The 1,153,433-nt window shown below is 53.1% G+C and overlaps 8 protein-coding genes, 1 long non-coding RNA gene and 1 other non-coding gene across 48 annotated transcripts; 3 read left to right on the top strand and 7 right to left on the bottom strand.

Annotated features, from left to right (window-relative positions):
* Positions 1-76,785: 76,785 nt before the first annotated feature.
* KCNK9 (potassium two pore domain channel subfamily K member 9) lies at positions 76,786-152,876 on the bottom strand. The gene is made up of 2 exons (XM_047723568.1): positions 152,513-152,876; positions 76,786-79,629 (listed from the first exon to the last, which is right to left on the bottom strand). The coding sequence occupies exons 1-2, from the start codon at positions 152,793-152,795 to the stop codon at positions 78,788-78,790; spliced, it is 1,125 nt and encodes a 374-aa protein (XP_047579524.1). The 5' UTR covers positions 152,796-152,876; the 3' UTR covers positions 76,786-78,787.
* A 29,491-nt stretch (positions 152,877-182,367) lies between these two features.
* TRAPPC9 (trafficking protein particle complex subunit 9) lies at positions 182,368-714,616 on the bottom strand. 12 transcript variants are annotated; one of them, XM_047725278.1, is made up of 26 exons: positions 714,382-714,616; positions 703,823-704,416; positions 701,377-701,397; positions 696,254-696,399; positions 692,957-693,085; positions 685,660-685,686; positions 685,432-685,452; positions 670,391-670,512; positions 662,925-663,050; positions 647,666-647,882; positions 644,953-645,096; positions 617,935-618,061; positions 608,761-608,906; positions 603,012-603,097; positions 599,722-599,848; positions 597,012-597,144; positions 594,228-594,391; positions 576,782-576,934; positions 545,793-545,917; positions 370,648-370,790; positions 352,512-352,622; positions 305,294-305,447; positions 287,936-288,026; positions 212,842-212,973; positions 183,749-183,969; positions 182,368-183,142 (listed from the first exon to the last, which is right to left on the bottom strand). In XM_047725278.1, exons 2-26 carry the CDS (start codon positions 704,404-704,406, stop codon positions 182,975-182,977), a joined length of 3,618 nt encoding a protein of 1,205 aa, XP_047581234.1. In that variant the 5' UTR covers positions 704,407-704,416; positions 714,382-714,616; the 3' UTR covers positions 182,368-182,974. The 12 variants fall into 12 exon arrangements, with proteins under 12 accessions (XP_047581234.1, XP_047581233.1, XP_047581236.1 ...); XM_047725277.1 differs by lacking the exon at positions 714,382-714,616 and adding an exon at positions 711,595-711,730; XM_047725280.1 differs by lacking the exons at positions 212,842-212,973; positions 714,382-714,616.
* LOC125097556 (uncharacterized) lies at positions 297,638-305,280 on the bottom strand. The gene is made up of 3 exons (XR_007126554.1): positions 302,411-305,280; positions 298,445-301,931; positions 297,638-298,303 (listed from the first exon to the last, which is right to left on the bottom strand). It is a non-coding gene; the product is annotated as an uncharacterized LOC125097556 (long non-coding RNA).
* Positions 711,077-712,466, top strand: LOC125096771 (collagen alpha-1(I) chain-like). Its single transcript, XM_047723674.1, has 2 exons — positions 711,077-711,461; positions 711,896-712,466. The coding sequence occupies exons 1-2, from the start codon at positions 711,077-711,079 to the stop codon at positions 712,228-712,230; spliced, it is 720 nt and encodes a 239-aa protein (XP_047579630.1). The 3' UTR covers positions 712,231-712,466.
* A 16,596-nt stretch (positions 714,617-731,212) lies between the features above and the next one.
* LOC125097554 (glucose-6-phosphate isomerase-like) lies at positions 731,213-733,231 on the bottom strand. Its single transcript, XM_047725285.1, is given in 1 exon segment — positions 731,213-733,231. A coding segment is annotated over 1 exon segment (1,677 nt). The 5' UTR covers positions 733,178-733,231; the 3' UTR covers positions 731,213-731,500.
* Positions 733,232-745,775: 12,544 nt separating this feature from the next.
* On the top strand, positions 745,776-749,113 carry CHRAC1 (chromatin accessibility complex subunit 1). The gene is made up of 3 exons (XM_047725286.1): positions 745,776-746,012; positions 747,532-747,658; positions 748,334-749,113. The coding sequence occupies exons 1-3, from the start codon at positions 745,866-745,868 to the stop codon at positions 748,453-748,455; spliced, it is 396 nt and encodes a 131-aa protein (XP_047581242.1). The 5' UTR covers positions 745,776-745,865; the 3' UTR covers positions 748,456-749,113.
* A 2,183-nt stretch (positions 749,114-751,296) lies between these two features.
* Positions 751,297-751,398, bottom strand: LOC125099578 (small nucleolar RNA U13). The gene has a single exon (XR_007127286.1). It is a non-coding gene; the product is annotated as a small nucleolar RNA U13 (small nucleolar RNA).
* A 5,649-nt stretch (positions 751,399-757,047) lies between these two features.
* AGO2 (argonaute RISC catalytic component 2) lies at positions 757,048-860,246 on the bottom strand. 4 transcript variants are annotated; one of them, XM_047728577.1, is made up of 19 exons: positions 860,058-860,218; positions 811,963-812,158; positions 796,417-796,537; positions 789,376-789,557; positions 787,192-787,328; positions 786,357-786,491; positions 785,496-785,583; positions 784,666-784,813; positions 783,911-784,030; positions 783,661-783,783; positions 780,764-780,897; positions 779,189-779,373; positions 777,981-778,140; positions 774,390-774,480; positions 772,423-772,617; positions 770,364-770,498; positions 766,403-766,504; positions 765,552-765,751; positions 757,048-765,281 (listed from the first exon to the last, which is right to left on the bottom strand). In XM_047728577.1, the coding sequence occupies exons 1-19, from the start codon at positions 860,077-860,079 to the stop codon at positions 765,173-765,175; spliced, it is 2,583 nt and encodes an 860-aa protein (XP_047584533.1). In that variant the 5' UTR covers positions 860,080-860,218; the 3' UTR covers positions 757,048-765,172. The 4 variants fall into 4 exon arrangements, with proteins under 4 accessions (XP_047584533.1, XP_047584534.1, XP_047584535.1 ...); XM_047728578.1 differs by having other exon boundaries at positions 765,552-765,682; XM_047728579.1 differs by lacking the exon at positions 860,058-860,218 and adding an exon at positions 816,489-816,629.
* A 20,067-nt stretch (positions 860,247-880,313) lies between these two features.
* PTK2 (protein tyrosine kinase 2) lies at positions 880,314-1,131,680 on the bottom strand. 25 transcript variants are annotated; one of them, XM_047725233.1, is made up of 38 exons: positions 1,131,543-1,131,680; positions 1,112,017-1,112,183; positions 1,105,991-1,106,088; positions 1,073,980-1,074,297; positions 1,046,904-1,047,130; positions 1,036,905-1,037,071; positions 1,024,460-1,024,547; positions 1,010,731-1,010,810; positions 1,008,669-1,008,731; positions 994,667-994,721; positions 985,126-985,266; positions 984,560-984,637; positions 977,900-978,007; positions 976,386-976,503; positions 970,372-970,402; positions 967,834-967,886; positions 958,946-959,029; positions 958,033-958,050; positions 951,974-952,030; positions 950,479-950,499; positions 949,293-949,390; positions 941,396-941,480; positions 940,105-940,205; positions 938,399-938,514; positions 937,402-937,502; positions 934,153-934,242; positions 931,149-931,353; positions 917,805-917,916; positions 911,452-911,538; positions 908,322-908,459; positions 907,228-907,359; positions 896,302-896,364; positions 892,628-892,667; positions 892,193-892,299; positions 887,616-887,624; positions 886,343-886,498; positions 884,600-884,680; positions 880,314-881,591 (listed from the first exon to the last, which is right to left on the bottom strand). In XM_047725233.1, the coding sequence occupies exons 4-38, from the start codon at positions 1,074,077-1,074,079 to the stop codon at positions 881,379-881,381; spliced, it is 3,423 nt and encodes a 1,140-aa protein (XP_047581189.1). In that variant the 5' UTR covers positions 1,074,080-1,074,297; positions 1,105,991-1,106,088; positions 1,112,017-1,112,183; positions 1,131,543-1,131,680; the 3' UTR covers positions 880,314-881,378. The 25 variants fall into 25 exon arrangements, with proteins under 25 accessions (XP_047581189.1, XP_047581188.1, XP_047581208.1 ...); XM_047725232.1 differs by having other exon boundaries at positions 1,112,081-1,112,183; XM_047725252.1 differs by lacking the exon at positions 1,073,980-1,074,297.
* Positions 1,111,910-1,132,342, top strand: LOC125096770 (translation initiation factor IF-2-like). Its single transcript, XM_047723672.1, has 3 exons — positions 1,111,910-1,111,922; positions 1,112,045-1,112,183; positions 1,131,543-1,132,342. Exons 1-3 carry the CDS (start codon positions 1,111,910-1,111,912, stop codon positions 1,132,189-1,132,191), a joined length of 801 nt encoding a protein of 266 aa, XP_047579628.1. The 3' UTR covers positions 1,132,192-1,132,342.
* Positions 1,132,343-1,153,433: the final 21,091 nt, after the last annotated feature.

Here is a 1,153,433-nt window from a genome sequence, read left to right as displayed (position 1 = left end):
TCTTCATGTTAGTGCAAAGGCAGCGACTTGTTCTCATCTCCTACAAGTTCCAAATCACTGAACACAGTATTGACCCTGAGCCACACCTCTCCCTAGAGCAACTTCATTGCATGTACTTGAAGCACACCCAGATTCTTAGCACCACCACACCCATCCTGAGAAACGGTGTTCCCCTGGCTTCTCAACATGGGCCAAGCAGAGCTCTGACCTCTCACTAGTCAGAGGTGTCAACTCCATGAACTAGGTCAGCTTGGGAAGGCCTTTGACTAGAGATGGGCTAGTGATCAAGGCTGCCTCTTGGGGCTCCCTCCCTGGCTATTCTGCCTGGCACTGTTCTGAGGCACTTTCTGAGGAGGGGACAGTGCTATACTACATCCATCTACTTTTCTTTGGGGCTGCAACCAAGATCAGGACACAGATGCCAGAGCTCAGGGCAAATGTTATTCCCAATGACCCTGCTCTTACTAGAGTGCCCTTGGGACAGTCAGTCTACACTCTCCCGAAGGAAATTTCCTAGCCAGCCTGTTGTACAAATATTCCTTGGAAATGAAGTTTTCTGTAGAATCAGAATTAGTAGTGAGAATAGAATCTGAAGCTCAAGGCTGACCCAATTTCCTGCATGTTGTTGGAGTAGGGGCACCTCAACAATGCCAAGGCGGGCCTGGTTCCACTGACCATGCTGTTCTGTTGACCCAGTCTGAACAGAGAATAAATTATTTCTACTGATCTACCTCAAGTTCATGGAGTCTATCCTCTGTCTTCTCCATTCTGTTAGAGTCCATCCAGTGAGTTATAACTTGGTAAAATCAAATAGAAGTTCTCCAACTGAAATGCACATCTTCTATTTCGAGATTTTCTATTTTTTCCACTTGTTTCAAGTGTTCATAACTGTTCACTGGAGCATCTGACAATCCTTCTCTGATCATTCTAATCTGTTCTCAGTGTTCATCTCTTGTCTGTCTTTCCCTTCAAGCTGAAATTTTCCTGGCTCTCGATAGGAGTAATTTTGGGCTGTATTCTGAAAAACCAAGCTTATAAAACAAAAGCCTATACTCCAATTTGAGCAGGTAGTCTGTCTGTTCAGGATGTACATCACTTTCATGAGCTGTGGATCCAACATCAATTCCATTAATGAACCACCTGCAGAACTATTCTGGTTGATCCCATGTGTGTTCCTCAAACGACGAGACTCTTCCGGGCATTCCCTTTGTGTAAGCTGGGGAGGGAGGTGTGCTGTTGCCTACAGGCTCTGGGAGAGGGTTCCCACCTCATCAGAGAAGAGAAGTTTTGTCCTGTGAATTCTGCTGCAGTAGTGCCATTGATGTCAGGTAGAAGTTTATTGTTTGGGTTTGTGTTTGTTTTTTTATCACCCTAAGAATGGGCAGGTGCCAGGAAAGCATTCTTGTCCCTTTGGGTGTCCTTTTCCCAGGCTTCTGGCTGGAGAGAACTATTTCTTGGGGGCTATTTCTTGTCTGTGCCTTTTTGTACTTCCTGGCTGCAGAACTCCCCAGTGTCCAGGCAAGGGCATCTAGAAGCTTAGATAACAACCTAGGAACTCTCTGCTGGGTTGTTGCTCATATCCCAAGGTCCCTAGCCAGTATGCTGCCTTCTGTTATTTCCAGAATCTTCTAAAGGGTGATGTATTCAGGGAGGAGACCATTTCCAGCCACAACCATGAAATTAACCTGCTGACTACAGGGAATAGACTCCTCTCAAGACCATGAAAGAACACTGGTTTATGGACGTCCCCAGCCCCTCACCTTACTCCCAGCTATTGTACTTTGGTAACACCTAGAAGCAAACTAAACTCTTCTGTTTGCTTGTCTTCATCCTTCTGACTCCTATGCCCCTATTCTGACACTTAAGCAAAAACAAAGCAGTCTTGGATGTGTTTTCTCAGACCACGACCACTACTGTGAATAGAATTGTTTTAATTACCTCCTATTCACCTATGGATGAGCAAGTGAGCAATTACTACTCTACAGGGATATAACTAGACAGAGGAGATCAGAAGCTTATCCTATATGCAGCCTAGGTGAGGACACATGCCACATGGGGCCACATGGGGGGACAGTGAACAACCAGGAGTTGCAGAAGGCAGGCTCTGTAGTGACGGGGGGGGGGGGGAGTTGTCCCCTAGTTCCCATGGAGGAGGTCATTGTCTTGTCCAAATAATGCCATGGGCTGGTTGGGAACTGAAACCTGCCCCTCAAGGATAAGCAGAAGCTGTATCTGGTCCCTTAACAAGGAGAGTTGTTTGGCTGCGGGGTGAGGGTCCTCCACTGGAGCAGAGTCTGGTGAGGAATTTGTGGTATGGCCCTCCTGACACGCTCCTCTCTAGAGGTCCAAAAATCTAGGTTAAATTCACTAGCCGTGGTTGTGATGAATAATTACCTCATATTTGGTTTATCTCTTAGTTAGGCAAGGAGGATTTGGGGCCAGCACAAACATTTCTTGCTGGAACTACATAAATATGATCAAGAACAAGTCCATAGGTCAAAATGAAACTATCTTGCTCTCCAAAACAGGCCCAGCTGGATTTCTGGATCTGTTTTCCACATGCACGACTAAGAGTAAACTAGGTCCCTAACTACTAGGTCTGTTCATAAGAACTAACAAGCCTTCTGTTTTCAGTAACTTCCTATTAGAGTTGGATGATGCTTTAAAGACTCTGGTTAGAATTCAACTGTACATCTGTTAAGTCAGATGTTTCTACATCTTAAGCAATTAAAGGAGTAGGAGTAACTTTAGTCTGACTATAGACTACATTCCCAGGAAAACTCTCTAATTGGAACTGCTACAATGGTTAAGATCTGGATGGTCTTATTTCTTCTGCATTGACCAAAAGAGGACAACAAAAGCGAAAGGGATAGAAAGAATCCTGACACATGTGGTCCTGCTACTTGTTGATATTCTATAAAGCAGCTAGCTTTCAATATTAAATGTGTCACTTTACAACAATGATAGAATGAAGCATTAACAAGATCCCTGTGTAGTTGCCTACACAAAAACAGGTACAAAATGCCAATGACCAAGTATGTGTAACAAGCATGGTTTTTCTCTGAATCTCTTATTTCTGTCCTCTTTCACAGTTTGTTTCTCAACATCTTAAAACGCATCTCACAGCACAGATGTTTGTTAGACACAGGACAGGGCAAAAGAAACATTGAACTTGAATCCAAGTCCAACAAAACCTTTAGATCAAAACAGCCAGGACTTCTATACCCCGACCTGTTGGTCACTGAGTGTTGAACACTAAGAAGGGGATGATCATGGGGAAAGTGACTCAGATGAGGCAGACCCGGAAGGAGCTGGCAGCTGAAATGGCTTGTTACCTCACGGGCCACAGGTAGGCAGCAAGATCCTATTTAATGTGACCCCTCTATATCCATGATGATGCTTGAGCTCATGGATGGAGCTGACCAGTCTGCATCGGCTAGAGAAGAGCTTCTTAGGAGTTACCAGTCTGAGAAACTCCAGGATGATTATGCATATCAACTCTGTTGTCCTCAAAGATCAACCAATCCACATGCCCAGCTTTATGAAGAGGTTTCCATTTTGTGTTGTCTTAGTTCAGGGTCTCAAGATAATCCCTACAAGAAGACTTCGCTGAGCTAGTAAGACACATTAGGGCTGTAGCAGTGTGCCAAGACCAGGGACGCTCCAGGGTGCCGGTCTTCCCTGAGACCCAGACTTCCTCAGGAACAGCCAAGCCTTGGAGTAATAACTCCCATTAGATTTTTAAGATTAAAGGGCTAGAAGTATTGGTGAATGACTATGAAGCCATTGGTGGAATGGTCTTAACAAAGAGGAGAGTGAAGGCAAGAGAAGCTGTGTGAGATGATAAATGATCCAGGAAGAATGTAAATTCTACTCTTGGTCTTCAGTGTCCTGAGCTGTATGGGGGACAGAAAGTGGAGGAGAGCAGACTTAAAGGAAGATTTCCGGGGTATGAGGATTTTGTGATCAGGGTTTGGATTACCGGTGCAAGGGTTTACCAAAATGGCTTGAGTGGTGCACTTAAGATCCATGCGTCTTATCACAAGTGTTTCTTCTATTTCCAAGGGAAGAATCTGTTAACCAATATTGAACTAGAGCATGCATATTAACTAATCTGATGTATTTAGGGCAAAGGCATCTGATGACTGTAACAAATGCATCAAAAATTAGATTTTTTTTTTTTTTTTTTTTTTGCTGTTTGTAAGATGAACACTTATTTTCAATTAGCCAATGTACGGTAAAATAAAAAAAAGATGCAACAAAACAAACATCAATGTTCGTTGTAGTAACTAAGTGGTGGAACACTATAAAATTTCAACTTTTCCATAAATTTAAAATTTTTTAAAAGATTTTATTTATTTATTTGACAGACAGAGATCACAAGTAGGCAGAGAGGCAGGCAGAGAGAGAGGAGGAAGCAGGCTCCCTGCCGACCAGAGAGCCCAATGCGGGACTCGATCCCAGGACCCCGGGATCATGACCTGAGCTGAAGGCAGAGGCTTTAACCCACTGAGCCACCCAGGCGCCCCCCATAAATTTAAATTTTTTCACAATAGTAAGGGGGTAAAGACAAACCTGGAAGTTAAAGTACAAAGCTGATAGCTTAAGTCCTTAGGCATTAGTATTCACTTATAGTGGGGGGGAAAAAGACCTTGCAGGCCATCCCATAGTTTTTTTCCAACTGACTGTATTAAGCCATACTTCACTATTCTATTGCTGGAAATAGGGAATTAGTTTGTGCAAGAAAATCAGAATCCTCAATCACCATAGGACCTTACAGATAAAACAAACAGAAGCCACACAACTGGCAAGGACTGTAAGTCCTTGTGTCTTAATTCTCACAGACCTATAGGCAGCTTCTCCTAAACAGCGCCTTACTTGTGTGGACATTTAGGTTAAGCCTTTAATTAAGTCTAAACTAAGACACTAATGACTCCAGCTAAAAATCAGTCTGTAGGATTTACTCAGTAAACCTGGAGTTAGGTGCAACTTTGTCTTGGTAACAGATTTTCCCCTGACTTACAAAGTGTTTGCTCAGAGCCACTCAATTGATCACAATACTCTTTGTAAATACAAATAAAATTTCAGATTGGTATAACTTCATGAAATAGAGAACTACTATAGGTTCATTATGGCCAGGATGTAGTAAGTTCCTGTAATTCTATGCAGTTCATTTTTTAATTATTAAATTCTATTAGCCGAGGTATAGTACATCATTGGTTTTTGATATAATGTTCAGTGATTCATTGGTTCAGTATAACACCCATGCTTATCAAATCATGTGCCCTCCTTAAAGCTCATCACCCAGTTACCCCCTCCTCCCCTACCTCCCTCTCTGTCATCATCTGTTTGTTTCCCAGAGTCAAGTGTCTCATGGCTTGTCTGCCTCTGATTTCTTCCCATTTAGGTTTCCCTCCCTTCCCTTATTGTCCTCTGCCCTGCTTCTTCTATTTCACATATGAGTGAAAACATAATTGTCTTTCTCTGCTTGACTTAATTCACTTAGGTTAATACCCTCCAGTTCCATCCACGTCGATGTAAGTTGTAGGTATTCATCCTTTCTAGTGGATGAGTAATATTCTGTTGTATATATGAACCATATCTTTATCCATTCGTCTGTTAAAGGACATCTTGGTTCCTTCCACAGTTTGACTATTGTGGACATTGCTGCTATGAACATTGGGGTACAGGTGCCTCTTTTTTTCCATTTTATCTGTTATCTTTGGGGTAAATACCCCATAGTGCAAATGCTGGGCCATAGGGTAGCTCTATTTTTTAACTTCTTGAGGACCCTCCGTACTGTTATCCAGAGAGGCTGTACCAGCTTGCGTTCCCGCCAGGAGTGTGAGAGTATACTATGTTTCTGTAAACATCTCGGATGTGATTATGCTATGTAGCAAAAAGGAAAACTTGGTATATTGCTAAACAAAATAACTGGCATGTATACATTCCAGTAGAAACTGGTATTGCATAACAGTGAACTGAAACTCTAAACTGCCAAAGGAGAAAAACTGGGGAACACTGAGGACAGACTGAAAGTGAAAGCCAGGGGTGAGTGGTCTAGTGGGGGTGGTGGTGACCAGACAGGGTCTTGCACAAGGACCCAAGGTAAGGGCTCTACCAGCCTGGCTGAAGTTTTCTTCCTGCCACCATGATGCTCCTACCTAACTTCCTAAACTTAAATGGGACTCCTGTGTCTGTGGGCTGACCTCCAGTGTTCTGATTAGTGTTGAAAGGAGCCCGTTCACTATAAAAGTAGAGCCTCTGTGTGTAGCTTTGGCTGAACCTCTAGGGACTAGTGTCTTCATAGCTGAGAAACTTCCAAGATGTCTCAAGTATCTGAGAAAACCAGAGCTGGTGGAGGAGACCTGTCCAAGTGGTCATCTCCATAATTCATGTTCATCCTAATGAAATGATCCTAAGGCTTCTGAAATGCCTGCACATTCTCCATATTCCGCCTAGGTTTGGGTCTGAGAAAACCAATCTATAGGCATTCTTTGGTTCTGTGAAATGTGCAGGGGCTACATACTCAACCCTCCCAGAAGCCTGGCTCTTGCCTTCCAGCGAGAGTCTAAGGCCCCGACATAGCCAGGGTTAGACTGAGCCTGAATCTTACTCCCACAGATGAGATGAGACAGGGTCAGTCCCTGGACCAGGGAGGGAGAGGGAACATGTGAATGGTCAGTCTGGCTGCAGGAACTCTATTCCTGAGGTTCCTCTATGCCCGCATGACACTAGCTGGACACCTCTTCCTATGGTTACCAAAGACCAAGATCCGTGTTCTGGTAAGAAAGTCAGCCATGTGGTCACAGCACTGAGCTTTGAAAACTGGGATCTTCCCAAGAGTTTGTGTCCTTCTTGGTGGAGCAGGCCATAGGATCTTTAACCCCTTCTGCCCTTGATGTGCAGCTGAGTCCAGAAGCCAGAATCTCCTGGAGAAGTTGTAGCAGGTTTTCCTGGAACACAGTGCTGAATCTCATGTGCCTCGCCTCCTCAGGTGGGACTGTGTTGGCTTCCTTGGTAGTGTCTTCACAGACAAGAAACCAAGCATCCCATTCTTCTGATGGGAATGATCCAGTTTCTACAGTGTGGGTCCAGGAGAAGGTGAGGCAGGGGAACCAGAGCTGATCTCTGCAAAAATTAGCTAATGTGTGCCTATAGGAATGAGAGCAGTGTGTTTAGGACCAGATGGTAAAGATGCTTGATCACAGGGGCTTGAATTAATGTGGAATGAGGGAGTTTTTCAACTTGGAGTCAGTTTCTTGGAATATACTCCAGGACTTCATGGGACAGTGGAAACTCACTGGGTAGAAACATGTTCAACATAGACTTCCTGAACTTCCAAGTGAAATGCTGAAGTTACCTTGGCAGCAGGGAAAGGAGCAAAGGGGTCCAATGGAGTGGACATGCTGGGGAGCATGTATTATAGGAGTCCAGAAGTTGAGTGGAAGATCCCACCCACGTAAATGCCACCAGGAACCCACTGGTGAGATGGACACAGCAACCCTAAGTACAACAATGGCCTCCTGCAGGACAGGGCTAAAGACAGTAGAGGTGTTCATGGATCCTAACTCACTGATTAACAAGGGAATTATTTCACACCTCTATACTTACCCAGGTGATAGTGGTCAGAGAACAACACTGGACTATCATGGTCAAGGAACCATGACTTTCAAAGAATAGTGGAAATGATTAAGAGCAGGTCAGCCAAGTGTACTTCTGAGTATTAAATATATTGCTCCAGATTGAGGTATACTATTCTAACCCATTTACTGGATGACATGAAAGAGGCTGCCAGCTCTGTATGCAGTTGAGAACAGGAAAGGGCTCTAAACAGATCCAGGTTATGGACCAAATGGCCTTAACATGACACTTGGGCCACATAATCAGGCAAACCCCAGGGTGATGGGGAGATGACAGTGGTAGGGAAAGGGCACATGCAGTTCACAACAAACTGCAGAGTAAATCACATTGCAGGTCCCCAGGGTTCTAAAGGTATGCCATCCGTGTGTAGCCCCACAGAGAAAGGTCCTAGTGAAGCAAAGTATTGGTTACTGTTTGTGCAGTTGAAGCACCGCCTTAGCAATGATCCGTGAGGGTGGGTGCCATCCTTCAGGATTTGGAATACACACTAAACAGAACTCTTCTTTGGTGTTCTACCCCAACAGAAAGAACACAAATCCAGGAACCGAGTAGGTGTGACCCTCTTACCGTCATTCCCAGTGACCAATGGAGCACTTTGTATTTCAAACTCAGCTCTGCAGAATTGGAGGTCTAGTCCCAAGAGAAGGGTTTGGGAGAAAGGGTGGGAGGGAGTATTCACTCTTGACTGGGAACAGAACAAGGGTCCCATTGAAACATAGGATGTGACTACAGCCCAGGCAATTTGGATTCCTTGTGTCTAGGACCCACTGACAAGAAAAGTCATGATTGCAACAGGAGTGGCTGATCCTGGCTGGTCAGATAAAGGTATGGAGCTGCCAGTATATAGGAGTGCAGTGGGCAAAGTGTGTGGTACTCAAGTGATCCACTTGGACACTGGTATTCCCTTTCCCAGTTATGACTATGAATGGACAAGTGTAGCACCCCCTGAGGACAGTTTGTCTACTGGAGGCTCAGATCCTCAGGAATGAGGTTCAGTTTTCCCCTCTAAGCCAGTGAAGGCAGCAAACAAAGGTGGTAGCTGAGAGTCAGGGACCTCTTTGACTAGAGATGGGTGGAGATAAAATCCTGGGACCAAATGCAGTGACACTGGCTGTGTATCCTCCTGCTAGCCCTTTCCTGAGCTCAGGAAGGAGAAGGGGCCCTCCAGGGCCCAGAAAGAGCTGCTCCCCAAAATTCAGACCAAAGAGGTGTTACTCTGCCTTCTGCTTGATCTGCTTCAGGCAGATCAATGGCCAATATGACTCATTTCTAGAACTCCCACCTAACAGTCCACAAGTTCTCCAGAAATGATGCTCATTTCTGCCTTGGAAGGGTTTTGAGCCAGTCTAGGGAATCTGGGAGCTCCTGGCTCCCCCTCAGCAAAATGTCTATCCCTTACCTGATTCACAGAAAGGCTGCCAATCCAGAGTCTTAACACAGCATTTAGCAGAATGTATGTCAGTGTTTCTTGGAGAGGATTGGAAGAGGTGCTTCCATTGAATGATGACTCATTGGCCCTACCAATGAAGTGGATTGATGGAATTCTGAAGGGCGGGGTTCTGGAGGAAATGTCAAATAGGTCAACTTCCCAGATTTAGAGTTGCTTTTCTCAGACATCCTAGAATTTAAAGAGCTGCTTTCCTGTGGCATCTGTGCATCTAAGCATCTGATCGGAGACTGAGCTATAATAGGAATCAAATATGGAAGCTACCAATGAGTAGATCTGAATTGTTCATTCTCATGAGAACAGTAATCCAAGGAAACAAGTCCCCTAAACTACAGTGTCTCCCCTGAATTTTACCATTACTAAACATAAAGAGCCCATAGAGAAGAGCACAAGCCTCAGAATGTGGGTAGCCTTACAGTGGGAGGGGAAGGTCCCCTGTGATTGTTAGAAGACCCTTTGTGGGAGTAGGTATTCAATGACTCCCCTGCCACCAGTGGAGGGTGGGGTTTCCTGACCCTTGCATTGCCAGATCTCCTTGTCCTGGAACAATATATAGCGCAGGTTACCTGGGCATAGACAAAAGAGCCCCAAGGTCAGTACAAAGGATTCTCAGGGTCCAAGCCCTCCAGACAGAAAAGGACCAGTGGAAGTTGGTACTATGACATTGGCATAGTACCATAGTACATAGACTGCTCAGAGGAAATTAAAATGGGAAACTTGACATTGTATCCTAGGTGTCTGACAGAAGTTCAATGACTGCACTTAATATAGCATGATAGGGTGTTTTCACTACCTTTAGAAATGCTCTGTGCTCCACCAAAAGTGGACCCCCTGAAGTAAACTATGAACTCTTAATGAACTTACAACATCACTGGATATTAGAAGTATACAACCGTTTTGGAGGATGTTCATAATGGAGGTGTCTTTGCACACTTGGGCAGGAGTTATATGGAAAATCTGTGTACCCGTTTCTCAGTTTTGCTGTGTACTACATCTTGAAAGCCCATGTTCCCCTTTGTATCAGGGCCCTGCCCCCGTTCCACTACTCATTACCTCTGACTGGAGCAGCTCAGAGTTAAGTCTCCACATGGCATGTCTTATGACCACCCCATAAGCTGTCCAGAATCCCATGCTAGGGGGTGTCAACACTTCCAGAGTTATATCCATGGCTACCACTGTAAGCACATCAGCTAGTCCCTGTGGCAAGCAGGGTTAACTCTCTTCTGAAGGGAAAGCTACTTCATGGGCGATTATTCCCAATGGGAACCCATTCTACTTGACTCTAACAGAAAGGCTTATTCTAGGGATGCAGTGTGTGTTGGTGAAAATCTTGTACACACTCCAGGATTTTTTTGACCCTCTCCTTATTACTTTGACAAGCTGGACTGTTGAAAGTTGACCTACTTTCACCACTAGTTGAAACCTCATGACATGGGGTATAGTATTTGGGTTCCTAGGAAGATACTAGGGGTGCCTGAAGTATGGGACCCAGCTCCACAGGGGACAAAGTCTGACCTACAAGAAAGACGAGACAGCAGTCTGCCAAACTCTCCTTTATCTCTGTTCCATGGGCAATTCAAAGTATAATCTCTTTCTGACCTTTCTGGGCCCAGTGAACAAACCGGCTAAGTAACACTATGTTAGCTTACAAGGTAGCCAGAGGGGGAGTGCATGATCTCCCATCACTTCACATCATTTCCTCCTCCACTTCCTCCCCCTTGCAGGGCTCAGCCACATACAGATTTGGTCACTTCTACCAAATGGGGGAACTCTAGGGCACTGCCAATAGAGGTCTAGTGTGGGGTAGAGCTGCAGAGTCACTTGAAGGGGCTGTCTAGGAAGAATACATGGTCCAATTGAATGCTGGGATGACTTCTGAAATCCCTGACCCCTGGAGCCTGTCAAACAAGGATTCCCCTTGGAGGTGAACACCTTCTTTCTTAAACACCCAAGACATATACTTCATGGCTGTCCTAGCCCTCACCTGTGCACATAAGCCTACCTGACCTGGGTAGAAGAACAGCTTTCCAGCCCCTGGTGGGTAAACTGAAAAGGGAGAGGTTAGAAAAGTGAACTAGTGCCCATCCCTGCAGGCAGTCTCAGGGCATAACTGGCACCCAGGCTTTTATTCCTCCACTATTCATCTTAAATTCTCTTCTCTGCCCACACCTCCCCTGGTCTCAGTGACTGACTTGACTCAAACTCTCATTCCTAAGGGGTCTGAGCCACGGATACTCCTCTCTTCTCTGGCTAGTGTTGCTGGACTAGTCACACTTGATTGAGTGAATGGATAATGTGTCCAAGAGGAGTACGCAATGACCTAGATCCTCTACTCTTCTTCCTGGTGTCATAGAAACCCTATTACATTTTGATCATCAGGGCAATGCCCCTACCAGGATGGTGGTCCTTCTTGCTGGTTCTGGACCAGCAGTAACAAGGAACCCAAAATACCCAGTAACAGTTGTGACTGGAAGGTCAACAGGACCCTTTGGCAGGAGTGTAGGGTCCTTAAATAGAACCTAGTCTAACCCTGCAGAGGCAAGAGTTGCAGGGACAGGAAGCACAGAGCCCCCCAGTGAATCATTGTGAGTTATGGCAAGGGGTGGGGGGACTCTGCTGTTTCTACCTCTTGGTTTCCAAACCCATATGTCCCTTCCTTTTGTGACATAGCACCCTAGAGACCCATTCCTGTGCATCCAGGAGTATGGTGCCTGTCCTTGCAGAGGACTGCCTCTGAGTTGGTGCTTTAGCTGTGCTTTCAGGAGGCTGTCCCAATGCTCTATCAGGCCAGCACCCTCCGAAAGGCATAGTACTAAGATACAGCCACTGGATCCCAGGATTGTCTGCCCAGCACTGTCCACCACAGAAGAAGCCTTAAAGCCAAGCCCCCAAGGTAGCTCACAACATTTCAATATTGTGCACAAGAGAGCAGCTCTTCATCTGGAGAAGAAACCATGGGCTTGCAGAGAATGGTTCTCTCTGCTTCATGTAACTTGCGTCCAGTATCTGAGGCTTGAGTTGTAAATGGATCCCAGAAAGGTCATGGTAGAACTGCTGGACTGAAGAATCTGAAAGCTGCTAGAGAGTGGTAGAGCTCTCTTCTCTATCACTGGCAGTCCTACCTCCCACAGTCTCTCCTGGTCTTAGCAGGGGCTCCTTGACCCATATCACCATGCTGCCACCAGAATTCTTTGTTCAGCCTCTGATGTTAGCATAAAACTGAGGTTTTGCCACATACACCCCACCTCTGCCCCTCCAAATGCTTCATTTCTGTGGTTGATGGTGGCTTTTAAGCAAGAAGTGCTTTTTTCCCCATGTCCCATAACTAAAGCACAAGAACTAGCTCCTTTCTCAGCTGTGAACCTTTCCCCGAAATATATCCAACTGAGTCTATGACCTTGGCCAACTTTGGGTATCCTTCAAGGACAAAATATCACCATGACAGAACCTTGATTTGTTACTCAAAACACTGACCCATCTTCCCATTGCCAATTGATGTCCAGGGATGGAAAGCACAAGTTTTTGGAACTTCCAATGAAAGGCCTTTGTTATACCACGGGCCAGAAGAACAGGTCTTAGATCGCAAAAAGCACTAAGTGTCCCCAGGAAGGTTCTGTATTTTTACATGGTGTCCCCAATAGATTCTGACTCAGAGGTTCTGATTGTTGATGAGCGTCTGATTTGGGAACAGTAAGAAAGAGGCCTGATGGTGTCATCAGTTCTGAAATCCTGCTCTTGCAGTCACAAGATGGTTCTAGGAGGCCAGGAGCAGCTCCTCTAGTTCCAATTAAGACCGAACCAGAGGTTTTTTCTTAGGATACAGAAATATTGACCTGTTGATGGTAAAGAGACCATGACAAAAAGGCTGCCAGGCCACAATGGGTGACTGAGGCTGCCGTGGATGGGGGCAAGTTCATGTGTACTAAGAATAAAGCCCAGGAGGACTGGTTCCGGGATGACGACTCTATCCCTGGGAATGCTTCTACTGGCTTCCCAAACCGATGATTTCTCTACCAGTGCACCTTGGCCATAGTCTTTAACTACTGCTTGAACTTCTAGACAATATCTTCATCCAAATCAAATGGTACAAGGGATCCTGTCTCCAAATGCAGTAAACCATCTGATGGAGCAGAGACGCTCTGAGAGTCAGGCCTTAAGAATCAATGAAACCACTGCCATGGATAAAACCTGATAGGGCTCTTTTGAGAACTGTCCTCTGCACAAGGGTAGTGTCTTTAATTGACGTTCCTCTGCAGTTCTCACTAACACTAGAGCTCTAAAACTGCTTGCTTGAAATCCTTGAATCTGACCACTGATGTTAAGGTGAAGTAGAAGGGAAGCCCACTTGGAGGGAAGGTCCCCCTTGCCTTGGAATTGGATACTTAGGATATTCTGAGCTCCTGAGATGCAGGCTGATCCAGCTGTGCTGTGAGGCCCCCTCCCCTTTCTCTGCCTCACATGACCACTATGGAGGGCCCCGGGATACTTCTGACCCTTTGTGAGACTGGTCATCTATTCCTAGATGGCTCTAATTTGGTGACACTAACCATATTCTCTAATAGAAATTGAAGAAAATGACTGTCAGTCTCTTTGTGACTAACTCATGGTCTTTCTTCAATCCATCCCACCTGCTTTCAGTTTCTGACGGGTCCCTTTGTGCTGATGTAGGTGTAGAAGAGGAATGTATCCTTTGAAACACAAAAGATTAAGTGATATCTCATTTATTCAAAATTAATGTTTTCTTGAAACACGTTTGAAGTTATAATTCCCTTTGCCACTGTGTTATAGGCTATAATAACTCCTATTTCAAATATACAATAATGCTATTAATAAAAACAGAACCTGAATCTATTAAAATGTTCCCAGTATTCACTATTCCATGAGCTACCAGAAGAATGTGGGCCAGTCTAGAAGAATGGAATCCCCAACCACAGAGGATAGATCCTGCTCCCTACTGCATTGTTGCTCCTTGTCACATTCCTGGTCCCCAACAAAGCTTGAGGGGCAGGAAAGAATCTCCTACCTCAAAACCCTCTCAGTTCAAGTTACTTCCCTCCTAGGAAGAAGAAAGCAGGTCCTGGGAGGGGAGTGACTCTTCCCAGGGAACATGGGGAAAATCTTTCTCAGACTTCATTGGACCCTAGAGAGGCAGAACAGTATGTTTGAGGTCCTCTGTAGGAAGTTAAGCTGGGGCATCTTTATATCGGAAATGCCAGATTCTTTCCCAGTCATGAAGACAAAAAGGCATAAGACTCTAAGGTTGGGCTGTGGACGATGAGGTGGTCCAGCTTCCAATATAACTGGGGGGAGCCACAGTGATAGCTGGATGACCTCCCACTCCACAGCCCAGTTGGCCGTTGGGTCCAGCTATGGTTTCTATCTAGTTAGTGGTGCTTCAGAAAGTGGGAAGACCTAGAAGAGCTCCAAACTTGTTCTTAGGACTCTGCTGAGAGTGTTACAGAAACAATTGGTTTCTTGATTGCTTGCTGAGGAACCTAGTTCAAAACCCAACTGCAGATCAAGCCCACATTGAGTTCCTCGGCTGATGTAGGTCAGGTACACAGCTGAAATCTCATGCGGCGCCAGGCAGGTCTCTTGACAGCTGTCACCTGTAGGAAGACAGAACCCAGGTGGGCTTGCTTGTTAATAACCAGAAGGCATGCTGAATTCTGTGTAGAGCACACCATTCCAGAGAAGCCCTCCAGGAGACTATCTTGCCAGCATTTCTAAATATTTTTAGAATAGACTATCTCTTGGTCTTTCATTTTATTTTTGATGTTTTTCCTTGTCTGTTTTCTTACCCTGGGTTGGAGCTTCTCCCTTCTCGACACCTGGGTCTTTCGACTTTTCTCAAACCAGGAGGCTAGAGCACCACAGGATTTCAAGGAGAACCTTCTGAGGATTGTAGAATGTCCACGTTCCTCTGTGTCATCATGGGCTTCTCCACCAAGGGCTGAGACACCATGTCTGCTTGTCATTCTCCTACACTTGGAGTGATCCTTGTACTTCTTCCTCACCCCAGGCTCCGCTCACTCTCCCCCTGACTATTCCCCACCCCCACCCCTCTGCCGCTGCTTCATCTCCTTGCTGTCTCCTTTTTTCTACCGTGTTCTCTTTAATAGTTCTGTTCCATGGGCTTCTAGGCTGTGCAGCCTGAGAATTTTCTCCCTGGGTGACAGAAATGGAAACCCCAGTGTGATGAGCCCTACAGACGTCTTCACCTTTCAGAATTCCAGCCTGAATGTAAGCAGAGCTGCAGACCCATGTATTCAACCACTTGTCTGATTGTCTCTCCCAGCTCCACTCACAAAAATGGATCTTGTGTTCATTCTCACCAAACCAGCCTCTTTTCCTCCCTTTCTGCTAGCACTCTGTACCCAGATGGCCATGTCAGAGCCACTCTGCCTGATTCCTCTTTCTACTTTGCCATGAACACAAACCTAATCCAAGTCTAGATTCTAATCCTCTCCTGACTTTGGATTTAAGGAGCAGGTGAAAGTTTGGTTTGAACTGGTCTCCATTATATTTTCTCCCTGCTCACTCCAGTAGCATCCTAACTTCATCTTCCCTTCTAGGCTTACCTCCTTCCAACACTGGATTCTACATAGTCATAGCTATGTTCCACTTAATTGCCTTGTATTTGTCCTATATCTAACTTTGAGTGACAATATAGGGCAGAGCACAAAAGCAATGTTTGTTTTTCCTCTGAAAACCTGTCTTCCAACCTCTCTGTCTGCCTTCCCTCCCTAATCAGCTCTTCTATCCATCAAAGGGATGACAGGGCTACAGGAATGCTGGTCCCTAAGGGGATCCAGAGGAGACTGGAAGAGGGTCCTGCTAGAACCATGCCCCTTCTAGGAGTCTTCTTTTCTGTTGAAAGCTTTTCATTTCCTTCAGAAAGGGATCTTGGAAGAAGTTATCTCCAGCTCAGGAAGCCAGGGGGAGGGTTGGGTTACCAATTCAAAAGGATAGGACAAGGAAGAGCAGCAGCAGAGGGATGGAGGTGATTTGACATCATCACCATGGAAACTAGTACTTGGTGAGGAGCTTGGTGGGGAAGCAGTGGAGAGCTGCTAAATCCTGGAGGAGTGGAGGCTTGTGCACATGTAGGAGAGCCAAGCAGTGAAACTCTTCATGCTCTTTGTTGAACTCCTCATTAATTTCCACTTTAACCTGGCAGTTGTTAGACAGCCAAGCCCTGTGTCTTTCTCCATTGATTATAAGCAGTCACGTCGATCCCTAAATGGGGAGATACAGAATGGTCTTTAATTAGTGATTCTATTCAATTAGTGATTCAAAGTGAGGAAAAAATAGTTTCCCTCACAGTGCCGATGGAGAGCCAAGCTCTGTCCTAGGATGTTAGTAATTCAATAGTTCTTGCGGTCTCTGAGAATTAAATGGTAATGGGTATAGACCCTCCGTTATCAATCAGTAGAGCTCTATGTAAAGCTTCAGTGTATCACTTGCTTGATTCAAATAAACCTATATTGTGATAGTTGCTCCCTGGGATTGAGAAAGGCAGGATGCTTCCAGTAAAACAAGGTCTGAAATTCTTGACACTGGTTCTTAGCAGTGACTGAATAAACATGAAGTCTTTGTCTCCAAATCCCTCTAGAGTAACACAACTGCATGAACTATGCCTGGGATATAAGAGGTGGATGGAGCCTCAGCAAAACCTAGGAACCCATTAGTACTCCCTGCTGATCCCAGGAAACCCGCAACTAACCTTAATAAATATGTTCAAGTACTAAACAGGTATCAGACTTCAGTGCTATTATAAGATAAATTCTTAACTATAGACTTCGAGTATTTGCTCATGTAACCTAAGTAAGTTATTAGTCCATTAAGATTCAATTTGACAAACTGAATTCTGGTTAGTCCATCTCTTCTCTTTATGCAGAATGTTTCCATGTGATTCATGGTGAGGAGTACTATGATTCTAGACAACTTGCCAGGGGGCGGGGGTGCAGGGCGGGGCAGCAAGGATAATGTAGAATGTGTCCCTCTCTACTCTGAAGTATACAGAAGCCATCCTCCCACTTTAGGAAGGGGAAGTGGGTGTGGTGCTTGACTTGATCAAAATAACACAACTAGTTACTGGTGGAGAAGGAACGGAGTCTATGGCCTTCCAATTAGGCTGAAGGCCTTTATTACCTGATGCTGGGGATAAGGGGAGTTGAGCTATAGCCCTAGAATTACCACAGAACTGGTACCCTTGTGCTAATCTCCCAAATGATGTGATACTAGGTTTTCTGCCCCTGTACACAAGGATGATCTCCTGGGGTTTTATCAGGACTCATCCATGGACAATAGAGTAGATGTTGAGGATACTAAGTAACTGAGAGCTGATGATGTGATAGGTATCCTGCTGGAAAGCTAACTGGACTGAAGGGAAATGCCACTGATCAGACATGCTGTGTTAGTCCGGGTGGTCTCGAGGGTGAGGAGAGGGAAGGATAGATCAGAAAAGAAGTTGGGTCATGCAGTTATGGAGATGGGCAAGTCCCAAGATCTGCAGAGTGACTCAGCAGGCTCTAGACCCAGGACAGCCAACTGCGTGGTTCCTATCCAAGGGCCATCAGGCTTGAGATCCAAGGAGAGCCAGTGTTCCGCTTCCCAAAGCAGGAAAACGGATGTCCCTGTGTGAAGGCAGGCAGGCAGTAAGAATTCTGTCCTGGGAGAAGGTCAGTCTGTTCTACTCAGCCCTTTAGCTGCCTTCTGCAGTGTGGGTGGCCCCTATCCACTCTGATTTACTCAGTCTACTCATCTGTGTTAATCTCATCCAAAAATGTTCCCACAGGCACACCCAGAATAATGCTTGACCAAATATCTAGGCACCCAGTGATCCAGTTAAGGGGACACATAAAACTAACCATCACACGTGCCAACTGTCTTTAAATATTCTAAATGAGGTTCTGTGTTCTTAGTTGAAAACTTGAACTAAAAAGCAATAGAAAATGGCCTGTAAGTACAAATCTTAGAGATGAGTTAATGTAGTGTTCCTCTTACATAACAGATTGTACACTTATTTACTATACACTAAAGCCCTCTCATGGAGCAGAAAACACTATGGTCTAAAACCTTGTCTGTAGCTTAACTGGTCTAAAACCTTGTCTGTAGCTTAACTGGAGGACATTTCTAAAACTCCTTTTATGATGGTCACAGCCTGGATCCTGTTCTAGTTTTATCATCTTTGCAGCTAGTGCTTTAGAATTGTCAGTGTCCACAAGGGTGACATCAGGAGATGTTTGCCAAAATGGTGGTTCTCAGACAACAGTATACAACTCTCTGCCAGCATGCTACAGTCTCCCTGCTACTCTGCAAAATGGAAAATATGGCTATTGTGACTCTTGAATAGAACAATACCATATTTAATGGTTTTGGCATTCTTATTCTGAAGTGTTGAATAAGTGGTATTTTAGTCTTATCCAAAAGTCTATAACCCAGCGTCATCTCAAATTAAAAACACTTTTGGCTTTAAAAATCTAGGTTTCAGGCCACTTAAGAGCATGTACATCTCTGAGAATTAAAATTTTAGTAACATCTAGGCTTCTGAGGTCTGAGTCCAGTATGCTGTGTTGTTTTATAGGGTTGATGGTGTTAATGGACTCCTAAGATTGTTTCTAGGACAGTGAATGAATGCAGACCAATACCATTTTGGGGAGCAGCCAAGCTTGGCCCTACAGGTGGGTTCTGCCACTATGATAGGGAACACTGCATATGTTCACTTAAAGTACAGCATTGGGAGGAACAAATAAAAGTGGAATACTGGGGTCAGTGCCAGGAACACTCATAAGATTTTTGCATAGGATCCTTGATCTGATTGCCACATGAGCTTTAAGAACGAGCACATGACTCTAAGACCATGACAACAGACTTCCTGGTCACTTAAGCATCTAATCCAAGAATGAGCCATTTTACTTGAATATGATGCAGTGTTCTAGAGTTTATTTCCTGTGGGGAATAGTTTATATGGATCTCACGTAGGTGAGTGGGAACAGGCATGTATGTGCTAAGAGGGAGGCAAAGGTGATGTTGAAGTCTTCAGCTGAGGGCATCCGGCGTGTTAACTTCCCTAACCATCAGCTAAGCACTGAGGCTGTTACCGAAAGCAACACTGTCGATGGACCTGTTTTATATTAGTGCTCTTCTCCTTTCAGGGAACAAGGGGAGCCTCTGAAGGCAGAGTGTTTGTCATGGGCTTGTGAAAAGATATCATATCCCTCTTTACCTTCATGCTGATTCCAGCGTTCCCCTGCACCCAGAAAGTTCTCCTATCTTGTGGTTATCTACACAATTGACTTCTAGATTCATTAACCCTTTAGTCAATTGACCCGATCTACCAGGCATTAGGTATAAGGGATGCATCAGTGAACAAGATGGACAAGGCTTCAGCTGTTAAGAGGCTTCTAGTGTGAAGGGACTTGAGAGGTGTGTGTGAGGGGGAACCTATGAGAGCAACATGACTTAACAGGGTTGGGATTGATGGGCTTTGGTTAGCTGTAACATCTTTGTCCTCAAAAACTTCCTGTTCCCTTTGTCTCTGTACAAGTTGGACACTCAGTAAATCTTAGCTGAGGTTGTCCTGTCCCTCACTGTTTCAAGTTGGCTTCTTCCACAGCTAGTGACCAATACCATTCTAATTCACTTACAATCAAACCTGCGCTCTGATAATGCTCTATAGCAGAAGCAATTTTCCTTTGGATTCTCCTACTACTACTAGTTCTCCCTCCACATGTGACATTTGAAGAAGGAACTAACATCTGATCTTAAAGCAAAGTACATCAATAGCCAGGATCAAATCTTTTGCTGAGTTTCAGCAGAATTAGGCTTATACCATTTTCTTTGCTGGATTCCCCAAAATCAGGCCCTAAGATTTATGTAAGACCCTGAAACAAGGGTTTACTTTAAGTGTGAAGAAGTGCTGATGAAGGACTTAGGAAGGTGATACAGGGAAAGGAAGGACTCACCAGTAAGAGGGGCGGGGGGGGGGGGGTCCTAATAAACCAGCTGCTACAGGGATAGACTAGAGATTAACCCTTCAGAAAAGCTCTAGTAATTGCTATAAAACAAATACTTCAGAATTATCCTGGACTGAGAAATATGAGTTATATATACTCATGACATTTACTAGTCATTTATTAAACAGTACCTCTGGTGAGATGTTAATTCTAAGCTTACCATGTTATAAAAGTGGGTTCTTCAGCCCATGGGTTGTCTCCAAAGAATATGCAGCCTCCAGAATGTCATCCCAGGGTGCATAGAACTAGTGGCATGGTGATTCAAGGGGCATGGTAGAAGACTGACCATGTATTCCACTAAGGGTTGGAGTAGCAGGTATAAAGATGAAGACTTCTTCAAATATTGCCCATAATGCAGAGTGGGAGCTGGTAATAGTGGATGGTAGAGCAAGAAGTGGATTTTCCATCTTCTTTTGCATTAAAATGGTATCTTAGAGGGGGAAAAATAAAAACTCAAGTGTTAAAATTTTCCTAAGATGGAGAGAGGGGAGTAGAAGAATTGGCCTTGTTTTCTCTTGAATCAAGCAAGCCCTTCATGGAAATCTCTTGAAAGCCTAAATTCAGTCTCAGATATGTAGAAACCAAAATAAACATCTGGCCAACCTGCAGGCCTGCTCATTGTCTTTGTTCAAGCATACCAAGATACATATAGGAGAGTGAGCAAGGAGTACAAATTTCAAGAAATAGGGACAAAATATCCCCAAATGTGATGAAAAGACATGAATCTATTACCCAAAAATTTCAATGAACTCCAAGGAGTTCTATATCAAGATGCATTATCAAACTGTCAAAAGGCAAAGGACAAAAATGTAATCAACTCCTCATGTACGAGGGTATCTTCCAGTTAGATTAACAACTGATTTCTCAGCAGATCATGGAAGCCAAAAGGCTGTGGGATGATAGACTTAAAGTACCAAAAGGGGAAGAAAAAAACCCATCAAAGAATTCTATATCTGGTGAAACTATCCTCCAAAACCAAAAAGAAATTAAGATATTTCCAGATAAACAAAAACTGAGGGAGTCTGTCATTACTAGATCTACCACATGAGAAATGATAAACCAAGTCCTTCAGACTTAAAGGACACTAGATTTTAACTCAAATCCATGTGATGAAATAATTGGTTTGGGTTCCTTATTGGGGTGATCTAAACATTATGGTAGCAGTGATAGCTGCGCAATATTGTGGATATACTAAATGCCACTGAATTGTATACTTTTAAATGGCTAAATTAGTGAATTTTATGTCATATAAATTTTACATCAATTTTAAAGTGTTTTCTGGGAGACCATCAACTGGTAACTATTTAGGATCAACATAACTATTTAGAATCCATCTGATTAAACTATGGTACTCCCAAAGGATGTCATGTCAGTAAACCAAGATGTGAGAAGCACATAATCTTAATTCTAGAATAGCTGAGGATATTGGAAGAGGTGTTTGGCAAGACCATGCATGCATATTAGGTTACCTTGGTGGAACAGGCTTCAACCCTCAACTTTAATGAGCTGATAGTAAAGTTTTGGTTCAATAACCGTATCAGATAGATGCAGTTATTACCCATGCTGAGGTTGCCTCTGAAATCCCTGGACATTGAAAAATATGTCAGATGCTGTCAATGTTTTCAGATCTGATTAATCTCAGGGTTCAGGATGAAGGATCCACTTTCAGTAAGCAGTTGTTCCCTCTTTGAGTTGTAGGGGGCTGGAGTTGTTTTGACAGGAAGAGCCATCTATTCCTTAACAGTAGTCCTCTCCTCCTCCACACCTGAATCTCTGAAGACAAGGTCCCTTTTCCCTCTTAGGCCAGGTCGTCCAGGATGAAACCTCTTTGGCCATCACTATGGCTTCTCTGTCATGGATCATCCCTGAAGAGGAGACCTGCACTTATACAATGTTTAGGACTACACAAATTTTCCACCCGGGTGAAAATTATTACAGCCTGAACTTGCGAGTTTGGATGAGCCTGTCCCTAGTCTTCAAGGGCAAATGCTGTTGTAGACTGAGCTTTCCAGGAAGTCAGTTTCTGAGACAAAGATGAACACACAGGAAGTGTACCATGGAGTGCTATTGGAAGCAACATCTGGAGAAGGATTGATCCAACAGGACTGGGCAGAGGAGAAGCTGACTTATCACTTAAGAGTATACAGGTCTGTCCCTCTCACCCCATGTTAAGATAACTCTGAATCATAATCCCAGCTTCAAATTCCCTGTAGGGTCAGTGGTACTCTCCACTGGAATGTATCACTGGGAATGGTGCTCAACCCTAAGCAAAGATCTCTTTAGCTGAGACAGTTCCGTAAGTGGTAACATTTTCTTCCTGTAGCACTTCAAGTAGCTGTGGGGGAGAAGTTCTTTGTTTCTAGGGAGGAATGTGGACAAAATATGACCATATCCACCATTGCCTTTGCACCACCCAGAGCCACTTCTTGGAGTAAGTTCTCAGGAAAATTCCTGTAAAGTTCCAATAGGACTTTTCCAGAGGAAAATATAGAAGAAAAAATAGAAAGTTAGAGACAAATTAAATCCTGTGAAAGAGCTACTTTTGGGGGGCGCCTGGGTGGCTCAGTGGGTTAAAGCCACTGCCTTCGGCTCAGGTCATGATCTCAGGGTCCTGGGATCGAGTCCCGCATAGGGCTCTCTGCTCAGCAGGGAGCCTGCTTCCCTCTCTCTCTCTCTCTCTGCCTGCCTCTCCATCTACTTGTGATCTCTCTCTGTCAAATAAATAAATAAAAATCTTAAAAAAAAAAAAAGCTACTTTTGGGGCTTCAACTGATAAGTAGTGTCACCCTCCTCTACATTCCAGATTTCTCTTACCCTTCTATACCTCTGCTGGTCTTGGTGGCTTTCTTGGTGGCATGAATGAGGTCCTCACCTCCCATGGACCTGGGCTGAAATCCCATTTTTCTGAGGCCATGGATGCTTTGCACTTACCCCCTTTGTAATCAAAACAGATGAAGGGATTGCCATGAAATGTACAAGTAGGTTGCCTAGGCACCAAACATATTCTTTCCTGTCCCACTGTAGAAGAGCAGCCCTGCTCCCTCCAGATTAAAACCAATTACCCCTGCCAAGATGGTGTCTCTTGTCTGCTGGCCCCTTAACTCAAGGAGCCTTGAGTGCTCAGGCAGTAATCACTGCTCATTTTTAAATAGGGTATTGCTGTGTCCCTTGACACAAACATACCCCTTTTGAGAGCCAGTGCCCCTACATCTAGAAGTACTTAGACTTCTAGAATCGAGAAGAAAGACAAAACCACAAGTAGGTCACTGAGAGTGATAGCAAATGGGAGACATGCCTATTTGAAGCCTTTTGAGTGACCACCTCCTGATGCAGTCTACTTTGAACCTGAGACCTTCCTGTAATGGAGTACCAAACAAGTGGGTTTTAAATGTAAAACGGATGGACTGTGATTGATACTGCCATGAACCCAGGAGTCAAAGTATTGCCTACAAACTGGTGCTTCAACTTTGAAGGAAGAATTGTGCATATGTACTAAAGGACTAACCCAGTACTTCTGAGTTGTCTACACCCTACATATTCTAAAGAGGGGTTTGGCCCCAGCCTGGCTTCTGTGAGACAATCTCTAACACCTTGGGATGTCCTGCCTGATGCATGTGTTTTTGTTTACTTAGGGGCCATGAGTCACACTAATAATCTATGCTAACAATGAGTTTTGTGGTGGGGGACTTGGACCATAAATAACAGCTTGACCTCTGGAAAGTCTGAGTACTGAGGTCCCACACATGTGTGGCCATCCCATGCCTACCTCCAATAAAAACCCTGGCTAAGGCTCACATGAGCTTCCCTGGTTCCATGTGAGAGATCACACATCATTGCTGGGAGAGCTAAGTATCTGACCCTAATGGGAGAGGACAGCTGAGAACTGTGCTTGATCTCTCCTGGACTCTGCCCTTCATGCACAGCGAGGGGCAGCATGAGTAGCATTTACCACAATGGGTTTTTTTTTAAGATTTTATTTATTTATTTAACAGAGAGAGAGATCACAAGTAGGCAGAGCAGCAGACAGAGAGGGGGGAAGCAGCCTCTCCACTAAGCAGAGAGCCTAATGAAGGGCTCAATCCCAGGACTCTGAGATCATGACCTGAGCTGAAGGCAGAGGCTTAACCCACTGAGCCACCCACAGGTGCCCCCACAATGGGGTTTTATGTGAAATTTTATCCTTGCTTGGCTTCCCCTTCCTTATGCTGCTCATCTCCACTCCCTTGCTAATTCCTTCTGGAAGCATTTCCCTTCCTAAGCCACTTGCATGCATCTTCCTTCCATGTTTCTGGAATATTCTATGCAAGACCGTGGTTACCAGAAGTCCTCCTGGGAAGCAGAGTTTCAGAATGGGATCTTTGAGGGTGGATCACTTACCAGCCAGACAAGGATCCCATTGCTGGAGATAAGTGGATTATTGGTAGTAATGGTAAAGCTAGACTGGTGATTCTCCAAGGGTGGTTGCCAGACCAGCAGCATCAATATCTTCTGGGAATGTTCTAGAGATGCAAACTCATGGGCCCTATCCCAGACCTATCGAATCAAACTCTGGGGGTGGGGCTTAGTCGGTTGTAATAAGCCTTGTAGAAGGCTGACTTCCACCTCTGAACTTGGATGGTGGAAGGAGATGCACTGTTTTGTATAACACCTAGCATGTGAGAAAGAATGGGGAAAATGGCTTGAGTGAATTAGGACTGGAACTGGTTGAGTATGACTGGGGCAGTCATCTATATTAAGGCCCAGTATAAACATTGAAAGGGCCCCGCAGCGATAGTTTTAAAAATCCACTTCTCCTACAGCCCTGGTTTCATGCAGTGAGCCCAGGTTATAGGATTTTATTGCAGAGTTTAAGGCCAATTATCTACAGACTTCAGAATCCTGGCTACCACTTGCTATTTCCAAACTTAACACTCAGCAGGACACAACTTTATCCCCAGCTTTTTACATGTGGCTATATCACTTGTACAGAGTGTACTAACCATACCATGTCGACTGTTTGGAATTTGTTTAAAAAATAAATAACAGAAAGCTGGATATCTGGCCTGAGAGTGACTCCAAGCCCAACTTAAAAGCTAGAAAGAGACTAATAGGGTGAAAAAGCCCTTTCTAAGTGGAGATTTCTGATTGACAGGATATAATTGGTCACCAAATCCTATGTTATACCTTACTGGAGATATTACGTTTTCTTCCTATTCATTTCAGTTTGAAGTTTGGTCCACATTAATGAACTCTCCAGTCTACTTAGTTGGTGCTAAATAAATAGGAGGGTCCAATTTAGCATAGCCCTTTGGACTCAGAGAGGGTAATAGGAGTTTTTGCATGTTTTGCTCCAAGGACGCTGTTGTTCTGAAATAAAACCTTCCACCTTACATATTTACTTATTTTATAGCCTTCCCCTTTCAAGAGGATTGCCAGATAAAACATAGGGTACCCAGTTAAATTTACATTACAGAAAAACCTGTTTTAGTAGAAGTATATCCCAAATATTACATGGAAGATAATCATGTTAATAAGTTACTTCTCACTTAAACTTTGCATCCAGTATTTTTATAGATCTTCACACAGTGCTTTCCTCAAGCCAATATCCTAATATTTTAGTATCTTCTACCAAACACAAAGCCAGATAGATTTATGGCTCTAGGTGTGAACAAGATCCTGGGGTCAGAGGCTTTGGTAACAGATGGGGCCTCCATGGCTGGCTTCTATGTTCCAGCACAGGGGAGGGATTCAGATAAGTCTACACCCCAGGAACTGTAATCCTCTGCCAAATTGGCACTGGTCCCATGGATGGCCAAGACCACCCTGGACTACGAAGTCCTGGCTCATGACTCCAGCTGTAAACACCTACAGCAATGTAGAGATTCAGGCCCTGGGATGCATCCTAGGACCAGAGAAATCAGCTGGTGGCCTCTTACTTTTCAATAACTGGAGCATCTTAAATTTCCCTAAGCCTTCATTCAGCATATACAACACGTTGCCCTTTCCATTGGTCTCCTAGACAACTGAAACTTTGCCCCTACGTGATGGTTGGTTCCCGCATACTTTGGTAACTTCCCCGCACCCCAGGACTACATGTTTATTTTCCTCAAACTCCTTCAGCTTTCCTCCGTGCTTTATTTCATCACATTCCAACATCCCGGTCATGACCAAATATACCATGAGATGTAGGGTCCATGCCATTCTTACCTATCCTCACCACTCCTTGGTCTTGTATAACCTGGTGGCCAGGAATCCGAGAAGTCTGCCTCCCACAACTCACTGTCCATTTACTTAACTGCTCACTTCTAGTACATGTATAGCACTGTTAGGATTGTTACATATACCCACATGGGAAACCACTTCCTTGACTACAGTGTGTTCTTATGCTGTTCCTTTTACCTTGATCTGTAAAGCCTCCATTCATGTTATTTGGATCATGACCTTTCCCCTTGTCCTCTCCAGAAAGGATTTCATACACATACACTATTGTGAGATTGTTGTCAGTTTGCCTTCTTGCCTAGGCTTTCCTAACCTACTAAGTGACTTTCTAGTTTGTGTACATTAAGATTTATTCTGTATGTTTTAAAGTTTTACAGGTCTTGACAAATCCATTCTATAGGTTTCTCAGCGCTCATCATAATAAATGTACTGTTAATCCCCTTTTTTTCACCCACCCACCCACCCCTCCTCTAGCAACCACCAGTTTATTCTCTGTATTTAAAAATCCTGATCGTTATTTTTTTTTTGGTCTTTTGTTTCATAAATTCCACACATGAATAAAATCATGTAGTATTTCTTTCCCTGACTTATTTCAGTTAGCATAATACCCTCTAGTTCCACCCTTGTTGTAAATAGCAAGATTGCATTCTTTTTATGGATGAGTAACATTTTCGTTGTGTGAGTATATATACCACATCTTTACCCATTTAGCTACCCATTTAGCCAAATGGACATTTGGACTGCTTCTGTATCTTGGCTATTGTAAATAATGCTGCAATGAACATAGGGGTGCCTATCTTTTTGAACTAATGTTCTCATTTTCTTTGGGTAAATAGTAGAATTACTGGATCATATGATAATTCTATTAATTTCTTGAGGAACCTTCACATGTGCAGAATTTTGTGTGAAATAAAAAAATGGGGGTAGAAATATCTAGGAGCACAATTGCTGGATTCTGCGTTAGGACACGTTAACATTTGTAAGAAGCTATCAAATTGTCTTTCAAAGTGGTCACACCATTTTCATCCCCTGGAGCCCCTTGCCGCAGCAATGATACATTCAAGGTTCTGCTCTGCATCCTTGCTGAAATCTTATTTTTCAGTTTTCTTTTTAACCTAATATGTATGTAGCAGTATCTCACTGTTTTAGTTTGCAATTCCCCAATGACAAGTAATGCTGAACATACTTTCATATACTTAATTGTCATTTGTAGATCTTCCTTGCTGAGATACCTGTTCAGTTCTTTTAACCATTTTTTTTTAATTTGGTTGCCTTTTTTATTTACAAAAACACATCTGGTAAAGGACTTGTATCCAAAATATAAAAATCTTCTTAAAACTCAACATCTTCCAAGACTGTGATAACTGTTAAGAAAATGAAAGACAGCCACATAATTTTCATCTTAACGAAGTCCAATTTACTGAATTTTTTACATATTACATCAAAAGCACAATCCATGAAAAACTTATCACCAAGCTGCAAATCACCTTGATAGTTCTTCTGTGTTATCCTCTAAAAATCTTATAGTCCTGTATTTTATAGTTAGGTCTGTGACCCATATTGAATTTGTGGAAGGTGTAGGGTCTGTGTCTAGATTCATATACACAAATACTTTTTTAATGTGTGGACATCCGATTGTTCAGCACCATCAGTTGAAAAGACCTTTCACAACAAAACAAAGAAAAAGGAGAAAGGGTAAGCTATATTTGTGTATATCTCTTTCTGGGCTTTCTGTTTACTGCCCTCAATCTGTCTACTTTTTCACAAATACCACACCGTCTTGATCACAGTAACTATGTTGTCTTGAAAGTGGGTAATGTTAGATCTCCAACTTCTGTTCATTCTTCAGTATTGTATTGACTATTCTGAATTTTTGTCTGTGTTTGCCTTTAGAACCCATTTGTTCATATCCTCAAAGGACTTACTGAGATTTGGGCAGCTCACGCGCAGCCTTTGGGAACAAAAAGTACTCTGTCCTCCAAGTATCAAGGATCTATGCTCTTGGTATCTGACCAGAAGCAACAGATCCCTGGTATTTGCATAGAGGGGTGAACAGAGGCAAATAGCCATTGTTGTACCTCACTCTATTATTTAAGCTCCTCCTCTTCCTGTTGGGAAAAAAAAGTATATGCAAAATAGAAATATCAATAAGGAAATATAAAACCTAAAAAGAAACCAACATTTTCTGGAGCTGGAAAGTATAGTAACAGAAGTAAACTCACTAGAGAGATCCAAATACATATTTGAGCAGGCAGAATAATCTGAACTTAAAGATAGGACTATGAAAATTTACTTTTATTCTTTTTTTGTCAGACTTGGAGCCTAAGGGAATCTCTGGAACACCACCAAGTGGGCCAACATGTGTACTGAGAATTCCAGTAGGACAAGAGTAATAAAGGGGCACAGAGAATATTTGAAAAAATGCCTAAAGTCTTCCCAAATTTGATATGCTTAGAGTTTATGAAGCTTCCTGGATGTTCCCATGTGTCTTAGTGTGGGCCTCTTTGAATTCATCATACATTATAAATTTTCATAAGAAAGGATCTTGGGACACCAGGGTGGCTCAGCTGGATAAGCATCCAACTCTTGGTTTCAGTTCAGATCATGATCTCAGGGTCATGAGATCAAGCCCCACATCAAGTCTGCTTGGGATTCTCTTCCTCTCCCTCTGTCCCTTCTTCCACTCTCTAAAGTAAATAAAATCTGTAAAAGAACTAGAGAATCTTAAGTGACAAGAGAAATGACTTACCACATAAAAGGAGGCCTTAATAAGATTAACAGCAGATTTTTCATTGGAAACTTTGGAAGATAAAAGTGGTAGGCTGATTAGTTTTTTGTTTTTTTTTCCCCCTTCTCTTAGCTCTCTGGATAAGTCAACTAAGAATTCTATATCTGACAAAACTATCCTCTAAAAATAAGGCATAAATTAAGACATTCTCAGAAAAACAAAAGCTGGGGAGTTAACAACCAAGAAATGTCCTCTAAGAAATGTTCAAGGAAGTCCTGCAAGATTAAATGAAAGGGCACTAGACAGTAACTAGAGCCCATATAAAGAAACAAAGATCTCTATAAAGTTAAATGGGCAATTATGAAAGCCAGCATTATAAACATGTTGACTCCACTTTTTCTACATAAAGGTATAAATGAATTAATCTTTTAAATTACTAATCTGTTTGTGGGCACACACTGTTAAGGTCATAAAATTACATCTTCAGTAAAATCAAAAGGAGTAGGGATAGCCCAAAGAAGCAGTTTTTATATACTATTGAAGTTAAACTGGCATAAATTCAAATTAGAATGTCATAGCACCAGCATGCTAAATGCAATTCCAATGGTAAATCAAAAAGAATATTATAGAATATTACATAAATTTGAATAAAATTCAAATGCTTTACTATAAAATCAACTAAAACAAAAGCACTAATGCAGGAAACAGGTAGCACAAAAGATAAAAGGGAAATGACAGAAATCTCTTAATAATTACTTTAAATGTAAATGGGTTAAACTCTCCAATGAGGGGTACCTGGATGCTCAACAGACTGAGCCTCCCAACTCTTGATTTTGGTTGAGGTCATGATCTCATGGGTCCTGGAATGGACTCCCGTGGTGGTGTCCACACTCCTTAGGGAGTCTGCTTAAGGATTCTCTCCCTCTGCCCCTCCCCCTGCTCACATACTCATGCACACTTTCAAATCTTAAACTTCCCAATGAAATGATGGATTGGCAGAATAAATCTTTTTTTTAGGTCCAACTATATGGTGTCCACAAAGAGTCACCTTAAATCCAAAGACCTAAATAGACTGCATGAAATCAGTTTCCATCCTTTCACTTTCAAATAGTAACCAAAATAGAGCAAGAATGGCTATACTAATAGAAGATAAAATAGGTTTAAATCAAAGGTTATAAAAGACAAGGACACAATATGTTAATTAAAAGTTCATTGTGAAAATATAAACATTTAGGCATCTAAGGACAAAATATATTAAACTGATGGAATTCAGGGAAGAAATAGACATCTTGACAGTAGCAGTTGGAGACCTTAGAGTCCCACTGAGTGAATTAAACTGGATAATTTCAAATTCTGTGTTTTTCAAGTTTGCTGATGTTTCTGCCACTTTACAAGAACTCAGCAGCAGGTAATCTTTTTCAGTTATTTTTCCACTCCATAATTTGGTTTTCCTATAACTTTTATCTCTTAATATTTGGCAAGGCATTGTTCTCTTCTAGTTTTTAGACAGGTCTTTTGTTCTTCTAATACATTTACAACAGCTGGTTTAAAGCCTACACCTAATGTGTCCAACCTCTTTGCTTCCTCTGGGACAGTTAATCAGCTACCTTCTTTTTGGGGGATTGGGTGGCTTTGGTTCATGCTACTTATTTGTGAGTTCTGTAATTTGTTATATTGGACATGTTAACTGGAAGGCAGATCTTCCTCTCCCCCGATCTTTGTTGTTGCTTTTTGTTGCTGTTCCTGCTGTTTTTGCTTTCTTGGATTAAACTTGTAAAAGAAGTACTATTTGAACAGAGGCTTCACTAAGCTGTCATGTACAACCATGAATCCGTTAATAATTGGACAGATTTCTTTAAATGCCTGAGCCTATAAGTCTCTAGCTTTTTCTAAGTGAATCTTCATGTGGTGGATCAAGCTATCAGTGCCCTGGAAGACAGAATATTACTTTCCTTCAGCCTTTACTTCCTGTTAGCACAGGGCCAAGATCAGCTAGAGGTGAGAGATTAGGACCTTCTCAGGTCTTCCCTGGTACGCCATGGCTCTCATCTCTGTGTGACCATCTACATTCCCAGGAATATGTTGGAGCCTTTTGAATCCTTGTATAGACCTCTCATTCCCCATTTCTTCTCTTAATAAAGCCTAAAGCAAAAAAACTTATCTCCAACTGGTAATGATGCCTCAGACATCACTGATGACCATAATTGCTGCTGATTATTTTCAACAAATACCCTGGCATAGGACTGGTCACAATTAATCCTGAGAATGGAGCTTTCTGGTGGTGTTTCAGGCCAAATAGTGAAAATTCTCTGTGGATGGGGTTATGAGGACACTTCAAACTCCAAATCATTCTATTTCTTCCAGTGGCTTCTGGGTTGCTAGTTCTCACAGCCACCATAGTTGCAAAGCTGTTGTAGTGTTTGGGAGAAGGGGATGGGAAAATGCACTGACGCTCACTGCTATAACAGAGATTGAGGCTTTTTTTTTTTTTTTTTCATGAAGAAATGCTCCTCAGATTCTTGGAAGCATTTGACTAATCTCAAGAGTTCTTAAAAGGGAGAGGGCAAGATTTCTGATAGATTTTTCCCAGTGCTCTCCCTGTTCTTCTAGAAGAGTAAATTTTCAGAGGTTGTTCCTCAAACTAAAGAGAGAAGCTCCTGCAATGGCTGTTTTTGGTCTCAAAAGTCTCCTTCATTTTTTAAAAATGACACTGGTTAGAATGGCCAAAACTTAACAAGGCAGTAAAGAAAAGTGTTGGAAGAAGAATACTGTTACGCTGAAAAATAAAAAAATTTAAAAAAAAAAAAAAACATAAAGAGGCATCCAGAGGTGGAGCTCGGGGACAGGGCACCAGGTAGTGCTTTATTTGTAATACTTTAATTACTTAAATAAAAACTTAAATACTGAATAATCAGAAAAAAAAGTGTTGGATAGGATACGGAGAAAGGGGAACCCTCTCACACTGTCGGTGAGACTGAAAGTTGGTGCAGCCACTTTGGAAAACAGTGTGGAGATTCCTTAAGAAATTAAAAATAGAGCTTCCCCGGGGCGCCTGGGTGGCTCAGTGGGTTAAGCCGCTGCCTTTGGCTCAGGTCATGATCTCAGGGTCCTGGGATCGAGTCCCGTGTCGGGCTCTCTGCTCAGCAGGGAGCCTGCTCCCTCCTCTCTCTCCACCTGCTCCCTCCTCTCTCTCCGCCTGCCTCTCTCTCTACTTGTGATCTCTCTCTGTCAAATAAATAAATAAAATCTTAAAAAAAAAAATAGAGCTTCCCTATGACCGTGCAATTGCACTACTGGGTATTTACCCCAAAGATACAGATGTAGTGAAAAGAAGGGCCATCTGTAGCCCAGTGCTCATAGCAGCAATGGCCACAGTTGCCAAACTGTGGAAAGAACCAAGATGCCCTTCAAGGGACGAATGGATAAGGAAAATATGGTCCATTTTTGCAATGGAGTATTTATGCCTCCATCAGAAAGGATGAATACCCAACTTTTGTAGCAACATGGACGGGACTGGAGGAGATTATGCTGAGTGAAATAAGTCAAGCAGAGAGAGTCAATTATCATATGGTTTCACTTATTTGTGGAGCATAATGAATAATATGGAGGACATTAGGAGAAGGAAAGAAAAAATGAATTGGGGGAATTTGGGGGGAGAGAGGAAGCATGAGAGACTATGAACTCTGAGAAACAAACTGAGGGTTTTGGAAGGGAAGGGAGTGGGGTGGGGGGTTGGGTGAGCCTGGCAGTGGGTATTAAGGTGGACACGTATTGCATGGAGCACTGGATGTGGTGCATAAACAATGAGTCTTGGAACACTGAAAAAATAAAATAAAATTTAAAAAAAACTACATATGAACCTGAATTTTTTTTTAAATGACATTGGTGTTTCTGAAGTGTCTGGACCAGTTATCTAAAGATTATCCCGTATTGTGGACAAAAATCCATCCACTATCTCAATTGTTTTTTCACAGGAAATGCTGGTGTTAAACCACAATTTCTTAGTGTCCTGGAGGAGGGAATATGGAGAGATGGAGAATCAAGGAATTTAATTACTAGCAAAAGCATTTAGGGGAAAAGTGACAAATGTTGCCACTTAAAAAAAAAAAACTCAAAGTTCATATGAACTAGACTTGTTTACTATTTATAATAAAGTCCACAAAAATACTATAATCCAATAGCCTTTTCTGGTATGACCATGTACAAAAGGTGTATTAACATATTCTTATAACAAACGAAGTAATGTCCTATAAACTTGGGTTTCTATAGAAATCCACAAAAATTCTGAAATCTACATCATAGGCAGTTATTTCAACTTTACTGCAAATATCTAAAATTTACTTCTAGTGCACATATTAGTTATACCTATAATTCACTTTTGCATTAATAGCACTTTCGTAGGAATTAGAGAAGAAACCAGAATCACCATTCAATTTTTTTTTAAAGATTTTTTTTTATTTATTTGACAGAGATCACAAGTAGGCAGAGAAGCAGGCAGAGAGAGAGAGAGGAGGAAGCAGGCTCTCCACTGAGCAGAGAGCCTGACGTGGGGCTCGATCCCAGGACTCTGGGATCATGACCTGAGCTGAAAGCAGAGGCTTAACCCACCGAGCCACCCAGGTGCCCCTCACCATTCAATTTTTAAAGCCTGTTAGTGCTTTACTAGAAAAATTTTCCCCAATGCAGTTAGCAACATCTACCACACTTGACAACTGTCAAAGTGAAATTTTAAATTTCCTACTTGTATTACACTACATATTTTCACTTTCCAATTAATTAGAGAAATACTAAACAGTACAAATCTACTTTAATATGGGACTTCTGAAAGGTAAAGAGAACCGAGCTAACCAATTGGCCTCCACCTCCTTTGTACTGCGAGACGATAGCCTCAAGCAAGTTTAAACCTTAGAAATATTTTTAGTTGTTTTTGTTGCTTCTACTGAGTTCCAAAAGCTTTTCTTTCTAAGCCCAAGTCTGATTGTTCTAGGGAAGAATTCCTAAAAGAAATAAAAATTTAAGCTAAAGCCTATACCTTTATATTTAATAGTGGATTATCATTGTATTCATGCTAGGGTACTTGGAAGCCATGAATCACTGATCTAAGTAAATAGTGAAGAAACTCTGAGGTTTCTCCAACATCCAACTTGGCCAAGTCACAAAAGTATCAAACGTATCATAAATAAAGGATTCTAAAATAAGTGTCTGACAAATTTAGCAATGGAAATTTCGTGTCTCCAATTAAGTATTGTAATTGATTGTTGAGAAGGCATCTTTCCAAACAATTACTTTCGAAACTTCACAATTGCTGAGCACTAATTTTAACCCAATTATCTCTACATACATTTTGCACAAATCAAAGTTCAAGATCAAAGTTCTTTGGTAAAAACAGTTCTTTTCCTATCCTATTCCCTTGCTAAAATTGGGACATCTGCCTCCTCCCTCACACCCACCACTATACAACTTCCACATTTTAAAGCCAACAAAGGCAGGAACATATTCATTGGTTTGTCTTTCCCCAAAACAAAAAAACGACATTTGTGCTGGTGGTTATTTATTTTGCTCTCCCCTGTGTCTTGGGGGCTATATATCTAGTAACTATTTCTTGTTAATAGAATATAAATCTAGAACCCTAAGGGCAAGGGACTCTGACAAATCTGTTCCTGCAAGCCTGGAAAAGTAGAACAGAAACAGAACCCATCTCTTTACCTCTAACGCATGTGCTTGCCAAATACAAGCCTGAGCAGCATCCTCCTGATCCCCCATTACCCTGTGGAAGGGCTGTGACGTTTGGGTGATATTTGTGGGGACCTGAATTCTGGGGAGAAGCACCTGTCAACTCTGTAGCAGATAGCCTGAAAGTTAGATTTTTGTCCTTCTAACTCTTATTTCTTAAAAGCATCACTGTAGGCATTTCAAGAAATGCATATTGGATTCAGACTCATATACTTAGAAAATCACCAGAATGATGTTTTTCCATACCTTTAATTATGTGGTATTTGATGCCGAAAAAATGAGGTGGCTGCTTCCATTTGTCCTGATAGAGCTTACAGAACAAAAGTGGCAGGTTCAGACATTTTTCAGTGCAAGGCATCATCAGAAAATCAGAGAGCTTCCAAGACTTCCCTAAAAAAGTGTATCCGCTCTTACAGCTATAGGGTCAGTATATAAGAAAAGCCCAAATTTTAGTCCTTCAAGTGGCAAAATAACGACAAAACTTAGCTTCATAAGCACATCAGGGCTCTTATGGTGAAAGTCCAATGCACTCAATAACTCCCTTTCCGATTTCCAGGATCCTGTTCTCAATCACAAACTTCCAAATCCCATGGAGTCCCACTTCTACCAAAGTAGCTCCTCCTCTCCTGTCTGAGGACCCAGAACTCCCCTTGGCTAGAGCTGCTGTACTGACCTGACCTGGGGAAGCTACCTTTATGGGGGCTCTGCGTCCCCATCAATCTTCACTCCCTCCAGACCAGACCATTACATTCCAACATACCCGGTAGACAGAAGTTGACATAAGCAATAGCTTATACAGGGTCAGAATTGCAACTTTGGTTTGTTAGACCAGCTGAAACCTAGGTATGTGTGTGGGAATAGATCATAAGGTTGCTCGACTAGGGAAGAAGAAATGAACTGTATTGGTTCAAAATCATCAGTGATAGAGCTCTTGTCACAAGGGTCCAGGTGGAGTGTGTAGTCTCAAGCAAGTAGGAGTAAATCAGTTGTTGGTCCAGACAAGAATTCAATGTTGGCCTATATTTAGTGAAGTCAAGATGCCAGACTCTCTCTAATGGAGAAAGAACCCAAAGACTTTGAAAGATGTATGTGTCAGGGTGTGGAGTTTGTAGTCTCTGTCCCACCTCAGAAGCTCCTTGCTGCCCTTCTCCACGGTTGCCACAGCGGCTATCTACGTGTAGTCCGACAACTGCACACCCCCGCTGCACATCTGCCTCGCTTTCTACCCCAGGATGGCTCTATTGCTGCCCCGTGAGTACTGTTGGGGCCCACCACTCCACTTTGGCTCAGACACTGATCTAGACTTGCAAGGTAGCTACCATCTGGCCAAAGCATGATGGAATATTGTAGAATTATACTCCCCTATGCTTTGTATGGCACCTTCTACATAGTTCCTCAGAGGTTTCCAGAAAGGTTAGTTAGCCCCAGTTTCCAGCAGGGATGAGGACCCCAGATTTCACCACAGCAGATGCCAGCAGTTCCCCTAGGGGTCCTTCCCATGGTGGTGCACACAGTGGCGGCCACCACACTCCTGTCTTCATCTGATGGCTTTTTCAGCCACTGGAAGCCACTCCGCTTGTACACATGCCTGATGTGCCTGAGAATTCACACCCTAAGCTGCCCTGGCCTGGAACTGACAAAATTGTGCACATATACCCCACTGCCCTGGCTACTTGGGCGGGATAATCCTAAGCCCATGTTCTTTATTGGCTCCCAGAGTTGTCCAATGGGTTACCCAAAGGGTTCATGTGCTTGATTGATAAGTTGTACCATTTATTTGGAAGATGATCCCAGGAAACGCTGGCAAAGGAATGGGGAAGTGAGGGAGGAAAAAGCAGCAGGATCTCCAGGTTTACCTCTGAGAGGACATTAAGATGCTTGTTACTGCAAATGGCCTCAGAAAGCAGATGCTCAGAATGGAAATCCAGTGTCAGATAAACTGAGGCACACTAAAATGAAGACTTCGTAGGAACAAAAATCTTCTTGAATGATACAACACCAACCCAGAAGTAGCTGAGTGCTCTGCAGACAGGAGCCGGGGGAAAGACACTTCTGGGGGAAGGCATGGAAGCAAAGAAGGCAAGTTATCTGGCTCTAGCTTAAATCCCAGTCGGCTGCTTGCGAGTGCTTCTAAGTGGATTGTTACAACGTCTGGCTCACTGGAGGTCCCATTACTAAGACTCTTCCTGTGGTTAATTGGGATGGAAAATAGGTGGGAGAGGTATCTCTAACACAGGACATTTGCCTGTCTGGAGACAGTCCTGTTTGTCATGTACAAGGTTGGGGGAGAAGATCACTACTGGCCTCTTGTGGGTAGAGGCCAGGGATGCTGCTGATGAACCTGTCCTGCACAGGACAGCCCCATTACAAAGACTTCTCTGGCCCAGTGCCACCCTGTGGGGATGAGAACCCTGGTTCCTATGGACTCTTCAGTTATGCTGACCTCTGTGGTTTACAATCACACCAACGAAATGGTTAGAATAGCAACTCCCAAGCACCCCCAGGCAAGGGCACCCAGCCGAGCCCAGTCAGCCCATGAGAGAGAATGCCTTCTTATTTTAAGCCACTGAGCATTGGGATGGCTGGTTACACAGCAACAGATAAGCAGTAAGCAAACATGGATCTTTTTGCTCCCAACCGAAAAGACTTCACAAATGTCTTTTAAGTTTTCCCTATGAGGGCTTAGAATATTTGCTTTGTCTCTTCAGGTGAATTCTCTTTGCTAACCTCCTAAGTCCTTCAAATGTCTGGAGCATCTCCATCCATAAGGGTGAGAAGGGAAAGTCCCTTTCAACACAGATTCTGCAGTGATTACAGCTGCAACCATGGGACTTCCCAAGAGGACGCTAGCACTAGAGAATTTTCACTATGGAATCAGACTTACTTCAGCAGAATTCGGGAAAGGCAGTCACAAATTCAGAGCTCTAAGAATGCCTAACTATGCTCCTATATATTTTTATTGTGGATCTAGGTATACCGAACACATTAATTAGCATGATCTGTTTTCTCTCCGTTAAGTTGGATCATTTATCAATATAAAATAGCCCTTCGTTTCATTTTATTCCATGCCTGGAATCAATCTCCATGCCACCTTTCTGTTTGTTTGTACTGCCCTGAAATAAAAACAGAAGGTTAAAAACAAAAGGATATAAACCACTTGAAGTGCGTTCCTTATAGAGGAACATGTAGCTAAAGTGGTTTTTTAACCCAATCTGAGAGTCACGCATTTGTTTTGTTTTCAATGGGTTTAAGGCCCTGAAATAAAAACAGAAGGTTAAAGACAGAAGGATATAATGGGTTTAAGTCCTTTATCCTTTGTCTTTGCTCATATTGTCTTTCACAGTAGTGTGTGGTACTCTCAATTCTGGCTGTTCATAGATGGGGACGAGACCAGTGCAGTCATGTATGGCTTAGAAATGGTCTCCTGGAAAGCTTTCTTCCAAACAAGGAACTAGCATTATTTAAAATGACCATACTTAGGTGGCTCAGTGGGTTAAGCCTCTGTCTTCGGCTCAGGTCATGATCCCAGGGTCCTGGAGTGGAGCCCCGCATCGGGCTCTCTGGTCAGCGGGGAGCCCGCTTCCCCCTCTGTCTGCCTGCCTCTCTGCCTACTTGTGATCTGTCTGTCAAATAAATAAAATCTTTTTAAAAAATGACCATACTTAAGCCAATTATGTTGCTACTAATGGGTTAATTATAGCACGTAAATCATAGTATTGTTGCAAGTAGTAAATCTGATCATGCACGTAATCTATATCTATATCTATATCTATATATCTATATATCATAGTTTTAATACTGGGATATTGTTTAAAAACTAATTCACTGTCCAGACCAAGAGAACGTCAGGTATGCTAGATCCCAGATTACTAAACTAAAAAATCTGAGTCAACTGCCGCAAAAGCTTGAAGTATGATTTTCACAGTAAGAGTAGAAAAAGCAAACTTGATCTGTAGGGAGCCTTCTGATGGAATACCTGATAATAAATATCCCATCCTGGTTGCCTACCCCTTTAAGATGTTTCCAGCACAGAAGATGGCTGTTCAGCAAACCCTTCTGGCTCTCATAAGAAGTTACAACCTCTAGCTTTGTCTTAGTCACTGACAAAGCTACTACTTCACAGCTCCCAGTTAATTAAACACACGCACTCCATCCTGAAAGTGCAGAGAAGATGAGGAGACCGGTGTTCTCTCCCTGGCAGGGTGGCCCCCAGAGGAGCAAAGGAAGGGGCCAGCTGAGCATGCCCATGTTATTCTTCCCAAGTTTACCATTTAGTCAAGTTACTCTCACTGATACAAAATGCATGACCTGGGACAAAACCAGGAGTAAACACTCATTAAACTCTCTGCCTAGAAGGAGACATCTGGACTGGGGAAGAAAATTCCCCCACAAATTTCCCCATGCTCCTCTCACATGGGGAAAATCAAATGATCACGATGGTGGCACATCTGGAACTCCACACCCCTCTCCTGGCTTCCTCCTCCCTCCCCACCTCTTCACTCTATCCTCTCCCTTTGCCCACCCTTCACATGTTAATCGGAAGCTCTGCTCCTTGGTCTTTATTTACATGCAGCCCCTAGGTGAGCTCTCTTAGGACCTCAAATACCAGAAGCAGACTTGGATAGTAAGGTTCCATGAGATACAGAAAATTAAATGAGAAATTTTCAGTCTAATTAAAATAGAGCCATAAGTATAGATTGTATTAGGACTACAAATGTAAATGATGGAACCTGGTAGCATATCAAAACACCATTTGCAATAGTGACATAATCTCCATGCAGCCCTTACCCACTCCTTGCATTGATGGATTGAGCCAGCTGATGGGAGGTTTGGTGGAGAATCGCTCTCAGCTGTGTTCCTCTCTGCATCGACCTTGGATGAAGAGTGCCACCTCACCAAGGTCCAAGGTTATACCCCTTCCCTGGGGATGTAGGGGTGCAAGCCAGCCCCCTTGCCTCAAACCAAGGCAATTCTGATGGAGTCAAGACCAAGGATAAAACTGAAAGACAGGTTGGCCTGCTGGCCCTATGGGAAACTCTGGACCTAGATGGATCAGAGTTCTTGCTACACGTAAATCTCCATCTTGGAGCCCATTTCCATGGAAACCAAGCTGCAACATCCCAGGCATGACCAAGTCTGTTTTAGACCAAGAATGCAAAAATTCAACACCAGGAATTCTAACCTATTAGTGTAATGAATTATATGGCAAAGGAGGTAAAGCATTATATTAATAGCTATCAAATTGGCATTTCATACAAACCAGCAATAATTCTTAATAAAAACTATATAAACCAGGATTAAAACTACTTCTGGTCCTGGGTTTTAATGAAACTACTCTTAATATCTGAAAATAGGAGAAGTTCTGGCAGATGGCGCTTGCCTTACACATTATAAGGACTATGGGAAATATTAACAAGCATAAGGTACAAAAGGTAAATACTTAGGGGGCGCCTGGGTGGCTCAGTGGGTTAAGCCTCTGCCTTCGGCTCAGGTCATGATCTCGGGGTCCTGGGATCGAGCCCCGCATCGGGCTCTCTGCTCAGTGGGGAGCCTGCTTCCTCCTCGCTCTCTGCCTGCCTCTCTGCCTGCTTGTGATCTCTCTCTCTCTCTCTGTCAAATATATAAATAAAATCTTAAAAAAATACAATTCACCAATTTTATAGAAAAAAAAGTAAATACTTAAAACAAATATTTGAAAAAGAAACAATCTTTATAGATGCTGTAGCTGCATAACTATAAATCCAAAAACCCTGGAGACTTCACTGAAAATTTTGGGGTTTTTGTTTCGTTTTGTTTCTGGATTTTTTACCTAACTTAATGTCTCATGGTGAGGGACATCCATCACATTTGTATCCAAAAGTAAAAGCTTTCTCTATATTAACAAAAAGCTATCCAAAAGTAAATAGCTTTCTCTATATTAACAAAAAGCTAGAAATGAAAATGAAATAAAATCCCATTCACAGTTGCAATAAATCTGTAAGATATCTAGAAATTTGTCTGAAATTGTCCAGGATTCGTATGGAACATATTACTAAAATCATTGGATTTTAGACATATTCATGTCTAAAACTAGACATGAACAAATGAAAAACCTATTATGTCCCTAGATGGAAATACGTAGAATTTTATAACTTATGTATAGCAATTACAAATTATAATTTTTTAAAATTATCAAACTCTAATTGCTATAAATGCAATATAATGTAAACATAGAAACATAATGTGTTTTCAACCAGCACTCCAAGGATAATTATTTAAATTCAATTAACCAACATATAGTACATCATTAGTTTTAATGTAGTATTCAATTATTCATTGATTCATATAACACCCAGTGCTCATCAATCACGTGCCCTCCTTCATGCCCATCCCCCATTGACCCCATTCCCTCATACACCTCCCCTCCCACAACCCCCAGTTTGTTTCCCAGAGTCGAATCTCTCCAGGTTTGTCTCCGTCTCTGACTTCTTCCTATTCAGTCCTCCCTCCATGATCCTCTGTGCTGTTGCTTATATACTATATAAGTGAAACCATATGACAATTGTCACTCTCTAACTGATTAATTTCACTTAGCCTAATACCCTCCAGTTCCATCCACATCGATCTAAATGGTAGGTATTCATCCTTTCTGATGGTTGAGTAATATTCTATTGTAAAAAGCATTTGACAAAATACAGCATCCTTTCTGGATTAAAACTCTTCAAAGTGTAGAGATAGAGGAAACATACTTCAATATCATAAAAGCCATCTATGAAAAGCCCACAGTGAATATCATTCTCAATAGAGGAAAACTGAGAGCTTATCCCTTAAAGTCAGGAACACAACAGGGATGCCCACTCTCACCACTACTGTTCTACATAGTACTAGAAGTCTTAGCCTCAGCAATCAGACAATGAAAAGAAATAAAAGACCTTCAAATGGGCAAAGAAGTCAAACTCTCACTCTTCACAGATGACCTGATACTTTATATGGCAAACCCAAAGGACTCCACCCCAAAGTTATTAGAACTTATATAGGAATTCAGTAACGTGGCAGGATACAAAAATCAATGCACAGAAATCTGTTGCATTTCTATACACTAACAGTGTGACTGTAGAAAGAGAAATTAAGGAACGATCCCATTTGCAATTGCACCAAAAACCATAAGATACCTAAGAATAAACCTAACCAAAGAGGTAAAAGATCTGTACTCTAGAAACTACAGAACACTTACGAAAGAATGTGAGGAAGACACAAAGAGATGGAAAAGCATTCCATGCTCGTGGATTGGAAGGACAAACATTGCTCTGGGCAGCATAGACATTTTAACAATATATACATTCAGTGCAATCCTTATCAAAATACCATCAACATTTTCCATAGAGCTGAAACAAACAACCCTCAAATTCGTATGGAACCAGAAAGGACCCCAAATCAGCAAGGGAATGTTGAAAAACAAAACCAAAGCTGGAGGCATCACAATACCTGACTTCGAGCTCTATTACAAAGCTGTGATCAACAAGAAAGTGTGGTATTGACACAAAAATACCCATAGATTAATGGAACAAAATAGCCTAAGGACGATTCTTAAATTTAATCAAAATACTGAAATTTTTATGAGGAAATGCTCAAACGAACGTTCAAATTCAAAGTGTGTGTTCAAAAACAGACTCCTGGAGAATTCGCCCTGCCAGATGTTAAGACTTACCACAAAGCTACTATAAGAAAGCAGCACCGTGTTGTCGAAAGAACACACATGAGCACTCTCCAGCACATGCTTTGTCTGCTGCTGAGTCTAGGGGAGATACTTTATGGCGCAGTGAGTTATAAATAACTAATGGCTCTGCGAGAAAGGACTCAACTGCCCTCTGTCGCCAGCCTCCAGGCTTGGGCAAGACCTTTGTCTCCATTTATACAATTGTTTTAATATCCTGATCTGCAAGTAGGTCTGGGGTTTTCTTTTTTCCTTTGGCTTCTCTTTTGAACAGGTTGTAATGCCTCACCCGCTTCCCATCAATTAGACGAAAATCATACTGTGTGGTTTTGTGAGAATCATGATTCAGATTAAAAACTTAAGCAATTTTGAAGGTCTTGCCCTGGGATACCCAGTGGTTGCACCACACAGTGTCAACTAAACTTCCTCACCAGAGAAGTGCCCCTCATAGGCCATTTTAGCCCATCTGCGTCTGTCTCGGGTCACATGGTTAAATCCAAAGCAGTAATAAAACATTGCTGACTCTGTTTGCTAATTTTAATTTTCCTCTCTACTAATTCTGTGTTTTTGCTTTTTTGGTTTACTGGTGACCTTTAAGTAATGTCTTACTAGTGACAACGATGATTAGAAATTTGGTTTTACAATCTCACCATCGAGTGATCTCTTTAAATTGACAAATGCTTTCTTAGGGATTATTCTCTATTGAGTGAGAGAAGACCAAGAAACTGATATATTCATCTTTGTCTATTTTGACCTCAATTAGTAGCTGCGTGCCCACCAGGGAGGAGAACATCTCTTTAATATCTGGGCTAGTGAGTTTTGTGGATCCGTGTTTACCCTTGACCCATGACCTAGATTCCAGCAATGAAGCCATAAACTCTCTGTATGTCTGTGTCTGAATTTCAGAAAGCCTTTTACCTCGAGGTAGTAATGTTTTTCCTATGTCCAAATGATTAGGTTATAACATCTATTAAAGGAAATGAGCTCTTTTCTGATAATCTCCTAGAGCTAAATAAGCATTCATGAATAGAATATTCCTAATTCTGAGAAACAAGGAAATTGCAATGTAATACTTCAAATATACTAAATGGAAAAAAAATTCCTTAAACCATTCCTTACAAAACTAACTCAGTGAAAAGATAATCCATAGATTAGGAAAAAATGATTGCAAACCATCTGTCTGGGAAGGGACCTGTACCCAGAATATATAAAGAACTTGCAATTCAACAACAAAAAGAAGACCCAGTTAAAAATGTACAATGGACTTAGACATTTCTCCAAAGCATATGTTCATGTGGCCAATAAGCACATGAATAGATATTCAATCATCAGTCACTAGAGAAATGCAAAACAAAGCCACAGAGATACCACTTCACTCACCAGAGCAGCTGTAATTCAAAAAGTCAGATGATAATGGGGAGACCCTGGAACTCTCCTACATTGCTGGGGAAGTAAAATGGCAGACCACATTGGCAGTGTTCTCTATCTTCAACACAAACTCTTTTCCAGAGTTACCTGTGACTCAGCAATTCTACTCCTAGGTGTCTACTACCTAAAAGACATGAACACCTCTACCCACACAAGAACTTTTACATGAATGTTCATAGATATTCATAATATAATAGCCCTAAAGCAGAAACAAACCAGGTGTCATCACCCAATGAATACGTAATACACTCCGCGGTTATCCGTACAATGGAATGCCATAAGCAATAAAGAGGAATAATATATTGATCCATTCCATGACTTGGTGAACCTAAGAAAACATTGTGCTCAGTGAAGGAAGCCAAACCCAAAGACAACATACTTAAATGCTTCTATTAATATGAACTGTCCATTATGGGCAAAGCAATGGAAACAAAGTAGATTAGTGGTTGCTTAGGCCTGATGGAAGTGATTGCTTTTAGGGGTGATGGAAATTTTCCAAAATTTGTGGTGATTTTTGCATAGCTATAAATACACCAAAAACATTGCATTATACATGTAACACTGAATTTTATTATATGTATATCTCAAAGTTACTTTTTAAAAGCCAACTCAAATACTTTAAGAATTCAATTTCACATAATTTAAGTAAATCTTTGGCAAACAAGACTAATATTTTTAATTCAACAAAAAGCTAGATCTTTGATTTATTAGTGTCAAGTGTAATACATGTTACATTTTTCATAGTCTTAATCATATAGGAATAATGTTGGCTCTTTTGAGCAGTAAACCTGTATCAGTTTAAGAACATACTCAAGTAGAATAAAAATATATACTTTTAACTAACCTAAATCATGGTGATGAAGAACTTGTATTTATTTTAACATTATATTTTGTCATTTGTCAACTTGAAGATGATTTCAAGATCTTCAGATAACGTAAAATCTTGGACTGCTATTGAGTTTATGAGCTCCCTGAGTGCCTAGATGCTTTCTAAGTAAAATAGAATCCTGACACAGAAATTACGAAGCTTATTTTTATATGCTACAGAGAGGCTATATCTTCGGATCTATTAAAAATACTTCCATTTTTGACACTGAGAAGTTGTATAAGGAATATGGCAAAAGCTGTGTTATGTGTATTCATGAGCTTTGATAGATAAAATGCTGGCATATGCCCGACAGTTTTCAGTTACTCTCTGTCTAGCTGTCTCTGAATGCGCTAACTACTTTGCTCTAAAGTTACTAGTCTTTGAGACTGCACTTGGGAGCGATGGTCTCAGAGAAACACAGCTATGTGTGTGCCTCTGTTTGGTGAATTAGAGTAGTTTTGTCCCAGAGCACAACTTCCAGGGTATTTTCTTTGTCCTTCAAACCCCTATTTGCCCTTCAAAGTTCTGGAGGACTCGTTCGTTAAATGTCCAACCTGAGACTTCTCTTGTGAACTTGGTAGGAAAGCAAACACCAGGCCTCTGGGGTAGATGAACTCCGTCTGGGCACCCATGTGTGTCATCGGGCCGGAACTGAGACCAGCCTTACTGTGTAATCAAGAATCCTTTGTTAAGGGACGCCTGGGTGGCTCAGTTGGTTAAGCGGCTGCCTTCGGCTCAGGTCATGATCCCAGCGTGTTGGGATCGAGTCCCGCATCGGGCTCCTTGTTCTGCAAGGATCCTGCTTCTCCCTCTGACACTCTGTCTGCCTGTGCTCTCTCTCTCTCTGACAAATAAATAAATAAAATCTTTAAAAAAAAAAAGAATCCTTTGTTAAGATTCACTTTGAGTAAAAGTGGGGAGACTCTAAGGAAAAATGTTTGCCTTGGTGGAAAATGGAAGGCTGTAGCTACAGCACTCCCTGAGTTGGATTCTGACTTCATGGGATCTGTTTGACAACTCTAAGTGGCCAACTGATAAAATCACAAAGTAATTCCTGCTGTGAAATGCAAACGAACCCCCGCCCTCCCCTAAAAAATGCCACTCCCACAACCTGTGCCCGTTCATTGTAATATTTCTGATCTATAAATGTGTGTGTTCTTTGAATTCTTCTGGAACTGGTCATACCCCCCCATTTTTCTCATTAAAATATTTAATGTTTCATCCTTACATCTGTATGAGTGTCAGGACCTCCGTTTTCCTGAAATTCTACTGATACCGTTTTCATGTCCTGACTTGTGTACTTGGGAAGTTTCCCCTAGGATGAAGGCTGCATTTCAGTTCGGGGGGGAAAAGGACTACCTGGTCTGGGACTGTTGCTGGTGTAATGGGCTTCCATCTGGAAGAGCACACTTGAGGCTTCCTAGAGCACACCATATACGAAAACGAGCTCTGTGTGGGTTAAAGATTTAAATGCACAAATGTGAAAATGCAAAGATTTAAGCATAATAGTAATTATGAATAATGAACCTGCTAGGAAAACATTTAGGAAAAGTTCTAATAAGTGTGGTGTGCTGGAGATCTTCCAAAGCAGGACAGGAAAGTGAGCCATCTGCCTATTAAGGATGCTAACTTTTAACTTTCCTATGGGTTACAGAAGACTCTTGCTCATTGGTATTAAAAGGACGAACATTCCCCCAGGCTATTACTTGTGTTTTAACTTTAAAATGCTTATTGTTACTCAAAATTTTTAACTCTTGAGTCAAATTGTTCTTACCATACAGGTTCTGGGTTTCCTGACTTGCTAGGGAAGGTCTCTACCATACTAAATGATTATTTTCCCTATCCATACAGAGACTGAGCTCTCTCTATATCTAATGAATAGAAAGACCAAAGCACGCATGGAGACTTTTTCTGGGGCTTATGGGCAAGTTAATTCTCTCTTGGGTTCTGTTTATCCTCATTAAGCAAGCACTATGTGTTCATTGTAGAAAAACTACAAAAGAAATCTAAGAATTTTAAATGCCTTATTTCTAGAAGGTTGCATAAGAAACTGGATGAACTGACTGCCTGTGTGGCTGGAGCCTGGGTTGGTGGGGGGACAGGCATGGAAGGGAAACTTCTCCCTGAATTCTCTTTTGTACCTTTTTGAATGTTGGATCATGTGAATGAATTGTTCATGGAAGGAATTACATGTGATTCGTCCTGTCCCAAGAGCAGGCCCCTCCCCCCACTCAGTGTGTTAGGCACCCAAGTTGCCTGCTCCTGTCTCCCCCAGCAGCAGCTCCATACTACCAGGTCCCTAACACAGCCCACCCCACAGCTTTGCAAGCAAGTCTGTGTGGCTCGTGTGCCCAGGAATGTGGGCGTCAAAGGCTTATATGCAAGCAATGATTCATGGAACACTACATCAAAAAATAATGACATACTGTATGATGACTAGTATAATAAAAAAATAAAAATATATTTAATTTAACAAGTAAAAATAAAGAGCGGGGTGTGGGCTTTGGCATCAGCCTGACCTCACTCTGAATCTGTGCCCTAGGTCCTTAGCAGAAGGCACCATGAGAGATTGTGGACTCTGAGAAACAATCTGAGGGTTTTGGAGGGAAGGGGGGGATGGGTTAGCCTGGTGGTGGGTATTACGGAAGGCACGGATTGCATGGAGCACTGGGTGTGGTGCATAAACAATGAATTCTGGAACACTGAAAAGAAATTTAAAAAATAAATAAAAACTAAAAAAAAAAAAAAGAAGAAGAAGAAGAAGTAAATAGCTTACCCTCTTTGCATGGTTTTCTCCTCTCCAGAGTGCAGGCAGTTCCAGACTCAGAAGCTTGTTGAGGTTGAGATGTATGTAGATGCTCAATAAATTGTAGCTGTACGTAGACCCATTGCTCAGGAATCTTCCAGACATGGTGTCACGGTTTCGTAGTATTGACATTGTAGAACATTATGAGGGGGAGGGGTAGAAGAGACTGTGCTGTGCATTGTAGGAGGCACAGCGGCATCCCTGATCTCTTCCCACTATATGCCAGTTAGCAGCTCCCCATCTTCTACCCTGGGAGCTACGCCCACCAAAAATGGTCAAATATCTCAAATGGGGCTTCTCCATCTCCCTTTGCTCCTCTCGCCTGCTTTTCTCCCTCTCTCAATCCCTCTCTCTCTCAAATCTTTTTTTTTTTTAAATCCCCCAAGGGATGGCTGGGGCACTCATGGAAAATCCATCCCAGAAAGAGCCAGAGCAGACACTCCACCCCAGGAAGACTGAGCTCCCTGGGGATAGGGAGCATTGAGCATCCAAGTACCCTTAAGGCCTCCTACAGTGAGTGGAAGAGACTACTGGGGTCAGTGACTGGCCAAGCATGGTCTGTGCTCAGTGGGCATAAGACCTGCTACCATGTCTCAACTCAAGAGAAGCTGTGGGTGATACCATGTAGACCATACATTCAAGTACAACCTGTCAGAGCAGAAGAAAGTCCCATGTCTCTCCAGGGGCTGTCTTCTGACTTTGGAATTTTCCAGGAGCACTGGACAGGGCAGGGGTGGAGGGAGGCTTACTCTGGCAAGGGGTCTAGCAGAAAGGGAGCTGGAGGATGCGTTCCATCCATGTGTGGGCCTTCATAGCTCCTGCCTCAGCATCTCACTGAAAATCCATCCCAGCTTTGTCTTTCTGATGCCCAGGTTGGTCTGGGCTTCTGCCAAACCACGTGGGAGTAAGGGTGATATTTATTATTGTGGAGACAGTGCATGGTAAGACACAGAAAAAGTTCCTTGCACACGGGATATTTGCCATTGGAGATGAATACAGGGACCATGGATCCCTTGAGGCCTTCTCCATCCCAGGCCCTGCCTCATTTCCTTTGCAGGCTTATAAAAATACCTTTTCTCAGCTATTATTTCCAGGACCTCCATGAATGCTCTCTTGAACTTGGGATTGGTTTGCCTGAGAGGAAAGACCACCAGCATAAACGAGGATCGTCAGTTGGGCAGTACCCCTAACCCCCCGCTAACCTTGCCCTCCTTGAATGGTCCTTAAGCCTTTGCACTGTGCTGTCCCAGTCCTGACAGAGTGAACATGCAGGGCTTTGGGAAGACTTACCCACACCCCCCAACCCTCCCCTGAGGCGTAGTCAGGGAAGGAGGATTAAGGCTCTCTTCTGAGCCATGGAGATGCAGCCCTAGCTCCCCTTCAAGCAAGAACTTGACAGCCAGCTACAAATAGTGTTGTTCCCCAGCAGCCCCCAGGTGTTAGTGCTTTTAGGATCCATTTCTCTTTTGTTCTGAGGCTACACTCTTCCCAGGCAGCCAGCAGCCAATGACTAAGCAAGGGAGGTACTATGGCCTGGCTGTGTCTGTCTAACACTGATTCTCCAACCAGCCATCTTTATCCCAAATCTCCTTCCTGAGTGAACCAAAACTTGATCAGATCTACTCATGATCTTAAGGTTTTCTTTATCCAAACCTGCTTCCTTGTCCCCAAAATAAACCTCCTGAAATCCTATTTTTGTCTCATGGTCCGTTTCCTGCAGGTCTCCGCCATACCGTCCCTCAGCCAATGGCATCTTGGATTCATCTGAGGAAGATGCTGTGCCTGTAGGCCCAGTGCCCCAGCCTGGACATAGAGGGGCTGGTCTTGCTGAGCTCTAGGCTTTGAGTTTGGCCATCCCTGGGCCTGGCCCCACCAGGAGACCTTACTCAGAAAGCTTTACTCACCATGTGCTGACAAAATACCACTGACTTCCATACTCCAAGATGACTTTGGCCCTCAGCACAAACCACGTCTGCTGTTTTCTCTTTCTGCCACATTTTTAAGGTCCCTTGCATGGCTTAGCCCTTCCTCCACACATCTCTGTGGTCTTGATTCCCATCAGCTTTTATCAGCATGGATTTGTGAGAGACTCAGAGTGCCCCAATGTCCATCTCCCCACGTGGACAAAGAAGGAGTAAAAATAAGATCTTCTGAGGCCTAGAGAAGGGACGGGACAAGGACAAGTCACACAGCTGGCTGTGGGAGGAAAACAGGGCAATAAATGTGGGTTCTGAGGATCTTTCACCTGAGACCTTCTGTCCCTCCTAAAGATGGTGTATTACACAGAAAATCTGATTTCTTTCTTCCATAATTCTCCAGTAATACTGCAAAAAAAGGTACTTTTTTAAGTTCTAAATTCAGACAAACAGGAGGAGGAGTGGACAGCCACGAGTCTCCAGAAGCAGCCAGGATGGTAGTACTTCCTTCTGTGAGGATGCTGGATGCTCACTGGACAGTGGGCAAAGCCAGGAACCAGCTAGATGCACACCACAGAATCCACAGAAGACTCTGAGATCAGTGGCACCGGGTACATCTGGAGGTGGAGGTGGAAATAGGGGCTCAAATATGGAGGATTCAGTGACTGCTATTTAGAAGCAGCACTGGAAAACCTCTCTGGCCCCTTATGGCCTCCCTCTCCTCTCCCGGGCAGAAGACAGGAGGTTTATTTGCTGGAGCGAGTGAGTCTAACAGAATCTCTAGCCTAGAGGACACCTGAACACGTAGGGACAGAAGTACTGTTAGAAAACCAGGGCACAAGTGGTCTTGTGCACATGGAATGCAAGCTGTTTCTGCCCATTTCCCTTCTCTGCTCCCAAGTACCAGCAGCCTAACCTTCAACCCCAGACAGGAGCTGGGAGAGTACACTCTAGGAGTTCTGACCAGCCTCAGGGATCCCTCAATAAAGGGGCCCTGCTAGATCTGCCCACACTGAAGGTCACAGTCAACATCCCACCCTGTGCTTAGAGACCCCAGCAGCTCATCATTCTCAACTCTTAAATATTAGCAGACAACCAGAGGTTACCAGAAATCTGAGGGCAACTCTAACAAAAAGCAGAGGCCAAAACAAATAAGCCAGAAAAAGACAACATTGAAATCACAGAGCCAAAGGAGGAAGAAATATGGGGAAAATTAATATCTTCAAAGACACTGTATTCATGACATGAAACAAGTTGCTATTTTTTAGGGGAAAATGTTAGAAAGCAAACATAAACTTTTGGAATTTGAAAAAATTCAGACATGGACGATCTCAAGAGGAGGGCTTTAAGATGGTTCTCAAGGAAATTTCCAGGAAATAAGCAAAGAACAAAAGAGATGCATAATAGATGAGTTACTCAAACAGTAAAAGACCATCCCAGAAAATAGAAAATGTGAACAATAAGAGTCCCAGAAAGGGAAGCCAGGAAAAAAAAATTTTAAATAACTTTTTAAAAATGTTTTCCCAGAAATGAAGGACATGCTTTCTAGATGTACAGGGTTTTCCAAGTCCCCTGCACACACCTATCCCTACACGTCATCATGAGACTATAAAACAACAGATAAAGCAAAAATTGTACATTTCCAGAGGAAAACAAACCCACATACACAGAATTCAATGCTAGAATTTCTTTAGATTTCCTAACAGCAACATTGAAGAGAGCAACAACTTTAGGAATTCCAGGAAAATAATTTCCAAATCAAAATTCTATTTCTATTCAACATATGAATCAAAATATGGTAAAGTCAAGACTGTTTTATACAGAGAATGAGGTCTCCAAAAACTTACCTCCCATGGAACAATTTTGCAGAAAGCTTCCACAGGATCTGTTCCAACAAAGCAATGGAGCACATAGTAGAAGTGGGATCAAGGACACCAGACGTGACACATGTTAAACAAAGCTGAAGATCCAGAATGACTATTGTGTACCAAGCAGTCTGGATTGGATAAGGATGAATCAGACAAAATCTTGAGCACAGTCCTTACAAGAGACCTACTTCCACTGTTAGGAAGGTCCTGGGCTTATTCTGTCTGAAAGTATTTTTATTCTATATTGTCCCATAAGATTGTTAGTCTTGCTGGGTATAACTTTCTAAGTTGTATATAATTTTCCTTCAAAATCTTATAAAATACAAAGCAAGATAGTTTAAATGTTATGGACACTCTTATGCAAATATTTGCAGACTCCTTCTTTCTAAACTAAAGCTGTGGATGGGCTAACCCAGTGCTCTTTATTCTCAAAGTATTTGTGTCAACAGCTTTATTATAAAAGCTTTATTGAAGGTTTTCTCATTAACTGAGGCGAATATTGTGGTCTCTAATTTCAATGCTGTCTTAATTAAGATACAATCAAAGAAACCTAGGGCTTATGATGATCTATTTCTACCACAAGCAAACGCATAAGCTCTACAACAATTATTTTTTTGTCTGGTTTTTTGCAAACAAACACATTAACAAATTGGTGTCTATAAAGACATCTGAACTTCTGAAGATGTCAGGTACCCGAACAAAGCTCGATGGATTCCTGACTGTCTACAGACTCAAAGTTTCTCTCCATTATTATATAGTCCCTGAACTGAAGATCTAAAGCTCCCTACTGTCTTTCTGCCTCTCGACTGTCTCTGCAGCCTTCTGTTATTGAGGATTATTTAAGCTTCCTGTGCTCCAGATTGGGGATGATTAAGAGTTCCCGCTTAGTCGAGTGGTGACAATTAAAGCAGATAATGTATATAAAGCACTTGGAACAGACCCGACACCTAGTTAGTGCCACAGACATTTTTGCTGTGCAAGTTCAGGGATGGATGACAGAAGAGCGAGAGAAACTGGTTTTCCATAAAGGATGATTCCCCAAATACCTATTTTCTCTTCCAAAAGGAAGTCTGACTTTGTTCATTTATTTATCCATTTAAATCCACAAACATTTGCTCAGTGCCCACTGTGTTTTGGGCACTGTAAGGCTAAGCACAGAGACTTAGAGATGACAAGTCCTGGATTCTGCTCTCGGAGGGTAGGGCATGTTGACCACTTATTTGGCTAATATCTTCTTACAAACATTCATAAGTGCTATGAAAGAGAAGTTCAGAGCATAATAGTACAAGAGAAAAACAGAATTTACACTGAGCGAGTGGGAGGGTGCACTTGAGGAAGCCTTGTGAGACCTGAAGGATGGGTAAGGATTGACCAGAAGGGTGAATTCCATGTGGATCAAAGAGCAGGGTCCAGGTCCCATATCAGGAGCACACCAGGTGTCTAGAAGATGCCAAGAGAAGATAGTGGCTGGAGAGCAGAGAATCAGGAGGAGCATACTGGAAGCTGGGCCAGACCTCACAGGGTTCACAGCAAAGGATTTGGGTAATGGACTTCCTCTGCCCAAAACCTATTCACAGCTTCTCATTGGCTGAGGATAACAGTATCTTGGCAGTAGGGCATTGTCATCAGCCAGAGAAGGTATGCCCTCCATCTGATTCAAGAAGCTTTGATTTCATTCAGAGCAGACCATGATCACTCCTCTCACAAATTCAGGAGAGCCGGTGATAGGTGAGACCAGAGTTTGACAGTCACCTCGAAGTGCACTTTTGGCCCCAGGGCCCCTAGGAGAAGTTTACCCATGTGACCTTGCTCTGATAGCTGTGCTTCTACTAGAGGCGAGGGGAGGGGGACAGACACAGGGTGGGCCCTGGCCCTACTCTGTGCTGCTGATTCGGTTCCCTGCCATCTGCCCAGCTTGTGAAGGACGCCTAGTACAGAGTGATACTCAAGGGGTTGTCTGTTGAGCCAGTGAAAGCAGGCACCAGATTTATTGTCAGGGAGGTGAAGGACGTCTAGGCAAAGGGAACAGTGTGTGCAAAGGCAGGACCATAGCCCCAATCCCTGCCTGGCATCACTGATTAAATATAGGCTTCTGCTCACTCTTTCCTGCCAGGACTTGAAGAGGAGATGGCTTGTGAGTTGACATTGTCATTATTAACAATTAAGCATGCCTGGGGAAATACAGACCCTACTGGGAGGTACAGAGGAGGAACGTTTATCTATTTTAATTATTATTAAACACTCAGTAATTGTGCTGGGCCCTGAGGGTGCAATCTGTCAGGCAATTAGACCCAGCCAGGCCTTCTGAAGGAGTCACTGGGGGAAGTGAAGTTTCCGGGCTGCGAGCTCCCCAAAGTGAGGCAGGGGAGAGGGCCTGCCTCACTCCCTGCAGGGACAAGAGGCCCCCAGGCAAAAGGGCAGAGTTGCCCTCTCCTCATCTGTGGAGTCTGGACCTGGTGACATGTTTGGGCATCGTCTAGGGTGGTGAGGCCACTGAGGACCCCACCTGGCAAACCTAGGTGACATCACTCTGAGGTACCCCAGGTGCACAACTGCTGAGGACTGGGGAGTGCCTGGAGGAGGGACAGCCAGTGTAAAAACTAGGAAAGTGGCAGTCAAACTGGGATGACTGTGGCACTCCACTGTCTCACACAACCTCAAGCGGGGCCAGACCTGACAATCCTCTCAAAGGCTCACAGCCTTCTGCAGAGGCTGGAGAGGTCTCTGGTTTCCCCCCGCCTGCTCTCTGTCCCCTGATCCCACATATTTTGTCTTTCTAGGTGGGCTCCTGCTCACTTGGCCCCAACTCCTTCTATCCATGGGGGCTCCAGCAGGAAACAGACTGAACAGTTGAATGGTTTCCCTGGACAGAGTCCAATGAAGGAAACGTTAATGGAGCTAAGAGACCAGGAAGGGATGGTGAGGCATGCACGGTCTGACTATGGGGCATCTTTTCCATTCTGGGGCCTAGGAGGGCGAGAAGAGGGGGAAGGGTGCTGCTGGAGACCAGACACAGATGGACCACCACCATTCCATGGCCAGGCAGAACGTGGTCAAGGGTCAGCATATATCCTGTTCTCTTTCCAACTTCCACGTCCTGCCAGTGTCTGCCACTGACCATTCCACATAGGAGCCAGAGGCCCAGGCAATACAGTCCACGCAGTCTACCTCCTGACACAGGATGGGGAAGGGTGCACAGAGAACAGACCTGAAGAATGGCCAGCATGCGCCTCCACAAGGAAGTTGTCCCAGAATCCAGCCTCAGAGCTTGAAGGCAAGACCCCAAAGCCCAACAGGTGTCCTTCCAAAGACACAAAGTATCCAAGAGTGCATGGGCCTCACAGCCACACAGACCTGGATCTGACTCCTTGACTTCCCTACAGCTCAGTCTCCATGTCCTCGGCAATCAACAAGGCTAATGCCACCTGCTATAAGGGGGGCACGGAGGGCTGGGGTGAAGGGACCAGGCCTGCAACCTGTCTGCAGAATGAATGAATGAATGAATGAATGGTATGTGTGAACACATCAATGAGAGCACTTCTTCCCTCTCATTTCCCTGGAACTCCCTCCTCTCCCACCTGTCCCACTGTCCTCTACGTAAATCCTCCAGCCAAGCACCTGGTTATAAAATAACATTTCCCCTGGCTTCTGGACCCTGCTGGTTCCTGGAAGGGATGGAGTTTGGGAAATAGACATGCTCTGGTCCTTGGCAGGTGGCTTCTGATCATCATGTGCCGGACGGGGTCATGGTGGGGATCACAGGGGCTGAGCAGGGCCTGGTACCTAGTGAGCCTTCCACAAGGACTGAGGCGGTTGCAGACCTGTCGTTCTTGTTGGTATGGAGAGGAAATGAAAGCCTCCCATACACCACGTAGCAAGCTCCAAAAACCCCACTAGCCCCTTTCTATGGAGGAGCCACCTGCAGTGGTGTGTGTGTGTGTGTGTGTGTGTGTGTGTGTGTGTGTGTGTGAACCTATTTACAGTCCCCAGTTACTCAGATAAACCCTAATCCAGGTACTGCTGGGAAGGGATTTTGCAGGTGTGATGAAAGGCCATAATCAGGTGACTTCCCCAAGGAGGAAGTGGTACCACCCATGGGGCCGTGGATGGTGGCTTCCGCCTGTGATGGAGAGTTTCAGGCTGCCTTTCCTGGAGGTTTGCCCTTTGGATTCTAGACTTGCTGAGCCGCAGCTGTGATCCCACAACTGTGTAAACCAACTCCTTGAAATGCATTTCTTCATGCCAAATCCTCCTGGTTCTGCTCTGGTTGAGCATCAGAGCCTTTGAGAGGTCGAAGGACTCAGCTGGGGCTCTCTGGGCAGGAGGTAGAGACCCTGGATTGAGACCCAGGACCACCTGCCCCCAGGCCCTATGCTTCCTATTTAACCGGGAAAGGTTGCAAGGCCAGGGATGAATGAGCCCTGGTTATGGCCCCTGTGTGCCCCAGGGACTTCATACTTAGCTCCCCCGTCACACCCAGCACTGCAACTGACACTGTGCAGGCAGTGAACATTCATGTCAAGGATGAGAGGAGGAGCCGCTCTGGCAAGACGGGGTTGGAAGGGAGAGCCCTGCAACCCGGGGGGAGAAGCCCAGGCCCTGTGCCCACTCAGAGAATCCCTCTGGGAAAATGCCCTCCCCCCACCTGCTCACACATTTTACAAGATGCCACCCACTCCCCCTCAGAAGCCATCTATTCCTGGTGCTGCACTGGGGCATTGCCATGGCAACAGGACAACGCGGGAGGCCCGGCAAGCAGGCTTGTTTCTCTGATGGTTCTTCGGGGACCTCATGGTAGGCAGAGCGGCTGTGCCAGTCAGTGCCATCTGCTCTGAGCTGGGACTCCAAGGCTTCCCTCTCCTCTCTCCCCTCCCTCCTCGCTGGGCTCTACCTCAACCCAGGCCTGGGACCCTCGGACCCCAAGACCCTGGCAGAGGGGGGTAGAAGCCCAGCCAGCAGAGAAGGGCTCTTCTCCACCAGCTGAGAAGAGCAGAAGACACAAGTCCACCCCAGCTCTGAAGCCAGGAGTGGAACGGCCCCACGGGTGCTGGGTGCAAAATTCCCCCTGGTGCCCCCAAGCCACCTGCTGGGCGGGCAGTGCTTCCTCGGGGAGAGGTCAGAGGCAAGGCTGACCTCGCAGTTAGCAGACAGACAGCTAGACCTCTGGGGAGGGAGTGCAGGGCCCTTGTGCCTCTTCAGGGTAATGTGTGTCCCCTGTGTCTGCCATCCTCTCCCCCTCCCTCGGGACTCTTTGGCTGGCCGGGCTGGCTCCTGTCCTCCCTGAAGTCTTCATTCAAGTTCGCCCTTTCAGTGAGATCAGCCCTGAGTGCCGCTTGCACAGGGTACCGCCTCCTGCTGGGCTCCAGGTCCCCTCACTCTGGCCCTCCCCTCCTCCGTTCCATGACCACACCTTCCAATGCCAGCATCATGACTCTACGGATCATTATTTTTTGTCCAGAGGCAGACAGAAGCTCCTTGAAGGCATTTTTGCAGCTAAGACACACTTCCGGCTCCCAGGCACTTGGAGTACCTGCCTGGCATTACAATAGGCTCCAGGTCGCTATTTCTTGAACGAATTAAATGAAAAAAAAATATATATATGGCTCAAAACTGAGCTCACCTTACTACTCAATAAATACATAGTTTCATGTGTGAGGGACTGCGCCTGTACTAAGCATACCTGCAGAATAGAATCTACCTTTAACTACTAATGTGATGTATCTGGGATTGAACACTTAGTTTGCACTACAGTCTCTGATGTAGCCCTCCTCTGCGTGACTCTTGGCATGATCTATTTTAACTTATCTGGTATACAAAACCATGAAGGCTTCCATATATGGTTGTACCTGTTGAGCACTGCACAGCAAGCTGGACCAAAGTGGTGCATGGGAATGGGAAGAAGGCTGACCCTCACCCAGCTGGGCTTCTAGGGCCAGAGACTGTATCCATGCAAAAGGAAGGGTGACTTTGTCTTTAATGAAGGGGCCATCTGCTCATCAGATCCTCTGCCCACAGGGCCGCATCTCGGTTTAACAGACATGCTACACCAGCCAGGGAAACGTTATTTCCATTTACAGGTGAATATTGATGTGACCATTGGGAACCCCCAAGTCCTCCCCACCCGCTCTGCTGCCCTCTCCCCCACTCCCAGTCTCCGCCTCTTCGCCTCCCTCACACCAGAGGCTGGATGTCACTTTTGCAGGAGACACGTCCCAAGACCTGGACAGATGGCCACACGTTAGGAACGAAATCTTGGAGGAGAAAAGAAGGGCGCAGGAAGGAGACAGGCCCCAAGAGGAAAACCAGAGGACGGTGTGAACATGATTATTAACAGGAATAAGGGGACCCTGGAAATGAAGGGTAAATAGCGCACAGAGGAGGGAGGGCGAGTGTGGTAATCCCTGCAAATCTGGAACGTTTTTCCTGGAGCAGAAATGTTCTCTGCCAGAGGCCACTCTGGTGACCCCTGCGGGCACCACAGTGCCAGCCACTGATGGGCAAACACAAACCAAGTGTGGCCCGTCAGATTCTCTCTCCCAGAAGTGGAATGGAGATCCAGAGACTGGGAATAATTACAGGAAGCCGGAGTGAGGGACCAGGTAACTGGGGTAGCTTGCCGGGGCGGGGGTCACACTCATGGCACAGGACAGACCCAAGGGCTGTGAGTTCGATTTGCGTTGTACTTCTGTTATGTGTATGACATAAGACGGGTGCGTTTTTCGGTAACGCCGGCCATACTTCAAGAACACTTAAATCAAAAAAAAGAATCTTAGCTGTGTTTCTAGCAGAGGTTGAGTTGCTGTTGGGTAGCCCGTGTCAGTTTGTCAGGTGTTTGTCACAAGACACCAAAGCCTGGGGGGATTACCAGCCATACAAGTTTATTTTCATGCTTCCAGAGGCTGGAAGTCCAAGATCAAGAGCCCAATCCCCGGTTCACGGACAGCTGTCTTCTCACTAGTCCTCACACGACAGAACGGGCAAGACCTTTACAAGGTGACCTCAAGTTCATGCATGAGGGCTCCTCCCGCATGGCCTAATCACCTCCCAACGGCCTCGCCTCCCGATACCATCGCACAAGGGCTAGGTTTGAACATACAAATTTGGGGGAGACACACTGCACCCAGAGCGAACCATTAAAGATGCGTGAACACAAGAGTTCTGCCTAGAGGTAGGGCCGTCCTCGCTTGTGAAGGGTGCCAGTTCCCGGGAAGTTTCCAGTGGGAAACCCGGCATCAGAAGTACCCACCACCGTGCATGGCAACAGGACCAATGAGGGCTCCCGTCCTAAGCGATTGCTTTCCTTTCCTAGAAAACCCAAGTTAGCTCTCCCAAGACCCTTGCTGGGGCAGAGCTGTGTGTCCAGTTCGCACAATGAGATGATCTGCTGATACTCTGGCCACTGAGGCTGAGTTGTCGGAGTGTCCTGATCCTGTCGTGTGTGCAGCAGTTAGGGTCTACTGCGAGAGAGACCACATACTCTCACCAGATGATTTGAGAGTAATTTAATGCAGGGACCATTTTCAAACACTAGCAGAGTATGAGGAAACCAAAAAGGATAGTGTGGGGGTCAAGGGCACGGGACCATTAACCCCCTGTGCCCACTATCTTGGGTAGCTCAGAATCTGAAAACCAGAGACGATGTAGAAGGCCATCTGGCAGAGGCTGGGACCCTTGTTTCAGAAATCCTCCAGACCCCAGAGTCTCCCCAGGGCAACAGGGAGTAAATGCTCTCAGCTCCCTTTCCCCAAAATCCAGGCTTCACGCCGGGACTCTTTACTGGCCAAATCCAAATGGAAGCCACAGGTTTGTTTCCATGGACACAGAACAGCGTGGATAGAGGTGGAGAGAGCTCTGGAGAGACAACCTGAAGCCCCCCGGCTCAGCGTCTGACTTGCGATGCTAGCGCCTGCGTCACAGTGTCCTGCTGTCACGGCTTATTGAAAACCGATGACCTCATCAGCCAGGAGAAAGGGCAGGGGTGCAGCTGGCCTCAGGCATGACTCGATTCAGGACTTAGACGCTCAGGCTTTGCAAGCTGAGCCCGAATGCTGGCTTCGTCCTCTCAGCCTCCCTGCCTCCAGAGGCCCCGCACCACAGCTGGGCAGATCCCACTCTTCCCCACTAGTTCCTGTTTAGTGAGGGGAAAGGAGGGCTCTGACTGGCTGCTCTGGGTCACGTGTTTGTTCCTGAAGCAAGGACCCTGGTGGGCAGGGGACATGGTGCTCTCTAACGGGCACAGCCTGGGTGATGAGCCAGACCTTGGCTAGGGGACAAGGTCTGTTTCCAGGATGGGGATTCTGCCTGTTGCTGAGCACGACTGTCCCACCCGTGGATTCTGGAACTTGAGAAGCCCACTGTGAGACTGACCTGAGCCAAACCGTGTTGACCACCTGACCCTCCACAAGCCCTACTCGGTGGCAGACCCTGTGACATTTTGCGTCCTCTAGAATTAGTGTCAGCTTGGAGCCAAGGGCCAGGAATCCCCCCAAAGTCTGATTTTCCCCGTTCCCACAGTCACCCTGGTAAATGGCCCTACGTCCCTTCAGGGAAGGCTGGGAGGAAGATTAATAGTATCAGCTTTTGGCAGTGTGGCTCGATCTTTCCTCAAGGGGATCTGGCCTCCCTTTCCTTCAGCGGTTCTGCGTCACTAACCTGGCTCACATCCGGACTGTTACCGAAATAAGGGGCCAAAAGGGGCACCTGGCCAGTGAACGCTCCAAAAGCCACTCTGCACGGCAGACAGACAGCACCCAGCAGACAGACGGCCCAGGGAACGTGTCTAGAATGCGCACAGCCGAGCCAAGCTCAGACACAGAGAGCGGTGTCTCAGGACGTCCCCGGCACATGGCTAGCGCTTCTCACGAGCATTCCATACATTATCTCAGTGGGCATCTCGGTTCACAGGGAGATGTTAAGAATTCCTCAAAAGAGCCCAGGTTTACACACTAGAAACCTGCAGCGTGGTGGGGGTAAGCAGCCTTTCCACCCAACACTGGGCATGGCGTAGGGAGGCCGACCCTGTCCCACTGGGGGGTATCCCTGCAGGTGGGCAGGGGAGGGAAGGAGGGAACCCTGCCCTTGGGGTTCTTTGGGTTTATCCATGCCTTTCTGGGTCTGGCCAGGGCTGAGTGGCCAGGGGCTGCCAGGACATGGACTTGAGCTCCTTGGGCAGCACAACCACCAAGCTGACAGACCTTGAACTTGACAGTGGAACTTTCCAGGCGTCCTCGAACCCGGGCCCCTGGGGCTGCCTTCTCTCCTCCGATGAATGACTCAGGTTCTCACGAGAGCTTCGCAGGCCCAGGATCACGGTCATGGCTCCGCTTCTCCACCAACACGGTCTGGATTTTCATCCAGAGCCAGGGTACCCTAGTAGCCTTCTGCTCCTGCTGGTGGTGGAAGGAAGTGGCTTCTGGACTTCCTCCTTTTCGGAGAGTCGCCAGCCCCTGAGGTAGCCCCTCCCAGCTGGGAGGCGGTGCTGGACGTGCCCAGCGGAACACGTATAAAAAAGAAATGAGTCTCTGGGATGGGGATGGGCCTGGAGCGGGCAGCGCCTGACCCAGACCTGTAGAACCCAGAGTGGGAGTTTATTGCCTGCACCTATACCACCCCACCAAGGAACTGTGGGCCAGTCACTAATTCAACGAATTTTTCTTCCAAACACAACCACATGGAACCAGTGTCCCGAAAGACGTGGACCCGTGGGGAGAGTTGTGGGACCAGCTGTGACTAAAACCCAGCTTCTTCATGATGAAAGTATATTTTTCCCCAGATCATGTCTCCCATTGGCCACCTGGGAACTCTGTGTCCCACCTCCTCACCTCAGGAACCACACTCTTGAGACCTCTCTTGAGAACTGTCAGCAGGGCAGAAGGAAAGAAAGTTCTGGAAGTTCTCACACTGACAGTTAATGGTCCAGCCCTGAAGTGATCTGTGTCACTTCACAGTGCATTGGCTAGAGCTAGTTCCAGGAATCCCCTCACCCAGGGGCCCTGGAGGAGCGCCCACCCCCATTGTGAGCCTGGAGGGTAGAGGTCTGGAAGGAGTGTGTACATGTACGTGTGGGGCTGGGATGCCCGTGAGCAGGTGTGCTGGGGGCAGGGTGTTCCTCAGACAGATGTGCTCAGGAGTTGCTGGGGCAACGAGGCTCAAAAGTTCCTCCAGGACCACAAAGTGGAAGAAGTTGGGGCATGCTGGGCTGCAAATCTGAGAAAGGGACATAAAACCTAGCAAGGCGCATAACCTTTTTGGGGGGACGGATGGGGGAGCAATGCTACAGAGCGAACATTCTGTGCAACACTTTGAGAAATGCTATTACATGAAAAGCACTTAACAGATGATGAGGTGGAGCCAGCGGGTTTTAGGGCAGGACATGGGTGTGACACTCTAACGACGGATACATGTCATCACATTTGTCCAAACCCATAGAGTGTCCACCAACGAGAGTGAGCCTGCCATGAACTGTGGGCTCTGGGCATTAATTGATGTTTCCAGGTAAGCTCATTCACTGCCATGAATGGACCCCTCGGGTGGGGGGCGCTTGTGGATACGGGATAGGCTTGGGGACGGGGTGCAAGCACATGCAGGACCTCTCCCTAACTTCCTCTCCATTTTGCTGAGAACCTCAAGCTTTTCTTAAAAAAAAAAAAATTTTTTTTAAAGATGACACATGAAAAAATGTTCATCATCACTAGCCATCAGGGAGATTCAAATCCAAACCACATTGAGATACCATCTGACACCAGTTAGAATGGCCAAAATTAACAAGACAGTAAAAAACATGTGTTGGAGGGGATGTGGAGAAAGGGAAACCCTCTTCCACTGTTGGTGGGAATGCAAGTTGGTGCAGCCACTTTGGAGAACAGTGTGGAGATTCCTCAAGAAATTAAAAATAGAGCTTCCCTATGACCCTGCAATTGCACTGCTGGGTATTTACCCCAAAGATGCAGATGTAGTGAAAAGAAGGGCCATCTGTACCCCAATGTCCATAGCAGCAATGGCCATAGTCGCCAAACTGTGGAAAGAGCCAAAATGCCCTTCAACGGATGAATGGATAAAGAAGATGTGGTCCATATACACTATGGAGTATGATGCCTCCATCAGAAAGGATGAATCCCCAACTTTTGTATCAACATGGACGGGACTGGAGGAGATGATGCTGAGTGAAATAAGTCAAGCAGAGAGAGTCAATTATCACATGGTTTCTCTTACTTGAGTAGCATAAGGAATAACACGGAGGACATGGGGAGATGGAGAGGAGAAGGGAGTTGGGGGAAATCAGGAGGAGGAGATGAACCATGAGAGACTGTGGACTCTGAGAAACAAACTGAGGGTTTTGGAGGGGAGTGGTGTGGGAGGATGGGTGAGCCTGGTGGTGGGTATTAAGGAGGGCACGTATTGCATGGAGCACTGGGTATGGTGCATAAACAATGAATCTTGGATCACTGAAAAAATAAAATTAAAATTTTTTTAAAAAATGACAAATACTAAGAAGGGAAGGATACAAGTGAGAAAGTATCGGAGCCCCCCCAAATTGAAAAATCCCTTAGCACACAAGAGTTGTTGCTCGAGTTTATTAAGTGGTGACTACTATGTTCTTAGTTAATAGTGTCTCCCCGTCCACGTGCAGGTAAGGAAAGTGTCCAAGGACATGGAGAGATTAAATGATAGAGCTGACTTATCCAAGCTGCTTGAAAGAATTATTAATCATCATAAAATAAAGTTCCTGTTTCTACTCAATCTTGAGGACACAGAGGCGTCCACAGAGGCTGCTCGACCTGAAACCCAGCCCCTCCACGTGGGAACATCCACCCTGTGGCTTTTGATTATGGGATTTTTCATTTGTGGCAAGGGAGAAAAACCTTCAGAATCTCCTGTTCTTTATGCTGTGGACGCCGCCCCAGTCAGGAGTCACGGGACCTCTTTGTCACCTTGGTCTCCAGCCCCCCTGGAGTATAACTGCTTTTCCTTCAGGGTCCTCTTCAGGGACCCCCAAAGTGAATATTCTGTATATCTATATTTAACATCAGGTGATCATAAACATGCCCTATAACTTGGTGAAAATCTAACAATGTGACACAGTAATGAACAGAAAACTATGTGAACTTAAGTATCATTTAAGTGGTCGTTATTTTTATTAACAAATGCACCATGATAATTATAATGAGTGTTGATGAACGGAGTCCCTGAGTAGGCTCCGAGGTCCCTGGCACCTGTGAGAGATACACCTGGATTCCAGTGAAGCCAGCGGCATAATACCCTAATCCTCAGCGGCTGGGACCAAAGCAGGGGACCCCTGAAGTGGAAGCTGGAACCCCAGTGTTGTCACTGCACCTCAAGTCCAAGCAGGGGTGTAAAGGAATCCTCCACTTCTTAACCACGACTCAAGAAACCTTCCTCAGCTGCCACTGCCCTGGGCATCCCTCTGAGCTGTGCAGGGATTGGCTGAAAGAATAAAGATAGGAAAGGGGCCCTGACCCTATTACAAGCTGTCTTCAGGACTCTGGCACGCACATGCATGCACACGCACACACACACACAGCATGCATGCACACACACACACGCACACACACCGATCTCAGGAAGCATTAACCACCTCATTCACTGAGGGTAGAAAATGCCTCCCAGAGAGCTTTGCCTTGGGCCATGGGCTAAGAGGCCTGCCCTGGGTCCCCAGTCCATGCACTTAGAGGCACATGGTCCCCACTATGAAGTCCTCCGATGGTTCCTTCCCTAGGCTGCCCCTCTGTGCACAGGCTCCCTGTCTCGTGACCTACGATGGTCCCCATACCTGAGCCTCTGTTTGGATGTCTAAGCCACTCCAGGCCATCCCTGGCCATGAGCTTGTCCTTCAGGAGGACTGGAAGGAGAGAGGAAGGATGCGGGGTATGGGGGGGTTCACCTGGCCCTGCGGAACATGGGTGGGGGCTCAGGTTCTGACCTTATTCATCAGCTAGGCATTCTGCAAGTACTTAAGAGTGGACCCAGACGCTGTCCTAGGTGCTGAAGCACATCAGCGACTATCCCTGCCTGGACATTTATCCCTGCCTGGAGGGTACAGGGAGGGGATATACAGCAATCGTGCAAAATATATACTGGAAAATGTCAGGTGGTGATATGGCTGTGGGAAGAAAGTAAGCTGGAGCACGGGGCCAGAAGAGGCATAACAGAGCAGAGATAGGGGAGGTGAAGGGCGGGGGACGGGAGGATGACATGGTAATCCAGGTGCCACCTAGCACTGTGGACCAGGACTTTGGTGGGGGTAAGAAGGAGCCAGCTTCTGGACCAATGCTGAAGGAAGAGCCAGCAGGATTTTCTAGGGGATTGGACTTAGAGGGGAAAAGAGGAGTGAGGAATAAGTGCAGAGTTCTTTGGCCTGAAGAGCCAGAAGGATGCAGTTGACCTACAGGAACATCGCCAGAGAAGCAGGGATCTGAGTGGTTGGGAGGGGGTGGTCAGGAGCTCCTCATTGCACACCTCATGTCTGAGATGCTTCCTGAAGTCCGCATGGCCACTGGAATGGGCGAGCAGGAATGCAGGCTCGAGCGTTTTACGACCGCTGTTGGATGGGAGGGAAGTAGGGACAAAGGAAGCAGGAAGAAGCCCCAGCAAACCATTTTCCTGTCCGAAACCACCAGTGTGCCAGAGCTGCTTGGGTCCGCACTCAGTGGAGGCTTCAAACTGAGCCTCCGTGGGGGAGGGTGAGCTCCCCATCTCTAAAATGTCGGTGACACGTACAGCAGAACCATCTGACAGGGGCTGCATCCCATCTGCTCAGGAGCCCTGTGAAGGCAGGACGTGGAGACCAGACGTGAGCAAGTTGTCTGTGTGGGTACAGGATTTGGGACAATTGCCCCCTGCCCCCTGCCCCCACCTCCAGGGTGAATGTTGCTGCATCTGGCCTTTACCTCTAACTGTTGGGTTCTGGCATTTCTTGGCCCTTGTTGGGGTAGAAGTTGTGGGTGGTGCAGAGAGAGGGAAAGAAAGCACCAGGTGAGGGTCAGGGAAGGCTAGTCTGGATTGGGCGGGACTAGCAATCTCTCTAAACCCTCCCAAGAAGGATAAAATTCCTCCAAGCCATGAATACCTTCATCCCCTGCACTATTAGGAGAAGCTTGTACCTGACTGACCACTGTCCCACCCTGGCTCCCCCACCCCGACTTTTTACACAGGAGATCCCTGAGGGTTTATCAACAGGGGTCTTTGCTGGCCCCCCAGCTCAGTGATTTTCATTATTAAACGGGTGGGGTACCAAGAGGAGAACAATGTTTTGTTGCCATGAAAATGCCCTGAAATTCAAATTTCAGTCTCCATAAATGAAGTTTGATTGGACATGGTCCCATTTGCTCTCGTGTGCACCACCTCAGACTGCTTCCCTGCCAGCCGGCGAAGTCGGGTTCTTGCATTAAGTGTAAACTACACACTAGTTGGCTCTTTGCAGAGAGTCTGCCGACCCCAGCTCTGAAGACCCAGCTCCTGAAACAAGGTGTTTAGGGGACAGACCGTAGTGGTGTAAGCCACCGACAACTCAGGTACTCACTGGGGTCTGTTTCCTGGATGTACCTCCAGCAAGCCCCGGAGGAAGCAAAACAGCTGGGAGGGTAGCTGGGGTCCCAAGGACGAGTCCCTTTCCTACTAGACTGGCAGGAGGAAGCCTGGGTCTAAAGGATTCCCAGGATGTGCTCGCCCCCGGAATCTTCCCTATAATCTCAGAGTTGAGACAGAATGGAGACCATGGTCTGGGGTCAAGGTGGGGTCCCCATCCCAGGGGCAGCAACACCCCCTGAGGCCATGCTAGAAGCACAATCTCTCAGGGCCCCATCCCAGACCCACACAGAGGGTGGGACCTGACAATCTGTTTTTGGGGGTCCCACGGTGAGTGTGATGCTCAAATCTGAGAGCCAAGCCCTCCATCCCCAGGAAGCTCTGACCCTGGCATTCCCGGGTCAAGTTCCACGATGCCCATGACACTGGAACACGTGTGAAGTCAGGAAGCCCCTCACACCCGGCAGCTGCCGCAGGTTGCCAGAAGCAAGTTTTGCCTCCGCTCTAGAGCGAATCCTGGGTACCTGTTACCCAACCGTAACCACGCTCACCCAGCAGGTGAAAAGGGCAAAGGGGTCGTCTTGTGTTTTGAACTCATGTTCCTCCACCGAAAAAGATAGATAAAAAAGATAAAAAAGATAGAAAGATAAACAAAAGCAGGCAAATCAGGTCTCTGTTCCATCGAGGTCTTTGTCAGGGTTTTAGGGAAAAGGCTTCTGAGTGGGGAGGACCCCGTGCAGACGGGCTGCTGCATTCAAGCCCCGTCCACCTCGGTCCAGAAAGCCATCAGAAGGTGGCTGATGGGGGGCGGGGGGAGCTGTGTCAGGGTGCTCTGAACCTTTCTTAGTGAAGGAAGACCAAGACACATTTGCAAACGTGCCATAGAGATTTTAATGAAAAAATTAGAAAAGTGCATTATTTTACAACACTACAGTAAATGATTCTTTTTTTTTTCTGTAAAGACATTGTAAAATATATACAGGGTTGCCTTAGTGCATTCGTTACAAAAGAAAGATGCAATCCCTTGCATAAATTACATATTTTACACGGGCTGGATGTCTACTTGGACTTGTAAACATTGGTGATACAGTTTTGTTTGTCATTCTTCAGTAAGCTGTGATAATAAATACCTCTGATTTCATCTGATGGTTGTCTCATTCTGTTAAACTTCAGAACGGCATGCTAAGGCCATTTGTGAAGGTGCCCTCCCCACAGGCGGAGAGGGCCAGAGAAGATCAACAAAAGGGAAACACAAGAAAAGGAAACAGTAGGCTGCTTTGAATTTGGTACACTGTGGTCCGGTTGGAATCACTGGCTTTTGCCGAATCTGGTATGGCTTCCCAGCACAGGTCCGATGCCTGGACCGCAGAGAGACTTGGGGTCCAATCCCAAATACCCACCAGGGTGGGAAGGGAGGTCCCAGTTGAGGGGATTGGGGCCAACCATCCCATCTGCCCGCAATATGGCCAAGCTTCTGGTAGAAACATCCCGATTTCCAACACCCTCCCCTGGGAGCGCTCTGGAGGGCCTCCAACCACATCCGCGCCATCGGAACCAGACCCATGTCCTCTTACCACACAGACATGAAAATGTCCAGCAGTGCCCCCCCCAAAATAACCCAGATACCCAGTCAGCGCGCGCGCACACACACACACACACACACACCCCAAACGAATACACGAGGATCCACATCTCCGTGCCCCCCCATGGAGTGCCCCCCAGGGGGATACGCCCATCGTTTCAATGCACGTGAGTGTGGAACTAATTCAAGCTTAACTATTCCGTGTGTGGGGTCACAAGTGATGCTTTTTTTCTTGTTAAAGTTTTGAGGTACAAGGGCGCACAATTGGCTGACATTAAAAATGGTACATCTTAGAGGGAGCATCTGCCATCTCCTGGCCTGCTGGGAACAGACTAGAAATTCTTCCTCCTCGTTAACCAGATCAGTGGTTTAAAACCTGCTCCTCCCCCTTGAAGTCTCTGTCTGTTTAGTTGCAAACCACGCTCCCCGCTCTCCCCACCCTCACCCCCGCCATCGACATTCATGGGCACAGGAGACAGCCTTGACCCTTCCGGTGGGGGTAAGCCAGTTTTCCTCCTCCAAGTTTCCTCAGTTTCCCCTAAGCCAGTGCATTATCTGCATTTCATGGAGATTTCTGATAAAGCAGAGAGTGGACCGAGATGACCTCTGGAGGTCGTTCCAGCCCCAAACGTCCATCACAGTGCTGTGAGTAGGCTGCATAAGCAAATGCATAATGAGCCTTTGTTGAGAGCGTTATTCTCCGAGGAGCCACCAAATTCTAGAGAAATCTTGGTACCTGGGGTTCTGCCTCCCTGGGTTCCCAATATCACGTTTCCCCTTTCATTGGATTTTTATCTTTTTCTACCCTAGGCCTAAAATTCCGCTCAAGAAACAAGTGATCGCTGAGGTATGTTCGGATCCCCATACCTGCTCCCTTGGCTTGGCTTCTGGACCTCGCGCACTTGGAGGCACGTGGTAGGTTGGAGGTTAGCCTTCTGAGGCTGGAGACCATGACGGTCGCGTTCAGCACAGGCCCCCTGGCCGGGGCTGGCTCCCAGCAGATGCCCCACGTGCTCTGCAAAGAGCAGCAGATCGCACCCCATGGGGGGCCCCAAGGAGCCCCCGGGCCCAGCATGGCTGCAGCTCACACCTAGGAACTGTTCCGTCCTCTCAGGTTAAGGAACGGCAAGCCTTTCCACAAGGTTTGTCGGTGGGCTTTGGGTTCCCGGGAGATGTCCCACCCAGACCATCACCAAGCACCTGGTCCACTGGGAGCTGAGAGGGGGGCCGCCAGGGAGAACCCGTCAACAGAGGGACTGGAGCGAGGGGGTGGAGGCAGGATTCATCGGGGTGAGGAGGTCTGCAGAGCTGCACCTGGAAAGTGTGCTGGTCCGCACGAGAGGGGAGATGGCCCAGGTCAGGGACCCCTTGTTGGGAGCACGTGGCCCTGCCTTTCTTCCAAACTTGACCCCACCGAAATGTCAGCCAAGAGCCCCCCCCCGCCCTCCCCCCCCCACACACGCCCTTCATGTCCCCCTGCACCTCTCTGGGGGATGCCTACTTCTCACCTGGCCATCTCGTCCTTCACAGAAGAGGGTAAGTGACTTGCCCGAGGCCATGTGGCCTGATCCCAAAGGGGAAGGCAGGGCCCCAGGGCCACGTGCTGACCAAGGCCCCTGAGGCCGCCCCCCTTCCCGGAGCTGAAGAGCTGGAAAAGGTGAAGCTGGGGCTCGGTTTCTCCAGCCGAGGCCAATGGCTCAAGTTCACAAAACCAAGACACGTTCTCTGGAGGCTCAAGGCTTCCGCAGACCTGATCTGTGACCTCTGAAGGGGCTGCCATTGGGGTACAGAAGTGACAGGAAAACATGAAGAATGGAAGCCTCCCCAAGTAGAGTTCCCTCACCCTTGGGCACATCTTCCTCGCCTTCCTCCCGCCCCGACTCCTCTCGTGCTGGAACCCACAGTCAGTAGGCTAGGAGGCACCGGTGACAGGAAGGCCATATCCATGTGTCCCATGAAGCTTCAGAAAGAACCTAGGCTGCATCTACAACACTGGGGTTGCACCTCCAGGTCTTCTGGAACAATCCCACCCTTCCAGACCCTTCCTTCGCAGATGGGGAAACAAAGGCCCAGAGAGACGGGACATGTCCACCAGGAGGACCTCCTGCAAACCACTCAGGCCTACCTCCCAGAGAGGGTCATCCCCCCAGGGGACACAGAGCAGACTACGGAAGGGGTTCAACTGGAGTTCCGCCGTCCCCCATGGCCAGGCCCTCTGCCGTGTGCCGGGGACCCTGTGGTTGTTCTGGGAGTCACACCGGGATTCAAACTACATCCTGCCTGGGTCCGCCAGCCCGCCCTCCTCGGCAGAGAACTCACACTGCTGGCCTGGGCCCTTCCCTCTGGGGCCGCTGCTGCTAAGAACAGACACCAGGGGCCAAGGTTCTGCATGACTGATAAGAACAATCAAAGACTTGGTCAGAGCCCAGCTCTCCTCTCAGGCTTTCGTCCCTGGTGACCGGCACAGAGCCGGGCTTCTAAAGGAACTGGGAGAGTCAGCAAATGCTCTTCCCGAGGGCCTGGAACTTTCTCCTGTCCCATGAAGCCTTCACATTCACCTGGAACTGACCCCCTTCTGCCTCGTCCTGGGGCAGTCCCCCGCGTCCCTTTCTTAGGGTGAGCAGGGGGACCCAGCCCTCCCCGTGAGCCTGAGCGCTGAGCCTGGGGAAGAAGAGCCAGAAGTGTGCACGCGGGGCTGGATCACCTTCCAGCGATGTCCCCTATGTCTGGTAGCTCCACCCCTGCCCAGCAGGAGCACGCGAAGTCAGTGCCGTGAGCCCTCATGGCTCAGTCCCAGCGGAGCAAGTACAGTGGACCTGAGTCAGGTGGGGCCTGCCACAAGGCCTCGTGCTGAGCCAGTGGCTTCCGTGGGCGGGGCGCAGCCTCCCGGGAAGCAAAGAGAGCCATGACGTAAGGGTCGGCTGAGCCTGCAGCAGGTTAAGAGCAGAGGTAGACGGGGGAGGGCCGGGATTCCAGGGTGGACAGGAAGGCCGATCCTGGCGGGCCTCCCCATCTCCTCGTAAGTGCGGTGAGCACGGGGACACAGGAGCCCAAAGTCCCCTGGGCTCGGGCTCGCTCTCATTAGAACGCGCACCTTGTGCAACCAGGGAGCCTTGCACAGTCGAGGAAACAGAGCCGAGACGCACCTGCGAGGAGCTGTTGGTTAATTAAAGATCCATGTCCTGGTAGAACAACGACGACAACACTGACTGGGAGAGCGTCACCTGCAACAGAGGGTGTTTGGTAAAACAGATGCCAGCTGACGGGAGCCCCGCCCGTCCTCCGCAGGCTGGAGCTGGTGGCAAACCGAATAAGGCAGACATGGCGGTGGCGGGGGGCGGATATTTAGGACCTTAGCAAACCCCTTAGTCTAGAAAAAGAAGAAACTCAGGCCCAGAGAAGTGACGTGACTTGCCCTGGGTCACACAGCAAATCCCAAAGGCAAGGTCTGAATCCTGGCTCAGCCCACATTTTCTAGGCCAGACTTCCTTCTCCCCAGCCGGTGCCCCTCAGCCTCCATTACCCAGGTGGCTCAAGTCAAAGCCAAAGTCCACACTGCATTGCCGGGGGAAGGGGGACTCCATACCAGGATGCCACTTGCCCGCACGTCCCGGTGTATACCCTAGACACACCAGTAGGAAGAAAGGTCCAAAGAACAGACCTGAGCTGCCAGAGCTCACCACGACAGCCGACACCCCTGCCCCTTCTGACACCCCTACTTGAAGGACCCTGCCCTCGGCACCACAGCCACAAGCGGCTCTGACTCCAGAGGAGAAACAGGGACAAAGAGCCGTTTGGCGAGTCCCCTCAAAGGCTTAAGTGAAAGACCAAGCAGACCGTCTCCAGAAGTGTTCCCCAAGCAAGCTACAGCAGATGTCCACGAGACGCAGAAAAACAAAACACAGCCATCAACTCCGCCTAAACAACAGGGCTCCGAGGCTCTGTCACAAGAGGATGCCCAAGCATGGACATTAGCAGGGACAGGTCCCTCGTGGACGCCAGGTGTGAGAGGAAAGGGCCTTGAAATAAAACTCTGTGGGCGCCGGGGAGCCAGGGAAGGTTCCTGAGCATGAGAAAGGCTTGAACGACTTAGGATGTGACCAGCTCCAAAGGGCCTGGGCAGTGAGGCTGCCTCCTGCCCATCCGCTGCGGCTCTGTGGCAGGGTTCCACAGAACACTGGGTGTCATCTGTGCTCCCAGCATGTCGACACTCCATGCCTTGGCCCAGGCTCTGCCTCTGCCTAAATCAGCACCCACTTGCTTCTTCAAGGTTCCGCTCAGAGATTTCCAAAATCTCCTTCCTCTGCAAAGCCCTACCTGAGCTCCCCGGCCGGGCTCCATCTCTGCCTTTCCATTTTCAAGTCCAACGCCAGGAGTAACCCATAGGAGCCCAGGAGCTGGCCTGCGAGAGAACCCCCGAATGGCGCCTGGCACAGACCAGGTGCCCAGTCAAGGTCACTCCGGCAGCTCCCACAGCTGCTCTGTGTCATTTATGTCTAATCTCCAACTTAAAGCTAGGGAAACTGAGGCTCAGATGGGCAAAGTACCACCACCTGTGAGTACCGGACCTGAGCAGCTTCCGCCCCGAGGCTGCTCCCTGAGGCAGAAAGGGTCTGCCCTGGCCTCTGCCCCAGGTTCCCAGAGCCACGCCAGGCAGGTGCGGGGCCAAGGCCCGAGGTCCCTGTCACTCACTGCATGCGTCCCCACGCTGCTCACTCTCTACTAGCGGTTCTCCCGTGGCGCTGACCCAGCTCTTGACATTCTCATAACAGGGCCCCATCCCCACTGTAAGGTGAGACGTCCCAAGCGTGCTTCTGGAGACTGAAGGTGTACCGACCACCTGCTTCCGGGAAATAGCCAGCTGCAGGCAGCTCGTGGCACCTGCCACTCGGGCCGGCAGGTGCCACTGAATGGCCAAGGGCAGGTGACAGATTTTCAGCATGTGGCTGGGGATCGATTTCCAGGGATGGAGCCATTGTCTGCACGGAAGTTAAGATCTGCCTTGATAACGGGGATGAACGGCCACTTAGGCAAGCGGCAGGAAATCTGATCGTCTTTACTCCCCTCTGTGGGCGCTGCTCAGCCCTGAGAGCTTTCAAGGCCAAGGCCGTCAGAGTTGACTCCCAAGATGTTCTTGCGTGGCAGACAGAATGAGGAGGCCCACAGGAGGGGATCCTTGAGTGCAACAGGGGCCTCTGAAGGATGCGTGGGAGGCTCCCCTCTTCACCGCCATGTTGGAGCACAGCAGGGAGGCCTCCCAGGTAGCAGGAACAGCCTAGGCAAAGGCTCAGAGAACCTGCGTGGCCGTATGTTCTTGATCAAACGAAAGGTTACTTAGCCACAGCAGGTGGACCGCTTTATGTTATCAGCCCTGAAAAATCCAGGCTACAGAGCTTGCCAGTGCAAAGATCTCCAAGACAGAGGTCCCGATTACAGTCCTTAAAGAAACCGAGAGCTCCACAGCAGCCCGTCCGGCTTTGTGATCATTTGTGCTAGGACAGGCTCGGTGATCGTTACTACCCACCTGAGTGGCTTCTGGGTGCCCAGGGATCCTTACAAGGATCCCACTGGGTTACACCTGCTAGCCGGCTTTGTAGCGGATGGAAGCCCATCTCTGGGCTATTTCTAGTTGGATATCCCCCACAGGTGTTTAGGGTAAAGGCCGATGGCGCTTGTACTGCAGAGAGACCCGTGTCAGGGGTCAGAAGGTGCAAAGTCGTGTTCGGTTTGGGAATGAGACCCTGCATCCAGGACTCGTGGACACCTCTCTAGAAGCTTCCACTGATTTCTCCAACAGAGGAGAGCAACATTCAATGTGATTTGTTTATCTCCAATGAGAGAGGTAATCACAGAGGTCTCGAGAGAGCCGAACATATCAAAGGCATTCATCATGGCGCCACGACACAGCAATGTCATCGTCTCCAAAATTTCCTAAATAAGGAAAGCAGGAGACAGCAGCAGGTCATGGGGAATCCCCCCAAGACAACAGGCCCAGGCTCCTCAGAAGGGCAACATCATGGAAGACAAAAATGGGGAGGAGAAACGCCCTGGATTGGGATAATCTGGGGCAACCAGACAGGCAATGTGGGATGTGACCTTCTCTCTCGGATTCATGAGAAAGCTCTGGGGGATGTTTTGGGGACAGCTGGGAAAATGTGAATGTGGGCTGTATTTTAGATAATATTGCACGAAGGTTAAGTATCCTAGGATACTAGGGGCACTGTCTCCAGGAAAACACACTTGTTCCCACATCTTTTTTGGGGGGTGGTGAGCCACCTAAACGTTGCAGACCCCACTTCCTCCTCCACATACGTCGGGGTGGGGGTAGAAGAGGGTCAAGCAACTGTCCTAAGACACTGCAGGCTGGCGGGTCTGGGCGATGTGCATACCGCGGCCGCGCACACTCTTTCAACTCTTCTTTAATCTGGAATTTTCCAAACAAAGTCGGTGGGAGAATCACATGGAAATAGATTTTCCTCCAAAACAGCACCATCTACCAAGGTGTGGTCAAGAAAGAGCCCATCAAACGGCCTTATGCCCAGGGTTTGGGGGACCTGGAATTCATGGGGCCTGGCTCGTGTGAGGGCATTCTGTTCTCGGAGAGGGGACAAGCGGTGGCACCGTCTCCCCAGCACCCTGACGAACAACATGGTCTCTCGTATTCTTTTTGGTGTCCCAACCTTCCAATGTGCCCACTGACAGGAACATCCAGGCCAAATGTCTTCATGGGTCAGATTCATTCTGTGGGAGGTGGTCCGGGTTTAGGACCCACCGGCCCCATCCCATTGTGTTGCCGGACAGCAGCAGAGGCCCAGGGAGGTGACATGACTTCTGGGGGCCCAGTGAAGCAGGAAGCGTGGGCTCCGCCCCACCACCCCTTCCACACCCAGGATGTATCCAGGGTCCCAGACAAGCCATGACGCTGGAAGAAACCGACGTTGGAGCCCCAGCAGCAGGTCCACACAGGACAGGCCCCCAGTCTGACCCCCTCCCCGTTCAGAAGCAAACCCACACACACAAGGGCGCTTGAGGGAATGGCATCGTATCACACAACCTGAAGGGACACATTCCAGCACAGGCCTCAGGCCTTAAACCTCCGTGGATGCTAATTAGGCCCAATTGTTTTTAAAAACCACAGAAAGAGACAGGGCCACAGACCTCAGTGGCGGGTGGCTCTCTCCTCTGATTGTCCTTTGCTCTCCTACCTCCCTCTCCGGCTCCACGCAGAGACCACACACGCCTCTACCCCGTTCCCTCCAGCTTCCAGATGATGCCAATCCCTGCCAGGAATCAGAAATCCACAAGGCTTTCAGATCGAGGTGAGGCAGAGAAAAGTGACCTCCTGGGTTTCTCTGCGGGCCTCTGAGTTACTGTCCAGACGTTCCCCCACTTAAGGCCCCGTGTGCAGGGAAGAAGCAGTAAGCCAAATCCTGCAGTCACTCTCCCCTTCTTAGAGACGGGGTTGGAGCCCCTGCAAAGGCGGGCCTCTCGAGCAGCAGGGTGGGCCCAGGTACCTCCTCTCTGGATTTCTGGACCGCAAATGACCTGCTGAGGTCGTGCCCGAGGGCGGATCGGTGACGTAGAGCAGGGGCATGAGAGATGCTCAGGGAGCCCCAGGCAGCCATCGTGCGTCAGGGTCTGCTGCCTGGGTTTCAAGACCAGAGTGTTGTGGCTGGAAAGAAGAGATCTGATCCCAGCCCTGGCGCTAAGCAGGCATCTCAAAACCTGGACCAGGGGTTCACCTAGGTAAATAAGAGTCTAACGGTCTTGCGGCACGACAGCATCTTCCACCCGGCGTGGGTGTGGTCAAGGGCAAAATGGGGAGATCTCTTGGAGGAGCCCAGACCTGCACCGCGCACGACCCGCCTTCTTCCTATCTTTGGTGGAGCGGACAGACTGAGACTGCTCAGCTGGAGAGGCATTCAAGTAAGTCCAAAGCTCTTTAAGGACCCACGAGGCACATTTCCTAGACCCCCACCTCTAGAACTGGGTGGCCAGCCAGCGCTCTGCGATTCTGGGGGAACGTGGCCCTGCCTCAGCTCGTCCTGGAGGAAGCGGAAACCTGTCTCCAAACAGCCTCGTGTGTCTTCTCCTCCTGGCTGAGCGGGCACTGCCGCCTGGAAGGATGGGCCGAGAAGCCAGACGTAGGAAAGTCACCCGTGGCAGGAGGGAGGAACAGACTCGGCCCGAGGCGCAGAGGGACCTTTGAGGTATAAGCAACAGCAGTGCCCCAGCAGCCGCGAAGACAGCAAGAGGAGAGACGCCTGGGGAGACCAAGGGGCTGGCCAGCTGATCTGAGCTGCTGGCTCCCCCTTCCGGGTCCTCGGTTTCCTCCTCTGAAGATGAGGGAGCTCGGTGAGGTGCCCCAGACCAAGCAGCCTGTTGGCTTTTGAAGATCCTCCTGCTGACTGGGCCATCTCAGGCGGCCAAGCTCTCTGGATGGAGATGCTCCAGCCCCATTTTATCAGGAGGGAAGGTCCCTGGAGGCCCCTGACTCAGTCCCCTGTAAAAGCACCTCATTGGTGTACATGGAGGGCTCCTCAGCCAGAGCCCACCCCAGGCCATCTTAGAAAAAGATGCACATCGAAAAGGAAGCAAACCAAGCTGCCCCACTGTGCCCTGAGTATTCCAAGCATGAACAAAGATATTTAACTTTGGAAGAGGAGACTCCCTGATGGCCCTTCAGAGGGCTGAGCCATAGCCCAGGACCGAGAACTAGGAGGGGGGTGGAGGCCAGACCGAGTCCACCTTCCTTCCAATGCTTAAGTTGTTGGTCACCACTGAACAGAAAAAAACTTCATCCTGCATCTCTTAAAGCTACACAGAACAGTCCGGTCTGTGGAAATAAAGAATATGGAATGTTTTCTCCATTTCCCCAGGAAAGGAGGATCTCCCTGCCACTGGAAGCATTTAAACAGGACAAGACCACTTTAAACAGATATTTTTGTCAAGGAATCGGCCCTGAATGAAGGGTTGACCCCAGAGGCCTGGGGCTTCTGCCCGTGGACAGAGAGAAGCAGGTGCCCGCATCAGGGGGAGGCTTAGACCAGGACCAGCTCCAAGCAAACCTCTCAGCCTCTTGTACCTCACTTGCCCTTACAAATCAAAGGTGATCATACACCCCATTTGAGGACAAACCTTGCAAAGGTTTTCACGAGCAACCCCACACGGCTTCCCAGCACTCTCCTCCAAAGCATGAGACACTCTGCAAAGATCCACTGGTTTCGTACCTACAACACCCCCGCAAAAAAAAAAAAAAAAAAAGAAAGAAAAGAAAAATTTCTTCCAAGGGAGAAAAAATGTCTTCTCTGGACAGATTTTAGAGCCTTAAAATGAAAAATATATATACTTAAAAATCAGTGACTCAAGACAACCTTGAAGGTTGAGAATGGCGGTTCGCAGACCCCCGTCCCCACTTCCACAGGCCCGGGGCCCACACACCTTACAGGGCCCTCCACTTTGGAGGAGTCTGGATGGCTGCGTTTCAGTCCAATGGCCCAAACGCTCAGGGCCTGTGGCGTTGGTGCCTTTTTCTTTCAGAAATCTTGACGGTCCCTTTCTAGGGAGCAGACCCTCCATTCTGGGAGATTCCCATGGGGGCTCCCACTGCTCCTTCTGGGCCAAAGCCAAAGCCTGTTTCTATCCAAGAGCCATGGATGTTCAGTTTATGAAAAAGGCATGGGAAGACGGGTGGCTTCTAGAAATAGCGGGGGGGACGCGTGTCAAGGGAAGTGAAAGTCACCTCTGTGAATTTAGTTTCCAGATCTTTCTTTATTCCTGTTATCAATGAGGCCCCCAGTGTACCCTATTCTATAGCCTAGCGCTCCCCTAGGAGATTAACAGGCCTTCCCTTGGGGTTGTCCAAGGGGACGATGAGAAGGAATTTCTCCACTACTCAGGAAAACTGTCCCCTGAGACTGACAAGTTCCCAGCAGGCCAAGACACCGCTCCTTTGCCTCTAAACACTTCCTGAGACCAACACAGACTTGTTGCCCTTATTTACAAATCAAATGCAATTAGAGACTGTCTTTCTCGAAATACATATATATTTTTTTAAAAAAATAAGGAATGCCCTGTCAGTTTGTTTTTATTTTATTAAGAAAATAAGCCACATCCACCTGATACCCATTGTCATCCAAGCATCCCAAACCAGAATTCTCACTTACGCAGGTAGATGTCAAACCCCCACCATGGCCGCCACCTTCCTATAAATAAGAGAGAAGTAACAGAACATTCTGTGGCTCCAACAATTTTCCAGTTTCCCCTGACACTCCCAGTTGCATGGCAAATCGTTGGGGCTGCAGGTGACAGAAATGCCTTTAATAAATTAATATTATTACTGGCTTTGGACTGCTCATTGCTAGTTTTGTTGTCTTGCGTGGATAATGCGTACCGGTCGAACAAAGTGCATGCTTCTAAAAAATTTTTGAACTGGCAAGCGAAGAGGAGCCACGTCTTCTTTCCCGCCCGTCCCCTTAAAAGAAGTTTAATATAATTTAGAACGTAGCATTTAAAAAATATGGTCATGACCCGTCTGGGAGAAAGACCGCTCACGGAACATGCTTGATTTGGCAGAATGATAAATCAAAACCCCATGGGTTTGGTTTCCCCGTTTTGTTTGGAAGCCGCTGAAAGCAGGTTAGTAACAGAACTGAGTCACGGAGAAAGAAATCTGTGAATACCTAAAACTTTCCGTTTTGTCACACAGAGCGCACACACACACGCACACACAGAAGCACACGGGCGTGTGCACGCCCTCACTCACTCGTAGTCCGCACACGCACACACCCACAACCACCCACCGCTGGGGAGGAGGACGCAGAGGACTTAGGTCAGACGGCACGTGGGTGGACACTCACGGGCTGGCAGCCTGGTGTGCAACTTTGGGTTGGGTATCCTCTCGGCTCTGCCTGGTGGTCTTGGTGTCACCCCTGTCCTGGGAAAGCCACCCCCGAGATGGGGCAGGCTGCGGAGAAGTGTAAGGCATACTTCGCTGGGAAGGAAGGAAGGAATCCATGCTTCATGCTCAGATGCGAGTTTCAGAGGAGGATGGGCCTTTCTCTTCCCTTGGGCCAGCTCTGTCTCTCGCGGGGAGGTGGGGGAGCAGGTGGGGAGCAGACGGGGAGGGGGGAGTCCTGGGTGAGCGGGGGCGGGACCACGGAAAAGGGAAGGAGAGAAAGTAACACAGAGAATGAGGACAACGGTAAAGGATACTGATAATAAACACGAGGGAACGGACGAGGTGGGCCGGTGGAGCTCGAGGTCAAGTCGGACGAGCGACCGCTTCTGCCTGCGCCGCCCGCCCCGCACCCTAAACGGACTTCCGCCGCCGCATCAGCCTGTGGTTGTCGGTAAAGCTATGTAACCCGGGGGAGATGGAGCTGATGGGGGAGGGGAAGAGGCTGTTTCTCAGTGTGCTTGGCGAGATCTCCTCGATCTTGTAGGAGATGGAGTGGAAGTAGTGGGGCGCGAGCTTGGCGCTGAAGGAGTTGTGCTGCGCGGCCGCGCGGCCGCCGTGGTCCTGCGGCCGGTAGCAGGTGCAGGAGCACACGGACGGCAGGTCCGGCACGTCGGCCTTGCAGCGGGGCCGGCCGGGCCGCGCGTCCTCGGGGATGTGGATGACCATGCTGTTGCGCGTCCCGGCCAGCGACGCCCTCTCCTCGGCGTCCCGCCGCTCGTCCTCGCTGTTCATGGTCAAGAACCTGAGGACCACCAGGTTGAGGAAGGCCCCGATGACCGTCAGCCCCACCAGGATGTACATAAAGCTAAAGGCCACGTAGAGCGGCTTCTTCTGCAGGGCGCCCTTGGTCTGCAGGGCCACGTAGTCCCCGAACCCGATGGTAGTCAGCGTGATGAAGCAGTAGTAGTAGGCGTGGAAGAAGCTCCACTCCTCGCACTGGGAGAAGGCGGCCGCCCCGATGCACAGCGTCCCCATGCAGGAGAAGAAGCCCACGGTCACCATGTTCTCCATGGACACCTCGGTGCTGCGCATGCCGCAGCACCGCTTGATGCGCTTCAGCAGGTAGCGCACAAAGGTGTTCATCCGCTCGCCCAGGCTCTGGAACATGACCAGCGTCAGCGGGATGCCCAGCACGGCGTAGAACATGCAGAAGGCCTTGCCCGCGTCGGTGCCGGGGGCCGCGTGCCCGTAACCTGAGGGGGGTGGAGAGAAACGGAGAAGGAGTGAGGAGCGCTCTGGGAGGCGCGCGCTGCGGCTGGACTTCGCATTTCCACAGGGAGGGCGCTTGGGCATGCCGGTGAGCTGGGAGGGAGAGATAGGGGAGGACAAGGGAGGGAGGCTGGGGTGGGAAAGGCGCCGGGGCGCTTCCATGGGGATGGCGTCAGGGACTGCCCATATCCTGGAGGAGGGGGAAGAGAAGAACAAAGCAGTTTAGGGGTGGGAGGGGTGCTCTGGGGCATTTCATTTGGGGGCAGTTCAGATCAGAGGAGCAGCACATTCTTCTCAGAGCAAAACAAAGATTTTAAAAGGAAAAGCAGCATACTCACTAATAAGCCGCAAAAGTAGTGAGTCCAAGGGAGAAAATTAAATATGTCCACCGTGGATGGACATTACTGTTGCATACCAGGCTCTGTGTGGGGTCCTGGTCCTACAGGGCCTTATTCTGACCTCCTAACAATCCTAACAACCCTACAAAGGAGGCATAATGGGTCTGACACCAACAACAAGAAAACTGAGTTAGTTACTTAATAGTAGGATAACTTGAGTCCTTCAGGACTGGGATTTGAAACCAGAGTTTTCAAGTACCAAGAATGAGGCTTAGAAGCAGAGATTTTGAATCAAGAGGAGTAACTACAGAGTATGTAATATAAACACCATGAGGGCAAAGACTTGTATCTGTTTTGTTCACTGCTGGATCCCCCACGCCTGGAGTAACACATAGCATGTAGAGTATTTCTTTAATAAATGAAGGAATATAGTTGCACCACTGTGCTTCTTAGGAAAGAGGGAGCAAGTAATCCTCTAAGAACCACACAGATGTAAGTGCTTTTGAAATTCTTCATGAAACCTGGAAGCACATCACTTCATTAATCCCCTATGTCAATTGTGCAAAGTTGAGTCCATATTCCCACCCATTCAGAATGAGGACGGGGTGCTAGAAAGGTGCAGTTACCCCCCAGGAATCCTTCAGCTACTTAGTAATAATATCAGAGCCAGGATAGGGTCTGTACAACATGGCTGGAAGAACATGAGACTCAGTAAGCTCTAGATCAAGTTCTGGGACTAATACTGCCGAGAAAGAAAGGAAGGAAGGAAGGGAGGGAGGGAAGGAGGGAGGGAGGGAGGAAGGAAGGAACCGGACCTCAAATCACAGGCAGTATTTGGACCAAGAGCTTGGAGGATGAACATGGCCTTCCAACATCTTAAATCCTGCCCCATCAAGAAAGGCTTCCCTGGTGTTACCCTAGGCCATATGCTCACAGGCTCCTAGTCCTTTAACCAGCTGCATTATCTTGGATACCAGTCAACCTCTTCCAACCCTAGTTTCTGTTACATGGGATAATAATTCCCAGGTGGGTAGGGGCGCCTGGGTGGCTCAGTGGGTTAAGCCGCTGCCTTCGGCTCAGGTCATGATCTCAGGGTCTTGGGATCGAGCCCCGCGTCGGGCTCTCTGCTCGAAGCAGGGAGTCTGCTTCCTCCTCTCTCTCTGCCTGCCTCTCTGCCTGCTTGTGATCTCTCTCTGTCAAATAAATAAATAAAATCTTTAAAAAAAAAAAATAAAAAAAAAAAAAAATAATTCCCAGGTGGGGTTGTGCAGATCTGCTGAGTCAGACAGCACCTAGTCCAGGGCCTGGTACTCAGTGGGCAGGGGGTTGGAGGTCTTGGGGTCTGGTTGGTCCCTACAGTCTCCCACAGGAAACTTCATCTGACTGCCCAAGGCCACACCTCTCTACCAAGTCTCTATCACTTATGGTCTGTCTGTCCCTCCCCTGGCAGGAATTTGTGCCATGTCCTACCTGCCCCAGGGTCCATATTCTTACTAGATAGATGACATCATTTGTTTGCCTCCAAGATGCCTTTTCTTCATCTTCTCTGGTCCTCAATCACCCTGAGCCATCACTGACCTCCAGCCTCTCAAAAACCCCATAGTCCTTGCAAAAAAGGAAAAATGAAGTTGGAGTCAGGCCAGAAAGGATAGAAGAGGGAAACAGAAAGGTAATGGGGAGAGTGACTAATGTAGCAATAGAGGTCCATGCTGAAGAACAGAGAGCAATACAAATTATCATAAATTCTGAGAGCCTCAGACACCTTCAGGAGAGCATCAAAAGGCATCCCAGAAGGAAAAGAGAAAAGACCAAAGAAATTTGAATAGCCAAAATTAACCAAATTTGGTGAAAGATACAGATTTACAGATTCAAGAAGCCCAGTGAACTCCAAGTAGGATAAACACAAAACCACACATCAGAGTCAAACTGCTGAAAACCAACGAGAGATCCTAAAGGCAGCCAGAGAGAAACAAGGTATCACCTGGAGAACAATTTGAATACCTCTTCCTTCTAATCATAAACAATGGGGGCCAGGAAATGGTAGAATAACATCTTCAAGGAGCTTTAAAAAAAAAAAAAAAGACCGTTAACCTGGAATTGTCCACCCACAGGAAATATCCTTTAAGAATGAAGTCAAAATACTTTTTTACATTCAAGAAAACTCGTTACCGGTAGATCTGCACAGAATAATAACCAAAAGAAGTTCTTCTTCCTAGAGGGAAATGATACCAGATGGAGGCTTAGGTCTTCAGGAAAGAAAGAAGCACATCTTGGTAAACAAGAGGGTTTATATTTATACAAAATGCAGGGGTGGGAATCCCACTGTATCTCCAGAGAGCTCACCTGCATAGCTCATACAAAAGCCAGATGGAGGGTGGAAAACGGCAGGTGGTTGGAAACTGACTAAGGTGGTAATATTAGCTAGCGGATCCAGATGTGATATATTTTCTAGAGGAAACCAACACAGCATTGACCAGGTCAAAAACTGCACGTGGGTTGCCCAGACCGCACCCATTCCTGACAGTAGTGATGTTCAGAAGCAGTTTCCTTCCCATGGCTGGACAGTGGTATGTCCGTAAACCCCGTGTCCAGTCACCTGCCATCTGTCCTTCTGCAGAATGAACGGACTCCATCATTCTGACGTCCCGTGGTATATCTCACTGCTCCATTACAGTGGTGTCATGCCTTAGTGAGGTGTGTGCATGACAGAGTGTGGGAGGTGAACACCCCAGAGTTCCAGGCCTTCCACATGAATACATCTACGGCCCTGTGGTTTGGGCCCAGGAGCATTCTCACCACAATGGCAGACCAGTTGCTAAGTGTGCGATGCTTCCCAGAAAGAGACAGCCAGGCAGGACGTCTTCAATTTCCCCATCCAGATGCACCCACCTCCTCCCTGCTCTCTGGTTTCCAGTTAGTTGGTCAGGAGGTCAGAGGAAGGGAGGTAGGTGAGGACCTTGGTGACAAGTCACCCCTGCCAGCAGGCTCACAGCTGCAGTCCACAGTTGCAGTGACTGTTCCCGGACACACAGACATCTCTGTGTCATCGCTCATCCAGAATGCCACACCCTCCCGGGTTGCTTTCCCTCCACCAGACCCACACTTTCCAGAAGAGTCTATAAATAGTCTGCTGATTTCTCAGATTGAGAGTGCTACTTCCTGCAAAGGCCCTAATGGATACACTCCGTGTTATTGTGCGCTGGATCTGCTCACCGTCTCTGCTTGGACACAATGCAGCAGGCACTGTGTGTGGACGGGTCTACACCTATCACATGTACGCAAAGTATGCCTAAATTGTGCAATACACAGACGTCGCATCTATGGGTACTTTCTACAGAATATATACACATGCCTTTGGAACTTAATAGTATATGAGCGGGTAGAGGGACACAGGCACCGGGAACATACAGGGCACACACACCATGTACATTACACCAGTACCTAAACCGCATACACAGTACAGCCACAGCACACCAACCTTTGTGGACGGACGGCATGCATGTAGTACATGTGTGTATGCGCACCGACGACACTCGAGGCACAGGGTGTGCACACTGACGTGTGAGCTGCGGGGAATGCTGGTACATACTTATCATCCATGAGCGTACATCCTGCCTACAAGGTACCGGGATCAGAGGAGAGCTGCAAAATGTACCCACCCCAGACAGGGGGAGGACTGCCTCTCCTTCCCCAGAGGACAGCAGGGTACAGATCTCTAGTGGTTCTCACAGAACCTGTGTGACAACTCAGGTCCTGAAAAGATGAGGCTTTTCATCTGCGAATGGCTGGGTGGATGCACTCTGACCTCCCTGGGTTGGGAGCCGTATTCATCTGTTCCAAGGTTTTCCATTCAGACGTGTCTAGACCACTGACGGTGTCCCAGGCCCTGTGCTTGTCACAGGGGATCCACAAGGACTCCTTTCCCCCCAAATCCTCTCAAGGGCCTCCATCCAGCCAGCCCATGATGAGGGCCCTCCCAGTGCCCAGGACGAGGGGGCCTTAGATGGAGGTTGAGGGCATGGGTGTCAAGGCCACGGAGGACCCCCAGGCGGACCTGCCTGTTCTTGATCATCTCTATCCCCACACCCCGCTTAGGACCAGTCCTGGGAGCCCAGGAGCTATAGCTACATCCCCATTCCGGTCTTCCCACTAAGTCTCCAGGCCCCCCAGGCACCAGAGCAAGTTCTTCCTCCACCTCTGAGCCCTACAGGGGCAACGTAACCTCAGGAATCCCACCTAGGATAAGACTGTTGGTCCTTCCACCACTGCAAATGAGTAATTCATCCTTTTGGCAAAGCAATGTCTAACCATGATTTACACAGCATTCAGAAGGCATGCACCGGGCACAGAAGAGCTACAGAAACCACATCATCCCAGATGGAGGCCTCTGGACCAATGCCATGTGACCTCGGCAGTGTCCCTCAATTCACAGGCTGGATGTCGGGGATGAGGCTGAGAAAGGGAGAGGAGAGCAGCTTGTAGTCGCCCTGCAGGGCCTGGGGCCGTCCTTCCCCAGCCCTGGGCCTGGTAGCCCTGCAGGCGACCAGCACTGACCAGCACGAGCATCACCCCCAAGCCCCACCAGCTGGGCCACCGTGTGCAAAGCTCCCTGCACCCAGGGGATGCAGCAGCTCGCAGCGTCCATCCACACCAAGCTGTGTCCCCTCCCCCGCTTCCTGCTGATTTTTCTGCGTGGGCAGGGTCACAGACAGACTTGCTCATGGCCCCCAGTGCTGGCCCTGATAGGCTGCTTGGGTGGCCACAAGGGGCCAGGTCCCCAGGGATGGGGACCGCTGACCAGGATGGTGACTGCACGGACAGTCTGAAAAGCAGTCCTCAGTGCTGTACCCCAATACCATGCTCCCCAACATCCAGGACACGGGAGCTCAGATGAAGCACCCAGGAGTCTGTCTGAGGGACTGCCCCATCATCCCACCTTCCCCAGCCTGCCTCCCACACCCCTGAGCGCCGGGTGTCACCCCAGCCTCCCAAGCCCTGGCAGGCTCTGGCCCCCATCCTTCCCCCAAGCAATGTTTGCGCAGGGCCGTGGGGCTGGCCAGGAGGGACTGGAGTGGCACTGGGTCAAGTGAAGGCCCCGCCCTAGAGATGCTCACAGGTTCCTGGCCCCACACCGCAGCTGATAAGGACGCAGATCTGAATCAAATTCAAGGGCCCATGGTGCCCTGAGGCAGCAGAGTCCTTGTTGGAGGGACCCCAGCTCCTGAGACCCGGCTTAGCTCCCCTGAGTGGTACGGCCAGAGCTTGGAGCCCAGAAGTGTGCAAGGTGGGGCCAGGGCTTGAATGCCACCTACAGCCCTCCCCAGGCCAGGCCCTGTGTGGGTTGCTGGAGAATCAGGAAGAGACCTGACCACCAGCTCCCAGGGAGGCGAAGCAGAGTGTCTGAATCCTTTGCTTTGCCTGGTACATGTCAGAGACCAGGGAAGAACCGAGGAGCACCCAGCTCGGCCTGGGACATCAGCTTGGGGTTACTGCCTCTAAGGAGCCTTTGGGGTTTTGATGGATGAACAGGAGTTTGCTCAGGCTGCCCACCCCAGCTGGAATGCAGACATTTGGACATCGCTCCGTGCGTCAGGCCACGTCTTGCTCTTACCAATCAGCCCCTCTCCCTGGGCCTGGACCCTCTCTGTCAGCAGGGGGCAGGGCCCAGAACAAGTCCTGAGCCCCAGGATCCTGGCCCCCCCACCAGGAGCGCTAAGGGCAGGGCAGGCAGAGCGGGAAGGTGGAGCTGGTGCAGGTGCTCATGGGGAAGAAGCTTTAGGAGAATGGAAAGAAGGCCCTGGGCCCTGTACCCCAGGTTCCAGCACATGAACCCCCACTTCAGGACGGTGCCCCTGAGCTAAGCCCAGGAGGGGCTGGGGCATTCTAAGAGCTGCAAGGTTATTCGTCATGAGGAGGCATGAAGTTGGTGCTGGAGAAGGCTGGTCTCCCCATACTCACAGGGGCAAAGCGAGGCCCCGAGGCAGCCACGCCACCCCAATGCCACACAGCAGGCCAGCTTTCAAAGCTTCACATCTGAAAAGGGCCAACGGACTATAAAAACAATAAACCCCGCTTTGAAAAGCTGTCTGTGGGCTCTGCTCTGCCCCTGCCCCATCCCAGGATCCCTCAGTTTCCCCATCTGTGAAGCAGAGCAGAGAGATGAAGCTGCAATGAGAAGAAGGCTCTCGTCAGATCCCCAGGTCCTGCGACCTGCTGTGTCCCCAAATTCCTGGGGGGACCCCTCAACCCAGGTGATGATACCTAGAGGTGGGCACTGAGCGGGGCCAGGGGCCGGGGTGGGGTCTGGGGCCCTCGAGGGCAGCCCCACCCCCAGACCACACTGCTCTGACCCACAGACACTAAGCAACCTTGCTTGAGGATCCCAGATGAGGCCACCATGGGCCAGGCCGTTGGCAGGGGGTCCTCCCCTTCCTTCCTCCCACTGCATTCTGGCCAGATCGTGAGCTCTGAGGGCAGTACTGCCCACGCCCAATGCACCTCTGAGATCCTGGAGTACTGCACGGGGGAGGCATGCGGTACTGAGACGGATGCATCACCAGGCCAATGGTTTCTGCCTCCCGGGCTCTGCCTGGAAAGTACCGCCGGTTCCGAGCCCACCACTGAACCCAGGGTGCCTGGGGCAGGGGGGCAGCTCTGTCCAAGACATTGTCTCATCCAGCTGATTTCATGGCCCCATCAGTATACTTGGCCGGCCTCCCTGACCTGTCCTGGGGGAGGCTTGCTGAGACAGCCCACGTCTCCTCACGGCAGCTGGGTGACAGATAAAATGAAGAGGCCCCAGCTTTCCAGAGGGGAGCGATACAGGGACGGAGGGTCAGAAAACTAATCATTTCTATTGGGTCTGGGGCTCCCCGAAGAACCAGCCATGCTAGAAGGCAGCCCTCCCTTGCAAGACGCCCTGTGGTCCTGGCTGGCTCCTACTAGACTTTCCCGGAGTTGACAGCCACCAGGTAGGTACGAGAAGTTACCCAGACCTTGCTCCTGTTCTGGGCAGTGTTTCATTAAAGATGCCGTGAGTGTCCAGCAGGTGCTCTGCACTGGGAAAAGTAAATAAGGCAGCTGGGCTCTGTGGGTCACGGACCAGCCTCGCTCCTGACACGCTGGTGCTCAAGAACGGTCTGTGGCTCCCTAGAGCTCCCTGGGGACCTGGGCCCATCAACAGCGAGCCTGAATGACTTCCCCAAGCTTAGCACGACACAGCTGGCCAAGCTTCCCTGATATGGACCACCCCTCCCCGAAGCCCTGATTCCCCGGCCAGAAGAGATCAACCTACCTTTGAATTCCCACTCCAGGACACCGCACTGGAGGGGACAAGACTGGCCCCCAGCATGAGGCCAGCTTAGGTTGGAGACCTGATTCTGCCCTTCAGAGGCCCTGGGTGGTCACCTCTCTCCTCAGGCACCCTCATTCTTTGTCAAGTTCAGGGGTCGCTGGGCTGCTCCCTGAGTGACAGCAGCCATCCCAGCCAGGGCCGAGTGGGGGTGGTCGTGGCCGTCAGCTCCGGCCCAGACTCACCTGGGGCGGGGACAGATCGTCCCGCGGAGGGAAGGAGGTGGCTGTACTCACTGCTCACAACTCACTGCTGGCAGAGAATGAAATATTTATAAAGGACACACAAGGTTTTTGTGCTGATAGGAATTAAAATAGGCGCATTTTCCATTAAAGAGTGACTCAGGGTGGCTGTGAGAAGGGAGGGGAGCTGCCCTCAGCCCCTGTGCTTCCTGGCCGGCCCCCCACTTCAGAATGCAACCATCAGCCCACTCATCCTCCTTCCCACGGCCCTGGTCTTGCTCAAGCCCCCGAACGAGCGCCACATGATTATTAAGACCCAGGTGTCTGCAAACACCAAAAAGGAAAATGACTCATGGGGCCCATGGGGACGGAGAGGTGGAGAGCGGGCAGGAAGGGTTCTCGGGAGGTTCCTGGGTAGGGTCTGTAACTCCCAAGTTCTGTATCAGGCACCATCTGCCACTTACTGACCATGACCTTGGGAAAGCCACCTCGACCCTCTAAGCCAGGGCTTTCTCTCTGGACTATGGAGTAAAGCAGTCCCTCCCAGATACTACAAAGCTTGTCCACGTTCATCAGAGAGGGATGCCCCTTGGTGCAGCTGCCCCACGTGGGGTCACCCTTCTTGCAATGTAACAGAACCGGGTACCACCACATGACCTTGGACTTATGTGCAGGTCTCCCTTTCAACCCAAGAGGGGCGATGCTTCTTGTGGGCTCTGACTGGGTTGCCAGCTGAGCCCTGAACCCGTAAGCCTTTTTGCTCTTTCCTGGCAGAGTAGGAGGGTGCTAGAGTGTGATGTCCGCCACTGAAGTCATTTCAGCACCATGAGGACGAGTACAACCACAGAGGAGAATTCCCTAACCTGAGGGACGGGATGTATCATTCCGCCCGTGTCTGCGCCCAGCCTAGAGTCAGCCCCTCTTACAGTCGTTCTGTTCCCCAATAAGTCTTCGGGCCTCAGCCAGTGTTTTGATCACGACTGGTGAACTCTCACCTGCTCTACACCTTAGCACGACTGCAAACAATGAAGAGGGGTTTTCTAGGGACAACACAGCCCTCTGCCGTCCACACGCCCTGCACCTGAAGGGGCTTCTCTTACAAGCGCCTTGGGTCATCTGCAGGGAGACGGTGGGGAGGGGGTAAGCAAACCAGTGGGAGGGTGCACGGCCCAGAGGACAGCTCGGGCCTCTGAGAAAGCAGCTGCGGTCCAACCTGTCCACAGGGCAGAGGCCAGGGCGACCCAACTTCCTGACTTTTAAGGAGAAGCTGGAAATACCAATTTTTTTTTTGAATGTGGAATCTAATTGGAATCTAATTAGACATTTTAAAATGTGGCACAGGCCAAACAAAATTAAACAAAATAAAACAGACCATCTGTCTGTCTAAAACCGAGGTCGTGATGCTCCAGAAATGGGGGAAAAGGAGACAAGAACCAGAGGAGAGAAGGCAGGAAAGGGGAGGCAGGAGAGCAAGTGAAGGTCAGTGAGCCCCATCACATGTCACTGCCCCCCACCCTCCCTCCGTGGCCAGGAGCCCACTGGGGCAGTGACCACCAGTCAGTCCCCTTCACAGATGCACAGACCGAGGCAGCATGAGGTGCCGTTGCCCGGGGCAGCACCTCCCCACGTGGGCTGGGGCCAGCCCTGCCCCCACACATGGGAGAGCCACACCGAGGCGGCACAGACCGCAGCCCCTCCTCTAATGCCCTGTGGGGAGCTCCACTCCCGAACGCGGGGTCCCATTCCCCAGACAAGAACAGAGAGGCTCTTCACCCAGGCCCTCGCTCTCCAAGTGCCAAGCCCTCAGCCCTTGGAGCCACGAGGCAGCCTCAGAAACTTGCTTATTCACAGGTCTGGCACCCTGTGTTCTCTGGAGGAAAACCTGGCAGATTGGGGGTTTTCTTTAATGAAAGAACAGTTCCCTCGTATGCTTTTAAAATTATTATTGATTTTCCAAATAGTTCCCTTTTGGTCTCCCTTCATTTTATGTCTTAAAGGGGGAAGGGAACCTAAAAATTTATTTTTGAAAAACAGACAAGCTTATAAGGCGTGGATTTCTGACGGGAGCTCACGACAGGCCTTCCTCCTCCTCTGCCCTGTGCGAGGGCTGGGCGGACGGGACGCGGGGCGCCCGGGGAGGACACAGCCCGAGCTGGCCACGGGGAGCCTGCCACTCAGCACCGCTCCCTGGCGCCCACTCCCACAGCTCCGCGGACACTGCGTCATCTCGCTGGTCTGTGGTCACCCCAGGAGCACCTCTCAGACCGCGGACGCCCAGAAACCCCAGCCTAGGCTCTTCCTTCATGATATGAGGATCCAGTCCAATGAAGTGTTATTATCCCAATTTATGAATGAGGAAGCAGCCTGGGCAGCCCTGTGTGTCTCCCTAAAACGTCCCTGCAAGGGGGGAATCGAGCAGCCTGGGGGCGGTGGGGACAGGTGTATGCAGGGGACGCTGCTCCAGACCAGAGGCGCCCACCTGGACGTCAGTAGGACGGGAAGCTGGGCTTCACGGTGGCTCAGCGGCCTTCCCTGCTCTCAGCGCAGAGAAATACATTCTTTAACAATTATTGTTAGCAGTTCTGAGGTCTAGAGCCCAAAGAGTTGAAAGCAAGTCTTCAAATACTTGTACCGCGCGTTCACAGCGACGCTCTTCACAACAGCCCAGAGGGAGAGGCGACCCACATGTCCACCCATGGATGAATGGGTGAGAAAATGCCGTCCCTCCCTACGACGGAATATTGCTCAGCCCTGAGGAGGAAGGCTGTTCGGACCAGGGAAGGACGTGCATGAGCCCGGAAATACTGTGCTAAGTGGAAGGCCCCAGACACGAAGGACGCATACAGCGGGACTCCATTCCCGGCAGGGCCCAGAACAGGCAAATCCACAGAGGCAGGAAGTAGACGAGTGGGAGCCCGAGGCTGGGGGCGGGAGGAGGATGGGGTATGGAGTGGACGCCTGCGGGGCCCGGCGTTTTCTCTGGGGATGAGGAAATCGTCTGAGAACTAGACGGAGGAGGTGGTTGCACACTTCCACGAATGTACGAAACGCCCCTGGACTGAAGGTGCTAACAAGTGAGTTTTGTTGTATGAATTTACTTCAATGAAAAGAGTAAAGAAGTAAAGAGTAATAAAGAGTAAAGAAGCCACTGTTTTTAAAGCAAAGCTCTTCCTTCTTTCTACCTGGGGATGAGGGAAGGGGGCAGTGGCGGAGGTCTGGGGTCTGTGGGATTCTGGGAGGAGGCGCTGAGATGGCCACAGGCTGGGCACAGGGGCTCGGGGGTGGCGGGTACTGAGGCCACTCTGGAGAAGCCGAGGTTCTCGGTGGCATCGCCCTCCCTGTGGGTGTGCTCGGGAGGGCGGGGTCGGAGGCATGCAGACTTAACACTGGCCCTCCATCTGAGGACCACTCCCCTGTTGGCACCCACAGTCTCTGGGCTCTCTTAACCAACCCCTGCTCGGGCCTCCGGACACGGGTGACAGACATCAGCCCTGAAGCAGCCACGGGAGACCTCGGCCAACAGAAGGCCCCTGGCATGCAGCTCTGGCCTGCAGGGGCAGAGTCGGTGCGCAATGGCACCCTCCGACCCAGTGGTGAGGACCAGGCTGGGGGCAGCAGGTGGTGGCCCAGCCAGCTCCCTCCAGCCACGAGACAGGAACACACCCATCTCTCAGGGTGTGGGGCTCTGATGAGGCACCACCGGAGTCCCAGCTCTCACCGGGCCACAAGGGACACCCACGGCACCATGAGGTCAAGGTCAGCCCCGGCCACTGGAAAACCCTGGGCCTAAACCCCAGAAGCATGGACCCTGCTCCTGGGAGAGGCGGGGGCCCTCCACCCTCCAGACCACTTTGCTTCTGCAGAGACACCTCTGCCACAGGACAGGGAAGCGTGTGAGGGGCTGAGACTGGCTGGAAGCCTCCGTCTCTCCCTCCATCCATCCCTCCGGCCATCCTCCCGTGTCCGCACAGTCAGCCTCTGGTGCCTGCTCCGCGGACAGCTGGCAGCGACCAAAGAGGCACGGGCGCCCTCTGGCGGGCGCTCTCGGGCCACAGGGACGAGGTCCTGCCGCAGCTGGGGTCTCCCTGGGCCCGTCCAGAGCCAGAGCAGCAGAGGGAAGAGCCATTAATCCTTCCCCTGAAGGGACACGGGTCCTGGGCTGAGTCTCTCATCAGAAGTCCCCACCCATCAATGGCAGAGCTAACGACAGAGAGTGACAGTCCTAATGAGGAGCCGCTGACCACAACCACCACGGCGGTGGACAGGCACTGGCTCGGCCAGGAACTGAGCTAAGTGCCTTAAAAACTCCCTCACTCTGGGGGAGGGGCTGCCCTCCGCAGGTGACCCCTGTTACCCCCCACCCTACCCAGCTTAGGTGTGGAGATGCAGCTGTTACGCCCCAGCTGAGGTGGGGAGAGGTCCCTATCTCCCCCAACCTGAGCTCCTGCCACAGGCCCCTGAAACCACGACACAACCCCAGTCCCACTGCGGGGACGGTGGCACCGGCCCCTTCCAGAACACACTGGAAGCCTGCCTTTTCCCTCCTGCCTCTTGTGACCCTTCCCAGCGAAAGCTCCCCCGCTCTTCTTTTCCTCTTTCCTTTCCTCCCCACCCAGTACAAACCACCCCCCCAAAAAAAGAAACTAGAAGAAAATGTGGTAAAACAAACCCACATTAAAAATGAATTCATGGGGAAAAGTATACAAAACGTAGCTGACTTCTGAAAGTGGCCGAATGAGAACACGTGAGATCAAGCAAGGCCTCACGCCCCTTCGCTAAGTAACAACTGATACGTCTTCTGTTTGACAGAGACGGTCTCCCAGGGCTAATTCACGCTGGATTGCACGAGAGGGCGGGAATGAGCGGAGTTCACACCGTTCACACCAGAAAGAACAATGGGGAGGAACACGCAAAGCCTGGAATGCCAAATTGCCCTTGGCTCTAGGTGCAGGGGATCAAAGCTGGTGGCCACAGCCCTGTGCTGGCAGGTCCACCACTCTGCTCAGACACTCCCTGCCCTGCACCGGATGGAGACCCGCCCTCTCAAGGGCCCTTCATGCAAAGGCCACCTTCTCCAGGAAGGGTCTCTCCTCCTCACCTCGAATCCCCAAAGGACCTCGGGACACACAGGGCTCCAAGTGACATGGAATTATAGAGCCTGATGCCAAGACCCTCATCCCTCATCTGTGAAATGGGCATGATTCAAGCCGCTGGAGACAACAGGGCCTGGAGCAAAGACAAGGGTGCACATCTAGAGCTGAACACGGTCGATGACAAACATCTGTGCCCCTCGGACACCTCCTGAGCTGACTGAAGGTAAGCGGTGTTACATTTGCGTCTTTTCAAATGAGGATTCTTGAGCGCTGGTGTTCACGGGGACTGGACGGCCTGGGATCTCAGGACCGTGTGGGTCCTGAGCCAGGAGGGCTGAGGGCCTGGGACTCTGCCTCTCTAACTGGGTCCTTGGCACAGGGCTGCTCCGTGGAGCTCCTGCCGTGCAGGAAGGGCCTGCAGAGACCAGGGCATAGCAGAGCCGGAAGAACCGAACTCGTTCCCTGCTCAGCACCCGCGGGAGCCTGACGGCAGCAAACCCACTTCCAGGGCCTCGAGTGTGGAGAGATGCTCATTTTGTCAAGAAGCAACAGACGCGGGTGGGTTCCAGCCCCGACGGCGGGCACCCACCCACATTCGTGACCTCTTCCTGCTCCTGCACACACAGCGGCCCACACTGTCCCCTGCACACAGACACGGCCGTATGACTCAGTGCTAGCGGCGGGGTTCCGGCCTGGCCCATCAGCAGCGGCCTCACGATTCTCTCTACCCCCCTTTCCTGTGTCTCTCCCCTTTCCTCTCTGTCCACCCCCTCTCCCTCTCCCCGCCCCTCCTAAAGATGCAGAGGACTCGAGATCTCGGGAGGACAGAGCCTCTGGCTGGCAGGAGCCAAGGCTCCTGAATGAGCACAGGGAACAGCGCCCTGCTGCCCGCAGCAACTGCATGGAGAAGAAACGTCCCTTGTACCATGTTGAGCCCCTGAGACGTGGGGACGCACCACAGCACGTCTCACAGTAAGAACTTCATAGATGTTCCCTTTCACCAGCTTAGAGGCTGAACCCCAAAAGCAGATCGGTGCAGACTGACGTCGCCCACCAGACCCGAGGAGAACCCGGCCTTCGGTGCGGACACAGACAGCCCCCGGACAAGCCCTTGTACATCCTGGCCTCCCATCGGCCAGGTGGCCAGCACTGGGACGCTCCCGTCTATCTCACAGGGGAGAAAACTGGATCTCAGACCCTGTGCGTGCATAGACATGCACATGCAAAGACGTGCCCACCTGCAAGCACACGCACACACCCATGCAGACAGGCATGCACAGATGGACACACACACACACACACACACACACACACACACACACCCCTCTGTGTTCCTGGGCACTCTGTTGAGAGTAACAAAAAAAGGAGCAAGATAAAAACTGAAGAACGTTATATGCCCTGCTCCCCTGCGTGCCTCATTCTTAATAGTAAACACGCGCTAGATGTGAGGGCACATGAAAAGCCTAGAACAATGCTTGGCGCATAGCCTTTCTGTCTCAGTTTCCGTGTTGGCAAATCAGGAATAATAATAGTACCAACCCCTTGAAGTTGCGAGGATTAACTATTTCAGCCGAGTCGCCTGCCCAAGGACATACGACCCCAAGGTGGACAAGCCTCCATCTCCACAAAACCACCCCATGCCGAGCTCATCCGGAAAGTCTGCCTCCGGCACCTGCAAGAAACCTACGTGCACACGCACAGGCACACGCAGCCTGGACCTCCCTTACATAAGAGGAACCCAAGGTGTCCCCCAGTCTCAAGTCAGAGTGGAAAAACCCGGGCTCCGAGGCAGACCTGCTCGGCCCAACTCCTGTTCATCTGCCCGACTTCAGGACCAGGCTTCTGCTGCTCTGTCCTAGAGACCAAGCGCACAGCGTGCCTTCCCCCGAGGCTTCCTGGAAGTGGCTGACATACAGACACTAGTACCAGACATGGGCTTCCCTAAGGTCAAGGTCCTCTCCCAGGACCCCCTGGTACTTTGATTTTGCCTTTCAGTTCTCAAGATGCCTTGTAAATGTTGTCCATGGGCTTGTCCCAGGTGCACACTTTTCTTATTTCTTTTGCCTTATGCCTCAGGACCTTTGCACATGCTGTGCTGCTGGCCTTGAACACCCCTCCTCTGCTCCACACCCTGCCTACAGGCTCACCCCTTTCCCCCTCAGCCTTGGGCTGGAATGGCTCAGAGGGGACCCATGGTGCTGAGTCAAAGCACTCCTGCTTCTCGGCTCCCTTTGGCTGGTGGTCTCAAGCTCAAATGGCTTTTGGGACCAAGAAAATGCTATTCACAAGGAAGCAGGACTTGTCTGAGAGGTCAGACGGAGGTAGAGAGCCACCAGGGAGCTCCAGCAGGGTGGCATGGGGAAAAGGCGTGAGGGCGTCTGACCTTCCCTTTCTCCGAAAGGCCAGCATCCAGGTGCATCTGAGCAGGGGAACAGACTGTGTCCGCAAAGCCCCTCCCATACAGGTAAGTCCTCATCATCTCAGAAAGAGGCACTTGTGTCTGTGGGCCAGTGGCCTGCCCTTGCCCTCTCTGGAGCCCCTATTCCCTACGGGGCCTGCCAGTCTCAGGAACTACGAGTCCACTGTCACCAGCCATCTCTCGAGAACTCCCACACCCTTCTGTCCCCTCTAAAGGGCCCTTTATAAAAGCTGCCTGGTTATCTGCACGGGGGGGCCTGTCTGTCCCCTTCAAGCCAGGAAGGGCACCTCAGGAGCCGGCTCCAACCCCAGCTTCTTTCTGGAGCCTGGGGCCACGCCTGGCACACAGGGGGCGGCAGCTTGTCAAAGGGCCGGACCAGGAAGGTCCCTGTGCGGTCTGCCTCCCTGGCACCATTTCACACGGGACGGAAAGTCTGAGTAAACAGCATCCTTGAGCGGGGGTAGCAGTAGGTAGTTTATAAATAAATAGGTTCACTAGGCAGGCCAGGCCCACTTGGGACTCCTCAGTGAGGGGCCTCTCTCCCAGTGTGCGTAAGACCTGTGTTTTGCCAGAAACTTCCAAGGACTTTGTCCAAGGGGCACTGCCCAGGACATAGGCGTGATCTGCCTATCCAGACCCAGTGGCCAGGGGCTGCCCTGCTGGTCCCCAGGTCAGTCACCGCCTGCATCATTCCTCTGCTGCACGCAGACCCCGGAAGCAGGGGTGGGCAGAGTCGCGCACGCGGGCCCCGCACGGAGCACTCTAGACCCGGTACTGCCCACAGCCATATGTGTCCCCAGCATCCCGTACAGCGTGGAGATGCAGTGTAAATTCGTGCAAAGAGAGACTCAGTGAAAACAAAACCACCAGAAGCGCACCGACGTCAGCCCGGTGCAGGGCGCCCCAAACCCCAAAGTGCGCACAGTGGGTACGATCACTACACCTGCGTGTTAAACCAGGAAACTGAGGCTTGGGGGTTCAACCAAGGTCACTCGCTGACCAGCTGGCAACGTGGAGACTCAAATCCAAACCCCTGCCTGCCCCAAACTCTTGTCCCTTGAGCGACCTGCTGCCTGAGCAAGGTCAGGTTGTCCACATAGGAAAGAGCAATGCTCTGTGTCCCAGGGGAGGAGGGAAGCTGGCTGAGGGGCGCGGGGGCTGGCAGGGAAGGAGGCTGGGCAGGAAGAGTGGGAGGCAGCAGAGGCAGGTGGGAGGTGCCGAAGTGGGTGAGAGGTGGGCTGACGTCAGAGTGTCCGCCTGCTCTATAGGAACAGACCGTCCCAATCCGGGACGGGGCCTCTCCTTCCATCCCATCTCAGAGGATGAAAGCATTGTGTCATTTCTCCCTTCCCCGCGCCTGGCACAGGGGGCACCTTGTTTCATTCCTTCCTTCCTTCAACAACTGACTACCAAACACCTAGCGTGTGTCAGGCACCATGCCAGCCGCCCGGGAGCCTGTGACCGCAGTGGCCATGGGGACGGGGACCACGGGAATGACCACGGCGTAAGGACGAGCACGAGGACAACACTCTATGTGGAGCCCCATTCTGAAACCTCTAAGTCAGCTGCTGGGCTCACAGAGGCACAGTCATCACGAGGGTGCGAGGAGAGAATTCTGGGGCGCGCCGCTGAGATCCCCAGTTCCCAGAGAAGCTGTACTGATTCCCGGTGACACCTGCCGAGCCCCGCCCCACCCCCAGCCCCAGCCTGAGAAAGGGACCCGGCCCCGCACAGAAGGGCCTGCCCAGACACCTCTGTGCACGCTGCGGGAAGCATTTACAGACAGAAGCTGGCTTCGATTCATCTCCCCAGAGCCATGGAGCCCTTTTAACTAAAGCAGCTTCCCAGCTGTCTGCGGATGAGGGATGGCCCTGGACCGTGAGAGCGGCCGGCATCTGCCTCGTTAGCGGCCCGGTGTCCTGGAGCTGCCTGTGCAGGGCAGGGGGACAGCGTCAGCCCAGGAGGCCACACAGAGAAGGCCGCCCCAGCCTGGGGGGCAGGCTGTCCCCGCTAAACCCTGGGGATAACGAGGACCTGGCTCAGATTCTGTGGCTGCAGCCAGTGGGGAGCCCCACGGAGCCTCTGGAGCGCCCAGATGCTGGCCACCCAGAGGCTCTGCTGGGGAAGGTGGCCTTGAAGGGACGGACTTGGGGAGAGCACTGGGCTCAGGTGACAGATGTCGCCTCTGGGTCTCCACGTCCCCTCTGTCACTTGGGAGTAAGATGGATTGGGCCACCCAGGGTGACCATAAGGGCTACAAGGAGGAACCTGGCCAAGCCTCTGAACTGTGACAAAGGAGCCCCAGGTACACGACCACAGTCACGCTGACACCGGAAGTGGTACTAGATGCGCATCGGCTCTGAGCTTCCTCCCCAGAGCACCACGAGTGGCCAGAAAGGACATCACAGACCTGTAGCACACAGTAGGTCCTCAACAAATGTTAGCAGAAACTTAATCCCCTCTGCCACCCTCCTCGCCCCCCCCAAACCTGTCCCCAGAGCACGGTCCCCCCAGGACAATCTGCTGTAAGATCCAGGTCCGTGTGGGAGTGGGAGGCCATCCTCACCGACCAGATGGGGCAGACGTCAGGGAGCCCTGCCCCAATGGCCTCGAGCTGGACTTGCCATTCTCATCCCGGTTGCCTGGTTGAGCCCGGGTCTCCTCCAGTGTCACAGGGAAAGCCGCCCCCACATCCTCAATAGCCCAGCAAGATGGGTATCGTGTATGATGCACGTAGCCGGCCCCAGGCATACGCATGTCCCAACAGTGGTCACCTTTCCTTCCAAGCCAGACCCAGGCCACCCCCACATCTCTCTGCAAATCCCAAATCTCTTCCTTTAGAGGAGCTCATCACACCGCACTCCCTGGCTCACTTCTCGAAGCATAGCCACAAACTATTCACAGGAACCCACAGCGTGCTGATCAAAATGCAGATTCCTGGCCCAGACCCCCAGAACGGGGACCCAGGGAGCGAGTTCTGGCATCAGCATTATGGAACCACCCAGACCGTGGTCTGGGAGCCACAGCCCGGACACGAGCAGGCCCCTGGGCCTGATGGTCCTTTCTGGGCTTGGTGTGAGACAGAAGAGTGGACGGGCCTCCAGGGCCCAGGCAGGATGTACGGGAGTCCACGGGGTCCCCTGAGCAAAAGCCCACCAAAGAAAGTTTCCTTCTACCAGCCCCACAGGGAGAAAATCATTCCTGACCAGAGCATCGCCCTTGATACCCTTCCTGAAAAAAGCCAAGGGGGACAATTGCTTGGGTGGACTCTCTCCTGAATCTGTCACCACCAATATCCATCACTGTCCAGTGTCCATCACTGTCCGGCACTGACCACCACCAGCGGGGGATGCAGGCTGGCAGCTCCAAGGGGGACACTTTGTGTTCACAGTGACCCTGTCATAACTATTAGAGAAGACCCAGGTCCCAGTGCCACCTCCTCCGTATGTTGGCTGCGTGACCTTGAGCCGGTCACCTAACCTTGCAGAGATCAAAAACAGAAACGCCAAACCAGAAATGGAAAAATCCCCAGAGATCTAATCCTTCTTAACTTCTTTCCTAGGCTTACAACTACCCTTTACTTTATTTCCTACTTCTTAGCTTCTCCCATTTTGTAACTGGCTAATCGTGGGAATAATACTTGCTCACTGTGGCCAATCACCAAGTTTTCTAAAAATGGTACGGACACAGGAACAAATTACCCACAATCCCACCACTTCAAAAGGCAGCCCTGTGAGCATCTGGTCATGTTTCCTCCAAGTCCTTCCGCTGAACACACCTTCCAGGGCTGAGAGAAAACAACACAAAAGCAGTTGTGTTGCCTTCTTTTCTCTACTTACAAGAAAACAGGAGGGGCGCCTGCGTGGCTCAGTCCAGTAAGCATCTGCTTTCGGCTCAGGTCACGATCTCTGGGTCCTGGGATAAAGCCCCACATTAGGCTCCCTGCTCAGCACGCTCTCTTCTGCTTCTCCCTCTCCTTGCCCCCTTGAGCTCTTTCTCACTCTCTCTTAAATAAATTCTTAAAAAAAAAAAAAAGGTAAAGAAAATATGTGGGCCATTATATCACCAGCAAAAATTCTTCATCAACATCGTATTTAATTCCTCATAAGCTTCAAGTAGACGTGCCATAATTTCTTCACCTAAATATTCTAAATAGGGACTCCAGCGGTCTCCAGTTTGTGTCTGTTGCTAATAACCATCTGTGTTTTAGCCAAAAGCACACCACTTCTGGCCCTGGGGATTTTATTCGTACCACATAAGACCAGAAACCAATGAAATGCCAGCCTTGGGCTGAGCACTGTGAAAAATTAAAAAATAGAGGTCATTCATCGTCCCCTTTCCTGAGGGAAGGGCCTAAAAAGAACCTTTTTCCCCCAGCTGCTAGAGACGATTGTTCCCATTCTCCTGGATGAAGAAACATGCTTCAGAGGTCATGTGGGTCCCAGCTACTGCTGCTGAACCCAAGCCTTAATGGGCTTTCTGACGTCACAGAACCTCACTGCTGGGCAGACAACTTCCAGAATGGCAGAGTAAGGACCCCAGAAAATCTGCTCCTCCAAACAATGAGAACGCTCCCAGAAGTGTCAAAATCAGCTGTTTTGAAATCTGGAAATTAACTGCAGACTTGCAATAATCCAAGAACTGTTTATTCAAAAAAAAAAAAAAAAAAAAAAAGACTAAATTTCAGTAAGAAAGGAAAGCTTCATGGTGTTTTAACTTAGGTTATTCCCTTCTCCCTGTCCCCAGCCCCGTGGAAGCATTAACCAACAGCCCAGCAATCGTGATAGCTCTGGAAAACAGCATCCACCAGCTGCAGGAGAGGGCAGATAAGTTTGGAGCTTTCCCCTCCCCCAAACGGCCATTATTTGGCCTGTCTGGCAGCTCCCCGAAGAGTTCTATTCCTGTGGCTTGTCTTCATTTGATCTGACTCACAGCTTCCTCAGTGACAAACCATAACCTCAGGGCATTTGTCGAAAACAATCACAGGCCATTTTTTTAATGTTGCAGTTGCCCAATGGGCACTAGCAGGTGGAGCTAACAAGAAGATGACCATAAAACTAGAGAGGAAAAAACTGAGAAATAGGAGACTGTGAAACACTTGGATACACCCCTGGGAATCTAAAAGGCCCCACATGTGCACAGGACTGTGTACAGTCCCAGGAAACACTTGGGATGGCCCCAATCTCACTTCTGGGTGACCTTGAGAGTGTACCAGCGGAAAGCAGAGGCTAAGATGGGACTCTATACTTCCTGCCAGAGCACTGTGTACCCCATAACACACATAGATTCCCTTGGCAAAGACCGGGAGAATTATTGGCTCAAGACATTTAAGGAAATCTCTATCCAGTGATTAGCTGAGTGCAAAGCGACCCAAGCAGAGACATCACGGCCATGTGCGATAAAAAATACAGACTCTACAGAAGTCATCCAAGAACGTCACAAGGCAAGCAGACATAGGCAGCAGCAATAAGAACATTCAACCCTGGAGGGGAGGGAGAATTTCATTTCCGGAGCCGCCATACAACATCATTCTAAATACCTAGTTTTGAACAGGAAATTCTAAGATGCACAAAGACACAGGAAAGTATGGTCCATCCACAGCCAGTAGAAACTCCCCCTGAGGAATCCAGAGATGAGTAAAGATACGACATCAGCTGTTGCAAATATGTTCAAAGAAACCACATCTACTGACTTATAGGCGAGTATGAGAATGATGTCTCGCTAAATGGTAACAAGTGAATACAGCCATAATAATAAAGCAGTGTTGAAAGGCTTATAACATATAGAGATGTAATTTGTAGGATAATAATAGTACAGAAGAGAGGGGAAGCAGAACTCACAGGGCATTCAGCACAGCACTGGAATTAAGTTGGTATCAATCCAAACTATACTTTTTAAAGCTAAGATGTTAAATTATAAGCCCCAGGGCAACTACTAAGAAAACAATTCCCAAAAACCCCATATAATAGTAAAAGAAACAACAAAGGAATCAAGATTCTACACTTGAAAATAGCTACTTAAAAACAAAATCCAAGAATGGAGGAATCAAGGCACCAAAAAAAAAAAAAAAAAAGACAGAGAACAAGCAGCAAGATGGCAGAGCTAAATCCTACCTTATTGGTAATTGAATAGAAACTGATGACATACTAGGATGCAGCAGGCAGGATTGGCAGAAGCACAAAAACGACCGACGACACGCCGTCTATGAAAGACGCGCTTCAGATGGAAAGACACGCCAGGTTTAAAGCAAAAAAGACGGACGGAAAAGAAATATCAGGCAAACCATCCAAAAGAGCTTGGGGAGCTATTCTGCTATCAGACAGAACAGAGTCAGACAAAAATTTCTACCAGAGCCCAAGAAGGAGGTTTTGTAATGGTCAAAGCGTCAGTCTATCAGCAAGGCATCAGGATAGTAACGCACCTAACAGCAGAGCCCAGAAGCCGTGACCTGAACTTCACCGCTGTAATGACTGGTTAGATTCCACCCCCCACCCCACCTCACCCCGTCACTGCCTTCGGTTCTGCTCTGTGAGTCCCGCCTGTCCCCTCGGCCGTTCAGGTCATCCAGAGAAGAGCCCATAACCCCCGCCACCCTTTCAGTCATTCAAACCTCAGCGAAGTCCAAGCGTCCTCTCAAACTCAGTTTGAGTCTTGTCTCCTCCTCTACCCCCAGGACGGAATGGGGCTAGGGTATGAATGGGGACAGTGAGGGATGTGAGGGGACCCCAGTCGGGCTGGGGTACCTCCTGCCCATTCCCCCACAGGCCTGCCTCATATGGGATCAGGGACAGACCCCAAAAAGGGTCAGAGTCCTCTCCTTGTCCGCCCGATGCTCCCTCTTTGCCAATTCTGCCCTGGAGCGGCCAAGGGTGGGCGCTGCTGTGGACACATGCCTGGGTTCTCAGGTGGCTTTCAGAGGAGGTGGCCCCCAAAGCACCCCCCTCCTGGCCCTGGGGTTCCCTCAGCCCAGGCAGCAGCCACTCCCCCTCCGCAGGGTCAGCTGGATCCAAGAGAGCTTCGTGCTCCCTAGGACAGGGACCCCCAGCCGTAACTCCTGGGCATCTGCTGCCAGGTTAACTGTACCGAATGGAAGCAGCGCTGTCCACACGGAGCCCTGCGGCTCGCAGGCCCAGTCCAGTGCGATGTGAATTCAATAAATGGGAGGGGCACAGAGAGGGGAGCACAGAGAGGACGCGATCTGAGCTTTGGAGCCTGGAAGCCAGCTATGCCCCCTTAGGCAAGTTCCTTCACCTCTCTGAGCTCTGCTTTCCTCCATATAAAACATAGGCTGCTGACATTCGCTGAGCGCTTACTCTCTGCCAAGTGATGCCAAGTAGCTAGACCCAGTAACTCTCACCACAGTCCCCTCAGTGACTGCTGGCTTGAGCCCACTTTGCAGAAGCGTAAGTGGAGGCACAGAGAAGGTGAAGGGCCCAGGCCGTGTGACCACACGCACGTGACCATTTTGCACATGTGTCCAACACAGCGCCTGGCGTCTCGTAGGTGACCAAGAAATGCTAGTGCTCTCTCTTCTCTGCCCACAAGTGCCAGCGGACCCCGAGGACCACCCGCTGAATCGATGCCTCGTGCCAAGCAAGCAGGCGGAGGAGGACAAATCACAAGACCATTTGCCCGGCGCCGCCAGGGGCTCCTTCTGCACCACTCTGCGGGTCTGGAACCTGGGCCTCGCTGTGTGGCTTGTTTTAGCCGAAGGGACCGTAGCAGACATGAGGAAGGGAAGGCGGGAAGGCCCTTTTGGTTCGGGGCTCAGCCCCGCTGCCCGCCTTCCAGGCCTGGCCTCTCCGCGCAACGAGACCCCAGCCCCACGGAGGTAGACTCCATGGAGCAGAGAGTGGCCGGTCCAGCTGAGACCCCAAACCTACCAGCCCCCAGCTGGCTGGCTGCCACCACACACATCAGCAGGACTGCCCAGCTGGGCCCCGGACATTGGCTCCTGAGAATAGCGTCCACACCTGAGAGAGAAGGTGAGGACCCCAGATCTGCCCCATCAGCACACAGAGACCATCAGGGGCAACCAGACCTGGGCCGGGTCCAAGCCGCCGTCCGGTGTCGCCTGGTCAGTCTGCTCACCTCCAGTGAACCCGCGAACACACACCTCCCACCACCCGATCCCCACCTCCCCCCTGGGCTTCCAGGCAAGGCTCAGATCACGGGGCTCCTAGGCTCAGGGCTCCTTCCAGCCCCGGAATAGTCATACTCTTCCAGAAGAGTCCACGGGCACTGCGGCACTGTGCCCATGTTGCGGTGGACCTAAATGATAGTGTGGTCCACTCAGCTGCAGAGTACCCTCCCCCAGTGTGCCAGCGGTCAAGCTGGTGACTAGAACCCTAGTCTGTCACCTGACCCACCTCCTTAACTGTCCTCAGCCCACCACACTGCACGGGTTCATTCACAGAACAAGCCACATTGCCAATGGCCGCCAGGACGGCGGGTGCACTCGTCCCTCCTCAGCCCGTGACTCCACGCTCCCTTCCCTGAGACAGTGGCCGGCTCGTCCCCCTGAGCTCCTGCAGACCCCGTACCGGCCGGCGTCGCAACCCTTTGCCCAGAGCTCTGCGGGGAGGACGGAGGCGCCCCAGGAACTCGGAGCGGGGACGAAAGCCCTAGCTGACACTGAGCAGCTCCTTCCATCACGCACGGGAACAGCAAACTGCGGAGGGTGTCAGCGGCCGCCGTCACAGCAGCAGCAACAGAAACCAGACGTATCTCTGTGCCGTGTTCACGTCTGGGGACCCTGGGACACGTGACGGACTCCCAGTCACTGGAGCGCACAGCAGATCCTCTGACTGAACGCATGGGTCAGGAAGCACACGTCGCACTGGGTCGCCGTTTGTAAAAATGACCTTCCTACCTGGGGCCAGTGCAACCCGTCTCTGGCAGGGGATTGAGTGAGAGCGGGGGAGTCAGCCTGCCCAAGGCCCCGCACCAGGCAGGGGCTCCGTCCCTCCCGCTGGGTCAGGTGACCCTGTGACTACCGTAGGCTTCAAGGTGGCAGTGGACAATGTCCAGGCCGCCCCACAGGAACAGTCCCATCTGAGCCCTGCGGCTGCCCGCTGGGCCCACCCCAGGGTCCCCTGGATGCACAGGGCCCTCAGGGAACTTCCCTCCCCACCCTTGCCCTCCTGTCGGCCAGCCAGCCTGCCCACCCCGTCAGCGCACGGCGCAGATCGCAGAGCTGCAGCTCCTTACGGGGCGGGGGTCAGGGGGAGTAAAGGGGGCCGGGGGACGCCAGGCCTGGCTCTGGGATCCTCTGTTCCCCTCAGCTGTGTCGTGCATTAACTGGGGTCTCTCCACACCTGTCCCCGCCAAACCGCTATGTGCCCAGAGCACAGACGATTCTCCACAAGTCGTCCCCAAGAAGGGGCCGCCAGCCACGAGCGAGCTCGGGGGGGACTAGGGCCCTTGGGAGAGAAACTCCTTTCTCTTGGCAGCAACACCCTCCCCTCCAGAACTTTCTAGAATGGGGGTGGGATTGGGGGGTGAGCACGGCTGTGCTGGCCCACTGCCCCTCCTCGTTCCTGGGGGGCAGAGAGAAGGATTTGTCTTCAAATGAGGAGCCTGGCCAGGGCACCCTGCTGCGAAGTGGGTAGGTGGGTGGGCAGGAGGTAGGGAGCTCCGAGCTGGAGCCCACGACGGAGGGACATTGCAAGGATGGGGCGCTGGGGTGAGAACCAAGAAGATTCTAGAACCCCAGCCATGGTTTGGTTTCCAAATTGGTTGATGCCAAGCCCACTTTTCAATCACTCTCTCCATCAACGAGGACAGCTCCCCGGCCTCCTCCCTGCCATACCATTCCCCCAAAGGAAAAAACATGCCACTCCAAACGCCACCCCGTGCATGTGGGGGCCTCCAGATGGCTGGTTCCTGGCCCTGGGGGAGGGTTTAATCCATCCCGGACACCAAGACACATCTGTCTGGCAGGGGAGCAGGTTTAGGGGTTAGACAGCCCAAGTACATGACCTGTGCCCTGGGGTCAGAAAGGGGACAGCTGTGCTGTATCCTCCTGCTCAAACACACCCAAGGACCACCCCCTCCCAGGACTGCCAAAGAGGTCCAGACCCTGGGTCTGATCATCGAGACCTCTCCTCACCTGCCCTAAACCCAGCTGGGCCCCCATGCCCCCTGCCATCCCCATGCCCTCGGCCCCATCCTCCTGCCTCCCACGTGTACTGTGAACCAACCAGCCAAGGCCACAGGTTTTCTCAATTGTCGTGTGGGGGATTCTAATGCCCACTCGTTCTATCCTGTCTTTCCATACGGCTCCCCCTTACAGGAAGCCTTCCTCCTCTTCTAATGGGAAGCACTCGAGAAGGTGAGAAAGAAGCATCCATCTCTCACCCATTCATATCCTTGCTGAAAACACTATGTGCAGGTGCCCTGGGAGCCCCAAGAGCCCACGGCAAAGAGTTTGGGGCTGGTCAGTGGGAAGCCAGTGCCCCCCACCAGAAGCCAGATTTGAGGCGGCCCTGCTCAGTCCCTAGGCTGTAGGAGCGGACATGGAGGAGAGGCAGGGAGCCAGCAGAGGTGTCCGTTGCCCAGAGCCCCGGACCATCCAGAGAGGGCTCCCTGGAGGAGACGGCAAACCCATCTCCCATCAGGACTTGGCTGCAGCTAGACAAAGTCCCAGGCACGGCGGCCCACATAGGACTATACAGGCTTCTAAGGCAAGCCCTGGAAAGGCCAGGGCGGGAAGCAGGGGCACTCATGAGGGCTCCCCGACGCCAACCCTGGCCTCCTCTGGTAACTATTACTGACATAAAGGAATCCAGCCTTAACACTCTTACTCTGTGGGGCCAGGGTCCGTGCAAAGCCTTCTGCAGATGAGGATTATCGGCACTGAGCCATGGGCGCTGGTGCTGCCCCTGTCCCCTTGAGACCAGGGGATGGGGAAGGCCTGACCCCCACCCCCAGCTCTCAGGTGTCACAGCCGACGGTCAGGCCCAGGCAGCCAGAGGGCTGACTGGAGCCCAGGATCGACTGGGTCCCACAGGGCATCCCAGCCGCTGGCGCCTGGAGCCTGTCTGAGGACAGATCTCCCCTTCCAGCGCTACCCCCCTCTTGCTGTTCTGTTATTCCATTCCATTCCATTATTCTATTTCATTTTTTAATATTCTAGCTGTGACCCACTAACTCGATTTCATGACCCACTAATGGATCATAGCCCACGGTTTAGACAATATTTCTGGGCAGGATCAGCAGCCAGAGGCGGATTGGGGAGGGCCTGGGAGTGAGTGGGCTTGGACCATACACGTGGGTCCTGAGGCTTCAACGCGACATTCCTGTAAGGTGGGCATCGCTGCCCCCCATGCAGGGCTGAGGAAAGCAAAGCTCGAGAGGCCTGCTCTGCAGCCCCAGTGGCACGGGGGGTTTGTAGCCGAACCCACCTGAGTCCACCTGAGGAGGAAGGAAGGCTGGCATCGGGTCCAAACACCAGGACGCTTCCCTCCCTGCACTGCACACACTTCAGTCACCTCAGAATTAAGATTGGAACCACGGACCACTGCCCCCTTGGCAAGGACTCCCACCAGAGCATCCCTGGAGAGTGCCTGTGAGGCCCTGGGCACGGGTGTTGGGGGTAAGACTCATGCCATGCGGCTTTGGCGACCTCACACACCGTCTCTGGGCCCCCGTGGCACCACCTACAAGAAGAGGTTGGATTCTTCCGCCTTCCAGAGGCCGGCGCTCACCCAGCTCAAGGATTCAGTTCAAAAAGCCAGAAGTGCCTACCCCCAGCATGGACAGGGCAGGGACCTTCAAGGTGCAGGCTGGGAGGCAACCAGGCCAAGCAGGAGAAGAGCTGGGACCCTCCACAGCCCTGGATTTCCGGCTGCTGATCTAGGCCTGAACCCCCTCCTGACTCAGAGTATGGGAGGCTCACCACCTCCGGAAGCACGGGGCTTGACGTGAGGCCCGGAGTCCGTGTTTGGTAGAAGCCCTTGCGCTGCGTCCCTGCCCATCCCCCACACTCCCAGCACCTGGGACCCCCCGCCAGCCCAGCACACCTGTGTCTCAGGGTCAGCCGTAGCCAGAAGGTCCCTCACATCATGTGGGGCCCATGAGTCAGGCTTCTTGGGCACCTACCTGCTGAAGTCCCCCCAGAGGTAGACGGGAGGGGTCCATCATCAGTGCCCGGGGCCTCCCAGCTGCTCCCACCTGCTCTCCAGCCCCCACCCCCAAGGCAGCCAGAGGGGTCCCCTGAACCTCAGACCTGCCACTGTGGAGACCCCTAACACTCCCCTCCTCAGGTTGGAACCATCCCTGGGGTTCGAGGCCTGGGCCTAGGGAACAGAGGGAGCCCCAGGGGCAGCACCCCTCAGGAAAAGCCGTGAGCAGGCTGCTCCTGCCTCTGACAGCTCCGCGTGGGGCATCTGCGTCCCGCTGACACACCGCGCCCCGACACACGGGCTCCACGCGCCCCCGCCAGCCCTGCGCCAGCCCCTGCAGATGGACGGCCCTGGTTCAGCGCACAACGCCCAAGACCAGCAACAACTGACATTTTGCCAAATTCGTCAGTTTCTGAATCTCTTCCGGCCTCCTGTGGAGAAGACAGGGGGACGCAGGCGGACGGGCAGACGACAGGTCAATGGCTGCTGAACTTCTGTTAATAAGAACCACAGGGATTCCAGTGCCAGGTCAATGGGGAGGGAGGTCTCTAGCGGCCAGCCAGGGGGCTCTGTATCGGCCTGAGCGGTATTTTTCATTAATGACCCAGATTTGGATCCAGAAGAAGCCTCCCACAGAACAGTGAGGGGCGGCCCAGCCGTAAACGCCGGTGTCCTCAAAGACAGAGCTGTGTCTGCGTCCAGGCGGGTCCTACACGTGAGAGTAACAGGTACTCCAGGTTCATTTGCTCACAGATCGGCTGAACGACCAGTCGAATGAATGGTATTGCGCCTGGCCACTCTGGCCATCTTTCCAGCCTTTTAAAATCTTAAACAAGATAAGACTGATCACAATACACACAAATTCCTAGAAAAGGTGTAAGTTTACACCTGAACACTAACTGGTACGTCTTAGTTCACACGGTAACGGATGCGGTTGCCCCAAAAGAGATGATGTCCTGCGTCTCTCACGGCTCTAATAGGGGCCGCTGGCCAATGGGCCGACCCTGGGCAGCAGCCCCGCACGCCCACACCACAGCCTCACCCCCTCTCCCTGAGTGTGCGAGGTTCAAGGGCACGAGCAGAGGGCTGTGAGCACCACACAGCGGAACGGCCCCGGGACGGGGCCTAGGAAGGTCCAGTCCTCCCCATACCATTGGCCTCCGAGAAGCTGTGGGAGGCTTGAGGGAGAAGCTGATCTGGGCCCTTCATCTGCATTCAGACATTTAATACGCATTTAAAGAGCACGTTTAGACGCTTTGGGGAAGGCAAAGGGAAGGAGAAAACGAACACCAAACCCAGTAAGAAAGTGCACTATACGGTGGGATAGAGAGTGTGCTTAGTTCATTTTCTGCTGCAACCCCCACCCCCATGATTAAGGGGCAGCCATGCAAAGGCCCTGAGACAGGGGCACACCAACCCGTAGGAGGACAGCAAGGGACAGGGTGACTAGGGCCACTGGTGAGGGGGAGGAGGCAACATCATCACAGGGATGGGCGGGGCCTGCACATCACCAGAAGGACACTGGCTCTTATTCTGAGAGAGACAGGGAGCTTCTGGAGGAAGCCTCTAGAGCGTCCTACAATGACCTGCCCTGACTCTCCCTTGAAAGGACACGCGCAGGTCTCCAGTGTTGCCTGCCCCCTCCGCAGGGAGGAGAGGACACACGCTTGTGCGGCCCTGCGGGAAACAGGCTGTCCCTCAGCTCGTCAAACACGGAGCTTCCGCAGGAGCCAGGAGTCCCTCTCCTCCGTACACACCCAGAGGGCCCGGAAAGAGGACGCAAACACATCCCCGTGTACCTATGTTCGCGGCAGCAACAGGTGGCTCCAGCCCCCGTGTCCGTGGACAGAGGGGAGTGGAAGCAGAGCGCGGCCATCCCCGGCGGGGTATGGTTCAGCCCCAGACAGGAAGGAAGGTCTGAGACGGGCTACGGCACACGGGGACCATGAACACATGACTCTGAGTGAGGAAACCGCACGGTGTCTGGTTCCGTTTCTGTGCGATGTCCAGGAGAGCCGGATCCCCGGAGGCAGAGAGCAGTGACGCGTGGCAGCCGGGTCTGGAGGGAGGGGGCGGGGCACGAGGGTTTGTGGGTGCAGGGTCTCCGTGGAGGGTGATGAAACCCGAAGGAGACAGGACATGGCCGCGTAACACGGAACGCACAAAAGGCCGAGTGACTGCACGCTTTCAAGTTACTCATTTTCGGATATGCATCTGACCTCCAGGGAGGCCTACCCCAGTAATCCACACTCAAGGCCGTGCTGGCTGCCCATGGGAGAGGTGCCTGCCTCCCACCCCTGACGCAGGGGGCGGCCGCTAGCTCAGCACACAAATTCGGGAGCTGGTTGTCGCCAACGGCTGACCGCTGCCAACGCTGACCGCAAACCCCGGCTGGCCCAGCCCGGCCCCGAGCAAATGTGTCTCAGCCTTGAGCCCAGAGGCACAAACCAGGGTAAGGATCCTCCCAGCCTGCAGACTGGGAGGGACTGGAGCGTGCCTGCCAGGAGGCCACCACCAGCCTGCGGTGCCCTTGGAGGGTCTCTGACTGCAGGGCTGGCCACAACGCATACGCACGGACACGTGGGACTGCCTGCCACTCTAGCTTGGGAGCTGGCCCAGGAGGTCACTGTCCTTCCAGATTTCAGTCTCCACCTCCCACGTGCCCTGTGGCAGGAGGTCACGACCAAGAAGGGGAAAGAAGCACCTGGAAGCCAAAAGAATTCGGTCCACTGATTTTCATCATCCCTCCTGTGAATGTCCTCCCAAAAATAGCCAAAGGAAGCAGAGCTAACATTCCCCTCCAAGAAGTGTTCTCTGCCCTCCCCAACACCGCAGCCCCTCCCACACCTTCAGCCCAAGCTGGGGCCACGCGGCTCATGTCCACTAAAGATCGATGCACTCCCCTTAAATGATCCTTTCTCACTCCAACTCAGCTGGTGCAAATGGCAGGATTTTCAAGTAGACATGATCTGGAAAGTTGGCCCTGGTAGCACGTTAGAAGTGTGTATTTACACAGACACTGAAGCCCGGGGCACTGGTGGCAGCTCGGGGAGCTTTGGCCCTTTGATTTGGGGGTTGGCAGCAAGTGGACATTGTGGGTGGACAGCAAGGGGGGACTTTACAGAAACAAAGAGTGGCTAGGTTGGGCCACAGTCACTCCCAAGTGAGTCCCACGTGCCTCCCATCCCTCACTGGACTCCCCACTGTCCCACCCAGGACAGCCCCAGCCCGGCAGGTGGCCTTTCCGTGGCCTGGCCCGTGACACCGATCCTTCTGCACTATGCGGGCAGGGGCATGCCCCTGCTCCAGCGCCTTCCATGGCTCCCCAGCAGCTGCAAGATAAATGGGGTCTGGTTCTAGGGCTTCCAATCCCAGCCCTACCACCTCTTACCTGTATAACTTGGGGGAAATTACTTAATCTCTCATCTCAATCCTTCATTAAGAGAATACTTAACCGAGCACCTAGCATGCTCTAAGTCTGGAGACAGAGCAGAGAACAATGTAGCTCCACCCAGCTAGTGGTTAAGAACACTCCCCCACCGGAATGGAGACTCCCTGGGAACTGAGTGGGAACTCTGTGTCCACCAAGGAAAGAGGAAGAGGTAAGGAGCGGTTGCCAGAAAAGGGTCCTCTTTTCTCATCTCCCAAAAGGCAGGGAGAGGGTAAGCCAGGTAGACACCTGGGGAAGAGCGTTCCAGGCTGAGGGAGTAGCATGTGCAAAGGTCCAGTGGCAGGAGCAGCCTACCCACAGTAGTTAGGATCAAATGGGGCCTGTGTCCAGGGCAAGAACCTGGCTCCAAACTCCTGAGCAGCTTCTCATTTCAGCCAGAATAATCACCAAAGGAGCGAATCGGTTTGATTTTCGATGTGTCATTCTGGTCGCTGTCTGTGTAGACCGTGGAGCGGACATGGGACATCTTCACACTAGTAAGCCTGAGTGCACGCACCTCACCAACCCTGTGGGATTACTAGTATGACTAGTAATTTCCCCACCCAGCCAAGCCTACATCACATCTCCTGCTGAACACAGACAGCCTGGCCCACACAACAGTTTAATAGGCATTCATGATTAGGGACAGAGCACTCAAAAGCTGGAGGGTAGGCCCACAGGGGCAGGGGTTCACTTAGGATAGAGGAAGGGACTGAGCAGAGCTAGCTCTGTGTGGCTGGTCCTCCTCTTCCCTGTCCATCCTCCTCCCTGTCCTCACCCCCGAGGGCATGCCGACACTCCACGGTCAGAGACACAGGGGTCTGGTCCACCTCTAAGAATGGCAGCAGCCCCCTACACACCCCCAACCCTTGGTCCTAGAGGGGACTGCCAACCACAAGCCCACCCAGCCCCTCGCTGGGATCTTTCCCTGGCATTGTGCACAAGGACGCCGGCTCTTTGCTCTGGAGTCACTGGTTGGGGCCAATGCTCTGGCCTGGGCCCAGGAAGGAGCCCACCTGTCCACCATGTCCTCCTGCTCTAAGCCCTCTGTGTTCAGTGTGGGGGCTTCCTCTGACACTCGGAGGACAGGGGTTGCTGCCCGCACTGGCACCCTCCCGGGGCAGGATTCTGGAGCCGGGAGCTAGAGGTTGATTAAATGGTTATTTGTTTTGCCTTCCAAGTCAGAGGGGGGAATATGGACCCTAGAGAGCATTCAGGAGAAAAGTGCTACGTGATGATTAGTTAATATTTTATGGGCCCATAAATACACTAAGTGCCGTGTGGCCAAACACGGTCAGTCCCTGCTGCTAGGAGCCCAGCTGGCAGGTGGCACACTCGGGCCACTCCTGATATCCAGGTTCCTCACTGGCAGCTGCTGAGGGTCCCTCTGAGACACAGGGTCCAGCTAGGGGCTCCTGGGCCTGGCCACTTCTCACCTCCGCTCTGCAGTCGGAACTCAGCGCCTGGGGAGCCGGGAATGATAATGCTGCCCACAGCCCAGTAACTCAGCCGTTGTGCCCTGGGGGCCACCAGGAGCCCCCTCTCTGTCCCACCCACCTCAGTCTCTGCACAGATAGTTCTCCGTGCGGACCCGACGGGGCCTGGCAAAGCCCAGCTGCCCAGTGTTCACAGTAATCACGAAAGCCACCAGCCCCCTGGGCCTCTGATTCCATCCCAGGTTTTCAAGGGACAGAGACCACTCTTTTGAGAAGTATTTTATTCTAAGAGTTTGGTAATACATGACCGAGAATGAAAGATGCAATGAACTGCGTTTTACACACGTTTGGCTTTCTCATAATAAAAAGAACACCTGAATTGTTCTAAGTCTTTGTGCCGTACTTACTTCGGATCGAACGCAGGTCCCCCACCAGAGCTTCTGCCCACTCCAGCCACCTGCCTGCCCCTACAGGCGACCCTCCTCCCAATGTCAGGACTCATCACTCCAGTGGCCCACATTCAGAACACGCCGCAGAGAACCCCTTCTTCCTCTTCTCTCCAGACATTTCTGGGATGTCACTATATTTAAACACTTGTTTAACAGATATTCAAAAACTCAAATCAGACGACACAGGGGAAGTGCTTTCAAAACCCGTAAATCGCTCTACAAACACAAGGTGGTATTACCAGCTCAAGAAGCGCCTGTCCTCCATGCCCTCCGGAGGCCCCCGGGCTCTCTCCCCCAGCCAGCTCCCCTCAGCTCTTGGGTGGCACCCTTCCAAAAGCTTCTGCTCCACGGTACCAGGGACCTCACCTCTCTCGTCCCCAGGAGCAGAAGGGGTCAGGTCTAATCCCCATGTTCCTTTCACCCCGGGGGCGGGGGGTAGCAGAGGCCCAGAGTGGGCGAGCTACTGTGGGGAGGCCACACAGCAAGTCAGTGCCCAGGCCAGGATGCTGAGCCTTAAAGCCTTGTCCACTCAATTCCCTCAAGAACAGAGCTTTCCAGCTTAATACTCTTGGGGAGGAAAAGGGTAAGTCTTTGTTGAAGAAAAAGAAAACTCCAGATAAAACCAAGCATCGCTGAAGAATAACAAAGCTTTATCTCAATTTTCTGCTCGCATAGCCAGGAAGGCTCTGGGGAGTATTTCTAACGCTCACTCGTAAAACACAAGCCATCAGGCCCCTTGGGTGCTATGTCCTGCTGCCCCGACCCCCTTCACCTGGGGACAGCACTGCCTGGTCAGCGAGAGCGAGCTTTGGAACAGGAAGCCGGTCTCAGAGCACCGCCCACACGGCCAGAGCCTGCCAGGCTTCCCGTGGATTCTACCCAGTGAGCAGGCGGCCGGACAGGCCCTCTCCAGCACTCAGGGCCGAGCGCTATCTGACCCCCCGACCCCCACCCCTCTTCAGGGCCTCCTCCCCCACCCCCACACCCTTAGGCTCTTCCCTCCGCTAAGGCAACGGCCCTGGAGACGTGGGCTGGACAGACACCTGGACTCTCCTTTGTCCCAGCTGAGCTATCACATCCTCCAGGAGTCTCTCATTTTGGTCCCCGTGTGGTTCCCTCACACTGCACCTCATTCAGCTCTTTCCAAAGCCCTGGGGATACTGGAAGGTCTGGGAAGATAAGCATTAAATGCCGCATTCCTTGTTGAATCATGGCCTCGAAAGGGAAGGTGGGCATCTTGTTTTCCATTCTATCCTGGGGCCTCGTATAGCACCAAGCACAGATCTATGGAGCACCTATGGGGCCACCTGCAAAAGAATAGATGGACAGATGGATGGATAGATGGGTGGATGGGTGGACGGATGGGAGTGGATGGCTGGCTGGATGGGTGGATGGACAGATGGGTGGACGGATGGGTGGACAGATGGATGGACGGATGGGTGGACGGATGGGTGGATGGATGGGTGGACGGATGGGCGGACGGATGGGTGGGTAGATGGGTGGGTGGATGGATGGATGGATGGATGGATGGATGGATGGATGGGTGGATGGGTGGGTGGATGGGTGGATGGATGGGTGGATGGATGGGTGGGTGGATGGATAGATAGATGGTGGGTGGATGGATGGGTGGATGGATGGATGGATGGGTGGATGGATGGATAGATGGTGGATGGATGGGTGGATGGATGGGTGGATGGATGGCTGGATGGGTGGATAGAAAATTGTGTAGATGAATACGAATACATGAGAGGATGGGTGGGTGGATGATGGACGGATGATGGCTCGGGGAATAGATGGTCCAAATGGACAAATGGACGATGGGTGGCTGGGGCACAGAGGGGTGGGTGGATGAACAAGCACGAGGATGGCCAGTTGGACATGGACAGGTCGGTGGGTGGATGGGTGGACACACGGGCAGATGGCAGGGCTGGAAATAAATGTCTGGTGTGTCAGGATCCGAGTTCCCTGCCTTCCCAACCCTCCCCCCCACTCCCCTTCTCCCAGACATGGCTCAGCTACAAGCTGACAGTGACATGTGACGGGGCTGCAGACCCAGGTGGCCTCCGTTCGTCAGGAAGTCTGACAGTCCGTCTCACAGAGAACCGCATCCCTCCTTGTCTTCCCCGAGCCCCGCTTGGCTCCCTCGGTGTCCAGGAGAGGAGAGGGGAGGCAGGCCTCTACCACCGCTTGTAATCACGAGGAGCAAACACAACAAAACACTCCTTCCCCGGCTCGTTCCCAAAATAGCCTCTCTCGCCACCCAGACACGCTGGCTGGCTGGCTCTCCCTCATTCAGACCTGACTAGGCAGATTTTCTAGAGCCCTGAGCTGGGGGGAGGGAGGGAGGTTGGGAGAGGCTGAGACTTCCACGGGGTCCGGAGCAAGAATGACCAGGGCAGCACCACCAGGTGGGGCAGCTAGGAGCAGAGCAAGGCCGAGCCCCGTGCCAGGGGCTTGGTGATCCTCAACAACCCAGTGCACCCTACAGGGAAGGCATTGTTGCCCCCATTTCATGTACGAGTAAACCAAGGCCCAGAGATGGGGAGTGATGACTTCAAGCCACATAAGCAGCTCTTCCCACAACCCTGGACCTCTTCATCCTGGGCTCTGCCAACCAGAGTCAGGGGGAGAAAGCTGGTCCCCAGCAGTCAGGGAGGCTTCCTGGGGGAGAAGGCAGGGTTCAAGAGAGCCGCCCTGCCTAGAGCCAACGGTCATTGCCGGAGGGCCGTGAGCTTCTGCTCCCTCACCTGCGCAGAGGGAGCCGGGCCCGGGAGGCTGGGTGAGGGGCTGGAACCCAAGAGGAAAGGTCCCTCTAACGGGTACTGAGCCAAAACACTTGGGGGCACTCAGGAGGCACAGGGCCTGACCCTTCTCATGGGCAGAGCCAGGGAGGTTGGGCTGAGCCAGGATGGGTGCTGGCTAAGTCCCCCGGTGCCAGGGAACCAGACCTGAGCTGAGAGGAGCACAGGAAGAAGGCAAGAACCAGCGGCCTGAGGGGGGAGCCCGAGGCAGCTCAGCCCAGGACACGACAGCTCTGCCCCCCCGCCCCCCCCCCCCCAGGTCCAGATAGCACAGCACCTGATTCCCTGCGGACCTTGGCCCATGCGCTTTCCCCCTGCTGCCCAGGCCCTGCCCATCCTCCCAGTGCCCTCCCCTCTCCCCCAGAATGCCAGGGGGAACCCTCCAGACAGATGAGCCCGCTCAGATGGCCACTCCTCCAAGACCCTGTCCACAGCCCCTCACCAGTTCCCAGCAAACGGCTGACCACTTTCTCTTCTAGCTCTCATTTTGGCAGGGCTCAAGTGCACACGATACTGGTATTCTGCCACAAACACCTGCTGAACGACCGTGGTCATCTCCAGGACCCGTCACCGATACAAGCCCCCAGCACCTGTCCCCCGACACAGGCCACACCCCCCTCACATCCTCCCTTCCCCACCCCCAAGGGCCAGACCAGACTGTGGCCACAGCAGCTTCCCCACAGATCACACGGCGCCCAGCCCCCATCCTCCCTGCATGCCCCCCACCCCACCCCAGCACAGCCTGAGCTCCCAGCCATGTCTTCCCGCAGACCCCGGCCCCCAGGGTCCCCCCACACCCACCACAGCGTGCTCTGTCTTCCACCTACCTCCTGCATGGCCCTCCCAGCTAGGTCCTGCCTGTCCCCTGGGGCTCAGCTCCCATCTGGCGGCCCCCAGGGTGCCTGTCTTGTCTCCCCAGGGAAGCCAGGCCACAGAGTGGTGGGAAGGCAGGTGCTGGCTTGAGCCGGGGCTGAACTCAGGCATCCTGAGGCCCCTAACTGGCCATGTGACCTTGCGAGTGTTGCTAGACCTCTCTGAGCCTCACCTCTCAGGGTTCTGCCAGGAAAGGAGGGGCCACCTAAAGACTTTGGAACAGAGAGAATTCTGCCCAGAGCCCTGGTCACAGAGGTGACAGGAGAACCAAGGCAGTCCCGAGCGGGGCACACAGAAGCTGCCCCCTCACTGGGCCAGTTGGAGGTGTCAGGACAAGGTCAGGTCCCTTGACCGGATCGGGAGCCCTGGGACTGTCCCCCGGGAGCTGGAGCCCCAGAGGCCCCCAGCAGCTGGCAGGGAGGGTGGGTGTGGTGCGCGTGCGCGGATTGTCCGGTCCATCAACCGGGACAGGAGCGAGCCGCTTCAGGGAACCGTCTGTGTTTTGTCTTCGTACCTGGGCTACGTGAGCGCTCGGTCCGCTCTATCAGCAGCCGTCAGCGCTGTCCGGTTCGCCTGCTTGGACGTGGCCCGGGGCCAGGATCCCCTCTGCAGAAGTCTTCTGCGCAGTGAATCTGGGCCTCAGCCTATCTGGAACGTCAGGGTACCGATGAAGCGGGGGAAGCTCTACGAAGCACAGACCACCACACGCAGGCCACACACACAGCGATGACGGTTCACGGGAAGCCGGGGGCCCCACGCCTCCTCCGCCACACAAATCAGAAACGCCGGTAAAACCTGCGTACCGGATCCACCCTTCCTCCGGTCAACGAACACTCACTGATGTTCAAAACCACGCACTGCCTCGTCCTCAAGGGGCTCACTTAGCCCACGGAACAGCCACCCCACACGGGCTGTTTTGAGAACTCAGACCCGCCTATGACTGTTCCCATAGTCAGGTGGGAAACTGAGGCACAGAGACATCATCTGCCCAGGGAGGGCTCAGCGACTGTCGGTAGAGGAGCCCAGCTTCAGAGTCCTCACAGCTGCCTCCTCCCCACTCCCAGGGAGCACCGTCAAGCCCCGCTCCCAACTCCAGCTCCTGACGGGCACCTGCTCCTGTCCTGCAACTTTGGTAAAACAAAACGAAAATGCGCAATTCTGGACACTTTCCCGGAGCAGAGCGAGGACGCAAACCAGTCATGGTGGGTTTGGAGCTCCAGCTCCCCGACCATCTCCAGGCCTCGAGCGGCACAGTCGGGCCCCACGCGTGCAGGCCACAAACACGGAATGAGCGCCTACTGTTTGCCAGCCCCGTTTTAGCCACCAAAGAGGACCCTGAATGGGGGGCACGTATCTCCCCTACTTCATTTGTGAGACGGAATAAGGCAGGCTGGGGCACAGGTACATAACACAGGAGGGGACAAGGGCTAGGACTGCATGGCCAGGTTGGCCTGGAGCCGACGGTGGTGGGAAGTGAAGACCGATCTTAGAAAAGAGCATGTCAGTGAGAGGAAGACCCTGTCCCGGGCGGCGTTCATGGAACGGCAGGCAGGCAGGCGCTCCCTTCCTGCTTCCTGGGCTGGACGTGAAGGGGAGACAAATAACCCAGGCCTACAGGGGTGCTCTAAAGGTTTTCATACTACCTCTTATTTTGTGGGGAAACTGAGGCTCAGAGTGGAAATCTGGCCCAGCTCCCGCTCCCAAGGAAGAATGAGGCCTGGACCCCACAACCCCTAGGAGAGAGCCACGGCCCAAGAACACCAAGCCCACCCACTCCTGCCCTCCAGAGCATCCCCCATTGCCATAGCAACTGCCTTTAAGCAACTGCCCAACCCGAGCTGGTGAGGTGCACAGTGTTGGGAGTGTCTGGGCTGTGGCTCAAAGCTGCTCAGGGCCTGAGAGTGTGGTGCCGGGCAGACGCTGTGCCTGTCCCTCCAGCACCCACCCAGGGCCTGGCACATGCTCAAAGGCCCACCTCAAGAGCCACAGCTTCGGTTCAGGACCTCGGAGCTGTCCATGCCCAGGGCGCCTGTCTCATGGCCACCTCAGCCCCTGCCACTGTCTCCTCCACCCCCCGCCCTCCTCCTCCTCCTCCTCCTCCTCCAGCCAGCCCTGGCCTCCCTGAGTCCCTTTGCTCCTGAGGTCCCACATGCCCGGCCAGCCTCCAGGCCTGGCCTCCTGCCCACAGGCCCACTCTTCTGGGCACGGAGACCCAGGAGGACAGCATGGAGCCAGAGGCAAGTGGGGAGGCCAGTGGTCCTACCCTCCCTGCGGGGGGCTCAGGAAGTGAAGCTATGGGAGGGCTGGGGGGCAGGGGCTGTCTTGCAGGAGGCACAGGTGTGGCAGCAGGACAGGACATGGGCAGGGATGGCAGGAGGGAGAGGGGCTGACTAAGCTCCTCGCACTGAGCTTCGGGGCAGCGGACCCTGCTCTCCGCCAGCTGTTATGGCTCCTAAGACAGGTGAGTGCAAATAGATGATAGTTCTGGCCATCAGCCTCTGCGGACATCCCCCACAGGGCAGGTCTCCAACCAGCCTCTGGCCCTCCAGGAGTGTGGTGGGAGTGGAGAAGCCTGGGGACAAACCTCAGGCCAGGAGTAGCACCAGCATGGGTGGGGTGACCCCTTCCATGTGTAGGAGTTCACAAGGGAGCTCCCCTGCTCCTGCCTGTCACCAGGGCAGCACCCCACCCCCACAAAGGACCCCCCCGAGGTCTTTGGTAGTCCTACCTGAAAGGTTTGGGGGGACGCTTGCTTCCCAAAACGAGGATGGACAGATATCCTTGACATGAGGCAATGAGGCTGACATCTACTGACTGCACTGGTTTCTTGGAGCTTCTCTAACAAAGGGCCGTGAACTTGTAGCTGAAGAAAACGCAGCTTTATTCTCTTATACTTCCAGAGTGCAGAAGCCCAACGGGGTCTCACCCAGCTAAGGTCGGCGTTTCGGGGGAACTCCTTTCGGGAGCTCCTGCACTCTGCTGCCCCGTCCCCCCCCACCTTCAGAGCCAGAGGGAAGCATCTCCACATCCCCCAGCCCCTCCCATCTCTGACTCTGGCCCTCAGCCCTGCTCTTTCAAGGACCCCGTGACTACACCTGGCCCCAGAATAACCCAGCACACTCTCCCCGTCTTCAGGTCAGCTGATTAGCAACCTTAATCCCATCTGCCCCTTCATTTTCACTTGTTGGGCAAGAGCACATACTCCCAGGGCTGTGGGCTTCCTGGATGAGGGGGCATTACTCCGCTTATCAGGTGAGCGACTGCCAGGTTCCCACCTGCCTGGAGTACTGCACAGGGGGTCCTCATGGAGCTTAGCTCCCTGCCCCGACAAAGGGGGGTGTCATTACCCCCAAGATCTGCCTCAAAACAGCCGGGCCAGGGTGACCTACAGCCTGGGGGCCTTGTCAGGTCTGGATGACACCAAGTCTCCACCTGTCTACCCAGAGGCCAGGGGAGGCCCCAGGCTGCACCTGGCACGGTCGCATGGGAGACGCTCAGCTTAAACCATTCCATGGGGGCTCAGATCATCAACGCCCCCGTTCTACTCCCCCAGCACCATACCTGGGACGCAGAAAGTGCTCATTCACTTACCAAGTGCCCCAGGGGGCACTGATAAAAGCTCGGGCTTTCAAGGGAGAACTCAGGACCCAGCTGGGATCCAAGCCTGGCTGCCAGGAGTCATCCCGTGGCAACCAAGCACCCCAATTGTCAGATGGGGGAAGCTAGGAGGGAATCAGAGTAACCACCTGACGGATAAAGGTGCAAACCTGCTTTTACCCTGCTCTGGCAGGGCGACCAGAGGCCAGTTCCTGAGATTCCTGAGCCTCAGTTTCCCTCCCTGCACTGCTGCCTGGCACAGGTGAAATCACGCACGATGCTTCTGCTGGGGGCTAAGCCCCACTGTACTCAGTGCTGTGCTGGGCCTTTCCATCCACCAACTGCTAAAGCAATAGGCACACGTGAGCACCCACCTTTCGGCTGGTAGCCTGTTTAACTGGGTCAGGCTCTCTGCACGAGCTCTACGGACAGCACGTTCATCCCATTTCACAGATGCGGAAACTGACGCCAGAGAGGGCCCAGTCGTTAGTCACCCAGCTCTTGAGGCTAGTGGGGCATAGCCAGGACTCGCACCCGGCCGCCACCAAGTCTGTACTCCCAGCCACCGCAGCCTCGCACACCGCGGGTGCCCATGTACCTGCCACGTGGAGAGCCGGTACCTGGGAAAATCCCAGATCCCCATCTGTAAGTGGCAGCTCAGCACCTCTTCAGAGACCTGTGACCTATGGCCTTGTCCTGGCCCCGGAGGGCTGGGTCTCGTCCTAGAGCAAAGGCGCCACCCTGTCCTCTGCAGCCCTGTCCTCTGGAACAACGTGGTCACACCTGAGGCCACACCGGTCAGGGGCACCACCACCCCCCGGGCGGCACCGGCGTGCCCCACGGCGGAGGGGCCCCGCGTGCCCGGGTCACAGTGTGGCCAAGGCCACACGGCCTCCAAGCTGCCCAAGTGGGGACGGGAGTCGGGCTGCCGTCCCGGCATTTGTGAAACGAGGCAGCACGCGAATCTGTGTACAAGCAACTCTGTGCTGCGAGAGAACACAAGCGCGGGGCTCAGCACACAGATGGCTCCAGCACGTCAGGCGCAGTGAGAGCGGGGACGTGCGGGCACGACGAGCTTACGCTCGAGAGAGAAGCGCCCGTGTACTCAGCGGCAACCAGCCACACCCTGAAACATCTCCGCGTGGCTTGTCCACACACAGTCGCCGCTCACGGCTGATTAAAATATTCCCTCGGGCCAGGTAACTCCATGCCTCCGCCCACAGGGAGAAACCCTCACGCCTGTCACCATCACAGGCCAGGGGGCTCAGCTGGGGTTCCGCCACGTAGCCCCAGGCTGGCTCCTCTCCCCGGGGCCCCAGCCCTCCACCCAGCAGATGTGGGGTCTGAGACCAGAAGGCAGGGGAGGAGCCGAGGTCGAGGACGACAGCTCCTGGAACTGAGGTGCACTGGCCGGTGCCCCACACAGGATGTCCCTCATCCCTGAATCCTGGTAAGAACCCGTGAGCCCAGGGCCCCGGAGCACACCCCCAGATGGAGGAAAGCTGCGGCCTCACGAGGCTAAAGGAGTCATCCAAGGCCCTGTGATAAGTATGAGCTCATCTGGGGTTCAAAGTGGCCTGAGTGCAAGGTCAAGGCAGGACCTCCGGGAGAGCCTGTCCCTCGGGACCAGCCCCTTGACCGTGTCGGCTGACTCAGATAATACACACACACATGCCCCACTCTTAGGGGTCTCTTCCCAGTTCTGCTGCTGTTTCCCGGGGCATGGGGAAGGTGCGAGAGGCGGCTGGGGCCAGAACGCTTGGTGCGGCAGGGTCCCTGCAGCCCTCAGGCCCGCTCGGCCCACCAGCCCGCGCCTAGGCCCAAGCCTGAGCATCAGAGACCCACAGGCCCCAGCAGCGGGTAGAGAATCGATTTCACAAAAATGGGATTCTCACCTTTTTCTGATGGTGGGGAGCAGAGCAGAGGGGAGCGGAGGGGAGGGGAGGGAGGGGTGAGGAGGAACAGAAGCAGCCTCAGGAGGAGCCGGGCACAGCTCCTGCTCCGTGAACTCTTACAGTTTCACACGCACAAACGGGCCGGCAGACCAGCCCTGGCCCAAAGGCCCCGACAGCCGCCCTCCAGCTGGGCCTTCCCAGAAGCAGCAGAGGACGCACAGCCCAGGGGAGCTGGAACCTGGCCAACTCCCCGACCCCGGCATCTGCCGGCACCCTCCCCATGCTGCCCTGCTCCTGTGGGGGAAACGAGGGGCCCACGGGAGCAGGCAGTTTCCTAGCACCCACGGGGCCACACCTCCACAGCGCAATGAACACAGACCCCAGCGTCCAGCCGCCCCACCCCTCCAGAGGGGCCAGAGAGGGCAGTGGCATCCCAGGACCCCGAGGGGAGCTGGGTGGGCAGAAGTGTGGGCTCAGGCCTCGAGGGCCCAGGCGCCCTGAGCAGGACCTCACACAACTTCCGGGGCCCCGGTGCCACAGCGCCCAGAGGGGCAGCGTGCTTCTACTCCCTTCTCTTTGGGAATCGCTGGGCTAACCATGCCTTTGCCAGCCCAACTCCCCACAGCCCACCTTCCCCTCCTCAGGGGGGCCGCCCAGAAACCCCGGACCTGCCAAGTCCCTTAGACTCCTGGGGCCTCGGACCCCCCACCCCAGCAACACCAATCACTCGAGCGGGTGCCTGTTTTCTCTCCTCCCCGAATGCTGTGCAGGAGCCCCAGGCAGCCCCCAGCCGACAGAGGAGGGCACTGCCTCTCCCCCTTGTCCACACCCTCCCCCATCTGTCACCCCTGCAGACCACTTCCCTCGATCAAACAACACAGGTCATGGAGTGAAACGGTCCACTCCCAGGTGGGTTCTGCTGCCATGGGCCAGGGTCCCCGGCAGGCTGTGGAGTGGAAGGGACAAACACCCAGCTTCCACCCTCGAGGCCTGCCTGGGATGCCACCCACCTAGCAGCCCCATTGTGCCCTTCCTTAGAAAGGCCAGCGCCTGACACCACGGCCTGGCCCCCGGACGTGGCCCTTGCAAGGCAGACACACAGTTACCCCCTTGTACAGATGAGAACACTGAGGCTCAGCATCACATTAACCCGTGGCCCTTGGTGTCTGGCACAAATGCCTGGAAGCAAAGGAGCCTCGGCAGCGGCCAGGAGGAGGGAAGCCCAGCCCCCTCCGTCAGCTGCTCCCCATGCCCGCCATGCTGGGGGACCCCCAGCACAGGCGCCCCCCGCACAGCCCAGGCAGATCCTCCGGCCCCAAAACCCTTTGGACGAAGACGGAACACGGGATGGAACGGGGTCGCACACGTGACACCGATCTGCCCATCTTGGGGCGCGCCGAGGGGTTGTGGACAGGTGTGCAAGGTCGTCACAGCAGACCTCAGGGCGACCAAACCTGACGTCCTCCAGGCCTCCAGCTCATAAGGGTTCCTCATGGCCTGTGAAGGTCCATGGCACACACAGACCGTTCCGACGGCCCTGCAGAGCCGTGGCGCTCTATTTATGTCGTGAAAGCGGTTCTGGAGACACGGGAGGGAAAACACCAACGTTACAGGGACGGCAGGGGTAGAAAGAGCCGTTTTTGTCGGACAAACAAGCCCGAGAAGCAGGCGGCAGCTGTATGCGTGTCTGGCAAGTGTGGACGGGCCACATCTGGAGTCTGAACCACAGCTGTGTGGGGAGGGGAGCAGGTCTTCCTCTAAACGCTTCTTACTGGTCTGACAAGGACCATGTAGGATCAGTGCCACTGAGAGGTTTTGGTTTTTAAGGTGAAAACCATTCCGGTGGGGGCCAGTGCGGGCAGCCTGACCTCCCCACCTCCAACCTTCCCGGAGACGTCCCCACCCTGGGGCCGCAGCGGGGCCCAGAGCCCGCCCATGACGACCACCTGTGGCAGCGTCACTCTCACCCCCACCGCCACGGAGCCACAGGGAGCGGGAGTCTTAGGGTCCCTGCTCAGCTCAGCCTCTAGATCTCACTCATCCCCTGGGCCCCTTCACGCAGCCACGTCCGTTCGGAGGACACCCTCGGTAAGGAGAAGGAAGCACACAGTGAAAGCCAGCGCACAGGGGCGCACGCACAGGCCCTGCCATTCTGCTTCTGGAGCAGAGGAGGCAAAGCTAGCCCCTTCGCAGAGGGTGCCCAGGCCCTAGCCCCTTCGCAGAGGGTGCCCAGGCCCTAGCCCCTTCGCAGAGGGTGCCCAGGCCCCAGTGGCCTGACCCCAGAGATGGACGCCCCATGTTCAGCGCCTCTGTCCCTCCCTTTCCTGGCTCATGCCTCCTAGGTGATGCTGTCCCAGGCCCCCAGGGGCACCACACTCACTTCTTTGCTCTGTGGCCCCAGCAGCAGGACCCTGGATCCTGCCAGGGGGAGGTGAGAGATGGCCCCAGAAGCTCTGACAGGCAGGAGGCTTGTGGCTCTGTCCCTGCACAGCGGCACTGAGCCCACCCCTAGGGCCACTTGCTTACATTCCTTCTCTGTTCCCAAGTGTGTGATTAGTCACGGCTCCCTTGTGCCAGGCCCACAGTGGGCATGGCAGGAACCACACTGGCCCGGACCCTATGGGGTCCATGGTCCGGTGGGACAGGCAGACGTCAAGTGTATGAGCACACTCCATTCACGCTCTGATGAATGCCATGAAGGGGACACTGGGGGCCACGGGAGCCAAGAGCAGGGAGACCTGCATCAGGCCGGGTGGGAGTGGGAGCCAATGCCAACAGCCGCCACTCGTCGTGGGACCTGCCAAGGCTCAGTGGCCAGTCCCCTATCCCCAAGCATTCATTTAATTCCCAGGAGCCCAGGAGGTGCTCCCCGGGTTCCTCTGTCGCAGCGGGCACACGCCCCGCCCACTGACGTCAGCAGCTGATCAGAGGCAGAAGCTGGGGGCAGGACACTGTGTCAGCCCCTCCACACCCGGCAGTGGCCGGACGGGGAGCCCAGGCTTTCAAGGGGGTCACTGCAAGGCCCCTGTCACCTCCTACTTTTTGCTCAGTGTTCTGGGCAGTGCCACATCCAGGAACTACAATGGCCAAACCTCAGTGGCTAGTCGAAATCCACTCACTTGGGCAAACGTAGAAAAACCAACAGCCAACACCAGGCAGTATTAAAAATCACACTACAAAACGGTCTCAAAATAGATCCCAATACACAATTCCCATGGCAACGGCCCCACGCCTGAGGACCGTCTCCGGGGAGCGTGGAGCAGAGGGGACATGGGGCAGGGTGGGCCCCGGTTCTCCAGGACATGGCCTGGAGCAGGACGGAGAGGGCCCAGCCCCCCTTCAGGGCCCATGCCTTCTCCAAGGGACCGTGTGGGGAAGGACTCGAGGTCTAGCAACATCCTAGAATGTATGGGCCGGGGGTCCGTGGGGAGAAGCAGAGGGAGAAGCAGACCCTCTCGGACTCCTCACCAGGCCTGTCTTCCCAGAGTCACGGGGCAGGAGGCTAGGTGCCAGGCCTGCCAGAGCGGGGGAGCTGGGGAGTAGCCAGCCCGGGCAGCTGGGGGGTCCAGGAGCATGACGAGACAAGGGCAGGGATGTCAACAGGTTCAAGCTGCGCACCACGGACAGCGCCCCCCCCCCCCCGCCCCACTTTAGAACGGGGTGTGGGGACAGAGAATGACAGGGAGGACGCTCTGGGGCCTTGGGTCCAAGGACCTGATTCCCCTCTGAGAGGCCAAACCAACACCCAGAAAATTGGCTCCAAACGTGCCCGACAGAGATGGGAGGAGACTGGCGGCTGCTTCAAGCCGGGGGAACAGGAGGCGCAGGGGGGCAGGATGGAGGCCTGAAGAGCCCGGGGCCTCTCCTGGGGGTGACGCGCAGGTGCTAAAGCCGGCCTGGGCGGGGGGCGTTTGCGCGATCTATGAAAATGCTAACACCCATGGGATCGCACACTTGGGAAGAAGGAACTGGAGGACACACGAACTACTTCTCAACGAAGCCGAGACAAAGAGGAAGGCCTGGCTGGGCCTATGCCTGCAGTCACGATGGGACACCCCACCCTAGCAGCACCAGGCAGGGGACAGGGGAGCAGTGGGGACCCCATCCATTCCACCTATCCCCTCTGCAGTCAGTGCGTCCATTAATGGCCCTGACGGGCTGACCTGGTAAGTACCATCAGCCCATTTCACAGATGGGGACAATCAGGTTCAGAAAGCTTCAAGAGCTCGCCAGGGTTGCACAAGTGGCAAACACCAGCCTGGAAGGAGGACACACATACATGTACGTGAGCAAAATGTCAGTTATGTGTACTTCGGAGAACCGGTTAGGGGCCTTGGCAGGTTGCAAAAATGCCACCCAAGACATGGCCAGGCCTCCCTTTGCTTCTGCTGCAGCAGGCATGGGGGGGGCGGTGGGGGGGGGGAGGTTCAGTGTCCAACAGAGAGGAAAGATCTCACCCCAGCATGTGAACTGGGCACACGCCCACCCCCTCGGCCAGCCCCCCCATCAAGGCTAGGTTCGGGGCCCCTTCCTCCCAGAGACAGACCCAGCTGCTCCCACCCACGGAGCTCTGCCACCCAGCAGCTCTGGGCTTGCCCCCTCTCTGGGCTCGTTGGGCTCAGACCACTGCAGCAGGCCAGAGAGACAGAAGCCCCCCAGCCCAAATCCCACAGCTGGCCCTTCTAGGGGGCTGCTCTGGACTGAATGTTTGTGTCCCCCCAAAATTCATACTGAATCTGGAAATCTAACCCCAATGGGATGGCATTTGGAGGTGATTGTGGTGTAGATTCAATCACGAAGGCAGGGCCCCGTAACAGGAATAGTGAGTGTCCTTAGGGGAAGGAAGCAGAGCTCTCTCTGACAGCAGAAGGTGGCCGCCTACAAGCCAAGAACGGGGCCCCCACCCAGCCATGGCCCTGGTAGCAAACGTCCCAGCCTCCAGAGCTGTGAGAAATAAATCTGTGTTCTCTAAGCCACTGATCGGTGGCATTTTATTACGGCCACCTGAACTGACCAAGACAGGGCACGGGCCAGACTGATGGCGGGGTCCCCAGTACCATCTGTCTATGAGGCAGGGGCCTAGCATGCCCAGTTCACAGAGAGGAACCTGAGGTTCTTTCTCATACCTGGGGACATAGCAACAGAGCGGGGGGGGGAGCCAGGACTAGGAGCCCCAGACCACACAAGCCTGGCTCTGCCCAGATCACCCGGGCCATCCCCACCTGGCCAGACAGCCCCCACCTTCTGCCCGGGCTCTGCCTCAGGCCCTCCTCCTCTGCTGACGTCTCTATGGGAACGAACAGCACCAATGCTGCTGGGGTCACTCGAGCTCAAACTCCCGTTGGCCCTGAGGCCAGGCGGCAAACCAGGGCTCCAGCCCCAGGCAGAGCCTGCAGAGGCCGGCATGTACAGCCCGTGCTTCTCGGAAAGCCGCTCCCGAGGGCCATGTCCCCTGGCAGGGCAGCCCAGGGACACGGCAGTTCCTCTCCCTAGAGCTTCCCCCACACTGGGTCCCCGCCCCCGACGTCCTCACAGCCTTGCTGAAATAAAGCAGTGTGGGTTCTAGAAATAGCACTGGCCGTCGAGTCAGACACACCAGGATTCAAATCCGGGCCCCACGCTATTTGGCTGTGTGAGCTGCAGGAAAATTACTTCATCTCCCAGAGCCCGGCTGTCCACCAGCCCCGAAAGAGCAGAGGTGGAAGGACTGAGTGAGGTAAGCTTGCTCCTGGGAAGGCCCTGCCTGGGGGCATAGGCGATCCCTGAACTGGAAACAAAGGCCACTCAGGGTCTCAAGGATGGGGGGGCCAGGGAGGATAGTAAGGAGACATCGTAAAGCCTCCCGCACTCTCTTCCACACCTCCCACCCCCCGGGCATCTTGTGCCCCCAAAATGATCTGGGCCCGCTCAGCCCTTGCCCAGGCTGACCGCTCCCCGCTTCCGGCCACCTTCCACGGCCTGAGCCAAACTAAGCTTCTCCCAGAAGCCTCTGCAGCAGACCCCGCTGGGCTCACCAAACCTTGCAAACCTCGGCTCCCTCCTGGGCTTGCAGCTAGCCTACGTGTGCCAGACTCCTTTGCAGTGAGGCAGCACCACGTGACTGTGTGCCAAGCCCTGGGACGGGAGGGGCGAGACAGCGATTCCAGATCCGTCCCATGAGCAAGCCCTGCCCATGCCTCCAGACTCTTTGCCCATGGGTTAGCTGAACAGAAAGGCCACGGAGGACCTGAGGGCAGCAGAGCCACAAGCTGGACGGAGCCTGGGGCCCTGCAGGACCTAGTGGAGCCAAGCCTCTAGCCCGCATTCTCGAGAGCAAAATAAATTTGGACTGTGCCAAGGCACTGACCTCTGGGGCTGTTTGTTACAGCAGTGAGACCACGCTGGCAAGTCCACGTCCCTGACCGCTCTCCCACCTCCTAGCCTTGGTCTCCTGACCAACATCAGCCAGGTCTCGTCTCTCTCTGCCCTGTCCTGTGAGCCGTCTGAGAACCGAGACCTACGACTTTCTCCTTTCTGTTCCTAGCTGGGGTTGTGCACAGCGGGCACCCATAAATCGTGCCTGACGAATGCGCTGGGATTCCTCAGAGCTGGGCCACCAGAGCTGGGAGGTGTGTCCCCAGCGGGCCTCCCAGCCTTCGCTCGCCCCAATTCTATGACAGCGAGTGATGAGTACATATCAGCCACGTGCCAGGTGCCGTGCTCAGCTCCTCCCAAGGATGGGTTCACTTTTCCCTTCACCAAAGGAGGCATGCATCTCCACAGCCCAAGGGGGGCAGGCCATGAAGCAGGAGAAGGCCCAGACTGTGGGGCTCAGGGACACACACCCTTCCCTGAAAAGCCGTCCAGCGTGGGCTTGTCCCCGGGCAGCCCCGCTTCCTGCTGAGGACACACATTCAGGCCATCATGGTCCGGCCCAGCTGTCGACTGTCTGCAGACTCATCTTTTTTTTTTTTTTCTAAGATTTTTTATTTATTTATTTGACAGACAGAGATCACAAGGAGGCAGAGAGACAGGCAAAGAGAGGGGGGAAACAGGTTCCCTGCCGGGCAGAGAGCCAATGTGGGGCTCGATCCCAGGACCCCGAGATCATGACCTGAGCCGAAGGCAGAGGCTTAACCCACTGAGCCACACAGGTGCCCCCGCAGAGCCGTCTTCACGAGCTGCTCTGCCCCAGCTCAGTTGAGAGCCAGTCCCGGGAACTCAGGGCAAGGAAAGGAAGTGGGAACTGGTGCTGCCCCCCAAACCAATCAGGTGTGAGTCCCACCGAGGAGTGAATGGTGGACGCTCAGGACTGGGTCTCCCCATCCAGGAGGTCCAGCGGGGATTGAGGGTACGGACCCCAGTCTGGGGGCTTGGAGACCAAACCAGACTTCCAGGGCCTGTCCTCTGCACACAAGATGCCTCATGGACACCGTGGTCACCAGCAAGACGGGCACCCCTGTCATCCGTGGTGCTTGCCAACATCCGAACACCGTGTTACTAGAACGCCAAAGCTCTCTGTGGCGGCAGGTAAACACTTGTCACCACCTGGCTGCCCGGCCCTCACATCTGCCAGCCAGGTGGATGGTGGCACCCGCGTCCTGCCGCAGCTGTGCCTTGCCCCACGTCACATGATTTCGAGGTCACCTCTGGGTGCACAAAGCTTCCTGCAACTGATGGGAAAACTGAGGCCAAGACACGAAGTCACACCAAGGAGAAGGGGGCCTGCCTGACCCCAAGGCCTGTGGCTCTTTCCACAAACTTGTCCTGTGGGCTGGGCTGACCCCGAATGTCAAGACGTGCTCTTCACCGGGCCGCCGCGGCTGCTGTTCTGTGCAAACCCCAAAAAGCAGCTCAAGGCCAAGTGAGAGAATAATTTCTCAAAAGACCAAGTACTCTGGAAGGTGACAGTGGGCTGGACCCCTTCACAAGGGAGAACACCAGGGGCTCCCAAGCCTCTGTGGTGGGGGCAGGACCAGCAGCCCAGCCCCCCAGGACCCACGCCGATCACCCCACGCCTCCCGCGCCTGCACACCGCTGGCCTCCGAAGCACCACCTGCCTTCCCCAACACCTCGGGGTTAGGGGAAGCCCAGGAAGCTCTGGAATCAAGATCCCACCCATGGCATGGGTCACCCCCCCCCCCTTCAGGGTAAAAGGCTCCAGGATGACTCAGAGAGGTCTTTCCTGGTACTACGGCCCTTCACCCTCAGGTTCAGGCATTGAACCAACCCCGCTCTGTGGGCCAAGAGCACCAAGGTCACTGTCCCTCGGGGACCACTGCCCTGTGTTTACCCGCGCTCTCACAACACCCTTCTCCAGGTCACTTCAAAGGGCATCCAGACCTCCGCTCGGGGCCACCCTCTCTGTTCTTGCTGCCAGGTCTGCAGCCAGACGCAGGGACGTCCCGGCTCTGCTGGGGCGAGGCTCCTGGGAACTGGGTCCTCATGCACCTGGGCCGTCCTCAGGGCTGAGGTTCTGAGGCAAGGTCCCTGGTTCTGCTGTGTGGCCAGGTCTGACATCTGCAGACTCCACTCCCTTTGAGGGCCTGAGGCTGGGGGCTGCTGGCCAGGGCCTGACAAGCTGGCCCCTGGCCCCACATGGCCAGGCTGGGCCATCGCCAGGCCCTTGCCGACATACAGGCTCCCACTTTCAGACCAAGGGCCTTGCTCTCAGACATGACAATGAGTGGCCTCTCTCCCCAGACTTCACGTGGGCTGAAAAGCTGCACCGTCCATCCCCAGGCCAGCGACACCCAGTGCTGACATCCACGTTGTGGCCAAGACCAGGCAACCACTACCGAGGGCCCAGAAGAGCACCCTGCTGGGTTTGCAGGTTTGGTCTTAAAGCACATTTCAGAGTAATAAGTATCTGATTCAGGGGCTGCATGTAGATCGTCCCCCAGATACCGCACCCCTCTTCCTCACTACAGGAACCCTAGTTTTGTTTGAATGGCCACTGGTCCACCTAGAAATATCAGGGGTGGTCACGGAAGCCTGATCTGGCCAGTGACCGTGGCCATCCCCTGGCGGCAGGGTGAGGGACGGCCAAAAAGAGCCGCTCACTAAAGATGGGGGCAGAGAAGGCAGAGGGGCTGGGACCCTGATGACAGCCCAAGAACCTGTCCTAGCTAGGCCTGCTGACACCCTAAGTTACCCTTCTGGGAAAAATCCCAAACTGTTGGACCCACCGGGGTCAGATTTTTCTTACATCAACATCATCTTTACTGACACAGGTAGTGAACCGTCAATCCGGAACATTGGGTCTGGGTGTGGACATCCCGGGGGACCCTGAGGGGCGAGCTCAGACCAGCAGCTGTCCCTGAGACCCTACCGCATGCCACCCTGGGGGTCCCACTTTCCAGAGGACATGCTGCTCAGAGAGGTCAATGAGCTCACTGAAGGCCACACAGCCTGTGAGAACAAAGGCATGGAAGGGGAGCAGCGGCACGACGGGGGACAGAGCAGGACAGCATGTGGATCCGCTCATGAATAAACAGGCACTTAAGAAGCCCTATTCCTGGGGCACCTGGGTGGCTCAGTGGGTTGAGCCTCTGCCTTCAGCTCAGGTCATGATCTCAGGGTCCTAGGATGGAGCCCCGCATCGGGCTCTCTGCTCAGCGGGGAGCCTGCTTCCCCCTCTCTCTTTGCCTGCCTCTCTGCCTACTTGTGATCTCTCTCTCTGTCAAATAAATAAAAAATAAATAAATTAAAAATCTTTAAAAAAAAAAAAAAGAAGAAGAAGAAGCCCTATTCCGTGTCATGGGCACTGAGTGAGGGCATAGGGACGAGAAGGAAGCCAGGACCAGGACGACAGCCCACAACCGGGGCCCCACCTCTGTTCTGACCCTGTAGCCTGCCCTTAGCCGGGGGCTCTTTCTCAACTTGTACCCCGCCCCGTGTCCCAGGTGCAGTGAGCAAGGCCCGTGGGCCAGGCTGCATGCCATCATCACGCCATGGTGGTCTGGGAGCCCAACGTTCCCGGGTCCCCTCCCCTGAACCACCTGGCCCCACCCTGTGCCTGTGGGGACTTGTGGAGTTGTCCCTGCGGCCAGCCGGTGCTGGCACCTTCTCTTCCTGCTGGCACAGCCTCCACCCAGAGCGAGCCAAGTGTGGGCTCCTGGCTCGGCCTTGGCCGGCAACAGCAGCAGAAGTGGAGAGACCGGAAGTTCCAGACCTGGTCCTTGGGGCGGGGTGGGGGGGTGCACAGGGGGCAGGGAAGGACCCAGCTCCAGGAAGGAGCCTTCACCGGGGCCACAGAGGCAGGCTCCCCTACCCCAATCCTCCATCTCACTCCCCCTGAGGCATCACAGTGAGAGCCACTCCCCGGAAGGAGCAGGGGGCCGCTCCTGAGGCCAGCTGGGTCCTGCACACCTCCAGAGGGGCCGAGGCTGGCCAGCACCCACCTGGGGCCACTTCAGGGACAGCCCAGGGCGGGAGGTGGGGTGGGAGGTGAGCGGGACGAGGCCCAGGCCCACCTTCCTCCCTCTCCACAGCCACCACCCTGCAAAGCCTTCATCTGCGCTCCCTGGAAGGAGGGCTGAAGGATGTGGTCCCTGCCACTGTCCCCACCTCCCTACCGGGCCCCACACCACCTCTCCCCTGCAGCCAGGGCTCCCCCTCAAGGACAAGCTGCCCCCACATCCCAGCCGCTGTGGGTTACGGAGGGAGGACATGTCCTAGGCGAAGGGAGCGCCACCGTGTGCCAGCCCCGCCACCTGTGCTCCCTCTAGGCACCCCCGCCAGCCCTCTGAGGCTGCGACTCCGGCGAGCTCCAGGCCACAGCAGACACAGCGAGGACACGGGTTCCCTGCCGCATCTGTGGCCACCCTGTGGAGGATGGCAGAGCCCGCTGGTCTCACTCTCTGGCTCCAGAACTGAGGTCCAGCCCAGGGCTCCCCCAGCCTCACCCCTGCCTTCACTAGGACTCAGGGCACACCCGAGCCCAATCAGAACTCAGCCCCATCGCCGGCTCCCCCTTCCTCCGCCCATCCCACACCTGCAGACCCTCCAACAAGTGCGTCCCCGGACACACGCCTCACACCTGCACGTCGCACGGCATCCTCGTGTCCTCACGCACCTTCGTTCACCACACGCTGGGTGCCAGGCCCCGAACCCTCGCCGAGTCTGCTGTACCCAGCCCACCAGCGGACACCGTGCTGTGCAGACTGGGCGAGGTCTCCCAGCTGGAGAGAGATGGGCCGGGCCGGACGTATCCCCAGCAGAATGTGTGCCCGCAGCGGCTCAGACCCCGGGACACGCTCCCCCTCGAACGGGCCGCTCCACATGGGTGCACCGAGCAGAAGGACCGGCGCAGTGGCCTGCAAAGATGCCAGGCAGAGGGACCAACCCGTGCAGAGGTGGGAGGCAGGAGCACAGATCTGCCTGAAGGACCCAGCTCAGGGTGAAGGCGAGAGGTGGACAGCACAGAGGGAGTCTGCACATCTCAGAAGACCGCTCTTGACCATGCAGACTGCACGGAGCCCCTGGGGGGTGTTGGGAGCTGGAACAGGGGCTGCGTGCTAGAGGAGGCTGGCCGTGGCCCCAGGGCTGGGGACGGCACAGCAGTGCGAAGGCTGGGTGCTCCCTCTGTCAGAAAGGGGGAGAGTCCAGGATCTTACCCAGAGAGGCTGGCAGGGGCTCAGCCCCAGCTCACGGGGTGGGGACTGACCACCCAGAGTGGAGAGGTCGCCGGCCTGGAGTCGGGAGTGAGGACCTGTGCCGGGAGCATCCCTGGGGAGCACTACTGAGCTCACTAGCAGATGGCCCGGCCCAGAGGTCGGCGAGCGGGGTGTGCACCAACTGGAAAAGTGGCCCTGCCCCCGGTGGGAAGAGGGCTCCCTTCCCAAGCTCCTGGCAGCCCCACGGACACCATGCCAGGCCCTGCAGGTCCCCGGGGATTTGGCGGAAAGGCAGCAAAGTCAGAGGCACCTCCAAGTGAGCAGAGAGGCCAAGGGGTACAGGGAGAACCCTGATCCCACAGAAAGCAAGACTGCCCCCCCAACAACCCACCACGCCATGCGAACACCTGCCACTCAGCTGTTGTTTTTCAAGAATTTGCTTTTCTGAAAGGCGTGGAGAATATTCTAGAACAATTAAATATAGCTTCTGTGGAAGCTGTTCCATTTACATGCCTATGTGCATTCGACAAACATCCTCTGAGGGCCTGCTCGGGGCCAGAGGCTGGCGGACAAGTTCCTCGGCCACAGTGGGGTGAAGACAGCCCTTCCAGGCTCGGGACAGGCTGAGCTGCACACAGGGTGACAGGTGTCAAGCAGGCAGGGGGACTTGGGGCTGCAGGACACATAGGAAGGGCACCTAACTAGCCAGAGAGGGCTTCATGGAGGAAGGGGTGTTAGTGCTTGGTAACTCGGTCTGCAGGGCACAGGGGTCACGCAGCACAGGGCTGAGTAGCAGGCAAGAGCTCAGACTTCGAGGGCCCTGAGAAGACATACCACCTGCTGTAGGCTGCTGGGAGCCATCACTGGCTTTTCAGCAAGGGAGTGACTCGATCTGATTTGATGGCCGGTGGCCAGGGCAATGCACATCAGCACAGGCCTTGAGCCGCCTCAGAAACGCATGCCCGGGGAGAAGGCCAGCGGGGAACATGCTCTCAGTGCCGTGTTGCGTAACGCCCGGGGGCCCCCGCCAGCCAGCCCTTTAACAACAAATGCTTAGGTCATCCCCAGAGGAAGCCAAAAATTAGAGGGTTCCTCTCCATGCCCAGAAAGGACCCAGGCTGGGCTGGAAAACAAAACCCTAAGGAAAAAACCCAGAACACCTCGAATGGCCAGGTCTCCCGGGTGTGGTGGGGGAGGGGGGGTTTCAGCCAGGGGCATTGGGGGCTGGGGCAGGGGTCCCCGACTGGGCTCTTCTAAAACACATGACGGCAAGGTCCTGGCTGGTGGCCAACAGCCCCCTGACAGGAAGGAAGGAGAGAAAACGGTCCCGGTATCCTGAACACCCCCTCCTTGCAAGGTTGCCCCTGGGCCTGGGAAGAAATGCTTCTGACACGGAGAACGATGTCCCGCCAGTGACCGAGTCCCCCGGCAGAGGGCGGAGAGCCGGTGTCTGGAAACCAGGCAGCTCCCTCCTGCTCACCCCTACAGCCCTGCCCTTCTCACTCGGGGTGGGGGGTCCCTGTGAAAAGCGTTTCCCATTTCAGCCCCATCTTCTCTGCTGATTCCTCCAACAAGGGATTCTTGAGGAACCCCATGATGCCAGATAAAGCCCCTGAGACCCATGTCTGCAGCAGCAGGAGACCCAACGGAACCAACCCAGACGGCAGGCTCCCTTCCCACACCAGGGAAGAAAGCGCACAGGGGGCCAGCAGATCGCCCTGCGGGCTTGCCGCTGACCAGGAGGCACCAGGTCACCTATCCCTATCAGGACATGCAGCCGCCAGCCGTGGCTGAGGGCGCAGAGGGTTGGCCCCGCCACGGTGCGCGTGGGTGAAGAATCTGCAGAGCCACTGAACAGGAGGCCAGGAGGTCCCTTCCACCCAGGGATCCAGGCTGCACTTCCCCCGGGACCTGGCGGTAGGTGTGAGATGGGGCACGAGGCCTCACCCCGCTCACAGTCCATGTGTGGCCCCGAGACCCACACTGGCCGATGAGTAGAAGCAGAAGTTGCTGGGGTCCTCCAGGATAACGTGCTCAGAGAGCAACCTCGGCGGTCACAGGCCCTCTGCCCGTTGTCCCATCCTTCTTCAAACCGCTTGGAGCAGAGACGATGCCACCAGCATGACCACAAATGACAGAAGGAAGACGGAGGGGGAAATCAAAGGAGCCTGGGCACCCACGGCCGCGGAAAGCGGACCCCGGGGACCAGCACAGCAGCTCGCTGGACAGTCCATCCAGACACCCCTGGGCACTCCACACCCTCCGGGGGCCTCCAGCCCGGCCGCACCTCAGCAGGGCCCCTCAGGATGCTCCCGACCCCAGCGCCTCACTGGGCCAGCCCTCAGGGAAGGCATGAGAACACGCTCTTCTGCAACTTTGTGTCCAGCGTCTAACAGGCTCTCCTTCTGTCCTTCTCCTCTGAAGCCCCAAACACATACGAGCTTCTCTGAGAGCCATGGTGAGGGTTACTGTGCACGAATCTCACGCACACACACCAGATTTCTGACCTTGCTTTATACCTTATTGTTACACCTTTTGTTATAAACCATGCCTCAATCTTCCTGAAAAGATAGTATCAAGTAGAAGCTAAAAACACGGACATCTATGTCACAAATGTTAATAAAAGCCATCAGGCACGGACATAAGCTCAGGATAAGGAAGAACGTACAGTAAGAAGTATCAAAAATGATAAAGAAAGCTTGCTTTGTAAAGCTTCTCCACCAAGAAGAAACAGCAAACACGAACCTTCCTACGTCTAAGCTTCAAAATCCACGAAACTAAAATTCCAGAAACACAAGGGGATGTGGGCAAACCCCAAAGGCCAAGTGCTGAAGGAGACACTGGCAGACATCCCTCCAAAATTACGGAGCCCTCCATAATGATGGTAATCAAGTAACCATAAACCTGGGCACAGGGGCTGCCTGGGTGGCTCAGTGGGTTAAGCCTCTGCCTTCAGCTCAGGTCCTGATCTCAGGGTTCTGGGATCGAGTCCCACATCAGGCTCTCTGCTAGGCAGGGAGCCTGCTTCCTCCTCTCTCTCTCTCTCTCTCTCTGCTTGTGATCTCTCTCTCTGTCAAATAAATTAAAAAAAAAAAAAACCTGGGCACAGGGTGGACGCCAGTGGGGCCTGGCCATGGAAGTGAGGGTTCAAGGGGACTGTGTGGAACCATGATGGGGGTGGGGCCATGGGGACCAGCCTGGAGCACAGGTGCCAGTCCGGGCATGAAGGGCCACAAAATAGTGATCGTTTAAAACCCTCTGTGTGCATCACCCAACCTGCACATAGGCTGACTTAGCCAGCATTCGCTCGTTTTCTACCCCTGAAAAGGATCTGAATAATATAATAAGCAAGTCTGATTTTTTTTTTGGTTTAGGGAGAACTGTATGCATACTGGGGAGTTAGATGTTCTTTTCCAAAACCCATGGAACTTTACCAAAAGTAATCTTTTATTCCAAGGAAGAAATCCAATAAATTTTAAAATGTAGAAGCTGTACATCAGAAATGCGTCCCCAGATAGTAGATGTCCGAAGACCGTGAGCTCTTTTAAATGTGTGACCACAACAGCTCACTTCGACATCCTGACTACCTTGACGGCTGCAGCTATGGTCACTGCCACTACTATGCCCATTTTACAGGTGGCAAAAGCCAAGGCACAGAGAGGTTTCATTTCACACCCAAGGTCACACAGCTAGTAAATGGCCACGGCAGGTATAACAGTTAGGCAGTCTGGCCACAAAGCTCACGTCTGTAATAGCTATGCTGACAAAAATGTGCATCCATCAAAGTGCACAATATTAAAACAGCACACTTCAACTAATTCTTGGATTAAAGAAAAAAATACGCTCTCTGGTGAGTTCTTTACAAATGAGTGCCCATAACAAATCGATGGGAGACAGCCATGGCAGCACAAAGAGGAACATGTGTAGCCTTTAATGCATTTACTTAAAAAAAAAAAAAAACAGCTTAGTAATACTCGGTGCTTGAAGATGAGGAAAGAGAATCCTACCTCAAGAAGCTAAAGTAGGTATTTCACAATGCAGCCACAACAATGAGGAAGACAGACAACTTAAGTAACAACTAAAGACAACAGCTGGCTCTTTTAAAAGATCAATACACGTCGGCAACTAATTCCAAATATTTTCAGGCAATGTATGGGCCAAAGAAAGTTTGTGGGCAGGCCAGGGCTGGAGTGGGAGCCAAGGACGTGCTGCATCCTCTTCTGCACAGCAAGCTGCTGGCAGCCGCCACCTCCCGGGAGCGGGGCCGAGGGGCTGGACCTGACCGGGCATCGCCACTCTTACCCTGTGTTCTGTTCAAGTGTTTGTAGTTTTCACTGTGCATATTTTCAAATATATACTAAAGCAAGAAAACAGTGTAACAGACTCCCAGGCACAAAAAGCTGAGATTCCGTAATTAGCTCATGGCCAATCCTGTTCAACCCAAACCCAGGCACCCCAACTTCTCCTGCAATTCAGATTTTTTTGAAGCCAATCCCAGACCCTGAATTCCATCTCTAAGTGTTTCAGTGTTTATCTCCAAAAGATAAGGACTTGTTTCTGATAGAGAACCATCATAAGACGATCACACCAAAAACGTACCACAACCATGCGTGTGTGTGGGTTACAGAAGTACCGCACGCTACCTGCTTAAAAATCCAATCACAATCTAGTTTAAGAGAAGCACGAGAGGCTTCACGTATCCCAGCCCCAGACATGCTGAAGGGGGCAGGAGCACCCTGAGTCTGCACATGGGGACACTGAGGCTGGGACCAGGCACAGGGCTTGCATCAGGTCTCCTGATGACACAGCCTGCCCTGGCTCCACACTACTTTTGAGAGTAACAACAGACTAATTAACATGTTGAGGCCACACAAATCCATGACCATAATGAGACAGGCTCCTACTCCTACACGTGACACAGCACAGACCAACCTCTGCTGAGCCACTGCTCCGGGGCAGGCCCTGGATGAGGTGTTTCCATCTCCATTTTTATCACTTAATGTTCAGCCCAGAAGTGGGTGATGGGCTGGGCTACATCCCCCCAAATTCCTATGCTGAAGTCCTACTGCCCAGGATGTCAGAATGTGACTGTATTTGGAGATGGCTCTTTACAGAAGGCGTCAAGGTAAACTGAGGTCATACGTGGGGCCTCCCTCCAAAGTGACTGATGTCCTTGTAAGAGGAGGAGGGGAGGACACAGACACACACAGAGGGATGACCACAGGAGGACACGGGGAGAACACGCCATCTACATGCCAGGGAGAATGGCCTCAGAAGGAACCAACACTGCAGACACCTTGACCTCTGCACTCCAGAGCTGGGAGACATCAAGTTTCTGTTGCGTCAGCCCCCAGTGCATGGTGCTTTGTCACAACAGCCGGTATGCCATCTACTTGACAGATGAGAAAAGAGCACGTCAGCTTAGAGCTGTGGCCTGGGCACCATTCGAACCCAGATTAGAGCCCTAAGCCATGCTCTCTCCACCATACCAGGAAGCTGATTACAGACAGCAGGGAGGGGTTGGCCGGGGGTGTGGTGGGCTCACGGTCAGCTGGCAGGATAAGCAGACGGTCCCTCCAACCCTGCCTCCTCGGGGACAGGTGCACCAGCTGCCCTGGGACTCCCGTGACTTGCTGTAGCCAAAGGCATGTGGGTGAAATGACCGTCACGGCGGGGGCGTGGCAGGAAGGACGCACCTGCTTTCCCTGCCCCAGTGTGCCTCTGCCGTCTGCAAGAGGAAAACGCACAGCGGCGGTGAACGGAGCTGTCCCAGTCAGCCTGCAGGCCAGCAGTGACAAAGAGCACCCAGTGAGCCAGACTGTGAGCAGCAACGAATGGCTGTTGTTTCAAGCTGCCGCAGTGGGGGGTGATTTGTTACACGTCACTAGCTAACTGATACAGAAGGTCGCCAGCAGCAGCATAAAACAATACTGTTACAAGCACAGACTCTGAGGTCAGACTGCCTGGGTCTCAGCCCTGCCCCCACCACCGTGGAGCCGTGTGACCTCGGGCACGTTGCTTAACCTCCCTGATCTTCCACATCAGCTTAAAATGGGAATGCGTGCAAGTGTCTATCTGATAAGGATGCTGGGAGGACGGGACTCATTGAGATGGTGTCTGTAAGGAACCAGAACCCTCTAGACACCCCACAACTGATCACAATTGTTGAGGCAAGAGAAGAGAGGTTAAACTTGCCCTGGGAAGCTCTGGTCGGCACAACCAGAACAAGCAGATGGGAGATCTTGGGCCTCTTGATTGTTTGAACGTTGACGTCACATCTGCCTCTCCCTACTAATTTAGGGAAGTGGTGAGCTCCCTGTCACTAGAAGGTTCAGCCACGGCCTCATCCCAGCTGAAAAGGGCGGGACCAGATGGCCTCTGAGTCCTTGTGTCAGACGACAATCATCGAGGCTGACTTTCCCGCCCGCAACCCGCGATCTGGGAGCAGAGGGAAGGCAGGGGTGAGACAGCAAGAATGCAGGGTTTCAGGGCCCACAACATGAGTTCAAGTCCCAACTCCACTGTGTCACCTTGGGTGAGTCCCTGGATCTCTGTGACCCTCATCAGCACAACGGGGTTAATACTCAACCCCACCTATGTCACAGGGTCGTTATGTGGATGGAAGATGGCAGAGGATGGGAACCTGCCTTGTAAAGCAGACGTCCCAGTGACAAGCAACATCCACAGAGCCAGCCACAGTGATGGACGGCACTCTGGGCACAGCAGTGGGAAAGCCTTCCATCTCTGAACTCCTCCCTTTCACTGGGCCAGGACGGGCCAGGATGTACCAAGCATGCTACTGTGGTCCATTCTATCCCCACAGCAGGCATGAGTAATCAATCACAGAAGGCACTCCTCCCCACTGGGGCTGATCCTCTGCTCAGGGTTCCAGTGACCACACCAACAGGCCAGACCAGCCTGACCATGCAGAACTTCCTGTCCCCAGGCCAGACCACAGTCCAGGGACGCGTCTGCTCCTGCCTTGTTCCATGGTGCTCACAAGGTTGTAGGTTCCAGATCTATGAATGCACCCATGGATGCCCTGGGGCCTGCCATGTCTGGGACGAGGGCAGATTTTCCCAGCAGTGGACACCAGCCTTCCAACCCTGTACAACCTGGTCCAGGCTACACAGAGACTACTAAGAAAACCTTCTAAAACAGTAAGAACATAAGTGCCCCCTGACCTGGGGATCCCACCACCGCCAAACCCTCAAGTAAGAACCCAGCAGAATCTACACACACACACAAACACGCACAGATGCTCAGGAAAGCACTACCTATAACCAGCAAAAAATGAAAATAAAAAAGGTACATTCCATTGCTATAAACAGGGGAGTAAAGAGACAACAGTATATTCCTTCAGAGAATGCAGAACTGTAAAAATAAATCTCCCTTAAGACGGCAGAAACACGAGGCAAAGCTGGACATAAACTTAGGAAGGAAAGGGCTCGGAACTATGAGGCATCCCTGACAGAGACCGTGGGTGCCCACCAGCACCTCCCTCCACTCCTTCCTCACCATCAGAACCCTAGTGAGGTTTGAGAACAACATGCCCCATTTTCCAGACTCCCCTGTAGCTAAGATTGGTCATGAGACACAGTCTTGGCCAATGAGGTGTGAGCAGAAACCTTGGGTGGGCCATCCAGGAAAGCTCTTTAGATAGGAGAAGGTCCACATGGTACACGCCTTTCTCATTTGTTCTTTGGCTTCTCGCTCCCAGGAGGATGCTGGAGGTGATGCTGGTGGTGACGCAGCCATCTTGGAACCATGAGGCACTGGCCTGAGCACAAAAGCCAAGTTGAGGTGGCTGAGCAGAACGTCAGTAGGAGGTGGAGTCTCTGAGGACACCACGGAGACACCTACCAGCCCATCTACCTGGCCCAGACACCTCAACTGAGGAAGATGAGACTGTTGTCCGGTCAAGTCACCATGAATTGGGTTTTCTGCTGCAAGAAGCTGAACACAATATCTAACACGTTCATTCTGATAAAGTGAACAAAACAGTGGGCACGTGTGGGCAACAACGAGCATGTGAACATGAAACACTAAAGCCATTTTGTACATGACCACAGACCCACAGGGGAGTTCTGGGGCCTTCCTTCACTCTTTATAAAATATGTTCTGCCATTGCTTACTAGTGTTCAGTGACGTGGGAGCTTTTCTGTGAATCAACCTACACCAGCATCCACTCTGCCACAGTCTGTGTCCCTCTGGCCTACACACTGTCCCTAATCCATGAGAGACCTGTTCTGACCACTGCCGGGGCTCCTCAGTACTCAGGGCACACAGTCTGTAAGCTTCCAGAAACGGCACCCTCACTGGGAGCCCCGTCATAACAACCAGACCCTGCAGGAACATCTCCCCAGCCCCCCGCAGCATCCTGGAGCCCGGTCCTCTCCTGGGCCCCACACAAGACATGTGGCCCAAAGCCCAGGACGGCCCACGTCAGCAGCACAATTTTTACACCGACTCTAGGAGACATAAAGTCCCAAGACCACCCGGCAAGCCACGGAGTCCAGAGCTGTCTCCAGACAGACCCAAGGCCATATACCCCAGTTGCAATGAGGGCCATGGTCCCCCACCACAATGCTGCCTTCAGCTTCCGCTTGAGGGGTGGGAGCCAGGGGTCCACCAGGGGTGCTCCCGACACCTGCGTGACTCCCCCCAATTCCATCTGAGTGACTCACCCCCTACCCCCAAATGACTCACCCCATCCCACCTGAGTAACTTCCCCAAACTTTACCTAAGTGACTCCCCCCAATCCCCCTGAGTGACTGACTCACCCCAGTACCACTTGAGTGACTCACCCCTACCCGAGTGACACTCACCACAGTCCCCGAGTGGCTCCCCCCACCCCACATGAGCCAGCTCACCTCAGCCCCACCGGAGCTCTCCCTGCCAGTCACGTTCCCTTAAGAAACCCCACAACTGGACTGGCCTCTCCTGCGTGTCCTCCTCTGAGCCGAGGGAAGGAGCTCCCTTTCCGGCGCACACGTGTGAATGAGACACACAGTTCACGTGATCGTACACGCACACACACGCACGCACACATGCACACACGGACACGCAGACACACACACACGCCCCTCGGCCCCCACCCTCCACGATCGGCGGGAGGCAGCTTCTCCTCCAATCCCACAGAAGCGGCTCAGTGAAGAGAAGTCCCCAGGCGGGGGGCCATGCGGCCATGTCGGAGACAACGCTGTCTGTCACAGCTGGCTGAGGGTGTCACCGGGAGCGAGTCAGCAGAGGCAGGGATGCGGCCGAACATCTGACAGTCCACGGGAGCCCCGACTGCCAAGAAGTACCCAGCCCCAAAGTGGGCAGTGGACGGGGTGAAGGCCGCCTTCGCCCAAAGTCACCTGGGGGGTGGGGGTCAGAACCCAGTGCATGACTGGCCGGAGCTGGGCCCTCCGCACAGCTCCGTGCCCTCTGCTGCGCTCACGCCAGCATCCTCGTTGTGGGCCCCAAGAAGACACAGTCTCTGGCCCACAGAGGGAGGGACACAGCCAGAACAGTGCCTGACGGGAGCTCCGAGAGTGACCAGCAGAGTCACCTCACCCGGCTCCTCCTGGGCTCGAAGATGTGGCCGGGCAGCAGGAGGGACAGGTGCCCCCAGAGGAGGGCCCAGGGCACGACGACGGCAGGGCTGCAGCCACCGCCTCCATGTGGACGGCTCCCCTGCTGGCTGCTGGCCCCCAGGCTCTGCCCCTCCTCCCCGGCAGGCCTCACCCACCGTTGGAACTCACAGCACCCCAGATACATGCCTACACTCCACACCTCTGACAAATGGTCAACAGGATCCAAAGACCCCACCACCACTGGTTCCACATGCTCATTCCAGGGCCCTGACACGACGTCTTGTTCCCGACATTCCATCGGACAGTCCACCAACCAACCCTTTTGAGGATCAAGTGGCTTTCCAGCGCACAGAGCCAGCACAGCCCAAGCACTCACTGTCACCTTCTGACCGGTGTGCAGGGGACAGACACGAGGACAGTCTCAGCGCCTTGAGAGCACCGTGCCAGGCTGCGTGGAGGGGAGAGCCCAGGCAGGGTCCCAGGGACAGCCAAAGGCCGTTTCGCAGACTGTCGTCTCTTCCAACCGGGCGCCCAGTTTTCTCACGTGGGTCTGTCACTAGTGGTGGTGCTGGGGACTGACATCACACATCGAAGCCTGAGGAGTGGGACACTCCCATGTGGCAAGACAGGCCCCTAACATGCTGTCTTCCATTAAAACCAAGAGCTCGAGTTCGAAAGGCTAAGGCCGCCTCCAGGGGCCCCCAGGCACATAACCGAGTGGGAAGATGGCGCCCTGAGCCACTCAGCCCTAAGTCGTCCTGCCGTCAGGGGCCAGGGGTATGGCTCAGGGTCTAGCAGGCCTGCCCCAAACACCTTCTGGGGACCCCGAGCCCAGTCCCACCCTGGGGGCTCAGGAGTCTACCCGGAATGCTTTGGCACAGACACAAAACTAGGGCACCGTGAGTGAGGTGTCCCGGGACGGCGAAGTGTCCCAGGACGGCAGTGGGCTGGGGGCAGAGCGACAAGTCCTCTGTCCAAGCCGGGCAAGGACAGCCGGGGGAGGGCAAAGCACAGCTGGCGAGCGGGAAGCCAGCGAGAGCTCTGGCCTGGGCAGACACGGCAGGAACTGGAGGACTGGAAGGGGCTCTGGCCTGAGGACCGGGCTCAGACCTGAGAGGGGACAGGCTACCCACAGGGGAAGACGGGAGCCATGGGCTTTCCCAAAGGCGGTCATGGCGGGAGACACCCCAGGAAGCCACATTTTCTCAACAGGGTCAGGCTGGGGATTGAACCACTGGGCTTACACACTGTGGCCCCGAAAGCCCACAAGCCTGGCCCCCCACGCTGAGAGCCTCCTTCCGCAGCTGGCAAGACCCCTCGTGAGGGCCAGCGTCACGGGCCATGCCGGAGATGGATGTCCCCAGGGGCGTGGTGGGCCGCACCTGACAACTTCCCCACTTCGAGCACACGACAGCTTGGCATCCACCTAAATGTCATCCTAAGGACCCAAAGCCCCAGGTGCGGGTCAGGAGGCCTTTCCCAGGTGTGTGCTTGGTATTCACAGCAACACACGCCAAGTTCTGTGGTTCTGCTTCACAGAGGAGGGAGCTGAGGCCTAATGGACATGAGCAGGACTGGGGCCACAGGACCCCAGGATCTGCCTGTTCCCCGAGCCCCTCTGGGCTCAGTCCCAGGAGGCACACGGAGTCACCTGGACGGGGAGACCGCAACCACAGGTGCGGCACAGACCTGCCTCCCCCAGCCTCAGAATGCCAGGCCCAGCATCCCTCCTGCCACACCAAAGGTGTCCCCACCTCCACCACTGCCCCTGGTCACACTGCCCCCTCCTCTAGTCTGACCCCACCCTTCACCAGGGCCCCCGCTGGCTCCTCACAGGGCCGGGCACACGAGGAGGGCGAGGACAGTTCAGGGCTGGGCCGTGCAAGTGGCTATCCCCCGGGGCAGGTCTCCTGGAGACCGGTCTGCTGGAGGTCCGGCTGACCCCCGAAAACCCAGGCAAGAACAGGGGTGGGGCAGTGGCCCCCAGCCTGGAAAGACTGTCCAGGGAACGCTCGGCGCCAACAGCTGCTCACGATGTGCTGCCCGGCGGGGCCAACACTCTCGGGCTCACTCCAGAATTTTCTTCTCTCTCCCCACCACCGCCCACTCTCCTACCAACCATCCCCTCTTCTCTGGGTCCGCAGCGCAGGATTCTACTTTTTTGTTCAGAGATCAACATCAGAGACTGTACCTGGGTTCATACCCGCGCAAGGACAGAAAACCTGCCGCTGAGGAGGACAGAGAAAAAGTCTGCACGAACTAGAAGCTCCGGCCCTGTCAGCCCAGGGAGGGGCTGCCCAGGAAGGCGACCGTGAGCACGCCTAGCGGGGGCATGAAAAGAAGTACCTCGACCTTGACAATGGCAGGGGGGATGGTCTGCTCTCCCTGGCGGTCCGACCAGACCTGGAGAGCACACACACAGACCCAAACGGCTCAGAGGAGAAGGACCAGGCTTATGGAGGGGTGACTGGGAGAAACTCAGGGGCTTAGGACGACCTCCGAGTCCCTGAAGTCGGTTAGGGACAGAAGGCAGACCAAGCTTTGATCACCCCTTCCTTTGGAGACCTGTAAGCTTACGGGTTGGGTGCTCTTAGCTGGAAAGGGAGAACCTTCTACAGGCAGAGATCCCAGGGTTGGGACAGGCAGGAAAAGGGGTCTTCGAGCAAAATCCCTTGATGAAATGAACACCAAGCCCCCGGCCCCCAAAGCTGGCATGGAGGAGGATGTCCCCTGGGTAGAGGGGACCCTCATCTGAACACTCATGTCCCAAAATTCCGCTGCCCATGCGACTCTCTCAACGGTGCGGACCGCCCCTCCGTTATCAGCCCAGCCCACCCGGTGCCCTCGCCCCCAAATTCCTGGGGCTCTGGCAAGGCTGGTGGAAACAGAGGGCAGGGCCGCGCGTGCTCTAGCTCAGAGGAGCAGGTCCCTGGGGGCGGGTGGCCTGTCTCTCCAGGCTCCCTGTGCCGGTCCTACCCTGGACTACCCCAACACACCCTCCCGCACTCACCTGCACCTCCACATGCATGGGCTAAGTTCCCTCTCCTCTTTTGGGCCTGGCCTCCCAACTTCCAGTATCTGAATGCAGATTTTCTCATCCCTCTTCACGTGACCATCATAGAAACTGGTCACCCCTTTGAAAGAACATGCCCCTGACAGACACACACCCCTTCCCCACAGGGTGCCCCACCACATCAGAACCGCACACAATAACCTCGTCATTCATCTACACACACACCACTGCCTTACATGCAAGGTAATGAGCTCCTTGTCACTAGAGACATTCAAAAAGAAGCTGACTGGCAAGGGAGGTTCTGGGCTGTTAGTAATCCTATGTCTTGACCTGAGTGCTGGTGACAAGGACATGGTTTGTCTGTAAGAATTACTGAGCATCGTCACTCGGCATCAGGTTAACACAGATCAGAACCACAGTGAGACCCCACCTCACACCAGTCAGGTCGGCTGAAACGAACAAATCAGGAACGACAGATGCCGGCGAGGATGCGGAGAAAGGGGAACCTCCGGCACTGCTGGTGGGAATGCCAGCTGGTGCGGCCCCTCTGGAAAACAGTATGGAGTTAAATGGAGTTACCCTACAACCAAGGTATTTATCCAAAGGATACGAAAATACTGATTCAAAGAGTCACTTGTGTCCCAATATTTAGAGCAGCAATGTCCACAACAGCCAAACTGTGCACAGAGCCCAGATGTCCATCAACAGAGGAATAGAGGAAAAGATCGCCATATATGTCCCCATACATGTACAAGGGAATATTACTCAGCCAGCAAAAAGCATGAAACCTTGTCATTGGCACCCACGTGGATGGGACTAGAGGGTAGGACGTTAAGCGAAATAAGTCAATCAGAAAAAGGCACACAGCACATGATTTCACTCATATGTGAAATTTAAGAAAACAGATGAACATGGGGAAGGGAGGGAATAAAAACAAAAACAGGGAGGCAAACCGTAAGAGACGCTAGAGTTGGGGAACAAACGAGGGTTGCTGGACGGGACGGAGGATGGGGAGACAGGGAGACCTGGGGATGGGTGAGAAGGAGGGCACGTGATGAAATGAGCTCTGGGCCTTATATGCATCTGATGAATCATTAGATTCTACCCTGAAATTAAAAAAAAAAAAAATTAAAAAAGAATTACTGAGCAATACACTTGTCATTTAAGTGTACTTTTCTGTGCAAACATTATAATTTAATAAATATTTTTTAAAGGTTTTCATTTATTTGTTTGAAAGGGAGGGAGTGCGTGTGCAGGGGCCAAGGTAGAGGGCAAGGGAGGGTCCCAAGCAGACTCCCCCCTGAGCACAGAGCCCGACCTGGGGCTCACCTTGATGACCCCGAGATCATAACCTGAGCCGAAATCAAGAGTCGCACGCTTAACCCACTGAGCCACCCAGATGCCCCTCGATAAACATTTTTAAAAATCGAAAGTGCCTGGGATTGTCTGAGAGCTTCTGAGGAGGGACATGGGGCCGGCAGGCCCTGGAGATCCCAGCATCAAGGCTCTCACAGTGATGGAGATGCCGGTGGGGGCCCTGTGCACACTCACGGCCACATGCCTCCTCCCCCCGCCCAGACCGGAGAGGGAGAGGGGCAAACCCGCGTGATGCAGGAGTGAGCAGGCCGGGAACGGAGGACGCAGGGAGGCTCGGAGCAGTAAATGAGGGAATGAGTGAGCGGGTGAGTGTCCGGAAGGACGGCGGTACGCACGCGAGGGTGCACAGAGCATGGACAAGCAGGTGCCTGGAGGACCCAGGGAGTGAGAGATGGCGGGAGGTGTGAGCACAGGGGCCTGGGGAGGAGAGCTGCACCTTGAGGCCTGCTTCCCCTCCTGCTGCTGCTCTGACCCCCTGGACGAGCTGGGGAACGACCCCGGGAAGAGCAGGTACTGGCAGCAAGAGCTGGAGCCCTGGGTCTCCTCTGACACCTTCCCTGCTCAGAGCACTCCCTAGGAGCCTGCATCCACTTCCGCCGTCTCTTTCATGTCCCCCGGAGTCAGAAGGGACCTCAGGTCTCTGCCTCCGCCACGACTATAAATAGGCAGTGTTTACTGGAGGGCCAGTGCCACCTCGAGCGAGGCAGGGTCCAGGCAGGGCCTGGGGGAGGAGGAGGAGGAGCCACAGCCTCGCAGGGCTCCTGCCCACGGATGGTGGCCACACAGGAAAGGACAAGGGAGAGCCACCCCTCGGGTCCAGGCGCCCCGTGTGCCAGAGCAGGCCCCTCACCGGGGTCTCGCCCCGCAGATCTCCTGAGCGGTGCAGTGACAGGGAGAGGCAGAAAGGTGAAGATGGAATGTTCCACAGGCCCATCCTGGGCTCCTGGGACAGTGCCACGGTGGGAGCCCAAAGGGCATCACGGAGTTCACGGCCCTCTGCCTCCCTGTGCTGCTGAATCTGCACCTCAGTTTTCTCATCCAGCAAGTGGGGCAAATGATCCCGGCATGCTGGTAGGGGAGGCGAGCGCATGCGTGTGTACGCTGCTCCCTACGGCACCGGCCTGCTCTGGCCCTCAGGGCCTGCGTCTACTTTGCATTCCCTCGCTGGATGCCCTCCTTGGGCCGGGCCTGCAGGCGCGGAGGGCATGGGGGACCAGACACAGTTCTCCTGGGGTCTCCCTCCCCGTGCTGACAGAGGGGGAGGCGCAGGAGCAGGGGCGCAGCTCAGGGAGGCAGCAGGTGGCAGAGGGGAAGGGCAAGCTTCCCTGGAGGGTGAGGACCTGCCAGGAGGACGCAAAGGGCCCTCCCCAGGGGGAGCACTCCCGCTGGGCATCCCGCACCCAGGGCGCAGACGGGTTAACTGGGTTCCGCTGTCCCTACTCCTCACTCTGGAGCACAACCAGCAGTCTGGGTTTCCAGCTCCCCTCCTGCTTCAAGGCCAGGCCTTATCTTGTCATCTAGCCTGTCCCCAGAGTCTCAGAGGCAACGCAGACAAGGCAGGGGCAGGCGCACAGCGAGAGCATAAACTCTGCATTGGAAACTACACCCAGGAGTGCCAGAAAACACCGGAACCTGCTCCCCACCACGGGGAAGCCCTGTTCAGGTTCCACGTGCCAGTGAGAATCTGGAGATGCCCCTCTGGGCTCCCACTTCCTGCAGGCAGGGGACCTTAAGCAAGGAACTTACTGGAGCCCCAGAACTGATTCCCAGAGTCTGCCCCACCCCCAGCCAGCAGACCCTGCCTCCTGAGCCGGTCACCCCGGCTCCCCAGGGCACCGGCCCAGCTTTGGATGCTCCCCAAGGGCCCGGAGAGACACTGCTCCTCCAAACTGTAGCCAAAACCAAAAACCCCCATCTCCTTCCCCACCTCCATCCCCCCACTACTCAGACCAGTGTCCTTGGTCCTCCGGGCCCTGCAGATGGGATGTGAATTTAAGTGGGGCTTCTCCATCTTTCATGGTCCTAAAGGGGCTGACAACCGAGGTCACAGATGTTAGAGTCAACACAGACGCATCACCGAGATCCTTTCTGCAGTCAGAGGAGTGCCGGCCTTGGGGCAGCTGGGGCCCAGGGCACCTCCTCTAGGAAGGTTACTGGTTTGCCCCTGGGGCAGAGCGGTCCTTTAGGACTTTGCCCTGGGCAGAGGAATTCCAGCCAGGCCCTGCGCCTAGGGGCAGGCTTCCATCCCTCTAAGCAGATTAAGGTATGACTTTGGGGGGGGGGGTGCTCCCATCTTCAACAGGGGCCACAGCCCCGCAGGTGGCTTCAAATGCCACAATTGTCAGAAGACAGGTTCAGAGGAACAGCGCCTGGAAGCCACGGCCGGCTGTGCTGAGTGCGCCCTTTCTGGGCCCGCTGGACCTGTGTCCCCCTCCCTCCGCCCACGGTGCCTGACAGCCTGCCAGGGGGGCTGGCGTGCTCTCCCTTCCCAGCCTCGAGGGGAGGTGTGGCCACGGATCCAGTGCAAAGTGCTAATTATATCGTTTTAAAAATCCATTTCCAAGAGTGAGCTAATAACTGCACCGGAGAAGCAGAGTTCACTTACGGACCACGAGTGCCACCAGAGCCCGCCTGCCCCGCTGACGGGGCTCAAAGTTGCAGCGTGCTCGAGAAATCGCTCAAGGTTAGATTAAAAACAAGAACACCCGTGAAGATTCACCTGACTCATTCATATCGCCGTCCAACAGGAGACAGCTCCTCGAGGGCCTGGCTTGGGGCTGGTTTTTGTTCTAGGCCTAGGAGGACCTTAATTTGCATTTATATTAAAAAAGAAGAAAACAAACAGAATTAGCTAGAAAGGTGCTTTGTTTCCTGTAAATCTGAGCTCTCCCGCTAAACATTTTCCTAAGGCAGCCAGCATGCACTTGGCCTCTGCAGGGGAGCGTGGATTCACACCTACTGTGCGCAGGGCGTCCTGCAGGCAGTGGCAAGCGCCCAGGGGCCCACCAGCCCTCAGCTTCAGCCTGGCAGGCGAGCACTGTCCCCAGCTCCTTCCACAGGTGCGGACACCGCACTGGGAAAAGAGAAATGACCTGTCTGGGTCCTCCAGGGTGACCAGACTTGGGCTGCAAGCCAGCTCCCTGGGCTCCAAGCTCAGGTCGGGGAAGCTAAGTAAAGGGAGTGTTCTCTTCCTTGTCCTTACATATGTATTCCAAGTTTTCTTTCCAGAAACTCGGGTGGAAACTCAAGGAAGGGAGGGAGAAGTATCCACAGCCATCAGGTGCCCCTCTGGTCCTGGACGACAGAAGTCCCACCCGTGCGCCCCCGCTGAACTAACGGCCTCCATCTGGCCACACGTTCCTTGACTTTTCTCTTTGGAGCCTTGAGTGTTGGAAGCACGTGCCAGGAACTACCAATAACGATTAATAAACACCCCCTGATGGGAACCTTTTTCAGGTAAATGGGAGCATCTTGAGGTTTGGTTTTCCCTCCAATCCTCTCCTCGGTGTTGTAGCTCAGCACGTGAGACCAGCCACGGATCTCCAGGGCTCATGTCAGTCCTGGGGCTGGTGTGCCCACAGATGTCACCTGCTTTGGGGCTAGATCACTAAAGGCATGTTTAGAGAAGGATGGGTCTCTCCCCCGGGGCCATCAGTGCTGGAGGCATATTTCTCACCCTCGGGCTCACAGCCAGTGGGACCCTGTACCCCCAGGATCACCACCACGTGCACCCGGACACTGCGACCGCAGCTCAGGCTGCAAGTTGGAAGACAAGCATGACGGCGACGACTGCCTGGCCCTTTCAGAGGCTGGAAGCACAGGTGGGGGAGGAAGGACTTTTCTGCGTTTTGGCGGTGGGGTGTGGGGGGGTGCCAAGCGCGTGGGGCCGGCGGGCCCAGAGCTGGTTACGTAGACAACAGAAGAGCGGTTTCCTTCCAAAAACATAAAAACCTGCACCAATGAATTAAACATTTCAGACAAGATGACTCCCTACAAAGTCTTCTCCACCAAGAAGCCGAGACAGGCCGTCCTGTGTTGGCGCTTCCTGTTGCATATGGTACTGAGCAATCCTGCTTTTTCAGCAGGCAGAGCTTTCCAGACAAAGAAAAATAGCAAGGGGAAGATTAGAGAAGGAGGTCCAGAGGACTCAGGGCGGAGGGAGGAGAGAAGTGTGAGCAGGAGGAGGCCTCATCTCACAGCGAGGGGGCACAGGGAACTGGACTGGCCCAGAAAAGAGGCCACGGGAGCCAACACAGTGGCCCTGACAGGTCCACGGAGATGTCCGTGCAGAAGGATGGTGCCACGGGGGGGGGGGGGGGAGGACAAGTTGCAAACCACAGAAACCACAGAGATGCCACCCTCCCTACTGCCACATCCACTGGGGCGAAGTGACCTGATCCAGTTCCCAAGGGTCTCAAAGTGTCACACCTGCAGGCTCTCCAAACCCCCTGACCTCAGTGGGGGCACTGCCCTAGGCACCTCTCAGAGGCTTTGCTCCCTGGAAGCGCCCTGGGGAGAGGGAGCCACAGGAGTCCCCAGGATGCACCAACCGGACTCCCTCCCCAGACCAGGGCTGAACCTCCCCAGTTTCCAGGCAGCAGGCACACTTGCCTTCCCCACCAGCACGGCCTGGGGGTGGACAGGTTCTGCCCTCCTCCGGCCCTCCATTGCCCTCTCAGAGCGGTTCACCGGGCTGCCACCCCCACCCCAATCACCAGAGAACAAACTCTCCTCCCCACCCCCCACTCCCGGGGTCCTGGCACGACCAGGCTCCAGAATTCCAAGAGGAGCCAGGAGGAAGGAAAGCTGAAATCTGGGCTCAGACAAGACGAGCCTTGCGAGGGTCCCCCTCCGCCCGAGTCCCTCTCCGTGCCGCGGAGCCAGGCCGGCCCTCTCCAAGTCCCGGAGAGGTAGTAAGTGTAAGGCTTGGAACCCCGCGCAGCCCAGCCCGCGCTGGGGCGGGGGGTGGGTGGGTGTCTGCTCTGGGATTATTCTTAGCGCTCCACTCTCTTCGCAAAAGTGGCGCCTCCGCCCTCCAGGCTCCGGCACGCTCGCTCGGGGCTCGCACGCCCGGCCCAGACACCGGCGCGGAGCGCAGCTCCGGGTGGGGTCCGCGAGGGGAGAGGTTCCGAGGCGCAGGAGAGGCGGGGGCTCCGGAGAGAGGAGGGGGCGCGGCGGGAGGGGCCCCCAGGCGACAGGCTGCGTTTAACCCTCGGCGCCCCGCACCCAGCCCTGCGCCGCGCGCTCAGCCGCCTCCCCGGACTCCTCCCGGGGCGCGGGGAGCCCGGCGGCGGCGCGCCCATCCCTTACCTATAGTGGTGATGACCGTGATGGCAAAGTAGAAGGAGCCGGCGAATTTCCACTGGACGCCGGCGCGGTGCGGCTCCGACTGCAGGATCACCAGCTCCAGCTGCCGGTAGTCCTCGGCGCTGATGTTGTACTTCCCCTTGATCCGGATCTCCTCGGCTTTGAGTTTCTCCTCCTCGCGCATCTCGTGGTCCGACTCGAGGGCGTCGAAGACGGCGGCGCCCACCAGCAGGTAGGTGAAGGTGCAGACGATGAGGGACAGAGTCCGCACGTTCTGCCTCTTCATGGCCGCCAGCAAGGAGCCGGCGCGGGGGGCATGTCCCGCAGGCTCGCAGCCGCGCGCGTCCCACTGCAGCGCCCGGCGGCCGCCGCCGCCTCCTCCGCCGCCGCCGCCGCCTCCAAGTTGTAAGCGGCGGCGGCAGCAGCAGCAGCAGCAGCAGCAGCAGCAGCGGGGAGGCGGGGGGCGGGGAGGCTGGGGGGGCCCCCCTCCGCCGGGGCCGCCACAGCCGCCGCCACCGCGAGGCGGCTGGCGGGGCAGGGGCGGCGCGGGCCCGGGCTCGGGGGAGAAGGCGGACAGGCACAGGAGGCTGCTCGAGCGCCGGGGCCAGGCGTCCGGGAGCCCCGACACCCTGCGCCAGACCCGGCCGAAGCAGCCCGCCCCACTGCGCAGGGCCATGCACGGCGGCCCCGCTGGGCACCGCGCGGGCCGCGCTGCCCTCCGCACCCCGCCCCCCGCTCCCGCCGGAAAAGCAGGGGCGGGAGCGGGAGCCGGAGCGCGGCCGGAGGGCGGCCGCCTGGGCCCGCGCCCCTCCGGGTCCCGCTCCCGGGTGGCGGCGCCCAGCTAGGAGCCCGCAGGTCTGCGCGCGCCTCGCGGGACCTCCTTCCCCTTCAGCCCTCCTCGCCCCCCCCCTCGAGGGGGGGTGGAAAAGTTTGCGAAGTGGCGGCGTCTCCGGAGTCCCCAGCAGGCGGGGAGGGGGCCGAGCAGGTGCAGCGGGCGGGGCAGCCCGATGCCCGAAGGTCCGAGAGCCCCGCGCCCACCCGGCCGCGCAGGGGCGCGGCGGGGTCCCCGCCGGGCGTCGGCCGGTCCGCGAAGTTTGCTCCGCTCAGCCCCCGAGGCGCGGGAGCGGGGCGCGGCCCCAGGGCGGCAGGGCCCGCGGCAGAGCGGCCTCGGGGGCGGCCGGGGGACGGCGCGGCGGCGGTCGGCCAGCCCGCTCCTCCGGGGGCGGCGGGCGAGGCGGCGGCGGCGGCGGTGGCGGGAGGGGTCCCGCGGGCCTCGCGGAGCTGCGGGATGGGCGCGGGCGCATGAGCCGCGCCGGGGTCGGGGCCCTCCGGCGTCCGGGCGTCCGGGGAGGCGGCCGCTGCGCTGGTCTGTCAGGGGCGCTGCGTGCGTGCGCGCCGGAGGGAGCCGAGTGTGTGTGCGTGTGTCTGTGCGTATGTGTGCCCGTGTGTGTGCCCGTGTGTGTGCGCGTGTGTGTGCGTGTGCGTGTGTGTGTGTGTGTGTGTGTGAGCGCGAGCGCGCGCCCGGGCGCGCGCGTGGCACCTCGCTCCGGCGGGAGGGCCGCGGGGGGCGGGGGCCGGGCTACGCGGAGGCCAGGCCTCCCTCCCTCCCTTCCTCCCTCCCTCCCGCAGCCTCCCGGGCGCGCCACCTCCCGCCTGGTCCCCAGCCAGCTGGCGAGGCGGCCGCGGCGGCTCCGCTGCAGACCGAGCGCGGCGCGCGGCGCACGCGGAGGGAGCCAGGGAGGGGCTGCCGGTGCCGCTGGGGAGGGGGCGGAGGCGGGCCGAGGCCTGGGTGTTGCCAGAGTGGGGGTGGGAGGCGGAGCCACCAGCAGGTTTTGGCGGGGGATGGGAGGATAAATGAGGCTGCTCCGGTCCTTGTCGCCCAGCTCCCCGAGAGCGCCTGCTGCCACGCGAGGCGGACAGTTTGGGAGAACCGTGCCTGGGGGAGGAAACGGGATTCAGCCGGAGAAGGCCGACCAGCAGCTTAAGGGAGAGAAGAGATCGGGGCGGGCGGGGGGCGGGGGTTGTGGCGAGAGCCCGAGGGGAGGGCGTTCCCCGGGGCCAGACACCTGGCGCGGCCGCGTGTCCCTGCCGGGGCGCACCTCCTCATCGCGCGCTGGGGTCCCGAGGGCCGCCTCAGCCCCCGCGAGCGTCGCTGGACAGGTGGCCCAGCACCTGCTCATCCAGAGCTCTTATCCGGAGAGTGCTGAGCATGGCACCGGCCGCCACTCTTGGGGTCCCGGCCTCAGGGAAGGATGCCGCATTCTCCCTTCCTTGCCCCTCCCCGATGCTTTTCCCAGAAACATTCCTCGGTTCCCCGAGGCTGGGCGCCGGGTGTACCCAGAACATGATCCTGGCCCCTCCTCCTGCACACGGCGCCTCGCGATGGCCCCACTCCCGACCAGCCCAGGGAGGGAACCCCAGGCTCCCGCAGGGGCGCAGCTCTTCTTTGAATCGGAAGAGCGGCTTTATCCTCTTCCCACATCAGCCACCTTTGCCCGCTTCCCTCAGTCCCCCTCAGGTCGTCGAGGAGTTTCCCTCGATCACCGACCCCCTTAACCCTCACTTGAGCGGTGGAGCTCCCAATGGGTAGGCTGAAGGCGCCGAGACCCAGGGCTCCCCTTCCCTGGGTCTGGCGACCTTCCTTGGACCCCAGCCAAGGAAGAGGTGGAGACTTGGGGAAAGGGACGCCCCCCGGCGGCGGTCCAAGACAGCGGGCAGGAGTGGCCGAGGGCACCGCGGAGTAGGCCAGGGAATGGACCCAGCCTTGCGCAGCTGGCTGGCTCCGGAGCGCTGACCCCTCTGGGTCGCCCCCTCGGGCGCTGCTCCGGGCTCCCCATCCGCAGGCACTGGGGGCCAGGCGAGTCTGGGAACCCTATTCCTCACGGAGGCTCCCCTGCTGGGGCGCTCTCCACCCTGTTTCTGGGACTCGTGGGTGCTTGCGCCCCCGGCCCTACGGACAAGTGGGCCCGAGCTGGGGGCCACATCCGCGCTGTCGGGTCGACGTTGGGTCCTCCGGCGCCGTTAGGCACAGGGAACCGGAGTTCCCCCCGATGCAGGTGCTCCCCTGGAATTCACGTTGGAAACCGAGGCCCCTGCGCTAGGCGAATGCGCCTGGCCGCCCGGTGAGTCACCGTGAGCGGGCGACAAGGATTCCCGCAGCTGGTAATTAATCGCGCCGTGGCTCGGCCCACGAAGGAACCCCAGTTGGGCCTCCTGCGGCCCTGCAGCAGCGCCACCCCTGAGTCACAGCCGTCGGGCCTGGGCCGTCCGGAAGCCGCCCGCCCGCCCCGGCGCCGCCAGGGGGCACTGGACTCCGACCCACAGGTGTCCCCGCTCGGAGCCGACAACGCAGCGGAGTCCGGGCTGTCCTGCCCGCAGGGGCGGGGGCGGGGGCGGGGCGCGCCGGGAGGCTCTCCAGAGACAGACCCCAAGCTCTGTGGAGAGCCACTCTCGGTTTCCACACAGCCTTGCTGGAAAACGGCACCGTTTGTGAGCGCCTGGAAGGGACTTGGGAGAGTAACTCGTCCCAACTGCTTGTCTTGCAGATGGGAACACGGCCGACGGAGAGAGTCACGGGCCCGGGGCTTCCGTCCAGCACCTCCTTCAACAGCTCCAGCTGCCGTCTGACCCCAAAGTCACAGCGCCTTGGATAGCCACAGCCCAACCTCTCCAAAAACAAAACAAAACAAAAACCTTGGTTCTTCCTTTTCTTCCAAAATATGGCCTTTGGACTCAAAAGAAGCCCAGAAAGCCAGACTTCAGGGAGCGATCTTGAGGGCTGGAGGAGGACACACACGCTCCCACACAGCCCTCTCTGCACCCCACATCCCTCCCATGGTCTTGACCTACAGGTGGACGCGAGCTCCGTGAAGCAGAACCTGGCTCTTGCGAGTCTTCCCAGCACTGTGTCCCCAGTGCTCTCCACCTCACTCGCTCAACTAGCATGTGGGCTGGTACCACTTGACAGGCCACAAAGAGGTTAGAGCAGTGACCATGCCTCTGGGGAGCCCAAGCCCCTCTCTACTTCCACGGTTCTGGGAGCACCAGCTCCAGCCCAGATAGGAGTGGATCTGGAGCTCCGCTGTGGCCAATGAGAGCCCAGGATTCCCCCTGGCCCCACAGATTGGCTGGGCGGGGCTCAGCTCCCAACCAATGAGGAGCTCCCTGGGAAAGCATCTCTAAGAGGAGCTAGGGCGAAGTAGGGGGCGGGAGGCAGGAAAGCACCTCCTCACCCAAGAAAGAGATGCCTGATTTGGGGCAGCAATGCATTCTCTGTGCAACTTAGGCCACTCAGGGCTGACCAGTGCCACTGGCGTCCTGTCTGTGCTCCTTCAGTGGTCTGTCACTGGGCCTCCCTGGACCTCAGTGTCATCTTTAGTAAAAACAGATGCCTTTGATCAGATACTAAAGAACATCATGGTTCATAACTCTCTCTCCTGCCTACTCGTTGGCTAGGTTCTCTACATGCGTTGGGCATGTTCTTAGCCTCTAGGGGCTAAGGAGTATGATCCCATCTTATCCAGAGAAGCCAAGCAGTGTTTTCTGGCCCCACTTGGTGAGTTGGAGTGGAATCGACTCCCAGCCCGGCCCTTCCGCAGCAGCATTCCGTGAAACCCATCCTGCTGCTGGCCGAAGGCTGGGAGCTACAGTGTGCTGGCCGGGCTCCCGGGCTGGTGCCCGTGTGCCTCTGGGCACACTCATCAGTGCTGGCCCAGGACTGATGGCCGAGGCTTCCAGATCATCACATCTCCGTGGTGCTGCTCACGCCTTGATGTGTTAACGCCCCCATCTTTGAAAAGAGGCAGAGGAGGCAGAATCGTTGCCCCCATTTTGCAGATGAGAAAGGTGAGGCAGTAAGCCCCGTGGGCCCCAGTCACAAATAGAGAGAAGAGAAAGCTGTGATGGGATCCTCCCCTTTCCCTGGGGGCCCATGCCAGCACTCTGGGTTCCTCCCTGCACCCCTAGCTTTACCAGCCCTCACTGATGGCTCATGGGCCATGACGCCTGCTGTAGGCAGCATGTCTGCACGTGAAGCCACCAGCAGGGGCAAATGCCAGAGGGAAGCACTCTGTAACCAGCAGCCAGGTCCATCAGGAACTTGCCAGACTCTTTGGGATATGAATAAGCATGTCCCCGGGGAAGTGTCTCTGGCCACACTGGGGATGCTGGTTCAACGGGACAATTCAGGATTTCTCAGAGCCCTCAGTCTGCCAGCAGGCACCATGGGCCCAGACAGGAGTGCTGTGAACAGCACTTCCCAGATTCGTTGGATCACGGAATCTGCCTCTGGGTACAGAGCTGGCCTCAGAGCCAGGTCCCAAACCACTCTTTGGGAACCACAGCCCCAGCCCGGGTTGCTGGGCATAGAGGGGCAAGGAAGCCTGGATCCCACTTCTGGACCCACACAGGCAACCCCTCCTCCAGCTCGGGTCCTGGCGGCCTCCAGCCAGGCCATCCCCCTCTCTCCTCTGCCTGCAACTACCTCTGAGCACGCTGGCTCCTGCACTCCCCCGCTGAAAGCCCTCTAGGCGCTCCTGGCCAAACCTCGACCCACCCTCGGTGTCGGCACCCTGGGCTCCTGCCTCCTTCTTCCCGTCCTGCGGGGCAGCCATTCAGCACGATGGTCTTCGCAGCACCCAACACCACTGTGCCCTTGTTCATGCTGTTCCCTCTGCCTGCGTACCTTTCCCTGTCTTCTTCGGGCTCGCATCTCCTCATCTTTCAAGATTCAGTTCCAGCAGCACGTCCTCCAGGAGCTTTCCCGGTCCCCAGGCTGGCCGAGGCTCCTATGTCCCTGCACATACTCCTGTCACATCTCCCCTGCCGGACTCAGCTCCTCGAGGGAGGGCCGTGCCTGCCTCATCTTGGCCGTGCAGGACCTGCCACTTGGCGGGTAACCGGCGGGTAACCGGCAGGTGCACTGCTTGATGGCAATGAAAGGGCAGGGTCAGGTTCACTCACCAGCAGGTCTGAGGTCGCAACCCCACACGAGGTCTCTCTTAGGAAAGCAGGAAGAAGTCGATGCGCACAACAGAGAGGGAAACATGCTGTGCAGATGACAGATGTGGCTGCCTGCCAGGATCCTGTAGGTCCCCACACTTTAGGCCGTGACTCTGATGTCACTGGGGGTCCGGTGCAGTGAAGGAAGAGGAGAAAGAACAAGAAAGACAGAGAGGAAGAGGGAGAAGATGCCAAGGGAGAGGCCCAGGCAGAGGAAGGAGTGGCGACTGGGTCTGCAGAGGGTGGGGTCAAGGGCCCCAAGGACTGGAACTAGTAGATGGGTGACCTTCCCTTGGCCTCAGCCCATGGCAGACATTGCTAATCGATCCCAGCCCTGTCTTTGGCCGGGAGGATCTTGAACACAGGCATATACACAGGGTCATCCTGGGCCCAGCACTGACCTGTTTCCTTTCAAGGCCATCACCAATCTGGCCTCAGCTGAGATGGCAAAGAAGAGCCTGCACACAACGTGAGAGGACATAGGGAACCATGATAGGTTCTTGAGCAGGAGAGTGGTGCAGCGATAGTGGTGTATGGCCCTCTGCTATGCTGATCCTGGGTACATGTTTCTTGAACACCTGCTGGATGCCAGTGGGCCCGAGTTGGGTGTTGTGTCCTGATAACTCTGTGAGACTGTCGTCGTCCTCGCCGGCAGGGGACGAAGCTGAGGCTCCATAAGCTTAGGACAGTAGCCAGGGAGCCACTGCCCTTGTGGGGGTGGGGTTGGGGTTGGGGTGGGAGTTAGGGCGCTGTGCCCTGGTCTCGCCAGGCACAGGCAACAAGGGGCCGGACCAGTAAGGTGGCAGTAAGGACAAGAAGGACGAGGGAGAGAGCCCAGTCCCTGGTACACAGCAGGTGTTAGAAATTATTTTGTGGATTCCATGATTTAATCCAGAAGATGCCGAGATAAGTCCCAGGGTTTGGTGACACGTAGTGAGGGTCAGACTGGAGGCAGACGGGCTCCTAAGATAGCAGAGGCAGAGCCACTGATGGAGAAGGGAAACTGCCTTGGTCTGCCCACAGGGGTCCAGAAAGTTATGTCAGGGGGCAGGGAAAGTGGTTCTGAGAGTGGACAGTCAGAGCCTGTGGCCCTTGGGTTGTCAGACCTCCAGCTTCCCCAGATACCCGTTGACAAGTGACCTGGGTACATGCGCTGCCAACTGGCTGGGGCTCCTCCCAGGGCGTCAAACCCAGGTGGGCCCTTCCCGGCATTTCTTGGGTCTCAGAGACTTCAGCATGGTGTCCCACTGTGGCAGGAGGGCACAGTCACCCGGGGAGTTCACACACGACACTGCTGCGGGGACGGAGGGTGTGGGGAGTCAGGGCTCAGGAGGGCTCTGATCCGCTCCCGGAGCTAGGGGACTTTTAAGAGCAGGAACTTTATTTCAGACGGCAAACCAGCCAGTCCTCCCAGACTCAGGGGCACGCAGCGGACGAAGGAAGCACTGGGAGACAAAGCCAGGCTAAGGTGCCCCGACCTTCAAGCCGAGGACATCTCCAAAGCTCCAGGCGCACCCGTGAGCAAGCGCGTGCACACACACACACACACACACACACACGCTTTATTAGAGGATAGGTGGTTAGTGGACTCCAGGTGTCTTTATGGGGCCCGTCCCCACGTGGGCCTGGCCCATGAAGAGCTCCACCGCCTTTCCCGAGGAGCCAGGCGCTGCCAGGGTCAATGCCGGAATCCCGGAGTCTTCCGGCCTGCAGCTGCCGCGAGGGGCCCCCGGAGCCGCCAGAACCTGGGACCCCGGGGAGGGTCTCCCGAACCGGGGCCTCGGGGGCAGGGTGCCCCAGGCAGCTGGCTGTTCTAAACCCGGCCTCAGCCGGGCCCCCAGGGCAGCAGGAGGGCCCAGCGCCCCGCCTCCGCTCCCTGGTCCCTGGGACTTGGCAGGACAGAGGCTCCGGGTGTTTGCTGACTGGATTAATGAAATGGATTCGGGAACAACAACCCCACATGGCCCGGAAATGGCCCTGGCGACCTTTCCCTTGGGCGCTTTCCCACTACCCAGTGCCTGGAATGATGTGATATTCACAGGGAGGAGCCGTGGGTGGAGCCCAGTCCCCTGCCTCCTTAAAATAAATAATACAATAATAATAATAAATAAAACAAAAGGAAAAATCAAAACCCTCTGCTCTTGAAAATAAATGAGAACAACGCTTGGCTGTGGCGCGGGACCCACAGGACTTGGGGCAGCAGCTCGCTCCGCGCCGGGGATCCAGATGGGAACCTGAGCACCATGATGGGACGTTGCCTGCGCTTGAGGGGGGGGGGGAGCACCTGGAGGAGGGGCAGAGCCAGAGCCAGAGGCAGGTGGGGGACTCGGTCCACACCCAGTGGGACCAGGCTGCCCGCCCTCTGTCCCGGGGGCGCCTCTGGGGGTCGGGGGCCTGGGTCGGACTCAGGCTGTGGGATGTGTACGTGGGAGTCGGGCCACCACGGTCCAAACCTGCAGGTGTTACCTTCTGGGGGGGGGTGACCTGGGCAAGTGAGGCGTCCTCCTGGGGGAAGGGGTGAGCAAGAGAAGGGCCGGCGCAACGGATGAAGGGACCCGGGGAGCGGTGGCTCCTGGCGGAAGCCGGCGCCCACCCAGTGGCCCCGTCCGTGCGGCACTGCTGCCTGCAGCGTCCCGCCCGCCCGGAACCCGAGTTCCAGCCCCGGGGTCCTGCCACGCCGCCAGGCCCTCCCGGCGGGAGCGGACTCGAGCCCCTCACCCGGGGTGTGCGGTGCCTGCGCGGACAGTTTACCGATCCCCGTGGAAAGCGTCTCCGTGTTTTCCCTTCTCAGAAGCCTGGCGCTCGCCTCTGCTGTTTTCACCTTTGTGTGGCAGAAGGTATTTTTGCAAACACAGCCGCGGTGGCTGCGGCTTCACAGAGCGATGCGGGTCCCCGTGCACACGGCCGCTATTTTGGGGCCTGGCAGGTGCACCGTTTGGATCATTCCAGGCCTACTTTCAGGGAGGAGGAAGCGGGCGGGGCCCTTCCTGTTCAGCCGGCCCCGCTCCAGGAAGGCTTCCTGGCCCCCGGCTAGGTCTGGGCATGACCCGGACTCAGCTCTCTGCTCTGTCCCCTGCTCTAGGCCTGGAGCTTCCTAAGGACAGGAACCCCTCTGCGTCCCCTGCACAGAGAGGGCTGACTAAACTTTCACTGGGTTGAACTAGTGCCAGGGGCTCCGGGTACAAGCTCCTGGGCACCTCTGAGAAACTTTCTCTGCCTCTGACCTGCTCTCTACCCCCAACGCCACCTGCCAGCCTGGGCTGTCTATACCGGAGGGTGCAGGGCTCTGCCAGGTGGATGGGAGACAGCAGGGTCTGGAGTCAGAGCCCCAGCGGTATCATGGGGTCCGTGAGAGTCAAGGTCAGCCTAGACTGGGGGACCCCAGAGGGCTTCCCAGCAGGGGAACTTGGCCTTCTAATCCCCAGGCCACGGAACAGGCTACTCCCCAGCTCTCACAGCTGAACATGGAGAAGGCTTTGTTGTATCTTGATGAGCACATAGTAGGCCCCAGTCTATGACTTAAGTCTGTCCCCCCATCACCCAGGGCTGAAAGGAGCACTGGCAATTAGACCTCCTTCCTCCTTTGACAGATGACACGTCCATGACCCATCGTCGACAGAGCTCGGACACCATCTACTTCCTGGGTCCCCTGAGCCTAGGGCAGTCTACACAGCTCAGCGATCCAGCTCTTGTCTCCAGAGCCCTCTAGGAGGTGGGGGAGCCAACAGCAAGGCCCCTGCTGTCCTGGAGCATGTCCTGCAGGGAGAGTGAATCACAAACCTGGGGAAGCAGCAGGGTGAAGCTGGAGGACGATGAGAAAACATGTGACAGCACCATGTGGGGTGGGCATAGAGATGCTTGGGTGTGGTGGTCAGGGATGTCTTCCCTGAGCAGACACCATTTGAACTGAGACATGGAATGACGTGTTCCTATTCAGGGGAGGGCATCCTGGCAGAGGAAACAGCTGATGCAAAGGCCCTGGGGTCAGTGGAAGGGGTTTGGCTTGTTTGGGGAAGAGCAAGAAAATGAACACAACTAGAATGTGGACCCAGGGGAAGGTGGCCCAGATGAGATCAGAGATGATGGCTCCGAGGCCCCCAGCAGGATGGGAGACAGGCCAGACCATGAGGATTCTCTCAGGCTGTGGAAGCGACTCAGAAACCTCACATGCACCGTGTGGACAAGACGGAGCCATGTTAACTCCCCACTGGATGGGTGGGGGGCATCGTCAGCACAGGGTCGCCGGGCCTGGGGAGCTCTCTGACCTGGAGGGAGAAAGGACCTCAGGAAATGGATGGCCAATTAACACAATCATGAGTCCAGCTCTGATGACTCTGAAGGCGGCAGACTGGGGCTGCAGGGAGCCCAGGCTGCGTCCCCCGCCTGTCAGAGGCCACTGCCGAGCCTCTCTTGCTCACAGGCACTGGGAGTGTCTGGGGGTAAGCGGAGGGAGGGAGGGCAGTCACTGCCAGGTCTGATGCTGTCGGGCCTCCGGCGCCTTAGGGGAGACACAAGATGATTCCTGCAGCACCGGGAAGCGTCCCAGTTCTCAACATCCCTGCCCCTGCCCCTGTGCTGATGCCAGTCATCTCCTCAACGGTGCAGGTTGAATCACTGACTATATTTTCAAAATCATTCTGTCCCTTTTATTATTTATTTATTATTATTTTTAAAGATTTTATTTATTTATTTGACAGAGAGAGACACGAGAGAGAAGGAACACGGCAGAAGGAGTGGGAGAGGAAGAAGCAGGTTCCCCGCAGAGCAGGGAGCCCGATGCAGGGCCCGATCCCAGGACCCTGGGACCATGATCCAAGCCAAAGACGGATGCTTAACGACTGAGCCACCCAGGAGCCCCTATTTATTCTTTTTTTTTTTTTTTGAAGATTTTATTTATTCATTTGTCATTGGCAGAGAGAGAGAGCACGAGCAGGGGGAGGGGGCAGAGGTAGAAACAGGGTCCCCCTCTGAGCAGGGATCCCAATGGGGGACTCAATCCCAGGACCCTGGGATCAGGACCTGGGCAGACCCTGAACTGACGGAGCCACCCAGGCGCCCCTTTATTTATTTACTTATTCTTGATCACAAATAATACTTGTTGCATAAAATCTAAAAAGTAGAAATAGAAAATAGAATAAAACCAAAGAAGACCAAATCCCCAAATCCTAAGGATTTCCCCTGCAGGGAAGTCAGCAACATCTGGGCACTGAGGACCATCTCTGGAAAACATGGACAGCTGCCCCCCGAGGCTGGTGCCAGTTGAAGGGAGTGGGTGGGGGGCGGAGGCAGTGGTATGACCAGCGTTGCGTGCGCTCTGAGCCCTGGGACCTTCCCTTGACGAATGGGCAGAGCAGAGGCTCCTGGCCGGTCCGTGCAAGGGGGATGGGCGCGGTCTCTGGACTTACGCAGAGCTAGTGCAAAACAGGCGAGCTTTGTAGTCTGATGACCCTGAATTGGAATCGTGGCTTCACCATCTACTGGCTGTCTGCCCTCAGATCTGTCCCTTCTCGTGAGTCTGTTGCCCTGTCCGTGAGACGGCGATGCGGCACAAGCTGAGGTCTTCTTTGCAGGGTGCCTGGCCCAGGTGAGCACTGGAGGACGTGGGGCTGGTTGTGTCTCTGTCTCTCCTCTTGAACGTCCCTCTCTCATAAGCTATTGCTTCTTCTTCAAGCACAAGGGCACTATGACTCCCACACTACTGTCCTGGGAGCTTCGGAACTGTGCAGGGGGCAGGCAGCAGCAGGAGACCTGGGCAGCGAAGAGAAGGAGAGGGAGGAAGAGAAGGCCATACAGAAAGAGAGCACGGGGGAGGTCAGCTAGAAGGGGGGAGGGGTGATGACCAGGTGGGTCCAGTGGACCCCTCCTTGGTTTCCACCCCAGAGTCTCGTCTCTCCCAGCCTCGATCTTAGAATTTGAGATTATCAGGAAGAGAACAGAGCTATATTTGTTCATTCTTTCTGGACACAAAGTTCCACTGAGCATTTGCTGGGCCAGTTCCTGGTCCGGGCCCTAGAGGTTGCCAAGGTGAGGTCAGGGCCTTCCCATGTCACAGACCAAGGCACTGTGCTCCTGTTGGCATCCCAGGGTCATCATCAGCAACACTGTGGCCAGCTCAGCCCCGAACGCATCCACTGTCTTCCGCTCTCGTGCGGCCCACGCTCAGCCACCCTGACCTGCAGCATGTCCAGCGTGTGCATCTCTCAGCTGTCATGGGGAGCATCCGGGAAAGGGTCAGGGCCAGGGCCTGGGGGTCAGGCCTCTCTTCACCTCCAGTCTGTTGCCTCTTCTGGGAAGGATGCTGGATCTTCGGCCTCCTGTCCCTCCTTCCCTCCCTCTTTCTTCTTTCCCTCGGGGTCAGCTCGCCTGGTGCTGACTCTCTCGGATCTCTCCCCATTTCTGCTCATAGGAGTCCTGCCCAGCGACATTCTTTCCTGGGTGTTCAAGTGAATCTCAGCATCTGCTTCTTGGGGGGGCTTCAGACAAGCACAGGGGCATTCAGCAATCATATCTGAGCCCCCAAAGAGCTGACAAAGGAAAATGAGGGCATCTAAGGGGGCTCAGAGCCAGACAGGAAGGAAAGGGTTATACCCCAGGAGAGAGCGTGCCCCTGTCCTGGCCGTCTCTGGATCGATCTGGATGGGACGGATTACACAGCATGGAATGGACTGGATGTTTCTGTCTCCCCCCAATTCCATGTTGAAGCCCTAAGCAGCCCCTGCCAGGTGTGATGATGGTAGTGGGAGGTGGGACCTTTGGGAACTAATCAGATTTAGACGAGCCCAGGAGGGCAAGGCCCCACAATGGGGTGTTAGACACCTCGTGAAGAGACGAAGGGACCAGAGTCACTCTCTCCCTGACATGTGAGGACATGACTGCTGGGGACAGAGCCCTCCAGGAGCTGAATCTGCGGGCGTCTGGATCACGGACTTCCAGCCTCCCCAGCTGTGAGAGTGAATGTCTGCGGCTTCAGTGCCCCAGTCTGGGGAATTTTGCACCAGCCTGAGTTGACTAAAACAGCCGTACCAAGAAATTTTTTTTTTTAATTAAAAAAAATCAGTGGCTTATTTCTGGCTCAGGTGAGTCAACAGGTAACTCTGCTCACTGAGGTCCCTCTGAGACCCCGGCCAACAGACCTTCTCCCCTGCCAGGGGCCTCCAAGATCCCCAACGGGGATGGGATTCCGACAGACCTTGCGGTGGTCCCAAAAGCTTCTGCCCAGAAATGCCCCCACATCATTTCTGAACATGTTTTGTTGACCGAGGCATGCCACATGGCCAAGCCTGGGAGTTCAGGCCAACCTCACGCCCAGAAAAGATCTTTGCCCAAGAATCCTGCCCCCAGACCGGTTGTTCACTCACACATGCAAAAGGAAGGCGTCTGAGAGCGCTTCCTGAGTCCGTGTTCATCCCTCATGCAAGGAAAAGACTCAAAGAAGACTGGAACCCAAAAGAAAGTGAGAAAGTGCAGAGCCCACAAAATGAAGAAACAGGAAAAGGGAAAGACACGGTGGTGAGCAGTGGACCTTGATATGTGGGTACGTTAGATCAACATGAATAAGGGTAGACCTGTCTTGGACTGTGTCGTCCAAGTGCTTAATAAGGTTCCTGGAATAGAAGGTCCCTACTGGGAGCAAAAACCCTAACGGCAGTCTATTTATAAAAGTCCCAGCTCAGCAACCTCTGCAAGTTATGGGCGGGGGAGAGAATAAACTTTCCGAATATCTCATCTTTGATGAGGACAGGAGAGGAAGAAAATAAAAGAATTCTAGAAATGTCATCTTATTGGACCGAGGACAAGTAATTAGGGGGAAAATAGAACATCTTATTGTGTGAAATAGATGTCATCTTATATTTAGCTACTGGTAGAGAAATCTGTGTCTGGTTGTACAAACAGGGAAAAGAAGGTGGCCACCGGGGCAAGGGAAGGGTCTCAGTGTCTGCTCAGGCCACCATGACAAGATACCACAGACTGGGGGGTGTGAACAACAGACAGTTCTGGAGGCTGGAAGTTCATGATCAAGGGGCCGGCGAGGTAGAGCTCACACGTACTTGGGTTTTGTCTCTTGGCTTGCAGATGGCCGCCATCTTGCTGTGTGCTCATGGACCTCTTCTTTGCGCAGGCGCTGAGGGGAGGAGAGGGAGAGAGAGAGAGCTCTGCGTCTCTTCTTAGCAGGAAACTAATCCTGTCTGATCTGGGCCCCACCCTTAAGACTTCAGTTAAACTTAGTTATGCTCTCAGGGGCCCCCTCTCCAAATGCAGCCACAGTAAGTGTTGGGCTTCTGCGCAGGAGTTTCGAGGGGCACAGAAGTTCAGTGCAGAACAGAACAGGAGGGCATACGTAGGGACTTGCAAATTAATAAGGGGAAAAACGGGAGGAACAGGAGCTTGATCAAACCATCAAAAATGAGAAACGGTGTTGCAGAAGAAATAGCCAACAACAGACTACCGTAAAACTACATTAAGTACAAGAGTTATTGTCTTGACTGGAAAGGACTGAAGGCTCCCAGTAAAAGAAAGGCACTGTCACACCGGGCTCAACAAAGGAACAGAAGGAAGGAACAAAGTCAGTTACGCATTGTTTATTAGACATACAGCTGAAACGAAAGCATATGTTAAATGGTTTAAATGAATTGTTGGGAAGATATTTGCAAGGATAAAGCAAATTAAAATAAAGTAGGACTGGCAGATGTTAATCTCAAAAAAGTTAAAAAATAGTTACATGTGATACAGTAGAATATTATACAATAATGTGATATATATAGCCATGGGCCTATATCAGAAAAAAAGGTATAAAGCTGAGTATACATAGCAAAGGCCATTAGAACAGGCTCATGGAGTGAGAGACACTGGCACATCTCTATTAGGAATGGACAGAAGTGTTGGAAATTAAGGAGAAGTCTAACGTATTGCACGGCCCCTGATTGGATCCTAGTCTGAACAAATTAGATTTTAAAAAGTCATTTGAGGAACAATTAGGGAAATATGAGTGTAGATGGAATTTTAGAAGGTCAGAGAACATCACTATAATTTTCTCATGTGCAGTAATGGTGCCATGATTATGTGGAGAAGCCTCGGTCTTTATTAAGGAGGCAAATTCAGCTATCTAGGGGTGAAATGCCATTAAACCCATACTTTAAACACCCCAGTGCAAATATGGCAAATAAAACAAATATGGTAGAATGCACAGTTATTGAATAGTGATGGGTATATAGTATATATTTGTCTCTCTGTTTTCCTGTACACGTGGAATTTAAAAAGGACAAACTAATGACACCAGATAAATGCAAATATATACAATATAGAATTATATATGTATAATATTGCATAATTATATAATTATTATATATTCTATAATTAATATATGCTGTGTTAAAATTATGTATAATGTTAATGTGATATAAATCATATATATGGACATATGTTCTCAAATAGTGAATGCATTTTCATACATTGCCAAAGGCCACTAATAAAAATCAGTATAATATTTAAAAAAAAAAAAAACAGTATATAATAGGCCACCAAGAAAACCTTACCCAATTCAAGAACACAAGAACAGTTTTTCACCTCATGCTCTGGTTATATCCAATACAAGTAGAAGTAAGTGATAAAAAGGGACTGGAAAACACTTTACTTGCAGATTTAAAACGTTCCTATAGAACTCTTGGATCAAAGAGAAAATTGAAGGAAAAATCACACACTATATGGAAAGCAAAGACAAAGACACTTCACACTAAAGCAGACGAGTGGCAGAAACCACGCTTAGACGCACACAGCCCGAGATGTCTTCACTAGAACCGAAAGTCTGAATACAGGAACATGTTTAGAAATCAGGAAAAGAAACAACAAAATAAACAACAAAGAGGGAATTCATAAGGATAAGAACCGAAATTGATGAAATAGGAAACATTTTTATTTTTTTTTAAGATTTTTTTTATTTATTTGTCAGAGAGAGAGAGAGAGAGAGAGCAAGCACAGGCGGACAGAATGGCAGACAGAGGCAGAGGGAGAAGCAGGCTCCCTGCCAAGCAAGGAGCCTGATGTGGGACTCGATCCCAGGACGCTGGGATCATGACCTGAGCCGAAGGCAGCTGCTTAACCAACTGAGCCACCCAGGCGTCCCGGAAACATTTTTAAATAGTGGAAAGAATGTGTAAATGCAAAAGCTTGTTCTTTGAAATAGCTAATGAAACTTTTCTGAAAGCACTCGTGAGTCCAATTATGGAGAATAAAGAAAGTGAAGTTAGGCCAGATTAGGAATGAGCAGGCAGACATACCAGTATGACTACGGATACAGGGGAGATAAAAATAATTATGAGAGAATATTTTATGCAACTCTGTGATAACAAATTGAAAACCTTCGGGAAATGGGTGATTTCCTGATAAAAGTAAGTTACTAAAATCAGTCCAAGAAAAAAATGGGAAATTCTAATAGACCAATTACCATATAAGAGATTAGAAGGTGATTGGCGGTCTATCAGTAAAAACGCACCACAAGCAGATGGGCTCACAGCTGAGTGTTATCTAATTTCTGAAGAACTAATAATTTCAATGAGTTTAAACTATTTCAGGCCATATAAAAAGATAGAAGGGAAAATCCCTTATCCATTCCATGCATCTAGAATAACTTCAAATCAAATAATACCATAAGGGGAACTAGAGGCCAATGGCCTTTTAAGAGTACAGGTAAAAATTTCTAAATAAAACACTAGCAGATAGAATCTAGCGATTAGTAGGAAGTAGAGTATGTTACCCTTCAGGTTTCTTTTGGAAATAAGATGTGTGGTTGAGGACCCTTAGCACGAGTGACACGTTGTAGGCATCTGGTTGCCCTCTTCTCCGAGCACCTCTTGGTGTGACCGAGTAAAATAAATAGGACTGGACAAAACTAAAAGAAGAAAGACATTGTTAGCAGATGCCAAGATTTTATATGGAAATTTATGGGGCTTATTTCCAAAACAGACTCTAAAGAGTAGCGTTGTTTCACCATAAAATCAGTTCCTTTCTGATTTGAAATCCACCGAGGGGGAAAGTCTAAGGGAATTTTCTTGTGTTTAATTGAGCACCGGTGCACAAGAGACTGTATGACTGAGTGTGTGATACGTCTAATATAGTTGAATGCTCCTAGCAGTGCTGTGGGGAGGGGATTGACGGACATGGAAGCCTGGACGGCTGCAGTGACTTGCAGAGCACTCAGAGGGCATCTGGACCGAACTCCTGCTGGACTGACTGCTAAGCCCAAGGTTTCAGTGGCATACATGGAAGTCACATGTGGTTGTCCCCCCAGTGACTTTCTGGTTCGTGGAGGAGTCCTTTTCCCCAGTCCTTTTCTCCAAAGCCGGGGGCAGCGGAGCAAACACTGGATTAGGCACCAGGAGGCCTGGGTTGTATTTAAGGCGTGGCCACCAGCTTGGTGGTGGGCTGAGTCTTGACTTTGAAGACCTTCGCCCTTCTGCACCTCTGCGCAGGGCCCGCTGTTGGTTGCTGTCCACAGTGCTGAAGGCACTCCTGTCCTGGGGCTCCGGCTTCACCCGTTTTCAGGGAGCTGGCCTGGGCGGTTGCCAGGAACATACTGCGATTAATCAGCAGGTTTGAAATGGGAAACGAAATTCTAAAGGTGGAAGAAGGGAAGAATTCTTTATTGGTTTGCTGAATCAGTGCCAAAGGATCTTCCTTTTTTTTAACCGAAAGCCATGTCTTTGACAATTCTCGTCACGCAGGCCTGAATTGAACATCTCAATTTTTGGAGAGAGGCATATAATTAAGTGTCCACTGCCCAGGTGAAGAAATGGAACATACCTGATTCCCAAACCCCCCTGTTTGCCCCTCTCAAACCTCATCCTTCTTCTTTATCCAGAAAGAATCTATCCTAAATTTTGTGTCAATTATTCACTTGTTTGTCTTTTTTTTTTTTTAATAATTTGTGTATGTTTCCTCAATAAATACAGGGTTTTACTTGCTTCGGGGACGTCGTGTAATTAGAATAAGAATGCACGTGTTCTTCGGTTGCTTTCTTCCTTCCACCAACACGTTTCTGAAGTGTGTCTACGCTGCTGCGTACTCACCATTGCACATATCCTGCCGTCCAAATAGGCCACAACATCCTGACACATTCCATTCTTAATGGGGCATATGGACCTATGTCCCTCTTTCTTATTACAAACAAATCCGCTATAAACATTCTGGCACATGGCTCACGTTGAACAAGCCACTGAACATTCATTAATATGGGTACCTGCTAGTGGCATCATTGGGTCACCTGGTATGACCAGTCCAGCTTTACTGGGGGTGGTAGAGACTTCTGGTGCCCACTCTATCCCATTCTGCCCTCCTCCCTAGGGAAGACGTGCCCCAGTTGCCATCAGGTGGGGCCGTATAACTTGTTCTTCTCAATGGGTTGTGAGCATAAGTGACTTATATTATGTCCCGGTTGAATAATCTCATTACAGTGTCAGACCCTCCTCATAGTTCTCCCAGTTTGTGACCTGTCTTTCCACTTTATGAACAAAAGTTCTTAATGTTAATATAGTAACATCTATCACTTTTATGGCTTGTACTGTTCGTGTCTTATTTAGGATATCCATCTCTACCCTAACATCATAAAGATATCTGTAATGTCTTCTAAATGTTTTATCCCTTGCCTTTCACATTTAGGTCTTAACCTACAACAGATTCTTGTATATGGTTTGTAGTAGGGTCTGATGTCTCTCACTGTGGCTACTCAGTTCTCCCAGCACAATTAAAGGAAAAGTCTGTCTCTTTCTACTGGTATGTGGTAGCAACATTTCACACATCATGTGTCCATATGTGCATAGGTCTGTTTCTGGGCTTTCCATTCATCCATTTTTCTTTTCTGCAGTCTCTATTTATTTTGTATCATAATACATTTTGTCTTATTCTTCAAAAGTATATGGGCTATTACTGGACCTCTGCATTTCTAAATAAATTTCAAAATCAACTTTCTAATTTTCACCAAAAAATGTTGTGAAGATTTTTATTGGGTTTATGTTGGTTCTATAAATCAATTTAATGAGAATTTATATCTTTATGAGCCAGAGGGTTCCACATTTATTTAGATTTTCTAGTAAACTTTTTTTCCCCCTAATGGTCTTGCACATAAAAGAAAAGATTTACTCTTTTTATTTTTATCTCTTTTCTTTTTATCTTTTTATTTTTTTAATTATTTTCCTGTTGCTCCTGTAGCAAGTTACTACAAACGTAGTGCTTTAAACAATACAAATTTATTATCTTGTAGTCTGGAGGTCAGAATTCACAACTGAGTCTCAATGGGCAAAAGGCAAGCTGTTGGAGGACTTCGTGTTCTTTGTGAAGGCTCTAGGGCAGGATCTGTTTCCTTGCTTCTAAGATGGAGGTATCTCTTGGCTCATGGCTCCTTCCTCCATCTTCAACGCCGGGAACATCAGGCTGATTTCTTCTCAAGACGCCAGCTCTCTGGGTGTCTTTCGTGTCCCTCTTCCCCTTTTAAGGATCCTTCTGAATACATTGGGCCCACCTGGATATTTCAGGATAATCTCCCTGTTTTCAAGTTGTGTGATTAGAGACTTTAATTTGATCTGTATCCGTGACTCCTCTTTGTCATATAACCCAATATATTCACATAATTCTGGGAACTAGGACATGGACATCTATGGAATGCCACTATCCTGCCTGCCACAGATTCTTTATATATTGTAGTTCTACCAATGGTAAATTTTATCACTTCATTTTCTAGCTGTTTGTTGCTATGGTACAAAAATGCTGTGGATTTTTCTATACTGACTTCGTATCTGACATCTTTGCTAAGCACTTATTAATTCTAATAAATCTGAATATCCTTTAGGACTTCTTGTGTGATTGATGATACAATGTACCGATGGTGGCAGTTTTGTTTCCTTTCTAGCCTTTATGCCCTTTAATTCGTTCTTTTCTTCACATTTCTGTGCTGACATGGACCACTTATACAGTGTTGAACAGAAGTGGCAATAATGAGCATCCTTGTTTTGTTTCTGACCACAGAGTGCTTACAATACTTCAACATTAGGAGTAAGGCTTGCTGTATGTATAGCTTTTTTAGATATCCTTTTATCAGGTTAGGGAAACTCTCCTCTAGACCTAAATTGCTAAGAGGTTTTGGAAGGGCTTGGGGTTTGTTTTTTTTTTCGAAAGTCATGAAAGAATGTTGACGTTTATTAAAGATTTTTCCCACATCTATACAAATGATCGTCTGATTTTCCTTCTTTCATTTAATGCGGTGAATTCATAATATCTTTACCAAAGCAAAACCAACCTTGCATTCTCTGAGTAGATGCAACTTGGTCATGATATGCTTATCTTCTTCATATTATGACTAATCTGCTTGCCAACATTTAGATTTGAATTTTTGCATCTGCGTTGATGTGTGATTTAGGCTGAAATTTTCTTTCCTCATGCTGTCTTTGTCAGATTTGGGTATCAAGGTTATACAAGCCTCATAAAAAATATATGAGTGTTTTTCCTCTTTCCCCACATTCAGAAATATTTTGTGTATCTTTGGAATGTTTTGTTCCTTGAACTAGAATTTATTGGTAAAAACCATCTGGGCCTGGATTTTCATTTTGAGACAGTTTTTTTTACCTACGAATTTGCTTTCTTAATGGCTTTAGGATTATTCAGCCTAATTATTATTATCATAAATTTCAATTCTTATTACATTTCTCTACAAAATGTATATTTCATTTATGTTTTCAAGTTCATTGGTATGAAGTTTTTCATAATTTCCTTTTGTAATATCCTATTATTGTCTGCAGTAACTGATGTCCCCTCTTATTTGTAAGGTGGTTATTTGTGCCTTTTTTTTTTAATTAATCTAGCCAGGGATTTCTCAATTTTATTAGCCTTTTCAAGAAACATTTGGGAGGCACCTGGGTGGCTCAGTGGGTTAAGGTCTCTGCCTTTGGCCCAGGGTCCTGGGATTGAATCCCGCATCGGGCTCTCTGCTCAGCAGGGAGCCTGCTTCCCTTCCTCTCTCTCTACCTGTCTCTCTGCCTACTTGTGATCTCTGTCTGTCAAATAAATAAATAAAATCTTAAAAAAAAAAAAAGAAACAACATTTGGCTTTTTGTTATTATGTGTTTCTTTTATTAATTTATGATCTTATCTTTTTTATAGTGTTTTATCTTCTTTGATCTCTTCTACCATCGTTTTCAGCTCCTAGGAATGGTGCTTAGTTCATTAAGTTTTACACTTCCCTCTTTTGAATACAAGCACTTAAGTTTATAAAACATCCCTAGTTTATCTGTATCACAGAACTTTTGGTATATACTTTCATTATTGTTCAACTTAATATTTCTTACTTTTCCGTGTAATTCCTTCTTTCAGCTCTGAGATAACTGTAAGTATCCTAATTTCCAAATACATGGACTTTTATGATCATCTTTTGGTAATTGATTTCTAAGTATATTGGGTTCAGAGAATGTCTTAATGTGATAACAGTCCTTCAACTATATACTGGGCCATAAAGCAAATTTTGACACACATGCTTGATAAAAAATGTTTCTCTGTATCTGTTGAGTGAAGTGTTCTACATAAATCTATTAAATAAAATCTATTGACCGAATTTTTCAAATTTTCTACATTTAACACTTTTTGTTTTCTTGACCGTTCAGTTACACACAGATGTATTACTTCTTGTAGTTCTATCACAGTTTGCTTTGTGTATCTGAGGCTATATTATCGGTTGCATTTAGAGTTATTATAGCTTCCTGGTCAGTTATCACTTTTATCATCATGATGTCATTGTCTTTATCTCTATAAGTAATTTATTCTTGGCTTTAAATTTTCTTTTATTGGTATTTTTCTAGTACATATTTTTCTTTTCCTTTTTGTGTAGTCTTTTATCTGGGGTATAGTTGTACTTTATTTCTGTAACTTACTTTACAATCACTTCTGTTACTTAACTGCTGTGTGTCTCATTTTTCCCAACTATAATATGAGGATACCATTTTTGTTGTGGTTTTGTTGTGCACTTTCATTTATTTCTGGGGCCCCTTTTCTTTCCCTTTTTGCCTCCTTTTGGACTGAATAGTTGTGCTTTCTAAATTCCTTTTAGAGTGTCCTGCTTAGAAATTGCTCATAGTATTTCTCGTTTTCCCAATGGTTACCCCAGAATTGAAATTTCCGTGTTTAAAACACCAAAGCTTCGATCTAGGTTAAGCAGTATATATACCCTCATCTAAACCCTTGAAATTGAAATTCAAACACCATAGAACACTTTGATTGTGATCATCCTCTTACCAACATTTATGTATTATTTGGCGGTATATGTTAATCCTATTATGATTGAACTCCACACCCGTGATTATTATTCACACAGTAGGTGCTTACTTAGATACACTCATGTTTGTGCCACTTCATCTATTGTTTCTTTATGGCGTTTCTGACTTCGTTCTGGTGTCAATTTCTGCTTGGAGTTCATTCTTCAGAACTCCCTTTAATGAGGTTTTGGTGCTGGAAAGCCCTATTTTTTTTAATATGAAAATATTATTTCACCCATTGAAATGTATTTGTGCTACTTAGCACATTCTCAGATATTATTCCACTGACTTCTGAACTTTGATTTTGCTGATGAGAAGTCAGCTATCAGGCAAATTGTTTCTTTTTTTTTTTTTTAAGGTAATTTGTCTTGTCTTTTTGGCTCCTGTTAAATTATCCCTTTGCATCTGGTCTTTGAAATTGTATTATGATGTGCCTATTGTGTATTTTAAATGTTATGCTACTTGGATTTTGTTGAGATTCTTAAATATGTGGAATGTTTGTCTTTCTCATTTTGAGAGGTTCTCAGTCATTATCTCTTTGAATACTGCCTTTTCTCTACTCTCTTTACTGCCTTCTCCGGAAACTCTGATTAGATATATGTGAGAGCTTCTCTCTCTGTTTTCTTAGGTCTCCGTGTTTTCTTCGGTCTCTTTCATGCTTTCTGGTCCTTGTGGCTGCATGTTTTTTTTTTTTTTTAAGATTTTATTTATGTATTTGACAGAGATCACAAGTAGGCAGAGAGGCAGGCAGAGAGAGAGAAGAGGACGCAGGCTCCCTGCTGAGCAGAGAGCCCGATGCGGGGCCCGATCCCAAGATCCTGGGATCATGACCTGAGCCAAAGGCAGAGGCTTAACCCACTGAGCCACCCAGGCGTCCCCGTGGCTGCATGTTTTATAATGTGTTCAGCTCTGTCTTTCATTCACCTGTTCTCCTCTGAGCTGGGTTTAATCTGCTCTTCAACCTATTCATCAAGCATTTCATTTTAATTCTATTTTTCAGTTATAGGAGCTCCATTTGATTATTTTATGATGCTCTCGATCTTTATTCATTTTAATTTTTTTTTACTTTTCATAACATATTAAACATACTTATTTTATAGTCTCTGTGTGATAAAACCAATCGTTGATTTCTTTCATCGAGTCTTTTATTTCTTCTGGCTCTCATACCTGATGCAATGATTCCTTTTGTACATGATAACTTTAACGCTGACTTATTCTTTTTCCTTGTAGGAACCCTTGGGAATTTGTGGGACAAACATGAATTCCTTCAGAAAGGATGTGTTTACTTGTGTAAGGTGCCGGGTATGGGGTAGCAGGGGTGCTAGATATGTAGGACAACTTTCAAACTTAGCAATGACTTGAGGTTTGAGGAAGGCATTTAGGGAGTGAGACTTGGAACTGCCGATTCATGGGAGGGCCAGTCTGGGTGGGAGTTGATGGGTAACATAGCTCCACGACTGGAATGACTCGGCCACGTGAAGGCCAGCAAGCCGCACCCCTGCCTCCCAGGGCTCCTTGGCTCCCACTGACCCCAGGACAAAGCTCTGACTTCTTACAGTGGGGGGCATTCTAACAGTGGGAGGGGCAGGGGGCATGGGAGCACAGGCTCTGGCTGGGCCACTTTTCAGGGTGCCTGGTTTTTTTCTGACATCCCCTCCTCCAAAAAAACAACATCATCTCCCTCCCTTCAAGGTTTCTCTCTGCAGCATCTTCTCCGGCTACTGCTGTGAAGTTTTTGTTTGTTTATGGACACTGAAAACGCAGAGAAAGTCAAAGAAGAATGACAATCGCCAATATGCCCTCCAGTGGGACTCAAGCACTGTCCCACTGGACATGAGCTTTCCTAGACTTCAGTCTCGTCTCATCTCCGTCTTCATATCTCCACCGTCTCTCCCCGTCCCACTCTCTTTCATCTTGTCCCTTTAACACCATCATCTCTGGCTCTGTCACACCTCTGTCTCCCCCCCATATCCTTGTGAAGCGTGTGCAAGGGGACTAAAATGCCCCAACCTGCACCCCATTCCGAAAGTCTCTTCTGACCCCAAAGGAGGCCATGATTCTAACGGAGGCACGTATCCCTTCCACCTCTGAAACATGTTTTTCTAGAGCGTTTTCGATGCACAGAAGTCAGAGTTCATGGGTGGGGGGTGGACTGTCTGCCTGGCGGAGTGGTGGGGGGGGTGGCCGCAGGCGTCGGCCACAGCCACCAGGGTCACGCTGCCTGCGCAGGGACCTCCTGGCGCGACTGGCCTCGTCCCAGCAGGTGCACGTGACCCATGCAGTCCCACTAATGGTCGTTTAGGTTGTTGCGAATTTCTGTTCGACAAGGGCTGCTGCAGGGAGGCACGCCTCGCCTGCTGTGGGCCCGAGTGAGCACCTTGTCCTAGTTCCTCTCTCCCGACTTCCAGTCCGCCCCGCTCCATTCAGGCACGTGGGTCCTTGGGAGCCTGCAGCCCACTCCACTCAGGATACTAGAGAGAGCGGATCCATGGCCTGGGGTCCTCTTGTCTTGAGGGCCCCGATGACCCAGGCCCAGCATCGTGCCCAAACTTCTTCCCCTTCCCCCTCCTGTGGCCTCTTTACTGACTCTGTGTGTGTGTGTTGGGGGAGAGAGTTAGATAAATACAGACCAAAGAGCATCCCATCTGACTTTGCTCGACATTCTTCATGCGGGGGCCATGTGGGGTCCCGCCGGCTGCAGAGGGCCCCCTCTGGACGACACAGAGCATCTAGGAGGCCGGGAGATCCTTGGAAGAGCCCCACGTCTCCTGTGCCTGTGGGTGATGGATTAGGAGGCTGAAATGGGGTAGATCCCACTTTGCAGAGCAGGACACTGGGGCCAAGGGAGGTGACGGGGCATGGTCAAGGCGACACATGTCACAGGGGGCAGGGCTGAGAGGGCTGGTGAGTGGCTGTGCTCATTCTTCCATTCAACAAATGTCTGCTGGGCACCCAGCCATGCCCCCACTGTTCCAGCATCTTTAGATACAACCTTCAACCTCCCACTGAAGGAGGCATTGTCACCGCCACGTTACAGGAGAGAGAGCCAGGCTCCGAGAAGTGGAGTGGCCAGCCCATGGTCACACAGCAAGGAACGCTGGAGCTTTGTTTGAGCTCCGGGCTTCATGCTTGGCCCACTCCGCACCGCATGGCCCCCAGGCTGGGGCTGGCTCACAGCCGATTCCCACCCAGGGCCCCCCACCTGCCAGCCACTCCCCAGGGGCTCACATTCCTGCAGAGGACAGAGCACACGACAGATGAGTGAGCAGAGTTCACTCCAGACCGGGCCACTTCCTCCACGGAGAGGAGGTTGCCGGGAAAGGCCCCTCATGGGAGACGATGTGGGGCTGAGAGCGAGGGGCAAGGGGCCACAGGAGGCCCGTGGGCAGAGCGCCCATCTCAGCCCCAGAGAGGACAGTTGAAGCCCCAAGGCAGAACAGGCATGGAGACTGAGAAGAAAATGCCGGGGCGGCTGGAGCACAGGTTGTGCACTGCGGGGCGGGCTGTGGGGTGGGCTGTGAGGCCACGAGGAGAAGCGGGCAGTGGCCGATACCCCCGTCCCCCGGGCCCACCAGGCCCCAGCCCTAAACACCCCCAGCCACAGCCCCCCTGCTCTCCCTCCTGGGCCATCTGGTTCCAGACTCTTGTCTCCTGGCCTGGCCTCTCTGCTGGGCTCCGGGGCTCCTCTCCAGGAGCACCTCACCTGCCCCGGAGCCCCCACGGGCGTCCTGGGCAGTCCTGTCCCCCTCAGGCCCTGAGGCCATGCACTTTCTGTCACACTAAGTGTGCACACACATCTGCCCACTGCTCTGGGCCAGGCCTCCTGGGACACGCTGTTCCTTCTGCTCACTCTTCCTCCATCTTCTCCCCTGGTGAACCGAGGCAAGGTCAGGGTCATGTCCCCCGTCTGACCCCAAGCAGAGCCCAACCCCTTCCTCCATGCCCCCGACCCCAGGTCATCCATCACCTTTTCCTGGGTCCTGGCCCAGCAGAGCAGAGGCCCCGTGAGTCCCCAGTAGCTGAGAGGAGTGGTTTGGTCCCTCTGTGTTCCAGTGCTCAGCCCTCCCACACCGCTAGAGATCCCTTCCTCCTGCCCCCACATACCCAGGCCACCTCCTCTAGGAAGTCATTCTTGAACCTCCTGCCCCACAGACCCAGCCAACCAGACCTTTAGTTTCCCCAGGGGCCTCCACCGCAACCATGGGCTCCGCGGCCTGGCTCCCACTGATGGGCCCATGCACCGGCCCACAGGCCCACCTACAGGCCCCACGGCACTCACAGCAGGCCGGCTGGTGCAGGTGCCACTCTCCTGGCTGGCAACACGGCATCCAGTGTAACCCAGTCAAGCCCAGCAGGCTCCTGGGCTCCTTCCTCGGACTGGGCCAGAGAAGGACCAGGCCCTACTTTACCTCCTGTTTGCCTGGCCCAGGGCAAGCGGCCCCCAGCATCAGCAGTGGCAGCCAGGGCATTGTTTTGTGTCCTTCTGGAAACACCTCTGGACACGAGCTGAGGATGAACAGCCTCACGTGGTCCCTACCTGTCAGGGTGACTCAGCTGGAACAGATGCAGGGAACGGACACCACAGATGGGACCTCCTGCTGCCCGGGGACAAGGCACAGACCATGGCCGACGGGCCAACTGGCCATTGAGTGAGCACCTGCCCCGCTCAGGGCTGTGCGGGACCTCAGCTCCCGACACCCAGACGCCCCAGGTGATGAGCCGAGGAAGTGGCCGGGCCAGAACTTGTCCCAGGACACGGCCTCCTGCAGCGGGCTTGCCCACCCGGTCTCCATGGATGGGCGTCCAGGAAGGGGGATGGGGCAGACCTGGCCCTGTCCTGGAGGAGCCTCGGACAGATGGTCACACGGCCCTGGCAGCAGTCTCCTGTGCCTGAGCAAAGGGCTCTGCCATCCCTGCTGCAGACACTCCTGCTCTGAGTCCCAGCCCCGGCCACGGTGGACCCCCGGGCTCGCTTTCCCTATGGAGCTGCGAGCTTCGGGCGGCTGACAAAGGGCACCAGGGCACCACACACCACCCCCGGCATGCCCACCCTGACCGCACCAGGGGAGGCCACGGGCGGCGGCCCGGACAGCAGGTCCTGGGGTCAGAGGCCTGTTCCCTTCCTGGCTTAGTGAGGGAACCTGTCCTTTGCTCACAATGCCTTCGGATGCCATGTGTGGGGTCCCCACCCCAGCCGGCTCCCTACCTGGATCCTGGCTGGTGTCCTACAGGTCAGCTCAGTTCTGACGAGAACTACCTGGAGTTAGGTGAAGGGTTCAGTCCCACAAAACCGCCCCTGCAGAAGACACGCTTCGAAAGTCCCGGACACCTGTACCTCTAGCCCACCAGCTGTAACTGGGGTTCCCGTTCTCAGGTTTGATGGTTTGTGAGGACGGGGCTTGCCGAACTCAGGAAAATGCTATGTGCGTTTACCAGCTGATTACAAAGTTGTTACAAAGGATGCAGGTGAATGGCCCAGGGAAGAGGTGCACAGGGGAGTTCTGGAAGGGTCTGTCCCCCACACCTGGGGTGACCACCCTCTAGGCCGTGGGTGTGTTCAGCTACCAGGACGCTCTCTGAACCCCGCGGTTCAGGAATTTTGCAGAGACGTCCATCACAGCAGTACGACTAACTAGTCACTAACTCAACCTCCGGCCCCTTTCTCCCCAACCATCCCTTGATGATGGGGGTAGAGCTGAGAGTTCCAAGCATCTGGTCATTCTGGGTCTTCCTGGCGACCACCTCTCATTAGAACACGACACTGCTATCGCCCAGGAAATCCCAGCGACGCAGGGGCTCAGTGTCAGGAAGTGGGTGCGCAGATCGAATGTCTATTTTTACTACAGGACACTCAGCCTGTCTCAGAAATGGCTCTGGGCAAGCCTCCACACCCCATCCGCCCCGGCAAGAACCCCTTAGAACGCCCCATGGCCCCCGGGACCACCGAGGCCGGCATCTGCTCCCTCCCAGGAAGCTAGGGCCCCGGCTGGCAGGCAGGAGTGAACACGTGCTCCCACCTCCGGACTGGGGGGCCGAGGCGGCTGTTCCCTCGCTATAATGCTCCCTTGCTTGCTCGTTCCCTTGCCTCTGGCCCCCCACTCCCCTGTGGGGTCCCCCCTCCTCCCAGACATGCTGCTTGGGCTCAGAATTGCATCTCCGGGTTCGCGAGGGGGCACTGAGACCAAGACCCTCCCAGGCTGCCCTCTGCCAAGACGCTCCATGCCGTCCTCCTTCCTCCTTCCTCCTGGCCCGGGCCGGGGGAGGCTGCTCAGGGCGGGGCACTGGGAGGAGCACAGCCTGTGAGCCCAGTCTGAGGGAGCCGGGGGCGCCGGGCCACCACAGCCCCCACAGAAGATCGGTGCCACCCGAATATGGTGCCTCTCCCTGGGGCGGCCCAGCCCTGCCAGGCGAGGCTAGACTCCCGCCCTGCTCACCCTCCCAGCCAGAGCCCCTGCAAAACCCCAGGAGGCAGCATGACCCTGGGGCCTGGACACGCATCCTCGGAAGAGGGACGTGTGGGAGCAGGCAGCCCCTCCCGACGTCCCCTGGGGGACACAGGCTGGAGCAGCAGGGTGGATCCCTGCGGGATTCTGATCCTGCTCCACTGTCCCCTACTATGTACTCCAGGCACTTGGAGACCCTGTTTCCCTCCCCGCTTGGAGGGAGGCAGTGCCCCTGGGCCCAGAGCAGTTGGGGAACGCAGGGGAGGGGCCGAGTGTCCCAGCCACGCCCGGCACTGGGAGGTGCTGCCCTCCGTGGACACCTGCGGCCACTTGCGAGGTGGAGTCGAGAAAGTTCTCCCCTGCCTGGAGCCCACAGGTCTCATGGAGATCACCCAGGCCCCACGACAGCCAGATGACAGACCCTGAGAGCAAGTCACTGCCATCCCTGCTGCCCGGGCAGCCTTGTGGAAACGGGGAGTCCCCAAGTCCTGACCCAGGAGTGACGTGTGCCAGACACACTGATGCTGTGGGGACAGAGGCGGCACTGCCTGCCCACGGGAAGGGCAGTGGCTGCTGCAGGGACCAGCGGGCGGGTGGCCCCCAAGGGAGCAGGGAGGAGGGGAAGCCCGGGGTGGGGGGGACCAGCCTCATGGGTTGAGGGCTGTGGCTGCAACAGGGACTGTCCCATCAGGTCAGGGCTGCCCAGCCCAACCTATGCCCGCGGTCATGCCCAAAGGTGTCCCCGAGGGTTTGAGCGGGATGGAAGGTCTCCCCACGTTTGGTGGGGATGGAAAAGAGCAGCAGATGTTTCGTGGACCTCATGAGAGAAACCAGGAGCCCAAGATGGCCAGAGCCGTCATGATGGGCTGAGGCCCACAGTGGGGCTCGAGTCAGGGCTCCGACCAGAGCCGGGGAGCCAGGCCTGAAAAGCGCAGGCACGGGGTCGGGGGCTGTGGGGTCAAAGGGATGGATAGACACAGGCCCGACCCTGCAGGCCGCCAGCCGTGTGTGTCCCGGGGGTTTCTGTGTCGTCCTGCTGCATGGGAAGCCCTGCCTGAGCCGGGGCTGATGGGCCGGGTGGGCTGGCCCCGGGCCATGCTGGCAAACAGATGCACGGACGCGGGCGGACCGCAGAGAAGCAAGGCGGGCCCTTTATTGGAGAACTTGTCACAGACACACGGACACATGCAGCCCACGGCAACCCAGCCTGGCCCGGAAACATCCCCGGGCCTGAGCAGCTGGTGCGGGCCCAGAGGTCTGCCTGCCGGGGAAATGGGTGGACCTGCCTGGCATCGACCAGCACCATCCCTCCTGCGGGGCTGCCTCGGCCCTCGGGAGAAGAGCCAGCCCGGGGGGGCGGGGGGACGGTGCGTGGGGGAGTTCAAGGTCTGAGGGGGCTCAGGGGAGGCTCCCAGGCCCCACCAGGCCATGGCCCTCCTTCATGCTTGCCTTTCCTTTCTCCTGGCTGGGCTGCGATCCCCAGGTCACAGGGACAGGTCCAGGGACTGGGTGGGGGGCGGGGCTGGGGAGGCCTGGGCTGGGTGGGTGCTGCCCTGTGGGGTCCGGTTAGTACCAAGCAGCAGCAGAGGGCCCTGCTGGCGAGTCCGGGGAGGGGTGAGGCTGCCGTGTCTGGGGTGCTCACACGAGAAAGGGGAGGAAGCATGGGTTCGAGGGCTGGGGCGGGATGGCGGGAAGCTGGGGACCAGGCCGGGCCCCTGTGGCTGCCCTGGGGCTCAGGCTGGTGCTTCCAGGGCACGCACGTGCACACTGGGCAGGCAGAACCAGGAAGGCGGCAGCTCCTTGCTCGCGTTGTCCTGGTGGAAACGGATGTGGAGGAAGAAGTCACCTGTGTAGAGGAAGAGGAGGGCTCCCAGGCAGGCTGACTGGCCTGCGGGCTGCACCTGTAGGAGGAGGGACAGATGTCAGCCCGGAGCAGACCAACCCCAAAGCCCCCAGGAGACCCGTGGACCTGCCTGGACACAGGGGCAACAGGGGAGGGGAGGCCCCTCCAGGGCTTCCCTGCTGTGCCTCCCCAAGCAGGTGGCTGCCCTCTCTGAGCCGTAGCTTCCAGCATCAGAAGGAGCACAGCACGTCCCTCCCCGGGCCATGTCAGGGTTGAAGCAGGCCGGGGCATGGCTGGGATGAGATGTCGTTTCTGCGGGTGATCGGGGCTTGGCTGAGGGTTGTGCTGTGCGGATATCACCGCGGGCAGCCACGGTAGGCCAGGAACACGGACTGAGGGGCGCCAGGGGCGGGGATGGCAGCAGGTCTGACACCATCCTTGGCCACCTGCAGCCGCTTTGTCTCCTTAGCAAGCTTCTAGGCTGGTCCCACCGTCCTGGGTCCCAGCCAGGACTTGTGATGTCCTGCGGCAACTTGGGTGGATGAGGGTCAGCACAGACAAGGCTGGGCTCACCCACCGCTGAGCCCTCCATCTGGGGGGGGGACCAGAGGACAAAGGGACAGGGACCACAGGGGCTGCACGGGTCTCACAGACTGCCACGTACCGCATCCAGGTGGAGGGTGCCGGAGCCCACGAAGGAGACGGCGCTGTGCAGGTCGTAATTGCGTGCCCCATTCTGGTGGTCCTGGAAGGGCGCCACAGTGAGCGCGAAGGGCCCCACGCTGCGCGGGCTCCGGTTGGTCAGCCGCACCTCCAGACACACGGGGTCGCCCACCCGGCAGGCCGCGGCCTCACAGTCACAGGGCTGTCCGTCCACCAGCACATCTGCAAGGGACACGGACACGAAACTGTCAAGGGCACTGCCCCGCTGGCCTTGCGTACCTGTCTCCTGTTCATTCTCCCGTTCACTCCCCTCCTCCTTCCCACACCAAGGCAGCTGCCCTGTCTGTGCAGGCTGGGTGCTGGGCACAGACGCGTGGCCCAGTCCCTGCTGTCCTGCTGTGCAGGCTGGAGAAGACAGGTGTGGACACCAGAGCTGTCCCCCGGAGGGTCTGTGCCATGCTGGAGGGGCCCGGGGTCAGCTGGGGTCTCCCATGCTCCTGTCCGAGAGGGCTGGCTGTGGCCATGGCCCACGGCGGAGAGAAAAGCCAGGAAAGAGAATCAGAACCAGAAGGCAAGAATGTGGCAGGGGCTGTCGTGGTGTGCCTGGGACCTGGCTGGGCCTCTGCCACACACACTTGCACAGTGGCCCCCCCAGAGCCCCCCAGGGAAGGCTGGGCCCTCCCTGGGGCACCAGAGAGGTGACAGGACGCTAGCTGGGGAGAGGTCTGGAACTTGAGGAGCAGAGCGGGGATGGGGGGCGGAGGGGTGGGGGAGACGGGGGTGGGGGTCGGTAGACTGGAAGGTGCTGTGCTAGGACCCCCACTCCCCTCAAACTCCCAGGACGTCCCTGCAGGATGATGGGAGGGGAGGTCTGGGGGACCCACTTGGAGGCCCGGGTGGGATTTGAGAATGAGACGCATCCTTGGGAGAGGCAGACAAGGGGAAGCTGACTTGGAGGAGAGGCCACATGAGGTCAGAGGCAGAGACTGGAGGCCCAGAGCTGAAAGAGCAGGAAGCAGCCCCCCCGCCCCCCTCCCCGAGACTCTGTAGGGTGCAAAGCCCAGCCAACACCTGGCCTGCAGACAGGGGAGGGGGCCAGCGCCTGTCGGGTGATGCTCACATTCCGCGGTCCCTTCTTATGGCGGCTCTGCCACCGACATGGCCAGGCAGGAGGCCTCCAGCTCATGGACCCGACCGTGGAGGTCAGGGAGGGGGGCCCACGGCCATGTTGTGACTTTGTGTCACCTGCTGCTAGCTGTGCGGCTGCAAGGGGCCGACCCGAGCCCCGCCAGCCTGCCTCGGCTGACCTCTAGCTGTTGTGTCCACAGGCGGACCAGGAGACACCTCCTCCTGCCTGGCAGCCGCTTCCACCAGGTGACCGCAGGGAAGACCCTCCCGCCCGGCCACTGGGGGCGCCCTGGAGCCCGTGGGAGGGGGCTGATTCCTCACTCGGGTCCTGGAGGCACAGGATTGGAGGAAAGTTGGGGGTGGCCTGCCTTGCGGGGGCAAGGAAAACCCTCCCTGCAGGGACGTGCTCTCCTGGGGGGGGCGGGGCTTGCTCTCTCCAGCTGATCTCACGCAGCCAGGCCAGGGACAGGAGTGAGAGAGTGTGTGTGCGTGCGCGCAAGAGAAAGGGAGTGAGAGTGCGTACATGGGCGATGCATGTGTGTGCGCGCATGACTGCATGAGACTGAGTCTGTGTGTGTATGAGAGTGTGTGGATGTGCACGTGTGAGAACACGTGTGTGAGTGATTGAGAGCATGTGTAGGGGTACACGTGTGTGGGAGTGGGAGCGTGCATGCGTGTGGACGGGGGGCACACCGGGAACTGGGGGCAGGCAGAGGCCCGAGGCAGCACATGGGGACGGCTCTGGATGCCGCTAGGCTGGGGTGCGGAGGGGCTGCGGGTCCAGAACCACCCAGCACGTGTGCCACCAAGTCCATTTTTCCAGGAAAGCCTGAGATCAAGTCTCCCCCCACCATATTTCGTTTCTTTAAAATCACAAGCTTTTATAACACATTATAGAAAGTTTGGAAAGTTCATTGAAATAAAACTAATTTTCTAAGTGCCCCCTGCTGCCAGCCCTTCCCCCAGCCACCGCTCTCCCTTCGCTTCCCCCCCACCCCCACCCCATGTGTTCACCCCCGTGGCCTGGCGGCTGGCGCTCTGGGACCTCGAGAACAGCAGCACGGTCCGTCCACACACGGACATTTTAGCGAGAATGTTTTCAAAGGCGGCAGGGGATTCCGTTAAAGGAATGAACCGTGATTTACCCACCTGAGCCCCGGGAGGTATTTAAATTATAATTAAATTTAATTTAAATTATAATTAATATAAATTATAATTTAAATTTAAATTATAATTTTTCCGTATTTAAATAACCCCAGTGTGCGAGGTTTTACACCGAGCTCCGTCTGAATCCCTCCCTTGCGTTCCGCGGGTACGGTGTCACGAACGGAACCCCTGCCACAGGAGTAAGAGCGTTTCTAAGAGGGTCTGCTTCCTGCCTGCCCCTCCCCGCATCCCCACCTTCCCAGGAGGGAAACCTCCCCCCTCCCCCCCACGACCCCGCATCACCTCCCCTGGGCTCCTACCCCGGGGGCAGAGCCTCCGCCGGGCGGGCTGTGTGGGCGCTGGGCCACCACGGGGTAAGACCCCTTCCATTCCAGCATCCTCCGCCGACCCTCACCCCCCTCCCAGCGCCTGCAGCCGGGGTCACAGGACCCCGGAAACGCATCTCCGTCCCGCGCTACAGCCAGGCTGCGGCCCCAGGGGCGGGACGGGGTGCTTCCCTCCTGGCCCGGACGGGGCCCTCCACCAAGCGCAGGCACGGGCTGGCGGGCACCGCGGGCCTCCGTCACGTCTGCTGAACAGTGAACACGACCAGGCACCGCCTAAGCCTCTTGAATCAGACGGGAGAATGGAGGGAGCAGGAGTCGGGTGCCTCGGTTGCTGGTTCCATTAAGGGAAAGATACGATTATGTGCAAATCAGCGAAGGGTGGCTGGTTCATTACGTCTCTGCTCTGTTTTTTTCCTTGCAGAGAACTGTGCGCATTACTCACTTGCTAGGGTAGCTGAGCACTGGCCTCTGGCTCGCAGCAGAGCGGCTCCCAGCCCGCCTGTTGGTGAACCCTTCCCTGGCCCCCAGCTCCCGGGCAAGGGGGAGGGGAGACAGTGCTGTGTGCGCAGCTACTGGCAGTCCTCTTCCCTTGGCACTCTCTTGAAGGAGCAGGGATCTGTGGCCTTGAGGCCAGGCCAGGGCGGAAGGGGTGGTGGACGTGCCCCCAGCTAAGCAGGGGGGATCCCATGATCCTACCTCAGAGGCCTGGGGTAGGGCTAGAGAACCAGAGAGAGGGCAGAGGACCCAGCCAGGCCTTCCCTGCCCTGGTCTGAGGGGAGCACTCCCCCTGGGACCCCAGATCGCTGGCTCCTCCTCGGAGCTATGACAACTTGCCCCCCCCGAGAAAGAAGAGGGGCGGCTCTCTAGAGTGGCAGAACCCACCCCACCTGCCACCTGCCGTGTCTTCACGCACAGGGTGACAACTGTCCCAGCTCAGCCTGGCACGAGTGCTGGAAGTCCTGCATCCAGGAAGCCCTGGGTCCCAGGCAAACGGGGACAGCCGGGCATGCCACCCCAGGATCTGGCGCCCAGAATGACTGCCCCCCACACTGGAGCATTTCTGTGCTCAGAAAGCAGCCGTTTCCTCCCTTTCTGCAGGCCAACATCTCAGATCAGGTCCAAAGGCCCAGAACGCCCCACATCACGCCACTCACAGCCGAGTGGAGCACGGGTCTGCTGTTCCCTGAGCGAGCGACGGCGGGCTCCCTGAATCGAGGAGGATGCCGCGGGTGGTCTCTCCTGGGACCCGTAGGGTGCTGGTTCAGAAATCTGGGGAAGACATGCCTAAGAGTGCCAGGGTTGCTGGAGATGCTAGCTGTGCTCGGGGGGGGGGGGCGCTGGGCACCCCATCGGCACTGCCTCTCCAGCGCACCCCCTGCTGGAACCAATTCCCTTGTCTGGTTCTGAACCGGACCAGCCGTGTCCCATGCTGGGCAGAGGGCCACTCGGAGGGGCGGGGAGCAGCAGCTGAGATCAGAGAACAGGCCTGAGCGGGCCACCAGCGGCTCAGGAAACCCACTAGGAAGGAGCTGGGAATGAATACACTCTTCTCAGAGGCGAGCTGTTTGGGAGTCATTCCTGCTTTGCCTGAGGGAGGAGAGCCTCCCCTTAACTGCTTCCCGGTGGGAGTCCTGTCCGAGGTGGCCCCCTGCCCTCTAGATGGGGAAGGTGGGTGCCTTGTCCACGTGCCCACAGCAAGACCGGGACCCCAAGAGTGGTGGTGGATGAGGTCCCACAGCTTCGAGGGAGCCGTGCACAGGGGACCTCCTCCTGGGGCTGCTCAGGAGCAGAGAGCAGGACACACAGAGCTCAGACTCTGGAGGGTCAAACCTTTCCCCTGGAACCTTCCAGAACCCTGAGTCTGCTTTCCTGCCACAGAAGACAGTGAGGTAGACAGACTAATGCCCCCTAAAGGATGTCTGCGTCCTCACCCCTGGAACCTGTGGGACATGTCCCCTCCCTTGACAAAAGGGACTCAGCAGCTATGATGAGGGGAGGGTGTCCTGGAGTAGCCGGGTCGGGGGAGGAGGTGATGGCATCTCAGGGGCCCAGCCTCACACATGAAGGTCACACCGAAATCACTCCTGCTTGGCACCCATGCCCAGTCCATCGGCACCCCGGAGTCAGCAGTCAGCATTCCCGCCTCCAGCTGAGCTGGGGCCAGCTTCCTAGCAGACCTCCCTATGTCCACACTTGCTGTTCTCCCCCTGCCATCCAACAGTCACAGGGATGGTGTAAAAATGCCACCCAACTGTATTACTTCCTTGCTTGCTACTCACCTGGCCTACGGCTTCTCTTTACACTCAGAACAAAAGGGAGGTTTGATCAGATTTTGGCCACTGACCCTGGCTTCCAGGGCCCTGTGCAGCTCCAGTCGGGCTCCCCCCGATCACACAGGCTGCTGTATCCCCCCACTTCTTGCTCTAACCACGTGATCTCCCTCCTGTTCCTCTAGCCTGCACCTGCCCAGCACATACCTGTCCCAGGGCCTTTGCCCCTGCTATCCTTGCCTCCTTGCCCCCTCCTCTGAGAGGCCATTTCTGACCACCCAGTGAAGAGCCCGCCCACCCGTTACTCTTCCATACCCTCTGTTTTCTCACGGTTCTCGGTTCTCGACACCTTATCTCGTTTATCCAACTGCTTAACTATTAGCTGTGGTCCTTCTTCCCTGGATGCTCCAGGAGAACTGGCACTTGCCTGGGTCCCCAACACCAGGCCAGGTAGGCACTTGCTCCATTTGGTACCCGTTAGATGACCAAGCAGCTGAACAAGGGCGTGGGTGTGCTCTGGGCTGCACTCGAACCCCACCCCCGTTCACTGGCTGTGCCCGGCCCCCCTTCTGGCCCCAGGTCACTTATCTTTAACCTGTGTGTCCGAGGGACCGGGCCAAGCCTGACGTGCCCCATGCAGGGAGGATATTAGGACCAACCTGCCACTGCCCAGCTCTGGGTCCCCGACCCGCAGGCCAGCCTTCCGTGGAAGATGTTATTTATGCGAAGAATCTCATGTCGTGAGAATTCTCCCGGGAGCAGATTAGTCTCTTCCCTCAGAGCATTAAATCGGGTCGGTCCACCTTCTCCCTCCACCCCCAGGCCTGCCTCTCCTTCACTTTTAATACCAGCCAGAGTCACGGACTTAATTTTGTCTGGCTCAGAATTCCTCCTGAAGCCGCTGCCCCGTTTATGCTACAGCACGTCCCTGGGCTCTGGCAGAAGCACCTGCTATAAATAGAAGCGGAGAGGAGGGAAGGGCCCTGGGGGGTGGCACTGGAGAGGCTCGAGGAGAGCGGAAGCTACCCGTGCCGGCCTGCATTTTGGCCAAAGGCAGCCACTGTTGGGTGGGGGCTCGGGTGGGGAGCCAGCCATGAGGATGGGGGACAGGGATACGCCCTGGGCGGGGAGGGGTCTTGTGCTGAACCCTCCTGCCGGTGTCTTACTCATCAGACAAGCCGACGGGCAGCCTCATGTCCCTCCTGGAGGGCGCACACGACAGGTGGGGCTGTGGTGTAGGGACACTGAGATGTGGGGAGCCGATGGAGCTGCCGGGGCCCAGGCCCAGGGCCTGCCCCCGCTACCCAGCTCTGTGGGAGCCTAACCCTAGAGAGCTTGCTGCGGGCCAGTGAGGTAAGCATGGGCTGCTCCCGTGTCCCCAGCGGGGGCTTCCCGGAGGAGGGTGCCTGGATCCATAGCTGTGAGAACCTTCTGGAATCCCAAGCCCTTAGCTTCCGCTCCTTCTGGAGCTCAGGACCAGATGGCTGGGGCTTAGTGTGGGATCCTCTTCTCCCACGCATAGCACAGAGTAGGGGCCTGGCAAGTCTGAGGCCACCAGTGATCACGGGGCTAGACTCTGGGACAACCAAGGGCCGGGAGCATGGCCGCAGGGGAGAGGCAGGTCCGAGGCAGGGTTTACGGAGCCGGTGTTGGGGGATGGCACATGAGGAGCCGATCCTGAAGACAAGTAGGTCAGAGGCGGCAGGCGGTCCGGCTGGGCCTCTGGGGCCCACAGGGGTCTGCCCAGCCTGCTCTGTGCAGAGAGGGTGGGCGAGGGGGCAGGGGCAGGAGCGAGCTCCCGGCAATCAGGACACGCTGCTAACCAGCTGGGAACAGCCGGGAGGTTCTGACCTCAGGGAGACTTCCCCCAGCAGAACTTCCCAGCCTGGCTGTACCCTGAGCGTCTGCTTTTCTGGGCCCGGGGCGGGCTGAGCATCCAGTGTGGACCTCACGAGACACACGCATTTTTCTGGCCAACATAAATGTGGGGCGGGGCCTAAACTTGAGAGTCACATCGGATTCAGGTGAGGCTTGGGGATTACTAGAGAAGCTCTGTCACTTTTTAAGCAAAGCAAAGAAATTCAAGCGGAAAAACAAGCAAAACCTAGGACGTGAGGAGAGTGGTACGGCGAGGGGACCCAGGGGCCCTGTCCTCCCTGGTGACGGCACCAGCTGGCAGGCCGTCCCTTGGAAGAAGTCACAGGCAGATCCGGTATGAGCCCCTGGAATGTCCAAGCATCCGGTAAAAAGTGGAGAACTTTCTCGAATGCCAACATGATAGTAGCCGACGTGTCTTCCTTCTTTACCAATGAGAGCCGTGACTGATCTTTTCTCTTGGGCTGACAGGAAGCCCAGCACCGACGGTGTAGCAAACCACTCTGGCCCTCAGCAAGCCGCCCTGCAGTCTCCACGCACGTGCACACACACACACTCACACTCACACTCACACACACACACTCACACACACACACTCACACACACACACACACACACACTCACACACACACACACACTCACACTCACACTCACACACACACACACACACACACACACACCCTCTTCTGCAGGTCTTGACCGATTATGCCAAATGCAGTTTCCCCTAGTCTGGACATTTAAATTTTAATTTGGCTACTTTATTGCATATTGAGGGAATTTGGGGAAGAGACCAGAAGCCTAAGCATGCCCAGGAGGTAGGGTGACGGTGTTCTGGGCAAGGCCTCGCAGGCAGAAAGGCAGTGGACATCGGGGGGAGGGGGCAGCAGAACGCACAGCCCCCCTCACTCTTCCCCACCCCCCACCCCCCTCCCCTGCTCACAAGGCCACACCCTCGGGGGAGCAGGCTCAGAGACGGATGGGCAGGAGGGGGGCTGGCTCTGTGGGTCCCAGGACCACCGTGAGGTTTCTGGGGAGCCCAGCGCAGCCACCAGGCACCCCCGGGTCGCGGGGCCAGAACGCGGGCTCTATCTGCCCGGTCGGTGATCGTCCAGGGTGTGCACCGTGTGAGGCCGGAGCTTGCTCTCACCTCACCAAATGGCACGCGTTTTTAGCAGTTACGGAGGTAGCTAATTCATAAAGCAGAATCCCTCCTCCCCGGCACCCAGGGAGGGAGCCCGTCTGAGGCCCACACGCGTAATCACCCGCGGGTGGAGGGCAGCTCCCGAGGAGTCGTGTGGCTCTCTTGGGTAAGTAATTTACTTTTACAACTTTTCATTAAAGATTAAAGGGAATTAAATCAAAATTAAGGCGAGCTGGAATTGCTGAATTGCAGGGGAGGCCAGCGCGGCTTGGAGCACTCGTGGAGAGACTCTCAGGCCCCGGAGCACCACTGCCAGCCTGGCACAGGGTGTCACTAGCATAGGAAGGGCACGGAGGGCACCCACTCGCCCAGAAGACTGCCTTGGTCTATATCCTGGCGTGGCTCGGCCTGTCTGTGCACCGTGGTGAACATGGGCAGAGACGCTTGGGTCTGGGGTCCCATCCCACGGACACCCTCCACAGCTTTGGGGCTGGGCTTCTCGGCTGAGCTCAGACGCCAAGTGGAGGGCTGGGGTGAGCCCTTCAGACCCCAGAGCGTCTGCTCTCTCATCGGAAGGCGGGCACCATGCCCCGCACCCAGCCAGAGGTTTGGTGCGTGGAGTAAAGGAGACGCGCCCAGCAGGGCTGAGCTGGGAGCCTGCCAAGCAGGGGGGCTGGGATGAGGGGCCCCAGGCAGCAGCTCCGAGCGTACTGCCACAGCCCCTTCAGTCCCAGAGATTTGAACCCAGGTCTCCCCACCACCAAAGCCGGCACAGGCCCCTTCCCTGAGGGCTCCGTGCTGACGGTGGCGTTTACAGCCGTCTGTGTCCCCCCTGCCTTCTGTGCTGGGCTCCTGGGGCCCTCTCCTGGGCACACAACCCCCGCCCCTGCATCACAAGGCCCTGCTCACACATCCCCTTCACCAAGGGAGCCTTCCAGGGGACTTGCCAGACTGTTCCCTTCCTGCCAGGCACACTGCCAGACCGCAGCCTCCCGGGTGGCGAGTGTGAACAGGGGACGGAGTCCTGGCTGGGGCACAGGAGGGGAAACGATGTCCCCCAAACTCGGCCCACAAACATGCGCCTCCTACATCACCTTCTTCCCATCAAGATGGAGAAGTGGGGCACGGAGCCTCGGGAGAGGCCATGGGGAAGGTGGGGCCCCAGAATGGGCAGAACTGGGATCCCCCATGAGTTCCAGAAAGGCCCCCCCACCCTACCAAAAACAGCACAAAACCTAAATACAGGAAGGCTGGTGTTCGGTCCCTGAAATCCGGGCTCTTTCTCACCATGCCGAGTGGTGACAAGTACAGGCCTCGAGTGCCCCCGGGACCAGCTCCCAGCACTTGGAAGGAAACGCAGGAGCACGGCTTGGAGCTGACGGGCCCCGGGTCCCCGTTCCTGCCTGTTGGGACAGGGAACACCCTGGCTCACCAGGGACAAACCTCTGGTAGAGCCACCCCCTTCCGAAGCCTCGACTAAGACACGCACGTCAGCCCGCAGGAGATGTACCGGGAGGAAAGCAGGAGAGAGAAATGGGGAATCTGCCTGCTGGCTGGTCGCGTTAGGCAGAGCCCTCGCTCTGAGCACAGCAGAGAATTTAAACTGACTCCTCCGACGCCGGCAACGTCTGCACCTTTTCGAACGCTCAGTTTTCATCTCGTTGCAAGCCTTTTACATAAAGCAGGTCCCCGCCACCCAGGGAGCCCCCACACTGCCTCCGTGGCGCGGCACCAAGCCCAGGACCTGCTCCCCTGCAGGCCGGGTCACACACCAGCGACCCGCAGGCCCTCCTCTCTGGTGACCAGGGACAAGGGGGTCAGTCCACACGGGCCGTGTGCTCTTCTGCCTGGGAGCCCACCCGGCTCGTCTGTCCAGTTCGGCCTCCCTCCCCAGGGAAGCTGCCCACCCAGTCCAGTGCCAGGGTCCCTGCACCTGGCACTGTGCACTGACCTGGGGGATGCAGCTCCTGAGGCCTGGGGCTGGGCGCCTCCACCGTTCCCCAGGGCCCAGCATGGCCTGTGTACGTGGGGCCTCCCACCGTGATTTGCAGGCCTGCCCCGGGCCGTGCCAAGGAGACAGGACTCTGGACTCGACGTCCAGTGGGGGAGACGGCAAAGCAGAAAAAGAAGGGTTTCGAGAGCGAAGCCCTAAAATGATGTTCGGTGCAGCGATGATTCCAGAGTATTCCAGACCGAGCTGAAGACCGCCTGCCTCTCCTGGTTCGTGTCGCCCTCCCCTGGTGCCCTGTGACCCCACCCTGCCCGTGGCAGCCTCCGCAGCCATGCGCAATGCCCCTCAAACCCTGCTCCTTGCCGACTCCTACTGGCCTCTTTAAAACTCAGCTCAAGCAGCACCTCCTCCAGGAAGACCACCTGTTCTACACCCAGGCCAAACCAGCTCCTTGTCACGCGGTGCACGGACCCGCCTCAGGAGTCTTCTGTGACAAGCTGCCTCCGGTCAAGACTTGCTCTTTGAGGGGATGGGCTCAGGACTCACTCACAGTGCCAACTGAATAATGAACTCAGCTATCTACTGCTTGCTGTGTGACCTGAGGTAACTCACTTAACCTCTCTGAGCCTCTGCTTCCCTGCCTGCTCCACGAGAGGGAAGAGCCAGATGCTCTCAGAACAGGCTGTCACTTCCCGGCACTCGTGCCCGGGCTCAGCCCCTCATCGTGACTGTAGGAAGCTGGGCACAGACCCCTCGTTCCGCTGAGCCACAGCCCTATGTGTGCTGCCTGCTGTGCTCGCTGGACACGGTGCCTGGAGCTGTCCCCCCCTCCGCACGCAGCCTGGGCCTGACACCTGGCTGGTTCTTGGCCCATGTTCATGGGTCAAACAGACTCTAGAACGACAACAGCCAGAGTTTCCCCTAGAACCACGGCGTCCTGGAGCACACTGTCCGTCAGGGACGACTGGGGCCCCAGAAGAGCCTTCTGAGCGGCCCAAGTGACCAAACCACGGGGTGGTGGTGAGCTTGCTGCTCTGCGTGTAACCGGGAACAGGGTCGGAGCTGCCCCTGCCACAAGAAAGCTGCCCCTTTGAGCCACCGGCAAGCACCACCCCACCACGTTCGCACCACCTTTGGAAGGGCGCTGAGGGGTTCACAGGGATACAGACAGACGGGGTGCCTCACTTTCTGCTTCCCCCAGGGCCTGGGGGAGCTGCCAGCATTGGGGGAGACTGAGGCCTGCACACACCCAAGGTGAGGGGCCCACCCCACCCCACCCAGGGTGAAGGGGCCGGACAGTGTAGGAGGACATAGCAGGGGGACGTCGGAGCAGAGAGTCTCAGGGTGAGGTGCCCCAGATGTCCCGGTGTGGTAAGGGCGGCATGCTGGTCCCAAAGGCCCTCATTGGAGCTACTCCTACCGACCGAGGCCTGGAGCGGTGTTCCCAGTTCCCAGGCTGAGCTTCTCTAATGAGCGCTGGAGCATCCCAGAGGCTTCCGAGAGCAGGAAGTGTGCGAGATTCCGAGTCTCGCTGATGAAAGCCTGTGCCACACGAAGTAGGGTGGACGTACCAAGTCCCAGAGGGACGTCTCCCTGGGGCCCTGGCCAGCTACGGTCTGCCATTCCCCCTCGGCCCCTCCAACCCAGCAGACGCCAGCACAGACAAGACATGCCCTTGGGCTGCAGCCCCATGCTACTGGCTGGGTCCACCCAGGTATGCAGAGGAGCATGGGGCGAGGGGCACCCCTGCACTGCTCAGCCCCCAGGGCTGGGCAGCCCAGAGCCAGAGAAGAAGGAACCTGACAGGGTCCATAGCAAGCTTGTAGCCTTCCGCTCTCTCAGGGACAGCCCTCGTGCCCCCCTCCAGGGCTGCGTGGCTTCTGAAAGGCCAGGATCTAGGGGTCCCGGGATCACCCCAAGGGCCTGAGGGATGTGTCCTGGGGGGGTCACTGGGACTGCAGCTGTCCACAGGGTTGCCAGCCCCAGCACAAGCAGGTGGTGTGCCCTGGAAGGTGCCATTCTAAGCGTCGGTGGCTGCCCTATGTCACATAAGCACCTGCTCCTCCCCCGTCCTCAGGCCAACAACGCAAGAGAGCTCTGCCCCTTCAGCAAGACCAAGACCAGCAGGACCAGCGCTTCCCGGGTGAGTGCTGTGCAGAGATGTCAAGACTGTCCTGGCGGAGACGGCTCCCTGGTCCGGTGACCACAGACAACACACCTGAGCAGGGCCGTGACTGGAGCTGGTGTGCGCCAGGGCTGCCCTGGGGGCGGGGCCAACAAGCCCTGCTGGGCGGCCGTCACCCCACCTCCGTCTCCCCGTCTGTGGGATGGGATGAGGGGCCTGCCAGGAGGGATGCTGGACAACAAAGGGCCCCAGAGCTGGGTGCGGCGGCTCAGCTGGGTGAGCATCCGACGGTCATTTCGGCTCAGGACACGATCTCGGGGTTGTGAGATCGAGCCCTGCTTGGGCTCTGTGCTGGGCGTGGATCCCACTTAAGATTCTCTCTGGCTCTGCCCCTCCCCACCCTCTAGATAAAGAAAAGGGCTACGGAGCATCAGGATGCTGTGTGCGAGCGCGCCGTCCACTCCCAGGGCTGGGTCCCTCCCCGGAAAGCCTTCCCCACTGCAGCCTGGCCACCCTGGCTGTCACTGCCTGTCCCTGCTGTGTCCCCACACACTGGGAGCCCCAGAGACAGGGCCCGAGGCTTACTCCTCTCTTGGCCAGCAAACGCCTGTGAATGAGGGCGTGTGTGAGAGGGAAGGGGCCAGTTCCTTCCGGAGCCGCTGTCCGCCTCCCCGCTCCCCGTCTCCCTGCAGCCGCTGCCTCCGCTACCACAACAGGATATGAACACCCACTCTTTCGAGGCTCCCTGTGCACTTGGCACTGTTCTCGTTGCCGTGGACGGATTACCCCATGAAGCCTCACAAGGGCCTTCTGAGGCTTCCTGGGACAACCCACCCACGGCACCGTCAGTCTTGCTGCTGCCGTTTTCCGGATGAGGCACACAGAGGTCAGGTCACCTGCCCGAGCTGAGATTCAGCCACCAAGCTCTCACGCCTTGCTTCCGTGTGAGTTCACCTGAGCCCCGCAGCAGCGGCTGGGAACACAGACTGGACAGATTGCCCCGTGGACACAGAGGAAATGAGTGCACCTCCCGCACCAGAGCCTAGAGCCCCTCTGCCGGGCGGCCCGGCTGGGGCTCTGCCCGCTCAGAGGCTTGCAGGGAGCCAGACTGGGTGGGGGGGGGGCTTGTCAAGAGCAGGGCCTGGACCAGGCCTGCGGGGCTGCAGGGGCCTCCCTGAAGAACGACCGCCCTGCTCCCCCAGAGCTGACGGATACACCGATGGAAATGAGTCCAGCCCGTCCATCCCCACGAACGGTTACAGGCTACCCACCCACTCCACATGCCTGGCCTTGCATTTGAGACGTCTGGCCCGGTTCTGTCACATGTCAGTCTGCAAACCACAGCGCTTCTCAGCTGCGAATGACCAGTAGCCCAAACTAAACAGAACGCACCTCTGTAGGGGTCCAGAGGCCCTGGATGCCCCGGGGTCAAGACCACAGCCCCTGGCTCTGACCACAGTGTGGCTCTCAGACAAGCCCGGCCCTTCCAGAAGCCGGGTCACCTGGAAGCATCCTTGCTCCGGGTATCAGGGCCTCCACCGGCTCTTATTCATCTCTCGGTCTCATTTCTCTAGCTCACTTCTGCGCACTGCCCACCTGCTTCCAACAACAGTGTGTAACCCCCGGCCATAGGCCTGGGCTTCTGCTTCTTTGCTTTCCGAAGCTGCTGACCATGGCTTTGTGGCACCCTCAGCTAACGTGATCCTCACAGCTTCTCTAACCTGCCTAGCTTTGGGGCTCCTGGGTCCACAGGCTGGATACTTCATCTTCTATCTTCACAAACTCAACCAACACTAGACTACATGTCGTCCGTCTATCCCTATCCACCCACCCACTTACCCACCCATCCAGGTACCCACACATTCATCCTCATCACCTACCTACTCATCTTTCCATCCCCCACCCTCCCAGCCCCCACCCGTCTATTGGTCCACCACCCATCCACCACCCGCCATCTATCCATCTATCTACCATCTACCATCCCTCTACCATCCCATCTACCATCCGTCCATCCACCCACCATCTACCATCCATCCGTCCGTCCATCCCTTTCTCCTTCCCTCTCTCATTCACTTTCCACCGTATTTCTCTATTTCATTTTTCTCCTTTACTAATTTATTCTGTTCTTCCTTCAGGGTGGGATACCCCCAGTGCCTGCTGAACTCTCATTAACTCTTTAGGGCCTAAACCCACAAATGTCTCCAACACAAGCCTTTCCTATTCCTTCCAGACTTTTCCACGCTTCCCTGGGGCCTTGATCGTGCGTTTACTGGGTGGTCTGAATCAAATAGGCCACACTGACTTACCTCTGACATCTGTTTGTCCTTGGCCCTGTGGCAAGCCACTCGTTTTAGGAGTTCCAGAATCCTCACTTGGAATACAGACTGAAAGCGGTCCTAGGGATGACGGAACGTGCCTGTGGCTGGCACGCCACCGAGCTGGACCACGTTAGCCCCCTTCCCTTACGCTGTGTCATAGTGGCTCACAGGATGGCTGGTTGTCTGTTGGTCCATCACCGCGGCTGGAACACAGTCGCACTGTTTGCACCGCCCAACCCCATTTCTTGGCACTTAATAGGTGGTCAACAAATGTTTGCTGCACTGAACTGACTTCCTCACGCCAGGTATGAACCCTCGAGCTGAGACCTGCAGATAGAGTCGCTCTGGAGCACTCTGGTTCATCTGGCTCAGGGGGACCCATGCGGGCAGCAATCCCGCGGGCAGCAGAGCCAAGCCTTCCCTGGCTCTCTGGGCCTCAGGGTCTTGCTGTGAGATGAGGTGGTCACCAGCGACCCCCAGAGCCCTTTCTGACTGCCTGGTCTCAGCCACCTGCTCACCAGCACATGCCACCACAGACTCACGGATGGCCTCAACCCCAGATGCCTACAGCAACCCCCAAGAGAGACAGCACTGATACCCCCAGGAGCACAGTGTGTGGTGGCTGCTGACACCCCCACAGGCGCTGCTCTAGGGTGCGGCCTTCGTCCCCCAGGGGCTGGCAGTGCTACCTGCACACAGCCCCCACCAGAGGCAGCCTTGACTTAGGGGCGTTGTTCCACCCCCTCTCCAGGTGGCCCACATCCAGTGTCTGGCTGACATGGGGTACTGAGACCCAGACCCTTCACCACAAGGAGCCACCCCTTCTCCAGAGCTCTCGTGGGATCGGCGGAAACTTCGTGGGGGCAGCATCTCAGCCCAGCTTCTCCCTGCACCAGAAGTGCTCCCTCCGTGTCCCGCAGGACCCCACGAGCCAGTCTCCACCCTGGTGCGGGACACAAGCTGAAGGTACAACTCTCTTCCCTCCTGCTCTCATAAAACCAGCCTTCTGTTTTGGCTCAGAGACTTAAACCCTGGCTGGACATCTTTCCAAGCCTCTGTTACCCCATCTGTAAAATGGGCCATAGCACTAAGTGCACAGAGCACCCGTGACGATCACACGAGGCGAACCACAGGAGCTCCACCTTGCATGGCACGGTCACTGCCTGGGGTCCCGGAAAGGGCCGGCAGGGTCATCTGCTTTGGCTTTCGGGGGCCAGCAGAGCAGGGGGTGATGGGATGGCCCTCTCCTGGAGGAGATTCCAGAGGCGCGGCTGGGAGGGGCCGACAAACAGGCCTCGGGAGCAAGCCTCTGTCGGCTCTGCGCCCTCCAGGCTGCTGCCGCTGAGTCAGTTAGGGGAACCCCGCCCCCATCTGATCACAGGGCCTGCCCGCAGGAAGAACTCCCTCCTGTCTCCTCCCCCTTCTCCGCTCCTGGTGTCTAAACCCCGCTGTCAGCTGACAGGCCGGGGCCTGATCGCCCCCCCCTCCACGTCTTGACCCCTGCAGGAACCATTCAGAATACCTTTCCTTTCATTTCAACACGTGTCGGCTGTTTTCTCCTTAACAACACAGCTTCCCCATACCCACCACAAGCCCCGGGTTGGAGGGTTGACATGCACTCGACCCCAGGCCTGGGGAGGATAGGCAGCCGCTCGACTACGGTGGGCAGGGTGTGGAGGGGCAGCTCCCAGGCCTGGCTTCCACCCCCAGCCCTGCCTCTGGGAGCCCCGGCCACCTGGACCCACACACTGCAGGTGTCTGACCTCCGGGCTTCATCTAAACAGAAGGCCTGGCCACGTGTGGATGCATGTCCGGAGGCTCTAGGTCCCCATGGAAGCCTGCCATCGGTGGGGAGGGTGGGGCGGGGGTTGGGGTTCGTGGCGGGTGAATACATGTCCTTCACTCTCTGTCCTTATAATCCCGGATTCGGAGAGCAAAGGGCAAGGAAGAGATCGTGGTAGCAGGAAGATGGGCTGGGAAGGGCCCAGCCTGGTGGAGTGCCAGGGTTCTGGGGGCCCCTTGCCTATCCCTTCCCTCTCTGGGACAGGCAGAGAGTGGCCCTGTGTTCAGAAGCCTTCCATAGAGCAGCAGACCAAAGGACGCTGGGTCCTCGGCAAAGCTGCTGACAGACCCTCAGAGGTCCCAGCAGCCAAGAGGGTCTCCTCTTCACTCCTCCCACACCCCCAGCCCCTGCTCCCTCTTCTGTGAAGCCCCTTGGACCTGCCCAAGTAGAGCAAGAGGCTCCTGTCGGTCCCCCATGCCAGGATGTGCCTTGCTCTGAGCACAGGCTCAGAGCCCTGACAGCTGGTCTCCTGGTCCGTCATGTTAGCACCAGATCTGCGGGGGCTGTGAGCTGTTCCAGGGTCTGCCTGGGCCACACGGGGCCCCACTAGCCCCAGCAGGGAGACTCCTGACCATCAACCCCTGCTCTGACCTCTGGGGGGACTTGGACAGTGCGTGCCGATAGGATGGAGAAGCGCAGACAAACCCCTTCGGGGTCGGCGCACTTCCCGCTGTGCTGTTGGGGAATTTCGGCAGGTCTGTCCCCATGACATGAAGTAGCACACCTCTTTCCCTAGCCTCGGGCCCTGCGTTAAGTTTAGGGTGAGGGCAGGCTCAGCGGCTTTCTTCTCAGGCTAGGGAATCCGAGGAGAAGCAGTCTTGGCCCAGTTGTAAGATCCAAGCCCCACCCCAGCAGACAGGGTTGACCCTCCTATAAAATGATGCAGATCTCGTCAGCGGCCTGCCGACGGGCTTCTCGTTAACAGAAAATAAAAAATTAGAGACAAAGAGTCCCCCGGGATGCAGGTTGGGAGGGTGGAGGCAGGGACCAGGCACTTGCCGATCCCCCAGGGCCCGGCATAACCATTGGTGAGAGAGTCACTTTCTGCACCAGAGATGGGGTACAACACCATGCCGACGCCATGCCTAGGTCTCGAGGCTGGGGTGTGGCAAGGCCAGAAGATCTGTCTGTGTGACCCCTGATGGGGCCTACCCGATCCTCTCCCCCTGGGCTGTCTCCCCTCAACCTTCACTGTCCACAGCAAAGGCCCAGGGACAGCTGGGAGGGGGTCACTCCCTCTAAGGGCCTGGCCTGCAGATGCTCAGGGAACGCCGGGTGATGAGCAGAGACCCCGGCCCTCCCGGCTCTGGAGCAGTGGGTGACGTTGCCCCAACTGAGCGGGGCCCCTGGGGGCTGCCATCTGCCCAGGGCCACTTAGCCCTCCCTAACCATGCTTGGGAGACAGGTGGCTGTTTGCAGACACAGTCTGTTCCTTGGGGAGCTGGGACTGGGGGTGGGGGGCTCTTAACCTGACAAACAGGAGATTTCATTAGGGCTCCAAACTCCTGTTGGTCTCCTCGGGCAGTACCCCCTCCCACCCTTGGGGGCTGCCTGTTGCTCCCAGTCTCCCTGGGTCATCTCTGGTCGAGGTGCCAGTGGGGGACCCTCAGTGGACTCTGGTTGAGCCCCAGCAGCAGTCCCCACCCCCATGCATGCCTGAAGTCTACCCAGCATGCCTGGGAGCTGTCTCCCTGCCGAGCACAGACTATGTTCTCACGCCCTGGCACAAGGAGGCTGACCCACTGCAAAGGCAGATGGGGGAGGGACAGAGCCTGCACCTGCCTGGCCAGGGGTCAGCCCAGCTGTCATCCCATGGAACCTGCCTGCCTGAGTGTCTGATGGCCAATAGGCTGCTCCTGAAGACACTCCTTTGCGGGGTTCTAGGTGCCCACCTGAGGGCCCCTGCAAGCTCTGAGATGCCCACTGCAAATAGGGCAAAAGCGGCCATGGCTCCCCTTACTCCTGAAAGCTGGGGGGCCCCTGCAGTGGGCTGATCCCACACCCTGCACACCACAGCCCGGGACAAGGAGGCCCTTGTGCTCTTCATCTACCATGTGAGACACCCCAGCAGGACACCAGGTGTTGGGGACATGGAGCCCCTCGGCCCGGGTGCTTTACACAGCGTGGGCGCCCAGCAGCGTGACAACTGCCCTGGGGAGCTCGGCGGGGCTCGGAGGTCCCGGGGTGACTTCATGGACCATACGGGCTAGTTCTGGTACTCTCTTGTCCTGAACGGTAGTGCAGGGCTTCTGCTGTTGGCCCGTGCGGGCCTGGGCATGGGGCAAGAGCCCCCCACATGCACCCCCAGTCCTGCAGCAGCTGCGGAGGGCCGGGAAGGCCGTTGGCTGGGGGCCCAACAGCAGGGGCCCAGGGTATTCAGGGACGTTGTCTTCACCTGGCTCACAGCCCACGCCTGGGACACCTTTGTAGCCTCTGACAGTCCCGCTTTGCCTGCCGTCCCCCAAACGCAGCACAGGCTCCTCCTCTGGGTGGTGGGACCTGGCCTGTAGTCCCCTCCCACGGGCTCGGAGGGTGACAGGGTGGCCATGCCCACGGAGAACCCCCTCCCGCGGGCTGCGAGCTGCCACAGCCCCTCACCTCCCAGGCCTGGCCCCGACCCCAAGTGTCTTCCAGGACCATCCGCACTCTGCCCACACAGCCAGCCATCTCCCCAGCACCCCACGTGGGGGCCCAACGGACCCTGCCTTTCACTCCCGCCTCCACCGCAGCTCAAGAAAGGCCCAGTGACACCTCCACGCCCCCCGCTTCCGCGTCCCCTCCATCCACTCTACCAGCCCCACCAGCTCCTCCTACCTGGCCTCCTGGCTGCTCTTCTCATTCTCCACAGAGCGGCACAAATCATGTTGCATAACTCCCCTGCTGAAAAACCACCAGTGGCTCTCTAGTTCACTTAGAATAAAAACCCACACACTGTAGCAGCCGCCCCAGGACCCTCTGGAGCCTGGCTCCTGCCCACCCCCATCATCCCCACAGCCCACAGGGCCTCCTTCTGTTCCTCAAAGACACCACGCTTGCCGCCACCTCAGGGCCTTTGCACGTGCTGCTGCGCCTGGAACACTGCCCCAGATCTGCACGTGATTGCACCTGGCCCATCATTCGGCTCCCAACTCAAGGTCTGCCCCCGGAGAGGTCCTTCCCAGACCCCACTGGCCCTCAGTTACAGTCCCTGTTTCGTATCTTAGCAGCGCAGCACCGAGTGAACAGTCTTCGTGTGTGGGTCTCTGTGGACCATCTGTCTCCCAGCAGAAGTCAGGAGAGGACGGAACAGACTCTCCCTCACAGCCGCAGAAAGAACCAGCCCTGCCAACACCTTGGTCTCGGGCTTCTGGCCACCAGGCCTGGGAGACCAGAGAGTTCTGTTGTCTGGGCCGCTCAGCTTGGACCTTGTTAGGGTGGCCTCGGGGGAGGAGCAAGGTGGCCCCCACCCGCTGTGGAAAGGGCTTACAAGGGGAGTACGGGGAGCAAGGGGTGCTGGTTACCATAGGGCATGGCAAATGCCCAGAAACACAGTGGCTCAAACAGCCACTGGGTTTGGCTCCTGGTTCTGAGCTGAGGTCAGGGGTTGAGGGAGGGCTCGGCAGGGCCGTCCATCTGCTCTGACCCATGTGATGTCCACAGGGCCCTTGCTCCTTCCTGACGCATCCCGGAGGCCTGCATGGCCCCCCATGGCACTGTGGTCTCGGTGTGGTCACACAGCGTACGTGCTGCTGACGTCTGAGGGGCGGTGAGGGAGCCGTCAGGCCAGTGGAAGCCATCAGGACCCTCTGCCATAATCTGGGGGGTCAAAGCAGCCACAGGGCCTCTCCTGATCCAACCAGGTGCAGAAAGAGGCCCGTCCTATGGACGGGGGCACGCAAGGACGCACCCGGAAACCACTGTAGTCGCGTCCAAAGAAAACACCATCTGCCCCAGGGGGACAGTTCTGCAGGCAGAACTGCGGGCTCCTGGCGCCCACCCGTAGTAAGGACTTACTCCGACACAACGAACACCATGGCTGGGACCCTGGTGGGCCGGGGGAGCAGTCTGGGGCACGGGCGGTGGGACACACGGACGTGGGCCGAGGAGGCCATTTCCGGCTCCGGGAAGCCTGCGGAGGAGCAGACGCCGGTAGCCTACAGGCGGGTCGTGGGAGGTTAGAATCAGCCTTTCTGCTCCCTCCTGCTCTGGCTGATCGGCCCCCCTGGCCACTGCTGACGAGCAGCACGTACCTCTCTGGGCCAAGGACATGGCCTCAGTGAGACTGCAACCACTGCTTTCTGGGCCTGCGTTTAGCAGGAAAGTGACTGCAGTCCCAGAGGGGCCTCCCGGGCAGGGCACCAGGCTCCTGGCCCGGGGGGTTGGCAGCCCCGGCCTTTGCTGGTAAAGGCGGGGGAGAGATGCAGGCCAGCCGGGCCCACCCACACCGTCTGTGGGGCTCGGGCAGGAGCACCAGTGGAGACCCGCCTACGCGGTATCCACACATTCACAAGCTGGACGTGGAGCTAACAAACCCGACGTCAGGTTTGTTTTATCCCTCCTCCTAAGCTGACAATGACACCTTCCAAAGGATAGGGAGGGCCGAGTTCAAATCACTCTAGAATCTTTGGGCCCCCAGGGCTCAGGGCAGGAGAGAGAGGACTCAGAGAGCTCCGGCCCTGGCCGGCTCTCCAAAATTCCTCCCCTCTCACACTTCGGTCTGCCGCACTTTCGATGATCTCGAGGCTGGAGACATCCCCTCTGATGGCAGGACACATGACAGACCCTGCACGTGCCAGCCCTCCAGCACGTGGCATCGAGCAGGCAAGCACTCCCATCCCTCTCTGCTCGCCGGGCTGGGTGGCCCCCACAGAAACGGCCCCTGATTGTCAGCCTGAACTCAGGGCCACAGGCCCACACACTCTCCAAAGCCGGTGCCCTCACCCCTTTCTGGAGCTCCAGTGCCCTCCTGCTCTCCTCTCCCCCGGCTACCCACGGTGCACGTTCACCTCCTGTGCTCTTCTCCCCTTCACACCTCCCTCCTCTGCACTCTCCACACTGGGACAGCGGCCCTCTACAGGGCAGGGACACTCCCTCTTGGCCCCCTGAGGAAGGGCCCTGCTACACCTGGGCAGAAGACAGGGAGCCCTGGCTCCCAACAGACGGACTCACAAGCAAGAAGCCTGTGTGGGGCTCCCCCCGCACCCAGGGCACCAAGCAGAGGGCTTGTTAAGGGCTGTGGCATCAGGGGCCCAGAGGAGTGGTGTGTCGTGAGCATCTGAGAAGCCAGCATGCGAATCAGACTGCTGGAAACAGTTTGTTCTCCTAAATCGTTCGGTCCTCTCCACCATCTTCTGAGCAGCCTGTGCTTGCTCAGCAAGGGGGTGCAGGCCTGGGAACGGGGGCCCCCAGGTCACCACTCTCAGCGATAAGATTTAGGCCTCCATCATAGCCCTGAGATGCACTCTGTCCCCCAGAGAGCGGGGATCAGAACCCTAGCTCTGAGGCTCCTGGGGTTATGGGGTGAGGCAAGGCAGCAGCCAGGGCCCTGTGGGCACAGCAGGCCCGAGCTGGAGAGAGACGGAGGCTCCAGCACGGCCCGGCCCGGCTCGCACCTCCCCTCTGAGCCCCGAGTCCATGCGGGCCGTCCCGGCTCACGGCTTCCCGAAAGCAGAGATGGGTCTCTCTGACGGGACCGGCTGACAGCTTGGTTCGTGCTACGAGGGAGCAGGGGAAAGACCCGTATTGACTGAGGACCTTAACAGCCACGAGCTACTGCGTGCAGCAGGCGTGTTTCAAGCAACTCGGTTTTGTCTTCTTAGTAACCCTGTAAGCTAGGCTTTCGGGAGAAGACGACCCGCTCAGGTGGGTTCGGTGACTTGATCAAAGCCCTGCAGGGAGCCGGGGTGGGACACGCCCGGTCTGACCACAGAGCTTGCGACCGTTTGCCACGGCCACGCTACGGCAGGTCTCTGGAGAGAGTGGGCCGTAAACCTGTGGATTTATCTGGGAGAACAGTTCCTTACTGAAATGCCTTTCCTGAGTCACGGGAACTCCAAAACTCCAAAAATCCGACGGAACCTTTGGCTTGTCCTCCCTGCCAGCCGGCCCTCTCATCTGTCCGTCCATCCATCTGTCCGTCCCTCTCCCAGCAAACCCTTTCACGGGCATCCACCAGGTACTGCCACTGGCTCCCCGCTGGGAACCCAGTGAGGTCCCTGACTTCCGGGCTCACCCCTGGGAGAGGTAGGAGAGGAAACCAGCAAGCAGCCTCCCCCCTGCACACACACCCGCATGCACGCACGCACGCACGTCTCTACGTTCATCAGTGACAGAGAGATGCGAGGCTGTCCGTGACGGTCTCTGTAAGGAGGTGACATTGACGCTGAGCCTGGAAGGAGCTGGACGCACAGATACCTGTGGGAACGTGCGTCAGGCCGAGGCCGAGCGGGTGGAAAGGCCTGAGCACACAGCGATCCTGGGCAGAGACGAGCCCAGGGCATGGGGGGCTGAGTTGGGGAGGGCCTCGAGAGTATGAGATGCGCACAGCTTTCCATCAGGTGAAGCGGAAGCCCCCAGGGGGCTTGTGGCAGAGGAGACGTGGGAGCTGGCGGGCTCCCTCGGCCTGCCACCAGCAGGGCAGAGTGACGGGGGCAGTGGGGGGGTGCTCAGCCCAGGTGAATGGGGGGTATGGTAAGAAGTGGTCAGGGGGTGAGTGAGGGGCCTGGAGGGGGAACGGCCAACAACGGGGATTTGGGAGCTCGGGGGACTACAGAGTCTGTCTTGCCTCGTGGCGCTGAGGTGCCCGTCAGCTGTCCGAGCAGGCAGGGGTTGTGTGGGGGAGCGACAGGCAGACACACGCCGCAGCACTGAGAAATCCGACAGTACCACCTAAGCGAGCGCCAGACACAAGGCCACCCATGGTGTGACCCCCTCCTGTGGACGCAAGATGTCCAGACTGATTGTGGAGACAGGAAGAGGGTGTGGGGCGGCCAGGGCTACGGGGAGGACCAGGGAGCGATGGCCCATCGTCTACAGCTGCTGCTTGGGTCTACAAAAATGCTCTCAAATGAGATGGTGCCGACAGGGGCAGTTTCATGCAGATTCTGAAGCTGCCGAATTACACGCGTTCCAGGGCAAACTGCGCGGCGCAGGACTTCTAGGCCGGGTGGGGACGGGGGGAGCTGTGGCACAGGCAAGAAGCCCTGGGGCTCGGTGAGCGGGCGGAGATGTGGGCATCCGCGCACCCATGCGCTGAGAGCAAGGGCAGGCCCACAGGGCGATGCGTCCCCGGGGCCCGTGAGGGAGGCTCTTTGAAGGAAGGGAGATCAGCAGGACCGCACCGGAGACACCGAGAAGAAGGCGCTGGAGCCGACCAGACAAAGGGCTGTAAAGGGGGCAGGAACTGGGGGGTGCCCAGAGGAGGGCGGGTCACAGGAGGCCCCAGCAGCTCTGCGGAGGGGCACGAGCCGCTGATGGAGGGGGCCCAGGAGGACTGCGGAGCTGGACGTGGGAGCAGAGCCACACCACAGCCCAGGACACCATGCAGAGGTGGGTCCCGGACAGTGGCCAGAGCATCGGCTGGTTTCATCTGCTCCCTCCCCGCCCCGGTCAGTTCATCTTCTCCGTCCCGTGGCTCCTTGCTCACAGACCTTGCTCAGAAGAGGCCCTACCATAAGGACCTGGGCAAGTGTGGCCCCGTTTGGGAGCAGGAAGAAGGGGAGCCCAAGCTTCAAGCCCGCCTCCACAGGGTCCCGCCCAGAGGGCGCGCAGCCCTGTGCTCCTGCCCCAGTCTGCGCTCCCCCGAGCAGATGGCCACTTCCGTCTGAGCTTTGGGACGTGCTGATGCCCCAGAAGGTGAAGAGCCAGGATTTCAAAGGAGGTGCTGGGCCCGGGCAGGAGAAGAGTCAGTCTAAGAACGGAAAACGAGGGAGCACTCATGATCTGCTCACGGGTCCAGACCGCGCCAGGTGCGGAATGCAGCGGACTGGGATGGCCCTGAGCAGGCAGAGAGCTGGGATCCTGGCAAGCCCCAGTGGTGGCCGGAGTGGGTACGAGAGACACATGGTCTGGGAATGCAATGCCCACACCAATCTGCATCTGGGTCACAGGGACGGACGCTTCTCCCGCAGCTGAACTCCACACACGGAAATGAACACCAGCCCAGCCGGCCACACCGACCACTCCGTGTCCCTGTGCTGCTCCCTGCTGGGGACCTTTGCTGGGGCCAGGGGGTGGGACAGCTGCTTCACTGGGCTCCTCCACACTGGACCCGGAGCTCAGAAACTGCCTGTGGCCCCTTTTAAGGACACAGATCCAGTCTGGAGAGCTTTATCCCCAGAAGGGTTACAGGCACAAAAATAATCACCGAGCAATTTTCATAGACAAAACATCTAACACAAAAAGCAATTCAACAGCTTTCTCACTAGTCCTCAGGGAACCTGTCAAATCCCTTTGGCCCCAACACAGACAAACAGAGATGGAAAGTAAGTTTCAAAGACTGGGCACTGCCTCGGGCTCTGGCAGCCCTCGCAGGACGTGTGTCTTCGGTGGAAACCTGCTCAGACGCGGCCCCAACCTGGTCATCCTGAGGTTCCCCGCTCCAGCTTACTGGGTGGCCCACAGCCCCCATGGCCCCAGGCTGGGCCAGGCCTCCTCCCCAGCCTGTGCTCTGTATCCCACCCCAGTGTGAGTTCCTGCAGAGGCTCACACGCATTCTCCAAACGCAAGTTGTAATCCATTGATAAACCTTCCTTCTGCAAACACGTATTGATCTCTGCACCAGGGTCTCTAGAACCTGATAATCGTTCAAATCAGGGCTCTGACGCTTACCACCAATGGGACCTTGGACAGGACACACCACTTTGGGACATTTCCATTTCCTTATCTGTGACGTTCCTAACCAGCAACAGGTAGGGACACAACAGGCCACCAGTGGGGTTTGTTTTTAGGGTCCCAATCCCAGGGCTATACCCACAGAAGGGAGGACACGAGTGGGTCACAGGCTTGAGGCTCTGCATTCAACAGCCCCACTCTGGCCTGGCTTCTCCTTAAAGACCCTTTTTCAGAGGCAAAGCTAAGCAGATGTCACATCTCTGGGGAGCATCCTGTTCTCCAGAGGGAACTGCCTCCTGCTTCCACACTTCTGCTGTAACTGTATCCATCACACATTCTGTGCATCTGTGAGCCCCGGCCCAGCCTCTCACAGCCCTGGTCGAGAGCTGCTGCACCACACCCACCGCCATCCGTTCCCTTGGCGATGACCACAGCCATGGCTGCCAGCCTCTGCTGGCCCCAGGGCCTTTGTATGCGCCACCTGACTTAATTCCCATGATAGCCAATGAGACAGGAATGGCTACTCGTCACACTACAGACATGAAGACAGCCCCCAAGAAGCCAAGGGACCACATGGCTGGGCCAGCTCTGATGCTCAAGTCCTGCTCCCCCAGCTCTGGCCAACTGTTCTGGTTTGGGGCTGAGTTGAGCACGACACAAGGAGAAAATGCAAAGTGCTGTGAGAGGAGAGTCAAATTTTCCTACCCACACAGCAAGGTCACTGCTGGGCTGGCCAGGAAGGGCCCTGTCCTCACTGGGGGCCCTTCAAGGCTGGGTGACACAGGTCCCCATAGGGAACCCAGGCAGGTGTGGGCAGGGAGGGGAGAAGCATCCAGATGGAGGACACCGGTGGGCCCAGTGCAGAGGACGGAAGGTGGGTGTGAGCCACAGCAGGTAGCTTTCCCAGCTGGGTCCAGATCTGCTGGGGCTAGAGGGACAGCAGATGTGATGGGCCCATGGTCCCAAGAGAAATCCCAACGGCCCAATGCCACTCCTGGCCAGGAATCCACAATGCAATGACTACTGGCCAGTCCTGCCAGTCTCCAAGGCCTAGGTGTAGCCCACAGCCCACTTACAAACCCACTCGGGATCCAAATGGGAAGTGATCATTCATCAAGCCAAAGGGCCCAGGTGTGTGCATAGGTGAGCCCAGTCACACATGGGTCCACGCACACGGGTCTGCACACGTGGGTCCTCGCACGTGGGTCCGTGCACACAGGTGGGGAGGAAGAGGACTGGATGGAGCGCCCTCTTCTCCCCACCACGGGGGCCCCACCAAGACAAGAGTATCCCCTCGTTCTGGAATGAGGAAACAGAAGCCGCCTGCCCATGGGCACCCACAGTGGCAAGGGGCTGAGTCAGAGCGGACGGCTCCTTGCTGGCGAGGCCCAACCACTCCTTGCTTTAGGAGCAGCCCGGGGCCCACAGGAGCCGCAGTGTCCTTGCTGGTGGGGTGAAGGACAAGGACTAGGCACCCATGTGGGCCCCTTGCTCCCAGGGGCTGCTGACTCACTTGGGGAAGGTGAACATCGGGAAAGACGACGCAGCAGCCCGGGCCAGAGCCTTGGGAGGGCGCCTTCCACAGGCCCTGTACCCCCTCATCCCAGCTGTCTCCAAGGCCACCCTGTCTCAGCCCCACACCCCACGGCCCCAGGGTCACCAAGAAATCCCACACTCTGCCCATCAGCTCCCTGCTCCAATGTACCCCAGCTGACCCCCTGCCCCCTGCCTGGAGTCCTGCTCATCTCCTGGTGACACAGGGAGTCCCCAGTGCAGCCCCAGCGCGTCTCTGCAGGGCTGGGCATGGAGGCGGTGGGGCCTGGCTGGGCTGCCACATCCCCTTCCAGCCTAAAGCCTGCTCTCCCCACTGTGACCCCTCTCAGGGGCCCCACAGGGCAGGGGCTTCACGCCCAGGCCGCTTCTCAGCGGGGAGCCTTGCTCCCAAGGGAGTGCTCGCCTTCCCAGAAGCACCGCGTGGCAGGGCCCGACCAGCAGAATGCCAGGCGCACCGAGGTCTCTCCCTCTGTCTTTCCTCGCCCTGGACATTTTAATAGGTTTTAACTAAAATCCAAAGGAAAAGTGAGACGGTACTTAGTGCTAACTGGGATCATTAAAACGACAGTAAGGGAAGATAAAGCGCCCCGTGGCTACCAGAAGAGGTGCCTGCTCTGGGGTCATTCCTGAGGCTAAAATCACCCCCGCCCCCCCGCCCGATATCCAGCAAAGCAGCAGATCAGTCTGAAAGGCAGACTGCCTCTCGGGTGACCAAGGTGGTGACGGGAGGGCCCTCTCCAAAGGACAGGACTCGGGTCAGAGGGGCAGCCACTCCCTCTGTGCCCACACCACAGCCCCCACGGCTTCGTGGCCCCCAAGGCTTTGTGGCCCCCATAGCTTTGTGGCTCCCGTTCCATCGCCACCAGGGCCTCCCAGGCACCTGCTGCTTTGCGCTGGAGTCCGTCGCCCCGGCGCACCCTGGCCAGCTGCTAATGCAAGCCGCACCATCTCCACGGGCCTCTGCGAGGCAGCCCCGGTGCCTAAAACCAGTCGCAAAGTGAGTCAATGCATCTTTCACCCCGTGACCCTTCGTTCAATCCCTCCTGTGTGCCAGGCACTCTTCCAGAAAAGACAAAGTTTCTAGAAAGAAATGGAACCTCAAAGAACTACCTGCTTTCAAGAAGCTCATATTCTGGTGGGGAAAGCAGAAAACCGGCCAAGAGGACGTGCCTTGTTGGCGGGGATGGGTCCTGAGAAAGGGCCCCACTGGGGGGGGGCAGGTGCAGGATGAGCAAACAGCAAAGCGGGCACCTGGGAGGGGAGGGGAGGGGAGGGGAGGGGAGGGGAGCTCTCTGGGCTGGGTGGGTGGGCAAGGGAAGACCTTCCGCTCCTGCCGACCGCTCAGCAAGGGCAGATGCTCCCCGTGCTCCCGGGTCCTCCCTCGCCCCGGGGCAGGCACCGTGCTCCCCAGGCCAGAAGCAACGGCCGGCAGGGAAGAGGCACTTGCTAACATTTACCGAGGGAATGCGGGTGTCTCCCTGCCAACCCGAGAGCGCCTCGCTGCCGTTCACTATGGAGACGATCACGTCCCGATAAGGACAGGAAGGCTGGGTGAGGGGAAGGCACGCATCTGGCTGACAAGTGAGGGCAGAGCTAGAACTGGCCTCAGCTGCCTGGGCCCAGCCCCAACCCCAGCACACACTCTGGAAGTCCCGGAGCGGCAGAGCACACAGTGGGCCAGTCGCAGACAGACATGTGCCAGTGCCGTTTACCTTGCAGTGACACGCGACAAAGCGGCTCATGAAGAGCCGTGACTCCAGGGCTCCCCAACACAGCCAGAGCGGGCCCAGCAGGCTTCTCAGCAGCTGCGGAGCCTGGGGCTGGACCCCCGGGGGAGCACGGGTCTCTCCCACCTGACCCTCATGCCCCGTGTGTGTCCTGCGTGTGGCCTCCTGTCGACACAGGGAGGGACCCCACAGGAGGCCCTCAGGGGGCCCCCAGTTCTCCAGATGAGCTCTCTTTGGCTCCTTTTCCTAACAAATGCAAGAGACTAGAGCACTGGTCTCTGGAGACCGAGAACCAGGCTGTGATCAGTCATTCGTTTTGTGTCTTCCTTTCCTGTAAACGTTTCCCCTTTCCACAAGCTGATAAATTCGCTTTTCCCAGAAACTGAGAAGAGGGCCTTTGGCCCAGGCCAGGCACAGAGCGTGTCTTTCAGGGCGAAAAATCACCAGCTGCTCTCGGGGAGCACCAGCAAGTTGAGGGGCGGAGGCCAGGTCCGGGAGGGAGGGCTGTGGGCTGGCGCGAGGCACGGGGTCACCCCCAGCACAGACACGGCCTCAGCCGGGTGTGAGCACCGAGTCTGGGTCACCGCTGCCCTCTGCCCTGTGGGCTACAGGGCCCTGGGAGAGCACGCTTCTCTCTTTCCCCAGGGCCCCACGACAAAGCCTGTCTGACCCCAGCCAGGACCAAGTGCCCCGTCCTGACCACCATGACCATCTGTCCTTCCAGCTCAGGGCCCAGGCCTCAATGTAGCTGTGCCCACAGGGAGCACCCCTCTCTCCACTTCTGCTGCTGAAATCCAACTCTACCTTTGGGGCCTATCCAAAGGCAGGTCCCCTCCCGACCCCTGACTGCTATGATACCTTGAGGACATGTGCTGGGCACAGGGGCAGCCCGGCCTGGTGGCTCACGGTGCCCCTGCAGCTGGGGTGTCTCTCTCCTCTCCCTGGGCACTCCCGGAATCATGGGTGGTCGCCTCCAGCCCTGCTCCGACCCTAGAAAAGACAAGAGCACCGGGCTGGGCAGACTTAACCGGCCCACACGAGTCAGGGGGAGTCAGGACCCAGACACAGTACCCTACGAGGACACTGGCCCGCACACCAATGCCAGGCCCAGCCCAGTCAGATGACTGGGAGCCCAGAGTCCCCCAGTGGCTCAAGCAGAGCCTGGTCCTCGAGGCCAGCGCACTAACCGGGGACGTGAGTGGCCATGGGAGTCCTTCCGTTGTTCGTGGCTCAGCACTGACCATCTGTCCTCTGGGCTCCAGAGAGAAGCGGGCCTCCTCAGAAAGGCTGGATGGCACAGGGGTGGGACTGAGACCACGGGTTAGCACGGCTTCTCCGCAGAAAGGAGATGCTCGCAACGCACTCAAGAAGTGTGATTCTGAATCGATGGCCCGATTCCCCGCAGCGCCAGGCCCTGAACGCAGCCTCCGGAGTGCTGCCTGTGAGCGGGCCCCGAGCATGCCGGGAGCTTTGTCTCCATCCATCTGCCTGTGAGCACGCGTGTGTGTGCGTGCACATGCGTGTACACATGGAAGGGAACACAGCTGTGTCACGGCAAGACACACCCGTGTGCAGCTTCAAGAGCTCCTAAGCCAACAAATACATTTCACTTGAGAAATGACAATAAAGTTCCTTTGGGAAAACAGAAAGGATTTTGAGACCATAAAAGCAAAAGTCCTCCATGCCTCTGAATTCATATAAAATGACCATATCATCATTTGTTCCTAAAATTTGTGCCTTAAACCCTCTGTGGCTTCCTCACTCTTTGACTCCTGTGTGACCACGCCTGGAGCCTCCCACCAGCCACCCCAGGGCTCTCCCACCGCTGGCCTCATCGCAGACTGAGCCCCGAGCACTTGGGTCCCAGCCACCCCAGAGCTCTCCCACTTCTCCCAACACACCTTGATCCTTCGCCTTCCGTGACCCTGTGCCTTGACCATCTTTGAAAACTCAGTTCCATTGGTACCTTCTCCGGTACTTTCTACCTCACGGTCAAAATGAAACACACTCGTCTCTTCTATGGATTTGTTCTAGCATTCAGGAGATAGTCTTCTGGATTCCCTGTCCCTGTGCTGCTCCCAGGCCGTGTCCTCCTCGGGGCAGTGCCGAGAGGGGCCTGGCAGGCGCCAGGTGCTTAGTAAATGTCTGCCGCATGAAGGACGGAGGGCTTTATTTTACTGAAGTTTTCCCAGGCGAGCTCTTAAAATTCCTTGGATCTAGTTCCAAATTAGCCACATAGGAAACAGAGTGTGCCTGTTTTATTCCTAGCGTTCTCCTCCTGGCCTTGTAGGGGCTAGGAAAACATTTCCTGAATGAGCAAATAAATGAATAAATGGCTTTCTTCTTGACAATAATGCATAAGTTACTCCTCCTGGCCGTGAGACTTCTTACATAATAATGGGCACTTTGGTGGAACAAAATCATGTCACAACATCTACAGTGGAAGACTTTCACTTCCAATCAAGAAGGAGTAGAAGGACAGATTTACCCTCCTTCTGGCATAAGACAAACGGAGACAAAATGCAGAGAACAATGGCTTTCAAGAGATTGGTCATCAGGCGACAAGGTACAGTGACCCACGAGATGAGAAAGAAACGAGGTGAGCCCTGGAACACCTCAGCTCGCTTCCTTGAGAGCTTTGGGGTCGTAACGCAGGAAGAAGGGCCCCCACATGTCTGTGGGTTGAGCAGACAGAGAGTCGAAGAGATGAACACGGCTACAGCTCATAGGATAGAAAACCCAAAAGACAAGAGCAAGAGGGGACTACAGAAGATCCCCCTCATGTACTCAGCGGAGTACTAGAAAGATTCAAGGCCAGGGCAGGCAAGGGCTGCCTCAAAGGACCAGAGGGAAATGTGTCTGGGGGCACCCACAGACCCAGAACAGTGCCTGCTCCCAGCAGCAGACAATCAAACATCAGCGTCTGCAAGGTGCTAGCCTACTTAGAAAGCTCTCTCCTTCCTAGTGGGGCATAATTAGCACTAGACTAAACACTGCTCTGGTCCTGCCCCAAAAATCCTGAAAGCAAAAACCAAAATGATATAACTTTTCCTAAGTAATAAAACCGTGTCCTAGAATCTCAAGGATATTTATATCCAGCACTCAACAAGATCAAATTGATAATGTCTGGCATCTAGCGAAAGATCACCAGGCAAGCAAAGGTACAGAAAAACATGACTCACAATGAGGAGGGAAGAAACGACCAATCAAAACAGGCCCAGAACTGACACAAATGTCAGAATTAGCAAATGAGAACATTAAAGCAATTACATCTCTCCCAGATGTTCCAGAAGTGAAGCAATGACACAGAAGGCACAATGAAGACCCAATTCAAACTTCTATCCATGAAATGTACAATATCTGAGATGAAAACACACTGGGTGGGTTAACAGCAGATTTTACACTGTGGAAGAAAAAGGAGTATATTTGAAGACACAGCAGTAAAAACTATCCAAAGTGAAATGCACAGATAAAATATTTTTTAAAAAAGAACATTAGTAAGCTCTTTAAACATTTTAAGTGGCCAAACGTATCTGCAATTGGAGTCCCCTGAAACAGAGGAGAATGGAGGGAGAAAGAAGAAAATGACTGAGAAATAATGGCCAACATTTTTCTGAAATTGATAGAAACTATAAATTTCTGGATCCCCAAAGCCAATCTAATCCTAAGTGCAAGAAATACTAAGTAAACTAAACCAAGGCACACTCTAATCACATGGCTCAAACCTAGTGGTATTAAAAGCAGCTAGGAAGGGGGGCTGGTGAGGGGAATATGCGTGACATACAGGGAAACAAAGAGAAGAATGATAGCAGCTTCTTATCAGAAACAAGGTTAGATGGGAGACAGTGGAGACCATCTAAACTACTTGGTGGGGCAGGGGGTAGAGGACAGCTAGCCTAGAAATTGAAACCAGGCAAAAAAGAACTCCTTCAAAAACTAGGTGACATAAAGATTTTTTTTCAGAAATATAAAAAGCAGAAAGAATTTAGCAGAAAGAGACCTGAACATTCAGAAATGTTAAAATCTTTTAGGCACAAAGAAAATGACACCAAGTGAAGACACAGATCAAGAAGAAGCAATGTGGGCACAGGAATGGTAACTAGATGGGTAAATACAGAAGATTTTTTTTTTCTTATTTAAACCCCTGTACAATAACAATGTTTTGTGGGATTTGCCATGCGTATAGAAATAAACTGTGTGACAATAATATTAATGTTCAGAAAGAAGAATTGGAACTATACTACTAGAGGTCCTTAAAGTATACATAAAGTTGTTCATTGTCACTTCTACAGAGATTGTGATAAGATTAAGATGTATACTATAAACCCTAAAAAAGCCCCTAAAATAATAAAATGAAAGAGTTAGAGTTAAAACCCAACAAAGGAGATAAACTGTCTTTGTTCGCGGATGACATGATCATCTATGTAGAAAATTTTAAAGAACTGAGAAAAAAAAAGTCTCAGAACTAAATGATTACAGCTACATTGCCAGACATAAGGTAAATATACAAAAAAGTCAACCAGCATCCTGCCCCCAAATGAAATACTTAGATATAAATATAACCAGCTATGTGTAAGATCTACATGACGGAATCAACAAAACTCTGATGTAAGTAATCAGAGCAGTACCAAATACAGAGAGAGATAGTCCATGTTCATGAACAGGAGGGCTGGGTATTGGCAAGATGTCAATTCTTCCTAATTTCATTTACAGAGTCAATGCGATCAAAGTAAAATTCCCAGCAGGTAATTTTTTGGACATTGACAAACTAGTTCTAAGTTTTACAGGGAGCAGAAAAAGAAAAATAAACAAACAGAACAAAAAAAAAAAAAAAAAAAGAAGAAGAAGAAAAGAAAAAAGACCCAAAACAGCTAACACAATATTAAAGGAAAAGAACAAAGTCAAAGAACTGACACTATCTGACCTCAAGACTTCCTATAAAGCTACTGTAATCAAGACAGTGTGATATTGGGAGAGAACACATAGATCAATGGAAGAGAGAATAAAGGGGCCATAAATGGATACAGATAAAGAGAGCCAACCAACCTCTGACAGAGGAATAGAGGTGATACAGGGGAGAAAAGACAGCCTCTCCAACAAATGATATTGGAACAACCACTTGTAGACAGAGACGTTAAAACCCTTCACAAAAATTAGCTCAAAATGTATCACAGACCTAAATGTAAAATGTAAAACTACAAAAGTCCTAGAAGATACCATAAGAACAATCTAGATAACCTGGGGTATGGTAATGACTTTCAAAATATGACATCAAAGGCACTACCCATAAAAGATTTGGTAAGCTGGAATTCATTAAAATAAAAAACTTCTACTCTGCAAAAGACATTGTCAAGGGAATGAGAGAGAGAGTTTGGGAGAAAATATTTGCAAAACACATATTTGGTAAAAGACTGTTACCTAAAATGTACACAGAACCCTCAAAACTCAATGATAAGAGACAACCCAACTAAAAATGGGCAAAAGACCTGAACAGACACCTCACCAAGGCAGACAAACAGATGGCAAATAAGTAAAAAGATGCCCATATGTCATCAGGGGATTGCAATTTAAAACAATGGGATAGCACTGTGGACCCATTACAAAGTAACCAAATTCCAAACTTACTTACAACAGTAAATGCTGGTGAGTATATGAAGCAACAGGAACTCTCATTCATTGCTGGTGGGAGTGCAAAATGGTACATTTTAGAAGACAGTTTGGTGGTTTCTTATAAAACCTAACAGACTCGTACCATAGAATCCAGCAGTCATGCTCTTTGCTGTCGATCCAAGTGATCTGAAAACTTATGACCACACAAAACCTGCACAAGAACTAGCAGCTTCTTCACAACTGCTGAAACTTAGAAGCAACCAAAACATTCTTCAGTCGATGAATGGATAAATCAACAGTGGTCCAGACAGACAATGAAATATTAGGCTAAAAAGAAATGAACTACCAGCCATGAAAAGACATGGCGGAACCTTAAATGCATACTGCAAAGTGAGAGAAGCCAGTCTGAAAGGCTGCTCACTGTATAGTTCAACTCTATGATGTTCTGGAAAAGGCAACACTATGGAGACAGTAAAAAGATCAATGTTTGTCAAGGATTGGGGGAAAGGAGGATGAGAAGGCAGAGCACAGGGGATTTATGGAACACAGTGGAACTCCTCTGTGTGATACTGTAATATGGAAATATGTCATTATACATTTACCCAAAGCCACAGCATTTACAACACCAAAAATGAACCCTAATGTAAACTATGGACTTTGGGTGATACTGATGTGTACATGTAGGTTCAGTGATTGTGACAAATGTGCCACTCTGGGAATGGGGGGAAGTCCTGACAGTGGGGGAGGCTGTGAGAAGATGGGGATAGAGGGTGTGTAGGAACTTTCTGTACTTTCCATTCAATTTTGCTATAAACCTAAAACCGCTGTAAAAAATAGTCTATTTTGTAAAAATGGAATCACAAAAGTACTTAAATCCCCAAGAAGGCAGTAAAAGAAGAAAACGGAACAAGAACAGTTGGGACAGAGAAAAAAATCAAAGCTCACAGACTCAAACCCGAGCATGTTAATAATTATGTTAAAAGTTAATGGACTACGCGTAAATAGGCCCAAATAAAAGGCAGAGATCGTCAGGTTAAAAACAAAATAACATTTTAAAAGACCCACAAACAGTGTGTTGCTTACAAGAAATGCACTTTAAATATAAAGAAACAAAGAGGTTAAAATTGAAAGTAAGAGAAAAGGTACATCACGCAAATACTAGGGCAAAGAAGGCTGGAGTGGACGTATTAACATCAGAGCAACCGGTAACCGGAAATTACGGACGTGCTCTCATAATTATAAAGGAGCCGATTCATCAAAGGACATAATTCTAAACACTTATGTACCTGATAACAGAGCTTTAAGATTCGTAAAGCAGAGTCTGATAGAGCTGCCAATAAAAACAGAGATAGCCACAATTACAGGTGCATATTTCAATGAGCCTCCCTCAACAATGACACAAGTGAATAGGAAACCGACCAGGGCATAAAAGACGAACAACACATTCAAATAAGTTGATCTACTTAACATTTACAGAATGTGTTACTCAAACAACAGAACAGACATTATTTTCAAGTACACATGAAATATTTACCAATACAGACCATATTGTCGACTATAATTTTAAGAGAGTCTGTGACAATAGAAAGTATATTCTCTGACAACAAGGGCATTATATTAGCAATCACTCTTCAGGAAGAGATCTGGAAAATCTCCAAATATTTAGAAATTGAACAACACGCTTCCCAATAACCCTCGGGTCAAAGAAGAAACTAAATGGGAAATTAGAAATGATTTTGAACTGAGCGAAAATGAAAACCACATATCAAAATTCGTGAGATGCCAATAAAGCGATGCTTACTGGGAAATTTATAACACCAAACACCTACTAGAAAAAAAGAAAAATCTCAAATTTATGATTTTAGCTCCTACGTTAAGAAATCAGGAATAGAGGAACAAATTACAAAATACAAAAGTACAAAAAGAAAAAAAAAAGGAAGTGGTAAACAGTCTAGCAGAAGCTGCTGCACTAGAAAAGAGAAAAGCAGTAGAGAAGAACGGTGACACCAGAACGGGCTCTTTGAGCAGCTCGCAGAGTTGGTGCACCTCTAGCCACACTGATGGGGAGGGAAGAGGGGAGACACAACCCATCCACAGTGGGAGGTGATGGGCAGAAGACATCCTGTCCTGCAGCCCAGAGATCCCAGTCCTGGGCGATGACTACAAACGAATGAAAGCCCAGGTCACACAGAGACTTTTTTTTTTTTTTTAAAGATTTTATTTATTTATTTGACACAGAGAGAGATCACAAATAGGGAGAGAGGCAGGCAGAGAGAAAGAGAGGGAAGAAAGCTCCCCGCTGAGCAGGGAGCCCGATGCGGGACTCAATCCCAGGACCCTGAGATCATGACCCGAGCCGAAGGCAGCGGCTTAATCCACTGAGCTCCCCAGGGGCCCCTCACATAGAAACTTTTACAGAAATGGCTGTCGCTGCTTTGTTTCTAAATGGAAGCCAGCCACACGTCGACCGACACGTGAATAGGTAAGGGACACGTGGCGCGTGCATACGATGGACGCTACTCAGCCCCAGGAAGGAACAGGCTACCGACACAGGCCACGACGTGACTAAGTCTCTAGTTATTCCGGATGAAAGAAGTGGGTCCAAGAAAGGGTACATAGTGTAAGTGTCACGGATCTAAAACTCCAGGAAGCGTGGCGTGACCTGCAGTCTGGGAGGCAGACTGGGGACTGGAGGGGAGGCCCCGGCAGGGGTTAGACACTGCCAAGGAGGAGGCCCAGGGACAGTGGCTTTGCCAAGGACAGGTGCCCCTGCTTTTCAAGGTTCATGAGGCTTTTATGGAAGACCTACATCGATACTTGAACTTTTGCTAACGAAAGGACATCTGAAGAGGATTTCTCTTTTATAAAAATAACAAAGGCGTAAAGCAAAAATAGAGCTCGGTGTTCATTTTGCAGTGAGCTGTCACTGAGGCAGCATGTGCCCCCGGCGGGGACAGTGGTGCCATGAACCCCTTCCGGGGACCACACTCTTTGTGTCACGCTGCCCGAGCTTGAGGGGCCGTCTAGGAGCATCCTCCATCCTTTTTTTTTTTTTTTAATTAATATTCAATTAGCCAACATCTAGTACATCATGAGTTCCAGACGCAGAGTTCAATAACCCATCAGTTGTCCAGAACCCTCCATCCTCCTCACAGCCCGGAAGCAGGGCCGTCGTGCCCACCCGGAACGGGTGAGAACCTCCTCCCGGGGGGTGCCTTCTTCCCTGGGGTCTCCTTTCCAACATGAGAAAAGGGCCTCAACAGAGCTTCAGTATGAATGGGTCAAGTCAAAGACCTGGATGTATGTTTAAATTCTTTCCACGTCTTTAATAGGTTAATCATTAAAAACTGGTGACAATTTAACTTGGACTTTACTTTTGTTTTTCAGATCGACGTCCCTGTCTTTCAAGCTGTGAATCTAATGTGTCCCGCCCTTGGCCGGGTGCTAGCTACCCGTCTGCACAGGGCAGGTTTCTGCCTGGCAGCGGCCGGAGACACCACATACCGCGCCTCCGAGCAGTGGCCTGGAGCGATGTGATTCGTGGAGGCTTAAGGCCTCCAGGTTGGGTGGTGACAACCGTGATGCTGCCTTGCTCCCAAGGGATGTCAGCGGGAAACCAGCCTGGGCACAGACGAGCTCCGGAAGGCACAGAGGGCTGCTTGCAGATGACAGGACCACCTGTGCACTGGAGGGATGCACCCTCGCTCCAAGGGGCCTCCTTGTCCCCAGCCCATTCCCACGCATGGCAGAGGGCACGTGGTGGACAGGTGCTGGCCCTCCTGGCCGTGCGGCCGTGACCAACCCCTTCTCCCTGAACCTGTTCCTGCTGAGTGCAATGGTGCTGACTGCGGCACGGGACAGGGCAGCTGCCCAGATCATGGACAGAGCCCCCCCACCCTCCCCCAGGCCCCCCAGAGCCTGGCCAGAGGCAGACCCTCCCTTCCCAGCCCCTCCCACAAGACTTCGCACCCAGAGTGGCCACTGTGTGTGCTGGTGTGTGCGGGAGGAGGAAGGGTGGTGGGTTAATTTAAAATTTAACTTGCTCTCCTTTTCCCACAGGGGAAAAGGAGTGGGAACAGGTTTCTAAAAATAGCCTGGCCTGTCAAAACTGGTAACCGTCAGGCAGGGCAAAGACAGGGCTGCTCGGGGAGGGAGCGCGGCCGGGAGCAGGGAGGACTCCCAGCTCTGGAGCTCCTGCGGCCGACACGCGCCAGGCTCCATGGCCAGCGGGCAGTCCACATCCTGGGGCCACGACTGCCTCCCAGGCAACACCATCAGAACCGGGCACAGGTACCTCCCGACAGTTGCCACCACAGGATTAACATTGGTGACCACTGGGGTCACACTTCCCATCTCCGTCCCTCGCACACCTGCAGTGGCCCTGTCTTCATCAGAGCAGACTGAGGGTCAGAGACGGTGGGAACCTCTCCCAGGCTACCCCGATGGTCTGAGGCCGAAGGCCCGAAAACCCATAGCGTGTGTCCACGGGGCCTGAGGTCACCGGTGAGGATGCCTCCCGTGCAGCAGGGCCCCTGGAGCTACTGGGAATGGATTCTGGCTCCTCTCCCATGGGTCCCGGAGTGGCCACCCAGGGGCAGTGGCAGCGGCTATGTGCACACAGGGTCTGTGCCTGGCCTGGGCTCCATCTGCCACCTCCCCACTCCAGGGAAAAAACAGACCCAGCAGAGAAGTGTACACGAGGAGAGGGAAGGAACCCTGAGACGGTTTCAAACCACCGACCCCGAGGGAACAGAACTCGTGGCCCACAGCCCACAGCCCTCACCCAACACAAGGTCAACCCACCACATGTCTAAGCAGCTTAACCCACACACCGCACCGAGGCTGCCTGGCTTCGGGGGGATTCCAGGTGCACTGGCCTCAGTGAGTGCCACAGACAAAATCACATCTGGGGACTGGGCCGGAGGCCCTGTCAACACTCTTTAGGTCAGACCAGAGGCATTTGGAAGAAAAGTCCACATGAAAAGCACTCTATTTTAAAAGAGCCAAAACACAGCACACTTGGGTCTCTCCGATAGGAGAAATTTCTATACACTAAAATGCAAATTGTGGGAGTTAAGAACCCAGTGCAGCTAAAATCAGCATGAATGTTAATCTAAACATCGTAAAATTATAAAACTGCACCAGAAATACTAAGTCTGGAGCTTTCGTCTGGGGAAATGCAGCTTCCACTCGAGCACCGCTCCCCCCCACCACGCACGGTCTCCCCTTACCGGTCGCAGGGGCCCGCGCAGCGCCGGGCAGGGCCTCAGGTGCGCGCTGGAACCCCAAGGAGATGGCCGGGTGTGTGTGCTGCCTTGTCTGCTCCGCTATGCTCCTGACCGCAGCCTCACCTGACCTGCCTTCATGTGCTTGTTTACACCGGCCTTATCGTCCCCCAGGCGATTTCAATTTTAGCCCTGCTGAGCCACACTTTAAAATCAGGGAGGGCTACCTGCCTGGAGCAGAGCTTCCTAGAGGCTCCGAGCTTCGTGGCCATCACCTCACGGAACCTGGAAACACACGTGCGTGGTCACAGTCCCGGTGCCCCTCTGCGGTGGCCAGAGCTGGGGGCACCTGGAGCCTGCGGCGCCCAGACCTCCCTCTTCTGACACCCATGTGGCCTCCCGCCCTGAGATGCAGCACCTGCTCCCACATATTTGCTCCTGAGTCTCTAGGGCTGGGACCAAGGGTAAGCACCCCGATCCTGCCCCAGAGGGAGGCAGGGGATTGGCGGGAGGGGGGGGACCTCGGCAAGACTGAGGCAAGCGCGTTACTGGGGAGGACAAAAAGGCAGCCTTACTGAGCGAGAGCTCCACACAGGGCTGAGCACATCCATTTCATTAACAGCCTCGATGGGAACAGGCGAAATCGGTAATGTGATTAAGAAGGGCTTCGCGGGCTGCCGTCTCCTGCCGCCGCCCGGCCGCCGCCCCTCCCCGCCGCGGGCAGGACATGTGGTGAGGCTCATCTCCCTCGGTAATGGGGTTATCTGGGGCCTGGCTGGGCTGGGGAACATGACGACGTGTGACTGCGGAGCTGGGACAGCAGGTGTCTGCCCGTGCATCTGCGGAACACGCTCTCGGCACAATCCCGGCATCAGGACACACACGCGGGCAAGGACACCGGGAAATTGAATCTTATTACTAATTAATGGCTTTAATGCCTATGATTAGGCCTCAAACACAGTCTATTTTCCCAAAGATAAGTTTAGCTCTGTTTGAACCGGGAGCCCAAGTGCTCTGCTAACACTGGCGCCAAAGAGCTCAGCTCAGCTAATCGAATTCACGAGTTCGGAATCGACCGCCCAGATTCTCAACAACTGTCATCTGAGAATAAATGACCCCAGGAGGGCAGCTTTGTTCCCAGCAAGTGCCACGCTGGGGATGGGGTGCGGGGCTGAAGGTATAGGGTGCAAAGGCCCAGGGGTCCCTGCTCACTGGGCACAACCTGCGTGCCGGGCCCTCTGGCCAGAGACCCAGCGCCAGGACTCAGGGTGCTGGCAGCACGGCAAAGGGTGGGGCTGCAGAGCTGGCATTCCAAGCGGGGGCGATTCTGCCTCTTCCCATGCCAGGACACTTGCTCACGTCTGCAGACAACTTTGGTTGTCACATCTGGGTAAGGGTGCCCTTGGCATCTAGCGGGCAGAGGCCAGGGTGCTTCTGGACATCCCACAGGCACCGGATGGTCCCAACAAAGAAGCAAGCAGCCCCGTGTGTCCACGGGGCTGCAGGGGGCGCGCCTGAGGCAGGAGGGGGACACGGGGCTTACGGGGACCACACACACCTCCTGGTCAGACAGGCAGCTCGTTGTTCAGGTGACTGGCCACGGGCAGCCTCTGCAGCCTCGGGGCGTGTGCACACATGCACACGCGGGTGCCCCCTCTCCGTGTGCGGGACAGCGAGGCGTCACTGCTCCTCCTGAGCGGAGCCCCAGCCTGCTGGCAGGAGCCTGAGCACACCTGGGGCCAGGCCTCAGGGGCCCCACTTCTTTCTGTGAGGACAAGCCCCTGGCAGCCCCCAAAGAGGGCAAGGCTTCTGCCCATCTGCACCCACCGAGGAGGCAGCAGCAGCTCAGGGGAAGCAGGCCTGTGCACGGCAGAGCGGGCATCCCCGGGCCAACGATGGGGTTCCCGGGCGGCACCGTCTCCGGGGCAGAGAGCCCCTACCTAGCTGCATTTTCAATCCTTTCCTGCAGAGACGCTGCCCAACAGCAGCTGAGAACCAGCATTGTTCAGAGGACAGCGGAGTGACTGAGGGCTCCCGGGGCAGTCACCCGTCTGCAGGACAGGAGTTGGGGCCGGCAGGGCAGCTGCACAGCAGAGCTCCCGGCAGTCTCAGAGCCACAGGATTTGCTTGTTGCCTGAGACGGGGGACTCACTGGTCTGGCACGTTCCACCGGGAGGCCAAAGGGACCCAGCTCTCCGGGGCAGGGGAGCCTGTGCCACTTGTGGGGCTGCGTGTCCTAGGGGGGATGCTCAACCTCTCTGAGCCTCACTTTCTCCCTCTGTACAATGGGACAGAACTACTACCTCCCAGGGCTGCTGTGAAGACGAAGCCGTGAGAGGGGTGCAGGGGCCCATTCCCTTCTTCCCTGCTCCCGACTCCGCCCAGGGCGCGCAGACTCCCCCTTGCGGGACAGCCTCTTGCATCTGTAGCTGCACGGCCCCCACACCCCTGCCCTCTCCCTTCCTGCAGGTGTCCTGTGAGAGGCCTTCCCTGACGACTGTCCTTACCTCTCCACCTCCTAGACCCTCTTCACTTGGCTCCTCCTCATTGCACTTGGTGCCCATGGACGGACTTCCCACATGTCCTGGTGCCCCCGGCCCTCCGTCCTGGCTCTGCCCGGGAGCTCAGAACCCACGGGCACATTCACAAGAACGCCCTCTAGCGTTGGCCAAACTACTGTATGCCTCGAAGACGTTGTCCAAAGTTGCTGTCAACAGACCAGTGCATTCTCATCACGCGGGGGGCTTCCGGGAGCCTCGACTGGGCCAGAGGCAGTGGTCCCCGCAAGGGGGTCGGGGAGGCACTCGGGGGACCCAGGTAGGAACACGCACGCCCCAGGAGCAGGACAAGTGACCTGGCTGTCCTTTCTGGTCCCGTTCCTGGCACGGGGCCGGCCACAGAGCCCCCATTCCGTGCACACCGAGCCTTCCCCTCCGTTCTCTGTCAGGTCCAGGGCCGGCACCAGCAGAGGCTGTCCTCGTGCACATGGTGGCTTGGACACCGTGTCTGCCCGGGAGTTCTCGGAGGCTGGCAGGGACAGGTGTCGGAGGAAGTCACACAAGCAGACTGTGCAACCTCGTGTTCCGAACAATCGGTACAGGGTTGCTGAGAGTCCCCAGACCTCTAAGGCTGTTCTTCTGACGGAGGCTGTGTGTGTCCTGAAGGGGACCTGGCGACAGACCCATGGCCTGAGAAGGCCCATCTACTCCTCCTCTCCTAAGCCTGGGGGAAGACGGCGAGGGAAGAGAAAGGCAGGGCAGGATTTACGTGGCGCCGACTGAGTGTGGGGCACTCCTCATGCCTCAGTCGCTTAGTCCTCTCCCCTCCCTGGGGAGACGGGCCATGGCGGGTTCCCGTGTGCAAACTGAGGACAGAAGTTGGTTCTTTGTGCCGAGGTGGGCTCTTTACACCCGAGGCTCAGGGGCTGAAGCGGGCTGGCCCAGGTCCCCTCAGGCCATGGCAGGTCAGGGTGGGGACCCAGCGTCCCCACTGCTGCGCACACAGGTTTGTACCCCGCCCATGACCCCATCTACCAACGACCGCAGCACAAGCAAGGTCCCTGCCAACGAGTGGGGGGAGGCAGGCTGCCGCTGGGCATCTCCGCTGACCTCTCTGTGGGCCCCTCAGCAAGACCCCATGCTTCTCCTGGACACAGAGCTCTCAAACACTGCCCAGGGGTCGGGGACATGGTCCGATAATCCCCAGAGACCTTCCAGCCACAGAAGTAGGTGCTTCTGTGACTCAGAATCAGCTCTCCCCGGGCCCTGCATGGCTTAATTGACAGGCAATGCGGCTGATGTGGTCTGTAATCAAGCCGGGCGGTGGGGGCAGCGGAGGAGGGACGTCATGAGTAAGTGGATACTTTGATGAGCACTTACGACCATCACTCAGCATCTGAGACATCCTCTCCAACTATCTGAACGATAACCTCCACACTAACCTGAAACCCAGAGCATGTGGTTCGCGTGCGGGAAGCGACCAGAGATCACAGCGTTCGCCCAGGCCCCTTGTGAGGCTCCAGAGGAGGGAGGCAGAACTTTGGAATTGAAAACCAGCCAAGCATGAGCCAATTACCACCCTGAGATCAATCCTCGAAATGGCACGGGAGGGAACAGGGACCCCAGTGCGGGAACGCTCGGGGTCATCAGCCCGTGGTGAACAGTCCCTGAGCAAACCCAGCGTGGGAGGTTGTGGTCAGGCTCAGACTGCTGTAAGAAAACCTGACCTCTTTAGTACAGCGCGAGCCGGGCTTGGGCTCAGCGGTGGTGGTGATGGGAGCGTGGGGAGGGCGCGTGCTTGAGATGCTTCCTTTTTCCTTTCGGTGCTGCTCACAGCGGTGCCCACAAGTCAGACCCTGAGCACTGTCCTGGGCTCTTCCGGGTGCTGAGAGCCCAGCTGTGCACTGTGGGGGGGCCCTGAAGGTCACTGCACAATGCTGGGACTCAGAGGTGTGCATCCCCATCCCCGAGTGGGTCTGTTCCCGCCCACCCTATCCCCCACCCCTCCCAGCCTGGCAACCACTAGTCTCGTTTCCATCTCTCCACATTTGCTTCTTGTGGCCATTTCATATAAATGGAATCCAACAATAGGTGAGTCCGTGTTGGGCTTCCTTCAGCCGGCGTCATGTTTTCAAGACTCATCCACGTGGCATGAACAGGTCTGCATTTCTTTCCACGGGCGGGTAATGCCTGCGACACAGACGATCCACGCCGTGTCCATCTGTCCGTCGGAGGCAGATGCCAGTGCTGTCTCTCCTGGTCGGCTCTGATGAGCAACGCCGCTGTCATATATGTACTTTTGTGCGGGTACATTTACCTGGGAGTGGAATGGCCCACCCAGCCGCACGGTAACTTTATGTGTAACTTTGTGAGGAACCGCCAGACTGGCTTCCAGACCAGCTGTACTCGCTCACGTTCCCACCAGCCACATATGAGGTTCCCATTTCTCCACATCGTCGCCAACACCAGCCATCCTCATGGGGAGAAGTGGAGTTGACTGTGTTTCCGATTTGTATTCCCCGAAGGACTAATAATGTTGAACATCCATTCATGTGCTTGTTGGCCACTGGCTTTCTCCTTGAAGAAACATCCAGTCGAGTCCTTTGCTGGTTCTTACATGGGATTATATGTCTTCATTGCTTAGTTGAAAGAGTCTTTTATATATTCTGGACACCAGCCCCTTATCAGACACATGGCTTACGAATATTTTCTTCTATTCTGTGGGTTGCCTTTTCAGTTTCTTGATGGTGTCCCAAATTAGGAGCACCAGGGTTTCTAATTGTGATGAAAACCAGATTATCTTTTGTTTTTGTTGTTGTACTTTGGTGTCCAATCTGGGAAAATACTGCCCAAGCCAAAGTCATGAAGATTTACTCCCATGTTTTCTTCTAAGTGTTTGATAATTTCAGCTTTTACAACTTAGGTATTTGATTCATTTAGAGATAACCTTTACATATGGTGTGAGGTAGGGGTCCAATTTTATTCTTTTGCACATGGATATCCAGTCGTCCCAGCGCCATTTGTTGAAAAGACTCTTCTTTCTCTATTGAACTGTCTTGCCACCTTGTTGAAAATCGATTCATTAATGTGAAGGCTTATTTCTGGACACTCAATTTTATTCCATTGACCTACATGTCTTGCGCCAGAACCACACTGTCTTGATTATTATAATAGCGTTTTCTTTAACATAGGCTCCATGCCCAGTGTGGAGCCCAGTGTGGGGCTTGAACTCATGACCCCGAGATCAAGACCTGAGCTGAGATCAAGAGTTGGATGGAGCTGACTGCCACCCAGGCAGCTCAGGATTATTATAGCTTTATGGTAAGTTTGAAACTGGGAGGAGTAAAATTTCCAGCTTTGTTCTTCTTTTCCCCCTCAATATATTTTGGCTATTCTGGGTCACTTGTATTTTCCTAAGAATCTAGGATCAGCTTGTTATTTTCTGCTGAGAAGCTAGCTTTTGAATTTGATCAGAATTGTGTTGAATCTACAGACCAGTTTGGGGACTAGTGATACCTCAGCAAAATTAGCAGCCCAATCCATGAACAAAGGACGTCTTTCTATTTACTTAGGTTTTTAAACATTTTCATCAGTTTCCTGCAAGGACATTTTATAATTTTCAGCGTACATATACACCATATACTTCTTAGGTTAGGTTTATTCCTAAGTATTTTATTCTCTTTCCTGCTATTGTAGGCAGAATTGTGTTCTTAATTCATTTTCGGATTGTTTCTTGCTAGCATGTACAAACACTAGGTATACCAACTTGTGTGGGAACAAAGACTTTTCATCAGAGCTGGGCTTTAGAAATACTACCTTACTTAGAAATACTACCTTAAAGATAAGCTTCTGGAGATCCTGGAGATATTGAGCTTTGTGGGTTAAAACAATGGAAATTTATTCTTTTACAGTTCTAGATCCTGAAGTCTGAAATTAGTATCACTAGACCAAAATCAAGGTGTTGGCAGGGCAGCACTCCCTCTGGTGGCGGCCCTGGAGAGATTCCGTTCCTCGTTTTCTCCAGCTCTTGGCAGTGGCCAGCACTCCATGGCTTGTGGTCCCATCACTGACCTCTGCCTCCAGGGTCACAGGGCCACAGCCTCCCCCATCATGACAGATGTGATTGCATTTAGGGCCCCTGCAGAGAGATAATCTAGGATGATCTCATCTCAAGCTCCTTCTCTTAATCACATCTGCAAATACCACCTTTTTGGCCATCTATGCTCACATTCCCAAGGTCCCGGGGACAAAGGCTTGGACATCTTTTGGAGGGCCATTGCTTGCCTACCTTACTGCCCTTCGTGCAGGTGGGGAGAACTCTGCAGACAAGTGGAATCCTCATACCCCACTGTCAAATGCTGACGCTCAACCTACCCAAACCGTCCCTCCTTACTGGCTTCCAAAAGGGCCCACTTCCCACAACTACGTTTTCTGTCTGACTGCAGAGGGCTCTGGTGGAAGCTGTACTCTGAGCCAGATCATCACTGCGGAAACTCGATGCCCGGTCTCCACTGTCCACGCTGGGCCCCTGGGCAAGCACACACGGGGCTCCTGTGAGTTCGTCTGTAGAGGAGCAGCGAGAACGCCCTCTAGGACTGCCAGGGCAGGGAGCTGGGGCCAGGAAGCCTCCTGGCAGTCCCGCGTTAAACGCTGACCAAGCCTGGCTCAGTGCTGGGCGCAGGGACCCGGAGGCCATCGCAGCTGCCCTCGAGATGCAACCCTGCCTGTCCCGCACCCGCTGCCACCTGTGTGGTCTGCACTGTGGGGGCCCAAGTGTGTCACCGCTGCCTGCATGCCTCTGTCCCCTCGTAACCTCTTGCTCTGCCATCTGTGGACTGCGTGGCCAGTGCCCCACAGACACAGCCTCAGGCATGTGCTCACCCTCACCCAGGCAGGGGCTCTGGGCAGGGATCACAGCTCAGCTGTGAACTTGAGGTAAGCCCTCCCCCCAGTCCCCCTGGTCTGGGCCTCTGTTCCCTCATGTGCGTCAAGGGTCGGGCCAGAGGGTCTGGGAAGAGGGATAACTCACTTTCCTTCCATGCGGAGCCAGATGGGCTTCCCTGTAAAGAGGCTGGGGTCCCTCTGGGGACTCCTCATCTCCTGGGGCAAGGTGGGGGGCGCAGGCTTGTCCCCACACCCTGTGGGGTTCCTCCCCGAGGGAGGCTTCCACAGCAGGCTCGTCTGTGGCACTGCAGGTGTCCCAGACTCCACGGGAACAACACGGAGGCTATCAGGACACGCTCGGTGGCACTGCGGGCCGCAGGGCCCTGGGGTGGGGGGAATGACAAGTATCGTCCTGGCACACTGTGGGGTTTTGGCAGTTTTACGGAGAAACAGTTTCTTCAGAAGCAAGCTATCCATCAGTTTCTTTAGTAAATGTGCCGAACGATATTACAAGACGCACTATCTATTATTAACAAGCATTCATTTATCTTCCAAGCACTTGCCAAAGGGCCTCGGGGAGACCCGGGCCAGACGCTGGCCTGGCCAGAGGCAGCGACAGGTGCAGGCAGCCGATGGTGGTGCCCGGAGGCAGGACCTGAGTGCTCGCTTCACCCTGGATGGGCAGGATCCGCCGTGTGGGAAGCTCCCCACGCACGGGAAGGGTATTCGCAAGATGGGGCAGGCACAGACGTGACAAGTGTCCCTGTAGCTGTGTCACAGTCTCGTTTCGCACAAGAGGAGGCCAAGACCCCAGAAGTCTCGGGAGCTCGGCCACAGCGGACCCAGCGGCGGCAGAGGCAGGGCCAGGTCCCGCCGGACGTCACGGAACACACAGCTCATGCCTTTAAGACACATGATTCAACAGGTTTAGCACATTAACTGCCATGTAACCACCGCCACCCCGATTCTGGGACAGTTCCATCCCTCTTGCCTGGATCCCTGTGACGGTCCACTGTCACTCTCCCCCGCCGCCCCATAGCCATGCGTCTGCTTTCTGTCTCTGTCAGTTTACCTGCTCTGGACGTTTCCCATGAACAGAATTGCATGACACGCACCATCACACATCTGGCTTCTCTACCTCAGCACGACCCTTGTCACGTTCGTCATTCGTGTCCAGCGTCTCTCCGCGCTTCCTTCCTGAGCACAACTGAGCAGTACCACACTGTGCGGACAGACACATCTGTGCGTCCATCCATCACCGGACGGGCATCTAGGTCGGCTGCTGCCCCTCGGGGCTATGCCTGCGGTTTGGCTGTGGGCACCCACGTGCGGGCTTCTGCGGGTCGTGGGCGGGTTCCTGTGTCTCCCGTCTGAGCAGAGGATGTGCTGACTGGAAGCCCCTGTGTTCCAGCACCTGACCGAGGTCCGCGGCCAGGACGGCTCTCTATGGACTGGAGCGTCTCGGCACTAAGAGCACCTCACACGGTAACCCTTCTAAGGATAGGGCAGCAAATGCCAAGGGCAGGTCATCCGCTCACCTTGTCCTACTCAGCCTTTACCACACAAGGAAAAAGTGTGCCCTGGACCTGCTCAGAAGCCATTTCATCCGCGGAGATGCCAGCGACACTGACTCCAGCACCGTGACATGCAGCGAAATGTCCTCTTTGAGGATGCCCACGGGCTGGCCAACTGGGAGCCGAGAGCGGCAGGAAGCCTCCCGAGGCCGCTGGGCGACGGCCTGCTCCAGGAGGGGTGGCAGGGTAAGTGCTCCGTGTGGACGGCACCGGCGGACAGGGGTCTCCCCAAGGAACCCGTCCTGGGCCCTTGTTCCTCTGCGCGGTCTCCCGACCCCACACCGTCCCTCCCCCCACCGCAGCCTCCACTGTCTCTCGGCTCTGCCCCAGTCAGCAACGTCACACCCCGACCCACACCAGCCATGGACACGTGCCCCCCAGCCAGGTCACCACAAGACAACCCCCGACAAGGATGGGCCAGCTCCGAGGTCAGCCATGCTTCCCCAGCGCACCGAAACCCACAGTTCCTCCTCCGTCCCTGCAGCCACGCCCCCACCTTGCTCCCCGAGGGCTCCCGGAGCAGGTGTTGCTGTGGGTGCACCTGCCTGGGGACAGGATCACCGGGGACCTGGAAGGACTCCGGTAGGGGGGGATTCGGGGAGACAGGCGGACGGCACGCACGTAACCATCTCCACGGCCTCCTGACACCCGCCAACAGGATAGTGATGGGATAAGTGAGGCCTAAAGCCAGGAGGAGGGAGAGGCGACAGCCGCTGTCGAAGGAGGGCAGCGAACTCTGGGAAGAAGCGAGGAGGTGAGCGGCAGGTGCCAGGAGCAGGGAGCGGGGCAGGAGGTGAGGGGCAGGACATCGGCACAGCAACACAGTTCGGACCTTTCGAGGTGGTTGACATCGTGCTGGTCGCTTGAGATCAGCCACTGTAGGACTACTGGCGTCTTGGAACCCAGTAGACGCTATAGAGCGGGGCTGCCCCCACGCCTCCCCCAGAGAGCTGGCTGTTGAACACTTACTGGCACAGCACTACTCAAATTCCTCCCCCCGAGACAGCCGGGGCTTCGGTGGACCTCATTCAGACAGGACAGAGGGAGTGACCTCGACAGAACTTGACCCAGGGAGCCTGTGGACCCAAGACCCCATGGGGTCCAGACACCAAGTGTTGAGACGAGCAGCCCCTTCCCTGACCTGATGCCCCCACCAGCAGACCCAGGAGGTCAGTCCAGAGTAAAAACCAAAACCTTCGGGTCACTGGAGGGGCCTCTGCTCCTCTCCACCAGCTTGGGGGTCCCTCTTCGACAGGAATGATGGCTGCGGGGCACAGTCACTGGGGGGACACCTCCACGGCGAAGGCGTCTCGGAGAAATAACGGAGAACAAGAGAAGGAGAAGCCGGGCAGGAGCAGAGACCCCTTCACGGGAAGCTGGGCTTGACACTCTGAGACCAGAGGCGGCGGTCTGTCCACGAGGAAGAAAGGGGGCAGAGGCAGAGCAACGACGAGCCCCAGGGGACTAACAATGTCACTGGAACAGTCATAGAAATCCCGTACGTGGACGGGAGATAAACCCGGGGACATCTCCCGGGGAGCAGAGTGAAAATTCTGAGATGCAAGATGGGAAAAAAGGAAATTAAAGGACCAGCTCTGGAGGCCCGACCTCTAGCTAGCGAGCGTCCTGGAAGAGAGGACTGAGAGAGCAGAAGGGCAAGAATTATAGCAATCACAGAAGAAACTGTCCTGGTGGTTTTATTCCACAATGACACAGCCCACTAAGGGTATCGTACAGAGGACTTCCACAAGAACCACACCAGATTATGTGAGATGACAGAATGCTGGAGGAGGAAGAGAGGACCCCAGAGGTTCCCAACAGAGGGACGCTGCTGATTCACGAAAGTCGGGAATTCGGAATTCCCAGAGCAGAGACAACAGGACCTTGGAGGGTCACGTCTTAGACATGCACGTTTCTGGAAGCTGGAAGACAGAAGAAATGCCTTCAAAATGCCAAATTCTAAAGGAATCCAAATTCTAAATCCACACGAAGCATCAATTAGGTTTTCGGGGAGAATGAAGAGAATTTTCGGCTGTGCGATATTTCAGAGCATTTTCCCTCCAGTCTTTCCTGGGACAGTACTAGAGGACGTGCTCCAGCCGGCTGCAGGGGAAGGCCCAGCAAGAGAAAGGCAGGGGGAGGAGAGGCGGGCGCAGCCGGGCAGCCTGCGGGGCACGGACCTGACGGGCAGAGACGGGAGGCCGCCAGGAACAAGGCAAACCGTGCGGGTTAGCTGACGGGGCTAGTGGTAGAGAGGCTTCAGCACCCTGGCGGAGAGTTCGAGAACACTAAGTAGGGTCACAGAAAAATTAAGAAAGAAAAAGGGGCAATCACTAACTGCAAGAGAAGCAAAAAATTCTACAAAGAAGGAAGTGCGGCCCGTAGCAGAGAAGCGGCTGGACTGTGAGAGCGCTCACCTCGCCGTACCACGCCCAGAAGAAACTCAGTGGGGATCTAAGCTAAAGCCGCGACCCGCCTGCAGCCAGAGGGTCGAGGCAGGAAGCCGCCACATGTCTGGCCCGGGGAGTCCGGGGATGGAGACCGGTGGGCGCTGCTGGCCTGACCTCGGTCACTTCCTTCCAGGTGGGCTCCGAGCACTGGGCACCAGCGGGGTGCTCGGGGTCAGGGCTCAGCCACACGGGGAGACTGGACTGTGGGCTTCATCGCGTGTCTCCTACAACTAGCCAGCCTTTTTGGCCCTGTGTGTGTATTAACGTAAATAAAAAATATTCTTACAGAAGACTAATCATCAAAGAGCAGTGTTAATGAATGAGCTGGCGCTCTGGAGTCCCGTGCACATCGGTGTCGGGGAGCACACGAACTGCAGTCCAGAGTCTGGGTCCTGCCCAGAGCGGGCCTGCGCCTCGGTCCCCTTGGCTGGGAAGTGGGCCCAGTGCCCACCCTGCTCGGCGGTGGGAGGACAAAAGCAACTCGCACGTCAGACGTGGCTGTAATGGACACTGTACAAACATGGGTTGTGTGGTCCCATGGAAAGCGAGCTCCACGCGCGACCCCTGGCAGGTCCCGGGGAAGGCAGTCCCTTCCCTCTTCTGCCCCGTCCTCCAGGCTGTCTTCCAGGCTCTCCCAAGACTCTTGGGGAAGGGGTTGAGAGCAGAGAGGCCCAGCCAGCTCGGAAAGGGTAAGAAAGCAGGAGGACTTGCGACCCACACGGAGGGGACTTCGAGTTTGCCTGATCTTGAGGAAGCCACGTAAGCTCTGAGCCTCCGTGTCCTCTACAAGGTCCATCTCAAGGATGCACCCTCTGCAGGGCTGGTGGGGTGACGGGGTGAGCAGTGTGAGAGCCAAGCCAGGCCTCCCGCTGCCCCAAGGTCTAAGTCAAGACCTCTCTTTCCTGCAGAGCTCCAGGGAGGGCTGCATCCAGGCCTCCCCTTAGGAGGATGGCTGATGCCAGTCCACAGTGCAGCACGTGCCAGTAAGGGTGCTGAGCCAAACAGGCCCAGGCTTGGAGGAGAGTGAGCGCCGGGCACTGGAGCGGCCTGGAGGTGGAGACGCCAACAGTCCACGCGGGGTCCTAGGGGCCTCCTGGGCCCAGTGCCTGCTCAGAGCAGGCGGGGGCCTCGGCTCCTGGGGGCCTGCTCCGGTGACAGAGAGTGAAGCTGATGTCACAGGCCTCCAGGAGCCCACAGTGACCGTGCGGAAAGGGGGCTGCGGTGGGAACTGCAGCCCAGAGGAGGGACAGCTCAACCCAGCTGGGAAGGGGTCAGAAGGTTCCTGGGGGAGATGACACCAGAATGAGCCCATGACAACCTGGCCCCGAAGCTCTCTCCTCCCTCCCTCTTCCTCCACCCTGCACACGTGGAGGCCGGGAAAGAACCACGATGCTCCAGCACCTGCCACGGCCGGGCAGTCCCACTTGACATCTCTGTTCTGGGGGCCTGGGCCCAACGGGGATGTCAGAGGGGAGGATCGGCCACCGGGCGACGTGGTGGTAGAACGAAGTCTGGCAGCTGACCTGTGTCCAGGCCCGTGGGTTTCGAATAGAGAATAGAGGACAAGAAACCAAGAAGGTTCTAGAACCTCTTGGCTGTCAGGACGTGGGCAACCAGAGTTGCCTGCGGTCAGCAGGAGGAAAAGACCCACAGGTGAGAGGTGGGGCCAGTGGCCAACAGGAAGACACCAAGAGGGACCCATGACCTGGGGCTCATCAGGGGAGACAAGCTTCACGTTCCTGGGCTCAGTTCTCAGGGAGACGTGAAACTGATCCCCGAACACACCTTCTCCAGAGTTACCGGCTAACAAGCAGCAGGGCCAGACTCCGAATCCAGGCCTGCCTGCAGAGCGTCCCCCAGACGCCGCTAGCCAGCCTAGAAGCAAAAGGACGGCTGTGTCCCGATGCTGGAAAATGCTGGCAAGAATGCCAAGGACAGACAGAGGCGGAGCCGCATCAGGACCCCATGCCTGCGGAGCTCGCGAGGACAGACATAGCAGGGCCACCCCAGCTCCCAGAAACCCACGTGCCCTCTGCTGCCACCAGCGCCGTGCACGGCCAAGCAACAGGCACCCAGCCGGGGACCCAGCAGCTCCCCGCTTCTCCACCTGGGCCAGCGGCACTCCGGGGCCAGGCTGGTGAGAGGCGCTGCGGACCAGCACTTCGGCCTCCCGCTCGAAACAGCTGGGGAGGAAAAGGAGCAGAACAGCTCCGGGGCTGCTGGGCCTCAGGCCCCCTGCATCTCAGGACTCCCCTCCTCCAGCGGCAGCAGGCCGACATCAGCAGCCCGGGTCAGACCCTGGGGTGCGCCGATAGTAGGTGACCAGCTCAAGGTCACACAGCTGCCCTGAGATTCAAATTCTTGCCGTTTCTAAGTCCCCGGGACTCCCCGGAGCTCGCTCACACCCCGCGTTCCCTCATTCACCTGCTGTCCGTCCCTCTGCTGTTTACCGGGGGCCGGGCACCGTGCTGCCCGCAGGGGCTCGCAGTGGAGGCGGCCGGCCTGGGCCGTGAGCGCATGGAAGACACGTCTAACCACTACTCCCGTTCACACCTTGAACCACCATTGCCACCTTCCCGACAAGACGGACAGGCCGAGGCCCCGGGAGGCTGAGGACCCCGCACGAGGCATCCCCGGGAACAGGTGTCGGAGCCCGGTGGTGAGCCCGGCGGCCTGACCCCCGAGCCCGCGTTCTCTACCACGGGCCAACACCCACAAGAACCATCATGGCCGGCGAACACCCAGAGGACAACTACAGAGCACTCGGGGCGGACTGGCCAACCACGGAAACTTCTGGAAGGCCAGACCTGAAGATGAAAGGAGTCACTCAGGCAAAGCAGGGTGCAGGGAGAGCTGGTTGTTCAGAGAGTGGGAGTGAGTACCAGGAGCCCCTTCTAGACCCAAAGCAGCTCGGCCCACCCGGGGTTTGGGAAGATCTGGGAGGCAGGGAAAGGATGTAAGGTGACCCCAGGAGATGTCCCGTTCTGCCCAGCAAGCACACTTCGGACAGTGAGGGACACATCCCAGCTGCAAGGGGCCGGCCTGGACCTGGAACGATGGGCCCACCCCGCCCTGGATCTGTTGTCGGGGGTGCGGGGGAAGGACGGAGCAGTCTGCTTCCTTCTGGTCCTGATGCTGCCTCCACGAGTGTCCCAAGGTCACCAAGAGTTCCCTCGGATCTGACTGCTGTCCTTGGACTTACCTTCGATGGTGCCTCCAAGCGGGAAGGAAGGGCCCTCTCAGAGGATCACTTCCTCTGTAGGTAATAGTCATATTGCAGAGAAGGGAGCACGGTCATCGCCAGGCTAAGATTCTGGATGAGGCTGCTGTTGTGGGCCCTTGCCCTGCTGGCAACGGGGGTGCCCCTGGGGCCTCCCCTCCCACCCCGCCTGCAGCTCAGAGGCCACCCCCCACACATGCTCTGGCTTTCCCTTCACCCCAGTTTAAATGTCTGTTCTCTTGTTCTTATATGAATCTTTATAAACCATCTTTGGTCATAAACCATGTCTTTGGTCAGACTGGATGTGAACGGGTGTGCATGCCAACCACTGTTGGGCTCCGAACCCACACCTGGGCCTTCCACATATCCCACCTCCGAGCGGACACCGTGTGCCCAGCCGGGCACCCCGTCAGGGAGGCTCCGAGAGGCGTCCTCCCATCCAGTGTGTGCAGCTGCTGACGTTCAAAGTCTCCAGCATCTCCACCGCGACGCCAGGGCCAGGACGGCTCTGGCTCCTCTGAAGATGGGGTCTTATGGCTGCGGCATCTGAGAAGCTCCCTTTCCCTCGCCAGCGGAGCGGCTAGTGAGCCACTGAGATGATCAGTGAGTGGGAAAGGACGCGCAGGAAGAACCGTGGCACGTGCTGTCCCCCCGCCCCTCCTCCCGCGTGCTGCCCCAAGAGCAGCCAAAGAGAGTGGGAAAGGCCCCCTAGGCCCTCCCGGCCTCCCGCTGCCAGGCTTGGTGGGACCTCGTTTTTTGTTCCCGACCTGTCCCCCAGGGCTGCCCTTTGTCCGCTGTGGCCACGAGGCTGAGGGCAGAGCGACGGGCAGCCTTCACTTTAGAAGGCTTTTCCTTTGTGAGGGTTCAAGTTATTTTCACGTCTGCCGCTGCTGGAGGGCACGGACGCGAGGCCCCGCGCCTCCACAGTGCAACGGACTGGCCGTAGCTCAGGGAAGGAATTTCAGGGATGACCTCGTGCTGTGTGAACAGCACAGAGCCGGGAGACATTAGGAACTGGGTCCTGGAGGGAGGGGGCCTTCCCCGTGTCCTACAGAGCCGTGTCAGAGTTCCCAGTACAAACAGGGAGATCCCAACAACATGAGGAATTAGCGCAGAAGTTCACGACTGTGTTCTTAGGCTGCTACGGCACCAATGCACACTCGGACACTAACACGTTGATCACACACGTGTGTGGGGCTCATCAGCCTCATTTCCCAGGTGAGGACACAGGCAACCTGCCCTCAGCCCCGGTTCCCATGCCTCCACCGTTCGCCGCGCTCCCCCTTCCAGGCACCAGGCCCTCACTGTCGCCCTGGCCAGGAGCTCAGGATAAGGTAAGAAGACAGACGGTGGCAAAATGTTCAACAGCCCGCTGCTTGGAAAACAGCAACAACAGCAGACACCGGGCTCGTCATAGCTGCCCATTTCCATGCATAAACACTTCCCACCCAGCTGATGCCCAGCTTCCAGTGTGCTGTTAACTAAAGTCACACAAGTCCTGCAAACGTGAGCCAGCCCATGTGCACTCCGGCACACGCCTGGACGAGATGTCCTCCTGTGCTGTCTCCCTCATTCCGGAAGGATCCGTCCAAGTGTCAGCACCTTGAGAAAGCCTTCCGTGAACCCCCAGCACGAACCACACCATGTCCCCGACGCCTCAGCCCCTCGTGCACTTGGTGGTCACAACAGCTCCTCCCCGGGACATCATGTGTGGGGAAGCCCCAGATGGGGACCACCTTCGCAGTCCCAGAGGGGGCACAGGGAGACAGTGCTTCAGGCGTAATTAGGGTTAAACTCCACTTATGAGCACACAGGCAAAAAAAATCTAAATAAAATATGAGCAAACCAGATGCAGCAGAGCGCACCAACGGAACAGAAGCCACCACGACTGAGGGCGGCTTCGGCCCAGAAATCGATCAGCTGGAATCACCACATGTAAAATGAGAAAGACGTTACGGCTGTATTAATAAACACCAGAAGTCGTTTGATGAAAATAAAAATTCAGAAGACTTCTGAGAAAACAGGAACAGAAGAAGACAAAATTACACGAGACATTTTTATTTAAAAAAGCACAACTCTTATCCACACAGCTGACCCTTGAATAGCACAGTGGGGGTCGACTCCCCCACCCCGTGCAGTCAAAAATCTGTGTATAATTTTTTCCTTCCCCAAACTTAACTACTAACAGCCTGCTGTCGACCGGACGCCTCACTGATAGTCTGACAGTCGGTTAACACGTATTCTGTACGTTACACGGTCCGTGTACAGTATTTTCACAAAAACAAAAGGAACTGCCAGGAAGATCATAAGGAGAAACACGTTTACAGGAAAGTGCTGTATACACTGGAAACAATCTGTAGGTTGACCTATGCAGGGCAAACCCGTGTTCAAGGCTCGACTGACATATACATGTGTTTCCGATTTCTAACTAGAATATGAATTTTCAACTGAACAACAATGCTCTTAAAGTTCCCACGGACGTGTGACTAAGGAAAGTATAAGGACTAGAACGGCAAGGAGGGACCCTCTTCGCAGATACCAACACAACCACAGGCCGCCACAGTAACAGGGAGCGTCTCTGCGCAGAAACAGGCAGTTCTCTTCGATACGGCAGAGAGGAGGCTCCAGAGGCAGATCCACCTTCATAAAGAATGAAACGTACCACCCAGGTGCCATGTTAATGAGGAGGAGAAGGAGTGGCTTTTTACGATGAATTAGTCCTGGGGCGCCTCGGTGGCTCAGTCGGTTAAGTTTCCGACTCTTGATTTCGGCCGAGGTCATGATCTCAGGGTCTGAGATGAAGCCCTTGCGCTGGGCTCCACGCTGGGCGGGGGTCGGGTCGAGATTCTCTGTCTCACTCGGCTCCTCCCCTCGCGGGTGCCGGAGCAAGAAAGAGAGAAGTGACTCCACTGAGCACAGAGCCCGACGCGGGGCTCCGTCTCACGACCCTGAGACCACGGCCTGAGCCGAAATCAAGATTCGGATGGTCAACAGCCCGAGCCACCCGCCTGCTCCTGTAAATGGGTAACTCTTCTAAAAAATAAAACAAACCAGTCCTGGCACAACAGACTAAACCTCTCGGAACACACAAGTCAGGGTCCCCCTCATCGTCTACACACAAGTTCCAGACAGACGGACGCTTGGAATCAGAACAGAGAAGAAATGAAGAGAAAGTTGGCCGCAGAAGCGTGGGAGGCGATCCGAAGCGCACGAACCCGGCCACCGAAAGCAAAAGCCACCAAGACCAAACCAGAAGAAACACCTGAGCAGGAAAAGTCACCCGCGCTCCACCTGACCGTCGGTTCCCATGCCCGGGCCGCGGCGTCCTACAAACGGCTGAGAGAAAGCAAGCGTCGTGCCGAGGGGATGCGCGGGGGACCGAAGGAGCAGAATCCCCAGGACTCACGGACAGGAGCTCCCCCAGCTCGCCGGCGGCCAGGGCAAGGGAAGTCCGAGCAGAAATGGCACCGGTCATCCAGCAGCGTGTGAATACGAGGATGGGGGCCAGCGACACGGGGACCATCCCTGCGGCACCTGCCTGGGCAGCAGGCTCGGGCTGCCCTGAACGTCAGGTCCATGGGCCTTAGAGGACCCCACACAGAGCTGGGCCCACATGTGAAAACCAAGTACATCTCGTACGCTTGTAACTAGACTCACATGCGGCGGCCTGGGCCTGGAGTATGTGGGGGGAGATAGAAGCCCCCATGTGTAACCGGGTTTCTCCTCGGAAGGACGGGAACGGTAAGGAGAGCAGTGCATTTCAAACCCCTGTGCATTACTTCACTGGGTAAGAGAAACAGGGATTACTTTATCATTTAAAAAAATGTAATAAACGGTTTTTAAGCGCTTTCCAGATCGCAAACCCAGGCCAGCGGCAAGGCCTGGTAATTGGCCTAAACCTCGTGGTTGCTTACGGGCTCCGTGAGCTTGTTAGGGCTTTGGAGGAGAGCGACCACGGACCCTCCGCCCCGCAACCGCCGGGTAAGCAGGAATCAGAGAGGAAGCAGCGGGAGCTCTCCCCACGGAGCTCGGTGAGAGAAAATGAATCACAGCGCCCGGCTTGCTATTGGCTGGGCCTAAATTGTCCCCACTCTGAGAATTAGTTAAGTGGCTGAGCAATAAAGCGGAGAGATTTGAGAGTTCTTTCTCAGCACAATGGCTGTGGCTTCTGCCCTTCCAGTCCGCACGGCTTCATCAGGGGCTCAAGCCCGCTACAAAGAGTCCCAGGCGGGGACTCGGGAGCCCACGCGTCAGCCCCTCCCCCGGCTGCCCCAGCAGCTCTGCGGCCTTGAGACATCTGCAAGCCAGCCCCTCCGACTCGGGCTGAGCCGGGCCGGACTTGGGCCAGGCATCGGGTTCATGGGTGCCTTCCTCCATCTCCGCCTCAGTCCAGGCCACGTGCCGGGCACCAAGGGATCAGACACGGCCTGAGATGCTCGCAGGTCACGACCGCAATGGCCTTCTCAGGGCAACCCTCCCAGCTGCGAGTGGAAGGGGCTGAACCCACATACGGCCCGAGGACGCCTGGGCCAGACCCTCGGGGACAGACAGACCCAGGCTCAGGACCTCGGTGACAAGAGGGGCGCAGGTTCACAGACTGCCGTTGCTAGAAGAGAGCACACGGGACAGGGGACAGCACCTGGGGCCGCAGGCCTGGGCAGGTGCGTGTTAAGAAGCCCCCGCAGAAGAGCCCGTAGAGCCAAAAGCAGCAGCTGGGGCCTTTCCAGGAAGGAGGCAGGGGGCTGGCACCTGGAGGAACACTGGGGGGGAGGGGGCGCGCACACTCGTGTCCCCTCCCACCAGCGCAGGCTGGTCAGGGGCTGGGACCACATGCAGACGGAGGCTCTGCTGACACGAAGGCGGACGGAGCCCGGCTCCTCATGGTCTTGGTCGGCTCGGGCTGCCGCGGCGACAAGCCACAGGCCGGGGGCTCAGAGTGCTCTGCTTTCCTGCAGCTCTGGAAGACGAAGGCCGAGACAAACACGCGGGGAAGCTGGGGGCCTGGCGAGGGCTTGCCCTTAGCCTGCTGATGGCCGCCCCTCCGTGTGAGAGTCTGGGGGCCCGTGAGCGCCGTCTGACCTCTCTTCTTACAGGGACACTGGTCCCGTGAGGCCAGGACCCCGCCCTTATGACCTGCTTTGACCTTCTCTCCGTAGAGACTCTATCTCCAAACAGGAGTCTGGGGACACACAAACCTTCACTCCATACACTCCCCTCCCCAGGGCCTGGTCGCCTGAAAGGCCTAAAGAGGGGAGGGGCCCCAGTTGTCACCGACAACGCGGAACTTGAGCTGGGACTCAGGGGAAATGGTGAGAGGAGAACGGTGCAGATGACGTGATGGGGTGGGGGTCGGAGTGGGGTGGGCGCCAAGTGGGCGTCAGGCTAAGGGGTCCGAGTGAGCACAGTCCTGGTGCCTGCCGCGGCAGAGGGTGTTGGGAGAAAAGCCCAAGGTACAGGGGTGTTGGGGCGTGCGGTGGAACCTGGACGCCAGGCCAAGAATGTCATTCCACAGCCCCCCAAAACCAGAGACCCAAGCAGGGGGGCCAGGCAGCCCAGTGAGATCAGGGAATATGACGATTTCTCCAACGCTGCTTGCACATCTGGGCTTCTGGCCCTACGCCAGGTACTGCCACATGTGGGGAAGGGACGCGCCTAGCTCCTGGCCTCCGCGGATCTCCCCTGCGGGTAAGGGGGACAGGGACAACACAGCACAGCCCGGGGGTCAGCGGGTGTTGGAGGGGGCCATGTGCCGGAGTAGCCCGAGGAGGAAGGCCAACCTGGAGGGATGCGAGGAGGCCAGAGGCTGCTGGGAAGAGCTGTGCCCAAGCTCGATGAAACGTTTTCCTGGGGTTTGGAACGAGCACAGCCTTTAGAGGTCAGAAGAAGCCGGGCAGCGTAGACAGATTATGCAGCAATCCCCCCTCCCCCACCACTGCCACCTTAATGGCAGGAGGCGACCATGTCAACAGGGACCCGGTTTGTGAAATGCTGCGGGGTGTGTTGTGGCCGCAGACGCGACCGCCGAGGCGGGAGTGCAGAGGAAACCGTGAGGGGCCCTCACTGCCGGTGGGCGCTGGCCTCCACAAGTACGCTCACGGACAGGGGCCTGAAGGGAGCTGAGGGCTTTTTCCTTTCCCAAGTGTCCTGTGACCTAAGTTTAGGGCTGGCCGGGCTCGCTGTCATTCAGACGTCTGTACTCTGGGTCGTCTTAGAGCCTCTCCAACAGGGATGTCGGCGTGCTGAGGGCAGACTTCCTTCCCTTACACAGAGCATCACAAGGAACCAGGGCTCCCGGCGAGGGCTCGCGTGGGTGCCAGATGGGGAGCACGGTCAACCCGGAGTGGAGGCAGACCGAGCAGGGTGTGGGGGTGCAGGGAGACACCACTGTGGTCAGAGAGGGAGAGCCCGGGGCAGGTGGGCACAGGGAGTGAGTCTGCTGTCCTCCAGGTCCCATCAGCTTTGGGGGAGGGGGGTCGGCAGGCCCAGTCCTGGTTCTGCTAGCAAGAAGATGTGAGCTGAGGCCACTCTTCTCCCCCAATAACCCCAAAACAAAGGGTCACAGCAAAGATCGAAGGCTATGCCAGAAATCTGTGGCCGGTGACGTGCTCTCCAGACCTCAGGGGCTAGCTGTTCCGTCACGTGGGGGACTCAGGAAGGCAGATGTGCACCCACAGCACAGCTCCCCCCCCCAGGGGTACTTGGAGCACTGTGGTGTTGGATTGTCTTCCTTTGTTTCTAAGCAAAACTTGGCCATTAAGCTCCAAGTAAGGACAAGTGGGTGATGCAGTAGCTACGGGCAGGACCTGTCCCGGATCACTGGGCCAGTTGGGGTGGTCCCCGGGACAAGACAGCGGAGTGCTGGAGGAACATCGGCCCAAACAGGAGGGGACTAGGACGATCTTACAGTGGGCAGGAGCCTAGGTGCAGAATCGGGTGTTGGGACCTGGGAAGGACCTTGAGTCACGACCCACAAGGCGGCAGCCCGGGCGGGACCAGCGGGAGGGGCAGCTCCAGCACTCCAGCAGCCTCCCCTGTGGGGCCCATGGCTGCACTGGGTCGCGAATGGGCTGGTGTGGGATTCCCTCAAGGCTGGGTCCGGCCCACCCCATCACTCAGCACAGCACTCAGAGCTATGCCCAGGGGTTACAGCTGGCCACGCTGACTGGCTGGACGAAGGCCACGAGGGGCAGGACGGAGGGGAGGGCTGCAGGGGCAACAAACGCGGCCTCAGGGCTCCCGAGCTGACACTCTGACCCACGAGTCTCTGCCTTCATCCCCGTGGGATCAATTAATGTTCCCGATAAAAATGAAAATTTAATTTCCATAATCAGTTCCAAGGAAAAGGTCACTTCCAGCCCCGGGAAATTGCATTCCTTGGTTGGCTGGTTTTCCGTCCGGTGCTCGGCGGGGTGGGGCCGGTGCTGCACCCACCACGGGGGACCGAGGAGCAGCTCACCCAGACGGAGAAGCCGGTGCTCTCAGAGCAGCTGCACCTGCCAGACGACAGGCAGAACTGCGTTTTGGCGCTGAACCACTTCCAGCGGCGCCCCCCCCCACTTTCATAAACCTCAATATTCATCGTGCAAGGGCAGGGCCAGGCTGTGGGGTTGAAGCGAGGATGAGACCATGGTGACGGGAGCTGGCTGGGGCAGGGGAGGGGCGGGAGGGCAGCAGGGGAAGGTTCTCCCGGCTGTTCCTACTCCTTGCTGTGGTGGGCAGGCTCGAGAGCTGTGGGGCCAGAGGCAGCCAGAAACCCAGTCTTGGGGTTGGAAACAAATTCGGGGGCCACCAGAGACCCCTCAGATCTGGGATCTGCTCCAGCAATGTGGACATGGGGTTGAAAGGATGGGATGAGGGCTGGACCAGCAGACACGGGGCCTGGGCATGATGCTGTGGTCCCCATCCTCCGGGGCCAGCAGTCGCGGGAGAGCGGTCAGCCACGGGTAAGGCGCACCTGAACCCAGGTGGTTAGCGAGGGAGTGGTTGGGGTGGAGGGTGGGGAGGTGGCGAGGGAGGAGGAGCCTTGGAAGGGACCCTGCCGGAGTCCTGGGCGGGACCAGGAGACACGACACAAGAGGACAAGGCCAGCGACTCAGGGACTGCAGGAGAGACGGCACGCTGGGAGAAAAGGCTGGAGGAGCCCGAGCCAGGTGCTCGCGAGGGACACACCGAATGGCGCAAGGACGGTCCATCAGGAGGGAATCTGTCCATGACAGGCCAAGGCAGGCCATCCTGGGGGACGTTCCTGGGCACATGGCAATAGGAGTCAAGGGACAGACCTCAGGGAAGGAGAAACAATTATGAAACGTTCGGGGGCCGGAGCAAAGGAGAGATGGCACACAGGCCTCGGTGTGCCAGGCACGTTGTACCTGCTGCTCGCTTCAATGCCAGGACTTCCTCAGAGCGAGAGGGCCACCCGCTCTGTAGCTCAAGCAGCAGTGCCCTGAGGAGCACACTCCCGGGCCCTGACCCCACTGTAAGAGGCAGAGCCGCAGCGGCCCTGCATGCCAACCGGGCCAAGGTGAGCTGGCTGAGGGACCCCTGCCAGTGTCTGAAGCCTGTGTATGCACTCCTGTCATCACCAAGTGGAACCCTGGGGTTGAGAGCCATCAGGGAACCTGTAGGGCCGAGGGCCCCTTTCTGCCCCACTTCTTGGGTTTCCCACCACCCCCAGACCTCACCCCCCCAGACTGGAGGCGGCACAGGGACGTAGCTTTGCAGCACCTGGGTTATTAAACCGCGTCCGCTGTGACTCGTGGTGCAGCAAGAGTGTGGGTAGCACATCAACCCTGGGGCCCGCAGCCAGGTGCCCAGGGTCCCAGGGCAAAGGGAAGAATAGGGAGAAAGGGACAAAGGACCGGCATTCCTGAGCACCAGCCATCTGCTGGGCAACCCTCGCACCTCATCACACTGTCACCATCCCTAGCCAGCGGAGCAGAGCGACACGTGTGCCTGTGCTGCAGGCGATCAACGGCAGGGCCTCAGGTAACACAGAGCCAGGGCTGTAGCCCCCCATCTCTTCGCCATTTACAAACAGGTGCTGAGTGTCCCCTCTGTACAGAGCTGTGGATCCTGGGTCACTGAGTGGCCCAAACTAAGGAGTCCAGGATGGGGAAGCCACTGAGAGAGGTCACACGCAGGCTGATGTGCTGTGTTTAGAAAGATCATTCTGGAGTGAGTACAGGGGATGGGTTGGAGGTGTGCATCCATTCGTGGACATGCAGGCTGTGGAGTGCCAGGCACGTGCCAGGCGCTGGCTCCCCAGGAAGCCTGGTGGCCGCAGACGAGTAAGAGAGTGCTGTGTGGCGAGAAGACACGGTGGGAAGTCCGGGCACCAGGACCTCTGCGTAGGGCCCCTGCACCACGTGGGGAGAGGGGCTGATGATGGCAGTGGTCCTGGCACAATGGGGGGAGGGTCTGCACCAAAGCCACAGCACAGGCAGGGGAAAACATGGCAGATTCAAGACATTCCAGAAATAAAACCAATATGAAGTTATCACAGAAGGATGGGGACATAGGTCGGAAGAATCCCTCAGGGACTCCCAACGACTGAGTTTCCCCGGTAGCTGGTTCTACCGGACAGGGGCCAGAGAAAGAAGACTGCCCCCACCCACACGCACTCACACTAATATAGGCACACATACACGTGTGCACACGCTACACACCCAGATGCACCTGCACACACTAGTATATACACGTGCACACATGTACATACAAATCGCTCATACACATGCACGCACGTGCTATTGTATCTATAAACACACGTGTGTGTGGACGCACACAGATCACTCACACGTGCACCCACCTACATACACAATGTGTGCACACGGGCCCACACAAAGATGCACACTCAGGCAAATATGCACATAGATACACACGTGCAGGCACACACAGATCACTCAGATGCACACGCATACTTACACACGGGCACACACGTGTGCACAAATGCATTCCCAGATGCACATGCATGCATTAATATACACACATGCATGCACTTGTGTACACACGAACACGCCATTGCACTCACAAATGTAACTGCACACACACACTAATGCACACAGGCATGCACTACCATACACAGGCACACACATGCACGCGTGCATGTGAACACAAGCACACACACGTATGTGCACACACGAGCACACATGTGCGTTGGCACATGCTTGCACACTAATATGCACAAATATGTACGTGATAACATGCCCGCACGTGTGTGTGCACCCGTGCACTGATACACTCATGCAGATGTCTGTGTACACACTAACACCCACATACACTGATAGGTACACCACTGCGTGTACCAGGTCACACACGCACACGCACAGTAATACAGACATATGTACACTCACACGCATGTGCAAATACCCCAATACACACAAAAAAACCTCATATTCAGGGCGCCTGGGTGGCTCAGTGGGTTAAGCCGCTGCCTTCGGCTCAGGTCATGATCTCAGGGTCCTGGGATCAAGTCCCGCATCGGGTTCTCTGCTCGGCAGAGATCCTGCTTCCCTCTCTCTCTCTCTCTGCCTGCCTCTCCATCTACTTGTGATCTCTCTCTGTCAAATAAATAAATAAAATCTTTAAAAAAAAACCTCATATTCAAATCATCTCAATTCTAACATGTGCTCTCTTATAAGGAACTGGGATATAGCCTTGGGTTTCCAGCAAACTCAAGCACCCCAGAGCCTCCCAGCTGTAGGCGCACCCCCACGGCATCCTCACGTAGACAGCCCACCCACCACCACCCCCTGCACCAGCAGGGACTCTCACACTAACACGCGCACACACACACCACACCCCTCCATTCACAACCACTGGAGTAGGAGACAGGGAACACAGTCTCATTGTCATGCAAAGCAAGTCTGTGGCGGCAAGGTCAATGCTGTCCTCACTTTAGTGTGGGAATCAGAGGTTCTGAAGGTTTAAACCACTTGCTGGGGTGTCTGGGCCGAGTGGTGGGAGAGCCGGCACGCGCCCACACAGCAGGAGCCCACCACCCCAACCTGGATGGCCTTGTCCCGGCTTCGTGTCCACACTCAGCGGCCCCTTTTTCTCTGTGTCCCCAGGTCCTGCCTCCTCTCTCACGGTGTCCGTGCTGGGATCCTGCCTTCCCTCAGAAGGGGTGAGGGCAGGGGTCACCCAGAGGGGCCTCATTCTGGGGCTCCTGAGTTTCATCAGGAAGGTGTCCTCTGCCCTGCCGGACTCACTGGCCTCCTCAGATGGAATATGAGGCTCCGGGAGGACATTTCTCATCAAAGGGCAAAACAGCCCTTTCCTCCCTGGCCCTCCTGTAAAGAGGGCAGCCCTTGCACGAGGACCAGGATCGTGCAACATGGACACGAGGTGGCCAGGACATCTGGCACTACAGCTTGTGAGATGTGCCATCCGGGCCAGAGTCCTGCTTCTAGTCATTTCTTGTGGGGGGTGGGAGGGGGTGGGTAGGGGTGAAGGGTTCGATCGCGCCCTTTCCCCAGCCTGCTCTGCTGTCCTGGGCCTTAGTGTCACCATCCTGAGCACAGTGAGCTCTAGCTACGGGCACGTGTCATATTCCGGGGAGAAGTACATAAACGAGCTCCATCAGAGTGAGCAAAGGGGTGCCCCCTCTGCTTGGAGCACTGTACCTTCTGACCTCTACTCAGTGTTCACCATTCTGCCCAGAACAGCCTCCTCCAGGAAGCAGTTTTGGCCTCTCAGCTAGACCAGCTGTCCCTCCCTCCAGGGAGAATTCTAAGATGACCCCAGTGACCCTCACCCTTGGGTCATCTCCTTGAGCCTGGGTAGAACCTGCAACTCGGATATCTCACTGCAGTGAGAACGTGACCTTATGTGGCAAAGGAGACATTATCTCACCTAATCCGGCAAGTCCTTTAAAAGCAGAGGATTTTCTCCACTGCTCTCAGAAGAGGAAGCCGGAGATGCAGAGCAGGAACAGGATTTGATGGGCCCTAGCTGGTCTGTGATGGGCTACATGTCTAGAGGCTGACAATGGCTTCCAGCTGACAGCAAGGAAACAGATCTCTGTCCTAAAGCCACAGTCCTAAATTCTGCCCACAACAAGAATGAGCTTGGGAGCCAATTCCTCCCCAGAACTTGCAGGCGAGAATTCTGCCCAAAAAAACACGTTGATGTCGGCGCCATAGTACCCTGAGCGGAGAACCTTCCTGAAGCCTGCAGCCCCCTTACCCTGGCTGACTTCTCTGTAATCTTCAAGATCCTGCCAGCAGTAGGGGCCATCTGCTTGGGTTTCCCCAGAGAACTCTCCTACTGCCTGCTGGGTAAGGAGTGCTTCTGGGTAGGCTGCTGACCCTTCCCCTGCCCAGCCCAGACCCTCTCCCCTCAGGACCATCCAACCTCCTCCACGCTGGCTTGGGGGGAACTGGTCACAAAAATCTGGCCACTGGCACCAGTCGACTGTAGAGGGTAGCTAGGCCGCAGACCCAAGTCCCCTCCTCACACGAAGCCTGCGGCTCGCCGGCAGGTTCCGTCCTCCCCTCAGAATAGGTGAAAAAGTGGGGTCCTTCCAGAAGAAACTGGTACCAAACAGGAGAGACCCATTTAAAGGACACCACTGACTCATGAGGTGTTCCCTGTCCCTGGAACGACTGATTTTAGCTTCCTGCTGTCTTCACAGGTGGGAGGGAGAGAAGGAACTTGAACGTGGGGGAGGGGAGCGGGGCCACACAGCGGGTTATCTGTAGGCAGAGGTGCCCTAATTCAACAGGGATCAGAAATGTGAGTGACGTCCGTAACGAGGTGTCCGGCACTGCAGACCGTTCAGGTTCTCATTTGGAGTGACCTGGCTTTACATCCCTGCCCCGACACCGGCCAGGCTCGTGACCTCGGGCAGCCCACGAGACCCTGTGGGCCTGTGACGTACACTGGGGATAAAACACCCACCTCAGGGTTGGGAATGGAGCCCAGACCCTAATGAGCCTGGCAAGCGTAGGTGCTCAATAACTCCAAACCACTCTGCCCTCTCAGTGGTTGCTGGGGCCGTGGTTCACACGATTCTCGAGGTTCTGCTGGGCAATACCCTCGGCTAAGGTCAGGGGGCTCTAGTCATGGTGCACCTGCGCTCACCACCAGCGGAAGTGCTGGGCGACTCCGTGGCTACAAAAGGCCAATCTAGGGAAAGCTCCAAGGACAGCAGAGAGCTAGACTGGGCATAATGAGGCGAGGATTCTTCTAACCTGGGCCAATTATGCGTTCGTTATATGATGTACAAATTGAAAGTAGCTTTTTTATGAAGATGGAGAGCGAGAGCCACAGCATGTGCGGGGAACTCCCCGCCAATGAGACAGAGTGGGGCCGTGTGGCGGGTGCCAGGGAAGCTGTCCTCCAGGACGGAGCCCTTGGGGGCCGTATGGAGCAGCAGGTACGCGTACCACGGTCAACCGAGCCTCCAGCTGACGCAGCTGAAGCCCAGAGACATTCACCGGTCCAGCCGCCCTGAGCGGGCAGAAGAGCCCGAACTTGAACTCCACTCCAGGAGGCTACAGAGTTCCTGTGTCCACACCAGTCCTAGGTTATAAACAGCCCTACAGGCTGACATCTCATCCCTCCGTCAGTGCAGAAGTGCGAGGGGGTCACACCTGAGAGACGCGGGCTCCATCAGCAGCACCCTGATGTCACGACGTGGTGCCACACGAGGACAGCTCAATTCACATGTCCCAGGGGCGGCCCCGCGGCATGGGGCCAGCTGTGCCTACTCCCGGGCAGGGGACAGCCGCCACCCCTAGTCGTCCAGCTCGGACCCTTCCGTTCCATGTACTGTGGCTTCTTGGACTTCAGCTTGGACAAAGTGGCTGACCCGCTGGGGCCACGGGGTCAGAGAGAAAGGTGGCCCCGCGAAGGGGCATGGGGCTGGCTGGAGGGTCCCCAGTGTACGGTCTAGCGTTAGGTGACCCTCCTGCGGGGGCTGCTGCTAACGAGAGGACTGTGAGCACTGGCTTCTAAACTAGAGGCCGTGGGGATGAGCCCACCCCAAGCCTCCACCCGCCCGAACAGCCCATCTGGCCTCCTTGCCCCCTATGACCACCGCAGAACTTCCTGTTATCTGCTGGTTGTGGATCCGCCGCATCGGATTACTTCTGAAGACCACGGAGCCCGAGGGTCCACGGGGCCTTCCTAGCTCTGCTGCTCCACCACTCTGACTCGTGCCCTCAGCACCCCTTGTGTGCCCTCCGCTGACCCGCATGCGTGAGTGTGCCCGTGTGCGCGTGTGCGCACACCCTCTCTGTACCTAGCCTCCTGTCTGTGTGGGCACCTGTTCTACATCCACGAACAGCCAAACTAATAACCCTGGGGAGATGGCGGGAGGCCGTGAGGAAGGCCGGTCACCACTGCCGCTGTGAGCTGACCAAGCCCGGCCAGCCGCAGGTAAAGGACCCCGTCCCCAAATCCGCTTGCTTTAATTAAGGGGGAGACTGCTAAGAGCTGTCAGTGCGAAATGAAGAGACTGTAAGCCCCGCTGGTTTGCTACGATGTGAAAGGCACCACTGAAGATGCGAACGTTTCCCCGGAAAGCCCCCAGAAGCAGGGACAGCAAGAAGAGTGTAGTGGTCCCGGAGGACGGACCCCAGCCTCCAGCAGAGCCTGTGTATAAGGCCGGATCTTGCCAGTTGCTTGGACAAACTGTATCTTTTTTATATATATAAATAGTGTTTTTCATCAAAGGAAGCTGGAACCGCACAGAGGAAAGTGCTCCCAGAGAAAGAATGTGTCCTCGCTTCTCAGGCATCAAAGGACAGCCGCCCGGTTCTGACCCGCGGCTGGGCCTGTGTCCGCCTCCTGGGATCCTCCCCGCGCCCGAGGCCCCGGAGGCCACTGGGCTCTTTCAGAGATGGACTGGCAGGACGGAGCTTAGCAGCGTCAGGCCCCAGGACTCGGCCCCAGGCCGTCTGACGCCCGCAGTCACAGCCCTCAGGATGGACACTTCTGCATCTGGAAGCCGGGAGAGCGCGGAAGAGAAACAGGCTTGGCTTCCCGAAAGTCACCCGGATGCTCTGCTAATTCCCACGAGCAGACACCAAGGCTCTAGAAATCTCGGCACACGTGTACTCTGTTCTTCAGGAGGATGCTTCCGGCTGGAGGCGGGCTATCGTGTAAGCTACGGAGGACGATCTTGCACACTCCAGCATTTTCTACTCCAGCGCCAGCAGTAAGATGCGGCTCCCTTCCGGGCGGCCGAGGCTTGACGGGAAGCCTGCTGCTGCTTCGCACTTTCTTTTCTTTCTCTCAAAAACAGAGAGGAGGACTTGAAGCCTGGAGAGTCGGGTTCAAGTCCAGCCTTGGTTCTGAAACCTTGAGCAAGAAGCGAAGAGCTTCACAGCGGGGTCCAGAGAGTCGACCCTGCTGTGAGCTGAGGGCACAGAACCAATACGAAAATGGACAGAAAAATCCTTTGTAAACTTGAAGGCTCAAGAGAACCCATCTGTATAAAAAGGTCTGTTCGAGGTCACTGGCGAGATCATAGTCCTTCTCGTCACCATGCTGTAAGTGCGGGAACCCCCGCTGGCCACAGGGACGGCGTAGAAGGGCTGCTCCCCCGCTCCCGCGCTCGTGGAGCCCGAAGGTGGAGGGCAGAAAGGGGCGCCGTCCCCAGCCACGGACAAGGACCCCTTGTCCGGCACAGCCGGCTCCTGCCTTCGCCTGCTCTCCCGTGCAGCCCTCACGACGCTTCGTTGATGCTTTATGTCCAGAACTGCTTTTCTTCCCCGTGGACCACAAGCTCTGTGACCGCGGGGACCGTATCTATCCTGCTTCCTGCTGTAGCCCGAGCGCTGGCGAAGTGGACACAAGCATGCGAGTATGTGAAGCCCTGGGCCTTGGGGGCCTGCGGACGGCGCTGTGGGCCATGGAAGGGATCTATTGGGTCTGCGCCTTCTCCGTCAGGGCTCGAAGCCACCCAAGGAAACCTCCTTCTTTCCCCGCTGCCACTGAGCAGGGTGCTCCGTGCACCCCTGGGTGCTGGCGTCATGGCTGGACTAGGTCGGCCCCTCCCCTTTGGTGGCCAGGTTCCCCAGGGCCAGACGGCAGGCTGTGAGGACGGGACGTGCCGGCACCACCCAGGCGGCCATGGCTGTCTCCACCTGCTGGCTGCCACCCAGCTGGGGCCCACCAGCTGCTCTCGGCCCATCAAAGGCATCTTTATGGCTGCCTCTGACAGATGGTCCCTGTGAACCATGTCCAGGGGTTGCCTGGAAACTTGATCATCAGTGTCCTCTCTCTAGCCACCCTCTCCAGCCCCTTCTATGGGGAATCCAAGGCCTTCATATAGTCTGGGGCTGGGCACCCTAGGACCCATGGCTGGTAAAAATATGCCCTGCCACGTTGTCCACCGGCAATTTCTCCCATTCGACAGCGGGAGGCCTCTCTGCTTGAAACCTCTACCAAATAATCCCGAATGCATCTCGAGATAGGTAAGCGGCAGCGACCGGTCCCTCCCTGGGCTTTGGTTGGGTTGCTCCCTTGGCTCCAGATGCTCTGCCATCTTTGCCTGCCTGGCTGCCTGTCCCCGCCTGCGGGGAATGTGACATGGGCAAGGCCTTGGGCACCTGCTCCTTGGTGCGTTCAGCAGAGCGCTATTTACCAGACTAGGTGCCTGGCACTGTGCTCGGGGCTGTGGATGTTATCGGGGACGTTGGCGTCATGGCCCTTCCCTCCTGGACATGCAGCCAGGCAAGGCGTACAGTGAGAGCAGGGCCTGGGGGAGGCGTGACTTGGGTGCCCCTGGAGGCTGAGGGAGGGACCAGCCAGGCCACAGGGGGCTGACACTGGGGACGGGGCAGGTCCGTAACATGCCCAGGGCTGGTGTCAAAGGGATTCCGTCTTTGTCCATTTAGACAGGACTCGTGAGAGGCGAGTCTACGCCCCTCCTAGCGGCTACTGCCCCACGCCCACCACCAGTGGCAGCCCCACCGGGCGCCATGTGCCTTCCTTTTTCCCACTCCTTGGGACCAGGCTGGGGGTGGAGGGGGCTGTCACCCTTCCCTCGGGTCACTGCTGAAATGCCACTTCCCCAGGATGACTCCAACTCTGCTGGGTGTCTCCCCTGTTTAATTAACAAAATGAGGGAAGGCAGGAATGTTCCAAGGGCAGCAAACGGCCAGTGTATTGGAGAAGTGAGCACCGTAGTTTCCAGAAAGGGAAAGGGCCAGCCCCGTGCCAGCCCTGGGACCAGGGGTGAGAGTAAATGTCTCTCCCTTCTAGGACCCAAAGCTTCCATGGTGGCATCTGTGCTGTCATCTCCAGCAGACGTCGTTTTCTCAGGAGCTCTGTGCCAGAGGACACGTGGCTACCGCAGTCATGTCACTGTGGTGGCTGCCACACAGGGCTGCTCTTCTATTGGGACTCACAGACGTGGAACTGGCAGCCGTTCTAGACCACCTGTGCCCAGAGAGAGCATGACACACGCTCACGGCAGCCCTCACCTGGGGGACCTCAGGCTGTGGGCCAAGGAAAGGTCACAGGACCTGTGCACCATCACAAGCCTGGGGTGTGCCAAACAGCACCAGACAAGTATTTGCTGAATGAGCGCTATTTACCAGACGTTCTGCTGACACACAGCATGGCAGTCCCGGCCCCAGAGCAATCCTGAATGCGATTCCTAGTGACTGACGGGCAGCCCCGCACAATGCCCTGGAAAGGCCTGGGGGCCCAGTCAGGCCGAGCAGGGAGCCGAAGGCATGCTCACTACAGCGCCGGCTCTAACACACACAGCGAGGCTGCGGACAGACCCGTCATGACTTATTTGCCCCTGGTCTCAGGCCACCTTCCCTGGGGCAGGAGGTCACAGCACCTGTTCCGGCCTAACCTTGGCCCAGCCATGTGGGGTTCCTGGATGCGACCCCCGGGTCACCTGCTGCCATTCACCGCTGTCCCTCCGGAGAGCAGCAGGACCCACCCGGATCCGCTCAGGGATGCGCGGTCATCACGAGGGCCCCGCCGCATAGGCCCGCGTGCAGGAGTGCCGTGAGGACTGCACCTGCTCAAGGGGCCGGGGGCTGTCCTCTGGGAGCCGAGGTGCATCTGACAGAGCTGGGGGCTGCGTTTCTTCAGCCGGTGCTGGTCCCTGGAAACCGTCCGGGATCTGGAGAAACCTGAGCCTGGGGGCCATCGTCTGCTGGCTCACAGCTTTGCCACAGACAAAGCGGGTGACCCGGGTGAGTCATTTTATTTCTCTAAGCCTGAAGGTGGGGGTTAACCCCCAGTGACGGTGAAAGACCATCGCGCCCATGAAGCCCCAGCGCCCTGCACAGGACTCCTCTGCCTCCACCTGGGCCTCCGGAGCCCTCGTTCCCATGGCCTAGGCCCACAAGCACAGCTGCCGTGCCAGGACCCTCCCACGGGGTGGGCGCCAGGGCCTTGGGAGCAGGGGGTGCAGGAGACCCAGACTTGATCCAGATCCCCAGGACCCCACAGGTGAACGCAGACTCTGTGAGCACCGACCGGTGTCCTCTAAGTCCAGGCTCCGCCTGTCACACTCACTCACCGTGTCCTCTCTTGCGGGTCCCCACACCAAGCCTGTGACTTAAATGTAACTGATGCAACCAGCGGCGGAGGGCCACGCGGTCCACAAGCAGCTGAACCCGGCTGGCATCGGAGCTACCGAGCACTGGGGCCTCGTGGATGACGGCATGCCAGGGAGGCCTGCCCTGAAGAGAAGCAGTGACTCTGCTGTGGAAAGGGGACGAAACTGGGGGATGAGCGGAAGAGTGTCCCCCAGCTTTATATCTACCCGGAACCTCACACGGTGACATCCTTGGGCACAAGGTCACAGATACATTTAGGGAACTTGGGGTAAGGTCATCGTGGGTGCAGGGCGGACCTAAATCCAACAGGTGGTCTCCATCAGGAGGAGAACCACAGAGACACCAAGACGGCGGCCACAGGGCCACACTGCAGAGACCAGGGATGCAGCTCCCAGCCACGGCACGCCAGCACTGCTGGGAGAGGCAAGGAAAGCCCCCTCCTAGCGACGTCAGGGAGCACAGCCCTGCTGACAGCTGGACTCCGGATTCTGAGCCTCCAGAAGGAATTTCTGTTGTCTAAGCCCCCTGGGCCAGTCTGCGATGTCTCGTTATAGCAGCCGTGAGAAATTCCCACCCACGGTCGCGGAGCTGTCTGAGCAGCAGCGCGAGCCACTCCTGGCATGGAGCAGAACCCAGCGGACGCAGACCACACACGCAGGTCCTACTGCCCTGTCCTCACCGACGGGCTGACGCCTTGGCATCGTGGGCCCTCTGGCCTGTGCACGCAGCTCACCCGTGCAGAGGCGGCTCGCCACAGGCCCTCCTCCCAGAGGCTGCGGCAGGAGGACACAAGTGCACATCCACCCCGCTCACTCACTCTTGCGACAGCCCAGGAGCCGGGGCTCGGCATCTGCTCTGTAACAGATGTGACCCTGGGCGCTGCACATGCAAAGCTGCCTTAAATACAGTGTGTACTGTCAGTCTGGACACAAGTGACTGGGCCTCCCCAGCTGACACTCGAGCAGGGCCCGGAAGAGTGCAAGGGAGCCGTGGCTGGCACAGGTGAAGCAGCAGCGGGCCTGGGAGCGGGGAGGTGGGAAGGGCAGGACAGACAGTAAAGGCAGGGGGTGCTCAGTCTGCCAGGGTCTGCCCTCCCCGACGTTCCGGCTGGGGAACCACTCCCGGTCTCTGCAGAAGCATCCCTGGCAAGGGGACGATGTGGGCCGACAAGGCTCCAGGGACCCCCACAGCGGGGCCCTGGGATGCAGCAGGGAGGCGGCACAGGGGAGCCTGCCCTGCCCTCCCCACGGACACTCCTGAAGCGGCTGCTCTTCTCTGCCTGCCTTCCCTCGTGCCAGCGCACAGAGCTTCCGGCCGCTTCTGCTGCTGTCCTCAGACGCTGAGGCTCCTACTTGACCCCAGCAGAGGCGGCGGTGCTTGCGGCTGGAAGGTACGGGACGGCGGGGCGGGGGGGTCTCACTTTCCTGCCACTATCCTTAAAGCAACACAAACGTACATTCCTAGAGTCCTGGAGTGCAGAAGCAGAAGAGAGTCTCATTGGGCTAAGGTCAAGGTGCCGGCAGGGCTGTGCTCCTTCCGGGGCCCTGGGGCAGTATCCCTTCCCGGCCTTTTCCAGCTTCTGGGGACCTCTCACATTCCGCAGCTCCAGGCTCCAAAGTCCGCAACACGGGTCAAACCCTTCTTATCTGTCTTTCTGCCCTCCTCATGGGCCTCCCTCATCTGCCTTCAAGGGTCCTTGTGCTCGTTTTGGGTCCACCCGGATCTTCCAGACTACTCCCTGTACTTGAACGTCAGTGGATCGGCAGTTCTGTCTGCAACCTTGATTTCCCCTGTCACGTACGGTGACCCAGCCACAGGTTCTGGGGACCAGGCTATGAACGTGGGGCAGCTTCTGCCAACCACATGGGCTGGCATGACTGCCCTGGTCTCCTGCCCTTGCTGGGCCCCGTTTCTGCTCCCTTCCTCCCCAAGATGCCTGCTGGTCTGCAGGGGAGGCTTACCCATGAAGTCAGCACCCAAGTGACTGCACGAAGAATCGCTGTGTGCTGAGGGTGGGCTGTAATCCAGTCTCCTCTACCTCATGCATCCCAGAGTGCTGTGCACAGGCCTCACCTGCCCTGCCACGCCACGGGCACCTCATGGGTGCAGGCAGAAGCCCCAGAATTCACCTCGCTCACAGCAGGGAGTTGAGGGAAGGAATCCCCGTGCAGCCCCGGGGGACGCACACAGTAGGCCGGGCCAGCCCACCAGGAGCTCACTGGCTACCGGGGGACCCAGGCCCTGTACTACGGCAAGGAAACGGGCCAAGTTCTAGAACAGAATCAGGCACAGAGGAGGGGTCTGCTGGCACAGAGAAGCCTGCTGGGGTCACCAGGGAAGGCTTCCTAGAACTGGGGACCCTAGAGCCTGGACAGCAAGAGCCAGGAGATGCTGCGGTGGTGAGAGCAGACAAGCAGAGGCACCAGGGAAGGGGAGCCTGGCACCGGTTCACGGAGGCGGGTCCATTTGAGGCCTTGTACTGGAAACGAGAAGTCTGGACGGGATCCTTCTGGCCTCTGGGTCCATGCTTTGAGAAGCCTGTTGTGGCACTGACCTGGCCAGGCTGCAGCCTCTCCGGGCAGCTGCGGGAGCACTTGTTTTATGGCTCTTAGAACAGGGCCCCTGCTTGGCCTCAGAGCTCTTCCTCCTCCTCCCGGGGGAGGAGGAGCCCGGGCTGGGGCCATCTGGTCTGCAGTGACTTGCTCTGAACCTCTGTACCGCCCGGCTCTGCGCGGAGAGAACCCTCTGGCTGGACCGCGTACAGAGTGAGCAGCACAAGTCCGAGGGAGGAAACAAACCGCTTCTCCCGCCTGTCGGAGCCGAGAATGGCTTCGATCGCACAGACACCCCCCACGGACACCGGCTTCACGGCAGCCCTGAGGAATAAACATGACCGCAGGCGCGCCATCACGTGGGTAAAGGGAAGTGACACCTCTTGCCTTCTTGCCGGGCCATGATCGCAGCTCCCCTAGCACCAGCAGGCAGGCGGCCGGCGGGGGAGCAAGGGGGCAGTCGGAGCTGGGCCCGGTTGCCGTGCAGGGTCCTCCCAGGGCACAGCACAGAGGCCACACTGCCGCCAGCCTAGAGTTCACGGCCCCGCCCATCAGCTTGTCAAAGTCGCTGCATCCGGGAGACGCGTGAGCCTGCGGGCTGATACCCTGTACTAGCCCACTGAGCCTCCCCCGTGCAGCGCCTGCGAGGGACTGGCCCTGGGACAGGTCCCAACAAGCCAATGTCCTGTCGCCCAGCAGGTGGGCGTCAGCATTTTCATTTTATGGCCGAGGACGCCCAGCTGGCCAGGCCCGCCCTGGCCCAGGGCTGGACTGCAGCAGCTGGAGACGGGTTGGGGTCTGTCGCCTCCTGGGGTCGTGCCCGGTGCCCAGAACCGCATGGATACCGAGTCAGGGAAGGAGGAAGCAGCACACTGCAGGGACTCCCATGTCTGTGCAGGCAACAGCCCATGGGGCAAAGAGGGCAGAGACGGGTGTCCTCAGGCCAGAAATGAGAGCCCGAGGCTCAGAGAAGTGAACCAGTGGGACCGGGTGGTGGCAGGGCCGGGACTCAAACTGGCTGTCTGGCCTTCCGGTTTTTGGCTCTCTGACTCCTAAGCACTTGCGGCATCAGGTGGAAAGGGCCAGAAAGGTCCACGGTGCACTGGGTTCAGTCAAACTCCTGAGAATTTCTGGAATTGTTAGCAGGTGTGGGGGGCAGAGGAAGCCCAGCCCCCAGAGCCCGGGAACATGACAGGTCGAGGGGCAGAGGGAAGTTCAGGCTGTGGATGGAATTACGGTTGTGACTCAGCTGACTTCAAGATGGGGAGATTGAGCTGCATTGTCCGGTGAGTCCCGCGTAATCACCGGGGTCCGCAAATGAGAAAAGAGGGGCAGAAAGGTCAGAGGCACAGAGATGGCCCAAGGACAGAGGTCCAGCCTCCATCACTGGCTCTGGAGGCAAGTTGGCCTTGGGCCCAGGAACGCGGGCGGCCCCTCTCACGCAGGCACTGGAGGAAGTTTTTCTTAGGGCCTCCGGAAAGAACACAGTGCAGTCGACACCTTGACCTGAGCCCGGTGAGACCCATTGCTGACTTCTGATCTCCAGAACTGTGAGACGACAAATCCGTGCTGCCCTGAACTGGCGGGTTCGCGTCCGTTTGTGACCGCCGCCCCGGGACCCTGGCACAGCGTGGACGCCAGACCTCGGCGCTGGCTACTTACTCTGCACACGGCCTGAGGATGGGACGTTCCGCCCCGCCCCTCACCCCCGAGCCCAGCCTCTGTAAGGCACGGCCTGGTCATGGGGTTCTCCAGACTTCAACAGCGTCCCCCCATCCTCCGGCACAGAACGTGCTTGTATTTATAAACACCTGCTCCCAGTCCTCCCGCCTCAGGACGCGCACACACGGTGCTCCATCAAAGTCGCAGAACTGAAGCACATCCCCGCAGCAGGGGCTGCTCGTTGCCTCCCAACATGCTTTCCCTCCACAGTGAGGCGTCCCAACACTGAGCTGGGCATTTGGCCACCGTTAAGAAAGCCAACTTCCCGGCTGCCCTGCCATCAAGGGTGGCCCCGGGCGGTACAAAGGCCAGCGAGTGGCCCTCAGCTGAGGGAACACCTCTGTCCCCTTCCTTCCTCCGGCTGGCTGTGTGTCCCGCACGCTGCCTGGCCCAGGAGCCACCCACTGAGACCCCCAGGGCCTGGCACTCCGCATGTCCTACCAGCACCGGCCTGCCTGCCGCCAGGATTTCCTGGGACTACGACGTTTGATCACTTGAGCCACTGATATTCTGAGGTTTCTGCTACCGCAACCAAACCTCACCTAAGGGATGCCACCCCAGACACCCTCCTGCATCACAGGCACGTCCCCATTCTCCAAGCACCCACCGCCAGTATGGGAGCCAATGAGTCAGCCCCGGACCACAGTTGGGGGAAGGAGTGCTGGGGCCAGGAAGCGTCGAGGGCCAGGAGATGCAGGAGGGCTCACCACGGCAGGGGGGAACGTGCCGTTTGAAGGGCGAGCGGGGGATGTGGGGAAAGGCATGGGTGGAGACAGGCATCCGCGAGCGGCGGCCCGGCTGAGGCGGGCACGGAGGGTGGCTGGAGGGGTTCGGGACGTCTGGGAAGGAGGCAGAGGACACGCGGTAGGACCTGCGTGTCAGAGGGACGGCTCTGGCTGGGAGAGAAGCAGCAGGGGCTGCTGAAACAGCCGTGGCTGGAAGCGATGAAGGCGCCCCCCATCAGAGCCCACCACCAGCCCCAGGGTAACCTGGCAGCCGGCAGCGTGGGAGGCTGGGACCGGGATCAGTGGCGCAGTTCCAGCCCCCCACATTCTCCCAGCCCACAAACCTCGGGCTCTGCCTGGTCCAGGCTGAACGACCCTGGCACAGGAGACCCAATGAACCCAACATTTTAGGAAGAAACTGAATGATGAGGATATTCCCAAATGACTCGAAACAAATGAGCTCTCACACTCCCGTTCTGATACCAGTCTTTGAAAGAAACTGTGAACCGTCTCACGGAGTTCTGGTTCATCTGGCAGAGAAACACAGATCTTCACACTGGGAGCTCGCTGACGGCTTCAGAAGTCTGACCGATGCGAGGCTGCAGGGTCCCACAGCCTCCTGGGCAGGCACAGACCGTACAGGATGAGAGGCTTCCGTCCCCTTCCCTTGGGCACTTGCTGCCGCCCGGACGGTGCCCAGCACACCGTCCTGGGGACCCCCCACCCCCGAGCACAACACACTACTAGAGTCGTGGCAGTAACACCAATCTGTGAGCTCAACACCACAGCACACCAGCACGGTCTCCATCCCACTGAGGACCCAAATTCATTAAGAGGCTAAAACCATCCGATCAAGCCCATCAACACTCCTTCCTTCCATCGCCGCTCAGAGATCGCTTTATTAAGCAAGAGCTGTGCCAGGATCTGGGCTTGCAACTGCCCTGCCCACCAGGGTCCCCATATGCCAGCCACCTGCGGGCACGCAGGAGCCTGAGGTTCCACGCACCGGGGAGGGGAGAAGCTGTGAGACCCTTCAGAACAGAGGGTCCTTGGGGAACAAACACACCTGTTTTCCAAAGCCAAGGGCTTCTGCCAAGAAAGCGGAATGCTGGCGCATGAGGTTTCCAAGAAGGGGAAACACAACACACACACACACACACACACACACACACTCACGCACACTACAAACACTGACCTACACACACCCAGAAGTGGTAAAGCGAGGAAAAACTGGGACCAGTATTTATCCTGGATGAAGAATGGAATTGATCCGGGTAATTCTGTCAGAGGGACACACGCACATACACACACGGGGGTTTTGGGGGCCAAGCTGATCGTGTTTGCTCAGCTCCATGTAATGCTTCGAGACAGACGTGGAAAATGAGAAACGGAAGCCTGCGACCGGCCCAGGAGGCCCCAGCAGTCCCGCTCCCACTGGAGGGGCGGGGAGAGGAGCCCATGTCAAGACCCCTCCGAGACACGACCACCAGCACCAACAAAGCAATCGGCCCCTCAGCCCATTAGCATGCATCCCGCGCCACCACAGGCCTGCAGTTTGGTCTCCAGGAACCGGAGAATTAGGAGTCCCCAGACAGGACTGCGCTGGGAACCCCCACAGCCGCCTCCCGCGGGCAGATCGCTCCATTTCATGGCTTTCCCAAGAGGCCTTAGAGGGAGAAGGGAAGGTAACCGGAGCAGGGGACGGAGGACTGCTGGGGATGACAGCCGCGCTCTAGACGGCGGGCCTGTGGGGCAGCAGCCAGACCTCCGTCACACGGGGAGCTGCTGTCCCCAAGCTGGGCGCACATCGCCCAGGCTGCCCCGCCACCTTGCCGAGGAGACACTGGCAGCTGCGCTCCCTGAGCCCGGCACCCACAGGGTATGTGAGACACATGTGTGCGCACGCACTTGGGGGGTGTCACACGATGGCAGATCACCCAGAGGCAACCTCCAGTGTTTACGAGAGCACCAGGGTGGGCCGTAGGGAATACACGTACGTGAGTGTGTGTGTATGCAAAACCCATGTGTGCGTGTGTCTCAAGTTGGAACCTGCTCTATATATAGATGGAAGCGTGCACAGATACAGCCCTCCGTATAAATATGGATGTGTGCATATATATCTCCCAGCCCTCGAAATAGAGATCTACATACTTAGACGCGTCTGAGCACTGTAAAAGGAAGACGCCAGAGCCAAGTGCCTATGTTCCCAACCAAACGTGCCTGAGCTGTTTTCTTCTCAGGCAGCCTTGCCCTGGCACAGCGTGTGCGTCTGACTCTGGGCGAGGGGGCTCGGGCCCGCTATGGGCTGGTGGTCCACACTGACCGGCAGGCTGGCCCGGGGGCGGGCCTGCTCAGCATGGAAGTCTCTGCAGACATCAAACATTGAATGGCAACATCCTGAAAAGTCGGGCACACCTGCCCAGTCCCTACATCAAGCTCTAGGTGCCCGCCAGTCCCCACAGTCTGCTTTCTCGGACAACATGTCTCCCACAGGTCTCAGGCGAGGCCACACCTGGACCCTGCTCTTTCCTCCTGCCTTTGCCTAAGACACCTGAGGGCAAGGCAGATCTTCTGGGACCTCCAAGAACATATGCAAGGGGCCACAGTGCAGACCACGGGACGAATGGGCAACATACGGCCTGGTGTGGGCCGTCAGGACGTGGCTCCACTCGCCGGGAAGACGTTGTGACTGCCAGCCCCTGCCTGCCTCCCTGCCTCAGGCGTCCACAGCACCCAAGCTACCACCACGGAAAGGGTGCCCGGGTCTAGGAAGAAACAGAAACCAGGGGCTATCTCTCCTCACTCCCCCCTTCTCTGGTTCTGCATCTTCGTTATGTTCCTCATTAGGAATTTCTTAATAATCACAAGGGTACTACATAATAATTATTATGATTTTATGATACAAAGGCACCTACTTCCCATGTTAAGTAGACAACATATCCCGGGCTGTGTACTGCAGCATACGGCATGACATTCGATGATATGACCTCTGACGGCACGACCTCCGATGGCGAGCATGGCCATGGTGCTACCGCCACCAGAATGAACAGCACATCTGTGCTGGGAACCATGCAGACTGCTCCCCGCCTCCGCTTCACAGAGCCCTCCCGCCGCCCCGTGAGGTGGTCTCACCTGCTGGCTTCACCGGGGAGTAGGGGGGAGAAGGAGCTTCCCCCAGGTCACCCGAGCAGGACTCCTCTCCGAGTCCGCCTGAGTCAAGGGCCAGCACTCCCGGAGCGCCTCACTGAGCGTGAACCCTGGCTCAGCACCAGTGACCCCTGACCTCAGGGGAGAGGGTCTGGAAAGGTCTTCCACCTGTGGTCTGAGGGCCTGGGCTCTCACTCCCCCTGCCCACACCTGCCCCGGCCTCTGACAGTTTCTGGCTCTGCTTCCCGGCTCCCGTATCATCGTCCCAGCTAGACCTGAGCCGAGCCCTGCACCCCTGCCCAGCTGTCTGGGGCCCGGAACCCCCAGGGGCTGGACTGTTGTCAAAGTGCCCCAGCATCCGTGATCTCCCCGGACACATTACACACGGGGAAGACTTCTGAATGTCACTATGGGTCAGTCACAGGGTAACATTCTACCCGCGTGACCCCCATCAATGCGCAGATCTGCAGAGCGGGCCGGCCTCACGGGGACAGCCCCCGCTCTCCACCCCAGCTCAGAGCTCTGCCCCCGGAGCCCAGAGCAGCGGTGCCCTCCGGCCGTAGGAGCTCCCAGAGGTTATCTTGCCACCACCATCCCTGCAAGGTGCCTTGTGACAACACCTCAATCACAAGTCACCGAACTGTCAAAGCAGCTAGGGGACTCAGATACACGTCCCAAACCTCTGCAAACGCCGAGCCTGTGACCTGCCGTTCGGAGGACTTCAAGGCCTGCGAAGAACACTGTTCTGTGTGTCCGTGAGCTGGACAATCAAACCACCCATCCATCCGTTTGGAGGACTTCAAGGCCTGCGAAGAACACTGTTCTGTGCGTCCGTGAGCTGGGCAATCAAACCATCCATCCGTCTGCCAATGCGCACGGCCATCTGCCCGCTCCCTGGGCATGCACTCACGCACCCTCCCCAACGTCCTCACCGTCCACACCACCAACAACGCCTCTCCAAGCCCTGTCGCATGCCAAGGACCATTCCAGACACTGGAGCACCAAAACGAAGATGACATCCGCCTGCTTGAAAGGAAACCGTGGTCTGGACGGGGCACCATGACAGTGAGGACGAAGAACAGAGGCTCCTCTGTCCACAGACTCTCACTCCGCGCCTCTCGTGAGGCACTGGCCCCATCGGGCCAGTGAGGCTGTTGGTCACGGAGATGGCGTTCCTTCTGGACATTCAGACAGAAAGGTGAGCAAACAGACTTGCAGAGCCCAGCCTGTCGGGCAGTAGAGGAACTTCCACACAGTAATACACAGGGTTCTAACGAGAGGCACAGAAAAGGGACCACGGGGGCAGGAGGAATGCCATACCAGAGCCAGAGAACACTGTGCGTTACCTGAGCTTGACCTGATTCAAACCCAAGTCAGTGTGATTCGAAAGCTCACCCCCTTCCCGGTGTTTGCAGTAAGTGGTCAGCAGCTCAGGCCTAGGGCCACGCGGAAGGCAGAAAGCCTGAGCCCCGCGTGCTACCAGCTGCTCCCCACTCCTGACCGCGGGAGCAGCGTGAGGGCGGCTGACCAATGCCGGGTCTCCTGAACATGCAGCTTTGGAACCCAGAGGCTCTGTCGCGCACCACGACTGGTCCCCCAGAGGAAGCAGAGCGAGAGCGGCCTCACAGACATAGGGATGCAGCCTGGGAAGCCTGGAGGGTGCCAGAAACCAGAGACCTTCAATAGGAAACAAACTGGTAAGGGACCAGGGTCCCACGGACTTACTGGGAGTGTCTATTTAACAACTTTGGGGCGTATGTCGGGGCTGCATAAAGGAGTAGCTTGGAGGGCACCAGATCTCCAACATCTTGAGGCTGCAAACAGTCCAGCCACCCCGAGGGGCCTGAGTGGGCTCACGTCAGTGCACAGCGCAGCAGAGAAAGGACAGTGGTTTAGGTCACCAAGCACGCACTCTGCAGATGTTCTGGAACATGGACGGTCTGGGGGGCAGAGAGAGACCATCCCTGTGGTCCTTGACACGCCCACCTCACTGCTGGGCCCCGGATCACAAAGGAACCCGCTCGCACCAGGCCCCTGCTGGGGCGGGAGCCCCTCACCCAGTGCCGGGCGTGTGGTGGGCGCTCACCCAGCGTCAGTTCCCGGCCCTGGCCCCCCACCCGACACCCGCGGGCGCCTCCCAAACGTGGAAGATGACACAGGGGTCCGCCCTCGCTCCCGCCTGAGCTCCTGGGGGTGCGGATGGTTTTATGGCACAGATTTTTCAATATTTCAAGCAGTCTGTATCTGCTCCGTCAGGCAGCACAAACCAAGGACAACGTCACACGCGCCCTCCACCGGGGGCGAGCCGTGCGTGCTCCGTGAGGTGACACTAGTTACCACGGGCTGGCCCAGACGTGGTCTCGACCAGTGAGACAAGGAAATGGATGCATCACCCTCCACTGAACAGGCTGGGGCACAGTCGTAAAACACAGGTGGACGGAGGGGCAGGAGGCTGAGAACAAAGGCCGCCCCGCCCGCCCCCCCCCGAACCAGAGCGGAAACGTCACGCGATGTTCCTCGTGCAAGACCGTTCTCTGCAGCTTCCGTCCCGGTCCCGGAGGAGTCCAGCCGCCTATGAAATATTCTTTCTTAGGTGACAAGGCCTGGCGGTACAGTGTCCCTCTCCCATCAGCACATGGAAGCGCCTCCCTCAATTCTGGGATGGCCCCGGGCACAGAGACCTGCCGGTCACACCCTGACCCGGCCAGGGGGCCCCAAAGCTGGCACCTGGCAGTCACGCCACCGCGGGCAAGAGCACGGACCATGGACGGCAGGCTGCCTTCTTCCTGGCAACCCGAACAACCTGCTTTCCATTTGCAGCCTGGGTCCCCGTGGGGCGAGTGGCAGGGGCCGTCCAGAGGACAGCACACGGTCACTCAGGAGCACCTTCCAAACCTCTCCTGTTTTGGAAAGTGCTAGAGAATGTACCCCTGTGCTTCCCTCCATCGGACTCATGGCGTGGCACTGAGTCTGTGACTCAGAGGCTGTCTGTCCTACCGCTAGCAGAGGCTGGGAAGGAAGGGCAGAACTCAGCTCAGGTTGTTACCAGAATGACGAACACAAGGCAGCTACTCACTGAATGAACAGACGGAGGAGTGAGGGAATGAACGAGGTCTCTAACCTCTGACCTCCCCAAGGGCATGATTTACTCCCACGCTCCAGGACGCGGGAGCCAGGTGGCCCCACAAGACTGTGACTGTGTCCTTCGGGGTCTGCAGTGGGTGGGAACTGGGAGCTGGGGTCAGGAGCACACCCAGTGAGAAGTGGAGAACAGGGGCTGGGTCAGGGCAGGGTGCGCTCACTCTGGGGACCTGAGCAGAGCCTCGGCCACAGGTGGCTCTCCGTGGCTGGGGTGCGTGACGGCGGAGCGGGGGACCAGCATGGGGCAATGTTAAAGAGGAGGCAAAGAGTTCTTCTGATTTTGCTTATTTTCATTTGTAAATGAATCTATAAATATTTAATACTTTTATGCTGCAGATTTCATGTGATTATTGCAATCATGTCCAATTATTATATACACATACACACATGCACACTAGATGTAATATGTAACAAATATGCAAACACGCAATCTTTGCTCTGCTGGGACTCTCAGGGCAAGCGGTCTCGCCATGAGGGTCATCTGGATGAAGCCCAGCTCCAGGAAAAGGAGCGGGTCTGCCCCTGCTCCACCGGTGAGCGTCCTGGTGTGGACCACTCGTCCCTGTACAGCAGCTCGTCCGAGCCTGGGGGTGCTTAGAGGGCTCCCTGCGCTCAGGAACCTCCACGGGCTGAGCTCTTCTGATGCCTGGAGATTTTCTGTGCTCCTGCATGACTCTGGGACATCAGGACCTAAAATCAGCTCCTTCTGAGTCAGGATCGACAGGGTCAGCTTGGTTTCCGGGGCTTCAGACCACGGATGCCACCACGGACAACGTTTGCAGCTCAGCTCGGAGCCAGGTCCAGGCCGGGGTCCCATTCCACCGGGGCAAGGATCCTGCCCCCGGCAGCCTCGTCTGCACTCGGTGGGGGTAAGGGATGGGGTGTGGGGCACGGGGCACAGTGGCCTCAGTAAAAGGTAGCCTGTCCAGGCGCCCAGACTCAAACCTGGCCCCCCTGCTCCCTGGCTCTGTGGCTGGGGGAAGGGCATTCAGCCTCTGGGGGACTCAGGGGATGGCAGGAGTCACAAAGATCAGAGTAGCTACCTTCTGCGGAGCGCCCAGCATAATGCCAGGCACAGGGGAAAGCGTTACCAAGCACGACCCTGAGGAACTCCCAGACTTTCCCCCGTCTGGTCGAATCTCCCGGAGACTTGCCGGCAGTGGGGGGTTCTTACAGGAGCTAAGCAAAGGGGGTGCCAAGCGGGCCCCGAGACCGGCGTTAGGAAGCATGCTGGCCTCCACTTCCCCTCTGCAAATGACACCAGCCTGGCCACCGCCCTTGCCGGCTTGAAGCCAGGCCTCGGCACGGGCTCCCGGCTCAGTCCTCCCCGTCTGCGGCTGGCGTGGGGCTCCCGAGGGAGACGTGGCAATCATTAAACCAGTATTTGCTCACGTCTCAGAGACACCTGCCTCCGCTGCAAACATGCCACCAAGACAATCAGGTCCACCCGGTCGCCGCAGAACCGGAGCCAGCCGCAGACCGGAAGAGAAACACTTGAAACAGGCCCGAAGATTCAGACCCTGGGACCGGCAGCCTCGGGTTCCACAGCTTCAGAGGACAACGGTGTCACCAGGTCCTGGTCCCCCGGGGACCCCAGACGATGAACAGCAGGAATTCCCAACCTGGCTGTGGGGGTGCTCGCTGACCGTGCAGATTCTGAGCCCCTGAGCCACCGAACTGAGTAAGAACCCTTACGAGGCGCGGGGCCGAGAATCCGTCTACCCTTCCTGTGCCCGGGACGTGGCCGGCCCAGCCCCTGTGCCCCCCACGGGGTGCAGGGCCCCCCAGAGCTGCAGGAGAAGGAGCGTTCCCTTCTGCTGGGAAGGAGCTTGGCCCTGGGACCTGGGGGCCATCTGGTGACGGGAGCCATGCACCACGTGGCTTATACAGCAGAGAAAACCCACAACTCCTGAGACGACCCCCAGGCCCCTCTGCCCATCAGCAGACACGACCAGCCCGGGCCTCCTACAGAATCAGGCCCTGCAGGCGGGCTGCTCCATGGAAACACAGGGAACTTCTAGGTAAAACCGACAGTGTTCTTCGCCTCCCCGGGCTGCATCAGGGATGAGAGGAGGGGAGTGGACAAGCAGGAAGGGCTCAGTACACACTCGGTGAACACAGCAGCTCCTTCCCAACCTCAGAGCTGACCTTCTCCGTCCTCGCTCCGGCGTGGAAGTCTCTCCCACCCCATCCTGGGCACCTCAGGGATCTGGGAATTTGGGGAGGTCTGTGGGAAGGAGGGGCACAGACACCGGGCAGGGCTGCAGATCCAGGACGGAGCTGGGGGAGCGCAACCTGGGGGCAGAAACACCTAACTTCAACGTGCCTGTTCTGGCCGTTACCGCCCTGAGCTGGAACGTTCTCAGGACCAGAGCCGACCCTCGGAGCTGTGTGCCAGAGTCGCAGGCAGACCCCGGAGAGCCCTCGGTGCTCCTCCCTCTCAGTCCCCAGCCTCTGAGAGCAGGACACAGGGAAGTGAGCGCCCCCACTCCCGACCATAGCCCGAGACCCTGCTCTCCCCTAGACACACCTGGAACACAGCAAGGTGGGCAGACAGGGGAGGAGGGGCTGGCCAAGAGACCGATGACTTCCTCTCCCTGGGAGCAGCTGCAGTGACCACATCCGAGTGCAGGGTCTCCGCTTGTAAATGTGACCGCCTTGTTACAAGCAGCAGGCAGCGCCAGGCGAGGGGAGAGCGTGCACTCGCCTTCTCACCGGGGTTCACTCACGCACTCACCTCCCAGCGGGAGGCTGCGTGCGCAAGGGGACTCTGGTGCTGCACTCAGCATGGGGACAGAGGAGCCACACAGCCACACCTGTGCCCTCCAGGAGGCTCCCAGTCTTCTCTGCGTCTGCCATCTGCGGCACCAGGGCAACAGAGTATGGGAGAAGGTCAGCGGAGAGGCCCACGGAGCACAGGGCAGGGGTGCCGGGTGGCTGACTTGGACAGACGTGGGGGCACCCGTGCCGTATTCTGAAAGGCAAGCGGGAAGGTGCGTGGGACAGTCCAGGCAGAAGGGAGAGCAGGTACCAAGGCACAGGCGTGTGAGACACTGCGCGTGGCATCTCCCTACGTCGGGAAGGCAGGATGAGAGGCCAGAGGCCAGCAGGGGGTGACCAGGCCTGGCCGGAGGCCCCACCAGCACACTTGTACTCCGAGGACAACGGGCACCCATGGGGATCTGAAGTGGGCAGGTCCTCAGCAACCCAAGCAGGGGGTATAACCCTAATGCCCTGTGTTCACACGGAACAAGGCAGACGCTTCACAGGGCAGCCGGACAGGAGCTCTGAGAGGTGGTCCCCATTTCACTTCCGCTCCACGGCCCAGGAGATGGAAAAGCTCGTGGGGAGCGGGGGGACAGCAGGAACCCTAGCCTGCCCGCTAATGCCAATCCAGGGCCCTGGGGTCTCACGGCCACTGACGGCCACGTGCAGGCACACACCAGCTAGGGAGTGTCCCCCAGGAGTCAGGAGCAGGGCACAGGGTCCCTCTGGCCATCTGCCACCTCCCAGCTAGAGGTGAAGGCCCTGTCCTGTCAGGAAAATGATATGGGTGCTGTGGGCTGCCCGTGAACCACTCCCACACAGCCTGTGGTTGGGGGGGAGCACCACCAGCCCCTGCCACGGCGCAAGGGGCCCGAGTGACCTGCCCCGTGGCCCCTCTGCCTCTCAGTGTCCTCAACTGGCCACCAAACACACAGCTATCCCAAGGGAAGGAGGCCTGGCCACCTCAGAACTGCTCCCAAAAGGCTACATTCGAGTAAACCCACACACAACGGCACCGAACCATCACGGCTCGTGGGGGAGATGCGCTGTGACTGGGTCTCACCGTGAAAATGAAATGGAAGAAATGGTGAAAACAAGCTTCCTGGAGGTGAGGTAATGAAATCCAGTTTGACTCACCACAAGGCGCTGTTCTCTAAAGAGCAGAGAGTCGGGCTGTGAGGGCTTTCTGGGCCCTCCCCAGCCTCCGTGTGTGAGACCGCCGGGGGGCAGCAGCCACAGCACGGGGAAGGGGGCCGTGCCCCCACAGCCCTGCAGCCCGCCCTGAGGTCTCAGCTGTCCCCCGGAGCCCGGAGCCTTCTCAGGCCCCTGCAAGCTCTGCCCCCACGGGCCCTCCTTTGCCCAGGGCTGGGGGCGGGGGTCCGACGGCAGCTCTCGCGCTCCCGCGTGGTTTTCACCCGCTTCAAGAACCACGGCTTCGCCAAGATTCGTAATGAGCTTCGCAACTGATTTGCATCCTCCCTGCGCTCTGTCGCCAGATGTTTGTAAGCAGTGGACGGCTGGGAAGGCCCTGGAAGGAACGGGGCTGCATGGGGAGGAGGTGGGGAGGGACGTGCGTGGGAGGCCATGCTGCTGTGATCATCACCTGTCACACGACCCGCCCTGGGAGGGGCCTGAATGCCGAAGGATGATGCATGGAACCTTCTGGAAGCACCAGTTCTGCCCAGCAGAGCCAGTGAGCAGAGCCGCAATCCAGGTCTGCTCACGTGGGCACACAGACCACTACACCGCGCCGCCCTCTCACCCCTCCAGCACGCTGCCCACAGCCCCCCTCGCAGCACCGGCTCAGCCTGCTGTCTCCCTAGGACCCTCCCCTGTTCCTGTGGAACTTCTAGCCTGAATCTGAGCCCTCGCTCACACACTGCTTCCTCCATGAGTTCTCTCTGCTCAGCCCCACACGAGGCACCGAGGGCGTCCCCCCTCCCCAACGCCACACCAGGGATGCTCAGGCCAAGCCAATGGTCCTGGAGTGTCTCTAGGGCTGGAACCCTGTCATCTCCCCCTGCCCCGTCCCCCAATGCCTGGCTCCCGTGAAGTTCAGGAAGTGACCCTGACTTGAACGGAGATGCCCCAGGTGGAGCTGGAAGTCTTCCTTGAGGGTTGGCTCTTGGTACACGGGAGCGTCCGCACGTCCTGCCTTCTTCGATCATCAAGTCCATCCTGTTTCCAGTTTTACAAGCAGCAGGCGACACTGCTCACTGTCCTAACGACCCACAGAGACAGGTAGCGAAAGCAGGGCTCTCCAGTGCTTACGGAGCAAAGCTGCATTTCTGCACAACACAGCTCACACTCCCAGGGGTGGAAAGGGCGTGTGGGTGCTGGCAAATGTGTGCGACGGGCTCCAGAAAGGAGGGAGATGAGCACTTCCTCGTAAGGACAGCATGGCAGGTCCGGTGTCTGAAACGGGGAACGACCAAGCAGAGACCGCTCTGCCTGCAGCTCTCGTCCTTTTGCCTGGAGAGCGGGTACTGACGCCAGCTCTGTCCCCACACAGCCAGCAGGTGCCCTGAGCTGCTGAGGACACAGCCTTCCCCTCTGGACTTAGCCCAGTGCCTGGGACCGACGGCAGTGGTGAACACGTGCTCGCGGCGTGAATGACGCTCCTAAGCTGCCCACGGCTGCGTTAACCAAGTTCATCCGGTTTTCTAGAGAAAAACCCACATCTTCTTCCCACTGAGAACAAGCTCGTGAAAACCACCTGTGCAGCGTCAGCCTGGACCGCGGTCCTCCTAAGACGTTGCCGCTTCCCGGGGGCGGAGGAAGGCAGCGTGCGCTGAACGTCACTCCCGAGCGGGCACACGGGAGGCTCTGACTCCCACACACACCTCTGCACCCAGTGCGACGGGCACCCAGTGAGATGGGCTGCCCGAGGCGCGTCCCCACGAGACCCATGTGCGGTGGGGGACACAAGTTCACGACAAAACAGGACAGAAGAGCCTCACTGTGGTTTCTCAAAAGCTCAAAGGGATTTTCTAACACAACTTGACCCAACACATCTAAGCCAATCTGTTCCACACCGAACACTGGGTCTAGAACGGAAGGTCCAACCAGAGCCCTTCCTGCCCCCCCCACCCTGCTGCGTTCTCTCACGTCGATACTATGGCGGCCTGCGGGCGCCGACTGTCTGCCATGCCCCCATGGTCCCAGACTATGACAGCCAGAAGCACCGGACCCCATGTCGGACCCTGGGCCCTGACTCTGCTCCAGAAATTATGCACCATGTCAGCGCGTGTCCAGAGCCTCATGCAAAACGCCCTTCCCAGGGGCTGGGAAGCCAGATAACGGATGGATTCGGGGCCCAGGAAGATCACAGAGCACGAAACCCGCAGTTGAGCAAGTGCCACCAGAGTGGGAAGAGACTTGGGGAGGGCAAAGGGGAGGGCCTGTGCATGGGAGCTCGGGAACCCCGGCTGCGAGGGGCCTGGGGCACAGGAACACTGGCTGAGCGGGCGGGGAGGGGCGAGCCCCGGGCGTCCCGGCGGGCAGCGCTGGCTTGCGGCTTCACGTCTCCGCAGCGGGTGGTGACCGAGATGCCTCTGCCCACAGCCCTCTACTTCCTCCTGCTGTTGTCACCACCTGCCACCTTCCCAGCCCCCGCCCCCCTCTGACCTCCACTGCGGAGCGGCCTGTTCTCGGGGGGACCCACCCACTCCGGTGCCGGGATGGTCTTGTGCCCCCGCATGCGGCCGACCTCTGTCCTGCGCCGCGGAACCACAGTCCCCCCGCCTGCCAGATGCCAGCTGCGTGCAGGTCTGCCCCCAACGCCGGGACAGGCCTGTGCTGACTAGTCTGTTCTCCCGCCATCCGTTTAGGTGGGGAGGGAAGTAAACCGGCAAAGGAAGACAAATGCGTCCAAAGCCTGCAAACACAATCCGGGGCAGAGCCCCCTGTGGCTGGGGGACGAGCCTTCCTTCTACCGCAGGCGACCCGCCTCCGCCCTGCCCCTGACCCTGTCCTGCCCACACGGGGCCCTTCAGTAATTCCCTCAGGGGTACGCCCTGAGAACCTTCCATCCGATGGGCACGGCACTTTACCACCTCTGCTCATGCTGGGACCTCCCCTCACCACAGAGCTCTCCTTGGAACGGAATCTGCCCCTATCTTGACCATATTCCTCCCTCCCTTCCTCCTCCCAGTGAATTCTGACCGAGGCCAAGCTCGTTCTGTGCTCGGTGCCGTGCGGAAGTCTCCATATCCCCAGATGTCCCAGATCCGCGGACATTGCCCCATTCCCCGACGTGATCTCACTTCCTGCTTCACAGAGAAAGCACAGGCCACCATGAGACCCCTGCATCTGCCTGCTACAAAGTCCATGCCCCGACGGTAACCAGACTCCTCTAGAGCCTTCATCGCCCACCAAAGCAGGGGCACAGCCTCCTCCTCACACCAGGGCCTCCTGGAAAAGGCGGTCGGCTCCCTGGGGACCCAGGCTCTGAGCTCTCCTGCATGTTGCTGTATCCCCAGCCCCAAACACAGGGAGGTTTTGACAATCCTGGTGACACGCTCATGGCCGTCCAATTAAGTCAGGACTGGCGCTAAGGGCTGAGCCCAAACCCAGCTCCTTCCATCACACCAGGCGACGCTGCCTTCGGCATTCCTACCAGCCACCTCCTTGTCCCCGTTTCTGGCCCAGAGCTCCAGAATCAACTGCTGAAGGCACGGAGGGCAGGAGACCCACAGGCTCTTGCTGACGGGCCTGCAGCCCATCCTGGCCACCCACTGGACGAGGCCGCCACAAACCAGCCTAACAGCCCGCAGGTCCCGGGAACCACGTAGTTCACGACAGCGCAGGCCTTGTGCGGCGGGCAGGGCCAGGCTTGCGGCACCTTCCGTGGCTGCCCCTCTGTTCCTGCTGTCAAGCTACACGTACAGAGAGAAGGGTGGGTCCCTGTGAGCACCCCTCCTAGACTGGAGAGGCGTGGGGGGGGGGCCTGGAGTCCGATGTCGCGTAGACGCCTCACGGCTCCGAGCCCTGGGTTCCCCACATGACAGAGTGGACAGGCTCTCGCCAACCTCGCCATCCAGCCCACGGCCACCGCGTCACGACGGCGCTCTGCTCTCACCCTCTTGCACGGCACGTTCTTCATCGAGAACCAGTGATGAACCCTGGACACACCAGGGTGAAACATCGGTAGGAAGCGGTCAACCCTCTAGAAAAGGGAATGCCGAACCTCACTGGCACGCAGCTTTACCGCTAGCCCCTGAGAGGCGTCCCCAGCCCAAGACAGCGATCCCCACCGCTGTGTCCGAGCACATCGCCCTCCGTGGAGCACAATGGCACGGAGGCCACGCGTGCTTGGCCAGTTCAGGCCCCCCTGCGGAGACCGGGACCAGGTTCTGCAGGCGAAACCACAAACCCACACTCACGATGGGCGGGGAGGGAAGGTTCAGTGGGGAGGAGACACCAGGCGCTTGACCGCCAGGGCTGAGCTCCCGTGGTCTGCTGTGATTTTGGAAATGTGCATTTTTCGGCCCTACCCGGAGTGACCCGTGCTACAGGAGCCCGTCCTCGGGTGTAGCTGCCGTCTGTGAGAGCCGAGGCTCCGCCGCTGTTTCTCTCCAGCAGCGGGATCAACAGACCAGGGTCGACTCGCCAGCGAAGGGCCTTGGGGAGAAGGAAGGGTGTTGTCGGGAGCTGCCCGAGGAAGGTCAGGAGGCTGCGTCTTTGAAGTTGGCTTTGCTGTTCGAGGTCTGGCTTCAAAGTGGCCCGGAGGCCAGCGCCTTGTTAAGGATCGCTTCCTTCTCGGGTCTGCAAACGGGAAGGAGCTATTTTCCTCCCAAACCTCAGTACTGCAGCCGAAGCTGACCCACATTCGCTTCCAGACATTCTTTCCTTCCCATGAAATGAAACAGCTTAATTTCAAACACTTTCCTTTGAGCATGTGCTCTGTGTTTCTTTAGCACACACAGAATAACACGGTTAAGACAAACACTGAGGGTAAAGCACGGCAAGGACGGTGCCCTACCCCTGCGAGGCGGGGGCCTAGGAAGAGGGGCAGGCCAGGGGAAGCAGCTGGGGGTCCAGTCCACCAGCACGGGAACCCGGCGTGCCATGCAGGAGGCAAGTCAACCTTGAGGCCGCTCACACTGGGATCCCATGAGAGCTCTCAGCCCGGAGTATCTCCCTGCAAAGAACGCCTCTGGCAAGACTGTCATTGGAGGCACAAGAGAATGAGCCCCAGAACAGGAGGACTGACCCAAGGTCACTCAGATCTGGAAGCCACAGCTTCTCCATCCAGACCTGGGTCCTTCCTGCTACTGGTGGCTCTCAGCTGGGGTGGGGACAGCTCAGACACAAGCGCCTGTGAGTGACACCACCTGGAGCGAGACTGTCAGGCCACCTGGCCTGCCTGGCCCCCCACCTGTCAGCTGTGCGGAGGCCAGAGGATGGCACAGAGGTGATGGCTGCCCCACCTCGAGCAAGCACAGCCCATTCTCCTCCCCCAGCTGGTGGGCAGCCCCGTGTGCAGCAGTTCCGGGAAATTGGCCCAGATCCAGCCGACTTAATGATGTTTGATGTGGGGCAAGTTGTCAAATGTGAGCTTCTCCGCAGGCCAAAGGGGAAATGGCTCTGCCTCTGGAGGGTTCCCAAATGCTAGCTCCAGAGGCTACAGGGAGGGCTAGGGGCTGCCCCCTAACACCCGTCTCCAGACCATCCAACACCCCCAGGGCCCCACTGAGATGCGGCCACATGAGGATGGCCCTTCCTGCTGGCCTGTCCTCCTCCCACAACCCGGTTTGCTGGCCTGACTTGGTCTCGTCTGGGCCAGGACATCCCCACAGTAGGGACAAGGGACCTCCCCAACCTCCCGGCAGGTGCCGGGAGCAAGGACACCCCCTCCGCTGACCAGGAAGCTCCCGACACCCCGCCTGAGTCCAGGAGCCCGGAGGCCAAGCCCTGCTCCCGTCTCTGGCAAAGCGCCCCGTGGCTCATCTTCTCCATGAGAAAGAGCCGCAGTTGAGCTTAACAGGAAACTGTGGAGCCAACAAGGGACACGGCTTCCAAGTCCCCTTCAGCTCTGAGTGCCTGGCCTGGCTGTGCCCAGCACTGACCCTCCTGATGCTCCTCCCTGCGATAAAGGAACCGGTGTGCATGAGGAGAGCTGTTGCCCGCGGCCTCGCCTCCACAGAAAGGGTGTACAGGGCGCCCCAGGAGAAGCACCTCCCACAGCGATAGGCTCCCCGTCCTCTGCAGGGGAAGCCCCGGGCGGCTCCTGAGCCTTGAGCGTGGCCTGAGGGCAGTGACGCGCCAGGCCCGAGTGGGACTCTGCCTCCGTGTGGGACTCTGCCTCCGTGTGGGGTGGAGCCAACGGCAGGAGCCGGAGAGCAGGGCAGGCACGGCACCTGCTCCCCATTCCGGCATCCCGGTCAGGCCTGTTCTGAACGCGCCCGCAACTTCCACGCCTGCAGAAGATGCTTCCACCTTTGCAAAAGGCTGAGGGGGCAAACTCGTCAATGCAGGGGAGGGAGGGCCACCCCAACCACCACTGCACATACCCCAGGCTCCCCGTCACCTCGGCAGCCTTGGTTTGAAAGCTGCCGCTAAAAATATGCACACGACCAAGGAGCCTGGCGAGGGGCCTGTTGGAGCTCGGCCATAGGCCGGGTGCTCCCACAGATCCAGACGAGGGGCCACAGCCACCTTGCTTTGCCCAGGATTGCCAGAAAGCCCTGTGCTTCCCAGCAGGGACTCAATCATCAGAGGCCTGAGGACAGTGTCACCTGCCAGTGGGACCCTACATGCCATGCCTACCCGTGCCATCAGTCCAGGCTCAGCCCCTCTGCACAGGGCACATGGGGCCTGCATTTGAGCTACTGAAGGACAGGTCTTCTTCCCCTAAAAATGCCTTGCAGGGCCCCCGGAGAAAAGCAGGTCGTACATACACACATTTCTCCCCGGCTGGCTGCTATCCTCACAGCCGTCTCCGGGGCTTACACCAAGATAGTTCCTAAGATCGCAGAGTCCACGGGGAGGTGGAGGTGGGGGAGCTAGGGCCACAGTCTGGGAGGAGCTGGCGCTGCTGGTCTCCCGCCCCAAGGCTGAGCACGGGGATGGCCCTGGCGTCCTGCCATCCCCTACGCTTCTCCATGCGACTGGGCACCACCTCGAGTCAGATCTCGGCAGGTGTCCTTGCTCCCTTCCCCGTGGATGCCACGCTGTGCTCACTCGAGCTCAGCAGGCCCAAGGCCCGGGTGTGAGGTCTCAGGGAGTAGCCGCAGGAGCCCGGCTTCGCGACAGGGACTTGGAGGCCTGGAGCAGATCTCCTGGCCAGGAGACCTTGGGTGACTCACCTCACCTGGCTGGCCGCCCCAGGGTTGTCATTTGTAAAACAGGGACTGATGTCCCCCAGCAGGGCCCTTGCAAGGCTCTGATGCAACACGGACACGGAAGGCCTTCACCAGCTGCACACAGGGGTGCACGGGCCCTCACCCCCAGGGACTGAGGACGTGGGTGCTGGTGTTGGGCACGTGCTCCCATAAAGCGGGAAGCTAGAGAGGCAGACCGAAACGCCCCCTCCTGGCTTTAGCATGTCCCGGATCCTGAAATTCACCATCTTATTTAAGGTGCAGCAGACACCTAGGGCAATGCGGCAGAGTCCACGCCCCGTGGCTGGCCCTACACAGTGAGCCAAATGCCAGCTCTGTGACTCCTCGGCCAGTGATTGCACAGCCCCTGGCCCCACCTCTGTTGGGGGGGGGCACTCTGTCCACAGGCCCAGCAGGTGTGGGCAGGGCGGGAGGCAGAGGGTGACCCAGTGAGCCCTGGGGGGCTGAGCACCAGCACCACCATCTCCCCAACCCCCACCCACCAGGAGCTTTCTCACCACAGCACTGGAAAGATCCCCGCTGCCAGGGTTCTGGTACTGGAGGAAAAATTCTAGGCGGATGGCAAGAGCTTTGGATGCCAAGTCCAGTATAACTAACACTCGTGGCTTCCAACCTGGATGGGGGTGGGTCATCTACCCCGTCCCCCAAGGGCCTGCCCCATGTACTGGTGACAAGGGTGACGGTAGTTGTTCCCCTCAGTGAAGCACTCTTGGTGTCCACGAGCCAGGGGGAGTGGCAGACACCAGCAGTGTGGGATGCTGAAAACAGTATCAACAGGTCCAAGACATGGTCACACCACAGAACCCTTGTCTGTAGGAAATGCACATCAGTGAATCTGGGGATGACGACGCATTGGGCCACTTACTCTAAAAAGATGCAGGAAAAAGACTCTCACTACCGTCTTTGCAACTGTTCTGCAAGTCTGGGTACAATTACAAAATTACCTCTTTCTTTTTCTTTCAACAGGGGTGTGGTGCTGTGGAATGTCTGGTTAGAAGTCATCACAGCCAGGCCTAAAATCTAGCTGTGGGCCACTAGCTCGTTGTGGGATCCTGGGAAGTGTGATGTGATGGGAAAGATGGGACTGCGTCCCAGTCTTCACTTTGCCACTCACAGGCTGAATGGTTTGCACATGCTTTCCATTTCCTCTGACCTGAAACACAGGAATAACACTACCCACTTCAGAGACGCCATGAGGACTACCTCATCTGTGCCTTTGGCGATGTTTATTCAGGAGGCACTAAATGTTCTGGTGACCGATCTGGAAATACAGTGAAGAACAGATCCTTCCTCCATGGGGCTGATAGCCCGGTAGCGATGGAGAGATGCACAAGGACAAAAAGCTGCGTATATAATGAACTCTCAGAGAATGGTAAGGACCGCGAGCAAGAATACAGCAAGTAAGGCCTTAGAAGGTGGTGGGGGGGGGTGGTCAGACAAGAGAAGTAGGAGATTTTAGGAAGAAAGTGGCAGAAGAATAAAATCATCACAGAAAACAAAACAAGAAAACACAGACCACAGAAGTCAAGATAAAAGGCTGTAAAAACAAAATGCGTAACAGAATGTAAAGCGGAGAAAAGACCAACATACGTGCCATGTCAAGGAAGGCAAATGGCCTGCACTCACCTACTAATGAAAACCACTTGACAGTTGGATCACAACCCAAATTCAACGCCAGGCTTCATCTAAGAGAACCACATGGGGAAATAAGGAAATACGAAATGTCTGAGATAAAATGATAGGCAGAGGCACACCAGTCAAACAAGACACGAGCAGGGTCGAGAGTTGCCGTATCAGACGAGGCAGCAAACACAGAAGAAGACAGAGAAGGGTACTTCAGAACGAGAGCAAGGGGGACATCTACGCACCAAGGATGACCCATACCCATGCTGCACGAACTACAGGACACAGGGCCACCAAGTAAATGGACAGAAGTCCCTTCAGGCTGAAGAGGACCTGCAGACCAGTGGGGGTAATTCACCTCTCAAAGTCCATGGCGGGTCAAATAAGTGAGGTCCTAAAGACCTCAGCAATGTAATCAATGAGGGAGGTTAACAGATACGTTTTGTAACTCAATATATTTAAAACAAGACATGCCGTCCTTTTAAATGTCTGTGAAGTGGTCACAAAAAATGACAAAGAAACCTCGGTAAACTCTCAGAGGTGAAAATATCACTAAACTGATATTTTCAGGAAACAAAACAAAACATGTAGATTTTAAACAACTCTTGGGACAAAAATGAAACCAACTAAAATTGCAAAATTCCTAAAAAAAATCATCCATGAAAGTGTTAAATATCAGAACACAGGAACACAGATAATGTGGTAATTGCAGGAAAATTCATAGTCTTAAATAATTATAGAAATAGTAGGAAATTTTAAGTAAATAGATTAAATATCCAGCTCATTCAGCGAGGACAAACTAACAAGGTGAGCCCCCATAAAGCAGAAAGAAGATGGGGACAGAATTAGAGAGAAGAGAAGAGATGAGATGAGAACTGACCAACGGAGTCAACCATATACTAGCCAGCTGAATCAAGAAAAAGAAGAGGAAGCAAAATTATATAAAAGAAACAGAACTGGGGAAATGACCCCAGGAGAAGAGGCAATTAGATATCATTGGAAATTTAATTTTTAGAAAATTTACTCTTTCTGAAGTTCTATAAAAATATGAAAGCTGGGATGCCTGGGTGGCTCAGCCCATTGAGTATCTGCCTTTGGCTCAGGTCATGATCCCAGGGTCCTGGGATCAAGCCCTACATCAGGCTCCCTCCTCAGCGGTGAGCCTGCTTCTCCCTCCAGCTTCCACTTCCCCTTGTGCTCTCTCTCTCTCTCTAGACTTCTCTAACAAATAAATAAGCAAAATTTCTTTAAAATAAATTAATTTAAAAATAAATAAAAATCGGAAAGCTATTCCACAGGCACAGAGTTCTGATTTTGCAAGACAGAAAAGGTAGAGATCAGCTGTGCAACAAAATGAATACAGTTAGCATGGCTGGGCTGTATGGTCAGGATGGCTCACTTATGTGTTTTTACCACAATTTTAAATAAAGAAACAAGAGAGAAAGACAGGGAAGAAAATGACACTGAAGCAAATATCCAAGCAAATATTAAAATACACTATCAGTCCGCAACGGTGATGAGGGCAGTACCGGCTCATGGGTGGACACAACAGTCAGACAGAAGGGAGCTCAGAAATCTTCCTGAACAGAGGGAAAAATGACTTTGCTTGTTCGTGGAGAAAGATGATTATTAAGTGACTTAGAGACAATTAAATAGTTTTCTGGAAAAAGGGTGGATTCACGCCTCTTTCCTCACACCTTAATAAACTCCAGATAAATAAAGATCCTAAATGTTAAAATGGAGGAGCCCCTGGAAGTATGAGAATTTAATATATCAGTATAATCTAGAAGAGAGAAGTCATTCTAGGCGTGACACAGAAACACAGGTATTTGTGGAGAGATCGCTGAATTTAAAGTCAGTGTCTTCCAGGCTTCCTGGTTCCAAGAGTGCTCACGACAGCCAGCGGTCGGAAGCCGCCCGACGGTCGGTGAGGAGACGGGGTCAGAGAGGGACAAGGCAGCTTACGCAGTGGCTGGGGGCAAGGTGGGGGCTCCGCGTGCTGTGAGGGAGTGACCCTGACACCCATCCCTAAGCTGGAGAGAGGAGCGGCAGGAAGCTCCCACGTGCTTCCACTGAGGACAAAACCGTAGCGGGCGCCTGTGGAGTGCGGGCGGTGGGATGGGGTGCTCTGGGGGAGGACGGCGGGAGGAAGAGACTTCACACACAGCTCTCTTCACCTCCTGAACTCCAAAGCTCACTTGTGCACGATTTTATCTTTGCAAAGGAAACAGACCACACGCTCAGTGTACGGCCTCACTGAGGTTACATTTGGGGGTTGGGGTGGGCCGCCTACTTCTGATCGGGGTCTTGCCCTTTGAGGCAGGGGTTCAGACAGAGGGAGTCTTGCTGGGTGAGGCCTGGAATCCCTCCTCACTCTGCCACCCACACCCCGGTGACGGGGACACGATCTCTCTGATTTTCAAGCTCCATAAAAGAAGGGAGGTTTTTCCAGCCTTTGGGGTTGTCGTGGGGACTGCGACACGGGACACGTCAACACCAGCCGAGACCCATCCCGGGGTTTGCCACAAAGGGAGTTAGGTTGATCGTGGGTAGGAGTCCGAGAGCCAGGAGATCTCCGGGCTCAGTGGCTGGGGTCTGTCATAAAAAGGGTCCCTGGCCCACATCTAGTGGGCAGGGGCCTCTCAAGAACCTTTTGCCCACCTGGGACTGGAAACCTGGCCCCACCACCCTGCAGATCTCAGACTCTTTCCTTCGTGTCTTCTGTACCCGCACCCACTCTCTTAGCACCGGTGGGGGGGTGTTGTTCAAGGGTGGACGCTGCATCTCTCGTCTCCTGCTGGATGGTCCGTCCCAGCCAAAGGAGCCAGAGGGCACCAGGGGATACCAGCTCATGACACACCACGCTGCAGAGACATGAACTTTGTCCCAGACTCAGAGTCAAGAGATGCAAGGCGTGGCCCCGTGTCCCATTCTCTCCTCCCACAGGCAAACCCTACTGCAGAAATCCCCTTCCTAAAAGAAGGTGTCTCTCAAAGAAGGCAGCAGGCAGTTGAAGGCGAGGAGGACCGAGAGCCGGGCACGCAGGGGCAGTGCCCCCGAGCACAGCCCAGACAGGCACCTGGAAGGCGCTCGGAAGTCATCTACCGGGCGGGGGGCCGGGGGGAGCAGCACAGGGTCACACGGAAGAACCGGGGGTCGGCCAGCATGAGGACCCTTCTTCTCAGGAGCAGATCAGACATGGAAATAGCAATTTCAGGGACAAATTGTATCATCTTCTCACTTGCCGTTTCTTCCATAAGATACATAATAATGCTGACTTCGGGGCGATGAAGGAAGGGAAGAAGTGGCGTGGAAAGGGACCCAACGGCTCCTGACACACTGCAGGGAGCACCCCACAAATACGGTTTTTCTTTTGGGGAAACTTATCGCAATTCAGCACTCCCAAACATTCTTTAAGAACTAGGATGCTTGGGACCAACGAGAAGATTAGGGCGGAGGGGTGCGGTGGGGAGGGGGAGACGGGGTCTCACAGAAGCATGGGAACGGCTGCAGAGCCCGGCACGGGACAGCCCCGCACGCTGCGTGGAGCGAAGGCTCCCTGGGTTTAGGCCCCTGCACGGATGCACACGCTGTGCCTCCCCCGCCGGCCGGGAGCACAGAGCGCATGGGGCTGCGGGCACACAGCCGGCCCTGCTGCCAGGGGCGGTGAAAGGACAGGAGGGGACACATGAAGCCTGCCGTGTCATACCCAAGGAGGGGACCAAGAGTGGCCTGGGGCTTTTTCTTCATATACGGGATTTTTTTAAATCACTTTTTTCTTCAAAAAGAATATAACTACTTTTATATCCTTTACAATTATTTTTTCTATTTTTCTGTTATCAATTTACATACTTGTTTTGGCAAAGGTGCCAAGGGGACGGTGAGGTAGCTCCTTGGGTCGCCTGCACCCACGGCCTGGCTAGCCGGATCTCAGCACAGCCAGCGGCCATCACTGGACGCAGGGGCAGGGGCATTCGGCCCAGGCTGACCAGCCCTTCTGGCTTACCAAGCCCACCTGATCAGCCCAGCTCAGCAAAGCCGGCCTTGGCAGTGGGCCCACAGGCCAGTCCCCTCCCCCAGGAACAGAGGTCTGGAGAAACCCACAGCCCTGTGCTGTTGCTAAGTTACCTGGGGAAGAGGCAGGGGTCAGGGGCAGGCTCAGCCCCCAGGGAGGCCTGCCTAATTGTCCTGCCGGACGGCTGGCCGGAGCCTGGCTCTCCACTTTCTCTCCCAAGGCGTCGGAGACACGACTGCACTTGGTGACTCACTGCAGCCGTCCCGCCCGAATCTCGGGTCAGAAACAGAACCCCACAAGGCCTGCACGTGACACAATCTGACAGAAGGACACCTTGCACGGTGGTCCCCGGAACGCAGCCCACCGTCACGGCGAAGACAGTCTGGTTTCCCAGCTGCTGCCCGCCCCAGATCCAGACTCCAGAATGGAGCCTCTGAACGCCACAGGCGTCATAAGACAGAAGGGGCCACGTCAGGTGGGACGGGCCCGCAAGTGGTTCTGTGCCTTGTCCCCAAGGGCACAGCCTGCTCCTTTGTAACCAGCTGGCTGCACGAGTCAGGTTCCGGGGCTGCCTCTTGCCTCTGCTTCTGGGTCACCCGCACGAGCTCCCACCTGGCACACACAAGGCTGTGTCCTCGCGGTCTGCTAAGGGACCCGAGTCCACCACTGCATCAGACCAGGCGTGTCTGGAAGGCAGGGCTGGAGTTTAACTCACATGTGGGTCCCCAGCACCTGGGACAGTGTCTGCCACGGAGCAGAGTCAGGAGACACATATCTACTGAATGAATGGACAAAACCCTCAGTCCAAAAATGCACACTTTCCATGTAACCTTAGGGAACAGACACTCCTGAATATTTCCTACTTTATAAACAGGGAATAGCGGCAACGACCTCCCAGACTTGCATGGGCAGGGCACTGTGTCCTGCTCCCCACATGTGAGGGCGTGCTGCTCCCGAGGGAGGGCAGCGGGTGCCCCCACAGCCGTCTCATGTGTCTGCTTCTTCCTCAACCTACCACTCTCACGTGCGCACGTGGCCTGCTCACCACAGCTCAGGGCCAGAGCTTACAGCAGGGCTCGCGGGATGCTGATTGGCGGGTGTGCACGGAAAAATGCCCCCACGTAACGTAGCCAACACTTAATCTGCCTTTGCCGGCAGTCCAGGAAAGCACAGCCCATTACTGATGTACCTAGGAAGCCACGAAAGCGTCGCCACCCAACAGTGGTAGAAGGACGTACGGTAAGGGGATGCTGGAATCAGTTCAGCCTCATTAGTCATCACGACCGGTACCGATGGAAAGGACTGGAAACAGCCGCTAGGCAGATGGTCGAGGAGCATGCTGGGCTCCGCAACCTGCCCTGTCCCCCTGACCAGAGGGGCAGCCCGCACCCCACCAGTTCACAGGACAGTTCCCAGCTGGAGACGAGAGGCACATGGGAAGCCGCAGCCCTGACCACACTGACCTGGGGTCCCATCCCAGGCCTTCAGGCCTCGCCCCAGCCCTGCCCCTGTCCCCTCATGCCCTTGGATGCCCCCAGAATCTCCACTTCTCCTCTCCACACTGACTGGCACACAGCGACCCTCGCAGTCCCCTGGGCCACTAGGATGGACGGAGGAACTCGCTCTCGCCAGGCCCACGCATCTCTTCACACCTTCACTGATGACCCCAGCATCCCCGGTTCACAAGTGAGAGCCTGAGGTTCAGAGAGCTCGTCCACTTGCCCAAGGACACCCCAGCATGAGGAAGCAGCAGAGCCAGGACCGAGACCCACGGCAGCTTGGTGCCAGTGGCGTGGCCGTCCAGCGGGTGACGCCATCGCCATCACACAGCCAACACGGACATGTCTGCGCTCTACCAACACCCCAGAAAATGGGAACAACTTCAGAGAGTCCTTGTAGAGAGAGAATGACCCCAAAACGCACAAAAGCTCTCTGTGCAAGCCAGTGCGTGTGATTTACGCAACAATGAACATCTCAGAACAACCAAGACCTCCAAGAGCAGCACAAGGGCTAAGCTACCTTGCACCCACCAGATGAAATTATTGCACGGCCTCTAACAGCACGCACAAGACATGCCCACAACATGAGGAATCCTTGTGTTTTGTCAGGTAAGGGGGGAGAAAAGGCACCAAATATGAGCCTGGCAGGAACATCTCTATGAACAAAATTTAAATTTGGAAGGCGGCCAAAAGGCTTAGAAATACACAAAAATTCAGTGAAATAGAGGTTCTCTTGGGCGGGATGGGAAAAGGGTGATTCTTCTCTCTCCACCTTTTCTGATTTTCCACGGCGAGAATATATTACTTTGATCAAGTGACCTGGTCGAAAGGTCTAGATTCCAGTGTGAGGGCATCTGCCGTTGAACCTGGACGGGTCACCTCCCGGTGGGGCAGGTGCTGGACAGAACCCCAGACCCAGCTGGGCCGTGGCGTCCTCCTCTGGAGAAGGACAGGCACAGCGTGCAAGGGCATTAGAAGTGATGACACGAGGCAGCTCACGTCCTCCCAGTAAGGTCTCTGGGCACAAATGCCTTGTGGATCCTAGGATTATTTTTTTTAAAGCCACACACCCCCTCCAGGAAAATGTTACTAATCCCTGTGTCATCAACCAATATACCAACGTGCCCACGACGCATGTAGGACAGCAGACCCAAACGCTCTTAACAAACAGAAGGGCTAAACGCCCATAAAGACTCCAGTGCAAATGCAGGGCCTCCCGCTGGGCTCTGCAGGGAGTCTGGACCCTCCTGGGCCCACCCCAGGGGGTGGCTGCCGCCTGACTGTCTGGGCCTCAGGGAAGTTCTTCTGAGCGACAGAATGCGGGAACACACTGTTTATTTCATTTTGTTGCACAGGACTTGGGCCTGTGCCAGCCATGGAGGCGGGAGGATCTGGGCGTCTGACCCTGCTCAGCTGTCCACATCTGGGGGACCTAGCTGGCTGTAACCGAGAGCTAGGACATTCCAACCCAGGCAAGTGTCTGGGGGCCCAGAGAAGCCCCCAGAGGCGCAAACACTGACCACAGAGACGGCCCCCCTTCCTTCCAGCCCAAGTGTGGTCTCCTCAGTGCTGCCGCGTTGGCTGCTCACGGGACTCCTGCCGGCCTTCATGCGAAAGAGCAGGGAGACCGGCGGGGAGTGCGGTCTCCCGTGCGGCAAGGGGGTCCCACAAACTGACGGAAAGCAGGGGAAGGCCTGCAGAAGGGCCCATGGCCCCGGGACGATTCCCCCGTGTTTGTCACACACAGAAGGGAGAGGATACACTAAGTAACCAGAGGAAAGACTTGACACTGATTTAGTGATACCTGGGGTAAAACACAGCTGACTGCCGGCATCGGACCCAAAGCAGAGATACTGAAATGACTTCCAGAAAGTAACACAGCCTCTCCCTTCAACGACCGCAGGCTTGCTTTGTTGCTCAACGAGATACTTCCGCAGAGCGGGGCCCATGCTGCCGGGCGACGGGCAGCAGACACCGGGCTGCACTGGTCTGGCCGCTCGCCGCAGGGAGTGCTCCTGGCTGAGGACCGAGGTCAGGCGCTTACCAAGCACGTGCTCCTCCGTGCCAACCCCGTGAGAGGCTGTCGGAGCTCCTCCAGCGAGGAGGCCGCTCCCTGGGCTTCCGCCCCGCCACCCACTCCAGGTCCAGACACACAGGCAGAAGGCACACCACAGGGACCAGGGCACGGGCCACCACGGGCCATGTCAGACTCTGCAGCGGCTGGAAGGTGAGGGCGTCTCGGCGCCCATCACCACGTGTGCATCTGAGGCTGCTGATGGGGTGCGCCTGAAGGGCCGTGATCAGGGCAGACGTGGACCGGCCACGGCCAGCCAGCCATCCCGGCCACCCCCGCCGCCCCCACCGCCCCAGCCACCCACGGGAGAAGGCGGGTGCCTGGCCCGAGGCGACGGGTGCATACTTACCCCACTGCAACGGGGCCAGCTGCAGGTGCTCCAGGACCAGCTGGTTCAAGAGGCCTTCCACGCTCGCCTCCCCTGTGCGCTTGAGAGAGGGGTGAGGGCTGGTCAAGGAAAACTCGGCTCCTGCTGAGCCCCGGGGGCAGGGGGAGGTCTTCTGGAAGCTTCTACAGATGCCCGGACAGCAAACCTCCCACAGCAGGTCTATGACCCCTCCCCTCAAATGAAGTCTAACCCACCACTGAGACCTGAGCTGGGCATGGAAAACAGGCACGTGAACATGCCCGGCGCCCCCCCTCCCTCAACCCCAATCAGGTAAACCCAGCTACTGTCACTGCCGCATAAAGAAAGGGAAGCCGTCGGGATAATTTTAATCCAACAGGAATTCTTGGGCGGGGGGAGGCAGGGGGAAATATAGGAAATGGAAGTTGGCTTTTCCTTAATAAAATACGGCTCATTGTTCCATGTAACCAAATACATTTCTGGACATGTGTTGGCTCCGTGCTGGCTTCACGTCTGTCGTGTTACACATCTTGATGTAATTACACATATTATTACGAATGGGCTCACTTAGGCGGGTTCATAATGGAGGAAGTCACAGTCTCTTAGCAAGTATCAGCGGATGAAGAAACTGGGTTTAGAAATGCAGAAAACAGATGTCTCCTGGGCACTAATATTAAACAGTCAATGTGGCTCTCAGAAACAGATCTGCGAGCCTCTTTCCCTTTCCCTACATAAATTAAAGCCGCAGAATTTAAGTTGTCATCAAAAGGGAAGAATTTAGTCCCTGACATTCTTCCCTGATTAGGGAAGTGAGGAGGAAACCTTGTTTCTGCCTTTAGCAAGTTAACTGCATTCAACAAGCACACGGCGTGTCTGAACCAGACAGGGATGGAGACGCGAGAAGGACACTGAACGGCTCACACACAAACGTGAACCCGAGGGGCCTCCTCCTGGTGAGGATGACAGCCGGGAATGGGGGCCCGCACTCACCAAGCCCGAGGACAGCTATGTGGGGAGGAAGCCATGCGGGCAGAGTAGCTCAGGGCTAAGGCTGGGGGCACAGGGCCCCAGGGGAAGGGGGACGAGAGCCTAGTCTCTCCAGCACGGGGGGTGGGGGTACAGGATCACGGCGGGGTCTGTGGAGTGTGGACACGGACCCCAAACATCCAGGCAAGCTAGTGAGGGCAGGGCCAGCTGCAGAGCACAGTGACCTGCTAGAATCCCTGCCCTGCTCTGCACCCCAAAGTCCTTCTTGGCTCTTTTGGATTCTCTCAATCCTCCCAAACGCCGTGCGCTCTCTCTGGACTCTGAACCGCCCACATCTGTGCTCTCTGCCTCGGAATGCTTTTCCCTGCCCTATTCCCTCCCATCTCTGTTCATCCTTTGGCTGTCCAGCCTTCCCTGAGCCCCGTCCCTGCCCCGAAGGCCCCCAGGTGTCCCCCCTCCTGCAGTTCTCAGCCTGGCCGCCAGCCTGACGTCTCACGAGGGCCCAGCCCTGGCCTAGGGCCCGCACCAGCGCCTGCTTCACAGAGCTGCTCGGCGCACTCTGTGTGATGAATAAACAGACTCAGGAGGGATAAACATCCTGGACAAGTGGTAGAGGAGTCCTGCTTCCATCCCCTCTGGAGCCCATGGCCCTCAACACGCAGCTCAGATGCTGGGATCCGGAATCTTCTCTCCCCCGAGCCCAGGGCCTGCTTCTTGCTGATGACCCCTGCAGATGCTGGGGCCTCCTCTGCCCCAAGCTCCCGGGCACTCGTGCTGCTTGCTCTAGTCCACACCAACCTGACAGCAGTGGGGCAGAAGGGGGAGCAGGCTCATTCTGGCCACACTGAGCTCTCCGATGGACCGGGGACCACACGGCAGGCCTGCAGCCCCGAGCTAAGGGTGGCTGCCCCTGTCACTAGAACAGCGGGGTCCAGATGCTCTCTGCGGAGCTCTGGGTCCAGGCACGGCCGCTGAGGAGCGCCGGGCAGTCTGCCTACGTTCTCTGGGCCTGGTCCACCATCTGTTAATGTCCACGAGCTCCAGAGCAACATGAACTTCACACGAACGTCACAGGACTGTCCCGAGAATAAACAAACCAGCAGTCCTGGCCACCGGAAGCACAGCGCAAAGGGCCCCTATTGTGAGTGCTTGCCCCACTCTCCTACTCTCATTCCCCTCGTCTCAGGGACTCAGCCGCCCCTGCTGGCACCTCAGGCTCCTTTGGGGAGCCTACCCCACCACAAGCAACTTACCAAAGGGCTTCCAGGGTAATTCGCTCCCTGAGGAAAATTCCCAAATGCAATCTTCACCATCCCGCTACGCAGTCTGCGGGTGCCGGAGTGAGAGCAGGATTGCTAGAGACTCTGCATGGCCCCTGCAATGATCACGTGTGGTCCCGGGCCAACCAGGGCATTAGGACGCATGCGTTTACCTCCTTCATTCACTGGGTCAACGAGGAGCTGCTGGCGCGGACCCTGAGTGTAAGGCCCTATGTGTCTGGGGATCCCGGCGAGGACTGATCTGAGACTCAAGAAGCTCAGAGGCTTGGGGGAAGACAGGCCCGCCAACAGACAATGCTGGCCTCTGGCAATCCCCTCCTGGGGGGGGGCACCCAAAACAAGTGACAGCAAGGACTCAAACAGATACTTGCAGTGTGTGTGTGTGGCGACATGTGTCACAGGAGCCAAAAAGTGGAAGGAACCCCAGTGTCTGAGGTCGCAGGGACAGACAAGCAACAAGCCATCTGGACACACAATGGAGTTTTACTCAGCATCGGAAGGAAGGAAATGCCAGCCCACACCACAGAGTGGAGGAGCCCTGAAGATATGACCCTGAGATGTCGCTCGCCGGACACTGTGGCCACGGGCTCCCACTTCTCCCAGGACCCTGCCGTCCACTCGCTCATGGACACAGAAAGGAGGACGGTGAAGGTGGCGTAGGCACTTGTTCCTCTACTCTGGGGAAACTGAGGCTGCAAAGCAAGGGAGCCACAGCACCCACAGTTGACCCCAAGGCCCCACTGGCCTTGCCCCCCGAGAGGGGCCACGGGGTAGCTTTCCCGCCCAACCCCACAGACACCCCATCACCCGGGTACGTCACCACAGCTCGGTGAGGGGTGCCCACTCCTCGGCATGGGGGGTAGGACGTAGTAACTGGCAGGGGAGGGACCTGCCAGTTTCTGTCCTCCCAATGGCAGCCACGGCCCCTTGGGGAGACGGTGCCCCTCAGCTCCATCACCTTGACAAACCGAATCCGGTGTTCCTCATGCAGAACCTGCACAGTAGTAACCGGCATCCGGGATGTGCTAGACCCCAGGGGTGCTTGCACGGCCCTGTCCAACCCAGGTCGGGACCGGGGCAGTCACCCCCTACAGGCACGCCCCACGTCATGAGTAGGACTGGGCAGGCACCCAGGCCTCGGGACCCGCCCCCACTGCTGGGAGCCGGGGGGCTGACACGGGGAGGGAGGAGGGGTGCAAAGGCAGGCCCGGGCCTCACGCGGAGACTAATTCTGGTCAAGTCTCTGCCCACATCTTCCTGCCCGCTCCTGCCCACTCGGCCCTGATCGGACTCACAGGTTGAGCCGGGTGCCTGGGTGGGTGGGTGGGGGGCCCGAAGTCACCTGTGCCTATTGGCTCTACTTTAAGACAATGGGGAGATCTTGTCTTCGATACGACTCTGAGCTCCTAGAAGGTGATTCTCCCCAGAACCGGACATTAGGGCCCACAGTGGGGTTCAGAGACACCCGCAGGCTGCTTGGCTCCCTGGGAGGAACAGGGGCTCAGCCCGCCAGCCGGGCCTCCTGTGTTCACAGCAGCTGAAGACAACGGGCTTTCTCAACCCCAGCACCCAGGTAACATTACCTGTGCAAACAGCCACTCTCCCGAGTAAATGGCAACCTACCCTCGGTTCCCAGAAATTTAATTTTCTCAAGAGGAATTGCTTCATATTAAGAATTTATTGGCTGGGAAGGTCTCTGTCTTTTATGAACACAACCCTGTACAGTGTTTAATTTCCGTGGATAATGACTGAATGATTGTTTTTCTTCCTTTCCTCCCACAGATCTGAATATCCTAATTTTAACATACGACACTCCATATTAAGTGGCTTCTCAAGGTGAGGAGCAGGACAGGAAGAGAAACTCCTCAGGGAAGAGCGCACGGCTTTCCTGGAGGGAGAGGGGAGCGCAGTGTCCCACACACATATGTGCGCAGAGACCCACCCCAGGAGGGACAGGCACCTCACTGCACCCGAACCTCATTCCCCTTCTGCGCGGCAGACTCCTACCCTGGCTTTCGGACCATGCGCCCGTGCCCCTACGTGGAACACCCCACATACACATGCACACACAACATCTCAAGAGGGCTCTTCGTGGCTCTGCTCCAAGGATTACACCCATCGGTGCCTTGATGTCCATCTCCTTGGCTGCCTCCGGAGCACCTTTCCTCATCTTTCAAGCGCCAGCATCCGGCACAATGCCCGGGACCCAGGGGCGGCTTGCTGAGTGCTGAAATCACTTCACGAATGAAAGCCTGTGTGTGTATTTGCATGACAGCGGGCGTGTGGAAATGGGTGCTGATCGTCAGAGATGGACCTCCACTGGTACGGATGGCCCAGCACACTCGCTGCTAAAGCGAGGAGAGTAGGACCCTCTGATGGGATGAGTCCAGCATCACCAAGGGACAGCTTCTGGAGCCCTCAGCACAGGGCCAGGCACGTGTGGCTATTACTGTCCAACACGTGAGGACAGAGTCTCAGAAAGGTTGGTGGGTTGCCCGCTGCGAGTGACCAATGGCCACGAGGGCTGACCCATTGCCCAGCAGCACAGGGTACTACCAGGGAGTGTGGCTGGGGTTCTTGGCCAACATGAGCCCACCTGGTAGCAGACACACTCCCAGGCAACACTGGTCCAGTTCTGTGGACTCCTCTGTGGCCATCGCTCAGCACTGCAAGCCTGCCGCGGCCACCATGAGGCTGGTCGGCTTTCATCCTTGTTGCTCAATCGGCTGCAACAGCACAACCCACCACTGCGGGGGAACACAGGCGGCATCCGCTCCAGGAGGACTCAGAAGCCTCTCACTTGGGGTGAGTCTCTGAGAGGGGATGTCTCCTGTCAGTCCCAGGCTGGGACTCCACTCTTCCAGTCTCTGAGCCAACAAGATCCACGGGGAGCAGGGTAAGGAAGGGATCTTCTCCCTCCTGAGGGGAGTGACCCAGGAATGGGCCACTGCCAGCCCCAGTGAGAGCACAGACACTGTGATTGGGAGAAGTGGTGCCCTTCCTGGGAGCCACCGCCTGTGCTGAGTCAGTCCCAAGCCCTCAGCTCACCACCCACTCAGGCCAGCATCCCCCTGATGCCATGACCCCAGCAACACCCAGAGGGAACCCCTGCTGGGAAAACACATCCCCTAGGGAGTCTGATGAAGGCCCAGAGCCCGGGGACTGGCTGGGCAGTGGAGACAAGCAGTTGTGTTTCCTTTCTCTCCCTTTGCGGCCACCATGTGAAGAGGCACTTTCTCTTTCAAAAAAAAAAAGGTACCAAGCCCCCTTCCTTAGCTCATAGCCGGGTCCTGGCAAAGTTCTCCGTGATTCATTGGCATCAAAGAGCTGGAGGGAAGTGGGATTGCGTACACGGTGCCAGCAAAAGGAGGCAGCTTTCCTTTCTTCGGTTTGGGTTTCATCCAGGATCTGATGGGCCACATGACTCACAGGCACACAGAAATTCACTGGCAGAGTGGTGACCAATTCCCAGTACAGGAAATGCTCCCAGGTAAATTCCAAGTCTCAGACTAAAGGACACACAACTGAGTCCTGGAGAGGGGGACACAGAAGGGTACAAATGTCGGGGACGCTCCTGTTGGGCGGGCTCTGTGGCAAGCACTGTCCATGCCCCTTCACCTGGTGGGAGGCAACAGTTGTGCCATGTAGACAGAGGACCCGAAGCTGGGAGGATGGAGTGGGGATCCTCCCACGGCTCCCCCCAACTCTGGCATGCTAGTGCTTCCCCACAGCATGGCTCCAGAAGGGAAAGATGACGTGCTCAATGATACTGGGACCAGATCAGCAAAAGTCCCGAAGCTTGAAACCCCCCATAATGGCAAAGCCATGTGAATACAAGCACAAGGCCACACTCCACTACTGGAAAGGGAGAAAGTTAGTTATAAGTATGCAAAGTTTTCCGAGGCATACAGTTCGGTGAAAAAACCATGATGCGAAACAGCACATACTTTTGTGTAAAAACAAACAAAAAAAGTCTTTATGTTACTTAGAGTTTCTGAGAGAAATTCTGAAATACGTGGAAGGGATGAAGAAAAATGGGCGTTTGGGGAGGACAGGCAAGAAGGGAACACTCTTTTTAAAAAAAAATTTGAACCATGTGCATATTTTACATATTTAAAATAAAAATTTTAGAAAAAATAAACAGTGCAGTTCTGCTGGAAGCAGTTGCAGACCTGATACAGTGTGGGCATGATGACGGAGCTCCGAGGTCGGGGCTGAGAAAAGTCAACATGCCTCATCCCACCCAGAAGGAAGAGCTCAGCACACAGGTGGCTGGCAGATTTGGGCTTAATATGCACATTTTCATGTTTCCTTCTTTCCTGAGTCTTTCCAGGGGTGTAAAATGAAGACCTCAGAATATGGCATATTACTGCCTCTTACAAAAAAAAAAATATATATGCCAGACTTTCAAAGCAGATCGCACCACGGTGCTTGCAAAATAGAAATAGCGCCTAATGAACGTGGCCAGGATGAGAAGCTTTGCGATGATTAGTTAGAGCGGCAAGTTAGCGTGTGAGTAATTACAAAGTTGCCAAATGGCACTGGGGCTTTGGAAACCATTCCAGTAGCATATTTCTGTATTAATTTGCTTTCGGATGTGAGCCATAAAATTATACAGCTGAGCTAATAAAGCTAATTACCTGCAGGCACCACCCCTCCCTTTCAGCCCCATAAGCCACCAAAGAACAGCCTGGTGTCTGAGCCTGGACACACAAATGCAAAGCCAGCCAACCAGTCAGTCATGTAGCTGCCTTTCTCGCTCACTATTACAGGCAAGACCACAAACATCCCACAATGAAGGCCGAGGTGGCAGCCGCTACTGTTTCTTAAATACACAGAGCCTGGCATCCGGGCAAGAGATCGATAAATGGTGAAGGGGAGCATAATCCCACTGCTTCTATTAGAACATTTCCAAAGTGCCTCCTATGAGAGAGGCTCTTTGTTAAGTGTATAATATGTATCTTTTCATTTTCATATTATCTTTAAATTAAGACTTTAGCCCCTGACAGCTACAAGGCAGGGACTGCTAGTTCTGTTCAAAGTTTTGGTTGGTTTGTTTGATTTTTTTTTTTTAACTCAGGCGCAAGGTGAGAGTAAGAAAGCCGACAGAGCTATGAAGTGGCAGGTTCAAGCAGACTGACCCTGGAGCCCATGTTCCGCAGCCACTTTCTGACAGTTCCCTCCAAACGCCGCGCCCTTTCTCAGGAAACCTGGGCGTGGAGCCGGGCAGACAAGCGGTGGGAACTGTCCGTGGTGCTGAAAAGGCTCTCTCCCTTTAAAGCCCTTTCCTGTCACCCAGGACACAGCAGTCACATCTCCGAGTAGTCAGTGAGAGTCACTATTCTGAGATTCTGCCCTTACGAGGGCAGGGCTGGTAACTCTGCAACAGGACTGTGGAAACTCTGCTGGTGTGCACCCAGGCTTTGCAGGTGTCCTAGGCCACATCCACAGGTAATCATGAATAACCCATGTGCCTGAGCCAAAAGAGAACACAAGCTCCCAGCTCAGGTCAGCACAACTCTCATTCTGCTTCTGGGGCCTTCCACAGATAGCATCTAACTCCCCAGCAAGGAATAGCAAATTCCATGTTTGGTGCCCTCCATGCTTGCTACTTCTGCCTCAAAGACACAATTGAGTTCCCTGAAGTCACTGCCCTTCATGCACTCCTCCTACAGGTCACAAATCCTTGGAGGTCGTGAGCCATGAGGCCCAGGGTCTGGGACTGGATCTTGCTCAGTGTGAACCTCTTCTGCCCTCCCCTCCCCAAACCAGCAAGGTCAAAGAGCAGGCAGCCATGCCTTCCCAACTGCTTAGCTGAATTCAGAGGACTGCTTGTGGAGGTGAGCCACAGGAGAGTGATGTCCTTGATCACCAGCACGGTGCCTGGCACACAGCAGGTGCTCAATAAATGTCTGCTGTGCATGTGTTTTTCCTGAGCATGTGTTATGTGTCAGTTACCTACAGATCATCTCATACAGCCCTTATAACAATGTCAGGTCAATAAAACCTCTTTAGGGATGGCAAGAAACCTTTCCAAAGTCACACAGCCAAGAAGGGGGAGTGTAAGGTTCACATTCGGTTCTTCAACTCCAAGTGCACGGTTCATTCCCTGTCAGACTTTCTCCATACGTGCCACATGTTTCCATGGAGATGCCTCTTAATGCCACAGTGTTAACCCAGCAGACAGACTGGGTCAGGACCTCACCTTTAAGATGCCTTTAAAGGAACAGACTCAGAACAGGTACCTCAGAAGGCACTTCACTGAGGCCAAAAGTCTCTTGGACACCAAAAGGTTCATTCTTCCTTGTGTGAGGTGACCATGAACACAGATGTGTTCGGAAATTTGGCTCGAGTCCATACAGGGCACTGGTGTGACCTACAGCTAAGATAATGGCATTCAGCTCCAGCAGGACCTGGCATATGTAAGTGAGGTCCTCTCCCGTTAAGTTGGGAGGCAGGAAGACGATGCTTCCCGCGCGGCAAGCATAGCCCCCGTCTGGCCAATACTGACACCAACCCAACACCCGGCAGGCTGTCCCTCAGCTCTGGGCTCCCTCCCAATTCCCACATAGCACTGGTTATGAGCTGCAAACATCTATTGTCATAAGTGACTCCCCAACACAGCCACAGTGAGCACCCTGGGGGCAAAGACCAGGTTTCCTACCTCCAAGCCCCTAACTCCAGATCTACGGAGCTGGGAGGCAGAAAAAGCCAACTGAGGGAGTGAGTTTTTCCAGGAATAATGCAGAAGGAGCTTTAAGTTATAACCCGTAAGGGCCACAATTTGTTGACAAGTCACTGCCCACACAAGCTTGAGGGAGTGGACATTTACTGAGCACCTACTACCGGAGGCCAATGCTTACAGAAGATGCACAACCGAACATGACAGGTAACCCCCTCACTCGGAGAGACCTTGTGCTATATTCCTTTCCCACAGACAAGGCACAGAGCGGCACTGTTACTCTGCTTTTCCACTGTAACCCTTGAGAGCAGAAATGGGTGTCAAATACCTAGAGCCCAAAAGGAACCCCAATCCTGGCAGTGAGCCTCCATTTCAACTCAACACCCTGTAAGGGGCTCACCAAGAGAAAGAAAGAGATGGCAGAGACAGCCCAGCACTACCCCGCACAGCTCTGCAGACTCTCGTGCTGAATTCCCAAAAGGCAGCGCAATCCCACAACCAGACACAAATCCATCACGGTGACAGCAGGCCCCCAGGGAGTGAGGGGGGAGGAGCCCCACCAGAGTCTGAGGACACAGCTCCCTGCTCAGAATCCTGCAGTGGCTGGCCGCAACTCTTGGAATAAAACCCAAGAACTCCCCAGAACCTCATACAAGTGCCCATGATTTCCTCTGCTTGCTGACCTCTTCCTTTGCACACCCTGCACCCAAGAATGTGTACCAGCCATGTTGAACTACGGGTACTTCTTACGACAGGTGGGTGATGTCCTGCCCTGGTGCCCTTACTCCTGTGTTCTCCCCAACCCGGAACCTTCTCAGCCATTCTGTTGACTGGAGCCTCAACCTCACCTTAATGGGGATGTCCCCTCTGACCCAGCACCAGCCCAGAAGTCACCCCTTCCTTCTTCCCTGGCTGTGACGGCTGCACCCTGTAGTGTGTCTATGCTGTCCCTGCGGCCTGCCTCTGTCCCCATGCACCTCCCCGTTCCAGTGACTCACAGCAAGTATCTGTCAACACCCACTCTGTGCACTGAGGTAGGGGCTAGGCATGAAAGGCCTAGATGAGAGCCTTCCTACTCTTCAGGAGCCCAGTCTGTTATGTGAGCCTTACATATGATTGCGGGTCATTCATCGTTGTTAAGGAAACTTAGTATTTGTACACAGCCTTTTGATTTACAGCATTCTCATGATACACAGTTAATCTTCCACGTGTCTTGAGAACCATGGATGCTTAATTCCAGATCTCTGAAAAACAGTTAGATGCAAGGAAAATGCAGAAAGCCAATAACGCACCTTCCCGCTCATCTTCAGCTAGACCGTTAGCACTGATGTATCTGGTGCCGTACTGCGATTTGAAAACACTGAGCAGTTTCTGAGACCTTGTCTTTATTCATAGAACTGAAGCTTATCATGAACTCGTCTTCTATTTCAGAGAAAATAAATAAATAATTGCTCAACCAACTCTCCCTGGATGATACAGCTGCCCAGGGCTCAGCCAGACCCTGCTGAGCCCAGGGACCTGAGTCCTCCCGGCCCCGCCCCTCGATCTGAACTCCTAGTTTACCCGCAGCCTACAGAGCAAATCTGGAAGCCCATCACCAGGGAGCAGCCGACAGTCACTTCCAAGCCGGCTTCCAGGTGCGGGAGCCGGAGGGGGCAGCCTGCACCTCAGGCGTCTCCGAGGAAGATGGACTGTCTGCACCCACGTGCCAGACCTGAAGAAACGACAGGTGCAGGGACTTAGCCCAGCCCCACTTCAGCTCAAATAAATTAGCAGATTGCCATAAATAGAAATTACACTAATGGAAAGGCTGCTTTACATGATTAATGAGCCTCTTTCCCATGACTGTTTTCCAACCTGCACTGCGAACTTTGGGGATGCTGATGTGAGTTGTTCTCCCCCCAGCAGGGGTGGCCTATACCTCGGCTCAGCTCCCTGCGGTCAGAGACCCAACTGGACGGGAAATGCCACATGGCCCAGTGAGCTCCCCAGGGACAGTGTGCAATAGTTCAGCCCCGCCCGCCCTGCCGGGCTGAGGGTAGGGCCGGCAACGTGGGGAGAACCCAGGGCGGGGGCAGCACTGACCAGCAGGGTATCCGAGGGACGCTGCAACCTCATTTGGCTTTCTCTGCAAAACGGGGCTACACAGAGGCCTTGGCAGAGACCGGATGCCCAGCACGGAGCCAAGAGCCACAACCTGAAGCCAGGCAGCTGGGCGCAAATCCCAGCTCCACGCCTCACTGGCTGGTGACCTGGGACGAGAGCGGGAGAATCTCACGGGGTCTCGGTTTCCCCATCTGTGGAATGTGCCTAAAACCACGTCCTAGGGCTCTCTGTGAAAATTAAGCGAGCCCATCCAAATAAATCACTCAGAACAGTACAGCCCTTAGCACGTGCCCGACAGGCGTGAGCGGTCGCTCCGTGAGTCTGTTAGACACACGCACACAGTAACTGTCAAACCGAAAGGACACAGAAGGTGTTCCAATGGGACATGCACCTAATGACACACGGTGCATATCGATCTGTGTGATGTTTACACGCACACTATACCACACACGCGTGCACACGCACTGCACTCACGTGTGCACACACACGCAGACCACACACTCACGTTAATATCTCCGCCGGCTCGGGAAGCCCTTCCCGACTCCCCACGCCAACTCTGAAATCGATGCTGTGTGCCAAACCCTGACTCCTCTCAGAGGGATTCTAAGGTGTGCTTGGCCACCATGTCTGGATTTGGGGGAGACAGCCCTCAAGTCTAGGTCCACGGGCCCAGGAGCCGGGTCAACGGTACGGGATCAGAGGTCAGAGGTCAGGCACTGTGCTCCTCTCTGGCCGGGAGCACTGCTCCACCGGGAGCTCAGAGGCCTCGGAGTCGAGGGACTGGCAGCAGCTGGAGAAACTGAACTCCCTCGAGGCAGACACAAAACGAACCCTGAATTTTGCTTAAGGTGATCCAGAAATCTGCCGTACTGACGACAGGAGGTGTTTGCATGAAATTCATTTAGATTAAACCCTTTCTCCTGACATGGCTACTGGAAAAGCCCACTGCACTGTGTTTTAGAGGGATCTCATTGCAAGAAACTCATTGGTTTGTTTTCTCAGGGGATGGGAAGCCATGGCTCCATTAGGCATCTCAGAAAATAAACGACAAGCCAGCTAGGAAGGGTCAAGGGTGACCTGGGGCAGGCCCCTGCCCACACTTTAATCTCCGGCCCTGCCTTAAAGGGGAGGTGGGGTCGGCTGGAGGCACATTCTCCTTACTGCGAAGAATGTGGTCTGGAAAACTGAGAAGCCAGGCGTGGCCGTGTCCCAGGCCGACTGTCCTGTCAGGACCAACCAAACTGAGGACACTGGGCTGACGGTCTTGCAGGCATATGCTTGAGAAACTCCAGCAAAACCCGACACAAATGTCAGAGCCCGTGAAGCCTCCCAGGTTCACTAGGTCGACTGGTGTTGGCAAGGCCAGACACTCCTCGGTAATGCACAGCCTGGTCCAGACGCATGGCCCCGTGCTCGGAGCAGCTGTCCTGCTCCGTGTCCCTCCACGTGCCGGCTACCTGCATGTAAGTGACCTCTGCGTGCTACAAAGATATTCCAGCTCCCCCTCTGGGCCGGCAGTCCTCTGGCATCTAAAACCCAGGCTACGGCTGGGCTCCTTGAGTCTCTACCTGGCGCCCGAAGCAGCCAAATGGTTCCAAAGGGTCTCCAGACAGAACCCAGGAGACAAATGCTTATCAGACCACCTGGCAGAAACGCTGTCCAGATGGTCCGGGTCGCTGGCTTTTATGGGGATCAGCTGAACTGTGCACCCAGCTCTTGCCATGAAACCTACACAGGGATGGATTCTGATATGTCAGCAAGTATCCTGCCAACCCCTAAGATGCTCTTGGAGGGAGATTTGCAACAGAAACAAGGAAAACGAGAGCGGGACATGACACCGAGCTTGCTCCGTGCTCATCCTCCGTCTGTTTCCAGCACAGATCGTCTGTGCACAGCTGCCCTCTGGAAGCGGAGCCCGGCTTCCAATAAGACTAATCTTGCTCATTAAAACTCCCTTCACATGTCCACCACAGCCCTCGGCATAGTGCAGCTGAGCCGGGAACCTTTCCGTCTGCGCCATCAAAGAGAAGCAAGCCATGCATTCACCAAATGGCTTTATTCTTTTTTAAACTTTTTTATTTTACCAAATGATTTTAATACCTACATGCTGGCGACTACACGCAGCACAGAGGCCAGGAAAGGAGCACGCACCAGCAGGGCAGGGACCATATCCCATTCTGCCCATTGCAGAAGTCCCCGGTGCCTAGCACAAGCCCAGCACAGCGCCAGTGAGCGGGAAGTAGCTGCTAAAGGAACAGGATACCGCACAGACCCAGGAACGGCACAGCAAACCTGGGAACAAAGTGAAACTTCCTGTACTCGGTAAAGACGGTAACAAAAAGAGCTAGGCACTGAGTGTTGTAGGAGTCCGAGGGGAGTGGCGGCTCCGGCCGGGCGAGACGAGAGCGGTACAGGCCAACAACAGAGCGAGCCCCGGGAAACAGGACGCGTGAGCTCGACTGTCAAGCATGAGGAAGACTTGGTCAGACCCTGGTGGGCCCACCTCTCCCGAATTATGCATGGAAAGTGGAAACAGATCTGGCCAATCTCCAACCACCCCAGAACCAGCTACGCTGAGGTTTTCTCAGAACTACAGTCCCAAACCCCGGCGACAGGTCTGATCAGAGGTGGAAGTGGGGGCGCGGCTGAGGCCTGGCCCACTGCCTCCTGTGCGGGACAAGCCCATCCAAGGCCAGGTCATGGGAGCAGCTCTGGTTCTGCTGGCGGGAAAGGGGGTGCCCCTTGCAGACACCCTCCGGGGTTGGGTGCCAGGCTTACACAAGAGCCGCGGGACCTCACTTCAAGCAGGCAGTAGGAAAAGGACGCGAGTTTTGGGGTCCTGGCTGTCACCTCCAGTGAGTCAGTTCACTTCCAAAACGCACTTAGTGCTCAAACCGGAGCACTGTCAGTTTTGCCAGTTTGGGGTCAGAAAAACGCGATTATCCTGGTGGAGATCAAAAGAGAAGAGATGGTGAGACCTAACCCTACAGCAAACCTGAGCGGGTAATCTCACCTTGACTGAATAGACGGGGACACGTGTCCCTCGGGCCACAGCCTCCCCACGGGGAGGCCGGAAGCAGCAGAGCTGGGCCTTCGGTCCCGGGCTCAGGCCCCAACCGTGCAGCATCCTTGGTCCCATCCTAAAGCCGAACATGGGTGCTTCCTGCCTTTACACGTGGATGGCTATTACCTGCTGACCACAAAGTCGGCTCTATCAAGGCTTCCCAAGTTCAGCAAAGACTACCCAACCATGGAAGCTGGCAGGGAAGGCGGCGGGAAGGAGACTGCGCCGAGCAGCAGGAAGCAAGCATGTGTTCACCCAGACAGCATCAGTGTTGGTCACATGAGCCTGGCTCGTGGGCCTGATGGCGCCTGTGCAGGCCCAGACCCCCACCCCCAGGAGACCGCACAGACGCTACGTACCAGCCGGTTCCTCTTGCCAAAGAGGAGAAGTCCCTTTAAAAATGACCAGGCTCAGACTGGCGATAAGGAGGAGTTACACAGGAGAGGGAGTTTCATACAGATTTTGGAGGCAGGGAGGGAAAGAGGGAGATGAGAGGAAGGAAGGCGGGGTGGGGGAAGGGAGGCCCCTGGATCCCACTGCCCTCTGGTCTGCATGCTCTGTTACCAGTCACGGGGAATGACATAGGTCGCTGCTGCTCTCAGCCTCCGGAACGCGCCAGCCCTCACTCGGGAAGGCTCCTGCCTCAGCCCTTCCGGGGTGCGCTGTAAGTCCCCATTTCCGTGTCTGCTCCTCCCTCGGACTGGGGGCATCGCCAGGACCCAGCACACGAGGGTAAATGAATGTCCAGCTCCTCAACGGCTGAACAGTGGGGCTGGAGTTCCTGGCCTCCCCTGGCTGCTCGTCCGGTCACGGCGGACACAGCGGAGACAGGCATGTCCCCATCTGCTGCAAGAGCCACGATTCCCACCAACGGGTCTAGGCAGCCTCTCATGCTACATACGGACTATTTTTATTACTGTAGATGAGTGTCAAATAAGGCTCAAATTTTTGTATAAAGTCTAAATATTGAGAAAATATTACTAAAATGCATAATAGAATTATTAGCCAATTCGGTCTTTGGTCTTTCCATCTGCTTGGATCCAGGTTTGCAATAGCAAAAGTCTGCTATGCACCCACGCCAGATGTCACTGCCAGATGAGAGAGAGAGATCCTTAGTACTCTTCCTCTCTAATCGGATCCGCCTATAGGGACAGTCTCCCCAAACTTCCAATCGCCACATCCAGGAGACAGATGTGTCTGCACACGTACATAGTTGCTGTATAAGTTATTAAGCCAACACAGAAAACGGGGACGCCGACCTCCTGAAGGAGGCAGAGCTGAAAGAAGAGAAACCCCAAAACATCTCTGGCTTGTTTTGGTCATTGTTTTCAGAGAACACAAATATTTTGAGGGTCAGCACCACCCCATCAGACGGAGCACATCCCAGCACAGGGCTTCCGTTACGTGCCCGCACCCCGCATCCTAAGGCTGACCTGGGCGGGCAGTTGTCACCTCTGAGACAGGGTGGCAGAGCCCTCCGCTGTGGTGAACGACCTGGGCCCGCCCAGTGGTGGCACCACAGAGTGGCAGGCGTGTCTTGCTGGCACCAGGGAGGCAGGGGCGCAAACCCCCCATTTCAAGGCTTCCTGCTCCTATCTGGACCCACAGTGAGACGACTCAAAAGGATGATGCCTTCCTGCCGGGCCTGCCAAACACACTGCCTCTGCCTCCAGGGGGCTGTGGTGGACTCATCCACAGCCAGGCCTCCTGGCTCTGCACTGAGCTCCGGGCGTGAAGCAAAGGCCCTGAGGCCCGGGAGCGAGCATCTCAGAGTTTGCAGAACCTCTCCAGCTCCCTGAGCTTCAGCATCATGACCACAGACACCAGGACAGGAGAGCCATGGCCTTCTGCTGTCCCCCGACCTTCCCTGACAGCAGGGCTGGGAACAGGGCTTTGCCCTCAACACCACTGGGCAGTCGGCCCTACCACTTCCTGGCTGGGCTCACGGGGACTCAGCTCACCTCTCCCCAGGGGAGCGAGAGCACCAGTCAGAGGCAGGAGGAATATAGGAGCCAGCAGGGCTGGTGTGCAGGGCAAACACCACTGCCTCTGGGGCTCTGTTACTCTGTCTTTCCACCAGCAGGCACTGGTTGGGGGGAGTGAGAGAGGGAGGCTCCAGTCACCCCTCCTTTTCACATCCCATTGGACGAAGGCAAACACCTGAACTCCGTGATGGGCTGCTGTGCTCCAGAGGCCCCAGGCACTCGGTTTTCAGTGTCTGGTCCCGTCCTCCGAAGTGACACGGGACGTGCTTATTTTGTCCCAGCAACTTGGGGACGCAGGTCCACCAGCCCCAGATTTTCTGAAGTGTACACAAAGGAACGTGCCTCAACTCCTGGAAACCACCAGCCGCAGACTGAGGACCTTTCCAGAATCCCGGGAGATGGTCTAGGACGATCTGACACTACAGAGCACAGGACCCAGGCACGAACAAGGAGACTGAGGCAGGCACATCGGAGTGGCCTCTTCCCGGGGGACGTTTGTGCAAACCATCCTCTAACACCCCAGACCTCTAGGACGTTGCCTAGCCTGCAGAAACCCCTCTAATGTCACCCCTTCTGTGAAGCCTTCCTGACTGCCCTGTGCCCGCCGCTTCCTCCCCTGAACCTCACAGACTCGACACGATGCTCGGCCCAGCCCCTGAGGTGCAGCGAACCCCCAGCCTGCATAGCCATGCCCAGCAAGGTCAGGAAGCCTCGTGGGGGCCTCCTCCCTCCCCCTCGGCCTCTCGGGTGCCTCGAGGAACACTGCCCCAAAGCAGATGTTCTGCGGGACGGCCGAGCGCAAACGCGAGTGCACCCGGGACTCCGGCGTGATGGCAGGTCACGTGGGGCTGCTCTCCTGCCTGGGACCTGTGCCACGCCCCCCAGCTGCCCAGACAACTGCGTCCGTCCTGTGTCGAGTTGTCACTCTGTGACGCTTCCCAAGCCCAGCATTGGGAGGCCGGGGAGGCTGGGGTGAGAACGTGTCGCTAACACAATCGATGCTGGCAAGAAACATGTGACCCACGACATTTCAGGGAGGCGGCCCTCCCTCGCCCTGAATCCACACCTTCTCGGTGGGGGCCTGGGACAGGGAAGGGGCTAAGGAAGGACACGCATGGTCCGCGTCTCCTTGGCACGCCCTTTCTGAGCTCTGCGTGCTGAGCACCCGGTGGTGAAGCCCCCTGGGGTAATTCTTGGGGAGCACAAGCCCCAAGCAGGGGGTACCACGCGCCAAGGTGGCCGCCATGAAAAGGATATGATTCTCCAGTGGACGTCCAGCTTGCTGTCGATCTCCAGGCCACGGGCTTCCTGCCTCTCTTCCTCCAGTGGCTTCGGATTTGCAAGCTGTCCCTTCGCACCAGGGGATTCTGGGAAACTCTCAAAGTTGAACTTGTCCACTTGAATGGCCATTCTAAGAGAAGGGGGGACAGCAGAGAGTGAATGAGCAGGAAGGGTCGGCTGCCGGCTGTTGGAGTGTCAGCACAGGCCTGCCGGAGACCGTAGGACTCATCGTTGTCAGTAGTTCAGAATGGGTTCGTTCCAAGGAAAGGGACTAGCAACTCCCAGAGCAGCACCGGCCCCGGAGGTGATTCAATGCACAGCCTAGACCTGGAGACACGGTCAGAGACCCTAACCTCAGAGGAGACTCACACTCCCCCGGAGAAAACATCATTTCTGGACCAGGGTGAGGCAGGCAGGATGTGGTGTGCGCACTTAGAGGGGACGGGAATCATTTAATGCTGGGGGCCCCAAGAGCCGCCTCAGCAGCAGCCCCTCATCTCTCAGTTGCACCCCACCAGCCGTGCCCTGCCCGTCCCCATCTGCCCCGCACCCAGGACCCTCTGTTGTGGCACCCTCCCCGCCGGGTTTCTGCTTCACTACCATGTCCTCTCCAAAGCCCCCCCGCTTGCTGGTGTGTCCAGCCCTCTCTACCTTCTGGCAGTTTCTCGACACACTGGGCTCTTCCTGCCTCAGCCTTGGTGCTCACTGCTCCCCAGGCTGGGACCTTCTCCTCCTGAAGTCCCGTTCTCAAGGCTGGAGCTTGAGGAAGGTGTTCGGGGCACCCCCTCGCCCCACCTCCATGACGCCATTAATCTCCGCCGTGGCATTTATCAGGAGCTGTAAAAACACTCACTTGTGGGCTTCAGGGTCTATGGGGTCTACTGGGATTTAGGTCCCCGAGGGCAGAGGTCTGCAAGGCCACGCCATGGTCTCCAGGCCTGGGTAACGCCCGCACGCTGAGGCCAACTACTCCCAAACAAACAGGGCGAAAACCAAGCCTTCCTGCCACGCCGGGCCAATGCTCACCTCTCCCCCTCGCAGCTGCCTGACCTTGTACCTTGCCCTTGTTCCGCTCCGGCCCGGGCGCTCTGCCGCCCGCCTCCACTCCCCACCCGCAGCTTGGAAGAAGCTACCGAGCTGCCGTAAATACACAGCCTTCAGCCAGGAGGTGTCCGGAGCTCAGCTGCCCCAGAGAACGAGAGACTCGTGTGTCAGCAGAGAACGTGGGGGCTTTCGGAGCCAGAACTCCGTCTGAAAGCTACACGGACTCCTTTCTGACGGTGGAAGTAGACAGGCTTACCGAAAAAGGTAGGAAAATAGCAAAGAGCATAAAAAAGAAAAAAGGACTCAAGCCTATTCCCTAACTGTAATACCTTCATGCTAGTCTTTCTCCTATGTATTTGCACATCAGTGCAGTTCGAATGACTCTATGTGTACAAGTTATTACACATCTTGTCTTACTCACATGCACGCACATAAATATATACATAGACTACGTTACTCCTGCTTTTTTCCAGATTTATTTGAGAGAGAGACAGAGAGACAGAGAGAGCGCAGGGCAGGGGCAGAGGGGGAGGGAGATCAGCAGACGCTCCGCTGAGCAGGGAGCCTGATTAGGAGCGCGATCCTAGGATGGAGATCACGACTTGAGCCAGAAGTCAAGAGTCGGTTGCCTCACTGGCTGAGCCCCCGGGTGCCCTCTGCACCATTTCACTTTCAGTGCACTACGAACACTTCCAAATCACCACAAACCAGTCTGCAGGACATCCCCTCATGCGGCCATACCATCGCTCACCCAACGATCGCCCTGCTTTCAGACTCAGAGATCTCTCAATTTTTAAAAAATTACTGTTGAAAAAATCCTAAACATCTTGGCGCTTCAATTTCTGGTCTGCATTTATGCTGCGTGAGGAGCCCGTCTCGAAGCAGAGACTGGATCCAGAGGGCAGAAAAGGTCAAGGCTGAGAGCGCTGAGCTCATTCTCAGACAAGCTCCCCCTGAGGCACACGGGCAGCGAGATGGTGCCCCCCACACCGTGCCCCTGCAATCCTGGCCAGGACGGAGTTTCGGTCTTCACTAGGAAGAAGCGAAACGTTGCCTCGCTGATGCTGGAATGGGCAGGTCTGAATCGCTCCGGAGACCGAACATTGTTCCGGAAGCTTATTAGCTCTTTCGTACGTACTTTTCTTCCCCCGTGAGGTGTCTACCCGTGCGGCAAGAGCACCCCTAATTTCCTGCTCAGCAAGGGCTCTCCCCAGGCCCCCACCTCGAAAGTGGACCGAGGCAAACGAGTGTTCTCTTCAAGCAAAAGGTCAGGATATTTCCTAGCTTTCACTAAAAAAGGCCAATTTCCATTCACCTCCGGGGAACCCAAAAGCAACTAATAACTTTCACCTTGAAATGTGTTTGGCAACATTCTGGATCCCAGGCTCTCGCTGCTGAACACAGAGGGGCAGCGCCCGGCCAGCACCCCACATCCTCTGGGGTGGGACATACGCCCAACGCTGTGCCAGTGCGGTTACATGTGGGTGCTTCTCTGGACAACTTTTTGAACAATTTCTGGAGAAGGAAGCACCAAACCGCATCACCTCCCTCCACCCTGGATGAGAGCATAAGCTGGCTGTGCCGTAACACGGACGGCGGAAGGAGGTAGAAATTCACAGACACCTGCCCCGCGCCGAGCCCCGGACTAAGCGCTGTGCACGGACATTCACCCGAGTGATCGCAGCCGGAGGAGGAACGTGATCTCCTTCCTCATCGGCCACTGCCCCACGCCAGGAGCCGGCCGCCCACATTGAGGCCGTCGCCCAGACTTGGCCCTACTGCTCCGCTTTCAGCTTCTCCCAGCTGGCGTGCAGAGCACTGAACGGGGAGTCGGCTTTTGGTCGTGCTGTGTGCAGAGCTGGCATGGGACACAGTGCCAGGGACGGCGAAGCCTGCTGCCTCATCTACACACCAGCACTCCCTGAATCTACAAGAGCCCCCACCCCCACCGCCTGCGACAGGCAGGGCCGGCGAGCGTCCCAAGGGCGGTATCCCTCCTTTCCCACAGACGAGAATGCTGGGGGACCAAGAAGCTAACTCACTAGGGTCACCCAGCTCAAAATCCCAGAGCCAGAATGCCATGTCCAAAGCCAAGGATTGCTTCCCCAAACCACCATAAGCCCGCTGGCCTTGACCTCTCCACGTGGTCTCAGAGCACAGCCCCTAGGCGTCACCACCCTCCTCCATCCTCCCTTCCAGGGCAACGTATGGCCAGTAACCTGTTTTCCTGGAGCAGAGTCTGGACGCGTGAGCTCTCTGCCTGCTGAAAGCTTCTGTGTTCCATGAAGCAGCAGAGGGACCCTTCGCCCTGGTGCCTCGGAGCTGCCCCGGTCTGAGTCCAGCCACACAACGGGCTTCAGCCATCATGGCTTGAGGGGTTTGCTTTTGTCAGGAAGCCACCGGACTGGGGACGGCAGCGCACTGGGGACGGGAACAACTGTGGGGGTGTGCATGGGGGCACCAACGTGAGGCACACCCCGCTCCTCCCCCACGGGCGCACGGCTTGGAGTGCGGTCTGCAATTTTGCAAAGGGCGGCCGCAGGCTCACGAGTTCTCATCTGGGCACATGGGCCACCACCTGCCTGTGGGCAGGGATGGGCTTCACACCCCAGACGACGTCACGTCCATATTCTTAGTGGGCAAGCCTTCTTCCGAACGACAAGGGAACACCAAGCCGTAAGGAGGCATGGGAGCCGCGGGACTGGCCACACGCACGTGGAGGACAGCTTCCCGGCACGGCCCTCCTCGCTCGGGCTCACATCCATGTCACCTCTGGTACATGGGGCGAGGCCGCACATGTCGGAGGGTATCTGGGCAACCCCCCACAGGTGTCCCAAGAGTAATTCAAAACCAAGGCTGATCCATGAGCAAATCACAGAAAAATCAGAAAACACAACGTTCAGAAATGATAAAGGGAGGAGAGAGCAGGCGGGACGAGGACCCCCGGGGAGCACACATGCCCTCCACACGGCCGCAGGAGCTCAGCGCGTGGCGGTGACGGCCCTCACCGGGGACTGGGGCCGGCACGGAAATCACCCTCCACACGAGACCTTGTGTTCGGGACGCCTCTGCCGTTCTTGTTTCTACTCGTTTTTACTTTCTTATTTTTAATCGAAGTGTAACTGGCACATGAGATTCAGGGGTTCAACACAGTGACTCAACCCTCCCATACACACCCTGAGCGCTCACCAGTGAGGGACCTACAGTGTTACTGTGTTCTCTGCGCTCTGCTGCTCGTCCCCGTGACTTACTCTCCTGGAGCTGGAGGTCGGCACCCCGTCATCCCCATCCCCCACCGCCGCCATCCCCCACGGCCGCCGTCCCCCACAGCCACCGCCGTCCCCCGCCACCGCCGTCCCCCACCGGTTTGTCCTCTGTGCCTGTCAGTGTTTGTTTCCTTGTTTGTTCGTTTCTGTGTGTGTCTAGGTTCCGCGTGTAAGTGGAATCATGTGGTGTTTGTCCCTCTCTGTCTGGCTTGCTTCATTTAGCACGATCCCCCCTAGATCCGTCTGCGCTGTCCAGAACGGCACGACCTGTATTTGCCATCGAGTGAAGACATGCTGGTGGGCAGAGTGAATGATCAGTAGTTAGTGGCTGACCTGGGCCAAGAATCTGGTCTCTGGTCTCCCCGTCCACCGCGGTCTCAGAGCGGGAGGACATCTACAAGGGACCCCAGGAGGCAACGGGTCCCCAGTAGATGGGCAGAGGGTCGAAGAACCTGGCTCTCGTCACAGCCACTGGCTGGCGCGGGGGCGAGCTCCAGGGCTAGGCTGCCAGCTCCCCTTGAGGGCATTCTTAGTCGTCTTAGTGTCTCCCCCACACCCCTGGCCTTCTTTAAAGCCAACCTGGTTCTCTAAAGTAGGGGAACACCCGCTGGTGCATGTGTGAGAAGTCTGAGCATGTGTGTAAGTGTGCTGCCACTTTGCCAGGGGTCATCTGGATTAGTCGCAGGGACCAGACTTGAATCCTGGATCGGGGGAGAAGCCCAGGCCGCACACGCATGTGCCGGGACAGCCTCCTTCAGATCTCCGGCAACGGCACCCAAACTTCAGCCCTGCGCAAGGCTGGCCCAGCCGCACAGACCCTCCCAGCACAGCTCCTCCCGGAACAGTGGTACCCGTCACCGGGTCCCTCCTGGCATGCAGAACCGGGCAGCCCAAGCTCCTCACCTCAGACGGGCTAAACCCCTCTTGTGAAGGTTGTGTGTGGATCAAATAAAACAGCAGACACAAAATGGTCAGCCCAGTGCCGCGACACCAGCAGCCCAGTATAAGCAGCGTCTGTTGTCATGGGGGTTAGCCCCACGTCCAAGGTGCTCACAGACACAGAAATCACCTCGGGCCGCTCGTGGACCCGCAGAGGCTCTCGATTCAAATGCACGAGTGAGTCTCCAGGAGGCATCCTGGCGCGCAGCCCTGCCAGACGGTCCCCACCACGGTTCCTTTCCGATCATCCTCGATGGGCCAGAGTTCAAGAAAATTAATACCACGACTGAATGCCAATTTCCCACGTTTAATTTTACGGCCAAATGTGACCGTCATCGTCAAGAGTTTGCACTGGAGAAAGGTGCTGTGGTTTCTGAAGTCTATATAAAAGTGGTGGTTTTTAAAATATCGTGTGATTCAGTCTTTGAGCAGCAGATAACCTCACCAGGGAAGTCATGACGATGACATTTAAATACAAATCAGAGACTCGAGTTTAGGAGTGCTAGCCACATATAATTAAATCGAACTTTCACTAGGAGATAATTGACCATTACAGCACCAGGGCTCTAAATTCAGGTGCTGTATCTCATGGGCGTCTGCTTGACGAGACCGGCCTCTTGGGTCTTCTAACGAAGTACAACCCAAGCGAAAGGACAGTCAACCCTGAGGAGACACCCATCCTGATGGAGGAGGGCTCAAAGCAGAAATGGCAGGAGCCCTGACATCTGGATCAAACCCAAAGAAGATCATTTTCCCCTTAAGCCACAGAGATCAATTACAATAAAGAAAAACCCTTCCTTATCATTGGTATTATTTTTTTAAAGATGTATTTATTTATTTTAGAGACGGGGGCAGGGCAGAGGGAGAGAGGAGAAAGGGAGATGATCTCCAGCAGATTCCTCACTGAGCACGGGCCTGGCCTGGGGCTCGATCCCACGACCCTAAGATTACCACCTGAGCCAAAACCGAGAGTCAGATACTCAACAGACCAAGCCACCCGGGCACCCGCTTTCTTTATTATTTTTAAGTGAAAAGAAAAGACACTGCAGATTCTAAAAATCAAAGCCCAGCACAATCCAATCAGGGCATCAACAGGGAGTGCGCCAAGCACAGGCCGCCTGGGGGCCATCAGCTCCGTGTTCGCAGCAGCCCCGAAAGGGACTAAATCTGTATGTAACAAAACCAAATAACTTGCCTGAGGCCACAGAGATGGCAAACGAGAGGAGGGGATCTCCTCACCAGCACCAGGCGTGGAGAGCCTAGAGTCAGAAGCAGGTGGGGACAGGAGGCAACCAGAGGACGCTGGGGACACACCTGACGGGCAGTCAGAAATGAACAGTGTGCACATGCAAACAGGGGCCTGACCCACCGGCCACCACTGTGGTCTGAGTGGCCACAGGGCTCAAGGGCTGGACTGGGGGGTCCACTCAGCTTGTAACCAAACCTGGGGCTGGGGGGGCCATGGTCTGAGGCCTACTGCCCGCCCCCCACCCAGTCTGCTCCGTGCATAGGTGGTGGCAAATCGTGGCCCTGCCCACGTCGGGCAGATAGAGGCCCGGGCTCTTCCAGGGGTAAAGGCCACTGAGGAGTTTGTTTTGTCTGAAACTCAAGTTCCTCATGAGTTTAAATAGCAGGTGTCTGGAACCCCCCCCCCAACTCCTGGGTCTGGACGCCATGAGTTCACGGAGGCAGATGGGGATTCGGGGGGCTGTCAGGTGACAGTAGCCTCCCACTGCCGGGACAGATTCTCAGAAGAGTGAGGGTCTGATCTGAACACCCTGGTCCCTTCATCAACGTCTAGCTGCTTCCACCGGAGGCTGGGGTCATGCCACCCCCACGCGGCACCCATGAAATCTGGACACGTGCTCTTTCTTGACTCAACACACCCACTTTACAGAAGGACAAACTGAGCTCCCAAGAGGCACGGAGCCCACCAGAAGCCCACGGAAGGCTCATTCCAAGCCCGTGCTCCTGCCCCCACGGAGGACTTGTACTCAGGGCACCCATCGCCTTACAGCGCTGCCTTTGCCCCCCTCCCGCCCCCCGCCCAGTCCACCCACCCAGGAAGACTCGGCAGGACACGGCCTCCCTGCGAGGTCTCCCTGCCTGCCCAGCCCGCTTTCCTCCGAGGCACCTGTGTCACGCCCGGGGCTCCAGGACAGCGGCGGGTCCAGCTGCTGGGTCTCCACGCCCGCAGACTCCGTGACGCTGGTCAGGGGCTGGGCCTCAGAAATGCCCCCACGTGTGCAGACACCGCCTTTATAAACGCTACCCAGATTTCCTCTGTGGGAGCGAAGGGGTGCGTCCCCGCTGCGGAGAAGCCTGACCTGCCAGCTCGCGCGGACCGAGCAGCTCCTTCCCCCGAGGCCGGCGCCGCCACGGAGGCACAAGCCCCTTCCCTGCATTTCTGTACAGCGGCGTTAGTTTTCGGACCCGCGAGGACCTTCCTAGGCACACAGCAGGGCTCGGGCAAATGAGATTCCCAATTCGTGCCCTCGGCTGCCGGCCCCTCCCGCTCTGGATCGCAGGAAGCAGAGTGAGGGCCTGCTTCACTTTTAGTTGGGTTCCCACTGCCCAGCCTCCCACCGGGCAGCTTTCCCTGTTTAACGGGGCCGGCTGGCCGGGCTGCATCCACGTGGCCCCGAGCCCGGGAAAGGCAGGAAGAAGCCAGGCCCCGGCCTCCCTGCCCGTGACCTCAGCAGCACCCCGTGAAGGGGCAGGAGTCCGGCTCAGCAGCTGGGAGTTCCCGCTCCGACATCAGTCCTGACGGAGCGTGGGATCCAGGATGGGTCCCCTCACCGTGAGGGCCCTGTGGGACGGGGAACAGTGTGGACAAAGGAGCAGCTGGTCCTAACCCATCCCTTGTCACCTGGGAGCCCTGCGGCTAGAGGCGAGTTACCCGAGTGTCTCCAGGCCTCAGTTTGTGCATCTGTAAAATGGATACCCTCCCTGATATGTTAGTCAGGACTGTGGAGAATTAATCTGAACCCCCTGCATGGAACTGGTGCTAAAAATGTGGAACTATTCCTTTTGGGGCAAGGAAGAGGCCCTAAGGGGGATGTGCCGGCGGCTGCACAATTCTGTGACGGTGCGAGAAACCCACCCGGGTGGACACTTTCGATGGGTGAATCTCATGCTATAGGAATCCTATCTCCATAAAGCTGTTTGCAAAGATTAAAGCGTTAAGGTAGTTATCATGAGAAAGACAAAATGGGAGAGCATTTATGAAGCCTTTTGGTGAAGCACGAAATGCCCGCGAAGCACTAGGCATTTATGCTGCTCACCCATTGCCCCGAGTTCACAAACCACATTTCACCGAGACCACCGTGAAAGCCTGAGCCTCCTGCCAGACCCTCGCCCCACGCGGGCTCAGCCGTCCCCGCCCACCGGTCTCCTCCGTGCCTTCCAGCACCCCGGCCCAGACCGGGAGCGGGAAACCTCACGCTAGACAGAAACACCGCTCAAAAGCTCCAGCCTGACTCTCAGGTCTGTGCTCCCCACTGCTTTCCATGAGGCCGCTGGGGAGCCCCATGGGCAGCAGCGTGTGCGGGCCTGTCCTCTCCGAAGCATCAGAAATCATCCCCTGATCAGATCGCCTCTAAGGACAGGCTTTGGGTCTTCCTCCAACACTGTCCACAGGCTAGTCTGGGGAAAGCTGTTCTAAGATTAAAGTATCAATCAGATTCCTTGCTGGTTTTGTGCTAGTCTTCTCGAGTCTGAGACAGCTGGCTTCTGCCTGGGTCTGCAGCTGCTCAGCTGCGCCTTTGGGCCGGGCCCTGAGCTCCACCCCGGCCTGGGCAGGACGGAAGGCTGTCCCATGGGGGGCTGCATGCACTGCCTGAGGGCATCAAGGGCAGGGCCCGGGCCACGGCACACAGCTGGTGCCTCATCAGTGCAGGCTCCCTCTGCCTTTGTGAATCATAACAGAAACGAAGCCATGTTGGTGATTCTCAGCCTTTTGTGGCTGAGAGCTGGGGGGCTCTGCTTTTCCCTAAAGTCATGCTGCGCTCAGGGAAGGCTGTAAGAGGCCGCCCGGTACAGGACCTCAGGTTCGGACTGGCCGCCACGCTCGGGCTTCCGTGTGCTCTCAGATGAAGAAGTGGGACGAGGATGACACCTGTTCCAGCTGCTTCTCAATTCTCGAGGGGGCTCCGCGAGATTCCCGGAGGGAGGTCAGCAGCAAGGGTGGGATGGTCACGGAGCCTACATGCCCTCCGTCGCTCTGGCAGAAGACGTGGTCGGTCCCGGAGCAGCCTGTGTCTACAAGTGAGGACACCCCAGCCAGGGACAGCTCCTGTCAGGCTGGCCAGGCACAGGGCTCACGCTGCAGCTGTGGGACTCGGCCGGCTCCCGAGGAACATGAGTGCTCCCTGGGGCTCCACCGGCTAACGTGTGAGGGCCAGACAGGACGCTAGTCACACTGTGGCTCCAGCGGGGACGCCAGCTAGGGCCACACTAAGGGGCAGGAACCCGGGACGAGCCACCATGGGGTGAGCTCAACCGTATTCAGGGGGCAGCTGACATGCGGGGGGCCCCAAACTCAGCACACGGGGACAGAAGGGGGCTTGGGAGCAGGTCCTCCTCCTCTGGGAGCCACTGACAAGCTGTCAGGTTTGTGGTGGGGATGGAGAGCGCTAGGACACAGGGAAGCTCAGGATGTTGCAGGAATGTGGGAAAGGGACAGCTAACCCCGCCCCAGCCATGTCGGGGACGGGAGGGAAGGAGGGCGGCTAGCCGGACAGCAGGGCAGGGCGGCGAGGAGCCGAGCGCCAGAGGGATGCAGGCGTGCAGAAAGCTGGACAGGACAGAGGGAGAGAGCGAGCAAGAGGCGACGTCAACACGACTGGACACAGGGAGCTGGGAGGGACAGAGGCAGAGAGACCAGTGGGGCCGTATGATGAGGCTGTCACGGCCTCACTAGGGAACGAGTGCGCCTCCTCTGTGCCGCTGCCCGCCAGGCGGGGGACCCACGCCAAGAGGACTGTGGACAGCTAGTCCTCAGAAGAGAGGAAAAACAGGGAGCAGAGAAGCACAGCCGCGGGAGGAGCAAAGGACACTTCTGAGCCTCGGCGACGATCTCCCACATAATCCTAGGAATGGGTTTTACTATATTCCCGGAGCTGGTGAGGAAACTGAGGCCCGAGCAGGTAGTAGCCCCAAGCATCCCTCTGCAGGGCCCAGGTGTGCACAGCGGCCAGGAGGGCCGGGGGGTACCCAGGAGTATCCACAGCACAGCACCGGCTCCTCCCTCCAGCCCAGGGGACAGCTGGGACATTCGCCCCCAGAAGTGAGAGCCCAGAGCCCGGGTGGAAGGTTCTGGAGTGAGGAGGCAAGCCGTGCATCCCGAAGGATCACATAGCACGAGGTGGGCGAGCACGAGCAGGGGCAGGGCTCGGGGAGCCGCGGCTGTGCCGGGACGCTCTAACCCTGAAACAGCTTCTGTACAGCGCAGACAGACAGACTGGCCGGGGAAACCGACCGCGACGCGGGGTGAGCATCCCGCTCTGCAGCCAGCCCCAGCGCTAACCAGAAACGTACTGAACGTGCGGGCTGGCCGCGCTCCCGTCGTCCTCGCTGGAAGCAGATCCCTGTATAGTCACGTCCCCATGCCATGGGGCTGAGCGCGCACAACACCAGGCGGTTTCCAGGCCCTCCCGCAGCCTGTCTGCCTGAGCACGCACACTGCTCCGCCGTGCACGGGGTGTGTGCCTGCTTCTCCTGTCCCGGCGCCCGGCTCTCGGGAGGGGCCCGCGGGCATCCCACAGCCTCCGCAGCTGGGCGGTGGTCCCCTCACCGAGGACTTCCCCACGGGCCAGCTTCCCTGCCAGGATGTCAGCATCTCACTACGTGACAAGTGCTGTCACAGCAGAGTCTGGATCCTACACAAGAGAAAGCTGGGACTCGGGCCCCAGAGTAGCACGTGTGGGTATCAACATGCCTGTCCCAGGGGGCAGGGGACCCGGGGCACCACCTGGGTCCAGGGACGCCAAGTCTCCTCACATCACAGTGATCCAGACAAGACCACAGGTGGCCTGGCAGACACCAACCAGTCCCCAGGGCAGAGCCCTGGAGTGCATGAGTCACCCCTGCGGACTCTGTTCTCTTGCCAGGAGACAGTGTCCTTTCCACTAGGAGCGCTCGCACTGTGCCCAGGAGCATCCTGAACACTGACCACAAGTTTGTCACCTGTAAAACGAGCACACGGCCGGTCTAAAGAGAGGCCATCTGTGGATTAACAAGGACAGCACATGCTTAATACAGAGGCTCTGAGAAGTTCTAGCTCCTTCGTTGCTATCGTCATCGTAGCTGTACCTTTCCGCTGGTGCCCAGAGGCAACATACCCCAAACCACACACCCGCTCCGCCCGAGCCTGTTCTCCTCCCGGGCCCCTGCACGCCGCACTGCCTCCCACACGGCCGCATTCCTCCTCCCCCTTTGCCCCGGGGTCTGGGGAGATGCCAGGTCATGCGGCCTGCCTCCTCTCCACATCCCTGTCCAGGCCGTCGGCCTCCTTCCACGTGGGCTGCGCCAGCCCCGCCCCCACTTTCCCAGTGCCCTGGACCTTGCGCCCAGGAGACAGATCACAACGTGCACATGCCATCCGGATCTACAGGCGCTCCCGCTCACCTGGCTGGGGGATGGTGCTGCATAAGACGAGCACCTGCGGACCCCAGAGGACCTCCGTGCCCTCTCAGTGCTTTCCTAGAGCTTCCAGGGCTTTCTTTAGACAAAGGGGACCAAGAAGGTTCAGCAGAAGGGAAGCAGCAGTCATCCCCGTGCTTACTGAGAGAGCCGGGTGGAAGGCTGGAGACAGGGGCAGTCTCAGGTGATGAGGCCAGTGTGGAGACTAGTGCAGGGCCCAGATGAGAACTGCCACCGGAGACGTGAACTTCCCAAGGTGTGGAATCCCCAAAGTGACAGGCGAGCCACCAACTGCTGATTACCATCAGTGTGCAAAGTCGCATTTGCACGGCCAGCGACAAAGAGCAGGAATGCAGAACATCTTACAGAGCACAGATGCAGAGTTAAAGGAGAGTCCTTAGCAAATGAAAATTAGAACACATTTCCTAATGCCCAAAAGTGCTAGGGAGAAACGAGATTTTAAAACCAGGAACACCTAACACGTACGTGGCCCTCGTGTGGGCCAGGCCCTACCACGTCTGAGAGCAGAAGTCAGCAGGGTGCTGCTGGAGTCAGGCGGCTGAGCCCAGCCCGAACTAGGAGCGCGTGCCCGGGGAACTACGGATGGGCCGGGCAGCTCCATGGACACCCCAGAATGACGTCCGGCATAAAATGTGGCCCTGGGAGCAGCACACAGCCCCAGAAGGGCCTAGGCAGGGGGTGGCACCCTCAGAGCCACAGGGCTGCATGCACGGAGTGGGGGTCAGAGAGCCCAGAGGGGCAGGCACTCGGGGAGGCGGGGGCGGCGATCCTGAGAAAGACGCTGGCCCTGAACCCAGGTGGGAGGGAAGACAAGAAGTGGGGGGCTTCATCAGTCCTACTTCCAAGAGCAGCTCTTCTGAAAAAGTCCCCGGTGGACCTGTCACTAAGACGGCAGCAACACACACAGGGGGGGTACGTCCCAGTAAACCTATCCCAAGTCAAAACTATCTTAAAGTCAAAATGCACGACGCACACCCAACCTACCGTCCACACAGCAGAGCCGTGCCTGCCGCAGCGTGCTCGTGGCACCCCGGCGAGCCTGCAGAGGGGCACCCCCCCACAAAGCCCATCAGAACAAAGTGCTGACTGCCGCACGGAGCACGTGGAGTCCTGCTTACAGAGTGGCCGGAGGGCCTGGTGGGCCCAGGATGGCCCTCGTGGCCACTGGGGGTCTGGGAGCCGCGGCCCCTGCCACCATCCTGCACATCGTGAGCCGGGAAAAGCTCCGTATCCCAGTGAGTTGCGCTGCACGTGCGTCCCTTCTGCACGGCTGCGAAGTGGAAAGCTCCAAGGCGAATCACGGTCAGACCGGGAAGGGTCTGTGCCAGCCTCCACCTGCTGCCTGGCACCGGTGCGACAGCCGTGCGGGCCTTCCCCACCGCCCGAGCGAGCCGCAGAGCTGCACGGCGTCCCTCTGCCTCCTCCCGGATCGCGGCACGCTGCCACCGTCCTGGTGCCCCACGGTGTCCCGCGCTTACACCCTGCTTGCCCGCCCCTCACGCCACGCTCACACTCACACCGCACCCTACTTATCCGCCCACCCTCACCACACTCACTCCACACTCACACCACTCCCTGCTTGCCCGCCCACCCTCACTGGCAGAGTCACCTTCTAACCACCTCCTTTCTCACCCTCTGTGCTTCTAGTAGTTTCTCTCAAAAGCGTCTGCTGGAAAGACCAACATTAAGAGTGTACTTCTCCCCATGCGACGAGCAGAGACCTACCTGTCCTCACCTTCCCAGCGCAAGGCACAGTGCCTGACACGTGGGTGCCGACAAAAATGTTGGCTCTAGGAAGATCAGCCCTAAAGTCTTCTTATTGGCTGGAGCATTACTCCCCACCCACAGAGCTTATTGGTATGAAGGCCAGGAAATGCCCCCATTTTGTTAACAAAATGCCTCAATCATACTAAATCCACTGCCATTAGTTAACAACAAAATGCTACCGCATATAATTATACATTTCATTGATTCTCAGTTAAAGCTCTTATTTCCTAAATTAGATGAGGAGAACACACAGGAACACGAGACAGATTTCCCCACACACACTTGGAAGGTGTGTGCCAGGCCTGCCGACAGGGCCACAGTCGGGGTGTGGCCTGTCCTCCCATCCTGAGCCTGGAGCTCCGTGCGGGGTGACGAGCGGAGCTCTCAGGATGGCGGGGACCCAGGCCCGTCGCAATGTCTGTGTCACCCTCGGTAAATCACTTGGCCTTCTGAAGCATTCTCTTGCTGTAAAAATATGGATAATGAGGCCAACCCCAGAGCACAGTAGTGAGTTATGAAAAAGCTGCCAGCCGTGTGCTAAGCACTAGGTACACTCAGGAGACGGGAGCAGCTGGCATCAGCTCCCACCCCCACCACGCCCGCCCCGGCCCACAATCCCACCCCAGGGAGCAGAAGGGAAGCTGCGGCACACTCAAGAGCTCCTCAGGAAGGCGTCCAAGACCCCCACTGCTGGGGCCTATGCACCTTCGGTCCTCAACTGTTGTGACAATCACACATGTGCACACGTGTGCGTACACACACACACATACACACACACACACTAGTCCCGGGGACCTCCGGCAGAGGCACAGGGCTGGGCCTTGGCTCCTTCCTCAGGGACCTGCTTTGCAAAGCCTGCTCTGCCCGGTGCCCGACGCCCACCCCATGAGAACCACGTTCTTGCTACACGGAACACCAGCTGGTGGTTCGTGCCCGCCGTGTTAACATGGCAGCCTCCCGACACACCCCTCCATCCACAGGACCACGAGTTCCACAGAGCGAGAGAACGACGTCTTCCTCATCTTCCACAAACCTGGCACTGACGCATTCAACAGCTGTTTGCTGACTGAATCACTGACAACCGCCTTCGATTACCTGCGTGATCTTCGTGAGCAGAAGGGGCGCAGCCTTGCACTGTGTGCCGCGGAGGGCAGAGCCCGGGGACTAAAGCCACCCTGACCCTCCAAGCCCGAGCACAGGTGAACCCGACACGGCCCCCCACCACCCCCACTGACGAAAAAGCATAGTCCAGACAAATACAAAACAGCCCCTGAGCTCTGGGGGGAGAACGCAAGCAGGAGAGCGTAGAGAAGAGTTGCACGCAACGAACCTCCCACACGGGGGCGGCCTCCCACGGTCCCTCGCCCTTTCCCCAGGACTGCAGCTCTGATGGAAAACCAGGAAAGGGGGACCCAGAAGCGTCAGCACATGTATACGTGGAGGGGATCCAAGAGGGGAGAGAGCCAGAGCCTTATAAAGAGTAACACTCGGAGTCTACAAAGATGACATTCACAGTGTCCCAATACAATTTTTAAAAACTGCCAGGCAAAAAAAAAAATTTGAAAAGACCCAGGAGAGTGCAACCCACTCGGAGGAACCAGTGATGTGAACCCCAAGCTCGTCCGAATGCTGGGACGGTGAAAGGCTCCGCGGTGGCTGCGATTGCCACGCTCCCCGGGGCGAAGGGCGGCACTTGGAAGGAAGGAAAATAAATTGACAGTAAAGCAGCAGAAGATCTTTTTGAAAAGAGGCAAAAGGAAATTCTCCATCTTAAAAATACAATAAAATTTTTGAGAAACCTTGCAGAATGAGTTCAGTAGAACAGACACGACAGAGGAGACTGAGTGAACTTGAAGACCGAGCACAGACGTGAGGTACCCACAAACCGGGCCTCGCCAGAACCTGAACGTTTAGGACTCCTCACGCCACGTGCACGCACAGGGGACTTGGGCCCCGCCTCCGTACTGGGCGCATCCAGGGACAGCCTGATCAGCGCGGGCGAGGGCCTGAAACAGACACTGGGGACGCAAGGTCTACGAAGGGGTGACAGGTGCGCGGGACGTCTCAGGGGAGCCGGCGGCACCCGCGGTCCCCGGCGAGTGTGTGTCCAGACCAGACGTGCGGGGCAGCCGGGCACATAGGAGGCTCCCGGGGGGATCAGTCCCTGGAAAAAGCTGGGGGGGTCCCGGAGCGTCACACGCAGACCTGCCCCGCGAGCCCCTGAGCCGCTCCGCTGTTTCCAGGAGGGCAGCAAACAGGCGTCTGTCACAGACACGCACGTGAACGGTCCCAGCGGCTTTCTCTGCAACAGCCCAAGAGGGGAACAGCCCACCAGTGAGCGAATAAACCAGCGGGAGCTCATCCTCATCAGGGCGTACGGGCGGGCGGTGAGAGCGCCACGGGATGTGCGGGCAGGGGGGACACGGCTGAGTGGCAGGCACACGCGACCCTGAAGGACACCGGGTCTAGACAAAGTCGCGTGCGGGGAAGACACGCAGCCAGCGGCGAGCTCCTTCTGAGAGACGCGCGAGGCCGTCTCCGCCCAGAACCACAGTCCTGCACGACACGGGCTCTCGGCCATCTGATGGACGTGTGGCTTCCAGAACCGGCGGTGCCCGGGCTTGAACCCTGGCCTGGCTAGTGACTGCCCGCCCGGAAGTCGGTTTCCTCATGTGGCGCGTGGAAGCAGCCAGGCGTCTGCCTCCCCCCAGGCCGTTGAGTTGAGGGAGCTGGTGGCCAGGACATGCTGGCCAGAGGCCGCGTGCACCGCGGCCACACCCCAGGCTCGGCCACGCTCATGACTCCACACGTGCAAGGCCCCTGCCCTCCTCCCAGCACAGACGCCGCGCTTCTCGTCAACCAGCAAGGACCCGCCCCCCTGGGGGCCCCCAAATCCTTATGCAGCCTGTTTGGGGGGGGCTCGTCTGCTTTCCTCTGGCACTTGTGCTGGAATGCTGCGCAGCTCTGGGGAATGGAGCCTCGCTGGGAGGAGGAACGCACGGTCTTCTGTGCTCCTGTCATCCTAGTGTAAACAGCAAGTGCTTAAACCCCCTGAGGAAGAGGGTGTGCAGGGGTGGGGCTGTGCAGACCCGGTTGCGCACTCTGAGGGCGACTGTATTTTGTGCGCATCCGTGACCAGTGAGGACATGATGAAACTGACAATTATCCTTTGTTCTGCTCGTCCAAAACTTAAAGCAATTCTCTTTAAAAATACAACAATGAATAAGCAACATCCTCAGCTTTAGGTTTTAGGTGCCTTTTTGTGGTTTTCCCCCAACAGAAATCACACAGGCGGAGACTGTGTCTGTCATGTTTTAGACACAAATGTCCCCGAGGCTGCGCACCGTGTAGCACAGAGGACACGAACGACAAGTGAAGATACCTAAAACCTAGAGCCAACAAAAGAAAACGAAGTCTGGTAAATTTTGGTTACGACAGACACCTTTAAGTCACCGTACGACACAGCCGTTCTCAACCATGGTGCTGGCTGGTGATTTGCCAAAAAGGACAGACCTGCAGCTCAGCCATGTCCGTGTTCAGGCAGCCCCTCGCCGTGGCCGTGCCTGCCTCTCTGTCCCCACGCGCGGGGTTCCTGTGCTCTCGGGAGGATAACCCTGTGCCTCTGCGAGGACCATGCTTCTGCGCGTGTCCTGGCACCTTGGGACACGAAGCCGCCGCCTCACTCGCAGGTGTATGCGGAAGGTGCCCCAGTGAGGCCTCATGGGGTTCACTGAGGAGCTTCGAGAACAGGTTCACCCGGGGAGGCACCTGCCTTTCCAGCGTCACTTCCCACCCACAGTTCTCCGCCTCACACACGGCGATCTCATATGCCATACCGCCAAACGGGAGGGGACAGCACCTCGCAGGGAAGGGAGAGCATCTGGGCCTGGGAGCAGCACAGAAGGCCGCAGAAGTCACCGACGGTTCCTGCGACCGAACGCCACTGCTTGTCTAAACCTTCCTATTGCATACGGGTGCCAGAGCGGAAACATTCAGCCGCACGGACGGACGTGACAGGTGCTGGCCAAGCAAGGCAGCCCGTCGTTGACACAACAGGGGAGCAAAAGCAAGGCAGCGAATGCTCCCTCGGCAGTTCTCCGTGGCAACGCTCAACCCTGCAGGTCGGGTGGACGGCTGGCTCAGGAAAACAAGGGGGTCAGTGACTGATCAAAGCTCTGAGTGCAGCTTCTGTTTGTGCTCAGGACAGTGAGCGTTACTCAGGCCTTTAGGAAAACAGACTAGAGCGATTTATAGTCTCCTTTCCAGCTAAGACGTTAAAAGGACAAAAAGGTAATAGTGACAAGGTTAATATTCAAAGACAATTTCCATACTTCCAGACCCGTCAAATACAGTAAGAGGCATTCCACATCCGACCCCACAGAAAAAGAAATCTGTACAAAGACACTTCATTTTCAAGTAACCGTAGTGACTGGCGGTGTCTTGGAAGTCCCAACTTCCCCAGGAGAGGCTCAGAAGAGGAAGGTGGAGGGAAGGAGGCCACCCAGGGTTATCGCCATGGGGAAATCACAACAGGGACATCGTGAGCGCTCACCACACAGAGACACATGCATGAGGTCACAGACTCTTCCTGACCCTGAAGCGTCCCCATCTCACCGGAGCAGAAACTGAGGCCGGGCAGGCTAAGCCCCTGCTGGAACCAGCCCTCGGGCACCAAAGTCTCCTCCCTCCCAGTCCTGCTGTCCGGCACAGGAACCAAGTCCAAGGCCGCGGTTCCTCATGCTCCCACCTCCCCGCTGCTCCAGCAAGGGCATGGACGGGAACACACGCCACTCCAACCCACCTCGACCACGAGGAGCGTAAGGTCCCAGGTGGGGCTTGGCATTTTGAGCTGAACACCAGGAAAGTGAGGGCAATACTGCCAGGTACCGTCACCTGTGCCCTGGGACCCCTTCCCCTCCAACCTTCACAAGCACATCCGCGTCAGGAGCCGGGGGAGAACACCCCAATTCACAGAGGAGGAAACGGGAGACAGGGGTGCTTCCCCATGAGGCCAACACAGGTACCAGCAGTTTTCCAACATGACACCTTACTGGCGCAGTCCCAGGGAGAAGGAACAGCCTAGACTCTCACACGCGCTCTTGTACGCTTGGCAAAAGCAGACACTCACTAAAACCCAGTCGTTGGTGCCGGAAAGTCCACAGAGACAGGGGACACAGGGTCGACAACCGGAGCCCAGCCTCCACCTGCGGCCGCAGAGCTCAGGCCCAGGCCTCCGGCTGGTGTGTGTGAATAGCCCCTGCCCTGCGCGTGGTCATTGGCGTGGGGGGGCCCGGTCTGTGCAGGGCGCAGCTCTCCGACCTCTGTCGGCCCGTCGGGGTAACATGGAGACTCTGACCACCACCTCTGATCAGAGAGTCACTAAGGATGACAATCACATGCACCACGCAAGCCAAAGCCCATTTCAGCCTAGCGACGTGGCAGCGACGTATCCTGCTGGGGCAGACGAGGGTGGCCTGGGGGAGCAGCTCTGCTGACACTGAAGGACAGAAGCCGCCCGGAGCTGCCGTGCCACACAGCCAACTAGAAAACGCTCCTCTCCGGTATTCATGCTTTCATCTTCCCTTCTTCACAGTCCGTTGGGCATGGCAGAGCCCCTCACGGCAGCAGTCGGACTCAGACTGGAGACGAGGCAGGGATGTTCACCAGGTACGCCGACGTCTGCGGCGACTCTGGAGTCCGTGGTTTGGAGCTGGGCAGCACTGGCCTCAGGCATGAGGACATGGAAACCAGAGGGGACAGGCAGCCCCCTAAGGCAGCCCCAGAGCCTTCGTCCGGGGGCCTGCCCGCCACCTGGGAGGTGGGAGGGGTGCACGCCTGGCCCGGCGGAGTCAGGCTTGGCCCTGGCCCGTGACGGTGACAGACCCACTCAGGCTCCACAGCCTCGAGGGACACGGTGTAGCTGGGCCATGTCTCCTTCCCTGCCACAAGTACGGGTTAAGGTTGGCGGATGGGACTTCCGGAACAGGCCAGGAGTGCGAGGCAGAGGTGTAACGTGAGCACAGGGTCAAGCTCTGCTTGACGTGGCCGACGATCAGGAGCAGCACAACCCGGCCTCGAGCCACCCGCACCTGTCCCAGGATGCCCTCGCGCCTGGCACGTTGAGGCTGAGCTCGATGGCCGGCTCTTCTGGAAGCTTCCCTGACTCCTCGGCCCAGAGCCCTCTTTGTTCCCTCAAGACCTCCAGCCCTTTACCCATCGACCTGTGGACGGCTCTGAGGACCCACTTCTCCTTCTCCAGTCACGGGATAATGTCCCTGAAGACAGGCCGCAGGCAATACCACCCTGACTCTTGTTCTAAACAGGTAAGTCCATGGCCAAGGTCCCTTCCGAATCTCAGACCTGGGACCCAGGATCGTGAATAAATGCGGCATTACAGCTAAGTCATCTGTACTGTGAGTGGGACTACACACGGGGGAGCTAGCGTCCCCTGCAGGGGGTGATTCCTACCTTCTGTTAACCCGTGGGGGTGAGTATAAAACGTAGAGCAATTAGCTACAAACCCTTGGATGCCAGGGCGAAGCAGGACCCCGGTGCCCACAGAGGCCACATGGGAACAACAGGGCCAGAGTCCCAAACCCCCCAGACGGGCTCCCCCCCGGCACGTTGGCCACAGCAGGACACCTTGGCACCTGTGTCTGGGGGTCTCTCCTGAGGACCACAGGTGGCCAGATCTCAGACTCAGACTCTGCCACCCACACTTACCCATTTGCTCAATCCCAGGCCCCGTCCTGGTTTCTGCTCCAGAGGTAGGAAGCTGTGGGATCGACTCATACACACGTGACGTCTCAGCCCGCAGTTTCCCGTGTGTGCCTGTTGCAACATTAATTTCCCCCAAGAGGCCTGAGACCAAGGTAATGAATTCCACGTCTGCCTCACTTGCTGTGTGGGCACAGGTGGGTGACCTAACCTCTCTGAATCCTAACGCCTTCACCTGCAGAACAGCAGTAATGGTGCCTTGAAGGTAAGGTAAAGAGGAGAAGTAATGTGCTCTCGTCTGTGGCCGCTAGCAGGTGCCGCCTGCGTCCTGGAACCCTACCCGAAGCGAGAGCATCCTGTCTGTACTTCTCCATCCTCAGCTGACGCCAGATTACAGAAGTGGAGGGAGTTACGCTCCGCAGAATTCAAGTTCAAGAACAAACCCGTGTAACAAGACGGAGCCCCGCCACGGGCTCTCACTCACTCCACACTACATTCTCTGCGTGGACACTGTGCTGCCGCTCTTCTGGGCAAGTGCAGCCAAGTCCCTGGCTTTAAGGATAAGAACAGAGTGACCGCAACATGGACTGAGCCCAGAGAGGCAGCTTGGTCAGTGCTCAGTGGTGACAGTTTGCACAGACTGTGTGGGTGTTGTGGACGTCACTCTCCCAGCCTCTCAGGCCGTTCACCATGGGCCGGTGTCCTGGCCCCATGCCAGCGGTGCCCATGCACAGACGGGGTCCTCCACTTCATGGTTGGTGACCCAAGTTGCTACTTCTCAAATGCTAAGTGATCATCCTTTCCTTCTCCTCCATGCACAGGAAACAGACACTCGTCCTGGGCTCAGCACAAGGTCGCAGACCCGTCCCTGACAAGGAGGACGTACGCTGCCGTCGCTGCATCTGCTGGGCACTATCAGGGAAGGAGACGGTCTGGCCCCTTAAACTGCCACATTTTGAGGACTCGCTCATCAGGCTCCCCAGAAACTCTATTCGAATAAAGGAACATTTTCTCCTCTGATTTCCTCCTTTCTGAGGCGTTAGAAGCAAGAAATGAACAGGTCTCCAGCCTGAAAATCTGAGGATATATTTTGCTTTCCCTCTACTCCACAACTTAATCTCTTACTAAATTGTCTCACAATGGTTGCTGCTGCTTCCTTTTTTTTTTTTTTAAGATTTTATTTATTTATTTGACAGAGAGAGAGACAGGGAGAAAGGGAACACAAGCATGGGGAGTGGGAGAGGGAGAAGCAGGCTCTGCACTGAGCAGGGAGCCCAACGTGGGACTCGATCCCAAGACCCTGGGATCATGACCTGAGCCGAAGGCAGAGGCTTAACGACTGAGCCCCCCAGGCGCCCCTATTGCTGTGTTTCGTCTTTCTGCACGGCCCAGTTCGCGTTACTTCCGGAAACGGCTGAACGGTAAGTATGTGCAACGGGCTTTTGTACGTAGCATCCCGTCCAACCTTCACCACAGGCCCAGAAGGCATTCTTCTAATTTCCAAGGAATAATTGGCTTCGGGAGTTTAAATGACTTTGCCAAGTCCCACAGTTAAATAAGTACCAAATTGGGAAGGCTAGGGTAGAATGAGCTGGACTGGGCCCGAAATGCTGACAGGTTACAGGTGCCCAGCAGCTAGGCTGGTCAGAGGGCGCCCCCAGGAACAATGAACAGAGAGTGAGCCAGGAAGGGGGACCAGAGGGGACACTGTGCCAAGAAAATGGAATAGACAGAAAGTCAGCTGTGAACGTTCAGGGTTGCCTGCATTTGAGAACAAGTTATTATAAGACCAACCGGGACACCCGAGGATAGGTGAGGGGCCGGTAAGGCAGGGGTGTTCATCACACAGGGTGACAGTGGCAGTGAAGACACCAGCGTCACCCTGAACCGAGCCCTTCCCATGCACCAGACCCCATGCTAAGTGCATCAAATACATCATCTGAAGTGTCAGAAATTATCTTGTCAGGAAGAGTAGGAAGCTTTCGCGTCAACTCCATCAAGTACTCTCTGCCATTAACCGCACTTCGGTGAGCAGATTGGAGGTTAAGAGGCCACAGTCAATTTCCCAAGGTCCTGCTGCTGGTAAGTGCAATCGGAACCCAGTGGGCTGGCACCGGGGCCCTACGCCACGCTGCAGACCACAGGCAGCAAGGGGACAGCAATCAGAGTGCTGGGACAGTTGCTTATCTCCGGGAAGAAAAATAAACTGATCTACACTTTGCACTACATACAACGACGAACTCAAAAGGGATCCCAGATCTAAGTGTAAAACTAAAACGACAAAACTTCTAGAAATAAACATAAGAGAAAATCTTTGTGGCCTCGGGATAAACAAAGATTTCCTGGGTAGGACACAAAGGACGTGATTCATAAACAAACTGATCTGCTTGGCTTCATCAGAGGGAGAAACTGCTCTTTGACGCTTGAGCAGATACAGTGGGCTGGAATTAAACACTCGCAAGTCATTTACCAGATTACGTTATTCTTACGGATATACGCTGGAGATCACAAAACTCAACGCGAGGGCAATCAACAACTTCAAAAATAAAGAACCAGGACATACGCTTCACCAAGATAAGTGACAGACGGCGAAAACGTCCGCGAGCAGATACGGATCATCAGGGAGATTCAGTGTCAACGGCACCGACAAGCCTCCGCACCCGTTACAATGGCGAAGCTGAATGAGACCGTGCATCCAGTATCAGGGAGACACACAGAAACACTGGTGTGCCCAGCGTCACGGACGGATCTCACAATAATTACGCTGCGTCAGAGGAGCCAGACGAGGAAGGAGTGTGTTCTACAGGCTCACTGGAAGAACACTTGAGAAAGCGCCAACGCTCCAGCTAGAGAAAACCAGGTCAGGATTCGCCTGGGCAGCAGCCTGGGGTCAGGGGAGAGAAGGGGCTCGGGGAAACCTCTGGGCGTGAGGATACGCTCATTCTCGTGACTATGGGGATGGCTCCCTGGGGGTAAACATAGGCCACAACTTCTCCAACTGTGCGACGTACATCTGTGGGGTGTGTGTGTGTCAGCTACATCTTCATGAAGCCGGCGTCACAATCTGGATGTCTGTCCCCCAGAATGCCTGTGTCAAAGCCCTGTACCCTGACATGACGGTACCTGGAGACGAGGCTTCTGGGAGGGGCTTCGGGTCAGGTGATGTTGGGGGAGGCCCTGGGATGGGACCAGCGCCCACAAGAGGAGAAACAGCAGAGAGCTCACCCTCTCCCCGCACCCCTGCACGCATACACAGAGGCCGGGCCCCGTGTGCATACAGGTGGAAGGCAGCTGTCAGCAAACCAGGGACAGTCCTCCCCGGGAAGGGAATCGGCTGGCACCTGGCCACCAGCTGCAGCCCCAGCACTGTGAGAAACCAGAGCCTGGTGCGGAAGCCCTCAGCCTGGGTGCTCTGCAACAGGGGCCCGAGTGGACAGAAACAGCAGTCACCAGTCCGTGGAAGCAGAGGCCAGACTGTCTCCATGACCCTCTCAGGAGGGGAGCCCACCCTGTCCCCTCGGGTCCAAAATGCTGAGCATGGGGAGTGGAAGAGGGAGAATCCGGCACTTGTGTCTGTGGCCGCGTCACTCGAGTGGGGACGGTGGCCGACACTGGCTGATGCTGAAGGAACAATGACAGACGAAATCACAGCACCTGACACTCCACCACCACCACGCCTGTCCATGCTGGTCTGCCCCGCCCTGAGTGAGGACGGATGTTGGGCATACAGACCCGTCCATGCCATCCGCCAGGTCCAGGCCACTGGCATGCGTGCCGCCACTGGAGGAGCTGTGGCAGCTGTCACACCGGCCCCCATTCCCACCAGCTCTTCACTGTAACCTAGACACCTCGTCCGGTTCATCTTCTCGCTGTAGCCGCGCGAGAACCAGCCCCTGGGAACTGGGCAGAGGGTGCCACGCTGCCCAGGAGGGCACGTCTCCGGGTCCCCTGCTGCCCAGGAGGCCACAGGACAGTCAGAGCAGAAAGCAGAGAGGACTCGGAACCATCAGCCATCCAACTAGACCGCATTTTGGAAATCATTCGAGGTCGGCCCTTCTGCGTCCGGCTAACCCATGACAGTGAGTCACAGCACCGGGACCAACGTCTGGGGTACCGTGGTGGCCCCAACCTTCATAAATGCGAGGCTGCAGGCCAGCGGGTCCACTCACAGCCCTCCTTCTGAGGCACCTGCTCTGCCCTGACCAGGCCTGGTTCTCCTGGGCTGGGAGAGCACGGCTAAAGGGGGAGCCGAGGGGCCCCGGGCTTGATGGAGTGCACGTTGCTCTCAGGCCCGTTCTTAGCGGGCTTAGCGCTGGGCACAAGGAGTCACACGCAATCATTTCCAGCTGGCAAAGAACCACCACATCTCCTAATTAGCCCCAAAAAGCTCTGTGGGTTTCAGCTAAAAGCGTAAGAAAAGGGGAATCAGGGGAGACGAAGGGTGCTCATGGCACTCACCCAAGTCCGAGGGAAAACGGCCACAGAAGGCCACTCTCTGAGCAATGGCGCACTCACAGCCACGCGGGGTGTGTGCTCCAGAAGCAGGTTTCATCCCGCAGCATTTCTAGGTCAAAAGGTGTTCCTCGCGGGAACACAAAATAGCCAAACGACCCAAATCAGCCCCAGCAGCAACAGCCACCTTTGCCCGCAGACACTCGCAGCAGCCCGGGCCGAGCGAGGTGCCACAGAAACAGTGCGTACAGCAAGGGGCTGTGGGCAAGAGGGGTCCCCGCCGCCTGCAAGGCGTCCCGGGACTGGGTGACCGCGAGGGCACAGCACTGCGGGGTGACCGAGGCCACCTGGCAGGGCTGCTCTCTCCAAACGCCAGTCTGGGGCAGAAAGCGCAGACACGTTAACACTTTGGCGTGAGCTAGGCCTATCCTGCACGGTAAGCGAGGAGAGAACGAGGGGCACCGTGGAGCCCAATGGAGCGGGGCTCACGGGGACGGTCCCACACTAGCTGCTTGGACCACAGCACAAGAGGGGCCAGCAACGAGTGCCCCATGGGGAGTCATGTGACAGCAGGAGGCGTCCTCCTGGCACCGGGCGCTCAGGTGCTCGCTGAAGGGGCTGCTCTGTCCACCGCCAGCTGCATCTGGTCAGAAAGAAGATCGGGAGCGGAGGGCCAGATGCCCTGGCAAGGAGTGGCTGGCGTCGGGCCCTCTCAGAGGGGAAACTCGGTCATCGCCTGGAAGCACACGCACATACGGTTAAAGCCACGTGGAGAAGCCAAGGGCCGAGCGGGACATTCACAGCAAGTCCCTCAAACCGCCTGCAGGACAACGTCAGCGTGACATGCGAGGGGCTGCCGCTGTCCCAGCCTGCGCGGCCACTGTCTTCCTCCTCCCTCCTAAGCCCGTGTTGATGTTTTTTTAAAAAGATTTTATTTATTTATTTGACAGAGATCACAAGTAGGCGGAGAGGCAGGCAGAGGTGGGCAGGGGGGGGAAGCAGGCTCCCCACCTAGCAGAGAGCCTGATGCGGGGCCCAATCCCAGGACTCTGAGATCATGACCTGAGCCGAAGGCAGAGACTCAACCCACTGAGCTGCCCAGGCCCCCACCAAACCCCCGTGCTCTAAACAAATCGACCTGTTACCCTCTGTTTCCAAACACACCTGACCTTTCGGCCAATTACCGAGCCCCTCCCACAGCCCTCCAGGAGCAGCTCCGTGAGTGGAAAGATCCAGACTGTCAGATGGCAGTGGGGGCTCACGCAGGGTCAGGCCACTGTGGGGGGTGGGGGGAGGAAAGACAAGGCAGTTTGACATGAAAGCGGCGACCGACACCAGATGCCTGAGGCAGGCGGACAGGAAGAGTGGCCGCCCCAGGCCCTCAGTCGTCCAAGCCCCAGAACCCTGCCCACGACGCCTTTCCCCGGTAGAAACCCTCACACTTCTCCAGCCGGCCGGAGTGTCTTTATTCCTCCAACTAAATACTCCCATTTCTTTTAAACGTTCATGCCTTTGCTTAGTTTCTGCCCGCCAGCTCAGCCTGTCGAAGCCCCGCTGTCCCGCGAGTCCAGGCCCTGGGACATCCGAGGCCCCCACTAGCTCCTCACCCACAGGGGTCCGTGGCTCTCCTGTCAGGACCCAGGAGTCTGGGCCTGCCCCGTTTCAAGGCGGCAGCCCTCACTACTGTCCGCCCGCACGACTTATGTTGTCTCCTCTCCTGGACTAATGCCCAAGTCACTTCCACACCCAGTGACACCCAGCTCAGTAAATTCCCTCCGCCTGGGGACAGAGACCCACACTCTGCTCTCAGAGGGCTGCTCCCTTTGATAAGGAGAACCACGGGTCCTGAAGGCCACAAGCCCAGGGCAAGGGGCAGTCAACTCTCCGTGGGGCTGGGAGCAGGAGAGGGGACCGCACACACACGGGCAGTGCCCAGCAGACACCTGTCCACAGCAGCGCGCATGCTCGTCACAAGAAGCTGATGTCAGATGCGGAAACCATGAGGTCAGGGGTTAAGGATCTCACCCAGCAGGGGCTGGAAGCCAAGTATAACTGCCTGGCCCCGGTGGCCTGGTGAGCCTCCTCTGGGCCCTGCCCTACGGCCAGCCACTGTGGCCAAGCCCTGTCCCATCCGTGAGGACCGTCTTCCAACCACACGGAACTGCCAAGGACCTGGACACCTGAGTGGGTAACACACGAGGTTAGACTCCTATTGGGAAGGACGTGGCCCTGTGAAGCCACCCGACAGAGGGACCCGGCCCCCACGCCCACTCTTGACCTGCACGGGTTCCATACCTACCTCCCATCCCGATTCCCATCAAGGCTGTTTATGCCTTTAGGCGGTGGGACCCTTGACCAGGCTGTGGGACCCCTGACCAGGCCGTGGGGCCCTGACCAGGCCGGCTCCACACACCACGTATGTCTATAGCCTGGGCAAAGGCCCACACTTTGGGGCCACCGTCCGCTGCACCAGAAAACCCAGCCTCCACCTGGTGCCAGCCTGCACCGCCGGGGCCTGGGCAGAGCCTGGCAGGCACAGGGCCACAGCTCCCACTCCTCCTACATGACTGTGCTCCTGGGGGCTCCCAGCAGTGCCCTGAGGAGGGCAGACCAAGCCCAGGGCACCTGGAGGCCTAACCCCAGCGTCTGGAGATCTGCCTTCCGCGGCCAGCTGTGTCAGCACCAAGTTTATAAAACAAGCCAGCGACAACACAACACGTCCTGTGAGGCAGAGCCAAGCCAGAGAAAAGAAAGCTCAGCAAGCCGGATGAGGGGACGTTAGAGTCCAGTCAGAACGGCTGCCTTCCTCTGTGCACACATCTGAGGCCACATTTCAACAGCAGGAACAGCGGGACACACAAAATCCTACCGCACGCATGCGTGTGCAGTCACGGCCCACAGACATGCACTGTCCACCTGCCCCGCGGCACCGGGAGCACGAGTCTGCCACAGTGCCTGTTCTCGCCCCGAGCTGGGGGCACTGAGGGGATACGGGGCACTGAGGGGATACAGGTTACAGGTGCTCCTGGAGCAGGAGAGCGGAGGCAAGGGCACGGACAGATGAAAACACGCATCATACATTCTCTTTTGATCCTTCACTTAGCAGACATTGACTGAGGTCCCGGTCCAAGCCGAATGGGCTTCAGGTAGACAGAGACTGTGACAACGTGGTGACTATCCTACTGTCGAGAAGCTGAGGGCGTGCTACTAGTGACGTGTGCGGTCAGATGAACGGAGAGCAACGGTCAGTGCGAACAACAATGTGTGCAAGTTACGGAAGAGCGGTGTCGTGCTGCGCCGCGCCTGGGGTGGCCAGGCAGGCCCCCTCGGAGGGAGGCCATCGCATCCAACGTGGGGAAGAGGAGGACACAGTCAGTGGGGGGAGAACACGTGCTCCAGGAGAAGGAACAACAAGTGTAGAACAGCACGGTGTGCCCAGAGGACTTTGCTTAAAACCAAGCGTGCACGGGGAGGGGGCAAGCACATGGGGAGGGGGGCAGGCCCACACATGCGAATGAGCAAACGCAGACGAGTGTAGTAAGAGGATGGGAGATGAAGCTGCATCCCCGCAGTCTGGCCTCTGTCTGCCTCTCCACTGCAGAGACCTTTCATGAGCAGAGGGGAGATCTTCTGGACGGAACCCTCCACAGCACGGACAGGAGGGCCAGAGCCGGAGAAGAGGGGTGGGCCTCCCTGCCCAGCGAGCCGGAAGCTCACAGAATATCGACACGATCACCCAAAAACAGGAGGACAGACCGGATGGCAGGGACCCCAAGGAGGCCAGCAGATAAAGGGAACCCAAAACCAAGAGGAAGGTCCCCGCAGAGCTGGAACCGATGCCCAGGAGGCCGGCATGTAGCCACGAGATGCACAGAGCACAGCACCCAGGGGGCCGGCCACTGCCAGCTGGAGGGTCCTTGGGAGCCACCCGCGGGTAGGCACCCTCTCCCTCCACAGACGACACACAGGAAAGCAAAGCAGCCATCCGCGCTCAGGCGGTGCTGGAGGCCAAGCGAACCCAGGTGAGGGAAGACCCCATCCTGCCGAGGGAGAAGTGAAAGCGCAAGGCGGCCCGCTGTCCGGCTGCGATCACTTCAGAGTTTTCGAAACCCCCAAAGCTGCTTTTCTAAGCAAGCCGGATTTTCTTTCGGGGTCAGGAACGGCAGTCTGGCTCTCCAAAGCCTCCCACACTCCCCCGCAGGGCGGCCCGCGGCACGACGGTGACCCCAGGAAGTGCCGGGCCGGCAGCAAGAGGGCCAGTGCTGAGTTCAGATCCATCCCGAACAAACATGAAGCTTCTGTCCCTGGAGACACCGGGGATTTCTGGTAGACAGAAGGCACGCAAACCCATGCAGACACACAACAATAAACACGGAACGAGGGCCAGTGCGGCACGCGGAAACCCACAAAGCACTTGGTAACGCCCAGTGCTGAAGGTGTAAAAAACGTCTGTATGTCAAGTAACAGGGCAGGCGCACCAGAGAAGCTGAAGGACACAGAAGGAGAAAGTCCGGAGGGTTCCACGCTGTGAATATCCAGCCGCACTCCCTCCGGGCATGGGAGCGTACACATGTGTCATTTACGCTCCTGGACTAGGTATCGCGTATCGTGTCATAAACACCAGCTGGCCTCCTGCCTTTTCCACGTATGAAGCAGAGGACACATCTCCAGGACGCAGGAACAAATGCCAGGTCTGCCTGAAGTCTAAGCCCGGGCGGTGGGGCTGTGTCCGGTGATCCCGAGGGTCGAGCTCTTCATTTGCCGCATTATGGAAGCATCGGTGCCATCAGCAGATGGTGGACAGGGAGACAGCCGAGCTCTCACAGGGGCAGAGCTCCCGCCCCGTCAGGGGTCCAGCAGCAGCCCCGGCACGGCCTGCCCTTTGCAGACCAAGGCATCGGGGCCTCTAAGGGGACAGCTTTGGGCCTCCAGCTCTCTGTGGAACCCGCCATCACACGCCCAGGGGCGTTTTCCTCCCTGCCATGTAAGTGGCAAGTCTCCCCACCCGTGTCTGTGCCATCGCTGTCTCCCCACGACTGCTGAGTGCGGCATTACACATTCTGTTAAAAACAATTTCTGATAGCTGCAGAACCGTCCATTATCTAAACGTACACAACTTACTACTTGTGCCTTGTTGTCAGACATTCCGGTGTCCATGAATAACAGAAAAGCGATCCTGGCTTCGACGCTTGGCCTAAGGACCTTTATCACCAGGAGAGCTTTCCAGGAGGGAATCATTCACTTGTTTGAAAGCTTTCCAGACTGTGTTAGAGATTATCAAATGGCTTTGGGGCAAGACTGCAGCATGACAGTGCGTCTACTCTCACGAAAACCTCATCATTTCATGGCGGGACATCCAAACGCGGAAGGCAGAGGGACCGCCTCGCAGCACGCTCGGTCTGTTCCTCGGCACGTCCTGAGCACCTGTGCACCACACGAGCTGTGCCCGCCCCGGGTGAGGGGGAAATGGGGGAAAGGCGACCCTGGCTAATGCCCCAGAGCCCACTTCACGAGGCCCCAGTCGCAGCCCTGCAAAGACATCAGAAGCAGGACTGATGCTCCGGAGGCTCCAGGGGAGAACCGGTTTCCCTGCCTCTTTCCAGCTGCCAGAGGCCCCTCCATGCCTTGGCTCCCTCCAGCCTCTGCTTCAGTTGTCACAGCGGCCCTGCCTCAGACCCGAGGACCTCCCTCCTACCCTGGTAAGGAGCCTCGGGATGACACTGGGCTCCCCTCGACATCCCAGGGGCAGCGGACCACATGTTTGTGTCCCTCCAAAATTCCAGAGCTGAGTCTCCAATCCCAGTACGATGGCACCTGGAGGTGGGGCCTCTGGGAGGAGAGCTGATCATGAGGGAGGGGCCCTCACAAATGGGGTCAGTGCCCTTAGAAGAAGAGGCCAGAGAGCATCTACCCTCTTCCTACCGCGTGAGGATGCAGCGAACAGGCAGCTGTTCTCCCCCCAGAAGGGAGCCCTCACTAGAGCCTGCCCGTGCCGGCCCCGATCCTGGGCCTCTAGCCTCCCGGACTGAGGAAAACAAGTTTCTGTTTTTACAAGCCATCTTGTTAAGGAATCCGAGCAGACTAAGGCGCCAGGATCATCTCCCTATCTCAAGGCGTTTAACTTAATCACACCTGCAAAGTTCCTTTCGCCATGTAAGGAAACACAGCACAGGTTCCGGAACTCAGGATGCGAATGTGGGGGCGGCCATGATTCTGCCCACCGCACGGGTTGAGCCCTTACTGCTCCCCGGACCCCAGGAACAGAGGAAATAGCTAAGCACGGTCCCTGTCCTGATGCCCCCCCCCGCTGCTTGGGGGACGCACCTCAGTAACGGCGGAGCACAGCAAACCACAGGGGCGGGCAGGTGGCGGGCGCCATAGGACATGGAGAGGAAAGTGTCCCAGGGGGTCAGGGAAGGCCTCTGGCATGGGTGATGCCCGGCCCGGGTGGAGGAGAGGAGCAGGGAATGCAGGCTGAGAGAAGGGAGAAACCAGCCTACATGGGTCCCGGACAGTACAGCCTGTCTCCCTGCCTGGCCCAACCCCCCACCAAGATCCACAGCCAGTGGGAGCAGCCCCGCACCAGCAAACCAAATTCCCAGTCTAGCCTGGGTCCATTCGCCAACTGGCTCCAACATCGTGGAAAAGCCACTTTGCCTTCTCTGAACTTGAGGACCCAATTCAGGGATGTGGGGTGTGGGCTTGGGGGACCCCGAAGACCCCATGCGACTGTCAGAGCGAGGGTCAGGTGTTTTTCAGAGCAAGCATTACAAGTATCCAGAGCGGCTGCAAACGATACTAGAACAGCTCAGAAAACACTAAGAGGTTGAAGAGGGAAATCAAACATTGCAAGACTGGTTTTCCCCCACATTTTCTGAGTGCTTGAAGGAAGGCAGTGTTTGAAAGAGGCTAGATTTTTAAATTTCCTAAAGCAGTAAACATTTCTACCAAAGAACTATGACCCCTGTGCTACCGACATGTGCGCTGGAGAAGAGGATCCCGTGAGAACCGCAGAGGGCTGCTGTCCTCAAGACCGGCCCAACGGCAGCCGCCCTCCCCTGTGGGAACCTTCACCCCACGGACCCCATGAAGGCCGAGGGCAGGCCGAGGGCCCTCCTCGCCGTCTGTCCTGAGCCTGCCCGGCCAGCAGCAACTGTCACCTGGTCCATCTTCATCCCCCAGAGCGGGTGCCCCCGGGGGAGGCCCTGCCCCTCCCACGCCTCCTGTGACTACTCCTGCCTGCGCCTCTCAGACCCGACACCTGGCCCACTGCCTCGCACATCCAGGCACCCAGAAAGGGCTATTAATGGAGAAGGTTACTGAGAAGATTCCTGCGATCCTGGGCCTTGCTGGGCTCTCGGAGGTTGTCCTCACGTGACAGTCCTCGAGAAATCACCTTTTCTCCAGGCTAAACGCCTGGGAGAGGCAGCAGCAGCTCCTCGGGGGGCCCCGGCCTCCCCAGAACAAACTGGGGTCGGCATGAGCCCTGCTGGGAGGGGGCGCCCGGGGCGCACGCACGGAGCTGTGGGAGGCGAGGGCACAAGGTGTTCGTGAGGTCCTGTGTAAGCAGAAAACGATGCCTCTGCGAATTTCTACTAGAAATACTTCTCCAGAACAAAGGTTCCCAAAGCACAGAAGCATCCCTTCCTAGCCTTTGGGAGCCCCCAGCGGCCACGGGCTAACTGAGATCTTCCTGTCAAGGTGTCCATTAGCATTCATCAACCATGCCCTCTGCTTCCTTGTTCTAGAAACATCCCCAAACACAAGGAGCAAACACAAATAATGCAATTACTTTTTTAAAAATAGAGAAGAATCCCAGAGGGGAGAGAGGAAGCTCCGTGTTAAGCAGAGAGGCTGCTGTGTGCGGAATGCAGAACAGGTTCGGGAGGGACGATTAACTGGAAATAACAGAAGTTCCTTTGACCTAATCACCAGGAAGCAGTGCAGAAGGAAGCGGGCAGGCAGGTATCTGGGAGGGCAGTGCGGCCTCCGGGACCACAGGCTGCGTGCTCACTGACAGACGGGGCTTAGCGGAGAAGGCGTCCTTGGTAGATACCAAGTCTGAAAAGAAAAAACCTTCCAGACGGGATGGGTGTACACAGTCAGGGGCCGAGGCGAGGGGGCGGCCCCCTCCGTGGCTCTCCCATGGGGCCAGGGCGGCCAGTCCGTCTCTCCCGTTATCAGCAGGTTCAGGCCTGACTGTTCTTCGGTTGCTGAGAGGCCAAGAGGCATACGAGCCAGGAGCTCAGTGCCGGGCACTCGCTGGATGTCCGAGTACCACAGCCCTTTCCAGTCCCGCTACCACAAAACCCAAGTGCGGAGAGCAGGTCTGTTTCTGGAAGAGGCAGTGTAGCTGGAGGCTGACGGGTGCTCAGTAAACCCCAGCAGACCCAGGTGCCACCATGCACATGTGTGTCACCCAGACCACACAGGCGCTTCCGTGTGCCCTCCTCAGCCCCATGGCACCAGGAACGCGGTCCGAATGAGCGCTGGAAGGAGGGAAAGAGCGTAGAGCAAGGACAGAGCAAGCCTCCTTCCCAGATGGTGAAGATGAGGGCAGGAGGCCTCAGGCTGGAGGAGGAGAAAGGGGGACAGAGATCACAGCGACATCCACACACTCGGTGTCCCTCCCTAGGGGACTGTCGGCCCGCACCTCCCGATCCCAGGCTGCCTGTGACTTGCTGGGCCAACAGAACATGCAGAAGGGACGTACTCCCGGAGTGTTGTGTGGCCCGTCCCCTTCCCTTTTCCCTCCACCACGAACCCAGCACATCTCAGCGCGTGAGTCGTGAATGACAACAGGAGCAGTGAGAGCCACCACTCCAGGGTGCCCAGAAACTCGCCGTGCTAAGGCATGAAGGTTCTGGGTCTCCTGTTACTGCAAGAACCTTGGCCGAAGGGGATTTGGATCTGCTTCTCCGTGGCCGGGAGACTACACAGTGGACGAGCACGGGAGCCGGGCCCAGAGGCTCCCAGGGCGGAGACAGCCGTAAGCAGACGCTGACGTCACGCGGGGGTGGAGGGCGTGTGGACACAGTCTCAGAGGACGCAGAGATGCCCAGGCAGGCCGCGGGGCACAGGGCACTCCCGAGAAAAGTCCACAGCCACCAAGAACCGCTCTGTCACGCAGCTCAGACGTGACACCTGTCGTATTCACCTCCTTCTGCAACGGAACGGTGACTGGCAACAGCGTGGGGGAAAGGCCAATGAAGCAAGCGGTTGCTTTTGGCTTTTAGAAGTGTTCAATGATTCTTCCAAAACTAAACAGACTCTGCCCACGTGACCCAGAAACCACACACCTTGGTGCTTACACGAAGGAGCTGCAAAGGTCTGTCCACGGGCGTTTACAGCATCTCCGCTCCTCCTCGCCAGGATCTGGACACAACCAGCGCGAGCTGTGGAGGGGCCACTCAGCCCACAGGGGCCACTCAGCGCTGAAGGGACATGAACGTGGACGGCTAACGCAAGCCAGTCGGAAAGGCTATGCCCTGGATGATTCCAGCTCTACAACGTTCTGGGAAAGGGAATGCTAAGGAGATAGTAAAAGGATTACCAGCTGCAGGGCTGGGAGCACGAAGGCTTTACAACGGGGCATGCGGGTCATGACACATCTGTCCAAACAGTAAGAGCAGGGGTAAGAAACTGTCGCCAGTCAACTGGTCTCCCTGTTGTGGGGGGTGGGGGCTGGGGGGGAGGTTCAGGGACGTGGGCACATGTTCGGTTTTTTTATAAGAAACCTGCAGTCTTTGCCCTGGAGGCCTAGGACCTCCGCGCTCCTCGGAGCCAGCTTATTATCTGTGTCCTCGGGTCCCCATCAAGCCCTGGAAACAGGCTCCCCCCTCAGGAGTCACCAGCTCTTTCCCAGCCTGCGAAGCCCACCTTGTGCCCTGTCTTGAGTCTCGGGAGGCTCCAGGACGACCGTGAAGCCAGGAGGGAGGACATGGCTGCAGAGGGAGGAGGATGCGGCGGACCTGCAGGGCCCTGGAACGCGGCTGGTCCGCACCAGGTCACACGCTCACAAAAGAAGACATTGTCCACCCCTCAGAGCCCCATCATCAAGGGCCTCTGTCCCTTCCCCTCTTCAGAATGACGTACTACTGACACAGGAGAGCACTCGAAGTTTCTCTAAGGAAGCAGAGGTAGCCTCCCATTTACAGAGCCATTACTAGATGCTGGACAGGCTTGACGCCAGGGACCCGAGCCCACACCCTCCTCGCCAGGCAGGCGTCCTCACGGTCCCGCTCTGCAGATGTCAGCACCGACGCTGGAGTGAGCACTTTACCTGGCGTGAAACAGTGAGCGGAGTAATGTGGGACGACTCTGGCCCAGGTCTCCATGGCCCCAGGGCTCCTTCCTACCATTTCTGGAGAGAGTGTCAGCCCCGAGCGGACTTTGGACAAAGACCATGAGCCGTGACAATATTCCACAGGTGTCACAAATGACAATCACAGGTCACCACGTGTCGCAGGTATGTCTGAACTCTGAACACATGCACGCACACAGAACATATGTCATGCGTGTATCCCACACATGCGTGTACCCCAGGCATCCCCGGACAGATTCGGGAAGGCAGCCAGCAAGGCAGAGGACTGTTCCCACTCTGGAAGGCTCAGCACCCGCGCTCCAGGGGTGATGGCACGCTGGGCCTCCTGCTGGCCTGGCCTGCGTTCTGCTCGGCTCGCCATGGGCCCTCCCGGCGCGCCATGAGCCCTCGGAGCTGTAGGCCTTTGCCGTGGGTGTCGCAGGGCCTGGCAGGCGGCCTGGTTCCTGGTGGGAGCTCTTGACTCGGTCAGGATGAACGGGCGGACGGAGCTCAGTGCCATGAGCGCCTTAGGACCCGGCTCAAAGCCTGGCTCGGACATGAGCCCAGTGTCGCCTGGAACGAGTCACGAGATCTCACCGAGCCTCAGTCTCCTTAGTTGGCAAGCGGGGTTCTGTGGGGCAGGAGAGGAGGCCAGAGAGGATCCCAAGGTGTCTGCCTGCGGACCGGGTGCTCCCACGGGACCACGCAGAGTGCAGGTCGGGGCGGAGGGCCTTGGACGCCCGTTCTCCACCGCGGCCACGGGCGTCCAGGCTGGCATTCTGGAAGCCCAGGAAAGCCCCTGACGGGGCTGGTCGCACTGTGCCCACCTCGAGCAGGTTCCAGGGGCTAATGGTCCTCAAGTTACTGTCACTTCGCAGAGACTTTCTGAACTAAAACGAACAACTGTTATGTCCGCCCCATTTCACTTGGGCTCTGCGGCCGACGGCCCCAGGCGAGTGCTCAGCTCCAAGACCCTGCCTTGTGACCCACGTCCCGAGCCAGTGCTCCCCTCTGGAGTATCTCCCTCGTATGTGAAAAATGTCACGGAAGCCACAGTCCGAGGAAGGCGGCCGCGATTTTCCTGGGCTGGGTGCCTCCCATGAGACCCTCACCCCAGAGTGGAGCCCCTGGGCTGGCTTCAGGCCAGTCAATCCAGGGGCCAGTGCCCGGGGCAGACTGGATGAGCCTCTTAAACCTCTTCCTACTCAAGCCCAGGGGCATTCGCACCTCATCCTGGGCCGGAAAGCTCTGTATGGGGCCGAGCAGGAAGGCTTCTGAGGAAGCTAAGGGCCGGCGATGCCCAGGGGAGCGAGCAGGTGCCCGGAGCCCCGCAGGGGGGTCCACGCCCCTGCCCCGGGCCCCCGAAGGCTCTCTGGGCCGTTCTGGAGAGCAAGCCCCATCAGGGTCGGGACAGCCAGCAGGCCTCAGCCTCAGATCCCCCACGGGCTCTACAGAATCCTAGGGCACGGGAGAGAGCCTGGACCTCCCAGCCTCTCACAAGAAGATCTATTCCCTCACTCACAGCAGAGAACAGACTAAAAATGGTCCAATTCCCCACAGGCCGCGCAGGTCACACCACTATCACTTCTGTCTTCTTGGGATGCAATCAGAAGCTGGACCGTCGACTCCCAATCGGGGCTCCTCAGCCAAGGTTGCAGCGGGCCTTGCTGGCCTGTAGGAAGGCAGCCTTGGGGCTGTGGCCTCTGCATGCTGTGGAACCTGCCCCAGCCCACTCCAAACCCTGCACTCCCAGGGGCAGTGAAGGGCAATGCCATCCACCCAGCTGCCCAAACTAGAAACTTCCCTTCCTTCTCACCCCCACACCCCAAATCCTGCCAACTCTTCCTCCCTGCCAAGAGTCTCTGGCATCTGGCCTCTCCTCTTGGCACCAAAGGCAGCCCCAGAGGCCAGCACGATGACCTCCCCTGACCAGCACCCAGGCTCTCACCAGCTGTCACCCCTTTCCGGACATTCCCTAGAGACCAGTCCGACACTCTCCTACCTAAAACGCTCTCATGACCATCCCTTTCCCCCAGAAAGAAACCCAGCATCGGCTCACAGGCCTGGTGCCTTCCTGCCTCACACTGGCCTCTCTTCTCCGGCCTGCAGCTCCAACTCAGAATGGCGTCCAGCCTGGGGACCCTGTGTGCTCTCCCTGACCCCGACCCCCTGGCTGTCATAGGCTATTCCCTCTGCCTAAGCAACCCCCACCCAGTTCGTCCTTGCCTCGCCAGCTCCTTCTTGGCCCAAGGCTCCCATGAAGGTCTTGCATAGAGAAGCTGTCCTCAGCCACCCCACACCGGCTGGCTAGGAGATGAGCCCCTTGTCCTCACATTCCCACCATGAACCCTACACTGGGGTGGGAAGTCTGTCCTGAGCCTGGGCTCCAGGCCAAAAGCACTAGTTCTGGTTCTCAGCTCTTGTGACAGCACCAGCCGGAGAACGAATGGAAATGTGCATGAAAGCCAGAGGTTATCTGTTAGAGATCTTAAAACCTTGGGCATAAAAGAACACGTCCCGGGGCATGCACATCCTACCGCCACCCACCCCCATGCCCAGACACTTGCAGAGACTCTAATGAAACATTATAGCGACACCATCTCTACCTACTTTTAAAATACCCAGGGCACAGCTCAGATGTGAGGGTGAGCCCCCAACTTCGAGGACCCACAAGGGATCTGTAGGGAAGCTCAAGTTTCCCCACAGGAACAGGTCTGCCATCAGATTAGCGCAATGAGAAGGGTCACACCTTAGGGGACACAGCCGGAGCTACGAGGAGCACGGGGTGCCCTTCTGTACGTTACAAACACACCTCCCCTCAGGTGGATGCGTGGCAAAACCCACTCCCCCTGGGTAGAGCAGTGAGAAAAAGGCATGCTTTCCTCTCAGTGAACCCCAGCCAGCACAGCTCCCAAGTAGAATGTGGGGGGACTATCAACCCCCACCCCAGGCCCAGGACAGCGTACGCAAGGTTCACCCGTGCAACCACAGGCCACGGCCCCTTATGACTCCACTGAAAGCAAGAGATCAAGGCATTGCCTACCCTGACCTCAGCATCTGAGGCTGCATCCTGGAGCCAGCCACCCAGAGAATGAAAACCTCAGACACCCCAAGAGCAGAGCCTCGAGCAACGACCCTGCAGCCTGCCCACTGCTGACCCACCCACAACCAAGCGTCCCCTGAGCACCTACGAACTGCTGGACACTGGGCCAAGGATGGGGGATATTTGAGAACAACCAAGACACAAACTGCTAGAAATGTTTCACTGTCTGGTCCCATGGTTCCTGAACTTGGCCGCATGTTAGAGTCACGGATCCTGGTGTCCTGGAGGCAGCCAACCCATCAGACCGAGACATGGGGTTAGGCGGGGAGAGGACAGACAAGCCCCCATAATTACAATATGCAACAGCACAGCCTGGGGCCCTCTAGTCTGGCAGGAGTGAAGATGTGCCGTAGAAAATTAACACCATGTGAGAATCTTGCAGAAGAGCAAGACAGCTGTAGCTGGAGATCGGGGGCAAAGGCAAGCTGTGTGAGTCCTGCAGGCGTCCGCCCTGCTCTCCAAGCCTCGGAGGGGAGGAAGCAGGATGTGGGACACGGGGGGAGGAGGGACGGGATGTCCTTCCACCCCGGGTTCCAACCAGGGCAGCGGAGCAACATGCTTCTCCCCCCGAGACCCTAGAGCTCGGGTGTCCCTTAGAGCACGGAGTGTCAGTTCCACGCCCACAGTGCCTGCTTCTAACTAACATTCCAACCAGCTGCCTGGGACGCCAGCCCTGGGGATTTTGACGCCTCCTGTGGCCGCTACACCAGAATGTCCCCCGTGCACGCTGCAAGCACAACTGCCCAGCTACGACCTTTTGCCTCGGGAGCACCTCCTCACGCGGAAGCGTCTCTGTGGCTTTAGGCTCCGGACAGACGAGAACTCGCTCCACCTCCACTTCAGACAACACCGGGAAGCCGGGAAAGGAAGGTCCAAAGAACAACTAAGTGCCTGAGCAAACCCTGGGCTGGTCGCCTCCCCAGAAAGGAAGCGTGCACCCTTCACGTGGCTGAGACGGGCTCCAGCCATGGCGGCAAGGCAGGGTGACCGTTCCCAGGGTCTGACAAAGCGTACTGAAAGGTACAACTTGCCACCTGGGGCATGCCCACCGTGGGTCGCAGGGGGCACCATGTACTAGACACGACTCAACGTCAATATTTGTAACAACCCATAACAGGCGTTGCTGTCCCCATTTTAAAGAAAAGTGCTTGGATCTAAAACTAAAAATGCTAGAGAAAAGCACGGGCAGTGACCTCTTTGACCTTGGCTGCAGCAACTTCTTACCAGACACGTCGCCAGAGGCAAGGGAAAAAACAGCAAAAATCAACTATCGGGACTTCATCCAGATAAAAAGCTTCTGCACAGCAAAAGGTAACAATCAACAAAACTAAAAAGCAGCCCAGGAAAAGGGAGAAGATATTTGCAAATGGCATGTCAGATTAAGGGCTGGTAACCAAAACCTATGACGATCTTATAAAACCAACAGCCAAAAAAAATGAATAATCCAACATAAAAATGGAGTTTTTGAACGGACACTTCTGCAAAGAAGAAATCCAGATAGCTAACAGACCCATGAAAAGATGTGCACCACCACCCATCGTCAGGGAAATACAAACCAAAACCACAATGAGATCCCCCTCACATGGGGTAGAAAGGCTGAAATCAACAAAGTAAGAAACGACAGGTGTTGGCGAGGATGTGGGAAGGGGGAGCCCTCCTCCTGTCGGGGGGAACGCAAGCTGGCCCAGCCACTCTGGAAAACAGTGGGGAGGGTCCCTCAAGAAGTTAAAAATAGAGCCACCCTACGACCCAGCAATCACACTACTGGGTATTTACCCAAAGAATGCAAAAATACTAATCCCGAGGGATATACGCCCCACCCCCCAGATGTTTACAGCAGCGTTACCTATAGCAGCCAAATATGGAAGCGTTCCAGGTGTCCATCGACTGATGAATGGATAAAGACGTGGCGTGTGTGTGTGTACAGGTGTACACCACAGATGCTGTGTGTGCATAACGGGACATTGTTCAGCTATAAAAAAGAAGGAAATCCTGCCGTTTGCAAGACCATGGACGGAGCTAGAAGGCTTTATGCTAAGCGAAATAAGTCAGAAAGGCAAATTCTCTATGATTTCACTCCTACGTGGCTTTAAAGAAAAAAAAACAAATGATCAAAGAGAAGAGAGAGAGAGAAGTCAGGAAACAGACTCTTATTTATAGAGAACAAACACGGTTACCAGAGGGAGGTGGGTGCAGTATGGCAGACCGGGTGACGGCGATGAAGGTGGCCCCATGCGGACCAGGGCGACGTTGGCAGTGCTCAATCACTGCGTTACCTCCTGACGCCAGCCTTACACGGTCCACTCCCTGCACTGGAATCGAAGCACAAGTGAAACAAAAAATGAAAAGCGCTTGGAAGTTCGCTAAGGCCAAGCCCTTTGCCCAGGACAGCTGAGTCAGCCAGTGGCTGGGCCCGGGCACGGACTGGGGTGGCCCCATGTCTGGGCCCACTGTGCCTCGGGACAGAGCTGCTCCAGAGCTCCGCGGCTCGGGCGGGGCGTGCGGGAGGAGACGGCCTTCCGCACAGGAGGGAGAGTCTGGAGAGGAACACAGAACAGAAGCCCACAAGAGGCCCCACGTCGGAGGGTTCTGAGGAAAACAAAGCTACGTGGGGTATGGATCCAATGCCGTCATCCTCTCCCTTTCTCACAGAAAGGCTCTCTGCACCGTCTGAGTCAGCACACAGCTGCTGGTCTCAGGCGCTGACTCTGCGGCCCGACGGCTCCTCCAGGCTGCCCTCCAGGCTTTGTTCCTGCCGCCCACCGACCACCAGGGGCTCCCAGCGATTCAAGCGCCAAATGCGTGTCCGTTAGGAAACTTGAGAACCGCTCCTTACAAGGCAGGCAGAGTGTGGTGCCAGAGGCCACTCTGGACAGTGGACTGAACACTCCAGGCTCCACCATCACTGCCCAGCACCTGCTAAACAGACCTGAGCCTCAGTTTCCCCATCAGTCAACTGGAAGGACGAGAACATGTCAGGATGCTTTCTCCTTGCTTCTGGAAGCTGCTTCTGAAGGACTCTCCCATATTCCTTCCAGATTGGAAAAGAAAATCCCCAAAGCCTTCCAACTCGGAATTACGGTGGGAGGGACCGCCCAGGTCAAGGGCACAGGCTCGCACGTGCCAGGAGCGGGCTCTGGCACCCTGGGCGGAGGACGGACTGTAAGTATAAATATGGAGGGGTAGCCAGCACGAGCTCGGGGCTGCCAACAACGAGGGGCTCTCTGGACGCCTCACGTAGCTCTTCAGAGCATGCGAAGCAGCTCAACGGGACAGATGAGGGTCCGGGCAGCTGAGGGGGACCAGGTGTCCGAGTCTGGGCTGTTCTAGGCATGGGGCCGCAGGAACGTGCAATGCAGTGGGCAACAGGGCGCAAGGAGATCACCGTCCCCTGCTCCCGGGGTGAAGTGCTCAGCGGCCACGGGCACCCAGGCGGGGCCTCACCGTGCCATCGCCATCCCAGCCTCCATGTGCCTATGAAGACTTCCGTGCGACCCCAGCGGAAAGCACTGGAGGAGGAGGGCGCCCTGGCCAGCTCCCCACTGGTCAGCTCTCTGAGCCTATTCCCTCATCTGCTAAGAAGGAATGATGACAGCGATCAGGTAGGCGGCAGCCCCACCACAGAGGAGAGAGAGATGGGCGGCTCCGGAGGGCCCCCCGCCCGGCCAGCGGGACAGCGTCAGAGCCAAGCCCCAGAGCCTCCGAGGTGCGGCGTGCTCGGGCGCGAAGGCCACGCTCGGGGGCGCACAACCAGGAGGCCGGGCTCGCAGACCACCAGCGATCGACCTCCCAGGTGAGGGGGCGCGGACGCGTGGCTGCCAGGCCCGCTGCACAGGCCGTGCACCCGTGTGATGGACGGAACAAAATGGGGCAGCTCGAGGCACAGGATAACGTCTATCACCAGAGATTAAAAAGATGCATATGTAAATGAGGGTGGTCATGAAATTTGATTTTAGTGGTTTGACAATGAAGCAAAAACAAAACAAAACAAAAAAAACCATAATAATTATCATTTTAATTTACCAGTAAATCTGCCACAGGCAACACTGGATTTTCTTAAGAAAATTGATGCTGTTTTCCTCAGAAAAGCTTTCTACCGTTTCTGGTCATCCTTTGAAACTGGACTCCGCGGCACACAGCTCCTGCAGAGAGGCCCAGGGGTCGGCAGGTGGCCCTGGGTTCCCGCGGCGAGCACTGCATGACCCTGGGCAAGTTCCGACCTCTTGACTCAGAGGCCAAAAGGGCACAAAGTTGACACCTGAGCGGCCAAGCGAGGAACACGGGTGCTCCGTCGAGACCCTTTCACGCCACTCCTGAGGGCACGCTGCCCCGCACCCTGCAGCTGCCCCTTGTACACCAGCCCCAGATCACTCCTACTCAGTCCTGCTCAACATCAGCACCCCTTCCTCCAGGAAGCCTTCCCGGCTGCCTCCACCCCGCCTGGGCCAGGTGTCCTCCCGCGTGCTTTCCATTGCCCTCACTGTGCACACCCGCTGCCCATCTGTGCGCCTTTACCCCACACCAGCACAGAAGGCCCAACTCCGCTCACCGCCTACCCTCCTGGCAGGGCCCGGCGCCAGCCCGACACTCCGGGAATGAATTCATCAACACCATGGACACCAAGAGCCCAGTAGGCTTCTCCGCCTGTCCTTCTGCCGGCCTCCACACTTGACAGTGGACATCACAGTGCTGGTCACGGCTCGCCGAAGGCTGCACGCAGTGCCGGGGGAGAGGAATGGAGCTGGTTCTTAACCTTCAGTCACCATTCCCAGCAGAGCTGAGGAGCCAGACTGATGTGGAGCCTAGCATGGGACTCTGCTGACCGTACTCGGGGGCTTACCCATAAAATGCAGATAAAACCTCCCGCAAAAGCACCACGAGGACTCAAGGGCCCTCACTTCCAAACACACGGGCTCGGTAACTCCGCCTTCCCTGTTTCTCCACCTGGGAAGCACACGCTCCTGTCCCGGGCGAAATGAGGTCGCCCCTTCCGACCAGGAGGGGAAGAGCCGTGCAGGCTTCCCAATAATCTAAGAGGATTTGAGCTGGTCCCTCTCCTGGAGTCGGGACCATCCTTGAAAGGAAATCAAATGCCTCCAGGCACAGGGGTGCCAGGATGCTGGGAAGAGCCGGAACAAAGCCACATGAGTCCCAGGAGCACGGCCTTTCATCAGAGCGAACCGTGCCTTCGCCAGCAGCAAGTGTTGTCCGTCCGCCTGTTTCCCAGCAGCAGTGGGAACAGCACACGCAGGTGAGGGGATTGAACCGGAGTCACCGAGGGGCACAGCCCTACCCACTTCAGAGCAGCCAGAGACGTCTTCAGCAGTGGGTGCCGCCTGAGGCAGCACAAGGCAAAGGGCAGGAGAATGGCTGAACTCAGGACTCTGGAAAGGCCTTGGGCCCAGAGCAGACGGCCTGGGTCCACAGCAAGGCCATCCGTGGCCGGGGTCTGTAGGACACCTCCTGGGGCTTCCAGGTAAGGTTCAGCCACCTCTGCTTCCTCCAGCAGCACGGTCTGTGAGCACTGGACGCCCTCCCCAGGGGCAGAGCATGTGTCTGTCCTGATCCAGGCAAGCCCAGGGACATTTGGAAAGGGGAAGGGCCTATAAACACTGGGTTCCCCGGCACTCAGCACCGGTTAGCGGGGACAGCAGATCAGAGGCAGAGATGACTGCCAACCTCTGATTTACCAGTCCCACTGCAGGCCAGCAAGGTGTCCCAACAGACTGACACCCAGCCGTGGGAGACACTCATCACCCTCATCACACCCAGCTCCTGGGTTGGGGGTGGTCCCCTGTTCACCCTGGCACTCCTGGAGCCCTGCACAGCCACTGCAGAGCAAGTTCTCCAAGGATCAGTATTTACTGGGTGAATGTGTTATGAAGGAATAAAGAACGGGTGAGTTGGGAGCACGGAGAAAGGAGAATTTAAGAAAAAAGGTCGATAATGAGGATGCTTGAAGCACGAGATGAATTTGTGATCACTTGCGTGTGAGTCGGATTGCCAACGCCGTTCAGCCTTCCACCGACGCCAATGATCTGCTGAGAACAAGTTTGATGATTGATAATCTGTAACAACTGGTTTCACGTCAGTGTCATCAGACGACCAGACTTATGTCCACTGGGATCTCCAACCACATCAGAACATCCAGACAAAGACAGGCAGAGAGCTTCTGCTCTCAGCTGCCTTCACGATTTGGAGAACAGCACGGGGCCTGGAGAGCTGCCAGCAGTGGAGACCCCAGGGGCTACACAGGCACCCTAAAAAGGAACCAGTCCTGCACCAGGTGCCGGACCCTGAGCCTCGGCCTCCACGGCCCGTGTGCAGGAGCACAGGTGCCTCCACACAGCAAGTCCTCTGCAGGGGCCCAGACAGCAAAATCTCCGGGGGGGAAGGCCCCCAAGGAGCAGGGCCTCAAGCTTCCAACTCTCTGCCCCAGCGGTCCTGCACCAGGGGCCACGGGGCCCGATCCCGCATTCGCAGGAGTCGTTAACAATAATCACATTAAATGGCAACACTGTGAAGCCATCTCGGAGCGGACCAGCACGGAAACAGATGAAGTAGTGTATTCGTGCAACAAAACAGAAACAGCGATCGGAAGGAGAGAACCAGACGTGTATTTATCTCCAAAGCATAATGCTGATTTAAAGTTATAAAAAGACACATTTTTAAAAAGACATATGTGATATAGAACCGCCTGTCATAAAAAAACTCTGAAAATAATGTTTGGTTGTAGATATAAAGACAAAGAAGTAGCAAACCACGGTATGAACGATTCCATCGCCTCTACAACCGCAATCCCCCTGAGAAGGGAGGGGAAGGGGAGGAAGCCAGGGAGACGGGGAGGAGGGCTCAGCTCTCCTCCCACTTATTTTTTCCCAACACCATGTTCCCCCGGCGCTTTCTTATGAAAAATGTCAAACCCAACGTTGAAAGAATTCCGTGAACACGCTCTCTGGCCCTCCAAGGGTCCGCGCCACTAACACTACAGCCCATGTGCCTTCTCCGCGAGTCCCTCCACTTTCCGTCCCTAGTCCGTCACTCGTCTTAGTTGTCCAGCCTTCCAGAGACCACTGCTGGGGTCAGGCCGTCCTCCAAGGCCTCCAGGGGCAAAGACGCACCTAGGGCTCAGTCCTCATGCACAGTTCGTCTTTGGATGTAAAACTGACTTGGAACGAAATGCACAAACCAAGCACACACGTGTTGAATTCTCAACGGAAACACACGTGCAGCCCGCATGCACACACCTGGTTGTACCCTGAGACCTTACCTAGAAAACCCCCGTGCCACGGCCTGTTAGAAGCCCACCCGAACTCTCCAGAGGCAAGCAATGCTCTGCTCCTTCCACGGCAGATGAGTTCGCTCCTCTTGGGACTTGGGTGAATGGCGTCCCATGGTACCAGCTTTTTTTGGGGAGGCTCCCCTCACTCGGGGCTCCGTTCCTAGAGTCCCCTTCTGAGGCTTTAGGGATATGCTACCTTTGGTCACTGAGTATCATTCCAATTGCAGAAAAAATGCCACCTTTGCTTGCCCGCTCTCCTGTCATGGACATCTGGGCTCTATTTTCTGGCCATGAGCATTCTTGTGTAGGTCTTCTTGTGAACAAACATTTAAACTTTTTCTGAATAAATTACCAGAGCTGGAACTGCTGGGCACCGAGTAGGTGTATGTTTGGTTTTGTAAGAAACCACAGACCCTCCTCAAAGTGGCTGCACACACTCACCTACCTGCCAAGACGCGCAGGTTCCCGAACCTTCCCCTCCACACCCGTGCTTGCAACAGCGGATCTCTGACCTCAATCCTTCTGGTGAGTGTGGAGTGAAATTACATTTCCCCCACTGACTCTGTTAACGTTAGCTATTTTTTTTAAACGTTTTATTTCCTTAAAATAAGAGAAAGACACAGACAAGGCAGAGGAGGGAAGGAGAAAGGCAGGAAGAGACAGAGAGATCCGGGGCAAATAAAAGTGAACAAAGGGCTTACGTTTGGGACACGTGTGTGGTGCTTTCTGAAGTATTTTCCCCACGTGAGAAGTATTTTTCAATTAAAAATAGAAATTGTTTTGCACCTACATCTCATCCCAACGCTAATTCTGTCTTTTTTTTTTTTAAAGATTATTTATTTATTTGTCAGAGAGAGAGAGAGAGAGAGAGTGAGCACAAGCAGCTAGAGTGGCAGGCAGAGGCAGAGGGAGAAGCAGGCTCCCTGCCGAGCAAGGAGCCCGATGTGGGACTCGATCCCAGGACTCTGGGATCATGACCTGAGCTGAAGGCAGCCGCTTAACCAACTGAGCCACCCAGGCGTCCCGCTAATTCTGTCTTGAAGGACATGCCCCAATATCCAAGCGGGACATGGAGACACGGCGGTGGGTCTGAGGAGAGACCCGGCCGACGGGGGCAGGGGCCTGGGGAAGGGGCCCCCAGAGCGGAACTCCGGCAGCCTTCGGGGCACACGGTGTGGCCTGGCCTTACTCCTGAACGGCTCTCACTTCCACCTCAGCTCCTGTGAGGCGTGGCCCAGGACCTGACTCCATGCCAGGGCCCGGTGGAACCCCCTCTGTGCCCTCTGGGGACTGGGCTTAGGTGGCGCCACCCCTCTCCCCGAGGCCTAAGCCTTGCCTGCCCGACTGTGGAATTCCTCGGGGCACTTCCTACTGATATTGATAGAGGCCCCACAGTCAAGGCCAATGCTTCCCAGGTGCAGCTTTAAGAAATGAAAGTGACATCTTGCCCAGGTGCCTCAGGGCCTGAGGCAGGGGGGCCCGGAGCAGGCTCCGCCCTGACCTCACACCTGTCTCCAAGCTGAGGCCACTTTAGAATCTTTCCGGGACCCCTGATCGTGGCCAGGATTCCCCTGAGAGGGAGACAAGCCTGACTTCCCTCTGGGGTCTTGGAGGGAGGGTCGCCGTGGCACCCCAGGTGGGACGGTGGGCACACTCACCGCTGGCACTCGCCGGCATGCAGGACGAGCTCCTCGTTGCCGCGGGCGCTGACCGTCAGCTCGTGCTCCGTGGAGTTGAAGACGTCCAGGAGCAGGTGGCACTTCCGGGAGCTGCACAGAAGACAGGAGAGGGTTGAGGATCTTCTGGAAGCCAAACGAGAACAATGGAGACATTTTCTCCTCCCAAAAGACCTGCTACCACTCGAGGACGTCAGAGGTGCAACTGACGACATGGCAAGAAAGCATCCCAGACGCTTACTCTGAACTAACAGAAGTCTGCAATATGGGTTTGGGCATCAGAGCCTCCCTGGTCCTGGGGACACATGTGTGCAGCCTGGCGTGCCTTGACAAACCAAGTGGCCCTGGGAAGGTGACCAAGGCTGTCCAAGCCTCGTGGTTGTGAGGACTCGAACTCGGACCTGGAAGTAGGACCGCCGGGGAAAGCATGCAGCACACAGAGCTGACTGACCAACCGAGCATCTGAGTCATGACCGAGTTAGGTGTGTGCCACTGTCCGCAGGTACACCCTTCCGCAGGTGCAGAGCAAGGTGCCGGGTGCGGGCACGCGCAGAACCAGATCCAGCTGTGCGTGTGCGCATCTGCCACGAGCCTTCCCTTCGGAGCTGTGAAGATGCTGCAGGTTTATTGGCTCCCGCCTCCTGACACCTCCCCTCCTTCGACTTCTCTGGTCCAGAAAGTAAACTAACACACTCAAGCTCCGTCCGGGGCCCCCGCCACAGGAGAGGTCCCTGAAACAAAGGTCTAGCTGGTAAGGATAGGCCAAGAAAGAAGACCTGTCCCCAAGAGAAGGTGTCACCCCTCAGGGTCCCTAGTCCCTCCCTGCCCCGAGATGACCAGGAGGCCAAGCAGCTCAGCACCCACTTGGGGGCACGGAGGCTGTGGACCCGAGTGGGGCCAGGAGGGTTCTGGGACACTGTGGCACCTTTGGTGGCTGAAGCGGCCACCCAGAGCCTCTGCCCCTCTGGACTCATCAGCTACACGTGAGGAACAAAACCCAACAACACACGTGTCATCTGCCTTAGTCCCCATTGTGAGACTCCCGTCACAGGTGTGGTGAATGCCGTGTATCCCAGCGGGCGCATGGCAAGGAGTCATGTGTGTGTGATCTGGATGGGACAGCCGTACCCACGCCGGAGCAGACGCGGAAGTCAGCCACAGACCCAGCGGTCATTCTGGAGCGAGGGAGGACCACCTCGCAGGGAAGAAAAAGACTCCAGAAAGGATCTGTGCCCTGGTTCTCCCTCAGCTTACTGTGTCTTTAGAACACGACCCTCCCAAGGGCATCTCAATTCTCAAATTTACTTCTCAAGGCTTTGCTGGTAGCAAAGGAAGGGCAGAGCACCAACAGCACCATTTGCTGGGGCGTCTGGCTCTTCATTTCATCTTGACACCCTCGAGGCCTTCGTCCCCAGATCCCCTCGTAGGTGGGGAGAGTGAGGGTCCGCACGTGGCCGCAACGCCAGTAAGGTGACCGACACTGCAGACTTAGAACTCAACATCCTGTGCTTCCCATGTAGTTGGCAACAAATATTCCAAACCTGTCTGTCCTTTCCAGAGAAGGGAACTGAGGTGGGGAAGTGCGCAGTGCCCCAGCCAGGGACATGGGCACACACACCCATGCCCACGCACACGCACCCATCACCCCATCAGAGGCCTCGGGGCACCTGTAAACACCGACCGTTGGAGGGGTGCACGCAGCCCTCGCACGCGGCGGGGGTGGGGAAGAGAGCGGCTCTCCTGTCCCCGCGGAGTGCCGCTGGGAGGGGTCGCGTCATGTGTCCTCAGAAAAGCAGGCTCACACTGGTTGATTCGAGGTTCTCTGGATGGGAGTGTTTCCCCCAGAGGTTCAGCACTTGGAAAATACTCATTAGCTCTGACAGCTGCGTGCAAGAGGCCTCCTCACTCGGCTCACAGAAAAATGAGCTTTCAAGAATGAAGATCTATTCTGCCTTTGTCATAACTTCATGAAATCTTTAATCACAGCAAAATCTTTCATCAGGAATGGGAATTCGTAAGACATTTATCAGAGGAGGAAAACTGAAGTGATTTTTAAAAGCAGGGAAGAAAAGACTCAGATATATACTGTTTGCACTCACAGAATGGAGCAGCTAGAAAACTGCACGGGCATGAACAACAGAACATCACACTTCTGTGTCCTCTGTTTCTTCTGACTCACTGAGTGTGGGGGGCCTCCTGATCCAGTGTTTCCGCTCCTCCTAATTGTTGGCCTCATGATGTACCGGCAGGTCTCTGCTTTCTGTCCATCGCTCACAAATTAATTCCCTTTCCTGACCTCCAAAAGGAGCATTTTGTACCCACCACAATGTCCTTACTCTGTGTATCTCTCTGCGTCACTCTGGATGGTCTTAAGTTTTAGGCTCCATCTGAGCATAGTTACTTTTAATTCCAGCTTTTTTCTGTATTGTCTTATTTTGTTCTGGTTCTGCCCTTCTGAAGTATAGGGAAACCCAGGAAAGCTTCCCAGAGGAACTAGACGGGAGCAAGTCTTAGAAGGACAGGTCCAGCTGCCAGGGAAGGGGATGATGGTGTCCAGGCAAAGAAAGCAGGGCACATGAACCCGCGTCAATTGAGCGTGGGCACTGTTTCGTCTGTTGAGCATTAGCAACTGTGTTACTTCCTCTGACAAATACAACATCTGCTGAGTCCCCACTGTGTGCCAGGCACTGGTCCAGGCTCTGGGAATATGGACGGCAACAAGAAAAAGTGACCCTCACTTTCACGGAAATCACACCGTTGTGACAAGAGAGGGCTGGGAAGGAGGAGGTGAATTTACAAAATAAAACATTTAGTCATTCTGTAAAGTGAGGAAAAATACATTCAAAAGGCTGCTGAACAGCAGGTAAAGACATATCCACAGAACGAACAACATTCTTCTATATCGACTGAAACAGTTACAAAATAATTTTTAGGAAGGAATATTTATAATAGCAGTGCATTTCGGAATAAATCTTTTTAAAAATGCCTGCAGAATGTTTATGGAGAATAGTTTTGAAGTTTTATAGAATGGTATTAAAGACAAAGAATAAACACAGTAATGCGTTATGCTCCAGGTGGGAAGACAATATTTCTAAATAAGTCACCCCTTTTGAAATGTCTATAAATTCAATGAAACTCAATATAAAATCCCAACAGAGTTTCAGTTTTGATCAAAGTTGACACACTGATTCTAAAATTTATATGTAAGACCAAAGGGTCAGGAACATAGAGAACAATGGTCAGGAAGATGTTTGGGAGGGACCTGGCCAACCAGGCATCAAGAGCTGTCATAAAACTGTAACAATGAAGGCACTGCTGGGGGCAGTGATTTATAAATACATCAATGGAAAAAACAGCCCCGAAACAGACCCATGAATATAAGGCAACTAGATATAGGACTGAAGTAGCAGCACTGATTAACGAGAAGATTCAATAAATACTGCTATTCTGCATGCGTAGGCAGACACGCAGAGAAATGATATCCCTACCTCACACCATAAACAAAAATAAATTTCAAATAGATTGAAGAGCTGATAAAAAATTTCAAATAGAGCATATAACTGTCTAAATCCTTTAGAAGAAAAAAACAGATAAATCTAAATCCAAACATATGAAGAATTACATTAAATATAAATGGCCTAAACACTAGAATTAATAGAGACTGTCAGGATAGACTAAGAGACTAAGACTAAGAACCATATGTTATCTAAAATAAATCCACTTTAAATATGATGAACAGGCTAAAAGCAGGAAAATAAGCAAAGATAAAAAGGAAGGTCATATAATGACAAAAGCATTAATTCACCAAGAATATGTAATAATTCTTAACATAAATCCACCAAGCTACAGAAGCTCCAAATACATTAAGAAAAAACTGAGAGAGCTGAAAGGAGAAACTCACAAAATCAGAGCTGAAGACTTCACTCCTCTCTTAGCAATTTGACATAGCAAGCAGACACAAAATCAGCAAGGATACGGAAGAAGCAACCCATCAGCCCTCTGCATCTGACTGACACTGAGAGAACACTCCATCCAACAGCAACAGAACACACACTTCTCAAGCATTCGGCAACACTGACCAGGAGACAGACCACACAGACCACAGGCCATAAAAAAATTCCTAATGAGAACTATGTTCACAAAAGCACAATTCAAAGGTATTTATAGCAGCTCTATTCATAATCACAAAGAGCTAGGAACAATCCAGAATGTCCTTCAGCTGGTGAGAGAATTCACAAACTACGGTACACCTATCCAGTGGAAAAGTCCTCAGCAATTAAAAAAAAAAAATCCAACTATGGATACATTCAACCATATGGGATAGATCTCAAGACCAATGTGGTCAGTGAAAAACCTCACTTTCAAAAGGTTACATACAGCATAATTACATTTACATAACATTCTGGGAAAGTCAAGACCCCGATGGAGAACAGATCAATGGTCACTGTTGAGGGGTGGGGCAGGGTAAGTAAAGGGTAGCACGATGAAGAAACTTCGGGGTGGGGGGTGATAGAACTGTTTTTTATCCTGATTATGGTGAATACATGAATGTACAAGTGACTTAGAACTCATAAAACTGTACACCAGAAAGTCAACTTTATTGTATGCCAATTTAAATTTTTCTAATTGATGCAATTTAAAAATTAACATCATAAGTCTGATGAGCTTTCGTGCATAAAATTTGTTATGAATATCAGTTTTGTAGCTTGATGGTTGTAACATCTTAAGCGAGTCATTGAATTTCTCTGAGCCTCAGTTTCCCCGGGGGAGACAAGAATGTCTTTATCATCAAATTATTAGGAGGTGTGAATGGAAAAATAGGTGAAGGTGCCTTCTTAAGTTCCAAGGAGGACGAAGGACTGGAGCGGGATGTCACAGACACGAGAGGTGGCGCTTGCTATCAGCTCAGCGGTGTCAGCAAAGGGAAGGCACACAGCCCTGCCAACAACACAATCCCAGCTAATTATTCCATGTTGCTCAGCTAAAAGCAAGCACAAGAATTTCCCACACCAAGGTCTGAGTCTATCTAAAACCTGTCGTGCCTCAACCAGAAAGTAAGTGGGGCTCTTTCTCTCCTCGACCCCCAGAATCCAGTCAGTGTCTGTGGGGCCGCCCAGTCTCCCAGCATCAATGTTCAGTCATCCCAGGGAGTGCAGTCAAGTGAGCAAACACAAAACCAAAACATGCAGTCATGGCCACACACACCGCTGGCCAGATTCATGTGGTCCTTCCTCAAAATCCTGTAAGACTTCTTATTTTCCCAGTCTGTCTTCTTTCCCAAAAAAAAAAAAAAAAAAATCCGTACCCAGTTTGAGGATGGCAGGAAGTATCTCTGTTTCTAACTTTCCAGTCAGTAAGTTCTTAAATACTATTTTTAAAAACTTCCCTATAAGAGAAGCGACCTGGGATGGCTGTAATTACAAAGACACCAAACAACAAACATCATCAGGAAGGTGCGGAAATCGGAGCCTCCAGCGCAAGCACAAAATGGCGCAGCCCCTTGGCCCTCCAGCCCGGCAGTGCCTTAATGAGGAAATACGGTTACCGTGTGGTCCAATGACTCCACCCTAGGCATTCCCAGGAGAGATGAAAACAGTGTCCACACACCAACTGGTACATAAAATATCAAAACAGTGTTATTCATATTGGCTCCCAAATGGAATTACCCAATGTCCATCAGCTAATGAACGGATGGACAAAATGGAGTGTATCCCCATAATGGAAAACTATTTAGCCGTAAAAACGAATGGCAGGACAGTACTTCACTATGGGTGACCCTTGAAAACATCACGCTAAGAGGAAGAAGACAGTCACAGACTGTATGATTCCACTTACATGGAACACTGAGAACAGATAAGCAGAGACAGAGGAGAGATTTGCAGTTGCCTGGGATGGAGAATGGGAGCCACTGGTAACGGGGATGGGGCTTCTTCTGGGAGGATGAAAAGTTCTAGATTTAGGCTGCAGTGATGACTGAACAACTCTACTCTCCAAAAAACACTAACGTACAGTGTGAGTGCAGGTTCTGTATGGGACATAAATGACGTTTCAGTAAAGATGCTCAAATACAAAGCACCCACGTGAGAGGCTGAGGGGCCAGGACGCCCACACCCAGGAGCCACTGCCATTCAGAGAAATGTGCTCAGGGCTCGGTCACAGCACTGGCTCCTCTCCAACAGACCAGCACTGCACCAAGGGGCTGCGAAAACGCCTCCACTCAGTGTCCGTTCCATCACCTAGCCTGTACGCAGAAGACACCGTGGGTAAGAGCCAGGAGCCAGGGAGAGTGTGACTGAGCCTCAGGTGACTGTCACCAGGTTTGTGAGCTGGGCACGTCAAGACACCTGTGCTTCACGAAGACAATGCATAATGATGAGCACGTCCAATGTGGCTTTTCATTTTCTGGGAATGACGACAAGCCAAATGTGAACAGGACTGCTTATAGAGAAGTACTCGCAAATAACTACCTGAAGTCACCTCGTGCGTCACCGTGGAGATTCACTTTACAATGACTGAACAAACCAGGAAAACTTCAAAAATGCAAAATGCAAGAATTCTAAACATAAGGTTGCAAAGAAAGTTTGGCCAACTGTTGCTTTTATGGAATCTACCTTGACGCATGTGTTCAATCCCTAAATCAAACATGACAGGCACTTTTTTAAAAAGATTTTTTTTTTAATTCATTTGAGAGAGAGCTCACGAGCAGGGGGAGAGAGAGAGAAGCAGACTCCCTGCCGAGCAGAAAGCCTGACACCAAGCTCCATCCCAGGACCCCAAGATCACAACCTGAGCCGAAGGCAGACACGTAAGCGACTGAGCCACCCATGCCCCATGACATAGGCACTTTTAATTGAAGTTTATACATGAGACCTTTAAAATATATTCGTGTACATTTTTTGTTAAATAGGAAACCTTTAACTGTCTTTAGCAGGTGTACTGATACAAAACGAACATCAGCTTGCACCATTTAATGAAAGAACCCTCTCTGATAAAACATGGGTCACTTAAAACTATCGATTTTACTAGTAGTTTAATACTACGTATCAGTAAGATATGAACGTCCCCTGAAGGCACACCTATAAGCAGAAACACAACACTGGGAGGTAGTCCCTTGGAGGTGGCGCACCCGGACCCAGAGAGCGCGAACACCATGGAGCTGGCACCAGTCTAGATGGAAGGAACGTCCAGCTGCTCCGGCCCGTGATGGGCTCGGCCCCACCTGCTGGCCTCTACAGGTGCACAGCATGTTAGAAGTTGGAAAGACAACGAAAGGTGTGCTCATCACTTCAGACGACGCAAGCCTCGGTGTGGGGGTGGGCTAGACGATGTGCTGACTGCTGACGGCCATGCACCTGGAGGCTGGGGGCTGTGTGTGGCCGGCAATCCCAGCCAGACAGGTTCTCCAAGAAGCGAGGCAGCCTTCCTCCTGTCCCCCGGGCACGCCTCACAGTCCGAGCTTGGGGGGACTGCCGAGGAGGTGTCACCGAGGCAGTGGTGGGCCACCCTGTCTCATGGCCCACCGGCATAGGTTCACTGGCTGGACCGCCCCCTGCACCTCCCACGGGGCAAGAAGGCGAGTCCCCCTCCCTGGGCTTGGCCATCCTCCTGGAGGGTGTGAGATGGGAAGCAACGACCGAGAGCAGCATCTGAAGGACAGGAGCTCCCCAGAGGGAGCACCAGAGGGAGCAGGGCCGTCCCTGCTGAAGACGAAGCAGACTCCCCAGGTGCAGACACCGGCGCCAAGCCCTGGACACACACTCTCCGGGAGCCCTTTATCTGGGGACCAGTCCTCTCACGCCTACTACATCTCGTTGACATCAAATACCTTGCTATTGCCTGAATGTTGGAAAAAACTTGGAACGTTCACTAAATATTACAAAGGGTCTTAATTTGGCACTTAAAGTCCTTCTTTTCAGTATTTATTTTCTACATTTCCCAACCACAGACACACTTTATGTACTCCTGGGAAAGGGGATGTGGGCTGCACTGGATCGCCCTGCACATTTTTTGCAACTTCCTGTGAATCTATAACTATTTCAAAATAAATTGAAAAAAAAACAAAAACCTGACATGGGTCTGAATCAGACCAACAGAACTGCAAACACCGTTTCACCTTCTGTTGTCTCAGGAGAGGAGGAGGGAGAGCCTTCTGCTCCCTCGGTGTAACTGGTCACAACGACGCGTGCGTGAAAGACGCAGCCGCTCTCTGGGGCATGCTGGGTGGGTGGGGCCAAGCCAGGCTAAGACACACCCCCATCAGCAGTGGCTGTGGCCCACCCCACCTCTCCCTGTGCGCCCCCCACCCATCACTCCCTGTCACAGGGGAGGTCGGGCACTGTCCTGCCCGCACCGCCCCCAGAGAACTAGTGTCATGTCTCCTGTAACCACCGAAGCCAAGTCAACTGTTTTCCTCCGGTTTCCACCGCGCACTGTTCCCTTCCGCACAGTGCCATTTACTGAACAGTCCACTGAGTACAGACGGCTCAGTGTGCTGGAGAGATGCTGCAAGACAGCGGCACGTCCACAAGTGCTCGCCCTCAGGGAGCTGGCCGTAAGGTGGGGGACAGGCAGACGGACCTGCCACTCAGACATGCTGAGAGGAGGGACACCCCGAGGAAGCCCGTGGGGCCCGTCGCAGCAAGGCTGTGTGCGTTCACAGGCCCGACGCATCCCTTCACCCCTAGAGCCTGGCACAGGGCTGGAACCCGCAGGAGCACACAAGAAAGAACAATGCCAACCACGCTTTGCAGCGCTGCCTTCGGACAGGCACTACGTTAGCACTTGATGGACACGTTTAAAACCTCACCACAACGCTGCGAGATCGGTGTCCTCTCAGTTCCAAGCCGCAGCAACAGAAACGATTGCTCAAGACCACAGTGCAAATAAGCAACTGCATCAAAATCTGAAATCAGACACGGGTGCGCTTCCTTCTGAATCCCGGGGCTTCTTAAAATTCTAAAGTCTTGTTAAACGTAAAACCAACTTAATAAATAAATGTAGCAACGTGAGAAAGACCTACCATGATACAACCCAACGTTAAGATTGCCTTTATCATGGGTCTGTGAGCACATGTTCCCCACAGAGTTGAGCTGTCTTACTCCATGGGGGGAAATGGAATTTTCCTAAATGGCCATGGATAAGTGCTGTGCTGTGTCAAGTGGCATGACTTCTATTAATAATGTAATAATGATTACACCCCACGCCCCGCTCAGAGGATGGTATTTTTCACACAGCTCCGAGGAGCAATGTAGGAGATCGGATCATCTATTTAACAGGCTAGAAAGAAATTGCTCCTCGGGCAAGAGGAAGGCTGGGCACGGAGACAGGAGCGGCGCTGCCCGATTGATTTCAGTCCGGTCCCGGCAACAAACCAGCCAACTCTGTGAATCTCGACGTAACTGATCTCCTAATGGAAGTCTGCTGAGACCTACGTAAATCCTTGGTGGGGTGCGGGGAAGAGCCACGAAACCCCACCTGCCATCCGGTGCTTTGCTGTCAAGAAGGCATCTGCGTCCTCTAGGACATAACGCACTTGTACCCTCAGCCTGGTGAGGTGAGCAGGGCCGCGCTGAGCACTCGTCGGGGCAGGAGGCGGACCTGGGAGAGCTGGCCACCTCCAAAGACACGGTGGGGTAAGGGGCCGAATGAAGACCCCAGCACTCCCAGTTCAGAGACCGGCTGGCAGAGACCCCACTGCACCCCACATTTCCTCCCTGTGGACACTCGGCTCAGACTATGGCCACGCTCCCTGACACCAATGCCCACCACAAAGGGTTCTCTGGGATTTATGGGGCACCGAGCCCCAGACCCAGGACACTCCCTAGAATACAGCAGACCCTGAGTAAATAGGATATCCCTCCCTCTCTCTCCCAAAATACTAACATTTGAAAACCACCAGTGAGAAAACCTGCACAAGTCATCAATGTTCATGACAGGAGCAGACACTAAAACCATCCCAGGGAGCACAACGACTTCCCGTCCCTGTGTATTTCGGCTGTAGAGTAGCGTAGGCTCGGTCTGTGCCAGAGACGGTTCTCTTCTGATGTCTACTCGGCTTCCCTTTGTGCCAAGAGCAGCTGGAGTCTCCGCCCAGGCTCCAGGTACCGGGGGTCATGCAGCTGTGTGTGCTGCAGAGGCCCCGAAGCCATGTCACACGCTGGGAGGACCCGGGTGAACCGCATGCCCTCTCTGGACCTCATTTATAATGCAAGTGTGTTGGAATAAGCCATCTCTGGGGACGCTTGACTCAAAAACGACAGGACGCTAACAGTAAAATCTTCATCTGGGAGCAAGATGAAAAATAAGGAGTTCACAACACACCGTGTCACATCAAATTCTATGAAGGGCAAAAACTGAATAACTGAGTGCCCACATTAAACACATGATAATTCTGCTACTAGATTCCAGGCCGTGCAATTATATGGGTCTCTAAGGAAAAGAGAACTTAGATCATTTTTTTAAAGTCATGACACCTGAGTAAGTGTAGTCTTGCTATTTTGCATCTTCAGATCTGCAGTTACGAAGCGGTTACACCCTGATAAGCCCATCCCAGACTGAAAATATCGTGAGCCGAAACGCATTCGGTACACCAACCTACCGAGCATCACAGCTGAGCCTGGCCCACCTTATATGTGTTCAGAACACTGACATTAGTCCACAGTTGGGCAGAAACATCTCACAGTGCCCATTTGATAACGTCTCACGCAATTTACTGAATACTGCACTGGAAGTCACAAACAGAAGGGCCGTGTGTGTGCAGAACAGCTCTCAGTCTGCCAGGTGCTGACCCTCGTATCACTGGCTCTCTGGGAGCCCCGGCTCCCCACCACTGCCCAGCATAACAAGCAAGTACCTGCATATCACTGGGCTGGGAAAACCAAATTCCAGCTTCCAAGAATGGTTTCTACTGAGTTCGGACCACTTTCACACCATTTCAGGGTTGAAAAATCATAAGTCAAACCATTAAGTCAAGGACTCCCTATGCTCGTTCAGTCGTTCCTCAAGTTTCCTGTGGCCCTACCACAGCCACAGGCGCCAGGCTTTGAGGCACCAGGACTGGTAATCAGACTGTGGGCTGCACAGACCTCAAAATCTGGCCAAGGAAACACAAACAACAGTTAGCAACCCTCCTCCATCCTTCCCAGGGAATGGCTGATAAAACCCTACTCACTATTCAACCATTAGGACACTTTCATCTCCTAGGCTGTCTTCCCAGCCTTCTCCAGATAAAAACAAAAACAAAACAAAAGAGGTGTTCTCTCCAGGTACATACACATGTACACATCTGCTACAATCCTGCAACCTTCCCCTCCCTCAAGATATGTAAGCTTTCATCAGCTCCAGAGACGTTCTTCCTTCTCGGGCGACCACCTGCTTGGGTTTGCCCAGCACTGAGGGCTCTCCCAGGGCAAGGGCATTTCTGAGCTAAAACCTGGGAAGTCCCAGGCACAGCGGGACAGTGAGTGACCCGATCTCTGCGAGTCTGTTCCTGCCCTGCTCCCCCTTAGCCTGCAGCCCACCGCGGTCCAGACTTCTGCTCTCCTGCTCTACTAGAAACTGGCATAAATGAGGTCACACAGCGATCAGCATCACGATTTTGAGCTTATTCCGTGTTGCTGCGTGTCCCAGCGGCTCACTTTGTTGGAGGAATGTCCGCCCGCACGGAGGCACCGCGGCGTTTACATGTCCCCTGCTGACCGGCAACTGGAGCGGCTTCCAGTTTGGGGTTACTACAAAGAAAGCGGTTACGGAAATTCTTACAGGAGTCTTTCCATGAAGACAAATGTTTATGTTTCTTGAGCAAGGCCCTTGCGAGGTCACTGGGTAGGCAGCCGTCACACTTGGCGAGAAACTGCCAGACGACACGTGTGCCGTGCTACACTCCTGTGATTTACGAAGGCTCCTGCCGCTCCACGTTCTTAATGGCACCGGACGTGGTCAGTCTTAAGTTTGGCAGCGCTACTGGGTAGACAGTGGCATCTAATTGTGGTTTTACCGTGCACTTCCCTGACGATGAATGATGCGGAGTACTTTCAGGTGAGCGTGGGCTGTCTGAAAACCTTCCTTTGTGAGTCTCTGTTCAAATCTTCGGCCCATTGTCTCTTAGGGTTTATTTTTAAGACTTCATTATGTACGTCAGATAGAAGACTTCTGTTGCACACGCGTGTAACACACATTTTCTCCCAGCATGGAGCCTGCCTTTTGATGAGGTGAAGTTTTTAAAATTTCGATAAAATGCATTTTATCAGCTTTCTGTTTTATGGTTAGTAGGTTCTGATCCCATCTGAGAAATCTTTGCACCAAAGTTACCAAGATACTTTGTTACTTTTTCTTTGAAAAGGTTTATAAAGTTTTTTTTATTTAGATCTAGAATCTATCTCAAATGAGTTTTTGTGTGTGACATGCTCCCCATGTGTGTACCCAGTTCTTCCAGCACCATTTCTTGAAAGACGTTTTCATTCCACAAGAAGTTCTACTCATAACTTCTAAAAGTCAGCTGGTCAGGGGTACGTGGCAGTCACAGTTGGTTAAGTGCCTGAATCTTGCTTTTGGGCTCAGGTCCTGATCTCAGGGTCATGAGATCGAGGCCCATGATGGGCCCCATGCTCAGCACGGAGTCTGCTTAGGACTCTCCCTCTGCCCCTCCTCTCTGTGCTCTCTCAAATAAATAAGTCTTTAAACAGAAGCATTTGATCGTATATGAGAAAGTCTATTTCTAGACTACCTAGTATGATCTATCAATCCCTTTGGCTATCTAATAGCACTCTCTTAATTACTCTAACTTTATATTAAGTAGTAAAATCATACCCTACACCTTCCAACTTTTTTTTTTTGTCAAGACACGTGTCTAGTCCATTGGCAGTAGCCTGTTCCATTTTGAAATAATTTCTAAAACAACTTGTCAATTGCACTAAAAAAAAAAAAAATCCTGCTGGGGGGCACCTGGGTGGCTCAGTGGGTTAAGCTTCTGCCTTCGGCTCAGGTCATGGTCTCAGGGTCCTGGGATCAAGCCCTGCATCGGGTTCTCTGCTCAGCGGGGAGCCTGCTTCCCCCTCCTCTCTCTCTGCCTGCCTCTCTGCCAGCTTGTGATCTCTCTCTCTGTGTCAAATAAATAAATAAAATCTTTAAAAAAAAAAAAAAAGCCTGCTGGGATTTTGATTGGAATTGCACTGAATTTATAATCAATTTGGGAAAACTGGTATCTTAGCAAAAATTGATTCTTCCAATCAACAAGCATGGTATACCTCTCCGATTTTTTAAGTGCTAATTTCCCTGACCTGTGCTTTGTCATTTTCAAGGTAGAGATCATAATGATGTACAAAGATTTTGCCTTACATGTTATATGCTACCGCAATATAAATATTTTCAAAATTTCATGTTCGAATTAATTGCTAATATATAAATCTATAATTGGTTTCTGAATATAACATGGCATCATCCTACAATCTGACTAACCTGACTTATTAGTTCTGGTAATCTCTTTGGCATGGTAGATCTCCTGGTAGCTCTTTATGTAAATGATCACATGTATCACGCAGACAAATAATAATTACTCATCATTTCCAATGTTTACAGCATTCATTCCTTTCTCATCTCGTTGCTCTGATTAGATAGAACTGGCAGAAAAGTAATGACTATACCGGCAAGAGCAAACATACTCACCTTGACTGACGCTGAGCCTAGAGGGAAAGTGGCAGCCTTCATAATTAAGTACAATATCAACTATGTAATTTATGGGTTTGTAGACACTCTAGCCTAGGTTGCAGAAGTCCTCCAAGCCTTGTTTAGAGACAGTTTCTATCAGAAGTGTTGAATTTTGTCAGAGGGTTCTTTTCCCATCAGTTGACATCTTATTTCTGGCCTTTATTCTGTTGGTAGAGTAACATCATGCACTGATTTTCCATGGTCAAAGGACCTTGTGTTGCTGGATGAAACCTGAATTGTCCACCCTGTGTTCTCTCTTCTACTGCTGGAGCTGGTTTACTAGCATCTGGTTCTGGGTTTCTCATCTATGCACACTGGTCATAGCACTTACTTTCTCACAATGTCTCTCCCTGGATTTGGTTGGCATCAGGGTGAAGAGAGCATCATAAAATGAGAACTGGAAGTATTCCCTCCCTTCCTACTTCTGGAAGAATTTTTGTAGAAGTGGTATTACTTATTTCTTAAAAGCTTGATGTATTTCATAGTGAAATCACCTGAGCCTCAAGTTAACTTCAATTAAGACTTTAAACTCTAACTGATATGTGACTACCTCAGGGACTCTATTTCATCTCATGTCAAGTTTAGTAATTTTTGTCATTCAACACATTTTCCATTGGTAAATTTATTGGAATATGATTTATCATAAAATACTTTTTATTATTCTTTAAATGTGTACAGGATCTATAGGATTCATCCACAGTATTAGCAATAGTGCTTTCTTTTTTAATTCTGATTGTCCTGACTATGGGTTATTAATTTTATTAATCTTCCCAAAGAATCACTTTTTGGTTGCACTGACTTTACTTTTTTTTTTTTTTTTTCATTTTCTATTTCAATGATAACTACTCTGTAGTATGTTTTGAACCATTCAACTTTTCTAACATAAGCATTTAGCATCCTATAAATACCGGTTAGCTGGAATTATTTACCAGAACTGTGCATGTTTCCTATATTTGTGCTAGTTTCCTGTCTGCTTGTTCTATCGAATACTGAGATACAGGGGTCAAAATATTCAGCTGTAATTGTGGCATTTTCCATTTCTCCCTGAGATGTCAGTTTTTTTTTTAATTTTTTAAGATTTTATTTATTTATTCGACAGACGGAGATCACAAGTAGGCAGAGAGGTAGGCGGGGCGGGGGTGGGGAGCAGGCTCCCCACCAAGCAGAGAGCCCAATGTGGGGCTTGATTCCAGGACCCTGGGACCATGTCCTGAGCCGAAGGCAGAGGCCCCAACCCACTGAGCCACCCAGGTGCCCGAGATGTCAGTTTTATTTTGAAGTTATAAGTACATTTGCATTTAGGCTTGCGTACTCGTGATGACTTGATCCTTCTATCAATATACATTACCCTATCCCTTTTTCTCTTCAAAATCTACTTGTTTGCCCACGCCAACTTTCTCATGATTACTGTCTGCGTGGCATATCTTCCCCCCTACCTTTGTGCTTTTCAACTGTACATAATTGTGAGTTTCTGGTAGGAAACATGTAATTGACTCTAGTCCTTTTTTTAATACAATCTGACAACTTCCACTTTTAAAAACAGTCTTCAGTCCATTTACATTTAATATAATTCTTGGTACATTGGATTTAAGTCAACCACATTGCTATCTGTTTCCTATTTGTACGTTCCTAGTTCTTTACTCCTTTCTTGCCACCTCTTCCCTGGTTTTCTGATTAAGCATTTTTTAGTAACCCATCTTCTGTCTTCTGGCTGACCATTCACACTTTATGTGGTTGCTGAAGGGTGTGCAATACGTGCCTTTAACTTATGATACAGTTGAAGCTAGAATGTGGTAATACATAGCATGTAAGAACTACCATTTCTCCCCTACTCCATTTCCCCTCCATTTCTCTATGCTATTTCCTGTTGAGTGTTTTACTTCTATATATGATATGCACTACAAAATTAAATGCTCCTATTTTTTCTTTAAATAGTCAACAGTCTCTTAAAGAAATTAAGGAAAGGGAAGAATCTTTGATATTTATTCACTTGCTATTTCTATTTCTGGGATTCAACATTCCTTAATATAGACCCGTGTTTCCATTTGGTATCATTCCTGCCTGATGAGCTTTTATCAGGCTGATGAAACACAAGGGCTAAGCTCTATCCATCTCTTACCCCGCTGAGTCCTTTATACAGCAAGTCAAACATTGGAGGTATTGATAGTAAGAATAAATGAGACATTGAAGGTGCTGGTTTAAAGGTGCACAGCCTGGTAAGTACTTTATTAGAAGCACAGAGACCCAGAGAAGGACCAACGCACTCTATATAGTCATATTCAGGAAAATTTAACAAAAAATGATGACATAGATCATCAATGGCCAACAAACATTTTCCAGAAGGTTAAGTAAAAGAATGATAGTTTAAGAAGAGTTTTAGAAAAAGATGTATGTAAAGTCACATTGCAGGAAACTGTCCTGACATACCCTGGGAGAGTCTCCACTTGCTGTGTGGAGAACTGGGGGATAAACAGAACTGGGGCTCAAGAGGAAGGTCTGGGTCAAATTTTTCAGTACCCTCAATATCACAGTAGTGACCTCAAACTTGATCGCCTAAGCACTGGGCAAGTCTTTAAGCCAGACAGTGAGGTGGAAACATCTGTAATTGCAGGTTGATGTGGGAGCAAAACCAGAGTAGGGTTTTAGAGAAAGATGTGCAGTGGAAGGCAGGGGGTGATCCAGAGACATTTCAGAGGCTCAGCGCACAGGATCTGGGGAGGACTAGGCTTGGCAGGGATGGAAAGGAAGGATTAGGAGAAATCCAGTCTCCATCCCAAGAGCAGGAAGATGACCACGCAAGCCAAGAGGAAAGGGTCGGCTCAGCGGGTGCGGATTCGGGAGCCAAGCAGCCCTGTGCTAACCACCGGCTCTTGCAAGTGTGTGTTCGCTCCACTCCACGTGGGGCCATTGTTCTCATCTTAAATTGTCACTTAGAGCAACAGGGGCCATGACGTGCAAGCTGGACATCCAGAGTGGGGAACAAACCCAACTCGGTGACAACCTGTACTGCTTCCAAGAACTATTTATATGAGCAATGGCAGCAGGCGGCGCGGGGATGAGAGGGAAACGTGGCAGGTACATCACAGAGCGGCCCTAACGCGCAGGAAGGGCCTGAGACACGGGAGCAGGAATGGCGTCTGGCAGCGGTCCTGGCCACGGCTCCCCCCAGGCCAAGCGCTTTGATGCTTTATACAACAAATTCAAAACAGAGGCGAGCCTCGGCAAGAAAGGCTATTACTCCACGGACTGAGAAAGTGACAAATGATGAAATGTGATGCTAAAAAGCCCGAGCTAAGCCATTAATTCTCGTGAAGCCAATGGCTGGGAAGAAAAATAGTCTTTCCTATAAACTAAAACTACACTTCTTATTTGGGGCTGTATCACTTTAAAGGGAGTTTTCTATCAACATTAACAGGGGCAGCGACACCCGTCTGTCTTACCCTGGGGAGGACAGGAACCACTGGAGAGGAGGGGGCTGCCGCCAGTGATGCTCCTTCCCCAGCTGGAGACCAGAGGGGCTGGTCACCGCTGCCACCTCAACTCTGCTAGGAATAAACAGCACTATCCCACTGCGTCCTGAGCCCGTAGGAAAGGCGCCCCTGGACATGAAGACAGGCGAGTTCCTCGTGCTAACCAGCACCTGCTGTCCACAGACCACTGGCCGTGGGGGCGAGCATCTGAGCGGCAGGAACACCATCCACCGTGTTCGGACCCCACCACTCCCAGCTCAGCCTAAGTTGAAGCTGGAGACGGGAAATTGGCCTTTTCCAACCTTCCAGAAAAACGCCTCTAGGCCCTCTGGCCACTTCGGGGTTTGAAGTATACACGCTGTCTGATTTCTCTTCCGTGAAGGAAGACTAGGCCTAGAGAAGTAACTAGGAGAGAAAACTTCAGTGTAAAAAGGGCTCCCTGGGCAGAAAGAGGCCAGTGCTCCAGATGGCGGGGAGCTCCACGAACGGAGATGCCGAGATGCTGGACAGCCTGGAGGGGCACAGTTTTACTGGGATGCCAGCAGTGACACAGAAAAAGACGTAGGACTCCCCCAGGAGTGCCCGGAACATGGGGCTAGCTGCCGAACCCCTACCAACAGGAGACTGAACCGGAAAGAAGCCAGGACCAGGCTCAGGGCAACGCGTGGGGACGCGCCCCGCACGACGATGACCTCAGGTAGCACGTTGCGACGTTACCGTCACCGTGAGGCCATCCGAGACGGTGGAGAGCCCATCCGCTCGCACGCACTCCTGTGTGGTGCCTGCTTTCCTCGTGCAGAGCCCGGCTGCCCGGAAGGCTAAGCAACCGGACGCGGTGGTCTGGATTTGACTAGCGCCGGCACCAAGACCAGCAGAGGCCAGGATTCCAGAGGCCGCGCTGCCAGAGGCTACGGAAAGGCGGGGGTGGAGCGAGCTCCGCTTACCTGGTTGCCGGCAGAGTGCTGACGCGGGTGAAGAAAACAGACGGCTCGGCCTCCACGCGCAGCCCCAGGGAGAGGCTCCTATAATATCCTTCCACGTGGCCCGGCCCTCCAGAGTACTTGAAATTCAGGATAGCTTCCAGGGTCTAAAATGATGGAAAAAAGACGATACGTTAACAATCGGATCAGCGTTCTCCCAGGAGGCAGGCTTCACTTCAGTAAGGCTGGAGAGAACCCGCTGGGCAACTCTGCTAGCGCGCGCCGTCCTTCCGATGGCGCCCTGTGTCTGCGCTAACATGTCCCAGGCACACAAACAGAAAGGGCTCCCCAATTCTTCTGTGGTTCATAGAGCATCTGAGGGAGAAAAACACCCGCCCGTCAGCGTCCCTTAAACATACAGATGGGGGGGTGGGGGAGGGGGCGCTTGTCTCTGAGCAGTAGAGTACGGCTCCCAGGCCAACAGTCAGTAAAGCCGACAAGCTACAAACCTGTGAAACTGCCTTGAACCCAGCAAGAGATGAGGTCATGGGGCAACCACAGAGCCAAAAGACCAAGGAGGTACAAGGCCCTTCTAGAAGGGAAGGGCAGGGACACCTGGTGAGCAAGCGTAGAGCCAGCCACCACACGGGCCGGCAGGAAGGAATTGGCTCAAGGGTAATGAATTGCTCGAGGCTGAGTGAAGGCTCTACTAATGGCTCAGACCTCCTGGGAGCCCAGACAAGAACAAGTTCCCACCCCCGCAGGCTCTTCACCGTGGACCTCCCTGGGCATAGACACGAAGGACTGGCCAGGGTGCGGGAGAACAGAGGGAACCCCACAGTAGCACAGGCACAGAGGAAGGGGGTGAGCGGCCACTAAAGGAAGATTAAGAAACCAAAACCCCAGCCCCAACACCACACTCCCCTCTCATCCCCAAGCAGACCCTTCTTTCTCCTCTGAAGCAAAACCCTAAAATTCTGGAGGAGGGGCCGCCAATGCCAAGGGCACAAAGGCAGGGATAAATACCCATTCTAGTGGGGCGAAGGGCAGAAGCTCGTCGAGAGCCAGAATCCCACCCCAACGCTGTTGGCGGTCTCCCACCACTGAGCCGGGCTGGAAAACCCATTCATCCACAGTGCCAGCCAGATATTAGGTGGAGCTGGGCCACTATGCGCGGGAGGAGCAGGGATGCCAACGGAGCCCAACACGGAAGACCCAGACGCCCAGTGTGGGACGAGGACAGCAGGGAGGGCACCAGCGAGGAAGGAGCAAAGGTTTGGAAAGAGCCCACTGGTGGTGCTGGCATGCAGGGAGGGCAGAGGATGGAGGAGAACCGTTCTGGGAAAATGCCTGGAACTCGGCAGTCCCTACTTTGCTCCCCCACTCCCCCATACAAGACGACACCCGAGGAATTCTAGAGCCTGTGGTGCACCCACGTAACTATAGCAACAAGAAATCTCAAACCCAGCTCAACTGCAAGCCGAGTGACTCTGCCTTCCACAGCGAGTCCCCAACACAGGCATCAGGAAAGTCTGCCCGGGAGCCGGGAGCCGAATGTGGCCCACAGCCGGTCTTGCGGGCCTGAAAGCACTTTCTAGAGCTTGCAAAGGCTGCAAAGCAACAGCAATGACAAACAAACAGACGACGTGGACCATTTGTGGCCGGCAAAACTGAGTATTCCCCATCTGGTTTTCTGTAAAAAGCTTCCTGATAAACTGTAAGAAGAAAACAAGTAGACCTTCATGACCGCGGATTAGGGAGCACCGGCAGCAAGAGACGAGAGGCCAGAGAGGCCAGAGTGGCGGCAATCCAGGGCAGGCCGACCTCCCGGAAGACAAGGGGAACGCCCACTGCCGCGGCAGAGCCGTGGGAAAGGGCATGAGAGAGTAGCGCGTCTGGCCGTCAGTTGAGCACGGACGACGCTCGTGGAAGTCAGAGCACACGGAGCCCGGAGAAACGGGGGCGGCACGGACGATGGCCAGCCAAGGCTTCAAAGCCACGTGCTTCCTGTAAGGCGTAAGTATCCCATCACCTGGTAAGAGCAAAGGGAAGCCAAGCTTCCAGAAGGACAGGAGGAGCTACCTGCCTTCCGCTGCAGGTTCAAGAACCTATTCCCATAAACCTTCCTGGCAAGACGATGTTTGGCCTTTGGTCTGTGCTTTCATTGACCTATTTCTTCCTGCCAGTGGAGAAGCAGCCCCAGCTACAGACTTTTTTAAAATGAAGAACACACCCTTTACGGGCCTGCCATCAGCGACGGGGCACCCCAAGGAGGACAGCAACCCTCCTGAGAGAACTCGAGAGACATGCGGAGCAGCACGGAGCGGGTGCGGGGAGCGGCTGTGGGGGCTAGGCTCAGGGCAGCCCTCTGGCCCCCTGAGATCCTGGCCATGCCTTCCCTCCACTCCCAGCCCACTTCCCCACTGTGACACGGGGACAATAAGGAACACCCAGCTCAGCGCAGATCTGATGAGAAAATGTAGCAGCGGAGCAAGGAGACACTCATCTCAAAGACATCCTTTCTCCCGCTGCAGCCTTGCCGTCTCATACCCGGACACAACATGGCTTAAAATGGGAAGAAACCAGAGTGGATTTTAGGGCTATCTCTCCCCCTCTCCCCATTTTCTATCACCGTAATATATATATAATAAAAGGGGCCCTTTCGACCATTGCTAAGCGTACAGCTGTGTGGCATGGCGTACACCCACACGGCTAGGCAACCATCACTGCTCTCCATCTGCAGCCAGAACTTTTCCTTATTTCCCCAAACCCAAACTCCATCCCCAAGAAACGCTAACCTGCCCCCACCTTCATCCTCCCCCAGGCCTGGATACCGCCATGCTCTGTGCCTATGAATGAGAGGACTCTCGGAACCTCATGTAAAAAGTGTCCTAGCTTTTGTCCTTTGGGGACTGGTTTGTTTCCATCAGTTTCACGTCTTCAAGGGTCTCACGTGGTCTAACGGGTGTCAGAAGGTCTGTTTTAAAGCTGGAGAACACGCCCCTGCTCATACAGGCCAAATCGTGTTTACGGACCTGCTGAGGGACACCTGGGTTTCTCTGACCTTTCAGCTGCCATGGACGACACTGCCACGAACATGGGGAGACAGCGGTCCTGAGATGCGCTCTCGGCCCTTTGCGTCCTCACTTATGTACATATATTTAATTGTTGTGGGGATCACTGTGCCGTTTTCCACGGTTGCTACATCTCCTGTCCCCACCGACAGTGCCTACGGGTTCTAGTTTCCCCGATCCTTGTCAACATCTGTTATTTTCTTTCTCTTAGGTTTGTTTTTTGTAAGACCCCTCCTAAGGGGTGTGAAGTGGGATCTCTTTTTGGTTTTGAGGCGCATTTTCCTAATGACTAGTGATACCGAGCATCTTCTCACGCGCTGACAGGCCCTTTGTTATTGGCTTTGGAGAAATGTCTGCTCAAGGCTTGTGGTGTCATTTTATTTTTTTTTTTAAAGATTTTTATTTATTTATTTGACAGAGAGAGATCACAAGTAGACGGAGAGGCAGGCAGAGAGAGAGAGAGAGGGAAGCAGGCTTCTTGCTGAGCAGAGAGCCCGATGTGGGACTCGATCCCAGGACCCTGAGATCATGACCTGAGCCGAAGGCAGCGGCTTAACCCACTGAGCCACCCAGGCGCCCCTGTGGTGTCATTTTAAAAGCACACTTCCCACCCCTCTTCTTCAAGGTGTCTTTCCCACCTAGAGGTTTACAGGTGCCCTTCAACTTCTGTACCACCAGGAAGGCCTCCACTGATTCTCACCACCTACATAAACGTGATAGAAACCCATGTCTTCTACAAGAGGATGCCTACACTTCCTCACTTAAAAGGGCTCAAGAAAATACAAAATATTTTTTAATACCCAAAGATCATATTTTAGATTCACCCAAATCCCAAATCCTTTCTCTGTAGCAGAAAGTACTGCTCTATCAACCCAAAGGGATTGCTGGTTTCTTGTGAATGTTTCTTATGCTTTTTGAAAAATCCCTCATCAGCAGCAAATGACAAGACCCGCATATACACACATCCCAATAAGCCTTTCTTTTTAATTTTTATTTGTTTACTTATTTGAAAGAGAGCGAGAGCAAGAGAGAGAGCACGCTCAAGTCAGGGGAGAGGGAGCGGGAGAAGTAGACTCCCCCACCCTGAGTAGGGAGCCCGACGCTGGGCTGGATCCTAAAACCCCAGGACCCTGACATGAAGGCAGGTCAGGTGCCCCCAGGAACCCCCAAGAAGCTCTCCTGTAACAACTTCCTGAATACAACTGACTTCTATTTGTTTGGTTTATGTTTTCATTCATCCTTTCAGATACTTCCGGGTACTTTCTGAGCGCTAGGCTCTGTGCTTAAAACGAGACGAGTCGGGTGTGGGCCCGGGTCTCAGAAAGCTCAGAAAACACTGAGAGAGCTAACAAATGCCTGAACCAAGTCACTAATCCACAAAGCCCACCCAACAAACAATATATACAAGGTAGTTTTTGCAGATTGCAGGCATGTGGTCAGGGAAACAAACATTCTGAGTAACGGCCTCGAAATGCCCAACTCTGTGAAGTCCGCAAATGTCACACTTTGTTTTTTTTTAAGGTAAACTGAAGAGTCGCATCCAGCGAGTGACGTAGTAGAAATCACCTAGGAAGGCAGCAAAAATTCATGGGGATACATAACGATCAAGCATTATAAAACAAAGAAGAAATAGTCTGTGTTTCTATTTTCTTTCTAGGTCTTTTGCTCTGTAAAGAACCAAGAAAAAGACAGGATTACAGGGAAGATAATTTATAAAAATCAAGCAAATTAAAGATTTTGTGTAATTATTGAGTATTATTGCCTTTCTTCCTTCCTTAAAAAAAAAAACACTCCTTGGCAATATAAAATTAGAATATTTTAATAAAACCAGAAAGTGGGTTGGTGAGGTAAAAGACATAGGATGATCCAACTTTTTTTTTTCAATCACAAAATAATGAGAAGCAATGTGTTACTGTACCCTAAGACTTTCCCTTCTCAGAGTATGCTGTGGTCCTTACCTGGAAAAAATACTATTAGAGAAATCAGTAACAGGCAAGAAGCTAAAGAAAAAAATTTTCTGGGCATACAACTTATTATGTGAGCTAAAATAAAAAGTCTTTCAGTGGCTACCTTTTATTGAGCACCTACTAGGTGCCAAATACCATGATAAGTCTTCTATACACACTGACGCCAACGTACTTGAGTCCTACAAGGAAAGTCCTGTTTGCATAAGCAAGTCTCGGGGCTTTTAGGAGAACGGCTGGGGCTGCATGCCCAGGAAGCAGCATATCGGGGATTTAAATGCAGAGCCACGTGGCTACGCAGCCTGCTCTCTGGCCATTTTTGCAAACTGCTCTGAAGAGCATTCATTCATCCATCTATCCGCTCACCCCATGACCCTAAGCAAACGTCTACTCTGTGTAAAGGAAGATGGCAGAAGGCACGACACCACCTATGGGAACTCAAGTTGAGCTAAAGACACAAGCCCGGGGACATCTTTAGATAAACTGCCATATGGTATAGAGCAGTATCCTAGGGAATATGGAGATACCGAAGACTATTACATCTGGAAGGCCAGGAGTTGGATAAGAAGGAAGGACATTTCAGAAGAAAGGCAATATTAGGAATTATTAAATTGAAAGTGGATTGAGAAAAACAAAGTCTAATTCTTGAAAATATCAATAAATGTGACCAACTTCTAAGTTAGTCTGATCAAAAAAAAAAGAAGAAACTAATTACTAATTTGAAAATGAATGTCAGCTGTGATCCTACACACATTAAAAGGATAATAAAATAGTGCAAACAATTTAGGGCCAATAGAGTCAACTTAAATAAACACATTACCAAATGGAACCAGGACAAAATAGAAAACCTGAGCACCTCATGTCCATGGCTGACAATGGACTCACAACTGAAAACAGCCCTCTTCTAAAGGAAGCCCAAGGCTGGGTGGTTTCCCCGCTGAATTGTACAAAACCCTGGGTTAGAGACAATGCCAGTTTTATACAAGCACCTTCAGAAGATAGAGGAAATGTCCCCCTTCTCTTGATGAGGGAAGTCTTACCCAAATACTAAAATAACACAGAGTTTTCATGGAAAGAAAACCACAGATCTATATTCATCATGAATTTAGACGTAAAAATCCTAAGTTCAGTAACAGATACGATGAAAAACACATCATGATCCCATAAGTTTATCTCAACAATGCAAGGTTGGTATAACACCAGAAAATCTGTTCATGTCATTCATCTTATTAAGAGACTATTACCAGACAAGAAAGGAAAGCCATATGATCACCTCAATAGCATCAGAAAACACAGCTGACAAAATTGAAAACCCACTTCAGATTTTTTTTTAAATCTCCACAAACTAGGCATAGAAAGATCCTCAACCTACAAAGTGCGCCATGAAAAACTTCTGCAGTTTAAAACCACATCTCATGGTAAACTGGATTAAGGCAAGGACATAGCTGTCATTATTCTTCTCAACATTGTACTTGAGATCCTAGCAAGTTCAATAAAGTAAGAAAAGGAAATTAAAGACATACATGTCAGGAAGGAAGTAAAAACTATCTGCTCACAGACAACACCATCATGTACCAAAACAAAACAAAAACAAACAAACAAACAAAAACAACAATAACAACAACAAAAATCTTATAAGGAATCTACTAGAACTCCCAGAAATTGCTGGTGGGAAGAGAAGATAGCACAGTCACTTTAGAAAACAACTAGTCAGAATTCCTTACAGACTTAAAGAACTAACATATTATTCAGCAGTAAAACTCTTACCAAGAAAAATAAAAACACATACCCACATGAAGGCATGTATGTATGTAAATATCCATGGAAATTTTATTCATAATAATCTCAAACTGGAAGTATCCTCAATGTCCAAGAAGAGGCAGGTGACCAGATTAATCGTAGTGCATCCGTAAAATGGAATGCAACTCCGCAAGAAAATGGAACAAAGTCCCGACACTCACACCATTCTAGAGTCTCAGAGATGTTCGTTACCCTGAGTGAGAGAGTGTCTGCTGTGCCATATGCTGGCACGCGCAGGAGATGCTGGAAAAGGTTAGTCTTCAGGGACAAAAAGCAGATCAGCAGATGCCTGGGGTTGGGGGCAAGAAAGGATCAGCTATGACAGGGTCAGGGAAACTTCCGGGGGGAACGGGAGTATTTTACGTCATGAAGGTGTTGGTGGCGATGGTTACAGGGGATATGCCTCTGTCAAAACTCGTCAAGCCGCACAGTGAGTGTGGCTGCATTTTGCAGAAAGCGATTTGCACTCGAAGCTGATCTCTGACCACTCGTAAGCACACAGGCACTTGCAAACAGTAAAAGACTGCAAGTGAGAGCATGCGCCACACAGATGTGGGACTGCTCACGTCTCCATACAAATGTGCTGCACCAGGATTCCCGGGTTCTACAGTAAAAATCGTTGAGTGAAGTTATGGTTTACCATAATTAAAACATCACAAGATCCTGGAAAAGTCATATGCCTCCTCCAGGTCCCCATATCCTCGTCTGTACAATCAGAGTTGTACCGCATACTTCGTAAGGTTCTCACCAGTTCATAAATGAACTATTATTGTGTCTCTGTATTACTAATGTTTCATGATTCTAACCTAAATAAGGCTCTTGCCAGAGAGAAAGCATCACCCTCATACACTATCCTAATTTATATGTCTAAGATACAGATCTCTAATTTTTAAAGACCTTAATTGGACCTGTCACCACAGATTTCCTTCTGCTCTGTTTCTGAGATAGGACGTAAGATTAATAGCTGTGATATGATCCACTTAATAAGTCAAACACTCAGGACCAGAGGTCCCAGCTGGGGCTCACTCCCAAGAGACCAGCCCTGTGGTTTACTTAAGGTCAATGAAACATACAAATGAAAGCCATACCATTACTTTCCAGTTAATTAGCACTTTCAGCCAAAGTCTTTCTTCAGTGTTAATTATGCCTTAAAGATGCCAAGTGACTACAAATTAAACGGTACGTCCACGATAATGCGGGAATGGGTTAGAGCAAAACCAGCCATGGAAGTGGTGGTACTCAAGGGCCACAGGAGCCCCTCCGTGGCTGAGAAGGGCTGGGACACCAGGTTCGCGTGGAGCGGGCCGTTAAAAGACCAAGTCAGAAATCTGATTTTGGGTAAGGAAAAGCACCATTTTCACATCTTTTTTTTTTGTGAAGTGTTAGTTGGTAGCACTTGACTTTTTTTAAATTGTCCTATCAGTCCTTTTTCTTCCAGACTTATAGGTTTTATATTTTATTTATATATTAAGGGAATCACTCGTTGCCTGGGATATAAATTGTAAATATTTTTCACAGTTGCACACTGTCTCCGGTGCTGTTTTTTATCCCACTGTTTTAGAATTCTGTCAGCCTCTTTCGTATAAATATACAGACAAATATAAGATAATGGCCGCAAGGGTCCTCCCCTGTTTAGCTCCTCTTCTTCCCCTACTAACAGTAGTTTGTGTGGAGATGCACTAGAGAAGTGGTCAGTACCTCACTCCTCACTAAATTCACACGCACGAGCACGGTGCCCACCCATCATCTTCTAACGTCATCATTCATTTTACATTTATTAGATGCCAATCTACTGTAATAGATTTTTCTTCCCCACTTACATGGTTAATGTCCGCATGGATGGATGGCTTCGTGTTGCATCCAGTGGGCTACGATCTGTCACTGTCGTGACTCGGCTAACGCGTAGACTATACCAGGCCTGGTATCCATTCGGGACGGCTGCTGTGCCCTGCGACACGCCCTCCCAGATCTCTAAGCAACCCCTTACTTTACAGAACAACAGGATGTCCCGGAATCATCTTCTATTTTCCCTGCCCTGGAAACTAGGCATTTCTTTGGAGAAGATCAGATCATTTGGGGGGGGGAATGATAACAAGAAACAGGTCCTCGATGGGCTCATTGCTACTAAGACGCTCTTGCTCTGAGGCTTTCTCAGTGGACAAGCATGAGGTGCGTGCATATGCCTGTCCCTAGGTGCACACATGCACGCACATGGACGCCTAGCTCCGGATCTATTTTTATACAGACACCGGTATATATATATATATATATATATATGGACGATGATAATGAAAGTTCCACAAACTGGGAGTTTATGGTGAAATCTCAAGTTCCAAACTTAGGCCAGATTCATCTGAACTCCCCCCCATGCACATGCGTAACATCCCTCCCTGGCCGTGAGACCTGGGGGCCCACCATCTTCAGTGTGTGTGCTCAACGGCTCACCCTTATGCTGTCCTAACTGCTCACACACACTAGGGCCAAGAGCACATCCTCCAGCTCGGGTCCCATGCTTGCCAGACTTCCTTACTGAGGTGAGGTGCACCTGATGTACACGGAAAGTGCACAGCTGAGTTTTGATAAACATCCTCCTCTTGTAACGACCAGCCTGAGAAAGATACAGAACACTTCCGCCAACCAGGGCAACTCCCTCGTGCCCCTTCTAATCCAAGACAGACACTCTCATGGGCAACCACTTTCCTGAAAATTGTTTACCATGGGTTAGATTTGCTTTCCCTTGGATTTCACATAAATAGAGTCACATAGTGTGTTCTCTTTTATAGTGGCTTCCCTCGTGCGACGTGTCTTCCAGCCTCATCTGGGTCGGTGTACAAATGGAGACAGACGATGGCAGCAGCAAACATGTATTTTTCATTGCTCAGCAGCATTCCATTGTATAAATACCCCACAATCTGCTTATCCACTCCCCAGTTCGTAGGCATTTGAGTTGTTCTCAATTTGAGGACAACAAAAATCAAGCTACTATTAAAAAAAATTCTTGTACAAGTTTTTTGTGGTATGTATTTTCATTTCTCTTGGATCAACACTTAGGAGTAAAACTGTTGGGTCATTAGGACAGATGTATATTGTGTTTAATAAAATCTGCAGTTTTCCAAATTAGGTTTACCATTCTACACTCCAGCTAACAACATAAGAGAGTTCCAGTTGCTCTATATCCTTGCCAACATTAGGTGTTGTCAGTTTTTCTAAATTATGATTATTCTGGTGCATCTCATTCGGATATGACTTTGTTTCCAACTGGCTAGGTCTCATTCATGTCTCGGTTGACAATGGTGTGTGTGCAAAACACCTCCAGCGAGTGATCTACCCGGGATGCGAGTAAACGGACATGTGACCCTGGCTTATGTCCACTGCTGGGTGACCAGGCTGCAAAAGGAGGAGGAGGAGGAGAAGGAGAAAAGAAGGAGAAGGAGAAAATAAGAGGAAGAGGAAGAGGAAAAGGAAGAAGAAGAAGAAGGGGAAGAAGAGGAAGAAGGAGGAGGAGGAGAAGAAGAAGGGGAAGGAAAAGAAGAAGGAGGAGGAGGAGGAGGAAGAAGGGGAGGAAGAAGGAGAAGACGAACACACAGCAACTGATTCAAGAGAGAGGTGGCCATGCTTATTCAAAAACACCCAGCATTGGGCACGCCAGTGGCCTTGGGGAGGGTGAAGTGGAAACACTAAGAAAGGAGAGAGGGAGCTCCACAAAGCAGTGTTGGTCGGAAACCAAATATACCAGTATCTGCTCACTCTGTCAGATCCACGTCACCAGCTGCCACCGTCAGAGTCGGGAAAGGCACCCTTCTCAAGCAGTGTCCCGTGCCCCCCACCCCAGCGCACAGTGCACGCTTCGGAGCGGGCCTGCTCCCACCTCAACTGGGGTCCGCAGAGCCGGAGCTCACAGCACTCCAATGCCGGGCTCTGGCATCTGGTACTCACGGGAAGCGGAGGACTTCCGTGTGGAAGAGACAGAGCGCTCAAATCCCCATCTGGGAATCCTGGCCCCAGACCAAACGTGCTATGAGGTCTCATGAACACTGTATCTGTGACAAGTGTCTCTCTGATCGCAGGAGCCCTGGCACCCTCCCTCACACCGCCGCACCTTCATGAAGTCCCTAGCAGCCTTCTAGCCTTAGAGAATGGGATGGCAATCCCTCCGCTTCCACCGTATGCTACTGCTCGAACAGGCACGAGGCCGTGTGGTCTGTTAGCCGAGGCTGACAACGTGGAGTGCATTTACTCAGACAGCTGGAATGCGATTGTGGCTTCACTCTAGAGAGGTTCAAGAATCAGGAAGGCTCAATTCAGAGAGAAGGAAGGATCCTTTTTTGTTAATGAGGACTAAGTAGCCAGCTTCTTTTAAACTTATTTAAGTTTACCAGATAAACAGTGGGAGCGTCTCCCAGTACACTATGTACTTCCCTGAATGAGGTTTAAAAAAAATGTAAACATTATCCACTTTTTTATAGGTAAGGAACGTAAACAGAATTATTTAATGTGCACAATAGTTAAATAGCTAAAATGCCAGCTATATTTTTTTTGTTTTGTTTTTAATTTCTTTATTTTTTAAGATTTTATTCATTTATTTGAGAGAGAGAGAGAGAGAACATAATCAGGAGGCGCTGCAGAGGAAGAGGGAGAAGCAGGCTCTCCACTGAGCAGGGAGCCCGATGCGGGACTCGATCCCGGAACCCTGGGATCATGACCTGAGTTGAAGGCAGGTGCTTACCCGACTGAGGCCCCCAGACGCCCCGAGACTCAGAAGAACTAAGTCGCCTGCTTAGTTAACAGTCTGGGATTCAGAGGTAGGCAGCACCCACTCAAAGGTCTGTGCTCTTCATCATTGCGCTCCTCTGGCCACCGGGTCCAATGGCCCCATTCCACAGAGAGGGAGACTGATCCCCAGTGACACAGCCGCACACAAGCATGTCCACAAAAGAGCTGGAATGAAGACTCTGGCACCTCAGTGTCTGTTCTCTCTCTCTTTCTGGTGGGTTTTCCTGATTCTCACGTGCTTCCCCTCCCTTCTTGTCTCGGTTTTCTTTTTTTCCCCTTCAGTGCATTTCTCGCCTGCCATGCCTACATTTATTTGATTCCCAGCATGCTCACTTTCATGAGCCGAGGGTGTAAGTTGTTCAATTTTACAGCAACTTGTACCCCAGGATGAGGATGTGGGCTTGGTAAGCCACTGGTTATACTCATATCTCAACGGTATGGTCTCCCCAGTGGTACCAAAATAACCAAATCCTCCCTAAAATTCTCCCCCTGGCCACACTCCCTAATTCCATGGGTCAGGAATTGGTGGCACCGCCTGCATTTGCACTTGTATGGGCTTCCTCTGCCCCGGGGGGGCGGGGGCTGACCAGCCACTTTCATACCCATATGTTCCTGACGGGTTACAGGCTTTGTGTCTCCCCTTGCCTCTTTGCAATATTTGCTTCAGTGATTATGTGTTCATAATTAAATTCGTCACCAAAAGTCCATCTCACTTCCTTTCTCCAGGTTTTTAGGGGACTGGCTCATCGTGGCTCCCAAACAAGAGCTGTAGTGCAAGCTACAGGCTATGTGCCCCATATTCACGCTTCCCTTTTTATTACCAATAGAATCCTGATTTTTTCAGGGTGGCGATATTCCCAGGTTTTTTGTTTTTTGTTTTTTTTTTATAAACATATATTTTTATCACCAAGGGTACAGGTCTGCGAATCGCCAGGTTTACACACTTCACAGCACTCACCATAGCACATACCCTCCCCAATATCCATAACCGCACCCCCCCTCCAAGCCCCCCTCCCCCCATCAACCCTCAGTTTGTTTTGTGAGATTAAGAGTCACTTATGGTTTCTCTCCCTCCCAATCCCATCTTGTTTCATTTATTCCTCTCCTACCCCCTCAACCCCCCATGTTGCATCTCCTCTCCCTCATATCAGGGAGATCATATAATAGTTGTCTTTCTCCGATTGACTTATTTCACTAAGCATGATACCCTCTAGTTCCATCCACGTCGTCGCAAATGGCAAGATTTCATTTCTTTTGATGGCTGCATAGTATTCCATTGTGTATATATACAACATCTTCTTTATCCATTTGTTGGTGGACATCTAGGTTCTTTCCATAGTTTGGCTATTGTAGACATTGCTGCTATAAACATTCGGGTGCACGTGCCCCTTCGGATCACCATGTTTGTATCTTTAGGGTAAATACCCAGCAGTGCAATTGTTGGGTCATAGGATAGTTCTATTTTCAACATTTTGAGGAACCCCCATGCTGTTTTCCAGAGTGGTTGCACCAGCTTGCATTCCCACCAACAGTGTAGGAGGGTTCCCCTTTCTCCGCATCCTCGCCAGCATCTGTCATTTCCTGACTTGTTAATTTTAGCCATTCTGACGGGTGTGAGGTGATATCTCATGGTGGTTTTGATTTGTATTTCCCTGATGCCGAGTGATATGGAGCACTTTTTCATGTGTCTGTTGGCCATCTGGATGTCTTCTTTGCAGAAATGTCTGTTCATGTCCTCTGCCCATTTCTTGATTGGATTATTTGTTCTTTGGGTGTTGAGTTTGCTAAAAGTTCTTTATAGATTTTGGACACTAGCCCTTTATCTGATATGTCATTTGCAAATATCTTCTCCCATTCTGTCAGTTGTCTTTTGGTTTTGTTCACTGTTTCCTTTGCTGTGCAAAAGCTTTTGATCTTGATAAAATCCCAATAGTTCATTTTTGCCCTTGCTTCCCTTGCCTTTGGTGATGTTCCTAGGAAGATGTTGCTGCGGATGAGGTCGAAGAGGTTGCTGCCTGTGTTCTCCTCGAGGATTTTGATGGATTCCTTTCTCACATTGAGATCCTTCATCCATTTTGAGTCTATTTTCGTGTGTGGTGTAAGGAAATGATCCAATTTCATTTTTCTGCATGTGGCTGTCCAATTTTCCCAACACCATTTATTGAAGAGGCTGTCTTTTTTCCATTGGACATTCTTTCCTGCTTTGTCGAAGATGAGTTGACCATAGAGTTGAGGGTCCATTTCTGGGCTCTCTATTCTGTTCCATTGATCTATGTGTCTGTTTTTGTGCCAGTACCATGCTGTCTTGATGATGACAACTTTGTAATAGAGCTTGAAGTCCGGAATTGTGATGCCACCAACTTTGGCTTTCTTTTTCAATATTCCTTTGGCTATTCGAGGTCTTTTCTGGTTCCATATAAATTTTAGGATTATTTGTTCCATTTCTTTGAAAAAAATGGATGGTACTTTGATAGGAATTGCATTGAATGTGTAGATTGCTTTAGGTAGCATAGACATTTTCACAATATTTATTCTTCCAATCCAGGAGCATGGAACATTTTTCCATTTCTTTGTGTCTTCCTCAATTTCGTTCATGAGTAATTTATAGTTTTCTGTGTATAGATTCTTAGTCTCTTTGGTTAGGTTTATTCCTAGGTATCTTATAGTTTTGGGTGCAATTGTAAATGGGATGGACTCCTTAATTTCTCTTTCTTCTGTCTTGTTGTTGGTGTAGAGAAATGCAACTAATTTCTGTGCATTGTTTTTATATCCTGACACTTTACTGAATTCTTGTACAAGTTCAAGCAGTTTTGGAGTGGAGTCTTTTGGGTTTTCCACATATAGTATCATATCATCTGCGAAGAGTGATAGTTTGACTTCTTCTTTGCCGATTTGGATGCCTTTAATTTCCTTCTGTTGTCTGATTGCTGAGGCTAGGACTTCTAGTACTATGTTGAATAGCAGTGGTGATAACGGACATCTCTGTCGTGTTCCTGACCTTAGCGGAAAAGCTTTCAGTTTTTCTCCATTGAGAATGATATTTGCCGTGGGTTTTTCATAGATGGCTTTGATAATATTGAGGTATGTGCCGTCTATCCCTACACTTTGAAGAGTTTTGATCAGGAAGGGATGCTGTACTTTGTCAAATGCTTTTTCAGCATCTATGGAGAGTATCATATGGTTCTTGTTCTTTCTTTTATTAATGTGTGGTATCACATTGATTGATTTGCGGATGTTGAACCAACCTTGCAGCCCTGGAATAAATCCCACTTGGTCGTGGTGAATAATCCTTTTAATGTACTGTTGAATCCTATTGGCTAGTATTTTGGCGAGAATTTTTGCATCTGTGTTCATCAAGGATATTGGTCTGTAGTTCTCTTTTTTGTTGGGATCCTTGTCTGGTTTTGGGATCAAGGTGATGCTGGCCTCATAAGATGAGTTTGGAAGTTTTCCTTCTATTTCTATTTTTTGGAACAGTTTCAGGAGAATAGGAATTAGTTCTTCTTTAAATGTTCGGTAGAATTCCCCCGGGAAGCCGTCTGGCCCTGGGCTTTTGTTTGTTTGGAGATTTTTGATGACTGTTTCAATCTCCTTACTGGTTATGGTCTGTTCAGGCTTTCTATTTCTTCCTGGTTCAGTTGTGGTAGTTTATATGTCTCTAGGAATGCATCCATTTCTTCCAGATTGTCAAATTTGTTGGCGTAGAGTTGCTCATAGTATGTTCTTATAATTGTCTGTATTTCTTTGGTGTTCGTTGTGATCTCTCCTCTTTCATTCATGATTTTATTTATTTGGGTCCTCTCTCTTTTCTTTTTGATAAGTCTGGACAGGGGTTTATCAATCTTATTAATTCTTTCAAAGAACCAGCTCCTAGTTTCGTTGATTTGTTCTATTGTTTTTTTGGTTTCTATTTCATTGATTTCTGCTCTGATCTTTATGATTTCTCTTCTCCTGCTGGGTTTAGGGTTTCTTTCTTGTTCTTTCTCCAGCTCCTTTAGGTGTAGGGTTAGGTTGTGTATCTGAGACCTTTCTTGTCTCTTGAGAAAGGCTTGTACCGCTATATATTTTCCTCTCAGGACTGCCTTTGTTGTGTCCCACAGATTCTGAACCGTTGTGTTTTCATTATCATTTGTTTCCATGAATTTTTTCAATTCTTCTTTGATTTCCTGGTTGACCCATTCATTCTTTAGAAGGATGCTGTTTAGTCTCCATGTATTTGGGTTCTTTCCAAATTTCCTCTTGTTATTGAGTTCTAGCTTTAGAGCATTGTGGTCTGAAAATATGCAGGGAATGATCCCAATCTTTTGATACCGGTTGAGACTTGATTTAGGACCAAGAATGTGATCTATTCTGGAGAACGTTCCATGTGCACTAGAGAAGAATGTGTATTCTGTTGCTTTGGGATGAAATGTTCTGAATATATCTGTGATGTCCATCTGGTCCAGTGTGTCATTTAAGGCCTTGATTTCCTTGTTGATCTTTTGCTTGGATGATCTGTCCATTTCAGTGAGGGGAGTGTTAAAATCCCCTACTATTATTGTATTCTTGTCGATGTGTTTCTTTGATTTTGTTATTAATTGGTTTATATAGTTGGCTGCTCCCACGTTAGGGGCATAGATATTTAAAATTGTTAGATCTTCTTGTTGGACAGTTCCTTTGAGTATGATATAGTGTCCTTCCTCATCTCTTATTATAATCTTTGGCTTAAAATCTAATTGATCTGATATAAGGATTGCCACTCCTGCTTTCTTCTGATGTCCATTAGCATGGTAAATTCTTTTCCACCCCCTCACTTTAAACCTGGAGGTGTCTTCGGGTGTAAGATGAGTTTCTTGTAGGCAACATATAGATGGTTTTTGTTTTTTTATCCATTCTGATACCCTGTGTCTTTTGATTGGGGCATTTAGCCCATTAACATTCAGGGTAAGTATTGAGAGATATGAATTTAGTGCCATTGTATTGCCTGTAAGGTGACTGTTATTGTATATTGTCTCTGTTTCTTTCTGATCTACTACTTTGAGGGTCTCTCTTTGCTTAGAGGACCCCTTTCAATATTTCCTGTAGAGCTGGTTTGGTATTTGCAAATTCTTTCAGTTTTTGTTTGTCCTGGAAGCTTTTAATCTCTCCGTCTATTTTCAATGATAGCCTAGCTGGATATAGTATTCTTGGCTGCATGTTTTTCTCATTTAGTACTCTGAATATATCATGCCAGCTCTTTCTGGCCTGCCAGGTCTCTGTGGATAAGTCTGCTGCCAATCTAATATTTTTACCATTGTACGTTACAGACTTCTTTTCCCGGGCTGCTTTCAGGATCTTTTCTTTGTCACTAAGACTTGTCAATTTTACTATTAGGTGACGGGGTGTAGACCTATTCTTATTGATTTTGAGGGGGGTTCTCTGAATCTCCTGGATTTTGATGCTTGTTCCCTTTGCCATATTGGGGAAATTCTCTCCAATAATTCTCTCCAATATACCTTCTGCTCCCCTCTCTGTTTCCTCTTCTTCTGGAATCCCAATGATTCTAATGTTGTTTCGTCTTATGGTGTCACTTATCTCTCGAATTCTCCCCTCGTGGTCCAGTAGCTGTTTGTCCCTCTTTTGCTCAGCTTCTTTATTCTCTGTCATTTGGTCTTCTATATCGCTAATTCTTTCTTCTGCCTCATTTATCCTAGCAGTGAGAGCCTCCATTTTTGATTGCACCTCATTAATAGCTTTTTTGATTTCAACTTGGTTAGATTTTAGTTCTTTTATTTCTCCAGAAAGGGCTTTTATATCTCCCGAGAGGGTTGCTTTAATATCTTCCATGCCTTTTTCAAGCCCGGCTAGAACCTTGAGAATCATCATTCTGAACTCTATATCTGACATATTACCAATGTCTGTATTGATTAGGTCCCTAGCCTTTGGTACTGCCTCTTGTTCTTTTTTTGGTTGTGAATTTTTCCGCCTTGTCATTTTGTCCAGATAAGAGTTTATGAAGGAGCAAGTAAAATACTAAAAGGGTGGCAACAACCCCAGGAAAATATGCTTTAGCCAAATCAGAAGAGATCCTGAATTGTGAGGGGGGAGAAAGGGGATAAAAAGGGGCTCAGAAAGAAAGAAAAAAAAAAACTATTAAAAAAAAGAAAGCCGATAAAGAAATAAATATAAAAAGAGGAAAAAATATATATATATTAGATAAACTATTTAAAAAACGTTAAAAAAAAGAAAATGGTAAAAGTTAAAAAAAATTTAGCAGAAGAAGAGAAAAAGAAAAAAAAATTGAAAAAGAAAAAAAAAATTAAATTAACTGCAAGGCTAAAAAATCATGGGGCGAAAGCCATGAGTTCCGTGCTTTGCTTTCTTCTCCTCTGGAATTCCGCTCTCCTTGGTAGGTGAACTTGGTCCTGGCTGGGTTTCCAGTAGATCTTCTGGGGGAGGGGCCCGTTGTAGTGATTCTCAAGCGTCTTTGCCCCAGGCGGAGTTGCACCGCCCTTACCCGGCGCCGCGCTGAGTCATCCGCTCGGGTTCGCTTTCCGGAGCTTTTGTTCCCTGAGCGCTTTCCGTAGAGTCCGGAGGGCGGGAATGAAGATGGCGGCCTCCCGGTGTCCGGCCCGGAGGAGCCGAGAGCCCGGGGCCCCACTCCTCAGTGCGCCCTCAGAGAACAGTGCCAAATGACTCTCGTCACCCTGGCCTCCGGCCGCGCTCCGAGCTGACCGCGCCTGCTACCGGCTCAAGGCAACCCCGAGCTGAGAGTCACTCCTCGGCTCTGTCTCTGCAGCCGGCTTCCCCGTTCTAATACCGGTAAGCTCTGCGACACTCAGACACCCCTGATCCTTCTGCGACCCTGCGGGACCTGAGGCCGCGGTGACCCCGCCTGGGCTTCACCCCAGTGAAGCCTCTGGAGCGATGTCCCTCAGCGGAACAGACTTTTAAAAGTCCTGATTTTGCTCCGTTGCTCCGCCGCTCGCCGGGAGCCGGCCCCTCCCCCCGCGGTCTATCTTCCCGTCGCTTTGGATTCACTTCTCCGCCAGTCCTACCTTGCAGAAAGTGGTTGATTTTCTGTTTCTGGAATTGCTGTTCTTCTTCTCTTCAATCTCCCGTTGGATTTGTAGGTGTTTGCAATCTTTAGATAAGCTATTTAGCTGATCTCCCGCTACCCGAAGTAGTCTCAGCTGCTACTTCTCCGCCATCTTGATTCCTCCCCCTGCCAGCTATATTTAAATTCAAAACTTGTATTCCAGTCATTAAACCACAGAGTGCATTCAACTTTTCCTTCCCTAATCTTCGCTTCCGTGTTTTGACAAAAGACTTAAGGAAGTCTGTGCATGTGGAAGGTTCATAGTGGAAGCTCCCTGGTCCACTCTGCTTAGTGGAAAGCTACACTTTTTCTTGCTATCATGCCAGCCACATGCCTAGGACCTGATGACAAAGGCCAGAGTGCACGGACTGGGATGTGTCAGAGAGCTGCTCTCACCAGGGCTGCTTTGAACTTGGAAAAGTGGATGCAGGGTCCATCATTGGTCTCTGCATTGACCTTTTCATTTAACAACTGCATGGTCTGCCCATTGAATAGAATTCTGCCCCCCACAAATCTAAAAGGTCCATCTAGGCTGCAAACAGAACATTTGCAATCAACAGATAACCATGTACCCCCCTTCCCGGCGCAGGAACCCACTAGCGTGAACGTCAGATGGACTGATGCCAACACCAAGTCCGCTGCAGAGCCCACAGCTGCCTCGAAAAGCGTGAGACTCACCTCCAGAGAGGTGAGTGGAACCAAAGGAGCTGCCATCTCTTATTTCCTCTATCAAGAAGGAGTCACAAAAAGCATGCAGCCCCCTCAAGATCATCAGCAGTGCCGAAGCTACCACCAACAGCCAACAGCCCGCCACCCAAGCCCCCCAGCCACGATCACCCACGACAGGCAGGCATGGTGGAGAGACTTGGGACCTCAGCGCAGACCCCAACAGCACGTCCCAGAGGACGGGGTGACCGCCTTGACAAAGTGTAGCCTGATGACCTTGCTCAGGGCATCATGCCTGTATCCACTGACACTACGAGGGCCAGTGGTCAAGGGGCAAGGTCATCCCTAGCTGAATGGGTGCACACTGGCAAGGCCTTCTTTGCCCCCACACCAAACACGGTCTGTGGTACACGGCCTACCATCTAGAGGTGCCAACTGGATGAGGTCCAGAAGGCGGTGATGCAGGTACTGAAGGTGACCTTGGAAGGCATCCTGGCTATGAGGAAGTGCAGGAACCCTGAAACGGTAGCAGAGATACCCACTCAAAGGCAGAAACCTCTGATGCTAGGGCTGGATTACCTTTAGCGGATAGCCTGTCGAGCCGATATCCAGGTATGAATTTGGCTACAACCGCGTGGCGGACCTCACAGTCCGCACACTCACCAAGGATGAGCAGCCCCACAGCAGAAGGAAATGCGCCCTCCGGAGCCAGGGAGCACAGAGGGGACCAGGCTGATCCTGGCGGGGGTGATGTCTGACCGCAGCTGAGCACGGGCAGGTGCCAGGGAGGCAGATGGGAAACGGAGCAGTGGGGGCCAACGGGACAGCTCGGCTGACCAGCCAGCCGGCCCCACCGCCCCCACTCTCAGGGCCAGGGCGGAGGGCTGTGCCCCAAGCCGCTGAGCCCCAGTAGCAGCAACACGACAACAAGGTCACGCCGGCTGGGATGTGTGGCCTTGTCCTTGGACACCAACTCCCAAAACACCACCTTCCCCGTGGCCCTGGAGAGCCATGCCAACAAGGGAGACGTGCCTTGCATGGACGGCCACTGGCGCGACACGTCCCAAAGCCCGGGGCAGGATTCAGTCCCTCATCTATCCAGCACCGAGGTCCTCAATAGGGCAGATCCTGGCACCACTGTAAAAACAGGCACGGTGACCCATATAAATGTCAGGTCCCTCCCCTGGGAGAACCCCAAGCAAGGCAGTGTCCCCAGTGCCAGCTCGCAGCCGGGCACATGCCCTGGGAAGGCACGGGGCACCGCACACCGCGTCGGCGAGTGAATGGAGCACCTCCCGAGTTGGTGTGAAGGGCTTTCAGAGGATTATGGCTTCCTGGCCTCTGGGAGAACGGTCTCTATTATAATCGGAAAACTTATGGTCCTGCAGATGCTATTTTTAGCGCACAGCTGTGTAAGAACATTATGGCTTGTGCGAGAAACACGCATCCCTAATTACACTCACCTGAGGTATAGTCACTGAAGACTGAGAAGAGCTAAATAATAAAAACTAGAAGAGCAGCATTCTCTGTCCGCTGAGAACGGTAGAGCCCCAGGTAAGCTAGGAGGAGCGACCAGTAAGTCATCACAAAAAGTCATTCGTATTAAACACAAAATATGCAGAAAGTGGACAGAGCCTTCGCCCACCGCACCAGAGCCAAGTCTTCACCAAGGCACCTGACCCCGTGCTTCACTTGAGTCCGAGCCCCTGGTCACCCCCACCAGCGCGGATGCCAAGAAAAAGCAACGGGGAGACGACGAAGCCTCTGAAGGGGGAAGCTTGTCAGACGCCCGTCCTGCAGTTCACGGGCTCGGTGACCCAGGCAGATGGCATCACTGTCGGGGCCTCGGGCCCGGTGTGTGCGATGATGCGTCGACAGTCTCCCTGCCTGCGGGGCAGGCGTGAGTGTTAAATGGGAAAACGAGGACACCGGGTTGAACAGTCACCGCCCCCAGCACTTCCACCTCACGGCCTAAAAGGGCAGGTGCTCACGGACTTCTGGGAGACAAAACCCACAGTGTCCCAGGAGGCCCCGACACGGGGAGGAGCCCCAGAGCAGTTATGTCCCTTACCTCATGCCTCCCACCGAACAGTCACTTGGAGTCAATACTGGTCTATTTAAGCACGAAAAACGAAAAGCAGTTATCCCCAAGACACAATCTGAACTAAGGTAACATTCTAACAGTGTTGACTATCCACAGATGGGCTGTTCTTCTTAAAAGAACAGTGGAATTTTAACCAGAAGGGAAAGAAATGTAGGCCTGGTTCTGGACAGGGTCCGTGGGGCTCACGTGATAGGACAGGCCCACATTCTCCCTGGGGCACCAGCACAAGACGTTCCAGGTGCTGGAAGATGAGCCTAGAAACACGGGGGGACGGCCTGAGAGGACCCCCCAACTCCTCACAGCCACTGGGCCCCTGTTCTCCCTGCTGCCAGCCCTAGCCTTCCAGCCAAGCCCACAGGGGCTTCTGTTACACCGGCTGCAAGGCCGGGGGTCCCAGCGGGAGCTCCTGCTGTCCGCAGCCTGGGAGGCCTTTCCAACGTGCCTCCTTCAGGAAACGGCTGGCAGAGGGCTTTCAGACGGGGCGCGCTGCACATCTGCCGAAGGCCACAGGCCTGAGAGACGCTCAGAGAATGACACTTGGCCATTTTTTACTTTCTAAAGAATTGAGGAATGAAGAAAAGAACAGAAAGGTTTATTGTTCAATGCCCGCCTAGCCGTTTCTAAGTTATAACTGCTGGTATAATAGTTCTAAGTGATAAGTGGTTTTTGAAATCTTCGATCTGAGCTGCGGGTGAAAGTCTGGGTTCAGGTCCGAGACCCACCAGCAACAAGCCTGGCCAGAGTGCCCCATGCTGCTCCCTAGGCTCCAGCTTCTGCATCTGTAAACCTGGGGAAATGTCCCCCATTCTGGAGGCTAACCCTGAAGGACAGAAACGTGTACAGAAAAAGCCTGGGAAGGTGCCCGCTGCATCTCAGGGCTCTGCTCTGCGCCCTTGCAGAGCAGGCTGTGAAGCAGGGCCCGCTCTGCTGTGACTGGCTCAGCCGGTGGCCTGGAGAGGAGGCCTGCAGCTCCCCCCACCACTGCGACACACACACACACACACACACATAGCCCCGGGGACAGGGCACACGGAGGCAGCCGCTGCAGCCAGCTGCGGCACTCGAGGCCGCAGAGTCCCACAGCCCAAGCGGGTGCACACACGCTTCCCAGTGGAGATGTGGCTCAGAAGCCACAGGTGATCCATAAACCCAGGTCGAGCCACAGGGCCGGTGTCAGGCTGGAAGGCCCGGCCAAGAACCTGGGCTGGAAGAAGAGTGAGGAGGAGATGGGTACGTAAGCCCCCTCCCGAGGCCTGGCTGCAGAGCTGGGGCGTGGCGGTCAGAGGTGACGGGCGGGTGGCATCCTGTTCATACGCAGGAGAAAACCAGCACTACTGGGGGCTAAAAGGAATGAGAAAACACCCCGTTCCTGACGGAAGAGGCAAGGGTGGCTGGATGGGCTCCAACACCACGGCTTACTTCCCCCTGTCTGCAAGGAGGCAGCGCCACAGTCTCCGCAGGAGAAAAATGGAGAGAACAACAGGGGTGATGCTGACGGCCGCGCTGTCCCAGCACTTGGCGGGAGGCATGTTTACACGCGCTCGTGTTGGCCGGAGATCTGGGCCTCACACTCCAACCAGACCTCAGCAGGACCAGCAGGACACAGCCCATGATGGTGCACCCCACCACGGACACCAGGGGGGAAGAGGTCAGGAACTCCGTTTCCTGTGTGCTAACTGCCCAGATGACCAAGAGAGGAAAAGACCAGCAGAAGAGTCCTAAGCTGAGCTCCCATGGAGGTCAGGGGGTCACCCCAGGAATCAAAGGGCCATCAAGGGCCAGAGGCATATGACCAGCTATGGGACACCCAGCCAAAGCCACAGGCCCCCACCCAGAATGCAGAACAAGGCCATGGACAGAGAGCCCTGGCCACACAAGCCAACTGCATCTTCTCGAATGATCCAGCAGGAGCTGAGCTTGAAGGCCCTCCCACCAAGAAGCCCCTTGTGACCCTCCTGGAGACGCCACAGCAGTTTTCGGTGAGCTCGGCTTGAACACGTGTGCCCCTGTCTGGCAAAGGTGGCCAAGCACCCCAATGTCACATGGTGGCACACAGAACGTGTTCAGTGAGCTGTCATGACACAGGAGAGGACAGGGTCACGGGCGAGTCCACTGCCAAACAGGAGGGCTTACACCCGTAGACACAGTCTCACTGGGAAGAAATGCACTGTGACGCTGTGGGCCCATCTCTGCGCCTCCCTCAGGGGGCCCGGCGGGAAGACCAGGAAACCAGCACCACTGACCATGGGCACTGGGCCCAGAGCCTGGTCTCCCGTGCCCATCAGACCCAGGTGGCAGCTCATCAAATTCTCACTGCCCAGGAACTGGGGACCAGGGGCTCCAGCCGACAGAAGAGAAAGCCAAGGTTCAGAAAGGTCACTGCGTACAGCTCACACGTGAAGGGACAGTTTTCACGGATCTGTGACCCAGGAGGAACGCTTCACCTACCTCCTGAGTTGGGCTCTCCCCACTGAACCACACTGCCTTAGCACCCAGCACCCAGCACCGGGTGCCGCCAGCACAGGCCAGGGAAGCTGGCCCCACCGCCTGCAAAGCGACTCCTTAGCTGTCCCTCACACAGCCCTGTCCCTCACACAGCCCTCCCTAGCTGTCCCTCACACAGGAAGCGGCCTGTGTACGGAGCAGGCGACCGAGGCTTGTGCGCTGCGGGGACTCAGCCAAAGCCGAAAAGCCAGCAGAGCGGCAGAACCGCGCGCGGGGGGATCCCGGGGCCCCCAGTGCCGCCCGAGCGGCGCTTCTGCTGGGTCCTCAGCGTCTGAGGGATCGCACTCCTCTCACTCGTCTCCCGTCAGCGAGTCTGCTCCACTGAGGGCCTAGAACACAGTAGGAATTCCAGAAGATTTGCAGAAAGGGAGAAACAAAGAGTGTGAGGTAGACGGCCCGCACACATCCCATCTGCTCGCAAAGCCGCCCAGGCCCCGCGACACTCGGGCTCCCGCACCCAGACCCCGACTCCCACCACCACAGAACGGCTCCCACGGCTTCCCATTCACGCAAGGAGGCTGCTCGCAGGACAGACCCCCGACTCACTCATTCCAAACACGGAAACTGAGGCTCCAGGAGGTAACGTAAGTTCCCCCAAAGTCACACAACCTACGGAAGGCAGCACCACGACCCAGGCACGGGACGCGGGGCTGCTGGCGCAGTGTCTGTCCCGGCACCGAGGCTCCTAAAACTTTTGGCGAGAAGAGTCAGGTCGTCTGACTTTAAAAGTACGTGTTCCTTCCTGAGCTAAATGGAAGAATCTGTGAGCTCCCAATCAGCCTTGCTATTTGCCCGAGGAAGTGGCGCTTTCAAAGGACCCTTGTCCTGCAAGCGGGCTCCTGTTCTCTTAACAGGGCCCTGCGGGACGGCTCCCACGTGGGAAGAGACGGCCACCGGTGAGAGCTGACACTGGCAGTCCGGCCTGCCGTTGAGCAGGAAGATGAACGTGGCAGTGCCTCCCTCAGAGACCACGGGGTTCGCTCCCCAGCAGCCAAGGTTGCAGGCAGAGGCCCCCTCGTCCTGCTTTCTTCCCTGCGCTCATCCATCTCTGGAAACATTGGCGGCGGCGGGAAGAGGAGGGTAAGGGTTACTCCTCCCCGACCCCCACCCCAGGGGTTTGACCGGAGGCTGGACGTGACAAAGGGACATTATCCGTGAGCTAGCCAGCGTCCGTCTGCCCAGAGCATGCCTGCGTGTGTCCCTCGCAGAACCCTGAAGCTAACTCTGAGAAGGTAGCTTTCTCCTTCCTTGCACGGATGGGAAAACTAGCCCAAGGTCAAGGGGCCGTGGCTCCTACCCCCACTCCGGGGCAACCTGGCCCCAGCGCCAGACAGATGCTGAGCCGACAGTGCCAGCTCCCTGCTTAACCCGGCACGTGCAACCCTGGGGACGGCAGCAGGCTGTGGGACCGCGTGCGGAGCAGAGCTGGGGCGAGCGGCCTGGTGGCCGAGTGTACGAGGACACACGAAGACCCGAGGCAACAGCCAGGCCCCTGCACCCCAGGCCTGCACGGCATCAGCCGGGGCACCGGCATCACCCAGCAGCGACCTCCGGTTTGCACACGGGGCGCTCAGGGCTGGGCCAGCTGCGGCGTCCCTCCCTGAGGTGCCCGAAGGTCAGCGAAGGGCTCCTTCCCCGAGTGATAATGGGACATTCCCTTCGACACTGCGGGGGACATGGCACAAATCAGGGGCAGCAGGGGCTCCGGGTGCAGAGCAGGGCGTCAGGGAGGAAGGGGAGGAGCGTCTGGGGAAAGCCCACCAGCTGCTCCACAAACACGGTGTCCCAGGATCCCCGCACCATCTCCATCCGTGATGAAGACTCTGGCCCCCACTGGAGCCGGCTGCATCTGGACACAAGCCTGGGCTCCGCACGCTCTGCTCCCAGGAGGGCCTGCCAGCCCCAGCCCTCACCCCTGTACTTGTGCTCACCCCGCCAGCCAGCCAGCCCCACCGTCCTCTGTCCCGTGTAAAGGGGAGTTGCCTCTGTCACTGTGTGACCCCCTCCCCCTGCGCCACTCTGAGGCTCGTGGTCCCTCACTGGCTCTCTCAGGGACTCACGCCCCCTGCCCCCGTCCCCAGCACATTCCATCTGGGGCACCCTGAATGCTCTAGAAATACATGTGGGGGGAGGAGAGAGGAAAGGAGGGTCGGGGACAAAGGAAGTGATGAGTCACGAGCCTGGGGTCTTACCAGGACACACTGGACTAGAGGACACTACCAGTAGCCCCAGGAAGGAAGAAAGCCTGTCCACCGCAAGCCCCCTCCTGCTGTGGGGGAGGTGCCTGCCTGCACCCCGTCTCTCACAGACGGACTGGAAACCACTAGAGCAGCCCCTGGTTGCTCTCTTCAGCCCTCCAGTGGGACGGTGCGCGCCGCCTCATACAGGCACCCGGGGCCACTAACAACAAAGCCGAGCTCTGGTTCTCGACCGTTTCCTGAAGTGCGTGAGGTATGGGGACCAGCAGAGGCCAGCGAGAGGGGACCGGGACAGTTATTGCACAGCCTTCCCTCCCTGCTCTCCCCACAAGGGCTGAAGGAGCAGGAGGCCTTAAAATGGAGCTACGGAGCAGAGCGAGAGGCCCCCAACCAGCGCGTGGCCCGCCAAGATGGATGGAGCCACCGCTCACGGCCTGGCGTCCGGGGCTGGGGTCCCCAGAGGCCCCCTGCGGCCAGCAGTCAGTCTCCACGTGGTCCGGCCAGCCTCCCTCCCCCCCGGTATTCAGGCTCCCCTGCCAGAGCAGGGTCAGCTCCTAACGCAGGGGACGAGGAGGCACGGAGGCCAAAGCAGCCGAGGCCTGCCCGAGGCAGAGGCTCGCCGGCTCCCACCCACCTGCACCTGAACGGTAAAGTCTGGCTTTTGAGAGTTTTTTGGTTTGCGGTTTTTTGGGGTTTTGGGTTTTTTTTTTTTTTTTTTTTTGCCTTTAAGAACATAAAACTGCATATTCTGAGGAAAAGGGAAGTTGTATTCACCAGAGATTTATACCAAACAGCACAGAAAGGCCACGTATAATTATTTAAAGTTGATTAATTAGGACGTCTGCTCCCCCGATAAGACAGAATCTCTCGTGGTTCTGAGTTATCTGGCGAAGCAGCTGCAGACACAAGTTTAAAGAAGAGCACACGTTTAAACTCATTATTAGCAACCAAACGCTCCTACTTCTCACGTACGACCACAGCATGAGCGGAATGGTGTTTCCAGCCCAAAGGTATCAGCCGCGGTCTTTCCAGTGTAACAAGAGCGTGAGAACCAGAGGAGCGGGGGGAGGTGGGCCAGGGTGCTGAGAGACACCCTTCTTCCCTGGCAGCTCTTCTCAACACAAGGGACGGAGGAGGCCCAGCGGCAGGCAAGGAAGCAAGGGGTCCCCAGAAGGACAGGACAGGGTCCGCGATGCTGGGAGCGCGTACACGCCAGGGGAACAGCGCCGCACTCCAGCCCGGGGTTCCAGGACACTGACCAGGATCGTCACAGCGAAGACAGGCACCTAGAGGTATCAGCTGCGGCACTGCTGGGGTGGGGGAGAAGAAGGAAATGTAGGAAAACGTCTTCAAATGTGCGGAAAGTACCACGGAGAAGCCTGAGCGCATCTGCCCAGGGAGTAACGGCACCAGCGGAGTCTAGCCCACAGAACGAAACCGAGGTCCCCGACCTCCCTCCGACGGCGAGCAGATGGAGGACAAGGGACGTCCTATTCCTACAGAAGAATCCTCCCCCCACACACACCCGATGAAAGCAGGAGGGAGGGGGACACAAAAAAAACCATTTGGCAAATCCTCTGTCACAACCACGGAAGGCAGAGGACTCTCCACTGGGGATACACGCCGGAGAAGAGACAGAAGCGCGACCCACACGGGATCCGCGCACCCCCTCCGCAGTGACTCCTTACAGAACGAACCCAGTAACTTCTGAGCCATCCAACAGACCTCTCCTTAACCACACGATCAAGGTCGCCACCACCGGGAATGAGCCAGAAGGACACCACAGGCCTCGTGGCACACATCCCTGGGAGCTACTGCCGGAAATGCCGAGCCTCCCTTTCATCCCCAGCAAGGATCAGACCATCCCAAACTGCAGGGCATTGTGAAAATAACCAGCCAGTCCTCTGCTACTGTCACAACCGTGAAAGACAAAGACAGACGGCCTGTCCCAGACCGAAGGGGATGAGGGAGGCCTGGCCTGGCACCTGACCCAGACAGTGACCCCCAGCAAAGGAAATCCCGGGCCAACTGGAGGAAAGCCCACAGTCCTGCGTCGGTGCTCCTGCCCTGTTAGTCCTTCCACTGTGGGTACAGAAGACACTCGTTTGGAGGAGCCGGTGGGAAGCCGGGAGGAGATCCTCTCAACTATTTTTGCCTCCTTTTTGTCAATCTGAAACTATTTCAAAATAGTTAAACAGTTAAGATTAAAGTCATTTAAAAGTAAACAATTTCTCACGGCCAGCAAAGGGACAGCCACAGCAGCAGGTAACGATTACTGAGCACTTGGTGGTCGACACACGAAAACCGCGGCTCCCAGACATGCTCATCCACGCCCACCCATGGTCAGGGCCAGTATTCCCACGTCACAGACTAGAAGCTGAGGCAGATGGTGGCTCAAGCCCTGCAGGTATTAAGTGGCAGGTCATGGTGCAGAGGAGGGGGGAGGAGGTCACTCCCCCAGTTAGCACGGCTGGTGCACACCAGCACCTCCCCTCCCAGCTAACAGGGTTGGTGCGCACCAGCACCTGCCCCCTCCCCAGCTCGCACAGCTGGTGCACACCAGTGCCTCGACCCTCCCCAGCTCGCACAGCTGGCGCACACCAGCGCCTCCCCCCCTCCCCAGCTGGCACAGCTGGTGCACACCAGCATGCCCACTAAGGAACTGTGAGCTCTGGCCGCTACAGGTGCTCCATCCGAGGCACAGGACAGCCATATATGAATCCGTCGTGAAGCCCAAATGGCGACAGCTCAGCCCTCGGGAAGGAAGTTCTGGGATCACCAAGCCCCAAGCCCCAAGGAAGGAAGCAGAGACAACAGAGGCCTCTGGAAACATAGACACAGGCCTCCAAGCAGAAGGCCCGAGCACCTGATGTCCCTCCTGGGACCTGTATGTGCCATCTGCGCCATCTAAGGACCCCTGGCCTCTAGGTTGTCACCCCAACCAGGAATCGTGGAGGCCTCTTCTCCCCTGCTGGGAGCACTGACACCGCCTCACGTGTAGTGAGGACGGGGACTAAAGAGGGGCATTCACAATACAGGGACATGGGACTCCCTTACACCCCAAACTCTGGAAACTGAGGGCCCCAGGACCACGGAAAACAACAAGGCTGGTGTGGGGCAAGGCAGAGCTGATAGGACACCATCATTTGAGTGTCTGGTGACATGACATCCTGCTAGAAGTTTCCAGACACAAAGCCTCACACGGTGGTCATTATTTTTGTATTCCACAGACGAGAATAGAGACTTGGAAAGGTCAGGGACCAAAGTCCCTGCCCCTGCGACCGGAAACCACCTCTGCCTGACGGAAGCCAGTTCTGTCCCCATTTCACCCCACTTCTTCTGAAGACATGCGTTGAACCTAGGCTCCTGGCATCCACATCTCCATCCCACCCTTGAGCCTCGGAGAACTCTCTCACAAAAAAAGCTTATCTTCCAAGCAGTTCCTTGAAATGCTCTCAGATGATTTCCTTGAAATCATCTCAAGCGGGAAGTCGGGTCAGAAAAGGCAACGAAGAGCAAGCAGCACTGCTGCTCAGAGGCGAGGAGAAGACCAGCCCAGGTGGTGAGCAGGACCCTGGGGACTCCACCACCTACCCAGGACGGTAGTGCAGCAGGAGGCAAGCTTCTCCACCTTTCTGGCCTCAGTTTCCCCCTTGGGGAGAGGGGGGTATAGTGCTGGTCTGGCCGTGCCCCATCAGAGGGGAGGGCAGACGTGTGGGCGCGGTGGTGCTGGCCGGGCTCCCGGGAGAGCTTAGCAAACCACAGGCCGAGGGGTGCAGAGCAGCGCTCCGGGTGGAAGCGCGCCTCCCACAGCGGCCACATCCACGAGACCGTGGCCAGCCCCCCAAGCAAGCTCTTGCCTTTCCAAGCACATCGCACACAGGAAGCTTCCGGCAAATGTGACAGCTCCTGGGGCGTGACTGCTCCTCATTTCAGGGATACTACGCCCGGCTTGGCTGTAGAAGACTCTTGGGTCAGCCCTTAAATGAGCCGAGATCAAAATCAGTCAGTGAGGACGGAAAATTAATTTCCTTTCTCCCGCCACCTCTGCAGATCTTTAATATAGAAGGTGCAGGGGTGGGATGTGGTGTCGCTTGGGCAGCTGGATCCGAAATGCCCTCCCTGCTGGAGGTAGCAGGGCGTGGGGTCAACCCAAGAGCCTGTGAGTGGGAATCTGAGTCCACGGAGGCCCACATCACGGAGGTCCTTCCTCTCCACCTGTGCCGGACGCCGCCCTCACCCCTTCAAGCCCCGTCATGGACGTCCTCCACGACACCTTCCCACGCAGCCTCTCAGGGAAGCCTCGGGAGGGCAAGGAGATCCGGGTCTGGCCCCACCCATCCCCCTGCTGCAGGAGAGGCCACAGAGACGAGGCAGGAGGGGCCCTTTTGGCAACAGCCAGGACGGCAGTGGGTCACCATGAAGGCGTGGGAGAGGGAACTGCACGAAGGCCTTGCAGGCTCTGGCCAGGGCATGAAGAGTGACGGGTGGACAAGGAGTTTGGAGCTGAGATGCAAGGGGGTTCGGAAAGGCCTCGCGGGCAGGAGCTCTCCAACTCTGCTGCAGACCAAAAGTCCTGGACAGGTGGTTGCTGTCACGGTCATTTTTTTTAAAAATCCATGACAGTGAAATAATTTCTTTTTTTTTTTTTAATTTTTTTATTTTTTTCAGCATAACAGTATTCATTATTTTTGCACCACACCCAGTGCTCCATGCAATCCGTGCCCTCTACAATACCCACCACCTGGTGCCCCCAACCTCCCACCCCCCACCCCTTCAAAATTCTCAGATCGTTTTTCAGAGTCCAGACAGTGAAATAATTTCTATACAAGAGATTGAATTTGACACCTCAATAGGGACTGTGAGTTTTGACCAAACCAAAGCTTCCCCATCACCCCCCGAAATCCTTCCTGACCCTGTGCTGACAGCTCATAGCCCCGCACCCCCCGCAAAGCAGAACCACAGTCTTTCAGACGGGTCTGCTTATTCTAGATTCTAGAATTCACACACGTAAGCACACAGCACGTACTTTCTGGGTCTGGCTTCATTCATTCAGGATAACAACCTGTAAATGCCCCCTCCCAAGCTTCCGAGCACGAAGTGGTCCGGTCCTTGTTACCAGCTGGGCTGGTGCTCGCTCCCCCCACGGCTCCCCTAGCCCTTCCTCGGCACAGGCTTATTCCCAGTGCCCGGCCACTCTGAATGAAGGTGCAATGAGCGTTCGTCTCTAAGCCTCGTGTAGACCCAAGTTTCTGCTTCTTTTGGGTACTGAGACTGAGTACAAGGACGGAGACGGCCTCGCCGTGCAGGAGCTCTGCTTCCTGTGCGGACGCTGCCCGCAGCTCTCCAAAGTGGCCGCTGCCCCTCTCTGTGTGGTCACCGGCCACACGCGTGTCCCCGCTGCTCTGCTCCCAGCAGGCCTCCCGGTGTGCCCCGCGTGGGCAGCAGTGTCTGCTCTGGGTTTGGAGTTTTCCTCCCTGACTCTTTGCGACCTGGGCCGTTCTCGCAAACGTGTACTGGGCTTTCACACACCTGCTTTCATGTGGCCCCATTTTCGCACATTTGCGTTTGGGCGTCTTATTGTTACAGAATCCCCTTGTGTATTCCACGAACAACGCCAGTTATATTTTCGGTAAAAGTTCCATTTTGTTCTTTTCCCTCCACTTCCTTATGTTTACCTTTTTCATTAAATCCTTGAGCACAAATCTATTAACTGCCTCAGAGTCTGCGCACGCCAACGTCAGGCCCCCCATATCGTTTCCGAGTCTGTGCTGATGAGCCGACCCCCCACGACGGGCCCCGTGTCCCTGCTGTCCTGCAACAGCCTGTGTGGCTCAGGCCTGACGCGGCTCTGCCTGCCTGTTAAGGTCCCGGTGCATCAGCATTCAGCGTGCTCATTCCAAGGCTTGTTTTTCAGGTCTTTAAGGGTAAGGCCAGAGCAGCCTGGCCCCTAGAGTGGGCTGGCCCTACTACTGAGGGGGCCCCCGTGGTTCCCACCACAGAAGGCCACAGGTGCTCATCGAGGCCTCTGGACTGAGGCTGGAGAGAGCGTGACTGTTTCCCGGCCGTGCGCGAGCCAGCCCTTGGAGCTGACCAGCTCGCACTCACCCCGTAGCTCTTTTCCTGACTTTCCTGGCTTTCTTTTCTCTCTCCACGCACGAGCCTTACGACTCAGCAACGAGCTCACAGTGACCGCTATGCAGCTGCTGGAGCCCACGCTCTGCTAGGCCCTCCTCTGGGCCCCCGCCCCATGGTTTCAGCCACCTGAGCCTTCCCCAGCACGGCGGGACTCCGGGCTTCGCTCGAGCTTCTGCTCCCCACACTGCCTGGCGATCGCAGGGCTCACCGCATCCGCCTCTCCTCTCGGGGGCCACGGGGCTGCGCTGGGTTCCTGTTTCTGTTTCTGTTACCTGCCAAACACCATTTAAGTTTTTTTTCCCTGTTTTCTCGCAGTCCACGGCACAAGGGCAAGCCTGTCAACAACGGCTCGGCCCGGACACTCTCCGGGTGTGTTTTCACCGCTCTCCACACACAGGCCCCTCTCCGGGTCAGCTGAAGCCCTACTTCTGGGAGGGGCCCCGCAGGCCAGCCAGGCGATGCCAGTCCCCAACCAGGCCAAGGAATGGGGCTTTCCTTGGGGTGGCGGGGAGGTACTCTCAGTCCCACCGAAACTGCCCAGGGAGACCATACAGAACCCTCCCTCACACAGGTCTGGATTCAATGGGTCTCACATGGGATCCTGGCTTTTCAAGATATACCCCCAGATAATTCAAATCCAGTGTGAGGCTAGAAGTGAAAAAGTGACCTGCGGACACGGGGGCGGGGGGTGTTGCTGAGAGATTTCTGTAACAACAAGCCCACCATGTGCTTTCACACTGCCCTTGGTGTAATTCTCATTTCCAAGGACTCCCTTGCTCAGAAAAGGGCAAGCTCCCCACGGGAAGACGGCCACATCCCAAGGCCACCCAGGAGCCTGTGTCCTCCTCCTCTGTGGCTGGCCCGGCCCCCTCCTCAGCTCTGACCACAGTTCCAACATCTCGTGTGCCGGTGCTGATGTGGGTGCTGCTGGCAGGGGCAGGAGGAGGGCTGGTCCCTGCTCTTGGGGAGCCCACACTCACGGAGGAAAGGAAGCGGCAGCAGCACCATGAGCACCATGCTGTGCACAAGCACGAAGTGGAGGCCGGCCCCAGCGGTCTGCGAAGCTGTCCCAAAGACAGGCGTCTCAGCCCGGTTCTCAAGGAGGGGAAGTGAGAGGAGCAAAGCAAGTGGGAGCCACTGGGCAGGCCCTACGCCTATAGCAAGAGAAATGTGAAGCCTCACAGAACAGAAGCGTGGATGGGAGGGCAGGGAGAGCCGGGAGGGCCGGGAGAGCTGGGCAGGGCTGGGAGGAGGGCGGCAGTCCAGCAGGCGACAGAGACCTTTGGGTACCTCTCTGTCCAAAGACAGCAACAGACTCGGTAAGCCCTGAGGGTCCAGGCCAGTCTCCGCACCAGCGGCTGAAGATGAGACCCACTTCTATCATGCGGAATCCCAGCAGAGTGCGTGTCCCATGCGTCTAAACGTTCACGAACCATAAAGGAAGCTAAACCCAGTGCCTACGACCTGCCTCCATCCGCAACCACGTCCCCTCCTCCCCGGGGTTCCCCCTTCTCCCCTGAGGACAAAGCCAACGCTCCGGCCAGCCTGAGCCTGCGAGTCCGAGCGCAGTGTGGATCTGCTGGGCAGAGCGGCAGGAGGCTGGGCTGGGCCAACAATGCCCGAGCGCTGACGGGGCCTGCGTGAAGCCAGCAGAGGGACCCTGTCTTCCCGGCACACGGCATGTCCCAGTCAGAGGGCTGCGTACGTCCCCAATCTCTCTAGATGGCCGGACGCTCCATGCTATCCAGCAAGGTGAGTTGGCAGCATCGTCTCCAACTTGGAACAAACCCAGAACACCAATGTGTCTGGCGGCCTCCCGGCAGGACAGGCCCATCTGGCCCCTGCCGCCTTCCCTGTCATACCTCCTCTCGCTCTGCCCATTCCCTGTGACCCAGCCCAGCCCTCTCTGCCCTGAGGCCTGTGCCTCCCGGCTCTGCCTCTGCGGTGTCCTCTGGCCTTCCGTGGCGTCTGTACTCTCGAGGACGCAGCTGTGACGGCACTGCCTGGCATGTCCCTGGCCCCGTGACCCCACTCATCACCGGCAGAGTGCCCCGTGTACCCGGCCGCAGCGCTTTCCCTGCTCACTTGCTTCCCGCCAACTCTCCCACTAGAAGACTTGCCTCCTGGGGTCACGGGCCTCGCCTGCTCATGGTCTTGTCCTCCACACACACCCCCGTGGAGCCCGGCGCGCCACAGGACCCGGCAAGGGCACCCACAGGGCCTGGCACACGCAGATGCTCGGTGAACATTGGAGGCAGAAGGACCTGCAGGCTCCTTCCCGTCTGCGCCCCAACACGGAGGCCTCTCCTCCCGTGCTCACCTCCTATGCGCATCGAGGAAGCACTTAGGTAGCTCCAGGGACGCCCCCCAGGACGTCACCCCACGGCTGCTTGCCCCACGCCTCCCTTTGGCACTCGGCCACTCCAGATCTACCTCTGTCGGCCAAGAGGCCCACGAGACACACGTGCTGCACGTCTGGCTGATTGAACAAGCAAGTGCAGACAGGGACACCGAAGGACAGTGAGGCCACAGTCGCAGCCAGACCGCTGAGCACACGTGTGCTCCGCCGGCGCTTTCTCCTGGCAGGTGTCCGGCTAGCGGTAACTGGAAGGTTTCCGCCCTTGCAGGAGAACCTGACTTCGCAGGAGTGGGACACACCACCGGAGGGCTGGGTGCAAGCCGGATTCTCCCTGTACATCCCGAGCGGCCGCCATGCAGGGCAGCCCGCTGGGCTCGTGCGCCTACTGTCCTACAGCCTGAGCCCAGGGCGCGTCCTGCACCCCCAGGTACACCCCACAGCCCCAGAACGCTGCCGCGCCCCTCTTCTCTACCAGCCAAGCTCGGGCTCTCTCTGGAGAGCAATGGCAGTGGAGCAGCAGGCACTTGGGGAAGCCTTTCCTGGGCAAATTGATTCGTTTTTCTCCGCGTAGTCATTACATTTCAGTTAGCCATTTATCTCGTGTGGTTTTCGCAACTCTATGCATCCACACAGCACACCTCTCTACAGTGACATATTCAAATAATTAACTTTCCCAACTCAACGGATATATTTGGCAGCAATAACAAATTCCTGTGCCAATTATACACTAACCTACATGACCCTTTCCTAAAAAATATGAAGAATGTCATTGTGTTCTCACAATAATGGATTATGTGAAATGTCGGCTTTTCTTTTTACCTTTTCTTGTTCTACAAAGTGACACTTTCTGATATATACCTAGAATTCTGTGCAACATGACTTGGAGATTTCAATTCTAATGATAAAAAAGGAGGACAGAAAAACACAGGAGGAACAAGGAAGCATTTGTCACCTGATGAAAGGTAAAGGCTTGCAGGAACGAGGATGAACGACAGCCACATAAGCCCAGCTAGCAGCGGCCCTGGAATGTGAAAACCCACGTTGTACCTGCGTGTCGCCCCGAGCTCGGCACAGGGTCCCAGCAGAAATGGGGAGCGGACAGATCAGGGGGCGGCCGTGCACACACCACAGCCCTAAATCAAGGAGTGCAAGGACAATGGGTGGGAAGCTGTGACAGACCAGAGGCCTTCAGGGACCAGCCCTGGGGTTTTGCAAACCGTGGTCAAAGCATTTGGGGACCAAGCTGATTTCGTTGCAAGAGGGTCCATGGAAGGGGTTTCTCTGGGACTGGTCTGGACATCAGGCTATAGAAGAGGGACACAGTAGCATGTTCTGGAAGTGCCCACAGCTACACTCCAGGGCTGGAAAGGCTTCTGCCCATGCAAATCCGACGGCATGACGTTTGCCCTGGGAACAGCAAGTGACAGTACATCCTATCCACGACAGGAAGGAACAATCCTGTCATTTTACGCAACTGTCATCTCTCCTCCTAATGAGCACAGACTCGGTGCAACAGAAACGGCTGGTGATTTTAGCAGTAAGCAGTCGTCCCCCGTGACAAAAAGGAAGACGCCACATACGTATGTTAACACATCATGTATTACTATTCCTCGCCACCTGTTCACGTGCCTTGCCTTTTCTAAGTGAACTCATGGCTCCTCTTCAAATCAAATGTGCCTGTGAAAAGCGGCCATTAAGGGATCTTCCGACACAGGCAGCAACTCAGAGATGTGGGATACGGGGATCCTGGGAGGGCAGAATCCTTCAAAGTTCTGCCTTCTGGGGTTGGGGAGGGTGAGACACACTGTCTGTCCCCATCTTGGTTCCCTTGGTTCCCTGTTCTCTAAAATGACAGCAGGTGACGACTGCAGAAACCGCCAGCTCACACGTCCATCCCCTCCGCCTCGCACCTGCCCATCCTCCACACACCCGCTTTCGCTGGCCCCGCTGCTGCCACACTTGGAACACGGCATGCACTGGTGTGTGTGGTGTCTGCCATCAGTCAAAACCACCGTGGACTTGTGCTCTGTCCGCCGGGAGTCCAGGACTCCTCCCAACCCAAAATACTTGCTTTAGGAAAGCAGTCAACCCAGGTCTCACGCTTGGGGAGGAGTCCAGCACGGACAACGGGGGGGAGAGACGGGAGCAGCAAGTGGGGCGGACAGTTCACAAAACCACCATCGTGTTATTTTTTTAAAAGCCTTAAAAAGAGATCCAAACTCCCTGGCCCCCACGTGCTCGAACACGGAGGGTGAGGGAGCGGTGATGGGGCTCGCGGCTGCTGTCGAGGAGCAGCAGGCGCCGGTGTGCCTGGTGGCAGGCGCTCCAGCTTTTCCGTGCGGCGCCTGTGGGAGAAGAAGCAAGGCACCTGCTCCTGAAACCCAACCCGCCTGGTGACCGGCTCCCTTCCTGGGCTCCAGGTGTGTGTTTGGGGCAGCACATCTGGAAGGACAGGAGAGAGGGTCTTTTTTTTTTTTTTAAGATTTTATTTATTTATTGGACAGAGAGAGAGAGATCACAAGTAGGCAGAGAGGCAGGCAGAGAGAGCGGGGGAAGCAGGCTCCCTGCTGAGCAGAGAGCCCGACGCAGGGCTCAATCCCAGGACCCTAAGATCATGACCTGAGCAGAAGGCAAAGGCTTAACCCACTGAGCCACCCAGGCGCCCCAGGAGAGAGGGTCCTGAGTGTACAACAAACCTCTTCTCCTTGACACACCCAGTCACACTCCCTTTCAACAGAAGGTAGGAGTCCTTCGCATAAACACCAATGGTAAGGAATGACACTTTCCTTCCTAGTCAATCTTCTGAGCATGGAAATGGTCAAGTTTGGGTCTTGGCAATTCAGCCTCTGACGTCACTGGAACCCCGGGGAGAACTGCTGCCCACTGTCCGCTGACGTGAGGATGGGGCTGCGCCTTTGGTCAAACCCAAGCAAGGGAAGGACTGAAAGCAGATATGGAGGGCATCTTCCCTGGTTTCTCCATTCCGAAGATGAAAATCCAAAGAAGAAAGTGTCTTCACCAAGTCACAGGACAGATAAGCGCACCACATGTGTACACGGAAGGAGGAGGGATAAAACGCCCAAGTTCTGGTCCCTCTCATCCGCGGGCGCTTTCATGCACCAGTCAGATCCCACGCGGAGGAAGGACAGGATCGGCGAGAGGCTGGAGCCCACACGATCCCACACGATGACAGAAAAGGCTGAGCAAAGGAAGGGAGGAATTCCAGAAAGCGTGAGTGCCAACTCCCCAGCTTTGAAGGAAGAGAGAGACGCGCCTCATACCCACCACCAGGGAGAACCGGGCCCCACGCGGTGTCGAGGTGGCGTGTTTGTACACACACAGGGAAGAGCTAACCGGGGAAATAAAACGTGTTTACGAGTTCCACCACTCATTTTTGGGGTCGCCTGAGCTTAGCACTTCCCTATGTGAGGTCTGCACAGCTCTGGGTGTGCCCATCTCCGGGGTGGGAACTGTCTGCCTCCTCCTACAGGCAAGGACTCAGACAGGTCCCTCTGTACATCTCCGGTGCTGTGCGGGGTGCTCAGTGACAGACTGGGGCCGCCGGGGATCGTCAGACAGGCTTCCTGGAAAAGGGACATTCGAGCCACATACGGAACACTGGTGGCCCAGGCGCTGGGGAGAGGACAGGCCCCATTCCCAGCAAGGGAGACAGCATGTGTGACAGTGTGCGTCCTGTGTCATGCTTTCTGGGGGCGGTGGGCAGTCCTCAAGTCACAGACACCGAGCACGAGCAGAAGACCCAAGTCCCAGCAAGACTAAAGACACCCAACTGCCACCTCTATCCAATCGAGGCTCCGGAGCAGGCACCCAGAAGTTGTATATTCAGGAGAGATTTTCACGGAGGAATTTTGAATTTTGAATTATGAATTACAAAATTTCCATTTCCAAAGCCTTTCCATCGCCAAGATTCCACACCCAAGAAAGCAATTCAGACTCAGCCAACCTCCTAATGAAACCAGGCCAAGGGACAAAGCGAGAATCGGCGATCGCCTGCATTAGGAAATTCTTCAATCAAGAAAGCTTCATTAGTCCGTTTGTATTTTGCAAGCAGCAATCAAAGCCTAATTAGTTTACCAGAAACAACACCGCTCCGGCCACTCGCTCGGTCCTCACTGGAACGAGGCTTCATTTGGCACAGCAATACCGTTTTGCCTAATAAATCACGGCAGTAGTAACGACCTGAATCATGCATGAACCTTCCACTGTTGATGCGAATAGGATTATTTAATCTGCGTTACTAGATTAAGTAATTTGCCCTTGAATTTCCCTTGTATCCACAATAAAGAAAGGATAAAACGCACCTAGAAAGGAAAACAAGAGTTTAAAATAATGCTGAAGGAATGACTTTCCGAAACGCACAAGCTGAGGGGCTGCGGCCGACTCTGGTCCCAGCACAGACATGGCCTGCCCACCAGCTCCGAGCTCTGAACACACTTACGCCAACAGAGAACGAGCCCCCGGCCCCCGCCTGAAGTCACTGCCCGTGAAACTTGTGGGTAATGTAAACACAACAGAATTTCATTGTCAAGAGAAGAAGATGCAGCCAGGTCTGCTATTTTACCCCCTCCCGCCCCCGCCCAGTGCAGCCCTGGTGCACAAAAGCCAGGATTCTAAGTCAGACGCCAGGGTCAAGGGTCACTGCCCACCTAACACGGGCAAATTAGCAACTTAAGGCCTCCATCTGTTCCTTTGAAAAGTTAAAGTTAATGTTATTCCTCAGAAGGGCTGGGCGGGGGTTCCGGGTGGACGCAGATATAGCACCAGACTCAGCAAGGGGGTGTGCAGTGACCTGCCGTCGCTCTCCTGCGCGGAGTCCCCGGTGGGCTGTGTCCACACGCGCACAGTTTAGAAATGGCTGGAGCGTCAGCGCACGTGGGTCACTTACACACACAGACCTTCCAACGACCGCATCCTACGTCACCACCTAAACAAACCACAAGCCACCGAAGATGTCCCGTGCTGATGGGCCTGGAAGTTGTTCTCATACTTGCTCAGGCAAATACGGCTTGGAAGGACACCTTCGTGCATACTTTCTCCTACATCTGAATTATTTTAACAAGTAAAAGACAGCACTATCATTAGAGCACAGTTTCTATGTATTGACATGTAGCCTTCTTAAGAGATCACAGCCACTTATATCGGCAACAGAGACATTGGCACGCCAGGCTCCACACACTTGTGAGTCTGGTGCCGGCAAGAAAGCACATGCACACACACACGCACACACACGTGTGCACAATGGTGACCCAAAGACATGTGAATATGAGTTTTTCTGTGAATAATCAACAGTTAGTAACTGTAATGGGGGAAAAAGTAGTAGAGAGCAGACTGCCCTTGCTCCATCATTACACAAGGAGCTCCGGGAGGGCAGGAGAAGTGGGGTCTTACTGTGCAATTCGCTACGGTGGTCGGAAGACTAGAGCAGGTTCTCAAAGCACGCCAGCCAGGGACACAGAGAGACCAGGCTGCTCACCACTCACTGTCCCAGCAGCAAGGCTGTCCCCCGAAGCCAGACCCAGGCGCTGACTCTCCGGGGAGTCACGGTGATGCAAGCCGTCCATGGACTAGCACACACACTTGCACAGGGGCCTTGAGACACACTAGCAGGTCCCTGTTCATCTCCTACCTCCGGTCTTTTTGTGAAGCCAAGGGAACATGAGGCACAGGCTTGCGTTAGTGGCAGACATGCTGTAAGAGACAGCGACAAGGTCCCTGACCCCGAGTGGCCCCTCACCAAGAGTCCACACCTCGTCACCCAAGTGCATGGGGCTTCTCCGTGCCGGCTTCCGTTCCTGTTGCTTGATCTACACCGCCTGCACCCGAAAGGATCCAGAGCTCTTCGACAACCGACACACGAGGAAACGAGGCTGGGGTGGAGGGTGCCGCTTTCCCACCGCACCGCCACCGCGCGAGTGATGGAGCCGGATGTGAACTCGGGACTGTTGAAGGCAGCAAAGCCATTTGATGGCAAAGGAGAAGGCTTCACACCGATGGGGTGGGGAAAACTGGGTATCCCAGATGAGCAAAAATAAATGTAAACTCCTAACCCACAAGCTACACAAAGTCATTCAAGACAGGTCCTGGGTCTACATGTAGTCAAAGCTACAGCACTGCTGGATGAAGCACAGGAAGTAGACATGAGAAGGAGTGACGCAGGAAAAGAAATCATTGATAAAACAGATACATCAAAGTTAAAACTTCCCACCAAAAAAGACCACTAGAAAGTGAAGAATCCATCTTCTACTCAGAATATGAAAAGCTGGGGAGAGCCTCACACTCTTCTAACAACCAGAAAAAACACGTAGTCTACAAAACGTGGCCCTTCTCCTTGGAGAGCCGAGGCTACAGGACAACACATCAGCCACTTCCTGGCCTATTTTATGATGCGAGGTTCCCTTAGACCAAGGCCAGGAAAGGCCCCACAGGAAAAGAAAGTTACGGGCCACGGTTACTCATGTACTTAGATGCAAAACAAAACAAACAAACAAAAACCCTCAACAAAATATAATCCGATTGAGTCCAGCAGTACACACTTACAAACCCTCCCGACAGGTGCCAGATAAATACTGACAGGGTTGGGATCTGGTGAACAGGTCATGACCAAGTGGGGCTAATCCCAGGAATGCAAGACTGGTTTGAAGTTTTTTAATTAATCCCAATAATTCACCATTTGAATAGAAAATGAAGAAACACTACATGATCATCTCCATCAATACAGAATACGCATTTATTAAAGTTCAAGATCCATTCATTAAAGAAAGAAAAAAAAGATTCTCAGCCAACTAGAAGCAGAAGGGAACTTTCTCAACCTGAAGAAGGACATTTGTGAAAAACCAATGGTTAACACCTCACTTAGCAGTAAAGGACGAAGGGCTTCCCTGATATCTAGAGCAAGGCAAGGACACACACTCCCACCATTGTCCTTGAACACCATCCTGAAGATGTACCAGGTGCAGGAAGGCAAGAACACAAAAGACAAACATTAGAAAGAAAGAAAATCATGTCCACGCACAGAGGACAACAGCACCAAACCAAGAAGAATGTAGATACAGGCCAGGTGTGGTGCTGAGAACCCGGAACACCAATGAGGTAACCAAACACCTGAATAAACAGACAAGTGCATTCTGGGTCCGTTGAAAGACTCACTATAGTCAAGACATCAGTTTGCTCCAAATTTGTCTGTAGATTCATGTAATCTCAATCACAATCCAAACATGCTATCTGGTAGGGATCGGTGAGTTGATTCTAAAATTAATATGGAGGGACCCCTGGGGAGCTCAGTCCGTTAAGCGTCTGCCTTCAGCTCAGGTCAAGATCTGAAGGTCCTGGGAGCAAGTCCCACATCGGGCTCCCTGCTCAGTGCAGAGCCTGCTTCCCCCCTGCCCCTGCTCCTTCCTAGGAACAGAAGCACAAACATGTAGCAGGTGCTTTTCAACAAAGGTGCACAGGCAGTTCCTCAGGGACAAGAAAGTCTTTTAAGCCAATTACACCAAAAATAAGTAAATTCTCAACTCAAAGTTTTCACCATGAAAAAAAAAAAAAAGAGAGAGATTAAATCAAAATGAATCATGGTCCTAACCTAGGAATGTGAAGTTTCCTAAGAAAACAAAGGAGAAAATATTTATTGCCCTGGGTCAGGCAAACGTTTGTTCAATGTAACCACAAAAGAAAAATACTGATTAATTATACTTCGCCCAAATTTTTTAAAACTTCTATTCTTTAAAAGACGCTGTTAAGAAAACAATCAGAGGGGAGATGAACCACGAGTACGGACTCCAGGAATCAGACTGAGGGTTCTGGAGGGGAGGGGGTGGGGGATGGGTGAGCCCACTGACAGGTGCTCAGGAGGGCAGGGACTGTGCGGAGCACTGGGTGTTACAAACAAACAACGAATCATGGAACACGACATCCACAACTAAGGATGTACTGTATGGTGACTCACACAACATAACAAAAAAGGAAATAAAAAGACAAGTGACAAGGAAAGATAATTTTTTAAAGCACCTATCTGATAAAGATTGCATGTCCCAGGTGTATCAAAAACGCTCAAAACACAGTCATAAAGCCAACACCCTACCTTTCACCGACGATGTCTTACCGGTGGTGAAGAAGCAAATGAAAGATGCTCTAACATCCTCCGTCATCAGGGAAATGCCAATTAAAACCACGCACCTACTCGACTCACTGGGAAGCAAACCAGGGTGAGTGCAGGCAAGGACGCGGAGCGGCTGGGGCTCTCGCACTGCTGGGGAGACGCAAAGTGGGGCCGCCCTGGAGGCCAGGTCGGCGGCTCCTCACAAACACGCACTCGCCCCACAACCCAGCACAACCGCGCCCAGACACTTCCCCCAGAGAAAAACATGGAAAACATTATAGCAGCTTCACACATGACCACCAAGAACTGGTGGTCCTCGACAGGAGGACGGCCCCACGAGCGACGGCACCTCCACACAGAGGAGTCCCATTCGTCCAGCAAAAGGAACGAATTCTGTTAAGCGGAAGAAGCCGGACGCAGCGGGCGACCTGCTTCATGACCCCACGTATTCGGAAAGACTCAGGAAAGACAAAACCACAGAACACAGAGCAGATCGGGGGCTGCCAAGAGCTTGGCCAGAGAAGCTGAGCTGCCTGCACAGGGACACGAGGGAACCTTCTAGGGTGAAGGAACTATTCTGTATCCTGATTTGGTGGCAGTGGTTACATGGATGACTTTGCCAAAATTCATAAACCTATACACAAAAGGGTGCATTTTATTGCATGTAAATTATACATCAGTAAGTCTATTTTTTTTAAAAAACGAAGAGGCAAGAGAACATATTCACAATATATGTACCTGACAAATGACTTGTACCCAGCATATATAAAGGACTCCAACAACTCAACAATCAACAGACAATCATAAAATGGACAGAAGTTTGGAAGAGACATTTCAGAAAGGAAAAGTATCAGTGATCATTAAGCACGTGAAATGGTGCCCAATGTCATTAGAATTAGGGGAATACAATTACAACACGTGGGAAGATAATCACGAGAATGACTAAAACGTTAAGGTTCGCAAACACTATTTCGGTGAAGATGTACAGAACCAGAGCTTCCACACGTTTGCAGTGGGAATGTCTCTTGCCAAGTTAAACGTACACTTAACATCCCATCGACCAATCCGACTCCTCCCTGCACCCCGGTATTTCCACACTAGCACTATTTCCAGGAGAAGGAAAAGCCAGTGTCCATAAAGTCACTTCTGTAATAACGTTCATGACACCTTTACTCGTAACAGCCAGAAACCGAACGCGACTCCCGCACCGGCCGGGAGGACACGGGTGAACGCCGCGCAGCAGGTGCGCGCCTGGAGAACTCACCCGGCGGCAAACAGCACCGCCGACGTGCGACGACTCGAGTGAGTCCCGTGAGCGCTTAGACTAAGCCACAGACACCAAGCATAGGAGCATCCGCGACGCAACCCCTGTCCTGTGCCGTTCTCACGACAAAACAAAGCAGAACGGAAGCGGCCCCCTGAGGGGGAGTCTGAGAGAGCTTTCTGCGGAGCCTGAAGCTCCTCCACCACGAGAAGGAAAAGATGAGCAGGAGGTATCGCTCTGCCAAGACGGCAGAGTTAGGATTTGGGCATCAAACGTGCATCCGTCCATCCTTGACAAGTAACTGACAACCACCGCCATCGCCGTCCCCGCTCAGCGACGGCGAGGACACGGCCCGGCGGAGGGAGGGCCGACAATTACAGAAGCTGGTTAGTGGATAGGTGGGGATTCAATATGCTGCTGTTTACTTTCTATACGTTTGAAATTTTCCGTAATAAACATTTCTGTAAATTTAATCACCTACTGCGCCCCAGATATGTGCCCGCGGAGCACTTCTACATCTGTCAGCTCATTAAACGCTCGCAGCGATCCTGCGGGGCAAGCTGATGGCACAGATGAAGAAACAGACTGGGGAGCCAGACAGAGTTGACAGCTGAGCTCGGCGGGGGCACCTCCAGCGCCACCCCCCCCCCCCCGCCCGTGAGCAGCCGGCGTCCTCACCAGCGCTGTCCCTGTCAATCACACGTGGAGTGAGCACCTTCAGCACCCACGAGCCCAGGAGCTGACCCAGAACCTCCCCCACCCGCCGTGTCTGTGATCTTCCTGACGCACAAGGTTTCACCAAAACTATGCAACAGCCACGGGCACACGCCCTTCTGAAGCGAGCCAGAACATCCCGAAGCCCTTCCCCTTAGCTGCCTTTTCTAGCTGCAGATTCTGAGCAGTGGGGGAGGCAAGCCCTTCTGCTCACCCTCCCCAACGTGACAGTGGGGCGAGAACAAGAGCGCTACCAGGATACGCCGGGGTGCGCTGCCCCCCGCAGACTTGCCGTGAGCAGTTCTGGTCAGCCACGCCGTCCTGGAGGGAGGTTTTACCTTGGTCCCCATTCTGCGGGTGAGCAGGCCGTCCGTGGTCCAACCACCTCCATGCACCACGTGCACACGCCACACCACCCTGAACACTTGACATCCAGAAGACAGTAACGTGCATCAGTGAGAACAGTCTGCAACCGTTCCCTTGATAACATCGTGGGGAGGAGGGGGGAAGCTGCTTCCCAAGAGCCTCTGGAAAGATCCAGCACTTTTCCTTGCTGCTCTGTGCATGGGTCCAGCTAATCAGGGGGCCCAGATAACGGGCTCTCTCTAGTCACACTAATTCATGGGTCTTGTCCTTACCCATCTGAGTTTACAGAGTAGAAACGTCCCCAAACGTCCCGTTCTCTCTCTGAAAAAGCCAGGACTTAACCGTGATGACTCGTCAAAAACGTAACAACAAACGAAGAGCACAGGAGAGGCGCCAGGCTGCCCGGGTCTGGGTGCGGGTCCATCCACACTGGCTCCTTCCTTCTGGGAGCCTCGCTGCCCATCAGAAACTCAGGGACAGCACCACCTAGCTCCTGGGCACCACGAATGCATCAGGACGCCAATCATAATTTATAATTGTCACACATGCGTGTGACCATGTATATAACATAAAATGCAAAATACAACAATAAAATAGATTCTAATCTAATAGGTCGTCCTTTTTTTCTTGAATGAACACCCCCCCCCCCCCCGTTAGCCTGAGAACTCCGTGAGGACAGGGACCTTGGCTCACTTGCTCAACACTGGGTACTCAGTAAACACCTGCACAGCTGAACAGATGGATGGATGGACCGACGGAGAGATGGACAGACTTAACCCTGCTTTTAGGGATCATGAAGCGTAATGGGAGAACCTAAAAATTAAGCAGATAATCCAACGGCTTTCTGTTCCTCTCCTTCGCAGAAAAAATGTACAAAGGGAGGTGTGACAGGATCCCTATTCAGAACTGACCCCACAAGTCAGAGACTGAGAGCCCCAAGGCCAAAGTGGCCCCCAGAGAAAGTGCTTTTAGTTGTCTTCCATTTACCTGCCGTTGAGCAGAGCGAGTGCTGTCCCAGAGGGGACATAGCGTGGTAAAGAAAGGAAGCCAGGACACGGGACCTGGGAGAGGGCTCTTTCTGCTGGACATCCAGAGCCTTCCTGAATGACGCAGTAGCTGGGCCAGACCTTGGGTTGGAAGAACTAGAAATGTTGAGATGTGGGGCAAACGCAACCAAGGCCAAGGAATTATGTGGGAAAATGAGAGGGAGAAAAGCCAGAGGAAGACATAAGAGTCCAGACAGTGCTGGATGGAGAACGAAATTTGCGTAACCAGTATAAGCATACTGGTCCTTACAGAAAAATACCTTTTTCTCCTCCAAAAAGCAAGCACTTTATCCTGCATTTGTCATGGAGTTAAAATAATTAGAAACAATGCAGGTAAAACCCAGAAAGACTAGCAGAACCATCAGGAGACAAAATGTCTCAAAGCACGAGGTTCATCTCAGTTGGAAAGCTCTCGAGGAAGAAAACCTGCCCCTCCTTCAGCTTATACACGAGAAGAATCTTGTCCAGAGGATTTCTTTGTTGCTTTTTCACTTTTAAATATCTCTATGTGGTCACCTGCAAAAGTACAAAGTTTTCTGGAATTTTGAAAGTTGTTTTGTTTTTTTAATTTCTACCAAAAGGCCAGAAGGAAACTACATGAGTGTTGGATTTGGTGGCAGCGGCTCCCGCAGCACTGGGAGGAAAAGGCTGCCTCCACACTCTGAGCCAAAGCCCCCATCTCAGCCTCCCCGGGGGCCGGAGGGAGGGGGGACAGCAGCACTGGAGGTGAGGTCCTGGGCCTCAGCGGTGGGCATGGACAGAGGGCTGGGCTGGGGACGAGTGACGGAAAGAATGTCGTAGGTAGGGAAAGGAACCAAGGCCACCTGGACAAAAGCCCCAACCGTAGGACAAAGAAGGGTCTGACGCAGGATCCGAGCACATGTTAGGAAGCAGCAGCTCAGAGTCCAATGTGCCATCTTCCAAGGAGTCCATCCGGGCACGGAGAGGATGTCCCACCCAGGCACGAGGGGACAGAGCCCCAAACTCAGAGGCCCGTGCCCTAAACCCAGATGAGCCCCTCCCTGTCTACTCTCGTGGCCACCAGTCGACAGGGGGCCTGGCCAACAGCAGCTTGGCCTGCAGCTCTGACACCCGCAGGGCTCGATGCTGTTCGATGGTCCCCCCGCAAGTCTCCAGCTCCTCAGCCTGAGACAACCAAAAGCCAGAAGCAACAGAAACAAACAGAAAAGAGTTTACGCTTGGAATGGCCGATCCTCGCGCAAATCCTGGGTCTGATCCGCACCAGGCAGGGAGTCTGGGGAGTTCCTTAAGCTCAAGAAGCCCCAGAGAAGAGAAGGAGCGCCCACCCGTGAGGGGCTGTCGGGCCCAGAGCAGCACAGGGAGAGCCCCACGGACGGCAGTCCGGCCTGCTGGCACCAAGCACGGATCCTGAGCAAGCACCCAGGACTGCCCTCCTTCTCTGCCTTACAATGACCAGGGTGCACACCTCACGACGCAGCCGACACAAGGGCCAACCGAGGGAAACGGAAAGGCATCAATTCTGTCTGGTCAGATGGCGCCGCATCTCTAACTTATGCTTTAGGAAATCTCAACGTGTATAAATCACTTGTATTTCATGCAAAGGCCCAGATTCCCGGAGGAAGCGGTGCTGGAAGATCCGTGGAAACCACAGACAGGAAGGGTCAGAAATAAGGCCTTTGACGATGAGCACGTGGCATCGAGCAAAGGTCTTCAGCAGTCCTTGTCACTTAGCGCTCGCCATCGTGGAGATGTAAAAGCTTCCCCTGCAATTCCGGACAGCTGGGAATACACCCCCGACCCCGGGGATGGGATTCCCGGGGCTGAGCCAGTTGCTGCACGAGCCACATGCGTGCAGCTACAGACCCAAGCGCCAGAGAAAGAGTCCAACAAGAAAGCCCCCGTCCGACGTGTGGAGTTCAAGTTGCTGTACGACCATTATCTCCGGGGTCCTCCTGCCGGCACTGTGGGAGGTGTTAGGCTGGACCTATTGTGTCCACGGTCACAAAACCTAGACCCCTCTCGGGCCGCTGGTCAGAAACACTGCTTCCTCCAGAAAGGCACCCTGCTGGGTCTGTGGCTGTGACTGGACTTTCCCGGAGAAGGCACCGACCTACCACCTGCAAGGTCATTCTCACGACGGAACTGCCTCATGCCACCTGTTTCCGAATGCCCCTCCAGCTGACAGATCTGCAGGCCCTCCCCCACAACACACACACGCTCCACCTGCCCCTCTCCCCTCACCATCCAGCCCACACCACTAGCTACTAAGCTCCTCATCTGTCAGATTACAGCTCAGTGCCCTCCTCTGACAAGACTGTACCCCCCCATCTGCCCTCCTTCATTCTCCGTGTTTACTCCATCACAGTCGAGGTAAAGAATAAACCTGACACAGTCAACAACACACAACTGATTCCTCTACAAGACGGCGCACATGAGGACACCCGCAAACCACAGAACTCCTTTGTGGAGTTCTTCTGGCGGAAGAAGGGTGCTAGGGAAGACGGTCATACACGGCCATTCAGTTTGCTGTTCTAGTACCTTAAAAAATTATAAATGTAAAACTGTCCGCTAAAACCACCCAAAATGGACAGGGTCATCCAGCTGAGCTGGAGGCACCCCATGCCTCTCTCTGTCCTCGACCCGGAGGCCGACAGGAGGAGCTCAATGAACATCTATTTACTTGCATTCACTGCATTTAGCAAGGATCAGACACCAGCACGGCCTCCCCGAGGGACGACGGGTTCTGCTGTTCACCCTGGACCACTCAGGGCCCAGCCTTCTCAGAACAAGCCTGGGGAACCTAAAGGAAACCGAAGAATGTTGAACAAGTGGAAGATGTTGCCTGTGAGAAGAAAAGCGTTAGAATCCTGGGACCCACCTCCGCCTTATCTGAAAGTTGAGTTTCTATCAGCCCACATGAAAGCCACGTGTTCTGTTACCAGACCCGACAGCCACGTGAAAGCCACGTTTTTATGACCGGGGCCCAGCGGTGAGCTTTTTCCAACCATCTGAAGGAAGGAAGAATCTGGAACAACATTGGGCGGCAGTGTGTGTCTCGGGCTGGAACTGTGCTGCCCACGCTGGTCGGTGCACCATTGTCCCCCGGCCCGGAGACAGCCGAGCGACACCTGAGCAAGTGGCGCCTGAGCCGGGTCTGGCTGGCGGCAAAAGGACTCAGAAAGCACTGGCCGAGAACACAATCTGACTTGCCAAATAAAGCCAGCTGAGAGGGGACAAGTGTCACTGCGTCTTGGTATTTTAATGCATTTTAACGACCTAATTAACATTAAGGTGGTGACAGAGACGCGAAAGGGGGTAGAAGTTAAGGATTATAAACTACTCACCCTGACATACGTCTCCAGAGAGCCCCGCCCTCCACATACTGTTAGGAACTTCCTATTTTTCCAGTCTGATGCTTAAATTAATTTTTCTGCTAGAAATAAAGCTTCTGCAAAAGACTGTTTAACATGTTCTCTCCTCTTTTCGTTCGACGAAAGAAACCCAACTAGTCTGACTTTCATTCAAGATCATGTGCCTGCAGCCCAAAATTATTTATGTCTCCATGAGGCTTACGTTTGTTTGAGGTTCTAACAACCAGAGCGTCCACTGCGAGAGTCTGGGCTCAGATAAACGTCCTCAAACACAGCTGGGGATGCTGAATCAGGACAGCTTCTCTGGAAAGCAATGTGATAGCAAATGACACGTGACTTTAAAATGTTCACACCTTTTGGCTAAGTAATGATCCTTCTGGGACTGTGAGCTAAGAATATGATCTGGAATTCAGACAGAATCCCTCCACGGCGATAAACAACGCTCATCACAGAACTGTTTATGAAATTTATAGTAGAAAGAGTAGTACCTTAGTGCCCAACACTGGGGGAAAATATTTAGAATATCCCGGTTGCATGATACAGGGGACTATCATACGGCCGTTAGCTACCCTGACAGCAGTGGGAACTGAACAGGAAATGCCCCTGCACGGACGCTGTAGGAAGAAGGCGGGACACAAAGACGTAGACAAAACTTGGGAAAATAGAAACAGAATGGCTAGAGCTCCCGTCCTGCCTCCACCCTTCAGCAGCCGTGTGGCCCTATGCCAGCCGTCTGACTGGCCTGATGCTCAGGTCCCACGTGTGTCAAGCAGAAAAGAGAACACCCACCAGGGGCGTTGTTTGGACACATGGCTCAGGATGGCATCTGTCACATAGTAGCTGCTCAGTAAATGGGGTCTGTTATCACAGTGGTGCATAGAAAACAGAATTAAAGACAGGGATTGAGTCTGGGCAGTAGAACACGGTTGATTTTTTTTTCCTCCAACATTTTTATATTTGTAACATCTTCTGCAGTGAACACATTACACTATGATAATGAAAATGAATCTCTATAAATGTAAAAACGTCCACTAAAATATCCTAAACGGGGTACTAAAATTATTAGGAGTGTTCTTGCTTTCGCTTCATCTCTAATGTAGATGAGAGCCCAGCAGCTCTCAGTCCAGATGTAATGCTTACTCTGTGGTGGACATGAGCACAGTCTTTAATTAGTGGCCTGCAGGACAACAGCTAAGCTTATCACGTGACACACAAGGTCCTGCGTACCTGGCCCAGCCTACCTTTCCAAAGGCCACCATGAAAATCAACACGCATCACGTCCCCAGGGCCACTTCCGCCTTCTGAGCTCTAGGGAGAGCCGCCCAGGGACGGGGCTGCTCTGACCAGCAGGCGGGACCGGGGCCACGTGAGGCTCCTGGCGGCGACCAGCATCCAGGCAAGTCCTGCCTGGTTCTTGGCCAGAGGAAAGGTCCAGGGGACGGCCCTGAGTCTGGAGCTGACACTTCACATGACACCTGAAGACACAAGGTCCCTCCCTGGGGACGCTCTACCAAGTACGACTCGGTCCAGAAGCAGAGCCCAGTGCTGTCCTGGAATCTTCTCTTTCAGTTTGTGACCACCGTAAACCCCAGGAGCAGGAGCACCACCATTCTGATCCCACAGACGGCAGCTGACAGCCGGGGAGGCTCCGCGATGTGCCCAAGCTGACGGGCTGGGAACGGGGCTCAGCTGGACTCTGCAGGCGAAGCCCTCTGCCTCCTCCTGGGGTCCGCGCCGCGTCCACATCCGGGACCTGATGCTAAGTCGTTTACAGAACCTCGGTCCTGGGGACAGATACACGCCCAGGCCAGTAGGTCCCCAAACGTCTGCAGAGACCCCCCAGCAAGCACACGGCTTGCTCAAGACCAGGGTTCCCCCATGTCCCAGGGCCAGCGCACACCCTCTCGGGACCGACACGGACCACGTGACAAAGGCTCCTCCGAGAGCCCAGGGCCCGCTCCGCCGTTTCAGGCTTAGGCGTCCCTCTGTGTGATGTGGTCGCAGAACAGATGCTGCTGCTCAAAGTGGGGCGAGGGGGTTAAAACTCTCAACCAGACTAGACGAAAAAATATACATTTCCACTTCTATCTTCAGCATCCTGATGAACATTTCTCGCTTTAAGTACAAACCATCCTTTGTCTTCCAGGAAGAAGGTCTTCGTGCCATACCCTGAGAGTCGCCAGGAAGGCTCCTGAAGCAAAACACCAGGACAGCATAGTCAGCTCACCCGGCCCAGCACGGCGCACGTCCATCTCCGGAAGCAGACACACCAGACAGGCGCGGAGCTGTGGATTTTCAGCAGATGCCAACTCTGCTCTGTTTCAAAGCAGCCATCTCTCCTTCGTTCCGCCCACCCACTTGGAAGGGACAGGGACAAGTCATTTCCTGCAAGGCCTGCGCAGAGCAGCCCCCACGCAGCCCTGGGAAGTGGACAGGAGCAAACGCTTTGGTGCGCAATGCCCGGATTCGGCGCTCTCCGTGGGGGGCCGCAGCCTGCCTCTGGCAATGAACCGCCTTTTAGTTCTGATTCATTGTTAAAAATAAACATTTCTTCCTCAAAGTGCGGCCAAAACTGTCTCCCAAGGCTGCGCATGATGCCTCCCCCTACCTGCTCTGGAAGGGCGGGGCTCCCTCCAAGGGCGAACAGGCAGAAGGACATGGAAACGAGGAGTCCGGCCTCGCACACACAACTTAAGAAGTGTCAGTGTTCTAGGCCTGACGCTTCCTGCCAGACACACAGGGCAGCCCAGCCAGTTGCCTGACTGTCCCTCCTCTTTATGACTGAAAGACCATGGCCAAACCCCAGTGTGACCTATGCACAGCCCCGGCAGGTCTCAGAGGGGGCACGGCTCCAGGGGAAAGAGGCCAGTTTTCTGGAGTGTTGTCATCAAGACAGGCAGCCAGAGCCTCCTCTCCCCTACCCCCCTTCCCCTCCCCTAAGGGACTCTCTCTAGCCCCAAAGCCAATACAGTTTTCTGGCCTTGTCCCCCGCAATGCCCTCAGCAGCTTTGACTCAGTCTCCCTGTGTGCTAGTCTGAAGACCCTCCTTCCCAGGCTCCACAGGGCCTTCCTTGCCACATGGCGCTGGGTCCCCCTTCCCCAACTCGCACTCCTCTACTCCATCCCCCTGCAGGTGCTGACGTGGCCCCAAGGCGCTCTGTGTCTTAGCTACCCCCTCAATGGATTCATCCAGGCCTAGGGTTGCGGGCCGTGGGTACTCTCCCCTCTGCCTCCAGCCCAGACCTCTCCCAGGCACCAGCCCAGTGCCAACCCCTCAGCACCCCCGGGGGGGGGGGGGGGGGCACACAGAGGGAGCTGCCTAGGAGAGAATCCCTGAGTTGTCCCCAAGATCCAGTCCCCACCTCGGTGAGGAACATCCCAGCCCACAAGCCAGCCGCTCGGGCCACCCGCTGACAGGATGGCTGTCAGCTCCTCCTGGGCATGACTCCTGTCTAAACGACCGTCACCGGGAGCCACTGCCTCCCATGGCGCGCCCTGCCCACCCCAGGCCCCAGCCCGGGTCCAACCCGCAGGCCCAGCGACCCTTGTCAAGCACGGGGAGAGGGCCTCGTCCTCCCCGGCCGCTCCTACAGCTGCCCACACCCCCATCGCCACGGATCTTGGTGCGGCCGACAGAAGCGCCCGCGAGCAGGCTCCCGCCCCAGCTCCCACGCTCATCAGGCCTCGCGGATTCTCGCAAGCGCCGCGGTCTCGGGCTGCTACTGCGCATGCGCCGTCACGTCCGCCCGGAAACCCGTGCCTGCTCGGACCTTCGCGCGTCTCTGCTCACTCCGACCTCGGAACAAGGGTCACGTCGGCAGACGATACTCCCTAGTCCTGCCGTGACAAGTTCCTTCCTGGAGCGGCCACTCTCGGAAATTATGGATCCATCCTGCCCCTCCGCACCAGAATATAAGCCCTCGGAGGACGAGACCCTGTCTCGTTCACGGCCACATTCCCGGCACCTCCAGACTGGCCTGACGGCGGCGAGTCAGGAGCTATAAACGGGGGCAGACAATGAAGATCGTCCAAGGGCAGCCGTGCTCGGGATCTCCCTGATGAGACCCGACCAACCGCAGGGTGAGGAGGAAGGCGGCGCTCGGCGGGGCGGCGGGGCGCGGGGTGGGCGGTGGGCTCGGCCTCGGGCCCCTGCCCCACGGGCGCGGAGCACCTTCTGAAATCGTGACGGGGCAAGAGACGGTGGCGGCCACGGACCAGAGAGATGAAACAGCCAGTGTTGGGGGTCGGGGCGCAGAAGAAACAGCAAAGTGTAAATCTCCTCCGTTTTCGGGCGTCTAGGGGGCTCCGTTGGTGAAACAACGGCCTTCAGCTCGGGTCAGGATCGCGGAGTCCTGGGATCGAGTCCCGCATCGGGCTCCCAGCTCTGCGGGGTCTGCTTCTCTCTATGACCTTCTGTCTCACATTCTCTCTCACTCTCTATCTCAAATAGATAAATTTAAAAAAAAAATCCTTAAATCTCCTCATTCTTCATAACAAGAAACCGAGAATATGAGTGTGCAATTTCAGGTTTTTCACAGTCTCTTTTCTTCATGTTAAAGAGAGATTCTAGGGAATCTGCTCTCCGGTCATGACTACACACACCAGAGGCTCAGCGGCTTCTTCAGTTTCCTTCCTTTGTTTCTTCCTCTGTTACACTGAAGTATAGAAACACTGCGCAATTTTATTACAAGTGTACCCCACAGCGCTGTCAGGGACAGCGAGGTCCCCCGGTTCCTGAGGAAATGCAGAGGCCGTGCCTCCTGCGGGGGGGCTCACCCCCTGTCAACAGCATTTCTGGAAGGTAGGAAATGGAATGTTCTCTTCTAAATAAACCTCTCCTTGTGCTTCCATTTTTCAAACCAAAAGTCCTATTTATATGAAAACAAACTGCATTTAAAAACCAACCCAGAAACAAGAACATCAGCCCCTCTGCCGGTATTTCCCAGACCCAGGTCCGGCTGTGGCTCCGCATATGTTCCCGGGGCCCCCACCTGGCTGATGTCCTGGCAAAGCCTTCTCTTCTCCCCTCTCCACCCAGAAAACTCTCTTCTGCCCGCCCCGTCTCCAGGGCCACCTGACCCCAGCACCTCCCTGAGGTACCCACTCAAGTCAGCTCCACCCGCTCCCGGCCACCCTGCCTCCCCATTTCAGAAGTCAGGACACGGGTCCGGAGCCCGTGAGGCCGAGATGTTCTGTAACAGAGACTTGTTCAGATGCTAGACTGGGGATGGGTTCCACGCAGCACCCTCTACTCAGATACATTAGGTCTGCAGGAAAACACACAAGGAGTCCTACTAAGTGAAATAAAGAGCTTGAATGGCCTGGTACAAACTCAGGTCAGGCTTCACCACCAAGTAGGTTGGATCCATCTTCATAAAAAGAAAAGCCTTCTTCGGGGAGCTTTTTGGATTTCTGAATGGGGCGTGAGGGGCCGCAGATCTACAGAAGCCGCTCGGAGACCAGAGCCCGGCCTCCGCCCTCACCAGTCCTCCGAGCCTCGCGGGCACTCAGCGAGCAGCTGGAAGGTTCCCAGCGGATGAGTGTGTGCTAAAAAACCCAAGGGCGGGCGAGGTTCAATGACACGGAGCCATATGCTCCAGCGGTCTGGGCCTTCTCCTGGCTGGTACAACACACGCAGGTCAACCTAGTTCTGGAGTCTACCGGACGAGAACCTGGGCTCCACCTGGAATGCGGAGATCTTACACCAACACGTAACGTGTGTAAACACACCGACCGCCTTGCCCGGAATACTGCCTCCATCACCCGTCAGACCTCCCGCCGTGGCTGCAGCTGCTCGGAACCAAGACTGAGACTGTCAGCTCCTCCCGGCCCTGTTCAGAGCAAACCCTAACCCAAGGGCAAGTTCTGCTTTCTCACCTGACGTTAAACAGCTGACACTTCAAAAACACTCTCGTTGTGCTTATCTCCATGGGCTGTTACCAGGCGCACTGTGACTCATTCCCAGTTGCCTGGGAGGCCAGGGGATTGAAACGAATCCAAATAATTTTCTATTTATTGGACACTCAGGCCAGCTCAGGCCACGTTCTACACTAGGCCTTTTACACACTTTGTCACTAATCCTGGAAAATGTCGCCCTTGGAGAGCTGAGGATGCCACAGGGAGGGGTGGCGAGAGCCCTACAGAGGGAGAACATGGCAGAGGACTACGGCAAGGACGGGGTTGCTGGATAGACTGAAAGAGGGAGCCGGTCACCACACCCCTGCCGCCCTCACAGGGCCACGCTCAGCTGCGTACCTGCAGGGGTGCGGTTCAGTATACACAGCTGGGGACCTGCCAGTTGGCCAGGCCACGGACCTCCCTATCCATGTGGATGGTCTACTTCTCGGGCAGACTCAGCCTTCTCCTCCCATGAGGTCCCTCTGCAGGACCGCCGTGGGCCAGACCAGGCTGACGCCACCACATTCCCAGCGTCCCCGTGATGGATTACATGCAGACAAACCTGACACCATCTCTGACAAGCAGGAAGACCAAGTCCAGAGAAACACACTCTGCTTCCCAGGGGACAGACGATCCAGGAAGGGGGCAGGTGAGACATGAAAGCCCTGAACTCAGGTCAATGTGTTTATTTCTTTAAATTAATACAGTGATCACAGTGGGATTGGCCACCCACTGAAATAAGGACCAGTCACGCAGCGTCCCACCCAGCCCTGCCCCAGGTCAAGCATCTGGCCACGGGGGAGAGGAGCCCAGCCAACCGATGGAAAGATCAGGTGGACATGGAACCCCAGTTCTGGAGCACAATATGGGACTTCTGGGTTATCTGCCCACCCTAGGAGCTGGACCGGCGTGGCCCCTCCCGGAATGCACGTAAGCTCAGTGTGGAGAGGATCATGGCTCGGAGCCTAAAAAGCTGAAGATTAGCCCCCGAGGACTCATAGGAGACATAGCCCAGAGGCCGGAAGAGAGTCAACCATGAACACAGAGAAAGAAGTCCTAAGAAGAGACAAGGGCAGGTAAGAGAGGCTGTTATCTCAAGGAAGACAGAGGCACAGGTGAGGAGAAATCCCTTCCCCAGAAGCAGAGTCCTTCTGGTGCTCAGCCGCCCTCAGCCACACCTGCCTGTGGGGTCCACCCATCAGCACCCCTCGCGTGCACCAACGGCTCCGCTGGCTCTGGAATCTGAGTGCCATGGACAGAGCCTGGGCAGAAGGAGGGACAGGTGAGGCCAAGTCCCCAAAGGGGCTCTCCCAGCTCGAGCTCTGCGGAGAGGCAGGTGGAGGCTCCTGGTGCCCCAGCAGGCCGGGAGTTTGCCCAAGGGAGGGATCCTGTAGTAGCACCGCATGTGGGTAGACTCGCTGCCTCTATTTTGGGCACCGAAATATCACCACCGAGGGGGTTTCCTGCAGAAACCAGCAGGTTCTCTTTCGAAGATGATGGAAAATCTCATCACAAAGTCATGGACAGAGTTAATATTTGGAGAGATAATTAACTACCAAGATCCAGATGAGAGCCGAGATGAAAGACGGCAGAAAGTCAGCGGCGAAGCAGGAGCACGAGGGGCCTCTGAAGTCGGCTTCAAAGCGTTCTGATCTACTGTCCCGCCCGCTGCGGCGAAGTCACAAAAATAACAGAATTAAAAACTGTTCTCAGTCCAGGACTGCTCTCCCCAGCCATCTCTCTTCAGAGTGCCCCCCCCCCCGCAGCTTTGGGACAGGAGCTGACCCCCCCAGCATGGCTTTCAACGTCCTCCAGGGTCTGGCCCATCCTGCCCCTGCAGCCCCATCTCCCACACTCAGCCTCAGAGCCCTGACGGCGCCTCCGCCCAGACCCTGCCCTCCACTCCCCTGCCACCTGTGCCACTCGCCCCCCTCCAGGCATCCTCAAAGGCCCTGTTTACAGAATGACAGGAGCCACCCCTAAGGCCGTACCTGGTCTGTACCAGTCCCCTGCCGGCAACACTGCATTTCACCCTCTGCCCCCGGACGCCCCGAGTGCCTCACGCGTTCCTTGTCCTTCTTTCACAGATGAGAAAGCGCCAGCAAAGACACTGGGGGACCTTGGCGGCTCCACACAGCGATTGAGTCCAGCATTTGAAAGGGCTGTCGACCCCCACTCATCCCTTTTCCAGCACCCTGCCCTCCCACCGACAAGGAGAGCTGAGGAAGACTTTGCTCAAGCCACGACCTCCTCTCCCTCCGGGGCCGGGAATGACGGCATCCACCGCCGCATCGTCCTCATTTTTTTGACGAACGTGAAGGGTGAGGGTTAAGCAAAGGGGATTTAGAGTCCGAAAACTCAAGGCCACTGGCTCTGCCACATAGTTGGGAGAACCTGGGCAACCTGCACTCCAGACCATGTGGTCCTGCTTGTCGCTGGGAAGTCCCATATCGCCCACAGTCCAAGGTCCAGCACAAGCGTCGTTCCACAGCTGGTACCACTTTCGCCGTAAATGTCCTCCTGTTATTCTTTCTCTGTCATCGGCCCAAACGTGAACCACCCCCAGAGCCCCACGTGCCTTCGCCATCTGAGAACCTCCAAGGACTGCGATGAGGACCTTACGCCCAGGTCCCAAGCCCGTGCCCACCACGCCCTCCAAACGGGGACCCTGTGTCTTTCACATTCCCAAGGAGATTACGACAGGAGGTGACCCTGGGTCCCTGACCGGTGGAACAGAGCCTGTTTCCCTCGCCCAGCCTTGGGAGGGCAAAGGATGCCTGGCATATGACTATTAGCTGAAGAACTAGCCCTTACAATAACCAGTAACGAGGCTCCAGACAAAATCTGAGTCATTCTTGCTGGACAGACCTTGGAGGTCAAACTCAACCCCTCGGTGGGCAGAGGTGGTCACTGAGCCCTCAGACACAAAGGAACCTGTCTGATGTTGCCTGGACGAGACTTGTAGGGCTAGACTCTGAAGCCCAACTCTGGCCGTGGATCTACTCTCCCTGCCCCTTTGTCCCCTCACTCTTGCTTTCCTCCCACCAGCCCCTCTGGACTGCACCTCTGCACAGACTGAAGTCTGGGGAAGCTGCCACTCTGACTCTCTCTGTGACACGACCTCCTCATGGACAGGGGCACAGGGCTCGCCCCACTCTCACTGCTGGGCACGTCCACCCACTCACCCCGGGTCACGTCGTCTCCAGGTGACCGCATATGAGCGCTCTGGTGGCCCCACCACTCTGAACTTAGAACTGCCCGCTCTGCTGCGGGAAGAGATCACGTGACTGCCCAAGAGCCAGGAACGGCAGTGTTTGCTTGGGGCACCAGGGTGCAGGCCGCTGGGACCCCGCACCATCATGCCTCTGGCTGGGGCACAAGGGGGTGGTTACCTGCCACTCTGCTCAGACGGTAAGTCCAGGCTTGGCTTCCACCAGCATCGGTGATGCAGACCCCGGCAGGCTGGCCCCAGAGGCTGCCGGCTTCCGCTCCAGACCCAGAGCACAGGCCCCCTTACCCCTCCTGGAGCAGCCAAAGGAAGGGCTGTGAGGAAGGAAGGCCCTGCCTGCAGCCAGCCAGCTAGCGGGACACGGGGACACCGGGAGGCAGGGCCGCTCTCCCTCAGCTCTGCATCCTCGGTACCCACACGCCTGGTGTCCGCTGCCAGCACTCAGGGAGGAAAGGGGCCTCCCCTTAGGCACACCCGGCTGTTATAACGCTGAGCCCAGCGCCTCGCAGAGGCACCAGTGACGCAGCAAAACAGAGACCTGCTCCCTGCGTCCGAGTCCCGGTTCCGATGCTTCCCAGCGCGCGATGTGGGGTAATGGCTTTGCTTTCAGAGCTTGGTCTCCTTGGCCCTATAGCAGGTTAATGGTATCACCTAGTTGGCTCTTTATCAAGATCCTCTCGTAGGAAGACATAATACGGCATCTAGTGCTTTCCTGACCTGGTAAGAGGTACTCAAAACACTGATCGATGGGGACCACGCATTCGTGCGTGCGCAAACCAAGTCTCCTGGAACTGGAGTCCAGAAGCCAGATCGAGGGCTCAGGCCACAAGGGGTCTCGCCCCTGAAATGCCAAACCACGGGACCAGCTGTAGTCGCCCATGTCATACCCCACAAGTACTAAGACACCCTGAGACGCGAACAGAGACACGACGTACCCACAGAACCCGAGCGTGTCTTCGTCTCTACGGCCCACGGTTTCTACCAGCTAAGGCAGGTGGTGAAGGAGCGGATCACAGTGACAGTCTCCCAACCCCCCGACCGACGCTCACGTGAGGGTGAGGCCCCTCTCTGGGCCAAGAAGCGCGCGGCGCCCATCCCCCAACAGCTGCACAGGGCACGGGCGAGAAGTCTGATGCCCGGCTGTAATCCTGGAGCCTCCATCAGCGGGAAGATACGTTCTTATCGAGCAACAGCTTCCAAGAGAAAAAGGGGGTGAGACGGAAGAGAGGTAGAGGGGTAGGGGGAAGGGAGCTCAGCGTCCCTTAAAGCCTCCAGACAGACCCCAGAAAGCTTGCTGACTTCCATGTGCCGCGGAAAATAAATAAACACGACAAACTCCTGTCACCCATCGCGGGGAAAACTCACTGAAAGGTCTGATGCGCCCAACGAGGACCACCAACCACAGAAGCTCACTCTCGGGCAGCAGGGGGAGCCGCCGGCAGCAAACGCGGTCAATGGCCAGCCCGTGGCGCGGCGTCTGAGCCCAGAAGCGGCGGGGCTGGAGAGGGAGCTGGGGGCGGACAGCGGGCCAGCGCGACATGCACCAGGCCCTGCTTGCGGAGAAGCCCCCACATGCCACGCTCCTCCTGTATGCACACGGAGAGCGAAGGTTCATCCAGAACCAGGCACAGTGAAGGAGGAACAACAACTGGTAACAGACTTACAGCGGAGCAACAAAAGCTCCGAGCGTGGGGTCTGTCCACCCGCCTCACGGTGCTGGGCCCGCCCGCCTTCCCAGGACGACTCGGGATGACACATGCCCACAGGAGGAGACCGGGCGTGGTTCCCACTGACCCGGCGACCAGCTGCTTCCAGCCTGCGGCTGCCATGCACAGGAGCACAGCTGCAAAGCTGGAAATCAGGAGTGCCCAGGGAGAGGGACCCCGAAGGGACACGGGCTCTTCTCTCCCGTCTCACAGAAGAGAAGCGGGGACGGCCGCAGCTGAGAGGGTGAAGCGTCAGGGCCCCAAACGCCCAGCCCCACGACACCCTCTGCTCTCCCAGAACCTCGAGGCGGACTGTTAGGAACTTGCCTTTTTCTAGAAGCATCGTCAACACAGCAATACTGGGGCAGTCACTTCACCTCCCTGAGCCTCAGTGTGCTCACCTGTGGGCCAGGCCCTGGAGCAGACTCACGTCAGCAAACCGTGAGCACGAAGGAGAGAGCACAGGGGAGGCACGGGCTCTCCAAGTAGCCACCAGCCCCCACCCCCACCAGAATGTCACGCCGGGCATATTTGTAGGCACTCGTGGTTGTCACAATCGATTCAGGCCGTCTACTACTGGCAACTTGTGGAAGTCAGGGATTCTGCTAAACGTCCTCTAGCCAGGCCTCCAGCCACCCCCCCGCACCCCCCCCACACACACAGCGAAGAATCGTCAGGTAGAAAATGTCAGCGGTGCTGCTGTTGAGAGACTCTGGTGGGAAGCATCACAGCCCCTTGATCTAGTGAGTAGGGACAAGTAGCTGCTGGAGTGTAATTAATGATGCCATCACAGGGACCGAGCACACACAGGGGCCGGCTCAGCTGGGAACCCCAAGGACCCTCTGGGACACGCTCATGTTCTTCTACAGATGAAGGTCCGGAGGTTCCACAAGACAACACAGCCTGCTGGGGTCACCAGGGAGTAAGTGACAGACCTTGGTCTCTAACCCGGGCAGGCTGACTATACTCAGTGCACTCCCCACCCCTCCACCCAGGAGCCGGAGGCCTCCCACAACCTCCTCGTTCCCCCCCCTAGACATGTGCACTTTTGAAAACAGGTAAAGGAAGCTATTTACTAACTATCATTTATTAACGAGCACCTCTAAATTCAGACTCAGACCCTGACATCCCTCTGCGTCATATGCTCGGTCTTTCACTCTGCGCTGACTCAGCACTTACGCTGTGTACCACACCCCCCACCGAATGCAGATGCAGGGGCGACGAGGTCCACAGGGAAGTGGCCTCATGGGCTAACACGAGTGCAGAGTCCGAAGGACAGGTGCCTGAGAGGCCTGGACCTCCAGTGCCTGTGTCAGCCCACTCGCAGCAGGGGACCATGTGGCTGGGCAGGGAACCCACACCCAGGGAGGATGCCACCTGTGTGGGATCCAGGCATGGGCTCCCTTTCCTCTTCCTCGCGCACTTCTACCTCTGCCACCAGCACCTCCCTCTTCCCGATGCAAGATGACGAAGACTTTGACTCCTGTTGTCCTTATGACATCCCACGATGCTCAGGAGCCCCGCACAGAGGACTTGTCTCGGAGGGGCGTGGCCAGGCTGCATGGGGGCCTCATGCAGTCCACGCTCCACAAACACTCAGCTAATCGACAAATGAATTTACTCATTTATCCTCAACAGCGATCCTTCTGAGACCTGCCTGACCCTGCGGAACTGCCCCCCACCTGGCTCCTGGCTAGGATCCCTGGCTGACCAGACCAGTCCTTCCTTGGCACCATCCGGCCTCTGCACCGCACAGACAGACAGGGAGACTTTAGAGAGCTATGTGCTTCATAGAGAAAACAGCTCACGCACGAGCACTGCTCACACGTCCTCCCTTCCCACCAGCTCCTCATCCACCTCCTGAAACACACTCCCTCCACCTCTCCTGTGTCCATCATCTTCCTTCAGAATCAAGGGGGACAGTACCCCCTGGGGGGAGCCCTTCCTCATCTCGAGCTTCTCTGTCCTTCAACTGACCTCAACGACACAACACCCCACGAGGGAGAAGCTCCACAGAAGAGCCAGACCACCTGGAGGCTCTTTGCTGGGTGACAGGAGCCCGCAGGTGGCCTGCCGTACAGCCGGGCCGCTCCATCCCACCAGACCTGCCGCAGCAGAAGCGTACGGCCCTTGCCTTTCCTTGGGAGCAGGAACGAAGGCAAAGAGCCACAAAAGGTCTAAGCCCGGTGAAATCACCACGTGGAATGTAGATTTTGTAACGATGAATTTTTCAGGGTCTACTACTTGGATCAAAAAGAAACACCAATGACAAAGCACCAGGAGATGAATCCCACAGGGCTCGGCTCAGCCTTCGGAACAGAGGCGAGGCTAGCACCACCCTCGGCAAGAGCCCCTTGGCTCCTGCGCTCGGCTCCAGCACAAAGGCCACGCGCCAGCCCGGCCAAGGCTCCGGGTCCCCCAAACCGAACGCCAGGTCTGCAGAGGAGGGTCGGGTGGCAGCTCACAGAATAAGCTCTTCTCCTGAGCCACACGGGGCCTGAGACTGGGCCCCTGCGTGCCTTCTTCTGGGGAAAGGACGCTTCATGCCCATTCCATGGCCTTCCGCATGTCCTAGAGGAATCCCTGCCGGCCCGCGTTAGCCATCATCACACGACCTCAGAACCGCACAGGGCACCACAGTCGCTGGCTCACCCATCAAGCCCTCTGCTTGGTGCCTACGAGCGGCGGACAGGGCGCTCTGTGCTGGGACAGGAGAGGCAGGTAAAGCAGACAGTCCCTGACCTCAAGGTGACTGCAGGGACAACACTGCAGAAGATGAAAATGCACCTCCGGGAGGGAACCATGCGGGACAGACTCGGGGTGACCGGTTTGGTGGGAGGAGCGCCCCGTTCAGGGAAGGCCTCCCAGGAGCAGCGACAACTCAGCTGGCCCTGGAGGACCAAAAAGGAAGTGACTGAGTGCAAAGCGTGGCGGCAGGGGGAGGAGGGGCATCCCTGGCAATGGGCATGCACGTGCCAGAGTCCCCAGGCAAGGGAAACGGGGGAAACTTCACCCCAGCACGAGGCCGCACAAGCACCCTGAGCAGGGCCACGCCTGGCCGGTGAGAAGCGCCCAGACTGCCGGAGCGCCAGGACTTTCAGCGGGACGGGGACGCTGCAGGGTCCGAGATGGGCCGTGCACACAGCGGGGGCTCACCGAGGCAGCGCCGCACACAGCTCATGTTGGGACGGACGGGCAGGGCCTGGAAAGGCCCATGGCCCGGGCCAGGAAGGGCAAGCGTGGGGCTCCGGGTCTTCGAGTGTGAAGAAATGCACGTGCAAGTGTATAAACGTGACACGTCATCTGGGAAAATCACAGATTCATCCATCTCTGAGCGTAACGCAGCGAGGGTGCGGGTCAAGAGTGTACCCGGTCCAATCCTCTACTTCCGGGAAGAGAGGATAAATTACGACACAATTACCGAAGAGGTTGCATGATCATGAGCAAAACCAGAATTAGACACCAAAGCGGGTATTTCCAGCCTGAGCCCTTCATGTGTCCGGGGCACAGCCCTGTGTTCATCTCAGAGGCTGGAGGGCGCCCGGCGCTCCCTCATCCTAACGGGCAGTTCCGTCTTTCGTCCCCTGCACAACAGACACAAACACCCGGCGTCTGGCGCCGAGAGGGCGCTGAAGAGGGTGCGCTCTTCTGACTTGGGAGCACGTCTCCTAAGGGAAAGGCTGCGGGTGCCGGCACCCGCCCTCGGCCTAGAACACACCTCGGCCCATCCTCCCAGCCTCCACGCTTCCTGCGTCTGAGGGACCAGGACTGGTAAGTTGAAGGCGCCAAGTCCCTTGGAACTTGAGGGGGGCGGGGTTCAGGCTCCCCCACCTCAGAGCTTATCTTCCTGGCAGTGTTACTGCTTTGTTCTCTCCTGTGTTCCCAGTGCCTGGACCAGTGCCGGGCACGTAGCATAGGTGCAAAGGAATAATTACTAGCGCCCAGAATTAATCGGGTGAACGTTCCCGAGTCCCGGACACTCACAGAAGAAGGGAGCCCCCCAGTCGCTTCAGAGACAGCAGGTCCACATTTACCTTTCGGTATTCAAGGATCCTACGGAGACTTCATCTGACACAACACAGTACAGCTAAGAATAAATCTAAAACTACTACCCAGAGGGCAGCGTGTTGTTGTCTCTTACCTTTTCCTTGTTTTAAGAAAACTTTTTAACTTACTGAAAAAGAACATGAACGGAATTTCCTAAAACCAAAACAGAGGTGATTTATAACTACCCAAAATACTTTCTTTTCTGATTCTGAAGCAAATAGGATTCCAATGTGCCTCCAGGCACATCATGCTCAAATCTGATGAAAATTATACACCGAAAGTTCTAAGACACAAGCAAAGGGGAAATGACGTCAGCAAGAGTCTCTCATGGGGCCAGGTGCCCGCACCTGCAGGAACAGGGCTGAGGCCTCTCCCTGCTGAGCGCTGGGCAGAGGCACTGGGAGCAACGCTGGGCCAGCGCTGAGAAAGGAAGGAGGCGTTCCCGGACAACGGGTGTGAACAGGCCCTGTCTCGGACCAGCGGGGTGCACAGTCACCCCAGGAACAAGCATACGGAGCTCGTTCGACGTAAGGTCATCGCCCACCCAAACGGAGGAGGGAGATCGTCTGCTCAGGGACAAGGTCAGGTCCTAGGGAAATGGGGTTGCCACTCGAAAAGTGCTGAAGACAAGATAGACCAACGAAACCAACACAGTGGCTCTGAACTCCAGACCTGCTGCTCACGAGCCGTGTGACCTGGAGCAGAATGCCATACTACTTCCCTCCGGGGCCGAAGAGTGAATAAGAAAGGTAGTGGGATTTACTCCAACTTCGGGCCGTGTGCACTTAGGGTAGTGAGGACAGGCTGAAGCCACGCACAGTTCCGGGGGGCGTCCAACTCCACCCTCCATGAGCAAGGCCATGCAGGGCATGTTACTAAAACTAAAAAAATCCATTTCTTCTCCACCTGACAGCATCAAAACAGACAACAGACACAGACCAATGTCCTCCCCAGGGCCCCAGGGACCACCTGCCAATTTCCTGGTCTCACAAATGCTGAGGAACGTCACCAGAGTCTGGGGAGAGTAGGTGTGCAAGCCTGGAGTTCAGGATCACACTCAAGTCCTCGGTGCCAAGCACGCGCCCGGCCCTCCTCCAGACCTGCTTCCCCCCACGCAAGGTACTCCAAAGGGCTGACCCACGTGACGGCGGTGAGGGCCCGTGGGAGGCACCGGCAGGGGATGGGTGAGCAGAGAGCGAGGCCGGGCTCCCCACCAGCTGCCTCACACAGCTCTGTGCCCAAGGGAGGCTCCCGAACCGCCCTGTCCTGGCCCCTCCTAGGGTTGGTAAAAGGCTCTCCACAGAGGCTCGCCCTGGCTGCTTCTTCCCACACCCACCGAAACTCCCTTTACGCCGCTCTCCCCACTTACCACTAGCCCCCTAGGGACACACCCATGGAAAGCCCCCTTCTCCAAGAAGAATCACAAGGAGGCCTGGCACGGGCTTGGGCAGATGAAGCCACAGGACCGCCCTTGGTACCTGCGCGGGGGGGACTGAGCCTCAGAAAGGTCACCCCCTCAAAAGTCCCTCGTGACCTCTCCACCTGCATCAGCCTGGCTCCCTCTGGAACGTGGGGATGGGGACCAAACGCCACACACGAGAAACGAGACACAAACCCAACTGTGCATGCCTGTGTTCCCGTAGGATGACAGTGACCCCTTCGGGAGTCCCACGCGTTTGGGGAGAACAGGAAAGACACCAGGAAGCGTTACTTCACACTGGAAAGGGCGGACGCGGACTGACAGCAGTAGGCATGGCTCCCTGATAGGAACCCAGACAAGGCCCTCTGGCCTGAAAGTGATCCATTTGATAGATTCAGATACAGAAACAGTCAGCATAAAAAATTCCCTAAAACATTCCTGACTTCAAAGTGGTTCTGAACAGAAGGCAGCTTCCCTGCACGGGCCAGCACACTCCATCAAAGGGGACACTTTCATAAGGTGACCCTGAGCTGGGACTCTGGTATGTTCCACAAAACACTCCGAGCTCTCCCTGGAGAAGAACGTGTCTGCGCAGCCCTCTCCTGTCTCATGCTGGCCATTTTATAAACAGAGAAGCAATCGGCACACTGCCGCGTCCTGGGGAGTTCGGGCCTGTCCTGCTCCAAGGCAGGGGGTCAGCTACCAGCAACAGCAGCCACCACACCCGGCGTCCACTTCACGGGCAGGCAGCCTGCGCCAGCTTAGACATGAGCTTTGTGCCCTGCCCTCTGCGGGCCCAGCAGGTGCCCCATCTTCATCTGGGCGGCAACCAGGCTCAGGTGGGGGACACTGCCATCGTCCCCAGTCCCCACACCCTGTTACCAAGTAGCTGCGTCCACCAGCAAGGCATTCTGCTTCGGGGTCCCACTGTGGGGAGGCAGCCGGTGGGGTTCAACCCGGGGTGCATGCACCCCTAAGGCCTCCGTCTTTCCTACCCTGCCCCACACCTCCTCTTCCGCTGACATTGAAAAAATAAAGACTACTCTCCCCATAACTTCTCATTTACTAGTCATTTACCCTGCATTTACTGAGCGCTCAGCGAATATCAGACAGGAGGCTGTTTCAGGCCGGGGAGGAAAGTCCCACATGCTCTGGGGAGCAGAGAGAAGGCTCGGGAAAGAGACCACCACAGGCCCGGCGTGGAGATCCGCACAGTGGAGACTCCCCCACAAAGAGGGCCTCTGCTTCAGGGAGGCCACAAAAGCACCACCAGGCAGTGTGGGCCTCATCAGGTACAGGCCGATGCCCACCCTCAGAGGGCACAGCACACAGGGGACACTTCCAGCGAGAACACAGGGAAAACATCAGGAAGCGAGAGGCATGGAAGGTGGGCGCTGAGAACACACGGGGCGGCAGCGGTCGCGTCCTGGGGCGAGCTGGCAGGAAGGCCTGTGAGCGGAGGGATGCAGGGTGGGAAGGCAGGACCCACATCAGGGACTTCTCCGTAGGCCCCGCTGGCTGGAGGGTGCCGGTGCATGACTGGACGCACCTGCCCGGAACACGAACTTGCATGAGGCTCACTAGCGCGTAGGGGAGGACGACCGCGGCTAAGACTGCAGCAACGCTGGGAAGTCATTTCTACGGTGACGATAAGAAAAGAGACCCCCTCCTCCCCGGCTTCAGGTTTTCAGAGGCAGAACCATGGGAGGGACACCCAGGTCACATGCAGGGTCCTCGTTTGCCTAGAGCATTCCGGGAGCAGCAGAGAGGACAGGAGGAAAAGCTCGGCCTGCTTAGCACAGGCCCTCACCACTGACCCCGGAGCAGCCTGTCTGCAGGGGACACACGCTGTCTGTGCTTCAGGTCCCGAACAGGCAGGTCCTTGGAGGGAGCCTGCCTTCCCGGGTATAAGTTCAACTCAGGAGTTCTCCCAAGTCCATGAGGCTGCAGAACCAGGACAGAGCTCCCTGGGGCACTACTGGTAATGTGGGGGTTGTTTTCACCTTCTGGTCCCCCACACCAGAGCCCCTCACAGGCAAAGTCCACTGCACCTGCCGGGCAGGCCTCTAACCTGCCCGGCTCCTGATTCGTTTGCCAACGGGCTGACGCTGGCACCCAGACCACCCTCTGTGAGCGTCACTTTACCATCTCTCATTAGCTGTTCTCACTTCCAAAACCCTCCTGCAACCTCCCCTCGGAGCGCACAGGCCTCCCCTGTTCCTCCGCAGCGCTCCGTGGCCCTTTGTTCCCGCGCTCCAGGACCCCGCGCTCCCGCCAGACCCGTTCTCCTCTGCGTTTCTGCTGGTAAGGCCCCAGCCCGGCCGCCACGGTGGAAGGACAGGCTGCTCCGGGTGGGGGATAAACAGAGGGCTCTCCAGGCCACACGTCCAGCAAGCCAGTCCACACAGCGTGTCCACAAGGTGCCTCACATGGGGCTAATAAGGGTAAAAAGATACTTTAAAAAATAAAAACTCTCTCCAAAACGGAGATATTCCGAAGAGCAGCAGCTGACGTTGCAGGAAACACACCGTACATTAGGGTCACATAGCGTGAGGCGGGAATCTCTCATCACAGCATCATTCACTGGACTAGGCTCGTTGACCAAACCCGAGTTCCGCCGAATCAAAAGATGGCACCGACGTGCTCTCCTCGGCCCTGCGCCGCAAGGTCTTCAATCCCAGCACAGGACGTGATGGTGATGGGACCACCCGTCACTGAGGCAACCACCTCCTGGCGGCTTTTAGGTGCTGGGTCGTTACATTTGAGACTTAACGACAAAGGGGGAGAGAACGAGAGAGGGGACATGATTAGGAGGTCAAGTGAGTGACAGACAACAGAAGCACATGGGAGGAGATGGAAGAACCGTGGTCCCTCCAGCAGTTCCCACAATGACAGGAGACATAGAAAAAGCTTCCAGGACACGAGGCAAGTAAAAGCCAAGACTGGTGATGGGACTGGTGACCCAGAAGCAAGGCTGTCTCCCGGGGTGTGTGACTGGTACCATCAGACTCAAGGAAACGGATCGGTATCCCGGCTTAGCACACTCCACCCCGTCCAGCTGAGGCTTTCGGACAGCCCCTCAGAGCCAGACCCACAGCCGGCCAAGGACAGGAGGAACGGGAGGAAGCCCTGGGAGGCAGGAAGCTCGCCCTCTCACGGAGCGCACCCCTCCAAAAGGGCTGAACGACAGGCGGACCGCTCACTGCAGCGGGAGCGAGCCCAGCGGCACATGGTGCAGCCACTGGCACTCATCCCAAGGAGGCGCTGGGGGGCCCGGGGTCAGAGGAGAAGGCGGGTGACACCGACGAGACCACCTAGCGCACGGTGGTGTCGACGAGCCTGGGAGACCAGGAACGTTGCTGGAGGGAAGGCACGACTGCCCAGAGGCAGTGCGGGCAAGGACGTGAGAGAGCTGGCAGGGCACACGAGGGGAGGGCCACCCACACGGAGTGGGCAGCAGGCACCCGGTGAGGAGGCGTGACAAACACAGGGGCTCTGGGGGCTCCACGCTGCTCCGGATGGTGGTAACGGGCGGGGTGGAGAGACAGCGGCAGAGCACATGCCCACCAGGCAAAGGGGTGGGCTCAGAGTCGGAAGGCCGCGAGGAAAAACGAAGGTGCTTCAAGCCGGGGCGAGGTGCGATCGTGTCTGAATTTTAGAGATCATGCCGGCAACTCTGTGAAAGATGGAGAGGGTTTATGCTGCACCTGCTGGAAGGAACTCCGGCCAACTTTCAGAGGCAGGAAATTCACACCCAGAAGCAAGGATCGTCCCTCCCCTGGAGGCGGGCTATTTCTAGATATGACACGTTCAGAACAATCCAGCTAAGCCGTCAACGAAACTCTCATTCTTTCTCCTGAGGGCAGGTAAGAACCCCGGAAAGCCTGAGGGAGAGGAGTCACCCGGCCGGCACCGTCATTACGACTGATGCGGATGCCCATGGTTTACAAATCGGCAGGGACATTACACTGAGTCGCATCTCCCTCTCAAACACGAGCATTGGCTCGTGCCACTATTGCTCCTTAAAGACCACCAGTGCCTGCTGTGACTGTAAGGCTAAGCCACCCAGGCTGGGCTCTGATCTGGGGCCGCGCTCTTGGCAGGACTGGACAATGGAGATGGCTCCCAGGGGCAGGCCCGGCTGCTGGGGACCCTGTCTGCTAGTGCAGGAAGCGTGTAGGTTGCTGTGTGGGCAAGGAAAGACATCCACGGCTTCTGAGTGTGCTCACGGGCTCCCGAGGGCTCCCCGGAGGTGAGGCAGAGACCGGGAGCGCTGAGCCCACAGAGTTCAGGCTCTCCCAGACGCTCAGATGCTCCCGGGGCAACTGCTCCACGCAGGATCGATGAAAGCAAAAGGCGAGAGGTCGTCCCGCCCGAAGCTCTCTGTCCTTGCTCTCGACTGGGAGGCGGTGTGGAATCTGGAGGAGAAGCCCGTCCTTGGGTCTGAGTCTTACTAACCTGGACAAGTCACGCTGACTTGCTGAGACTCAGTTTCTCCGTCGGTAAGGCGGAGAGACTGTGTTCTCTGTAGGTTGGCGTAAAGATAAAAATGAAATGATGAGCATGAAATGCTTGGCACAGAGCAGGTATATGATGGCAGCTTCGACGGAGCGCTAAGCGGTGAAAAAAATAAATCATAGGCAGTGAACAGCCGCCAGCATGTTTCCTCACACAACGCGGTGGGGGGAGGTAAGCTTGGTGTCCTCTCTTGAAAGGAATCTGGAAAACGGATTCTGACTCAGCACTATGCTCATGTTAAGAGACACAGTATCAAATGTACACTGCCTAGAAAGTAAAAAATAGATTCCTCCAAAATTTTTTTTAAGATTTTTATTTATTTATTTGAGAGAGAGAAAGAGAGAATGAACAGGGAGAGGGAGAAGCAGGCTCCCTGTGGAGCAGGGAGCCAGACACAGGACCCCGGGATCATGACCTGAGTCGAAGGCAGATGCTTAACCGACAGAATTAAGACCTGTGAAGACGAGCAAGACATTGCCTACGATGGCTAGTAATTTGCAATCACATCTGCCTAACAATTTCAGAGCTTACAAAAAACCTATTTTCTCACAACAATTCCATGAGATGCTTAGTATTAATCTCATTTTACAAATTAGGAACCAGGATGTGCTTGGGGTAAAGCCCTGCACACCAGGCTTAGGTGCCTCCCGCTCCCAGAGAGCAGGACGCTGGCGGCTAGAATGCCCACAGAAAGCGTGAGAGCCGGACTGAGCGCTCGACGGGAAGGGCATCCAGCCCAGCCGAGACAAAGCCTCGGACAGGTCAAGTCCGATCCCACCAGACTTCTGGGGAGTAACCGAAGAAACAGGCAGACATTACCCTCAGAATCCAGCCAGCACCAGCCATAAAGAAGACTAATGAATGCTGGATGGAGGAACAGCCGTCCCTACAACTGTGACAGCCTCCAAAGGGGTCCCCGGGGCTCCAGATTGTTTGGCAAAGGATTTGCTTACCTCACGGACCTTCATGGAGAATGTGTGAAGTCTCCGCCCAGCCCACAGTCAGCCCGTCTTGGGCATCTGTGTTCTCTTCCACAGGCAAGGACACCAGTGGCCGTATGTGTCCCTAAGGGGCTCAAGCCTCAGGGGACCAGGCGAGGACACATAACAGAAGCTTGGCCAAGAAGATGCCTCTTCCTGGAAGCCCGGAGTCGGGGCTGCTGGCCTCAGCTGCCGAGGTGTGAACCCCCGGTTGAGGCCGCCATGGTCGGGGGCTGTGGGGTTGAAGCAGCGGCAGGGGAGTGGGGGGAGACAGGCGTGGGGCGTGGAGTGAGCAGCCGGAGACCAGAGAGGGAAAAGCAACCACTGAGCACATGAGAAAGAGCACGAGCTGGGACACGCCGGGGCCTGAGAGCTCCCTAGCCTGGGGCCCAGCTGTGGCCCGGCCCTGCCTGTGCCCCCACAGCCCACCCCATGCCCAAGCTTCTCCCCACTACATCCCCTCCTCTTCTGCTTAAGAGTGTTTGAAAGCCATTTTGCTAACCCCAGCCTTAATCCAGACCAGCCCCTCCCAAGCACAGCCTCATGTCCCACCAAAGCCGTAGGAAGGGCAGGGCTCTCCAGGACACCCAGGGGGTGCGGCCATTTTTAAGCTTTGGGCAAGGACAAGGAGGAGCAGAGATCCAGAACACACAGCAGGGGGCTGGGCCGACGATGCCGGGCAGGGTCAGCGGCAGCCAGCAAGCACGTGGCAGGAGGGCTGTCATCTGCACTGAGTTCAGGAAACTTGGGCTAATTTTGTCCGCAGCCCAGGAAACCTGATCGGGGTGATGGATCGGCTCACAAAAGTGCCACGCACGGTAAGGCTGACCAGGAGTCCTACGGGAGCGCCCAGAATAACTCCTCTATACCTCCTGTCTGCTCAGGGCCCCCACCGTGCAGCCAACTCCATCAGAGGTGGGGCGGGTGCTCTCGGGCCCCACCCCAGGCTCCTGGAGCCCCACCCCCACTCCCCCCACCCCCAGAGACCCTTGTTTCTCACACACTGCCCCTACCGGGCCTCTGAGGTCCAACATAAACAAAATAATTTAAATGAATTCAATCCCTTAAGCTATGCTTACATTGTCCAAGCATCTAACGGTCACCAGGACACCTCTCAGGGGACAGTACTGCCATCTCAGAGGTCACTCACGAATGAGGCAGGAAATCTAGCCAGTTCTGACTTCAAATCCTTCCACCTCCTCATGGCATGAGGTCTCCCAAATGTCTCCTCCATTAAAACCTTCCAAGTTCATTTAAGCCAGGAAGGGCTCCCGCAGCCCCGCCTGAGGGCCTCCTGACGCTCCTCCCCGTGTGGCTCCAGGTGTGCTCTTCCTACACCCGTCTCCACGCCCCACAGACCCGTTCCTCGCCCCAAGTCGTCCTCACACTCCCAGGTGCCGCATTTCACCCAGTAAGTGCTCGGTGAACGCTCAGGCGGCAAGTGAAGGCAGATCTGCCAACGAGACGTCGTCAGGATTCTGAAGGATTCTGCTGCTTTGAGTCCCCTGTGGGTTTTCAGTACGTGTACATCTGGCCTGTTTAGGCACGAGGGTCGGCGCCCAGAGACGTGGCACCATGGCCCAACGCTGAGCTACATGGTGTCTGTGTGCACCCACGAAACAGGAATTAAGGCCAATGTGGCCTCTAGAAGAAACTCCCTTCAGCTCAAAATATGGTCTCATTTCTTTTCCTTATTTACCAGAAAAACAAGCCGAGCCAGACCAGAGCTGAAGATGATGAATGAACCAGGGACTCCGCCAGCTCCTCTCCTCAGTAACTGGAAAAAGAGATCGTTAGCATTTCCCTGATTTGCAAGCTTCTGATTTAATTAATACAATATAGCACACTTCTTCCAGAAAGGAATTTTGAAGAGATTTTGCTTTTTTAAGATGTTCAGTTCCACCCAGCATCCCTGAGACACAATTCCCTCACTCATCTGTTCATGCGTCCTGTTAATCCAATCAAAACTGACAGCGCACGTTCCAGCGACAAAGTCTGTGCAAGATTCTGAGAGCACAAATGTGTATTTGTTTTAAAAGTCAAAGAACAAAATCAGATTATTTTGTGACTCATGTGGTTCTATAAGGGGATCGACACGGCCCTGCGGGGCACAGAGAGGAGGACAAGCTGCTCCCGAGGACGTCGGAGAGGCCTGGCGGGGGAGGAAGCTTTGCACCACATCCCGAAGAACCCGAGTTTGCCAAGCCACATCCAGATGGGGAGGCTGGAGCAGGTAAAGGAGTGAAAGGACCGTTTAAGGAGAGAACACAGGTGCGGTCACCTGAGGCATCCCAGGCCTCCGGTGTCGTGGGACCTGGAGACACAGAGGGAGACCACCAAGAGGCAGGGCTGCGGAAGGGAGAACGGGAAAGGCCAAGGAGGACTGGGGTCTCCAGGGAGCTTGGGCTTCCCTCCAGAGGCCCTGGGAAAGTCACAGACTTCACTCAAGAAGGATCTTCCAGAGGCAGGAAGGGAGAGGAAGGGCTGGCTGAGCCTGACCAAAGGCAGGAACAGAGCGTCCCAGGGGTGCGGGAAGAATGGCAAGGCCAGGGCGGCAGCAGCGACAGCAGCACCGCGGACGACAGCCGTGTTCAAGGGAGGAGCTGGTTTTCTCGCCAAGGTATAAATATAGGCACACTGTGAAGTTGTCACCAGAGAAGAAAATCGTGTGCCTATCCTTCTGCAGATTCCACTGTGAGTTCTTTGATAGGAAATTGGTGGCCTAAATTTCATCAACATTTACTAAAGGCCTCCTCTCCCAAGCTCTGTTCTCCCTCCAGCAGGGACCGAAGTGATCAGTACGACCACTGCCTCCACAACACGGGGTCCTGCGGAGGCTCCCATGATCCCATGATGACTTTCTGCTGTCCACACCCTGCTGGGACGGGCCCCACCTGCGTGGGGGTGGGGCGCCAGGCCTGCTTCCAGCCTAGAGAGCACGGCAGGGAGAGGGGACACACGCCATCACACAGACGTGACGACGTCACCGCAACTACAGGCTCGCCCTCCTCCGCGCCAACTTCGGAGAAGCAAGGACGTTCCTGGAAACACCCGAGTGGCAGAGACCCTCAGGCAGCAGCCTCAGGAAGCGGACAGCAGCCCCCGCGGGACAGCCAGCTCAAAGCTGAAGGAACCGGGTCAGGCCGACAAGCTGAGTGAGCTCAGAACCATCCCTCCCCAGTGCGGCCCCAGGTGACGGCCACCCTGGGCCTCACATCGCCTCCAGCCCAGAGACCCATCTGAGCCGGGCCCCGGGGTCCTGCCCCCGAAACCATGTGATAAGCCTGTGCCGGTGTGACGCAGTGAGCTCAAGGTGTGTGGTTACAAAGCCACAGGCTACTAGTACGTGTCGTATGACAAAACCAAAACGTTAGCCTTTGCAAGACCTGATTCCGTTCCCAGATTTGCTCCTTTTCAGCCACGTACTTGGGACAAGTCTCCCTTTTCCCGGAGAAAGAAGGCCAACATGCAGCGCTTCTAGGAGAATCTTTCACAAGGCGTGTGGCCGGATCTGGCACGAGCAGGAACTCATCTTCTGAGTCTCCAACACTTAGGACCCGGGGTGGGGTGGGGAGGACAAGAACAAGCCCCTCGAGGATCTGAGGAGGGACGCGCCCCCTCGCAGGAAAGTGCCCAGCGCCAGACGCGTAGGCGGGAGCGGTCACAGCCGCCGCCAGCGCAGCTGTGAGGAAGGGGCCCCTGGGCTGGCCTGGAAGGACAGGGGCGACTCCGTGAGGCCGGGGGGACAGCTGAGCTGCGCACACTGTCCTGTACGGTAGTTTGTGCGCAGTTAGTACACACTTTCGGTTTGCCGCGGGCGCGTCCTGTAAAGCCGCGCTGAGCCCTCGGGGTTCCGACGTCTCTTTCCCACGCTGGGCGAGACTCGTCTGCACGACCGCCAGCCTGACCTCCCCCGGCCGGTCCCGCAGGGGGCCACAGGCGAGCGCCCCCACCCCCGAACTCCTTACTGCCGCCTCCACACCTGACCCCCTCCCAGGCTCCCTCGTCTCCGGGACGGCCCTGACGGCCCCTCAGCAGCAAGTCCGGACGTGGGTCCCAAAACACATGCAAGGCCCTCCCTTCCCCGGGGCCGCTGTCGCGGCGTGAAGACACCCCGCTCCGCCCGCACTCGGGGCCGCCCTCCCCCAGTCAGCTCCGCACCGCAGCCAAAGCGGCTGTTCCTTGCGAACTTGCCCACTTCACTTCCTGCTTAACGATCCCTCCCCGGCGCGCACGGCCCTTAACCAAGTCCAGCCCCTGACCTCGCGGTCCACCAGGCCTGTCCTGCCTCCGGAAGCTCAGCCGCGCCCCCGCTCCGACTGGGCAGGCACAGCCCCCCACACCTGTGCATGGCCGGACTGCCCCCCCCGGTTTCCACTCAGGGGCGCCTCCCATGAGGCCCTCCCCAGCACCCCCAAACCCTGCTGCTCTCGTCGCACCCATGTGTTCCCACCACATCACCTGTCACCCTCACGTGTCACTCACGTTCTGCCTCCTCCGGAGGAATGAGAACGTCGCATGGCGTCTGTGACACACAGGAGGCTAAGGCGCCGTCTGGCCACCGAGGGACACCGGGAAGTATCTGCGGACGCGAGCAGAAGGCCTCGCTCTGAGGAGTGCAGGGCTGGAACTCGCCCTGGGAGGGGGGTCGGGGAGGCTGGGCCATGCAGCGGCCCCGAACCTCAGGGACTTACCCTGGACAGGCTCCAGGCCTGCATGGAAGCAGCAGTCCCGTCGGGTACATGGCCAGCCCCACCTTGGGGAGAGAAGGAAGAGTCACCCCGCGACGGATCATAATGAGCGGCTCGGGTGGCCCAGGACTAATTCCTGTGCTGCTGTGACACATCAGTACACACCTACTATCCCCAAGTGAGTTCTGGAGGCAGGAACTCCTCCGACCACGGCCTTCACAGGCCCGCATTCCTCCTGCAGCCCAAGGACCCGTCTCCTCGCCTCTCTCAATTTCCACAGGCTGCCCACACCCCTGGGCTTGCTGCCCCTTCCTGGCCCCCTCCCGCCCCGCGACTCTTCCTGAGTCTGCTGCCCCCCGGCCCACACACACACACACACACACAAGGTCCCTGCCGCTATGCCGGGCCCACCTGGACCATCCAGGATGATCTCCACATCTCAAGCTCCTTGCCCGGCTCACACCTGCCAAGCCCCCTCCGCTATGTCAGAGGACAGTCACAGGGTCTGGGATTAGGACACGGACAGCTTTGGGGTCACCATTCCATCTCCCACCTGGTGCTTCCATTCACTGGGGCCAAAGCAAATCCCAAGAGCAAGCCTGGCATCCCCAGGTCTGGGAGCGGAAACCCCGCCAGGGAGGAGGCCGTCAGCACGCGCCTGGGCTCCTGTCGTGGGGCAGGGCGGGGCAGTGACTGTGTGGAATGCCCATGCCACCTAGCACCCCGAGGTGATCTCTTGGACAAAACAGGATTATTTGGCTGCAGGGAATGCACAGATTTGCAGAGCTGGAAGACATTCAGATTCTTCCGGTTTAAATCCTTCTATTTTTAGAGCAAAAGCCCATGTACTCTGAAGGCATGCGCTTCACAAAAGGAGTCAGGGCTCGCTGTTTCCCAGTGAGGTGGACTCAGAGGGACCCCGATGCCGTGTTCTCATCTGTACAAGAGGAGAGGAGGGGAGGGAGTCCCGCAGCCGCTCCCTGTGCGGGGTGCCGGGTGCAATGCAGGGTGCTGGGAGCGGGGCCGGGGCGGGCGCTGGGAGCGGGCACCCAGGGCAGGACGCCGTGCTACCCGAGAGCGGCAAGAGCGCCAAGCACAGGGCAAGAGGACTTGGCTTGTTGGCTTGTATCTGCAGTGGCTCTCTCCGTGCCGTGGGGGACACACAGCAGAGTGGGCGGCCTGGGGACGGGAAGTCCGCACAGGAGACAGTAGCAATAACCCAGGAAACCACAACCAGAACCTGCTGTCCCACAAGGGAGCCGGGACCCGACACCACAATCGAACGAGATCGTTTATTTACATGGAGCTCTGGAAAGAACGACGCAGCCGCAATTACAGGAGGCCCAGGAATGAGTGCAGGGGGAGCAGGAGGGGAGCCAGAACCCGGGGCCCCTGCAGGTGCTCTGGGCCTTGCCTGCACCCGGGGTACGTACCTTCGTACCTTCGTCAAAACTCTCCTCCCCTCTGCTACAACAGCAGTGCTCCACTGTGCCGAAGTTACACGCAGAGAAGTGGCTTTCCAAGACGTGGCAGAGGGGACAGGGGCAGTGGCAGGAAGCTAGAGTGCCCTCGACTCCTGGGTGAGTGCCATCCACCGGGAAGGGTGTCTGGGAGGAGCAGCTCATAGACGGGAAGCAGCAGGTCCGTTTGGGGCACTGACAACGGGAGACCCCGTCTGGGGCCACCAGACAAAAGGCAGCTCACGGGTCTGTTTCAGACCTGGACTCCCAAGGCTCCAGGTTCCAAACAGGTGAACTCAGTCATCTACCCCGTCCCCCATGCCAAAGAGCGTCAGCGGCAGGGAGCTCAAACACGCCGTCAAGCCAAGTCAATCAGCCATTCGTGAAAATGTAGTACTTCGTGGCGCACAAAAGCTTCAACAGAGGGTCCAATTGCCCTGCGGTTGAATACACGACACACAATGATCCTAAAATTAAATGACATCCTCTGCCAAAATAGCAGCTTTCTCACTTGAATTACAGCACTGCAGAGTCTTAAACAAAAATGCAACCTTCGATTAGGACAGTGTGTTTCACCAGAGTGTGAGCAGTGAGAAGCAGCTTGGTCCGGCTAACTTCACCAAACCTCGTCCCTGAGCCTGCCGGCCGCAGCGCGCTATGGGAAAACCCTGCAGAGCCCGGGGGCCCGCGCAGCAGGCCACAGCACAGCGAGACTAAGTCCCAACCTCACACAGTCCCTGCACAGGCAGGCCAGGCCAGGAACCTAGCAGGGGCTCGCGAGGCCAGGGCAGAGCCGGTCTAGACCTGAGCTGTGCATGTCCCACAGGCCCAGGCCTCTGGGGCCGGCAGTTCTCCGTCTGGAAGCAGAGACAGAAATGCTCCGTCTGAGAGGCCAACAGAACGAAGTGGTCCAGTGACAAACAAGGTGTAGGGGGCACTTTTCTCAAGGCGGAGGTTTACTAGTTGTTGAAGAGTGTGCAGGTTTAGAACGAACCTCTGTCCCCCTGGTTCCCCTGGTCCGTAGAACCAGGGGGTGGCCCCCAGCTTGACACGCATGTGCTTACTGACTTGTAATGAACAAACAAGAAACATACGGAGAATCCTGAGCCCACAGGCACACAACCGAACGTAACACGAACTAAAGAAACAATCAGAATAATTTTCGAGGAGGGAAAACTACATTCTGTAATTCTATACCATCCCTTAGAAAAGCACTGTCACACTGCTCTCTCCCATCAGATCAAGCCTCTGGAGGGCAACGGCCATGGTCCATGCACGACCCTCTCCCCAGCAGTCACGTTAGTATCTGGTATACAGCAGGCACTCAAACCCCCAGTGAGTTAAACAAGGATCTCTTGGCCTCCTTAATTTAAAGAGTCATTTTAAGAACGTGTTCTTTTTTAAGACACAGATTTCACTGATGATTTAAAAAAAAAAAAATGTGTTCCAGAGATCATTTCATTTTATCAATGAAAATTTAAAGGAGATCTGTTTTTGGTTGCAAAGTCAGTCCCGTCACGGGAATCACCTCCCACCCCCACAAGTGCTGCTCCTGTTTGTGCACTAGTAAGAGCCACGCCAGGGTAGTCAACAAAGGCTAACTTTATAGGTATTTCCGTTGTTGTTCTGCCAAATCCTTGCCACAAACGAGAGTCCCAAAGTATAAGAGATACGATGACTTCACTAGATTAGTCTAAAGTCACAAACTGCAGAGTCCGAATTCACTCTATGTCAGTGTAGGTAACACTGCATCTTTTGCTGGGCGAGTCATAAACCAACAAGACAACATCCATTTGCCTAACTAAAATGATTCACAGTGAAGATCGAAATTGGCCTTAGCCAAAAAGAAAAATGGGACAATGACATACAAAAAAGTTTGAGTTTTCCATTTCTTTGACTCATTTTTACCAACACCAAAGGTCGGAAGCACTCCTCTGACCTGCCCACAGCACTCAGGTCACTAACTCAGACTGTTGTCACACAGTCCATCGAGACAGCCTGTGGTACCCACCACCCTGAGAATGGCTTCCTTGACTTTGGAGCATAAAAAAAGAGTCTTCATGGAAACGCGTCACAGTCCCAGCTTTGACGGGCTAGTGACAAGCCACCGACAAGGGCATACTCGGAAGACTGGGTAAAGCAAATTCGTGTCCTTTCAAAGCTGTGAAGGACAGGAACCGGCACGACCTGAAGCCAGCGATGGCCCACGAGCCGTAAATTCCCTAGACAATCCCGTGAGGCGTGGCTCATCAGCGACCCACGTCACACAAGGTTCGGAACCGCGGAAGGGGCCAACGTGGTTTAGCTGACAAAGGGCAGAGCTCAGATTTGGAAAGAGTCTGTCCAGGTGCAGATACCCTGCACCTCCCCCCATGGATGCTGCTTCCACGCTGTCCTTGTGGCGATGAGTGGACACCACCCCAGAGCGGGGAGTGGGCTCGTTTCCGGAGCAGGCAACTCCACAGCCCCCGGAGCCCCCTAAGAGGGCTCTCCATCTGTGCATCTGTCGCTCTGCTGATGAGGACGACCCGTGTGGGGATCTTCAGTTAGAAGGTCAAGTCCTTTTTTCTAAGCCTCAAGTCACCTCCACATCTTATCCCAATTCCCTACTTCAATCTGCTTAGAAAAAACTGAATCCCATCCACTTTCTGAACAAGTCGGTCCTGACGTACATGGAGGAGGGGAGCAGGGGAGACCCCCACAAGGAGGGGAGGCGGGGTGGGGGGCCAAGTGAAGGAGGGCTAGTAAGGAGTCAAAGCCCAGCACCAAGGGGGACACTATGGGTGGGGTGCGGCACTGAGGGGAAGGGCGGTCTGTCACGCATGGCGGAGCCTCAACAGCTAATGGGAAGGGCCAGGTTGGGACAGGAGGGAATCCTAGTGGAGGGGCACTCTGGCACGGGTCACCTGAGTCAGAGAGGGGGACACAGGGCCTCCACACTGGGTGTGAGCCAGCACCGGGGATGAAGCCTCTGCAGGCGAGAAGGATGTCCACACCAGGACCAGAGGAGAGCCTGGCACAGGGCAGGAGAGCCCCAATGGGAGGGGGAGGTCGTGGGCACGGAGCTGCTGGGCTCCGGGGAGACTGTGACACACGGGGGACTGAGCAGTGAGTCCGTGTGTTCAAGACAATGAGAGCCAGGCTTCTCCCCGAGAGAAAGGAAGTTAGAAACACGGAGAGAGAAATGAGGACAAAGCCAGTGACATCAGACTGGAATTAGAGGGACCGCTGAGAAAAGTGGTGCTTCTCACCGTATGTAAACCGATAGAGACAGAGAGGTAAGAGTGTGTGTGAGAGCACGCACACACATGCACAGAACCTGTCTGCTGAGAGGCCCTGAGAGCAGGGACACATCCACAGCTACGGAAACAGTCTGCTCCCAGATCTGGGCTTCTCAGGAGTGCGGGCCCCTGAAGAAATGGTCAACTGTCGGGCTGGGGCAGGGGAAGTCCCATGTCCAACTGGGACATCTTATTCCAGAAACTGAGAAAACACTGGAAAAAATGATGCGCGTATGTCAGAAAGACAAGGCAGCTTGAAGGGATTCCTTTGGTCAGACGTGAGAGAAAGCAGCGTCAAAATGAACCACCACCAGGTCTTACAGCCCAGGCTGGAGAAAGACACCCGCGGCCTGTGCTGCGACGACCGAATGAGAACAGACTGAAAGGTAAGAAACAGGATCCTTGCCCAGAGTCACAGCTCCCGCCCGTAGGAGGAGCGTCACCCACCCACCTCAGAGGAGCGTCACGGCGGCGAAGTGTGGCACACACCATGAACCAGGTGGCCGCGGCGAACGTTGTCAGGAGGGGGACAGACAGAACGCACACTCCACTGACAGACGCACTGAGCACGGCGGCGCTTCTGTGGTGCTTCTGCCGGAGACCGGGAGCCTGAATCTGACCATGGGGAAGCATCACCCCACATGGAGAAACACACCACAAGGTCACGGAACCATAGTCATACTCCCTCCATCTGCGGATGGACACCGGGGAGGCTTCCAGATCTTGGCTATTGTAAACAACAGGGAGGATGCGTGTGTCCTCTGGAATTAGTGCCCTCATTTTCTTTGAGTAAATAGTGAGTCTGAAATTACTTGTAACTCTATTTTTAAATTTTTGAAAAACCTCCGTACGGTTTCCCACAGTGGTTGCACCAGTCCTGTTTCTCCACATCCTCGCCAACACGAGGTACTTGTGGCTTTGACTCTAGCCACTCTGATAGCTGGGAGAGGACGTCTCGTTGTGGTTTTGATTTGCATTTCCCTGATGAGCGATGTTGGCCATCCTTTCATTTCATTTCATTTCATTTCATTTCAGTGTCTGCTGGCCATTTGTATGTCTTCTTTGGAAAAACGTCTGTTCAGTCCTCTGGTTCCTTTTTAATCAGATTATGTGGGTATCTTGGTGTTGAGCTGATTGAAGTTCTTTATATATTTTGGATAGTAACCCCTTACTGAGTATGTCATTTAAAAATGCCTCCTTCCATTCCGTAGTTTGCCTTGTCACTTTGTTGACGGTCTCCTTTAATGTGCAAAAGCTTTTTATTTTAGTGTCATCCCAATAGTTTAATTTTGCTTCTGTTTCCCTGGGTTGAGGAGACATATCTACAAAAATGTGTCTATGGCTGATGTCGAAGAAATCACAGTCAATGATTTCTTCAAGTTTTATGGTTTCAGGTCTCACATCTAGGTCTTTAATCCATTTTGAGTTTACTTCTGTGTAGATACACACACACACACACACACACACACACACACACACACGGCTATCACAGCCATAAAAAAGAATGAAATCTTGCCATTTGCAACAACATGGATGGATCTAGAGCATATAATGCTTAAGTGAATTAAGGAAAGACATATGATTTCACTCATATGTAGAATTCAAGAAACCAAAAAAAAAAAAAGAAAAGGAAAAAAGAGACAAAATGAGGAGAATACAGAGAAAAAAATGGTATGTGCCAGAGGGGAGGTGGGCGCCTGGGGAAGACAAAGGGGAAGGGCACTGAGAAATGCACAGAATTGCAGAGTACACCACACACCCGAAACTAACATAGCGCTGTGTCGCTCGCGCTTCCGTGAGACACATCTCTGTCAAGGTCATGGAACTTGAGAGGGTCTAAGGAGTGGCCTGGACGGCAGGAGTCCAGGGGACGGGACTCTGAAGAAACCAACGATTCAGAGTGGGACCCTTTTGTCACAAAGGCCACTATTGGGACACACGGCCCAAAGCGAATGGAGGGCGAGGACCAAGTGGCAGCCTCCTCACGTGGGCGATCACACCAGTGGCACACAGAGACGGCCTCTGCTTGCAGGGACACAGGGTCAGGCGTCAGAGGCGGGCGGCTTACTCTCAAGTGACTGAGGGCAAGGATGTCCTTGTGCCGCCCTGAAACCTACGTCTGCAACTTCAACTCTCTTTACAATATACACAAAAAATGCCAAGCGTAGTAAATTTTCATCATCAAAAAATTATAAGATAGGATGGAAAATTCAAATAACCCATCACTCCCTCCTTTAGCTATCAGTCATTAATTCCACACGCAGCCTTCCACGCTTCCCTCCATGCAGATTTCTTTTATACGCTGGAATCTCTGTAAAAATGTCTTATAATGGACTTCCTAGACCTTCTCAGTGGTCGCATATAAAAATGGCTGAATTACAAATGTCTCTGGTATTCAACGAACCAATCACGTTATTTCACACAGACTGTTTCCAACTTTTTCTTGGTTATAAATAACACTACAATAACCCTCTTTGCAGGCAAATCCTTTTGCCCGTCAGATTGTCCTTCCTCAGGGTTATTCGTAGAAGCGGTGGTAGGGTGCAGACTTTTACAAAGTTCTTGATGCACAGAGGCCTGCCAAATTGCCCCCCAGAGACATTGTACCAACTATATTACACACGCTGCTAAAAACTGCTTTGGATTTGAACACAACAGCCATGTGCCCAGCACTCAGCTACTTCGAAGGCTTTGCATAGACAGACAGCTCCTCTGGCCTCCGCAGCAATGTCCTAAGGAAGAAAAGACATTAATAGGATCCTCTAACTACATCCTGAGTAAGTCAAGCTCGGTGGGTTACGTGACCTGCTCCTGGCCAGGAAGGTCACAGGGCAGGAGCTGGGCCAGACTTGGGGGTCCTCACGCTGGAGATCACACGTCCTTTGTCCTGGCCAAACCTGCCTCTTGTAAACAGAGCACTTACTTTTCCTTCTCCCAGAGATAGCCCTCAAAACCTGTTTCCTTACAGAAACTTGAGGTTGGGTCCCCTATGTGGCCCTCTCCCTCCAGACACTCCAAGGGTCCCAGACAAGCGTGCACCCGCACCCACGTTCAGGAACTTCTCACCAGCTTCAGGCTTCAGCAAAAAGGCCACCGTAGCTCTGCCTAATCTGGACCAAAGCTTCTCTGCAGATCTCTGTCTGCAAGAGGGGACCATGTGTCCTGGATAACACCGCTGGGTCTTCTCACACTCAGTCCCCACCCACAGAGTCCTACTTGGCCCCACAGGGCCACACACTCTCTACTCCCCAGTCCTGGCCACACATGACACTGGGACCAGAAAGGTACTCTTCCTGCTGCCTAGGAGCTATGGGAGGCTGTGACCGACAAGGACACTCTCATCTGTGCATCCAGTGTCCCAGAGCAGTACGCCCACAGCCACGGAGACCATGCCCTCCAGCACAGTCTCCTTCTTTGGGGTCTCTTAAAGCAGCACTCTGTCTCAGAAGAAAAGGGCCACTAAAAAGGGGCTGAGTCCAAGTAAGACTTTGTTTCTGATTTTGAAACCCAAAGATGTTTTTATTCACTGGAGGTGGTTTTTTTTTTCCTTAAGATTTTATTTATTTGACAGGGAGATCACAAGTTGGCAGAGAGGCAGGCAGAGAGAGAGGAAGAAGCAGGCTCCCCACAGGGCAGAGAGCCCGATGTGGGGCTTGATCCCAGGACCCTGGGATCATGACCTGAGCCGAAGGCAGAGGCCCAACCCACTGAGCCACCCAGGCGCCCCTGGAGGTGTTTTTAAAACAGTAAAACTTTCTCTATTATTTGGTCTCAGTAGCATCCTGTGTTATGCAGTGAGTCACGGAGAAATGGTATCAGGGCTTTACTTTTTCTGTTGGGCTTGACTTCATCAAGCTCACTGCTATGGAACAGGACACAAAGCAGACAAACGCCACCCTCACCCCCACAGGGAGTCCCGTCCTCCTCCACAAGCCCCGGGGGAGTACCCATGAGCCTGCAGTGGCATCCGCGAAGACGAACAGTAAAGACCTTCCAGGGAGCCCGTGGTCTGGTGGGCAAGAGAGATGGGTCACGAGATAATGACTGGGCGCCGATGGTGACAGAGGAAATGTGGAAAGCTTTAGATACCCACAGGAGGGGCACCCTCAGAAATGGGGATGACTGGATAGAATAAACACCAAGAAGAGCAGGAGGAGGGACCCCAGGTGAGAATCCAAGCCTGTGCTGGGCCTGCAGGCAGGCGGGTGAGAGCGAGAGCGCTTCCAGCTCTCAGCGGAGGCCCTGAAACCCCAGCCGCAAAAAGGCGACAGCAGGCAGCCGTGCTTGCGAGTTCTACCAAGTATTTAAGGAATGAGGACCAATCCTTCTCAAACTCTTCCAAAAACTTTAAGAGGTAAAAACACTTCTTAAATCCTTCTGCGATGCCTACTCTGACACCAAAGCCAGACAAAGCCATCACAAGAAAAGAAAGCTATAGGCCCATATTACTGACAAATATAAATGCAAAATCCTAGTGAAATACTAGGAAACCAAACTAAACAGCACGCTGAAAGGACCATACACCATGACAGACTTGGATGGACTCCTAGAATGTAAGGAAGGTTCAACAGATGAAAAACAAAAAAAAATCAGTGTTTTATACACAGTAAAACACATCATCTCAACGCACACAGAAAAAGCACTTGACAAAATTCAACACTCTACCATAATAAAGACACTCAGCAAACTAGAAACAGATGTGATTTTCCTTAAGACGATAGAGGATATTTATGAAAACTCCACAGCCAACATCATACCTCTCCCGTAAGATCAGGAAGAAGAACAGTTGCCTATTTCCACCACCTCTATTTATTTCACTAAAAGTTCTAAGCAGAGCAATTAGACAAGAAAAATAAAAAGCATCCCAATTGGAAAGGAGGCAGTAAAACTATCTCTATTCACAGACAACATAATATCGTGTCTAGGAAACCCCAATCACAGAATACACAGGTGGAACCCTTGGGTGATCAGGTCATGATCTCAGGGTCCTGGGATGGAGCCTACATCGGGGTCCCAGCTCAGCGAGGAGCCTGCTTTCCCCTCTCTCTCTGTCCCCACCCCATGCCCCGTTCCTACTCTCTCTGCAGCCCCTCCCTCAAATAAATAAATAAAATCTTTTAAAAAGTACGTCAGAAAGCCGGCAGCTAACAAAAGAATGCAGCCAAGCTGCAGGGCACACGAGAATCAGCTGTGTCTCACACGCCAGCAATGAACAATCCTGAGAAAATTAAAAACGCAATTCCACTTCCGGTAGCACATAAAAGGGTAAGATACCTTGAAAAGTCGAACCCAAGTGGTGGAGTACTCGAACACCAACAGTTACGAAACATCGCTAACATAAATCAAACACCCTAAAGAATGGAACCTCCTCCCAAGTTCTGGAACTCAAAGATTCGTCGTTGTTAGGACAGTAGTGCCACCCAACGCGAAATACAGAACGATTGCAAACCCCAGCAGAACACCAATGACCTTTTTTGTCAGAGATGAAGAAGCTGGTCCCCAATGTCTTATGAAATATCAAGGCTCTCGAAGAGGGAAAACGTACATAAAAGAAGAGCAAAGTTGGAAGAGTCACATCTCCGAATTTCAAGACTTACTACAAAGCCGCGGCAATCAAATCAGGGCGATACCTGCAGAGGACGGACATACGGACACCACGGAACAGAACGTAGAACCCAGGAACGAACGCACACACCTGTTCCTGAGGGGTTTTCTGTAGCGGCGAGCGAACTCCCTTCAATGGGAAAAGGATGGTTTCTCCCGTAAGTGATCCCGGGACAGCTGGTTACACGTGAAGAACAGGGCCGACCCCCACTGCATGTGACACACAGAAACTTACTCCGAGTAGACCAGTCTTCTAACTTTAAGAACTAAAAACATAAAACCTCAAAAAACCAAAAATAAGTAAAAACATAAAATCTCTCAGAAGACAACACTGGAGTGAAACTTCAAGACACGGGATTTGGCAATGGATTCTTCGGGAGGACACCAAACGTGTGAGCAAAAAAAAGAAAAAAAAGGCCATGATTTGGACTCCCCACAAATTAAAAAAATTTATGCAAATGACATTACTAAGAGGGTGAAAAGACAACCTGTAGAATGTAAGAAAATACTAGAAAATCACACCTGACAAGGTTTAACATGAAGAATATAAAGAACTCCTACAAGAACAGAAAGACAGACGACCCAATTCAAACATGGACAAACGACGAAAGGAGGTACTTTTCCAAAAAAGATATGCAAACAGCCAATAAGCACATGACAAGATAACGGACACGTTAGTCGTTCAGGGAACACAAACCACCGGGAGCCGCCGCTCCGGCCTGCTAGGCCGGCGGGCAGAAAAGCAGCAGAGCTGGCGAGGGGCTGAGGAGGGAGGCCCCGGAACCTGGCTGGGGAAGTACAAGATGCTGTCACCGGTGTGGGGAAGGGTCCGCTGGTTCTCCCGCGGCCAACGCAGAATTCCTGACTGTCACAGCAGTGACAGGTGCACTCCCAGGTGCGCTCTGCCCTCACCTCAAAACAAAGACACCGAAAAGAGGGACTCTGATACTCGTACACCGGTGCTCACCACAGCACTGCTTGCGACAGCTGAGACGGGGAAACAACGCCCTGTCCATCCACAGAAGCGCGGCGAAGCGAACCGCGCTGTCGGACACGGGCACGCGACTCCTCCAGAGAAAGGAGGACAGTTCCGATATGTGCTGCAACACACCTAACCCTTAGAGACACTGATGCGATGTGAACTAAATCAAAAACGAAAGGACAAATATGGTGTGATTCTATATTTGTGAAAAATCTAGAATAGGCAAATCCACAGAGGCAGAGTACCAGCGGCCGGGAGCATGGGGGGAATGAGTTACTTCTTAGTGGGGTGATGGAAATGTCTGGAAATAACAGTGGTAGCTGCACACCACTGTGGCTATAATTAATGCCCCCTGAAGTGCACATCTAAAAACGGTTAAAATGACATAGATTCATATCACAGTAAAACTTCTAAAGGGAGAATTCTAAGTCGTTGCTGCACACATAGCGGAGGAGGAGACGGGAGGGACCCACGGGGAGAGGAGGTGGGGGTTCTGATAGCGCAGGGGAGGAGTCTGGCTTTCATTCTGCAAGCAAGGGTTTTAAGGAGCAAAGTGACAGAATCCGTTGTCTCAGAAAGATAAATCATGACAACAAAAGTGACAAATTACTAAGCCGCAATCAGGAAAATTATAAATTACTGCACTGGGGGGACGGGGAGAAGAGAAGCAAGTGGATCTCCTCCTCCCCTTTCCTTTTGTTTTTGTTTTTAAGATTTTATGTATTTATTTGACAGACAGAGATCACAAGCAGGCAGAGAGGCAGGCAGAGAGAGAGAGAGGGAGAAGCAGGCTCCCCGCTGAGCAGAGAGCCCGACGCGGGGCTCGATCCCAGGACCCCGAGATCATGACCTGAGCCGAAGGCAGAGGCTTAAACCACTGAGCCCCCCAGGTGCCCCTCCTTCTCCCCTTTGCTGTCTGAGATGTTTCTGGCAATCTGGAAAAGGCAGGTGCATTCAACAAGCCATGGCACAAAGGGGTGGGGGGCGCACGCGGGCAGGGCAGGAGAGAAAGGGAGAGAAAACATAAGGCCCTGCTCTGGATCCATCAGGCTCCCCAGAAAAGGCAAGGCTGCACAAAGGGCTGTAGGCTGGTGGGCAGGAGGGGTTCCAGGCTCCGGCTCCTGCTCAACTCCCAGCCGTCCTCAGAATTCTGTTGTCTTGGCTCCTCACAGCGCACACACACACACACACTCAGTGCTCGTTATTTATGGGCAAGGAACTGTGAGACACCTTGGGAAGCACTGAGATGAATCAGACTCTAATCGGTCCTCCAGGAACTTAAAACCTAGGGCCCAGGCCATTAACAGCAGCAGCCAGAAAGGAGAGAAGGAACTCAGGGGAGGAGGGGAGGGGAGTAGGCGAGGCTCCGATTGAGCAGGGTCAAGAAGCGTGCGCAGGTCCCAGGGAGGGAAGACAGAGGGGTGCAGGCTGCGCGTGGACGGGTGCAGGCGGCGCACACACAGGGAGGTGGCCGGGCTCGGAATCTACCCCAGATCCCAGCTTCAGCGGGGCAGACGCTGGGAGCAACATACACAACCAAGGGCGCCACAGGGTGAAGCGTGTGGTCCACACTCGGACCCAGGATACGGAGCACAGAGTCCACACTCGGACCTGGGGAGCAGCTGTGCAGAGTGCCGGGACCTCACTGGGATGCGGGACACAGTGGTGTGGAGCACGGGGTCCACACTCGGACCTAGGAGAGCAGGGTTCACACTGTGGAGAGCAGGCGGTCTACAGTCTCGCAGGGTTGAGTCAACATTCACACCCAGGGTGTGACTGTGCAAGGGCGGGGTCTGCCCTTGGCCCTGGAACACAGTAGGTGCGGAGCATGGAGTCCACACCCCAACCCAGGACCTAGGGGACAGAGCGTGGGGTCGCACTCGGACAAGAGCAAGGGGTCAGAGCAAGGGGTCCGCACGCAGATCTCAGGACACAGCAGCGCCAAGTGTGGGGTTCCATACTAAGCAGCAGGGGTGCAGAGGCATGGAGCATGGGGTCCACACTCAGACCCGAGGGGGTACAGTGGGACAGAGCTGGCTGACAGAGCCTGCCTTGACACAGGCTGTGGGAGTGAGGACACAGGGTCCACACTAGGGCCTGGGGAACAACTTCTCAGAGCAAAAGCAGGTGCAGAGCACAGGTCTACACTCGGAGAGAGGATGCAGCAGCACAGAGGTCTACACCCGGACCCAAGGTGCGGCCGAGCATCTCCAGGGTGCCCACACCAATCTGCCTGCCAAGCTCTTCACCTCGAACCCCTCAACGCACTGTCTGCAGGCCGAAGCAGCAGTCTCCGGGGAGCCCGTCGGAAAAGCAGGCTCTGCCACCCGGGCTCCGGCCCGGACCTGCTGAATGACCGCCAGCCTCAGACGATCCGCAGGCTCTTCAGAATCAGAGGAGAAACCTGCTTCACGCTTCAGTATTTGGTTTACAATCCTATGAAGTAAACATCAGCATCTCTACTCTCTGCGCGCAAACCTGAGGCACTTTTTGTCTAAGACTGTAACCAAGTTGGCATTCAAATCCAGGTCTGTCTGACCCTGAAATCTGGACTCTTCGGCATCTGGTGCGGCGTCACCAGCACTCCACGCACTACACGGGACGTCCACGGCAATGTTACTGTCACGTGATTAAGGCAATAATTAAACTTGCAAGTCCTTGGGGAGCACTCAGACTGCCTCAGGCACTGGGTCCTGTTGGACACGCACTCCCTCTGCTCTGAGCGCTGGTAAGGCCCCTTTCCCAATCAGCGTCGTGGCCAGCTCCGCATCTGCGTATGTTCTCCGCGGGCAGCTCTGGGTTCCACTCCGTGCTTGGTGGAATTAACAGTAACGTTCGGTTCAGGCCTGACTGGTCCCACAGGGCCGGGGAGACCGCCTCTCCCGCCCAGCTGACACTGCCCTGTCTGGGAACAGCAGCTCAGGACAATGACACGCCGGAGCCTGTGCGCTCGGAGTCCCAGCGAGCAGGAACAAATCCAGCGTGCTCTGCCATAATGAGAGAGAGAGGCGGGTGCTTATGGAGCACCACAAACAAAAGGGAAGGAAGGAGAGGGGGCTCACTGGCCTTCACTGGGTGGCGGAGTGGACCTGGATCCACATCCCGCGCGGTGACGCTGTCCACAGCCTATGGCCAGAGCCAGCTGCGCCTCGGCAGGCAGGAAAGCACACGCACCACGCAGGTCTTGCTGGACCGGCACAGCCCTCGGCTAGACCCCCGCCGTGTTCACTCAAGGACAGCAAGTGGCCGTAGGCTCTGTGGGGACTCTCGAGTCGGGCACAGAAGCCACAGCGTGGCCATCCTAGAAAGGGCAGCCGAAGCAAAGGTTTCAGAAACAGAGAAGGGCTTGGCTAAAGCCTCCTTAACTCGGGAGTTCGGGGGGATGGGAGGGGATGGCAAGTCAAGGTGCAATGGCCGCCTGGGACTCCTGTCCCCTGTGCTGGGACGCTGGTCCCACCCCCACCGTGTGGCCCATTCGGATTCCGGGAGCTCTTTCCGCCAGGGCCGGGGCCTCTCTGCTCTTTGCACGGTTCACCCTCACTGCACTGTGCTCCTAAGAATTCTCTCGTGAAAATAGCTACAGAGCTGACGCCCCGGTGCTTCCGCTCTTGGGTTTCTGACGGAACCATGCACGTGTGCAGCAAACAACACATGAGGGGCACCATGGTAGCTCAGCACGTTAAGTGTCGCCTCTTGATTCTGCCTCAAGTCATGGTCTCAGGGCTGTAAGATCCAGTCCCATGTCAGGCTCTGGGCTGAGCATGGGATGGGGCCTGCTTAAGATTCTCTCTCTCCCTCTCCCGCTGCCCCTACCCACTCTTAATAAAATAAAATAAAATAAATTTTAAAGGGTATATACAGCACTATCACCCAGCATTCTTATAGAACAGCCTGAAACAGAAAATAACCCAAAGGGCCACCACCCATAGAGTAAGCTGCGGTGTATTCTAGAACTCCGTACTCCAACGGCACATCCATAGACCTCTCACATACCACAGAGATGAACAGGTTGTCACCAACATGAGGTCCATGAAAAGCCAGACACAAAAAAGTACAAGTGGTATAAAATCATTTACATCAAGTTCAAATTGGGCAATGTAATCAATGGTATCAGACTCTGGGGAAGAAGGAGGGACAGAGAACGAGCAGGAACAGCACAGCTTGCTCCCGGGGCACTGCTATTGTTCTGTCCCTGATCCGAGAACTGTGACATGAGAGGATTCCAAACTTCACAGATACACAAGGGTAGTCAGTATCTCATTAAACTGCATTACGATTTATGCATAATTCAATAGAAAAAGTTCATAAAAGTAGCCACCATTAACTGAGCAAATATTAGGGGACAGTGCCAGGTGGGGCCAAGTGCACACAGCATGATCTCACTGAACTCTCCCCGCCAACCCTGCTGGGTGGGCACCATCTTCATTTTCCAGAAGGGCTGGAGCTTGGAGCCCCTGTGACATGTGGCCTACGTCACTCTGTAACCAGGATTTAAACCAAGGGCTCCTCCACAATAAAGCCTTCATGATATGTTCACTCTGCTGTGGACATCAGTAATCCTCTGTCCACCCGTGACTTAGCTGGCCATGAGCTCTCTGAAAGTGGACCTTGTGTTCTGCTCGGCATGCCCAGTGCCTGGCAAGGCTAGATGGAAGAATGAGCATGTGACAGGAGCCCTAAACTAGGGACAGACACCGTGCTGCACACTTTTCCTCGAGCTTCTCCCTTAGTCCCTCATCAGGACTCTATCATTACTTCTGCTTTATGGGTGATGACATGGAGCCACGAATCTGTGGACGTGGGAACCAAAGAAGGAAGGAAACGTGCACGAGGACATCCTCCCAAGTTCGTACCCGCCCCACCTGGGGGTCCCTGCTTGCTGTGGGAAGTCCCTTCTCGTGACAGCGGCTCCCCGGTGAGATTGTTCTCAAATAGTGTAAACACGGATTCCACCTTCTCCCCCACCGAAGCCTGAAATCCCAGGGAAGCCCCATCAGCCACGAGGGAGCTGCCAGACATGCCCTTGGCAAAGCAGAGGCGTCTTCAAACCCCAGGCGATCGCGCCAGCTCCTCCCACCGATTCAGCACTTCCGCAGCGGATGAACGGGTTAGTCCCAAAACCACCCTGAAAGGGAGGCACGCATGACCTTGGTTTTAAATCTACCCTGAAGTGGGTGATCGCTGATACAACAAAAGCCCAGAACTTCAACTGTGGATTGACAGTCTCCTTACCAACTACATGGCATTTTTTAAATGGCATCTTCTAATGTTTATATACCATAAGAAGGGGCTAGAATGTTCTTGAAATTTCATCCTGGTTTCATTCACTTGCCAATTTGGTTACTTTTTTCCTGGGCAACTGATACCAAATAATTTTGGCAACCCTTTAAAAGAGAGAATGGAAATCCATCTCATGCCGCATCTTTTTTTTTTTTTTCTAAATAAAACATTTTTGAGAAAACGCTCTATTTCTCTCTTTTCTAGAAGATTCTCTAGGGTTTGTAACTCATACTTGGTGTCTGATCTGCAGCAATCCACTGTCATATTCCATGAGGAGAAAAACTTACCTGGACCACATGCTCATTCTTTTCTTATGGTTAAAAAAAAAGATTACAAAGTCTTACCTACTTTTTTTTGTTTTTTAAACAAATAAACATTAATAAGTGGAACTCACAGCATTAGGTTTCAAAGTTGATGCCCATGGAAAACCCAGAATTTCCTCAGTTTCTTGGGAATCCCTGGTTTTCTGGAATGTTCTCAAGTGTCGTTGATGAATCCCTGCATTATTATACTCCCAACTTTATTTCCTCTTTTACGGAATTCGGACAGCATTGGCCGTGCCAATTTCTCAAATACAGACAACAGGAAAACATAAATGTCAAAGTGCTCATAAACCACAGGGCCCATAGGCAAGGTGGGGAGCCCCCATCATTTGAATCACAGGGACGTGTGTGACCTCTCCCCTGGTTCTGGATGTCCACCCTGGGTTATGGTCCCTTCCCAGACTCATCCCTTCCCACCTACTGTAAGTTCCAAGACTCGAGCTGTCTCTCCGAATAAGCATCTGTCACTGTCCTGGAAGCTAGTGTCTATAGTCCACTCCGATACACATGTGCAATTTATACAAAGGTTAAAGTAGGGGAATCAATACTAGTTACTACTGAGTATTGGTGCTTTTCCCACAAGTATAGAGAAACACACAGGACTGGTAACATCCAAGTGGGGACTGCGGCTTCCGTCTGTGGAGGGTGAGGCTCTGATGGAGTCTTCATACACCATACACAGGGGCAGCAAAGGAACCCAGCCCTTAGACTGCGCAGTAGATATATGACTAACCATTATATTATTCTTTATAGCTTTCTGTTACATCCCAAATAGTTCTTAATAATCTTTTGAAAACCCACTCTACCAAAAAGCCATTAATCATTTCTTAGCTTTATTTTCATTTGTTCATTCGACACTCACTGGTACCTATTTTAAGTCAAGCTCTGTTCACTGTGGGAACAGGGAATACATAAAAAATTAAGATTAATTCCTGCCCTTAAGGAGCTTACAGCCCGATGTGGGGGGTAGGGGGTGGGGAAGAGAGGGTAGGGGAGAGGAAGAAGGAGGAGGAGAGGAGATGGAGAAGGAGAGAGTGTGAGAGGGAGAGGGAGAAAGGGAAGAGAGACAGAGGGGGAGAGGAAGGGAACAGAGGTGGAGAGGGGAAGGGGACAGAGGGAGACTAGGGGAGAAAGGAAGGGAGAGGAGGGACATAGTATAATCAGACCACACCTGTAAGGGCAGGTGCCAGGGCTGAGCTGGGCAGAGGCGTGGGCACAGAGGGACAATCTGGGGAAGAGGAACCATGTTCTCAGAAGGATCACTCCATGAACCCAGCAATGTCCCCTCCGCCCTCTTCATTTTACACACGAGGAAATGGGAGCCAAGGAGCAGGACTGGGATTCACATATCCTGGCTCCCAGCAACAATCCTTGCACGGTGTCCTCAAACCGTTAACGCCACACGATACATTTTTATGTTTACCTCATTCGGACAGCCTATCCGCTGCAGAGTCTTCCAACTAAGTCCTGTGTTCTACATAGCCAGGATCATCTCCATTTCCAGCGGGGGTGGGGCCGGGGGGCAACACATTTAGTGCCTTATTTTCCCCAGTATGCCTGGCGCTTCATCCGGCATTCAACAAGAGCACAAAACAGTCTCCTGCATAAGTATCAATGAATGAAAGCTAATTCAATTCAACAAGCAATGCTCTTCTATCCCAATTAAGAAAAAATCTGTGCATTTCAAAATTCCACCCAGAGATTCCTCACGTCCTACGGCCTCGCTGCCTGCGACACCCGTGATCCGCAGAGCTGTCTTCATGAAACAGAAGGCGGACCAAGACCACGTCCCTCAGATCCTCAGGTGGCTCCTGCAACAGCAGTGACCCTCCCTTGGGGCGGCCCCGTGGCACCTTTCCAGTCTCAAAGCCCACCAGATCCCACCAACGTTTCTCACGCAACGCTCACTGCCCAACAGGCCAGCCGTGGCCGGGCTCGCCTTGGCCAGCAAGGGCTCTCCACTGACGCCTCCCCAAGTTAACCCTGACCAGCCACCCAAACGCAGCCCTCGCGTGTCTCCGGGGAACACTTCTGCTCTCTTTCTGCAACGCTGGTTCTGTTCTTCGTGCTATAATAATGGTTTAATTCCTCTTCCAACCATAAACTACTTATGGGCAGGAGAACCAAGCCCCTTTTTTCCTTTATTATGTTATGTTAGTCCCCATACAGTGCACCACCAGTTTCGGATGTTGTGCTCCATGATTCATTTTTTGCATCACACCCACTGCTCCACGCAGTCCCTGCCCTCCTTGATACCCGTCACCGGGCTCACCCATCCCCCCACCTCCACAGCACGCCTCACAATATGGTTCGTTAGAAATGAGCGGATTACGTCTACGTGTTGGACTATGTCTGTCTTCTGCTTATCTTGAGCCCATGGCCTGGTAAGTCCACACAGGTAGGCCAGGACGGACCTGTTAGGGCGAGCCGTGTTAGGGCTCTGTGCAGCAGTGCTCCACGTAAGGGAAGATGAAAGAGATGCTTGGATTTTCTTTTAAGCCAGTAAGCTGCAAAGTCGGAGAAATCCTAGCTAGTGAAGCCGGAACAATGTATCTTAAGAGACGAAGTCCTCTCTCTCACATGTGAGTCTATATTCAAATTTAAAGGATGGTTTTAGCTCAGCAGTGGCGACGAAGCTAACTTGATTGTTCTATTTTTAAGGGCAAGGGAGGAACTTCTGCTTATATTACTTGCACTGCCCATTCATTTATCGAATTTATTCACTGTTTAAGCATTAAATGCACTCAACTTTTGTTTCCATTTCAGAGTACATGTATGCATTCAAATGCTACCGGGCGCCCTAGGGGAACAAAGCATCCCGACAGATAAACTCTTCCAAGGCAAAGGGTTAATGGTAACCATGGCAACCGCCTCCAGGAATAGCATCATCGGCAGCATCCATGCTGGGGCCCTCGACAGAACGGTTATAAATATACCTATTAGCAGCCTGAGCTGAATCTTTAAACAGCACTGTTGGGAGAAAGGATGCCTAAAATAGATCCACACGCTTGCACTTGGAGACGTGTCCTCAGAAACACTGCATCTCGTGCACACATTCACACACGCACAGAACGCTTTTTAATTTTCTTTTTTCCAAGTGCCAAGGAATGGATGCTGGAAGCACACAACAGGCTCTGGGACATTTTACGACCTTCCTCCTTCCTGGAACATTGCAAAACCCAGCCCCCAGCACAGAAAGGGCAGCCTCTTGGGGGTGCTGCTTCCAAGGGCTCAAGTCGCCACCCGGGCACCCCAACACAGCCGGGCAGTCCCCCGGCGGGCTCCGCGGGCTGCACTCACTGGGAAGGCGGCCCCTGCAATGACCACAAGGGGAGGCCAGTGGGTGAGGCTAGAGAGCAGCTCCGAGAACGGGGAGCGCTCGCCCTGCCCTTGCTGAGCCTGGAGCCCCCTAGAGTGGCCGCTCCCGCCTACAGACGCACCTGCAGCCATGCCAATCCTGGGGCGGAGGTGATTTTCTGCACAGGAACAGGCCAGAGCCAGAGAGCTGCGGTCCTGAATCCCGGCTCGGCCAAGACGTTACTCAACCCGCACAAATATGTGCACCTCTCCAAGCCTTCCTCTCCTCACTTGTACAAGGAGGGGTGATGAAACGCCCAGATCCAAGGGCCGCTGAGAGAGCACAGACAGACGCCTGGCCAGGCTCAGCTTCTGAGCTTTCCTCCTGCACCTCCCTGTTCCCACAGAGTAGAACCCTCTGGAAGGCAGGGCCCGCACCCCCCAAGCTACACATCCAAGGAGCAGGTATTCACGCAGTGAGCGGCTGAGTGGCTGCAGCTCCGTCTGGGGCCCAAAGACACAAACAGAGAGCAGAACCGCTGCCCAGGCCCAGCTGTGGGGCCTCCAGCTATGGTCTCACTGGTCCCAATCCTCCATCGTTCCATCAGTCAGAGACAAGAGATGAAGCAGTACTGAGTCTAGTTATCTGCCCCCCCCACCCCGCTCTGGGCCACAGCACAGTGGGGCTGGATCCCCCGCCCCATGCCCAAGGCCTGTCCAGCCACGCCTCCACGGCACTCAGAAGCTTGGCAGATACGGTGAGCTCAGGTCATGTTCCTTTTAATGATGGGGAGAGGTGAACCATGAAAGCAGAAGTCTTGTAAAACCCCAAAACCAAACTCGCTCACTAGAGGAATTCAGACACAAGTGTAGGATTTGCAGAGCTCACCCTGACGCCATAGATGAATCCGACCGGGACGTGGGTGCCACTGAGCAGTGGCTGCTGGTGAGTAGACCCCGATCACGCACAATGTGCCCGTGTACGTGCTACACACACATACACACACACACACACCACACACACTTCTAGACAGGCCCCTCCCAGCACCCTATACCCCCAGAACCAACTAACCCCACAGCCAACCTGACAGGCTTCAGAATGACAAACACCACAGTCAAGACAGGGACCAGTGTGCTCCGGAGTGGGAAGGCAGGACAAGACTGCACTGAGTCAACTGTATCTTTCGTGTCGGATTTCCTCAGGAGGAAGGCAGGCAAAAGGACAGGATGTTAAGAATCCATGAGCTGACGGGTGTGGTATGAAACACGTAACCATGATTCACGGACCCAAACCCGCAGGGCCGGAAAAACCTCACATGTTCGCCTACGTACTGACCCGCATAGAGCCCCTACATGCCCCTGCCTTCCCGCTCAGAGGCAACAACCGTCCTGAAATTGATGTGTTAGTCACATATATTTTCAGAGGTTTATTACATGTATGTAAACGTTCTGCATGTTTGTAAACACGGTGGAAATGTAGTCATACAAATCCCTTTATTCTGAAACTTACTGTCAAGCATGAACCACCGAACAGACTTCTATGTACTTCCATCGCACTAACGCCCGTGTGGCACCGCAGCGCGGATGTGCCACATCCTATTAAAGGGTCCCCGTCCGCACACACGCGGGCTCTCGTCAGCGGTCGCCTCCCCAACGGCGCTGCGAAGAGGTCAGAAAATACTCCCGCCTCAACTTCACTCCAAGTGCCTAACGGCTGCACAGATTTATACTTCGGCCGAAGGAGGCAAGAGCGGTGGTCCTGCCACAGCCGTGCCAGCACTACAGCGTTTGCGGTTTCCATCTTCCCGTTCTAGAGTCCAGGTTTTATGAATGTGGCCCTGTCCCTGTCGCCTCCGTCCATCCACCCACTGACTCAGCAGGCGTCCTGTGCCGGTCACCGTGCTAAACCCGCTGAAGACACGAGCGCGCAAGCAGACAAAGCAGCACCTCCCGGAGAGCAGGCAACGGACCGGAACGAAGCGCACGATGAGTGTGATGTCAGGAGGGCACGGAGGCCTGCGCGGAGCCATGAAGCCGGGCGCACAGCGGGGGTGCGGGGGGGCTGCGACTCCACGAATGTGTGCGTTTCCTCCAGAGGTACTGACGAGAGCGTGACTACCTGTTCGATCACGGGGCGGGGCACAGGCACCTGTGAGGCAAAGAGGGACCCAGCAGGAGCGTTTGCACGGCTAAGCGGGCTCAGGCTTCTCCCCGACCCAGGCCTGCTCGGCTCCACTGCCCACGTGCCTAACTGCTGCTTCCGGAACCAAGCATCCGTGATAACCCCCCGTACGGTCTAGTCCTTTGTTGGTTAAGGCTGCTGACCACATCTCCCCCTCTCAGGATTCCCTCTCCCTCTGTCTCCTTAACTTGTCCGTCACTTGGGATCTATCGTACAGACCGAATAACGCATAACATGTCATAAGATACGTGGGACTCGGCTTGAACTCTCGCTCACACTCCTCTCTGCAGGATGTTGTAAGACCGGGCTGTAATCCAGCTGGCCAGCCTCCGCCTTTCCAGTGTGTGCCCCGGGGGGACTGGCTGAAGGACCCCGGCCCCGCCCCAGGGTCGCCCCTGACGTGATCTTCTAGAACCGCAAACATGCTGCTTTCTCCTCCGTTCCGAGACTGATCTCACTCACGGTGTCCCCGGGCTCTCCCGTATATATGACCGAACGTGTCAGCACCCTTTATGAAAAGGGTGTTCCTTTCTCCCACCGCTTTACGACGTCTCCCTGATACTCTGCGTTCCATCAGTTCTGAAATTCTCCTCAGAAGGTTCTTAAAAAACCATGTTAGGTCTGCCATCTGGCTGACAACAATTATAAAACATCATAAATAAGAGGAAATTGTAGTTCAGCCATAAAACAGAGGTATTTCGTAGAATTAATGAAGTAAGGCATGTCCAATTTCCCTATACCTACCAACTTGACCGGGGGCTTTCTATTTTCCTCCATTGGGCTATCCCTGCCTGTACATTTATCAGACGCTCCATTACTCTAGCGTCACAAGCCTTATTGTCTCCTAGGGTAAAAGACTCCACTCTTGGTCACTCTCTTCCTGGCTCCTCTTGGCATATCCTTCTCCGTGAATTCTAAAGTCAGCATGTCAAGTCGATTCTGAACCTCCTGTTGGAACTCTGCCGGGAATCACAGGTACTCCACAGGCCAGGGGCCAGCCAACACCTTCAGCGTATCGAGCCTTCCTCCCGCACAGTGTGTCACTTGCTCTCTCATCGGGTCTACTTGCGTGTTTTGGGACACTCTTCATAGAGGTCTTGCACACACTGTTGGATTTTACTGTGAATGTGAACATTCTAAGTCGTATCTTCTGATTGGGCTTTTATTGCTACAGAGAGAGGCTATTTTTTTTTTTTACTGTAATTCAAGAAAACTTGATCTCCCTGATTCTAACAGTCTATCCACAGTCTCCTGAATTTTCCACAGAGACAATCCCCCATCCGGAGTTTTGTTTCTCCCATATAATTCCATACCTCTCCTGTGTTTAATCTTGTCTTACTGCATCTCAAGATGTGTCTAAAGTTTCACCTTTATATTTCTTATAGATTTTTCACAAACGCCCTTAATTAAGCTAACACTCTGTCACAGTCTTGGCTTATTAAGAGTTATTATGAATATATGTTGAGTTTTATCTTTTCTTTAACTATTAAATTTTTGTATTTTCCCTTCCATTGATTTGCTAGTATGATAGAGGTCACACGACTTCCTGGCTTAGAACCATCCTTGCATTTCTGAGACCAATCTACTTGGCCGTAACATATTACTCCTTTTATACCCATCACAGTCCACTTTGCTACTGTTCTATTTAGGTTTTTTGCATTGTGCTAAAATCGTAGCCACCAGGGAAGCTTTTGGACCTAGAACCCAGCTAACTGCTTCATTTTTTTTTCTATTTAATGGAATGTTTATCTAATTTTTTAACTCTCAGAGGCATTTCTGGCTTTCTCCTTGTACACCTTTGCTGGTCCTGCCCACGCGGAAAGACAAAGCAGGGCTTCTCTGGACCATCGCAGCTAGAATTCCGTCTGCACCATCTCTCCCTTAAGGAAAATACCACCGAAGCTCACTAGTTCTGATCTAAAATGAGACCATGTGTGTGGAAGTTCGTACGACACCCGGCATGTCACAGAGTGGGTTCAACCCGAATAACGAGGGGCTGGCTGTTCAACGCGGTAGGCGAATTTTCACCAAAACTACCTTTTTTTGAGAAAGTATCCGGAAATACCGTATCTCTGCAGAATTCACAAGGCTGTATTTCATCAATTCACCAGCAGCCCCGTTCTTCTACGTGCTGGACTCCTGCACCCCTTCTCCGCCCCGTGGACGGCAGCCTGCACGGCCAGAAGCAGCTGCGGCCACGAGGTGCGTGTGGCGGCCGCCGCACCAGGCACCTGTCTGTGCGCTCCTATCACGGCGCGCTCCAGGTGGGCTTCAGCGAAGAACCAAATGCTGCGCTCAGGCTCCGGCAGCGGCGTCCACAGTACCAGGTGCGCATGCAGGCGGGGCAGAGCCGGCACATGGACGGGACCGTGTACATATCCACACACGTTTCAACTCAACTTCTTTTTTTTTTTTTAAAGATTTTATTTATTTATTTGACAGAGAGAGATCACAAGCAGGCAGAGAGGCAGGCAGAGAGAGAGGAAGGGAAGCAGGCTTCATGCTGAGCAGCGAGCCCGATGCGGGGCTCGATCCCAGGACCCTGAGATCATGACCCGAGCCGAAGGCAGTGGCTTAACCCACTGAGCCACCCAGGCGCCCCTCAACTCGACTTCTACTCAAGCCAATGGGTCTCCACTACAGAAGGCTCCTAGCAACAGCTACTTAAAACTATTTTTAAAGAACAGCACTGTGATATTTTGTAATTAATTTGAGCTTTTAAATTCCTACAAAAATGTTATTTCCATCTTAATGGTACGGTGCTTACCTATCACTATGCTTCTTGTACTTTATAACGAGTAACACCTAATAGGCTTCTTAGAGTTCCCCCACGCCACGCTCTGAAATCCCTTCCCTGTCATTTACAAACTGTAACCTTGGACAGCTTAGTGTCTACAAGCCTCGGCTTTGAAAACCCCGGGGATGGGCACACTCACCTTGCGGTATGATTGTGGTAACTAACTCAATGAGGTCCCGAGCTGACCCATCACGTAACACAGGGACTCAGTAGACAAGTTTCCTTCTGTTTCTATTCAGGTATCAAGTTACTCTTTCTGTACTGATGCTTCTTGGTCTCGGTTCCATGTTTTGCTCTACCGTGCAATACTGCACAGCAAAGTCTCCACGTTAGTATGAACTCGAGCAGAAAACCCCAAGAACCCTAAGTGCTTGCTGGGACAAGAACAAAGGGAGCCCTCCCCTGCGCCAACCACGACGCCGCACCCCTCTTACTCACGCACACTTGAATTATTCTCTTTAGCGGGGGCAGCTCGTCTGCTCTTAGCATACCCAGAGAAGCTCACATCTCATAAACAACTCCCTTTCTCAGCTGAGACCCTATTCTGGGCGGGAGACAGCAAAGCATAATCAATAATTCAAGGAGACAGCGAGTCGCACAGGCTAACACTGTAACGATAACGGCTGTGTCAGGGAAGAAGCACTGTTTTAATTCCTTTGTCGTAAGAGTAACAATATTCATTTATAGCCTGATAACTTCGTGGCAGGAAGATGGGGAATCAAAGAATAAATGCGAACTTTCAAACATTATCGGAGTTATTTTCATCTTAAGCACAAACATCACTCTGGCCTAAACGAGCATAATTACACCGACTGAAGGTAGACGCGCGCACGCACTCACACGGCTCGATCGCCAGCAACAGTGCACGGTTGTAGAAGCATCTTCTATGTATTATTTCATTTGATTCTCAAAACCAGCCATGGAGAAGGCATTTAGGAACGCACACACCTCTCCTGAGGGGTTCTCAATCAGCAGGGAAAGCAGCCACGCATCCATGCATTCATTCACTTATGCGGGACTGTTCATTGGGACCCTACCATGTGCCGGGTGCTGGTTCCGGGGTGTGGCAATGAACAAGACAACCGAGGCCTGCTCTCGGGAGCTCATCCCCACGTGGGCATAGGAACGGGCCACACCACCATCAGCGGCACAAGGGGAGTGTAGGCAGGGAGGGACCGCTCGAGGGGGTCAGGGATCCCCCAACACGTAGTATTTATGGCTCCAGACCATGGTAATGAAACAGTTCCCTCACTCGGGACTCCGTACTTCCACAGTTAACTTCCACTCACCAATCAGGAAATTATCCACTTTCACCGGACGTCCATACCCGGCTTCTGGACTCAGCCGTATTACCCTGCAGTGGTTTCTATGCCACGTTTTCTGTTGTCAGGGCAACAGTTACCCCAATGTGCTTACTGGCTCAGGACCTAAGAAGAAGCTTGAGGACTTTATCACCTTGTTCTTTCTGCCTGGAGACGTTTAATGCCATGCTACGCCATCAGCCGTGCGCACCGAGCCTCGGCACAGTGAGAATCCCGCCGCCCGACAGCCACGGCCACGGGCTCTCACCGAGAGCCTCACGTCTGCTCCGACCCTCACCCCAGCCCCAGGAGGACCCTCCAAAAAAGCCTTCCCTTCGGGGGCCTGCCTGGGCTCCAGCTCTCTTGCTGAAGCTCGGAGAAAACTTGAGACAACTTGTGTAGAGACGCGTACCCAGCAACACTCCTCGTGACAGAAGGCACGAGGGGTTCCTGGAACAGGTACTTCGGAGTCCTGAGCCCACGACGAATGACACAATGAACCGCACAGACAGAGCTACTCTCATTCTGTGCTCAATTCTTCCATTTACTGTTGCAATCTGTGCACATCTTGTCGGAACTGCAAACTGCTAATCTGCAGATGCTATCTCCAGCCCTGTCCTCCCGATGAGGTTTCTGGAAGCAGTTAGCCCATTTGGGAGTGGCTCTCTTGCTAAGTCCCTGCATCTAGAACAGACACAGGACAGAGGAAAACCTCTTACACTTTCAGTCTGTACTTCGCTGTGCTAAACCAGGGTGATGGTGGAGCTAAGAACGTTAACACATGAAGGCACCTTCCGGGGGCAGGTCCAGTCGTGCTCACAGTCCTGAGAGCAACAGCGTGGTCAGCCCCGGGCCCCTCCCCTATGCTCCGGTCTCCACGCAGACTGCAAGCACTGGGGTCATGGGCATGGTCAGCAGGGCTCTCGGTGACAAGCCAATTCTGACAGCCCAGGGAGTTCTAAGTAACTCCGGGTTCCGTGGGACTCAAGAAGGAGTAAGACCGTGGCTCTCTTGGACCTGCGACTGGGCTTCCCAGTGTTCAGCTGGGACGTGGGGAGCGAATGCCCACCACGAGAGCTGTGGGGGCGGTTAAATGTAAATAAATCACCATCTTCAAGGCGGCTGGCAAATACTGGTTAATCACCTGCTCATCTCATCCAAGTGTTTGCGCGACTTCACCGAGGACGCGAAGCACAAACGTGAGCCCCGAGGAACCAGTACGAGGGCGCTCTGGCACATGGGCCGCGCACATGCGCACACGAGCACACAGGCACACAGGTGCACGTACAGCACCTGAGGAACCCAGGTGAGAAGAGGCAATGGGAGAGCTGCCCGGCGGGAGTTTAACCCTTGCAGCCCGCCGTGCAGTGGTGAGGCACCGTGAGACACACGGGCAGGTGGACTCCAGTGACACTCAGTGCCGGTGAGGGAGGTGCGCAGTGGTCGTAATAACAGGAATGTGTGCGGAGGGCTTTGGGTGTGCCAGGCACTACTGCCAATACATTCTCGACTGGTACGACCTCGTTCGATCATCTCCACAATCTCGTGTCCGCATTAGCATTATTGCCGCCCTCCTTTTATAGGACGCGGAAGCCCAGAGATGGCGGGGTACACGCGAGCCGGCGCAAGGCCGTCAGCCGGAAGACCTGCTGAGAGACGCAGCAGGAACGGGAACCAGGAGAGGAAGGGGAGCACCAAGACACAGACCAAGAGGCGGAGGGGCCGGCTGGGGACGCAGAGGCAGGGGGCAGGGCAGAGGAGGCGCCTCCAGAGCAATCAAGAGGCCGGGAGTAAGGGCTGTTGGGGACGGTCCTGCCCCAGAACCAAGAGAAGCTGGCCTTCCCACAGGACCCCAGGCGCAGGGGCGCTGCCCTCTGCACCGCCCCCTTTGCTACTGTCTCCTGCAGGTTGCTTTTCAGTCCCTTAGATAAGCACAAAATAAGCAAATTCCTTTCCATTCTGGGGATACCACAGGTCTCCAGGGAAAGTTTACCCGGAGGACAGGAGAGCTGGACCTGTAAGCGACTTACACTGGCAGGTGTGGGGAATCAAAACCAGCAAAAGGACATTAATGAGGCCTCATCCAACTCCCGCATCTGGTCTGCAAACACTCAACTGCACGGGGACAGCTTAGGAGAGGTTGAGACTGACAGCCAGTGATGGGATCGAGGGGGATCGAGGGGTCCCTGATGCTCCCACTCCTACTCTGGAGGGGCCAGAGTGTGACTCAGCAGGGGATGTCACCTCGGGTCACGACAGTGACAAAGCAGGCCTGCAGGGAGACACCAGGATCTCAGGTACTGGGAGCCGGCTCAGACCAGGTAGGCAGGTCTGGGTTCTGTCCTCGATGCACTTGACACTGTGGATAATCCCTCCCACCGGATGTTCTTCCTTCCTTCCTGCACTAGCCCTCGGGTGCTGCCGGAGCAAAGCACCCAAACCAGGTGGCTGAGACAACAGAAACTTCTCATCTCCTAATCCTGGGCCTGGAAGTCTGAGATGGAAGCATCTGCAGGGGTGGCTCCTCCCAAGGACTCTCCTTGGCTTGAAGACAGCTGTCCATGCACTTGCACACACACTCCGTGTAAGCACGTCCATCTCCAAGCTCCCCTTCCAATAAGGACACCAGTCACACGGGATTGGGGCCCATCTTCCGGACCTCACTTTCCCTGGACTGTCTCTATCAAAACTATGTCCAAATAAAGTCACAGTCTGAGGTCCTGGTGTTAGGACTTCCGCATACGAATTTTGTTAAGAGGCCAGTTGGACCCTGACCTTTAGTCTCTCAGTTCCTGTGACATGAGTCTGACGTCAGCCACCTGCTCTTCTCACTACCTTCTCCCAACCACAATGACAACACTGTCCTTGTGGTGATGGTCCTGATCAAAGCCAAGCCTTCCCCCCCAGCTTCCAGATGTGAGGACAATCGCCTGCTGAGCACTGCCACCTACACACCCAGGAGCCTCTAGCTCAGAATGTCCCACGTGCCAGAATGTCCCCCATGCTCTCGTATCCTCTATCTCGCTGGGGAAAGCAGCAGCATTCAGTCAGGGTCAAGACCATGGGTTGCAGGACCAGAACGATGGGATTGGAACCCTGACTCTCCTGCTTCCAGCCTTGTGACATTAACAAGGGCTACTTCCTTCCCACTGCCTCACCCACCAGTCTGGACTTGCAGGCTTACAAAGATCACTCTTGAATATAGGTCAGAGACTTAGAATAAGGCCTGAGACACTGTCAGGCCTCACACCTGTCAACCACTTATTAAGTTAGCTATGTCTGAGTGAAGCCATTCCCCCAGGAACTCGTGCTAGAAAAACACGCATTTTAGGCTCAGCCCGATTTTTTGCAAAGAACCCAGCGGGGGTTTTGATGGGATTGCAAGGGATCTGTGCACCAGGCTGGGCAGTGCTGCCGTCCCGGCAGCACGAAGACTTCCAACCTGTAGACACGGGATGTCTTTCTATTACTTGGTCCTTCCGGAACTTCCGTGATGTTTTGTAGTGTTCAGCACACAAGCCTTGTACTTTTTTGCTTATTTTATTCCTAATTAACTTTTAATATTATGAAAAGAATTATATTCTCAATTTCCTCTTGTTCATTTTAATTATTTACTAATACGACTGATTTTGTATACAGATCTTATATCCTGCAACCTTACTGCATGTACTAGTTCTAAGAGTGTTTGGTGAATTTACTTCTACATCATGTTCTCTGCAAACAGAGGTACGTTTTTACTTCCTTTCTATCATGGATGATTTTGATTTCGCCTCCTGGCGCAATTAACTAGCTAGAACTACTTGCACAATATTCGATAAGAATGGCAAGCGTGGGCATCCACACTTCATTCTGGATCTCAGGGGGAGAGCCTTTAGCCTTTCACCACTGGGCGTGATGTCAGCAGCGGGTTTTGTAACCAATGGTCTTTATCCACTTAAGGGAGTTCCATTCCACTCCTAATGAGGTTTTGGGGCTGGGGAGCGTGGGTCCTTTTGTTTTTTTTTATCATGAAGGGGCCCTCACAGGCCCTTTCTGCAAATCCGTTCTCCCCACAGCTGTGGAATGATCGTTCCAACAGGCAAAGTTGATCATGTCACAGCTTTCTTAGTCGAGCAGACACTGAAGTCCATGCCATCCTTACCTCCCACCACTTTCCCTTTGCTCTTTGCCTTCTGGCAAAAAAAAAAAAAAAAAAAAAAGGTCTCCTAACATACTCTGCCACTTCTTCCTTGATTCTATACTTTCTATCCCGTACTTGGAATGCAATTTCTATGACCATTTATGTCCCCTACAATTTGTTTAAAACTTTGCCTAATTTCATCTTAGAAACTTCCTCTGACATGTCTAGGTGAGCTCCCCTTGTTCTATGCTAATACTCTACACACAGGGGTATCCTCACAATTATCATACTGAATATAATTTTATGCTTCTGGGTCTCTCTTCCCCCACAGACATCGAACTCATTAAAGTAGGTCTCTGCCTTGACCTTAGTCTCTAACACGTGCTCCACACAGAGCGTGCAACAGACACGCGGGGAAACAAAGGAGTGAACGAATGACTCACCAAATCAATCTTTCACCTGACTGCCACTGATTTTTCTGAAGTATAAACTTGATTATAACGATTGCTAAAAGCCCTCTACTAGCTGCTAATGGCCTTTAGGATGAAGTTCCAATTTCCTAACATGGCATAGAAGGTTCCCACGACCCGCCTAGCCCCAAATCTCTCCTTTCCCATCTCTGCTGCACACCCGGTTCTCAACCCCACAACCAGGCACAGCTTCCCTAACACCACCACTCTTTCCAGTCTCCCCACGTTCCCTTACACCACACTGTCCACACTGGACTGCCCTGCCTGTCCTTCCCTACTGTTCACTTGGAAACCATGCAATCTTTTTTTCAAGAGTCAGCTCAAACATCACCTTTGAGCTCCGTGTAAATCTGTTTATACAGCTGTCAAAGGCACCCCCGCTCCCTGAATCTAGGACTGAACTCACAACAGTCTACCCTGCTGCTGCTGCAAGAGAAAGAGAACATCGCTCTCCCCCCATTCCCCTGCTCAACAGTAACCCCGCTATCATCCCAAACACCTGAATGAGAACCCGTCTCCTCTCTTCACATGCTCCATCACCAGGGGGACCCATCCGTTTCTCTCTGGCTCTTTGCTCCCCTCACCCCAAGCCACCACTGATGTCCCCGGTCTAATGCAATAGCCTCCAGACGGATCCCCGTGTCAACACTGGCCCCTCCAAACACCACACCCCACACAGGAGCTGGGGAGCCGGTCTCTCCCTCCCCCACCTGCAACCCTGTAGAGGCTCCCCGTTACCCTGATGACCAGCACCAAAGTTCAAGCGGCCTCCGGGGCGGCACGTCCCTGGCTCCCCAACCGCCTCTCCAGCTTCCCAGCCCATCCTAGCTCGGCCCTCAGTGCGTGGCCCGGATCGCTTTCTCCAGCTCGCACTCCTTCTGGACCTCGGCGCCTCCCGAAAGCACCTTGTCTGATGCCCCATCCATGGCCTCACACAATCACAGTCTTTTTCTTTGTGGTTTTTGTCTCAGTTTAAGAGGACACCCTCACATGAATGGGAGCACGATGTCTGTGGGCCACCAGCCCTGAGAGAATGCACAGTGTCCTCCGCTGCCAGCTGTCCAGTGCGTGGCCGGCATGGGAAAGGCACTCAGTACCTATTTAAGTGACGGACACACCCAAAGTCTCCACTCGTTGCAACGGTCACAGAGAAAGGGCTCTCCCTTCTCGGGCCCCACTCTCCACATCCAAGGTCTGAGCAGAGTCCTTAGACCGCTGACAGATGGCCCCCACTGGACTGCGGGTCCCACACGGATGGGAGGCCTCCTCTGCTCACGTCGGGAGCACGTGGCAGTTACCTCGTTATGGGGGCGCTATGTGGGTTCTAGGGGCCACAATTTACAGGGGCCAACATTCTCACTGGTAAACACGCGGTAAGACCAGGATGGCTTTCTAAACGGGGACTACTTAGCTTAAGGACAGAAAGGCTGAGACAAGGGGGACACCTGCTCTGAGTTAGGGTCTCTACTGCACACCTAGGGAGGCCCAGAAGGAGGGACCGGGTGGCAGAAGCTGCGGATGTCCGTGTACGGAGGAACCTGAGCTCCCATCACTGGCCAGGACCAAGCAGCAATCCCCCCTCCGCCCATTCATCGTCTGGATGCTCGACAGAAAAGCCCTGCGCATGGTAGACACTGCACGAAATTCTTCTAACTCGGTATTTCTTGAGCACCTATTGCTTGAATGCCAGGAACAAAGGAAACAGATAGAAGAGAAGATCCACAGAGACCCTGGGGACCTTGGAGATGACAGTTTTAAACACTTCCAAGCCTTAGATAAGCAACCCTTTGGCCAAAAAGATACATTTCTCTGGGTCTTTTGACATGTGGCCCGGACCATCAATTGATGTCCTAGAGAAACCAACCGAGGGTACAACTGGGTTCCTGCCGCAGTGGCCAGATGCACCGGCAACGCCGGACAGGGACAGGGGCTATGAACTATTAACGAACAAGACATCTCGCCTTTTTGGAGACGCTTGCAACCTTAGAGTGACTCATCTCAGGGCCGCCACTTTGCAAGGGCTGCCCCAGGGCATACTCTGTGAACCACAGAAGTCAGTGCTGCGGCCCACAAGGGATGCAGGGACAGGAGGAAAGCACTGGGTTTTGAATCAAGGAGCCCAGGCCTCCAACCCACCAGCTGTGTGATGGACGACAGTCTCCCTCCCTCTCTGAGCTTTGGCTCATCGTTTGCCAAAGGCTAAGAATAAAACTCGACACCAACAGGATGATTGTGAGGGTCTGCTGGGTGTCCCGGGAGCCGGCCTGGCGACACGAGGCCCTCAACGCTGGCCATCGCCTGTCTCCCATAGCCAAGCCTCCGGCAGCGCTGCCCCCAGAGCAAGGAGCCCTGGGCCGCAGTCCAACCTGGCCACTCACCAGCTGTGCAACTCCCACACGATCGCCTAACGGCCTAAGCTTCAACGTCTGCCCCTGAGAAATGGACACGGCGTGGCTTCCCGCACGGGCCTACCAGAGGCTCGAGCGAAAGGCGGACCCCAGAGGGCTGCATGAAACTTCTGTTTGCACCACAAGCAAACATACTGTCAAATTATTTTGTAATTACAGACTTATTTTCTTTCTTCTAGCATACAAGGGAAACACACACACACACAATTTCTTGAAAGAAATCTGCAAACAGCCTATCCCCACAGCAGGAGCCTAGCGGAAGGTCAACGAAGAATGGGGCTCCACTCGTTCGTGCCCTCCTCAAGTCACAGGGGGTGCGGCCGCACCCTCAGAAGGATGGACAGGCAGAGGCCATCCTCACGTCGTACTTCCAAGAACAGAGTACAGCCCCTGCTACAATGTGGGGGCTGTCGCAGACCTCTGGAACACAGACATGGCTGAGAAAACATGTCAAGATTTTTTTTTTAAATGTGAGGGGTGCCCGGGTGGCTCAGTCAGTTAAGTGTCCGCCTTTCGCTCAGGTCATGACCCCAGAGCCCTAGGATCGAGCCCCGCATCGGGCTCCCTGCTCGGCGCGAAGCCTGCTTCCCCCTCTCCCACTGCTTATGTTCCCTCTCTCGCTGTGCCTCTCTGTCAAATAAATAAATAAAATCTTTTTAAAAAATAAAATGTGAAAAGCAGAAAGGACTGACAAAAATGTTAATATGGAAGGAAAGCACCTCCAATAAAAGGACCATAAAACCATTATCCCGTGGCCCAGGTGGAAAGGCCCTCCTTTTCTCTTCAAAAGCCTTCCTGCTCCTCTCTGCGCAGATGAGGGACGGGCTGAGCTGCCACTGTCCGTGGAGGACAGGATGAGCGCGTGGCTAAGGAAAGATTCAGGAGAAGAGCTAGACCCCATGGGACACGTGGGAGCGCAAGGGAGACGGCCGCCAGCCAACTTGGGTGTAAAGACTCAATTCAAACAAAAATCCAGTTCAAAGTCAGACTTCAGATGCCAAACCTGCATTAGATCATAAAATTCTTTTTTGCTCAATTCAGTAATTTTTCTTAAAAAACAAACAAAAACCCAATGGGTTCTTTTTATAACATTTCACTGTCAAAACATGAGTAAACACGGAGAAGCAAAAAAAAAAAAATCACCTGTAATCTCCAAACACAGAAATAAGCCTTGTTCACATCTTGGCGTATATTCTTCTGGTCTTTTTTCTATGCACACATACGCACGAAGGTGGGGGATCTTTGCGAATGGGATCCTATCGTTCATACGGTTTGGTAACACCTTTGATCACTTAATCATGGGTATCTTTCCATGTTAATACAGGTCCTTCTAGATCTTCTTTTTTAATGTCCTCTATCATACAGATATCCTAATTTTGTTAACTAATTGCCTATTACTGGATGTCCATATTGCTCATGATAAGTCTGGTGTTACAAATAATGCTAGGACAAATGACCTAATATACACATCTTTGTGCACTAGGCCATTTCTGTTTTTTAAAGTAAATACGGTATTTTGGGGTCAAAACATTTGCACATTGTGGTAGGGCAGATAATGCCCACTGCTCGTCCCCAGAACCTACCAATGCGGTCCCTTACAGGTAAAAAGCCCTTTGCAGATGGGATCCAGTTAAGGGTCCCGGCATAAGGAGATCACCCAGAGGGATCACAAGGGACCTTCTGAAGGGAAGGAGGGAGGCAGGTGAGCCAGAGATGGCTGAAGAGACACCAGCACAGACATCCCAGGGGGAGGAGGCAGCTGGGAGCCATGGAAAGTTACCGGGTATAGAAGCTGGAACCGGCAGGCAAGCAGACCTTTCCTGGAAGCCTCCAGAAGGAAGGCAGGCCTTTACTTTCATTTGGTGAGTCTTCTGGCCCCAAGAAATGTAATACAATAAGTGTGTGCCACTCTGGAAAACAGTGTGGAGATTCCTTAAGAAATTAAAAATAGAGCTTCCCTATAACACTGCAATTGCACTACTGGGTATTTACCCCAAAGACACAGATGGAGTGAAAAGAAGGGCCATCTGTACCCCAATGTTCAGAGCAGCAATGGCCACGGTCGCCAAACTGTGGAGAGAACCAAGATGCCCTTCGACGGACAAATGGATAAGGAAGATGTGGTCCATATACACTATGTAGTATGATGCCTCCATCCAGAAAGGATGAATACCCAACTTTTGTGTCAACATGCACGGGACTGGAGGAGATGATGCTGAGTGAAATAAGTCAAGCAGAGAGAGTCAATTATCATATGGTTTCACTTATTTGTGGAGCATAAGGAATAACACGGAGGACATGGGGAGATGGAGAGGAGAAGTGAGGTGGGGGGAATTAGGGGGGGAGACAAACCATGAGAGACTGTGGACTCTGAGAAAAAAAACTGAGGGTTTTGGAGGGGGAGGAGGGATGGGTGAGCCTGGTACTAGGTATTAAGGAGGGCACGGATTGCATGGAGCACTGAGCGTGGTGCATAAACAACGAATCTCGGAACACTGAAAAAATAAAATTAAAAATTTTTTAAAAATTTCAAAAAATTAAAAAATAAGAAAAGAAGTGTGTGTTGTTTTAAGTCACAGAGTTTATGGGTTTTGGTGCAGTAGAAATAAGAAATAAGCAATAAGAAATAAGAGACATACACATTTTTACTAAATGCAGTATTTCTTTGATAAACACGTTGCTTCTAAGGGAAACTACAGCTGATAACTCAGTACCCCCCGCTCCGGTCTTGCCAGCTGATCTGCTCTGCAGCGGCCATAGGCAAACTGTCCCAAGAAAACTGCAGTCACAGTGTGGGCATCTAGCACATGCCAAGTACTGTACTGAGCTGTTCTCCTACATTTCTTCCCCTAAACCTGTATGCAAGGACCAACTTCTGACTTTATATGATTTTACAACTTAACAAACTACCCCTCGTGGAAGTCAGGCAACTTGCCCCAAACTCACTGATTTCTTCAACACGCATCGCAAAAGCACCTACAGTTGCACAGGCATGAAGTCCCGGGCACTCGAGAGGCCACAGTGACCACGCCCCAGTCCCTGTCCCCATTGAAGCCTGATGCCCAGCGGACCCCAGAACCAGGAAGTGGGAAGCCAGGCTGGGCGGGAACCCCCCGGCCCCATTCACCACAGAACTCTCCAGCCTCTCTTCCCTGTCCTTCTCCTTCTTCCCCATAAATCTCAAGACACTTAGGTCACTTCGGATCTAAAATGCCTGCATGTACTCATCACCGCCGCTCCCCCGGGCCTGCTAGACCGTATGCAGGTCCCCGAGGGCGGGACCTCGGCCTCCTCTGTGCGCTGGTGCCGCTGGCACGGTGCCGCGCTTGAGCGGCGCATCTCTCAGTGTTCACCCAGTTCTCGTCCAAGACGACCTCTCCCCTACACAACACGGTGGCCAGCAGCCCGGAGACCGCAGGGTGTCTTCCCTGCAAAGGCTGGCTTGCCTCCCGCCTGCCTGCCTCCCAGTCACGTCTGCGGGAAGGGGTATTAGGCAAGGAAGAGGAGGGCCTGCGCTTTAAATAAAGCAGAACTTCACCGGTGAACCCAGAACTCCTGCGTCTCACCCAAGCCATTCAGCTAAAGGAGGGAAGGAAACAGGTCTCTGGCTCTGCAAATCCAAAGAAACTCCAGCGTTACCTGTAAATGCGGAAGGGGGAGCGCACCTCTTGCTATTTCCAAACCCGCCTTCCTGCTGGAGCCCAGGGACGGCGGCGAGAAGCGTCCGCTGAGAACGGGCACCCCCGTGTGCTCACACGCGGAACTGCAACGCGGGCGTGGCCTGCCCGACGGGCCGCTTCTTCCTCAAGCCCCGGCGAACCGGCCAGCGACCGGGAGCAGACCCCAGAGAAACGGGCTGTCCCGAGCTGTGAGAGGACATCGGGGGCTGCTGCCAACACAGTGCGAGCACCCAGTGCCGGCACGCCCAGGTGCGCCGCCGCAGTGTCAGTGCCCGTTCGCCGTCCCACTGAGTCACACGGGGCCATTCCGTCCCTGCTTGACAATGGACGACGTAAACGTGTCACTGCCCACACCTGAGAAGCCCGCGGGAGCCCAGCTGGACTTCCTCTAAGACCAGCCGCCTCAGCCCTCCCGGACTCTTCCGTTCAGCAAGTCCTCTGTGGCTCAGGGCCATCTGAGGCACACGGGGCTGCGGGCTGTGCCCCAGGCACCTGCAGAAGTGTGCCCCGCCCACGTGACCCTCGACGTCAGTCTCAGCCCTGCTCGCCAAGCAGAGGCCGCTGCTCAGAGACACAAGCAAGGAGCAGAGGGTACCTGATCCTCCTGCCTCAGAGGTAACTGTTCACTCAGCCATGCCACCGGGCCACCACTGGGCCACCAAGAGGCCACAACAGGCTCCAGATCCACACCTGAGCAGCACGAGGTCGGAGGTTACAGACAAGCATCGGCTCAAACGGGGGGCCAGGACACAAGACATGGTCCAGAGCAGGCACACACACCGAGACACGAACCAAGAAAGCCTGGTTCCTGACCCCCAGCAGCCCCCCCGGGCCAAGTGGAGGAGATCCAGCAGCGAGGACCTGACAGCTCTCTCCACACCCCCAGCTTACCTGTTCTGGACAGAGGCAGCCCTCCAGCCCTTCCCAGATGGCCGTACCTCATGATACCAGTCCCACTACGTGACACATTGCGCCTGTCAGTCCGTAATGCCAGCACTTAGCACGCTGCACCTGCAGACCCCACTGCGCCTGCGGACCCCAAGTACTGCACTGCACCTGCAGACCTGAGTGCACCTGCGGACCCAAGTGCACCTGTGGACCCCACTGTGCCTGCGGACCCCAAGTACTGCACTGCACCTGCAGACCCGAGTGCGCCTGCAGACCACACTGCACCTGCATACCCAAGTACTACACTGCACCTGCAAACCCAAGTGCACCTGCGGACCCCAAGTACTGCACTGCACCTGCGGACCCGACTGCACCTGTGGACCCAAGTGCGCCTGCGGGCCCCACTGCACCTTCAGGCCCCACTGCACCTGAGGACCCGAATACACCTGCGGACCTGAGTGCACCTGAGGGCCCCACTGCACCTGCAGACCCCAAGTACACCTGGAGACCCCACGTATAATCAAGAAGGACTGAAATGCTCAGTTTGCTACTGGAGGAAAACCTGAATAAAGGCTATAGGGCCAGCCTCTCTTGCCATCTTCTTTCCAGCCACAACCCCTGCCTCTCCCACCCCGGGCTGCTGCCACGCTCAGCCCATCTTTCCCCAGCTACCCTGCCGCTTCCCCTGCATAGAAGACTCTTCCACACTCTGTCACCTCGGCCAGTCCTGGTCCCCCTTATTAATCTGACTTCTGTAGAGACTGGACCTGTCTTCTCTGATCTGTACTCCCAAGTCCAGGCATCACGCACAGGCATCCCAGAACAGTTAAGGAATAAGAGTGACCCATAAACTCCACGTAGCCTGGCCATCGCTGCCGGATCACTCAGCTGTGGGAGGACAGGAGCATCAGAAGCACGAAGGTCTTGGGACAGGTGGCGGAAGTGGATGCATGACACTGTGAACGACCTCAATGCCACTGAATTGCACACTGAAAAGTGATTAAAATGGTGAATTTGAGGTCATGTAAACTGTTAAACAGGGTTGGAACTATGTAGACGAGGACGGTGTGCTGATGGCAGGCACGGGTGCAGCCTGCCCTGACTGAGACGCTCACCATACCCAGCCCCCCACCCGTACACCACGCCCACCCACTTGACCATGACTCCCTGAGTCAAACCGTCAGGTTCTAACTTAGGGGGTAAGCTCCTTGGAGACAGACTGACCTCTTCCAAGGCCAGAACCCAGGCTGGAGTCCTGAACCCAGGGCGTACTCAGACAAGGACAGCAGCCGCTGGTCAGCGGGTAGACCGAGCCTCCAGTTTCCTACAGCCTGTTCTGGCCACTTACTGACAGGGACACTGGGGTCTGATGCCATCTCGGGACCAGATGAGCCAACACGTGAATGAATGAAACACCAAATGAGTAACGTCACTCGTGATGGCAAGGGTGGCAGGCAGCGGGACCAACGGGTTCAGAAAACTACGCTGTGTGTCTCACACAGAAGCTGACATTTTAGGGGCCATTTAAGTCCTAAAATCACATCAATCTGACTATACTTAGAAACACACCAAAATTTCCATTCAACGTCATACTCTTTGTTTCAATAAACTGCATCTTAAAGGGAAAATCAAGGGTGGGGGGAGAGACAGAGAGAGAGATGAGACTATAATTAGCAGTTCCAAGCTCAAGGAGCAACGTCAAGCAAAAGCCCATTAGCTCCAGGCCCAAAAAAAGGACTGTAAAATGGGAATGGACTTAGAAATCCTATTAGAAACTTTAGGTTTAATTAACAAAGAGACATTTTTGGAGAAACTCAAACTACCTCACCTAATAAAATCACCTCAGGTGAAGAGCTGCTACCTTTAACCTCCAGTGAGAACGAGGTTACTTTAAGTAACGAGGTTACTTACTCACAAAAGTGAGAAAGAGGGAAATGGCTGGGTCTCCCCTCAGAGTGTGGGACACACAAGTGCCGCGCAGCTCCCGCAGCCGGGCTGGCTCTGGGCAGCGGGGACACGAACCTGCACAAGACCCGCTTCCCGCTTCTGCCTCATTTCTCCAATGTCGGATCGCCGGACCCCGCGACAGAGCAACAAGTGTCCGCTCGCTGCTGGTCTCCCCATGGCTCTGAAGCACCTCACGATCCGGCTTCTGCCCACCCGTACATGCTGCGAAAACCTCCCATACCAGACTTCCCAGGGCTGCCAACAGTGGCCGGATTTGGGGGACACTTGCCCCATTTTTCCTCCCAGAACTCCCTGCCATTAACAGTTTTGTCGGCTCTGATGACCCTCGGTTTCCATACGCCGCCCTGCCATGTCCAGTCCTTGCTGAGCTGCTCCCCACGCCCCCCCACTGCAGACACTGCGGACCCAGACCCACGGCGGACCCAGACCCGTGGCACCCCTCCAGCAGCACGGCTCCCCGAATGCCCAGTGCTCTCCCCCACCTGCTGCCCACGGTCGTGTCTCCTGCTCTGGCTCAGACTTGTCCCGAGCCCTGGACTTGTCTAACAAGCAGCTACTGAAGGCCCAGGGACATGACTTGGTATCTGGGGGAACCCAGGATGGACCTGCCACGTCCCTCTCCTCCCCCACCACACCCTGCCAGACCCGAGACATGCCTGTTTTCTCCTTCGGATGCCTCCTTTCCCATCCCTGCCTGACACCTGGTTCACGACCATCTCCCTGCACAGCCACTGGCAGTCCCGGCTCCTCTCCCTAGTCTCCTGGGAGCTCCCGGAACAGCGAGCCCACACCGCATACCTGACCTGCCACACCTTGCCGCAGGTGAGCCAAGTGCAGGTGAGCCGGCCCTGCAGGGAGGGAGGCCGCACCTCCGGACGACATCAGCAGGTGCTTACGGTGGAGCACGAGCCATGCCAGGATGGGCAGACCCGGTCCTGACATCCACTCTGGGGCACGGGTCCTGCAGTCCCTGAGGCACAAACGAGGACACCAAGCTCCTGGAGCTGAAGCGACCCCCCTCCAAGGTCACAGCAGGCGGGCAGCAGAGCCCAGCGTGCGGAGTCCGGAACAGAACGTGCACGGGGTGACACCTGCAGAATCGCGGAGTCCTTGCCTTCTGGGCCCAGGGTTCACGGGAGGGAGGGCAGGACTGCGGACACACAAGGAAGGGCCCATGAACACGCACAGTCGCAGCATAGACGAGACCAGAGCGGTAAGGCTGCAGTTCCCAGGGCAGGACTCCGCCGCCTGGTGACCTGGGTGACAAGCCACTCCAATGAGGGACGTCAGCTAAGGCCCCGAAGGCCACTGCAGCGAGGAGGAGGGCAGGCTCAGCAGGGCAGCAGGGCCAGCTTGAGGCCTGCCCCGAGGACTTCGCCCACCAGCCTGCCTTCCCCCACATGTGCCTACCACCTCCTGCCCAGGGAAGGAATGGTGGCTTTCATTTACGGAGCCCGGGACGGAGCCTGAGCTGGACAGTCACCCAAAACCTCTCCCAGCTCAGCCAGGAGCAGGTGTCTCCTCCTCTCTACAGCTAGAGCGCAGCGACGTGTCCCCAGTCTCCCGTTAAGGATAACTGCTATTTGGCTCACCTAGACCCCAGGCCACCGTGTCACCATCACACCACCGAGGACAGTACAGGCAGAAGACTCAATCAGACCACGTGTTTGCTCCCAGCCGCCTTTACTTTCACAGCGATACAAGGTTACCCAAGGCCACCATCTGAGGGACGAATCTGGGACTTAGAACTCAAGTCAGGTTCAAGGTGGGGCACGGGCCAAGGCCAACAGCAATGTCCCGCAGGTGCGAGCAGAAAGCTAAGCCTCTGGGGGCCCGACAGTGACATACACGATGACGTGAAGGACACACGGTTGTATCAAAGGTTTTCTTGAAGATTTCACAGACCACGGGGAGTGGTTTAGTAAGGGGTTAGGCAAGAAACCAGGAGCTACCTTGCACTTATGCCCCCCGCCCACCAAAACCCAGCATGCACTCTGCCCGCACCAGCTCCCTGACCCTCGGAGCCCCCCCAGGACGGGCCTCGTGGCTGTCACTCTGTGTGGCTGGAAACCACAGTGCTGAGCCGTGGACAGTGGTCCCACTCCGCAGAGCCTCTTGTGGGCCTCAAACCTAGGCCTGCCTGTGTCAAGGCAGCTTCCATTTTGGGCTCGCTGAATCTACAGAATCACAAAGGTATGGGAACAGAACCACCTCAAAGAAAAGTGGAAATTCAGGAGTGAAGCCAGGCATGAAAGGCAATATTCCAGAAGCCACGGATACACATTTCTCTTTCTTTCCAAAGTGAAAGGCCACACACAGGCTGACCCAGTACTTCTGCTGGGAAGCTGTAACACAAAGGGACGTCTTCCGTCCCTCGGTGACTTGCTGAGAGGCCAAGTTTCCCTTTCCCAGCAGCGCTCTGCTCCGGGTAGACCCGCGGCAGCAGGAAGGCTGAGTGGAGGGGGCGGGTTTGCACAAGCGCACGCAGCAGGTGCAGGAGAGGAGGCCGCCGGCTGCAGGGTGGCTGGAAGGAGGCGAGAAGAGCGCGGGCCTCACTCCTGCTCCTGAAGGGGCGCGTCTCCGCTCCTGCTAGCAGATCAGCCACCGGCCTAACCTACAAAGGCAGCGGCCACCCGGGGAAGGAGGCTGCCCGCTCGCTCATGGACTTCAGCATTCAGACCAGCCCTTCCAAGTGATCGTGGGGACTTAAACCATTTCAGTAACTTTTTTTATGGAGGTGAATTTGACTTGACACAAAAGGAACCATTTTAAAATGAGTACGTCAGTTGCATTTAGTGCATTCACGATACACTGCACAACCGACACTCCATCCAACTTTTCATCACCCCAAAACAAAACCTCCCACCCGCCCACTAAGCAGCTGCTCCTCATACCAGCGGCCCCGCCCCTCACAACTGCCCATGTGCACCCCATCTTCATGGATTTAGCTGTTCTGGGGAGATCGTGTAAATGCAGTCCTGTTCCTTCATGCAGCGTGTTTTCAAGGGTCATCTGTGTTGCAGCACGTGTCAACGGTCCCCTGTGCGGACAGCCCACCAGTTTCATCTACTCGCCCACTTGGTTTTGGCCGCTGTGACCACGCATGCCCAGGTATCTGCTAGGATGCCTCTTCCCGGTTCTCAGGTGAACCCAGGAGTGGAGCTGCGGGTGACCAGGTAACTAACTCTATGAGGAACGGTCGGACTGTCCTCTAGAGCAGTCCGCACTGCGGGCACTCCCACGAGCCAGGTAAGGAGGGCCCAACATCACATCCTCACCCAACACTCACTTTCCACCTTCCTGGTAATAGCAGTCCTAGTGGGTGTGAGGCGGCACCAACTGTGGTTTTGATTTGCGTTCAACAATTACTTTTGATTACAAGTATAATCAATGTCCACTCTTAAAAATAAATGAACTTTCCCAGACTCCTTCTGGGCTCGTGTTTCACCCTGTACTGACCTCACGCACTGCTGGTCTGTCTGCCCACTCCCTCGAGGACTGTGACCCCTGGCGACAGTTCACAGCAGTAAGAAGGCAATAAGAAAGAAGTAAAACTTCCACTATCTGCAGATGACACAATACTATACATACAAAACCCTAAGAGCTCCACCAAAAAAAATTAGAACTGATAAATGAATTCAGTAAGGTTGTATGATACAAAATTAATACACAGAAATCTGTTGCATTTCTATCCTTACAATGAAGCAGCAGAAAGAGAAATTAAGAAAAACAATCCTACTCACAACTACACCAAAAATAAAATACCTAGAAGTAAACTTAACCACAGAGGTAAAAGGCCTCCCCCGCAAACTGTAAGACTTTGAGGAAAGAAACTGAACATGACAAGCAAATGGAAAGACATTTCATGCTCATGAATTAGAACCAATATTGTTGAAATGCCCGTGCCATCCGGAGCAATCTAGAGATTTAATGCACTCTCTATTAAAATACCAACAACCTATTTCACAGAACTAGAGCAAGTCTTCCTCAAATTTGTATGGAACACGAAAGACCTTAAATAGCCAAAGCAATCTTGAAAAAGAAACTTGCTAGAGACACCACAGTCTCAGATTTCAAGATACACTACAAAGCTATAGTAATCAAAACATTATGGTACTGGCACAAATACACATAAATAAATGGAACAGAACAGAGAGCCCAGAAATAAATCCACAACTATACAGTTAATTAATTTTCAACAAAGCAAGAAAGAACATCCAATGGGGGAAAGACAGTCTCCTCAAGAAGTACACTGGGAAAGTTGGACAGCTGCATGTGCAAGAATTAAACTAGACCACTTTCTCACACCATACACAAAAATAAATTCAAAATGGATCAAAGACCTAACTATGAGGCTTGAAATTATAAAACATAGGCAAAAAACAGCTGGAAGAAAACATTAATTTTTTTTTTTTTTACATGAGCCATAGGAACATTTTTCTAGATGTGTCTCCTGAGGCAAGGGAAACAAAAGCAAAATTAAATTTATTGGGCCTACATCAAAATAAAAAGGCTTCATGAAGGAAACCATGACAAAAGGGTAACCTACTGAATGGGAGAAGATATTTGCAAATTATGTATCTAGTAAGGGGTCAATATCCAAAACATACAAAAGACTTATGTAAATTAACCCCCCCCCCAAAAAAAACAAACAACCCAATTAAAATGGGCAAAAGACATGAACAGACATTTTTCCAAGAAGACATCCAGATGGCCAACAGACATATGAAAAGATACCCAACAGCATTAATCATCAGAGAAATACAATTCAGAACCACAACGAGATACCACCTCACACCTGTCAGCATGGCTAAAATCAGAAACACAAGAACCAACAAGTGTTGGCAAGGATGTGGCGAGCAAGGAACCCTCAGGTGCTGTGGATGGGAATGCAAACCGGCGCAGCGACTCTGCGAAACAGGATGGGGTACTGAGGCTCCGCAAAAAATCATCAAGAGAAATACCACCATATGATCCAATAATTCCATTGCTGGATATTTACCCAAAGAAAACAAAAGCACCCCTGTGTTTACTGCAGCATTATTCACAATAGCCAAGACATGGAAGCAACCCAAGGGTCCATCCACAGATGAACAGATGAAGAAGATGTAGTGTGTATACAGTGGAACATCAGCCGTCAGAAAGAATAAAATCTTACCATTTGCAACAACATGGATGGACCAGAGGATCTTATGTTAAGTGAAATAAGACAGAAAAAGACAAATACCATCTGATTTCACTCATAAGTGGAATTTAAGAAACAAGAGAAAACCAGACTCTTAAATTCAGAGAACATACTGGTGCTGGCCAGAGGGTTGGCGGGTGGGGAGATGGGGCAAGTGGGTGATGGGGAGGAAGAGCATACCTGTCTTGATAAGCGCTGAGAGACAGAATCATTGCATCCTTATATTGTACGTGACATTTGTATTAATTATATTTGAATAAAAAGACACTCGGGGCACAGCACAGCAGCGAAGAAAACCTCATCCTTACCTGACAGAAGGTGCACATCACTGCCAGCGAAGGAGACACACGGCGAACCGGGCAATGCACCGCAGGTCGTCAAGGGCTCCGAAGAAAAGGCAGGGCAGGAGAGTGAATGCACCTGGCCCCAGGCCTGTTCCTCTGGAGACCGGCCCCTCAGTCCGTCTGTCCCAGCTTTACAGGGAGGACCAGACAGAGGGCCAAGAAATGCCCCAGAAAGGAATACGCACTCAACCTGGAAGACAGTGCGGAGTCGGCCACGAGCCCCCTAACTCGCACCAGCAGCTCTTACTGCAGGCTTCCCGAGGACCCAGGTCAGAGGCCAAGGGCACCGCCCCTCACCCCACCTGGGCACATGCACGTCTGTGTGAGCTTCTCGGAAGTCGCTAGGACCAGCACGTGGCAAGTCTCTTCAGCGGAGGAACTGACGCAGCAGCATAGAGCGAGATTCTGCAGAGGCTAGAACCAAGCAGTAACGGAACCAAACAGATTCAAAAACAAAAAAATGAGCCAAAGGTGAATTTTATATCACTTTTTAAAAGCAGTTTATTAGAAACAAATTACTGTATGAATTCTCTTTGGTTACTGTTTTAATAAGTTGAACCCTATCAGGACACTCAGTTTGCGATGGAGGTGGGCGGGGGGGGCGCGGGGGGGGGACACAGCTGAAGCTGCAATGGGACTGTCCCCTACTTCACGCATGTCAGAGCCATCAGCTTTTATTCTTCTCAGATACCATGCTAGGCACCCAAAGAATCCTCACATCACCCTACAAAAGGACACGTCGTTATACCTGTTCTCTGGGTAAGGAAACGTAGTTCACAGAAGGAAAATCCACCTACGGCCACTTACCACTCGGTGACTCAGCAGCACAGCCCCAGCTAGAAGCCAGGTGTGTTGGACGTGGAGCCCGGGCTCCCTGCTTGCCGCCCTCCCAAGTCTCTGTTCAGCATCTGTCACTTGCCAGCATTGTGGGGGAAAAAGGTGACAGTCTTTACCCTTCAGGAACTCAACTTCCAGTTGTGAGATAAATAAGTCACAGGGATGTCATGTGTGCACAGGGAACACGGTAACATTGCCCTAACTGTGATGACAGATGGTAACTAGACCCATCATGGGGATCACCTGCTAGTGTATATTTTTTAAAAAATCAACTCCCTCTGATGTACACCTGAAACTAATAGGCTATTATATCAATTACACTTCAACTTAAAAATCCAATTAGGAGAGGAGGGAGTTAAGACGTCAGAGTAACGGGGGGACCCTGGGCTTGCCTCATCCCTCTCATATAGCTAGACCGCCAGCAAATCATCCTGAACGCCCAGGAAATCGATCCGAGGATTAAGAGAACAACCTGCACAATTAGAGGGAGAGGACACGGCAGGTACGAGGTGTGGACATGAATTGGGGGAGAGAAAAGCCGCGGTGCTGCAGAGAGAAGAGACCACTTTTCATGGAGAGAGAGAGAGAGAGAGCATCGGGTTAGTGCAAAAACACCACCCCATAACCACTGATCGGGGAATCACGAGGAACTATGGCGGGTTTTTACAAAGAGAGGAGCTCAAATTCCGAGGTTTTAGAGTCCACGCCATTCCTCAGAGTTGAACCAGGCAGGCAGCGGTGCTCCTGGGGAGAGTGGAGGCCCAGGAGCAGGCAGCGTGGTACAGGGACAGAACATTCCCCTCTTGGAGTCCATTTGGAAGAGGCTGTATTGCCTCTCCCAAGGACAAAAAGGCCCACCAGGCGGCATCGGCAAGGGACAAAAGCACACACAAAGGGCATACAACCTGGTCGCAGCTTCTCACTTTGCTTCACATAGACTCGAAGCACCTGCACAGCCCAGCAATGGCTTTTCTGGGACAAAATGGCACCAGACACATTGCTGCAAGGCTCTCCTCCAGAGTGAGGGAGTGGGTCCCCACCTTGCCAGGTCCTTTAGGATTTGGAGTTTTGAATCCCAGCCATGAGCCAGAGACAAAACACAGAACTGCGGCAGCAGGGAGCCAACAGCCAGGCATAGACAGGCTAAGGGCAGGGATCTCATCAAAGCCCAAAACACAGGAGAGGAGATTATTCCCTTCCCTGCCAGGGCCTCCTGAAGAGCAGCAGGCTTGAGCTCCCCTCCCCAGGGAACAGAGAGCAGAGTGATGCTGTCTTCCACACCCACCCACCCTCCCGCATGCTGGGGCTGCAGAGAGAAGCACAGCATCTCCAGTGGAGGCGAGAGCCGCTTACCCCAAACCCCGTCCCCCTGTGCCCAGGGTAGGCGTGACTGAGCCAGCACAGCAGGCCTCTCTCCCGGAGGACCAGCACGGACCCCCCCACACACCAAGTCTACGGATCATACGGTGCTCCAAAGCGTCAGCTTCACATCTGGCAGAAAAAAGGACCAGGCCTACCCCACTTCGGGAATCAGGCTTGTAATTTTTTGCTTATTTTCTTTTTTCATTTCCTTTTCTCTTTTTTTGGATCAGGCGATTCTTTTCCTTTCTTTTTCTTTGGAATCAGGCTTACAGCTTTTTGTTTGTCGGTTTGGGGTTTTCATTCCTTTTCTCTTTTTTGAATCAGGATTTCTTTTTGTTTTTAACCAGACTTATTTTAATAAATAAATCAAAGCACACCTACTTAAAGATCCAAACATTCCCCACGGCAAGCAAGGAGGAACTCTGTAGAGGGCTGACCTGCGGGAAAGAGCAGAGAGCACACAGCACACATGATAAACACCTCCTAACATGCCAGGGCCTGGTCAGTGTGTGACCTCTTCTTAATACAGCATGACTCCCAGGAGCAGGAAACACAGCAAGCCTTCATAATATGCAAAAGATAAACACTAGACAAAATGACAAGATGGAGGAATTCGCCCCAAAAGAAAGATCAAGAAGAAATAATAGGGATTTGCTCAAAACAGATATAAGCAATAGACCTGAACAAAAATGTAGAACAACAGTCATAATACCAGCTGGGCTTGAAAAAGGCATAAAAGACACTGGAGAAACACTTGCTGCAGAGATAGAAGATCTAAAGAATAAACAGTGTAACTGAGAGGCAAAACTGACTGGATGTAATCACAATGAGGATGGAAGAAACAGAGGAACATATAAGTGATACGGGAGAGAAAATTATGGAGAATATTGATGCTGAACAGGGAAAGGAAACTATTAGATCAGGAAAGTAGTCTTTGGGAACTCAGTGATTCCACAAAGCACAGTTATATCTGTATCAAAAAAGTCACAGAACAGGAGAGAGGGAATGGTGGCAGAAGGTTTATTTGAACAAATTACAGCTGAGAACTTCCCTAATCTGGGAAGGGAAAAAGGCATTCAAGTCCAACAGGCACAGAGAACTCCCCTCAAAATCAGCAAAAACAGGTCAAAACCACAACACATCATAGTGAAACTTGCAAATACAGAGATAAAGAGAGATTTCTGAGCAGCTCAAGACAAAAGGTCCTTAACCTTCAGATCTGTCCATAGAGACCTGGCAGGCCTGACATGATATATTCAACGTGCTAAAAGGGAAAAATATGCAGCCAAGAATACCTTATCGGGCAAGGCTATCATCCAAAATAAAAGAAAAGATAAAGAGTTTCCAAGACAAGCAAAACTAATGGAGTTCATGAACACTAAACTAGTCCTGTAAGAAATATTAAAGGGGACCCTTTCAGTGGGAAAGAACCCAAAGGTAACAAAGACCAGAAAGGAACAGAGACAATCTGCAGGAACAGTGACTTTATGGGTAATACGATGGCACTAATTCATATCTCCCAATACTTACTCTGAATGACCCAAATGTTCCCATCGAAAGGCATAGGGTATCAGAATGGATTAAGAAAAAAAGACCCATAGATATGCAGCTTACAAGAGACTCATTTTGACCCAAAGATGCCTCCAGATTGAAAATGAGGGGCTGGAAAACCATCCCTCGTGCTAATGGACATCAAAAGAAAGCTGGAGTAGCTATCCTTTTATCAGACAAACTCGTTTTAAACCAAAGACTGTAATAAGAGATGAAGAAGGACACAATATCACAATAAAGAGGTCTATCCAACAAGAAGGTCTAACAATTATAAATATTTATGCCCCCAACTTGGGAGCACCCAAATATATAAATGAATTAATAATAAACTTAAACTCACTGATAACAATACAATAGTAGTAGGAGAATTTTTTAACACCCTACTCACAGCAATGGACAGATCATCTAAGCAGGAGATCAACAACCTCTTTGAATGACACACTGGACCAGGTAGACTTAATAGATATATTCCGAGCATTTCATCCTAAAGCAGAATACACATTCTTCTCAAGTGAACATGGGATGTTCTCCAGAACAGATCACATACTGGGTCACAAATCAGGACTCAACTCATACAAAAAGACTAAGATCATCCCATGCACACTTTTAGACCACACAATGAAGCATGAAGTCGACCACAAGAAAAAATTTGGGAAGACCACAAATGTGTGGAAGTTAAAGAACATCCTACTAAAGAATAAATGAGTTAACCAGGAATTAAAGAAGAATTTTTTAAAATACATGAAAGCAAGTAAAAATGAAAACATGACAGTCCAAAACCTTTGGGGTGCAGCAAAGGCTGTCTTAAGAGGGAAGTATATAGCAATATAGGCCTTCCTCAAGAAGCAAGAAAAGTGGGGCACCTGGGTGGCTCAGTCGTTAAGCATCTGCCTTCGGCTCAGATCCCAGGGAAACTGGGATCGAGCCCACATCAGGCTGCCTGCTCAGGAAGTCTGCTTCTTCCTCTCCCTCTCCTCCTGCTTGTGTTCCCTCTCTCACTGTCTCTCTGTCAAATCAATAAAATCTTTAAAGAAAAAAAAAAAAACGCAGCAAGAAAAGTCTCCAATACGCAACCAAACCTTACACCTAAAGGAAGTGGGGAAAAGAACATCATATAAAGCCTAAAACCAGCAAAAGGGAAATAAGATTAGAGCAAAAATAAATGAAACAGAAATTTAAAAAAACAACAATTTCTTGATTGGATTATTTGTTCTTTGGGTGTTGAGTTTGCTAAGTTCTTTATAGATTTTGGACACTAGCCCTTTATCTGATATGTCGTTTGCAAATACATAAGTGACTCTTAATCTCACAAAACAAACTGAGGGTTGCTGGGGGGAGGGGGGTCGGGAGAGGTGGTGGGGTTATGGACATTGGGGAGGGTATGTGCTATGGTGAGTGCTGTGAAGTGTGTAAACCTGGCGATTCACAGACCTGTACCCCTGGGGATAAAAATATATGTTTATAAAAAATAAAATAAAATAAAAATTGACTTGTAAAAAAAACAACAACAACAACAACAGAACAGGTCGATGAAACTAGGAGCTGGTTCTTTGAAAGAACTAAGAAAATTGATAAACCCCTAGCCAGACTTATAATAAGCAAAGACAAAGGACTCAAAAAATAAATAAATAAATAAAACCACAAATGAGAGAGGACAGATTGCAACCAACACTGATGAAATACAATTATATGAGAATATAATAAGCAATTATCTGCCAACAAATTAGGTAATCTGGAAGAAGTGGATAAATTCCTAAAAACATATGAACTACCAAAACAGAAACAGGAAGAGAAAATGTGAACAGACCCATAACCATTCAAGAAATTGAGTCAGTTGTCAAAAATCTCCCAACAAACAAGAGCCCAGGGCCGGATGGCTTCCCAGGAGAATTCTACTAAACATTTGAAGAAGAGTGAATACCTACTTTTCTGAAACTGTTCCCCAAAAACACAGAAATGGAAGGAAAACTTCCAAACTCATTCCATGAGGTCAGCATTCCCTTGATCCCAAAATCAGACAGAGACCCCACTAAAAAGGAGAATTACAGACCAATATCCCTGATTAATATGGATGCAAAAATTCTCACCAAGATACTAGCTAATTGAATCAAGCAGTAGATTAAAAATTCAATTAGGGAGCGCCTGGGTGGCTCAGTGGGTTAAGCCTCTGCCTTCGGCTCAGGTCATGATCCCAGGGTCCTGGGATCGAGCCCCGCATCGGGCTCTCTGCTCAGCAGGGACTCTGCTTCCTCCTCTCTCTCTGCCTGCTTCTCTGCCTACTTGTGATCTCTCTCTGTGTCAAATAAATAAATAAAATCTTAAAAAAAAAAAAAAGTTCAATTAGAAGGGGCTTCTGGGTGGCTCAGTGGGTTAAGCCTCTGCCTTCGGCTCAGGTCATGAACCCAGGGTCCTGAGATCGAGCCCTGCATCGGGCTGTCTACTCGGTGGGGAGCCTGCTTCCCCCCCTTCTCTGCCTGCCTCTCTACCTACTTGTGATCTCTCCCTGTCAAATAAATAAATAAAATATTTTATAAAAAATTCAATTAGGAAAGCAGATCTCAAACTATGAGGCACAGCGGAGTGACTCCCAGGGGACCCCAGCAACACGGTGGGGCAGGAAAAAGGAGCATAGGGAGAATCTGGCGACAATCAGAAGGAGTCCTTGCGAGCAGACTGGGAAGGGTTCTCTGAAGGGGCACACAGAGGACATGGGTCATTCATAGTCCAACAGCCATTTATGCCACTTCCGATAACCACATCCCCACGGTCCTCACCAGAACCCCACACTGCAGCATTGGGGGCACGTGCTCCAGCTCCAGACTCAAGGTGGGCCTGAGGCTCAGGACTAGACAATGCCACCCTCCGCCTGTCCTGGGCAGGTGGCTGGGGATGGGGAGGTGGGACCAAGATTTCCAGTCAAAAAGAGAATTGTGCGCCCTTTTCCCTCTTCTTAAACCTAGGGGAACAGAGAGGCCTGCTGATTCTGGCTGGCCATATTTCCACCACAGAGAAGCTATCAATTTGCAGGAAACCGAGGAGAGAGTTAAGAGAAGAAGTCTGAATCCGAAAATAAATCTACACCTATACTTTCCCACTAAATGGGCCAGTCAGCTACAGTCAGCCACTTACGGCTGCAGTTTCTACCACAAGCAGCATCAAGAATCCTGCGAGAGAGGGAGAGTCAAGATGGCGGAGAAGTAGCAGCTGAGACTACTTCGGGTAGCGGGAGATCAGCTAAATAGCTTATCTAAAGATTGCAAACACCTACAAATCCAACGGGAGATTGAAGAGAAGAAGAACAGCAATTCCAGAAACAGAAAATCAACCACTTTCTGCAAGGTAGGACTGGCGGAGAAGTGAATCCAAAGCGACGGGAAGATAGACCGCGGGGGGAGGGGCCGGCTCCCGGCGAGCGGCGGAGCAACGGAGCAAAATCAGGACTTTTAAAAGTCTGTTCCGCTGAGGGACATCGCTCCAGAGGCTTAACTGGGGTGAAGCCCAGGCGGGGTCAGCGCGGCCTCAGGTCCCGCAGGGTCGCAGAAGGATCGGGGGTGTCTGAGTGTCGCAGAGCTTACCGGTATTAGAACGGGGAAGCCGGCTGCAGAGACAGAGCCGAGGAGTGACTCTCAGCTCGGGGTTGCCTTGAGCCGGTCGCAGGCTCGGTCAGCTCGGAGCGCGGCCGGAGGCCAGGGTGGCGGGAGTCATTCGGCGCTGTTCTCTGAGGGCGCACTGAGGAGTGGGGCCCCGGGCTCTCGGCTCCTCCGGGCCGGACACCGGGAGGCCGCCATCTTCATTCCCGCCCTCCGGACTCTACGGAAAGCGCTCAGGGAACAAAAGCTCCGGAAAGCGAACCCGAGCGGATGACTCAGCGCGGCGCCGGGTAAGGGCGGTGCAACTCCGCCTGGGGCAAAGACGCTTGAGAATCACTACAACGGGCCCCTCCCCCAGAAGATCTACTGGAAACCCAGCCAGGACCAAGTTCACCTACCAAGGAGAACGGCGGAATTCCAGAGGAGAAGAAAGCAAAGCACGGAACTCATGGCTTTCGCCCCATGATTTTTTAGCCTTGCAGTTAATTTAATTTTTTTTTTCTTTTTCAATTTTTTTTTCTTTTTCTCTTCTTCTGCTAAATTTTTTTTAACTTTTACCATTTTCTTTTTTTTAACGTTTTTTAAATAGTTTATCTAATATATATATATTTTTTCCTCTTTTTATATTTATTTCTTTATCGGCTTTCTTTTTTTTAATAGTTTTTTTTTTTCTTTCTTTCTGAGCCCCTTTTTATCCCCTTTCTCCCCCCTCACAATTCAGGATCTCTTCTGATTTGGCTAAAGCATATTTTCCTGGGGTTGTTGCCACCCTTTTAGTATTTTACTTGCTCCTTCATAAACTCTTATCTGGACAAAATGACAAGGCGGAAAAATTCACAACCAAAAAAAGAACAAGAGGCAGTACCAAAGGCTAGGGACCTAATCAATACAGACATTGGTAATATGTCAGATATAGAGTTCAGAATGATGATTCTCAAGGTTCTAGCCGGGCTTGAAAAAGGCATGGAAGATATTAAAGCAACCCTCTCGGGAGATATAAAAGCCCTTTCTGGAGAAATAAAAGAACTAAAATCTAACCAAGTTGAAATCAAAAAAGCTATTAATGAGGTGCAATCAAAAATGGAGGCTCTCACTGCTAGGATAAATGAGGCAGAAGAAAGAATTAGCGATATAGAAGACCAAATGACAGAGAATAAAGAAGCTGAGCAAAAGAGGGACAAACAGCTACTGGACCACGAGGGGAGAATTCGAGAGATAAGTGACACCATAAGACGAAACAACATTAGAATCATTGGGATTCCAGAAGAAGAGGAAACAGAGAGGGGAGCAGAAGGTATATTGGAGAGAATTATTGGAGAGAATTTCCCCAATATGGCAAAGGGAACAAGCATCAAAATCCAGGAGATTCAGAGAACCCCCCTCAAAATCAATAAGAATAGGTCTACACCCCGTCACCTAATAGTAAAATTGACAAGTCTTAGTGACAAAGAAAAGATCCTGAAAGCAGCCCGGGAAAAGAAGTCTGTAACGTACAATGGTAAAAATATTAGATTGGCAGCAGACTTATCCACAGAGACCTGGCAGGCCAGAAAGAGCTGGCATGATATATTCAGAGTACTAAATGAGAAAAACATGCAGCCAAGAATACTATATCCAGCTAGGCTATCATTGAAAATAGACGGAGAGATTAAAAGCTTCCAGGACAAACAAAAACTGAAAGAATTTGCAAATACCAAACCAGCTCTACAGGAAATATTGAAAGGGGTCCTCTAAGCAAAGAGAGACCCTCAAAGTAGTAGATCAGAAAGAAACAGAGACAATATACAATAACAGTCACCTTACAGGCAATACAATGGCACTAAATTCATATCTCTCAATACTTACCCTGAATGTTAATGGGCTAAATGCCCCAATCAAAAGACACAGGGTATCAGAATGGATAAAAAAACAAAAACCATCTATATGTTGCCTACAAGAAACTCATCTTACACCCGAAGACACCTCCAGGTTTAAAGTGAGGGGGTGGAAAAGAATTTACCATGCTAATGGACATCAGAAGAAAGCAGGAGTGGCAATCCTTATATCAGATCAATTAGATTTTAAGCCAAAGATTATAATAAGAGATGAGGAAGGACACTATATCATACTCAAAGGAACTGTCCAACAAGAAGATCTAACAATTTTAAATATCTATGCCCCTAACGTGGGAGCAGCCAACTATATAAACCAATTAATAACAAAATCAAAGAAACACATCGACAAGAATACAATAATAGTAGGGGATTTTAACACTCCCCTCACTGAAATGGACAGATCATCCAAGCAAAAGATCAACAAGGAAATCAAGGCCTTAAATGACACACTGGACCAGATGGACATCACAGATATATTCAGAACATTTCATCCCAAAGCAACAGAATACACATTCTTCTCTAGTGCACATGGAACGTTCTCCAGAATAGATCACATTCTTGGTCCTAAATCAAGTCTCAACCGGTATCAAAAGATTGGGATCATTCCCTGCATATTTTCAGACCACAATGCTCTAAAGCTAGAACTCAATAACAAGAGGAAATTTGGAAAGAACCCAAATACATGGAGACTAAACAGCATCCTTCTAAAGAATGAATGGGTCAACCAGGAAATCAAAGAAGAATTGAAAAAAATTATGGAAACAAATGATAATGAAAACACAACAGTTCAGAATCTGTGGGACACAACAAAGGCAGTCCTGAGAGGAAAATATATAGCGGTACAAGCCTTTCTCAAGAAACAAGAAAGGTCTCAGGTACACAACCTAACCCTACACCTAAAGGAGCTGGAGAAAGAACAAGAAAGAAACCCTAAACCCAGCAGGAGAAGAGAAATCATAAAGATCAGAGCAGAAATCAATGAAATAGAAACCAAAAAAACAATAGAACAAATCAACGAAACTAGGAGCTGGTTCTTTGAAAGAATTAATAAGATTGATAAACCCCTGGCCAGACTTATCAAAAAGAAAAGAGAGAGGACCCAAATCAATAAAATCATGAATGAAAGAGGAGAGATCACAACAAACACCAAAGAAATACAGACAATTATAAGAACATACTATGAGCAACTCTACGCCAACAAATTTGACAATCTGGAAGAAATGGATGCATTCCTAGAGACATATAAACTACCACAACTGAACCAGGAAGAAATAGAAAGCCTGAACAGACCCATAACCAGTAAGGAGATTGAAACAGTCATCAAAAATCTCCAAACAAACAAAAGCCCAGGGCCAGACGGCTTCCCGGGGGAATTCTACCAAACATTTAAAGAAGAACTAATTCCTATTCTCCTGAAACTGTTCCAAAAAATAGCAATAGAAGGAAAACTTCCAAACTCATTTTATGAGGCCAGCATCACCTTGATCCCAAAACCAGACAAGGATCCCAACAAAAAAGAGAACTACAGACCAATATCCTTGATGAACACAGATGCAAAAATTCTCACCAAAATACTAGCCAATAGGATTCAACAGTACGTTAAAAGGATTATTCACCACGACCAAGTGGGATTTATTCCAGGGCTGCAAGGCTGGTTCAACATCCGCAAATCAATCAATGTGATACAACACATTAATAAAAGAAAGAACAAGAACGATATGATACTCTCCATAGATGCTGAAAAAGCATTTGACAAAGTACAGCATCCCTTCCTGATCAAAACTCTTCAAAGTGTAGGGATAGACGGCACATACCTCAATATTATCAAAGCCATCTATGAAAAACCCACCGCAAATATCATTCTCAATGGAGAAAAACTGAAAGCTTTTCCGCTAAGGTCAGGAACACGGCAGGGATGTCCGTTATCACCACTGCTATTCAACATAGTACTAGAAGTCCTAGCCTCAGCAATCAGACAACAAAAGGAAATTAAAGGCATCCAAATCGGCAAAGAAGAAGTCAAACTATCACTCTTCGCAGATGATATGATACTCTATGTGGAAAACCCAAAAGACTCCACTCCAAAATTGCTAGAACTTGTACAGGAATTCAGTAAAGTGTCAGGATATAAAATCAATGCACAGAAATCAGTTGCATTTCTCTACACCAACAACAAGACAGAAGAAAGAGAAATTAAGGAGTCCATCCCATTTACAATTGCACCCAAAACTATAAGATACCTAGGAATAAACCTAACCAAAGAGACTAAGAATCTATACTCAGAAAACTATAAAGTACTCATGAAAGAAATTGAGGAAGACACAAAGAAATGGAAAAATGTTCCATGCTCCTGGATTGGAAGAATAAATATTGTGAAAATGTCTATGCTACCTAAAGCAATCTACACATTTAATGCAATTCCTATCAAAATACCATCCATTTTTTTCAAAGAAATGGAACAAATAATCCTAAAATTTATATGGAACCAGAAAAGACCCCGAATAGCCAAAGGAATATTGAAAAAGAAAGCCAAAGTTGGTGGCATCACAATTCCGGACTTCAAGCTCTATTACAAAGCTGTCATCATCAAGACAGCATGGTACTGGCACAAAAACAGACACATAGATCAATGGAACAGAATAGAGAGCCCAGAAATGGACCCTCAACTCTATGGTCAACTCATCTTCGACAAAGCAGGAAAGAATGTCCAATGGAACAAAGACAGCCTCTTCAATAAATGGTGTTGGGAAAATTGGACAGCCACATGCAGAAAAATGAAATTGGATCATTTCCTTACACCACACACGAAAATAGACTCAAAATGGATGAAGGATCTCAATGTGAGAAAGGAATCCATCAAAATTCTCGAGGAAAACACAGGCAGCAACCTCTTCGACGTCAGCCGCAGCAACATCTTCCTAGGAACATCACCAAAGGCAAGGGAAGCAAGGGCAAAAATGAACTTTTGGGATTTTATCAAGATCAAAAGCTTTTGCACAGCAAAGGAAACAGTGAACAAAACCAAAAGACAACTGACAGAATGGGAGAAGATATTTGCAAATGACATATCAGATAAAGGGCTAGTGTCCAAAATCTATAAAGAACTTAGCAAACTCAACACCCAAAGAACAAATAATCCAATCAAGAAATGGGCAGAGGACATGAACAGACATTTCTGCAAAGAAGACATCCAGATGGCCAACAGACACATGAAAAAGTGCTCCACATCACTCGGCATCAGGGAAATACAAATCAAAACCACCATGAGATATCACCTCACACCAGTCAGAATGGCTAAAATTAACAAGTCAGGAAATGACAGATGCTGGCGAGGATGTGGAGAAAGGGGAACCCTCCTACACTGTTGGTGGGAATGCAAGCTGGTGCAACCACTCTGGAAAACAGCATGGAGGTTCCTCAAAATGTTGAAAATAGAACTACCCTATGACCCAGCAATTGCACTGCTGGGTATTTACCCTAAAGATACAAACGTAGTGATCCGAAGGGGCACATGCACCCGAATGTTTATAGCAGCAATGTCTACAATAGCCAAACTATGGAAAGAACCTAGATGTCCATCTACAGACGAATGGATAAAGAAGATGTGGTATATATACACAATGGAATACTATGCAGCCATCAAAAGAAATGAAATCTTGCCATTTGCGACGACATGGATGGAACTAGAGGGTATCATGCTTAGCGAAATAAGTCAATCGGAGAAAGACAACTATCATATGATCTCCCTGATATGAGGGAGAGGAGATGCAACATGGGGGGTCGAGGGGGTAGGAGAAGAGTAAATGAAACAAGATGGGATTGGGAGGGAGACAAACCATAAGTGACTCTTAATCTCACAAAACAAACTGAGGGTTGATGGGGGGAGGGGGTTGGGAGAGGGGGTGGGGTTATGGATATCGGGGAGGGTATGTGCTATGGTGAGTGTTGTGAAGTGTGTAAACCTGGCGATTCGCAGACCTGTACCCCTGGGGATAAAAATATATGTTTATAAAGCTGTAAAAAAAAAAAAAAAAAAAAAAAAAAAGAAAGGATGAATCCCCAAGTTTTGTAGCAACATGGACGGGACTGGAAGAGATTATGCTGAGTGAAATAAGTCAAGCAGAGAGAGTCAATTATCATATGGTTTCACTTATTTGTGGAGCATAACAAATAGCATGGAGGACAAGGGGAGATGGAGAGGAGAAGGGAGTTGAGGGAAATTGGAAGGGGAGGTGAACCATGAGAGACTATGGACTCTGAAAAACGATCTGAGAATTTTGAAGGGGTGGGGGGTGGGAGGTTGGGGGCACCAGGTGGTGGGTATTGTAGAGGGCACGGATTGCATGGAGCACTGGGTGTGGTGCAAAAATAATGAATACTGTTATGCTGAAAAAAAAATAAAAAAATTAAAAAAAAATTAAGAATCCTGCGAGAGAAATCCAGACGCGCGACGGGTGCGTGGCTATGCGGAAGCGGACGGACAGCCTGGCTCCAGGGAGTCAAGTCTTTAGGCACACGGCTGTCCACGGCAGGCCACACATGACACGCAGGGGCACACGCACGGCCACAGTTCCACCCCCGAAGGAGAGGCTGTGCCCCGACTGGTGAGCACGGGAGGCCTGGATGGGATAGCGCGGCTGGCATGCGCTGGCGGGCAGAACTGCACTGCATCCTTCCGTGGTGTTTTCCTGTCCCCACCAGGAATCAGCACCGCACCCGCAGACCCAGCCCTTTGTTTCTACAGAACTGCGACCAGAGAGGGCAGTAAGACCCAGAGCTGGGAGAGGGGGCGGGAGGGAAGGAGGCTGCCCCCACTGGGCCCTCCAGACTCAGCCTTCTGCTGCAAGCCTGTGTTCCCCAAAGTTCTACCCCATAGCTTACAGGACTTCACGCAGCCACCACTAACCCTAACCTTCTTTCTTAGGCAGCTTCTTCTTACCGTCCTTACACATAAATATGAGGGACAAAACTGTATCACTAAAAACAGAAATAGGTGGTAGTGTATACAACTGAGGGAAATAATCTTTTAAAAGAACACAGAAAAAACTACTAACTAAATGCTCAAACATTACTCGTTGCCGGCACGACTGACTTTCTACTGTATGTACAGAGCAAGTCAACTCGGCAACTGAAGATTAATTCCCCTGGAAGAACAGAACTAAAACCTTTACTTAGAAGGCACGGGGGGGGTTGATTTGAATCCCCCTGGTGGCTAATGACGTTGAACATTCTTTCCTGTGTCTGTGAGCCATTTGTAGGTCTTCTTTGGAGAAGGGTCTTCTCATGTCTTCTGCCCATTGGGTATTGAGTTTGAGAAGTTTTTTATAGGTCTTGGATGCCAGCCCTGAATCTGCAGTGTCATTTGCAGTGTCTTCTCCCATTCCGCGGGCTGCCTCTCTGTTTTCTTGACCGTTTCCTTTGCTGTGCAGAAGCCTTTCATGTTGAGGAAGTCCTAAAAGTTCATTTTCGCTTTTGTTTCTCTTTGCCTTTGGAGCCGTGTTTTGAAAGAAGTTGCCGTGGCCGATGTCGAAGAGGTCACTGCCTATGTTCTCCTCTAGGATTCGGATGGATTCCTGTCTCACGTTGAGGTCTTTCAGTTCGAGTTTATGGCGTAAGAGAATGGTCGAGTTTCATTCTCCTACACATAGCTGTCCAACTTTCCCAGAACCATTTATTGAAGAGACTGTCTTTTTCCCCCACTGGATATTTTCTCTTTCCACTCTGTTCCACTGGCCTGTGTGTGTGTTTTTGTGCCAGTACCATGTTGTCTTGGTGATCACTGCTTCGTAGTAAAGCTTGAAATCAGGCAACGTGATGCTCCCAGCTTTGTTCTTCTTTTTCAACATTTCCTTGGCTATTTGGGGTCTTTTCTGGTTCCATACAAATTTTAGGATTGTTTGTTCCAGCACCTTGAAAAATGCCATTGGTATTTTTTTTTTTCATTTTACTTCTTTTCAGAGTTCCAGAATTCATTGTTTATGCACCACACCCAGTGCTCCATGCAATACGTGCCCTCCTTAATACCCACCACCAGGCTCACTCCCACCCCCCTCCCCTCCAAAACCCTGAGTCTTTTTCTCCGAGTCCACAGTCTCTCATGGTTTGTCTCCCCCTCCCACGCCATTGGAATTTTGATCGGGATGGCGTTGAAAGTATAGATTGTTCTGGGCAGTACAGACATTTTAACAATGTTTACTCTTCCAATCCATGAGCATGGAATGTTTTTCCATCTTTTTGTGTCTTCTTCAATTTCCTTCATGAGTATTCTGTAGTTTCTAGAGTACAGATCCTTTACCTCTTTGATTAGGTTTATTCCAAGGTATCTTAAGGTTTTTGGTGCTATTGTAAATGGCTAACAGACACATGAAAAAATGTTCATCATCACTAGCCATCAGGGAGATTCAAATCAAAACCACATTGAGATACCACCCTACACCAGTTAGAATGGCCAAAATTGGCAAGACAAGAAACGTGCTGGAGAGGATGTAGAGAAAGGGGAACCCTCTCATACTGTTGGTGGGAACACAAGTTGGTGCAGCCACTTTGGAAAACCGTGTGGAGCCTCCTCAGAAAGTTGAAAATAGAGCTACCCTATGACCCAGAAATTACAATGAGTATTTACCCCAAAGATACAGACATAGTGAAAAGAAGGGCCATCTATACCCCAATGTTCAGAGCAGTAATGGCCACAGTCGCCAAACTATGGAAAGAGCCAAGATGCCCTTCAACAGACGAATGGATAAGGAAGATGTGGTGATGTGGTCCATATACACTATGTAGTATGATGCCTCCATCCAGAAAAGATGAATACCCAACTTTTGTGTCAACATGGACGGGACTAGAGGAGATTATGCTGAGTGAAATAAGTCAAGCAGAGAGAGTCAATTATCATATGGTTTCACTTACTTGTGGAGCATAAGGAATAACACAGAGGACATGGGGAGATGGAGAGGAGAAGGGAGTTGGGGGAACGTGGAGGGGGAGACAAACCATGAGAGACTGTGGACTCTGAGAAACGAACTGAGGGTTTTGGAGGGGAGGGGGGTGCGGAATGGTTGAGCCTGGTGGTGGGTATTAAGGAGGACACGTATTGCATGGAGCACTGGGTGTTGTTATCCACAAACAGTGAATCACGGAACACTACGTCCAAAACTATTAATGTACATATGGTGACTAATGCAACATAATAAAAAAATTATAATAATAAAAAAAGAAGACACTGAGGGTCTTTGTGATTACACTTACAGCTGTGTCCTGCGTAATCTTTCAGGAGCTATTAACAGCAGGAAGTACAAAGAGCAATGCGTAGCAGTAGTCTCCACGTCAGAGCACACGGAGGAGCTGAGGTCCTGACCACGAAGGCTCCCCCATCCCTGACGACACCACACACACGAACCCTGACACCACCGCTGAGGGGGAGAGAGGGATCCCTGGGAGCTACAGGAGCGAGCCGGGGACCCAGTGCCCATGCCTCACCTCCCCGTGCGGCATCCTGGTGCGGGAAGGAAGGAATGTTAGGACCTCTTAATGCCTTAAGAGTCATGTGCTGCGGTAGGGGACCATGCCATGCCACGGCCCTGCAGGAATCACCCGCCCGAGGTGCTAAGGAGCAGATGCAGGACACAAGGGCTCTGCCTTCAGGGAGAGCGCGGGATAGCAGGAGAGGACAGAAGAGCCTCCAGAACGACAACTGCTTGAAGCCAGAGTGAGAGAAAGGCTGAGGTGGCGTCTGAAGGATTAGCCAGCGGTCTCGGGAGCCCGGTGCAGTGCCCGCTACCCCTGAGCACGCAGAGCAGCACAGAGAGCAAGAGAGCCCCGGCTGCCATGCTCAGGAACAGAAGGACGGGGTGGGGAAGTGCCCCCAGCTAGACCTGAAGGCAGGAGCACACGGGACACACAGCAGAACGTGGCCGGGTGCTCTGGGCTGCAGAGGAGGGCTCCTTGAACGAGAGGAAAAGCCAGAACCGTGTCAGGTTGAAAAAGAGCTTTCCTGCCAGCTTAAACCATCTCTAGCAGACAGTGGGAAGGGATGTAAGAAAGGGATCTCCTAATTAAATTGGACTTTTATAAGAGATATGATAATAACAGCAGTTGACATTTCCTGGGCGTTTGGCTAAATCCTTAGCACTATGCTAAGTGCTTTCTGTGAGGCCTAGAAGTCTCCGGCAGGCAGCAGGCACGGCGCAGCGGGAGCTGGTGCGGTTACTAACGCGCACGTCCCTGACAAACCTGCAGGGGAGGTACGGACATTCCCAGTTCTACCGACAGCTAGACTGAGGTCTGGGGAGATTAACATTCATCTGATCAAGGTCAACAGCTACGGAGAGATTGGTAGTCTGCCAAAACGGTCTCTGAGCCACTACACTTCGGCAGTTGAGCAGAGAATGGACGGGAGGACAAGAATCAGTAGTGGGGGCGGGGGGGGGGGGCAGTTAAAATGTTCACAATGGTCAGAGCCAAAAATCACGGAGCCTTCAATCAGGAGACAGCGGCTATGGAGACAAAGCTACTGAAGAGTCATGTCCTGCCCCGAAGGGCAAAGATGATGCTACCATTCTGTGGATCCGCAGTTGTGAGTGGGTTTATGCCGACCTACACGCAACCTATGAACTGAGGAGCCTTCCAGTTCATACTTGACAATTTCAAGAAGAGACGGGGGCGTCAGGGAAATCACAGACCAGAGTCCTCGGGTTACAGACCTGTTCTGTTCAGCCCTTCGACATCTTACAAAAACCAGTGACTGACTCGTCTTCCACACAACTCCAGCAGGTGACCCGCTTGCCTCCTGCAAACACTTGCCAGCGCTGGTCAGGAGAGGTCTGTAGATCGGGGGTGATCGTAGCTATCCACTCACTGATTCTTGATGAGGAAAGGACACTCACATGAGGTAGAGACTATGAGGGAAGGGGGTGCTCTAGAAGTCACACATGTTTCCAGTTCCGGCTCTGGTCCTGGCTCAGGGACTCGACTCTCTTACCCTCTGAGCCTCTGGTGACACCAGCATCTGTAAAATGAGTTATTGGGAGCACCTGGCCTGGCGCAGCAGATGACACGTGGCAAAAGCCTAGTGAACGGCAGCACATCATTATACTTATTAACCGGAGGACATGAGTGGGGTGGGGTGGAGTGAAGGACAAGAAGAGAATTGGAGAAGAAAAAAGGAGGCTTCGCTTTATGATTTCCTTTTGGAAATGGAGGTGTAACTTACACACCACACGATTCACTCTTTTAAGGTACACAATTCAGCGGCTTTTAGTATATTCACAGAATTGTACAACCATCACCACTATCTAATTTCAGAATATTTTCATCATCCCAAAAAGAAATCCATTTACAGTCACTCTGAACTCCCTTCGCCTTCCCCCCCGAAACTCCCTGGCAACCAACAATCTGTTCTGTTTCTATAGACTTGCCCACTCTGGACATTTCCTATGAATGAAATCACGCAACACGTGACCCTTTGAAACTGATTTTTTCACTTAGTCTGGTATTTTCAAGATTCTTCATGTTGTAACAGGGATCGGCACTCCTCTCATGGCTGAACGATATTCCACGGCACAGACACACGACAGTTCGGGTCCCCGTGCGTCAGCGGACAGACACCTAGATGGTGTCCACTGTTAGGTATGACCTCGTGCATACAGCTGCAGGAAACACTGCTGTCCACATCTGTGTGCACAAACATGTCTCCAACTCTCAGGGGTACATACCTTGGGGTGGAATTGCTGGGTCACAAGGTAATGGTTTAGTTGTGGGGTGTTTTTGTTGTTGTGTTTGTTTTTGAGGAACTGCCAAAGGGTTTTCCAATGCAGAGGCATTATTTCTGACTGTGACCTGAAGTCGAGGACATTTAAAAATCTCTTCAGAGTTTCACAGAAGAGAAAAATGTGGTAGTGGTGGTTTTGGTGTTGCCTGGTTTCAGAATCCATCCAATACCCTGTGAATTCCAATGACACCCCCCCCCCATTTCTACAGAGAAACAGCACACACAGCATACAGGACACCAGCCAACCAAAGGATGCCAAAGAAAAAAGTCATACCATCATTTCCAAAATAGCTGGTTTGAATCATGAATGTCGATTATGCTGAGACTAATGAGATTTTTTTTCCCTTGAGAGAAAGAGAACAAGAAGAAACTGGCGAAGCTGTCGCGTGAGGCTTTTAGGCTCAGGTAGCAGAGTGCCTTTGTTCATTCTGCAGCCAAAGGAAGCGAGAGCTCTGCTGCTTATACGCCTGGCCAGGGTCTGGTAGGCAGGGTGGTTCGCCCAAACAGGGGGAAAAAAATTGATGTCAAAGAGATCAAAGGCTCACATCCCCAAAGTAAACTCTGCTCACTGCTAAGACGAACCTACAAACCAGAAGCAAGCCGACTCTTAAACAGTCGCAGAAGACAGCCGGAGACCTGTACCCAAAACAAGACTCCAAATGACTTCCGGGTTTTAACCCTGACGCTGCCACGAAACAGCTGAATAACCCTAAGCCAACACTCACCTCACCTAACCTTCAGCCCTGTGGCAGATACACTTTGTGATGGGGAAACCCGTGCTACCGTGGCTTCTGAAATGGAGTGAGGATGCTTTGTCTGCCCAGCAGTCATCTACAAGACCAGAAGATTGCACACGGGAGGCAGTGAATAAACTGAAACTTACAATAAATACACAGTTAAATTAAGGAACGAATATCCGTGCCCAATGGTGTGCTGTGCTCAGGGGACACACATATAAGAGACATTGCTCGCTCTTGAGAAGCTGAAGGTCTGATGGGGGAGCAGGGAGGGAATAAATCACAACTCGCCGTGATGAGTATGTGATAAAAATACGGGTGCAGGGGTGCCTGGGTGGCTCAGTGGGTTAAGCCGCTGCCTTCGGCTCAGGTCATGATCTCAGGGTCCTGGGATCGAGCCCCGTGTCGGGCTCTCTGCTCAGCAGGGAGCCTGCTTCCTCCTCTCTCTCTGCCTGCCTCTCTGCCTGCTTGTGATCTCTCTCTGTCAAATAAATAAATAAAATCTTTAAAAAAAAAAAAAAATACGGGTGCAGTAAACACACCAGTGGGCCAAAAGGTGAGGAGAGACAGTCAAAGACTGCTCCGAACTCAGGGAGTTTCTTTCAATCGATTTTATTAATAAGCAATATGCATCAAAGTGCTACCATATTAAGTTATAGAACCACCACCTGTAACACGTGGATTTACAGCCGTAAGCGCCAGCGCAATTAACATACAGATGGTGCCTTTCCATGATCCCTGAACGTTCCTTCTTGTCTCCTCCCCATGGACGTTAGTGTCGGCCTCACCCACAGCCCCCAGAAACCAATGACCTGCTTCCTGTCCCTACAGTTTGGTTTTACACATTCCAGAACTCGTAAATCAAGTCATACGGTATGTATTCTTTTGAGTCCACTTCTTTGCCAGACCATGATATTTTTGGATGCATCTGTGTCGTCGGGTACAGGAGCTCGTGTCTTCTCATTGCCAGGTGGAAGCCCGTTACATGGGTATACCACACTTCATGCCTTACCTACCTGTTCTTGGACTTTTGTGATTTTCCAGTTTGGGCTACTATGAATACAACCGCTATGAACACAGCCGAATCCCCACGTGGACCTAGGCTTCCCCTTTTCTAGGGCAAATATCCAACATAGAACTGCTGAGCCTTGGGTAACTCTGTGAGAAGTGGTAAGCAGTCCTCCCAGTCACCGGACGACTTCACATTCTCACCGACGATGGAATTCTGGCTTCTCAACATCCTTACCATCACTCCGGGCCATCGCTTTTTAAATTTCCCTCATTCTAACAGGTGTGTAAAGGCTCTCCCTAGGGCTCCAGTTTGCATTGTCCTACTGACAACTGGCACTGAGTCTCACGGGCTCATTTGTCATCCAGGTATCTTCCTTGGTGGATTACACAGTCAATCCTTTGCCTACGATAAAAAATCAGGTTCTGTGTCTTACCAAACTAGAGGTGTCATATGTGTATACTCTGCATCCAAGTCCTTCAACAGATGGGTTCTGCACTCCCTCACTCCAAGGCTGAGGTGTGTGTTCTCATTTCCTTAAGAGTGGCTTTCGACAAGCAGAAGGTTTTTATTTTGATCAAGTCTAATTTCCTATTTTGTCCTTTATGCTTCATAACTTTTGTGACTTAAGAAATCTCCACCTTTCCCAGGACCAAATGTTTTCTTCTAGACACTTTACATCTAGAGGTCTATGATCCATTCTGTATTAATTTTCTGTGTGAGGTAGAAGTTCATTTTTCATATACTGATAATTAACTGTTCCAAGATCGTTTATTGCAAAAGTTCATCCTTTCCCCCCTTTGAATTACCTTGGCACATTTGCCCAAAAGCAACTGATTGCACATGGATGGGTCTACAGCTAGATTCCCTTTTTTGTCCCCACTAATCACATATTCATCCTTATGCCAACACTGCACTGTCCTGATGACCAGAGCTTTGTCTGGGATAGGTCAGGTCCTGTGCACTTCCACACGAATTTCAGAGCCAAGCCATGAGCTCTTTAGAAAATATGCCTGTTGGAATTTGATTCAAACTACACTGAGTCTAAGAATCAACTTGGCAGGAATTATCATCTTAATATTAGATATTACAATCCACGAACGTGTATCTTTCAGCCTCCTTCTATTTATTTGGGTCTTTATTTTCTCAAGGAAAATAAATTTGTATTTTTTGATTTACAGTTCTTACAAATCTTTTCTTAAACACGCTCCTAGTATACGTAGGATTTTTTTCTTTTTTGGGTCTTTTAACTGGCATGATATTTTAATTTCATTTTCTAAATGTCCATTAATAGTACATAGAAATAATACTATACTGATTTGTGGGGGAACCTGGGTGGCTTAGTCAGTGGAGGCTTTACCTCTTGATTTCAGCTCAGGTCATGATCTCAGGGTTGTGAGATCGAGTCTCACATCAGGCCCTGTGCTGGGTGTGGAGCCTGCTTAGGATTCTCTCTCTCCCTCTGCCCCTCCCCTCGCTGTTCTCTCTCTCTCAAAGAGAACAAAAGAAATAATACTGATTTTTGTATGTTGACTTTGTATCCTGCTGTATTACCTTCATTACTCTACTACACTGTAAATTTCTGAAGATTTTCTATGTGCATGATAATATTTTCTGTGAATAAGGTTTTACTTTTCTCTTTCCAATCTGTGGTCTTTATCTCTTGTTCACTCCTGATGGCACTAGCTCGACTTTCTGGTACAAGGTTAAACACAGGTAGTAAGAGTCAGCGCCCTTGCTTCTCACCGGCCCTAGGAGGAAAGTATCTACCACTTAGTGCCACATTAACTATAGACCTTCCGGTAAATGCCCGTCAGCCAGCTGAGCCAGTTTCCTTCCGTGTCTAGCATACTGGGTACTCTCCTATCATTAATGTTTGCTGTGTTTTACCCAGGCTTTTATATATATAAAACTGATATGATCATGGTTTTTACTCTCCTTTGTTCTTTTAGTATGGTAAATTATACTAATTAAATTTTGAATGGTTAACCAACCTTGCATTCTCAGAATAAATCCCACTGGATCATGATGAATTACTCATTTAACATATTAAAAGAAAACAAATCCAGCACTAAGTGTATCACAACAGTCAACCTGATAATATTTTAAGGGTTCCACATACGTGTTCATGAAGGGTCTTGGTCTCTAGTTTTCTTGTAACACCTTTGATTTTGTTATCAAGATAACACTGTCCTCGAAATAAATTGTGAAATGTACCCTCCTCTATTTTTCTGAGAGAATCTTTTTTAAAGATTTTTATTTATTAACTTGACAGAGATCACGAGCAGGCAGAGAGGCAGGCAGAGGTGGGGGGCGGGGGCGGGGAGCAGCCTCTTGCCGAGCCAGGGAGCCCAGTTCAGGGCTCGATCCCAGGACCCTGAGATCATGACCTGAGCTGAAGGCAGAGGCTTTAACCCACTGAGCCCCCCAGGCGCCCCTGAGAGAATTTTTGTAATGGTATTTCTTCATCATAGTGTGATAAAATTCACCAGTAAAGCTGCTAAGCTAACATGTTCTTTAGCGTACTATTTTAAAACAAGGAGTTAACCTAACTAAGTAGAGCTATTTAGGCCTTCTGAGTTACCCTGAATCAACTTTGGTAATGTCTTTCCAGAAATGTGTCCATTTCTTCTAAACTATCAAATTTACTCACCTAAAGATATCTATTAAAATCCTGTATTATCCTTTTCATGTGTATAGGGAAGACTGGTGTCATTCTTTCCTTCTGTTATTGATAATTTAGGTCTTTTGATCAGTTTGGGCTGGAGAATTATGCATTTGATTGATCTTTTCAAAGAACAAGGTCTCAGTTTCATTGATTTTTCTCTAGTATTTGTCTTTGACTTCACCAATTTCTAGTCTTTATTTTCTCCTTTCTGGTGACTTTGGCTTTAATTCATTCTTTTCTCCTTTTTTAGTTTCTTAAGGTAGAGTATAAACTTCATTAACAAAACTATTTTCCTTTCCTAATGTGAGTGACAAATTTGAGCTGCAAATTTCCCTCAAGGCAATAGCTGCACCCAGGAATTATATGTTCTTTTTACTCAGTTCACAAAGTTTTCCAATTGCCCTTGTGATTTCTTCTTTTAACCTGTGGGTTATTTAGAAATGTGTTAATTTCCAAATATTGGGGCTAGTCAAGACATTGTTATTCATTACTAATTTGTTTCTGTTGTGGTCAGAGAACACACTCTATGATTTAAATGTTTTTAAATTAATTGAGGCTGGATTTATGGTCTGCACATGGTATATCTTGCTAAATGTTCAGTATGTACTTGACAGGAACGTTTATTATTTTATTCTTGGGTGTTCTATAAACATCAATTAGATTAGGTTGGTTATGCTATTGAAGTCTTCTGTATCTTGAGCAATATTCTATTTGATGTATCTTGTTACCAAGAAAGGAGCAGAGGAATTTCCAACTATAATTATGGATTTGTCCACTTCTCATTTCAGTTTTCTCAGTCCTTGCTTCAGATACTTAGAAGCTCTGCTATTATATGTGTACACATTCAAGAATGTTACATCTTCTTTTTATCCTTTCCTCATTATGAAATATCCCTCTTTCTACCAAATAATATTCTTAATCTACTCTGTTTTATGCTGACGTAGCTATTCCTGCTTTAAGTGTCTGCACAGTAGGTCTTTTCCAACCCTCTTCTGTTTACTGTTTTTATATTTAAAATACATAATTTATGAAATATAATTTAACTATATATTTAAAACGCATATCCTTAAACAGCATATAGTTGGTCCTGATAACTTCTGTCCAACAGCGTCTCCACCATTAAATTGAAATGTTTAGACCATTTACCCATTTAATGTAATTAAAGATGTGGTTGGCTTTATTCTGCTCTCTTGCTACTTGTCCTGTGTCTTTGTTCCTTTCTCTTCTTTTCCTGCTTCAGGGTTCTACTTTGTCTTCCTTATTGACTTCACTCTCTTTGTACCATTTATTTTTGCAGCTTTTCTATGGTTGCGATGTGCACGCTGAGTTCATCACAACCTTCAAGTATTACATAACTACAGACAGAGCATGAGAACATACACTGCACAGGTCCCTTTCTTCCTCCCACCCTATTTTTGCCATATATTTTCCATATACATGTTTTTTTAAAAAAATAAATGAATTGGTGCTTTTACTTTAAAATGTAGTTAACTTTCTTTTAAGAAATTTTTAAATTCCAAGGAGTAATGATATTATATTTACCCTATTTCTACCATTTCCAGCACATTTCAGGATCTCAGGTACCACCTTCTCCTGATTTGTGAATGTCCAATAAAGACTCTCGCATAGCAAGTCCAACAGAGATTCATTCTCTCAGCATGTGCTTGTCTCTTAGTCTTTATTTCATCTTCACTTTTCTTTTTTTTTTTTTTTAGGATATCTTTGCTGGGTATAGAATCCCAGTTTAACAATGGTTTCCTTTGGCCAAGTGAAAGATAAAATTCCATTGTCTTCTGGCAGCATTCTTAATGACAAAATGTCAACAATCATTATCTTTGTTCCCATATAACATGCCTTTTCTCTGGTTGCTTTAAAGATTTTTCTCAATAGAACCAGTTTTCAGCTATTAGATTACGTGATTTTCTTTATGTTTCTCCTAACTAGGGTTTAAGCTTTTTGGATCTAAGGATTTATCATTCTCCCCCAAAGTGAAAACTCAAACTTGATGTACTAGTTTAATTGAAGGGCCCGTGGGTTTTCTGAAGCTGTCACTCATTATCTCTGAACATCTCCTCTCTGGGATCCTCCCCTGATCTCGATTCCTGAAATTCCTAGTAGACATACGGGGGGGCCTCGCATCCTACCCTCATAACAGCTCTTTCACATTTTCCACTCGTCCTGCTGTGATACATGGGGCTCCTCGGGACCCTTCAATTCCCTCGCTCTCCCCCCAGTCTTCAGATGCATCTAGTCTCCTCTTCACCCACCCACGGCATGGAGTATTTTTTGTTACTTATGTATATTTACTGTGTGTGTGTGTGTGTGTGTGTGTGTGTGTGTGTATAAAATGTGTGTGTATATATATGTATAGACACATACTATATTTATAGACAGCATATAGATTTATATAAATAAAGCAAATATTATATTTTTACATATACCATATACAAATATATATAAATATATATATATATATATATACATATATATATATTTTTTAACTTTAGAGTTTTCATACTTTCCACCTGGTTCCCTCACCAATCCGGCTGGTTCTATTTCTTGTGATGTCCCTTCTTCCAATGCCACTTGACTACTCTAAACGGGACCACCTATAAGTCCCTTCACTTTATCCTCCTATTTCTAGATCTCAAGATGCAAATCCTTCCTGTGTTGTATCCGTGCATTCCCAGTCATGCAATCTCCCCAGGAAGTCTGTAATCTCTGTGTGTCCACCCCTCCTCTGAGAAATTATCTCACGCACCAAGTTTGTGGGTCTGCGGGAGGAAGAAGTATCTCTACAGCAGTCTCGGATCTGAACTGGTTGCTCCCTGCCGGCTTCAGGGAAGGGATTTCCTACAGCTAGCTCTTTGCATACCCAAAGTCCTCGGCCCTGGCACGCTTCCTAACCAGTCCCCAGCTCTGGGGGGCAGGCTTTCCTGGTCCCATTTCTGGGAAGCCCTCCCAGTTCAGCACCAGAGGCCTGCAGCCTGGGAGGCCTTCTCCACATCAGTGGCCCAGGGCTGGTTCGTTAACGTTATCATGAGAAGGCCCTTCAGCTGCAGTCAGATTTTGAATCTCCTCTTTGTTATGGATACCCGGAAATCATACTTTCCCGGTTTCCAGGGTAACACAGATCAAAAAATTCATTCATTTACAGTCTCTGGGTCGAAGCAAGAGAGTTTCAGAAGACTGTCCTTCCCTAAGAACTTGGTCTATTAATCTCTTTTCTACGTAGTTTAGCTAAGTCAAAAGAAATATGGCTTAGGAAGACTGGCTTCCAAAAAGAACTACCCACTACTTTAAACTCAATGTCACAAGTATTCCTGACAATGGCTGCTTCCCCAAGCTCTTACTCAATACCCAGAAAACAGCTTCATTGATCCACTGGTATCTGCTAATTCTTCAGCCACACACTTTCTACCTTCACACTCGTTTTTAAGAGATTTAGCGCACATGGGTCCATTGGAAAGTGACATTTCGTTAAGTGTATCTTCAACTTCCTGCTCAGAGCCCTTCCATTTTACTCTCCAACAATGAATACCAAGAGCAGAATAAACCCACAGACCGTGTCACTATTAAATCCTAAGAGCTGACTTCAAGAAATTTCAAGTTCTAAAAATATACAGACATTCGAGAGCTACTTGACCCGGCTCTGCTCTCGCTCCTCAGCCACACCCTCTGTCATTTGCACACCCTGACTCCGGGCACCTGCACCAGGTGTCACACGGTCACCCTCCGCTCTGTCTGGTGGCAGCGTGGCTCAGCTCCCAGCCTCCCAGCATAGCCTCGCTCATGGAAAGGGCCCAACAGCCGCTCCCTCTCAGAGTGCTTGGTCTCCGTCACTGTAACTGCCTTCCTGTTACCTGCTAGTATCAGCCGGAGCTTCCACACACAGCCCCTCACTCGTTCTCATACAGAACTGTCACGGGGACAGAAGACATACTTGGCCACATTTTTCCCAGTTCCAGCTCCCCCCACCATTCAAGCCATAGTTCCTTTCCGAGAGAGGATCATGTCTCCTCTCATTCTTTAGTCCAAAGAGCACTTGCTGGGCCCACGATGTGCCAGGCACTGAGCTGGGCCCCAGGAGAGAAGAAAATCAAAGAAATAGTCCCTGCCTAGGCGTGCTCACAACACAGTTGAGGAGCAGGGAGGTTTGTGGCAGACACACATGCAGACAAAGCATAATAATATGCCCTCTTTTTTGTGTCCACATCCCCAGAAGCAGACAGTTTCCACCTCAGTGTGGGGGGCCTACCAACTCCGGTGACATAAGCAAAGGAATCAGCTTGGGAGAGGGTGAGAAGTATTTAAAACAGCGGCCACGGGCGCCTGGGTGGCTCAGTGGGTTAAGCCACTGCCTTCGGCTCAGGTCATGATCTCAGGGTCCTGGGATCGAGTCCCACATCGGGCTCTCTGCTCGGCAGGGAGCCTGCTTCCCTTCCTCTCTCTCTGCCTGCCTTTCTGCCTATTTGTGATCTCTCTCTGTCAAATAAATAAATAAAACCTTTAAAAAATAAATAAAAAATAAAAAAAATAAATAAAACAGCGGCCACACAGCTCCCCGCACACTTAGCACCATGTGCAGCAGCTCTGTGTTCAAGTCTGAGCTGAGAAGGATCCAAAAACATTAGCTGGTGACCAGCCGGAAGCTCTCGACAGTAAGAAACAGGGCGGCTGTGTCTGAGCACCAGCCTTCCCCACCGGAGGACAAGGTCTCACCCTGGGCTCCCAGCCAGGTCTGGAGAACTGGCCCCCAGGATGGCGGCCCAACAGCAGCAGGCTGGGCGTGGTGACGTGGCCACAGCAGGAAGGAAGCAGGACGGAGGGAAACGGTACCCGTGGTGGACGGGCGTATTTGATGACAGGTCCTGTAAGAGAATCCCTCATCCGTAAGCACGTCGTAGTTTTATTTAAACGTGACATGGTGTGGGGCTATATTGTACTTTAAAAGACAACATACAGCAGAGAAAGGCCTGGAAGAAAATTCCCGAAAGTAGACCCTGATTGTGTAACTGGCAGAGGCAGTGTTTTTAAGCTATTTTTATATTTAGAAACAATTAAAGTTAGCTACCTCTTAAATACCATGCTTAATCAGAAGTAAAACAGACCTATACATTCATCCTAAACCTCGCACAGTAGACCCCACATGGACAAAACTGTCTTGAGAAAGAACCACCAAGCTGGAAACCTCACACTTCCTCACTTGACACTATGTTACAAAGCTATACTCACCACAACGGTATGGAATGACCATGAAAAGACACAGATCAACAGAACGGAACAGTCCAGAAACAAACCCAGGCACACACAGCCAACGTGCGACGGAGGAACCAAGAACATACACAATGAGGAGGACGGTCTCTTCAACAAATACTGATGGGAAAACGGACAGCCACGGGCCAGAGAATGAAAGTAAACCTCTATCTCACACCACATACCAAATATCAACCCAAATTGGATTAAAGACTTGAACTTAAATCCTGAAACAGCAAAACTTCTAGAAGAAAACATAGGGGTCAGCTCCTGACACAGTCATAGCAAAGCTCTTTTGGATTTAACACCAAAAAAAAAAAAAAAAAAAAAGCAAAGGCAGTGAAAGCCAGAATAAACGAGACAACAGCAAACTAAAAACCTTCCACAAGGCAAAAAGAAGCAAAAGAAAAGGGCAACCTGCAGAAGGGGGGAAGATATCCACAAATTGTCTAATGAAGGGCTAATATCCAAACCACGAAGAACTCCTACAACTCGAGAGTGCAAAAGAAAAAACCCAAATAAAGAGCAGGCAGAAGTACTGAATAGAGCATATTTCCAAAGGAGACACGCAAATGGACAAAACTGTCTTGAAAAAGAGCTGGAAAGCCGCTCGGCCTCACTCACCGTCAGGGAGACGAGAATCAACACAACGAGAGCGCACCTCGCGCCTGTTACAACGCGGTCATCAAGGAAGAGGCCAGAGTTGGCGAGGACGTGGAGAAAGGGAAACCCTGGTGCGCGCTTGGTGGGAACACAAACCGGGGCAGCTCCGGTGGAAAACAGTGTGGATGAGCCTCAAAAAATTAAAACAGAACCACCATGTGACCCAGCAAGCGCACTGCTGTGCACGTCCCAGAGAAGATGAAAACGGGGCCTCAAAGAGCTCCCGGCACCCCACGCTCCCTGCAGCATTACTTCTAGTAGCCAAGATACAGCAACCACCCGAGCGCCCATCGACAGATGAGCACATGAGGGAAACTGGTGTGAGCTCAATGGAGCGTTATTCGGCTGTGACAACGGCGACCCTGCAGCCAAGGCAGCACGGAGGGACCTAGAGGGCACCGCGCTCAGTCAGTCGGATGGAGGAAAACACTGCGTGAGCTCGCTTGTATGTGGAATGTTGAAGAACTGACCTGAGAGAGAGTCTAGTGACCACTGGAGGTGGGGGAGCAGAGGTGGGTGAAGGGGGCCAGAAGGTACAGACAAAACACTCGGCCCCTGGGAGAGCGGATCTTAAAAGTTCTCATCACAAGAAATGAAGACTGCTTAGTGACGGGAGATGGACAGTAACTAACCTGTGATCATTTCACAACACGTACACACGTCGTTAAGGGGTACACCTCAAACCGATGCCAGTTATTTCAGCAAAAGTGACAACAACATACAGAGAAGTCACAAAATTAAAGATAAGCTTGAGGGTGCCTGGGGGCTCTGTCGGTGAAGCGTCTGCCTTTGCTTAGGTCAAGGTCCCAGGGTCCCGGGATCAAGTCCCTCGTTGGGCTCCCCGCTCACTGGGGAGTCTGTTCTCCCCCTCCATCTGCCCCTGCTTGTGTGCTCTCTCGCTCTCTCTCTCGCTCTCTCTCAAATAAATAAATAAACTCTTTAAAAAAAAAAAAACAAAAAAAGGATGATCTTGAATTATCCCAAAGGAAGCACCTCTAAGATCTCTAAGATCCAGGGCTCAGCTCGAAAATGAGAACACAGTCCACACTCCGGTTGCCTCGCCCTTCCTTCTCCCAAAGCAACCTCCGTCCTGACTTTGAACACCTAATTTTAGATTAGCACTGAGTGAAAGGAGGGACGGTCACTCCTAAGCTCACCACCCCACTCCCGGACAGGAAAGTGCACTCTTGACACGCTGTTTGACAGTTCGCAGCGACGTAATAGCTGCAATCCCGGTAGAGTCAGACTCGGGGGTGACGCGGCTTCCCACGAGCAGAGGCCCACACCTGCTGGGACGCGGCCTGCGCACCAGGCCCCACGGGGCACAGCTCGCACACACTCAGATCCTTGTCAGCTGACAACACAGCAAGGCCGAGGTGGCCTCCCGGCCTCCATGCATGGAGTCACCAAGCCATGCAGGAACATGTCCCCGGCCCGGGACAGAAGCGGCGGGGCAAGGCCTCTAGGTCCCGGCAGACGCAAGCGTGGGGCATTCACGGAGTCACAGGAGCCGGGCAGGCACCCTGGGCCGCTCACAGGTCTGGGGGCCACACCACCGCCACGACCGTGCCAGGGCCTTCGGGACAACGGACTGGATTCCTTGCTCCCTCGACAGCCCAGCCACACAGGTCAGAGCTAACTCAGCAGCTCCCGGGGGGCCGAGGACACAGGTGCCCGCCTCGTTGCTCCACCGTCCCCCAGTGTGGCCCCCCCATAGGACAGCAAGAGTGGTCGCGGCCCGGTGCCCTTCCAGCCAGAGGGAGGAGGCAGAGTTCCAGTTGCACGGCTGGGATTCCAGACCTTTCACTGTCCAGAACGCAGCCCACGCCCTCACTCTGCAGCAACTGAGGCATGGGCCACAGTCTCCGGCAGCCCATGGCCAGCCAGAGGCAGTGAGTGGAGGAAGAAGGGGAGTGGGCAGTGAGGGCCAGGAGCAGCCTCCGCCCGAGGACAAGCTAGGACAAGCAGTGGAGGCCGTGCTGCAGAGCACGGTACGTGCTGGGCTACGGCATTTCGCGTGAGCTCGTATCCGTCAGGGGAGACCGCAAGCAAGGCGACTAGTTGGAGTCCGGGAGGGAGAGATCCGAGGCCTGACCCACAGTAAGAAGCCCCGTCAGACAAAAAGGAAACCAAGGTGCAGAGCCTGGCAAAGGTGAGAGCCCCACATGCCCCAGGCGCGCTGTCCGTAAAGTGGGGGCGCTGACCCCCCGGGGCTGGCCGCATCAGGCCACTGCGAAGGCCAAAGATTACAAAGGATGCGAGGACCGGTGCAAAGTGAAGGAAAACACTGCCTCAAATGACACTGGGCGGTGCCCGTCGAAGAACGTCTGTGCACAACTCGTCCAACTGTCGTCCTGTTACCGGACTCATCAATCGCCTAAGAACTCCCCACAAGCCTACAGAACTTACATTTAACATATTATTACAGCTAATAACTGCTAACAATCCAGCAATCATCTTTCTCTTCTTGACCATATGCTTCATCATAAGACTTTCTGTGTCCCTTCAAAAGGAAATTCTCAAGTGATGGAATGTGAGCCATTTGCTCAAAGCCACACAATTCTAAGACTTTTTTTTAAAAAAGATTTTATTTATTTATTTGATACAGAGAGAGAGAGATCACAAGTAGGCAGAGCAGCAGGCAGAGAGAGAGGGGGAAGCAAGCTCCCTGCCGAGCAGAGAGCCCGATGCGGGACTCGATCCTAGGACCCTGAGATCACGACCTGAGCCAAAGGCAGAGGCTTAACCCACTGAGCCACCCAGGCGCCCCACAATCTTAAGTCTTAATAATTAATTGCAACACTAAACATTAAACCAGTATTTGAAAATTTCCCCTTGCTTCCTGAATCAGGCAAATCCATCGTATGTGAAGGTCAACGGGAAAAGAGCACACCAGAGATAAACGCTGGTCATTTCTCTGGTGGAAGTCATCCCCGTGTTTACCAAGAATGTTCGTCGGTGCTTCTCTGCAGGGCGTCCACGAAGCCGCAGCTTGAACAGGTCCAGGGGTCCTGTGTGGCTCAGACTCAGCTCAGGGATATACTTCCCGATGCTCGGGCCAACCACCACATGTCACCGGAAACAACCCAATGCTCACCCGTCCCCAGAGGCATGTTGATGACCAGTCCCCATATGACCTAAATCCCTCTGCCTACATCCCCATCTTCCTTCTCTGCCATGAGAGCCCTGGAGTCACAGCCAGACCTTAGTGCCTGTCCCCTCCCTCTGCCACTGTTCCCCCACGCCCCGCGGTCCCTGGGCTGCTTTTGCTCCTCTCACTCCTCCCATTCGCTCCCTCAAAGACCCAGAAGCAGCCAAGAGAAACAGGGCCTCCTCGAGTCACGGGGGAGGGGAGACATAACGGAGGGGAGGAGCGAGCTGCAGGAAGATGCTGCAGCGGATTGGCGGCGGGGGGGCGGGGGGGGGAGACCCTAGGCATTCTCCCGGCATAAATGAATGATAGCATCATTGCCTTAAAATTTCTAAAAATCACTGGTATCAGCAAGGATACAAAACTACACAGGTAACACAGTCGATAAATTCTAACAAACACAGATTTTTAACAAATACATAAAAACATGAAGTGAAACCCATGAATGAATGCATCTTTCCTGACCCTCCAGATGCCGCCCCGGACTGCAAGTAACCTCTCCCGCCTGTGAGCTCCAGAACACAGCACTTCTCTGTGCTGCTCCTGGAAACCCCGGGTTCTACACTCTGCCACATGGTCTCCGATGCACACCTTCCACCTGGACCTCTAACCGGGTCCCTACCCCTACAAGAGCTCCAGCCCAGCCCCGGTTCCACTGGTCCCCAAAGACACAGCACCCCAGGCCGGGCATGGTGGCTCGGACTGAACACGCACTCCCCCGTGACGCCCCTGCCCTGCCCGGGCAGCCTCCCTGCCAGCAACGCCGTTCCCCTCTTATAATCCTGGCAGAGTGCTACCCCTCGAGTCTCCATCGTTCCGACTGCCCCTTAAATGGGGAGACTCCCCAGGGAGCCCCCTTTGCTCCTCTTTACCTCTCTCTTCATTCCGGGCCATCACACAACTCAGCCACTCCCCTGGCCAGCACCCCTAGCTGGAATCAGCAGCCTCAACCTCCCTCCAGAATTGCCGCTAAGATTTCCTGAAGAGACACATCCACCTGGGTGTCCAAGAGGCGGCCCTGGAGCTAATGCCCAAAGGCCCTTTGCCACCTGTCTGCTCCCATTGTCCCTGTCCCTAGTAATGCTCTGCATGCTTCTGGAACAGCCCCCTCCCTACACAACACTGCTTTTCAACCAAACCCTTCTCACACCGATCCCCTCTCTCGCCGCCCTCCCAAAACTGCCGTACACAGATGGGAATCCTCTGGGCCTTGGCCTGTGCAGCGGCCTCCATTCGGCCTGACGCGCGCCTGGCACGCTTGCTGAACGCAAGCTGGGATGAGTCACATCTCCTGCTGCCCCCAACACCTGCTCCACCAGCATCATGGCCACAGCACCACAGGTGAAAGACCGGACACGTAACCGCCCGTCACAATGTCCCGCAGGCTCCCTGTTCCGTGGGGTCGGCCCCTGTTGCCAAGGGGTCACGACGAGGAACTGGCGATCCACGCATCAGACGAGTGGACCCGCCACCGATCTGACGGGCGGGGATGGCACGTGTGCTTGCCAAGGTCATGCACGCGGCGCGGAGGAGCCGAGGATGGGGCTGGACGGGACCGGAGAGGCCAGAACACGCGGGAGGCAGGATCTCATCTGTACGGGAAGACATGCAGAGAAAACCCGCAGGAAGTACACGGAAACGATGGAACGCTCGGTTCCGGGCGGCAAGATCACCGGGAATGCTGTGCTCTCCTCCTGCGCGTTTTCTCAACGTTCCCAGTTCTCCTTAGGAGGAGCGCTCACGACTTCTGCGGTGAGAAGGGTCGCGCACAAATAAAAGCCCCGACTCCAGAGTCTGTGGTTTTGCGTCTGCAGCCCCCGCAGATGCCCAGGCTTCCTCTCAGCACAGAACTTTCTCGGTTCTGCCGCCCAGACGTCACCAAGGAAGAAAGTCGAACGGGTAAGAACACAGATTAGCTGAAGGTCAAGTGGTAGGTTCAGAGCCCCGCAGGGGGACTTCCAGCAGGCGAGCGGGACCCCATACCGCAGTGAGGGGCTCTCCAACACCTGGGCTCACCAGTCCCGGAGCCATGTCCCCAAAAGCCCCTGCTCGCCAGTAAGCGGAAGTCTCCTCGTGAGGCCCAATTGGCTGGCAGAGAAGGGGGGGGTCCTACAGTCCAGCACCTGCTGCACCCGGCACACCAGTGCAGCAGTCACCGCGAGCACTGGGAGGCGAGGAGAGCGCCTTAGGGAAGGCCTGCGAGCCAGGTGCTTTCCCGGGCACTTTCTCTGTCCTCATAAAAATTCTGAGGCCCGGGAAGCCTGGGTGGTTCAGTTGGTTGGACGACTGTCTTCGGCTCAGGTCATGATCCCGGGGTTTCAGGATCGAGTCCCACATCGGGCTCCCAGCTCCATGGGGAGTCTGCTTCTCCTTCTGACCTCCTCCTCGCTCATGCTCTCTCTCACTGTCTCTCTCTCAAATAAATAAATAAAATCTTAAAAAAAAAAAAATTCTGAGGCCCTCCACCGCTGAAACTAATAATATACTCTATGTTAATTAACTGAATTTAAATTAATTTTAAAATTAAATTTTGAGGTCCCATTTCTGTCCCACAAATGAACTGAGGCTCGCAGAAGTTCAGTAACTGGCCCATGGGTGACAGACGGTGGCAGACCCCTCGGTGTGAAGTCTGGACTTCAAGCGAACACGCTTTCCTAGTCCCACATCCCCTCCAGGGGTGCTACTCTGCCCAGGAAGAGGCAGACGTGGAAAGGCCACAGGCTGAGAGCGAGGAGCTCTGGGCTGAGCCTCCTCTCCTGCACTTCCCCCCACACGACACGAAGACATGGCTTCCCTCCCTGCAGGTAGCCGCGTGTCGAACACTCAGGACTGACACACAGATTCATGAGACCAGAGAAATACACTATCCCTTCTCTTCCCTGGAAATGTTGGAGCTGTGGTTAGTCCAAAGACTAAATCAACTGTGTTCATTTGCAAGGCCAGCGTTCAACCCAGGCTCCCTGTGTGGGCTGTAATTTGCAAATCGGATCCAAGCAGTGGCGGCCAGCAGGCCAGGAGAACTGCCAAGCCCCAGGACGCCGTTCCAGGAAGTTAAAGCAACTTTATGGGAAACTCAGCATCAAAACCTAAAAACCCTAAGGCAAAGAGGTTCACTTTCAGTACCAGAAACAACGTGCTGTGTGCTTGTCACATAGGTGGTCGTCACTAACCGCTTCAGTAACGACAACCAGTTGCCACTATTTATCAGGTATTTTTCCCGAATGCCCCAGAACAGCCGTTTCAGTAAACCCAGGTTCCTGCTGGGGAAAGACGGGTCTCAAATGCCACCCAGACCTGTATTCTCAAATTGCTTGGAGGGAAGCTTCCAAGTAAACACGTTTCAAATCCCCAGCTCAGCAATCTGAAACGTAAGATGGATTCCAATGTGACTTCCTCACGGAGATCTTGGTTATCCCGCCCCCAGAAAACTTCGATTACACTCTCAGAGCTAAGGCACGATTCTTACAGATCTCAGCTTAAAAACCACTAACACAAATTTTAACCCCAAAGGAGTGACCTACCTTCAGGATAGGGTGCAGCTTTGCGCTGGAGACACCACGAAGTCGACCGGAGTCAGTTAAATATAAATCTGCAAAGTGGACTTAAAACATCTAGGCCAGGACTATTTTTCAGATCACTGCCAAGTTTAGGGAGTTCAGATTTGAGCCAGAAAAAGAGAAGATGGGACTTTTCCACAAAGCTCCAGAAGAGCAGAATCTTTATACCTGCAGAAAACAAGCAAACAAACGATGACGACAACACTGCTTGTTTGAGATGTGCGGTGTCCACCAGCGCACCCAGCTGGAAGGTGTGCAGCCGAGCCAGGGCAGACAGCAAGAGCTCTGCGGTCAGGTGACTGGGCCACCGCCACGCCGCAGGACCATGGCGCACCACCGCAGTAGTGAAGACGGCACACGCAGCCCTCGCTCGGGATTCGGGGAGCCTGTGCAAAGCCACCAGCAGAGACGAAGCTGGCTCCCCACCCACGAGAGCTGGCTGGTTCTGTCATCTTGCAAAAGGAAGACACGGAGTCCAGTCCTGCCTGCAGCGCTCACCTGGGAAAAGCAGGCCCGAGTTCTACTCCTGGGTTAACGCAACCCTCCTCACCCTGCGGCTGCGGCAGCAAACCCTCCCCACAGGCCTGGGAAGGCAGCGGCAGCACCTGCATTACCCTCCCGCTTTGCAGATGAGAAACGAGAGGCCGAGTGGAACAGTGACCACCCCCACGACAAAGGATTCTGGGGACAGGACTTGGCCTGGAGTCAGGTTTTCCTCTATGAGCTGCATGAGGCACTCGGCCACCCTGGTGTCAAGGACTCGGCCAGTGAAACAGTGATGTGGGTTTCAATCTCCTTTCTCCTTACTAGACAGGTCAGGACAGCATTTGGGCCACAACCAAACCCTCAGGGAGATTTCATCTGATGCGTTTCTCAGTGCTGTTTAAGACAGCTGTATCTCTTCAAGAGCACAGAACATAAAAGAACACAGAAGAGGAAGAAAATCAGTATTCGTCGTGGGGGCCGCAGCGAAAGACAGCCTGAAGACAAGGAGGGGAGGCACCATCGGGGCTCAAGAGAGCCATTCCCTGGAACCTTCCAGACGCGCGAGGTGAACTGGCCGGTTCCAACTAGTGCACCCGAGATCGATGCTCAAGAGACAAGGACAGCATTTTCCTCGGGACGCAGCAAGAGGGGAGATGGTCGCGTCTGTCGGCCGGCTGGTCCCCTCCAGGGAAGGCGGCTCATCACCCTCCTGGCGCATCGCGGCATCAAGCACCTGACCCCGTGGCACCACCATCCACACCAGGCGACAGCTCCCGCATGGCAAGGCCCATTTCTCTCCTCTGGTGTTCGCAGAAGTTGGCAGAGAACCAAGAACATTCTTGTAGTCAGCAAATGTTTATTGAGCACATTCGATGCACCAGACACGGCTAGAAACGGAGGACATGACAGTGAGGACAGAAGGCCCAGCGGCTAAACGCTGCACCAGAAAGCCCAGGGCCGAGGTGCTCGCAGGCTTCCTGGAGGCAAGGCCGTCACTGCTGAGGCTGGAAACACTGAACTGGTGTGATCACAGCTTCTCAGAGCTCAGTACAGACAGGGTTCTGCGAGCATCTGAGTCCCCTGGGGATGCTGGTAAAATGTAGATTTCCAAACTCAAGACACCTGGGGTTGGGGCCAGACTGTCTTTATTTCCAAAGGGCTCCCAAGGGACACGGACGCTGTCGGCTGGTTACCAAGAACTCGGAGCATTCCAGATACGCATTCCAACCAGCAATCCTGTGAGATGTGTATGAACTTCTGAGGAATTCGTCCCACCTGGAACTTTGGGTTAGCTCATCTGATGTCACACGGTAGGTGTCCGAGAAATATGAATCCAGCACACTCTATCCCCCGGAACCCTCATCATTCCATCTCGGTCAGGCTGCTTCCAGTAAACGTCTGCTCCAAGCAATCAGTTAAGAAGGCAAAGCCATACAAATAAATAGAATTCAACCCAAAGTCAAAGGTATCATTTGCACCATTTGCAATGCTGCCCACATCCGTAAATCTTAATTTTGTTCCATGCCTCAGTTAAACTTTTCAGAGTGCAACCTAACATACATTTAAAATATTCACATGTACACTTCAAAATACACACAAAAATATTCAAAAAGATGAGACAGTAACTTTGGAAGATAATGTTCGGCTGGAAACTGCGAGCGGGTGGGGTGGTAAGGATGGAAGGAACAGCACAGAAACTCTCTGCTCTACTTGGTAACGCTTCTCGTGGGGACAACCACAGCCGGACCCCTAGACTGGGACGGGGAACAGGCGGGAAACGGATGGTGGGGCAGGCTCCTCTCTGTTGGCGAGCACCATTACAGGCACACAAGTCAGGAGCGAGCGCTGCAGCAAGCCCAGGGGGCCTGGACCAAGTCAGACGTCCGTGGGAGCTCATGGTTAGGCTAATGGGTGTGACCTCAAGCAGATGGATAAATCCATGAGTAATTACGTGTAGATACACGGATTAGAACGCACACACGCACTTCCTAGCTCTGAGGGGGCCTAGAAGCCATGCCACGCCGGGGCAAATTCTTACAGAATTCCAGCAACTTTCCAGAGCTCCCTGCCAGCAGACGTGGAGCCTGCCTCCCACTCCCCCTTCCGCATCCCGAGAGCTGAGGCAGCATGCATAGTGACTTGCTCCCCGAGGATCCAGTATGGAGACTCTGTTCTGGCAAACATGACTCCGGCCAGGTGACCAAGGTCAACGGCATCCGTGACATGTGATGAGAAGGGCACGTCACCGCTTTCTCTTAAAAAAACCAGCAAGGACTCCGAATCCAAGAACAGCTGACAAAGTACCTCATCGCTACTCCTCAAAACCCTCAAGGTCACCAAACGACAGAAACTGTCGCAAACCAGAGGAGACCCGAGGACTGGACTTCACCTGCTGTCCTACGGTGCATGCGGCCCCAGGACAGAGAAAGGACAGCAGGGGGTGAACTAGTGAAAGCAAACGAGGAGCAGAGTTCGTTCCCAGCAGTGATGCTGGGACCTTGCTGCAGCTGGATGTGACCAGCAGCAGAAACTGGCCAGAGAGACACAGGGAACGCGTGCCTACTGCTGCAGCTTTTCTGCAACTTCCAATCCCTTCTAAAAGAAATAGGTGCTTTTTAAAAAGGAGATGAAAATGCAAACCCTTCCATCCCAGTGGCCTCCCTGGGGACCACTGTCAGGACACCGCAGAAGGGATCTCAAGTTCTCGTCCCTCCAGAGGCCAGGAAGAACGCGTGCGGCAGGCAGGAGGGGAGCACCGGGGGAAGGGGCCGCTACGGCCTGGAAAGCACACGCCTGGTATGAACACCCGACATGAAACACTGGGGGAGCATGGCCGGGGCCCACAGAAACCCGCAGGCAGCGTTTTCCAGCCCGCCAAGTGCCAGTTCGCCCCTCCGAACGGAGGCTCGGCTGCCGGAGACCGCAGGGCCCTGTTACGATGGAAACGCTGCACATTCCTGCGGTCTCCGCATGCATCTTCTGAGATTTTTCATTCATATTCTTGAGGAAGTTTCCTGTCTGTTTCCTGGCCGAACGCTGCTGCCCTACGGTCTGGCCAGACATGACACAGAACTCCCAGATTCGTCTACGGGTGCCTCCACCGCTGTGTTTCTTACCACTCGACTGCTAGCTGACAGATGTTGTATTCTTCCGGAAAACACCGCTCCAGTGAGCCCCTCACGTGTTCGATACCCTCTGTGTCTGCTGCTTCAGAACAGCTCGGACTCCCCAGGAGAGCCCTGATTTCACACATCAGGTCTCATTGTCATTTATACCTTCCAGCAGATGACAGGCCCTGACACTGAATGTGAAAACACAGTCATACTTTAGCGGAGTCATTTTGACGCAGGTGACACATTACGTCGGACTCCCCCTCCGGGGGAAGGATGGCAGCAGGGACGAGGCGCAGGGAGGGGACGAGGACCCATCCCGGGGAGGACAGCAGCGTGCAGTTAGAGATCAAGCTATGTCCCCAGCAGCGCTGTGAGCCTCTGCGAGGGATAGCATGCGCCCGACGAACATGACGGAACACAGTCAGAGCTGCGGTGGAGCGGGAGGGCCCAGAGGACAGAACACGGAAGCTTCCAGCACTGGGGGCAGGACTCTGGACTCAGGCAGCCTGGGTTTGGATCCCAGCAAGACCACGGACAGCTGCACTGTTAGGAAGGGTATGTGCTAAGCCTCCTTCCACGGGGAGAGAGCCAGGGGTCCCATGCTGCTGGCCGCTCGGAAACAGCACGTTGGCGGCTAACCGTCGCCCACGTTCCTCCGCTGCGGCCATCTTCTGCGGCTGCATAACAAGTTACCACAACCTTCACAGCTAATAGCTTCCCAGGGAAAGGCAGCCTGGACAAGCTTCAGAGGGTCCTTTCTCCGCTGCTCTTCCCAAGTGTCTGTGAACGGCAGGGAGCTGGGTGGTCACTGCTCCCAGCGCACCGCAACACGGACGGGTCTCGGCTCTCAACCTCCTGAGCCATTTCCCAGACAAACCCCACATCGCCGCGACCTTCCCACTCCAAGCTCTCCCCTGGGGACAGGAGAGCTGGTGTCCTGGGCTGCGCAGCTGGGAGAGATGCGGCGCATCTGCAGTCCCCTCCCCACCCTCTCCAGACCCAGGGCTCAGTCACCAGGGTCTCCTCCCACACAGCTGTGAGCAGGAAAACAATTACTGAGAGCGCTGAGGCGGGCGTGTGCATGAGGTCTCGGGTGTGCGTGAGCCGGGCTGCCGCTCAGTCGCAGACGGAGAGTGACACCGGGCATTCCCCCATGCCGGGGCGGTCTCGATGGGCCACATCAGCGCTTAACTCTCGGCAACCCCCCGAGACCAGTAGGAGTGTCCGCCCCGTGCCAGAGAGGAGACAGAGGCACAGAGAGCTTAAGTAACCCGCCTAAGGGGGCACAGCTGGTAAGTTATGACGCCGAAGTCCGTCCTCCTAAGCACTGCTTCTCTGTAGACCACTGAGATCTGTAATGCTGGTAAGTAAGACAGTTGTATTCGGAAGGACTTTGTAAGTTCCCTCCTGTCACTGCAGTCTCAAAACTGCCCTTGGGGGATAAAGATACCGCCACCCAGCAGGGTGCAGGCCGCTCAGCCCCTGACGCGTCTGAACCTTGATTTCAGCTCAAGTCATGACCTCGGTGTCATGAGATCAAGCCCTGCATCAGGCTCCACGCTCAGCACGGAATCTGCCCAAGACGCTTCCTCCCTCCCTCCGCTCCTCTACCAACTCGCCCTTTCTAAATAAACTAAATAAAATCCTTTAAAAAAATTTTTTTAAAACCCTCCTTTCTCACCATTTGAAGAAGTCTGTAAACAATTCCGTCACGTGAAATTAACAATTATAAAGAAAACAGGAACCTCTTGTTTGTCCCCATAGGCGCGCCCCACGGTGGAGCTACCAACGCTATGTCACAAGAGAAGGTCACGTGATCAAAGCAGAGACATAATACGAAAAACATTTCATAAAATCTTAATGACATTAAGTCAGGCGAGGATGATGAACTGATTCTAAAACCACCAGATGCATGACTGCTGCATCGTATCACTGCTCGAGGACCGACAATATTCTCTAGCGGCAAGAGGAGAAACGGGGTGGACTCAGACCACCGTCACCCACTCCAGGTCTCAAACCCAACCTCACTGAGGTCCTGAAAGCCAGTTATGGGGCATCTCTGATGTGAGACAATCTGAAGTAGCCACGCCACCCATGGAGCCGTCTAGCCAGAAAGGTTTCCTCTGCATCCACTATGCCGTTACTCACGACCAGCAGTTTTCAGGAAATCGGGAGAGAAAGAACGAGTAATGCTGTGCGGCAGCAAGTAGACAAGTCTGGGAGGTGGGACGAATGGCCTGGTCATTTCAACAAGCATTTAAAAGAAAAAAGGAAGTGCTAGATTAAGACAACAAGTGACATCACACAACACAGACCAGATACTGTGAGTGATCCCGGACTATGTTCTGGCTTGGACTAATTATTCATAAAACAGAACTTGGAGATCAAATGGGACAAATTTTAATATCTCCTGCATATTAGAGGCAATGAACATTTACGGAAATATAAAGTGGAATGGCACTGATAGAACAAAGTTATAAAACACAGTGCCCCCAGTTCTGATCCCGGGAACAAACATGCCAGGTGCTCACATACACGTGCTCGTGAGAACACCTGTGCATGCATCTTCATGAAAACACGCCCCACGTACCCACACACGAACGTGAGAGCAGCCCAGGATACACACTCTGGTCCCCACTGGGGATTCTCGGAGTCCTTCATTTGTGCTGGTCTTAACGGCATGACTGAATTACCTTCTGCTGGCACCGTTTCTGTAATGACAAAAAAAGTCTATCTGGGCCCATTTCAGTGTGCCCATGCTGCACTGATGTCCCGGTGTTGGTCAGTGAGATCGGGGTGGCAACAGCACCAACCGCATATGCCTCTGTGAGGGCCTGTCAAAAATGACAACAGTCACTTGGGGCTTCATGTGATTAAACTAAGTTCTCTCGCAGAAAGAGATTAAGAAAAAAAATCAGGGGCACCTGGGTGGCTCAGTGGGTTAAGCCTCTGCCTTCGGCTCAGGTCATGGTCTCAGGGTCCTGGGATCGAGCCCCACATCGGGCTCTCTGCTCAGCAGAGAGCCTGCTTCCCTTCCTCTCTCTCTCTGCCTGCCTCTCTGCCTACTTGTGATCTCTGTCTGTCAAATAAATAAATAAAAATCTTAAAAAAAAAAAAAAAGAAAGAAAAAAAATCAGTGCTTGGGGGAAGGGGTAGTGCGAGGTGGAAAACAGACGAGGCCAGCTGAGAAAGACAAAGGACAGCAGCCTCCGCTGATGTCAGCCTCCGCGGTGGGTGTGCATGGCCGTGGGAGAGCACGCTGGGCCGCGAGCCATCGGTGCAGGGGCATCTGTGGGACACTGCCTGGCTGACCGGGGCCTGGCAGGGACAGGAGCATCATGTGGGAGGCCAGGAGTGGAAAGAAACACGAGAAGACCTCTATCAAAGGAGGAGAGAGAAGAGGCACCTGGGGTAAGGTATGGTGCCCGCTCATGTTCAGTCTGGTGACAAGGTGGAAGCGGGAGGAGGACGGTGAAGACTCGAGCTCATCAGCAGAGTCTCAGATAAACCCACAGAAAGTCATCATCGATATGCGGAGAATTTAAGCCAGATGCTAGGGGTTTAGAAGTGCATGAACAAACCTAATGGAAAGAGCTTATTAGAGAAATTCCAAATCATCTATGGAGGAAAGGAAAAGGTGTACCAACACTCGACCTCAACGCAGAAGTGATCGCACTGAGCAGCAATCGTGAAGAGTGTCACTATGACCAATGCCAAAATTTCGTGGACTAGAAAATTCTTTGCATCACCAGGGCTTAAACAAGGTATCACCCGTATTCAGAAGACACAAAGACTATCAGAAACAATGGGAAGTTACTGGATAGCCACAAGTGCTCAAAGGAAGTAGCTTCTATCACACAATCCATGAAGTCACAGCCTGAAGGCCACAGTCGATGCAAGAAAACGAACCCCAAACTACACCAGTTACAAAGATCAGAAACACACATTGCTAAGAGCATCTATAAAAAGAAGGTTATGTCAATCTCATTAATACAGAATACCATTTAAGTGCTATGATCCAGAGGTGATCCTAAGATTAGGAACTTAAATTCTAAGACTGTCACTTCATGGCCTATTTGGAAATCAGAGTTTAAAGCCCTGAGGGCACAACATGGCCTAACTTAAACCTCAGAGCAAATAGGGCTAATGGACGGACAGAACACGGCTGTGTAAGAGGAATCTGCCCAGGCGCCCTGACCCACCTGGAGCATGGCCCTCCCGACAGAAAGCTCTGGCCAGTCACCGTCAGAACGTGGCTCCTGCTGCCCACTCCTCCTAGGTCCTGCACCCCAGGCCAAACCTCACAACCAGACTTGGGACTTCCCCTTGCCCTCTCAACACTGATGCGTGTCACAGAGAAGCATAGACAGGACCCAGAAGCAGCGCCCGAAATGCAAGCCCCTTTCTCCACGCTCCCCACTTCTCCCAACGTCCCCCCGCCTTCTCACCGTTTCAGGGCAGCTGCGTAAGTTCCTTCTGCAGCATTCCGCCTGTTCTGAGGCTCACGGGACTGGAGGGTAAGAAAAGCCACTACTCTGAGCTGCTGTCTCTACATCCCACAGAAGGACGACCTGCTCACGCCCAGGTCTGCGCACTCGGATTTGGTCCCGAGCTACGGGTTCCAGCCCCAAGTTCCCGCCTTGCTTCTCCCCGGGCAGCTTTTCAAATAACCAACGAGAGCCGAGCGCCTGAAAAGTTAGTGACCTCCGTCCCGACCACCTGACGAAGGACAGGGGCTCAGACCCTGCTGTCTCCTGTCCAGCTGGGACCTGGGCCAGAGGCTGCTCCTCCGGGTCCCCCGCCGTGCCACCGTCAGTCTCAACCTGCGGGAAGGTCCGGCCTGGAGTCAGGCAGGCATATGGATTTCCTAGACGGGGGTCTCCGCAGTTTCCCCAAAATTAGCTTTTTAGTGTGTCCATCTAATTTCAGTTATATGCTGTATGCTTCTGTTCAGATTTTATCAGAAATGTTTACGATAATGTCTTCCCAGGAATCCAGGTACTACAGTCAGTCCGGGGAGGGGGGGATCGTCAGACCGTGCTGAGAGCTCACCACGAGCTAATCTAGGAGTCCCTTGAGGAACGTCACATCTTTTCCTAAGGATACGTACAGTCTAGCCCTTTAGACCATTAACAAAAAAAGAAAAAGCAATTAAAAAACAAAACAAAACAAAAAAACAACGTCCCATACCCTAAGGCAGCGGTGCTCCAAGCACGACCCCCACACTAGCAGCAGCATCACCTGTGGCCTCGTGAGAAAGGCGAGCTCCCAGCCGCCCGCCGGACCCACCGGCTTACACGCTCCGTGCCTAGGGGGCTGGCAGCTGTTACCAAGCCCCTGGGTGGTTGGGATACGTGCTCTGTTGACCAACCAGCGCAGCATATAATTACCAGCAGGACAAACCGAGAAAACAGAGCAACTTCTTAGCAACTGTTTCATTGCCTTCCTTGCTCATTCACTCAACATTCATCGAGAGCTGGTCCCCTGAACCAGGAACTGAAAACACAAGGTAAATAAAAGATCATCCGCAGCTCTGACTAACCATCTATAGGGGAAATGGCTTCTATCCCAAACAGCAACCCGCGCAGGACAACGAACCGTCCCTGGCGCAGATTACGGAAATGTCTCCAACAGCACCCACGGCCGCACTGCGGAAAGGCCCTCGCTGACGGTCCTACCCAAACTGGCAGGCAGTCCTCAGCCCATGGCCACCGTCACTTTCCAGATGCAATGTCCATAACGTGACATGTCTGCATGCTGTCTGTCCCTTCCCTCAGAAGGGAAGCTCCAGGAGTTCATCCCATGTACATGCATGCACACACATGTACGTGTACATGCGCACACACGTACATGTACGTGCACACACACATGTACATGTACACACACACACCCTCTGCCATCCAGAGCTGGGCATGTAACAGTCGTCCAGTGAACAGGACAGAGAAACAGTTATGGGGGTTCAGGTGAACTGTGTCACCACAGCAGGCAGAAGTCCCGCAGGTGTTACAGAACCTCAAAGAACATTCTTCTGACTTCTCCTTGACCTGTTTCAGAATTCCACAAGCGGGACTCTTCCCCTTCTCTTACTGCAGACTTTCTTATAAAGTTTTAGAGAAGTTGAGCAGATTAAAGGATTCCTTAAAGCTTTTATGCTTCACTTTGTAGAATGAAATTCCTTCTGACTATTACTGGGACAGATCAGGAATAATTTGGAACTGAATTGGATTGGCCATTTTGTAAGCGTTTATCTCCCCAGGCTAACAGCAGACACTTTCCTCCTTACAGCAGCCCAGGAGGAAGTCTGATTATCCACACTTTACAGACTGAAATGGAAGGTCAGATAGGCAAAGAGCTTATACTCACTGCTCTATAAATACGGCTTAAATCAACAGAGAACGTTTTGTGCTTCACAGTAAGTTCAGAGATTTAGAAATTATACAAGGAGGCAGCACGATATTGTAGAAATAGCCCAAGCTTTGGATTCAGACACAACAGGCTTTGCATTTCAACTTCTGTGTAACCGCTTGCCCCTGGGCTCGTTAATGTCCCAGAACTGTTCGGGCATTTCCACGTGCACACGGCGAGGCTGGGAGCAGGACAGAAGTCATCCGTGAGTCCCGCTTCGAGTGCTCACCTTCCCGGCTCCACGTCCCGAGACGCTCCAGCCAGTACACTCCACGCCTTTGAGCAAGTACCTGACCATGAACCAGTAGCCTGACACGTTTTCTCCTCCCACATGAAGGGAACCTGAATTCTGCTGCCCCGGTCCCCATAAGCCTCATGGAACATTTTCTCACATGTAACACTGCCCAAGAAAACACACTCTTCATGTTCACATATTCAAGTTAAAAAAAAAAAAACACTAAGTTTCCTAAGCAGGTTCCTCCAATCAATCCATTTATAAACATAATTACCAGAATGTAAGAGCACATGAGAACTTTATGAACATCTACAGTTCTTCATTATAAAAGCTAACGCAATAGGAAACATTCAACATGCTGTAAGATATCACCTGAATGGGCTGGGATTCTGAAGAATCCCAGAGTTAAACCGTATGATGATTGAGAAGAAATGAATTTTACAGGCCTGCTTTGCCACATGACGAAAATCTCTTCAGAGGAAACAGAATTCCCGTGGAGAGGGCATAGCTGGACGGCAGCCCGGACGACCTGGGTCAAGAGAAATCTACGGAAGGCTGAGCACGGTGCCAGGCAGTGGGAAGACCCCGCAGCCAGGAGGAGCTTCCAGTTACAGGAACTGGGGACCCAAGCAAGAGCGACAGGAGGCAGGGACAGGAGGCATCACCGGCTCTGCTTGTGTGAAGGCTGCACAGACAAGTGAACAGCAGAGCGTGGCCCAAGAGGGGACGGGAACATGCCCGGCATCAAGGGCACAGAGAGGGAACCTCCAATCTAAGGGGACAGACAGCGCCAGCAAGGACCAGTGCGAGCAGGCACAGCTGTGGAGCCCGGGCAGGTGCGTGGCTGCCGTGGGGGAGAGACCCTCAGCGGCCACCCGAAGCACAGCAGGAGGTGAAGGGGGGGTCCGTAAGCATGTATTGGGCTGAGGAAGGGCCCTTCTAGCTCCAGTTTGCTGAGAGTTCTGTAAGGAAGGGACGTGGGACCTTGTCAGATGCTACTTCGCTAGTAAGATGCTCACACGCTTTCCTCTTTTTGGGTTGTTGACATCAAGAACCGCATTTGTCAGCTCTCCACCGTCAAACCAACCTCGCAGTCCTCAGCTGAACCCTACTGCTCGGTGTTTCACCCAGGGTGGAATCCAGTATGCTAACATGGTACCCAGAACCGTGCTCAGGAGTCTGCGTCGCTGTTTTCCACTCTGTCTGCCTTTGCTAACGGGGCAGTGCGGCCCTCACAGAGGGGTCAGCGGTACTCCCACGTCCAAGAAGTGGTTCAAAGAAGAGTTCAGGTAAAACTCCTATTAATCCTCCTTTAACGTCCGTGAGATGCAGGAGAGAAGCCACCTGGGCCCGGATATGCTCTATGGTGAAGGTCTTAGCCAAAAATTCTACTTCCGTAACGGACACAGAAACAGCCCCTGAGCACAGCCCTGTCCGTAAGCTCTGCAGTGTCGGGCCTTCCAAAGATTTGGTCCAGCGTTCATCTCAGCGTTCAGATTCACGGGCATCGCGCGCTAACAACTCTGTCCCCTCTCCCCTTCTCTCTGGAATCTGCAGTGACCTCTCCTGCTCCCCTCATGTCTTCCTCCCCCATCCAGCTCGCTGCAAGTCGCTAAATTTCATTCACTTTTCTCAACGAACAAGCTTTTGGTTTTCGTTTCTGATTTCATTGCTTTGTGTTCTGATCTTTATTTCCTTGTTTACAGCAGATTTGATTTCCATTTTTCCTATTTTCTTGAAGTTGAAGTGGGGGTCTCCTAACTTGAGACCACCTCCCCCTCTGGCACAGGCCTCCGGTGTGACACGCGCCCCAGAAAACAGCTCTGGCGGTAGCCCACAGGCACGGCGCGATGCTCTCATGTTCGCTTGTGTCAAATACTCTCTATTTTTATTTTTTCTCCCTTCTTTGGCCCATGGTTTCATCAGAAGTGTGTCATTTTGTTTCCAAACATTTGAAAAATCCACCAAGATTTGGTTGCCGGGCTCCAAGTTCATTACTGTCAGAGAATATACTTCTGCAAACCGAGAACCCTTTGAAATTGACTGAGATTCATTTTGTGGTCCTCTTTGTCAGTCCCAGGTCCCCGGGGAAACAGAACGAAAAGACGAAAAATAAAACCACTCCGAGTGAGAGCAGCAACAGATCACGCTGGCCATGGGCCGCCAGGACGTCGGGGCCCCAGGCCCAGGGAACCCGGGGTCTGGACATGCAACTGTCTAAGTGCTGCACGGACAGCCTCCGCCAGCTCCCCGGGCTCACTTCCACGCCAGAGTGGCCCCATGGAGCCGGGGACACCTACCAGCAGCCGGCCTCCTCCGACTCAGCACACCTCTTGTCCAGCAAGTGCCTGCCCCAACTGTCGGAACGCACATCTGTGCATTAGTTCATGCCACAACTACTTCTAGAATGCTTGCTGTGTGCCAGGCGCTCTCGTAGGCCTGCAGACCGGACAGCAGCGGGAGGAAAGCCCCCACTCCGGCAGGGCTGACGTGTTGGTGGGATCCCTTGGAGCACGAAGGCAGCAGGAGAGCAAGTGCATGTCCAACCCAGCTGGGCCAAGTCCCTGCAGAGGCTCTGGGACAAGGTGGCAGCCTGCAGCCCGTGCACAGGAGGGAGCAGGGAAGCCAGGAGGTAGGGTCAAGCCTGGCAAGGCTACATGACAGAACACTGGCCCATGTGGAAGAGGCGGGCGGGGTCCAGGCTGGGGGGCTCGGCTGCTCCCTAACCAGAAGGCTCTGGACAAGGCTTCGGTACACCTTCCACTGCCCAGCTCAGGCAGCCCCCAGTGTAGTTCTCCTCCCCACCAAGGCACCCAGGCAGTCCTTCAATGGCTCTTCACGAACCGCTGAGCAGAATAGACTGTTTTACCCAAACTGCAGGTCAGGAAAGCAAGGCCTGGGTGCTGTGAATGGGTGACTGGGGTAGGGGATGGGCTGTGCAGGGTGTCAGGGCCGCGGACGGAACAGAGGAGTGAGGGTGCATGAGCACCAGCTTCCAGCTCAAACGCAAGCTTACAGGAAAAGGACACTGCACCACACCTGGCCCCCAGCAGAGGGGCCCCTTGTGGGAGCGGCCGCGAGGGTGGCTGCGGCTTAGGCCTGTTCACGGGGATTCGTAAAGACAAGATGTTGTCGACCAGAAGGGCCACGCACCAACCAGCTCCCAGGAGCCAGATATGCACAGAGCCCAAAAGCAGGCCCGCTCGCCCACCTTCTCGCATGTTCCCGCAGGCCGTCAGCGGGCATGGGGCGCGAACGGAGTGCTGTCAGTGGGGGGACGGGCATGTTGCCAGGAACAGTGGCAGTGTCTGTGTGCTCGCTCCAGGGCTCAGCCAGCTCCCGCGTTTTCCGTGTAGTCCAGCCCTGGAGGCCGAAGCTGGAGGCTCCTGACAGGCAAGGCTACGGGGACCCAGACCCACACATGCAGCATCGGCCCACTTGGTAGGAAGCCTCCAACTCACTTCCCCAGCCCACAGCGGGCCAGCCCAGGTTCTGGCGCCTCGGGAGGGCTTCGATGGAGCTCTGGCCGCCCCAGGCCTCTGCCACACCGTGTGCACACAGGCCTTAACACCGTGTGCACACAGGCCCTGACTCGGGGGTCAGCGCCAGCCTCACCAGCCCTGGGGAAGCCGGGCTGAGCAGAGTAACTGCCCACAACTTGCTCCAGTCCATGATCCCGAGCCCCGCTGCTCCCTTTGAAACAGCAGGCAGGACTCGGTCAAATCTTACTTTTAATACAAGAATAAAGTCTGTTTGTTATTACTTCTTGATCTGTTCCAGCCTTTCCCCCTGCCAAGCTCTTACATTAAACCTCCCAAAAACCCTACAGAGGAAGGTTGCTCCATTTTACAGATGGGGAAATTGAGGGTCGAGAGCAGCCACAGTAGAGTCTGGCTTGTAGGAATATTACTTCTAATCTGAAGCCATTTCACACACCTCTTGTCTCAACCCTAGAAATCATTCACGTGGGTCTGTGGCAGTTGGCCAAAAACCAGTCAGCAGCACAGACAGACACGGTCAGCGCTGGTGGAACAGGGGAAGCGACGTTTCTGGGAAACCTCAAGAACCACATGGCATCATCTCCCACGTCTGGAAGGGCTCCCTGAATGACTGGTTTCCATGGCTACACCATTCTTTTGCGGTAACTTTACAGGTTTAGCATGTTTCCAATCAGGTGACGTTATTCCTGCTTCTGGGAGCACAACCGGGGAACAAGCCCAGAAGAACCAAAAAGCCCCAGCAACGGCGCCCACAGCAGCCCTCCCACGCGGCTCCCTCAGAGTACGACCGAACCACAGAAGACTCGCCTCCACAGCCAGGAAACACTGCCCCATCCTTCAGGTTCCCAGCACCACGAGGCCTCCGAAGACAGAGCTGCTCCCAAGTGCCCGCGTCAAGGGTCTGTCACCTCAGTGCCCTCCTCGGACTCCACACACAGGAGCCCATCCTACTCAGGGTCCAACCCCAGGGTAGGGTGAGTAGAAGCAACATGGCTTCAGATCCTTCATCCCCCACCTGCTATGACCTTGGGCGAGTGACATAAGCCCCGTAAACCTGTTTCCCTACCTACCTACTAGAAGGCTGTTTGCCCAGACGGCGCACACGTGGGGCCGTTCTGTACCCAACACCGCTCCTGGCCTGCAGAACACACTGCCCAAACTCCAGTTTTCTTGATAAGAAACTAGTTGAGGAGGGTCCCCAGGCTCACTGAAGAAAGTGGACAGAAGTTTCCACGTGGGTGACGGGTAATGGAACATGCCGAGACCGAACACCAGAGCTGGCCGGATGCACAAAGTGGGATTCCCAAGATACACGAAGAACTTCTGTAACTCCACACCCCCAAATCCACAGTCCAATGTAGGAGACATGAACAGACGTTCCTCCAAAGACGGTATCCAAACGGTCAACAGACACATGAAAAGATGCTCAAAATCACTCATGATCAGAGAAATGTGAATCAAAACTGCAATGAGACACCACCTCACGCCAGTCAGGACGGCGACAATCAGCAACACAAGGAACAACATCCTGTTGGAGAGGTTGCGGAGAAAGGGGAGCCCTCGTGCACTGTTGTGGGAACGCAAGCTGGTGCAGCCACTCTAGAAAACAGTGTGGAGGTTCCTCAAAAAGTTAAAAATAGAGCCACCCTACGACCCAGCATCTTGCACTGGGTATTGACCCCAAAACTATAAAAACACGAATTCAAAGGGACACATGTCCCCGGATGCTCACTGCAGCAGCAGCCACAGCCGCGGAACCATGGAAGCAGCCGCGTGTCCCTCAGAAGACGGACGGATAAAGAAGATGCAGTGTGCGTGTATGTACACACGTGCGTGCACGCGCGCACACGCGCACACAGAGGAATATTACTCACCATAAAACGGAACGAAATCGTGCCATCTGCAACCACGTGGACGGAGCTGGAGAGTGTAGTGCTGAGTGAAGTAAGTCAGAAAAAGAAATACCTTGTGATTTCACTCACGTGCGGAATTTAAGAAACAAAAGAGCAAAGGAAAAAAAAAAGAGGCAAACCGAGAAACAGACTCTTGGGCACAGAGAACACACTGGTTGTTAGCAGAGGGCGGTGGGGGCGGGGACCGAGAGTGCACTTATCGGGAGGGGCACGGAGCGATTCCCGAGCAGCAGAGCCGCCGCGCTGTGCCCCTGAAAGTCACGCAATGCCGTATGTTAACCACACTGGAATGACAGTTCTACGAAGAGGCACAGACACTGTTCACAGTGCAGCAGTGCGCCCACGGAAAGAAGGTGTCACAGTGCAATGGAGAGCGACTGGGTGGGGGACAAACTGACTCACATGACCTGAGAGTCACAGTCCTCTCCTCAGAGGAGACCACCTAGAAGGACACGTCGTATGCGAGTGCCTGACACACCGGGTGTCCCCAGCAGACGGCGCCGCCACTACAGGGAGGGCATTTCAGGACAGCTACGCTCACCTGCGTCCAAGAAATACAACGCACACAGCCTACAACGCTCACCAAGAAAACTCGAGTGACGCCCCAGCCACCACCACCCAGTGACTGTGAGTAATGACCTCAATGATGATTTACCTAATAAATGACCTCCTGGATTTCAAAGTTCTGCCTCCAATTCCAGGACTGCCCAGTGGGGAAAGCCACAGGGAGGCAGAGCCGAACGGCAGAGGGAAGCTGGAGTGCGGAGGGGCCTGGGCGGGAGCAGCGCTGACCGTCCGGGTCAGCTGTCAGGAGGGTCCGGAGATGGCACACCTAGGGCCCAGGAGGACACCAGCGTCTCTCCACTCCGTGCCTCAAACCTGGGGCTTTGCAGTTCCACACTCGAGTGCTGCTTCTCACCTTCCTGCCTTCCTTCCTCCAGGGGGATGCGTCTTCCCACCTCCCAGTCCCGTCGGCTCACAGGGGCGCCCTGACACCCAGCCATCAAGTGTGACCACTCCTACTGCGAACAGCTCCCAGCTACACCCGCCTCCTCTCCCCTGCAGGGCCCTCAGGGGACAAGACTCTCCCCTAAAACCTACCTCCTCGTCACTGCCATCCGCAGATAGGACCTCAACCAAGGAAAAGCAGCTGGTTTCCCTCCCGCCCCGACCTTCCCGCAGCATCCGTGCTCCACCATCCCTGCACCAGACTCCCAGCCAACGTGGCCGAGCTCTCCTGACAGGTCCACCAGTCAAGGCCCCTCCTACATGTCGGCACAGACCTCGCAAGGCTGGGCCTGAACACGTGTTTACTTGACAAGCCATCCCAGGGACCCTGCTACCCACACCCCTACCATAGCTGTGAAGAGTTCTGGGCCTCTCGCTACGCCCTGTCCCTGGGCAGCTGCAGGCAAGCAGAGCTTCCCAGAAGCTGAAGTTGCCCCCAGAGCTTCAAGTCCGGTTCAGACCTCTCCTAGGGCTGGAAACAGCAGCCCCTACGGCCCCAGAAGCCCGAGGCGTCTCTGCACGGATGTCGTATCCTCATTTGTCTTCCTCAGGGCTGAGAAAACAGTTAGTGGGAGGAGCTCCGAAAGGCTTAAGTTTATGGGATGAAACCTGAACAGAGAATGATTAGACCATAAACACATTTTTCAGGGAACAGGGAAAAGATAGGAAATTTTCCACTTTAATCTTTGCACTCCTTGACTCAGCCCCCAAACCCCCAGTATTTCACGGACTAGAGAGCTGGCAACATACAAGCTTCAGTGTAACTGCTTCCAGAACATTCCACAGAACGGAAAATACTGAGAAAACCGCTCTCCACAAATACGATTCTGATATCAAACACGTCTCCTTTCCTTCCCGAAAACACCTAGCACTTCGCCTCTGGAGGCATGGCAGGAACCAAGAACACCACGCCGCCAAGCGGACGGACTCACCTTCACGTGGCTCGGGTCCCCCGGCTTGCTGCCTTCGGGCGGGTTCACGGACTTGCTCTCCACTCGAGGCCTAACGACCTGTCGGAAGGGACTGCACAGCGGAAAGCCACTCACGCTGATTCCATCTAAAGAGAGTCAAATTTGAAGATGTTAGCACAGGTATAGCAGAGGGTATTTTAAAATCTGTATTCCTGAACTTGCATTCCAGCATTGGTTTTGAACAAAAGGAGAGCAGACAATTGCACATGCGGGTCTTTAACTAGTTTGGTCCCAAAAAAGACAGAAACAATGACCAACACAGTTTAATGAACACCCCGGACGTCCAGACCATGGTCCGGAGTGACCACTAGCTCTTTTGGCGAGAAGAAACCAGGGAAACTGAGGGTGCCAAGTCAGCGGCCGGAAACAGATGAGCGTGGAACGTCTCCTTACACCGGAGGGCAAGGAAACCAAGACCATGGGGTTGGCGTCAAAAGCCACCGCACCCAACTCGAGAGGCTCCCACTGGCTGAGGAGGGGACAGGTCGGGCCTGAAGAGTGATGGTAACGAACTGATAGACATTCTTCAAGCAGGTTTAAATCCACAGCCAACAGATCCAGTATAAACCCCTTTAATCCACGGGTTCATAGTAACGTCTTCGAGAAGTAAAGTAAACGGCTCCCTGTGGAGGACAGGAATCTGCTCATTCTCCTGGAGACTGGTAAATAAAAGAATCAAGCATTTAAACCGCATTTCGTATGTGAACTGCACAGCTCGATGACCAGATAAGGCAGCACACACGTTCATAAAAGGATTTGAAGGAAACCCCAGCCCAGGGTTTTCAACCTCACGCTGCGGAGACGCGGGGCTGGACATTCCTTGTGCGGGGGGCCGTGCTGTGCACAAGGAGGGTTAACAGCGTCTCTGCTCGAGCCCCAGGACGCCAGGAGCAGCCTCCCCCAGGCTGTAATCGCCACGAACCGCCAAGTGTCGTGGAAGGGTCGGAGCAAACTGGCCCGGCCAAGAACACGGACCTCACAGCAAGCACGAGCAGGCCTAACGTCGCAGGAGAGAAAGAGCCGGACGCTCCCGGTCTCCTGACGCAAACAAGGCCAGGCCTTGAGGACCAAGCCAGGAGGACCAGAGATGAGGCGGGTCAAGCTGCTGGATGTAGCTGCCCGTTTTCGGGGGGGGGGTGCGCGGGGAGGACACAGAAGACCAGGTTAAGCCCCACCCACAAGTGTGCGAGCCACGAGGCCCACGCTGCGGAAAGCTCCTTGGGTCAGAAATCCCAGGTTCTTCAACAGACAACTTACAAGGGAAAGGAAAGAATGGGGATACGTGCACGTTAAGAGAAACTTAAATTTCAATAAATGGGCATGAATGAACTGTTCTACCTAGTGATTCCTAAACACCAGAACAGTGTTCTCTTTGGGGGTAAAGGTGGGCACAGGCTCCAGCTCTGATTCAGGTGACATGTTGAAGAGGGCTCCCTTATAACAATTCAGACTGTGTGTTTGCTTCAGTTTGTTTTCAAAATCACTTTAACTGGGCGTCTGGGAGGCTCCATTGAGTGTCTGCCTTCAGCTCAGGTCAGGATCCTGGAGTCCCGGGATCGAGTCCCGCGTCGGGCTCCCTGCTCAGCGGGGATCTGCTTCTCCCTCTGACCTTCCCCCTCTCATGCTCACTGTCTCTCATTCTTACTCTCTCAAATAAATAAATAAAATCTTCTTTTAAAAATAAATCACCCTAACTTTTTACTTCTTATTTTAACTCCAGGATAGTTAACATACAGTGTCATTGTTCCCAGTGCACAGTATGGGGGTCAGCAATCCTCTCCGTTCCTCGGGGCCCAAGATACATGGACCCTGGACCCCTTTCACCTAGTTCACCCATCCCCCACCCACCTCCAGAATCTGTTTCCAATTTCAGTAAAAAGGTTTAAAAACACAATTCTTTTTTTTTTTTTTTCCAAAAAGATTTTAACTGATTTTTCAAATAAGGAACAATGTCAGGTTTCACATTCAAGTGCATCTGACCATCTACTTTCTGGAACACTGTTCCATTTCCAAACAAGTCTTTAAATGAACAGGTCTGAGGTGTCTACGATGGAAATGAGTTCCCAATTAGTTTAAAAAAAAAATCTGGACTGGTGAGTTATTTAACAATAGTTTTATTATCTTGTGTCCTGCCAAAATAGACCTCTTGTCAACCCCTGTACTGCTCTGTGTTTCTTCATCTTTGTGTGTTTCCACTTCTCTTCCCCTGACAACCATCTCTGTGATGATGTCCCAGATTGTCAGTGCAGCTGCTGCCTCTTCCGCGGGGCACCCCCCCAGTCACTGCGGCTGGAAGCGAGAACTCTTCCTTGGCGCCCGGCACCTCGTCTAGCCTACGGCCCGTGCTCGCCACATGGAGTCCTCTATCCAAGAGGACAGGGGCATGGCGGGGCCATGGGTGGACATCAGACGGGCCAGGAGTTTCTATACCACCTGGCAGAGTAATCCTTACCAAGTTACTTAGCCTCTCTAAGCTTTCAATTCCTCATCCCTAAAATGGGAACGACCAGAACACATAAGCGGCACGATTACCTCGGAGAATGAGTTCCTACATAGAAGTGTTTGTTCCAATGCGTGGGCCCCGGCACCTGTTCAACAGACACAGTTCTCAGTATTAGAGCAACCTGCACGCAGGTCTTGGACTCCCTACTGGAGTATCAACTCCTTGAAGACAGAATTCTCCTCTCACTACTATATCCCCCACTGTGGCTCCCACAGGCTCCAGCAAGTCATAAACTCTCAGCAAATATTAAGGCAATGAGGTAACAAATCACAGAGCCCAATATGACATTCAGTTTACACACCATGATTGCCAAAAACTCAATCATGCCAAAGTCACATGCGACCACCAACCCCTGGTTCGTTGAAACCCTGTCATGCAAAGTCCCCACTCACGGCTGTTACAGCAGAGGGAGCTTCCCCTCCCTGCTGTCCACTCCCCCAGCACCATGGGTATCATCTAGCAAAGCTCCCCACCACACTATAGGGCTTGCAGGTCTGCAAGGGGGATGGCATTATGAACACAGACACCGCAAAGCTAAAACCCACACTTGCCAGCAACCTGTGCTAGACACTAGGTCAGACAGGGCCTATGAGTGAGCACAGTGCTCAAGGCCACGGTCACTCAGTCCCTGGGTCAGCCTCTGCTGGGCAAAGGCCAGGTGCCCAGAAGTGTCACTCTGACTCGCGCATTTACGCACTGCCTGGGACACAGCATACCGTATCTTCCCTAGCGAAAGCTCCCGTTGTCAGCAAATTACACAAATGCCACAGGCTCCCAAAGGACAGGAGTTATTTTTTTGCCTTGGAAATACCAGTCCTTGTTCACACTAACACGATGCTAACGTCTTCATTCATGCAAGTGTCCAGAGCCCTGGCCTGCAAGGGGAGGGTGTCCTAAAGCCAAGATCTCCCCTCCTCCTTGTACCTTCCCCACTGAATTGGTTCTGACTAGATCAGGGGTAGCTGTAATCCAGGCACGGCCAGAAATGGAAACATCCCACCAGTCATAGCTGATCCAGACAGAAGCCACCAGAAGGGTGACACACAATCTTTGAGATTTCTTCTACGAATTCTAGGGGGAGAAGTTGTGGTGGGAGGTATCTTCCTTTGAATGATATGCTATGAGGACATACGTAAGGGGCCTTCATGGAGCCACCTTCCCACCACGTTGAGAGAATCTGAGCACCTCACACAACCCTTTGAACCTCTATTTTCTTGGCTCAAAACTGGGAACCACTTCAAGGGAATCCAGGAAAATACAAATCTGCAATGTCTTCGGGCTGGGCAGATCTAGGATGTACATGTAGCCCAAAAAAGGCTGAAAATTACATCTGAAATTTGCCTCCTTTTTGGATACAAACCTCAAAACTTCAAAGAAACCTCAGAAACCTATAATCTTCAAGCTCAGAAAAAGACGGCAAAAGTCTCTCTACAACTTCTTTATAGACTAACCTGGCCCCAACCAACCGAGAATGAGAAAGATAACGGGTAAATATGAGTGGAGACAGACGGGAGCTTCCGGAAGGTCGGAAGACAGGCCGTCAGCCCAGACGAGGGTGGGGCCGAGAGGAGAAGCCGCACGAGGTGACGGCTGGAGCGGAGCAAGCCCGGGGCGCCCGGAGCAGATCCCGCCACGGGCCCGCGGACGAGCGGCGCTCCGGCTGGGCGGGGCCGCGGGAGAGGAAGTGATGCTCCGTCACTCGTGTAACTTCTCTGCCAACACAGCCATCGCAAGTAGAACAGAGAACAGACTGTATGACAATTAATGGGAGACAAGACCGAGAATGTCACGGACAGATAAAGGCGGCCCGGTGGGGAGACCCGAGCGGGGCGCATTTCTTGGGGTATTTAAGACTGGGACAAGGCTGTGAGGTCACGCGGAGCAGCGGAGCTGCAGGGAGCGGCGCGGTTTCTGCTTCTCGTGTGCGCTTTTTCCATTAAGAGCATCGCTGTGGGCAATTCAGAAATACAGTTTTGTATGCTAAAATAACGGGCTCCGAATGCAGCTGTGTCACAACCATTTACGGTGACAACTTGAGAGGTTGACAGCTCAGAGCAGGACCGTGCAGCAGAAAGAAATGGGAGTCACAACAGACAGCTGCAGGAGCGGGGAGGGGAGGGTGTCCAGTGGCAGCGTTTACGTGTGCTGGGCACGGCCCTGGGCCCAGCACACGCCATCAAACAGTCCCCCACTCCCTGCCGGGAGCACGGTTTTTCTCGACTCTGGAGACGAAGCTGAAGCAGCTGAGGTCACTCAGTAACACCGCACAGCTCCCCGGAAGTGGATGCAGGACTGTCGCATCAGGGACTCCCCAGCCAAACTTCGACACCACCTTTCCACCCCCACGTGAGCGTCTGTGACCCGTCACCAGCCAGGCTGCTGTGTGGCCCACCATGGACCATCCCCTAAGTCACGTGGCCCTAAACCCATCACAAGGAGCCTCATGACAGCTTAGTGTCCCTCTCCACTGGTGGACCTACTCAAGCCATGCGCTCGTTTCCGCACACTCTCAAAAGAACCCGGTATTCGAGGCCAGCATAAATTCTCCCGTGATGAGTTACATGAATTGGAATGAGAAGTAACTAGAACAGAATACGTTTTCAAAAGCAAAAAAAGACAATGATCTCCTAGTAGGGGTCAGTCAGTATGCTATTCCAGGTAGAATATATTTTGAAGATGCATTTTCATTTATTCTTAAAATCCATGGGTGCCAAAGGGAAAAAAAACAAGCCCATCTGGTATCTGGTTACCATAAAATATCCTGAAAAAAACTGAATGAGTAGAAGCATTTGGCTCAGAAATTAGTCTTCCATTTCCACAGGGAAAGCAGGGGGTTCATTCACTCAGAAACCCTAGGACAGGCTTAGGAAAGAAAATTCATGCGGTAACAGGGGCCTTCATCTCCTGTCCAGACAAAGCAGTCCTCGCTCCCACAGCAGCCCTGCTCTGACGGGGGTCTCGTCTCCCTCTGTTGGAGGCCCCACTCCAGGCCTGTGCCTTCAAGGACCCAAATGGCATGTGCGTGGATGGCTAGTAACTCCCCACTGAGCGTGGAGGTGGTCCCCCTTGTTTCCCTAGGCCCACGGACGTGAGCTCCTCGGCAGAAACTACGCTCTGCACTTTCCATGCACCAAGTGATGTTCACTTGTCCCTTGACCGCCACCACAAAGCCTGTTCCAACCTCAGAAAACTCCCATCTGCTCCCTGCACTTTACCTCCACCCGCCAGCCCCCCAGGTCCCGCTCTTCCTTCTCTAGCCTTCGATTCCACAGTCAAAGCAAAGGTCATGAAACGTCTTCTCGAAAGGATCGGATGTCAATATTTTCCGCTCTGTGAGCCGCAAGTCTCTGCTGGGGCATCGGCAGTGGCTGACACCCTTGAACGCACAGGGCAAGGGGTGGGGGGGAGAGTGGTTGGCTGCGCTCCCAAGACAGGCAGCAGGCCAGAGTCTGCTGGTTGGGCCACAGCTGGTGACCCCTCATGTGCGCTCCCACCCCTCGCTGGAAAGCACCTACCATTCCCCTGCCGGTTCTGCCCTTGAACTCACCCGGCCAGACCCCACTCCAGACTAACCCCATCTCCCTGTCCAAAGCGGCACCTGAAGCCCAAGGTCAACGGGGGAAAACCGTGCACGGTGCCAAGCAGGCTGTCTTCAGACACGCAACCACACCCCGGGCCTATCCTCACCGCCGCTAAGCATCCTACCGTATCCGGAGTAAGTCCCCGTCTCCTCACAATTCACTACCACCCACTCCCCTGCCCCCTCCCCGCTGAGAGGCCAACCCAGGGGGAGCAGAGAGGCAACCAGAGGAGATGCAGGAACCAACCCATCTCACTGCCCCCTCCACCCACCTGCATCCAGGACCACACTCGTGTTCCTGCAAAGGGACGGCCTGGCTCCTCCCACAGCCCGGGTGCTCCCTGTGAACGCCCTCGCTGGGCGGTGTGCGGCTCTGCCCCTCTCCTTTTCCTCTTACCATCCTTATGGAGAGGTCATCGGCACAGAACACCCTGCAGAAGCTGAAAGTGTGCAAGACCTTCCCCAGACAGTCAGTATGATGGAGACAGTGAACAGTACCCGCCACTGGCAAGCTTCCCCATTAGTCCTTGTGTCCCCGCCCACTGCCTTCCTCCCCAAGCCTCCTCCCAGCCCAGGTTAGCACTGCTGTTACCAAAGAGGAGTTTGCATCTTCTGGGCGTTGATTCTGATGGCATTGGAGCCCTCACACACTCATCTCTGTCAGGCTTCTACCGCTCGGCTGCCCATCTGGGGCTAACTCTAACATACCACGTGTATCCGTGCGGCACAGCTTTTTTTTTTTTTTTAAAGATTTTATTTATTTATTTGACAGAGAGAGATCACAAGTAGACGGAGAGGCAGGCAGAGAGAGAGAGAGAGGGAAGCAGGCTCCCTGCTGAGCTGAGAGCCCGATGCGGGACTCGATCCCAGGACACTGAGATCATGACCTGAGCCGAAGGCAGCGGCTTAACCCACTGAGCCACCCAGGCGCCCTGCGGCACAGCTTTTAACTGAACACAATTCCAGTGATGGCTCTGACAGCGTGTCTATAAACAGGTGAATGGATAAACACTGAGACTGCTTCAGACTTTTGATTATTGCAAATAAAGACACTCTGAACCCCTCTGTACGAGTCACAGGACGGACATGCGCGTTCACTTCTCTGGGTTAATATCCAGGAGTAAAGCGGCTGGGTCATTTGGTAAGTGCGTGTTTGTGTTCCAAGGAGGCTGCCAATGATCTGTTAACTTTGTGACTAATGAGAAGGACCCAGAAGAACAAGGAATTAGGGACCATCAGAAATGAGCAGACAATGGGACAAAGAGCAGGCATGACCGCTCAGACCAGGTGACAGGGCCACGCAGCGCTCATCCCAGAGCACGTGCGAGAGCCGGGAACCACAGACAACCAAGGGGCCCACAGTGTGGCTCCGTCCGGTGGCACACGAGGCACAGTCCTCACTGGACGGCGTCCATCTGTCCCTCCAGACGCAAGTGTGAAGTCCATGCCGCAGCACGGCCTCACGACACCCAAACGGGACCACGGGCCGGAAGAGCCGTCTAGACCTACTGGAGCAGACTTCAAAACCAGGTCACAGGTCTGTTGGCATCAGGATATTACGGAGTCATGTCCTCTAAAGACGGTTAGTGGGGGGGCGCCTGGGTGGCTCAGTGGGTTAAGCCGCTGCCTTTGGCTCAGGTCATGATCCCAGGTCCTGGGTTCGAGCCCCACATCAGGCTTTCTGCTCAGCAGGGAGCCTGCTTCCTCCTCTCTCTCTGCCTGCCTCTCTGCCTACTTGTGATTTCTCTCTGTCAAATAAATAAATAAAATCTTTAAAAAAAAAAAAAAAAAAAAAGACGGTTAGTGGGGGAGACTGAAGCAGGGGACGCTCAGCCCATGAGGACACTCGTGGCTGCTGGAGATGAGGCCCGGACGTGTGTGGCCGTGAGTGCAGACTTCTCTTCTCTGGACACCCTCTAGAGAAGTCAACGCTTCCCAGCTGTCAGCTGCCCCCGCACCCCATGGACGAAGACGGGCAGCTCCCTGGTCAGCACGCACGGGCCCTGGCACGGGCAACAGTGCCCTGCATGGACCACTCTCCCGGCCGGAAGCACGGGAGGCAGCAACCGTGCCTCTTTCGTCGGTACCTGAACTGTCGGTCACGGCACCCGGCGCGCGGCCGATAGGCAGAAGACCTGCTGGGTGAGCACACGCACCCGTCATCTCCTCGGTTCTGAGCCCTCCGCCCACTGCCCGGCACACGGGGGTTCAGGGCCAACCGCCAGGGCCGTCACTCAGATGGACGGGGAGACGCAGGCCCCCTAAAGCTGCATGACGTGACGGCCCAAGCTGCGATCCAACAACACGAGCAGAACCCGTGAAGGATTCTGTGGATGAAGGACATCAGGAAGGAACAATCATCCAAGGACAAATTTCAGGAAAAGAATAAAATAAAATAGAGTAAAAAACAACAGGAAGAAAAAGAAAAAAAGAAGAAAAATGCCAGGATGGGTTGAAGAGCAGCGACTCCTGGTCGCCCCACTGGGCCAGGCTGGAAATAGGAGACTTCTTGGCCAGGACCTTGGGGACGACTGAACAGAGTGTGGTGGCCCGGCCCCCACCCGAGATGGCAGAAGTTGCTGTCACCCTTCTCTCTCCTCGAAGCAGCAGTGGCGTCACCCACAGCCCCCGGGTCCCGTTGGCCCAGGCCTTCTTCTAGTGCTCGCAGAGGAAGGTAGTCCCAAAGGAGCAAGCGATGGGAGGACCTGGATGCGATTCACAGGGTATTCCCCGGGGCTGCCCGGAGCCGATGGCTGAAAGGGGTCTGGGCATGGAACGAAGCCATGGCGCTCCCAATCCCTGCCCCCAGCCCTGGGCAAGACCTCCGGCATCGCTTGTCAACGGGACGAAGAGCTCTTCTCGGCCGGGTCTGTCTGAGAGCTTGTACGTTTTGTCTACACGTGCTGTTCCGTTTCTGCTTTAAGACAAACACAAACGAACATCCTTTCTCCAAAGGTCGCTCAATGAGCATGTGTTATTTTAGGATAAAAATCAGGGAAAGAAAAGCAGAGCACTGCCCATTCGAGACTGGACGCAGAACGCCTTCTCACGCGGTGGTAAAGGGAGAGCGGTGCTGTCCCAAGGCAAATCATGACATGTGCCTGTTCTCCTTGGAAACGAGAAATTCAAAGTAGCACCTGGATGTTTGTGTGGTCTTCACGGCCGCCCTCAAGCACAGAGCCTCCCTATGAGAGCGGGTGTCCTTACTTCTCCACTTGTCAAGCCAGCCAAAGCACAGAAATTACAGCTCCGACGGTTTCCAGTCGGAACATTAATTTACGAAGCTATCCGAAGAAAACGTACACCCAAAGCATCCCACAAAACCCTTCTTCCCCAGCAAATTAGTGTTAACACCTGTGGGCAAGGTCCCTCAAGGACTAGCCGTGCTTGTGTCCCTCACTCACACACACACACACTCACACACTCACACACTCATGCTGTTCAAAATGTAAGTTCCCGGAACCTGCTTGGCTCTTTCTGCCACAGGGTTTTCACCCAAGTGTGAAAAACTGTTTTCCGCATCCCACCCTCTTTTACCTGCTATAGTGCTGCCCTTTGTCTAAACCTTCCCTCCATCATCACTCTCAAAGCAAAACCTTCCCTGACCCCTTAAACTGGGTCCTCCCCGAAGACACAGGCAGAGCACCATCACCTTTCCTAGTTAGTTCCTAGTTAGCAAAGTTGCAGTTTTTCATTCATGTGTGAACCTGCTGGTTTCTCTTACTAGACTTGTGCTATGAGTAGCCACTAGACAACAGGCCTTTCAGTATTTGAAATCCAACAACACTTCAGGTCTTCAGACGTACCGTCCACGTCACAAAGGATCAAAGCCACGTGTGGCTCGTGGCTACTCCGCAGGACAGCTCAGAACAGGACACGGTCCCATTACAGAGCATTCGTTCGGACGGCGCCGCCCGGGACTCCGAGCTCCGTGGGGGCGGGGACTGAGCATCAGTTTACCCCTCAGGACAACCCGCAGAGCAGGGTGGTACAGGGAGGAAATGGGTGCCCCACGAATACGCCTAAGGGGAGACGTGCACAGTGATGGCTCAACCCCTCCGTGCTTCCTGGAAACCAAGGACAAGATCGTGTCGTCCTCTCACCTGGTTAGGACGGAGCACCAGTTACTGCCATACTGGAACCGGGACATGCTTCAGATACGCTGTCACGCCCACCCCCTCATTCAGTATTTATGAACATCTAGTGCGTGTCACAACACTACACTCAGAAATCAGTGCGTGTCACAACACTACACACAGAAATCAGTGCGTGTCACAACACTACACTCAGAAATCAGTGCGTGTCACAACACTACACTCAGAAATCAGTGCGTGTCACAACACTACACTCAGAAATCAGTGCGTGTCACAACACTACACACAGAAATCAGTGCGTGTCACAACACTACACTCAGAAATCAGTGCGTGTCACAACACTACACACAGAAATCAGTGCGTGTCACGCTACACACAGAAATCAGCTCATGGGCGCTGGGTGGCTTAGGCACTTAAGCATCCAAGCCTTGATTTCGGCTCTGGTCATGATCTCAGGTTCATGAGATCAAGCCCTGTGTCAGGCTCCATGCTCGTGTGGACTTGGCTTGAGCTTCTCTCCCTCCCTCTCCTCCTGCCCCTCCCCATGCTCCTGCGCAAGCAGAGAGAGTCAATTATCATAGGGTTTCACCTACTTGGGGAGCATAAGGAATAACACGGAGGACATGGGGAGATGGAGAGGAGAAGGGAGTTGGGGGCAATCAGAGGGGGAGATGAACCATGACGGACTATGGACTCTGAGAAACAAACTGAGGGTTTTGGAGGGGAGGAGAGTGAGGGTTGGGGGAGCATGATGGTGGGTATTAAGGAGGGCACGGATTGCATGGAGCACTGGGTGTGGTGCATAAACAAGGAATCTTGGAACACTGAAAAAAAATTAAATTAAAAAAATAAATACCAGCAAACAAAAATAAATTAATTAACAAACAAATAAAATCCTTTTTAAAAACTAGCTCAAAACTAGGTTGAAATGGGTAACTAAAATTGTTTTACTGGTGAATTCCACCAAATATTTAAAGAATTAATGCCAATTCTTCTCAAACTCTCCCAAAAAACTGAAGAGAACACTCCCAAGCTCATTTTGCAAGGCCGGCACTGTTGCCCGGACACCAAAGTCAGGGAAAGACACTATCTAAGTCTTCAGATCAATATCCCTGCGGCATATAGATGCAAAAGTCCTCAGTAAAACATCAGCAAACCAAACCCAACAGCACATTAACAGGATTACACACCAGATCAAGGCGGATCTCTCCCTGGGACGCAAGACAGTTCAACATACACAGTGAATACGTGCGATTTGCCACACTACACAGAATGAGGTCTAACATTCGTATCCTCCCAGGAGATGCAGAACAAGCATTTGCCAAAATCAAAAATAATAAAACACGCGGGGATAAACTTAACCAAGAAAGTGAAAGATCTAAACACTGAAAACCATTAAGACCGTGAAGAATCCGCGAAGGCTGAAACGCAGGAACGTCAACAACGAAACACCGGGAGAAAACGCGGGGAACCCCGTGGGCAGGGATCTTGGCAGCAACTTTTTGCCTGGACGCCAGAAGCACAAGCAGCCGAAGCAAGATCAGCACGTGGGACTACAAGCTGAGCTCCCGCACGGCCAAAGGAACAATCAACAAAACGAAATGGCCACCTACAGGGCCGATCTATCTGGTCAGGGCTTAGGATCAGAATACAGGAAGAGCACGCGCGGCTCGGTGACAAACCAGCACCGGGAAAGTGAGAAGGTCGGGGTCTCCAAAGGAGCAGCTACAACGGCGGCAGGTGCAAGTCAAACCCAACGAGCCGTCGCCTCGCACCACTTACAGCAGGCATCGAAAAAGATGTCCCGGTTGGCGAGGACGTGCAGAAAAGGAAGCCCCGGGGCGCTGCTGGTGGGAGCACACACTGGTGCGGCCGCTGTGCAAACCAGTGTGCAGACGCCTCAGAAACGCGGGCTGCCTTGTGGCCCAGCAGCCCACTCCCGAGTACATGCCCCAAGGAAATGAACATCAGGTCTCAGGGAGGTATCGGACTCCCGGGCTTACGGTGACATCACAGCCAAGGCACCAAAGCTGCTTAAATATCCATCGACAGAGGAAAGGGGTAAAGAAGATGTGGTCTATACACAACCCAACGTTATCCCACAAGAAAGAAGGAGCACTTGCCATCTCCAACGATACGGAGGGACCCTGAGAGCATTATGCCAAGAGAAATAAGTCCAAGAAAGAAATACCGAACATCGCTCATATGCATATCCAAAAGAGCCAAATTCATAGGAATAGAGACGGATGGTTATCAGGGGCTGAGACGTGGGGAAACGTTGGTCGAAGGATACAAATTTTCAATTAGAAGATGAGTACATTCTGGGGATCCAGTGCACGGCACTACATTATGTTTATTACACTACTGCATATTACATAAAATGACTACAAGAGTACATCTTCAATGTTCTCACCAGGTGGGAATGCAGGCTGGTGCGGCCACTCTGGAAAACAGAATGGAGGTTCCTCAAAAAGCTAAAAATAGAGCTACCCTATGACCCAGCATTTATACTCCTAAGAATTTACTGAAAGCATACAAAAATGCTGATTCAAAGGATACCTGCACCGCAGTGTCCACAGCAGCATTGTGAGCAAGAGCCACATTAGGGAAAGAGCCCAAGTGTCCACCAACTGACGAACACACTGAGATGTGGCAAGTACACCAGGATATGACTCCGCCATTAAAAAGAATAAAACCTTGTCATGTGAAATGATGTGGCTTGAACTAGAGGGTATGACGCTGAGTGAATCAGTCCATCGGAGGAAGACAAATTCCATACGATTTCACTCATACGCGGCAGTTAAGAAACAAATGAGCCCATTGCAGGGAGGGGGAACAGAGTGGCAAACCAAGAAACAGACTCCTGACAATACAGAGCAGACTGATGGTCACCAGAGCGGTGGTGGGGGGTGGGGACAATGGGTCACGGGGCTTCAGGAGGGCACTTGTGATGAGCACTGTTATATGGGAGTGCTGAATCACTGCATTGTACACCTGAAACAAATTACACTGTGTGTTAACTGGCATTTAAATAAAAACTTAGGAAAATGTTCTCACCACAAAAAAGAAACTATGGGTGTGACAGAGAGGTCAGCTAAAGCTACAGGTGGTCATCATTTTGGAGTGAATCAAATCAGCACACGGCGACTCAAAGTGTCACGCGTCAATTTTATCTCAATAAAGCTGCAAAAGATTAAAACCGGTAACTGTACACCTTTCATGTGCTTATTTATCATTTGGACGTACAATCGTGGGAACTGTCTGTTAAAACATAGTCTTGTTCTTACTGGGCAGCATCAGTAGTTATCGGGGAAAGGCAAATTAAAACCAGAATGAAATGCCACCACCCATGGACCAGAAGAGCTAAAATTTAAAAGACTGACGATACCAAGTGGTGGGTAAGGGTCTGGAGCAGCAGAACTCCACGCAGATGGTGTGTGTGAATCCAAACAAGCACCCGGAGAATCCGAACGGGAAACCATCTATTCACACCAAACATACATATTCACACCAAACATCGTGTGAGCCACGATCCAGCAGAACCACTCAAAGGCGTATGTGGGTTCATGTCCACCAAATGCCTGTGCCAGAAAAATTCCAGCGATTCAAAATGGCCAAAAGCTGGGAAGAACTCCCAACACCCAGCACGAGCGGGTGGGCTGTGGTATTTCAACACCATGAAACAGCACCCAGCAATCAAGAGGAGCAGACAAACGCACAACAGCACGTGTGACTCTCGGACATAACGTCGAGTAGGAACACGAAAGTTCTGGCCTCCGGGACTGGATGACTGTGCTGTGCACGGAAGAAAGAAGGGGACACACAGGACTGTACACCAGCTGTACCTCTTCCCTGAGTCAAGAGCAGGCAAAGCTACTGTCCGATGACAGAAGCCACAGTTCAGGTCATCTCTGTATGGAGTCCTCACTGGTGACAAGACTCAAGGAAATCAGAGAGGTGCAAGTCACCCACCCAGTTCTGGGCACTGGTTGCAAGGATAAAGGAGCCTAAAAATAGCAATTCACCCAGGGCCACCTGGGCACCTCAGTCAGGAAAGGGTCTGACTCCTGATTCGGGCTTAGGTCATGATCTCAGGGTTGTGAGATCAAGTCCCGTCACGCTCTGCGCTCAGCATGGAGTCTGCTTGGGGGTTCCCTCTCCCTCACCTCCTTCCCCCTTCCCAACTCTCTCTCTCTCAAATAAATAAAGCCTTTAAAATAACTTAAAAAATACAAACTCGGGGAAGGAGTCAAGATGGCGGAGAAGTAGCGGCTGAGACTACTTCAGGTAGCGGGAGATCAGCTAAATAGCTTATCTAAAGATTGCAAACACCTACAAATCCAACGGGAGATCGAAGAGAAGAAGAACAGCAACTCTAGAAACAGAAAATCAACCACTTTCTGAAAGGTAGGACTGGCGGAGAAGTGAATCCAAAGCGACGGGAAGATAGACCGCGGGGGGGAGAGGCCGAATCCCGGCGAGCGGCGGAGCACCAGAACACAAAATCGGGACTTTTAAAAGTCTGTTCCACTGAGGGATATCGCTCCAAGGCTTAACCGGGGTGAAGCCCACGCGGGGTCCAAGAAGGATCGGGGTGTCTGAGTGTCGCAGAGCTTACCGGTATTCGAACGGGGAAGCCGGCTACAGAGACAGAGCCGAGGAGTGACTCCCAGCTCGGGGTTGCCTTGAACCGGTCGCAGGCTCGGTCAGCTCGGAGCGCGGCCGGAGGCCAGGGTGACGGGAGTCATTGGGCGCTGTTCTCTGGGGGCGCACTGAGGAGTGGGGCCCCGGGCTCTCGGCTCCTCCGGGCCGGACACTGGGAGGCCGCCATCTTCATTCCCGTCCTCCTGAACTCTAGGGAAAGCGCTCAGGGAACAAAAGCTCCCGAAAGCAAACGTGAGCAGATTACTCAGCCCAGCCCCTGGTAAGGGCAGTGCAATTCCGCCTGGGGCAAAGACACTTGAGAATCACTACAACAGGCCCCTCCCCCAGAAGATCAACAAGAAACCCAGCGAGGACCAAGTTCACCTACCAAGGAGTGCAGTTTCAATACCAAGGACAGCAGCGGAATTCCAGAGGAGGAGAAAGCAAAGCACGGAACTCATGGCTTTCTCCCCATGATTCTTTAGCCTTGCAGTTAAATTAATTCTTTTTTTTTCTTTTTCAATTTTTTTTCTTCTTCTGCTAAATTTTTTTTAACTTTTACCCTTTTCTTTTTTAACATTTTTTAACTAGTTTATCTAATATATATATATTTTTTTCCTTTTTATACTTTTTCTTTATTGGATTTCTTTTTTTAATTTTTTTCTTTCTTTCTAAACCTCTTTTTATCCCCATTCTCCCCCCCCCCCCACGATTTGGGATCTCTTCTGATTTGGCTAAAGCATATTTTCCTGGGGTTGTTGGAAGTAAAATACTTGCTCCTTCATATACTCTTATCTGGACAAAATGACAAGGCGGAAAAATTCACCACAAAAAAAAGAACAAGAGTCAGTACCAAAGGCTAGGGACCTAATCAATACAGACATTGGTAATATGTCAGATCCAGAGTTCAGAATGACGATTCTCAAGCTTCTAGCCGGGCACGAAAAAGGCATGGAAGATATTAGAGAAACCCTCTCGGGAGATATAAAAGCCCTTTCTGGAGAAATAAAAGAACTAAAATCTAACCAAGTTGAAATCAAAAAAGCTATTAATGAGGTGCAAACAAAAATGGAGGCTCTGACGGCTAGGATAAATGAGGCAGAAGAAAGAATTAGCGATATAGAAGACCAAATGACAGAGAATAAAGAAGCTGAGCAAAAGAGGGACAAACAGCTACTGGATCACGAGGGGAGAATTCGAGAGATAAGTGACACCATAAGATGAAACAACATTAGAATAATTGGGATTCCAGAAGAAAAGGAAACAGAGAGGGGAGCAGAAGGTATATTGGAGAGAATTATTGGAGAGAATTTCCCCAATATGGCAAAGGGAACAAGCATCAAAATCCAGGAGGTTCAGAGAACCCCCCTCAAGATCAATAAGAATAGGTCCACACCCCGTCACCTAATAGTAAAATTGACAAGTCTTAGTGACAAAGAGAAGATCCTGAAAGCAGCCCAGGAAAAGAAGTCTGTAACGTACAATGGTAAAAATATTAGATTGGCAGCAGACTTATCCACAGAGACCTGGCAGGCCAGAAAGAGCTGGCATGATATATTCAGAGTACTAAACGAGAAAAACATGCAGCCAAGAATACTATATCCAGCTAGGCTATCATTGAAAATAGAAGGAGAGATTAAAAGCTTCCAGGACAGGGGCGCCTGGGTGGCTCAGCGGGTTGAGCCGCTGCCTTCGGCTCAGGTCATGATCTCAGGGTCGTGGGATCGAGCCCCGCATCGGGCTCTCTGCTCAGTGGGGAGCCTGCTTCTTCCTCTCTCTCTGCCTGCCTCTCTGCCTACTTGTGATCTCTCTCTGTCAAATGAATAAATAAAATCTTTAAAAAAAAAAAAAAAAAAAAAAAAGCTTCCAGGACAAACAAAAACTGAAAGAATTTGCAAATACCAAACCAGCTCTTCAGGAAATATTGAAAGGGGTCCGTCCTCTAAGCAAAGAGAGACCCTAAAAGAAGTAGATCAGAAAGAAACAGAGACAATATACAATAACAGTCACCTTACAGGCAATACAATGGCACTAAATTCATATCTCTCAATACTTACCCTGAATGTTAATGGGCTAAATGCCCCAATCAAAAGACACCGGGTATCAGAATGGATAAAAAAACAAAACTCATCTATATGTTGCCTACAAGAAACTCATCTTAAACCTGAAGACACCTCCAGGTTTAAAGTGAGGGGGTGGAAAAGAATTTACCATGCTAATGGACATCAGAAGAAAGCAGGAGTGGTAATCCTTATATCAGATCAATTAGATTTTAAGCCAAAGACTACAATAAGAGATGAGGAAGGACACTATATCATACTCAAAGGAACTGTCCAACAAGAAGATCTAACAATTTTAAATATCTATGCCCTAACGTGGGAGCAGCCAACTATATAAACCAATTAATAACAAAATCAAAGAAACATATAGACAATAATACAATAATAGTAGGGGACTTTAACACTCCCCTCACTGAAATGGACAGATCATCCAAGCAAAAGATCAACAAGGAAATAAAGGCCTTAAATGACACACTGGACCAGATGGACATCACAGATATATTCAGAACTTTTCATCCCAAAGCAACAGAATACACATTCTTCTCTAGTGCACATGGAACATTCTCCAGAATAGATCACATTCTTGGTCCTAAATCAGGTCTCAACCGTTATCAAAAGATTGGAATCATTCCCTGCATATTTTCAGACCACAATGCTCTGAAGCTAGAACTCAATCACAAGAGGAAATTTGGAAAGAACCCAAATACATGGAGACTAAACAGCATCCTTCTAAAGAATGAATGGGTCAACCAGGAAATTAAAGAAGAATTGAAAAAATTCATGGAAACAAATGATAATGAAAACACAACGGTTCAAAATCTGTGGGACACAACAAAGGCAGTCCTGAGAGGAAAATATATAGCGGTACAAGCCTTTCTCAAGAAGCAAGAAAGGTCTCAGGTACACAACCTAACACTACACCTAAAGGAGCTGGAGAAAGAACAAGAAAGAAACCCTAAACCCAGCAGGAGAAGAGAAATCATAAAGATCAGAGCAGAAATCAATAAAATAGAAACAAAAAAAAACAACAGAACAAATCAACGAAACTAGGAGCTGGTTCTTTGAAAGAATTAATAAGATTGATAAACCCCTGGCCAGACTTACCAAAAAGAAAAGAGAGAGGACCCAAATAAATAAAATCATGAATGAAAGAGGAGAGATCACAACGAACACCAAAGAAATACAGGCAATTATAAGAACATACTATGAGCAACTCTACGCCAACAAATTTGACAATCTGGAAGAAATGGATGCATTCCTAGAGACATATAAACTACCACAACTGAACCAGGAAGAAATAGAAAGCCTCAACAGACCCATAAGCAGTAAGGAGATTGAAACAGTCATCAAAAATCTCCAAACAAACAAAAGCCCAGGGCCAGATGGCTTCCCGGGGAAATTCTACCAAACATTTAAAGAAGAACTAATTCCTATTCTCCTGAAACTGTTCCAAAAAATAGAAATGGAAGGAAAACTTCCAAACTCATTTTATGAGGCCAGCATCACCTTGATCCCAAAACCAGACAAGGATCCCATCAAAAAAGAGAACTACAGACCAATATCCTTGATGAACACAGATGCAAAAATTCTCGCCAAAATACTAGCCAATAGGATTCAACAGTACATTAAAAGGATTATTCACCACGAACAAGTGGGATTTATTCCAGGGCTGCAAGGCTGGTTCAACATCCGTAAATCAATCAATGTGATACAACACATTAATAAAAGAAAGAACAAGAACCATATGATACTCTCCATAGATGCTGAAAAAGCATTTGACAAAGTACAGCATCCCTTCCTGATCAAAACTCTTCAAAGTGTAGGGATAGACGGCACATACCTCAATATTATCAAAGCCATCTATGAAAAACCCACCGCAAATATCATTCTCAATGGAGAAAAACTAAAAGCTTTTCCGCTAAGGTCAGGAACACGGCAGGGATGTCCGTTATCACCACTGCTATTCAACATAGTCCTAGAAGTCCTAGCCTCAGCAATCAGACAACAAAAGGAAATTAAAGGCATCCAAATCGGCAAAGAAGAAGTCAAACTATCACTCTTCGCAGATGATATGATACTCTATGTGGAAAACCCAAAAGACTCCACTCCAAAATTGCTAGAACTTGTACAGGAATTCAGTAAAGTGTCAGGATATAAAATCAATGCACAGAAATCAGTTGCATTTCTCTACACCAACAACAAGACAGAAGAAAGAGAAATTAAGGAGTCCATCCCATTTACAATTGCACCCAAAACTATAAGATACCTAGGAATAAACCTAACCAAAGAGACTAAGAATCTATACACAGAAAACTATAAAGTACTCATGAAAGAAATTGAGGAAGACACAAAGAAATGGAAAAATGTTCCATGCTCCTGGATTGGAAGAATAAATATTGTGAAAATGTCTATGCTACCTAAAGCAATCTACACATTTAATGCAATTCCTATCAAAGTACCATCCATTTTTTTCAAAGAAATGGAACAAATAATCCTAAAATTTATATGGAACCAGAAAAGACCTCGAATAGCCAAAGGAATATTGAAAAAGAAAGCCAACGTTGGTGGCATCACAATTCCGGACTTCAAGCTCTATTACAAAGCTGTCATCATCAAGACAGCATGGTACTGGCACAAAAACAGACACATAGATCAATGGAACAGAATAGAGAGCCCAGAAATGGACCCTCAACTCTATGGTCAACTCATCTTCGACAAAGCAGGAAAGAATGTCCAATGGAAAAAAGACAGCCTCTTCAATAAATGGTGTTGGGAAAATTGGACAGCCACATGCAGAAAAATGAAATTGGATCATTTCCTTACATCACACACGAAAATAGACTCAAAATGGATGAAGGATCTCAATGTGAACAAGGTATCCATCAAAATCCTTGAGGAGAACACAGGCAACAACCTCTTCGACCTCAGCTGCAGCAACATCTTCCTTGGAACATCGCCAAAAGCAAGGGAAGCAAGGGCAAAAATGAACTATTGGGATTTTATCAAGATCAAAAGCTTTTGCACAGCAAAGGAAACAGTGAACAAAACCAAAAGACAACTGACAGAATGGGAGAAGATATTTGCAAATGACATATCAGATAAAGAGCTAGTGTCCAAAATCTATAAAGAACTTAGCAAACTCAACACCCAAAGAACAAATAATCCAATCAAGAAATGGGCAGAGGACATGAACAGACATTTCTGCAAAGAAGACATCCAGATGGCCAACAGACACATGAAAAAGTGCTCCACATCACTCGGCATGAGGGAAATACAAATCAAAACCACAATGAGATATCACCTCACACCAGTCAGAATGGCTAAAATTAACAAGTCAGGAAATGACAGATGCTGGCGAGGATGCGGAGAAAGGCGAACCCTCCTACACTGTTGGTGGGAATGCAAGCTGGTGCAACCACTCTGGAAAACAGCATGGAGGTTCCTCAAAATGTTGAAAATAGAACTACCCTATGACCCAGCATTTGCACTACTGGGTATTTACCCTAAAGATACAAACGTAGTGATCCGAAGGGGCACGTGCACCCGAATGTTTATAGCAGCAATGTCTACAATAGCCAAACTATGGAAAGATCCTAGATGTCCATCAACAGACGAATGGATAAAGAAGATGTGGTATATATACACAATGGAATACTATGCAGCCATCAAAAGAAATGAAATCTTGCCATTTGCGACGACGTGGATGGAACTAGAGGGTATCATGCTTAGCAAAATAAGTCAATTGGAGAAAGACAACTATCATATGATCTCCCTGATATGAGGGAGAGGAGATGCAACATGGGGGGTTAAGGGGGTAGGAGAAGAGTAAATGAAACAAGATGGGATTGGGAGGGAGACAAACCATAAGTGACTCTTAATCTCACAAAACAAACTGAGGGTTGATGTGGGGGAGGGGGGTTGGGAGGGGGGTGGGATTATGGACACTGGGGAGGGTATGTGCTATGGTGAGTGCTGTGAAGTGTGTAAACCTGGCGATTCACAGACCTGTACCCCTGGGGATAAAAATATATTATATGTTTATAAAAAATAAAATTAATTAAAAAAAAAACTCATCCAGCTGTGTATGTAACATCTGTGCCCATTACTTCACGTAAGTTGCATTTCTGTAAAGAGACTCAAATACTGGGCGCCTGGGTGGCTCAGTGGGTTAAGCCTCTGCCTTCGGCTCAGGTCATGATCTCAGGGTCCTGGGATCGAGTCCCGCATTAGGCTCTCTGCTCAGCAGGAGCCTGTTTCGTCCTCTCTCTGTCTCTGCCTGCCTCTCTGCCTACTTGTGATCCCTGTCTGTCAAATAAATAAATATAATCTTAAAAAAAAAAAAAAGACTCAAATACCTTTACAACAAAAGTAAGGTACCTGGGAATAAGTCCAGTAAAACACCTTAAGACTTTTAGACAGAAAATTAAAGTATGGTATGAGAGACTATCACGATGACAAGTGGACAATACTGATAGATATGAAGACTCCCACAAAAATGCCAATTTTTCCCCAAATTGATGGGCAGGTCAACACGGACCCTGCAGCATTCCCACAGACGACTCTGAGGTTCGGACAAACTGAATCTAAAATACATGCGGGAGATGAAAGGACAGGTGGAACAGGTGGAGAAGCCTCAACGCTGGTCTAGGGAGGAGGCTTTCCCGAGCTTATCCCGAGCATGGATAGTGAGGTCCAGCTCTGTCCGCCGGCAGCGGCCCCAATTCCAAATCCGGAACCACTGGCCTGAGACAAGGACGGAGCTTTCCAGCAGGACGGAAGACAGTCCCTTCTCGGGGGCTGCCCCGAGTGGCCGCAGGCAGGAATCATCAGGTCCACTTTAAAAACCCCAGGGGCCCAGGTCACACCATGCCCATGAAACCACCGTGGGGGGGGTGTTGGGGGCCAGGAAGAGGTTGTAAAGAATCCCCCGCAATTCCACAGCACGGCCAAGTCTGAGAGCCGCCGGCCGCCCCCAGACCGTAAGCCTGAGAGAGCTCGGCAGGTCAGACAGACACTCGTGATTTCGTGTTTCTGAAACACGAGCTCAGCGAGAGAAGAGGCTCTGCGGAGGGTGAACCGGCCACGACGGCCAGACCATGTGAGCCGCACCAGGGACTTGATCCAGAGTCTGTGCTGAGCCCTGGGAAGTCGTCCAACAGGAGACACAGTCAGGTTCTGCTCTAGGAAGGACCAGGGAGCACGGTGAGCGGCCAGGAGACCGACCAAAACCCTACAGCGGTGGGAAGGGCTAACGAGAAGGGCTGGCAATCCGTAAGAGACGAGCTCACAGCAAACCGGCCTGCGGGGATCCATGAAAATCATCCCTTTCTCCTCGGAGAAAGAAAACCTCCTGAATCCCTCTACTGAACACCTACCTAATCTGCTTGCCCGCGAATCCCCACCAGCGTGGCTGGAGAGGCAGGAATGAGAGCAGGGAGATCAATGGCTGCGGCTCCAGGGACAGCAAAGGATCACCTGCTGCGGAGGAATGACAGCCCGCTGGTTAGGGTTCTATCCCGGTGGTTTAGGAAGTGATCTTCCCGCCTGGATTCACATCCAAGAACTGAGTCAGCCGTCCCACCTGCAGGGTGAACAGTGGCCCGGGGATACAGGCCCCCCCACAGGTCCCTAGACAGAAATCTGGGGCAAGAACTCAGCTTCGGGGTGTTGTGAAGCTTTTTCTCATTCACAGATGTGGTCCTGAGAGCCCTGTGGAAGCCGAGCAAGCTGACCTTTCCCAGGCTGAGCCGCCGAGCTGTGAAGTTATGGCCTGCGAGTCAGAAGGCGGGCGGGCAATACGGCTCAGCACCTCGGGCAGGCTGTTGAGTGCGACCACAACCTTGCCCTTCAGACAGAAAGCAGATAACCCACCGAACACAAACGAAAGCAGCGTGTGATCTGCCCAGCAGCCAACACGGTCTGGAAACGACCGCAGGCCTGATTACCCCCCAGGAGGTGGGCCTCTGAGCTCAGCTCGGAGACACACAGAACTGAGAAAGGCACAGTCCCCACCCGGAAAAGAAAAGCTGGAGAAACTCCAGACCAACTTCTCCCAAACTGATCAGAGAACGGATGTCACAGGGGAAACGAACCTGAAATCTGTTGACAGGAAGCTACAGGGGAGAAGAGGAGGCTGCCGTAGGATCTCGAAATCGTGTCTCCTTGGAGCTGGCCAGGAGGGGAATGCCAGCCCCTGCACTCGTCCCAGCCTCTCCCCTCTCCCTGTGAGATCAAAGCTCTAACCTCCAAGTGGGGAGCAGCGAAGACTGTCTGAGTGCACGGATGGAAACGCACCACTGCTGGGGACGGGGAGCAGCCAGCAGCCAAACCTCCACCCACATTCACCTGCCCCAGAGGGAAGAGCCTCACCGGACACGCCGTCAGATACACGGACCAAGAGTGCAGAGAGGACGTCGGGCCTGGGTGACACGGTTCCTGAAGCCATGTGAGCAGAGGAGAGAGTCTTAAAGAGGGAACTCAGAAAACACAAGAGCACCTTGGGTGGAGCCATGAGGAACTCCGTGTGCCAGGCTGAAGGGGACAAGGGCGACTGGGCAGAGGAAACGGAGAGTTCCAGGCATGGCGCTGGGAACTGGAGTTAAGAGACACAGAGGACACTGGCCCCACTTTTAAGCCCCGAACGGCAAGGAAGACTAAACATGCGGACATAGCTGCAGCAGCGGGGACCCGTGCCAGGACAGACACCAGAGATCAAGGGCGCCAGACCAAACGCCACCTCCGAGGACAGCAGCGCCACTCTCGGGTATGGCACAGAGCTGCGAGAACCAACAGGCAGTGCCTTAATAACATGCCCTCGGTGTGCGGAGCTCTCCCCACCCGCGGTCCTCTCCAGCTCGGCAAAGCCACGATTCAGTAAAATCCTTGGCCATCCTCAAAACACACATCTGCAAAAGCCTCGGGCCTCTAGAACTGTAAAGAGAAAAGAGACGTGGCGTAAGACTCCACTACCTCTGATTTCTGAATAATTCAGGATGAGTCATTTCTCTGTAAAAAATAAGACTGAGACTTCCAAGAATCCGTATTCTTCTCGAGGAGAGCAGCAGAGCAGGACACAGCCCGGACGGGCGCACCTTCGGAGCGGGCGCCGGGGTGTGGCGCCAGCGGGAAAGCGGGAGCCTACGGCACAGCAGCAGCTCTCCGCCCCGGCGGCCACCCCGAGCTGCGGGGTCTGTTATCCTGAAACTGTGAAGGAGCAAAGTACAGGGAAATGCCAGATGGAAACACAGGCCTGGGGCTTTGCTCTTGTTCACGTGGGCTGTGTGCAGGGCTTGAACTCACAACCCTAAGATCGAGACCTGAGCTAAAAACAAGAATCTGAAGCTTCACGGACGGAGCCATGCAGGCGCCCTGGAAATACGGGTTGTTTCATTTACGTCTCCAACTGCGGACCAAGAACTGAACGTGCCCACCTTCCCGTGGGCAGAACCTGTCTTACGCATAATACGCATGAGGCATTTCAGGCAAGAAAATACGGATTTTTCCAGAGCGAACGGAATAAATCCTGACAGAGCTTACCAAACTGCCCGGCCGGCTGCTACTCTCCAGGCCGCAAACACAGGACGTCTTTCAGGAAGGCCGCCCAGTGGGGAAAGGACCCCGGCCCAGGCCGTTGGAGTCTCCTTCCTGCACGAGGCCCTCCTCCCCAGCCACCCAGGCTCTCTCCTGCTTGAGACCTACGTGCCTCCCCCTTGAACTGTTACCCCTGTCACCCGCCACAGCCAGGTGCATCCCCCACAATCTCCATCACATCAACCTCCTGAAAAGCTCTCCGCGGCTCGCCAGGACTTTCCAGTAAAGCCCACAGTTCTTCTCTGGAGTATCAGGCCTCCCACAGCCCCCCTGCCCCACCGTCCTACCCAGATCCTCTCTCTCCGCCCAGTCCTCTACCCCATCGCCTCCGTCCCTCCTGTCTGGTGTCGAGCTCCCTCTTCCACGAGGCACCATTCGAGGGCCCTGCACCCAGGAGTCTGACCATCCCGACCCCGACGGCTCCCCCTTCCCTGACCTCAGGGTCAGGAACACTGCACGTGGCTTCGCAACATGTCTGACATCCCTCCTTCAGTATTTGCTGGCGTCCCCGGTGAGCCAGGCCCTGTGCGGGGGCAGGAGCAGTGTGGGGGAAAATGACCAGCACTCGGAGGTGCCAGAGTAAGCCAGGCCAGCGGAGGCCTTCAAAGAGGACGTGAGCGAAGCTGGGCCAGCTGGCGAAGGCTGACAGCCGCTGCAGGTGGAGGAAACGGCAGCCACTCGACACAGTATTTCAGAGCAGCCCGAGCAGGAAATGCCAGGGAGCCCCAGCAGGAAGGAGGCCGGGAGGGCAGGGGGCTGGCTGGGACCAGATTATGTAGGACGTCACACTCCAAAGTCAGAAGCACATTTGTTTTCAAGAAAAAGCAAAGACATAACAGGATGAACTCAAGAAGGCAAGGCCCGTGGCGGGAGATCAGTACATTCTTGCAGTGGTCCCCGGGCAGAGGCGGGGGGACACAGGGACGTTTAGCAGAGCACAGATGGCACGGTAGGGAGCAGACGGAGCTTCAGCGGTCACAGAACAGTCCACTTCCGAGTGCTCAGTGGCCACTCTCGTCCACGAGGAAGGAAAGGGAGAGAAGCAGTTCTGCAGGGGGGCTGTGGCATATCGGGGTCCCCATGGGGTGCACGTGAGCTGCTGTGGGGACTGCCAGGTGACAATGTCAGGAAGCCAGCTGAAAACAGAGCTATGGACTTCACGAGCAGAAATAAAGACTCCAGGCTCAGCACAGAGTTGGAATCGCGGGTGGGGAGCGGTTACAATCATCTCAAGAAGCAGGCAAGGATGGACAGCCAGAGCCAGGAATGTCGCTAGTCTGGAACACAGACAAAAGACAGAACCAGGACGGGCGAGTGCGGAGGGCGGAAGGGGCACCCACACCGGACGGGGCCTGTGAGTGGGATCCCGACCCGGAGAGGCACACGCAGCGGCCTGGCATGACCTTCGAGCCGGTGCCTTGATGAGAAACTTCGTGGATAAAAACAATTTTTCAGTCTGGTCCGATGAAAAAGCAATCATGCAAAAGCAGTATCATGAAAACATGTCTGATGTTTTTGTTCTCCTAAAAGCATTTCAGGGTGAAACAGAACACTGACCAAGCCGCACAAAGTGTATCGCTGGATGAAGATTCACTGGACCCACCACTCGGCTCAGGCCTCGGGGGCCTGCTGCTGGCCTCGCGCCCATCACAGCGTCCGCCCTCCCCTGAAGCTCACCCTGCCCTGACCTCACGGCAGGCAGTTCCAGGCTTTTCTCTTTTTTTTTAAGAGTGTATTTATTTATTTGACAGAGAGAGAAAGAACGCAGGCGGGGGAGGAGCAGGCGGAGGGAGAGGCAGGCTCCCCACTGAGCAGGGAGCCCGACACGGGGCTCCATCCCAAAACCCGGGATCATGACCTGAAATGAGTCACCCAAGACGCCCCATGATTTCATTTTTTTAATTAATTAACTTTTTCTTGAGAGACAGAGAGCCTGCAAGCAGGGGACAGACTCCCTGCTGAGCACAGAGCCCAACACGGGGCTCGAACTCGGGACCCCAAGCGAAATCAAGATTTGGCTGCTCAGCCAACTGAGCTGCCCAGGCGCCCCAACACCTCATAATTTCATGCTGTGATTTTTTTTCAAGGCCCAGACTATAAGGTTTTTACCCAATCCCTCTTCTCTTACAACTGTTACCTCTTTTCTTCCACACAAGAAGCCTAGTTCAAGACCGGATGCGAGAATCAGATTGTCACAAAATCAATGACTCGCTCTTTTCCACATCAGTAATAGCTTCCAGATACCAATATTAACTCTATCAAAGGAATTACTGAAAGGAGTTTACAACTACTCTGGCAGACAGTGGCATCGTCATCAAGGAGGAGTAAGTTTTCTACCATCTCCCCCCAGCACGCTGACTTAGACAATCACCCACCACCGAGAGGGCCTCTGCAGAGGTCCGGGAGTCCAGGGGAGAAGAGGCCGCACCTACACCACGGAAGCCAAAAACTCCGCAGCTGGGCATGCAGAAGAGGCCCACGTCAGCCCTCCCGCCCTGCGGCACCGCCCAACGGGGAACGGCCAGCCCTCAGCCCGGGACTTCTCCCTCAGGGACGCGAAGAGCGTGGGAGCCCGCCCCTCGCTTCCTCAGCGGTGCAGGGTGGCGGCCAGTTAGGGCCATTGCTCCCGTGCTCCATCCAGGAACGCTGAGGTCCCAAAAATCTCCTTCGAGTGTTTTTACTGAACGCAGAATAGGATGAGGATTGCACACAGCATTTCACTGTTGGATCTCTCTCTGGTCTCCTTTCATCTACATCCATCCTCCCATCATCTACTCTCCAGAGCGGTTGGGAAGGTTAAGCAGAAAGAACCCAAGTCAAGCGGCCGGTCCGGGCTTATATGCGACACCTGACACCACTCCATACACATTACCTCCCTGCCACATGCCTGCAGCCCACCCAGAACCCAGGGTCCCGTCTGCAAGACGGCTATACTGACTGTCCTAAATTCTTAACGTGGCATCCGACTTCGGTAATCTGAGTCCATGCTGGGAAGGCAAACCGGGTCCGTGAGTGCTTGCCAGATGAAGGCTTCTGACCGTGTCACACTGAGAGCCACACGCGGGTCACCTCCCGGGCCCCAGAGGCCACCGGCACTGCAGTTACGGCGGTCTCCCGGCACGCCCACACAACGGCCTGTCTGGCGTTAGGCCAGCGTAGTCAGCACATGGTGTAACGTCAGCTCTGCCATGCGACACGGTGACTCAACACCTCCACCCGCCACCCGGTGCCCGTCCACATCAGCGCACTTGGTGCCCTCTGCCCACCTCACCCGCTCAGGTGGCCACCAGTGTGTTCTCTGTATTTGAGAGTCTAGAGGAGTTTCTGTTTTCTTTTTTGTTTGTTTGTTTTGTTTCTTAAATTTTTGAATCCTTAGCCCAAACTACACAGACACGGCATCATCCACTCACCAGACTCTGGAAGGTCCTTGTGGGCCTCAGTGCCCACCTCCTCTCCTCTGTGAGACTCGCCCTGGTTGTGGACATGAAGACCCTGGGCCTCCAGTTCTACAGCTGGCCGTGGAAACAAGCATCGCCAGGAGAGAGGGCATCCAGCGAGTGACCCCACGTTCCGCATCACACTTGTGCTGTAGCTAACTGACGGGAAATCAGACCAGCCTTGCGTTTACAAAACACTTAGCTATGGTGCTCCTAGCCCCCTCTGATGTGGTTTTATTTTACAGGACAGAAGAAGGTACTCTCAGACTACAAGTCCCGGACTACAACTCTGCTTTCATCTTGGAAGGGCAGAGCTCTGTAGCAAAAGGCAGAACACACAACCACGACAAACACATGAACTCACAGAGCCACCGCAAGGCGGACAGGTACGGTTTGTCCCTGGAGCCCTCCTGTCGTGTCTCTCAGGGAGAGCAGCCACCGTTGGCGGCAGCCACGTCAGTGTCCCGTCCACATTCCCCACAGCCAGGTGGCTCGGCTGGACGTCTGCTTGCCCAGACATGGCCCTGGGACGAGAGCTAATCAAGCCCCCCCTCGGCAGGTGTCAAGCACCATTTATTCTGCCAAACTCCTCTCTTGGGAAAAAGAAGTCAGAACCTCTGTCTGCAACCCTCCGTCTCCTTGCAGAAAAATGCAGTCTGGTGGTATCGGGCAGTTTATAAACAGCAAAAAATCCACCCAATCCAATACTCTTTAAGCCCTGGTATAATGTTAAATCCACCTGACATTTTCACAGTTTCTTATGTGTCCAACAGTAAATTTGCTCTTCTGCCTTTGTTAATAATACACACACAAAAAAAATGTTAATCAAATATTAGTATTATACAAAGAAGCTCGTTACGGTTAAACACTAGAGAAAGCACAGGGGAGCAAACTTCATGCCGAGTGTTATGGACTGAATGTCTGTGTCCTCCCCAAATTCCCACGCTGAGGCCCTAACACCCAGGGTGCCAGTGCTCCAGGGCGGGAGGGGGAGGAGGGGCTCGCTCAGGCCTCCAGACCCGCAGTGCACACCAACTCTTCCTCCGCGGCGCCCCGGACGGTGTGAATGGAGGCTGAAGAGGACAGGTGGGGTCCCGGTTGCCTGCAACTTCTCCTCTAGCGGAAGGAGGCAGATGGGCAGGAAAAACCAACGCGACACTTGGAGGAACAAGTGCAGAGTTAGTAATGCTGGTGCCACAGAAGCGACGAGGGCCGGGGTGCTGGTCCGGCTGATGCGGTCGGGGCGGCCACCTGAACAGTCGGGGGTGGGGGTGCAGACTGTGGGGGAGAGAGATTGAGGTGAGGGCAGAGCCGGTACAGAGGCCCTCAGCCAGGACCACTGGGCACGCTCCAGGGACCAGGTGGCCCGCGTGGCTGAAGACACCTCAGGGACGCAAGAGGGAAGACGACCGTCCCCGTCACGGGAACACGGAACCGTAACTAAGCTTTGCCTCTTGAGTTCAATGGGACAGCCTCATCCCTGAGCATCCACATACATGTAAGACCCTGACTGGAGAGAGAGGCCCATTCCCATAGAGAGACAGACAGACAGACATCTCGTCCCTGGAGATAACACCCACTTCATAACTGCCAGGCCTCTGGGCCTTGGTACCAGCTGATTCCTTGCAGGCCAAGGCCTGAGGGGCCCGTGCTTTTTCTTCATCCAGGAAGCTTTCTAGCTCAGGCCCAGGAACTGGTTCAGTCGCACAGGAATGCTGGGAGCCCCTATAGGACCTCACCAGGCAAAGGGAGCTGCATCTCGTCATGTCCCAGAGTCTTGGAGCACTCTAATCCCAGACTTATTATCCCCGCTGACCCTCTGGGCCACAGGAAGGTTGCAAGGACGGACTCTAGAGTCAGGCTGCCTGGATGCATAACCCAGTTCTGCCACTTCCTAGCTGTGTGACCTCTGAAAAGTTACTCAACCTCTTTAGGCCTTAATTCCTCATTTGTAAGGTGGAGACATTAATAGCACCTACTTCCTAGGGTTGCTGTGAGGGTTAAGTGAGCTGATTTACGTAGTCTCTGAAATACCAGCTGCTACCATCACTGTCCTGCTGGAGACAGACCCTTCCTCATTATGCATCCTGGGCCCAAGAGCCCAGGCCAGTCCCTGCTTCATAGCACGAGGCAGTGAAATGTCATGTCATGCTACAGATAAGGGATGGGGGACACACCATAACTAACATCTGTTGACCCCGTACCAGGCTGCAGGTGGCATAGAAGTCCTTGTGACATCCTGGAGATGTTCACAAGTATTTCATAAACTAGGAGACTAAGAGAAGTCAAGGTCACTCGCCCACAGTTACACAGTAAGTTCTAACGGCAGAATCTGCTATCTCAAACCACAGCCTTCAACTGAATGCTTGTGGCCCCCAAAATTCCCGTGCTGAAGCCCGAAACCCGAACGCGCCTATATTTGGAGACTGGACCTGTGAGGAGGTGATAAAGGTTAAGTTAGGTCATGCGGGTGGGGCCCTAATCCAGCAGGGCTGCTGTCCTCACAAGAACAGGAGGCACCACAGGCATGGATCTTGCTCCGGCCGCCTGAGCTAATACACCCCATGATGCCTCTGACCGAACGTACGAACGCATACGTCCACTCGCAATCTGACACAATTAATCCAGTAGATCTTACTCCTAATCGGCTAGTCCTAATGCTACAAGGAGTATAAATGCCCGTTTTCTCCAGACGCCACCTCCCTACAGAAACCACCAGCCTCGGAAGAACTTTACCATCACGGCCAATTAGATCACAGCAGTTACACCTGAAGAAAAATGCAGTAATTCCACCAACTTAAGATGACCTCCTGGCACATGAGCACAGGATGGTAAAAAGTGTGAATTAAGAAATGATTTAGCTAGCAAGTACCTTTATTGCTTTCAGATCTACAGGAACTCAGTGGGCGGACTAAGTGCCTGGGAGAAGGCTCAGGCAGCTCGAGTTAACGAATGGCAAGCAAGTTAGGAGGAGCGAGCCACAGGCACGGAGGGGCCATGACCTGCTGATTAAGGCTGGGGGGCGCGGGGCGGGGGGCTTACCGTCACTGAGGTCTTGGAGGAGATTCTCCTGGCACGAGAAATCCAGCTTCACCTTGATGTTGACCACGAAGGTGGCCACCTTCCCCGGCTGCAGAGGAAACTGGGCAAGGGTTTCTTCCAGGCTCCAGCTCAAGAAGTCGCCGTACAATTTTTCTACAATGACGAGGACAGTGGTGGTCAGGATGGTGCGACTGAGGCAGGATGTGACTTACCAGTCCCCCTGGGAAATCCTCACACATCCCCAAAGCAAAGGAAAAGGCAAACCATTTACAAGGTGAGAAATCCAAGTACCAAGAAAATTCCAGACTCGTGGGTGGTACAAGGCAGTGGCTGCTGCCTGTGAACGAGGCGCGAGGGGCAGACCACCGAGCCTGGGGCCGGCTCGTCCCCACTCCTGCTGCGGGCTTCCTCTCACCAAAAAATCAACGCACCCTTTGCTCACATAAACGGAATAAACGGATTCAGAGGTAACAAGAATTTCCCCACAAGGACTGCCTCGGTTGTCCCCTTGAGGAGAAACAGATCCACGTCGAGTGGGAGAAGCACAGAGAGTAGAGGACGCTCTTCAGGAAAAGGATTCAAAGCCAGAGCCGCGGGACTGGGAGCCACGCCCAGGACCCGCAGAGCTTGTAGGGGGGCTCCGAGCTGCCCCGCAAATCCACCCCCGTCTCGGAGAGATCCGCACAGTGGAGTCAGCCCTGAGTCTGCTGCCTTTTCGTCTCTGACTGACTAGACAGACAGAGGGTGATGACTCCTTTACGCCAAGGGGTCTCCGTGTGGAAAGGGGGTGACAGCTCCTGAGTCATAGGGCTGTGGCACAGATTAAGCGAAGCCGAGTGTGTGAAGCGCTGGAAAGCTAAGGGCACTCATGCACTGCAGGACGGGAGGGAGACGGCAAGGAGGCAGCTCGGGGGTGGGGACCCCATTTGTGCCGTGTGGAAGCCGCTGTGTCACCTTCGAGCTCCCACGCCTGCCAGACGAGCCCGGCTTTGGGCCAGAAATCAAGGCCTGACACCAAGTGTCAGCACCAAGTGCAGATGCATCAAGTGCATCTGGTGGAACCAGGGGGCCCTGCACCGGCCTCACCACAGGTCCGGCCCCACCCTGCGCCCATGACTGGGTCCCCATCCCCCCCACCCTGTGCCCATGACTGAGTCCCCCATCTCCCTCACCCCTCCAGTCCCTGCTGACCCTCAAACTGGCAGTTTCAGTTCCCACCAGCCACAGACTGACCAAAACAAGCAAACGACATCCTCCCGCAGGAACCAGGGGCACCCACCCCCTTGCGACTACACAGCCTGCCTCCCACAGCCCCTGGCCTCCCTCTGTTCCCGAGTGTAACCCCTACTTGGCCCTAGGTGCACGTGGTGTTCTCCTCCCTGGGCTGTATGTGTGATGAGTAAATTGCATTATCGCTGTCAGGGGTCAGGGTCACGTGCTGGGCCCTTCCCAACACGCTGAGGTGAGGCCCTTTGCTCGCCGACCAGGTGCGAAGAGATCGTTCACCCAGGCCCCTCGGTCCACGAGAAGGCCCTCATCCACTGAGGCCCATCACCCTGAGTGGAGTGGTCATCCACTCAGGGCCCAGCTCCGAGGCTCTGTACTTCCCCTCCTCCCGTAGACCCAGCAGGGCCGGAGGCGGGAGCACCTCGCTGCTGCCCACCCACCCCCGCCCGGCTTCCCTTTTCTATGGACCAGTTCTCGGTGCTACATGTCCTCTGTTGGAATAAGGCAGCCAAGGCTTCGAGAGATTAAGCCACTCGTCGTCGAGAACTAGAGCACACTGACGGTTCCGGACCCACTACACTCATCCCGCACGGAGGTAGCTCAAGGCAGACGCACACACGAAGTCCTGCTCCTGGGACCCAGAAGTCACCACGGAAGAAGCCAGCGGGAGACGGAGCACATGAGCACGCCCGCGCTGAAGAACACAGTGCCGAGCCGTGCTGCAAACACAGTCCACACACTGCGCTGGTCCTGGCACAGTCCCTCCGGAACCGGCCGCACACCCACCAGGCCGCAGGGCTTCTCTGGGGCCCTCGGAGAGCAGTGCTCCATGCAGGAGCAGACGGGGTGGTGTCCACGCAAGGTACTCAGAAGCCACATCATGCCCCCCTGCTCACGAGGGGCTCACAGCACACCCGGAATATGCCAGACCCTCTGCACACGCAGGTGTCTGGCCCGACTGCTGCCACAGCCTAGCAGAGTAGCGGCTATGATCCCCACAGGAAACCGAGAGGGCAGAGGTATGCGACCGCACTCCCGCAGCCGCGAGTACAAGACCCAGCCCACGACGGGTGCTCGGGAAGTACCGGTGATACCACAGCATCCCCGACACCGCTAGCACACAAGGTGTCCAGAGGCCCCATACAGGCAGGTTACCACCTAAATCAGAATGACCCAGGGAAAGATGGGGAGTCGGGAAAGGGATGATGACTGTAGGGCACGCGGGCTCCTGGGACGTAGACTGACGACCACATGGGGCAGTGAGTCCCGACAGACCGGGACAGTGGGGGCCCTGCCCACAGCCACAGATGCGACACGCCAGAGAGACTGCCTTTCGGACGCAGCTGGGAAGGCAGGGAGAAGTCAGGCAGGTTAGAAAGAGGGAGGGGCACTGGGGGGCTCAGTTGGTTAAGTGTGGACTCTGGGTTTCAGCTCAGGTTCATGATCTCAGGGTCATGGGATGGAGACCCACCTCAGGCTCTGCGCTCAGCACGGAGTCTGCTTGTGCCCCTCCCTCTGCCCCCTCTCCATCTGCATATGTGCAGATGCGCACTCACTCCCTCTCTAAAATAAATCAATAAATAAAATCTTTTTGTTAAAAGATTATTTGACAGACAGAGATCACAAGGAGGCAGAGAGACAGGCAGAGAGAGAGGAGGAGGCAGGCTTCCTGCTGAGCAGGGAGCCCAATGCGGGGCTCGATCCCAGGACCCTGGGATCATGACCTGAGCCGAAGGCAGAGGCTTCACCCACTGAACCACCCAGGCACCACAATAAATAAAATCTTTAAAAGTCGGGGGGAACCTATGCAGGTGACCCCCGACCTGTCCCATCCATGCGTAGGTGCACGTGTGTGGGTGCACAGCCCCCCGCCGGCCCTGCCCTCCCGCTCCTGCCTTCGTCTTCACGGACTCTCCAGGTCTGCTGGGAAACACAGACTCAGCTTCACAAGCCGACCTGACCCCTGGTCTTTACGGCAGCCTCGAAAGTGACACCACCCGCCGCCTGCGTTCTGGGGCTGACACAGAACCGAAGCTAGTGCCTTGGCTCCAAACCACTGAGAGGACCAAACCGTCTCAAGAAACCCGTAAGTAACATTCTGTAAACATGCGCTAACCCAATTACTGTATTCTTTGCCTCTATTTTCCAATCCAGTAAATTATTGCAGAATGGAAGGGATTTGAGATGCCAGGCTATAGGACACCAGGACAGAACGTCATTTGGGCCCTACCTGCTAGAAGGCCGGCCCCGAGGTCCCCGGTCCTGAAGCGCACGCTAACTTCTTTAAACAGCCTAGACATCCTCTCCGGCAGGACTGGCCGGAGCGCCCACACCGACTAGGACCCAGAGGCAGATCCCAGCAGGTCTGTGTTTCAGAAACAGGTCTCCCCTGCATGGGCAGGAACCAGGCGAGAGCTCTGGGGTACATTCCCTGAGCCAGAGGACGGGGCCCAGACAGGACTGGAGTGCCTGGAGCCGTCTGGCCTCACCCTCCGAGCCCCAGGTAACCCCCGACACATGCTGCTCCCCCGCCGAGGTCTCCTGGAGCACCTTCCTACGTGGCCAATTCTGACTCATCCTTCAGAGCCCGACCCTGAGGCTCCTTTGCTGGGATGCCCTTCCCATCCCACGCGCTGCCCTGGGCTCTGAAGCGCCCACCTCCGTTAGAACATCACCGCCTGCATCGAATAGCTCATTCCTCCACCGACTGCAAGGCGGGGGCCAGACCCCTTGAAGCTCACCACTCCCGGGAGGGGCAGGGGACCAACCCGGCTACAAATGCCCAGTTTAGGAGAAAACTGCGTGGGTTCGACTCCTGGCTCTAGCTGGCCATCCCTAGGTAAGCCACCGAACTTGCACGTGCCTCAGTGTGCTCATCTATAAAATGGGTTGTCATGGAGAAGAAACGAGCTAACCAAAGTAAAGCAACCAGAACAAGGTCTCTCTTAGACCGGCCCCCACGCCGTGTCAGCTGATCCTGCTGGGCCAGCCTCGCTCCCCTCCACGGAGCTGCGCACGGAGCAGGTAAGTCGCAGGGAGGCTGCAGGCCTGCACTTGGCACTCAGTAAGTCCACAGCAGTGCCCGCGGTCATCAGCATCCTTCCTGCACAAGGAGTGGCACCGGGCACGTGGGGGGGTGCTCAGGAAGCATTCGACGTGGAACGGACGAATGTATTCCAAGATGTTTCAGATTTAGACTTAGAACAGATGGGGGGAAAGTGACGTGAGGAAAGCAGGTTACCAGAGTGAATGTACACTAGGATTTCGTGGCACAAAAATGTTCACATGGAAAAATACATAGGTATAGCCCACCTTACAGCTAACGTGGGTCCCCTCCGAGTACAGGGATCACAGTCGTTTCAAATTGCTTTCATTTTCTGAATTTTCTACAATGAGGTAGTGTATTACACTTCCCTAAACATATACACACACACACACACGCTTACCTCTCAGTGTTGTGTCTAAATCCTCCGGGGACCCCCAATGCCCCGGTGGAACATGGGGAGAAGCCCCGTGAACCCGGGGTCTGCAAGCGCACACACGGGGCTGAGCATGCTGACCGCCCCCCAGGACAGCGAGGCCGGGTTCTAAGCCAAGGCAGCTGCTTCTCCCAGGACCGCCTGTCAGGGCCCAGCGATAATGTGGATTGATGGCAAGGACAGCGATCGCCTGGGGCACGGGTGTGCCTGAGCCCCCAGACTCGATCCCCAGCCCATCAACGTCTTGGAAGCATCAGCGCTGCTGCTCCGTGTGAACCACACGGTGCCCAGGAAGAACGGACCGGGCTTAGGAGAAGCCGGTCCGAGCTCCTGAGAGAAGCTCTGCCCCTGCTTTTCACTCGCTGTGCTGCTGGGCTCTGTGGGCAGCGATGGGGGAGTCCAGGGAACAAGACACATCTCTCCCTGGAGTCCCTTTATAAAAACAAGTGCCACCATCATCTCCTACGTGCTGTCTGCTAACCTCAGACTGCAGCTCTGTTACTGCCATTTACGAAAGAGCCAACTAAAGCTCAGAGAGTTGCAACAACGTCCCCTACTCAAACAGCTAGAGGTAAAAGAGCCAAGGTCAGGGCCAGGGCCTTTCCACTCCATGTTCTGCCTCTCACTGCTCACCCAGAACAGGAACCAGCTTCACAAGCAGCGTGCAGGCTGCTCGCAACGGACCCATCACTAAGGCGATGGAGAGAGGACTCTGAAAGGAGATGGTGGGAAATAAAACAGTCAAATGGTGAGCTTCGGGATCAGACCAATGGGAATCTGAGTCCCAGCACTGCCCCGGCGGCCCTCCTCTGTCGTCCCAAGATGCCTCGTCAGCAGGTAGAGACGACCCTGGGGTCGGCACCAACATACACTGAGGCAGGCTGGCCTCGGCACAGCGGCCTGGCACACAAGGGCGGCCTGGGGAAACGACAGGGCGCCATGCTGCTGGCCTTCCCCTTCCATTCACCCGGGAACACTCGCCACACAGCCCCTGAACGTCCCCAGGGCACCCATCGTGCTCCGCTCTGGGGGAAAGAGGTAAATCGGAAGGGCTCCCTGTGGCGCCCGGGGGGCTCAGCGGCTTATGCAGCCACCTTCGGCTCAGGTCATGATCCCACAGTCCTGGGATTGGGCCCCGCATGCGGCTCCCTGCTCAGCGGGGAGTCTGCTTCCCCCTCTGCCCCTCCCCTTGCTCATTCTCTCTCTCTCACTCGCTCTCTCTCAAATGAATGAATAAAATCTTCAGAAGAAGGAGGAGGAGGAGAAGGAGAAGGAGGACAAGGGGAAGGAGAAGAGGAGGAGCTCCCTGCCTGTAAAGGACACATGCCTGGGTGAGATCTCTGATTCCAGGAAGGAACAAGGTGGGGGGCAGAGGAGAAGCCCCCAGAAGCTCAGAGCAGGTGACAGACGATGTTCTTCGCAATCTGAAAATTTCGTAAAGGCCTATAATCCCATCACATACAGAACAAGTTCAAAACTGCCTTAATGCCCTGCCCAAGTCAGGGCGGCATCCAACTAAGCCGGGGCTCGCTGGCCTAGGAGGTGGAGGCGGGACGCACAGGTGCTGAGGCCCCAGATCTGCAGGAAGGAACGGAGGCTCGCGGCCAGCAGCAGGCCAGTGTGGCAGGACTTCATCACCGGGCGGGGGGCAGAACGGAAACTAAAACCTCCAATTGCAGCACTCTTCTCGGCTGTTTGATGACTTTCCATTTCTCAAAAGTGTTGCCGCTGAGACATCAACTGTGCTCAAATGAGCTGTGAGATGTGCTCAGGGCTCCCCGCGGTCCCGGCTGCAGAGCACGGAAGGCTGGCTGTGTCACAGGCGTCCGGAGGCAGCGGTGTGTAAGAGAGACGTGGAAGACACCATCAGCCGGGCTCTCAGCTGGGCTGCGGGGGGCACCCACAGACGCACCCCCGAAGGAGGGTGGGGCAGGAAACGCACACCTGGTGTGAGCTCTCCACCATCCCACACACAGCACCCACAGGGCGGCTGACGGGGAACGAGCACGTCCACGAGGCAGGTACATGCATGTGTCCCTGAGCCCACAAAGTGACGCTCGCAACACGTCCTGCTATCGTCCCCTCGGGCCAGCTGCCCAAGGGCACCCGGGAGGGGGTGGAGCCAGGAGTCCACCTACCCCAAGACGCTGCCCTGTCTAGCCCCGACAACAAGCCCGTGAGACACGGCCGCAGGTCAATTTCCAGAAATGCACCTTCGATATCTTTATTTGAGAGAGAAAGAGGGGGGGGCAAGCAGGGACAGGGACAGAGGGAGAGACAGAATCGTGAGCGGCTCCGTGCACAGTGCGAGCCCAATGCAAGGCTCGATCCCACGACCCTGAGATCACGACCTGAGCCAAAATCAAGAATCAGACGCTCGACCCAGCGAGCCACCCAGGCGCCCCTCTTCCTCGTTTTCACTGCTGCATCAGCACTCTGGGTGTCTGGACGTCCTGGGGAAGCCCGGGCCCCACAGAAGAGGACATCGCAGCAGCTGGCAGCTACGTGCTCTCACAGGGCAACACTGCTGGCCCCAAACAACCAACTGGGAATTTGATGTTCAAAAGTTCCCAAACTGGGGCGCCCAGGGGGCTTAGTCGGTTAAGCCTCTGCCTTCGGCTCAGGTCACGATCTCAGGATCCTGGGTTCAAGGCCTGGGTCAGGCTCCCTGCTCAGCACGGAGTCTGCTTCTCCCTCTGCCTCTGTCCCTCCCCCAGCCCTGCTCATGCACTCTCTCTACCTCTCAAATAAATAAAATCTTTAAAAAAAAAAAAAAAAAAAGTTCCTAAACTGCAGGGCCAGACGCCCTAACTTCCTCTGCGCTCCCCACCGTGCTGGCTCACTTCTCACCGGCACTCCCAGGGAGCTGAACATTTCAGGTCTTGTAATAGTGGCTACAAGGCACTCCACTTGGTCTTCCAATGAATGGGGCCTGTAAACTTCTCCACAACCGTGTGAATCCACAACCATGCCACAGGCTGAGCTGTTGGAGAAGGCCACTGCAGTCACGTCCACCAGGGACACAGAGCTGGAGGAGTTCCTGCCACTCACGACTTCCAGTGTCTTCCTAGGAGTACAGCAGCCGGTCCCCGCGCTGTGGTTCCTCGCTGCGGCAGAAAGGTGCTAAGTGCCCGCAACACTTGGTCCCACTCGGCGAACGTGCCTGACGCCCACATTGAACCACGAGCCCTTCAGGACAGGATTCATGGGTCATTCATGGGCCCGGCAGGATGCGTGTGTAGCGACGTGATGTGAACGCCTGCTTGTTGGGGGACACAAAGCCAAGTGAAGTGAGTGTTGCTGTGACAGAGTGTAAGCAGGGCAGCGTACGAGAGGAGTGGCATGACTCCGTCTGGGGGTCGGCAAAGCTTCCAGGAGGTGGTGTGAGGACTGGCATGTGAATGACGGAGGGGAGGCTCCCAGGATACCTGACAGTTGGCAAAGCTGTGACTACATCCAACTGTGGCCAAAGGGAGCCAGGCGACAAAGACCACAGAAGCACCCTCCCACACCCAGAGGACAGGCACTCGGAGCTGATTCCTGGGTGTCCCAGGGCCCCACACAATGGCCACCACATAGGCGTGCTCAGAAAAGGCTTGTTGAAGACCTGAGCAAACGGACAGACAACTGGGAGGCGGAGGGAACAAACGAGCACAGAGGATCAATGGTAGGAAGAAAACTGAGAGCAGACCTTCCCGCTGCCTCGCGGCCCACAGCACACGGGCTACCCTCTGCATCCACCCACACCAGACCTGTGAAGACAGGGGTCACTGCTGTCCTGCTGCTCAGGGAGCACAGCGGTGGAAAGAAAGAAGGTAAGCGGCAAGTCAGACGGGAGTTTCTCCAAATGCTGGGCTAAGAAACTGAGTACAAGAAAGCTACGTGGGGCGCCTGGTGGCTCAGTCATTAAGCATCTGCCTTCGGCTCAGGTCATGATGCCAGGGTCCTGGGATTGAGCCCCATGTCGGGCTCCCTGCCTGGTGGGAAGCCTGCCTTTCCCTCTCCCACTCCCCCTGCTTGTGTTCCCTCTCTCGCTGTGTCTCTGTCAAATAAATAAAATCTTTAAAAAATAAAATAAAACTCTGAGAGGAGGGTAACTCTGACTGTAACTTTGGGTGGCACCTCAGCCAACTTGTCACAGAACCCTGGGGGCTGAGAACTGCACAGCTCACGGGTCCCCCTTTGAGATTAGGGGCAGAGGAGCCAATGACCCCTCAGTGTCCAAGCCCCACGTCCCAACCCACGTCTCCCCACCTCACCCTCCTGGCTTCATTCCCCGCATCGCAGTGGGGCTGACGCGTGCGGACTCTGCTGTCTGCTTTCCCGCTCTAAGTTGCTAGAGTTTTCACACGAGAACACGTTTGTTCATCCGTACTGCTCAATCTCACCATTCCAGGGAAATCTGAGAACAAGGAGAAAGCTACAACAGTTTCTGAAAGCCAAGAGGCCAGCCCGGGAAACTGAAACAGGGGGGCCAGTCTTCCTCACGTGGGGCGTGCGTCTGCTTATCTGCAGTGGGATTTAACAAATCCGACGCGCTGGCTTCCCGGGGCCTGGCAGACAGACGCGGACAACGGGGAGCAGAAGCCCCAGGTCATTCCCCCACGTAACGGGAAGGGAGCTGAGCGGTTTCTCAGCAGCAGCCACACGCCAGGCACCGTGCTGGGTGCGCCAGGGGCTTCCCTGCTTGTTCCCGAACGACCACCGGAGAGAGGGACGGGGTCCTGGGGAGAGCTGGCACCGGAACACTTGTCCTCAAGTGGTCACACGGCTTGCTCGGAGCAGGGGCTGGAAGCCAAGGCTGTCAGCCTGTCATTGGCTGAAGAGGGCCTGCGCGGGACACTCTGCTCCGACAGAGCAAGGGAGCAAGAACAGGAAGGAAGGGGAGGAAAACGACTCGGGAACCAGAGGACCCCGGGCTGGTTCCAAACACACAGGCCAAGGGCAGCACAGCTCAAGACACACTTGAACCCTGCCCCAGTCCATGCCCCACCCACAGCAGAGGGGTCCGTAAACAGGTTCCAAGTCCTGCGTCCAGAAGCCGACAATCCCACGCTGTGAGCACTTAGAAACAGTTCTCGCGCTGCCTCCTTCTCTCACGCCGGGGCCTGAGAGTGACACGTGCGAACAACGGCGAAACCCACGCACCGAGCAGCACCCACCCTCAGCGCACGTGACCGCAGCGTTTAAGTCTGGGTAACGACACAGGGACACGCACGGCGACCAGAAGCTGCTGAGCCACTGCAGCGGGACTGAAAGCAGAGTAGCTTCCCTGACAGGTTTTGCCCATTTTTACGCCTTAAAAGTGCACCTTTCAGTTTCCCCCTTTCGTTACCGTGGTGCAACACGGACTATCCAGGGACATTTTTCAAAATCCTGTGCTCGAAAAATTAAAAACAGAATGACCGTAGGACCTAGCGATTCCACTTCTGCGTATTTATGGGAAGAAAACGAAAACACTAACTCAAAAACACGCAGGCCCGGCTGCGTTCGTGGCGGCATTAGCACAGCAGCCAAGCCGCGGAGGCAGCCCGAGCGTCCCCGGCCGAGGCGCGGGGCCGGACGGCAGCTGAGCGCCCGCGGCGGGAGACGGCGCGGCCGCCGGCAGAACGGAGTCCGCCGTTCGCAGCCCAGTGCGCGGAGCCAGAGGGAGCTGTGCTCAGTGAAATTAGCCCGAGCAGAACTCAAACCGCCCGAACCCACGTGCACGTGGGCTGTGAAAACTGAGGCGAATGGACAGAGCCCAGCAGAAATGCGTCACAAATACACAGAACTGCCAGGGGGGGCCGGGGGACGGGCCGAGTACACCAAGGGCACGGAGAGGGCAAACTCCCAGTGATAAAATACATACGTCACAGGGATGTCACGGACAGCATTGGGGATACAGCCGGTAACGCTGTCCCAGCTCTGCATGGTGACAAGTGGTAACCAGACCTGCCCTGATCATCGCATGATGCGCAAAAATATCGAAGCTCCACCATATACCTGAAACAAAGATACTAGGCCAGTCGTTCCTAAGCCAATGTAAGAAATTCTCGGGCTTGAACTCAAAAAAAAAAAAAAAAAAACGACAACACTGTGCCTCAATATGCCGCAAAGAACGAAGAGATAAACGTGAATCAACCATGTGGCCGGCACAGCCTCTCACTGTCCCCGGGGTTGAGTTTCAGGAACAACAGTCATCCCTTTAATGCCGCAGTTGAGCTTCACACAGTTGAGTGAAACTGGTCATTTGGCGTCGACCGTGATCCAGGAAGTGGCCCCGCTGCCCGCTGACCTCCGACGTCGGAGAACCGTTCCGACCTGCGTCTAACCACGGAGACGCCGCACAACACGCGTGGGAAAGGCAGGCAGTAGAGAATCCACCTCAGTGCGGACGCGCACGAGCTTCTAGTTACACCAACGTGGAGTCACTGCTTTTGTCAAAAAAATTACAGTAGCAGAATGAAGATATTAAGGGGCATTTTTATGAACATAAGTATGTGAATATTGGGGTTTGCACACTCACACGTACCCTAGAAGATGGCTAAAAGCAGATACAATCAATTCCCTTCACTCGGGCTTCATCATGATGAAACCTATGCTTATTTCAGTGAAGGCAGAAGTTTTCATCTTTAACGACCTACAAGTAAACACCTGCTCACAGATGGGCTGTAGTTAAAATTTTCACGACGCTGACAGCCCTTGTCTGGCTGAATCCCAAATGCTTGTGTCCACGTCAGGTCTTATGATCACAGGGACACGCGCCCGCCATCAGGGCCAACGTAGACTTTGGACTCCTGAGGTCAGGACCCACATAGGTCTGTTTCACTATTAGTATCACTGATCTTACTTACAAAAGGATTTTTAAAATGAGTTTGTAGGATTAAAACAAGACAGGAAAGCAAGGAAGATGAAGGAAGAGAAAAAACAGGAATGTTTCTTTATCTGAAGAAAAGGGTATTTATTCGAGGGGAGTCAGGACCTCTCCAAGACTCACAAGAGCCCCTGACAAGACTCTGGGTGCTTCTGGGGCATTAGGAGCAGGAGAAAAGAGAGCATGAGGCCTGCAGGGAGCCCCTGCACAGCCAAGGCCTGAAGCCCGCAGCCTCCGCAGATGGGACACGTCCGGAGTGGTCTGTCTCCTTATAGCAAGCATGAGCTACATACTCTCCTGCTCGGAATTGTCCCAAGAGCTTCCCACATCCTGCATTCACCTTTCACTCTCGTGACAGTCCCGCACAGTGGGCGCACGCAGTCCTTCCTGACCTCCTACCATGTGACAAGCTGTGCTGAACTCCCAGGCACCGGGGACACAACAGTAAAGTAACAGACCAGCTCTTACATGACAAGTACCTCAAGTGCCACCCGCCACCCACCTGGTGCGTGGTAAGCGCCATAAGGTAGAGACCAGCATTATTGCTGAGGTGCAAAGTAGCTAACAGCAGCTCAAAGAAAGGAAGACTGAGCCCAGAGGAGGCGTTTGTTCCATGTGGGAGACGCCCGTGGGCAGACGCGTAAGATGCCCGCCCACAGATGAATGGGTACAGGAGATCGGGTCCATATACACAATGGAACACTATGCAGCCATCAAAAAACCTGAAATCTTGCCATTTGCAATGACACGGATGGAACTGGAGGGCATTACGCTGAGTGAAATAAGTCAATCAGAGAAAGACAATTATCATATGGTCTCCCGAGAGGCAGGGTGGAGGTCATGGGGGCAAGGGAGGGAAAAAATGAAACAAAATGGTATCAGGAGGGAGACAAACCATAAGAGACTCTAAATCTCATAAAACAAACCAAGGGCTGCTGGAGGTGAGGGCGGTGGGAGGGCCGGGGTGGCCGGTGATGGACATTGGGGAAGGTATGTGCTATGGTACGTGCTGTGAAGTGTGTAAGACTGATTCACAGACCTGTACCCCTGAGGCAAATATTCCATTATGTGTTATTAAAAAAAGAAGAAGAAGAAGAAGCTAAACTCATCGGGCTCATAAAGATTGTGTTCACATGGAAACAGATGTCGCCCATTTTCCCCACCACAAACGGGGAGAGCTCACCAAGCCTCTGCTGCCTTACCCCACTCAAACGCCTCACTCCTGCACCTGTTCCCGTTTTAAGACATCGTTCCCTCTTCCCCTAGATAGGAGAACATTGATTAATGCCCACAGCTTTTTGGTACTGTAGAAGGTAAGTGACCAGAGTTAATCCCTTCGTATATGCTGGAAGCAGATTGTTTTTACTAACTTAATTCCACATGTAAACGTATGCAGCTTGCAGTGAGAACTTTTGAAGACTGGCAGCTTTCCTTTCTCGCTTGTAAACGCGCTGTTTGGAAGTGGACCTCCCACGCTCACCACTGTGCATTTGAGGCTCCCGATCTTGTGATTGGGGTAAAGGTCCCAGAGCAGAGAGTGTGAGGCCCACAGTCCTCCAGAACCTGTTGTGCGGCCTCACACAAGTCTAACTGCGGAGGCATTCGCTGCCCCTACCCACACGGAGAGGGTACTAACACCGCCCATCCGCCCTAGAGCCGCCTAGAGGGGAAGATCTGCGAGGAAAGCGCCACCGCAAGGCAGACGGTGAGATGTGGACAAGGCAGTCTGGGAACCGGGGTGAGGAGGTGGCTGACAGTGCGTGCGACGTACCCACTGAGGAAGGCTTCACCCTGGTGTTCTGCCCAGTCCTCACGAGCGGTTCCAGTGGTCTACACCACGACCAGTCCACACTGACTGAAAGCCAACCCGATAAATACAGCCCTTCCGGCCACAAGCAGGGACTGGCTGGCAAGGGAGCCAGGGGACACACGTGCTTGTCAAAACTCATCAAATGATAATTTAAGATTTGTACATTTCACTGCAAATATATTTTATCCAAAAAAAGCAAACCAACTTTGAACTCTAATTAGTGATGTGCACCAGAAGTCTTAGCAGGTAAAATGCACTGAAACCCGCACCCGACACTGAACTACCCTAACAAATACAACGGGTCAGTGAACAGAGAGGAGGCTGGACAGAGAGGGGATAAGTCCAATGCAGGGAAATGTTAATTACAGAGCCGAGACGGTGGCACACGGTGTCCACTGCGCAACTCCCCAGCTCCTCTGTGTGTCTCAACACTCTCCCAATAAAAGGCCAGAGAGGGACGGGACGGGTGATACAAAGAGTAAGTACCATGAGGGTTCAAAACACACCACCACCAAAGCCCAGGGAAGCCCAGACAGGAAGGCAAAAGCAAGACTGGAGACAGACAGCACTCACCCAACGCAGAACAGCTCAAGGTCTTTGTAGGAAGGAGGGGGTCCCAACAGAGCAGCAGAGGCAGAAGCTCACAGGGCCCAAAGCTGGGCATCTAAGAGGACCCAGGCAACTCATTAGAAATATCAAAGTGATATCCACGCATCAAGTTTTCACCCCACTCACTCAGCAGGAGAACCGGGCAGACTCTTACAGGCCTGTTCTATCACTGAGAAAGCCCCTTCCCATTACCACCATCGGCAAGGGCCAAGGGCCACCATGCTGGCCTCTGGGAGACTCACAGCTGCTCAGGGACAGAGAGCCTTCCCGGGACAACCACCACACATCGGGCACCTGGAGGCCCTCTGAGACAACAGAGGAGGGGACAGAGGAGGCCAGGGGACGAAGGGTTCTCAGGGTGACCACTAAGCAGGAAGGCAGCAGAGAAGTTCCCTGGGAATGAGCAGGTAAAGGGAAGTCCACGGAAGTCCACGGAAGTCCACGAGCTGAGCTATAGAGAGAGAAGACGGTTTATCCTCAAGTGTAAAAGACAGCGCCCTAATGTCCAGGCACCTGAAATGAGATCCGAATGACCTCTGCGCTGGGAGCTGAAGGGGAGAGATGGGCAAAGGGGAGGCTAAAGCATGGGGCAGAGGCCAGTCGCACAGGCCCCTGCAACCAGGGTCCAGGCCCACAGGAAGTTGTTCGAGGACTTCCAAAAGGGACAAACAGGAGGATTCCTGCTTCAGAAAGGAGCAGCAAGTTCCTAACCAACAGTGGACACACGATCACCGCTCAGGTTTATCTGAGAAAACGAAAAGACTGTTTCCAGCTGCTAAGCGGTGACGGTGAGGGAAGGTATGGGACATGCTTCCCCGTTACAGGCTCTGGGATTATCTGTCATTCACCCGGAATCCCCGGGTTCCAACACCGACCACACCCTCAAAACAAGGATTAAATTCCAAATACCAGATGAAGGTATTTCGTGTCAGGGAGGCATTTCTTACCTAATCCCTATGTACCCGCTCCCAAAAATAGGGGAAAGACAGGATGAGCCTAAGGCAGGATCCAAAGCTTCCCACAGGCCGAGAGTAGACAAAGTTTCTTTAAATGAGACACAAAGGGCAAGGACCACAGAAGAAAACAGTGATTAATTAGGTGAACTGTATTACGATGAGTAACTTCCACTCACCCAAAGCACCACTAAGAGACCACAGAGGCAACCGCGCAGGACACATTCACACTTCTTCCCAGCAAAGAGCTCATACTCAGAACACACACATCTTACGAGTCAGGAGTGATGGGGAGACACAGGGAGGCAACAGAGTGAGACAGAGAAGAACACCCAGTGGGAAAAAGGGACCAAAGCACTTGGATAAAACAGGATCTGAGTGTCCAAAACCATATGAAAGGTACTCAACTTCCCTGGTCATCAAACAAATGCAAACTAAAACCCCAGTGTTACACCGTGACACCCACCCGCCCCACCAGAATGACTACAAAGGCCAAGAATCAGTGCAGACCTAAGCAACCGGAGCTCACACGATGACGGAGTGTACGAGTGCAGCCCCTGTGGGAAAGTGTTCTGCTCTAAAGCTGAGTATACGTACACCGCCCCCCCACCCAGCATTCCACTCCTGGAGATACGCGCAGTAGAAACATCTGCAGACACCCCCAAAAGCACGCACCAAAATACTCAAGAGCAGCACTACTCTTAATAGTCCCAAGATGGAAACCCCCCAAATGTGCTGAGTCATACAGTGTGGGGCCTTCACACAGTAGAGCCTCCCATTTGTTGCAACGTGAACAAATGGCGATGGCAGCAGGGGTGACAATGGTGGCAGCAATAAGGGTGACAGTGGTGCTGGTGACAACGTTGCTGGTGGTAGCAACAATGGTGACGGTGATGATGGCAGTGGTGGTGGTGGTAGAGGTGGTGGAGGTAATGGTGGAGATAGTGGAGGTAGTGATGGAGGTGATGGTGATAGTGGCAATGGTGGTGATGGTGGTGGTGGTGGAGGTAACTGTGGAGATAGTGGAGGTAGTGGTGGTGAAGGTGGAGGCGATGGAGGTAATGGTGGAGATAATGGGAGGTGATGGTGGTGATGCTGGTGATGGTGATGACGGGGGTGAAGGCAGTGGAGGTAATGGTAGAGGGGAAGTGATGGAGGTGGCGGTGGTGGAGGTAGAGGTGGTGACAGCAGTGACAGTAACAGCTAACAAATCTGAGTGTAATAATGCAGCAAGCGCTGTTCCAAGCACTTTGCATACATCATCTTACCGAATTCTCATAATAACCCTGTGATGTAGATGCTATTATTAGTGCTATTTTACAGAAGAAAAGTCCAGGAGAATTTAAATGACTTGCCCAAGGTAACACACAGCAAGGAAGTGACAGCCAGAACCTGAACTTAGGTAGCATCTCCCTAGGAGGAGAGGCACAGATGGGGACAGTGTGCAAGCCAGGACAGGTCCCTCCTGCACACCTCATCAGAATCAGGGGAGAAACAAGGGAATGCGAGATGCTCTGGCGTTCTCCCCAGCGGGATGGGCTCAGAGCCACCCTTTTTTACACAATCCAAATTCCTTCCTTCACGGTATAATGATCTGCAGGACAAATTCTCCCAAACTCTCCCCTTGCCCTTCCCTCCAACGAGATGGCGGGGGCTCCACCTCTGATGAACTCACTCCACTTGGTTTTTCCCACGTGATGACATTAGCCTGAGGAGGGAGCCCTGTGCCGGGGAGTAGGAGGCGGCCAGTGCGCCCTTCCCGAGGAACTCAGCTACAGCCAGTCAAGCTCTCATGGAGGCCTGGCTCGCCTCGCCCCACATCGAGAGCACAGAAACACCCCAAGTTCTGCGAGCTTGCCTCCCCTCGTCTGTCTTTGGCCTCACTGGCCCATGTACGTTCTCGGACGTCATTACATGACCTGACGGTACTTGCACTTACTCCTCCCGACCCCTGTCCCTCCTCCGTATCATACACTCCCCTCGACTGGTATCACTCACTGACCTTGCAGCCTTGGGAATCCGCCGCACCTATTTTACTTCACGTGCTAAGTGCTACCCCCCCGTTTGCCCAGGAAGGGACCGACATGCAAAAGACCAACGGCTGGTAAATGGTGAAGCCAAAATCTGAACACAGGTCTCACGGCGCCCAGCTCCCGCGTCCCAGCAGCAGGAAACAAAGCATCTGTGTTGAAGCGGGAGCACACGGCGCTATGACCAAACCCGCAGAAAGACCCAGGGCTGGACAAACGGGCCCTAAGCTGCGACAGGTCTGCGCCCCTAACGTCTCTCCACACCTTCCAGAGTATCCCTCCTGAGGGTCTGGGAAACGTGACCAGCACCAGGGACAGAAGTGTCCTTCGCTGCTCTGCCCTCCTCCGTGTGCTCCTGACTCGTCAGTCTCAGGAGAGCAGCAAACCAGAAGAGGAAGAAGCTTTTACGCTTTCTGAGCACCGGCCATCGACGCGTCTCTTCCGCAGACGAAAACGACAACCACTTCTGGGTTCAGACCCACCTTTGGTGGTGAGGATTTTGGAGGTGACTTCCAGTTTCTCCAGCGGCTCCATCCCGATGTTCTCCAGTTGGATGACGAGCTGCTGGGTCTCCCCGTTGTAAAGCTGGACCGACACGTTGGTGGACGTCTCGTCGCCAGAAGAAGGCTGCAGGGAGTGTGCAGACCTAAAATAGCAGCAACAGAGTAAACTTCGAAAAGAAAGAATCAAAGAAAACAGTGGCATTTCAGAACTAGTCACATCACCAGACTGAATGCATTCCAGAAACAGGGACCGGGGAGCGTGAAGCCCAGCTCTCAGGAGTGTGGGCCAAGAGCCGCATGCGGACAACTCTCCACGTGCGGCCATGCCCTGTGCTCCCACTCCGCTGTGGCCTACTGTGCGCACACATGTGTGTAAAAATCCTTAACTACTGGATTATGGCAGGGCCTAAGATGAAACAGTGAATTAGGTCAAATGATCCATGAACCATTGCTCTCTAAAAAAATTTTGCAAATCTCATGCTCAGAATTGTCTTGTGAAAACCTGTAGATTAAAGAAGAAACCTTAGATGAACCATTCCGATGGACACCACGGGAACTGGAGGGACAGATCGATGGAAAGTATGTAAAACGGACTCCACGTCATAGGTGAAAATGACCAGCAGAGGCTGCAAGCCCCCTGGGGTCCTGTGGCATCTGTGTGGTCAGCTGGGGCCCAGGCCAGTGAGCGTGCAGCCCCGTGTGCAGACGGGAAGCCTGCCGCCTCTCCCCAGAGGCTCCTAGGCCATAGCCCTCAGGTTCAAATACACACACTATGCTCTGGGAGGTTTGGCCCCAAGAGAGGGGGTGGCCACTGGAGGAAAGGGTCAACATTCTCTCTTGGGTAAGGGTCCTCCTAACACCCCAATCTCTTCCCCCTTGAACCTGAGGGATATTCCACAGAAAGCGCCATGAGTCTATGCCATATACTTAACCGAGCCAGAAATGGACAGATTCCGGGTCACCCCACCCAGCAAGGGCCCAACAGCCTCCCTGCCAGTCAGTGCTTTCTAGCTCTGCTCCTGGCCACAGACCAAAGGACAGGGGTCAGACCCAAGACCTGTTCCATGTGCCGCAAGAGAGCTTCATAGCCCCACACTGGTCCGAAAGACAGAAGAGAATGTTCCAGACAGTGCTGCTCTCACACCTCTGGCATCCAAGAGATGATGTTTAAACAAATCAGGCTTACTGAGCCAACCATGCGCCTCCTGGGGCCTCCCATTGCTGGCTCTGAGAGAGAAGCTTTATATCCAAACCACATTTTCAGAAAATAATATCATAAGGAATCAAGGTGAACGCATTCCTTTACATTTTACACCTTCACAGTTGCTCATGAGTCAGGAATAAACTTTCTCTGTCAAGGAAGGAAGCATGACTTCCCGTATTTTAACATCCCGTCCTTCCAGAGCAAAAGCTGTTTGCAATTAACTTGAAATTGCAGAGGAGGTATTCAGAAAAACTGAAGCACAGCGAGACTAATTACTTTGCATTTGAAACAAACAGGGTGTCGGCCCCCCAGCACCACAGGGAAAGAAGGCAGGAGACAGCACAGCCACCGTGCGGCCCAGGGCCTGGCCGACACAGATGCCAACCAGCCCCAAGTCCAGTGTCCCTCGCGACAGAGCCAGAACCAGAAAGGGGCTTAGTCGTGGGTGAGCAGTGACAGTAAGGAGATGGCAGTCAGACATGTCTCCTTTTCTGGCCATATTTTTCCTTGCCTGATCATCTAGCCAACTTTGGTGAATCCTGTAAGGCCCGATTTAAACATCACACTTGTGAAGACTTCCTGAGCCGTGAACGGGAGAGTGGCCTCCCTCTACTTCTTGTTTTCAGGAGCACTTAGCAAACTGGACTATGGTGAGTCTACGTACTCTCCGGACAGGAGCTCCTACAACAGGCAAAGCCTGTGTCGAGGGCATTTCTGGTTAGTGTCTCCTCCTATAGACCAAGCCTAGATCGTGTGGCAGGGGTCAGAAAACGCATGGGAGTGAATGTGATAGCTCAAGTCACAGCAATATTTACTTTAATCAGAAGCAACACTCAAGGAACGGTCACCTGAAATCAGACACTCCACACTAAAGCCGCCAAAATTCATTTTTTAAATCGAGGTATTATTTCCATACCATGAAATTCACTCGTCTTCCTATGCAATTCGATCATTTTTAGTAAATTTACAACAGCCACTGCTACCCACCCTGTTTTAAAATACTTTCATCATCCAAACTGAGTATCTTTACAACATACTTTTGGAAGCAATTAAAATGGAAACTCTTGGCTTATGTCACATGGTTATCCAAACGTAACCTGGGGCACGAGCTATAATATTGCAGCGTCTCAATGCGCAAACATACGTCTCGAGAAAGAAGGTGGGTGAACACTGGGAAGAAAAACCACAAAGTGTTAACAGCAATGGTTTCTGGGACTCCTGAGATGTATTTCCCTCCCTTCTTCATGCCTTCCTATAATGCTCCTTAAAAAAAGAAAATCTACTTTTTAAAAGATAGTAGTTAACTGTTTTTCACAAAAAATAGGATTCCAAAGGCTAATCTCCTGTTTTGTTCTGTTCGTGGTAAGAAACACATCAACTCTGTTCCGTCTCACGTTACGCAAAGCACATTGCCCACTGGTCATCCTGAAGAAACGCTTCACCCATATTTTGGTCCTAAGCATCAGGGATGAACTCAGACTTTGGTGCCACTGAAAATGAATGCTCAGGACGATAGTGAAGGGCCCTCTCTTGGGGGACAAGAGATGCCCGCATCCCACCTGGGCAGGGAGGTGCTGATCTGCAGCCTGGGCAGGGCCGGGATGACTTCCACCGTGGAGCCACCAGTCTTCACCCCCGGGAGGTTATCCAGCAGGCAGTCGCTGAAGACGCCAAAGACCGTGGTGTGGTAACCTAAGAAGTGAAACAAAGAGCTTCACAGCCCTGGAAAGGCCTCCAGCCTCAGGCCCTTGTCTGGAGGCCGGCCCCAGCAGGGTGGAGCACGCAGCCCTCGCCCCAGACCCGAGTTCAGTCTGATGTCACCCCTTGGTCCCACCCACAGCTCAGCCCGAAGCCCTGGCTGCCTCACAGAGACGAAGGGGTGACAGTCCCCACATCCCTACCTCACGGGACTGCCTGGGTCCAAGTGAAAGCGTGTGTGGGTCTTCGTCAACGAGAAATCTCTAGGCAACTTAATACTAGTTCTCAGGACTTGGACAATTTGCTTTACAAATTTCAAAATTTTCAAAATTTCTAAGAGAGCAGGAGCTAGTGCTCCTTTGCAGGACGTAATGGGACGGAGTAAGTATCTGAAAAATGATTCAGACTCCTCCGTGGAGAGATGAAAGTTCAAGAGCCAATTACTATTGTAATCGCTACGTGATCCGGCAAATCTGCCATTTGTGTCCAAGCGCTGTGATCAAAGATTAGCGGATTCTCCGTGCAAAAAGAAAAAAAAAAAAAAAAAAAACTCCACTGGTTAGATAAGCACTTAAAATTATTTAAGCAGAGCTTTAAAATGGCTTTTGAAATTTCGAGAGATAATTATTATAAACAGTGTTCGCTGTGTAAGAAAATTAAACAACATGCATGGCTATGTGCCTCAGGAAAAGACCTCTGTGTGGCACCAGGAACCAGAGGAGAAAGTGGTTAGCTCGGGGGAGTCAGGCCCCAACGGCCCCCCAGTGGCTCCTTCACCGTCTGCCAGTGGCAAACTGCTCTCCCAACCTAAAATCACCAATTCACAGCACCCACGCTGCCTTCCTCTCGAAATAGGTTTCCTAAAAGACCTAATTTAACTTGCAAACGTGTTCCTCCGCGGAAGTCCACATCTGGCAATATGCCCCCTCCTCTTTTTCTTTCCAGAAAACCTGACAGAATGTGATTTGGCCTAAGTTACTTCTCCATTTCTTAATTAAAATCAGTCATTCTCCTTTCCTTACGTGCCGCTGAAGAGGACTGCAAAGAAATGCAAAACCTGATGACAAGTCCTGTTATGTCTAATGATACTTCCCGTAACACGAGGTCAGGCCCTCTCCTTCCCACAGAAGGTGCGCCAAAGATGAACGTGACTGGTCTGTACCAACTCGGAGCTCGGTTACTAAGGCTCTGACTCCTTATCCAGTGGGTATCGGTTAGTAATTAGGGGTCAAGTCCATCAGTCCTAAGTATTTCCCCTCTCATCTGTCTTTACTCCACTCCCAGCCACTGCTGTGACCCTACCTTGGTCCTTTCATCCCGGGGCTACACCAACAGCTTCCTAGTTGGTCTCCCTGCACCCAGCCTAGCCCACTGCCAGCCCGTACTCCAGAGAGCGGCCTGGAGGTCCCTTTGCACGGCTTCTCTGACCGGATCTCTCCTCTCATGAAATGCGGCCCCACAGAGAAAGCCAGCACCCCTTAGCCCTTCTGGGTCTGGCCTCTGTCTACCTTCCCAGCCCCGTCACTACCACCCCTCTGCCTGGGACCAGATCCTCGGAGCCACCGCCAAGTCCCCAGCACTCCATGGGTCTCTGGACCAGCTGTTCTCTGTGTTTGGAATGCCCCCTACTCCCCACCCCATTCATTCGGATAATTCCTAGTTGGCCTTCAAGCCTCAGGGTCCCTTAGCAGGAGGAAGTCCTTCTCGACCCACTCCCCTTCTGGGTCACCTCTCCCCACATTCCCGGCAGTCGTGTGCAGGGCCCCTCAGTGCTTGCTGCAACACGTCCTAACCCAGCGTGACACCCCCCCCCTCACCCACCACAGACACCACGTCACCAAGTGACTGGAGGTCCTGGAGACCCACTGTACACCAGGGAGTGGCACGGCGGACAAGGCCAGTGAGCAGCTGCCTTCGGGGGCAGAGCACTGCCTGAGTGCCCAGCAGAGGACCCGACCCAGCACGGAGGAGGACGGGAGGAGGACGGTCTCCGAGAGGAAAGGCAGTCTGAGCTAAGAGCTGGAGGGAGCCGGGAGCAGCCAAGTCTGGAAGCGCGCCAGCAGAAGGAAAAGCACAGGTGAGCTCAAGAAAGGGCGTGCTTCCAGAACCGCAAGGAGCCCAGGAGAGGGACGGGTGCCTCAGGAGGAGGGAGGGGCATGCGGCAGCTCAGACACAGAGGGTCAGACACCAGTAGGAATGGGGACGGCAGATCCCGCACACATGCAAGGACCTCTGAACGGGGGTGGCTGAGGGGAGAGAAGGTCAGACCAAGCGAGGGGAAGCCAGGGGGTCCAGCGGGGCCTGACAGCAGGGGGAGCCTGTGGGCATGTCAGCAGCCCCAGCAGGACAGGAACCAGAGGCCTGACAGAGCAGGACCCCTCGCACTGTAGGGAACGCTGTGGGCCCACTGCAGCCCGTGCACGCCAAGCCTCTCCTTGCCACGGCACGGCCCCAGTATCTCTGAAGCACGCAGTCAGAACCAGCCCTGGGGGACCAGGGACAGGCCTCAGTGGGGCAGACAGGGCTTCGGGAGTCCCGTTTGACCTGCAATCAGAAAGCTGGTCTCCTTACCGTTGACAGTAATCGTTCCGGTCGTCTGCGGGACCCCAACAAGAGTCACCGGGTAAAGACCGGACTCAGCGGGCAGGGAGAGCGCCGCAGGCAGAGACTCGAACTCCACTCCGCTGGTCAGGAGCCCCTAGAGCAAGCAACAGCGGCGTGAGGGACACAGCTCACACGCCGCCGCGTCACCGCGTTCTAGAGGCCGAGGGCATCGGCTGACGGGCAACCCCAGGCTGTGGGGGTGGGGACAGCGATGCGCGGCCGTCATAAAGCCCCGCAGACAGCCGCGGGGACGGCCACAAGCATGCTTCCCATGCACGACTTTGAAAGGGAAAGCATGTGGCTGTTTGAACAGCCCCATCTCGACGTCAGCCCTGCTGGCTGTGCTTTTCCTCTGTGGTTTTGTTGCTTTACCAAGCTGGAATGTAAATGTAAAGAAAAACAAAATACGTAAACATAAAGAGAAAAAGGAAGTGCGGAGCTGCGCCATCAACTACATCCCTCAGCACGTCTATGGCTTATCAGCTCGCCTTGCTGCGCGCCAGGCTACGCGCGGCAGGAACAAGACAGCGTCCCGGCTTCGAGGAGCTGCCCCAGGTTGCGGATGTGCAGGGCTGCCCACACTCAGCCCTTCTCAACACTGTACAGAGGCCCTGCCCAGCACAATAGGCAAGAAACAGAAACTAAAGGGAGGCAAACAGTTACTCACAAAACACAAAACTGTAAATGTAAAAACCCGACGGAACTGACAGTGGGACTTGAACTGGCAAGTGCTTCTGCAAAGTCACAAAGTCAGCATAAAGAGAAGCAAAGGTATTTCTATCATCTGGCAATAAACAAAAAAAATTCAAAAATAAAATACAGAAACACCATTCCCTAAGAGATCGAAAATGTCCACCGCGAGGGAACAGAGCGATGAGTGCTGTGTAATCGTGTGAAATCTGCAGCCGGCCGGGGAGACGCAGAGCCCAGACCTGCACGTAGGAGAGGCCCCGGCTCCTTCCGGGGTTTGTCTTCTGTATGGGCAGCAGCCTATGCAGCCCTGACCCCACTCCACACGCTACAGGATGGGGTGAGGAAGCCAGCGCCATGGTGCTGGGACCTCAGTCCTCCACTGGGCGAAGGCGAGAGAGGGTCCTGCACGGACAGGCTAGGGCTGGCAGCACCGTGGCAAAGTCTGGCTGGTCCAGTTCTGCATGCGCATCGTGCACATGCATGTGTGCGGGCACGGGTGCATGTAGGTTTATATGTAACTGCACGTCTACGTGTCCACGCACACCTCTCCTCCATCTACAGGAAGCACCCAGAAGCAGGTGCTCTGGCGGCAAGGAGCACGCCTGTGCCACACTTAGAGCCAAAGCACAAAACGATCTGCGTGGGGGACGGGGGCTGTGGGCAGGAGTGGGGGCACAGAAAGCACGTGGACGGCTACTATCTTCAGGCAAAATGTACCGCATTTTATCTCTTCTTAAAATAGTGAGGCTAATATGACTGTCTGTTAACAGTCGTCAAATCTGGAAGGTGGGTATTGGGGGTGCTCATTATTCCCCGTTACCACCTCACATGCTTGACATAGTTCATAATTTCATTTGTTAATGCTTGAACTCTTTCATAATTTCATTCTTTAAATTCTGACCATGATTTGTGGCCTACCTTCTAGTGGCAATTTTTATTTTATTCTTTGTTCTTAAGCACATGTTACTTTTAAACCAGATAAAAATAAAAGCTATCTTTTTTGAGAGAGAGAGTGCAGGGGGCAGGACAGCGGGGGTGGGGGGGCGGCAGAGGAAGAGGGAGAATCTTAACCAGGCTCCACACCCAGCACAGGGCCCAAGGTGGGGTTCAGTGTCACAACTCTGAGATCACGACCTGAGCCGAAATGAAGAGTTGGCGCTTAACCAACTGAGCCGCCCAGGTGCCCCTGAAAGCTACTTAAAAAAAAAAAAAAAGTGTTAGACCAACAGACCATCTGACACTTGAGGCACTTTGGGGAAAATCCTCTGAGCAATTATTCCCTGCTCAAGCCAAGAGACAGAAAGTCATTAAAAGGCCTAACCCGAGAGCCAAACCCTAAAGCCAGCAGTTTCTTGCACGACAAGAGGGGGACAACACTCATCCCCACTGGCTTGCTCTCTGAGTGACCTCAGGGCTGGAGGCCTCACATGCAGCCAAGTTTCTCAGAGCTCTAATGAATTCTAGAAACCTCTGCCTCACGTCGAGAGCTAGTCATCATCTTCAATAACCACCAGTCGGCCTCGTAACCTCCTACTCATCCTTGATTTCTCAGCTGAGTCCTTCTCTCTCCCAGAAAGTCCTCCTCAGCTCTCCACGTGGGCCCTGGAGCACCTCGTGCACCCACAGCACTGACCACAACAAGGACTAGGTCCTTCAAGTGCCTTGCCCACGGCCAAATACATGGCATGAGCCGTCACCAAGACAGCTTCACAAAAAGCCCCACCTCTTCCCCTGAACGCAAGTCATAAAACTCTAATGGAAAACATGAACCATCTCACAACCATCCTTCGCAAGAGTCTGAAAAAGTCACGAAGCAGGACCACCTGCTAATCCGTAGTATGAGGTAACAACCCAGAGCACCGAGCCGCACTGCACAGCAACGCACAGCACTAGGTGATGAGCCACAGTACCCAGCAGCACTACATAACAAGCAGCACAGAGAAGACTTGGGACACGGGACCCGCACGGCAGGCGGGTGGCTCTGGTCCGGGACCTTCAGAATGAGCCTGGAGAGCCCATACACTTCTCCTTCCCACTGACCACAGAATCAGGTGAGCGGCTCGAGCAGACAGCACTACAGAACGAGCCTTTAATGCCGGGCGCCAAACACGGAAACAGAACACTGGATTTCAGCGTTGCGAGAACGCTCCCACTGGCGGTGCGATAATTTATTCTCCTACTGTCCAGACCGTGCTCTTCCCTCCAGCCCTGACCATCTCATCCTCTTGCAGCAGTAAGGTAAGGCCCACACGGAGCAGCTGACAGAACACACACTTTGTAACCTCCGCCAATCTCATGTGCATTTCAACACGATCATTCCAGGGCTCACAGCCAGTCACCCACATGTGACGCGACGCGTGTCCCCAGCAGGGGTCTGTTCACTGATCCAAACACTGAGCGCCGAGCACTAAAGACACGGGAATGACACGACGTGGTCTTCCTTCACAGAAACCTCGTAATCTTTGGCAAAACAAATAAAAGAACAGATCTATACCACGGGATCGGTGCCGCAGATATTAAGTAAGAAACAGCCCCGTGGCAAGGTGGTGGCGGCCGATACGTACCATGTTTTCGACTCGGAGCTCAAACGGCATCGGGTTGTACACCATCAGCTGGACTTCACACACGTCTCCTTGAACCCACTGGAAATCTACAAATGCACACACAGAAGAACCTAGGTATTAGTTGGGATTTCTGCGTATTTCACATGGTTTCAGATTCCTCCTCTGGCGATTTATTTTTCCAGTGAAACAGCGGGCGTTACGTTCATCTTTAGACGAAGTCACGGCTAGCGCAACCGCGGCCGTCTCTAAACGTGGGTCAGCACTGCCCCTTGGATGCTCTGTCACGGGAGTTTCTCGCCGTCTTCGGCGCGCTGAATTCAGGCCGGGGTGTCAAACCCAACTTTACAAAGCAGCCCAGACAGCGCCATTCCTGGTACCGGCCTGTACGTCACACAGACCTTCACTGGCCCAGAGGCTGGTACTTCGGAAAACGGTGCTGCAGGCACCTTAAGTGACGTACAGAACGACTCCTCTGTCCCCTCCGTAAGAGGTCCCACTGCACTGAAGGTAAATCGAGGATAAATCCCTGCTCACGTGATTACTGATGTCAGAAAGAAGACAATCTACTCTCCAAGCCTTAGTGTATCAGATCCCATGGGGGAGGCCCCTCCTTGAGGATCTGTCCCAGAAACCACAGATTCAATCCACCCGACAGCCGCCCAGCACCCAGGCCCTCTGCACTCGGAGCCACGCCACAGTCTTTCCACATCGGAGGGACCCGCCCGGTAGGAAGCAGCCCGGATTTCTCAATGCTTGCCCAGCACCTAGGACAGTGCACACAATGGCTGTTTGGAACCTTCTCTCCACAGCGCCAGGTCCTTTAGGAATGTCACCTCACCTGACCGTCAGAAGAAGCCTCTGAGTCAGTGTCTCTTGTCCTCTACTGCACCTAGGCAAACGGGATCTGGTCTGAGGGGGTGAGGGGAAGACTGCAGGGCCAGGCTGCAGCCCACAACCTGTGCAGGCCAACTTGACCTTTACACTGACCTTGACCTCAGCACTGAGCTTGGCCATGTCCCAAAGTCCCAGCACAAATGACAGAAAACCCTTCACCCCTGTGCTTGAGCTCAGGACCTGAGCCACAACACATCTGCACAGAGCTGAACTGGGACGGTGGCAACACTAGCAACCAGGAGACAGAGAGATGGGTAAATTATTCCAAGGTACCATGCAGACGGTCTCAACAACTGTGCCCAGGGCTTTCTTCTCCTCAAACACTCCACGCCCCCTGCTGTGATGATAACTCCCCCAATTATACACAAAGATTCATTTATAGAGATTGGGATTTTAGGTTAAAGATACGTGATTCTTCAAAGCTCTAGGCAGGTCTTTGCTGATGAGAATACTGCGGAAAACATATTAGAAGCCACAGAATATAAATTACATTTTCCTACCCATGGGTATTCAACAAATAGCATGCATGTTGGCCAAGGTGTCTATTACATTTCAGAAAAAAATCTTGCATCATCTGCTGAATTTATCCTCAGCCCAGATGAGCAGGGCTCCTGACTGTGATGAGGAAACCATTTTACAGAGAAAGAAATCCCTGGGCTTTGAGTCATAAACCCTGGCTGGAGACTGAGCTGGACACTCACTAGCTGTCTGACCCACGGCAGGTCATTTACATTCGGCTCAGTCTTCATTTTCTCACTTGCCAAGGGGTGTAACGCCTGGCGGATCGCAGGGTGATGCTGATCACGGGACAATGTCTGTTGAAGCCCTCACAACAGGGAAGGCATCACTTTCAAAAAAAGAAGGCTCCACAATTTGAGAATGGACAATACAGAGGCAGGACTGGGCCCAGGGGGGTGAGGGGGTTGGAGCTGCAGCCGCATGGGCCCAGGCAGAGGGGGCAGGGGTGGGGGAAGGGACTAATGCTGTGCTATCACAGGCTCTGAAGTCTTCATAATTTCTGAAAAGGGGCCCCACAAGTCAAGTAGCTGGTCCTGAGAAGGACTCTCACACCTCCAGTCTCCCAAGTAACCTCCGGAAGTTTTTCTAAACAGAATGAGTGAAAGCTTCCTAAAAACACTCTTTAGGGGAGAAAGCATGTGGCCAACCCTGGGGAGGCCAGAAACTCCCAGATGGCCCAAGGGGGAGAAGCTTTGACTTGACGTTGGGTCTAGGTCTGCCCGGAGAGTGATTTGCCCACCTTGAAAGCCAAGAAGACAGAGGCGGAGCAGGCTCCGAGTCTTCCTCTCCCAAGAGGCAAAGGAGGGTTCCCATGGGCAGAGAGGCCCCACCTGGGGGAACGCCCATTGCAGTGGGTCCAGGAGTCCCCGGCCGTCCCCGGCCTACCACAGTGCCCACCCAGCTTCCCTGCTTCCAGTGCTCTCAAGCTTGTCCTCTGGAGCAAGGGCCCCCGGGCTGGAGGGGCCGTCTCAAAACCACCAGTCTGAAGCCAGAAGGTCAAAGACAAACTTTGCCACAAGCGCCTGCTTGGCCGGCCTGCGTCCCCGGACAACCAGGAGACACCTGCGGCTCACTGTGTCACTCCTCCAGGTTAACAAACACTTATGGCCAGTACTGGCCCCTCATCCGATGCCGGGCGCTGCTGGACCACAGAGCCGGAGCCGCCGCCACGCCCACCCCAGCCAAGGCTGCCGCAGCTGCCACCACAAGCACAAGCGGAGCCACGTCACCCGGAACCGCCGCCACCACCACCGGGAGGGCCTCCAGGAGCGGAACAGCCTCCGCCTTTGTGCACCTTCTGCCCACGTGAGGGTCTCCGTGGCCGACCCAACAGCATGCGGCTGGCAGGGAGCAGGGGAAACCTTGTTTTCAGGCTTTCAGCCCAAGCAGCACAGTGACAATGGCAGGCGGGGGTCAGAGGACCGAGCGTCCATACCTGGCCACCAGCAGACGTCTGTGTGGCCTGGGTTTATACCCCTTACAACGCCTGACCCTCAGCGGGGGGAGTTCATGCCTGCGTGACGGATGCAAGAGCGCGCGGGCAACATCATCACCCAGAACGCAAATGGAAAACACTCCCACACTGTTAGAGAAAGCTCAAGGTCTCCTCATTTAAACAGATGAAAAATATTTAAAGTTCAAGAAAGGCAAGGGTTCCACACCGCAGAAAAGGAGATTTTTCTCCACTTCGGCCCATCTCTGTTTATTCAGTGGCACTAATCAGAACTAGCCGTTGTCTTATCTGTGGTCGGCTTGCTCGTACTTACTACTGCTCGAAAGTACTACTGAACGCTTCCAACTTCTACCCACACCTCGTGACAACAGGGACGTGACTGCTTGTCACCACAAGAACCACGGGGCCACGGCCGCCACATGCCTGGCAAACAGGAGAAACTCCAGAGTAGTCTACTGCTGGATAAAAGACTGAACCAACAAGACATGCACATGTGCACACATGCACAGATACACAGATACACGTGCATGTGGGCACATGCAGATACAAACACAGATACACGCACACGCACAGATACACGTACACATGCACACAGCACATGTGTGCACACATGGACACATGCACACACGCTCACAGAGACTAGTACAGTTTGCTTACACACTAGGGGCTCCAAATTTCAGAAATTTATCAGAATTTACAATTCGATGCTATTTTTCAAGGACATGTCCCCAAATTCCTTCCTCTATTGTCTTCTTGTTTTAAATAATCAACAACAGAGCCCCCGAGCCCCACCTTGCTCTTCGAGAGGCAACCTCACCATCAAGGGAGCCTCCAGGGCGCCTTCCAAAGTTGGAGGTGGGCCCACTCCTGCCGGGCCGGCGCTGACTGCCTGTCCAAGCTCAGCAGGGAAGCCAGCAGGTCCTGCTGGTGACAGTTCTACGGTTTGAGACCACTTGACCTACATCTCATCTTGACCTCCCACTCGTGTCTCTGGCCTGCCTGCTGCCTCCATTGACCTGGAACACCTGTGCAGGGCAGGGACGGTGCACCATGTTCCACACAGGCCCTGCCGTGTGTGCTCTGCACAAGGGAGAAAACCACACTTGCTCCAAGAACAATGAGCTGAGCTACAACACCCTTAGATAAAGCACTGTGTGAATAAAGAAGGGTTTGTCCTAACACGAGAGCAGCGGGTCTGTTTCGTGCCCCAGCCCACTCATGCCCTCTGTCTCAGGAACAACCTGCTCTCTTAGGAAACACTTTGTTTTTAAGGTGTTCAAATAACTAATTGTGAATAAGGTTTATTATGAGATGCTTGCAGCTGCGAAGGAATTCTAGAAACTCTTCCCTGAGACCATGGGAAGTGCCTAACTCTCAAACTATCCCTCTGGCCTTCAGCCCCACGGTGCCAGCCAACAAGCACGGAGGAAGCACAAGCCAAGGCCTGCTCTGGGTTCTTGAGCAAGTCATCTAAACTCCCTGAATCTCAGTTTCCTTATCTGTAAAATGGGGTTCATGATATCTTTTATTTTATTTTATTTTATTTTAATTTTTTCAATGTTCCAAGATCATTGTTTATGCACCACACCCCGTGCTCCATGCAGTACGTGCCCTCCTGAATACCCACCACCAGGGGTTCATAGTATCTACCCACTCCTTCCTGCATCTGTGCAACACTCTTCTAACAGCCGTCAGAATGGCAGTGAGCAAACGGAGGGAGGGACAGAAACAGACGAACGGGGACAGAACTGTGACGAGAACCAGGCCTCGAAGGCACGGAGCGCTGGGAGGGGCATCCCGTCTGGGACAGCCCGGGGATGAGCCTTGGCAGAGGGCACAGCCAGGACCAAGACTGTTCTGTTCCAAGAACAGACCCGTGTGGCTGGGTCTGAGGAGTGGGGGTAGGTGAGAGGAGCAGGAGGAGAACAGAGGCAGGCAGAGTGCCGCAGCCACCACGGGGGTGGGTGGAACCGCCGGTGCGTGAGGGCACCTGCACCCCGGGAAGAAGGCCCTCCTGAAGTCAGCCTGCCTTTCTGCTGTATCCAGGGCGCGGGGTTCTGAGTAGAAATAAAAGAGGAGAAGAAAGCACTGCACTTCAAAAGCAGAGAGCAAAAGCTTCTCGGGTCTTGCGCTGAAACTCCTCAGAGAGCGGGCAAGTACCCACCAGAAACAGGCCTCTCAACCCTTTCGCTTTGACACGGCGACACACAGGCTCACGTCTGGCAGTGAACAGCACCATCACCCAAAATGTCAGAGGAGGAAGCGGGAGGAAGCGGGAGCTGGCAAAGAACGAGGCCTGCGGCCAGGCCAGGCCTCGGGAAGGACAGAGTGGGTGCCACAAGCCCTGGGTCTGCTGGGAGGGAGGAGGGGGGCAGGGCTGGGACCCAGTGGGGAGCTTGGCACACAGAAAAGCACATTAGAGTCTCAAGAATGCATGCGGGCTCCTGCTCTACCCCAAAACGTGGCTCCACCTATCCCCAATGCACCACCAGACCCCTCAGAATCGACATTGTCAGCTCCCAGGCAAACAAGGCCTAGGCCACAAGGGCCAACAGAGAATGTCACACCGTTCCTGTCCCCCAGGCTGGTCTGAGGGCAAGTCACCCTCTGATCTCGGATGATCCTGAAGCCACTCTGGGCTCCGATGATCCCTCTCCTGTTGTCCTGCTAACAGAGGTCTTCCACTTTCTAGAACTTCCGCAGACTCACCCTGGACGGAATCGGTTTTAAAAAATCACATCTAGCCCAGAGTTCTGACAATGGCAGCAACTGCGTAAACCAAGATGAGCTTATCCAGACACACGGGAACGGACCGGAATCTAGAAAAGCTGCTGGAGGCCAGGCGGCACGGCACAGCCAGAAAGCCAGGAGGAAGGCACCTACCTATCTTCTTGTTCCGCTCTTCCCCGCGGTTGTGCGCGATAATTGGTGAGTAGATGAACGGGCTCTTAGTCGACACGTTCTGACCCAGCAGGCTTTTCATCTTCTGTGGCCGGAGGCTGGCAGGAAGGTTCAACAGCTTCACACGCCTAGGGTTTTCAAACACAACACAAATACTTCAGCAGCCTTGTTAGCATGGTTTCGACACAAATACTATCAAATACCATGTGTCAGAAAAACAGTCCGTGGCACGGCAGAGGGAAAGGCACTCTGGCTCGACAGGACAGAGCAGAGCATCGCTGCACGTGGTCGCTCGGGACCAGCCCAGGCAGCAGCCACTCTCCCGACCGGCTCCGGCGTCCTCGAGGACCAGGCCAAAGTCCACACCACAAGGCCCGCCAGCTGTATGACCGTGCACGAGCGCCTTGCCTCCTTCCACCCTGGGGCTCCTCGTCCACAGAACGCACCCAGGGGCCTCCCTCGCATGCTACCGCAAGGGTTCGCATCAGGGCTCGGGAGGGACTGCTCAGCAAGGCCGGTTCTCTCCTCCAGCCGCCTGCCTCCCTCCTGGAGGCCGCGCCCCCAGCACACAGGAGAGCAGCCCCGACTGGAAGGGCCAAGGACTCCCCGTGCAGAGGTAAAGAGCGCCGTCTGCGACACGGAGAGCGAGGGTGACCCCCCATCAGCAAAGCCTGTGTTTACACTGCCCTCCCAGCCACAGAGGTGAGCTCTTCACCACTCACACTCCCATCAGTTGGCGGTTTACTTGGGACTCACGGATGTGGGCCTCCGGAGCACATGCGGGCCCCCACTCACCACCTCGTACACATAGTGTCAACGAGACATCCCAGCCACCCTCCTCGCCTGGCTTCTATGACCGACCCTCCACGTCATCCATCAGGACACGGACACCACAGAGACAATAAACTGCCCAAATCACACGGCTGGGAGCTGGTGACAGCTGAAACCTGGGAGGCAAACGGGGTTAGGTTCTGGAATGTTCCGAGGCAGGGACACAGGGTGGCCCAGCGGGGACCCTGCCCACACTCCTGCCCTGTGTGTGTGTAGCCTCCTTGCAGGCAGGTAAGGCCAGGGGGTGGTAAGGGAGTCACGCATGTCCCCCGGGAATTTTCATTTTATTTTCCTTTCAGCTCCTTCAGGATCCCTTTTTTCACATTTTTTCTTTAATTTTTTTTTTCTTAAGTCCTCTCTACACCCAACATGGGGCTCAAACTCACAGCCCCGAGATCAAGAGCCACATGTCCCACCAACAGAGCAGCCGAGTGCTCCTTTTTCATATAGATTGTTATCCATTCATCTGTTGACGGGCACACTTGGCCATCACATGAACGACGCTGGGACAAACACGGGGTACACACATCTCCTGAGACCCTGTTTTCATTCCCTTTGGACACATACCCAAGAAGCAGGATTGCTGGGTCACAGGGTAGGGTTCCTGTTAATGTGCTGAGGAACCTCACAGTGGTCAGACTGATTTGACACCCCCAGCACTGCTCGAGGTCCCCTGCCCCTTCCCCCCAACTTCTAGATGACCGCCGCCACAACAGGTGCGACGGGTAGTTCTTCGAGGTTTCTATGTGCCTCTCTGTGATGGCGAGCAATGTCAGCATCCGTGCAGTGCCTACACCCGACGGGACGTCACACAACCAGGAGACAATGCTCTGAAGCAGCACCCCGTCCTCCAGCTCTCCTCCCTCCACCACAGTGATCCTGGAGGTCAGATGTGGGCAAGGCGGGGCAGAAAGGGATGCAGAGTCTCACACACTGAGGAGCCCCAAGGGTCAGCCCTGGGGTCAGCCGGAAAACTGTCCGGCTTACACTGAATTTCATGTGAGTGAGACATAAGCCCTTGTTGTAAGGGTTAATCTTTCTCTGATTTCAGGGTCAATATTCTGGCCATGGCACAGGCTAACCTATATTGACTTTAAAAGACCCCGTTTCAGAGTCCACAAAGCACTGCGCTCTCAGCCGGAGGGATCTCCAATACCTGGGGCAGTCCTGCCCTGAGCACACACACCTCGCCGGCCCTCAGCAGTCGCTCACAACTCCCCACGCCCCCTCCTTGGACCATCACTGATGGCCACACACGTGGCTCCCGTCCATCTCCCACAAAAATCCACAGGAGCAGACGGTACTTACAAACCAAAGTCCTCGAAGCCAAGGACTGTGTCTCGTTCACCTGCTCTGACTCCCTTGTCTTCACACACACCCCTCCGCTAAGCTCTCTTCATACAGGATCTGAATCACTTACAATTTCTTGCCTGCATCCCTTCAGCTGTGAGCTCTCCAAGGCAGGGGCACCTGGGCACCCAGCGCCTGGTACGATACTTTGATAGCTCAGTAAAAACTGAATGAATAAATGCCCAAGAGTTGAGTTGGGTTTTTTTTAAGATTTTATTTACTTATTTGTTTGTTTATTTATCTGAGAGAGAGCACGAGCAGGGGGACGGGTGGGAGGAGGAAGCAGCAGACCCCCCACCGAGCAGGGAGCCCGACTCAGGGCTCGATCCCAGACCTGAGCTAAAGGTAGACACTGACTGAGCCGCCCGGGCAGCCCTGGCATTTTTTTTTTAGGATTTCTTCCTTTACTTGAGAGCAAGAGAGTGTGAGCACTCAAGCGTGACACAGGGCCGGATCTCGAAACCCTGAGATCACGACCCAAACCAAAATCAAGAGCCGGGTGCTTGACTGACTGAGCCACGCAGGCGCCTCCAAAAGTTGAATTTCTAACACAGCTCCCAAATCGTTCAAAACGTCGAACTCGAGCCTGAGCAGCTCGTATTAAGAGTTGCGACCCCAGCCGTTTGCAAGTGTGCCAAAAACACCCGTGCGCTGCGTCGGGACCAAGACGAGCACACCGTGAAGCCGGCCGAGCCGGCAGGCCTGGTGTGGGTCTGCGGCCGCACACGCCCAACCCAGAGGCACTCTCCGGCAGGCAGTTCAGTCGGCCCGAGTAGTAGATTTAGGGAGTGCGCAGACGCTGACCACCATCTACAGGACCCGCCCAGTATGGGGCTGGCACAGACCGCTTCACCCCTGCACCTCAATCCTTCCACCTATAAAACAGGGACTAGCCTGGCTACCTGAGGACAGCTCCGTTCCCTGGTTCCATGCTGCCACATTCTCAGAGGGACAGTCCTGACCTCACGGTGCCCCTCCCTCACTCCTCCTAAGGGAGGGGGCCGTGTGGCAGGAGTACAGGGGTGTGCAACCCCTTCTCTTGGGGCCGCCTGCCCGCAGGGGGCACTTTCTGTCATACTGTCCCTGCAGAATGAAAGCCACGTCAGCCAAAAAAGTAACCCAACAGTGGCCACAGGGTTCACGCATAACTCGAAACTTAGCATCGAATACCTTCTTATGAAATGTATCCTATGAGAAAAATAATCACACAAGGCACGTGACCTACAGGACACAGCTCCTTCAGCATGGATCCCCCAGAACCAGTAACACCACATTCAGTCTGCGAATCCGCTACGGGAAAGCGGAGTTCCAGGGATCAAGTGTCCAAAGCAGGACTTGCCTGGAGAGATCTGGTTTGGACACGGCCGCAGGTCAGAGGCCAGCTGTGCTCGGCGGGCTGCGGCTGACGGGACCATGCGGGGCCCTGCGGGGCACTGGCCAGGGGACTGATCTAACACCCAGAGGCGACGGGAGGGTCGGGGAGAACGGCTTAACTCCTCTCCCTTGGTTTTGAATCCACCTACCTTCCTCACAGCAGAAACATACGTAAGAACCCGCGGGGTATCTCTGCGCAGATGGGCCGGGCCTCACATGGCCACACCTGGCCGGGCACGATGGACGTGGCTGGCAAGCGCACACGCCACCAGGTCAGTGACGTGTGAGCGCCCGCTCTCACTCCTAACCGGACCACACGCCTCTCACGATCCCCACAAAGCCTAGTGTGAGCTCTGTCGGGGAGGTCACGGGCATGGAGGGAAGATTCTGGACACACTGAACCCGAGGAGGTCCTGGGAGCCCCACCCGGACTGGGATCTGGGAGCCTGACCGTCCTGTTTCATCAACCAAGGAAACCGCCCCGACTCTCACGGCCTTCTAAACCCTTTTCTGAATAAATACCTGTCATCCTGACTCAGATAACAGAATCAACTTAAAAGTTTGACTTCGGGGCTCAGGGGGTAGAGCGTGTGACGCTCGATCGTGCAGCTGTGAGTGGGAGCCCCCCGCTGTGTGCGGACATGACTTGAGAATTAACTCTTTGGGGCATCTGGGAGGCTCCGTTGGTCGAGCATCCAGCTCCCGGTCTCAGCACCGGTTGTGATCTCAGGGTCCTGCTTCAGCTCTGTGCTCAGCAGTGTGACCACCCGAAGACTGTCCCTCTCCCTCTGCCCCTCCCCCTGCTCGTGCACATGGGCGCTCGCTCGCTAAGAATAAACAAACGAGAGCACCAAAGCCACTCGAAAGCTACTCAGAGGTCATTCTGACCGAAGGGTTTGGTCCTTGCCCATTAAAATACCCGCATTAACTCTAGAGCTCTCTGCCAGACTGAAGGAGCTCCATGTTAGCTCATCAGAACCAACCAGCTAAGCCCCTTCAGCCCGCCTCCAGTGCCCCCTCCGGAAAGCCCCACGGGTTCACTGGAAATGGCGTCTAAGTTTCACACCATTTCTTCCTTAATAATTCACAACTTGCGATGTATGAACAGCCTACATGACCTTTACTTGCTTCTGTGTACGTTACCACTTTATGGAGAGTTCTAGAAGGAATAAAATAAGACAGCTTCTCGTCTTAACAGGACGTCCTATGTGCTGGCGCTGGCCAGCGGGAACTGGATATACGAGTCTGGAGGCCTCCTGCTTGACCGGCTAGTGTGAGCTTGGCTCTTGCTCGAAGAGGACTGAAGCCCCAGCATTCCCCACGGGGCCAAGCCCATCTCAGGCGCACAATAAATATCTGATTCATTGAATTTCAGAACAGAATCATAGCAGAAGCGGACTGTGGCCCCTTCTTTTGGTTAACTTGCACCAGGGTGACTTTACACTGTTTCAGGGTGAGCGCGGGTCATGCCCCCAAGCCTACAGGCGGGTAGGTGTCTCCTGTAAGCTGTCGAGATGGTTTTACTGCCCAAAACTAGGAAAGTCCTCAACAGGAGCAACAGCTCCAGCCATTTCTTCTAAAACCACAGCCGCAGCCAGGAGGCACCACCACCATCAAGGCAGCTTGTGTCTGACGATTCCACACAGCAGGTCTGGTCACTGACACTTGGCCGTGGGCATTCTTCCACCGACTCGTCCTGTGACGAGTTATCACAGTCACCAGAAGCTTGGTCTTCAAACAGACACATTGCCGAGCGCTTCCTCGCAATGCCTGGCCGGGGTTCTTTCAATCAAACCGATTAAAAGATCAATCTTTCAATTGATCAACCGATCAATCAAACAGTCCATGTCTCGAGGCCTGAGTCTTTGGAACGCCGTCCTAGGCCACAGTGCAGCACGGCCCTCCGCAGAGAGAAATGAGTTAGGCTGATCTGGGAGAAGGGCGACAATCCCATAGGCAGCATGGGCCTCTGGGCACAGCGCGCAGACTCCGAGCGCCTGCCCGCCTCCGCGTGCCCCCAGCAGCCGTGTGGGTCCGGCAGCCTCGGTGGGCATTCCAGAACACCCGCCCTCTCTGTTTGCTGCTGCACACGACAGCGCAGCTCTGGGTTCTCTGCTGCCCGACTCCGTAAGGGCTTGCTCCTGAGGAATCACACTCATGGCTGATGCACGCCCAGACCACCCACAACGTGAGACACCGCCCACTGCACAGCTGGGACAAGCCAGGCCATTCGAGCACTCGTCTGCATCAGCCCGGGCTGCTGTGACTGATTACCAAAGAGGGGGGCCCCTGAACAGCAAACATTTCCTTCTCGCAACTCCAGAGGCTGGAAGTCCAAGATGGGGGCACCAGCGCACTTGCGTCCTTAGTGAGGGCCATCCTCCCTCCTGGTCCCCCAGCAGCGCCTTCTCACTAGGGCCGCACAGGGGGATGGAAAGAGCTTAAGCCCCTTCATCCAGAGCCAAACAGCAGCTGAGTTACCGTGCAAAGCACGCAAGAGCTACACCTATCCCTGTCTGGTGGCTTAGGAACAGGCCTCACGGAGGAGCCAGTCCTTCAACCAATCTCGAAGTAACAGTGGGCAGAGGCAGGGCAGCAGAGACACCTCAAGCAGAAGAGGACACAGAACAAAGGAATAAAACTCTGTCCCACACTCTGGGACCCTCGTGCTTCTGCAAGGTGTGCGGGGCTGGTGGCACCAGAGGAACGGGAGCTCACATGAACTCTGGAGACAGAGCAGGCCACAGGTGGCCTCATGAGCCACGCAGGGCAAGCACGTGGGGTTCTGTTCTGTGAGACACACGGACTTTCCAAAGCTTCCACAGGCATTTCCTTACCCTTTACCAGCAGCGCTAATTCTGCCATGCGGTAAAGAGCCCGTCCACTTGGCTTCCTACACGTGATCACATGCAGTGACAGTTCTAGTTTGTAATGAGATCAGGCAGGATGGATTCAATCGCAAGCCACAGGGACAGAGAGAGCTTATTTTCGTAGCTGAAAGTCTCCAAGAACCATTAAGAACATGTCTACACATGGTGGGAAGTACATAAAACCAGTTTTTCTTAAATGGTCCGTGACCACGCCAGGCTTGGGAAACACCAGGACTCTGGCCAGGCTCAGCTAGTCGTTCAGAGGCGGCTCTCGGTACGGGCCGTGCAGACCCAGACAGCGAAAGAGGTACGTTGCCAAAACACTGGTCACCACAAATTTAATACTATTTGCCAAAATGTCGGACTATTATGTTTCTGCCCATCTGTTGTAATTTGTAGGCAGCTAAGGGATTAAAGTGTCACCATCACAGTATCTTTACCAATCAGTGCGCTGTTGGAAAACTCAGATGTGCTGAGGCGCCTGGGTGGCTCAGTACGTTAAGCCTCTGACTCTTGCTTTCGGCTCAGGTCATGAACTCCAAGTGGGATCGACCCCACATGGGGCTCTGGGCTGGATGTGGAATCTGCTTGGGCTTCTCTGACTCCCTCTGTCCTTCCCCACTCCACTCAGGTGCTCTCACTCTCTCTTAAAAAAAAAAAAAAAATTGATAATAGTAACAATGAAAATGTAGGCGTAAATGGTCTCCAAGGTGAGAACTGAGATCTACTGCGGGCTCAGTCTGCACTGCCACCACGTGTCACGCTTTCGTGTGTATCATCTCAGCTAAAACAAAAGTAATGGTCCCATGAGGAGCAATTTCAAGCCCATTTGAAAGATTACAAAACTGAGGCTCACAGAACCAAGGCCACACAGTAGTCAAGAATTAAACCCAAAGTTTCTAACTTCCATCTAGGGCTGCGTCTGGTGTCTCCCTGTGGAGAAAAGGCACTTTTCCTCCTCAGTCCTATGCATAACCCGCCAGGACCAACCCACCCAGCTCCACTGACAAAAGTCCTGACGGCTTTGGGATCTAGACGCAGCATCAAAATCCTAGAATGTTCTCTTAGGTTCAGGATTTCCTATTGTGCAAGGCTGCCTAAATTTCACAACGATCCAGGTCATGATGAAGATGAAAAATAATTAAGGCTTTGCTAGTCGTCAATTTTTAAAAATATGTACCATGCCCTTAATCCCAAATCAAATACATCCTATGTGAAGTCTTACACACAGAAAGGCCCAGCCAGGACCCTGACTTCCTCAGTTTGTATCGGCCACAGGCAAGCACAAGGCAAAACAAAAGCAGCGCATACTTGCTAGGGCGTCCGTACCACGGCTACGGGTCTGCTCTGAGAAATTCCAAGTCAAGCAAGAGTCCCTCTTCAGGCCTCGGCCTGGGCTCTGGGATGGGGCAGCTCGCCAACCGTGCCCGACGAACTCCATGCACGCCCACTGGAACATCTTAAAATTCAAGGGTAGCCTGCTGGGGACTTCTGTGCACAGCGATGTTCTGTCCCACCTCTCAGGGGCACACGATCCTCACCTTGACAACAAAACCATGTCATGTGGCAGCGCCGCACGTGCCTCTAGCGAAACGCAAGGAGAAAGCACACCCACAGCTATCAAGCACCACACCACAGACTTTTCCATGTTCTTTTCCTAATAACCTAATGCCATGGTTTTAAAACTTCTTAAGCAAACAGATGCGACGTATCTCTGCAGGCCCTCCCAGCTGTACTGCAAAGCTGAGCGAAACACGGGAGAGACGGCCAAGCCGGGAGTGTCTCCGAGGTGGTCACGTCTTCAGTCACAGCATGTCTGTGAACAGCAAAACGTCCAATTCCACGGCTTCCTTTCAGTCTTCAAATAAATCTTTCAGAAATTCTGAAATCATCATAAAATTAGCTCCTAAACCCTTTTAAGTGCCCACTTGGCATGTGCCAGAGGGCCCTCACTCCCTCCAACCCTGTGAGCTGTGCGGAGGGACGGGACACAGTGGCAGACACTGGAAGAAGCAGCACGTGCTCCGGAAATCCCAGGACTCTTCTAACCAAGGGCAGGTGGAGGGCAGCAGGAGGAAGGAGCAGGAAAAGCTCCCTAAAAATGGGGCCTGGGTTGAGTCTGAAAGCAGGAGCATGCACGGAAAGGACAAAGCCTTGGCAAAGGCCCCACGGAAAAGAGGAGCAGCAACACCCACTCTGGTGCTGCCTGGGCCTACAGTCTGAGAACTTGGGGAACTACTGGAAGCTTGTAAGTGGAAGAGGCAAGGTCAGGCTCACGTCATCGCCGCAGAGGTCACGACACGGGGTCTGAAACCAGGCACTGGCACACCAGGGTCCGCACCCAGCTCTGCCTCTTGACAAGCAGGTGACCACAGGCGAATCGTCTCACGGACACAATACCTACACGGCCTAGTGCTACTGTGGAGAAGTAACGAGATAACGAACCAGACACCTGCCCAATCCATAACGGAAGCTCTTGGGGCGCGTGGAAGGGCTCAGTCCGTTAAGCACCCAACTCTTGGTTTCGGCTCAGGTCATGGTCTCAGGGTTATGAGATGGAGCCCCACGTCGGGCTCTGCATCCGCACTTAAGATTCTCTCCCTCCGCCCCACTCCCCGACTCTAAATAAATGCACAAATAAAGAAAGAACATTTTTTTTTTTTTTTATGGCAAAGGTCTATAGCACACAGCAGCAGTGAAGGTCCCGGTCTGCGCTGGTCGCCCGCCATACCTGACGATGGGGAGTTTGGTGAGGGGCACCGGAGGCAGGGTGGGGCCACCGGGCAGCGTGAGGACCTCCATTGTCCCGGGGCACTTGCACGTGTAGTTCTCCAGGCTCTGAGTCACATCTTTCTTCTCTGAAGAGAAATTTAAAAAAAAAAAAGTTAATTAACAAAACTTAGGGGGCTTTGGGGGCCTGGGGGGCCGGGCCGGTTGAGCAAAATAAAATCCTTAACACAATCCAGGACAGTCCTTTGGGCCCAATCTTCTGACAGAAATAAAGGGGCGCTGATCACAAGAGACAAAAAGCAGAAGTTTTAGTCACTTTATTTAAATAATCACTAGCAACTGCTCCATTTTAGGGGTACACAGGAAAAAAGGAAGTTACTGTCTTGTAGAAGACTTCATTTCCCAAGAGAATAAATTCTTACCAAATTCCAAGAAAGCCAGCGGGCCGGCAGGACTGGAGAATCAGGATATTTTATCACCAGACAAATACTTTTCCACAAGTTACTCGGAACGAAGCAAAATGCCAGGCCCTGTCCCCAAGGAGTTAACAGTCCATCTATATAACAGACATTGAAGGGAATAACTCCACAGCAACATTTTTGGTACAAAAACAGAGCCTCGTGAGGTCAAACCGTTTTGCTCTGCCTCTGCCGTACCCCCGTCCCTTCACGAGGAGGGAGAGAGGACCTGAGAATGCTCGCCTACCGTCCCCAACATGCTCTCAACACGTGCTCATGGACTTCGTAACACTCGGAGCTCAAGAGCACGTTCCACACCCCAAAACGAGTAATTACTCCAGAAGACGAGCATTACGATGCCCTGTCTGCAAACGGGGAGGCTGAGACCAAGCCGGTAAAGGGCTTCTGCAAGACCACGCGTGTGGTCTTCTCACTGACCCTTCAGAAGAATGAAGGGAAGCAGGGACTGGGGGCCAGGTGGGAAAGGGAGCTCACTCCATCTATTTTCTCCAACGCGTCCTGCGGGGAAAGGCGGGGTGCTCGGGGACCGTGGTCATAGAGGGACACAGCACTCCCACCCGGCGAGGCCTGGGGTAAGTGGAGTCAGACTCGGGTTCAGAGGAATGGCTCAGCTGCTCCACTGGGACGTTTGAGTGCCTTAGGGGACGTCACCTCTAAGGAAACTACCAGAGATGGAAAGAGACGAAGCAAGAAAGAGCAGGGGCCACAAGCGTGCGCGCGGCGTGTAGTGAGACGGCGGGAACTGGGAGACGCGCGGCAGCGCCGCCAGAGAACAGCGAGGCCAGCTCTCCTCGAAGACGGGGACCAGAAATGGCAGATATGTGGCAAGGACACACATTTGAACTGATCAGAGGCTGCCCAGGCATTTCCTGTGCCTGAGCACCACTCTCCGGGGAGTGTGAGGCCAGGAGGGCACTCACAGTTAGCTCCGGACACGACACAGTCAGGCTCCTCGGCCAGATGAACAAAACCCCTTAAGTAATGACGTGGCCTTCGCCGTACGGACGGTCAGTCTCCTGAAGGGCTCCAGCCCGCAGCGTGCCAACGACCTAACCTGCCTAAGCTACGGGCAGTGCTCCCAGGCCAGCCGTCCCGCTCAGCTGAAGGACGCCCTCTTGGTAAAGACAGGGAAGGAGCAATGAACCTGCCTGTGGAGCCCAGAGCCGCCCGCGAGGCCAGTGCGTTCCTCGGCTGAGCGGCAGACTGGCTTCTCCGCAGAAAAGACGAGCGACGCCGGGAGGGCCGGCAGGAAGGTGCAGCCGCGGCGGGCTCCTCCCGCTGGGCCCGCTCACCAGGGAAGCCCCGGCCTCCCTGCTCCTGCCCCTCCTCTGGGTCTGCTCATTCTCCACGTGGGGATGAGCCCGCTGCGGGTACGGTCAGGACTCTGCGAAACCGGGCGAGCAGGCGCACATCTCAGTACCTCCCCGTCCTCTGCGCCAGGGGGCTCCAGCCGGACCACCCCTTCTGATTCTCTGGCCGGTGCAGTGCGGTCCTCTGCTGCCGCAGGAGCCGGGGAGGAGACGCCAGGACGGACACAGCTCCTGGGACGGTTATCAGCACATTCTCCTGCCCCTGCCCTTCTCATCACACTCCCACCCAGAGCGCCTAACCCTTCTGGAGCTTCTGCCGGGCACAGGACCCACACTGATGCTCAGGTCCGGGTCGGTTCAGTGAGGTTTCCGGAGTAAAATGCTCGGGGGCCACTGCTGGTATGGCCTACCCACGGGAAAGGTCTCATGGACTTCCCTCCTCATGGATTGGAGCATGTTATACATTGTTGCCCAGATTCGTTATTTTATCAACAATTACAAAATGGTGATTTTGTAATTCTTTAATTTCTCTGTACCTAAAACCCAGAATGCGTCTTTAAGGAAGGATTTTTCCCTCATCCACCAATTGGTTACCCTGAACCACAAATGATCCGGTCGGGAGAGTCAGCGAACAGGCTTTCCCGGTACTTACTGCAGTAGAGAACCACCCCAGAGGTGACCGGGTGTTATGCATGCGTCAGTATCACTACAAACTGGTGGGTTTATGTATCTGGCATTGCCATTGATGGCTATCACACTCTTTCTGATGTTCAACTGCCCTGTCTTTGTCCAGTGGGAGCCCCTTCACGTTCATTCCTGTGTCCTTAGATAAGACCCCAAAATTCATCAACGGTTTCCTCCTCCTAGCTCATTTTCAGCCCCAGACTAGAATCAAACCATTTCTCCAAGCAGCCCTGGATTGTTCTAGAGTGAAACCGCATTTAGATCAGAATGTTGAGGCCGGGTTGCTCACCGCTACGAGATTCTCACTGTCTCTCTGGACCTGGACAAAAGGGGCAACTTATAAAAGTTTTTAAAGTGGTGATATAGTAACTGATCTTGCCTTTAAATTCTGGTTAAGGCTTAGCAGCTAAAAATACAGTTTACTGGAGTACAAGTTCCTTAAAGAGAGAGAGTCTTGTCATCTTTTCTGTCCCCCACGAACTTATCAAGAGTGCTCAGGAGACAGAAGGTGTCAACGGTTCCATGTGTCTGCTGCTCGGCTGACCTTATTTCTTCTTCAGAAAGGGAGCAAGAATCATTCTTTGTTCAAGAGTAAAATAAAGAGGGGTGTCTGGGGGGCCCAGTGGGTTGAGTGTCCAACTTTCAATTTCAGCTCAGGTCACAATCTCGGGGTCATGAGATCGAGCTTCGAGTTAGGCTTCACACGGAGCATGGAGCCTGCTTAAGATGCTCCTTCTCTCCTCCACTCCCCCACTCCTCCCTGTCCCCCACCCCAGAAATAGAGTAAAATAGAAGAACAAAATGAACACACATTCTCTGTCCACACGGTACAGACTAGCAGCCACAGAGCCAGCAATCAGAGCCGTCAGGACAGCGGCACTGAGCTCCTCTCACGCAGAAGCACCATGGGCTCGATGTTTCGAGCGTCCCAAGTGGAAAGAGGACACGGTGTCAAATAGAACGTGACTTCACAGAAGCAGGGTCAGAGTCTGGGAGAAGAGCACGCAGGAAACCTGATTTCGCCAAGAAGGCTTCCAAAGGAAGAAGCTGCACTGTTCCCTGTCACGGGCCGCAGGACCCCGGGGGCAGACACATGAGTACAGTACTTGGAGGTTTTGCTGTTACAGGAAAGAATGACAAGAACAAGGACATATGGCTACTGAGGCCCACAGTGGGGGGCAGGGGGAGAAAAGGGAAAGGACACAGAAGGAACGCTCATCTCTGATCATGAGCTGTACGGATGAGAAAACCCAACAGAGAAGCCGCCTAAGGCACGTGTGAGAGGGAACGGGCTAAGAGAGAAAACGTCAGGGATGGGACGCCTGGGTGGCTCAGTTGGTTAAGCAGCTGCCTTCGGCTCAGGTCATGATCCCAGCATCCTGGGATCGAGTCCCACATCGGGCTCCTTGCTCATCAGGGAGCCTGCTTCTCCCTCTGCCTCTGCCTGCCATTCTGTCTGCCTGTGCTTCCTCTCTGACAAATAAATAAATAAAATCTTTAAAAAAAAAAAAATGTCAGGGGTGACGGATGCGGGCAGCACAGGGGCTCCAGAGGTAAACGGCGAGTAGTAAACAGCTCTGGCTGCAGGGGGGACAGTGGAGAGGGGGACCCTGGCTTTGCAGGGCAGTGACTGCCAAACAGACGCCTCCCACGTGTGTCCCCTGTCTGGGAGACAGAACACCTCGGAGACTGTGACGTTTGCCGCAGGGACCTCGCTGCTGGCAACGGAGGATGGACCCAGGTCTTCCCGGCAGACAAGGAAGCCCTCCTGTCTGGAGAAGGAAGGTAGAGGTGCTCAGAGCTGAAAAGGCGGCGGGGGCGGGGGGTGCCGGGGGGGGTGCATCATTTTCCCCCTTTAAAAGGTGACAAACATTAGGTCAGTGCCAATCCGGGAAATGGGATTGTGGATTGATATGAACTGCTACCAAATAATTATTAATTTTTTAAATTAATTTTTAACTGTAATATTAATGTTGTGATCATAAAAGACAATATCCTTTCTTTCAGCAATGCATACTAAGGAACGAAGGCATGAAAGGAATTGATGCCTTGGGGTTTTCTTTAAAATAACTCAGCCAATAAAGTAAGTGAGAGACGATGTGAATGTACAGAAATCTTGTCACCCATGGACCCAGGGACTGACGTACGGGAATTCACTTTATTACTCTGTGTAACTTCATGTTAGAAAATGTCTCATAGCAAAAACACTGAATGAGTTTGGGGAGGTGAAACGATTTTGCTCAAGAGAGGAACAGGGTTGGAGTTCCGATCCGAGCCGACCGAGTCCTCCTGTCCCCGCATATCGGGCCGGACCATAGAAACCCAGTGTGAGGACAACACAAACAGAAGAACTCAAGGCCACAGTGGTGCTAATCCGTGTTCCATGCGCCAAGTTGGAATGAAGCTTGTGAAAGACCTAAACATTCCCATTAGCATACGATTTGGTCAGAGGGAAGTGATGACTCCTTAATTTGTTCACTACAACTCAATTGCCGTGGTCTGCTCCGGCTGCCACAAGAAAATACCATAGACGGGGTGACCGACACCTTAAGCACACACTTCTCATTGTTCTGGAGGCTGGGAGGCCCTGTTGAAAGCCCACATCCTGGGCTGCAGCATATGACCTTCCCACAGTGCCCTCGCAAGGCCTTCCTCAGCACACGTGTGCGTAGACAGAAAGAGCTCTCGGGGCTCTTCTTCTTCTGCTAGGGCGTTCATCCTACCATCAGAGTCCCACCCTCAAGAGCAAATGAGCACCTGATTACCTCCCAAAGCCCCTACCTCCAAATCACCTTGTGGGTAGTGAGAGCTTTGACATGGGACTTAGGAGGGGAACACAAACGTTCAGCCCATAACATCGCCATAAACCTTGTCTGATCTTGATCAAAACACCCAGTGATTCTTTGAGTCAAACTAGAGCACCTAATGCCCTTGAGAGTTACTTTCCATCCCAGAAATTAAAGAAATCATGCAAAGAGAACGTTTGTAAAGAAAGTTGCCACCTAACTATATTGCTTCTTATAGGAGCAGAGAATACAACCGCCCAAACTTTTGACCATAAAAAAAAAGCCACAGGCCAGTTGGCATTTCGAGAGTGACACTGGCATGAAAACCAGCACATCATGATCTCACAGTTTAGCTCTTCATGTTAAGTAATGTTAAGTAATAATCTGAACAACCATGTCTGCATTAAGTCAGTCATGATATCCTAAATAGGTAGAGAATAAAAGAAGAGAAAGAAGCAAAAAAAAAGGGAGGCACCCTCTTGGGTCCCCTCCTTCTTTGGGAGCTTTATACTATCACTCAATAAACGTTGCTTTGCTGGCAAAAGGAATAAAAAAAAGAAAAAGAAGAGAAAGAAGCACATCTTTTCTTCCAAATATGAAAGAAAAAACTAAGGAAGAAGAAAATAAAAGAATACAGAGGGGCAAAGTAGAGGTGTGGCGCCCTACAACCTGAAATCACACTTTTAGAATTAATTCTGATGCTTCCACTTACAGAAGTAAGAACCACAGTTCGTCTTGGAATTGCTTTCCTAAGAATAATATTATCGATCTTTGAGATCTCTTGGGGGTTCCCAAGAAACAGGCCCCTTTTGTGCACCTCGTTTCTAAATCAACTGAAGAGGGTGACATGTCTTTATCAGCGAGACAGCCATGCCGAAAGACATGACGTGGCTTCTTAGAAAGTACAAGTCCTCTCAGAAACCAGGAACTGGGCAAGTAGACCTCCCACCCCCGGGAAGACTGTGCGGACTGGGCAGGCCCCCAGCGCTCACTCAGGGGAGGCCCCAGGCCACCTGCCAGCCTGGAGCCACAGAGGGACCTGCCGGGGCTCTGCAGCCAAACTCATTGTGAACGACTTTGCAATATACGGTACCTACTTTCTCTTTTTGTCATACAAGGAAATGTCAGAGTGACACAAAAGACAACCACACGACCGTCCCACGAGGTTGATGGGAGCGTGTGAAACGGGAGAGCCCGAGGATCGCAGCACAGCTGGTCCTCAGACTCACACAGGAGCCACCGATCCCCTTCCTGGCAGACACCCACGAGAGGTGAGAGCAGGGGCTCAAACAGACACCGTGTGCGGCCACATGAATCATGGTGGCCGAGAGGTGGGAGCAACCCCCGCGTCCATCCATGAACAGATAAACAAAGTGTGGTCTGTCCATAAACGGTAACAGCATTCGGCCTTAATAAAGGAAGGCTGTCCTGTCCCTGCGACAGCACCAATGAGCCTAAGGCACGTGCTCAGTGCAGTGAGCCCGTCACCAGGGGACAACTGCCCCCTGAGCCCACTCCTCCTGGACAGCCCTGGAGCTGTCCCGTTCATGCAGACAGAGCAGAGCAGAGGCTCCCAGCGTCTCGGATGCAGGGTGGGAGCCAGTGTTTGGTGGCGGCGGAGCTGCTGTTTGAGAAGAGAAAGGGCCCGGGAAACGCGTGGTGGCACCACGTGCTCGCTGTCGCCGAATCCTACGCTTAAAATAGTTAAGATGGGAAACTTTACATCCTGTGCACCTTACCACGACCAAAACAAATCAACGAAAACCGTAACAATGACAACAGCGCATGCTGTTCAGGAGTGTAGGGACTCCACCAAGTGAGGGGACGTGGGCGCTGGCGGGGTGACCAGCACGCAGCGCAGGGGCGCGGGGCTGGGTGTGCTCCGCAGGGCGCTGAGCAGAAGGGAAATGCAGGAGCACAGAGGCCAGCGCCCACGGCTCCCGGCACAGAGACCGGCGCCCACTGTTCCCGGCACAGAGGCCGGCGCCCACTGTTCCCGGCACAGAGGCCGGCGCCCACCGCTCCCAGCACAGCGCTTCCGATGCGCCGAGTCTACAGCATGGAGGAGCTGCCCAGAAGGACGAAGAGACATGAGACGCTGGATGGTGACAAGGCAAGGGCACTGCATGAAGGCGGGGAGGAGTCCTGAGCGCCGTGAAAATCACCCAAGAGGAGAACGTGCAGACAGCAGAACACTGGAGGGCCCGAGGACAACGTTCTGGGCAACACTGAGGTCAAGGGCAGAGAGAAAAGGAAGAAGCAGAAGATGAGTTAGGAAAAAAAAAAATACAATGCCAGACGTCCAGGCTGAGACTCCAGAAGCCAAAAGATGAGTGTTTGTGCAAGAAGAGAAATGGTGACAACATGACAAAGAGGCCGATGAGGACATGGATCTCTGGGGGTTCAGTGGCATATGTCCCCATCAAAGGGGGCTCTGGCGGGCGCAGGAGCCCAATGACAACCACTTCCAAACTGGTGGGAACTGAGTGTGCAAAGTGTACCCAGGCGGTCAGCAGAAGACCCAGGCCCCCTGACGGGGGCTGTTGCGCACACTGTCACCCTGCTAGATATCAACACGTCCCCCCGATGAAACGCTATCACCACCTAACTGCAGGATCCAAGATGGGATACACGGCTCACGAGCAAGACTAGGATTTTATTTTAAATTAACATACAGTGCACGATTTGTCCCAGGGGTACAGGTCTGTGATTCATCAGTCTTACACAATTCACAGCGCTCACCATGGCATATACCCTCCCCAGTGTCCCAGCCACCCAAGCCCTCCCACACCCCCTCCAATCCAGCAACCCTCGGTTTGTTTCCTGAGGTTAAGGGTCTCTTACGGTCTGTCTCGCTCTCTGGTTTCATCTTATTTCATGTTTTCCTCACTTCCCCTATGATCCTTTGCATTGTTTCTCAAATTCTGCACATCAGTGAGATCAGATGAAATAATTGTCTTTCTCTGACTTATTTCATTTAGCGTAATTCCCTCTAGTTCCATGCACGTCGTTGCAAATGGCAATATTTTTGATGGCTGCATAGTATTCCATTGTATATATACACCATGTCTTCTTTATCCATTCATCTGTCGATGGACCTCTCAGGTCCTTCCATAGTTTGGCTATCGTGGCCATTGCTGCTATAAACATTCGGGTGCACGTGCCCCTTCAGATCACTGCATTTGTATCTTTAGGGTGAATACCCAGTAGTGCGATTGCTGGGTCATAGAGTAGGCTCTATTTTCAACTTTTTAAGGGACCTCCATGCTTTTTCCAGAGTGGCTGCACCAGCTTGCATTCCCACCAACAGTGTAGGAGGTTCTCCTTTTTCTGTATCCTCGCCAACACCTGTCATCTCCTGACTGGTTAATTTTTGCCATTCTGACTCGTGTGAGGGGGTATCTCACTGGGGTTTTGATTTGTATTTCCCTGATGCCGAGTGATGTGGAGCATTTTCTCATGTGTCTGTTGGCCATCTGGATGTCTTCTTTGCAGAAACGTCTGTTTATGGCAAGACTGGGATTTTATGCTCAGGCTTCTCAAACCCAGCACTCTTTCCACCATACGGAGTGACTTTCCTTGGACATCACTGTGCCCATTTTACAGAGAGGGAATCCAAGGCTTCATTTAGGTCACGTGACTTTCCTGGGGTCGTTCAGACAACAAGTCGCTAGATTACATTCAGACTCAGCTACGACTTCAAACTCTTTTTTCCATTTTGTCACACTGCCCACCCAAACTGCCCAGTACATGAAAATACAGAGGAAAACACAGATATCCTGAAACAGACACTCCAACATGTCCAGCAAGGTGAGCACCTTCCTTGGCCAGAAAAACCAACTCAGCTTCTCTTCATCCTGCATATACATCCAGACAGAATAATGGTCCCACCGCAAAGGTCAAGACGGTCTCAGGTGTCACCACTGTAAAGATCAGTGATCTGCCAAAGCAGATAGTGACTAAGCCACGTCACCCACCAAGACAAGCCCTTCCTTAACGCGCTGCTGATGGACTTGGATAAGCGCGCCTCGAGCCCCTTCAGCTGCCTCCCACCCGTCCAACCCCGTTCCTGTTCCTCACTCAGTTTACACAGTGGCAGGTCGGAGTCTCTAATAAGCAATCACTCAAGGACACCGGGAGATTAAATATTTTCCTTGTTCTCTCCAAGTACGTAAACGTGTTCTACCAGAACGAGAGGCAAATAAGTCAAGCCGTGAGCTCATTTTATCATCATCTATTTAAAGCACAAGGAAATACTGAGTATCTCTAGAGATCTCAATAAAACACCCAGAAGGGGAAGGCATCTTAATAAAGACATCATAAATAATCAGAAAGAATCATATCTCTATAGCCAATTATGAGGTGATAAGCTACAGTACAGTCACAGGGCAAACTTACACAAGCATCAGCATTTGCAAAGAGTCTGCAATAATATGGAAAACCTCTGTTACATGAAAAATCAGGATCCAAAACTATATTTATAAAATAAATATAATTTTTTTAAGATTTTGTGTATTTATTTGACAGAGAGAATGCAAGTAGGCAGAGAGACAGGCAGAGAGAGAGGAGGGAGCAGGCTCCCTGCTGAGCAGAGAGCCCGATGCGGGACTCGATCCCAGGACCCTGAGATCATGACCTGAGCCTAAGACAGAGGCTCAACCCACTGGGCCACCCAGGCGCCCCAGTAAATCCAAGTTAAAAAGAATCGAAAACAATACCAAAAACTACACTGAAATGTTAAGCGCTTGCCCATGCAGGATTATACATCATTTTTTCTTCTCTGTTTATGTTTTCCAAGATTTCTAAAATGAGTATACACTGTTTGTACAATAAAAATGATTTCAAAAACATACAGACGTGAGTTTTCAAAGCAGCGTTCCAAGGTCGGGGTTTGTTGACACCTGCTGCTCGCGCCCGAAGAAGACGGCATCCTGGGCCGCCTGCGGGGTGCAGGAGGCTGAGCATCTGACTCGGTTTCAGATCTCAGGATCGTGGGATCGGGCCCCGCATCAGGCTCCACACTCCGTGCAGAGTCTGCTGGAGATTCTTCTCCCTCCTTCTACATATCCCCACCCCTGCTCCCGCCCTCTCTCTCTCTAAAATAATATATAAGTGAAATCTTAAAAAGGAGAAGGCGGCACCCGGAAATGTCCATGGAGCGAGCAGCTGAGCCCCCCTCGTCCCCACAGAGGCAGAGTTCACCGTAAGGACGCGGGCAGCCTTTCCCAGCCAGACACGCTGTTCTCGGCAGTGCTCAGAAGTAAGGCCCACAGCGACGACTGACATTTAATGAGGACTGACTTACTATGTGCCCGACTGTGCCCAACACCTTACATATGCTATCTCGTTAAACTGTCCCCAAAAGCTGAGGTGAGGGGTACCGCTGTCATCCGGATTTTATAGATGAAGCTCGGAAAGCTCTTGCCCCTAGCTCAGGGTGCCTCTCCCTTCTCCACCAGGCTCTCACTCGTAACAACGGGCTAACTCTTTCATATTTCACTCAACATCCCTGTAGCCAACAAATAGTGGGTATCTGCCCTGTGTAAGGAAAATCCCCACCTTAGACAGTCAACCCGAATGCCACTTCCTTGAGGACAAGATCCCCTACGTCCTCAGTCTCCTTCTATGCCTGGGGGGATCTCCACTAATACGTACTCACCAGTAATTCGTTAGCTGGTAGTACGGTATTTGCTAGCAATACAGGGTAGCGAAACCTAATTCAGGCCGGCACGTACTGACTACTTTCTGCGTAAAAGCACCAGCCGGAATGATGAAAGATCGAAGATGAATCAGGCATGGCCCCGTCCCCAAGGAGTCTGTGATCCGGTAAAGGAGCCAGAGCAAATCATTCTCCGGACGTAATGAAATGACGCCAAACTGAGGGCTATGTAAGGTAAGGAGGAGGTAAGGAGGGACAGCGTGGGAACGGGGACAGCAGGACAGAGCACATACGATAGGCACAGCGTGGAAAACCACGCGGCAAGCTCAAGGAACAACAAAAATGTCTGATACATAGGAAATACAGATTGTGTAGATGGAAGCAGACGGTTTGGATCAGATTGTGGATGTCCTTGAGATGGGGCGGACACTTTATTAAGACAGGAAGGGGCAGTCACCGCAGCTTCCCGAGGATGGAAAGACGTGACTCTGCTGGCATCTCAAGGAGAGGCCTCGGGCTTCAGCATGAAGCACGGATCAGAAGCAGCAATGCCAGGAAGCAGCACACGATGGCGAGAGCCCAAGAAACAGGTGTGAAAGTCTGAGTGATGGCTGTGACAGTGGAAGGGGGAGGTGGGATCCCACATAAAAAAAACTCGGGCACCGGACTGGGCACAGAGCCCATGCAAGCAACTGAGAGGACGCAGGATGGCAGGACACCTTGGGGGTAACTCCAAAATTTTAAGTTTCCAACATGAAAATGGTGACACCGTCAAGGAGAGGATAATTAATTCCACTGGGGATACAGTGGACTGAGGACCCTGACATTCAGGGGACACTCCAGCTTTAAGGTGAAATTCCAGCTCAGAGGTCAGGACCAGAAGTGTAACTGTAGGACACGCGGCTGCAGCTCCGTGTGGGGGAGGCGGGAAGGGGAGCGCGAGCAGGGCCAGGTAGCACCATGGCGGGGTCATCACCAACGAAGCGGTGAAATGCAAGACCCCCATTGCAGCAGCAAGCCCATGGCACAGAGGAGGGAGCTGGGCACCTCAGGGGGAAGCGGAGGGGCAAGGCGGGCCGGGAGCAGGTGAGGCTGAGACCCCTCCATCCTGACCACAGAACGCAGCCAGCAGAAGAGGAGCGGGACGGAGCCCCGGGGCACCCGACCAGGGCACTCATGCAGCCAGAGGGAGCGGAGAAAGCCGCTGATGGGAGGGAGAGGTGCAGAGCTCACTGAGCACCGAGCCTCAGAGACGAAGAAAGCTGGACCTCCAGCAAACCCAAGTCAGAGAAGCCGAGCACACGGCAGAAGCAGCAGACGGGAGCTAGGACGGGGTGGCTCGGAGGCTGGTGCTGACCAAGGGGGACTGGGACACACGGCGGGGTGAGCTGAGCTGGTAGGGTCCCGTTGCCGGGAGATGGAGGAGTGGACCAGACCCAGCCCTGTCCAGTGCTGCTGGCAGAGCACTCAAACGGGAGACAAGCACAAGGAAAAGATAAAAATTCTCGTGGATAAACTCCAGGAGGCGGAGACCCGCGCTGAGTTTGCCTAGAGACGGGGAGCTGAGCGGCAGCAGACTGTTGATGATTTGGAAGACAAGCCGAAACGCACCCAGGACGGGTCCTCTGTGCAGCAGGGGTGCCGGGCGAGCCTCTGGCCGACTGAGCAAGGTGCAGAGCATCCCAGTGCTCCCCACCTGCTGCTGCTCCTCCCTCAGATCCCGGCGCCGCCGGAGGCCAGCCTGCCCGAAGCAGGCCTGGACACTCGGGGCCAATCTTCCCCTGGGAGGCCGCCTTCTCCTCTCGCCGCCTCTCGCACCCCCACCGCTGTGTCTCTGTCCCCACATGGGCTGTGCCCGTCCCCGAGACTCCAGCTGGCCTTCAGCCTGAGGACCTTTGGGAACAACACTTAAGGGAAAGTGAGCGCAACGCCAAGTGTCTAAAAGCACGCTGTGGTGTCCACAGTTTGTTGGCGGTGGTGTAGCGACCATCTATAAAACAGTCCAAATAACCCCACAGCTGTGAAGCAGCAGGCTAACCCCTGTCTCACATGTGGAAAGTAACTTGTCAGCCTACCGCACGCGGCTGTCCCCACGGAGGGACAACGGCCTGTGGCTGCGCTATCGAGAGCCTGGGAGCCTGCCCGGCCTCTGGGTACCCGGCTACTGGCTCTGGCAGACACAGAGGTAACGCCAAAGTGAGGACCATGGAAGCATCTGGAAAACACACATCTTTTCTCCCTTCCTGCCCTCCCTCAGCCCCGTGACACAGTCAAATGCGAGACTGAGAGTCTGTCTCCCCAAGAGGGAGGCCAAGGCGCATCCGCCCCAGGCCCAGTTCGGACCCACTGTGACACTGATGAACGGCAAACTTGAACGTGTTCTCTCTGGGCTGAACAGCAAAGCAATGAGCTGGTGATCAAAGGAAGAAGCTGAATAAATTCAACCTGACATTTTCCATCTCCTCCAACCCTTGTCTTTCAAACCAATGACAGCTGCATCCCCGCTGACAGACAACCATGGTACAGGACAAACTAAGGCGTGGCATCTGCCGCTGATGACACAGCGTGGGGGCCTGGTGCCTCGTCAGAGCAGGGCAAGGACATTCGGCATTAGATGAAGACATGTCAACACGCAGGATCCTCAAACTCAAGGCTAGTGGGTAAAGGCACGGACCCCAGAGCCAGACGGCCAGGGTCCAGATCCCACTGCCTCCCAGGAGTACACCTGAGGCCTCCCACACGTGAGCTCCTCTCACACCTCGTTCCCTCCCGGTAAACTATGCCCAAGGCCGCTGCCCTCGTGGGGGACTGTGTGGATCCCACACGTGCGGGCACACATGGGAACATATCCAGGGCCCAGCACAGAGAAGGTGCACATGGACTGCGGTCAGGACCCTCCTGGGACCCAGAGACCCTGGGGCGGACAAGGCCTGGTCCCTGTCTCCCTGTCCCTGAAGGTGCTGCCCTTGAGAACAGATACGGAAGGGCACTTGGAGAAGACCAATCCGGCTGGGTGAACGAGGAAATGAATTAGGCTTCAAACTGAAGCACCGGGACACAGAGCGCAGGTGATCGGAAAGCAGAGACAGAGCACTCACCCGGAGAAGGGGGCCACCAGAAGGGTGGGAACAGACCTGAGAGCAGAGCATGCTGCCACACGCCCCAGGTGTGGGCACAGGGGGACCCTGCCAGGGCCTGCCTCCCCACTGGCAGGTGGACCACTTGGGGTCCCATGAGAGGCTGGAAACGCTAGGCATGTGGTCAGTGTCCCACACGCAGGGTGCTGCTGGTGATGCTGTTAACTTGTCTCACTGAACCACACGTCAGAACAAAGGGAACCAGAGGTAAGGCAGGAAAAAGGACGCTTGCTGCTGGCCTGCGACGTGCCGGGGCTGTGCTGGGCACGGAGCGTGGGGTGCCCGTCACCCCAGTGCAGAGACGAACGAAGGTCTCTGAGAGGCTGGGAGTGCACTCCTGTCGCCTGCAGCCTCTGCCATGTCACACGAGGCCCCGCCGCAGGTCCCCGCTGCCCCTGCAGGGTCCCTGAGATGTCATGGCCTCCAACTGCTCCAAAGCCCCAGCCAGAAGAGAGCGGCCCCTCCTGCCACTTCCTCCAGCACCTGGAGCTTTTAAATCATTGTTTTGTCCTCCAAATCCATCCACAGCCTCGCAGACACCGCCCTTTCCCCCACTCTGGAACACTCTCATCCCACCGTGAGGTTAGCCCCCCCGCAGTAGAGCCTTGAGGTTCAGGAGAAATAAGTCCCTGGGACTCTGCATTCTCGTCCCACTAAAATTATCCCTGGAAGTGCATAAAACTTGACGGATACATTGGAAGAGCCCACAGGCACTTGGCGAGAACGCTCATCATCACGACGACAGAGAGTAACAAAGACTCGCTGTGGTCAGCCAGGCTCGGTCAGCGGCCACGTCCCAGTTTCTTACACTGTCGTCAGAGCGGGCCCGGTCCCAAAGCCCTGCCTCTGCAGAGTTCCAGCTGACCACGTGACACCGACGCTCACCACGGTCTTTCCGCACCCCGGTTTCAGGATTCCATGACTGGCACACAGGATCCCCTCCCTGCAAAGGTGGGGTCATCTGTACAGATACTCACCCAGAGAACACGTGAAAGGTCCCTGTACTTTATCCTACTGAGGGATGTGCCATTGCTTTCCCCCAATTAGATCCCTGCCACTTAGAAGTTGTTTAGTCGATAAGAATTTGAATTTAACTCAATGTCTTTTAAAAAAAAAAAAAAGACATATAGAAAAGCCTGCACCAGTGCCTCCTTCTTCTCTCTTAAATCAATGAAGCAGGACACCAGGGAGATATGACGGAGGCCTGGGACAATTAACTTTATTCTGTCCGCATGCTACACGCAGAAAAGAAGAGAACGAATCTGGACCATGAGAGACCCTGGAAAGTACGCAGCGCGCTCATTCCAGACCAGTCCGCCCTGCTCAGCTGCGCTGCCCACTCTAAAAGGCACGTGTTGTAAATTACTACGAGCCACTCTGAGCTCTTTGTGGGCCATAAAGATCAAGTTAATGGGCGGTGACAGGGCAGATCATAGTTCGTGTTCTGGGCTGAATTATTCCCCTGCAAGTTCGTATGTTGAAGGCCTTGTGCCCAGTAGGGTCCTGGGAATACGACTGGATTTGGAGACAAAGTCTTGGAAGAGGTAATTTCGGCAAAGTGAGATCACACGGGGCCCTAATCCAATCTGGCTAGTGTCCTCCCGGGAAGGGTTAGAAAGACTTGCACAGAGGGTGACTGCATGAGGGCAAAGGGAAATGACGTGTCCACAAGTCAAGGAGAAAAGCCTCCAATGGAACCGACCCTGCCGGCACCTCGATCTTGGACTCCCAGCATCCCAGCTGTGAGAGAATCCGTTCCTATTTCAAACCACCCACTGTAGCACTTTGTTAGGGCAGCAGAGCCAGCGGATACGGGACATCATGCACGGTAGAAAGAAAGGGTGTCTCTTCAACAAACATTGGGTTTACGCGGAAGATGACGACTCTGGCTCCTGGTCAATGCTGTTTGAAGACAGCTGTTGCAACGATGGCAGGTGAGCCCACGAGTCCTTGCCTCCATTCTCTGCTCTAGGAGCTGCATGTGTTCAAACACTTTTTTTTTTTAGGATTTTATTTATTTGACAGAGAGAGAGAGATCACAAGCAGGCAGAGAGGCAGGCAGAGAGAGAGGGGGAAGTAGGCTCCCCGCTGAGCAGAGAGCCCGATGCGGGGCTCGATCCCAGAACCCTGGGATCATGACCTGCGCCGAAGGCAGAGGCTTTAACCCACTGAGCCACCCAGGCGCCCCTGTTCAAACACTTCTGCACGTCAGAAGCAAACCAACAGTGACCACGATGGCTTTCTGAACACATTCTACATTTCAGACTCTCCAGAGACTTGTCTCCAGTCCTTACACCAGCACAGCAAGGGAAGCAGAATCCTCACTTTACCTACCCAGGAGGAAATAAGGCGTTCAGTTTATCGAGCACTGAGTCCCACTTTGCGCCAGGCTGGGGCTTCGGGGAAAAGAAGCCCTGATCCTGGCTGTCCAGCTTCACATGTGCAGTCCGCAGACACGAAAGCTCGCGACTAACACTGCACCGCGCTGAGCACCATTACGTAAGTGTGGGGGAGAACCGAGAAGAAAGGCTTTTTCTGCTACCAGAGGGTGTTGAGGAAAGCTCTCAGAGGTGGGGAAGAACAGTGCTCCGTTCTGGGGAGTAGCAGACATGTGAACACAGAGGCTTTGTTCCGGGAACAGCAGCTAAGCCCAGTGACTCCACAAAGCAGATGGCCAGAGCCAGACCGAAAGGCACACGGCAAACGGTGCTAGGGCCTTGAACTCTAGTTCCGGAGCAGTGGGCAGCCTCACGTGCTCTCCGAGCAGAAGGTTGGTAGGGATTACACCTGCTGTGGAAACAACCCTTGACACCCCAGGTGGCCGGCTGGCAAGGAACGGGTCTCGGGAGATAAGAATATCCCTTGGGATGTGCTGCCTAGTCTAGACCAGAAATGGCCACGGCTGGCCTGGGCAAGGGTCCACTGGCACTTCGTGCAGCCGCTGGTGGGCAAGTGAACCAGACAGCGAGACACCACTCGACCGCGACAGCTCACGCCGTCTGGCCCCCGGTGTCCAACAAGAGGCCACATGCAAGGGGCCCTTCTTGGAACCACCCCAGGATGTTCTATTTTGGTTCATCTGAAACTTGGCAAATTAGTATTTTCCCGTAACTACTAAATCCACTAATGTATTTGGGATTTTGACGCGCTGATAGTTTCTCTTCACCTCATTACTTTACGTGTGGTTTCTCGACGGAGAATGCACCCAGCCGACAGGTACTCATTACCCCGCACTACACGGTATTTATCTCTTCAAACAGAACCAAAAGGAAGTCAAAAGCTTCCCTTCATTTCTACTGGGTTTTGGTTCAACCCCTTCTGTCTATTTCTGAACAAACAAAAGGGACTGTATAAACTCAAGTGGAAACAGATTATACCCCTTTGTTGAGCAGTTCCCACACAACAGCTCACAAGCTTAATCGCCCTCCTCCCCACCCAGGTGAAAAATGAAACCCGTTCAATCAAAACTCCCCAAGAAACCATACATGCCACTGGAAAAAATTACAAGGGGTAAACACATGTCAGGAATGGAAAACAAGAAGCAAAATAATACATACTTCCTTTCTAATTTAAAAATTACGGTCTTCGGGGCACCTGGGTGGCTCAGTGGGTTAAGCCTCTGCCTTCGGCTTGGGTCATGGTCTCAGGGTCCTGGGATCAGCTTCTGCATCGGGCTCTCTGCTCAGTGGGGAGCCTGCTTCCTCCTCTCTCTCTGCCTGCCTCTCTGCCTACTGGTGATCTCTCTCTGTGAAAAATAAATAAAATCTTTAAAAAAATAAAAATAAAAACTATGGTCTTCATTATTGGCCAGAGTTCATATTGTAGTTCTTTGCACCTTGCTATGCAAAACGAAAGAGTAAAAACTCAAATCCACAGATTGTCTGCGCTTCTTAATGGGAATAAGATACAACATGTAGAGCTTAGAGCCCAAACCCTGTGTTTTCATCTGCTAGCTCATATTCTAGGAGACTCTCAGGTGTTCAGGTCATGCCATTTTACCCACCATCTCCAATTCTAAAATATAGTAAAACAATGCATTCTTATTTTCATATCATTTACAATTTACTCAGATTCAAACAACGTAAAGAAGACATAGTAACATACCCATGAGTATAAAAAAGGACGAGGAAAACAGAATTCACAAAAAGCCGAGGACTGCGGTGAGTGAGAGCGCATGGGGCTGGGGGACACGGAGGTGGGTGTGGCTGCGTGCCTCATCCAGTCCCGACACTTCGAGGTGCCCGTGGACACCACCCCCTCGGCCCTGGGCTGTGGTTCACTTCTGAAGCAAACAAATAAGGACTACAGAGGGGAAAAGGTATTTATATTAAAGGTATTTATGTTACATTTATGTTATGTTATGTTCTGGTTTTCAGAAATGGGTGAAGACACATAAGTTAAAAATATCCCACTAATAATTTCTATTCTACTTACCAGAGGCCACTTCTCAGCCCACAGAGCGCACCTGCTGTGCCGGCCTCCCCGGGTCCTGGTGAAAGGCTCCCCCCTGGGTCTTAAGTCCAGGTGGGACCCTGGAACTGGCCCTGCACCCTGCACTTTCTGGGCTAGCTGCTGGCTCACGAAGATTTTCCTTCAACACGTGAGTATTTCCCCTGAGTGCTAAGTGTCATTTGGACCAAATTCCCAAAGCCACCATCGGGGAGTGCTGCACGTAAGAGGAGGGACTCAGGAGCTTCCGGCTACAAGACAAAGGGAAGGATGGTCGGCACTAAGGGCCTCTGACCCTCATGGTGGGCTCATGTACCCATTTCACAAGTGGAAAAGAGGCAGTGGAGGGAGGTTGGATGACCTTCCTCACCGGACAGTGACCAAACAAGTGCTGAGTGGGGACCCACCGCACACGGTCCGGGGTGTAGGCAGGAGTCCGTGCAGGACAGACAGAGTCCGCCCCCAGGAGTTCGTGTTCTAGCAAGGAGGACGGCTAGCCGCAAAACGGCGAGGAGACACACGGTGCCACGAGGCAGACCGAGACGGAGTGTCTGAACTCAGGCCTGAGGAACACAGAGAGAGCGGTCACACTTCTGGGAGAGATGGGAGCAAGAGGAAGTGCGGCGGGAGCTAAGTCAGTGCACAAGAGGCCGGAGGGTGACCGGTCTGGGGAACAACGGGGGGGGGGGGGGCGATGGGACGCCGTGGACGGTCTGAAGCAGAAAAGCAACAAGACAGGACATGAAGTAGAGGGCTGTAGGCCCAGGAGACCCCTGAGGGTTGGATGGGGGTCCAGAGCTGAGGCCTCACAGTGGTTTCCATTGTGCTGTGAGGACACACGGGTGGGGACAAGTGGCCACCTCTGGGATCTGTTGAGGAGGTAAGACCCTGGGACTCATTGACAGGACTCAGATGCGGGTCTGGCAGGGAAGAAAACGAGTCAAGCCTGCCTTTGGGGTTTCTGGGCTCAGCAGCTGGCCGGGTGATGGTGGCCCCGGCTGGGACGGGCGTGTGCAGGAGGGGACGGCGGTGTCTGGAGCGCCATGTAAGGAGACATAGAGAGCCACGCGTCCAGAGTCCTGCGGAGCCCCACCTGGAGAAGAGAAGACACTGAACGACCCTCCCCGCGGACATGCAAGTCACCAAGAGCAGAGGCAGCGTGAGCTGCGAGGCAGAGCGGGCCAGGAGCTGACACCATGAATGCGTGAGGACGACCCCAGCGAGAGGGACAGCAAGCGGCGAGGAGTCCGACCACGCGCCCATACAAGGGCTGCGGGTTCCTGAAGGAGGAATGCCAGGAAAGGCCGCACCCTGTGTCCAGGCCCGAGGCACGGGGGCCAGGGGAGAAGCGCGGCCACGCGACAGGATGGCAGCCCCCCGGGGTTGTGCTTCGCTGTGCGGGACTGGCTCACCCAGGCGTGCGGCTCTTGTTCCCTCGGACGACACGCAGGGCCTCAGACCGCAAACTGCCCGCACCTCCCAGCTCGCACACTCGAGAGCCGCTAGCTTGACGCGGGAAAGCTAAGGGGCCGGTCGGGAGAAACGAGGCTGAGGTGAAACAGGGAGTTTCCCACAGCCGACCCGAAGCGCCCGCGGCCGCGGGGGAAGGGCCACGAGAGCAAGAGGGTGGGGACACGGGGCCTGCTCTGGGGGACACAGACTGTATCTCTGTTTCCAACGCCGGGGTCCACTGAGGAGATCGCCCTCAAGCGTTTATAACATTCCCCTGCTGCCTTCCGCTCCAGTCGGGGGAAGCCCCTGTGGGAGGCGCGCTGACCCCTTGAGCCTGCAGGACACCAGCCCGGTGACGACGGCACCGGACACATTTGATAGCTAGCTGGGCCTACGTCCGCCGACGAGGCCTAAAGCTGGGTTCTCCGCTTGGCTTTCCCTCACCAACTGGGAGACTCGGGCAAGCCCCTGAGCATCTCAGAGCAGCGGAGACCTCGCCAGCCAAGCAGCCAGGACCCTAACGCCTCCTCACCCCAAGAGATGAGAACCAGCTGCGCCGAGGGTCGAGCGAGAGGCGTGCAGTGAGTGTACAAACACACGGGAAAGTACTCAGCCCTCCGAGCTACCAGGACAACACAAATTAAACCAAGAGGGGGGCCTTCCGTGCACACCGACTCACCAGCACTGCCGCCCGCGGTGAATCAGAGAGGTGCTGGCGGAGGCCATCTGGCGACGGGCTCCAGGAACAATAAGGACGCTCACGACGATGGCTCCAGTGAGCCTCCCCGGATAAAACCTTCCTCCTGCTCAAACAGCCCAAGAGCTGAAGGTGTTCACCACGGCACTGCCAACGCCAGGAACAGCGGAGCAGCTGAGAAAGCCAGCGAACGAAACCCAAGAACTCATCGTTAGTGCATTCCACGCGACGTGCGCGCCCAGGGCTGCGAGCCAGTAGGGCACCAGGCTCTCTTGGAGGTGCTAAACCTGCTTCCAGGTGCCCGTAACCGGAACACACGAAACCTTGAAGTGTACATTCTGAGGGGGTGAGTCATGTGCTCCATGAATTAAGTCTCAATGAAGTTGTTTTTCAAGAAAGGAAAACAGCAGCACCTGGGTGGCCTGGGCGGCTGGGTAGCTGTGTCTTGATTTCAGCTCAGGTCATGATCTCCGGGGCCAGGGATCCAGGCCTGTGCCGGGCGCTGCGCTCAGCAGGACGCTGCTTGAGGGCTCTCTCTCCCTCTCCCCTGCCCCGCCCCCCTATGTGCGCGCACACACACATGCGCACACTCTCTCTCTAAAACATAAATCTTTAAGAAGAAGAGAACATGCATTATTGATGTGTCCAACGACACACGCACGCCAATCTGTGCCACGAGGTGCCGGGGGTGAGAAATGGCCAGTCGCAGACCCTGCAGCCCTGCCGGGGAGTCTGTTCATGACGTAAGCAACGGGCACACGGCGGGCCAGAAGGGCTCCGCAGGCAAGTCCCACCCACCGGAGGGAGCACTGCAAAGGACAAACTGCTGGCCTTGAAGGACTGAGAAAGGCTTCACAGGTGAGTGCAAACATGGTGTCCACAGAGACGTGAGGAACGAGCAAACGGTAGCTACGGAAGTGGGAAAAGGAGAAGCAGGGCTGAGGAAGGCAGTCGCCCAGGTAGGAAGCACCACGTCTACATCCATCCACCCGCGTACACAAGATGGGGCGTCCTCGAGTGGCCACCACACTGAGCACCGCTGCTCGCCCAGAGACGGTGCCTCGCGGCCCCACGTGGCCCTCCCCTCGGCCTCCTTCCCACCTGCCACCCGCAGCCCTCCGCACTCCCGCCAGACTAGAGGAGCAGCACTGCTGTTCATCACCCACAGGACAAGAGGAGGACACCGCACGGCTGCTGGCCCTCTGGGCTCACTGCACTGTTTCCTCGACAAGACCTTCCATTGCTCTTGGGTCCTCTTAAGGTCCTCGGGCGACAGAACCAGCAACCCCTGCCCGAGCAGCTGGAGTCCGGGCCCCAGGAGGTAAGGACACAAATGTCTCTGGACATCTGTTAAGAACCTCCTTGCACCTGACACACAGTTGTACACGGCAGGTCCTCGCTCCACAGAGTCCTGCCACGAGAGGAGACACCGGAGCTCTGACGGGCTCCACCCAGAGCCCTCCGGCGAATGCTGAACACAGTGAAACACACGCATCATCCTGCAACCCCGGCAGGGACAGCCCGAGCAACTGTGTGAAGTTTCCGTTTCACTAAGAGGATCTGACCCTAGAGCAAGACCATAGCGCCCTCCGCTACAACACAGTGAGACTAGTCTGATGGAGGAGGCTCCTTCGCCGGTCGTCCCCGGCTTCAGTGGCACCCCGTCCTCACCCGCGGGTTGTTCACTGGGGCATCAACAGGAGGGATAGAACGCAGCTGATTTTCCGCACCTCACCGTAGCTCAATGACTCTCTGACTAATCTTCGTCCTCTCTTCCAGGACTTTCCAGCAAAATCCGTAAGACTCCGTCCCCAGCTAATTTTTCCGATTGGCCCTCTTTGAGTACTCTGATGGGAAAGCAGCAAGAATTTTCCTTTCCACAGGAGCGGGCGTCCGCGACGACCACGCAGGCTCCAACAGCCAAGGATCCAACCAGGAGCCGGGGCCGGACCCAGACCCAGGCAGCAGTTTCCCTAACCGCGCTGCACAAGACCGAGAGCCAGAGGGATTTTTATTTTATTTTTTAAAGATTATATTTATTTAGTTGACAGAGAGCACGCACGCACAAGCAGGGGAATTAGGAGACGCAGGCTCCCCGCTGAGCAAGGGCCCAACACGGGACTCCATCCCAGGACCCTGAGATCATGACCCGAGCCGAAGGCGGCCACTTGAGTGACTGAGCCCCCCAGTACCCGAGGGGTTTCTGAAGCAGACAACTGGAAGAAACGTCGGTTGGGCAGACTCACAGACACAGAAGCCCCAGGGGATCACTCAGCAGCATTCCGGGGCCGCGCGGGTGTCAGGTGCTGCTCCAGGTGCGGGTGACACGTCCTGAGCATGAGGAGCGCCCAGGCCGGGGGAGCCACGGCCCCAGCAGGCACGGGCACAGTAGGCCCATGAAGCGGGGACCACAGTGAGGGACGAGTGCCCGGACCAGGTGGGCAGAAGCAAGAGGGCAGGCAGGGCAGCAGAACAGAAATGCTGCAGCCTCCAGAGAGCGGCCTGGCCAGGGCACCACAGGTCAGAGAGCAGGGAGAGACGGGCTGGACGGTGTGGATGCGCGCCAGCCTGAGCCCTCACGGACTCGGGGGCCCCACGCCTTCTCAGTGGACTCGTGCACAGCACACAGGACCAGGTCGCAGGTTTGCAGCCGCGACCCCCAGAGCTCACTGGTCCACAGCCATGCTGCCACAGAAAGTGCCCCTGCATGGCCAGGGACCCCGTATCGAAGGGGGGGAGTTCGGGCCCCAGGAAGGGACCCCGTATCAGCAATCATAATCGGTAACACAGTCACACTCCCCAACAGTCCACAGATTCTCAAGTTAGTCCTTCCATCTTAAAAAAAAAAAAAAAAAAAAAAAATGACAGGAGTCCTCGGGGAATTAATGCCTTCTGTGTTAACAACGGTCCTGATATCTTACACGTTCACTCCTATGACATATGAGAGCACGCATCGCAGAGCAATGAAGAGCAAGAAGCCCCCAGCTCGCAGCGTCTCCACCTGCAAATACCCAGACAGGCTGACACACACAAGAAGGCCAGGAAGCCCTTCCCCCGAGCCCGGGATCAGTGATTCCCTTCTTGGCTGCTCCTCTAGTCCACACTTCATTTCCGCGCAGCAGTATTTAGAAACGTTGATTACCCACTCTATAAATGATATCATGAGCTCTCTGGGGGAAAGGTCATCCAATACATTAAAATACCTATCACTAGAGGCGCCTGGAAGGCTCGGTCGGTTAAATGACCGACTCTTCATCTCAGCTCAGGTCTCAAGCAGGGTCCTGAGTTCAAGCCCTGAACTTAAATAAATACATAAATAAATAAAATTTTAAAATTTACAGTAAAATATCTATCATTAAAATGAAAACAAACTACCGCACAATTGTGCTCTCCTAGTTCTACAAATAAGAAAATGGAGGCCCAGAAAGAACGCCATCAGGCATCTGAGGTCACGGCCATCAGAGGGAAGACTCCTGAGTCCTCCCGACGTTTGACCTTTCCCCGAAGACTCCGAATAACCCAACACCGTTACACACAGACCTTTAAGGAGATGGCTTTTTGTTCAGCAGTCTGATGCCCCAAGATCCTCTCCTTTTAAACTCCATGTCTTTAGATCACCAGCTGAACATGACCGCCAGCAACCAGCAAGCTCCTTCCCTCCAGAGCTTCCGGAGGGAAGACAAGGCACTGACCAGCTGGAGACACAGGCCTCCCCCACTGCGGTCAGGAGCAGCGTGCGAAGAGAATAGAGCGGGAGCAGGTCGCGCTGGGACTCATCAAAGCTGCCAGGAGGGAATCCCGGCCTAGAGGACTCACACGGTGACCAGGAACAGGGGGTGGGGAAGGAGCGAGTACGCCCCGCCGCAGGACGGGGGGTGTGTATTTACGAGAAAGAGTCCAAATCAGCTGGGTGAAGGTGTGAGTAGTTCAAGGCAGGCTGTGGGCCTGTCTTCAAGACTCACAGTCACACGAGCCCACACATGGTTAAACGTGAGCCGCGTGGGGAAAGTGGTACCGAGAGAGAGAGCAGACCCGTGACAAAAGGGGAGAAGGCCTCGTGCTGTGGGTCAGGAGGTACTCAGCACTCGACGGCCCAGCAGGCAGAGAACACTCGGGCTGGACATTGTGCCCGGCACACTGCGTTGTCACAGCTGCTGGGTCGTGGGGAGGGTCAAACGCCCTCAGGGGAGTTAAAGAGAGCTGGTTACCCATCCAAAAGCTTCGGAGAAACTCAAGGCGCGAACTGTCCATCTAGCCGCTGCCACGCTGGTCCTGCCACTCTGCAGCCGAACTCTGCAGGTGGCATGAAGATGGACGCGATTCAAAAGTAGCAGCAAAGAGAAACTAAGTCAGCACAGAGGAGTGGTGGTCCCGCCGTCCACGGGGGCCTTGGTCCAAGCACTGATGAGCCGGGGCCACCTGGACTGCAAGGTCTTTAGCAGCAAGGAGCTACAGGAGCCACTCACTCGGAGACAGCTGTGGAAGTCTCCTGGGGAAAACAGACGTCCCCGAGTCCCAGCAGGCGACATGGGGACAGGCCTCCTGAGAGAAGAGAAAGCACTTGGCGGGCACTCATGGTACACATGACGCAAAGTCCATGCAGCCCGCCTAGAGGAAGGTCAAGGACACAGGGTGTGAGGACACCACACAAGAGGAATCTCACCCAATCCTGGACGCACCCTCAGACTTCATCAGGAATGAGGGTCCCCCACAGACTCTGCCTAACACACGATGTATGCCAGCCCCGTCCCGTCTGGGAAAGCCCGGGAGTCAGACCGACCGTTTCCCTGGTTGTGTAAAGGCAATCACACACCAACTTCGGTCCCTTGTTTGGAAGCTGACCGTTACTGAGTTTTCTCGTTATTAGAACTCACGTGTCTACACTGCACCCCCATGCAAGGAGACGCAGGCCGCGCTTCCAACCTGCAGCCTAGGAGACCGCCGCACGGAGGAGTCGAGGACCAGCCCCAGGCAGAGGGAGAGCAGGACACACTGATTTCGAAACTGAGAGGACACCTGGCTGATGCCAAGGGAGGGCAGGAGGGTTACAGTGGCTGAGCTGGGGCAGGTCCCCGCTGGGACAGCTGGAGGGACGGAGGGCTCTGGAGCAGACAGTGGCGGCCCCGCAGGCACAAAAGGATGGAGCTCCTGGTGACAGGAGCACCGCCCTCCACGCAGTCTGTTCTCAGCTAAGAGAGTGCCTCCCCCACGACCAGGCCCCCTCCCTGGGTGCCCCGCACACACAGCAGCGGGGGCGGCAGTATCAGGCCTCGGCCTCACCACACAGCAGGTTGGCTTCAGGGTCCCCCTGGGGCAACTGTGGCCTCTCCAGAAACTGCCTCCCCAGGCCCTGCATGACCGGTCACCGAGCCTGGCTTGGCGACAGCACCCGCCAGTTCTGCGGGGCTGGTGGGGCCTCGGCCAACACCGCACTGAGGCCCAACGTTCCTTTGCCCAATCTGGCCTCCTCCTTATCCCTTTGGTCAGACTAATCCCAGGAGCACGTCCTAATAAACTCCCGACGCATGCATCTCCAGGCAGAGAGCGCATCCCCCGGAACCCAACGGGCAGCACGCACTGGCCGGCCCAGCAGCGCAGGCAGAAAGGGAGGCGGGATGGGGAAGCGGCAAGTTCCACTGTGCACGAGCTCACTTTCTAGTGCCCGCGGGACAGGCGGAGGGAGACGTCCTGTAGGCACAAAATAAACACGCCTGGGGCCCGGCGGGGCATCTGGCCTGGAAACAAACAGATCACGCCTGAACCCAAACAGCAGACGCCGTCCCGTTACAGTAAGAGCGGGTGACGGGCAGGGGACCGCAGGGGACAGTGGCCCAGCACGCGGGCAGAATACCACACGATGGCCCCAGCGCAGACACAGGCCAGCTGCATTCCTGGTGGGGCCAGTAAGCAGCTGTTCCCATGGGGAGTGTAACTGGGGGGCGCGCCGGGGTCCTCATGGCTCTGGGTGTACTTCCCGCCTGGCTGCCGCTTACAGGAGGAGGCACTGGGTGAAAACTCGCTGGGCAACACGCTTACGAATTGTGCAGGTCTCTGTATAAGTGTTGTGCGGGGACGTTTCTACTGTGCACCACGTAGGCAAGGGGAAGGCGAGCCCACGCAGGAGGCCGACAGACAGAGAGAAGCAGCAACACGGGGAGGGGGCCCAGGGAGGAGAGGGGAGAAAGCATGGCACACAGCGGCATCAGGCCCCCGGACGACAGCAAGGGCAGCACGGGGAGCGGAGGACACGGCAGAGCACGGAGTCTCCTCACCAGCAGAGGACCAGAGAACACCAACCACCAGAACCCAAGGCCGGGTCTGTGTGGGCCAGCACGAGGGCTGCCCTCGTTCACCGAATCCACTCACCTTGATCCGACAGAAAGTCCAACATGGTCTGCAACAGGAAGGACAAGTGCCTGACAGAAAGAGCGGGATTCCCCATTCTTCGGGACGCGTAGACCAACTCGTGAAGCAGACGCATCTGGACGGCGGCCCAGCCTCGGTGCGTGCCTGTGAGGGAAGCCACAAAGCGTCCTCCAAGGGCTCCGCGAGGGCGAGCTGGCGCCAGAGCCAGAAGGCCTCCCTCGGAAACACGTTAACGTTGTGTGTAAAACTCCTGATTTAAAGACAAATGCTTCAACAACCAAACCCAAAGGGCAAGAGAAAACACTTCCTGTGTTTAACATTCCCCAGACAGAGCTCGTAAGTGATATGTTCTTTCATACCGTAAAAAGACACGTGCTGGGACGCCTGGGGGGCTCAGTTGGTTAAGCAGCTGCCTTAGGCTCAGGTCATGATCCCAGCGTCCTGGGATCGAGTCCCGCATCGGGCTCCTTGCTCATCAGGGAGCCTGCTTCTCCCTCTGCCTCTGCCTGCCATTCTGTCTGCCTGTGCTCGCTCTCTCTCCCTCTCTCTCTCTGACAAATAAATAAATAAAATCTTAAAAAAAAAAAAAAGACGTGCTATGGAATACTTTTTCTCTACAGCAAAGACAATTTAAAAATGACCACTTTGAGATCATTAGAGCAAGGTTATAACAAAAGATTATGTTTCCAACAGCGTGTATTTGAATAATAGATACACAATTTTTTTTCAATAAAATACTGGTATGTGATGGGACTTCATTAGCAACAAACAGGGACACTAGAAAAATGTGCTCTTTTAATTGAATGTATAAGGAAAGCTCATAAAAGCAGATAGCTAAATTAGAAAAAGGTTACCAGTGGACCTTTGCGGCTGCTCCCTCCAAAAGAAATTAACATGGTTGAAATGTAAGGTGGGGGGTCAGGTGCACAGCCAGCGAAAGGTACCTCTTTAAGACCACAGAATCTGGGGCACCTGGGAGGCCCAGTTGGTTAAGCATCTGCCTTCGGCTCAGGTCATGATCCCATGGTCCTGGGATCGAGCCCCACATCGGGTTCTCTGCTCAGAGGGGAGCCTGCTTCCCCCTCTCTCTCTGCCTGCCTCTCAGCCTACTTGTCATCTCTGTCAAATAAATAAATAAAATCTTTTTAAAAAATATGGCCAGTCAACATTTATCCTTTGTATTTTATTTGATCTCTCTTCCTAACCTTCTCTCAACCTCTTTCATAAAACAATGGCAAAACAGAAGGCTAAGTGAAAAGTACCAAATCACTTGAAGATGTGCTTGTTCTACTTTCCAAAAGAAACACTTTGTTCATCTGTTTTAAAAATTAAAACCAAGAAATTCCATTCAACAAGTGGCAACCCATACATGTGGCTACAGCTGCTCATTAGGGTTCAGTCCTACGTGACATGTGTCCCCTAGGACACCTGCCATACACCCCCCGGGGCCACGGGGAGAGTCAGGGGCTCTGCTCTCACAGGCACACAGGCTGATGTGGGAGGCCAGTGTTACATCATCGCCCCAAATGATTAGTTTTAAGCAGGCTCCACACCCAGCGCAGAGCCCAACATGGGGCTCGATCTCACGACCCGAGATCATGACCTGAGCCAAAGTCAAGAGCCGGATGCTCAACCCACTGAGCCACCCAGGTGCCCCAACCCCAGGTGATTTTTAAATGCACTTGCAGAGTATGGGAGTGCCCTAAGGAAGAACAGCAGGATTCAATGAAGGAGAAAAAATAAGGGGTGCTTGGGTGGCTCAGACTCTTGGTTTTGGCTCAGGTCATGATCTCAGGGTCATGGAATCGAGCCCCATATCGGGTTCCATGCTGGGTATGGGGCCTGCTTGGGATTCTCTCTCTTGCTCTCCCTCTGCCCCTTCCCCCACTCACACGCTCCCTCCCTCTTCCTCTCTCTCTCAAATAAATAAAATCTCTAAAAAAGAAAGGAAGGAAGGGAGGGATGGAGAGAGGGGAAGAATAAAGGGGGTCTGCATAGGCTGAGGGGCGACGGAGGACGGCTCTACAGAAGCGACATATAGCCAAGACCTGAAGGACAGCTGGCAGTGACACATGGAGGGGCGGGGAAGAGCGGCCGAGAAGCAGGCCTGGACTCTGGACTCTCAGGTGCGCCGGCTTTGCCTCCAGAGCCAGCTCAGAGTTACATTCACAGGACACTGAAAGAAGGACCTGGAGAGCAAGTGGGGCCTTGGCTCCAGTCTCCCTGAGGCCCAGTAAATGGAGATTCCATTTCCCGTGCAATGGAAACTTTCAAAACACCCTTTACCCTCTCTCCACAGAGCGACTGTGTGATTGCTCCAAAAACTCTGCCCTCTTCCCGAACACCACCTCCTCCCAGAAACCTCTGGAAGGCGGCCGAAGGGAGCTCATGCCCACCTCCACAGCACCAATGTCTCTTCCACCAACAACGCTGAGCCTTCTGAATGTAAATCCCACAGGTGTGTACGGCTTGTCCTACTCCTGCGCGTAACTCCAACTGCCAGCAGCAGGGACAGCAAAGGGACCAGCAAAAGGATGCCAGCCCCCAAGCAAAGCACCGCTCCTTTTTGGTGTGACTGTACCCTAAGTACCCAGGGGCAGGATGGGCTCCGTCATCCTCGAACCCCAGTGCTGACCACAGCATCTGCTGGGAGAGCTAGGGCTCAAACTGTGCGAGAGCAACCCCTCAGTCCTCGCCAGGAGGCCGTCGGTACCTTTGCTGAAGTGTCTGGGGTCCAGCGACAGGCTGTAGCCGGGAAGCGCCTCCAGGAGGAGCTCGTAGCAGGCCCTCCAGCCCGGCTCCGAGATGCTCGGGGCCACGCACTGCATAGCGGCCACGCGCTTGAAGAACGCAGACTTCCGATGGAAGCCGATCAGCTCGTAGAGCTCGGACAGGATGCTGTACCGCTGGATTTTCTCTTCCTCAGAAAGCTGAAGCACAGACAGGAAGATAAAAGTTCTTGAGAAAGGACACACATAAAAAAAAAAACAAAACTTTTTTCATCCAACAGAGACATGATGAGACACAGGAGAGCACAGGCCTGGACCGTGCACCGTGCGACTCTCCCAGGAAAAGCATGGAAGCCGCACAACACGCAACTCCCAAAGTCGCGTGTTCCTCCCTAGGAAGGCCTGTCTTCTCGGGAACAAAGGCCCTTGCTACATACCACGTGACATCTGCCTTAAGCTGCTTCATAAAAGAGAACGAACGGCGCTCACCTAGACGCTGGGGTTCGGGCAGGGACTTCCATCGAGGACAAAAGTGCTTGAAACAGAGACAGGACGGAGCCACGTGATCCGTCAACAATCACAGCACCTAACTTGGACTTGAGCCTTCATGCTCACAGTCTTCCCTTGTCCCTGACCTGACTGAGTTCCCTCCACAACCCGTGACATAGTGATAACGCTTCTGTGTCTTCAGGGCCGCCGACGTGACCACCCTACTCCATCATCGCAACAGGGCCACCAACTAACATCAGCCCGGCTCACAGACGAGGAAGCTCAGAGAGGAAGCAACGTCTATGCAAAACCACACAGCGCCGAGTTAGAGAACAGCCCAGAGCTGGGGGTGGGGGGTATCCCGCTGACCCCCTTACTGCACGCACCCCCACCGCGCCACAGCTCCCTGGTGAGGGGGTGCCGCCCAGCCCCCACTGGGCTCCCTCCCAGCTGCTGGCCCAGGCAGGGACGGCAGCCCAGAGACCTCTGTGGGCACAGGCCCGCAGCCTGGAAGCCCCGCCAGCCCGCGCTCAACGCCCCTTCTCCATGCCCACTGCCACGGCCTCTCATGGGCCCTCTCCCCCAAAAGGTGACTCTAAATGGCCTTCATACCCACTTTCTAGACCTTCTGTAATCCACATGCTGGCAGCCAGTGGGCTGGTGTCCCTGGAGCACAGCTCAGAGCCCGTCACAACGGGCAAACCCTACACCCAGTAGCCCAGAACCTTCCCTGGCCCAGCCATCTGCCCTTGCAACTCCAGGCCCGCTGCCCCATGAGCCAGCCGAATGGGACAACGCGGGCACGTGTTTCCTGTTCTGTCACCACCTGTTCATGGGGGCCTCCTCGCAGTGAAACCGACGCGGGCGGACGCTCCTCGAGACGGCGATGACGGGGTCAGCCAGGCAAGGGCATTCCAGGCAGAACCAGAAGACAAGCAGGCAGGCTCCCGTGTCTCCCCTCCGCCACACCCTGCTCTCCCCCGCTCCCTCCGCCGCTCCCCACCACCGCTCTTCCTGCTCGCTGTGAGCTGCCTCTCCCCTCCCTCTCTGTCCATTTGTCGTCCCTGTTCATGTTCAATCCCTGCCCCCACCCGGCCGTAGGACCACCAGACATTTCCTGAAGTGGGAGCATCATCTTTGTTATTTTTTTTTTAATTGAAGTGTAGTTGACACATAACACCAGTCTGTGTACAACATCGTGGTTTGACAACTCTAGACATTCTCAAATGCTCACCGTGGTAAGCACAGTTGCCCTCCACCACCTCACAGTGACACAGCATCGTGGATGACATCTCCTACACGGTCCTGGTCACCCCTGTGACGTACTCACTCTGTGACTGGAATTCTGCACCTCTCCATCCCCTTCACGTGTCTCGCGCACCCCGCGCCCGCAACCACTAACTTATTCTCCGAAGTTATGAATCTGTCTCTATCGTTACTGTTTGCTCATTTGCTTTGCTTCTGAGACTCCACGATGAGCGAGATCACACGGTATTTGTCTCTGACTTACCTCACTGAGCATTACACCCTCTCGGTCCACCCCCGTCGTTGCAAACGGCAAGATCTCATCCTTTTTGTGGCTGAGTAAGAGTCCAGTGTGTATGTGTCTGTGGACAGACACTAGGGCCTCTTCCATAAGGTGGCTTCGTAAATAATGTTGCAGTAAACACAGCGGTGCACATATCTTTTCAAATTAACGTCTTCGCTTTCTTCATTTAAATATCCAGAGGTAGAATTCCTGCGTCGTATGTTAGCTACAGTTTTCGTTTTTGGAGGAACCTCCCTGCTGTTTCCCACAGTGGCTGTACCAGTCTGCATTCCTGCCAGCCGTGCATGAGGTTCCTTTCTCTCCACGTCCTTGCCAACACTTCTCTTCTTGATAACAGCCATTCTGACAGGTGTGAGGGGCATCTCCTTGGGCGATGTGGGTGGGGCATCTCCTCGTGTTGGTGATTTGTATCTCCCTGATGACCGGTGATGCTGAGCACCCGTCCATGCATCTGCTGGCCGTCTGGACATCTCTGGAAAAATGTCTATCTAGGTCCTCTGCCCCTTTTTTAATAATATTGTTTGGGGTTTTTGGGTTTTAAGTTATATGAATTCTTTATATGTTTTGCATATTACCCCTTTGTTGGATATATCTTTAACAAATAGCTCCTCCCATTCACTGGGTTGCCTCTGTGTTTTCTTCATGGTTTCCTTTGCTGTGCAAAACCTTTTACTTCGGGGTAGTCACAACGGTTTATGTGTTTTTGCTTCCCTTGCCTGGGGAGACAGATCCAGAAAGGCGTTGCTAAGGCTGATGTCCAGGACATAACTACCCATGCTCTCATCTAGGAGTTTCACAGCTTCCTGTCTCACATCTGGGTCTTTAAACCATTTTTAATTTATTCATGTGTATGGTGTATGAGAATGTGGTTCCGTTTCATTCGTTTGCATGTAGCTAGCTGTCCACTTTCCCCATACCATTTATGGAAGATACTGTCTTTCCTCCATTGTATATTGTAGCCTCCTTTGTCACAGATTAATTGATCATGTAATTGTTGACCGTACAATGGGTTTATTTCTGGGCTCTCTATCCCATCCCATTGATTTATGTGTCAGTTTTCGTGCCAGTACCATACTGTTCTGATTCCTATAGCTTCATAGGATAGTCTGAATTCAGCGTTGTGATGCCTCCAGCTTAGTTCTTTTCTCTTGGGATGCCTTCGGCTATGCTTTAGTGGTTCCATACAAATTTTAGGATTTTTTTGTTCTACTTCTCAGAAAAGTACTATTAATATTTTGACAGGAATGGCTTTGAATCTGTTCATCATTCGGGCAGTACAGACATTTTAGCAATATTAATTCTTCCAACCCATGAGCATGGAATCTCTCTCTGTTCATTTGTGTCGTCTTTAGTTTCGTTCACCAGTGTCTTACAGTTTCCAGAGTACGGTCTTTCACTTCTCAGTTAAGTTTATTCCTAGGTATTTTATTCTTCTGATGCAACTGTAAATGGGATTGTTTTCTTCATCTTCCTTTCTGTTATTTCATTATTAATGCATAGATACACAAGAGATTGCTCTATATTGACTTTACATCCCACAACCTCACTGAATTTGGCTATTGGTTCTACTAGTCTCTGCGGGCAGCTTTATGGTCTTCTCTGTAGTGTCATGTCATCTGCAAACAGTGACAGCCTTACTTCTTCCTTACAAATGTGGATGCCTTTTATTTCTTTTTCCTGTGTGATTGCTGCGGCTAGCATTTCTAATGCTATGCTGAATGAAAGTGGTAAACAGTGGACATCTTTGTCTTGCTCCTGATCTTACTGGAAAAGCTTTCAGCTTTCCAATGACTATGATAATCATTGTGGATGTGTCACACATGGCCTTAATTGTGCTGGGGCATGTGCCCTCTATCTTCTAAAGTGGAAGCCTCACTTCACACTCACACCAGTAATGTTCGAGAATTCCTGTTGCTCCACATGCTCATCAACATTCGATATTATCAGTCTTTTCTATTTTAGCCATTCTGGGGTCTTTAATTTGCATTTACCCGATAACTAATGACATTAGACATTTTTTCATATGATTCTGGCCACCTCTGTATCTTCCATTATAAAGGATTTGTTCAAATTTTCTGGTCATTTCTTAAATTAGGTCATTTGTCTTATTACTGAGTCATAGGAGTCCTTGAAATATTCTTAACGTCATATTTTCCCAGTCTGCTGTCCATTTATTTTCCAAAAGAAGTCTTTTGGTAGGCAGAAATTGTGAAGGAGCTCAATTTATCAACTGTAAAGTAGCTCAATTTATTTTTCTTTTAAGTTAATGTTTTCTGTGCCCTTGCCTAAGGGACTTCTGTTTACTCCAAAGTCCCGAACATATTCTCCTATGTTTTCTTATAGAAGGTTTATTATTAGGTCTAGGATCTGTACATAGCAAATCTGAAAAGGACACAGTCTTTGCTCTTTTTGCATAGTGCCAGCTGCAGAGAGATTCCAGTGCCGTGAGACACTGTCATGAGCAGAGGGCTGAGGAGGTCTATACGGGAAAGGCAGGAGTACTTGATGCTTTTATCACATACTTGGAAACTCCCAAAACTTCAACTGTATGCTTTGGTTTTAAATATGGGAAAAGATACTGGGGAAGGCAAAAATATTAGTGGTCATAGCCAGTACCCTCAATAAGGTCACCATCTAAAATAAAGATCACAAGCCTTGGCCTCCAACCCATCAGAGTTCCCACTGATACTTTCGTGGACACTATTAAAGATGAAAGACTGGGATACTCTGATCAGTCATATACTCTTTCATTCTTCCGTCATTTGAACATAAGGAGAAACCAAACGATAAAAAACTACATTATAAGTAGAACTGCTAATGCTCCAACCCCCAGGCAAGATCCTTAAAGGAAAAATCTTGGGCACCACTGCTTCAGAGCCCCAGGAGAACATTTAACTGAAAAGCTCCTCATTGACCATGGGCCCTGTGAGCCTCAGGACAGAGCCCCGTTGGGTCAGCATAGACATCCACAGCACAGGAATTTGGGAATACAAAAGAGTCCCAGGCAAAATTTTAGGCCAAGATCTTCACAAAATCTTGAAATGAAATCGAATCCCCAAACTCATTTCCGATCCGCTGCCCTTCTAGGGAGTATTAATCAACACATCTTTGTTCTAATGTTTCAACAGGCTGTACAGCCATGAAGGCGGAGCCCACGAGGGCCCAGACAACTACATGAAGCTCCTGTGGAAAGTAACTCACAGACTACGCAAGACAGGTAGCTTTACTCATAATCTAGACTCTGAGGAACTCAAATGTTAACTCACTATTCCTTTTCCAACTGGAAAGTTAAGTTCAAATGTACTTTTTTCCTTTAGAAACAAAGCAGTAATATTATCAGGAAACTCAGACTAGAGAGTCTCCTGGCTTTCTGGAAGGACGGTATAGACACAGCAATCAGAAAGACCCAAGTGCCAGTCCCAGACCTGCACATTATTAGCTTTGGCACTTTCCTTATTTACGGGGATAATAAAATCTAATCATGATTGTTGAAAAGCCTAAACGAAATAATATGTCCGGTTAGCATAGCTTAAAGCCCCCGATGAGTATTCAACAAATGGGAAATACCACTGTTAATTAATGGCTTTGATGTCACCAGTGTTAACCCAAAACTAGCCAGCCAGAGATGCTCCCAAAAATGCCTCCCTGGCCTTTAGGCTTCTCAAACACGGGCACTGGCAGTGACCTGAAGAGCATGGCCATGGCAGTCACCGTGGATGGCCTGGTGACGGCAATTGGCAATTACCGCGAAATAGCAGGGCAGAGAACTGCGGAGACTGTGCATTCCCAAGTGTGCTCAACACATTCTGTTTTTACCCACAGGTATTTCTAGCCATAATTATATAGTGAGAAAATATATATTCAAAATTACATAAATTTCCATATACGTGTGTCTGAACAGTTTGAAAAGGAAAGAACGTAATTCTCTTCCCTACTTCCCAAAGCAGGGCTACCAGGTTTGTACCAAGGACCTTTCTCTAAAAAGCATCTACTAACGTAGCTGTATCCACTTTGGGTTTTAATCATTCAGAAGGAGAGGATTAAAAACAAAACAAGAAGTTACATAAGACCTGGTCCCTCAATGGCTGACAAGGTCACGGAGAGAGACAAGCCAACAAGGAGTCACTCTGCTGAGTTCCCAGCGCCCGAGAAGATGGACGGTGGGATGGATGATGGAGGGGCAGTTGTGCCCGCAGGCTCAGTCGGGTACCCAGGGGCTCCTAGAGCCAGTGTACACACCATGCGCTCGACACCCTGACAATCACTCACGAGAGACGGAACTTGACCAACAATCAGCACCCTGGTCAGCACACCACCTGCCGGCGTCAGAGCACAGTTGAAGCCGGACCTCCTGGCCCCGTCGGGTTCCTTCTTCGATGACCACGAGACCAACGCCTCTGGCCTCACAAAGTCCTGCCTGCTTTTACCATCTTCGGGTTTAGTAAGTAAGCAAGCTTGGGTGTACTGTGAAGGCTGCACAACCTTGACTACATCTTTCTTAGCAAGAAGAGCCCCAAGTTTTTTGAGTATATTCTCCATAAAATCTATTCCCTCCAATGACAACCCATGGAGCCTGCAACTGAGAGTCAACGCAGTCAGACCACGCCTACTGAAGGGGGAGTTGGGGGGTGACCCATGGAGACGCCGGACTCCAGGAAACAATCAGGGTTTTGGGGGTGGGGGGAACAGGGCAGCTGGGTGATGGGTATTAAGGAGGGTATTTGATGGGGCGCCGGGGTGGCTCAGAGGGTTAAAGCCTCTGCCTTCGGCTCGGGTCATGATCCCAGAGTCCTGGGATCGAGCCCCTCATCAGGCTCTCTGCACAGCGGGGAGCCTGCCTCCCCCCTCTCTGTGCCTGCCTCTCTGCCTACTTGTGATCTCCGTCTCAAATAAATAAATAAAATCTTAAAAAAAAAAAAAAAGGAGTTTCAACGACAGAAAAGATAATCCCGTTCACTTTATGTCTTCACTTTCAGGGATCGGTACTGCAGGGTCCTCAGGGTCCTCAGGGTCCTCAGGGATCAAGCATTTTACGAAAATGCTCAGCTCGGGGACACACCTCCTTGGTGAGCACCACAGCTGTACAATCCTGCTCACCTGTGACACTCGACTGAGATGCTCCGAAGGCACGTCACCCGCCACCTGCACACAGCCGACCCGTGGCCACCCTCGTCCAGGATCAGTGGCCAAGCCCCATCAGGTCCGCCTCCCTGAGAGCTGCTCGGGAGCACAGGCACTGAGCCGGGTACCCTGCTGCCCGCCGCAGAGCTGTCCTCGCACTAGAACTTCACCGCAATCCTGGGAAGTCAGGGCATGAGCGATCCAGCTGGAGAAATCTCCTTACATGACCGTGCGAGCCCCACAGCAACTCAGTGGCACAGCTAGGACGACGGCCCACTGACGCCAAACTGCAGAGCCGCCGCCTCTGCGCTGTCCCATCACCACCCGCCCAGCCTTCCGCAGGCTGCCAGAACACTGGTTCTTTACTGCCCTGGACGCCCAGTACCAGTGACCGCCCTTAGGAAAAAGCCTGAGAGAGACCGCGTGCGGCCTGCCACCTCCCGACCCCATGGGCCTCAGCCTCTGCGCAGCCACGTTCCCTCCCTCTATGGGACTCCCTGCTCACCATCCCCCTGGACGGGAAGCTGAATTCTGTACAGCCCTGGGCTCCCAGGCAGGGCTGCCGTGTCCCGTAACTCTCAAGCAAATGGGACCCCACCGCCACACCCCTGCCATTCGGAGCCCACACCGACTCTCGGAAACGGCTTCCAGAGGACGAGCCTCAGTCTTGCTCTGTAAGACGTGCCTTCACTGAAGCTCCGCCAGTGCTCGTGGCTCTGTTTCAACAGACGACTGGGGCAGTGCTCGCTGAGCTCCCTGGAGCGGGGCGTGCCGCACAGGCTAGACCACACCGGTGGCTCCGGTCACAAGCGCAGCGACACCAGCATGAGGGACAGCGCCTCATTCTCCCCAGTGCTGCTCCATCTCTACAGCCCCGGTTACGTAACAGACACAAGGGCTGAGTAGCCAAGCTCCCTAAACATGAGCCTCTGCCCAAGAGTCACCCGAATTAGGCTTCGAGCACGGCGCTCCCGAGAAGTATGTTGTGAAGCAGACAGCCCAGCTGCTCTGCACACCTGACTTAGAGCGTCTGACAGACTACACCCAAAGGGACGGCTTTAACGAAATTAAGATGAATCCATCCTGAATAAGCTCCCAGTATCACCCCTCTGTGCCCTACCCAGGGTCTAATTTCTCCCTCTCACGGAGTGTCCGGGTAGCACAACCTGAATCTGGGTTTCTCGTTAACCAAATGGGGAGAGAGAGAGAGAGAGACTGCCGCGAACAGATTCACCTAACGACTCTGGGTCTGGCACCCACTGTGACTCCCACTAGGAATACACACGTCAGTGCTACACGGTCCTGCCCTCGAGAAGCTCGGCCTTTTCATTTACAACAGCATTAAAAAGAATGTGATAATGGGATACATTTAACAAAAATGTATGAGACTTGTACGCTGAAAGCAGTAAGAGATCGCTGAAAGAAACTGTGAAGGGAAGACGCCTCAGGTTCCTGGGATGGAAGACAGTATTGAGACATCAGAACTCCCCGAAGTGACCTACAAATTCGTCCCAATCCCGATCAAAATCCCAGCTGGCTTCCTTGGAGGAACTGACATGTGGATCCCAAAATTCACAGAGAAGCTCAAGGGACCCGGAATAGGTAACACAATCTTGAAAAAGAAGAGCAACGTTTGAGGACTCACACTTCCCGACTTCACAGCTTACCATGAAGCTGCCGTAAGCAAGTCAGTACGGTCCTTGCATGAGAACGGATATAAATCAATGGAACAGAATTAAAAACCAAACCTTATGCATACAGTCAGTTACTTTGCCACAGGGATGCCAAGACTAATCGGTGGGAGGAGAGTGTGCACAGTGAGCAGTGCTGGGACAGCGGGGTCTCTGCCTTCGACCGAGGAACTTGAACCCATCTGCACACGATGAAAATCAACTCAAAATGGATCAAAGACCTAAAGGTACAAACTAATTCTAGAAACTTCCTACAAGGAAACAGTAAAACTTTCTGACATTGGCTTCTGCTATGTTTTCCATGACGCAATAGTAAAACCATGAGTGATCAAAGAAACAATGGATAAACGGACTTCATTAAAATTAAAAACCTCTGTGCTGCAAAGGACATCATCAAGAAAGGGAGACGACCGCCCAGCAGAAAGGGAGAACATTTTTGCAAAGCGTGTATCTGATAAGAGACTAGTATCCAGGATATATAAAAAACTTTTACAACAGAACAATAAAAAGAAAACAAAACCCGATTTAAAAATTGGCAAAGAATTTACATGCGTGGCCAATAAGCACGTCATCATCAGCCATCAGGGATGAAGACTGATACCGGCATGAGGCAGTTCACACCCAGCAGGATGGTCATGATGAAAGCATGGACAGCAGAAGGCATCCAAGGGGATGGGAAGATGTGGGGACGCGCACACGCTGCTGTCCATGTGACAGTGCGGCTGCTCGGGAGAAGAGTCTGCTGATTCCGCAGAAGGTCAGACACGGAGCCACGGGATGACCCAGCAAGTCCCCCCCTAGGTGTGCACACCCAACAGAACTGGAAACGTGTGTCCTCACAAACACGTACATGTCGGTGTTCACAGCAGCTTTATTCAGAAACACCCAAAGGTAAAAACGACCCAGCTGCCGTCAACTGACGATGGAACAGCAAATGTGGCCTAGACACGTCCAGTGGGACCCGCTCTCCCACAAGCGTGCTTGGCCGGCGACTACGGAGACGCGGCCCCGGCTCTGGCCTCCAGCTGTGTTACCAAACCGTGCGACTGAAGACACGTCACTTTAACATCCAGTCCCAGTTTTCAGGAGCTCCTGGGGTAAGCAGCTTAGAATTCCCAAAGGCAGTAAGCGTCTGTGATTCTGTTTATGTATTTAGTTACGTTCTGCCCCATTCCAAAAAACCATCTAAATCAACTTTTTAAACCCAACTGAGCAACAGTAACAACAGGAAGACGAAAACAAGGATGGGGAGAAACTGGGGATGGAACAGGTGCGGCGCGGGGCGGGCGTCGGGAAACGCGAACGGCGGAGGAGGCGCGCTTCCGTCAGGGTGACCGTCCCTCCGACAGCTGAGGCAGGACGACCAGACCACGAGCTCCGGGGGCCCCGGGGCCCCCGAGATGCAGAGATGCCCCCGCAGCAGCGTCGGCCCGCACGTCCCCACGCGGCGAGTCCTGAACAGCCCCCCCACCCCGGAGCGCCTGCGCCAACCGCACGCATGGGGCTGCGTGGGGCGCCTGCTCTCAGCGTCCCCTCCCCTCGCTGTACCAGGTCCAACGCCAGGGCTGGGCCAGACCCCGCAGCGGGGGGGGCAGCTCCTCACCAGAAGCCCAGCTGGTGGCACAGCAGCCCCGTCGGTCCCGCTGCCCCTGCCCCGCCTGCTGGCTTCTCTACAGCCCTGACTTCCCGCCTGGAGATTTCCGTCTGTCCCTGCATACAAGCACGCCCTACCTTGCTCGACCAGACATTTCTCCGTCCCCTCTCTCCCTTCCCTTCTCAGTAAGGAACCCGACTTCCCCCTCCCCACACAACCACTTCTTTCTTTGCCAGGACCGTGACCTCCCCACAGCCGCCCTGACAGCCGGGACTGACACGTCTCGGCCTCACCTACGCTGTATCTTTACACGTGTCCCCTCTACTGTAAAGGGCCTTTCCTGGGTCTCCCCATCGCTCCGGTTTGGAGCGGCACTTGACACACAGTCCGAGGTCACAGTTACCGTGCGCGTATCTACCGGCTTTTGCTGGGCTTCCCTAGCAACCGCTTCATCAAGGAACTGCGTCAAGAAGTCTGGAGACCACTCGGAACCGCACAGAGCAGCCCGCACACAGTCTGAATGGCTCTGAAGAGAAAATGAACCAGAGACAACGAGGTCACAGCTTCTAGTCGAGAGAATCATGAGCGACAATGTTCTTAGACGGCCCGACTCGCTCGTGAACCTTGGGGCTGCGGCAGCGCCGGGGCTGGGAAGCACGTGCTCGGCCTGCGCTCTCGAGGGCTGCGCAGGGGCAGGATTCGCCGAGCCTTTCAGAGTTTCTTACTACCACTTGCCCTAATTGTCACCTACCATTTCCTGCAAAAGTCGTTTTTCTGTAAAAGATTACGATACTTCAAAAATCAACTCAAAATGAATAAAAGACTTAAATGTGAGGCAGGAAACCATCAACATCCTAGAGGAGAACACGGGCGGCGACCTCTGTGACCTCGGCCGCAGCAACTTCTTGCCAGACGCATCGCCAGAGGCAAGGAAACAAAAGCAAAAATGAACTATTGGGACTTCATCAAGATAAAAGTGCTCTGCACAGCAAAGGAAACAGTCAACACCACTAAAAGGGAACCTTCGGAATGGGAAAGATCTTTGCAAATGTCTTATCGGATAAAGAGCTAGTATCCAAAATCTATGGAGAACTTATCAAACTCCGTAGCCAAAAAACAAAAAGTCCAGTTAAGAAATGGGCAGAGAACATGAAGAGACATTTCTGCAAAGAAGACATCCAGATGGCCAACAGACACGTGAGAAAGTGCCCCCCATCCCTCGGCATCGGGAAACACAAGTCAAAACCACAGTGAGATCCCACCTCACACCAGTCAGAATGGCTGAAGTTAACCAGTCAGGAAATGCCACTTGCTGGCGAGGATGCGGAGAAAGGGGAGCCTCCTGCACTGCTGGCGGGAACGCAAGCTGGTGCAGCCACTCTGGAAAACAGCACGGAGGGTCCTCAACAAGGTAAACAGAGCTACCCTACGGCCCAGCCATCGCATTATCAGGTCTTCATCCAAAGGATACAAACACAGTGATCCAAACGGGCACCTGCACCGCAGTGTCCACAGCAGCCCGACTGCGGAAAGAGCCCAGACGTCCGTCGAGCAGTGAACGCATACAGAAGGTGCGGTGTGCGCCTACAATGCAGCATCACGCAGCCGTCAGAAAGAATGCAATCCTGCCATTTGCAGTGAGGTGGACGGAGCTAGAGAGTATCATGCTGAGTGAAGGAAGCCAGTCAGAGGAAGACAAACGCCGCAGGGTTTCACTCACATGTGCGGTTTGAGAAAGAAAACAGATGAGCATAAGGGAAGGGAGAAAATAAAGAGCGAAGCAAATCCTAAGAAACTCTTAAAGACAGGGCGCCAGGGGGGCTCAGTCAGAGAAGCGTCTGCCTCTGGCTCAGGTCATGGTCCCGGGGTCCTGGGCTCGAGCCCGCATCAGGCTCCCTGCTCCTTGGGGAGCCTGCTTCTCCCTCTGCTGCTGCTCCCCTACTTGTGCGCTCACTCCCTCTCTCTCTCTCTGTCAAATAAATAAATAAAACCTTACAAAAGAAACTCTTAAATACGGAGAACAAACTGAGGGCTGATGGAGGGATGGGCTAGACAGGGGACGGCACTGAGGCGAGCACTTGCTGTGACCTGGAGTGACAAGCCAGTGATAAATCACAACATTCGACTCCAGCAACCAATACTGCACTGTATGTTAACGAACAAAATTTAAATTAAAACTCAAAAACAATTTCTTAATAAAAAAATAAAAAACGAGGGGGCACCTGGGTGGCTCAGTCGGTTAGCACCTGCCTTTAGCTCAGGTCATGATCGAACCCCACATCGGGCCCTCCGCTCAGCAGGGAGTCGCTGCTCCTTCTCACTCTCCCTCTGTGCTCACTCTCTCACTATCTCTCTCTTAAATACATAAATACAAACATTTAAAAAATAATAAAAAATGAAAGACGTGCATCCCGGCCCCCGGGAGTGTTAGGGCCTCGGGTCCTCACAGGCCCTCCCCTGCCCCAAGCACACGCCTGCCGTCCCATGGCTTCGGGCCTTCTCGGTGCCCCCGCCCCCCACCTGACAGTGACCCGGGCAGAGCTGCCACAGGGCAGACACCACGACAGTCCCCGACAAGCGCAGCTCATCTAAACCAATCCTCCCGGCGGCCGGGGGCTCGCTATTCTACCAGTTCTCACACTGAGACGTAGCGAGAGGGGCGCAGTGATTGTGCTGCTGGTCCCGCAGCCACTAAGGGGCAGGGCAGGCTGTGGGCCCAAGCCGGGCTGGCCACCCTCCAGGCCTGCAGGGCCCCGCAGCATTAACGCCCACAAGGACCCCCCCCCCCCACCCATCGAGCCCCTGGTCTCCGCGCTCACGAGGTCTGGCCCCAGCCTGCCTACGAAGTGGCTTTGCCTCAGGAACAAACCGCCCAGGGCCCCGAGTGACCTCCAGGCCACACTCTGAGTTTGTGCGGGGCTGTTTCCCTCACACTGAATGGCCCAAACGCTGCATGATTTTCCTCTTTGTGGTTTATTTGCCTGTACTGGGTTCACCAGCTCTCCTCTGTTTTTGTCTCTCCCTTCAATGTCTTACCCGCGCAGCAGCACCCCTTCCTGTCTGAGCTGGGGACTCCCTGTGACAAGGGACCTGATGGGCAGTGAGGTGCTTCCTGGGGAGGGAAGGAGGCACAGAGCAGCCACATCACCTGCCCAAGGGAGTGACGCCACAGCCCCTGTGCTAAAGCATCATGCTAAAATATTGACTGTAGCATAGATACCGTTATAACATGTGTGAGAAGGACACACACCAACCCAAAGACATTCATTAGCTCCAATTTTGTTTCTCTTTATTTTATTCCTATTTTGAAAACTAAGAATCTCTAGTCAATATGGCAAAATATTCATGTGTCAAATCTGGATGGAGAGGCCCGAGTGTCTCACTCATGTTTTTTATGTGTCCACAATACGAAATGACTCTAATCTCTCTCTCTCCCAATCACGACCCTCCCTCTCGCCTGAGCCCCAGGCCCACATATCCAACAGGCTTTTCCCTATAGCCACAACTGAACCCATCACCTTTCCCCCCAAAGCATCCTCTGTAGCTTTCCCTCTTAGAGCACAGCACCAGCAAAATCAAGCCAGAGCCTGGGCGGTGGTCCCGCTGACCCTCCCCACAGTCCTCCACTGTTCCCTCTGTATGACCCACACGTGTGCATGGTCCGCTCCCTCTCCCTGCTCAGCAATCCCCAGGTGGAGCGTCCGTACTGCCCCCCTGACCTCCTTAATCAAGACAAATGTGATCAGATTGTCCCGTGCCTGGAAGTCCTTTCCTCTAAAACCTACCATGCTTAGTGTTCGCTGCAAACCCTTGCCCTGGCCAACAAGCCCTCCAGCCCTGACTCGGCCCTCTCTCAAGCTCCCTTCCAGCTTGTCTCCACAAGTTCCGGTTCCGCCCAGGGAACTCGCTCTCTCTGATTTCAGACCCACTCCTGCTGAGCCATCTTCCTGGAATGCTCGGGTCCCACATCCTCCTCTCCTGGCTATCTCCTACCCAACCTTCCCATCCCAGCTTGAACCTCACTGCCTCAGACAGCCCCGGACCCGACACCCTCCCCCACCACCAAACTAGCTTCATTTGCCATTTGCCACGTGTTCCCTATCCCCTTTTTCTCACGCACTCCAGCACCAAAGGTCTATCTTGGCTACGAAACCGTCAGCTCGTGGAAAGCAGCTGCACCCCTCCTTCCCAGCCCCAGAGCAGCCTGTGCCCAGCAAACAGCTGTGCTGTTACAGTCACCTATCCCGCTCCCTGCCACGGGTCCGTAAGCAAGCTGCTGGACGTTGGAGACTTGGTTCCCCTGTCCGTAAAAACCCAAGTGATGTTAGCCAACATCTCAAATCTTTCTCGACCAGCAGCTTCATGATTTTGCATTAGCAACCTATAGCTAAGAGCTCTAACGATTCCGCTGTAACAAAATCCTATCCGGACGCAGACTCAGAAGCATCTGTTGACTGCCCGCTGTGTGACATCAGCGACCCGCACAGGGTGACAGATGGCAGTCACATCCCAAGTGACAAGACTGAGGCAAGAGGCCCAGAGCTGCTTCAAGGTCACAAAGCTGGCAAGTGGTTTCTCCGATCAAGAAAAAATTTTAAGGGGAAAAAATGTGGGATTTTGAAAAGGAAAGGCTCATCATGTGACGAAGGAGACGAAGGAGCTGTGTTAGTAGGACAGCGGGTGCTGGCTGCGGAGCTGCCACCAGCCACACCGAACCCCGGCGCCGCCGTCGGGTGGGCTCGTGACAACAGGCTCCGGAGAGCCGCACGAAGGCTTCCGCGAGCAGGACGCACACCCACCTGCCGGAGGTTAATGTAGACGGCGTTCTGCAGAAACTCGGAGGCTTCCATGCTCCTCTTCTGAATGGCGAGGACGCGCACAGCCTTGACACACGCCTCTAACTCAACCACTCCAGCATTCTTGTACTGTAGGGCACAAAGGAGGAGACTCGTCAAACAGAAGAGACAATAAAGATTCTCTGTCGTGTCATGACACGACACGGACTCCAGGACCCCGCAGGGCACTTCCCCAAGCTTGGGGACCGAGAGCAACCCCCTACCGTGGGAAGAGGGGGATGGAGGTTCTGTCAGAGAAAGTCCATCTGTTATGGGGTCAGAGGAGGTTGGCGGACTGAACCTACAAATGCACAACAGCGGGTATTTTCATCAAATTTCACAATGCTGTTGGTGGGTACTTGTCTCCATTTCCACTTACATCTCCTCCTTGCAACCCTCTCACACCTGCTGAAGTTGTGAACGTATCTGACTTTGTGGCAAACACCCTGCACCCCTGTGTGCCTGCACATAGTGCTCCAAGCCTCTGTGATCTTCTCTCCGAGTTACTTGGCCCTGTTTCTCAGCTCCGAGAGACAGAGGAGACAGAAAAGGCACCCAGCCCTTCATTCGCTACTCGACGGTGACCCTGGCTAAGTGCTCTCAGGCCTCACCTCCAGGGCTCTTGGCTCTGCTCAAGGTAGCTCCCACCCGGGAGGGCTGCAGGAGGGCTGTGTGCGTGTGGCTGGGACCCCGGACCAAGGTCCAGAGTGCCCCCTGTCCCCCCTCCAGCCCCCACCCCCCGCCCGATGCTACCCTGCAAAACTGTATGCTGGCCGTTCTGCCTGTTTTCTTTTCCACTCCAAACCTGTTTTGTCTTTTGTCCCAAGTACCCTGAGCTGGAGTGATCTTCCATTGAGGAATCTGAAAAACTTGCAGTTGAAGAAAAGGTTTACAGAGGGGAGTCCCGTAGACGAGCACCCACGGGTGAGGACGTCCCCCACCAATATTGTCAGTGGGCATCACACACTGGGAGTCACCCCATCCCACCAACCGCTGTGTGCCCAGCAGCCCAGAGGCCTGGCAGCCCCACCTGCCCGTTTACCAATTACGAAGAAGCAAAGGTAGAATCGCTCGTGCTTCTTACTCAAGATATTTCTATAAAGTAGACAAAGAAATCACTGTGCTGGGAAGGGCAGGCCTCTATGCTCCCCTCTTTTCAAATATGTGAAATGTCCATAATTTGTGATATATTACAATTACCCGACACAGTCATAAAAAGAAACTGTACTTCCCCAACTACCAACTCTGAAGTCAAAAATCTACCCGTTTTTTTTGTTTGTTTGTTTTTTATGATTTTATCTGCTTACTTGACAGAGAGACAGAGCAAGAAAGAGAACAGAAAGAGGGAACACAAGCAGGGGGACTAGGAGAGGGAAAGCAGACCCGATGCCAGGGAGCCCGACGCAGGACTCGATCCCAGAACCCTGGGGTCATGACCTGAGCGGAAGGCAGACACTTAACAACTGAGCCACCCTGGAGCCCCAGAAATCTACCAAGTTTTATAGACCATTTAACAACAACAACAAACATAAGGACTTTATTTCACTGAAATTAAATAACTTATTTTCCTTCAAAACCCTTAAAACTTCCATTTAGGTGAAAATAAAAGTCAACTCCATGTTTTCACATATTTTATGCGACATTTATATATTTTTAATTATACTACACAGAGATTTAAACTGCAATCATAAAAAAGTTGTTCATCCATTAGTAGAAAGGTATCCACAATCAGCGGGGATTAGGAAAAGAAAAGACAATTCCTAAGGACCTATATACCTAGTCTTCCACCATTTTCCTGGAACATAAGCTCTAGGACGCAGGAACCAAACCACATTTCACTACTGGGTCCTTAGTGACCAGCTACTAGCAAAGGCCCCGCATAGAACTACACAAGCACTTGGAACTAAAAAAATAAAATTAAAAAAAAAAAAAAGAATTATACAAGCAATACTTTAAGAATAAATGAGGGAGGGGCGCCTGGGTGGCTCAGTGGGTTAAGCTGCTGCCTTCGGCTCAGGTCATGATCTCAGGGTCCTGGGATCGAGCTCCGTGTTGGGCTCTCTGCTCAGCGGGGAGCCTGCTTCCTCCTCTCTCTCTGCCTGCCTCTCTGCCTGCTTATGATCTCTCTGTCAAATAAACAAATAAAAAAAAAATCTTTAAAAAAAAATTAAAAAAAAAGAATAAATGAGGGAATTAGCTCATTCAATTCTAAAACAAAAATCCTAAAACAAATTCTACCATTATTTTAGGGCCCAAAATGAGACCTAAAAAAAGTAAAGTTTCGGGTGCCTGGGTGGCTCAGCGGGTTAAGCCCGCTTCAGCTCAGGTCATGATTCCAGGGTCCTGGGATCGAGCTCCGTGTTGGGCTCTCTGCTCAGCAGGGAGCCTGCTTCCCTCTCACTCTCTCTCCCTGCCTCTTCGCCTACTTGTGATCTCTATCAAATAAATAAGTAAAATCTTTTAAAAAAAAAAAAAAGTAAAGTTTCTTGCCCAAGATTACAAAGCTAGTAACTGGTGAAGGCAGGATTTGAACTCAGGTATGATGCCAAAACTAAGGCGGAAATATCACTCCATTAGGAATAAAGTGACCTTCACTAGAGAGGCCACACGAACGCAGCTAAAGGCAGGTGAACACTGAGAACTCTCTCCAGACACGAACTCTCGCAAGGAGGGTCCTCTGCCTCCCAGCCCAGCTATCTTTCCATCTGCGCACAAGAAGACACAGGACCTGGCTTCTGGTTCCAATAACGCCACTGTGTGACTCGGACAGTCACTTAACCTCCCTGGGCTTTAGTATCTCTGCTACGGGAAGGTAGGGGCATTCCTGCACCTTCCAACACCTGTATCTAAGCAGAAGGTCTATGTCTCTAGTCATCTGTTCCGATATGAAAGAATCTCCTCGGCCACAAATCAGAATCTAATAAAAAATTATTCATGAAGCCACCAAGAGTCTGCTGAAGAGATTTTGCAATCCCTCGCAGGGAATGAAAACCAAAGGTGCTGCTTCTCCCCAGTAAGTGGGAGGTAGCCCGATGAGTGTGTGTGTGTGTGTGCGCGCGTGCGTGCGAGGGTGTGTTACAAATCAAATACACTCAGATCCGGGAAGTGCACCAACATCCCTGGACCACTCTCACTTCATGGTGGTGGAGGACATAGAAGAGAAAAGAACAGGAGCAAAGAGGTAATGACGCAAACGAGGAAAAGTACAGCCAGACAGACAGGCAAGACATGCATCTGCCCCGTACATGAGGAGAGGAACCGGTTTCTTCTAGACGTCTTGCTGGACACGTACTCAACCAGGGCAGGAGACGGTGACCAAGTAGAACGAGCCCGCCACTGCAGTAGGCATTGACACACACAGATCATTGACCCTGATTAAAAACTCCACGCAGCAGGCCTTCATGTCAGCATTCGAGAGAAAAGAAACCTGGGCTGATCTCCCGCAGCTGGACTGAACTCTGACAGCCTGAGACATGGGAGGGGAGACTCAAACCCAGCTCTGCCCGACTCCAGAGTCTGCTCTTTCCACTCTTGGAACTGGAAACATCATCTCCCACAGCCACCTGACTCCCCGGCCGCGCCCCTGGCAGACAAGTCTCGCATCCTACTGACACGGAGCTGCAGGTAGCCACTAACTCTTAGTGAGCCCTGGCTGGCGAGCCGGGGTCCACCTGCCGTGCCCACCGGGCTTCGCCCCAGAGGCAGGAGAGCCTGGTCCCTGTGCACATCCGGAGCCTCCTTCCCTGACCTTACCCAGGTTCCTTCTGCCTCTCTAGCCCAAAGACAGTCACTAAACTGCTAGAATTAGTTCTACAAGCACATGACCTCTCCATTTGTCCACCCACTGACAAAACTTAGCTATGATCACTTGGATAATGTTGGAAACAATTGAAAAGAGAAAAGAAAGGATTCTGGAAAAAGTGCTTATTACTTATAATTTTTAACTAGCCAGTTACAAAATGAATATTAAAACATCAATCTGGGCGCTCGCTTCGGCAGCACATATAATAAAACATCAGTCTGGGGCCCCTGGGTGGCTCAGTCCCTAAGCATCTGCCTTCGGCTCAAGTCATGATTCCAGGGTCCTGGGATCAAGCCCCACATCGGGCTCCCTGCTCAGTGGGAAGCCTGCTTCTCCCTCTCCCACTCTCCCCCTGCTTCTGTTCCCTCTCTCGCTGTGTCTCTCTCTGTCAAATAAATAAATAAAAACTTTAAAAAGAAAAAAAATCAATCTGCCTTCCTACATATCAGCTCATAGCAGTTCAAAAATATAATGGGAAAAATCTCATCCACAAAATTAACAGAAACACGTACAATAACTAGGAATAAACTTAAAAACAACGCTCACGTTCTCAGTGAAGACAACTGCAACTGTACTGCGGAACTTAAAATAAGACGTGTAAATGCAGAGATGTTAACACAGTCTACAGAGAAAAGCAGTTTTGTGAAGATATGTTCTCCTAAAAATAATTCAAAATTTATTGCAAACCCCATGAAAATTCCAATGTGGTTTTTCTTTTACCTTCTTTCTTTTTTTTGTAACTTGAACAAAATATTTCATAATTCTTTATGAATAATAAAGTCAAAATACTAGCCAAGAAAATCTGGAATCAGAGGAAGGAATTTTAAAGAAGACACATTATCATATATTAAATAAATTACAGGAAATAAAATATCATGATGCTAGACTAAGGAAAGAAAATTGTAGAAAGGAATGAAAAAAAAGTCAGGATTAGACTCTAATATATGGGTAAGCGGGATTTCAAATCAAAGAGAAAAGTTATGAATTCAGTAAGTCGTGGTAGAATAATCAGATAGTACCTGGAAAAAAAATAAGTGATATTGCTGTGTCATTATGTACACAAAATAAGTTATAGGTAAGGAGGTAAATAACTTAAAACGCTAACAAGAGGGGCGCCTGGGTGGCTCAGTCGATGAAGCACCCGACTCTTGCTTTCAGCTCAAGTCATGATCTCAGGGTCAAGGAAAAAAGCCCAGAATCAGGCTCCACGCTCAGCACAGAGTCTGCTTGGGATTCTCTCCCTCCTGCTCTGTCCCTGACCCTGCTCAAGGGTGCCTGGGCACATGGCCTCTCTCTCTCTCTCTCACTAATTCTTTTTAAAAATATTAATAAAAAAATAATTGCAGGGGCACCTGGGTGGGTCGGTCGTTAAGTGTCTGCCTTTGGCTCAGGTCATGAACCCAGGGTCCTGGGATCCAGCCCCACATCAGGGTCCTTGCTCAGTGGGGAGTCTGCTTCCCCCTCTCCCCTTGTGTTCTCCCCCTCTCTATCAAATAAAATCTTTTCTTAAATAAATAAATAAAATTCTAACAACAGCTAATATGATACTTTCCAGTACTTCACTCTGACTATCCTCACTATATCCCTTTGAGAGAGGTACTATCATCATCCCTATTTTAGAGTTTTAAAAAAACTAAGGAAAGGAATTTTATTCTATTGTCAGGCATTTCTAAGCATAATACTGAAGGTAAAACCCATAAGGAAAAGACTTACCATATTAAAAACATGTTTTGACCACAAACAAAAAGAAAACCTCATGAACAAAATTAAAGGCAAGCAACATTAGGAAACAGATTTGTAACAGACATTGATGAAAGGTAAGAAGCTAATATCCATAATATACAAAGAGCTATAACAAATCAACAAGAAAAACACCCCCCTTAAATGTATGTAGAGGACACATATGGGTAATTCATATAAGAAATGTAAATGGTAACAAGTCAAAAATGCTCAGTATCTCACTGATAATTAAATGTAAACAATGAAAAGTTACTTTTGCCCATCATAGTGGCAAACACCCTAAAAGGTGACAAATATCCTAATAGCTAGTGTTTGTGAGAGAGCAGATTGTTAACCTTCTTGAAGGACAATATGGCAGTGTATAAGTAAGCCCCCAAAATACCACGCATTATCTGACTCAAGTCCACTTCTAGGGACTATGTCCTTAAAAAAAAACTGTTTTCCTTCCCACGATGGCAAACAGTGCTCCGTTCCTGCGTATTAGGTCGTTTCAGTTTTCCTAATATGCAGGAATGGAGAACTGGTTAAATAAATAATTCTACTCCTTTTCATTCCCTGTTGAAGAAGGAATTTGAGGAGTAACCTGAAAGCGAATTATGATCAATGTAGAACATCATGTCCAGTGATTCCCAGAAATCTTAACTAAGGAAGGATCATACAGGCACACGAGAATAAGGGCACCTGGGGGACTCAGTCCGTTGAGCGTCCAGTCTGGGTTTCAGCTCAGGTCATGATCTCAGGGTCGTGAGATGGAGCTGACTTGAGGATTCTCTTTCCCCCTCTGCGCTTCTCCCCACTGTCTCTCTCTCTTTCTCTTCCTCCCCCTCTGCTCCTGTGCCTTTGTGCTCACTCTCTTTATTGGACAGGGCTCAAATAAAGAAAATCTTAAAAAACAAAAAACAAAAAAGCGCACAAGCATGCATGTCCAAAGACGCTCACTGAAGCCAGTTTTCCCAGAAGGGGGATGCGAGAAAGCCCGCACAGCCCCCAGGATGGGGAGGAAGCAAAGCGCAGCAAAGCTGTGGGCTCTGCAGGAACAGGCAGGCCACGGGGCTCGAGGTGCTGCCTGCTCCCCGCGCGGGGCTCTCAGCAGTCTTGCATGCGCACGAGTAGAGGACCTCCTCCACCTGGGAGGGGACCATCCACCCTATCTGCAGAGGGCAGCGGCCTGCAGCACGAGGACATTGCTGTGTACCTCTCAGGGAATGGGGAGCGGCGGCAGGACACGCATGGGATGGCCTCATCTCCCTAAAGAAGAGCCACCCACCTGCACACGTGCGTCACGGGCCTGCCGCCCGCGAGACATCTACCGGACCCTGCACACTCGCCAGTCCGAGAGGTGAGGGCCGGGGAGGAGGCCGCTCCCACCAGCTGCTGCTGCCTCACCCCTGCACAGCTGCAGCTATAGTTCTCCGGATGGCAGAAAGTGTATGTGAAATTTAAATTTTTTTTACATCCGGTAACAGGAATGGTGCATCCAGAAGACGGCACACTGGGCACATCATTAGAAAGCAGGCCACGCAAGACTGAACTACAGAGGAACACACGCTGCGCCAAATCAGAGACGTGAGTCTCTGCACGGTGAACACAGAACGCGCACCAAGAAGACCAGAAAATAGAAGCTAAAGGCTTAAAGCGACTATCTCTGAGCAGCGGCGCTATGATAGCCTTTCTTCCCGTTTCCCCAAATACTGAATGACATACACATTGTTCTGAATCTGAAATAAAACACGTTTTCAAGCATGTAGTATCCTGTGTTAGGGAACAATACACGAATACTTACGGAACCAAACAACTGGGAGACACTGTGGTGCTTCCCAGTGTAAACCAGGAGCTCCCGGTTCGAACGACACAATTAGGAAAGGGGCTTATGAAGCAGTGACATCACCTTGCTGTAATAGGAAATGGCCTCCTTATACTTGTCAATTATGTCCTCGGGACTAAGACAGTTCTTAGCACGTCCGATCTCGGAACTGGTGTCAGGATTTATGCCGTTGGTCGTGAGGGCACCTGCGAACCAAAAGGAAGAAAACAAAGAATCTTTTGCTTTTTCTGTCTTCTTTGTTCTTTTGAAAGCGGGGCACAAACAGGATAAAGCTTAAAGACACCCCCCTCTGCAGTTTAAGTAACGAAGCCATTTTTAAATTCCTCCTAGCTTCTATGGCCCCTGTAAGTCTTACCATCGGAGCTTGTGTTAAACGATAATTAGCTCAGAGCGCGCTCCCCTTCCTGAAACCGTCTAGTGGAGACCGTGGGATGCACTGCAGGAAAGTCACCTGTCCACCACGTCGCCATCCTGGAAGACGACGCAGCCGACGCGCATCACCTCGCGGCTCTACGCTGAGCGCTCGCAGGAGGCCCCGCGCGCGTCCTCAAACAAAAATAAACTACCTGAAAGCGCTTCCCGGATCAGCCAGAACTGAAGGAATCCAACCAACAAAGGCTGGTGTCCTGTCTGCGGTTCCCATTTTCCAGCTCCGGCCAACCTCTGTCACTAGGCAGAACGGCCAAATTCCTCAGCCGTCAGACTCACGGGAGGGGAGAGATCTGGAGAAATCTCCATTTACAGAACATACCAGCTACACATGGAACTCAAACAGGGAAAAAGGAAAACGTGATTTTTATTTCACAGAACACAAAAACACTCTGCTACGCCCCAGCAACAGAAAAAGCCAGGGTCCCGCTAAGCCACTTCTTTCTGTCTATGCCAAACCCCATCTTCCTGGCACCTGCCGGGGGCTCAGGCATGAGGCTGCGGCCGAGCCTTACAATCCCCGGGGCCCAGGCGGGCATCTCACTGCCCAGGACACACATGCCAGTCCGTGCCCCACCCTCGTTTCTGATATGGCTCTGTTATTCTGTAAGCTGCCTTAAACGCTTTTGGGAACAAGACAGAAGAATGAATGGACACACAGACAGACAGGTGGCAGATGGGCAAACAGACAGAGGGACTCACGCAAAGGGGAAGAGAGACAATCTCCTATACAAAATCCTCCTCTAGCCGGGCAGGACAGAACACCACAGAGAGCCACGAAGAGGCACGGGGCTTGGGATCTTGTTTCCTTCGGATTTCGTGAAAATCACAGCAAGGCATGAGAGGACAGAACTACAAATGATAAGCGAAAAGGGTATGCTTGAAAAAACCTAAAATGTATACCTTTTTAAAGAACAGGTTTAAATCATCAAGGCCTAATGACACAATCCTTACAGAGAGCTAAGAATTCCATGTCCAGGCCACAAGGCCTCCCTTCAGAGCAGGGAGAGTGGACACGGAGCGTACAACACCAGCAGAGCCAAAGAAACATGGTTTTGCACGCAGAAGGACTCAGCACGTGTGCTAAGGAGCCCCCAACCATGCTCTGAGGGAGGTCCCTAGTGTACCCAAGTCCTGCGGTGAGGAAAGAAGTCTTGGGGAGACAGGTGTCCTTGCTGGTTTTCAGAATTCCAGAGCGAGTGACTCCAGGGCAGGACTCAAACTCGGGCCTATGTTTTACACCAATGCACTGCTATGCCTCGTGTGCTTCTCGTGTGCACAATACATTCGTTTCCGGCTAAAAGAACACTGAGTGTATAGGCCGTCGTGATTTATCTAATAGCTCTAATAATTTATCTTTGTATCACTGACTTCTACTCTTTTCCCTTGAAGAAAGGAAGGGAAACATAACGGGGGCCAAGAGTGAGGTGGGTCTTTCATTCTTCATGGTACCTCCTGTCCTCTAAACAGTTTCTGATCGAGGAGTCCCCACCCAGGGAGAAAGAGCAAATGCCCGCTCCACTTTGAAAGAAATGGCGCCAGCGATGACGAGGGTTCGTTTAAGGATTAAACACCAGTACTGATGCTGGGGGACAAGCCGGCACCGCACAATGTGTTGGCAACGCGCAACAGCAGAGCTCAGGAGAGAGAGCTTAGTGGGTCACAGTGATTTCATTTCATTCAGTACAAGAATAACAAGCTCGAAAACACAAGTATGCAATAGATTCCATCTTTCTTGACATCTACAAAGCGCTGACAGTCTGCGTGGAATGCTAGTGTGAACCAGCAAAACAAGGAGTCATCAGGATCACAGCCTTGAGTCTACAAGCAGGAAAAATCAATGAAACAGGCAGGTTGACGGCCAGGCAGGAGGCAAGGAAAAGACTGGACATAGTAAAGAAGAGGCAGGGAGAACGTTAGGAAAACAGCATCATCACAACGGATGTCAGGTGTCCATTCAACCATCATTCATGCTCTCAAAAGACAGGTAGAGACTTACAGAGCCCTTTTACAGGCAAGATGGCATACAAGGCACAAAACTGGAAAGGCAACACACACAGAGATAAAACAAAGCAGAAATCAGAGGGCATAAAGCAGAGACAGACGAGGCAGGAGAGAGACAAAACTGCGAGAGAGAAGAGCAGCAACAGGGCTCAGAGAAGGCAGGCACCGCTGGTGTGGTGGTGAGCCCAGCAGCGGCAGGCAGTCCAGCACTGCCCCGGCTCACTCATATCCTGTCCTACTGAAAAACCAAGCCCCTGCCACAGGGCCCACCGTCTGCAGAGGGCCAGCAAGGAGACAGGGCTGCTGACAGGTCGGGAATGAGACTGCACCTCCAACTCTGAGGCACAGATGGAATTTCTGATGAACGGTACAGGGACACCTGGAAGGCCATTTGGAAAAAGATCAAAACAGACCCGTTCCTCACACCAAACACAAGAATCAACTCCAAATGATCTAGGATCTACACGTAGAGCAGAAAACCATTAGAGAAGTTCCAGTAATTCAGGTGAGCTCCTCTAAAACTGGATACATGGAAAGGCTCTCTATGATGCAAATCCAAATGCGGTTTCAAAAACTGATAAATTCAGTTATGTAAAAATACCACAAAGCCAAAATATAAATGAAGATCTGAAAGTATTTACAACGTATTTCATAAAGGCTATAACTCTAATATAGAGAGTCATAAAAACTGAGAAAAAGCTAAAATCCAATAGGAAAAAAAACGAGAAGATATAAGCAGATAATTCACAAAAGAAAAATATAAAGATGTCCCTCACCAATTAAAAGGCTGTCGAATGTCACCTACAGCCTATCTAGTTGGTTAAATGTTAAACGAGCAAGGAGCAGTTAACACACTTGGAGAGAAAAGGCGTCCTTGTGCGTGGCTCCTGTGAACGCAAAGTGCTAATGACCTCTACGGACAGAAACGCGGTAAAATCTAATAAAAGTGTGTCTACATGTTTTTTTCACCTTTCAACCCAGGAACACCATTTCTAGGAATTTATGCTGAAGACCCAATGCCAATAACACAGAAACACACGTGTACGGGGTTATTCACCGGAGCAGCGTAATTCAAACAACTGGAAACCACAATGCCCACAAGGAGACCAGTGAACAGAACACGGCACGTCCACGCACACAGCGTGCCTCACACCTGAGAACGGCTGGGGCACGTCCCCATGACCTGCCCAGGATCAATTTCCAGGATATGCTGGCAAACATGACAGCAAAAAAAGCCAAACATAAAAGCACATGTGGAATATGCTATCTTTTGCCCAAGAACTAGAAGTAAGAACATCTGTCTGATTTTTTCAACAATAAACAAGCAAACAAACATCCCCAGCAGAGTGCAAAACCAGGAACGGATGGGATTAGTCATGTGCAAAGGTAGAGGGGAAGGAGGGAAGAGGGGTAACAGAGGCAGTGACCCTTCTCTGGGTATAACTTTTTGTACAATTTTGACTTTGGGAAGCATTTTCATGTTCTGTATAGTAAAAAAAAAAAAAATCAATCAATCAATAAAGATGGGGGAACCTTATAATGACATGCAAACAGAAACAAATGAGCCTACCTATATTTCAGATAAATAACATAATTACCTTGACAGGGAGGATTAAAGGACAAACCCAACCAGCCTCTGATCATGTACCTTGTATACTGACCCTCGGTGTAAAGACAAAAAGAGCATAAACAACTCCTAAATTCTACTTAAAGGTTTGTTTATATGGTGACATTGCTCAGTAATGCTGAAACTACTTTCTGTATACTATAGGACTGAGAAAATGAGTAAATATATTGATAACATAGGGAGGCAGATTTCTCACTGATAGAGAAGGAAGATAAAAGTATAACACAGGGAAAGAGTGGAAAGACTCCTCAGGTTTGGGACTGGAATTAGAGTTAGCAGAGTATGAACTCTAGATAACACTATCAGCTTCTCAAAGGGCCTATAAGTAATAGCATATTTAGTGCCAGATTTTGGTTTCTAAATACCATTTGCCAACAAAGGGAACTAGAACACTGGAGAGGGATGTCTGATGTCAAAGCTGGCTCACGTATCTCCACTTTACTCCAGACAGTGAGGAAATGCTGCGCACAAAGGATACAAGCACCAGCTAGAAGGGCTCCCACTGGCCAAATCTAGCCAATGGCAGTGGGGGGGGGATAAAGAATGAAAGCAACGGATTAGAACCCACTGAATAAAATAAAGATCTGTAAGTCCACAGTAAAGCCAGATGGATGGCCGGCCGGATGGATGGCTGGGCAGACGGGAGGGAGGGAGGGAGGAACTGAGAAAAGGATGGGAAAGCTCTTCCTTGTACAAGAAGGCTAACCAGTAGATGGGTAAGTAATGATGAAGTTAGACCATCAACTTCTGGCAACCATTAACTGACTCAGGTAAAAATCTTCAGTGAATGCCAAATAGGTAGGTAAAAGTTTGATGAGAAACAGGATATTTACATGGTCTCAAAGTATTTTCCCACAAATTACTTATTAATTACAAAAAGGAATACAGTTAACTTTACACTGGAGAAACCTGGCCAACAATCAAAGTGATCGCCGATAATGGGACAAACTGGCCTCATGTACTTCCTGATATAATGCAATAAAGACACAAAATCGTCTACCCTAGCAAAATGCATCATGTCATCATCAGGAAGCAACCTCAGGCAAACCCAAACTGAGGAACTTTCTTTCTATAAAAGAAATGGTTGGTATTCTTCAAAAACACCAGTATCAAAAAGACACAGAAAATCGGAGGAACTGTACCAGATCAAATATTATCAAATGATGGGGACAATGTATGATCCTAAGCTGGATCCTGGCTCTAAAAATAGAGTCGCTAAACTGGGGCAGTTAGTAGAACTGGGTAGACGAAGGTGTCCTATCAGTCCTAAATGTCCTCATTTTCACCACCATACCGTGCTTTGTACGTCAGTGATCTTGTCCTTGGGAAATACACACTACGGGAGTCCGGGCAGGGGCATCGGGTCTGCAATTTACTTTCGAATGGCCCTAAAGGATGAAGGTAAACATGCAGACTTCAAATAATAAAGCAAATGATAATCAAGGGAAATCTGGAAGAAGAGTATACCAGAGTTCTTCGTGCCGTTCTTGAAACTTGAAATTTTTTTGGACATTTTGAGTTATTTAAAATCAAAAGTTAAAAAAAAATTAGAATCCTGGTAAACCCAATCACAGAACAAGTCTATTGAAAACAGAATGTGGGGGCACCTGGCTGACTCAGTGAGTACAGCATGAAACCCTGGATCTCAGGGCTGTGAGTTCAAGCCCCACACTGGGCACAGAGATTACTTGGAAATACATACATACATACATACATGCATACATAAATCCTAAAACCATCTTAATTTTTTAAAGAAAAGTAGGTGCTTTTACAAATATAAAAGCACAGAAACATATACATTTGGGAATAGAAATGAAATTGGAAAAGACAAATTACAGACCAAGATCATAAGCCACAAGCAGAATGGTCATTCTTCCACTCATAACACTCACTGTGTTCCTCCAACAAGCCAGACACGGGGCTGGGCCCTGAGATTGGGGTATCACAGCGGTACACAGTGCTCTGAAAAAGTCACCACACGGGCTCTATGATAAAAGTGACACCAGGGGCGCCTGGGTGGCTCAGTGGATTAAGTCTCTGCCTTTGGCTCGGGTCATGGTCTCAGGGTCCTGGGATCAAGCCCCGCATCAGGCTCTCTGCTCGGCGGGGAGCCTGCTTCCCCCCACTCTCTCTCTCTTCCTGCCTCTCTGCCTACTTGTGATCTCTGTCAAATAAATAAATAAATCCTAAAAAAAAAAAAAAAAAAAAAAAGTGACACCATGACAACGACCACACCCTGCACAATGAACCAAGTCTTGCACGGGGTCTGATTTCTTTTCCCTGAAAAAATTAAAACCCTGGAATAAGACGGGAGATATGTTTTCAAAAGAATGAGAGAGAAATTGACTCAGGAGGAAATACTGAAGGAGTTGTGGTTGTTAAGCAAGCTAAAGGAAGTTGGAGGAAGCACGGTAAAAATCCTACAGCAGAGCTAAAATAGGAAGAGGAAACTTCAACAAGCAGAGCTAGAAGACATCTAGAGGACTCCCCCAATGAGAGTGGAATACACGTGCTTCTCAAGCATACATGGAACGTTCTCCAGGAGAGACAACACACCAGATCACAAAACATATCTTAGTAAATTTAAATGAAAGAAAATCACACAAAGTATGATCTCTAACTGCCACAGATTTATGATAGAACCAACAGATGGAAATGTGGGGAATTTATAAATATTTGCAAATTAAATAGCACACATCTAAACAGTCAATGTGTCAGAGAGGAAATCACAAGGAAGATAAGAAAATAATTTGAGCTGAATGAAAACAAAAGCACAGACACCAAAAATGAGATGCAGCAAAAGCAGTGTTTGGAGGGAAATTCATAGCTAAAATGCCTACTTTAAAAAAAAAAAAGATCTCAGGGGCGCCTGGGTGGCTCAGTGGTTAAAGCCTCTGCCTTCGGCTCAGGTCATGATCCCAGGGTCCTGGGATCAAGCCCCACATCGGGCTCTCTGCTCAGCGGGGAGCCTGCTTCCTCCTCTCTCTCTCTCTGCCTGCCTCTCCGCCTACTTATGATTTCTGTCTGTCAAATAAATAAATAAAATCTTTAAAAAAAAAAAAAAAGATCTCAAGTCAACAACCTAAGAAACTAGGAAAATAACAGCAAACTAAAATCAAAGCAAAGGAAGAAAATAAAGATTATTATCAAAAATAAATAAAATAGATAATTTTAAAAACAGAAAAAAACCTACAAAACTAAAAGCTGGTTCCTTAAAAAAGAAAAATAAAATTGACAAAATGTCCAAAAAAAAAAAAAAAAAAGACAGAAGAGTCACATTACTAAAATCAGGGCTGAAAGGGGGTATCTGGCTGGCTTAGTCAGAAAAGCGTATGACTCTTGATCTCGGGGCTATGAGTTCAAGCCCCATGATGGATGTAGAGATTACTTAAATAAATAAATAAACAAGTAAATAAATAAACAAACTTTAAAAAATAAAAAATAAAATCAGGGCTGAAAGAACGGACATTACTACCAACATTAAAAATTAAATTAGGGCGCCTGGGTGGCTCAGTGGGTTAAGCCGCTGCCTTCAGCTCAGGTCATGATCCCAGGGTCCTGGGATCGAGCCCCTCGTTGGGCTCTCTGCTCGGCAGGAAGCCTGCTTCCCTTTCTCTCTCTCTGCCTGCCTCTCTGCCTACTTGTGATCTCTGTCTGTCAAATAAATAAAATCTTTTAAAATTTTTAAATTAATTATAAGGGAATGCTATGAACCACTGCAGGCCAATAAATTACATAACCTGAAAATTCCTAGAAAGACACAAAATACCAAAACAAACTAAAGAACAAACAGGAAAACTGAATAGACCATAACAAATAAAGAAATTAAATCCAGAGGCAAAGTTTCTTGGCGGAAAAAAAACAAAAAAGCCCAGATACAGATGTCTTCACTGGTGAATTCTATCAAATGTTTAAAGAAGTAACTCCAATTCCTAATTCTTCAGAAAAATATAAGAGGAAGGAACACTGGCCAAATCATCTTAGAAGGCCAATATGGCCCTAATACCAAAAACCAGGAAGATATCAAAACAAAACTATAGACCAATACCTTTTATAAATACAGATGTGAAAATCTTCAAAAAAATACTGGCACGCTACGTCCAGCAATATGTAAGAGGATTATACAACATGACCAAGTGGCATTCATCTGAAAATTGGTTTAATACACAAGAATCAATTAATTAGGAGCACCTGGATGGCTCAGTCATTAGACGTCTGCTTTCAGCTCAGGTCATGATCCCAGGGTCCTGGGATTGAGCCCCACTTCAGGCAGGAAGCCTGCTTCTCTCTCTCCCACTGCCCCTGCTTGTGTTCCCTCTCTCGCTGTGTCTCTCTCTGTCAGATAAATAAAATCTTTAAAAAAAAAAAAAAAAGAATCAATAACACTGTATCTGTAGAATAAAGGACACAAAGTACATGATCACCTCAAAAGATGCAGAAAAAGCATTTGACAAAATAACATCCTCTCATGATAAAAATACTCAACTAGGAATAAAAGGGAATAAACTTAATAAAGAGCATCTATGAAAAATCTACAGCTAATATCATACTTAATGATGAACGACTAAATGCTTTCCCCCTAAGATCAGAAATAAGGTAAAGATGTCCTCTCTCAATGTGGGGAAAGGGGAATCCTGTTACACCGTTGGTGGGAATGCAAGCTGGTGAAGCCACTTTGGAAAACAGTGTGTAGATTGCTTAAGAAATTAAAAACAGAGCTACATTATGACCCTGCAATTGCACTACTAGGTATTTACCCCAAAGATACAGATGCAGTGAAAAGAAGGGCCATCTGTACCCGAATGTCCATAGCAGCAATGGCCACAGTTGCCAAACTGTGGAAAGAGCCAAGATGCCCTTCAACAGAAAAATGGGTAAGGAAGCTGTGGTCCATATACACCATGGAGTATTATGCCTCCAATCAGAAAGGATGAATACCGGGCGCCTGGGTGGCTCGGTGGGTTGGGCCTCTGCCTTAGACTCAGGTCATGATCTCGGTGTCCTGGGATTGAGCCCCACATTGGGCTCTCTGCTCGGCAGGGATCCTGCTTCCCTCTGTCTCTCTGCCTGGCCCTCTGCCTATGTGTGCTCTCTCTCTCTCTCTCTGTCAAATAAATAAACAAAATCTTTAAAAAAAAAAAATGTCCTCTCTCACTGCTTGTATTCAACAAGGCACTGGAAGTTACAGCCATAACAATTAGACTAGAAAAATAAATAAAAGGCATCCAGACTGAAAAGGTAAATGTAAAGCTATCTCTATTTTCAGGTGACATGATCTTGTATATAGAAAATCCTAAAAAAAGGGTGGGAGGTTGGGGGATCCAGGTGGTGGGTATTGCAGAGGGCACGGATTGCATAAAGCACTGGGTGTGGTACAAAAATAATGAATACTGTTACGCTGAAAAATTAAAAAATTTAAAAAAAAAAAAAGAAAATCCTAAAAAAAAAATCCACTAACAAAGTATTACATCTAATAAAAAAGTTCAGCAAGCCTGCAAAATGTAAGACCAATATGCAAAAATTAGTCGTATTTCTATACACTCGCAATGAACAATCTGAAAATGAAATTTAGAAAACCTTTTCAATCACAACAGCATTGAAAAGAATAATAAATTTAGGAATAAATTTAACCTCCCCCAAAAAAGCATAAAATGATACTCTGGAAACTCAAAACATTGTTGACAAACATTAAAGAAGACCTAAATAAATGGAAAGATCCCATGTTCATGGGTCACAAGATTTAATATTCTTAAAATGGCAATGCTCCCCAGGCGGACCCATAGATTCTATGTAAACCCTGTCAATACCCCAGCTGGAGTCATTGCAGAAACTGACTAGCTGAATCCTAAAATTCATAGGGAAACTCAAGGGCTCCATAACAGTCAAGACTAACTTGAAAAATAAGAACGAAGTTGGAGGATTTATACTTCCCAATTTCAAAATGTATTACAGCTTATGGGGAAATTATCACTAATTGTTAAATTTATCTGCTTATCTTAATTTTCTAAATTCTCCACAATGAACGTGACTTCTATAGTAAAGAAATACAAGGTATTTTTTAAAACACACACACCCACTCATCAAAAGAATGCATCAGTTATAAAGAAGTGAACAAACACCCAGGGAAAAATCGCCACCAACAACAAGAGAACATTTAAGCTCTCATAAACTGGAAACTTAAAAGTACAAGGACATGAAGTTTTTAGGGAGATTTACAACATATTAAAACAAATTAATTTTCAAAAATTCTAACTGAATAATGAAGACTGAAGAAATGAAAGAAAATCATATTTCATAGCCAACTGCAAATATATGGAGAGGAAAGGCCTAGAAATCAGAATTCCTTTAACTCTGACACTAAGTCAGTATAATGAGAGGAAAATCTTTACCTAGGAAACAGTGAAATTCTGAGCCTAAGACAGGTTAAACTCAGCACAAACTGCACTAGACAAAATGATGATTTTTTTAAATAGAATTCTAAACTTAGAACACTGCTGAAAAGCTAAAAAATGTTCCCAAAACACAGATAGAAATAGAGAGGAAGTCTATCCCACGTCGCATGCAAATGCAAGTTTATTTTTGTTTACTCTCGGCGCTAATTGCTTTCACCGAAGCAGAATATTTTAATTAAGATAAATTATCAATATTACACTTCTCTTGGCAAGTCTACTTAATGAGTTCACTCTGCTAGGTAACCATAAGATATCTAGGATGGATCTAAAATTAGTGAAAATAGCTATGTATGGCTTCTGGAACTCTTCTCAAAGTTCCAAGCTTTTAAAATAGAGCTGAGAAGTATTTCCAAATTATCTTTTCCCTCGTGAAACAAACAACAGATACTGTTTTCAAAATTCCGTTACTACAGATGATGATTCACGATCACCCTGTTCTAACTCATCTGCTGGACAAAGAGGCCCTATCTGGACACTACGAGCAAACAAAATGGGTATAAGGAAGATAATGACCCTATTCTGGGAGACTTAGACTCTATCTCAAAACTGGAGTTTTTTATTTCATTGGTTAGCAAAATGAAATCAACCAAATGCTTTCTTTGAATGTTCTGTAGTCATGACTCTAGTTTTAGTGTGATAAACAGAAGAGGCTGAAGCTTGACTTTCTCGGGTCAGTCAGCAACAATCATCACCGGAAGGTGAGTAATGCAGAAATTCATTGACAGCAATGCTTCCCCCTACATTAGACCTAAATAAACCTGCACTGAATTCTGCACAGTAAAGAAAGAGATGAGGCCCCACTGAGGAAAAAAAAATAGTAAGAAATCAAATAACCAAAGAGTTTTTAATAAATGATTCCTATAGAAAGGAACAAAATATGGTGGTTATGAGGACAGATGCTGGAGACAAACTCATGCATCTGAATTCCCACATCACCATTTACTAGCTGTGACCTTGAGTAGGTCGGTGAACGTTTCTGCATCTCAATTTCCTCATCTACAAAAGAGGCATAACAACAACACCTATTTCCTAAAACTTCTGTAAGGATTAAATCGCCTCATATGGAAAGTTTATATGCAACACCTTGTATCTTAGATATAACAGTAAAATCACAAGCAAGAAAGAAAACACAGATAAACTGGACTTCAACGAAATTTAAAACATCTCTGCTTCAAAGGTCACCATCAAGAAAGTGAAAAGACAACACACACACCGGGAGGAAATTTTTAAAAATCATTTTATCAGATAAGGACCTGTGTCCAGAATACAAAAAAGATCTGTTACAACTCAGTAACAAAAAGACAAATAACTCAAGTAAAAAATGTCCTGTAAAGGATCTGAATGGACATTTTTCCCAAGAAAATATGCAAATGGCCAATAAGCACGATGAAAAGATGCTCGGTGTCATTAGCTCGAAGGGAAGGCAGAACCCAGCTACAGTGAGATACCACCACGTCACACTCCCTGAAGCGACTGTGCTCCACAGGGTAATAATGGGTGTTGGCGAGCACAGAGAAACCGGAAGTCTCGTACACCACCAATGAAGACATCAAGTGGCACAGCCACTTTGGAAAACAATCTGGCAGCTCCTCAAAAAGTCAAACACTGAGTCACCATATGATCCAGCAATTCTATTTACTAGGCTTAAAAATAAGAGAACTGAAAACATGTCCACACAAAAACTTGTTTGTTGAATGTTCACAGTACCATGACCGATGACAGCCATAAAGTGGAAACAAACCAGGTGCCCATCAACTGATGAACGGGTGAACAAAAAGTGGTCTACTCATATGGAACAATATTACCAGCAGTAAAAAGAAAGGAAGTATGGATTCATGCTACAACACGGACAAACCTTGAAGACATTATGTTAAGTGAGAACAGTTACAAAAGACCACACTGTTGTATGACTCCATTTCCATGAAAAGTCTAGAACAGGCAAACCCACAGAGACAGATGAGTGACTGCCTGGGACTGAGTGGGGGAGTGACCGCTAAGGGGCATGGGACTTCCTGCTGGGGTAATAAATGCCCTAAGACTGACTGTGGTCATGTATGTACAACTCTGGGAATGTAGCAAAAAGCATACAATCGTGTACTTTAAAGGTGTAGACTGTATTAAAGCTGTTTAAGAAGAAAAAGCACTTAGAACAGTGCCTTCGCACAGTAAGCACAAATTGTTTATTTTTATTACAGGCAGAAGAAAATCCCCTCAATGTGAAAATGGGAAAGCAGATTTGAATTAACTGAAATTGGCCAAAAAAATCATTTCCCTTAAAACAGTTGCTGAATGGACAGGGCATATTCAGAAGTGACAAGAAATAAAACAATCTGACACCATGAAGCATTCTGTTTCAAATGCAGATCAAGTCTCGGAAGCTTAGCTGCCAGAAATGACGAGCGGAGAAGATTGGTTCTTTTTTTTTTTTTTTTTTTTTTTTTTTTAGAAGACTGGTTCTTAAAACAAACTTTGGAGCAAGCACCCAAAGACTGTCAAACTCTTTCCCTTCTGGTCTTTGAAAAAGTTGTAGGAAAAGCAGGCAGGGAAAAAAAAATTCTAAACAGGTCGTTTTGAATAGTATATCCATTTAAGTTTCTAAAAACAAAATGGAATGATGCAATTCTGTCAAAACTTCATATGGATGGGTTTTCTAAGGGACGGAACAATTTTATAACCCTGACGAGAACGTTCAGTGTTCAGGTTTAGAGACTAAGGAGAATCGTACCACATTGCTCCTAGCAGTTATGAAGTGATTCCCTACCAACCCATTTGCCAGGGTTTGAACAGCAGAAAAGAAACTGTTGCAGAGGAAAACTTTCCCTCTACCCTTCAAAGGTTCTTCTGATTGGTCTAAGAATTAAACTGACATGAGACAAATTAACAGAAAATCAAATTTAATTTATTTGGGAACCTCACATACATGAGGGCACAAAGACAGGTAAAATGAGGGCATCTATGCCATCCTGAGCTAAGGAATGGGATAAGCTTGGGGTTTTGAAAGGGAGGAGCACAATTCACAGGACAATAAGAGGGAAAGTACAATTTGGTCAGTAGAGATACACCCTGCCAGACAGATGGGTCATTCAAATAAAATTTATCTCCAGTAATAACTCTTATTCTGGGAAAGACACCAAACTGAGGTTCTTCTGGGTAGTTAAGGGAAGGACAAATGTTTCTCTTGATCCCATGGAGTTTCAATTACCTTCACCTCAAAAGATTCCACATGCCAAAGTGGCACAGTTTGGGGAGACCTGCTCTGAACTCCCTCAAGTCTGATGCCTGAAAGATCAGACCTTAGTACGTGAGGAAGAGGCTGTGGCCAGCGCTGGTACAAAAGCCCCCATGAGCAGAGGCCAGAAGGCATAAGTGTCGTGAACTGGAAGGTAGGGGGAGAGACGAACTTCAATATTGCACTTGCTCTCCTTGGGAACAAAGATCAAGTCCATGTTTCTCTAATTTGGGAAGGCTGCAGGAGAGGCCCTCAGACACCCAATGCTGGTTTCCCAGTTCCTTCCTGCCAGCTCCAGCCTCTACAGCAGGATCCCCACACATTCCCATATAACAAAGCCTGCAGATGCCTCCCCCTTCTGCCCCCAATACTCTAAAATCAGTTTCATCTCCATTCAACCTTATTTTGAAAAGTTTCAGATATAAAAAAGATATATATTTTTTTAATCTCAATACATGACTGGTTTTCTGATAGCTAACAGCCACTTTTACTTGGTGTAAACATCTAATTCTCCTGCAAGTAGTGGTCAACACAGTAAAATTCAGTACTTTCCATCAGGCATAACTGGCCAGATTGGACTCAGCAACCTCTATTGGCCAAATACCAATGCAGCCAACATTGATCTAACTGTTCATCTCTTTCAGCTGGCGGGGAGGGGGTGTCATTCAATTCTTCAGCCCAACCCCAAATTATTTTCTCACCACCAACTAGGTCTCCTGAAAACAAAACAAAGCCATCTGTTTTCCTTTCTCTATACCTTCCATAAACCCTAATAGGAAACTAGTACCACTGTATGTCAATTTTATCCCAATAAACTAAGGAGGGGGAAATTTTTTAAATTAAAAAAGAGAGAAAGAAAACATCAGTCTAGAGGGAGGATTCAACACAGATGTTAAAACAAAAATCTACAAACCTGAAGCTATTTCATTTCAGAATGGAGATACACGATGAGATGAACATAAACGCACTGGTCACAAAACATTTATTAACATGACTATCTGATTTCTGTTCTTCAAAAGAAAGAAGTTTTTCATTTCTTTTTATTTACCTTTGTCATTGATTCTAATTAACCCAGAAAATAATAGATCTCATTATGAAATAATTAGGCACTGCAGTAAAAGAGATTTTGCTATATTAATTACAGAATTAAGAAAAGAAAACCCACCTCTGTAAAAAACACAAAATTTCTTTCTCTGTTAAGAATACATATACAAAGAAGCAATCGGGAATTGAAATTCACATTGAAAGGGCACAAACCACAAAATCAGAGCAGAGTCATTACTATGAATAAATTTGAAATTAACTGGACAAGCATGCTCAATGCATTCAAAGAATTTTAAATCATTGCAAATCATTCACTTACCCATGCTGAGGAAGAATTCCCCTGTTCGACAGACAGCATAAATCAACCGGGTGGCCCATCAGACAAGGACCAAACAATAATCAGGTTTTTGACAGTTCTGATTTAAAGTTACTTAAATCAGAATGTTCCAAAGATCACAATCCAGAAATTTCAACCATCCATTCACACCACCATGAAACAAGCACTTAAAAAAAGAACCAAAAGAAACTAAGCACATAGATCATGTACCTGGGTCAATGAGAACTTCCTGTGCCCCTGGAAGAAAGAACAGATTACGGTCTTTTATTTGGAAAACAAAACTACTTTCAAAGACAACTACTAATCACATTTCATGATTCACATCGCCTTGTAAAATCTGAGGCACTTCTATCCGATCAGGAGAGCAATTCTGAGGACGAGCGTACCACCGGTTAGTGCCGTTTTACTTTGGAGGAAAGAAAAAACAGGGGCCATTCCTCCCACGCTGCGCTGTGGAGGGCCTCTTGCCTCCCGCCCTCCCACCCCTCGAACGCGCACTCCCCCAACCTCCTTAATCAAGTAGGAGAGTTTCTCGTCCCCACAGATAAGCCAAATGACAAAGGAGTAATAATTTGTCCGTGCAAATACATGCCCACAGCGTGGAATGGAGGGCAAAGTTATCGCAAGGAACTTGGCGCCATCACCCTGAAATCTCACACTCACACTCGCTCACACACGCACTCACTGAATTCCTGGATGCTTCACAAGCTGAGGATTCCCAGCCCTGAGAAGGTACAACACAAAAGACTTCCCTCCATTATTATCAAGAAGCTCGATCGTCTGCCCAACCACCCAAGTGTCCACGCGATCTAATTAGCCTTCTCTGCAGAATGCAATTTCCCATGATGGCAAAACATACCCTGAGAAGTACTGGTTCCAAGAGTTGTGTTTATCATTACCTACGATCATTTTTAAACATGTTAGCAAGATTCAAGAAGGTATGTCCCAGCGATACAAATTCTTACTGCACTAGCGCAGTTACTCAATCCTTTACATCAAGAATGGGTCCCACAGTCCTATCTAAGAGCTACTTTGCGTGCTGCGATGTCTATATTTAAAAGCAGATAAGAACTCACTGTAATCTAGAAGGCACGATTATAATAAACAAACAGGTGCTTTCTGCTGAACACCAACCACACGCCAAGCAACATGCTTGACAGCCAGCGCGTGTGACTCTCCGAGCAGCCCTGCAAGGGAGACAGTGATGACTAAGGCCGCAGGGCTACGGAGGGGAGAGCGGTCAGAGGAGCCAGCCCCACATCACTCTGCCCCCACCTCCACACTGCGGGACCGCGCAGACAGACCTGCCCTGTGGGGACACTCAGCTGCGTGGACCGTTGGGGCATGCGTGGTTTCCAGATAACGCTAGAAACTCTTTGTTCGGTGTCAAACCGGTCAGACACCTTACACGGCCCCATACCCGTGAAGTAGGGGGTGTGGCTGGGACTCCTCCCTGCTCTGCTCATTCTCCCCATCATGGATTATTCGACCTCTCAGCTCATCCAGTGATGAACTCGGCCCCATACTAAGGGCACCCCGAAGGCAGAGCTTTAAAGTTCTCTTGTTCAACATGTAAAAATCTTCGTCTTGTGGCTCACACAGGCGGCCGACTCTCGCTTCTCACTGGTGTGGATGGGCCGCCTGAAACCGCCCTCTCCTGCCTTTTAAGTCCCCGTCGTGGAGTCTAACAGCGGTCGGTAAGCCACATGGCGCAGACCGTTTTCTCAAACAGCAGAGGAAAAGCTCAGCTGCGAACAAAATGGACAGCATTTCCCAAATGGACTTTAACTTCTAAGTGGACTTCCTGGAAGCCCTTCATTAGCTCCCTTTTAGGCACTGAGAGTTTTCTGATTGGGAGGAGAAGCCCGTGGACTTCGCTATTATCTGGCCTAGTCAGAAGGGCCCTTGTCTTATGCGGGTGGGGGCGGGGGACCAGTGCCGTCTGAAGAAATCACGCGGTGAGAGACAGGGTGACTTCCAGCCAGGTCTGCATGGGCAGAAGTACCTCGAGGTGCTCAGGGATGGGATTATCAGCATCATCAGGCTCCAACAGACTGATTCCACATTAACCAAACTTCTAAAAAACTCACATACGAAAAGTGGAGGCTGGACTTACTAATGCAATAGAAGACATAATCATCAATCAGACCAAAATATCACAGTTCAACAATCAGCACTTTTCTCCTCAACGGCCCAATCACAGGCATGAGGTGATGTGGTGAGCATGGACAGAAGCCGAACAGGAAGGGGTTTTCCTAGATTAACTGGGACTCCCTTTCTGTTACAGGAATAGACCTGCGGCCTAGACGAGTGATCAAGGCTGATCACGGTGACAGTCACGGTCTCTCACGGTCAACACTCATGGAACTCTCCCTCTGCCACTCTTTCTAGACTGGCCGAGCCCTGACTCATGGATAGCTGCCCCTGCTGATCTACAGACAGGCTGATGCCCTGAAGCCAGCCTCTGGGAGCCAAGACCCCTGCACTGACACTTGCTAGCTCCGTGAGCCTGGTCAGGTTACTTACCCTGTCTGTACCTTGATTTCCACATCTGTAAGATGGGAACAACTGTGAGGGTGGAAGGATTACATTGGTACAACCTGCCCATTCTCCTGCATCCCTAAAGCTCGTGGAGAATGGGGCTTTATCAGTATTAAAGGTGCCCATTGTCTCCACTTCCTCCTCTTCCATCTTGTCTCCCAGCTGGCTGGTGGGGAAAACAGGAGTGCAATGATTGGGCCCCCTGAAGCCCCAAGAGGTACTAATTAACACAAAGTTCTGTGACTTCTGGGTTCAGAATGACCACACACTGGGCCCATCTCCGGTGCTGTTGCGCAAGTCTGAGCACAGGAACTGCTGACTATCCTCAAACCGTTCCCTCATTCTTAATTGCATCTTGCTTCCGAAAACCATCATTTCATATTTCAAACCCGTAGCCATCCCCCCGAAGACTATAAAATGATGGCTTTGTGCAGAAGAACAGCCCAAGTTCCCGAGCTCTTTTATGAGATAACGACTGGGCTAAACACTTCACAAATTTCTCTCTGATCCTCCCAATTCTGCAAAGCAGACATTAGCGTCCTTGTGTCTCGGAGGAGGAGACTCGGAAAGCATGGACTCAGGTTCCCACCGGCAAGCGGCGGCGTGCGCACTCCCACCCGATCAAAACACGAGGCTTGGTCCCTGCAACCAAATCACCCCCCACTGGTGAACACCCGGGGACTCCGCGTTCTCCCGCGTCCAGGCACACCGGGGAGTGTTTCTACCTCGTTTACGAGAGCCTGGCTGACGGGTCTCTACCACCGGAGGAAAAGCCACTCTCCCCATTGTTCACGCAGCTGAAACGTTCACACCGAGATGACGGAATAAAAATAAGGAATAACTGGAGCACCCAGACGTAATGGACTCTGGACTACTCCGAAGCATTAAACAAAAAACCCAGTTAGAGGACCGTCGGTCAAGTCTCTCGCAAACGGGAAACTGAAGACTCTTCAAAGGTGCAACAGCGCCACCTATGGCCACAGAGCAGCGCTCCGAGTTGCTGGGAAAGGGGCCGCCAAACTCGCCCGCGTCTAAGAAAAGGTCGGTGAGGTTGCTAAAAACGGGCTGGCTGCCCAGGGACCTCACCAACAGCCGCGCTAGCACCCACGAAACTGCGCTGTAGGAAGGGGCGCTGCGTTCAGCACTTAATCTGGAGCCTTAAACAAGACACAGGCTCATGGAAAGCAACCTTAGCGGGAAGGGGTCCTGGGCATCCAGTCCTGCCCCCGCATTCTCAGGGGCCTGAGGCCCAGACAGTCTGTCCTCCCAGCACTCAGCAGCAAACCGAACTCCTAGTCCTCATGTCTCGCACCCTACCAGCGCCCACCAGAGCCACGCCAACCCGGACGCGCAGAATCACAGCTGTTTTCCCCACAGCAGGTGGTCTAAGTGTCTCGTGCTTCCAGAAGAGCCGGTGACTAGAAATCATACAACTGTGTTAACATACAAAAATGTTTATTTTCACAGTAAAACAGCATGAGATGCCCCCCTTTTATTCCCTCTATTTAAAATAAAAGGGGAATGTCAAATCAACGTTTTGATTTTTTTTAACCTATTAAGAGTACAGAAAAAATCAAAATTTTCTTCACTCACAAAGGAGAGAAGCTTATTCCCTGAAAACAGCTCAATATCCATTTTTCTAAACGTATTGGCTATGGCCAACCTCCTAGCAATTTAAAGGTTTTAGTGAATGAGTACAAGGCAATATGACTTCTGAGTTGTAAAAGCATACATTCTATACAAAAAAAATCATCAAGTCTCCAGCTTAAGGCAATTTCGCTGTTCTCCCATCTTACTAGAATGACACCAATTTCATCAAAACTTCCTACTTCACTAAGAACTGTCACCATATCCATATCACGTTAAGTCATACTCGGACTATCATACATATACACTACTGAGCAAATCAGAATCAGATCAGAAACAGACCGTCCTCTTCAGTCTTCCAAGCTGATACTCCTAGATACTCAGCAAAAGTTTACTGAGCACCTCCTAGGTGCTTTGTACACAAGGTAGCCAACTCTCACAATCACACAAATCAAGTAACACTCACATTCCACAAGTGAGGAAATAGACTTGGGCCATAAAAAGGAAGGCTGACAAGTCCCATAAAACCTACATATTCATCATCAGAAAAAAAAGAATCTAGATTGTTGCCTTCTCTCAACATTCACTAACTTAATCTTTCCTTCCGTACTCTTGACTACATAAAACCAAGTCTAACTTTTTCTCCCAATAAGCATCACCAGAGAAAAACAAGTACTAAGTCATTAGCAACGTCTGGAATGTCAAAGCCCACTTCTCTTCTGCACCGTCATCATTTTTAAAATGTTTTATTTTTAGTGCGTATGGAGCTAAAATATTAACTTTTTACTGTGTTGGCAGAGACTAAATCAACTGCAGAAGTGTCCAAGTTCAATCTATACCCTTCTGTCTCACAGTCCCCCCGACATCTCTCCTTTCAAGCCGCGTCAGGCTGAGACCACTGAAGTCTGGCACCAATGAACTCCCCGATGTTCGGGAAACCAGTCAGTGAGGCTGGTTAGCGGAGCAACAGAGCAAGGGCCTGCAGTCAGACCAGCCTGCCCACCCCAGGCAGGCCTCAGCCCCTCATGGCATGGGGCCGGGGACGCATCTCTTTCAATGTCTTTCAGCCTTGATCAACAAAGCAGACACGGATATGTGTCCTTCCACACCGGCCGGGAGGCAGGACGCAAGGACAGCACTGAGTACAGCTCCTGGCCAGGCAGGCAGGTCGGGAATAATCCGTAGCTATTTTGTTGTAATGATGACGATGATGATTAACAAACTAAGACAGGCCAAAGAGAAGAAGTAACCCCAGAGAATAAACATCTACAAGTCAACGAGCATTTCTTTTCAGGTTGATTGCAGAACATACTGGTGATTTTTTTTAATAAACCAAGTTTCGTTCATTTATTACACAGACTTACAGGTTCACATGCAAGTCTCCAAGAAAAAAAAAAAGAATCTGTGGCCTCTAACTTTTGGATACAAAGAAAGTTTAAAAAAGAAATTTCAGACAAAAGGAGAACTAAAGTAAAGGGGGTATGGGGACTACAGAAGTCTTTCGCAACCAGAGTAACTTGACAGGAGGACACGTGCTGGAAATCCAAACGCGTGAATTCATACCATCCACACTAATGCTCTGGCTGCCGTGGGCACTAACAGTTTTCCAGGGCCACAGAGGGTGGGTCCCGGTCCTCCATGTGTGCGTCTCACACACCTTCATGGGAACCCTACAAGGGAAGTGCTGTCACTATCTTCCCCATCTCAGAGACAGAAAAACTGAGGCACCAGGAGACGGAACAGTCCAGGTTACGATGACAGTAAGTGACATCTGCATTTCTGCTGCTAAGAAAGGAACTCAAGGGAGAATGTTAGGTAATCAGGCTGCCTGGTCCTCACCCAGACAGCAGATGCCATACACCCCTGCCATAAGATGAGGGGCCACAGGCAGACAAGCCTGAAGTCACCGTCCAAGATAAACCAACATGTGAGATGGAGCGCAGTGACGGACGTGGACCCCTCTCTGCGTGAAGGGAAGTGAAGTGGGACTGGTGTGCTCTGTCTGCCCTGGCCTGGGCTTTACCGCACCGCGTTGCCATCAGCTATCACCAAAAGTTGGAAAGCCTGAGCCCTTTACACTCTGTGGAGCTAAGGAGAGACACTTCTCTACTGCAGACAAAGCAGCGTTTGAAACAAAGTCTAAACCTTTTCTTTGCCTACATGCAGCAAAGGGGGAAAATGAAACCTTTCTCTAAAAAGTGTCTACATAGTCTCACTAATCATATCTGTAGAACAGTCTCAACACATTAGAACTCTTCAGATCACAGGGGGAAATCACCACCTCCAACAAAAGGCTCCCAGAGAGAGCACGAGCCAGTCTTCTCAGGAGGAAGCAAAGCCAGTGGGGGGGAGATGTGGGGACCCACAGCAGGGCGGGCAAGACTGCAACCAGGAGGAGGCCCGGCACCCCCACAGGCAACCCCAGTCAGCGTCCAAGCACAGGAGAGGGAGGCACGCCTGGCCTCAGACTCCGCATCCCTCTCACCCCTTCTCAGCCTGCTTCCCCTTCCCCACACACAACTGGGGGATGACGGAAATCGTGAGGCACACCGTGCTGAAGAAGGATGAAATAAATCCTCCAGAACCATTACAGACCCACCTGTAGCAGTCCTACAAAAGATGCACCGGTTCCAGCTGTGCCGCCACGGGAAACCAGCTCCTAAAAGCCTTCTACACTCTCTGTTGGCCATGGGAGAAGGTGTAACTCAGGAGACCACACACTCAGGCCACTTCCCCAGCCAACACACATGAGCCACCCGGGGCTTTCTCTCTGGGGGGAAAGGTGTCCAAACATCCCATCGATCAAAACACAGCTAGCAACTGTGTTAAAGCCTTGACCCCTGGGATCTGTGCTCTTATCTTCATGACCGAGGCTACAGATCATTCATTAAGGGTCAGAAGGGTCAAGTTCATGGGACAAGCACTTGTGACTCTGCTCCTCCAAAGACTTTTTTACTCCTCACGGGTGCTGACAAACGTAAGGAACTCGAGCGTGTTAAGAGAACCTCGTCAAACCAGAAAATGAGGAATAGCCCAGGCCCTGAACTCGCTGTTGAAGTCAACATCTGGGACCAGCTTCCCTAAATACACAAAAATTAAGAAAAAGACCCAGGCACAGAACTTTGAGGTCAGGCTACCAAGAAACTTCATTCAAGTGTTCCAGAAATCAACTAATCATTGCAATCCATGAAGAGTAAGATTCCATGAGCTTAATGTGCAATGAAAGTGGAAGAGAAGTCTCATGCAAGATTCATGACTCAACCGTCATGTTTCATCTGAACATTTCTCAGGTGTAACCCAGAGGGCAACTAATGCTCGATCCCCGCCCCCTGCTTCTGACCCTGAGTGAGTCTGGGCGGGAGGGCCGTGCAGCGCTTACCTGGCCGGTGTCTGTTGGCTGCTTCCGCAGGAAGTGAGCTGCCCTGGAACCTCCGTGCTCCCGTCCTGCCCCCAGTCCCGCCAGGATAGTGGTAGATGACAGAAGCGGAACACAGCCCTTCAAGGGCAGCTGGGTGTGGGAAGAAAAGCACGGTCAGCTGAGCGGCCTATCCCAAGCTCCAACTGCAGTGGCTAAGAATGATCCGAACAGATCAGTTATGCAGAAATGTCCATTTTTCCCCCAAAACAAAGATCGAAGCTACAGATCACTGGTTTGGTTACAGACAGGAACGTGCTACCAACACCCTTCCCCAGGGCCGGCCCATGCAGGCAACACCAAACCCTCTGGGGAGACGCCAGGCCTCACTGGGAGGCTGGCACACACGTGCCTCAGGCCGGCCAGCTCGTCCCCTCTGACCGGCAGCTGAGCGCCCACCGGGAGGCAGGCTGTGTGCCCGATTCCGGCGCTACGGAGCTGGGTGGCAGAAAATGCCCACGTTGACAATAAGCCAAAACAAGACCAGCAAAGCAGGACCGCAACGCCCCATCCCATCGCACACCCTACATGCACCTGGCACCCTCGGGGCCAACACCCTCGAGCCTGTCTCCTTCTCAGAGGCAACCGCACTTTGCTCTTCTGCATGGACAGTTACAGCCACATGCCTGCCTCGTCCTGCCTCAGCGCCTGCCCCATTCCTGCAGCGGTCCTCAAGCGTCGTGGTCTTAGCACCCTTCGACACCGTGGAAAATCACCGAGGTTCAGAAAGACCTTTCCCCTGTGCCAAGCACACCTACAGATGCTCACCCCATCTCAAAATAAAACTAAGAAAACATTTAAATACGTGTTCATTCCGTATAAAATCACAGTAAGCCCACTCCGTTGTTCCATGGTTATGAACACTAATTCCCAAAACAAAAGCATGCGGGCAGAGCCGCTCCGTTTTACACTTTTACAAATGTCTTTAACATCTGGCTGGATGCGAGGGAGCTAGGCTCTCCTGTCTGCGTCTGCCTGGGACCCCCTCCGAAGCCATGGGTCGTGGAGCCTGTGGGAGAGCGCTACAGGCCTAGGACAGGCTGCGGGAGAAAGCAGCCATCCGCACCCCGGCCCCAGGAACCCCGCGGATGCGGCTTATCACTCTGTGGCCCCCCACGTGACCGGGGGCCATTCTTCCTGGGTAAGTGTCTGCTGCCAGGGCCTTGACGTCTGGCTTGCTGGGGTACGGATACACTCTGCCACCCAATCTCTAGCCTCTTTGAGAAACCACATTCTGAAGTGGAAAAGCCCATTTTAAGGGGCGCCTGGAGGCTCCGTCGTCGAGTGTCTGCTTTGGCTCAGGTCATGATCCCAGGACCCTGATCCATCCTGGCATCGGGCTCCCTGCGCAGAGGGGAGCCTGCTTCACCCTCTCCCACTCCCCGTGCTTGTGTTCCCCTTCTCACTGCATCTCTCTCTGCAAATAAATCTCTAGGAAAAAAAAAACACACAGAAGTCCATTTTAAGAATATCTTCCATTTAAAGTGCCCCACAGTATACTGCTAAACATTTATCGAAGAACTGACTTCATTTCTTCATTTGGACTCGTCGTCCAGCTGCCCGGCCGCCTGACTCACCCTCCGCACTCACACGTTTCTCCAACAGCACGACAGGACACGCACGGTCAGCTGAGGATGGACATGCAGAGACCATGCCTTCCACGCCACCCCCAGGAGGTGGGCCCCGAAGGGAAAACACATGTAAACACACAATTCCAGCGCAGAGGGCAAGCTCCGTCACAGGCAGGCCTCGCGAGACACGCAGGCCCCTGCCTGGAGGGCTGGGAGAGGGCGCTGCTTTGAAGTAGGTTTCTAACATGCTGGTGAGGGTTTTTCATTGAAAGGTAACTCACAGGGCATGACCACGGGGCAGGGGGAACGCTGTCCAATTCACAGGTATGGGGCCTTCACACCATCTAATTCCAGGACCTCGGGAGGGGTTTTCATCACCCCTTCCCTGTGGGAAGCCCCACAGCCACCAGCATGCACACGCCCCTCTGCCCAGCCCCTGGAAGCCAGTCATTGGTCCCCTGACTTTTCGGGACATTCCAGATAAGAGGCAGCCCTGTGTGTCTGGCTCCCTGCACTTAACGTGGTGCTGTCAGGGCTCACCCAGGCTGGAGGGCACCTGTACCTCGTGCAGCTCTGCGTCTTTCGTTTACTGAGCTGCAGCGCACAGACAACAGGACACTCGTGTCAGGCATACAACGCATGGATTCAGCTGTTCCATACAATTACCCGGGCTCACCCAGACAGGCGGAGTCACCACCCATCACCACACCTTGGTACTACCCTGTTCCTGACACATTCCCCGTGATGTCACCTTCCACACCTGCATGTCTTTTTTTCCTTTTTTTTTAATTGTCCAACATATTCTTTTTTTTTTTTAAGATTTATTTATTAATTTGACAGAGACACAGCGAGTGAGGGAACACACACAGGGGGAGTGGGTGAGGGAGAAGCAGGCTTCCTGCTGAGCAAGAAGCCCAGTGAGGGGCTAGATCCCAGGACACTGGGATTATGACCCCAGCTGAAGGCAGACACTTAACGGCTGAGCCCCCAGGAGCCCCTAACTGTCCAACATTTTCATGTCTTATTAACATTCCACTGAATAGGCGTACCATAGGCAGTTGATTCGTCCACCAGCTAACGTACAGACGAGGTTCTAAAGAATGAGGGAGAGAGGTGACCAAGGGGGAGAGCGGCATTCTAAGCAGAGGGCAAGATGTGCTTAAAAACAAGCCCAAGAGTGGGGAGCCTGGGTGGCTCAGTGGGTTAAAGCCTCTGCCTTCAGCTCAGGTCATGATCTCAGGGTCCTGGGATCAAGCCCCGTATTGGGCTCTCTGCTCAGCAGAGACCCTGCTTCCCTCTCTCTCTCTCTCTCTCTGCCAGCCTCTCTGCCTACTTGTGATCTCTATCAAATAAATAAATAAAATCTTTAAAAAAAAAACAAGCCCAAGGGAACCCAGAGGAACAAGGAAAGGCAGCACACTGTCCGGGAAAGTGCATGCAGGTGCCAGCAGGACCTCAGTGTGGGGCTGGGAGGCAGGGGAGGTGCAGTGAGGACGGGGATGGTGTGGTAAGGAGACCCGGCAGCAGACAAGGCGGCAGGGTTACCCCAGACGATCCCCCGCAGCAACTAGACAGCCGCTGCTTCTCCTCCCGCACCCTTCATTTTTAGAACCACTTTTCTATGTTTTCTCTTATTTCAAGTAACAGTTGCTCTAATGGCATATGTGCTGTCTGCACGAGATGATCTTACCTCCAAGCCACAGGAAGTCATTCACGGAGCGGAGGAGCTCCACGGACATGTGGTAGTGCACCAAGGAGTCCTGCAGCATCCCAGCCTGGAGGCACAAATCCCCCACGTGCTTGCGCATGCGCCCTTGGCACCGCTTCTTGTAGTGTCTATGAAACACAACACACAGACACGCGTCACCGCTGGTTCACCACTTCTGTCCCCAAAGCACACCAGCAAAGCACTATTCGACTCTCCCTCGACCCAAAAAGGCTAAGAAGGCAACCTGAGGCTCCATGATTGAAAAGCAGCGGCCGTCACGGCCAGTGTGGGAGCTGGAAGGGTCCTGACCTCACAAACACCTGCCCAGTTATTTTCTAGAGGGGACAGGAACGCGGGACTTCCGCTGCGCATTTCACTTAGCAACACTAGACGTAGGATTTTCCTCCGCAAATTTTCCATGACATCAGCACAAGAAAGTTGATGTTTCAGCTCTTTAAAAAAAAATCAATTATCTTCCACTTTCTTAACTTCAAACCCATTATTATTTTATGAAGAGAGCTATGGGGCATATCAAAGGCCAGCCACTTGGTGTGGGCAGACAAGACCTCTACCTCCACTCCGTCAGAGCAGGCCCCAGGAATGCCTTGAGCGGGTGGGACCGGGCATCACCAACAGCTCCTTGAATACGGGCAAGGAAACGGCCTTAGATAATGCAAAGGCTTCTATCTACTCAGAAACCAAAGAAACTATACCAAACTTTCCTTTACCGTTTTGAAATATTCCTATTCTTTTAAACACTAAATTTCTTAAAAGATAAGCCTTTTTTCAAGAAAAATAGCAGCTGTATTAAATTATCACTCTGAGGAAGCAATCACATCAAGAACAAAACCCCCGTGGAAATCCACGACATGCGAAGTTTCCAGCTAAGTGAACGTTACTGACAGCCCTCAACACGAAGTTAAGTCTCCAGACCTAAGCGACGAGCTCTCCCCATGCTCTGGCTCTGGGATTCAGCACCCCGTTCCCAGTACTGGCTGAACTAAGACTGTCCGGTAGGGCAGGGGAGAGACAGAAGAGGAAAGGCCAGTCTCCTGCCCTGCCCTGTGGCACTGTGAGGATGGCCCCCACCAGCAAGCCCTCCCTGCCCTGTAAGAAACACCGCCCCTGTACTCCCCTGCCTTTCCCCACTGGATACCTCCACTCTGTAGGGTCCCTCTGCCATGTCCCTGCTACATACATGTGCGTGCGCGCGCGCGCACACACACACACACACACACACACACACGGGGGGGGGGGGGCTGTTCCCAGGCGGTAAATCTGATTAGGTCACTCCCCAGCCTCAAACACCCAGCACAGTTCTAGCTCTCCTCCCGCTGCCCCTGCCTCCCCTCCTCCCACTGCCCTGCACTCTACAGCTTCACCTTCCTGTTTACCAGGGTCCCCAGTGACCTCCTGCCTAATCCTTCACACTCTCCTTAGGGCTCATTTCCACCATCAGTTTCTCAAGAAAGCCCTCCCTGGGGCGCCTGGGTGGCTCAGTGGGTTAAGCCTCTGCCTTCGGCTCAGGTCATGATCCCAGGGTCCTGGGATTGAGCCCCAGCATCGAGGCTCAGCAGGGGCCTGCCCACCCCCGCCTGCCTCTCTGCCTGCTTGTGATTTCTCTGTAAAATAAATAAATAAAATCTTAAAAAAAGAAAGAAAGCCCTCCCTGCCTCCTGCTTCTGCACTCTGGGTTAGATGCCCCGGCTGCATTCCTAGAACACTCCGTGCTGAATCAACCTCTGACATTTGTAAGCTCCAAAAAGGCAAGGACTTTTTGCTTACCACTGTGCCTCCATCCTCCTCCCCGGACACTCAAAAATTTGCTATGAATAAACACATGAATGGACGGTCTCAATGGGACTGAACCGCTCCAACCATCCCAACCCCCTCTTTGTGCAGAACAAAACCACTAACCCCTCTCTGAAAGGCCACTCCCCACTGACACCCTTCACTGCCTCCCTCTGTTGTCAGTTTTAATAAAAACCAAGTTCCTCTAAAGCCCTGCAGGACAGGTCCTCTCCAGGGTCCTCCGAGCCAGCGGGAACAGCCTCCCCACTGAAGCCTGGGGCATGGACCGTGCCACACCAGGCACTGAACTCAGCCCCCACCACACAAGCTTCCTGCCCCTGCCCGGGCTGCTCCTGCCACCTGAGCCACCTCCCTGGCCCCTTTACCTGGTGACTGTCAGTCTGTCAGTCTGTCTTCAGAACACAACGCAGAGTCCTCTGTCTCCTGGATATCCCCCTCACAGTGTCCCTTAGCTCCCGGAGGGGCTGCCCCCCCAAACACAACACCATTGTTACTGAATTTTTGTCCATGCCCTCTATTAAGACGATGGCCTCGGGGCGCCTGGGGGGCTCAGCCGTTAAGCGTCTGCCTTCTGCCTTCGGCTCAGGTCAGGCATGATCCCAGGGCCCTGGGATTGAGCCCCGCATCGGGTTCCCCACTCGGTGGGAAGCCTGCTGTTCCCTCTTCCACTCCCCCTGCTCATGCTCCCTCTCTCGCTGTTTGCTGTGTCTCTCTGTCAAAGAAATAAATAAAATCTTAAAAAAAAAAAAAAGACCACGGCCTCTCTGAGAGCATTTGGGAAGAGGAGAAAGAGATGAGAAGAGGGAAGGAGGAACAAAAAGCAAAACGCAGCCCGAATCCGAGGATCCTCATGGGCCTGTCACAGGCTCCACTTCATCACCATGACCACATCTAACTCTGGCGGCCACACAAGGTACCGAGCAGGGGCTCTGTCTTGCCCTGACTGTAGAGTCACAGGAGAGAACCACGTCAACTGAACAGAAGCTCAGGGAACGTGCACCTGTGTGCCCGGGAGACGGGAGCCCAAAACCAGCTCCACCAGCTGCACTTCCGGGCCTCCCCCAAAGCTGATGGTGCCTGGCTCCCTCCCCCAGGGTGCTCTCCATTCCAACAGGGAGAGGACCCCAGCATCCACACGTACACTTCCCTCCTCCGGTAACAACTGCCGACCTCCAGCTCCTGGCCAGGGCCAGGTGGACAAACACTGCCCCTGTGTCACTGTGCCGGGTGACAGATGCAGGCAGGGAGGCTGGTTGGGACCTTACCCCTCCCCCGCCCCTTCCGCCCTTAACCTGGTGTTAATCCCCCTAATGGTGGAGGCCATGGGACACACAGGTAGTGCCTCACACGTGGGAGAATCTGAAAAGAACTGCTTCCTCCCAAGTCCTGCAACCCACCGGTCCCAGCCCTCGCCCTTACCCTCCTCCCGCTCCAGTCTACACCGGGCTGGGGGAGCTGGCCCACACTCCAGTCTACACCGGGCTAGGGGAGCTCACCCACACTTGGTTCTAACTACAAGCCACATAGTGACGACTCCAGCGCGTCTCCCCAGTCCACTCCCTCCCTGCACTCCAGACTCACAAATCCGTTCGCCTCTTGGAAACCGTCGCCTAAACGTCAAATAGGCGTGTACAACACACGTCCAATATTTCCCTCTCGAATCCGACTCCTAGCAGGGGCCTCCCCGTCTTCCCCCTTAGACAGCCCCGCCACATCCCTGGCTCTTCAAGTCAAAACCCTGAGTTTCTTACTTGATTTCCTCTCCCCCTCACCGCTGCCCCCACACCAGTCAGGGACAAGCCTCGTCTCCGCTTTGTCCCCCCGCTTTGTTCCCAGGACTCGCGCAGGGTGCTGTCAGGGCCCACCAAAGAGCGGGACGTCTCCCCTGGCACCAGACCCCAGGGAAGGCATGTGAGTCTCACGGGAGAGGCTAAGAGGACGGCCCAGGAAAAGGGGCTCACAGTTCTCCTGTCGTTCGACAGCTCCCAGTTAAGACACATGCTGCCCGAGGCCAGCCGGTGAGAAGGGAGCAGGCCCGGCAAAGCTATTGTCACAGGCCGCGGGGTCTTGGGAGCAACAGGCCAGCCCCACAGCGACCCCGGCCTGCATTTCTGCAGGCGGGAAGTTTCAGCGTCTTCCGCTCCCTGAACTTGCTTTGGCTTCGTCCTCCCCACCTTAGCCCGTGAGGGACTTTCTAAGAAGGTCCAGACCGTCTCCCTTGAGACAAAGTAAGTAAAGGAAGAAAGTGTTCGCAGGCGGACCGCAGCAGAAAAGAAGAAACAAGGCCTCCAGGCCGGCATGGGGGTGGGGCCAGACCTCTCCCCATGGGTGAGCTGGGCCGGGGTAAGGATGAGGAGCTAGGGCAGCCGACCTTGGTTAAATGTTGGCGTTTCACGGCTGCAAACTGGTGATGCGCCTGTCGGTGACGGACGTGAGCCCAACAAAGAGAGAAACAGCGCTCTCACCCACACGGGGTCGAAAGGAAAGGCTGGGTCAGGTACAGGCCATAGGACTGCAAAGCCAAGCCATGTATACGGCTCTGCGCGCTTCCTGGCTAGAGCAGAAAGAAGGCCACGGTCAACCACAGAGGTCCCCATGTCCACAAGCTCCAGAGGAACTAGCTCTTTAGAAGGCCACATTTTCCTAATACCTAGAAAAGTTGCCCTCATTAAGGGGGCAAAGACAGATGGTGGAAGAGCCTCTGCCCTTTTACGGAGGACGGGCGCTCGGGTGAGGTCAAGAAAACAGCATGCTCCAGGTGAAAGCGAAAGCCTCCGGGCACCGCATCCTCCGACAGCGCCCGTCTGCGGCCAGCGCGCTCCCGAGCCGGGTACCCCGCGCCGGCGGCCGCTGGCCTACAAGCTCTGTCATGCACGTCACGCAGCCACAGCCAAAACACGCGTCCCTGCTATGCTCATTCCCAAGCCAGGGTCAAGCGAGGCGCTGCAGTCTCAGACTTTCCAGGTTAAAAACCCCGTGAAAAGTCCCTGTGCAGCCGCCGAAATCAACAAGCATCCCACGTCCTCCAAACGGAAAAGATTAATAAGGGCTCATTTGCCACCAAATACTAAGTCAGACCCAACAAGTTCCCCAAAGCAAATCTCAGGTATCAAACATCAGTGCGTCACGTGCTTTAAAAAGCAAAATAGTTTTTAAATCAGAAAAACGGAAGACGGCCGGGGAGACACAGGATGCAGGCGGCAGTCAGTCTGGCTTTTCAAGCGGTGAAGGCAGCGAGAAGGCAGCACACGGGGAGATCTAGCTACTTCCGATGCAGCGTGTTCACAGCCTACCTTTTCAGACCCAACAACATACTCACGGGGCGGTACGGTAGAAAAAAAAAAGGAAAAGGAAAGAAAAGAGGAACAAGCAAAAATTAGAAACACACAAGAACAAAAATAACTTTGACAGCTACAACACTGCGCGCCCAAGAATCTCCCGTGGGCTTTCGAGGCCTGGGGCACCCGAGAACGTTCCAGTGAAATACGTCCGCACCTCGTGTTATGGGGGGCTGCGGGGCCCAGAGTGGCCACACCTGCCACAAGGCCTGCGGACGCGATCAGTGCGCCACCCAAACCTCGGCCTTCACCTAGGCGTTTCCTGTGAGCTACGAACTTCGGTCTCGTTTTAAGCTGGACGCTCCTACCCAGAGCGGCAGGACAGAGCTGGGCTCTGTCTCCACACCAAGTCAGTGTTTTAAAAATGAGAGCACCGCAGACGAGTGAAAGCAACAATGGACCGGCAGGGATGACGGGACAGCGCATTTGATCTTAGGTCACCGGCGTCACTATGTCACACAAGTTCCAAAGCTGGCTGAGTGTCTACGCTCGCCAAGAACAGATCGGTCCCCCCGGGAGGGCCATCCCATCTACTGCTGGACTTCCCGTGCCTACAGCCATGCCAGGCACACAGTCCCCGGGCTTGTTACTCCCGCCAAGTCGTGAGCATCGATTTCAAATGGCAAAAACAGGCCAGCATTCTCTGGTGGGTCTGCAACCTCAAAGCCAAGAAGTCGTGACCAAAGAATGTCCCCAGTTCCTCATGTAGCAGAGGGTCAGAGCGGGATCCCTGGCCACCTCCGAGGCTTCAGCGGCTGGTCTATACGGCGGGGACCAGCCAGTCCCAGCCCACGCCACAGGCTGTGGGGGCGCGGGAGTGCAGGGGCTAAGTGCAGGTTGGCCCCGTGTGGTGAGGGGAGGTCACCAGGTGGCTTTGGAGAAGGCCTGGCTGCCCCTCGTGACTACCCCTCACGGCTGCCCGGGCTCCCCCGCCTCACCACCCCAGCTCCAAGGTGGGAAAGGGGACCACTGGTGTCCTGACTTCAGGGCCACTGCGAGGACTGAGTACAGATCGTGGGTGCAACGGGCCCTTCCCTTAGCCACACACGCGCACGTCTGGTGAGGAAAGAAAACCAGCACAGACCCTGCAAAGCACCCTGGGGGGGGAATCTTAGGCCACTCTGTGCTTGCCCCTCGCAGGGCTGGCCCAGGCCTGTTTTTCTCAGTTCTGTGACATTTTCTCCTCCAACTTACCAACAGATGGCAAGTCAGTGTTTGATCTCAGGTAAACTCCAGAAACATGCTAAGCACCTACTCTGCAGGGCCACTGTGCCCACGGGACACAAGGTCACTCAGTACTCGCCCGCAAGACCCACATCCACATTCTACAAGAGGGGAAGGAGGGACTTGGTGCCCACAGTCATGAAGCCCCACACTCTCCCAGCCGAGGGGGACCTCCTCCAGGGAAGCATGGAACCTACGCATCGTCCTCCTCTGTGCACGGACACCACAGTGGCCACGGCACAGGGAGGCAGCGCCGGGGACAGACAGGGGAAGCAAAGGGCACAGTAGGGTACGCTGCAGTTTCTGTGCAAAGCTCAGCCACTGACTTCATCTCAGGAGAAATGTGAGGCCTGGCCTTTCCCTGCTCTGTTTGATGCCCCTGTGACACAGAGAAGAGAGACACACGGCCGTGGGCAGGAGCTCTTTGGGAAGTCCCTGGCAGCATGCCCGACACTGTGGCACTCGCCTTGGCTGGCTGTCAGCGAGGACTGGGACCCTGGAGCTATCAGCTGGGAAGAAGGGCCTGACCCGTGCCCAGTTCCCAGCCCCGGAGGCAGGAGCTCCACTAGCTCAGCTGGGCCAGCTCCTAGTTCGGCCACCTCTCCAGGCCCAGCATCTCACTATGAATCAAAGGGATGAGATGGAAGAGAAGTTTCCAGCTGCGCACAAGGGCAGCGCGGTCCAACCAGGATAACATGGGAGCCACGTACATAAAGCTTCTGGCTGCCACAGTGTACAAAGGAACAACTGGAACCAATTTTAAAATTTTCTTTACCCTAATGTATGTAAAATATGATCACTTTGATATGTGAAAAGATTAACAAAATATTTTCTTTTCTCCATACTAAGTCTCAATACCTGATGTGCACTTTATTTACAGCACATCTCAGCTCAGACTAGCCAACCCTCTGGTCCACAAGAGCCACAGGTGGCCACCGTCGTGGACAGCAGCTCTGAGGGTCCCTCGGGGAGGGCCGGCTGAAACAGGGGAGTAAGGACACACACTAACCCTAAAAGGATTCCCCTTAACCAAAGGCTGTCCCATTTCTAGAAGTCTGAAAACCATGGCCCATGCCTGCCTACCCCTTGAGACATCAAATACTACCCCTTGCTTCTCCCTTCGTGACGTCAAGAACCAAGCCAAGCACGAGGCCTCTGGGCCTCCAGGTGAACTTACCTACTGTCTGTGTCCAGTCCTACGAAGTCCTTCTTCTCAAATGGGACGCAGAGAAGGGGGATCTTATCCCCGGACTTGTCGGTGGCCCTGTCCAGACGCTTGGACTCGAGCACAATGAAGAGGGATTCAATGAAGTCCTCGATCCTCTTCTCCACCGTCTGGCAGTCCTCATAGTTGGGGTAGAAGGTCACGTCGGTGCGCGGCTGCTCAGCAATCTCTCCCCGCAGCCCAAAGACGAAGAGCCGAGAGTCGTAGAGCGTGGAGCCATAGATCTCCTTCTGCACGTGGAACTTCTCGAAAGTCTGCGGCCAGTCCTTGGCGGAGAAGCAGTCCGTGATGGTGATGAGGCCCACGACCTTGCGGTGGGTCTGGAAGTCACCCCACTCATTGTTCTCGGGCGGGTAGTGGTGCCTGTAGCGGATACAGAGCACCCGCTGGGAGTCCCGCACGCTGACCTGGCTCACCGAGGAGATCCTCTTGTAGATCTTGAAGAAGTTCTCTTCGGAGACGATGCCCACAGGCTGCACCACCACGAGGAGAGTCTGGTGGTCCTCGGCGCACTGCATGTAGTCAGGGACACTCATCCTGAAGACTCTGCCGGAGAGAATGAGGGCACTTAGGGGCGCGTGGCTGTGAAGGCTGCTGGCCCACCCTGGGATGTGGTGGTTCTCCCGTGAACCACCTGCGAGGTGGAGGGGAGGGCGGGAGGCACGGAGCCGTGGGCTGCCCTCTGTCCCTGGGGCTCTGCATCTGGCTACCACAGCTCTTCCCCAAACACCACAGTGCCTGGACGAGGCCTTGAGCTCCTGCGGCATAGGGGTGGCCTCTTCTTCTATCTCCAACACCCAGCCGGATGCCGACAGAGAGTCACGGCCCGAAAGCGCTCCCTGAACGAAGGCACCGCTGCCTCATCCCCTCAACAGGACAGAAAGCAAAGAACCACAGTGGGATCAGGAGATCTGGATTTGACCTTCAGTCTACCCGGGACGGAAATGGCTTATATGCACGTTATCTCATCTACACCGTTCTGTGACACCGCCTCCGCTCTACTGATGAGGAACCTGGGGAGGAGAGAGGCTTATCACCGGTCAAGGCCAGAGAGGCCGGGTCAGAGGAAGTTCGTCCTCTGACCAGTGTCTTCTGCACCCCCCGAAAAGAACCAAACCTACGTGGGGGCTCCCCAGAGAGGCACAGCAGCCCCTGGGAAACTTCCCAAACCCCCAGGAGTTGGCGCTGAAGGCGGAGATTTAAGGTTCTGTGTTTCTCAAAAGAAGGCACAGCAAAGAAGCGACTGCAAAACACGTATCCAGTCCAGGCCTTCGCTGCAGAGACGGAGAGGGGGCCCCGGTGCCGCTGAGGGAAGGCTACCCAGCCAAGGACCGGCTCACGGCAGCACCAGCAAACCCAGGTCCCTGCTGATGGATGAAGCCTCCGCGGGGTGCAGGAGAACAAGTCCAGGAAGAAAAGACAGAGGACAGGCGGATCGGCGCCCCCGAGACAGAGGACAGGTGGACCGCCCCCCCCCCCCCGAGACAGAGGACAGGTGGACCGCCCCCCCCCAAGACAGAGGACAGGTGGACCGGCCCCCCCCTCAGACGGAGGACAGGCGGACCGCCCCCCCGGGACAGAGGACAGGTGGACCGGCCCCCCGCCTCCCCCCCAGACGGAGGACAGGCAGACCGGCCCCCCCCACTGAGACGGAGGACAGGCGGACCGGCCCCCCCTCAGACGGAGGACAGGCGGACCGCCCCCCCCCCCGAGACAGAGGACAGGTGGACCGGCCCTCCCTCCACATACCGTGCGATGAGGCTTCATCAAGTCATTCAGTTTGTCGGATCAAACCCGCTGATCTGGACCACCAAAATGACGGTGGGCTCTATCCAGGTGCCACGGGTTACTGAAGTTGGGAATTTCGAGTCATAATGGAAATTCCCACCTGTGCTATGACTTTCCCGGTTCCAGCATGTGCTCAGCGGGCACTCTGGGCCAGGCGGGACAGGAGCCACGAGCGCTGCCACACACACATCTTTGTTTACACGTGCTCACATCACACCGAGGCCCCCCGAAGGACAGCCGTCTCCAGATAAGACCGAATTAATGACATTTAAAGGAGCCGAGCAGCACACATTATTAGGGAAAAGGAGGCTGTTCTCTCCTTAGCAACAGGTGGCAGAGAACTGAGTGCAGCCACCGCGTCCCTTGAGCTGCTTCTCTCCCTGGCTGTCATTACGCGTGACCGTGAGTCACATAGAGTCACCGAGGTTTTCCCTTCTGTGAAAGGCTCTGGTTGAAATGAACAAGGTTGAAGTCTCGGCATCCACGCCCCCGGCATTGAGCGAGGACTTTCCACGTCCCAGGCTCTGTACAGACGAAGAGACAGCGTTCCAGGTACACTCATGAGGAGAAAGGGGAGACAGATATCAATTCTCCCCAGATGGATATACAGACTCGATGCTATTCTGGTTAGACCTCCTACCTGGCTTTTGGTGGAGTATAACAAATGAGTTTATGGTCCAGAATCGCCAAGAAACTGGAAGACCCACCAAGGGGGAGAGCATTTATGCCCCCACCTGCCCCCCACCTCCCAGCCAGAGCAAGATCAGATACACCTGCGACTACTGACAGGATACAGGGTTTCTTTGGGAGAAAATGAAATGTTCCAGAACTGGTGATGGCTGCACAGCTCTGTGAATCCACCAAAAACCGCAACACTGTAGATTTAAATGGGTCAACTGTGTGATAGATGAATAATATTTCAGTACCTTTTTGTGGGGAAAAAAGACCAAAAAAAAAGCTGCAGTCGGCGCAGGGCTGGCCCAGGGATAAAAAGAAAACCAGAATGTAATCCCACCCAGAACCAGACCCACGCGTCCACAGCAACTTGACATAACAGCAGTGCCGCTGTAGGGCGGAAGCAAAGCACAGACTCTCGGGTATGTGACACGAGACAATGGGCCATCCCCGCGTAAGCAGAAGACACATCAGTGACGCCCGGTCAGGATACAGGCAAGACGCTCAAAGAGGATCTTTGAAGACAAACCTCAAAGGGCAAGGACAGGTACGGAAGGGTGCCCCACCTCAACGGCAACCAGGAAAAAGCTAATTAAAGCCATAGTGACAGGCCATTTCACACCCAAAATAAATTGACAAAATAAAAATTGTATTGTGGTAAAATATACAGGAGATCTACCATTTTTAGGGGCACGGCTCTAGGGCATTAAGGACACTCCCACGGCTGGGCAAGCATCTCCAGAAGTTCCCCACCGCCCCACCCGGTCCTCTGTACTTGGTAAATTCCCCACGCCCACTCTCCCCGGCCCTCAGCAGCCACCATTCTGACTTCCTGTCTCTACAAACTGAACCGCTCCACGTCCCTCATGTAGGTGGCATCACACGTTCTGTGTCCTTGCGAGACGAGCTTATTTCTCTACGCAGGAGGTCTTCAAGGTTCATCACTGTTGGGGGAGGAAATCAGCATTTCCTCCTTCTTCAATGCTTACAGCCCACTGTATACATATACTGTTTACCCATTCATCCATCACAGCTCACTGGGGTTGATCCTAGCTTTGGGCCACTATGAACGATGCTACTACACAGACAAAACATTTTAAGTATGAGAACCACCAAGTGTTTACGAAGATACAGATCAAAGTAACTGTCCTATAGGACAGCGGGCATACAGACTGGTATGCCCTGCGCCCAGGAATTTCCCTCCCAGAGCAACTCTGGCATATGGATGGCAGGAGCATAAACAAAGGATCCTAGAAGCCAGAACTAGAGGGGCGCCTGGGTGGCTCAGTCGTTAAGCCTCTGCCTTCGGCTCAGGTCGTGATCTCAGGGTCCTGGAATCCAGCCCCGCATCGGACTCTCTGCTCGGCAGGGAGCCTGCTTCCCCCTCTCCCTGCCTACTTGTGATCTCTCTCTCTCTCTGTCCAATAAATAAATAAAATCTTAAAAAAAAAAAAAAGAAAGAAAGAAAGAAAAGAAGCCAAAACTAGAAATGACACAAATGTCCACTGTCAGGACACTGTGGTCTTCTCACGCAATGGAGTACTACAGAACCCTGAACATGAGTGGCCCAGAGTGACCTGCAGGAACACAGCGGAATCTTAACAGTGCGATGAGCAAATAAAGGAGGTCATGGGTCAGTACAAGCAGCAGAATCTGCTTACATCAAGCTCAAAAACAGGAAACACTACACAATTATTGTTTAGGGATATTTACACACAAAGTAAAGCTATAAAGAAAAATAAATTTGGGGACTGGTTACTTGGGGTGCAGAGAGGAGTGCAGTTCGGGACAGAGAGAGGCGTCATAAGTTAAGTCAAATGGAGACACTTGTTCTGCCATTCTTTAAACTATCCATCAACAGCACAGGCAGCTTTGTTAGAGTCTTTATTTCAAAATTTTTCAAGAGTTAGGGGTGTCTGGGAGGCTCTGTCAGCTGGGCGCGTGCCTTCGGCTCGGGTCCTGATCTCAGGGTCCTGGGATCAAGCCCTGAGTCGGGCTCCCTGCTTAGTGGGGAGCCCGCTCCTCCCTCTCCCTCTGTATGCTCTCGCTCTCTCAAATAAATAAAATCCTTTAAAAAATGTTTTTCAAGGGGCACCTGGGTGGCTCAGTGGGTTAAAGCCTCTGCCTTCGGCTCAGGTCATGATCTCAGGGTCCTGGGATCGAGCCCCACATCGGGCTCTCTGCTCAGCAGGGAGCCTATTTCCCTACCTCTCTCTCTGCCTGCTTCTCTGCCTACTTGTGATCTCTGTCAAATAAATAAATAAAAATCTTTAAAAAAAATTTTTTTTTAATGTTTTTCAAGCATTAAAAAAGGGAGAGGGTCCAACTTCAAGGAGCTCACAGTCTAGTTGTCAGCAGGTCAACCAGTCTCAGAGCCCACACTCCGCCCCATCTTCCACATACGGGTTATGCTGCTGGTCCTGCAAATACCTTCCTCTGTGAGCCAGAGAACAGGAGGCACAGAGAGGCAAGTGCATTAAAGCTGCAGATCCCCCTAAAGATATGGCACACGGGTCCTGGGCCCAGGTCTCACGACAGGTGCTCAATTTCTCTAGTCCCAAGAAAATGAGACAAAGTAGAAGAGTGCATGAAATTCTCATAAAACTAAACTCAGGTAAATTTGGTAAGTGCTTTGTTTTTAAGATTTTATTTATTTATCTGGCAGAGAGAGAGATAGCAGGAGAGAGAACACAAGCAGGGGGAGTGGGAGAGGGAGAAGCAGTCTTCCCACAGAACAGGGAGCCCAAGGCGGGGCTCCATCCCAGGACACTGGGATCATGACCTAAGACGAAGGGAGACGCTAACAACTGAGCCACCCAGGCGCCCCTGGAAAGTGCTTTATAAATATTAACTTGTATTGTAATTTATGGTTAGGTAATGAACTTCCATTATTTTTTGGCATTAAAATATTCTTGCTTTTATGAAATATTAGAATAGACGGTGTTACCTTCCCATTGTTCCATCTGGGCGAAAACTGACAGCCCCATTACTGACCCTCCAGTTTTCTGGAATTTGCTAATCTATGAGATCCAAATGAACTCACCCTGAACTAAATGAGCCCTCTGGGTCCCTTCCAGTTCTGACTCGGCGCTAAAAAGGCACCAGCAACCCAATGTGTGCCACAAGTCAATAAACCTCACAACCTCAAACAAGAATTTTCCCGGAAGCAGCTCAGTATCACAAACTCCTTGTCTACTTTTACCCCAAATTCAAAATACTCATCTCACCCCAGAGGAAATCTGTCTCATGTAAGGTAGAGAGAGGACACTGACTGGGCTCTCTATCATGTGTCCTGTTTAGAATTCCCACCTGTCCCAAGAAAAGAGTATCACTGTCTTCAATCGTACAGATGAGATAAGGCTCAGTCATTCTGCTCGAGGTGTCCTAATCGGCAGGTGACAGACTGGGGCCAGGAGCCAGCATCCACGCTTTCCCACTGGCTTCTTCTAGGGAGAAGCTGACGAAACAAGACCTGGCACTGAGCCAATTCTAGTGTCTGAGACTAATCTAACACAAATATTAGAACATCAAAAAACAGGGGTGCCTGGGTGGCTCAGCTGGTTAAGGGTCTGGTCTGCCTGTGGCTCAGGTCATGATCTCGGGGTCCTGGGACTGAGCCCCTCTTTGGGCTCCCTGCTCAGTTCTCCCACTCCCTCTGCCCTCCCTTCGTCCCCCCATCTCTCTCTCTCTCTCTCTCCCCTCTCAAATAAACAAATAAAATGGTTTAAAAAAAATCAAAAACATATTTCTTCGACATGGCAGCTCCCTCAAAAGTTATATGCAGGGGTACCATAAAAACAGCAATTCTACTCCTAGTTACCGACTGAAGAAGTTTGAAAACACATGTCCACGCAAAATGTGTCTGCAGATATTCATAGATATTCATAGTTCTTTCCATTCCCACGAATGGAAACACCATCGCCCGTCAACTAATGAACAACAAAATGTGGTCCATGCAACCGGACAACATGGCTCAGTCCTAACGGAACAAAGTACTGATCCTACCACTGCCTGGAGGAAACTTGCAAACACGATGCTCAGGGAAAGGAGGGAATCACCAGAGGCCGCACAGAGTGAAAGGAGGGAATCACCAGAGGCCGCACAGAGTGAGGTTCCGTTTAGATGAAATGCCCACAGCATGTACACCCCTGGAGGCAGAAAGTAAACGAGCGGCTGTGGGGGCTGCAGGACAGAATAAGAAGGGACCGCCAACCAGTGTGGAGTTTCTTTTTGGAGTGGCAAAACGTGCTGGCACGGGGATGGCCCCGACGGTGGGTGTACTGAAGCCACGGCACCCTACATTCTAAATGGATGTTTTCTGTGGTTGTGAATGCTATCTCAATAAAGCAGTTATTTTTAAAAAACATTTCTTGACAACCGTTGGTCCCTCTCCACTACTATTCTGCCACACGGTTTAAGAAAAACACGCACACAGGCTTGCCGGATCTCGAGTATGGCGAGACTCCTGGATCTCCCACCTCGGGCCGGAGTGCGGTCCTTTCACCTTAACAAGTACTAGCTGGGCTGGACGAGGAAGTAGTGGTCACTGTTTCTCAAACACTGACCGTCACTAGTTTAAAGTCGGGGGAGGGGCGCCGATGCACGGAGCCTGTCCCAGCCCCGCCCTGGTCTCGCTGGGAACCAAGGCCAGCCCTGCGGTCCACATTTTAGTCCCTGTCGCTGTAAAAGCCCGGAATCCAACGAGCAACCCGTCCGACCACCAGAGGGTATAGGTCAGAAGGCATGTGCAGCGGCCCGGGCAGCGCGCGCGGACCGCGAGGGAAGGCGGCCACAAGCGCAGCGCGGGCTCGCTCCGTTCCCCCCGGCGCCCGCGGCTCGGACGGGGCTGACCACGGAGGCTCCCATCCACGCACCCAGCGCCTGGGGCCGCCGAGCTGGATCTCAGGCACTCTCGACCCGGAGGAGAGCGAGGGTGACCGGGACAGGACGGTAGCCCCGGGCCGGCCGGGCCGCCCTGCGGGGAGACCAGCGCGCGCCGGGGGCCCCCCGACCCCATGCGGCCCAGGGTCCAGGACGCGGCAGCGGAATGGGGAGGGGCCGCCGCCGCGCGCCGCGGGGAACAAGGCCGGGGCCCCAGGACGGCAGGTGCCGACACGGCCCCGCACAGGTGAGCAGCGGGCGCCGGGCAGGCTCCCGGGCCGGGGTGGGGGTGAAAGGGACCCGGCCCGGCATGTGCGCGCTGACTCGCGCCCTCCCGCCGCCGGCGACCCCCGGCCCGCAGCCCCCCACCTCGCACTTACGCAGCGGGAGCCAACGGCCTGGCGGGCGGCGGGACGGAGCAGCCTCTGCGACCGCTCCCCCTACTCCGAGCGGGCGCTTCCGACCCGCGGCCGCGCCGGCACCCTCCTGCGCATGCTCGGGGCGGTCCGGGCCGGCAATCCGCTCCGGGTTTTGGGAGGGACGCGGGGAGCGGGACGCGAAGGTGGGGGAGCGGAGAGGAGGGCTGGGAGGGGAGGAAGGAGCCGCGCGCAATGAGAGAGGGGCGCGCGCCGAGGGAGGGGCCCGGTCGCCGCGCCGCTTTCTAACCCTCCTGGCGCGCAGCTCGGATTGCAGCAACTCTGCGGCCCGGGGCGCTGGGGGCGGCCGACCCCGCGCCCGGCGGGCCCTTGCGCCCGGGAGACCAAGCCCCCGCGGGCACTAGCGTGGAGAACTACCGTAGCTGGACGAGGGCCCCTTCTGCACACCGGGCGAGCGTCCCGCGCGCGCTCTCCGCGCAGCCCTGGGCGCTGGGGCGGGGAGGGGGCGCCGGAGCCGGGCCCCCAGGTCTCCCGGCTGGAGCCGCTCCCGGCGCGGAGTGCAGCGGCCCAGCACAGAGCGGGTGGGAGCCGCTATTCGCGAGGCCAGAAGCCACTTTGGGATTTCGACTTCTGTGTTAAAAATGAGTGCGTAAAGCGGAATTCACGTGCGGACCTCAGAGCCTCACAGCACATTGGAGAAGATCTGGAAAGGACATTATCAACAGCGTCACCTCCAGAAAGGGCCGAGGGAAGGGGATGGCGGGGGAAGACGCTTTCCTTGTGTAGCTTTGTGTTGTTTTGTTGTTGCTGTTGTTGTTTTTTCAAATAAAAAATGTTTTCAGGGGCGCCTGATTGGGGGTCCCGAGTTCAAGGCACACCGTTGATCATGGAACCTACTCTTAAAAAAAAAAAAAAAAAAAAAAACTTAATGTTCTGGAAGACAAGAATCGTCCCTCACCAAATGCAGCAGACACGAAAGAAACGGGCCATCATCTTTGCTGTCAGCCAGCAGGCATTTATTGACTCTTTGCTATGGGCCAGTGCTGTTTTATAACTTACTTTATTATTCATATTTTTAGCAAAACATTCATATTTTTAACAAAAATATTCATTCATATTTTTTAACAAAATAATATGCTATCCCTCATCCCTGCCCAGAGTCAGTGGAAAACCAATTTTTTACTGAACTGTTTTCCAAAGAGTAGGAATGAGTTACAAGCAGAACACATCTTCAGGGCAAAGCAGTGGAAGCCGATTTCTAGCAATCCAGAGAGCTGGGAAGTGTTTTCAACAGAGGTCCCCAGACGCTGAGAGAGACTGCCTCCAACACACCACAAAAGGATGCCCATGGGGGCTGCTCTGTGGCATTAAGAATGCAGATTGACAGAGAAAACAGACATTACAAGAGCCACCCTTGACGGAGGTCTGTGTTGGGGGAACAGAGCTCCACTCTGTAGCTCCCTCTGTCTTCCTAAGTTCCATGCAAGGTACTATTCTTAGCTCTGCAGTCCGGAGAGGACACACCACTTGGCTGGGGTTGCACAAGTGGCTTGTGTCATTTAGGGATTCAGATCCAGGGTTGTCTGATGCCATGGCCTGTGCTCTTTCCATAGTCCTTCTCTGTCCCTAGTCTCTTTGTAAATGGATAAAGCAAGCAATTTAGAAAGCAATATTGAAAGCTGGCAAAAGGAAACATTGCTATTTTAGTACAATGTTTCTGTTTACAATGTGCTCACTGACAGCAATTTATGGTTCCAGCAAATCTGTGTGAGACTATCCTGCATTTTTATCAGTTTGAAGACTGAGGCTCAGAGAAGGTAGGGGCTCGCATTAAACTGACCCAAGGGGGCACCCTGGGCTGTCTGGCTCCTGGAGTTACACCTTTCATAGCTTTAACATTTCCTGCGCATCTCACCTGAATGTGCAGAATTCAAAGAATATAGCAAAACCTGCTCTCAAAGAGTTTGTAGACACTTCAAGTTGGATTGGAAGGAACCTCTAAAATAATCAGATCCCACCTCCCACCCACACCAGATCCTCTACAAGAGTCCTAAAGGGGGTGGAAAGTTTGGTGATACAGAGCTCTAATAGAAAGTTCTCCAGTTGGGGCACTTGGCAGGCCCAGTCCGTTGAGCATGTGACTCTTGATCTTGGCATCATGAGTTCTGGCCCCACATTGGGTGTAGAGATTGCAAAGAAATAAATCCTTAAAAAAGAAAGTTCGCCAGTAAAACGAGGCAGAATCTGAGGCTTCCCTGAATCATCAACTCATGGAGTCCCAAAGATGAGAACCAATGCCCCGGAGACTGTGGAGTTGAGATCTGTCACTGAAACATGAGTCACAAAGTGCAGTCAAAGCACCCACCCCATCCCTCACCAACGACACAACCTCAGTGTCTTCATCTGTAAAATGGGGATCATCACTTCATGAGGCTGTCACCAGGACTCAACACAATCAGGCAGCAGAAAACATTTTGAGTCACAGTGGGACAGACTTTGAAGTTCCACTTTAATGACATCACGTGCTTTGTGATAGGGTGACCCTAGCTCTTGATTGGCTTGGAACAGCCCCAGATCATGCCTGTTGTCTTGACTAAAATTGTTCTGGTTGGGTGACGTTTGGGGCACTTTGGGCAAACCCATCATGAGCCCCCAGCGGTATTACGGAGGGTCTCTGACTCCTTCCCGTGCGAGGGGCTCTCCCCTGCCCCGCAGTCCGCTCCAACACTCGCGCCCTGTGTCCGCAAGTGTTCGCGCGCCCAAGCCGGAGGGAGGGACTCACTCACTTACCTGCGTGTGTTTAGCGGCACGAAAAACCAACCACCTGAGCGGGTCTCTCACGTCCGGTCCCTCAAAACAACACAGTCGCGGTAGCGTCCCCTCACCTGGCAGGTGACGTGCACCGCTCTTGTCACAAAGGTCTCATTTAATCTCGTAAGGGCCTTATCACACCGGTCGTCCTATTCGAAGGGACGGAGCAGTGACATCCCCCTGCCGAGTGTGGAACGACGGGCGCGCACGAGCCTGTCCCTCCCCGGCGGGCCGGCTGCACGGGGTCCGCAGCGGGAGCCGAAACTCTGGTCTGGGTCGACGAACTCCTTCCCCTTAGAGTCACTCAGCCTCGACTCAGCGAAGAACCGCCTTGGCCCGCGCTGGGCAGCGGCGGCGTCCCGGAAGGCCGAAGTCGCGGGAGCCAACGCGGGGCAAAGCCGGGGCCCCGCACCGGGGAAGCCCCGAAGCTCCTTCCAGGCCTCACAGCCCCGTGAGGACCCGGGAGCGTCCGCGACCGACGAGGCTCCCGGCGCGGGCCCTGCCGAGGGCAACCGCCGCCCCCGGAGCAGGAGCTCTCAGGCGAGGCCCCTGCGGGGGGCGGGGCGGCCGTCGCCTCCCGGTGTACGAGTGCAGGGGAGAGGCGCGAGGTGGCGCCGGAAGCCGGGAGACAGCGCGGGGGGCCAGCCGGGTCCTGGGCCCCCGCGCCCCGCCCCCGCGCGGACTCGCGCGCCCCCGCGAAGGCCGAACGGATCGACCCGTTCGGTGAATGAGCGAGTGAACGAACCGCAGAGCCCGCCGCCGAGGACAGCGGCTCCGCGGGGCTCCCAACGGACCAATCAACGCCTCCGTTTGCTCACCGCGCCCCCCCCACCACCACGCCCCCAGCGCGCCCCTCCGCTCTCCCACCGGCTGCGCGGAAATCCCGGAGCAGTGGATTCCCCGAGCCCGCGCCGGCGGGAGTGCGCATGCTCCGGATCCGGCAGTGGCGGGGCGTCCTACAGCCGCGGTCCCGGGGGACGGCTTTGACAGCCTCTGGTGGGCGACGGGAGCCAGGCCCGCCCGCGCCCCCACAGCTCCTCCCGCAGGACCACAGTCCGGTCGGCTGCTCCCGGCCCCCTGCGACAGCCCCGCTCCCCGAGGAGAGCGGCTCCCGCTCGGAAGCCCCCGCGAGCGGGAGGGCCCGTGACAAGCGGCCGGAAGTGACGTACGCGCGCGAGCTCCGGGGTTCCGCTCCCGTTGCCCTGGAAACCGAGCCCCGCCTACTGTCGCTAGCCTGTCGGCCGCTGTCGGGTCCTGCCGCGGGTCGGCGCGCCGCGGGCGGAAGGGGACCCGAGGCCTTCCGTGGGGGCACGCGGTTATTCCGCCCGGAGTACGCGGGCCCCGGCGCCCGAGGGGAGCCTCGGACAGCCCGCCCGCCGGGAGCCGCGGCTCTGCCCCAGGGCCTAAGCTCTCCGTGCGCTACCCCCGCGCAGGGCCCCGCGCTCTCCTGTCGGAACACCGGCTCCTCGTCCGCGGAGAGCCGGTCCGCGGGAACCCCTGCTGGGGGCACTGCCGTCGCGGAGAACCCGCACGGGCGGTGGAAGGACTCCCGTCGTCCTCGCCAGCGACCTCCGTTTTTCCCAGATCTGTGCTGTCTTCTCCGGAGGGACGGAGAGGTGCATGGTATACCCCAGTCGTGTGCTGGCGCATAAGTATATCCCAGTCGTGTGCTGGTGCATAACTATGACCCAGTCGTGTGCTGGTGCATAAGTATACCCCAGTCGTGTGCTGGCGTGTAAGTGTGACCCAATCGTGTGCTGGTGCCTAAGTAGACCCCGGTCGTGTGCTGGGGTATAAGTATGACCCAATCGTGTGCTGGTGCATAAGTAGACCCCAGTCGTGTGCTGGTGCACAAGTATGCCGCAGTCATATGTTGGTGTATCAGTATGCCCCAGTCGTGTGCTGGTGTATAAGTAGACCCCAGCTGTGTGCTCGGGAGCCGTTTCCCCATCCAGGACCCCGGGGAGCCATCGGCTGTCCTGCATTTTTTCAGTGTTCTTTTATCTGGAACGGTTTCTTAGCCTCTTTCATGTTTGTAATGTGCTGGAAGAATACAAGCCAGCTGTCTTCTAGAATGTTCCTCAATTTGAGCTCATCTAATCCTTTCTCATGAATAAAATCAAATTACGTATTTTTTGCAGAATGCCATAGAAACGATGTGAGCTGAGCCCTGTGCGTGTGTTGTGTCAGTGGGCACATACTGTTGGCTTGTCCCAAAGGGATAACTTTGACCACTTGGCTAAGGTGGAATCGGCTGTCTGTCTCCGCTGCAAAGCCATGACTACTTCTGCTGTGATTAATGACTAATTGGTGAAAAGATACTTTGAAATTACATAATGAGCCTTTTCCCGCCAGACTTTCCCACGCCCAACCTACTGAGCCACCCAGGTACTGCAGGGGGAAAAAATTTTTTTTGATGGTTTGAATTTAACATCCACAGGAATCTCAAGAATGATTATCACACAACTTGGTAATGACTAACTTACTGTATTTCAAACGATGCAAATGCACTGTGACATTTTCTCAGAAATGACGTGATCATCTAGCAGCTAATAGGTGATCAGAAGTATTATTTACTCTGTTAGGCTCCTTTCTTTTGCAGATTAATAAAGAGGTTTCCTGCTTCACAGAGTAGAATTAGAAACACTGTTAATTTGACATTGACATGATTCTTGTTTGTACTAGCATCTACATCAGCAGCTCTCATATATTAGCAGTAAGTTTTGGAGTCATACATACACAAACACACACACACACACACACACACTACATACATCGAAGACTGAAAAGTTATAAATGTGAGCAACTAATACTTAAGTGTTTTCACCAGTGCGTGGTGGTCACTTGTAAAACCAGAGATTTAGGGATCAGTTATAATATATCCAACTTAAGAAAATCAGATTTTACGTTTTTGAAAAATTATTTTTTTAAATATTTTATTTATTTGACAGACACAGCGAGAGAGGGAACACAAGCAGGGGGAGGGGCAGAGGGAGAAGCAGGCTCCCAGCTGAGCAAGGAGCCTGAAGCCAGGATGGACCAGGACCCTGGGATCATGACCTGAGCCAAAGGCAGACGCCTAACCCACTGAGCCATCCAGGCGCCCCTAAAAAAATCTTAAACTGTGCCCCTAGGACCCCACTGAAGACTCAATGGCTCCATGGCTTCCCTGCCCCCTCTCAGATTGTACATTTCAAAATCAAGTTTAAGAAAAAAAATTATTTTTTAAGATTTAATTTAGAGAGAGAGAGGGTGTGTACCGGTGAACAAGAGGAAGGACAGAGGAAGAGGAGAGGACCCCAAGAGGACTCCACCACTGAGCGCAGAGTCCAATGCGGAGCTTGACCCCAAAACTGCGGGATCACCACAGAGGCAAGACCAGGAGTCCCACGCCCAACCTACTGAGTCACCCAGGTGCTGCAGGGGGAAAAAATTTTTTTTGATGGTTCGTAAGAATTTATTGAAATTGATAATTTCTTCTATCCCATGAGCATCCATTCAGGTGCTTTGAAAAAAAAATTTTTTTTTAAGATTTTATTTATTTATTTGACAGACAGAGATCACAAGTAGGCAGAGAGGCAGGCAGAGAGAGGGGGAAGGAGGTTCACCGCTGAGCAGAGAGCCCGATGCGGGGCTCGATCCCAGTACCCTGGGATCATGACCTGAGCTGAAGGCAGAGGCTTTAACCCACTGAGCCACCCAGGCGTCCCTGAAAAAAATTTTTTAAGAAAACTTCTGAGAAGGTGGGGATGGGGGCGGGAAACATGAGTGACTGCAATTCCACGTGCGGCCGGCAGATGGCAGAACAAGCTTAATAGCGACTCAAAAAAAACAAAAAAAAAATCCTTGTCTGGCCTGAGTTAGGATCTAATTGCCTTAAATTGCCTCCAAAACCTTGGATTTTGTCAGTTTGTCAGGGGAGCCTGGGTCAGTCAGTTCTGAGCAAATTCAGAACAGACGGAAGCTAGGGAAGAACTCACGAGAGATTTAGCTGAATTCTTGTACTAGATGGTTTGAGAATTCATATTATATTACATTATATATTTTGCATTTGTTTGTTACATATAAAGTAATATGTAATAATCCAGTTAGAAATATGTTTTGTATTATATATCACGTTATTATAATTCAAGATATAGTATTCTTTATACCTTTTGTGTATCTTAAATATTACAGCATTAAGGCTAATTTATTTTTAAGAAATTTGTATTTGAGGGGCACCTGGGTGGCTCAGAGGGTTAAAGCCTCTGTCTTCAGCTCAGGTCATGGTCTCAGGGTCCTGGGATGGAGCCCTGCATCAGGCTATCTGCTCAGCGGGAAGCCTGCTTCCCCCTCCCCATCTGCCTGCCTCTCTGCCAGCTTGTGATCTCTCTCTGTCAAATAAATAAATAAAATCTTTAAAAAAAATTTTTTTTATTTGAGAGAAAAAAAAGTGAGCGGGAAGAGGAAGAGGAAGAGAGAGAATCCCAAGCAGACTCCCCACTGAGCACTGAGCACGGAGCCCAAGGTGGGCTTTATCCCAGGACCATGACATCACGACCCTGAGCCAAAATCAAAAGTCGGACACCTAACCAGCTGCGTCACCTGGGTGACCTAAGCATGAAGGCTAATTTTTAAAGGAAAGACTGAGGCTCTGTCTCTGCTCTCTGACAACTTGATACAGGATTTATCTGAGTTACTCCAACAACACCGATCGAATTATTCAAAAGACTTCAATCAAGTGGAAGGGTATTTTTAACCTCCGTTATCCATACCTTTGCCATTTCTTTACTTCTTTCTCTGAAGCAGAGAAAGACAAGTCCAATCACTTGCAGAAACAGCAGAATGGTGGTTACCAGGGGCTCGGGGTGAAATTGCAGAGGTGTCGGTCAAAGGGTACAAACATGCAATCAGAAGATGAATGAGTAGATTATAGTCGACAGGGCTGTACTATATACTTCAAAGTTGCTGAGAAACTAGATCATAAGTGTTCCCACCACAAAAAGAAAAGAAATGATCATCAGGGAATGGGATGTGCCAGCTAACAAAACAGTAGCACCCTATTGCAATATCTAGGTGAATCAGTTAACAGGTTGTACACCTTGAACTTACACAACGTTCTATGTCAATTACATCTCAATTAAAAAAAAGAGAGAGGAGGGGCTCCTGGCTGGCTCAGTCAGTAGAGCATGTGACTCTTAATCTTGGGGTCCTAAGTCTGAGCCCCACATTAGGAGCAGAGATTACTTAAGAAAAATTAAAAAGAGGATTCAGAGCAAACTGATTCAAGGCTAACAGGACGAATGTAAATCATGTAGCCACTGATAGAGCATAGTCAGGAGCAGAGCATGACTTCTGCGGTCTCCGTGCCAAAGACTCATGGCTTGGGTTTAATCGTGAAGAAACAACAGATTAGGCAAAATTAGGGATATTCCAAAAAACAGCTGACCTGTGATCTTCGAAAGCAAGTGTTGGGGTCTTGCAAGTCAAGGACAGACTGAGGAACCATTCCAGATTAGAGAAGAATAAATAGGACAAATAAAGTCACACATGATCCTGGACAAGATCACTTTGCTAAAAAAAAAAGTAAAAGAAAAGGAACAGTAGTGACTTGATTGGAGCCAGTCTGAGGATCAGATGATACTACCGTTATCAATGTTAATGCCCTTTTGTTGGTGGCTGTCTTGTGCTCACACAGGAGAATGTCCTTGTTTGTGGAAAATACACACTAACCTCTTTAGGGGTCTCGGGACAACAGGTCAACCACTTACACGAAAATGGTTCAGGAATAAGTTACTCGCACTGTACTTGAAACTTAAGTTTGCAGTTGTTGAAAAATCATTAAAAAGAGAATTCCAAAGAAAGTCCAAGCGGTTAAAAATACACCGTGATTTCCTGAGCTGACTCAGAGGTACTGAACGAGAACACCAGAGGTGTGGACTTAAAAATGTGTATTTTTTAAAAGCACAGTCGGGTTTGGAGAGCAGCTAGTTCCATGGCCTGAGAAAGGGAAGAACAGCTTGTACGTGCAGAACAATTTCCTCCCATTATCTTCTCATCGAGATCACCACTGGGGCAGCATAAGAAATCCATTCCATACAAGCTGTCTGGCTCAGTTAAGCTTCTCGAGGCTCCCGGAGGGGAGGACTTCTGGGAGCTCAGCCTGGTCCAGGGCCACGCTCTTGGTGTCCCCTTTGCTCTGAACGTTAAGACACAGCCTCAGTTACAGAAGCCGCAGCTTGCGGGGGGGGGGGGGGGGGGGGGCTCCTTCCCTCCTTCACAATCCTGGGGAACCCTGCTCTAGCTTTTCTTTTCTGCCCGGACCCAAATGCTGCCCCACCTTCTCCTAGTGAGTCCTTATATACCCACACAACCCCTAAAAGTCCCTTCAGGGAGCCCCAGGAGCGCCACCTACAGGAAGACCTTACAAGGGCTTCAAAAACAGCTCCGCATGGTTTCGTGCAATGCTGAACATACTAAAAACCGACGGATGGTCCTCTTAAATGGGTGCCTGGGGTGCCTCGTGACTTAGATCTCAATAAGGTGGTTTCTAAAAATTGCTCCCAGTCTATACCCGTCCAGCCTCACCCCTTGGTTCAGTTTTCTGGATGTCATTCCCCCCACCCCTCTGGGTTCTCGCAGATTCTATTCTTTCTGTTCCCTACTATGCCCACTGGGCAAATTTCTACTCGCTCTTCCAATCGGAATTCAAGTCCAAACAACTGGGTGGCTCAGTTGTTAAGCGCGTCTGTCTTTGACTCAGGTCATGGTCCCAGGGTGCTGGGATGGAGCCCGGCATCAGGCTCCCAGCTTGGCAAGAAGCCTGCTTCTCCCTCTCCCACTCCCCCTGCTTGTGTTCCCTCTCTCGCTGTGTGACTGTCAAATAAATAAATAAAATCTTTAAAAAAAAAAATGAACTCAAATCCGTTGTCCTCTGCAGCTGTCCCAACTCTAACTCTGTAAGCAAAGGAAGTGACTCTGTCTTCAGGGGTCCCTCCAGCCTGCTGTGTCTCTCTGCTGTAAGACCCCCACCCACCCTGTGCCGTAGTTGACAAGTCTCTGACCCACGCATGGGTCTGTGAGTTTCGCCTCTAGTACAGGAACCAGGACGGGTAAGGGCTTCGGTGGAAGGTTGTTAGGTGAGTAAAATGCAATGATGTTGGAATATGGGCTGGAGGCCAGGGGAGCAGGCTAGAACCGGAAACCCTGGGCCAGCAAGGACAGCATAAAGACCCCAGGGGCCTCACAGGAGGAAGCAGCACGCTCCAAAGAAAGTCGTTCAGGTAAAGCTCACTCACTTTATCATGTGGAGCTAGTAACAGCCACCACTTACAGAGTGCTTACGACATGACAGACACTAAGAAATTTGTGCCTTGTCTCCTTGTTTTAAGGGACTCAGTCTCCCCATTGAAAATCCCAATGTCCGCATGCACGCTTTCTTTAAATTGAATTCCCTGAGACTACCTCTGTGCTGGGAGAAATGAACCTCCACCCCACCAGAGGGAGAGTCTCTAAGAGCCAAGAAAAAAACTCGGTAATGTCCAAAGTGGAGACGACACTTCCTGGCAAAATCTCAGGCCTTAGCTCCGTATCTACCTAGCAGTTATATAAAAGTATAATTTTCAAAAAGCAAAAAGCAAATACAGGGAGAACAGCGGCATTCAGATGGACCCTTCCCCCGTCCACAGCTAGAAAACTGGGAGGAGGTAAGAACACGTCAGGCAGCAGGCAGCAGGCAGCGCAGGAGGAGCTCAGTGGGATCCCCCACATCCTGCCTGGAGTGCCCACAGAGGGGTCGCCCGCAGACCACGGCTTCACTATTGTCGAGGAGACAGACTGGGAAGGCGAGAGCTGGGGAGAGCTCCCCCGAAGTTGCCTGGAAGTTCCCAGGCTCAGCCCCCCGGGTGTGCCTGGGTCAGGGAAAAACACCCATCTGTCCCCTTTCTAGATCCTTGTCTGGGGCACCATACATCAGACTGGCAAAAGGTTAACAAAAGAAACGTTTTGAAGATTTTTCTTTTTCTATCAGAGAGAGAGCATGCACAAGTAGGGGGAGCTGCAGAGAGAGGGAGAAGCAGACTCCCCGCTGAGCAAGGAGCCCCCTACAAGATTCCATGCCAAGACCCTGGGATCATGACCAGAGCCAAAGGCAGACGCTTAACCAACGAAGCCACCCAGACACCCGAACAAGAGAAATGTTTTGAGCAGGAACAGAATGTGTTACCAAGGCTCCTCCGCTATAAGGTTTGGCCATTTCCATGCCCCGCACGTGCACTTGCTGTGGGATCCAATCGTTCCCCTCTTAGGAAGAGGAGCAAAAACCCTGGTCTGGGACGGTAACGGAGGCTTCACCCTAACTGTCACAAATGGGAAGTAACAGGAAAACGGGACACGACAAAGTACTAGGAGGGAACAAAGCACCGATCTGTGCTGCAGGGCTGGGGACCGTCCTCGGGGTGCTGGTGAGAGCAAGTCCAACAGGGAAGAGCAAATGCCTTCATATACTTGAGACTCCGGAAAAGACGATCTCCCGTCCTGCCACGGAAGGACCCTGTGATGCCTGCGGCCAAGACTGACGTTGACTGGAAAGGAGCACAGGGACGTTTTGGGTTCACGGAAATGTCTGTGCTCTGTGCCGTCTCTGCAGGTGTGTTCATTCAATCCGGCTCTCCTGGAATTCCACACTTAAAACGGGAACATGTTGTTATAGGTAATAAGGTACTCAGTCAAAGCTGGTAGCAAATACGCACGATGAAGCTTTATCAAACTTGGCTGATCCTGAAGGAAACAGCTAGTAAAACTGTCTCCAAAAAAGGATACAACAAGGAGAAGCAAATATAAACCCCCTGGAAGAATTAATACAGAAACAAGACTGCAAAGTGAATACGAAACAAAGTCGCACGTTTCGGACTGTAACCTTCCCACTCGCATCTCTACCAGACAACATTGGTTTGCCAAGAATCCTGTATTTCTACCCGATTTCCAGAATTGAACGCTTGCCCTCAGAACTCAAGTAAAGTCTCAAATTCCACTACTCGAGCTCCTAGAGGATGGAAAAAGCAAATGGTAAACTTTCTGCCCCATTTCTAAGCGTTGGATAATTCTTTTTTACAATTAGAACTTTTGAGAGGTGTAAAAAGTGTGCCGGGGAAAAATAACTTTCGACAAAGCCCTTTGTTGGTCTTTACTGTTCTCAGCAGTGAGAAAGGGTCTGTGAGTTATTTTTACCCCTCCCCAGCTCAGACTGTAACTCATTTGCATATTTTGCATGGTTTCAGTGAAGAGGTCAAGTTTCTTTTTGTGAAAAAAATTTTCACTTTGCTTCTGACCGTTCAGTGTTATATGTAGATACATGTAACTTTATAAAAATTTTCATAGCCATTCTTCGGACTCCGTAGACCATTAGTTTCATGGACATTTCCCAAAATATTATTGGATACTGTAAATTAACATTATTTTTTTTTTACTTGGCAAAGATGAGCTGGAACTAACAATATTTCAATTTTCCCAGCTTCTTCTGAGTATTCTGGGTTAAACAGGATGTCTCTTAGTCAAAGAGTAATAAGTATATTTAAGAGCCACTTGCTAATTCTTGGTAGCGCTGCCCTGAAATTTTGAACTCTTGGTAGTCTGCCCGGAAATTGAGTGCATGAATGATTTTGATGACCGGGTAACAAATCATTTTGCAAACCGACTACTTTAAGTTACTTTCTTTTCAACAAAACTGGAGAAAGTCCTGCGGAGCTGTTAGCCAATCAAGCACTACAAACTATTTTTGGTCTTACATCAGCATTGATTTTGTTGTAGGTGCCTGGAGAATCGAGAGGGACGCACCATCTATGTATTGTTTCTCAACATTTACACGCAAAAACTAAAATGAGGGATAAGAATGGTGTTCAGTCTTTCTCATTCAAGCAAAAAATATTTGGGGCATCAGTCTGGCTCAGTCAGTGGAGCGTGCAACTCTTGACCTTGGGTCTATGAGTTCAAGTCCCATGTTAGGCTTAGCGCTTACTTAAGAAAAGTATTTATGGGTTCATAAAATAACTTTAACACCGTTATTTTATTATGAGATTTATTTCCGATAAAACTTTTATGTCAATTTAATGTTTCTCAAAATTTATAATATATTTGTGATGTTTTGGTCAATTGTGTGCCAATAGCAACTTTAACAATAAAATCAACAAAGTAGAAAAACATCCTAGTTCTAAGAATTTCTGGGCTTCGGAAGTTTCTTTCTTTTTTATTTCAATTTGTGTAGTTTTTTTAAAGAAATATTTTTATTTATTTATTTGACAGAGAGACAGAGAGCACAAGTAAGCAGAGCAGCAGGCAGAGGGAGAGTGAGAAGCAGGCTCTCTGCTGAGCAGGGAGCTCGATGCGGGGCTCGATCCCAGGACCCTGGGACCATGACCTGAGCTGAAGGCAGAGGATTTAACCCACTGAGCCACCCAGGTGCCCCTAGATATTTTTATTGAAAGGAACTAGGTCAGATGATCAGTCAAAAATAAATAAAATCTGGTGCAGGAAGTGAAACGGGAATATGACTTTATTTTTAAATTTATGTATTTATTTGAGAGAGAGAGCAAGCAGGAGGGACAGAGGGAGAGAGAATCTGAAGCAGACTCCACACTGGATGGGGAGCCTGACGCAGGGCTCAGTCTCATGACCTTGAGATCATGACCTGAGCCGAAACCAAGAGGCAGATGCTTAACCGACTGTGCCTCCCAGGTGCCCCGGGAATATGACTTGAAGCTTCAAGTAAGTTTGCTCTACTACCTGCTGTGAGGATGAGAAGGGCACCTCAAGCCAAGGAAGGCAGACACCCCGAGAGGCCGGAAAAAGCAAAGAATGGATTCTCCTGTAGACCTTCCAGAGGGAACCCAGCCCCATTGGATTTCAGGACTGCCGTCTTCCAGAACTTTAAGAGAACACATCTGCCCTGTTGAAGAAATTGAGTGGCGGTGACTTGGCACCCTAGCAACAGGAGACGGTTACAACTCCCATTCGACAGCTGGAGGAACTCAGGCTGCTCTCGCGGTCTCCCCGTGAGCGAGAGGAGAGCCCATACGGATGCAGAAACTGGCTGGCTTCCAAGTGCACGCTCTGCCCCGACTGGGCCTGGCCGGGCGAGGAGAGCTGCAGGGTCACCCAGGGACCTCGCCTGGTGGGCCAGACACCATGCGGCATTTCTCCCACCTAGAGGGTCTGACTCATGCCAAACTTCCAGCCCGTCCGCGGCCAGGCTGATGCAGTTTAAATAAAAAAAGAAACAAACAAACAAACAAAGAAAAAGCGAGTTTTTTGCAGAACTTCTGTTCCGTTATCAGACGTTGGGGGCCAGCCCTGAGAGCTCTCTTAAGTACTTCTCCTTCCAGTTGAGGTGGGTGATGTCAGCTCTGGGAACAGTATGTGCTGGAAATAAATTTCCTTTTAGAGGGACATGTCTGAGCCAGAGCAGTCAGGAAAAAGTGGGTCAGCACTTGGCTTTTTTTTTTTCTTTTTAAGCAAGTACACTCATAACCAGAGCTTTATTTGGGCACAAAGCCAAATATGCTTGGCCTTTTCAAGGCTCCACCGTCCTGCCCATGTTCCAGCTAGAGACAGTGGAAAATGGTCCTCGAGCTGATTCGGGAGAGCAGGGTGGGTGGGCGGGCGGGCGGGGCCCCGTGCAGCAGCTCAAGGCGGAGATGGGCACTGAGCCCCGGCTCCCACGGACGGTGCTCCTTCTCTATCGCAGCCGTGATGAACTGCCACGAAGTTAGAGGCTTAAAACCACTCAAATTTATCGTCTTACCGTTGGGTCATGCTCGAGTCCAGCAGACCAGGGAAAGAGTTGCCAGCAGGATTCAGGTCCTGGCAGGTTTAGGGCTGAGACCCTGTTCCCTTGCTGGCTGCTCCAGGGGTCCAGGTCCACTCCAGAGGCTTCCTGTCCCATCCCCAAAGCCAGAAATCCGCATGGAGTCCCTACCACTGCGCCAGCTCTCCTGCCTACCCTGCTGTCGAACCTTTCCAACGCTTGCTTCTTCTTCCTCGCTTATGGGCTCCTGTGCCTGTGCTGGGCCCCCTGGATAAACCTGGATAACCTCCCCAACTCAAGGCGGGAGTTGATCCCTCGGCAAAGTCCCTTTTGCCCTGCGAGGGAACATATCCACAGCCTCTCGGATGGGGCCCCCCATCTTGGGGCCACTGTTCATCCCACCACAGGCAGGAAGCCCGCCAACGCCAGCCCCCAGGAGAACAGGCTCGGTGACAGCACATAGCCGGCACTTAGGAACGCGTGATGGGCTGGACGCGTTTACTCCCAATCCTCACACCGGCCTGTGTGTGGACAGGTTACCCTGGACTTAGCGCCAGGAAACTACAGCTCAGAGAAGGGAGGTGGTGCGTCCACTGACAAAGTCCTAGTAAGAGGCAGAACCAGGTCTGTCAGATTTCAAAGACCAGAGAGGCTAGTGTGAGTCTAGGCACACTCACCCCAGAGCCTCCCGGTGGGGCTGGTGTGGAGGATTAGCACATCCTCCCCACTGTCCGACGGCCACTTCGCACTCCATTCTGTCCCTTTTTCTGGAACACTCCTCCCCCTGCCCTGAGCACTACTCTCAGGGGACCCGGCTCACTTGCCCAGGGCACCTGTCATGGTGGGGGCAGCCCCGCCTCCTCCCCCAGCCTGGGAGCTCTCCGAGGGCAGGCAAAGAGCTCCCCCAAACCCCCAACCCCAGCACTGGCCTGAAATGTGAGCGGCTGCGAGGCTGAAACCACTTTAGGGACTGACGCTTGTCCTCCGCCCCACGTCCGTCCCACCCGTACACTTGGGCTTGCTGCTGGGAGTGGTGGGAGAGGGAGGCGCCGTGTGGTGAGCCAGAGCCCCCTGGGGGCAGGGGCCCACAGTGGCCCGTGGTGACCCCTGCCTCCCACACTGGGACTTCCCACGCGGGACGCCACCACTCAGCTGGGGGCCGTTCCCCTCTCTGGCTGACACAGCGCCCCGTAGAGCCATCAGTAGGGCCGGTGGCACACAGTGACGCCCACATAAGGATTCGCTGTGGCTGTTAGCAATCTCTTAAACATTTTTTTTTTAAAGATTCACTTATTTAATTTAGAGAGAGGGACAGCGTGAGTCGGGGGAGGGGCAGAAGGAGACAGAAGTCCAAGCAGACTCCCCACTGAGCACAGAGTCCGTCCGAAGCGGGACTCACTCCCCCCACCCTGAGATCACGACCTAAGCCGAAATCAAGAGTCAGCTGCTTAATGGACCGCACCCCCCAGCGCCCCGGTACTAGTATTCTCTTAAAGAGTCCAGAGTCGGCGAGAAGTGTGTCTGAACCCTGCCTGTCTGCTTGGTGGCTGTGTCACCGTGGGCACGAGCCTCCCGCCTCATCTGTAAAACGCAGCTGGGATGCTTCCTTCGGGACATCTGTGGGAGTGAAAGGCCCCTGCACACAGTAGGTCTGCTCGCTGCTACTGCTGCCCAGATTGCCCACGTCCTGACAGATACAGACTCGACATCATCACACGCACTTCAACGAAGCTACCCTCACCTCCTTCGTCCACTCAATAAGCGACTCCTGGGGACCTGCCACGTGCCAGGGCCCGAGTGGGCTCTGCAGTCAGGCCCAGGGCTTGCTCCCGGGAAGGGGGTAGAGGCACTTGGTCAACTCTGATGCTCTGGGGCCAGTGCCTCAGCGGGTCCTAACACAGGCTCCTGGAGGGGCCGGAAAGGACAGCCAGAGAGGCGGCATTGGCCTCAGGATGTCATGGTGGGCAAAGAAAGGAGAGAGCATGAGAGGAAAAAACATAGCAGGAGCACCTTTTCCTCCAGGCCAGTCGGAAATAAGACTTGCTCATCTGGCATGAGAGACCATAGATAGTGTACAGTGTGCTCAGGGCTTTTGGAGGGAGGCTCTGGGCTGCAAGGAACAGAAAGATTGTTGACCAGCTTTGGCAATCAAGACATGGACTACATCACATTACAAGAAGTCAGGAGGAAGTCCGTTATTTCAGGGGCTCATCATTGTCATTGAGGGCCCTGGGGCTTGCAGTCTTAGTGCTTGGTTGCCCTCTGTGTGTCCAGTGCCCCTCATGACTCCAAGATGGTTGCAGTGGCTCCAGGCATCACACCACCATATGTCAAACCCAGAGGCAGAAAAAAAGGGGTTGTTTAGTCTCACACTTTTTTTTTAATTGAGATATAATGCACATAAATAAAATATACCGTTTTAAAAACTACAATGGAGGGGCGCCTGGGTGTCTCAGTGGGTTGGGCCTCTGCCTTCATCTCAGGGTCCTGGGATCGAGCCCCATGTCGGGCTTTCTGCTCAGCAGGGAGCCTGCCTCTCTCTGCCTGCTTGTGATCTCTCTGTCAAATAAATAAATTAAATCTTTAAAAAAAATTTAAAAAAAAAAACTGTGATGGAATAGTGTTTGGGCTAGAACCATTTCTAAGTCCAGCTCAGTGGTAGTAAGCCCATTCACACTGTCAAGCCACCATCACCATCATCCATCCCCAGAACTCTCTTCGGCTCGCAAAACTGAAACTCTGTACTTATGAAACATGAACTCCCCAAACCTCCTTCCCCGTAGCCCCTGGCAAACACCATTCTACTTTACGTCTATGATTTTGATGACTCTGACTCTGAGTCCCACTTGCACTTTTAAGGACCCTGGAGATAACACTAGGCACATCAGATAATATCGGATAATCTCCCTATGTCAACGTCTGGTGATTAGCAACCTAATTTAATCTGCAACCTTAATCCCCCTTTGCCACACGTCCTAACATGTTCACGGGTTTCTGGGGTTGTGTCAGGAACATCTTCGGGGGTCATAATTCAGCCTACCGCATGCTGTGAAGGAGAACCAGCAGGCAAGTCTTGTGGACGCCCACCTCCAGATATCTGCATAATTGTTCACACTCCTAGAGCAGCAGGGCTGGTCCAGGCGAATTTATGCCCTTATTTTCTCACTCCTGAAGTGAATCTCCTTTAGTCAATACATTCAGTATAGATTCAGGAGAGAACACTCAAAAAAATGTGTTTCCATGGAAAGTTCGTAGCAAAGCCAGAACTCTGTGTTCTCCTGCCTGGGTGATGCGGGAGCTCTCACTAAAAGGCACATAGTTGATCCATAAGTCGGGAGGAGATGTTTTCCGAGTGGAACTCTGGGTGGATCAATTTAAAGCACTCAGAGAAGAGTGTCCTTTGGCCTTGTGGCCACAGCGTTTCCCCCTACTGCTGACCAAAAGACATTTTCTTAAAACGATTTATTTGTTAGAGTGAGCACAGGCGGACAGAGTGTCAGACAAAGGCAGAGAGAGAAGCAGGCTCCCCGCTGAGCAAGGAGCCCGATGTGGGACTTGATCCCAGGACCCTGGGATCATGACCTGAGCCGAAGGCAGAGGCTTAACCCACTGAGCCACCCAGGCACCCCAATTGAAAGACATTTTTCATCAACTTTACAGCCTTATTTCTCTGATCTCTATTTGGATCCCTTGAAATAAACTGTGGAGGAGCCTTAAATCCCTTCCCCAGGGGAACTACATCTTGACTAAGTGAGCTGCTCTCCTTCTCTGAACATTTGCTGAGCACCTACTACGTGTCAAGCCCCATGCCAGGCTCACAACCAAGCAATGGTCACTGCTTTCCAGAACATGAGGCTGATGTACTCGTACTTGCCAAAGGTTGAAGTGGGATAAAATGTCAGAGTACTATTCCCTCCCTCGGACACAGGCATGGGTTAGAAGGGATCACAGGTGTGTTTCAAACACAACATGCGCCTGGATGGCTAAGGGACCTGTTGACATGGGATGGCCAAGAAGTCAATACATCGATGAGTGAGGGTTGACATTTTAGCCATCTATTTTTTTAAAGATTTATTTATTTATTTTACGGGGTGGGGTGCAGAGAGCGCCCATGATTGGGGAAGGGCAGAGGGAGAGCGAATCCCAGGGAGACTCCATGCTGACCACAAAGCCTGACGTGGGTCTCGATCTCATGACTCCGAAATCATCACCTGAGCTGAAACCAAGAGTCTGGAACCAAGAGCTGAAACCGAGAGACTGTGCCACCCAGGCACCCTGTCATTTTTTTTTTTAAATACATTGCAAGAAATCTAAAAATGAGGGAAAGAAGAAAAATATTCCATAATTGCACTGTAACGCGCAACCACGAATTCAATGTATGTCCTTCTACTGGTCTATAAACAAGGAGCAATCATTGAAACGAGCCAGATGCTTTCAGAGCAAACAGAAATGCAGGGTGCTGGACTGGACAAAGAATAAGAAAACACACAAACCAAACTTTCCCAGGGTAAACTCCGGGGAGGGAACTCATGATCATGAACACGGATGTCATGGAGGGGATACGGGAAATCGTTATTTCCAAAGCTTCCAGTAAAGGCGGTGGGTCTGTGGCTGCAGCTCGGGGAAGAAGAAGGGCTCGGCCACGCGGGGACCAGCGACCAAGGCGAACAGAACAGGGTTTGTTAAGGGTCTGAAACAGGTGCAGAAAGGGCCAGGAGGACTGAGCCACACGGGACCTGCGGGAGAAAGAAGTCGGTCTCTGACATCAGCCCGCCCAGAATCTGCATCTTATCTCTGCCTCTTCTGTTCTCTGTCTTTCTTTTTTTTTTTTTTTTAGGATTTTAATTATGTATATGAGACAGAGTGAGACAAGGAACACACGAGGGGAGGGAGAGGGGGAAGCAGGCTCCCCACTGAGCAGGGAGCCTGATGCGGGGCTCGATTCCGGGACCCTGAGATCATGACCAGAGCCCAAGGCAGATGCTTCACCGACTGAGACACTTAACCAGGAGCGCCCCCCTCAAGCACCGCTTTTTTTTTTTTTTTTTCCTTTCTGGCATCTTTATTTTTCTATCTGGTACATGAACAAAGTGAACGTGGTCAGAAAAGTCAGCTGCACTGAAACACTTGAGCCGATGGTAAAACAGAGGGCGCGTGGACATGGAAGGGTGGGGTGGCAATTCCAGACAGGCTTCCCCCAGAGGGCTTGTGTGCCAAGCCCGCGACCAGAGGCTGCTCTGGGCAGGACGGTGCAGTGCATCTCTGGTGAGGAGGGACAAGAAGGACCAGTCACAACATGGACTGCAGCCGGGCATGAGTTTATTGGCTTCTGGCCTCACGCTCCTGCTTGATGAAGTTGATTAGCCCATTGGTAGAAGAGTCATGAGATGTCACTGGGCTACTGCCGTCAAGCTCGGGCTCGATTTTCTTGGCCAGCTGCTTTCCTAGCTCCACCCCCCACTGGTCAAAGCTGTTGATGTCCCAGATGATACCCTGAACGAAGATCTTGTGCTCATACATGGCAATCAAGGCTCCCAGAATGAATGGCGTGAGCTTGGTGAATACAATGGAGTTGGTTGGGCGATTTCCTTCAAAGACCTTGTGTGGCAACAGCTTCTCCAAGGCCTCTGGACTCTTCCCTGCGGCCTGCAGCTCCTTCCGGGCCTCCTCTGTCGACTTCCCCTTCATCAGGGCCTCCGTCTGGGCCAAGAAGTTGGCCAGGAGGATCTTGTGGTGCAAACCCTTCCTTATCGGGTGCTGGGTCTGGACTGGGATGAGGAAGTCACAAGGTATCATCTTGGTGCCTTGGTGGATGAGCTGGTAGAATGCATGCTGGCCATTGGTCCCTGGCTCCCCCCACAAAATGGGGCCCGTTTGGTGGTCCACGCGAGTGCCAGACTTGGTGATGTACTTCCCGTTGGACTCCATGTCGCCCTGCTGGAAATAGGCCGCAAAGCGGTGCAGATACTGGTCATAGGGCAGCATGGCCTGCGTCTTGCACCCAAAGCAGTTGATGTACCAGATGCCCAGCATGGCCAGGATGACAGGGGCGTTCTTCTCCAAGGGCGTCGTACGGAAGTGCTGGTCCATCCAGTGAGCCCCTGAGAGCAGCTGCTCGAAGTTGTCAAATCCCACGTGCAGTGCGATGGAGAGTCCAATGGCTGACCACAGCGAGTAGCGTCCTCCTACCCAATCCCAGAACTCGAACATGTTTTGAGGGTCAATCCCAAACTCCTTCACTTAGGACGTGTTGGTAGACAGGGCAACAAAGTGCTTCGCAACTGCAGAAGGGTCCTTGGCCGACAGGAGAAACCACTCCTTCGCCGTCTCTGCATTAGTAATGGTCTCCTGGGTGGTAAAGGTCTTGGAGGCAATGATGAACAGGGACGACTCAGGATTCAGGGTGGCCAGAGTTTTGGCAATGTGGGTCCCGTCGATGTTGGAGACAAACCAAACCCGGGGACCTCCCGAAGAGTACGGCTTAAGGGCTTCGGTCACCATGAGGGGTCCCAGATCAGAGCCGCCAATGCCGATGTTAATGACGTCTGTGATGGGCTTGCCCGAGTACCCCTTCCATTCACCACTGCAGACGCGCTGACAGAAAGACTTCATCTTCTCCAGGACCCTGTTGACCTCTGGCATCACATCCTTGCCATCCACCAGAATGGGTGTGTTTGACCAGTTTCGCAAGGCCACGTGCAGCACTGCCCGTTCCTCTGTGAAGTTGATCTTCTCGCCACTGAACATACGATCCCGGGCAGCCTCCACGCCCCTAGACTTGGCCAGGTCCACCAGCATCTGCATCACAGTGTCGGTCACAAGGTTCTTTGAGTAATCCACCAGAATATGCCCATGGCTGGTGTTCAGGTTCAAGCTGAAGTGGCTGAAGCGTTCCTTGTCCCCTTCGAAAAGGCGGCGCAAGTTGAGGTCAGAGCCGTGCTCGCGGTACCATTTCTGCAGCTTCTGGAACTGCGGATTCTGGGTGAGCGCGGCCATGGCGACAGCAGTAGGGTGCACGGGCTTGGACGAGCTCAGAGGAGGAAGAGGGGGCCCAAGCACCGCTTTTTTAAAAGATTTATTTATTCATGAGAGAGAGAGCATGCGTGGGCACAAGCTGGAGGGGCAGAGGGAGAGGCAGCGAGAATACCAAAGAGCCTCCACACTGAGTGCTGAGCCCAACGTGGTGCTCGATCCCATGACCCCAAGGTCTTGAGTCAAGCCGAAACCAAGAGTTTGATTCTCAACGGACAGCGCCACCCAGGTACTCCCGTCTTTTTTTTTTTTTTTTTTTTTTTAAGGAGTCTCCTCACCCAGTGAGGGACTTGAACTCATGACCCTGAGATCGAGAGTCTCAGGCTCTCTGTCTGAGCCAGCACGGCGCCCCTCTGCTTCACGACCTGACTCTATGTGAGCCCCGAGGCTGCTCTGAGCCCGTCTCACCCTGCACACAACCGGCGCAGGAGGACTGACCAGTCGACCACTGCTGGGGGTAGCTCAGTGGCAGGGAGAGCGACAACAGCACGCGGTCAGCGCTGGCCCCGGGGCGGGGGCCCGCCACGGTCTCACCTCCAAGTCTACCTTATTCTCATTTTACAGGTGAGGCAGCAGAGGCTCAACAAAGGTAAGGAACGTCCCCAAGGTGCCGGCAGCCAGCCCAGAAGGACTGCAGGACCGCCGAGGGGCTGTGATCCAAGGTCAGGAGGACCAGATGTCACCGTTTCACAGAAGGCCATGAGTCCAGGCAGAAGGGAGGATGGCCTTCTCGTCTCATTGATAATGCAGTTGATGCTCGGGTTGGGTGGCGGTTATTAGAGTCACTGCAGACGCTGAATTAAACACTGAACCTGTGTTCCCAGGTTGTATGTGGTGAGTTTGCTACAAGCCCCTGATCACGACATTTTCTTCAGCTGGACGATAAACAACTCTGTTTCATGTGTGTTTCTATTTAAAGACACTTCGATAGGGGGGCCTAGGTGGCTCAGTCGTTAAGCGTCTGCCTTGGGCTCAGGTCCTGATCCCGGGGTCCTGGGATCGAGCCCCGCATCGGGCTCCTTGCCCAGTGGGGACCCTGCTTCTCCCTCTCCTTCATACTCTGTCAAGTAAATAAATAAAATCTTTAAAAAAAAAAAAGGACACTTCGATATATCTTGTTGATTCTGTGATATTCCTTGATGCCGAATTCACGTGGAAACCTGAGATAGCCGTGAGAAATTATTTCCAAAAAGCTTTCCCAGACTTTAGCCCAGGTTCCCAGTTGGTGTGGTTGTAAGCACTCGGCGCCTATGGCTACGGACCCTGAGTCCCCGCTAACGGGAGCAGCCGTCCCACCACTGCTGTGAGCATGTCTTCTGGCTGGACGCACTTCTCATTCCCGACATTAGGAATCCCTCGCTCTCCTCCCCTCCCATACCCTAACCCAAAACTGACCGGACCAAGGACAGGAGCTAGTGGGGGTCAGGTAGTGGGGACCTGGGGACACACGTTCCACATTCTGTGTTCGTGTGTCTCTGTGTATAACCATGACACGAGACCCCCATCAAGGCCACACCACTGTCACTTAACCAAACGCCTGTCCTTCAAGAGTTGAACTGTTCCTCCCATCACTGCTATAAGTAAGACTGTTCCGAGTGTCTTTGCACATAAGCAGAATGCTCCTTCCAAATTTCAGACGATCTCCTTAGAGAAGGTACCAGAGGCAGAGTTCCCAGATCAAAGGCAAAAGTCTTTTAAGGCCTTCGATGCGTATGCTGAGGGGTCTCCCGGGACGTGAGTGCAGCCCCGTGCGGGAGCCCAGCCAGGCCAGCCACTGCGGGAGGAAGGCTGCGTTAAGCAGACTCACTGACAATCCCCAAAGGGCTTTAGACAGGCAGAGGCTCCCACCAGGGGGACTGCGCTGAGCGGACGTGATTCCAAACCAAAATGAGGTGTACAGCATTTTCAGAGCCCCCCACGCTCTAGGGTGGGGACTCAAGCTTCTTTTGGATCATTCTGGGGGATAGGGAGGCCTGATGACATGGCCTCTGGGAACCAACATGCCCCCCGCACCCACCCTGGACTCTAAGCCAGTGACCTGGCCCTCTCTGCTCCTGATCGGCTTTTCCTAAAAGCACTCGCTGTGTTAACTGTAGTTACCTGAGCATTTATTTGTTAATTGAAATCAAGGTACGAGAGTCCCCAGAGAGACCTGTTTACAAAAAGAAAAAAAAAAAAAAACCCTAAAAGCAAGAATTCCTCTAACAGTTAAGCATCTTGTCGTAAAGAAAGGTAAACCCAACTTGCACGCATTCTAGGCGAACGGGTCTAGACCAGAATCCTGTCTGGAATCTGGGGGGGGGGGGCTCGGGCCAGGGTCTCCTCTTAGTCTTCTATTACCCCAGGCTGCTTGCTCACTCCCAGCTCCCCAGGCTGCAAAATGACTTAGAACACACGCTCAAATTGCTCCTTTTTCCTGCCCAGATGAGAAGGATAGAGATGGCTGGCTCAAGGGGTAACATCATCTGTCACCCACTCCAGGACAGCTGGAGGGAAGCAGGCGTTTGTTAATAATCAGTCTGGCTCAGACGGCGTAAACCGAGGACATGGAGCAGAGAGCTGCTTTCTCGAGATGCGCAATTCGTGACCGGATGGACATTTATCTATGGCGTGTTCTGAGCCCAGCGTTGGGTGGGTGCCTTTTCACGATGGCTTGCTGGACCCTCACGGCAGCCACCTCGGAGCTGTTCTTGGGATAGGGACGGGAAGCGGGTGCCCAGAGACCAAAGCACACTGCCTGACGCCACACAGACCCACAAACCCAGCTGGGCACTGATGACCCCGAGCGCCCCAGTGAGCCACAGGGACAGAGAGTGCTCCTAGACGTCACTGGTGGGGGTAGGGAGGGGAGGCCCGGGCCATGAGGAGCGGGAGTTGCCTGAGGGTCCTGAACGTAGAGGCATCCGGACTCTGGGACTCTGCGAGTGAGGGCTCTGGGAAGGTCTGCAGCTGGTGTGTCCGCGCCTGAAGCAAGCGCTCTCCGGTCCTCACTGGAGAACATCAGCGCCCTCCGCCCTTGGGCTCTCAGTGGGGACAGATCCCAGGCTCCCACACGCGCCCCCCCACCCCGGGCCCCCAGATCCTCCCCCTCCCAAGCCACTCCTGGTTTCCAGCCTGCCATTAACCCAGACCCAGGCAAGGGCCCAGTTCTGATTAGAAACACAAAACAGCCCGGATGGCTCAGATGAAGGAGCTTCTGCCTTCGGCTCAGGTCATGATCCCAGCTTCCTGGAATCGAGTCCCGCATCAGGCTCCCTGCTCAGCTGGGAGCCTGCTTCTCCCTCTCCCGCTGCCTGTGCTCTCTTGCTCTGTCGAATAAATAAATAAAATCTTAGGAAAAAAAAAAAAGAATAATCTCAGCTTAAAAAAACACACACACACAAAAAGGGATTCACTGTAATGGGCACCAGCAGGGAAAGACAACCAGGGTGTCAGGGACTAGGAGACATTTAGCAGACACGGCCTGGAGACGCGTCCGGCCATGTGGGCCACACATGAATGCCCTGGGGGACCTAATCCTTCTCCATTTATTTCTAAACTTCATCACTGATGGGTGGAGTTAAGAGTTTTCTGGTTTGGGCATCAAAGAGCTAAATTCTGTGAGCTGGAGGGCACGCATCCATGGGGACAATGGTGCAATTCGTCCACCAGAGCTGGGTCCCACTCCCCTTCCCATCTCCGCCTCACCTCCCCACATCGTGGGGGAATTCGGGTCGTGGCCTCTCTTTCTTCGCTGCTGCAGCCACAGCTGACTGGGGTCTGTCTCCCCAAAGCTGGCGCTCCCCAGTTTGATCAACCTAACGGAGCTTACTTCGACAGCCCCCCACCTTTGTGGAGGCTGTTCCTTCGGCCCAGAATGCCCTTCCCTCTCTGCGTGACCATGAACTCCCACTTGTCTCCAAGGCCAGCTCTGTAAGCGAGGTTGGGAGGGGCGCACCCCCCAGGGGCGGGGGGCTCTTCATCCTCCTTGTACATGTCTGCTTTCTCTTTTTTCTCTATCCTTGAGAAGTGTTGCTTTGGTAACAAGAAAAGAATGACTTGTGATGATGATGGTTAAGTCCCAGGTCGGATATCAGCTCTTCCGGGAAGCTCCCCCTCCTCCACGCGGTGCTCCTCAGGGCTCCCTCACCAGGGGCTCCCCAGCCCCTGCACGTTTCCTGCAGGACCCTTCCCACCATCCGCGACGCCCTGTCTGCCCCTACCCTGGATCCCATCCCTCACCCCACTGGCTCCAGAAACAGCAAGGCCGGTGCCTTCCCTTCAGATCAGGGCATCACGCAGGAACTTCGTGCAACAAAAGGCATTCGTTTCAAGCGTCCAGTCTAATGTGTCTTCACACATACACAGCCTTGTGAGCACCCATCACAATCAGGACACAGAGTGTTGCCCCCACGCCCCTGTGCCAAGCAAGCACCCGAGGGTCTGTTCTCGGGGGCTGCACATTAGCGTGGCCTGATCTAGAAGCCATGCAGACAGGGTCACACACTCTTCTGCGTCTGGATCTTCGGTTTAATATAAACACTTTGGAGACCCATCCAGGCTGCTGTACTGGAAGTTCTCCCTGGCGAGGTCCATCGCAGGGCTGGGTGTCCTCGGGTTACCAGTCCATCCACTTGAGGCCACTACGAAGGAAGCTGATCTGGTCGCTCAGGGACAAGGTTCTGTGTGGGCAGAAGCATTTGCTGCTTTGGCTCAGTGTGGGGAATGGAGCGGCTTGGGTCACATCGAACGCGTTTAACAGCTGAAGATCTGCCAACCTGTTCCCCCAGGTGCTGCTGCCGCACAAGTTTACCAGCGTTGGTGTGCGGATGCTGCGTGGCTGCTGGCTTTCTGTCACATGGGGTGGTGGGGGCACCCGAACCCCTCGACTTGTAGAGGCGACCCCCCAGCTCCCTGCCCGGGCTGCCTGCCCCCCATGAAGGAGTGTGGGAGCGCACGCCCTCAGCTGCAGGGAGGAGACTAGCGCAGCTTACGGCTGCCTTCGCTGCCTCCTCCTCCCCGACTCCACGTGTGGCATGACGTGGCAGTCTGGCTTCTCCAACCTCCTTCTCCAACTACTCTTCTTCCCCGGTCATCCGACCAGTCTCAGGGCTCTGCCCACCTGGTGCTGACATGCCTGTCTCTCCCCAGCTCTGCATTCACCCCTGTCTCCCACACTTGGATGTCCACAGTGCAGCTGACCTCTCTTCTGCCTGCCATTCCCCCAACCATCTTGGACTTCCCACGTCCTCAAAGGAACTCCTGACACCCCTTCTCCCTTCTTCCCATTCCAGAGATGGGTACCACCATTTCCTCCAACTTCCAACCAAGGAGCCATCCTGGATTCCTCTTTTCTTCCTCACCCAACTCCAAGGCAGCACTAAATGCTGTTACTTTCACCATCCAAACTCTCCCCAAGTCCCTCCAGGTTGCTCTCAACCCAACTCGACCCAGACATTTGGAAGCACCATCGTATCTTGCTTGAAGTGCCTCCTAGCGGATCTCCTGCTTCCATGCTCCCCACACCCAAAGGTAATATCATAGGCCAACATTTTCTGCAGAAATAGAAAAATGCACCTAAAATTCATATGGAATCTCAAAGGACTCTGAATAGTCAAAACACTCCTTAAAAAGAATGGAGTTGGAGATCTCACCCTTCGTTTCAACACTCACTACAAGGCCGCGGCATCGCGTACGACGTGGCGCAGCACAGAGAGACCAACGGCCTCGAATGGAGCTGAGCAGTAAACCCTTCTGTGTACGAGTGATTTTCCCACAAGGGTGCCGAGAGCACGCCGTGCTGGGGATATGTTACAGAGACGAAGCAGAATGGTGGGTGCTGGGCTGGGAGTGGGGAAGATGGGAAGATGAAAGTTCTGGAAAAGGAGGATGGTGGTGGTGCGCGTGAACGCACTCAGTGCCACCGATCCATGGCTTCAATGGGACGTTCTGTGTTGTGATAGTTGCCATGACCAAAAAAAAAAAAAAAAAAAACAAAACCCAAACCAACACAAAAAAACAAATTTTAAATCATGCATCAGGGGCGCCTGGGTGGCTCAGTGGGTTAAACCTCTGCCTTCGGCTCAGGTCATAGTCTCAGGGTCCTGGGATCGAGCCCCGCATCGGGCTCTCTGCCCAGCAGGGAGCCTGCTTCCTTCTCTCCCTCTTTGCCTACTTGTGATCTCTGTCAAATAAATAAACAAAATCTTTAAAAATAAATAAATCATGCATCAACTCTTGTCGCTTTCATGCTGAAAACTCTCCTATGACTTCCCACCATCCCAGCCTGGACCAGCAGGCTCTGCAGCCCGACTTCCCACCACCCCTCCCCTTGGCCTGACCACCCCCCACTCCAACATGAAGGTCTGGAGCATCACTGCGGGCCGCCACCGTTGGCAGCCCACGTTGGTGGGCTCTGGTTTGCCCCTCATTATCCCTGTATTCAAGCCATTAGCTGTAATGACAGCCTGGCATAATTGTATTTTTACAATTTGTGTAATTATATTCTACCAAGTGAAATGATCGCTATTATCATTATCAAATATTTATTAAGCACTTCGAGATGTTCGCAGCTAACAAGATGTGCCCTCAGCTCTTCAAGACCTTCCTTCCTCGTTCCATCTCAAGTTCCTTTCAGCAGAGCTCATTCTTCCTTCTTGGGTAAGGATCAAGGAGCTTCTGGGCTTCTGCCTGGGGCTTTCTTTTTTCATTTCATTTTATTTATTTGACAGAGATCACAAGTGGGCAAAGAGGCAGGCAGAGAGAGAGGGGGAAGCAGACTCCCCGCTGAGCAGAGAGCCCGATGGGGGCTCGATCCCAGGACCCTGAGATCATGACCTGAGCCGAAGGCAGAGGCTTGACCCACTGAGCCACCCAGGCGCCCCTGCCTGGGCTTTCTACCCACGTACTCGCATCAGCTTCTCACTGAGGCTGGGGAGCAGACGCTGTGATCCTCATTTCACAGACTAGGAACTTGAGAATCGGAAGCTGGTGATCGCAGAGCTGAGACTCAGACTGAAGCCTTTGAGAGCAAAGCCGTAGCCTCTCTTCTCATGCGCGTAGCTTGCTTACTGGGACTGGCTCCGTCCTTTCCAGCCCCCGCCACCTTACTTACACCGTACACGCTGGACACTGTGCGAGGCTAATGGGAAGAACATACCAGCAAACCGGTCACTCTCAAACAGCGTCGTGAGTCAGGGCCCAGCTGGTGGCGGGCGGCTGGACAGGAGCCGTGGGAGGCAGGCGGGGCCTTCGGCAAAACAAGGGCACAAGACGCCCTATACAGACAGCCGGTCCTGCCCTCCCACTCTTTCAGTTCGACTTGTACGGGAAATCTCCAAAACTTTACATGTGGGCAACTTTGGCAGGTACTGGTTATCGTCTAACTTCCAACCAGTCTCTGCCTTAAAACTTATGTCCTGCCCCCGGCCCCCAACTTCTCAGAAGGGATCACTTATCCTTTATTTCAGGAAGACAACCCCATGGTATAAATCTTAATTGGCTCAAAGCAGTCCTACTTGTCTCCCTCCCTTGGCCAGTGATTGGTCTCAGGGTGAGCGGATGACCCAGTTCTAACACAGGAGAGTTAAGGGAAGGACTGGTGAAGAGATCCTCCTTTCCTCAGTGAAAAGATGAAACTCGATGAGCAAGGATCGTTTGGCCTACTGCCCCTTGCCCCCATTCCCACCAACACAGTCATAGACTCCGGAATAGCCGCAGCCATTCTGGAGCCATGAGGTAACGAGCACAAGGCCTAAAACCAACGTGCCAGGACAAAGCAGAAAGACCGAAAGATCCCGTGTCCTCACTGCACCAGCTCCAGCGGGGGCCATGACCGCTTTTTACAAAAGTCCCACCAAGGGAGCTCTGATGTCACCAGAGGGTGGTGGCTGGAAAGGGAGAGTAAGTGGCGTGTCCAAGTAGGGCATCCTGCTCCTTGTTTACTAAGGTCCTCCTTTGGTGAGCACTCACCTGGGCCCCACGTCCCCTCACAGCTCCCCCAACTCGGGGCCCATCTACAAACTCCTTCCCCAGACTTTCCTGCCAAGTTCCCAATGTTGCTCTTCCATGCTCCTTGGCCACCAGTTGGACTGGGAGCGGCCAGCCCTGAGCTGGCGTCGACCCCGCACTCTGGTTTTCTCTCCATCCAGGCTGGTGCACCTTGGGGAGAACTCCTCGCCTCCACTGGCAGAGCGGGGGTTCTGCTGCTGCGTTCCCGTTCTGTCGACGTGGTCTGTCTTCCCTCCTCTCCTGCAGAGAACCCAGGACCACAGTCGTGGGGATTGGGCAGAGGGGATGGAGAGGAGGTGCTGTGGGTGCCTGAGCCGCCTGCTGGGGTGCCTCCCTCATGCTCCTGGGCCCTGCTCAATGGCGACAGGCTTCCACCTCCCCTGCACAGTGGAGTGTGGTACGTGGTGGGGTGGATCACGTCGCACCCAGCTCAGGTCTCCTACTCCAGTGTTCGGCCTCCGCCACGGTCCCATCCGAAGCTACTGCTCAGATGGAGACTAGTTCCTCGGAAAAGATACAGTTCTGCTTCAACCCCTGGTGTCTGTGCTGTGCCTGTTACTAGGACCTGCCAGACGGCCAGAGCAGTGCTGAAGTGCTTCATGACAAGTGCCACCAGCACAGGACACGTCTGTTCTCACCTCATCAGGCCATTACCGGCTGCTGGTGTGCATACACTGGACCAGGATCCCTGGAAAGTCAGCTCTACTGAAGAACTCAGCCCCATCCCACAGGATGCTCTGTCCCCTTGGACGGACACCACTTGAAGCCCCAAGTATCTGCTGATAAAAAATGCACAAATACCCCCCCATTCTTTCACTGTGTGGTTGTCTCCTCAGAGTTTGCAATTGTCCCCCGCATGCTGGGATCAGACTCGCTACGGACTGGAGCTCATGAGGGGCTAGTCCGGAGAGGACCTAGCATCTCCTTGCCAGGTAAGCACCTTGAACAAGCTCATTAACAGGACTCCAGGCAGGCAGGCAGTCTCTACAGGCAGGGGCTACTTCTATCGACAAACAGGTTCAGATGGAGAGGGTTAGAGGTATGCTTGTATCCTCCCAAGTGTCTCTACTTCTCAGGACCCCACTCTCCCCAGCCAACAGCCTACTTCACAGACAAGACCTGTGAATTCAACTTACGTAGTAAATATGCATCAGAAAGAATCAAAGGTGGGTCTGATCTTTAGCCCACCAGCTGAGGCTACGAGAGTAGGGACTCCTAGGACCACCACAGGAGCTGGCGCGCTCTTCAGGCTTGATCTGAGTCTAAGGCTTTCGGTTTGCTTTCTGTGTACTTTCCAGGGCAATCTGCAGCCAGCCTATCCCCCAGACCCCATCCCCACCATGATGGTCGCTTGGGGCCACCTTGCCTTCCCTGAGCACTCACTCTGTCTAGGCAACAACAGGGGACAAGTGAAGTAACTGTCTTCCCTGGCTGGGCTGCCTGTGAGGTCACCTCCGTACCAGCACCACCCATTCGGAAGACTAGCCCTCGGCTCTCGATTCCCACTGACCTTGGTTGGTTTCCTAGAACCAAGTACACAGCGCCCAACGTTCAATTAGGAGAGCAGACGCTTCCTAAGATATTTCAGAGAGGGGCCTGCAGGGTGATGGGGGAGCTGCAGGTGGGAGCAAGGGTCTCCAGGAGAGTGGGGGAAGGAGACGCTACCCCTGAGGACCCCGTGAATTCCCAAGGGCGCCGACGATGAGCAAAACCCCAGGGTGAGGCTGCTGAAGCCCCCAGCTGTGCACGGACGTTCACTGCGGCCGCCTACGGTCCCAGCCTGCGGTCGGTGCTGGTCTCCAAGCTGGGGCCTCCTCCCCGCCTTCCACTGCAGTCTCTCACCCGTGTCTCCCGCAGGCCGAACCCAGCCAGAAGCCAGCTGGCAGGGGCCTCCGGGAAGTGTAGGCAACTGCTTTCTAGCGCCCTGGGATGCAGACACAGGTGGCACCAAGAAACAATGAGCCTGTGCAGCGACGTCAGAAATGATGGGCATTGGGGCACCTGGACAGCAGTCAGTGGCGTGTGCGACTCTTGGTCTTGGGGTCGTGAGTTCAAACCCCATACTGGGTATAGAGATTACTTAAAATTTTTAAAAATTTTTATTTATTTAAAGATTTTATTTATTTGAGAGAGAGAAAAAACAAGCAGAGGAGCAACAGAGGGAGACAGAGCAGCAGACTCCCCAAGACGCAAGGAGCCTGACGTGGGACTTGATGCCACCACCCAGGGATCAGGACTTGAGCCGAAGGCAGATGCTTCACCGACTGAGCCACCCAGATGGCCTGAGATTACTTAAAATCTTAAAGGGGATCTTAAAAAAAAAAAAAGAGAAGCATGCCTTTCGAGATATTGTGAAGATAAAGGAGACCGTGCAGTGGGTGTCCACGGAGCAGCTCCTTGCCCATCCTGGGAACGTCAAGGGCTTTCCCACTCACAAAGGACAGGAGCTCCTGGGACCAAGAGCTGAACCCTGAGGCTGAGGCTGTGCCTCCTGCTTCCATGCTGCTCAAGGCAGGGTGTCAGTCATCACTCGGCAACTGGCCGCCCTGTATGTGGGATCTACTCGTCCTTCCACTCTGATGGCTTCCTAACACTCTCCAAACGAAGCCACAGCTTTCACCTGCCTGCCTGAGCACTTCCCACCGACCCCGCCGACCCCATCTCCCGCACATCTCCCACACGCTCAGCCTCACCCACGAAGCTCCGACCACGCTGGCCTTCCGGTTCCTCCACTTTGCCCAGGGAGTCTCCCCGCTCCGGCATCCTTCCCACAGGGTGTCCCGTTGAGAACGCTCATCCCAGGCTTTCTGCACGGGGCTGTTCCCTTCTCCAGGCTGGAGCTGGAGTAGCATTACTCAGAGAGGGTACCCACCACTCGCACTTCCTGTAGGACACGTCCCTGTTTATTCTCCTGTCTCCCTCGTACCTGAAAGTCAGCTGAGAGAGCAGGGACCAGAGCTGTCGGGCTCACTGGCTGTACCTGTGTGTCCAGCAGTGCCTGATGCGTATCTGGGCCATGACCCCCGGTGACAGTGGTAAGGCAACACCGTCCTTGCAGTCTTGGCCTTCCCCTTGTGATGGCACAGCACACGGCAGGTACTGAACTCATGGGGTCACGATAGCTGAAGGAGATGTGAAAACTTTCTGAACACCCCAAACGCCAGTCATCTGGGCCATGTGTGTGACCTCTGGTCTTGGGTCCCCTCTTCAGAAGAACAAAGAGCAATAATTTTCAAAACTTACTAAGCTTGTACAAACGTGCTGTACATGTTTTATATTTTGTAATCATCACCCAAGTGACGAAAGACTGAAATCACAAAGGTTAAACAAGACAGACTTTGAGTTTTCTGGACTCTTTTTATATAAACTTTTTTTTTTTTTTTTTTAGGTAGGGCTCTATGCCCAATGCAAGGCTTGAACTCACAACCCCAAGACCAATGGTCACCTGCTCTACCCTCAGGCCGGCCAGGCGCCCCCTTTCACATGAACTTTGAAATCGAAGTGGATTTGGGGGTGCGAAGACCTTGCCGCAGGAGCACTGAAACCTTACACGGTAACCCAGGCTTCTCGAGATGCTGAGAGGTTCGCCACTGACCTGGGAGGAGTATGACCAGGGTCTGACTCGTGTCCCTGCAATTAACACTGAAGCTGCTCCAAACCTCCGCAAAGGCGCTTCTCAGCGCGCCCCAGCTCAGTACACGGCAGGGCCACCTTTCACTCTGTCTTCAAACGAGGTCCCCAACCCTACTCTCTCCCACCGCCTCACTCTAGCCTAACCCCCCATCCCCTCTGGCCCAGCAACAGCCCCTCGCCGTGCTCTGCCTCCACTGCTGCCCTGCTACAGTCCGCTCGCGCGCAGCACCTCCAGCACTCCCGGTAACACCTAAGTGGGGCCTCCCGACTCTCCCCAGGGCTGGATTCACCTGGGGAGAGCTCCGGGATCACGATGCCTGCGGGGCCGCTCCCTCCCCCTCTCTTTTCCAGCTCACCTCGCCTTAGCCGCACTGCGTCCCGCACCCGCCCCCAAGCAAGGGCGCTGTTACGCAGGGCTGGAACGCCGACCCTGAGAGCCAGACCCGAGCCGAGCTGAGGACGCCCACCCACTGGGCCACCGCGGGCTCCCGGCGCACCCGCATCTTACTCACTACCTCCAGCCCTGCGACGGTCCGGGGCTGCGCACGGCCGGCGGCCGGAGGGATCCCGTGCAGCCCTCCCCCGTGCCCTCTTCCGACCGCTTCCCTTAGCGCACCGGCCGGCAGCGGCTAGGCCGCGACCGCTGTCCCCCGGCCGCACACGAGGCTCCGCGCCGCTCCAGCGGTGGGCCCATGCGGCGCGGTCCCCCCACCGCTCTGGCCGCGACACTCCCCGCACGCGGGCAGGCCCCCGCCGGCCCCCTCCGGAGCCCCCGCACGGCGCAGGCCGCCGGCGGGAAGGCCGCTCGCGGCCCTCGGCAGCACCGCCCCGCCGGCCGCCCTTCGGCGCGCGGCATGTCGGGGCTTGTAGTCCGGCCCCGGAAGGGCGGCCGCCCGCCCCCGCCGCCGCGCCTCCCCGACACTACAACTCCCACGGGGCAGCGGGACGCCGCTCCCGCACACTCCGGGCCGGCCGGCCGCCTGCCTGCCTCGCGGCGGGTCCGGCGGCCGCCGCGGGGCGGGGCACGAAGATGGCGGACGCGGTCGCGGGCCGGGACAAGTGCGGGGAGCCGCGGCTCGTGTCGCTGCCCCTGTCCCGCATCCGGGTCATCATGAAGAGCTCCCCCGAGGTGTCCAGCATCAACCAGGAGGCGCTGGTGCTCACGGCCAAGGCCACGGTGAGGCGGGCGGCGCGGGGAGGACGGGGGGGGCCGGGGGCCGCCCGGAACCGTCGCGCCCCGCCCTGCCCCCCGGGCTCCGCCGCGCCGCCGGTGCCCCCCTCGGCCCGCGCGCCGCCGGCCGCCCCCGCGGGATCGCGGTGCGCGCGCCCTCCACGACGCGCCCGGGTCCCCTCCCCCGGCGCGCGCGCCCTCCGCCCCGCCCGCCGCGCCGCTCCCGCCCTCCGCCCCGCCCGCCGCGCCGCTCCCGCCCTCCCTCGCGCGCCTTTGGCCCACCCACTTGTCGCTGCTTGCTGCGCCTCGCGCGCCTCCCGTCCTCCCCTGCGCGCCCTCCGCCCCGCCCTCCGCACGCCGCTCCCGCCCTCCCCCGCGCGCCGCTCCCGCCCTCCCCCGCGCGCCTTCCGCCCCGCCCACCGCTCCGCTCCAGTCCGCCTTCGCGCGCCTCTGGCTTACCCACCTGTCTCTCTCTGCGGCGCCGGCCTTGCCCCGCGCAGCTCCCGTCCTCCCTTGCGCGTCCTCCGTCCCGCCCACCGCGCCGTTCCCGCCGTCCCTCGCGCCAGGCTCGCGTGGGTGCGCGGGCTGGCGCCGGTTTCCCGCGACGTCTCCTCCCGGCGTGTCAGCAAAGCCGGGGCCGCAAAGCCTGGCCCAGGGCTCACGGCGAGGGCTCCGGGGGTACCGCCCGGCCCGCCGCTCGCGCCCCGTCCCCGCAGCGGAGTGCGGCGTCCCCCGGTACTTTCAGGGCCTCCTGGGTGCGCCCAGAGCTGGCGGGGCGGTTCGGTCTGGGGCGGGGGCCGGGCCCCTGCGGGATCGCCCTAGGCCGTCGGAGCTGCGGCCGTGGACGCACAGCCCGCCCTGCGCCGCCGGGCCGTTTCCCTGCGGGGGGGCGGGCGGGCCTCGCGTGATGCCGCCCGGAGCCGCCTTTTATTTCATTGTCACGGGTTTAGGGTAGAATCTAGTGACTCAGCAGTCGGGGGTAACACGCAGTGCCCCTAAATGACGGCCCTCTGGGAGGCGCGTGGGCCGTCCCCGGGGCCGGACGGGGCGGGCTTCCCGTCGCAGGTGCCCGCACGTCGCACTTACCGGGCTGGCGGGGGTCCCGGCGCGGGCTGGGGCGCCCGGAAACCGCGGTCAGTTCCCGGTCTCGGTGCTCGGCTGTTGCGCGCAGCCCCTCGGCGCAGCGCGGTTAGACAGACCGGGGAGACGCGTTCCCGACCCGAGAACTTCTGAACGCTCTTCTGCTCCTTCAAAACAACAGCTGTGGTTAAACATTTATGATTCCTGTTGAGTGGCCTTTAAATGTCCTCCTCAGATCAGGAATCTCAGGTAACGTTAGGGAAGTGCCTGCTTCCTGCCAACTCGGATGCAGCCTTGCTTTCTTTCCGACCTGTTCCCCTTCCCCACTGACCCCCGGATCTCGAAGCCGCGGTCCTCTGCGGTCAGCTCGTCTTAACCGCAGTCAGCGAGTCGCGTTCTGCGTAGGTTCCCGAAGCATCCCTGCCTTCTCGTTCACTGTGTTTAGGAGCTCTTCGTGCAGCACCTCGCCGCCTGCTCCTACCGACGCGGCAGCGGGCGGGAGAGGAAGGCCCTCACCTACACCGATCTGTCCAAGACCGCGGAGGAGTTGGAGGCTTTCCAGTTTCTCGCAGGTACGCAGCCTTTGCAGCATTCTGGTTAAAACGCGCACAGGGTCATTTACAGCCGTCTTCCCCCTTTTCCCCTGCTGTCACTGAAAGACTTTCCCCCCACCCCTGCTTTCTCTGGGTGCCGAAGCTTACCGTGAGCGGGCACGGAAGACAGTTTTAGTTTTGTCAGAGTGTGTGTGCAGTGCGGGTCACCTAGGATGGCGACGAAGCCAACACCTGCACAAGGACGTTCCGCTGGTGGGGGGGCTGGGTGAGCCCGGCATACCCACCCCCAGACCCCTTACCACTGAAGGGAAAACTCTGGACTGGTCTGCTTGGCCTGGGAAACAGAGACTAGTAGTTGTTGTGGACAAGCTGTGTGGGCCATAGCTGGGAGGAGCCTAAATCTGCCCCCAGGCCCAGCGGCCTTGTCTCGGGTAGGTTGAGCCAACTCGCTCAGTCCACACCAGCACATCCAGGACGCGTGGTTTGCAGTCTGTGGAGGGAAACAGGTCTTCAGCATTGGTCAGGAGGCAGTGCTCGTTTCCTGCTGTTTCACCCAGAAGTGTGGTCAGAATTTTGTCTTGTTTTGGAACCTATTCCAGAGCTCAAAGGAGGAACTAGCACATTTTGAAATTTGCATTGCTGTGTTCGTGGTCTGCGGAAACCAGTTGCTGATGTTAGCTTTATGTTTTTAAGATATATTACCAAAGAAGATTCTAGCTAGTAAATATCTGAAAATGCTTAAAGAGAAGAGGGACGAGGACGAGGAGGAGAATGACAGCGGTGATGGGAATGACGGGGACGAAGCAGAATCCTAGACCAAACAGGAGGTGCTCCAGAAACCAGCCTGCCGAGGACCTCCTGGATTAGCAGCGCAGCGTGGAAGCAAGCACAACGCTGTGTGACCTCAGACACCTGACTTCCCAGAGACTTCAAGTACATTGGGTTCCTTCCTGGCTAAGATAGAGCACCTGATGTGCCCACACCATGAACGGCCAGAAGGAAGGTGGCCCAGACAGCAGCCTCTCTCTGAGGGGCCCTCGCTGCAGTTCGGGCGCATGGGGACACCGAGAGAGCTGCCTCTACACCCAGGCCCTGACCGCTGATCTAATGCAGCTGTGAGCTGTAGAGACAGACAATTTTGCTTCTCCTTTTAATTTACAGATAGATTTTGAAGAGCTTCTAGAGACCGGTTGTGTAAATTCATAGATGTATATTTGGAAATCCTTGTAAACAACCAGATGTAGTTTGAGCTAAATACATAGTTTATGCGTGATACGTTACATTTGAAAATTTGACAATTTGTTCAAATACTGCAATTTTATTAACTGTAAAGAAATTTCTTTATTAGAAGCTGTTGTTTTATAGTAAATGCTTTGTGGAACTAGTTTTAGAGCTCTGTTGTTCTGATGTCTTATTACCTGAGACTTCTGCAAAATTTAAAAATAAGCATTTCTAGCACTTATTCCCAGAGGAGAAAAAAATCATAATTAAATCAAATACAAAAAGAAATACTACCTTTGAATAAGCATATTTTTTTTATTAACATATAGTGTATTATTTGTTTCAGGGGTACAGGTCTGTGAATCATCCGTCTTACACAATTCATATTTTTCTTAAAAACACTTAAAAACATTTTGTATATTGAAAATCTCTCGGGGCACCTGGGCGGCTGTCGGTTAAGCATCTGCCTTCAGCTCAGGTCATGATCCTGGGGTCCTGGGGTTGAGCATTTGTTGGGCTCCCTGCTGTCTGCTTCTCCCTCCCCCTCTCCCTCTGCCCCTGCTCTCTCTCAAGTAAGTAAATAACATCTTAAAAAAACAAAAACCAAAAACCTCTCTTTTTACTCTTCTTTTCTTTATAACCAAAGTAACTGTCTTTACTGTTCACAAGAGGAAACTTGTGAGAAAGCTTTTTTTTTTCTACATAGAATAAACTTTTGGCTCTTGCTCTTGAGTCTCTCTCTTTTTTAGAAGACTTGAGTTATAGTTTACATCTAGTAAAAATCATCCTTTAGTGTCTGTTCTGTTGGTATGTAAGTATCGATATATGGGACAGTTTTGTCGCCCAGATATCTCCCTGTCCCTCCAGAGTCCCTCCCCTTAGCCCCAGGCAACCACTGTCGTTTCTGTTCCTCTTGGTTTTAAATGTTTAAATTTTTAAAAAACCCACACTTTGATGCTGAGTTTTGAGCTTTGACAGATGCAGAGTTGTGTAAACACCGCAAGGCTCAGCGGTTGTATGGCCTCCCCTCAAATTCCCTCCCGGTCATACTCCAGCCCTTCACCCGGGCAACCACTGAGCTATTCTTTATCCATATAGAAGTTGACAAACTTTTTCTGGAAAGGGTCACGGAGAAAACATTGTAAGACGTGTGGGCTGTCTAGCCTGTCAAAGCTGAACTGTGGCACTGTAGCAGACAAGCTGCGTACGGAAGGGTGGGAGTACGGCTGCATGTCAGTGAGGCTTCAGTTCTGGACGCTGAAATTTGGATCCTAGCATCTTCATGGATCATGAAATACTCTTTTGATCTTGAAACACTTAAGAAGGTAAAAGCCATTCTTAAGCTTACAGGCTGTACGGAAAGGCAGTGAGTGGGTTGGCCCTGGCTCCCAGACTGGTTTGCTGACCTGCCTTTCCCATGTCATGTAAGTGGAACTCGGTATAGCTTTTGTTTGGTGACACATAACGCCAGGGAGGTTCACATTACCGCAGGCCGCACTCCTTGCTGCTGAGTAGGCTCCCATGGTACAGCTTTAGAGAAGTGTGTTTCTCCCACTATAATCGACAAATAATTGACAAATAATTCCCACGTTGGGTTTCCAGTGTTGATTATCACAGATAAAGCCCTAGAAACATTCGTGTACAGGTTTTGTGTGAAGAGAGGATGTCCACTTGGATGTGCTTGAGTATATGCTTAGGAGTGGAATTATGTATTGAAGTTCATAAGAAACTGCCCAACTTCTCAAGCAGCGCTACCGTTCTGCATTCCCACCAGTAAAGTTCAAGTTTCAGAGGCTCTACATCATCTGCAAAATTGGTAGTTTTTTGTTTTAATTTTAGCCATTTTCATGGGGGTAGGCTTTAATTTTGCATTTCTGTAATGACAAATGTAGAGCATCTTTTTATTTGCTTATTTACCATATTTTCTTTGGTTAAGTGTCCAAACCTTTTGCCCATCTTTTTATTGTTTTTTTTTTGTTGAGTCTTGAGAATTGTATGTCTTCTGAATACAGTCCCTTTGCTAGATTATGAGATTTGCAAATGTTTTCTCCCAGTCTGTTGCTTATCTTTTCCTTCTCTTGACAGTATCTTTCAAAGAACAGAACTTATTATTTCTCTCTGAGAAGTTCTTAATTTTGAGGAAGTCCACTTTATCAGTTTTTCCCTCTGGGGACCATGCTTTTCTTGTATCTAAAACCGTATCATCAGATCCAAAGTCGCAAAGATCTTCTCTGTATATCTTAATTTTTTTTTAAGTAGGCTCCACACCCAGCATGGAGCCCAGCGTGGGGCTTGAACTCCAGCCCTGAGGTGGAGACCTGAGCTGAGATCAAGACTCAGACACTCAACCAACTGAGCCACTCAGGTGCCCTCTCTGTTGTATTTCATTTTTCTTTTTGTTTAAGCAATTATTTTTACTTTTATTTTTTTTTCCACATCAGATGGGTAATGTGCCAAGGTCGTAACAAGATTTGAGGGAGGCACGTCACGCAAGACCGTGAACACCCAGTCATCGCGCTTATGAACTACAAAAGGATCTAAGCATTTATTTTTAAATCTTACCTTTTTAAATCCATGCATGGCCTCTAGTACATATGCCTCCAGTAACATGCTGCTGTGTAAGAAATCCCCAGAACAGTACCGTTTCCTGCGTGTAAGCAGGTGCAGCATTCTTAACCCCAACCTGGGCACTTCAGCTTTGGTTATCTAGGGAGGTCCCCTCCTTGGGTCCTTGAGCCACATGCCTGTCTGTTACGGTCCCTTGCTAACTGGTGTCTTCACCATCTCTAGAGCTGTTTTCCTCTTCTCTGCTGGTATCAGGTTACCAAGACAGTTTATGAAGATTAATCTTTCCTACTCAGAAATGTGAAAAGTAGCTGATTATTAAAGTGGTTACTGGGGGCCACACCTCTTCTAATATTGTGTACCTTTCCGTGTAATCCTCCCATCAACTTGTAAAGTGTCCATATTTTAAAAGAAGGGGATGGAAGCTCAGGCTAAGGCATTAGTCCAGGACACACCTAGGAAGTGGTGGAACTGAGATTCAAACCCCAGACTGCCGTCTTCACTGGACCATGCAGCTTAAAAAGAGCACTTTTCCCCCATGCCTTGTGGGTACACTCAACGTGGCATTCAAGACCCTTCACACTGATCTTAGCACTTTGCAGCCTATTCTTACTACGTGAACCTTCCATCCCTCCTGCTACGGGCTCCTCGTTGTCTGTGGAGCATAACATCCTCTAATCAGGAGCTTTCTCTTCTGAAGTTTTCTCCTAATTCATGTAACACCATTGTATAGTTTCCTTAAGATTTGTTTGAGAGAGAGCCCAAGCAGGGAGAGGGGCAGAGGGAGAGAAACTCAAGCTGACTCCCAGCTGAGCACGGAGCCCGTCTGGGCTCAACCTCACCCACCCTGAGAGCAGGACCTGAGCTGAAACCAGGAGTTGGACACCCAACCCACCAAGCCAGCCAGGCGCCCACCATCATACAGTTTAATTAGCAAGAATGTCACAAAGGGAGCCCGTATGTATTAAGTAAAGATGTCATAGATCTCTCATCATATTCTTTCCATTTCAGCTAGAATGTCCCGTGGCCAGTGGCACCGGGGTGCTGTGTGGGTTTTAGTTACTGAGAAGTACTGGGTCCTGGCTATCTTAGGCGAGGGGTGGGGTAGGAAGAACTTCATTTTGTTAGAAAAAAACAAAAAGACCAGAACAAAATATACCAGAAATTTTAAGAATTACCTGTGTTGTGATTATAATTTAAAAATTTCGTCTTCATATTCATCTGAATTGTCACATTCTCTGTAATTAATACATATTATTAAAAATCAGGAAATCGCTTTCAGCAAGAACAAAGAGTTGGCCTACTTTAGCGACAGGGTCCATTCATCCTAGGGTTTTCAGCCATGTTTTGGTTTAAGTCCAACCCTCCTTTGCCAACAGCATGTACTTTTCACAGTGCAGAGGTGCACAGTGGTTACCAACAGCCCAGAGTGAGGCCACCAGGGACTGCAGAGTGGTAGGAATACGAGTAACCCCAGCCTGGGTGGAGGGAGTCGTGCCCTACCAGGATGCGAACCCTGGATGCGGTCAGCGCGGATTCCTCCCACATGGTGTGGACCTCAGGGCTCGCGCTTGACTGGGGCTTGGTTGAATGGCTCTCTTCCTTTCTCGTGGCTGCTAAAGTTAGAAACACCCCACTCCTCCTAGATACCACTTTTATTTTTCTAATTCATTCCTGTGGTTTTCATCCCCAAACCCAAATTCTCAGGGAGTAATGCCCAGCTCTTCTGAACACACGGTTCAAGGAATAGGTCCGGTACTTGCAGACCAGGCCTCTAGACATCCATCCTGGAAGGCAGCCCCCCTCCCCGGAAGCCTGGACTCTTCACCTGTGCAGAAGGAAGTACCCAAATCAATCTGCAAATAACTGAAGATCTTGGGGAGAGGCAGCTGTAAATATGAGGAATTTTATTTTATTTTTTGCTGACATACTATGAGGCAAAACAAAATTGACACCATACAAAATAACTTTATAAAATATCATTCACATCATATTTTATCAGATTTACAGCATTCTGTGCATGTTAAGGGTTATGTAAGGAGGTGAAAAAACACTATGCCAAACTTTTAGTATTAGTTTATATACACACGGTAAGAAACAAAACAAGTAACTGTTAGGTTTTCCATGACTTTATTGCAAAAATAGTGCAAACTACTTAACCTAGTAAGCTGTAAGACAAACTCGAAAGGACCCAGCGAAGCTCAAACACGACAATAAATGCTCCGTGTCTCAGCCTTTAGCTCTCTGCACCAGTTCTGCCGTCCGTGAGCCCAGACCACTCCCCGGCAGCCGGGTGCGGGTGAGTGCTGGGCATGGAGCAGCGCGGAGACTGGCTCCTCAGAGACCAGAGCCTCTGGCTGCCTGACGCCGGGGACCCCCTGAGGCTCATGCTACTTACTCAATGGCCATTCTGTGAGGTCTGTGTTGAAAACACTCAGATGCCATCGTGTCTAAGTCCGACCTTAGGAAGAAGTTCTCAAACCTCTTGATGACATGGTGAAAAGAATTAAGAAAGCAGCATGAACAGAAAGGACTGGGAACATTATTGTCTGCTTGCACACACGGTACCCTTTTTCTCAGGTATATTTGGGTAAAGTCGTATTCTACTGGTGGGCAACCTTTGAACCAGATACTGAAGTTAAAAAGACAAAAACAAAGGATACTGTATCCAGACAAGAGTAACTTTAAAATTTCTTTCAACAGTCTATAGGGGTCCAAAAAGCATAGATCTAAAATCAAAATAAGAGCAAAACAAAATGCTACATATAAAAGCTAAAGAAACAAAATGCAGCATATTCAGGTTCTTTTTCTTGAGGTACCTATATAAATTTCATCCCCTGCCCCAAAGTACTCTTGTTAGGTCAAAGAACAAAATGCTGACTGGTGAGCCGACCGCGGGGCACTCGTCACTACCGAGAAAGTGCAACGATGCGGATCTGTGTGTGCAGCATACGAGCGGGGGCGAGTCTGCGACGGGCTCAAGCACTGAGCCAACGGGCGCGCGACGGGGAAAAGCGCTCAACTAGAAGCAGCCCGTGTTCCGAGATCCGCAGCAAAGAGCCTCCCAAAGTGACTGTCAGGGTTTTGCCACTAAGGAATGTTGGTTCTCTTGTAAAATTCAGAGATCTCTTTAAAACAGTAAAACTGTGTACTACAGGAAAGAGCCCTACTGGTTATTTCTTGGTATAAAATCAAATTCTTAAGACTCCAAAATATTGTGTTACCTCCAAAGAATGAAGTTAAAAAAGATCACCAGAGTAGGAAAAGTCTAGAATTGTAAACGGCCAAATATAAAAGCGTGGAAAGTCATCGATCTCCTGCCTTCGTGCCTCACCTGCCAGAAAGCTGGCCTGACTCACGGCGACCCCGGGCCTGCTGCTGAGTGCAGGCCTCTCCCCGCTTTCCAGCCGGCACCTGCCCCCCCCCCCCCCCCCCCCCCCCCCCCGTCTCCCCACTGCTCCGGCTGCCCATGGGCGCCAGCACCTCCACCGGGAAAAGTGGGCGGCGCAGCAAACAAACGTACACGGTTCGCCAGGGGAGGACTCGCCGGGGGAAGACGGGGGCACTGATGGCTGAACTCGCCGCAGGAAGGGTGCGCGTGAGCTGTTTGTGGCTGCCCCTTTATTGGCACAAAGAATGAAGAGAGAACTGTTGGTATGTGCATAGAAAGTTTGGAATTTGTTTGTAAAATGTTAATTTGCTCTTGGACATCATTTCTTTTCACAAGAGGGCAGCTGGGATTTTAACAGACTGGATTTTGATTAGCCGGCTGGGGGAACCTATCCAAGTCCACGGGCAATTGGGCTTTTCTCCCCACCTGCAATAGGAAAATATTTCATTTCATACTGATTTTTTTTCCAATGCATTAGGATTCAACACAAAAGGCACAAAATAAATAAGACTATTATTAAATAAACGGAAATTATGATTTCAAGCTTTGTGTGGCATTCTAGCTTGCTGTTTGGTTACTTTTTCCAATTTAATTTGACAGACTTAGTAAATAGCACCCAACTGTTTAACTGAGGTAGATCCACATTGTAAAGAAAGCTGGGTCCCCTCCATTTTATGTCTAAATTTAAGATGCTTTTACAAAAACAAAAATCCATATAATCCTATGCAGAAGCGATGGCAGGTGGCACTACCTGAAGAAACCTCAGAACGTGAGCAGGGTAGCAAGGGATATTTATGCCCAATCATACTCTCCATCGGCCACAGATAAATCTCAGACTGGAGGGAAAAACCCAAACCTCTACAAGTAACCCTGAAAAAGTCTCTAGACTTTCAGAATAGGTCTTCTTGACTGACTGCCACAGAAATGCACAATGGTCCGTTTTCATCGAGCAGCAGCAACAGCCAAGCCAGACCAGAGAGCGAACGAGAAGAGCGAGCAAGCGAGAGCTCTGGATCACTGGGAGTTTCCCTTTGTCACCCTGGAGAAAAGACTGCTTGAATTATGTATGATACAGCATCCTGATGGGAACAGTTTAAACTCACCGCCTACTATTTTTGCATACTCTGAAACTTACAATTGTAACATCTGATTAAGGCTTGAGTTACAGTGGCGCCACCACCTAGCGTCATGTAGGCATTGGACATCCTCAACACACGGAATGGTATGGAACGAGAGACAAGGACGGAAGCCTCAGAAGTGTATTTAGCAAGTACTGTAATTTTATAACGAGTTGTACAATTCATGTAGCAAATGGGAAGTTATACAGAGAGGCCAATGTATAGAAACCTAGTTCATATAGGAACTTCCAATCTCCAAAACAGCACCACACGGTTTCTTCACAAGCACAGGACGCGGTCACGAGCAGCCGGCCACGCAGCCACGGGCGAGTCCACGGCCGGTGCACATGGCACCGCCTCACGGGCGCCCTTGGAGCCGCGCAGTTTCTTAGGAAACAGTAAACTTTCAATGGTCACGACACATTTTGATTCAAAATATCTTCTAAACTGTTATATCGCGGGGGAAATGGAGACGGGTAAGATCCACCTATGGAACTTCTGAATTCATTTTTGGTTCTTTTTCGATTATTTTATAAAAATAAAATGAAACTAGAAAAGTTGATAAAACTCAGGGTTAAAAGCCCTCAATACGTATCAGGTAAGTCGTCTGCGTGTACCAGAGGTAAGACAAACCTGCATGTAGACACTACGTTCTTTTCTTGTATTTAATGCGCAGCCACTTTGCTGCATGGAAACTTAAAATTATTCTCTTAAAACTTTTTAAAAAGTAAAAACTCACTTGCCTCTACAGTTATAAAACATGAATTCATACCTTCAACAACTACATTAAAATCTACTATCAAACTCAGGACTCAAATTTCAGTTTAGTGCTCAACTCTACGTACTTTCAGGATTTCGGTCACGTGTATGTTTGGCTTTGAAGAGGAACCAAAATTAGCGACGTGCCATCCCCTCTGCGGCCAGCACCTCCGCCGAGGGAAAGACGTTTGCCTTTCAAAATGGAGAGAAGGTAGAAGGAAGGGCCAAGAGGAGCCGCCAAGAATGAGTTTCTATGCATTTTTAAAGTAAATAATATTGGACTATTTCCCCCACTTAAAAGCAATAAAATCATCCCTTGACAGGGACACCCCCTGACCCTTCATGGGTAAGGGTGTTTTTTTTGTTTTTTAAACTAGACCATCAGCCAAGAAACTGCTCAAATTTGGCTTGGAAAAGTGAAGAGATCAAAACTGTGTCTTCGGCATGTCACAGAGGGCAGTCCCCTGCGCACAGCTCACCCACCCCAGCAGCTTCCCCGCACGGCACAGAGCAGAGGGGCAGGAATGCAAAGCGCCCCCAAACAAGGACAGGGGAACTGACTAGCACCTTATGTCTGAGGACTCCACACGCAACTCAGAGACACAACTCCAGTTCCTCTTCTAAAAACCTAGTTCCAGGACACGGAATCCGCTTGGCGAGTGACGCTGAGGACAAAACCACCAGGTTCTGCTGATGGCCACGGGCCATGCCCGACTAATAAGAGATGGATCTTACGCTGATTTCCTGGAATCCCAATGGACGTGGACTTGGGAAGGAAGTCCCGGGACTACGAGAACCTCACGATGTCCGACACGAGACAGTGTGCCAGCATCACAGTTTACCGAATTAGGAGCTGAGGAGCGGACGCGGCTTCAAAGGCAGAAGGTCAACAACTGACTAGCGGAACGGTACAGGCTTACTTTCCACTAAAAACACAGCCCCAGCGTGATTCCAAAAGGACACTGAGGACTTTAAAGCCAGACTTTAAAGGCACAGAGGCTGAGACTGGGTCTTCCAGAACACGCTCAGTCTGGTACTGATGGAGACCAGAGGAAAGCCTGGTGCCACCTGCTTCCAGGGTCCAAGGGATCTGCTCTCCCCGCCCCCCGGGATTGTTCCCGCAGTCTCTGGAGTTCCCAGGAGCCTTGGCTCCCCAACGCGAGAACCTAGTTCTGCCAGGTGGGGCCAAGGAGCCGAGCAGTCAGCCTGCATCGCACCCCCTCGCCCGGTTGTGTGGGGTGTGCTTGGGATCAACTCAGGGTTTTAAGGACCTTGATTCAGAAGGTACTTAATGGAGGGCAGCCTCAACATCTAGTTCCTGGAGACACTTGAGGGGGAAGAGTTAATATTTGGTGTTTTAGCTTTAACTCTGAACCACTCAAATCCAAGGAGGTTGTAAATAGAAGACAATTCAGCTTCCTCCCACCCCCCAAAAAGGGGATGGGACTCATACCACCAAGGGCATTTAAAGATGTTAACACATCTACATTCTTCACATCAACCAATAAGAGAAAAGTGTTAACAAAAGCACCAGTAATCTTCAGTTCCCTCTTTTCAAATAATTTTTCACAAATGCAAAGATGATGGGAGAGCCCTACCCCAGGATTCTGGAGACAGGGATGCAAAGAGCTGATGGGTAGGTCTGAGTTCAAGAGTTCATGTTACTGAATCAAGGAGAGAGCCACTGTGCAGTGTCCCCCGACATACCCTGAATGGGGTTTGGGTTAAAAATGAGGCCAGCCCAGAGCACCCGAGTAGTTCCAGAAGCAGGTCAGCAGATATCGTGGGGACCCACCCTACACATCTGTGCATCCTGGGTGGGCTGCTATCGACAGAACACAGTCACCGCAGAAGTACAGAACGTTCTTAGAAAGACCGCAAAGGACACTTAGCTTTTTCAGAAGTAAAGCACGCCATGTAGCATGAAAAGCATCAAAACCCAAAGCAACTCTGCTGAAGGCAAAAACTTGAAGGTAATGTTATATTTGGAACCTCTCTGGGCCAAGGTCAGTGTCTGATGAATGTCCAGTGAGACAACAGAGCAACCTCCGTGCACCTAGATGTCTCCAACTGCAAAACCACCTGCCCGTCCCTCGGGGATTTAAGAGCAAACGGATGGAGGCGTCCTGTAGCAAATTCAAACCTTCCAAAGATGAGAGAACGCAGACAACCTAAAGACGACATGAAGAAGGCAGAGGGTGACACCAGCGGACCCACACACAGTGCGTGGGGTAAGGACATTCTGACAGCAAGGTGGTTACTCACGAGGAGGGGTATTCTGAGCTAACGGTCTGTCTTGGGGTGACTGCCCTTAAGTTAGCCTCTGAGGACCCAGGGTGCCGGCAGTGGGAACTCCTACTTCAGTGCTGGCTGCGGACCCTGTGTTCCTTTCAAACAAAGGGCCTTGGACTTGAACAGAACATTAGATCACGGTTAAGGAGGGAGAGAGAGCAACTCAAGGTTCCAAAGTCAAAGGTCAACTACAACTGCGTGGTTTTTTGAAACCATACAGCCACTTTAGACGCATTATTTGCACGAGAGTTGGTGTTTCAGCACCTTCGTGATTTCAGAGTGTATAAAAAGGGAAAAGAGAGCAGAGGGAGCCATTTTCAACCCATTCATGAGTAAAGCAGAGAAGAAAGTGCTTTCTTACAGGAAAGTGGAGAGCCAGGACAGCTGGCGTTTCAAGGCTCCCCACCCACGGCCCTGCATGGAGCTGTTCCCAGCAGCCCGGCAGGACCACGCAGGAGGCTTTTCCATTTTCTTCACTCTGGCTGCTTAGAACCCCACGCTACAGAGCTGGGCAGCCCCGAGGAGTCCCCGGGGCACCTCTGATGCCTCCGAGGGGGGGTGGGGGACTGCCCGCGGGTCACAGTATGGCACACACATTTTCAAGCCAGAACTGAAGAGAGAGATGGTCACCATTCAGTTTTTTCAGGCAACATTTTGGCTATTTTCAGTGTGGATAGCTACACGTAAGAGCAAACATGAACCTATGGAGAATTCAGAGGTAGCCTTTATCTGCATTTATTTTTTTTAAAACTAAAAGGTATGTAGAAACCACCCTCTGTAGTGATTTGGCTAAGCCAATACATTCACTTTTGACAATAAAATGGCAAAACGTAACCAAAGAAGAGCATCAGGGAGGGCACCACGATGGTGTCGACGCTACATGAGCGGTTCGGGTCTGACTCTGGCTAGCCTGACCGCAAACAGGGGCACACGGTGGGCTCCAGCACGTGCTTCTAATCTAGCAAAACCCAGCAGGCCTGGCTTTCAGGTCTTGCTAGCATCTATGGGTGAAGCCGCAAATGACTTCAGACAGACACCACAGTGATCTCGTGGCTTCAGGATGACGGCTGGACCGGAGGGAAGTGAGGCAGCCCTCGCGGCCCGTTCACACCGGCCGCGCACACGCTCCCACCCAGACCGCCCGGTGCTGGAGGGGACTGGAAGGAGACGCATTAAGGAGCCACAGAAAACCACAAGGAGTTAAACAGACCAAAAAAGTGTTCACGGGATTTATAATGCACCCTTTAAAATCCAATCTTCGGACCTCAAGGGGAGAGCAGACTCTCCTTTCAACAGATTGCGAACTTCCCTTCTGAGAAATGAGAACACGAGGCTCCTTTGTCCTTCATGAACGGTCCACAGACACGCGGCTACGGAGGCAGAGCGGAGCCCGCACGGCTGTGACATGTAATACTGAGAACACGGCGGTCCCCGCGACAGAGCGGCGTGCTGTGTTCGCGTCATTTGTTGCTAACCTAAATCTATTTACAGTCATTTCAAGCAAGTACAGCAGATGCAAAGTTGGACACAATAAAAAGGAAGTTGTCAAAAAAATCAGTGCAATTATCCGGAGTTGAAAATTTTCCTTACAAAAGAGTCCACATGTGTGTGTCACACAGACAGCCCTGTCAGAGAGCACACGCGCACCGTGTCTACACGGGAAATACGTCACCGCAGCCGAGCCTGCAGGCAGGACCGCTCAAGAGAAGCTTGTCGGTTACTTTGGGGAAGGGCTTAAAACATAAATAAAAATATTTGCATTCTCGAAGTGAGGCGCACAAACACTGCAGAAGTTTCTGTTCACTGTACGTCCCTTCCTCGTGAGCGCGAGAGAGGAGTCAGGTCACAGGGAGATCGCTATGGCTTGTCTGGGCCACGGGGATTGTCCACTGTCTGGATTGTGTCAGCTTCTAAAGCTCCTCCCAATGGAACTGCCTTAGGTATAGGAAAATGCCCGGGAAAAATCCTTTTAACTGTCCACCAGCTCACAGTCCCGCTGAAGGAGTACATCCAGATCCTGACGGCTCCGGAACAAGCCAAGTGCTTCTGTGACGACGACGAGCCACCGAGAGAAGCCATCCCAGTCCCCCAGACCCCCCAGAGACAGTGTGGGTCCCAGCTACTGCAGGATGCTTGGCTGGTCTACCCTTAGCATATCGTATCAAATATATAATTTGACTGAAAAACTGCCTTGTAAAAATAAAATTTAAATCACCCTGCAGATCAGTGTAAAATTACATTGCCACGTATATAAGAAAAACAATTCATCCAGAAAAATTACATTTGTGGCTTTCAAAAATAAATCATCCGGCAAACTTGCAGGTAAACATTAGGCAATTTATAAAAGTTGGGGAAAATAATTTCTATCATGTCCATCAGGTACCATGTGCACTGGGGATATCCACATCGGCCAAATCAAACCAGAGCAGAAAGAAAAAAAATAAATAGCAACATTTGCATTTAACGACAATAAAAATAACATATAATATAACATCAATAAAACCCCCCCACCCCCCGACCCCAACCCTGCTGTAGGAACTGAACTCGAACTGTCTTTTCCAACGAGCACTCCGTAACCAGGGGTGAACATCAGTGACAGCAGTGACCACGGCCAACCTCCTGGAGCGTGGACCTCACTCTGCTCCTGCCGCATCCCTCTCGGGCCAGCCCGCCCAGTGGCCAGGGGTCACCTGTGGCTCTAGAGTGCAAACATTCATCCAAGGGAGTGTGACAGCACTACCAAAAAGCAACGTCACCTTACAATGTCAAAGCAGACCCTACAATGTTGTAGCACAAGTGTGTATGCAAAGACTTCTCAAAACCAAAACCAAACAATCCCTTTCTGAAAGTACAGGTGTGCCCAGTTTTACAAAAAGGTATTGGAACTAGAGAAGTCTGAGCTTGGAGAACACGGACAGGACGGACTCTCAGTGTCACCAAAGGGCGCTTCCACACACGGCGGCTGTCCGCGGCTCCCCTGGGCTTCCTTCATTGCTCTGTCACTGGGGTGATGGCAGGGTGGACAGAATGGACAGTGGGGAAGGGCTGGGAACGGTCCTTCTTCTTCAAGTGACATTTAAAATCGACTAGGGAGAGTACCAGTATGAGAATCTGATCAGGAGACATCTTTTTAAAGAGATGAGAGAAATCCCAGTTTTTCTTTCAAATGAATCCAGGTTTCTACACCATAATTTTCACATTCAGTTTGCTTAAAGCAAGGCACACCTTACTTAACAGCGGGGATAGGGCAAAGCGGGCACGCAGACGCCTCTCACCTCTGTGGGGCCCCAAGTCTCGGGCGACCCTGGGAGCCGGGGAGCCCTGTCGGGGCCATGTGGGCCGAGGGAGCCCTTGGGGTGGGAGCAAGCGTCGTCAGAGATGGGCAAGGGCCCCTTTTGGCTTCCACGGGAACAGGGCTCAGGCTTCGTCTACTGCACTTTGAGGTTTTATGCTGTCTCAAAATTTATCCTAATAATGGGGGGACTGGTAGAAATTTGGGAAACCAGTTATTTACCTGAGAAATTGTAACTACAGCCACTTGAACTCTGAATCATCAGATGTGTACAAAGGTATGCGGCTCACCTAGCTGGAGACGTTTGATCTATTAATGCTTTTAGTATTAAAAGTTTTATAAAACAAGCACAGGCTATAAAAAGTACCCTTCTCAAAGGACTTTGGCCCACTAAAAGGAAAACCCCTCCTTCAAAACGATAAAACACATTTTAGGTCTAATCTTCCGCCAGCCCGCGATCTTTCCTGGGTGTTAGCTTAGTCTGCCTGCGCTGCCCAACGGCTCCTCCCTGCTTGGCCCCCCAGGGCTCAGGGGAGAGGACCCCTCTGACTTCAGGCAGCCCTGGAGCCCCGGCTGACGGTATAAAATACAGACACCCAGCCCCAGCCCTGGAGAATCGGATTCGGGAGTCTACATTTTCACCGAGCACCACCACCGGCCCGACCGCCAGGACCCTGTTGCAAGGAGCAGAAACACACCTTTGAGACACATGGTTCTAGATGATCCTAAAAACGGCTGAAAACTAACCTAATTTCAGATTCCGAAAGTGTATTAGTGAAAAGATTTCCTCCTTAGCTTGAATGCTCTGGGAATTTAAGCCAAGAGTGTATCGGTATTCTTCTGAAAAGAGGAGAAAGTGCCAATTGCCAATAAGAGACAGGGAATTGCAACATTTCTTAGAGCAGAGGCTTCTGTTCGTTTTAAAAAGACGAAAAAAAAAAAAAGAGAGAGAGAGAAAGAAAAAGGAAAAAAAAAAAACAGCCAACCAAACCCCAAGACAAGAAAGATACAGCAAGAGGCTCACGCCATCAGTGAGACACCCACACACACACTCAGACACGCACACGCACACGCCACTCTGAGTATTTATCTTCACAAATAATAGTCGCCCCTTTGTCATCGCCGCCCAAACCTAGGCCGAGTGCCCGTCACAGCTCTGCCCACGGTGCCCTGCCCCGGCCGCGCCCCAGAGCCCGCAGACCAGAAACAGAGGTGGGCGCTTTCTCCAGCGCAGGGCGCCCCCGGGGCCCTCACTCCACCGCAGGGCCAGAGGTAAGAGTCGGGCTGGGCTTGGGGAGGCCTTCAGCAGGGAGAGGGAAACCGACAGAGCACAAAGCAGCACGAGGGGAAGGCGCGTCTCCTTCCCAGAACCTCTACATTAAACGTGGACTTGGTTTTTTTTTTTTTTTTTAAATCGTCTACAAGGACCAACAGCCCACTGAGCACAAACAGAGTTGTCCATTGTTACCTTTCCAAGTGTTCCATGGCATCACGCTTAGTGCAACGGTTTCTAGACGGGCAAACCCACGTCTGGGGCCCAGGACGCCAATCTCTTCTGACGGCTTTGCAGTCAGCCACCTCCAAGGGCAGGGGCTTGCCGCCAACCGCCAGCCTCTGCGCCTTTCAGTGCATAGATCCTACGAAACTCGTCTAACAGAACCACACACAGAGAGAGGGACACTCTGACACAAGGACTGGTTTTCCAGGAATGGAAGAAAATACATTCCATTTGTGCTTAATCGGCTGAGCAACACGGGGGACAGGAGGTGGGGCAGGGCCGCCGTGCCCGTGCCCGGTCCTCCCGCAGGTACAGGCTACGCAGGCTACATGGGGGGGACGGCGGGTGGCGGTCACACTGACTCAGCTGCTTACTCCCGTACGTCAGCACTGAGAACCACAGGCGGTGGTCCAGCCTCCAGGCTCCACAACACTCTTGATATGATGAACAGATCACAAGAAGCACCCCGTAGTCAATAAAATGAAAAAACAGCATCTATCTATCACATTAATACTGCAAACCAGATATATATATTTTTTCTCTTACATTAAAGACATAACAGTGAAAAAGGATTGTACTGTATTTATCACCACAGACCCGTATTCTTTAGAAACTTTGGAAAATAAATGTCACAGTCCTGTAGGACAAATCTTATGATTAGACTGTCGGCATATTGTCTTTTTTTCTTTTTTTAAATAAATTTTTATTAAAATGGCACTTGTCTGCCAATCTCTCTGGACCTAGAAATGCTGTAAACACACACGGCCCATCTTCTGCCCCCGCTCCTTATCTCAAGCTGAGTGAGAGGCGGGCGGTGGCGGTGTTAGACACCCGTGGGCGCCTCGGCGGGCCACCTGCCCTCGGTCCCGAAGAGCTGGTGGCAGCCCTGTCAGGAGCACGCTCGAATCACTCGGACATAAGCGTTAGTGGCCACCTCAGAATGCTCAAGGCTTTAAAACCACAGCCGTGCTCTGTGTCACTTTCACTCTCTGAGAACGTTCACAGCTAGTTTGAGCCCATCAATTTCATAGAGAATCATGTGTTAAAAACAAGTAAATTGAATGACCAAATAAATTAAAAATGTTTTAAAGCCCTGAGTTCATAGACTGGTTTTAGGAGATTTTTAGGAAACACGGGACTCTATTTTAATAAGCAGCTTATAGATTTTGGCAAACCATATTTCCTACGACAATGGGGTCTCATACAGGTCTGCAGTTCAAAATCCAAGTTTGAAATCTGGGACAGAAGGCATTCTGGAAAATGGAGAATCTACTAAAATCAATGACGTCTCATGTTTGATGCTGGCTGTCACGGAAGGGCTGGGCATCTGTTGGTCTGAGTGTAGCTGGTCTCATGTGAATCCAACTCGGTACACGATCGTAAACACTAAAACACGTCAAGCAAAGTACATGGTGCGCAGGGTGTCCTGATGAACCTGGACGGCCTTCGCCAACGCTTGATGGTCTCGTCCATTACTCTGCCCGGAGGTATGGCTTCCTTCGGCACTGTGGGGATGGAAGGACAGACACACAGAGAGAGTGCAGCCTTTAATGCACCACGAGGCACGGCACAGATGATAAGACGAGGCACCAGCTGTCTGGGGAGGCAGCCACAGAACTACCAGGTGGTGAAGACATGGGCATCCTGGCGTCTATGTCACACTCGGCTCCGGCCCCCGCGGCCCCCTTGCTTCCCAGCCTAAAAATGCAGCTCCCAAAGCCGGTTTCAGAGGCAACCCCTGCCGTGCCCCTGGCCAGGAGAGGCCCACCACTCACCTGTCATGTTCTTTGTCCACCAGGTGGTACCTGGCCCGGAAGGCCACCAGGTGGGCGTAGTATGCTGGCGCCGGGATGGACACAGAGCGCGTGCAACGCACGTAGGTGTGACACAGCTGGTAGGTGAGAATCTGCAGCTCATCGGAAGAGAAACGATTGTCATCCCAAAGCACGTGATAGTGGGAAGGCCTGCTTGTTCCCTAAAAGCAGATCAGAGGATCAGAGGAGTGAAGGTGCCAGCGAGAAGTCCAGAACTCACCTACACGGGGCCCTGCTGAGAAGCCAGGCTTTGGTCAACCCCCCTCCGGAGGACTCAGTGGGAGAACACTCAGGGACAAAAACCCGTGGGCCTCTTCACCGACACAGGACAGGAGTCTTGAGGGGACAAGGGGCTACGGGGTGACCTTCCCCAGACATCCCGCTAACGTGTGTGGCGGGAGACAAGGCTGAACCCTGCTAAGCGGGAAGTTGATTCAGAGTCAGCGTCTCTGTCACAGGCTGCGCCTTCCGCGGCCTCATCACCGCTCGGCTCTCAGCTAGCTCACTGAGCTCCGAGCGCACGGCACGGCCCTCGGGCCCCACCCCCATACCTGGCCTTTGCACCCACTACTCCTGCCTGACCTCGTCTCGTCTTAAATGGGAACCCTGACAACAGCACACCAGTGGGCCCGTTCCCCGCCCCTAGGACCCCACAGTCCCCACCCTCACCTGTTCCCTGGCCCCTGCCCACCTCCCCTACCCCGCCGCTGGGAGTGCCTTGCGTGGGGCTTGTGCTCTGCGAGTGTCTGCGGAGCATGCAGACCACGTCACAGGGACACTGAGACAGGGCAGCAGGGACCCCGGGTCCTTACCTGGATGCCAGCGTGGCTACACAGGTAGAAGTCAAATTCGGTCGGGTGGGTGATTTTCGTGTCCACAGTTGTGCCTGCTGGAATGTTTCCACTTTTCCCAACCTTCAGCAATACAGGAACCCGTTAGACATGTCCAGGGACAACACCAGAAAGCAAGCGAGCCCGTCAGCCTCACCCACGCCACCCTCAGATGCCGGCCCCTCCCGACCACGGGTGGCCGGATCTTGCCGTCCTTAAGTTGGCTACACGTTGGCTGAGCACAACAGCACGAAAATAGAGCTTAACAAATAGCCCTACAAGTGAGCAAGTTCCTGTCCTACGAGGGCTGGGGTGCTTTCCCCCAGGTCTCGTAAGGTCCCAGGAAAGAAATGCAGGTGTCTTCCCTTCACTGAAGATCGTGCATGTAACCCGCGAAGGGTTCACTGTTACTGCCGAGGGCACCGACGACGTACACATCTAAAACCGTGCATGACAGACACCTGGTGGGCCAACACCCGTGCACAAGCGCACCTGACATTCAAGGTAGACGAGCTAGACCTCCCAGAAGGCTCAGGAGCACCCGCGCTGGGCCGGTGGCTCAGTCACCACCAACCAGAGGGCACGCTCTCCATCCCCCTACCCAGGCCGTCCGAGAAGCAGGGGGATGGGCTGGGTTACAGATGGTACCAAACCACTCAACTCTAAATGTACATTCTGGGATTGCAGAATCACCAAGCACCGAGCTCCTGCTGCTGGGGCCATGACGACACCCAGGCTCTGGGGCCCAACCACGGTCAGGAAGTCACTGACTTTTCAGCTCCGCAACTTCCACAGACACACACGCACGTGCGAGTCCCAGGTCCCTCCTGTGCCTCTTTGGATTACTTCCTGTCAACCTTCCTCACACCTTCCAATGCTTTAAAAGTCAAATATCTGAAAATGGTGCCCCCCCTCCCAGATTTAGACTTTATCATCCCTCGTGTACTTTCTTTTTTTTTAAGATTTTATTTATTTATTTGACAGATAGAAACCACAAGCAGGCAGAGAGGCAGGCAGAGAGGAGGAAGCAGGCTCCCTGCTGAGCAGAGAGCCCGATGCGGGGCTGAATCCCAGGACCCTGGGATCATGACCTGAGCCGAAGGCAGAGGCTTAACCCACTGAGCCACCCAGGCGCCCCCCTCATGTACTTTCATTTCTCGCTACATATTTAAGTCTCCGTGAGCACGACACTGTGTTACCGCACAGGTGTTCAAACAGGGCAGGTGTATCACATATATCCTGCCACTTGCTGTTTTTGCTCAATATTGACGACTCTGAGATGTATTCATGTGCTGCACAGTCTACCCTGTTCGTTGCTGGGCAGCACGCCAGCACAGGACTACATCACGATGCTTCCTCCTCTTAGTAGACGAAGTATTGCTATCAGAAACAACGCTGCAATGAACATTCGTCTACTTGTCTCCTTACACACACGCAGGTGGGCTTCTCCAGGGCTACAATTACCAGTCTGCACTCCCTTCGGAAGCACAGGACAGTCTTCGTAATAACACACTTACTCTGTGCCAAGGACAATGCAAAGTGCTTGGGACCTTCCCAACCACCTCAGGAAAGTGCTCCCAGGAGGCTGACACCTGTGGCCATGCAGCCCAGATGCTGGCGGGGGGGATTGGCTCTAGACCCGTGCTCCTGACCACGGCCCAGCACCCACATCCTTGCCAACACTTGGCTGTTATCAGGATAACTTCATGAGCACCCCCTTACCCCCCCGCCCCCAGTTACTTCCCATTCTCTAAAAAATTTTGTGTAAGATTATTCTTTGATAGTTTGGTAAAACTTGCCTATAAAAAAATCTGGATAAACTTCACAAAATAAGCTAAATAGTTTCTTCTTTTTTCCTCTTCTCTGCTTTAAGATCATCTATTCTTGAAGACCTGGTAACACTTGCCTGTAAGGCTCCCTGGGCCTGATGCCTTTTGGAAATGATGATTCGATTATCCTCCAGAGCTGCTTTTAGTAACTTCCCTGATTTCACAAACAACCGTGTGTATCTACCTCTTCTCGTTCTTCTAATGTATCTATCAGCATAAAGCTGTTACCATCCCATGATGATTTAAGTAACACATCCCCCTTCTGGGGTCATAGACTCTTTTTGCTCTTAACATGGTTACGAGAATCCTCTTTTTCCCTCCCTGAGTCTTGCTAGGTTTCTCTATCTTCAAAGAAGCAGGTTTCATTTGTGTTCATCTGCTCAGTCTTCTTCATTATCTCCCACAGAGAGGCGCTGGGGTTTACAAACAAGCTGGCCGTGAGCCCGCGTGGCTCCTGGCGGGGGCGGTTTACAGGCGAAGGAGGGAGGAAGCCTGAGCACACGGGCTCCTCGGCCTTCCCTCCGCGCCCAGGACCAGCAGCTCTTCTGTTCTTCCGGCACCGTCAGCCTCCCTGGCCGGTTCTCTTTCCTACTTTCCAGCACACGCATCTAAACCTATCCTCTTCTCTCCAAGGACTGTTCCAGCCACGCTGCATAAAGTCTGATACGAAATCCTCTTTTTATTCAGTTCTGATTACTTTGTAGTTTTTATTCCCTTTGCACGTTTAATGCGTGTGCTACTTAGAAGTGAATTTAAAATTTCAGGCCTTCTTAAATGTCTTTTTCTTTCTACTGCTGATTTAAAATCTAACTGTATGATTTAAAAAAACAAACATGGTTTGCCCAATAGATCTATTTCCAATAGATTTGGAAATCTCGGGGTGCCTGGCTGGCTCAGTGGGTTAAGCCTCTGCCTTTGGCTCGGGTCATGATCTCAGGGTCCTGGGATCGAGCCCCGCATCGGGCTCTCTGCTCTCTGCCTGTCTCTCTGCCTACTTGTGATCCCTGTCAGCTGTATAAATAAAGAAAAATCTTAAAAAAAAGAAAAAGAAAAGAAAAAGGAAATCTCCCAAGATCTCCTTGTGACCAGGAACAAGGCGACTTTCATAAGCCTTCCGTGTGAACGCAAGTGTCAGCAGCTGGACACTAGCCGTGAGACCCGGCCTGGTCACCCCCCTTCCAGCGTCTGGCTTTCGGGCACGCGTGCCTGCCCCTGTGTCTGACAGTGCTGTGTTCAAGTACGCCTCTCTGATGGAGGGTTTGTCAATTTCTCCTGGGAATTCGGTCTGGTTTTCGCTACACTGTATTTCTTCCCTTTACGTATTTTTAGGTCACTGCGTTAGGTGCGTCCAAGCCCACGGCTGTTACATCTTCTTGGTGGATGTGACCCTGCAATTGTGACAAACTGTCCTGTTCTCTCACTACAATCTGCATTTCTCCCTCACTGTGCCTTCTCTGGTGTGGGGGCCCGAGCAGCAGGAGGGCTGCTGGCTCTCAGGCGAGTGTCTCCTTCCCTGCGGGCACTGTCCCTTTTTGCAGGCGGCTACATGATGCTGCACACTTTAGGACACTAGGCTATGTGTACATTTATTTTTATTTCTCCTGTTGGGAACATGGAAAATACCTGTAACCAGAAGATTCCTACCTTTCTTCAACTGATGATTTCTTAGCTGTTCGATCTATAAACCTTGCCTCTCCCTTGTGCTCGTTATTCTTATTCTGGAACTCCCAGGAGACGTACCCTGGGACGGGCTCCCTGGAGCCCCACCACCCCACCACCTTCAGCACCCCACCACCCCCAACGGTCCCCAGTCTGTATCCCAGAGACTCTGCCCATTGTCATGGCTGCCACAGGCCTTTTTTCAGAGCCAGGGGTCTGGTAATTTCTTTACTAGACAAATGAGATCTCCTGCCTGGTCCTGTCCCAGGCCTGTGGGATGTACAGGTCCACACATCTCACCAGCCTGAGGACAGCCCTTCTCCAGCGTCCAGGGCTGGGTCTCCATGAAGCCCCTCGTCAGGGCTCTGGGCGCGGGCTGAGCAGAGACCTGTGTCCCTCATGGCCCCACGGCCTAGGGCCGACCTCTGGCCACTCCTTCAGTCCCAGAACCTCACCCTCTCGTTCTTGTCGGTGCAGAACAGCCGTGTGTGATGCCTTTTCTGTACCACTATGAAAGTGATCCCTGGCTGGTAGTCTTTTTCTAGCTTAATACACGCCTCACGAATGGCCAGCAACTCATGGTGGAGAACCTGAGGGAAAGAAAAGATGAGTTTAAGGATGGTTCTTTTTTTCTTTAACGGTACCTTTCTACCTCGGAATAAATCCCTTCATAACACGTGCCACTTGACAACTCCTTGCAGGTCAGTCCTCCGGCTGTGCCAGCTTGTGCTCAGCGGTGTGACTGCCTTTCTGCATTTGCTTTTTCATTTCTATAATTGAGCAGAGGAGACCCAGATGTCATAGTTAAATGGTTTAAATTAGATAGTGCATAACATTCCTCAGCACGGTTTCTAGAGTGTTCTGAGTGCTCCATAAATGATACCCATCAGGCACAGAAGTAAGAAAGCACAAAGGGAGACATACACATGAACAGATCAAGTCAGCAACTCGTTTTCCGTGCCGGAGAGGAGGGAGAACCCAGCGGAACGAACACTGGCTCAGGACTTAAACCGGGGTTCACACCCTAGCCCTGCCGCAGGTAGCTGTGCGGCTCTGGGAAAGCCATGGGCCCTCTCTGATGCCCAGCTTTTTTTCACTTTTCAAGTGGGAACATCCAACTTTGCAGGCCTGCTGCAAAGACTAAAGGAAGGTACAAAGTGCCTGGGAGTTAGGGCATAGGAACATTATGACGTTGTTCTCACCCTCTGTGTCTGACATAAACAGGCAAACAACTTCTCAGGCCGTGATGAGGCCACTCCAGGAACCACACACCTTAGATTTTTAACCATGGTCCGAATCAAACATCGTGTTGTTTCCAAAGTGTCTTGCGTTCTGGGTAGAGAACCGCCAGCTGTGGGGATTCTGTAAGGCACAGGCTGTGCTCCCAGAGTGACAAACACAGAAGGCGCAGACCCCTCCCAGCAGGAATGGCTGTGGTAGGGGGGCGGGGGCAAGGGGCACAGAAGGGGGAACATTCTCTACCAAGGGAAGCCAAGAACTTTTGTATAAGAGGTGCCTTCGAGGTCGGCACACACTGGACCATGGATGTTGGGGGGCGAACGTCAGAGGGACCAGCCCTGCCCCTGCAGCAGCTCTCTGGAGCCCTGGCCAGAGGGTTGACTCCCTTCTTCCCACTGACCAAGGGCCTGGGGTGGGGGGTATGAGCTGTGGCCCCCTTCTGGAGCAGGAAGGTCTAGGCATTCTCTAGCCTGCATGCCCAGGGGGGCCTGGGGCCTCAGACACACAGCAGCACAGCTCTCGGGGTGCGTGCCTGTCCAGGTGGGTCTCCCACAGGACTGGACACGGGCCCCCAGATCTTCTGCCTTCCCTGCTAACATCTCCCAGAGAGGTGCGTGTGGGGACGGGGTGGGAGGAGGTGTACCTGGCTAGGATCGATGTGGGGGAGACACATTCAGGGCATGGCTCTCCCAAGCGCTAGGCGAGGACGGAGGTCCCCGCAACAGGGAGGGAACGCAGGCGCTTGGACGCAGAGCACAGCAGCAAAATTCCGTACCTGCTCTCTCGCCTTTTCACTCCACGTCTGACGCCCCCGCCCCCCGCCTTCTGGACAGCAGCCCGAGCCCGCGATCCACACGTCACCCAAGACCCCATCTGGACGGTGGCCGGTCCCGCGAGCCCTCCTCCCAAACGGGGCTCCTGACCAGCTGCCCTCCTGGCCCCTTGCCAGAGCCGTCACCAGGGCTCTGAGGCCTCCACCCTGCAGCCTGCCTTTCCCGCCACACATGGAGGTGACCCCCAGACACAGTGGGGGTCCCCAGACTCCCCCGACCAAGCGTCCGGAAGGGCACCCAGCCGAGCCAGTCCAGACCCGACTTCCCCGTGGCTCCTCGTCCCCTCCCGCCCTGCCTTGGCCCTGCTGGGCTGGTGGCCTGTTCCCGGCCCGCCGTCCAGGCGTGGCCACACGAACTGCAGGGGAGAACAGACGTCAGCGCGCCGGATGGACAGGTGACTCTTGGGCACTCTGAGACCCCGGAGGCGGCTGCGGGCACCCACCTGCTGGAACTGGCCCTCGGAGACGCCGTCGCGGTAGAAGATGATGCGTGTGGGCTTGAAGCGCGTGGACTTGTAGAACTGGATGAGCAGCTCCCGGACCATGGTGGCCAGGTCCTGGATGATCTCCTGCCGGTGCTGCTGGACCCGCACCGTGGCGCAGTAGCGGTTGGGGTGCGCATCCATGCTGCCCACGACCTGCACGGACAAGCGAGGACACACATGTCACCACCCCGATGTCACAGCACAGTCGAGGGACAGCGGTGTGTGGGAGGCGAACCTGTTGTCTCTGTGTTTCTTTTTGGGACGCGGCCACCGTGCTTACTAAACACGGGACAGAGAATAAGTGTGCTGTGAGCGTCTGATGAAAAGGAGGTGACTCTTCTGAACCCCGACTCCACCTGTGAGCCGAGCTGGCTGAGCACCATCAGCCCCACAGAAGCCAGTTGAGGAAGCCCTCGTTTCCTCAAAGCACCATGCTCCCCCAGAGAAGATGCCTGCCCATCAGGGCACATCCCTGCTCCCCGGGAATGGGGGACCACCCCGAGGGCAAGCTGGCGAGAACCCAAGCGGCACAGTTCCTCAGCAAGGAGGGGCTGGGGAGCGTCTCACCAGGTGGAAACCGCACTCCAGGCAGGACGCGGAGGTTCCATAAGGCTGAGTCCAGGAGGAAGAGTCACATTACCGAACGCTACCTTGCCAGAGGAACACAGCCCCTGAATGACACCAGACGCACCCGGCGTGGGGGGGGGGGGGGCCCACAACGGACCCTGGGGAAGCCTGCACCTCCCAGGGGCCCAGCCTCCCCGGATGGTCAGATGGTGGCTGGCCCTGTCCACACATGTGGCGGGTGCTGCCCGTCTGTGACTGCTCCAGAAAGAGCCGGCGTGATGGAGGGAATGGGACGCGAAACCCCTCACGCGGGAGCCTGACAGCGTGATGGCCCCCAACACCCCACATAGCTCAGACCCTAACCCTGAGCCTCGCACTGTCTACAGCTGTGTTTTCTGTCGCTTCTCTTGAGCAACGGAGCTCGGCTTTTCCAGCCTTCATGTGTCGGCTGAGGAAACGAACAGTGACCCCACGAGGTTATGACTCAGCAGAGTGATGCAGCCCAGAGCCCAGCGTGTAGCAGGTGCTCAGAAAATGTCAATCTTCTCTGATTAGTCTGGAGGGCTCGACAAGTGGCCCTGCGTGGTGTCAGGCACGTGACAGGATGCACAACAGCCCGGAGGTCACTCTTGCAGTCCCCACGGGGGATGCTGGGGACACAGACCTTGAGCCTGATGCCTCCTTCCCTCCACCCGGTTGCCCAGGATGCAGAAGATGGGGGGCCCCATCACAGCTCCGACGGAGCACTCTGGCCCTGCGCACCCCTTCCCCAGTCCACACTATTCCACACGCTCTTGAACAAAAGGCCGTTATGCTGCCCCTCCCAGGCCCAGTTGGCTGGGGCACGGAGCAGGGGCCCAGGTCAGCCTCCAAGGGCAGGAGACAGCTGGTGAGCGGGTGTGCAGCACAGGTGTGCAGAGCCTGGAGGCAAAGCCCTCGGAAGCCAAAAGGAACTCACGGGCAGATGGAGGGCAAGGCCTCCACTGAACTCTGACCGTAACTACTTCACGTTCAGCGTTTTAGAATAAACGAAAACGTTTAAAAAGAGTGCAGTGTAAGGAAGTGGGCCCACGAATCCTGCACAGAGAGCCCCCAGGGCCCCCAGGAGCTGCAGGTGGGGCCCCACAAGACGGGAGTCACGACCTCCTGGCTTCTCAGACACACTCAGCCACGTGCAGAGTCCCCTCCAAATACCAATTTTCCACGAGACTCTATTTTGCCAGCTGCTCCACAAACCACTGTGGGTATTGGGGGCGGCTCTGGCCACATGCCCTCCCACAGGCAGCCTGGCCAGGGCGCAGGTCCCATGTGTGGGAGGACGTCGGCCGCCGCGGCCCAGCGGAAGCACAGATACTCACAGCGGCGATGGAAGGCTTCTTCCCGTCCCCAGCGGGTGGGTGAGTGACGTCGGCCCCCAGGAAGATGACGGGCTGCTGGAACACAGGCGGCCTGCAGAGGGAAGCCAGAGTGTCTGAGGCCTGTGCCCCCGAAGGGCGTCACTTGCGTGGCAAAGGCCCTGTGGTTGTCTTTTTGACAAAAACCTCATGTTTTTTGATGGCCCACACAGAAACCCTGGCCGATAAAGCCACACGAGGTCTGAGCTCTGCTTCCAAAGAAACAACCCGGTGCGGGGGACGAGCGGTAGGAGAAACAGAGACAAGACAGGTCAGGCGTGCACGGCTACGGAGGCCGGGGTCAGGGAGGCTCCTGCTTCTGTGTGCCGAAACGTTCCACGTTCATCAAAAGATGTGCTGAGTCTCTACATTCAGGTTACGAATTCATGAGACAATGACCGTACACGCAAGACCCCATGCGCGTAAGAGTCCCGTACTTGCCTCCCACCTGGGACCTGCAGCCACACTCCCCAGAGTCGTCCCTGTGGTCCAGCGGCCACTTGGGGCTGGGCCATCCTGCGCTGCGGGGGCCGCTCCCACTCTGCAGGATGCTCAGCAGCACCCCTGCTCTCAGCCCACGAGGTGCCAGCCGCAACCCCACCCCGGACTAAGCACAACACGGGCTTCCTCTCCTCGTTGTTCAAATGCTGTGTTCAAGCACCTTCCTGAAGAGGCTGTGTGCACAGGGTCACATGCTAGCTTTGCGTTCCAGAGCTGATGCTCTCTACGGCTTACTTTTTTCTTCTGGAAAATGCAGCCGACACGAACACGGACGTGAGCACACGCAAGCCAAGCACTTTCAGATGGCCTGGTCCGTCACGCTCGCCAAAGGCTCCTGCCACTCCCATCCTTGCTGCTCCGAGGTGAGAGGCGCCAGGTGCCCGTCCGCCCAGTCCGGAGCGGAACTCACTGGGGAACGGTCCCCGCGGGACTCCCGCTGGCCAGAGCCCCCCCAGAGCCCAGAGGTGGGGGAAGGGCTCCGAGTGTGGATGCCATGTGTCCGTGTCCACGAAACGTGCACCGGCTCCCTGGCAAGCTCCGGCGTACTGCCAACCACACCCGGGGGGGGGCCCTTCTCCCGGGGGTCCCGAGACATGGAAGCGGGACACTGGTGAGCTCACGGGGGCTCCCCGCATGGGGGAAGATGCCGCCCATGGCCATGAAGACCGACCTGTCTCTGGGCCCCGTAGTGGACCGCGGCCCTTCTCTGTGAGCCTCCAGAGCCCGGCCCCATCCTGGCTCTCTCTGGCACTGGTGCTGAGCCCTCCTCCCAGCTCCCTCCCTGTGCACCGGCAGCTGTGACTCTGGCCTCCACTGGGAAGCCACACTTGCCTGCAGACTCCGTTCCCTCCTTCCCCTGAGGCTCTCCTGCTTACGCCTGCTGCTAAGCTCCTGCTCCTGCACCCGTTCCCCACCTCCCAGCAGCCTCGGGCCCCTCCCACCAGATGTCCTGCTGCCTTGGCAACAAGGCTCCCTGCACAAGGTCCCCCACCCCTGCGTGGCAGAATCCACACCATGTGACACAGGCTGCAGTGCCCCTGGGGTCCAGGACCTGCTTGGTCCTCCTCTCTCTTCTGGGGCCCCACTGCTGGCTCCGTCTCCATGACCTTTTTAACCACGAAGCCTCCAGGGCAGCAGGCCTGGCCTCCCTCCTGTCTATGCCCTGCCCTGGGGGGTCTGCCTCCTGGTTTTCAATCCCAGCTCTCTGCTGCAGAGCCCTAATCACACATCCCTGATAGCAGACCTGTTTCTGCTCGCCCACCGAGAAGCCCCTTCAGCGGGACCCCGCAAGCCCCACCCCTTGTGCTGCTTAGGGCCACAGAGGCTCAGCAGAGCGAGAGCCTTGGACACTCTCCTCTTCTGCTCATAGCCCACACCCAGCCTGTCTGCAGGCCCTGCAGCGCCATCTTCCAAACATACCGTCTCGGGGCAGCCCCCCACCCTCCCCCACACCAGCATCCTTCACGAGACAACGCTGGGGCCTCCCGGTCCCATTCCACCTGGAGCTGGAGCAGCCTTTCAGAACAGACACCTCCAGGAGCTGTGTCCTGCCTGGAGGGAGCCCCAGGCCACTGCCAGCAGACCCCCACCGCTGGGTCCTGGGCTAGAACAACCCCCAGCCGTCCTGGCAGGCTCCCACCCGGGGCCCTTGCCCGAACCACGCCCGGGTCTGGAACAAGCCTCTCGCAGGCATCCCCACAAGCCTATGCCCTTCTGCAGAGTGCTACCTTCTCCACCAGTCCGTTGCCATAGAAACCCCAGCTCCTCACCCTCCTGAGCTCCAGTCCCTCCCATGATGTCTCTGCTGCTAACCTGTCAAGACCCATGCGTGTGGGTCCCCCGAGTAGAGGCCTGGGACTCTGGCTGCTGCGCTTGGTGCTGTGGCCCCAGTCCTGGCTCATGGCCGTCACCCACTGATCAGAGCCCGCTGGCTGGGCGCTCACCACCTGCCCTTGGAGGCTCCTTGTGTCTCCCCGGGGTCTCCATGACTAGACCCCACCTCGCAGAGCCAGTCTTCAAGTTCAAAGTTGTCAGGCCCTGAATTCAGAGTCTTTCCATGCCATCGCACGGCGACCTACTAACTCCCCTCAGCAGCGGGACTCCTTGCTCTGAAGGGGCGGCCCCCCCGCCCGCGGCCTTGCTGTGCACTCACTAGAACGCCCTCGCTTGGGTCCCGACCCAGAGGTGCTGACCAGAGCCTCGCCCAGCCGTGCCCACAAAGGCAGCCCGGACAGGCTGTCAGGCTTCTGCACACATTGCCATCTCCCGTGCCTCTGCCCCGAGCTCACAGAAGCAGCCAGACTGCCTGCTGCCTCCATGCCCGGCCCTTCTACCCAGGGGGCTGGCTGACACACTGAAGAGTGAGCATGCCAAGTGACCCGTGCTTACCCATGTCTGCCATCAAACCCGAACCCAAATGCCCAGACACTTCAGCAAGAACCCCCCTGACAGCATCTGTCCCGACAGAGTTCTCTCCCTGCTGCAGAAGAAGCTGGCCTGCACTCAGGGCACCCAGGGCCCCATGCCAGGCCAAGAGGGACCAAGGACCCCACAGCCCCGCCCACTGATCCCATGCCAGCCCCACACCCCTACCCCAGCCTGGAGTCTGCCAACAGTGTGCCCTGCTGCGGAGCCTCTCAGGGTTCCAGGGGTCGGCTCCTGGTACTGACGGCCTCAGGGGCGCCCATTGGCAGCCCACACGGCAATGATGTGTGTTGCTCTGCTGAGGCTCGTGTCCTAGATGTTCCAGGTGAGCTCTGGTTCTGACCCGCTCACTCCTTTCATAGCATGGCTGCCCCATCCCATGTCCCACGTCCCAGGACCCCTGCGCCCTTCTCTGGTCTCACCTCACTGAGGGAGCCTGGCCATAGCACTCCAAGACTCCCCTATGCCCCTTGTTCCCCAGACTTGGGGCAGCACTGCCCATGTCTGCTGGGACTGTCCAGGATGGTGCTTGGTGCCGGGGATCTGAAGGGGCCCACGTGTGCGCCGCACCCCCATCCCTCCAGGAACTGTGCTGCCCACTGCCGCACACGTGGCCAAAGCCGGCCTTACCTCCCCTGGGGCAGGAGGATGTTGTTCACGCCCCCCAGTTTGACATTGATCTTCAAGCAGAGGTTGGACAAGGTCTGGGGCGTGGTCCTCTGCACGTTCTTCATCTGCACGCACTGCGTGGCCATCCCCAGCACCGTGTCTCCCACGCGCTTGACCTCGGCTGCGGAGCATGAAAGAGGCACATGTTGGCAGCTCTCACTGGCCCCTCTTCCTCTGCTCACCCTGACAGCGCCCCCACCCTGAAACTGCAGCGGTCGGCATGGAAGCACAGCCGCGGCAGCCCCGTGGGCGGCTATGCTGCTGGGAGGGGGTGGCTGGCAGGCGGGGGGTCAGGCCCCAGAGCTCGAGTCTGGGCTCGGCAGGACGGAGGACCCTTCAGGGACTTGCAGGGCTGTGTGGGCAGAGCCAGGCTGGCCCGGGGGACGCCGCGGCCCTCCTGGCTAGGACTGCTGCCTTCGATCACGGTGCTCAGGGTTATAAGCAGATCCTGAGTCATTAGAATAAAGACACTGGCATCCTCGACCTGATAGCACACGCACACCCGACTTCAAAGAGCTATCTAGCCTCCCCCCGCCCCCGTTTCTGGATTCTTCATGAAGTGACTGTCAGCTGCTCCCGCGCACCCTGTGGAACATGGCACTTCGGGATGGAAACACCGGTGGTGTCCTCCTCGCTCTTTGGAGATGGTGCTCAGAGAAGAGATGTGTGGGTTTTACATATCTGATTCTGTCCCCATCTAGTTGGGGACCCGGCTGGGGACACTACCTGAGCCTCATGGTCCCCAGCCCCACCGCCTGTCCGGGAGTCACCTGTCTGCACCCCCACTGCCCTGGGGCCTCCTGGATAGGGGGGCTGGATCCCTGAACCCGCCAGGCCTGGGACAGCACTGCAGGGCGCTTGCTAAGTGTTAGCTAAATGGACCCATAACTGCTGTTCTGGCATTAAGTCTGATGAACTTCCAGCGAGCTCTGAGGCAGGCATGGAGACAGTGGCCCCTGCGATCCCTGTGTGGGCACCAAGTGGGCATGACAAGCTAACTGTAGGTGCCGGCCTCCAGGGAGGGTGGCCTCGGCGTGGATATGGGAGCGATGGGCCAGGCACGAGCACTCCCCGGTGTGGCACACACACCCAGGGCTCAGGCCCCGCCCAGCCCCCCCAGTGTCATGAAGGCAGGGGCCACAGGGACCACGAGAGCAGGGGGGGCCTACCGTACACGGGGGTCTTGCCCGGCAGGATGACCACCACCAGCTGCAGGCCGGCGTACGTGTTCTTCAGATGCCTGAACATGGGCTCCACGCTATCTGCCCCCTGGGCGTATTTGCAGAAGCACGGCTGGCCCTGGATGGGCATTCCAGCATCCCTCGAGATCTTTCTGAGCTGCTCCGTGAAGGACCTGAAGGAGAAGGGCCAGTAGACGCAAATGCACGTCAAGTGCCCAAGGCTCCAAACCAGCCAGAGGCCCCAAGGAAGGGCCTGGCTTTAATGGCCCAACCTCAAACCCTGTATGTTGACATCCCCGTCCAAGTTTAAGACCTGGACGAAACCGTGACAACACATCAACTCAAGAAGAAGGTATGTGCACACACAGCAGTTCCTGCGAAGCCACTTGCAGGTGTGGGGACAGTGCTGTCCTTTCCGAGCAGGGGCCGTCCATGCAGCAGGCCTGACCAGCCTCCGGTGCTGGTACAGAACCCAGGGCTCTGGAAACACCAGACACCGCCATGGGGAGGACAGCTGTGAACGCACCGTCCCCCCGGACGTGTCCCCATTGATCTTGGGTGTACAATGTGGACTTGGGTGACACTGCCATGGGGAGAACGGGACCAACCACAGCGAGAGGAACACCAGCAGCTGCCGTCAGAGGGCCTGGAGAAGCCACGGTGGGGGAGGGGCTCAGACGGATCAACAGCGTCTATTTTAAACTTCGGAATAAAAATAACATCGCCTTCTACAGTGTGGTGTGGACACGCGGCCCCGGGCGGGGCCGGGTTCAGCCTCCTGGACTTCAGTGCACTGAAGCCGGGCACCGCGGGGGCCTTCACACCGCGCCATCGAGCACAGAGGAGCGGAGGCCAGAACACGGCGGAGAGACACGCCCGGGGCCACACCCAACCGACTTGTTTCCTAGTCTGCTCTGTGCTTCCCGCTCGCTCCGCTGGCCGCGTGCAGGACAGCCAGCTCTCGGCCGGACTCCGCGCTCGGGACTGTCCAGCCGGCCTCCGCCAGGATGTGCAGCAGCTACGCGCGCGCCGCGGGCGTGGGGTTCCCTCCCGCTTCCACCGAGGCAGGCGGGAAGCTCAAGCTTTCTCTCCGCCGTCAGGTCTGTCTGGCACGAAAGTGGGGAGTGGCGAAGCTGCACGTTCCTGGTGCTACTTTCAAAGGTCCAACGCCTGGACCAAGTAGGGACAATTTTTTTTCCCAAGTTTTTTGTTTTTATGGTTTATTTTCCCAAGTAACAACTTCACTGAATATAATTTTCTCTTTTGCATCTAATTTTCAAGTTTATTCATTTACTGCTTTGTTTCTTACATAATCTGTACTACTTCTTCACGCTGCCTCCACCAGTAAGTCTGAGAAGGAATAGCAGCCTTGAGGTGGCCCCCACATCCTGGGCAAGTGCCCTCTGCCAGGGAAAGGCTGAGGACGGAACCTGGCCATCATCACCAAGCCCGCTGCCCCGCCCCCAGCGGCCCCGCCCCGGTCAGGTGCGCCCGCCCCCCCAGCGGCCCCGCCCCCAGCGGCCCCGCCCCGGTCAGGTGCGCCCGCCCCTCCAGCGGCCTTACTTCAGGTGGACTTCCGTGCACTGACGCTGGGGGGCAAAGCAGGCGATGGCCCACACCTTGATCTCGATGCCCGTGTGAAACTGCTTGTTCCGCATGTCCCACACGCCCTGGACAGGGGTGGCGATCGCTTTATTCTGCAAATGGCAAGAAGTTTAGAGTGAGGAGAAAAGGGAAAGACATCCCTCTGACCTTGGATTGTGTTACTTTCCCTATTGTCCGCTGGCCCCCTGGTCCGATGGTGCTCCCGAAGCTGAGAACTGAGCCTCTGTGTGGTCTCCCGTCTCTGACCTGTCCCGCAGAGCACGTGGGCCAGAATGTCTGCAGGACGGATGGACGGACAAAGAGCTGGACGGGAGACGGGGGTGGAAGGATGGATGGAGGGAGGGATGGATGGGGTAGAGAGAGGAGGGATGGAAGGAGGGATGGGTGAACAGAGGGAGCATGAAGGACGGACGGAGGGAAGGGCAGATGGAAGATGGACGGACCGATGAAGGGAGGGGTGGATACAGGCCACAGGGAGCAGAGAGGCCCAGAATCCCACCGAAGTTCATGGGCAGCCCCGAGGAATGGAAGGGCCTCTAGATGCCACAGGAGGGCTTCCTGGTTCAGAACATGCTCTCACTTACTCCACCCGTCATCACACCGGCAGCCAAGGAGGGGAAGGAAGTCAAGATGCCAGGGAGCAGGTGGGCTGGGGAGGACCCCTCTACTCCTCGTGCCATGCCTGCCCGGTTTAAGGAATGGAAGCTACTCTGACTTGTAGAGACAGAGCGAGGGACATACCCACTGGAGCTTGTCCCCTCTCAAACAGAAAGGACCAGGCCTCGGCACAGCCACCAGAGGAACCTCTTTTCTTTCCTGTATTTTTATAACTATATCCCCATTGCACTAGAGAAAGCCCTCTGTAAGAGACGGCCTGCCACCGGTCTGGTACTCCAGACTCCACACGCACACGTGCGAGCACACACGGCTTAAGCAGACATGGGCTCTCATGACACACACGAGTGTCAGCCTCAGCCCTGCTGACGTGTGGACGGTCCTGTGTGCTGTAGAACGTCAGCGGTTGTTGTCACTGGAGACCAGCCTCCAGACATCACTAAATGTTCCCTGGGGGGCTTTTGACGTTTCGCTCCGACAATGGACGAGTAGGGTAGATGAAGAAGAATGTGTGTTCTCACTGAAATGTTTCAGAGATCTGGAAAAATGTGTTCATTTAGAAGCATGATAAACTTTCAATCCCTACAATTCTAATAGTTTTGCAAGATTAGTTTATAAGAGCTACTTTGTTTCCCAAACTATTCCTGCATTTACTGAGTCAGAAAGTCAGACAGAAGCAGGGGCCGTGAAAAAAACAAAAACAAAAATACTGGATTTGCGATCTTGGTTGACCACCCACGGGCCACAAAAACCTCTATTTCCAGCCGTCTCTCCACTGGCTGGGGCAGGGCCTCCGAGGGCTTTAAGAAGGGCTCAAAAGGGGCCGTGTCCGCACGGCGTCCGCATCTGCACGCAGCAGACGCACAAGGGAGCTGAGAAAGCTGGGAAGCCTTGCTCAGAGGCCGTCCTCAAAGGACAGGGACCCCCAACAGAGAACCATCCAGAGCCCAAACAAACAAGCCACGTGTCACAGAGACACGGAACCAACTCCAAGACCTCTGTGGGCTCCAAGAGAAAGTTTCAAGTAAAAAGCACACTTAATGTTACTGTTCGCACTGGAAGGGATGGAAACACACATGAATCGTCCCTGGGCAGCTTACAAAGGATACAGCGAACACCAGTCGCTTCCTGGGAGAGCCCGTGAGACCTGGGGAAACTGTCTTCTTCCTGTAATGCCTTGTTCTGCTGTGCTGTCTGGTAGGCAGGCTCCACACTCAATGTGGGAGTCAAAGCCATGACCCTGGGATCAAGACCTGCAGGCTCTTCCCGCTGAGCGGCCAAGCACCACCCTCCCTTTAATTGTTTTACCCTTTGAACTTCGGAACATTCTAAAAAGCAGAACTTATGTTTTATAATAAGAAAGGGAAAACCCGGGCGCCTGGGTGGCTCAGTGGGTTAAGCTGCTGCCTTCAGCTCAGGTCATGATCTCAGGGTCCTGGGATCAAGTCCCGCATCAGGCTCTCTGCTCGGCAGGGAGCCTGCTTCCCTCTCTCTCTCTCTGCCTGCCTCTCTGCCTACTTGTGATCTCTCTCTGTCAAATAAACAAATAAAATCTTTAAAAAAAAAAAAAAGAAAGAAAGGGAAAACCCCACAAACAAAACCAGGCCTTGCTACAGGTCCCGAGGACTAGGGTAAGAGGCAGGGTCACAGCTCGCAGGTGAGTGAGGCCAAGGCCCCGGGCGCCGCCGTCTGCCCTGTAGAGCTGTGCTCCGCATCTGAGGCCTGGCCCGACGGAGTGCACAAGCCCTTCCCACGAGCTCCGCAGCGCTCGACAGCCAGGACTGCGTTACGATGTGCCGACGAGGCCAGGCATCACACGGGCAAAAACAAAAACTTGAATGACTAACAACTGTTTGTCACCAAATACCTCCAACACCAAAGTCAAAAAATAAAACAAAACAAAAAAACCCACTAGAAAAAAAGTAGAAGTTTCTGGAAAATAATTCATCAGTGCAGAGTGTCCAAGAACAATGCTTTCCAGATTTTAATGGGATAATAAAAGTCACCTTTTGAAAAGACAAAGGGCAATTCTGACGATCTTCAGTAAGGGCAGAGCAGCTTAGTGCTGCTCTGCCCACGTGCTGGCTTGGGTGAGCGCGGCCAGAACTCCGTACCCTGCCCGGTCCACACCTCTGGCAACAGTGCTGCCCCCGGGGGGTCCAAAGCTGCTGCTCCACCACCACTGGCAGACACAGTGCGCACACACCCACGCACGTCTCTCAGCCCCGCCCTCGACGTACCCTGCCCCCGTAGAGGATGGAGGGCGGCTGGAGGACCCGCCCGGTCACATCTGTCATCTCGTCCTTGACCATGATTCCAAATTCACGAACATACGGATCTGTATTAAAACTTGCACTTCGCATCTTGAAAAGGAAAAAAGAAGTAATCTGTCTCTATCCCAAACATCAGGGGCTCCCCTCCCCCACACCACATAGCACAGTTCCCATGGAGTCCCCACCCCCAGGCCGGCCGCAGCAGCGCGACTCTCACCAGCTTGCTGATCTCTTCTTGACGATCTGGTGCTGACCGGGCAGTCGCTCTGATCATGGTTGAGGTCTGATTGTCGGTCAGTTTTTTGATACATCTCTGTCCTGCCACTATGTTACAGACCTACGAAGAAGGGACAGACACAGAGCTGGCCCGGTGCTGGGGAGAGGCTGGGGTCTGCGGCTGAGCGCGGCGCCCTGGCTCGGCCTGGAACATGTCCATCTCTTAGCCACACATGGCGCCACGCAGACACCATGGTGACTGACCCAGCAATCCTCCAGGACCAGGGGCTGCTCGAGGGCCCGCAGTCAGCAGCAGAGGCCTCCTGGGGGAGCCTGGCTGCCCCACCGTGCGCTGGGAACCTCATGACGTGAGAGCAGGAAGCTGCGCGCTGACGGGGAGGAGGCTGGGCTTCTGCACTGGGGCCCAGGAAGACCAACTGGACACTGGGGTAACTGGACGAGTGCAGAGAACTTAAGACACTAACAGAAAGAGTTAAAATTTGGGACCGTTTTAGCATTTAGTCTTCCTCCGGGCCAGGACTTTTCCAAGTGAAGAAATGGCAGCTTTTCTGAACCTTCCAGCCTGTGCAAGGGGCCTGCTGGGCACAACGGGCACGTCCTCTATCGGCCCAGGAACCCCACGGGAGTCTCCTCACCGTGTCATTCACGGGGAGGCAGGCGCAAGGGGCATCCCTGGCTGGAGGCCCCTGGCTCTCCTGCCAGCCCCAGAGCAGGTGGACAGGAGATGGGACTTGCCTCGAGGGGAAGGTAGGTGTGTTTCTGCTCCTGTCCGACTTGTAAACATGGAAGGTGCGGGTAACGCAGGACCAGCTTGTGCCTGTCCTTGAAGTACTGAGCCACCGTGCACTCCACCGTCTGCCCGCTCTCCTGCTGCAGCGGGAACCTAGGGAAGCCAGGAAGGGGCTCAGGCAGCGGACCCTGTGGGAGGCGGCTCCCCCAGTCTGCTTGCTGAGGGCTGAAGAAGGGGGATGAGGGGTTGGGAGGGGGGCAAATGTCCCGAGCACCTTCCAGGGGTCAAAACCAATCACGCCCTTTAGACGTGTAGTTCTTAAACTTTCATATCATCTCTGGAGTTGGGAAATAAAAAATACTTCCACACCTATAACATGCGATAATCACAGATCACAGAGCTCTACAGTATGCATGAGGCACCGAGGACAAACGAGCCCCCCCGCCAATGGCCTGCGCACGTCCCAGCCAACCTCGGACTGGAGCACACGGCACGAGACAGATGTCCCAGCACTGGCCAGGCTGGGGCGGGGGGTGCCCACTGATCCCTGCTCCTGCCCAGCACCGAGGATTAGAAAACAAACCAAACAACCCTCTTTCGCCTGCAGAGCTCAGGAGGGAAAATCCACAGGGAGCCGCCACCCCGTCCCGCCCCAAGCAGAGCAACTGTGTGACTTGGGTTTCCTCAGGTAACGTCCGGCTCCACTGAGCTGAATGTGCAGTTCCAAAATTCTGAACTAGAATGAAATGCGTCTTTCCAGAAGGGCCCCTCCTCTAGAGTCTGCACACCAGAGCGACCATGAGAGCTGATCTGGGGGGAAGGGAAGGCCGTTTACGTTTGGTGGCTGGCGGGCCGGCGGGTCACGTTGCAGACACGGTACTTCCTCTTCATCTGCCCACAGTGCGTTATCTCCACCTTTAGACCTGGGGACACAGAGCAGCCCGGCCTCAGAGTCAAGACCTGCCCCAGCCCGGAACACCACCCGCCCCCCAGCACCAGCTGTCCTGGGAGCCACGCCCACAGACCCAAGGAGGGGAGGGTGCTCTGGGGCAGCTGCTCGGCCACACTGGCCCCAAGGGGAGGACCTCTGCACGGGGCCCGCTGCACCCCCAGGACCACCTTCTGCCCCAGAAATGCCAAGGCCAGCGGCTGGCCACTGTTCTTAAAGATAAAAGTCACTACGTTGGCTCAGAGAGACTTTGTGCTTTCTCCAGGATTATTTTTAGCAATGGGTACTTCTGACGGCCTTTCGAAAGCCCTCTGAGGACAGGTGTGGAGGGGCGTAGGCAACAGGTGCCAGCCGGCCAGAGGAGCCTGAGCCAGGCCACCACACTCGGGCCGTGTCTCCCTGAGGGGTAAGCTGGCGGGGTGGGGACAGATGCTGCTAGGGGTGTAAAGGCACATGACAACAAGGCACGGAAGCATGCGCCCCGTTCCAGGACAGCGTGAGCTACGGGCTCTCTGGTCCTGGAGTCCAGGGACGTGCAGGCCACCAGTCACTGACCCGCGCCTCTCGCCTAAGAGGAAAGCCATTTACTCAGAACATCACTGTTCCCGAGCTGTGACATGGGCTTGGCTCATCTCTGTGGTAATTCACCGGACGGCTGACCACGCTCGCCTCCTCCTCTCCACTAGGAGCTCAGGAAGGGCAGTGAGGGGGGAGAGTCGGGGCCACACGCACAAGGCAGGGACCCACCTTTGATTTCTTTGGTAAACTTGACCCTTTGGGAATCTGTCAGAGGTTTCTGTTGTTCTTCAATACTTTTAAAATCCAAAACTTCACAAACAAACTCGATTACCGGCTGTGCCTTATAAAACGCAGTTGCTGAGACTGTTGGTGGGAACAAAAGAAAAGCAAAGGGTGAGGTGAGGTGTGTCCCCTGCAGTCCGGCCGCCTGGCCTCTGCTCCCTGCCGTCCCCGGGGTCCACCTCCAGGCCTTATGGGTGGGACAGCACCAGCAGGGGCTGCCCCATCCTCCTTTGGCTTGGGACCCAAAGATAAAGCCGCCCTCTGAGAGTCAAAAGCCTTAAGATGAAACTCCGCCAGACCCCAAGAGCCATAACCGGGGACCCTCTGAGGTTTCCCGTTCCTGGCACGATGCAACCCTGAGACTCCTGAGAGGGCAGGGCACCCTGAACCCGGAGATCAGCCGGAAGGCAACAGAGCAGGCTGGCCCCCAGCCAGCTACCCGGTGCTCCTGCCAACCAGGCAGAAAATGAAAAGGTGAGACAGAGGGCAGGCCTGGTGGGGGGAAGCCCTGCCTGCTGGACACGGGAAGCAGGATCTGGGAACAAGTCAGGGACGCTGGCCCGTCTCGGCACCCAGAGCCTTAGTCTCTGGAATGGGCCCTGCATGCGGCTCTAAGATTCACGTCTCACAAGCAGGAGAGGAAGGTCAGGTGTGACACGGCATCTGCGGCTTGGACGGAGGCCACGTTTGGAAACGGCCACACAGGCGTTTCCCCGGATCTCGGCCCCTCGGCAACGCTCCAACCCCGTCCCCCGACGACAAAGACAGGGGCTTTGCTTACCATCAATATTTAACATCATTTTCCAAAGAGAAGGTCGGACGGACTGATGGAAGCCAAACCACACTTCCCGGCCCCCGCCAAGGGGGTTGGAGCAGCCCTCGGACGCCGTGAAGAAGGAGCGGCCCACTGGCGTGTACCTGAAACAAGCGCCCTCGTGGGGTCAGGCAGGGGAGGCGGACGCCAAGTCCGCTCGTCATGACGAGCCACCAGGCCCGTGCACAGGCACCCATGGTTCCGCCGGTTTCCTCCGAACCAAACCAGGTCCCCAAGGGGCGCGTGGCAGGTGTCCGTGGCGGACCCTGAGGAACACTGCTGGAGGCTCGGCCTCAGAGACGCAGGGCCTCGGCGGCTTCCTCCCTGGAGTGGGTCTCCCGCCCCTCCCCCCATGGCTCCAGACCCTAGGCACGGGCTCTGGCCGCACAGGCCCTGGGGCACACGGTGTGTCCCTGGCTCTGGCTCGTGTTTCTGGGCCTCCCCTGCTCACCGACTAGGGCTTCTCTGCACACACCACCTCACGTCTTTCTCGGGCAGTGCACTGCAGGGACAGCTGGAAGGAGTGTCCACCCGAGGCGGCCGGACTGAAGCAGCCCCGGGCCCAGGGAGCCTGGCTGCCCTGTCCAGGACCGTGTCGGGACACGGTGCCCAGCATCTAGTCCCCGCTCCATGCCGCCCCTCTGCAGGGCAGGGGCTCAATGTGTGTGTGTGGGGGGGGGTGCGGCCTCCCAGGCGGGACGGCGAGGTGGACATGTGGGAAGACCTGCAGGCCTTCCAGGGCCCGGCCGCACCCAGGGCACAGAGAGCAGGAGGCCCCGTGAGCAAGGCAGATGCCTTAGTGCGGCAGCGCCAGTGACGCCTGGACTCCGGGATGCACCTTACAGAGGATCCAAAAGGAAGATGCGTCTTTTGGGGCTCGTGTTATCCACCCCAGGCTGCACTATCCACCAGACTGTGGAGACAGTCCTTTCTCTTTCCGCCTTTCTCTTCCTTACACGGTATTCCTGCCACTTTTTCTATTATTTCTCCAAAATGAACGGAGACGTTCCTCCTGATTCTAAAAGTAACACGGTAATTAATTCAAAACTCAGAAAACAAAAATCACAGTGATTTCTGCCACTTGTTTGAAAAACGTATTCAACACTTTGAACTGCCTTTCCGGATTTTTTTTTATCCCCACCCACCTGCCTTCCTGCCGACAGAAGTTCCAAGCAGAAAGAGATTATATCCTGGGGGCTGGGGGAAGGATCCCTGCACGAGGGACACCTGCCAGCTATCTGGTCACCCCCACCCATGTCTGGAGACTGAGAACCCCAGGATCCCTTTAAAATCCAACAAGGCATCCCAGAGCACCTTCTCTCACTACAAAAGAACAAAGGGAGCCCCACCCCCCCTCAAATCTTCGAGCTTTGTCACTCTGAGGAGAGGTCAGCATGGAGGCTCATGACTCCGGTCGGTCGGTCGGTCGTTGGTTCATTCAAACAGTTCCCAAAGCCCTGGCGGGTGCCCCACACAAGGAAAGAGCGGGTGGTCCCAGGTCAGAACCCCAAGGTCTGCGTGTGACCAAGTGGCCTGGCTCCCTTGAGGCTGTGACAGGGGGACTAGTGCAGCCCTGCCACAGGGTCGAGCACGAGCCCTTCAAGTGTCCATGCACCCTCTGTCCCAGGAAGTCCACGTGCGGCCATCTGTGGGAGAAAAGCCGCCCTGTGGAATACGCCGGCGGTCCGAAGCACTGTGTCGCCCGCGGTCCCTGCCTCCATGCGGTGGGCGCACTGTCAGGTGGGGCGCTGGGAGTATCAGCCTACTATTCCCAGTCCTACGTGTGAGCACCACGGACACACCATGCTCACGGTATATGCAAGGGAAGGAGCACAAGTGTGCACAAGGACGGGCAGGGAGTCCACTTTTTTGTACCCAGTTGAGCATTCTGGTGATTTCTTTTTTTTTTTCCCCTCAAAGTAATCTCTGCCCAACGTGGGGCTCGAACTCACAACCCTGAGATCAGGAGTCACATGCTCTACTGAATGATATTAAGTGTTTCATGTTAGTACTGCAATGATTTTCATCACAGAAACCCGTAACTACCACCACCCTGTCTCCCAAACCCCAATCATCCCTGCGCAGAGACCTCGTCCCTTCCAGGTCACACTCCGGGCCGGAGGCAGACGCTCCTGCTTCCTTGGTCCTCACCTCATGGATGGCAAATGCCTCATGACCACATCCAGGGCCTGGATCGTCTCAAAGGGGACGCTGGGCAGCCGCCCCGAAAGTGCATCGTGTAACGCCTGTAGGCTCACGCAGGACACCCACTTGATGGACACCTTGAAGATGCGGTCCTTCCCTTCTCCGGGCAGCGTGACCTCCAGCTCCACCTGCCGGGACGGGCAGAGCACGCGTTACTGACGCAGCTTCTGGAACACGGCTGGGCTGGGAAATTCAGCCCGTCCTCTACCCCACCAGGCTCACACGGGCTCCGTGACGGACGCGGGGCCGGGGACCGCAGCCTGGCGCCGCACACGGAGGCAGCCTGCAGAGCGAGGCAGCGAGAGGCGTGTCATGAGGCGGCACCGCCAGTGTGGGGCTCCCCAGACGGGGTGGGGGTCCTGGAGAGTTGCTTCCTGGTGGAACTGAAGGTGCTGCAATGGGTCTGGGGGTTCCCATTTCCTGGGTCCCTTAAGAGTCCACAAGCTCAGCTCGCAGTGAATAGACCAGGAACCAAATGCCTTCTCGGAACAGACGCGTGGTTCAGCCGACCGCCCAACGCTAACACCCGCGATTCCAGATGGGTCCCTGTGCCCGCCTACGGCAAATGCCTCCCGCGTTCCTCTAACCAAACAGGGTCATGACAAAATGTGGGAACGTCGGTCTCTGAACAGGGAATGTGGGTGGTGGGGACCCGTGCCGGGCTCTTCCCGCCGACGTTCCCGGGTGCTGTTCTACAGGACCAGCTGATCCCAAGGGCACCGGCACCTCCAGGTACAAAACACGCGGAGAAAAAAAGCTTCAACTATGAGACCCATCAGAATCCCCTGGGAAGAAATTCAAACGCTCGGCCAAACCTCAGAACGCTTGCCACAACAGTGCTCAACAGTCTCCCCCAGCTCTGTCCGAAGACTCTTCTGTGGTAGCGGAAACAGTCTCTTCTGGTGCCTCCCAGGACGCCAGCCACTGCCCCGCTGCAGCCGCTGAGCACTTGAAATGTGGACAGTGTGGCCGAGGGACAGAGTTTTCAGCTTTGTTAACTTTTCCTGAATCCACACTGACACGGTCACTTGTGGCCAGCGACTGGCGTCCTGGACAGAGGTCGGGAGCCCGCCCCAGTGACCCACTCCCTGAAGCAGACAGCCTCTGCCCGGTTGTGAAGCGCCCCTTGCTCCCCCTCACCACCCTCACCCCACCCCTGCCTGGCTCCTCGAGCGCCCAGACCCACCTCTGCCCCATCACTCACCCTCCCACAGCTCACTGGCCAGTCATCAGAGAACGTCCCCAACATACGGCCAACACAGACCCCACCTGGTGATCAAACATTCTGAATCCTGAAACTAGTATTTATGGCACGTCTAATCTGATGGGTCACGGACTGTATCTACTTTATCCTTAAACATCCAAAGATCCCAGTAGGGGAGACTTGATTCACCACTTCCTATACATAAAATACAGAGGCTCAAACTGAAGGTCCAGCCCGCTCCCCATGCCACCAGGGCCTGTCACCCTCGGGGGAAGCACGACACAGATGCACCTCCCTGGGCCCCCCAAGACCGCAAGTCCCGGAATGAAGAGGGTCCGTCCCACTGCCCGCCTGGATTGCCTTACCCCTGCGGGGGCCGGGCAAACTCCAAACTCTGGCCTAGGAGCCCCATCCAGGGAAGCGTGAGGGCCGCACATGGCTCCTCCCCAGCCTCCCACCACCCTCCTCCCTCAACAGGCTGCAGGCCACTCCCCACTCCGGAGGAACGCCTCCCCTCACGCACTCACCACAGTCACAGTCACTAGAGCCGAGAGTCGCAAGCCAACCCCGTGCACTGAAGTCACCTGCATGCCCGTGTCCCGGAGGACACCTGCCCAGCAGCACTCGGAGTGCCGCCACGCCTGCAGCCACTCCCCAGCCATGGCCCAAGGCCCAGCGCAGGGACAGCCAAGAGAGAAAAGAGACGCCTGTAGGCCCACGGACCTCAGGACGGAGCAGCGAGTGGCTGCACTAAACCATGGAAGGACAGTGCGGCAGGGACCCTTCCAGAAGGAAATGATAGAGGTTATGGCTGCACACACGGCTGCTAAAACCAGAAGACTAGGACCACGATGAGCCGTCACCTCACGCCTGTCCCAATGGCCGGAATCCAAACAGTACAAAGAGAAAGTGTCGGTGAGGATGCGGAGAAACGGGCCGTGCTGGGCACTGCTGGCAGGAACGCAGCCGCCGCGGGACACAGCATGGAGGGTCCTCAAAGAGCGGTCGGCAGGAGTTCCCGCGTGATGTGACCCGGCAACGCCACTATGGGAGACGTGCCCGGGAAAACGGCAACACGAACTGGAAGAAACACGGGTGTCCCTGCACAGGCCGCAGCGTTCTCTCCAAAAGCCATGCGGGAGGGTAGCGCGGGCGCCGGCCGACGGGCTCGCAGGGTGCAGGCTGCATGTGACAGACATTGCTCGGTCGTCACAGAGCGGGGCGGCTTGCCGTCTGCGACAACGCGGACGGGCCCCAGAGCACATCATGCCAAGTGAAACAGACAGGGACAAACACATGATTTCATTTACATCTGGAATTTAAAAAACAAAACGAACAAACAGAAAAACAGGAAGACTTTTGTAAATCCCGAGAACAAACCAGTGGTCATGAGAGGGGAGGGGTGGGGGCCTGGGCGAAACGAATGAGGGCGAGGACGGGGTGCACGCGTCCGGGCACCAAAATCCGTCCCGGGGGCTCCCGGCACAGCCCCGGGGGTGCGGTCAGTCCCATCAGGACGCCGTGTGGCGACCATGATCGTCACGGGGAGCATTTCGTAACGCATGCAGCTGTCCAAGTGCTATGTCGTACACCTGAAACCACAGTCACGGGCGTGTCCACCACACTGTAGCCGAAAATGGCAGTCTGAGCCTGCCCAGCGCGCCCCTCCGCTCCAGTCCTGCAGGACTGCGACCGGCAGCCACCACGGGAAGAGCCACGCCGGGGCTCAGGCCGGGGGAGAGCCTGTCTTTAAGGAGATGAGAGTCTGGTCTCAAGCACAAATGAGGTTCTTAGGAAGTAATGAGGCCTTCGGATAAACAAACCCAACTTTTCTTTGCAAGAAAGGCACTGCCATACCATTTTGCCACGTCAATTAAGAAAATGTGAAAAAAAGTTAAAAAGCAGTAATTACACGAGGTGATGAACATGTTAATTACAACTTAATTGTGGTGATCATTCCACAACGTACAGACATGTCACATCATCACAGACTTTAAATACAAGCAATTTCATTTGTCGATTATACCTCCATAAAGCTGGGGAAACGCCTCTAGGAGCAAACGGGGCGGGTGTAGGCAGCTGCACATTCCTTCAGCAAAAGACACTTGGACCCATGTTTCAGCGGGTTCCAGCCCGGCCTCCTCTTGGCCCCACATGAGGCAAAACGAGGTCCAGGCCCCGTGAGTCTCTGCCGGGCTCGGTGCCTCAAGAGACTGCCTAGCAGGCCGATGTGACAGCCTCGGGACAGCGATGGCTTCACAGGGAAGGGCAGCATTGGCCTCCAGCTGTGACACAAGCCTGAGGACATTCTCTGTCGGTCTGGGCCGCCAGCCGGCAGAGTCCGTCCACACACCAGGATACTTCGATTTCTGAATGAGCCGCAGGTCTCTGTCCCAACAACACAGCAGCCCAAGGCCATGGGCTGGAGGTGGGGGACGCAGGGCTACTGGCTCTGGGACCTTCCAGGGCCTGAATGGGGCAGGTGGCTCTGTCGGGCTCCCCGGCTACACCCCGGCCTGGAGAAGGGGGGAGTCTGCTGTGAAATTCAACCTCTCCAGATAGACCAAAGCCACACTCTTCAAGTCGCTGGGCCAACAGAGTCCGAGCTGCCATGGGGAGAGACCCGTGCTGGCCCCCATGCCCCACAAGAAGCAACAGAGAAAAACTGGATGGAGGAAGCAAGCGTGCTCTTGTCTACAGCGTGGCTGTCGTGAGGCCAGGGCCCTGTGAAGTCACTGACACCTGTTCCAGGGAAAGAGGCAGCCCAGGCAGAGCCCTGGGGCCGGCCGCCTCCCACGGAGCCTGTGCGGCCACCCCACGGGCCATGCAGGTCCCATTGTGGGTGAGCTATGTGCAGGGAGCTGATATGGAAGGCCCTCTGTGACCGCCAGTGGCCAGTCTCCTCAGAAAGCCACCTGTCCCTCCCAATCACTTTGGACAAAACTGCAGTCCTTCCTCATTCATCTGTGAGGGGTGTGGGGACTCCGTCACCCTCCCCAAGGGGACCACAGGGACAGCAAGGGGCTACTCCGCCAGCTGTTAGCCGCACCTGCTCAGCATCTCTGACCCAGGCCAGCTGGCTTCTCGGCACAGGGACGGGAGCCATGGCTTGATAGGAGGGACCCTCAGCCCTGAGAAGCACAACAGCCCCAAAGAGCAGAAGGGCCGAGCTGACCCTTTACCCGGACACAGCCCAAGGAAGGGACCTGACGGATGGCTCCCCACCTCCACAGGCTCTGCCCTCAACCCTCCTGAGCCTCGGAGCCAGTGCAGAACCCCCAGCACCTGCTCAGGTCAGCGGGCTTGCACTCGCGGCCCCGGCTGGATTTGGGGCCCGGCGCCGAGCAGGCGGGAGCACCAAGCCATGCGTTTTGTGCAGATGTGTCCTCCCTTCCCCGCGGGAAGCTGTGCCCCTGGCCTGGCGCGTCACTGCCTTCTAGGAAGCACTCACGCCTTCCCTGAATAAACAGAGGGCGACAGGAGCCCCCAGAAGCTGAAGACTGGGAGAGGGGCCCAAGGCCAGACCCAGTGATGGGAATAAACGACACAGATTCTGATCTCACAAATCATGCTGTTACTGCAAAGCGGGCCTGGGAGTTAACCCCAAAGTGGATCAACTCCGACAACTTCCTCAGTCTCGGCTTCTCACTCATGAGGGGCTGGCCTGGCCGCGGTGCCGGCCCCCCACAAGGGCTGGAATTACGGAGCGTGGGCGACTGAGCCCAGGGAAGGCTAGATCACAGTCGCCGCCATCCGCGGGCCACAGGCCACGCCTTGTGCGCAGACCTGGACGGGGGCCCCTGCAGCCCCCTCAGGCGCCCGCAGATGCAGGCGAAGGCGCAGTAAAGGGTTATCTCTGACTATAGAAGTGCTCATTGCACAAAGAAAAACATTTTACAAAAAAAAAAGAAAACAACAAGAGATGATTTGCTACAAGAGGTGAGTACGTGGGAGCAGGAAAAGGGGCCACATCGTATCTGCTCTTACACAGAAGAGATTAACGTCCAAGTATCCCAACAGTTGGACAGAAACTGAAAAATGACACGTGGCAGTGGCCTGGGGCAGGCTCTCTGTGCTCATGGCTGAACCCACAGGAGAGAGCGTGGAGGACCCATCCCCACCTCTCAGACCACCAACCACACCACCCATCTCTGCTGGGTGTGTCGTCCTTGTGACTTGACACCCTGACGACTCAAAGTTCGATCCAGTACCAGCCATAAGGGCATCATGCAGGGCTGCTCTTTAGAAATGCGGCCTCCCACTCCCCCAGGTCGGGCATCAGGGCCACAGGCAGCTCATCACTAGGGGAGATCCTGCTCCTGGCGGGGCTCATTGAGTCCTCACAGGAACCCCGGGAGGCGGATGCCGTGTACACCCCCCTTTCACAGACACAACACTCAGGGTTTTAAGATGTCTCAGCCCAGGTCCCACCCCTGGACAGGGCAACGCGAGGCCCGATTCACCCCAGAGCCTGGTTCACCTCTGCAGCGACGAGTTTCAAATCCGAATGCTGTAGGACTCCCCCACCCCTTCTGAAGGAGAAATGTTCCTATGCCCCGCCTAGTGTCTAATTATAAATGTGTACAGATAAACTGTGAATAAACTCCTTCTGCTTTTTTTCTTACACAACTTTAAACAAAAACAAATGTGCAAATTAAAAACTTCACAATCGATACATTCCAAACGCACCGGCAGGTTTCTTCACAAGGCATGATCCCAACTCCACGGACAGGCAAAGGGTCCCGGGACACCCTCGAATTCAGAATGTCAGTGTCAGCCAGCCCTGCCATGCCCACTTTTATCTCGGGGTCCCCTTGAGACCAGCTAGCAAGGAGCCCTTATCACTGTGCAGCCTCCCCCGCGGTTACGTACTTCACGGGTATCAGAGCATGGCCAAGTCCAAGTGGCGCTGCCGGGCGCCAAAACCCCCCACTCTCCTGGCAAGTCAGACGCGTGCAAGGAGCTGAGTCACGTCAAGATTAACAAAAAACAGAAAAGCAAAACCATGTAATGCCCATGGGGAACCCTCAACTTGCTGGCCAGCAGCTTGAGTCTCTAAGCGCCGAGCTACACTCCCTCCCAGGGACACGGGGGCTGGAGCAGCTAACTGGGCGGGTCGTTCTCAAAGGCAATCGTCTTTACCGCTCTCACTGGGAGCAGGAAGTCCTTAGGTTGTTTCTCTGCTGTGTTGTTTTTAGAGTCAGTGTGAAGCTCATGTCTGAGCTGAGCTTCACTCTTCTTCTATTAATAAACACGACCCGTTACCACCCCAGACCAGCCCAGTTGTTGGAAGACGTGCCAAGAAGCAACAACTTCTAGGCAGAAATTGTATGACTCTTCAAGTAAAGCCGTGACAACAAAAACAATCAGAAAAGGTGACATTTTCATACAAGCAGGATCTGTGGTGATTAATGCTCAGTGATTATCAGGCAGGAGAACACAGGCTGCCTGGGTCCCACCGCCGCCATCACGCACATCCCGGCCCCGCGCACGTGCTCTCCACAGGTCTCTGCCGTCCCGCCATGCGATCCGGTCTGAGGGCGCCGTGCCTGCGCGTGCGGGGTGTGTGTGTAGCTCCGCGAAGCTCTCGGCTCCTGTCTCTGCACCTGGCCAACCCCCGACCCAGGAGAGCACAACACGGGGAAGGACGTTTCTCCGGGTCTCAGGGTGAAACGCCCAGCAGCCGGCCACCCCTTCCTCCCAGGGGATGGATCCCGTGACAACATGTTTGAATTTTACTTCATTGCACGTCGTCTGACCCAAACTCATGCCCATAAACGTACCTTATCCCTCCCGATCGGAAGGGGCATCGCTGTGTACAGATTCTTTCTTCCATCAAACACTGGTTTCCGATCCCCGAAGATCTGTGTTTTAAAGTGCTGGACCATATGTTCCACTATTTCCCTGAAACAGGACAGAATTCAGGCAAAATGTCAATAAAATCAGAGAAACGCATGTAAGGACGACAGTCCTCTAACGCCGGTCTAGGAGCAATTTGGTAAGACCTGTGGCTCCTTTCAGCGCGCCGACTTTCACACTTTTCTGTACGGACTCCCATCAGGGCCTCCAGTGGGCGGACACTCACTCGGTTAGTCGGACACGGGAGTGCCGTCCCACACCGGGCACCGTGCGCACTATGCCTGGCAGATGACACATGCACCCTGAACTTCCTGGGGGTCCCGTTCCCCAAGCTGGGGGCCCAGACACCACGCGCTCTGCGGGTGACTTGCAGGACACTCTCCAGGACCTGCCACGAGAGCGGACCCCACCCCTCCCTGGTCGACACAGGGGGACTGGCTTGGCCATGCTCTTGCTCTGTCACTGCAAAGTCCAAAGATGCCCCACGCAAAAGTGTTCCCAAGGTCTGTGTGACTGGCTTGGTCTTCGGTGCTCCTGGGATCAGCTGTAAGCATGCACCCTGGGTGCTGCTACCCTTTCAGTCTGGGCCCCAGAACAAACACCCTAACCTCGCCTTAAAGCCCAGCGGCAGCCTGACCCAACTGGGACATTCATGACCTGCCCGGCCATGAGCACGAAACAGGGTCTTTGTTGCGACCGGCACTCAGACGCCGGTGCCGCGCGTTCCCCGGGCTTCATAGTGGCAGAAGTCCTGTGAACACACAGGAACCCCTCTGTTGCAGGGCTCTGGAAACACTGACCTGTGGCCCCCCTTGCCCGCTGTACCTCACCGTCCACAGCAGAAAGACGCGCAGAAACACACTGAATGGCCAGAGACAGCTCAAATGTCCTGCCGGCTCATTCTCAGGGGAGAGCGACACCCCACCCCAGGTTTGCTCCCAAAGCGCCCCACTCAGCACCCTCTGTCGGCATTTCAGGGTGGTTTTGAGGCCTTCTGCTTTAACTCCCCAAATACGTGACTCTTCTTACACACCAGAGCCTCATAAAATACAGACAGGAAAGGCCATGATACCGGCCTGGGACAGGCTCCACGTCTCAGTCACCGTCAGCAGCTCATGGATGTGGGAGCGAGGGTGACTCCAGCAGCAGAGTGAGGGGAGGGAGAGGACATCAGAGAAGCTGCCCTCAGCAGGGGAGATCTGAACTCAGCCTAGTTCTAAGGATCTTTCTCTGGGACAGAGCTTTGGTCATCTCTCAGGAAGCAAGAATTCATTCCATCCTTTGCCAGAATACGAGGACAGCTGGCCTACGAAGGCTTTCCTTATTCAGACCGGCTTTGCCCAGCCTCCAGGGATCCGGCCAACCCTGCCCCAGTACCAGACGCCTAAGTGAGCCCCGGCGCATAAAGAGCCTTTGGGCATCTTCTCTGATAGTTCCACCAAGAACGCTCCAGGCCTCTGACTCCTATGGGAGACGACAGTGCGTCCCTGACGGCCCGGCCCTGTAGCCACCGTGCAGTCTCTCTCCCGCATCTCCACATACTGCTCTGGGCCATCGTCAGAGAGAGGTGGTCTCCAGACCACCGCGCTCCAAGCGTTGAAGACCCCCTCTTCTCGGTCAAGGAATCCCTGTCCACTCAAGTTCCGGGCAGCCGTATGGAGAGCTCCACTCACACCTGAAGAGCAAATCGTTTGACTTACTCAAGTTTATTCTGGGCGGAAGACAGAGGACCGTGGGCTAATGTCACCAATGAACACGGATGGAGAAATGAAGTGCAGGTGACCAGGGGCGGGGTGCCAAACCCCCCCAATGTACCTGCGCACGGCGGCTACCGACTGACCGTGGATCAAGGCCGGTCAGCACGCATTTCGTACACTGTCTATACTGTAGGCTGTATTCTTACAATAAAGTGAGCCAGAGAGAAGAAAATGTCATTAAGAAAATCACAAGGAAAAGAAAATACAATTACTTTCAGTACCACATTTATTGAAAAAAAAAGAACAAAAAACAAACAAAAAAAAACCACATGTAAATGGACATGTGCGGTTCCAGCCATGCTGTCCCGGGTCCACTGTATTAACAAGCTGAGTCCAGCGACTTGTGAAAAATGACACCGAGTCCATGCCGGGTGGATGTCAGGAATGAAAGGACGGACCTAATGAGACAAAAGTAACCAACACAAACTGTATGACACACATCACGTAAAAATCTACAGCTACAACACGTCCGGAAGAAAACCCAGGAGAAAAAGTCTCTAATGACCCTGGGGACAGACAGAAATTTCTTAGAACACAAACAGTATGAACTGCAAGAAAATAAAAAAGAAAATAAAAATAAATTCAAAAACATCATCAAAATTAAAACTTTCACTCTTTAAAAGCTACAGTTACAAAAAAGAAAAGACAAGACGCCAGGACTAAATATTCAAGAAACACACACAGGTGTCTGACAGAGGACACGCACGCACAGCGTGTTTTAAAAACTCTCATAACTCAGTAAGACAAACAAGCGAACCTTAAACAGTGTGCAAGGCCAAGAACAGACACATTGGAAAAGCTGCTACGGAAATGGCCAATAAGTGCACGGAAAGACGTTCCTCATTGGTCAAGAGGAAAATGTTCACAAAACCAGCAGCAGAGCCCACCACGCACCCGCTGGGTCTATCGTGACAGACCACCCAGACCGGCTCGGTGAAGGCCAGCCCGCTCCACGGATCCGCCCGGGGCTGCTGTGAACCGTACAACAGCCCAGCCACTCTGTGGGGGGAAAGCTGGCCACTTCTCAGAAAGGTCAGTGTACATGCACCACGCCACCTTGTAACCCAGTCACAGAAGAGAGAGGAAGACACACAACTACGTCAACGCTCAAATGCAAACGTGTGTCACAGTCCCACGCTGGAACCAACTCATATGTCTGTCAACTGGTGAAGAGACGAATCAGGGCCCAAGGTTACGACGGGACACCGTGGGCACTGCTAGTGCCAACACGCTGACTGCGGGTTAGAAATATGCCCGGGAAGGAGAATGATACCAAACGGCACTACCACAAGATTACGTTTGTAGGAGACTCTCTTGAAGGCACGTCAATGGTCGCCTCTGGACACAGGATGGGGAACTCGCTGAAAGGGGCAGGGGGGAGCTCTGGGGGAGTCAGAACATCCCACACCTCGATCAAGGTGGCTGTTCCACGTGTATGCACGGGTTTTTAAAGCTCACTAACTCAAAACTAAAAAGGGATGCATTTTGTTGTATGTAAATGTATCTCGATAAATTTATGTTTTAAAAATCAAAATGTAAAAAGGTTTTTAATTATGATTACCTCAAAGATGTAGGAAAAGCATGACTAAAATTCAACACACGTTCACAATTTTTTTTTTAAGTTAGCAAACTAACTAGGACAGATAGGAAATTTCTTCATCTGGCGAAGTGCTCCGAGATTCACGTCCAAAGCTGGGCCAGACCACAGGCAGCACAGAAGGGTAAGAACGGAGAAGGACTGTAAAGAGGAAAAACCCCATTACTGGTGGACCTTAGTGCTGTGCTTGTTGAAAACCCAGACGAACCTGCAGGCAGGTGCAGAGTCCCTGCCTTCTCTCCGTGGAACTCCAGGGCCCCGCACACCGCGGATATCCACGAACACATAGAAACACACGCACACACTTGCCCCCAGTACCGAGTCTCTGTTCACTCACTCACTCGCTCACTCATTCATCTGTTCGCGCTCTCGGGCAGGTGGTGGGGCAGGGCAGGAGCTCATGGGCAAGGTCGATCATTAAACCCAGGAAGCCCCGTCTCACGCCCCAGGGCCGCGAGGGAAGGGACGGGATCCAGTGTTCTTGGCCCTCGGTTGAAGCCCGAGCCACGTGAAACTTCGGTCTCTATGAACGCTTGCTACACCCTATATTGAATCCAACACCGGGCACGACAGCGCCACTCACATACCGAACAGTGGGCTCTTCTGTGGCCGGAGTCACACCCTGCGGCTCCGAACTGCAGGGCCTGGTTGAGTGTGGTGCACAGCCGGGGCTCAGTAAATATTTGGGGAAAGAAGGAAGCTGTTCAACCGTTGCGGGAGTGAGTCATCCTGACGTGCTACCAAGGAGCCCTGTGTGGGGGACCAGTCGTCCAGAACCTTGGCCACCACACGGACGAGAGAAGACCCCAATTATCCCCTCTGTTCTGCTCCCTCCCACACCGCGGTGGCTGACTCTCACGGCAGGGAAGGTGCTGTCACCTTGTACAACTGGGCAAAACATAAACAGGGACGGTACCACTTCATTTCGAGGACAGGACGCCCACTCACTATAAAACACCGAGTCCCTTCCCTTCATTAACACGGACCGGCTCCCTCTGGCTTGCCGGTGACTCACTCACCTTCCTTCCTTCCTGCTTCTCGGTCTCTCTCTGTTCTAACAGCGGGAAACAGAGGAGCATAAAACTTGCCAGTTCAGGACCACCTTCTCAGCTTTCCTCCCTCTTGGGGAGCTTTGTACTATCGCTCAATGAATTTGGCTTTGCTTCCCACAAAAACAAAAAACCAAAAAACAAAAGAGACAAGCAAGAAACCAAAAAACACTAACAAAACAAAACCCAAAACCCCAAAAAATAACTTGCCATTTCAGTCCCTGTTACACGCACGGCGCGGTAGTGCGATGGATGTTCACGCTGCTGTGTAACCGTCACCACGGTCCGTCTCCATGACTGCCTGATGCCTCAGGGGTAGGTCTGCCCCCATTAAACACGAGTCCCAGGGACCCGACTTGACTAGCCACTCCTTGGCAACTGCTGGAACACTTTTCAGCGGAGCCGCCTGGGGACGTGCGTCTTGGGTCCCCGTGTTCAGGCCGGCCTTCCTACTGTGTCTGGTCCTGGACTACATGAGTCTGGCTCCCAGGACAGACACCCCGACTAAGCATAAACCTGGGGCTACGCTCCGGACATCACTCAGAAGGCAACGGCCCCTAAAGACGATCTGTGCTCACTCTGCAGACCCCTAACGGGCTCGTCTCTTACAGAATGGTCCCTGTAGTAAAATGTCTGCTGGGCACGACACACGCACGACCCACTCAGCCCTCACACAGCCTCAGAGGTGGCCACCATCCTCACCACTGATGCCCAAGGACGCAGACACACGCAGCCACATGCTACTAAGTACCAGCAGCAAGATGCAAGGCCGCCTGGCAGTATCCAGAACACGTTTGCTGAGCCAAACAGGCTGGCACACTCCCTATTTGCTTTTTAATCCTTTTGCCATAATTCTGGGCAAGTTTTCTCTTAAAAAAAAAATGCAGTCTTGGGGCCCCCGGGGGGCTCAGTCAAGCAGCCCACTCTTGATTCTGGGTCAGGTCACGATCTCAGGCTTGTGAGATTAAGTCTGGCACTCGGTGGGGAGCCTGCAAAAGATTCCCGCCCCCCGCTGTCGTGCACACGGCAGTCTTTTCTTGATTCCTAACTACACAGGTTTTGCGTTTTAGGACATCTTCACTGTCAATTTCAAATACAGATAACGCCGCAAATCTGCCTAGACCACCTCCTCATCTCAAGCCTCTTCACGGAAGTGATTTGTTCATTTTCAAAGCTGTGCATTTACAGAAATACCTAGGTACATAAAAAGAAATACAATGTACCATTCTTTTTCAGACATATGGCATCAAACACATGGTCTGGTGCTTGCTGTGTTCCCTCTCTATGGGTCTCTGACCGGCCCTTGTCACTGGATACAAAGTGGCCATCAAGTCTAGAAAGAGACACATTATTGTATCACGTGCCCTGACTCATATTAACCAACCACTTACAACCTGGCTGTCTGCGCTTCCAGACTGGGAGCTCTATGTCACTGTTGTCTACAGTGTCACTTGTCTACAGCTGTGTGGTACTACGCAGAATTCACTTAACCATCCCTCCTGACTGACATTGGGATGGCTTCTCTTTCTTTCCATCACAATGTGAGACATCCTCGTACATCTCTCTTTGGGATAAATACTTAGAAGAAAGGATACATACACATACTATTTTCACTTTAATGTATGGACTGTCCTCAAAAGTCTTGATCAAGGGACCCCTCCAGAGGGCAGTGCCCGAGGTAAACAGCAGGCCGCAAACAGCACAGCCACATTGTAGCCCACCCACCCACCCCCATCCCCGGGGCCGCAGAGGGGTCACTCCTGCAGTGTTCTCTTGACAGAGCTAGAGAGGAACAAGGACAGGACGGTCAGAAGGCAAGGAGCATGCCATCTTGCTCGCCATGCTCTGAGCAGAGTGCTGCTAATTCTGACCCACTGCCAAGGTTTCCCAGTGCTGGCGGCAAGGCCCACACACCCCGGCCCAGTGCTGTGCTCTGGCTACTCTGTGAGACCATCTCTGTGCCCACAGTGATAGCGGAAGTGTCTGGAGAAGAGGTACCTTGCCTTATACTGAATCCCTCCCACAGCAGCCACTTGGTGCATGGTGACGGAGGGTGTGGCCCGAGATGGAGGGCACACAAGGAAGGACTCACAGTGACGCGTCACACAGGATATGGATGGCAGTTTTTGCTCAGCTTTGCACCAAAGCTTCAGGGTTGAACTTACTACCATCTACCATGGGCACTGCACAAAGTTTTCGAAACTCAGAGTTAAGACACTGTCCTTGCCGTAACAGAGGCTGCAGCGTGGAAGGAGAAACAGGTAAGGAGATGGGATGTTAAGGACTGTCTTGCCTGTCACTCGCAGGGGACGGAGCACAGCAAGCTCTGTGCTTCTCTGTCTTCCTGATCCACCCAGAGACTCCCTCCAGCAGCAGCTCAGACTCTGAGGACCACCAGATACCGGTGGGACTCTCTTCCCCACGAGGGGCACGGACTGTGTCTCTCTTGCCCACGCTGCACCCCCGCTGGCACAGCACCCACCTCACGAGTGGGGGTTTCATAAATGTGGCTGGTCAGGCTGCCGGCAAAGTTGGGAGAGGGAGGGATTAACCCAGAGTGCCAGCAGGTGGGTTTTGGTAACAGGAAAACTTTACTTCCAACATCTTTCTATGCTATTTTGATGGATAACAATTTTGAGATTGGACCTTAGCCAGAGTCCATCACAAGTCACAGTAAAATAAAGACTCCTGAAGGCTCACACATCTCACTAGGCCGGGGTTCCCAGCCTGGCTCAAAGCCCAGGGGAGAAGCAGGCATGCTAGTAAGTGGGCTGGCCGTGGCCACAGAAATGCGGCTCAAACCCCATCTTTATTACTTACTGTTTGACTTGAGGGAATTTCCAAACATTGGGTCACTTTAGAACCTTGTCGATGGAACTACAAGGATGTGGCAGTACACTCAGGTAAAGACATCAAATTTTAATCCCCAACAGCCTGTTTCTGTTGCCAGATGACAAAGCCTGAGTCATGTCTCCTTCACGAAAAAAAATAAAATAAAATAAACCAATACCCCCCCAATCTTGTTAGAAAGGAGCCCAACTGCCATCGCACCAATAAAAAGCCCAGAAAATGTGCGGCTTCTCCGTGCCTTCCCCCACCTCTCAGAGTGCACCTCAATCACAGGCCCACACAGGTATCTGGCTCAGGGAAGCTCGGCATCAGACATGGCCACTGGTGGACAGTCTCACAGCGCTTCCAACTGGAAGACTGTCACTGAAGAAGCTGCTGAAACCAGCTGTCCCCAACGTTTTTCTTCAGAGACACGTGTTTTTCGTAAGTGTGTATTTTCAAGGTTCTCATGTCATTGTCACGTGCTGTCTCTTTGGGACAGACACTCGGCGGTAGACCTGGCAGATCAAAAGGCACGCGCCCTCTTTATTTTAATACTCCCACTAAATCACCTTCTGAAGAACCCGGCCTGGGACCCTGGGCGGGCTCAACTGGTAGAGCACACAGCTCGCTCTAAATGTCAGGATTATGAATGAGTTCAAGCCCTACACTGGGCATGGAGCCTACTTAAAATTTTTAAAAATAAGGAGCCTGGACCAATGCATATTGGTCACACTGGGCAAATCCAAGTGTTTAGTTTTTTTTTTTTCATTAAGATAGTAGTTTGTTTTTTTTAATTTAAATCCAATTAGCCAACAAATAGTACATGATTAATTTCAGATGCAGTGTTCAATGATTCATTAGTTACATATAACACTCAGTGCTCACCAATCACGTGCCTTCTTTCACGCCCATCACCCAGTGACCCCCATTCCCCAGCCACCTCCCCTCCGGCAACCCTCAGTTTGTTTCCCAGAGTCAAGAGTCTCTCATGCTTTGGTCTCCCTCTCTGATTCCTTTCCATTCAGTTCTCCCTCCTTTCCGCTATGACAATTGTCTTTCTGTCTGACTTATTTCACTTAGCACAATACCCTTCAGTTCCATACCCGTCGTTGTAAAGGGTAGGTATTCATCCTTTCTGATGGCTGAGTAACGTCCCACTGTGTATATGGACCACATCTTCTTTATCCATTCATCTGTTGAAGGGCATCTCCATTCCTTCCACTGTTTGGCTACTGTGGACATTGCTGCTATGAACACTGGGGTGCACGTGCCCCTTTGTTTCACTACATCTGTATCTTTGGGGTAAATAACCAAACTGCCTAGTTTTATAGATAAGGGAAATGAATCCCCCATTCTTTCTCTTAAAAAGACTGTAATCAGGAAAAAAATACGGCAGCAAAGAGCACTTCATAAGGCACCAGCACAAACTGGGCAACCAATCTGAGTTTGCAAACTGCAACTGAGAATTCTGTTTCTGACCATGACAAAGTAATTAGTATTGGACTTATATCCTTCTACCTTCACTACAAAACTAGAGAAAATAGAGGACAGCTAATTCTGGCACTGAAACGGGCAGCTTAAGACTGTGACTAATGAGGCATGGAAAACTCATGAGGTTAGCCACACATCCACTCGGACTGGGAGCAGCTTCCAAACTACAGCATGGGAGGAAAGGAGCACTGGAGAGCCGCAGTCTTGTTGCACTGAAGAGATGGAGGGCAGAATCTGGATCTGCCAAAGAGGCAGGAATTTGTGGGACAAGGTACCAGAGAAGACAGCAACAGCCAGACTCCCTCAATGTAACGTATATAAGGTTCAGGAATGGCAAAAATTTACTGTGTGTGTAAATAAGCAAAAAGGGTGATGTTAGTAATCTAAGGAAAAACCTGTCGATAGAAACAGATCCTGAAATGAGCCATATGTTGTAATGAGCAGACAAGGACGGCCGTGATACGTACGCTATTACTGTAAGTACACTCGAGGTCATTAAGAAAAAGATGGGGACAATGAGTGAACAGATGGGGAGTCTCAGCAGAGAACATAAACTATGAAAAAGAACCAAATGCAAAACCTAGAACTGAAAAGTACAGCATCTAAATGACAAGTATTAGACGATTACCACACAAGACTGGATACAACAACCAAAAAAAGCAGAGAGGGTAAAGAGATCTTGAAGACAGATCAATAAGGATTATCCAAACTGAAAACAGAGAGGAAAAAGACTTTTTTAAAAATCACAGTTTCAATGACAAGATAAAAATGGCCTAAGATACACATAACTGCAATCCCATAGAGGAGAAAATGGGGCAGAAAAAATATTTTAAGAAATGATAGCCAGCATTTCACCCAAATTTCATGAAAGATAATCAGCACACAAATCCAGAAAAACTCTAATGAACACCAAGAAGGAAAAATACAAAGAAAATCACACTTGTGCACATCAGAATCAAACTGCTGAAAAGCAAAATTAAAACAGAAAATATTCACAGGAAAAATGACAAATTACATATAGGTGAAGTAAAATAAACTGAAAATTCACCAGAAGAAATGATGATTAAAAGGTAATATAATGAGGGCACCTGAGTGGCTCAATGGGTTAAGCCTCTGCCTTCGACTCAGGTCATGATCTCAGGGTCCCGGGATCAAGCCCCGCATCGGGCTCTCTGCTCAGCGGGGAGCCTGCTTCCCCCCCCCCCCGTCTGCCTCTCTGCCTACTTGTAATCTCGCTCTGTCAAATAAACAAATAAAATCTTAAAAAAAAAAAAGGTAATATAAGACAACTTTAAAGAGTTGGGAGGAAAATGTAAATTTAGAATTCTATATCCAGCAAAAATATCTTGCAAAAATAAGAAGGAAATTAACACATTCGTAGGTTTCCAAAAGGTGCTAGAAGAATTCATCTTCTCATGGGCACACCCGAACAAGAAAGGCTAACAGATATTCTTTAGGCTGAAAGGAAGTGATGCCAGGTGAAAACACTCATCAGTGGAGAACTGGGTATGGTTCATATATGGGTAAACAGACCCTTTTCTTAATTTCCTTAAAACAACAGCATCGTACCGTGGAATTTATAATGTATACAGAAGTAAAATAAATGATGACAACAGCAAAACGACAGATGGGTCAAAAGAATTACACTACTATGAAATTCCTACATTTCATACGAAGTTACAGTCTTAACACCAAGTCAACTGGTGACTCCAAGGTGCAGACTAAAATGCAGAAAGTGATCACGTAAAAAGCAAAAAGAGGTAAAGGCACAAACTAGCCGAGGGAATCAATGGAATAAAGAACGTCTGATGAGCCCAAAGGGAAAAGGGGAAAGAGAAACAAGAATAAAGAATAAAAAACAGTGGGACGGTGGCCCTCAACCGCAGATAACTAAATGTACATTTACATTGTATTTACGCAAATCGAACACGCCCATTAAAATCCAGAAATAGAGTAAGTCCCTGTACTGTCTACAATGGACATACTTGAAACACACACACAGGTTGACAGGGGAAGTACATACAGGCTACACCCCAGCTAAACAGTAAGCTGTACTGATAACCAGGCAGAAAAGGCTTATTTTATTTATTTATTTAAATATTTTACTTATTTATTTGACAGAGACCACAAGTAGACAGAACAACAGACGGGGGGCAGGAGGGGAAGCAGGCTCCCCGCTGAGCAGAGAGCCTGACGCAGGGCTCGATCCAGGACCCTGAGATCATGACTTGAGCCAAAGGCATAGGCTTAACCCACTGAGCCACCCAGGCGCCCCAAGAAAAGGCTTTTTAAACCAGAAGAGTTACAATATATGGAGAATACATCCTAGTGATAAAGGGGTCAATTTATCACGGAAGACAAAAAGCTATAAATGTGTGTATCTGGTAGGAGAGCTTCGAAACACATGAAATCAGAACGGTACTGAAGGGCGGGACAGACCAAGCGGCGTCACAGCAGGACAGAACGATGACAATGGGCGTGAAGGATTGGGACGGCACCACCACCGACTCCCAGACCCACCAAACTCAGGAGACACTTTCTTTTCCAGCGTCTGAACAACACTTAAGATCAACCACATGCTGAGCCCTAAGATAAATTTCAAAAGAATCAAATCTTAAAGAGAATGGTCTTAACCATAAAAGAATTAAATTAGCAATCAAAGACAACAGGGTATCAAAAAAAAATCCCCGAAGAGTTAAAATTTGAACACATTTCTTTCCTTTTTTTAAAATTTTATTTATTTTTTATTTATTTGACAGAGGGAGATGACAAGCAGGCAGAGAGGCAGGGAGAGAGAGAGAGAGGAAGGGAAGCAGGCTCCCAGCTGAGCAGAGAGACTGATGCAGGGCTCCATCCCAGGACCCTGAGATCATGACCTGAGCCGCAGAGGCTTAACCCACTGAGCCATCCAGGTGCCCCAAAATTTGAACACATTTCTAAAAACAAAAAAACATGGAATAAAGAAAATTCACAGGGAAAATGAGAGAATACTTTGAATGAAAATTAAAATGTATCAAAACTTGTGGGCTATAGCTAAAACCAGGCACAGAGGGAAACCTACAGCCTTAAACAAATGGACTGGAAAAGAAAGAAGGTTGAAATTTGATGATCTAACCTCAAAACAAATAAAGATCAGAGAAAACAGACGGGGGGCATCCACAAAAGAGAAAAATCAGCAAAGTAAAAAGCTGTTTCTATGAAAAGAAGGCTGTGATTGACAACCCCGTAGCAAAGCCGATGAAGGAAAGAGAAGACACAAACAGGGTTTGCTTGGTGGGTCCCACACACGGGAAAGGGACACTAGGAACCGTTTTTGCCGGTCAACTCAACAACGCACACGAGCGGGATTCCTTGAGAGACGCAAACCACCAAACTGACACACAAAAAGAGACGGGAATTCTGGACAGCCCGGTATCTGATAAAGAAATTAAACAGTAGGAAGAAAAGTCAAGGTCTGAGTCATTTCAGTGACAAATTCAGTCACACATTCAAGAAAGAAATTACGCCCGTCTTTTAAGTTCCTCTTTCAGAATCTGGAGGAGGATGGAGCACCTCCCAGCCTGAGGGACAATGCCTCGAGCCCCTACTATCAAAACCTAAGAAGAGAAGTACAGGTCAATATTTCCTCGGAAGTAGAGACACAAAAATGGACCAAAAAATGCTAACAAATTAAGTCTGGCAATATACAAAAATAACTAATTGTGACTAAAGATGTGGGTAAAATAATACACCATGACTCACAGAAGTTCATGCTAATTCAACACACAAAAAAATCAGTGTAATACACCTCCCTAATAGCAGGTGGGAAGGGGCCCCTGGGTGGCTCAGTGGGTTGAGCGTCCAACTCTTGGTTTGGACTCAGGTCGTGATATCAGGGTCGTGGGATCAAGCCCCACGTCAGGCTCTGTGCTCAGCATGGAGTCTGCTTGAGACGCTCTCTCCCTCTTACCTCCACCCCCCCCAAATAAATAAATCTTTAAAAATAAAACAGGAGGTGGGGGAAAAAAAAGAAGAAAAACTACCTGATTATGCCAACAGATGCAGAAAAAGCATTTGGCAGAACTCAAAACCTAATGATGAGGACATTTCTCATCAAATCAGGGAGAGAATTCCCTCAGCCTATTAAAGGGGCTCTAAGAAAATCCTACAACCAACAGAATATTTTGTAGGTGCAGGCATGAATGATTCCCCCACAGGAGTGAAAACAAGGCAAGGATGTCTGTTTTTACCACATATATCCAATGTTATTTACACTGGGTTTCTTAGACACTGCAATAAAGTAAAAAAATAAGTAACCTGCATTAGAAACTGGAAAAAAAGAAAACGACCTTTGTTAAAAAAATAATGAAAAACTCTTTAACATCTTTAAAGTGCACAACTAAATGGTTTTGGTATATTCACGGGGTTGTCCCCCTTAGAGAACCACAGCCCAAGTTTAGAAAACTTGTCATCACTCTGAAAAGAAACCCCACACTCGTTAGCAGTCACTCCTGAAAAACTTCCTTCCTGGACAATGAAAGTTTAGAATACGACTTATATTAATATCAAAGAATACAAGGAACTTAAGAGTGCATAAACTGAAAGGTGTCTGTGTTGAACAGGAAAACTAAGTCCCGCAAGAAATTCAAGTAGATCCAGTCAATGGGGACCGCAGCCCTGTGTTTGGACCAGAACATTCTACGGCGTCCACTTTCCCTAACTGATCTGTACTTTCAAAGCCACCGCAAGAAAGTATTCCGGGGGCCTTCCTGGTAGCAGGGAAAATCAACTGAGTCACCCTCTCCCCCAAAGGCACCCAGGTAAGTCGATGGGGAAAGAAAAGTCTTCTCAACAGACCCTAACCTCCCAGCACACGAGCATTTGTCCAAGATGGGCCACAGGCCTGAACAGACACACCGGCCCAGGGCACCTGGGGGCTCAGGAGGTTAAGCCACCAACTCTTGGTTTCGGCTCAGGCCATGATCTCACGGGTCATGAGCTCGAGCTCTGCGTCAGGCCCTGAGCTCAAACCAGAGTTGGCTTGAAATTCTGTCTCTGCTCCTCCCCCTGCCTGAGCGCACTCTCGCACACTGTCGCACACTTGTGCGCTCTCCCAAATAAAATCATATACACACACACACATATATAAGTCATATGTATAATAAATAAAATCATATATATGTGTGTGTGTGTGTATATATACCCAAAATGTAATCTTCTTAAAAAAGAATACCTTGCTCCCTTCAGACAGACAAAGATTTCCTAGAGAGAACACACAATATCATAACAATTTTCAACATTTTATAGCTTGGATGTCAACAAAATTATAAAAATCTGCTCATTAAGAGACACCACTTAGTGCCATGGCAAGCCTCAAACCAGGCAGAAACATGCCCAACACCAACCTGTACCTCAAGTATATTACCGACTCCGACAGACCAGTAACAAAGACGCAAGGCAGGAAGGGGCTTTAACAGACACTTTGTTAGAAAATACTATGTGATGGGCACCTGAGGGGCTCAGTCGGTGAGGCGTCTGTCTTCGGTTAAGGTCAGGATCCTGGAGTCCTGGGATCGAGTCCTGCGTTGGGCTTCCTGCTCAGCAGGGAGTCTGCTTCTCCCTCTGCCCCTGCCCCCCAACTCATGTTCTCACTCTCTTTCTAATAAATAAATAAAAATCTTAAAAAAAAAAAAAAAAGAAAGAAAGAAAGAAAAAGAGGGGCACCTGGGGGGCTCAGTGGGTTAAGCCTCTGCCTTCAGCTTGGGTCAAGATCTCAGGGTCCTGGGATCAGCCCCACATCTGGCTCTCTGCTCAGCAGGGAGCCTGCTTCCTCCTCTCTCTCTGCCTACCTCTGCCTCCTTGTGATGTCTGTCTGTCAAATAAATGAATAAAATCTTTAAAAAAAAAAGAAAGAAAGAAAGAAAAGAAAAGAAAAGAAAAAGAAATACTACGTGATGTGCAAATGTAACGGAATTACAGCTACGAGCACAGGAAAAGTGCTCAACTCACTCTCAGGACATGGAAATTGAAACCACAAAGAGAAACCATGAGACACCACTGAAACCTCAAAACTCCCAAAGACTGACCGTCCCACACACTGAGGACACAGGACAACCAGAACCTTGCCCGGACGGTGGGAGAACAAGGCCCAGCCGCCCCTCAGGACAGCTCCTTCGCGGTTTCTCACGTTGCTAAGCCTGCACCTCCCCTGTGACCCGGCAACTTCACTCCTGCATCCAAGAGAAACGAAAACGTGCGTCTCCACAAAAGACTTCAACAGCTTTGTTCATGATGGCAAAGCCCAGAGAGCCCAAGCATCCAACAAGAGGATGATGAAACTATGAAATACTCGTATCATGAAACAGTCCTCGGCTACTGATACACACAACAATACGAGTCCGTCTCAACGACGTCACCGCCAGTGGAAGGAGCAGGTCGGGGAGACCACCTCACAGGCTGTGCGACTCCGCTGTGTCCCGGCCCCTCCCCCCCAGCAGGGAACAGATCAACGGTGACACCGGTCAGAGCACCGGCCTCGGGGCTGGGACTGATGAAGAGGGCACGAGGAGAGGTTCTCAGCTGACGGGCGGGCACAGGAGCTTGTCCCAACATGGAGCTACACCCTTAACTGTATCAAGGTGCGATGAGACACACGAGATATTTTTCGAAAAGCAACCGCAGCAGAAAGCTCCGGGGAAGGGCCTGCTGTGTGCACAGGGCAGCCGCGCATCAGTCGCGGCCGGTGAAGGGTGAAGCGACAGATACCTGTTCACTCTCCGTGGGCATTTCTCCGGCTTGATGTCCAATTCGTAATGATAGATGTCAATTTTTGGAATGTCCATTTCAAAGAAGTTGGCCTGTAACTTGATTGTTCTCCCGGAGGTCCCGAAGTCGGGTCTGGGCGGAGGCTTGAAGGCATATCCTTGGATGGGCGGCGGCGGCGGCGCGGGAGGCGCGAGCACTGGAAGGGCCAAGAGAACGCGGGTTACCCAGGGAGCAGCGGCTTTCCCGGAGCTTTCCCGGAGCTTTCCCGGAGCTCGTGCGTCGCCTCCACCGTGCGGCCCGCCCTTCCCAGCTCCCGCGGACCCGCTGTCACACGCCACCCCCCACACACGCGTTCCTTCCTCCTCCTCCCTATGCTCTCACGTTTCCGCGGAAAACCCGCCTCTCCCGCCCCTACCCCTCTCCAGGTCTGCGTCATCAGAGACGCACCATCCTCAACTGCCAGGCCCAAGGGACCCTCTGTCCCTCGAGGCCCGGTTTCACCGTGCACAGGCAGTGAGGGAAGCCTCCTAACGGGGTCTTGACTTCCAGGCACCCCCACCCCCTGCTGACCCACTTTCTACACTCCGGGCCATCCCTGTCCCCATGCCTCCGTGGCTGGCCCCAGCCAAGGCTCCAACTGGCAGCCGTCCGGTGAGCACTGTCCAGCCTCAGCCTTGTCGTCTGCCACCCCCAGACCTCCTCAATCCCGGGCACCAGCCTTCACTCATCACGGCCCTTACTCCTGTCTCTGGCTTGCTGTGTTCACAGTGCCAGGACACGCGCGTTACACTGCGCTGCAAGCCCACTTGGCGGTCTCCCCGGCCAGACCCGGGCAACTTGAGCAAGGTCACCTTCATGCCCTAGAGTCTAAGAGCGCTCGATGGACCAGACGAGCCCAGAAACATCTGGTCAACCTCCTTCCGGTTGTAACTATGGAGGCTGAGGCTCAGACAGGTGAGGCAAGGCTGCAGAGGCCACTCAGACAGAGTCCCTGACCATGAACCACCAGAGTCAGGGAGGAGGATTTCTGCAACCTCAAGAGTCAAGAAACCCGAGCCTTCCCCACAGCGGGGCTCATGCAGGCACCCTGCCACGGCTCGCCTGGGGCGCCACTTCCTATCCCCCAGCCCCTACTCCAGGGGCTTTAGACAGCTGTGCTCAGGTGACTACCCACGCCACCTCTCCCATCCCTGGAACCACAATGCACCCCCTTCTCCGCAGACCAACAGCACATTTCCACAAAGGAGGGGCCTCAACATCAAGCCACTTCTTGACTTCAAATGCACCGCAGCGACTCACTGCTCATGTGTGTGTCTGTACATCGCTGCCCTGTCTGTGCATGTGACAGAGACCGGGAAAACGGGACCGTGTGAATTCTCAGGAGACAAGACCAAAGGGGTACGATGCATACGGAATTGAAGGGGCCAAGAACCCCACGCTGGTGGCCCCCCTGCATTCCCAGGTAAGTCATTCACTTAAGCAAGGAGCATACTCCTCCCCCACAGACAGTACAGAAACTTCACCCCAACACAAATTTTCACTAATTCTAATAAAGTTCAAACTGCGGCTTAGGAAAAGAAATCAACTAAATATTTTTCCAATAACAGAATATTCTTAATTTTTGCTTGTCTTTTTTTAAAATCCTCCTCGTTAAAAAAAAAAAAAGAAAGAAAGATAGAAAGAAAAAATCCCACGTACTTCAATCCCTGCTGACATTTACCGGAAACAAAAGTATGCTACTAAGAATAATTTAAGCTGTTTTTACTGCATTTCTGACCTAGAAAAACTCAGAGCCCTTCAGTTACTCTTTTTGTTTTGTTTTCTTTCTACGAGAAAACAAACATGCTTCAAAGGTTATTAATCTCACTGAGTTGTACCACCTGTAACCCTTCAGGTCTGTCTCACTGAGCAACTCTGATGTAGATGCCATATTTACGGACTCGCACACCACACACCAGCCCTTCAACAAGCACACTCGTGTGCCCCTTACACGCTGGGTAACGTCCAGGATGAAGGATACAAAAATAAACAGTGCTCCCAGGCAGCTCCCGGGTCCCCTCCCAGAGCAGCGTGGGAATGCACGCCAGCAAAGGACGAGGCGGGTCTGCTCCTCGTAAGCACAGGCTACGTGCGATCCTTTGTACTACAGACCCTGCCCCTGCCCAGGAGCGGACTGCACCGTCTGCCCACACGCTGTCCCTGCTCCTAGGCAGAAGCCTAACCTACAAGACGCATCTTGAGAATGCAGAAACACAGCAGAACCGCACGAGTTGACTACTGTTCCCCAGGAAATGCCCAGCCACAGACACGGCCCATTTCAGGAACCAGAGCACCAGCCACACCGAATAAGGGCTTTCCAGTTTACAAGGTGCTTTTCACATGTTTCTTGACTGTGCATCACAGCTACGGAGCCAAGATGTTGCCTCTGAAAAGGGAAGCCGTCCAAGGCTCAGAGAGGAACAGCGAGCTGGGGTGCCCGTTTCTGAAGCAAGGCTTCCTTCCGCCCCTCAGCAGCCATCTGTCCCCAGCTAGATGGGGATGAGTTTACCGTCCTAAAATCTAACCACTGCCACAGACATGCCTGCGGCCCATTTCTCTGGCTGAGCCCATTTCTCCGGTCTCCGTGATACCCACCACTTCCAGAAAACTGCCGCGGGAAACAAGGGAACCTGCCCATGGCCCGGGTCACTAACCCGTGTCAATGAAAGCCGTGGGAAAACACAATGGCGACACGTTCATGGAATACGTGACTTCACAAGCTATTTCTTCCTTGCTTCTAGCTTTTAACCCGAAAATCCTGAGAGCTCTGGGCCGGTGTGCGGAGTACACGACCACAAGCGAAGCCCTGACCATGCCCCAAGCAGAGCAGGGGGCGGTCCCGGCAGCTTCAGGCCCCCGGGAAGGAAACGCTCCTAACAGGAGGATAAAGACTCTGGCCCAGCCTCGCCCTCAGGGAGATCTGGGACTCATGCCTCATGGGGAGTCAATCCAGAAGAGTAAAATGCTAAGACAAGCAGGACTGGGACCCCGAGGGGACCTCGCACAGGCCACGCCGCACGCAAGAGCCGGGGCACGGGAGAAGGGACAGAGTGGCGGGCGGGCGGGGGCGCTCTCGTGGGTGTCAGCTCTTGGCCCCAGTGGAAGATGATATTCTGAGATGAAAACCGAATGCTGACCAGCACACACACCTGCTTCACGGTCAAAACAGATGACTCTGAAAATTAATTCCAGTGTCGCCTAGAGAGCAACTCGCCACACGCACCCTTCCCGCTCACCCGTGCCGCAGGAGGAACAGAGAAGCAGAGATGCCGGGGAGCAACGGGGGGGGGGGGGGCTCCATGCCCCAAGCCCACCGCCCCCAAGCTTGACGATCATGTGCTGGGGAGATGGGGGATGGTTCTCAACTCAGCCTCCCCCGCCTTGGGGACCATCAACATCTGCTGAATACAGGACAGCCCACGAGGAGGATCTGGGGGGGCTTCACCAGAGAAGATGCCCCTGAGAGACTCAGTGGGGACCTCACCCCAAAACCCGACCCTGTGGTAAGACCCCAGGTCCCCTCCAGCTGGGCCGACACCGCCACCCTTGCCGGGCCCAGCAATCCTCCCCACCCCCCAGGTGCTCCCATCTTCTCCACCCCACCCCGAGACACGCTGCTTCCCTCTGCTCAAAGCTCTGCCTGATGCCCAGGCCTGCATCTCCCCCCCCCGCCCCGCGCCCCCAGCAGGTGCACTGCCTCTCCCACCTGGCCACGCGGCACACGGCTCTGCTGGGAATGTGTTTCCACTGTGTCTGTGCCATCGGACTGCTGCTCTGGGGGGCGAAACCCTTGGGAATAGGAAGGCGACCCCTCCTTCCTCATCCAGGAGCACTGGATGGTCACCGCAGGAAGGGACCTCAGCAGGGGGAGGGAAATGGCGGGTCCGAGGCAAGCACAGTCCCTGGCCCACCACCGACCCAATGCACCCACGAGTCGCACCACGGACCAGAGCGCGTTTCAAGGGCAGGGGGGCCCCAGCGTGTCAGCCGGCGCTGGTAACGCAGGCAACGAGTGTTTGCGGAACTGCTGGTAACTCAGCGCACGTGCTCAGAAATTCCACTTTTAAGCCACGTCTCCATCAGTGAAAGGGAAACGTAGTGAATGAGTAACCGACTTCCTGTATGAGCGACTGGGTCACGGCAACTGGGAAGTTTTGCTGTTTTTTTTTTTCCTTTATTTCTTTTTTTTTTTTTTTTTTACAGGCACCATGGAAAGCGAGCCTGTCGCTGTGTTCTAAGTAAGGCTTCTGTGGGACGGGGCTCTCCTCCCCAAGGAATCCAGGTCTCAGGGCGGGGACTGTCACCGCCTTTTTTCATGAAGGGTCCCAGAGCAGGCTGTGTGACACCTGTCCCACGCACAATCTCCTCGCAGCCCCCTTGCCAGAGTGGGACGCCCGTCCCGGCCCTCCCCTAAGTAAGGGGTGCACACACAGGACAAGAAGTGGGGTGACCAGAGAGTGAAGGCTTGTAGAGGCTCTCCCACGTACCAGATAACTGAGAGACTGTGGGTCCAGGTCACCTGTCTTCACTTAACTACAGGTCACAGAGCACTTTCTATAGTGGCCTCCGTGGGTGACTGCCTACCGAACACGTGGTCGCACTTCCCCACCTGTGATGATGGACGGGGACCAGGTGGCTGCTTTCACACAGTGCAGTTTCTCTGATGTCAAAACACACACTTATTACAGAAGATACGGAAAAATACAGAGAACAGAAAAGTTGCCTGTGACGCCACCAGAGGTAATCCCTGTTCAAAGTCAGTCTCTGCACACACACACGACACACAATGTGTGCGCTTGCGCTGACACAACCATGCAGACTTATCCCTGACGGCTTTCATCTAACGTCATATTACGCAATTCTCCACAACGAATCTTCGCCGACGGCCGTACTCACCGAGCCGTCTCCTGCCGATGCATTTCAGCGGTTTCCAAACATTCACTTTAAAAAGTAAACGCTGCGCTGAAGGCCCACGTAGGAACATCTCTACCTACGTCCTTGGAGTGGAAGCAGGGGGCCCACCGGAGGGCTCAGCGCACGAGGGGGACCCCGCCTTCCACAGCACCCACCGGGGGCTCCCACGGCCATGTACCGCCGCTGCCACCCTTCCACCCACACACGGAGAACAGACTGTCAGATCGACGCTCGCCCCTCGCTGGCTCAGGCTCCAGGTTCCAGGCCTCTAGAACGAAGGACTTGCTGACCCATTAACGTCCTGAATCTGACCCCAGGCCAGGCACGGACCCCGCCCGCAGGAGCACAGGGTCTGAGCGAGAGGCAGCAGTGCACGGACAGGAACAGGGTCCTGAGCCCAGATGCAGGATGAGTGCCGTCCCCGGGGCTGCCGCCAAGCCCTGCCCAGCCCGGCCCCACCGCCCAGCATCTCTGCCCTCCCTGCTACGGTGACCCACATGTCAGAGGCCTCTAGGCCATGGGCACACCACCGCTTCACGGCTCAGCTTGGGAGCTGTGTCTCCTGCTCCCCCACACAGCCAGTCAGGCCTTTGGGGTGCCCTGGGTCCCTTGAGCCACTGTGCTCCGTGTCAGTCCCTTCCCGGGGTCCAGGCGACCACACGATGAGTGTCCTTCCAGGACACATGTCTGTTGGCCTCAGTACCCAGCCAGGAGCCATCCACGTGCCCACAGAAAGGACCCAGGAGACATGTGTGCAGGAGGCCAGGCTCCCCACACCCCAGCTGTCTACAGTGGCATTCTGTGGTTTTTCTCTCTTTCCTGTCCTGGCTTCCTTGAGAAACAAGTGAGGACCAAGGCCCATCTCCGCCCCAGGAGATGCCAGGAGGCGGCACGCACCTGCTGCTCTGTCCTGCCTGCCCCTCTACCACAGCCTTCATCAGGGCGGCTCGTCTGGCCTCCTTGAGTTCAAGTCCGGCCACCAGGTGTCCCTAGGACCAGGACCGACCAGGCCAAGTGCCCTGGAGCCAGGGCCCTGAGAGTGAGATGCCCTGCCCACCACCTGCGGACCACAGAACCCTGGCCCTGGAGAGGGAGGGCCAAGGGGAGCACCCCCGAGCCGGGAGGTCTCAGCCCAGAACCCACGCAGACAACTCGGAGGGCCTGTGAACTTGGGCTGAGCTCAAAGTGAAATGTATCGCTCCTTTCCCTCATGAACAAGGACAACCAAGCACACGAGGACACACCAGGACACAAGGAAACAGAAGGCTCCCCTGCCACATGGTGGCAGTTAACGGGTTCAAACCCACTGCTACTTGGGGGCACTGGGGGGCTCAGTCAGTTGGGTGCCTGACGCCCCCCCAGCTCGTGTGTACATGCGCACTCTCTGTCAAATAAGTAAAAACCTTTAAACTCACTGCTACTTCAAAATCATGGTATTTACTAGACCGGCTGCTGGACCCTCACTAAATGTGGTAACATTTGTTCTGTTATTTTGTTAACTGTTCCTCGTCATCCTATGTGTCTTATCCTGTGCCTTGAAAAACGTTCTTATTCTACCCATAACCTTGACCAGCCTGACAAAGGGCTTCATGACCCCGAGTGCGTGAGAACCGTCCACTCCAAGGGGCCGGGGTGGCCTCATCTCTAAGCAGAGAAGATGGCGTCTCAGTTCCCCGTTATGTCACAAACCGACACCCCCCCCCCAGGTTCGTGGTGGTCTAACGGGTGGGCCGTTAGCTGGTCCTCAGACAGGGAGGGCCCCGGAGGCAGCATCACGCCCTGCAGGCCTGCAAACCAGGCTTTCTGTCTCCATGGCTGCCCCACCAGCGCCTGTCCCCGATGTGATGTGAGCTCATGAGCTACCAGCTGCCATGACAACGGCTCGCCAGGCTCACCGCACAGGCTGCCTACCAGGCAGGGGCTCGGCGCTGGGAATCAGAAATCAGACATCCTGCTAAGGCCTGACAGCATGGCCTTGTGTTCAAAACGTGAGGCCCATCTGCGTCCCAAGACCAAACCTGTACACGGTCTCAGGACCCACAGCTCTGCCCATTCACCTAGAAGCAAATCGGGGGGAAGCAGCGCGCAGTCGCCAGGCAAGTTTATCTGGTGACGAGCACAGAAAGCCCGCAGCAGACAAGCATCATTGTTCCGAGAAGCTCTTCGTTTCTGCTGTTTTCTAAACACCGAAGCACACGGAACTGAATTCGTACAAACCCTGCATAACCCGTGTGGCCTGCACTCTGGCGGGAGATGCTGGCTTGGAGCAGCCTCGGCCCCACACCCAGCCTCCTCCCACCGCCACTGCCCCTGTGCCTCACAGCCAGGACCAACGCCAATGTCTCGGCGCCGGCTTCCACCATCAGGCCAAGAGCAACATCCCTGGCCACTGATGACACATAATAAACAGCAGAATTTGGGGCCGGAAGTCACCTTGGAAACCGCGGGGAGAAAGTAACTCACCCTTTCCCCTGAAACCTGCTCTGAGTCACGGACTTGGGGTGAGCCTGGCTCCAGGAGGGTCTGGGAGCTCCGCCTGGGGGAGGGGCCCGAGAGGAAGCCCATAGAGAGGGGAGCCTGGGGCTTCCCATCCCCACTAGGGCTCCTGTCACCACATCTTACTAGCAGCCCAGCATCTTCCAAAACCAAAGGAACTGGGTGACTTAAATGTTCCTCGAGATACACGTAGCTCACAGAGTCATCAAATTAACACAGAGTCTGGCCCTCAGTGACCGGCAGGTGACCACCGGTGCAGGCTCTGGATTAACTGGCTGACGTGCTGCTCGCTGTACTGGCTGTAGGGCCAGCAACACAGCGTTCCTCCAGGAAGGGAACCCAGCCCACCTGCACCCATGTCTCAGCGGGACCAGGACAGTCAAAGATTTGCCCCCGAACACCAGGAAGCTATTGTCAAGCTCCTTCTGGAGCCTCGAAGGGAGCATTGGTATTCAATGTCATGTATCCTCCGTTTCCTTCTAGAATTCTGTTTTCACTATACTGGGCATCAGCCAGAAATTATGAAGACAAAAGAAAGTGACAGAAATAGCTCAAGGCCGTCTAGGCCTCCTATGCCACAATGTGGGCCAGGCCGGGCATCAGCTCCTTCAGTCTTCTGGACCTCCCTGGAAGAGGCAACAGAGTCACTCAACAGGCTGAGTGACTCGTCAGGGTCCCCGGCTGGGCAGTGGCTAGGTAGGACCACCACCCAGGTCCGTGTGTCTCCTGTACCTTTGCTTTCACCGTGGGCTAGAAAAGGACAGGTTCTGAAGGCTCCCGGGGCCCAGACCAGAGAGCAGAAGCCGTCCGACCAGCACTCTCCTGCTACAACAGGACAGACAGACTGCCACTCAGCGCATTCACCTGTTGCCTACACAGGCCGCTATGGCTTACGGCCCTCCCCAAGCCAGTGGGACTCCACCGAACACAACCGCGGCAGCCTCTCTGGGGAGATGAATGGAGCCATTCTCAGAACGAAGCGCTACGACTGCAGACAGGGACATGTGCTCCCGTCAGCTGGAGAGAAAACAGAACCACACTGTGTGCAAAACAGTGTTAGACCGGGTGACCGACCAGCCGACCGGGAGGAAAAGAAGCCAAAACCCCAAACCAAACGTCGCCCGAACTCCCTGAGAGATGGGTTTCTGTCTGGCCGAATGCCAAGACAGGGAGCTTCCGCTCCCACATCCGGTTCAGGCTGCATGGCCTAGAGGAGACGAGCCCAGCCGGGTCGTGGTCTGGGTCGCAGTCACCTTCTCTAACGGCCAGCGCTCACCCCTGACCCCAACCTCTGAAGCCCACCTTGGCGTGTGAGCTCTCACACCTGCAAGGGCGCGAAGAAAGTAAAATGGGACATAGAGGGGGACACACCGGTGGGGGGGGGGGTTCCCAGAGGTGGATGGGGGCTCAGCAGGTGTGCATAATCATGGCCTAGGAGAACTCTGCGTTCAGCACACCGGAACCCGGCGTCTGGGCTCAGGACGCAGCTGGCCCCACACCGGAGCTTCAGGGGGACACTCGGTGCTAGCCCGGAGGGCGAGGGGTTCCGAAAACACCCCAAGGCTGACACAGACCATCCGATGAGACCCTTTCTCCAGCATAGGGGCGTGTCCACAGCCACGGGAGGCGCTCGCTTCTGCCCTTCACCCTCGGGCAGGTGTGCTCAGCTCCTCCCACTCTGAAGGAGGGTGAGGAGAGACAGAAGAACCAGACAAAACCCTAGGAAGGCTCCCAGGGCAAGGGGATGGGGGGGGCGAGGAGGACAGCCCTTCAGGGAAAGAAGCCAACCATGGAGTCCAAGAGCTGTTCTCTAGAAATGTGTCACCTTCATGCAGGCCACAGTTCCTGTAAATCTTTTCATTTCTTCCTCTCTTGGTAAAAAAAACCCTCTGGGAAATTCCAATCTATTGTAGCCTGATTCTTGGCAACACCCAAAAAAGTGGCCCTGGGAGGCAATGGGGGAAGAGGGGGGCACCCAGGCACTCTGGGGCAGTGCGGGGGTGGGGATGATGAGGGGGCAAGGGGCTGAGCAAGGCAGGTGCTCCCAGGTGACGGCGCGGTCCTGGCAGGTGCCCAAGGCGGGGGGGTGGGGACGGCAAGCCAAGCCGGCAGGAAGGTTGCTACTGAACTGCCTCAGTCAACTTTTGTGGTTGAATAAGTAAATACTCCAAAAATATTTTAACCTCGTTTCAGCGAGCGATACGCATGCCTAAGGACATATAACACACACTACGGTCTGGGGCTGGTGATGAGCCGCACCCAACTGCCCTCAAGTCAGTGACTAACAAGACGGGTCTTTATCTTCGTTGCCAACGCAAAGAACTTCACCCACAAAGGATTTTTAGATAGGCTTTGGTGAACCTCCAGCCATCATTTAAAACACGATTTCTCTGAGAAACGGTCCCCAAAGTCATCTCTGTGATCTGTAAATAGAAAAATTTCCCATAAAAATTGTTTCAATAAACTTTCCCTCCATGTCAAAGACACCTCCTCTGACCCGCCCCATCTGTCCACAGTATGACAAAAACTGGAATAAATACAAGGGAGAATTAAATACTCGTAAAGCGTATATTCCCTCCCACCAAAGCGTCGCCCCAGCGGCTGGCATGAGCACTGCCCGCGTGGGCTCCACTCCGTGGACCAACACTCACGCGTGCTTGTCACAGGACACCGCCACGTGACGTAAGCCCGTCTCAAAAGCTCCATGCAAACACGGACCACCCCGTGGTGCATTTGCCTCACGCTTCTCCACGGCGCTCACCACTTCTGACTTTCTCTTTATTCTGTGGTTCTCTGGCTAGTAACTGCCTCGCCCACTAGAACATGGGTGACGCCACGGCAGGGATTACGTCTGCTTTCGCGCAACTGCTGAATGAATGAATGAACAGACAAGGAAAAGAATATCTCAGTGTCGCACGCTTAGTAGAAACACCTTCCCTTGTAACTCAGTGTCAAGCGTTTCATGGCACAAACACGAGGCATCCTGTGAAGACCATCCTTGGTCTCCCGCACGCCGTCCCCACCGCTGCGACAGAAGAAGCCACATTTATCAAGCATCTCCGAGACTCGGGGTGCGCTCCAGACGCCTCCTCATCTATCCTCGCATCCACCCTCCCAGACACGAGCTCGGGGCTCCCTGCGGGGTGACTCGGTGCCAGGCCAGCAGAGCACAGAGCAAAGATTGCTTTCTGCCAGCATGGCCCATGGAATGGACCAACCTCTCTCACAGAGAGCTCTCAGGACATCTCCCGTACTTCAGGACCATCTCCTTCACCAAAGAACCTAAATCCTTCTTTTCATCACCCCAAGCCTACAAGAATCTAACTTACCGCCTTCCTGTTCCCATCCCTCTTCAGCAGAAAATTCAGAATGTTGTGCTCTTTGACAGTGACGAATCCCTCTTAGTTACCAAGGACATCTCTGGGCAGCAGCAGGACCCGTGGAACTGCCCCTTCTGGCGCGTGGGTTGGTTCACACTCTCCCACGACGCCTGCGGAAGCATTGGGGCCCCTGGTGTGCCGGGCCTGCTGCAGAAACCTCCACACGCACCTTCTAGTCCACTCCCCACCCCAGCTCAGGCACAGGTGATCCCCAGGGTACAGATGGGAAAGCGGGCAGGTAAGGGACAGGGACAGCTGGGCTCAGCCCAGGTCTTGTTGCTAGCAGACCATGTGAGCCCTGCCACCAGGCCAAGCGGACTCAAGTCCTTGGGAGACAGTGGGTATATTGAAGTCAGACGAATGTTTTTTTTTTCCTTTTTTTTTAAAGATTTTATTTATTTATTTGACAGACAGAGATCACAAGCAGGCAGAGAGGCAGGCAGAGAGAGAGGAGGAAGCAGGCTCCCCACTGAGCAGAGAGCCCGATGCGGGACTCGATCCCAGGACCCTGAGATCATGACCCAAGCTGAAGGCAGAGGCTTTAACCCACTGAGCCACCCAGGCACCCCATGAAGTCAAACGAATGTTTTAAAGAGATGGGTGACCTAGCAATGCATAATAACACAGGCCCCCCAAGTTCACTCAATTAGCACTTGGCGCATGGTGACAGCTGCTGTGGGACTGAGGTCTGTGTGCCCAGCCCCCCCGAAGCATTCCCGGTACGCTGACTCTGTCTGATTCCACTCCTGCAACATTTCCTGAGCACCAACGGCATCCCTGTCCTCAGGGGCCTCACCCCAGAAGATGGCAGGCAGAGAATCAGGAGGGACGGCAGGAGCAGCCATGAGGACGGTGCGGGGTGGGCTGAGATGGCATTTCAGTCGTGGGACGGCAGAGAAGGGACAGCTGGCACAATCCTTGGGACAGCTGAGGGAGAGGCAAGGTGAGCTCCCTTACCTCTTTTATCACAAAACAAATTCCAAACGGATACAAATTGTAAGAGTTAACATTTCCAAGTGAAACAAAGACATCCTTAGAAATACTTCAAAATTTAATAATCTTCTATAATCTGGGAATCAGAATGCTTTCATTCTTGGAACCAAAATGCAGGGGTCACAAAGACGAATCTGACTATGTAAGATTTTTAAAGCTTCTCTAATTGCCCTACAAATTCAGAAAATTTTATGACAATAAGTTCACAAATGCGAAAATATAAACCTGGATATACAGAGTTTATATAAATTACGAAGGCTTTGGGGCTCCTGGGTGGCTCAGTTGGTTAAGCATCTACCTTCAGCTCAGGTCATGATCCCAGAGTCCTGGGATCAAGCCCCACACTGGGCTCCCCGCTCAGCAGAGAGCCGGCTTCTCCCTCCCACTCTGCATCTCCTGCTTGTGCGCACTCTCTCTCTCTGTCAAATAAATAAAATCTTTAAAAAAAAAAAAAGTAAAATAAACTACAAAGGATTTAAAACTCCCACAGGAAAGTGGGCATTGACTATGGCTGACAATACATGTAGGAAATACTAGTGGCCAACAAAGAGAAAACATGCCCAGCCCTCCGTCCAAAAAATGTGAATAAAAACTGTACATTTTTTTTTTGCCTAGCTGATATTTACAAGAGCTTTGAAAAAATGATCACTCTCTTGAGCTCAATGGTCTTGAAGGTATGTTTCAGAAATCTTTTAAGATCATGTGCCCTTTGGTGGAGTAACTCAAGATGGAGGCCTTTATCCTGAAACACGCAGACACCTGCACAGAGCGCTCACCCTCTGTCACAGAGGACAGGAAGGTGTGACTGCTCACCGGGGAACGTGTGCTGCGCTCATTTACTGACCCCGTGTGTCTACACCATCATGGGAAGCTGTCCTATGGGGCTGAGTGGGAGGAAGCTCCAAGAAGGTGTCTGGCGCAAATCCTGCATTTGCACACTCACATCTGGTGTAGGAACGGGAAACTTACAGAAGCCTCATAAAACTGAATATCCACGGTGATTATTTCCAAGAGCTCACATTACAACTCACTCTTCTTGGTGTCTTATTTAAGTGGGTACATTACATTTATTTTTAGAGAAATAATAGTAAAGCTATCTTTTAAAAACTGATGAAAGCAACTTTGAACAGAATCTGGGAGGAGGATAAATGGGTGTTTACTGTTCTAGTTGTCTCAGTTCGACATTTTCCAAACTTAAATAAAAAGATGTACACGTCGTCAGTACTCCACTTAACAGACATCCGGAGAGGTTTAAAAACTTGCCCAATTCAAGATTTGAGGTGGATGTGTGATGATTCCCACGTATATTTTAAGCCCCCATCCACAGCCCCACAGATGCACACAGGTGGAGGGGTGGGCACCCGACTCGGAAGAGACGCTCCATAGTCTATAGGATGGGCGGCCACAGGCCACCTGCCAGGGCCGCCAGGTGCAGCATCTGACCCCAGTTCCACCTGCGAGGCCCCATCCCAGGGAACCCCACGGAGCTTGCCAGTCCCTAGGACTTGCCCAAGGGTACCCCACAGGGCAGGATATAAACCCAGCCTTGTCCCAAACCGCTCATGCTCTTCTGCATCACTGCAAGCCAGCATGTTAAAGTATAACATTAAAGCCATGATTTGGGTTTTATATTCCAGATAAAGGGAACCCATACTGAAAGTGCATTAAAAAAACAAAACAAAACAAAAAAAAAAACTTAGTAAAAGAGACCTATTTCCACTCATTTATAAATGTGCCCCACGGCCCTAGCTCTGCATGAAGCCTGCTACTTTGCACAGCTGTCTGACTCATGACAGTTGCGGGGGGGGGGGTGTCCTCCGTCTCCCCCTCTTCAGCTTACAAGGTTCCATTGGTTTCTGAGGCAGCTGGAAACCACCTCACTTACCTAAAACCTTCCAGCATGCACAAGCCGGGGGGTCTCGATGCTGAGCGCACACTGCCACCCCCACCACGCGGTGGCACCACTGATCAGTGCAGCACTGATACCCGGGCAGGTGGGGCCACGATCTGGCTACAGCCCCGACCACCAAATGCAGGTAGCACCAACGTTTTACTTGTTTGTTTGTTTTTTAACGGAAAAGAAAACAGAACGCTGAGCACATCTCATCTCCAGGCCAGCACTTGCCATAAGCATAGCCAGGTGCCACATGCACACACAGCCAGCCATGAGAGGACCCCATGGGAGCGGCTGTGGAGCAGGCGTGGCAGCCACGGCTTTTCCTCTCTGCTCTCCCGGCGAGGAAGGCATGGCCATGGAGTGGCTTCCCGGGCCGGGGCTCCTCTTTCCACTGGGGCTCACTCCTGACTTTAAGCCTTAAACGTGGTAATGGGCTCAAACTAATCAGCATCCCAGTGTCTGCAGCGAACGCAAACCCACAGAAACCAGATCCATCAGTATTAGTTCATGAAGCCCCATGTATTTTAAGAGAATAGGAATCAGGAAGAAGAAAATTATATAAAAAATGAAAAACCACAGCTTTGGTCCTGTCCCACGAGGCTACTAAGTGAAGTCTCAACTTTTTGCCTGTCTTGAAAAGAATGAACATCTGCTTTTACCAGCAAGGCAGTGAAACCCACCTTCTCCCCGTCATCTGCAAACACATGACCTTGTCATCTGCCATCTGGGGAGTGGAGAGGTGACAGGGGGCACCCAGGCTGCAGGGCACCTGTCTACCACCGAGGAACTCTGTGTGGCCCAACACAGAAGGAAAAGGAGGGGGAGGAATGAGACCAGACAGCGCGATAGGCTGAGGGCCCCACAAAGCAGTGCAGCTGCTCAACAAGGCAGCCCACGCGGGAAAGGGACATACACAGGAGCTCCCCCGAGCCTTATGCAGGATAAAGTCGGGGCTTCTTCAGACACAGTGAAGCCATCACACCCAAGAGAAGCATCTTAGCCCAAGGCAGCAGGACTCAGCAGGATCTGCTCCCTTAGGGGCAGGTACTTGGGGAATGACATCACCAAGCCACTGCTTCTCACCCACCGCCAAACCCGACCAGCATCCTGACCTGCCGTCATGTCACATTCCTTCCGGTTTAACCCAGTCACTTCCACAGAATCTTATCCAGGACAACCCCCTGCCTGTCCCCATTCCCTGCTGGGCCAAGCAGCTGCCCCAGGAGAGCACCTCCACCTCTCCATTCAAATGAGCCTGCCAGGTAGCCGGACTCCTGGTGGCCCCGGGCTCTCCACTCACGGGTCACCCTGACACAACAGCAGGCTCCCCACTCAGTTTCCGCCTGCCCTCTCCCTCCCCAACCCACCCTGCCCCTTTCTTTCTCCCCTAAAAACCAGAGCTACGGTGGGGGTCATCTCTCCTGGAAATCCTGCAGGGCCCAGAGCCATTGGAGCGCCGGCCACCTTCCGGCGGGATGACCCTTCCAATGTGGCCGCTCACCAGACCCACCTCATTGCCTGTCCAGTTCTGTGCTCTCGTCCAGGGTGTTCAACCAGAGCCTCACAACAGTAACATGCCACGCTCTCCAGTCCACCACCCCTCTGTGACTCCTCTGTCCCACGTGCACGCAGCCGGCGCCAGAGCGCCCTCGACCTTGGATTTCAGAGGACTGTGGCCGAGCTGCAGGTCTTCCACAGACTCTGAGGCTGAGCTGCAGCTGGGTGGCCGGCTGGCAGGTGCGCCTCTGCTGTGAGAGCCCATGGTGATGGGGTCCCCAGCCACAGGGACATGCACTCACCCCACCTGGGAGGTCCAGGAAGCCATCCGGCAGAGGGAGCTCACACAGATGGACAGCGGCCCCAGCAGATGCTCCTTGTGTTGTCTGAGAATCAAGACTGTCTCACGGATGAGACAACGAGAGCAAACACGGTGGACAAACCTGGAGACGTTGAAGGAACTTCTCAGACCTAATAAAAGGTCAACCAATAGAAACCTCCTGAACAGCACTCCCGCTAAAGGGGTACTTGCAAGATTTCTCCTGAGCTCAGAACCGAACAGCAAGGTTTGAAATCGACACTTCAGCAGACTCGAGCACGTACAGTCACAGAAGAAAAAGAAACAAGCATCACAACTTGAAATAAGCGCGTCAAACAGACACAAGGAGCCGGCACGACCTCCTGTGCGAAACCAGGATGGAATCCGCAGAAACTGTTGGAACTAAAAAGAATTCAACGAGCTTCCTGAAAACAAGACTAAAAATCCATTGCATTCCTACACCTGAACAGCTACTAATTAGGAAAATTACTTTTACAAAGATGCCATTTACAAACAACAAAAACCACAGGTACAAAGGAGGGACAAGGAGAGACTCTGCCGCAAAGATGCTTCCTTAATTAGTCCTGAGCTCAGCGATCGCCTCTGCCATCTGGCCTCGTGTTAACGAATGTTCTCTGTTCAGACCCCTGCCGCACGCTGGTAAGTCAGCATCACAGGGGGCTTAAAGATCCAAGAAATGTTCGCTTGTTCACAGAAAAAGGAAGTCAGAGGGGAGGCTGCTGGTCTAATCGGCTAAACATCTAGCTCTTGATTTTGGCTCAGGTCATGGTCTTGTGGTAGTGAGATGAAGCCCTGCCTCGGGTTCTGCACTGGGTGTGGAGCCTGCTTGAGATGCATGCTCTCTCCATCTCTCCCTCTCTTTAAAAAAAAGAAAAAAGAAAAAAGAAAGAAGCCAGATTCTGGGTGGTGATTTCCTGCTGGAACTGAGACGGTGGGGTGTGTGACGCTACAAATGATATCGCGGGACCAGCGAAGGCAACTCCCCAGCAACAGCTCCCAGTTACTACAATCCAAGCGCCAGGTACCCAGACAAATGGCACCTCATCTTTCCTGTGACGCTGGCGACACACCTGGCAAGCAGGGGTGTTCACCATTTTGCAGAAGAGACACAGATGGCCACGGGTGCACTGACTCGCCCGAGGTCCCCCAGATCCGCGGTAGGAGAGCTGGGACCTGGACTCAGGCACCTCCGATTCCGAAGCCTGGACTCTTCCAGGAAGCCGCAATGCCTGCTCTGGCTGCCTGGCCAGATCAGGATGCCCTGGAAGGGTCAGGAGCTCGTAGCTGCTGTGATGTGGGATGGCAGAGAGCAGAAAGCGTTCACACAGGGTCAGGCTCTCCCACGCCCCCATCGGTCAAGAAGGCCAGGCGCCTGGCGGCTACCCTGGCCCACGCGGCCGCCTCTGAGGCTCTGCTCCTTGCTGAGGCAGGTCCTGAGTGTTCCGGAAAGACAACACGGCAGCTGTCTTAAAGCAGCCCAAACCCCTGCTATTGAGAGCCAGGGTCCGTGTCCCTGATCCTTGAGTCTCGGTCAGAAAGGGCCACGCGGCTTCCTCCCGCTCCCTGGGAACATCTGCTTTCCAGATACTTTCTCCTGACACGCTTCCTCGAAGAACAGCCCAAGCCACACAGAGAGCCGCACAGGCTCTCTGGCCAGCAGTCCCCACCGCAACCAGCCTTGGCATCAACCCAGCCCGGGTGCCAGACATGTGGGCGGAGAGGTCTCCAGATGGTCCCAGCCCCGAGCTGCTCCATCCCTCTGGCTGAGGCAGGCCAGAGCCAAGAAGCAGCATCTCCCACCGGCGTCCGGTCCAAGCTTCCGACCCACAGAGTCCAGGGGCACAACAGCTCCGCTTCAAGATGCTCATCCCCAAGGGCTCTTCCCACGGCGACAGGTAACAGAAACACGCCCCCGAGGTTCTGTGGAACCACAGCCACCAGATCTTCCTGGCCGAAGTGCGGTTCCCTACAAGGCCCCCCCGTTCAGTACGGGCCATTTAGATGTCCAACTGCAAGTCCATCCTGTGACGACAAAGAAGGCCCTGGGAGCACATCTTAGATCGCATGCTGTTGAGGACAGAGTCCTCTGCCGGTCACGTCCTCACTCGAGGGAAGGGGAGAAACTAACGACAGGCCTGGAGACGCCGGGTCCCGGGCTGCCGAGAGCACACAGCCCGACACAGGGAAGGGACATCCTGCTGTAAAGCGCCCGGACGATTCGCGCTCTCGGACGCACCACAGGGCTCACGGGGAGGGACAGCTCTACAGGCAGAAAGGAAACAAAACGAGGAGCCAGTCGGCTGAGCACGAGCGGGCTCCGCAGGGACCCCGGGCTGATGCAATGCTGGTCTGAACCTGGGCCCCACACAAACGTCATGCTCCCGATTGGTCCCGGGACCAACCTGGAGAGCCCTCCGGCCTCCCTGGGGCCCTCCAGCAGCTTGTACAACCCAGGCCAAATGTCTGGCACCTCCTTCCCGCACCCTCCCCTCAGCGTCGGGACTCACGGGCTTCACAGGGGGCATCACAGCCATCAGGAGAGAGCCCCCCCGTCCCCCCCGTCCCCCCATTTCTGGGAACCTCTGTCGTTGGGAAGAACTATGGCGTCCTTGCCGGGCCCAGCCCTCCCCCCGCAGATCGGTGCCGGACGTCAGGGACGCAGCACCAGCGACGCCTCCTCTCTGCCCTAACTCTCCCCTCTCAAGCAGGCTATTCCCAACAGCAGCCAAACTCGCTGCACGTCCTTCCATTTTAAACAAAATGAGACAAAGAGGGAGAAAAGATTTAAGGCACGAGAGAGAGAATCGCAGATCAGCTATAGAGCGACCCTGATTAGACAGAAGCGGACTTCAACAGTGAGGCGCGCCCCAAACACGGCAATGATAGTGCAGACGCTCGAAAAGAAAATAACTCTCAGCCCGGGAGTGTGTCCTCAGAGAAACTACAGAACGAGCACAAAGATGTTCACAGGTAAAAAGCGAGCCCCAACAGACTCCAAGAACAAAACAATCTTTGGATCCCACTCTCCCCCAGCCACTGGTCTGCTGGTCTACAGTCGCCTCCTAACCTTCCCCCAGCTCTGCAGGAAGACCGGTGTGCCCCCACCATGGAGCTGCTCTGGCAAGTTCGCCACATCACATGGTCAACCTTCCGCCTACCTGTGTCCACGGCAGTGCCTGAAAGGAAGCGGGTCACCCTCTATCCAGTGTGGGCGGCCTCTAGCTGCTCCTCCTCGGTCTTTGGGTTGGTTCCTCCTGCCTTCCTGCCTCTTAGCCCTGGACCCTGCTCACTAGCTCTGCCCCATGCATCCATCCATCCATCCATCCCTCCACGATCCATCCACCCCCAACCATTCACCACGCACTCATCCATCTACCATCCATCCGTCCACCCATCACCACCCATCCATCATCTACCATCCATCCACAGCAGGCCCTTGGTGATCTGATCTCTCCTGGCCACATAGCTTCCAGCACTCTCTACACCTGACCGACCACACACACACACACACACACACACACACACACACACACCATGTCTTCATCTCAGTCAAGAGGCCACTGCTCAGGGCCACAATATTGTCCTCCCCTGACCGTCCCTCACGTCTAGCCCATATCTAAATCTTTCTGCCTCAGGGCACCAGGGTGACTCAGTTGGTAAAGTATTTGCCTTCAGCTGGGGTCATGATCCCAGAATCCTGGGATCCAGCCCCGCATCAGGCTCCCTGCTCAGTGTGAAGCCTGCTTCTCCCTCTCCCACTTCCCCTGCTTGTGTTCCCTCTCTCACTGTGTCTCTGTCAAATAAATAAAATCTTAAAAATATAATCTTTGTGCTTCTACCTTTAAAACACTGTACCAAGGGCCTAGAATCCATCAGCTTCCCCCTCTCCACTGCAAATACACAGGTCCAAACCCTTGCTACCTCCCGGCGGGATTACTCCGAAATTCCTACCTGCCCCCCCACACCCCGCTTCTGCTGGGACCTTTCTCCCCCAAACATGTCTCCCCCAGACACCCTGGGGCTTCCTCGATTCTAGGTCTGTGTTCAAGTGCTACCTTTTCAGAGAGACCTCTTTGTGCCACATGCGTCGCCCTGCCATGGCCTCTAGCTGGGCCCTGCTCCATAGCCCTGCGGGGGGCACCACGTGGGCAGGTCCTCTGGGCACCCCGGCCCGGGGCCCGCGAGCAGCAGACTGGCAGGCTCCCCTTTCCTCTCTGTCCCACTCCTCTGTGGCAAATGGGCCCGTGGCCACCAGGCTGCTTCCCAAAGGGGGTCTTCGGGGGGGGGGAGGTGGAGAGCCCCAGGCCACCTCCAAGTCCCTCCTTTCAGGGTGACACTGTGCTCAGCCCACCTCCCACGGGGACTGCAGCAGCAGGGCCCACATGCCCCGGGAGCCTCACACGGACACACAAAAACTTCTGGGGGGCTTTGTGTGCCCCAACGACTCTGTCCCTCTGTAGCCACTGTCTTCTACAGTGATACGCAGAACCCCCCAGCCTCTTTTTAAAGATTTTGTTTATTTATCTCGGAGAGAGAAAGCACCCGCAGGAGCAGAGAACAGAGGGAGAGGGGGAAGCAGGCTCCCCGCTGAGCAGGGAACCCGACGCGGGGCTCGACCTGGGACCCCAGGATCATGACCTGAGCTGCCAACACAGGAAAACAAAACCATCCCCTCTCTTCAGAAACGTATTTATCAATCAAGCGGTTCACCTCAGACTTCAGCATAAGAAAATTCCCATCCTTCTCTTTTGAGAAAAGTATCGTTATTTTAATGTTAACAAAACACAGCACGGGTTCAACAGTAAATACCATTGTGCTGTCACCAAAAAAACAAACAAATCCCAGAATATTCCTTATCCCAAGAAAGGCATCTGGAAAGACTGAGTAACGGAAGCGTCGGCATTGTTTCCAGTCTAACTTCCCGCGTGTTCGGCAAGGTTCCTGCCTGGGCTACCTGCGGCTCAGTCAGGTTCAAGGGGAGGCGAACTCTCTAGGAATGAGTACAATCCCCTGAGGGGATACTTAAAAGCAAATTTACCAAACGAGAGACACCAGAAAATGCTCTCAATTTGTACAGCTAGATATCTGAAATGTCACTTCTAAATACTGGCACCCTGTAGAGGTACAATTTTTTTTTGAGTCAGAATAATTAATTAAGAGTAAATTTGTTGAATATCCAGTGGACAGACTCCCCGGGACCAGCGGGCCTCTTTAATCAATCCCTCCGTAAGAGAGACAAGCCCACCATTTAATGTAAATAGAAATGTACTCCGTGTTCTCCAAAAGACTGAAAAGTGACACCTGCATACATCTTAAATGACGGACTGTGCCAGACGCAGGGCACCGCTATCTTTAAATGACACAATTACGGCACTTTCCCAGCCACCAGCTGGATCTTGTCTCATCTGGTATCAGTGAGGCGGGGGGGGGGGGGGTGGGGGGGGCGTCCCTCCGCCCCCCCCACCCCCCTGCACCCTCTGCTGCTGGTGGTGACAGGAGTCCAGGTAACCTGTGTCCTGGTGGGCCCGGGTGAGCATGAGGTGGGATCCCACCGTCATTTTCGGTCTGTCGCGAGCCAATCCGAACCGCCCACCATAACGTGTGGTGCGCCGGCACCTCCAAGCTCACGGCTGAGCCTCCAAACCTGGGTTCGGGAATATGCATAAAGTAACCCAGGGTCAGGTTTCTGAAATCGTATTAGACTTCGTGTAACGTAAAACGGACCGTCTTAACCAACTCATAGGGACAATCCGGTGGCTTTAGCTGCTTCACGAGGCTGTGCGCGCCGTCTGGCTCCAGGCCATTCTCACCCAAAAGAAACCCCGCACTTCCCACTCGCTCCTGTCCTCAGCCCCTGGCGGCCGCCGCGTGCTCTCCCGTCTCCGGAGTCGCTTACTCGGGGCAGCGGCTGGAACCGGACGCGCTCGTGCGGCTTCTTTCCCCGGAGACCATCCGCGCGTCACTCTGGCCGGCCCCCTTGAGCTCGCGGCTGGAACCGGCTCGCGGTCACGCGGCCCGCTACCCCCTGGCCTGCCCCGGCCAGCCACCTGCAGGGAGGGACCCGAGACCGCCTGGGGCTCTCGGAGGAACTGCGTGCTGGGCCCGTGGATGCCCCTGCGGCCTGGAGCACAGGCTGCTTGACGCTGCGGTTTGCGGTGCTCCCTAAGCGATGCAGAGACGGACACGCGTCCCTAAAACCAGCGGAGTGACCACGCGTGTTCTGGCCCGAGGGGAGTCAGAAGCACCCCGAGCCTGGTGGGGTGCGGCTCCCCGCTGGGAGGTGAATTCTGGGAAAATGACAATCCCGCCGGCGACCAGGCTCGGGAAGGAACGGCCAACCGCGCGCCGACACGAACTCCAACAGCCGGGAGAAAAAGCGACTTTGAGGCCACTGGGAAACCAGGGTCCCGACCATCTATCCGATAGTAAGGAGCAGCCATTTCTCAGGTGTCCCGGTCCGTGACTCCACATTTAAATGGCCCTCGTTAAGCAGAGACCAAGGTCTGGCGGGTGAAAACTGGCCGCGTCCTCGTGCTGCTTGAGGCTGAGAGACGAGGGCTTCGGGGAGCATCAGACCCCGGGCCTGCACACGCGAGCGAGCGAGCAGTACCACGCCAAGTCCAGGAGATGCTCGGGTGGGGGGACCAGCCGGACAGGATGTCTGCCCACGCTCCTCGCGGGCTGGGGGGCAGGGCTCTCGTCTGTCGGCCTCCGGGGTGGGGGGGGGCAGGTGGATGAACACACGTGCACCTTTCGGGGCTTGCAGGGGGGAGGGCTGGGGCTGTCCCCAGGGGTTCAGGCTGCTCAGAGTATGGGCGTCCAGCTTGGCCGTCCACTATGGCACGAGGAGCCGAGCCCCAGCGGTCACGTCCTCCGGCCGCCACCCCCCCCGGACTGCAGACTTGAGCAGGAACATGAATGCTAACGAACTCGGCTGAGGAAGCCGAGAGGGGCCTTGCCAGCAAGGTGGAAAGCGACCAGACTGCTCCCCGCGGCCTGGGAGCAAAGCGAGCACGGGACCCCTCGCAGCTCTCGTGCAGAGGAAGACGTCTGGGGGGACAGGCCAGTGAACTCCCGAGAGGTGAAGCAGTGTCAAAAGTAACTGTTCGCCCCGCTCTGCTATCAACACTCCCTGCCTTCAGTTGGCAGACGTACTCAACACGGCCGATACGACAACGATGCAGAACGTCCTTTTGTACGATTATAAATTGTCAGGTTCCCGGTAAGACATGTACAACTCAGGCAAGCGTCCTAAAAACATGGCAAGATCTTCCCATAATCACACGGAGGAAAAACATCAAGGCACAACGTCCTTCCGAACATCAACTACCCTTTGGTTTGCCTGAAGGAAGCAGGCAGAGCCCAAACTCGGCACGGGGCTCAGTGAGATGGCTCGGCAGAGGCTTCCAGCACGAGGGGTGCACACACAGGCGCCTGCCGCTCTCCCCCGCACTGAGCCAAAGTGGGACAAACGTGACCCTGCCCAGAAGCCAAGGCTCCCGCACAGCTGAGAAAAAGCAGGAAAACTGCCTGTAAATCCCAACAAAATTGTCACACACATTTGTACCCCTGGCAAAGCTCTAAGGCACAGAAGATGGGGAGTTTTACAATTTAAAAACACAGTAATTGGAAACAACCCCAAAGGTCTTGTCAAATGAATGGATAAAGCAGAAGGTGGTATGTCCACGCAGCGGAACGTTCTGCAGCCACGAAACCAGGAAAAGGAATAAAGTAGTGATAACCTGCCGCACCACGCAGGCCGCCCTGAAGGTGCTCTGAGGCGACGGCAGGGGCACGACGTCCACACGAAACGCCCAGAATGAGCAACTACACGGAGACAGAGAGCAGACCAGAGACTGCCGGAAGTGGGAGGAGCACAGGGGAGGGAGCCAACCAGTGGGGACGGGTCTCTGGGGGGTGACAAAGTGTGGGCATCACCAACACCATGAACGGACTGAAGGCCCCTGCTCAGCAGGCTGCAGGAACGGCGAGTTTCGTGACACACGCGCTGCGTGTTCGCAGACCTGCGCCCGCTGCCGGCCTGGGACGGGAGCTGGGCCCCCTCCGCGGCCGCAGCAGGGGTGCCGCCCTAGGGAGCTACCAGCACAAGCACGTCCTTCGGATCTTTCCTCACAACACACAGACACACGGTGTAAGTTGGGGCTTTGTGAGCTCTACCTTGAAAAAACACAGCCATTGTTTCTCCGAGTGCTGGGTCACAGGAGACAGGGCTACGCAGCCGAACGTGGGTTCTGGCCCGCTCTTCCCCTCCACAAACACGCCTCCCTTGTGCCACTCAGCGCACACTCTGGGGGGCCCTGGCCGCGTTCCCGGGTCAGAGCGCCCATCCAGCACAAGCGGCCCCAGCGGACTGCGCGCCTCTTCCCAGTGCCCAGTGGACACCCGACAGGGTCTCCAAGCCCCCACTGCATGGCTCCCTGCAGGCAGGGACACAGCAGAAGGCCCGAGAGCAGAACACACCCTGAAACCCCAAGGGGCCGTCGTGGGCTGAGGGAACCTCGCCCAGAGCCACTCGCTCGCTCCCGGAAAGCCACCAAGTCCTCCACTAGGCGGGCAGAGTGTCTGCAGTTTGGGGCCACTGGTCCACCACCCCGGAACACCCAGAAGTCCCAAATGCTACAGGAGCCAGACGAGAGCAGTAAGGGACTTCCCTACAGATGGACTGCTTTCCAACGGTTCCAAAGAGGGGCAGTAGGGTCATCTGCTGGGTCACAGAGCAGAGTGTCCTGAATGCCCAAATGGTCCCACAGGCAGTCAGAGTGACCTCGGGGACAGTCCTCCCATGCACAGCTAGCACAGCGGAGCCGGGGAGGCGACCACGAAGCCCTTGTCTGTCCATCTATCCGTCCATAGCATCCAGGGCTCCTCCTTCTCACTGGTGCCTCTCCCTGTACCATGACTTTTCTCTAGGCCCACCAGGGTGGCCCTGCTGATATCACCTCCCGGGGACCCCGGCCACCGCCAGCTGGCTCCAGGAGTGTCGACCGTGGGCTCCAGCAGCGCAAGGCTCAGCCCCATGGGATGAGGCTGTTCCGGGGGAATGAAGAAGGCCTTCGACTGGACAGAAGGCCAAGGCGTTCTTACTTAGCTATTTGGCAAGGCTTCGTGAGAAATCACTTTGAGCAGATCCTGGAAAGAAGGAATTTCCATCGGCAGGAAACGGGTGGGCAGGACTGGCCCCATGGCCAGGGACCCACGGGGCAGCCCAAGCAGCAGCACCAGGGGCGCGAGGGCAGAAGCGGGAGAGGCTGGTGTGCGCTGGTGAGGTCACACGGGGTCGTGGCACCAGGCTCCAGGGGCTTACAGTGTCTTCTATAAATAGCTGGTAGCTCCACAACTGGCCAAGCAGGCAGAGTGGCCACAGCAGGGCATGGCGGGCCCTGCCACCCGCCTGCCTGCCCTGGGCGCTGACACCCCCCCACCCCGCCACCCGACACCACCTCCCTAACCACCCTAATGACAGAGTCCTTGCACTGGACACACTACACATCTGTCCCCCATGCGTTTGCCCCCCCCCCAGGTCACAAGCTCCCCGACAGCAAGAACCCTCCATGTGGGCCTGCCTCTGCTCGGCACCTGGCACAGGGCTCGGCACATGGCAGGTGTCCCAAACACTGGGGAAGGCAGGCACAGTGACAGACTGCAGAGACGCAGGTCGGGAGCGGGGGGGGGGGGGGGGCGCTGAGGGGAGGGCCCTGCACTGGTCCCGCCAACAGACGGCGAGGTTTCTGTCCCATCCTGGGGCTATGACAAGGCTGCACATCAGTTAGGAAGCTCTTTTCCAACAGTTTTCAAACACTCGGAGGTGAATCCCTGCTGGTATCAATTAGAACACTTTCCTCTACGCGGGTCACACCATTCTCTCATCTTTTTCTAGGGCAGCTCGGAAGCTACTAGCAAAAGCAAAGGCACAGAGACCAGCTTCACCTGAGGAACCTCACCAACAGACCCCTGAGTGGGCTTCCGGCTGCTCCTTGGCAGAAGGGACAAGACACTCTGTGCTTCAATACGGTGGCAACAAGGAGCCTGCAGGGTGGGTGGCAGGGAAGGGGGTCTCTCCTGTGCCCCCAAGAAAATGTTTTAAACTCATTCTGGGAGCCAGCCCTGAATGGAAGCCGCTTCCGGACTGCTGGGCTCCCTCCGGGGAACCCCCACCCCACAGGGGCTTCATCAACGAGGAACCCCATCTACAGCAGTGGCGGAGCCAGAGGACCTCTGAATAGAACCATCCACGAACACCTCCACAAAAGCACAAACAGAATTCACAAACTAAAGACGCCACTTGGCGAAGCTGCGTCCTTTCAAAGAGCATCTGTGGGCCCAAGGGGAGCCAAGGTCCTCCACCAGCAACCCAGAAGAAAACACCCGCCCAGCCCGACGGGTCCCGTTTCCTTCCACACCAGAGACGGGAGCCTCTCCCCATGGGCCCCCACCTGCTCGGGGGAGCGGGCGCCTGGCAGACACGAGCCCAGCCCCCAGCCCTCTCTGGCAGTCACAGCCAGGCCCACCGCACCCACATGGGGACCCACCCTGCAGATCTGACCCCTCCTGGGGCAGTTTTAGTAAAACACGTTTGTAAGGCAGGAGGGACCCTCTGTCTAACAGTCTCTGCCATGAGTCACAGAGACCTGCCACAGTGGGACAGAAGGGAATTTAGGATTCTAACTCAGCAATTCTCACAGAACGGCCCAGGGAGTCCGGGGGAGGGTCCCCGGGAGCCGCTAAGGGGTTTCCCAAGGTCAGAAGTATTTCTGTCCTAACACAGACTCTGAGAGCAGACACTCTGATGGAGTCAGCGGCCCCCGCCCGAACACAGGCTGCCGAGAAGGGGCGAAAGCCAGTTCGCCCGGGGAGCGGTTCTGGAAGCAGCAATGAGCACTGGTTTGATGAAACACGGGCTCTCGGGCTCTCTCGTCTGTGTGAGGAAACAGGAAGCGCGCGTCTCCCTCAACATGGGGCCTTCTCGCCATCTGCAGAAGCGCTGCGGTGAGCGTCCCTTCCCGGGGAAGATGGCCTGGCCCGGGTGGTGGACAGACGTCCTCAAGGCTGCAGCCCTGGCCCCGCCGCAGGCATGCGCGTCAAGCCTCAACGAGAAAGTCGCAACTGCGGGAAAACCTGTGGTCACCACCGTCAGCTTCAAGTTCCGGATCCTGAAAGACATTTGCTAAACGCACGGTGACATCCACGAACGGGACGTGTGTCTGTCTGTGAGCACTGACACAGCCGATGTTCGGACAACCCGCACAGCTCAGGAAAGCAACGCTGACCGCTGACGCGGGGCCTCACGGGTCACACCCAGCTGGGCGCGCTCTGGCACTGGGTCCCCGTGGCTTCGGACGCGGCCCTGCAAGCAGCTCGCACGGAACAGCGGAGGCCCAAGGGCGCCTGGTGGTGTGGGGACCGGGCACCCAGCTCTGGATTTTGACTCAGGTCGTGACCTCAAGGTCCTGAGATCAAACCCCTTATCAGGCTCCGTGCTGGGCAGGGAGTCTGCTTCCCCCTCTGCTCCTCCCCACCCCTCCGCGGGCTCCCCTCCGAGGGCTCCCACGCTCGCTCCCTCCATCAAAAAAAACAACAAACAAACTACTACGGGTCAGAGAAGAACATCCACCCGGAGCTGAGAAGGCCACTAGCTCCGCCCGGCCGGCTTCCCTCTCCGCTTCAACAAAAGCACCGACTCCAGGAGCCCCTGCGGAGGCCGACCGCTGCGAACGGCTCGCACTGGGCCAGACCTTAAGGTCGTTTACAAAAAGTGCGAAACAGTATCACTCTTCCACTCCATTTTTGTTTAAAAAAAATTATCTTCCATAAAAATACAATCTATGAACACACACCACATTTCTCATTGTCTTTATGGCACGTTCATTTTTTTTGACCCCTCGGCTTCGATTTCCAACACGCGAGCATCAGGAGCACCCACAGAAACGAAGGGTCTTCGGGGTCCCTGATCGCCGGAGACCATGCCGAGGTCCCGAGGCAGAAGCTTCCAGAAGCAGCGCCTGACCTCGTCGTGTTGTGGTGTGGCCTGTCCCACAGATTGTTCTGAAAACCCCGTGGCTCTGCCCTCGGGTGTCTCTGGGAAGGACAGCAATAGCCGCAGCTCTCAGGGGCCCCCACCGGAAGCCCGAGCCGCTGAGGGGCTGCACACGCGCAGGGTCTGGGATCCGGCAGAGGACGGGAACAGCAGCCACGCGGGTCATTGCTAGAGGCCTGGCCGGTGGGCCCCGTCCCAGGAAGCTCCACTCTGGCGGGCAGAGCGCAGAGGCGAGCTTACACGCGGGTGGGGAGGACAGACGGCACCAGACAGCCTTCTCTCTCTAGGAAACTGACAACCAGAAGACGGAAACAGATACACCGAAAGTGTCAAGAGAACAAACACAGAGTTAACCATTAATAAATGTGGAAACAGTCCGTGCTTGCTCCAAAGTGAGCGAAAGGATCCAGGTACGGCTCAGTGCACCAAGTTCATTGACAAATGTCCTTGGGTTCCCTGGGGACTGAAACCACCCAGAACCAGAAACCACCCAGTTCCGATACCTTTTTGGGGGGCGGAGGGAGAGGCTTTGGCAAATCGGCACTTTACCTCCGAGTTTATTCTGTTCCTTCAGTTTAAACAACTATTTATTATCATGTGCTCAACTCAACAGCAGCAAACATCATTCACTTCAAAATACATAAGATCTCACGCGGGAAAAGATCTGAGCAAACAGGTGCTCGCGCCACGTCAGTGAGCAAACAGCGTTCTTGTCCAGCTCCTAAGCGGAGGATTACAGGCCTGATGACGGGTCCTCACCAGCCCTGGGGGCTCTGTCGGCGGTGATCCTAGCAGGAGGAGAAAGGGGACCATCTGCAGACTTTTGGAAATGCCAAAAAGTACCTTCCTCTTCCTACCCAATAGCTCAATCATCAAACAACAACCTGCCACTGAATTCAGGTCCCCTTGTGCCAACCGTGCCTACACAGTGATGCCACTGGCCCATGACAGAACCGAGCTCCATGTGCGGACGCCCAACAGTGACACGGGCTAAGGGGCGGTCAGCGTACAACCACGGTGAGCGACCTGGGCGACCTAAAGCACAGGGCCAGGCGCCCCAAACAGCCACCAAGGCTCACTGGGCCACCCACCCCCCGTAAGCGCAGCCCTTTCTGCTCTGCTGTAGAAAGAGGGGGAGACCACGCAGGGATTCAGAAGCTGCGCTTCCAAAAGGCCTTTCATCCCATTACCCGGTTCTGAGCACCATCCTACAGAAAGGCATAAAGAGGGCGCCTGGGGCTTAGCTGGTTAACCGTCGGCTTAGGTCATGATCCTGGGGTCCTGGGATCAAGTCCCCAGTCCCACTCCCTACTCAGCGGGGAGCCTGCTTCTCCCTCTCACTCTGCCTCCTCCCTGCGTGTGCTCCCTGTCTCTCAAATAAAAAAAATAAATAAAATTAAAAAAAAAAAAGCATATGGGAGTGATCTCAGACTTCAGGCGGCAGAGGTGGCTTCAGAAAATGCCTGAACTATTAACAAGGGTGGTAAGTGGGGTCCCCTGGGTGCCCAGAGTCACCACAGGGCATCACAGGTCCGTGGTGTAAAAGAAGAAAGCGAGAGTAAAACTCAAACCAGTTTTCATTAATTCAAAAGGGCATTTGGAAAGAAATTCCAACTGACTGCTCTTTAATTAAAACACTGGAAAATCCAAACCCACTAGTTTGAGGTCAATGTTTTCCTTTTATTCCTTGCCAAAGTCTGTGCTGCCACCGAGAGTTCTCTTAAAGGGTCCTCTACATCTGCACAATTACCGCAGGCAACGCGAGGTACTCTCCTCGTGTGTCCACCCACCGCGGCAGGGGCACTGGCCTATCCCGATGACACACACGGGGTCAAGGTTCTAGAACGTGCAGGCAGCGGCCCAGCTCCGCGTCTAGGCTCCGGCACTTCCCGAGCCTCCAACTGCACGTGTGGGATGCGTCTTCCCGTCCTCCTCACACACAGGCCTGCGCCCACCCCCGGGGGCCCTGCCACGCACAGCTCACTACCCTCCCCACACTTCCACTACTGGCTGTCTCCTTGGTCCCATATTCACGCTGCAAAGAGCACTCGTAGTTTTAAGGCTAAAGGCACTGATTTGCCAAATGCCAGCATTTAAGACAGACCACTTTTAAAATAAACAAGAATGTAATCAAGTGGACAGTGACGGGGCACTGTGGAGGATTCGGATCCCGTCGGCCAGGAACGGCCGGCCAGGGGTCAGCTGCCACCCCTGTCCGCACCTGCTCTCGGTCCCAGGCCTGTGAGGCGGCTGCTCCCGGGCCACGTGGGCGCCAGCAGTGTCTGCCTCGCACACCCCACGGCTTCCGTGACACCCGAATGCCGTCTGCGCAGCAGCGGCTCAGAGTCAAGGCCAAAGTAGCAAAATGAAAAGGGCAGCTCTCCACTACCTGACCGACAGCCGGAACTGAAGGGACAGAACACAGGGACCCACGTCAGGCCAGCAAGTGCACCTGCAGACCGCAGCAGGTTCAGGGTCAGCACGCACTCGCGAGAACACGTGGGACGAAGTTTAAACATGTTCAGAGAGGTTTTGGGTTTTTTTGTTTTGTTTTTAAAACTCTAGGCAAGCCTCCTGCAAGTGTCCGTTTCCAGTCTCTCCATCATTACAGGCAGAACTGTCCCCCTTCCCTGCGCCACGGATCCCATCCACACTGAGGTCTGTTTCCAATTAAGATACACTATTAAGTTACAATGTGAACGTGTCTGCTTTGTTTCTTCTGGGGCTTTGTTTAGAAAACAACGTTGACAGTGTCCAACCCAACAACCAGCACCAAATACAGGAAGAGTCGCTTACAAGAATCCGAGAAATCCGTTCCCGTTCCGAGAAGGGCGCTTCACGACAAACACGAGCCACGCTTATCTGTGTTGGTCTGCGATCTCCAGTTGAAGCGGCGGCTCAGCAGGGAGACGGGCCTTTCAGGAGCACGATGGAAAATTCCACGGACAGACGGACGCGCCGTCCTGTAGGACTCAGTGGGAGACCTTTGGGGGACTGCACAGCATTTGCACTGAGTCATCCACCGCCCTGCACGGGCACCCCGTAGCCCAGCTCTGCACGATTTCTACGGCCCATCAGCCAGGCCACAGCGGAAGGTCCCCCAAGCCCCCACCTGTCGCGGCAGCGCTCTGCTTCACGCAGCCCTCACCGGCCCCAGGCGACACACACGCAGACAAGCCCGCTGGGCACTCGCCGTTCCCCAAGAACGGCACACTCACCCCCCAAACGAGCTGCGCCATTGCTCCTACCCACTAAAATATCCCCCTTAAAAGGAACATGCTCTGAGCACATCCTAGGCACAAGGAGGCATTTCCCATGCGGTAGCCCATTTTGCTTTCACAGTAATGACTGTTAATTATGATCATTAAAACAATAATTATACTATATAATTAACAAAACAATTGATAAATAAATATACCAATGGTTATTTGTTGTAACTAAATATGTCTCTACAGTACATTAAAAATATACCATATTAATTATCCTGATAATTCTAGGATAATTTTATATTAATAGTTACTCATAATAACTAACATTGGCACTTTCATTATCCCCACTTCATAAATGTTTCCTCATCGACAGCCAATACGATGAGAGAAACCAAGACTTGAACCCAGGGATGTAGCTGGGACAGAACCATTCCTCTCTACTGGCAGCCTTTGGGGTGCGACACCCACACGGGGGGTGCTCAGCAGGTGTCCTGGAGCCCCCCCTTTCAGATGAAGTCAGCTTACTAGAGGGGCTTCTGCAGTCAACCTCTCAGGGAAGACACGTTTTAGCATTAACTTTTTAAAAATTTTTTTGAACATTTTTTTTTTAAGATTTTATTTATTTATTTGACAGACAGAGATCACAAGTAGGCAGAGAGGCAGGCAGAGAGAGAGGAGGAAGCAGGCTCCCTGCTGAGCAGAGAGCCCGATGCGGGGCTCGATGCGGGGCTCGATCCCGGGACTCTGGAATCATGACCTGAGCCAAAGGCAGAGGCTTTAACCCACTGAGCCACCCAGGCGCCCCTTTTTTGAACATTTTATTTATTTGACAGAGACACAAGGAGAGAGGGAACACAGCAGGGGGAGTGGAAGAAGGAAAGGCAGACTTCCCACTGAGCAGGGAGCCCAATGCAGGGCTCCATCCCAGGACCCTGGGATCATGACCTGAGCTGAAGGCAGATGCTTAACCAACTGAGCCACCCAGCTGCCCCAAGCATTAACTGTTGATACCTCAGTGCCTACACGGTTTTATTAAGCATCTGTTCCCCCACCCTACACACACACACACACACACACACACACACACACACGCAGGCTCACATGCACCCTCTGCCTCCACTCCACAGTTCTCAATCAGGAACCGCCATGGGTGCTGCAGCACAGCCGTGAGACACGGTCCTGCCCTCTGGCCACGTCCAGTGAGCGTCCAGTGAGCGAGAGACAGACACAGATCATGCCCTCCACGCCTCCCCAGGGACTGAACATGTGCCTGGAGGGAAAGGGCGTGTGCCAGGCAGACGCAGATGACGAGGATCACGAAAGCAGCAGCGGAGGGGACCGCCTGCCGCAGACCAGGCAGCCGGTTCGTGACCCACTGAATCGTTCCCACTGCGGGAGTTTCTACGCCCCCCACCTCGCAAGGAGACTGAGGCACGGGAGAGGTGCCGCACAGCTGGGGGCCCGGAGCCAGGAATCAGGCCCCAGCGGCCGGGGCTTGCAGCGTCTGGCCCTTGAGGGAAGCCACCACGCGACCCACGGGAGCAGCCACCATCGCTCCCTGATACACACGGGGCCCTCCACTCTCCACGCAGATGAACGGCACTCAAATGCTCAAGATGCGAGAACATAAAATCGGAACGACAGGTGAACCCCAACTGTCCAGACATGTAGGGGAAACATCTAAGGGCGCCCAGCCAGCTCGGGCATCGGAAGCTGAAGGCCTGCAGGCGTAGAGATTACTCAAAGATACACTCTTAAATCAATAAAGACAAGGAAAGTGTCTGATGCCTTAAACTTACGAGTAAGGAAAGTAACAGTCTGGGGTGGTGCCCGGGTCCTCGGTGCTAACGAGAGACGGATTTCTGACCGAAGCCACGACCTGCCCACCCCTTTCACACCGGAGGAGCAGGCTGGGAGGACGGTCATAAACGGGGCTGAGAAGGGGGCTGGGGAGGCGAGTGGAAGAAGAGAAAAAAAGTCCGGAAATAACGTGATGCATATTAACTCTCCCTCCCAAGGATGATTACGGGTATCTCCCATACTGGATGTAACTCCCATATGGGGTACTTCCCATACTGGAATTATTATTCCAGCATCTCCTAATGCTTTGGGATGAGATGTATTCCTTCCATCAGGAAGAGAAGAAGAATTTTTGGAAGACAGGAATCAGGAGGCCACAAGGCCTGTGGGCCGGCCCACGCCAGGGGTGGACCGCGCGGGACACCTGCTCTGATAAGGGCCGTGGCTGCTTATCCTGGGCGGCTGCCCCCCAGCCCCATCTATCGGGGTCACGCAGAGCCCAGCTGCCGGGCGGACTGGGCACACAGTGTATCTACGTGTAGCAAAAGGCGGCACCTGGCATCGGGCAGCAACTGTTACCAAGTCGCACTCCAGCTCTGGGGCAGACCTGGCAGCGACTGTTGGCAGCCACTCCCACGTTTCCTCCCGCAACACCAAGACCAGCCTGCAGGGAAGCTGGGGGTTCTGGCTCTCCTCGATTTGTTTCCGATTTTAAGTGCAACACTAGTAACAATCTCCTTTCCCACTGCAGACGACCCATTACCCCCCACAGACGGCGGAACCGAATCTCTCCTCCACTAGACCTAGAAGCAAGGACATGAGCCGTGAGACAGTCATGCCGGGGCACAGGGGGACTCCTGAAGGCAGACGCCGACGTCACTGCCAGGGAGCGGGGAGCAGAGAGGATCCAACGGAGGGGACAAGGTTCTGACTGCCCAGTACTGGGCTAAGCACAGAGAAGCCCAGACAGCGTTCTCCGGCTGGCACATTTGTTTCTCCCAGGGATACCGGTTAGCAACTCCGAAACCACCCTGTGTACTAGGTCTGAACAAATATGCCAGTGTATTGTGGGTAACGAGACAAAGGCTTCTCACTGTCTGGTGAAGAAGTGAGAGATACGGAACGAGGAGAGCCAGAAGAAACGCTGTGGTACTGGACTGGGATCAGAGATATGAGCGCGAACTCACGGGTTTTCAGACACACACAGGAGGACAGACAGATGCGCGTGTGAGTGAGAACAGACACATCTGTTTCCTCGCCGTGTCTACCACAAGGACACCCCAACAGCAAGCCCACACCCGGGCCCACTCTTACTGCTTTCACCGTTCTGCAGTAAAGGAACAAGGGCTCTCTGACAGAACGGACTGGGCGGAAAGAAATACAAGGTGAGCCTAGAGCGGCCTGTAGGTCCAAACGGGAAATTCTACAATATGACGGGATGTGCTGGAAGGACACGGATACTCCTTGAAAGGGCTTCCCGTCAAGGTCACAAAAGACAAAGAAAGGGACTGTCACAGATCGGAGAGGGCAAGAGACGGGACCACAAATGCCACGGGGGCCCCCAGGCTGGGTGAGGTCCCGAAATGGACACGGTATGTCCAGAAAACAGACATATTCAAACTAAAAGCCAAACCAGACGAAGACCTGTAGCTTACGTAATAGCGACGCCACACAAATGTCGCCTTCCTGCTGTTGGCAACTGTCCTATGCTCCCGTAACATAGCCTCAGGGGAGGCTCGTATGGGAACTCTGCACTGCTTCAGCCACTTCCCCCAAGTCTCAGATCATGTCAAGATAAAGGGTCTGTTAAAAGAATATCTAGGAAGGCGATGAAATGAAGATTCACATAACAGAGGACGAGGGAGTAACAGACGAGCAGGGCTGGGCCGCGCCGGCGAGTGGAGCCACAGTGCCCGTCACCACGGGGCACCTTCTATATCCTCTGCTGCGAACGTCCATCTGAGTACCTCCTTACGAATGAGTCCCTCAAAACGTTTTCTCAAAGCCTGCAAACAACATCAATCTGCTCACTTCCACTAGTGCCCTGCACCACCCGGCCAAACCGAAGAGATCAAAGTCGGCCGTCTCCAGGTCCTGTCCCCAAGGCTCCGTCCGCCGCCCTGAGTATCCGTGCAGTGGGCCGTGCGGGTCAGCTCCGAGCCACTCGGTGGCCGCTCTCCACACGCGGCTGGCAGGACCCTTGCAAACGTGTGCGGCTGTGCCACAGGCTCTCCCCCTGCCGCCAGCCTTCCGGGTTAAGAGCACCGCACCCGGGCTGCCTCCGTCCCTGAGCCTGTCCAGCTCCATCGCAGGCCCCCAACGAGCCACGCTCCTTGTCATAGTCCCTCCCGGCTCCAGGAAGGTACTCTCCACCCCACCTGCACTCAGAAGCATCTGCCATTCTCCGTGGACTTGTGGGTGACCGCCCGATCCGCGTCTGCATTCTGACCCAGACAGGGAGCTCAGAGGGCAGGAGCCACCTGAGCACACGCTCATGGCCACGGCTGCGGCCCCGGCCCTGGGTGCGAACGCGAGGCCGGCACGCCGTCCCTTTTGCCGGGAGTGAACATCGTCGCGATCAGACATCTGGGCCTGAATCTGGGTACGGGACTCTAATCTTCTCTCCTGCCCTATTAAAGTGCACGTAGCTTTACTGTGTGTTTCTAGCTCTCCAGGCCCAAACACCTCCCACATCTGGCATGAGGAAATGGATGCTATCCTACAGCAGTTAAGTAGATTTGGGTAAAACGTGGCTAAACCTTCTTTTTTTTTTTGCACTTTGGTAAATGGTAAGTACACCCAAAATGGCTTATTACGTTAAGAATTTCATTTTCTAAAAGGCGGTGAAAACAGTTAATATTGGTAAGGATGTGGAGAAACGGGAAACTTCAACGCTTGGTGGGAATGCAAAACAGTGCATCCACTGGGGGGGGAACATCGTGACAGGCAGGTCCCCAGTCCCGGAGCAGAACGCCGCGACCACCCCCAGGGATGCGTCTAAGAGAAAGGAAAACTATGTCGGCGCACCCGCTGGCTCACGAACGTTCGTCGCAGCCGTATTCGCCACAGGCAAAGGGCAGAAACAACCCACGTGTCCACCACCCGCAAGACACCCGCACGAGGGGGCGCTCGGGCACGAAGAGGGACGGGGCGCTGGCCCGAGCGCGCGAGCCTCGAACACATCGTGCTCCGTCGAAGCCGGACACGAAGTCACACAGTTTCGGATTCCACCAACGCAAGCTGTCCGACTCCAACCCAGAGGAGATCGCACAACGTGCCGGGACAGCACGCAGAAGGGCGGCTCCCCAGGGGTAGGGGGGAGGGGTACAGCCCTTCCTTTTGGGGTGATCAAATGTTGTGGAACTTGCTAGAGGTAATGGGTACGCCACCCTGTGACGGCACCAAACCCCGCGGACTGTGATGGGCGCCCAGCTGGCTCAGCCGGTGTAGCTCGACCTCAGGGTTGTGAGTCTGAGCCCTGCTCTGGGTGTAGAGGCTACTTGAAAATAAAATCTTAAGGAAAAAAATGAAATAAATAAAATGCCTTGTGTTGTGTGAATTTCACCTCAATTTTTAAAAATAGCTATGGCGGGCGCCTGGGTGGCTCAGTCGTAAAGCCTCTGCCTTCGGCTCAGGTCATGGTCTCAGGGTCCTGGGATGGAGCCCCGCATCAGGCTCTCTGCTCAACGGGGAGCCTGCTTCCCCCTCACTCCCTCTCTGCTACTTGTGATCTCTCTAACTAATTAATTAATTAATTGTTTAAAAAGCTACGGCATTTTAAAAGAATTTCCTCTTGGAAACACCTGGTATTCTTCTTTTCCCCTTGTTAACGATACAGACGCACTTGGAAAAGACCACACAAATAGTATCGACGGTGGCCGAGAGCGCGGGAGGGCAGCGCACCGCCACCGGGGAGGCCTCTGGTGTCTAGACCGGGGCAAACAACCCTCTTACAGCATCAGTTTGAGAACGAGCCAACCAAAAGCTGACTTAACAACCACCATTCTACCACACAGATCAAGACTACCTCATCTCAATAAAAATGTGCCAAAATAAAATACAAACCACGTTTCAAATAAACGTTTACTGGAATGACACCGCGTACGGCAGCAAAGCTTAAAAGTAAGTCTTGCAAACTACAACTTACGTTTCATCCTCAAGGCTGCGGGACACACAGCACTCCCCGCCCTCAGGAGGGAGAGGATTCCCTGATGGAATGAAATTTAAATCCCTCAAAAAGTCAACCTAATTCTTTGGTTTTCTTCTAAAGACAAATAAAATAAGATAAATAAAATTTTAAAATGCCATACAGAGTTCCTTCAGCTTTACAACCAAATTTTCTACCATCTTTTCCGTTTCTTCATATGTTTATCTTCTAGAGAATTTTCACCCAAGACGTCCATTTATTCCAGAATGCCATGACTGAAAGGCTGACTGGCTTTTCACCAAGGACTCCAGCCCCAGGGGCTGCACAGCTCCCCACTTGGGCCCAGGTCACAGTCTGGCTCTGGCAGCAGGCCAGCTGGGAGCACTGACATGTGTCCACACAGCTAAGTCTCACAGGGAGACAGGTGAGACCGCTGCCCGCTTCTCACACGTGAACACACTCAGCTGAACACAGGCTCAGCGGTGGTCTCAGGGGCAGAGCCCAGAGGGGCTGAGGCTCCCACACCCTGAAGCTTCTAGGTGGGCACCAGGGGCCCCGCCTCCCACCCAGCACTGGCCACCTCCAGACCTACTTCCCAAGGGCACGGCTCTGGTCACGACCGATGGAAGCCACGAGGGAGGCAGTCAGCTGCCCCTCACCCCACCTCCACCGGCCACACCAAAAGTCTGGCTCAGCGGGACGGACTGGGGGGCGCCCACTGCACTCAGCCGCGTCTAGAACTGATGCACCCCTGAGAGGGGAGCTGCGGGGTGGAGGGGAGGGAGGGCTTCTCGGTGTCCACTCTCTGCAGCTCTCTGACACGTTAGAATCTGACTTGTCCCACGGACGTCCATCGCCTGGGTAAGTCAGTCATTCCAGAAGCGGCCCCCACGGCCCTCTTCCCTCCAGACCACCGAGCACACGTTACCCTCAACGGACAGTGCCACCCTGCGTGCCAGAGAGGGGTGGGAGAGACCACGGCCGCCGAGCACCACAGGCTCATAAGGGCAAGGGAGGAGCACAGCCAGAAAAAGCGCTAAGGGGGGCCGGGTGTGGGAGTTTTCAAAAGTGTACACAAGTTTCAAGTCACTAGAGTAAAACAATCAGCAATTAAATGTAATAAACGTTCAGGAAGGAGAAAGGAAACACGGTGGGTGCTGGAAACAGACCGAGGGTGACCGAGAGGACCAGGGGCCCAGGCGGATGCAGCTGACCGTGTCTGTTACTGAAGGACACCGAGCACCAGACGAAACACGCGGGGGGGCCGAGGGAAGACTGTGGCTTCTTCTCCTGGACTTCCCGGAACGGCCTTCCGCGGGGCCCGAATGTAAGACCGGGTGAGGGGCGGGGGGGGGGGGGGGGGCTGGCGCAGCGGCTCCCGAGCGATCTCACGTTGAGATCAAGGCTCCGCGCGCGGCGGGGAGTCTGCTGGAGGCCTCTCTCTCCCTCGGCCCCTCCCTCCGCTAAGATACATAAATAAACCTCTTTAAAAAATTAAAAAATTAAAAATTAAAACTTGCCCAGCGGCTCCCTCCTTGCTCCGTCATCAGCGACACTAGCGTTCTCCGGCTGGCTCAGGGGAGGGTCTTGGCCCCCAGCCCCACCTGCAGGCTTCCCCCACCACCCCTGCTCAGCCACCGGCAAAAATCTTAGCCCCTCCCCTCCTGCAGGTGCGTGAGACCTCCCACTTGCACCTGTCACACACACACAACACAAGTAGGTGGACTTTTTGAGGGATTTAAATTTCATTCTATCAGGGAATCCTCTCCCTAACCACCCGCAGGGGTCCCTGCCTCTGAGGGAACAAAGCGGCCCCTCCCTCAGACCACATCCCGTTCCCCCCATGCCGCCCCCCCATCCCGATCCCCTCCAGAGCCCCCAGGATCCCCCAGCAGCTGCTGCCTGGACCCTCTCTCTTCTCAACAGGCTGTCCTGACATCCTTCTGCCTTCCAGATACACCCATCACCAAAGCGGGGGCTGGGAAAGCTGTCACCATCGACATCACGTCCTGATGAAGGGACGGAGCCTGACGAGGGGACGGCAGACAGACCCGCCTCCTGAGGAAGGGCCCACAGCCGTGGCGAAGCAGCAACGTCCCCAAGTTCTCAAACCCCAAGAAGTAGAACCCGCACCCGATCAAGCCTTTGGGTCTGACCACTGACTTGCAGGAAATCCACACAGGACAGAGGAACACGTTGGATGACACCAAGATGTCATCAGCCGAGGAAATCCAGGGTGTGGGGGACAAGCACACAGAGCCACTTCTTCTACCGGGAAACAGCGAGGAGGGGGGGAGAGGAAGAGAAAGCTAGAGATGAGGAGCCAGGACGTGGTTGTTCTGGGCTGGGGAGGACGGGGTGGGGAGAGTGACAGCTGGAGGCACAGGGTTTCCCTGGGGGGGGGGGGGGGGGACAGTGTCCAGACACTGTGCGAGTGGCTGCACCGGTCTGTAAATGGACTAAAACACACGAAATGGAACACTTTAAATGACAAATGCACGGTACACGAGTTATACATCAATAAAGCTGTTACTTTTTTCAGAAAAATTGAAACGACTCGTCAGCCCACCACAACGTGGCCCGAGCTGGAGCCCGACTCCGTCACCTGTTGAAATCCACCGGGGCGGTATGAAGGGGCGCTGGGCGGCCCGGGACGGTGGGGAGGGCTGGTCTCTTTACTGGTGACTAGGGGACCCCCGGGAGGACACGGGCAGAGACACCCCCTTACCCGGCAGGGCTTGCTTCTGAAGCAGCATGAGGACAGCGTGACCGGGGTACGCACCGGACGACAAGCGGCGGGCAGCCACCGAGAGGGCTCCGGACAAAGCGAGGCGCTCCGGGGGCCCGCGGGGGCGTCACACGCCTCCACTCCTTTACCTCCAGCCCCTGCCCTGTGCTCAGCCCCCCACAGTGGCCTCCTCCAGGCAGACTCCCTGCCACACCCCCCTTCCCCACTCTGTTCCTAACACAGCAGCGCGTCAGAAAACTCAGCTGACATCTCTGCCCGGCTAGTCCCTCCTGGGCATGAAGTCCTTCTCCCACGACTTCCCCACCCTCAGCCGGCACGCACCTGCCCCTCCCCCACCCTGCTGGCGGGCCTTCCTGCAGCCTGTACCCCAGCCCCCGCACGGCCACCTGCCGGGAGCCAGTCCCGCTTGGACCGTCCGTCTCCCCTCACACGAGCTCGACTGTCCATCCTCGAACCTTCCCTGCCCACAGCTCGAGGTTAGGTTGTCATCTCCAGTCCCCGTGGCTCTGAGGCACCTTCCGTGTCTAACTCGACATTCTCGCGGTGAGCCACGTGCTTGAGCATGTCACCACCATGTTAAGGGCAAAGTCTCCCAGCAACGTCCCCCCACACCGGGGCCCCCGTCCTTGACAGGGCCACTCTAGGGTCGCCACATAGGAATGACGAGCAGAACCGGGTGTAGGGTTCCAACCAGCCGTGAGCGGGCATGTCGCGTGGAGACCGAGCCTGGTGCTCCGTCAGCGTCACTCCTGCCCATGCGACCCTGCCAGCCGGGTCCCCGAGCATGGTGAGTCCCGGTGAGCCGGCTTCACCGCCACACCGCGTTAGCCGTGGGGCCCTTCTGAGAGATGCTGGTGGGAGCACTAGCTCGGAGCCCCAAGGCCGATCTGTCATCTCCCTGGTATTGAGCCCCACGAGGCAGCCGCGGATACAAGGCACCCGGCAGAGGGTGTTTACCAGGGACGTGGTTCTGAAATGTTTTCCTGTCCCTCACTGCTTGCAAAGACAAGACCCAGAGATCAGCCACGGAGAGGAGGGGCACCTGGGAGCTTACGTCCACACCCAAACGGGCTGTGGTGCAGGTGGACAGCAAGGACACATGGACACGGCAGAACAGTAATAATTAGGAGGCGCTGTCCAGGCCCTGAGTGCAGGGCAAGCTGCTGCCATCGCCTGCCTTCTCTGGTCCAACCAAGGCCCCTCTACCGCCAGGTGCTCGCCCTCCGGACAAGGACGACACTAAGGGTTCAGCCAGGATGTGAGCGTGGGTGGCCCGGCGTGCAGCCCCTGCCCCGGGTTTGTTGTGGCAGCGGGGGAGGTGGGGGATGCCCCGGGAACACCTAACGACCCCCAGGGTCTGCAGGCACCTTGGCCCCAGCCTCTGCCCAGAGCCCTCGCCATCTCCGCACACCCTTGGCTTTCTCCCAGCCGATGGCTAGTATTTCTCTATCAAGTCCTTTGTTTCTACAAAGGGACACACATGGTCTGGCCCACTAGCCGTGAGGACCAGGGAGTCAATGCTGCTGGAGCCCCGGCCTTCTCACATCCTGCCCAGCCCCCTGCATGTGGCCAGGACCCTGCTCCAAGGAGGACGGGGCCAAGGACACGAATGCAAGTGCCCTCGGGACAGGAGGGCCGGCCACCGCCTGTGACGGAGATACCCGGGGGCAGCCCCCCAGTTGTGTCAGATGCCCCCCCACCAGTGCACCCTGCGTGAGCATGGTTCAAGACCGACCCGAGGGGCCCCCACTATCGAGCTCGTGGAGCACCCCCACTCAGTCCTCCACCCCGTGGACGGGCCCGCTGGGCTCAAGCTGCCCCATGGACCAATGAGCAAGACATTGTATGGAAAACCTCGCAACGGTTGTAGGATTCTGCTTTGAGTCAAAGCTGACAAGCTTCTGAAATGAGTCTGACCTATGAACCCCAGCATTCTGACCTTTTATGTGCCAACTCTTAAGTACCAGAGCTCTGAGCCAAAATACCCAGAATAACTTGAAAAACTACCCAAACGGGGGCCCTCGGGTGACTGCCCCGGGCGACCCCCGAGAGGGGTTTAAGTTACAATGAAAGAGACTCGGGGCGGGAACCGCCTTGGTCCCGCGGTCCGGCTGGCTTTGAGGCTCCCTGTAGTTCTGGGTTTGTGCTACGGGTTCTTAACGCCGGAAACGGAACAGTTTTCACTGGGAACTTACTGAAGCCCCCAGAAGTCACCCTTCCAAGTCTTCCGCCGTAGTTCTAAGGGAAGGTGTGCCAGGCCGCATTCAAAGCAACACGGACCCGTGCGGCGAGCTGCAGCGAGAGCAGGCGGCCGAGAAAGGGGGGCGCGTCGGGCCGACCCGGCAGCGTTATCAGGAAAGGGAACCACAGCCGGGGAAGCCAGACTCGTTCCAGTCGTCGCAAAGCCCACTTTGGAGCCTCCACACTTCCACCTCCCAGAAACACGGCCCAGGGCCGGCGCCCCCGCTCTCTCGTTTCTCCCATCAGTGGGCCTCAAACCGCACAGAACACGGCAATCACCTGGGACGTTTGCAAAACTTAATTTCCAGGATCTTCGGGTGGCTCCTGGACGAGCTGTTTAGACTGGAGAAGCGGGGCTCACTCCCCCACAGCCCGCAGGTCCCACTCACAGAGCCCCCGCTGCGAGCCCACTCAGACGCCCCTGCTCGGCCCTCAGCCCTGTCCTCCACCTCCCTGAGCCCCTCCAGCCCCCTCCCCAGAGCCCATCTCAGTCTCAACATGTCCACCTGCCCCACGGGCCTCTCCTCCCCCAGCCTGCCAGTCTATCGTCTCATACTTTCCCTGAAGTTGTCATCACCTACCCATTACAAAGCTAGATGGAGTGATGTCCCCTAGGGAGCTCGTCCAAACGGTAGCAAATGTGGTCACAAAGACGAGGATCCGGCCAGCTCCCCACCCACCATCTGGGGGTGCCACCTCTGGGCGGGCTCTGTGCTGAGCGCCCATTCACGCTTTCAGAACTCCCTGCACTGCGAGAGGGCCGGGCCAGACCACCAGACAAACCCACTGCCCCCTCCCCTTGAGAGCGAAGATCCAGCCCAGGGGTCTCCAGCACATCCCACCTTGTCCTCTCAACAACCCTGAGGGCCGTGCGATGAGTCTCACTTTCCAGGTAGGAAAACGGAGGCTTAGAAAAATGACGGCTGGCTGCGGTCCCCAAGCGACAAACAGGCAGTTCGGGGCCCAGACATCAGCAGACGTCACTAAGGAAGTGGAACCTACCTACTGAGGACGGACACCAAGACCCAACCCTGGGCCCCAGCTTATGCCTGGGGGCACCCGAGGGGGTCCTGCCCATCACTCCAGCCCCAGCCATCCCACCCAGAGGGGGCCCCCACCTTCTCAGGACCTGACAACCTGCCTACAATTCCCCCTTCCCACTTCCACATACCACCCCCCACACTACTGCCAAGACCCCTCTTCTCCATTTTTTAAGATTTAATTATTTATTTATCTTACAGGGAGAGAGAGAGAGAGAGAGAGCGCCCGAGACAGTGTAATCACATGAGCAGGGGTTGGGGGGGAGGCGGGTGGGGGCAGAGGGAGAAGGACAGAAGCAGACTCCCCGCTGAGTGTGGAGCCCAGTCCCACGACCCTGAGCTCAGGACCTGAGCCAAAATCAAGAGTCAAACGCTTAACCGCCTGAGCCCCCCGGGCACCCCCAGAGCCTCTCTCTTCCCTTACGAGGCTGTCAGATCAGCAAAGCGGATGGGACCTTCTGGTCCCCGGACCCACCTTCCTTATCACAGATGTGGCCCCCAGGGTCCTCATGTCCAGGGTTCCCAGGATCCCTGGCTCCTTCCTCAGCCCCAGCCTCTGACCTGTCAGAGGTCAGCAGAGGGGACCAAAGCCAGCCAGACCCAGCTTCCCGCTCACAGATGAGGAAACTGAGACTCCGGATGCCACAGGACTGGCGCTGATGACAACCCCCATCTGTCCACTGCTTTAGCTGTGACTAGAGAGAAGAGGAAGATTAAAAGTGGGGTTTTCTGGGGTGCCTGGGTGGCTCAGTGGGCTAAAGCCTCTGCCTTCAGCTCAGGTCATGATCCCAGGGTCCTGGGATCGAGCCCCGCATCGGGCTGTCTGCTCAGCAGGGAGTCTGCTTCACCCCCCTCTCTACCTGTTGCTCTGCCTTCTTGTGATCTCTCCCTGTCAGATAAATTAAAAAAAAAAAAAAAAAAAAAGACCAGGCTCGCATCCTTCAGACCTGAGGATTTCAGTAAGAGCAAAGCCACTGAAGAGTGAAACAGGTCTTAAAATGAGTGAGCCCAGGGGCACCTGGCTGGCTCAGCTGGTGGAGCCTGTGGGCTCTTGATCTCAGGGTCATGAGTTCGAGCCCCACGTTGCGTGTAGATCTTAAAAATAAATAAAATGTTTAAGCCCTTCATTTGTGAGCCAATGTACAAGCCCAAGATGTAAGAAACGCTCTGAGGCAGGGAGACATCCATCGTGTGTGCCCAGCCCTGGTGTGTGCCTGTTGTCTCAGGGGAGTAATTAGGAGCCCCCCCTCCCCCGTTCGCTTGAAGAGTTCCCAGTGTAGACAATAAACTGGTCACCTAGGGTACAGCTCCGTTGAAAGATAAATCAGGACGGTATAGGTGTTTGGTCACGAAGAGTAAGCACCCAGAGACGAATCAGTGGTTTCAGGTTTTTAAACTTTGAGAAAAGCAAGGAAAAAAAAATTAGAAGACTGTAACTTAGTGGTATTTTAACTGGCTAGCATGCCCACGGCCATGGCGCCACACTGGAGTCACCCACAGAGAACGAGGCGACAAAGTTAGGGGGGGAGCCGGCGAAGTTTAGGGAAACAGGAACAAGCATGGACAGAGGTGACTGAGGAGAGTCCGTCTCCCCCACCTTACCCGGCAGAGCCCCCCCACACCTGGGGAAGAGACATCCCCATCTTCTCTAAAAACGCAGAGACAAACGCACGCGCCTCCCAAGTACCACCCGTGTTTTCTATACATCCCGAAACGCGCCTTCCGCTCAGAGCACCACGGCAGACAGGATTCTCCTGCCACAGAAGATTCCAGATGCAAAGGGGTCTGTCGACAAACACTGCTTAAGATAGATGTATCAGAATTAAAACCACAGGCAAATGGGTCTCCAACCAGCCTTACTCAGCAAAACAGAGGGATCCTGAAGAACAGGGTTCTTTTCAGAAAACAGGGGAGGGGGGCTTTTACAGACTAAGTGTCTCCAGCAAGACCACAGCAGGGGGACTGGCGGGGGAGGGGTGCTGGCGTTAGAGTCCAGATTAAAGGGCCCCAAAAGACACCAAACCAAATTTATGTGTCAACTTCTATTAAAACCCACGACCCAACACCACCCGCTGTAAACACGCTCCCGAGATGACGGGGGAACCTGACTACGGCCTACTGTGAAAACGGGTCTGGGTGGACCCTGTTCTTTAGGCACCAGATGAAGTATTTGGGGTGAAATGACAGAACTGGAACTGGCCTTCAAGTATACTCACAAAGCAAAAGGGGAAAAGGGGCAAACATCTGAAGCCAGCCCAGATCGTCCTGACAGCCGCTGAGGCTTATAACAGATCCGTGCAGCCCGGCCTGCGGCAGCCTGACCGGAGTATAGGGACATCCGCTGGATAGCAAACGCACACCATCACCAGGGACAAGGACAGCGTCACTGACAGTGGGGGTGGGGAGAGGCACCGGGCACAGGAGGAGACCAGCGGCACTGGTTATTCTCCCAGGCACGGTTGGGATAGACACCTCTCAAACAAGACTTCTAGGTCACAAAAGTTACTTTGTAGCAATGCCCTGAGCACTGTAACAAACAGTAGCTTGAGGACTATAAAACCAAAGAAACAGCCCTCTTAGACTAGCCACCCGCAGACTTAGTTCAAGATCTTTGAGTTGTTCAACATCAACAACAACAAACTAATCTGTTTATCTCGAAAGGTTCAGGGTCACTGGAAAACCCACATGAACCGTTAACTCTTGCAAACAGTTAAAAAACTAAGAAGTGGTAACACACCAAACCTCAGGGCACCACGGTAATAGCATTTATCGTGGGCACAACATATACGCATTTTGAACTCTACCTTTTGAATTAATTTACTTAGTAAGTTGCTTAATGAGCATATTAAACTTGGGAGTAGCAAAACGATCTGTGATTTTTCTACAATCCCCAATGAACATCTTTTCATTAGTCTAAATTAAGAAATATAACATTCAAAACCGTTTCATTGAAGACAGCACTCCAAAAGTTCCTTTTAAGCCAAATTACAAGCCTTAGTGTGTAGAATAAAACTGAATGCACACAGCCTTGTAATCACAGCACACTCACAGGGCCTGAAATTTGGGCTCATTCCCATCAAGCCATTAGCTAAGAACGAGACCCATTTATTTTTTCAACCAAAGCTGGCCAACTCCAGGGCAGGTTTATCTGCGAATCACGAGGCCCTCTCCCCACCACGCCACAATGCAGAGGCCCACAACAGAGCAAGATTCTTCCAAGAGGTGACAGTGACCAGAGAGGAGCCTGGAGACCCAGAGGGCGACAGGTCTCGGAAAATGAAAGGGGAGAAAAACACCCCAGTGCAGAGCTCACAGTTCAGGGTCAGCAGCAAGTCCCAAAGCTCTCGTTTCAATTATACAGGAGCAACCGCACACACCAGAGCAGTCTGGATGTAACAGGTCCTTCTGACTGGGGGTCAAGGTCAAAAGGACTAAAAACCACCTCTTTAGGGAGAGTGTGTGGAGTCGGCCTGGGATCAAACAGGTCATCCTAACGCTCACTGGTCATTGGACCTTGGCAGGGTTCTTAACCTGCGGGAGGCTCCAAAATGAACATCACCAACTCAGGGAGCCATCATCCTATGGATTAATTAACTCAAGACACAACACAAAAGCTTGACCTTCCTCAAGGTTCTTTACTTTTTCTGGGCCTTCAAATTTTAAACTGAAGATCTGAAAAAAACAAAAAAAAACCCACGCTGTAGCAGCTTAACACTTCCTGGGCTCTGTGGCAGGGACTCCCGGGAGAGCCTCACTCAGCTAGGCGAGGGGCTACCCTGCCATTTCATGGGGGTGGCGAGGGGAGGGAAACCACCTGCCCGGGGTCTCCAGAAGCCACATGGGCCCTCGGAACTGTGCCAGTAGAGCCCAGGGCCCTTCCCCACCAGACCTGAGTAACCTCCCATTGTTCAACCAAATTGCGGAGAGCCTGGAAGGGTTTAAAAGTTGGTCTCACTCAGCCTTGGGGCAGCTTTCAAATTAAGTGTCATCAGAAAAAAAGACACTCAGAATTCACAAGGCATAGCGCTGTCTGTGAACAGACAGCTGTGAGGGACGAGGTCAAGGGGCCTGAGCGGATCAAGAGGGGCTTCCAGACCCCGTGACTCGCAGCAAGTCTGGAACAGCCTGTGGCTGCGGGGGGGCCAGGCAGGGGAGCACAGCTAGCTTGGGGCCGGGACCAAGCCCGGCGCCCGCAGGCCGTAGCCGGCTGGAGCCTGGCGGACAAAGAGGGGGCCAGGCAGTGCCCCGTCCAAGTGGCAGGGCCCGTCGGGAAATTTAGGAGCCACGTGCCTGGTGGGAGAAGGAAAAAAGCTTTACAACGACTTGACCATCTTCTTGGCCCAGCACCTCAAACGCCCTTCCACGGCGCATTTAAAACAAGGGGGAAATGTGTTACTCCTTTAAGTTTTTTTAGAACTTTCCCAAAGAAAGAGCGGACTAGTAAGACGGGGTGCTAAGGGAATCAACACATCTCCTCACCGTCTTCTAGTAAATTGTAAAAGGCAATTAGCACTTGAATAAGCAGCCGGCGTGTCTGGAATGAAAATGAGACGCACGCAGTTTTAGGGTTTTAAGGTGCCGCTTCCCGTCCCTCTGCGTCCACGGTCCTAACACCAACGGGAATTGGCCGAAATTCAGCCTTTCCAGACTCGCCCTCCGAGAAGGGGCCGCAGAAGCGCAGGCGACCCGAAAAACGAAACTGAGTGCGCTCCAGGCTCGCCGGGCTCGGGCTGGCGCCGGAGCCGCGCGTCCCCGGGCCCCGCTGTCCGCGCCGCGAGCTCGGCGCCACGGGGCCCGGCGCCCCTCCGGCGCTTCCAGCCGCGCGGCCGGGCTCCGCCATCCCCGCCGGGGCCCGCGGGGCGCATGGGGGCCGGGGCCGCGCGCGGGAGGCCGGGCCGGGCGGCGGGCGAGGCGGGCGCGGGCCTCGGGCCTACACGCGGGCCGCGCGGCCCCGGCCCCGGCCTCCGGCTCCACCCGCGGGGCTCCGGGCGCGGGAAGGGCCCAGGCCGCGCGGGGGGCGCCCCGACGCCTCGGGACCGGAGGAGGCCGGGGGCTGCGCGCCCGCGGGGGGCCCGGGGAAACGGCCGGCGGCCCGGCCCCGCCGTCCCGCGCCCCCCCCGCCCCGCCCGCCCCGGGGACCCCGCCCCGCCCGCCCCGGGACCCCCCCCCGCCGCGGCCTCGCCCCCCGCCCGCCGCCGCCCCCCGCCCCCCGGCCCCCGGCCCGCGCCCGCCAACCGCCGCCGGCGCCGCGGGGACGAGCGCGAGCTGCCGGGCCGGCGCCCCCGCGCGAGGACTCACCGGGGCCGGCTCCCGAGTACATGGTGGCGCCGCCGAGGGGCTCCGGGGCCGAGGGGCGGCCGCGCGCGCGCCACGGGCCCCGACGCCGCGAGCCGGGAGGGAGCCGCCGGCCGCACGATCCGCCCCGGCGCGGCCGCCTCGCCAAACAGGTTTACCCGACGCGGCCGGGGCGGCGGGCGGAGGCGGCGGGCGGGGGGGGGGGGAGGAGGGAGGGGCGAGAGAGAGGGGGAGGGGAGGAGGGAGGGGAGGAAGAGGGGAAGGGAGGGGCGAGAGAGAGAGGGAGGGGAGGAGGGAGGGGAGGAAGCGGAGGAGGGAGGGGCGAAGGCGAGGGGAAGGAGGGGGAGGGGAGGAGGGGCGGGGTCGGCGCGCGGGCGGCCGGGAGCCGGCGCGGGGCTGGGGGGGCGGGATCGGGGCCCCGCGGCGGGCTGGGGGCGGGAACGGCGCGGGCCCGGGGAGCGCAGGGTGGGGGGGCCCGCGGCGGAGGCGGACGCGGGGCGGGGGGCCCCTCCCAGCCACTCCGAGCAGCGACGTCTTCCCGACTGGGCGGAGCGGGCCAGGCCGGCGCTGCCGCCAGAGGCCGGGAAGAAAGAAAAGAAAACACACCCCTGGTTTCCCCGCCGCCTCCGCGCGCGTGGGGAGCCCGTTCTGGCTGCTCGCCGGGGGCCCGAGAGGCGGCTGCGGCGGGAGGAGGGGCGCACGGCCCCTGCCACCCTTACCCCCACCTGGGCCTGGGGAGCTTGGACACGGTGCGGGCGTGCCGGGGGAGTCCGCGCGCCCCAGCACCCCCGCCTGGCTTTTTTTTTTTAAGTTATTACCGAAACGTGCCTGTCGGGAAGCTTGCTCCCAGCACCGAGCTTGAACTTGAACGCGTGCTGGCCCTCTCACACGACCACACCGCCACCTCCCGGCCAAGCACCCAGGTAATCCTGGGGGAAAAAACCTTGAACAGTAAAGTTTTTGGTAAATTTTAGCTGCCATCAATGATGAGATCCAACCCCGGCTCCTCCCCAGCGCTCTGGGGCCTCCGCAGGGTTTCCCTGCGGGGCCTTTCTCGGATCCCATCATACTCCTCCGTGCGTCTCGGTACTTACCCGCCTTGTACTTGGGAAAGTCGTCCCTCCTACCCAAATCCTCCTCCACCCTTCAAGACCCCTGGATCCAACTGTTTGGGGATCCTTTTCCAGGGAAGCAGTCCAGAGTTACCTCCCTTCTCTCCGAACTGGTGGGTGACTGGAAGTCTGAAGGTGAAATGCCATCCGGACTTGCTCATCGTCGTTTCAACGCACTTGCCCGCGCATTCCTCCACCTATAAAGGTGCGTTACCTGCATACTGGGTGCTAAGAACTGAGTGTTCCTGCCGCCCAGGGTGATGCGAAGACAAGAGCTCTGCGCGCAAGGAGTTAAGCATCTTAAAGAGGCTCACTGCCAGCTCTTTGCAGTTCTCAAAGGCGTCCCTAAAAAAGTGCCAGGAAACCTTGATTTCCTCCACAGAGAAACTGAAAAGGACACCGATCTTCAGCAAATCATTGATATGAATGGGGTTGGTCCCATGGCATCAGCCTCCCGGATGCCCATGCAGCCCTCTCCCATCCTCGGCTGACCACCCCTGGCCCTCAAGGTGACCTGGACCACCCGAGAAGCCCCTGAAATTACTCTTGCCGACTCCCCACCCAACAGGCATCTTTGTGTGCTCACAAATCCAATTTTTTGTCTTCTTTGTTCAGAACCCTTCATTGACTCCCCATTTCCATCTGCATTCGGTCCGAAATCCTTAATTTGCTGTACAACGGCCTGTGTGACACGGGCCCTGGCTGCTTGGTCAGACTCTTCCCCTTTGCCCTTGTCAGGCTCTCCAGATGCACAACTTCATTTGCTCAAGTGTCACTGTCTGAGTGTGCATCAGTGCGATCGTTTTGGAGAAAAATATTTGGCAGCACCTGAAAGAGCTAACACATGGCCCCAGGTAGAGCTGCTGAAATGCGTGCCTCAGAGCACGGAAAGGGGGTGCCTGGGAGCCCAGGACCGGCTACCAGTCAGATCCCCATCAAGCGTGGATCTAGAACTCCTAAACTGAAACCTAGCCATGGAGATGAGGACCCTGCAAATGTGGATGAATTTCAAGATCCTTGAGTGAAAGAAACCAATGGCCATACTCCATGATTACATTTATAAAAGTTCCAAAACAGGCAAAATGAAACTATATTGTTTAGGGATGCATAATGAGTAAAAATCGTAAGGTAAGCCAGAAGGTGGTCACCAGGAGTGCACACGGTGGGTACTGCTGGGGGGGGGGGGTGCTTTTGACACCGGGAAAGGGTCCTTCCAGTAAGCCTGCTGCTCACTTGCAAGTCTCAAGCTGCACATTTATTTTTATGTGTTTTTTGTACCCTCTGTGTATTTCACAATAAAACATTTTGAAAGTAATACCCATGAGGGGCGCCTGCGGGGGCTCAGTGGGGGAAGCGCCTGGTTTCAGCTCGGGTCAGGAACCGGAGGTGCCGGGATCGAGCCTGCGTGGAGCTCCCTGCTCGGCGGGGAGCCTGGCCTCCCTCTGCCTCCGTGCTCGCTCGTTCTCACCCCGCGTTCTCTCTCTCCAGCTGGGGAACGAGCACGTCCCCCAGTGCCCGCTGTGCCTGCCTCTCCTCCCTCACACCCCCAGCTGTCTCCCGCCCGCCGTCCCCCACCCGACACCTCCCCGCCGGTGGCTGCTGTCATCCCCAGCCTCGTCCCCGCCCCGGAGCCGCGCGTTCCCGCAGCCCCGCCTGCCTCCCCTCGCCGCGCGCGCGCCTGGAGTAACTTTGTTGCGAGGGCTGCGGTGCAGAAGGTCAGGCTACATAATGTCTCCAAGACGCTTCACTGTGTCGGGACGCGGCGGGGACCGCACTCGCGCCCCCTGCTGGCGCGGGGGGGCCGTCTCCGGGCTGGGGCTCCCCGTCCCGGCCGCCGAGATTGGGCGCGCCTCCGCCGCTCTCTTCCCGCAGCTGCCCGGGCCGGGGTAGCCTCCCCCTCCTCTCGCCCCTTTCCGCGGCGCCCGGTCCCCCAGGGACTCCGGGCCTACAATCCCAAACCAAGCGCCTCTCTCCTCCCTCCTCCCAGCCTGCTCTCCGTCCTGGGCTCCCCGGGAGGGCCAGGGGGTCCATCCTCCCGCAGAAAGCCCCGCGCCCCGCTGCCTTCCTCTCCCGCCATCCGTGAACACGTTACACATTTCACTGAGTCCCCCCAACTCTTGCTATGAAATGTCTCTAGGACACCCCCACCACCGCCACCACTGCTGCCCTGCTCCTCCAGGTCTCATCCGGCACTTGACATTGGCGATGTAGGGCTGACTCAGGAGTCTTCTGGTGCCCCACCTTTTTGCAGGTGCTCCGTGCACCTGCTCCGTGTCTGGGGCTCCAGGGCCAGGGCCAGGGCCACGGCTCAGCAGGTGGCTGCAGGAGAGGCAGGGGGAGGTGATGGGAAAGCAGACCCTGAGCTCCTGTGGGGGTGGGGCCCAGGAAGCCCTCAACATTGGGGGCCCTTCATTTCTCCAACTCTAAAATGCAGACACCAGAAAAAGCATGTCCTGTGTGGGGTAAAGTAGGGTTAGGGGGCAAATAAATGGGAAGCACTGAGTTAGCACTGAACATAGTCATCGATGACAAGCCCTCTCAAAACCTTTAAAAAAGTGTTAAGGATCATGATCCTATGAAGCGGAAGGAGAGGAACAGAGGTATGTAGCCCCACACCCACTGGGCCCTAGAACTCTTGTCACAGGGTACCTCTGTGTTCCATGGAGCACACTTTGGGAAACACTGAGATAGCGTTCTTCCCATGATCCCTTCCAGCTGTACCCTTCTAAGTTTCTTTGAACAAAACGATTGGCTGTTTTTCTGAATTAAGAACTCAAGAGTGGGGGCGCCGGGGTGGCTCAGTGGATTAAAGTCTCTGCCTTCAGCTCAGGTCATGATCCCAGGGTCCTGGAATCCAGCCCCACATCAGACCTTCTGCTCAGCAGGGAGCCTGCTTCCTCCTCTCTCTCTCTCTGCCTGTCTCTCTCCCTACTTGTGATCTCCGCCTCTGTCAAATAAACAAATAAAATCTTAAAAAAAAAAAAAAAAAAGAACTCAAGAGTGTGCTTATGAGTTGGCAAGTACTTCTATCATAGTAGGAACAAAATTCACATCTAAGCAATATCTGCACCTGAGCCCAACATGAACAGGACACGGAAACCACTTAGTTTGCATACATACATCACTTTGTCATTTTGTGCGCCGCACAGAGGCTGAGTCAAGAATCCTGAATGCACAGGCAGCCAGGGCCACTCACGCAGCCGTGCTGCGGAGGTCATCCTGACTGGGAATGTGCGAGTGTGAGCAGGGCAGTGGCTGGTGTAAGCCCAGGAGATGCACCTGCTCTCTGACCCGCTCCTTCCTCTGTTATCTAACAAGGCAAGGCAGCCTAGATGCGGCTAATATGCAGACACTGAAAAATTAACTTAAAATGGAGGACAGATTTAAATGCAAACATTAAAAAAAAAGAAATAAAAATTTAAAAAATGCAAACATAAAACTTAAAAAAAGAAAATTGGTGGGAAATCAAAGGCTAGACAAATAATTCCTAGACTGGACACCAGAGGCACAATCCACGAAGGGGAAAACATGCCTGGACTTCACCAAAATTAAAGCTTTTGTTCTGTGAACAGATCCATTAAAAGGGTCAGAGGACCAGACCAGCTCGGAGTGGGAGAAAATGTTTGCACCCTGAACATCTACAAAAAACTAGACTCTAAACTATATTTAAAAATTCTCAAAATTCAACAGTAAAACAAACAATCAGGGCGCCTGCATAGCATAGTCCGCTGAAACCAGCCCTTGGGTGTCGGCTCATGCCATGATCTCGGGGTGTGGGATCGAGCCCCACCTCGAGCCCCACCTCAGGCTCGCTGCTCAGCGGGGAGTCTGCTTGAGGCTCTTTCCCTCTGCCTCTGCCCCTCCCCCTAAAACAAATACATTTTTAAAATCTTAAAAAGAAAAAAGCAAACAACCCATTCTGAACGTGGACAAGACAGGGAGAGGCGCACCGTGAAGAGGGGATTCTAACAGCAAACGGGCCACCACTGTCCCCCGTCAGAGAGCTGCACACCCGAAGCAAAGTACGACATCAGTACAACCCATCAAAGGGGCTGACGTGAAACGGTGACAACCAGGAAGCCGAGGAGACTATGGAGAAACTGGATCGCCCCCGCTTTGCCGTGCAAATGCCCTGTGGTACAGTCCCAGGGAAAAGAGTTTCTTCAAAAACTAAACATCCAACCACCGTTCATCTGGACAATCATGCTCCTGGGTATTTCTCCCAGAGAAATGGCATCTTGTGTTTACAATAAACCTGTGCATGAATGTTTATAGCGGTTTTATTTGTCTAACCAAAACCTGGAAACAACCTAAATGTCCTTAACTGTGAGTAATCTGTGGCCCGTCCACACAGGGAACATTCGTCACCAAACAGAATACAGGCACTAGCATGAGTCTCAAGTGTGCAGAATGGGAAAAAGCCCATTCCAAAAGGTTGCCTATTACATGATTCTGTTTACATGCCGTCCTCGAAATGACAAAATTATAGAAGTGGAGAACAGATTAGTGGTTTGGAGGAGCTAGAAAGGGGAGAAGGGAAGGAAGAGGCCGTGGCTGTGAAGGTCCGCACCGTGGTCGAAAACTTCGTATCTTGACTCTATCGATGTTACTATCCTGGTTGTAATATTGTTCTATAGTTTTGCAAGATATTTTCATTGGGGAAACTGGGTATAGGGTACCTGAGATCTCTCCATACTATTTCTATGTAATTGTAAATCTACAATGATCTCAAAGTAAATAGGTTAATTTAAAAAACAAAAACAAAAACCTCTCCAGTGTGCTAACAGCATTCCTTCCTCCCCCACCCACACCACACACACCAAGACAGAATTATTAGATTTATGTCACACCTTGCAAGAAATGTCTCACCCCTTCATGGGGAAGTCAGCTCCCAGGCTCAAACCCTACAGCAGGGGGCACAGGACACGTGAAACCGTATTCCAGAGAGTGAGAACACAATCCCACCCCCGTAACTAAAGTCACTTCCCCCAGAAGCTGTGGGATGGAGGATTTTCGCCTTCAGGTTCACCCTGAAGGTGATCGCTTCTCCTTCGAAGGTGGTCCTGCATCTCCCACGTTTCCTGTTACCCCCCTGCTAGCATAGACGGCCTGATCCCCGCCATGGGGAACTGTCAGAAGAAATACCAGTGACAGACAAGCGCTGGGAAGGCCCCACCCGGTTTGTTTCCTTCGGCCGTCATTGCAGCATTCAAATTTACACTTGGGACGTCTCCTGGGACTAGCCACAGACAGTGGGCGCATGCGTGTCTGAAAGGTAGAAAGCTGGAAAAGAACAGAAGTTAGCAGCCGGCTGGCTGGGCGGCTCAGGGAACATTCCGTCTTTCCACGGAGCAGCCCGCAGTGCTTCGTCCTGGTGGTTCTCCTACGGCTGCTGCTGACTAGTGGGGTAACAGAATCAGCCCCAAACAGAGCCTCCTCGTCTGTCCATGGGCTTGCTGGGCGGCAGAAAGGGTCGGTGGTGGACCTGGAGCCAACCAGACCGCCGGTCTACCCCTACAGAGCTCCGCCCGCTGCCACAGAGCCCGGAGGGGAGCAGCCACAAGGGGACCACATGGTGACATGGTGACAGCAGCCTCTTTTGCCTCCCTGGGGGCTGCTGGCCTGGCCGCCCTCCCCCCGCCCTGTTCCCTTGTCTGGGGACCTTGTTTGAATAGTGTCTGCCCCTTCTCCTGCTCCAGAAAGGAATGATCTTTCCTGGTTCTATGGACTGTGCCCCTCCAGCCGCTGGGGTTTTCCTTGTGCTTCCCCCCACCTCTCCAGCGGGCGCGCTCACTCGATTCCCTTCGGTTTAACTTGGGCCCCAGTTCTCGGACGGCCCGTGGATCTCCCCTGTGAGGTGTGGCTGCCCGTGCCTCCCTCTGTCCAAAGCTGGCACGGCCCCGGTTTTCGGAGCACGGCGCGAGCACTGCCCTCAGAGCCCCTGCCGAGTGCCTGTGAGACTCGCTACGCTTGAAGGCCAAAGCTGCAAACTCTTCCTAATTCATGTTCTCCCAAGTCCCTGGGGGCGACTACCGGTGCGGTGTACGCACTTGCAGCATTTCCTGCAAAGAGATCGACAGAAGTTTTCCATAGAGGGAGAGACCACTTAGTAAACATTATGCTATCAAAGGCGTAAAACATACGCGATGTAAGTGTTAGCTCTCCACAATGATTCCCTTATGCTGTCGCCCTCATCCCTACTATGATGTTCTTCGAGATAAGCTACAGATACACTATCATTTAGCAAGGGTTTTGGCTGTAAGATCAATATTTTCAAATTAAACATAATTCTATGTACTGGTGACAATTAAAAGTTAAATTTAGTCATTTATTTTTTTAGGATTTTATTTATTTATTTGAAAGAGAGAGAGAGAGAGCACAAGCAGGGGCGTGGCGGGCAGAGGGAGAGGGAGAAGCAGGCTCCCTGAAGAGCAGGGGGAGCCCAATGTGGGACTTGATCCCAGGACCCTGGGATCACGACCTGACCTGAAGGCAGCCGCCTAACCACCTGAGTCACCCAGGCGTCCAAGTAAAAGTTAAATTTAAACTTTTTTAAAAAAGGAACAAAAGATATTAGGAGTATGTCTAAAAAAATGTGCAAAACTTTTACACAGAAATCTAAAAACATTACTGAGCAATTTTTTAAAAGATGTATTTATTTGAGACTGAGAGAGAGAGAAAGCATTAGTGGGAGGAACAAAGGGAGAGGGACAGAATCCCAAGCAGACTCCCCACTGCGCACAGAGCCCGACGCAGGGCTCGACCTCACAACCCTGAGCTCTGACGTGAGCTGAAACCAAGAGTCAGATGCTCAAATGACTGAGCCCCCCAGTGCCCCAAACATCGCTGAGGGACTTCAGAAGACCTGAATAAATGGGTAAAGATGGCGCATCCCTGAATTGGGACTCTGTAACGTGAAGACGCCGCTTGCATTGGCCAAGTCGAGTCCTGCCTCTAGAGCCCATTCGATTCCAGCTGGTTTCTTGTAGCTGCTGCTGTGGGAGGGAAGGGTTGGAGAGGGGGACCGGACAAGCGTATGGGACAGTTCAGGCGGACATGCAAAGGGCAAAGTAGCCAAGTCGCTCTTAGGAAAGAAGAACCAAGTGCTTTTTACTGTGGAGGGAGCCCTGCAAGCACGAGCTTCTCTCGGCTGGCCCCCATCTAGAACATCACCTCACTCTGAATATGCCACGTGAGGGACGTTGACGAATGCAGGGCGAGTGACGAGCGTTTGCGGAGCGTAGGGTTTCTGTCCCCTACTGGTTATCTCGGGGAAGCCAGATGGCCTCCTTCTCTGAGGAGGCAGGGGGTACAGTCACACAGCTCTGGGACTGGTCCCGTGTCCTGTCCTCCACACATGCTGGGATTAGCACGGAGTCCTCGTTGGGACCTCAGGAGCCGGATGTGGTCAGGAGGGAGGGGACACAGGGCTCGCCCCTGGTGCGGGTTCTCTGTAAGTGCCGGCCCCTTACTCACCGAAGTCTTCTGTTGCAAAACCTTGTCTCCACACGGCCCCACAAGGAGGAGGACAACCAGAATTGGGGATTGTCTAGAGACCACGAGGTCACAGCAGAGGATAGCGGGCCGGCTTGGGGGTGGGGTGGGGAAAGGCTGCTTCAGACCTTCCTGCGGCTCTCGCGTGGCCGAGGGAGGAGTCTTGCTCTGTGTTTCTTGGAAAAGCAGAATGGGGTGCGGCTCCACGAGAGGAACAACTTTCTTCCACCCCACGGGGGCGCGCACCCCCTTCTTGGAAAGGATTTCCATCAAGATAATAAATGCTAGCACAGCGCGCTCCTCCTGGCCCAAACCCCGACGCTGGCACCATGTGTGGACCTGTTCCTTCAATCCTCTGGGCGCGTCCCGTGTACAGCAGACGTGGACCCGAGGCCGAGGGACCACACGGCTTTGAACCCGGGCAGCGTGGTCTGAACCTCACAGCAGCCCCTCCTGACACGTGCAGAGTGACCGCCGCAGGCAGGGCCTGTAGCTGGTGTCTTAGTTTCTTCTGACTCTAAGGCCCACTGGCGCAACTGATGCCAACAATCCCCAGTCGCGCTCACGGGCCCCTAAAATAATCTTAAACATTTTGTATCCCCCTCACACATTAAGTTGACACCTAAAATATTTCCCAAGTTTAAATAGTTACAAAGAATACAGTTTCTGGCATATTGTAAATATTGACAGTGAAAAAGAAAACTGTCATATCACTTTTTAAAATGTAACCAGATGGGATAAAAATGCATTGATTTCATCCAACATGGTCCATTAAAAAAACAGCACCTGATCAATCTCTTTCAACATTTAGCTACTTGATCTGTTATTCCTAGCACTCCTATTTCCATTCTAATTCTTCCACAGATAGTCGCTCTAAGGTACCATTTTTACATTTGAAAATCTTACTGATCGCTCTACAGTCTTCTCTACAACAAAAATGTGTCTATACATGGAAGTTTGCTTTATTTCCCATAAGACTTTCTTTTTTTTTTTTAAGATTTTATTTATTTATTTGACAGATCACAAGTAGGCAGAGAGGCAGGCAGAGGGAGAGGGGGAAACAGGCTCCCCTCGGAGCAGAGAGCCCGATGTGGCACCTGATCCCAGGACCCCGAGATCCCAGGACCCTGAGATCCCAGGACCCTGAGCCGAAGGCAGTGGCTTACCCCACTGAGCGACCCAGGCGCCCGTCCCGTAAGCCTTTAAGTGTTAGAAAAATTCTGTATTTATTTCTCATTACAATTACGGTTCACAATTGTTCAAAACTCGACTACATTACAAACTTGGAATACCCATTATTAGCCATGAAAAGTACAATTCTGTTGGAAACGCATCTTGCAAAGAAAAGGATGGGGGATGGGGTGCCTGGGTGGCTCAGTGGGTTAAGCCGCTGCCTTCGGCTCAGGTCATGATCCCAGGTCCTGGGTTCAAGCCCCACATCGGGCTTTCCGCTCAGCAGGGAGCCTGCTTCCTCCTCTCTCTCTGCCTGCCTCTCTGCCTACTTGTGATTTCTCTCTGTCAAATAAATAAATAAAAATCTTTAAATAAAAAAAAAAAAAGAAAGAAAAGGATGGGGCTTCCTTTGTCTCTGACTTCACGGGTCCGGGAATGACTCATTACTGGGTTGAGACCGTTCTGGCCTCACTTCCCATTTCTGAAGCTGTCAGGGCTGAGCGCTGCGCTCATACGAATGGTAGATGGGAATTTGGCTGGAGCCGTGGGGTTCTCTGAGCCCCCGCCCAGCTGTGCGCCCAGCACAGCGCGGTGATCTGCAGATAATCGTGTCATGATCTACAGCTGACGCCTAACTAGTTCCACCTTCGGGGTGAAGAAAGCCCCGCTCTGGGAATCACCCAGCTTTCAGAAGGAACTTCCATGGCCCCAGTCAGGTCTGCGTGTCTGTAGGAACAGTGTGGCAGGCTACATGCCTGTCCCCAGGTCATCGCTCCCGCCCCTCCCCCCCGGGAGCAGTCATCTCTCACTCCGTGGATGCCGGCTCAACCGTGTGACTTGCTTAGGACGTTAGCAGAGCCGCCCGGGAGACTTCGGCATGGTTTTGTGGTTATGTGGTTCGGTTGCAGGCATGGCCTCTCCCCACAGTGTACCCACGTCACCCAGAGGAACTGTGCCCGCTGGGCCTGGTTCCAGGTGAGCAGGGAGCCTCCCGCCAAGGGCAGCGGTGGGGGGTCTGGGGACAGGTGTGCAGTGAAATCCCTTAGCGTTGTTACCAGCAAAAGTGACTGATTGAAAACCCCGAGGGGCTTTTTTAAAAAATGGAAATTGACAAACTGGTTCTCAAATTTGTATATATAACTGCAAACAAGTGAGGGGAGCCAAAGGAAAACATCTTGAAACAAAAAAGAATAAAATTAGACGGACTCCCGCTAGCCACGTCGAGACGGTGGGGTCGTAGGGAGCCAGTAGCCACGGCGCTCTAGGTCTTCCTGGAGAGGAGCCACTTCCACCCAACACACCCAAAGGGATCGAGGGGACGTTCCTGCCTTTATACCTTTGCCAATGAAGTGTTTTTTTTTTTTTTAAGATTTTATTTATTTATTTGACAGAGAGAGATCATAAGCAGGCAGAGAGGCAGGCAGAGAGAGAAGAGGAAGCAGGTTCCCTGCTGAGCAGAGAGCCCGATGTGGGGCTCGATCCCAGGACCCTGAGATCATGACCTGAGCCGAAGGCAGAGGCTTAACCCACTGAGCTACCCAGGTGCCCCAAGTGTTTTGTTTTTTTTAAACTACTCCTTTAAATGTGTGCCGAACTCTTAAAGCTGCACATTTAGTTTATTCAATTTATGGAAAAAATATGTGTATAATCTGATCGCAGATCCAGCCCCCGCCTTGTCAAACCTGTCAGCCAAATAGAGACACTTTCTGTCAGAAGGTGACTTCATTTTATAACGCGGACGCTGGTCTGCATTTCCAGGAATACTGTCGACTCCACTGAGAACCGTGTTAGGGGATGCATTTTGTATGATAGAACAATAAACAGTCAAGAGTACATTCGATAAGGATTCAAGTCTAATATATGTATTTAAAAGACTATTTGAGAGAGAGGGAGAGCGAGAGCGATGGCACAAGCAAGGGGAGCAGCACAGGGAGAGGGGGAGGCAGACTCTCCGCTGAGCAGGGAGCCCAATGCGGGGCTTGATCCCAGGACCCCGGGATCATGACCTGAGCTGAAGGCAGACGCTTCACCACCTGAGCCCCCTGGGTGCCCCTAGATGAAGGCCTAATATAATTAATGCATCTCTTGGTGTTATCTTCCAAGAGCAAGAAAATACAGCACTATGTTCTTTTTTTTTATTTTTTCATTTTTTTTAATTTAAAAATTTTTTTTAAGATTTTATTTATTTATTTGAGAGAGAGACAGTGAGAGAGAGCATGAGCGAGGAGAAGGTCAGAGGGAGAAGCAGACTCCCCATGGAGCTGGGAGCCCGATGTGGGACTCGATCCCGGGACCCGGGGATCATGACCTGAGCCGAAGGCAGTCGTTCAACCAACTGAGCCACCCAGGCGTCCCAGCACTATGTTCTTTAACATGACTTCGCTTATGACAGGTGTGACAAGTCACTAAACAGGGACGTCTTTTACGGGGCAGGGAGTCTGAAAGCCAAGCATTTATGTCAGAAATAACTCCAGTCAGTTTTGGATTTTCCTTATGAATTCGGAGGAAGGGGAGGATACACAGCTTAAACACGGCTCCCCCAGCAGCTCACCTGCCCTATTTAACTTTTGCTCTTGGGGGCGGAAATACCAAACGTTCGATAAGAGGAAACAAGATGAGGCTTGATTGACCCAAATTAGAGCATTTCTTGAAAGGATTGAACAAAGTGGGTTTTCACAACCCCATGATCGCCGCCCGCCCACGTTATCGGCCACGTCCTGAGCGATGGGGCCGCCCCAGAGAACACCCGTCCCCGTTGGACCGCACAGAAACACCAGAGTTCGCGTCTGTGTTCGGCAGTGGAAAGGGTCTTCTCTTCGCACCTAAGGCCATGGCGGCCAGGCTGAGTCCCGAGATCGAGGACTGCTTACATCCCTCTGAAAACGCACGTGGGCGTTCACTCTTTGCTGTCAGTGTCTTTGAGCTCACGAGCTTCTCCCTCAAGGCCACCCTGTCCCTTAGCGCATTTGGGGACACACGGGACACAATGCAGGTCACAGCTCCCTGAATTCAGAGGGTCCTGAGAGCCAATACCTGGAGTCTGGACCCCAGAGGGCTCCCGGGCCGGGCCTGGCTATAGTCGCTCCCCTGAGCTTGGGCCCTGGCACCTGCTGGGGACTTGGGGCCACCGAGGGTCCCTCACAGAGAGAAGCATCAGTGGAAGGGGAGCCTCCAGAAATGGGTCGTTCTGAGCCCTCCGAACTGCCTGGCGAGTTGGGGTACCCGGCGGGGGGGCCTTTCCAGCTCAGAGACCGCTGTTCTCCACGGCTCCACGACACCCGCTGGTGACCTTGAGATGGTGTCAGGAAACACGGGAGCCACACATGACAGAAGCCGACTTTAGATTTAATATTGTGTCAGTGCTGGAAGGGAACATGACTGATGGCTTCCAGACAAGGTATAGAAAGACCACTTGGGCCTGATCGATAATTCCCTGGGTGGGAAATGATGGGCCATCTCTGGAGGGTTAACAGGTGCGTTTCTGCCTACAGCGTCAACCAGACGACGAGAGGGGACAGCTCCACCACGAAGCTCCCCCGTGGTCTGGGGACGGACTCTGGGCACCGTCTGGGCTGCTGACTCCAACCAGTTCTCTAACGAATGACTATCCATGGGGGACGATGAATTTGATCAGAGACTGCATTTGGAGGACTGGTTGGAGAAAAACGAAAATTGGTTTTTTGCTTCTATGCTATGGAGCTCAGCTCATTTTTATTTTTTTTATTTTTAAGATTTTATTTATTTGAGACAGAGAGAGAGATCACAAGGAGGCAGAGAGGCAGGCAGAGAGAGAGGAGGAAGCAGGCTCCCCGCTGAGCAGAGAGCTCAATGCGGGGCTCGATCCCAGGACCCTGAGATCATGACCCGAGCTAAAGGCAGAGGCTTAACCCACTGAGCCCCCCAGGCATCCCGGAGCTCAGCTCATTTAAGAAGCTGGACAGAAACATGTAGTTTCATCTCTTCAGGGATAGAAAATTAAGAATCCAAGGATCCAGCCAGACTCAGAAGAGACTCGTTTACGAAGTTATACATCCTGATTTAAGTAATTACCAGAATGAATTCATTTACTCTCTTATTTAAGAAGTTTCTGCTCCAGAACCTGGTGGAAATGTCAGACACTCAACAAGGACATAGGAGCCATGAGGTACAGGCACAGGGACGAGTGTGGGCCATCCAGAGAGCAGTGCGGGGGCGTAGGACTTCCCGGGAGTGGGAAGGTCTTTCAAGCAGGGGACATGTGGGCCTGACACCGCATGGAGAAAGGACCCAGGCAGGAATTTCTCTGAACCAGACCCACGAACAGCCAGTCAGCACATGGAAAGACGCTCAACGCCATTAGCACCGAGAATCCCAAATTGAAACCACAGTGGAACAGCACGTGGTAACCGCTAAGATGGTCGCGAGGAGAACAGGGAGACTTAGCAGCAGTGACGAGGCCGCGGGGCGTCGGGGGGATCGGAGCCCTCGAGTCTGGGACAGTGTTCCAGGCTGCGTTAGAAAAGAGTCCGGACGTTTTCAAATGGTTCAATATAGAACTGTCTGATGACCTAGAAATCCCACTGCTGGTGGATCTCCAAGACAAATGAAACTGGAAGTCCGCACAAAAACCCGTAGGCAGACGCTCCCAGCGGCAGGATTCATTAGAAACACACAAGTAGAAACAACTCAAACGCCCACCAGCTGATGCGACGTGCTCTCTCCGTACGAAGCACTGCCGTTTGGCGATAAAAAGGAAAGAAGTAAGTACTGGTCTATGTTACGGTGTGGACGGATTTCGAAACAAGACGCTGAGTGAGTAAGCCGGGCGCGCGGGACCCCCTGCGTGCGATTCCCCTTACATGAAAGACCCAGAAGACGCAAATCTGTGGAGTGAAAGTAGATTCGTGATTGCGAGGGGCTAGTTGCTGGCGGGTGACTGCTCAGGGTATGGGATAGTGTTCTATGGGTGTGGGTAGCAATGGGGTGTTCTAGAATCCATCACGGTGGTCACATTCCCGCTGAGAGCGTGCCAAGCGGGCAGTGAGAGCCAAGGCCGGCAGGTCCGTCCAAGCTGGATGTTCCAGGCCCATGTGGCCAAGGTCGGGGGTGACAGAGAGATGTGGGTAGGGAGCTGGCGATCCCGGGCTGTGCCGGGCCCTGGGGAGGAGCGTGAATTTTAATGTTTTATTCCAAGTGTGCTGGGAAGCCTTGGACAGTTACGAACAAGGGCATCACATGGTCTGAGTATAATTTTAAAAGATCAACACTCTATTGGCCTGCGAGCTAAGAATGAAGGAAAACACACACTCAGCCTGCAAATCCTTACTGCGGGGCTTCTCATCGCGAGAGCTTGCTGACCTTTCTGTGTCTCGGGAGGCACTGATGTTCCGTCGTTGAAAGGACGACGGGGGTGGGGGTGGTCGAGAGGGGGTTGCTGCCGGGAACTGGGGGCAATTTTCTGACTGGGTCTAGGAGGAGGGGACAGGCCACGGAGGCCAGACTGCGGCCGTGCTGTGCAGTTGGGACCTGCGGGGACCTGGGTCCTGTCCACGTGCACGCTCGACTCCCACGCAGACCCCACGGCGGCTCCCGCAGCCCCGCATCCAGGCCTCCTCACAGACGCCGACGGACTGCGTGTCTCCGACCGGCTCCCGGTTTGCAAACTGACGCAGAGCATTCTCCGGGGTGCATCGGAGAAAATGGAGCGTGGATTTGTGCCTAGAGAGAGGAAGCCGGGCGAGGTGCGAAGTCCGAGGTCACTAAGCAGGCCACCGAACAGTCTGAGGGGCACGCTATGGGACTTGGGGTAAAAAAATGTGCCAATGCCCAGGAAGGGGGTTCTAAGGAACTGGAAAAAGTAATGTTTTCAATTTTAAAAATGTTATTATGTTTTTTATTGTGGTAAAATACACGACACAAAATTTTACCATTTTAAAGTGTCCAGTTCGGTGGCACTTGGAACGTTCACGATGTCACACAACCATCAACATCACCGATTATAATAATCACAGATTATTTATTTATTTATTTGACAGAGAGAGATCACAAGCGGGCAGAGAGGCAGACAGAGAGAGGGAAGCAGGCTCCCCGCTGAGCAGCTAGCCCGATTCGGGGCTCGATCCCAGGACTCTGGGATCATGACCTGAGCCGAAGGCAGCGGCTTAACCCACTGAGCCACCCAGGCGCCCCAGGATAAGTTAATTCTTGAAGGAAACGACACTGAACTTGTATGCAACTCAGCTGCTTTGATCCAGTGAGTCACAACCCCTAAAAATGACGCTATCAGAAAATTGGGGGGGGTCTCCGCTTCTGAAAAAGGAGGAGTCCAGCAGGCGACAGACACGAGTGAAGCTGTCCCGCCCCAGAAACAGTAAGACACCAGATGATTTTTCAGACTTATCTGCGATTGATGTATTGATTTGAGGAAAAAAATGTCTTTTTAAAAAAAAATATGGGCAACATTGAATACCAACAGTGATGGCATTATCCTTCTTGATCTAAAATACAATTTTTAGGGGTGCTGGGGGGCTCAGTCAGTTTAGTGTGTCTGCCTCTTGATTTCAACTCAGGTCACAATCTCAGGGTTGTGAGTTCAAGCCCCACACGGGGCTCCATGCTGGGGGTGGAGCCTAGTTTAAAAAAATACATGTCTATATAATTTTTACAATTCCTAACTGGCTTTGAGTCTCGGGTTAACATTAAGTTGTTTGCCTGAAAATCTGTAAAGAAACTAAACTTCACAGAGACAGAAGAGTGTGCATTTGTTGCACAATCCGTATGTGCTTCTTCCTGTTTTCTCTGCAAACGAACTTATTTGTTCCAGGCACTGAAATTAGTAGAACAAAGTCAGTGGGTTTCAGCAGTCCCTTCCACTCGGTACGGTCTGTCACACAGCACCACGGAGGCGTCAGCTGTCAGGGCCCCGCAGGCCGGCGCCTGTCACCGCACGCGGGTACACGAATGTGGGCCTTGTGAGGACACACCCAAGGCGGCTGAGTCACAGAGGAGGGCGCAGAGGGCTGGACACAGTGGGGTTCCCTCTGGAGGGCCGGGAAGCCCCCTCCGCCTCCTACAGGTTCTGCCTGGGAAGCAGGCCTTTCCCTCACCCTGAGGCGCACTCCCGTTTCTCAGAAAGTCGGTGAAATCCTGTGCTGGTCTCATGGGGGGACTGAGGACCCGCGGTGACAGCAGTGAGGAGGCTCCGTGCTGGGGAGAAGCTGCAGTGCTCACCCCTTCTCGGTGGACCCCCAGGGGCAGGACCTTCTCCAGCACCTTGGCTCTGACCTTGACTCGGCATCCCGGCCGCGTCTCCGGAGGCCCTTCAACAGCGGCTGCACCGCGAGCCTGGGGAAGTCCTGGCACATCTGTGTGGCTGCGTGGCGGCACACACACTGCTCCGTGAAGCCACACCCTGTGGGGGACGGTGGCCGACCAGGCATTCCAGAAACGCCCATGAGAAAGCTGCTCAGGTGCCCGCGTGTAGCCGCACTCCACATCACCCAGGAAAACATGTAAAGCTGGAAGGACCGGAAGCCAGCCCTCCTGGGTCCATTTAAACTTTCCCGAAGTCCTTGCAGTACTGGGGGGAGGGGCGTCCCCTTGCTGCAAAGCCACTCTGCCTTATTCGGGGACAGAAACCCAGCCGGTGCAGCTAGATCCCAGGGGCCACCCTGTCTTCTCTGGAGCTCGCTCCGATGCGCCGGATGCTGGGGCGCGACTTGAGCTTCCTGCTCCATTCGACGCTACCACCGGCCACGTCACCCTTGGAGCCGGGAGGAGGAGTAAGCAGAACCCCTACCACGGGATGGGCTCGCAGGACCATGACGGAGTGTGCTGGCCACCCTGAACCCGAGGAGGAGGAACCCCCAGGCAAACCCGAACATGGCCACAGCCCCAAACTGGCCTGTATTCTTCAAAACCACAGTCGGAACAGACAAAGGGGACTAAAGGGCAGCGGTGTGCAGGCACACGCCTAGCACAGGTTCCCGGGGCAAAGGCCATGAGTTGTAGCGTTTGCCCATTTCCTCGGGGGAATTACTGCCCCTCTCCCGTCGGCCAATTTCATGATGTCACCGAACAGACGCAGGAAGAGACGCGTGGAGCTTCTGCCAGACAGAACGATAGAGCCCGCCCTGCGAACTTGCGCGGCTGTAAGACAGTATGACAACGAGGAAGTGCTGACTTCTGTGTTTATCTTCGTTTAAAATAGAATTTAATCATAAGTGTATATAATTTAATTTCTAATAATGGCTATGTTTGACAAAGAGCTTGCAAATTTCCTGGAAATCTCCACCAAAGATAGGACAGGGAAGCATGAGGCGCGATTCCGGACTGGGCTTTGGATGTGGGGGAGAATGACATGAAGGACGTTGCCGATGGCTTGTGTGTTAGACGACGTTGCCTTTTCTGAGCTCACATTGTGTGGATAGAAGTACGTGCCCTGCTCTCAGGAGATGCACACTGAAGCATCTGGAGGTGGTACCAGTGTCCTGGGGCTGCCGTAAAGAACCCCAAACTGGAAATTTATTTTCTGCCAGTTCTGGAGGCCAAAGTCTAAAATCCAGATGTCGGAAGGCGCCTGGAGACTCTGAGGGAGAATCCACTTAAGAAAATGAACAGCCACGCTCCAGAGCAGGAGAAAACACATGGAAGACGAGTATCCGGCGAAGGACTAGTATCCGGGACACGTAAGGAAGTCCTGGCGCCCAGTAACAGATGCTAGCCACCCCACCCTCAACAAGGGCAGCGTATGTGTGCGGACACGTCCCAGAGACCGCCAGCGAGGGGCTCCAAGCACGGGGAGAGGTGTTTGACCTCACCGGCCGCCGAAGAGCACACCTGCCTGCCACCGAGCCCGAAGCCACCAAGGGCCGGGGGGCGTGTGCGGCCGCGGGAAGGTGTGTACGCGGCGGGCCCGAGCGGCACGCGGCACCGCCACACTGCAGACGGCTTGGCCCTTTCTGGTGAAGCTCAACACGCACTTGCCACGAGATCCAGAAACACCAATAACAGGAACGCACGCCAGGCGCTCACACGCCCGCGGGTGCCTGGGGAAATCGTGGCGCGCCACGCCGTGGACCCCGGCCGTAGCACGCGCGGCACGGACACCGCCAGACGCTCCTGTGTGTGCAGGTGGTGCCGGCCTGCGCCCGGGCAGGACGGGGCTTCACGGCGAACAGAGCGCGGCGATTCCCCGGCTCGGTGCTGGTCCCCGGCTGGCTCCCCCCGCGGTTACTGTCCGTGAACTACATCTCCGCAAGCAGCCCAGGGAGGCCGCCCGCCACCTCCTGGGGCATGAGCGCCGTTTGGCTTCCGTGCGTGCGCCCGTGACATGGGCGCGTTCCTCGGGGAGATGCTCAGCCAGCTACAGCGACCTGTGCTCTTTGCTCCACGTAAAGCTCTTTAATTCGGGCAACGTTAAGCAGAAAATACAGGGCTGGAGAGCGGCAGAGGGGGAGGGTGTGTGCACAGGGCGACGTTCCCTCTAGGGCCGCTCCCGCCCAACACGGACCGGCTTTCAGAGGCCACATACGGATCGCCGACAGTGGTCACCCGCGGGACAACACGGCTGAGTCAGCTCACCTCACGGTCCTTCCGACGGCCCCTCGGTCCCCCGCACCAGCCCGCCACAGCTGTTGCCACCTGTCCGCCAGCTCGCGCGCTGACGCGACACTGTCCATGAGCGGCAGGCCCGTTCCCGCAACCGAAATGGCGTGACTCACAGGACGCACGAGACCTACCTGTGGCTGTTCGTAGTAGAGGAGAGTCGATCCGGAGGCAGAGGGTATCAGTCTCGAGCAGTCGCTCCCTCTGAGGCTGTGGCAGCTGGACGCCTCCTCCCCCAAGGGACACCGACCCACCAACAAGCCCCGTGGCGGGCGTGGTGGCGTCACCGCTTACCCCGGGCCTGTCTTATTTCGTCCTCAGCCACTGCAGAGGGGAGGAACCGGGACTCGAGAGGCTGCAGAGCACCCGAGAGTGAGAGAAACTCAGGGGAACCCCCCTCCGGGCTTTTTCTCCAAGGAAGTCCATGTCCTATAGGCCCACGAGGAACCATCCCCCTCCAGGCCTCCACTTGGGAGCTCAGGTCCCAGCTCGTCCCTGTCTGCGGGGCTCGGTGCTGCCCGCGCCCGCTCAGAGACTTCAGCGAGGCCAGAGCGGGCTGGTCTGGGGGACCATATGCTGACCGCTGCCCTGACAGGAGATCCGGCTCCGGGCCGGTTCCTCGAGGCTGTCAGGCTCCTGAGAAGCCCACGGGCACGGAGGGAACGGCTCAGAGAGGAACATCGTTGCTATTTTGACTGTGCATGTGGTAAGCAGAGATGGACTGCAAAGGCTGACCTGCCCCGGCCACCGCCCCCCGCAGTAACATCCTGGACTTGTCTAGAAGACCGAGAAAGAGAACCTGGTAATTATCGAGAGCTTTCCCGTACGTTATCTGGCAAGTGACCTGAAGAAGTTTAAATGGTTTGAAGGAGCCAAACGAAATGACACCAAGAACTTTACTGGTAACACCTTTTTAATAGGTCAAAGTAACTGTACGGTTCATTATATTCTTCCTGAGAATAATTTATATCCCCCGACAAACTAAAGGGAGGGTTATATTTTTCAAAATTATTTAACAGAATGGATGGTGTAACTGGACATCAAAAGAAAACCGAATCTCTGCTTTGCTTAATTCTCTGCTGGGAAGACAGACACGATGAAGGGTTAGTCAGCTCCAGTGGCTGCGAGAGAGTCAACATGGCTTCATCTTTCTTTATAAATTATATAAAACTGGAAAACAGGGTTGGTTCCAGAACCTCTTCTCAGCGCAGCTCGGAGGTGCTCTGGTACAAAGCATTTCTGCTTCCAAGAGAAGTAACATTGCTACAAAAAACTGGCACATTATTCTGGTGAAAAAAGACAAGGTTTTTAGTGTGTTCTACAGCTAGCTTCCAACCAAATCTTCACATATCCGACAGGAAAGTAAAAGGCAGGAAAGACAAAAGGGTGGTTGTTTTTTCTGAAACGACTCAAGTCTTCAAAATATAGCTCTGACATTCCTTCTCTTAAAGCGGTGCTAGCATACGGGGACTCAAGAACGTTCTCCCAACAGAGACTCGAGTCCAGGCCGTGGCTCCGCAGCTCGCCGAAGAATTCTCAGCCCCTCGGGTTTCCCGGAATTCTCCGCCTCGTCTCCCCGTCTCCCCGCCTCCCAACACATAGCCGAGCTGGTTCAGGATCCGCACACCACACCGGGGCCACTTCCACGGAAACACCCTAACGTGAACACGGTCTGTTCTTCAAGATTCTTAAAAGCTTCTCACGAACAATTTTCATTCTCAGAAAAATGCCACGTTTTGGATCCTGGACTTTTCTGAACGCCATGATTTAAAAAAAAAAAGGAGAAGAAAGAAAAGAAAGAGACAAAAAAACTGAACTCAAATCAAATGTGGTTAAATTTAAATGAAAGAGCTTTCAACCAGCTGTCAGTCACAACCGTTGGCGCGGCACGAGCTGGCGGCCGAGGACCCGGGGCCCCTCATGCTGGTGGAACGCGGGAGAACGTCCGCGGAGCGCACCCTCAGTGCGGCCTCGTGGGTCCGAGCATCCGCAGTCTCGCTTGGTCAATGACATCGAGTAAGTTTTTGGCGTCCACGGCCAGGGCGTGAGCAGCGGTCAGCATTTGCTTTTTATACTCCTGCTGGAGGCTGGTCATGACGTACTGCTGGGCCAGTTTCATCTTGTTGATGAGCTCGCCCAGGTCGGAGTTCAACAGCTTCTGGGCCATCTCAATCTGGAAGGACGAGAGAGAGGTCAGGAGAGGAACGTCGCGTCAGCTGTTCCTCGGGCACCGCCCGAAGCAGCTTTCTTCCCCTTACATCGCCTTCTGGTGGAACCTCGGAGGCCACGAGGCCCAGGACCCTCCCATCAGAGGGGACAGTGGGAGAGCTGCTGAGGTCGGCCAGCCGGCGGCTGCCAGTCGACACAGACACCCGGCTCTGCACTCACAACCGTGTCTCGGGCTCACACCCCTTCTCCTGGGTGAGAGGCGACCCCCAAACTGCTGGGAAGGGGCAGCAGGGCCGCAGAGCCGGAAGAGGCCGCCCTGAGGGTCAGCGCTCTGCCCGCGCGTCTCAGAACCTTCCTCATCTGTTCAAGCAGAAACGTCCACCGCTCAACCCTTAACGACGGTTGAGCGTGCACACACGAGGCCCCGTGTGCAGACACACGAGTGCGTCAGACACACCTGGGCTCGGTCGAGTGTGAAGCCATGCACGACTCCCTCGAACACACTGGGACGAATCCCACGACAGAAGACCAGGACCCTCTGGGAAGTCGTTTGAAATTGGCCTCGACCGTACAAGGAGGCTGGCTTCGTCTGAGGACGGCCCCACGGGCCCCGCCGAGTCACCTCCGTCCTGCTGACCGTGCCCGTGGGGAGGCCGAAGAGATTTGGGGGAAGGGGAACACCATCCTCCACAAGGGTGTTCTAGAAAGAGCGCTCTGGCAGCAGAGCGTGGACGAGGAATGGAGGGGCGGGAAAGCCAGAGACAGAGAAGGCAGCTCAGAAGCTGTTGTGGGAACCAAGGGACGAGGGCACAGGGACAGTGAGGACGGAGAGGCCAGGCCCAGGCTGTGACGCGATGACGCGGGCGGGCAGCTGCTCGTCCGTGCGTGTGGGCGTGCGGGGCTCACAGGCACAGGCATGTCCAGTGCGTGGTCCCGCCGACTGCGGAAGCGAGCCGGAGCAGCCGTGTCCTGCGGGAGGCGGGCATCCCCCGCACGGCTGAGGTCCCACCGAGAGCACAGAGCCGGACGCACCAGACAGCGACCTGTGCACGTGCTGCAGGGCCGCCCCAGAGAAGCTGCATTCTGGAAGGCGTGCGTGTTGGCTGCCGGTGCGGCCCCCGGGGGGGCCACACTCAGCACAGGGGGAGGAGGAGCCGGGACTGGGGGAGCAGGGCTGCCAGTGGCCCCCGTGGCAGCTGCAGGAGAGGACGGAGGATGGGCTGCAGGGGGGAAGGGAGGGGGGACAGATCAAAGAAAGCTCCTCTCCTTAATTAAGATATGTATGGGAGAGCGAGCTGTGCAGAAGACTCAGGGTAGATGGAGAGTTTATGTTAGGCTTTATCAGCTAAAGGAGTATTTTTGAAATGGCCCCGCCAAAACATGTACTTGTTAGGATACGATTTTCTTGCCTCTGGCATACAGAACTTCTCCACTGTTTGGAAAATTCTGGCTGAAAAATTCTGAAAATTCTGAAAAATCTGAAGATCAATTAAAGTCCCAATGAAGTAGAGGACTGAGCTAATGTCCTAACCGGCTAGAAAAATACAATTCCACAAAGCAAGCAGTTAGGCATTTTCCAAAATGATTTCGGTGGTTTCGTGCAGGTGAACGGACGCCCTTTGCAAAGGCAGCATGGAGGGGCTCTGGGCCAGGTCCATCGAGATGGGCATCACCGGGCCACCAGGAGCCTCAGACGCCAAGTCCCAAGGGGCACTCAGCCTCCATCTGATTGGCAGGAAACCTCAATCATTGCAGAACACCCCTCAACCCCACTTGGGGAATAAACACTGTCGAGTAACCGGCCATATTCTTCCAAAATGCTGGCGGCGGGAAGACAGAGTCTGAAGGACCTGCTCCAGGCCAAAGCAGACTACCGGACAGACGTGTGGGGTCGGGCAGGACACACAGCCCTGCCAGCCTTGAACTGGAGGGTGAGGCAACTGGACGCGACTGCCCAAGCGCAGGGGTGCAGACGGCCCAGCCTTCCAAACCCTCCAGGTCAGAGAACAGCCTCCTGACGGGAGAAACGAACGGAAACATGGAGGGTAAGAAGCTGACGCACGTGACCTACTCTCACACGGTTCAGAGGATGGAGGCTGCGGGTGTAGACAGAGACAGAGAACGTGGGAAATGTTAAAAGCCAGTGAAACTGGGCTGAGGACGTTTGGGAATTCTCTGCACTGTTCTCCCAATTTTTCTTTAAGTTTGGCATCACTTCAAACAGAGACTAAGACGACGCAGGAGAAGAGCCCCGCTGGGCTGCAGGGCTGGACGGGAGGAGAGCGGGCGCAGGAGCAGGAGGGAAGGGGAGTGGGAAGGGGGAACAGGGCCAGGGCCATCCCGGACTCCAAAGGACACAGCTGCATGTGCACGTGTGGCCCGGGGGCTGCACAATTCTGGAGGCCGGGAGCACCCCCGGAAACTGGCATGGCTGGGAGCATTCTTAAAACGAGGCAGGTGTGTCTGCTCATTTGTTTGTCAACACATGATGCAAAATGGCCAAAAATAGCAAAAATGAGATTATCGCCGAGAGATAGTATTTTGGGTCAACTTTGAATTCCTCAAAAAAATTTTAAAATGCAAGTATTAAGGCACTTTTGGTCACTGCTTTATGTGGGAAACCAGCATCGTTTGCAAACTATAACTTTTTCAGAAAATCCAAGGCAGGAGGGCAGGCCGCCTCTCTCAGCTCATTTCCACTGTACCTGAGTTGCTGCTGAAGGATCTGGCCCGCACTTAGCTCTGCACCCGCGCTCCCCGCTGTCCCCAAAGCCTCCCGTCCTTCGGGCACCCACCGCTCCCAGCTTAGGAGCAGGCAGTGGGGGCGTGCATCTAACCAGCCCCTGCGGGTGCCGCTCCACCCTGCCTCCAAGGTGCACGGCCGCGAGCTGGCAGGCCCGCCAGCATCCGAGGGCCCCCGGCTGGGAGGTCTTGATTTCGGAGCAGCTGGAGCACCCCAGCCAGCCCCGAGCCCGGCCGCGTCCCGCCCGCTCCGTCAGCACCAGGTCCTACCTCTCGGTGAGTGCCGGCTGGCAGGACTGGAAGGGTCTCGTCCACGGTGGCCAGTAATGTCCGCAGGGCCAGGCCGACTTCCTAGAAGACAAGCCCACACCCGGGATCAGAACACGCACAAAGGGCTTTCACACCAGGAGCAACGCCTCCTCTCAGTTACGGGGCGGTCTCGTTCCCAACACTTGAAGGAAAATTACTGAACTTCTTTTCCTCAGTACTGACTCTGATCTGAAGTGATCAGGCGTTTCCCCCAAAGATGGGGCTCTCGGAATACTCAGTTTGGTCCCTGACGGAGTGGGAGTCAGCCTTAAAGAGACGGACATTCCGACACCTGTGGCAGCGTGGACGACCCTGTCCAACACTGCCCTCAGAACATGAGCCCTTCCCCACTGGAGAGATACAGGATGACACCATTCCCCCTGTCGACATGGCATCCTGGAGTCCCCGTGTTCACGGGGACAGGGAGAAGATGGGGTGCCAGGGATGGGGGAGGGGCACCGCTGTTTGCAAGGTGAGAAGAGTTTTGGAGATTAGTTTTCTAACAATGTGATTGTAGGTAACACCGCGGCAGGCTGAACGGTGGCAAGGACGGTACATTCTACGTTTGGTGTATCCTACCACACTTTATTTTTTATTTTTTTTATTTTTTTTTAAAGATTTTATTTATTTATTTGACAGAGAGAGATCACAAGTAGACAGAGAGGCAGGCAGAGAGAGAGGAGGAAGCAGGCTCCCTGCTGAGCAGAGAGCCCGACGTGGGACTCGATCCCAGGACCCTGAGATCATGACCTGAGCCAAAGGCAGCGGCTTAACCCACTGAGCCACCCAGGCGCCCTCCTACCACACTTTAAAAAAGTGTGTTCAATGGGGCATCTGGGGGCTCGGTCATTAAGCATCTGCCTTCAGTTCAGGTCATGGTCCCAGGGTCCTGGGATCGAGCTCCACATCAGGCTCCCTGCTTGGTGAGAAGACTGATTCTCCGTATCCCACCCACCCTGCTTGTGTTCCCTCTCTCACTGTGTCTCTGTCAAATAAATAACAAAATCTTTAAAAAAAAAAAAAGTGTGTTCAAGGATGTGTTCCAGAAATAGAAGCTGAAAGCAAAGCTTCATAGCACCCTTTGAGCTGCAGAGTTCCTGAGCTGGCACACGCCAGTGGACCCTGTCCAGGGGCACCTAGGCTCCCTCAGAGCTGCCGGCACTCTCTTCCGGGACACCAGGCCCCTGAGCGCAGCGTGGAAAGGTGAGGCTGGTGTTGAGTATTTTCATTTCTCTTTCTGCCCTTATTAAAAAAGATTTCATGAGCACATATGCACCTGCCCCGCAGCGGAAGAACACAGAACAGATAAATCCCCAGACTTCCCTCTCCACGGAGTCCCCCGCCCCTCCCCGGGCCGGCATACGAAGGTCAAGTGCTCTCCTTGAGCACTGGCGCTCCCGCAGCTCCCGAAGGCGCACACACAGCACCGGTCCGCACACGTTCTCACTTCACTGTGACGGCCTCACACCACAGGCCGGGGTGACACCATCCTGCCGCTCGACTTTTTTCACGCAAGACCCTAAGCGTGAGCAGGGACCGTTTAAAGCCTGAGCTGCCCCAAGCGGCAGGGCTGGGATGGCAGTTTGGTCTGACTCAACTCGGGCAAGTGCGGTGCCGACACGCTCAAGTTTGGAATCATCGGGTCTGACCCCCGGCTTCCACGATTTTAAGAACATTTCCTTGGGACGGGAGGGTGGGTTTTACCTTCACCATGGGAACGTACTCCTCTGGTGGGGCTGGCTGGATCTTGCTGGACATTTCGATGACAGCCTTCACCAGGCCCGTCACATTCTCGTACACCCTGTCGTTGGACCGGTCCAGGTTGGCAGTGGGCGGGGGGCTGATTTCCTGGGGCTGAAGCTGCAACACAGAAGCCGTTATGCCCCCAGTGGCCACAAGGTGGCGGCACCTCACCGTGGCCGGGTTTGAGGGGGTCTTTAAAAGAGATCAAAGCTGATTGCAATTGATTGGCTTGTCTGTAGGGCTACAGCTCACGGGGAGGATGACAGTCAAGTACTTCATCCAAGGGACAAGTGAACGAGGCAATCGTTTTTGTGACTTTGAGCTCAGTTAAAGGAAAGGAAGTGGAATCACCGCATGACATGGAAAGCCCCGGATTCTTTCAGAGCAGTGATTCGAGGCCCCAGGATCACCCACCGAGAGAGAGAGTTCGTGTAGTCTGCGTCTGCGATTTCACAGGAAGCTGGCTGGGGGCTCAAGCGTCCTATGTTAGGACTCTAATCCCACTTAGTTATGTGGCTCGGCGTAGCCGCCTTCAGACTACATCAGGGACACGTGTGATCCTTCCATGACTGAAACAAGGGGACAGATACGAGCCTCGTGAAGTGGACCCGACTGCACCGTGCTGCAGGAGTGAGGGAGATGGCAGTGTCACCAGGAGCCCCGTGGTGCACGTGCCTGTGGCTGGGCCTCGGCTCGTCACTGGGCCATTGGGGCGAGGGGGACCTGAAGGAGCTCTCTGGCACACGCCCACCCCAGCACCTGGCACAGAGACCCCGATGGATGTCACCCACGAGAAGCCGAGCACTGAAGGCTGGTGAGCGCCAGGCCCACGGAACGTGTCCAACGGCATCTCAAAGGTCACATGGGTAACACCGGGCACAGAAAGGGCCATACGTGTCTATTTTAAGAAAACTAGAGTGCAGTACAAAATCGTAGCTGTCTGCCGATGGGTCTGGGGACAAGCGCTCAGCCTAAACTCCTAGGTGCCCACTGTGAACCTGACTCTGTCCAAGGAACCTGGAGCCCAGTGTTCAAGTCCGAGACAGCCACGGACAGGAAGAGTCAGTCCCTGCACAGAGGCTCGTGCCTCACTCTCTGGCAAGTGAAGACCTTGTCTCTGGGGACAGGCCAAGCCAAGGTGCCCTCCCCAGGCTTCCTGATTTCTGCCCCAGAGTCACATGCAGAGCACCAGGAGTGAAGGAGTGGGACAGACACACAGACATCACGTGCTTACCCTCCATGGCTATTGTTGAACGGGAGGTGAGGAAAAGTTAGAGAAATTTATCAGAGAAAGGGAAAAAAGAAAAACAGTATTAATAAAGGCAGCAGACAAAACCCACAAAAACATACGAGCAGAACCAAAAGGAGCGAGTCTGAGCCTGCCTGGGAGCCAGCCCTTGGCTCCCTGGTCATCCAGGCACCACAGCCGGGTGCTCGGTCCAGGGTGCCGGCGCCCTGCCGCACGCCAAGCTTGTCTTCAGGAAGTAAATGACAAAAACAATACGCAAAGCCTGAGAGGGACAACCCAGCGGCCATGCGAGAAGCAAGCGTTAGGGGTCCTCAGAGAGAAGAGGCCTTGAGATGCGCTTGACATGCCTGGGAACTGCCCGTCGGGCTTCTGGGCCACCGGGAGAGACTGTCCCACCCCTGCTCCCCACACCCGGCCCCTGGCATCCTCGGAAGCAGCCTTTGCCGTTAGCTCTCCCCCAAGAATCAAGATCCCTGGCTTCAGGCTGAGTGTGTAAAGGCATCAGGAGCTTAGTTTAAAAACAAACAGAACAAAGAAAACAACCCTTCTTTTGAGCCAAGTCTTATGTTTCAAGCTCCTTTATTTCAAACTTAGAAGTTTTATTTAATGTTTTTTCTTTTTTTTATTATTTTAATTTTTTAATTTTTTTATAAACATATAACGTATTATTAGTCCCAGGGGTACAGGTCTGTGAATTGCCAGGTTTACACACTTCACAGCACTCGCCAAGGGGACGTTTTATTCTGCCACCCGTGGGGCCCACTGAGGTCTACTGGGCAAGGGAGGCCAGATTTAGAACCTCATTTCCAGGAGATTGTCTGGGTCACCAAGTGAGGGGCAGATGAGAATGGCTGAGCCTAAATTCTGTTCCCTTCTTTTAGGAAGATGATTTTCCAAAATACCGCTGCCTTTGAGAGGTAGCCTGCCACCATCTTCAGTGAATGCTCGCCATCTGCCAGGCATTCTTCTAAGAGCTTTGCAGAATTGACAAATTCAATCCTTGTAACCACCCTTCAAAAGGCAATCCTGCCAACTGTTTATCTGGGGCTCAGCAGACACCCCCAAACATGAGACCCATATTTGGATGTTGCTTTCAAACAGCGTGATCCATGATCTCGTAGCTCCTGGCGAGGACGGGACAACATTCAAGGAACTATCAGGATGGGATGGGAATGGAGCCGCAGCAGAAATCTGTGGAGCGTGCCTCCTGGGGTGGGGAGTGGCCTTCGATCTCCTTCCACTGGGCCTGGCCTTTAATGTTTTTTCTTCTACAGCTTCCACCAAGACCACCCTATCGTAACTTGAAAGACCAAGTTAACTGGGCAAAGACGGCTCTCTTGCCCCCTCCTCGGCTCTGCCTGAAACAGGTGTAGCTTTGGTATAGGAGTTCAGCAGAATTTTTTTTTTTTTTTTTAAGCAGGAAAGACATTATCCTTTCCTTCTTTTTTTTTTTTTTTTAAAGATTTTATTTATTTGACAGAGATCACAAGTAGTCAGAGAGGCAGGCAGAGAGAGAGAAGGAAGCAGGCTCCCTGCTGAGCAGAGAGCCCGATGTGGGGCTCTATCCCAGGACCCTGGGATCATGACCTGAGCCAAAGGCAGAGGCTTTAACCCACTGAGCCACCCAGGTGCCCCGGAGTTCAGCAGAATCTTAAATGTCAAGTCCAACCTTCCACAGTGAGCGTCCCTGCATTAGAAAGAGGGAGATCACTCCTACCACTTCACTCAAGAGAGGACACCCCTGTCTCTCCCTTTCTCCGCCGAGAGTCACACATGGCCCTGTGACAAACTCGGCACAGTGTGCCACTTCAGGCTGGCCCAACACAGAGGCCCATCTTCCCCAACAGGTGCCACGGGCGGGGCTCCATCAGGAAGATCCTCGGCCATTCGGGGCTCCCGGAGGCAAAGGCTGCCTTATGCTAACCTACTTAAAGCTTCTGTTCTTCCGTGTGTGCCCTGGGCCCAATCAAGGCGGGCCACAGAAGCTCCGGTCCAGTGCCTCCAGCCACTGTGCACAGTAACCCCCGCAAACCCAGAGCGCAGTTTCCGGTTGCCCGGGGCTTGCCGACTGGGAGGCTCCTTGGCAGGCAGCTGGGGTAGAGCGCCCTGGGCGCCCCGAAGACACACACAGCTCCAACCGCTTCTGCGGTGCTTCAGGCCTCAAGCAATCCAGAAGTGAGACAAAGCCACCAAGGAGAAACCCAGATGGGCTTCTGATTGATGTTATCTGGATGAACTCGAGTCACGCCTAGAGACCAGCACGTCTTTGTTAAACTAGTATTGTTCTTTGAGGCTGGAGTCAGTGAGCTCTACTGAACAGAAGGGTAAGAAAGAGCTAGAGAGGGCGCCTGGGTGGCTCAGTCGGTTAAGCCGCTGCCTTCGGCTCAGGTCATGATCTCAGGGTCCTGGGATCGAGTCCCACATCGGGCTCTCTGCTCAGCAGGAAGCCTGCTTCCCTCTCTCTCTCTCTGCCTGCCTCTCCGTCTACTTGTGATCTCTCTCTGTCAAATAAATAAATAAAATCTTTAAAAAAAAAAAAGAGCTAGAGACACCGACTTCATACTTATTATTATTGTTATTTTTAGGTAGGCTCTACATGCAGCACAGAGCCCCAGGAATTTACGACCCTCAGATCAAGAGTCAGACACTTAACCACCGAGTCACCCAGGCACCTCTGTTTCATACTTATTATTAAAGAAAACTTTGCTTAATATGTTTTATGGGGCAACTGGGTAGCTCAGTTGGTTGAGCGTCTGCCTTCAGCTCAGGTCATGATCCCAGAGTCCTGGGATTGAGTCCCGCATTGGGCTCCCAGCTCTGCGGGGAGTCTGCTTCTCCTTCTGACCTTCTCCCCTCTCATGCTTTCTCTCTCACTCTTTTCTCTCTCAAATAAATAAAATCTTTAAAAAATACACTTTAGGTAAGCACGCTATATCCATCATGATTTCTCCTTGCTTAACACCCTCCTTGAGGGTATTTTCCAATTACATTCATTCATTCTATTACAAACGTAACGGCAAACATACATCAGATTCTAAGCTGGTATCTGAACCGTTTCTCAAGTTAGTTTTCCTTATAATACAAGCCATTTTGAAAATTTGCTCTTGTGGCTCATATAAATGACAAACTTCGTTAACCTAATTTCTCCCTCTTCCCTTTTAAAATTTATGCCAAAAAACCCCATTAGGAAGGGCCACATCCCCATTTGCTCCTCATTGAATACCCCGTGCGGTGCCCCCAAGCTGGGGGCCACCAGATGCCAGGCCCCGGGCCGAGCTCCAGGACCAGCGGTCTGGTGTCCAGGGGGGCTGACCAGTGGCACTCAGAGCAGGGGTGCCTCTGGCCCAGTGGGGCCTGGGCTGCATCCCTCAGGGGGCAGCTGGGTCTAGCCAGGGCCAGCCCGTTCACTCCCTGCTCACCGCCCTTCTGGGCCAGAGATGGCATTTCTCTCTGCCTAGGGCCTCCTCTCTTTTCTCTGGGAACCCCCAGCCAGCTCGCTAAATGCTGGCTCAGCTAGGGAGCCTGTAACCTTGACTCTGCCCTTCAACCTCTGTGAACCCTGCTGTCTCCCGTGAAAAGTGGAAACAATATTGCCGCCATCAACCCTGTGAGGCTAATGCGAGGACAGGTTCAGTCACAGCGCCACCGCACCTGGTACAGGGAGGGCCTCCAGGAGCTGGGTTATTAGTGAAACAAAGTTTCTTTTAACTGATAACATAGTTACCAGAATTTAAGACCCAATCCCATGTAGGAGGCACCTTCCTAACTTTCCTCTAAGAAAAAAAAAGCTGCCTATTAAACCACCACATGACCCTGATTTTAGAGAGATTAAAATGTACAAAAGAGGTATGTCAGAATTAAGAAACAAGACGTATTTTGAGACGTGACTGATCTCTCAAGGAAGAGCAGAGAGATCCTCTCATTAAATGGGCACGAGAGAGAACCCTCGCCTTTGCTTCTCGTGGAGGAGAGCTGCTTCCGAGGGACCCAGGGGCCAACATGGCAGGGGCTGGTGGAGGCCGGGGTGGGGGGGCAGCCAGGAGCCGTGACAGGCCCCCCTGTGACACACAGCGGGGCGGCGCTCCCCGAGGCGAGGAGCAGCTGTGGCCGTCCGCGCTCCCCCCTCTGAGGCGCGCCCGACCCCAGGGCCGGCTGCACGCGGTCCACGCTGCCACTACCAATGCTGTCCTTGCCCCAGGCGGAACATGGTGGCCATTTTCCACCAAGCCCTACTGACACACTTAAGAGACAAAGTGAGCCTGCAGAAGAGCTCCTTTCCCCAGGCGTCTAGATTTATTAAAGCCATCCCAGCACTTTATTCCCAAGGAACATTCTGTCTGATAAGAGGACACCCTATCTAGAAGTTGGGCTCTGACTGAGGCCCGAGACTCTATCATGCTTGTCCCTGACTCTCGGAGGGGTGCGGAGCCCGAGCAGACGGACGCCTGGGACCCACAGCAGTGCCACTCTGCTCCTTCCGTCCCAGCGCTAGTTCCAGATCACCGACCCCAGAGCGAGAGGTCCCACAGAGCCCTGAGCAGAGCTCGGGCTCAGATGCCTACCTTGACGCCCTCATTGTAACTGTCCCCGGGGCTGCCGAGGCTGGCGAGGCTGCCCAGGTGACCGGGGGCCCCAGGCCGTGGCGGTTTCTTTGGCGGAGCTGCAGGATCTGGTGGAAGGGGAGCGTCCGTTAAGCGCTGCGCGATCACACATGGAACAGAAACACCCACCTCGACACCCAGCACGAGTCCCGTTACGGCAGATACACTCGTCTCAGGGCACGCTACCGAGGCGTTCCTGATGTGTTAGAGCAGGGAGTTCTGTTCTCTAATATTCCAGCCATAGGCTGAGCTCGGGAAACATCATACTTGCTTTGGCCCGTGGAGGGAAAAGTGTTAAAAAATCACGAGGTGTTTCAACGCTAAGAAACTCCACACGTTCAAAACCTGCTCCCTCTAAATTACAAAAGCTTCTTGATAATTCGCTCCTTCACTTACCTGGCTTCCCCACAGGCTGATAGATGTGTTGGTTTCCAGTCTGTGGGAAAAGCAAAGCTCGGTGACCCCACCAGCACACACTACAGGGCACGGACTTCCCTCCCTCCCCTCCCCTTCCATCCCCTTGCACATGTGTGTGAAATGCTGGGTTCAAAGACCGACAGGATGGGGGGCTGCCTTCGAGGCCTCACTGGGGGTGGGGGTTTAAAACCGCAAGAATGCCAGCAGCTGTGGGAAGAAGGCTGTGACAGAAGCAAGTGTGGGATGGTATGGCAACGCGGACAGGAGTCGTCACAGGCAATTTAGAATTTCCTTTAAAAAAATGACACCCATGGATGCCTCCAGTCCACGTCCCAGGAGTGCGAAATCCAGGCCTCTGCAGCGTCTGCGTCCTTTGCTCGGGAAGCTGCCTCACAGCCTCCCGGATGTTCTCCTCACAGGGAGGGGTACAGCTGGGGACAGTGATAATGGGAGACTCAGTGGCATTGGAGCATTCTTCATGCCTATGTTGCCACTGTCACCCAAGCCCGTGTGCGTCAGGACCTGCTGCAACGGCTCTGTCCGTTTGGGAACAAGAGAAAGCGCGAGCCCAGGATTTCCACCCGGGGGCAGGACAAAGGCTGTCCCACTGAAGGCCGCTCTGCCGTGGGCCGTCCCAGCTGCGCTCTGCAAACAACCTATTCTAGGGCAACTAAACGGAAAGAAGTCTCTTTAGAACCACATTCTAGGGGCGCCTGGGTGGCTCAGTCGTTAAGTATCTGCCTTCGGCTCAGGTCAGGATCCCAGGGTTCTGGGATCGAGCCCCACATCAGGCTCCCTGCTCAGTGGGGAGCCTGCCTCTCCCTCTCCTGCTTCCCCTGCTTGTGTTCCCTCTCTCGCTGTGTCTCTCTGTCAAGTAAATAAATAAAATCTAAAAAAAACCAAACAAACATATTCTACTTCTGAAGAAACTTACCTTGCTTAATTTAAAATAATAAACTAGCTAAAAACATATATATTTTCAGGTGCTCTACTTTCTGCCGTGAAGAGAGGCACTTCTGTAAAACGCGAGGACGGAGCGCGCACACGGTGAAAACCGCTCCCCGTCCGGAAGCGCACGAGCTGTCCCTGCACTTTCACAGCCGAGCTTCGAGGCTCCCAGACGCTCAGAGCCGGCTAGTGTGAAGGATGAGGCTCCTTGCCGCTGACTTTGTGCAGCTTTCCCCAGTCAGCCTAGCCAACCCGACAGTTACCGAACACCTGCTTTGCTCCGGACACAGAACAAGCGCCCCCCAACCCCTGCCCATGGAGTGGCCAATGTAACACAGGCAGTGACAGTGACAGCAGGTGCACACGACAGCACGTCGCCAAGCCGGGTGGCAGAGGGACACGGGTCGGAGTGGGAGGGGAGGACACGGCAGGTCTCAGTGGGAAGATCAGGCCTTCTGAGAACGTGACCTTGGCACACCCCGGGTGGGGGACTTGGGTGGGGGAAGTCATGAAGAAATCTGGGAGGAGAGTGGTCCAGAGACGGGGGTCCCCCAGGAGGGGCAAGCAGCATGGGAGGAACCGGGGCCAGGGGAGGTGGAGGGTGAGTGGGGCCGGAGAACCCCAGGAAACATGGCCAACCTCCAGAAGTGGAGCAGTCCGTGAGCTGTGTTGTGCTCACTGATCCAGGCAGTAAAATGCACACATTTAAAAAGACTTCAAACACAAAGAATTTTCTGGCTGATACCCAGATTACAAGAAAATTCAACTAACTAGAAAATTCTATCGTAAGGACATTCTGGATTGATTCAGCAAGCGTATGCATGATGCACTGTTAGGCCATTCCATAGGTCGCTCTGGGAAGGAAGGCACAGGCGAGTCCCTACTCCAGAAGTCTGACGGACAAGTGTGCAGTCGGGTGCCTTCTGTCCTGTGGCCTATTTAGCTACTGGCCCTGGACCTCGGAGAAGACTAGATTTGAAGTTGGCAAGAGCTAATGAACAAGCCATAATCACTGGCTACTGGAGCTTGACCCCATCAACTTGCAGGAAAAGCGAAAACCATTTGGATTTTCAAAATAACATGCACGTTGACAGCAGGTTCACCTTGTGACGACCCCCGCCCCCGTCCAGGCACGTGTATGAGCCATTTTATTGGCCTCAGCTAATGCATCAGAAAACCAGAGCCCCGAACAGTTGAACAACTTCTCCCTGAAGCCAAGGCACATTTTCCAAGTGTTAAGTTGGAGCATTTCAAGAAGCGGGCCAGGTCACACTGTTACCTCAATTTAGCACAGGCCGGGAGAGGGAAGAGTAGAACGGTCACAGTGTGTCACCGGCCTCCCGGCAGGAAGCGAACACCTGAACCACACCCCTCACAGGGAGCCGTCGTGTTCGCCAGTGCACAGGCTGGGGTCTGGCACGGAGACAGATCACTTTGAGCAAGTTTTCCACAAGCCTCAGTTTACCCCTTTGTAGGGTGTGGATGGCAACAGGCCTGGGTCTCAGGGAGGCTGTCCTCAGGGAGGACAGCACTCAGCACAGCACCTTGCAGCACTAGGTACTTTCTTGTCAGCACTAAGCACTCCCGCTGCTGCCTAGGCCTGGGCGACAAGACCGCAAGCAGACCTGTCCCATGTCGTCCGCTCCACAGAGCATTTCTCTAGAACCTTCTATCCACGTCTGATTCACTCCCTGATTCTCCCAGTCCATGTGCTTTCTGGGGGCCTACTATGTGCCACGCACGGGAACACACACTACCTCCCTTTTCTAACAGAACAACCCAGTCCCTTGAACAGGGTTTACCTTCACACTGAGGCTCAGTCGTACCAAGTGAGGATGACTACCGGTTCACCTTCTCGATCTAAGGAAGGAGCTGAGTGTGTGGAACGTTCAATGGCAGGTAATGGGACTTCGTGCTCGTGAACCAGAGCCCAATGTGCCAGCACACCCTGACGGGAGGGGTCAGATCTTCCCGTGCTGGTGACCGAGCACATCCTCTGGGGGCCAGATCTCAGGGGCAGCTGGACTGCACAGCACGGGTTCGAGAAACTCCTGGTAGGTCACTCCACGCGGTGGATCTCGGGGTTGGGTGAGGACCCAGCCTTGAGCACACACGTATGAGTGTTTAGAAGTAAACCTGGAAGCCTGGGGAGGTGGACGCTTTATCTCCACGGCTCCGCCACTCGGCGGCTCCAGCCTCTCTCCTGTCCTGGAAACTTCTTTACACGTTTAGAGAAATCTGCTTGTATTTTACTCAAACTTCTGCTGATGGAAATCTTAATGAAATGATTTAAACTACTCTCCCTAAAAGATTAGGGAATATTTCTAGCAGGATTTAAACATATTTCGAATAACTGTAGGCCAGCTCTTTAAAGAGAATTTCAGGCACTTCCCCCTACAAAACACGGAGGAAAAAAAATTCTACATAAGTGTCCTGTGACATGGAAACATATTAGCACACACTAAGAGTGCAAACATGTAGCAAAGGATAGCTTACACACGCTAGCAGCACGCACACGGGTTTCTGGAGAGCACAGAGCCCGGGGAGCGTCGCACTGAGCTGTGCACGATAGCTTCCAACGATCTGGGCAAAAATGTTCGCTTTACTTAAAGAACGGATTCACGTGTTCCAGGTTACGAAGGTGAGTGAGTGTGGGACAAAGCGATGGCCCCGTCCATCCTGGCAAGAACTCTACCGCTGCTTACCGGGCCCTGGAGGCTTCCGTCTTCCCTGTCAATACTGCCTCGAGAGAGCCGGACGTCGGGTTTCTAAAGCAGAGGAAACAAAACCAGACAGTTTCATTCCTGGTTGGACAATCACAGACATATTCTGTATTCGGTTCCTTCCTCAAACAATATCATCATCCCCTGAATAAGCACGGTTGAAAGTTCCCCAGTTTCAGAAAAATCCTCAAACCCCACGATGACAAACCCAGGTCAGTCGTCGTGGCAAAGCCACATGTGCAGAGCAAAGAGGAGGGCCCTGCGGCCGCACGCAGCCTGGGAAAGCCTGTCTTCTCCGCTCCTCCTAGCACCGCACAGGGTTTCTCCTTGACAGAGAGGCCTCTACCCCAGATGCCGCTTCCTGGCAGAGTGGGGCTCGTCTGTTCTTGGCTGTATGGCCGAAGCAGCGGAGTCCAGTCACGTACCACTCCCTTTCCCCGCCCACCGCATCCACGATTCAGAAACCACGCGTATAAAGCTGGATCTACCACAAATCAGAGTATGTGAATTTCACGAACCCCCCAACAGACCGAGGAGGTTACATGCCGTCATGGTACAGCATGTGTTAGAAGGTCTGTTCCTCCTGAAGCCCAGGATGTGTGGTGGCCTCCCGCCTGCCTGACATCTGCTCCACGGCCACGCGGACTCCCGCCTCCCCTTTGCCCGTGTGCTCCGGCCCCAGACCCCTTCTCAGAGGGCACTTCCCAAGGCCTCTCCAGACAGGACGGCTCCTTTCTCGGTCTCTGCCAGTCTGCTGAATCTTACAGAGATCCTCTCTGTGGCAGGAATCCCGCAGTAATCACTTCCCTCATTCGACAGAGAACGTCTGGATGTCTGATTTGTCCTGTCCACCCTACACCTGCGAGGGCCTGCCACTGAGCACGGAGGACAGAACCCATAAGCGCTAGTGGGTGGCGGTGTAGTGGGGTGGGGGGAAGAGGTGAGAAAGCAATGAAGTTTATCTGCCTTCTTATAAACGTCTGTTTACAAAAATGAAGACATGCCATAGAATTTTCTATCCTTTATGTAACATTATGTAGTGGAAATTGGTCAAAACCAGGTTAATAAGCTGCAGTACCCCCTGGCCCGCCCCCCCGGCATGAGGGCCGTCACACACGGAAACGGACAGTGAGGTGAACGGGCTCTGGCGTCCGGCAGCCTGGGGTCGGCTCAGGCTCCAGCCCTTTCAAAGCTGAGTGACCTGGGACTTAGTTTCTTCCGCTTTGAAACAGTGCAGTCATGGTAGCCGCTGTCCGGGCCTCATGGGAGCAGTAGATGAATGAATACTACAGACCAAGCCGGCACCGCAGAGAGGGTCACGTGAAGGAAACAGTTCTGTCTGCTGAATGCCGCGGCCCTTTTCAAAATTTTGACTGTGTAAATAGGTTGTGGGTGTAGACCTTTGTGCGGCAATGTTTCACGACGTCCCTATTTCCGTAGCACAGGTTTCTACTGTCTATCTGACAAATCCCGGCTCGAGCTGCCCAGCGGGCATGCTGTCCGGGGTTACCGCTGTCCGGAGGCTCCCTCCAGGCCTGCACCGCGGCACTGCCATTGAAAACGTAGCCAGTTCAAGAAACAAAATACTGTATAGATCCGCGCTCCATTCCTACACATTGGAACACCTCTGCTTCTTCCCACCGGATGCCAGGCCCCGGGAGGATGGAGGCCTTGGGCTGTCGGCTTCCTCCACTCTCTCTGTGACAGGGTAGGAACAGGACATGCAGGTGGGAGGAAATGCAGCCCCTGCACGACTGACCGTGAACAGTGGCCATGCCCCTTGGACAAGGCATCCAACATCTCCAAACCCATCATTTCTCAGCTGGAAAAGGGGTAGCCACCTCGTACAGTGACTATAAAGATTAAGTACGTGCTTGGGACAGTCACGTGTGTACTGGACATTCAGTAAGTATTTGCTCAAGGAACGCTGTAGTAAAAATGCAAGGGAGAGAAGAGGTTTCACAGACGAGGAACTCCCGGCTCAGAAGGCAGAACTACAGGTACACGGCGGGGCTATCGCGCGGGGCTCTCGACGCCAAGGGAAAGCAGGTAGATGGTCTGTGTGGTCTCCTGGCAGTGATCCAAGTTGTGTCTATACCACGCTCTGGAGGATTAAGCCTGTAGCAGCATTAGGTCTGAAACACCATGTACATACTTGAGGTCAAATGCTCTACCACTGAGCTATACCTCCCACCATGTACATACTTGAATTAAAAGACACTTTGTTGCTAAAAAATACCAATCACATCACTGCCCCTTCCTCTCACGGAAAGGTCTCTCCACAGCCTGTGAAGCTGACGGCATCTCACCCACAGAACTGCCTCCGAAGCCGGCGTCCGTCCTCTCAAACCCGGCTGCCGCTGTGCGACTTGGGCCATAGAAGGTTCTAGATCCTCTGCTGTCTTTCCCCGTCTTCACAGCCTCCATCTCTGGGAAGCGCGTCCTCCACTCCTCCCTCCGCGGTACCTCCTCAGCCGTGAGTTCAAGCCCGAGTTCAAGGCAGTGCGGTCCCGCGTTCCGTATCTGCTTGGGGCTCTGGTTCTCCTGCTGCTGGCACCACGTCTGCGGGGACACCCTCCGCGGACGCCCTAAGCTCCTCCACCATCCAGGGAGGTGATCCCCTTCCTCCAAACTCCTGTGACTGTTCACATTTTGGGTTCTTCCCATGAACCACAAATGTTCTTCAAGACATCTAGGATGATGCGTCCTTTCCAGAAGGTTTTCAGCTGGCTTTGCCCAGCTCCATCGGAGGACTCCCTACCCATGGCCGCTATCACCTTCTTAAATAAGACGACTTGACCGTGGACGCTACTCTTTGATCTCCTGGCCACAGATCTGCCTAAACCTCCGTGTCGTCCCCATCAGACCCGTCAGAGCTCCTGTGACCTGGTGCACTGCGGGTGAGCGGTCCTACTTCAAAACGATCTTTTCTTCCGGGCAGGAGGGCTCAAGAGTGGGCTTAAAACATTCAGTGAGTCCGGCCATAAGCAGATGGCGGTCGCACAGGCTCTCGCTCCGTTGATAGAGCTCAGGCAGAAAGATTCCGCGTGATTCCGCAGGGACTAGGACTTCCAGAACGGCCGGTGGGCACCGGCCTCATCTTACCCTCACCGGCTGTGGGAGCCCCTAACAAGGGGTCAGCCTGTCCTTTGAGGCTTTAAAGCCAGCCACCGACTTCTCTCCAGCTGCCGACGTCCTAGATGGCGTCTCCTCCCCGTACAAGGCTGTTTCGTCTACACGGGACACCAGTTGCTTGGCGCAGCCGCCTTCGTGAGTGACCTGAGCTCGATCTTCCAGAGAACCGCGGCAGCTCTGACGTCAGCACTGCCGTTTGGTCCTGCACGGGCACGGTCTGGAGACGACCCCTTCCCTGCAGCCTCAGGGACCTCTGCGGGCTTCCGGCTGCTCTCCTGCGGCTTCCTCACCTCTCCCAGCGTCCCGGAACTGAAGAGTGCGCAGGCCTTGCTCTGGGTGAGGCTCTGGTTGGAGGGAAAGCTGTTCCCGCTGTGATCTATCCAGACCAGAACCACGCTCTCCGCGTCGGCAAGAAGGCCGCTTCGCTTTCCTACCAGCTGTGTATCCCGGAGAAGCTCGTGTGATTTCCTTCCAGAACTTCTCCTTGCGTTCACGATGTGGCTGTGGGTGCAGGAGGCCTGGCTTGCCGCCTGTCTGGGTTCCCATCGGCTTTCTCGCGACACTTGATCGTTTCTAGCTTTCCGATTTAAAGTGGGATGTGGGACTTTTCCTTTCACCTGAACAGAGGGGTGCCTGTGGGGTTATTAACTGCCTAATCTCCACGTTGTTGTCTCAGGAACAGGCCTACCCGAGGAGAGGGCGAGAGAGATGCGGGGATGGCCGGTCCCCCGAGCGGCCAGCACAGAGACCATGTTTACGAAGTTCACCAGCTCCCGTGGGTGCGGCTCATGGGTGCAACTACACTTGTACTCAAAGACCACAGATCGGGGATCATCACAGTAAATCTAGTGACAACGAGAACGTCTGAAGTACTATGAGAACCACCACAATATGACACGAGGCATGAAGTGAGCAAATGCTGTGGGGAAAATGGCACCAACAGACTTGCTCAGCGCAGGGTTTGCCACAAACCCTCAGCACGTAAAGAACACAACGTCTGTGATAAAATGAGGAACAGCCGTAGCTGTCTGAGGCAACGTGAGCTGTGGCCAATCAGGCAACAGCTAGTTAGTGAGTACTCGTAACTGTAGGAAATAGATATATATATATTTTAAAGATTTTATTTATTTATTTGACAGACAGAGGTCACAAGCAGAGAGGCAGGCACAGAGAGTGGGGAGGCAGGCTCCCTGCTGAGCAGAGAGCCGGACATGGGGCTCGATCCCAGGACCCTGAGATCATGACCTGAGCCGAAGACGGAGGCTTTAACCCCTGAGCCATCCAGGTGCCCGGGAAATAGATACTTTTAAAAGTTTGTTTGTTTATTTAAGGAAGCTCTATGCTCAATGTGGGGCTTAAACCCACGACCCAGAGATCAAGTACGCTCTTCTGAATGAGCCAGCCAGGCACCCTGAACTGCAGGAAATACTTTACTTTTTTACTTAAACAAAAGCAAATGACATTTACTGTCACAGAATTAGGGCTGTGTTTCGTGCACTTACATGAATTATTTATTTCCATAGAAACCATATGAGATGACTTATTTTTCCGACTCACAATAACTCCCTCATGTTAAAACTTTCCCCCGGACAGGACTTCGATTTTAAAATGAGAAAGCCTGTCTCTATAAAGTCCACTTGTGTGCTATGAACGGAAATATTTAAGCCTTTTCCTCACATGGTTGGCACAGCCTGGGAGATGAGTGCCAGCTCGGGGAACTCAGGGAGCCAGAGTCAGCCCGTCTGAGAGAAGCAGTTCTGTTACTGGTGCTGCTCCTGGTGAAACGAAACCTTCCTGTTCCCTCTTACAATATTCTAGATTTGGAGATAGCAATATGAAAAGAGGAAACTGATATCTGAAATCTTACACAAAGAGAGCACAAACGTCAAGAATGTCTGGGGCTACTTGGGGCATCCCCCATCAGGCAGGCCTTCTCCCTTCCTTCTCCCTCCCGTCCATAGTTCAGGTATAAGGTGCACAGTCAAGTGCACAAATCCTGAGTGTACGAACTCAGTGCATTCTTAGAGATGCGTGCACCCACCAACACTGCGGACCCCGGTAGCGGGCTCCAGCCGAGACCTGTCTCTGCCGCATGAGGGGACCGATCCGACCGCACCCCAAAGAGCTCACACGAGTGAACTGCGTCATGTGCACGGCCCTGTGCCTGGTGTCTCTAGCGGACATTATCTCTGTGAGCCCCCTCCCTGCGGATGTGTGTTGGGGTTTGCCCAGATCCACTGTCGTGCGGTAGCCGCTGTGTCACTGATCGAGTCTGTGGGAACGGGCAGGTGGGTTATTTCCAGCTCCTGGTACCAAAGAGCAGCAGCGCTGTGAGCTCTGTGTTGTGTGGCGTGTGCGCCACGTCCCCGTGGGCAGCTGGTGAGGGCTGAAGGCGCCGTTTCAGGTTCTGGGGACACAGCAGCCCACAGTTGCTGTGTGGGCTCTACGCTCATGGCCATCACTCTAGAAACTTCAAACGTGAGGCTTTCCGAAGTCCCTTCTCCTTGGATGTGGCCGATGCAAAGAACATAGCAGGGATGTGGCCTGGCTCAGGAGAGCGGGCCAGAGGCAGTCTTGTGACCCTGTCCTTGCCGCCCACCACTCCGAGTGCCCTGTCCTGACACTCATCATCATTCAGACTGACTGGGTCTGTGTGACGGGAGAAACAGCTTAAATACTCATTTCCTTTTCCAGACCACACCACAGGCTTTACGTAGAGAGAACTTTCTCATGTTAACATTAAATCCTGTCTTGCGCACTGTGCCACATTTGACTACTATGCGCACTGGAAGGAAGATAAACGGGGACCCGAGTCTGTCTGGCAGCAGGGCTCAACGGGAAGGCATGTGCTCTGAACAGACTGGGGCCAGCCAGCATGGGACAGCTCGTGAGGCGGGGGGCTGGCCGGCACACAGCCGTCTCAGAGAGCTCACGAGCAGGTAGGGGAGCGGGTCCGGCACAAGGAACAAGAGCTGTAGGTCAGGGCCGCGTGGCCTTGGGCAAGCGCCAGCATGAGGACACGTGGGGACATCCTGACTCCCCGAGCACTCAAGAAAAGGTAGCCGCCAGAACTAAGAGCAGTCCCCACACTCAGTGCTGAGTCCTAACAATGGAAGGTTAGATCGACAGCAGCTGAGTCTCAACTACTAGAAAAAATCTGGACAATATTTCTGACAAAGCAACTTGGAAGATAATTTTCCCAACAAATCTACAGGCCCTCTGGCAGGGTGCAAAAGCTTACCCTGTGGAAGGGAGCGGCGGTGCTATGCCTAGCGCGGCCTGAGGACCAGTGAGCATCAGGGACGGTGTGTCACCAGGTCATAATGAGACAGACAGAAGGCAAGCATCTTTAGAAAGTTCTAGAGCAACTTGAAATAGTAATTTTTAGGCTTGTTGGAGTTCATAAAAACAATGTGGCTCATATTTCACATATGTTTAAAAAAATTTTCTTTAAAAAAAAAACAAAACTTTTTTCTACTAATTGCCCTTTGTTTTGCGAGGGTATCACGTCTACAGTGGTTTAGGAAAAACCCAGAAACTGACCCTTCCTCACTGCCAGGCTGCCTCTTGCCCCGACTCTCCATTCTGGGAAAACGCGCGGGCCCAGCCAAAGCGGAGGCCTTGTTGCTGCTAAAAATCAGCCTGTAAGGGCAGCTTTTGCATCAGCAAAAAGGAATTATGGATTATTTGCAACAACCAGCAAATCTAATAGAAGCGATGCTTCCTTGCAGAATCCCCGAAAGTCGCTCACTTTCTCACTGAGTCTGTTACATTAGTTTTCGGTCCGGAGCGGCTGGAGGGCACTCCGGGACGGCCTGTGGGAACTCTGCAGGATGCGGGATAGGATCTAGGAGTTTAGAGTCTCAGCAGTGCAGCTCGCACCGGCGCTATGGAGAACAAGCCGGGAGACAGAGAAAGGCCCTTGGAGAAAGTACCGTGAATTCCCTACTTACTCACCTGTATATGAGCTACACATCTTAATCCTCGACCCAGGCCTGAGAGAAAACTATTACCTATGCTTTACAGAGAACGTAACTATGTTATAGATTAACAGATTAATAAATGAAAGCAGAGAGATTAAACAATTTTTAAGGGGTCATTAATAACTAGGATTTTTAATTCTCATTTGGCTGACTCTGGAGTCTGGATTCTTTTTAGTAATGCCTCCTTGAAAACGAGAGTCCAAGCCAGGAATGATCACTCTGAGTGCCAACACGTAGTGTGCTCACCATTTTCCTGCCACCTCCCATGTCCCTGGCCCCTGGTTCCCCCCAGCCTGCCATGGCCTAAGGCGTCCTGTGTTGTCTGTCTCTCTCAGTGCACCACAGTGGTCTTTCTGTGCTCAGGCATCCTTGGGCCTGTGTGCTAGGCGTGCTGGCTTCCTGGAATGTCTTCCCCAGATGTCCCTGGACTGACCCTTGCTGGGTCCTCCAGCTACTCAGCCCTCCCCAAAGGCTGCATGTGCTGGGCCTCCCCTCCTGTGCTCAGTCCTCTCTGTCACAGTCGGGGCTCTGCCTGGTACTCCCGCTCGGAGGAGGCCCTCGTCTCAACTACGCACTTGCCCTCAGACCTACCACCTACAAGGCCTACCTTGTGAACACCCGAATCAAAGACCGGGCAGGGATTATTCAGCCGCCCTGTGACCCCGGTACTGATTTGATCTTGAAGCCACAACAATAGGTAAGTCATTGTCACTTATGGAGAGCAATACTAAATTCTAAAGGGCAACAGTGACACACGCCACGACCTTAAAAGAATGACCAATTATACCTTAAGTAGGGAACGGACTCTGGAATGAGGGGCTGGCCCAAACCCAGGCAAAATGTCCCACATTATTCATCATGTCAATGTCCTCATGAGTTTTTCTTAAAAAACAAACAAAAAACCCCCACCAAAAACCCTAATATATGTAACAAAAAGTATTACAGACAACATCTTTAAAAATAAAAGCAGGCGAGGACCTATTCAGTATGAAAGTCTGCGTCAGTTATGCCTCAAAATGGGGCGAAAAGCAACAGAAAATCCGAGGAAATCCGAGTTCATGTGCTGGATACTGGAAAACAGAAGACAGGGTCTAGAAATCACCCGCATGTGTGCAGAGAGCACACGACCGCCATGCTCAGTGAAGGCGACAGCACTACAGCCCGGGCAGGCATCCGGCAGGGAAGTGAGACACGCGAACACGGTGAGCAGTAAAGGAGGCCGGGACAAACCCGGGGGAAGGTCCTGAGCTCCGGAGACATGCCCGCTGGGGACGCCACAGCGCCCAGGCCGTCTGGCAGGCGAGGTGCGGCGCGCACCAGAGCCCCGGAGGCCCCTCCATGCAGCCTCGTGAGTGGACTTCGAACACCATCTGCAAGCTGTGTGGGGGCCTGGAAACGTCCTGTGTATGGAACGTGGGGTCCCCGGACTCACACATTTACCGAAGGCACCGAACCGTACCCGATCCAGGCCTGTTCGTGCACTGCACGGAAACCATGTCCACAATAAGAGAAAGCCCCCCAGCGAGCCATCTGGGTCCCGAAACCACTCAGAAGACGGGGTCGGCACTGAGCTCATGAGCTGCATCCCACTGCCACGGTCCGTTAGGGCGGGTGGGGATTTCTGAGAACAGTCTCCCGACCCATGTCATTAGTCAGGCTCATCCTCTGCTGGTGGCCCTCCCTGGACTTGTCTGCCCTGCAGATTCCAATGGCTCCTTCAGCCTTGGCTCGACCTATCTGGCCGCTGGCACCACCCTTGACCCCTTGCTGCATGCAGTACCCGGCAGATGAGCAGTGCGGGAGGCCCGCCGCAGCTCGGAGACCATGCTCGGGTCACACGTAGTCGGCCGTACACGAGGCGACGGTATTCAGATAGCTCAGCTCCGGTCTGGAGAATCGGTAAATACTGACTTTTGAAATCCCACGTCAGTGCAGGCAACAAGCTGTCTGGACGAATGTCCAAGAGGGGCCAGGGGCCAGGCGTTCGGGCAGCCCAGAGCGGCTCCGGACCAACCAGTCAGACTCCTGCGGGGACAAGCACCTCCGTCCACAGCTTGCCCTGCGTTGCCGACAGCTTTGATTTCAATCACCGAGAGTCTCGAGAGTTTGAAACTTCTGTTTGAAAGGCAATCCCTCAGAGTGGCTGCCCACATTTCATACCCTGCTGTGGGGAGGACGCGGGAATCTTCTCTGTCATAAAATGAGGGTGATACACGGACTGGGCACACTCCTTTTTATCCTCGTCTCCAAAATTTACAAAGCACCGACGATCAAAAATTTAATGTAGTTTAGTTTAATTTTCATTTGATCTTGCATTTGAAGCGAGTGACTCTCATGGCAGAACCCGGCCGAGCTGAGGTGAAGTCTGTATTCACACCCGTGCATACGAGCGTTCGTGCTTTGCTGCATGAACACTGCTACTCTTACCTCTGGGACGCTCCTGGAACATGACCTCGCCCGTGGCGTGTGCACCACACTACACCGGTTTTCTAAAGTAAAAATAATATTGAATTCTGAAGCAAAAAACCTTCAAGAATTTCAGGTATAGGATTCCCGACCCCTCTCTTCCTTGTGGGGTGGCTGTGCGGACAGGCTGACTTCACTTATGAAAAATACGTTGGACGGTAACCGGCACCGTGGCAGACGTCAGCTAGGATCCGAGGCGTTCGGATGTGAGTAGGTGTGTGCCGAGGACGCGTGCGCTAGTCCTGCCTGGCAGTCACCAAGCGTGGGGCGCCTGTGCCGTCTGTGGGCCTCCTGGCATGCTGCACGCTCCCATGTGCGGAGCCCAGAGGCTTGTGTGCTGAGCCCAGCACACTCTGCGGAGGCCACTGGCCTCCCCGACAGTGAAAACAGGCTTCCCCGAGCCTGCGTGTTTAATTCTCCACAATTAAAAAAAAAAAATGAGAGCCACACACAAAGGATGAACTCAGGGTCGCACGTTGATGAACGGTGTGGGTCGAAACCACTGCGGCCTAACGCCGTTCACTGCTGCTTTCAGTGTGTCCGTGGCTGGAAGGCTGTGAGCAATCTGAGAACCGTCCCCCACCCTTGCTCCGGTCCCTCAGCACACAGCTGGACACAGACGCGTCTTCGGGGAAGTTTATTGAACCGAAGCATAAGTGAGCGGCTGTGGACGAATGGCTCAATCATTACCCAAGGAAAGGTAATGATTCCTGAATTTGTGGCAACGGTGGGTGTCCCGGCTCTGTCCTGTCATCCTTTCAGGCCACTCCAGGAAGACTGATCTAGCCGTGCGTGCTGACGGGGGTGTGCGCTCTGAGGCTGAGGGCGCAGAAGTGCTTGGCAGGGGGCCAGGGGTCCAAAGGGCCCTCGTGTCAAGCGACACACAGAGACCGCTCTGCCTCACCACTTCCTCTGCTGCAGACTTCAGAGCGGGCATGTACGTGGGCCGCCAGATACGCATGGGGGAGGCGCCTGTCAGGCCACAGGACGGGGAATGCCGTGAAGGAGGGCCTGGTGCCCGGACGCCTGGTTACACGTGCTGTGGGAACAAGATGCGAGCGGACACCTGCGGGGGAGCTGCTTCTGCGACAACCACAGAGATGTCACACCTCCGAACCTGTGATGCGGCTACTCAAATCTCAGAAATCTGGCCAGAAAAAAATCCCAGAATAGCCAATAACCTAGGATCACACGTGTTTGGGACCGGATGGAAAAGGCTGTCTCCTGTTCTGAAAAAGACCAATTTTGCCCATCATCTGTAGTATGTAGATGCTGGCAGAGCGCCCCAAGTGGAAGACACCCCAATTACTAGAAACACCATTACCAGAAACCTCTCCTCTTTTTCCAGCCAGCGCTGGTCTTCCTCCATCTCCTGCTGCTGCCGGACCAGCCGCTCCTCCATCAGGTGGGCCGGCAACACCTGCCCGATCCCGCGCAGGTCCGGTACCGCCGAGTCCTGGGGGGGATCAAGAGCGCATCACTCTCAGGCTACCTCAGATGCCCTTACTGTTTCCTGTGCTTTCCCAAAAACAAACAAACAAACAAACAAACAACTGAAAGCAAAACAGCAAGGGTGGTGGAAACAGGGTCTCTCAGACTCTGCTCAGGGGAGCGACTTGCCCGAAGGCTGCGAGACAGCCGCGGCCGAGCACCTCTAACAAGTACAAGTCCCTTGGCTCACAGCTCCGCTCTCGGGATTTATTCTCGAGAAATAATCCAGGGCCCCTGGGTGGCTCAGTTGGCTAAGCAGCTGGCTTTGGACTGGGCTGTGGTCTCGGGGTCCTGGGATCCAGCCCTGCATCAGGCCCCCGCTTGTATGCATGCGTTCTCTCTCTCTCTCTCAAAAGAATGGATACAAATCTTTCAAAAGAAAGAAAGAAAGAAAGAAAGGATCCAAGGTCTGTACGGAGAAGGCACTGCTGGCTGCCGTGAAGAACTGAACACATTCTGGGCCGGAATGGAAGGAAGATTAAGCTCAGCCCACACATGCCACAGAGCAAGCGTCAGATGTGCTCACTCCAAGGTCAAGGGCATGGGTGGCAGACTACAGGTGCTCCGGGAGTCAAAGAAACAACATTAACGGCTACGGGAGGGGTTTTTGGTGTACCAGGCAAATCTGGTAGGGGTGAAAATGGCCCCCAGAGCAGGAGGCTGTCCCCCTCTCCTTCCCGAGAACTGCTGCGCGCACACGCTAACAATGTTCGGCCCTGCACACTGCCTTGCAGGTGGGTGGGCTAATGATGGTGGCATCTCTGTTTCAGTAAAAAGGATTCACAGAATCAGGAATAATTCGAGATGCAGCGCCTTGATTTTAGAATTCGGTCGTCAAAACGAGTAACTCCTAGGATTCAGAAATAAAAAATACTATAGGCAAAGTTTCATCAGCTAACAACAGAAGCCCAAAAACATGCAGGTTACCTCCACGCTGGGCTGCCACATTGGTATCTCCTGCGCTCTGTGATTCCAGGAATCCGTCTGGTCCAAGAGAGATGCCTGGCCCGGGTAGATGCTGCCAGCCATGGCCGTGACCCCATGGGAACCAGGATAGCCAGAGACCTGTGAATGTCGGGCAGCACAGTCATGCACAAGGGAGTGACTCAGATGACAGAGAACACCGCACCAACAGGACAGTGGTGCCCACAGATCTCCACATGTGGATCCCCGGAGCCTGTGGCTATGGGAGCTTACACGGCAGAGGGACTTCCCATGGGCGGTTGTAAATTAGGTGCCTAGAGATGGGGAGATGACCCTGGCTCATCAGCGTGGACCTAATGTGCGGCTTCCTTATGCGCGCAAGGGGGAGAAGGGGAGATAGGCTACTGCAGTGTGGCTGGAGGGATAGGGCACTGCTGGTTTTGAAGGGGGAAGGGTCATGGCCAAGGGATGCAGGGGGCCTCTGGAAGGTGGTAAAGGCAAGGAAATGGATTCTCCACGAAAGAAAGGTAATCCATGGAGGCCGCGTAATTAAGTAGTATAAATATACACTAGGATGTCAGAAATCATTTACTTTGAAACTCTGCACCCTGGATGCCACAGCACCAGGGGACACGAACGTGGCTCAGTGGGCGCTGCTCTAGAGCGCCCCTGTCTAATGAACTCGGGCTGGCGAGAGACGCAGGCGGTGTGCTCTAACCGTGATAACTGCGGCGGAGAAAAGACGCTCACAAGGTGCACAGGAAGAAAAATTCCACGGCAGAAGGAAAATGAAAGGAGTTCCGTTACGTGGCTTCCTCCCTCAATCACGAGGGTCGGGGGCAGAATCAGCAGTTTCCGTAACTCACTGGGCTAGTGCTGGGGGGCCAGGGTGTTTGGTTAATTCTTTAACAAGATAAAGCAGAGCCAGATCCAGTATTTCCAAACACCAACACATTCTTCAACAAAGACTTTGTGCACTTATCCGGTCTCTAGGCATTGTTTATACCAAAACTGCACACTGACAATATATAATTAATAAACTTTCAAATAAGATGTACAGATGGTTCTCACAGTTTACTAGAATCAAAGTATTTCAATAAAAATTCTACTGAACATAAAATGTCGTATCACTATTGTTTTTGGTCAGAAGGGCTACGCTACCACCAGACAACTTTTAGGAACTTGCGCAACAGAGACCGTTCAAGTATCGTGCGGCAGCTTTCTATGGAACACCAACCCTGTGAGAGGATCGATGAGCATTTTTGGCTAAGAAGGAGCACGAAACAGCACCAGGTGATGTCCTGTAGTCATTCTCCGTTACCAGATACGGAAACTTGGGACCTGGGAGAGCGGAATCATTCCTCTGCCTGCTGAACATATGGGTGCTTTCATGCAGCCACTGAACCCTCACTCTGTTCTACACACTGTTCCGGGCACTTGAAGTAGTGACAAGCCACTGTCCTCACGGGCTTCTGCTCTGGAGGGGCGGGGCCAACAGCCACACACGGTTACGCATCAGAGCGCAGGTGGTGGAAGGGGCAAGGGCCAGGGAGCCCCGGGTCAGGGCCAAGGGCCTGTGGAGGCCTGCCTTCTGCCTCCTCAGCAGATGCTGTTGTGCTTTCTCTAAACACGTCTGGGGGCCCAGTGATTCACGCCTCCCCCGGGCAAGTGGGGCTCAGAACAGTGTCTCCCGAAACAGGGCTCTCAGTCATGCAGGCCACCTTGGGGTGCTTATTCACAGTGTGACGCCCCTGGGCCCCCCTTCAGAATGGGTACAGTGGGATCTGGAGGCAGCAGAGCAGGTGAAGGGCCTGCCGCAGACCCAATTTCAGTGTCTGGAGGTACTACCACCTCTCTAGAGCAGAATGGCCCGCACGCTCTCCCCAAGACTCTACACCGCGAGGCGCTTGTCCATACTGATCTAAGAGGCCTGGATTTAAATCATAGTGGGAAGCACGTAAAGGAATAAAAATGCTTTCATGTGACCCGCAGCGACCCCGTGAAGGAGGCACGGTAAGCGTGCTTCTCTTTTTGTTCCTTTTTTCTCCTCCTGTAGAAGGAGACGGCAGTTAAAGGAACGTTCAGCTCCTCCCTCTCAGGACCAGGGCCCAAGGACTCCCCGTTGCTTGTTTTGTGTCTCACTCACTCAGTTAAGTGCTTCCCCCTCAAGGCTGGTTATGGTAACTGAGTCAGCCAGCGACGAGCATCAGCCCGGGACACAAATGCGTGGCTTCATGAGAGCCACAGCCGACACAAATCACAAGAAGCAATTTATTTCCTGGAAGTGATCCATTCTCCAAATAACACAACTATGGGGACACAATCCGTGGCATACACACACATGCACTGGACCACTCCTCAGCATTACAAAGTTGTGACTTGCTGACACCCTCGTCAGGACGTCACCACAGATGTCACACCTGTACCAGCCGCTGAGCACGCGAGAGGACACCCTGACGATCCGCTTATCTCCAAGTCCAGAACACGCAACACCAACAGCTGGGACCAGTTGGAGTGCGGCTGTGCTGGGCAGCAGGCAATTGACGGGAGGGGAGGGGACCCTCCAGGGCCACAGACAAGTTCTGTCTTGGTATGGTGTGGGGGACACGTGTGTACATGGCTGTCAGAACACGTGTGCATTTCCTCTAAGTGAATTATACCTCCAAAAAGCAAACACTCCCCCTCAAAGCCAAAACATTACTGACTTTGCTTCTGGTCCTCCTTTCTCGAGGACAGTCGTGTCTAGTCTGACAAGATATCTGCCTGCAAGTCTGGCGCCATCCACACCTGGCCAATATGGCATCTTGTCTGGTTTTTCAGGTAAATTTGAATGTTATTCTTGCCTTCCAGAAACACCACCCCGTTCATAACTGGCTCTTCACCTCACATGTCTCCCAAACGGAGGACAGAAGTGGGGATGGGGGGCACCTGCCCACGTTGCTTTAAGGCTGAGGGGCCGATGACACAGCCTCCACTTAGACGGTCACTAAGGTGCACTACTCTCTTAGCTTTCTGCGCGCCAAATCACAGTCCTGTGTACAGAAAGAAAGAACAGAAATACCTCCAGGGTCCCTCCCCACCTGCAAGCGTGAAGAACAGAAGGCCGGGCCTTAGTCCTCGGTGACGGGCGTACCTGGTAATGATTGGTCTGTGCCATGTGCTGAGGACTGGGGTAAAATCCTTCGCTGGACCTTGGACTGGGGTAACCGGGTCTGCTGGGCTGTGAACACATCAACAGAGCATCACAGGAATGAGTACTTTGAAAGTTTCGTCCAATCTCTGTTTTACTGCAAATAACAGAAAAAGGTACTTTTCTCAAAAAGACTTTAGCTGGAAAGAATGATAAAGAGCATCCAGGCACTCCGATGGGGGAAGCAGTCTTTCCCACAAATGTCCGGGACAGCAGGGCACCCCCATGTCAAAACATGACACTGGACCCCTTCCCCACAACACACACACGGATTAACTCAAGATGGAGCAGGGAGCTGAGCGGAAGAGGCGAGGCTGTAAACTCGTGGAGAACGGGCACATCTCTGCAAGCCTGGGTGGGCGATGGTTTCATAGACAGGACCCCAAAAGCTCAGTCACTGAGAATGAGAAAGGCACGTTGTACCTTTAGTTTGGGTGCAAACTAAAAGTTTCTGTCCTGCAAATGGCACCACCAAGACAGAGAGAGGCCACAGAATGGAACAAAGTGTGTGCACGTCACGTGTGGGAGTCGTAACCAGAACATACAGACCCTCTTGCAGCTCCCCAGTGACACGACACACAATCTGCACCGACAGTGGGCAAGGACTGGAGCAGACGGGAGGGGCCGATCGATGGTCAACACGATGTGTGGTGGCTCGGGCACCCAGGAAGAGCCGATCGGGGGGCTTTCGGAGCAGGGGTCTCATCGGGCTCTGCGGCTTCCTGGCTGTGGGACTGTGGACAAGCCAGGCAGCCACCTGGTTTCTGCTTCTATCAGCCGGGAGCTGAGCTACAGGGACCACGAAGTCACCTCCAGCCTAAAACCCTTCATCCGTTTGTGACCTACGTGAATTTAAGGTTCATACCGGAAGAATGGTTTAGTGTGAAATAGAAGTGAAGCCCACAAAATCTTCCCAGCCTGACGGATTCACCGGAGCGCAGACCCACTACTCTCCCGCCAAACGGAGACCAGACTAAAAGGAGATGGACTGAGGGGCCAGCAAGCCCAGGGGAGGCAAGAAATGCCTCGGAGCCCCCGTCTCTTCCCACGGACGCACACGTTCCTGGAGAAACACACCCTGGGCTGGAGTGAAGTCCTGAGCAAGTCTGCGTGTCCGAGCGGAGTCTCAGTGCCCAGCTCTGCTCACACTGTCCCTGCCGCCCGTCCTTTGAGTCTTCTGTGGCGATTTCCTGAAATCTCATGGTTTCTGCCACCTGACGTAGCGCCCTAGGCCCCTGTTCTAGGTGCGTCTCCGACCCCGATGCGGATCGCGGCTGCCTCCACCTGCTCTTGCCCCGCTACCGCACCCCTGCGCCATCTCCGAGGCTGGGAGCGCACCCCCACCCCTTGGGCCAACACTTTGGCAGCCCAGACGCGGCTCACCCTAAACTCACCCAAATATGACCGTGGATCCCCGGGACACCTGGAAACAGGCAAGGGTCATCAAGGGGGATGTCATAGGCTTTACCCTGTGTTCTAGGGTGGCAATTTCCAAAGTATGTTCCATGAAACCAAGGGGACCACCTTCAGATTTATATATATATTTTTTAAGATTTTATTTATTTATTTGACAGAGATCACAAGGAGGCAGAGAGTCAGGCAGAGAGAGGAGGAAGCAGGCTCCCCGCTGAGCAGAGAGCCCGATGTGGGGCTCGATCCCAGGATCCTGGGATCATGACCTGAGCCGAAGGCAGCGGCTTAATCCACTGAGCCACCCAGGCGCCCCTCGGCATAGTTTCTCACCGAAGCCCCTGGAAGAGCAACTCCTATGTATACTAACGGACAACGTTACTTTGTTTTGTTTGAGCTTTACCAAGACTTTTTGTGGTTCTAGAAAATCGCATCACACGAGCCCGTGAAACTCACGCCCCATGGTGGCTGTGGGCTGGGCATCTGTCCTGTGTCCCCACACCCGGCCACCTCAGCAGTCCTGGGCGACAATCCCACCGGAGAGCGCCTCCCATGGGGCGTGCACAGCGTCTTCGCTTCTCGTGCAGCGAGCAAGCTCCGGGCAGAGCAGGCATTTTGAAATTACGAAGTCCTCTTACTTCCTGTGTATTTCACTGGAGGGCCAGCGCAGGACATCACGAAACGCTTCTTACAGAAGTGCAGTGCCGGGTGCTGTCAGGGCGGAGAAATGCTTCTGAGGCAGCCACTCTGAAACCCTTTATTTTCAGGACTCCCTTTGTATTTTCAAAAATGACTGAGGACTCCAAGGGTTTTTGTTTGGCTGGAACAGATCTACCAATATTTACACTATTAAAATGAAAACAGACACTTAAAAATAACAAACTAATTACACATTAAAAAACAATCAGTGAGCAGAGTGGCACGCGTCCCATGTGTGTATGGAAATTCTTCTAACGTCGGGCCTAGCAGAAGGCCGCCAGCTCTCCCACTGGCTTCCGCATGGCCTGCCGTGCTGTCTCGCTGCGGTGCGCAAAGAAAATCCAGCCCCACACAGCCGTGCAGCCGAGGGGGTGGGAGTGTGGGGAGTCACTTAACAGTTTCTGGACACAGTTGTGGGCACTGTTCCTAACATTACGCTCCAACTCAGAAAGTGGTGGTATCTCAAAGGTGACTTGCAGTTTGGAATCTGAAAACCGTGTCGTTATGTGTGACGTTTAGATCCGTCACTCCGTCCTGTACCGTGAATGGACCTTCCACGTGCGGTGACCCCATGACGTCCCGCAGCGGCCATCTGAAAACGCAAGCTGCAGAGGCAGGCAGACCTTCGCCATGCCGACCCGTGTCAGTAGACGCATGGAAAAGTCACATCTGTCGGTCTCGCTCCAAGCTCATCAGCAAAGTCTCAGAGTGGGGAAGCTGTCAAGGTCATGGTGATGGATATTTTTCAGAATTCTAATCTTTGCTTGAAAACTCAAATTTCATCTCCGGCAACAAGGCATCAGTTGTTCCCGATGACACAGTCTCACTTCTTTCTGGAGAAAACATCTACCAAATGCACGACTCTGCACAATCAGTGTCTGCCCACTCTACTTTGGAGAAAAACTGGTTTTCCTTGAGAAATGTGGCGACTTCTGTACCTCGGCTGCCTGGCAAGGTCTTCCGGTACTTGCTGCTCCTCCCACGTTACACCTGAGGCCACTTCATCAAGGTTACTCTTCGGCACCCAGGTGTCTCTTTCCTGCGTGAGCACGGTGGTGCAGAGTGCCGTGACGACCAGCCCGGCGTGACCCCGCTGCCCGGGTGTGTGCCACGGCGACTGCGGCTTTGTCCACCGTGCCATCTGCAATAGGACTGCAAATGTCAGCAGAACGGATGAGGCCCATGACACGTGGACATTATTATGAAATGGATTTTGCTCTCATGGCCCTCTGAGATGGAATTGGAGACCCAGAGGTCCAAGGAACACATTTCTTTGGAAAGTGCTGAAAAGGATATTTTTAGCCAGAGGCTCTCCACTGATCTGCTGGGGGACGTGCAGGACAGCTCGCAGCAATGAAGTGACCCAGGCTGCGCTGCTCCTGGGCAAACTTCTCTGGAGATTGTCATTGTGGGAAAAAATTGGTATTGAGTACCGAAGAAGAAATTGGTAACATGTTTTTAATAATTAGCATGGTAGTTATAATGCTTTTGCCATTAAGTCTTATAACTAAGATTTTACTCTTTTTTAAAAAAGATTTTATTTATTTGAGAAACAGAGAGCGAGCCCACGAGCGGCGAGAGCGGCAGAGGGAGGAGCAGGGTCCCGCTGAGCGCTTCGCTCCATGTGGGGCTCGGTCCCATAACCCTGGGATCACAACCTGAGCTGAAGGCAGGCGAAGCTTTTAATTTTGAATCTTGAATGTGGGAGAGAAAAATATTTCACTTTTAAACCTCATTAGGCTACATTATGAGTTTTATTAGTACACAACACTCGTTTACAAAAGTCCGAGATCCTACGTGATCTCAAGAAACAGGTGGAATTCGTTGTGCAAAGACAGCACAGCTGGCACTCTACAGCCTGAGGAGGCCCCAGAGCTCCCGCTCCACGGGGTGGAGGAAGCGCCAGGACGCAATGCTGGGCGAGCGCCCTGGAGACAAGGGATCTGCTTGTTGACGGGTCAAATACAGCACCCACGAAAGCAGAGTTCACGTCCACAGATCACGAGAAAAGGGAAAAACCACATCCAGGCCAGATTCTGACCGGTAAGGGAGCCGAGTAATTCGTGTATTCGTTTGTATTCATCAGGCATCTGTATATATAACTAGTGTAGATGATTTTCTAGCCACGAAAACTCTTTAATCCACAGGTCGTCGACCTTCACCTCCAAGTGTCAAAGAGCGAGTGTTTGAATCTGTGCAGCCACACTCTGAGTGCCTGTCTGACCCTGCCGCCGGCCAAGACCAGCCAGGGACGAGACGCAGAGCACGCAATTCATTCCGACAGAACTGATTCCACGAGCAGGCAATGGGTAAGGGTTTGCTGATCCATTTTAAAGGGCAGAACAATGTCTGATTATGGAGAAGAACCTTACAACAGCCACTTTGAAAACATTCTCAAAACCAGAAAAAAATGTCTTTGTATTCTAGAATAGGAAAAGCCTAACCTCATACTAGTTTCTAAAAATTAGCCAAATGAAAGTTCTTGGACATCCCACAGACAGATGCAGGAGGACGCAGAGCACGAGGCTCTTTCCTTCTGTGGGCTTGGGCGGGAGGGCTGCACGGTGTGGTGCTCACAGCAAAGGCGTGTGGCCTCTGACCCCTCCGACTCCCACTAGGACCTCCTGCGGCCTTCACCACACCCCCTGGGAGTAGGGATTTTAACACCCTCGCGGCGCAGCGAGGACAGTGAGGCTGGCACCAGGCAGGGGGACTGCCCGGTCATCAGAGGCCCTGTAAAGAGAGCCATGTGGCCCGCAGGCCCGAGAAACCAGCTTGGAGAGTTCTTCCACCTCCCAGGCTTGGACCACTATCCCGTGCTCCCAGCGGGCTCCTAGCTCTCAGTTTTCCGTGGGCAGCTAAAGGTTTATGGTTGTTCTCTACCCAGGAGACGCAGAGGCGTACTGGTTTTGTCGCTCACTCACTCAAAGGAACACCGGGTGACAGCTGGCGTGGCCCTCCTCCTCTGCGCCTCAGTGTGTCTACGTGTTCAGGAGGCCAGACTGGGGAGCCCTTCACCTCTAAAATTCTGAAGAACTGTGTCTGTCACCTGCAGTCACCTTAAATGTGTGATCACCTTTACTGTTACACAGTTGAAAATACGGACCAAGAAAATACAAGATTTCAAGCATCGTTAAAAAAAACAGGTACAAGATTTAAATAGTTCGTGCTAATAAGCCTCTGAACAGTTTTCAAAAAGAAAATGAAGAACTGTCAGTTTCTTAGTATATTTTTAGCCCATCGATTAGGAGGTAAAGCCCATTATCTATTTACATTCCAGAAATGTTCTAAGCTGGGTCATTCACAGCAAGTGAGCGACTGTGTGAAGACACCTTCTGTCAAGAGCAAAAGGTGCATAAAGAATTCTTAATCTCATGGGAGCGTTTAGAGGCCGGCCACGTCCACATGAGCAACAGGAAGGCGCTGGCCACGTCCCAGAGGCTGAACGTGTGGAGACAGTAGGCAGGCCGGCCTGGGGATGCTGCCAGCAGGTCCGAACTCCCAAGGGCAACGCGCCTGCAGCCCCCAAACCCAGAAGCCAGCCACGGACAGGAGACAGGCAGAGACTGTCTCTCGCCCAAACCCAACTCAAAAGGAATGGGGTTAAGTACAATTTGACTTGCTTTAAAACAGAGCGAAATGTTGACATTGCGGAGGGTATGTGCTATGGTGAGTGCTGTGAAGTGTGTAAACCTGGCGATTCACAGACCTGTACCCCTGGGGATAAAAATATATGTTTATAAAAAATAAAATTTAAAAAAAAAAAAAACAAAAAACAAAAAACAGAGCGAAATGTAAAGCATTGAGGGGCTGGTTTTAGTCCATCTGAGGTTCTCGTCCTGACTCGATCCTTGGCAAGGCCCCCGACAAGCAACGAAGGACAATCCTCCTCCGCACCCGGTGTGCTCCCTGAAGTCTGGGGGTCGGGGGTGGGAGCCGAGGGGGAGGCTTTTAAGACCATATCTAATCTAAGGGCTTGAGCCAGAGCCCGGCCTACAGCTGAAATGCAAATTGGGGAGCGGGTGCACGTGAGGATAGCGTGCCTGGCCAAAGAGCAGGGCAGGGGGCCTGTGAGCACCGTTCCTAGGGCCACCTGATGTGTGGCCGTGTCCCCGCACAGAGCAGCTGCCCACACCACCCACTGACAGGAGGAGCAATGCTGGAGCTGGGGCCGGGGCCTTGGCTACCTTGGGCGGCGCTTCGTCGGACCCTCCGGAGTCCCAGGACACCGTGACCTGTCTTCTGGACTCCATCCTCATCCGCTCTTCCTGCTGGACCTTCTCCTCCTCCAGGATTGTGCTAGAGAGAGAACACATGTTTTATGGGGAGCTGCCGGCCAGAGTGAGCACACACCAGAACCCCGCTTATCCGAGGAGCCCCTACCCGCCAGCTAGAGGGTAACAATAGGGAAAGGGAGAGCAGATCGCGTTTAACTGCACTCATGACTCTAGAATAGCCCCGGTCCCCAGGGCAAGCCCGTTCTCAGCACCGCTGCGGGCAAGAAAAGGGCAGCAGGGAAGACGAGGAGAGCTCCGGGAAAATCAAAGACAGACCGGGGGCACGGGCGCGGGTAAGGTGCCTGTACACCAAGTTGACTTTGAGCAGAACAGAACCTGCCCTGAGAAGTCCCAGACAAGGCTTTGTCAAGCACGGCCAAGTGATAGGACGGGCTCCTCACATGCACACGGGACCCCACGTCCTGTGACATCAGCACGCTGGGGGACAAATTTGCAATCCGGCCAATACTCCCCCTCCCCCGCTCACGACCGTCTCCCTAGCTTCCAGCCTGGCCAGTGCTCTGCGTCCCCGGGCTAACGAGCCCTCAGACAGCCCGGCCGCTGCTACTCACCGCCGCCCACAGCGCACAGGCTACCACCGCCCCCCCGGCCCGCACTCCTCGGGGCTGCCGAGTCTCCTTAGCCTTGGCGGCCTGCCATCCCGCCAACCCCCCCCCCCCGGAAGGCAGCCGGAGCGGGCCCCCTGCCAGCTCCCCCCCACCCAGCCGTGGGACCCTGGAGGGGGGCGCTCGGCGGGCACCAGGTCCCCGCACCCCAGGTCCTCACCGTGGCCGCGGCTCTCTCCTGTGCCCGCAGCCCCCGCTCAGCCTCGGGGAATGACGCTCATTCAGGGCTTCGAGGCTGCGGGCGGAGCGCCGGCAACTACCACCCAGAATTACTCATGAAAGAGTGAGGTCAGCTGCAGCAGCCCCGCTCTAATCTGGGAATTTGCTCAACTGTTTGAGAAAGACATTCCTGGCTGGCTGGAGGCTGGAGAGGGCGGCTGCTCGCACGGGCGCACTCCCGCCATCACCCTGAAGTCAGGGCAGGACGGCAGATCACTTGGTTACTGCTCTGAGTCAGCAAACCCTTACTACCGACCGAAGGGTAGTTCTTTTCTTTTTTTCTTTTAAAGGCACGGCAGGGTTTTCCTCGGGGATGCCGTGAGTGCTTTGACAGGAAAGCTTGCAGCCAAAAGATTCTACTTCCTCTGAAAAGAGGATTCTGGTTTCCTTCAAGCGCCAGCCGGCGAGCCCGGCTAAGAGAGGAACCCGGAACCTTGACAAGTTTGGGAGTCAGGGTCACGCTGCAGCCTGGCAAGGGGTGCGCCGAGCCAGCACTGCTGGGGACCGGGCCCCGGGGCCGGGGATGGGGACTCGAGTCACCGTGCAGCAGCGTCTGCTTGCCTTCTGCTCCCACTGGGCTGAGGGCTGCGACCCGACAGCCCACTCCCTCGCACCCAGAGTTCCTGCAGACGCGCCGACCAGGACAGGCGGTCGGGGAGTGAGGCCACAAGCAGCAGGGGCCCCCGCGGCGTGGCCAGCAACAGCTGCAGGCCACCTTCTCTGAGACGGGTGCAGGAGTCCTGGCCCGAGAGAGGAGCCGCCCTGGGTAGTTTTTCTGCGCGCTGCTCTCATCGAGGCCCCTAAATAACAGACCCAGAACCCGAACTTCCAAACCTCTTATCGTTTTAACAACCGAAAAATCCATGAAAATCAAGACAAGAAAAATCAAGGAATTTGTCTTTTTCCCCCCTCAGCTTCTTAAATTAACTGAAGAACAGACAAGCTCTGAGAAGGCCAGCGTGACACGTTCTTTAGCGCGACGGGAAACGCATTCGAGGGCCCCACCAAGGTGGCTTACTTCGCAAGGGCCGCCCCGGATCTTCAGCTTTCCTGTTGCCCAGGAAAACCTCCAGAAGGTCCCATGAGGACCCTTGCCACAGGAGACCCTCTCAGGCTTTGTCGGCCCCGGTTCTCCCACCCGCTTTCCCTTTCCCCTGCTCTCCGACCTACAGAATTTACTGCCTGACCCCTTCCGGGCAGCCCTTCTGTCCCAGAGCCACGCGCGGCACTCCGCTGCCCCATGGGTCTGACGCTGCCCGCGTTCTGCCACTGGCCGGCTGGGACCAGCTTCCCCGTCGGGTCCCAGCGTGTGCACGTGACAGGTACCGCAACCTCTCTCCCCGAGCCTGCCCGCCGCGCCCCTAGCAGAACAGTGGTAATGGGGAGGGGAGTACTTTGATCTCAGTACTTGGTTCTCACACCAAAAATAACACGTCAAAATGCTTCTGAGAAGCCATCGTTTGCTGCTCAGAGCAGTCAGGAGTATAAATAACTCATAAAAGATCTGTTTTGACAATGGGAGGACTATGCCATAGATGGAGGCAGAAGGCACGGAGGGACACTTCTGAACTTGTCTCTTTAGAGCGGCTGGAGAACCCAGAGCAAAAAACTAGAATGTGCAGAGGGTCAAGGAGGTCAAATTTAAACATAGTTTCCCAAACTGCAAATATTTTTAGTAGCAATACATTCCATGTGAACGAGCCGGCCGTCTCATGGGTGCTGGCAGCGAGCCGCCGTGCTTTCTCCCGGGATGGCGGTTTCTAGGTCTCAAGCTTACAAGCAGATGACCCGGTGCGAGCTGGGGCTTCTCCGTTACAGACGCGAGAACACGCGGCCACCCTGCCTCTCTTCACCCACCAGGCCCACCTACTGAGATGTGAGTGCGGAAAGCAGGGCTCGGTGTAGTGTTTCCTCCCTTTCGCCTCCCTCATGTCACCAGAGTCACCCAAGTCATGGACGCGGCGTACCAGGACGCAGAGCGGGCAGGGGCTGCTGACTGCGCTCTGGGCCTGCCGCCCCTCCAGGGGAACGGGCGCTCATGCCCTCCAGCAGCGAGCATGGAGAGGGCTGAGGAAATTTCCGTTCTGGAGCGACAAAGTGTGATTTCACTCCTGAGGTATTTTCATGGAGAGCAAGAAAGGGGTCTAAGAGGTTCCTCGTTCCCAGCACTGAGCTAAGACACAAAAACAAATCTTCAACCCAGACCAGCTTTAGAGTGGAAAAGGGCAGTCGGTCCCGGGCTGCTGACATCGAGCCATCCAAGCTGCAGGCAACAGGTGAGAAGCCGCACGTCCGCCCAATTTGGTGGGGCCGCCGCCCTGCCTATTCAACGTGCTCGCTCATTCAGAGATGGGAGTAACTCTGTCCACTCTACCCATTGTTAGGGTGGAAAAGAAAGTATGTGGGGAAAAAACAGTAAAGCTCTGGAGTAAATGGTACTTAGCAGCGCACTTTTACCTGACCTTTTACCACCAGGAAAGAGAGATTTTCTCCATCTCATTTCTGTAGCGTCTCCCCTGTGAGCGATGCACTACTGTTCTCTCCTCTGAAGCTACAAGCCATTTCTTCTTTTAAATATAAGAAATACTCTTTGCTCATGGAATGTTTCTTAAAAGATTGGACTTTAATCACCTGAACATCATAAAATCAGCCTCGGCTACTTAGGCGAACGTGGAAAACGTCCAGAGAAAGAGCAGCGAGAAAATGGGACGGAAAAAAGTCCAGAGGGAAAGAGCTCGTTTTGGCAAGTTCACGGGAATATCAGTTTTGAAACATGATCTCTCATAATTACCCAACATTGCCTCACCACAAAGGAATGGAACTGACCTTTTAACAAAAAGCCCCGCCTGATATCTTTGCAGAAAACAAGTCTGGAGCCCTGAGATTCAGTTGCAGAGAGCATATCTGTGAGAGGCTGACCCGTGGCTAAATGCAAAACCGCACAGTTACAGCGAATGCCTCTGCTCTTTCTCCCTGACAAACGGGCAGAGCCGACTGGACGTCTAGTTTCATGGATGCACTAAGACTGAATTTCTCTTCATGTATCTCAAATTGCCGGAGATAAGGCACTTCTGTTTGGTTGTGGCATTGCCCATCTCAAAAAACTACTTTTCAAAAATGTGAATCCTGCTAAAATCTTTCTTTAAAAATAGTGACTTCTTTCTATTTCTGGCAAGTCTGCATAGCAACTATTTGACGAACCCTCTTGCAGATAGCAACTATGGACAATGACATAAAAAGCAACCCTTCTTATGACTGCACGGGAGAGAAACCCACAGAAGCTGGACCCTGAGCAGGGCTGGCATAAGTCCCATTTTTTGGGCGAGGGGCCCTGGATAAATCCCCATTTTTTAATGGCCATTTGCCAGACAGCAGTCTGCAGTTTTATAAAATCTCCCCAAATCTCTAGCGGAACCTGGAGCCATCATGCACAGGACAGGCTCCACGCAGCCCAGCTAAGGTGAAGAGAACTGAACTGAGATGTGGGCTGGTGCCCACAGCATGGAGAGAGAATCTGTGCTTTGAGATCAGCCACATTAAATGCCTGCTAAAACAAACAAACCATTCTTCAGAGGAATCTAACTGAATCCAGAGTTTCCACAATCCATCATTCACAAATGTCCAGGACATAATCTAAAATTACCCAATATAAAAATAAACATGAAAACATGATCCATTCTGATGAGGAAAAGACAATGTAAAGGAGGCGATCCCGACGATGGCTCAGAAGTTAGCACTGGCAGGCAGGGGCTTGAAAGAGGAGTTATATTCAAGGACATAAAGCAAAATCTGTTCATAACTAATGGAAAGATAAGAAATGTTGGCAAAGAAATAGGGACTTTGAGAAAGAGACAAAGGAAAATTCTATAATGAAGATTCTATAATGAAAAGTACAGTGTCTGAAATAAAGTCTCCACAGGATTGGATGACGGGTCGGATGGGGAGGACAAAACACTTAGGGAACCTGAAGTCGAATCATTCGAATTACCCAATCTGAAGGACTTGGAGAAAAAGACTGGAGGGGGGGGGGAGAAAAAGAACAGGGTCGCTGGGACCTGAAGGACACCATCAAAAGGCTTAATAGACAAGGAACTGGAATTGCAGAAGTGAGAAAATGGAGCAGAAGAACACCCGAGCAGGCAACGGTGAGAGACATAGTTACAGGTTCAGGAGCATCAGGGAACCCCAGGTATGATCAGTACAAAGAAAAGTACACCCAGCACATCCCAGCTAACCGCTGACACCCACAGACTAAGAACCACGCTAGCAGCCAGTAAGGAACGACAAAGCATGGACAGAGGAATAAGGACTCGAAGGGCCAGTGACTTCTTACTAGAAACAAGAGGTCAGCGGAAGAGCAGCTTTCAAGGCCCAAAAGGAGAAGATACAGGACTGTGAAGTCAGAACTCTGTTCCAGGGAAATTAAGTTCAGTTGGTTTTCAGATAAGAACCCCCCAAAAACGAACGGAATTCATTACCGATAGATGAACACAGAGAATGCTCAAGACGTTCTCTGGGTGAATGGGAAACGGAACAGAAAAAGCCTCTTTAGTGAAGAATGAAAAGTGCTGTGTGGGATTCAAGATGGAAGATTGTTTCTTTACTTTTTGTAAAGTACTACTTAAAACACACACAAAAATCTTAATTGTGTGAGGTTACTAACATAGATGACTGTGACCTCTGGAGGATAAAGGACTGAGGTGGCGGCCAGGGGACCTTCCTGGCTGCGCGAGCCTGGCGCACAGAAGCACAGGGCAGTCGGTAACTCTAAGCAGACAGGGACAAGTTAACCAGGAGTGTCCTGGTCTCCAGAGCAGTCGCTAAGTCGAGAATGCAAACGGTATTGCTAAATGCAGATTCGGGGCCCCGAGGGAGAAAGAGGTGTGGAAGGGTGGCGTCAGCATCCCAGTGCCAAACTCTCAGCCAGGCATGGATGGCCCGAGCACATCGTGCTTTTGGCTTCCCTCCCGGCTAGGTGGGGGTGCAGGCTTATTTGTAAGTGGTAGGAAGCCAGTGTTTCTCCATCTGTGTCCTACGTCCCTCCACCCCACCACAGTTCCCTGTCCCTCAGGGACCTGAAGTCAAGGGGGAGCCACGCGCAGCCACCGGTCCTCGCTGTCCAGAGGCTAAGGGAGACCTTCGTGGCTGCTCCGCTCTCCCCTTACGTTTTTAGGGATAATAACCCTGGAGAAACTCAGTGAAGGGGAAGGAAGAAGAGCTGTGGAGAAACCCCAGCTGGTCAGAGATAGAGAACTGAAGGGAAGGGAATCTGGTGGCTACCCGGTAAGTCTGAGGGTTTCCGCCTGGGCTCCAATAACGAAGAGTAAATACCCGGCGACAGACATGTCCACGTCATGTGGTCAGAGGCACCTCTTCATAGGCAGGACAGGTGACGGGAGAACAGTGTGAGAGCAAATACAGGAGGCTGGGCGGCCGGGTGGAGGCGGGGGGCGCATCCCAAGGCCGACACGCAAGAAGATCGCTGGTCTTGGAGGCAGGAGAAAGGGGCCCGGGGGCTTCTCTGTCAGCGGCACAATCCAGGGCGAGTTACACGACTTTTCTGAGCCTCAGGCTCCTTCAGTGAAAAGGGCAGTAATAACTCATTCTTAAAAACTGTTATGAAGTCAAACAAGGCAACACACATGAAAACGATGTGTGAAGCCACGTGAGTGCAAAGGACTGATTCTCCTGAAATGTATGTGTAAATCTCCCTGGAAATCCGTTCACACGAAACCAAACTGTGGGGGATTTAACAATACAGACGCCCATGGAAAAGCCGTGAACACCTATGTGCGGGCGGGAGCCAGGGACGGGTCAGAAGGATCCTCACGTCAACAGTTAAGACACAATTCCTAGTGGAAGGAATGTGGATGTTGTATCGAATTCCTATTAAATTTTAATTTACTATTAATTACTGGTAAGGCTAAGGACCAAAAAACCCACAAAACCCCACAAAAACCCTTGAAGTTCAGATGCCGTGAATGTTTCTTGTAAGTTTTTACTTAAAGTCTCTAAAAATTAATATAAGTGATCTCTACAACCAACGAACATGACCCCGAGATCAAGAGCCGCACGCCCTTCTGACTGTGCCAGCCAGGCTCCCCCAGGTACCACGAACGTTTGAAGACGTCTGCAGGACTAACTGAGAAGCCAATTCCTCTTCTAGATAGTATCTAGACCCAGCAGGCCAGCAAGGGGGAGGGAAATACTGGAATGATGACTAAGGAGGAATTCAGACACCACCTCTGAAAGGAATTTTGGAAGCAAATACAAAACCACCTAAAAAAATACACAGAGGAGCAGAACAAATAACTCATGTCATCAATCAAACCCAGAGCCTTTAATTCAGAGTCCGCATATTGGGATACATAAAGAATCAGAAAGGATTCAAAAGACTTGTACAAGGTGCTCTTCACAGACTAAAAATTTAACATCTGTGTCTCCATAACGTGTCTATAAAATGTCTTTACATCTTGGTATCTGGACAATGGGAGCTAACACTTCTGAATTCAAATAACCCCATTTTTCTTTAGCAGCGACTGATAATGTTTCTGTACCTCAGGCTGCCATGTCCCTTCCGGAGCTTCAGGAAAAGCTTCGTCCTTACCACTGCTAGAGCTGGAACCATGCGCACTGACCCTGAGCCACCTACGTCACCTCATGTGGCCCTGAAAACCCGATGGGGGGAGGGCTGTGGGGCCCTGTGGGACCCTGCCTCCTACAGGGAGGCAAAGTCACCTGGTCCAGGTCACACGGATTTCTTTTCACATTTCTTTTTAAACCGTAACCTTCCCGACACAATACCCATAGCTCTCAACAGAAGGCTGAATTCCTACCTCAAGTGCCGTCTGCACTTTCCCAGGTTCCACGCCGCAGCCCCCCTCCCCAAGGTGCTGGCAGCCTCATGGCCCAACCGAGACCAGTCTGTGTCCTGAGGGGCTCTGAAACTTCGAGGGAGGGTAGATGCTGAGATGTCATGTGAAAACATGGCACCAATCTGGGGCTGCAGCCGCTCCAAGCTCCGCCCTAACCCAGCAGATCTCCCAAAGGCCAGCTTTACTTGATAAAGTTAAAGAGCAAACACGACAATATTAACCCAACCGACAAACAAACAACCTCCCGCCCCCAGGGCCCACGAGGCAGGCCCCCCGACACACGTGCTGGTCTCCGTCACCACAGCAGAACCTCACGGACGCACCCACGACAGCTCCCTACCGGTCGGGCGCTCGGAGGGCCTGCAGTGGCTGAGTACGGCACACTCAGGAGGTCACAACACGACATGAGGGAAATGGCAGCATGTCTGGCATGGGTGAGGGCCTCTATGCCTGTGCCAGACATGTTGCCATTTTCCTCCAGGGACTTTCTCCGCTTGATACTCAAAACAAACGTAAGAGAACCAGCTTCAGAAATTCCTTAAGATACTGGGTTTTTTTCCTTCCTTCTTTTCTCTTTTTAGCTAAGCAGTAACAACGTGCTCACCGTCGCAATCACAAGACGGAGCACATAAGGACATCTAGCTGTGTCTTGGGTCCAGGCCCAGGACACGCCAGCTGACAGCTTGTCCTGGACTTGGGGGCTCGCTGTGAGGTGCAGCTCTGGGACCTCAGGCGAGTGGCCTGAGCTCAGAGTTTCAGAGAACGGATGGCGGCGCTACTACCTACATGTCCACGGCATGTGAGTGCTAAGACGAAGCGACGTGGGGAAGCGTGTGGCACAAGGCCTGGAACGGAAAGCACGCAGTAAGCGCTGGTCTTCCACGTTACAATAAGGCTGCCTACAGAGGGCAGAGACCAGCTATCACAAGGTCTTCCTGAAAAGCACAGTGGCAGAGACCAGCTCAAATCATGGAGCACCTCCCAAAGTGATACTTACTAGGTCGGTGTTCTTTAGAACAGAAACGCTCGGGTGAACTGTGACATTTTCACCACTCACATTCTGTTCCCTAACCTTCATACATGAACACAGAGAGCTCAGAACCAAGGAGTAATTTCCAAAGGTTTGAAAACCACCATGGTTGGAACAACCACAGCTCTCGTTCACTGCTGGGAGCGGAGCTGGGGTACCGGCTCTGGAAACCCAGCAGGCCCGAGGACGCTCCCCCTCCTGGGCATGCCTGCGAGCTCCTGGAAACACAGCCAACCTCGGTTCCTGTAGCTACGTACACCGAAAAGGCACAGCAGGGGCCCCGACAGCTCCCAGCGAAAAGAATCTAAATTCCCACCAGGTGGACGACTCAGCTATGGGGTATTCACGCGCAGAACCCCACAGAGCCAGAAGAAAGACGTACAGTTATCTGAGGCCGTGGATGACCTCAAGCAAATGCTGAATGACATAAGCCACGAACCAAAGAGTGATGCCATTTACAGACAGCTCAAAAGCAGTCACCCTTGAAGGGCAAACAGTCAGGGGAAGGGGCACCTGGTGGGCTTCCGGAGCGAGGGCAGGGCTGCTTTTCTGTCCTGCAGACGGCATACGTGCATGGGCCCCACTTGTGACAGTCCAATGAGTGGTTTACTTCTCGGCTAACTTCCATGTTCACATCTTTGTAGGTCAATACGAAACTTAAAAAAGTATGGTATAGGGACGCCTGGGTGGCTCAGTTGGTTAAGCAGCTGCCTTCGGCTCAGGTCATGGTCCCAGCGTCCTGGGATCGAGTCCCACATCGGGCTCCTTGCTCATCGGGGAGCCTGCTTCTCCCTCTGCCTCTGCCTGCCATTCTGTCTGCCTGTGCTTGCTCTCTCTCCCTCTCTCTCTCTGACAAATAAATAAAATCTTTAATTAAAAAAAAAAAAAAGTATGGTATAAACTTTAAATTGATAGTGCAATTAGTTCACTTCCCTCATTTGCCTACAAAGGGCTTAAGAAAGCACACGTCGACTTGACCTTCTTCCCTAGACTGAGGTGACAGGGACACCCCCTCCTTGGCTCCTGGGAAGCAGACGCTGCAAGAGGGCAAATACTGAAGCTGTTTGCTGTCGCCTCCGTGGCACTGCACCTCCCAAAGAATTAACCGGATTAATCAGGGATTGAGTGATTTTTTTCATTCAGAAACCACCTGGGGCGCTCTCACAACCTGTCAGTCCTCCAGGGCAAGCACACCAGGGCACAGGACGGGAGTCATTTTCCAGGGTGTTCCTCCGGGGGCGCAGTCGGTCCCCGGCCACCGGCCCGCTCACCTCTTGGTGCTTCTCTGTGGATTCCCATCTCTGAATGAGAGAGCGGGATGCGAAGGGGACAGAGGCTTGGGGTCATGGAGACCACCCACGGAAGTCTGACCCAAGGGCTGTCTGACTCGCTGCACAGGCTCCACCCAAGAGCCACTTCTTGCAACTCATACTGAGAGACAAACGCCGCCAACGCGGCCCACAGACACGTGGGATCCCACGGTGATCTGAGTCCTTTCGAATTACTTTCTTTTAAACAGACACGGAGAATGGGATTCAGGAAACACTTTTTCACTGACCTGGGGTAAAGACTATCTGAAACTCATTTGTTAAACAATCTTTGATATGGTGAAGATTTTATAAAACTTAATAAAAGAATCTAATTACTAGGACACGCTGTTACACATAAATGTCCAAGCAAGCTATTAGAGTTAACATTTTACTGGCCTCTTTGGTAGCCATATTACACGTTTAAAATGCAAAGTCAGACTCCATTTCTGATGGAAACTGAAAAACACAGAACAAATTCACGCTCCGTGGCCTGCACTAACTGTGCAGAAGAGATGTAGTCGTGCATGTGTGTGTGCGAAATCGTTTTATTTGGTTCTAAAAATTCACCTTGGATAGTTTTTGGAACTACTTCCCCCAAAGAAACAGTCCTTCAGTGAACACTGATGTGAGATCGCACCTACTAAGCCATAACTCGAGCGGCCGTGGGACCCCACTGTGCGCAGGCCCCTGGCCTGCGGGTGCGCGCGGCACCGAGGCGAGTATGACGATCCCTGCCCTCAAGGAGCCTCAGTCTAGTAGGGCTGAGACATACTAGACTGTGAGCTCCTCGAGGGCAGGAAAGGTGCTGTAGTCCTCTTGCCCCAGAGATCGGGCCCCAGGCTCAGCTTTCGTGCTGCTCACACTGTGGAACGGGCTGAACGCGGGTACGGCCATCTGGGGCAGCGCAGGGGGAGCACAACAAGAAGAGCCGAGTGCTCGGGAGACGCAGAGGGCAGTGGCTCATCGGCTGTGGAACCGCGAAGGAGCCAGTGCTGGGAGCCGCCGAGAAAGAGGGGCCAGAATTCACCAGGAGGAGAAGGCGGCGTTCCAGGCCCAGGTGGTTAATGCAGCCACGGCGTGAGAAAGGGGCGGGACACTCCATCGGGTTGGACGGGAGGACTCTAGTTTACTCTGGAAGCTTCCAGCCAACATGGGAGCCACTCGTCCCCAGCGATGGGTGAGAAGATCAAGTAAGGGGCTGTGCCAGATGGATGGACCATCCAGGCGGGGGAGTGGGGGAGGCGTGCCAGGCGGCGGTGAGGCGTTACGGCTCGCTCCCAGACGGAGGTGGACGCAAAGGCCCCTCTGGAGCCTGTGGAAGGGGAAGGCCAGGGGCCGCCGGAGGCAAGGCAACAGATTGGCTTTAGCATGACCGCGACGCTCAGTAGCAACGCGACTGCGGCTCTGGGCCTTGTGAGAACAGGTGGGATGGAAGCTAAAGACGGACGGAGGGGAGAGGGTCACACTGCCCAGGAAGCAAACTGGGAGAGAGGAGGCGGCCTGGGACGGACGCGTGGGCCATACTCAGACCGTGGAGGAACGGCAGGTCGGGGGAGAAAGGAGATGTCCGGGAGGCAGGCAGATGGCACCGATGTCAGAGAGGGGAGGCATCTCACGGGCAGAACCAGCCACATTCTGAGGAAAGATCAAGGAGGAACCAAGAAATATAGGCGCAAAACATGAACTAAAGCGGATTCAAAATCCAGCTCCAGTAAGCGAGTGCGCGTACCACTCACTGTGCGGGGACGGAGCACCTGGAGACCCTTAGCTTGCAGAAAGTGGTCTAGAAACACCTGAAGGATGGTCACGTGGGAGGCAGAGCTGAGCTGTCTCCGGGCCCGAGAGGACAGGAGGGGGCGGGCAGGTGCGCGGCCCGCAGCCGGGGGAACAGGCGCTGCTCACCGCGGGGTGAGGGACGCGGGCCCGTCTCCTTTGGACCGCGAACACTGGCGGCAGGACTGTGTTCACTGTGGAGTCCACAGACCTAACTCAGAATCACACGGGTGCTTAGCTGGTAAGCCCTGACCGGGTGAAGCCTCTATTGCTCTCCCTCCAGCCCTCGTTCCTCCGCGGAAAGTGCTCCTTGCCAGGTGCCTGGCCAGCAAGTGGCGCTGCCTGAGCAGCCGGGCCTGGGCCATCTAGACCGGTCGCGAGCACTGGGGGACCAGACGGGGCCAGAGGAGCCACTGGGGTCTTTTGGACCCTGAGATTTGGTAAATTTCTCTGAGAAAAGACGAAAATTTTAAAAATCTCACATAGAGTCAGGGAATCACGAAGATGACACCACGGTGCTGGTTAAGGGATAAACTCCCCACGTATCGCGCCGGAATATCTTATCGATTTCAGTTATAAGTCAGTCTAGACGTCAACTCCACAACCGTTTGCTAAGCATGTGTTAGACGTCTGCGCCGGGGCCACAGAAACGAGTAAGACACAGGGATGCTCACGGAGAGCTTAGGGCCTGGCGGGGGACCCAGATGTGCAAACGAGAAATTCTCCAGGCCGGGCGCACGGTCAGCTCTGTGCAGACACGCTGAGGGACTCAATGCGCTAACAGGTCCCTGTGGGCTCCCTGTAGGGGACCGGGAGCTACCGGGTCTGGCCGTGGCTGGCACGAAGTAGGAGCCACTACATGGCAGCTGAACAGGTCATGTGGATGTCCGGACGACAACAGACAGAAGCACCGACAAGGTGCCAAAGAGTGGCTGTCTGTTTGGGGGCAGGGCTGACTAGGGCTGTCCCCTGAAGGAGGTAACATCTGAGCTGGATTCTGAAGACCACAGAGGTGGTTAGCAGGGGGCACAGTAGGTGGAAGGTGTCCCTGGGAGCGAAAACAGCACGTGGGAAATGCTGGGCCGTGCCGGGAGAAGCGTAAGCAGTCAGGAGCACTGGTGAAGGAGCAGGAGAGGGAGATGGAACTGGGTGGGCCACGAGGGACTAGGTTCTCACGCATCTCGTAAGCCACGCCAAGTCAGAAGTCAGCGCACGACAGATCTGATGCTAATGTGAAGTCGACTAAGATCTGACGATACAATCTCCTGAGCATCCTAGCAAGGCATAACTCAACGCAAACTGATCAGTAAGTCATTCTGTAGCCTTCGCCGTCCTGACAGAATGACCTCAAACACTCTGACTGCGTGGGAGAAGCCGCATGAGCCTGCCCCAGCCCCGGGCCTTGCTCCCCCCACTCCTACCTGAGCTGAGCTTTGAGCTCAGTGAACCGGGGCCGCCTGCTGGGGTCATAGGCCCAGCATTTCGTCATAAGGCTGTAGAGGGTCGGAGGACAGTTTGGAGGCATCGGCAGCCTCTCCCCGTTCTCAATCCGACCGATCACGTCATTGTTCTTCACTCCTTGAAAGGGCTTCACACCGTGCATCAGTATCTCCCACATACACACACCTGTGAAGTGGGAAGGAAAGCAGAACCGTGAACCCGGTGGGAAGAGAAGCACGCCTGTGTTTCAGGAAAAACTGCAAGCTGGCACCAGAGGACCAGCTGTGTGACTTGGGGCAAATCGGGCAAATAAAGCAGTAGTCAGTGAATTGTTATAAATAAGAAGAGCAGTATTAGCTTAATATGATCCAAATAAGGAAAATTACGTTATTTTCCAAAAAATGCCCAAGTTTTTCTAAGAGGTTTACTTCTCCAAAAATCCTGTCTTAGAAGATGGCCCGCCAGTGATCCTTCATGGCTTAACGAACCAGTTCAAAACAGGCCGGGTGAATTTGAACTTGGCCCCCCCACTGCGGTCCAACCTGCTGATGCTTACGGCAGCTGGGCTGAGGCCTAACAAAAGAACATCCTAAAGTTTAAGCCTTTACCTTCAGAACGCTCAGACTCCTTTAGCGAGGCGGCCCGGGCCTGGCGAGGGCGCACGCTGGCACTGTCAGCTGGCTCGTGCACGAGTTGGTCAGGGGATCCCTGTCCCCCAGGCAAACTCTGGATTCCCTGGGCTGCAGTGGCCCTACCCGCACGCCCCTCACTCACACTCCACCCCCGCAGGCCGCACATTCTCTTCGTGTCCTCTGAACAACATCTGAAAGCCCACTCCCACAGCAAATGAGCGAACGGAGTCTAAGGCGGAGAATGACGACCCCCTGCTCCGGCTGAGGAACCGAGCATGTGGGCTGGTGGGGACCGTGGCTGGCTCGCATGTCTTGCGGGCTGCTCTGGCGGTCCTGGCACCCCAGCACATGCCACACACACGCCTTTGCTTATGACAGCCTCGCTGCACTTAGTGCCCCTTTCCTTCTCCTCCGCATGAGCGCTTCTCTTTCTATGCATGTGCTCCTGATGGCCCAGGTGAGTCCCTGCTCGGCTCCCGTCCTCGCTGCACAGGGCCTCACCGGGCGAGCCCTGGCTCCACCCCGTCCTCCCTGCTCACCGCGTCACGGGCTGGAGGAGGCCCCCTTGCTTCAGTGTCTTTGGCACCTACAGCAGGGCTGTGCCTCAAAGAAAACAAGGCACATTATCCTGCCCATGTGAACGACATTCTGATGTTTTCCGAATTCTAGTCACTCCAGACCGAAGAGTATATGACAAAACTAATGCCTTAGTTCTGCATTTCTAACTGTCATTACTAACAACAGCGCCGGACAGCGTAAGACTTTTGAAATTTACACATTATCCTTACACCTCACGTTTCTTTAAATACTGTATTTTATCAAACCTAAGATGCCACTGATTATAAAATATGATATTGTTTTTATATAACCAAAAATGGAGGAAAATACCGCCAACTAAGTCACGGCACCATCCTCTGTTACCTCTTGGAATTGTTTTATTCTTACCAATGAGCACTTCCAAACTCATTCAGACAAGGAAGCGACACAGGGATGAACGAAACAAAGTCCACACGAGTGTAGGCAAGGAAGCCACGTGAGACACGGCCCCAACTCACACCGACTACAAAATGCCACTGATTGATGACACCAGTTCCAGAGAAGTGACAGTGTGAGAAACGGGCATCTTAGAATCTTTGAAAGCTGATGTCCCCTTGCCAGGATGAGCAAGCGGCTCTCTGGGTCACACAGCCGACGAGTGAGGTCCTGGGAGGTGACGCCACAGCAGGCGGACCCCAGAGCCCTTTCTAAGCCCTGTCACACTATTTGCTGCTCTGGCGAAAGCCCCTTCCCTCTCCTGTTATCACTCAGGGCACTAGAGGAGACCAACAGCAAGTACACAGAAGAAAAAAAGAAGAACATGTACTTGATGTGTATAAAGTTATTTTTAATTACGGGGGAAAGGCACATAGCCTTGTCCGGGCATCTCCTCCGGAGTAGTTCAGAATCTAGGGAGAAAGCACGCACACAGGACTGCGCACAAGATCCACGTCTGAGTGTTAGGGCAGAGAGTAGAAGTGCGGGAACACAGAGGATGAGAGGTTATGTCTGGAGCACACACCGGCTACACGAGGCTTCACGAAGAGGGGACATTTCAGGTGACCCCGAACATCAGAATTTCAGCCCTGGGAGCGGGTGTTATGACAACATGTTCCAGGTGGAAGGAGTTAGACCAGAAGAGTGGGGCGGGCGGGGGGCAGCATCTGTGTGGAAAGGGGAGAGTGATTTAAAACCTGACGAAGCAGTTGAAGCAAGTGGTGCAGAATGAGTGAGGGCCACCCCGTCCCACGGTCAGAAGGTTCCACAGCAACCCCCAGAGCAGGACAGTGACCGGCTCAGAGCAGGACAGTGACCGGCTCGGAGCAGGCGGGGAGGCACGGAGCAGGCGCTAGAGCCGAAGCCACAGGAGACAAAGGATCAAACGTTCAAGCCTTGAGACAAGTCGGGAAGGAGGCTGGGCTCCAGCACACGAGCAAAGCGCCACGCGGATGTTCCGGAGCGGAGGGGCTGGCACAGAACCCGAGGACAGGTCGACCATTTAAAGTCACTCACAGAGAACGAGCAGATGGGATGGCGGAGAGACAGGGAGGAGAGAAGGAAGGAGAGAGCTACGACTGCTCCCAGGAGGGACGCAGAGAGGGCCCAGGGAGACAGAGGCCCGGGGCGGGGGGACTCCGACAGAAGCCGGCGCCCCGTGTGGCCCAGCGGCTGCTGAAGGAGCCAAGAGGCCGTCTGTGGAGCAGCCCTCAGGCAAGGGAAGCAGAGGAGCCTAAACACTGCGGAAAGAGCTAAGCCTAAGTCCGTTCTGTAGTCTATGAAATGTTCATTTAAAAACTCAAAACTTCAAAATACTCACCAAACATCCACACATCACTAGCTGAGGTAAAACGTCGAAAATTGATGGACTCTGGAGCCATCCACTTAATTGGCAATTTTCCTTTGGAAGCTAGAAGATTAATTTTAGAAAGTGAATTTTCCTTGTTATCTGCTCAAGGATCTAAGAGTTACAGCTCGCTGAGATTTTTAGTATCAAAATAAAAAGCTTTAAATAGCTGACCCCTTGGGCTTTGCTAATCTGGAAGAACTATCCTTTGTTTCCTCAGCGTGGTGAGGTCATCTGCAGCGATCCGGTCAGCCTGTGGCGTGGAAACAGCGCTGCAGGCCTCCGCTGTGCGGACAGGCGGGGGATGCGGGAGGAAGAGGGGGCCCGGCTGGCTGGTGCTCCCGGCCCGCAGCTCGGCTGTGCAGCAGATCCGGACCCACTGGCCGGACGCTGTTCCGGGGGGAGTGTGTACACGCGCGTACACACGCCACACAGATTAGCTTCAAACCCTGCGAACAACTCAGCCTGCTGGTTCTCCTTCCTTCAGAAAACGAGGCTCAGACACGTTTCGTGACTTGCCCGAGGCCACCGCCACCAGGTGCCCGAGCTGGGGTTTGAGCCAGAGCGGCTGTCGCTGTCCTGCCCCGACGCCCCCCGCCCCGTCCCCATCCTCCCGCAGAGATAGGCCCAGTCCTCCCCTGCCTCGCACCCACACGTGACCCCGAAAGCACTGGGCAGGACTTCGGGAGCTGCCCATCTCCGTGCGTATGGAATACGGAATGAGGACTGACCACGGCGCCTGCACGGGTATGTGCAGGGCAGGACAGCCGACGGACGGAATGAAAAAGTACACTTCTTAGGTGGGCCTACATCATCCGTCCCTGGAGGCCTCATAAGCCTTCCTTCTGTGCCACAAAGGAAACAACTCGCCACCTCACGGAACATTCCTTCAGCTGCTGGGTGACAAGAGGAACGGCCCAGAGTACCTGCCCTCATGCAACTCTAGCTCTAAAAGGTACGGTGCGGGGTGTGACCCGGACTCCGAGTGAACGCCAGATGCCTCGGGAGCAGAGAAGGCCGACGGCTGAGCGGTGTGTCCGGGAAGGCAGCAGGGGCACAGGGGAGCGGGAGTCCACGTCGGAGGGAGCCTAGGTTCACAGAGGTGTCTGTGCTCTGCCGGCCTCATCAGGACTCCTATGAGCCACGCGTGCCTCTGAGTCCCTTCAAGCAGGAGATAATTTCATCCGAGTCACTTCTTTTTTCCCACTTAACCTCAAGCACCTTCACGACAAGTGGAGTCAAATCTTCGGCTCGATTCCTTCTAAACTACTTACTCCTGCATCCTGAACCCCCAAGATCCCCAGCTTCTAGGGGGTGTCCTCCTGCAGCCCAATGGGGTCTGGACTTAGGCACCTGTCCGAGATGATGAGGAATACATGAACGTGTCAACGGCTCACTTTAAACGCCGTCTGCATGACACGAAGGCTCCGTCGCCGCACTGCTTGGAGGTCAGCTCCCTACTGGGAGTCCAGGACCTGGACTGCTCAGCAAACGTATTTTAAAACAGCAGAGAGCAAAATAAAAATAAAACAGCAGAGAGCTGTTTGATCATCTTTACGTTAAATGACTAATTGAAATGAATGAACAACCCAAGAATTCTCCTCTCACACAGCAGCAAATCTCGGTTGCGACTGCTTCGGGCTGTGGCGTACAGAAGGCACATGGAAAGGGAACAGTCATCAGCCCTACAGTAAGATGAGGGAAACTAGTTTTGTATGTAAAAATCTCATTTTGCCACAATACAAGAATTTTAAAAAGTGAGAAAGAAATTGGCCTTTTAAAGTGGTAATAAGAATTAGAATATATACTAAGGGCATAATATGGATTTATAATCCAAACCACAGCTGAAATATTAGGAATAGGAACATTTGTTAATAAAAATATTTGTTCTATAATAATTTAAAGAACCAAGTCAAGGGGCACCTGGGTGGCTTAGTGGGTTGAGGCCTCTGCCTTCGGCTCAGGTCATGATCCCAGGGTCCTGGGATCGAGCCCCACATCGGGCTCTCTGCTCTGCGGGGAGCCTGCTTCCTCCTCTCTCTCTCTCTGCCTGCCTCTCTGCCTGCTTGTGATCTCTGTCTGTCGAGTAAATAAATAAAAATCTTAAAAAAAAAAAAAAAAAAAGAACCAAGTCAAACTGATTCCAAAATTGGCACATTTGAAGAAGAATCACATGAGCTAGATTTCCGCTCTGAAGCCAGGCGATGGAAGTCTCTGGACGAGCAGACTGGAGTCCTCGGCCCGACTGCTTCCACCGGGTCAAGGCACCCGCCCCACTTGTGGAGGTGTCTGACTGCGTTCGCCAGCTGGAGACGTCTGGGCTGATTCCAGGTTTTGGCCACTGGAAATACAGTTGTAGTGAACACTGAAATGCAGGTTTCGTGTGCACGGCAGTTCTCGCTTCAGGAGTATGCCCGCTGGACTGTGCGGCAGCTGCACAGCTGACTCCGCAGGGATCTGTGAAGCTCTTCCCGAGTGGCTCTGTCATTTTACATTCTCACAAGCAATCTGGGAGAGATCGTTTCTCTGCATCTTTGCCAGCATTTGGTGTTATCACTATTTTTAATTTTAGCCGTTCTGACATGTGGGCAATGATACCTTGTCACGGTCTGAGCCTCTGTCCGGGCTTCTCTGCCCTCCATATACCCTCTTCAGTGAAGCCTCTCTTCCCACCGTTTGTCCATGTCATATTCTTGTTTTCCCTGATGAATTCTGAGAGCTCATTCTACCCTGTGGACACCAGTTCTTTGTGGAATTGCTTGTGGTTACGGGCGGGCCCTGTGCCTGGCAGAGATCCTCCAGGTCTGCACCTTCCCTTTCCAACCCCGAACAGGTGTTTTGCAGAACTGAGAGTTTCAATTTCGATGAAATCCCATCTACCAAGTGTATCCTTTTATGGATCATGTTTTTGGTGTCAGGTCTAAGGACCCTTTGTCTAGCCCTAGACCCCAACGATTGACTTGTTATGTCCTTCCTAAAAGTTTTACAGCTTTAAGCCTAAGATCCCCTGACCCACGGGGTGAGTCAAGCTGAGGTCCCTTCTTTGTCTCTGGATGTCTGACTGCTCTCGCCCCATGGACTGAAAGGCTGTCTTTCTTCTACTGAACTTATTTTATGCCTCTGCCGAAAATCAACTGAGTTTACTAAAGACACACCTTTTTAGGAAATAAAAATCCTTAAAGATTCTGAGCTTACTGCCTCTTTATTGCTCTGACTCCTTACCTTTGTAGTAAGTACTGTCTTCCATGTATCGGGATAATCCAAAGTCTCCTAGTTTTACACAATCATTTGAGGACACCAGAACGTTCCGAGCAGCAATGTCCCTGATAAGGAAGAATTTGGGACAATAAATTTTAATACAAGGAGAAACAAACTCACACACTCATCTACATTATATAAAGACACACCGACAGGCACTTTGAAAGACCGCTTATAGACAATGCAAACAGATTTATTATGCACTGAAAAAGGACACTTTTATGATTTTACTTCAAGTATATTCCTTCTGCCAGATATTTACTCATTAATATGATGATTAGTGTTTTGATTGGCAGCAAAATATATTCTCAAATAACAAATATTTGAGAATAATGCATAAAAAAGGCATTCTGACTTTTCCTACAATCGTATTAGCACCTGCATCAACAGAGAGGCTGCACGACTGAGCTCGTAACCCTGCCACTACAAAGAGATCTCATCACCGGAAGTAAAAGCCGTCATCCAAACCCTTGTCCGTGATTTGGCTGACGGAATTTATTTTCACGCTGGGTAACAAAGTAGTGGGCAAACCGGAAGGGCTTTCCCTTGCATTCCAACTAGGGCCTCGGATGAGAAACAGAAATGCCATAGCACCCCCCAGACGTCACGCATGACCCTCTGGGGTCCAGGAGCCCTGGGCCAGTGTCTGTTTTAGGTCCACGTGCTCACAGCTCTGGGGCCGAGTACAGCTCTCAGTAGCATCTGCGGAGGAGAGAACTGGCCCGAAGGCAACGTTCACACCTAGTGGGAGGAAAACCTTCTAAATGTGCGTACAAACGGGCCTTTGGTCTTCCCTGGACCAGGACAGGTGCCGCCTGACTTCCCGATACCGTCTATGCACCGCAGAGTCCAGGGGTAGAAAGGCTCACAGGGCACACTGAGTGTCTCCTCCTTCCGGTTTCCCCACTACACCCCTCCCCCGCCCAGAGGGCAGCTTGCTAGCTTTATGACTGGATCTTACCTGTGCACAAATCTTTTGCTCTCCAGATACGCGAGAGCTGTACTAAGCTGATAGGCATAAAGGATCAGAGACGCCAGATCCAAACTGTACTTCCTTACTTGCAGAAATGACCTCAGCTTTGGAACAGCGAACAAGATAAAAAAAAATTAGTGACAGAGAACAGACATCAACAGCCAAGGAGCTATATTCAACAGTACTGCCCATTTCCAAACACACTTTTATGAGAATGGCTTCAATTCTCCCCTAAGATGAAGGGGCAGAATGAAACATATTAGCTCAGAAATGATGGTTAATCGTTCGTTATTTGAATCCTATTCAAAAACTCAAACTTCATGACTGTGGACAAATTTCTGAAAAAATACAGGAAGATGCTGCAAGGAAATGAAGAGAGCGTGAACTACTGCTAGCAAAGAGCTGGGAGGACAAAGGACCGAGTTGGCCCGCATGTACCAGCACGCCCGCACCCCAGGCAGACCTGAGGATAAAGTGATGAGGAAGGGGAGGCAAGAAGTCCTCTCTCTCTCCTCCAGCAAGTTTTGGGTACAGAAAGGTGTCAGGTATTTACCCCATGGGGCCTGTAAGTCCTTATTACCACTGTCACGACCAAGTCAGCTAAATGCCAGCATGGCAAAGGAAGGCGGCTGAACTGAACTCTAATTCTACAAAATCAGTACACAAAGGAGAAATATTTAGTAACAGTTTAAGCCAGAAAAATCAGCAAATTCTCCAAAGGCAAAAGCAGAAAAATACTGTGAATGAAAGATATACGGAAGCTCTCTGTTTTATTCGGAAAGGCAGGGCGGAGGAAGAAATGCTGCTGTAGAAGCCTGAAGTCATCTCGCCCAGCAAACGAGATTATCGAGTGCGGAGCAGAGCAGTGGGGGGCCCGGAGGAAAGGAGGCACATGGGCCCAAACTGCCCTTTGCCACCCGCTCACCAGAACCCCTATCTCCACGGAAAGCCAAACTGTGCTTGGTGTCCTTTAGAAGTGAAGGAATGTAGGTAACGTTTCAGGCTAAATTACTGAGCTTTAGTACCAGAAGGTGAAGTGTGGACACCTGGAGAACAGACTTGCGTCCATCTGCAAGCAGGTGGGCTACGGCGTGGCCCGGAGAACAGGTGCCAGAGAACAGACTGCCTGCCCTGCGGAGGGCCTGATCCACCAGGCCAGGACGGGGGCCCAAGAATCTGGCTTCTAACAAGTTTCCAGGTGAGCAAGGAACTTCTGTGTTCCAGAGAAAGTCAAGTAAGGAGATCTGTCCACATATGTTACTCACATTTTCAAAAGAAACCGTGACAAATATCGGTTGGTGTGAAAGATGCCATAAAACGAACTCTCAAACAGTAAGGAACTGCAGGTTTACCGAGATGCAGCATTCGTTTGCCTGCATTCCGTTAAGAGCACCCCTTTTGTCCTCAGACCCCGGGGCTAGCATCAGGCGGCAGCACCAGAGAGGAAGACAGATCCACGGGGTCACCACTGCCTCCAGCACTGAGTCAGGGCATGACTTGGGAACTTAACGATGATGACGTTATAGTCTCTGAGCCCGAACCACAAGGGTGTCCTTCACATACCCCAACCCCTTACACAAAGGACACCAAACACCAGAGGCGGCTGAACGAACACCAAGCACGGGACTGTCATTCCACTGTCGCTGTGACAAAGGGGCCGGCAGCGCCAGAACAGCCAGGTGTGGGTCAGGTACCTCTCCGAGCGTGCACAGCTCCATGATTATCCAGACGGGGTTCTCCGTGATGACACCGATCAGCTTCACAATGTGAGGGTGGTCGAACTGGCGCATCGTCACTAGGGAGAAACAGTTGTCCAGGTTATTCTCTGACACAGCAGTAAGTAAGGGTGGCTGCGGTCGTCTGTGCTCTCGCGGCCGAGGCGCTCTCTGGAAATGAACTAGTTAAGACAGAAGTCATTGCCAGGGTCTGTCCTGTCCTTAAGATACTGGATACAGAGATCTAGGAACAGGATTAAAGACAGACTTGTTTTTGTTTTTGTTTTGATTTGTTTTGTTTTGATGGAAGTACAATACGATGTTGATGAAAATGATAATACACCGATAAAGTCAGTATGACTTACTCTATGACTTATTAATTTACTGGACGGTTGGGTGGTAAATATTTCCTGAAATGGACGGTAGAAGGCATTTGTTCCATGTCCATGTAATGAGGGACCCCGGGACTCAATCACACGACCAGTGTCTACTGGATGCCTGATGGGTTCAGTCCTGTGCTGGGCACGGGCCTGGGCAGTGAGCACAGCAGACACGGTCCTAGCCCCGTGGAGCCTGAAGCTGAGAGAGGGCAATACTAATTTCTAGGCAATGTTGTTTAGTTTCAAATACTTAGGAAGGAGAGAATGTGGTCCTGTGACAAAGCCTCCTAAGGAGAAACTACTCTAAATACGTGGTCAGATGAGAAGGGACAAGCGCTGTGAAAGCAGGGAGGGCATCCCAGCCTGAGGGCAGGTGGAAAGGACAGGACAAGGTCCTGGCAGAGAATGGCTACCCACACAGACCCTCCCCACAGCCTCATCCCAGACGTGTGAGTGGGGAGCCGCAGGGGCGGCTGTGAGGCAGGGTCAGGGCACGGGGCATGGTCCTGGCTCTCTCCCTGGTCTGTGAGCTCCCTCAGGCGGGGACCACGTCTGTCCTGCTCATCCCGAACTCTAGGGCCGGGGGGCAGGCGGGTAAGACTCATTTCTATGTCTGCCCAGTCCCAGCGCCACATTATGCTCAACCACACGGGTCCCAAAGGATACGGGGACAGTGACCTGTCTGCCCTCACACCCCGAACACCACGGCTTACCTGGAGCGACGTGTGGACACGCGCCTCTACAGATACGGGTACTAATGTGCAAGCTGAGACAGTAACGCGGTCGCCACAGACAAGTCAGAGTGTTATCGTTCTTACTTCCGCAGAGACCACTTGCATTTCACAGGTAAAAAGTCACAGGGAGTTCCACAGAAATTTCTAGACACTTACAGGCTTCTTGAAGGAATTTCTCTCTCACGCTGTCCGAAGTACAGTTTTTACATGTTTTAATTGCAACCGCCAGCGCTGGGTTCTCCTGTGTTGGGGAAATTTCAGAATCACACACACATGCAAAAAGAGCTTCTTTTTTTTTTTTTTAAAGATTTTATTTATTTATCTGACAGAGATCACAGGTAGGCAGACAGGCGAGCAGAGAGAGAGGAGGAAGCAGGCTCCCTGCTGAGCAGAGAGCCCGATGCGGGACGCGATCCCAGGACCCTGGGATCATGACCTGAACTGAAGGCAGAGGCTTAACCCACTGAGCCACCCAGGTGCCCCGCAGAAAGAGCTTCTTTTTACGCATCAATGGGCACGTTCACAAAAAGCTGCGTGACTGGCAACTACGCGGATTCCGGACCAGACAGAATCAGAACTGAAAATCTCAAGAGGAACACTTCAAATACTCTACAAAGTCCCCAGAAAAAACGTCCAGGCAACGTTAACATGTTGTAGGTCGTTCGTTCCTTCATTGTGCATATTCACTTCCTGCTACGGGCCAGGCTGCCTCGCAGGCGCTCAGGGTGCACACTGAACAACAGGCAGCCAAGTTCCCTGTTCTGCCCCAGGTTGCCTTCCCGCTAGGAAGGGACAACACACACAAGAAACCAGGTGATCACAGGGTACGTTAGTGGGTAACGGCGCTGTGGACAAGGAAGGAGCGTGTCCGGATGTGCGAAGCAGAGAACAGGACAACAAAAAACCAAAGGAGGGAGGGAGGGATTGCCGAGAGCTGGCCAGGGGCACAGCCGGGGTCACGGATGCTCTGGGACCTGAGGGCAGGCGTGGTGAGAGGCTGGCGGCTGGGACTTGTTTGCAGCAGTGCAGGAGGGACAGGGTGGGCGTTGCACTGGCAATGAGATGTCAGGTTCAGGTTTCTGGTGAGACAAAGGGAAGCAGCAGCTCAGCTCGGACTAGGCCTGGAGGCGCATGAGAGGCAGGAAGGCACACAGGAGAGCCACACAGGAGAGCGGGAGGAGCACGGGGCGGAGTTCAGGGTCAGATTCTGGCTGGAGGAGCTCCTGGGGCGGATGGAGCACTCACCCGGGCGCCCTGCAGCGTGGAGCTCAGGGAGAAGGGGAGACGCGCAGTGACTAAGAGCGTGACTGGCAATGGGGAGAGAAACCAAGAAGGCGTGGACCTGCCTACAGAAGAAGGTGATGTTTTCTTGAACTAGTTCAAAAGACAGAGCTTACAGATAGGAAATGAGGTCATTCCTGGCCTCGATGGAGGCTCAGCTCCGCCCGCCCCCACCTGGTCTCTGCAGGGACCACGGACTCCTCCTGCGGGAGACTGTCGGGCCTCACGTCCCATTAAGGAGGCAGGAAGGACAAGGAGGACAGGATGGGGGAGAGAAGCAGGAGAACGCAGCGAACGGACAAAGGTCCAAGAAGGGCCACCTCAGGTCTCCTCACCGTGGCTGCTGGGTCCGACTCCCTCCCTCCCCGGAGGACCCCGAGAGAGGAGGTCAGGCCAAGGCACCATCATGGGGGTGTGAGGAGCGAGCTTCCAGCCACGAGGCCCCAGAGGACTGTACGATCTCGCCATCTTTATTCTCCACAGGTTTTGGACATTTCTGTCCTTTTTGTAAAGTATCTCACTGGCCTACAGGTTGTGAGACGGCCAGACGAGTTCCAGGCGGGTCCGGGATCCCCATTTCATAGACAGGCCAGCAGAGGCTGATGGATCTAGCGGCTTGCCCAAGGTCACCCTGCTGGTAAGGGGCATGTCCCCTCTGTGACAGGGACTGGGGTAGCGTGTACGTGTGACAGGCAGCAGGGAGCGGCAGCAGCTCGGGATGGAGCTGCTGCTTATCACACGATGTGGCTCTGAAATGGTTCCCACCCCAGATTCCTGAGCCCAGATGAAGCCTGAATTTGCCAAGCTCTCTCCGAAGAGTCCTTGCTACGGTCGTGAGTCACCGTCCATGGAAACAGCAGCCTCAGGCAGGAACGACTGGCCTGCGAGGACAGTGGGAAGACAAGACACTGCTTCCTGCCTCCTCAGGGCAGGAACGTCCCAGGGCTCAATCCCAGGGCCAGCCCGACGTGCGGCCATCTCAAGCGCCAAGTCCTACATCCGCACTGACTTCTAAATTCTCTCTCCAGCCCTCCCTTTGTCTTTCGGCCCAGACTCTGACATCCACCCCACCCCATGCTCTATCTTGACGAGGACACAGCAAAGTTACTTTAAAGTTGATACGACCAAAACAAAACTCCAGATATCCTACTGTGATGGTTCTTTTTATGTGTCAAGTTGACTGGGCCACAGGGTGCCCAGGTAATTTGGTCAAGCATATTCTGAGTGTTTCTGGATGGATTTAACAATAGGTTGAGTGAAGCAAGTTGCCCTCCCTAATGTGGTGGGCCGCATCTGATCAGCTGAAGGACTGACTAGAACAAAAAGCCGATCTTCTCTTCTAAATAAGAGGGAATTTCTTCTGCCCAATTACCTTTGAGCTGGGACACTTTTTTTCCCCACTCTTTGGACTACACCTCTACTGGCTATGCTGGGTCCTAGGTCTTCAGGCACAGACTGGAAGCAAGAAGCCATCAGCTCTCCTGGGCCTCCAGCTGCAGATCTGATGACATCAACTTCCAGGACCACATGAGCCAACTCCTAACAAGCCCATTTTGAAGGCACCCACAGCCTTCTGTTTCCAGGGGAGCCCTCACTAATACACCCACCACCAGACGCGTTTCCTCTCCTTAGCCGTTTCCACCTCACTCGGGACACGGAAGTCACGCAGATGCTCAAGGTCAACAACCTACCAGTCAGTTCTGACTCCTCAGTTTCCCTCAGCTCCCACGATCCAACAATCCAGGAGCAGGACCCAAGTTTCCTGCCTACCACGTGCATCTGACAGCTGCCTGCCCAGCCCCCGCCACTGCTGTGGGCTCTCTTTGCACCCACTCTCCCTGAGGCACCTCCTGTCCCCAGGACACTTGGGAGAAAAAGCTCAGCCCCCTGCTGTGGCCCCCCAGAGCCCCTCTTCACCCAAACCTCGCACACCTAGCCTCATCTTCTACGCTCCAGTATCATTTCCTGTGGCTGCCCTCCTTGTTCTGCCTGACTGGAAAGCTGCCCCAGAAATCTGCACCGAGATTCATGCTCAAACCATCCCGTCTAAAACAGCGCCCAGCTGCCTGCCGTGTTCTCCCTGCTGCTCTGCGCGACCCTCACAAGCTCCGAGCACAGAACTGTCCAGGACAGGCCTCTCAGGTTATCACAATGTCCTTATTCTACACATTTTCACCATACATGTATCATACATTACAACATACACGATGCTGCCATTTACATCATTACTATTTTCCATCGCTGAGATGTAAGTTTCAAGACAATAGGTACCTTGTCTCGTCTGCCAAAAAGGTCCCCTTACAACAGTACTCAATTCATAGCAGCTGCTCAGTAACTACTCTCCGAGTTCAGGAATGCTGTTAAAACCTTTCTTTTGAATGCAGATGCCATTCACAAGTCAGCGGCAGCACACCTTAAAAATAGCTTAAATTGTATTCACTTTAGATTTCACACTAATTGCACATCATACGATTCCAGAATATTAAACACTTTCAAATGAGAGAAATATAAACAGTAAAATGACTACAACAGACGTGGGTCCCTCTCTTTGCCTACAGTGTGCAGGACTCCAGGTGGTGATGGTGGCCTGTGCCCAGCAGGACGGACGCTGCTAGCACAGAACAGGAACAGGAGCTCGAGATCTGTCTGTTAAATGTCTGAGCGTAGAGCCTTCCTACAGGTGCCAGCCACACAGCACGGCTGAGACGGAACTACTTTGCTTTGAATGAGTTAGTAACTGTTTTCCTCAACTAGATGGTGAACGTCTTTAGGACCAGGACCACGAATTCTATCTCCATCTAAAAATACAGGGCCAACTGGTATACTCCAGAAATGACACAAAATGTCCTTTTTAACAGGAATTCTGTATAACAACAATAGAAAGTTCTTAAGACCACAAAACCATCATCTATTCTGTGAATTCATACTCAAATATCGAACACGGTGTTTCATACAAGACAGCCTGAAGATATGCAGAGAAGTACTGCTCTCCAAGGACCCGCAGTTGCAAATGGACGCCAGACCCAAGACTCTGTGGGCAGCACAGGGACGAAAGGCCATGGCGGACAGAGCCAGGGGCTGGTCATCTGTCCGTGGTGCAGCATTTGTGGCTGGACAGCAGGAGCCCGGGGGATGCTCAGCTGCCAGAGGGGCTGGTCACAGAGAACGGAATGTTGGAGAACTCAGTTCAAAGTGAGCAAGACCAGACCAGAACCTGAGCAAAGATGGTTTTTTGTTTTTCGTTTTTTCCTAAAAACACCTTAAAAAGAGGCAGATTCAAACATACCTGGGAATTGCTCAAGGTACAACTTTTAAAAACATTTATAATACAAGCAGTACTTAGGGGACAGAGAAGTCTTCTCAATGGTTCAAAGCAAATGCCACACTGGCATCCACTATGCTTCCATAAAAGACACGACCAGCTTCCGAATTACTAACAACTAGCAGGCATTGAAAGGACTTTAACAAATCCAGAGAAGGGTTACTCTAGGACTAATTAAGAGAAAAAGAGATTTAAAAGCAAGTTCTTAAGGCTAAGATCATAATGATGACAGAACTTGCAAGTGACCAGCAGAGGCTCAGATGGTGACAAAGACGCCCGACTGCCTTGCCAGATGCGACAATGGCGTGTGCGAGCCTCTAGAGGACGCTGTGTCCACGGGCTCCTAGAATGAACTGCAGCCCATGCGTGGCCCCCTGACCCCACTCCTTACCTTCCGTGGCCCCCACCCCCCCACCCCCTGCGGCAGCCACACTGGCCTCCCGAGGACGGCTCCCTTCCTGCTTCAGGGCTCTGCTCCATGTCACCTATCAGAAGGCCTTCTCTGACCATCTCGCGGGGAGAGCACCCCGACCTCTTCTTCCCTACTCGATATTTAGTGTATTTGTTTTTGACTGTTCCTTTCTGTCTCAGAGAGAAGTTACGTTCCGTGAGGGCAGAAATTGTGCCTGTTTTGTTCATTCTTATGTCCCCACCACTTTGCTGTAACCTGCTGGGAGACTGAGAAATTGTTGCTGAAATAATGACTTGAAGGTCCAGTGGCAGGTTCCCGGCCGTGACGTGTGCTGAGCTGCAGATGACTGATTACTAAAAATCCTCGAAGAACCATTCCGTGATCTGACAGAACAGTGAAGGACGTAATACGGAAAAGGGACTTAACAGGAGCCCCAAGGAATGAACAGATTCCTTTGCACGGTAAAATCAGACACCGACACGAAGAACAAAATAAACACTCATTTGTGGACAGCATAGGTCAGGGAGACACTCACAAAAAAGGGTGAACCCTCGTATTTTTCTGGGGCTGGGCTCATTCAACAAATATTTAATGAACACTATACAATGGGTATTTAAAAAATGTCCTCTTGTATTTTCACAACTAAAATGGATTATTTTAAAGATACATGAAATAACGCCCACTAACCCTGCCTTTATCTGTGTGGTCCTGGTGAGTCACTGAATTCTAGAGACCAGGGGGAGCTCTGAGGCCACCGTGTGCAGCTGCCCGAATTCTGAGTCAAGAAGCCACAGTCTCCTGCCTCTCAGCAGGGTGCGGCCAAGTCGCAAATTTAGCACGTCTTCGAGTAACTTGAGATGCAGGGCTTTTTCTACTGTGTTTTGCCCCAAAGAACAGAGTTAAGAGAATTAGGAAGATAACACAGAGTAAAAAAAAAAAATAATAATAATAATAATTAAAGAAGAGTTAACAGCTAGAAATACATAAGAAATGACAGAACTGTATATTAAGTACAAAGGAAAAGGCTTTCGAAACTGAAGTTTTAAAAAAATGGAAACTCTAATTTGTTTAGTGACACGGTGACAATTGTCTGTTGTTCCTGACAGAAACAAAAACCAAAAAAAGCCCTTTTAGCTCTTTGGTTACAAAAGTAATGATCACGGTGTCACTCGTGCACGTGTGGAGGATATGAAAAAGTGAGATAGAGAATTACTGGGGAAACTGCCAAAGCAGGGGCCACACCAAAGGTCAATCCTTTGTGTTACGACAGACCTTCCTTGACTCGAGATGGAGTTCATGTCCAGATAAACCCACCGCACGTTGAAAACATCCCAAGCTGAAAGTGCGTGCAATGCATCTGGACTCCCTAACATTACATCTGAGCCGTGCTCGCCTGGGCCCGCAGCTGGGCAGAGTCATTTCACACGAAGCGTATTTTACAATGAAGTGTTGACAGCCTGTGCGGTTTACTGAATCCTCCACTGGAGGGACAAAAAGAAGGGCTGTGTGGGCACAGAATGGTTGTCAGTCTCTCGGTGATGGGCCCTCGTGCTGGCAGCCACCACCCTGCATGAGGACAGGGGCTGTGTATACCCCTAGCCTGTGACAGGATCCAGGTTCAAAATTCCAAGTATGGTTTCTACTGCATGCAGGTCACTTCTGCACCAACATAAAGTCGAAAAACTGTGTTGAACCACCGTTAAGCGCAACCAGCTTAAGTTGGGGAGAGTCTGTATGCCCTTATCAGCACCATCTGTGTACACCTGTTAGTTAAAAAAGTTTCTTGACCAAGTATGTACTATTATTTTATCTTCTTCTTTTTTTAAAGTAGGCTCCATGTAGGTGTGGAGCCCAAACTGGGCTGGAACTCACAGCCCTGAGATCAAGACTTGAGCCGAAACTGAGGTGGACATTTAACCAACTAAGCCACCCAGGCACCCTGTACTATTATTTTAAAATGCTGTTTTAAAATTGATGATGTAATAAAAACATGATAACCCGCGTTGGCAGGGGTACAGAGAAAGGGGTGTTCTTACACACTGCTGTTCGGGATGGAAATGCACAGCTTCTTTGGAGACAGTTCCGCAGTAAGTCAAAGAGTGGAAGAGTTACCACGTGACCCAGCAACTCCACGCCCAGAGCTCTCACGAGAACTGAAAACTCCTCACACATGGTCCTGTACAGGAGTGCTCAGAGAGCCCTGATTCCTAGCAGCCAAGACATGGTCACAACCCAGATGACCATTGACGGACAAACGGACAAAAAGTGGTTCTACCCATCCAATTGAATGTTATCCAGCATTGAAAAGAAATGAAGTCCCGATAATGCTTCAGCGTGGGTGACCCCTAAAAGCGTGCCGACTGGAAGAACCCGCCACGAAGGCCACGTATCGTATGACTCCATTTATAAGAGATGTCCAGAAAAGGCAAAACTACAGAAGCAGGAAACAGATGAGCGGCTGCAGGGGCTGGGGGGAAGGTGGAATGGGAGTGACTCCTAACTGATGTGGGGGATTCTTTCTGGGGCAAAGAAAGTTCTAGAAGGACTGGGTGGTGGACTGTACAACTCTATCAATATGCTAAAAAACCACTGAGTTGTATGTTTAAAAAAATGAATTTTACAGTATGTGATCTATACCTCAAGAACACTATTATTAAAGAAATAATTTTTAAAATGTGTTGCTCTCTTCTGGAGGGCAGTTTGGGGCAAATTAATGCTCTTTCCTTGAGGACGCAGTAGGTGGCAACAGCGGCCTCCTGCTGCTGACGCTGGTCATCTATCTGTCGATTCTGTGCTACGGAACAATCACTGTGGAATCGGTTACCGAGAGGAGAGGCTGAGAGATTAAAACGAATAAAAGGCAGACCCAGCCCTCTAGGAGCATCGTGTGCCATTTTTATGTTTCTGATACGGCACACACGGTGACACAGAGGAGGAGCTTTGTAAAAGACAGGTGCAAACAACTGAGGACTCACGAAGACAAACGAGGGGCCACAGTCAAAAGTAGCGCAGGTTTCTGGTCGCCGCAGAGGACTTACTGGGCTCATGTAGACGCCCTGATGGACGTCTCCAAACTGGCCTTCCCCGATGCACCGTCCAAGCTCGATTCTTTCTCTCTGAATCTCATAATCCCTGGCTGCAAAACATGGCATATGTAAGTACCACATTCCAAACGCCGAGAGTACACTCGACGCTGGCTTCATTTCATTATCATCCATGAGTACAGATCGCACTGGCGGCACGTCAGTCTATGAAAATGCTTTAAACGGAGTGGAATTCTCTTAAACGGTATCTCAAAAGGAATTACACAAACTGTTACGGCATCGCGTGAACTACTAAAACCATGTAAGTTCTATTAAAGGTAGATTTGTTCCATATTTTTTAATGTCGATTTAGTTTTTATCTGTCTGATAGTTTTCTAAGCAGTTTCTCCAAAGTAGTAAATTATATGCTTAAGTAATCAGTGCTATTAGTTTAGGTATTAATATATGAAAGGCTAAAAAACACAGTTATTTAAAGCAACTGTTTAACAAATAACTGAAGTTTGAAAATATGGAGGCAACAGAAAAACCATGTCATGAGAAACTTTATGTTTTAAAAGTTTAAGAGTTTTCCACTTTCTTATGATCCTATCTATATTATTCACAGAGCTAAAAGAGTTTAAAGAGGTCGCTTTTAAAAACTAATTTCAAAATCAGGTGACTTGGAATCAAGGTGGAACATACAACATTATAAATTATAAGTATTTTACATTTTGAGAGCATTTGCCTCAAATTAATGTATTAAGTTGTTGTGATTTCATATGAAACCAATTATTTAGTAGGCTGCTGAGGCACATGGAAGTAAACACCGACTAGAAACCTCATCAACTGATTCTAATCCAATTAACGGCGTGGTGTTTGATTTCCTGCGGCAGCGACCCAGCTGCACGACCAACGCCGTGCACATTCCACTGGTGTGGAACAAAACGAAAGCCAAATGGTTCCAAAGTCTCTCCCCGGCTTAACAAATTATAAACCGTACAGAAAGGTCCAATCCAAGTCTTAGACGGCCCTTCTCCTCTTTAAAATCACTTTAGCTAGTCGTTCCATTGGTTTAACAGCACGAATAAACCGATGGAAAGTAGTTGAAAGATAAAAGTTAACTGAAAACTGAAACGTCCCACGTCATTCCACAGGTTGCAATCGGCAAGCAAATGCAGTTATTTTAAAGGGGTCCTGTTACCTTCATCTATTCCATAGCTTTCTGTATTGCAATCAAGGGAGAAAAAAATTGAAGACCTTGCTTAGAAATAACTAATAGCAATTAGGTTAACAACAACAAACTCTGAGAGTATATTTCAACATTTACTTTGCTAAGTATTTTAACCACAAACATCAGTTTAAAAAAAAAAAAGAAGACTAGACACAAGCAAACTCTGAATCTCCTTAAATTATCTCGATGTGATGACAACAATGCTTTTCAACCTCCAGTCGTAAATTCCTGCCCTGTAACCCATTTTTGTGGGGCCTGGAGCTTTACTACTCAACACTCAATAGCAAGCACACGGATGCAAATTTGGACAGGCTGCAGGGATGTATGAATGACTAAACGGCTAAGCAAAATTTCAACATGTTCCATGTTGCTGTGCAAGCCAAAATACCCACGTTTCAGTGCTTCCTACTGTTTCGAACCACTCTCTGATACCAGAGCTCTTACAGGGGGACACAGGGCGCCCCCGGGGATAGCGCAGGCCTGATGCTGGGAGCACCTCTTCAACGTGCACAGTTAATCTAAATGAGAGCATCTTTTAAAACAGTCACACAACAGGGTAAATAAAATGCCTGGAACATGTACTTTTCAGGTATGTCCGGCTCTACTGGAATCGGGACATCAGATGTTCAATTATTAAGGTCCCTGGGGCTGTATGCAGACTCATAACTGCGCCTCTTTTGGAGGGAGGTTTAGAATATATTTTCAAAATTTAAAAAAAGAATTTTTTTAAAGTAAACTCTATGCCATATGTGGGGCTTGAACTCTCGACTCCAAGATCAAGGGTCACATGCTCTACTGACAGAGCCAGCCAGGCGCCCCTAAGACATTTTTTTTGTTAATGTGAATGAAGTTTCAAGTGTGTCTGCAATTCAAGATCTGGGACCACATCCTCCAACATGAGATCTGGGGCTCCTGGGTTCTCCTCCGCCGAGAAGCCCCACACACCAGAGAGAAGCGGAGCGCGGGCATTTCCAGGCGGCGGGAAGGGCATGACTGAAGCCTCCCTCTCTGCACGCCTCCCAGCCCGAGCTGCGGGGACCGTGCACTGGAGGCAGGAAGCTCAAGGGCAGTAAAGGACAAAGTTTCCAACAAAACGCAATTCACTGAGTGTGCGTATTCAAAGAAGTGAACAGACATGGGTGTATATTTATTTAACTTTAAACAATACAATCGTCTACAGAGAGGAAATTTTGTCATCAGTAAAGGTATTACAGAGTCAGGAAACAAATTACGAAAACCCTGTAACTAAGCACACTTACTACAGGTATCTGAGCGTTAGGTTTCTGACCTCGGACTCGGCCGAGCCTGAAACAGAATTCTAAAGGGAGAAGAGCACATTTCTGTCGTGCACTCAGTGAACGATTAAAGATAGCTTAAAAACAATATCTAAAACTTCTAAATGTGAGATATTTAGAAGTTCAATGCGGTCAAATCCGGGAGAGAACAAAATCAGAAGCCTACTTACTCGAGGGTATGGTGTAGGTGTCTTCTTCGTCTATGATCTCAGCATAATCATCCGTCTCTGCAGGAAGGGAAGCAGATATGTTGGAAGAGGGTAAATACTGACTTCCTGGACTTTGATAGAATTAGAAAAGGCAAAATGAGCTGCCCAAATGCCACGCTATGGGGACATATTCTCAAGACCCTATTCCTCCACTTCTGCTCACGCATGAGTCATCTATGGAAATATGGGTGACGTCATGGTGTGTCTGTTGTAACACACAGACTTGTCTCTTGGGAACACACGGTGCTGGCACGGAAGGCCCTTGTGAGAAAGGAAAGACGTGGAGCTTCTACGTCCAGGACGTGAAGCCCCACATCCGTTCCGACTGCAAAACTCTGCCTCGCACCAAGCCCGTGTTGAAACCCACCCTGCCTCTCCTGGGGTCGCTCTGAACAGGACGAGTGCTTCAGAGACTGAAAACCTGACTTTGCTCATAACTAGACTCTACAACAGAATCCGACGCTGGCCTCTCGGAAAACAAAAATGATGGCCTGACTGCCACAGAGAGTAAGTGGGTGACAGATTTGTTTGCTCTGGGGAGCAAACAGGGATTATCTCCCGTCACCCTGCACTCAGGCATCCGAAGAGTTCGTGTTAATGCCAAAAGGCTGAAATCTAACAAGGAATATGAAATGATAAGAAATGGCATGTTACAATGAGTTCCGTTTGGAGGGGAAGTCAAGGACTTGTAGTGTTTCCACTATTCCCTTCGGTAACACGGTGACTTAGAAATCCGCGTGCACACCAGCCTGGGAAGCGTATCCGAGGAGAACAGCCCTCGCTTGGACCCACTGGGAGCACGGCTGCGCCTGCTTTCCTCTTCCTGCATTGCGCTGCGAGTTTAAGCTGCTGGGCCGGGAAAGGAGGAGCAGTGCTTCCAGAACTATCTTTGAGGACAGCTCTTCACAGAGAAAATCTGCCCAAGCATCCATGTTAACCCCAGAAACATCAAAAGCTAAATGTTCTTCCTTCTGTGCTGCTCTTACTACTTCACTCAGGTATTAAAATTATAGAAAAGAGAGAATATATACAGGCCACATTCTTTAGGATATCAACCGTCCCACATATTGCCATGGTAATGATTGAGATCAGACCTCAGAGTTACTGGAAGAATTTAGTTCTTAATTAGAAGTGATTGAAATAAGAAAAAAATTCAGCGGGCAGAATATAGTCAACGAGCCAGTCCTCCGTAAAGCATTCAGGAAGTGTAAACTATTCCCAAGTCCTCTGTGGGAGGCAGATCATCTCTATCATTCTCACATGTTCTAGGTAACACTGCTTGCAGGATTAAAGAAAAACATTCAATCTACCCCAAACCTTACATTCTTTTGTTTCTCTGTTTCTCCCTCCTATCCTGTTCTCAGCGAACTGGCATGTTCTAGCCCCTGGCTTTGCCTCCGTGCAGGCTTAAGAAGGACCATGGGAAATGGCGTCTGGGATGAAGGGAGCTACTAAGGCACTTTGAGAAAGGACGGACCAAGCAGAGGAGGGATGTGCACAAGCAGCTGAGACGAGAGAAGCAACACTGCACACACGTGGCATCTACTCATGGTCTTCTCTCTCTGTTCTGTCATCGATGCCCTCCCTTCAGAGAGCTGACAAAGGCAGAATTTCCACGAGCAACAGATGCTACCCTCCCTGCCTTCTTTCCTATGAAGCACACACCTGTAGAGGCCAAACACAGCGGGTGAGCCCAGGGTGGCAGGTGACCCCGGCCGTGACAGCTGCCAGACCCCCGGCCCCTGCTGGCTCCCCCGATGCCCTGTTCCCAGAGGTGCTTCACCAGAACCGGCCCTGCCTCCTGGCTCTCCTGAGGAGACGCCCAGATCAATCAGCAGCACATGGCTGTGGGGTCACTGCCTGCCTGACGGGGGAGGAGGGCACGAAGCTGCCAGAGCTGCCAGAGCAGCCCCTCGCCCAGGACTTGCCACGTGCTGGAGCTCAGGTGCACTCAGCCGATTCTGGTTTTGGCCAAAATGTCACCCAGCCAGAGACTTTGCCTCCCACTGACCTGCCCCCATCCCCTATCACTGTTCATCATGCTGCTTTACTTTCCTCAGTCCCTGTCACCAACCGGCTGGCAGTCTTTGGTCCCTTGTCCACTGTCTGTCCCGCTCCAGATGGAGAACCAGGGGACCAGAGCCCTTCTCCACATGGAACACGGGGCCCGGCACAGAGAAGGGGGGGGGGGTCCATGCTGGATGAACAGAGGACGACTTCACTGCAATCACGAGGCGAGGGGACCACAGCTGAGGCAAGGACGCGGTGCGGCCTGTGCGGGGCCAAGCAGCCCGGGTGGGGCGGAGCTGCGGGGCTCGGGACAGCCTGCGCCCTCCTGTGAGGTCCCCTCACCTGTCTGTGCTGCAGCCGTGTCCTCACGTGGACAATGGGAACACGTATGCGCCGTGCAGGGTTGTTATGAGGATTACGGGAGATACGTACAAGTCGATGTGCGGACCTGCGCAGAAGAGCTGGTCACAAAATCGTGGCTCCTCGTGGTTCTGCTGCTCCTGAGGGCTCCGCGGGAGGAACCTGGCAGTGGACGGGTTCCTGCCCGTGGAGCCTCTCGGTCAGCCCTCCTGGTGTGACTGCAGTGGCTTCTGGGATGGCCTCTTTTTAGAAAAGCCTCACTTGAAATGCCCACCTGCAGCAATACTGAAGCCATAAAACAAATGGCTAATAGGTACCAGGCGAGCATGCAAAACTGATTCGGGAAAAATCAAGGTGCAGACGCTTTCATCAGTTACACGATCACAAGGAAGTGCCTGTAATTCTCCCCCCTCGATGCTATGTGAATTCTACAGGAAACCTTTGGGGACATCAAAGAGGTCTGGGAGTGACTCAGGGTGACCTCAGGGGCATAGGCACGTGTACTGTGGTGTAACAGGACTAGGGAATGTCTCCTGCAGCCACCAGTGCTTGTGTCCCCTGGGGGCTGGTCTCACGGAGCAGAGCCACTGTCACTGGAGGGCCAGAGACCTACAAAAGTGTCACTGGAATCTGCACAGCAGCTCTCGAGCTGCAGTACTTGGCCGAGTTCTCCAAGAATTCTTGATACTGATTCGGTTCTGTTTTCCTCTCCTGGTTTTTAGGATGAGAGGGTTTTACGATCCTGACAGGAGAGATATGTGTAGACACTTTAGGGCCTGAAAAACCGGAGCCCAGCCTGAAACTGCCTGCACCCCACGATACAGGGGAAAGAGACACAACAAAAGGAAACAGCTTCCAGTCCTGGGCACCAATAAGGGAAGGCAGATTGGCATACAGATGACGGCAGCGGCGGTACCGGGACAGCACCAGGCCACCGACCCCGCGGGCAGCTGTGAGCGCTTCTCCGCTGACGTGGATCTGCTGCCGTCAGCCCGCCTTGCAGACAGGAAACTGAGGCTCCCAGGGGACCCGTGAGCCCTCAAGGTCTCAGTGCCCATTGGGAGGGGGCCGGGATTCGGAGCAGCACTCGGGCACAGCCTCATCCCGAGTCACCCGCCATAACGTTTACAGGGACTCTTGTCTTCTAAGTCCTCTCTACCCCTGACGTGGAGCTCGAACTCACACCCCGAAATCACGAGTCGCATGCTCCACCAACTAAGCAGCCTGGTGCCCCTGGGGACTTTTGTTCATGAGACCAGACACCCTACGCTGTGAGACTACGAGATGTTCCTCTAGGGATAATCTGTGGGCCTCCCCCACCCCCGATGCGGCACAGCTCTGCCCTAGGGATGTTCACGAGACGGGGGCCGGTGTCTTTGGGAGACCGCTTCAGGGTACCCGGTCCGTGAACCGAATATTTCAAAACAAACACTTTGAAAAGGGGGACTCCTAAAACCTGAAATGACATGATGATCTGAAAGGCTGGGTATCACGACATGCAGTGAAATCAGAACGAGAGGAGGACATGTAAAAAGGACAGAAACTGACAGCTCAGAAATCAGGAGGGAAGAGGGCCAGGCTCTCCGTCTCAGAGCAAAGTAAACAGGCTGAGGCACACGGCCACGGAGACACTGGCGCAGTGGCCCGGTGACCGCATCTCCTGTTCTGTTGCCCCGCCTGAGGCTGGAGCGCCTGCCCATACAGCTCGCAGAAGCCCTCGGGCCCATACCTCTCGAGTGGGGCGGTCTGCTCGCCCTCCCACAGAAGACGGGGAGCTGCTGTGCTTCTGCCACACCTCCTCTACTCGCCTGCCACAAAATGGGGCTCCTTGGGCCCCGGCTCGGACACCTGCCACGTTGCAACCCTGCTCCCCCGCTGTCCTCCCTCAGGGAGTTGGAGTCGGCCAATGCCGACTCCCACAGAGCAACGCTGAGGCAGAGACGAGACTCCTCGGGCACCTCCGAGCGACCCCCCTGCCGGTCACTGCCACGTGCCGCCGGCCCAGACGTCCTGGCAGGGGAGCTCTCTTCTGGGGAGCCGGGAGGGGCCCCCTGTGCTCCTTATGAGCCAGACCAGGGTCGGCAGCTGATCGCTGTCACAGCTCGGACAGCAGGTCTTTACGACCCTACCAGTCACCGTCCCTGCCACTCCCGTCCAACTCTGAGCAGCCCCCTGCGCACAGCTGCGTGTGACCGCGCTCCCATGTGGACCCTGACATGGGAATTTCACAGAGTTTTGATGCCACAAATACTGTTCTTTTGATTTTTCCCCAATCGTTAAGAAAAGTAATAATCATTCTCTGCCCCAGGGCAATACGAAAACCGGAGGCGGGCTGTATTTCGCCCACAGGCCTCTGTCTGTGGACCCCCGGCCTAGAGCAAGCGGCTAATGCCTTAAGGCCCAGCTCGTTCATCTGCAAAATGGGGGCAGAAACACTTGCCCCATCTGACTGACAGAACTGGGAAAGGCCACCGTGGGAAAATGGTTTCAATGCTTAGAGCATGTGGGAATAACCACCTGTTTGCAAACATTTGTTCAAATTCTCGGGCGTTCATGGTAATCCTCACAACAACCACGAGACCTTTCACGGATGAAGATGCACGAGATGAAGCAATCCGCTCAGGACCCCTCGGCCGGGCTGCCGGGACGTGATGGGGCCGTGCGGGCGGCAGGAGGCTGGGGGCTCTCTCCTGACCACGCGTCCTGCAGCGGCCTCGGCCTCGGGAGTCTCCCCACCACGGGCTCACCAGTCCCCGCTCGGGCTCTGCAGCAAGGCCAGCACCCAGAGTCCCACGCCTGTGCACGGGGGGCTCCGTGCCAGCAGCAGTCGCTGACTGGCGGGTAACTACCCAGGAGGGGTCTCCACACTGTCCGTCCCGGGGATCACATGCACCTTCCCAAAGTCACGTTTAGTAAACATCTTTCACTACTCGAGTTACCAATCCTACCGTGAAAACAACACGGGAAATCTTCAGTAAAAGCATTCTCTCCTTTAATCATGAGGAGAAATGCAACCCTCCCCCCCATCTGAGTTTAGTGTAAAGAGTACAGGGTTTAATGCAGGCAGCACATGAAGTGGGAGACATAAAACACAACACGTGACTTTCAAATGTCTCGTTTTTTAAGTGCTACCCTCCACCGCTTGGAGAATCGTCCTTATCACTGCTGCTGGTATCTCTCTAGTTTGTGTGATTCTTAAAAAATCATTTCTTGTCCCTTCCTTTCTACTACCCACTGCCAAACTAAGAATTATGATATAAATAAATAAATAAACACACACACACACACACACACACACACACACACCATACTTTGGAAATGTTCTATGGATTTCTATCATTTACAGCTTTTAAGTCTGACTAATCTTGTTGACTAGTACTGTTCTGACAACTGTTCTAGAAATCTAAAGTTCTAATGATAAAATCTAGAAAATTCACTATGTGTAAATACAACCCAACTCGAATTTACCACTGAGACATGACAGAGAAACTGACAAAGCCAAGTTTTAAGAGATCATTTGTTCACATCATCATGTTTTTGTATTTGTTTTGCTGGATCAAAACCACATTTTGCCTTTCATTACATACCAAACCATATTTATGAATAAATAATTCTCATATTAGAAACACGAATGTGAAAATGAATATTACCGTCCCCACTAATTTCATCTGCAGATCCGGGTAGCATGCAAAGAAAGGGGGAAGGTGGGGGAGGAAGGAGGGCAGGGAGGGGAGAGAGGGAGACACACTATTAAAAAGACAAGTAAGTCAAAGCACAAGGAAAACAAAAAATCTCCCCCCAGGTCTAATCTAAAGATGAGAGAGCAACTGCAGTAGTGAGTGTGTTTACTTGGCGTAAGGGCATCACGCCGAGTTTCCAGCTGTCACACGCCATACAGAGTTCCACAGCCGTTCTGTAAAGCTGGTCCCGACCACACTGAGCAGAATTAATCTGAGAGGCTCTCAGAGTTAACTGCTAAAACTAGCCTGTACCCCCTCAAAGGAGATTTGCATCCTGTCAGATAAAAAGGAAGATAAGCAGTCATCCCCATGTCTGGTGAAGGCTAGCCTCCCCCAGGGAGCCCCAGGCCAGGCCCAGCACAGAAGCTGAACAACGAGCCAAGTTTCCACTTGAATTTATGCAATGTTTGGAGAAATTCCTGTTCCGATCATTACAAATAACCTTTGCTTCCCAAGAAACGATGCAAGTGGCCTGGGGGCCTCGGCTCCGCAGCGTCCCCGAGTGCCTGCCAGCAAAGCACGACAAGCAGCCGGGGGCCCTTGGACCATCCTCCACGCCGTGGCATGCTGCTTCAGGACACCCGCAGTGTAGACCGAGGCACCTGCCGGCCCCCCAGATCAAACCAGGAAGCCACGCCTCGCCCTGTCATGCATTTGAAAACCAGCAAACAGGCAAACAGAATGTCTTCTCTTGGAGGGCAGCCCCGAGCGCGTACACGGAGCCCCGGTTAAGGCACACTCAGCTCAGGACAATGTACAAGCGTCCGGTTAGGCCCGCAGCCCGGGCAGGGTTAGTGGGAGCCGACGCGAGCGAGTGCAGTACCGGTAGGAGAAGGCTCATGGGAACAGAAGACCAAAGGGAGAAAGCGCCTAGCTTTCTTAACTTTATGCTGGCGGGGACTGACTCCTTTATAAAGAGGCAAGAGGAAGAAAGAGAAAAATAGAAACACATTATTCCATACGAAAATACAAAAGAAAACTTACATTACATTCTAAGGCAGCTCTATAAAAGCAAATACAAACTTGCAATGCTTTCATTGGACTACTGGCTCACTTTATTTCTTACTCTGATTTGACTTGAGTTTTAAAAAGCATACTAATATTTCAAAACACAAGTTCCTCTTTTAGCCAAGATTAGCACTAGATACAGAAACTCAGCCAGACACATGAGTCTCCCAGCTCTGCAGAGCCAGCCAAGTGAAGGTAGTACAGACATTTTTACAAATAACAAAGCTGAAACAAACTGAAACAAGACCAAAAAAAAAAAAAATCAATAAATAATTCAAGAATCCTGTGGACATTCAACCACAAGGAAAAACTGCCAGAAACTAGCACATCGTGATCTGTGAGTTTCATGAGCAATTTCCCCCAAATCATCAACAAAGACACAGGCTCACAGACCTCCAGGGTACACCCTAAATAAATAACTTTAACGTACAAACTAGCGATGAGGTGTCTGAATGCGCAGCCTGCAAAGCCCCGTGGCCCCAGCACGGTCTGCTCACGAACTGCACACGGAGACAGCATCTCTGCCCCAGACGCCGGGGGCAGCCCAGCCTGCCAGAAGCCCAGCGCAGCAGCACAGAGAAGCAACAACCACGGTGTGGCATAGGGCAGAGAGGGCGTCTGTCAGACTGAAGTCAGAACAGGGGACTTCAGCTCCTGAACACGCAGAGCTAAGAACATGGGACACAGAAGACACGCAACATTTAACGGCATCCCAGGGGGTCCCCTCGAGAAAGGACTTCAGGGGTGGCCCAGGGAGAGCAGGGCCGGGACCCACTGATGGCAGGGACTTACAGACGGTGTCAGCGTGTTAGGAACGGAAGCAAGAGGAACAGAAACAGACCACGTAGTGATATTTCAGATGCTGCACTGTGGCCCCGACCCTGTTACGGAGGGTTTCACCCTCTGTCGCCATCAGGAGGGCACAGCTCCCTGTGGCTGTCGGTTAAGAATGGAGGCCTGGCGCTAAGCCTGCATGTGCCCCGGTGGGCCTGGGCCTGGGGCTGAGGATGAGGGCAGGGGCAAGGGCTCCAGGGGATGTGATGGATGAGAAGGGAACCCAGACGGCGGGAAAGGGGACAGCATTCCGTCAGCATCCTGATTTTGATAATTACATTGTGATCGTGTGAGAGGATGTCTCTGGTCTTAGAAAATACATGTCGGAACATTTGTTAGTAAAGGGGTACACCATGCCCGCAAGTCCCATCAAACAGCCCAAACGGGAAAAAACTGAGCGAAGACAAGAGAGCCAAAATATAGTGAGTCCAAGTAAGGAACAGGAGAAACTTCATTTTACTGTTTTAAACCCATTCTCTAGGTGTGGAATTATGGAAACATAAAATAATCAAAGAATACATATTTGAGTTGAAATGCTGGCTCCCCTACTCGTTCTTTGACCTTGAAAAAGTTATCGAACTTGTTTCATTGGTGAAGGGAGGCAGCGACAGTGGCTTCCTCTGTAGGGAGTGGCGGCGAGCACCCCTGGGGGTCCCCGGGCACCTGGCATGGGGCAGCCGCTGCCTAAGTGTGAGCTAGTCCCATTCTCTATTGCTTCTTTTACTTCTAAACTGACCTGAGTACTGAGTTCTCCTCTAGGCCTCGTGCGACAAGGGCTCTGAGGGGAAGCCACGGGCCTGGCTTTGAGGGTGGCGGTGCCCCCAGGGCGGAGGCCAGGGCTGGTAGGGGAGGTGACCAGAGGCTCAGGGGAGATGCTGTGGATGACACACAGGTGAAGGGCGGGGGGTGACAGAGGAAGCCTCTCGAAGAGCCGGCGCCCCGGGCGTCCGTGGGAGGGATCAGCACTCTCCTTCCTGCTTGTCTTTAGTTACAAAGCAGAGCAGCAGCCCCAAATAAGGCCAAAGTGCACGGATCCATAACATTGCTCGGAAAATCCGTAATGCTGCTCGGAAAACGAGAGCAGAGAAGAACAAGACCCAGCCAGGGAAGCGCCGCATCATTTTAGAAAACTGGAGAATAAAGGGCATGAAGAGGGTAGTTCTCTCATCCTTCCCGTAGGACGCATGTCCCAGGGAGAACGAAGAGCTGTGAGGAAAAGCTGTTTTTGCAAGGACGACAGCTAACGAGGTAAAGACGCGGAAGACGCCATGGGCGGCCACCTTGCGGCCCGACAGAATCCAGGCCAGCGAAGCCACGGGCGCAAAGGCATCGGGTGCGGTGCTCACGGGAGCTTTAGAACGCTTGCTCGGACACTGACCCAGTCGACTGGTCGGCCGGCAGGTCCTGGCGAGAGCGAGCTACATGGGGTGTGTTCTTGTAAACAACCCAACCAGCCGCTGAGCCTGAATCTGATCCAACTTCCCTTGATCCTAGTAAACGGCCCATGGGGAATACAGAAATGCAGGAGCCGGAGGGGAGCACATCAGCACAGCGTCAAAGACGTGTCCCTAGCTGGACCCAGAGTGTGGGGACAACAGCATAGGCGACAGAATGTCTTCAACAGATAAAGCGCAGCGATGCTGCTTACTAGTGGAGGTGACCGGGGAAGGTGGAAACAGGTGCACGGGGCTGAGGTAACAGGCGTGTGGCCTGGAAAGCGTGGAAAAGTGAACAGGCTGTTGAGTCTGCGGTCGTACTTGTTGCTCTGTGTTTCCTGTGGGCTTTTCCTCCCGGGAGGGGTCTCAGCTGCTCCCGCAGGGGGCCTCCACGTGTCTCTCTACACGTCTGCAGCCCAGGGGTCAAGGCCAACTCAAGACTCAGGACTAGGAAACCAGTTTAGCTCTGGAGACTACTTTAGAATGCATGGTCTAGCCATCTCAGTGCCCTTGTGACTCCAGAGTATTTTTCTCAATGAGAAGCCAGAAAGGGGAGAGGCAGGTGGTTGGGCAGCCCGGTCTCGGCAGAGGCAGAGCTCCAGTGCCCTGGTGAAGGCGGCGGAGGGAAGCCAGCACAGCGGGCTGCCGCGGCCATCAGCCACCCTGACCACACCAAGGGAGAAACAACTGTGACCCTCCTGACAGCTGAATATCTCTCCTAACAGGAGACGGATTAGAGAGCCTACTTGTGATGGCCGAAATCAGAGCTTCTAGTGAGCCAGCTACTGGGAACAAGCCAGTAACACCCAACACTTACACTTCCTGCAATTAAGTATACTCAGCACCCTCGATTTGATTAAGTTACATCACAGAGCACGTAAATTATAAAAAATCAACTCTGCACATAATAAGTGCTAATACTCTGTTAGGATACTTAAAAAAAATTCCCAAAAGCTAGTGTTAAAATCAAGCTTTCAGCAATAGACAGGACTACGCTGTAAACCAGAGCAGTGAGAATTGAAGCTAGCAAGCAAACCGGACAAAAGAAACCCTTTCAAACCCAAGTATAGGGCAGGCTTTTGAATTTGAACAGAAGAGCGTCAGAAATGAGGCAGTACTATGCTATTCTGGACAAATGGGGGGACAGACCACAATGCAATCACACTCAGACTGTTCCAAACCAGTCCTCCTTCCACAAAGGAAAGTCACTAAGCTTCTGAATGATTCGGAGTGGTCTAAGGTAAAGAGAGCGGGCTGTTGAGTTCAAGGTGTGAGTTTCTATCAGGCTTTCTAGTACTTACTATGTGAACCGGGCCAGGCCACCTCACCTCTTGAGTCTTAATCTCCTCACCTGTAAAGTGGGAACAGTACAAGGAAGAGTGCCTGGAGGTTTAAACAAGATAATGCACGTGAACATGGCAGGCATCATCTCTGGGCCCCGTTTGTGTATAAATACCTGTGTATAGGGGCGCCTGGGGGGCTCAGTGGGTTAAAGCCTCTGCCTTCAGCTCAGGTCATGATCCCAGAGTCCTGGGATCGAGCCCCGCATCAGGCTCTCTGTTCTGCGGGGAGCCTGCTTCCTCCTCTCTCTCTGCCTGCCTCTCTGCCTACTTGTGATCTCTGTCAAATAAATAAAATCTTAAAAAAAAAAAAAATACATTTTAGTTTAGAATAATTTTTAGTCACTAACTAGAAAAACCTAAAAGCCATAAAGGAAATGATGATGCACGATTAACAACTAAACCAAAAAATCTGTTCCGAAGTTAAAATTTTCTAAATTGCAACAAATCCTGAAAAAGTGCTGTCACACAGGGCTCAGCAGAAACAATCAAACCAGTCAGAAAAAGATCACCATGTCCGCTTTCATGGCAGAGAAGTAAAAGAGAAAAACCTTCTACAACCTCTGATCCCACTTCATGCAATCGCAACGGTCAACCAGAGCCCTGGTCATACTGTGGCGGCGTCATCACCACGTGCGGCCCTGTACTTCTGGTAACAGTAAGGTTTAAAAAACAAACCAAGAAAACCCTAAAACTCAAAAACCAACCAAACAAAAAACCAGAGTTTATACCTTCAAAACATTTAAAATTCAGCATTATTCACTGCCCTGTGTTCCTGGAGCATTTGCGTGTGTGCGCACGCACACACACACACACACACACACTCACTCTCTCTCTCTCTCTCCCGGCTCAAGCCCCGACCGGGATGCAGGCCACCCCCCTCCCTGCCATGCTCGAAGCCCCTTCCTACAAGCACTGGGCTCTCGGTCCTAACTGAGCTGCTCTATAATACACACGTGTCTCCAAAAACTTATTAGGCTAAAAAAAATTACTTTAGGCCCTTGGAATGGTGTGCCCAGGGAACTGTGCTGTTACTCTTTCAATGTTACGTCTATTTTCACAGGGAAACTTTGCCTAGACTTCAAAGGCAATCTCTCCGTATTGTCACCATACAGCTGTGGTCTTAATGAAGATGACCAAGGACTGACATTTCTTTGCAAGAAAACAAGAATCAGAGCCTGGTACCTCCTCTCGCGAAGTCAGGATTCTGCTCCATTTCCCATCCAGGGATCCACCCAGAGCTGAAAACGCCTTCGGTTATCTAGATCTTCATTCTCCCTGTTGGCAGGCGTCCATGCTCCTCACCCAAACGCTCCAGAACCACTCGCAGTGATGAGCTCACAGGCCGTCATCCGAGAGCCAAGGACTCTGACGCGCCTGCGAGCTCTGAGTGTCCTGCCTTTCTTCCTTCCGCTCCCGGTCTTGGAATTGCATTTCTAAGTCCTGGGCTGTCTCCACACCTTGCTCAGGCATCCACTGACTCACTCAAACACAGCTACTAAGTACCGGGGTCCCGTCAATAAGCAGACAACTAGAACAGCCTTTGCCCATGATGGGGCCGTGATCTCGTGGACAAGACGGTTTCTAAATTGATCACATCCATCTAAAGATAACAGAAGGATGCACAGTGGGCTAGAATACTCTGGGGAAGGAGTCTGGAGTAGTCGGGAAGACTTCTAGGTGGTGGTGATATCTGAATCTGGTCTGAAGACCAGGTAAGAACTTTCCAGAAACAGGGCAGTCAGACAAGTTCCACTTTCTCCACCTTCCAAGTGGTTCTCCATCTGTACCCAAGGGAACCCCTCTACACCGGCGCTGAAGGAGAACACTGCCTAGGGGGCAATAATGCCCCAGTTGCAATCGTTTCAAGGGTGACAGTAACACATCTGTTTACTTTCTGAATTTCTTTCCTCAGATCTGTGAAAGAGGCAGGTAAAAGGCCCTGTAAGGCTGTCATAGATCATATCTAAGGCATGTGAAGGATTTAATGCCATGAAGCCATTCTGAATACTTACTGAGGAGAATCCTGTCCCCTCCTTGCTGTGTGTGACGCCAGCCAAGCTGCTATACCTGCTGCATTTCCTGGTCCCTCTCCCTGATCTCTGCCACCTCGGCTGCAACTCTCACTTCACTCAGCTACTGGCCCCCACGTTACCTGTTCAGAGATACTTTCCTTGACCACAATTCTATGATCTCTTAAAAAGTGTTATTTATTTACATAGTCTCTACTCCCAGGGTGGGGCCGGAACTCATGACCCCAAGATCTAGAGTCGCACACTCCACCAACTGAGGCAGCCAGGCGCCCCCTGACTATAGTTTTCAAAAGCCTCCCCCCTTGCTGCTCTCGGTTCACCTGCTACATTTTAATCCAGTGTCTCTGGTCTGTCTCCTCCACAGAATGCCAACTGCATAACGGCAGGGACTTGGCCTTGCTCTCGCCGTCATACCCCGCACTCAGCACGGTGCCTGCACGCGGCCAGCGCACGGCACTTGCTGACTGAACTCATGCAAAGTGGAGAGTGTCGAACTGCACTAACACCCATCTCGCAGGGCTCGCGAGGGGCTCCACGAGACGTGGCGAGACAGAGAAGCACGCGCTGGTGGCCGGCATGTCACGGGACCGCAGCTCCACCTGGGAGCCAGGACAAAGAGAGCGGGCTCGCTGCAGGGGAAGCAGACCCCACATGGTACAGGTCTCCACACTGCTCGGTAAAGAAACCCCCCGGGATTAGAAACAGTACCGGCTTTCTGGGTATCAGCGTAACAGCTTCCGGGTTAGTGTGAGGCAGGCTCCTGGTGGGCTGGATGTTAGGTTTTACGGTCTCTGTGGGGACATAAATACCCACACCTGTCAGCCCAGTTCACGGAAGGAAGTAGGCAGTGGTGGGATGACTGGGGTGCAGAGCACTCCAGAGCCACTGGCGTGGTCGCTAAAGGTCCCCTGAACCCCAAGTGCTCTCCTTCGCCTGCAGTGGTAAATGACCACAGTGACAAGCACGTTAGAGTGTCACTGTAAGAATGGGAAAACAGTGACATGGGTCCCGGCCAATGGGACAGCTCAAGCAAGCTCACCGACTGCTGTGAGAGGGTGGGTGGAAGAGGCTGGAAAACAATGTGTGTGTTGGTAGGGGGCAGCTCTGAGGGCTAAGTTCAGGGACCTAAACTTTGTCCAACTGTAAATTCGAACTGCAAGTCTCTGACCAGACAGTTGCCTATTTAAATTATATACTCAGGATGGCAATGCGATTAATTAACCTGGAGAAGGGACTGCGGTCAGACCTGTGGCTATGGGGATAGCTAGGGACACTGAAGGCAAGACGGGAAAGGGTGGGTGGCAGAGAGAGGTAAAACCCAGATGTTCGAGGATGTCAGTTGCTAAAAACTCTGAAGTTCAAAGCCTGAAGCAGGGAGGACACGGATTAAAGGGGTCCAGGAGAACAGAAGGAACCGATGTGAAGGGTTTCTGAAGACCTCATCTGAGCCGCAGTCCCGACACACCCAACAGGGCACCCCTGCCCTCGCTTCAGCATGGGCTGGGGAGCACACTGGCCCCCATGGGGCTGGTGCACCTGCTCGTGGCCCACAGCATGACGGCGTGGAGCTCTGAGAGCTGCACAGCTGGTCCCGATCTCACCTGTTCTACACGGCACACTGTGGGTCATCCCAGGGCGCCAGCCATCCTCTCCGCTGGACCCAGGCCTGCTCAGGGAGTGAATCTCTGCCACGCTCACCACTTTAGCACAGGGCAGCTTTTGTCTGTCCAAATGGATCACAAACTCCCTGAGGGCCTGGTTTACGCCTGCCCCATGGTGCCCCAGCCCCACCACTGGGTTTGGAGAGCACACCCATGAAGGCAGCATGCCAGCACAAAGGACTATTCTTCCAGAACGTGCTGGCAAGCCCACAGCCCACCAGACATCCGACACCGGCCAGGGCCCCAGCTCGAGTACCCAGAATGCTCTCCAGCTCGTCAGGGAGTGACCGCAGAGCTCTGGCACGTCTGTCCCACAGCTCATCACTAGAGTCTTTGCCAAGTGTATAGAGCTGGGCATGAACACTTCCTGAGAGAGTGTTGTGGGGTGTTCGTGCACAGTAAAAAATAAGCAATTCCATTTGGATGCTGGAACACTAGGGAAGAATACAGTCATCGACCTGGCAGAAGCATAAAACTAAATTTCAGAACAAATTAACTCAAGGGAAATCAAAAGAATAGGAATTAGGTTTCTTCTGAGTCACATTATTAGACACGAGTTATTAGGAAGCTGCTGTTATAGAAACGTAGCACAGAGCTCAGACTGGACTGTAGATGTGCACGTGTGCATGTGTGTACACGAACGTGCATACGCATGCGTGTCTGTGTGTTGTGTTCACGTGTGCACACATATGTGTGTCTGCATGTTGTATTCACATGTGCACACACATGCATGTCTGTGTGGACGTATAAAAGACACCAAACTTGGGTCCACAGAAGATGCTTCCCGTTCCCGCTTTCCTCATTTCCCACATTATTCAATGGGGGAAAATGGCATATATTTTTTGAAAACATACGAAGGAAAGCACACCATACTCATGACCCCAGCAAAAAATAGTTAACATACTGCCTGTGCCAGTATCTTAACTATATCTCTTAAAAAAGCAATATTCAAACACGACTTGATGTTAACTGTGAAAAACAGAAACCACTGAAAAACATTTTGCATTTCTTGAACTCAGAACAACAATAAATACACCAAGTACACAATGTTACATTCTAGGTTGCAAAGATACATTATAGCGGCAGGCTCCAGAGTGAGAGCGTTCGCTCTGAACAGGATCAACATGGCATCACAACTGAAGCGAAACTCGCAATTCTATATGGTCTGGGAAGAAATCCAGTATTACACATACACATCTTCTCTAGGGAAAACCTGTGAACCACATTTAAACCTGTTTAATGACGTTAAAATTCGGGAGCTTTGGGTCATCAGACTGCTTAGCTTTCTAAGCTATTCTAGAAAGAGCCATCACAACCGAGAGCCCCCTCCGGCTACAGCACTGTGAACGTTTCCGCGGGGCAGCTGGCCGGCTGGGGCTTCCCAGGGGGGCCTTCTCACCTGACACGGAGACCGCATGTGTCCGCACGCCTTGCTTCTCGCTGTTGGCCGGCCTGAAACAGAGAGGAGCAAAGCCGTGAGGGCCTAGAGTTGGGACCACGCCGTTTCTCATGGAGACCACCCACTTCCAAGGATCATTTTTAAGATGAAGCGCTACTACCCGAGGCACTTAAAATAACCAGACCGCGCTACTGTTCCAGAAGTCAGAAATCACGACAGGCAACTGGAGGAACGCTGAGCAGCTCCGAGAAAGCCACTCGTGCCAGCACTTTCCGCCCTACACCTCTACTCCGCGCCACTGGGTATGTGGGTCCGGTCAAGCTTTACACTGCGATGCGAGACTGCAGGGGACTGGCCTGCACTTAGGAAGCAGAGGGAAGAGACACCCAGAGCTAGAATCACACTCTAAAATGTAATGTGAGACACTGGAGGGTCCCTGGTCCTTTTTCAGTTCATAGCATGCAAAGGGCAGGCAGGACACTGATACTTGTTCTCATTATTTACAGACCGAAAACAAGTGAGCCTTGTGTATCTGGTTACTTGTTTCATTCAATGGCCCCACAACAAGTGTGTTTTACATATTCACCACTTAAAGTAAAATTTTAGCCAAAAGTCTTAGCGACATTTAAAATACATTACTGTAGTTCCGTTTTAAACTTTTGGAAACCACAAAACACAGAGAAAGTAAAGGAACCCCAGACTCTTGAGATACCAGAGCAAGCAGCATCTGACATTTTCATAGAAGACTCCTTCCAGATCCTTAAGCGTGCACTACAGAAACGCCGAACAGAAAATGGTTCTACCACATAGAAAGGACCCTGGGAAATAGGGGACCTGAGAGCAGACCCCTTGAGAGCAGGAACATCCCGTACGTGGTCATGGGGCCTCTGTGGTCAGGCATCTCAGCACAGAGCCATGGGACCTGGCTTCTTTCACGGAGTTCTCTGCGTATCCGCGATCTCACGATCTCTGAGGCTGAACCAGAGCTGCAGCGGGACACATCAGCAGCTCCAGCTCCATGGCCACTACCAGAGCCCCGCCATTCCCCGAACCGGGCGCACCGGGAAGTCCGGGTGCGCGCTCCCGAGAGCAGGCCGGGCCAGCCGCCTCCACACTCCGCAGCCGCAGTCTCCGGGGACTGCGGCCACTCAGCCTGCCCAGCACCGCCTGCCACCAACGGCCACCACAGCATCTGCTGCTCTATGATTTGTGGCCATGTCGCCCTTTCAAAGTTTGCTTCTTTATTTAGTGTTTGTAGTGTCTGTTGCCACTTCTGACCTACTATATTCTCCATCCACTTCTGTACCTGGGTTTATGATTCTGCATGTTTTAATCCTCAAAGTCATCTCTCACAGATTTTCTGCAGTTGAAGATATTCTGGGCTTAAGTTTCTGGCCTAACGTGGGACACTAATGAATACCTATTTAACATTACCGAGTTTGGGAAACGCGCCGCCTGAGAGCTGAAAGCGAGCTGCTTTGGCCCATCCCTCCCCCGCCCACACAGCTATGGGGCACACCTCACACACCAGACACTCCCCAGTCAGGTCTGTGATGCCACATGACCCTGGCTGACCACGGGGCCCCAGGGGCATGGATGAGCAAAAAGGCAGTTCTACAAGTATGGTAAGTCCTCCGGAAGGGTGTTATGGGGAAGCACACGGGGGTGCCCTCCAGGACTGGACGGTCATGGGAGGTTTCTAGAGCCTGGAAGGCAGAGCAGGGACAGGTGAGGTTACAGACACTGGAGCCGAGAGGCCTGGGAGCGAAGAGCCTGGCGGCACAGAAAAGGGGCGTTTACTCTGGCAACTAAAGGAAGTTCAGCAGAGCCAGGAGGGGCAGGAGCGGTGGTGAAGCAAGTCCAGGGGGGCCGGGGGGACCAGAGGTCGGGTCCCGCCCACAGGCCCAAGGATGCTGGCCTGTACCTACAGAGCTCCAGCAACGCCTGCAGGAGTCAGACTGTTCCGGGCCCGGAGCACTCGGCACTGGGCTGTGATGCTTACTTACCCGGGTGTCCGCACTGCCCAAGTTTAACTTTCATTTGGTGCCCGGTCCCTCGCATGCTGGCTGACCCCAGAGAAGTTAACTAAATAAGTTCTTCCGGCATCACTGCTCAATTCTTTTTAATCTTATAGATCAACACTTCTACTACGAAATTTATGATACAAACAACTTAAGAAATGAACTTAAATTACTTGTTTACTTTTCTCACTTGTAAAATGGCCAGAATGGCACCAGTTCTCAGGTTCTTACAAAGGTGAATGCTGAGTATAAACCTCCCTGGTACTGTCACTGGGACGGTCCTCTGGCCACCCAATGAACTTAAGATATGGGGAAAGTCATCTTACACTTCTGGTTAACCTTAAATACATAACACGATTTACAACTGATTTGACTTCTTCCTGGAAATACTTGTTTTCTACCTCCCTAGTCATATACAGAGAAATTTGGTGATTCAGGCAAATGGGAAATAAAGCATGGTGATTGCTTAACAGTTTCCAACACGACTAAGTAACAAAATGCACAAGGAGGCACTTACTTTGGTATCGATGGCAAAGCCCGTTCACCTTCTGGAGAAAGAGAGAGAGAGAGAGAAAAATGAGGTTCCCATTTCTTTCGAAAAGATTATGTGTAGCAATCAGAGAACGAGTAAGTCTTAGTTGAGAATTTATGAATAACATTTTAATAAGGAAATTATACCACGTATCTTAGGCTCCGCGGGTCATTTTCAGTGTTTACTATGCGCGTGAACTGACCAGAGGCGCACACTGTGTAGAGGGTACTGCCCAATCACAGCGCAGCCCTGAGGGGCTAGGTGGGTGGAGACGTACCTCCCAGGAGATCCTGTAAGATGAAGGACCTCTTCTGGTCAAAGTCAACATTCCTTTACAGCAAAGGACCGGCCATTTGTCCTTTGATAACAACGCTCAGTAGGAGCAACCCTGAGACCCGTCTAGGGAAGCACGAATATGAGGAAAACAAACCCCCGGGATCGAGGCAGAGGGACAGAGGCACCGAGCCACGTGGGAAGCAAGCCCACCTGCAGCACGTGACCCAGGGAGGGGGTCACCTCCCACCCGTCATGGGGCTAGACTCCTGGCTCCCGGCAGGGGCTCCTGCTGCTCTCACCCCAGAGAAGCACAGGACTCTGTCTGGTGGTTGACGGAGGTATGCTCTCCCCACCCTCCTTCCAGAAGCAGGAAGCACAGAGCCCCCAGGTCAGTATCTTCAATCCGTATAAATCTCACAGGCACCTAACTAATCCCCTCCTCTACTCCATCCCCGAGCTAAATTACTACTAGGACAATCTTCCCCTGATACAAACCCATCAAATCATTCCCTTAGTTAAAATGGTCACGTCTCTCATTGGCTTTAAGATTTTATGTTTAAGTAGTGTCTACACTTAATGCAGGACTTGAACTCAGAACCCTGAGGTTGAGAGTCGCATGCTCTGCTGACTTGAGCCAGACAGACGCCCCCTCGACGGCTTGTGAGAAGAAATGTAAGCACATCTGCGTGACCCACAAAGCACTGCTTCATTCTGCTGGTACAGGACAGCGGCCCCCGCCTCCGCCTTCGGTGCTGCCACCCTACCACCCAACTCTCCGACGCCTGCCCAGGCAGCCGCTAGCGTCACCCAGTGCCGTCACGACCGCTGTCTGCAGGTCTGCTCCTTGCACTCGCCCTAGAACTCAGGGCCAAGAGCTCTCCGCCCCCAGAAGTCACCTTTGTCCTGTCTCCCCAGTCTTGTTCTGCACTGTCCCCTGGTCCCTGGTGACTGCATTCCGTACTTCCCCGAACACACCATGCTGCCTGCACATTCCAACCCTCAAGAGAAGCTCTTCCTTCCTGTAGAAAGACCATCACCCCGTTTCTCCAAGCTCAGTTCAGTGCGGGATGGACTAGAGGGGCAGTGGGGATTAGGGAGAGCACTTGTTATGACGAGCACTGGGTGTTTTATGTAAGAGACGATTCACTGAATTCTATTCCGGAAACCAATATTGCACTGTATGTTAACTAAAATTAAAAAAAAAAAAAACATAAATAAATGATATAATATTTAAAAAAAAGGGGGGGGCAAGCTCCATTCGAGCACAGCATGAGCTCCTGGGAGCCCTTCCTACAGCCCAGGGTGGCTCCGGCGGTGCCACTGCACTTCTGCCTCATTCCAGGCACTTCCAGGATCAGAGCACTCGAAGGTCAGACTTAACCTGCACACAGGCAGCTCTAACACCCGGCAGGGCTCCCGGCGCTCAGAAGCTTCTCAGACCACCGCCTGGTAACTGAGAACTCAGTGAGCCTTGGACCCCATGTGAGTGACTTTTTCTGAACGACAGTTTATCTATGAAACAGAAGTCGGACTGTCCGGTCTGCAGGGACAGTGGGGAGGCATGGCTAGCGCAGAACCCAGACCACTACCGTGTGACACCCCATATGCCACCACAATTCCACCCACATGGCCTGGCTCTGACTTCCTGACATCCACATTTCAAGCAAAATAACCGAGTCATGAAGCCCAAATGTGGAGTCACTAGAAAATCTTATCATTAGCTGACCACCATGAACACTCTGACCACGTCTTGCCCACACCCACCACTGCCAGTTAGTAACGGCCTTGCCCGTGACACATCAGCGTGGCCGCTAGCTGCCTGCACTCTTTGTTGCAATGTCTACTTCCCTGGAGAGAAAAGAGAGTCGTTCATAAACACTTGGTTACCAGAGACCTCCTAAGCAGCTGGGCAGGGGCAGAAAGAGGGCTGTAAATGAGCTGGTTACCAACGAGCATCCTGAGAGTACGTTTTCAGGAAGCAGGAAAGTTACCGATCACGGTGTACAACAGCAACACACACTAGCAGCAGCAGTTATAAAAACTCAGCACTCACCAACTGAAATGCCTGGTTCCCCGTGTTAATTTTTAACATTTCCTTAAATTTAGAAGCTGAATGCCTAACATACGATTTTGTGTGTCATTCCCACAGCAGGTATCTTATTTTCTGGAGTAAATCCTTTAGGAATAAGGATGTATCCACAAATGTAGGTTACAACCTCCATTTGACCTCTAATTTTTGAATAAAAGTTTTTATCTGTTTTTTAAACTGAACAATGCAGGCTCCCCGTAACCATCTCCGTCATAAAGGTGCGTACTGTAGGGAGGATGAGGACGCGCCAAAGCCTCCTCGCCCGCTTCAGACACATCTCCACCTCCCGGAGCTCCCCCCGTCCACCGTCGGTCACTGGGCTGCCCTGACTTCCCAACTGCGGACACTTGTGAACACACACACACAGTTTGGCTACACGTATGTCTTTCAGCGCGGAAAGAGCGCCCCCTGATGGTTCCCAGCTGTGGCACACTCTCCGCGGGGAGCACGCTGCCTCCGTCAGGGACCACTTCCCACCGTGTGGACACTGGGGCAGTTTCTGGTTCTGAGCTTCTACACACACTGCAGAGTGAACACCCTCAGCCTGTCTGATTCTGCAGGAGGATTTCTAGAAGGCGGACAACGGGCAGGGGCGCCCCCGCCACGCTGGCCGCGAACACCTCCCACAGACACCGACATAGTGTGCGGGCAGGTCTTCGAGCCCCGCCGAGGATGGGATGGAAGATCAGTCACTTCACCAGACCCAAACCAGAGAAGGCGCTCAGTCTCCGCTGGTGCCCTGCCTCCTGCGCATCTGCGTGTCCGCTCTCCTACAAGGAGCCCGTCTACCCACTGGCTCGTCTCAGTGAGTGAAGAACAGGCGAGAAGGGAGATCTGGACTCCTTGCTGTCTGTGTCACCGATGTTCTCCCTTCTATGTCTCAGCTTTAAAGAATGTTTCTTTCACTGACAGAAGTGCTCTCACGTTTACACAACCTGCCTGTCAGTTCTGGTCTAGCTCCTCTCCGGGCCATGACATCTTGGAAGCATGGATCCCCTCCCTCACAGGTGCAGGCTCGTTATCATCCTGCATACAGGTAATCCCCTGAGGAATGAGGAGATTACGACCCTATGTTAACTTGCATAATTCTCTCCTCTAAGGGAAATCTGACTAAAATTGAAAAATTGCCACTGAACTTTCTTGGACGGCATAGGCTAGCTAACGCCCTACAATAAGGGCCAAGGTCATTCAGCAACTCTGGAGGAACTCGGCTCAGGATATCTTGCTATGTATGGCTCTAATTCTGTTGTCTGCCTGAGTAAAACCACCATTGAAAGCGCTGTGTGAGTGCAACATAATTGTGGTGGTCACAGAACGAATCAGGTGCACCTGAGCACACTCAGCTCACAGCAGAACCTGTGGATCACCTAGAACGGGTGTCTCTGTTGTGCACACAAACATGTATATGCTGCTTACCGCGTACCAGTTTACAATCTAGAGTAAACACGCGGGTGCATCCGTGTTCGTGACCGCACACTGCCAGGAAAGTGGTGCACTGCGCTGTAGAGACGTGTTCAATTTAGTAGACATTTCAAAAAAATCTAAATTAAAAAATGCTCATGTGCTCTTGTCCACGTGTATTTTGGACTATAATCCACTAAAAATGTTTGACTTAAAGTACCATCTCCACTGGGCAGTACAGCTTCACTTAGGTATCCAGGATAGAAGTTGTGTAATAAATGAACATGCTGGGACTGAGAACAGGGTAAGTAAATTATCGAGTCTAGTATTTCATTCTGTAAAATCAACATAAAATTGCTAAGTGCACCCTACTAGGATTTTATGAGAAGCGTTCTTCCCTTGTGCTCTAGTCAGACGCATGAAGAACTTAATGCCTCTCGGTGCACAAGACGTGATATCAAGATGTTTATCCCTAAGCGGGGGGAGAGCCAATTGAAAACCAGCACAGAAAGGTGCTATAGTTTCAAACATGGCAAGGCTGGCGTATTCAGTGCTCAATGTCTCAATGTTATTTTTGTGTGGACAGACACACTGATTAGGAACATTTGGTAAATTAGGATAAAACTTGTTATTTACTGAAAAGGAGACAGGCAATACGTCACATTGAACACTTTCACAAAATACTATCTTCAGGGAAAGGAATTTTCCCAAAACATTTAAATAAAATTTGCAAGGTTCATACCTATGCTTGAAGCACAAGATGAAAAATCAGGAGTTCATGTCTGCACGAGTTTTAACGACAGAAGCAGCCTTTAGACCTTTCTAAAAGCAACTTCGTTACTACATTCCACAAAAAGAAAGGTACTATAAATCGAAATATACTCTATATTTTAGAAAAGAGTAGGTTTTACTGGTGTGATCGTGGTATCACACAGTTTTAACTCAATTAGGCGTGTCCCAGAAGCCACATGCTGACTGGCCTCGGGCTGTGGCTTCAGCTACTGTCTTCGGAGCACAGCACGAGACTAACTTTGAAACAAACGTTCTGGGGGTTCCTCTGCTTCACACGGCTCCCCACCGCGGCCCCCGACTGCTCCCTCCGCCCGCTCCGTCAGCGCAGGGCACCAGGCAGCTGGCAGGCCGGGCGTCCTGCGGCGTCTCTCCCGGGAGCTCGGACTCTGTCATCCGCTCTCCTGGCTCCTCCCAGGCTGTGTACACAGCACTCGGCCCCTCGGGACCACTTTCCTGGGAGGGCCCTGGTCACGGGGCCAGCGCTCCAAGGGACCCTCGGTCTCCCTGCCCCAGAGCGGGCAGCTCTGTGGGCGCCACTGTGGATCCGCCTCCCAGGCCGTAAAGCAGGCGACCTTCTGTGCGGATGGGGACGGTCAGAGTCCAGGTTCACACGGAAGGTCGGGCTCGTAGGCCGGCGAGCTGCAGCCATGGGAACAATGCGAACATTATGGCCGCCGCATGTGCCACACGGCTCCAGCCCCTTACACAGATGAAGTCATTTACCTTCCCAGACCATAAAAGAGAGGCGGCACTCTGTGTATGTGACAGTGGGAGACCTGAGGCACAGGAAGGGCCAGCGGTTTACAGGTGGCCGCTCAGAGGACCTGCGATTTGAACATACAAACGGATACACTGCTAAAGCCCAGATTTCTCCTGCTACCACGATGCTATTATCCTGCCGGGAACACTCTGTTTGATTATTTCAGAAATCCAAATCTTCCGAAACAGCCCTTCGCAGTGCCTTCCAAGAACCCCACGTCACTTCTGAAGTGACACAGCCTTACTTCTGGGACAAGGATTCATTCTAATCACTGATTTGACATCACGACTTAGAGCTAATTTTGTTCTGTGCGCTAAGCTTTTGAGATCTATAAGAAAAAACAGATACTTTATTTTACATGAGTTACAAAGGATACCTGAAAACAGACAAACATCCAAAACATTGTCCCGAAAGTATATGTACAAACACTGCCAACACTGGACAGCACTCCAGTGTGTTGCCCGAACCCAGCAGCCTGAACCCAACAGTGCTTCCCTGTGGCTCTTCCAGTCAAACCCGGCTCACAGGCTGCGCCCTGCCCCGCTTCTCCCCAAAAGCAAGAACATAGACATACGGGGCTGAATTACTCGTCTGGTCTTCAGAGTCATCTGAAAGAAGGAGTAGAGGCTTTGGGGTGAGCTCGCCTAACACGGGGCTGCTCAAGCAGAAGCAGGACCTCACCTTTCTGGGGTCTGATGATAAAAGACTGTGTGGCCCCGTTCACCAGCCGGCAGTACCCGTCTATCAAGTCCGCCATATTCTCAGCGATGGTTAGGGACGGCGCCGTCACCGTCAGAGGCTAAAAGGGGAGAAGACCAAGAAGAGGAGTTATTGTTCTCTGCAATCATCAAAGGGGCAGCTGCACTGTGACATCAGAGCTCTAGACACACGTGGAAACAGAAGAGTGACAGCGACACAGATTTGTCATAAGGTTGGTGTGAAAAAGGAAGTTTGATATTTAAGGACGTTATTCCTAGAATATGTGACAGAAGGCGGCCCAGACAAAAACAGAAAAATCACTTAAAACTGAGATTCATTTTCTAGAACTAAAGGAGGCAAAAAAAAAAAAAAATTTATTTCCCATGGAGTACATTTTTATCAATTATCCATCATCATTTTTCTAGCATTAAAGAAAATTACTAAAATCTCATTATTTTTAGCATGCACAGTGTGTTTTGCCTAAGAGGCCAGAAATCACTGTTTTCACTATCAGACCTGCAGTTCTGATAAACTGCCTTAAGACTGACCACTAGCAATTACCCGGGAGATGATCAGAGCTGTTCCTTCCTGCCCGACACAGGGATGCCCTAGTCCGAGCAGTACCCGCCCCCCTCGGCCTCGGACACACCTGCCCGGCACCCGGCTCTGTGTTCGGAGCTCTGGCCACGGTGGGGCAGAACAAGAACGTTACAGAGACGCTGTCGGGACATTCAGCTGGCAACAGTGTCCGTAGTTCAGGGTTTCATTTATTCACCTCGGAGAGTCAAAAATGCACTTCCTAGAGCCTCAGAAATGTCACGGCTCCCAAGGCAGAAAGAACAAGTGACAGATAAACCCATCTGAGGACAGGTTGCCGCCACCCAAAGACCATGGGTGGTGCGCGGCACAATGAGGTCCGAAGGCGTGCTGTGCCACCTCCCGGTCGTTCTGACTCCTCAATGCAGAAGCGTCCTCTGCCTGTCGACCAGAGGGTCCCCTGATGCACAGTGGCCAGGTGACGCCCTATCTGGACTGGGCCACGCTGCCTGCGGATTAAAAGCGCGGGCCCCAGGAGGCGCCCCATCTCCACCACTTGGGCAGGCCTCCGTGGCTGTACACTGGGGACAAAGGATCTCAAAGAACTTCTTTTGCTGGTTCTGAGAATGACCCATGTCGCTCCTGGCTCCTGAGCTGAGCGTCAAAGCGGCAGGGGACCCAGCAGGCAGGGGCTGCTGGCCGGTGGCCCGGCCCGGCAGGCACAGCAGTCTGGGAACGCCGCCGCTGACCCAGGCAACCCGCGTGTTCACACGGTCCTAAGAGGCTGACAACCGTGGCAGTTCACAGGACTCTTTGACCGCCCTGGCGACAGTGCGCCTGACCGACTCTTCCGTCTGTCACCTGCTCTACTTTGGGGGACATGCACTCGCTACCGGAGACAGAGCAGGAGCACGTGCGAGTAAGCCGGGACTGCGAGCACGCGGAAGCCGCGTCCTTACCTCAGGCGCGCCGGCGATTTTCAGCTGCAGTGTCCCCTTCCTGTCCTTGTCTTCGCTGTTCGAGTACTGAATGGTCTGCACTTGATTGAAGTCAGCCAGATGTGTGGGCTTGGGAGAGAAAAGGCAAACCTCTTGGGACCCCAGATAAGGACTGTCCGGTACTGTGTGACCCTCTCGCAGCGCCCACCCCGCCGCACTCTCCCGAGGGCCTCCTCCCAGTGACCGCATCCATCAGCCCCAGCGGGGTATTAGCCTCCTTCGGAGCAGTCCCGGGACAGCCAGAAACCATCTGCTTGCTTCCGGTGAGGGACGGGCCTGCTGTCTGCTGCTAATGACCAAGCAGTAGCACTCTGGCTGTCAGAGCTGGCCGGGTGAGTCCCAGGCCCCAGGGAAGGAAGGAATGGAACCAAGTCCCAGACGTGCTGGCTTGCTGGCCTTGGGGGGAGCCGCGTGTGGGTCATGACCCCTTCCCACAGGGAGGGACCTGGGCGCACTCCCAGCGTACCCTGAACTAGAGCACATCTCTGAGTGTAATGGTGCCACAGGGGTGGCAGGTGTCCAAAGGACCCTTCCCAGAAACGCATGCCAACAGAGACTTTGTTTGTCCAAAAAAAAAATAAAATGCCCATTTGTCCCTTACCCTCACAGCAGCTCATGACAACGGTTTGCTGTGATGATTCCCACACATTTATTCACAGCAATTACCCTGATCATAGGCTCCTTCTCTCTCAGTGCCATGAGGTGGGGCCTCTCCCACCAAGTGCTCTACTCAGCCCAGATTCTGCCACTGGGACCGAGCTGGAACGACAGTTCAGAATGTGGCTCACTGGGACACCTTGGTGGCTCAGTCATTTAAGCGTCTGCCTTCAGCTTGGGTCATGATCCCAGGGTCCTGGGACGGATTCCCGCACCAGCTCCCAGCCCGCAGGAAGCCTGCTTCTCCATCTCCCACTCCCATGCTTGTGTTCCCTCTCTCACTGTGTCTCTCTCTGTCAAATAAACGGATGAAACCTTAAAAAGAGAAGTGGCTCATAGGGGTGCCTGGATGGCTCAGTTGGTGAAGCACCTGTCTTCAGCTCAGGTCACAATCCCAGGGTCCCAGGACTGAGCCCCATGTAGGGCTCCCTGCTTGGTGGGGGTCTGCTTCTCCCTCTGTCCCTCCCCCTGGCTTGTGCACGCACTCTCTCTCAAATAAATAAATATCTTTAAAAGAGAGAGAGAGAAAGCTTCCCCGTTCACATCAGAACACCTTCACAGCTTTGCTTTCAGGCACAGGTGTGCTCTGTGAGGCCTTCGGACAGGAGGCCAGGGCAGGCCTCCAGTTTCCCATTCTAAGACATCCAAGCAGCAGGCAGCTCAGCCCCTGGGCCTACTCCCCTCTCTCCACCTCTGTGCCATCTGCCCGCGCGGGGTTCCCTCCTCCTTCCCTGACTGTCTTCCACAGTTCCTTTGGCTAAATCATCAAGGGCCACAGGACTCTGTGCTGGGCCCATCCTTCCGTGGCAGCCCAGCCCCGTGGTGCAAGTAGCATCCCCAGCCCCGAACCGGGACATGTATCCAACTGCCAGTGTGACACCCCCACGTGGACATCGGGGCCAGACTGCGAACAGCACAGTCACGGGATCGGCTCTCAACACCGGCTCCCCCTCCGGCCTCCCCAGCACAGCAACAAGCATCACCATTCAACCCTGTTCCTGAGCTGAGAGACTGTGGCATCCCCACCAGCTCCTTCTTTTCCTCCCCCACCCAGCCAGCTCCACACCCGGAGTCTGCGGTTTTCCTTCCACTTTCCCAGCTGTCACTCTGGTGCCATCGATGCTGCAGCTGTCACCCTGGATCCGTGCCTGGCCCCCTCACAGACCGCCCCTACCTGGAAGCCAGGGACGCGCCTCACAGTGTAAGTCCGGTCTGACAGCCCCTGCTTCAACAGGCACGACGCCAGCAAGAGGAGGCAAGTGCCCACCAGGCGTGCCCTCCGCCTGTGTCTCGGACCTAACTTCCCATCATGAGCTCGCCTTGATTAGACGCGCTCTAGTCTTCCCAGGGCGCCATCGTGCCCCCAGATGGCTGTTTCTGGTTGGCTGAAGAATGAGGGAGGCAGATGTGGACCATGGCCGTGAGACATGATATAACGCACAGAAAATCCCCTCACAACGAAAACTGCCCTATGTCCTGAACAGCTTTCCAAGATCCTGGTGTGTATTCACGTTGGTGAGAAATCAGATTCTAGAACCCGAGCCTTTTTAAAAACACAATATATGCTCTGCACTCAACTTTCCAGGAGAACAACTTGGGTGTAATTTAGGTGTAATTAATGATTTTGCTATCTCTGGAATGTCAGCATGAGTTGCTCACCATTTAGGAAAATGACATTACGGGGGCAATGATTGTTTGGTATCCGAGCTGCCGACCCCATAAGCACACACGTCTGTAACAGAGATGAGGCTCCTTCTAACCAAGAATCGACCGCTATTAGGCTGGTGAAGCCTGAAATGACGGAAGTCTCAACTAGTCTCACTAAATGATTATGTTAAAATATTTTATTGTCATCTTATAATTAAAAAAAATTTTTTTCCAAAGCACAGTGAGAAATTCATCAAGGAAATTATTATATTCCTTTTTTTTTTTTTTTTTAAACCTACAGTGTTTCTGCCTCACTCTGACACGCCCCCCAAGGCTGGTCACCTGGAAGCCCTTGTCACTTTCCGACACCACGTGTAAGGGAGGACCAGCAGCGGCCCCCTCGGATGAGCATGCTCGGTACTCAGCTCTGTCCCTCCTCTAACGGCTGCCAGTCTCTGAGCTGAAACAGATGTTTTGGAATTATATGTTCACAGCATATTCTGTGATTTTATTTCAAGTTACCAAAAGGCTCTTAAAAAATATCTGTTATGGGGCACCTGGCTGGTTCAGTGGTTAAGCCTCTGCCTTCGGCTCAGGTCATGGTCTCAGGATCCTGGGATAGATAGAGCCCCATAACGGGCTCTCTGCTCGGCGGGGAGCCTGCTTCCCCATCTCTCTCTTCCTGCCTCTCTGTCTACTTGTGAGCTCTCTCTCTCTGTGTCAAATAAATAAATAGATAAAATCTTAAAAAAAAAATCTGTTATAGAGGTGTCTGGGTGGTTCAGTCATTAAGCATCTGCCTTCAGCTCAGGTCATGATCCTTGGGGTCCTGGGATCAAGCCCATTGGGCTCTCCACTCGGTGGGAAGCCTGCTTCTCCCTCTCCCACTGCCCCTGCTTGTGTTCCCTCTCTCTCTGCGTCTCTCTGTCAAATAAATAAATAAAATCTTTTTTAAAAAATCTGTTACAAAGAAGACAGGGTTGGGAGGGAAGCACAGTGACCAGCCCTCCAAGCGGTACAGCAGACACTCCCCACCCGGCTGGGGCCCTCTTTCGCGATCATGGTATTTCTGCTGCCTGTGTTCTTTCTTCTATCGGTTCTCACAGACAGACTGACAGCGCCATGAGGGGAGCTCGTGGGGGACCCCCATCTCAGCTGCCCCTTATCGCCAGGAAGGAGGGCCGCGCCTGGGACGTGAGGGAATGAATGGGTGACTCTGAGAACTCCGAGGCTCAGGGCTCTGTTCTAAGTACCAGGAAGAGAGCAGCGAACCAGGGCAGCGCGAGCCCAGATATCAACAGTCATGCAGGAGGCATGGCATCGTGACTGTGGTAAGGACCATAGCAAAGCACCTGAGGGTACTGTCTAAAACTCACCCTGCTTTGTTTGGGGAGGGGCAGGAGGAAGTGATGAGGCCTCAGAGCAAGTCTCGCTGAGAAGGAGAGCGGGCCCGGGGCCCCAGGAAGCCAGGACCGCACAGATTTCCCTCTGCGCTGGGCCCTGGCTGCTGGCTCACCACCCAGCACCAAGCAGCTGCACACACACGCGTGACCTGGCCAACGCGACACCCCGGACGAGGCAAGCAAGTCGTCCTGATGACCCGGAGAGAGGGCAAGTGTGTGCACAGGAGGCCGCAGAGCGGGGCCGTCTGGTCCAGCTGTGGGAAGCCGCGTGCGGCCGCTGAGGCCAGTCCTCGCTGAGCTGCGACAGAGCGCAGGACGCACGCCACCTGCAAAGACTCACGGTGATAAAGGACATGAAGACCTCCACAGCCTCTACATGGATGACGCCCTAAAATGACGGTAACTGGGATGGACTGGGACCCATAAGATACGTCACTGAAATTCATTTTTACCTTCCGAACTGGGGTGCTAGACCACTGAAAAGTCCAAGACAGCTTGGGCCTGTACTGGGCCGTGCTGGCGAGGGGGGACCCGAAGTCAAGGGAAGTCGATAAGGACTCGTAAGTACTGAGGGGGCTCCACTGGGCCCCTGGTGGAGGCTGGGCAGGCTCTGGGGTGCCGGCGGGGGCCACAGAGAGCACGGGAGGAACCCAGGCGGCGCACTCAGAGCAGCCTTGCTCACCAGGGGCTCAGCGGCCACGGGCCAAGGACGTTTGCAATAGAGCAAAGAGGAAACGTGTGGGCTGCCTGGCGGGGACAGGGAAAGGAATACAGGTTTGAGGGAGGACATTTTTAGGCTGAGAGAGATTACACATTTTTCTATGCTAACAGGAATGGCCAGAAGATTGGAAGCATTTCCTGGTGCAGGAAAGAGAGCAGAGACGGGGTCGCTCCGCAGCCAGGAGCGGTCTTACCAGAAGCGTGACGCTCACCCCAGAAGGCCCGGCCCAGAAGGGCGGGTGTGGCAGGCAGAAATGCGGGCAGGACAGATTGTACAGGCACTTCCGGGGCTCTATCCTGACCACCCATCCCAGTTTCCGTCTACTTTACACAACCAGCAACTTTCACTTCAGAGGACAGAGATCCTCATAGTCTCCAAGAGAAAACAGACATTTTCCCCCCATGGAAATTGATTAAAAACCACCAGGTACTTGGCCATAAAGAAGGCAGGAACACATTCACTAGAATTAACACATGAAAAACCTGCCTCTGCTCACCGGCCAGGAACGGGAGAAATGATAACAGTGAGACCCAAACCCTCAGAGCGGCCTGAAATGTAACATGCTCCTACATAATGCTACAAGGAAAGAGAAGCTGTGCGGAAATACGACGGAAGGAGAACACACCCACCGACACTGACAAGACATGAAAGGTTGTTCGAGAAAATGGCCTCCCGAGCAACTGGGAATACACTGGAAAGAAACACCCAAAGGGAACAGCAGGAGGAAGGCTAAAGTCAAGCGAACGAGATGGAAACGGGGTCTGCCGAGATCAGTGCCGACACGGAGGGAAAGGGACGGCAATGCCATGACCCTGATTTCCGTGCCTGCCCACTAAGAGCCGCTGCGACACAGCCACCGCCCGCACAGCTGCGAGAGCCAAATCCCCCAGATGCGCGGCAGCCCAAGACCAGGCGCAGGACTGAAGTCACCGGAGAGATGACGAGAGAACCCCGCAAGACACTGCTCCCTGGTAACAACCTGAAAACATGGGAGGCAGGGGACATGCTAACGGAACGCGAGTTACGACAGACGACAGGAAGTGGAACCCCAAACCGCCGTGCCGCTGTGGGAGGCATGGGAGGGGCGTGGGCATGATCTAATTCATTACTTAACTGTCCGACCAATCTATTAGGTGGCTGAAATGATTACGGCCATTTTACTACTGAGGAAACACGAGCCAGTGGCGGCAGGACGGAGCCCAAGTCACAAGGCCAGCATGAGAGTGAGTCAAGGTGGACACCATGGCTGCGTCCTCCAGAGCCGGCCTCCCTTGCCCACATTCAGGGCCCCATTGTGACCTCACCAGAGGACTCGAGGTGGAATCCAGGGTGGGTTAAAGGCTCACGTGTAAAACAGACAGAGACAACCCTGCAAGAAAACCCAGGAGACCACAAATCGCACCTAAAGGCTGGGACGCTGACAATCTGTAAGCAGTGAACGCACGTAAGGCCACGGGCTGACCCGCAGAGCTCACACCAACGGCCGCCCTTGCCACCGGCGCAGGGTGGCTCTGGCTGGGCCACCCTCTCGTCCACACTTGGCATTACAGCTCTCTCTCACTTCAGCCATCCTAGCAGACACGCAAGAGCGCCACGCTGCGCATCACCCCGGGGCTCCCAGGCGCAACACCTTCTCATCTACCTCCAGACGACGTGGGTACCCTCTTGGGTCGTCTGCCCTTCACTTAGCGATTTACTGCCAAGCTTCGCCCGCTTAGAAGTCTACTGTCAAACGTATTCATGCAACTATCTGCCTTGCCTTTCTACTACCTTTTGATGAGAAGTTCTTAATTTCAACGTACTCTAATTTATCAGAATTGTCTTTTAGAGTCAGCTCTTTGTAAATGCTGCTTAAGGAATCTCTTCCTACTCCCAGTTCACCTAGATACCCCTGTGTTTGCTTCTCTGGCTTGTGTCACTTGTCTTCCACGTGGAGGTCACCCTCCAGGTGGAATGGGCTGTCACAGTGTGTGACGAGGGTCAGAATGCCCTGCTTCTTCACTGCGAACAGCCCGTGGGTGCTGCGGCATGTACGAAGAGCTCATGGGTGATGCAGAACCCGGGACAGCGTGCCCTCTCCGGCGGGGGGCCAGAGACTGGGAAGGGGCGGGACTCATCCCCGTCTGTGCTCGGGTCCAGCGTGAGGACGGTCACTGCACAGGCAGCCCCGAGACGTCCCCAAAGCAGACTTACGTTGCAGCCCTTGTCCGTGAGGTAACTGATGCCTTCTTCGGGACCAATTGCCAATTCCACTGAGATAATCCAGCTTGACTTTTGAAGGGTGAAACAGGTGACGACAAAGTTCCCAGAAGAGAAAAGAAACATTTTAGATGAAAGCATGAACACGTTCAAGGAGCAAGGTGGGGGTGGAGGCGGGGGGCTGGCCTTCCCTCTACCTAGCTGAGCACGACAGAACACCTGTGACTTCACTGACCCAGGGTCCGGTGGGTCTGAAGCCAACAGGCTGCTGGAAAGGCTCTCTGGACAGTTAAATTAGCCCAGAGAGAACAGTTAATTAACATATCACTGAGCAGGAATAAAGAATCTAATCATCAACACAGGCATGCTTCTAAAGCAAGGTGACTTCCTCCTCGCATTGATACATTTGCTTGTGTGCATTTTTCCCCACCGGAAAATGACGAATATTTTTATGTTAAATATGTGACAGTCAGATTTCAATTAGAAATTCAGATGTCCATGGACAAGAGAAAGCAAAAGAAACGAAATCAGGCCACCATTTCCCACGTCCCCATACTTACACCCAGAGCACATTTGAAGCATTCTTTATCGAATCTGTACACCGGGGAGAGGATCTCAAAGAATTTCAGAATACTTTCTTCTCTGTTAAGGTTGGCAAACTGTCTAAACGTCTGTTGGATCAGCTTCCGTAGCGTTTTGGCCTGCACGATAAAATCACGGAAGTCATTTTAGAGTCAGCGACACACAGCAGCAACAGCAAATGCCCAAGATACCACCTCCCTCCCACCACTCGCTCCCACCTCTGTTCACATCACTGTGAAACGCCACATCCCTTTATAAGCAGCTGTAATAAAATGCACACAGTGTAAGATACAGCATCCTAACCAAAGTACATAGTTCGGTGATTCCAAGCATTACTTCTTTTTTTTTTTTTTTAAGATTTTATTTATTTATTTGGCAGACAGAGATCACAAGTAGGCAGAGAGGCAGGCAGAGAGAGAGAGAGAGACGAGGAAGCAGGCTCCCCACTGAGCAGAGAGCCCGATGCGGGGCTCGATCCCAGGAACCTGAGATCATGACCTGAGCCGAAGGCAGAGGCTTAACCTACTGAGCCACCCAGAGCCCCTCCAAGTATTACTTCTTAAACAGAAATGTATAAGGCAATAATTTGCTTATTAGAACATGCTGTAAAAGGTCAGGCATTAAAAAAAACATACTATCTTTAAAAATTAAACATAAAAAATAAAATAAAAAACATGTCCTATCTATGCACATGATGGGGGGCTGGCAAACCCTAGCTGGGAGGGTACTCACGTACCCACTGTTGAGGTAAGTAGATACAATCTTCTTGAAGGGCAATTTGGCAGCACAAATCAAAACACCTTAAAGTAAAACTACTTTGGATCCGGAAATTAAATTCCAAGACATTAGTCTTTAGAAATGATTGGAGAACTCAGCAAGGAATCAGTGACAAGGAGGTTCAGTGCAGAAGGATTTACAACAGCGGTGGCTTACACACATCATAATTTGCCTACATTGCACGCAGCCCTCAAGATCGTCGTGCGGAAATAATTCACTGACATGAAAATCCCTAGCACGGTGTCGAGTGAAACAGTCTGTACGTGCAGTACAGACGCCTTTAAAAGGAGAGCACCGCTGATGGGGCTGACGAAGGTACGTGTGAGCTCAGGTGCACACGTATCCACACACAGAAAAGGAGACAGAACAACTATGCCCTTTCTCCGTGTGGCGGGACGAGAGATCTTCCAGAGCTCTGGTGCATGCCAGAGTGTTCTGCTTCTGCACCGCGAGCATCTGGGTGGTGGAGGGAAGGGCCCTCCAGGCAGCCCGGGGAGGGCAGCGGGCAGAGGATGCACGACACGGTCCGAGGAAGAGGGCTGGGGGAAACCACAGGAAGCACCCGGCTTTCACCCCAGGAAGAGACAGAGTCCTTGGGCGCCTTGGGCAGCATCACGAGAGCTGACACACCGGCTGCCGCACCGTGAACAGTACGAAGGACACCGGGGGGACCGAGCAGGTGGCAGCGCAATACTTGAGAAGAGGTGAGCAGAGTCTGTGCACATACAGAAGCAGAAAGGGGTGAGAAACAGATTTACTCTGAAAAACAGAACCTACACGATGTCCTGAAAGGCGGGAATTCCCATGAACTGAAATGGTGAGCTCGTGGGGAACAGGCCGGCCGGTGAAGGTCCTGGCGGAGACCCGGGGCCTGGCTGGGAGCTCAGGCAGGAATCCGAGCCAGCGGACAGGAGGAGACTGGGGGTGGCGGGTGGAGAGGAGGTGAAGGGCCTCATCCCACCCAGCATGCTCATCGGAGCAGGTCGGGGGCTATGGCTGCTCCGGCGGCTAGGAGGTGGCCCGCCAGGGAGCGGCACACAGAGGTGACAGCCCACTGCAGTGGCGTGAAGGCCACTGTGGGGTCAGGGATCACTGGATGTGGGACACTGCAGAGAGTGAGCTGACAGCTGGGCGCCGTAGCCAACGAGCAGGATGGAGAGCCGGCGGCCGGCAGTCAGGGGGATAAAGACCACAGGGCAAGCGGCCGGGGCGGGCAGAGGACCGGGTTCAAGAGCTGAGGGAGCAGGTGCGGCAACATGACCTATGGCACGTGACCTTCCATTCTAAAGGCTTGCGCTGCTCTGGCCCAGCGGGTGTGGAGGAGGCTATGAGAAGCAAAACGACCAGCCACGTTCCTAGAATAGGCCACCCAAGAAACACCAGCGGCACAGACTCAGAGCTGATGGCAGAGGAGAGAGCTGGGGACCTTTGGGACCCTCGGATGACTGTATGCGGATGGCAGGAAAACAAGCACTTGGGCAGGACGAGGGACGAGGTTTCTGGATGGAACGGAGGGCAAACAGAAGGGGCAAGCTTGGTGAAAAGAGAGTCCCACCAATTCTGGACGTGGGCGCGATCCTAACGTCTTTGGACCTGAACGCTCAGGCAGACGGGGCCACACAGCTCGGGAGCCCAGGAGAGGGCAGGGCCACAGCTGAAGGGGTCACAGACGGCTCCCTCCGACCAGGCGGGGCTGGCAGGACAGGGCGGGGCCGCAGGCGTTCTGCTGAGGACTAAGGACAGCTGCAGACCACGCGGTCAAGACTGAAGAGAAGGGAAACGGGCTCAGGGTCAGCCTTCGCGAGCAGACCTTCCCACAGAAAATGAACGTTTAGCCTTGGAGGCTCAGAACAAAAAGCCTGGGAAACATATTTGGGGAATGCCCATCTAAGCACTGGCCACGAGTCAAGGGGCTGAAGAGGCCACTTGTATCACAGGCTGGGATGGCACGTAACAGCTGTTCTGACTCTGGGCTCTGCAAACATCCCTGTGGCCTGGGAGGTCCAGCTGTCCGCCAGGAGCGCGCAGATCGGCCGTGGAGACCCGAGCAAGAGCACAACCCCAGCCTAACGACGCTGGAACAGACAACACGGAAGTAAAATCTGGTCTGTCCCTTAAGTGAGGGCACATCACTCACTAGCATGTCAGCGGGAAGACAGCTCTGACTGCTCTGAGTTCGATGGCCTGAGGCAGGACACAGTGCTGCTGAGTGCTCACGCGCCCACTGAAAGAGAAAACCAGAGCAGAGAAAGCCCCGGAAGGTCCCCAACTCTTCCTACAAGAGCAGGACACCATAGCCTAGAATATGGTAGCAGCTGCAAAGAACGGCTGCCCAAGGAGCATGGGGACCGGAGCACAGTGACAAATCACTTATTAATGTTGATAAAAAGCCGATGTGGTCACTCGCACCTCTAAGAACGTTCACTCAGCAGATGAGTAATGATGCACAGCGACTAAACCCGGTGAAAGAGGTCCAGAAAGGAAGCCAGCTCTCTGCCTTGTGGCCGATTCCCAACCAGCCACCTGTTTAGGAACAACCGACAGCACTCCATGCTTACACCTGCTCATCGTGCAATGTGTTCAGAATGTATCACCCGGAAGAGGTTTCTCTCCCAAGTGGGAGAGACAGAGGTCTCTCCTTAAAGCCGAGCAGTTGAAGGCGTGTCCAGAGTGTCAGACATCCCCCCCAGTGGCCCACCTGAGGTTTCCACAGGACCGCCCACACATCCAAGAGCTGACGGGCCATGAAGAGAACCTGGGATCGCCCTCCAGGCTCAGCACCCCCATCTCGGCCGACCTCCGGATGCTTAAGGTAGAAGCCAGGTAGCAGTCCCGACCCCCCTTTTCCCTACCCTCTCAACCCCGCGACACCCCCACGTGCTGCAAGTGCTTTCACAAGAAGCACACGGTGTTCCCTAACACTTTCCACCATGCCAGCCCCACTCTTGTGTGAACCTCTGCGACAGCCTCCCGGACTACCATCTACTTTCTGGACACAGCGTGGCCAGGGGCTCTTTCTAAAACACGAGCTGGATTGCCTCACCCTGCAGCTCCAGCCCCTGGGAGCTGAGCACGGAGTCATGTCGCTGGGCTAGAATGTGCCTAAGCTCCCTCGGGGCCACAGGGGCCAGGAGGAAGGGCGCAGTGGACAAGCAGGTCCAGCCCCAGACAGTGGTGGCCAAGTCAGGGGCCGTGTCATCATGGGGCACTGCGGGAGGCTCAGGGAGGGCACGGCTGCTCCCTCATCTCCAGACGCCCTCCACTTCTGCAGCAGCCTCACAGAGAGAAGTTCTACCCCCCAGCTTACAAATGATGAAGCGGAGGCACAGAGATGACCGAGACCCCGAATCTCAGAGCTGCGTGGCAGAGCCAGGATCGAAGCCCGCGCAGCCCGGTGCCAGGGTCTGCGGTCCCGTTGAGAACGTCGCTCCCCCTCCCAGGGGCCGTCAGCTGGGAGCTGAAGCTGGCCGAGTGACCGGGACTTCAGGGGTGCGGTCCCAAGGACAGGGCTCTGGGCGGGCCCTGCAGCCACCCCGGTATGTCAGTGAGGCCCGGTTAGGGCAGGAGCCCGGCGGCATACACTGGGTGCCTAACAAGTATCTTCAAGGGATGGGCAGGTCAAGAACAAAGGAAGGACACTGTCCCATCCCGTTGCCCGTGCCCTTCTGGGTGGCACCAAGAACTGCAGCCAGGAGCTCCGGTAGAGGAGAGACGGCGAGAGTACGAGGGAGGGGCCGGGTGTGCTCATGAGCCTCACGGGGGCTTGGTTCTTAGTACAACAAAGCCAAGGTCGGTGGTGCACAGACCGCTTGTTTTCCAGGCTTTTTTTTTTTTAACATTACAAAGCTGGTAATAAAAAAAATAAACTCGCACGTGACAGGTGAGTATGGACATGTGTGTCAAAATAAAACGTGGTACCTCCTAGTCCCCATGGCTGCCCACTGTCTCGCTGATCCCGTGACGTGACTGCGCCCCACCCTGCTTCCTCCTGAGTGTCCTGTCCCTCTACCAGCGGCCAGCAGCGGGACCACGTGGGGCGCAGGGTGGCAACACGAGGCCAGGCCCTGCTGCTCCTCTCTCCTCCCATGTCAGGCTTCATGCCCTCGGTGCTCTCTGTGCACAGGACTCTGCCTTCCGAACTTTCCCACCCGCTCGCAAGGATGTGTCCTGAGGATCAAGGAACACCAGAGTGTGTGACCAGCCCCCACTGCTGCTCCATCCCCTGCACTCAGCATTGATGTGCTGGGAATTTCAGAGTCGCCGGGACAGCACTGAAAGTGGCAACTACGAATGACTCAGCATGGAGGGTGTGAGGCAAACCCCACATGGGTTCCCCGCCGCCGACCCTGCGGACACATGCCAGCCTCTGCAGGCTGCTCCTGCATGCCACCCGGGCACGCAGGCCCGGCCCTGTGCTAAGAAGCAGAAGTCTCGGGGAGGACAGCGGCCCCAGGATCCGCTCAGGACTAGTTTCCTGTGCTCACGGAAACGACCTTGGCTCCCGGCAACTACCACGGCCCCTGCTCAGAAGGGAGGACCCACACTTTCCCACAGCCTGGACTTCCACGTTGCCTAAACCTCCGGTGTCCAGAAAACCCTGCTATCTGAGAGGAGCCCAGATGTGTTTTTCTGAGAAGGATCTTGAGGCCAGAACCATTTCTTTCCTACTGTGTCAGCGAGGAAACGACTCCACAAGATCTGATGTGCTAGACTCTGCTGCCATGACTCGGTCCACTTCCAGGACCGGCTGGAGCAACCAAGACTGTTGCGTATCACTTTCTGTCCTGATTCATAGTTTCAGGTCTCACTTTGTGTCTGCCTGGGTTTCCGACACAAGGTGTCTACCTGTGAAGGCTGTTCAATTTGAAATCGATCCTGCTACAGAGAAAACGACCCAGAAAGTGATGTTTCTTCAGAGTGGAACAGTGTTACTAGCTTGGTCAACAGGAATTGCTACTTAGCCACTGTGAACAACAAAGTAATCTTATATTAGTTGCCTAATACTTATCGGATGCTGCTCGCAACAGTGAACTTGTAGAGCTCCCCAGAAGTAAAGTTTATATAACATAATGTTAAAGAAAATTTGCAGTAAAAGAATGGGAATACAATAATTAAATTCCTTCACCCACCCGCCTCCCCATGCTAAACATAGATGTATTAATAGCGCATGCAAGGTACGTTTTAACTGAGATCTGACACGTAACATTGTATCAGTTTCGGGCCCGTAACACAGCGATTCGGTATTTGCACACACTGTGAAATGAGCGCCCCAGCAAGTCTAGAGGCCATCCGCCACCTCACATAGTTAGCACTTCCATTTTCTGGTGACAGCTTTTAAGACTGATTAAGCTATTTAAGAAGCCAAACAGACTCTACGTGTTTTACAAAATTACATGAGAAAGCAGGTGGGAAGTGAGTTCTGCTGCGCTTCGGTGAGAATCACTTGATGACTCTGTATCTAAACTCTGGCCTCCCGCTTGCCACAAACTCAGCAGCGCCTGAACTTCTCAGAACGCCGCTGCTCTTTACTCAGTTCAGGGCAAGCTCGCTTGAGTTCCACACGGTCGGCACCTCCTGTTCTGCTCCGGTGGAAGCCCCGGTGCCCAGGCCCAATCACCGCCCGTCCCCAGCAGCCCCAGCCCTGCCTGCTTCCAGCATGTTCTCTGCGCTGCCTCCAGCTCAAGCTGACAGCCGCACAGGGAGCAGGCCTGCAGCCCACTGTGAGAGCCGCCCTCACACCAGAGTCAGTGGCAGCGGGAGGACAGGGAGGACAATCATCGGGACAGATCCGAAGGACAGCCCGCAAGGGGCCTGGAGGGACGAGTCTGGTCAGGGAAGGGGGCTCGTGTGCGGCGAGGCGGGCGCGGAGCAGCAAGCGTGCGGGGCTCTGGGAGCCGCTCTCCCGAGCAGGCCCTCCTTCCGCGGCGCCCCTCCTACATGGCTCCCTGCTAACTCGACTCATCTTCCAGTCGCTCTGCAAGCTGTCCACTCGGTCATCTGAGTGAGGTGCACCGAACGTCACCGAGTGCCAGGCACCAGGTCAAACACGGTACTTGCGGTGGGGAACGCAACAGGCATCATCGGGACCCTCGGGGACCTTAAAATACGGTGGAGGCAGGCAGACAAAATGCAGACAGGGAAGTAACTGTGAATCCGAATTTGAGAAAGTAAAGATTAAGGGCCTGAGCAGAGTCCTGACAGGAGGACGGTGCTCCAGCTGTGCGGGGTGCTGAGGAAACTGCGAGGGCGTGGGGGAGCCCAGGGTGTTGGGGGAGGCTCAGGTCCGCCCCCTCGCAGGCCTCCCCCGGTGCTGCGGGTCACCTGGGCTACACCTGCACCAGCGTATCTGTGACCCCTGGGCGGGCCCCCCGTTTTGAGTACGGGCATTCTTTTTCAATGTAGAGCAATCTGCTGCGGCTCCCAAGAGACCGGAGGAACTGAGGCCGCCTTGGGCTCACACCTGAGAGCAGCTCAGGTCCCGGCAGAACACAGCTGTTTTCACATACTTTGCTGCTATTTAATTTCACACTGGCTCGTGCACTTTTCTGTTTGGTGAAATGTCGATGTGCTAAAGAACGGTGTCTTCTACTTGTGTGGCTGCCTCCTCCCCACCCCGCCTGCCAGCACACTGCAGACTCGGGCCCAGGGGCATCCCTTCCACTTGGGGGCTGTCTGCCTAGGCCTTCTCGGCACCACAGCAGGACTCTCCAGGTCAAAATGAGTCCCCTGTCCTCCCAGCCCACACCTAACAGCCCTCTGGAAGGACACATCTTGCCATTCGCACGTAACTCCAAACATCCCAGATTTCTCCTCCAACCCCTCGCACCACACCAAACTTCACTAACTTCACTTAAAGCTCTCTGTCCTCTGCCTCCCACCGTGGGCCACCTCACTCAGGCCAATGGTCTGTGAACTTCCTGTCCCACCCACCACCGGGCCTGGCCTTGATCACCTGCTTGGAGGGCACTGCACAGCCGGTTCCCCACCGGCTCACTGCAGCCTCTGGGGAGTGGATCGGGAAACGTGAATGGGAATGAAACAGCAGGAGCGACACTGAAAACGGGGCCTGACACATCACAGAAGAGCACACATGTCCTCTGCTCTTCCGGACTATTCACTACATCTGCAGAGTAAAACACACGCTTCCAGACCTGCTTCCCATTTTTAGATCGCTGAGAAGCTATCTAAAAGCAAGATAGAGAAGAAGAGAAGAAGAGAAGCAAGGCAGGCCCTTCCCACCTCCTCCGTGATACTCCAGCGAGCAGCACGCAGAGGCCTACACACAGGCCCTTTGTCACAGACTGCGTTTGGTAAATTGTACCAACACTCGGACCCAGTAAGGGGCAATGGGACACAGTGGACGACCCGTACGGAACCAGCAGCAGCAGCATGATGACCAAGAAACTCTTGCGGAGAAATGACTAATGCAGGGGCACCTGGGGGCGCAGACGGTGAAGCCTGTCTTTGGCTCAGGTCATGATTCCAGGGTCCTGGGATCGAACCCCAAGCTGGGCTGCCTGCTCAGAGGGACTCTGCTTGTCCCTCTCCCTCTGCCCCTCCCCCCACTTATGCACTCTTTCTCTCTTGCAAATAAATAAAATCTTAAAAATAAATAAGTGATTAATGCAATAAAAACCGCTCGACTCGGCATTTCATCGTTGTAGGTTAAGAAGCTCAATCCTCCTCCTCTTCACGCCACGTAACCTTACTGAGTTTGGTGTTCGTTGCTCTCAGACTTTGTATTTACAAATTCATTAATCCCTGTATGAAGCCCAAGTGTTAGAAAGTGGTTTCATCTCCACTTTACACGTGTGGAAACTAAAATACAGTAAAATTACATAACTTGGCCAAAACGCCATGCAGTTCACGGTGATGAAGTCAGAATTTTCACAGAGGCAGCGCGGCCTCAGAGCAGGTCTTCTGGACCAACAGGCCGGCCGTCTTGCAACACTCACACCGGCCTGCTCGGACGGCCTGCTGTGCGGCTGCTCCGGGACAGAACACCACCTCTGCGACAGAGTGCTAACAGCCACCATTCACATGTAAACCGCATTGGTACAGATGCCGTGGCAGGTGACATACATACACTGATCTGTCAAATCGTCACCCCAACCCTACAAAATACAGTTTTCTTCATTGTGGAAATAAGAAACGGGCCCAAGACCATGAGGTTCATAAATGGCAAAGGTCCCATGAGCCAGACTCTATTCCGACCGAAGCCTACGCCCTCCCTCCACACTTGAACGTCTCCCCATGTGCTCTGGATTGGCGGGAAACCCTGCCTCAGGGCCCCAGGGCATCCCTCCCCTGCGGTTCCCTCTGCAGGGAGGGAGATGACACGATGCTCTGCAGAAGTCACTCATGAGGGGAGAAGAGAGATCTTCACAGAGCACTTACATGTTCTCACATGCGTGTGCAGACACACACGGCTACCGTATGCTGCTTCCTCACCTACGTGTCTCAACATTCCTGAGACCATAAAGACGTAGGTGACAAAGCCTACTGTGTGTGCAGCTTTCTTAGTCTTGTACTTAGCTGAGCGTCACACATGACAGCAAGTGAAACCGTGACTTTGTAGGACAGAGCTGTGTGTACGAAAGTCTACTTACTATTAACAGAGTATAAGAACCACCAGCCTTTTTACATTGTAACTTTTACACATAAGAGAGAAAACCATACACCACAGGAAAGTATTTTTACATAACGTGGCCATCTGAGTGCGATAAAGCAAATTCTAATTACCTTGACAGAATCCAGTAAACTCCTAGGAAAAAATCGCTTCAAACCAACATCTTTTCTGAAACATAAAAAGAAGCGTATTAACAAATAACACCACGAAATCAATTAATATAATGACATTGTTGCAAGAACACAAATGCAATTTAAATTATTTCTCCTTCCACGTATTATTCAGGAAGGAAGGAAGTCAAATAAGGCTCCACTTTGCCAGCACAGTCAGGGAAGGGGCGGGACAGATCATCTTCTAGATATGAACAGAAAACATTAATACAAGTTGCTTTTAGTAGAACATCTTTTTCCTACTTAACCCTCACTGTTGAAACCGTTCCACAGTTGGGCCTCCTGGCAGATGGCAATGTCTGCGTAAACACTGCCTGAAGCTCTGCCTTATCAACACCAGTTCAAACTTGGTGACATCATATTTGTGGACAAAGCAGACTGACGAGAGGAGGAAGAGGTGTGGGATAAACCACGGAAGCTTAGAAAAAGTTCCTTAAATTAATCCTAAAAGTTGACTATTTTCTTTAAGTAGCCTTTTTTTGACTACGGGATTCATTCACCAAACCAAAGTTTATCATCTCAGTTTCACAGAAGCAGCAAAAAGCAAGAAGTTAGATTATTTGCCCAAAGTCAGCTGAGTGTGGGAAGGTTGGAAGTTGCAGTGATTTTCTTTAGATCAGGCTACAGGATTGAACCTTATGATCACGGGCCTCAAAACACTCCGCCAAGAAGACAGACCGGAAAGACCAGCTCATTCCTTTTCTGCTCCCTTTGGTCCCGACTGTGCCAGGATTTTCGGTCACTAGATGGCCCTCGTGTGCTAGTAAAATCGAACAAGCCCCTGCAGCCGTGAGGCAATGTGGGGAGACCCGCGGAGGACAGAACAGAATCAAGGAGGAGAAAACTAAACACAGGCATCTCTCCGGATTACATATGGAAACTGTAAGCTGAATAGAAAATAATTTTAAAAACACAAAAGGGATGACTTCCTTACCCATGACCGTAAGTTAGCTGGCATTACAAACGAAACCACAGATATCACACGGAGTTTGAACGGTTGATCCCACATCCAAACATTTCAACCATGTATTCTATAATCTATCAGTCGATGCTCCCTAAATCCAAAATTGGTCTCGGTTCCCACACTTTTTCATTGCTATTATGTTCATGACACGCTTCTGAAATTCTTTTTCGACTTCCAGGACATACCATTTCCTGGTTCTACTGGTTTCACTGGTTCTACCTACCAGTGAATTCATACAACCCTGGTTTTCCATTTCTTTTTCTAACCACTTTGCTTTGTAACTTCCCTTCCTAGACCAGCAGCATCTACTGGAGGAAGAAATGTCCCCCCAGGGCCTTCCCTTTCTGGCTGCCTCCTGGACAGGGACTTTGCCTTTAAGGGTTCGCCTTTAAGCCGCTACGGGAAACAGCACAGTAAGGATGTAAAGAGAAAAAAGCCTAGGATTTTCAGGCATTGTTCCTGAGCACCGTCTCCCCTCCTTTCCTTCCTGGGCAACCATTCCGTACTGAAAGCATTTTCCATATGGAGAGCTCTGGGCTGGAGTCTTCGCAGGGCCGCAGGATGCATCTGGCTCCCAGCAAACACCCATGAAGCCGAGGTTTTCTCTTTGTAAACCGGGAACACTAAATCCTGCCGCAAGCCGCGGCGCGGGATGAAGCAAGAGTGTTAAGTCCCTCCAACTCTTTCCTCCAGAAGTACCGTAGGTGCCCCTCCTGTCTGGTGAGAGTCCGGTCCACGTGATGGACTCCCTGCTGTCCGAGCAGAGGGAGGCGAGACTGTTTTCCACCATGAGCAGAATATACGGTGGGGCTCGGGGGAGGATAAAACCGGAAGAGCAGGAGGGAGGAAGGCCAGCAGGTGCCCAGGGAAGCGGTGGTGGGAGGGCAGGCAGCAGAGGAAGCGAGAAAGAAGAGATCAGACCTGCGGACACCAGGCCATGTGTGAGCGAGCGGACCCCGTGCACTGAGAGCGGAAGGCCGGGGGCGCGTTCTGTCTCGGGTGTGAGCACAAGCCACGTGTACACGGCCTCCTGGCGGGGTTCCGAGGAGGCAGTGGGCCGCCAGTCTCTGGATGGGGGGAGACCAGGGCAGGGGATGTTCTCTTCCCAACTGTGAGACCAGCGTCACCGTTAGTCAAACAGGTAATGCATCTACTCTTCTTAGAGCCAAGTGGAAAGCAAAGAATTTATCACACTCATTGCTGTCACAAATGGGGAAATTACAGATGGACCCAAAGGGTTGTATGTTTCATGAAAAATGAGAGAGGGCACACTTCTTCGTGAAGATGAAGCCTCTTTCTAGCTGTTACTTTTATTTCCAAGATGAAGACAGCTCCACTTAGGAAAAAGAAAAAAAGCTAAGGTCAACAAATGCTACAGTTTCGCTTTTCCAATTATTTTTGAGCAATGGATTTGTAACATTTGTCTGTGTGTTAGACCTCTTTTAAACGTGACACCTGGGGCACCTGGGTGGCTCAGCCAGATAAGCATCTGCCTTCCGTTCAGGTCATGATCTCAAGGTAAGGGTCCAGCCCCATCTAGGGCTCCCTGCTCAGTGGGGAGTCTGCTTCTCCCTCTCTCTCTGCCCCTCCCGCCTCCACTCGTGTTTTCTCTCTCTCGCTCTGTTCTCTCTCTCTAGTAAGTTTTTAAAATATCTTTAAAAAATGTGACAGCTGGCAAGTGAGAAACTAAACACAAGGCTGAAGTACACAAAATATCAGAAAAATTCAAGAACACATACCCGTTAATTTAATCAGGAAGCCAATCTACTTTGGGCTTCGTGGTGGAGGACACTGAGGGTCCCCGAGCAGCACCTCAGGCGCCGCGCTCAGTTTTAGGGAGACGACCAAATTTACACCCTCTGCTAGGACACCCAGCAGGGACAGGCAGCCTGTCCCAGTGTGACAGTGCTACCGGGTGACGGTGTGTCCTCTGATGTGCACCAGAAGAGCTTTTAGCTTCCTGTGCCGTCCAACTCACCTGAGCCCAGACTCTGCACACACATGAGGTGAGTAAGGCAATGCGTACTACCTGGAGGTCTTCAGAACCACCGGCCTTTATTACAAGGTAACCCACTCTGTACAAACAATTGTCAAGGGGTAGATCCCGAGTTCCTGTAAACGCACTGGAAGGAAACTAGCTACGTGAAATTCTTAGAATACTGCCAAACCCCAATTCCCAAACTCAAGCATTAGGCTGCTCGACTCCCATACGCATTCTGAGGAGACATGCACACCCACGCACAACCAACAGGACGTGACCATCGGGTCAGAGCCGTACTGTTCACTGCAGCGATCCTGGGAAGCCGTATGTGCTTAAGGCAGCTACACTCGATCGAAGAATCTAGCTCCCTGTGGTGGTGGCCAAATGTCAGGGGCTCTGCGGCTGCAGAGAGGGGAGCAGCTGCCACGTGGGCCAGGGCAGAGAGGACGTTCCCATCGAGGTGGGCCGCTGCACTGGGCGGCAGGCACCCTGACTCTCCAGGGCTCGGGGCCAGGCGCCGAGGGCTCCCCAGTGAGCGCAGGGGTAAGCGGGACGGACGCTGGGCTCAGCTGCCCACCCGGCACACTGGGCACAGGACGACCACGCAGCATCCCAATCTCTGGGACAGAGCCCCGAAGTTGGGAGGAGGGCGGTCCGGGACCACGTGGCAGCAGCAGGCAGCGGACCTTCCAGGATGGAGCTGGGAGTCACACCAGCAGCCTTCAGCCGGGACTGCCTGTCCCCAGGCAGCAGCGAGCTTCTGGGGACTACCCTTCCCGCTTTTCTCTCAGGGTTGGCAGAAAGGGTTTCTATCCTTTGGTCTCTAAACTTCAAATTATTCTGATGTGAAGCTTCAAAGAAAGCAAGGCTGCCCTCATCTGCCTCCTCACACCAGGCCCCACGCTGGGTGACGGGGCAGGACACTCCCCACATGCCCCCTTTCCTCAGGGGAGACACGGAGTCAACAACCACTCCCAGAGGTGCTGTCAGACAATGGGACTCTGGAACCCACACGTCTGCTCGTTGAGACTCGGGGTTTCTGAAGCTTGAAATGATCACTGTGATCAACGGTAACCAGAGTCCTCTTTTTTTTTTTTTTTTAAGATTTTATTTATTTATTTGACAGACAGAGATCACAAGCAGGCAGAGAGGCAGGCAGAGAGGAGGAAGCAGGACCCCCCACCGAGCAGAGAGCCTGATGTAGGGCTCGATCCCAGGACCCTGGGAACATGACTGGAGCTGAAGGCAGAGGCTTTAACCCACGGAGCCCCCCAGGGGCCCCCCAGAGTCCTCTTAATTAACGTTTAATTTACCTCTGTCCTTCCCAGGAACTCTCTGAACCACTGCTGACCAATGAGGACAGTGTTAAACTCCAAGCTCTGCCCCCCAGGCTCAAGGCTGACCCCGGCTCCCAGGCCTTGCCCCTCCACAGCCCACTCCCCATGAACAGCTGTCCCGGTAAGAAGACACGCTCCCGCCCCCCGGCAGGCGGCACCGCTCGCCATCCGCAGCCTCTCCCCGACACCCAGGCTCTACCACACAGAGGACGAACGTTCCAGAGTGCCCTGGCTGCTGCCTGCAGACTCCCAGCCTGCGACCCTGCCCTGCACACGTGCACCCAAGTCCACAGACCCCAACACAGCGGGCTTGGGAGACTGGAATGTGGAGGAAGCCTCACAGTAAGTCAATTCTCAAGTCAGAGATGAATTTATTTCCCCTTTGGCACCACTTCTGAGAAGACCCTGGCCTTGTCTGCTGGCTCTGGGTGACTAATACTCTGCGGACATAATTCCTCAAAGATTTAAAGCCCAGGCCAAAGAGCAACCAAAACTGATGTTAAAATACAACTAAAATGTGCATTTTCATACAGCATCCCCATCTCACCCTTACCCCAAACCCTGAGTATCTTTAACATAAAAATACCACTGAGATATTTAGCCTCTAAAACGCCTTAAGCCTCTTAAAAACTGATAAATATGGAAGTGCTCTAACCGCAGTACAGACTCTATGCATTCCCGAATGGCAGGCTCTCCGCCCTCCGGGTAATAAGAAGTTGTCTTCTTGCCTGGCACAGCCCTGCGGTCCTCTCCAGTAGCCAGCTGTGACCACGTGACTACGACTCGGCCAGGTCCCTCGAAGGGAAAGTACTACGTACACAGCTGTGTCTTTGCGGGGAGGGAGAGAGAGGGCGTCCAGTTCCTCCTCCTCTGGGAGGCTGGAAGGTCCACCAGCCATCCTAGGTCACGGGAGGAAGGGGGCCATGCTACGGACGCAGGGAGGGCAGGACGAGAGAGGAACAGTGACCGGTAGGGCTTGTCCTGTATGGAAGAGGAATGACCTTTGATCTAACAGTTAAGCCACTGCCGATTCAGGCCAAAGCCATCAGCACCTTCCTTTATGTACGGCAGGTAACTAAAGAAAGCGCTAGACAGAGACTAGAAGACAATGAAGAAATGAGAACAATGCAAACTTGTAACTAACCTCAGATAATTTTAAATCATGCATTTTTGTTTCCTTCAAGAAAAACCGATCGCTGAAACACCACATGAACGTCAGATGCTGCTCGGCGGTGGGAATAGCGGGAGGGCCCCCTGGTCCGCGAAGCGGACGGTCGCAGCAGAAAACAGACACGAGCACACAAACAACTACAGAGGACTACATCACATGCAAAGATGATGAAAAACACATTTCTTTAAAGAGCAAACCACGTAACAAGGAAATGAGCAGAACTGAAAGGTGAAGTAACTCATGTAACTTCACAACACAAGTCAGTGGTTTAAACAAGAATCAGCGGTGTGTAAAATTCTTCCTTCAACGGGATCACAGCTTATTTTGGTTAATCTGTCTTTGTCACGATGCAGTTGTTAGCTTGAGTATGAAACATTTTTCCTAAAACCTCTGAGCGGACCTCCGGCGGCAGGTGCCTTCCTCCCCTGCCCCCCCTCTGCTCACAAAGGCGCACACGGAGTCTCACCCACCTGCCTGCCACTCTGCTCCTGGAGGCACGCACCCTCGGGAGCCCGTGTTCTGAGGCCGGGGCTGGGGCGTCTTCGCCACACGTCTCCCCTTTGCCTACAGAGAAGGCACACTGGTTCTACCGACGGTGAAAGACATGGAAGGATTAGCTCTTTAAAGAAGAACTTCAGAGGTCCCTCCACAGTGCTTTCCCCATTCGTAGAAGCCAGCCCAGTTATCTCCAGCGTGACTCAAAAGAGTTACTCAGAAACAGTAAAGTCGAAGGGGCAGCCCTCATTAAGCTATAAACAACCAAGATTGTCCTTAAGTTTTCTGACAGAAACTAGGCAATCCTGCGGACTATTTCACAACTTTTCTCCTGACTGGCAGGGAAAAAGAGAAGCCTAAAATAAACTAATAGGAAACAAGGGAAACTCTGCACTTGTGTAGAATTCTTTTCTGTACCAGAAAATACACACCTTTCTAAGTGGCCCCAAGTCACCAGCAACACCAGTAGGAAAGAGAAATGCTGAGGCCCTGGAGGACCCGGGCTGCCAGGTCCCTGGGGCAGGAGGCCCAGAGTCCACTCAGCCGGGAGACGCGCTCAGCGGGCACAGGTGTAAAGCCCTGGCACCAGCCTTCCCGACAGTGGTGTGGGAAGACAGAACCGAAGGAACAGCTCCATGAATTTTTAAAGTACTGAGAAAGTACCACGGCGAGTCAAGAATTGGTCATGCAGTAAAGCTACCTTTCAAGATGTCAGAATCTGAACTTTACCACCAAAGGTACATAAAAAAGAATTTCTAAATAATATACTGTAAGAAAAAGGGAAGCGGACACCAGAAGGCAGGCTGAGCAACAAGACTGTTCACACAGCACGGCGACAAACAGGCAGACCCGTGTGCCTGGCCTGGCCCGCGCCAAGAGCTAGGGGTCAGGAGCCCTGGGACCCCGGCCACAAGTACCGGCTCTGGGGTTCTGGACGGGACACCGTCTGAAGGCGTGTATGGGGGGATGGGCCTGGACCCGACGGAGGCTGCAGCTGTGCCCTTCACCCCGGCTCTCCACGAAGTCCCTGGGGAGCCCTGCTTGCCCAAGCTTGGTCCACCAGCTCTGACTCAAGCCACCTGGAGGCTTGTGTGAGTCAGAGGAGGAGCCAACGGACACACTCCTGGCACATCACACACACAAGCACACGACAAAAGGCAATTATTGGGAAGAGCAGATCACATCCCCAGCAATGAACTTGGAATCGGAAAGTATCAATGGTGAAATGAAACATGAGCTGTGAGGTAGGACGGAGACTACTTAGGAGGGAATAAAGGGCTCAGAGGGCAAATCTAGAGAACGACACAGACACCATCACAGGGAGAAATGGATGGAAAATACGAACCAGGGTAAGAGCCACAAAGGTCCAAGTGCTGACAATTCCAGGGCCGACGGCACATACACTTTCCAGATGAAATACGCGGATCCAAGCTGGGTCATGAACAAAATGCAAAGAGGAGGCACGAGCAAGACCGGAAGAGCAACGCAGCGGTCTAAAGGGACAGAGTGACCGCAAAGAAGCAGCCGCACATCGGTCAGCAGCCGTACCGAAGGCGATCTCTTGAGCGTGGAGCGAGTATAGCGTCTGAAGGCAGAGGAGGTGGGAAGGGTGGTCTGAGGCAGACACGGATGTGCAAGAGGTAAAATGGTGTCTGTGCTGCTGCATCGACCGTGTCTTCATGAGGTTACGACAACAACATCTAACGCGCGGGGTTGAGATAAACACTGAACCAGCACACGGCGGAACTGCGTGCGAGCCGGAAGGATGTACAGAGAGGGTGTCCAGAAGAGAGGGGGGAAGAGAATGTTAAGATCTAGACTTGGTTTAAAAAAAAGAAAAAGATCTAAACTTGGTTAATACAGAAGGTCAAAATGTAAGTGTGACTAGTAAAAGAATACAAATAGTTTATAAATTTCCAAATCATGAGACAAGGAGATTTAGAATAAGAAAACCCATTAAGAAATAAACAGTAGAAAAGAAAAAAGAAAAAGAAAATACACACACACACACACACACAGACATCCCCTCCCCAAAAAACAAAGTTTTGGGGAAAAAAAAGGACAACAAAAATAAAGACAACACGAGTCAGTCCAAATATATTGTTTATCCTAATAAATACGAATGTATTAAATCTACCAGTTAGAAGAAACACGTTCTGGATTTGCGAAACCTGGCTCTATGATGCTTATAAGATACACGTGTAAAAGTTTAAGGATGTAATAAATTGGGAATTAATAGAAGAAAAGTAATAAAGGAAAGAACAGAAGAAGTAATACAAGGAGAGAAAATGAAAGCTGGGTCAGTGCTAACCTCCAGAAGGCAAAGTGAACTTCGGGACAAGAAGTCCCCCCAAAACAAGGAAGTGTGTATGGTTAGGCAGCCTGAGGGTAACTGAATAATGACATGAGGTTCAAGTAACCAAGAAGATAAAAACACTTTGTGTTTCTAGGAAGAAATCCCAAATAGAGAGCAAACACGAACTGACCCACAGGAGGAAACGGGCCCAGCCACTCTCACAGAGGGACACACACGCCTTCTCACTTACTGACATGTCAAGAGACAAAGTACCACGAAAGACAGACGTTAACCAGCCTGAAGAGAAAGTGCATTTTTAAACCACACTGAAACACTCACAGAAACCAGTCGCGGGAAGCGAACACGGCAGAATGTTACCCGAAGAGTTCAGGGGCAGGCGGGTACACATACGCTCCCGGCACGGTTTTTTCAACGTTCTCTGCGTCTGAATGTTTTATAGTCCGCTACTGGAGGGAAATGGTCTTACACCAGCCCGTTAAGACAGTCCCCGCGAAAGCCAAAGAAGCTGTTAGCATAGACCACCACTACCAAGAAAACCTTTGAAGATAAATATATATAAATAAATATAATAAATATATTTATATATAATAATATATAATATATATTTATAATAAATATATAAAATATATATAATAATAAATATAAATATAAAAATAAAATAAATATCTGCATCTTTGGAGATGAGAAAATAGAAATAACTCCACAAAAGTTTGAGAACAAACAGGTCTTGAAACTCTTAACTAAAATGAAAATAACTGGCAGATTTTACTACATTAAAAAAAAAAATGACAAGAAAGAAAGAACAAGTCCTAGGTGATGATGGGTCGTATAGTCACAGCGGACAAAGACCAGTTGGGAAGAACATACAGAACAAATACGACAAACATAGTTAATATGACAAAAACCTCTTAATATTAACAATGAAAAACATAAAAAGATGTAAAAACTATAAAAAAATCCAGCCAAATTTAAAAAAGGAATCTGTATGGCGGCCCGCACACGGGCAGGTCTTCAAAAGCAACAGTAATCAAGAGAAAGCAAACAGAACAAGCTGTCTTCGTTGATCACCAGGCAAAAACGAACAAGGAAACATGGTGACGCCGCCTCATGCTGTCACGGACCAGAGCGTCCCGGCGCGAACTGGTGACACGCAGCACGCCCCCGGATCTGACGGCGGCCACGCGCCCGGTCAGCGCCAACGGCTCCCGGAACCAGGCCGACGGGAGGCCGCGGGCTGCACGCTCACAGTCACGACCTCACGCCGAGCCCTGCCGGCCCGGCCCGGCCCGGCCCTGCTGCGTGTGCACACGTGGAACACAAGGGGAGGGGCTGCAGGGCTGTTCCTGAAGACAGTACGACTGACGGTGGTGAGCACAAACCCATGGGAGTTCCATCTTACCGGATGATTCTGTCCTAATTTTCTCAGCTAGAATGCATTACTACCTTGTAAACTAATGAAAACGATTTGAAAAGGTTCAAGATTAAGTTAACAGATGAACTCTGACATTCCTTTATATGCTTTTCTCTTACGAACACTGCGAAGTAACACTACACAGTTTGGTTTTCAGTGTGAGGGACAAGCTCTCCTCTGGACCCGATCACAAGGGGAACAAGGGCAGAGGCTCACTCAGGGCCCGCACTGCGTTCGGCTCTCGATGCGGTCGCCTCCCTGACCCCGCACACTGAGGCAGGCATCAGCACCGCCCTCACTCTGTGGCCCTGGAAGCACACACTGGGAACGGGACACAGTGGAAGCAGGACCCACACCAAACACTCTGCGGCGAGAAGACAGTCACACAACATCCGCTGCTACACAGAACACCTGGGGCGGGGGCTGGAGAACGGGCAGGGCAGACCCAGCACAGTCACAGCCGGGACCGTAAGCCTCTTAAACCCACTCTTCTTTTCCTTCTCTCGAATGTCTGCCTGACTTACACAGCATACCTACATAAGAACACACAACAGCCACCTCCAGACTACAGGTAACTCAGCCTTCCCCCCACACCCCCCGAGAGGGCCTGTGATGACACCACCCTGCACCCATTTCTCCCATAACACGGGCCCTCCCCTGTGCACAGTAACCCCCACCTTCTCCACTTCAAAGACCCCCACCCATTAGTGCCTAGGTCTGTCCTCTGCCCCCCACCTCCTCTCCCATCGCCTCAATTTCCGTATTCCCTAGAAATAAGCCAAATTTACACCAATTCTGATGCAATCTTTGTCTTTCGCTTCAAACAGATCTTTTCTTTTTTAATTAAATTTATTAATTTTTTTAAGTAGATTCCACACCCAGCGTGGGGCTCAAACTCACGACCCAGAGATTGACAGCAGCACGCTCTAGGGACTGAGCCGGCCAGGGCTTAACCTGAAAACTCCTCTTTCCAAACATACCCCCACCCCCACCCTGAAGGATCCCTGCTTCTGTCCTGCTGCCACAAACACGTCAGTGCGTGGTGCATGTAGGTCTTATTTGGACCCCTACTGTCCTCTGGCTCTGTGTCCTTTTACCGCACGCCTGGCTCCTTCCACCCTGTGACACCGCAGCTCCTGCTGTGGCCTTGCAGGGACAGGGCAGGATACAGCTCACGGCAACAGGACAGGCTTTCACGGTGACCCGAAGGACGCCAACAGGTGTTCTGGCGTCCTGTCCCTAACTGCCAGGTGACGTATCACCCAGGTCTTTCTGGGACTTCATGGAACCGCCCACCACGGGCTGGAACTCTCGAGATCATCACCTCTATCTCCGCACTGGCTTTTCACCTCCATTCCCATATCATTTCTCTTTAAATGGAGACAGACTATTGTAGCATAGTCTCAGCTGCCCAGAGATGCTGGAAACGTAGTAGAGAGGCCCACGGGTGCCCCATGCCCAGGCCCCTCCCACTCCTAGTCCCCATCGCGCATGGCACGTCAGCCACAATTCCTACTGCAACACTGACTTGTTATTAGAAACAGTCTGTACTTCATTCAAATTTCATCACTTCTTCTACATCATTTTTGGTTCAGAATCCAACTTCATCATCATGGCTCCACAGGCTCTTCTCAGCTCCATCAGCTTCTCAGATTTTCCTTATTTTGGACCATCTTGACAGTTTGAAGGTGTACTGGTTTGGTATTTTGAATAATGTCCCTCGACGAGGAATTATCTGTGCTTCCACATGATGAGACTGGGGTTACGGGTACAGGAGAGGAAGCCACCAGAGGTGAAGTGGCCTTCTCCACTGACCCCAGCCAGGGCACCTGGCCTGGGTGTGGCCTGTCACTGCTGAGGCCGACCTTGCTCATCTAGCTCAGGTGGTGTTGGCCAGGTTTCTTCACTGCCCGCTGACTCCCTCCCCCAACACAGTCCTGTACAAGTCTCCAAGTACAGCCCATCCTTTAAGGTGGCATTTTAAGCTCTGCCCCCATCGTGGTCACATCTACATAAATTACTTCGAATTCTTCTGTAGGGGAGATCTGTCACTTCTCACGTGTTCACTCATGTGTATGAGGAGGGCCTCCCAGGTATCTGCTCTATGCTCCGGGTTCTAATCTAAAACTACTCGCTCACTTTGTAGCTCAAATGATTCCAGCTTTAGGCACTTCAGGTGCTCTCGCCCCACGTTGACCGAGCACTTCCTCCCTTCTGGCACCAAGATGCACAGGCCCCTCCTATACCCCTTTCCCCCCACCCCCAGCATAAGGCATTTTTCAAAGGAGCCCTGGTTCCTTTCACTGATGAACAACATTAGAAACCAGGCACGGGGGACCACGGAAGATTTTAATGCTACTGGTATGAGTGATTTTAAAACATAAAATAAATCCACGTTTCTCCTTCCTTTTCATTGAAAAAACATGCTCGTTCCCTCAGAACTGAAAATCAACAGGCTCCAACAACTTCTCCGGTTCCCTGTCCAACAGAAACTCTTCCTGTGAGCAGAATCCCTGGTGGCCCAGGACAGAACACAAGTCTCAGCAGCCAGCCGGCCCACAGACCCCAGCTCAGCCAGCGCCACCCCACTCGCTGCCAATGCTGCCGTGCCCACGACACAGCCTCGCCCCTTCTCGAGTGGGCAGGAGGGATGCAGGGGTGTCCTGGTTCCCTGCTTCCCTTTTCCAGCCTTCTTTAATAAAACCCCAGTTCTGTGAACATAGGCGCTCTCAATCACAGAGCTCCTCACACCACTGTCCTATTGCGGATGGCCCAGGAGTCAGCCACGGCCAAGGACCAGAGACTCCTGGAGAGCAGTGGGCTGTTGCCGACATGGCCTTCACAATGCATGGACAGTTTTCTAGCTGCTACCTGAACTTCCGTGTCTCGGTGCCTTCAAAGTCTCATCCCTCTTCCCGGGCAGCTCCCCCTACCTGCCCACATGCTCTCTTTGAGACTTGGGGAGACCTCGTCCCCCCCTGAAATCACCTCGGACATCAAGGACCGTGCTCCCGACAGCCCCCCGCCCCCAGGCATCTCTACTTCAGCCCCTGGGCACGCTGTTGTACAGCCCTGCTCACCCAGCTGAGTCTCCCTGCTCGCTGGAAGCTTCCTGAGGGTGAGCGTTTTGGATTATTAATTTCTGAATACCCAGCACTGGGCTGCCAGCGGCTCGGCACACGCTCAGTAACGTCCGTTAAGTGAATGAATGAGTAAAGAAACCAATGGACAAAGGAACAGATAATTCACCAAATAACCAAACAGGTAAAACTCCTCCTGTTATCCTGAACCTCCATTTGAACTGAGGACAAGCCCAGCGTCACCCGAGACAAGATCTTCAACGATCTCCTCAATGCCAGTGATGTGCGTCTGAGCACCAAGTCCAGCAGGTGAAGAATGCGACAGTCGTGAAGAGAATCTATGCCCCAGTGAGTGCTGGCGGTTTCTGTCTCGGTGGTTAGTGGCTTCACGACTTCGACACCATCCTCTGAAGGGCAGGACTCATTCCACGGAACGTGACTCTGGCACGATCTGCAGCCAAAGCCGCTCTCACAGCAGAGTGGTGACAGGTACCTTTTACTTTATTTCCCCAGTTTACTTTATACCTCCCAAAAGCCACCAGGAGTTCAGTAATAGTACAGCCAGAAAAGGTAAGTGTTGGCCAGATGTGCCACTATTCCTAAGGAAACTACAGCAGACCTTCACTGGGACTGAAAGATCAACGCTCTTTTGCTGCATGAATCATCAACGACGCAGTACGGAACTTCGCCTCCCCAGACAGAAGCGCCAGCTGATATGCACTGATAAGACAACCTGATGGAAAACTCTAATACACAAACTCATTCCATGATCCGAAAAACTTTGTTTTTCTAAACATCCTGTTCCATAAGCAACAAGTGATTCACACGTCTCCACCCGTGGAAACCCCCAGCAACGTCAGCGGGGAATGTGAGGAGGAACGGAATCGGCAGTTCTGCATCCGACGCCAACTGGAAGAGACACTTCCTCCCGATACGATTAAAGCTGAGGCGGCAGTCCGTGCTGACGCCACACGATTAGCCCAAAGGCGCTCGCCAACGAGTGGAAACGTCTGCGCGCGCGGTTACTGTCGTTGGAATTCTTTGCTTCTAAAACCTTCCTTCTCCCAGATGCGGCTGTTCCAGAAATGGCAGTGTTTGGGTTTGGGATTTAACTCTGGGCAAACTAACCCCACAGCCTGAAGGCTGGCCTACTGCTGGGCGTGCGGCGCGGTGGGGCGGGGGTACTTACTCCAACACTTCGTAGTTGGACTTCTTCTCGAGCGCGTTGCCTCGCATCTCCCAGTATGAGCGCCTAAAACCAGGGAAGACACACATTCACACACACGTGTAAGGAGCGTCCGCGCTGCTCAGCGGAAACGGCGCCGCGGCTCGGCCACAGACACCCTACTGTGCCGTAATGAACACGAACCTGACCCCAGCGGTGACTCCCAAGCCCCTGGGAGGCAGAGAGTGGTGAACACAGGCTCCGTCCTATTGGACGAGCTGGCTTTCTCCTTGAGTGTGAATCAGGTGTGGCTCTCTGTGAGGACGAGGCAAAGACTCCAGGTGCAAGGAGCTTAGCTACGACTGCTGGCCACTGTGCTCGTCTGTCGGTGAGAGCCTGCACGATCAGGATGGCTGCGGGGACACCAGCCTCCTCCAGGCGAGCAGCAAGTCCACTGACTCCTGCAGGGCCGCCTGTCACCAAGGACAAGTGCACCGACGTGTGACAGAATCATCAGGGCAGGCTGTGCAGGGAGGAGGCAGGCTCCGGCCTGGGCAGCGCTGTCCACCACTCTGAATGTTCGTCGTCTGGCCTTCCCCCGCACTCCACACTACCCAGTCAAGCCAAGTGGGGCCTCGCGGGAGCCAGGTCCTCTCTCTACAGAACCTGCCACGCGTGGGCCGGATTCTCTCTGCACCTACACGGTACCTGGCAGAAGGACACCTCCCGCTGGAGCTGCTTTGGGACACATGGGTAGGACTTGTCGTCTCAAGTCATGTAATAGGAGGACGAGACTCCGTTTCAAACCTGTCTCTAATACTATAAATACTGGCTTTGCTTTTTACATTTGTTTGGCTTTTTCTTTGGTCTACTCAAAATGCAAGTAATAGATTTAGATAAAAAAAACTACAGAGAGCCCCTGAAGGGTCCCTCAGTTTGGTTTTCTGACTTTCTCCCCATGCAGGGGCAGGGGGGTAAAGGAGGGGCCTGCAGGGGGAGGCTGCACCGTCAGGCTTCTCCTGCAGCCCTTCACTTCACAATGAAGTCAGGGACACTGCATGGGGCAGAGAGAGGGATAAACACAGCACGGGAGGCCCGTGTGGGAAGGAGCAGGAAAGCTACCGAGAACCCAGGTGGTCCCAGTGCCTCTCGCCCAACACCTCGTGCTTTCTGACCCCATCTCCAGATAACCCCGTGCAGCACTGTCTGGAGGCAGAAAGGGGCGGCCAAGGATGCTTTCTGCCTAGAGCTGTGAGGGCTCAGGGGTAGGACAGGAACAGAAGAGACCAGTGAGGGATGATTTCTGTTCCTGGGAAACAGAATTAAGGCTGAACACGAATTTTAATGAAGAGTTGAGAGTGACACCCTAACTGCCCTCGGGTCCTTGTAGGGACTGGTATGGAACAGCCTCGTGCAGTATAAAAAATAGTGACCTTGGGGGGAAATTCTAACTGTTCTGAGCAAACATAATCAAACTGTGGCAGCTTAACCAACTCATCTTAAACTAGAAGCCCAGAGTAAATTTTAATTGAAATCATACCCGAAAAAGGTAAAATACTCTTCTATTCAAAATTAAAATGCTAGCATAGAAGATAACATATGACACATGGTGACAAATATTATCAGAATTAAGAACGACATTCTCAGATTTCCTTTTCCCGTAACCTACGACATGGCAGCCACTAGCCGCATGTGGCTATTTGTGCTTCTGTTTAAATGGTGTGCGCTAGCGCACTGAACTCCTCGGTCCCTGCCTGTGGCGCATGGCTAGCACCTGGGACCCCAGTGACACAGGTCACTTCCATGACCCCCAGGAGACTACCGAAGAGCGCTTTCAGACCTGCTCACACACGTGCACGCTCATCAGTCATTCCAGCTCTAAATGCAATGAAATATCATTTTAAAAGATCCTAAGATTTCTAAAAGTTACACTGAAAACCTAATTCAAAATCTCTAATTTTTACTCAAATTTTATTCAGTATTTTATGAATAATCTTTATGAGGAAAAGGAAAATACTTGGATAATTTCCCAAACTAAAGAACGCCTCAGAGCAGCAAAGCCCTCAATGCCCAGTTAGCACCTTACCGGATTTCCAGACAGCCCAGCTTCAGAGCAATGTCCTGGTCCACACGGTCAGCTACCTCTGACATGTAGTCGCTCTTGACCTGCAATAGAAGAACGGGGAGACAGTGCTGTGTTAGCAGGGCACGCGGCAGAGTCGCTCATTCCACGACTGCTTCCAGGGTGCCGCTCACATCCACCAGACACTGGGCCAATAATTGTACTAGACGTTGGATATAAAAATGAGTAACACCAAAAACAGCTATGGAAATAAAATGGACTTACTGGGAACTCATATAATCCGAGAGCACTTAAACTTTAAGAAGCAACAACGTCACCTGAATCGCAAGCAGCTTTAGACACTGCGCCCCACCACGCTGCCACAAGGGAAAGCAGGAAGATCCCCAGTTCCAAACAAATCCTCAGTGAATGTATTTTCTCAACTCAAACTACAGTCCCCCCAGCATTCTTTGGACCCCCATGGCAAGGGCAAAGAAAATTTACATATTTCCAAACCCGTGTAACTCTGCAACTAACACGTCCCACCTCACCTCCACCTGTATGTGAGTAATCTGCAAGGTCACAACACGTGTAAAATCCAACATAACGAGGAGACTCTTGGAATGGGCACCGACCAGGGTTACAAGCGACTGATGACTCACTAAATTCTACCTCCGAAACTAGTAAGACCCTTTACGTTAATTAAATTGAATTTGAATCGGAAAAAAGAGAAGAATCCAGAAGAAGTCCACAAGCACCTTCTGAGAAGCGGCTGTGCTCGGTGACGGTGAGTGGCGCACTGCTGGCTGGCCTGAGCGCATGTGACAGGAAGAAGACACTTCCCAAGACGAAACACCCTGGACCTCCTTCTCGAACAGCATTAAGGGAGCAACACACGCAACAGACCTGGCCACAGGGAGCGCCACTCTGAGCCACAGTCGGGGACGTGTGGCCGCTCCCAAGGAGGTCCGTTATTCCCCACAGCAGCACCGCGTCACGGAGACCACACTCCATTCCTGTAGTACAATTCGGCAATACAACATTTCGTGCAAACCTGTCTTGTCCCGTATTATGGAAGGACTTCAAACACCCTTGATCTTGTCTCTTAGTGCTCAAATCTGAAGTATTTACTCTCAGGCCCTTCACAGAAAAGGCGTGATAACCTCTGCCCTAGAACAAAATTCCAAAGACCCTGCTCTTCAGCTACTACCTCGGAGCTGTCAGCTCACTTGCTCAAAAGACTTCTAACCCCCGATAAACTCTGTCCACCTTACACCACGGATGTCATCATCGTGACCTTCCCCGACAAGGACCCCCGACTTCCCAGTCTCTCATTAGCCCTTTATTTTAACTGCCTGACAAAAACAGCGGCTGCCGGAACGGGCCGGCCGCCTCCCTCGCCGCGCTGACTGCTGAGCGACTAGAGAAACCCGCGCGCAGGACGAGCTCCGCTCACGCCGGACCGCCAGCGGCCGGCTGAACCTGCCCCGCCGCTCGGCAGCGCCGGCCTAGGAAATCTGCCAACACACTGCCCCGCGCTTCCTCCCGCCAACTCACCACCTTCTTCCCTACCGTGAGCGCGAAAGCCTTCAGAAGGGAACACCCTCTCTAGGGCACCCAGAATCTAGCACCCAACGCGCGCTGCACGTGCCGACTCACTCCCTTGTCTCGGGGAGGAGCGACGACCAGTCACCTGGCCACGGGCAACCCCAGGCTATTTCTGATCTCAACATTTCCTCTCAAAACCTTGGCCTTATTTTCTGCATTAGCACCTAGACCTAGGCAGTTAATAACATTGATTAACAGAATGAGTGGGCAAATGAATGAATGAATGAAGTCTTCAAATTGGGGTTTGGGTACCTCTGTAACGATCACTTTCCACATACGTAAGCAACAGTAACTTCTACTGTTTACACATATTAGGTATTTACGACTGACTCAGTGGAACTGATTTACTCAACCCACTAAATTAAGTAAAAAGCTTTAATCCTAGAATCACTTTATTTATACTTCAACTGGCCCTTTCTCCTATATAGCAAAAAATAGATCGAAACTTCAAAGCTAAGCTTTTGCATCCTAAGTAGGTTTATTACCGCACACAAAAGTAAAGGCACAAGAGGTACAACAAGACGTGTATTTCCATGAGTCAAAGAAATAGCACAGTTGTTCTGACTGAACCAGTCGATCTTAGTTTACCATTCAGTTAGGACTTCAAAGAAACCACAGCAGAATATCAATTACCTGCTGAGTAAAATTCATCATTAAAAAATTATCTTGGGGCACCTGGGTGGCTCAGTGGGTTAAGCCGCTGCCTTCAGCTCAGGTCATGATTCCAGGGTCCTGGGATCAAGTCCCGCATCGGGCTCTCTGCTCAGCTGGGAGCCTGCTTCCCTTCCACTCTCTCTGCCTGCCTCTCTGCCTACTTGTGATCTCTGTCTGTCAAATAAATAAATAAAATCTTAAAAAAAAATCATCTTAAAGATTAATTACAATTTTTGAGCACGTTTCATGGGTGGGAAAACGTAATCACATACTTTATTTCTTTCATCAAAACCGAATGCACATTAGTTGCAAAAATGCACAGAGAGGAAATGACAACTTAATTTCTGTAGAAAACCCCATTATGAACATGACCGGAAAGCTCTAGGCGTTGTTCTCCTAGATCAACAGTGCACTTCTCTCGGCACACAGTGCCGTGTCCCCACGGCCTGAAGTGATCCGTGCACCCTGCAGAGTGGACTGACCCCACACAAAGCCGCCCAACAGACCCTTGGCTCCCCACATCCCTACCCCAAGCCCTGAGCAGCCCGTGTCTGCAGGAGCACAGACGGCAAACCCCATCCGCTGATGATGTTCTCCGAAACCACCACGTTCACAGACCAAAGTTGTGCTCAGGCATCTTTCTTTAGGACTCGGGGTTCGACTACACCCCATGTTCATTTCTCTGATAAGACATCTCTGACTGCCTCTCATCTCCTACTGACTTCCAGTGGAACTCACTGCCTTTCGTCTGTGAAGTAAATGCAATTTATTGAGCATTTAAGTATATGTGGATAAAACTGCTTCAAGTAAGCACACTGTGCTCCCTGGCCGGCAGACCTACCTGTATATGACGTGTCCTGCAGTCTGCAGCACCGCCGTGAGAGGACAGCACCGCCACCCCCAACTTAAAGGCTTAGAACAAGGGGCACCTGGGGGGCTCAATGGGTTAAGGCCTCTGCCTTCGGCTCAGGTCGTGGTCCCAGGGTCCGGGAACAAGTCCCGTGTCGGGCTCTCTGCTCAGCGGGGAGCCTGCTTCCCCCTCTCTCTCTGGCTACAGCTCTGCCTACTTGTGATCTCTGTCTGTCATAAATAAATAAGATCTTTAAAAAAATAAAAAGGCTTAGAACAAGCCTAGAGAGAATGAGGGCGACAGCAGAGGAGCTGCCCATTATTTAAGGAGCGCCTGCCAGGGCCGAGGCCCCGCGCTGTCACAGATGTCGTTTGCAATCTTTACAAGTCTTCAAGGCAGGGGTTAGTCGTCCCATTTTATACAGAAAGATCAGGGAAGTCAGGTCACCCATGGTCACACAGCGAGTGTCGTAAGAGTGAAGACTCAAGCACCAGTTGGCCGACCCTACAGTGTGTGGCCGCATCTCCCGCAAACTCTCCCACAGCAAAGACCACAGTCTTCCTCCACGGGAAGACGATGCAGGGTGGGTGGGGAGCACATCCCGCCCACCGCCGCCCGCAGGGGCTCACGAAATGACTTCCCACACACCGCCTGCTTCGCCTGATATCATGTCGCAGTCTCTCTTTATGCCACAGACAGGTGCTGTGCGCTGTCCCCAAGTGCAGCACGGGAGCACGCGTCTTCTAAGAGAAGATCTCTGAGAGGTGGTGGTCGGTTTGCTTGCTGTTAAAGATTTTATTTATTTGTTTCAGAGAGAGAGAGTGTGCAAGCAGGGGAGGGCCGCCGGGGAGAGAGAACCCCAGCAGACTCCAGGCTGAGCACACAGCCCGACGAGGGGCCACCTCACAACCCTGAGATCCCGCCCCGTGCCGAAACCAAGAGTCCGCGCTGACCATCTGAGCCGCCAGGAGTCCCGTCTTCGGTTTTTCAAATTAATCTGCGTCCATGTTGATGTCAATTTCCTACTTCGAGAAACGTGGTGTGTTTGGACATCTTTCTGTGGCAAGGACTGTATATATTCATGAGGTTTTTTCTTCTTACTCTGTGAGAGAATCAAACAACCCAAGTTCTGTAAATCCTCCTAGTGAGTGACTAAGCTTTGAGGCTGGTTCTGGGGGTCCCACGCCCAGAGTGATCCTACCAGTGTGAGAGTCTGTCCAAGTCCATGAGGTGGGCTGAAGGCAAATGTATAATGCCTTCCCGTTTCTAAAGTCTTTCATACAGAGGGATGACCAGGAAATGTGTTGAACAGAGCCAGTGTGCAAGGTTTACCCACATCCTCAATACCATGAGTACTTCTTGAAGTACACAAAAGTGACAACAGAAGAAGACAGGTCCGTTACTCAATCTATCAAGTAAGTACAGAAAATAGACCTTCGAGGGGCGCCTGGGGGGCTCAGTGGGTTAAGCCGCTGCCTTCGGCTCAGGTCATGGTCCCAGGGTCCTGGGATCAAGCCCCGCGTCGGGCTCTCTGCTCTGCAGGGAGCCTGCTTCCTCCTCTCTCTCTGCCTGCCTCTCTGCCTACTTGTGATCTCTCTCTCTGTCAAATAAATAAATAAAATCTTAAAAAAAAAAAAAAGAAAGAAAAGAAAAAGAAAATAGACCTTCGAATAAGTCAGACTTGGACCCATATGTATTTTACCTTTTGGGGGGAAAAATGACAACTGACAATTCCCACACTGAAAATGTCAGGTATTCAAGACAGCATGGTACTGGCACGAAAACAGACACATAGACCAACAGAACAGAGTAGAGAGTCCAGATACGGACCCTCAACTCTATGGTCAAATAATCTTCGACAAAGCAGGAGAAAATATCCTGTGGAAAAAAGACAGTCTCTTCAATAAATGGTGCTGGGAAAATTGGACAGCTATGTATAGAAGAATGAAACATGACCATTCTCTTACACCATACACTAAGATAAACTCGAAATGGATAAAAGACCTCAACATGAGACAGGGATCCATCAGAATCCTAGAGGAGAACATAGGCAGTCACCTCTTCAACATTAGCCACAGCAACTTCTTTCAAGACATGTCCCCAAAGGCAAAGGAAACAAAAGCAAAAATGAACTTTTAGGACTTCCTCAAGATCAACAGCTTCTGCACAGCAAAGCTGTCAACAAAACAAAGAGGCAACCCACAGAATGGGAGAAGATATTCACAAATGACACTACAGACAAAGGGCTGATATCCAAGATCTATAAAGAACTCCTCAAACTCAACACACACAAAACAGATAATCATGTCAAAAAATGGGCAGAAGACATGAACAGACACTTCTCCAAAGAAGACACACAAATGGCTATCAGACACATGAAAATATGTCCATCATCATTAGCCATCAGGGAGATCCAAATCAAAACCACATTGAGATACCACCTTATACCAGTTAGAATGGCCAAAATTAGCAAGACAGGAAACAACATGTGTTGGAGGGGATGTGGAGAAAGGGGAACCCTCTTACACTGTTGGTGGGAATGCAAGTTGGTGCAGCCACTTTGGAGAACAGTGTGGAGATTCCTCAAGAAATTAAAAATAGAGCTTCCCTGTGACCCTGCAATTGCACTACTGGGTATTTACCCCAAAGATACAGATGTAGCAAAAAGAAGGGCCATCTGTACCCCAATGTTCATAGCAGCAATGGCCACGGTCACCAAACTGTGGAGAGAACCAAGATGCCCTTCAGTGGACAAATGGATAAAGAAGATGTGGTCCATATACACAATGTAATATTACACAGCCATCAGGAAGGATGAATACCCAACTTTTGTCTCAACATGGACGGGACTGGAGGAGATTACGCTGAGTGGAATAAGTCAAGCAGAGAGAGTCAATTATCATATGGTTTCACTTACTTGTGGAGAATAAGGAATAATATGGAGGACATTAGGAGAAGGAAAGGAAAAGTGAATTGGGGGCAATTGGAGGGGGAGAGGAAGCATGAGATACTGTGGACTCTGAGAAACAAACTGAGGGTTTTGGAGTGGAGGGTGAGGGGATGCGTAAGCCTGTTAGTGTGTATTAAGGAGGGCATGTATTACAAGGAGTACCAGGTGTGGTGCATAAACAATGAATCTTGGAACACTGAAAAAATAAAATAAAATTAAAATGTTTTTAAAAAGTCAGGTATTAAAAGAATAAAAAATTTTAAAAATCTCCCACATGGAGCTGCCATTTCAAAATGTTTTAACTGACAGAACGCTTTATAGCCAAGACAATACAGATAAGGAAATCAATTTCTGATAATACAAATATCTAAATAAAAACTTGTAAAGATAAAACATTCAAATAAAAATCACAGGAACAAGAAACCACACATCCTGGTACCTCAGTATTTCCCCAGGCACTTCCAGATTCTACTCCTCAGGGTGAGGGACAGCTCCCACCTTGGTATCTCCTTTCAACTTCCTACCGGAACTCCTTTTGTCAAGTAAGTCTTAATTATGCTACAGGTAATATGTCCAGGACAGGACAGATGGATATGCACGTCACACAGGAACAACACGTGTTTGAACTGCGGGAGGGTCCCCTCATGCATGGGTTTGTTTTTTTTTTTATAAACACAGTACAGTCCTATAAATGTATCTTCTCTTCCCTATGACTTCCTTAATGACATTTTTTTTATCTCTAGCTTACTTTACTGTAAGAATATTGTATATAACATATATACCATATAAAATATGTGTTAATTGAGTACATTATTACTAAAGCTTACTTCTGATCAAGGCTAGGCTATTAGTAGTTAAGTTCTGGGGGGAGGATCAAAGTCATACATGGATTTATGACTGTGCAGGGGTTCAGCACCCATCACCCCTGACATTGCTTAAGGGTCAACTGTACTCATTTTAATCTTAAAATATTTGTAGGAGAAAACAATGGGAACTCCACGTCTGACCCACGCATCCCAAGGGCTGAAAATTTCGAGTGCCAAATGATTTGTATAGAGTTCTACATCGATACAAATTGAGTTCGTATGACAACTTCTTGACCAAACATGGGCCTCGCTCTTCTCATAACGGCCACCATTATTTGCAGAAGGCCGCCGATCAAAGGCAATTCTTTCTGAAATGAGATTTCAGAGAGATACAGAGGAATAAAATGTTACATGGCAAAGGAACAGTTCGGCTTCGTGGTTCGGCTTCGTGGTTCGGCTTCGTGGTTCGGCTTCGTGGTTCGGCTTCGTGGTTCGACATGCTTCCCTTGCTTTAAAATGAGCCATTAGCTTTAGCGTCAAGACTTAGTTTTATAACTTCTGCTCTACAGTGAATAGGGTTATAATAAGATTCCAGCTTATTTTTAGAGTGTGCTGATTAATATCTTTCAGAATACTCTAAAGTGGGTCAAAAACACTTGGTGAATCATTTGCAGTATCTCACATTGGGACATCTTTAAATGAAACTGCATCCGCGGGATAATCTCCAACCAGTAACCCAGGCCTCCACACACCCACTGGCGCGTTGCTTTCTGCGGGATACCACCCAGAACCATGGACAGAACGAATAGCGGGGCCAGATGAAATTTTAAGATAATAAAATGAAGGTAGTTTATTGTAAGTGCTCTCTGTTTCACAGGATCAGAATGGTGGTAGAGGCGATCTAAACATAATTCTTTTATTTCTACCCTAATACAAGAACCAAAATAATAAAAAATGTATGTTCTTCTAAAACAGAGATCACAAAACAGGTAACACTCAGGAGTGTTTACCAGTTGCCCAGCTAGACCCTAAAGATTCCCACATGTGAAATTCAACAAAAGAACAGCTCGTAACAAACACACAGGGAAACGGATCACTAAGAGTGTAAGCCAGCACCAGCAGACGTCAGGCCCATTTCAGATGTTATAATTCAGAAGAGACATTACCTCTAACAAGAAATGGTACAGAAATAAAAGGCAGAGAAATCAGAAAACAGTAAGAGCCTTAAATGATGGCCTGGTGGATTTTCTTAAAGAGGGAAGGAACACACAACTTTAAAACATTCTAGATAAAAACTCAACAAATGCATTACCCATCCAAGCTGGCCGCGGCTGAGGAGAGTTGGTGGTGATGTGACGGGTTTACACCTGAACTGTAGATCCAACGGGGACAAAGCGGCAAGACAGGAGAAGGAAGTGGATGCACAGGGAGGGCAGCCGGAGAGGTTCTAACATGGACCCGTGTGGAGGCCTCAGGCCAAGTCATGAAGAAGGGAGAAAAGGCCAGGTCCGAGTCAAAATCACAAGACATTTCCAGAACTGATGAAAAGAGATGAGCCCCTAGGTACAGGAAGCACATCACAGACCAAGCGGGAAGAAATGAGTGGAGATCCACACCTGATTTGTAACAAAACTGCAGAACACGAAGGACAAAGGAAAGCTCTTCAAACTGGCCAGAGAGAAAGGACAGATCACCTTCAAAGACAGGATGACAGCCAACTTCTCAACAGCAATAATAAATATCCAAGCTCCGAGAGGAAACGCTCCCTGGCCTGACCTGTACCCAGAAGCAGGAAAAACGAATCCCAGACACACGGGAGGCCTGAACAACACTGCCAACAATCTCGAATTCATGCGTGTTCGTCACACTCTGTGCCCAACACTCACAGAAGACACGTTCTCCTCCAGCAAAACCAGAACCTTGAAACAACCTCAGCAGGTGGGAGGTGCTGAAACGGGTCTAAACAAATCTGGACTAGCAGCAAATGAACCACAGACTCTAACCATAGTTCAAAATTATTCTAGAAATGAACCAAACGGGATCCATGCTTAAATAGCCTTATGATAACTTCCATGTCCACCAACACGGTGGACCAGATGTGCTGATGAGACTGCTCACTGAAAACAACTAAAAGCACAGAATCAAACTTTTTTTTAATCTTCTGGAATGCTTCTATGAGCTGGATGACATACAAAACAATATGCAAACCCAAGTCAGGTCGCTGAGGGAATGCAGAGGAATCGGGGGTCTCGGGCAGCTCGTACCCTAGGCCAGAACCAAACACGCACTCACTGTAAAATGTGACCAGCTTGCAAGGGGAAGTATGCAAGGGGATGACAGACACATAGGAACCATGGCCAAGTGCATGGAGTGAAAGCGTGGGGGCAGGGGGGTGTGACAGGGACAGGGACCAGGAGACAACAGGTGTGTTCTCTTCATCTGGGCCGTAGCATCACGGGCACTCATGCTAGTACTAACTAGCACACCTCACAAAAGCATACACATATTGGGTGTTACCAAACTAAATAATTAAAAAGAATCAAGGTTATCAAATTCTGGGCCCCCTAAAAATGGATCCATTTAGCCTGGAATCCAGTGGAAATATACGTACACATATATGTATACATCTTACATATTTCTGTCAATAGAAAAAAGATTTAAAAAATTATAGAATGGGTGTCATTTAACTCTGAGGCTTCTATTAGGTAACTTATCCCTGAACTCAGTGAAAATTTCCACACTCAAGTTCTTACAAAATACAAATCCAAGCTGGTACAGCCATTCTGGAAAACAGCATGGAGGTTCCTCAAGAAGTTGAAAATAGAGCTACCCTATGACCCAGCAATCGCACTTCTGGGTATTTACCCTAAAGATACAAATGCAGTGATCTGAAGGGGCACGTGCACCCGAATGTTTACAGCAGCAACGTCTACAATAGCCAAACTATGGAAAGAACCTAGATGTCCATCTACAGACGAATGGATAAGGAAGATGTGGTATATATACAATGGAAAATTGCAGCCATCAAAAGAAATGAAATCTTGCCATTTGCAACGTGGATGGAACTAAAGGGCATCATGGTTAGCGAAATAAATCAACCAGAGAAAGACAATTATCATAGGATCTCCCTGGTATGAGGAAGTTGAGAGGCAGGGCAGAGGGTCGTGGGGAGCAGGGAGGGAAAAAATGAAACAAGATGGGATCAGGAGGGAGACAAACCGTAAGAGACTCTGAATCTCAGGAAACAAATGGAGGGTTGCTGGGGGGTGGGGAGTAGGGATAGGGTGGCTGGGGGATGGACACTGGGGAGGGTATATGCTGTGGTGATTGCTGTGAAGTGTGTAAGCCTGATGATTCACGACCTGTACCCCTGGGGCAAATAATACATTATATGTTAATTTTTTTAAAAAGGGGAAAAGAAGAGAAAAAAAGGTTCTTACAAAATACTTCAGTTCCATTCACAATTAAGTAGACCTTGGCTACAAACAGCCGCTGAAGGGCTACAGTTTTATTTATGCTGTGTGTGTGTGTGTGTGTGTGTGTGTGTGTGCGCGCGTGCGTGCATGTGCACAAGTGCACGTGTTTAAACAGGGGAAAGCTCTGAACTCCTGGCTGATTTCCAACGGTGGCATTAGGACTGTCCCAATCTGGGTCCTGCCTGCACAGGTGAGCACACGGGTGGCCTGTGACAGCGCTGGAATGCCCACGTGTGCAACAGGACAGCTTCTGCACTGAGAGGTTAGCACAAGGAGCTGAGTAAACACACAGGTCCTTGTCAAAGCAGCAACGTGAACACCATGCTCCTTGCACGACTCTATTAGGTCAGGGTAGAAACAACAGTACGCACGTCTTCTCCCACGAGCAGAACCACGCGTGTTCTATGCAGGGTGGCGGAAAGCGCCAGCATCAGCGTCACGGCTCCCGCGTGTGCGAACGCGGCTGTGGCGCTTGGGTCAGGATGGACGCGCACATCTGACGCTCCGCACAACTTATCTGAGGAACCTCTTACTGACCTTACTGAGCGAGGCTCCAGTTCCCCTTCCGGTAGTGCACTGCTCCGATGAGCACCCGCACACACGCACGTGTCCGTCTTACCTTTACCGTGCGCCCCTGCAAGGGCAAGTGTCAGTGTGATAATCGAACTGCCCACAGTCCACTATTTCTTCCGCACACACTGCCGACACTGCCACACGCGATCCGGAGGGTATGAGTGCGCTCACGGCTCTTAGTACAGCTGCCAACTCACTGGTGGTGACAACAGTCATTCCCCTGTCCTCCCCCTGGACTCTGCACACACACCTTTACCTCCCTCTGTCTCCTGTCCCTGGGACACTGGCATGGATCAGCCTTCAACGTGGGCAAGGGGCGGTATCATGACGGCTCTTTTATTTCTTTTAAAACACTGGTCCGTGGTAGAATACCATAAAGTCACACACAAAGTGACAGCAATTATTTAGGATAAAGATACTTTGAGTGATGTTTCAGAGTATTTTGGGGACTTCCTAAAAATGTGCCATATGACTGAACAACTATAAGAGATTAAGAAGGGTCAGGTTGCGAAAGAGAAAGTGCAGGAACAGAGAAAGCAGAGGGTGGGGCGGAGGCACACAGGATGGAGAGGGACATGTCCTGTCCCGGAAGGTGAGCTCATACGCGTGTCACATTCACAGATGGTAACTGCCGACTGCTCCAGGGCCTGGCGCTGCCTGCAGACCGAACGTGGAAGACTGGCGGGGCACGGGAAGGATGGACAACCCCACCTCACTCACCGGGATAGGTGACACAGCCGTGCATCTTACTCGATGGGACAGCTGGGCCGCTACACGCATGGTGAGCGCACGACGGGATGCGTGCTCCCCACCTCTTGGGTCCCCTGAAGTCTGCTGAACAACACAGACCGCGGTGAGAGAGGTCTCCGGAGGAAGAGGAAACTGGAGCCACACCAGCACGTGCGGTACTTTTAGTCGGAGACAGAAGCAAGGTCCGATCGAAGGAAAAATGAGGACAGCAGGTCGCAGCGTGGAAGGATCAAGAATGCGGCCGGCTGCAAGGTCGGCCCCGAGTTACGAAAGGGAGGGACGCCAGCCGGTGAGGCCTGACTGCGAACTGCAGAGACCCGTGTCACTAAAGCAGTCATGGATTCCCTCGGGGGTGGATCATCACAAAGAAATTATGCCAACAGTGACAAAGATCACCGACGAGAGCAAGAATGCAAGGCAAACCCACCAGCTAACCCGTCACCTGCTTCGCTCCAGCACGAGGCTCGTCAGACGCCGCCACGGAGCCGGGGAAGCCCCAGGGCAGCTCGTAACCGGAGGTCACCCCTGCGGTACGAGCGGGCCCCCAACAATCTCCACCACATCAAAACGTGACTCTCCTCTTTCCATGTCTCCAACCCCCTCTCCCACGCAACTCCGCGTCGAGCTCAGCCTCCCCGAGCTCCCGTCGGGCCCCGGCCCTCATGCTTCCCGCTCCCGATGCGGTGAGAAAACAGGCCCAGTACCTGGGAGCAGCGTCCTGGCGTCCTGCGCTCACGCGTGGGTCTCCCCAGCAGGAACCCGCAGCTTTCTCACATCAGGAAAGAAAACGACCTACCCGGCTACCGCCTTCCTTCTGAAGTGAGCCCTCTCTTCTCGCTCCCGCCATCAGGCAGCTGGACTGACGCAGTGCACGCCCTCGTGTTCATGTCCCATCAGTCTCCCACTCCCATCAAACCCACGGCTGAATGCGCTCCAGGCACCCTCTGTCTCCCCGTTTCTTGCCTGCACGGCTGGAGAGTCCGCTCACCCGCTCGCAGCCGCCTTAAAACCCATTGGGTCCATGATGGATGCCGGCGCCATCAGTGTGGTCTGACTACCCGACGACAAAAATTCTCCTCGAGACGTTCACTGACTACATCCCTTAAATGGCTCCCCTAACTCTGCGGGAGGAAACCTACAGCCTTCCCGTTTCACGATGGGGGCCCCAGCTCCTCTCCCCTTTCTGCTCCAAACTTTTTAACTCAGATTAAGATGCACCATGTTTCCGAAAGTACGACTCTTCCTCGTCTGTGAAGCTGGGGACTCCTCACATGACCCCTCCCAGGACAGCGCGTGGGCTCTGCACCTCCATGGGGTCAGCAGACGCTCTCGGCACGGCCACGCCCTCTGCGCTTCCCGACAGCAGGGCCTGAGCACAGGCCCTGTTCGCAGGACATCCCCACCCAGCTGAGGAATTTAGGATGCAGACGATCTCATTTATTTCCTCTGCGCTCTTGACCCACCGCAGACACGTAATAAATATTTTTATTAAAATGAGGAACGACCACGTGCTTCTGGCTGCAGAACGTGCGCGCACATGTCAGCCAGTCCTCGCACCTGTTTCTCGTCACTCTTCGTGGAAACGAACAAGAAACATGTATTTGGACGTAAAATTCTATTGGTTCGTTTATGCCACACGTGTGTATTGCCTAACTAATATTTGAAGGTGTAAAAAGGAAGTTACTCAGTGCAAAAAAAAACAAAAAAAAGTCAATTCTGCCTTTATTTTGCAAACTGCTCTCGAGATTCTGTGACTCTCGGTGGCTCTGACAATAAATTCTACATCGGCCCAGCCTGCGGATACTTGGGCATGGTAACGGTACTTGAGTTAAAGTCAAACCAATGCTTGTATCGCTTAGGATTTGCTGTACCACACAAAAGAAGTATCTTTAAAGATCTACCCAAGTGTATAAGAATTCAGGGTCAAAAATTCAAAATTTCTCACTGGTTAAAACTCTCACTGCCATACTGTGACAAATACACATTCTCCCAAATGTTAGCTTTAATCAAATTCTAAAATAAAACCATGTAGTAAGTAGGATTCAAAGCCACAAAGAATTAGGGATATTAGAGCACTCTCGTATACCTGTTGGTAGAAGAAATTCAGAGTTGGCTTGTCTTCCGTAAACTGGTTTAGAAATCCTTTTGGCAAATAACGAATTCTCAATTCATATCTAAAAAATAATTCACAAAATAGAAAAATCAGAAATAATTTTCTCAATTCATAGTCTACAATTACAGCATTGTTATAACTATGGCATAACCAATTACTCTGAAATATTATCTTAAAAGTAACTTAAAATACAAGTAATTTTTAACTATCCATTTTCAAACTTTTCAGCACAAAGACGTGCACCTCAGTGTCCAGAGCGAGCTCAATAATCCTGCAAGGGACAGAGCAGAAAGAAGCCCAGAAGGCACCCGGTCCTAGCAGTCACTGTCCACCCTGGGCAGGGGCAGCACCTCCCCACACTTCCCCGATGGCTGACCTCATGCGCATGGAACCACACAGAACATACCCTTTCCTGACTGGCCTTTGTTCACTCGCTGACATGCTTGTGAGACTCAGCCTATCTAGAAGCAGACGGTTGCTCTGAGCTCATAGTATTGCATGAAATATCACACCACCGCTAAGGACCATTTGAGTTATTCCTGCTGTTTTAGCTATTATGAGGATACCAACACTCTTTTTTTTCTCTTCCTCTAAGCATAAACTAGTTAATTGTTCAGGAAGCCACACTTCAAGAGTGGTGGAAACAAATTTCACCAGAATGCTCTCTCCCTCCCTCTCTCTTTTCCATGTCCTTTACAGGCACAGACTGGGAGTGTAAGACAGACAGACAGACACACACACACACACCCCTGCGTTAGCCGGTGCCACCCGTCAGGGAGCTGAAGAAGCCACACCAGTTTAAAGTCCCACCAGCATGCAGTGTTCTGGATCTCTCCGCCCGGCAGGGCTCTTTCCTTGTAGCGACCGATGCCTGCCGCAGCAGGTGCCCCGCCAATGGCCCCATCTAATGACTGCCGAAGAGGAAACCTCCTTTGGTGAAACGTCTGTTTCTTCCAAAGGGCTGTGGGTGCCCCCTCTCCCACCCCCAGCTGTCTTACACGTTCAGGGTGTGAGGCCATCGCTAGATTCCTATCTTCCGCCACTCCAAGACTCGTCTTTCACTCTTTGATGGTGTCTTGTAAAAATTATTTAAAAAATCTTTTTATTTTAATGTTATCTGTCAAGGAAGAAAGCTCATAATTTTAATGCAGCCCTATTTACTCTTTTCCTTTTTGGGAAATTCTTTTAGTGTTTTGTTCGTAAAACTATTTGCCTACCCAAAGGTTATAGGAAGATCTGTTTTTTCTTAAAGTTTTATTTACCGATGTTTAAAAAAACGTAATAGTCTCACAAGGGAAACATGCCAATAAAGTAGTAACACGATTCTTTTGGTCAGTTAAGAGCAGAAAAAATGCAAGGTACACACACACACAAGCCCCGCTAAGACCGTGGAGTGTCTGCCCTCATTAAAATATGCAACTGCCCAACAGCGAGCTTCCCTTCTGCTCTTCCTCATCGAGGTCAACGAGTTACTCCAGACGCTGCACGTGGGGCGGTCCCTTGTGGAACACGCTAGAGGTCATTACTGCCAGCACGTTCCAGGCCCCCCCCAGGCACCACTTCTACGCCACATCCCCGTCAGAGAACAGAAGTGGAGCAAGTGCCCGTTAGCAGACTAGAAGACGGGGCTCTGCATGCAGCCGCGCCGGCCCAAAGCTGCATGTTCAGGATCAAACAGGACAGGAGGCTTCTGCTAGGGATGCTATCGCACTTGACGGTAAGGAAACAGACCCGGCTCAAACACTGTGACCAGCTGGCAGCCTGACCATGCTGACAACGGCTCCATGGACACTCCAGGACTACTCAGGGCCCGACAGGGATGGTGATAAGGACGTGACCCTCGGCCTCGTGCTCCGCTACGGCCCTGCCAGAAGCAGGAAGAATGCAGGCTCCGGAGGGGGTTGGCCTGGGCTGGGACTCCGGCTCCGTGGCCCACCCCTGCCACCGCCTCTCTGTGCCTTGGTCCCAAGCTCGTCGGGAAATGAGTGAGTGAGTGAGCACAGAAGCCCGCGCACACTCCCTGGCCCACAGTGGGCACGGGCTCCACGGCTTACTGATGGCATCAGCGGTCACTCCGCGACTACTGATTCCCGCACCAACCCCATCCGAGGCACAGCTCCAGGGGCTGGGGAGACACCAGTGAATAAACAGGCCAAGCGCCGGCCCTTGAAAATCTGAGATACGATTTGTGGTGGAGTCAGACAGCAAATGCACAGTATCTCAGGGGCAGCGGTAAGCGGGACACAGGTAAGAAGCTCGGTAAGGGGAGCGACAAGTGACGACAGATTGCTCTGCACAGGTAGCCCCAGAGGACACTCCGATCCAGGGAGATCTGAACGAAGATCTGAGCGGGGAAAGGCCTCATTCAGTTATGTGCAGGGACAAGAGTTCCGCTCTGATGGAAGAGAATGGGGGGGTGGCCCTGAGGCGAGAGGATGTGTGGGAAGGCAAGTGCGGCTCGACCGCACTGAGCACGAGCACTGAGCAGGCGGGCAGCAGGGAGAGGCAGACCCAGGAGGCGCCAGATCACAGAGGCCCCAGTGCATCGGGACTATGGGGCTCGGAGCAGGGTAATCACAGGATGGACGTTCCTCAGGCCAGGCAGGTCTACACACTGTTGTGTGAAGGACAGACAACAGGGCCCAGAGGAAGAAGCAGGAGGCCCGGAGGCGAGCGCAGTACCCGGGCTGAGAAGTAATGACCCTGTTTTCACGGATGGGAGAAAGCTCAAGGCATTAGGTAAGCGGCCCCAGGCCCCACAGGTATGAAGTGGCAGACAGGGACCCCTCTCCAGCAAGAACATGCACGAAGGCCACAACGCAGAAGGAGACCAAGAGAAGGCCGCTGCAGCTCAAGAACAGAGGAGCAGGACTGACCCGAAGCATGGACAGGGAGGCACGCTCTTCAGATTGTGAGGATTCTGGTCCCTGCTTCAGTCTGCAGTGTCTAGCCTGTCTGTCCCCCACAGCCCTGCTGAACTGCCCGTCTGCCCGATCTAATCACATGCCATCACCCTGGCTCAGTCCCTAACCACAGCACCCAACCCCACAGCCTACTGGCCCGAGAGGGCTGACATCCCCACCCGCTCCTGTCCATGAAACTAACCGTCCTCCTTACCCTTCTGTTACCATTCTAAGAGCCTGACAGCATCCTGAAACACATTTTTACTATTCCGCTATACGCCATTCCATGGATTTCTGGACAGCAGCTAAATATAACATGCCCCAAATAAATAATCTTTTTGCTTCTTCTAAGTAATAACTTCCTATTGAGGCCACTGAACTAACCTCCTCAGTCTCACCTCCCACAACAAGCACCAAGATACCCATAAGCCGACCAGCTAATGGCGGAGGAGTAGGAAGCGTTGGACCAAGAATCCGTTAGCCTTGATACTGAGAAGGGTCAGCTGGCCCATCTGTGTGTCATGAAGTAAACAAGGCACAACTTCCAGAAACAACACAGATGCTGTGTTTCTTGATGGGCCTTGCAAACCTGTGGTACTGACAGCTCTTTCTCATAAGGGACCTCCATTTAGAAATCCCCGAAAGAAGGATGGAAATAGAAGTTCATCATTAGGTAAAAATTCTAGCAGTAATAGCTGTAAGAAACAATCATCCATGGTACTGAGATTAACGGGTGAAAATCCATGAGAAACAGGGTCTCTGCAGAGTCGCAATACACTTATCCCCCAGCAGGTACTTCTCAATTACAGAGGAGGAAACAGTGACTTTACGGGGCAGGAACCTGGCCACCACCTTAAAGCAAATGATCCAAGTCGAAAACACCTGTACAAAGGAGTCCCATCATCGCTACAGACTTCCTGATCACATGTGATACGATGGCTTCCACAGCCCGACTGTAGCATTCTTGCGAACAACATGCAACCTCAGCGTCACCATGAGAAAACCCCAGACCACCCCCGTGGAAGGACACGGTACAGATAACCAGCCTGTATTCCTCAAGTGTCAAGGTCATGAAGGACACAGGCAGAGGAACTGTCCCAGATTAGAGAAGACTTAAGGAGAGAGTGAAAACCACATGGTATCCTGGACCGGGAAAGGGGTGTTAAGTGGGACAATCGCAGAAATCTGAGTAGCATCTGTGTACCAGTTAATAATACCGTATCAGTGTTAAGTTCCTGGTTCCTGTACTATATTTACAAAAGTTTCACCATTTTAGGGAAGCAAGGCGAAGGGTACCCAGGACTTCTGTGTTCCATTCTGGAAACTTCTGAGACATACCAAGAACAAAAAGAAGTTCACAGACGGACTGTTCCATACCTGAGGTTAACGGCACCCACCCGAACTCTCTCCAGCCAGCCTGGCCGGAGTCAGCCTGCAGCCGCAGACCCAGCGGAGACGGACAGAAGCGGACCCGTCTTCCTGCTGCTCCTGTCTGGGGCGGAGGCAGCCAGCGGATGTGCAATTAACCGCCAGCAAACTCAAAGTCCGCCCTCACTTTAAAGCATCACTTCCCAACCTGCCGGAGCGCGTTGCTGTCGCTCTGCTTTAAAGCTCGGCAGTGCAGGGCTCCACCGGAAGACTTGCTTGTAAGGGAAGGCCTGTGCGGAGTTGGTGTGATTTCGAGGTAACATAGGAAACATAAAGGAAAGCTTCCTAAACTACCATTACTCATTTTCATTCGTCGTCTTTGAAAAAGGCACTTTTCCTCCCTATGAGAGACTTGTTCTCCTGCCGAGGACCGGAAGCAGTCGTGTCCTTGCAGAGCAAGGGGCTGCTTCTCGGCAAGGACTGGGCAGGGCTGCGTGGGACGCGGGAACCCCGTCTGGTAATGAGGAGGAGGACGGTCCTCACTCGCTCAGCAGAGCCGCACGGTACTCTCTTGGAGGCCACACGAACCGTGTCTGGTAACGAGGAGGAGGACGGTCCTCACTCGCTCGGCAGAGCCCCACAGTACTCTCTCGGAGGTCACGCGAGCCACCTCTCAGACCCGGCCCTCGAAGTCCTGGATTCGACCTCACGAAGGACTGGACCATTTCCCCCCAAAGCTCTGACAGTCTATTTACATCTGACTCAGCCAAACAGACCACTCTACACAGGTCACTCCAGATAACTGAAATTTAATTACCAAAATTCGGCTCATTAGAAAGATCTAAGTGCAGAACTTCACAACGGAAATCTGTCGGATGACAGTGTCTCCGGACCACAAGACACTGCTTGCTGTGGTATCGGGACGGTATCGGGACTGAGACTTTTGGGGCTGAACTCAGGGTCCTGACAACTACTCCCTGCTCAGCTGGGACCTCCCAGGAGCCCAGTGACAGGGAGGCAGGCCCCTGCTCCCTCCTGGGCGGACTGGAAGCATGTGTCTCCACGGGGGGTGATTCGAAGAGTCCTGCCTCCGAACCCCAGGGCTCCACACTCATCCCTGGGAGGTCTCCGTCATGGCGACTGGCGGGGCAGGCTGCTCCTCCTGGAGAGGCTCTGGGTGATTCCCCTCCGGTGCTTCACTTAGATCAGCCACACTGTCTTACTCAACTGATGTGTTCCCCACAATACTCTTTTAAGTTTTTCTTTCTTCCTTTTATAAAAGCTTATCATGCTCCACGTTGTCTTCTAGGACCTAGTCTTTTTTTTAACTGAGATAAAATTTACGTTACAAAAAACCCAGTCTTTTTATAAAGTGTGCAGCTCCGTGGTACTCACGACACTGCCCTGGGAGACTGCGTCCGTCAGGAGGCAGCATGGCCAACACTCGGCCATCCCGCTGCGCGTCTGCCTGTGCACTCATTTTCACGTGCGAGACCCTCCTGCAAATCCAGCCCCGTGCAGAAACCCAAGAGTCTCTCCAGGACAAAGCCTGAAGGAGCTGCAGGACTGCAGAGTGCGCAGCGGCTGGAAGTTGAAGTCGCTCGCCAGAGAGATTTGCCCATTTACCTTCTCACCAGCAGTGCGGGCAAGAGCCTGCCAGAGCCGCCCTCATCCTCTGCTGTCAACAACTCACTTTTTTTGCCCACAGAGAGTTGCAGATGGATCCTGGGGTCCAGATTCCCATCTCCCTAACGGGCTCATGAAGCCGACAGTGGCTGCCTGTGATGACTGCCAGGCTAGTTTTCTCTTTCACGATATAACACCACCGCGTCCCTGGCCCACTTAGTGGGTCGTGCGCCACTTTCATGCCCATCAGGAGAACCCCCGACATCATCTTCTGTGCATTACGTGTGTTGCACATAGCTCCTCCCAGTTGCAACTTGCTTTTGCCCTTTTAAATATATACACTGGATACACGGAAATTCTTTATCTTAATAAAGTTAAATCTGCTGTTATTAAACATTTTGGGGGTATTAAACTTCCTACTCCAGGATCAGACACATTCAACTCTCTTTTCCATTAAACTTTCTTCTCACCTGACCTGTCTCAAGCGGGTCTCTGAGTACTGGAGGTAGGGTCTAACTTTGTTGTTACTCTTCCCACAAGGACCGCCGTTTCTCCCACCAGCCCTCCGTTTCCCCAGCGGCGAGGCAGGACGCCTCTGTAAGGCCCCACTGCCCGCCACAGTTAGAAGCACACGGTGTGCCGCAAGCTGGCTTGCGGAGGTGTTGGAAGTGCTGGGGACCCCAGGTGAGCAAGTTTCTGTTTCATCGGGTAACCTCAACAGATCCTGTGGCAGACGGCACGCGCGCACGCGCACACACACGCACACGCACACACAGTCTATGTTCAAAAACCTCCCAAGAGTGGAAACCGACATCCAGTTCCTCTGTGAGCCCTGGCACTTCATCTGAATACGATCCTACTTCTCAGAACGAAAGCCAGGCGCCCAGCAGCCCGCACAAAGCCACTGAACCAGGAATATGCCTGCTGGCAAGGGCGAACGCTGCCCATTGCTCCAGTTTTCGTACGTCCGTGTCTCACACAGGAGTACAGGACAGCTGAGTACACAGACCACTCTCTATCCTCCACCCATGGGAGCCATAGGAGCTCGAGGTGGCTGTTAAGCCTCATGAAGCCTCAGGTTTCTTACAGGTAAAACGGCAAAAGGTGAGGCCCCAGCCACCTGATCCGACTATCACAATAAGAAACTTGATAAAGTGAGCCAAGTGCCCTGCACGATGCAGACGTGTGTTAGTGTGAAAACACTGCTAAGGACACACAGTCGTGGAGCGAATGCGCGTTCCTACTCGCCACACGGTGTCGTCTCGGACGGTCTTGCACTTTCACTGCCACTAATTCCGTTTTCACTGAAGAAGTTTTTACTGGGCGCTCTCTACACGCCAGGCACAACTGACCAGAAGCCAGGAGTAGACCAGGGGGTAAGACCAAGTCCCTGAGGGAGAAAAGTCATCTGGTGGTGGGTCAGCAGTGGGCCCTACAGACAGAGCGGTCGGAGAAGACCACAGGGAAGAGGGGACCGCAGAGCACGTGCTCTACGTGGTGGGAGGTCCAGGCCGTGCTGGAAATGGCAGAGGAGCACACTGGCCAGTCTCACCAGGTCCAGAGACCCCAAGGAGCAAGATGCTTGACTTGTTCGAGAACCAGTAAGAGAGCTAGGTTGGAGCAGGGGGCAAGACAGAAGTCTGTCCCATTCAGCAGGCAAGAAAGCTGGCAGCAGAGAAGAGCCTGACCCAGCAGTTCTGAAAAGGGAGCACTGACATGACATGTCAGGGCGCCAGCCGCTGGAGCGCAGGGAGGGGCACGAGAGCGAGAGGAGGCAGGCTGAGAGTTGATCAGGAGCTCTGGAGTTGGCTCCAGGTAGGAGGAGGAGCTACTGGAATCTTCCACAGAGGTGATTTACAGATTTCATTGCATGTGCATATTTTTGAAGACTCTTCAGCAAATCCTATGCGCTCTAGCTTAAGAAAGGCTTGGACAGCTGCTTCTCACTCCTTCTATCACTGCTCCCCCAAGCCACCAGCTTTTAGGATTTTTGTCTGGCTTAGGCAGTAACTGGTTTCCTGGTCTCCTGTGTCTATCCAATGAAAGTGTGATTTCGATGCCAAAGGCTGGTCTACAGAGAGAAGAAAGAGAGGTCACTGGAGCAGCCCCCACATTTAAACACTAAGCAGGAGAAGACAGCAAATGGTTGGTCAAGTAGGAGGGCTGGGCACGCACGAAACCAAGTGCAGAGTGCTGCTAGGTAAGAAATGACTGACAGCAACGGCTCCTACGGGAAGGTGGACTGGAGGATGAAGGGAAGAGCCCACAGGAGGTGTAGAACTTGGCAGCATAGCCAGACCCTCAGCTAACTGGGAGTTTTACTCTGAACCATGAATTATTTAGGAATGTGTTTTTCAACTGATTAATACACTGTTATGTGCAGGACTCCATATTTCCACATTAAAAAGAATAGTGAAAAACATAATTTAAAAATGACTTACTATTGTTTTCTTTTTAATTAGGAGAGGTCAATTTCATTCTTTTATTACTAGTTTTGCTTTATATATTTTGAGAAATGTCTTTAGGAACTTGTAAGTTTAATAGTTCCATCTATTTAGGGGCACCTGGGTGGCTCAGTGGGTTAAAGCCTGTGCCTTCGGCTCAGGTCATGATCTCAGGGTCCTGGGATCAAGCCCCGCATTGGGCTCTCTGCTCAGCGGGGAGCCTGCTTCCCTTTCTCTCTCTCTGCCTGCCTCTCTGCTTACTTGTAATCTCGGTCTGTCAAATAAATAAATAAAATCTTTAAAAAAAAAATAGTTCCATCTATTTCTACTCTTCCTAAATTCTTATGAAATGAGCCTGTTATTAAATGTAGTTGCCCTTCATACCCCTAAAAATGCTTTTCTATCTTGAAACTTTTTAAATAAGATATTAATAAAGCAATACCAATCCCCTCATCCCCCTGGTTAGTAGGTAGGAAAATTCTATCTATCCATCCATCCATCTCTCTCCATCCATCCGTCTATCCATCCACCTACCATCCATCTCTCCATCTTTCTATCCATCTATCCATCCATCCATCCTTCTATCCAACTATCCATCATCTCTATCCATCCATCCACCCACCATCCACTTTTCTATCCATCCATCCATTCACCCACCATTCATCCATCCACCCATCCATCTTTCTATCCATCCATCCCTCTCTGTAGTTACCCATCCATCCATCCAACCGTCCATCCATCTCTCCATCCATTCACCCACCACCCATCTATCCATCTTTCTATCCCTCCATCCATCATCTCTATCCATCCTTCTATCTATCCACCCACCTGCCGACCATCCTTCTTTCTAAATGAAGTTAAACCAAACAGAATGCCTCTGGATGGAAACTGTGGACTTCAGTGGACTAGTGAGGCTGGGTATGGTTTTATCAAGTGCGTATGTAGACCTATATGTAAATGGTTCTGAGACACATACATGTGCATGTGTCCTGAGTCTTAAGGTAAAATGTTTCTTCCTGTAAGTCACATAAAAACGTCTACAACATTGCTGTTTTAGATACCCGTCATAAAGAGCAGAGAGCTGGCTTCTCTTTGTTGGTCACACACCAACATCTCTGACCAGTTACTGTCAGTCTGCTTGAGCTTACTTCCAAAGTCTCGTCTGTGACTCCTCTTTGTCCTGCTTTCTAGTCCCTTCCTTCTCTTCTTGCTGTTTCCCCAACACCTACTCACCCACCTACTGCTTAGGTTACAAAAGCTACTTCTAATGTTTCATAGCTGTCCTAATATGCAATTTTATTTTTTTATACATACCCTTAAAATGTGGCTGACAGAGCTTTAATTCTGACCGCCTCTCTTCTGACAGGCAGCCACCACTTGGGTTCTACTTTTTTAATATAAAAAATCGGTTCTTATCGTTATTTGTTCTTAGAGCCAATGCTTATTTTTATCTACCCGATTTTGCATCTGAAACCCTCCTTTGGAAACCACTATCTTTTTCCTGAAATGTGTCTGTAGGACGCTCCTTTGGTGGTGAGCTCTCTGAGGGCAGTATCTGAGCCGCCCTGCTCTTGAACGGCAACGGCATCTGACAGACAGATGCGGGCTGCCCGGGACTTCTTCTCACCGCTTGGCGAGAACCGTGGGGAAACGTGAATTCTTCCCTGGTTGCGTTTAGCATCATCTCTTTTTCTTTTGCACACGATTTGACTGTCATCTACCGATGTGCAGATTCATGTCGTTAGCCCCGTTTGGGATCTTATGTTAATCCTACACCTGAGGATTTATGCTATTCACCACTTCTAGAAAATTCTCAGCCATTACCTCTTCGGAATATTTCCTTTTCCTCATTCCTTCTACTCGCTTGGAGAGCCCCTGGCAGAAATGGGCTGACTTTCTCATTCTTCACGTTACATAACGCGCTTTCATACCTTCCACACGTTGATCTCTGTGTGCTGTCTTTTGGGAAGATTTTCTCAGATCCACATTTCTGTTTACTAATTTTTCCGCTATATCAGCTGTTTTACCCATCCAGTGGTTTCTAGAACTTGTGTTTGGTCCTTTTTCAAATCTACGTGGTTCTTTTACAATAGTCTCCTGTTCCTTACTAACCCTTTCTTTAAGTCCCGGCTCCTCTGGCATGCACAGACAGGCAGTATGAAGCCTGACCCTCCCAGGAACACCCGCAGGGACCACCTGCCCTCCAGCCCACTGTCCACGCACCTTCACTGATCCCGCCCGCCACGCCACCCCTCCGAGCTAAGACTGCAGGAGTCCTCCTGTGACGGGCATGTTCACTGCAAAAGCCTCGCTATGGGGGCGCATGGGTGGCTCAGTGGGTTAAGCCGCGGCCTTCGGCTCAGGTCATGATCTCGGAGTCCTGGGATCGAGCCCCGCATCGGGCTCTCTGCTCTCTCGGGGAGCCTGCTTCCTCCTCTCTCTCTGCCTGCCTCTCTGCCTACCTGTGATCTGTCAGAAAAAAAAAAAAGCCTCGCTATGAAGTCAGCTACACTCAACCGAAGCTGTGCCCCCAGCTCTCTCTGTACCTGGAACTTAAGTCTGTGGCCTGTCTCCTCCATCTTTACCTCCTAAGACTGGGGAGAGCTTTATGACAGACATTTTATGAGCTGCAAATGTACAGACTGTAAGGCACACGCAGCTGGTCTGGCGCTGGGCTCCAGCCGCTCGGTGCCGGCGACACGGCCGTGGCGTCACCTTCGCCACCTCCGTCCGCATCCGGTTTGGCACTGCATTCGGCAAAGCTCCACCTCGTCCAGTCTGGGCTCTCCTTGCTTATGAGGCTTCAGGCTCCATGAAAGAGAGCAGAGGCCGCTCAACTTTACTTGAAATTAAGCAAAACAAAGTGGCTTAAAAAAATAGAAACAGAGCTTGATGCTCAGAGGTCCACGTTCAACAGCACCTTACCGAGCACCAGGGGCACCATCATACGGGAGTGCGCCTCTGACAGGGCCACATAAATGAAGCAGCTGATAGAACTGTGCTGAATAAACACACCTGCGGTATTTTAAAGTAACTTTTAGGTATTCTTAGCTTTGAAACACTTACTTGATTGACTGAGCAAACAGCGGGAGGTCACATCTCTGCCAGCACCGAAGTAAGCCAACCCAACGACCTGATCATGGACTACCCTGTCAGCTCGGCCCGTGCCGGCGGCCCGGTAAACCGGAAATACAAGTACGTTTCTCTGGTAAACCGTAACCAGGACATGAGTGTATTCGACAGGAGATTTATTAACTTTTGCAGGTTTTTCTTTTCAATGTGTCTTCTAATCAGTTAGGTTGCTGGACTGCGAGGGACCAACACTGAGCACTGTCCCCTCCACAACCGCCTCTGTCTCTGCGGCCGTGTCTATGAACACGAGGGCACCGTACAGGGGGTCCAACTTCTCCCACACTCTAGTGTTTCACACGTACGGCTTCCTACTAACATGCTGCTCTGCTTAATGGTGGAAAAAATTATTATCTTTGTGGGGAGAGAACCAAAGAAAGGGCAATTACAGAGAATTCTTTTACTTCACCTTCAAATATGTCAGTTTCACTAAGGTCAGCATGAGTCACGGCCTAATTTAATTGTAGTGCGCGGACGTCACTCAGACACCCCCTCTTCTCAGGCGAGCCGGAGGCTACCAGGCACCACGGAGCAAGCCACGCTGCTCGTTAATGAGATAATTAGGTGTGGTCTCCGCCGGGCTCACAAAGTCCTGCTGCACAGAAGGATGCTAACAGGACAGAAAGGAAAGGAATGAGGACCTAAGCTCTTCGAGCCGAGGCTGAAACAAAGGAGTCCTGAGAAGAGAAGTGTGACGAGCCCAAGGCCGTCACCACTAAGCCCATCAGAAGCTCAGGCAGTCCCAAGTTGGTGGTGCCACAAAGACAGACTAAACAGAAGTCTAGAAGAGATCACTGGTTAAATCATTACCAGCCAGTTTTATTTAATACAGGAGTCGTAATTACAATCAGTATGGAAATTAAGCAAAGACATTCATCCTCTTGTGTGTGATTTAATATGCAAAACAAATCAAGTGTGAGTCACACCAAAGTAGGTATGTAATCTTACTTCCACTCCTCTGGTGGGTGTGCAAGTTCATACTTCTCCCTCACATTGGAGACACCCATATCCAAATGGAGCCAGTGAACCTCCTCTGACCGCAGGTGACTGAGGCGAAATCCATAGCAGGCCACGTGCTTTACTTTGTGACTGTCCACTATCTTCTGAATGATGCCCTAAAACATACCCCCCACAAAAATGACTGTTACAAACAAAAAAAAAAACTGTATGCTAAAAATTAATGCAATGTTCATTTCTTTTAGTTAATTATCAGAAATCTTTGGTAAAAAGAGAATCAAGTTAAACAAATTACTTAATTTTTCTTAGGAATCTTTTTTTCTCAAATAGTATTTTTACGAACAAGGAAAAGTTTTGAAAAAACACAAAATGAGGCTCTTCCCTTTTCTTTAGTGATAAACAAGGCATGGAAATGTACATTTCTGCAGCTCTACCTCTGCTCCATCCCCAAAACCTAACAAAGCATCCCAGCCACCCTCTGCACGTCACTTGCTGATAACGAGACCCAAGGACAGGATTCTATTTTCTGAACCCAGGATAACATCTTGTTCTAGACCAGGCTGCAACTTCAGTTTCATTTCTTAGGAAACACACTTAGAAACATACAATGAAGGCCACGCTTCTGGTGATACTGATGACGCAGGAGAAGCTACCTGGTTGGGCCTGCCCCACCTGCTGCGTGCTCTCTACGGATTACAGTGCAGCAATGCGAACAGTCCCCAGACCCGGTGCTCCTAACACATGTGCACTGAGTTCAGAGACAAAGGCGGGAGGGAAGGTTGCCTCGCCAAGATGAAGCTTATCCTGGGACTCGGAAAGGGAAACAGCAGCCCCGAGTCCTGACCTGTGCCCGCCCAGCTGTGGAAGTCACACATGCACACAGATGTCAATGGGCAGCACACACGGAGCCGCACAAGGGAATCCAACAGTCGGCCTGTGTGCTTACGGGAGGGTGTGCTAATCACAGTCCACTGCACTCTTCTCCATGCTCTAGGCCATTCATAATTTCTAATGACACTGATATTAATAGGAAAATGACTGCCAAAGGAAATCGTCACTGCTTTGTTTTAAATTAGCAATTAACTGAAGGTATCATACTACTTGTAATATAAGACACGTCTTAAAAAGACCCCACGCACACTAAGTATTTCCATATGAGGACATGATGCTGTCGATAATAAGGATGTTCCTATCCCTATTCCTGAGAAAAGAGAAGCACACGTACTATATATGCAAAAGCTGTCAAGGACCCAGTGTGTCCACGCCAGAGGCATCACGTGACACCTGCCCATGGCCAGTCTCCCTTTCAGACTACTGGATCCCAGGAGAAGGCTGTGTATCAAGCATGGGAGAGTGACAGGAGAGGGGAGAAAGCAAGAACAAAGGACTGGGCTGGAGGAGTCACAGGCCACTCCGCAGAGCAGACGAGCTCTCCGTGGGACAGGAAGGATGTGCGCAGCCCACAGAAGTCTGGGTGAAAATGAAGTAGGCATTAAGTGTCCTTCCTGGCTTTCGGATTCAAGGGCTGGAATTTCTGATGGGGACACCGTGAAGGACACTGCAGCCAGTGTCTACCCAAGGGCACTCAGCCAAGGGACAGCAGGAGCTGACACCCAGCCCGCCCCGTCTTCACTCCGTGGGCTCGGGGTGGGGGATCTGCTGTGAGGAAGAGACCTCCATTTCTAGCAATTCCCTCAGAGGCGGCTTCTACAGCTTCTCCTTGCCAACAGCACGGATCTCTGAGCTGCACAGGACAGGCACTGGCGCCTCTTTCAAATCCCCACAAAAGCGATTTGTCTTCCTGTCCCAGCTCTGCCAGTGCGCCACCGAGTGCACAGCGACACCACTGCCCTCGCGAAGGCTTGGGTTCAGCGCATCTTCTCTCCACTCCACGGCGGCTCCCTGGCAGCTGGCCGATTCCAGAGCCACCTCGCTCCTGTTAGGGCCGCAGTTCACGTGCACATCTGTCCCCAACCACCGGTCTCAGGGGGTCTATCCTTTGGGCACAGACCGTTTCTGACCATTGCACGTGCTATCAACAGTCGGGGAGAAATCCCACCTTTCTGGATGCCTTCCCTGAGGACCCCCAGCAAAGGTTATCTTCATGACCCTTCAAGGAATGGGCACGCAGGTGCCCACCTGCAGAGGGGAAGTGTACGGACGCTTAGTCCAGAACTGTGGAGCCCAGGGGAAAAGCAGGCTCCCAAACGGGAGTCTTGTGGGGTAGATACAATTTCAGTCCATTCACTTGCTCACACCACCTGAAGACACCCAGAATGACCTCAGGTTTGGTTCTGTGGAACAAAGAGCTCCCATCCTGCAGAAGCTCCTCATGAAACAAGGCTGTAACATTCACTTTTCACTAAAATATTAACAGCAATTAACACACAGACATTCCCCTTCATTTCCTGTTTTGCTTTTTCATTATGCTTCCATATTGTGTTCTGTCCTACTTCTCTAGAACTCCTCAATATCTCGTCGCTGACTCAGCTCGAGCGGCAGCCAAGATTACGGATATGCAAGGACTTACATATCTGAAGCTCAGTATACACACTGAGTAACGTAAATGATTTTGAAAACTAAATATTTGGTTCTGCGTAACTGAAAAGTAACTTTGAGAACTAAATATTTAGTACGGAATGCACACTCAAAACAAACCACCCCAACATTACTACCATATGGAATGTACGCACATATCACACGTTATTACCTCTGGAACACACACGCTTAGAAAAGGACCTCTAGGGAGACAAGAGGACAAGGGTTTACAATATGCCACTAATGGCACCTGAATTAAATTTAAATTTCTCAGCCTGGCTTTGATGTCCCAGGACAATCCCACCCAGAGTATATAAACCTACATTTAGCTACTTTGAAATATCCCTTTACTCATCTATATCATATCCCAGAATTGGGAAATATATAATATTCCTGATTAATTTTGACATGAGATCGTCATAGGAAAAGGATTCAGGGATGAAAGACCCTAGCCGGTGTGGGCACCATGCTTCTGTCTTATCAGGAACACAACACGCAGCCTCCAGAGCCATTCTCTTCCGAGTGGACAGTTATCTTCTTGTTGGCTTCCTTGCTCTGGGGGAGAGCGGAAGTGAGATGTGTGCAGTACCGCCACGAACAAGCTTCTAGCTGGTGTCACACACGAGCAGCACTGCTTAAAAACAGATGCACTGGATCAAAAGCGACTTAAAAATGTGGCATTTTGGAAGTATGGCCACCAGGGAAACTACAGCAATGATACTTGGCACATAATGTTCGAGACTGTCCTTCATCCCATGCCAACGCCGGATAAAATCAATCCAAGTGTTTAATCAATGTGATGGACAGCGGGGTGAGGGTGGGGCATTTCATTGGTCTAGTTTACCTTTCCCTGATTATATACTAGTAAGATGACGCTGTAATTTCATTTTTAAAAGTTCTTTTTATGATTCTGCTTGGTTCAACTTGGTCATTTATTTTTTAGACAATGCTCTAGAAAGAAATAATGACCTTTCAACTGGTAGAAAGAAATCCTGCAAACTGTCCCTTCACGTCCATTCACTCTTGAATGTTACTCACTCATTCGGTGAGTGAACACGTCTGCATCTAGCCTACATACGATGGGTAAGACAGAACCCGCACCCTCCGAAGCCTGAGTCTAGAAGGAGAGAGGTGATGCTGAACACATACACTAGCACGGCCATTCTGCGGGGAAGGTGGCAACCAGAGAGCAGGAGACAATTGTTCTGTCTAGCTGTCTTCTCAGGGATTTGCAAAGCTCCTTTATCACGAGAGAGATCTGAAACCCCACACGGTGTTGTTAACAGCGCTCATCTCTTTACTTCCTCCCAGGAGCTGCAAGTGCAGTCATCACTCCTGATCTGCTCATTACAATGTCCGGCGGTTCCTGTTCCGTGTCTCTCTTTCAGATGCTCTTCAAGGTAAGGAAGCCAACTGCTATCGCTGTCGGTTCGGCACTCAGCCTGAAGTCGGCCCCGAAGTCCTCCGGGACAACGACAAAGTCCTTCCTCCTACTGTTGCTCTGATAGATGACCACAAACTTCTGGGCTTAACAGAACACAAACGCGTACTTCTCAGTTCTGTAATATCACAAGTCTGAAATGGGTCTCACTGGGCTAAAATCAAGGTGTTGGCAGGGAAGTGCCGTTTCTGGAAGCTCTAGGCTGACCTTCTCCAGCTGCCAGAGGCTCTTCTGTGCATCCACAAAGCCAGCAGCGTTGTGTCCGACCCTTCCTCCGCGGCCCCCTCCCTCTGACCACAGCCAGAAAAGGTCTGCGGCTCCTCATCTCCCCCATCTCAAGGTCATCTTCATCTTGGTCACATCTGCCATGGAAGGTCACGTATGCACTGGTTCTGGATTAGGACGTGGACCTCTTCAGGGGCCATTATTCTGCCGGCCACAATCACCAACTCTGCAGGTCTAGCAACAGAGAATTAACTTCCTCATGCTTGTGCAGTCTCATAATCTTCTTAACACTGCTTTGGACTCCAGTTTTTTCCCTAAGGTTTTTCTTTCCAGTTTCTTCCTGGGTGACACTCTCCCTCCATTAAAGGAATAATTTAACTAAAATCTCTGTAGTCCTTTCCTGCACCAAAATTATTTGAATACACAGTAATCAGTGTTCGAGTTTTTAAACGCACATTCACCGGCTCCTCAGCAGATAGAAGTTTACATTTGAAAATGGGAGACGCACAGAAGGCATCAGCGCTGGCGACCACGGGAGAGACCACGGGGCTGCTGCACACAGAGGCCTCCAGGCAGCCCTCTGCGGCTGAGCTCGGGGAAAACTGCCTGCTGGGTGCCTTCCCCAACAGCCACCAGCCATTGCTAGCACAGCACAGCTCTGTTCACAGAGCTCCCGACATCCACCAACTCACAGAATCACAAACTGTTCACGTGTTTGCGCACCCCGATCAGAAAGCTGATTTTAAACTGATCAGAATGTTTCTCTCTACTGTCATTCTTCCCACTACCAGCTCGGTCACAACGGTCCCAATCCAAACACATTCACCTTTTAGCAAACCACAGGACTGATTTCCTCTCGCAACTTCACGCAATTCCATCACCTTGCTCTAGAGCTTCAGGACGAGCACGGAAACTTCCAAGTGCACTGCACAGTCAAAAAAGAGCCTCAGGCTCGTTAGTAAACTTGAAGATACTTTGAACGTGCCAACAATACTGTCCAAAAACTCAACTGCAACTTAATCTTCAGTGGCATCATACGGTACCTGCCCAGATTTGGTGTCTGGGTACAAATGGATTGTTTCAGACCCTGTGATTTAAGGAAAATAGTAACCAGGTGGGACTGAAGGTCTGATAGAAGTTATCAGTAAGCCCAGGTATGGTTTTCAATAGGTGTAATCTCTATCAATTCAATTTCTTTTATGATTATTAGTCTACTACTTGGTACTTCTGCAAACCAACGTTCCTAATTTACATTTCTGTCGGAAATACTCCATTTCCTCTAGGATTTCGTGTAGTCACTGCAATGGGGATCTGCCAAGTAGATGCTGTGTGCCTGCGAGGCCCTGCTGAAGATGCTGGGGACATCAGTAGGAGACAGGAAGGCCCCTGCTGTCACAGAGCTTTCAGTCTAGGGGAAGAAAGCAGAGAATAAAAGAGTAAACAAATCAAGAGACAAGACAATCTCAAGGAGAAATCACCATCAAAATGGGGTGACGGGCAACAGAAAAGGTGGAAAAGGGAGTAAGGGCAGTCACAGTAATTAGATAAGAATGGGCCACAAAAAAAAAAAAAAAAAAAAAAAAGAATGGGCCACGAGGAGTCCATTCTCAGAGGCCACTGAAGGAACCCGGCTTTCCTCTGAGAGAAATGGGGAGCTGCTGGAGGTTCTGAGCAAATGACTCCAAGACCGGCATATTGGAGAAACAGCCCAGGAAGCAGCAAGTCCAAGGGAGCGAGCCGGAGGAGAGAAGGCTGTGGAACGTGACAGGGAGAGGAGAGTCAGGGGCTTCTCAAGGACCTGAACGCTCACCCTCCACGAGACAGGAAGCCACAGGAAGGTTCTGAGTGGAGGAGCGACACGCTTTGGCTTTTTCATAGGGTCACCTCGATGCTGGACTGTGAACAGACAGAGGTGTCCCCAGGGGACGGTGGGATGTCGGGAGACCAAGTGGCTCAAAGAAGGTGTCGCAGCAGGGGTCAGATGACGTGGGTGGATTCTGGGTGCATCCGGGGAACCATGTGGACACAAACAGCTACTGAATTAGACACGGGGCGTAAGCGAAGGAGGAGCAACAGATGATTCTAAGTGTCTGAAAGACGGGAGGCCCTCAGATGGACATACAGACAGTCCTTTCGGAGTCAGAAGCACGGAGACGGACGAGAGGGGCAGAGGCAGCTGGGCGGCACAGGTCCCAAGTTCAGAGGGAGACCAGTCAGAACAGGGGACAGGTATGGAGAAGGCAGAGCTGGAGTAAATGCCGGTCACAGCCTGAAGAGACCGCGGCAGTGGCGGAGAGGAGCGAGGGGCCGCGCGCGGGCCACAGCCCACGTCCCTCCGGCACTTCTTTCTGGGCTCGCGGGTCTGATCCATTAAGTCTCCTAACTGTTTTCTTAAAGAGAGCCCGTGGTATTAATGTCCTACACCCTACTTCTCTATAGACACCTTCGTTCCACGTCTTCACGAGCAGTCTGTGTGGAAGACTTCTGAGGTGCAAGTTCCTTCCCTGAGCCCTGAGAAGACACTGTCCAGTGTGGTCCTGCATCCAGCACTGAGGATGTAAATGTCACTCTGTTTCCCAAGCAGGGGATTCCTCTGGTAGAATCTGGAGTTTCCTATAACTCTTATTACTCCGAAGTACCACTACCATGTTTCTAGATGACCGTTCGTATTCAATATAGTCCGGCATGGGTTAACCTTGGTGCTTCGGGGTTGACCTCAACCTGAGCTCCAGAGCTGCCTGGAGCATGCGGCTGACACGGGGCCAAAGCCACGACCAAGGTAAGTGGTGTCTGCGTCCGTGGGCCGCTGCTTCCTTAGGGCAGGATGCGCGAGCCCACCAGCACTTGTCGGGAATCGTGACTGGGGGTACGACCTGCACCTGATTCTGGCGGTGCCTGGGCAGTCACACGGGTTGAGGCCGATGGTGTAGAGGGAAGGTGCTCCCGTGCCCGTCTCACAGACCCCCACAAGGAGGTTCGGGGCCTCCTCCTGCACAGCTGTGGCCACGTGGGCCGGTGACGGCCTCTGAGTGTCCAAGGCCACAGGGCCTGCCCCTGAGACTCTCAGGTCCCTTCACAAAGGAGCCTCTTCTGTTGCTGCCTGGCACATGTTGCCTATAACCGGCGGGGTCCTGGGGATCCTCTCAAGAACCGAACATACATGTGAAAGGAGCAAAATTACGAAGTGCAGCATGAGAAATCAAACCTCTGTAATGAACTACAACAAGAATCCAGATATTTCCTATTGCAAATAAGCCTCTCGACGCCCCCAGAGGTGGCGGTGCTTCTGAGTCAGGCAGTATCTCTGATCGCTACTTTCTACAGAGCACAACTGTCTGGCAGAAATAAAAACGCAAGCAAGCTGTATGTTACTTCAAAATTTCTTTAAAAAAAAAAAAAAGGTAAAAAGAAATGGATGAATTCAATTTTAATAACATTTTATTTAACCTACGATGTCAAGAACATGGTCTTTTCAACGGGCAATCAAAACAGGAGATATTTTATATTCTTCGTCCACACTGCATCTGCAGAACCTTGTGTTTGTACCAAGAAAACAGCAGCTGAGACTAGCTACTTCGGGGCGCGCGAGCACTGCACTCGGCTACTGGGGTAGGCAGCGCAGCAGTGAGGGTCGGCATGGAATTACTTCGTTGTTGTGGACGACAGTAAACCATCTCTTTGCAGAAACCGGGTGGCCTGGCTTCTTCTCTGCTACCATTACTACCTGGTCTATTTCTTTCTGCCAAGTGCCCACACTCCCACTCCGAGCTCACCCCTCACCCCATTTCGGCTGCAGGTCACTGGGCCTCAAGTGCGGCCATCTTCCTTCCACTGTACTCCTGCCTAACCATGTAGGCGAGTTCCTTTATCCGTATCGTTCCTTGTGTGCTGCTCCCTGGGGAGAAAGACGGCATGGACATGTGCTTCGGTCCTATTTTGTCCAGTCGTGCAGATCCATCAATTCACAATTAAAATGCTGCATTTCCAAATGTCACCACATTGAATGAAAGCGGGTCATGAATCACACCCGCTTCCATCACAGGAAAAGCTCTCGTGAACCAGTCAATGCCAACTCAGAGTTCTTCGCCTCAAGCTGAAAATCATCAACTGATGGGAGCTGCTAAATTTCAAGCATTCATCAATTACTATGAAATAAAGTCACCCGGGTCTCAGTCACATGGATGTGCTCGTACTGATCTTCATAAAAGTTCAAGAAATACGTTCTCATAACTCAGGCATGTGAATATGGCTTTTTCTTCACAATATAAATGTTTTTCATGTCTGATAAGTTTGTAACATTGGCTACAGGCTTGACATGCGCCCAGTGATCACTGGTTTTCTCCTTGATGTGGATCCTCTTGTGTGCAGTAAATCTGATACCAAAACACCTTTGTCGTGGAGCCTTTCCAAGGTGCATTTTCGGATATAATCAATCTTGAATATCTGCTAAATGTCTTGTCAAATTCACATCTCTGCAAGGCACCCCTCCTGTACGAATACTCAAGTTTATGAAGGCTGATGCAATGTTTTTAACAAACTTCCTCATTCACTGTAACTGAAATTCACAAAGACTAGAACATACGCTAAGAGCCTTCCCATAAACTCTACGTTTGCAAGGTTTGTCTCCAACATAAATCCTCCAATTAACATTAAGACAGAACACTAGCCGCTGGCCTTGCTACCAAGTGATTGTGTTTATAAGGTTAAATGTAAAACAAAACTACAGGAAAATTAGGAAAAGCCATCAAGCTTCATAAAATGTTTGTAACAAGAGACTACTACATTCAACTACAGCACATGAACAGATGTTAATACATATTTAAGCCTGAATGAATTATTCACCTTTGAATAATGAATCCGCCTGAACAGCGAGGACTCCAACATTATAGAGATAATGGGAAATTATCCCTTTAATTTGCTAAAAGTACTTTAGGCATATAAGTTAAAGAGTAGCAGATGAATTAACTTCTTTATTATGAAAAGAAAGGGGGAACAGACACATCTGTTCATCCTGCACTGGACACTGTCCTCCCTAGAGATGAACATGGGAGTAGGTAGAGGGAAAGGAAGGAGCAGTGGTTCTCTAACACGTGGACAAAGGAAACACTTGCTGAAAACTGATGTCCTCAACTCTGTTTTCTGAAAGTGCACTGCTACCCGCTCACCCCGCCGACTCTCAGCAACCTTGGCTCATCGTGCCTCTCGCCACTCCTGGCCTGCAGGCTACCAGCCCCGCGCGACATCGACATCACGCAGGCTTCCTCGCCCCCAGGCTCCGCGGGGAAGCACACTCTGTCTGGCCGGCAACTAAGGCCACAGGTGTCCACCTCCCCACCCCAGCAGACAGGAGGCTGGAGCAGCAGGGACCCTTGATAGCCCCAGAACCTTGGCAAGTGGCTGGTATAGGGACCCAGTCAGTTTTTGAAGAACCTGTCCTATCTGGGGTCATGCAGATACCTTCAAGATTCCCATTCTAGAAAATAGTTTATTTCCTAAGTAGTAGAGGTTATTTTAATTACTTTGTTCTCTTCTATGCTAAAGAGTTTAAAAAAAGGGAGAGAGAAAAACATGCATAGCTTTACATCGATAACATATGGTTCAGTTATTATTTTCCTAAGAGGTTTTACACTTAAAGTTCTGGTCAGTCACATGTTACATGAATAAATATGATAAAGCAAAAGTAATACGGGAATAAAAATTTTTATCTCTTTTTGGTCTGTGCCATTAACCTACAGGCTTATTTAACCTAAATGTCCATGGCGCCACCTCCAGGAAAATGTACCTACCCGGACGTCCGTCGCGTCCCCGTGCCGGATGATACTGGCCCAAGTAGCTGGTTCGCTGCTGTTTTCAAAGTAATGAAAGACTTTCAGCACCCGCTCCATTGCCCCGGGGGACCGCTCCGTGCCGGCGCCCAGGTGAGTCTTGGTACTCGAATGCGGTGTGTGGTTCAAGTTTGGGTCAAGGTAAGCGGCCGCCATTATTTTGGCCGACGCTGTGTGTCTGTCATACTCTAGAAGAGAAAGAAAAATGGTCAGTCACCGTATTGGAAATCTATCAAAATGTGGTTAAAATCTATTAAAACGTGGCATGCTGGTCCTTATACTAACAACACTGTTCCATGTTCTTCCCTTCTGGTCACGTCACACGCAGAAGGCGAGCATCAGGAGAGCGGAGACCGGACTGACCGGGGCAATCTCTGCTCCCCTGCACCCACGGCGGCACCGAATTCACAGCAGCATCACAAATACTTGTTAAATGTTTCTTAACAAATTAAAAGGTCCTATTTCAGCTCTGTCAAAAGTTCACCATCTATAAACAATATCCCCTCACCGTCCTCCCTTTTAAAATCACAGCCTTTAAATCTGGGGGAAAATCTCACAGGAAAGCCAAGTACGTTCATTTTGCTGCCTCCGTTTGAAAACCTGCGCGTGAGCTGCAGCTCTTTCTTCACACAATGAACACTCAGGGAGTGGGCAGGACACATACAAGGCCCTGGAGCCGAAAACCCCAGAGGTAAAGCCAGGCCCTCCCGCTTAGCCAGTCCCTCAGCAGGAGAGTCAGCCCAGTCACCGCTGAAAACAAAACTGAACCAGGAAGCAAAAACCAACCAAGTGTGTCCGTGTGACAGGACGACTCCCACTTGAACGTGGGGGTAGCTCAGCCAAGACGAACACTCCCATTGAGAAAACTCAGAAAAGATTAAAAACCAGCCCAGTGTTTTCGAGTCCGAGATGTTGTGAGGCAACCAGGACAGCAGGGGACACAGATGGAGACGTAAGAGACACTGAGCAGCTGCCTTTTCCCAAAGGGCATCAGCCAATTCTGGGCCTTCGAGAGCCTGAAGATCCAAGAAAAGCCACCGATGAGACACAAAGCAGCTGAGCTTTTGGCCATGAGAGATCAAGTGAGAAGCGTGGGGACCCCAGGACTCTGGTGAGCAGGACACATACTCTGCTAGGTGTCCCCTTAAGACAGTCACCAATCCTAGAACCAAGCCCAGAGGGAGCCTCTAGAAGCTGGTGAGGCTGAAGACAGGCAGAAGGGACGAGGAGTCTAGCCGGGCCCAGGACATGAGACACAACAGCATGGCCGACAGACTCACTCTAGCCAACAGAAAGCTCTAGGCCCCAGCGCAAGTCCCATCTGCAGGGGAACGCTCGCTGCCTGTGCACGGGAGGCAGTCACTGAAACCGGCCCCGTGCTGGGTAAAGAGCAGGATGCCATGGGCATCGGGACTGACATTACTAAAGTATATTCTAGCATTAAAGCTGGACAACAACAAAACAACTAGAAAATCCCTAACTGTCTGGAAACCAAGCAACGCATTTCAAGTAACCCATTAGCCAAAAAGAAACTCGAAGTATTCTGAATTTAACAATGCAATTAAAAGAAAGATCGGCGCTACATGCAGACAGAGCTGTGATTCCATTAAAATCCACACTTTTTTTTAAAGACTTTATTTTTAAGTAATCTCTATAGCCATCCTGGGGCTTGAACTTACAACCCCAAGATCAAGAGTTGCACACTCCACCTGCTGAGTCAGCCTGCAGTCCCTAAGATCTATACTCCTAAATGCATGTACTAGCAATGAAGATCGGAAATTAGTGATCTAAATATCCACTGTCTCACAGTGCATTTAGCAGTTGAACAAAATCAAGGTTTGCTGGTTTGTTTTGACAAGAATAATGGAACTGATAGACATCTAGCAAGACTAACCAAGGGGAAAAGGTCCGGTGGAAACCAATACCATCAAGGATGAAGCAGAACAGAGAAGAGGATGTTCATAACGGGAGGTGATGACAGAGTATCAGATACTGACAAGAGAAAGTCACGAACTGTATGTCAATGAACATGAAAGTTGAGATGCGTATACAATTTTTTAAAAAGATTTTATTTATTTATTTAACTGAGAAAGAGAGAGAGAAAGAGCACGAAAGCAGGGGGAGCGGCAGAGGGAGAGGGAGGAGCAGGCTACCCACTGAGTGGGGAGCCTGACTTGGGGCTCAATCCCAGAACCCTGGGATCATGACCCAAGCCAAAGGCAGATGCCTAACCAACGAAGCCACCCAGGTACCCTGAGATGCACACACAATTCTCTGCAAAGTACAACTTAAGCCATTATAAACTGCTGTTGTATAAAACCAAGACCAGAAACATAAAGCCGAAATAGACATCTTCCATTAAAAATGGTCAATCTGTAATTAAAATTCTTCCCACAAAGGAATATCTGAGTTCTTCCACTAATTTAAGGAATAATGATATTAATCTTACAGAAATTCTTCTAATGAACAAATAGGGGACATTTCCCAACTTATCATACGAGACCAACAAAGCAATGACACAAAACCAGACAAGGACAGCACAAGAAAGCGCACAAATCAATCTTTCTTATCAACACGGGAGCAAAAATCTTTTTAAAAAATCAGCAAATTTAATCACACAATATTTTTAAATAACATATTATAACCAGAGGGGTCCGTCAGAGGAACGCAAAGGCAGTTAAACATTCAAAGAGCGCTCTGTGTTTGCCGCAGCCTTCTTCCTAAGGCCGACATGGAAGCCACCAACACGCCCTTCAGCAGGGGAAAGGGTAAGCCAACTGTGGTCCATCCCGGCAATGAACATTTAGTGCGAAAGAGCAATGAGCTACCAAACCACGAAAACACTTGGAGGAACTGTAAATGCATGTTACTGAGGGAAGCCGGTCGCACTCTCTGATTCCAACTATACGGCACTCTGAAAGTGGCAAAACCATAGAGACAGTAAAATTTCAGTAGATGCAGAGCTGGGGGGATGGGGTGGGGATGAAAATGTGGAGCACAAGGGATTTTTAGGGCAGTGAAAGAGTACGTATGACGTATCACGATGACACATGTCACTGTACATCTGTCCACACACAGGATGTGCACCCCCAGAGTGAACCGTACAGCAAACTGTGCACTTCGGGTGATCTGGTAGGTCGCGTATAACGCAAGCACCACTCTGCTGGGGGAGCTGACAAGGGTACGGCTGTGCATGTTACCAGATCAGCGGGCAGAGGGGAAATCCCTGTACCTTCCCTCAAGTTTGTTGCAAGCCTAAAACTGCTTTCAAAACAAACAAAAAGCGTCTTAATTTTTTTTTAAACCAATCAATATAACCAACCAGATTTCAGAAAGGAGGAGAACCACAGGTGTCTTACTATATGCAGAAAAGCATCTGGCCAAGTTTACCAGCCACTCAGGATAAAAACTCTAAGCAAAGTAAAAACAGGAAGCAACTTCCTTGAACTGAAGCGGGTATTTACATTAAACCTAATTTACACAGCGCTGGGAAGAGCCCCTGCCCGCCTCCGGGAACAGGAGTGAGCCGGTGGGTGCCCGCCACGACCACCGCTGGTCGCCACCGTTCTGGAAGTCTTCCCAGCAGGTTCCATGGGCAAAAATGAAAACAAAACTCAGGGCTGGGAAGGAAGGAAGAAAAGTATCACTACTCCCAGACTGCACAGTTATGTGTGAAGAAAATCTCTGAGAATAACATACGGGTAAACTGCTAGAATCAAGAAAGAATGCGGCAAGGTTGCTGGACGGTCAGATGCAAGCAACGACACTTCTGTGGTCCGCTCCGCTCTGTCTCGCTCCCCGGGCCGGACAGCGGGCTGCGCACACACAGTGCCAGCTGCGTCCCGACAGGCAACCCTGCGTCCCCAGAGCCGCTCCGAGGAACTGGCACCCCAGCAGTGAAAGTCACCCCCCGCAACACCGAGCGTGCCAAGGGATAAGCCAAACCAAAAGCGTTACCGCAACACGCCTCCACGGCCCGAAGTCCACGCAGAACCCGTCACAGGTCTTCAGGAAGCAGCGGAAACACGTCTCCGCAGAGAAAGCGCTGCCATCGGCTCAGCACCAGAGGCTCCGGCACTCGGCCATGGCCCCAGTCCAGGCGGCCCTGCGCGGGGGGCCTGGGGCTTCCTGCATCGGCAATGCTGACCTCGCTGCCGACTGCCGGAGCCCAAGCTCTCCCTTTACGCAGGAGACAGACACTTCTTCTGCTCTTGAAAGAAGTCCCAAGTCAGGGTGTGAGGAAACCAGGTGCTGACAAGCCCTGGAGTTCACTCTGGGCCTCACCCCACGGTCCGATGTAAATGCCCTGCGTAACACAGCACATGTGAGGGAGAGAGGAAAGGAGCATCTTCCAGGGTCCCCTAGATGATCCTCGCTCTGACACGCTAAGATCCACCGAGACCTGGCGCCAGCCCTTTAATAACACTGGGCTGTCCGCCAGACAGGAGGGATGCAACAAAGAACGCACACTGACCCGCTCAATTTAAACAACTTCGGACATAAACAAGTTTGGAGAATTTTTAAGGAGTTGGTGACGATCCTAGTTCCAGTAAACCCTTCAACAAACTAGATGGGTGTAAAAACTTTCTCCTTCCAAATGCTCTCCTTTCATACAAGATTTGGGTTTCTCTTCTCACAGAGTCTAACCCAAATATACTAAATTTCCTACGCGGATTTTACTTAACGAAGAGCTCACACTACTTAAATATTTAATGTTATAGTATCAGTATGTGACAGCCTGTATTTTCCCAAAGAAGCTGTAACACTGGTCCTGAACTGTCTCTCCAACAGGTGTAGGCTACGTTCCTTGCCCTCGAGTCGGCGGGGGGGGGACTTCTGACCAGCCTAAGAAACATCCTACACTAGGTATGATAAGGCAAACCAGGTTCCCTTGGTTCCCTAGGTTCTCTTGGGCTACTCGCTCACAAAACCCAACCAACAGTCTCTCCAGAAGCCCAAGAACTGAGCTCCGACAACAGAAGCCTGAGCCGGGCTTCCCGCCAAGAGCCAGCACAGGCTTCTGAGCCACGGGGCAGAGCCATCCTCCGAGGGGGCCCTCTGGCTCCCAGTTGTGACACCCGAGCTCCCACCACACGGAAACAGCTGTCCCTGTCGAGCCCTGTCCAGACTGCAGATCTGAACAAAATAATTCTTGTCACTTTAAGCCACGCGGTGTTGGGATGACTTGCCATCAGCAACAGATAAGCAGTACGGCACGCATTCCAACTGAAGCTCACACGAGTGGCTCTCGCCTCGCACAGGAGTGTGGGGCCCTAGGATGACTTGCCAACGTGGTCTGACAGCACGTGCCTCCGTCCTCCCCCCACTCCATGACTAAGGGTACGGAGTGAGCATCTCTCCAATGCCTGGCCAAACTGTCCTACTCCCTTCTAAGTTTCGAGTCAGCATCCAGCACTTTATCCCTTGTACGTTCAGTGTCGTAAGCTATCTGCGAAAGCACGTCTGATAACGAACCTTCTCGTCCGGTTCACGTCCACCGGAACATCCTCTGTTTTGTCACAACTCTTTTCGTCACTTGTCAGTAAGTTCGCCTTTATTTACGAAGCTCCTCTGACTACACAATTATCAAGTCCGGCTCCGCAGCAAAGGCAACCTTCCTACAGTCGGCTACCTGTTTCTGTGACTCTCAGTCAGAAGCCCGCACGGCGATGTGCACGGTGCAGGAGGTGTCTGTCGCACCGCGCACACACACACGCACACACACACTCACGTGTGCACACTCTCCGCACTCTTCGATACTTCCTGCCGTGCTGCTGGCATTTCTGTCTGCATCATCTCCAGCTGCAGCATCTAGAGCCTGCCCAAACTCCAGCACAGGCCTTAAAAGCTGAAATAACTCCTGGGCCCACTGGCCAGATTAATGCAACGCAGCCCCCGGTTCCTAGGGCCGCTGCAGGCAAGCCGAGGGCTGCCCCCGCTCCACGGGAGTTGCCGCCTTCACAGGTGCTCAGTACCTTCCATTCCACTTCCCGGGCGACCCTCTGTTGCTTCAACTCTGCACTTCATCTTTGTTGCCCAATTCCCTCCTATGACAGTCCATTTTGTAAGATGTCACAGGGGTTGATCACTGGCAAACAAGAAGGCACCACGACTGCACATCTGCTGTGTATAAACTGAGTCACAGACGCGGGGCAGCCCGTCAGCAACAGACCAGGAGAGAGGTACCGCGACTGGCCACCGGTCATACGTCACATCTGTCATTTCTGTAGTGCTCTGCAGACTGAGTTCGCACCGTACACAGCGGCTCACAGCTGACTTACGTGTGAACTACGACTGAACCGTGCCATTGAGGACTGGCATCACAGAAGCCACAGAAACTGGTATTTGTGCACACTGGAACCACGCACAGCACGGACTGTCTGTAAAACAATTCAACTAATACCTTTATTAAACAGATTGTTTTTTGGACTTCAGACAATATGGCAAATTATGTAAATCATTTACTTTATCTGAGGTACCACTATAAAACTTTTCATGCTGTACTTCTGATGAAAATTAGAATATTAGATTAAAATTAGATTTAAAATTTTAAAATTTTAAAATTAAAATTAGATATTAGCCTTTAATATCAACTTTAAATTGATTTCTAAGATTGGTAATATTGAGACCTTGAAGGTAACTGTGAATAATTTTTGGAGATGTAAAAAAATCCTAAGGAAATGAGGAATGGCAAAATATAAAGAGTACAACTGTGCTGGTTTACGGCAGTCCTACTTATGTTCAGCCTATTTAAACATATCTGATATTCATAAAACCCATATTGACAAAATGCTGATGAGATGAGCAGGTTTTAAATCTAAAGTTACATGTGTTAAGTGTGTAACTTGTGTGTTTTTGTTTATGTTTTAAAGATTTTATTTAGTTATTTGACAGAACAAGAGAGCACAGTGTGGGGAAGGGCAGGGGGGAGAGAGTGAAGCAGACACCACCCCTCCACCACCACTACCGAGCCTGATGCGGGGCTCGATCCCAAGATCCGGAGATCCTGACCTGAACTGAAGGCAGATGCTCAACCAACAGAGCCACCCAGGCGCCCCTCCTTGTGTATATTTAAACTCAGACACTTAGGGGTGGCTACTGGCCAACATTGTGATCTGTTCCCTTACCTTATAAATGGAGTAAAACCTAGAAACAATCAGAAATAATCTTTTCCATATATCCAATTAGCTAAACTCCTAAAACATATGTTAAACAGATTCTGTCTTGGGATCCAGAAGGAAAACTATCTTTTCCCTTCTTCATATTACAGTAACTTCCTATACTGGATATTTCTAACATTGATAAACCCTTGTCATTTTTTTTAACCCTTCTCATTTTTTACACTGTAAAAAAATAACAAAAGTATACAAGTGCTCTGTCAACTTAGAATATTAAAAACAATTTAGGTATATCCTGTGCTGGACTTCCTAAAATTTTTTAAAGATGTATTTATTTATTTGAGAGAGATGAGGAAGGGGAGGGAAGTGGCAGAGAGAGAGAGAGAGAATCTCACGCAGACTCCCTGCTGTGTGGGGAGCCCAACATGGGACAGGATGCAGGGCTCTCGGCGGGGCTGATCCCACGACCCATGAGACCACGACCTGAGCAGAAAGTAAGAGTTGGACACTCAGCCATCTGGGCCACCCAGGCGCCCCTGGATTTCTAAACTTCTGGTCATTGTGTTATGGGAGTCACCTCTGTGCTCAGTGGCAGCACTGACGGCTCTAACAGGCATACGTCCTCCCATTTGAAGCTTAAAAGTTAAAAATCTTTATCACCAGGAGATAGGCCTTCAAGGTTGTTTATGATTTCAGCACGCTATGGAAACAGAGGGTGTTTTCTCTGTAGGCATCTCTAATTAAAAATGGGGAAGGAAATAATGACTTGAGACAGGTCTTAAAATCGCACTGATTAGACCCGAAGCCTGTATGAACACCTGCGAGGGTAAAAGGAGAACCCTGAGGCCCCAGACACAGCGAGCAGGTCTTGTGTTTCTACTATTTCCGGTACCATGAAAACAGTAGCCCAGCTGGATCTAACGAATCTATAAGGACTCCAACCAGATAACCCAATGACCCTACACAAGCAGTAGACAGTAGACACCCTTATCCTGTTGGTTCAGTCTACCAACCTGTTCAGTGACGGCTCCAGTCCTCTCCGACTGGTTTCCTTTCCCTGTCTTTCCAAAACAAGCACAGGAGCCAACAGTCTGTCCAACCGCCTATTTGGGTCTCCGTCCCTCAAACTTCTAGCAAGGACCCTAGAACTGAAGCTATGAACCCAAATGGTGCTATATTTCACCCCAAAACTAAGAATCACATTTCCCTTTATCTTTTTTTTTTTTTTTAAGATTTTATTTATTTGACAGAGAGAGAGATCACAAACAGGCAAGCAGCGGGGGTGGGGGGTGGGTGGGGTAGCAGGCTCCCTGCTGAGCAGAGAGCCCGATGCGGGGCTCGATCCCAGGACTCTGAGATCATGACCCGACCGGAACTGAAGGCAGAGGCTTAACCCACTGAGCCAACCAGACGCCCCTCCCTTTATCTTTAATACCAGAATATTATTAACCCCAAGACACCTAAACTAGGCTCCAGGCCCCAGTTACTAACCAATGACACTGATATATCCTTGAGCCCCAACAGAGCTCAGGGACTCCGAGGACAGGAGGAAACATGAGCGTGAGGATCCACAGTCGGGGCTAAGGGCCTTCCTCAGAGAGCTCCACAGACACTGGTAGGGATCTACTTCAATTCTCTCAGAGTACCTGTATTCCCCACCCAGACCAATTCAAGCACAGACTAATTGTTAAAAGTCCAGTGTCCCATGCAGCGTATGTATATCCTCTCCCAACACAGCCACCCAATCATTCTCTGTGACATCGGCTAATCGTCCCCTGCACACCAGGTCCAATGAACTCTCCAGTAACTTGTATTTATTAAGAGTTCCACGTGACATGTTGCTGGGAAGGGTCTGAAAACTGGCAGCTCAGTTTGTAGGAGGAGCTCTACGCGGCTAGGAGCTCCCAATCGAGAGCACGGGGTCATACGGTCATACATTACCGGGAGCTACGGCACACGGAACACAGGGGCTCAGCTCTCCAGCAAAAACTCATCGGCTCCCAGTCCTAGACACTATGGCTCTTCTTGACTACTCACTGGAGAGTCAAGGTAGAAACTGTGCAACAGGTATCCTGGGTAAATAATTTAGGAAACGGGAAACGTCTGATGGATCACAAAGGAAAAAAGTCCACTTTGTTATCCAAGACGGGCCAACCTGATCCAAGGGACTTTCCCTCTTGGGCCTTAAGCCAACTAGAAAACCAGCCATAGCGAGGCTCCCCGGTTTCTTGTGACTGTTCTGCTGGCATCTTCCTCTGTGTTAGGTAGCCAGATATATATATATTTTTAAAAGATTCTATTTATTCATTTTACAGACAGAGGTCACAAGCAGGCAGAGAGGCAGGCAGAGAGAGGAAGCAGGTTCCCCGCTGAGCAGAGAGCCCGATGTGGGGCTCGATCCCAGGACCCTGAGATCATGACCTGAGCCGAAGGCAGAGACTTTAACCCACTGAGCCACCCAGGCGCCCCAGTAGCTAGATATGCACTGAGCTAAGATCCAATTAAGGCTAGAGTAACAAAAGGAAATGAAATGGATAAAAAGGGGGTTTGAAGAAACCATGACGAGGAAAATAGGCCAGAAGTGACCTAACTAAAGAAGAAGGGCCTCCAAGAGGCTGAGAGCCGAAGGCCCACAACAGACAAGCACGACACGCACGCTCCACTGTTTTCCAGGAGCGCCGGCAGGTAACTGAAGCTGCCTCCCCAGGCAGCCATCCACGAGCTCAAAAGCCCACTTTGATCAGCTGCAGCCAATCAACCAGACGTCCTATCAAGACCCAATGTAAAGACACTGCTTAGTAACTTCATCTTCTCTATTAGAACAGAACAGTAACATCTGGTAACACAACTGGATAAACAGACCGGCCCGTCACTACAACAGAGCAGAAGAGCGCTCGGCCATAACAAGGAACAGGTCCTGGTACCACAACAGGGAGAAGCCTTGACAACATTACGGTAAGTAAAAGCTGTCAGACAAAAGGCTGTATGTTGTAGGATCCATTTATACGACAATTCCAAAATAGGCAAATCCAAGGGGACAGAAAGCAGGCATGAGTTTGCCAGAGGCAAGGGAGAGGGAGACAGGGAGGGTCTGGCTACAGGTACTGGGTCTCTTTTGGGGGCGATGGAGCTAGACAGCGTTGAGGGTCACACAACCCTGTGGGTACACTTGAAACCACATGGAAAATTTCATGTTATGTGAACATGAATTTTATCTCCATTTTTAAAATTTGTATTTTTAAAGTATAGTTCTTCTATGGCTCCAAAATCTTAAACACCAACGGTGCTTACTGTGGCAAAGACGTGGAGCAGCTGGAGCTTTTATACACCGCCGGCTGGGCTGTGGTTTGATACAAGCTTTGGAAGCGATCTCTGCGGAAGAGCACCGTGACGCACGCCATGAGCAGCCGTTTCACTCTGAAGTACACGCCCAAGAAAGACACAGCCGTGGGGTCACCAAAAGACACACGGAGTATTCACAGCGGCACCATTCCTATCATTCAAAACTGGAAACAACCCAACCGTCCATCAACAATAAAATACAAACTGTGGTAGATACTGAAATGGAATACTATACAGCAATGAAAAATCAGGGCTCCATGCACCGACGTGGATGACTCTCACAGACATTAGGATAAACAGGCAAACTGAGTCATGGCAACAGAAATCAAAATGTTGGCCACCTTCCCGGGGACACTGACTGAAGGGAGCCATCAAGGAGACTGCTGGGGCTGCTGCCACCGCAAACACGGATACGGAAGGTAGTAGTCGATCCTACACCAGGACACATAGGATGTGTGCAACTTACAGGAGATATATTTCAATTACATACATTTATTTACAAAATGAGAACAAAATTTTTTGCCAGAAGACTCTACACAACAATTAACCAAAAGCAATATGCCAAGCCAAACACCCTGGATGAAATTACTTGCCTGAGAAAGTTACCAACCCAGCAAAGCAGCAAGTCACAGCTGCACATTTTGCAATGGCAACCATTCTTGATTTTTACGTTTCTGCCTCGGTCTCTAACCATACATGAACATGCTGTTCTGCAAAACACGGAAAATGAGTGGCGCTTGCAAATACAAAATTACTGTCCATTTACCATCTTCTATGAGAGGACTTCTTTAAGCACCCACGGACAGGCATAGGTGCCTATGTATATACTGATGACAGAGATCTTTGAGAATCTGTTGAAAAATATGAACATTTTCAAGAGAAAATGTATACACACTAAAACAGAAAATTCTGTATATGATCGCAAAGTTCATGGATCCTCTAAAACTCATACCTGGACCCCAGCTCTAAGACCAACGGCCCAGCCAAGGGAGGCAAAATGTAATTACCAACAAGTAATTAAAATGACCACTTCCGGGGTGACTGCACAGGCCAGCAAGGAGAGAGGTCAGCTCGTTAACTTCATCTCCAGCACAGCTGTTAGAGGTGGGCGTGCCCCGCCTGGTCACAGCGACATCGAAGACTGTGCGGTCCAAGGACGGAAGTCTCCTCTGTGGCCGGGAGGTGACAGTGTGACACTGGGGGTTTGAAGGACACACTGTATATCTAAACACCAGGGAGCCCCTTCAGCCCCACCTAACAACATCCTCTGCCCCTGAAACCCTCAGGCCGAGGGGAGCCGTCCACTTACCAGCGTGCACACGCACACACGCACGCTACCACTGCAGTCCCCACGCTGGGAGCAGCAGCGTGTGTGCTGACAGGTGTGGCACATCCTGTCACACACGTTGTAGGAAAGGCCAGAGAAACCTGGTGGGTCCCGCACACCCTGTAACCGGCCTTCCACACAGCTTCCCAGGACGCACTGGCAACGGGAAGGAGAACGCGGGAAGAGATCCTTTTCCTTCTCGTTCAGTGGGCGGCAGCGAAGGGGAGGAAAAGAACTGGGGGACGTGCGGCCGGATGGGGCAGGCGGGTAGCCGGCAGGAGGCTGGACGGATGTGTCTGTGGCACACAACAGGACCCGGGCCTCCTGGAAGTTGCAGTAGTAAGGACTGTCCCCTTGAAGCCAGGCTGAGGAGGTCATGCCTGGCTCCTAGTCCCATCTGCTGAGCACATTGGTCATGATACACGTTCCCGAACACATCTTTGTTACTCACTGCAAGTCTCCCAGATGAAACACGGTTAAAGTACTTTTCTACAGTAGTACGTGTAACGGAATAATACGTGTAAACATGTAAAGTAAAACAGAGTGAATGGGATGTTCAAAATCCATGCGAAGACCTCCGTGAACTAACCCCTCCGGTGCTTCGACAGCTCTGAGTTCGCACCTGCCATTTCGCATGCGGCATCAAAACACTTTCTTTACAAAGAAACTACCTCAACAGGTGACTTCCAAGAGCAGAAAAGTCATGCCTGCAGCCGGGGACAGGGCACTCCCCCGGACCCCCTTCTCTACACGCACGAGCACTTGGCCTACACGGGCTGGCAGCAGCCGCGGGCTCCTTGCACGCCCCACCGCCGCGGGGCAGAGCGGCCTCGCCCAGCACAGCTCTGCGCTCCCCTTCCCTTGCGCCTCCAGTCCTTAGTAAGCCGAAAGCGTGGCTCCTGGATCCCCTGTGAGGGTCCCCGCTAGGCCCTGTACCCTGTGCTGGGTCCCTGAGTCCTGGGAGGGCTACAGATGCTAAAGGTCCATGGCTGTTCCCCTGAAATCACTCTGCCAACTCGAAGGAGGTGTGAGAACAGAGCCCGGCCCTTGTACTGCTTAGAGACAGAAGAAAGAGCCTTGTTGCCGGAGGAAATGAAGAAGCTGCCACCGGAGGGCGAGGAGATAAACAGAGAGGCTGAGAGACCAGTCAAGGAAGGAGCCCCCCGGCGCAGGACCTGGTCAAAGGAAGAACTCCACCCCCAGCCCTCCGCCCTCCCCACCCCCGTAGTGATGGGGGGCACAGCCTGCTGGAGGGGCTACCACAGAGCTTCCAAAGAAGAGGTGCAGACAGGAAGTGCAAGGAACTCACAGCATTGTGTGGCCAAGGGGAACAAAGACGGGGGACCCACTGCAGAGAAGGCGGTCGTCCTGCTGGCCCTGCACGTGGCACATGAAAGCCACACACAGACGCACGGACTGGAGACCAGGTCGGGCGAGTCTGCCCGTATTCACTAAATACGGGACTAAAATCTCCCTGTGCTCAAACGGTATATACTTAGCCTCTACTGAGTAAGAGAAAACCTGGGGCGCCCGGCGGGCTCCAGCTGACTTGGTCTCAGGGTTGTGAGTTCAAGGCCCACATCGGGGGTAGGGTTTACTTAAAAAAAAAAAAGAAAGGAAAAAAAAAGGCAAAATTGAGTCTAGTATTACAAGGTAAAAAACAAAAAGCTTTTACTGAATATTGCCCATGTTGCAGCTACCGAAGCAGTTCTGTACATACAGTACCTCCATGCGGTCCAGACACAAACCCAAGCAAGCACATGCGGCCCCTCCCATGAAGGAGAGACGAACTGAGACACAAAACAGAGCACCCTCTGGACGTCCCCCCGCCCGCCACCACACACAATAAACTACCAGAAAACCGTGCAGGACGCAGGAAGCACCTAGCCACGAGCTCCGAGCGGGCACAGACGAAGTGAGCCCGGCGCTCTGCAGGGGCCATTCCTGCGCCGCAGCACAGGGAGGGCAGCCCAGAGCCTGGTGGGCTCAAGAAGGACAGAGAGGCAGGACAGCCAGGACTTGCCAGGAGTCGTGCAGGGACAAAGTCCCAAACTCCCCATGGAGCTCCCCTTGAACATTTGGGCATTTGTATTCATTAGTTCATTAAAACAGTCCTGCCTGGTGGCTCACGAAGAAAAAATTAATTTTTTTATTTTATTTTTTATTAACATATAATGTATTATTTGCCCCATGGGTACAAGTCCGTGAATCATCAGGCTTACACGCTTCACAGCACTCACCATAGCACATACCAGTGTCCATCACCCAGCCACCCTCTCCCTCCCTGACCCCAACCCCCAGCAACCTCAGTTTGTTTCCTGAGATTAAGAGTCTCTTATGGTTGTCTCCCTCCTGGGTCCCATCTTCTTTCATTTTTCTCCCTCCCCTCACGACCCCCCCCCCCGCCTCTCAACTTCCTCATATCAGGGAGACCATATGATAATTGTCTTTCTCCGGTTGACTTATTTCGCTCAGCATAATACCCTCTAGTTCCATCCACGTCATTGCAAATGTCAAGAAAAATTACTATTTTTAATGGGCCTGGATCATCACCTTAACACTTTAGTCTCTAAAAACTAACTCCAGAACTTAGCACAAAAAATTAAGTTAGGAGGGCTATGGTGTCACCATGCCGATACAGGGTCTAGGCGGGCTTAAAATCCAGCTCCACAAACACGCGGGTCACACGCCAGCAGGACCCAGTTCTGAACTGCAGTGTGGGACAGCAGGGACTTCACAGGACTATCAAGGGACTGAATATAAAGACGTTTACGAAAACCGCGCGATCCGGAATGTGCCGTGCACACCACGAGAAGCTGGTGCTGGCGACTGGGCAGCGAACACTTGTCCCCTTGTCAGCAGGTCACCCAAGGAGCTAGCTCATCGGGTCAGTCTGACCCCCGAGAGTTTGTCCCCACCACAAACCTACTTGCCAACAATCTGTGCCTTAGGGGCTCCTGGGGGGCTGGGCTAGTTAAGTGTCTGCTTTTGGCTCAGGTCATAGTCCCAGGTTCCCGGGATGGAGCCCGGCGTCAGGCTCCTGGCTTGGCGGGGGGGGGGGGTGTCCTGCTTCTGCCTCTCCCCTCTGCTCATGCTCTCGCTTACATGCTTGCTCTAATAAATAAATAAAATCTTTAAAAAAAAAAAAGAATCTTTAACAAAGTCAGCACATGATTGCTCCGCAAGTTTTGTGTGGGAAGCACAGCATCGCGATACTCGCACAATCTACCAGTTACGCTGTCATTTTCTTCAGTGTATTTATTTACTGTCCACCTGCTACTTCATCCCCTACCCCAACCAAAACATCTTACAGTAGACTACACATGAGGTGCTCACGTGGGTGTCAGAGTATCAGCACAGACGGATACTAGGAAAGACACAGACTGGTGGTCTGGACAGAGCAGGACAATGGTCCCTGCCCCTGTGGCCCTCATGAGAAAGACCAGCACAGACCAGTACACGAAGAACACGGTGTTGGGGGTGATGCTGGGAGAACAGGTCATCGCCCAGACTTGGAGCATGGCCAAGTGCCTCCAGAATCTGAGTTCCAAGCCAAGATCTTGAGAACAGCCACGTCCCAAGTCACGCCCAACAGAAGCCATGGCTGCAGCTGTAGGTCGGGATCTGGGAGCGGCTTTAACTCAAACAGCAGAGAAGCCGGACACGGCCTCGCCCCAGAGGCAGGTGGGGAGCCCGACTGCTGCGAGGGTACGCACCTGGGCAGCACCAGAGCCCCTGGAGACCGATCTGGAAGCTTCTGTTGCAATCCCGACGGCGCTAACTATGGCCCAGGAGGTAGAAAGACTTGAGAGCCATAAAAGTCAAGAGGACAGAGGCTGACTAAACTGCACACGTAAGATTAGAGGAAGTCAGCGGCCACTTCTCTTGCTCAGGTGACTGAGTGGGAAAGTGAGGCCACTCCACGGAGACGCAGAACACCAGAGGGGCAGAGGCTGTCTGTCCGAGGAACGGCATGAGCCCAAAGTAGAAGTCACTTCAGTTTGCTGTTCGTTACTGGGGACACAGGCCCACAGGCCTGAGCGCATGCGAAGGCAGGTGCTTCCCACCTGCAGTCGGGGGTGGGGAGCAGGGAGCTGGACTTCTGGAAGCTACGTCTTGGAAGAGGATTCATTAGTCCTTTACCAGATATATGATCTACAGGTATTTTCTCCCATTCTGCAGGTTGCCCTTTTTTGCCCTTTTGTTGATGGGTTTCCCTTGTTGTGTGGAAACTTTAGTCTGATGCTGTCCCACTGGTTTATTTTTATCCTTGCTGTGCTGCAGAGGCTGTCGAGGAACCCTGTACACGCGGATGACCCGGTGATCTATGCACTGAGCAGAGAATCAGCTGCTTGGCTAGAGATCCCAGAACGTTCCAGTCGGCCTGTTCGCTTGGACCAGTCTCCTTAGAGAAGAATGCTTCCATCTCCTGCCAGGATCGGGTGAAAGCCTCCTGACAGGATTCTGGGAGCCAAACAGAGAGAAAGCATGGCTAACTTCATTTAATACCCAATTTTGAGTGCAAGAATGCAATTTCCAGAGTAGAACTGTTAACAACCCACAATAGGGAAAATAAGTTATCACAATAGCATTTCCAACTGTTGTGGCTTTGAAGACTCACTGGTTGGGCACATCCCTTAGATCATCAAGACTTGAGCCATTCAGTTACTTCCTATGGACAAGATACCCTAGAGACTACAGCACAGCTAAAACTTCACCTAAATCACACAAGTAAACCTTTAAAAGAATGAGCCCAGGGCACCTGGGTGGCTCAGTGGGTTAAACCTCTACCTTTGGCTCAGGTCATGGTCTCAGGGTCCTGGGATCGAGCCCCGCATCGGGCTCTCTGCTCAGTGGGGAGCCTGCTTCCCCCTCCCTTTCTGCCTGCTGCTCTGCCTACTTGTGATCTCTTGCTCTCTCTCTCTGTCAAATAAATAAATAAAATATTTTTAAAAATAATAAAATAAAAGAATGAGCCCAACCTGATCCCTGAGCCTGTAAGTGAAGAAGGCTGGAAATTCTGCAAGGAGGCAAGTGTTAGCAAAGGCTCCACAGACAGTGGCTTCCAAGCAAGATCCTGAATGAGAAGCAGAGCATGTCGCTCACTAATGTTCACGACTGTGCCTGGCTCCCCCCATCCCAGCAACGCGACTCTTAAATTATTAGAGGCTCCTTGTCTGCAAAGCGCAAGCAGGAACCGCCCCCACTAGCTGACGTAGTAAGGGGAGAGGGCTTCTTAGCAAGGTGTGTTAGAGACGAAGTCAGCATCTGGTCCGTGGCACCAGCAGTTAGGAGGGATACCCTGAGTTCCCTAGGCTGCTGAAAGGGAAATACTAAGGTTGTTCTCCAAGTTGATATCCTATAAGACCCCTTCCCCATTTAACTAATACTTCAAAAGTCCCACCATAGCCCTAAAAAAGCACCTTCGCTGTTACACTTCAAAGCTTTATGAATCTATGTCAAAAAAGGAAACAACAGACTATGCTTCCTACTTTGGTAACATCTGGGAAGTCTGCAATGGGTAATTAAAGCCAATGACCAAGGGAAGCACAGTGTTCACAGGGTTTTCCCCAAACCTTGTCCTATATAAAGACAGGACGCATTTTTCTCAACTGAAAATATACCAGCAGTACACCATTCCATTGCGATCTTACACAAAAGTTGAGAAGACAGAATACCCATCAGTCTGGTATTGTCTTCTTAATGACTCTGTCAACTTTACAACACAGTGAGATTTTCCCAGTAAAAAAGTAGCGTTGGTATGTGATACTCTAGCAGTATCTCGTTTCCCTTAGAAAAATTTAAAAAGGTTAAAAAACAGACCTTGGCGGAAATACGACATACTGGCCTCACCCTAGTTAACAAGGTCCTAGGTTTCTTCTCTGTTTGTTTGTTTGTTTGTGTGTAATGTAAGACAGGCTACACACAATACAACATTTCTCTGGCCAACGTGAGTACAAGGAAACTTTATACTCACGTCCCCTAAACTCAATACATAACTTTAAACAAAACTGTATGTGAAGAGGTCTCAAGCTGTCATCCAAATAAAATCTGTAGGTCACTGAAACCAGCTCCAGAGTCTGGAAAGCACGGTGTCCGAAACGAGGGGCACGCTCTCTGCAGAAGTGACCGCGACAGTGCTCTCTCCCGCCAGCACCCTGACAGCTCTCACAGCCCCCCACAGAGACGTTCAGAGCACAGGCACCGGGGGTCTAAACACAGCTCCGGTCTGAAATGTTTCCACCGGGAGCATCAGCCACCAACAGAGCCGCATCAGACCCTCCGGGCGGCAGAGCCACAAGAAAGGCCTGGAACTCTCTGGAACTTGTTCTGGTTCGACTCTGCAGAAGCTGCCCCTCGTCCCTAAAATCCTCGCCCCAGCAGCTCTCGGCCCCTTTCCTCAACCATCAAGGCTCAGTTCCCCTCCCTGCTTCCTGGTTCTGGCAAACGGTCTTCTTATTTGTTACACGTTTTTGTCTGCATTTTTTCTAATAAATCCCTTGAATGCCGCACCACCTTGTACGTGCAGTATCAGGGAGCAGCAGCACGCTTTCCATGTACAACTCTTAACCATCCTGTCTGGTTATCAAAAAACAATACATTAAGCACTTGAAATCTCGTATTTCAGATTTTATAGGGAGAGTCTCTTCCCTGGGCTTTAAGGTTTTCGGAACCCGGCTTAAGGGACTGTGTCAATGTGTCTGATCTTCCCTTTCCGGGCAGAGCATGCTGCCAGGCCTCCAGAGCTACAGCGCCCGTGGAGGCCGCACACACGGTCCAGTCCTGCCGGCTCTGGGCTCACCTAACATGTGAGGCGCACAGATCCTGAGTGCAGAGCTCCACGGTTCTTCACACGAGCACCACACGCGTGCGCGTGCACCCCCAGCCCCACCCCCGGAACACAGCTAAGCGAGACAGAACACGCTCCCGCTGTGCTTCCTAGCCCTCTGTGACCAGTGCCTGGCCACCAAATGGGACCAGGACTCCCAGTACTGCGACTAGAGGTCAGGGTCTCCTAACTTTATGGACACCGGTCACACAAATGGAAACAAGGGGACACCGCCCAGCTTGTTTTCTGAGAATGGCAGTGCCTGAAATGAAAGCACCACAGAAAGGTCACGGATTCATGCCCCTCAAGCAGACACAGATTTCCTGAACAAAACACTGCAGACCGCTCTAACAATATATAAGCAGGATAAGACATCATGATCAAGTGGGATTTACCTTAGAAATGCAAGGTTCAGTCAACAATCAAAATGTAACTTACCTGTTATTTTAAAAAAACAGAAAATTTCTACAATCAATTCAAGAGACGGAAAAAGCACCTGACAAAATTAACAACCTCTCATGATTTAAAAAAAAAAATCCTCTTAGAAAATCGGGAGCTAGAAGGAGAACTTTTCCATCCGACAGAGGACATCTACGAAGATAAATCCAGAACTGAACCCTGCTTCGCACTGGAAACTTGCTCCCTGAGGCCAGCACGTGACAAGGACGCTGTAAGGAAGGTGCCAGTCACGGACGACAAGACAGAGAAATAAAAGACACAAAGACCAGAGAGAAAAGGAGTTATTTTCGGATTACGTGATTATAGATTTCTTTGAATTTTCTCCTCGCTCAAGTAAACCACTGGAACTACAGAGTGACTCACAGTAAGGCCGGGATAGTCGAACAAGATTATCTACTTCTAATTCTAAGCCAAGTTACACCTTCAAGTCAAAAACCCGTCCTTTCCAGTGGCATCAGGAAAGCGTGAAGCCCTCCCCGCTACCCACTATGACCCACCGCACGCAGCTCCAGGCGCCCCCAGACCCAGCTGACTGCACGGGTCACCCGAAGGTCACAATACTGTCCCCAGGTCACTTCTCCCAAACTGATGCCCAGATTCGACACAGCCCCAGGGGAAACGGAAGAGAAGCAGAAGTCTGTGAGCTCCAGAAGCTGCTGTCACTGGCAGAGCACCTCGCACACCCACCCCCGACCACAGGACCCTGCCATGGACTGAGCGCCGCGGGCAACACGGAGGCATGCCCACCGGAGCGCAGGGAAGAGGCCAGTGGAGCGCCGGTCCTTCCGCTCCCAGGGAAATCAAGGCTCTAAATAGTGGAGGACTGAATTGCAGATTTTACCTTTATTCCTTTTTAGTAGTTTACAAATATTCTGCTTTCTAAAAGGTTTTTTAGCTTCAGAGTCTAGATTCATGAATGATACCAGTCACATGTTTATTGCTGTTTATTAGATTTAAGAATAAGAATTTTGCTCTTCTGGAAAACCTGCTGGGAAACTCTTATCTTATTTTCTGATCTGGAAGAGGATAGTATAGCACTGACAGCAGAATTTCCTTAGGAATATGTTAAAGCCCAGCTGTAAAATAGATGGGATCAAGAAATAGAGGGGGGAATGTTAAAGATGGTTCTCCTAGGATTCCTGTATCCCATTTAATCTGTTAGGTAGTAAAATTAAAGATCTGTACTTGGATTTGTTTGGCTAAAGAATGCATGAGAAATTAAATCTTAATAAATGAAAAAAAAAAAAAAAAAAAAAACCCACCACCACTGCCTGGTTTCCCACATCGGACTCCTCTGAACCACTCACAGCAGGACACATTGTCTACAGCTTTTCAGGAGGAAACGTTATGGGAAGAGGTTACAGAAGACAACAGATGTGGCACACAGACCTCAGTGCTGGGAGCGACAGTCGGGAACTCTGCATCGTTCATACAAATACACTCAAAGGCAAAACAAACATACACAGCGATAACTGTTTCAAAACCGGACTCTTCTCTTTAACTGAAAACTGGTAAGTTAGGAAATACAGAAAACTCAAATTTATAATGAATTCCTGATAGTATGAGCACTTACCGGCAAATCTGCAATGAAAGATTTGTGAACACTAGTTTAAAAACTCAGTTGTCACTAACCATTCGGCACTAGAAAGAAGTTGTTTCATTTCCACAAAAGCCTCCAGGACCCTCTCAGCTGCCTCTAGTGGTCTGCGCCTCCGCCGCTCCAAGCAGACGAGGTGACTGAGCGCAGCACTGCACCGCGCTCCCGGCCGGGGTCCAGCAGGTGCCGGCCCTGGGAGGGGCCAGTGCACGGGGCAAACGAGCGGGCCCCAGCGTGCGGCAGCTGGGGAGAAGCGTGAGCAGGAGTGGGTGCCAGGGACAGATGGGGACAGTGGTGCCGACAGGAGGGTGCGGGGGGGGGCACACTACAGGGTTCATGTAATTACTGCTGCACGCGGAGCCTGGGGGCGGGGCGCGTGACAGCCGGACAGCCGGAGCCTGAGATAAAGCATCAGCTGGCGCGTCCCCCGCCCCCCGCACTCACAGTGACGGTCCCTCGGGGGAGAAGACGGAACCCTTGCGGCCTCTTCTCCAAACACAGTGAGGAAAGTGAAAGGAGCGGAGAGACGCGGTTATTGTAATACCCACCGCACTAGTTTTCTGCTCGAGGGAGACGATGGCAGACTAGGGCCGAGAAGGGCTCGCTGTGCTCTCTCGGTGAGGACAGCAGAGGCAAAGGTGCGCTGCCCGGAGAACGCGCTGGCCGGGCTGCTCCCTGTCGCTGCTGGAGCACTGCCTACCGCCGCCCGTCACGCCTCACCATGTGCTCGGTTCCCCCCCCCAACTCTGCAGCACCAGAAAGGCCGATATATCCTCAATTCACCTATTCTGTAGCCGACGACGCGCTGGGGGCCAAGCACACTTCGCGAGGCTTACCAACAACCCAGTTTAACCAAGGAGCGCGTCCGAGGAATCTAAGCTAGAGTGGCTTGGTGGTTTCCAGGGTGCCCCCAGCAGAGGCACTGGTGACCAAAAGCAGGGACACAGGCAGACAAGGTGTGCAAAGCCAAGTGGGGGGCGAACCCCCCAGGGAAGCAGAGAACACTGCCAAGTCGGTGGGCCGGAATAGGACAGAAAGGCTGGAACCACACCTGGGGAGCATGATCTTCAGGGGCAGGGGAAAGGCTCACAAGAGCACCGTCCTCACCCCTCAGAGACAGTTCCCTGCTGACCGCTCTCCGCAGACCTGAACGCAGGCTGCACTGTCCTCCGCAGGAAAGCCCAGGTTTCCCCGGACGCTCTGCAAACAAGCTCATTTCTCAGTGCCTTTGCCCCCAGAACTCCGACAGCACGGAAGGCCTCCCCCTTCTCCGCTGGCATGAATCAGCACCTCCTTTAGAAAAATGCCCCAGATTTCAACAACTCGGGGGTTTTTCAGTCAATGATCACTGAGTGCTGATAACACGTCAGACCATAGGATTGGAAAAGCAGTAACGTCTGAACCGGGTCGGCAAGGAGCTGACGACTAAGGAGCGTGAGACGAGCAGAGAGAGAAGTTGAGTTACGGCCGCGCCCGTGTGTGCAGAGCTGCTGCACAAAGATGCCACAGCCCAGCCCTGCGGTCCAGGTGAGAGAGAAAGGGAGACAGACAAACAGACGCACACACACACACAAACACAGAGGGCCATGCCCTAGGGCAGAATCCTGAAAGTTCCACCTTTAAAAAGAATGACTGTTGCAAGCAGAAGGAGCAGCAGAAGCGTTAGGGGGCCTGGAGAGGCTCCTCTGGCAGTGCTGTGGCTGTAACGGAGGCGGAGCCGAGGGGCGGCCAGTGGAGAGGATGCAGTCTCTCTCGTAACGCGGCTGACACCGGGGCAAGCCGGTGACAGGCCGGAGCTCAGTGCAGCACCCGTTCTTACTGCGGGCCTACTGTGCGCTGGGCCCCACGAGTCGTTCCTTCGTGCTGGGCACTCAGAAAACTCAGTCACTCTTCGGGAAAGCTTCTGACACCTTTCACCGTAAAGGTATAGATGACAATGATTTACATGCGTACACTATAAAATAAATGCACACACTCACAGAGAGATGTATTTTGAACATCTTCCCCACGAGTCAATTAGCACCTCGAGCTGTCAGACTGGGTGGCCACAGTCCCAGAGGAGCAGCAGAGGCCCACGGAGATCACTCCCAGGGAAGCGATCAGGCCCCAGGAGCCCAACCAAGGCCCATCTGTTGAGAGAGCTGGGATGCAGCACATGTTGGGCTACAGGAAGAGACTCGGCCACTGATCTGCGGCTCTCACCCAACTGTTCTTGAGGCATGTGGATTAGCTAAGCCCATAATGCATTCATTCGTTAAGGTAATATTCATTTGTGCCGATACCCTGTCAAGGAGGAGAAAACCTGACCGTCCCTGACCGTGTCGAGTCTACTTCTTAGCAAAGAAGACGGAAAGCAAGCAAGAACGACATGGAACGGTCCGTCCCAGCTAAGTGCCGTGCAAGGCCAGGAGACGAGGCTCGGGGAGAACATCAGGGTGGACACCAGGGCGAACGCGGTCCTCGCTGACACGGCTGAGAGGTCGGTTAGGCTCAGACCGGAGAGGCCAGGAGGAGCAGGCCACCAGGCAAGGAAGGGGCAAGCACAGGTACGACGGCCTGACCGGGAAGAGCTCAGCTGTCTGAGGTGCTCCCGAGTCAGGACGGCCGCAAGAGTGATGAGCCAGAGGCCACCGGCCCAAAGCCCGAGATGCTGGAAGCAGTCGCGTCAGGTGAGGCCTGGCAGGCCACATTAAGGGCCTGCAATTTTATCCAGTAAGAAGCCACCGGGGCTGTAAGGAGAGTAGCGGGGCCTTCTTGCTTTGGCAAACGCACTCGGGCAGCTTTGCGAAGGACGAAGAGGGAGGAAACAGGGAGCTCCAACAGGAAGCAACTCCCACGGCCCAGAGGGAGACGAAGGTTGCACGGTGCAGAGTGGATGTGGCCGGGAGGGCGAGGAGCTGCAGAGCTGTTCTGAAGACACAACTGTAAGGGCACGAAGGCGGGCTCATTCCATGAGGCAGAAAGTGTCCAAGAGGCATCCCGGGTCTGTGGCCTGAGCGAATAAGGGCACGGAGGTCCGGCACGTTTACTAAGACAAGAGGGACTTGGGGAGGGACAGATTTCAGGGGCAACAGTTACGAGACTGTTCCCTGGCTGGTGAGCATCAGACGTTTAGGAAAGATAAAAACGTAGGTGCCAGGAGGCCGCTGAGCACCGCAGTCTGAGCACAGAAGTGAAGACGGGCCGCACACAGAACCACCCGGATGGAGGCAGGGCGAGCGGGAGTTAAAAATACTGATGCAGAAAAAGCATGACCCAGCACACAAGTGAACGGTGAGTGGTATGCTCAATCTCGATCCACTACTGAAAGATCCAGAGAAAACCCTGACCACACACTTACCCCTAATGAGCACAGCCCTCCCAGCATCTGAGAGTAAAACAGGCATGGCACATGCTAATGTCACCAACGGACCTTCCGAGCAGGGCTTTCTGCATTCGGTGACCTTGCGACCAAACACTGCACCGCAACATCTACCTTTACCTCGATTTCAGGATTAAAGCCACTGCTAAGCCTAGGAAGTCACGATATAGTTGAACACATGTTACAACAAAGTTGGATTAAGTGTGTGAAAACACTGTATTCTGTGGAGTGATCTAATGCGCTTTCCTTTATCAGAGAGGTACAGTGAACTGTATCACAGAGACAGCCACAGATTGTCTTAAGGATACTGTGAAGGTTTCAGTTCAAAGTATACAAATATAGCTCTGTTCCATTATTTTTAGCCTGTTCTACTAAGTATTTTGTGTCTTCTTAAATTGGGACACCGCTGTTTTTGAGGTTAATGTGACTGATAAAATCAAATGTGAGGTTTCGAATATCGAACTGAAAAGAGAGATTTACAGTCTTTGGACTTGAGCATTTTATTTTGTCTTTATCTAAAAGTGGTAACTTTTAAACTTGAAAATAACCATTTCAGCCAATTCCTATACACCAACATCTTTGCCTTTATCACACAGCAAAACCTGACCAGAATAGAACCTAGGGTTTCCTGCCTTCCTGGCCTGGTACAGAGAAGTGTGCTGAGAAATTGCACACTGTGTGTCCCCGGGTGAGGCGGCGTACTCAGCCCTGCGAGGGGGACAGGGTGACAAGCTCCTTATGTCGTCAGAAACCTCCTCTTGCACATCCAGAAGCAAGACCACTCATCAGAGGGGATGGCCTGCTCCAGCCCTACAAACGCAATGATTCTAAGCCTGATGCTGGCCCTACCTCCTCCCCTCTTCCGCACGTGCGCTTCCGCTCTGCTACCTAACCCTGACCGCTATCAAAATGGCATCCCAGTTAAAAAGGCCTCTCCTCACTCGCTCTGCCAGTCAGCAGACGTAATGGGAAAACAAGCTGCTTCCATCAGCTGCTTTGGGACGAGCAAAAACACCTCAGTCTCGTGTCCTCCGATGCCCATATTTCTAGAGTCGCCCTGAACTTCTTTAAAAACCCAGCAGTCAGTTATTTAATACCCCACTGCAACTCGATTCATATATTGAGCCTAGGCTAGACTTAGTGGAATCAGAGCCTTATTGGCAAGGATCAGTGCTGACAGAGGGCTGTCACACCACGGAGGTGGCACTGTGCATACAGGTCCCAAACCTTCCACAAGCACAATAGAGAACGCTCTGCCCCGGGGTGCTTGCTCCTGGTCACGCTCAGTGACACTCTGCGGTCCGCACACTCTGACCTCAGTTACAGGTTTTACAAGTTCCCACACCCAACATCCTTTAAAACTCAACGGTGTGAACTTAACTCAGCGAAATCTTTAATTTATGCTTAGTCAGGTGATCAAGTGACAGGTGCTTTGTTCAGAGAGCATCCTGCTGAAAGAGTTCTAACACCTCAGGCTTTAGAAATGTCTAAAAGGGGCGCTGGCTTGGTCGGCGACTTTCTTAATCTCGGGGTTGTGAGTCTCAGCCCCACGCTGGATGCAGAGATTACCTAAGAAGAAAGGAAGGAAGGAAGGAAGGAAGGGAGGGAGGGAGGGAGGGAGGGAAGGAAGGAGAAATGTTTAAAAGCCTAGACGAGAGTGACTAGATGACGCTGACAACCTCGGAAGCGAGAAGCATCCAACAGTGAAACCACGGTCGGGTGCGAGCACCTCCACATCCTGGAGTTTGAAGCTGGGGGCGCCTGGGGGGCTCAGTGGTTAAGCCTCTGCCTTCAGCTCGGGTCATGATCTCAGGGTCCTGGGATCAAGCCCCGCATTGGGCTCTCTGCTTGGCGGGAAGCCTGCTTCCCCCTCTCTCTCTGCCTGCCTCTCTGCCTACTTGTGATCTCTGTCAAATGAATAAATAAAATCTTTTTTTTTTTTAATTTTTTAAGCTAAACACTAAACTGAATCAGCCTGAGGGTCCACTTACAATACTGCTCTTTACCCAGTGCAGGCTCTTCCTTTTAAAAAATCTTTCCTGAGTAGGTTAGCAGGATACTTGAATATACTCTTAAAAATTTGTATTTAAGGGGCGCCTGGGTGGCTCAGAGGGTTAAAGCCTCTGCCTTCGGCTCGGGTCATGATCCCAGGGGTCCTGGGATCGAGCCCCGCATCGGGCTCTCTCCTTGGTGGGGAGCCTGTTTCCTCCTCTCTCTCTCTGCCTGCCTCTCTGCCTGCTTGTGATCTCTGTCGAATAAATAAATAAAATCTTTAAAAAAAAATTTGTATTTAATTCTTTATTATGGACTTCATCCCCCAGAGGTAATATTCACTAGTATTTTAAGCAGATAAAATATTTGGTCTTATTCATACATGGATTACACGGCATTTTTAACTTCTAAACATGCTTCCCAAATACTGTCTTGAATGTTACAATGAAAACACTATATTTTATTATTTATATTTTCATACAAATAAAAACCCTAACAACATTAAATTGGAAAATACTTATTCACAGTCTTACTGATCCTTAGTGATAAACCCACCTTATAATAATATGGAGTTTCAAATTAAATGCACAATCTTTACCGAGAGTAAAGAAAACCAATTTTTGAGTGAAATAAGAAAAATCGCACTGCTCTTTTTCCCTCTAGTCCTATTTAAGCTCAAACCAGTCTCTTTAGTCTTTAAAAACTTCCACATCACAGAACGGATATGGGTGCCTTAATTAAAACCCACAAAATAAAACTATAAGAGACACAGAAAAGATAACGTACTTAAAATGCAGTTCCATGAAAGTACTTTTATTTACTTTTCTAAAAGCTACCTAGTTGGTTTTATGCCAAGAGCTACAAACCTATACCACATCAATTTCCATTTTTCCTTAAATTTAATTGTAAATCTATTTGAAATAAAGTCTGAAGAACTCTTATCCACCTTTTTGGTACAAAAGCATGAATCTGAATAAAATTTAAACCAAAGAGATTTTTAAGTTACGTATACCTTTAGCCCAACACATTGGAAATGGACTACAGCCGCTCTTCTCCATACAGACGGCACCTGCTGGTCTCAGGGCCGCTCGGCCCGCCAGTTCCAGCCACATAAACTCAGGCCTCTCAAGATCAGACCAGGCGTCCGTGCACCAAGTCCCCGTTCACTGCTCCCACAGCGTTCGCTTCGATCCACAGCCACACTAAGTTTCCCCTGTGTGCTCCTTTTCTCAGAGCTTGAAGCAAAATTTGGGAGGTGCTCCTTCTGTAATATTTTCCAGCAGCTTGAAGAATGCCTCTCAGTTACAGAATCTTCTCGTGCTTCCGCAATCTGAAACACAGACCATCCTGGCGAGATTGAGCTCCTGAGCAGAATGAAACCAGCTAGTAATGTGACCCCATGGGCCTGTGTTCCTAGATTCATTCAGGGAAGGAGGGAGGGAGGGAGGGAGGGAGAGAGGGAGGAGAAAAGGAAGGCCAATAGCCAGCAGCTGATTAATATGCTAATCCCACCGGCTGCTCCACTCGTCTGGCAGACCTCTGCTCCCAAACCCAACAGGGGATTCTGAAACTGAGTAAGCGGCAAATCAGGTCTGCCCCAGATCACATCTGTAGATGGCTCCTCCAACAATTCCTGTTTTCAAAGTCATGCCTTTGGCCTTTCACTAGCTTAATTCTGACCTTAAGACTTATGATAATAGCCTAGATGAAAAATGAATAATACTGGGGGGGAAAATCTTGATCAACATTAAAAACAAATCTGTAAAAACTATGCCTACAGGAACCCAGATATTTCCAAGGTAAAGATATTTTCAGATTGATAGTTTCAAAGTAAGTTTGCAAATTTATAAAAGTTCTTAGAAAACACGTAAAAACAAGAATTTGAAGTTACGAGATTCTTTTAAAACTAGCTTAGAAAATGAGGAATCCAAAATACCTGATTCCTTCATTTCAGAACATGAGTGAGTACTACACTCCTATTCCTAAAAAAAGAGGGCAGAAAAAACTCGAATAATCTCTATTAGTAACTTTTTTCAAAAAATGTAAAGCTACCTATACTCACACTTTTCCCACTCAAACTGAGAGGCAGTCTCGGGCATCTCTGAAATGTAGCTCATTAGACACAACACACTCGGGCAGTAAGACCGCCTGTTGTCAGAGCCACACGATGCACACGCAAGACACATGGTTCAGCTCTCCCGTTACGTGGGTGATTCTGTTTGTAGCAAATCCCATTAACAAAGAAAAAACCGAGTCTCTACTTAACTGTGAACGCGACCAAGACTTTACGAATTCATGAACTTGTGAAAACAAGAGCTGAAAAAGGCTAGGGGGACAAGAGGCCTGTGTCCAGTGATGCCCAGGACGGCTAGTTTCAGGTCTGACACACTACTCTCGATGACGGCTTTGTCTCCAGGCCTTACATTCATTCAGCCTCCTAAGAGCAGTCGGAGCTCAAATAACTGAGATGCCCCCAGTGAAAACATACCATTCACCAGAGTGAACTCTGACCCCAGGCGACACTGGGAAGCGGAGGGGCCCCAGAAAAACACAAGCGAGTGAGCTAGGAAAGAGCCAGAAGACACAGGCGGACAGATCAGCACTGCCGGGACACTCGGGACACGAAGGCCTGCTCTCCTCACAGGGGGAGTCCAAGCACACCCCATGAGCAAGTCTGCTATCTGGCCCAGGCCCCTAAGAACGGCCTGGGGTTTAACCCGAACCACCAAGCCACAGACACAGCAACAGCACAAGCAAACTCCGAGTCTCTCTCGGAACTTAGGACTCGAGTTACAACACAGAAGCTACCTTTACTAGTTGCCAACAGTATTTTACACACCCAATTTTCACATCTTCTAAGCAAAATCAGTGCCGTCACAGCTTTGAAAGGTGAGTTAAAGAGGGAGTCAGACAGCTAGGAAGAGACCCGCTCCGCCGAGCCACGCGTCGCCCCAGAAGCCAGAGGTCTTCATGTGCGCACACACCCGGAACGGGTTTCTGAGCCAGAGCGACGGAGTGCACAGCAGGGAGAGCGGCTGGTGCCAGCGAGTGGCGGTGGAGGCGGGAGCCCCCACAGCAGGAGAGGAGGGGACAAGAGGACAGACGTGGGAGCGCTGCAGGTGAGGGAGAGACGCCAAGTCTCTGGCTGCAGAGTGACCGGGGCGGGGGGGGGGCCTTCCTCGCCCACCTGCCAAGCTGATCTACATCCATCTCCGTGTCCAAACAGCAGCCCCTCCTGTGCCAAGCCCTGCGGGTACGAAAGATGACAAGATCCAAGGAGCAAAGACCCCTCCAAGCCACCAAGCAGAGCCCAGCCGGAAGCAGCGGCCTGGAAGAGCGGAGAAGAGGACGGGGCTTGGCCCCGAAGGGGAAGCTGCTACGAGGCCGGGCGCCCCCAGAGAAGAGCGGTGCGTGTGGCTCCCAACACAAGCGCGACCACATGGGCAGCGAAGACGAGCCTCTGCGGCCAGAGGGCTGAGCCACGACACAAGGACGAGTCCCTTGGTGACGGCATCACTCCTGCTTTCTTCCCGCTCAACGGGAAAGCCCGATTATGCTCTTAGACCCCGATCCAGTGACGTCCCGGGGAGAGGAGGAAAGGCTAGCGGTGCCGTGAGGGAGAACGGGGGCAGTCCCGCGACGCACTCTCAACAAGACACTCCACAGGCGGACGGAAAGGCCGTCATTCCTTAAGAAGCTCTGTAGCTTCTTTAAGAAACTCTTTATCGTATCAGTACAGTTAAAAGCAACTCTGGGGGGCGCCTGTGTGGCTCAGTGGGTTGGGCCTCTGCCTTCGGCTCAGGTCATGATCTCAGGGTCCTGGGATCGAGCCCCACATCGGGCTCTCTGCTCAGTGGGGAGCCTGCTTCCCCCCTCCTCTGCCTACTTGTGATCTCTGTCAAGTAAATAAATAAAATCTTAAAAAAAAAAAAAAAAAAAGCAACTCTGGGAAGTCCTACCTGATAGGTAAACTCTTCAATCAAATTTACAAAAACGAACGATTTGCTCGGACCCCACTCCGCAGTCATTCTGGACTCCTGTCTCTCTTCTCAAAGCAATCCATCAGCAAAACCCAATATCCTTGCCTTTACAATAAATCCAGCCCACGTACGTGCCCCCATGTCACTGGCGTCCAGGCTGTCTGTGGTCGGGGCCCACCGGGCCACAGCGACGGGTCCCGCCACCGCCCTACACCCTCTTCCCCACCAGCAGCCACACCAGCCGCTCGCCACGCCCCCATCTCACGCACCATCTCACTCCTCTGCTGAAACTCACCAGCGCTTCCCAGTTCTGCCCGCAGCGGGGCTTACTACGCACTCAGCAGGGTCCGCAAGGCCGTGACCCACCCCTCCATCCCACCCCGGCCTGGCCTCCGTTTCCTGGGCTCCGACGCACCGAGCTCCCTGCCGCTCTCTGCCCACACCAGGCGTGTGCCCACCTTTAGACTGCCTGTGCCATGCCCTCCCCCGCTTCGTCCCACAGCACTGACACCTGCTCCAATACCATGCAACCGACTGACACGTGTGTTGTCTGACGCCCCCACTGCACCCCGGTCTCCGTGGCAGTAAAGAATCTGGAGTGTTCTGCACATCCGGCCTTCCGGGCCTTATTACCGAAGTGGTCAGTAAGAGATGGCAGGGGGAGTCTCTCTTCTCTTTTAGAGGCCGTGGCCACAGCAAGGCGTCTAGATGTTCTTGGCATCAGGACGTGCACGAAGCTCAGTCACGGCGTGGCCTGCCGCGACGCTGGGCACCGCTCTCCCTGCGAGACCGCTCTACCTGCAGCTCAGGGGCTTCGTGGTACTCACTGAGTGAGTGAGTAAGTGAAAGAAAAACTGACACAGAGTCCAGGAAACCACGTGGACCACCTCTCCCCATCCCCCGTCAACTGCAGCGTCCTGCTACTCCCGGGAGAACTTGCGCGGCAAACTTCCATACAACGTAAATGACAATACCGTGTGAGATGAGACAGAAATCCAGCAAACCAGGTGATGAGCGAGATCAGGAAGCAGAAAAGGGAACTCCAGGACCCTCCGCATATGTGCAGTTCTGTAGTTCTGCCCAACACAGCTCCCCCACAGAAACCGGCCTTAGGTGAGACAGTCCCTGGGAAGAACTATTCAGAAAAAAGTTGCTTCTCTCTCTCTCTCAAATAAATAAAATCTGAAAAGGGGGAGGGGCACCTGGGTGGCTCAGTGGGTTTTAAGCCTCTGCCCTCGGCTCAGGTCATGATCCCATGTGGGGCTCCCTCCTCAGCAGGGAGCCTGCTTCTTCTCCCTCTGCCCCCCCACCCCGTGCTTGCTCGCTCTCTCTCAAAGAAATAAATAAAATCTTTAAAAAAAGAGAAAAGAAGCTGTTTGTAAATGTCACCAAAGCCATCTGACTCTCACGTTTCTCATCAGTTACACGGTTTTATTTGCTGGCTTTAAGTAAGACTTGAGGGGAGTACTTCTTGGAAGAGTAAAGCCCCAGTAAACGCTCTCAAGTCAGCTAATGGGAGGAATGTGAGCGAAAACTGTAATTCATATTATATACACAGAATTCAAAATTTACCTTTCTTCTATGTTTGCATTAATCAAGAGTTATAGATTCAAGTAAAACCAACACCATTATACTATGAAAGCTCCAACGAGCAGCTGATCACGACAACACGCCCTCACTTCCACAAGCTGGGTATCACATCCTGAACTTAATCCTGTAAGACTCACGGAATTATCACTTCTTTGTCATGGTGCCTCGCTATTTCCGCCACAAGACAGAAATAACTTTGCTGAAGATTTAATCTATCAACAAAAATTAAGGCTTGTTAAGGACTAAAGAAGTTTAGTCGTAAGGAAGGATGTAATCACGTTCTGAAGACATATAGATAACAGGTGTCAAAATACAACATACTCCAAAAGGTGACGGTCTTCCTCGCTGTCCTTGCAGTTTCCAACAACTACCACACGACCTCCCTTCTCTTACGCAGAAGGAACTCTGGGGAAGCTGAGGGAGGCACTAAATTTCACTGGAAGACACAAAGGACCCCAGCTCTATCTGTGAGAAAAGGAAAGACTCATTTCACCATCCTGAACCTCAGTCCGTCACCCATACAAGGACAACGGCAATACCTAACGTGAGCAGTGACTCCGCGCCTGTCATCAAGTGGCGGAACAGCAGCACGAACAGCAACGAAAACACAATGCTACTGACACAACGGGGATCCCGCCGCAAGGTATGCTCACGCTGCGCCAAGCCCTGTCCTAAACACTTTAAGCACAGGGACTTGGTATTAATAACCAGCTCCGTGAGGGGGCCCCTTCCCCCCCAACCCCGTGTGAGAGATGACGAACAGAAGCGCCAAGCGCTGAGTGACCTGTCGGAGGCCACAGACCTCCTGCGGGGCGGGGCGGACGTCACACTGGGGCAGTCAGGCTCCGCGGCACGCTCTCTCACTCCCCCGCTGCAGGAATTCACCAACAACCAGCAAGTTCACGAGCCACACGGGGCACGCGGACACACCGAGGAAACAGGAAATGAAGCAACAGGTCTGATGTCACAGCTAAGTGGTCGCTGGCAGAGCTGGCACCAGCACGGGGACACCTGTCAGAGCACAAACTCAAGCCACCACCTGTAATGACACCACCTCTGGAGGCTGCAAAGGCTTCCAGAGAAGCAGGGAACAGGCCTCACTGACGCACAAAGGATGAGTGAGTCACAGCAGGAATATGAGACCCACAGGCCGCTCTCATCCCCACACGACACTCCCAGTCGCCGAATTCGGCGGCTCCCGTGACAGTCCTGCGCAGTCCGCAACCCTGCGCCAGCTGCAGATCAAGCCACCCCGGGACGAGCTGGACACGTAGCCGGGACCGGAGAGGCGCACCACAAGCACCAGGAAACAAGCCCGGCAGTGAATGAGGCAGCGCAAGGCGTATCAGACAGAGGGAAACCGCAGCTCTGGGGAGGCAGAAAGTTCTGAGCTCATTATCCGTTTCGACAACACCCCACTAGAGTATTTTCCCAGACACCAACGGCCGCCTCTCGTGTGTTTTGCCACAGAGGAGATGAAAGCTAAATTCTAGGTTTAGACACTGCTGGGAGGTTACTTGCCACCAAATTAAAAAGAAAAAAAAGGCCCCTGAGACCACAAAGAAGATGCCACTTGAGTTTTTCAAATATACTAGCAGAGGCCTGATAACACAGAATAGCTCCAGAAACTTACCAAAACTGTCAACCTAACTGCAAGTGTCATAAAACAGAGGGTGTTTCTGGCTTATACTGACCAAATAACACACACTAAAAGACAGTCAAGTCATGCTTCACCTGAGTGTTACCACCACCGAACAAACTGCAGCTTCTGCTCTAGCAGCCTGCACATACACAGCCGACTCACTGCACCACTTTGTCGCCGCAGCTGACTTGACCAGGTCAGCGCAGTCTACCCACAGTGTGACCACTCGCCTGGCCGAGCACACAGCAGGGTGCCCTGCTAGGACTGCGGCAGAGAAAACCTCGGGGGCTCATGGGCAGTCAGGTGTGCGGGGACACCCACACAGCCACACAGGAAGGCCCGTGGGTGGCAGGGGGCCCTGCTGGCGAGCGGGTCCCGTCTCCCACCTACACTGCCCGTTTTCAGGACGGATCAGGAGCATCGTCGGGGTCCGGTCCTCCCCCAGCCGTATCCTAAGGACAGCCCTGAAGGAGGTGGTTCCTCTTCTCGAACACAGATACACAGTGGTGAGTTTTCTGGTCAAAGGCCCTCCTCTATGCTTCTGGTTTTCTCACACTGGTATCAACAGATACTCTTCCCATTTAGCAAGAAATTTAGAGTCATTTTTCCAATTCTCCCTAAAAATTTTTATCATTAAAAAATGTTAAAACTGGAGTGCCTGGCTCAGTGGTTAGGCCACTGCCTTCGGCTCAGGTCACGATCCTGGAGTCCCGGGATCGAGTCCCACATCAGGCTCCCAGCTCCATGGGGAGTCTGCTTCTCCCTCTGACCTTCTCCCCTCTCATGCTCTCACTCTCTTACTCTCTCTCTCAAATAAATTTAAAAAAAAAAAAAAATCTTAAAAAAAAAAAAGTTAAAACTAACCTCACACCTATCAGGATGATTACTAATTTTTTTTTAAATGGGAAATAGCAAGTGTTGGCCAGGACATGGAGAAGCTGGAACCCTTGCGTACCATGGGTGGGAATGTAAAATGTTGTGACCCAAGGTGCTATCACCTCAGAAAACAACGTGGACAGAACTTCAGATGTGTAAGACAAACAGTGCTGACATCTGGTTCCCAACAATGTGAATATACGTCCGACCACCGAACCGTACTTAAAAATGGTTAAGATGATAAATTATGCTACGTGTTTTTTGTTTACCTCAAAAAAATGTTTTCTAAAGAAGGTAGTGTCTCTCGTTTATTTTACAAAACGTGGCAGATATAATTAGGTCTACTTTTGTAGATGAGGGGAAAAGCCTTGAAATGTCAGGAACATGCCCAAAGGGCAAGAGGCAGACAACCACCACCGGTCCCCAGGTGAGGACGGGATACCAGCCCAGCACTACAAGGGAGCTCCATGAAGCTCCGTAAACAAGTTAACCTTTTAATAAACTCCGGGATAACTACCCACACATCGTGAGGACTGGAGTCTGGAGGCCAGCAGGGGCAGCTCTCACCTCGACCACTCCTGCCCCACCACGGGCCCAACACGGAGAGGGGCACCCTGAAGGTGGTCGCTACCTTACTAACCCAGCGGGAGGAAGGGGCGTTTCCTCCTCCCTCCCAGCTCTCCCCTTTCCTCTGTTCTGCCGACAGCTGCCCTAGCTTGCTTGCCTGGGTTTGCAATTCTTTGCTGTCCCAGAATAAACCCATTTTCGCTGGTAGAATGAGTGGCAGTTTTATTTTTAAGGTTAACAACACTATTTTCAAGAAAAAGGGAGCTGAGGCTCAGGGTTAAGATCAAACTTTGTAAAATCAAGTTCAAGCTCAAACTGACTCATCTTCCCATCACCTTCAACTGAAAAGTCCAATGTTGTCCACTCAGCCTACTGCTAAGTACTCCCTGAATCCCCACGTGGCAACATACTAGACAGAAGACTCTGGGCACTTATTAAAAAATCTCCTCTGTGGGTTTTCTCATCAGTCAAACAGAGTTAAGAACAGTTGGAATGAGAACCAAGTATCACGAGTGTGAAGGGCTTTGAGAGGGCCGTAAGCCGGCGTGCCGTCTGCATTTTCCCTGTCGGTGCGGTGAATTTCGCACCAGGGGTCTGAAAACAACAGGGGCCCGGTCCTGGCCCCTCCGGAGTTCAGAGCTCACCAGAAGACAAGCACGTCAGTCACTGCACCCACCGATCCAGCTTCCAGTCGACTGTGTAAGAAACCTCCAGGAATCCCTGTAAGGTTTACGGCAGCTTGAGGCTTAAATGAGTCATGGGTTTATTTACAAAACTGAAAAACTACGAACAGCCTATGTGTCAGTAGAAGAGAAATGAGTAAAGAAAGTTTGGGAAAAGGTATTTGGTGAAAATTTTTTCATTGATACTGGAAAATACTCTTTAATGAAAAAAGTCCACATAGTAGAAAAGAGAACTGTAACTCCCAGTCCTAAAATGCAAAAATTTTCAAGATATATACATCTGACTTTTTTTGAGAGAGCGAGAGTGCATGCAAGCTGGGAGCTGGGGGGGGCAGAGAGAGAGACAATCCCACGCAGGCCCTTTGCCCAGAGCAGAGGCCTGCATAGGGCCTGATCTCACGACCCTGAGATCATGACCCGAGCCAAAATCCAGAGTCAGACGCTCGACTGACTGAGCCACCAGGCACCCAAAGATATATTTTAAGTAATAAAAAAGGTATAGTAGAGTATGTAGACTGTGGTATTTCATTGTAAAGAAAACATACAGGCACGTATGTGCTTCCTGGCATAGGCACAGACCACTCACAGACGCTTACAAAATTACGAACAAACGGTATAAACATCAGTTGTCTATGTTTTCACCTTAAGAAATAAGGAAAATAAAAGCAAAAACTCTAAGTAGACATAAAGACGGAGTAAGGGGCATGCTACACACTAGCACATAAGGCTGAAGGAAAAATGAGTGATGCTGATCCTATCTCTATTTGAAATTTTGGTAGCTTGTTCAGCATGGATTTTTTGCATTCATGTGCAAAAAGAAAGAAAAAACACTGCATTGGGCTATTACTTATCTTGATCACTGAGGTTTTCGCTGGCTCCACCAATGCCTCACCAAAATCCCGGTTCCTCCCCACATTTCACTCTCTCCCAGCGGCTCCGTCTACCTCAACTCCAAGGCTCCCCATGCCCAGGCCTTATCACCTAAGGGGTTTGTAAAACTAGAAACATTTCTGCCCAAAGCATGTTAAATACAATCAGTCGATTTTTAAAGTGAGGACAAAAAAGGTATTTAACGCTTCTTTTTCAAGGACCAGAACCACAGTAACTCAACTGTCAGAGCCTTATCTGTCTTACTTGAAACAGTTACAATGAATTTTTTACATTGGACCAGCCAACTCCTTGACTTATAAATGTCTAAATTTAAATGAAGGAGACAAGCCCTAAAAATCTGTTAGCGAAATCAATGCGTGATTACGGACATTCCCACGTCCTGTGACGTGGCAGAAATCACACGTTCTTTCCTTCCTACTCCAGTCCAAAGGCCGGACTGACAGCAGCAACACCTCAGGTCCACAAGCCACACTGAACCTCACCGGGCCGACTGGCACAAAGGACGTTTGTAAACGGCTGACTTGTTCCAAGATTCCTCCTTCCCCCTCTCTTAGCTTAAGAAATTAATCTCTAACCACTAAAATGAAAAAAGGAGAGGAGAGGTTTCTGAATCCAAGAGATACAACAGCTGGCAGGAGAGAGCGGTGAAAAGCACATGAAATACAGTCCCCAGAGAGCTGCTGGGGCAGGGGGACGAGAGAGGCCGTGAGAGCTCCAGAAGGTCAAGGGCAGGAACCCAGACCGGGCTTCCGTGGCTGCTTCCACCTTTGCTACGCATCTGTCAAGTTGGGGAACAAGACAGAGGCTGGGCCCCCAGGCTCTGCGCACATACAGCTGCGGCCAGGGGCCAGAGCCACGGGCTGAACACACAGGGCAAGGGCCGGGTGTTCACGGCTGCACGCCACTCACAGTAAAGAGCAAGGGTGCTGACACCTTCTACCGCACAGAGGGACCCGAAGTGAGCCGTGGCCACGAAGGACCACGGACGGGATGTAGGACTCCACTGACACGCCACAGGCACACCAGGCAAGTCTGTGAGTCTGAGAGATGCGGGGCTGGTGGCCACGGGCTGGGGAGAAAGACCAACGACGTGACTACCAGCGGGCTCGGGGCTGGGCAGGGGGCGTGACTAGAAGCTGATTTTTAATGTCTTGTCATTTTAAGCAAGGCTAGATCCAAGAACTATTAGAATTCTCATTTATTTTCGACAGTAGTTACAGTCCCTTTAGGATCTATGGGTACTTCTTTTTCTTAGTTGACTTTCTGGAGACCTACTTCCAGATACCAACCCATAACTTACTTGTTAAATACATTCCAAGTTACATAAAATGATAGATTCCCTTTTTTCACTTTAGCTAGTATAAGTTTCTGCAATTTGCACCTCAAAATTTCTTCAGTAATAAAATTCGTCTGAGAATCTGGTGAGCACCTCCGTATGCCAGGCACTGTTCGGACACCATGAAGACCTCAGGGTTGTACAAAGACAGACAGACCCAGGACGCCCTGGTGAGTATTCCACAATCCTACATGCTACATCCCGTCCGTGGGTGTGCGGGAGTGAATGGGAGAAGACAGACCAGCAGCATCTGCTGATCTCTGCGGTGCAACCGCACCCCCGTTTGGTTTCAAGCTGCCGCTACTACTCCAAGTCAACCGGCTGCCACTGGCTCTAGGATCGTTTTCTTGCCCACATGGAGTTTACACTCTATCAGGTGAGACAGACTACAATAAAACCACGCGTAACTAAGTTTTACAGTGTACTGTCAAGTGGCGTTATTGTAAAAATGATGCCGCTGAGCAGGGCAGGGGCCAGAAGTGAGCGCACCGGGGACGCAGGCGGCCACACTCAGCACAGTGGTCCAGGTGAGCACACTGAGAAATACACACACGTATACGTTAGAATGTGGACATTCCAAAATGTCCTTTTGTTTCTGAATTTACAAGAAAATCACATAGTACGTACTCTTTGGGGCTTAGCCATTTTTTAAAAAGCACATTATGGAAAGCATCCATGCTGGGCCATGGAGCTTGGCTGTCATGTCGTGCGGGCGCACCTCCATCCTCTGCCCGCTCTACCGCTGCTGAGCAGGGGCCTAGCTCCCCCCGGGACTACTACAAATCACTCGTTTGCACATGCACAATCTCTGCTGTGTGTGCGCCTGGAATGGCACCACGAGGCCAGCGCGCCCGCCCCACGTTAGTGAGCGCTGCCAAACTACTGTCCGAAGTGGGGGAACGAGGTGATCCTCCCGTCAGCTGTGTCCGCCAGTTCCCACTGCTCCCTGACCTTCAAAAGCAAAAATGAAACCCATGAGCCTAACTTTCAAAGTGGTGGTGTAACCTCAGGGAGGAGCTATGTCTGTCTGTCCCAGGGTGACACCTCGCGCGGCATACGAGCGCTGTAACGAAATATAATGCTGCTTTTAGTGACAATACAAATGAAACCCAGATGGAACAGAGAGGCCATGTTCAAATGCATTCAGGGGTCTTGTCAGTGGTGACACTGACACTGTGATTCTGAAATGACACACAGCTGTCACACACATGAACGATGAAGCAATGACATACACGTGCTAGTGTTAAGAACCAAGATTCTAGGGTGCCTGGGTGGCTCAGTGGGTTAAGCCTCTGCCTTCGGCTCAGGTCATGATCTCAGGGTTCTGGGATCGAGTCCCACATCTGCTTCCTCCTCTCTCTCTCTGCCTGCCTCTCTGCCTACTTGCGATCTCTGCCTGTCAAATAAATAAATAAAATCTTAAAAAAAAAAAACCCCAAGACTCTAAGCAAAAGAGAAATGAAATACATACATAAAGAAGGAAACTATTTTAATTTGTTTTTAAAGTTTTTAATTATTTGACAGAGAGAGACACAGCGAGAGAGGGAACACAAACAGGGGGAGAGGAGAACAGGCTTCCCACTGAGCAGGGAGCCTGATGTGGGGCTTAACCCCAGGACTCTGGGATCATGACCTGAGCCAAAGGCAGATGCTTAACGGCTGAGCCACCCAGGTGCCCCATAAACCATTTTAATCTTGTAATTATTTTTAATTTTAGATTTATCTGTTTGAGAGAGAGAGAACAAGCACGAGCAGGGGTAGCAGCAGAGGGAGAAGGAGAAGCCGACTTTCAGCAGGAAGCCCGATGTGGGGCCCAATCCCGGGACCCCAGGACCATGACCCAAGCAAAAGGCCCAACCGACTGGGCCACCCAGGTACTCCATTTTAATCTTAAATTTAAGTTGGAAGTATTGAGGTAAACTCATGACTTATTTTTTTCCTCTTTCTAAACAATGCACACTTCCGCTGTGTATGCCCTAGCCAAGCCCAGAGGCAGTAAAACCCTCGAGGTACCCTCAAACCATCCATACTGGAGCCCGAAACACCATCTTCCACTGAAAGGAATCAAGGCTCCCTAAAGAGACAGCTGATTTCAGGTCTGTGGCAAGAAAGGTGGAAACTGAGCCGGAACTATGTCATCGTGCCCACAAACAAGGGAACTCTAAAGAAATTATTGGAGCCGTTTCCAAAGGACACAGAAGATACATGAAGGGCGGCCACCGAAGAGAATGGTGGCAGTAAATTCACGTGCACATCATATACATGCGTGTGTGTGAACATACATATATACAGGTCATTTAATATCCACGCATTTATGATGCCAAAAATAACTCTCACTTGCCTAAGTCCCCACTTGCATTCTGAAACTAGTAAACATAAGAATTGCGCATTTATCCTACCTTCTCTGTATGAGCTTCGTTTCAGGATACGCTTCCGGATACCCAAGCAGGTGACAAACAAACAAGAAAGCTGCAGCTAACAAGAAGGGAAGGCGTGGCCGAGTCCGGTCGCCACCGCTTCTGCAATTCCCGCAGAAGGACCCAGGCCGCCACCTTCAATGCCCACAGAAGCCACCGGGGGAAGAATCACAGCACCGTCTGAACAAGTGACTAATGTCACCGTCCCTGAGAGGTGAAGCCAACAGCGAGTATCCTTGCCCCGAAAACTGAAGCTCGTTCCAGCCGGGCTTCCAGCAGCCGGTTCTGAAATTTATGAATTAAATGACATCACATGATACAATCAGCCGAACTCAGAATGTGGTGATGTCTATAGGATAAATGACAGTTTCTTCAAGAGCATCAACAGAAGCTGTTATTTAAAAATGAAATTGAAAGGGTGCAAAGCAGGGAATGGGAAATGTCAGAGATACGCCAACCAACAGGTTAAAGGCTCTTTAAAAAAATGGGGAAATTAGAAAATCAAACATTACCTAGTTTTATTAGAGAAAGATTCCCTCCCTCCCCCTTTCTCTCTCTCTCTCTAAGTAGCCTCCACACCCAGCGTGGAGCCTAACACAGGGCCCAAACCCACCACCCTGAGATCAAGACCTGAGCTGAGGACACTCAAATGACTTAGCCACCCAGGTGCCCTGAGAAAGAAGATTTTAAATTACTTTTAATTACCTGAGGCATGGTAAAGGCTGAAAAAGGTTCATTATCTGATTCTAGTTTATGTATATTTCAAATTTTCCACAATAAAAGCTTTTTAAAGAACCAAAGAAACACCTAGCACGCACATTCATTGCTCTGGTAGCCAGCTGAGTTAGAGAAGCAGTACTGTAAACACAGCGTTGGCACACATAGCCTAAGTACACAATCAGAGGTGAGTGTGTGTAACGTGTAGAGCCAATCAGAACCCAGAGTTGTAAAGAAAAGGGGAGGGCAGAACAACGTGAGCAGTGTATAAGCGCTTTCTGTATACCTGCTAGGCAAGCCATCCACAACCGAGAGAACCAAAATGGAGAAAGAAGCCAACATTTCCCACCCACGCAATGCTCTAGGACGCTGCTCTACTACACACATTATAGCACGAGCTACACTGGGAAAACGCATTCACATGAACCGCGGGAGAAGGGATCCAGAATTGAGATCACAACTGACCCGAGGTGCAGCTGCCCGGTCCAGAGGTGGGCATGCACTTCTCATCATTTATCCTGATGGATCCTTAGTATAATAGCACGCACACTCCGATGTCTCCACGACTCCTGGTTGCAGGAACCACTGACTGGACAAGTCCTTCCAGAAGGAAGTTCCCTCACCTACCCTACACAGGGTTATCTCATACTGGGCTGGCTACGAGGGATCCAGAGCCAAGACCCGGTCCTACACTGGCTTCTGATGCCCTTTCTCAGATTCACTCTATTATCTGAAACCAGCAAAAGGGAAATACGTTTTTCTCAATGTGCTGACAATATATGTAATCTTAATTCTCAGTATGTCTTTATCCTTTAAGAGTAGGCCAAACCTTTCTCAATTCAAATCTTTTTTTAACTAATACAATCGACTGTGGGCAAACCACGAGAAGACGCAGCGGGCATTTTAATTTTGTAAATCTAAATCCCCTGAAGAGGTCATCGGGAGAAAAACATGCACAGATAAATCAACATTCGCAGCTGACGCGCAAAGCAGTCACTAAGTCCACAACTGGCTAAAAGGCAAGACTGAGGAACGAGTGGGAACCCCACTGTGGAGGACAGCCCAATGAAGACAGAAGAAGCAACCGGCTGGCACCCATCTCACCTGGAAGGCAACTGTGGGCATGTTCCTCCTCTGTTGTCACATTCCAGGGACCTTAACTGACCTGAGAAAAAGACAAGACTGAACTTGACTTACCTCAAGGACAGTCTAATTCCCAAACTGGAACTCATTATAAGGCCTGTGCACACCTCCAAGAGCAAATGTAAAAAAGGAACTCAAAACTTATCAGTCCCACGGTACATATCCTTTAGTGTACTACATTTTAAAAGCAGACAAACTGGGGCGCCTGGGTGGCTCAGTGCCTTAAAGCCTCTGCCTTCGGCTCAGGTCATGATCTCAGGGTCCTGGGATCGAGCCCCGCATCGGGCTCTCTGCTCAGCGGGGAGCCTGCTTCCCCCTCTCTCTCTGCCTGCCTCTCTGCCTACTTGTGATCTCTGTCTGTCAAATAAATAAATAAAATCTTTCAAAAAAAAATGACTTTTAAAAAAAAAAAGCAGACAAACTTATAAGTTGCAGCACTATATAGCATTTTCAACTTAAGCCCCACAAAAGTTTGAAATCTAAAATATTACCTGTACCTGCAGCCTTCAATCCATTAAGATAGAAAGTATTCTAGAGAACTTTTTTAACTTCCTAGAAAGATAATATTTTAGGGGAAAAAACCGTCTTTCAGTTAATTAAATAAAACTGTTACAATATTGACTACCGCTCTCCTGGGATGCAGTCTTTCCAGGCATCTTACAGACAGTAACTCTGTTCATTAAAAGCAAGAAAAGCAAACATCACAAACAGATGGAAAGGTAATTCACAGTAACGACTAAGCACATCCAGAATCTGATCCTAGAGGAGAACAGTAAGACCTAATTATAGCAGAGAGGAACATGGGTCTCCTATAATATAGGAGTTACTTAAAACACAGATATACCTAATTTGAATATTTTTTTTAGAAATCTATTTTATTTCCCATTAAATGACTGGGGGGAAAAGGACCAAGGAACTGCAAAAATACATTAAAAGTTTTTAAATTTCCTTCTTAAAATCATTATTGCATGTTTTTTTTTTTTACTTCCTAGGGAAACTATAATTTAGTTCAGCTATGGTTTAAAGTATTTCCACACCTCATTACGCTAAAAATAAAGTTATGAAGCAATTTGTCTACATAAAGCACATTTAAATTATTTATGAGAGAAAGTACGTTTGTTTTTTGCTGTAAGTACATATAACATCTAGCTGGACTCAGAGATGCTTAAGGCGCACTCCTTTCAATTGGCATCCTTGAATTCCCGCCTAAGAGCCACCTGTAAGTAGAGGAATTTCCTAGTGCGTCTTTTTACAGAAATCAAATACTATCTTTAAGTAAACAACAGAAGTGTAAATTAATCTAATAAGAATAAGAGAACACAAAAATAAGAGCATCACTACCTACAGGGTTTAATGTAAAACACAACTACACATTCCCAGTCCCAAAACTTACACTGTACATTGACAGCTGTTCACACGTGACCTCAGAGCTACAGTCCACACCCCCCGTAAACAGGACCTTTCTACACAGTGGAGAACTACACTGTGTGCACTCTCATTCTTAATGTCTTCTGGCTCAGCTGAGCCCAGCCTGGGGCTCACAGGTCTTGGAGAACACAGCACACTCACCCTGTGTGCACCTATCACGGCCCCGTCCCCACCCCCTTACACAAGGTCACATGCCGCAGACAGAAGGCGCAGGTCACCACGGCCACAAGCTGCAGCAGAAGAAACACATCTGCACTTCCATCCGGGCTGACTCCTGGGGGCAGCCACAGGAGGTCCTAATACGTAATCAGGTGGCACGACCACCCTGTAAACGCCACGCCAAAATCTGACCCGGCTTTCATCCTCCTCCTCTTGATAAAATCCACTTATGAAACAACTCCAAAGGTACACACTGCCTTCCTTCCCTTTCACATCTTCTTACTTAAATAAAAGTAAGGTGGGGGCTAAGGGCAAACAGAAGGGAGGGTACACCTTCTTCCACTACCTGAACAATCTTCCAGATATATACAACATAACAGAAAATGACCTTCATTACCTAAGAAGTAAAAGTATATCCTAATCTTTAATAAACCTAAAGATTTAAGATGGGGCACCTGGGTGGCTCAGTGGGTTAAAGCCTCTGCCTTTGGCTCAGGTCATGATCCCAGGGTTCTGGGATCAAGCCCCACATTGGGCTCTCTGCTCAGTGGGGAGTCTGCTTCTCCCCACCCCCACCTCTGCCTACTTGTGATCTCTGTCAAATAAATAAAATCTTTAAAAAAAAAAGATTTAAGATTAAAAGTCAAATTAAAGAGAACCAATAAATTGTTAATAATTTTTAAAATGTTATATATTCACTAATTCAAAATTTTTCATTCAAGAAATTTATATCAGGATTTGTGACAAAACAAAGCACACACAAGAGAGATTAAAGTTTTCCCAGGTACAGTTCAGTCCGAGGCTGACCAAGTCTTCTCTGCTCTGGGTCCACCAACAGATGATAGATGTAGGATCAACAGTTCCCACATGAACACAACACCAACACGGCAAGTACAGAACAAATCTGTCATTTCCAGGTGCCCAAATCCTTCCCTGTTACGTTTCAAGTACTAGTCTAGCCATGGGGCCCAGAAATCAGTCAGCCCCTCACTCTAGAGCAGGTCCTAACCCACGCTGTACTGAGCTTCTGCCGTACGCACACCCAAACACCACCATCTCCTGGGCTTTTACTTCAAAGCAGCCATCACCAGCAGGTAAAAACTATGCGGTACATACACACTCGCTTTGTGGTATGTCATTTCATAAATTTACATAATAAAATTATTTTAAAGTCACAGTTCAAGCATTAATTTTTTTTTATAAAGATTTTATTTATTTATTTGAGAGAGAGACCGAGTGAGAACATCAGAGGGGGAAGGAGGGAGAAGCAGACACCCCGCTGAGCAGGGAGCAGAAGCAGGACTTGACCCCGGGACTCCAGGATCATGACCTGAGCCAAAGGCAGTCGCTTAAACAACTGAGCCACCGAGACACCCTCTAGCATTAATTTTTAATGATAACCTCAATTTCACAAATTAACAAAGGTATTTTTTAAAGTGATAGACTTAGTTACTAAAATTTGTATCAAAAACTAGAAGAAAAGCCAGAAACAATTCCAAATCTCCATCCAGACATCTGAAAGATCAGAGGGAAAAAATGAACAGTGCTTCTGTACAGTCCTGGGTCACTGCAGGAGCTCAGCCACGGGCTGAGTGACATCTCCCACATTTCCTCCTATCCATGTTCACGCACGAGCAGGCCCAGCCGTCCCTGCTGCTCAGACACTAACAGCACCAACGGAGTGGGCAAGACACTGGAACAGACGGGCTTTGGCCTGGAGTTAGGATTAACGGTTACATTCATGACAAACGGTACAGCATGTGGCAAGCCAGGCAGGAAACGCTACTTTCCATTAAATACAATGCAGAATAAACCAATCACCCTAAGCCAGTTTGATAATGAAATAACTAAAGCGAAAGTTGTGCCAAAATGCAGATTCCCCTGTCAAAATGGAAATACACTTGAGATTTTCTAGACCGTAAAAACAGTTGCTAAATTAACATTAAAACAAAGTAAATTTCTGTCATAATACTTTTCACATCATTTAGAAATAGAGCATATGAGCTGTTTTGCATTAAAAAGCACTGACTTAAGGGGGCACCTGGGTGGCTCAGTGGGTTAAGCCTCTACCTTCGGCTCAGGTCATGATCCCAGGGTCTAGGATCGAGCCCCGCATCGGGCTCTCTGCTTGGCAGGGACCCTGCTTCCCTTCCTCCTCTCTCTCTCTCTCTCTCTCTGCCTACTTGTGATCTCTCTCTGTCAAATAAATAAATAAAATCTTTTTAAAAAAAGGCACGGACAGGGATATCCACTTCAGACGTGAGGGAGTAACTAGTACAGGAAACGCACCCCGCCCCCCGCCATGTTAAATAGAAAAATGGTCAAAATCCATGAAACTACTTTTTTTCAGATCTTGAGCCAGTGAGCAGCGCAGGCCTGTGAGCCCCATCACCCCCTCTCTGTCCAGCTGGGGGCACCCGTGGCCCAGGGCACAGGAAGGGAAACCAAGAGCGCAGGAGCCTCAGGTGGTTTGAGAGAAAACTCCAAGTTTTGGGAAGCTGAGAGGCTGAAATTTGCAAGGCAGAGCATCAAAGAGGATAAAGTTGTAGAAAATGAGTTTCAGAAATGTGCACAGAGACCAGAAGATGATGGGACAGTACGTTTAGCTGAAAGAAAAAACTGCCAACCTAGAATTCTGCACACACAGCCAAAGCGTCTTTCAACAGTGAAGGTGCTTATCGAGGAAAGAACGGAGAGGCGAGACAGGAGACGCCTACGACCCAACGCAGCTCTGCGGTGAAAAGGAACGAGGGGAGCCCGGCTGGCTCAGGCCGCTGAGCACCCGACTCCTCGTACAGGCCGTGATCCTTCGGTCACGAGATCGAACCCCACGCTGGGCCTCGTGCCGGGCGTGGAGCCTACTCAAGAGTCTCTCTCCCCCGCCAGCCCCCAACCCCTCTCAAAAAGTAATAATAATTTAAGAAGGAGTGAATGACAGACACGCACCACGCGGATGAACTCAGCAATGCTCTGCCGAAACTAGCCTCACGCAGCTCGCACACCGTCTGATTCTGCTGACGGGAAACCCCCGGGGCAGGCACAACTGACCTGGGTGGGGGACAGCGGTGGCCAGGGCTCAGGGTGAGGGCGGCGGCAGGAGGCGGCACCTGCAGGAAGGAACCTTCAGGGAGAGGACAACGGTCGACGTTTCAGGACGCATTCGGCCAACGGCGGACGCGCGGGGCACAGCTCGGAGGCGGCGGGCCCGCGGGCCGAGCGACCAGCAGTCCCCCACCGAAACACGCCCGGAAAGGAGCGAGCGGCGGCCGCCACACACGCGCTGAAACGCGCGGGGCGGACCGCGGTGCGGAGGAAGGGAGAACCAGCCGTCCGCGGGAGACACGAGAACAGTAACCCGTCCCCGGGGCCCGCGCACGTTCACCAGGAATTCTTGCGACTTGGCCATTTGTTTGAAAATTACCATAATGAAACGCTGGGTATAAAAATAAAGACAAAGCTACACTTCAGAGGAAAAAAAAAATAACAGGACAAAAAGGCGCATGAGCCTTCCACAATGGTTACATGAAGATGATGGAGCAATTTCTCCCACAGATAATTAATTATGAAAATCAGACAAATTCACTAAAAACAACTATTTGAAGAACGGGGAAATGACTGAAGGCAGGCAAGCACTTGAGAAGAATTTACTGTCAGAACTGCCCCTGCATCTGGTACAAACTAGAAGTATCTGTCACTTTCCTGCCCGGCAACACTAGGAGCCCCAACTCCGGAGGCCAGGGCTGCAGCCTCACTGTGCCATCTTCAGGCGCAGCAGGGTGGGTATCAATTTAAGGGGGAAATTTTGGAAATCAGAGGGCTGCAAAACGCTTAGCTCCAAGTCTGAATGTAAATGCACAGCCCAAATCCCTGGCAGACGGTCAAACCGCGCATAGGCACGACAGCCCAGGAAGCACAGAGGCACACACGAGAGGTGAAGGCTCGCCCCTAAAAAACGGAGTCACCCCGGGACATCTGCCAGCCTGTTGCGCCTCTGATTCAATGTGCTTCCCAACCCAGGGCGAGCTTTAGTGGCAGAAAGTTAAAGTCTCACTAGTATGAGGTCTTAGAAGAAATGGGGGCTGGGGGCCAAATGAAATTTAGAGCAGGGGTGCTTGAAGCAGGAGAAGCCCAAGATGGGTCCCCAAATCTGAGAGTACATTCTACTCCCACCTTTGACTAACCACCAAAGTACAAAGATGCATGTGAGACTGTCCCCCCAGGGGCCCAAGAAGGAAGGGAAGGGAAGGGAAGGGAAGGGAAGGGAAGGGAAGGTTAGGTTAGGGGGGCTAGATAGGGTGGGGAAGGGAGGGCAAAGAAGGAAGGGAAGGGAAGGGAAGGAAGGAAGAAGGAAAGGGATGGAAGGAAGGAAAGGAAGGAAGGAAAAATGTCTCAACTAGAAGCCAGTAAAACTGATCAGAGACCTCACCAGCTCCTAAAAATATAGTAAGACGTTTGCATCTTGAGTACAGATACGCATGCCCGTGTGCACACACACAGAAGGCGCGGGGAAGCAGTAACACCGGTGACAAAGGAGACACTCACCATTCAGATCTTGACCTCTCGACTCCATTTCCCACCAAAAGGAACCAGGGATCCTTGAAGAAATAGCTGATTCCATGACGGGGCAGAGAAACTACAAGAAATGCCGGGGGTATCTTACTGTTCCAAAAGGAAGGAAATGCTCAGAAAATAACAGGGACATGTCAAAACAACCCAGGAGATGATCCCGGGAAGGCCTAATCAGGAGGCATCCCAGCATCAAAATGAATGACAGGTACAGACTACAAGCCACTGGACCAAGCAAGAATCCGTGGGGCGCCAGCGGGTGAACAGTGAGTAAGCGGGCAAAGGAGGGCAACTCTCCTTACCGGAGAGCGCCAGCCGACAGGTGAGAGGGGACAGCACCCCTGCTGCGGACCGTCCAGCAACAGCTGTTTCGGGCAAGAATCATTGGTGGGGACCAGATGATCAGTCTCGAAGTCCGAAAGGTCACACAGCCTCAAATACTCCCTACAGGTTCTTCATCAGTTCCAAAGGATGACAGCTGCTGTTAGAGTGCAGCACGGAGCAGAGGCCCCACCTGATCACCTGACACCAACAATCCTCAAATGTCAGAACATCAAAATCATTTTAGGGCTTGTTAAAAGCAGAGGCTCAAGCCATGTGTTTCTGTGTTTCTGACTTAGCAGGTCACGAACAGGGTCCCAGAATCCGCAGTGGGGTCGCCCTCAGCCGTCACAGAACAAGCCGACGCCACGTGCTATCCTGAGACGGACAGAATGGATCTGGGAAACAACACGGTGCCCCGAGAAAGGCACGGTACCACCTCTCCGAGAGTCCAGCCCCTAATGCACCATCTGAGTTTAAGCATGAGCAACACCGCAGGAGCCCAAACAGAAGACTGACCTACAAAACAACCGGAACAGGCGATGCCGTGACAGAGAAAGGCCGAGAGACACATCCAGGCTGAAAGACCACACGTGAGTCTAGACGGGCCCCGCACAGAGGAAAACCGCCGTCGGTAACGGAGCAACTGTGAGTATGGACTGTATGTACGCCAGAGAACACGACAATGTGAGATTTTGCCAATTTCATGACGGTACTGATTATTTTTGGTCATATGAAGAGCCTTGTTCTTAGTAAATCCTCCCTGAAGTATCGAAGGGTAAAGGGCAGAACCTTAGGCTCTGAGGGCTCTGCGGGCACATCTGCGGCCGCAGCCGGGGCCGGGCGTGCAGGCGAGCGTCCCAAACGCTAACAGCCACGGAATCTGGGCGAAGGCTGTCTGGAAGCCGGCCACGCAACTCCTTACAGCTTTTCCGCGAAAGAAAACATTTCACTTAACAAACCAACAACAACAACAGGGAGCAGCAGACTAGCAAAGCTGGGAGCAGGGCGCTCGGAGGCTGCCCCCCCACGGCCCGATGTGGAGGAAAGAGGCAGTAGCGGGGCCAGCACACACTGAAGACGACTGTGTCCGACTGAGGATCCCGGGTCATCCAGGAAAGCCAGAACTGACTTTACTCTCTTCCGGCAAATCTTGTTCAAGATGACCTGGGAAGCACCCTTTGGAAAAACAGAAGAAAACAAGCACGGTTGAACACTCGCACGTGCTCCCCGTGCCCTGGCGTTCTACTCCGCACTCACAGCTTCTCAGTGCAACAGTGAGTCCCACTGCAAGTGTTAGCAGACGCCGAGCGTGCCAGTGACCCTCCACCGTGTCGTACGGCAGCACGCACTGCCAGGCCGCACGATGACAGCTGCAGCAGGACTGCCACCTGGCTGACAGCAGCTGGAAATGTCACATCCCAGCACGGGCCAAGCCTTCAACACCAGTTAAGGCAGAGATTCCCACAGCAAAACACAGGGACGGGGCCGGACAATAAAAAATGGGGGCAGAACATCCTGCGCTCTCTTCTGTTCCTAAACATAACTGTCAAGGAGGCGATGAGTGCGTATTTCCTGTGCGATGACCGAGTACAGGGTTACCGGAGACCGTGAGGCCAGCCCCCAGGATCCAGGGCCACGTGAGCCGTGCACAGCAAACCTGAGGCAGCTCAGGGAGCGCCTCTTACGGGGCCGTCACTGCGTCACGTGCCCCATCGCAACCACACACAGCAACATCCTCTGACCATAAAATAACGAAGACCTCACCATTTAAATGGATGGCCTTCTTGTTTTCTGAAGTCAAACGAATTTTGATTTTTAAATGAAATTCCACAACGTTCCACTCGAATCCCCCTCCATGCCCACTGTTGTGGCTTTGCTAAGAAGGGTTTACTAGGACAAAATGCTAGCCCACGGCTCTGCAGGAGACCACAAAGTAATACATACCAGGCAGCCCCCTCACGTACCGCAAAGAGACTGATTCACAGTCACAGCTAGTCCTTGAGGTGGCGCTGGCATGTATCACTTTCTGTGCACATTCTTATGTCCGATGGTTTAAAACGTAGTTGTACCGTACAACCACAGCTGAATAAAGACAGAGCGAAGACTGTGTAATTAAGCTTGTCATGAGTCAAAAAACACTTTTTATTAATTTTTAAAGCTAGTAAAACTATTTTTCTCCACAGCTACAATAGCTTGAACATGGACTCTTAAAAAAATTTAACTTTTAAAACTTCTTTTACGGGGGCGCCTGGGTGGCTCAGTGGGTTAAGCCTCTGCCTTCGGCTCAGGTCATGATCCCAGGGTCCTGCGATCGAGCCCCGCGTCGGGCTCTCTGCTCAGCAGGGAGCCTGCTTCCCTTCCTCTCTCTGCCTTCCTCTCTCTCTCTGCCTGCCTCTCGGCCTACTTGTGATCTCTTTCTCTGTCAAATAAATAAATAAATAAATCGTAAAAAAAATTAAAAAAATTAAAAAATAAAACTTCTTTTACATATGTGCTAATTCTATGACATCTATAACATGGAACTGTGTCATACAAAAACAAACCACATTATGAAGCCTTCAGGTCGTGAACAGGAATACAACATCAACCAAAGACTCCAAGGTCATGTGTTTTCAGAAAGTGTGCTACAAACTTCCAGGATACCTAACCCAGAAAAATAAAATTTAATCCACTAGGAAGAAAAAGTGAGCTCAAGTGTGTGCATAAATGTGTGTACCTGTGTGTGTGTATATACCTAAGTCATCTACCTTTCTCAGGTTCCGCTTTTTGAGGTAAAACTTGCATCCAGTAAACCAGGGTTCGCTGGGTTCTAACCGACACGCGTGGCATATAACCACCATCACAGGGAAGACGTGGCCTATTTCCATCACCCACAAAGTGCCCTCATGCCCTTTTGTACTCAATCCTCTCCTCCCTCCCCTGGGCCCCCTGCAACCACTGATCCGATTTGTCCCCACAGTTTTGCCTTTATCCAAACGTTCTCAGGGTGGAACCACAGCGGTACGGAGCTCTGTGCCCGCCCGCGGCACAACACTCAGGACAGTCGCCTGTCGAGGCGTCAGCGGTCAGTGCCTCTGTGTCGCCGAGCGCGCTCCTAACCGCAGAAGGCTCCCAACTGCTCACCACTTCCCACCCAACGGACCTTCGAGCTATTCTCCATCTCCAGTGACTACGAACACAGCACTGTAAGCATACACAGCCCTTTGTGTAGACATAAATCTTCATTTCTCCCAGGTAAAGGCCTCCGTGTGGGACTGCTGGGTTGTATGAAAAGTATATATTCAAGTTTACAAGAAACTGCTGAACTATTTTTCCAAGTGGCTATAACCTCTGCGTCCCCACCAGCAAAGCAAGACCTAGTTCTGGCTGTTCCACCCGCCTGCAGCCGGGCACTGTCCCCTTCTGCCGCCTTGCTGTGGGGGATGGGAGGCACTCTCACAGGACTGCAGCGCTACCTCACGGCGACGGTCACGGGCGCTTCCCTAAAGATGAAGGACGGTCAGCGTCTGTGTGCTTCTTGTTAGCTACAGGAAATGAAATACCTAATCGAATCTTCTGGCCATTTTTTCAGCTGAATTTTTTGCTGAGACCCCCATCCTTTTTAATAGACAGTTTATCAACGAAGAAGTGATGGAAAGTTTGTGTATTTTCTTAAACCACTTAGGATGCATGAGCAGCAGACACAGATCTAAAATGCTTCCTTGCCATCCTACTCCCAACCCTACTTGCCCCTGCCCCCATACCTACCATATGCCAAGGCCGGTAGAAAGAAAGAAACATCCTTTCTCGCCCTTACTCGGCAGAGTGTAAGAATCACAGGAAAAGCTGCCTGCCTCCTGCTCGGTCGGAAACAGACCTGTTTTCGCATTTTTATGAGTCTTCAATGAAGCCACGATCTTTCTTCAATATGAGCAGGAATGGGGCGCCTGGGTTGTTCAGTCGGTGAAGTGTCTGCCTTCGGCTCGGGTCATGATTGCAGGGTCCTGGGATCGAGCCCCGCATCGGGCTCCCTGCTCAGTGGGGAGCCTGCTTCCCTTCCTCTCTCTCTACCTGCCTCTCTGCCTGCTTGTGCTCTCTCGGTCAAATAAATAAATAACATCTGGAAAAAAAAAAAATACCAGCAGAAACACAATGAGAACCTCGTGCAACGGTCGGCAACCCTAGTGACAACGCATTCCTACACGGAGGAAGCGCGGGTGGCGCCTGACAATGCTGCCCGCCTGCAGGCCGCTGGTGGGGTCTCTGTCACAGGCAGGGCCCGCACACAGGGGCACCACGTTCTAAGCTTTCGTGTAAAGGGACAGGAGAGCCTGCGGTCACCGCATGGAGCCTCCGGGGGACAGTGTGGAATCTGGCTGGGGGCTCGCCTCGACAGCAGGGGCAGTGAGCACTACCCTGTTGCCATAAGAACTACGTACGACTCGAGAACGCACGATGAGCGGCGCGCGTAAATGGCCCATATCACAACTCTGCGAATTCCCCGACGTGCGATTCTGAATCCCAAACGTCACGAGTACTGGAAAGGCAAAGGGCGTTCTTCGCGAAGCTCTGAGCACGAAGCGGAAGCGTCAGACTACAGGCGGCATGCGGGCACGGCGGACCCGCTGAAGCAAACCCAGGGTCCTGACTGTCCATGAGAGCAGCCAGGCAGCGACACAGAGGGTGGCCCGGGGTCGGCAGTCCTGGAAGGCATTTATGGACTTTATTTCGTACAACTCTGCCCCAGCACTTCAAACCGAGCGATGCTTCTCTTCAGCGACGCCAGCCCGCACGTGCTTGGTTCTGCAGCCCTCGTTGCCAGCGGGCCTCCCGAACGGGGCCCCAGAAACCAGGGCTGCGCCCTCCTGCCCCTCCCACGATGCCCCCAGCCTCCCCGCACACCCTCCTCGCGTCCAGCGGGACACAGAGCGGCTTCTGAAATGTCCCGCGGTCGCGCATCCTGCCCCGCCCGACAGCCGCAGCAGGGGCTGCCATGTCCACACCTGCATGACAATGGCTGGGCCAACTCCTTGACAGACAGTCCATAAAGATTTCTCCATGAACCGGTATGTGAAATCAACAGGTTAAGATTATCTCTTGGATTAAATGTCTTAATATAGCCTATGCTCAGGTTTTAAGAAAACATTAAAAATTTATGACGGGGGATGCCTGGGTGGCTCAGTGGGTTAAGCCGCTGCCTTTGGCTCAGGTCATGATCCTGGGGTCCTGGGATCGAGTCCCGTATCGGGCTCCTTGCTCGGCGGGGAGCCTGCCTCTCTCTCCGCCTCTGCCTGCTTGTGTGCTTTCTCTCTCTCTCTTTCTGACAAATAAATAAATAAAATCTTTAAAAAAAAAAATTTATGATGGGGGCTCCTGGCTGGCTCAGTCAGTAGAGCATATGACTCTCGATCTCGGGGTTAAGGGTTTTTTGTGGGTTTTTTTAGATTTTTTATTTATTTGACAGAGGGAGGGATCCCCAGTAGGCAGAGAGGCAGGCGGGGGGTCGGGGGGGAAGCAGGCTCCCGCTGAGCAGAGAGCTGGATGCGGGGCGCGATCCCAGGACCCTGAGATCGTGACCGGAGCCGAAGGCAGAGGCTTAACCCACTGAGCCACCCAGGTGCCCCAATCGAAGATAAGTTTGAGCCCCACATTGGATGCTTACTTTAAGAGATTATTTAAAAAATAAAATCTTTCAAAAAATAAAAAAATTTATGACAGTGTAAGGACCTATTTAGAAACTGTCCCTGCTCCCCTTCCCCCAGGGGATTGACTTGGAGACAAGTCCCGGAATTCACGTAACAAAGCCCAGATACAAGGGTGGGTCAGGCCAGGTGGAGACATCCGATCAGTGGGGGGTTGCATACTGTCTCTCTGGTTACCAAGGAGTATGGGCCCAGCCCTTTGGGCGCCAATCCCAATCAAGGTGTAACAGGCTGGGTCAAATGTCTACTAGGGTAAACTGTAACTCAAATGGTCACCTAGCATCACTGTGGAGTTTCCTGTGTGTGTTACAATCTCATTGGCCACCTGTGCAGGGCCAGGCCTGACCGCATGGCCTTTGCTCTTAAAAGCTAGTCTGTGAAACAGAGAAGGGTCGCCCTCTCTTGTAAGAGGTGCGGCCCCGAACGTTCGGTCTGATTCTTGATGCTTGGCGCGAAATAAAGCTTTGCTTGACCTTCGCTTTGTATCAGTCTCGCTCCTTTAATCACGGACCCATTATTGGGGCATAACAGACAGATGTTTAACAAACTGAATGTCCCATTTCCCATGGAAACCTATCTAAAGCTCTTAAAGGAAGAGTCTGTAACTAAGTTAATTTGTACCACCTAGCAAGGCACCACAACACAGGCTTTGCAGGTTAACAAAAAGGAACACGTCTCATCCAGCTCTGCTTCTCACTTTCTCCACCTGGAATGCCTTTCCCCACCTATCGCAAATCGCGCTCACCCTTCCCAGACCAGCTCCCTCAGGAGGACGCTGTCCCCCTCCCTCTGAGCCTCCGGTCACTGTCTTCCCCATCAGCATTCTGTTCCAGCAGGATCTGCCCGGCACAGCTCAACCCTGGTACCATCTCTAGCAAGCCAGCAGAGCAACCTGTCCAGCATGCAAGAAAACAGATGTCCCTGGGGGTGAAGACAGAAGTAATATGCCTGAGCACACAGAAAATTTTATTAAGAGGCCTAACTTACGAGCTGTCCGAAAGAGTGAGAACTCTTAATAATATCAAGCAAACAGGGGCGCCTGGGTGGCTCAGTGGGTTAAGCCGCTGCCTTCAGCTCTGGTCATGATCTCAGGGTCCTGGGATCCAGTCCCGCATCGGGCTCCCTGCTGAGCAGGGAGCCTGCTTCCTCCTCTCTCTCTGCCTGCCTCTCTGCGTACTTGTGATCTCTGTCAAATAAATAAATAAAATCTAAAAAAATTAAAATTAAAAAAACAATATCAAGCAAACAGGAAAAAAAACCAGTGGTAATTGTTAAGTTCAAGAAAATAGGAAAACAAACAGTTGAACAAAAAGGAAATATATCACGCTACACTAACCGGCTCAATAGTGAGCAACATTCACGAAGTCAGAACAATTAACCAAATTATGGATCTAAGCAAAAACTGTGACCCAACCACGTGGGGAAGATGGGAGTTCAAAACGCGACTTTTTCTCAAAGTGACACATCAAAGACCCCGCCCCTACACAGCTACTGCTAGGGACTGTGGACATGCACTGCAAGGAGCCGCTCACCGACCTTTCAGGGCTCTCTGACTTCTGAGCAGGTGCGCATACCACCCTCTGACAGAAAGAAATTTCTAAGAAAGAAGAAGAAAGAGAATCTCTAACAGAAGCATTTCAAGCAGGACATAAGTGTTTTCCTGCAACTTCCAACCTCGCTCGCTGCTCCCTTTCCCCCTTCAACAGTCTCTCTCCGAACCTCAGGAGGCAGCCAGCGGACAACAGCGTGCGTGCCTGGGACCTGGCACCACGGCCCGCCGGCTCCGCACTCTCGAGAAAGCTCCGGTGAGCTCTGACCCTGCGCCTTCGCCACCCGCAACATGGAAACACCACCACGGACCTCAGGAGCCCGGCAGGGCTGGGCTGCTCAGCACCCAGACACCGAGTACACCCTGGACCTAAGTCACTGGAACCCTTTCTCCCGCTTTGACCGCCGTCCGGGTGGGCCTTCCCTCTGACCAGGCCCCCACAGCGCTGCCAGCACTGCCACAGCGCCGTCCACGTCACCAAACTCGAAGGCAAACCTCAGTGACCTTTCCTGACACGTCAGAGAGTGGACACATCCTCCTCCTGGGACTCTCTTCCCTTCTTCCCGGGGTCTTCCTCACACCCACTCGGTGCCAGCCACTGCTCACGTCTATCCAGGAGCACTGGCCTGGGCTTGCTTGTCTTCTCTGCACTCCCTCCCTCAGTGAGCACAGCATCACCTATCTTCATTGCCACTTCCAGCCCCGACCCCTCTCCCAAGCTCCGGATGCCCACTTACAACTGCCCCCATGACAGCTCTGCTGGGGTCCCTAAGAGAATCACGAACAATGCCTACAAGTGAGCTCCCCAGCTGTCCCTCGAAACCAAATTCCACCCACAGCCTTCCTCCCCTTCTAGTTGCCCAGGCCAAGAGCCTTCTAGTCAACTCAACCCCTCTCTGTGTCCTCACACCCCTTATGCACTCTGTTAGCAAATCCTGCCGCTTCTACCTTTGAAATACATCCAGGGCCCCACTGCTTCTCACCACCGCCAACTTTCCTGCTCCAATCCAAGCCCCCACTGCGGCTCACCTGCTTTCCCAAATGGCCTGCCGACACGTCTCCTGGTTGTCCCCTACTCTCCCCCACTCCCCACCCCCGGTGTCTGTTTCCAGCACACCAGCTTTTCAAACCTCAGCCGATTCTCAGGTCTGAACGCTGAGGGACAGCTGCCCTCTGCAGCCGAGAGCCGGCACCGCCTGACCCTCGTGACTCTTTGTTTGGAGAAATAGCCCCGGAACCTCAGAGTTCAATCTATGTCAATTGTTCTCAGCGGTCCTGACACCAGAGAAGCTCTTTTTTCACAAAATGGGGGTTTTCAGGCTGGTCTCCGAGCAACCTCCCTTTCTGTCTCCTGCCTCCCCACACACCATTAACCCTGTAAACAACGCCCATACATACTCCAGCAACTCAACTGCTCCGAAACTTTCCTTCCCTTTCCTAGAATTCTGGCTGTAAAACACCTCTATCCCAAGCTTCTGCCTTATAATGCAACGCCCCAAAACAAATCACGAACCAAGAACCTGATCCATCCCACAGGAGCTCGAGTGGACGGGGGCACTCAGGTCCATCGGGGGACGCGGATCTCAACAGAACATCGTCAAGCTGGTGCTGTACGAAGCCAGGCTGCCCCACGCGGCCTCACCACGTGTCCAGAATTGGGGGAAACAATGATAGAAACCGTGGTTATAAGGTTATATTCCCAGGTTTACATCTTTCAAACAGGAGTGGAGGGGAGGAGAGTGCTGAAGTAGAAGCAGATTATATCGCGGTGCTCAAAGCTCTCGGGAGCCATGGACAGGCCCACAGTTCCCCATCGGGCCTTTGTTCCAGCGCACATCACATCAAGAAGAGAAGTTTTTGTGTAATTTCTGTTAAACATGAAACTGTCTCGTACTCTACCACACGAACTATTTTAATAGCTAATACTGCTGGAAAGTTATACTTGATATTCTCCCTCTTGTTTGGATCCACTAAGAAAAGAGAACTTACTTTGTGGCAAACATTAAATACTCCTTCCTCCAGCATTTAGTCAAAACCACCTATGGGCCAAGCAGAAAACATGCAGAGATCAAGTAACAGAATCTTTGCTCCTAAAGATGCAGAAGCAGACTTATACCCAGTAAACACAGCGCACTGTTACAGGAAGAAACACTGAACGTGCAGGGAGCGTGGGGAGGCGACAAGGGGTGTGAGCAGCGGGGCATGGCCTTCTCCAAAGACAGCACAGTCATGCCCCACACCGCACTGAGCAGGTGCCTCTCGCAGCCAAGAAAGGGCAGAAGGAATTAGAGAAAAGGAGCAAGACTTCCAGGACTTACTTAGAAATTGAAACTGCAAGACATAATTTCCCTTCCCTAAAACCTAATCATGGCAGAAACGAAAGTAGGCTTGGGGGAGAAAGGGAGAAAGTGAACTCACCCCCAGAAGGAAATGGAAAAACCGTCCAGGGCCCAGCCCCTTGGATATTTAAGACAAAGACACTTGCCAAAGTCAAACTCAACATAATTATAAATGATCCTGAATTCTGAGTCCACGAAGTCTAAACTCATGGCACCTTAATCAAAGCAACGTACCAGTAAAATAAAACGTTTACCAATGCTAACACCCCAAGAGAGGTGTAGGAACCTTCCATCAGCTATCCGTCCTTGATTTGCCACTGGGCCTACCACAAAGAGCAGCCTTTGGAAATAAGACTAACTGGGACAGAATCTCAACTCTACAACCTCTCAACTATGGAGTGCAGCACAAGTGCCAAGGTCTTAACAAAATTCGAAATTTAACAAAATACAAATAACCCAACCTCTGGGGCTCAGTTTTCCTCTCATTAAAGTGGGGGAAATGCCACCAAATATTCACCACTACCATCTGCAAACGCTGACCACATTTCACATTTCTTATGGCGTCTTCAGCACAACCGTGGGAGAGCGGTCCTGTCGACAGCACCCGTTGTCGGAGGAGAGAGCTAGGTTTAAGCAGTCAGCAGTGGGCACGGACAGAAGCTAGGTTTCAGCAGTTAGTGAAGAGTTACTAAGCAAGCAGCCAAGCCAACATGTGAATCCAGAGCCCGTAAGAAGACGCGAGTAAAAAGCACACACTCCAAAGCCAGACGAAGTCTGAATCCCAGCTTTGCCGTTTGCAGAGTATCCTTTAACCTCTGTTTCAGTTATGCAAATGTGAGACACGGCAAAGGCAGCCCGGTCCTGGGGTTGCTGGGGCCCACAGTGTTCCGGAGCACGTGCTCCTCCCCGCACCTGCTTCCAATGTTACTGTCCCGGGCACTACTGCTATCCTGCCCACCTCTGCCCACACATAAAAGCCACTAAACAACCAATATTTCTCCCTCACCCACTCGGCAAGACCAACCGGCTTCTATCTGTTTTTAATATGTGTCAAAGAAACCCTACAACAGATGAAAGAAAAGTCAAAACGAAACAAAAAACCAAGACGCAAATATAGCAAGAGAATTATACTCACAGATCCGAAGGCCGTGGTAACTCTGTGAAGAAATCAAACGTCGGTTTAAAGGAAATGCTCCTAGTTCCTCTTTCCTCATTCCATAGTCCACAGGGAACCTGACAAGGAGAGAGAACACGCGCGTATAAAACCACCGTCCTTTCGCCTTTTTGAAGCTCTGCTGCACTCACCACCTCAGCCAGTTCTGTCACCTCCCGGGCACGCCTCCTGCGCGGCACCGGGGTGAGGGGTAAAAACAGGACACCGCGTCCCTGTCTTCAAACCTACTGTCTATGTAAGAAATACATGTGAAGGGGGCTCCTGGGGGGGCTCAGTGGGTTAAATCCTCTGCCTTCAGCTCAGGTCATGATCCCAGGGTCCTGGGATCGAGCCCCGCATCGGGCTCTCTGCTTGGCAGGGAGCCTGCTTCCTCTCCTCTCTCTGCCTGCCCCTCTGCCTACTTGTGATCTCTCTGTCAAATAAATAAATAAAATCTTTAAAAAAAAAAAGAAATACATGTGAAGCAACTGAAAGCCATTAAAACATATCAATAACCATAAATTAATAGAGGGTAGTTAGCTAACAAGTGCTCGGTACAATGATGGAGTATAGACATCTATTCCACTGCCTCACATTAAAATTATACTAAAGAGGGGCGCCTGGGTGGCTCAGTGGGTTAAGCCACTGCCTTCGGCTCGGGTCATGATCTCGGGGTCCTGGGATCGAGCCCCACATCGGGCTCTCTGCTCAGCGGGGAGCCTGCTTCTTCCTCTCTCTCTGCCTGCCTCTCTGCCTGCTTGTGATCTCTCTCTGTCAAATAAATAAATAAAATCTTTAAAAAAAAAACACACCTTTAAAATTATACTAAAGAGATACTTTTTTTTTAATTTTTATTTTTATAAACATATAATATATTTTTATCCCCAGGGGTACAGGTCTGTGAATCGCCAGGTTTACACACTTCACAGCACTCACCGTAGCACATACCCTCCCCAATGTCCATAACCCCACCCCCCCTCCCAATCCCCCTCCCCCCATCAACCCTCAGTTTGTCTTGTGAGATTAAGAGTCACTTATGGTTTGTCTCCCTCCCAATCCCATCTTGTTTCATTTACTCTTCTCCTATCCCCTAACCCCCCATGTTGCATCTCCTCTCCCTCATATCAGGGAGATCATATGATAGTTGTTAAAGAGATACTTTTTTTTTTTAATGTTTTAAACAGGGCACCTGGGTAGCTCGGTCAGATGAGCATCTGCCTTCGGCTCAGGTCATGATCCCAGGGTCCTGGGATGGAGTCCCGCATCAGGCTCCCTGCTCAGCGGGAAATCTGCTTCTCCCTCTCCTTCTGCTGCTCCCCGTTTGTGCTCTCCGCTCTCTCTTGTGTACCCACACACACTCTCTCTCAAACAAACAAATAAAATCTTTTTTAAAAGTGTTTGAAACAGGGGTGCCTGGGTGGCTCAGTGGGTTAAAGCCTCTGCCTTCAGCTCAGGTCACAATCCCTGGTATCAAGCCCCGCATCAGGCTCTCTGCTCAGCAGGGAGCCTGCTTCCCCCTCTCTCTCTGCCTACCTCTCTACCTCTCTGTGATCTCTGTCTGTCAAATAAATAAATAATCTTAAAAAAAAAAAAAAGTGTTTGAAACAGCACAGGGAGAACTGAAAGGAGAAAAGGCCAAGATTTTGGAAGCTCTGAGAAAATCTTCTAACATGGAAGATCGAGACCCAAACAGTAAAAAGAAGAAACCTGGAAGAAACAAAAACTAAAAAGACTGAAGTAGAGTAAATGAGTCAGCAGGCCCAAGAGAGCCAGATTCTAACTCAGCAGCGGAACATGCCGAGAGCCAGCTCTGCTTGCACAGCAGTCCTAGAAGACAGAACTGGCAACACCAGCGCACAGGGAACGAGGTAAAGAAGGCACAGCTTCCCACAGTAGCTGGGGAAGGCCATGGCAACAGGAACTAGAACCTCAATGCCAGGTGCAATGTGACTCCCCCTCACTCTGACAGAAGATAGGGGGGTGGGGGAGGACTCTCACTCCCTGGAAAAAGCAGAGGCATCCACAGACTGACGTCGCCCTGCCCAGCGGCGCTGAACAGAGCTGGACTTAATGACTACATACACAGGGAACGGTGACTTCTCCAGCTCCCCTACAACAGACCACACACACAGGCACACAATTAACTCCCAGATTCTGAAGTCAGAATTCTGCAGGAAGATACTGGAAAATATTTCTGGGGAATCTGATACGCCCCAAAAGACAGACCTAAAGATCCTAACACTGGAGACCCCCAACACAGGGCCCACCAAGAACACCCTGATGTAAAAGTCAAGGGGGCCTGCCCCTCAGGAGAAAGAAGGAAAGAACCTGAAAGAAACTGAGACCATACAAAGTACCAAGAAACAGAGATAAGACGCTGCGATCAATCCAGAAAAGGAGGATGCTCTTCTAGAAGAACAGGAAGAGAACTCTTAGAAATCTCAAGAACCTTTCTGCAATCAGAAAGAATAAACTAAAGAAGAAGATTAAGTCAAACTGAAGTCATGTCTCCCTGAACAGAGAATAAAAAGACAAAAAAAAAAAAAAAAAAAAAAAAAGGCAGAGGAGGAAGAGCAAAGGAAGAAGAAAAAAGCATTATGATAATTACAACCTCTGCCCAGGACAGCCAAGTGCTGGATAATAAGACTTCCAGAAAAACAAAATAAGGAGACGAAAGGGAGAAATCCTCAGCACAATAATGCCAAAAAAGTATTCCCAGAACTGAAAAATACCAGTTGCCAGAATGAAGGGACGCACTGAATGCGCAGCACTGCAGATGAAAGCCGACCCACACAGACTACGCTGTCGTGCCACTTCAAGACACTTGTACGAATTTTAAGACTCCTACAAGCTTCTAAAGATGGCAGGGAAAAGTTACATACAAAGGATACGTAAGAATAGCTTCTGAATGTGAAAACAGTGACATGAAAACAAGACGGCAATGGAGCGATCTTTGAGTTTATGAACAAAAATGAAAGCCAACACAGAACTCTATACCCAGCCAGACTGTCCATCAAGTTTCATTCCTGCATGGTTCCAAAGGTTTGCCCCCTAAGCGTCCTGTGTCAGAAAGCCAGTGGAGAAAATCCTCCACCAAACAGGAGCATCAACAAAAAATGAGCAACACGTGACCTTCCATGAAGAAGGGGTAAGGGCCTCCCCGGGATGACGATCAGGGAGAGCTCAGGACGGTGGCAGGCACCAGGAGAGAGGGAGACAAGTCCAAGTTGGAGGAGCACCGCACAAGAGGAGGGGATGCTGATGGCGGTCTTGGCCTTGTCCAAAGACACTGCACCATCTTTCTAAAGTGATTAACTCCACGAAGATGAGGAAGTCAGTGAAGAAAGACAAAGACAAAAGTTGCCACATAGAATCCAACTCTGGACAGAAGCCAAGGATGAGAACAGAGGAATGTCCCGGAACAACACAGTAAAAGGCCTCAGGAGTAAGCAGCTCAGAAAAGAGAACAGAGATCTCCAGGGAATTGTCTGCCAGCAATAGAATGTGAAGAGGAGTTGAGTCTAGATGACGAACCATGCAGAAAAACTACTAAGGGGCTCCTGGAAGGTATGGGGAAAATGAACAACAGGTATAAGGAAGGTGAAGAATGTGGGGGCTGATGAAAGAGAAATGCCCGCGCTTCTGCCCTGTGCACATCTCTACACAGGACTGACCACTGTGCCACCCTCACTGGCGGACTCTCCTTCTCCCTCACTCGGCCGGGAAGACCTCTTGGAGAGGCTTTCTCATCCAGCTGTCGCCTTCTAGAATCCAATGCAATCCCTGCTACAGGAGTACAGGCAAGAGCAGTCTGGAGTCTTTTTACGTTTATTCAGGTACTGAGCATCTACTGTACACACCTGCTGTCCTTCCAGAGAACTAGAATTCAAAGACACCAACCTTGCTCGCCTTTAAAGAGTTTCAACTTTTTTTTCATGCTTGAGAAAACAAATATTTATCCTACATCCTCTTCTCCCCCAAGACGAGCGGTTCACCAGGGGCTTAAATAACTTCAATAGAGCAGCTGTCACTAATGGCTACAAAACCCCAGACCTGGAGATACTTTCTTGACCTCAGACACGCTGTGCAAGATGAGAAGAACGCCGGCCTGGGTATCAAGACACCTGGTTTCTCACGCTTTAGAATTACGACTTTTGAAGAACAGAAAATCCCACCTCCTTGATCTGACCAGCCGGGCCCTGAATGTCTCTCATGCTATCTCCCATGCAGCCCACACAGCAGCACCGTTAAGCCGTTTCTGGCTTACAGAACCACCTCCTCCTCACACCTCCTCCCTAAGCTGCTAAGCTGGGTGCGCAGCTGGGAGCCGAGCCCGTGCCCCTGGGGAGGCACCTCTCTCCTGTACCCTCTCAGCGCTCCTTCACGTGACACGGTATCTGTGGAGGGAGTGGCAAATGCCACACACCGCACCGGGCCCTGGGACACACGGCAGTGCACCAGAGACGCAGCCCTGTCCTGAGGGCTCCCGCAGTGTACCTTCCTGTTCCACGAACTAGAGCACTTGTTAAATCTGGCCTGTCAGTGTCCTCCCCCACCTGAATGGCAAGATTCTGGGGACAACGACAGCCCCTTGGAGCGCAGCAGCCTCAGCACCGCCATCTCAGACGAGTAATGAAAGCCGACGAAGCAACACCAGAGTGAAGGAGGAAAGTGCCAGAGGCTGTGGCAGGTGAGCAACATTTGCTCTTGAGAAGCCCTCTTTGTCACTGTCGTCCTTTATTTATCGCCTCTTTTCTTCAGGAATAGAAACCGTTCAGGGAAGTCTTGCAAGTCGGCTGAAACCAGCTTTCCTCTCCTTGCTAAGTGCAAGGCAAGATAGCCCGACTGCTCCCCGTCTGGCTTCCGCTCACCACCCTACGACCAACGGTGTGCACCGAGCCCCGCACCTAAAACATGCTCAGAACATGTGCACGTGACGCGTGAATGACCTAGTGATGAATCAATGATCGTACACACTGGCTTTGGGGGCCTTATAATTGCTCCTCACTTGATTTTGTATTTTAGGGAGGATTCAAGCAAACACTAACACTGCATTCTATCGACACTGGCCCTACAGCGTGCCCGCCCTCCGAACAGCAGGCGGCCCAGGGCATGCGGCATCCAGCACGGAACTGACGTACATATAAGCACAAAAATATAATGAACATAGTTCAAACAGGGCAGAAAACGAGAGTATTTCCCAAACCCTATAATTAAAATGCTTAAATTCTTTTGCTCCGGACAAAGAAAAATTACACTTGGCTCATTATACAGTGAAATACACCGTCAGCTCCTTGAAGTTATTTGTATGATGGACACTCTCTGCCTTCCTGGCATGAGCGGGTATGTGTTAAGACACATCAGAGATGCTCGGGACGCTCTGACCCCTCTCCGAGACCCTCTGATGTGCAAACGAGGACTTCCCAGCAGTCACAGCACACTCTCGCTCCATGCTTCTGGAACACGTAACATATTCCACACCATCACTCTGCTCAGAATGTTCTCGTTTCGGTGCGCGGTCCCACCTGGACAGGCCCTGACCCCCGCCCCCCGCCACCCCAACCACAGCGACAGCCTGCCGTCGGCGGAGGGTGTGCTGGGGCAGCGTTCTCTCCCAAGTGCTAAACAGGCACCCGCTCCCGAGTCCTCGCAGCCCGGATGACTGCTCTCTTGCCCTTTTACATACAAGAAAACAAAGTCCAGAAAAATTAAGAAATTTTCCAAGGTCACACAGCAAACAAGGGAGAGCGAGCTCAGGCAAACAGCAGTTTCTCTCAGCATCGAAAGCTGTGCTGTTTCCCAAGTTACCCAGATCCCGCGTTAAAACAAAGCATGACTTGGGCTTTCTGAGGCACACATGGCAGAACGACTCTTTCTAAAGTTGAGAACATTCGGCGCGACATGTTCACGAACTGTAAGGTATCTGGCTTGGACCGACCAGGCAGGCTCAGCCCCTGGCGAAGAGAGGGTCTGCTCGATGCTAACTGCCAAGGAAAGCCCAAACCCACCACGTCCTCATGTGTAACCGCCTGACAGCTGGCGCCGCGGAAGTCCCGAGTGTCCGAAACGTACCGCCGCACCGCCCTGGCGTCGCTCCCTCCGAGCCAGGGCGCAGGGGCCTCCGAAGAAGGCGGTGCTGCCACCCGCGCTCTGCAGACACAGTCAGGGTAACTTTCTGAAAAACCAAAAACGTAAGAAGAATGTGAACATGATTATGAAAGTTATCTGGAAAAACGAGTGCTTGTTTATGCTTCCAAAGAATTTTCTAGCCAAACACACTCAGACACCAGCTCACAGGCCACCGGTCGGGGTGGCCCGGGCATCCGTGTGCCGGCGCGGGGGACGGGCTGCTGTCCGGCTGCTGGTGAGCAGGAAGACAGGAGGACAGGAGGGAAATGAAGAGGCAAAATGACCAGTTTCTGACAACCCGACGTGAGGAACCAGCACCACAACAGAGCGCCGCTCACGTGCGGGTCAGCGGTGAGCGCCGCCGCCGGCTCTCCCACATGCTGGCCGGGCGTCCCGAACGACTGAGATTAGCTTCCAGCTCTCCCGGCGGAAACGACCGCACCACCAGCAGCTCTATTTGCTGCCCTCACAATCCCTCCCGGACCAGCCACGTACCAGGAACCGTGTCCCGTCACACTTCTACCAGAGTCACGGTACTCTCGCCCTCACGGATGAGGAAAGAGACTTAGCGCGTCGGGAACCTGCTCAACAGGCCGCGAACAAGGATCAGGTCCGAGATTCAGAGCAAGACCCGTCCGCACCCATTCTCCTAACCACCGCTGTTCTACACGGTAAATAGTATCCCCAGAAAATTCGACTTGGCAAAGGCTTAAAAATGTGAAAGAAACACTATTCTACTCTAACTGATTAACAGGCACAGCTGACACACTCAAAACAAGGCGACCCTTCAATTACACAAGAGAACTAACGGCTGTGACAGTCTACCGAAGGGTCATTTCGTCTGCCTGAGAGACACCAAAAGGCAGACCCAAGGACCACATTCCTGCAGCACTCAGAATGTGGAGCGAGGCCAGGAGCGTAACTGAGCGAGAGACGCAGCCCCGTGGGCACCGGCGGCCTCCGGGTGAAACGGGTCCCTGTGTAAGTAGAAGCAGTTCGCCAAGCAAAGGGTCCCAGACCGAGGTAAGGAAGAATAAGCCACTCCTTCCTGCCGCCTAGAAAGGGCGACGGGAAAAGCTGGACGGAGTAACTACAGAAGCTGTGGCCGCTCTGACAAGTGAACCACAGCAGGTGCACTAGGAAGCAGGCCGGCATTCCCGCCACCACACGGGCGGATCTGCACACGACGGAAAGCCCCCCGACGTAACACGGCAGTGTGGAGGGCGCACCCCAACACACTCAGCGCAGCAAGAACCAGAACGTCAGGTCCTGCGGGAGAAGAGCGTCAACGTAAGCCAGTTCCAAGAGGGAAACAAACATGAGCATCAGCCCACACACACTTTAAAAAACAGCCAGCGCACAAGTAACTCCGCACACCAGCGTACACACAGCACACTCGGTGTCACAAACTCTTGTTGGCCTTTTATCCCGTAAACCCACGGGCTCTGGCCCCCCACGCCACAGAAGCTCCTTCTAAGACTACCAATGACCTGTGCACTGCTCCAGCCAATCACCGGAGCTCAGGTCTCGACCTTTCAGCAACAACTGACCAGAGCTGATCTCCCACTCCTGTTCTCATGGTTTTCTTCTTACCCCACAGATGCTCTCTCCTTCCAGAGGCCCCCGGGGCTCTGTACTTTCTCTTCTCAGCTATGCTCACCTCCCAGGCAAACTCACAGCAAATGCTGTTTCTACGCTAACAAAGCTAAAACTGCTCCCTCCAGCTCAGACCACCTGCCCGGCTCTTGCGCTGGATGGACTGGCATTCCCTCTGCAGGTCAGCCACCATCTCCGCCTTCTCCTGGCCTCACTGAAGAGAAGGCAGAGCTACACCTCCCAAAACCCCTTCCTGCTACAACTCAGGGTGGAAGTTGAAGTTGACTAATAAGAATTGTCTAGAACGGTCCATGTTTTCCTGACCAAACCCTGGCAAGCGTACTCTAGGCTGGGACCCACTTCTAGGTCCCTTGGAGGAGTGGAGCGTCACCAAAGAGAACCGAGTAAAACGTGCAACACCTCCCAGGCTAGGAGCTGACCAACCCGCCCCCTCCACAAACCTTCTTACACACAGCCTTCTCCGTTCCTGACTACATCCCCCTTCCAACTGCTGGGGCCATAAACAACGGCTATCAACCCCGCCTCCTGTCTTCCTCCCACATTCCCCATCCTGTCTGTCAGCAAGTCATGTTGGCTCTTCCCACACAACAGGCCCAGACCCTGTCCTCTTGCCATGGCGTGAGTTCACCAACACCATCGTGCCACGAGCCACCATCACCACTCACCCAAATGACTGCGGCGCTTCGGGACCGGCTTCCCTGCCCCCGCCCCACCGCCCTAGCGTACACCCTGGTTCCAAACCTAGAGCAGGTGGCGTCACTTCTCTTCTCCAAACCCTAAACAGTCCCCCACCTCACATGGATGACAAGGAGTTCATTAAATCATGTTTAACTGATCAGCAGAGGAAATGTGCAGAGGAAAAGTGCACTTGTTGGGGCGCCTGGGGGGCTCAGGGGGTTAAGCCGCTGCCTTCGGCTCAGGTCATGATCTCGGGGTCCCGGGATCGAGCCCCGCATCGGGCTCTCTGCTCGGCGGGGACCCTGCCCCCCCCCGCCGCCTGCCGCTCTGCCTGCTTGTGATCTCCGTCTGTCAAATAAATAAATAAAATCTTAAAAACCAGTGCCTTGTTGGAAAACGCCGCCGCCTTTGGCAAGAAGGCCTGCTCTGAGGAGGACCCCAGGGACAACGCTGAGAGTCAACGGAGGAGCGAGGCGAAGGACGGCGCGGGTTTCCTTCGCTGCCGCTGAGCCAACAGGAGTAACCCATGCCGCTCGACTCTGTGCACGGAGCAAAGGGACCGAGGACGGGGCCTCTGGGAGCAGTTCTCGGTGTGGGACCGCTGGGAGAACACTTTCAAAGACACCGAGAAAACACGGATTTAACACGACCTGGAGCAGAATCTGCTAACACACACTATAACTGAAGACAGCAAAAATGTCTGCAGAGCAGAACAAGGGTCAGCTGGAAATGTCACCAAGAGTATGACAAGAGAAGTTGCTCGCAGCGTTGAGCTAGGGTTCTCCCATGTGTTACTCAGCAGCAGGTGCCGTGGGAAACGTTCCCACCCATCGTGACTTACCGAGCCAGGAGCACCGACAGCAAACGTCAGGAAAACAGCCTGGCTCGTCCTGCCGCTCAGGTCAGCGGGGTGTATGAGGCTTCGGTGGGACTTTCCAACCTCAGAGCCAAGACCGAAATCCTTCCGAACTAAAGACCCTCCTTCAGTCATCGCTCTTACCAAACACTGAGCTGCTTCGGAAGCCAGCTTTTGCTCACACGCGTGAACACTTCATCGTGAGCTCCCCTAAACCCACACGGCACAGCAGTGCTCACGGGAGAGGCCTCGGGCGGTGACCACTAGCACCCTGACCACAAGCAGCCTCCAGCGCGCCGGAGTGACAGCGGCGCAGGCCGGCTCCGTCAGGAGCATGTGACTCCGCAGCTCCGGGTTCAAGTCCCACGCTGGGCACAAAGGTTACTTAAAAGTAAAAAAATAAACAGCTAAAGAGAGAAGCGGATTTCGTCCCCATGCAGATCTGCAGCAGATGTGTTTTCTGAGTTCAAACTACTGTTCCAGCAGCATTTCTCAGACCTCACTGCGGGTACAACAAAAAGTCACATATTTCAAAGCCCCTGAACCGTGCGACTGAGGCACTTCCGTCCGACCATCACTGGAAGAGACGAATCAGCGCTGTGACGACATGCAGAGAAGCAAAGGTCAAAAAGAACCTCCTGGAATTCTATAAACGTCTACCAAACCATGAGTATGCTAAACTGAGACGACACGCTTCCAAACCGGTGTCAGCGTCCATGAGCGCCCGCCAGCAGGAAGCTGCCACCAAAGATGACACGCGGAGACCTTCTGTGCAGATCAGCACCAAGAGACTGACCACGGGTAACTGGCCGTGACGTGAGGGAACACGAACCTCGAACTCCGATCAGGAAAAACGTTATCCAACCCTCCCCCCGAAAAAAATAACTCCATTCTTATTAGTAGACCTGAATTATAATATACATACATACTCAATTATTATTTGGAATTCTGTCAATAAAAATTTTGTAGAAATTATAGTGTTTTCTCTTATTATGTAAGTACTTACATAATATCCTTCCTTTTGCCCATTAGTCTGCAAAACCTAAAATATCTACCATCTGCCCCTTCAGAGAAGCCGGCCGATCCTTTTCAGTCAACTTCCCCAGGTTTTCCGCACACAGGTACAGAGCTAAGGCACATTTTGCACATCGTCAAGTTCTCAGCTGGTTTTTTCTTTTTAACTTGTCTGCCATTTTACCTTTCTTTATTCCTTACAAATTTTACCTTGTTGATTTTAGCACTTCGTCACAACCTATCGAAATATTTTAAAATTCTGATTCTAAAAATGAACGGTCCCCCAGCATTAACTCCTGATCTTTATTCAAATTCCTGATGAAAACATTCCGACAGGTGTCAAGGACGACACACTTCTGGAGACGGCTTCACTTGTGCGCAGAAATTCTGGTATTTTAGTTTTGTGGCAAATCACCCTACATGCGCTTGCAACATACCTCCTACCTAAAAGCAGCAGTTTCTTGAACTCCCTGGTAATGACAGAAATAGTAATTCACTTAGTAGGCTCCATGCAGGAAAGGATTAAGCTTGCCCCAAGCAGATCTGGCCATTGCCCAGTTCCTGGGAAGTCACCTCTGAGCCCTGGGAATGTCCTGACTGATGTGGCAGTCTTTCAGTCTTCGTTTAGCTGGGGCCTTGGGTCACACCAGACAGTCCACGTGAACAATGTGATTTCTGGTGGGGCCTTGGGCCACACACAACACCAGCGTGATTTCCAGAGGGACTGCGGACTAAATTTGGCCGTGCCGCCGGTGAGTGGCGATGGGACAACCCCCCACACATATCCCGGACCCCAAGGCTCAGGTGAGTTTCCCCGCTGGCAGCGTCAGTGCTGGGAGAAGTCCGCGCACCCGCACCGGGAGAAGACGACGAGAAGCCCCTGCTGGTCTTCCCTGGACTAGGCCCTGTGCCTTTCCTTCACTGACCGCCGCCTGCATCCTCGCCCTGTAATGAACCATAACCAGGAGTGTAATGGCCTTTCAGAGTTCTGTGAGTCCTTCTAGTGAGCCACAGAACCTGCAGGGAGTCGTAGGGACCTCCCAGACTCCAGGTCTTAATGATTTACAATGTATTTTCACCAACAGTACAGCAGTGTTTCTACAGCATGAGGGGATGCTAGTTTAAAACGCAGGTGACTGGCTTCCACATCAGGAATGCTAATTCAACATCGCTGTGGGATGATACCATAACATTGGTTTTAATTCTTTCTTTCTTTTTTTTTTTTTTTCCAAAGAAAAAGCCAGATCATGAGGGGATGGGGTGGGCAGAAGGAGGCAGAGAATCCCAAGTAGACTGCACACTGGGCACAGAGCCGAACATGAGGCCGGATCTCATGACCCTGAGATCATGACCCGAGCTGAAAACAAGAGTAGGACACTTAACTGACTGCGGCACCCCAGCGCCCGTTTGCGTCTCTCACACACGGTCCTCGGTGATTCTTGCAAAACCTCGGGGTTTCAGGACCACTGATACGCCCAAAAGCGTCCTGGGGAAGCGACCATCTTTTTCTTTTTTCTTTTTTAACTTACTTCATTTACTTATGTAATCTCTACATACAAAGTGGGGCTCAAACTCACAACCCCAAGATCAAGAATCACACGTTCCACCACTGGGCCAGCCAGGCACCCAGGACTATCTTCTTCTTAACGAATCCCCATCGTGGCAGATGCTCAGGAGTCAAGAGTGACTCATGAAAATGCCTTAAGTGTGGTAGATAAGTGTGCAGAGCTGGCATTATTAGTTTTCTGAAACTCAGACTATATACGTGTGTGAGATGTTGTGTCACTTCTCAAATACCCACGATGATGCAGAAATAAATAACTAAATGCACACCACATGCTACTTGGATACAGTTTGAGCAATAGACTCAATGGTGTCCACTTCTTACCCACTTTCCAATTACATCAATTTTTTTCAAGCTCCTGACAATTAATAGGAAACTGGAGTTTTACAAGCTGTCTTCACACCCTTCTCATCTACTCAAAAGATCACCAGCGAGCTCGGAGTGAAGACGGCCGAGAATGTCTTGCGAGTCCTCCTCCGTCGCTATCCAAGAGCCACTCATCCTCTCTGGGTTACTTCTTCAGCTCTCAAGTGGGAGCCCCGAACCAGATGATCCCTAAATTTAGATCAACCTCTAAAATCCTAGACTATCTGAAGCAAGAAAAATAAAGGAGGCAAACACCCAGTGGAAAAGTTTAAAACTTCCAATGGAATGGTCAAAAGGGCAGAGTCAAAGACAAACATTAACTCTTCAGCAGCCAAACGCTTAGCCGTGACCCATCAAACATTCCTACGTAGACAACCTGCATTTAAACTAAGTCACTCCTGCTACCTCTGTTACCAGGTCAAGTCCTTAGAACACAACTACTGTATTTTTTCCAAAGCAAAAAGCAAAGTTTTCTCTGCCATGACACAGACAAGGAGATTCCAAACGTTCCACCAACACTGGAATCACAATTATCCCCAGGCTGAAATCTTAAGGGTAATATCTTACACAGCCCAGGGTTTTTCACTTCTAATGTCTACACCGTCACTGAATTCCATCGTTTCTTATATCTCTGCCACTCATGACACTTGGCCCCTAATGGAGGTCACAGTTGTTCTCAAGAGGAAAAGGAAACTTTTTCAGACATAAACCCATTTCTAAACCCTCCCCTCTAAGAGTCATCTTCTACAAGGCAGCCATGATCACCAAAACCAGCAGCTCTCTGCAGGGCCCACTATAATTTGTAAGTCTGCACTTCCTACATTACACATAACGCTGATGTCAGACATGAACCAACCCGCTCTGGACTCCAGAAGAGCACACCGATCTGCCTGGCGCGAGCGGGAGCTGCCGCCGGCCGGGCTCCTCCTGCGCTTGTCTGAAGAGCCAACTGTGACAGTGGGCATTAGGCCCTGTCTTACAACTATGAACCAGCAACACGCTTCTGAGTGGACAGAAAAACTACACTCCTTTTCGGAACTGACACGGCCGACTCAAAGTGACACTGGTCCATCTCTCACAGCCACGGGACTGTTAAGATACGCCTGACAGTTCGTGAACTGTAGCTTCCTCTAGTGCACGACAGCAGTGTTGAAACCCAGGCCAACCAGAGTCCCAAACAGCGGGCCGGATTCCATGTACCAACACTGTGCCTTGTTGGGTCTCCTGGGAGGGCAGGGGAGGCCGGGGAGACGGCTCCACCGCCGGCTGGCAGTGTCTGGTTGGGACAGTCGGGCTTCGGCGACAGCTTCGCGGGTCTGCTCCGCGTAGCAGTCTGTGACGTGTTACATTTCAAGCGGAAGTCCTCCGATGTGGATGCTTAGCCTTCCCTTACAGCTCACACCTGTGCCGCGTGTCAGATGTCTACAGTCTGATAACAAGGGGTGCCCCCCCCCGCTTGGGGTTGGGCTCACTTTGATAATGGGACGAAAAGCCCAAGCATTCCTACCCCAAGAAAATAACTCGTGCATGTACACACAATTCTGCTTACCATTTCTGGGGTTCATGGACCTAGGAGAGAGCATTTCCTCCTTAAGCAACAGTCTGGTCAGCAAGCACTTAAGAACAGAAAGATCTTCATGGTCTTTCCACCATGGGAGAAATCCGGGAGCCCATCCTGGAAGTGCTCCTCACACCGCTCGGCTCTGCCTCTTCAGTCCCCTGGTCAGAGCCTGGAGACGGACTGAGAAACAGGCCTCCAGTCACCCTCTCTCCAGTTCCTCAGTCATGCCCTTAAGTGAGACCCTCTTCACTCGTGTGTACAACGTAATCGTGTAATTAAAGGAACACAGGCTGTTCAACCGGACCATCTGAACTTTGCCCATCACTTTACTAGCTGGGCAACAGACACCAGGCAGCCGTTCCCTCGGTGACAAGGGTCAGGTTTCTCCCCTTCCGAAGTGCGTTACTGCAACACCTCCCTGACCCACTCTTGTCCCGACGCAGCCGTCCTCCGGCCACATGAATCTGCTCCTGTCAGAGTCAACCATATGCTGCTCTGACCTGCCAACAGTATCAACCCAACCGTTTCTGTACTCCTAAACGCTGGTAAAAACTTTCAGTCCTACACACCCCGGCTCTCACACCTCCGCACTTTTATAGGGGCGCATCCTCCACAAGGCCCTGCCTGCAGCCCACCACATCCCTGCACACAGCCAGACGTGCAGAGGTCACAGCATCTGGTCCACAGCCAATTTTTGTACGGTTCCTGGGCTGATAAAGGCTTTTACCTTTTTTTTTTTTTTAAAAAGATTTTATTTATTTATTTGACAGACAGAAATCACAAGTAAGCAGAGAGGCAGGCAGAGAGAGAGGAGGAAGCAGGCTCCCTGCTGAGCAGAGAGCCCGATGCGGGGCTTGAACCCAGGACCTGGGATCATGACCTGAGCCGAAGGCAGCGGCTTAACCCACTGAGCCACCCAGGTGCCCCAAGGCTTTTACCTTTTTAAAGAGTTGTTTAAAAAAAAAAATGACAGGCCCTATGTGGCCTACAAAGCCTGAAATGTTTACTATCTGACCTTGAACAGAGACAGTATGCTGACCTCGAGGCTTGACTGTGACCTGGGACATGCCTTCCAGGTCCTCAGGGCACTGTGCTCTGGGACCACTACCGCTGGGGACACCACACTGCACACTGAGTGCATCACTGCCCTCCTGTCTTGCCCCAGGGGCCTAGCGCGACCCCAGGCACAAGACAGCTGCTAATACTGCCGGCTCTCCGTCAACCAGGTCCACTCATACACAGATTTTTTCAATACATGCCACATAGTAAATGTATTTTCTCCTGATTTTAACATTCTCTTTTCTCTAACTTACTTTTTTATAATACAGTATATAACACACACAAAAAATATGTGTTAACTGTGGATTTTCACCTATGGGGGGGTCCGGTGGCCTGCATCGGTCAAGGGTCAACTGTGCCAGCACATGTGCACACGACCCCACGCAGCGCCAGCGCCCGGAGCCTCGAAGATGGCAGATGCCAGACTGAAGAGCTACGGACGGTATCCGATGCCACGGGACTGAAGGCGAAGCACCAATATTCCAACCTCCACCTTCTGTCTCCTAGCTAAGATGCTCTTTGTTAGAAAGACCTGCCTTTCTACAAAACTACAATACCCTGACAACTTCAGTTACAAATACCTGAGACTTTAGCTAAGGGTAAAAATTTCTGACTCATTATTTAATTTTGATAATTTTCAGTTAATGCTACTCTTCATAAACAAAACAAAAATGAAACAGATGCCCCAAGTAAGCACTAGGCAGATCAGCACTTAGTGGTTTTCTACTCAGTGTGCCCAGCCCCCCGTAATGCCGCCTACACCAGTGTGAGAACCCACACCTCCCCTTACGGAGAGGCTCAATCACCTGTCTAGCTGTTCCAGCTCTAGGCAGACTCCAGAAAGAGTCGAACTTGAAGCATCGCGGACACCTGGACTGGTGATTCTCCAAAGTGGATGAACGCACCATTGCAAATCCCTGGTGAGGTTCTCAAGAGTCCGGCCAGCACCGTGTAACAGAACACTCCCCAGTGATGGCAGCGTCCCTTCTCTGCCTGCCCAGCGCGGTAGCCACTAGCCATACCTGCATGCTGGGCACCCGCAGTGGGGCTAGTGCGACTGTCAAACAGAACTTCGGATTTTATTTAATTTGGTTTAAAGAGCCACACATGGCTAACAGCGACTACAGGAGACACAGATCCCAGTCTAGACTCTAAACACTGTGAAAATGGAAAGTGAATTTGTGTGTGAAATGGAGTGAAATGGAAAAGAATTTCCTCTGGCTCCTTAACTATAGGCTATGTTGTCAGGCCCAATCCTCCCCCTGAAAAAGACTAAAAAAGATGGACAGAGTACTTTAAAAAATCTTAAAATCAATCAGAAACTGACAAGATAATAAGGAAGTACCAGGCCAAAATTAAAGTGAAATCAGGAACCCAAAGAGATCAACAAGCACAGAAACCACCTTTGTCCTGAAGTCATTTGCCAATTCTGAAAGTTCTCAACTTTCATTTCTACAACCATGCGGGGAAAGAGGAATAGGAATCAAAAGCTGGGCTCCTCAGGGTGTCTAACCAAAAACCCTACCTCAACCAGCAGGACCCTAAAGGCTACAAAGCTCCAGATAAGAGAAACCAGAGGCGAATCATCTCTCCAGTAAAATGATAGCACTGGGTGGTCCAAAACCTCATGCCTTAACCTTGCTTTAAGGTGATTCCCAAACTGGTTGAAGCAAAAAATGAAAAAAAAACAAAGCTCTCTGGAAGGAGCTACATCTTTGTTCTATGCCTCAAAAGAGTCGTACAAATAATCAGAATTAAATTAAGAATCCTACAAATAATATCTTACACCATTAAAAAAAAAAAAAGTATCTCAAAATTAATCACAGACCTAAATGTAAAACCTGAAACTTTTCTAGATGGGGATGGAGGGAAACATAGGAAAAAAACTTTGTGACCTAGGATTAGGCAATGATTTCTTTTTTTTTTTTTTGGCAATGATTTCTTAACTATGACACCAAAAAAGCACAGTCCAGGGGCGCCTGGGTGGGTCAGTCAGTTAAGTGTCTGTCGTTGGCTCAGGTCATAATCTCAGGGTCTGGGGAGGGAGCCCCAAGTCACGCTCCCTGGTCAGGGGGGAGCCTCTTCTCTCTCTGCCTCCTCCCTCTGCTTGTGCTCTCGCTTTCTCTCTCAAATAAAATCAATCTCAAAAAAAAAATAAACTTTAAAATAAAAGTAGTCCATAAAACAACAAACTGATGAGCCATCATCAAAACATCTAACATCTGCTCTTCCAGACCCTATTGAGAGAATGCAAAACACGGGAGGCCTGGGTGGCACAGTCAGTTGAGCACCCAACTCTTGGTTCCGGCTCAGGTCATGATCTCGGGGTCGTGGGATCAAGCCCCACATGGGACTCCATGTTCAGCGTGGAGTCTGGTTGGGACATACTCTCTCTCAGTGGGGAGTCTGCTTTTCCCACTGCCTGTGCCCCTCCCCAACCCCCACTCCTGCTCTCTCTCACCATCTCAAATAAATAAATAAAATCTTTAAAAGAGAAAGAGAATGCGAAAACAAGCCACAGCATGAGAGAAAAGCACAGCACACATCTGATAAAGACTTGTATCCAGAACACATAAAGAACCCACCAATAAGGAAAAAAAATTTAATAGGCAAAACATTCGAACATCAAAGAATACATGGGTGGCAAAGAAGCATATGGGAAGATACTCGACATTACCAGGCATCTGGGAGACAAGTAAAACCACACCGGAAGACCACTGCACACCTATTAGAACGGCCAGAGAGCTGCAAGACTGGGCATGCCCAACGGTGCTCCAAGGGTCAGAGGGACGAGAGCTCTCACACGAGCCTGGGGTGGGTGTGAAATGGTGCGGCCAGTCCAGAACAGAGTCTGACACTTCCTTTTTTTTTTTTAATGATTTTATTTATTTATTTGAGAGAGAGAGAGACAGGGAAGGAATGCAAGCAAGGGAAGTGGGAGAAGGAGAAGCAGTCTTCCCACTGAGCAGAGAGCCCGATGCGGGGCTCAATTCCAGGACCTGAGATCATGACCTGAGCTGAAGGCAGACGCTTAACCAGTAGACTGAGCCACCCCAGGTGGCCAAGGGTTTGACACTTTCTTAAAAAGCCAAACACACACCTACCACGTGATCCAGCTGTTCCAGTGCACGACCCAACCATTCCCGAGAGAAATCAAAGCCTGTGTTCACAAAGAAAGACTTGAACAGTCATTCAAAGGCTTTATTTGTAGGAAGTGGAAATGAGGAATGACTCTCCACACTCTGATCCCATTCGATCTCATCCCAAGCAACATCAGGAAGTTTTTTGGAAGTTAGCAAGTGATTCTAAAACAGACACAGATCCGCAAAGGGTCAAGGACAGTCAAGGTATGCCTACAGAGGAACCAAGCGGGAAGAGTTCCACCGCAGGACTCGGGATAAAACTGAGATAACGGAGGCAGCTTAAGCTGGGCAGTACCAGTGGAATCCAAGAGAGTCGAAGACACACACACAGAGACCGTTCGTTTACAAGAAAGGGGGCACTGCGCAGAGCTGGGGGAGAGATGCTCTTTTCAATAAGCGGTGTTGGGACGGCGGGATGTCCACATGTTCACAAAGCTGGGTCCTGTCTTCAGATTCTACACCCACACCAATTCTGAGAGAACTAGAAAGTTAAAGGTTAAAAGCAGAAATATAAAAGCACTTAGAGAATAAATGAGGAATTAGTTCATGACCTCAGAGGAGGGAAAGACAGAAAAAGCATACAAAGGAAAAGACCCATAAGTGCCACTAATTAAACTTAAAAACTTCTATTCATTAAAAAACAAAACAACAACAAAAAAAACACTGAGTCAGTGAAACTGCATATGACAAAGTGGGAAGAGAGAGCAGCAAAATACATGACCAACAAAGAACGCGTGTCCTGAATATATAAAGTCTACAAGTCAATTTAAAAATAACCTAATAGGAAAATATGGGCACTTCGCAAAAACAGTGAACCCGAATGGCCAGTAAATGTATAAAAAGATGTGCAACCTCACTGTAACCAGGAAAAGGCTATTTAAAACCACAAGGCAGCGACGCAACAGAAACCACCAGAAGGGGCGGGGCGGGGAGACTGACGCGAGACCGGAGGCGGCTGAAGCGGTCATCAGAGAGGAGCCACCGGAGAGGCAGCCCCTGAGCGCTGCTCCAGGCCCGGCGCTCCGACATACGTGGAACAGGGTCACAGTCTATAACCAACTATAAACTCTAACTCCGCCTGACCCGTATAAGGTGAAAGAGGTTGTTCCAGGTCACTGTTTCCCACCAGCTCCTTCCCTCTATCTTCTCCATCACGGAGCCGCACCACTAACCCAAGTCTGATGCGGACCAGAGGAGGGACATGGGAACAGCCTTTGGCTCTGGGCTGCGATCAGGCACAGTCCAGCCACCGGGTCCATCCCTAATTCTTCTCTGAAGACCACAAGACCCCCTCAGCAGGAGCACAGACCCTCTTCAACCCTAAACCAATCACTGAGGGCCAACCCCCTGTGGCGGTGGGAGGAAGCCACGAAGGCCCTGCGGACATGCACGGAATGACAGAGTCCGTGTCCCCGAGCTCACAATCCTCTGTGTGCCTACAGGTGCGTCCAACTCTGCAGCAGACACGGAGAAAGCAAGCACGTCACCGACCCCATCTTTGAACACTTTCATCTAGCTCCGGTCTTAGGGAAAAAATAAAGGACAAAGGCAAAACAGTATGTATTAAATTTGGGTATGACTTTCACGCTAGGGCTAGAATCGATTCCCACAGAGGTGCTTTGGCAGTCACCCCAAGGCTCGGAGATCCTCCTGACTCCAGTGTAAGTGAGCCAGTCTCTCGGCACCAAAACAAAACCACCAGCAAACTCGTGCCTTGACCACCCACACGTACACACTCTCCAGCTGTTTGCCAAAAACCTCAAGTCTGGGGCCACACAAACCGCTATTTCGATGCAAAGTTACCTACTTAAAATCCAAACCAAGATTCAAAAGAATTAAATGACCTCAGCATAGAACATTCAACATCCCTCAACAAAATCAGCTGTAAGGTCTTCCCAAGACTCTACAAATCCTAAAAACCACACTCGGGAGTCCTGAGGTGAAGGCAGTCTCATCAGCAAATCGAAGCGGTCAGAAGCCACCCACCACCTCTGCCATCCCCCGCCGGCTCCCTCCTGCTTTTCGCTGGGACCGTCTGTAGCGGCTGTGCACAGCAAGCCGACACCGCCCGCGGGGCCCCAGCCCCAGAGTCTGGTTCAGGAGGTCGGAGGAGGGGCACGGGCATCTGCGTTTCTAACCAGTTCAAGTGCCGGTGACGCAACCAAACCTCGCGAGCCACGGCGAACCACCAGGTCACCGGTTTACCAGGTGCGTGTGCACGGGCTTCCCTTCACGACAAGCAAGACTAAGGGGGAACTGCTGAGGAAGAACAAACGACTCCTTTTTTTTTACCCAAATACTGACTTTCCCTGCCTGAGTGAAGGTTAAGTGACCTGTCGCTCAAAACATTCCTCCGAACAACAACGTCGCAGCGAAAGGCTCCAGGCCCGTGACCGGAAGGCTGGCGCGCTGCGGGACTGACAGTGTCAGGAAGCTGCATTTCTAAAGATGGTTTCAGGGCAGAATGTAAAACCCTTGTAAAGTACGTGATGAATCCCACAGATTAGTAAAGGGCACATTACAGCCCTCAGACCAGTCATCAAGGACCCTGCATGAACCCCGCTCATCTTGGGCCGCCCTGAGCAACTTCCGATGTCCTCAGACACAGAATGAGTCCTAACGAACATAGGACCATCTCCTACAAAATCAATTTCTAGAAAAAAAGCATGTGAGAACTGTAAAGGGACAGAGAAATGTTTTTCCCCCAGCTCAAGACACAAATACGGAATGCATAAAATCATTTCAGCTCGCTCTTCTGTCCATCAAAGACAAGCACATGGTGCTTTGGTCACAAGTAGACCCCCACAAGCCCCAACCATTCACAGCAGAATCCAAGGCGCCAGATGGCACGACTTTCAAGATAGAATATGGAGGCAGAAAGGAGATCCTAGGCACAGACAGCCAAAGATTCAACTTTTTAGGTTCTTCTGAGCCTTGGTTTTGGTCCACTGGCCCCAGACAAAGGAGTACAGAGTAGGTCAAGTCTTAAAAGCATGACGGAAAATTCTAAATCAGAGAATGAGCACATTCGCTTCAGAAACATTTACAGAGCAGCAATGTGTTAGAGATCGTAAATTCTAGGATGTACTACAAGGGGATTAAACCTGAATGATAATGTACAATTCACTTTTCCCTCACAGTAGTCCTTGCTTCCCATGAAACTAGATTCCTAAACACTGACATCCCCCCCAGAAAAAGTCACCAACGAAACAACTCTAGATGTAGAGGTCACGACAGCACAACCTTTAACAATAAGAAGCATCGACCACCGCCCTATGCATTACATATTTTTATTTAACAATTTGAGTAAATTTAAAATAATTAAACAATTTTGGTATGTCCACGAAAGTGTTTACCTACACCACGCTGGCCACATCATAGCTTCATGATATGAAAGTGTCAGACTCGAACAGAAAACATAGTAATTTAAACTTTCCCAGACACGGTAATTACGCTTGCACGCGACTCACCCCCCCTTCAGAAGATCAGTGAGACGACTGCTTCCCTAGTCCTGCCTAGTCCTAGAAGCTGCACAGAAAGTTCAGCCGGTCTGGCCAACCAGGATCTGTCCCTTGCGGGCCAAGCCTGTCCCCACGGCCAGCTCCTCTAACTCCACACGGCCAGTGTTTCATCTGTAAAATGAGGACAGAAATAGCACAACTCAATGGTTTTCATGAGGAATAGAGAGCACTCAGTGAGAGCACTCAGCTCAGGTCTGGCACGTTTCATCTCCCGGATTTAATTCGTCGGGAAAAAGGCAGGAACTCCTACCGACAACACACAGTACCCACACCGTACCCAGTAACATTACATCCCTTCCCCATCGGTGGGTAACATTCCCAGGTATAACTTTAGTCACTTTTCTTGTTCTGAAAAGTGAGTTTACAGTAAGTAGCAATGTACATCAGTAAGATCTAGGCAGGATTACTTTAATTAAATACAAAGTTCTCAAGGAAACAGCTTCAGGTCCTGACAAATAAGGAAACTTTGAGGTAATGCTACTAGATTCCTCCTTGGAGATGTTCAACTGCTAAAAAGTGGCGATAGTGCCACTCATGCGAAAACATCTATGTCATACTTTCCTCTAAAAACCATTTCATCTGTGTTTAGGCAAATCAGACCATAATTAACAGCATTTGCTAAAAATCCCACCTATCCTGAAAGATATGCCTATCTGAATTTTATTTCCATGATAGAGCCTAGCAAAAACACCAAAACACCTGTTATAGACAGGAAGAGAGGGGGTTCTTCTGCTACTTTATTATCAGAAACACATTTATTTATGTAGTTCTGAATGGTAAGACTCGGCACAATTCCTAGAAATGCCAGAAAGTGGTAGATAGGAATTTAATTTCTCCTACACGAAGTTGCCTTTTGGTAGTCATGAAATGAAGGGGGGGGGGAGCCTTGCCAAAATCTTAGTAAGGAGAAAAGGCATCAACAGTTCAAATAATCCACTACTAAACGTGGTTTTCAGCACAGACGTAAAAAACAACTTCCTAATGTAGCCGGCTGGGGCAGCGGAACACAGGTACGCCCAAACAGGAGCCGGAACCACTCTCATCCTTTTCCACCAAGGACCGTTAAGGACACAGATGCAATTTCATATGTGAATGCCTACTGCATTCACAAACTTCCTGGAGCTTATTACTACTGACTCAAATAAGGTCATTTACTTGGCCCAAGGTTTTAAAATTTGCATTTTAAATAACATACAAGCATCTGTAAAAATTCTCAAAGACCCCACAGCAGTATTTTGCTAATTATTTAAGAGATTCGTAGTAAGGAGATACAGTAATGAAAATAAGTTCTTAAGCTAGAACTTTAAGGCAAAAGAAACTACTACAGAAACTAAACTTTACTCATTTGAGCCAAAAAAACTCATTTCACAAATGACAAAAGTAATTTAACTTTTAATTATATTGAAATTTAAAACAAGATTTTAGCTGAAAACTAAACTGACAATGTTCAATTTCAAAAGTTAAAGATTTACACATTAAGACTCTGAATCTCATCTTTTGTTATGTCACCCTTAAGACAATTATTTTCTCAAAACTAAGACACTTAAAAATACAGAAAAACAGGTTTCCATAAAATCTTTATAGAGAAGTGAACTAAGATCCTACTTCTCTAACTCAAAACTAACAACCAGTAAAGACTCGTAATTTTCAAAACTATTCTTTACTACACTATAGTGTATATACTCTACACAGAATATGCTGTAATCTTTTCTGCGGGAACTAATCAGTATTTTTTTTAAAGGGGATACCTTTAACAATACAATTCTGTTATTTAGACAACTTCTCCAACTTCCTAGTGAGAAAAGTTCTGTGATTTGCTGAAGAACCCAATTTTAAGAATTGGGACATCGAGTTGTCATTTCCAGCCATGGGCGTGGAGCACTAAAGAAAGGATGTGAGTTAGAAGTGTTTTAACCATCCTCACTGCAGCTCCTAACTTCTGGTCTCCCCGGACACCCCAACACCATCACCCTCATGGGGCCTCACCCCTAATCTAACACAACTCACCTTCAGCAGACCGCCCCAACCTTAAATACGATGTTTTGCATTCAATGCTTTATTTATCCAAGGACTTGCTTCCTGATGCGTCAGCGCCTCTGAACAACGTGCAGGTCCCTCTAGTGAGTGCATATACTCAAGTGTCAGGTGGGTTATGGGACCCTTTAAGCAAGAGCAAGGAATTTTAAACAATCTCTTCCCAGTTTTCACTATTAAAGTGGATTATTTAATAATCACCGGAAAGATACGACTCAGAATTAGGCATAGTTGATCTTGCCGCTTCTACAACAGTTAGTACAGTGAAGTATTCAAGACGCTAGCGGTAGGCCAAGTTAGTATGTCCCCTCCAAGCACAGCCACATAGAAATCAGTGTACTCCTAAAGACACCGGCTCAGGGCGCCTGGGTGGCTCAGTGGGTTAGGCCTCTGTGTCAGCTCAGGTCATGATCTCAGGGTCCTGGGATGGAGCCCCGCATCGGGCTCTCTGCTCAGTGGGGAGCCTGCTTCCCCCTCTCTCTCTGCCTGCCTCTCTGCCTACTTGTGATTTGTCAAATAAATTTAAAAAAAAAAAAAAAAAAAAAAGACCCCGGAACACAAACTTTAAAAGTTTCGTGGGTATAAATATTGCAGGACGTTAAAAATGATCTCCCAAGGGCAGATACACGAAAAAATTACCTATGCTGTACCCCGACAAAAGCAAGGTGAATCCTAACTCCGAATGTACCTTCCGATCGCTCGGTCGCCGGCCGGGTTCCCAGAGACGCCCACCTGACCAGCGCTCACAGACTCCTCATGGCCCGTTTTACAGATCACTTATGGGGGGCCGGGGGGCTCTGCATTTCATTTCGAGCAGTAGCGGCCCATTTCCACAACCGTGACAGCGCTGACGTTCCACGTAAGATCCCGGCGAGGGTCGTCTGGCCTGCGGACCCCTAAACTCTCTCGCGCCCGCAGCGAGGGCGCATGTCCCCGTTCCCGGCCACTACAGTGTCACTATTATCCCAGGCTCCCGGCCGGACCCCAGCTGCAGGCGGGCCGTGCCAGAGCGACACAGTGTTGAAACGACTCAAAAGAAATGTCTTCTTGCCCTCGGAGCGGTAAGCGAGATCCCGCAGTTAAATAAAAGCAAGTCACACGCGCGCACACGCACACACACACACACCCTCCCCGCAGGAAGAAAGGACTGAGAAAGGGACAGCAGGTCGTCCCCGCGCCGAAGCCGGCAGCGGGGCCCGGGGCTGGTCGGCCGGAGCGGAAACTTGGAGGCACAATGAGTCCACGAGGTCCCCGCGGCCACCGCCGGACAGCCCCGGGCCCAGTGAGTTGAGCGCCCGCAGCGGGGAAGCGCCCGGCCCGGCCCCGGGTTCGAGGCTCACCCTCGCCTGCCCGAGGGCCAGGGAGTCCGCATCCCGGGTCCGGGCGATCCCCGGGGTCCCCAAGGATTTCCCTCCACCCCCTCCTCCCTCTCTCCCCCCTTTTGTTTTTGAGGCAATCGGCCCAATCCCGAGGCGGCGGCCGGCCCCCCCAAACCCCAGCCCCCCAAGCCCCGGCCTCCCGCGCGCCCCGGCCTCGAGCCCCCGCCTCTCCGACTCCCCGAATGCACCGCCCTCCCCGCGCCCCCCGGGCCTTCTCCCGTCCCCTCGTCCCTCCGTTTACCCGGGCCCCGGCCTCCCCTCAGGCCGGCCTCCACCCTCTCCGTCCTCCCAGAACCCGCCCCCTCGCCGTCCCCGTCCCCGGCCTCCCCGGGGCCGCCGGGCTCCCCACAGCCTCCTCCGCCCGCGTCCCCGGCCGGCCCGCACCCCGGCCCTCCCCACTGCGCCGGCCGCCCGGGCCCCTCCCTCAGCCTCCCCACGTCCTCGGCCTCCCGAGCCGCGTGCGGGAGGGGCCCGTCTCCGCCGCACCCGCCGCCCAGGCCGGCTGCTCGGCGCCGCTCGGCCCTCCGCCCGCCGGCCGCGGCCCTGCCAAGCCCCAGAGCCGGGAGGCGGCCCGCCCGCCCGCGCCCAGCCCCCGCCCCGGCCCCGCACTCACTCGGACGGCGCTGGCGCCGGGACGCGAGGGCAGACACTGCGAGGCGGCGCGGCGGACGCACGGGCGGCGTCTCCTCCCACACCTCACGCCGCGGGCGCACAGCGGTCCCGGCCCGGCGGCGGCGGCGGCGGCGGCGGCGGCGGCGGGCTTGCGCCCTCGGGGCCGTGCTGCGTCGGCGCGGGCCGCGCGTGCGCGGCGACCAGCTGAGGCGCGCGACGCCGCCAAGGCGCGCGCCCGGCCGCGTCCCCGAGCCGAGCTTCCGCCTCTCCGGAGGACCGGGCATGCGCTTGGCGGCCCGCGCATGCCCAGAACGCCACGGCTCCCGGCTCCCGAGACCGCGCAGGACAACGGCGCCGGGCTTTCGGGGACTGCGCGCGGGCGTGGCGGCCGGTCCCGGGAAGCCTCCGCGCGGGGCGGCCCACCGGCGGCACTCTGGGCGGGCGGGGTCGGGCCCACCTCGGGGAAACCCTCCCCCCCGCCCTGCCCCCACAGCCCGGATACGGCCCCTTGGCGGGGCTTCCCTCGCCTGCCGCCCTGCAGCCCGGCCCCAGGGCCCGAACCCGCGCGGTCGCGCCCCGCTGTGGGCCGGGGCCTGGCCCGAGTCCTCGCGGGGGTCCTCGCCAGGCTTCCTGCCCACCCCGAGGAGTGAGGCGCCCCGGGCACCACCCCCCCGCGCACAGGGAAAGCGAGGCTCGGGGGTGCTTGGGGACAGCGGCCCCAACGCCGGGCCGCGCTTAGATCGGCCTGGAAGACGGCCGGAAGCGGGCTGTGGGGGACGGCCGGAGGGGGCCGCTGGTCGGAGGACGTGGGGAGCCCGCAGCCCAGGGCAGCGGAGCCGAGCGAGGACACGGAGGGGAGGGGAAACGCGCGCCGCGTTCTTCTTGGGGCATCCCTGGGGCTGGGTTTGTTCTCCGGGCAGGGGCCTGCCGCGGGTTTCAAGCAGGAAGTCGTACTGATTTGTGCTCTTTAAAAAAAAAAAAAAAAAGACGACCTTGCGGTTGGAACCGAAACCAGGAGCAGGTCAGCTTTCATTTTCACGGCGTCGCTTTTGATGCCCAGGGCGGACCGGGGCGCAGGTCAGGCGCGCGGTGCGGGGAGAGGGGCTCCCCGGCTCTCTGGTCGCAGAAGCTGTCGTTGACGCCAGGACAGCAGAGGCAGGTCCGCCTCGCAGGAGTTTTACATGCATGTTTCTGTCGTTCTCTGACGAAATGTCATGTTGTTCGTGGATCTTTTTAACCCATCAGAGTTTGCAGGACGTGTGTGTCTGTGAGCCCCGGGGCCCTGTCCCCAGTGTTTGCCGCACCTGGAATGCTCCGCCCGCTGCGTGGAGCCTCTCGCGCCCCCACGTCCTTCAGGCTTCCCTGTCCCCTCCCTCGCCGCCAGCTGACCTCTCTATGTGTAACAGGAACCCCACCGCCCTCCGAGCTCTCACCCCCCAACCCCCCAACCCCCCACTCCCGCTCCGTTGTTCTCCAGAGCAGCTATTGTCCTCCTCGGCCCTACACTGGGTGTTTGTCTTTCCCTGATTGTGTGTCCCTCTCTCAGAACGTGAGGCTCAGTAAAGCAGGGACTTGTTCACCCGTGGGTCCCTGGCGCATAATGAGATACTTGTGGAGTGAGTGACCGCAGCTTTGGGTGATGGGAAGTAAGACACTGGTATTTAAAGTACAAGAGGGGAGTGGGAGTCGGGAAGGGAGTGGAGGCACAAAGGGGATTACAGTGAGGAGATGTTCGTGAGGCAGCGGGGGCGCTTTGGCAGACTAGGAAGGGCCACCAACCTGTTGGCACTGCCCCCCACAAGCCATGGAATCTAGTCATTCACCCCTTGAAGGTGGGTGGCTCTTGTAACTTGCTTGGACCAAGAAAATGCGCCATAAGGGATGTGGTGTGAGTTGTGAGCCCAAAGCTGCAGATGGGATGGCTTTCTTGTCCCCTTCTCAACCAGTCCAAGCAGGTCTGGGGACCCTGGCTGACACTGGGGCAAGGCTGTCCTTGACCACCCACCCCAGCCAAGTATTTAGCCAGCTGGGGACACCAGAGACCCAGAAAGACCAGCACAACCGCAGACCAGCCCAGACTGGCCGGCCAGAGACTCATGGGCAAATAAAACACTTGTGGTTTTAAGCCTCTAGTCACACAGCCATAGGTCACTGATACATGGGGTTAGCTTGCCCTTGCCATGGAGCGTTCAGAACTGATGTTCTTGAGGGCAGCTTTGATGATTCTTCTGCCTAATGAAAGCAGAAAATCTGGAAAGGGTGAGAGGAAAAAGTGATGCAAAGAGTACGAAGAGGAGAAAAGGTAGACGTAGGCAATGAGCAGGACGTTGTCCAACAGAGACCCTCCTTATCCCCTGAGCATACCCCATGGTGCCTAAGAGCTCAGGCTCAGGAGTCCATGAACGATGGAGCCGACCCAGGTTCAAGTTCAACTCCTCACCGGGGTCCCACACTGAGCAGGTTGTATGATGTCATTGCTCATCTGTTAGTAGAGTTTATAGAGAATCTCCGTAACATTGGGTTGTTGTGGGGAGAGAATGAACCATTCTTGTAGAACAGCAGAGTGCTTGGCTAGTACTCAGCTAGCGGCGGGTGGTCAAGCAGAGCCTTGCCTGCGTGTCCGCCAGGCAGGCTCTGCTCTTCCACGCGTCTCCTCACCAGACCTGCTTGGACTTGTTGAGAAGTGGGCCAGAGAGCCAGACCATCTCCTGCAGCTTTGGGCTCACAAGTCACGCCACATCCCTTGTGCTTGGCACACACACCCTCAACGAGGGTTATTGCTTAACAATAGCATTACTGTACGGGGTTACCGTGAATCTTGATCACAGAGTGGGTATTTGAGGATCACCCAGAGTGTCATGGTAACAAAATCTGATTTTACTCAGCTCTGTGGGTCAGAGGCTGTATCCAGGGTCTCCACACTTTATAGCAACCCTGTGGCATGGGCATGTGAACATCATCCTCCTTTCATTGTTACAAAAACTGTGACCAAAAAAAAAGGAAGTGATGGGACAGGTAGCAGGGCTGGAACTCAAAGCCACAGTCTGTCCCCCTGCAAAGCATGCACTCCTCCTTCGTCCTGCACAGCCTCTGCCACTCTCAGACCCCATCCAAAAAAGCAAAATGCGCAAGACCATGTGGCTTCTCCCCTTCCTGCGCTGCCAAACAGGCTGAGCGCTGACCCAGCTGACCGTATGTGGGAACCAGTCAGGAGGGGCTTCCTGTGCATTGGCAAAGCAGCTGCACAGACCCTGGGAGCACTTCCCCCTTGAAACGCACCCTCCCACCTCCCCGGGCTGAGGAGGGCTTGTTGCTAGGAGGGACTTGCTCACAGTGGAAACAGAAACACCCCTTAAGGCTGGGGGTAGGTGCCCAGGCAGGAGGATGTGGACTGAGAAGCTGATTCAACAAAGAACTATGAAGCCCAGGTCTTTGGCTCCTCGTGGCGCTGACCGACCTGCAGAGCCACACAGAGACACCAGAATGAGAAAAACTGGGATCCACGAGACTGGTGCCTGGGGCACTTGGAGATCCAGTACAAGCTGTCACTGGGAGACATGGGTGTGCCACACGCCCTCCAGGGATGCTGGCCCTCAGCGGGGAAGCATCAGGAGACTGGTCAGGAAGGAGGAATCTGACTGACCTGGTTCAAACCCCAGCTCGCCCACATGACAGCCCAGTGGGCCTTAGCAGGCCACTCTACTCTCTGAGTCTCAACTTCCTCATCAGTAAAATGGGGAGCAGGAGGGAGGCCGGCTGTAAGAGCAGAAGGGAAGGGGGTGGGGGCACCCCTAAGGAAGATGCTCAGAAGGGAGGCCAGGTGAAGGAGGGACAGTTCGAGGGACTAGAAGCCAGATTCCCTCCTTCAACATCTCGCCAGTGTAAAGGCAAGATGGGCCACCACCACCACGTGCCCCTGACCCCAAAGGGAACATTCTAGACTTTCAGGAGAACTAGGCTGTTGATGCAGGTTTCGCTATATGTTTGTAATTTCACTTTCTACAGGAATTTAATGTAGGGATGGGGGAGTGTCATGTCCCCAGTCGTGCTTGCAGGGGACGGACGTCTCTCCAGGAGATGTGTGAACAACTTGCCCCAGGTGTGGGTCCATCCTCAGCTGGTGCTAGGGGTGCACCAGCCACTCCTGCTCACGAAGATCTCCCCACACCTTGCCCCACCATGGTGATCCGCACTAGCTGGGCCTCCCCCAGGCCCCGCCCAGGGGCCCAGCCCTACGGGCTAAGCTGCCTATAGCAGCAAAAACACAAGACCACTCTCTGGGGCTCCCAGGTCTGGGCTGCACACCCACTTCCCAGGACTCACAACCCCCCCCCCAACGCACAGAGGGGGAAACCCTTTCCCTGTACAGTGCTCAGAAGGTCCCACACAGGGACAACCACCCATCCTCCTAACCTGAAATGCCCCGTCAGTCTGGAACACTTGCAACTGGGCCTCAAATTAGCATCCATCCAGAGCGCCCACATACCTGCACCAGCCTCTAGAAAAGAGAAGGTCTACATTTTCCAGGAAATTCTGCCCCAAAGCATTGGTTATCGCATTCATTTGTTGCAACTCCTCAGATAAGTGCTAGTAAATGCATCTTCCACATGGGTAAATTGAGGCCAGAAGGTGCTGACTACCCAGCTCAAGTCTACCCAGCATGTAAGGGGCAGAGACGGGATTCGAACCCAGCTTGTGGGGCTCCAACGTTGTGCTCTCAGTGACTGAGCTCCCTGGCCTCCCCGAGCCAGAGTGGCGACCAGGACCGAGTTCAGAGGAGGCCCTCTCGCCTTCTCTCTGGGGTGAACAGTGCGTAGTGGCTTAGCAAAGACGATGCCATTGCTGGGGCTACCCCAGACCTGTCCTATTGTGGGCTGGACGAAAGTAATTATCATTGCTTTGATCCATATTAAATCCCCACTAAAACAATGTCCTCTCTGCAAATTCTGTGGGGGTCACACTCAGCACAGAAGGCTGCCCACTTTCAGGTACCTGCAAGGTGGGCAGACAGCCCTTGGAGATTTCCCACTTCTCATATCTTTTCTGCTTCTTTTTTTCTCTCCCAACCTCCAGCTTCCCCTCCCCACTCTCTTTTCTCTCTTTCTCTCTCAAGTAAATATATAAAATCTTGAAGAGAAAAAAAAAAAAAAAGCCTAAGACTCAAGCACTCATGGAACTTCTGGTCAGGCTGGCTAAGGCCTATCTCTCAGGGATGCTCGCTCCCTCCTGAAGCTCTAGGGTCCCGTCTCACACGGTTTTCCGCTTGTGATCGCCAAGGGGCCCCAATCGCTCCCCTCAGCAGCCTCTGGGGAGAATCTGCCCTTTTTCCAAGTGTCCACAGTCTTCTGGCTTCGTTCGGCCATGGACCCAGAGGTGGACTTAGTTTCATCCAAAGCAATCCAAACCAGAGAGTGTGCCGGTAGGAAGGGAGGAGGTGGTGGGAGGCCCAAATGCCAGAGGCCCCCTCCCTTCCTCTGGTCACAGAGGACCCCGCTCTTCCCTCAGAGCATGGCCTGCCCCCACGTTGCTCATGGCCCCGAGGTACCCCGGAAGACCCCTGGCACCTGTGGTGCCCTCCTTCCCCGGTGGTGGGCTCTCTCCCAGAATGTACCTCTGCAGCGTCTTGGAGAGAAAAGGCAGTCGATGCCGAGGTGGGGGGATGGGAGAGCGCTCAGAGCTTCTGAGGGGATCTGGTCAGAGGACATCTAGGGCTGACCTGGCCGCTGTTCTCTCCTTTGAGTGCCTTTGGTTAAGCTGTGCCTCCTGCTTCTGACTTCCCCCAAGTTAGCCGGAGCAAGCAGAGAGAATATGGACACGTGGTAATATCAATTAATGATAGATATTATTGGGGCGCCTGGATGGCTCAGTCGGTTCAGTGGCCGACTCTCGATTATTGCCCAGATCAGGATCTCAGGCTCAAGAGATCGAGCCCCGGGAAGGGCTCAGTGCTGGGGGTGGAGTCTGCTTATATCCTCTCTCCCTCTCCATCCTTTCCCCCTCTAAAAAAATAATAATGGGCATTATTATTGTTATTTCTCCCTCAAGTCTGGGGAGTATGATTTTTCATTTTAATAGACCTTATTTTGGGGAGCAGTTTTAAATTTACAGAAAAATGGAGTTAACAGTGTAGAGTGCCCATAGGCCCTTTCCTATTAACATCCTCCATTAACATGATACATGTGTTACAATTAATTAACCAATACTGATGCACTGTTACTAACTAAAGGCCATAGTTTATTCGAATTTCCTGTGGGTTTTTTTTTAATTTTATTTATTTATTTGACAGACAGAGATCACAAGTAGGCAGAGAGGCAGGCAGAGAGAGAGAGGAGGAAGCAGGCTCCCTGCTGAGCAGAGAGCCTGATACGGGGCTCGATCCCAGGACCCTGGGATCATGACAGGAGCCGAAGGCAGAGGCTTAACCCACTGAGCCACCCAGGCGCCCCTCCTGTGGGGTTTTTTAAAGATTTTATTTATTCATTTGAGAGAGATAAAGAGAGCACAAGGAGTGAGAGTGCCAGAGGGAGAGAGAGAAGCAGCCTCCCCACTGAGCAGAGAGCCCGATACAGGACTCCAGCCCAGGACCCTGAGATCATGACCTGAGCCGAAGGCAACCGCTACACTGACTAAGCCTCCCAGGCACCCCCAGATTTCCTGTGTTTTAACCTCATCCTTCCCCTGCCCCAGGACCCCAGCCAGGACCCTACATGGTATTGAGTTGTCCTGTGTCCTTGGGCTTCTCTTTAGCTGTGACCATTCCTCAGACTTGCCTCGTCTTTGTTGACTTTGACAGGTTGGAAGCCTGGTTGGGTACTTCTTAGGAAGACCCCCTACTAGATTTGTCTGGTGCCTTTCTCCTGATTAGACAAGGGCTGTGGTTTATTGGGAGGAAGACCCAGAGAAAGAAGACCCACTGTCATCACATCAAGCTCCCATACCATCCACATGACATTAGACTTGATGCTGGCCTTGATCACCCGGCTGAGGTCTGCCTGCCGTCTCCACCGTGAAGCTGCTCTCCCCACCCTCCCTTCCAGGCTGTGCACTTTGGAAGAAGATCACGCCTGAAGCGTGGGGAGTCACAGTCACCCTCCTTGAGGGCATGGGGTTGGCATACCATCTTTGTAGGTCTTTGGCATGGGATTTGTCTCTTCTCCCCCATTTGTTAATTCCTTCAGTCATTTGCATCAGTCTGGACTCGTGCGAATATGTATATGTTTTTTTACTTTGGGTTACAATCCACTACCACTTTATTTGTTTCGTTGCTCTTGGGGATATTGTTAACGTCCAAAATACCTTCAAGCCTGACATGATCCATTCAAAATCAGGCTCGTGTCTGGCATGGATTAGAGCCGCAGGAAATCAGCCCAGATGACACGCAGAAATCTCCAAGATGAACAGAGCCAGGTAGGCAGCTGGTCTGTGGGAAGAGATTGATGGGTGTTGTTATAAAGCTGTAACCCACCTCGCGTGTCTGCAGTGTTCGTTCTCTCCTTCAGCCCACTTGTGCTGAGTGCCTGGGACGTGCCACACGGCATGTCATAAACCAGGTTCCTGTGGTCTGGTGGGAACAGCCAAGTAAACAGGTAATTAGGACATGGACCCATCCGAGCCATGCTGGCACAGAGGTGGGCGATGTTTGTGTTGGCTCTTAGAAGCAGTCAAGGTCGGGGAAGGACATCCTTGGGGAGGGCACAGCATAGACAGTGTGTAAGAGGACCTGTCCTTTGGGAGGGAACCAGGCTCTTCTGGGTCACTGATAAGGCAGACAAGGCAGACAAGGCATCTGGGGCCAGAATGTGGGCTTGAGATTATTGGGGGGGGGAGAAAGAATGGACTGAGTCGGTCAGGACTCAGCTATGAAGCAACTGTAATGGAAATGAACCTTGATGTTCATAAGTCAAAGGAATTTTAGTGGAAGGCATGCTTGGAGGAAGAGCTTCAACTGTGATTAGCAGAGACCCTTCTGCAGCAGGGTAACACACGGGGGTTTGTTCTGTCACATAATGAAGTCCAGAGATTGGAAGAAGAGAACTGCTACGGACACCCCATCAACTCCTCTGAGACCCCAGCTCCGTCTGTTTCTGCCTCACCACACATGACTTCCATTCTCAGATCATTTCATGATCTAGAATGGCTGCTTGAGCTCCAGCCATTGCTTCCACATTCCAAGCAATAGGAAGGAGGAGAGAGAAATGACCAAATGGCACACTCTCCCGAAAAGTCCCACCCAATATTAGTGCACACATCCCTTTGGCAAGGACCTACTCCCGGCTTGGAGAGAGGCTGAGAAACGAAGTCTTTTGGCCAGCAAATTATAAGTCTAAAGAAAAATGGATGAAATTGAGGAGGTTGCCCAGAGGATCTGCCACAAAAAATCGCCAGGGAGCTTCGTGAGCCAAAGCGAAGCTAGAGAAGCAAGATGAACACTGGGCAGGACCCAGGGGTCTTCTGGAACCAGGCAGGAGAAATGACCGGGACCTCACTGCTCTGCTGCCCACCACAGTAGGAATCTCTCCATGCAGGGATCTTAGCTCCCGACCACTTGCTCAGGATTCACATTCCCAGACAGGTGTACCCAGATGGCCAGTCCAGGTCACATGACTGAGCTCGGCCGGGGGAGTAGGATGGAGGATCACTGCCACTTCCTGGAGTCCTGGCGACCTTCGGGGAGTCTCATGGTGGGGGAAGGAGCTTGGTGTGGGGCAAGCCCTGCAAGACAGACAGCCCCAGGACCCCACACTGTGATTCCTCCTAGATAAAGTCCCCAACTCGGGAGGGCGCAGAGCCTCCAGATCCAGCCCCATCCTCCACTCGCTTCTCTTCCCTCTTCCCTTTCTAGACTTTTCCACACTCTCAGTTCCACCCAGGCGGGAATAGTGAATGAGACCATGTCAGAACTGGAGACAAGAGATGACCTTGTACTGAGCTCTTACTGAGTGCCGGACCCCACACCAGGGGCTCTGCAGGCGGCGGCGTGTTGTAGCCAACCCTGCCAACTATTAAGTTTTCGGGATTCTGTGATCCAATTGTTAAATAGCCATCAACACAGATCAAATTATATAAAATCAAAATTACATAAATTATATAGAACACGGAAGTAATAGGGGCACCTGGGTGGCTCAGTCAGTTGAGCCTCTGCCTTCGGCTCCAGTCATGGTCTCAGGGTCCTGGGGTCGAGCCCTGTGTCATCGGGGAGGCTGCTCCTCCCTCTTCCTCTGCCCCTCACCTTGTTCTCTCCCTCTCTTTTGCTCGCTCTCTCACAAATGAATAAATAAAATCTTTTTAAAAACAAAGGTAATAAATAGCCTGAACTCATCATTTCCTAACGGCTTTACTACATATTGCCATCCTCTGAGCACTTGTCTGTTGTATCTTTTTTTTTTTAAGATTTTATTTATTTATTTGACAGAGAGAGATCACAAGTAGGCAGAGAGGCAGGTAGAGAGAGAGGAAGAAGCAGGCTTCTCGCTGAGCAGAGAGCCTGATGTGGGGCTCGATCCCAGGACCCTGAGATCATGACCTGAGCTGAAGGCAGAGGCTTAACCCGCTGAGCCACCCAGGCGCCCCTTGTCTGTTGTATCTTGACAGCGGAAATCCACAGAAATGACATGATGAGCTGCTGACATCTCTTCCGGACTGAATTCGGTAACACCACACTGGTAGCTTGAAATCAGCCACGGGAATACGCACCCCATGGACATGGGCACACACTACAAATCAGGGCTCCCCTCTCCCTGGGAGCCTGTGATGTTTGCCAGCCTACCACGGTCTGTCTATGTGCTGTGTGGTAAGATGACCTACAGTCCGGAAACAAATGAGACAGGACATTGAAAACAAAGCTTCGTTTTAGTCCAACAAAATGAAATTCATCCTAAGCACCTATGAATTCTGTGCCCCTTCTTGCTTCCTCTGCTGTGACTCCTCGTTTTTGAGCAGCTGTCGGAGACTGAGCATGTGAATTTGTATTCTGTCATTTATCATTCTCAAGTTCAGTGTGATCATTCGTCCCATTTCATGGATGAGAAAACTGCGGCACAGAAGGGTTAAAACACTGCCCAGAATCAAACCTTCTGCTCCCTGCCACGGGGCCTCTTGCCTGGCTCCATGTGCCCACGTGCATCTGCCCCTTTCTAGCTTGAAACAACCCAGAATCTGTGACCACGTCATCAGACGTGCTGTCACTTTAAACTCCAATGGGTCTTCATAGCCCCCTGTCCTGCTTTTTCTGAAAGGTCCTTTATTCTCTGGCTTGAGCGATTTTCCTTTCCGTCTTCTCCAGCTCTCTGCGATTACGTTTAACTGCGACGGTGATAAAGCCCTTTTCTCTAGCGTGATCTAGCCAAAGCGAAGGGTAGTTTATAACCCTCAGCCGGTAATTAATGCGTGTGACAACCCACAGACACTACACATACTTCAGCAGCGGGACGGGGAGGAGTTCACAAGCACCAGAGCTACAAATAAATTATGGGAGAAATGCCTGCACCCCCACCCCTGAGAGCCCACACTCCGAGCGGGGCTCTTCCTCCTCCCCACAGTATCCTTGCTACTGGTGTTGGCAGCCAGTGTGGTCCCTGTAAGGGGGAAACCAAGGCAAGGAAGTGACTCACCCAGGACATCAGCAAATTAGCACCAGAGGTGTGTGGGGGCACGGGACCTGCGGGCCGAACCCAACCCAGCAAGGGGATACTTTGTGCCAAATCCCAGTGTTTGTTGAGCGACTGAAAGACAGTTTCCCTATGTACTCCTTTCTCCCTGTGATTACGAACGGTGGCTTTGTTTTTGTGTTTCTTCACTTGCCTGCGTGGTAAACTCCTTAGGATAAGGAACGAAGTGACCTGAGCTCCCTAAAATTGAGCTCCTTTGTCTTTACAACAGGGATCACAGGGCTGTTACGAGGAACGAGCGGCATCTGCCTCGGGCAGAGCCGGCGTCTCGCTCACTGCACAGGTCCCGTCGTACAGACACTGCTCTGATCGGGGCCCTCAGGGTGCCTGCCACTCCGAGGCGGGAGGGTGCTAGTGCCCGTGCTCACCAGCCTCAACACAGGCCCGTCACTTGTAGTGCTTCTCGTGTGTCAGGGACGGTCCAAGGACTATCTGTGCATCCCATAAACAGGCTTTGGGGACACATATCTATGTAGAGAGACGCATGTCTGAGCCGGCAGCCCAGAGCCGCCTCCACAAGCAACAGAGGAACTCTGGGCTCTGCTTGGTGCTAATTACCATCTCCACCTGGAAAAAAACTCTGGTGACTCAGCCGGGTGGAAATGCCACCTATGCCTCAGGGACAGGAAAAGAGCTGGGACCTCGGCCAACCCCAACAGGAGGCAGCTGTCTGGCTCCCGGTGAAAGTCAACGTGGGCTTGCACTAGCCTCTCGGGAAAGACCACACAGCTGGGGACCCAAAGTTGTCTCTTCCGTCGCTCTGCCCTGCTCAGCCTTGCGCCCCTGGTCTGTGGAAAGACAGAGGACTTAGGTGAGCTCCCGGTGGCCCCCTGAGCTCTGAAGTCCTGTGAATTCACAACAAGGTGACATTTAGCCTGCGACAGGCCATCTGCAGTCCTCCCCAGGAGCTCTCCAAGGGCAAGGACGAAGCCTGGTTCTCACACAGATCCCAAAGCCAGCAGGGAGTGCTCAGTAAATTAAATCATTCTGCTTGCTTTGAAACAATGCTTCTGGAAAACTACCCCGCCTCCGATGGACAGACGTGTGGCAGCAGGCAGATTTCGAAGACAAACAAAAGGCAAGGTCCTCGGTGTTGTGAACCAGCTGTGGTCTTATGTAGATCCGAGCTGAGCCTGCGTGCACCTGTGGGGGGCCGGCCCGCAGACACGGACTTGACGAGGGCGCCAGAACAAAGGCTGCTGAGCTGGGGTGGTGGCCGGCCAGCCTGGCTGGCCAGCGTAGCCGGGAGCGAGGGGCTTTGGGAAAAGACTTCCGTGTAAACCCGGCCGGAACCACTTGTACTTGTCTCCCTGGGATCCACCCCCTTCCATGCAAGTGGGTGGCCTGTCTTTAAATATGCGGATTTATTTGTATTTCTCCGGAGAACATAGAGTTTGGGAGCTGGAGGGATGTGTCATCCTGTGTTTCTTTTCTATCCCCAGCAATGCCAAGTCGAGAACTCTGGTTCAGATGAACGCAGTTGTTTGCCTTAAAGGGTCAGAAGGCAGAAAGTGTGACTTAGGATGGGCCCATGTACTGCTGTGGGTGATGCCTTCTGGGTCATCCTTGAGGCCTGACACGTGGGAGCGCCTTCTGCATCCAGCTGTCTCCTTGCAGTTGATAAATCAAGCTCAAATTTGAGTACCTACTATGTGCACAATGCTGGGCCACGTGCCCGTGAAAGGGCAGAGAAGCTACTGGCTGTGCCACAGGCCCACTGGGGGTGCCCACTGGGGAGAGGAAGGGCCTTGGGGGCAATGGGGGTTGTTCCTGGGGCATGGACTCATGCCCAGCTCCTCTCCCCTCCTGGCGAGGTCCCTGCTGTCCCTCCAGACCGTCACTCTTCCAGTCACCCTGTGCTGATGACCCCCAAACCTGGACCTCGGGCCAGGCCTCTGCCCGGACTCGAGACTGGGGTCCAACAGGCACACTGAGCTCACAGTACCCCCAGATGGAAGAAGCCCCCACCCCCAGCAGGCTTTCCTTGCTCCTGGAGCCCAGGTCTCTTCCTAGTCCCCTCCCCAAGTCCTCCCTCTGCCCGTCCCTCCAGCCACCCTGTTACCAGGTCCTTTTTTCCCAAGTCAAATCTTTTCTAATCCATCCTGTTGTTTCCATCTCCGCCTGGACCTCCAGGGCCACCCCGGTTCCTGGCCTGCGCAGGCCTGGGCCATTGTGCCTTCCCCGGACTGTGCGGGCTACTCTACCTCCGCCCAGTCCACTCCCTTTGTGCTAAAGTCAGCCAGAGTCGTTGCATTGCTTGTGCTCGATGAACCAGACTGCCCGCTCCTGCCCTGTCCTCCTGCGGAGCTGCGGCCCTGCTACGTGGAGTGCTCTCTCTAAACTGGGCCAGGCGGCATGTCACCTGGCAGGTGTGTCACCCGGTCTTACTCTGCCCTGCTCTTCCTCTGACCCCCCCAAAAGAGAGACAGTCAGGCTGTGTCCCGATCTCGGAGGCAGAAGGCTCCTGGGACTCTGGGCCTGGGGGGCTCCATGGTGGGGACCGTCTCCCTCCGCTCCAGACGGCTTCTCTCAGGGGCCCAGCCACAGGGCCTCGGGAGGACGCCGCTGCCCAGCCTGGAACCCCCCACACACACACCTGTGACAGAAGCCAGCCGATAAACACCGTCATCTGAACCCATCGTGTCCACATCCTTGACCGAGCATCAGCACCAAAGCGTGGTCTCTTCCAAAGAAAAGGGACAGCTCACAAATTCCGTCAACCCTTCCCAGAGTCGCAGCCGACCGGCACTCCCCAGCAGCTCCCGTGGAGCCACAGTTGGCGTGGTGGCAGGGAAGGAGCCCAGGCCTCCCCACGCTGAAGACAAGGCTTACGTCTTGACTTGGCGGCTTCCTAGCTGTGAGACCCCCGGACAAGTCACCTAATGTGTGGAGATTTTCTTTTTTATTATAAGTTTTACTTAAGTTGTTTCTACCCCACAATGTGGGGCTTGAACTCATGACCCCGAGATCAAGCGTCACACACTCTTCTAACTGAGCCAGCCCGGCACCCCACCTAAGGTTTTCAAGTCCTTGTTAATGTGTCTGAACAGTTAGGGATGGTGACACTTCCTAGTCAGACAGCTGTGAGCAGGGAGGAACCGAACACGTACCAAATATCCACCAGTAACATGCTTTCCCGTTGGGCCCCTGCCCTCCGCCCGGTGTTTTTGAAGGAAGGGGCCGGACAGCCCCGAACCCTCTGAGCCTCTCCTGTCCACTGGGGGTGTAGGGAGACGAGGCCAGACCAGGCTGGGCTCCACCCCTCCCTCCCTCACTGCCCTGCCCTCTGGTCACAGCCTCACGACACAGGGAGCTTACAGGACAAGCCCTGGCCAGCCCCGAGAGGGACCAAGTTCCTTTCCAACTGGGGCGTCCGGTAGGGGCTGGGTGTCAAGCCCCTTCAAGTTCGGTTTCCCCTGTAATAAAGCTGCGGTTTGCATCTGGTCTCCCGAGTCTTTCTCACCTGCCTAGAGCTCAGGCGGGAGGGGGAAGAGGGAATTTATTTATGTGTAAAATATTTGAATAGCGCCCTCGTGCCAGGCCTGGTTCTGAGACCTTCACCCGTCTCAACCCATTTAAACCTCGTAACAGCCTTGGAGGTCGTGAGTACCGGGACTCTGGTTTGGCAGGTGACCCTGAGCTCCAGACAGGGAGCGGCCCACGCAGCCTGCAGCTCACTGCGAGGCGGGTGAGGGTTTGAACTCAGGTGGCCCAGCCCCCGGGCCCTGCTCTGCATGTCTGCAGCGGCAGCGTGTGGAGCCTCTACCCGTGTGTCCTGGAACCCTCGTTCGATCCACAAAGTGTCACGGCCTGGAAAAGACATTAGGCGGGGAGTCCTATTTTAAGACAGAGCTGTGGCTGGGAGGAAATAGATAAGGAATTTGGGCTTCCCGGAGCTCTGGGTCCCACGGACCCTCCCAGCGGCGTGGATCGGGGGGGCTGGGCCCTACGAGAGGTTAGGGGAGCACGCGGGGCTGGCTCCCTTCTGGTCTGCGTGCCTGCAGGCAGAGATTACTAACTGGACATCAAAATACTCCAGCCGCAGGGAACACATTTAACGAACGCGTGGAAGCATCCCGGAGGAGGGCCACAGAGGAAAGCGGGACGGCAGGCCAGGACGGAGGTCGCTTCCGTCCCAGCCCCTGTCCCTGACACAAATCCCTCCCCAGCTGCGTCCTGTGGCCCCACAGTCCCTTCGCCCGGGCTTCTGGCTCCAGAGCTTTCTCTGTCCCCGGCAACCAGCTGTGAGCAGTGGCCCTGCTGATCACGCCGGAGCCCCTCTGACCCCCGGTCCCCAGTGAAGCAGGAAGAGCTGGGTGGGTTCTGTCCGGGGGCCTCTGTGGAGCCTTCAGGGCTGCCTTCCGTGGGCAGTCACCACTGTCCCTGGTTTACAGCCCGGGACATCAGGCCAGGGGACTTCCCATGGTCACACGCCAGGGAATACATCTCTCTCCGCCAGACGTGCTCTGAAATCCCCCGAGATTTCAGAATACAGCAGCTCACCGACTCACTGATCCCAGGTGACTAGTGTCTGCCATGAGCTCCCCGGGGAGACAGGCACATGCTACACACGCTCGTCTGGAGCTTAAGGCAGATCATTCCAGAAACTGCAAAATCGGGCCCAGTGCTGGCGGGGGCTCCTCTGGGGAGAGACAGGGGTCTCTTTGGAAAGATAGCGCTTGCAAAACAAGCCACTCAGAGAAAGACAATGACCGCAGGATCTCACTTCTATGTGGAATCCAAGAAACAAAACAGAGGATCATAGGGGAAAGGTGGGAGAAGGAAAAAAAGACGGAATCAGGAGAGACACACCGTAAGAGACCCTTCCTGTTTCACAGGAAACAAAGGTCAGGGCTGGGGTAGCCGTGTGATGGGCGTAAGGGAGGGCGCTCGAGGGAATGGGCACCGGGTGTTACAGAAGACTGACGGTCACGGACCTGCACGTCTGAAACCACTGATACGTCAGGTTAATTAATCAAATGTAAATAAAAATAAATACATTGTTCTAAAAAAGAAAAGATAGCTTTTGGACAAAAACCAAAATGACGAGAACGAGTCAGCCGCGTGAAACTCTGTGAAGACAGCAACGCGGGCTGGTGCCAAATATGTATTTGTTTATTTACTAAAGGCACAGCGACAAGTCAGCCGCATTGAAAATGCATTTACAGTGACTTCGGAACCGTTGCAGAAGTGGCTAGATGATTGCACAACGTGGTTCGCACCGTGATTCGTGCACGGCACCAGGACCGGCGTCAGGCGTGCGGGCTCCAGCCCTGTTCTCTGCTCTTCTCGCCCCTGCTTCGAGGCAGACCTCCTCTGACCAGTTTCCAGAGCAGGTGAAGGCAGAGGGGGAGGGGAGAAGCAGGGAAGCGTGGGGAGAGGCTGAGCACAGGGGCCCGAGGGTGAGGACAAAAAGGGGATTTTTAGATGCACCTCCATGAACTGTGTCACCTTTCTGGTATGTGACAAATATGGGGAAAGGACTTGAGGGCATGAAAATTGCCCTCGAATGCTGGGCCGTGCTTTTCTGACCACGACACAACTCTGGGAAGGGGTGGTGTGGGTCTCAGCTTCAGAGATGCCGCATTTCTATGCCTGCTGTCTGCGGCCTTGGGAGGGAGACTGCATTCTATTAGGAAGGTAACCAGAGGCCACGGAAGAGGTCATTGATGCAATGTCATTCACGTTTTTAAATATCACCTAGACTGCCGTCTGGGGAGCGGGCTGGTGGAGAGGCGCAGGCGTGAGCCGCAGAAGGCCAGGTGCCAGGCCCTCCATCAGACACCCCAGCCCACCGGCCTCTGCTGCGGAGGTCCCAGCATGCCTTGCAGCCACCCCTGCTCAAGGGCGCACTGTGCCTCCATCCACGCATCCCTGTTTGGAGACAGCGAGACCTCTTGGCTCCCCCCCAGCCTCCAGCAGCACAGGGTGCCGGAGCCAGATTGAGTCCCTCCCACGCCCCGCAGCCTCCCCGATTCTCCGCATACGGTCTTCCCACCGCCACGCTCCGAGGCTCTGGATGGGTGTTCAGAAGCGGACGAGGTGCGTGAGCCTCCTGCGCGTGCACACCAACGCCATGGCAACGGCAACACGTGACAGCAGCAGAGGAAGGCAGCCAGGAATTTGCCAGCCCAGAGAGCCAACCATCTGCAAGGCCGAAGCCTCCAAATGCCACCTTTCCCAAGTGCTCCTCTCAGCCCAGCTTTGCACAGAGCAGAGGCGACAGCTGAGCCACGTAAGAGTCAGCAGCAGGTGCACGTGAACCCCCTTTAATGTGCACATTTTCCTGCCCCAGGGTGACCGCAGAAAGGAAGTCGGAGGGGCAGGCCTGAGCTGGCAGGTGAGGCAGATTCAGTGATGGGGAATTTAGCTCATTCGTGAGTGGAGCAGTTCTCCACCCGCCTCCACGCCCACCGGTCTTCTGGATGTCCCCTGTCTGCAGGGGAGAACGTCTGTGCCTGTTTGGATCAAAGGCCCCCATCAACCTGACCCTCTGGAGCTTGGGTTTCCATAGACTTGCCTGTCATCCTAATGACAGTGACAGTGATGTCCTTCCCACGGCCATGTGACATCTGCGAGGACAGGGCTGAGCCCTTCGTGGGCATTAGCCCGTCCACTCTGAGACAGCCTTTGCAGGAAGCACTCTGCCCACCTTCTGTACAAGGCTGAACGGGGATGCTGAGAGATGGTAAAGCGCCCTGGGTCCCCCGGCTGCTGGGAGGAAGAGGAGGGAACGGAAATGCAGCGGTTCTGCTCCAGAGCAGGACCTCTCAACCTCCTTGGAGGGGTCGAGGCAGCCTGACTGATACGCTAGTCCAAACGCTGGCTCTTGCGCGTGGCTTCAGAGGAGCTCTCGCGCCTGGTGTTATGGATGGGGTCCAGCCATCCTGGACGGTTGAAGTCCGGCCTTGCTGACCACTGTGACACACAATGACATCATCATCATCATCACCGTGACACCCAGTGTTTCAGGCTACAGCAAGCACGCCCTGCATGAGGGCTGGTGGGGACATGGTGACAGCGTAATTCCCAGCAGCAGCCATCTTCTCCGACCCCGGTCACCAGCTCCTTGTGGCCACCTGCCCTTTCACACACAGCTCTGTCACAGTCCTTGGTCCAGGCCTGGGTGTAGGACCCCCTCCCCAGCCCCACCCCTGTCCACACAGGGGCTTCTCCCTTTGCCTTTCCCCAAGCCCGAGTCCTGCCACCCGCTGCCAGAGTGGGAGGAGACGAGGGTGGGAGGAAGGTGTGGGCTCTGGGGACCAGTTTCCGCGGTCTGTGAAATGGGCGAGAGACCGCCGGAGAGGCAGCCGTTTTCCCACGTGTGGCTTCCGAAGCACTGTGGCCCCATCCACTGGGAATGGGGCCCCTAGAGTAGGGAAGACCCAAATGTAAGAAGCGTTTCAGAGGACTGATCCGCGGTACCTGGAAACCTGTTGGACATGGAGTTTTGGAGCAGGGGATTGAGAATGACCAGAGGTTGGAGCCCAAAGGCCCGGAAGCACCCACGTACCCCTCCTTGAAGCCAGGGTCGGGGGATGGTCAGGGGAGGTGCAGGGTCAGAAAAGAGTCCGGGGGGACCACCCCGGGAACCAAGGGTGGGTAGGTTAGCCAGCCAGAGCCCCTAGGACACTGCAGCCTGATGGCCAAGAGCCCGAGGCCACGGCAGAACCCAGGGGTCAAGCTGTGTAGGAAGCAGGGGTCAGGGCTTCTGGAGGCAGGACAGAGCGCGATGGGTTTCCTTTCACCTGCTGCCCACACCCAGCCTGGCTTTGGGAGGAGCTGGGAGCAAGTGACAGCTGTCCCAGGATAGTGAGGGGAGCCAGCGGGGGGGGGGGTGCTCTGAAAGGGGGTGGGGCAGGATGGAGGCTGTTGGAAGAGTCAGTGACAGGGAGAGAACGAGCCTCGTGTATCTGGCTGAGAATAGAGAGTTAGTGGTGGCCGAGGGGACGGAGCCAGCGGCCATATGCGGGGGCCAGGAGCTCAGGGGAGAGGTCAGGCTGGGGGCACGGCTGGGTCAGCAATGACAACAGGTGTGCTTTCTCTGTTGTAAGGACACTGCTGGGCGGCCTGCCCTGCCCCCTCAGGCAACCCTCTTGCCCTGGCGCCATGTCCCCAACACATGCTCACGGCTACCTGGCAGGCCTGGGGCTCTTTCCTGCCTCCCCGTCTGACCCCAAGCTCTGGGAGACCTTGCGCTGTGCCCTGTTCACCTCTGGAAGCTCAGCTTCCTGCCGGGCCACTCAGCCCCAGCACGTGTGGGTCAGGACTTCCTCCAGACCTGGGGGCTCCTCAGCTCCTCTCTGCCTCAACCCTGTGGCCTCAAACAACAGAAACGTATTTCCCACATTTCTGGAGGCTAGAAAACCCAAAATCAAGGTTGGCAGTGTTTGGTGTCTGCCGGGAGCCTCTCCCTGGCTCGCAGACAGCCACCTTCCCGCGGTGTCCTTGTCTGGCAGGACAGTGAGCTCTGGGCTCTCTTCCTCTGCTTGGAAGGACATCTGTTCCTACGGGGGTCAGAGCTTGACCCCGACGACCTCCGTGAGGGCTCTGTCCGAGAGACGGTCACAGGGACGGTTAAGGCTTCAACATACGAATTTGGGGGTGGGAGGACACAATGTCACCCACCTAACGGTGGCAAGTCCTGTTGTTTGAATGGTGTCCTCTAGAAAGATTTGCTGGAGACCTGACCCCAAGGACCTGTGAATGAGCCCTAATGTGGAAAGAGCGTGTGTAGATGTGATCAGGTCACTTCGTTTGTGTGGGTGCTCACTGCATAGGGCAGGGGTGCTTATAAGAAGGGAAGAGGGGACACAGACACAGGGGGAGAGCTCCATGGGACATCGGGGACCAAGGCTGGAGGGACGCAGTGGCAAGCCAAGGGGCACCAGATGTCTCCACCATAGCCAGAAGCCGGAAGAGGCAGGGAAGTGCCCCCTTCCAGAGCCTTCCCGAGGATCCCAGCCCTGGCCACACTGCATTTCAGACTTCGGGCTTCCCAAACTGTGAGACAACACGTTTCTGCTGTTTCAAGATGCTAAGTTCGTGGTACTCAGTGACGGCAGCCCCATCTCTAGTGGGCCCTACCCCCTCCCGGGTACCCCCTTCCCTGTCTCCTGTCATCCAGCCTCCCTGCAGGCCAGGCAGGCTGTCACCTGTGGGTGCCCTGATGACCTGGGCTGTCCCATCCCTTTGCCCATGCTGCTCCCTCTGCCTGAGCTCCCCTCCTCTTGTCTGCTGGCAAACTCCTACTCATCCTTAAAAGTCCAGATGGGAGGTCATCTCCTTGGTGGGGCCATGACGATTTCCAAGTATAGATCTCTCTCACATTGTGACGAGGTCCCGTCCCAATAAACCCATCCTAAGTTGAAAACATCCTAAGTCAAAGCGCAGGTAAGACACCCAACCCCCCACCCGCACGGCCGCGCCCCGCCTGGCTCAACGTGCTTGCAGCGCTCCTGCCAGCCTGCAGGGGGGCGAACCCCTCCCACACGAAGCCTGTTTTATAAGAAAGGGTTGACTGTCTCAGGTCATTCATTGAAGACGGCTGAAAGCTCCAGAAGGGCTCCATGAGTACCAATCGGTTGCCAGAGCATCGGACCCTCGAGATCGTGGACTGGGAACTACAGCCACAGCCGTGACCCAGCCCCACCAGAGAGGATCGGGGAGACTATCATACCACATACCCCCAGCCCTGGGAAAGATCACAATTCAAAACTTCAGGGATGGTTTTTGCCAAATGTATACAGCTTTCACACCGTCATAAACTCGAGCCTTCGTAAGTTGAGCCATTGTAAGTCAGCCATGCCCTCCACGGCTTCTTCCGGCACATCGCCTTCCTCACGCTCCTCATGCAGCAGCCTGGCTCATTGCTTCCCATTTTCCTACATTTCCTCTTCTAACCCTGAGTAGTGAGAGTAGCCATTACAGCCCCCGCCGAGGCCCGACAATTTCGGTTTGGTGGAAGGCCTGGGGAGCTGGCTGGCCGGCTGGCTGGTCAGTGGGCAGAAAACCAGGGTCACTTCCACACAACTGGCTGTGTGTCAGCCGTGTGCCCTGTGCTCAGCCCTGGCCTTAGCAGGGAGCGAGCCAGGCTTCGTGGGACCCTGATTTTTTTTTACAGTTTGGGGAGGGATCCCCTTTAAGAAACAGAACCCCAAAACAGGTGCAGGGCGTTGAAAGTGGCGTATGTGAGGGAGGACACCCTGGAGCTTCACGAAACAAAGCTGTGGCTTAGGTGCAAAGGGGCCCAGATGCCGAGGGCGCAAGCACTTCTGGCACGTTTCCCCACTTCCTCCCTGCTCTGACCACAGACCGCAGACCACACTTTCCGCCGAGATTGCTTCCCCTTGAAACAGCAGGTCGGAAGGAGGGGAAGGAGATGGCCCAGGAAAGCCCTGGTCCCCGCGGCTCCCAGTGGCCAGGCCTCATACAGAGTTCAGCTTCCGTGGGTCCCCTACCCTGTGCTTCCCAAACCCAGTACCCTGGCCTCCCGGACTTCCTGGGATGTCCCCAGAGGCAGTGGCAGGGACAGGGAAGGAAGCTGTGCATGCAGCCAAGTGGGCCCGCTCGGTTCCCAGCCCCTAGTCGTGACAGTGGAGGGGGCCTGGTTCTCCCGTGCAGTATTCCTTTCCGAAGCCACTGGAGGAACAAATGACCACCTGCTGGGTGTCTTAAGACAGCAGGAATGTGCTCTCCCACAGCCCTGGAGGCCAGAAGTCCAAAGTCAAGTGTGGACAGGGTTTCCTCCCAAGGCTCTGGGGGAGGATCTCTGCTGTGTCTCCCAGCTTCTGGGACCTCCTGGCGGTCCTTGGCATGTGGCTGCACCCCTCCAGCATCTGCCTTCGCCGCCGTGTGCCCCCTCCTGGTGTCCTCCCTCTCCTCACAAGGACACCTGCCCTTGGATGGAAGACTTAGCCTGGATAGGAAGGATGGCCTCACCTTGAGATCCTTCATGTAATCTCCCACGACTTTTTCCAAATAAGGTCACAATCACAGGACCTGGGGTTAGGACTTGAACATGTCTTCCTGGTGACACAGTCATGGAGAGGGGCCAGAGGCAAAGGAAGGCAGTGAAGCAGGGGGCCTGGGGGCGAGGGGTTTGGGCTCCCCCACGGAGCCCCCATCTGGGGGCCCACCACCTGCCAGGCTGCCTGCTCTCCAGAGCTCCCGGCTTCTCTTTTCTTCTATCTGGCCATGAGACCACAAGCTTGGGGTGCGTCTTG

The sequence above is a fragment of the Lutra lutra genome, chromosome 4, assembly GCF_902655055.1.
Source record: "Lutra lutra chromosome 4, mLutLut1.2, whole genome shotgun sequence".
NCBI classification, from domain to species: Eukaryota; Metazoa; Chordata; class Mammalia; order Carnivora; family Mustelidae; genus Lutra; species Lutra lutra.
Note: the sequence above shows the minus strand (reverse complement) of the source record. Positions and strands in the feature narration are given on the sequence as shown.

Bases quoted from the DNA above. Each gene is read 5' to 3' on its own strand.
- KCNK9 (XM_047723568.1), bottom strand. From the start codon at position 152,795: ATGAAGAGGCAGAACGTGCGGACTCTGTCCCTCATCGTCTGCACCTTC. The intron at 79,630-152,512 runs GTAAGGGATGGG...CACCCCCCTCAG, and splicing joins CACGGTCATCACCACTATAG to GTTACGGGCACGCGGCCCCC.
- TRAPPC9 (XM_047725278.1), bottom strand. From the start codon at position 704,406: ATGAGTGTCCCTGACTACATGCAGTGCGCCGAGGACCACCAGACTCTC. The intron at 693,086-696,253 runs GTAAGATCATCT...TCCCACACCCAG, and splicing joins TGACTTCCTGTGGCTTGGAG to CTGCCCTTGAAGGGCTGTGT. The intron at 183,970-212,841 runs GTATCATAGCAG...TGTCCCTTGCAG, and splicing joins GCCCAGCACATGTCCTCAAG to ATGTGCTGGTGGACGGACAG.
- LOC125096771 (XM_047723674.1), top strand. From the start codon at position 711,077: ATGTGCAGCGGCCCGGGCAGCGCGCGCGGACCGCGAGGGAAGGCGGCC. The intron at 711,462-711,895 runs GTGAGCAGCGGG...CCTGGCGCGCAG, and splicing joins GCCGACACGGCCCCGCACAG to CTCGGATTGCAGCAACTCTG.
- CHRAC1 (XM_047725286.1), top strand. From the start codon at position 745,866: ATGGCGGACGCGGTCGCGGGCCGGGACAAGTGCGGGGAGCCGCGGCTC. The intron at 746,013-747,531 runs GTGAGGCGGGCG...CACTGTGTTTAG, and splicing joins TGCTCACGGCCAAGGCCACG to GAGCTCTTCGTGCAGCACCT. The intron at 747,659-748,333 runs GTACGCAGCCTT...TATGTTTTTAAG, and splicing joins GGCTTTCCAGTTTCTCGCAG to ATATATTACCAAAGAAGATT.
- AGO2 (XM_047728577.1), bottom strand. From the start codon at position 860,079: ATGTACTCGGGAGCCGGCCCCG. The intron at 789,558-796,416 runs GTACGTTTATGG...CCGTCCCGGCAG, and splicing joins TTCCGATCGGGAGGGATAAG to GTGGAGCTGGAGGTCACGCT. The intron at 786,492-787,191 runs GTAAGCAAAGCC...TCCCACCAACAG, and splicing joins AATGATGTTAAATATTGATG to TCTCAGCAACTGCGTTTTAT.
- PTK2 (XM_047725233.1), bottom strand. From the start codon at position 1,074,079: ATGTGGCTGGAACTGGCGGGCCGAGCGGCCCTGAGACCAGCAGGTGCC. The intron at 940,206-941,395 runs GTAAGTGTCTAG...GTTTCTCCCTAG, and splicing joins GAAATTCCTTCAAGAAGCCT to TGACGATGCGCCAGTTCGAC. The intron at 931,354-934,152 runs GTGAGTATTTTG...CCCACTTCACAG, and splicing joins TAGTGATGTGTGGATGTTTG to GTGTGTGTATGTGGGAGATA.
- LOC125096770 (XM_047723672.1), top strand. The intron at 1,112,184-1,131,542 runs CTGAAAAACCAA...CCCCGCACTCAC, and splicing joins GACACAGTCAGGGTAACTTT to TCGGACGGCGCTGGCGCCGG.